Genomic DNA, 925132 nt, shown 5'->3' with positions numbered 1-925132 from the left:
TGCTGCTGCATCAGAGGAGGAGCGAGAGACCCAAGAGAGTCTTGACTCTCACGCTGGATCGTGCTGTATTTAGGGTGGGCTGCAGGGTAAGTTGCATGCAGAAGGAATGCAGTAAGGTAAAAATCCTTCTGCCTTTAGAACCACTTTAATAGTGCCTGCAAATTTCTGGGGCCAATACCACTCTGCAAATCCAGAAGCATGGCACCAGTTTTCATTTTACTGTCTGTAAGTGTGGCATTCTTACCACCATTGTAAGGTTCTTCCTACTGGCCACCAATGTAATAGGCATTTCATTTTTGGTAATTTGATTTCGGTAAGGGTTCCCCACGATCTTAAAATTATTTTAGGGGTTCCTCTGTGGTAAAAAGGTTGAGAAATTTGATTTGGAATAACAACCTAACACACAACTAGAGCAATTGTCAAAGCACCAGTGCTGCAGTGAACCACAGCATTGCAATGTGAGTTGAGGGGATCTGTGTTTGGAAATCGATGGGCACATTGTCTGTGCAAGAATAGACTGGAATTAAACAGTATAGTGTGAAGATGCCCTTAGAGCCATGTCACGGTATTACTAAGAGAGCAAAAAGATTACCCACCTTCTACAGTGTCACCTCCTTATTGGCCAAACCAAAAAAGTGTAGCTTTACTGCTGCTTCCTCACCTTAGCACCTAACATAATTCTGCAGGGCTTTGATCAGTGAGGTTCCAACAGGTTACTACTTTCTTTAGCAATCCCATTGCAGGTGATTAGGAACAAGTTACGTTAACCCTAAATAGGGCTTTTTTTCAGCAGGAACACGGGGGGACGCAGTTCCGGCACCTCCAGCACTGAATGTATGTATGTAAAAGCATGGGGTGTGGGGTGTGCTGGAGGGTCTATTGATGTTGGCTGCTGGGGGATCTATTGTCACTGGTGGGGATCTGATTTTGTGTGAGGGTCTATTGTTGCTGATGGGGAATGTATTGTTGCTGGGGGGGTCTTATGTTGCTAGAAGGGATCTACTGTTGAGGGAGAGGTCTATTTTTACTGGCTGATGGAGGATCTATTGATGCTGGCTGCTGGGAGATCTGTTGTTGCTACTGGGGGGGGTCTAATGTTGCTTGGGTGGATATTTTGCTCCTGGGTGTGATATTTTGTTGTGGGTGGTTCACTGTTGCTGCAGGGAATCTATTGTTGTTGGGTGGAGTCCATTGTTGCTGGAGGAGTCTATTGTTGTGTGGGGATCTATTGCTGGGATTCTATTCCTGGTTGCAGGGGATCTATTTTACTGCTTTTCTTTTTATCATTAACATGTTCCATACAAATGATTTAGCACCACAAAATGATACTTGGTTCTGTATTCTCTAAAAGGGGCAGTACTGGTAGGTGGGTACGGGGTGGAATCAAGGGATGGTGGTCAGAGGTGGGTAGGGGCAGAGACAAGGGGTGACTCAGATGGGGGGAGTTCCTGCACCTATTCTTTGAGAAAAAAAAGCCCTGAAATATGGGTATAACATGTAACATGTCCCTAAGATGAACTTAGCCTTTAAATAATTAGAAAATGTTGGCAAGATGAAATGAGTTGGTATTGGTTTAAATTTTCCTTTCATCTAAATTACTATATCCAGTCAGCTGTCAGATTTCCGGTGCTAGTAAATCTCATCAAGGTCAACATACTGTAAAGAAAAACTGCCATTAATTTATCCTTTACCCAAATGCCTACACTGTAAATAATAGGTGAATACACTCACCGTGTGCAGCTGAACCCTGCTCAGATCTTGAAAAATGGTACCCCGAAGTCTGCTGAGAAACTGACACTTAGAAGAGTGTCGATCTCCTGGATTCTTCGCAGCTCTAATTTCTCCTGCTGACGCTTACATCATTGTAGGTGATGATAGTGATATGAAGATCAGCTGGGGGAACCAATGATAGCTGCAGGGAACCCAAGAGGTGCACCCTCCCTCAATTGTTGGGTTTCCACTTGGCTTTGGGGAGATCTTTTTTCCAGGATCTAAGTGGCGTTTAGCAGCACGGGTGGCAGCAAAGTTTAGTACATGCACTCAGGACAGCATCACTATGGGGGTTATTTACGAAAGGCAAATCCACTTTGCACTACAAGTGCACTGCAAGTTCACTTGGAAGTGCAGTCACTGTAAATCTGAGGGGTAGATCTGAAATAATGGGGAAGCTCTGCTGATTTTATCATCCAATCATGTGCAAGCTAAAATGCTGTTTTCTTTTCCTTGCATGTCCCCCTCGGATTTACAGCGACTGGTGGATTTGCTTTTCGTAAATAACCCCCTATGTCAGAGCTTATATAGGACTAATGACTTTTCACACCATCCCATGTGACAGTGCTTGCTTTGATAATGGACTGCCTAGGTACCGAGCACTGCATTGTGTGTGGGAGGAAGATGGTCATGTACAGTATCCTCCACACCTGTAAATGTCAAGTATTCAGGACAATGGGCAAAAATCTATCTCGCATCTGTAGCTTTAATGTCTTAAAGGGTTGCAACAGAAAAGGTCAGCAAGCCTTAAAGTGGTTGTTAACCCACTTCTATTACATCATCCCATCCTCTCTGCACCATTAAAGAAGTTTCCCTGTACCTGTGCTATGTAAAAAAACTGCACGATTCTACCTGTATGAGCTCCGCTCCAGATGCTCAGCTGATTCCTCTCCTCTGTTCCATCTCCAGCTCATAGCTTCAGTGGGTGGGGGCGAGCCCTCCCGCTGACATCAGCCAGGGAGGAGGGGGAGAGAGGAGAGACAGAGCGCCGAGCCGCTGACAATCAGCAGAGCGGCTGGAGCGGAGCTCATACAGGTAGAATCGCGCAGTATTCGCGCAGAACACAGGCACAAGGAAACTTCTTATTATCGTGCAGAGGGGATGGGATGATATAATAGAAGATATGAGAGCAGTGAGAGCAGCAGGGGCGGAGGGGCCACATTGTACCAGCAGAGAGGGGAGGGGGGAGAAGGACGCAGGAGACCGACACATAAGAGCAGGGCTGCGGATGACGGAGGCACGCAAACAGACCACGATGTCAGGGGCTCAGCAGCCATGATTACTGTGGTCTGTTTGCAGAGGGGAGGGCATAGCTAGGCAGGATCACCCAGGTATTTCAGGTGATACGGGGGTCCAAATGACACAGCACAAGCACTGTGCTGTATAACATGCTTTAAGGCAATAGGATCTGTATTTTTTTGGGGGGGTTAAGAAACGCTTTAAGTTTGAGACTTAAGGCTTAAGAACTAAAAAAAAAAAATAGACGCTTCTCAGGCATTCAGAGCCCCTTTGATATCTGTCAACTTGAAAAAGGAGACCTGAGTGTCCCCAAAAGTTGGTGGTTTTTATGTTCTTTTTTTTTTTTTTTATGCAGTACAGACCTCAGTAAAGTCACAGAGTGTCACAGTGTCCCTAACATTGACATCAGCAAATGAAAGATTTAAAGTACCAGTCATGGCACCAGCTTAAACTGGAATTTAGCCAGAAGAAGAAGCTGCATACCTCCAGCTTTCATTTAACTTTAACCCATGTACAACCATCGGACACATGTGCGGGCTTTAATGCCCACACGCCACATATATGCATCACTGTGGCCCTGATGACGTCAGTTGTGACGAAACAGCCATAGGGTCACAACGTGAGCACGTATCGCGCATGCGCGATTGGATTTTAAACGGCGGTGGAGCTTGCTTTGTTTCTCCCCGTCAGAAGCTTCGTTTTTTTAGATATATTTGTTTCTATAAACTTTTAAATAAATTGGCCAGATCATTCTGCACTATTGGAGTACTTTTTTTCCTTTTTTGGGGCACTTGTGGTCAAATCTTTGCTGCAACCTGTGGCCAAGTCCTAGCTGCACCCCGTTTGGAAGCCCTTCTTGGCTTGCCATAAGAATACCTGGAGAACACCTGGAGATTATTGGCGAGAACATCTTCTGGATCTACACATCTCTACTGAGCCTGTTCTGACCCCCCTGAATAAGGGTGGTCGCAGGCTGTCCGGTAAGCCTCCAACTTTAATCCCTTGGTGGTGGGCAACAGCTGCGGTGGAACATTGAACCTGAATTTGTGTTGGAGTGTCACTACGTTTTGGGACTTTTTGTCCATAATTTTTGGGACTGTCCTAATTTTATTTATTTTAATTTTTTTCTTTCATTATGATCACTAAGCATAAGGATCAATTAACACTATATAGGTGAATAGAGTTTCTCATCTTATGTCGATGTAATTCATCTTTTGCTGCCACATTGGTTCACATAATTCACTTAAAGTTCACCATCTATATATATACTTTCATATCACTTTTCGTTTTTTAGTTATACGCAGGTGTATTTGATTAATTTCCAGTGTTACAATACACGCATATGGACACTGGATTATTTTAGATTAAGTGGTATATGGTCTTTATGTACATTATTCACTTATTTACACATTTATGGGTCCTACTTATTCGCATATACCAATATATGCGTACTCTTATTAGTCCAGCGCTACACTGTTTTATATATTGTTTAGTTTGTGTGCCCTTGTATTGGGGTTATTGTGTTTCAGCTGCAGGAATCACTTCACGTTTTTTTTCAGTCTTTAATTGAACACCGAGCGCAATTTCTTTTCCCTCCCCTTTCCTTTATGCATCACTGTGTGTCTGCTGTTAATGTGCTCAGATCGTGCTCACTGCATGCTTTCAGCATAATGACCAATCTGTCGCAGACAGCTCTCAGTCCAGACTACAGATTGTTTGCTGGCTGGAATGGCTTCCGATCATGTGACCACTCTGACAGTGGTCACATGATTGCCGATTTAAAAGGGATGCTGGGGTGGCAGGAAAGGGTAAAATAGTTCATTTGGACTCAACCCTGTTTTGGGAATGGGATGGGAAGTCCTGATACCGCTGCCAGAACTCCGCACTGTATACTGTATGTAGCTACAGCTACATACAGTTCATAAATTGCTCACTGCAGGCGCATCTATTAGTGAAGGAAATAGTTCGTTCAGACCAGCCTGGTCCAAACGAACTATTAGGCTGGGTTCACATATGAGCACACAGCGGCTCACAGCAGGAGTCTGATGTGTCCTCGTTCACCATTTCAGGTCCGATTTTAGCCCGAACTTTTGGCTGAATTCAGACCTGAAACGGACCAAAAGATGCACGGGACTCCTGTGCAAATCACACCAGAGCCGCTGCGGAGATATGTGAACCAGCTCCATAGAGAGCCGGTTACAATATCCTGCTGTGGGAATTGGATGCAGGGAAATCCACATCCAATTTGCACTAGTGTGAACCCAGCCTTAAAGTTAAACGAAAGCTGGAGTTCGTTTTTTTAATCCTTTTCAGCAGCTGATTTAAAGCCTGGGGGTTTAACCACTTGATGACCACTCTATAGCACTTTTACTGGACAGAATCATGTATATATACGTGATTCTGCATTTCCGCCTGCAGGGGGCTTGTGCGCTCCGCCGGTGGGCCGCTTCTGTTGTGATCATTTACAACAGAAGCAATCTGCGATTCCCGGGGACTCGATGCCCTACGGCACTCGCTGATCGTTAGTAAAACATGGAGAACTTAGATATGTCTATATGCCTGTAAACAAGGTATATCTCAGTTCTGAGAGAGGGGAAAGGATGATCCGGTTTCTCTGCGAAGCAGACACTAGGTTTGGTCTCTTCCCCTAGTGAAAGCAGCACATTGTGCACACAAAAACACTGGCTATGCACACAGTTAACCCCTTCCCAGCCAGTGTCATTAGTACAGTGACAGTGTATATTTTTAGCACTGATCACTGTATCACATGAATAGTTACATAGTTAGTCAGTTTGAAAAAAGACACAAGTCCATCTAGTGTCACTGGTTCCCAGAAAGTGTCAATTAGTGTCCGATAGTCCGCCGCAATATCGTAGTCCCTCTATAAGTTGCTGATCGCCGCCATTACTAGTATAAAATAAATAAATAAAAATTCCATAAATATATCCTATAGTTTGTAGACACTATAACGATCCCATAAACCAATCAATATACACTTATTGGCATATTTTTTTACCAAATGTACCATATGTAGCAGAAAACATGTTTGCCTAAATTGTTGAAGAAATTTGATTTTTTACATTTTTTATTGGATATGTTTGTTTTATAGCAGTATAAATGACTACTGCGCTTGTATCCACAATTTGAGTAATATAACTAGATAAACAGCAGCCAGCACAATATGGAAGAAAAAACAATAAAGAAAAAATATAAAAGTGGTGCAGCGCTTATAAATTCAGTAAGTCCATAGGAAGTGAATCCAAAGACAGTGTTCAACACACTTCACATCGAAGGTGGTTAACAGAAGGTGAAAAGAGGGGGAAACCATCGCCGGCACCCGATAGCACAGCCGCTTACCCTCCTTAGTGGACCCTCATTACAAAGATCACACAAGCAGTTGAATAATAAAGTAAGCCCTTCAATCACCATGCATCTTCATCAGGGTCAGCAAACAGAAAATAGATTTAACAACCCCAATTTCAGCCTTCCTTCTCCAAGTGCTCCAGTAATGACCACCATAGGTTATTCCATCCTATAGAAATGTAAAGAGATAGACCTCATGGTGCAGTATATCAAAATCCGTTTTATTAAATTAAAAGGAGATAAATTCACATGCTCCGTATAAAAAAACATGCTTTATTTGAAATAGCATTCAGTATTCTCCACCGACAAGATGGCCGCTATGTCCCAGCATACACCAGCCTCACGTCGCCAGCTCCCCAACTACACGTTTCGTAATAGAGTGACGTTATCAGGGGGGTGGCTTGGCGGATACTCGGATGTCTTATATATGCGGGACAATGTAAGTGGACAGCGGAGATATGCTGCGTTTCAATCTCCGGAAGACGTGAAATCAATCACGGCTATGGAGCAGCAGCTATGATTGGTTAAAAATGCATTTCACAGTAAATGTTAAAAGACATATTCAATAAGTTAATCCATCATAAAAAACTACAGAATAATATCTACCTAATTGTTAGCGGACATTTTAATATATGAAAAAATCTAAAAACAAATTAGCAACCGATATAAAAAAATTCCTCTGAAAAAACAATATTACTTGGACGCAGCGCCATCTTGTGGTCATAAGGAATAGTACACAGCAGTTAATTAAATCGTCAAAAACCTTTAAAAACAATAACATTACACCATCCTAAATTATTTACATAATAAAAATAATAAAGAAATTGAATTGAAAACAGAGGGACGATATATAGTACCCGATCTGCAAAAGGTTCAATCAAAGAGGAGCCAAAAATGCCATAGATCAACATATCTTATGCATTACTGATAAATGCATTTACATCCCACTCTATATTCATACCATAGGGGTATATGTTTTGGCCTTATAAATCCATTGGGTTTCCATTTTGGAAAACCGCTCTGGTCATATAGCTCCCCCTCCAATTCCCAACAAACTTATCTATACCCAAAAACACAGTCCCCTTTGGATTCTGATTGTGGTGGGTAGCATAATGCTTTGAGAGACTATGCTTTGGGTAACCATTTTTAATTTGGTCACATGCTCTCGTCTGAAGTTGAAGTTGACTTTTTTGTTTATAGCGCAAAAAATAAAAAACACAGAGGGGATCAAATACCACCAAAAGAAAGCTTTATTTGTGTAGAAATTTTTTTTCGATACGGCACTGCGTTGATTTAACTGACAATTGCGCGGTCGTGCAACACTGCACCAAACAAAATTGATGTCCTTTTTTTCCCACAAATAGAGCTTTTTTTTGGGGGTATTTGTTAACCTCTGTGGTTTTTATTTTTTGCGTTATAAACAAAAAAAGAGCGACAATTTTGAAAATAAAAAATATTTTTTACTTTTTGCTATAATAAATATCCCCCCCAAAAAATGTAAAAAAAATAATTCCTTCATCAGTTTAGGCCGATATGTATTCTTCTACATATTTTTGGTAAAAAAATCCCAAGAAGCGTATATTGATTGGTTTGTGTAAAAGTTATAGCGTCTACAAAATAGGGAAAAGATTTATGACATTTTTATTTTTGGAAGATTCGGGGTGGGGGGTAGTGGACGGTGTCAGTAGAGCAGTGGATGGTGTCAGTAGTTTCTTAATTTTACGTATTGATTTTTTTACAATTTAAATTTTTAAAATTTTTTTTTCACAATGTTTTATGGGGGAGGGGGTTGGGGCTGTGGACAGTGTTGGTAGGGCAGGGGGCAGTGGTGTAAGTAATTTTTAATTTTATATATTTTTTTTGCAATTTAATTATTTAATATTTATTTCATTTTATTATTTTTTTTTATCTGTTGGGGGCTTTGGTGAGACATCTCCCATTTGAGACAGAGTATAGGCCCGTACACACTATACGAAAATCAGATCGGAAAATGCATACAACGAGCTGTCTGACGATTTTCAGATCGTTAGTACGGTGCTTTCGACAACCAATTTTACTTTTTCGTCAGACAAAATCTGGATGAGCAGGCTATAAAATTTTTGATGAACGACGACTCAACGTCCGATTTTCGGATGACTGACCATCCGAAAATCGGACGTTGAGCCGTCGTTCAAAAATCGTCACACAAAAGTTGAAAGTACAAACACGCATGATCTGAATCAAGTAACTGGAAGAGTTCGGTCTTGTAAACTGGCGCTCGTAATCTAGAATTAACATTCGTGACGTGGCAATTGATGAAATGTCGAAATGCAACGCACATTCTCTTCTTCTTTAATGGGATAATAATGAAGCTGCTTTGCTGATGATACTGATGTAGTCATGCCAAACGTATTTTAAAAGGCATTTGTTTTGTAGTGATATAAATAATATTAATATTATGGTTGTTTTTTGATTTTTTGGGGAAGTTACCACAACACCATTATCCCGTAGTTTTTAAGATCAAAGATCTTAAAAACTATGTTGGTGTCCCTTGTTAATTTTTCAATGTGTTGTTTTTAATGCAACTGCCTACTCCCAAACTGTCATTTGAAGAAAAACACATAGCCAAGTATTATTCTACACAATTTTTTTATTGTGCAGAAAAAAAAAACAACATAAACTAGAAAATTAATTTCCTGGAGAAAATGAGTGGGAATGCTGAATAGCTGAATTGCTAAAGCTGGATGAATAGCTTACATCCGTAAGAAAAAGTTGAAGAAGTGAGAATAGTTGGAAAAGTAGGAATGGTTTTAAAATAAACATGAATTTAATTTAAAAAGTTTAACAACACCACTAATGTATGAAAGATGTGGAATATTTAAAGTTTTTTTGAAAAGCTTTTTGATCATTAATCCCCACACCTAATGAGTGAGAGACAGTGTGAGAGAACCCTTCAAAACAAGCCTTAATAAATCCACAACAGTACGTGCTAGGAAACAGCGACTTCACCGTTAGAGACACACGCCCTTTGTGAATGTATCAGTATAAAATTTATGTTGATAAACTTAAAAATGTGGGCATTTCAGCGATTTAAAAAAGAAGTTGGCTGTGCGTTTCACTGGAAAATGTGAAGAATTTTATACAGGACAGTCAATGGAAGAAAGTGTAGAACTCTTGTCATTTGGAAGCTCAACTAGCCAAAAGTAGAAGGTGTATCACAAAACTAAGCACATTTCCTGAAACTAGACAAAAATACCTATGTTTGGATGTATAAATTGTGTATGGCAAGTAGATCTTGTGGGCGTGAGAGCAATTTATAGAGAAGGAACTAAGATATTTTTTTTAAGGCTCTGTGCTCTAGCTATGACATCATCCACTCTAAGCAGACCAATTCACACTCTGTTTAATCGATAAAATTTCCTGAAATGATCACTAAACTTAAACAGCTTTTTCACAAAAACTGTAAAAGATATCAAACTGAAAAGATATAGCCAGATATCTGAATATTTTGTGAACATTTTAAAGTTTGTTTGGCATCTGTAGGAGAAAGTATGAAGGAGCTGAAACTTTTGGGAGCAGAAGAAGATTTTAAGGATTTGAAGCATGCTCTCATTCACTTCAGTGTTAAAAAAAGTGTTAAAAAGCTTAATATTTTAAAAAGTATAAATAGTAGAAAAAAAGTTGAAGTCCCATCATTAGCTGAAAGAGCGGAACATTTTAAAAGTTGAATGGTTTTAATAGCTGAAAGTATGCAGAAGTTACGCAGAGCCAAAAAACGTACGGAATAATAAAATTAAAACTAGAAAATGCATTTCCTGGGGAAAATGCGTGGGAATGCTGAATAGCTGAATTGCTAAAAGAGCCCCCAGCAAAACTGCCCCTATCATACTGCCATCAAAACTGCCCCATCAGAATCGCCCCATCAAAATTGTCCCCATCAAAACTGCCCCATCATATTGCCACCATCAAAACTGCCCCATCAGAATTGCCCCATCAAAACTGCCCCATCATATTGCCACCATCAGAATTGCCCCATCAAAACTGCCCCATCATATTTTCACCATCAAAACTGCCCCCATTATATTGCCATCAAAACTGCCCCATCAGAATTGCCCCATCAAAATTGCCACCATCAAAACTGCCCCATCAGAATTGCCCCATCAAAACTGCCCCATCATATTGCCACCATCATAACTGCCCCATCAGAATTGCCCCATCAAAACTGCCCCATCATATTGCCACCATCAAAACTGCCCCATCAGAATTGTCCCATCAAAACTGCCCCATCGTATTGCCACCATCAAAACTGCCCCATCAGAATTGCCCTATCAAACTGCCCCATCATATTGCCACCATCAAAACTGCCCCATCAGAATTGTCCCATCAAAACTGCCCCATCATATTGCCACCATCAAAACTGCCCCATCAGAATTGCCCCATCAAAACTGCCCCATCATATTCCTCTATTATAAATCAGTATATGGTGTGTCTGACCCCTCCCCCGGGCTCCGTAATCAGAGCTGAGATGCTCCAGCCACCTCCCCCCCTGTGTATAACAGAAGCTTTGGTAGCCATGGCAATATAAGCAACACAGTACACTATTTAATGGCTAAAATTTCCTGAAATGACCACTAAAAAAACAGCTTTTTAACAAAAACTGTAAAAGATATCAATCTGAAAACATATAGCCAGATAACTGAATATTTTGTGAACATTTTAAAGTTTGTTTGGCGTCTGTAGGTGAAAGTATGAAGGAGCTGAAACTTTTGGGAGCGGAAGAAGATTTTAAGGATCTGAAGCATGCTCCCATTGACTTCAATGTTAAAAAAACGTGTTAAAAAGCTTAATGTTTTAAAAAGTATAAATAGTAGAAAAAAAAGTTGAAAAAGCCCCATCATCAGCTGAAAGAGACGAACATTGTAATAGTTGAATAGTTTTAATAGCTAAAAGTATGCAGAAGTTACGCAGAGCCAAAAAACGTACGGAATAAAATGAAATGTATAAAAACTCGAAAATGCATTTCCTGGGGAAAATGCGTGGGAATGCTGAATAGCTGAATTGCTAAAATGGCCCCCAGCAAAACTGCCCCATCATATTGCCTTCAAAACTGCCCCATCAGAATTGCCCCGATCAAAACTGCCCCATCATATTGCCACCATCAAAACTGCTCCATCAGAATTGCCCCATCAAAACTGCGACATCATATTGCCACCATCAAAACTGCCCCCATCATATTGCCATCAAAACTGCCCCATCAGAATTGCCCCATCAAAATTGTCCCCATCAAAACTGCCGAATCATATTGCCACCATCAAAACTGCCCCATCAAAACTGCCCCATCATATTGCCACCATCTAAACTGCCCCATCATATTGCCACCATCAAAACTGCTCCATCAGAATTGTCCCCATCAAAACTGCTCCATCAAAATTGTCCCCATCAAAACTGCCCCATCATATTGCCACCATCAAAACTGCCCCATCATATTCCTCTATTATAAATCAGTACATGGTGTGTCTGTCCCCTCCCCCGGGCTCTGTAATCAGAGCTGAGATGCTCCAGCCACCTCCCCCCCTGTGTATAACAGAAGCTTTGGTAACCATGGCAACAAAAGCAACACAGTACACTCTGTTTAATGGCTAAAATTTCCTGAAATGACCACTAAACAAAAAGCTTTTTCACAAAAACTGTAAAAGATATCAAACTGAAAAGATATAGCCAGATAGCTGAATATTTTGTGAACATTTTAAAGTTTGTTTGGCGTCTGTAGGTGAAAGTATGAAGGAGCTGAAACTTTTGGGAGCGGAAGAAGATTTTAATGATGTCAAGCATGCTCCCATTGACTTCAATGTTTAAAAAAAGTGTTAAAAAGCTTAATATTTTAAAAAGTATGAATAGTAGAAAAAAAGTTGAAAAAGTCCCATCATCACCTGAAAGAGACGAACATTTTAATAGTTGAATGGTTTTAATAGCGGAAAGTATGCAGGAGTTACGCAGAGCCAAAAAAACGTACGGAATAATAAAATTAAGATTAAAACTAGAAAATGCATTTCCTGGGGAAAATGCGTGGGAATGCTGAATAGCTGAATTGCTAAAAACGGCCCCCAGCAAAACTGCCCCCATCATATTGCCATCAAAACTGCCCCATCAGAATTGCCCCATTAAAATTGTCCCCATCAAAACTGCCCCATCAGAATTGCCCCATCAAAACTGCCCCATCATATTGCCACCATCAAAACTGCCCCATCAAAACTGCCCCATCATATTGCCACCATCAAAACTGCCCCATCAGAATTGCCCCATCAAAATTGCCCCATCAGAATTGCCCTATCAAAACTGCCCCATCATATTGCCACCATCAAAACTACCCCATCAGAATTGTCCCATCAAAACTGCCCCATCATATTGCCACCATCAAAACTGCCCCATCATATTGCCACCATCAAAACTGCCCCATCATAATTGCACCATCAAAACTGCCCTATCAAAACTGCCCCATCATATTGCCACCATCAAAACTGCCCCATCAGAATTGTCCCATCAAAACTGCCCCATCATATTGCCACCATCAAAACTGCCCCATCATATTGCCACCATCAAAACTGCCCCATCAAAATTGCCCCATCAAAACTGCCCCATCATATTCCTCTATTATAAATCAGTACATGGTGCGTCTGTCCCCTCCCCCGGGCTCTGTAATCAGAGCTGAGATGCTCCAGCCACCTCCCCCCTGTGTATAACAGAACCTTTGGTAACCATGGCAACAATAGCAACACAGTACACTCTGTTTAATGGCTAAAATTTCCTGAAATGACCACTAAACAAAAAGCTTTTTCACAAAAACTGTAAAAGATATCAAACTGAAAAGATATAGCCAGATAGCTGAATATTTTGTGAACATTTTAAAGTTTGTTTGGCGTCTGTAGGTGAAAGTATGAAGGAGCTGAAACTTTTGGGAGCGGAAGAAGATTTTAAGGATTTTAAGCATGCTCCCATTGACTTCAGTGTTAAAAAAAGTTTTAAAAAGCTTAATATTTTAAAAAGTATAAATAGTAGAAAAAAAGCTGAAAAAGTCCCATCATCAGCTGAAAGAGACGAACATTTTAATAGTTGGATGGTTTTAATAGCGGAAAGTATGCAGAAGTTACGCAGAGCCAAAAAACGTACGGAATATTAAAATTAAAATTAAAACTAGAAAATGCATTTCCTGGGGACAATGCGTGGGAATGCTGAATAGCTGAATTTCTAAAAACGGCCCCCAGCAAAACTGCCCCATCATATTGCCATCAAAACTGCCCCATCAGAATTGCCCCATCATATTGCCACCATCAAAACTGCCCCATCAGAATTGCCCCATCAAAACTGTCCCATCAGAATTGCCCTATCAAAACTGCCCCATCATATTGCCACCATCAAAACTGCCCCATCAGAATTGTCCCATCAAAACTGCCCCATCATATTGCCACCATCAAAACTGCCCCATCATAATTGCCCCATCAAAACTGCCCCATCATATTCCTCTATTATAAATCAGTACATAGTGTGTCTGTCCCCTCCCCCGGGCTCTGTAATCAGAGCTGAGATGCTCCAGCCACCTCCCCCCCCTGTATAACAGAAGCTTTGGTAACCATGGCAACAAAAGCAACACAGTACACTGATTAATGGCTAAAATTTCCTGAAATGACCACTAAACAAAAAGCTTTTTCACAAAAACTGTAAAAGATATCAAACTGAAAAGATATAGCCAGATAGCTGAATATTTTGTGAACATTTTAAAGTTTGTTTGGCATCTGTAGGTGAAAGTATGAAGGAGCTGAAACTTTTGGGAGCGGAAGAAGATTTTAAGGATCTGAAGCATGCTCCCATTGACTTCGATGTTAAAAAAAAGTGATAAAAAGCTTAATATTTTAAAAAGTATAAATGGTAGAAAAAAAAGTTGAAAAAGTCCCATCATCAGCTGAAAGAGACAAACATTTTAATAGTTGAATGGTTTTAATAGCTAAAAGTATACAGAAGTTACGCAGAGCCAAAAAACGTACGGAATAAAATTAAATAAAAACTAGAAAATGCATTTCCTGGGGAAAATGCGTGGGAATGCTGAATAGCTGAATTGCTAAAACGGCCCCCAGCAAAACTGAACCCATCAGATTGCCATCAAAACTGCCCCATCAGAATTGCCCCATCAAAATTGTCCCCATCAAAACTGCCCCATCATATTGCCACCATCAAAACTGCCCCATTATATTGCCACTATCAAAACTGCCCCATCAGAATTGCCCCATCAAAACTGCCCCATCATATTGCCACCATCAAAACTGCCCCCATCAAAACTGCCCCATCAGAATTGCCCCATCAAAACTGCCCCATCATATTGCCCCCATCAAAACTGCCCCATCATATTGCCACCATCAAAACTGCCCCATCATATTGCCACCATCAAAACTGCCCCATCAGAATTGCCACCATCAAAACTGCCCCATCAGAATTGCCCCATCAAAACTGCCCCATCATATTCCTCTATTATAAATCAGTACATGGTGTGTCTGTCCCCTCCTCGGGGCTCTGTAATCAGAGGTGAGGTGCTCCAGCCACCTCCCCCCCTGTGTATAACAGAAGCTTTGGTAACCATGGCAACAAAAGCAACACAGTACACTCTGTTTAATGGCAAAAATGACCTCTAAACAAAAAGCTTTTTCACAAAAACTGTAAAAGATATCAAACTGAAAAGATATAGCCAGATAGCTGAATATTTTGTGAACATTTTAAAGTTTATTTGGCGTCTGTAGGTGAAAGTATGAAGGAGCTGAAACTTTTGGGAGCGGAAGAAGATTTTAAGGATTTCAAGCATGCTCCCATTGACTTCAATGTTAAAAAAAAGTTTTAAAAAGCTTAATATTTTAAAAAGTATAAATAAGAGAAAAAAAGTTGAAAAAGTCCCATCATCAGCTGAAAGAGACAAACATTTTAATAGTTGAATGGTTTGAATAGCTGAAAGTATGCAGAAGTTACGCAGAGCCAAAAAACATACCGAATAATATAATTAAAATTAAAATTAAAAATAAATAAAAAAACGAATAACAATAGTGGGACTGCTAAAGCAGTCCCACTAATAAATAAAATCAAATAACAATAGTGGGACTGCTAAAGCAGTCCCACTAATAATAAAGAAATAAATAATAAAAATAAATAAAATGGAATAACAATAGTGGGACTGCTAAAGCAGTCCCACTAATTAGAGATGCTATTGCCATCCAAATAAAAATAACATAACAAAAAAGGTGCATTCCATGCAGAAAAAAACAAAGAAAATATAACAAAACAAAACGAAAATACAAATATCTGAAAATCGCGAATCGTCGCTCACCAAACTTCTACTAACATGATATTAGCAGAAGGAGCCCAAAGGGTGGCGCTCGAGAAATTAATTGTCTCTTTATACTGTCGTACGTTTGTGTTTGTCAAACCACAATTTACGTATAGTTAGTATACTAGACAAAATCCTGCACACGCGCTTTTGACAAAAATCAGACGCTCGGTCGTACGACAATCGAACCGTGTGCACGAGGCTAAAGAGACTAAGGCAACTCAAGAGTCTGCCGTCTTTCATAAGCTTACCACAACTGGCGTCTCCACCCTCCACCCATGACTCAAAGAAGTCCATCTGCTCGCCCGGGGGGAACCAGAGGAAACCACCCAGTGGAGCCAACGGGGACACAGGGGGGGCCAACCTCAGCAGCGGGTTAATCTTATCCCAGACTGACAGTACCTGAGTCGTCAAGGGAGAGGTCGTCTCCGATAATCCCCTATGAGTTTCTACCCGCTAGGCATTTCTCCAAGGACACCCAGAGTTTCGAGCGAGCATGGAAACGCCAGTTAAGCATCCTCTGCAAGGCTATGGCTCAGTAATATTGTCTGATGTCTGGAACTCCCAGACCACCATTCCGCCACGAACGTCACAGAACCTGAAGGGCTATCCTAGGTTTGCGTGCGTTCCAGATAAAGTCCAACAGTAGGCTGGACAATCTGTCGAAAAAGAGTCGGGGTAGGGGGACTGGTAGCATCTGTAGACAGAAAAGAATGCGTCAAGCAGACGCAGGAACAGTTCCCGTAGCTCTGTCAGGTCCTTCAGCGCCTCAGGACTCCCGTTAGCTTTGTGTCTAAGTTCAGCCTTCTGAAGTGCGGTATGCACTCTCCAGAAGTCTGCCTGACGCTCCCTCTTAAGTCTGGATCCCTGAGAAATCAGTGCCCCCCTGACCACAGCCTTATGGGCCTCCCAAACCATCTCCTTATTCTGCTCATCGACTGGGTTTTCATAAAGTAGTGGGATAAGGTATCCGCAACCTCCTTCACCGCGTCGTCCAGCAGATTGTCATTGAGTCGCCATGTCCAGGCTCTCTGCATGCCTGAAGGCATAGTAAAGGCCACCGTCACCGGAGCGTGGTCCGAAATGGAAATGGTGCCAATGCACGCAGGCTGTAGGAGTTCTAGAATGTTACGGTCCACATAGACGTGGTCGATGCGAGTATATACGTCATGCACTTTAGAGTAGTAACTAAAGTCACGGTCTGATGGGTTAAGCGTCTGCCAGCTGTCAGTCAGGAGGTGGGACTGAATAGTCTTGCGGAAGTGTTTGAGGAACGCATAGGAATGTGAGTCTCGCGTGAGATATATCTAACAAAGGGTCAGGGCTTACGTTGAAGTCACCTCCTAAAATTAGGAAGCCTTCTCTAAAGCCTGCTAGGTGGTCCAAAGTATTGTCAATGAAGGAGAGTTGGTCAGCATTAGGGGCATAAATTGTCGCAAATGTATACTTCTGGCCAGCAATACTGCCCTTCAAGAAGACATACCTGCCCAAGGGGTCTACCTTATGGTCTGAGGGGCCTTGTGTGCTCGCTGTGTCTTCGCGGCCGGCGCCATCTTAGAGGACTCACGGGCTCTCCCGCTGTGCTCGGGAAAGAAAGAATCCAGCTGCGACTGCCGCGATCGGTCAGTCCGTAATGGCTGGGTGGATGCCCGGTTCCTCAGGGACATGACAGGCGGCGGGTGGAGTATGTTTTACCCCCGTAGCGCTGTTGGAATACTGCAGTGAGACGGAGCTGAGGAGGCACACCTCTTCACTCCTCCATCGCCAGGACACGCCCCCTGACCTTCACTTTTAACAAGCTGCACCCTCGCAGAACCAGTGCACCACAAGATCTATTTCAGTGGGATCTAGGCATCCAAATCACAAGCCAGGCTCTCAAAAGTCACAGGCCTTGCAAGTCCTCCACTCCCAGGAGTACCAGACCATGGGCAACGGCTGATCTTCTCAGATGCGAACTTTGGCTTCTTCCTACTTTGTGTCCCTCACTTCAGGCTGCTCCTTCTGGAGGCCTTGTTTTTCAAAATATTATTATATTACAAGTTCTTTAGATCTGTGTCTGTTTTTTCCATTTCTGCTTCATGCTCTGAGCAAGATTTTGTATTTCCCTCTCCTTTATCATCCCCTCCCCTCCCCTCTTCTTTCCCCTTTCCCTTACATTCCCTTCCTTCCCCCCCCTTTTTTTTCTTTTCCTTTTCCTCCTTTCTCTTCTTGCCCCCCCCCCTCTGTACCCACTAATGGGAATACTTACAGTGCCTTGAAAAAGTTTTCATACCCCTTGAAATTTTCCACATTTTTGTCATGTTACAACCAAAAACGTAAATGGATTTTATGTGATAGACCAACACAAAGTAGAAGGAAAATTATAAATGTTTTTCAAATAAATATGTGAAAAGTGTGGCATGCATTTGTATCCAGTCCCTTTTACTCTGATACCTCTAACTAAAATCTAGTGGAACCAATTGCCTTCAAAAGTCACCTAATTAGTAAATAGAGTCCACCTGTGTGTAATTTAATCTCAGTATAAATACAGCTGTTCTGTGAAGCCCTCAGAAGTTTGTTAGAGAATCTTAGTGAACAAACAACATCATGAAGGCCAAGGAACACACCAGACAAGTCAGGGATAAAGTTGTGGAGAAGTTTAAAGTAGGGTTAGGTTATAAAAAAATATCCTAATCTTTGAACATCTCACGGAGCACTGTACAATCCATCATTGAAAAAAGAAAGAGTATGGCACAACTGCAAACCTACCAAGACATGGCCGTCCACCTAAACTGACAGGCTGGGCAAGGAGAGTAATAATCAAAGAAGCAGCCAAGAGGCCCATGGTAACTCTGAATCCACAGCTCAGGTGGGAGAATCTGTCCACAGGACAACTATTATTTGTGCATTCCACAAATCTGGCCTTTATGGAAGAGTGGCAAGAAGAAAGCCATTGTTGAAAGAAAGCCATCAGAAGTCCCATATGCAGTTTGCGTGAAGCCATGTGGGGGACACAGAAAACAGGTGGAAGAAGGTGCTCTAGTCAGATAAGACCAAAGTTGAACTTTTTGGCCTAAAAGCAAAACGCTATTTGTGTTGGAAAGCTAACACTGCACATCATCCTGAACACACCATGCCCACCGTGAAACATTGTGGTGGCAGCATCCTGTTGTGGGGATGCATTTTTTCAGCAGGGACAGGGAAGCTGGTCAGAGTTGATGGGAAGATGGATGGAGCCAAACACAGGGCAATCTTAGATGAAAACCTGTAATGCCCTGTACACACGACCGGTTTTGCCGTCGGAATAAACTCTGAAGGTTTTTCAGACGGAGTTCCGACAGAATTCCGCTCAAGCTGTCTTGCATACACACGATCACACTAAATTCCGACTGTCCAGAACACGGTGACGTACAACATGTATGACAGGACTAGAAAATGGAAGTTCAATAGCCAGTAGCCAATAGCTTCCATCTCGTACTTGCTTCAGAGCATGCGTCGTTTTTGGTGCGTCGGAACAGCATACAGACGAGCGTTTTTTCCGATAGTAATTTGTTCCGTCTGTAAAATATAAAACATGTTCTCTATCTAAGTCCGTCTGAATTTTCCACAAATCGAAAAAGTCCGATGGGGCATACACACGGTTGGAATATTTGATGAAAAGCTCCCATCGGACTCTTTCTGTCGGAAATTCCGCTCGTGTGTACGCGGCATTAGAGTCATTAGAGTCTAGAGACTTAAGACTGGGACGGATGTTCACCTTCCAGCAGGACAATGACCCTAAACCACAGGTACCATTTTGGTACCAGACTTTTGCTCGACTGGGCTGGTTCCTTGTCGAGGCTTTTTTCTTTTTAGTTCTTTGGTTTCTGTTTTCTACTAATGCTTTTTCCTTTTTCTTTTTTTCTCTTGCCCTGTGGATCCTATGGCCATTTCAATGGATGCCCTGCCCATATTTTTTTAGGATTTTCCTATGTCCCTTAATTGGCTTTCCTTGAATTGTATACAGGAAGCTTGTTTACAGGAAATGCATTTTGAATCTTGCTCGACTCCGTGATATTTTGACGCCCATTATCACAAAGTGTATCACGCTACTGCCTCTACCAAACAGCATGGAATCCTGATTGCGTTTCATAATCGAGTTCCTTTAACATGCAAGAAGACCCACAGGGCCATTATCTGTTACTTCAGGGTACCCCAATGGATCTGGAGGTGACAATCTGTTCTTATTATGCTCCCAACGAGCATCAGCTCCCTTTCTTATCTCACCTATTTAACCTGGTACGCATCCATTCGAAGGGCACTTGCTGTTCTGTGGAGGTTCTAATATGGTGCTCAACCCCAGTCTGGCCTGCTCCTGATACAAGGGGTGTTGACTCTCCCCCCCAGATTCTACAGGAACCTCCTAGACAGTATGGGTTTAGTGGACATTTGGAGAGAATTACATCCTTTGACAAAAGATTATAGTTATTATTCCCACCCCTATGCACGCTACTCTCATATTGACTGCTTGGCTTCTATATTAAAGGTGCCCTGGTCAGATCACGACTGATCTTGGTAGTTTGTAATTCACTTTTGCTTAAGCCCCGTTATCTAGCTGGTGTCTGAATGATTCCCTCCTATCCCATTATGCGCTTGTTTCAACGACTTTCAACTCAACGTTTCTTCGGTTTCCTCTCCGGTTACCCTTTTGGGAGGCGTATAAAGCAGTGATCTGTGGTCATTTTATTCAACATGCCTCCCGAAGGAAGAAAGAGTGGCAGGCTGAAATTAGACATCTGGAAGCTGAACTGGCGTCTGCCACAACTGAGTTGAAACATCACTCTTCGACTCGTAATAGAGGTTTGGTTTACAAATTGCGCCGTGACCTTGACCTTTACTTGATGGATAGGGCGGAACGCCACTTGCGCTGGACTAAACAAAAGTTTAATGCCGATCCTAACAAGTTGGCTTTGTTATTGGCTAACAAACTTAAATCCTTTGAATTTCGGAAACCAGCTTTGTCACTTAAAACAAGGTTTCAGGTCCGAACATCTAATTCAGTTAAGATCTTGGATGAATTTCAATTTCATCTAGCGAAGCTTTATTCATCGGGGCTACTGCCTCTAATAATGAGATTCAAGCTTTTTTACAAAACTTGGCTTTACCTTCCTACCTACGACAATCCCATATCAGTAAGTTGGGGACTGATATCACTAAAGATGAAGTGCGTCTCACAATTAAAGCATTTAAAGTGCATAAGCACCCTGGGCCAGATGGCTTTTTCTGCCTTATTTTATAAGAAATTGCCATATATAGTGGTCCCTCATCTTACAACTATGTTTAATAGCCAGAAGAAAGATGACCATTTCTCTGCAGATATGTTACAGGCCTCAATAATGATGCTTCTGAAACCTGAGAAAGATACACAGTCATGGGGGAATTTTTGTCCGATCTACCTTATTAATATTGACATGAAACTTCTAACCAAGGTGCTCGCTAGTTGTTTGAACCAGATTTTACATAATCTGGTTTCAAAAGATCAAACAGGCCTTGTCCCTGTCTGGCAGGTCACTGAAATTATACGCCATACGCTCCTTCTAACCCATCGTTGAGCTATACCCCTCATGCTATTGTCCTTGGACATTAGCTAGGCGTTTGACACTTTTACCATAGACATATTTGAAAGAAACCCTATGCTATTGGGGCCTGGGTGATTCCTTCATGCAATGGGTCGAAAAGTTGTAAACCCAGCTGACGGCTTCAGTCAAATATATGGGGTATGAATCCTTTAAATTTCTAATTTCTCATGTGTCAAGGCTGCCCATTGTCTCCACTTTTCTCTATAATAGCCCTTAAACTTTTGGCGGAACACAATCGCTTGAATCCCAATATTCGAGGGATAGAATTGGCTGAAGTGCATCATAAATTGGCGTTGTTCGCCAATGACATCTTAATGTATGTCACGTCTCCTCATACCAGTCTCCCTAATTTATTCTCACTTCTGCACGATTTTGCCTCCTTATCGAGACTTCAAGTTAATTGCACTAAATCCCATGCACTAAATGTCTCACTGTCAGACTCGGTTCAATGCTTTTTGGCAACTAACTTCTAATTTCAGTGGTCACCTTCTCTTCCTTATTTGGGGATTAATTTAACCTCGACTTACCATACATTATATATGGCTAATTATCCCTCCCTTATCAGATCACTCACACATTTATTGGAATTGTGGGATAAGTCTATGATCTCTTGGTTGGGCTGCATCTACGCGACCAAGATGACCCTTCTCCCGAAACTCCTGTATGCTTTTGGAGTCCTGCTGGTTTCAGTCCCCTCACACATCTTGCGTTCCTTGCAACATCCTATTGTTAAGTTTGTCTGGGGTTCGGCCAGACCCAGATTGAATCAGGCAGTGCTATACAAACAGAAGCGTGCAGGTGGTTTGGGAGTTCCAAATTTGATACACTACTAAAAGCAGCACAGATTGCACCACTGATACAGCTATATGCTAGAGACTCATCTCCTTTGTGGACAATCATTGATCTAGTGGATGTGGACCCTGTTCCATTATCATCACTCTTATGGCTGCCCGCTCAATTTCGTCCTAAGCCTTTAAACCAGAGTCCCTTTTCAAAAAACCAGTGTCCCTGGTGAAACATGTCGGATTTGGCATCACGACAGAGACGCTCTATGCGTCGTGGATGACGAATTTCATCACGCCTGTGCATGTGCAGTTGATTGCCTGAAGCCAGCGGTGACTACTTTGGCTGATACAAGCGGATGGTGGCCCAGAGGACTTGACACTTATATAGTGCTGACAGCAAACTGCTCACTGGAGCCCCACGGACCCCGCTCAACAAACGGAGCATACAGGACAGCACATACAGCCCCCTGGACCGGAGAAAGATAGTACAGGACTGTGATTATATCGCTCCATGAATGGTTGGGTGAGCGGACCATAGGTCCTTTAACTGCCTCCTTTTACTTTGCATTCTGCTTTTTGTTACTTCTCAGCCAGTATTAGCCAACTTCATAAACAACGTCATTGAGCTATTGTTTTTCCAACAGTTAGACCCTGTGAATACATGCAATTCCATTCTGGGAATCTGTATTTCTGTGTCTTTGGACTGGATACTAACTGTGGACTATAGTCATCTTTCCACACTGACAGCTAAGTCTTGTTACAACCCTAATTAAGGCTGTCTCTGTGGGACTAGCAACTTGACTCAATCAACTACCCTTTAAACAGGGGTCTTTTGTTAAAAGGGTTTCTATTTAAACACAGTGACTGGACGGACTTTGTTATGTATGGTGCATGTCACTGAAATCATTAGTTTGATCCACAATATTACTTAATCCCATTAACAATAGCCTTGTTATAGGTGTGTGCATGCATGGTTGAAGCGTGATGCAGCTGCTCTTAAACAGACAACGTTGTCTATTTTTAATATGATCTTGGTATTGGTGGTGGGTACGTGGTCTTGGCCCCTTTTGTATTAAATATATTTTTCTAATAAAATGTATCCCTTATTAAGTAGCATGGTCCGCCTGTGTCTCTTCTCAGTGGGAGCCTTTCCCTGAAATTTTTTTTTCTCTCTATAGTATTTTAAGCACAGAGACCGCACTTATTATTGGTGAGCCTGCAAATTTTGGGACATCACACAGGTATATTGAACACCCAGTGTTGTGTTTGCTAATAGTGAGTATTGATCTCCAACCAATTTTTCTATAGAAATTACCCTTATGCCTAGGTGGGGAGAACATGTGCGATCCACACCTCACTGTGGACCGTGCGCCATCCGGTGACAGGCACAATCTCCTATTTATAAGATGGGGAGGACGCACAGAGCCAAGCCTCACTCTGAGATGTGGATGTACGAAGTCACATTCCCACTAACACACCCGGAAGTGGATGTGCGTCAAGCCTCGCTATTGGAAATCCAAACATAACATGTGAACGGAGGTCACGTGGTAAGCGTGATAATGACAATAGCATCTGTAGCAATAACTCTCGGTGGAGCTGCTGGTTTATTATTGGGCCTGTCCTCTATTCTCTTCACCCCTCTTAAGTTGTTCAATCCCTTTGACACAGCTGTAGTGCAGTGTTGTAATGATATTAGTACCAACTTAAACCTACAATAAACACTTATATTTATATTTACCTCTACCTGGGTGCTTGTAGCTCCACCTGCAGGAAAAATAACAACACTGCACACAAACTTCTATAATAACCAAAATAATTTCTTTTTTGGGTAAATGATATATTTATATAAAGAGTTATTACAGAGACTACACTATCACACCAACGTAGTGCAACAGTATAGTAAATAGTTATGACAATCTTGGTAACATACACAAATACTCCTAAACATATATTTATACCAGGGAGCTCCCCCTGCTCTAAACCGTAAAGTCGCTACCCTTTGTAACTAGATGTAGGGCCCTGCAATAAAAGAGATAGTCTTGACGTCTTCAATCTTTGCTAGCTATGAAATGGTAATTGTAATCCACAGAGAGTTCTTCTGAGGTGTTGCACGGTGTAAGGTAATACACAAAGGCAATTGTAATCCAGTAAACTGATGTTCTTATACGAAGAAGACAGACATCTAGTGTCAGCTCTTGAATTTTGCAGTCTATGCAAATGTAATATTCTCCAACTCAACTTGTTCCGTGGGACTATCTGTCCCAGCAACAATCTGTAAAAGTTCTAAGTGTGTGTGTAGTATTAAACAAACTTCCGGATGTTAACCCTCTCACCACACGAGATCCGGGCAGATGGATGTCTCAGTTTCAGCAGTTCTTAGTCCGTATGGAGCCACCACCACGCTGTCACACTGTTCCGTTTACTAACGACCAGGAGTCCTCAGTTACCTCCCCCACGGGTCTCCGGAACAATCACTCCTGCTGCTTCAGCACACTGTGATATGATGGCAGGATCCTTGCTGCTGCTCCGCTCCTTCACAAGGTAGGCCGCAACCCTGTGGGACACACACACACCCACCCACAGAGTCCTGCTGGCAGGCCACGCGTTCCAGGAACAAGAGACCTAAGATGGCCGCCCCCAGCCCTTTTATATCCTCCCACAATGCAGTTCAGTTCTCTTCTTTTCCAGGAGCATTGTGGGTAGGTCATAGTTAATGTTCAGAAGTAAACAATCAATCACTTCCATGTCACTTCTCTTAACCATGAAACATAAAAGTGTTGTACCTTTTCAATTGTCCACTAGATGGCACTAGATCAACTTATACCTTTATAACACACTTATGACTAAAAACAAAAGTTGTCAGCTGTACACATCATACGTCTAAGACAACGTCTTAGTGACACAGTATCAACAATCAGGTAAACAACAAGAAATCAATACTGGTGATCGGATCGGAAATTAATTCCAACTAATCAATAACATGGGGTGCCAGGTCAAATTGGAGCCACAAAAAGCTGTACATAAAAAATGAACAACATAAATGAACAGAAATAATAGTTTAAAACTATCATGTTAAGAATAGATACAATTAAAGTGTGCATTACCTATAGCAAAGTGAATAATACACATTACAATCAGATAGGTCACATCATTAGAGTGTATCGGCAATTGGGTAAATATAGGTACCTCCAATCAAAAATAAAAATAACTAAAATAATAGATACCTAGTATCATGCTCTGTTGATAAAAGCATTAATGTCCCACTCCACATTCATTCCAAGTGGGAAGTGGGACCGCAACTCATAAATCCAAATGTTTCAAGTCTAGAAACCCCCCTAGTAGTAGCCCCCCCCCGGGGGGGATTAAATCTATTAATAACTTAAAACTCCGTGCCTCTAGGGTCTCGATTGTGAAATTGACGGTAATGTCAAGGAACAGTGTGTTTAATACTTCCATTTTTTATCTTGGTAATATGTTCAGAGACCTTAGTAGCAAATGAAAGTATGGTACGACCAACATATTGTTTGCCGCAAGGGCAGGTCAACAGATACACGATATTAGTAGCAGCACATGTGCAAAAAATGTTTAATAGGATATGTGCGTTTAGTGATGGTAGATTAAATTGTTTAGTCGTACGTCTTCCACAAGTGTTGAACTGACAAACTATGCATTTCTTACAAGGGTAATACCAAATCAGGTTGTGAAGGAAAGATGCTCGAACAGGCAGATTAATAACATTAGGAGCGATCTTACTCCTCAAAGAAAGGGCTCCTCTATAGATTACCTTCGCTTTTTCTTGTAGTAATGTACCCAAAATACGGTCGTTTCTTAACACACTCCAATGACGGTCCACAATAGATTTAATCTGCACAGAAAATGATGTCAGCAATGACCATTTCAAGGATTCCAAGATGTGGGAGGCCCTTTTTCGATTCTACTGGTACAGCATTGGAGAATTTAAAGTTATGTCCAGATGGTATTACACCCTAGTGAGAATTGCAAAATACCTTCCTACGTACCCAGCATTGTGTTTTCAGGGTTGTTCTGATCAGGGTGATATGAAGCACATATGGTGGACATCCCCCAAAGTTAAAAGGCTGTGGATCCGTGTGTACCCTTTGGTCAGTATGCTCTTTCATTCTAATATAAACATTGACCTGTGGGAAGCTCTACTTCATAAGCCCATCTTGGAGTTAACGAAACGTGAACGTATCTTGGCAACACACATTTTTATGGCTACTAAACAAACCATTTGCAAAGGCGTTGAAAACATCTCTCCTCTCTTTTGAGGAGGTGAAGCGATGGGTGCATGGTACATCGACGAACGAGAAGCTTACGATGATACTTGCGGGGACAAATCTGATTGTTTTGCATGTGGTTGATGTGATTGGAGTTCATGAGCAGCAGCAAGGAGTTTTAACCCTTTGATTGATCAATCTGACTGGAGTTTACGGGCAGCTTAAAGGGAAAAGGAATACTGTGAGAAGCATTTCAAAGGATTAATAATTTCTAAACACATTTAAAAAGCCTATAAGGTGAGGGCACAACCGGTGGAGGGAGAACTAGGAGTTTGAGAAGCACATGGGTGGATAATTTTGGAGAGATCATTTACTCACTAGGCATATAATGGATTGGCATGATTTTTTCACCATAGATTGATTTTCATAAGGACACTACAGTGGGGATCGAAAGTTTGGGCACTCCAGGTAAAAATGTGTATTAATGTGCATAACGAAGCCAAGGAAAGATGGAAAAATCTCCAAATGGCATCAAATTACAGATTAGACATTCTTATAATATGTCAAAAAAAGTTAGATTTTATTTCCATCATTTACACTTTTAAAATTACAGAAAACAAAAAAATGGCATCTGCAAAAGTTTGGGCACCCTGCAGAGTTAATATCTTGTACTGCCCCCTTCGGCAAGTATCACAGCTTGTAAACGCTTTTTGTAGCCATCCAAGAGTCTTTTAATTCTTGTTTGAGGTATCTTTGCCCATTCTTCCTTACAAAAGTCTTCCAGTTCTTTGAGATTTCTGGGCTGTCTGTCACGCACTGCTCTTTTAAGGTCTATCCATAGATTTTCAATAATGTTTAGGTCAGGAGATTGTGAAGGCCATGGCAAAACCTTCAGTTTACGCCTCTTGATGTAATCCCCCGTGGATTTTGAGGTGTGTTTAGGATCATTGTCCATTTGTAGAAGCCATCCTCTCTTTAACTTCAGCTTTTTCACAGATGGCATCAAGTTACCATCCAAAATTTGCTGAAATTTTATTGAATCCATTTTTCCTTCTACTCGTGAAATGTTCCCTGTGCCACTGGCTGCAATACAACCCCAAAGCATGATTGATCCAGCCCCATGCTTAACAGTTGGACAGAGGTTCTTTTCATTAAATTCTGTGCCCTTTCTTCTCCAAAACGTACCTTTGCTCATTCCGGCCAAAAAGTTCCATTTTAACCTCATCGGTCCACAGAACGCTGATTTTTGTGGTGAGGATGTAGAAGTTTTCTTCTGATTACTCTTCCATTAAGACCATATTTGTACAAGTATCTCTTTATAGTGGAATAGTGTACCACAACTCCAGTGTCTGCCAGATCTTTCTGGAGGGATCGTGCAGTCAAACGTGGGTTTTGAATTGCTTTTCTCACAATCCTGCGAGCTGTTCTGTCTGATATTTTTCTTGGTCTTCAAGATCTTGCTTTAACTTCCACTGTTCCCGATGACTGCCATTTCTTAATTACATTCCGAACAGAGTATATTAACATCTGAAAACGCTTTGCTATCTTCTTATAGACTTCTCCAGCTTTGTGAGCGTCAACTATTTTCAGTTTCAGTTTTCTAGAAAACTGCTTAGAAGAACCCATGGTGCTGATCGTTGTGGCAAGGTCAGATGAGTCTGGCCATTTAAAACCTTTGAGATTGACATCTCCTGGTCTTCCCAGAGGATGATTGAGAACAATCCATGACACTGGCAGGTCTCAGCTTTGCAAAGGGGGCAGTGCATGCTATAAATCCTGCAGGATGCCCAAACTTTTGCAGACGCCATTTTTTGTTTTCTGTCATTTTGAAAGTGCAAATGATGGAAATAAAATCTAACTTTTTTTTGATATATTATAGGAATGTCTAATCTGTAATTTGATGCCATTTGGAGATTTTTCCATCTTTCCTTGGCTTCGTTATGCACATTAATTACCTGGGGTGCCCAAACTTTCGATCCCCACTGTATATGGACAATATCTGCACATTGCACTTTAATATTTATTATAGTGTTTGATTTATATAAGAACACATTGTGAACATTTGCATATTGTATTTCATTTATAACATTGTTTATTGAATGCACTATATATACCTCAGGAGATACTTTGTATTTAGTGCTTTTAGTGCTCTTATTTTGATTCTAGTTCCTCCAAAACCGGTGCAAACTACCGGAGAGGGAAGATGTACACAGCTGAGCTGACATAAGCGCCTCAAATTGTTGAGGGACCAATTTGTGGGCGAATGAAGGCCATCCCTGTTAGGAGAGCCCTACAGGAACAAATAAGGGCGCAACCCTCCCTTACTTTCAACTATGCTGTAGTGAATGCTGTTGCACAGGAGCAGGTGGATGCTGAAGCAACCGTGGCCGTGACTAGGAGACATGAATCACTACATGAAAGGGAAGAGGCCTTGGCACCGTCTCCTCTGTCAGCCATGCAGACTGCAATCAGGGAACTAACCCAGAACTACGAGCTGTCTGGCTCAATGTGATCAGGGCTATCAGGGCCTACCAGCAGGCAGCTAAACAGCAGACTCAGCATGTGGGAGTTGTCCACACGCCTCCCAAACAAAAGCTACTCCTGGCGCCCCTCCAAGAGGTTGTCTGGTCCCTACCTGTTGGGGCCCTCAAGAAGTTACAGGGGGCCACAGTGATGGTTGAGCCCTGCAAAGCCCTTGGGATGCCAGGGGAGTGGTTGGCAGCCCACACCTTGTCAAAGGTCCACAGAGGGAAGGTGCTAGTCCAGTTCATCAACTTGGGAACCTCCCCGATCCCACTCCCAAATCACATCACCATTGCAGTTCTCTATGTGGTACCCAATCACTGCATTTCCTGGGCTCAAACGGGGTGAAGGCTGTGTGCACCCCATTGTAAGCCACCATGGCAATAGAGACAGTTACTGGAACAACTGGCTATGCCCTTCAAGGATTACCCTCTGCCTGTAAAACCCCCAGAGATAGGGCTTGTTGATGGCCATCCTATAAGAGTTTTTTTTTGTTTACAAACTTTTTTATTAGGTATAAAACATGGAGAAATACGGTACAGTACAAAATGTTGATTATCAAAGGTTTAACATCGATAAATAATCATCAGTACAGAAGAAATAGAATAGCAATTTTGCAAACAATGGTTGTGCGATTTGGTTATACCACAATAAGATTTTATTTGAGAAAGGTAGAGGTAGATAAAAAGTTATTCCACATTTGTAAGACTATTTGAATGAGTGAACCAAGGATTCCATTTTTTTTCGAATATGTGTTATAAGAGTTTTTAAAACCTTTCTTGATATAGTGTTTTCGTAACTGGTAAAACCAGAATTAATCTACATTTGAGGTCTGGCTTCATTTGACCTGAAAGCATCCTTGTAAAACACAGCTCTCCAAAGCCAGTTATATGTCATAAATTCTGATTGAATAAAATTACATTGATAAGTAAAGGAAAATACCGAACAATTCAAGCTCAAACAAAAGCCTATATTGTACAGGAGGCTATTGACATTAGTAAAGGATAAGTTCACCTTTGGGAACATGTTACACGTTCCACCCATTTTTAGGGTGGAACATGTAACATGCTCCCAATGCTGCAGCGACTGCCCGATCCCCGCACTGCTTTACGGGCTCCAAAAAAAAAAACAAATGCACCTGCAAAAAATATGCATTTTTTTTTTCAAAAGTGAACCTCTCCATTAAATGTAATAAGAGATCTTTACATTGGATGCATGTCATGCTTAGTCTCTTTCAAATGGTAATTGCAAATGTATATCTGAAAATACAGAACAATTCAAGATCAAACAAAAGCCTATATTGTACAGGAGGCTATTGACATTAGTAAAGGATAAGTTCACCTTTGGGTACATGTTACTTGTTCCACCCATTTTTAGGGTGGAACATGTAACATGTTCCCAATGCTGCAGCCACTGCCCGATCCCCGCACTGCTTTACAAGCTCCAAAAAAAAAACAACAAACGCATCTGCAAAAAATATGCATTTTTTTTTTCAAAAGTGAACCTCTCCTTTAAATGTCATAAGTGATCTTTACATTGTATACACGTCATGCTTAGTTTCTTTCAAATGGTAATTGCATATGGATATCTGAAAATATGTCTGGGATATTATCCAATTTAGTCCTCCTACCCCACACACCTCAGCTCTTTTAAATGGATGGGATGGGGTGGGATGGGGTGGGATGGGGTGGGGTGGGGTGGGATGGGGTGGGGTGGGGTGGGCTTTATGACAACCTCTAGACTAGAGAGTCCACAAAAAGCTGCTGGAAATATAAAAACTATGCATGAACACGAAGAGTGGTCTCTGAGAGTCAGTGACTGATATACCAGATCAGCACAGCACAACTCTGCCAGAACCATTTATTTTGCTATTGATATTGTCTTATTTTGTAATAACTTTTTGTGTAAAATAAAATTTAAAGTATTCTTGCCTCTTGTGGAAGGCTACCATACGCTGAACTTTGTCAGATGTTTCTTAAGTCAGGCTTGCTATAAAAGAAACTATGAATGGCATGTGGTTCCATTAAAGCCTATGGTGGCAGTTATTGTTTGTGTGTGTAATGGGTTAACTGACCCCACTGATGATCACTTTCAGTCCACTGACAGTTAAGTTGGCCATAGATAAATTGAAATTTGTCCGGTCCAGCAGGCACCAGATAAATTTTAATCCATGTGTGTCCATGCCTGTTCAACAGAAGTCGACCACTAAATCAATTTTTGTTCACTGTCAGATTACAATGTCCCAGCGAGGAGGATTCCTCCATTCACCCTGCTTGAGTGGATGGAGGAATCTATTGATTTTTTTTTTCATTTCGTTCTGCCACTGGCTGATCGAAAAAAAAAAGAAAGTTGCGGCAGACCCAACCAGGACAGAGGTTTTTGGCAAGGACTAGGGGCAAGCCTCCTATGAACTGATTATGCCCCAAGAGCAGATCATTCCCTAATGATAGACAACTACCTAATGAATGCTGAGAGCAAGGCTTGGATTCATTCTCTGAATAAGGACAATAAAGCTTCCCTTCTAGAGTGGTTGGAAAGGTGTATCATTAATCTTGTACAGTGTAATGGTCAGAGGAAATATGGTGGCCCTCCTGCAGACTGGGTTGGAGAGGCTTCTTCACTTGGGACAGAAATATTTATCAACCATAATCCTCAAGAGATCTATGAAGATAAATTCATTCCACTCTATCAGACTGCTGGAACATTGCTTGCCTTCTGATGACTTTTCTAGTGGACAGAATACATAAGTTTGTGTCTCTCCCATTGGTAATTGGGTCAACTATTGTTTGTCTGTCTGCTAGTACACGTATGATCATGTGTAATGTACTTTTGTTGTGACCTTGGTGCCAGGCAGTCTGACCTGGAGTGGAATCTCTGTTTAATCACAACACTGTCTGGGTAGGCACGGAGTTACCTAGGTGGCTAGTTTTTAAATTAGCTTAATGTTTATAGTATATGTTGGCCGTTGTTTATCTATGTTAATTATATTACTTTTTACAGTTTATATTGTTAGGGTAATATGATCAGGAGGGGAATATCCTCCTGTGGGGTATAAAGTATGTGTCTGAGTTTCAATAAATAGTCATTCCTTTGGTTCTATCCCCACATATTGTCTGTGTATGATGATTGGGGTAAAAGGGCTGGTATTAGCTCTCGTTCTGCCCGAAACGGGGTGGAGGGTAGGAGACACTGTTTGGCAAAAGGAAGCACCTAGTTAGTGTGACAAGTGGTTCTGTTACAATAGTCCTCTATGGCCAGCTTCAGATTGTCGTCCAGTGAGCTGTAAAATCTCTGTGCAGGGTGAGGCTGATTGAGAGTGCCATCATCACATATTGAGACACGCTCACAGATAGGAGTGGTGCTGCTGAGGTTATGAACAAATAGCATATTCCTAAAGTGCTATATTACAATCTTGAAATATATGGATCACCACACTACAATCTTTTTACATTTTTTTTTATTTAGAAGAAACTTACTAGTATGGTGAAAATGCCTGGTTTAAGAAGGTTATTGGCAAAAAACAACAACTTACCTATTATCTACATACCTCGCTAACCAAGTTTTATAAGGTTTTGACTAGGTTGCCAGGGAGGCCTATTGTGACAGGTATAAATTATTTATTGAGCCCACTGACCACCTTTTTAGGATTTTTTTTTTTCAAAAATAAGTGTATGGTAATGTAACCTGGGCTGTAGCTAATAACTGCTGTAGAACTTCTTCCTTGCTTTCTGCTGTATTATCCTGCAGTGTGGAAAGGGTTAAACTGAATATTCATTAATGCACAAGTGCAGAATCTAACTTTAAGCAAATCACTTTCCAATCCTTGTCTATGAAGTGTCTCTAGTGCAGGGGGCAGCCATCTTGGCTGGGTCTGGATCAATCCTGGAGGACGGTGTTTGGCTAATGAAACAAAGCAAGGGGATTGTGTGTCTGCAGAGCTAAGCTGCTGGCTGAATGAAACCCTGCCATACCTGACCACAATCGGGTGAGACCTCAGAGTAGCAAAGAGACTGCTCATCGTGCAGGACCTTGCCTTAGAGACTGAGAACTTTCTTCCTGGAAGGATGTGAGGTGTGATTTAGAAAGTCTGGTGTGATCAGACTGTGCTAGAACGTACCCCCACCACTTGTAAGAAAGGAAAAGAGGGACTCCTCAGCAAGATTGAAAGAGAGAAATCACAGCAACACCTATCCTAGTCTAACTGAACTTGACTTATACTAAGTCAGAGCACATGTCCAGAAACTCAGAAGGTGCCCCCCTGAGTCTAGTAATATATTACTTTTGCACAAGTTAAATCTGTTGACTGCTGGGAACTGTTGTGCTTTCTTCAAGGGCCCCAACTTTTTTTATCATTCATTTTATCATCCAGTGTGACAAAAAGGGAACTGTTATAGCAAATTAAGGTTGTATTTATATACTATTGCTAAGTAAATTCAGTTCAGTTCTGTTAATTACTGATAGTCAGAATACTGCTGGTGTTTAACCATATTGCTAAGGGTAATGTTATTTTCTTATTAATTTTTTGTATAAGTACACTTGCTAATCCTATCTTCTTTTAGGCTTTGCTTGGTCTAATACATTTTTTGAAATACCACAAGGTGTATCAGTAAGTGGTGGGTGTGTGAAGTGTGTCATTTTCAGGAGTGCAGAGAAATCACAAAACAATTTAGCAGCTCCTTTGGGGGTAGTGCTACACTAAGAAAAAAGGGATACATTTGGTTTTCTGGCTTTTGATTATTCTGGATGCTGAAAGACACTGTAGTTTCATCCCTCATGGGAGAGATATAGATACAGCTAAACTATGCTAATTGCTTTAAAGCAGAAGAAACTTAATTTATAATGCCGTTGTTAGAATTGGTGGCATGGAGAAATTATCCTTGTTTTCAGCATACCTATCTGCAATTAAAAGGTTCAGCAGTCGGCATAGATGTGGAATTTATCTATGCTAAAAACCTGTATAGCATGAGTGAAAACTGATGTGCATTATGATCTTGCCTGTCCCACTACAAGCTCTCCAAGCTTTAAAGGTATATCTGGCTCATCTTGTACTTTAACCGCTTGCTCTTCGCTGAATGTATACAATTTTCCTGGATTGAAATGGTTTTAACAAGCTCATAGTTGCAGCTGCAGCCATGAGCGTGGCATTGTTTTTTTACAGCTGGTGATCAGCTGTTCAGTTAAAGTGATCTGGGCATCTTTGTTGATTCCTGGGCAGAGGTAGTTGGGTCAGTCAAGTGAGGGCCCCGCTTTGCCTAGACATTGGATACGGTGATATTGTTTACTTTACTTGTTGTGATACTATTTGCATGTTAGTGGTTTTGTGCTGTAATCTGTTCCATTGTGGCTAGCCTCCTGCAGTTATGTTTCTTTTTTGTTGATGCAGATGGCAGCACAGTGGATTGTTCTTTGAGTGTTTGCATACAGCGCCATGTTCGGTACAGCTCAGTCTGTGATCAGACCTGGTCTGGAGGTGGAATGGAGGTTCCCCACCTATAAATCTCTCTTTTTGCTCAGTGTACACCAGTTCCCTGATAACATCACAGTGATGAAACACGTAGGGTGGAGTCTATTCTCTCCAGGAGAGAGAGCACAATACACAGCAGGCTGTTGGCTCCTGCAGGAGTAGTGCAATCTCTACACACACTTACCCTGACATGTGAGGGGAGGAGGAGGGCCAGTACTTTCATTCAACTTCATAGCTGTATGGTGCTTTTGTTTTTAATGTAAGTGCATACTGTTTCACTGGCACTGCAATTTTATTGTTTGGACATTTTCTCCATTGTATTTGACATTTACTGACACCGAAGTTTGTATTTTACTGTTTGAAATTTTTTCACTGAATTTGGACTTGGAATTTATTCAATATCATTATATAGTTTCATGATTTAATTTCCCACAGACTCTGTTGGTTATATTTTTTTTAATGTTTTATTATATTCCATTGATGAGTGTATATTAATGCAGCACTGAATTGATCTAATTTATTAATTTACACTGTGTTTGTAGCTTTTAGGGTATATTTCTGGCTCTGCAAACTTTTCCTTTTATTTATTATTACATTTACATTATCACTCTCCTTGAACAATACTTTTAAAAACACCTTTCTGCATTGCTATATGTCCCCCAGGGGAGTGGCCAGCTCTCTCCTGTTCTTTGTTTGACAATCCCTTGAATGCATTAAAAATTGGTCAAAATTTTGATTTTCCATATAACATCCACCCTTCTGTGATTGCTTTCCACAATATGTTGGGAATGTCTCTAGGGGAAAATGTCCCTATTATTGCAAAAGAGCATTTGTGTGGCCATGTACTGATGTTGGACGAAAAGACCTGGCTTGCAATTAGCATTCCAGTTCATCCAAAAGGTGTTCATTAGAGTTGAGGACAGGGCTCTGTGGAAGTCATACAAGTTCTCCACACCAAACCCATCAACCTATCTTCATGGAGCTGGCTTTCTGCATAGGAAGGAACACAGTCATACTGGGACACAAATGGCCTTTCCAAAACTATTGCCCAAAATTGTCTAAAATGTCTACATTTACTATAGCATTAACAATACCCTTCACTGGAAATGCTAAATAATTTGGAGGGGCGTCCATATACTTTTTGTATTTACAGTAGTAGGTGTGATGGTCAGGTGTCAATAAACTGTGTCCTTTCATAAAGAGATCATAGTTTGCCTAGTTTATATTAAGAATTTTTGTAGTGAGCAGCATCCACTGGAAGCCTTTCCATTCACAGCCTACATGTAAAGGTGCCCCCCCACACCTTTATTCGCATAGTCCCTATTTATAAATGTGATTTATGATTTGTGCTGGTAATTATAACAAGTTTATGGACTCCTTTTGTTATATCCTCAGTAAAGCTTGATTGTTCAGTAAGTCCCATTATAAAAGGCTTCAACAATCCTGAACATACTCCTGTCCCGACGACGTTCCCTAGCAACGAAACCCATTGGGTGGAGCCTATTTGTGACGTCATCATGTATGCCGGTTCCTAAACATCAGTTCTGTTTTTTTTGCTGCTTGTTCTTGTTTATTTTGGGTACCTTTTTATTGTGTTGTTTTCTATGGGCTGTAACAATCAGTTGAGCTTATAATTGGAGCCATCTAGTGGTGGAAGGTGTGATTTGGGCACTCCAGGCTACCGCTGCTGAGATAAGTGGTTTATCTTATATATGCTCTTTTGACCTCCTATACATTAGGGTCCCCCATCTCTGGTAAGAAGTATGTGCACCTGGAGGTGGTGGAGCATGTGGAGGAACAAGCGTTTGGCACTGATTTTACAGCACTAATTTTGGGATAATTTTTTTAGTGTTATTTTGGACATTTATTTTCAGCTGTTATGCATTCACTTTTTTATTATTTATGGGCTTTGTTCACAGTAATTTATTATATATGTGAGCAGTTATTTTGGTATGAATTGTGTCTTTTTATATATACAGTATCTCACAGAAGGGAGTACATCCCTCACATTTTTGTAAATATTTTATTATATCTTTTCATGTGACAACACTGAAGAAATGACACTTTGCTACAATGTAAAGTAGTGAGTGTACAGCTTGTATAACTGTGTAAATTTGCTGTCCCCTCAAAATAACTCAACACACAGCCATTAATGTCTAAACCGCTGGCAACAAAAGTGAGTACACCCCTAAATGAAAATGTCCACATAGAACCCAATTAGCCATTTTCCTTCCCCGTGTCATGTGACTCGTTAGTGTTACAAGGTCTCAGGTGTGAATGGGGAGCAGGTGTGTTCAATTTGGTGTTATAGCTCTCACTCTCTCATACTGGACACTGGAAGTTAAACATGGCACCTCATGGCAAAGAACTCTCATTAGGATCTAAAAAAAAGAATTGTTGCTCTACATAAAGATGGCATAGGTTATAAGAAGATTGCCAAGACACTAAAACGGAGCTGCAGCACAGTGGCCAAGACCATACAGCAGTTTAACAGGACAGGTTCCACTCAGAACAGGCCTTGCCATAATCGACCAAATAAGTTGAGTGCACGTTCTCAGCGTCATATCCAGAGGTTGTCTTTGGGAAATAGACGTATGAGTGCTGCCAGCATTGCTGCAGAGATTGAAGGGGTGGGGGGTAAGCCTGTCAGTGCTTAGACCAAACGCCGCACACTGCATCAAATTGATCTGCATGGCTGTCATCCCAGAAGGAAGCCTCTTCTAAAGATGATGCACAAGAAAGCCCGCAAACAGTTTGCTGAAGACAAGCAGACTAAGGACATGGATTACTGGAACCATGTCCTGTGGTCGGATGAGAACAAGATAAACTTATTTGGTTCAGATGGTGTCAAGCGTTTGTGGCGTCAACCAGGTGAGGAGTACAAAGACATTTGTGTCTTACCTACAGTCAAGCATGGTGGTGAGAGTGTCATGGTCTGGGGCTGCATGAGTGCTGCCGGCACTGGAGAGCTACAGTTCATGGAGGGAAAAATGAATGCCAACATGTACTGTGACATATTGAAGCAGAGCATGATCCCCCCTTTGGAGACTGGGCCGCAGGGCAGTATTCCAACATGATAACGAATCCAAACACATCTCCAAGATGACCACTGCCTTTCTAAAGAAGCTGAGGGTAAAGGAGATAGACTGGCCAAGCATGTCTCCAGACCTAAACCCTATTGAACATCTGTGGGGCATCCTCAAATGGAAGGTGGAGGAGTGCAGCTCCATGATGTCATCATGGAGGAGTGTAAGAAGACTCCAGTGGCAACCTGTGAAGCTCTGGTGAACTCCATGCCCAAGAGGGTTAAGGCAATGCTGGAAAATAATGGTGGCCACACAAAATATTGACACTTTGGGCCCAATTTGGACATTTTCACTTTTTTTTTTTTGTACTCACTTTTTTTTGCCAGCGGTTTAGACATTAATGGCTGTGTGCTGAGAAATTTTAGGGGACAGCAAATTTACACTGTTATACAAGCTGTACACTCACTAGTTTACATTGTAGCAAATTATCATTTCTTCAGTGTTGTCACATTAAAAGATATAATAAAATATTTACAAAAATGTTAGAGGTGTACTCACTTTTGTGAGAGCCTGTATATTCACATATTTATTCGCTTGCAGTATTTTTGTACCATATGCTTGATTGATTTGAGGGCACTTAAAGGGACAGAGCATATATTTTTGATATATGTTTTTGTATATCCCATATTCGGATATTAGAGTGTTGCAGTCTTTGTTTTATCATACAGTCAGGTCCATAAATATTGGGACATCAACACAATTCTAATCTTTTTGGCTCTATACACCACCACAATGGATTTGTAATGAAACGAACAAGATGTGCTTTAACTGCAGACTTTCAACTTTAATTTGAGGGTATTTACATCCAAATCAGGTGAACGGTGTAGGAATTACAACAGTTTGTATATGTGCCTCCCACTTTTTTAGGGACTTAAAGTAATGGGACAGATTAACAATCATTAATCAAACTTTCACTTTTTAATACTTGGTTGCAAATCCTTTGCAGTCAATTACAGCCTGAAGTCTGGAATGCATAGACATCACCAGATGCTGGGTTTCATCCCTGGTGATGCTCTGCCAGGCCTCTACTGCAACTGTCTTCAGTTCCTGCTTGTTCTTGGGGCATTTCCCTTCAGTTTTGTCTTCAGCAAGTGAAATGTATGCTCAATCGGATTCAGGTCAGGTGATTGACTTGGTCATTGCATAACATTCCACTTCTTTCCCTTAAAAAAGTCTTTGGTTGCTTTCGCAGTATGCTTCGGGTCATTGTCCATCTGCACTGTGAAGCGCCGTCCAATGAGTTCTGAAGCATTTTGCTGAATATGAGCAGATAATATTGCCCAAACCACTTCAGAATTCATCCTGCTGCTTTTGTTAGCAGTCACATCATCAATAAATACAAGAGAACCAGTTCCATTGGCAGCCATACATGCCCACGCCATGACACTACCACCACCATGCTTCACTGATGAGGTGGTATGCTTTGGATCATGAGCAGTTCCTTTCCTTCTCCATACTCTTCTCTTCCCATCACTCTGGTACAAGTTGATCTTGGTCTCATCTGTCCATAGGCTGTTGTTCCAGAACTGTGAAGGCTTTTTTAGATGTTGTTTGGCAAACTCTAATCTGGCCTTCCTGTTTTTGAGGCTCACCAATGGTTTACATCTTGTGGTGAACCCTCTGTATTCACTCTGGTGAAGTCTTCTGTTGATTGTTGACTTTGACACACATACACCTACCCCCTGGAGAGTGTTCTTGACCTGGCCAACTGTTGTGAAGGGTGTTTTCTTCACCAGGGAAAGAATTCTTCGGTCATCCACCACAGTTGTTTTTTGTGGTCTTCCGGGTCTTTTGGTGTTGCTGAGCTCACAGGTGCGTTCTTTCTTTTTAAGGATGTTCCAAACAGTTGATTTGGCCACACCTAATGTTTTTGCTATCTCTCTGATGGGTTTGTTTTGTTTTTTCAGCCTAATGATGGCTTGCTTCACTGATAGTGACAGCTCTTTGGATCCCATATTGAGAGTTGACAGCAACATATTCCAAATGCAAATAGCACACTTGAAATGAACTCTAGACCTTTTATCTGCTCCTTGTAAATGGGATAATGAGGGAATAACACACACCTGGCCACGGAACAGCTGAGCAGCCAATTGTCCCATTACTTTTGGTCCCTTAAAAAGTGGGAGGCACATCTACAAACCATTGTAATTCCTACATCGTTCACCTGATTTGGATGTAAATACCCTCAAATTAAAGCTGAAAGTCTGCAGTTAAAGCACATCTTGTTTCATTTCAAATCTATTGTGGTGGTGTATAGAGCCAAAAAGATGAGAATTGTGTTGATGTCCCAATATTTATGGACCTGACTGCATATATTGACAAAGAGCGCAGGTATTTTGTTAATATACCTTTTATTTGTATAAAAATAAAACGTTGGTATGCATACCTTTTGCTTTGTGAGTCTTCGGGCCATTTGGCGTTATGAGTCTTCTTGAAAATAATGACATGACTCCACTCATCGCAGCTTTGGCTGGCATGATGATGCACCCCCAGGGCCTCTGACAGCCTTGGATCACAGGATGTGGATTGAAAGAGCCTGGACTTCTTTTAGCCTCGAAGAGTGGCAGCATCCAGTGCAGAAGTCCTGTGAGGGACAGTTTTTTGCATGCACTGCTAATTTGCAATCTGAATATACAGGCTGAACACCTTGTTGTGTAGCAGAAGGAAATGGACACAAACAATATAGCAGACACTTTTTCCTCTCTGTTTATTTGCAGTAAAACAAGACTTTTGGCAGTCCTTGCCAGTGGGAGCTTAAGAAAAAAATTTACTGACAAAATTTAGGCCCACTAGACAGACATATTCATAAAAAAATGGCACCCACATTTTATTAAAGAAATATTTTTTCTTTATTATTTTAATAAATAACTCATTTTCATTACCATATAAGCCCTTGAGAAATTGTATCATCCCCATTTTTGTTTTTTTTTAATTTTCCAGACAAACCGTGTAATATTCTTCAGGCTTTGTTACTCCTATCAATCTTGTGTTAACAAAATAAAGAAGGGGGTAAAAATAGTGTACTGTTAACAAACTTGTCAAGTCTTTCCTGGGGAGTATTTATAAAATCATAGATTATTCGTTTAGAACCTTGTGCACTTGGAATAGATGGCCATTTTGTGGACAAAACCAAAATGAATGTTGCTGCATTCTATAATTTATTTGTAATTTAGGCACAGAGGAAGCTTTTACTAAAAAAAAAAAAAAATATGTAGGTTTGACTTCCTTCTGAAATGCTAGTCATTATGGCGATCCAATGGATTAAATACTTTGGGTGATTGAACCATAATCAGGAGCTTTGACTTTGTTGGCTACTTAGCTTTCCAAGTTCAGTGATCCAGAGGGTATTGGAGCAACATGAAAGTCTGTAATCTTGCACTTTCATGAGAGGTCAGCAAAGGCAGCTAAGTATCCTATATAAATATTTTACTAGTAAACAGAAGCCCCAAAATCTGGCGTTTGTTGCCAGTAAACTGTAGACAACTGACCAGTACACTTGAATGCCAAGGGAGGTGCTCCCTTTACTTGGGTGAGCAGTGAAACCATCTAACCACTTGCTGTCCGACATATGTATATAAATGTCCACTCAGTTATTGCAAGATCATGCTTGCAGCTGCAGCAATTCTCTTGATACAGTTTTTTCTCAGCCCGTGATCTGCTATTAGGGGACAACCCCCCCCCCCCCCCAACAGCCATCTGCGGTGGTTCTTTGGCTCTCCCATTCCACCAGGAGCCTGGGACCGCTTCATGCAGTAGGAAGCTGTAACAGCTAGGGAAGCAGTTAACCAAGCACAATCTGTTTGCTTTGGGTGCTGTTAGCTGCTTTGGGTGGCAGGAGAGACATTAGAGGTCTACAGTGTAATAGACTCCTGATGTCTCCATAGAGTACCTGTCATCTGCCCAAAACTATCACAAGAGGGTGTGTTGGTCCTCTTGTGATAGCAATAAAGTTAAATGAAGAAAATGTTAAAAGCGTTAAAAAATTTAAATGAAATAAAAATTATTTAAAAAATTAACAGCATTTGAATTTGCATTTGATAAAAGGTGGCACAAATATCATGTGATGAAAAAAAACAGTCACCATTTTTTTCTCTGTTTTCAGAAAATATATAAGGTTTTGGGGTTCTAAGTAATTTTCTAGCAAACGATTGTTGATTTTTACATGTGTCCGAAAAATTAAAAAAATGCCCCGGATAGCAAGTGGTTAAATCAAAAACCTTTTCTCTAGGTTTACGATATGTTTAAGTGTGCCTATGTTTATATACCCATTTTTTCACCCCATTAAATTGGTGGTTAATATTTGTATTGAAGTGTGTTGCTGAGTTAGGCAGTCCATTCAAAATTTTGGTCCTGCTGTATTTTTTACACATATTGAAGAGAAAGTGGAAGTAAAATAAAGCCCAGTGTTGTCGGCAGCAATAATAACTGCTAGTATTCATGTCAATGGCTGTAATATTAACCCCAGAACTGTTGTCGATAACCCCAGGACTGGTGTCAGTGGACGCAATAATAACCCCATTTTTATTGGTGTACATGGCCACAATAATAACCCTGTGCATTGGTGTGAGTGGATGCAATAATAACCCTCAGCATCTACATCAATGGCTGGAATAATAACCCTCACCATTGGTGCCAGTAACTGCAAACATAACCCCCTGCACTGGTGCCAATGACTGCAATAATAACCCCCAGCATTGGTGGTTATTGGCAATGCTGTTAATCTCCTTAAACCCTTCCTTACATTGATGGTCAGAGGCAGTGCTGCTAACCCCCCTTCCTCGATGATCAGTGGTAGAGCTCTTCTATTTCTGGCCCACATTCTAGATTAGTAGTATGGCAGTGCTGTTATGTTAGCCTCCCCCCTTCATTAGTGTTCAGTGCTGTAAACCCCACCTTAACCCCCCTCAGTGTCTACATACCAGATCACATGCCACTTCCTCTGTGATGATGTTGGTTTGGGGCTATACGTCTACTGTTGGGCCAGGATCACTTCTCTTGATGGTACTGCCTTAATTTCAGTGCTGGGTGTGGGAACCCAGAGAGCACCCTAGCATCCCACCGCTACTCTGCAAAGTGCCCAACACACAGGAGGCTACATGTTGGGCATGAGGACCCTAAACCTATGTAATTCATGCAATATGCTATGGAGTTCCAAAGAGGTTGTTTCCTAATTTTGCATACAAAGATGACAGCTGAGTAAAACATTTCTACATCAGAAGTATTAATGATGTCTTATAACAACCTAAATGCCCAAGCTGTGTGGGTTATTTTGATCATTTCATTGTAAGTTCTAGATTAGCTTACATTTAAGTAGATTTGTAATTTTTACTCAATCTAAAGCAGGCCTCATGCTTATTTGACTATAGAAGTCTTGATGCAATTTGTTTCTTTTGCTTCTGTTAATATAATGGTGGTGGAGTAGGGGGTGTTTAAAATAGTAATCACAACTATAACCTTTGCTAATGTTTTGGATAAGGCGTGGCAGTGATTTTCTTTACTTGATCTTATTGTAATGTACATCATATATAAAAAATGTGTAATTTGAGATGTATGTCAAATGTTTAGCATTGGTAAATTCAATATCAGTTGTCGGCAAATATTTTTTGAAGGGTAATATTAAAATGGATCCATGGATATGGATTTTTTTAACCTACCCTGATTTTATGTGGTATAATAAAATGCAATTATATTAAAAGGGAACAAACATTTGTGCTGTAGCTGCAGACTTCAGAATTAAGGATGATGTATTTCAAAGAAATGTTTGCCTCCTATTATGATGTACATAACCTGGTAATGGGATTAATCAAACATATATGAGAACTCGGGTAATGTCAGATCCAACTATTAGATAAAATGCAATTTGTAGCTAAATAGCACATGGTCCCCTTAAAGTGAACTTGCTGCCTAAAAGGGTGCAGGCAGCTGGTGGGGCCCACAAGTGCCTATGTTGGCTTTCACATTGTTGGACAGGAAGGCCTGATTCACACCTATGCAGGTTGCAGTTTGCATATTGCGTTTTTCAATACATGCTTTTGATCCATTGAAGTCTATAGAACCAAAAAACAGAAAAAAGTCCCTGGTACTTTCCATAAAATGCACAGATGTGAACTACACCCATAGGAAGCCAGTTAAATGGACTGTTGTGTGTTTCTGCAAAACAACATTTTTAACTAAAAAATGCATAGGTGTGAACCAGGCCTAAAGGCACATTTCACAGGTGGTGGGGATTACTGTACAAGTGGAAAAAAGGTCTGGGCCTGGAATCCATAGAGATGTAGGTCCTATTTAAGGCACAACTAAAATACCTCTAAAAAAATTAATTGCTAGAAGTTAGCTTTTGGCCAATAGAGACATGCAAAGTTTTTTTACAACAAACATTTGTCATGGGCTTACCAAGAATGGAGTAGGGGGCTGGGGATTATGTAATTTCTGCATGCATCTACAGGGGTTACATCAGCAGTGGACACCCAATGGCCAAAAAAAGGACACCATGCATCCTGAAAGAAGCAGGGGAGTGGGGAAGAACTGGACCCTTTACCTATTAGTGCTGGAGGAGGGCAAACTAGGAGATAAATGTTCCATAAGGTGCGAGTGTGCTTATTATGGTAAAATCTCCTATGGCCCAAAACCATTAGTTCCACTTTAATGTATGCCACGTGACAGAGCTTTAACAATTGTTAGAAGTTTGAGATGATGTATTTATTTTTCTCTAGCATGTGATCACCAGAAATGTGGCAATATAACATTATCTATGATGGCAATTAATCATATAACAATTTGCTTAACCCATAGTAGATAGTCTTGCCTTAACCAATGCTGGCCATACATTAATGAACGTTTCTACAAAATTTATACAAACATTCATACGACAATTTTCCATACATTCAATGACTTTTTGATAAATGTCATTTGAAAGTACTCCAAAATTCAGTTTGCTTTTAACATTCAATTTTGGAAGAAATGGACTTTCCTGAATGAAAACCAAATACACTGTTAGAAATTTGTGGCATTGACAGAAAATTTACATCCTGCTCCTTTGAATTTTCTTGTCACTGTGGTTGAAAATGACTGTCGATTTGATCCTACTAACGATTAGAAAATGGAATGAATGTTCTTAAAATAAAAAATTTCATATGAAATTCTACTACTGTTTGGCCAGCTTTACTGTGGTAACAGATTACCTGTCCTGGGGATTTAAAGCTTCCTATGTGTAAGGCCAATTCTTAGTTTTGTCAAGTTTTCACATATACAGTAATCTTTGATATAATCGTAGGAAATTTAGTGTGGGCTTTTGAGTTGTTGGTGATCTTTTCGTTCTAGGTATCCAAGTCCTAGTGAATGACTACACTGCTTTGGTTAAAGGAAACTAATCTTTTATTTATTTATTAATATATATCTCTGAAAGAAATGGTTATTATTAATGCCCATGAGGGGCAACATTTTTTGATACTCTCATCTCACAACTGATTAAAATAACAGGGGCCTCTCTGTGCCTCTCAATCACTGGTAGCTAGAGACCATGTGGAAAGCTGCCTTGACTAAGAACTTTAAAAATGCATTTAAAAAAAAAATGAAGCAATACAGTGAGAGACACCTTTTTTACTCAAAATAATAAAACGTTCTGCTGACCTGTACCCTGTTGTGTGAGAAGTGTGAATGTTAATGAAAGACAGAACTTACAGTGAAGCTTAAAAGAGAGGTCCTCCTTCATTCTTAATGCAGCTGTGACAAGCCACGCTTGGCGTTTTATTCCAGCGAAGTTTATTTTCTGTATTCCTATGGAGAGTCACAAGAATACAGGGAGGGTGTAGGACAAAGGAGTGAAAGGCCAGGATACAGAGGTGATGCATTATCTGCCCCTTTTTTTTTTAATTTCCATTAAAACCACATCTGCTGTGACAACCAAAAACGTTCAGCTTGTAGAGATGTGCCAAAGGTGAGGGACATTCTCCCTGGCCAGACATCATACCCTGTCCCACTTCACTGAGAAATGTTTTCTCAGTGAAGTTGTAATTTAATGTTGATTAAATCCACAAAATAGTACCATCCCTTTGTTTAGGCCATAAGTGCACAATAAAAATCCAAGTGATTTTAATAGAATATGATAAATAAAAGGACTGAAAAGCTAAAGCTGGGTTGAAGATAAATTATATTCAGGTATTCAGTGAAAACATAAAAGGTACATATTTGTGGATGGTGACACGCAAAAGGAAAATAAATATGAATATAAAGCATGTGATATGATGGGACGGTTAGGTGCACTGTAGCTTTTTTTTTTTTTTTTTTTTGTACAAGCAAAGCAGGCAAGGTGAGCATGATTTATAATAAGAGCACTTTATATAGACAAATATCCCATATGTGACAATATTAGATCACTCATTTCTTGAAAAATCAATATCTATGTATCTATGTATCAAAATAAAGTTTATCTCCCATATAATAGAATTGCTTTTTAAGGAACCTAGAACTTTTAATATTTTTTTACATTTTTTTTTTTTGTGGATCTACCCAAAGACTTAAAATGATAATTGTACATCTTTGTGTATAAATCAGTTCATATATCCTTCCATCACAAAGAAACTTGCAGTTCACTGGAATCCTTCCGGGTGGAGCATGGCATTGAATCTATGCCTGCCCAAGCTCAGGACGAAACAATGTAAACACGCTGGGGTACATATTGCATTTTACAGTTGTACGTGTGCCACACTGTCACTACAGTAAGTGATAAAGGCCAAGAAACGGGTACAAGCACCACTAACAAACATCGCCACACATTGTACACAATAGCTTATACTGATGTTAGGTGAGGTGGAAAAGGTAACGCAGTTACAGAGAGTGTTGCAGGTCATCTGGGGAGAACAGACCTATCACTAGTGGACTGTACAGTGCGCCTGAGATATAATGTGTACATGTGCCTCTGCATTTTAAAATGTATATTTTATTACCAGTGCTCTTCTTAGATAGTTTGGTTTCTATTAGTAGCAGCAGTGTGTGTGTTGGACCATGTTAGTTCCGAGTCAAGGTGATACAATTTACTTGCTGACCCATTATACTGAAAATTCTAGCTTATGAAGCTGGTTGTTTTTTGTGTGTCTCTATTGAGTTAGCCAGTATATGCTATCGCTTTTAAGCTGAACTTTGTTTCCTTTTAGTAAAATTCATATTATGAAGAAAATTTGACAAATCCAGAGTTCTTTAAGGGAACTACTCCTGTAAATCTAATAAGTCCATATACCTTTCTACATGCAATGCAAAAAGTATAAATGTATTCTAAAACTATGCTGCATGTAATTTTCTGTAATCCCTCTTTTAAATTCTAGTCAACCCCCACACATCAGTTGCAATGTCAAATAAGGCCTGGCTGCTAAAATGATATGGATGGCAGATAAAATATCCTGTCTCCAGCTTATTCTAGGTGCAGCTGAAATTCTATATTATTTCATGCACTGGGAGAGGGTGTAGAGGTGCTTAAATCTTTTAAGACTTGATTCATGAATTACGGTAGGCATGTTTCAGAAGGCAGAACTAAAGCCAACTTTTTGTTGTTTTGCAAAGGGTATGGTAGGTTTAGAACCTCTGTCATATTCTACTTTTCTGTGTTAATGGGTTGGCTGGTGGTCACTAGAACAGAAATTTCGAGATCATTTTCCCAAGATGGATGCACAAAAACAAATTGCTTTTTGGAACATCGAGGAAAAGTTATAACCTCTGTTTACTACTGTGTTTATCCCAATGGGGAGATTTTATGTCACTTCCTGTGGGAAATTCTCTCCAGTGGGGCAACACAACTATAAGAAACCTGACAGGAGTTCAACTCTATTAAAAAAAAAATCTATGTTTAGAGTTCTACCTTTATTAACTGTAACCTCAATGTGAGGTCCACATCAAGAAAAGATTTTTAACAGATATGCAACTAGGCCTTATCCATAGTGTGCCCTAAAGTCCTTCTCTAAATAACATCCCTGGCATACCCCACACGCTTGGTTCTCCATGAGAATGGCCTTTCACAATCTCCATTTATTCCTATGTAAAGTCCATACACCACTTTTCCCATTTGTGTTAAAACATTTTGCTGGACATTACCGTGCATATGCATGGGAGAAACAGGGCCTAACTCGGAGGATTCTAAAGAAGTGGCTGTGCAGCCCTTAGCAGGTCATGCAGGGAAAATTGGGGACAGAGGAGTATGTGGTTTGTTCAAGATGCTTCTTGTAAAGTGTTTTTGACTAAAGCTCTTCTTTGATCTAAATGGATATACGAGTACTGCAGCTATTTGACAGTTTTCTCGGTGTGTATGAGAATACAGCTGATTTACTATGTAGGCTCACAAGTGTCATGATTTTTGTACTGCTGTCTAAACAACAATGCAAGCTTCCAAGGTTAAAGTAGGCTGGCATTTAGTGTATGTACAAATAAATTTAAATTATAAGAAGCTTGTGCAAAACACTTTCAGTGTTACAATAGCTAGAAATATATGCTAAAGATGTTGGAGGCATCACAGGGGTGAAACAATACAATACATAGTAATGATCTGGAGCAGGGTCATTTCTTTCACCAGGGTAAGTTGTTAATGGGTAGTTAAGAAAATGTATAAAAATACTTTCTGCTGACCATTGTCCAAACACCAGGTGTCATAGAATTATATCCCTTGCACAGAAAAATGGTGGACCTACATAGGCATTAGAGTGCAGATCGGACAGATTAGAAAACCTTCTTCAACGTATCTATTTTGTCCCCCAGAAGTAGGCTGGCCTGGGATTGCCTGCAGAATGTTAAATCAAGTAGTCCCGTTTTTGGATTTAACTGAGATGTAGTCCAAAGCTGACTAATCAAAAAAAAGCTGAACTAATTCCCCCATTCACACAAGTGAGGGTTCCTCCCTGCAGGGCTCCTCTGCTGTCAGAATACACTGATCAGGTCTGCAGCTGATTGGCTGTAGAGCTGATCAAACACGCATTTTCCAACAAGCCAGTTCGTGAGACATCGATCATTAAATCAACTTCTCATTAACGGGAACGGCCATAGATGGATTACAATTCATACCGGTCAAATTTTGATCCATCTATGGCCAGTTGAAAGGAGAACTGTAGACAAATTTTTTTTTTCTTTTTCATTTTGGATTAAAAGAGGGTTATTACCCCTCTAATTTTTTTCCCTGGTAAGCTTGCCTTCACACACAGGAGATGGCTATCCTCAGCAATGCAGTATAGCTACCTGTTTGGATATCCAATTGCTTGTGGGGCTTGAGACTGATTTCATACACAGAAAGTAAAAAAAAAAATGCTGCATTAAGCACACATCTTTTCCTTGTGTTTTTACAAGCTTTTCTGGTATTACTGCATTTTAGAATGTGTTTGGTGGTAATTTTGGTGTTCTGCTACATTATTAATGAGGCAGAGTGCAGAAAACTGCAATGAAAACATGGTAACACACCCGCTGAAAATGCAAACGAAATACTATTGTGTACCCAAGGGGCATGTTTATACCATACTAAGTTTATCTGACCAAGACCTTACTGCAAAACATATGGACCTAGTGGCTAAATCCTCTAGTGGTAGCCAGGTTTATTTCATTTGCATACCAAAAACCATTTTTTTTTAAAGGGATTGGGAAGAGTGATTACCGTACTTTCTGTGTGAAGACATAAATCTGTTCTTTTTGAAGGAACTACACAGTGTAGTCATTAAATCAGGGCTCACTTAAATGGTACTAGATATTTCTGTACTTTATCCTGTGTTTGGGAAAAATGCATTAATGTTAAAATTTCTCTCATGTGCATGCCTAGCCCTTGCATTGCCAATTTTCTGCAGGATCTTGGCCTTGCTCTCTGTATATTTGAAAGCAGGAAGGGGGTTTGTTACTTGAATCTACACACTGAAACAATTTAAACTAGACTTGTGACTTTAAAAATACAAAACAAATGATGTATAATGCACCCATATTTTACCTTTAAAGTGGTTCTAAAGTTAAATTTTTTTTAACCTAAAATAATATACATGTTATACTTACCGGCTCTATGCAATGGTATTGCACAGAGTGGCTCCGATCTTCCTCTTATGGGGCCATCCGCTGGCGCTCTGTGCTCCTCCTTGCAAGTTCTATGCTATGGGGGAGCACTCCCAAGCTAGGCTGTGTGGTCCATGGACAAACACAGTTCGGCTCTGCCCCACTCCCTGCTCACATTTGATTGACAGCAGCAGCAGCCAATGGCTCCCACTTCTGCCTCTGTGTCCTGTGAGAGCAGGATGAGAAAAGAGAGCTACTGCAGATAGGCACAGTGCTGGACCAAGTGAGGACTCGGGTAAGTATTTAAGGAGGTGGTGGGGGGGAGAAGCGGTACAACTAATGGAATATTTTTTCCCTAAAGCAAGGAATGCATTAGTGTAAAAACATGTTTTGCCTTTAGAACCACTTTAACTTATAGTGCAACATTAGATATAATTGTAGATGCTGGTTAGTGTATTCATGCAGCCTTTGATGACCTCTATGAATATTTACAAGAGGTGGGGTCAATGCCAATGTGCATAGAAATATAGGAGCATGTAGGGGCTTTGCAGCCAGCTTGTGTTTATCACAAAGGTAAATGCAAACCCATAATGCCTGGCTAGGAATTGATCTGTCTCCCACTGATAGAAGCCCTGAGTATCAGTTGTCCTTCAGGTTGCAGACAACATATCTATCAATATCTAAACAATTAGGAGTCAGAAATTATACAATATATCTCTAATGATCCTTAAGTGCACCTGCTCCCAGGAAATAGATATGGAAATATTCTTAACACGCAGTAAATAGCTTTAAAGAAGAACTCTGGGCAAAATTTTTATTTACCCATGCAGTGGGGCTGTGCGCACACTGCATGGGTTAACTTCTGGGTTTTGTCTAAGGAATTGCAGAGCGTAAATATAGTTACCTAATCAGCCGATCCTCCAAGTGAAAGACCGGTCCCCATGGCTCCTGTTGCCCTGCACGGTAGTGCTCTAATGAATGAACTGTTCCTGGCATCATCATGCCCATAGACCGGCTCTAGACGTGAGGACACCAGGAACAGTCCACCGCTGGATGTATTGGAGCGTGGCTTTCCGGACGATCGAAGGATCAGATAAGTATAGCCTTTCGGTGTGGCCCTAGACAAAACGAACAGTTAACCCATGCAGTGCGGGCTCAGCCCCACTGCATGGAAGAAAGAACATTTTTAATGGAGTTCTGCTTTAAAACAAGCTCTCTAGGTGTTTGTATTGTGAAGTCATTCTCAAAGATCACACTAAAATACTCTAAAGTTTCAGTTGGTCCCTAACAGCTTATATACACTTGCTGAGTATTTAGATCAGAAGGCTGTCAGGCTGTCAACGCTATAACTTTTGCGAAAACCAATCAATTTATGTTTATTGGGTTTTTTTTACCAAAAATATGTAGCAGAATACATATTGGCCTAAATTGATGAAGACATTTTTTTTCCATTTTTTTTTTTTACTAGAGATGTTTTATAGCAGTAAGTAAAAAAAATGTTTGTTTTTGTTTATAGCGCAAAAAATAAAGAATGCATAGGTGATCATATACCACCAAAAGAAAGCTCTATTTGTGGGAAAAAAGGCCAAATTTTTTTTTTGTGGGTACAGTGTTGCACGATCGCACAATTGTCAGTTAAAATAACGCAGTGCCATATCGCAAAAAATGGGGTTAAATCTTCTGGAGGTCAAGTAGTTAAAGTAGCTTATACTGTAAATAACTGATATAAATATATTTGTAGAAATTATGCTCTGAATTTCTTAAATGCTTTAACCAGATCAGCCCCGAAAGATTTGGCTGCTCAATGACCAGGCCATTTTTTGCATATGGCACTGTGTCGCTTTAACTGACAATTGCGCGGTCGTGCGACGCTGTACCCAAACAAAATTGACGTCCTTTTTTTCCCACAAATAGAGCTTTCTTTCGGTTTATTTGCGTTTTTTTTATTTTTTGCGCTATAAACAAAAAAAGAATGACAATTTAAAAAAAACACAATATTTTGTACTTTTTGCTATAATAAATATCCCCATTTTTTTTTTTTTTAAAAGCACATTTTTTCCTCAGTTTAGACCGATATGTATTCTTCTACATATTTTTGGTAATAAAAATCACAATAAGCTTATATTGATTGGTTTGCGGAAAAGTTGTAGCCTCTACAAAGTAGTGGAAAGATTTACGGCATTTTTATTATTATTATTTTTTTTTTACTAGTAATGGTGGTGATCAGCGATTTTTATCGGGACTGCAACATTATAGCGGACAGATCGGATACTTTTGACATATTTTTGGGACCACTGACATTTATTCAGCGATCAGTGCTATAAAAATGCACTGATTACTGTGTAAATGTCACTGGCAGGGAAGGGGTTAACACCAGGGGGCGATCAAGGGGTTAACTGTGTTCCCTTCTGTGTGTTCTAACTGTAGGGGGATGGGACTGACTAGAGCTGATGACAGATTGTTGTTCCTAGCTAGTAGTAACACACAATCTGTCTCTCCTCACAGAACAGGGATTTGTGTGTTTACCCACCTACGTCCCTGTTCTGTCTCTCGTGCCTGCGATCGCGTCGGCATCGGCATCCCCGCAGTGCAGCTGGCGCGGGCGCCAGCTATCCCCGCTTAAAGGGCCGACATACAGCTACAACGGTTCGCGGGAACGTGCCGACCTGCCGCTGTATAATGACGGCGGCTGGTCGGCAAGCGGTTAAAGAACTTTTGGTTAGCATAATTATCACTTAACAAACAGTTTATTATCATTTAAAGGATAAGTTCACCTTTAGGAGCGTGTTTCATGTAACACCCATATTTAGTGTGTAGTATACTACTATGTACCGGCCACCAACGCTCCCCCCCCTCTATGTAACAGGATAGTTTCTCCACACCTGATGTCACTTTTTGAAAACACTGTGGCTGTGCGGGGCTCTGTCCACACAGTCACATTATTCATTCACATTCCTGAAAACAGATGAAAAAACTACAAGTATCATCTGTCCCCACGGCAATCATACTTGTAGTTTGAATGGGCTGCGATTGAGCTAAGTTCATTTCTCTTCTAGCTTTGATAAAGAAAGCCAGTACAGGGATATGGGCACAAAGCTAGAGGAAGACATTGCACACACAATTGTGGGAGCAAAGCTCTGCAGGTTCCAGTAACAAAACAAACAAAAAATGCAAATTTTTTTTTCTACCTGCAAAAATATATAAATTGATTTATTTTTTTGAAAGGTCAATTTAGCCTTTAAATGCTTAAAATTAGGAGCGTGTCTTCCTATAATCTGGAGGGGGATTAAATATAGGCGATTCTGTTGCCTCTACTATCAAAGATGCATCACAAAGCAAGCATGTTGAGTGGCTTGGTTATCATGTTGGGCCTATGATAAATGCCCCTTTTGCCCCCTTAGGCCCTTTCACACGCTAAGCCCGCTTGGATCCGCCTGACGGTTTTTCAGACAGATCAAAGTGGGCCACCCATTGACTCTTATGGCCAGGCGGATGTCAGCGGAGATGTGTCCGCTGACACCCGCCTGCCATCCAATCTGCTCAAGACAGATGTATGGCGAAACGTTCGCCATCTGTCTGGTGGATCGGATGGGATCTGATTAAAATGACATGCTGTCCATATTTGTTCAATCTCCCCATAGAAGTCAGTGGGGCTCTGACAGGTCCCTCCCTGCTCAGTGAGCAGAGATGGAACTGGCATCCGCCGACTCAGTGAGGATCAACGGAGCCATCTCCCGCTGAGCTAGCGGAGTCCACTGAGCGGATCCGCCCCATGGGAAAGGGGTCTTACTGTTCATGAACGATTTAAGTTTGGCTGCACAGGGCCATTCACTCCATTTTTAATGTAGCACTACATAGAAAAGCATGTATACAGGACAAGTAGTGGTGAATTACCGTACCCTAAGCGTCTAAATTAGGATTTAGAAGCTCCATAAACAGCTAATATTCTGTCTTATCAGACTGACCATCAAACAGCTTGTCATTTGGTGCACACATTTACTTTTTATGTACTTCATAATCCCAAATAATCTACTTTTCTGTATGATTTATTTTCTGCAGATTCAATCTATTGCAGCTGTTTCCATTACATAGCTTATTCAAAAATTCAACAAACATTTAATTTATTTGGACTATTCATACACACATGGGTGTTCGAGTTTAGATCCCTCTCTCTCCCCTCTCTCACAAGGCAAGCAATAGCGAATCTGCAATAGGTCTTAAATCAATAGTGCCCAAATTGCGTTCCGGGGTCGGATGTGGCCCTTAGCTTGCTTTTATCCATACCATGAATACCAACAATGTGGCATACATCCTGCCACTAACACCAACAATGGAGCACTATACCTCCCACTGACACCAAGGTTGGGGGCACTATTCTTCCCAATAACACCTACGATGGGACCTTCTTTTCTCCCATTGATTCCAGGACATTTTCTACTCTCACTGGCCACACTCCAGCCCCCCTGAAGTCTGAAGATCAGTAAACTGGCATTTCGTTTAGAAAATTTGGAGACCCCCAAAATTTGGAGACCCCCAGGTTTAAATAATTTTAAGTATCTATGCATGGACGAATGCTGACAAAAAAACATGAGAACTTTGGCAAAAGCACATCCTACAGCACTCTTTCCTGCTGCTAATTTCATAGAGAACTAGGATTTTTTTCTTGTACCTGCACTTGGGCACAGAACATAGTCATTATAAAAATATCCTACACCATTTTCTTAAAAGCTCTCCCGCTTGGAAATGATTAGTGTAGATTACAATAGGGTGGTGAAAGTAGTTTTATTCACTTAAGGACCAGAAGGATTTAACCCTTAATGACCAGGCCATTTTTTGCGATACGGCACTGCGTCGACAATTGCGTGGTCATGCGACATTGTACCCAAACAAAATTGATGACGTTTTTTCCCACAAATAGAGCTTTATTTTGGTGGTATTTGATCACCTCTGCGGTTTTTATTTTTTGCGCTATAAACAAAAAAAGAGACAATTTTGAAAAAAAAAAATATTTTTTACTTTTTGTTATAATAAATATACCAAAAAAAAAAAAATTCTTCATTAGTTTAGGCCAATATGTATTCTACATATTTTTGGTAAAAAAAAATCACAATAAGCGTATATTTATTGGTTTGCGCAAAAGTTACATGGTCTACAAAATAGGGGCTAGATTTATGGCATTTTCATGATTATTATTTTTTTTACTAGTAATGGCGACAATCTGTGATTTTTAGCAGGACTGCGACATTGCGACAGACAGATTGGAAACTTTTGGCACATTTTTGGGACCATTGACATTTATACAGCGATCAGTGCTATAAAAATGCACGGATTACTGTGTAAATGTCACTGGCAGGGAACTAGTTAACACTAGGGGGCGATCAAGGCGTTAAATATGTTCCCTGGGAGGTGTTTCTAACTGTGGGGGGATAGGACTGACTGGAGGAGGAGAGAGATCGCTGTTCCTAATAACTAGGAACAGAAGATCTGTCTCTCCTCCCCTGTCAGATCGGGGATCTGTCTGTTTACATTGACAGATGCCCGTTCTGGCTCTCTGTGGAATGATTGCGGGTGGCCGGCTGACATCGCGGTCGCTGGCCATGTGCATTGGCTCCAGTGTCGTGTCGCGGGCATGCGCACTCCCTAGAGCTCTTAATGCAGCCAACGTACAATGATGGTGATTTGCCCAGGAGAGTATAACTGTGGCAGTTGGTCCTTAAGTCGTTAAGCAAGCTTTTAGCAAGATTGTGCTAAACATCAGATAGACATAAAGAAAAACACAAGTAATGTATTTATGAGCTTTACTAACACATATTAAAATGAATTTTTGAAATTCAGCTAGTGTAAGCACTTGAATTTGACTTGCTAACAGCTTCTTGAAACCCCCTGTGTACCAGTACGTGGGAAATGGAGGGACAGCACTATGAGCCGCAAGGTAAACTTCAGTGTGATGTAAAGCTGAACTCCAGAAGGTGCAGGCCAACTCATGGACTTTTCTCTCTTATTTACAACTGACAGTTTTACAGATCGGCAGGAAAAAATGGGCAAGCGTAAGGATTTGAGCGACTGACAAGGGCCATATTGTAATGGCTAGACAACTGGGTCAGTGCAACTCCAAAACTGCAGCTCCTATGGCATGTTCTCAGTCTTCAGTGGTCAGGACCTACCAAAAGTGGTCCAAAGAAAGAAAACTGGCATGGGTGGCCAAAGCCTACTGATGCACGTGGGGAGTGAAAATTGGCCAGTGTAGTCAGATTCAATATAAGAGCTACTGTAGCTCAAATTACTGAAAAGGTTAATGTTGGTTCTGATAGAAATATGTCAGAACACACAATGCATCGCAGTTTCTTGAGTATGGGCCTGCATAGCCACAGACCGGTCAGGGTGCCAATGCTGACCCGTGTCCACAGCCAAAAATACCTACAATAGACACATGAGCATCAGAACTAGATCACGGAGCAATGGAAGAAGGTGGCCAGGTCGAATGAATTCAAGAATGGTTTAAGGCAGTGGTCATCAACCCTGTCCTCAAGGCCCACTAACAGGCCAGGTTTTATGTATTACCTTGGGGAGATGCAGACTAGAATACTGCAATCACTGAGCAGAAAATGATATCACCTGTTATGTATTTCAGTTATCTTGCAAACCTGGCCTGTTAGTGGGCCCTGAGGACAGGGTTGATGGCCACTGGTTTAAGGAACACAACATAGAGTCTGAGATATTGACTTGTCTTTCAAATTCTCCAGATCTCAATCCTATTAAGCGTCTGTGGGATGTGCTGGAAGAACAAGTCTAATCCATGGATGCCCCTCCTTGCAAATTACAGGACTTAAAGGATCTGCTACTGATGGCTTGGTGTCCACATATCTTCAGAGGTTTAGTGAAGTCTATACCTTGATGGGTTATGGTAGGTCTTCATAAGGTTATGTCTGATTGGTGTATATTGATATGGTTTCGGCACTCACTAAATATGTAAAATGTAAATTACAGAGGTAAGTCTACAAGATGAGGTAGCCCAGCACATTTTACAAAGTGGCTGAATTCCTGAAGTTCAGCTTTGACACTGAGAGGGAACTTCAGTTAGGATTTGTATTCAACGCTGCTACTTTGGAGCTGAAGGGTGATTTAAAGCGAACCTGTACTTGACCTGGACTAGACAAAGTAACTGGTACACATAATGACATGCAACACAAGGATCTTATAGTTTGTAATACAGCTCATAAAACGTATTTGCAAATGCATGTCAAAATTGCTGACTTAACAATGCCTTGTGTTTACAGAACAAATCTTTGACCTATATCTCACCATTTATTTGTGAGAAATTGAGAAGAGAAAGGTGTGCATCCATATGTAATGTTTGGTCAGCCTGACACTTTACAGCTGTTATGTGCTTACAGTACCTAAATATACAGCTTCAGGGAATGCTGAAACCTAATGCAAACCATAGCAAAATTCATCAGAAAGGGTCCATTCACATAAGCAAAATCAATTCCATCATGAAAAATGATTAAAAAAAAACCCCACATGAAAATGGAATCCTTTAGTTTACATCAATTTGAACATCAATCTTTAGTTTGTTTGTTTTTTGTCATTTTTGTTTAGATTGACAAAAATATAAGCAGAGAGTTATATTTCTTGCCTAATAACCGACATAAACTGAAAACATCCATTTACATCCACAAAATTAATTTCTTTCCTGCAGACATAAATAGACTCAGATGTAAGTGGATGTAAATGGACATACTTCTGTTTATATCCACCCGCTCATAGATTTACACTGATAGATGGATCCAGACTAAACCCTCCAGTGAAAGGGCCCTAAGACTTGGGTCATGTCCAGCGTTTCTACAGGAAAACCCCCAAAAATGCTGTAGCCCTAACTTTCAAATATACTTCAGTGGGATGGCAAAGTTATGCCCTGTACACACGACTGGTTTTGCCGTCGGAATAAACTCTGAAGGTTTTTCTGACAGAGTTCCGACGGAATTCCGCTCAAGAAGTCTTGCATACACACGGTCACACCAAATTCCGACCGTCCAGAACGTGGTGACGTATAACACGTACAACGGGACTAGAAAACGGAAGTTCAATAGCCAGTAGCCAATAGCTTCCGTCTCGTACTTGCTTCAGAGCATGCGTCGTTTTTGGTGCGTCGGAACAGCATACAGACGAGCAGTTTTTCCGATAGTAATTTGTTCAGTCGGAAAAATATACAACATGTTCTCCATCTAAGTCCGTCTGAATTTTCAGCACAAAAAGTCCGAAGGGGCATACACACGGTCGGAATATACGATGAAAAGCTCCCATCGGACTGTTTCTGACGGAAATTCTCGTGTGTACACGGCATAAGGCAAAAATCATAATTTCAACTCGGTTTTGTTGTATCATGCGAGAAGTGAATTCCATTCTAAAGGTTGTGCTGCAGCAATTTGTTGGCTAGCCTTTAATTGACAATTTCAGCATCAGGATAGCAGGAGAACTCTAAGATACCGTAAAGCTCAGGAAGTATCTTCTTTATACAAGTTAGAAAGTAAAGGGTTTCCCTGCACGATACCAATGCATGTAATGAATTGGAAGGCAGTAATGTAAATGGTGAATAATATATGGATATAAAAGTTTGGGTCAGTAAAAGACTGAGTAAAATGTATACATTTTGTTGGAAAATTATTATAAAGACGTAATAACTAAAGCAGGAAATCTTCTTCTAATGAAGATAAGATACAAAAGTGAGGAACAGATAGTTCACTTAAAGGCCAAGTCCACCCAGAAGTAATATTTTGGTTTCTGCTGGATGGTTATTTGTTGGGACCTCATGTTAGACCTCCCTGATGGAACTACTTGGTGTGCCCCTTAATCCCCTACTGAGACCACTGAGAAGGCAAGCACATCACCCTTGTTGCGTTCTGGTGTAAATGGAATTGGTGACACCAGAAAATTATGGGGCTTACTAATTCAGGGGCATGAAAAAATCTATTGAATGGTATGACTCACAGTAGGGAGCTCTCCACGGAGTCTATTTCATTATGCTCCACAGTGCTATAATGCCCCACATTTTTTTCATGAGCCATAGTGTCATGGCTCATGCAAATAGCTTTACTGCCACAGTTAACATTTTAGAAATGGGTGTACAATGTCCTTCTTGCCAGCATAAAGAAAATTCCCAAGTGTAACACCTTCATTATGGCCTCCTGGGAAAGAGGCACAACAAGAGAGATCATGGTGATTGAGTCCCTGAGAAATATAAATTCAGTTCTGAATGGACTTGGCTTTAAAGCAAATCAATGGCATATTGTCTAACCATTCCAGTCCTTGCTGGTCCACATCTCAACCCCCCACTGGCCATTCGGCTTTCATCTCCCAGCAGATAAATGGACAGCATACTTTTAAAGTGAACGCTTTCATGTCACCTGTGTTTAAAACTGGCTCCCAATAGCAAACCACACTGGTAAAAAGTATACATATGTAGGAGCTTGCAATAATATAAAGATTTGTTATTCTTTCCATTTATAGATGTACCTAGGGTGGTGACATGTAAACTCGGAGTCTCTTAGATACTCTTTAGCTGTTGAAAAACTTGCATTTTTCCAGTGAGATCAAATTTGAGAAAAATGGACATATAGATATACTGTATATAGATAGATAAATATAGATACCACTGTATCTTCAGTTTGAAATTTGTGACTATTGAGATTTTTAAATCTATTTCAATGGTTGAGTATAAATATGAAATAAATACAAAAGTTTTTTTTTGTCTTCTTTTTTTTTTTTTTTTTTTTTTTTTTTAAAGCGACTCTGGTGAACAAAACAAACAAAAACTCAACAAAAGATTAAAATAAACCAGAATAAGGGAATTGTTGCTGGTTATTATGCCATTGGTCAAAGTATGTTGTTTCTTGGTACCCAGAGTGGCACAAATAGCTCCCTTCTGTTATTCTGATTTAAAAAGTGACCAGTATTTTAAAGTGTATCCACTGTTCTGTTTGTCAAGAATTGGATAGAACGCGCTTTTTTCTTTGCCTCTTTATAGGGGTCTCACAGATTCAGAGTACTGCTATTTTGTTTTAATGCACCTCAGCCAATGATGCCAGTCACATGGTCCTTTGGATTATGATGTCGCTAATCTCCAACAGAGCTCTGATTGGCTGGTATCCATTCTGCTCTGGGGATCCTCCTCATGGAGACTGCCGACAGTTGAGTGCGGCGGATTGGTTGCTGGCTTAAGCTTGGTTTCATTTAGAACCCCTTGATGTAACAATAGGCTTCCAGAGTAGCAAATAAAATGTAAAGTAACCACAAGGTTACAAAGAGCAAAGTTGTGGCAAGTCTGCAGCTTCTGGGGCCCCCCAGTTCCCCACCAATACTAGGCCGCCTCCTATACAGCAAGACGCTGATGCAGACAAATGCAAAAATGGTGAAGAGTGTTACAGAGAAAGCTAAGGTACCAGCTTGGACGTGGAATTCTTGTCCTTTTGAGGCCCAGTAGATGGCAGCAACAGACCAGGCTATACCAATTCCCAGGAAAACATTGACAGCGTTGCTCCCAGTCACGTTTCCAATTGAGGCGTCTGCATACACATCTTGTGTAGCAGCAACTTTGCTTGCAAATGTATCTAGGAGAGGAAAAATAATACATTGTGCATTAGAAAATACTGAATATTGTTCTCTTCTTCTATTTAGGCCCTGACACCTATTCAACAAACACATAATTTTATCACAATACAGTTTTTAATTCTGCTTGTAAAAAAAAAAAAAAACTGCAGCTTATTTAAAAATTCTACATTTACAGCATTAACAAGACAATGTTGTGGCTTTTGGGTTACATCAGGAATGTATTGTCCTTTACGGATAATGTAAATTCTAGTTTGGAGGTGATTTTATTTAAAAAAATAAATCAAACTACTATATGTATGCATAATGTCTTTTACCTAACATAATTTCTAGTTCAAGTTACAAGAGAAGAGCATCACCTGATAAGCTGGTATGGGGACCAGTGGCGGCTGGTGCACCATCGGTCGGGGGGTGGCAGACAGACTTGACCACGGAACCCCCCCGGTTGCTCCAGCACGCCCCGCACACCCTAACCACCCCCCCCGATCGCCAGTTCACTCACCCTGTGCTGACAGGTGGAGGCGGCTTTCCCCCTCAGTCTACTCTGTGTCCTGGCTCTAGTCGGTCGGGCTTCCCATGCGTCTCCTCAGCCGTGCATCTCCTCCATCCTCCTCCACCTTCCTTCTCAAAGGCCAATAGGATGGCTTCTCCTTTTGGCCAATTGGGAAACGGATCTCATGACCCGCTTCCTGATTGCCGGGGAGGAGATTCAGTGTGAAAATAGCAAATATTCATTCGATATCTTCACACAACTGGGTAGGCCACCCTTTTTTGAAGCCTATTAGAGCCTCTGGCTGTAATCACATGCTTTAAACCCCCCCTCATTGGAATCCATGCATCCGGCACCCTGCATGTAGATTAGGGGGCCGGATGCATGGAAAGCGGGGTAGTGCTCGTGCGCCCCCAATGGATGGGCCGCCACTGATGGGGACACACATTTTGTTTGGTGTCAGTACCACTGCCAGCAGAACCAATATTCCCTCTGTCTTAGATTTATCCTAATATACAGTGGGGACGGAAAGTATTCAGACCCCCTTAAATTTTTCACTCTTTGTTATATTGCAGCCATTTGCTAAAATAATTTAAGTTCATTTTTTTTCCTCATTAATGTACACACAGCACCCCATATTGACAGAAAAACACAGAATTGTTGACATTTTTGCAGATTTATTAAAAAAGAAGAACTGAAATATCACATGGTCCTAAGTATTCAGACCCTTTGCTCAGTATTTAGTAGAAGCCCCCTTTTGATCTAATACAGCCATGAGTCTTTTTGGGAAAGATGCAACAAGTTTTTCACACCTGGATTTGGGGATCCTCTACCATTCCTCCTTGCAGATCCTCTCCAGTTCTGTCAGGTTGGATGGTAAACGTTGGTGGACAGCCATTTTTAGGTCTCTCCAGAGATGCTCAATTGGGTTTAAGTCAGGGCTCTGGCTGGGCCATTCAAGAACAGTCACGGAGTTGTTGTAAAGCCACTCCTTCGCTATTTTAGCTGTGTGCTTAGGGTCATTGTCTTGATGGAAGGTAAACCTTCATCCCACTCTGAGGTCCCGAGCACTCTGGAGAAGGTTTTCATCCAGGATATCACTGTACTTGGCCGCATTCATCTTTCCCTCGATTGCAACCAGTCGTCCTGTCCCTGCAGCTGAAAAACACCCCCACAGCATGATACTGCCACCACCATGCTTCACTGTTGGGACTGTATTGGACAGGTGATGAGCAGTGCCTAGTTTTCTCCACACATACCACTTAGAATTAAGGCCAAAAAGTTCTATCTTGGTCTCATCAGACCAGAGAATCTTATTTCTCACCATCTTGGAGTCCTTCGGGTGTTTTTTAGCAAACTCCACGCGGGCTTTCATGTGTCTTGCACTGAGGAGAGGCTTCCGTCGGGCCACTCTGCCATAAAGCCCCGACTGGTGGAGGGCTGCAGTGATGGTTGACTTTCTACAACTTTCTCCCATCTCCCGACTACATCTCTGGAGCTCAGCCACAGGGTTCTTCTTTACCTCTCTCACCAAGGCTCGTTTCCTGATAGCTCAGTTTGGCCGGATGGCCAGCTCTAGGAAGGGTTCTGGTCGTCCCAAATGTCTTCCATTTAAGGATTATGGAGGCCACTGTGCTCTTAGGATCCTTAAGTGCAGCAGAAATTTTTTTGTAACCTTGGTCAGATCTGTGCCTTGCCACAATTCTGTCTCTGAGCTCTTCAGGCAGTTCTTTTGACCTCATGATTCTCATTTGCTCTGACATGTACTGTGAGCTGTACGGTCTTATATAGACAGGTGTGTGGCTTTCCTAATCAAGTCCAATCAGTATAATAAAACACAGATGGACTCAAATGAAGGTGTAGAACCATCTCAAGGATGATCAGAAGAAATGGACAGCACCTGAGTTAAATATATGAGTGTCACAGCAAAGGGTCTGAATACTTAGGACCATGTGATATTTCAGTTTTTCTTTTTTAATAAATCTGCATAAATGTCAACAATTCTGTGGTTTTTCTACCAATATGGGGTGCTGTGTGTACATTAATGAGGAAAAAAATGAACTTAAATGATTTTAGCAAATGGCTGCAATATAACAAAGAGTGAAAAATTTAAGGGGGTCTGAATACTTTCCATCTCCACTGTAGGATCACCTACCTCTAATCCAGAAATATAACGAACGCTGAATGTTTACCATTTTCTTCATAATCAATAGAATATGCTATATTACTAATATGGACCTTGCTTTGTGCATTGGTCCAAATTTTTTGGTGGATGGGGGATTATAGTGTGGGGTTTTTTCTCAGGGGTTGGACTTGGCCCCTTGGTTCCAGTGAAGGGAACTCCTGAGGCATCAGAATACCAAGAAATTGTGGACAATTTCATGCTCCCAACTTTGCGGGAACAGTTTGGGGGTGGCCCCTTCCTGTTTCAACATGACTGTGCACCAATGCACAAACAAGGTCTATAAAGACATGGATGGGCAAATTTGGGATGGAGGAACTTGACTGGTTTGCACAGAGTCCTGACCTCCACCCAATAGAACACCTTTGGGATAGATTAAAGGGGAGACTGCAAGCCAGTCCTTCTCGTTCACATCAGTGCCTGACCTCACAAATGTGCTTCTGGAAGAATGGTCAATCATTCCCATAGACACACCCCTAAACCTTGTGGATAGCCTTCTCAGAAGAGCTGTAACTGTTATAGCTGTTATAGCTGCAAAGGGTGGGCCAACTCAATATTGAACCCTACAGACTAATGCCCTGTACACACGATCGGACATTCTGACAACAAAATCCATGGATTTTTTCCGATGGATGTTGGCTCAAACTTGTCTTGCATACACACGGTCTCACAAAGTTGTCGGAAAATCCGGTCGTTCTGAACGCGGTGACGTAAAACATGTACGTTGGGACTATAAACGGGGCAGTAGCCAATAGCTTTTGTTTCTTAATTTATTCTGAGCATGCGTGGCACTTTGTGCGTCGGATTTGTGTACACACGATCGGAATTTCCGACAACGGATTTTGTTGCTCTCAAGCGAGGAAAATCCTATTGTGTGTACAGGGTATAAGTCTGAGATGCCATTAAAGTTCATGTGCATGTAAAGGCAGGTGTCCCAATACTTTTGGTAATATAGTGTATCTTCAGGAGTATGTTTTTTCCTTCTAAAAACAGAAAGCAAACTGCAGGACATTTCAGCTCTTCATTTATTAACCAGCTTGTCCACATGAACATAACATCCTGTTATAAAAATACATCTTGCTGTTTTCCATCTTTCTGCCCTGTACTTAATGGAAAGTAAATGAGAAATGCTGGACTGTTTTCATTCCCCTTTTGTTCCAGCAGACAGGTAGGTATTTTAGACAGGTAAGTATTTTAACAAACCTATTTGTTTTTATGGGAGAGGCAGACCTGATTTATGTTTTTGATATTAGGTCTGCTTCAACGTGGCTAAAAGTGTGTAAAATGCGATCGGTTCTATCTGATCCATTAGAAACGGACCCTAGGAATTCCCATATGTGAGCATGTACTCTTTAGTACACATTGGTTGAGCTCCTATTTACTGCCTATCTCCTCTCTTCTGTGTCTGGAAATCTGTAAACTGGACACAATATCTAATCTGCCTGATATTGCATAACGTTTTCACACTAATATTGTACAGATTCTTCCCAGACATGGTACTACTGAGTTTCAAAAGTTACATTGCAAATAATTATTACCATAGAATATAGTTAACTAGCTACATTGTCATGCTATGCTCTAATGGTACACTCGAATATAGCTCAATTTTTGGTTAACGGGTTGTCCACATAAAGATATAACAAATAAGAGAACACAGTACTGAACTTGGGAAAGCTGTGCTACAACTAGTGGTTGGGATTATTGTAAAGCATGTAGGATTTGGAAAAAGAATATACTGTATCCTTAAAGTGGTCCAAACATTTTTTACCTTAATGCATTCACTGTGCAAAAAAAGTCCCACTACTTTCTCTGTCTTCCCACCCCAATCCCTAAACACTTACCGGTCTCCTCTCACGCTCCAGAGCTATCCCCGCCTGCAGCAGCGCTGCTCCCTCTTTCTGGTCTCACAGGATAGCCATAGGCTCCTGCTGCTGTCAGTCAAATCCTGTGAGGAGGAAGCAGGAAGTGTGGTCGGACCAAGCTATGCTGTGTGTGTCTGTGGGTGCACGCAGCCTGGCTCGGGAGCTCGTCCACACAGGTTCCTCCATAGCACGCGGCTTGCTATGGGGCTCTCGGAAAAAGGAGTAGACAGCACTTTTGGGGTCCACCAAAGAGGTATGGAACCACTCTGTGCAATATTGTTGCACAGAGCAGGAAAGTATAACATTTTTATTTTAATGAAAAGGAAATTGTGTTTTAATATCACTTTAGGGCAGACATTCTAAACTCCCCTTTCCCTCCCCAACAAAAAAAGGACAATGTTTTATGTAGCGTACATACGACCGGACTTTGCGGCAGACTAGGTCGCCGGTCTTCCCGACGGACTTTTGACGGAGTTACGGTGGACTTTCCGAATGAACGGACTTGCCCACACACGGACAAGTCTGTTCATTTTGAGCGTGACTCGGGTACGACGGGACTAGAAAAGGAAGTCAATCTCGCCGCTTTTATCGGCGAGATTGACACCTTGCGGGCCCCGTCACAGGGTATTCCAGGCCTTTAGGTCTGGTATGGATTTTATGGGGAACCCCCTACGCCGAAAAAATGGCGTGGGGGTCCCCCCAAAATCCATACCAGACCCTTATCCGAGGACATAGCCCGGCCGGTCAGGAAAGGGGGTGGGGATGAGCGAGCGGTCCCCCCCCCTCCTGAACCGTACCAGGCCGCATGCCCTCAACATGGGGGAGTGGGTGCTTTGGGGGAGGGGGGCCCTGCGGCCCCCCCCAAGCACCTTGTCCCCATGTTGATGAGGACAAGGGCCTCTTCCCGATAACCCTAGTCGTTGGTTGTCGGGGTCTGCAGGCGGGGGGCTTATCAGAATCCAGGAGCCCCCTTTAATAAGGGGTCCCCCAGATCCCGGCCCCCCCCACACTATGTGAATAAGTATGGAGTACATCGTACCCCTACCCATTCACCTAGGGAAAAAAGCGTCAATAAAAAAACACAGTACACAGGTTTTTAAAGTAATTTATTAGGCAGCTCCGGGGGTCTTCTTCCGACTTCGGGGGTCTTCTTCCGACTTCTCCACTCTCTCCGGCCTCTTCTCCCGGTGTTCGGCCTCTTCTCCCGGTGTCCGGTTCTTCTGCCGGGCTCCTCCGCTATCTTCTGCCGATGTACTCATACTCATTCACTGGGACGCATTCACCGGGGCCGGGATCTGGGGGCCCCCTTATTAAAGGGGGCTCCCGGATTCCGATAAGCCCCCGCCCGCAGACCCCGACAACCAACGGCCAGGGTTGTCGGGAAGAGGCCCTTGTCTTCATCAACATGGGGACAAGGTGCTTTGGGGTGGGGGGCCGCAGGGCGCCCCCTTCCCCAAAGCACACTCCCCCCTATGTTGAGGGCATGCGGCTTGGTACGGTTCGGGGGGTGCACTCGCTCGTCCCCACCCCCTTTCCTGACCGGCCAGGCTGCGTGCTCGGATAGGGGTCTGGTATGGATTTTGGGGGGACCCCATGCTGTTTTTTTGCGCGTAGGGGGTTCCCCTTAAAATCCATACCAGACCTATGGGACATTGTCGCCCCCCCCAGTGCTCGCTGCAATAGAAAAATGTGTTTTTCCTATTGCAGCGAGTGCGAGATGTAGCACCCTGTCCCTGAGAACCAGCGCGATAGGATCACGCTGGGAACATTCTCACAGGCAGGTGCTGTAGTTGCCCTTGCGTCGTATTTGGTCCGTCGGACCAGCATACAGACGAAGGGGCTTTCCAATAGGAACTGAGTTTGGCGGGAAGATTTAAAGCAAGTTTCAAATCTAAAGTCCGTCGGATTTCCGACCGAAACGGTCCGTCGGAAGTCCGATGCAGCCCACACACGGTCGTTTGTCCGCCGGATTCGATCTGTCGGACCAGTCTGGTCAAAAAGTCCGCCCATGTGTATGCCGCTTTAGATGTGTTTCCACTTTTCTTTTTTCATGATCAACCCATTCCTCTTCCTCCATTTGCATCTAGGCAATGACTGAATTCTCTTCCTGCAGTCTTCTGCAATACCAAGGTCACATATCACACTTGGTTGCAGGCTTACAGACAACACAGTAGGAGACAGACCTGGTGCTGGGTTGCAAGAGCGCAGAAAAGACAGTTAGCTCTTGATGATGAAGAAACAAAGATGGTGGCATGGTGTGGTATGTGCAGCAGAAGAGCGGCAGGGAGGACAACACAGGAATTGCTGGGCTTGTGAGTATATTTTTCCTGTGGAAATGAGTATCAATAATAAGTAGTAATTGAGAATATTATTTTAGGGAAATGGGTCAAGTTTCTCTTCAATAAACCTAGCTGCCCCCTTCATCTGTCTAAGGCTGGGTTCACACTATTGCGAATTGGATGCAGATTTCCCCGCATCCAATTCGCATAGCAGGAGATTGTGACAGGCTCTCTATGGAGCTGGTTCACACATCTCCACAGCGGCTCCGGTGCAAATTGCACAGGAGCCCTGTACATCTTTTGGTCCATTTCATTCATGATACAGTGAATGGAGATGCACCGGACTCTTGCTGTGATCGGCTGCATTCTATAGTGTGAACCCAGCGTCAATTCATAGAGCAATGGATGAAGGCAGTACCACCACCACTGCCACACATTCATATAGGCCCTGAAGCAGGGCTTTTTTATGTGCAGTTGTCCCCTGATGACTTCTAAAAGTGGAGTTTTACCATTCTGAATGCATAGGCGCTGCTTTAGTTCTTCTGCAGCATCACAAGATGGAAAATGGTAGACCATGGATGCCTTTTAGGATGAGCACATGGTTTATTCATTTATGCAGAAACATCTTCCTAAAGTGATCATTCGTTAAAATAGTCTTGTTCAGTCTAGGGGACCTGAATAGAAGTGCTGGGTCTTTAAGTGGAGCTAAACTCAAAAAGTGAGATTTTTTTTTTATGTTGTAAAGAGAATGTAGAAATATTTAGAAAAATACTGTAAACCTGCAAATTCTGTATCTTGGAGTACAGTACAGGACACAGGCTGGATATTCATAGACCCTGGCTATCCAGGTGACTGGACAATGACAAAGCTTTCGGACACACCCTCCTTGGGTATCCCCTATAACCCTACCATACCATGTGAGACCAAATTTTTTAAGCAAGCTATGAAGAGTAACACAGAAACAGAGGGGAGGGTGGCCAGTGTCCTATACTGTACTCCCAAAATATGGAATTTGAGTCAAAATTCCCTTTACCTTATTCATACAGTACAGTAATCAAGGTTGGATATTCATAGTCTATGGGACATACCAAAGTAGTGAATAAGAGCAGATAGAATAGCAGATAGAAGCATAGTAAATGTGAGAGATGCACAGTGTTTGTTCCATGCCAACAGAATGTTGTGTTGGAGGGCTCCTGTGTGGAAATGAGCTAAGAGAACAGATTCAGATGAGACATGAGGCCTAGGACTCTCATAAGGAATCTCACAGAAAGTTGCCTTCCTGACCTAAGGTCCAAGCATGAGAGACCTTAGGGAGAGGAGCTTGTTTGGCAGAAGAAAAACCCTTGCCTGCGCCATGGCTAGGATGAGGCCTATATATTTCAGATGCAGAGAAGCCAATGGGATAGACTTTTGAAAATGAATTATTTTCTGGAGTATTAATCTTTCTTCATCAAGGACTTTAGTCAATGTGTACTATATGCAATAAAATTCTTTTGTAAAAGAAAATTGATTATTTAACCAAAGAATCTGGATAGTCCTTCGGTTGTTGTGAGGGAGATGAATCCTTCAGAAGATTGTCTAGGTACCCTGTAACCTGAATGCCCTAAGTTCTTAAGAGTGCAAGGAAGGGTGCAAGCAAAGGTTCAAGGGTGAATACTCTGGCATTTTGTGGAGGTAGAAGCCCCAGAAGAGGGGTTTTTGGAGCCTTCCACTGTGGGAGAAAGACCACATCTTTTAAAATTGAATTTGTCAAGTGCCTCACCAAAGAGACATCCAAATTCAAAGGGCATAAGAGTCAGGTGTGTTTTACAGGCAGCTTCAGCTGACCAGGATTTCAGCCATAAGATTATGCACATATGGACGGAAATGAGAGCCATTCTGGAAACATGGCATGACATGTTTTAGGGCATCAACACAAAATGTAAGGGGGAAGGCAGTGTTTGTAGGTGCCCTGCCAGAGTTTGTTCGCAAAAAACAGGATCCTGTTGAGTATGTCTTGCCCAAGTCCAATTAGCTGTGGTTTAACAAACAAAGATTGCAGCAATAGGTTGTTGCAGGGCTGGACCTGCACAGGTAAAGAGAGCCTTTAAAAGCATTTTAAAGTGTGCAGAATCCTTGAATGAAGGAACATCTTCTATAGGCCCAGTAAGATGTTGAAGATTGAGACAGCAGGGTCCACTGCTGGAACAGTCCACTTTTTAGTCAATTCTTGTTCCAGAGAAACTCTGTTTATCATAAATTGCCCCATTTTTTTTTTTGTTCGTGAATGGGAAATGTGGGAAATGTCTTTTTAGACTTTACAAGTGTCTTAGTAGTCAAAGGTGCCTGGCAAGACTCAGGAGAATGAAGAGCCACTATACCAAGGCTTTTGTGCGTAGCAGACGTGATAATATCTACACTGGCAAGCATGTTGTGTGTGATCTCTTCTAAAATCTTGTGTTTTCTTCAAAGTTTTCTATGTCTACCTTGTCTGAGGTAGTGTCTCTTGCAACTTAGCTAGAGAAGTTGGGGGTGGATAATAAGCCTGGTGCTTTTGAACTTTGGGCAGTGATAGCTGATTTAAGGCTGTTGTCTGAGAAATTCTGAAAGTTTAAACACTCACAGGTGAATAAAGTCAAACACAAATTCCTAGGTTCCTGATAGTTTTATTGTTTAACGAATAGAGTTCAGCAGACACTAATAAGTGTATTGCAAGTAGTGGAGATTTAAGTCTCATACTTGCTATAGGGCTACAATAACTGGACAAACATGTCCTACTATTCTACATTGCTTGCCTTTGTATGGGTCCAGGCTTTGCACATCATGGTGGGCATACCCCTGGAGGGGTCGTCAGGGTTTGGGAACCATAGCAATAGACCATGGATCGGAACTTGTATAGCACCCTGTGTATAACTACACACGTTGCATTAAGTACTAAGGTCAGCACCCAAGCAAAATCCAGTGCTCGAGACAACATTACAGGCCATCCCCACAGTGTAGGTTCTGAGTTGGGTTCCCAAGGTTGCCCCCAGATGCAATGCTTCTTTTGTTGTAGTAGAAGGCAAAGAAGAGGTTGATTGAAGAGTTGATTAAGCAATTTGAAGTAAATAAGGACTAGTTAAATACAGAATGTTCTTCATAAGGAAAAGATTCACACCTACAGGACACTAGCAAAAAACTGAAATCACACAAAGTAGAGTAGGATTAGAGGGGTAGACACCAAGGGAGGCATGTCCAAAAGCTTTGCTAATGTCCAATCACCCCAGGGTAGAAGTCTATAATTGGGCTTGTAAATGTTCTGCCTGAGATATGTTAATTGTGCCTAATTACTATCTTTTGTCTGAAATTCCTTCCAAAAAAAAATTGCGTTTTCAATGTTAGTACAGTGATTTCCCCTGCTGAGCTATTGTGTTCTGACAGGGGGCCTGCCCCCACCCCACCAGAACACACCGGTCAGTGCTCTCAGCCATTGGCTACCGATCGGCAGACCTTTTTTGGTTCAAGTCGCTTCGACAGAAGCCAACCGTTCAGCCAGCTTCTGTCGGACCGGATGCTGTACACATGGGCCAAATGTTTTGTATTCACACCAGCACCCAAGGGCTGTTCTAGTGCAATTGGTTGGAAATGTCAGCCAACTGGGTCAATCTGGAAGCGCTTTACTGCTCCCCAGTCTCTCTCCGTTCACTTCTCTGGTTACCTCCAAAATTTAGACCTGCATGTGTAAGCCATTTAATGCGACATATGCTTCGATGATGGGATTCCACCAAGTACTTTAGTAAGTTAATTTTGACGCACTTTGTTTACCTTGTCTAGTATTGTTGTACTATTGTTTAGCAACTTATAATACTCATTACATTTCAATTTAACCATCTGGTTTTTTGTCACTTGTTATTTCCCGATGGATGTATTGCTGAAGTTCATTGACACATTGTTCTGTTATATACTCTTGCATGGGTTTCTACCCTGTAAACCATTAAAACTTCAATAAAAATGTATGCTTATGAACTATTATTTCATATGTTTAACTTTCAAAAAACTCCTCAAACTCAACATGGAAAATCACTGATAACATAGTATTTAAGGGTAATGTTATAAATGGAGGTATATATGTATATATATATATTTTTTGTGAATTTTTAGATAGTTCTCTCATTAAGTGATTTGTTTTAGTTTGGTGATGGTTTTAGAGAACAATCTCTAATGCAGACTTCTGGGGCCTGTTGCTGACAAAGGAGTCTAACCAATAGCATATGAGGCGCAAACAATGGGTATAAATTCTCAGTCATTGTATTTGACATTTCTGAACACTAGGCTCAAATTACTAGGCTATATATATATGCGTTTGCTCTTTGTCATAACCATCGTTATTAGTTCTATGACATCTCTCATGAAAATAATGATTGTAATGGCAAATAGTAGTGGCTATAGCTAGTGAATTGAGCCCTAATAGCTATGAAGTGTAAACTACGCTTGCATCTATTGTCAGATAAAATCAGTATTCATCATGGAACAGTCACTTTAATCTACTTGTGATTAATGTTTGTGATATCAAATGTGCATGTATAGTACAGCCTACTTGTATGGAGAAGACTTACCGGGCACTGATGTGCCAAAGGCCACAAACACCACAGCTGTTACAGAGTCTTTCAAGCCAATGGTACAGCCAAAATGAGAAGCGAGGTCCCCTATGATGGCGGTGAGGATGCCAATGATGACTATAGATATTACAAAGCAGGCCCATCCATTCAGATATTCTGTTGGCGGCACACAAGCAAATAGTACTTTCCAGAAGACAGTCAGAAAATGCATGACATAATCAAAACAGGATGGCAGGCGCTCTTCTCCAGACTCATCTTCATCTTCATCTCCAGCTATATTGATGAAAAAGAAGAAAACACATTCACCAACTTGAGAATAACATTGTTAGGAGCACCAGCTGCCTGAAAACAGTGGTAGAAGTCCTGATTAGTGAATCAGTATTTTGATCATACAACTTAAAGAGTTAATAGAAGACCAAAGCAGAATATAAGGTCTGTAAAAGTATGTGAACTCTATTTTGCTTTTTTGCGATATCCTAAGCTTTGACAGATCTAAGAGGTGCTGGATTTCCAAATAATATTATGACAGTGTTATGAAAGGTTGCCTTTACTGCATCAACTAGCTGAGGATGGAGTCCCTACAATAATTCATACTGTGTAAAAAAACGGTCTGCACAAATCATATCTTAAATATCATTTCTGTTGTCACTTTGACTCCTTGGTAAGTATCCAATCTCCTTATTTTTAATCTAACATAGTCTAAAAATGTTTTTTTTTTTCTATACAGTTGTCCTAAAAATCGTTGTGGGGTACCTATACACACTAAAATAGGTATATCTACAACCTCGTTCCAGTTGCCCCAGTGACGACATCTCTTACAACGAAATGTTCACCGGGCAGAGGAAGTAGCGGTGAAGTCAACATGCCTGCCGGGGCACTAGACACTGTCGGTTGTACCGAATGCCTATTTTTAACTTCTCTTGTAAGTATATGTCTTTTTGTATAAACCATCAATTTTATAGACGTTGCACAATTAAGTATTCCTTCCCTCTCTCTGTGTGCACTATGCTCCTTTTGCCTCTGTGGGATTCCCAATTGGTTATATGATGTCTGACTGAGGAGATTGGGAGAGAGCGCATCCAAGTATTTGAATACTCTGAAGGCCTGCCTGCTGAGAGACATTTTTTGTATCTGAGAGGCTTATATACTAAGGCGGTTTCAGACCTGTAAGGGTCAGATTTTCTGGTAAGAGGCTAATTCTTTTGCCTTTGGAGCGGAGCACGTCTGGGTGACCATTCACAGCACAGATTTAGTAGGAGTGCACATGTGGAACACCACTTTCTTCAATTAATCGGTTTCTGGGAGTGTGTTTATATTTTATTTGTTTATAAGACTTTGCCCTTTATTGCTTGCATGATAGCATGGACTATTACAGTCGTTGAATATAGAAAAAGAGAGAATGTTGGTCAAAGGAGCTTTGAATGAGGCCAATCACTATATAGAGTAAACACATAGGATATACAACACAGTATTACTTGTATACGTTTATTACATGATAACCAGTAAAATGTTCCAACAAAATCAGGATAAAAACATTGCATTGTGCTGAACCATGTTAGAATTGAAAATAAGTAGATTTACAACATAATAACACCAATTAGCAGAGATTACATATGGTGGATGGTAAAACAATCAAAACATTACATAGCATCCTATAACTTTACGCGTTTCGTGGATTGATCTCCACTTCACAGGGGTAGATGCAGAAGAGTGAAGTCTAAAGATAAAAAAGAACCAAAGTAAAATATAGTCGGTATCATGGGTGTATCCCAAATACAAGGTGATACAGGGACATAAGTCCAATACTTGCATATCAGCTCAATAGTTAGAGGGGGGATTCTGGAAGCTTAGCGGGTGGGTGGCACCAAGAATAATGTCCAGCCCAGGGGCTGAGGCAGCAGATTCCGACTGGACCCCAAGGAATGAGATGGGAAGAAGGGCGCAAAAAGCATTAGTTTCCAGGTGGATCCATAACCGTTGTGCACAGGTAGGGCATGAGTGCCTGTAGTGGTCTGTACACAGTAAATAAGGTGGCTTAGATTTATGGGTTTAGCGATCCCTGTGAAGTTACATGGTAAGTGAAAAGAAGGACCAATGAGGAACCCAAACAAGGCAGAGATGTTGTGGCTAATAACTAGGAATGAAATGTGACAAAGAAGAATAACAAGGTGAGCTGAGCAAAATGGTCAGCTGAAAATAAGTGTGTACAGCCCAGAGTAAGAAGGATCCCAAAAAGCCTTCCATACCTGAATCCTTGGTGGAGATATGGAAAAGTGTCCATCGGTGAAAGAGACAGGGGGGCAGTAATGCTTTGAATACGCCAGCTGCATCTCCAGCTGGAGGAACAGGACAGGACCATCACCAACGCCATTTACGCGTCACTGGTGTGGGAAAGAGGGAGAGCCATGTTGCATCTGGGCCTCCACCCAATCCCATGTGGTGGCGTGAGATGAAAACAAATCACCACCACAGCGTCATGACATCACACGGCGAGCATGGGAACATGACATTGATGCGCCACCAGGAACCCACCACCTCCCATGTTCCAAAGGGTTCTACCATGGTTCAGCTCAATGCAATGTTTTTATCCTGATTTTGTTGGAACATTTTACTGGTTATCATGTAATAAACTTATATAAGTAATACTGGGGGTTATTTACGAAAGGCAAATCCACTTTGCACTGTAAGTGAACTTGAAAGTGCACTTGGAAGTGCAGTCGCTCTAAATCTAAGGGGTAGATCTGAAATGAGTGGAAGCTCTGCTGATTTTATCATCCAATCATGTGCAAGCTAATATGTTGTTTTTTATTTTCCTTGCATGTCCCCCTCGGATCTACAGCAACTTTACTTCCAAGTGCACTTGCAGTGCAAAGTGGATTTTCCTTTAGTAAATAACCCCCATTGTGTTGTATATCCTATGTGTCTATTCTATATAGTAATTGGCCTCATTCAAAGTCCCTTTGACCAACATTCTCTCTTTTTCTGTCTATTTTTGGGATACAGGCCAATTACCGATGGTGCCATGGACCACATCACTTTTTTCTCGTTGTTGAATATATGAATCATATTTGTCTAATAATGGTTTGAAGTACTTTTGCAATTTGTTAATTATGCTATGTACTAAGAACATATTTGTGAGCAGCACAACATTCTTCCCTATTACATATCTACAACCTTGATTAATTTAATTATACAGTGGGGACGGAAAGTATTCAGACCCCCTTAAATTTTTCACTCTTTGTTATATTGCAGCCATTTGCCAAAATCATTTAAGTTCATTTTTTTCCTCATTAATGTACACACAGCACCCCATATTGACAGAAAAAACACAGAATTGTTGACATTTTTGCAGATTTATTAAAAAAGAAAAACTGAAATATCACATGGTCCTAAGTATTCAGACCCTCTGCTCAGTATTTAGTAGAAGCACCCTTTTGATCTAATACAGCCATGAGTCTTTTTGGGAAAGATGCAACAAGTTTTTCACACCTGGATTTGGGGGTCCTCTGCCATTCCTCTTTACAGATCCTCTCCAGTTCTGTCAGGTTGGAAGGTAAACGTTGGTGGACAGCCATTTTTAGGTCTCTCCAGAGATGCTCAATTGGGTTTAAGTCAGGGCTCTGGCAGGGCCATTCAAGAACAGTCACAGAGTTGTCGTGAAGGCACTCCTTTGTTATTTTAGCTGTGTGCTTAGGGTCATTGTCTTGTTGGAAGGTAAACCTTTGGCCCAGTCTGAGGTCCTGAGCACTCTGGAGAAGGTTTTCGTCCAGGATATCACTGTACTTGGCCGCATTCATCTTTCCCTCGATTGCAACCAGTCGTCCTGTCCCTGCAGCTGAAAAACACCCCCACAGCATGATGCTGCCACCACCATGCTTCACTGTTGGGACTGTATTGGACAGGTGATGAGCAGTGCCTGGTTTTCTTCACACATACCGCTTAGTATTAAGGCCAAAAAGTTATTTCCTGATCTAATCAGACCAGAGAATCTTATTTTTCACCATCTTGGAGTCCTTCAGCTGTTTTTTTAGACAACTCCATGCGGGCTTTCATGTGTCTTGCACTGAGGAGAGGCTTCCATTGGGCCACTCTGCCATAAGGCCCCGACTGGTGTAGGGCTGCAGTGATGGTTGACTATCTACAACTTTCTCCCATCTCCCGACTGCATCTCTGGAGCTAAGCCACAGTGATCTTTGGGTTCTTCTTTACCTCTCTCACCAAGGCTCTTCTCCCCCGATAGCTCAGTTTGGCCAGACGGCCAGCTCTAAAAATGGTTCTGGCTGTCCCAAACGTCTTTCATTTAAGGATTATGGAGGCCTCTGTGCTCATAGGAACCTTAAGTGCAGCAGAAATTTTTTTGTAACCTTGGCCAGATCTGTGCCTTGCCACAATTCTGTCTGAGCTCTTCAAGTAGTTCCTTTGACCTCATGATTCTCATTTGCTCTGACATGCACTGTGAGCTGTATGGTCTTATATAGACAGGTGTATGGCTTTCCTAATCAATCCAATCAGTATAATCAAACACAGCTGGACTCAAATGAAGGTGTAGAACCATCTCAAGGATGATCAGAAGAAATGGATAGCACCTGAGTTAAATATATGAGTGTCACAGCAAAGGGTCTGAATACTTAGGACCATGTGATATTTCAGTTTTTCTTTTTTTAAAAATCTGCAAAAATGTCAACAATTCTGTGTTTTTCTGTAAATATGGGGTGCTGTGTGTACACTAATGAGGGAAAAATTGAACTTAAATGATTTTAGCAAATAGCTGCAATATAAAAAAGAGTGAAAAATTTAAGGGGGTCTGAATACTTTCCGTCCCCACTGTATATCCTTTATAATGTCATAATTTGTCCTTGGTCATATGAGATTTATATGAAATGTCCAGTATTTATTATCTGGAGGTTTTTAGTTGGATTAGTTTATTTTTATCAGTTGCTTATCTTATGTATATTTTATTTGTTTATTATCCTTTGTGATTGCCACATTATGAATACATTTTTTGTAATTTTTTGTTGTTGTTTTTAACTAATAGTAAGCATTGTTTACTGCTGGGTATTGCAGTCCCGCTGTCCCATTGTGTATTTAAAACGGCTCCTTTACATCCATGATCAGTTTGAGAAAGGAGCACGCACACCCCTAGTTGGCACTGTGCATGCTCCGAAATGCGTTGTGCATCTCCCTGTCCCGAAGACGTCATCACGCTGACACAGCGACTCACGCTGCATTCCAACTGCACTTCCTCCTTCTCTGCCTCACTGTTCCTACTACAGATTGGACTGGACTTGCCTTCGCCTTTTACCTACACAGCGGCCATTACAGTGACAGCTTGACGTGCACAGAGTAGATGACCCACACAGATGAGCCTGTTTAGTTTTATTGCATGTGAGTTGCAATTTGGATTGTACAGTGAATGGAAACCTCCATCTCTAATGGATTCGCCCCACATGATTGTCTACGTAATTTGAGTGGTGGATATATCAGAGATAATTTATGTAGTATTCATCACATCTGCTAGCTGTCCCACATTATATTACTGTACATTCTGAAAGCCTGTGAAGTGGCTAACAGAGCGTGTTAGGTAGCAGCTAAGAGATAGGAAAGGAGAGAGAGGGAGCCAAGATTGCACAGATATTTGTAGCAGTCCCACAAGTGACAAAAAGAGCCACATATGACAGTTTTAACAGAAGAAATGAGTCACAGATAGAGCATTTCCACAAAGTGTGGCAATGGAGGAGCCAAAAGAACGGCTCCCCTAAGGTTGATACACATTGTGGGGACATGCATGATTGTGGCAGGATAAACCCTGTATTTACAAGAAAGTAACAGATGGATGATGACAAGCTTCTGCAAGCAGGTATAGTGCACAATCTTAAATGGCTATACACATAGAATTGTTTTGGATTTACTGACACTTTAAGAAAAAAGTGTGGCTATTATTGAAAATATTATTGTACCAAACGATTTTTATTTATTTCTTACCAGCACTGACGGTGATTGCTTCCATGAACTGATCCCTCCATGAATGAGTTCCTACTACCAAGGCAAGGTTAGTCTTCTTTATGAGTTTGTCTACTGTGCTCTACCCAGAAACAATAATAAAGCAGATTGATATATGAATACAGTTTCAGCTTAACATAGCGATACAACACAATGAATTAAAACAGTTAATAATTGGACCTATATTTTAAGTAGCCATTTGCTCTTTCAGTAATACACTTTAAATTAAGCCAAAATAAGTGTTTTATATCTTTGAATAAATTATTTTAGTTAAAGCTCAACTCCATCCATGATGTGTAAATTTGTTTTGGAAAGGTTAAAGCCTTGGTCAGGGTTTTATTGTTGTCTTTGTCCCACCTAGGAAGATCTCACATCATTTCAGGACAGGAAGTAATAGGAAATCCTCTTTAAAGTGGATGTAAGCCCTCCCATCGTTTACAGCCAAGGAAGCTGCCATCTTGGCCTCTGTTTAATCTTTAACTTCCACCATGCTGCACATGTGAACAGTTATAACACCAGCCATTGGATGGTTTGACAGTTTGGTTGAGAGTACAACGAATGTGAGAGTTACATTTCCAGCCTGTGTCGGGAATTTAACTGTTTTTTTTAAACTCATAAATCAATGGGTTTACTTATGCTTTAAGGACACAAAAACACACATTATAGTAGAGTGACTGAGAAGGATCAGAATGCCTGACAGTGTTTTAATTATTATTTCTGTCTATGGCTTCCTGTCTCTATGACAACACCTGCCTACATTCTTGTACAGGCATCACAGACACAGGAAGTGGAAAATCTCCACAATAGTGTCCCAGACACAAATACAACCTTACAGAAATGTTAAAGGGGTTGTAAAGGTAAACGTTTTTTCACCTTAATGCATTCTATGCATTAAGGTGAAAAAACATCCGACAATACCGCCCCGCCCAGCCCCCCCGTTTTACTTACCTGACCCCTCGAAAGTCCCGCGCTCGCTTCCGACATCCTCTTCGCCGCTCAGCCTGGCCGCTGATTGGCTACAGTGGATGGATTGAAAGCAGCGCAGCCATTGGCTCGCGCTGCTGTCAATCACATCCAATGACGCGGCGCGCCGAGGGCGAGGCCGAGTGATACAGTGAGCGGCTAGAGCACGCCCGCAAGAACTAACCACCATGCGAGGGTGCTCGCATTAAGGTGGTGAGTCCTTGCGGGGGAGGAGCTGAAACAGCCGCCGAGGGACCCCATAAGATCGGGTTCGGGGCCACTCTGTGCAAAATGAGCTGCACAGTGAAGGTAAGTATAACATGTTTGTTATTTAAAAAAAAAAAAAAAAAAACCTTTACAACCCCTTTAACTTTCCCCCCCTCTATCCATAGCTAAAAATACATTTATATGGAGTTAGGCTTTAAGGGGAATATGATTTTTGTAATTGTTTTCTTCTGAAACAAAAAATATATATTTATTTCATTTTAGTAATGTAAATTCAAAATATTGCATAAGAATATTTCATATTTATCACTTGCAGCCAAAAGCTGAAGGCTGCAAACACAAGGTTTTGCAAAATGAGTTACTGTTATGATATGAATAACCTGTGTTGTGACATAAATTTTCAGTCCGAGGCAATTAACTAGTGAAAATAGCGCTTTCTACTCAAAAGCCTTGCATGATCAGTGAACAAATTTGTTTATAGGATAAAGATTGTATACAAATATTGAAAAATGTGTCATACTAGTCAACATAAAATAATTTAATTAATTAATTAACCAAAGACCATTATAGTTTCCTGTTAAACTTGTGTCAATATAGAATCTACAATGTGAATCTGGGCATTTTGGGTCAAATCTGGTCAAGGCTGATTTGCTTAAATAGTATAATTTCACTGTCTTGATTTGCTTGATTTGATGCTAAATAAACTTTTCCTTTTTTATATCTAAAGTGAATCTAATGCTGATCACAAACTAGTGAATCATTGACAAAAAGTATGGCAACGTTTGAAAATCATGCACACTTGTTCCAAATCATTTCAAGTACTAGGCAGTGAAGCCAGACTGAGGATTAATGTCCCAGAGCCTGCTTCTTTACCAATTCCTTTCAAATTTCCATTATGATAATTTTCTCACTTTGAACTCATAAGACTCCTCAATGACGACCTCCAATTTTGGGTGCTCTCCCAGAACAGGTTTGCCCATCTCAGCTATTCGTTTGGCTTCTTCTTCCTCCACAGAGAGTTTCCTTTCTGCCATATCAGCAGCTAAAAAAAGATCAAAGGTATGGTAAGAACTCTGAATATGCATCAATAACACTTGATACAACATCCTGAAATGGACTGCTTTAGTTAGTATGGAAATACAGACATTTTGAGCCATGGGACATTGTCTTACTGCTGCTTTTCTCCTTATTAACTAGGGTTGCTAGTTTAGGAATGACAGCTCCCCTATCCATTGATAAATTGGCTACAAGTAAAAAAGAAAAAAAAAAAAACTTATTAGAATTTTTGAAAAACTAGCCCTTTTAAGATTTACCCCTTTCCATAGAAATAGTTGCCTTGATTCTTGGAGTAGACATATCAGATATGCAACACACTGTAAACAAAAACAATTTCACATAACTTAGTTTTCTGGATCCCTGGGTATGCTGTTCTTTTTGACACAGTTTTCACTGAAAGTAACCTCTGCTTTTGCATCTCTTCCTTTTAGCCCTGGTTCACATTGGTGCGTTTTGACATGCAATTTGACATGTCAAATCGGCGCAATTGCCGGCAATGGCACCGCCCTAATCGGTGCAACGCTGCATTTGCGGTACCGCACTGATTTCAAAAAGTAGTTTCTGTACTATTTTTTGCGATTTCGGTGTGCAATTACAATTGACATCTGTGCAGAAACCCGCACAGATGTCTGCGAAATCGCTGCCGAAATTGGAAGTGACATGCGGGTTCATTCTCGCAGCTCAGTGTGAACCTTTGAGTTTGTGATAGGGCTGTCTTAGCCATAAGCAGTCAGGTTAAAGTAATGTCTACATGTTGTTCCTTCCCCCGGGAAGCTGCCCAGCCATGCTCCCAAACCACTAAGGGAGCCGGTCTTCTGAGTAGAAGATAACATGTGACATCTCCTGTGTGCGCCTTTGTGACATGCAGGGAGAACACTCCCTGTTAGCGTCTATAGCCGTCGGCAGTAATTGTATGTAAAAAATCTGACAGGCTGGTTGTACCCAAGGTGATTGATGGATCATCTTGGATAAGATTAGCCTCCCCATACATGGATCGAATCTCAGCTGGTCCCTGCTGAACCGGGAGAATATTGATCCATGTATGGTCAGCTTTAAAGTATAACTAAAGGCAAAACCTTTTTTTTTTTTTTTTTTTGGATAGAGTGGAGAGGGGTTAGAATATAAGTTTTTATTGCTGCCTGTGTCCCCTTTAGGGAGATTCATCCTCTCTATTTGTCCTGTTTTTAACATTATCACTGAAAGTGAAAGAGTAAAAGAAGTAAAAGAAAATCACATATTTTGGGTCGTCCCCAGAAAAATAATGGAGGGGAAATCTTCCAATGGTGACACTAGTTCTGGTGACCTGAAGGTCCCCAAGAAATTCCCTTAATTTGCAGAATTTCCTCTCACTTACAGGGGCTATAATCCTCCCTTGCTCTATTCAATAATTAACTGCAGCAGGGAGGTGGCAGTGGAGGGTGGCTTGTGAAGTATAATGCCCCGTACACATGATTGGACTTTCCGACAACAAAACCGTGGAATGTCGGCTCCAACTTATCTTGCATACACACTGTCACACAAATGTTGGCCACCAAGTACGAACATGGGAACGCGGTGAGGTACAACGTGCCGAGAAAAAGGAAGTTCAATAGCCAGTGCGGCTCCTTCTGCTTGATTCCGAGCATGCGGGAACTTTTGTGCGTCAAACTTGTGTACACATGATCCATGATCGGAAATTCCGACAACAAAATTTTGTTTGCGGAAAATTTGAGAACATGCTAGCCAACGTTTGTTGGCGGAAAGTCCGACAACAAATGTTCGATGGAGCATACACACAGTCAGACTTTCAGCCAACAAGCTTACATCCAACATTTGTTGTCGGAAAATCCAATCGTGTGTACGGGGCATAAAGGCTTGAACAAGGCGGTTGGGAGCTATGAGCAGACACTATTCCCTATATAGTGAGCGGACAAAGTGGCAGTATCTCTCGAAGGAAATTAGGTATAGAGATGGTTTCTAAATAATGTGATATGGTTTTCTGCTCTTTAGGCAGCAGGAAATTTTATTCTTAAAAAACTTAAAAGCACGCTAGAAAAGTTAAATAATTCTCCTTGGCCATGTATTTATATCTTATTTGTAATTTAGAATTTTTTTAATAAGAATATTTTTTTTAATTAAAAAATTAGCAAAACTTCAAGTAAAAAATGAAGTATGAGGGTAATCAATTGCAGCAGGGAAAAGATGGCATTGCTAGAAGGCAGGAAGTAGTTGGGAAGACTGATTTAGAACTGTAATATAAGTGGGATCTCCTAAAATAGACTATGCAGTCCTGACTAGCCTGAGAGGCAAGCAAATAATTTTTTAATGAAAGAGAGACCTAATAACAGCTATTTTTAGAAGGAAAAAAAATGATAATCACTATTTTTGTCAGAATGTTACTGCTATTTTTGACTCTCATGAGAAGATTGACCCGGATTGTGTCCTAGTGAATATTGTCACAGGACAGAAACCAATGGGAAAGCAAAAATTGTACAGTCTTTTCTGGACATCATGCAGTAAGAAGAGATCTTTCAATGGAGAGGTTTGTTCGTACACTTGTGTGAGGGCCGTGTTTTGCCTGCAGTGAATGTACAGTTGCACACAGGCAGCATGCGTCAGGATTGCCAACTGTCCGTTCATGGACAATTAGTAAAAATCAGTGACTTTTACAACTGTAAAAATCAGGGCTTTCTTCAGGCCCAGTACTGACACCTTCACCAAAAGACACTGGGAACGAGTTGGGATTTTCAACAGAAGTGGGACAGGCAGCGGCCATGGAGTGAGAAGGTGGCCGCATTTGCCGATACTGCTCCTGTTGTCTCAGCAGCAGTCCTGAGACAGTCCTAGCAGAGTGATCTCTGTCCTTCGCTTCTCTGTATCCCTCTCTGCCTAGATGGAACCGAGGCCCTAATGCTTATCTGGCGGTAGCAACTCCTGAAGCCTGTGCCCACCCTGAAGCCAATAATCTCCAGTTTCCACTCTCCTCCTAGGATAAGCTGTGGTGTTCCCTTCTACAGCAGCATTTATTTACCTAGAATTGTTAAGGAGGGGGATTTGGGGGTTGGAATAAGAACACTGTACTGGGGGAGGGGGGCAATTTGGGGGAAATGGTGTTTTCTTTTTGGTTGTGAAAGTGAATTGACCATTGAGATCTGCACTCTGTAGCGCATTATTAAAATCACTGCTCCTGAAAAAACGGCGTTTTTTAAAACGTTTTTTTTGCATTGATACATGTCCCCTGGGGCAGGACCCAGGTCCCCAAACACATTTTATGACAATACCATGCATATAAGCCTTTGAAATTAGCACTTTTGATTTCTCCCATAGACTTTTAAAGGGTGTTCTGTGGCTTTCCCTAACCCTGCACTCTGTACATAGTACACTCCTGAACCATGCACTCTGTACGCAGCACTCTTCTGAACCCTGCACTCTGTACATAGTGCACATCTGAATTCTGCATCCTGTACATACCTAACTTCTGAACCCTGCACTCTGTACTTGGCGCACATCTGAACCCTGCACTCTGTATGCAGTGCACTCCCAAGCCCTGCACTCTGTACACAGCAAACTCCTGAGCCCTGCACTCTGTACACAGCGCACTCCCGAGCCCTGCACTCTGTACGCAGCGCACTCCCGAGCTCTGCAATCGGTACGCAGCGCACTCCCGAGCCCTGCATTCTATATGTAGCACACTCCTTTATTAAGTTGCCCATTACTATGAATATTATATGAGTTTTGACTCATTTATATAGCTTCATGATCTGTGTTGAACACTATTTGTGATTTATGTGAAATCTAATCTAGGTGACAAGAATAATACTATAGCTGTGACTTCATTGTGCCTAAACAGGGCCCTTTTGTTTTTAAAGAATTTTTTTGTTTTGTGTTTTACATTGTGCTTGCAATAATAAAATGCAATTTTTATATTTACTAGTTGCATTTGTAGTGACAATGTGCCCTTAGAACAAAAATAAAGTCCATTTATTTTTTTACCATTTCAAATAGATTATCTTTGAACTAAGATTGCGCCCTGGGTATAATTTCATGATTTTGCCAATATTTTAACCCTGACAATTCTGTTCAATGCTGTTTAGATCTCCTGTAGTATGGCTGCAGTCTCTGACCATACCTAAAGCACCTAAACGCACTGCAATGCACATGTCCCTCTTTAACATTAAGGAAAAGAGGGGAGAAAATTCACCAGAATGCATCAAAAATGCTCTGGACTGCATAAAAAATACACCAGATCAAAAATGCACCTAAATACACTGGAACATACATGTCCCTATTTAGGATTAAAAAAAAGAGGGAGAAAAAAGCATTGCAACGTGTCAAAAACGCGCATGCAGAAACGCATCTGGACTGCGTTTCTATGGTGTGAACCTCCACCTTAATGCAGAGCATGCATTAAGGTAAAAAACCCTTTGCCTTTATAACCACTTTAAGGACTGGTGGAATCTGGCCGCTTCCCAAAGACATTATATGCCTTTCTCCCTTCCTCTGTTTTTATAGAAGATACTTGTATGTGTACTGTTAGCATATCACTTATCAAGGCAATAAAAAAAAAAAAAAAACTAAATAGTTGGTAGAAACAGTTGGAACTCCATCTCTCTAAATGGGTTAAGTGCTTCTTATTTCCCAGTAAGGTTTAAGTTTTAACCGATTCCTAATTATGATTCTTAATACTATCAAAGCAATATTTGAAGTCATGTCAAGATTAGAGATAACATAAGAGCAAAGTTGCCAAATGGATGTTTGCTCAGTATTAGAGGTTGAAAGATACAGCTAAGATTTGAGAACATGAAACACACAAATATTTAAGGAGATGTCAAGTAAAATGGAAGCATACTATGATAATTAGGACTGAATAAAGTTATCTGAATATTGCTGTAAATTAATTTCAATTTTTATTGGGATGCACCATAGTCTATGCAAAGAAAATAAATAAATAAAGAGCAACTCCATCAAAAATGGATTCTTTGTTTTGGATGAAGTAGAGGCAGTGATTGATCCCCCTAGGCTAGATCTATCCTGCTGATCAGGAGCCCAATAGTGAGATCTTTCCCCATCTGACAGTGACGAGCTGTAATCTTGGCTGAATGGTCAAGCTGCTTGTTTTTACTGGCTTCAGTGTATTAAGCATATTGAATAGAAAGGCAGATATCCTCCAAGGTCTAACACAGTGACAAGCCTCTTCATCTCCCAGCCAACCTGACAGACTAATGCAGCCTATTTAGGGTGGGTAGAGATCTATTAAGCATCCATGTAGACAGCACGGAAGACCCAATAAGAGGCAGTCATCGGTCCCACTACACTCCACCCAAGACAGAGAAATTGGCATTGGATGAAGCTGGCCTTTAACATGTAGGAATCTCAATCATTACAATTTTGATCATACTACTGCACTTTTTTACAAATCCAAAGGGGTTTTGCAATAAAATGAGGCGCATGTGACTTCCTAAAGGGGCTATCATTTGTGTGATTAGGTGTTGTGCAGTAGAAAACCCAACATTTCATATATCTGATATGTGTCTGTTGTACCATGTACTTGTATTTAAAAGTATGCTGTTCTCTGCTTCCTTTTTGCGAAATTCCTGCCAGTCCCTCTGCTTTCCTATCAAAAACTGACCACACTAGGCAAGAGAGCATAGTGTGGTCAGTTCTCTCTCAGTGCTGGGACCTCGGGCTGCTCTCCTCCAATAATCAGATTTGTCCTGGAACTCCCACCCCTTGCACAGCCATTCACTGGGAAGTTCAGTTACATAGTTACATAGTAGGTGAGGTCGAAAAAAGACATCAAGTCCAACCTATGTGTGTGATTTATATGTCAGTATTACATTGTATATCCCTGTATGTTGCGGTCGTTCAGGTGCTTATCTAATAGTTTCTTGAAACTATCCATGCTCCCTGCTGAAACCACCGCCTGTGGAAGGGAATTCCACATCCTTGCCGCTCTTACAGTAAAGAACCCTTTACGTAGTCTAAGGTTAAACCTCTTTTCTTCTAACTTTAATGAGTGGCCACGAGTCTTGTTAAACTCCCTTCCGCAAAAAAGTGTATCCCCATTGTGGGATCACCAGTATGGTATTTGTATATTGAAATCATATCCCCTCTCAAGCGTCTCTTCTCCAGAGAGAATAAGTTCAGTGCTCGCAACCTTTCTTCATAACTAATATCCTCCAGACCCTTTATTAGCTTTGTTGCCCTTCTTTGTACTTTCTCCATTTCCAGTACCTCCTTCCTGAGGACTGGTGCCCAGAACTGGACAGTATACTCCAGGTGCGGCCGGACCAGAGTTTTGTAGAGCAGGAGAATTATCTGTGCTGCTCTTTCTTGTCCCCTAGCTCTTATACAGCTGAGAACAGAGAGAATGTGATTACTTATAAAAAAGGGGGAAAGGGTATTTATAATGTTTTTTTTATATCTTTACACACATTTTTTGCCTTTCATTTCTATTTTAAACTTTTTTATTTTTAAACGGACTAACAAAGTAATTGGCATATAAAATAAAGTTGTTGTGTCTAAAATATCGCAGAAATATCTAAAAAGAACTGTAGCACTAAACATCTAGAAGCTGATTTTCAGAAAACTTCTAAATTCCTTATCAAATTAATCATAAAAAAATAAAAGATGTTTTGTGATTATTTTACACAGCTATTATAAATGTGAAGACAGAAGGAGTCAATCTGGTCGTCTGCACAGTAAAATCCCCTTTATTGAAAAATATCCATAGAAGGAAAATAAAAACAAAGACCAGTAAAGATACAACGGTGGGGTGAGAGGCCGCCAGTCACAGCACTCACTCCTGAAGAAACGGCACAGGGGCCCGTTCCTTCAGTGTGCATGTGCCGATGACCTCATCAGCGCAGTATACAGTAAATATCTCCTAAATGGTGCACATTTAGGAGATATTTACAGTACCTATAGGTAAGCCTTTTTCTAGGATTACCTATAGGTACAAGTACTGCAGGGAGGTTTACAACCTCTTTAATGTTCTTTACTAAACAAAAATTCTCTACATACAAACTACTTGTACAAAAACAATTCAAGATATGCAAAGCATTACAGACATACAGTACATACAACACACATGCTACTTCCTAGTAAATGAGCATTAAAAATAATGTAGAGTGAGGGGAAAAAAGGATTTGATCCCTGCTGATTTTGTATGTTTGCTCAGTCTATAATTTTAATGGTAGGTTTATTTTTACAGTGAGAAAGAGAGAGAGAATAACAAAAAAATCCAAAAAAACGCATTTCAAAAAAGTTATACATTGGTTTGCATTTAATGAGTGAAATAAGTACCGTATTGGACCCCTTCGCAAAACATAACTTAGTACTTGGTGACAAAACCCTTGTTGGCAATCACAGAGGTCAGAGGTTTCTTGTAGGTGGTCACCAGGTTTGCATACATCTCAGGAGGGATTTTGTCCCACTCCTCTTTGCAGATCCTCTCCAAGTCATTAAGGTTTCAAGACTGACGTTTAATAACTCGAACCTTCAGCTCCCTCCACATATTTTCTATGGGATTAAGGTCTGGAGACTGGATAGGCCACTCCGGGACCTTATTGTGCTTCCTCCTTGTTGCTTTCTCCATGTGTTTTGGGTCATTGTCATGCTGGAATACCCATCCACGACCCATTTACAATGCCCTGGCTGAAGGAAGGAGGTTCTTGTAGAATAATTATATTAATTTGGCTTTATAATCAAGATCTGTAAGTATGCAGTCTGGGTTCCCTTTTAAGCTTTGACTTTGAAAAAACTCACTCAGCTCAGCATAAGACAAATCTTGAAATAGCTAGGTTGTGTGCATGTCATTTCTGTAACAGTTGTTCTACATGTGCTGAGTTAATGACTAAGGTCAGTAGGTCAGTGATTTCACAGATAAGAATATACTCAGTATATCTGTCATAAACTTTATTGTAAAGATCTTTTTAAAGGTAAAAACATATTATCCATAATATAGTTAGTTATTTGATATAGTTATTTAATTAGTTAGATTGAGTTTGTGTGAAGTAGTATATATTTATATATGTATCCAATTATAGTTTAATATGCATTTGTAAGGTTTGGTACAGAATTGCATTTCTGTAGTTTAAAAGATATCCATTACAAGAATTTGGCCATTTGGAAAGGTCATTCACCTTGAGTTTTTTATAAGAAACTGTTGTGTGTTACTGACAATCAAAGAGGTTTAAGAGACGTGTCAGCTGTTGGCAAAGAGAATATTTAGAATAATCACGAATATGATCATTTCATTTTTAGTTCTAGCCGTATATGGCTATGACTTTAGTCTGCTGACTAGTTGATTTGAAATAGTATAAAAACAGAGTGACACTTCACTTCAGGGCGCACACACTTTACTACACACACACGACGCACCACACACTTCACTACACTTCACTACACGACACAACACAACACATGTCCTATACTCACACACAGAAGGACTTCGCTACTTTTTCACACACATAAAGAAGAAGGACACACGCATGCTTACATTGAAGATGACATATTGTTTACATTAGGCCTAAATACAGCCTACCTCACAAACAGCTGCTAGAGTGGACATCTCTCTGACATAGAAAAGCACAAACGGAGCTGAGACATCTCTTGAACATTCTTGATACAAGTTTTTCTTATTATTTTTGTTTTACTACATCAAGCTGTAAGAAGAATTTAACTTTGTATATTTTCAAGTTGTTGCCAAGTGTGACCAAATAAACTCACACTTTGTTTTAAGACAGCCTGGCTACTGAACTTTTGAACAAAACGCCTAAGACACTGTTGACATAACACGTGTCTGAGAGGAGAAGGTTTTTACCCTCCCCCTACCACATTTTTACAGTTCTCACCCAAGATTTAGTGGTACGTGGCCCTGTCCATTGTCCCTTTGATGCGGTGAAGTTGCCCTATCCCCTTAGCAGAAAAAACACCCCCAAAACATAATGTTTCCACCTCCATGTTTGACGGTGGGGATGGTGTTCTTGGGGTCATAGGCAGCATTCCTCCTGATTTTGGTCTCGTCTGACCACAACACTTTCACCCAGTTCTCCTCTGAATCATTCAGATGTTCATTAGCAAACTTCAGATGGGCCTGTACATGTGCTTTCCTGAGCAGGGGGACCTTGCAGGTGCTGCAGGATTTAAGTTCTTCACGGCGTAGTGTGTTACCAATTGTTTTCTTGGTGACTATGGTCCCAGCTGCCTTGAGATTATTGACAAGATTCTCCTGTGTAGTTCTGGGCTGATTCCTCACCGTTCTCATGATCATTGAAACTCCACAAGGTGAGATTTTTTTATAGAGCCTTAGACCTAGGGAGATTTATGCCCCGTACACACGATCGGATTTTCCGATGGAAAATGTCCGATCGGAGCGTGTTGTCGGAAATTCCGACCGTGTGTGGGCGCCATCGGACATTTTCCATCGGATTTTCCGACACACAAAGTTGGAGAGCAGGAGATAAAATTTTCCGACAACAAAATCCGATCGCGTCAATTCCGACCGTGTGTGGCCTGTTCCGACGCACAAAGTGCCACGCATGCTCAGAAGAAATTCCGAGACGGGACAGCTCGTTCTGGTAAACTTAGCGTTCGCAATGGATACAGCACTTTCGTCACGCTGCAATGTTCAAAATGGTTTAATACAGCGCACTCTCTTCTTGTTTATAATGTGACAAGAATTAAGTAGTTTTGATGCTCATATTCACACACACTTCTCACAAACTTCTTTCGTTACTATTTATCGGGATTCCCTCAATATATTTTGATTTCTCACATCTGACAACATATTTTTGTATATTTTTTTTGCCTTTAATGTAGAATCTTTTTTTGTGTTTCTCTTTTTTTTTTTTTTGGTGATTTTGATTTGTACTCCCGAAAATGTTTGTGTGTTTTTTGTGACAAGTTCCCACATCACCATTGATATGTTGTTCTATTTAATCTGTAGGAGATTGTTTGGTGTTGTTGTCCCTTGTTAATTTCACATTTTATGTTAGAAATGTACCTGAATCGTCACCAACAAAATGTCCTTTTTGGATGAAAACACACACAGGAGAGTAGAATTTACCTAAAAAAATTTTATTAAGGGGTCACAACTATAAAAAAACAAAGAGGGAGGCAACGCTGGAGAAACTGCAGAAGTGGGCGAAGCCTTGGACCCCCAGGGCAGACATCAATTATTTAAAAGCAAAATTGGTGGCCTGAGGAGTCCATATCTAAGGGAGGGCAGTCTGGTCCAGAAGTCCCAGAGATCCAGAAAGCAGCAGATGACATCTGTGTCCCCAGGCTGTGGTCATACGAGAGACTGCATCTTCTGTCAGACCAGACTGAACCCAGGGTCATCACTCTTTGGTCTTCTTTCCACGCCTCCTTCCACGTGGTGGCTCTGGTGGTGGAGTTGTGGCAGCAGGAGGAGGAGGAGGAGGAGGAGGATCGTCGATCTCAATGACATCCGTCTTGGGTGTCAGTTCCCCACTCTCCCCCTTACGTAGGACTTTATAAATCAGGTCCTCAGAGAGCTTGCATTGGCCCTCCTGCATGCCCTGCAATTTGGTGGCAGCCATGCAGGCAAAGGCCTCTGCAGGACTGGGGAAGGCTCTGAGGGATGCAGAAGCCTCCTGGATCAGCCTGTATGCTGAATCCTGCACAGGACTGGGAGTGGCCTTCCTGGCCCTTTTGTATGGCAGGTGGAGGGGAGGAACCTGAGACTCAGTCAGGCTGCGACTTGTCCCAGGCTTCTCTTGGCTGACACTTAGCCCCGCCTCCTCCTGGCTGACACTAATCCCCGCCTCCTCCTGGCTGCCACATTCCACAGCCTCCTCCTGGCTGAGGTCTTCCTGTGTATGAAAAAGGGACATAGTTTTAGTATTTTTTCCATCAATCACACACAATTTTCACCTCCTGACTGCTGCAAATTCAATGTTAACAAATATAACAGACTATCCTTCTGAGCCCAGCAGTTTTCATTCTTGTCCCAATTTTGGGTGCCCACTACTGTCTATTGATATGTAAAACACTTTCAATTAATGATAATAACATCTAGTAAACATCATTTATTTATTGCCCAGAAATCTGTAGAAGAATGCTATACCTGACTCCAGCTGGGCTCCTCCACTTCTTCCTGGCTGGAAGGCCCAGGTTGGATATTGGAAGCCTCAGCTGGTATGGAAGGAAGCGTGGAAGGAAGAGTAGAGAGGGATTCCCTGACTTCAGTGTGGTCTGACAGAAATCGCAGTCTCTCATAGTACCACAGCCTGGGGACATAAACGTCATCTGCTGCAGCTCCGGACCTCTGGGAATCTGTGACCTTCTTGCGCTCCCTAAGATACGTGCTCCTCAGGCCACCAATTTTAGCTTTTAAATAAGGGATGGTTGCTGTGGGGACCACCGGCTTCACCAACTCCAGCAGTTTCTCCAGCGCTGCCTGCCTCTTCTGTTTGTGATTATAGTGGGGGTGTCTCACTTTCCGCAGACAGGGCAGCTCCCTGTACTTGTCAATAAACAGGGGCAGGAAATTGTGGTCGTTGAACCCATCCATTTTCTCTGCAAGACACAACACAAGACAAACCCTAATGTCAGGCCAAACTCCCCTAATCTTGTTACAATATAGGCTTCCATTTCGAAGCAGTATAGGCCCAAGTTTAGATCCTACCTTCGTTATCACGATCGGCGTCTCTGATGCTCCTTCCTCCGCTCACAGATCGTATGTAAGACGCGCGCGTGTTACGATTTATACACACTGCGCATGCGTATAACTCCGCCCGCCCCTGACGTTCTTTCTAGTCTATTCCCTGCCCCTTTTCATTAGGCGCAGTGGGGGAAGAGCACATGGCGGATAGGCAGCAGGATCGTGCTAATTGTAGCAACGAGGAGGAGGAGGAAAGGCCGGAGCCTGAAACGTCCCGATCCAGAAGGAGATTGAAGGACTCAAATATGTCCTTTGGGGAGATGTTGGAGATGGTGGACATCCTGAAGAAGGCCGACTATGATTGAAAGTATGGGCCTTACCCCAACCCCAATGTCCGAAAGGCCAAGATCATGGCCAAAGTGGTCAGGAGTCTGCACCGGAAATTCGGGGTACGACGATCGAAAGATCAGCTCAGGAAGCGGTGGTCGGACCTGAAATTACGAGAACATGAGCAGTACAGAAAGATCCGGAGAGTGCTGCAAAAAAGTAAGTAGTTGTGCTGTGTTCCTATTCTTTTTGGGTTTATTATGTTCCTGCTGCTCCATGTGCTTTTAGGAAATGTTGTACAGTTTAAAATGTCAACTTTCATGTTCATGGGCACATTATTCGTTCGGATCACACATTTTTATTTTGGACTATAAAATACCATTGTTTAGCCCATATGCATTTGGCCACCATTTTGACACCCTATACTTGGCTTCAAAGAATTGGGTTGTGTAGATGGCTTTGTTACTAGAATGAAATGCAAACTAGATTCTGTGTAAGGAGAGGACACTCAGCAGCTGTTTTCACATCTGGACACTGGAGCACTAGTGTGGGACACAAGAACACCATTTTTATTAGGGGGGGGGGCACACAGGTGCTCCAGTGTATACTATAGGGGGGGTCTCCATCTGTGAAGCTTGTACTAAACAGGTAAAGTATTGCAGCTTGACAAAGGACACTAAAAAAGCTACATCTTGGAACTCTGCTAAAATAGATCATTGTACCCCACTTCCAAGCAATGTTTCATCTTTATAGTTCTGACATTAAATATCTGTGTGCTAATTATACCATTTTTGTTTTACATAGGGGAGAAAAGACTCGGAGGACACCCCTCATCCGAGGAGACCAGAGCCCCCCCCCCTCTGGAAGAAGGGGAAATCCCCCCAACACAAGATGAGCAGGAGGAAGAAGACGTGGTGGAACTAGTCACCACAACAGGTGAGTGTCTGCGACCACAGGCTCCGATAAGAGATGGATGGCGGCATTTTTTTGGAAACCTAATTTATTTTGGGGTTCCTCTCTTTTTAGGTGATCGTGAGGTTGTGGATGAAGATCCTTTCACATCCGAAAGTGCCCAGATCCTGATCGGGGAGATCATGGGGTGTAATTTACAATTGGAAAACATCAAGCAAAACATCAATGATGTTATTCCAAAATATAAAAACATCATTGATGTTTTGGGGCGAGTTTAAAACCCCTCCAAATCACTTTCTTCTTTTGTGTGCTACAATGTGCGAAATGTTTTTGTGATTTTTCCCAAAACCAAATTTTGAGGATGCACACAGTGTGTCAACATGTGCTATCTGCCATCACGGGAGATCAATGGACGCCTTTTGGGGGTGCGACCCCTTCCTCAATTATAAAGTAGCGGTGAGGAAGGGCTTTCTCCCCCAAAACACGTCCCTTGATCCCCCCTGATGGCAGATAGCACATGTTGACATTGGGAAATTTGTGTGCATCTTCCAAATTTGGCTTTTCCAGGGGTGATTTTCCCCCATCTGAACGCAATATCAAACACAGTTCCTAAATACTCATGTCTGATATTGCCTTCCAGTTCTACCAAATGTGAACTTTGTAAGATCAAGATTTGTGTCTTTTCTTGTGGGTTTTACAAAGGCCTGTTTTCTATAAAATGCACATTTTGATTTTGGATAATGACACCACAAAAATTGATATACAACAAACATGTTGGTTTGTCAGAAAAACCTTTGGTAAATGCACATGTGATTGTGCAGGTATTAAAAAGATTGTTCATCAAGAATGTGTGGATTATTGTCTCAACGCTACAACACTTTTGGGGTGATGTAATTGTTGTTTTATGAGAAAATGGGGGTAATTTCCTAAGGGCAAATCCACTTTGCACTACAAGTGCTGTTTCAGTGCAGTTGCAAGTGCACTTGTAGTGAAAAGTGTCTTTGCATTTAGTAAATAACAGCCAACAGTGCTTTGTATAAGGTTACACAATCACGACATTTTCTGGACTCCACACATTTCTGTCAGGGTCAGCTCAAACAAACAAAAGCAGTAAATGTCCACAAAGAAGAGCCTGGGGCGAGATGCCTGTTGAGAACTTGAGGTCCTGCAGGCTTCTCCCTGTGGCCAAATACCGCAGGGTATCGACGAGCCTCTGCTCCGGAGTGATGGCTTGCCTCATGCAGGTATCCTGCCTGCTGATATAGGGGGTCAGCGAAGCCAACAAACGGTGAAATACGGGGTCCGTCATCCTGAGAAAGTTCCTGAAATCATCAGGATTATTCTCACGGATCTCACAGAGCAAAGGCATATGACAGAACTGGTCACGCTGAAGCAACCAATTCTTGGTCCATGAACTCCTCCCCACCCTGTTCATGGACTGGACTTGTGTCAAGGTCAGGACCCCAACACCAAGCCCCCGCACAGCACGAACTCTACGAGGAGTACGCATACAAAACATGGCTAGAAAACGGTCGGCTGCTCAGAACGAAGTAACAGAACGCACTGAAGAACAGCAAGGCCTGTGAAGAGCGACCTGAAAACCAGTAACGAATGAACAAGAATACAATGACTACCTAAAGTCACGCGGAACTTGCTGCACACACTGAAGAGCAGATACAAACCCACAAGCACAAACTGAACGGCAGAAAACGATCTGAAAGCCACAAGTCTGAAAAAGCGCGAATCGTCTCTCACCAAACTTTTACTAACACGAGATTAGCAAAAGGAGCCCAAAGGGTGCCGCGCTTGGTTCTGAACCGGCCTTTTCTAGTCTCGTCGTACGTGGTGTACGTGACCGCGTGGTTGTCGATCGGAAATTCCGACAACTTTGTGCGACCGTGTGTAGGCAAAACAAGTTTGAGCCAACATCCGTCGGAAAAAATCCTAGGATTTTGTTGTCGGAATGTCCGAACAAAGTCCGACCGTGTGTACGCCCTATTACAGTTGTGTGTTTCTTCCATTTTGCGAATAATTGCACCAACTGTTGTCACCCTCTCACCAACCTGCTTGGCGATGTTCTTGTAGCCCATTCCAGCCTTGTGTGGGTCTACAATCATGTCACTGACATCCTTGGACAGCTCTTTGGTCTTGGCCATGGTGGAGAGATTGGAATCTGGATGACTGCTTCTGTGGACAGGGGTCTTTTATACAGGTAACAAGCTGAGATTAGGAGCACTACCTTTAGGAGAGTGCTCCTAATCTCAGCTCATTACCTGTATAGAAGACACCTGGGAGCCAGAAATCTTGCTGATTGATAGGGGATTAAATACTTCTTTCACCCATTAAAATGCAAATCAATTTATAACTTTTCTGAAATGCGTTTTTCTGGATATTTTTGTTGTTATTCTGTCTCTTACTGTTAAAATAAAAGAAAGGGCAGGGGGGAAGAGAATCACCAAGCCACTTCTAGTGCAGTATCGTTTAGTAAATAAGTAGCAAAAATATAAAATAATGAATGCACTCACATGGTGCTCAGTAAGTAAGGCTTGTCAAGTGGACAGTATAGGAATGGGGGAGCCTTGGATGTCAGCAGCGGTCGCCGTGTGTCAGCTGAAGCAGAAGCCACGAGGGGGAGACTCTGGGAGATGCGGCAGGATTTTGCAGTATCGGAGTATTCTGGAGCAGTCAGATCTTGGTGCCGCCGACCGCTGTGCTGGCCAATCGGAACACGTTTTGGAGGCAAGGCCACGCCTTCTTCATCAGCCTCTGATAAAGGAGGCATGGCCTTGCCTCGGAAACGTGTTCTGATTGACCAGCACAGTGGTAGGCGGTACCAAGGTCTGACAGCTCCGGAATACTTCAATACCGAGAGATCCTGCTGATAAAGGAGTCGTGGCCTTGCCTCAGAAACATGTTCTGATTGGTCAGGACATCGGTAGGCGGAACCAAGGTCTGACCACCCCGGAATACTCCGATACTGAGAGATCCTGCCGGCATCTCCCAGAGTCTCCACCTCGTGGCTTCAGCCTCAGTTGACACATGGCACCCGCTGCTAACATCCAAGGCTCCCTCGTTCCAATACTGTCCACCTGACAAGCCTTACTCACTGAGCACCATGTGAGTGCATTCATTATTTTATATTTATGCTACTTGTTTAATAATTTAATTTTTTTTAGGTGAATGGGTAGGAGTACAATTTACCCCATACTTCTTCACATAGGGTGGGGGCTGATATCTGGGGGCCCCCTTGTTAAAGGGGGCTTCCAGATTCCGATAAGCCCCCCGCTTGCAGACCCCGACAACTGGCCAGGGTTGTCAGGAAGAGGCCCTTGTCCCCATCAACATAGGGACAAGGTGCTTTGGGGCCCAGGGGCCCCCTACCCCAAAGCACCCACCTCCCCATGTTGAGGGCATGTGGCCTGGTATGGTCTGGGAGGGGGGGCACTCACACGTCCCCCCCTTTTCCTGACCTGTTGGGCTGCGTGCTCGGATAAGGGTCTGGTATGGGTTTTAGTGGGGACCCTACGGGGGTCTGGTATGCTCTTGGGGGGGAACCCCACGCTAGTTTTTTTTTTTATTTTGGCGAGGGTTCCCCTGCAAGATCCTCAACACACAAGCCGCACTGCAAGTTGGATCGTTATGATCTGACTTGTGGTGCGACTTCTATTCAAATCAATGGGCTCTTGTAGGGAACCATTGATTTTGAAAAGAGGCAGAGAAACGTTGCTAAAAGCTAGCGCGGCTAAACATGCATTAACGCCAATGCAAAAAGCTACTAAAAGCACAGCCGCTATTTCCTGGTGTTGGAAGTGGCTTTGCAGCTAATTTTTTCTAACACTCTGTGTGCTTGAGGTCTAAAACAGACAAATTTTATCTTTAGTCTGAGAAAATCACAAGACTGTGTAACCTATATACACAATCAAATGTAAAACACCTGTTTCACGCTTATTAGTAGGGATGAGCTTCGTGTTCGAGTCGAAGCCATGTTCGACTCGAACATCGTCTCTTCGCCCGTTCGCCGAATTGCGAACGATATGGGCCGTTCCCGCCAAATTCGTGTGGCGCGTCACGGCCCATAATTCACTGCGGCATTGCACTGCTTTGCTGGCTGATGTTTGGCCAAGCATGCACTATGACCCGCATGCTTGGCCAATCACAGCGCCGTCTGAACAGAGAGCCGTAATTGGCCAAAGCCAAGGAGGCTTTGGCCAATTATGGCTCAGGGGATTTAGTACACGCCCTACGCTATATAAGGCCGCCTGCACGGCGGCCCTGTGTAGTGTGTGTTCCGGCGTTGAGAGAGAGATAGATAGACAGAGAGACAGTGTCATTTGATTTAAGTTAGATAGTTTAGGCAGGACAGTCAGTGAGTTAGCTGCACTTACAGTGTATTGTGTATATATATGCATCCCAGGTGTTATATATATATATATATATATATATATATACACTGTATTCAGTTTAGCTAGATCCATTCCTGTTATCTTGCTACTGACAGGCAGGCTTGTGTTGTTACAGTATTTACAGCTACCTGAAGAAAATTGCTGGTGTTCTTTTGATCCTATTAGTACCACAGTCAGGCAGCTAGACTATTTAAAGTTAGTGTAGTGCGTCCTCCTCACAGTGTTCAGTTAAAGCTACAAGTTAGTTTAGTGAGACCTCTGCACAGTGTTCAGCTAAAGCTACAAGTTAGTGTAGTGCATCCTCTGAACAGTGTTCAGCTAAAGCTACAAGTTAGTGTAGCGCACAGTGTTCAGCTAAATCTACAAGTTAGGGTAGTGTGTCCTCCTCACAGTGTTCAGCTAAAGCTACAAGTTAGTGTAGTGCGTCCTCCTCACAGTGTTCAGCTAAAACTACAAGTTAGTGTAGTGCGACCTCTGCACAGTGTTCAGCTAAACCTACAAGTTAGTGTAGTGCATCCTCCTCACAGTGTTCAGCTAAAACTACAAGTTAGTGTAGTGCGACCTCTGCACAGTGTTCAGCTAAAGCTACAAGTTAGTGTAGTGCATCCTCCTCACAGTGTTCAGCTAAAACTACAAGTTAGTGTAGTGCGACCTCTGCACAGTGTTCAGCTAAAGCTACCTGTAGAAGGTTGGTGGTGTTTTCCTGATCCTATCACTACCGCAGGCAGCTAAATAAGCTACAAGTTAGTTTTTTGCGAGCTCTGCACAGTGTTCAGCTAAAGCTACCTGTAGAAGGTTGGTGGTGTTTTCCTGATCCTATTACTACCGCAGGCAGCTAAATAAGCTACAAGTTAGTGTAGTGCGTCCTCTGCACAGTGTTCAGCTAAAGCTACAAGTTAGTGTAGTGCACAGTGTTCAGCTAAAGCTACAAGTTAGTATAGTTCGTCCTCTGAACAGTGTTCAGCTAAAGCTACAAGTTAGTGTAGTGCGTCCTCCTCACAGTGTTCAGCTAAAACTACAAGTTAGTGTAGTGCGACCTCTGCACAGTGTTCAGCTAAAGCTACCTTTAGGAGGTTGGTGGTGTTTTCCTGATCCTATCACTACTGCAGGCAGCTAAATAAGCTACAAGTTAGTGTAGTGCGTCCTCCTCACAGTGTTCAGCTAAAACTACAAGTTAGTGTAGTGCGACCTCTGCACAGTGTTCAGCTAAAGCTACCTTTAGAAGGTTGGTGGTGTTTTCCTGATCCTATCACTACCGCAGGCAGCTAAATAAGCTACAAGTTAGTTTTTTGCAAGCTCTGCACAGTGTTCAGCTAAAACTACCTGTAGAAGGTTGGTGGTGTTTTCTTGATCCTATCACTACCGCAGTCAGCTAAATAAGCTACAAGTTAGTGTAGTGCGTCCTCCTCACAGTGTTCAGCTAAAACTACAAGTTAGTGTAGTGCGACCTCTGCACAGTGTTCAGCTAAAGCTACCTGTAGAAAGTTGGTGGTGTTTTCCTGATCCTATCACTACCACAGGCAGCTAAATAAGCTACAAGTTAGTGTAGTGCGTCCTCCTGACAGTGTTCAGCTAAAACTACAAGTTAGTGTAGTGCGACCTCTGCACAGTGTTCAGCTAAAGCTACCTGTAGAAGGTTGGTGGTGTTCTCATACTACAGGCAGGCAGTTGATTTTGCTAGCTGCAGTATCAGTATATATATATCCCAGCTTAGTGCAGCTACAGGCCATTAGTATGTCTGGAAGGCCAACAAGGAGAGGCAGACAGTCACAAGCCAATAAAAGAGGGCAAGCAGGCTCTGTGTCTAGCGGCAACAGTGCTGGTCATGGAGACGGTGCATCCTCATCAGTACGTGGCTGTGGGTCACGCTTGGCCTTTTTTCGGCAGCTGGCCATGTTGAGCCGCAACATGCGGAAGACTTGGTCAAGTGGATGACCAAGCCGTCCTCATCCTCCTCATCCTCTCTCACTAATGCTCAGGGTACTTTGTCTGGCAAAGCAGCTGCCAACGCGGCCTCTTCCCTCGGCTCAATGGCATCAGTGACTCCTTCCCTAGCCCCACCATGTCCTCCTGAGGAGTCCCTCGAACTGTTTGACCACAGTGTTGGGTACATGCTCCAGGAGGATGTCCAGCGTTTAGAAGGCTCTGATGATGATACTGAGCTAGATGAAGGCAGTAACGTGAGCACGGACAGAGGGGGTGTCCAAGAAGGACAGCAATCTGGCAGTCATGCTCCCCCTGCTGCAGCATACTGCCAGGTTTGCTCCAGTGATGAGGAGGGAGGGGATGATGAGGTCACTGACTCAATGTGGGTGCCTGATAGGAGAGAGGAGGAGGAGGCACATCACCAACGAGGCAGGATGCCCTCCAGGGGCCAGCCTAAGGGCAGCACACTGAATGCATCACACCGCAAAGCTCCGCATGTGCAGGGCGCTGCTGTCTCTGCGCGTTATTCTAAAAGTTCTTTGGTGTGGGCCTTTTTTGAGATGAGTGCATCAGATTGCACCGCTGCTATTTGCAAGATATGTCTCAAGCGTATCTCGCGTGGCCAAAACATCTCCCGCTTGGGCACCACATGCTTGACCAGACATATGTTGACCTGCCATACAGTTCGATGGCAAGCGTATCTAAAAGACCCACACCAAAGAACAAAGAGGACCTCTCCTTGCTCCTCATCAGCTGAGATCTCCAACCCCACTATACCTTTAGTCCTCTCTGAGACCTGCACTGAGAGGAATGAAGGTGTAGAATTAGGTGTGCCACAGCCAAGTACTTGTGGGCAATCTGCTTTCGGTACACCGTCAGATTGTACCAGGCAAATTTCCCTGCCCCAGCTGCTGCACTGCTGAAAGAAGTTCGCTCCCAGCCATCCACATGCCCAGCGGTTGAATGCTAGCTTGGCAAAATTGCTAGCACTTCAACTGCTACCTTTTCAGTTGGTAGACTCTGCCCCCTTCCGTGAGTTTGTGGAATGTGCGGTTCCTCAGTGGCAGGTACCCAAATGTCACTTTTTCTCACGGAAGGTGATTCCGGCTCTCTACCGGCATGTGGAAGGCAATGTCTTGGCCTCGCTGGACAGGGCGGTCAGCGGTAAGGTGCATATTACCACTGACTCATGGTCCAGCAGGCATGGACAGGGACGTTACCTAAGTTTCACGGCGCATTGGGTCACTCTGCTGGCAGCTGGGAAGGATGCAGGACAAGGTGCAGTAGTGTTGGAGGTTGTTCCGCCACCAAAATGCCACTACTAATGATTGTGACACACCTCTCTCTTCCACCCCCTCCTCTTCTTCTTCCTCCATGGCCTTTTCCTGTGCTTTGTCCTCAGAACCAGCGGTGCTCTGTAGGCATTCAAGGGGCTACGCAAGTACGCAGGCCAAAAGATGCCATGCGGTGCTTGAGCTGGTGTGCTTGGGGGACAGGAGCCACACTGGGGCAGAGCCAGTGGGCCATGATCAGGGATGCATGCACTGTCCTGTCACCATTTGAGGAGGCCACGAGGATGGTGAGCAGTGACAGTGCATGCATCAATGACACTGTCCCCCTTGTCCACCTGTTGGAGCACACGCTGCGTTGAATAATGGACAGGGCACTTGAGGCAGAACAGAGGCAGGAAGAGGAGGACTTCCTTAGTTCTCAAGGCCCACTTTATCCAGACAGTGTTCCTGCATGCCCGACGATCACACAGGAGGAGGAGGAGGAGGAAGAGGAGAAGGATTGTGTCAGTATGGAGGTGGAGCCTGGCACTCAGCATCAGCAGCGGTCTTTAAGGGATCAGTCCCAAGAAACACATGGACTTGTACGTGGCTGGGAGGAGGTGGCTGCAGACCATGTCGTCCTTAGTGACCCAAAGGACTCCGGACCAAATGCCTCAGCAAACCTACGCTGCATGGCCTCCCTGATCCTGCAAAGCCTGCGTAAGGATCCTCGTATTCGTGGTATCAAGGAGAAGGACCAATACTGGCTGGCAACCTTCCTTGGTCCACGTTACAAGGGTAAGGTTGCGGACCTTATCTTGCTGTCACAGAGGGAGCAGAGGATGAAACATCTTCGGGAGGCCTTGCAGAAAGGTCTGTGCAACGCGTTCCCAGAGACTGGGAGGTTACAAACTCCTGTTTCTGGACAACGTGTTGCTGAGGCTTCGGTCAGTCAAAGAAGGAGCGGTGGAGAAGGTGGCTGTCTGACCGATGCGTTCAGACAATTTTCTAGTCCGCAGCCCCAAGGTATGATCGGCTCCAGCAACCACCGCCAGCGTCTGTTTTACATGGTGCAGGAATACCTAGGGGCAAGATCTGACTTGGACACCTTTCCCACTGAAAATCCTCTGGGTTACTGGGTCTTGAGGATGGATCACTGGCCAGAGCTTGCACAGTATGGCCTGTCCTGCATCCAGCGTTCTTTCGGAACGCACATTCAGTGCTGCTGAAGATTTTGTAACCGATCACAGGGTGCTTCTGTCCACCGACTCGGTCGATCGACTGACCTTCATAAAAATGAATCAGTCTTGGATCACCACCAGCTACCAAGCACCTGATGCTGATGTAACCGAATAATTTTTTTTGAAATGTCAGATCCCTTCAAAGACTGCCTATGCTGATGCTGAGTGACTATCCTGTTATGCTGAGTAATTATCCTCTTCCTCCTCAATGATCATGCTGATAGCTTGTAAGAACATTTTTGGTTCTGGGCGCCGACACCAGTGTCTAAGGCCCAATTTTTAAGCCCCTGTTTAACAAGGACGTCTAATTACAATTTTTGATGCAATACTTTGCAGTAGGGCTCGTTTCTGCGTTCCAACTAGACTATCTGTGAGGGGTTGCATTGTTGTGGCACCAGTGCCTAAGGCCCAATTTTTCAGCCCCTGTTTAACAGGGGTGTGTAATTACAATTTTTGATGCAATACTTTGCAGCAGGGCTCGTTCCTGCGTTCCAACTAGAGTATCTGTGAGGGGTTGCAGTGTTGTGGCACCAGCACCAGTGCCTAAGGCCCAATTTTTCAGCCCCTGTTTAACAGGGGTGTGTAATTACAATTTTTGCTACAATTCTTTTGCAGCAGGGCTCGTTCCTGCATTCCAACTAGAGTATCTGTGAGGGGTTGCAGTGTTGTGGCACCAGCACCAGTGGCTAAGGCTCAATTTTTCAGCCCCTGTTCAACAGGGGCATGTAATTACAATTCTTGATCGAATATTTCACAGCAGGGCCCGTTTCTGCGCCCACCAAGATTAACTGTGAGGACTTACAGTGTTGTGCCACCAGCACCACCACCACCAAAGGCCCAATTTTTCTGGCCCTGTTCAACAGGGGCATGTAATTACAATTCTTGATTGAATATTTCACAGCAGGGCACGTTTCTGTGCCCACCAAGATTAACTGTGAGGACTTACAGTGTTGTGGCACCAGCACCAACACCACCACCAAAGGCCCAATTTTTCTGGCCCTGTTCAACAGAGGCATGTAATTAAAGTTCTTGATCTAATATTTCACAGCAGGCCCTGTGAGGGCTAACAGTGTTGAGGCCACATCAACACCTAAGGCCCAAATTTCTATATAGGGCAGGCCCCTACTTTCAAACATCCAACTTACAAACGACTCCTACTTGCAAACGGAAGGAGACAACAGGAAGTGAGATGAAATCTACCCCATAGGAAGGGAAATTCTCTCCTGTAAGAGTTAATATGGGAAAAACTTTTCTCCTTTCCACTGATGCTTTATCACCAATCCTTGTTTCACTAAAAACCCGAAATTTTCAAAAAACATTTGTCATTGGGACAAAAAGTGAGGTGAAATCTTCTGAAGAGGAGCACAGACAGCAAAACAAATGTCACAGGGGTGATAACCCTTCCCTATGTTTTCCAAAAAGCTTAAAAACAGATTTTTTGGCTGGAGCTACACTTTAAAAATGTACCAGTTCAAAATTACAAACTGATTCTACTTAACAACAAACCTACAGTCCCTGTCTTGTTTGCACCGCCTGTATACTGCTGTTCAGAGTATATAGGGCCTGGGGGCCCCACGCCTTTCCTTTTTTTAATTTGGGTGCGGGGTTCCCCTTAATATCCATACAGGACCCAAAGGGCCTGGTAATGGACTGGAGGGTACCCATGCCGTTTGTCTCACTGATTTTCATCCATATTGCCAGGACCCGACATTACATTAAAGCCGCAAGCAGTTTTAAATGACTTTTTTTCCTTTAAAAATGTAATTTTGTGCAGGGACTGTTCTAAGCACAGGAAACACGTGCCACTTTACAGGCATACTATAGACACCCCCCAGGTACGATATTTAAAGGAATATTTCACTTTTTTTTTTTTACTTTAAGCATCATTAACCACTTGACAACTGAGCACTTAAACCCCCCTCGTGACCAGACCAATTTTCAGCTTTCAGCGCTCTCACACTTTGAATGACAATTACTCAGTCATGTAATACTGTACCCAAATGAATTTTTTGTCCTTTTTTTCATACAAATAGAGCTTTCTTTTGGTGGTATTTGATCACCTCTGGGTTTTTTTATTTTTTGCGCTATAAATGAAAAAAGACCAAAAATTTTGAAAAAAAAACATTTTTCTTTGTTTCTGTGATAAAATTTTGCAAATTAGTAATTTTTCTTCATGAATTTTGGCCACAATTTATAATGCAACATATCTTTGGTAAAAATAACCCAAATTAGTGTATATTATTTGGTCCGTGTGAAAGTTAATACGTGGCACTGATGACAGATGGCACTAATACGTGGCACTGATGACAGATGGCACTGATACGTGGCACTGATGACACTGATGACAGATGGCACTGATACGTGGCACTGATGACACGTGATACTGATGACAGATGGCACGTGACACTGACAGGTGGCACTGATGACAGATGGCACTAATACGTGGTACTGGGGACAGATGGCAGTGGGGACAGATGGCACTGGGGACAGATGGCAGGGACATGAGAGCAGGGACAGATGGCAGGGACATGACAGCAGGGACAGATGGCAGGGACATGACAGCAGGGACAGATGGCAGGGACAGATGGCAGGAACAGATGGCAGGACAGATGGCAGGGACCGATGGCAGTGGGGACATTTTTTTTTTGTTTTTTTTTTTCTTTCTTTTCACTTACCGCCGCAGCGGTTCGCTCTCCCTCCTCACACGCTGTCTCTGTGTGAGGAGGAAGAGCTGGCGATGAGAGATGATCTCATATGTTTACATATGAGATCGTCTCTCATTGGCACAGCCAATCATAGCGGCCGTTTTCAGCGATCTGTGACTGGCTGTGTCCAAGGGACATGGCCAGCACAAAACTTCCCCGATGCGCGCCCGCGGGAGCGCACAACGCAGAAGTAAACAGGAGGACGTCCAGGGACGCCCTCCCGGCAATTGGAGTCCGTGCTGTAGCCGTCTTTCGGCTATAGCGCGGACGCCTAGTGGTTAAAATCACTGCTCCCGAAAAAACGGCCGTTTTTAAAAGTTTTTTTTGCATTGATACGTGCAAAATGATATCGACAGGAAACAGTTACTTAATGAGAGGGTACTTCCTAGAGAGAACTCCGTGACTCTCCCCTTCGTTACAACCTATTCAATACAGCACAATAATATCAAAAGCTTACTCAATAGGCACTGGCACCTGTTGGGGAATGATCCTGTTCTGAGAGCTGTTATTCCAGAAAAACCACAAGTGATCTTTAGGGGAGCATCGTCCCTCAGAAATAGATTAGCCCCCAATGTTCTCGATCCCCCTGTTAGGGGCATCCAGGGTCTGTTTGATAATTTGAAGGGGTACTATAAATGTGGTAGGTGTCGTGTCTGTAGGTTGAACTCTGCGCCCTCTAGGCGAACCCAGAAATTTACCTCCTTTAGTACTCATGAGGAGCACGACATCAAACCCTTTATCACTTGTGGAACGGAGGGGGTCGTCTACATGCTGCAATGCCCGTGTGGTTTGCAGTATGTGGGCAGGACTCGACGACCCCTCTCCGTTCGTGTAAACGAACATATCACCAACATCATAAATGACTTTCCGAAACATTCTGTTTCGAAGCATTATCTAACCACCCATAATAAGGATCCCTCCAAAACTTTGTTTTTGGGGATTGACAGGTATCAGCCCCATTGGAGAGGGAGTTCTCTGGTCAGGAGCATCTCTAAGCTCGAGATGCTCTGGATACACAAAATAAAGTGTTATGTTCCACATGGGCTCAATGTGGACATTGATACCAATGCGTTCATTGATAACTCATAAAATAAAAAATAATAATATTTATAAATGCTCTTTCTTCATGTACCTGGAGAATCTCCATTTAGGGCCCTGTGTTGCCCTTTAGAACATATTTTTATACAGTGTATGAGAGGCCATAGAATACCCATCCTATTTCGGGTTGGGCATATGCTCCATTGGTTATATCTAGATGTTTCAATAATGGGGTATGTGCCCCATCATTGTAATTACTAATAAGATGTTTTGAGGTTTGTTTAAGTCTAATGTATTTGTACGTGATGTATTTCCCGTATTAACCTCTGTTCAATATATTTATGCCATATAAAGGTTTTTTATGGAGGATGAAATCACCTTCCTCTTCCCTAGTTTAATTTATTTAGTTTAATATCCGCTTGTTTGCGTGTGACGTTTGTCTTATTTATGCCCAATCCTTACCTAATTGAAAATTGACGAGTGCACTAAAAAATACGCTCCTGTTGGAATCTTTTTTTTTTTTTTTAACTCAATCTTTAATCCTGGTACCCATTAGAGGGACATATTTTTTATGTATTTCATTTAATTAATGTATATTTTTTAACAGGCATTTTTTTGCTTGGGATTCCATTTTCCTATACTATTGAGGGAATTTCTGGTATTCCTTCTATTCTATTTAAGTTTTAATTTGAAACGTTATGCGGGGATGACGTGGAGACCTTGATAATTAAATGTTTCTTGCATTTGTTTTTGCAAATCCGGGGGTTCCGCATTAGTAATGTATACTGAATTCATATTTTTAATCCCTCATCTAAGATGGCGTTTTTGTACCATCCGCCCTACCTAGTGGAGCGCAAGGTGATTTCCGGTTCCAGTCTCATTACGAGGCTTGGTTACGTTGGTTTATTATTTATGTGCGACACGTCAGTGCGTCGCCCGTGCCCCAGACGACGTCAGAGTGTGACGAAACGTGCGTCGGGCGTGCTGACGTGCTGCAGATACCGTCTGTGGACGGGTGTTCGCTTCTAGCTGGCCGGCTATTTTTGCTCTTATTTTGATCTACTAAATGTAAGTGTGATTTTAAACCTACTTTTAATAAACAATCAAGCAGGATTACGCTATGTTGCCCTTTTCTTTTTTGGAATACCCCTTGTGAGAACCATCTTTAGCTGAAGGAATGATTTCCTGGTATCTGACGGACAGTGTACTTACCTTAAAGGAGAAGTGGTGCGTTGGTATTTTCAGTCCATGAAAGGCCCTGACCGGGTTAAGGTCGAAAGCTCCTATAAGCTTGCCTTCTGGTAAGCGCGCATTCTGATTATTTTTCACAGTGGTGCGGTGAAGGTCTCAATTTATCCAATTGTACTTCTACCTGTCAACCGGGATTGTTACCCACATCTCCCTACATCATCTCATCCATCTGTTCGGGACACAGATTCGGACTGTTTCTTGTGTTTTCTTTCTTTTGAGATCAATGTTTTATGGGATCAATTTCTAAATTTATATTGTGTATTTCATATCAACACATATCAAGGTTACTTTCACTTCATAATTTGTTCACTCATAGGCTAACCCTCAAGTAATTTACTTTCACAGCGCTGCTTTTTTTTTTTTGGATTTTGACTGTTTTAGTGTGTGTATCCCACTTTTAGCGGCTGCTCTAGTTTCATTTATTGATTTTGTTAATTTATATTCCTTCACATGTTTTTTAATGATTTTGTTGGGGTTTGTTTATTTAAATTCCATAATCTGTATGTACATGTAGCGCGGTAGTCTTTTCTATTCCACTTTACAATTGATACGTGTCCCCTGGGGCAGGACCTGGGTCCCCAAACCCTTTTTAGGACAATACCATGAAAATTACCTTTTAAAATGAGCACTTTTGATTTTGAACGTTTGAGTCCGTTAGACGTCAATGGGGTTCTAACGTTCGTGCGAATTTTCGGTCCGTTCGCAGGTTCTGGTGCGAACCGAACCGGGGGGAGGTGTTCGGCTCATCCCTACTTATTAGTGCTTATTTATAGGCTGTGTGCTGTGTATTTACTGGTCTTTTATTGTTTTTATGGACTTTCTATTGATATTTTAAAAAAAGTTGATTTTAGTGTGTGGCTGTTTGGATTTTCTCCTTCTAATATCTCCAGTTATGAGCCTGGCGTCACCTGTGTTGTGTGACACTGGCAAATTCAGACGGGCCAACTTGGAGGGTTGTTCCCCTTTTATACTGTTTCTAAATTGTGAAGTGATTAGTAATTACTTACAATCCTATGTGCTTTAGCAGTATTAGATTTCTTTCAGACTGTATATGCTAAACTATAATTTGTACTGACAAAATATCTAAAAAATGGTCCTCTGCAGAACATGATTTTGCAACAAGTTGGGAAATCATTTAGATGAGTATCTTTCTTTTTATCTGTCATTAATGGTAGTATTTAGAATGCTGCAATGCAGCCTAAGTGACTGAAATACTCTGACCCTATTTTTAAACCACAAACACTGGTTGGCTTCAGAAATGGCGACATGAACAGAGAATGTTAACTGGTTTGAAGATAACTATGGAGTGTGCAACTGTGTGTTTTTTTTAGGGAACACCTAAGAAGCTAAGATTAAGGTATACTCCAAAAACTGTTCATAGACTCAAATAACTGGGATCATGCCTGTGCAGAATGTTCAGAAATATTTTACCCTTTACACTTCTGAAGACAGCACTGAAATGTGGCAACTTTATTGATGATAAGCTTGGCCTACTGATGGCATCCCATGCTTTTACAGATATTAGGGAAATAGGGCAGGCTATAAATTCTGCATTTTATACTTTTTTTCTCAATTTTAGTAATGGCACAAGGGGCCAAGAGGGGGATGAGGTGCTAATTGTAGCTGCATTAAAAGGATACGTGAGCTTTCAAAAAACGCCAGCAGTTTTCCATGTCTGGGGGGAAAAAAGGAAACCTACTCCAAATATGGATACAAAAAAGGAATCACTCCATTGCCACATCCTTAACTAAACTATAGCACAGAGAAAAACACCCCCCTAGGTTCAGACTTTAGAGGCAAATTTAAGACAAAATATCAACAAAAAGCTATATTTTATTTACACATTCAAAAAATATAAGTGTTTAAATTTCATGTGTTAATAAAATATAGCTTTATATCAATATTTTGTCCTACATTTGTCTCTAAAGTCTGAAGCTAGGGGGGTGTTTTCTCTGTGCTACTCTAAATATCTCAGATGCTTTCAGTGGGTTTCTGAATGGCATTTTGTAAAAACAAGTTGAGCAACTCTGGCCATAGGATTTGGAGTGCACTTGGATGCATCAGATCTTTAATTCTAATCCATAAATTTGCAAAGGTGGCTCTGCCAACACAGCAAGCTTTATTTCAATGCACAGGGAAGAGTGCAGGCAAATAGATGGTTCACACGCCATTTAACTCAGGGAAGTATAGGGATTGGTACAAATTTTTCTATTATATCCTATTTATGTTGCTTCAAGAGCTATTGGCCATGGGATGTTTGCCTGCTACTGTAGACTCAAGACTAGTGTCAGATCCAGCCATTTTTGGGCCATTTCTATGAGCTGCTGTCAATATTATAATGTTAGTAAACTGACCCTACTTCCTGTTTGAATGTGAGAACTGCTCTAACCTGCACCACAGGCATGTTTGCCCAGGCACACCTACCAGCAGTGGGGTCTGGATCGTCTCTGCCCTTGCCAGTTCCTGTGGATCTAATAGACTTTAGACTCTGATTCTGCTAAATTATATATTATCTATTGGGCAGCACACAAGAGCCCTAAACGACTATTCTTGGGGAACAAAACATTTGAGGAGGTTAGAAAAGAATGACCGGTTCTCCCGTGTGTTAGAATTGTCTGTGCACTTCTGTTTAGAGGAGACGATGGCGCAGGAGATATAAGGCTGTTGAAATGAAATGCTTTAAGGAAGCAGTCAATAAGATAAAAGTAATCCATGACCATGTTATTACAATTTTAGGAAAAGAAAATGTAGACTGATTTGTGGAGACAGATACACTTCTGAAGAAAAGTTGCGCAAAGATTTGCTAAGATTCAGTAAGCCATCTAAAAAGTGATAATTGGGTAAAGAAAAAAAAATATACTGAACATATTTGAACAGACACATTTATCATTTACTTAACAGCAACCACTGAGCTTAGCTTCCCCGGATATACTAATTCTGTATGTCAACATTTGTCATTATTTAAGTATTTTTGTAACTCTTCTTTTTGATAGTTTTATGGGCTTAAACTGCGGTTTAAAAATGTCAATTAATTTTAGCACAGTTAGATAATTTTCTTGTTCCTTTTTGGTGCTTACTACTGATCTAAACAGGGCACACAAGTCATAGGCACAAATCCTGAACATTTCCTATGAGAAAACAAGAAATTAATTGGCAGCTCTTCTAGTAATGACAACATGATAGGACCCATTTGGCATGCAAAAACAGTGTACAAGAACTGCATTTATGATTTTGTTGGCTTGCACATAGAAAATTCTACTGCTGCTGAACAAAGCAAAATCGTTTTAGCCAAAATCTATTCTATTTGTTTTCACTGAAAGGTAATGGGATTAGGTAAAGGCTGCCAATACATGGGCAAGTTTACAAAATACATGCATCTGATTTGAAAATTGACTGAAATATTCATGAGGTGTACAGTGGGGATGGAAAGTATTCAGACCCCCTTAAATTTTTTTGTTATATTGCAGCCATTTGCTAAAATCATTTAAGTTCATTTTTTTCCTCATTAATGTACACACAGCACCCCATATTGACAGAAAAACACAGAATTGTTGACATATTTGCAGATTTATTAAAAAAGAAAAGCTGAAATATCACATGGTCCTAAGTATTCAGATCCTTTGCTCAGTATTTAGTAGAAGCACCCTTTTGATCTAATACAGCCATGAATCTTTTTGGGAAAGATGCAACAAGTTTTTCACACCTGGATTTGGGGATCCTCTGCCATTCCTCCTTGCAGATCCTCTCCAGTTCTGTCAGGTTGGAGGGTAAACGTTGGTGGAAAGCCATTTTTAGGTTTCTCCAGAGATGCTCAATTGGGTTTAAGTCAGGGCTCTGGCTGGGCCATTCAAGAACAGTCACGGAGTTGTTGTGAAGCCACTCCTTCATTATTTTAGCTGTGTGCTTAGGGTTATTATCTTGTTGGAAGGTAAACCTTCGGCCCAGTCTGAGGTCCTGAGCACTCTGGAGAAGGTTTTCGTCCAGGATATCCCTGTACTTGGCCGCATTCATCTTTCCCTCGATTGCAGCCAGTTGTCCTGTCCCTGTAGCTGAAAAACACCCCCACAGCATGATGCTGCCACCACCATGCTTTACTTTTGGGACTGTATTGGACAGGTGATGAGCAGTGCCTGGTTTTCTCCACACATATTGCTTAGAATTAAGGCCAAAAAGTTCTATCTTGGTCTCATCAGATCAGAGAATCTTATTTCTCACCAGCTTGGAATCCTTTAGGTGTTTTTTAGCAAACTCTATGCAAGCTTTCATGTGTCTTGCACTGAGGAGAGGCTTCCGTCGGACCACTCTGCCATAAAGCCCCAACTGGTGGAGGGCTGCAGTGATGGTTGACTCTCTACAACTTTCTCCCATCTCCCGACTGCATCTCTGGAGCTCAGCCACAGTGATCTTTGGGTTCTTCTTTACCTCTCTCACCAAGGCTCTTCTCCCCCGATAACTCAGTTTGGCCGTACGGCCAGCTCTAGGAAGAGTTCTGGTCGTCCCAAACGTCTTCCATTTAATGATTATGGAGGCCACTGTGCTCTTAGAAACCTTAAGTGCAGCAGAATTTTTTTGTAACCTTGGCCAGATCTGTGCCTTGCCATAATTCTGTCTTTGAGCTCTTCAGGCAGTTCCTTTGACCTCATGATTCTCATTTGCTCTGACATGCACTGTGAGCTGTAAGGTCTTATATAGACAGGTGTGTGGCTTTCCTAATCAAGTCCAATCAGTATAATCAAACACAGCTGGACTCAAATGAAGGTGTAGAACCATCTCAAGGATGATCAGAAGAAATGAACAGCACCTGAGTTAAATATATGAGTGTCACTGCAAAGGGTCTAAATACTTAGGACCATGTGATATTTCAGTTTTTCTTTTGTTAATAAATCTGAAAAAATGTCAACAATTCTGTGTTTTTCAATATGGGGTGCTGTGTGTACATTAATGAGAAAAAAAATTAACTTAAATGATTTTAGCAAATAGCTGCAATATAACAAAGAGTGAAAAATGTAAGGGGGTCTGAATACTTTCCGTCCCCACTGTATGTGCTAATAACGTAGCAATAGTTGACAAACCCATAGAAAAAGTGCAAGCGGCTCCTTTTCTAGGGATGTGTAGAAAAGATAAAAGGAAGGCGCGTGGTCTAGTGCATGAGTGCTTAGAAAGAAGTTTATTTAAAACAGAATGGTATAGACTGAAAGTACTAGGTATTCATAATCAGATACATTACAATAATCTCACTAGGTACACAATAAAAAAACACACAATAAAAAATACTGCCCATAACGGGACTAAAAAGTGAATGGTTAGCTGCCCATACAAGGGATAAATAATGGACAATTGTTGCCCTCAAGGAAATTACCTATATTTTTTTAGCTGAAAAAACTCAGTAACCTACATCCTTAATGGTTTTCTGCAACAGGGTGCAAACATACCATCCTAAGATGCCTCATATCCCATACCACTGCCCCTAGAGAGAATCTGTTGGATAATCTGGTAGCCCCGTTTTTTCCAGGTTACCATTGTTATTGTAGGTTCTTTCCTCCATGTTGCAGTCACCCTTCACTTTAGAAATAATACTCCTACAATTTACTTCAAAGCAAAATAAAAGTTCTGTCTTTGAGCCATGCATTTGCTTATCCTCCTGTTGTGCCCTCCTTAATAAGGCAACATCTTTACAAAATTTCCTGCAACTCCCGAAGGTCAACAAATCCCATTCCCTAATATCCAACAATATTTTTTTAAATGGGATATTGCATACCGGAAACCCTACTAGCACATGATTCCTGGTGCTCCTGTGGTAGATGTCAAACCCTGATTCCTCTGTTGTGGACTCTCATTGCTCATTTATGTCCAAACACATACTGATTCCTAAAACCATATATACATATATTTTTTTGCTTGTTCTGTCAACACTCCAGCTCCTTGTTCATCAATGGGTGTTGGAATTGAACTTTACCAGTGCCTGCTACAGGTGTTGTCAATCACGCCACTCTCTCCTTTTTTTTAAAGATTGTGGGTTGCTATCCTTCTTCTATCTCATTATCTATCCGTAGTAATTCCCTGTGCCCTGTAGAGAGCTCTCATTTCCCTATTTAGCCCTGGGTGTGCAATGCTCCTGCTCATTGCCACACAAACTGGGCTGTCATTACTAATGCTACTGCCACCCACACAGTTTCTCTTCATCCCCCCAGTCAGTGAGCAGACAAGCAACTGTGCAGGGAAAAGAGGAGAAAGAGAACTAATCTGTGACAGGGCTACATTTGCTGGCATAGCTGCTGGAGGAGAGCCTGCCCCACTGTCCAGGATACTGTGATTGGCTGCAGTGCAGCCTGGGAAGGAATGGCCACACCCCCTTGTCTGAGGACTGTTGGGAGAAGCAAAGACTTGTGGAAGAGGTAGTTCCCAGAAAAATTAGACTCAGTGTTGTAGATCTGCTTGGGATTACAAGGCCTAGAAACTGAGTGCTATAGGGAGAGGAAAACTAAGCAGAAGCCAGGGCTCATTGTAGTCTCACATGCAATGAGCAGTGAGAGGTGAGCACAGACAGAGCAGCCATATCTGTGCAGAGGGCACGGCTGTCAGGGAAACCTGGATGAAAGGGGCCACAACTTCCTTACCCATTTATCATATCCATGTATTACCACTCCAGCTTGGTCCTCTGTAATCTGCCTTATTTCTGGGTGCTAGTCCAGTTCCCAACTGTCAGGGTCCTTACCTCGGCGGGCGGGGCGCCCGCGGTGGTGTGCGTCAGGGTGCGTCGGCGCGCGTTGGCGCGCGCGTTCCTGCGGACCTCGCTGTGCGGGCTCCTCGCGGCGCCGGTGTGCGTGTCCAGGATCGTTCCACTGTGCGCGCCGGTGTGCGGGGGCGCGCGCGGGCGTTAGCGGGCGCGCGTGCCTGTGTGTGCCGGGGCGCGCGCGTGCACGTCGTTTGGCGCCAAAAGCCCCATTTAAGCCAGTGAGTTCTGGTGACCAGTGCTGCCTAATCAACAGCTAGTCGTTCCAGAACCTGACCGTGTACCTTGTCTGTTCCTGCTATACCTGTTGACCCGGCCTTGTCCCCCGACCTCTCTCTGAACTCTGCCTGCACCGACCTCTGCTTGTCTGACCTTCCGCTTGCCTGTTCCACTGTACCTCTGCCGTCTGCTTGTTGCCAAACCCGGCCTGCCTACTGACCATCCATCTGCCTGCTCCCTGGGATCCTATCAGCCTGTCTGCAGACTTCCTGCCTGTTGTCCACACCAGCCTGCTCAGCTCAGTGAAGGTGCTCCAGCCTACTCCAGTCTTTCCAGCTGTTAACCCTGTGACACCCGGACTGCTATACCAGGACAGCCATACAGGCCTTCATACCACTCCGTACTGTCGCACCCCCTGTTTACTCTACCAGGGGGCCGATAGTCGGAGGGTAAGGGAGCCTACTCTCTGCCCGACAGGACTCGCCGGTCTGGTAAGTCGGAGCCTGATAGTATTAGGCAGCCATGACCGAGTCCGGGCAGGGGGCCTCCCCCATGGATGAACTTTGCCGACATCTGGCGGGTCTAACCCAGGCTGTGAAAAGCCTACAAGAGGGATATTCCAGCTTGGAAGAACGTGTACAGGCCTTGTCCGCACCTTCCGGTCCACCAGGGTCCGCAGCAGCCACCTCAACACCTTCTGTGGTCATGTTACCTCCTGAGCCAAAAGTACCAGTACCCGAAAGATTTCTCGGAGACCGAAGTAGGTATCGTGCCTTCCGGAATGCTTGCAACCTTTACTTCGCCCTACAGCCACGCACGTTCTCCCTGGAAGCCACTAAGGTGGGCTTTGTTATTTCTTTACTTTCTGGTGAACCACAAACATGGGCCCACCGACTCTTGGAGCAAAAATCAGTCGCCTTGGATAGTCTGGAGGCCTTCTTTGGAGCCATGTCCCAGCTATACGAAGACCCCCAGCTCACTGCCACCGCGGAAGCCGCCTTACAGGCCCTTCGTCAAGGCCGTCGAGCAGCTGAAGACTATGCCGTCGAGTTCAGACGCTGGAGTTCTGACACGGCATGGAATGACGCTGCATTGCGCCATCAGTTCAGGATGGGGTTGTCAGAACCCCTCAAAGATGAGTTGGCACGAGTAGGGGTACCACAGACCCTGGAAGAGCTTATCAATCTGTCCATCCAAATAGACCGTAGACTGCGAGAACAACGTACTGAAAGAACCACCAGTACCTTTCGTCCCACCTGGATGATTCCACAAGTACCCTGTCCTCCCAGCAGATCTCCCGCTCCACCACCTGCCTCGACCTATGATGCACCTGAACCAATGCAGCTTGGTCTATTCCGTCCTTCTTTGACCCCAGAGGAGAAGACACGTAGGCGGGCACACAACCTCTGCCTCTACTGCGGGGAATCGGGGCACTACGCCAGCGGTTGCCCCAACAAGATGCGTAAGTGTCGTTCTGATGTTCGTACCTGTGCTACTATTGTACCCACTATGGGCACGCACCTAACCATTTCTGTCACTTTACAGCTTCCCGGAAAGGCCATCCAAGTCCCAGCTATCATTGATTCTGGAGCCTGCAGCTGTTTTATCGACCGGACCTTTGCCTCTCAACATGCCATTCCTCTCCAAACCAAAACTCAAAGCCTTGCTGTCCATCTTGCTGACGGTTCTGCTCTCCGCTCCGGCCCGGTCACTCAGGAGACCGTCCCCTTAGAAGCCATCATGGGCCAGCAACACCATGAATATCTCTGTCTGGACGCCATCTCGTCCCCCCTCTTTCCAGTCATTCTTGGAATACCTTGGCTACAGGTGCACAACCCCCAAATCAACTGGGCTTCAGGTAATGTCGAGTTCCGCTCTGGATATTGTCTTCAACACTGCATGCAAGGGACAGGCCTTGAGGTTACCCAACTCCTCTGTCTACATCCAGATGTTGATCTGCTTCAAGCTATCCCTGAGCCTTACCGAGACTTTGCGGATGTGTTTAGCAAAAAGAGGGCAGAATTGCTACCTCCACACAGGCCCTACGACTGCCCAATTGAATTGCTTCCTGGAACCGAGGTACCTTTTGGCCGGATCTTCCCCCTGACTGAGCAGGAGCTGGGCACCCTGAAGCAGTACTTAGATGAAAATCTGAAAAAGAAATTTATCCGCCCGTCCACCTCCCCGGCCGGTGCGGGCTTATTTTTTGTGGAAAAGAAGGATCATTCCCTGCGGCCATATATCGATTACCGCGAATTAAATAAGATAACGATTAAAAATCGCTACCCGCTCCCTCTGGTACCTGAGTTATTCCAAAGGCTGGGCACTGCCAGAATCTTTACTAAATTGGATCTCCGGGGTGCTTATAACTTAATCCGCATCCGAGAGGGTGACGAGTGGAAAACTGCGTTTCGCACTCGTTTCGGGCATTTCGAGTACCAGGTCATGCCCTTCGGTCTTTGTAATGCCCCAGCTACGTTCCAGCACTTTGTGAACGACATCTTTAGAGATATCCTGGACCTCTACGTCATCGTTTATCTGGACGACATACTCATCTTCTCCTCTTCTTTGGCGGATCATCGCAGGCACGTCAGGAATGTTCTCGTCCGGCTCAGGCAACATGGCTTATACGCTAAACTGGATAAATGTGAGTTCGAACGCCAGAGTATCCAGTTCTTGGGACTCATTATTTCTGTTGAAGGAATCAAGATGGACCCACAAAAAGTATCGGCCATCCTGGACTGGCCTGCTCCTACAGACAAGAAAGGGGTCCAACGTTTTGTAGGATTTTCCAACTTCTACAGGAAATTTATTAAAGACTTCTCTAAGATCATTGCACCAATAACGGAACTTACTAGACAGGGGGCACGATTCTGTTGGTCGTCCCGAGCACAGGCAGCGTTCGAGAAATTAAAGGGACTGTTTACTTCTGCTTCTATTCTCAAGCACCCGGACCCTGCGTTACCGTTTGTGCTGGAAGTGGACGCTTCTGAGATCGCAGTGGGGGCAGTACTTTCTCAACGTCAGGGCCCCAAGGCCCTCTTGTTTCCTGTAGCATTCTTTTCCCGTAAACTCTCGTCATCTGAGAAAAATTATGATGTCGGAGACCGGGAACTGTTGGCCATCAAAGCGGCTTTGGAAGAATGGCGCTATCTACTAGAGGGTGCGGTACATCCGGTTCTCATCTTTACCGACCACAAGAACTTGGAATACCTAAGAGCAGCCAAGCGACTCAGACCACGACAGGCTAGATGGGCACTTTTTTTTTCCCGCTTCTCCTTTCATATCACGTACAGGCCCGGATCTAAGGATGGAAAACCTGATGCCCTATCACGAATGTTTCACGACTCCAAGGAAAGTACTCCTCCTGATACTATTTTGCCTGCAGGTAGTTTCTTACTTCTCCAGGGAGATTTAATTTCCAGGATTAAACAGGCCTCCTCTGAAATTCCTCTACCTACTGGAACCAGTTTAAGCGATGGGTTGCTCTGGCATGAAGGCAAGATTTTTGTACCTGAAAGATGTAGGGTACTGGTACTGGAACTATGTCATGACCACAAGCTGGCGGGTCACTTCGGAGCCCGGAAAACCTCAGAATTGGCGCTACGCACCTTTTGGTGGCCATGTCTCCTGGAGGACTGTAAGAGGTATGTGGGTTCTTGCCACACTTGTGCCCGGAATAAATGCAACCGCTCAAAGGCCTGGGGTTTATTGAGACCCTTACCGATTCCTGACAGACCTTGGAGAATGCTATCAATGGACTTCATTGTGGAGTTACCCCCCTCTGAAGGTTTCTCAACCATCTTTGTGGTGATCGATAGGCTATCCAAGATGGCACACTTCATCCCTATGAAGGGTACTCCCACAGCCGTAGAAACGGCGAAGATATTCGTCAAGGAAATAGTAAGGTTACATGGGGTGCCCGCGAATATTGTATCCGACCGGGGTGTTCAATTTACCTCCCGGTTTTGGAGAGCACTGTGTGCCGCTTTGGAAATTGAATTGGCGTTCTCCTCGGCCTACCACCCTCAGACGAACGGCCAGACAGAAAGAACTAACCAGACGCTGGAGCAATACCTCCGTTGTTTTTCTGTATTTACGCAAGACGACTGGGTGTCCTTGTTACCAGTCGCTGAATTCTCGTATAACAACTCCCTACACTCTGCCATCAACCAGACTCCTTTCTTTGCGAATTATGGATTCAACCCTTCTTTCCTTCCCAGTTCTATCCCGAAATGTTCTCTACCCGCAGTAACGGAAACAATGGAGTTCTTTTCTAGTAACTGTAAGATCTTGCAGGAAACCATGGCCCAATCCCAGGCTTCCTTCAAGAGGATGTTCGACAAGAAGAGGCGAGGAGAACTCGTCCTTGAGCCTGGCAACCAAGTGTGGCTCTCTACAACTAACCTAAAGTTGGCTTGTCCCTCCAGGAAGTTGGGACCTAAGTTCCTGGGCCCGTTTCGGGTGAAAAGAAAGGTGAATGATGTTGCCTTTGAACTTAGTCTGCCAGAGTCCCTTAGAATCCACCCGGTCTTCCATGTTTCGTTACTGAAACCAGTTATCCACGATCCTTTTCCTGACCGTAAGGCCAAGCCACCGGAGGCTGTTTTGGTCAACAATGAGGAGGAGTTCGAAGTCGAGGCAATCTTGGATTGTAGGAAGAGGCAGAATCAGCTCCAGTACCTCATTAAGTGGAAGGGGTATGGACCCGAGGATAATTCTTCGGAACCCGAAGGTAACCTACATGCCAACGAGTTGCTACGAGCCTTCAAGAACTCCCATGCACCCAGGCTGGCCCAGCTGGGCATCCGGAGGCTGCCCTTGAGGGGGGGGCACTGTCAGGGTCCTTACCTCGGCGGGCGGGGCGCCCGCGGTGGTGTGCGTCAGGGTGCGTTGGCGCGCGCGTTCCTGCGGACCTCGCTGTGCGGGCTCCTCGCGGCGCCGGTGTGCGTGTCCAGGATCGTTCCACTGTGCGCGCCGGTGTGCGGGGGCGCGCGCGCGGGCGTTGGCTATACCTGTTGACCCGGCCTTGTCCCCCGACCTCTCTCTGAACTCTGCCTGCACCGACCTCTGCTTGTCTGACCTTCCGCTTGCCTGTTCCACTGTACCTCTGCCGTCTGCTTGTTGCCAAACCCGGCCTGCCTACTGACCATCCATTTGCCTGCTCCCTGGGATCCTATCAGCCTGTCTGCAGACTTCCTGCCTGTTGTCCACACCAGCCTGCTCAGCTCAGTGAAGGTGCTCCAGCCTACTCCAGTCTTTCCAGCTGTTAACCCTGTGACACCCGGACTGCTATACCAGGACAGCCATACAGGCCTTCATACCACTCCGTACTGTCGCACCCCCTGTTTACTCTACCAGGGGGCCGATAGTCGGAGGGTAAGGGAGCCTACTCTCTGCCCGACAGGACTCGCCGGTCTGGTAAGTCGGAGCCTGATACCAACTGTGGTGGTGTATAAAATTGTTAACTGTCAGTGCTTATTGCTGTGTCAGAGGGTGTGGCGTTACCATAAGAGTCATTGTCATCTGGAATCAGGGGACCACATATATCAGCAGCTCCTTCAGGGGTAAGCGCTACACATGCATACATCTTTTTGAGATTACTCCCTATCTGTGAACATCCCTCCTCTTAAAGATCTTCCTTGTCCTAATGACAGGGGTTATTGATTACTTCTCTGAATTTCAGACTTTTTTATACTTGGTTTATATTTTGTCTGTCCTGGTTTCCTTTCCCTGAAGTAAAGGTTTTGGGCATTCATACCTATGCTTTGGTTGACCAGATTACCTGCTGGTCTAAGCTACTTTTCTGTTTAATTAGTATAGTTTCATCTGTATTTCCCTCATTCCTTCACAGTGGATGACTACTAGTCATCCAACTTTGTTGGTAGGGGTGCCTTGCTTCCTCTAATACTGATTTCTTCTTGGATGTTTACAGTCCTGATCAGGAACACAAGGTTGGTCACAGGGGCGGATCCAGGGGGGGGCAACATGGCAATAGCCCCCCCCGAGAATGCAGGTGAGAGAGTGGGCGGCTTCCCGGGCGGCTCTGCGGATGTCTCCACAGGTGACAGAGCGGGCGGCTTCCCGGGCGGCTCTGCAGGTTAGAGAGTGGGCGGCTCCACAGGCTGTCAGGCGGCTCCGTAGGAGGGAGAGCAGGCGAACAGCTGGGCGGCTCGTGGGTGAACAGACGGCTGGCCAATGAGGGAGCCGTGGGCGGGGGAGCAGAGGGATGACATCTCTCACTGCCCGGCGCCCACCCTGAATCCCTGCAGTACAGTTCCGCCCTCACTGTGCAGGCAGCTGCGGGAAGCAGAGAGATGACATCATCTCTCTGCTGCCTGACTTATAACCTGCTGCCTGACTCTGGGACACAGGAAAGTGACCCAGCAAGTGACAATTCGCAACATATGTTAGGCGACGTGGCAAGTGACAATCCGTGACGTAGCAAGTGACAATCTGTAACCGCTGGCAGGTGACGTGGCAAGTGATGATCTGCATCTGGTGACAGGTGACGAGGCAAGTGACAATCCTCAATGTGTGGCAGGTGACGTGGCAAGTGACAATCCATGACGTGGCAAGTGACAATCCACAACGTGTGGCAGGTGACGTGGCAAGTGACAATCCATGACGTGGCAAGTGACAATCCACAACGTGTGGCAGGTGACGTGGCAAGTGACAATCCGCAACGTGTGGCAGGTGACTTGGCAAGTCACAATCTGCACTGATTCTGCATTATGGTGAGTTGAACTATTTTATTTTTTAAAATAATGTAATAATAGAAATAATGCGCTTCAATCATCCTGACACCATATCAACCATGGTGCCCGGATGATTGAAGCGCCAACACCAGCCGTTTCCCCGACAAATTGCCCCCAAAAAAACATATTTTTGTTTTTTGCCCCACCCGAGACTAGGCTCTGGATCCGCCCCTGGTTGGTCATACATGTCCCCTCTTGGAATTGTCCTTGTCAGTGTTGGTAATTTGTTATTCAAAAATCTTCCATTCAGGTGTTGATGCTAGTTAGGGTCGTCATCTGCTAGTTTCCCCAACCACCTTTACCACCCCTCAGTTCAACTGCATTTGGTTGTCTCACATGTCATTTTACAATACTGTGTCCCTCAGTGAAAGATAAGGAGAAAAATAAAACTTTTTTGTACTTAATGTAAACATTTTTTCTTGTTGACCATTGAAGGACACAGGTCCTGTCCCCCTATGTTATTGGCCTTAAGTTTGCTTAAAAAACTTAAAGTGATACTAAAGGTTCCTTTTTTTTGTTGTTTAAAATAACAACCATGTCATACTTATCTCCACTGTGCAGCTTGTTTTGCACAGAGTGGCCCTGAACATCCTCTTCTGGGGTCCCTTGGTGACTCTCACGGCTCCTCCCCGCATCAGATAACCACCTAGGAGAAGCGCTCTCCCGAGGGGGTTACCTTGTGGACGTGCTCCCGAGTCCAGCATTTGCATCTATAGACACAAATGCCAGACTCGGCCTTGCCCCCTGGCGCCCGCGTCACTGGATTTGATTGACAGCAGAAGGAGCCAATGGATGCGCTGTTATCGATCCATCTAATCAGACACCAGCTTTTGCTGGTGTGCTCCTTCCCAGGACGAGATAGAGGGGGTACAGGTAAGTAAAACGGGGGCTCAGGGGGGCTGCAGCATTACAGGAGGTTTTTCACTTCAGTGCAAAGAATGCACTGAGGTGAAAAACCTCAAAGGTTTACAATCCCTTCAAGCCATGGTGGTTTGAGGCAGGGTTACACATGGGCTGGCTTACCCGTTTTTGTTTTGCCAGCGTCCAAACCCCCTAAAGGCAGCAGTATAACCCAATTATCATAGACTGTTTTTTTACAATCCTGTGTCCCTCAGTGGACTCGAAGATGATCAGGTCTGACTAAGCATGCACACCAGAAACACATCTAACTGCTCTTTAATATTTGCTAACAAAATATCTGCAAATGTTCAAATTTAAGACAAAAGTTCCATACTAGCGCTAATGTCCAAGAGATCTTTGAGGAGCAAAAAAAATGACAGAAATGTCCCACTAAAGGGTAAATACTTTGAACCAAAATGTCCAAGGAAGGGGTTAATTTAGTGTAATGCACACCACACCGTGCAGCTCCATATACAAGTGGGAAACTGACAACTGCAAAAACATAAATGGAAAGACAGAGTGCACCAGCTCCTAGTGCAACATTGTTTATTCAATACAGATAAAAAGTAACAATATAGCACTATACACTCACATGCCAGTGTATGTCAAAGAGCGTTTGTATCAAGCTGTAGTTACACTCCAGTGATCAGGGTTCCAGGCTGGATCCAGGAGGGGCTGGCGATGGATAGTCCTGCTATGTCAGAGTGCACCCACAGACAAGCTGTATGTGAGTCGCCTGCTCATAACAGAGATCCTTTGGTGACAGGGAAACCCGGCCCGTCTATGTAATCATGTGGTGGTCGAGCAGTAACAGCTGATGGAGAATGCAAAGGGTTGCCAGGACAACGCGTTTCAAAGGGAGTGGCCTCCTTCAGGTCTGCCATGTGTTGTCATAAGGGCCCTTAAATAGTAGTAATTTATGGGATTGTTAACTCAATTATTACAAGGTAATTGGCTTATACAAAGAACACATGGTTACTCATTAAAAGGCAACTTAATTTATAATTGTAATACATGTTAAAATCCACTAACCCCCTTCTCAACTATGTACTAAAAACGACAGTCATGCCATAAGACATATACAGTATCTCACAAAAGTGAGTACACCCCTCGCATTTTTGTAAATATTTTATTATATCTTTTCATGTGACAACACTGAAGAAATTACACTTTGCTGCAATGTAAAGTAGTGAGTGTACAGCTTGTATAACAATGTAAATTTGCTGTCCCCTCAAAATTCAACACACAACCATTATTGTCTAAACCGCTGGCAACAAAAGTGAGTACACCCCTAAGTGAAAATGTCCAAATTGGGCCCAATTAGCGATTTTCACTCCCCAGTGTCATGTGACTTGTTAGAGTTACAAAGTCTCAGGTGTGAATGGGGAGCAGGTGTGTTAAATTTGGTGTTATCACTCTCATTCTCACATACTGGTCACTGGAAGTTCAACATGGCACCTCATGTCAAATCATGCAGCAGTGTAACCCTCACCCTTTCCAGCCCGCCACATTTGACTGTATACAGGTGCTGAATGGAAGCACCGTGAGGGAGATACACAGTACTTGAAGCCAGAGGACATAGCAGAAGCATGTGAACTGTATATGGAGGAAAGTGAGGACCTGTCTAAGATATTACTGGTATCCATGGAAATCTTTTACCTGTCTAATTGGAGATCCCAGGGGTAGGAATTCATTGCTTGGATCGTGGAGTCACATATTACATACCAGCCCAACTAGACCTGTAGGGGTGAGAGGCTTGGGCAAATCACTGGCACACTACAGAGGGTGGACGTTGCATATGATCTGGATTTATTGGATTCTACCTTCCTTCACACAAGCACTTTCATTCATGAACTTTTTCTGATTAAGCACTTTATTTATATATTGCATTGTCACTTTAAATAGTGCGTGAAGATTACGTTATTGGATGTTTATTTACTGCACTGTCACTTTTGTATTTTGCACTTTATGAAATCTACTGAAGATTTATTTAATGTTATTGCTCATTGAGTGAGCGCCACATATACCTATATTTAATTATCACTGTGTGGGAACACCTTTTTCATGTTGGCAGCTACTCAGCTTTATTTATAGGTATTTGGTTTGCACATTACTAATTTCACACATACCTCATGGCAAAGAACTCTCTAAGGATCTGAAAAAAAAAAGAATTGTTGCTCTACATAAAAATAGCCTAGGCTATAAGAAGATTGCCAAGACCCTGAAACTGAGCTGCAGCAGGGTGGCCAAGACCATACAGCAGTTTAATAGGACAGGTTTCGCTCAGAACAGGCCTTGTCATGGTCGACCAAAGAAGTTGAGTGCACGTGCTCAGCGTCATATCCAGAGGTGCTGGAAGCATTGCTGCAGAGGTTGAAGGGGTGGGGGGGTCGGCCTGTCAGTGCTAAGACCATACGCTGCACACTGGTCTGCTTGGCTGTTGTCCAGGAAGGAAGCCTCTTCTCTTCTAAAGATGATGCACAAGAAAGCCTGCAAACAGTTTGCTGAAGACAAGAAGACTAAGGACATGGATTACTGGAACCATGTCCTGTGGTTTGATGAGATCAAGATAAACTTATTTGGTTTAGATGATGTCAAGCGTGTGTTGCGGCAACCAGGTGAGGAGTACAAAGACAAGTGTGTCTTGCCTACAGTCAAGCATGGTGGTGGCAGTGTCAGGGTCTTGGGCTGCACTGGGGAGCTACAGTCCATTTAGGGAACCATGAATGCCAACATGTACTGTGACATGCTGAAGCAGAGCATGATCCCCTCCCTTTGGAGACTGGGCCGCGGGGCACTATTCCAACATAACAACACCAAACACACCTCCAAAATGACCACTGCCTTGCTAAAGAAGCTGAGGGTAAAAAGGTGATTAACTGGCCAAGCATGTCTCCAGACCTAAACCCTATTGTGCATCTGTGGGTCATCCTCAAACGGAAGGTGGAGAAGCGCAAGGTCTCTAACATTCACCAGCTCCGTGATGTCGCCATGGAGGTGTGGAAGAGGACTCCAGTGGCAACCTGTGAAGCTCTGGTCAACTCTATGCCTAAGAAGGTTATGGCAGTGCTGAAAAATGATGGTGGCCACACAAAATATTGACACTTTGGGCCCAATTTGGACATTTTCACTTAGGGGTGTACTCACTTTTGTTGCCATCGGTTTAGACATTAATGGATGTGTGTTGAGTTATTTTGAGGGGACAGCAAATTTACACTGTTATACAAGCTTTACACTCACTACATTATAGCAACATGTTATTTCTTCAGTGTTGTCACATGAAAAGATATAATAAAATAAATAAAAAGATAGATGTTCTAAAAAAACATACAGTTTAAAAAAATCACATGTTCTAAAAAAAAATCTATATTCCATAAGAGATCCTTATCAAGAGATGATTAAAAGAACCTTTGAAAAGGTTCACTAAGATCATTATAAACCTCAGAATTTTAAAAAGAAAAAGAAAGAAAATTAAAATACTGTGTATGTGTATATATATATATATATATATATATATATATATATATATATATATATATATATATATATATATATATACATACATATACACTCTCTATGTGTTTTCTGAAATTATATGTATATAAAAACGTTATTTTTATGTGATTATTAATAAAAATTAAAAACATATTCAAATTAAAGTTCTGCAAGTCTTTTTGGGGATGTCTCTACCAGCTTTTCACATCTAGAGAGTGACATTTTTGCCCATTCTTCTTTGCAAAATAACTCAAGTTCTGTCAGATCGGATGGAGAGCATCTGTAAACAGCAATTTACAAGTCTTGCCACAGATTCTCAATTGGATTTAGGTCTGGACTTTGACTGGGCCATTCTAACACATGAATATGCTTTTGATTTAAACCATTCCATTGTAGCTCTGGCTATATGTTTAGAGTTGTTGTCCTGCTGGAAGGTGAACCTCCCCAGTCTCAAGTCTTTTCCAGACTCTAATGCCGCATACACACGAGCGGTTTTGCCATCGGAATAAACTCTGAAGGTTTCTCCGACAGAATTCCGATGGAATTCCGCTCAAGCTGTCTTGCATACACACGGTCACACCAAAGTCCGACCGTCAAGAATGCGGTGACGTACAACATGTATGACAGGACTAGAAAAAGGAAGTGCAATAGCAAGTGTGCAACCCTTTGGGCTCCTTATGCTAATCTCATTGGAACAGCATACAGACAAGCAGTTTTTCCGATAGTAATTAGTTCCATCGGAAAAATATAGAACATGTTCTCTAAGTCCGTCTGAATTTTCGACTGAAAAAATCCGATAGGGCATACACACGGTCGGAATATACGATGAAAAGCTCCCATCTGACTTTTTCTGAGGGAAATTCCACTCGTGTGTACGCGGCATCACAGGTTTTCTTCTAAGATTGCCCTGTTTTTGGCTTCATTCATCTTCCCATCAACTCTGACCAGCTTCTCTGTCCCTGCTGAAGAAAAGCATCCCCACAACATGATGCTGCCACCACCATGGTGTGTTTAGAGTGATGTGCAGTGTTAGTTTTCCATCACATATAGCATTTTGCTTTTAGGCCAAAAAGTTCAATTTTGGTCTCATCTGGCCAGAGCACCTTCTTCCACATGTTTGCTTCTCACAAACTGCAAACATGACTTCTTATGCCTTTCTTTCAACAATGGCTTTCTTCTTGCCACTCTTCCATAAAGGTCAGCTTTGTGGAGTGCACGACTAATAGTTGTCCTGTGGACAGATTCTCCCACCTGAGCTGTGGATCTCTGCAGCTCCTCCAGAGTTACCATGGGCCTCTTGTCTGCTTCTCTGATTAATGCTTTACTTGCCCGGCCTGTTAGTTTAGGTGGACAGCCATGTCTTGGTAGGTTTGCAGTTGTGCCATACTCTTTCCATTTTTGGATGATGGATTGAACAATGCTCCGTGAGATGTTCAAAGCTTGGAATATTTTTTTTATAACCTAACCCTGCTTTAATCTTCTCCAGAACTTTATCCCTGACCTGTCTGCTGTGTTCCTTGGCCTTCATGATGCTATTTGTTCACTAAGGTTCTCTAACAAACCTCTGAGGGCTTCACAGAACAACTGTATTTATACTGAGATTAAATTACGCACAGGTGGACTTTATTTACTAATTAGGTGACTTCTGAAGGCAACTGGTTCCACTAGATTTTAGTTAGGGGTATCAGAGTAAAGGAGGATGAATATAAATGCACACCACACTTTTTACATATTTGTAAAAAAAGTTTGAAAACCATTTATGATTTTCCTACCACTTCACAATAAGGATCTCTTTTGGAATATACATTTTTTAGAACATATGATTTTTTAAACGATATGTTTTTTTTTTAGAACACATGTCTTTTTAGAATATATGTCCTATGACATCACTGTCATTTTTTAGTACATAGTTGAGAGGGGGGTTAGTGGAATTTAACATGTATTACAGATATAAATTAAGTTGCCTTTAATGATTAGCCAAGTGTACCTTGCATAAGCCTATTACCTGGTAATTATTGAGTTACCAATCCCAGGAATGGTACTATTTAAGGGCTCTTATGACAACACATAGACCTGAAGGATGCCATGCCCTCTTAAAAGCATTGTCTTGGCAACTCTGAAACGCATTGCCCTCATCAACTGTTACTGCTTGAGCACCACAGCGCTGCTGCTGTGTCTCAGTCAATCAGGAGGGAGATGGCCGAGGGACTCGTAGACATCGGGTTTCCCTCTCACTGGAGGATCTCTGTTATGAGCGGACGGTTGCACGCTGACATATCGACACTATCCATCACCAGCCCCTCTATGTGAGTGTATAGTGTTATATTGTTACTTTTTATCTGTGTTGAATACACAATGGGCCGCTGCTCTCTGTCTTTCCATAAATGTTCAAATTTGTTTCTGTTTTTCGGCTGGAAAAAACATTATAATATGTATACTTATTTTTGAGACTAAATAACTTCAAGTGATTGTAAAGTCTTGTTTAAAAAAAAACAAAAATCCAAACAAGCATGTTATACTTACCTGCTCTGTTGTAGGGGATTTGCACAGAGCACCCCCGATCCTCCTCCTCTTGGAGCCCTCTTCACTGCTCCTGGTCCCTCCCTCCTGTCGAGTGTCCCCACAGCAAGCAGCTTGCTATGGGGGCACCTAAGCCGAGCTGCAGCTCCGTGTGTCCATTCAGACAGGGACCTGCCGTTTGGCCCCAACCCCTCTCTCTCCTGATTGGTTAACTGACTTTGACAGCTGTGGGAGCCAATGGCGCTGCTGCTGTGTCTCAGCCACTCAGGAGGGAGAGTCTCGGATGGCCGAGCGACTCGTGAACATCGCTGGACAGAGATGGGGCTCTGGTAAGTATTAGGGGGTGGTGGGAAAGCTGCTACACACAGAAGGCTTTTTATCTTAATGCATATGCTTTAAGTTAAAAAAACCTTCTGCCTTTACCACTCCTTTCATCTTATGCAAAATTTTCTTTCTATAAATCCCCCATACCCCTGCAACCCACCTAAGTTAGTACTTACCCTCCTCACTTATTAAGCAATTTTTCCTCTGTCAAAGTTTTGGTCAGCTCCTTCTCCTACTAAACATGGGTAGGGTACCCCGATTCATTCCTATGGGTAAGCTGTACTCTAAAGGGACTACTGGAGGCAATCACAAATACATTTACTCATTGGAATGCATGGGAGTCAGAACGCATGCACAGAAGAGGAGCTTGCCGAAACCTTTCCCGAGTTAAGATTGCTGGATCAGGAAGAAAGGAAAGTATAAGCCTAAGTAAGCTGCTCTAAGAAGGAGGGGTGGAGGATTTATTAAGTGGCAACTTCACTAAAGGTGAATCGGTCTGTTAAAATGACCATAAAGAGTTCAATACCTGCAAGTGATACGCCTGATTTTAAACATCAATTGCTATTTATCAGACTGAGGGCGATAACAATTCCTATACCAGTATCAAGCTGTTATTGTATTGTAGAGGGAGATTCCAGTTTTTTTAATAATATCCAGTAGGTCTTGACCCTTCCTTCTTTTTTTACAAGTGTGAATAAATGGAAGATATTCCTTCTTATTTTAGATATTCCTTCTTCGTATTATTCCTTCTTATTATTCATATTCCTTCTTCACTGTTAGGTGGAAATCATGATGGCCCTATTGCAAAGTTGATTCCTTTAAGGGCAGAGATATATGTCTACCCATCGTTATTGAAAAATGATCCACCCAGTCACTGCCCAATGAGCAAGTTGTGGGTGATGGAACCATGAAATAAATAGGGCTGAGTAATGTAGCAGAAGTTTGTAAGAAACTGACACTTCTTCAGACCAGGGACTACAACAGATACATGGATGTATTTACTCCATAGTCCTAATATATAGTAACAAATATAGAAATAATACTGAAACACTAACAACAAACACAAAGACAAGTTTTTACACACCACTTGTAGTCTCATTTACTAGAGACAGATCCCACTCTGTAAAACTTGCCTATTTAGCGCAAGGTTATAGTATGTATGAAAAGACCCCTCCCCTCTGATACTAACCTTATCAGTAATCCCCTGCTGCTCCCTCCTCCATCATAGCTGGCACCAAAATACCCATTATTGTCTGGCGTCAGAGCCTAGAGGCAGTAGTGGTGGCACCCTCTTTGTCAGGTGACTCAGGCCTAGCAGTTAGGTACTAGACCTAAGCACAGTATCATGGCGGGGGGGAAAGTCATATGCTTCCTCATAGCCATATTTTCCATCAGTTGAGGTAGAGAATGAAGTGGCTGGGGATGGAGAGGTGAATATCTGTGGATTAGTGGAAGGTCACATTTGATTTCAGTCCGTAAAGGGACAGTGTCTCTATGCCAAACCTGTACTATGCTCAAACAGGGAAAAGCAACATTTTTGTTTGAAACACCCGCCCATTCCCAGCAACACATACTAACCTTTTCTTCCCTATTTTGTGTGTTGCGTTTGTTACAATATGATTTATTTGACTTACGATACATGGGACATAACATTACACAATAGTGGTTGGTCATAGAGATATTGTCAGTTTTTGGCTTGAGTAGAATTCTCAAACAAATTCTGTTTTATACAATGGCGGTAAATATCATTGTTGTATTCAATTGACAGTTCAATTAACAGGCTATTGTCTCTATAGCTACAGTAAGAAATGTACTTTTCTGAGGTTCTTTCAGCTTTCAAACTGAAAGAATGACTGTTAGATTACTGTCAGGTGTTGGCTTGATTAGACAGTGGGTACGTAGATGCAGTTTTCAACAGTCCATTGTTTCTACAGCTACAGTAAACAGGCATGTTTTCTGTTTGGTAACTATGGCAATCAGCCTGACACATAAAAGGGGGTGAGTAGACACACACACACACACACACACCATCATGCTGTAACATCAGAAACCACCCATGATAGAAGAACAGTGCCTGATGCTCCCGAAAAATCTTTGCCAATGGAGATCACGAACATACAGTAACAGAAGATAAGTAACCTTTAAGTGTATTTGTACTATCATAGACCATAGGCTGTTCAGTTTGCTAGGCATTTTGCTTGTTATAGATATCTGTCAGTCTTGTATTGTATTGTATCTGTCAGTCTTGTATTGTATTCCTAATATTGTAATAGTTTCGTATGTAGAGCATCTTTGTATAGTAAAAGCACATTTACACACTGCAGAAATCTCAGCTTCCTTGCTTATACCACAGAGTAACCTTGCTAGATAGACGCAAGCAAAACATTTGGGGGCTCGTCCGGGATCTGTGCTATAATTCAACTGAAGCAGACCTGTTTTTCTGTAGTGTGTTTGCCACTCTGTTCAGCTGTCAGGAGCAAAGGAAATGCCTGGTACTTAAAGGTATGGAAGAGTAGGTAACCTGCTCCATGTGAAAGTGCCGAGCCAAGCACCAATGCAGTAATTTAAGAATGAGTCCACAGCCCTGGGTGAGCTTTGATCAAAGCCACTCGTAAGCTTACATAAGGTGGCTTCTTTTGCCTCCAGCAGCTATTCAGAGTGATGAGGGAGCAAGTAAATGGTGAGGCTGTAATGATTGGGATTAACATGAACCTAATGCTTTGCCATGCATAACACATGGAACAAGCCTGGAAGCCTTTGGCAGCACCTCCACTTTTGTCCCAGTTCCTAATTGAAAGCCCTGCTGAGACAAAAAGGTGTTAAAATTTAGAAAGATGGACTTACCTTGATTCAGCAGAAGAGCTTTAAAAGCAAACAATAAAAAAGAAAGAAATATTAAAATTAGTTTTTAATTCTAATACTTTAAAATACTGTTATGGCTAAGTGAACAAAATTGACAATGAACAAATTTAAATGCTGGGCAACATAAAACTGTGATAGCGGAAATGCAGAATTCGTATTCAAATTTATGTTAAGAGTCTTAGAAACCAATCAACACATGCATTATGTTATACTACTGTAGGGTCTTCTTGCAAGATGTGGGCTGCCTTGCGTTCCCCAGGTATCTTCCTTGGGATAGAAAAGTCAATACATACAGTATATTGGGGGAGATTTACTAAAACTGGTGCACTCAGAAGCTGATGCAGGTGTGCATGGTAGCCAATCAGATTCTAACTCCAACTTGTTCGGTTAAGCTTTGGCAATAAAATCTTGAAACTGATTGGTTTCTAGGCAGAGCTGCACCAGATTTTAGTAGCATGCTCCAGTTTTAGTAAATAACCCCTATTATGTTATACTACTGTCTGTTTTATGCTCCAGTCCTGTATTCAAGCAAGGCCCCATCATCTGCTGCTGTACCTGATCAGTACACTTTGGTAGCTAGACCCTTAAAGCAGACCTTGCAATAAAATTCTTCACCTTTAAAACTGTCTGATGATAATATTTTCAAAACATACCTGCAAAAAAAATAAATAAATTGTACATATTTCACCCTTGTTCTCCGCCTACATAGCCTAGGCAAGGGTGACCCCATGCTCTTTCTGGTGCTTGGGAATATGGAGCAGCCCAAATCTCATCAAAAGTCTCTCTTGCAATGAACTGGAAGGTCTTCTTGCAAGATTTGGGCTGCCCTACATTCCCCAGGAATCTTTCTTAGGATAGTAAAGTCACACCCAGTGATGTGGAAGATGGGCATAAGACCAGTATAAATATAACCTATTTTTACGGGTATATTTTGCACACATTGTCATCATCAAGTCATTTTTTTACAGTGGGAGGGGCCTGCACATTGTAGGCGAGCCATACATTGTATTGCAAGCTCAACATTAACTGTTAGTCCACAGTTAAAAGGGTTACAAACAGAAGACCACCAGTCCTAGGGCATGCTCAGCCAATCAAGATGCCATACCTTGCTAGTTAAGTTAATGCTGGCCACAAACTAGACAATACTGTGCCAACTTCAACCATTTACCAGTTTGTGATTGCTAAGAGCCCATTTACACTTTATGCAGCCTTGCCCAATGCAGTCCCAATTAACAGACAATGCGATTTGCCTTTTGTCCTATTAGTTCAGTTCATACCACTGAGTGGTGGTGGTGTGCACTGGAAAAAAAAATAGAATGCACTGTGGGGAAAAAAAAAATACTGAAATGTAATGTTATGACATTTCAAAAAAAGTTAAAAAATAAAAATCATAGGTCCATCAATAAATCTAATTTCCCATCAATAAATGTGCAAATTTAAAATGCAAATGTGAAATCTCAAATAAATGTTAAATACAAAAGTGCAAAAAATAAGTAATAAAAGTTCAAATGATTATATGGTGAAAGCAATCTGGAATCAAGTGTCTACCGTGTGTAGAAATTGTTATCAATAAAACATGAGAACAAACTGGCCAGGCTTACAATGATGGCTGCTGTTCGAGCATGCGGATGCATTTTTATGTATCAATTATTCTTAATATTTTGATAATAAAATACTACACTATATAAGCACTCTGGGGTCCTGGTGGTGAGCTTTTTAAATGCAGTTCATTAGTTCTTGTGATAAGGATTCCATGCTTTTAGCAAGAGGAAGCGGGGAGGAGTACCAGCTAAAGAGGTTACATTGAAGCTCCCATAGGTTTCATTTCTGGTGAGCGCATACTTGGGCGGAGGCTCACTTGCACTGGGTCTTCTTAGCTGGTGGAGTTCGTTGGATGTTGTTTTTGCTTTTTTTTTGCTGTATATTCCTGGTAAGTGCATAGTGCAATAGAATCTAAGCACTGAAGGAAGTTTTCTACACATGGTGGACACTTTATTCCAGATTGCTTTCACTATATTATCATTCAGACTTTTATTCATTACTTATTTTTTTGTATTTAACATTTATTTGGAATATCACATTTGTATTTTAAATTAAATGCTGCACTTTAATTAACTGGATTGGTTTACAAGGTTTTGTAGAGTCACCTTGCGTGCCAGCAGCTGAACTGTGTCGGGCACTCACTATATTTTTGCTTTTTTGGTAAATTTAATTTCCCATTTAAGCGGGCCTGGCATTACTAATCAAATATTTGATTATTCATCTTACTCCTTAAACACCCTCTACCCTCTTCTAACCTGAGTCTAGCAGGAGCCTCAGATTTAGAATTCAGAAGCCTTTTCTTTCTTTGAATGGAACTTAAAGCAGTATTAAACCCAAAACCAACATAATTACATAATTACATAGTAGGTAAGGTTGAAAAAAGACACAAATCCATCAAGTCCAACCTATTTGTGTAATTATATGTCAGTATTACATTGTATATCCCTGTATGTTGTGGTCGTTCAGGTGCTTATCTAATAGTTTTTTAAACTATCGATGCTCCCCACTGATACCAAGGGAATTCCACATCCTTGCCGCTCTTACAGTAAAGAACCCTCTACGCAGTTTAAGGTTAAACCTGTTTTCTTCTAATTTTAATGAGTGGCCACGTGTCTTATTAAACTCCTTTTCGCTGAAAAGTTTTATCCCTATTGTGGGATCACCAGTATGGTATTTGTAAATTTAAATCATATCCCATCTCAATCGTCTCTTCTCCAGAGAGAATAAGTTCAGTGCTCATAACCTTTCTTCATAACTAATGTCCTCCAGTCCCTTTATTAGTTTTGTTCCCCTTCTTTGTACTCGCTCCATTTCCAGCACATCCTTCCTGAGGACTGGTGCCCAGAACTAGACAGCATACTCCAGGTGCGGCCGGACCAGAGTCTTGTAGAGTAGGAGAATTATCTGTGCTGCTCTTTCTCGTCCCCTAGCTCTTATACAACTGAGAACAGAGGGAATGTGATTACTTATAAAAAAGGGGAAAAAGGTATTTATAATGTGTTTTTTTTTTTATATCTTTACACACATTTTTCGCATTACATTTCTATGACTTAATCCCCTTTTTAATGCATGCCAATATTCTGTTTGCTTTGTTAGCAGCAGCTTGGCATTGCATGCCATTGCTGAGCCTATCATCTCCTAGCACCCCCAGGTCCTTTTCCATCCTTGATTCCCCCAGAGTTTCTCCCCCCAGTGAGTAGATTGCATTCATATTTTTGCCACCCTAATGCATTATTTTACATTTTTCCACATTAAAGTTCATTTGCCATGTAGTTGCCCACCCCATTCATTTGTCCAGATCTACTTGCAAGGTTTCCACATCATGCGGAGAAGTTATTGCCCTGCTTAGCTTAGTATCATCCTCAAATACAGAGATTGAACTGTGTACCCCATCCTCCAGGTCGTTTATGAACAAATTAAATAGAATTGGTCCCAGGACAGAACCCTGGGGGACCCCACTTTCCACCCCTGACCATTCCAAGTGCTCCCCATTTATCACTAGACATGTGCACACTAAACTATTGCGTTTCAGAATTTCATTTTTGTTCGAAAAATAAATTTATTTAGTTACTCCCGAAATTCGATTTTATTTACTTTGTTTCGTTAACAAATGCATTCGTCCGAAAATCCAAAATAATTAGGTCGAATATGTCATTGAAGGCTTATGGTGTCTGTCGAATGTTCTAAGAAAATTTGACGGAGCAGCTAAATTGTACAACGCCACAATCGTACATTTCCGGTCGAATGTTCCCCCTACAAGCTATAGTAGAATTCTAATGTTGTATGACACTAGTAATAATTATATTTATTAATTATTATTACTAGTCAACCAATATTAGAATTCTTCTATAGCCTATGGGCGGAGCATTTGACCATAAATGTCCGCTTGCGGCGAATGCTTCGTTGAATCTTCCTGTCGAATCTTTTCTCTCTATGTCGAATAATCTTGGACTAATAGAGTTGGGTTAGGCACATTCGACCTTTATTGCTATTGTCTCTATAATGTCGAATCTTTTCTCTCTATGTCGAATCTTTTCTATCTATGTGGAATAATCTTGGAGTAATAGAGCTAAGGTTAGGCACATTCGACCACAGGTTCGAAGGACACAGATCACTATTGTCAGCGTCATGTCGAATCTCCTATCTATATCGAACTGTTGTCGCAACGAAAACAAAAATAAAGCATTTGTTTATGTCAGATCTTTCGGTTTTCGGATTATGCACGTTCGTTATCATTTGTCAAAACGATAACAAAAATACCCGAAATTCGGACGAAAATGCATTCGGACGAAAACGAATGCACATGTCTATTTATCACTACCCTCTGAACTCGCCCTTGTAGCCAGTTTTCAATCCATGTACTCACCCTATGGTCCATGCCAAAGGACCTTAACTTTGTACAGTAAACGTTTAGGCTGGATTCACACCTATGCAGTTTTATCTGCATTTTGCAGATTTGCACTACAGTCCATTTAACATGGTTTCCTATGGGTCACGTTCTGTAGTGCAATTCTGCAAAATGCAAAAAGCACTAAAAATGCATAGGTGTGAAGCCAGCATTATGGGGAACTGTGTCTAATTCTTTTGCAAAATCCAGATACACCACGTCTACGGGCCTCCCTTTATCTAGATGACAGCTCACCTCCTCATAGAAGGTTAATAGATTGGTTTGGCAAGAACGATTCTTCATGAATCCATGCTGATTACTGCTAATGATACCGTTTTCATTACTAAAATCTAGTATATAGTCCCCTATCATCCCCTCCAAGAGCTTGCATACTATTGATGTTAGGCTAACTGGTCTGTAATTCCCAGGGATGCATTTTGGCCCTTTTATAAATATTGGTGCTACATTGGCTTTTCTCCAATCAGCTGGTACCATTTCAGTCAGTAGACTGTCAGTAAAAATTAGGAACAATGGTCTGGCAATTGCTTGACTGAGTTCCCTAAGGACCCTCGGATGCAAGCCATCTGGTCCCGGTGATGTTGTTGATGTTAATGTTAAGTTTTTCAAGTCCATTTCTAATTCTGTCCTCTGTTAGCCATGAGGGTGCTTCCTGTGATGTGTCATGAGGATAAACACTGCAGTTTTGGTTACTGAAGCCCCCCGATTTCCTTACAAATCCTCAGATGTGGTCGCTGCATTCGTTTTCTTTTTATAGGCTTTTACCTCTTTTCACCCTGTGATCTGGCCAGTAACACACCTCCTGTATTAGTTCCCACTCTGGAGAAGAGCACAGGGGCACTTTTGGACAGTAACATTGTCAAGATAAGGCCTTTCTTCTGGTCCCGCAAACTGTTAAAATCTACCTCAAGCATTTTATGACATTAGGTAGCCTTAAATCTACCAAGGAAATTCAGGCAGACCCATTGCTGCCGTGGTGGAAAGTATTGCAAATACTCCACCTTCTCGTGGAATTGTTTAGGGGGCAGTTATTTTATAACTCACTAACTGCTCTTGAGGAACTATGTCTAAACCTCTTTCCACTCCAATACAGTCTCTCTAACTTGTACATGCTCCTACTCTCCTGACTGATTCTCTCTGCCCTGTCTTGCTAACTGAGAAAAGAATTAGGGACCACATTCATGAAGCAGCAAAGGGAACAGATTCTACAACTAAATCCTAGTACACACTACTAGTTTTTTTTTCCCGTTCAACCCAGCAGGCTGAACCAAAAAACTGACAGTTTAGGTCGGAGCTGCTGTACTATGTGATGTTAATACAACATTAATCTCCCCTGCTGTTCTATTGTGTTCTGACAGGGAGGCGGGCCCCCCTGCCAGAACACTCCAGTCAGTGCTCTCAGCCATTGGATGAGAGCGCTGATTGGGAGTCAATCGGCAGACCTTTTTCGGTCATGCTCCTTCGACAGAAGCTGGCCCGGCTGCAGTACACATGGGTTGAATGTCGGCCAGTTTCTATGCTGCCTGACATTCGGCCTGTGTGTACTAGGCTTAACTTACAAGGCATCTAACTCAAGTAGAGTTAAGGAAACTTGCTTTAAGATATTGATAGAGATTCCTAACAACCCTGCATAAAATCTCTGCTGGAGATGTCAACAACTAAGGTACTATATTGCACATCTTCTGGAGCTGCCCAAAGCTACAAAGCTTTTTGGAGCATGTGAGAAAGATTTCTCACAAATGCATTTGACATTCAATTAGGAGATGACCCTACAGCGTTTCTCCTCCATTGCATACCTCTCGGCACACCGTGAACATGTAAAAACGGTTCTCAATCGTTTAAGAGATCATGGACTATATGCAAAGGCTGAGAAGTGCGAATTTGAGAAAGACACCGTCCAATTCCTGGGACTGATCATCTCCACCTCAGGCATCTCCATGGATCCCCAAAAGGTCAAATCCATCCTAGAATGGCCCACTCCGACAGACAGAAAGAGTACACAGATGTTCATTGGGTTTGCCAACTTCTACCACAAGCTCATTAAGGATTTTTCCGCCATCATCACGCCCATTACCCAACTGACAAAACAGAATACTCGCTTCCAGATGACACCTGCTGCACAAGCCGCTTTTGACCAACTGAAAGGTCTGTTTACCTTAGCTCCCATCTTGCGACATCCAGACCCTGCATCACCATATGTTCTTGAGGTAGACGCATCGGAGAATGCTGTGGGTGCCATCCTGTCCCAGCGCCAGGGGGCAAAGTCTCTACTGCACCCCATTGCTTTCTTCTCCAGGAAATTTAGCCCCGCAGAGTGGAACTATGATGTGGGTGATCGTGAATTGTTAGCCATAAAGACAGCCCTGGAGGAATGGCGTTATTTGCTGGAAGGAGCAACCCACCCTATTTTGATCTTTACCGATCATAAGAACCTCGAATACCTTAGAACAGCTAAGCGGTTAAGAACTTGGCAGGCCAGGTGGGCGGTATTCTTTTCCCGTTTCTCCTTCCACATAACGTTTAGGCCAGGCTCCAGGAATGGCAAGCCAGACGCTCTATAACGAATGTACCCAGAGGAAGGAGAATTCCACCAGGCAGACACAATCTTGCCGGCACAAAGTTTTCTACTACTACAAGTAGACCTGATTTCCCAGCTCAAGCAAGCATCCACAAGGGACATTTTGGCATCAGGCATCTGTTTTCAGGAACAAGAAGGTCTATTTTTACACAATAGAAAAGTGTTCATACCCTGAGTCAGCGCCCCAAGATCCTGAGTCTCTGTCATGACCACCCTCTAGCAGGACATTTCGGGGGAACCAAGACAGTGGAACTTGTGCAACCGTCCTTTTGGTGGCCGGGCTTAAGACTCGACTGTAAGAACTATGTGAACACCTGTGAGTCTGTGCCTGGAACAAGAACAATAAAGTCAAATCCTGGGGTCTGCTAAGACCACTGCCCATTCCAAAGAGGCCCTGGGAGATGATTAATATGGACTTCATCGTGGAACTTCCGCCATCTGAAAAATGTACCACCATTTTTGTGATTGTGGACAGACTGACTAAGATGGCCCATTTTATTCCTTTAATAGGAACTCCATCAGCAACAGAGACTGCCTGCACCTTTATCAGGGAGGTAGTCAGACTCCATGGGGTACCCAGCAGCATCAACTTGGATCGGGGGTGCAATTTACTTCCAGATTTTGGAAAGAGCTCTGTAAGATGTTGAAAATTGAAACTTATTTCTCATCAGCATACCATCCCCAGACCAATGGCCAAACTGAACGTACAAACCAGACTCTGGAACAATATCTTCGGTGTTTCTCATCCTTTGCCCAGGATGACTGGGCTTCACTGTTACCCCTGGCAGAGTTTGCATACAACGATGTGGTTCACTCAGCTACGGGCCAAGCCCCGTTTTTTGCAAACTATGGATACTTTCCAACTTTCCTACCTGACATCTTACCCGACTCCTTGGTCCCTGCAGTCCAGGAAAGATTAAACTTCCTTCAATTGAACAATAAAGTTTTACAAAGGAACATCTCCAAGGCACAGCAGGACAATAAAACATTTTTTGACAAGAAAAGAAGAGGGGACCTAAAACTCCAGATCGGAGACAAGGTCTGGTTATCCACTGCTAACTTAAAATGATCCTGTCCATTTAAGAAATTCGGACCAAGATTTGTTGGTCCCTTCCCTGTCAAAAGACAGATCAATCCTGCAGCCTACGAACTGTCACTCCCGGAGAATTACAAGATCCATCAAGTCTTCCATGTCTCGTTACTGAAGAATGCAAGGTTAGATCCTTTTCCTGGTCGTGAGTCGGATCCACCTACAACTACTTTAGTCAACGGTAATGAGGAGTATGAGGTGGAAGCCATTATGGATTGTAGAAGGAGAAGAAATGTAATTCAGTTTTTGATTAAATGGAAAGGTTACGGACCTGAAGACAACTCTTGGGAACCAGAGTCCAATTTACATGCCAAGAGATTGATACAGGCTTTTTTCCAGGCTCACCCTGAAAAGAAATTACAGATGGGCATCCAGAGGTTGCCCATTGGGGGGGGCAATGTAAGAGAAGTATGCGCACCTGCACACAAGCACAGGCACACCAGTGTGTGTAAAAAGGACTTGTATTGGCGCGCACAGGCACACGCCAATGCGCGCGCACACAGGTGTGCGCCAATGCGCGTGCACGCATGCGTGCACGCATGCGTGCACGTCTGGGCGCCAAATAGTTTATTTAAGCTGAACACTGACACATGAGCCTTGCTGAGTGGTCTTTCAGCTAGTACCTGTTACCTGAATCTAATCTGTTCCTGTGTTCCTGTGTTTGACCCGGCTTGTACCTGAGACGCCTCTTGGACTTCTGCCTGCCTTCCTGTGACCCTGGCTTGTGTTTTGACCTTGTCCTTGCTTCATGCTCCTGTACCGTGCTGCCAGACTGTGTACCGAACCTGGCCTGTATCCCGTCTGTGATCCTGTCTCACGTTCCAGTACCTGCTCTGCTCGGCTGTTGATGACCTCCTGGCTTTTGTACCGACCATGACTCAGCCTGCTGTTCCAGCAACACGGAGTTCCAGTCCTCGGTGTCCGTCCGGTAATCTGCAGCTATCGGGCTCCTGCCAAGACCCGTCCGGAGCTACCTGCTACATCGGCCCTCGTGCCACTCTGTGTCTTTCACTCCCTGTCATCTCTATCAGGGGTGCTAGACAGGAGGTGCAAGAGAAGCTCTCTCTACAGCTCAGTCTCCACCAGGTACGTGACACAAGGATTGTAAATTAATTTTTAGAGCTATCTTCAGGCCAGTCATGTGACTCCCGGCTGCTTTACATCTCCGAGACAGGGCTTCTGCGGGAGGAGATGAGCGGCCACGTGACCTCCCCAGCTGACATCAGAGGGAGATCTTGGCCCCTCCTGGAGTAGCCATGTATCGGAGCTGTAAAGCAGCCGCAAGTCACGTGACCGGCCTGAAGATTGCCCTAAAAAGGTATTTACAATCCTCGTTTTTAGAAAAGGCTTACACAGTGTGGTATGCCTGCCTTTAATAGAGGGGCAGGCAGTGTTTTAATATTTTGAGTTAACAAACACTTTAATGGTTTTCTTTTACAAATATTTTATTAATATTCAATTCAACAGTAATGCTTAACAGTTTGGTGGATACATTGCAGTTGAACATTAAACAAAGTCAGGGCAAGGTTTGGATGGTAATAAAGAAAAAAAGGGGGAATATAAGCAACATAGAAGTGTTCAAATTCCAGAAATACCAAAATCAGCCATACAAAACATCTGAAAAATTAGAAACGCAGTCTGGAGCTTCGTTCTTCTGAGGAACATTGCGTGAAGTGTAGAACTAGAGCGTCCACATATTTTGTTAAATGTCAGCCGCTATCAACCATATAATTCAAACTTGTTTATCAACCAGAGTATAACTTTGAACAGTGCTATATAGTTAGCAATGAAACCATCCCGCCCAGGCAAATGCCTGGTGGCCTGGCAATCTAAAAGAATGAACGAAATATCAAGATAAAGAAAGAGAAGTGGAAGGAGAAAAAGGGCTGAAAGATGGAGAAGGAGAGGGAAAGAAAGAAAAGGTGGGGTCCACACGGTGGGGAGCAGAAGCGTATTAAATCGAAAGAAGTGTAGTATCAAATCTGTAAGGTTTAATATAGTCGACCCAGGGTTGCCAAACCCAAAGGACTTTATCGTGGGTGTCTGATAGAATAACAGTCAGTTTCTCGTTTACCATTATGTCCTTCATACAGTTTTTAACCACCTCAAAACTAAGTACAGGTGTTTTCCATGCCCGAGCTATAGTTAACCTGGTTGCAGTAAAGAGATGCATTGCCAGCTGGTACACGAGTTGGAGCAATTCAACTATTGGTTTGCAGAGAAGAGCTTCATAGGGATCTCTTTTAAGGTTAGTATGAAGTATGTTGCGGATAAGAGAGTAGACTCTGACCCATAGTCTGCATACCTTTGGGCATGTCCAACAAATATGTGCCATAGTGCCCTCCTGAGAACATCCTCGGTAACACAAAGGATTGTAGTCTGGAATGAAACGGGCCAGCCTAGCTGGTGTGTAGTACCATCTGTAAAGTACTTTGTAAGCATTTTCGAGAGTAAGAACATTTTTTTGAACATTTAGAGCATTTTTTGTTACAGTCATGACCTGCCAGTCCCCCTGGTCCAGCTGCCTCCCTAATTTCGCCTCCCACTGAAGGTGTTAAGATCGTAAAGGTGGTTTTTTAGATGATAGAGGAGTAAATTAGTGATATCAAACCAGAGGTTTGAGGTAGAGCCCTACAGATGCTTTCAAAGGGAGTCAGAGTGTAGGGAATGAGCCTAGATTTTATAAGCAGTTTGGAGAAAGTGTCAGAGCTGTAGGTAGCTATAATGTTCTCGTAGGGGAATATTATGAGAGGAACTCAGGGCCTCAAATGCAATGATACTATTGAGGGTAAACAGAGTGAATATCCACAAAACCATTAGCCGTCCGATTATCACAGCCCAGCGGGAATAATTGGCAGTGTAGGATTTGGAGCAGGGGAAGATGAGGAGAAATCAGACATGCAGAGAATTTATTCGAATCCCATAGGCGGAGGAAATGTGCCAGGCATGGACCGATTGTGGCAGGACGATGTGTAGGGGGGAGTCAGGGCAGAGAGGAGACTGGTATCGGATATGAGTCCACTAGATCAATAGTGGCCCATAGTGGCATTTGATAGTTCTCGTGAAGATAATGGGGCTACACATAGTTTCCAAGGATCGACCGCTTGACCGACCATTTGCTGCTGTATAGTAGGCTTGCAAATTGGGAACCGAAAGCCCTCCATTGATCTTAGGGGCTTATAAGATTTGCTTGTTAATCCTGGGTCGGGTGGAGCCCCAGATGAACTTCAGGATTTTGCGTTGATGTATCCGCGAAACATGTAAGAGGACCATAACCGGCAGGACTCTAAAAAAGTAAAGTCATTTCGGAATATAGGTCCAAGAGGACAGTTTTCTGAATAAAGAAAGAAAGTTGGCTTGATAGAGTCCTGCATAGGTCGGAGTAAGGTTGGAGTAAGCTGGATCCCGAGAAAGGGTAGAGAGGGTAGCCATTGGAACGGGAAAGTTCTTTGTAGGGTTGTCAATTCTGAGGGTGGAAGATTAAGCGACATAGCTTTCGATTTGGTAGGCCAGAAAAAGACGCAAAAGTGTCCAAGAGGGAGAGCAGGTTGGGCAAGGCGATTCTGGGTTTGGTTAGGGTCATCAGAATATCGTCTGCGAATAATGAAATCTTATGGGAAGAGCCTGCTACCTCGACCCCTGTTATGTCTGGATGAGAACGAACCGCTTCCGCCAGAGGCTCCAAGGCCAAGCTGAATAAGAGCAGAGAGAGAGGACAACCTTGTCGAGCTACCCTCCTGATAGGGAAAAGAGACGATTCAAACCATAATATTTTACTTTAGCCTGAGGGGAATCATACAGTGCTGATATCCATCTTAAAAATGAGGCTCCAAAACTGCAATGGCGGAGCACCATTGTTAGGTAGGGCCAGGACAATGTGTCAAAGGCCTTAGTCACATGGAAGGACAAGAACATAGTTTCCAAGGATCGACTGTGTGCTATATGCTGTATTTGTAATATTCATCTTATGGCGTCACCCGCTTATCGCCTTGGGACAAATCCTACCTGGTCCTTCTTGATCAGACATGGCAAAAAGGAATTTAAGTGGTTGGCCAAGAATTTCGTCAAGATTTTCATGTCCACGTTAATAAGCGAGATGGGCCTAAAGTTGGCCCAAGAGGAATGGTCACAATCCGGTTTTGGAATCATCACTATGTTGGCAGTTAAGAGGTTTGAAGTAAAGGCCTGGTCATTCTTTACTGCGTTGTACAGAGCCGTCAGATGGGGAGCTAAAATGTCTGCCATTTTTCTATAATAAAGTGTCGCAAAACCATCCGGCCTGGCCTCTTGCCTATTTTGAGTTCCTTGATAGATTGTAGCACTTCAGTTGTCTGTATATCTTGGTCCATTAAAGATACATGGGTTTCAGACAATGTGGGCAGTGTCAAAACATTCAAGAAAGAATCCAGACCCTGTGTGGAAGACTGAGTAGGGGCAGAGTAAAGAGTAGTGAGACAATGATGAAATACATCTAAGACCCACAGCGGATTGCCTGTAAGAACATTATGTCGGGTACGTAGGGTGATGGGAGTGTGTGTAGGAGTGAAGGTACCTAGTCTATTAGCCAGCAGTTAGGTTTATTCGCCTTGTTTATTCGCCAACGTAATGTTCTTCTGTTAAACATAAATCCATCTCTGTGCGGGCTTGGTCTAGGAGTTTGCGGTTAGCAGGAGTGGGGGACTGCTTAAAAGTCATAGATAGGGACTCTAGGTGTGTCTCCAGGTTGCGCCTTGCTAATAATCGTTCACGTTTGCATTTCGCCACCAGTTTGATAATATGTCCCCTAAGGACCGCTTTGTATGCTTCCTAGAGTGTGACAGGAGAAGAGACCGAACCGACATTAAAACGGAGGCTCTCTTTAAAGGACAGTAGTCATTCATAATCCAGGGGGAATGTTGAGGCTTACAGAGTAGAGAGTGGCAGACAACCAAAACAGGGTCATGATCCGATAAGGGCGCAGCTAGAATAGAGTCAGAGACAACTAAGGGGAGATGTTTCCGCAGGATAAACATATGGTCAATCCTGGAATGAGAGAAGTGGGGGTGAGATAATGGGTATAGTCTTTACCCAAGGTATAGAGCTCTCTCCAAACGTCTACCAAGTCATGACTATGTAAAGAATATGACAATTTTTTGGCATCAGAGGAAGGAGCTTTGTGTTCCGAGGGATACTTATCCATAGCAGGGTTCAGCTCCACATTAGAGTCGCCCGCCAGAAGGAGGGTTCCTCTCTGATGAGACTTCAACAAAGAGCAGATATGAGTCAGGAGGTTTATATTTGGAGCATAATAAGTGAGGATAGTGACATTTGGAACAGCAACTGAAGGGAACTGTTTTTTGTGTAGGGCTTTGAGCATGCCCCTTTGTTTGGTTGGACCGTTAGCCTGGAAAACTTGAGGGTATATACATTTAGCGATAACCAGTTCAGTGTCATGGTGCTGGGAAGGTAAACCAGAGCCTGCCACTGCGCACCCACCGTGCGGACGTAGGGAAAAAGAGAGGAGAGGGGAGAAGAGAAGAAGCAAAGAAAGGAGAAAAGGAGAGAGACATACCATAAGACATAAAAAGTCAGAGAAGAACTCGGAGCATGTTATACAAATTAAGCATTAATGCAACATTTGGTGGGACAAAGGGCCCACAAGGAGGTCGGAAGTTGGCCAAGACTACTGTCTCAGCCAAGTCGGAACCACTCGGCATCTTGACAAAGAGTGATGAACTGTAGAGTTATGAGCACAAAGCCTAGCGCACCACTCAAGGCAGTAAAGAGGAGCTCCACTATAAAATGGGGTATAAAGTTTTAAGTAAAAATATGTCCCACAGTCGCCCTAGGCCGTCCCTCACTTTCGGGGCACCCCAGAGCTAACGAGCAGCCGGGAAGCTGTAAGACAACCTAAATAAACCACATAAGAGGAGAAAAATATAATATTCAAAATTAAATTGGTTAACTAACCAACAGGATAATAAAATGATGATACATTCAAAAACTGTGCCACCCCCTTGCGGGAAGGGGGGGCCACAATCAGCAGTCTGCAGTTCACAGGTAACTGCAAGAGAGCTGAGACAACCCACAAAATGTATAACAGATGAAAATAAGCAACACCAGCGAATGCTACTTTCCTACCCTATAGAGTTTAACCGTCCCCTGTGGGAGTGATGGTAGCAGACGGCCTGCTAAGTGGACGCTGACCACCATGCACTAACTCGCCATAGGAGGGACATCGATAATATGCTATACTAAGAGCCCAGTATAGAATGCAACACAGGTCACCACCACCCGGGGCCACCATCTCACAAATGGGGCAGCCCAGGGTGGGGTTTCATCCCGCAGACAATCATAATTGTTCAAAGCAGAGGCTCTGAGGAGCAGGAAACAGGCACTACTGAACCCAGTTCGGTCCATTTTTAACTTGATAGCAGGGGGATGATGTCCAACAAATGCAACATAGGGGTTGTATTGGGGGGCGATAAAAGACACAAGTGCAGCCCCATGGTCTCGTCAGGGTTCTAGAGATTTTCATCAACCCGTAGGGACGATCTTTAAGTGCTGGGCTTGTAGGTCCCGCAGGGCCTGCAAGGCAGGTTGGTATCTTTGAGAAGATGTTGATACCTGTTGAGGAGACTGGGAAAATCTGGGTCGATAGGATGAAGATGGAGCCCCCCTTGGGAAGGAGGTAGGTCGAATTGCAGCTCCTGGAAGTGGTGCGTCAGATCAGATGGGAAAGAAGCATGGAATTGGTGACCTTGATGCGTGAATTAGGGTTTAAAGGGGAACCCCATCTATATTTAATTGAGTTTGCAGGACCTGAAGATAGGGTTTCAATCCCAGGTGTCTGGCAATAGTAACCGGGGAGAGGTCCTCAAATAGCTGAAGGGGGTTGCCTTGAAAGGAAAGATCTTGTCGTTCCCTTGCAGCCTGAAAGAGTCTCTCTTTAGTGCAATAATAATGGAATTTGATGATTATGTCTCTCAGGGGACCCTCTGATGGTTTGGGACGAGAGATCTGTGGATACGGTCAAATTCCAACTGCTCTGGAGGTATCTTGGGTGCCAGTTCTTGGAAAACGGCAGACGCTGTGCCCTGTAGGTCAGTGATGGCTTCAGGGACTCCGCAGATGCGCAGATTCTCCCTGCGGGCCCTATTTTCAGCATCTTCTAATTTGTCCCACATGGTCTCTAATTCAGCAGACATTTTATCCACTTCTTCCTCATGACCCTCTAGGACAGTGGTTACCAGATCCATATGCTGCTCTAATTAGTTTGTGCGGGGGGCCTATTTCTTTAAGACCCCTCACAAGGTCAGAGGTCAGTTTGCGGGAGACCACAGTAATCACATCCCGCACAATAGAGTGGAATTTAGACAGCAAAGTGTCAGAGTCTGTGGTCAGAGGCCATCTTCCTCGCTCCCACTTTAATGGTTTTCTATAGAGCAATATATTGTGAAGCACTGTGCAAGCTGTTGGCACTAAATAAATCCTGTATAATAATATTATTAGATATGAAATCAGTTGCCATTATCAAGCAGTGGAAACTGTTGTGCCTGGCTAGTCTGTCACAACAAAAGTAACCGATATATAGCTCTGAAAAATCACCCGTGGTACAACACAATTGCTAATTGCACCCCTGTGTGAAAAAAAAGAAAAAATAACTCTAAGCTTTATTAATACTATATTTTATTTTGCGCCTCTTAGATGTGTATTGAGTCATGGTAATGTAAAAAAATAAGTATTTGATGTGTTTACTTCCTATTTTCCAATCTCATGATTTTCTATGTATGGAAAAGCAATTTTGAAATAGACAATAGAGGTATGTTTGAATATACTTTTCTAATTTGCAAATCCATGTGTCGATTAAAAAAAAAAGTCACTGGAATAAATCAGTGAGGAAAGTCACGGCCGCCTGCAGCTTCCTCTTACGTCTAGCCTAATTAAGAAACGAGTCCATGGCTGAGCTCCATCTTGGCTGGAGCCCAAAGAACCACTGAAACAGCACAATGTACCAATATGAAGAATTCGTGTTTTTAGCTCCTGCAAGCACATAAACATTCTAGCACCAGTAAATATTGTGAAACTCAGGTCACAGTCACCAATATGTTATTGTGCTGTAAAAAGAAGCGTTAAAAATTAAGCTGTTGCAGAAAATGTCTATCAGCTGCCACTAAGGGGTCTTGTAATTCACTAATGCAAAAAAAAAAATCTAGGTGGGACAGTGTATTATTCATTCTACCTTTAATGAATTGCTGATATTATGTTTGCAGTTTTTGTTTTCAATTATGTGACTATAATCAGATCAAATCATATAAATAATGTAATGAATATGTATTGATACATCTTATAATTTATATAAGGCAATATTTGAAATATGTATATTGTGCATGCTGGTTACACTTACTGTGTTGCACAGGGATTTCCCCCTCCTCCCCCTTGGACAAGTCTATTTGTCAGCACAAACTGGCAGTCTCTATGTCGCTTTACCTGTAAACTGGTTTTATCACTGCAGTTTTCAGCAAAGTTGGAAACTGTACTTGACGAACATACGGATAACAGAAGGAGACTTTCCAACCTAAAATGACATATCAATTACTTTAAAGCGGAGTTCCACCCATTTTATATACTTGATGTCCTATTGTATACCCTTTGATCACCTTTTTACCAATGGCAATTGTTTTTTTTTTTTTGGGCATGTAAATACCATTTCCTGACAGACTCCATGGCAGCCAACGTGTGGGTTTAGTCCCGCCTCTACTACCCTATAGGACACTACTCCCATAAATCTTTGCTCCTCACCAGCTGCGCTGTTTTTTTTTTTTTTGTCCTCCTCCAAAGGACCTAGCTAAAATGGTCTTCCTACCCAAAGATTTGTTTTCCTCCCCTGCGATCAGATCTGGCCGAGCGATCCTTAAGGAACAGCAATCGCATTATTCCAATAAGCCCTAGCTACTAGCAGGGTATGGAAGGGGCATATGGAAGAGGCGCTGATGATGGTGTAGTCCCAGCCATTGGCGGGCAAACCGCGCGTTGGTCATACAGCCTAGCTAATAGCGGGTGGCCCTTGTTGCCTAGAAAAAGTCCGGTTTTTGTGTTGTCTTACCTGATGGGCCTGGTCTCGATCACAGCAGGAGTGATGAGTTAGTTCCGTTTTTTTGCTAATGGCAGCAGTTTTTGTGTAACTCTTCCCCTGTTATGTCTATTTCTTTCCAGCTGTTTTTTTCCTGTGTTCTCCCCCCATGCTGTCAGGTACAGCGTGGCTGGAAGGCATGGCGGCTGTTTCCTTTGCGTTCCAGCCTCCGTTCACTTCCTGGTTTTCGTTCTCGCGGCCGTTCTGCGCATGCGCGGGTCCAGCACGAGAACGAGGCTTGGTTCGTGCACGCGCATAGCGGTAACCGCGCGTACACACAAGCAAAATGATTGACGCGGCGGTGACGTCACAGGGGCGCCAGTTTTAAATTGAGAAAATAGTCTGCAAGCTTGGGAATGCTTGCAGACTGATAGCAGTGTCTTCCCCTGGCTCTGGATCTTTTGTGTCAGGTAAGGGGGCATCTAGGGGACAGGTATAATTGCCTGTTCTTTACTGCTTTCTCTCTTTTTTGATTGGTTGCTTGTTTTTTCAGCCCTGATGGATCCTTCCAGGAGCATGGACGCTTCACCGCCTGCTAGTGGCCAGCCCCCTCGCAACAGGTACATGGTAGGGGGTCCTACCTGGGTGTTGCCTGCGGGGGGGGCATCAGTTATCTATTGTCTCCACTAACACAGACGTACCTTGTTTTTTTTTTTTTTGTCAGCCCTTCTAGATCTACTCAGCAACGTAGTTCGCACAGAAGTGGTTCCTCAAAATTGCATCACCGGCATTCCTCTTCCAGATCTGGACATCACAGTTCCTCCTCGAAATCGAGACACCATAACCGGGAACCATCTCGCCCTTCCAAGTCTCACTCCAGTCATGCAGCCGAAGGAGCCTGCTGGGGGTGTAGGGCAAAGGTTCCTATAGGCAAGTCCCTCTGTGATACCTGCTACGCAAAAGCATCAGGAGAAAGAGGTGGTACGGACCAGCAACTGAGGTCTCTGATAGAAAGGATCGTTATAGAAAATCTGAAAGAGATAGGGTCCAGCCAACCCCATGTTTCTCCTACAGAGCCTCCATGCCCACCAGAGAGGGATACTCAGGCTCAGGACACTTGGGAGTCATCCGTCTGCTGTCTCCTCAGATAGTGATTCTGAGGGAGAAGACCCTTATACTGGATTTGACTTTGCCTTGCTTCCTCCTCTGATTAAAGCCATAAAGGAAACGTTAAACTGGTAAGAGCCAGTGACAGCCCCTGCAAAACAGAGAAAATACTTCAAACAGCTGAAGAAGGAGCGTGTCAACTTTCCTTTTTTCTCTGAATTAGGTGAAGTTATCACAGACGAGTGGGGAAAGGTAGAGAAGAAGAACTCCCTTCTCTCAAAAATACAAAGGTTTTATCCCTTCAGGGAAGAGGAAGTTAAGCAATTGGAGTCTGCTCCTCTAGTGGATGCGGCTGTGATGAGGTTGGTCAGACATGTGACCCTTCCTCTGGAAGACACGGTCTCTTTCAGAGATGCCTTGGATAGACTCTGATTTGAAGCAGGTCTATCTCACGGCAGGCATGGCATGTAAGCCAGCCTTGGCTCTGGCCGCCATGTCAAGGGCTATGGAGATTTGGTCAGACAATGTGGATGAGACACTTAGAAATGTCTCGGAAGAAGTGGCCAAGAGTTTACCCATCCAGGAATTGAGGTTGGCATCAGCTTTCCTGGGGGAGGCCTCTATTGACATTATCCACCTGGTGGCTCGGGTTATGTTGTCTGCAGTCACCGCCAAGTGTGCCCTATGGCTTCGTCCTTGGCTGGCAGACCCAGCATCAAAACAGGTATGGTGCCGTATTCCCTTTGATGGGTCCTCTCTTTTTGGCAATAAGTTGGATAGTGCCATAACACGTGCCACCGGAGGTAAGTCGGGGTTCCTCCCTCAGGACAGGCGGTTACAAGGCCAAAGAAGATCGTTTCCAAGGAAACAGAACCAGGATCGTGCCAGGGAGGCACGTGGTTACAGGCCGGGCCGTGAGTTCTCCAGATCTTGGAAGGCTAGACAGTCATCTTTCAAGAAAACTGCTAAGAGTAGTACGACGGGTGAGAAGGAACCGACCAAGTCTTTTTGAGATTGGGCCCGCCCAGGCAGGCCGGGTGGGGGCTCGTCTTCTCCGCTTTCGGCATGTTTGGGCAGCCTCAATCCAGGACTTTTGGACTGTCAGAACGATCTCCTCAGGTCACACCTGGACTTTCAGCAGTGCTCCCAGGCTCAGGTGTATCACCTCTTCCAGCCACAGAAGAAATTCAGCTTACGTGAAATCTTTATTAGATCAAGGCGCGGCCATTCCTGTTCCAGACGACCAACGTGGCATGGGGATGTATTCTCCTCTCTTCATGGTCCAGAAAAAGAACGGTGCATGGCGACCCTTCATAGATCTGACGCACCTGAACCGTTTCATCAAAAAAGAAAGGTTCAAGATGGAAACCCTGTCCACAATTCAGCAGTCAGTGCAACCAGGAGACTGGCTCGTCTCTATAGACCTCAAGGATGCTTATTTTCACGTTCCAGTGGCAGCAGATTTCCAATGTTTCTCCGCTTTTCCATAGGCCAACTACATTTACAATTCACATGCCTTCCCTTCGGTCTGTCGACTTCTCCGCGAGTCTTCTCAAAGGTCTTGTTGGCTGTTGTGGCTCTATTGAGAACCAGAGGGATCCATCTTCATCACTACCTGGACAATCTCCTCCTACTGGCTCAAGACAGAGATTGTCTCCTGAAACACAGAGATCAAGTCATCTCAACTCTCCGGGAATTTGGTTGGCTCCTGAACCTGGAGAAGAGCCAGTTGGAGCCTTCACAGTCCCTGGTGTTCCTCGGAGCCCTCTTCAATACAATAAGAGGCACAATTTCCCTAGCCGAGGAGAAGGTTACAATAGTTTGAGACAGGATTCACCTGGCCCTCTCCTCTTCTCATCTCCATGCCCTCCAGTGTCTGAGGATCATTGGCACCATGGTGTCCACAATACCAATGGTGAAATGGGCTCAGTGGAGGATGCGTCCTTTCAAGAAGGGATTTCTTCTTCAATGGACGAGCGGCAAAGATCAGCGCATTTACATCACTCAGACCATGAGGGGTTCCCTCCTCTGGTGGCTTCAAAGAGAAAATCTATGCAAGTGTCACTCCATCCTTCCCATCACGTGGATCACATTGACGTCGGATGCCAGCAACAGAGGTTGGGGTGCTCATTGCCTAAAGGAAGTGGCTCAAGGCTCCTGGGATTTTCCAGCTCGGAGATTGGTGTTGAATATCCTAGAGTTACGTGCAGCTTTCCAGGCACTGTTGGCATTTCGCCATCTGATAGCAGGGGCATCTGTATTACTCAGACTGGACAATACGACGGCAGTAGCCTATGTAAGGAAACAAGGGGGTACCAAAAGCCTGTCTCTGCTACAAGAGGTGGAACCAATAATGGTCTGGGCTCAGAAGAATCTGGTCAACTTAACAGCAACATATGTCCCGGGGATTCTCAATGTCCAAGCGGATTTTCTCTCACGAGTCCACTTGGACAACAACGAGTGGTCTTTCCATGAGGATGTGTTCAAATGGATCCTAACATTGGGGATCTCTCCAGAAGTCGATCTCTTCGCCTCCCCATGCAACAAGAAGCTAACAAGGTATTACGCAAGGTTCCGGGATCTACAAGCCTACGGGATAGACGCACTGACAGAACGTTGGTGGTTTCACAGAGCATATGCCTTCCCTCCGACACCTATTGTCTTCCAGTTCCTGCGGAGGCTCAGGTGGGAGGAGGTGGAGATAATAGCCATAAACCCTTACTGGCCCAACAGGCCTTGGTTTCCTCTCCTATCACTTCTCAGCTTCCGAGAACCTGTTCCTCTTCCAACCAGATTGGATCTACTCTCCCAAGGCACGATTCTTCACCGGTGCCCAGCTCACCTACAGTTGAGGGCTTGGTTTTTGAGAGGGGAAGGTTGGAAGCACTAGGTTGCCCTAAGGAAGTTATTCCCACACTTCTGAATGCAAGAAGACGAAGCACTAACAGAGTATATGAGCGAATTTGGACTAAATTCTCGACCCATATGTCTTCTAGAGCTAAGTCATGTAGCACACCTGCAGTTCAGGACATCTTGAGTTTCCTGCAATCAGGCCTGGATTTGCCCTTATCTGTCAGTTCACTTCGTGTACAGGTCTCAGCGATCTCAGCCTTTACTGGGGTGTCGTGGGCCAGACATGCCCTTATTAAACAATTTTTCAAAGGAGCAATTAGACTGAGGCCTCAAAGGAAACCCAGATTCCCCAAATGGGATCTTCCCCTAGTTCTTGAGTTCTTCTCACAACTCAATAAACCACTGTCTGTCAGAGAGCTTACTATCAAAACTGCCTTTTTGATTGCCATCACCTCGGCAAAGAGGGTGTCCGAAATCCAGGCTTTAGGATCAAAAGAACCTTTCTTAACCTTTTTTACAGACAGAGTGGTTCTAATTCCGATGCTAGGGTCAAACCCTAAAGTCACCTCAATCTTTCATGAGAACCAAGAGATCTCACTTCCTACCTTTAGATCTGCCGGAAATCTGGGAATACATCCACTCGATGTTGGTTTCTCCTTGAGACAATATCTGAGAGTAACGGCTCACTTCCATCAGTCGGATTATCTTTTTGTTTCTTTCTACGGGAAGAACAAAGGGCTCTGAGCCTCAGTCAGATCCACTGCTGCATGGGTTGTACAGGCAATTCAATGGGCATATAGAGAGAAGGGCTTGGCTCCTCCTGAGGCGGTAACAGCGCACTCAACTATAAGTCTTTCGACCTCGTGGGCAGCCTCACGTCATGTTGCACCTGAAGTGATTTGCAGGGCGGCTTCTTGGTCATCGATCCATACCTTTATGTCCCATTATTGTGTTAAGCCAGCTGCTCTATCTTCAGTTGATTTTGGTGTTAAAGTACTGTTGGTTGACGGTGTTAAATAAATCTTTGTTTTCTTCAGCATTTTGCCCACCCGGGTGTGTACGGCGAGTTATGTCCCACACGTTGGCTGCCATGGAGTCTGTTAGGAAAACGGAAAATTCCTGTCAAAATACTTACCGTAATTTTTCTTTCCTGATGGACTCCATGGCAGCAGGGGTTCCCTCCCAATTGGCTGGAGTAGGCTAGTTATTGAAAACGGCTGCTGGTAAGGAGCAAAGATTTATGGGAGTAGTGTCTTATAGGGTAGTAGAGGCGGGACTAAACCCACACGTTGGCTGCCATGGAGTCCATCAGGAAAGGAAAATTACGGTACGTATTTTGACAGGAATTTTCCGTTTTATTGTATGCTTTCATCCACACTTCCGGCATTTCCCGCCTAGGCGATTACTTCACTAAACGATTCACAAGGGGTAGGTTACTCACAATACGAAAATTTTCGGATGACAGAATACAACGTCAGAAGTGACGTAAAGTGTTGAATAGTTTTGTATGTATTATTTCGTTTCTGAGCATGCGTAGTCTTGCTCTTACAATTTTTTTCATAGGAAAACCATACTGATGAAACAAAAATTGGACGTTGAGTTCACATTCGACAAAAATGTTATAGTCTACACATCCAGCTTTTGTCTGACCAAAAAAGCAAAATCGGCTGTCGAAAGCACCGTACTAACGATCCGAAAATCAGCAGACAGCTCGTCGTACAAATTTTTCATTCCGATTTTCATATAGTGTCTATGGGCCTCAAGACTGGGATGCCATTAAAGTTAACCACTTCAGCCCCGGAAAATTTTACCCTCTTCCTGACCAGAGCACTTTTTGCATTTCAGCACTGCGTCGTTTTAATTGACAATTGCGTGGCCAAGCGATGTTACACCAAAACAAAACTGACGTCCTTTTTTTTCCCACAAATAGAGCTTTCTTTTGGTGGTATTTGATCATCTCTGTGGGGTTTTTTTCTGCGTTATAAACAAACAAAAAAATATTCCCAAAAAATATATTAAAAAAAAAACACATTTATTCCTCAGTTTAGGCCGATATGTATTCTTCTACATATTTTTGGTAAAAAAAAATTCGCAATAAGCTTATATTGATTGGTTTGTGCAAAAGTTATAGCATCTACAAAATAGGGGATCGATTTGTGGCATTTTTGTTATTTTATTTTTTTTTATTAGTAATGGTGGCGATCTGCGATTTTTATCATGACTGAGACATTATGGCGGACACTTTTGACACTATTTTGGGACCATTGTCATTTATACAGCGATCAGTGCTATAAAAATGCACTGATTACTGTGTAAATGATACTGGAAGGGAATGGGTTAAACACTAGGGGGAGATCAAGGGGTTGAGTGTGTCCTAGGGAGTGATTCTAACTGTGGGGGGGTGAGCTACCACTGACATGACAGTGATCACTGCTCCCGGGGACAGGGAGCAGTAGATCCCTTTCGTGTCACTAGGCAGAACAGGCAAATGTCTTGTTTACATAGGCATATCCCCGTTCTGCTGCTCCGTGACACGATCGCGAGACACCGGCGGACATCAGTCCGCGGGACACGTGGGCATGGTCACGCTGTACGTGGCGGGCGCGCGCCCACTAGCCCCGCAAATTAAAGGGGACGTACAGGTACGCCCATTTGCCCACCGCTGCCATTGTGCCAACGTATATCGGCTTGCGGCGGTCGGCAAGTGGTTAATGTGCAATTAAAGGCAGGCTTTAAAATACTTTAAACAAGATTGTCTAAAAGGCTGGTTACACCTTCATACACTATCAAAATTTCTTACAACTGCTATGGAAGGGGGGGGGAAATCGGCAGGTGGGATCAAGCTTGTGCTGGAGGCATGACTTAGAACCCTGTCAAAATATCCTTAAACCCTTGTTTGCATTGGAGCAACTTGTCCACACATTACATGACAAGTCATACCCTATTGCAGACGATCAAACCGTTCAATTCGGTGTGACGCTGACTTTCCAGTGCCGCATCAATTTGAAAAAGTAGTTCCTACGCTACTTTTGGCAATCTCGGGTGCAACTTGCACAGCTATTTGTGCATGAAGTCCCACAGATGTCTTCCAAGTCACACCCGAAGTCGCGCTGACATGCGGCTTTGAAATAGTGTGATTTCAGATGAAGTTGCACGATTTCAAAGCCGCAGTCAATGTGAACGAGGGCTAAACCTTTGTAATTGGGCCAAAAATGCAAATGAAGTTTCTGCCTTTCCAACTTTCCATCAAAGTAGCATATGTACAACAAATATCTCAAAACCACAGGTGTACTTTAACTGGCCGCAAGGCAAGATGATTGCATTGAAGCTCCTTTCAACCTTAGGTTAGCACCTATTACAATAAGGACTTTATTACAGTAATCTGCTTAGCAGAACAATGCAGATGACAAACCACATATTCCAACAATGAACTGCAAAATACACTGATCTGGTTTTCTATTAATCTTTAATTTCTAATGAACTGTTTATGTAGCCTTCATCTTAAGCGGTTGTATACCCGCACATCAAAAAAAAAAAAGAAAAGAAAAAAACCTGTAAGGCAAAGGCATAATAAGCTAGTATGCACCGCATACTAGTTCATTATGAAATACTTACCTTAGATCGAAGCCCCAATATAGCAGCCTGGTCCATGCCGAGGGAGCTGACATTTTGCCCTCAGTGTTTCTTCCGGGTTCGCAGCTCCGGCGCTGTGAGTGGCCGGAGCCGCGATGACGTCACTCTTCTTCCCGGCAAGGTACGGCAGCGTCTGCCGTGCAGACCTTCAGCCGGGCATTCAGACTGCATGCACCCCTGACGTCAGCGGCTGCATTCAAAGTGAATATCTCCTAAACCATACAGGTTTAGGAGATATTCATTTTACTTACAGGTAAGCCTTATTATAGGCTTGAAATTTAAATTTAAATGTATCACCACAAGATGGTGTTGTGGATACAGATAGGTATGACTAGGGATGAGCTTCGTGTTCGAGTCGAACCCATGTTCGACTCGAACATCGTCTGTTCACCCATTCGCCGAATTGCGAGTGATATGGGCCGTTCGCGCCAAATTCGCGTGGCGCGTCACGGCCCATAATTCACTGCGGCATCGCAGTGCATTGTTGGCTGATGATTGGCCAAGCATGCACTATGACCCGCATGCTTGGCCAATCACAGCGCCCTCAGTAGAGAGAGCTGTAACTGGCCAAAGCCAGGGTGGCTTTGGCCAATTATGGCTCAGGGGGTTTAGAACATGCCCCACACTATATAAGGCTGCCTGCACGGCGGCCCTGTGTGGTGTGTTCCGGCTTGCTTAGAGAGAGAGAGAGACAGTGTAATTTCATTTGAGTTAACTAGATTAGGCAGGACAGTCAGTGAGTTAGCTGCACTTACAGTGTATTGTGTATATATATGCATTCCAGGTGTTTATATATATATATATATATATATATATATATATATATATATATATATATATATATATATATATATATATATATACACACACACACTGTATTCAGTTTAGCTAAATCCGTTCCTGTTATCTTCCTACTGACAAGCAGGCTTGTCTTGTTACAGTATTTACAGCTACCTGAAAAAAATTGCTGGTGTTCTTTTGATCCTATTAGTACCACAGTCAGGCAACTAGACTATTTACAGTTAGTGTAGTGGGTCCTCCTCACAGTGTTCTGTTAAAGCTACAAGTTAGTTTAGTGTGACCTCTGCACAGTGTTCAGCTAAAGCTACAAGTTAGGGTAGTGCGTCCTCCTCACAGTGTTCAGCTAAAACTACAAGTTAGTGTAGGGCGTCCTCTGAACAGTGTTCAGCTAAAACTACAAGTTAGTGTAGTGCGACCTCTGCACAGTGTTCAGCTAAAGCTACAAGTTAGTGTAGTGCGTCCTCTGAACAGTGTACAGCTAAAGCTACAAGTTAGTGTAGTGCGTCCTCTGAACAGTGTTCAGCTAAAACTACAAGTTAGTTTTTTGCGAGCTCTGCACAGTGTTCAGCTAAAGCTACCTGTAGAAGGTTGGTGGTGTTTTCCTGATCCTATCACTACCGCAGGCAGCTAAATAAGCTACAAGTTAGTTTTTTGCGAGCTCTGCACAGTGTTCAGCTAAAACTGCAAGTTAGTGTAGTGCGAGCTCTGCACAGTGTTCAGCTAAAGCTACCTGTAGAAGGTTGGTGGTGTTTTCCTGATCCTATCACTACCGCAGGCAGCTAAATAAGCTACAAGTTAGTTTTTTGCGAGCTCTGCACAGTGTTCAGCTAAAGCTACCTGTAGAAGGTTGGTGGTGTTCTCATACTACAGGCAGGCAGTTGATTTTGCTAGCTGCAGTATCAGTATATATATATCCCAGCTTAGTGCAGCTACAGGCCATTAGTATGTCTGGAAGGCCAACAAGGAGAGGCAGACAGTCACAAGCCAATAAAAGAGGGAAAGCAGGCTCTGTGTCTAGAGGCAACAGCGCTGGTCGTGGAGATGGTGCATCCTCATCAGCATGTGGCTGTGGGACATGCTTGGCCTTTTTTTCGGCAGCTGGCCGTGTTGAGCCGCAACATGCGGAAGACATGGTCGAGTGGATGACCAAGCCGTCCTCATCCTCTCTCACCCATGCTCAGGGTACTTTGTCTGGCAAAGCAGCTGCCAACGCGGCCTCTTCCCTCGGCTCAATGGCATCAGTGACTCCTTCCCTAGCCCCACCATGTCCTCCTGAGGAGTCCCTCGAACTGTTTGACCACAGTGTTGGGTACATGCTCCAGGAGGATGCCCAGCGTTTAGAAGGCTCTGATGATGATACTGAGATGAAGGCAGTAACGTGAGCACGGACAGAGGGGGTGCCCAAGAAGGACAGCAATCTGGCAGTCATGCTCCCCTGGCTGCAGCATACTGCCAGGTTTGCTCCAGTGATGAGGAGGGAGGGGATGATGAGGTCACTGACTCAACGTGGGTGCCTGATAGGAGGAGGAGGAGGCACATCACCAACGAGGCAGGATGCCCTCCAGGGGCCGGCCTAAGGGCAGCACACTGACTGCATCACACCCCAAAGCTCCGCTTGTGCAGGGCGCTGCTGTCTCTGCGCGTTATTCCAAAAGTTCTTTGGTGTGGGCCTTTTTTGAGACGAGTGCATCAGATCGCACTGCTGCTATTTGCAACATATGTCTCAAGCGTATCTCGTGTGGCCAAAACATCTCCCGCTTGGGCACCACATGCTTGACCAGACATATTTCACCACACATTGGGTGACTCTGCTGGCAGCTGGGAAGGATGCAGGACAAGGTGCAGTAGTGTTGGAGGTTGTTCCACCACCACGCCTCCAAAATGCCACTACTAATGATTGTGACACACCTCTCTCCTCCACCCCCTCCTCTTCTTCTTCCTCCTCTATGGCCTCTTCCTGTGCTTTGTCCTTGGAACCAGCGGTGCTCCGTAGCCGTTCAGGGGGCTACGCAAGTATGCAGGCCAAAAGATGCCATGCGGTGCTTGAGCTGGTGTGCTTGGGGGACAGGAGCCACACTGGGGCAGAGGTTCTGTCAGCTCTGCAGGGGCAGGTTCAGAGGTGGTTGACGCCATGCCAACTTAAGGCAGGAATGGTGGTTTGCGACAATGGCACCAACCTCCTCTCTGCCCTCCGACAGGGACAAATGACCCATGTGCCCTGTTTGGCTCACGTCCTTAACTTGGTGGTGCAGCAGTTCTTGGGCAGGTACACGGGCTTACAGGATGTCCTGAGGCAGGCCAGGAAAGTCTGTATGCATTTCCGCCAGTCATATAATGCCAGTGCTCGGCTGGCAGACCTCCAAAAGGAGTTTAACCTGCCCAAGAACCGCCTAATCTGTGACATGCCCACCAGGTGGAACTCAACGTTGGCCATGCTGCAGCGGCTGTACATGCAGCAGAGGGCCATCAATAAGTACCTGTGCGACTATAGCACCAGGACAGGGTCAGGGGAGCTTGGTTATTTTTCCCCACGCCAGTGGGCCATGATCAGGGATGCATGCACTGTCCTGTCATCATTATAGGAGGCCACGAGGATGGTGAGCAGTGACAGTGCATGCATCAGTGACACTGTCCCCCTTGTCCACCTGTTGGAGCACACGCTGTGTGGAATAATGGACAGGGCACTTGAGGCAGAACAGAGGCAGGAAGAGGAGGACTTCCTTAGCTCTCAAGGCCCCCTTTATCCAGACAGTGTTCCTGCGTGCCCGCCGATCACACAGGAAGAGGAGGAGGAGGAGGATTGTGTCAGTATGGAGGTGGAGCCTGGAACTCAGCATCAGCAGCAGTCTTTAAGGGATCAGTCGCAAGAAACACATGGACTTGTAGGTGGCTGGGAGGAGGTGGCTGCGGACCATGTCGTCCTTAGTGACCCAGAGGACTCCGGACCGAATGCCTCAGCAAGCCTACGCTGCATGGCCTCCCTGATCATGCAAAGCCTGCGTAAGGATCCTCGTATTCGTGGTATCAAGGAGAAGGACCAATACTGGCTGGCAACCCTCCTTGATCCACGTTACACGGATAAGGTTGTGGACCTTATCTTGCCGTCGCAGAGGGAGCAGAGGATGAAACATCTTCGGGAGGCCTTGCAGAAAGGTCTGTGCAACGCATTCCCAGAGACTGGGAGGTTACATACTCCTGTTTCTGGACAACGTGTTGCTGAGGCTTCGGTCAGTCAAAGAAGGAGTGGTGGAGAAGGTGGCCGTCTGACCGATGCGTTCAGACAATTTTTTAGTCCGCAGCCCCAAGGTATGATCGGTTCCAGCAACCATCGCCAGCGTCTGTTTTACATGGTGCAGGAATACCTAGGGGCAAGATCTGACTTGGACACCTTTCCCACCGAAAATCCTCTGGGTTACTGGGTCTTGAGGATGGATCACTGGCCAGAGCTTGCACAGTATGCAATTGAGCTACTGACCTGTCCTGCATCCAGCGTAGCGTTCTTTCGGAACGCACATTCAGTGCTGCTGGAGGCTTTGTAACTGATCACAGGGTGCGTCTGTCCACCGACTCAGTCGATCGACTGACCTTCATCAAAATGAATCAGTCTTGGATCACCACCAGCTACCAAGCACCTGATGCTGATGTAACCGAATATTTTTTTTGAAATCTCAGATCCCTTCAAAGACTGCCTATGCTGATGCTGAGTGACTATCCTGAGTAATTATCCTCTTCCTCCTCAATGAGCACGCTGATAGCTTGTAAGAACATTTTTGGTTCTGGGCGCCGCCACCAGTGCCTAAGGCCCAATTTTTCAGCCCCTGTTTAACAGGGGCGTGTAATTACAATTTTTGATGCAATACTTTGCAGCAGGGCTCGTTCCTGCGTTCCAACTAGAGTATCTGTGAGGGGTTGCAGTGTTGTGGCACCAGCACCAGTGCCTAAAGCCCAATTTTTCAGCCCGTGTTCAACAGGGGCATGTAATTACAATTCTTGATCTAATATTTCACAGCAGGGCCTGTTTCTGCGCCCACCAAGAGCGAGTGAGGACTTACAGTGCTGTGGCACCAGCACCACCACCACCACCACCACCAAAGGCCCAATTTTTCTGCCCCTGTTCAACAGGGGCCTGTAATTACAATTCTTGATCTAATATTTCACAGCAGGGCCCTGTGAGGGCTTATAGGGCGTACACACGGTCGGCCTTTGTTCGGACATTCCGACAACAAAATCCTAGGATTTTTTCCGACGGATGTTGGCTCAAACTTGTTTTGTCTACACACGGTCGCACAAAGTTGTCGGAAAATCCGATCGTTCTAAACGCGGTGACGTAAAACACGTACGTCGGGACTATAAACGGGGCAGTGGCCAATAGCTTTCATCTCTTTATTTATTCTGAGCATGCGTGGCACTTTGTCCGTCGGATTTGTGTACACACAATCGGAATTTCCGACAACGGATTTTGTTGTCGGAAAATTTTATCTCCTGCTCTCCAACTTTGTGTGTCGGAAAATCTGATGGAAAATGTCCGATGGAGACCACACACGGTCGGAATTTCCGACAACACGCTCCGATCGGACATTTTCCATCGGAAAATCCGACCGTGTGTACGGGGCATTACAGTGTTGTGGCCACAACAACACCTAAGGCCCAAATTTCTGCTGAGTATATAGGGCAGGCCCCTACTTTCAAACATCCAACTTACAAACGACTCCTACTTGCAAACGGAAGGAGACAACAGGAAGTGAGATGAAATCTACCCCTAGGAAGGGAAATTCTCTCCTGTAAGAGTTAATATGGGAAAAACATTTCTCCTTTCCCCTGATGCTTTATCACCTATCCTTGTTTCACAAAAAAACCCCAAATTTTCAAAAAGCATTTGTCATTGGGACAAAAAGTGAGGTGAAATCTTCTGAAGAGGAGCACAGACAGCAAAACAAATGTCACAGGGGTGATAACCCTTCCCTATGTTTTCCAAAAAGCTTAAAATAGATTTTTTGGCAGGATCTAAACACGTTAAAAATGTACCAGTTCAAAATTACAAACAGATTCTACTTAACAACAAACCTACAGTCCCTGTCTTGTTTGCACCGCCTGTATACTGTTGTTCAGAGTACAGAGCCTGTATACTGCTGTTTCCTTTCTTAATTTGGGTGCGGGGTTCCCCTTAATATCCACACAAGACCCAAAGGGCCTGGTAATGGACTGGGGGGTACACATGCCGTTTGTCTCACTGATTTTCATCCATATTGCCAGGACCCGACATTACATTAAAGCCGCAAGCAGTTTTAAATGACTTTTTTTCCTTTAAGAATGACATTTTGTGCAGGGACTGTTCTAAGCACTGGAAACACGCGCCACTTTACAGGCATACTATAGACACCCCCCAGGTACGATATTTAAAGGAATATTTCACTTTTTTTTTTTTTACTTTAAGCATCATTAAAATCACTGCTCCCGAAAAAACGGCTGTTTTTAAAAGTTTTTTTTGCATTGATACATGTCCCCTGGGGCAGGACCCGGGTCCCCAAACCCTTTTTAGGACAATACCATGCAAATTAGCCTTTAAAATGAGCACTTTTGATTTCGAACGTTCGAGTCCCGTAGACGTCAATGGGGTTCTAACGTTTGTGCGAATATTCGGTCCGTTCGCAGGTTCTGGTGCGAACCGAACCGGGGGGTGTTCGGCTGATCCCTAGGTATGACTGTGCCAATGTCCTAAATATATTGCAAAATGCATTCAAAAGAAGGAAACATAGACTTTAGAGGCACATCTGTAGTGTTGAAATACAAAATGAGCTTTTATTAATCTTTAAAATTCGCATTATTGGCATGACATGCTAAAAACAAAACATGGTGTTTGGTCTAAACGACGCTCACACCACCTAACACAAGCAACTATTACCACAGTGGAACAGATCGATCAATAATGATTCAAAATGAGATGATGTAAAATGGAAGGAGCACCTGGTTGGTGGTAGAGACAAAGTGAAGAAAACTCAAGTTTACAAATGAGGGTATGTGGAAAACTAAGTGTAGCGCTCAAACTAGTACTCATGTGAATAAAAGTAAAGTGACAAATTGTGGTGCACCTGAATTCAATAATGATACTAAGCTAACAATAGTGATATATAATCAATATCCAAAAATGAAATATTGTGAAATATAAAACAAGTATAAACACTAAATGATGCTAGTGGAACCCAACAGCATGTAGGACATAGTCCATATATTAAGTGTATAGAAAATGGAAAAGTTCTAAACTCCGTTTCCGGATGGAAGGGTTGGTGTATGGTCCCAGGTGGGCCAGCTGGTAAATCTGTGGACACTTCAGAACAATGGGATGAAAGAGGTAGGTTACTCTTACCAGCTGTGATGGACCCACCTACCGTACGGTAGTGGGTCAAACGAGCTTATAATCCTTCTGTTGGATGCGATAATAGATAAGCAATCCCAAAACGCAGGACCGAAAAGAACCAACCACCGGCAGCCAAAGGAGTCCAAGACATGTCCACGAAAGGATGGTGAATAGATGGTCAACCAGTATCAAAATGTAAAATAAAGAAAAAGGTGCTCCATATGGTGCAGATCAACCAGGCATGGTTTATTGGGACATAAAAGAATCTTACAAAAATAGGCAAGATCTATAATGTAAAAGTGATCACAGGAAGCAATAAAATGCATAAAAGCAATGTAAGGGGCAAAAATGAGCAAGACCGACGCGTTTCGACTACAAAAGTCTTCAACAGGGGCATCATCTTGCTCCCCCACATTGCTGAAATATTTATAATGTTACAAGAGAGAAAGGAATGCCCCCAACCTGGCGGGACCGGAAGTAGCCAGTTCGGCGTGCGTCCCAAACCTCTATATCAATTCTCTTCAATGCATTTAGAAAAACATAGAATATAAAACTCCCCTCATGGCGCCATAAGTCTCCATCTACAAACATGAGCATCCAAATGAGTGCATGCATAAAATAGGAACAGAACATAATAGGGGAAGGGGGGCGGACCCACAGCGCTCCAAGCCTCGCAGCAAAAGACTGTGAAAAAGGAGCGACCACGTCATTTCCGGTCTCAATGGAAAAGAAACTCATAACCTTCCAAGCCTCGCTGTGGAAACACTATGGGTGGAGCGTCAAAGTCACTTCCAGAAATTGGGCGGATCACATGACATCCGCTCCACCAACCCCCTTTGGTGCTCCTGGCATGAACAGCCTCGTGATGCATGTCACACGTACTCCAGCCTCTGTACCAGAAGCGGAGTCACGCCACAACATCATCACAAAAGGGGATGAACCAGAAAGCCTCTTCTATGCTCCCAGTCACAAAAACTAGGAATGGATAACCCGGTATAGGCTAATAATGACATATCTCAAAACCTAAAAGGTCCAAAAGGTTTTGAGCCTGTATTCCCTGTGGTTTAATAACCTGTGTTCTATATATACCTCTTTACTACAGTGCTGTGGTGTTACTCTTGCACCCTTTTGGGTGCCTGTGAGCGTACTATGCGCTGTATGTTAGGTATATGCCATCTAGTGGCGTTTTGTCATATTACTAGCCTATACTGGGTTATCCATTCCTAGTTTTTGTACGTGATTGACTGACTGACTGGGAGCATGGAAGAGGCTTTCTGGTTCATCCCCTTTTGTGATGACATTGTGGCGTGACTCCGCTTCTGGTACAGAGGCTTGAGTACGTGTGACATGCATCACGAGGGTGTTCATGCCAGGAGCACCAAAGGGGGTTGGTGGAGCAGATGTCATGTGATCCGCCCGATTTCCGGAAGTGATGTTGACGCTCCTCCCGCAGTGTTTCCACTGCGAGGCTTGGAGAGTTGTGAGATTCTTTTCCATTGAGGCCGGAAATGGCGTGGTCACTCCTTTTTTGCGGTCTTTTGCTGCGAGGCTTGGAGCGTTGTGGGTCCGCCCCCCTTCCCCTATTATGTTCTGTTCCTATTTTATGCATGCGCTCGTTTGGATGCTCATGTTTGTAGATGGAGACTTAAGGCGCCATGAGGGGAGTTTTATATTCTATGTTTTTCTAAATGCATTGAAGGGAATCGATATAGAGGTTTGGGACGCACGCCGAACTGACTACTTCTGGTCCCGCCAGGTTTGGGGCGTTCCTTTCTCTCTTGTAACATTATAAATATTTCAGCAATGTGGGGGGGGCAAGAGGATGCCCCTGTTGAAGACTTTTGTAGTCGAAACGCGTTGGACTTGCTCATTTTTGCTACTTACATTGCTTTTATTCATTTTATTGCTTCCTGTGATCACTTTTACATTATAGATCTTGCCTATTTTTGTAAGATTCCTTTATGTCCCAATAAACCATGCCTGGTTGATCTACACCATTCGGAGCACCTTTTTCTTTATTTTACATTTTGATACTGGTGGACCATCTATTCACCATGCTTTCGTGGACGTGTCTTGGACTCATTTGGCTGCCGGTGGTCGGTTCCGTTCGGTCCTGCGTTTTGGGATTGCTTATCGATTATCGCATCCAACGCTACATCTTCAGAATGATTATAAGCTTGTTTGACCCACTACTGTACGGTAGGTGGGTCCATCACAGCTGGTAAGAGCACCCTACCTCTTCCATCCCATTGTTCTGAAGTGTCCACAGATTTACCAACTGGCCCACCTGGGAAAATTACACCAACCCTTCCATCCGGAAACGGAGTTTAGAACTTTTCCTATTTCCATACACTTATTATATGGACTATGTCCTACATCCTGTTGTGTTCCACTAGCATAATTTAGTGTTTATACTTGTTTTATATTTCACAATATTTCATTTTTGGATATTGATTATATATCACTATTGTTAACATAAAAAGGTTAATTACATCTGGGGACCAAATGTCTCTTTTTTTTTAAGTAGGACAACGAAAAACTCTTCTGATGCTCTGGAAAACCATTCATGGAATGGCATCCAGTATGCTCATGATAATGTCTAATAATAAACATCTGCAGAGTAATGATATTTCAAAGGATCAATATGGCAGCTTCAGAATTTTGCTAAAAGCCTCCATACAAGCCTGTTGTGTTTCTTAAAAGGTTGTAGAGCGCTTTGTTGAGACAGCAAAACAAGATTACTTCACAGAGATGGGGCAAAGGCCTTGATTCAGCAAGTATGGGTGATATGTGTCAATCTGCAAAAATAGATGTACCAAGTGCATTTTCAAAATTGTAGACACTGACATGTAGGTAATGACCTTCCATGAATTTACACTGCAAAGAGGGGTTAAAAAGCTTGTTTGGCTGTACTTCTCCTGTGGATCACAGGAGTGCAGTTCGTTCTGCACTCATGTGACCCGTTATCATTGGCTGACATCACGGAGCCAGTCCAGGCTCAGGTAAGATAGCAACCACGAAGTTGGGATCCGCCCACACTGGCACCCAGCTCAGCCTCATTGAGCTGGCCGTTCCCGCCCCTCCACATCCTAGCGCTCCAGTAAGGAGGGGCAGAGCAGAGAGCGGTGACTGACAATCACCAGCTCTCTGCTCAGGGAGCCCTGAGAACTGAGCAATCAGCTGTGTTTGATCGCTCGGTTCTCAGCCTTAGAGGCAGGAGACTGATGCTGCAACCACCTAGGTAAGTATGAATCTGCAAAAAAAAAGTAATTCCCATACATCTCTTTTTACCTGAACAAGGTAAGTTTAAAGCTTAATTGAACAGGCTGAGGCCGGGTTCACACTGGTATGACACGACTGCTGTACGACTGTCCTCCTACTTTCCCATGTGACATCGTTACTACTTCGATCCTACTTCTATCTGACTTGAATGAACAAGATAAGATTCTGCTCTGACTTTGACTTTAAAAACAATCCCAGTGTGACATAAATTCCTTTTACTGCTGCTGTAATCACCATGTAAGTCGGATGGTTAAGATGGTTAGGACAAGGATCCAACTTTGATTCAACTTCAATGATATTCAATGGGCTGAAGTAGGACCAGAGTGGGACCAAAGTAGTGCAGAAACCTATTTCAAAGTCAGACCTACTTGTATTGGACCAAGATGGCTCTCATAGGGAATCAATTTTTTACACGCCATCGACATGTGATACCAAAGTCGGAGCATATGTCGTACCAGTGTGAACCTGGCTTCAAGCTGATTCGCTACCATGCACAGCTGCACCAGATTCTGAGTGTTCTAGTTTTAGTAGGCAGGGAATGCTTTAAAGCAGGGATTTGCAATTAGCGGACCTCCAGCTGTTGCAGAACTAAGTCCCATGAGGCATAGCAAGACTCTCACAGCTACAAGCATGACTCCCAGAGGCAGAGGCATGATGAGACTTGTAGTTTTGCAACAGCGGGAGGTCCGCTAATTGCATATCCCTGCTTTAAAGGATAAGTTCACCTTTACAAGAAAAAATAATAAATGCACATTTTTTTGCATGTAAAAAAATATGCATTTATTTTTTTATTTGTAATGGACCTGTAAAGCATTGCACCCACAATCAGCAGGTTGTGGGTGTAATGCCACAATTCTGCAGACTGTCTGTGTATCTGTCTTGCCGTACCTCCGATACGGCTGGGCAGTTACACTGTGACAGAAAGACTTAATGAATTACCACGGCCCTCAACAGTGCCGTGGTAATTCATTGAGAACTACAAGCTGACAGCCGCCAAGTCTGACAGACCTTGTAGTTTTCCTATTCACAGAACACTGTGAAAGAGTTAAACCCAAGTGCGGGGCTCCAGCCATGTTTTTTGCAGATTGTGACAGCTAGCGGGGGGAGAAGATCCCCCGCTAGCTGTCAGAATGCAGCACGTTTGCATCAAAATGACCATGCGATTTCCCTGCGGGCCACGTTTTGAAAAAGCTGCATGCACCTTTTTCTGGAGGAAACGCAGACACGACAGCACATTCAGATGAACGGGCAGCCGTGCCTGAGCAAATGCAGCTGGCACATACACATAGGTGTGAACCAAGCTTAAGTTGTGCATGCTAGAATCTGGTTGTACAATAACCTTTAACTACTTCAGCCCGGGAAGGATTTACCCACTTCCTGACCAGGCCATTCTTTGCGATATGGCACTGCGTTACTTTAGCTGACAATTGCACAGTCGTGCGATGCTGTACCCAAACAAAATTGATGTCCTTTTTTTTCCCACAAATAGAGCTTTCTTTTGGTGGTATTAGATCACCTCTGCGGTTTTTATTTTTTGCGCTATTACCAAAAAAGACTGACAATTTTGAAAACACAACTATTTTTTTTACTTTCTACTATAATACATATCCAAAAAAATATTTTAAAAAACAAATGTATTCATCAGTTTAGGTCAATATGTATTCTGCTACATATTTTTGGTAAAAAAATAGCAATAAGCATATATTGATTGGTTTGCACAAAATTTATAGCGTCTACAAACTGGGGGAAAGATTTAGACTTTTTATTTATTTTTTTACTGTTTTTACTAGTAATGGCGGCGATCTGAGATTTATAGCGGGACTGCGACATTGCGGCAGACAAATCTGACCCTAAGTGACAATTTTTGGTGACCAGTGACGCCAATACAGTGATCAGTGCTATAAAAATGCACTGATCACTGTATAAATGGCACTGGCAGGGAAGGGGTTAAAACTAGTGGTGATCAAACGGTTAAGTGTTCCCTAGGGAGGTGCTTTCTAACTGTCAGGGGGACAGACTGACTGGGATGAGAGAGAGAGATCACTGTTCCTGATCACTAGGAACTACTGATCGCTTCCTCCTCCCCTGTTAGAACAGGGATCTGCCTTGTTTACATTGACTGATCCCCATTCTGCCTCTCTTCACTGCGATCGCGGGTTAGCCATCAGACATCAAATCCGCCGGACCCGCGGACGAGCTTCTGCGGTGCGTGCAAAAGCTAGTACACAAACCGACGTACCAGTACGGTGATTCGCGCAGCTAAGCCACCTTGTCGTAGTATAATTGTCATAGTATGTCTGCTCATACCTCGTACAGGCAGGCAGATACACACTGACAGGAAGAGAGAATGAACTGCCTAGAGTGCTCAACAGCACCATGGTAGTTCATTGAAGCTACAAGCTGAGAGCTGCATAGACTGTCAGTACTTGTAGTTTGTCATTCACATAACTCTGTCATTGAATGACACAGCCAGGTAGGTCTTTTTTAAAATAGTGACAGCAAGTGGGGGGGAGAAGATCCCCCACTTGCTGTCACTACAGGCAGCAGAGCAGGAGGCGGCTGCAAGAGTGAGAACATGTAACATGAGAACATGTAACATGGTCCACACCACAAACGGGTGGAGCATGTACCATGTTACAAAAGGTTTCCTTTAAGCTGGGTATTCATGTTCAATGTTTTTCATTCAACCAGTGGTTTCAATTTTAAAAATTGACAGATCCCTGCACCAAAACAACGATGTGTAATGCAGGGATCTCTCCCTTTGTGCTGTTGTATTTTCACAGGGGGACTACCCCACCAGAATACCCTGATCAATGCTTGTAGCTATTGGCTACAAGCACTGATTGATTGCTAGTTTTCCAGCAAGAAGCCAATTGTTAGACCAGCTTCTGTTAAACAGTCAGCGATACACAACGGGCTTTAGACCAAGGGCTTGCCTGACTGGATACAGATTGCTTGAACTGTTCAGCTAAGCTTTCGCATTACACAGTTTTGATAAACCTAAGAAAGACTGTATAGAAATTATACAATCAGATTTGAATGTGTATGGTAAGTTAAGATATGCAGTCTGTGAAACCAGAACAAATAGGCTAGGTTCACATCTATGCAGATTGCAGTTAATGCATTTTTCCGGTACGTTTTGTGTCTTTATTTTGGGCTAATAATAAAGTATGACAGTTCTGTTTGTGAAGTGAAACTTTGATGCAACTTTACACTCTCAGGCACTCAAGTAGCATCAAAGTCATGCAGGAACCAAAGTTGCAGGTTAGGGCTAGGATTAGGGGTTAAGGGTTAGGGTTAAATCTTAGGGTTAGAGTTAGCGGTAATTGTTAGGGTTAGTGTTCTAACACTAACTCTAACCCTAGCCCTTAACCATAACCATAAAAAATAACCCTAGCTCTTAACCCTAAAGACTCGTACACGCGGTCTGATTGTTGGACGACCGAGCGTGTGATTTTTGTCAAAAGGGCGTGTGCCAGGATCTTGTCTTGCATACTAACTATCCGCAAATTGTCGTTTGACAAACACGAACGTAGTGACGTACTACAAGAGTATAAAGAGGAAGTTCATTTCTCAAGCGCCACCCTTTGGGCCCCTTCTGCTAATTTCATGTTAGTAGAAGTTTGGTGAGCGTTGATTCGCGATTTTCAGATCGTACAAAACAAATGCCTTTTAAAATACATTTGGCATACAGTTTGGACTACATGCAAAGCAGCTTCATTATTATCCCATTAAAGAAGATGAGAATTTTGACATTTCATCAATTGTCGCATCACGAATGGTAATTCTAGATTACGAACGGTAGTTTACAAGACCGAAAGCTTCCCAGTCGTTCCTTGATTCTGAGCATGCGTATTTGTACTTTTGACTTTTGTGTGACGGATTTGTGTACGGACCATCCGAAAATCAGACGTGGAGGCGCCGTTCACCAAAAATTTACTAGCCTGTCATCCAACATTTGTTGTCTGAAAACTGGAAAACAGTTGTCGAAAGAAGCGTACTAACGGTAAGAATTTAGGACAACAGCCTGTCAAACGACTATCCCCTTCTGATTTTCGTACCGTGTGTTCAAGGCTTAAGGCTGAGTTCACACATATGTGAATTGGATGATGGATTCCCTGCATTCAATTCGCATGACAGAAGAGTATTACCTGCTCTCAATAAAGCCAGTTCTAACAGCTCTGGGGCGGCCAAGGTCCACGTTTAAAAAGGGTCCTGTGTGTCTTTGGTTCTAATTCAGGTGCATATTCAGGCAAAAATCAGTGAACAGGGAGGTACTGGACCCCATGCTGTGAACCATGGCCGCAGAATATGTGAAACCAGCCTTACCCTTAATCCCAACCACAATATTTAACCCTAGCCTTTAACCCTAACCATAACATTTAACCCTAACATTTGACTTTGGACACATAAAGGTTCTTGCATTACTTTGATGCAGCTTTGATGTGACTTTGAAGCTATTTGAGTGCCAGAGAGTTTAAAGTCGCATCAAAGTCACACTCCATTAACAGAACTCATGTTAATGAAAAAAAAATGCATCAAAATCGCAATACTTACGTTTTCAATGCGGGTAAATTGAAGTCTATTACATGCAAAATACAATTTGCTGCAGAGAAAGAAGTTCCTGACCCTTTCCAAAAAAACACACCGGCTCAAAACACACAGATGTGAACTAGATCCATAGGAACCACCACTGAAGAGAGAGACATTCCAGGTGAGCACATTAGCCATCCATCCACAGCATAACCAGGGTTTAGGTGAAGGTGCTAGCACAGCTTGTCTGCACATACACAATTAAAAGAAATCAGGAATTTGCGGCAATGCTTCACCTTTATTGATCCTGCATGTAAAAGACATCACAGACGGTTCGGGGTACAGTAAAAGTTGGTGTCAACTTGTGTCTGTGATGTCTTTTAAATGAAGGATTAATAAAGGTAACGTTATGTAGCATATTCCGGATTTTGTTTGATTGTAGATCTATAGGAAACCATGTTGAATAGACTGTAGTACATTTCTGCAAAATGTAAAACGCACTTAAAAAAACACATAGGTGTGAACCAAGGGTAACTCCAAACCCGAAGCATGTCCATATATTAGTTCCTGATCATTCCTTACAATCTCCCATTTGGAACGCTTGGGAAGGCATGGGTGAGAAGATAACCAGTCTGCTGTGAGCTCCCATGTGCTACTTAGCTTCAGTCAGACCAATTTACTGAATGCCCAATAGTAAGCAAATATTCTTGGTGCCACTGAACTACACAAGTTTTGTGTTTAGTAATGCCAGTGATGCTTTTTAGGCCAAATCAAACCATATGAGAAATTTTCTACTGCCTTATAATTGTGTCATTTACAAAATGTAAAAACTATAGTTGCAGGATAATGTGCAGCATCCCAGGGTATGATGGAACAAATGTTTCCACACCATCTTTAAGACCCCTGCAAAGCGCCCTGAAACAGCGGCTCCATTCACTCCAGTGTGAAAGCCAGAGGGTTTTCACACTGGAGCGGTGCACTGGCAGGGTGTCAGAAAAAGTCCTGCCAGCAGCTTCTTTGGAGCTCATTAGGAGCGGTGAACTCACTGCTCCTAAAGGGCTCCTGCCCATTGAAAACAATGGGGCAGCGCTGCTATACCGCCAGGAAAGCACCACTGAGGTGGCGTTTTGCGGGCGGATTTAACCCCTTTTCGGCCGCTAGCGGGGGTTAAAACTGCCCAGCTAGCGGCCAAATATCGGCGCTAAAACGACGGAAAAGCGGCGCTAAAAATAGCGCCGCCTTACCGCTGACGCCCGGGGCGGCTCAGTGCGAAAGGGGTCTTAAGCTAAGAGAATGTAGTTAAATTATACCTTTTATTGACTGCCCACATAGATAGTGCATAGATAGCTCAGATATTTTGTTTACTCATGGCGCCAGCAGTAAATACTATACTTTGCCCATCTCTGTTTTATACAAAATAACCACTAGAGGGCACTGGTTAGTTCCTCTACTGCTTATAATAATGAACTGACTCAAATGAAGACAATAAAAAAGCTGGCATTATATACAGCATATAAATCAGATGGCAGATGCTTTGCAAGAAGAAAATAAGAGCACAAAATATCACAACGTGCTGGGGCTTCCTTTTTGTATGAGGATATTTTCAGCCTTGAAGCTCTGGGGATTTCAGAGAGCACAAAAAGATGCATTCTTCTGCAGTGATGACAGCATGCTGTTCTGAATAGCAGTCAGCATGGGAGGATCTTTCTGGAGAGGTATTCCCTGCAGTGCATGCATTGCCATAGTACAGCTCTGCATTCTCACTGGCTATTCTATGATTGTTTGCCTTCACATAAGCACAGTTGTTAGATAACGACTTCACTGTAACCGAGGATTCCCCGACATTTCCCATTTTGTAAAAAATCTCCAGCTACTCTAGATGGTCACAGCAGCTATAATACATGTACCTTTTAATATTTAATCTAAAGAGTGACATCAGGCAAGTAGAGGTGGCAAAAAAAAATATAAGCCAGTGGTATTCAGTGAACATTCCACTTAATAGATTATAACCTTGTTATAAAAAATTAAAACCCAAGCTCATCATCCCAGCTATGCTAGGCATTCTCAGGTGCTTAAACTTATATTTTTTGCCACTCCAATCCCTGCTGCTGCCCTTATAATGTTGGTGGCTATTATCAACAGTACACAGTATCGTTATTACCCGCACATTCTATGGTATGCCCTCTGTTACCCATGTACCAGCCATGGGGCTTGTTAATTTACCACTCTTGCCCCAAACCAGAGCCCAGGTGGTGTATCACATCCTCCCTCATTAGTAAACCACTTGCCTACTGGGCACTCTCACCCCCTTCCTGCCCAGGCCAATTTTCAGCTTTTAGTGCTGTCGCACTTTCAATGACAATTACGCAGTTATGCAGCACTGTACCTAATTTAAATTTTTATCATTTTTTGAGACATATAGAGCTTTCTTTTGGTGGTATTTAATCACCACTGGGTTTTTTATTTTTAAACAAATGAAAAAAGACAGACAATTTTGAAAAAAAAAAAAACTTTCTTTGTTTCGGTTAAAAATTTTTGCAAATAAGTAATTTTTCTTCTTCACTGATGTGCGCTTATAGGCTGCACTGATGGGCACTGATGAGGCTGCAATGATGGGCACTGATGAGGTGGCATTGATGGGCACTAATCTGCACTCATGGACACTGATTTAGCACTGATGGGCTGCACCGATAATGGGAGGAGGCACGCACGAGCAGTGTGACCGAGAGGGCATCATATGACATCCACCCGGAAGGAGGAGAGTCCCACCCGACATCAATCTGCTATAGACCAGGCGGGAACTGGTTAAAGTACTGGGATTTGACCAACAAGGAAAGGTTGAAGCAGGAGCATTTTCTAGAAGCAGTTGGCCTATGTGCAAGATTATAGATTGGGCCCCATTGGTTGAGAAAAAAGTGGTTGCGATTCTTACTGCACTGAATATTGGACATGGCTTAAAGGAGTGTGGTTAAATGGCGTATGAGAAGACTTATACTGTATAGTATAGAATCAGGCAATGTACATAGAACATAGGCATAAAACAGAGAATGTACAGCAAAGTCTACTGACTGCTGTGCTATGGTTTAGGCAAAATAGGGCCTGGGGTACACTAAAGGGATTGTGGAATTAAAATAAGTCCCATTTTTGGTGTCAGTCTCACCCCCAGCAATAAACCTCAGTGAATGTGTTCGCTCCAGCAATGAAAAAACTTCAGCAAGTATCAGGGTCAGCAACAGGGATGAGCTTCGAGTTCAAGTCGAACTCATGTTTGACTCGAACATCGGCTGTTCGCCAGTTCGCCCAACAGTGAACAATTTGGGGTGTTCGTGGCAAATTCGAAAGCCGCGGAACACCCTTTAAAAGTCTATGCGAGACCTGAAGGGTCTGGTATGGATTTTGAGGGGGACCCCCACGCCATTTTTTTTTTAAATTTTGACGCAGGGTTCCCCTTAATATCCATACCAGACCTGAAGGGCCTGGTATGGAATTAAGGGGGACCCCCACGCCATTTTTAAAAAAAATTTGGGTTCGGGGTTCCCCTGTGGCGAAATCCCATGCCATTTTTATCAATTAACTTTTATGTGTATTGTCGGACTGACAATTCATTAATAGCCACGAGTGGTTTTAAATGACTTTTTTCCTTTGAAATGTAATTTTGCTGTCAGACTGTTCTAAACATGGGAAACATGCGCCCCTTTACAGGCATACTATAGACCCCCCCCCCCCCTCCCCAGGTACAAATTAAAGGAATATTACACTTTTATTGTTTCACTTTAAGCATTATTAAAATCACTGCTCTCGAAAAAATGGCCGTTTCTAAAACTTTTTCTTGCATTGATCCATGTCCCCTGGGGCAGGACCCAGGTCCCCAAACACTTTTTATGACAATAACTTGCATATAAGCCTTTAAAATTAGCACTTTTGATTATTCATGTTTGAGTCCCATAGAGTTTAACGGTGTTAGCGTGTTCGAACGAATTTCTTGCCTGTTCGCATGTTCTGGTGCGAACCGAACAGGGGGGTGTTCGGCTCATCCCTAGTCAGCAATGATAACCCCCAGAATGTTTCAGGGCCAACAATGATAACCCCCAGAATGAGGGGGTTATCAGGACCAGCAATGATAACCTTCAGCAATAACCCACATCAAATGTTAGGGGCAGTAATAACGCCCAGCACAACAAGAAGCACCCTTAACACAATAATAGAGTGTGAAGAAAGTGCGTGTGAGGGGAGAAAGCAGAGGAGGGGGGAGAAAGAAATGGAACAGGGGGCTTACACAAAAAACAAATCATTAGAGCTAGGTGAAACTAATGGGTATTATTGGAAGCTGCCAAGAGATGTGTCCTACAATGAAAAATGAATGGCAATACTGACATGTACTATACATGTTTATGTATTGCGACAGCCTCTGCCAGTCCATGAAAGAGTCGTGGATGCTGCTTACCTGCCGCCTAGGTTGTGGGATTTCATAAGATAAACTGGTTGCACTGGTAGGCCTCAATTACCTCTATGCGAGTTCTCTGATTGAAGCTGATCTTCCACAGTATACTAATTATTTTAGGTTAACTGGTCATGCCTTGACGAGATGTACCAAACAACATTCTTTTGGTGAAACCAATCTTCCTTTAAATGCCTTTTCATTTTTAGAGCATTCACAATTTAGTGATAGATTACTCCAGGTATGTAGTGATTTGTAAATATGGTCCAGCAACACAGGGTGGTGGGTGGGTCATGATGTTTTCAAAGTACAGGCTAACAAGTAGATTTTCCAATTTAATACATTTAAAGGGGAGGGTGCGTTACTTTATTACTATCTAGCTTACAGTAAGTAATCTCTCTGGACATTGTGGGACTTCATATGTTTGGCCCAGGTATGAACTGCAGTTCTGCAATGCCAGTTTTGTGTTTACAGGAATGGAAGGTAATGGGAAAGTCCACAGAGGTAAGGAATTGTTATATTCTGTAGGCATACGCCTTCTAGGATCATATTTATCTTGCTTTCCGTATCATGACATCTATGACATATATGCCAAACTGAAAGTGGTTGCAACTTGCTATGGGGGGCACTCAGCTGGGGGAGGGGCCAGGAGCGCTGGCAGAAGACCAGAGAAGAGGAGGATCGGGTTGCTCTGTGCAAAACCATTGCAGGTAAGTATAACACGTTTGTTATTTTAATAGAAAAAAAATTTGACCTTTACAAATGCTTTAAATAATGTGAAATTCCACCCTGACAAAGTTGCGAGTACTTGCACAGTTTGAGCATCTGTCAAGACGTTATTAAAGAGCTTTTTCACTTTTAAAACTAGAAGGTCCACCATTGCTGACTGTTGATTTATTGATAATTTAGCTGATTTAAAGAGCCCCTAAGCTCCTTTTACACTTATGCCCTGTACACATGGTCGGACATTGATTGGACATTCCGACAACAAAATCCACTGATTTTTTCCGACAGATGTTGGCTCAAACTTGCCTTGCATACACACGGTCACACAAAGTTGTCGGAAAATCCGATCGTTCTAAACGCGGTGAAGTAAAACACGTATGTCGGGACTATAAACGGGGCAGTAGCCAATAACTTTCGTCTCTTAATTTATTCTGAGCATGCGTGGCACTTTGTGCGTCAGATTTGTGTACACACGATCGGAATTTCCGACAACGGATTTTGTTGTCGGAAAATTTTATAGCAAGCTCTCAAACTTTGTGTGTCGGAAATTCCTATGGAAAATGTGTGATGGAGCCCACACACGGTCGGAATTTCCGACAACAAGGTCCTATCATGTGTACAGGGCATAAGAGTTGTTTAGGTCTGCAAGAGTGATGCATCCTAACTTTAACAACCCAATTGCTTTCAGCTTTTCAAGTCTCATTGCATCACATTAAAAAAAGCAGGGCAGTAATCTTACATGTGCTATACTGGCTCGTTTTAAAACCACTGAATAACCAGGGAGTATGAGCCCTGGTACTTGGCGATGCAGGAGGCATATGTATAGGTTTTCGAATTTCTAGCTAAAAGTGAAAAAATTTCAACAATGTACTAAATCTTAAAACTAATTTACAGTGAAGGTGCAGTTCCATGTTAAAAACATATATAATAGTATATGCAAATTCCATTTATTTTTCCCCTGAAGAAATGTTTTCCTGGATTCTGGATACTGTGTTCAGAAGACCTTAGCTGGCAAGTGTAAAATCAAATTAATGGGCATGTTGCAATCTAGCCACGCATAAACTTGTTTATAATACATCATGCCAGCAGCGCTTCAGTGATTTAGACAGACCTGTACAGCATTTCTTGGAAAACTTGCAATAATTAATTCATTTAATGGACCCTGGAAAAAAAAATTCTCTATTGATAATTCCTTGGAACTGAAAACTGCTGAGCAATTTGACAATATTATATATGTGATTAGGCCAGAACCTTAATAAATGGAAAAATCTATACAATTCTAAACGTTGTGGTTCGGTCTAGTAATGTACAGGTTATAAGTAGATGTTTTGGAGTGGTTTGCTAATTTATTGGAGAAAATCTGTAAAAACTATGGAAACCATGCCACCAGGAAAGCCAAAAATGCTCATAATACAAACAACAAGGCTACTTTCACACTGGGGCGGGCGGGCGTCGGCGCTAAAGCGCCGCTACTTTTATTTTTAGCGTCACTTTACCATCGTTTTAGAGGCGCTATTCAGCCACTAGCGGGGTGCATTTAACCCCCGCTAGCAGCCAGAAAAGGGTTAAAACTGCTTGCAAAGCGCCGCTGCAACGACGTTGCCCCATTGGTGTATACACCGCTCCTACAGTGCTGCAAAGATGCTGCTTGCAGGACTTTTTGTACCGTCCTGCAAGCGCATTGCTCCAGTGTGAAAGCACTCGGGCTTTCACACTGGAGAGACAGAAGAGGCTCTCTACAGTCGCTATGCAGGCGTTATTTTTAGCGCTGTCGCACCTGTAAAGCGCCTCAGTGTGATAGTAGCCTAATGGAAAACAGAAAACAGCTTGGGCTATGAACAAATTAGCTTGTCAGTAACTCCATATACAAATAATAATTTCAAATCCTGAAGCCTTGTTTGGCCCAATCCCTCTCTATTGGTCAGTGAGTCTCAGAACATGTTCACCTAATCTGGCTGTTATTGATCAGATAAGGGATCGTAGGCTACACCTAATCATGGTTTTCTCCTGTGAGAGACCAGTTTCAGGGATGACGCTAGAGTGTTTTGATTTCTAAATAGGAACAAGCATGTGCATTCACCTGATGTAAATCAGCATGCTTGTGCAACAGTTGTTCATCGGGCAAGATCATTAGTCTATCAAAAACCTATCAACCGCTTTACTGCTTTACCAGCTGCAATGTGTCTCAGCTGAAATAATTAATCACATACAAGAAAATGGCATGACAGATTAATCTGGTAATATATGCTCGGAAATACTCTGACCATTGCTGATCACAACGGAGATATAATTTAGTTAACCAAACCACCTATGTCAATAAAGGGGTATTTCCTTTAATTTACTTCCAGGATGCAGATTGTGCCTATTATTCTCACTAACACCAACTACAGGTCACAAGTTATCCTACTGACACCAACTATGAGGCACTATTGCTCCGTCTGAGATAATCCATGGGGCAGCATTGCTCCCACTGACATGAACCATGGGGCACTCTTCTATACACAGATACAAACCATTAAGGCACTACTCCTCTCACTGACACCAGACATGGAGGGTCACTGTTCTTGCTCCCACTCCCCAACTATGCCAGGGCTTTTTTCCTTAGATTGACCAGCAATGCATGAACATTTTTAACACCCACTGACCACCAACCACAATCACTGCAATGTTTTTTAAACTCCCACTGACCTTGGGACACCTTTTACTCCCACTAACCTTAGACCCTGATGCATTTTACACCAGCTGACACACTTTGTTGTCCCCACAACAGTCTGAAGGACAAAGAAGTAACCCTTTGTCTAAAAGGTTTCAGGACCCCTGCCATAACAAATCACCTATTGAGTATAACAGCCAGTTATCAGCAGCCTTAGACTATACAGTAAATATCCTTTGTATGTTTGTTTTTTACCAATAATTTCTAGATAGAACAGCATTATGTAAGGCAAACTTGATTTACATACAGAATAAAATTATTTGTGACTAGGAAATTGACATTATGGAGAGTGGTGCTGTGTCTGCACTCTCTACGTACTTCTGTATTTTGTCAGAGAATAGCTGGAGATATTTATTATTCAACATAAACCTGCTCATAACGTGACTGAAAAAAAGCTGTACTCTTGTACCTTAAGGCTGGGTTCACACCTATGCGAATTGGATGTGGATTTCCGAGCCTAATGCTGTCTGTAGAAAAATACACTGATCAGCCAAAACTATATGACCACTGACAGGTAAAGTGAATAATATTGCTTATCTCATTACAATGGCAACTGAAAGTGGGTGGGATATATTAGGCTTCAAGTGAACATGTTGTCCCTAAAGTTGTTACGTTGAAAGCAGAAAATTGGGCAAGTGTAAGGATGTGAGCACTTTGACAAGGGCCAATGCCTAGACAACTGGGTCAGAGCAACGCTAAAACTGCAAATCTTGTGGAATAATCAAGGTTCGCAATGGTCAGGATCTACCAAAAGTGGTGCAAGGAAGAAAAACCAGTGACAGGGTCATGGGCAGCCAAGGCACGTTGATGCATGTGGGGAGAAAAGACTGGCCTGTGTAGTCAGACTCAATAGAAGAGCTACTGTAGCTCAAATTGCTGAACAAATTAATGCTGGTTCCGATAGAAAGGTGTCAAAACACACAGTGCATCACAGATTGTTGTGTATGGGGCTGCATAGCCGCAGACTTGTCAGAGTGCTCATACAGACCCGTGCCCTTTTTTAATAAAAATGCCTACAATGTGCACAGCATTAGAAATGGACCGAGGAGCAATAGAAGAAGGTGCCCTGGTCTGATGAATGATGTTTTTTTTTTTTTTGGATCATGTGCATGGCTGGCTGTGTGTGCATCCCTTACTTGGGGAAGTAATGGTACTAGTATACACTATGGGAAGAAGGCATGCTGGTGGAGGCAGTGTGATGCTTTGGGCAATGTTCTGCTAGGAAACCTTGGGCCCGGCCATTCATGTAGATGTTAATTTGACACATACCACCTACGTAAACATTGTTGCTGACCAATTACACCCCTTCATGGAAACTTTATTCCCCAATGGCAGTGGCCTTTTTCAGCAGGATAATGTGCCCTGCCATACTGCAAAAATGGTTCAAGGATGGTTTGAGGAACGCAACAAGTTTGAGGAGTTAACTTGGCGTCTCCAGATCTCAATCCAATTAAGCACCTGTGGGATGTGCTAAAAAAACAAGTCTGATCTATGGAGATTTCAATTCACAACTTAGGGGAATTGAAGGATCTGCTACTGACAGCTTGGTACCAGATACCACAGCATAACTTCAGAGTACTAGTGGCTTCCATGCTTTGATGGGTCAGGGCTGTCCTGGTGGCGAAAGGGGGGCTCGTTGATCATAAAGTTATGGCTGATCAGTGTAGGTCTGAATGTGTTTATATTGCGGTTAGCACCATGGCTGTATCTAAATATTATGCAGTAACCTTTCAATCCCTATGACAAGTCATAGCACATGATTTAAACTGGAACATATTAAAGTTGTTATCTTAAAAAAGTGGACATTTATGCCAGTTAAATATGACTGTTGCTGTTATCAAACAAAGACTTATTCACTGAAACTACCTAATTTGTACCAAGGGAAATATTCTGATGGATGGGCACACCCTTTTAAACAGTGAGGTTGATTTAAGGAGTTGAGAATCTTTACTTAATAATTGTACCTGTAATCACTTTGAATACGCAATCATGTGCAGTTAAACATAAACAGAATTTTGCTTTTCGCAAGATTGGATAATTGTATTGACTCTTCACTCAATTTATTAAGTGAACATTCCATACTTTTTTAATAAATCAGCCTCATTGTTTAAGCTTTACAAATACAACAGTATCCAAGAGGACATAAATAAACATTATTTTACCAAAGTCACAAAATGTCAGACACAAATGATCCATAACAGAAGCTAATGGCCATTGGGATAAAATGTAAACTGGGCACAAAGCATGTAAAGCAACTACATAATGTATATAAGCCATGCACCATATCTTCTCGTTTATGTAATTTATTGTGCAGTAAATGGATACAGCCAAGATGAATAGAAAGGGATCTGCATAAATTATTTGGATTAAAAAAATGAATGCAAAAGAAAGTGAGAAGGTACGAAATGAGCTAAGGTGTAGATGACCGAAAAATGGTGAGAGCGGGAATACACAGGAAGGGAGACAGGATAAAAAAAAAAGTTGTTGAACAAAAAAAAAAAAAAAAGAACAAAAACGGGGGAAAAATGTTATTGGTTTAATTTGTTTTTAGCCAGGAAAGTTGATAGTTTATTAGCTCACACCTGATATTCCGCGTTTCATCCATTTTGGTTCACCAAGAGCAATGTAGAAACTTTCTTGCCTTTCGTACTCCTCCTCATCTATTATTTTTACCCTTATCGTTTTCCTGTGGGAACATAAGAGGTACAGTGGTGTACAGAGTTACAGTGACATATCACAAACATTACATTATGCGGGCATATCCTGAAACATGAGCAAAAAAACGTATTTCTTTCAGAATGAAGCTAGACGGTAAAGGAGAACGATTGGCTGTTTTGGATTTATCAGGCTCAGTCAAGGTTGGTTTGTCATATAGTGAAGAGTTTGTCTTATGCCGTGTACACACGAGCGGAATTTCCGACAGAAAGAGTCCGATGGGAGCTTTTCATCGTATATTCCGACCGTGTGTATGCCCCATCGAACTTTCTGTTGAAAATTCAGACGGACTTAGATAGAGAACATGTTCTATATTTTTCCGATGGAACAAATTACTATCGGAAAAAACGCTCGTCTGTATGCTGTTCCGACGCACCAAAAACGACGCATGCTCTGAAGCAAGTACGAGACGGAAGCTATTGGCTACTGGCTATTGAACTTCTGTTTTCTAGTCCCGTCGTACGTGTTGTACGTCACCGCGTTCTGGACGGTCAGAATTTGGTATGACCGTGTGTATGCAAGACGGTTTGAGCGGAATTCTGTCGTAAAAAAACCTTCAGAGTTTATTCCGACGGCAAAACCAGTCGTGTGTAAAGGGCATGAGGAGATACTTTATTGAGCGGAGAAGAGACAAGGTAATCGCCTTACTATTTGCCACTTCAAGACTGGACACAAGAGAGTCAATTCAGGGATGCAGAATAAATAAAAAGAGCTACAATAAGGAGACAGATGTACCAGGAATTGAAGGGCAGCATTTGAAATGCAGTCTCGAAATAATAAACTCTTTTGACCAGTACATTCACAGCAGTATCTTATATGCAGAACATTGGTATTATCACATGACCTTTACATTGAAGTCAGTACAGTTTGGAAGGTACCATTTGACCCCCAGCCAGAGGAGGAATCCACAGTAGACTCCCCTAATAACAAGAACAATGGGCTTTATGATCAAATGTGTCTTTTGTCATATATTGTTATTTAAACTGTTCTTTTACAGCTATTACAGTACAGAATACCTTGTTGACTTTAAAGCACAATACCATTTGGAGGAAAAAAAAACAGATGAATCTTTAAAATAAATTGATAGGAAAGAAATGAAAGCATGGTCCATGTTGTCTGCATGTTTTAGGGTGCATAGTCAGCAATGGCAGCTCCCATAATTGCCAACAGCTTTGCTTTTATCTTGTTTTCGCCAGCTGCCTTTTGATGTCCTTCATGCCATGACATCAAAAGCTAGTAACTGCAGAGGCCAGTTGAATAAGGCCAAAAAATGGTGGCAGAACTCCTGCTTTTAGAACATTGCAGCAGTCTACCAAAGCTTTAAAGTAGCAATGATAACTTCATCTGACAGATGCATCAGAACCAGCACCAGAGGTTCCTGGACACTGTAGTTCTCACAGTGGTATCAGTGTCACATGATACCTCCTGAACACAACTATAGCCAAATAATCTTACAGAGACTCCAAAGGCATCAAGGGAGACCAGATAAACTGAGAAATGAAATGTGGCCTTGTATCCTGAAAAAAATGATGTTTTTAAAATACATTTAGCATAAGAACCTCAAACATCCTGCATACCCTATTACAGCACTCAGACAGACAGTGATGGCCATGGCCAGCAGTTCACCCAATTAAGCTTTATTGAATTGAAGTGTGCTGGCAATCTAACTAACAGGGAGTATGCTTACAGGAGGAGATGACAAATTTATGACTGCATCAGTTTGCAGTTCAACTTACAGGCTGGAATGCAGGGGGTTGACATACTTCTTTCCCTTAACTGTAAGGCCCCATTCACACTGGACGTTAAAATAACATTATAAAAACGCTAGTAGCTGTTTTTCAACATTTTTGCAATAGTATTTGTTGTATCATGTTGTAAAGTGCTGCGCAAACTGTTGGCGCTATATAAAACCTGTAAAATAATAATAATATTTATTAGTGTTTTTTAGCATTTTTTCCACGTTAGCGTTTTTTTTGTACTTTTTGGGGGGGGGGGGGGGAATATTTTTTTTTCAATGCATCAAAAACGTCAAAAAAAGCTGGTGAGCCACATTTTTCAGCGTTTATCGGGGTTTTTTTTACATTAGAGTCTTTTTATAGCTGAAAACAATTGAAAAACTCCTCTAAGAACCCACTAGTTTTGGGGCTTTTTTAAAGCCAAAAAACGCCCCAGCCAAAAACTGCTGATAACAGCCTATGTGTGTATGGACACGTAGGATAACATGATGGGGAGTTTATTGACTGTAGAAAAAATTGTCTGAAGCCAAAAACAGCTGCTGTAGAAACGTCCAAAAAGGTCCAGTGTGCATGAGGCCTAATAGAGTAAATAAGCAATGTTACTCTTCTGTATGACAGAATCACAACATTTTGTAAAGGTAAAAAAGTTTGCATATATGTATTTCAATTGTGTATTTAGCAAGTTGGCCTGGTGTTCCCTTTAATACCTAGAAAACATAGCTGACAACAACTTAACAACAGTAACCAAGTAACATTAAGGCCTAGTTTACACTGGTGCAGTGCGACTTTGACCTGATTTCCAATGCAATTTTCTAGTGCAGCTGCAGCACTAGATGCGATTTGATACGATTTTGATATGTTTTGTGTACTGCAACTCATCCCTGCTGTCACTGGGTGACCCTTCCTCCTATGACAACATAGGGCATGGTTTCTGAGAATGTCATGTGAAGTCATAGTGATGTCAACTGCACGCCTTTTTTTTCATTTTTTTTTATGTTGGCTCTTCTCTTTACATTCTGCTGTCAGCAGGTGTCAGTTCCTTAAGGATCAATGATTAATCCCTGCTACTGACAGCAGCAACGAGTCACTGGTTGTTATGAAGCTAGCAGGTGCCAACTCCTAACACCCCAGCACAAATCGCATACACAGATGCATGAAAAAGCACAGGTAGATGTGATTTGATGCATTTCTATTGAAGTCTTTGGACCACATCATCGCTCACTGCATCACACCAAAGTAGCACAGGTCCTTTCCCAAAGTCACATCACTGCTGCACTGCATTAATGTGATTGGGCACCATTGGAACTAATGTTTTTTTTTTTTCTATTGTCTTGCGATTCAGCGAAACCCAAGCATCTGAAATCATATCCATGTGAACCACGCCTAACTAATTGACAGAACTCAAAGATAACACACTACATTAAATAATATATTGCTTTTTTCTTTGTATGAATTGGAGGGCAAAAGGCTGAAAGATCATCTAATTACATTAGGTCATTAGCAACATTCATGAAAGTATCACAATCAATAAAACAAAGCTTTTTTAATGTTAGTTAAGGGCAGCTGCAACCATTATTTATGTAAAATTTAGACTGAGACAAAATAGTCTGACCTATATTTAAAAAAATGCAAACAGTACAGATATATTGAAAATGAAGACATTCAATAAAAACCGGCCTCTATGCAATAATACGAAGAGAAATGTGCAAATTACAGTAACCAACAGCAATCATGTTTCATTGTTCTAGCTGATGACAGCTGAAATTTGGTTGCTCTGGGCAAGAGAGAACAGTATTGCCTCTTGCAGCTTTAGTAAATAAGCTACCATAAATAGTATAAAAAAATGAATTATCATAAATGAGGTCTGTAGCATAAAATTCATGCAGAACTTTTTGTTTTCCAAAAAGTAACACCTGACGAATCTGACTTATTTATTTTAAGAATGTACTTTAGTTCAGTGGTTTTCAAAAAGGGGTTTGTGAAACTCTGGGTGTACTGTACCTTGAGGTGTAGATGGGCTCAGGTACAGCATGCAATATAGCTGATCACTGATCAACTCCTCCATGACTGAAATGGTACTGGTATGGCTACATTTTTTTTTACTGCATCAAACTATGGGTTCCTTTACCAAGTCAAAAGTGGTGGCAATGTGAATATTCATGAAGGGGTTACCTGAATAAGTAATGCTTTTAACAGCTAATAATAAAGCAATTTTACTAAAGCCAATAAATCAATGGAGTATCTTGCCCAAAAAGGTGGAAATCAACACTCTATTTTGTACTCAATACAGATTTTACATTACAGGCTGGCAACATGCGTAATGTTTAAGCATAACATACATAAAATTACAATACACACCATAATAAGGGGCTGTTTCTACCTTTCCGGAGCTAGAATACCTGCTGTACCAATTTGCTAATGAGCCCCTTAAAAGTCCATGGCTGATTGGCTGCTCAGATACCAAGCGTTACATAATTTGAGACATGGAGAAGCGTTTTATCTTATTAAGGTTTTTCAGTCCGGATGGGAGCAAAGGGTGACACTGGGAAGATAGAATCAGACTATTTAGAGTGCATGCTGTAGAATCGCTGTTATTTTTATTACTTGCAAGTGTAAAATTGCTTACATTTCTTTTTTTTAATTATTTTCTTTGTTTTCAAATATTAAAAAAAAAAGAATTACAAAACAGAGATATGACAATGTCTTGCATTAGGCAAAAAGCAAGATAATCACTAGTGTTACACTATATTATCACACATAAACTTCAAATACATTATGATGTCATAGTCCTATACAAAAGATTTTAATCTAATTCTTTCCATTTAATAATTAATCTTCTAAATGTACCGGATGTTGGCCCTTATTTCTGCAGTGCTAACACATCTCCCCCTTAAAGGAGTCCAGCCTGAGCTCGTTTGGCTGGGCTTCTCCCACAGGAGTGCAATTAGTTTTGCACTCCTGTGACCCGTTTTCAACAGAGAGCGGACTGAAGTCACCAATATCAGTCCAGGAACCGCGTCATCCTGTCTCCGGGAGTCTGGATCTGCCAGGTGCCTGGACTTATAGCCGTCTCAGCCTCTCAGCGAGCCACTATGAGGCTGAGACAGCCGCTTCCTGCCCCTCCACAGCTCAGCACTCCAGTGAGCGTGGAGGAGCAGAGCAGGAGAGCTACTAATTGACAGTCTACAGCTCTCGGCTTGGGGAGCTGAGAGAACCGAGTCATCAGTGATGTTCGATCGCTCGGTTCTCAGTGAAGAGGCACCGGGGGAACCCAGCATCGAACCGATGCTGCATCCACCTAGGTAAGTATGAATCTGCAGTAACCCCAATTCCCATACTTCTCTTTTAAGGTGGCCACATATATTGCCATCTCTGTACAATCTCCTTAAAGGCAACGTTTACCTTTAAAGGGTAAGTTCACCTTTACAGAAAACTCTTTAAGGTGAACTTACGCAGGTCCCCCTCATCGCAACCTCAGGTTCTAAGCATATCCGCGGCAGGTGTCCGGGGCTTAGAAATCCTCCTGAGCTGAATGTCCAAAACGTGCCAAAACGTTCAGGTGAATTGGTCAGCGCCGTCACATTGGCAGCGCCAACCAATCAGCAGCCACATAGCTCATCCTGTCAGCTATGCAGAAGACATGAGGATGGAGAGAGGATTTCTAAAACCCCGGGCTCCTGACACAGATATACCGGGGCTTAGAACCGGAGATTGCGCCGGGCCAGGTCAGCGGGACCGGGGGGGTTGGGAGGGGGACCTGTGTAAGTTCACCTTTTTCTGTAAAGGTGAACTTACACTTTAGGCAAAAATATTTTTCACATTTTTTTGCAGGTAAAAAAAATGTGCATTTAATATTTTTCACACAGGAGCATGTAAAGTATTGCATCCATGATTAGTGGATTGTGGGTGCAATGTCAGGCTCCTACACACTCGCCTTCTTTCACCTTTTGGCCCATACAGTGGGGACAATAAGTATTTGATCCCCTGCAGATTTTGTAAGTTTGCCCACTTACAAAGAAATGAAGGGTCTATAATTTTATCATAGGTGTATTTTAAATGATAGAGACAGAATATCAACCAAAAATACAGAAAAAACACATGATACAAATGTTATACATTGAGTTGCAGTTCAGTGAGTAAAATAAGTATTTGATCCCCAAGCAAAACATGACTTAGTACTTGGTGGAGAAACCCTTGTTGGCAAGCACAGTGGTAAGACATTTCTTGTAGTTAGTGGCCAGGTTTGCACACATCTCAGGAGGGATTTTGGTCCACTTTTCTTTACAGATCTTCTCTAAATCCTTAAGGTTTCTTGGCTGTCACTTGGCAACTCGAAATTTCAGCTCCCTCCATAAATTTTCCATAGGATTAAGTTCTGGAGACTGGCTGGGCCACTCCGTGGCCTTAATGTGCTTCTTTTTGAGCCACTCCTTTGTTGCCTTGGCGATATGTTTTGGGTCATTGTCATGCTAAAAGACCCATCCATGACCCATCTTTAGTGTTCTGGCTGAGGGAAGAAGGTTCTCATCCAAGATTTTACAATACATGGCCCTGCCCATTGGCCCTTCAATGTGGCAAAATCGATCTGTACCTTTAGCAGAGAAACAGCCCCAAAGCATAATGTTTACACCACGTGGTTGACTGTAGGGATGGTGTTCTTAGGGTCATAGTCAGTATTTTTCTACCTCCAAACACAACAAGTCCCCCTCCTCACGAAGGCACATGTAAAATCATGGAAATGAACATCTAAATAATTCAGGGAAGGATTGGGAGAAAGTCCTATGGTCAGATGAGACCAAAATTGAGATCTTTGGCATTAACTCGACTCACCGTGTTTGGAGGGGAAAAAAAAGCTGACTATGACCCCAAGAACACCATCCCTACAGTCTGGCAGGGAGGTGGAAACATGATGCTTTGGGGCTTTCTCTGCTAAAGGTACAGGCCAGCTTTGCTGCTTTGAGGGGCCAATGGTGGGAGTCATGTATTGTAAAATCTTGGACGAGAACCTTCTTCCCTCTGCCAAAACACTGAAGATGGGTCATGGATGGGTCTTCCAGCATGACAATGACCCAAAACATACTGCCAGGGCAACAAACGAGTGGCTCAAGAAAAAGCACATTAAGGTCATGGAGTGGCCTAGCTAGTCTCTAGACCTCAATCCTTTACAAACTTTGTGGAGGGATGGAGCTGCAACTTTGAGTTGCCAAGAGACAGCCAAGAAACCTTAGGGATTTAGAGAAGATCTGTAAAGAGTGGACCATAATTTCTCCTGAGATGTGTGCAAACCTGGTCACAAACTACAAGAAACCTCTTACCTCTGTGCATGCCAACAAGGGTTTCTCCACCAAGTATCAAATATTTTACTCACTGAACTGCAACTCAATTTATAGCATTTATTTTATGTTTTTTTTCTGGATTATTGGTTAATATTATGTCTCTCTCATTTAAGCCCACAGCAATATGGGCTTTCAGTTAGAAAGCTGGAGGAAGATGGACTACAAGTGCACTGATCACCACACTCATAGGTCCATTGGGAAGTCATCTGCTGTGTTGGCAGAAAGTACTTGTAGTTTATTTATTCACATATCTCTCTGAATGAAAGATGCAACTGTGCGTGAGGAGCCCTCTGCAGCCGCACCAATTTTAAATGTAACAGCGCCTGCTGTCACGGGGTGGTTGGAGTGGGTTTCTGGAGGTCACTGTTCTGTTCTTATCAACATGTTACATGCTACACCCTAAATAGGGATGTAGCATGTAACATATTGCTAAAAGTGGACCTATCATTTAAAGCATATGTATTTGCAATTTTTTTTTTTTTTTTTAGAGTGGCTAAGGGCTAGAACCCCTGCAATTTTTTGCTAGGTGTGCAAAGGGGAACATACCAAAAGCAGAACATATGAATTCCAGGTTTAATTTTATTTAGAATCCTGTTTCATAAAATATGTTGTACAACATGTTTCAAAGGTTCAAAGAGTCTCTCTTCACTAGGGTTTAGTAATAATGAAAGAAGCATGTATTGGAGAGATACAATTGGAGGGATTCTGAGGGTTAATTAGTATGATTAAGCTACTCAACCATACACATCTGGAGCAATCATATTAATTACTCATCGGAAACCTTCTAATAGTATCAGCCCAGTACAGGCTTCATTCAGTAATACTAAGCTCTGACAATGGGGGGGCCCACTGAATTCCTGGAACACTTTGGATTTTTACGATTCAAGATTCTAAATGAAATTAAATCTGGATTTCATATGTTCTGCTTTTGGCATATTTCTTTTTTACATACCTAGTCCCTATTGTAGTACAGAGCCGACCTTTGGACACCACTCCTTTCCTTTACACTGCTTAAAACCTGACTGAAAATACCCACTGCTATAAAAGATCCAGTGTCCCCATGCGTTCCTTCCCCCTGGTGAGATCCACCCATGCTTTTTGTACTAGTGAACACGGTGCATTGGTCCATCACAGTAGGTGATGGAAAATCCCAAATTTTAGAGTTGTCATTAGAACAGTAGGTGTGGGGAAATATTCAAATGGGATAACTTGTTCCAGTATCTACAAGGGAATCCTCCCTTATGTCACAGGAAAAGAACGAAACGTATAATCTCCCCAAAGGGAGCAGATTCTAATTTTTTCAGCCATTCCCTACTCCATCCCCAAAAGGTCTGGCTTTAGATATACCTTCAATTTTTGCATGGTGTATACATATCCAACTCTTGTTATTGTTTGTGTCTCCTGCTCTCTCTGGCTATTGTTTTCCTAGATTTGTCCCTACTCTTCGGTTGGTTCTTTATTTCTGAAATGTTTATTAGCTGATTTTGAGATACTTGATAGTTTTATAATATAGTCCAGTAACCTAACCTTTTTCTGCCCACACTGTGTTACCTTTTAGCACTCAGAGCCTGGTTGTGTAAATCTGGAATTTCTGTATACAGTATGTACCCCCCATACCCATCCCAATTAAAAGTAATTTGTCAGAATAGGGATATGGGAGCTGCCATTGCTGACTTGTGGTAAACAGAGCAAAGAGGTTCCACCAGCGCTAAACTGTGGGTCATGCCATAAGGATTGAAATAGATAAAACAATGTTTGACTGGACCAGTGCAGCTGAAAAAAAAAACACAACTGGAAATGTCACATGCAGGGAAACAGAGAGAGTCAGCGCTCAATGGGTTAATAACAGGATAAATATCAAGTCAATCCAACAGAAGTGATGAAGAAAAACAAAGTTTATTAACGTTAAAACCCATAAAGGGACTTAAAATGAAGTAACAACCAGTACATGTGTGGGTATGATTAAAAAGAAAAAAGAGAGCCTACAATACCACAGGAGGTCACTGGGGCAGTAAGAAGCTGACATCATCCACAGTTGTTGGCGGTGGAACATTGGTGGCGTGGCACTGATATCCATGTTGCACCAGAGAAATCTGGGGGGGGAGGGATGGGATCCACTGACTGACACTCACTGGGCTGGCTGGCATGGAGTTGAAAATTGCTGTGAATCGCAGGTGGTGACAGACCGCTGGCAGCCCAGGGGAAGCCTGTGGATGTAGTACGGCTGACCCTGGTCTGGTGGAGGATGAGTCAGCTGGTAGGGCAGCCTGAGCCCAGAGCCGGAAGTCAGGAGGAGCAAGCCAATGCTGAAGCAGGCTTGTGTGGATGACATGCGGTGCTCATCTGGACTGAGGAAACAGAAAGGACCCAGGAACCAGCGTGGAACACAAGCTCATCTGTTGCCGCGACGACGTGTTTCGCGTGCATGCGCTTTATCATAGTCACGGATGTCGGCAAACAGAGGACTTAAATACCCAAAGTGGGCAGAGTTGAGGAGCAATTTTAACAGAACTGTTAACTCCTCACTTCCCAAGGACATACATTGCTGACTTGTGGTTAAAGGTGCATGTCTGAAGCCTATCATTCCCTTACATTTTCCACTTTTCAATGACTCTCAGAACCAGAACAAGCAAGTACATATGCCAACACATGATTTGCCCATGTCAGGTCACTGATTTACCAAGTTGCAAAGGAAAGATCAAAACCATAGCCACCAAGCTTTCAAAAACAACTCAGTAGTGGCGGTTCCCAGATTTCTGTTTGGAAAAATTTGTTAAGCCAGTGCCATAACAATAGCCATAGCAGTCCACATGGCTGCATTAGGAAGGCTATAAGGGAATCTAAACTTTGAAGTTTCCAGCATAGAAGGACTGAATTCAGACATTCGGTTCATCGCTAGACACAGATCCCCCTAAGTGCAGTAAGAAGCATTTGCTTAGCTGTCTTAGCTGTGAGGATGTATTGCCCTCTGAACTTCTACAAAAGATTGAAATTATCCCTGTTTGTCTAATGCAATCGATAATCCCAGCATATCTCCTTAGCTAAAACCTTATAGGACAGCGGTTATCATTATGGTAATTAGTATAATTCCCATTAGTATTATTGCTACTACTACAAATATAATGTTTATCCAAAGCAATGGTCCCTTGTAGTATATTGACTGTGTTGCCAGCTCTCCTGCTGCCTGTCTATAAATTAGGAATATTTCATGTGAAGCAGTATTATCACACTACAAGTTGCCACAGAGAGAGTGAAGAAGGGGGCCCCGTCTAAATTTTGCCCCATGAATTATAGTAAGGCCCCCTGTTTGAAACCTAATCCCTAAAATTAACCTATAATATATGACCTACCCCCTAAAATTAACCTTAACCTAAAACTATATCTTAGTTATGAATGCTAAACTATCCCATGAACTATCTGCCGATACTTAAATTGATTCAATGGAATCTGTGCCTGATCCTTATTGTTCCCTGTTGAGAAATACCAGTGTGGAAATCACTGCGCCCAAATCTCCAGCGACGCTTTACTGATCTTATATTTGTGTCTACATTTACATAAAGCCAAGTTCTTCTGTTTAGTCCCACCAACATGTGCTCGTGGAAATCCATACAGGTAACTAAACAGTACTAGGGCTTGTTCACACTTCACTACATTTCCAAAGCTTAACAAACGCTCCTCCAGCATTAGTATGACTTTAGACTGGCATTTTACAAGCATTAATGACGAGTTTAAAATGCTCCCCAAATGCCCTATAGCCAGTTTTGAAGTGTTTGATCAACGTTAATGCATGTTAAAACCGCTCCACAAATGCCTATTCCATTACAGTAAATGAACTAATCTTAACGCCCCCCAATCGCACCACAACTTCCTGCCAGAGCATTTTAGAAGCATTACCATATATTTGAATGGGAGGAGTTGAAAGGCTTCAAATGCCTCCTGACTCGACATGAGGCTTCAATTTTGAAGGAACGCGAACCTAACGCTTCGTGTTTTCATAATGTGAACAGCACTGTCTGCTGTCTATTGTTCCTTGTGCATAGGCATTTGAGGGGCATTTTTAACACCTCTCAAACGTCTGCTTTTAATGCCAGTGTGAACTTAGCCTTAAGACGCTAATTCCTCCACTTGGGCATAGACTGGAGTTGAGAATGGGTTGGTGAAACACTGGTTTAGATGATAGGATAAGCATGATATTGACCAGCAGTAGAATTCTGTTCACAGAGAGCTAATATAAATAAAATGATTACAGAGCAAATACCACCAAACTTCTGATTTCAAGATGTGCAAAACTGATCTACAACCACATCAAAATGTCATTCTTCTTTGGAACCTTCACAGTTAGGATAGAATTATAAAAAAATAAAAAAATAAAAAAAAAACACTACCCCCTAAAAATTAGGACTAAACACTGAGGCCACTACAGATGTCTTCTACTAAATAATTTAGAAGCGGCAGAGACGCCCATCTGTCCTTTCCTTCAAGGATGTAACTCAGCTCAATGACAACAACCAAACTATAAACCACTGGCTGAAAATTAACACTCCTCTAATTGAGGACATATATCAACTTGAAGACCATAAAGAGATTGATTAAGGCATTTACTAACAATTCTCTGCCCATAATTCTCTTGCACCTGTTGCCAAGGACTTGCAGACTATTTTTAATGTTAATGGGGAAAGATCCCTGGAGAGGCTCAGCTGTCAATCATGGCACTGCCTACTCAAGCAATATTATTGTGTTGTGTTTGTTTAGAAGGCAGTGACTCACAGCTGTACCCCTACCTGCCAAAAGACAGAAATACCTCAGCACCATAGTAACCTGACATCTGTGCTTTGTCAAAATGGGATTTCAGATGCAGATGAGAGATTACAATACTTATCCAAAACAGTGTTCGAGGGCTGTAAGCTTTAACAGCAGGTTTATCCAAAATTACATTTATCTTGCAAGGTACACATGTATACGGACTATTTTCATTTTCATGGAAGATGTACTTAAAGAAGAACACAAGACTTGTACCTGCTGCAGATCACTCTTTAAAAATTAGATTTTGCTTACCTGCAAGATGTGTAAAACTGGCCTTCTGCACCACTTCAGGTGGTGTACTTTTGTAAGGCAAAGTGATCTGACCCATATCAGTCAATAAGTATTACAAGAGAAGTATGGGATTGTAAAAAAATAAACACATATCGGTGGCGTCTTGTTTTTTTTTTTTTTGGGGGGGTGGCAAACAACACCCCATCCACCCCCCCACACTGTCGGTCAGTTTGGTAAGCCACACCTCCCCCCCCAGCGGGCTGTTGGTCGGTCAACGGGCACCGCACTTATACCATCTAGGTCGCGGGTGGGCAGCGCTCCTATGGGCAGCAGCCTCTATCGGGTCTCCTCCTCCTCCTTAATGAACGGGCCGCCACTGACACATATACTCATGCAGATGGCTGCAGCATCTATTTGTTGCTGCAGCTGTCCCCTGCTGGCTCTACACTGAGAACTGAGCAATCAAATACTGCTGATTGCTCAGTTCTCGGGGTCTGCTCTGATCACAGAGTGGTGACTGTCAGTCACTGGCTCTCTGCTCTGTCCCTCCAGTGCTCACTGGAGTGCCAGACTGTTGAGGGGTGGGAGCAAGCTGGCTCAGACTCTTAGCGGTGCGCTGAGAGGCTGAATCAGCTGCCAGTCAGGCATCTGGGTGCCTGAGCCTGGACCAGCTCTGTGACATCAGCCAACAGCAGGCTGAATTTGGGTCATAGTAGTGCAGAACTAACAGCAACCCTATGGCCCATAGGAGAAGTATGGCAAAAAGAGCTTTGGCTATACTTCTCCTTTAATGTTTCGCCAGTAACTGTACAGTAGTCTGAAACCTGCATGATATGGTTTACTACACATCATTCCTCCTTATGCTACTGTATTAAAGTTGATTTATACCCAATTTAGGGCGGTTCTGGGACAGGACTCTGCTGATGTCATTGACCCACAATGCACAAGATCAGGACACCATGTAACTTATGCTGAAGACAATAGGGTGGTAGCATTTTAGGACACTTACAGTATAACAGGCAATCTTTTCTGTCCGATTTTGTTTTTCGTTATACAAACTTACATTCTGAATATAGGTCTACCGAAGTTTAGTGAAGGAGTCCAAGCTCTGTTAATCATGTGCAAGCAAAAATGCACATGATTGGGTTATCACTGCAAAGTAAAACTTTACCACATTCACTAAGTTCTGGGGCAATTTCCTTTGCAAAGTGCAACTTCTCTTGAAAAGTCTATTTTCTTTCCGTAAATCTACCTCTATGTGTAACAGATTTTATGTAGGATTACTATATTTGTGTTCAGGGGCGTCACCAGGGTGGGGCCTGAGGGGGCCATGACCCCCCAATTTTACTGTGTGCCCCCCATGTGCCCCCCCAAGTTAAGTACTGTCTGAATGTCACTGTAATAACCGAATAGCCACTGTCCGGCGCTGCGGCTGTCTGAGTGCAGACAGTCCGTCCGCTTGAATGACTCACTAGTATGACTGTCAGTGTCTGAGCCAGTAAGCGGGGCTAGCTATTAGCCCAGGTGATGTTGCACGACAGCCGCCGTCTGCCTCTGTTGTTTATGGGAGTTGTAGTGTAGTCCGCGGTGTGGCGACGGCTGTGTGCTCAAGCTCCCTGCTCCCTCTCCCAGGGGGGTGGAGTCAGTCTAAGGAGAGGAGAGCAGCGCAGCCCGCCTGAGCCTGCGTGCTACAACAACTCCGATCGCGGCAGTCGGATATTGCCTGGGCACCACATCACGTCACGTGGCTGGACTGGGCGCGCCTGGTGGCTGCAGTAAAGAGTACTGTGGAGTGGAGTGGAGACCCCAGCCAGGAGCAACATCACTGACCGTGACCGACCCCCACGAGCCACGACTAAAGGAAGCAGCAGGGGATCGATCTCCCCCCCATAACCTGACCTCATCTACCTTGCCCATCATGGCCTCCTGTGATTCCTGCTGGGAATGGGAGCTGTCCATGGCCTCCTGTGATTCCTGTGTGTGTGTATATGCATATATATATATATATATATATATATATATATATATATTCATATATATATATATAAATTTGCATTCTATGGTTGGCCCCCCTAATTTTGTCCTTGTCCTTGTCCCCCCATGTGCCCCCCCATAAATATGAAAGCTAGAGACCCCAGCCAGGAGCAACATCACTGACCGTGACCGACCCCCACGAGCCACGACTAAAGGAAGCAGCAGGGGATCGATCTCCCCCCCATAACCTGACCTCATCTACCTTGCCCATCATGGCCTCCTGTGATTCCTGCTGGGAATGGAGCTGTCCATGGCCTCCTGTGATTCCTGTGTGTGTGTATATGCATATATATATATATATATATATATATATTCATATATATATATATAAATTTGCATTCTATGGTTGGCCCCCCTAATTTTGTCCTTGTCCCCCCATGTGCCCCCTCATAAATATGAAAGCTAGAGACACCACTGTTTGTGTTCATAATATAACGGGTCCCCTCTACCCTGTAAGTCACTATTCTGAAGGTTGCCAAAGAAACCTTTAATTGTTTGTTTAAAGAAGTTTGGCCTACATTCCCACAAAGCAGTACTATAAGGTTTATTGAGGAGTGCAGCATTGCGGACATAGAAGGAGAAGAAAAAGACTTTCATTTGAGAAGGCAAAAAGCAAAAACCTTAGACATCTAGATTGTAATTAACTTTCCTTGTTCTAACTGACCTGAGCAGATGTAATAAATCTGATTGGATCTCATGAGCTCCTGAACATTGTCATTCTTTGCTTTGTTGTACTGAGATGAGAGATATTCATGCAAACCTTAAAAACCACCAAATACCTGCAACTCAGCATAGCACAAGGTATCCGCACAAACTTCCCAATTTGACCAAAGTTTATATGTGCCTGGGCGACCCTTCCCACAGTGAAATAAGGTTCAAACTCGATAAATCCTTATTTATTTATTAAGCGTTCTCAGTCTGGTTGCTGAATTTTTTTTTGTTAATTTTATAACGGTAAATGCACGTGGTTTCTTATTGGCCATGATGAGGGCATTAGTAGAAACGCTTCATGGAGATATTGCCCCCTTAGTCCAAAAGTATATTAGAATGCAGGAGAGGAGGGGGTGATTTGTCCCATTAGCATTCATTGAAGCTGAATGCATATATAGGATTTCCAAGTGACTATTACACATTCTTATCTATCTTTCATTTTGAGCCAGACCATTAATGGTCATTGACATTGTGTAATTGCTGGACAGCAGAACACCAAACAGTCCTTATGAGGCTTTTTCAATTTTATACTAAGATACTGGTATGATACATCTTAAAAGGGAATTTATGGCTGAGATGGAAATCCTAAGCCTCCTAAGCTAGCCATACATGGATCAAAATGTGGCCGGTTCAGTAGGGACGTGCTGAATTTTGATCCATGTATAAGCCCCGTGGTTGTACAGAAGTCGATCTACTGATCGACTTCTGTGCAACCACCCTGTTAGAAAATGTCTGCTTGATCAGCGCTTCTGGCAGCGCTGATCAGTGTATTCTGACAGCGGGAAAGTCTCCTCGCTGTCAGAATACAAAAACTTGAATGTGTGGATGGGGGAATCGAGTCATTTTTTGGGTTGAACAAAAAAAAATGAATTCTCTACAAGCTGCCTTATACAAGAAGACCCTTCGTTAACCAGTAGATGATAATGCATGTGAAATCTACAGAAATGTACCTAACAATATCTAAGACCTGTGCTACTGTACAAAGGGGCCTCAAGCAGACTAGAACTTGCCTTCAAAAGTGAACAAAAACATTGATACATTTTTAGTTCACTAAGCGGGCAAATATAAATTATAACCAAAATAGTATTTCCCAAAGTGTGTGAACAGCTCCACATGTACTATGTGTCTTAAAAGTTTGTGGCACTTTTTTAAACTTGGGGTTTATCAGCAGCACTTCCTTGTGGGACACAGTGTACTTTAGTGATATCTGCCATGATGCTGGCTTTCTCTAACCATGGTGGTTTAAACCACCCTGAGAAAATGAAAAAAACAGATGCATGCTCATAATTCACAAGAATACAGGAACATCCCTATTATTGTATTTGAAGACATTAGATTTAAAAAAATACATGTTACTTGGCTGCATCAGGCTTTACTACTATTGGGTCAAAGACCTGTAACAAGCATGCTGTATATGAGTGTGAAAATTCCTTATTCCTATACCTGTTCCGGGTCAGTGACTCAGAAGGCATTGAAGCCAACGCATTAGCTTGACAGCCAGGGAACTAACACTCTCAAAGGTAAGAACGGAAGTCTCCATGTTTTCTCATAACAGAGTCACTGAATAGCACACCGATGGTACTTGGATGTGGCAAAAATTAGGAATGTGACACATGACTGACCAAAGTTTGGGAAACACTTGGCTAAAGCATTGTTAGCAATCAGTAAGTGTTAGATAAAGAAGGTTATTTGTTAGACACAGCACAAGCATAAAGGAAGAGGTGAGGAGAGCAGACATTAAATCAGGGATAAGCAACTTTTGGCACTCAACCTGTTGCTGAATGACACCAGCAGCCTGTCTCTGTTTGCCAAGGAGATCACCAAAAAATGGAGTGCTAAGAGCTGCTGGCCTATCCCTAGGTTACAGGTAGCAGAAGTCAGGGGCAGAGGCTGTTAGTGTGACAAAGCTGCTACTACACCTTTCTGCACACTCATGTCCACAACGTGTGGCGCCCTCAGTTCAATGTAGAAAGTCTTGTTTTTTTCATACTCCTCGTCATCAATTATTTTGATGTGAAATGTTTTGCTGTGGATGGAAAAACAATAAGTGTCAAAAAGAAAAGCAGAAGAAAAGAATGAAAAGAAAAAAAATCCATGCTCCATTAGTAATTTGTTTTTAACATAGCAATAGGAAAGTGGAGGTAATGCAGAGAGGCAGTGAAAGGTTATTTCAGTTAAAAAGACTGCATGGGGTTTTAATTCAGATGCAGACTGGCATGTATTATTTACATTCATTTGGTACTGATGACTGTATCGGGGCCTGTAACCATACTTAAAAAAAAAAAAAACGTTATAATAAAACTACATAAATAATGGAAATAACTGAAAAAGTAGCCCAACAAATACTTTCCTTTTTACAAGGCGTACAAAAATACTTTATTAACTCAAATACTTCACCACAGTCTTGGTCACTGTACAATATTCAAACCCAGATAATTGCCATATCAGGTGATGTATATGAAAGGCTTAGAAATGTATTCAACACAACACATGACTTGTCAACTACATCCACAAGATGATCAAAATAAAAGGGAAAAGACTAGGGAAATGGAGGATATAAACTGGAAAAAGTGGAAATGAAAGGGAAGTGAGTTAGCAAGTATTCTAACATCTAACCTCTAGCTAAAAAAAAAGCACCAATCACTTAAGCTTATTTCCTATTAATCCCAACCAAAGCATAATCCAGCCAAAAAAAGCCAGCTAAATTCGGTTTTCCCTCCTAGAACTATAAGGCTCTCTTCAAAACTCTTTAAAAGCTAAATGGAGTGAGTGTAGGCAAAAAAAATGTTCATATTCTGGAGGGATTGGAGACGCTTCAACTATCCTAGAATTTTTTTACTATGGCCTCCAAAGTTGCGAAGGATACCTCCCTGACCTTCACCTAATGCCCCACTGTGGTTTAATCCAAATTTGAGAGAGTTCTGTAAAGTAGAGATTGAATGTAACCAAGATAGCAAACAATTGAGCTACAAGTTTGAAAATTATTTGCTAAGCTATTGCTAGACTTGCCAGGCTTCAAAAGTTTGTTGCACAATTGAAGCAACATTCTTTGCATTCTGCAAGTCTGCTGCAAGTTCTGGTTCAGTTATGTATGCAATAGTCATCCCACCACAGGAGTCACTGTGACTTGCAAAGCTCTTGCTGTAGACTCACCACTGCAACTTTGTTCTTACTAGAGACTTGTCACACAAATTTGCTACAAATTGGAAAAGTGTCAACTAGAATTTGATAGAAGAATAGAAGTGCTCTGCAAGTGTACAACTTGCCAGTGGAAATGTACAGCAAGTTAACAAGACTTACAATTCAACACTGCCACAATTTGTGGCAAGAATTTGTGGCAAGGTATCCTTGCTATCTGGGAAATGGGCACAATAGGGTATGAAATTTTATATCCCTGCGAGAATTGCAGTCAGTCTCCTGGTCATTTCATTATATCCAGTGAAAACATATGGCTGCCAAACAACTTGGGAAGGGGGAGGTGACTCTGAGTACTTCTAGGTTAGAGCAGCTCATTTTGTCATCAGATCATTCCAAATTGACATCTAGGTATTATTCCTTCCTGACCTTAACTACCTTAACTGGGGATTAGATGTGCCAACCAACTAGAGATAGATGGATTGCAACCCTCCCAGATTTGTCAGATGAGTCTTGGAAGGAATTGATAAACACATATTTAGATGTAGTGATATAGTCTAAGGACAAAATTATTAAAATGAGAATTATACACCAAATGTATTATACACCAGTAAGATTATTCAAAATGCGGAAAATGGGTAACTCTCTCTGCCACAAATGTGGTCATGCAATAGGAAAACTAGGAGCTGACCCAAAACTTTTATAAAAAAAGGGTATAGGTGGGTGGATACACAGGCATCCCTGAAGAGGGCTACGTTCAAGGTGACAAGCATGGTCAAGCATGGTCCAGCATGGTCCAAGTGAGCTGTTGATGATAGGGAGGTTTTCTGAGTGAATATCAATACTCTATCCCATCAGAAGGTATGTTAGGTGGTCAGGTCTTTGCTCCTGCTTAAGTAATGATTCAAGGTCTGTGTGCGGTCTATTAAATGCTTCTAATGGTGCTAAACCCATTCAATATGTGATTAATCAAAAGCATGTAAAGCCAGAGCCATTTGGAGTTAAATCTTAGACCTCTCTCCATGTTGATTGGGTCACACCCACATAAATACTAGCCCATTTTTATACTTGGTTTCTATCCTTTTTACCTTGGTCACTGTGCCTCTGTCTATGCTGCAGTCTTTGACTTATCAGGTATGCCCTTCAGCACACTTTACACTAGGGATGAGCCGAACACCCCTCGGTTCAGTTTGCACCAGAACATGCGAACACCATTAAAGTCTATGGGACACGAACTTAAAAAAAATCAAAAGTGCTCATTTTAAAGGCTTATATGCAAGTTATTACCAAAAAAAGTGTATGGGGACCCGGTTACAAAAACCGTTTTATCAGGAGCAGTGATTTTAAGAATGCTTAAAGTGAAACAATAAAAATGAAATATTCCTTTAAATATCGTGCCTGGGGGGTCCCCTTAGTCTGCTTGTAAAGTAGCGCATCTGTCTGATGTGTTTTACTGTTCCGCAGGAAAATCAAATTTCTAAAGGAAAAAATGTCATTTAAACTTGTTGGCGGCTGTAATGTATGGCCGGGTCCTGACAATATAAAAAAATCAATGGGAAAAAATGGCGTGGGGTCCCCCAAAATCCATACCAGACCTTTATCTGAGCATGCAGCCTGGAGGACAGGATAGGGGGGGCAGCGAGCACCGGAACCATACCAGACCACATGCCCTCAACATGGGGAGGGTGCTTTGGGGTCCCCCCAAAGCACCTTGTCCCCATGTTGATGGGGACAAGGGCCTCATCTTCACAAACCTTGCCCATTGATTGTGGGGGTTTGCGGGAGGGGGGCTTATCGGAATCTGGAAGCCCCCTTTAACAAGGGGGCCCCAGATCCCAGCCCTCCCCCTATGTGAATGGGTATCGGGTACATTGTACCCCTACCCATTCACCAAAAAAGTGTCAAAAAATAAAAAAGACAAAAGACATTTTCTGACAAGTCCTTTATTAAACAAAAGTGTCCATCCATCTTCAATCATGACGCCGACAGACCGAAAAATAGAAAAAAAGAAAGATCTCTGCAAGGCAATAAATAAAGGCAAGGGTGGGGCCACCCGCTGATGTAAACAGATGGCCCGCCCCCCTCTGATGGCACATGCCATCAGAAGGGGAGGGGTCACTCGGTTGCATCACTGTGTGGCCCCACCCTTGCCTATATAACAGCTGTCACCGCGAAAAGACAGCAATCGGTGGGACGCCTCCCATCGAGGCGGAGCTTCTTTTTTTGTTCTATTTTTCAGGTCCCTCGGCACAGTGATTAAAGATGGATGGACATTGCGGGACATTTTTTTTTTCACATGGGGGGCCCCTCATGTTAAAGGGGGCTTCCAGATTCTAATAAGCCCCCCACCCGCAGACCCCCACAACCACCAGGCAAGGGTTGAGGGGATGAGGCCCTTGTCCCCATTGACATGGGGACAAGGTGCTTTGGGGGGACCCCAAAGCACCCTCCCCATGATGGGGGCAAGTGGCCTGGTATGGTTCAGGAGGGGGGAGGGGGAGCTCACCCCCCCTGCCAGGCTTCTTGCTCGGATAAGGGTCTTGTATGGATTTCATGCCATTTGTTTAAAAATTTTGGCGCGGGGTACCTCTTAAAATCCATACCAGACCTGAAGGGCCTGGTATGGATTTTGGGGGGACCCCCATGCCATTTATTTTTCATTTTGGCGCGGGGGTTCCCCTTAAAACCTTACCAGACCTCCAGGTCCCAAGCGAAGATGAAATGCTGCATGGAATCTTAGCATCAACACATCCTGTGCTCATCAATGGGTAATTCCATATATAGATAAAAAGCTCGCTCTAAAGGATAGATATTTTTTGTGTGAATGGCACTTTAGCCTGTCCTCCGCTAAGTGCTCCTCCTGTCTCTCTGGCTCTCTCTATATGAAGCGGCTGAAGATCTCTGGCTGGAAAATCACCGGCTGCAGCCTAGTGGGGAGGCGTGGCCTCTGGGGAGCTGGGTGGGGCCTGCCCGGGAAAGAGGTGGGGCTTGCTAGCAGACCTGCTGGGATCTGATCTTCTGAGATGCAGCAAGCCTTACACTGGTGGAGATGATGGTCAGGTGATTTTCTCAGGTTTTCTCTCTTTTTGTATTTGTTTATGCAGTGTTTGAGTACACTACTAAGTGGTTGCAGCTATTTCACAGCTATTATACAATTATTATACTTTTGTTCTTTTTGAGTTTATTTTGATTTCTTATTTTTACTGTTTACTGAAGTTTGGAGTTTGATGGTTTATTTTTAATTCAAATTACACATAGTAGTGCGCAAGTTTTAGCCCTATAACACATCATGTTCGGAAGGCCACCAAGGAGAGGCAGACGCTCACAGGCCACTAAAAGAGGGCAAGCAGCCTCTGTATCTACAGTCAACAATGGTGGTCGTGGACATGGTGCATCCTCTGCAGGTGACCGTGGGGCACGCTTGTCCTTTTTTCTGCTGCTGGCCGTGTTATTGAGCCAGAACATGCATAAGAGCTGGTCGAGTGTATAACAAAGCCGTCCTCATCCTCTGTCACCCAGGCTCACAGTAGTTTGCCTTCCAACTCAGCAGCCACCCTATTGTATCACACTGCAGAGCTCTGCAGGTGCAGGGCGCTGCTGACTCCCCGCTGACTTTTAAAATTTCCTTGGTGTGGGCCTTCTTCGACACGTGTGCAGCAGATCACACCGTTGCTTTTTGCACCCTATGTCTGAAGCGGATCAAGCGTGGCCAGAACAGCAGCCGCTTGGGCACTAGATGCATGACCAGACATATGATGACCTGCCATGCAGTCCGTTGCCAGCAGCACTTGAAAGACCCACATCAAAGAAAAAGGCAGACTTCTCCTTGCTCCTCATCTGGAATCTCCAACCCTACTATACCTCCAGTCCTCTCAAAAACCTGCACTGAGAGGAATGAAGGTATAGAGAGGAATGAAGGTGTCCCAAGTACTTGCAGCCAATCTGCTAGCAATACACCACCGTCTGATTTTAGCAGGCAAATTTCCCTACCCCAGTTGCTGAACCGTAAAAAGAAATTCGGTGCCAGCCATCCACATGCTCAGCGTCTAAATGCTAGCTTGGCCAAATTGCTAGCACTGCAACTGCTGCCTTTTCAGCTGGTAGACTCTGCCCCCTTTTGTGAATTTGTGGAATGTGCTGTACCTCAGTGGCTGATTCCAAAATGCCATTTCTTTTCACGGAAGGCCATTCCGGCTCTCTACTGACATGTGGAAGGCAAAGTCACGTGTCGGGTGATGCAGCGCATAGGAGTCAGTGACACACAGTATTGAGCCTGGCTGACAGCTCGATAATAGCGGTGTGAGGACTCACCGCGCTCCCAGCGGCTGATTGTTTTAAACCCATGCACAAACTATCCAGGCTCATGTGAGTGTATCTGCTGAAGAATTTTCATTCTGAGTACTTGGTATATTTTCCCCATATATCTCTGATTTATTGCATGTCACCTCCTGCATATAAGAGCGGCCATCAAAGTATTTTTCAGAACATCAAACCACTCTATAAACAAAGCTTTTTTGAATGGACTTATTTATATATAGAAAAAAAGAAAAACTTTTTTTGGCATTGTACTCTAACAACTGAATTGCCATATAGGTTCATTTCATTAATTGTATATCTGTAGGTGGGGATTTGTATATATCCTACTGGTGGAATATATGATGGTGTTTGTGAGGCTACATGATTGCTAATTTCTGGCCATGTTATACACACCATTTGTTTTATTTAAACATTTTTTCACTATCACTATGAAGAATACTATTAATTAAGTAATCACATGGGATTTTAGTATTGATTGAAAGGTTAATTATAGTGCAACATCTTTTTACTTAATGTTTTGGCCTCGTTGGACAGGTCGGTCAGCAGTAAGGTTTATATTACCGCTGATTCATGGTCCAGCAGGCATGGGCAGGATGTTACCTTTGCTACCTTTCCTTCACAGCACACTAGGTAACTCTGCTGGCAGCTGGGAAGGATGCAGGACAGGGTTCAGTGTTGTTGGAGCTTGTTCCACCACCACGCCTCCAAAATGCTAGTGGTGAATCTGCCACAGCTCTCTCCTCCACCCCCTCCTCATCTTAATTCTCTATGGCCTCTTCTGCAGATTTGTCCTCTGAACCAGCGGTGCTCCGTAAGCATTCAAGAGGCTACGCAAGCAGCCAGGCTAAAAGATGCCACGCAGTGTTTAAGTTGGTCTGCCTAGGGGACAGGAACCACACTGGGGCAGACATTCTGTCAGCTCTACAGGGGCAGGCTCAGAGGTGGTTGACGCCACACCAGCTTCAGCCAGGAATGGTTGTATGCGACAATGGCACCAACCTTCTCTCCGCCCTCTGAAAGGGACACTTGACCTATGTTCCATGTCCAGATAGCATTCCTGTGGACCTGCCAAACACACAGGAAGAAGAGGAGGAGGATTGTGTCAGCATGGATGTAGAGGATAACACTCAGCAGCAGTGTTCCAAGGATGGTTTTCAGTCCTCAGAAACCAAAGGAGTTGTACATGGCTAGGAGGAGGTAGTTACGGATCATGTGATCCTCAGTGACCCAGAGGACTCAGAATCGAATGCCTCTGCAGACTTATGCTGCATGGCCTCCCAGATTCTGCAAAGCCTGCGAAAGGACCCTAGGATTTGTGGTATCAAGGAGAGGGATCATTACTGGCTGGCAACCTTCTTGATCCACGTTACAATGGTAAGGTTGCAGAACGCATCCTGTCTTCACAGAGGGAGTAGAGGATGAAACATCTTCAGGAGATCTTGAAGAAAAGTTTGTGCAATGCATTTCCAGACCCTGGGAGGTTACAATTTCCTGGTGCTGGACAACATGTTGCTGAGGCTTCGTTCAGTCAGTGGAAGAGCAGTGGAGAAGGTGAGCGGCTGACCAATGCCTTTAAACAATTTTTCAGTCCTCAGCGCCAAGGTCTGATCGGTTCAAGCAACCATCACCAGCGTCTGCATTACATGGTGCAGGAATATCTAGGGGCAAGAGCAGACTTGGAGACCTTTCCAACAGACCATCCACTGGGTTACTGGGTCTTGAGGATGGACCACTGGCCAAAACTTGCTCAATATGCAATTGAGCTACTGGCCTGTCCTGCATGCAACGTGCTTTCTGAATGCACATTCAGTGCTGCTGGAGAGATTGTAAGGGATCAAAAAGTGTGCCTGTGCACAGACTCCGTTGATAGGCTCACACTCATAAAAATGAATCAGTCTTGGATCAGTAGTAGGGATGAGCTTCGAGTTCGAGTCGAACTCATGTTCGACTCGAACATCGGCTGTTCGCCAGTTCGCTGAACAGCGAACAATTTGGGGTGTTCGCGGCAAATTCGAAAACCACGGAACACCCTTTAAAAGTCTATGGGAGAAATCAAAAGTGCTAATTTTAAAGGCTTATATGCAAGTTATTGTCATAAAAAGTGTTTGGGGACCCGGGTCCTGCCCCAGGGTACATGGATCAATGCAAAAAACTGTTTTAAAAACAGCCGTTTTTTCAGGAGCAGTGATTTTAATAATGCTTAAAGTGAAACAATAAAAGTGTAATATTCCTTTAAATTTCGTACCTGGGGGGTGTCTATAGTATGCCTGTAAAGGGGCGCATGTTTCCCGTGTTTAGAACAGTCTGACAGCAAAATGACATTTCAAAGGAAAAAAAGTCATTTAAAACTACTCGCGGCTATTAATGAATTGCCGGTCCGGCAATACACATAAAAGTTCATTGATAAAAACGGCATGGGAATTCCCCACAGGGGAACCCTGAACCAAAATTTAAAAAAAAAATGACGTGGGGGGTCCCCCTAAATTCCATACCAAGCCCTTCAGTTCTGGTATGGATATTAAGGGGAACCCCGGCAAAAATGTAAAAAGAAAAAATGGCGTGGGGTCCCCCTCAAAATCTATACCAGACCCTTGAGGTCTGGTATGGATTTTAAGGGGAACCCCGCACCAAAATTTAAAAAATCCATACCAGACCCTTATCTGAGCACGCAACCTGGCAGGCCGCAGGAAAAGAGGGGGGACGAGAGAGCACCCCCCCTTCTGAACCGTACCAGGCCACATGCCCTCAACATTGGGAGGGTACTTTGGGGTAGCCCCCCAAAACACCTTGTCCCCATGTTGATGGGGACAAGGGCCTCATCCCTACAACACTTGCCCAGTGGTAGTGGGGGTCTGCGGGCAGGGGGCTTATCGGAATCTGGAAGCCCCCTTTAACAAGGGGACCCCCAGATCCTGGCCCTCCCCCTGTGTGAAATGGTTCAAAAGTACCCCTACCATTTCACAAAAAAGTGTCAAAAATGTTAAAAATGACAAGAGACAGTTTTTGACAATTCCTTTATTTAAATGCTTCTTCTTTCTTCTATCTTCTATCTTCCTTCGGTTTCTTCCTCCATCTTCTTCTTCTTCTGGTTCTTCTGTTTCTTCTTCCGGTGTTCTCATCCGCCACCTTCCTCTGCGGCGCCGGCGTCTTCTTCCCTTTGTCTTCTCAGGCTGCTCCGCATCCACCATGATGGGAGGGCCCCGCTGTGTGACGCTTCTCCTCTTCTGACGGTTCTTAAATAACGGAGGGCGGGGCCACCGGTGACCCCACTCCCCTCTGACGTACGGGGACTTGACGGGGACTTCCCTGTGGTATTCCCTGTGATGTCAGAGGGGGGCGGACAGGGAAGTCACCGTGCGTCAGAAGGGGCGGGGTCACCGGGTGGTTATTTAAGAACCGTCAGAAGAGCAGAAGCGTCACAAGGCGGGAGCCTCCCATCATGGTGGATGCGGAGCGGCCCGAGAAGACGAAGGAAAGAAGACGCCGGCGCCGCGGAGGAAGATGCTGGACGAGAACACCGGAGGAAGAACCAGAAGAACCAGAAGAAGAAGATGGAGGAAGAAACCGAAGGAAGATAGAAGATAGAAGAAAGAAGATAGAAGAAGCATTTAAATAAAGGAATTGTCCAAAACTGTCTCTTGTCATTTTTAACATTTTTGACTTTTTTGTGAAATGGTAGGGGTACTTTTGTACCCCCTTACCATTTCACACAGGGGGGAGGGCTGGGATCTGGGGGTCCTCTTGTTAAAGGGGGCTTCTGGATTCCGATAAGCCCCCCCGCCCGCAGACCCCCACAACCACCAGGCAAGGGTTGTGGGGATGATGCCTTTGTCCCCATCAACATGGGGACAAGGTGTTTTGGGGGGCTACCCCAAAGCACCCTCCCAATGTTGAGGGCATGTTGCCTGGTACGGTTCAGGAGTGGGGGGCGCTCTCTCGCCCCCCCCTCTTTTCCTGCAGCCTGTCAGGTTGCGTGCTCAGATAAGGGTCTGGTATGGATTTTTGGGGGGACCCCACGCCATTTTTTTTCAATTTTGCCGCAGGGTTCCCCTTAAAATCCATACCAGACCTGAAGGGTCTGGTATAGATTTTGAGGGGGACCCCACGCCATTTTTTTTTCACATTTGGGCCGGGGTTCCCCTTAATATCCATACCAGACCTGAAGCGTCATTTTTTTTTTCATTTTGGTTCGGGGTTCCCCTGTGGGGAAATCCCATGCTGTTTTTATCAATGAACTTTTATGTGTATTGTCGGACCAGCAATTCATTAATAGCCACAAGTAGTTTTAAATTACTTTTTTTCCTTTGAAATGTCATTTTGCTGTTAGACTGTTCTAAACACGGGAAACATGCGCCCCTTTACAGGCATACTATAGACACCCCCCAGGTATGAAATTTAAAGGAATATTACACTTTTATTGTTTCATTTTAAGCATTATTAAAATCACTGCTCCGAAAAAACGGCCGTTTTTAAAACTTTTTTTGCATTGATCCATGTCCCTGGGGCAGGACCCAGGTCCCCAAACACTTTTTAAGACAATAACTTGCATATAAGCCTTTAAAATTAGCACTTTTGATTATTCATGTTCGTGTCCCATAGACTTTAACGGTGTTTTGCCTGTTCGCATGTTCTGGTGCGAACTGAACAGGGGGGTGTTTGGCCCATCTCTAATCATCAGCTATCAAGCACCTGATGCTGATGTAACTGATTGAATTTGCTATGGATGTAAGATCCTTTGAAGACTGCCTATGCTGCCTATCCTATTCCTCCTCAATCTTGATGATGCTAGCTTCCAACAATATTTTTGGTTTAGGGCACCACCACCACCACTCAAGGCCCATTTTTTCTGCCCCTGTTTAACAGGGGCATGTAATTACAATTTTTGATCTAATATTTCACAGCAGGGCCTGTTCCTGCTCCCAACAAGAGTATCTGTGAGGGGTTACAGTGTTGTGGCACCACCACCAAAGGCCCAATTTTTCTGCCCCTGTTTAACAGGGGCATGGAATTAAAATTTTTGATATAATATTTCACAGCAGGGCCTGTTCCTGCACTCCAACAAGAGTATCTGTGAGGGGTTACAGTGTTGTGGCACCACCACCAACACCCAAGTACCAATTTTTCTGCCCCTGTTTAACAGGGGCACGTAATTACAATTTTTGATACAATATTTCAATGCAGGGCCCATTCCTGCTCCCAACTAGACTATCTGTAAGGGCTTACAGTGCTGTGGCACCACCACCCAAGGCCCAATTTTTCTGCCCCTGTTTAACAGGGGCATATAATTACAATTCTTGATATAATATTTTACAGCAGGGCCAGTTCCTGCGCCCAACAAGAGTAACTGTGAGGGCTTACAGTGTTCTGGTACCACCAACACCTAAGGCCTAATTGTCTGCGGAGTATATAGTGCCTGGGGGCCCCCAGTATATATACTGCTGTTCAGAGTATATAGTACCTGGGGGCCCCCCACGCCAAAATTGGGTGCAGGGGTTCCCCTTAATATTCATACCAGACCTGAAGGGCCTGGTATGAATTTTGGGTGGCATTCACGCCATTTTTTTTGCTATTTTTGGTATTTTTATCTATATTGCCGGGATCCAACAATGCATTACAGCCATGAGTAGTTTTGGATTACATTTTTTCCTTTAGAAATGTCATTTTGCTGTGGCACTGTTATAAACATGGGAAAGATGCACTACTTTACAGGCATACTAACACCCCCCAGGCATGATATTTTAAGGAATATTTCATTTTTATTGTTTCACTTTAAGCATTATTAAAATCACTGCTCCCAAAAAATGTCTGTTTTTTAAACTTTTTTTTGCATTGATACATGTCCCCTGGGGCAGGACCCAGGTCCCCAAACACTTTTTATGGCAATAACTTGCATATAAGCCTTTAAAATTAGCACTTTAACGATGTTCACATGTTCTGCTGCAAACCAAACTGAACCGGGGGGGGGGGGAGAGGTGTTCGGCTCACCCCTATTGGGTATACTATGTATATGTAAAAAAAAAATGCTTTTATTTACACATTGGTTGCTATATGTGTTTATTTTTATTGGACTTATGTCCTTTTCCTATATACTTCACAATAAAAATTGTCATTGGCCTTTACATTCAATTACTTTGTTTGTATTCTGCCCTTGAAGTCCCTGAGGGTTTATTTTCTGTGCAATTGTACATTTGTATTTGGGATGTTGGCAGAAACCTTGTACACTCTCCAAAGCTCATTATCCTAATGAATTACCTATGTTCTATGCTTATGTAGAGTCATGCTTTATATTGTACATATTTTGTATGTGTGATTGGTATTATCCTATCCTACATTACTATTATGTTATTTTATTATATTATGGTAAATAGAAGGGAGTGGCAAATTGAAGCTGGAATAAAGAAGGGTTATTTAAAGATATTCTTATGAAGGGAGAATTAGCTCTGATAAAGAGGGTGCACCCTCAAAATGCATAAGTATAGCAGGGAGACAGCATTTTTGTTGGCTGTGAGGGTTTGACAGTTGGATAACTGTGCCTTTTGGTCAGAGAGATTCTGCATTTTGTGGAAGATGTGTTTATAATAAGTGCTTTTATGAGTAAAAGACATTTTATAAAATACGTTTATTAAGGATTTTACGCTCTGCCAATGCACTCTCTGTTCATGTCACCATGTATTATAATAGAATTCCTATTTTTAGTGCAGTTTGCTAGAAGTTAGGCTGCAAAGGGTTCCTTGAGAGTTTTAGTTAACAATTTAAAAAAACTATTTGCCTTACAAGCTAGCAGTTTTTTTTTCAAGACACAGCAGCTGAATAACCTTGCCTACATGCTCAATTACCAATGTTAGAAATCAAGAGATCCTTCTCCTGACATCATTGTTTCAATCTTGCAATTTCTCCAGCAGACAAGAGTCCTTTATATTTTCATCATGCTTTAGCACAGAAACCAAGAGGCACAGTATATGAAACATTAGTCACTACATGCAATCAATTCATGCTTCGTTTAAAATCTTTCTGTTGATGGACAGAATAGACGCTGTTTGTGAAATCGGTCATTTTAAATCCAAGGCTGGGCACAAACTCCTAGTTTACCTAGTAGCACCCAATCTCATTTGCTAAAACAACAATTCAACTTTAACAAGAAATGTTTGGCTGTTAAAGAGGAAAGAAGCCATAATCATTAGCTGATCGTCACTTGATACAGCTGACAATCGTCTATGGCTACCATTAGTACATCTCCAGGCAATTGAGATCCGCCTTGTTGGAATCTCACAGCTGATCATTATGCTCCCTTGAGATATACTAGAAGGTAAGCCTGGCACTTGGAATTGTATATGCACATGATCAGTTGATAAAAGCATGCATGCCTTTACATGTTTGTTGGAAAAAATACAGCTCATCAATTAAATTGTGCTTTCATGTCCAAAGACCATACAGTGTCTTTGGCTACCTTTTCTATATTTTAGGCATTACACATATTATATATAAGTATTCTGACCCCTCCATATCTTCACTTTGTATATTACACTCCCCTGTACAATGCTTTTCACAAATGTAATGTTAATCTACGTCCTTCATAGGCAGCAATTAGTGTTGTTTTCAATCATCTGATCCTCATGTCTGCAAGATGATTGACTATGTGAACCTAGTAAGAAATACAGTTAAAAAATACAGTTGGAAAAAAAAAAGAAAAAAAATTGTAAAAAATGATACAAATAGATAAAAATGTCAATGTGATGGACCCCCAGGCACCCAGCCTGGGTGCCTCTGTCAAGATACAGCTTCCTCCACTCTGGAACCAGGAACCAGGCATTATAGCTGAGAATTGTACCCAAGAACTAGAAGACACTAGCTTAGGTGCAAACTAGAACTCTGTATTGAAAAAACTCACTAAGAATTTATACCACACAATATCAGATAAAGGCTTCATCACATTATCCTAAACAATGCAAACTTTAAACAGTAATATCATCAGTACAGCTAAGGCCAGTCATACATGGAGTGAATTTCTTTATATAAATTTGCTGGATTTCCCCATCAACACAGATCATGTTGATGTGGGAATCGGTGGAGGGCGCGGGAAGCCATCCCCGCCAGAAGAAGATAGTGATCATTGCTAGTGGCTATAGCAGCCGCTAGCAATAATCGCAGGTAAAACCGGCATGCTGGTTGTACCCAAGTTGATCGACCGATCAACTTGGTACATTCAGCCTGCCCATACACAGTTTGAATCTTGGCATGTTCCTGCTGAACCGACGCTCAGCCATTCAGAGAAAGCAATGTATTCTAGCAATGAATGCAAAGCTTTCTCTAAATGGCAGAGTCAGTGAGGCAGGCTAATGATGTCACAACCTCTGACTCAGCCAATCAGAGGAAGCTTTGTATTGATTTCTAGAACACATTGCTTTCTCTGAATGGTTGAGCGCAGATCAGACAGACTCTCTTGTGTTCTTGGAAACAAATACTTAAATAATGTATTGCAATTTAACTAAACCTATATGATTTTAGTCATCTAAATGAAAATTGGAAGTGATTTTCGGAATAGTTTTTGTCAATTGGCTTAATTCTAATTTTATTTTCATTTCGTTTTCGTCACTGAAAATATGCAGCTGACGAAAACTATCACAAAATAATTTTTGTCGTCCAAATTAGTACTGCTGGTCTCTCAGTGTTCCTTTGCTGAACTACCGGTCTTCACAGGAAAGAATGAACAGTACAGATTCCAGCCAGTCTGTTAGCATAGAGAAAGAGGAAAGGATTGGGGCGGGAGAGTGTTGTGCCATTCTAGTCTACATAGATGGGTTTCTATTGATGCACACAATGCCGGGACACAATTCTAGTCCCTTCTGACAAGGGTGGTCCTGTATATTGTTACAAGAAAAAGCAGCGGCCCTGAAACAGGAAACTTGTGGCAGCAATTATGGCACCATCTTAAACTGAAGTATAGACACTGATTAAAAGATGAAAAGGCTGCATACTTAAGTGATTAAATTAGCTGCTGAAATTGCTTAAAAACCAAGGGGTTTAATATTACTTTAATTATCTGTAACTTTTTAATGTATTCCTGAAGGAAATATATAGTCTTATGTACAATATTGCCAAATCTGTCATTCAAAGAGGCCTATTTCCTTTGTTTTGACTCAGTATCCTATACAACAAAAAAGAAATTACAAACAATCAGGATATTGTCAGTAAGTGTTGAAGGAAGGAATAAGGCAACAGCAGGCAATGAAATTTCAATTATCATTTCATAAGCAGGTTTGAAAACACAAGAAAAAAAATGCCTTTCTGTCATAAGTAACAGCTCAATTTTCCCTTTCCTTACACTTTTACCACACCTTTGAAAACATACAAAAACATACTGCTAATAAGGTGCACCCACATATTAATACAAGTAACACTGCAGTCAAAAGTTGACTATTACAGGTAGTGGAGAAGAATGACGCCAAACATACAGTGCATTCGGAAAGTATTCACAGCGCTTCACTTTTTTCCACAGTTTGTTATGTTACAGCCTTATTTCAAAATGGATTAAATTCATTATTGTCCACAAAATTCTACAACAATACCCCATAATGACAACGTGAAAGAAGTTTGTTTGAAACTTTTGCAAATTTATTAAAAATGAAAAATAAAAAAATGCCATGTACATAAGTATTCCCGGCCTTTGCTCAATACTTTGTTGAAGCACCTTTGGCACCAATTACAACCTCAAGTCTTTTTGAGTATGATGCTACAAGCTTGGCACACCTATTTCTGGGCAGTGTCTCTCATTCTTCTTTGCAGGTCCTCTCAATCAGGTTGGATAGGGAGCGTCGGTGCACATCCATTTTCAAATCTCTCCAGAGATGTTCAATAAGGTTCAAGTCTAGGCTCTGGCTGGGCCACTCAAGGACATTCACAGAGTTGTCCCATAGCCACTCCTTTGTTATCTTAGCTGTGTGCTTAGGGTCATTGTCCTGTTGGAAGATGAACCTTCGCCCTAGTCTGAGGTCCAGAGCACTCTGGAGAAGGTTTTCATCAAGCATGTCTCTGTACATTGCTGCACCGAAACAAGAATTATCCCCTAACTGGACTTTTAAGGCACTAGGATTTCATTGTAAGTAGAATTTTCTACTTACAATGAAATCCTAGTGCCTTAAAAGTCCAGTTAGGGGATAATTCTTCTTTTGGTTTAGCTATTTGGATGTGGCACCTTTTCAGAGACATTTTCCGATAACTAACATTGTCTGTATATTGCTGCATTCATCTTTCCCTCTCTCTTTCCCTCTCTCCAAAGAGAAACGCTGGAGCTCTGTCAGAGTGATCATCAGGTTCTTCTTGGTCACATCCCTGACTAAGGCCCTTCTCCCCCTTTTTAAGCCCAAAATATGTACTGGGATAAGGATAGAGACCGATCCGACAGAAACCAATCCTGACAGAATTGTCAGTCTGTCATTGCTAATCGTCTGCGTTTCTAAAAATTGTTGATGAAAGCCATGTAAGCAGCATTTTCAGAAGAAAAACTTTTCAATGGCAGCCAGCATTATTCTCTCAGTACAGGATTTCTTTAAGTGATTGTTATGGAAATTTGGTTGTACGCAGAGCACACAGCCAAATCTCCTGTTTCTAATCATAATAACAATTTCGTCTAATGATATAAATGCTTCTCACCTTTTGATCATATGTCTCTCCTTCTGATGTAGCCCCTCCTCTGGAGTGTGTGCCCCATGCTCACAAATAGACACAACCTCACATTTCCAGTTCCAAGATCACACTGCCTGCTCAGCCGTGTGCTCACTCTTTATTAGCATAACAGGAAGTCCCAAAGCTCGAGGGTTGGGCTTCCAACAACCAAACACCTCTTACAAAGCTTGTGACCTCACAGGATGTGAATGACCATATAAGGATTTAACACAGGAAAATGCAACAACCAATGAACAATGACTACAGGAGTCTTATGGGTGTGTCTGAGCAGAGACAGGGTGCATGCATGCTTTTAGAAGCCACATGGCTTTCAAAATATTAACTCTGTCTCCAACCAGAACAACCCAAAAGATTGTTCCAGAGAACAATGTATACCTGGATTATTCTACTGTATTTGTGGACGAGAGATTATCGGCAGGCGTACACTGATTGGGCCACAAATGTGTTGATCAGGCACACAGGGACAACATGAGAGCACACTCGTTAAACCGATAATGTCTTTGCAGAGCGAACGCACCCCCACCAGACGATCGTTCTGTGCATCGCACAGGGGCCCTTAGCTGGCGGACAAGTCCCCACTCTGCAAACATTTCTCTACATCCCCAAAGAGCTTTTCACTACCAAACGGATCTCAACCAGCGTCAGTCTACCCCAGTCAGCTCTTTAGAGCGGGCTGCAAAAGGACAGACACTGGGAGACTCTTATTACAATACATTAATATAAAATTTTCCACAACAGTGATACCTTCTTAACTATTCAGAATTCCTATAATCCAAAATGCATGACAGAAATCATCCGTCACAGCAAACTCCAGGAGGACTGTAAAGAATAATGATCTGGAGCAAATGTCTCAATCCTCCAGAGAGGTGGGATCTGTTAAATGCTGTTCCTAATAATACAGTAAGAAAATCAATTTTGACAGTGCACATGAAGTAACCAAACTGCACTTTTAGACAAACAACTGAACTGCTGGTCCTTACTTGATTTTTTGAGCACTGGGGTATGTAGTCTCTTAACTGTCACCCAATCCTGTAGATTTAGAGCTAGTGGAACTGACGTGCATTTTCCAGAATAGGTAAAACATACAAATCTGTCCCTACCAATATGTTTCATTGCAATGCATCAGAAAAATATTAGAAGCTTAAAGTGATACTAAACACCCACTGTTTAATTTGCCATTTTTACTATATATATATATATATATATATATATATATATATATATATATATATATATACATATACACATATGTCCTCGAACGAGAATGGTGATATCACAATCATGGCTGTAGCTGCAGCCATGATCGTGGTATAGTTTTTTAAAAAGGCGATGAGCTTTACTGTAAAAGTGATCTGAACAGCTATACAGCCGCCCGATCGTGTTTACAGTGACCTACGATTTGTTACTGTGCCGCTCAGGCTCGATCACTGTGGGGAGTAGTGTGGGTAATGCTGCATCTGCTGCGTTTGTAAGTATTAGGTACATCTTTTATCTTTTAACCCCTTTTATCTTTTAACCCAAGATTTTACCCCCATTCCTGACCAGAGCACTTTTTACAATTTGGCATTACTTTAACTGACAATTGCGCTGTCATGCGATGCTGTAGCCAAACGAAATTTGCGTCCTTTTTTCCCACAAATAGAGCTTTCTTTTGGTGGTATTTGATCACCTCTGCGGTTTTTATTGTTTGTGCTATAAACAAAAAAAAGCGTCAATTTTCAAAAAAACAATATTTTTTACTTTTTGCTATAATAAATATCCCCCCAAATTTTTTTATAAAAAACTAATTTCTTCATCAGTTTAGGCCAATATATATTCTTCTACATATTTTCGGTAAAAAAAAAAATTCTAAAAAGTGTATATTGATTGGTTTGCGCAAAACCTATAGAGTCTACAAACTATGAGAAAGATTTATGGCATTTTTATTATTTATTTATTTTTTACTAGTAATGGCTGTAATCTGTAATTTTTTAGCGGTACTGTGACATTGTGACGGACAGATCCGACACTTCTGACACATTTTTGGGACCAGTGACATTTATACAGCGATCAGTGCTATAAATATGCACTGATTACTGTGTAAATGTCACTGGTAGGGAAGGGGTTAACACTAGGGGGAAATCAAGGGGTTAAATGTGTAGTCCCTCAGCATGTCCTAACTATATTTGGATGTGACTGACTGGGGGAGAAGACATATCATTGTTCCTACTTAGTACGATAAGTACAAACGATATGTCTCCTCTCCCCTGATAGAACAGGGATTTGTGTGTTTGCACGCGATCGCGTGTGGCTGGCAGCGATCATGCACGCGCCCCCTGGCGGCTCTTAAAGGAAGGATGTACCCACACGGGGTTTCGCCCAGGAGAGCCATGGTGCCGCAGTATATCTGCGCGAGCCGGTCTGGAATCGGTTAATAAAAAACATTTTAATGGAATTGCACTAGGTTGGTGTGGCCTTCTTTTGTTTTCATTGTCTCTCCAAGAGAGGAAGGATCCATGGTGTCATGTGATGGTTATGGGAGAGACAACCTCAGCCTGGGCTCCCGCCAGGCCATGCCCCCAACACGTTTTACTCCACCCCTCAGAGCTTAGTAATAGGGATTACTTTTACAGACTGCAGAAGGGGGTCTTTCCCCTGCCGCCTTTACCAGGCTCTCTTGTCCCACCAGAGATCCCGGTACTGATGTGACTGACTTTAGTCACTTCCAGTGTGTTTGTTTACAAACCGTTACCGGTCTTGGTTTGATCAGTTGCTTTGGAGGCCAAAGGAAAGATATGGCGTCTAATAGACTCCAAATTTCTCCATAAAGATAACCTGTCACGGTCCCTGGCTATCATAAGGGATGTTGTTAATCCCTTGTGATAGCAATAAAAAAAAATAAAAAAAGGTATAGTGTAAAAAAAATAAAAATCTACAATACATGATAAAAAAAGAATTAAAAGCACCCCAACCCCCCCCCCGTGCTCACGCGCAAATGCACACATTGATCCTGCACTGTATGTAACTAGTGATCACACCACGCATGTGAGGTATCTCCACAAATGTCAGAGTGAGAGAAGTAATTCTAGTGCCAGAACTCCCATGTAATTCTAATCTGGTAACCTGTAAAGGCTTTTAAGTTGTTGCCCATGGTGATTTTTAGGTACTGTAGTTTGTCGTCCTTCCACGGGTGTAAACAATTTTAAAGTATGACATGTTTTATATTTTACCAAAAAAATTAGTATTTTCTGTTTGTGTGCACTAAAGCTCATTTAAGTGTATTTTTCCTGAAAATTTGCTTTTGATAAACCGCTTCGCAAATATTATGCAACATGAAAAATCGCAACACCAACCATTTTATTATCCAGAGCTTTTGCTTACAAAATATATAATGTTTGGTGGTTCTTAGTAATTTTCAAGCAAAAAAATGCAGCTTTTACATGTAGTAGAGAAACATCAGAACTGGCCTGGACTGGAGGTCTGTGTAAATTGCATATAATGCATTATACAAATATTACAATTTTAAATACTACATATGTCAGATTATAACCCATTCAGATGTGTTCTTTCTTGTAAAAAGTGGATGCTGTGTAGTTTTATTGTTCCATGCAGGCCTATTATGCATCGACCGTGAAGATTTGCATTTGTATGTGTTAAAGTCTATGTCCTGGCACTGCAGTCTTGAGGCATAGGCACCAGGCAATACATATTATTAACATGATCATATTTTCGTTTCGGCCATGTACTGCATTGCTGTGTTCAAACACTGTTAGCAGTTTCAGTGGTAGACATTGGATCAGACATACATTTATTGAAGAGTATTCTGGATTGACAATGGCTGCAGGGGAGAAGAACCCCAGCTCACTGTCACAGGGGTTCTTATTCTCTGGCATCCCTGTCACACTTGAAATCAGCATGGCTGTGAGGGGCTTGCAATATAAGTGGGGTGATATCTTCCAAAGCAGCTTAACCATGTAGCCAAACTAATGTTCCTTAAAAATACTAGGAAGAATGACAGAATATGCCACTTCTGCAAAAACCCAGCTGGTCTTTCCCATTGTGTCACTTAAGCTTATGGCAAGTGGGGGCAGGCAATAAAAAGCTGCAGTATTTACCGAACATTTCTTATTTCCCTAAACCTATAGTGAAATGAGATTTTAAAATCGCATGCAATATTTGGATACATGACCCAAATATTTAATGCAATATCCTTTAGTGAATTGTGCCCATGGTCACGTGTAACCAACAGCAAGGTCAGTTCAGGAAGTGGTACAAGTATAGCGGTTTAGACTTTTTTTAAAATTACAGGTCATATCTGTGACTGCTGCAGCAGAGGTTTCAAGCAGATATAGCAAACCCGAAGAGAAGTACCTACTGCTGTACTCTCTTTTGAAAACCCATAGTGCTGTTAGAATCGTTTATCGTGTTTATATACACACAGGTATAAAACGGCAGTTTGAAAACGTTTAACTATAAAAATTAAATTCACACAAAATCATTATGGTTTCTCTTAGACTCTTTATCGTAAGCCAAAATATTTTCCACATAACTTTCAGATCATGGTGGTTGGTTTTTTTCAAAATAAAATTATATTTTTCACATTAATTATTATTTTATCTCCACCCAAAATGGCTCTTTTTTCTATTCTCCTCTATAGACACGTCATGGAAACTCTAACCCAAGCAGTAATGTTGAAATTTTCTTTTACAGACAAAAACATCACCACAAAATGTTCATGCTGGATGCCATAAATATACTATTTGTGGCCTGATGTTTGGAAGATGTGTGGACAGACTAGACTGCATTTTTTATTAGCTTAGTTTTGTACCGGTCAGGAAGTATATTTAAAGAAGATCTATAGACAGTGAGGGAAAAAGTATTTGATCCTCTGCTGATTTTGTAAGTTTGCCCACTGACAAAGAAATGATCAAAAAAGTTATAAATTGATTTGCATTTTAATGAGTAAAATAAGTATTTGATCCCCTATCAATCAGCAAGATTTCTGGCTCCCAGGTGTCATCTATACAAGTAACAAGCTGAGATTAGCAGCACTCTCCTAAAGGGAGTGCTACTAATCTCAGCTTGTTACCTGTATAAAAGACAGTTGCCCACAGAAGCAATCAATCAGATTCCAATCTCTCCCTTATGACCAAGACCAAAGAGCTGTCAAAGGATGTCAGTGACAAATTTGTAGCCCTACACAAGGCTGGAATTGGCTACAAGACCATCACCAAGCAGCTTGGTGAGAGGGTGACAACAGTTGGTGCGATTATTTGCAAATGGATGAAACACAAAATAACTGTCAATCACCCTTGGTCTGGGGCTCCATGCAGATCTCACCCCATGCTACACTGTGAAGGACTGAAATCCTGCAGTGCCCGCAAGGTTCCCATGCTCAAGAAAGCACATGTACAAGCATGTGAAGTTTGCTAATGAACATCTGAATGATTCAAAGGAGAACTGGATGAAAGTGTTGTGGTCAGATGAGATCAAAATCAAGCTCTTTGGCATCAACTCAACTCGCTGTGTTTGGAGGAGGAGGAATGCTGCCTATGACCCCAAGAACACCATACCCAACATCAAACATGAACGTGGAAACATTATGCTTTTGGGGGTGTTTTTCTGCCAAGGAGACATGACAATTTCACTGCATCAAAGGGACAATAGACTGGGCCATGTACTGTCAAATCTTGTGTGAGAACCTCCTTCTCTCAGCTGGGGCATTGAAAATGGGTCATGGATGGGTATTCCAGAATAACAATAACCCAAAATACATGGCCAAGCCAACAAAGGAGTGGTACAAGAAGAAGCACATTAAGGTCCTAGCCAGTCAAAAGACCTTAATCCCATAGAAAATATGGAGAGAGCTGAAGGTTTGAGTTAGCAAATGTCCGCCTCAAAACCTTAATGACTTGGAGAGGATCTGCAAAAAGGAGTGGGACAAAATCCCTCCTGAGATGTGTGCAAACCTGGTGGCCAACTATAAGAAATGCCTGACCTCTGTGATTGCCAACAAGGGTTTTGCCACCAAGTACTAAGTCATGTTTTGCAAAAGGGTTAAATACTTATTTCACTCATTAGAATGCAAATCAATTTATAACTTTTTTGAAATGCGCTTTTCTGGATTTTTTTGTTGTCATTCTGTCTATCACTATTAAAATAAACCTGCCATTAAAATTATAGACTGATCATTTCTTTATCAATGGGTAAACGTACAAAATCAGCAGGGGATCAAATACTTTTTTCCCTCACTGTAAGAGGAGTTATAGGAAGCTTACAGGCAATACTGGTGATTGCCTAGCCCTCTGCTTGAGTACAGCTTCATAGATGAGGTCCTCTTTAATACCTAATTAATATAATGCAGAGAAGATAACTGGAAAGCAGCCAGAAATAGTATCTCATAAGGACAGAACAATGCATTTTTCTTTTATTTCACAATAAATATATTGAGTGATCATCATACAACGGTACACAAGGAAGAATGAACACAAATCTGTATATGAACTAGGGCACAGATAACTAAGATACAGACAGCATTCCATGATTGGTCGCTGCCTCCCAATGCTTTTCTAAAGTCTGAAATTAAAAATCCAGCTTCGTAAGGTTTCAAAAGCGAAATGAAACATAGAACTGTGAAAAACTCCCTTGGAGGTAGGACAGCTGACAGTGTATGTAAATTTGAGATAATAACTGCACACACTTCAAGAGCTCAGATCTGAAGATCAAGATCCTGTGAGGTTATGATCTAGGCCGGACTGCCTATGGGAGATGGCAGTGCAGGATAGAGGGAGCCTGCGTGTGCAGCCATTCAATTGGAAATGACCTGAAGCTTCCAAGATAACAATCTGCCATTTTCCTTTCCACTTCAATCCACTTTGTCTACAATTTTCTGCATTTGCAGCCTAATCCTTCCAGCCATCTACTGTGGCTCTAGGCTTTTAGCCGAAAGCATGGGGATTTGAAATCTATATTTAGAGATATTTTCTGTGGAAATCCTGTGTTACTATGGTGATGCTGGAAAGGCGACGGACAAAGGGAAGAAAAAGGCGTGCAAGTCAAGTTGTGATAATAAAATGTAGCAGGCTATTCCTTGTGGAACAGCTTTGATCTCGGTCTGCAGCACGGGACAGGATCTCTGCAGTGATCGGTGCAAAAGGCAATATTACAAGGGAGCAACAGTAGGCACAGGCATGTCACACAGGGGAAGCAAGTCATACATCAAGTACTGTTCAGCGATACCCTCTGGGAATGGGAAACACCAAACGGAAAAAACATTTTTAAATGGCTAACACAACATGCAATTCTAGCACTGAGGTATAAAGGAATTTGTTAATAAAACACCTTAAGTGTCTAGAAGGGGACTTTAAAATTTTAATAATAGGAGATTTCCATTGCTGGCAAATATGTTTTTTTTTTTTTTATCCCTGACCCTGGACAGATAAAGTGGATCTGTAGAATTACTTAATTTACAGTAGAACTATTATAAAAATAAAACCTAGTTATATTGTATAGACTGCCTTTCTTTATTGCTCTGCCCCATTTCTTCAGAGCCTGCAAGGAAAATCCAGTAACTACTTATTAATTCTGCCAGCAAAACATGTGCTAGTGAATTCTTTGCAGCTTTACCACCTTCGTGTCACGTATAGGTATACAAGCAGGTCACCATGTCAGATTACGCATGCTCACCCGAAGTACTAACTGGTGTTCACCAGAGCTCCTGATGGTGGAGATGGGTTTAGCTGCATGTTAGTACCAGGTTATGGTCCTAAGGATTGCCCCACCAGGAGGTGAGCAAGTGGGTTCCAGTAGCAGATAAAGTAGGTAGGGATCAAGCAAAAACATAGTCAGTAAACAAGCCAAAGGTCACTAATGAGTTGTAGCAGAGATACAAATAGCAGCAGGAGTGACAAAAGCGAGATATTGGCTGGAGAGAGCACAATCATCTGGCAAACAAGAGGTGCAGAGAGATGGCTTAAATCAGGAAGTTCATGGGAGGAGCAAAGAGTTCAAGGTTTAGTAGGAACAAGGCTGGATTGTTTCGATGGATCAGATAGGGAGCTGTCCAGCATCTCTGGTGGCTCAGCAGAGGTCACAGGTTCAGACCTGAGTCCCGACACTGTGTGTCTACAGCAGCATGTAAAGTAGTGCATGTGGCTTACATCACATTCACTGCTCATTCCCAAACCTCTAACTCAGTGGTTCCAAACCTTTTCTATGTCCCACAGCCCTAGGAAAAAGTTTGTGTATTGTTCACACCCCCTACTAAAGTAATATCACATTTGAAAATGAAGAAGTCTAATGTCTTATTTGAACCACATACAATACTGCAGATGAGAAAACTGAATTTAAAAAAAATATAAGCTTTAAATTAAAGAGTAACTCAACTTTTGTGGGGGAAAAAAATGTGTCATGTACAATTGTGACACAAGTCATATTGTAATTTAATGTTATTAGAAATTACCTTTCCTTTTAAGTCTGCAGCTCTGTCATTTTCTGTAAAATGCAATGAAATATGGCTATCTGTTAGAGTTCTGTGCAGGCAGTCCCTGAGTTACATGCATCCGACTTACATATGAATCATACTTACAAACAGAGGGGGACAACAGGAAGTGAGAGGAAATCTCCCCCTAGGAAGGGAAAGTCACTCCTGTAATGCCCTGTACACACGGTCGGAATTTCCGACGGAAAATGTGTGATAGGACCTTGTTGTCGGAAATTCCGACCGTGTGTAGGCTCCATCACACATTTCCCATCGGAATTTCCGAGACACAAAGTTTGAGAGCTTGCTATAAAATTTTCCGACAACAAAATCCGTTGTCGGAAATTCCGATCGTGTGTACACAAATCCGACGGACAAAGTGCCACACATGCTCAGAATAAATTAAGAGACGAAAGCTATTGGCTACTGCCCCGTTTACATGGGAAAAAGGAGTCTCCACTGAAGCTCTATCACCAATCCTGGTTTCCACAACAACCCAAAATTGTCAAAATACAATTGTCACAGGAACAGAAAGTGAGGTGAAATCTTCTGAACAGGGGCACAGACAGCAAAACAAACGTTACATGGATAATAACCCTTCCCTATGCTTTACAAAAAAAGTAAAAATAATTTTTTTGGCTGGAGTTACACTTAAAAAAATGTACCTGTCCTGACTTACATACACATTCAACTTAAGAACAAACCTACAGAATCTATCTTGTTTGTAACCCGGAAACAGCCTGTACACAGATGCCCCCCCCCCCCCAATGTAATTTCCTGCTTGTACGATTGGCTCATTGATTTTTTCAGAAGTCTGCACTAAGATAAAGGTCAGATTTTTGACATCCCCTGCAACAAAATGTAAATTTTGGTGAAGTTCTCCTAAAGGAAAATCACGTCTAAAGGAATGCAGGCTCTGTAATTGTCCTCATTGGAGCCCTTCAAGTGCAGCAACGGCTATTTCTTCAGAATAACAAAAGGTAGGAATCTGCAAAAAAAAGTTTGTTAAAATCCCTGCACTTTACACTAATCACCTAGAGAGGAGTGTTTTGTTCTTAACAAAAGTTGAGTTACTCTTTAAATGCAAAAATGAACTGTGCAATTATATTCTAATTTATTCATAAACCCTGTAAAAGGTAACATCGATCCCAACTGTGAACATAAAATTCAACGATTTCTTTCCACCTGCTTCTTATTCATAATTTGGCAAACCATGGAACTTTCTTGCAGACTACAATCCACGGGTCCACCTCTGGATTCAGGTGATTCTTTTGTCTTGATTCACAAAAAAGTGCTGAATCCAGACTCACACAAGTTTGTTGTTGCAAATGAAAATAAAGAGTGCTTTTCCAGCAAGTTTTGGGATCACCAAATCTGCTCCATAGTCTTGCATTTAATTTGCATTTCAAAAGTTTGTCCCCAAATCAATAAGATCATGATTCAGCTCTTCATCATCTGACATTTTCTCCAAATTGTAGGAATACATTGATCCATTCTTCCTAAATCAGTATTCAATAAATTGTGTGCTTACCGCAAGCACTGAAGTGATAAACACTTCAAAGAAACAGCAAATAAACAACAAAAAACATTAAAATGTGAAAAATGGCCCTCTGTGATTATCCATCCAAATGCAACGATTCCAATATATGCAAGTAAAAGTGTATTCTCCTAAAGAAATGGACCTTCACCAAACCCCAAAAAGGCATCCGCTCACCCTAATAGTTTACCCTAATCAAAGGTCAACTGTACATAACTATTTATTAAATAAAAATGTATAATACACTCACATAGTATTGCAGATACAACACGGAGAATCACTTTGTACAGAAAGTCAGCAGTACTGCAATGATGATAAGCTGCTTACAGTCAAGAGAAAAGATCACTTCACTCAGTAAACACCCAGCTCTCCCTCTGACTCTCAGGCTCCACCCTTTTGATGACTTGTGACTCGGCACTAAAGAGTAGACTTAGACGTTCATCTAAATCTACCTTTTCCTCTAAAGCCCGATCCATGTTCAGATTGTGCTTCAGAGGCAACTGACAGGTGGTTAGGAGGCAATGTGACTAGTTCATTATTCTTTGTTGAAGGCTGCATGATATGTTGGTAAAATAAATAAAAGCAACTGTGAAGGCATATTTTTTTGTTCTAAAATTACAAACATGTTATGCTTACCCATTTTGTGCAATGTATTGCACAGAGTGGCCCCGAACCACGTCTTCTGGGGTCCCTCGCTGGCCCTGTTGCCTCCTCCTCTTCTTGATGCAGCCCTGTAGGAAGCTGTTTCTTATGGTGATGCACCTGCAGGCTCACTTCCAAGTTGGGCTGTGTACCTCTATTGACACACACAGTGCAGTTTGGCCCACCCCCTCCTCACAGCATTTGATTGGTAATAGCTCCAGCTGTGTCTCTAAGCCTGTAAGAGGAGAGAGAGAACCAGCACTGCTGCAGATGGGCACCGCGCTGGATCGATATAGGGAAGGGGGGGGGGGGCTTTATTCCTTAATGCAGGTAATGCATTAAAGTAAAAAAAATATTTTGGCTTTAGAAGCACTTATTTAGTTAAACCTTTTAAGAAAATATATTACTGTTTATGTACATGTACAGTATATGATTGAGTAGCTTAACAGTATTAAAATAAGTTCTTGCAATAATCTTGCATAGAGTTCACCTTAATTCCTGTCCCCCTGACAGCAGGACAAGAAATAAGGGACATGGTCATGGCCTAGACAGCAATTCAGAGACTATGTTAGGTAATCTGCAAAAGCTTCTAACCCTTTCCTATTTTAGTCAAAAAAAAATGTGTTCTGTTGCAGTCTGTCTGGCACAATACGCATTCATATGCCCTGTACACACGGTCGGATTTTCCGATGGAAAAAGTGCGATCGGATTGTGTTGTCGGAAATTCCGATCGTGTAGGCTCCATCTGACTTTTTCCGTCGGAATTTCCGACACACAAAGTTTGAGAGCAGGATATAAAATTTTCCAACAATAAAATCTGATCGTTTAAATTCCGATCGTGTGTACACAAATCCGACGCACAAAGTGCCACGCATGCTCAGAATAAATTAAGAGACAAAAGCTATTGGCTACTGCCCCGTTTATAGTCCCAACGTATGTGTTTTACGTCATCGATTGTCACCGATCGGATTTTCCGACAACTTTGTTGCGACCGTGTGTATGCAAGACAAGTTTGGCCCAAAATCCGTCTGAAAAAATCAGATGGATTTTGTTGTCGGAAAGTCCGATCAATGTCCGATCGTGTGTACAGGGCATTACACTTATTAGTGAGGCAATCTCTTCACCTGTCCTGTTGGCACAATGGAGAGATCCTCATGCCATAAAATAACAAAATACTTAACTAAATTAATGACATTCCGACAAGACACCCTCTTTCTTCAGTAACATAAGTTGCTAGTCCATCAACACATGTATTCTATGACATTAAGAGGTGAAGATTTTAAGCCTGCATGATCATGATCTATGCAGTAAGGCCAACTTCCGATTGCTTGGGTAACAGCTGCACTAAATGCCCAATTTTGGGTGACATTTCAATATCTAAAGTTCATGTCTGGGAAAATAAATCAAACTCAAGCAGGCAGACATGGTGTGTGAATGTTGGAAAAATGTACATGGCCTTTGAGTTTCTATTTTACAAAACATAATGTCAAATTAAAAGAAGTTGGAAGAGAACACTAGAAACTCAAGCTTTCTTCAGAATAATTATTTTCTGCTAGAGTCCTGTTACCACCCATCAATAATACTCAAGAGTGGAAAAAAAGGAAACCAAATGGAGGAAATAATATAACTTAGTAGGAAACTAATATAAAACATTATATATACATAAACACGTATAATGAAAATTGAAAATGCCTATACAGCTGGATTCTCTTTTAACTTTACTCTCTGCTCCACCTAGCCTTACACCCTCTTCACTACTCACCACCCTCCTCTACCTCCTTCCACCCCAGTGTCTAGCATGACCCCTGGACCCTTACTGATACTGCTAATTAAGACCCCAAAACTCCTGTTCCTCACCAAATCCCCCACAACATGTTCAGCACCTTGAATGGATAATCTGGGGTTGGTAACGACCCCTTTCCTCGTTATATCCAGCAAACACGTTATGTGCAATGTTGTTACTGTTGAAATTGTGGAAAGTGCTGTTATTGTACCCGTTGGAAAGTCTACCCTTCTATTGCAAATATTTATTACCTTTTTTGTGCTACCTGCTTTCTCACCTAGGTGAAATGACGCAGGAACCTCCCTCCTGTTGCCTCCTGGGATGTCAACATCACAAATCCAGAGAGGCAGTGTTTTGCATGATTCGACACAGACATGATGCCACACTTTGTCAGGTATTTGGGAATGGGCAGAGACCTGGCAGCTTATCTGGGGCTTTCCACACACATGTGCACAGATGCTGCAGATCTCTACAAGGTCCCAGATACCAGAACCAAGTGCCACATGGGCACATGCACATAAATCCACCAAGTGTGCGCAGATGTGCTGCAGATTTCTGCCAGGTCTTTGGGGCAGCAAATCTGCACACGCATGGGATATTTGAAGATGGCCGTGTGGAAGAGGAGTATAAGGAAAAGATTACCACTGGGTGAAATTTCTCTTTAAGGCTCTAAAATGTTGTGCCACCCCAATGCACAGTTAGATTAGAGACCAACGCACCTACACTCAAGTGAACTACAATGCACATGCAGTCCACTAAGGTGTGCTGCGTTAAAAAAAGGTGTTGTCTGATATTCAAGTGTGCTACCGGGCTATTCAACATAATTAACACATGGTAATAACTAATAAGTTGCCTTAACGCAGCACATCCCAGGTTGCATTAAAGTGTATCTATAGCCAAAACTTTGGATAAAGTAGCAAGTATTTAAAACCTCTGCAATATTATTTTTGATTGCTGTCTGTGTATGATTGGGAAACATCCTCTCACTTTGTGGCCTAGAGATGCAACACGAAGTTAGAGAAAATCTCCCAAAGTGAATAGAATTACAGTCTTAGACAGCTGTGCCCATTAGAACATTTACCTTACCTCTCCTTCAAGGGCCACCAGGCAAATAGACTTTGGACAAAGGCAGCAAGAAAAACTTGACAGCTGGTCTAACCTTTCCCCACCCATTCCTAAAGTAAAAAAGAAGAAGTTTTTCCTAGAGATATATTTTAACGCAGGTGTGTTAACACAACACATTGGGGTCTTTTTCCTAAAACTTGAAAGTGCAAGATCAGGCTCACTTCTACATAGAAACCAATCAGCTCCTAACCTCAGCTTGTTCAATTGCGCTTTGGCAATAAAACCTGGAAGCTGATTGGTTTCTATGCAGAAGTGAGCCTGACATTCTTGCATTCTGGTCCGCTCATGCAGAGCAGACACAGACCGTTCTCCTCTATGGGTGGCGGAATGTAAATGGCCTGTCTGACTGTTTACACTTAACTGCCATCTGATCTAATACGCTAGACGGGAGGGGAACAGATCCCCATCCATTTGTTTTTGGTGGATTGGATGTTGGCAGGTGTAAATGGACACCTGTCCGTGTACACCTGCCGCTCTATAGAGAAGAATGGAGGTTCCGATCAGATCTGCCTGAAAAAATGAAAGGCGGACCTGATCGGAACATCTGTGTGAAAAGGGTCTTTTATTCGTAAAAAAAAAAATTAGCTGGAGCTAGTCTCTTTAAATTACCCCAAAACTAGACATGAGTATTTAGTCTAAAATAAAATTTGCAGACTAAATAGGCCCATAAATTGTATAAAAAATTATGAGCTCTGCAAGCAGTAAAGAACTAAAACATTTTCCTCTGAAAATAGAGGTGTTCTATGTATATTCACAGTCTATGTATCATTGTAAGTGGGAGGTCACCTCCTTTTTTCATAGTGATACGTTTCTTGAAATAACAATTATTGTCTAAAAATAACAGCTTGTAGCAGAGTTAGAACTCTTGCTGAGAAAATGCTAATTTGATGATTTCCCCATAGCAACAATACTCACATGTTTAAAGGGACACAGTCATTGAAAGTGTGTAATTTAAATGTATGCCAATCACCTCTAAGCCTGTCCCCACATGCCAGAGTGCTAGGAGTCAGTGGCGGCTGTTGCTCAAAATTTTTGGGGGGGCACAAAAAAACAGAAAAATTCTGAAAAAAAACATCAATTGCAGCCACTGTGCCATCAAACGAGACACTGTGCCTTCAAATGCCAATGTGCCATCAAACGCAGTCACTGTGCCAATTAAATGCTGCCAGTGTGCCTATCAAATGCTGCCAGTGTGCCCATCAAATGCTGCCAATGTGCCCATTAAATGCTGCCACTGTGCCAATGAATGCCGCCAGTGTGACTCGCCATCTCCCCGGCACTTACCCTGTCTTGGTGGGGCAGCGGGTGATGGAGACGAATGAGGTCCTTAAAGCCAGCGTCTCCTGTGGTCCTTATCTCCCGACTCCCGTCCTCTCCTCCTGATAGGCATCCAATAGCGGCACCTGTCATTTTAGCCAATCAGGTGACAGGTAACAGACCAGAGCACCTGATTGGCGGAGAGGCAGTTCAGTGTTAGGAAAGTGAATATTCATTTGCTTTCCTAACAGAGCCGAGTGAACCGTTTCTGACGCCTATTAGAGCCTATGCCTGGCGCACGAAAAGGTTCCAGACGCCTGAATAGGGGGTGGCCGCAGCAGCCATGGATAGATTCATGCGATGCATGAACCTATCCATAGTGCACAGAGGGGGTGGCAGGAGAGAGGGGGCGGGCCCGTGCGCCCTTAATGCACAGGCCGCCACTGCTAGGAGTAGTCCTGAACTCTGAACTCTCCTTTCAGGTCCACATCCAATGCATGTCCTAAGCTTGCCGCCTCAACCTCTGCAACATCTCTAAAACACACCCCTTCCCAGCCAATGACCACAAAGCTCCAGTCCACTCTCTGAATTTCTCTCACCTCGACTCCTGCAACCCCCCCCCCCAATGGATTATCTTCACTCATTCACCAACAGTTCAGTGTCTGTTGCCCCTTTTTGCCCCTTTTTGTCAATTCCTCCACTGGCTTCCACTCACCCAATGAATTAAATTCAAAATTTTAACAACTAAAAATCCATCCACAAATCTGCCCCTGCTATATCACTAACCTAGTCTCAAAATACCAACCTAATCGTTCTCCATATTTCTCCCAAGACCTCCCGGTCTCAAACTCCCTTGTCACCTCCTTCCATGCTCGCCTCCAGGACTACCCCTGAGCCTCTCCCATCCTATGGAATTCTCTACCCTAATCTGTTCAACTATCTTCTACTCTGTCCACTTGTAGGCGATCCCTGAAAACCCTTATCTTCAGAGAAGCCTATCCTGACTTCACCAACAACTGTTCTTGTATCTTCTCTATCAGCCCATCCCCCACAATTATTACCTTTTGTATCAATTGACCTTCCCTTTTAGATTGTAAGCTCTAACAACCAGGGCACTTCAATTCCTGTATTGAGTTGTAACTGCACTGTCTATCCTTATGTTGTAAAGTGCTGTGCAAACTGCTGGTGCTATATAAATCCTGTATTATAATAATAATAATAATAATAATAATATGTGTCCTGTTTATTGTGAACCATTTTCTTTTTCCGCACATTCATGAAAGGTTCAATGTCAGTTGTTATGTTTGCAGCTTTCTGCCATTCTCAAAAGCATGTCACTTTTCATTCTGATGAAAACAATACCTAGCTGTTTTATCACTAATTAAGAAATATTATTTGCTGTAACCTAGGCAATCTGAACCTGGCTGGGTGGCTAAAGTAAAACATGAGGTAGTTTTTAATCTCTACAAAAGCTCTCATAAAAATGAAGTATACTGGGATATTACCCAAAGGTTGTGCTCCAATTTGTCATTGATTCTGGTAAAACTTGGCCCCAGAGCTTAACCACTTGAGCTCTGGAAGGTTTTACCCCCTTCATGACCAGGCCATTTTTTGCGATACGGCACTGAGTTACTTTAACTGATGATGCTGTCAGAAGAGAGCCCTATGTTTATTTACCTACACAGGGCTCTCTTCGGGAATGTCAGGCACTTGCTGATTGGTTTGTGCTGCAGCCAATCGCAGTACAGCCGGGGTGGCGGGGGCGCACTCCCTACCCTGGCACGCAGGTGCAGCCCTGGAGGGGCTCCTCTCTGACAGTGAGTGATCGCGATTTGACTCCTGTCACCAAGGAGCAGCTGCCAACACTTGCTGGAGAGAGGATTAGACCTTCTGCTAGCCTGCAGGGGGAGATAGACAGCCGGCAGACTTTCCTTCCTCTCCCCCTTTATCACTTGTCACTTATCACATGACTGGAGAGAGGAATGAGATGCTGCCTTCAGAACTGTGAGTACACATAGGAGGGGGAAGAGAGGAAGGACACTCTGATGTGAAGGGGCTGCCTATGAGGACACACTGATGTGAAGGGGGCTGCTGATGGGGACACACTGATGTGAAGGGGGGCTGCTGATGAGAAGACTCTGATGTGAAGGGGACTGCTGATGGAGACACTGATGTAAGGGGACTGCTGACTACTGTTGTAAGGGGGCGCTGTTGGGGACACTGATGTAAGGGGGATGCTGTTGGGGACACCCTGATATAAGGGGGGGTGCTGTTGGGGACACTCTGATGTAAAGGGGATTCTGTTGGGGACACTCTGATGTAAGGGGGGTGCTGATGGGGACACTCAAAATTAAAGTGGGCCGGTCTGGATGAAGTCCAGGGCCAAATTTTTGTCCCAGTCCAGCCCTGGCCATACATGTACTGTATACGGTCGGCATGCCGCTAAAGTGGTGGTAAACGCTCTCTCTTTATTTAAACCGACAGGTAAGCTTGTAATAAAGCACCATGCACCATTTAGGAGATATTCTAGTGAGCAGCCGGTGACATCACTGGCGCATGTGCCCTGAAGGAACGGCATACCCTGTGTGCCATGGCTGAGACTCTTGCACACATGCGCAGGAGTGTCATCATGCGGCTCAGCCATTAAAGCTGCCAGAGCCCACGAACACGGAAGGAAGACTGGGTGAAGATGGAAGCCTCTGCAGCATTGACAGCGTGCCATTGGAGGGCTTCGTTTCACGATAAGTCTCCCCTAATGTGTCAGTATGCGGTGCATACGAGCAAATTATGATATTGCCTTGCAGGATAAGAGTTTACTACCGCTTTAAAAAAAAAAAAAAAGACCACATAGGTCATGTGATCTATGGTAGCAGAATTATTAGAGGGAGAGTTGTCAATATTGGGACAAATACTCGACTTGGAAGCATTTATATTGTGGGGATTTGCTTGAATCATCCAACAAATAAAACATAGGTGCTTATTGGGAACTTTTGTTCAGTTAAAGCAGAACTAAACCCTTCTAACCATGACAGCCAAAGAAGCTGCTATCTTGGCCTCTGTTTGATCCGCAGTTGCCATGGCACCAGCCACTTGATGGCTTCATAGTTCATTGACAGCACAAGTAACTGTGACAATGATTATTCAAAGCATGCCTTGAATGTAACTGTTCTGGGAAATAGCTAAAGTCATATTAAAACCAAAACCAAAAATGTTATATATTGCAGCTTACCAATCATTAAATGTGATTGCTGCATTAGTATTTTTTTTAGGCTTTTCCCCTTTTTTTTCACCTGGTGATCTGGCCAGTAACACACCTCCTATATTAGAGTGCCTCCATTCTAGATGGATGAGCAGAGGGGGGACATCTGGACAACAGCATTGTCCGTCTGGAGTGTTAGATGTACTAGCAGATCTAAATACACTAGCAAATTGAAGATAAACTCCAGAATACTTTATAATTAGGTACAACAAACAGTTTTTTCCTTTTTGGGATAAAAGTGTTATATAAATAAATAAAAGCTGATGATTGTGAGCACCCCTGATAGAATTAAATGGTTCCTGTAACTGCAGGAGATCTTTTTCCTGTTACATAGTTAATCTGGTTGAAAAAAGTCCATCCAGTTCAACCCACAGAAAAAAAAAAAACCCACTAGAGATGCACGATTAATCATTAAAAGATTGTGATCTCAATTAGACCCCCACACGATCTTAATCCAGCATTTCCATGATTTGTGTGAAAAGAGCAGTTCCCCATCTCACAGCTGTCAAAAAAAAACAGCCGTCAATGTTTATCAACAACATTGCTTAGAGCTGAAAGAGACAGGATAAAAAGAAACATTGTATCTTTTTGTTTATTTATTTACAGATCAAAGGGATGAACTTTGGTCTGCAAATGAAGTCAGTTTAAAGCAATCTTGTCAACTAAAAAAAAAAAAAAAATTATATATAATTTGTTTTTTTATTAAATTGTTCCTCTGTTTAACCCCTTATTAACCCTCAATTTTCTCTAATCAGCCTTATTAAAGTGATTGTAAAGGCAGTTTTTTTGCTTTTTTTTTTTAATAACAAACATGTTATGCTTACCTCCTCTGTGCAGTTGGTTTTGCATAAAGCAGCCTGGATCCTCCTCTTCTCGGGTCCCTCTTTGCTGCTCCTGGCCCCTCCCTCCTATAGATTGCCCCCACAGTCAGCAGCTTCCTATGGGGGCACCCAAGCCGAGTCACAGTTCCCTGTGTCCATTCAGACACTGAGCCCCGACCTGGTCCCACCCCCTCTCTACCCTGATTGGCTGACAGACTTTGACTGACAGCTGCAGGAGCCAAAGGCGCTGCTGCTGTGCCTCAGCCAATCAGGAGGAGTGTCCCAGGTGGCTTAAACATTCGTGGACATCGCTGGAGAGAGATGGGGCTCAGGTGAAAAAATTGCAATAAGCGTATATTGAGTGGTTTGCGCAAAACTTATAGTGTCTACAAAATAGCGGATAGATTTTAGGCATTTTTATTATTTTTTTTTTTACTAGTAATGGCGACGATCAGTGATTTTTATTGGGACTGCGATATTGCGGTGGACAAATCAGACACTTTTGACTTGTTTTGGGACCACTGACATTTATACAGTGATCAGAGCTAAAAATAGCTACTTATTACTGTATAAATGTCCCTGGCACGGAAGGGGTTAAAACTGGGGGGCAATCAAGGGGTTAAGTGTTTGTTCCCTGGGTGTGTTCTAACTGTGAGGGGATTGGACTGACTGGGAGAGAAGACTTAGTAGGAACATGCGATCTGTGTCTCCTCCCCTGACAGGACAGGGATTTGTGTTTTAACACACACAAATTCCCGTTCCTGCTCTCGTGCCTGCAATCGCGGGTGGCCGGCGGAGATTGCACCTGCCGGCCACGCGCATCGGGTTCCCCGGCCGTGCAGCTCATAAAGCACCCGCAGTGTATAAATATATGGCGATTTGCGCAGCAGAGCCATTCTGCCGCCGTATATATACAGAAGGCGGTCAGGAAAGCGGTTAAAACAATCTACTGGGTTGGCCAGAAACAGCTCTGTAAGAAGAACAACAGACTTACTGGTTGAATCACAAGATAAAAATAGAAAAAAGCCAAAAAACGAAATAAATACAGCCATTACATCATAGAATTGGTAAGCTTTGACATAATAAACTTTTGCTTTTGGGTTTAATACTGCTTTAACCTCTTAAGCCCCAGACCATTTGGCTGGCCAAAGACCAGAGCACTTTTTGCGATTCGGCACTGCGTCGCTTTAACTGACAATTGCGCGGTCGTGCGACGTGGCTCCCAAACAAAATTGACATCCTTTTTTCCCCACAAATAGAGCTTTCTTTTTGTGGTATTTGATCACCTCTGCGGTTTTTATTTTTTGCGCTATAAACAAAAAATAGTGACAATTTTGAAAAAAAACTCATTATTTTTTACTTTTTGCTACAATAAATATCCCCAAAAAATATATAAAAAAAATTTTTTTCCTTCAGTTTAGGCCGATACGTATTCTTCTACATATTTTTGGTAAAAAAAAAATCGCAATAAGCGTTTATTGATTAGTTTGCGCAAAAGTTATGGCGTCTACAAAATAGGGGATAGTTTTATGGCCTTTTTATTAATAATTTTTTTTACTAGTAATGGCAGCGATCTGTGATTTTTGTCGTGACTGCAACATTATGGCAGACAGATCGGACACTTTTGGCACTATTTTGGGACCATTCACTATTATACAGTGATCAGTGTGAAAATGCATTGATTGCTGTGTAAATGTGACTGGCAGTGAGGGGGTTAACCAGGAGGGGATGCTGCAGGGGTTAAGTGTGTCCTAGGGAGTGATTCTAACTGTAGGGGGGATGGGCTACATGAGACACGGCACTGATCACCGCTCCCGACCACAAGGAGCTGTGATCAGTGTCAGTGTCATTAGGCAGAACGGGGAAATGCTTGTTTACATCAGCATTTCCCCGTTCTACCTCTCCGTGAGACGATCGCGGGTATCCCCGCGGACATCCAATCCGCGGGACCCGCGATCACACTCACAGAGCTCGCGGTAGGGTCGCGACCACATGGCGGCAAATTTAAAGGGACATACCTGCACGCCCATTTGCCCGTCCGTGCCAAATCAATCAGTTTTGTTCTGCTGTAAGTAGATAAATGTTTCTCTCTCTCTCCTATATCCCAACTATATATTTGAAGTGCTGAATCTAGATCAGCGCCCCCCTTTCCTTTCTGCTGCCACATTTGGCAACCCAAGAATCATAGGGAGATATCTGAATGTTTCTCCTTTGGTCCTCCTAGCAAATGTCTCACAGACAGTATCTGCAGACTTCTATCACCTGATGAATCAAGTCTCGGCTGCGATATGTGCAGAGCAGGTTGGCTCACCTCATACCTAAGCTTATTTGTGAAAATTGGGAGGTCTGAGACATAAATATAGGGTTGTAATTAGGAAATCTTTATCAATTGTTATAATGTTTGTACATATATGATTTTAGCATTATATGTGAGTTAACAAGATATCTTTAGTAGGACATAAAGGAATACAATTTTTTTATATTTATAGTTTAATGTATGAATATTTTTTTTCTGGTACCAATAAAGGCCTATTGGTTTCTGGCAAACACCTAAAGTGATCCACATCAACCCTTTTCCCATCCCAACTAACTCCTGGTGCATAGAAGCTGTTGCAAGCTCTTTATCTTTATACATAGCTGCAGTGAAAACTCAGTGTAAATCTAGACTTTGCCTTCTTTCATTTTACCCTTTTTCATCCCTCCCTTCTCTGAGTTTTTTTTTAAATGTTAGCTGACCTCCACTAACAGATAAAAGAAAATAACTCCATCTAATCAGGAAAAGGAGGGATGTTACTTTACTTTATAGGTAAAGAAAAGCCTATCACAAGATTATGTGGCTTTTTGCCTATCACAAGAGGAATATGCGGGTCAATTTAGGGTGATGCCCACGTGTGACATAAGAAAATGTTCTCACTGTGGATTTTGCTTCCTCTGCTGCTTCTTTCATCTACAAAACTGCAGAATCTGTATCCCTGCAATGTCTCAATAATGCTCACAGTGACAGTACTTGCTGCCATGGGCAGGAAAGGAGATGACAATATGGCATATTTCTACGCTGGTTTTAAGAGGCCAACCAAAGGTCCTCTGAAGTGTTTCACACTGTGTCCAGATAGAAAGTAATCTGTGGCTGCCCAGGAACAGATCTGTATCTCAATTATCTTCAATTCTAAAAGCAGCATTTAATTGAGATGAGTATCTGTGGATTATTGATGAGAAACTCCATTTGAATACTTTTGCCCTGCTGGGCATCTAGTACGGATGGTTCCAATGGATGGTTTTTTAAAAGTGCTCTTTGTCTGCTCAGTTTAAGAAGGTCAACATCTTCTGTTAAGGAGCTTAGGTTACTCACCATTGGTGTCTCTAGATATTCCTGCAAGGAAGAATTTTTGGTGTCACTTTGCAGTTTGGAGCGGCCTACTTCTTCCACTTCATTTTTTTTCACAATTTGGAATTTGTGATGAACCTTTTCTACATAACTAACTTTCACGGATAAGGTGGACTTTAAATATTTAAAATTTGTTTTATTTTTTGATTTTATTTATTCTAAGGTCACAAATGATACAAAAACACACACAAGAATCTCCTCAAATGTGTGTGCACTTTACAGCAGTCAAAAAAGAACTTTCTAATTTTATATTTAATATCCCTAGATGGGCAGTGCATAAATAAGGCTATCGAAAGGTTACAAAAAAAACAAAGTGAGACACACATACACAAATAGTATTGAAAATAACGGACATATGACTTTTCTCCTGCAAATGGGTTCTGACAGAAAACATGGATCAAATCAAAGATCATATTAGAGATTACAATAGAGTTGCCACCCACTCAGCCTACCAAACTGGATGAAAGGGACTGGCCACTGTATGTCACCTTATTTACACAGGTAGGATTTTGGTGATAACAATTTCCAAAAATGTATAACTGTGGCCCGTTATGAATGATGGATCTGAAAGTAAGAATAGTGGGTTTTGATATGTGTAGACACCAAACACGGATTATGTATGCCTAGCAGAACCAGCACCAACAAAGAACACCCAAATATGAAAACCTTCACTTCCTGTCCCAAAGCCAAACAGGAAGTGAGAGAAAATTCCTGAAAAGTAAGGGAATTCCTTGAGGACCCCCAGTTCACCAGAACTAGTTTCCCCATTGGAATATACTGTATCCCCACAATTACCATTCTGTGGACAACCCAAAATTTGGGATTTTCTTTTGCTTTCACTTTCAATGATAATGGTAAACAGGACAAATAGAGAGTGAATCTCCTTAACAGGGGCACAGACACTGAAACTGAAGGATGTTGTAATCCCTCTCCACTCCCTCTCCACTCTATCCAAAACTGAAAAAAAAAGTTTTGCCTTTAGTTATAATTTAAGAGGTATTACATTTTCCTGAGCTTCAACAATTTAAATACACACATTTTCTTTAGATTCTAGGTAAGAATGTTACCTCCTGATTGTGCTAATTGGGATCCATACACATTGGCCGGTGTCCAGTGCGGAACAAATAGGATCTAAACAACTCCAACTGTAAAGCAAACACATTAGAGATTTGACCTACCTTCCAGCACTATTTTAAATACTATGCATATTCCAAATTAAATCTGCTCTAACTATATGGCAGACTTGTATTATGATGTTTTATGAAAATATGATCCAGTTCTACTTTTTCTTGGCTGGATCAAAATGAGAATGTCACTGCATCATTTGAAGGGAAAAAAGTGCAAGGACAGTATGCACCTAAACAATCTGATGTTAGATCACTCACATTCACTACACCCCCCTCTAACCGTACTTTAGATAAAATAAATGTTAGGAATACACCTGATATCACTAATATCGCTGATTAAAACTGTCCTGCTGCAGGAAAATTTTACACTGTAATTTCTTAAATCTTGTATTAGACTCCAGCTCTTATAGCTCTTGGGAATTTGGGCCTAGTCTTACTTATTAAAATTGTTCCTCTGTGTGACGGAACCATCCAGCACCCAGCTTGGGTGCTTCTGTCAAGATATAGCTTCCTCCAGTCTGGACATAGGAACCAGATATTATAGCTGACCATCCAATACTAGACGACACATAGCTTAGATGCAAACTGGAACTCTCTTTATTGAAAACTCACACAGAATATATAGAACACCAGATCAGGTGAGCCTGATCACATTATCGTATACGGCAAATGGGAATATAATTAACATAGCTAAGCAAAAGCCAACATACTCCGTATGCTAATCCACCCAGCAACTAATAGCTGACAGTGATTTACTTAACATGAATGAATTAACAACTAGCCACTTAAAACAGCCTAGATGACCAGACTGCCCAGCAACAATGTACATTACACATTATCATAAGTATAAACACAGAGATGAGCAGACAGACAGAAACAATAGGTGACTCCATTAACAATGGGAGACAGAAACTTAGGAGGCACACTTTGGGAGAGACCTACTTACAATAAACACATTATAGAAAAGACCCCAGTGGTTTGAGCTGATTACATTACCATCGACAGTCATGGTTGGTTTGAGGCACATAGGCCCCAAATATGTATATGGATCCTCCAGTCCCCAGAGTCTGTGTGTTTTGGGGAGACATGGACTTGAATCCAAAGCAAGACAACTCCAAGGATTCCTCAGGCACACACCTCCTATAAAGTGTTCCCCTAAAAGCCAGGTCCCACAGGCAGTAGGCAAGAGGCTACCCTGCAGTCCCCTCCAAAAGCCCCTGTTCTGGTTGGGTCTGTCACACTCTACTACCCAATTTCACACTGCTGTCTCATCTGCGGTCTTGTCGCCTAATGCTTGTAGTGAAACACCAGCCTGTACTGTTTTCTCTAGCACATTTCAGCCAATTCTTCCCTACTAAAAGTCACTGTTACCAGGGGTGTAACTACCACCATAGCGACCCATGCGGGCGCTATGCGGCCCGCAGCCAAGTGGGGCCCAGTGAGGATGAGAGCACCGCCGGCACAGTATCCCAGCCAGGGGAAGGGAGAGAAGAGGAAGAGGCAAGCTGTGACCTGTGCCCAGTGCAGCGTGACCTGTGCCCAATACAGCGTTGCCTGTGCCCAATACAGCCTGGTCTGCCTGTGCCCCATACAGCCTCACCTGTGCAGAGGAAGAGGCAAGCCACCTGGATCAGCAGAGAGCTGAATTGCCCGATGTAATAGCTTTCATTAGAACTTCCAGTGTTTCCGGGGCTCACGTCACATAGCTCCACCTCTTGGCCCGGCGCCTTTGATAGACAGAACGCCAATCCAATGCGGGACGTGTGACGTCATCAAAGGCGTCAGGCCAAGAGGTGGGGCTATGTGACGATGAGCCCCGGGAAGACGGGAAATTCAAATGAAAGCTATTACAGCGGGCAATCCTGCTCTCTGCTGATCCGGGTGGCTTGCCTCTTCCACTTCACAGGTGAGGCTGTATGGGGCACAGGCAGACCAGGCTGTATTGGGCACAGGCAACGCTGTATTGGGCACAGGTCACGCTGCATTGGGCACAGGTCACGCTGTATGGGGCACAGGTCACGCTGTATGGGGCACAGGTCATGCTGCATTGGGCACAGGTCACACTGCATTGGGCACAGGTCACGCTGCATTGGGCACAGGTCACGCTGTATGGGGCACAGGTTACGCTGCATTGGGCACAGGTCACGCTGTATGGGGCACAGGACACGCTGCATTGGGCACAGGTCACGCTGCATTGGGCACAGGTCACGCTGTATGGGGCACAGGTCACGCTGTATGGGGCACAGGTCACGCTGCATTGGGCACAGGTCACGCTGCATTGGGCACAGGTCACGCTGTATGGGGCACAGGCCATGCTGTATGGGGCACAGGTCACGCTGCATTGGGCACAGGTCACGCTGCATTGGGCACAGGTCACGCTGCATTGGGCACAGGTCATGCTGTATGGGGCACAGGTCAGGCTGCATTGTGCACAGGTCACGCTGCACTGAGCACAGGTCACGCTGCATTGGGCACAGGTCACGCTGCATTGGGCACAGGTCACGCTATATGTGGCACAGGTCACGCTGCATTGACACTAGGGCAACTGTGGGGGGGGGCTGTTTGCAGGGGGGCCTCATACAACATTTTGCTATGGGGCCCTGCTATTTCTAGTTACGCCCCTGTATGTTACTGCTTAACATTTGTATACTTCACAGTAGTGTGCTCTCCTGCAATTAAGCTGCAATCATGAATCAGCCATCTCCTTCATAGCTGTTGTTGGATTGGCTGCAGAAGGGGAGGTATTGTTATGGCCCGTACACACGATCCAAAAATCGAGTAGAATGTAGACGTTGAATAGGTTACTAAAGTCACGAAAATTCTCGTACGACAGAAAAAAAATCGGAAGTCATGTCATGTGTTGTAATGTATTTGTATTGTATTTTTGGATGACAACTGTACTGACTAAACAAAAATTGTACGATCTGGTATCGCACAAGGAAAATTTTCATGCTTGTCCGATCTCCGATCGAATAATATCGGATGAATTGTTGTGATCGGCTCTCGAAAGCTCTGTACTAATGATCCGATTATCGTACCATCGCATCGAAAGCGGCATTTGTCGTCCGATTTTCGTATCGTGTATACGGGCTATTAGTCTTGTATTTGCTGTATGGTATTGTTTAAAAATTTGTTTTGCATCAGTACATGTCCGCCATGGCAGTTCCCATGTTTTTTGACTATTAGCGCTAAAAATGGCCAAAATTTAACAATGAGTAACCCCCTCTTGCCCAACCCATATATTTCATTGGGATTTGCCTCTAATTTCAGGCTCACCAAATTTCAAACAGAGGTAGAAGGGGGAGCACCCAATATCCAAAAAAATGCAAGTCGAGAAGTAAATTTGAGATCGTATATTGAAAGTAGAAACAAATGTTTAAGCCAATGCATTTCTGGGTAAAAGACTCCCCCTTCCTCAGGGCTGTCAGAAAAGAAAAAAAGGGGTATACAGAAACATATACAATGGTTATAAAACGTCTACAACCCCCCCCCCCCCCCCCCCGTTAAAACGTTAGGTTTCTGTGATGTAAAAATGAGACAAATATAAATCATCATCAGAAATTTTTCCACCATTAATGTGACCTATAAATTGTACAACTCAGTTGAAAAACAAACTGAAATCTTTGGGGGGGGGGTAAAAATAAAATATTGTGGTTGCACAAGACATTTTATTAGTTGCATCCTACAGCAAAAGCCAGTCAGGAGAAGGGTACAAGAGAATTCCCAAGGCATTAGATATACCATGGAACAGAGTGAAGACAGTCATCATCAAGTGGAGAAAATATAGCACAACAGTGACATTACCAAGAACTAGATGACCCTCCAAAATTGATGAAAAATCTAGAAGAAAACTGGTCAGGGAGACTGCCAAGAGGCCTACAGCAACATTAAAGGAGCTGCAGGATTATCTGGCAAGCACTGGCTGTGTGGTACACGTGACAACAGTCTCCCATACTCTTCATAAGTCTGGGCTATGGGGTAGAGTGGCAAGACGGAAGCCTTTTCTTATGAAGAAAAACATCCAAGCCTGGCTACATTTTGCAAAAACACATCTGAAGTCTCCCAAAAACATGTTCAAAAATGTGTTACGATCTGATGAAACTAAGGTTGAACTTTTTGGCCATAATTCCAAAAGATATGTTTGGCGCAAAAACAACACTGCACATCACCAAAAGAACACCATACCCACAGTGAAGCATGGTGGTGGCAGCATCATGCTTTGGGGCTGTTTTTCTTCACCTGAAACAGGGGCCTTAGTCAAGGTAGAGGAAATTATGAACAGTTCCAAATACCAGTCAATATTGGCACAAAACCTTCAGGCTTTTGCTAGAAAGCTGAACATGAAGAGGAACTTCATCTTTCAGCATGACAACGATCCAAAGCATACAACCAAATCAACAAAGGAATGGTATCACCAGAAGAAGATTAAAGTTTTGGAATGGCCCAGCCAAAACCCAGACCTGAATCTGATTGAAAATTTGTGGGGTGATCTGAAGAGGGCTGTGCACAGGAGATGCCCTTGCAATCTCAAAGATTTGGAGTGTTTTTGCAAAGAAGAATAGGCAAATATTGCCAAGTCAAGATGTGCCATGCTGATGGGACTCATACCCAAAAAGACTGAGCGCTGTAATAAAATCAAAGGGTGCTTCAAGAAAGTAATAGGTTAAGGGTGTGCACACTTATGCAACAATTATTTATTTTTACTTCCCTTCACCTAAACGATTTCAGTTTGTTGTTAACGGAGTTGTATAGGTCACATTAAGGTGGAAAAAGTTGTGAAATTATTTATCTTTGTCTCATTTATTTTACATCACAGAAACCTGGCATTTTATCAGGGGTGTGTAGACTTTTTATATCCACTGTATCTAAAGTATATAGAACTATAAAAATTTAAGTTAAAAATGTCATTTACAGCTGATATCTTATAAAAAGGCGAAAGCAGAGCTCCTTTTCTGCTACCACATTTGGCACCTTTTGTGAGCGGGGAGGGAGAAGTGGCTACCTGGTTTTAACAGGTACCAGCTCCCACTTCTGTCTGAGTTTGCTGCAGTTCCTAGTCCCACCCCTTCCTCTCTGACCCCCCCCCACCTTGGTCTCCCATCCCTCCCTCCGACCATGTGCCCTTTACCCCTCCCTCCCTCTTTTCCACAAAACTAACACCAGACTGGCTTTTTTTCTGTACAGATTTCAGTGTCACGGACACACTGCCATCATTTTATTCTCCAAGGTCTCTGTCTTCAGAAACAATATTATTATATGCGGGTTTAAAATAATTTCTAGCAAACAAACGCAAGTGGTAAAGCCCCACGCTAGACAAACATTTATAATTAATTTTGGAGCAAACAGGGAGGGGTTACAGCATCGTTCAGGTTTTATTGCTCTTTTTGATCCTACTCGGGTAACTTCCCTTCACACTGTACAGGAAGTGATAGGAGATCTCATCTTCAAGGACAAAGGCTTCTTACTTTTCTTGTACAGACATCACAGGGACAGAAAGTGAAGGAATATTTTCCAAATGGGGAGGAAGCAGGCTGATATAATTACCTGGCGGAAATGTTAGCTCTTCCCAACCCTACCCCTCCCTTCCAACACAGTGCGCAGTCTATTTGCCCCTTTAGTAAATCAACCCCTAGGTTTACTGTTTTACCTGCCAAAAGGGTTTTTAAATATATTCAGCCCTTCCTGTGATACACATACTGCTGCTGGTCAAGTACAGGAAAAATGAACATGTCATCTGGGATGTGAGACAATGAAATATACAGTACAGCTACAACCCTTAGTAGTATGTACAGTATATTTAATGCAGACATTTCTAAACATTTGAAACTTTACATCCTGGCTAAAAAAAAAACCCACCTTGTTACCTATTGGTATGCCGGGGACTTAGCTAATAAATTGCAGAAATCAAGGCATTTGGCCACTAGATGGTGCTAAATATCACAGGAAAATCCTATGACACTTCTAGTGGCCAATTTAGATATTTTCCATTTTTATATCAATGAAACACATTCGACCAGTCAAAAAAAAAAACAGCTTAAAGCGGAGATCCACCCAAACTTCCACTCATCTGATTCCTCCCCCACTCTGGTGCCACAATTGGCACCTTTCAGGGGGGGGTGGGGACAGGATACTTTGACAGGTATCCTTTCCCACTTCCGGGAGGCCTCAGCCACGGCTATTGACGTCACGGCTGGGGCTCACCCCTCCTCCCTCCTCCTTCCCCTGTCACCGGGATAGTAAGAGAGAGAAGCGAGCCTCGTGCATGCGCAGTAGGCTACACTGCCAGGTTCCCTTACTCAATCTGATGCCATAGATGCTGGGGGTCCCCCCCCTTCTTCTGTCCCGGAGCAAGCTCTCATTATTCACAGAATGGCTTTCCTCTGTATGGACATTCCTGACAGCAGTGCAGCTATGGTTGCTTGAACCAGTGTCCTCTGGTGGCCGTTTACTCACAGAGCCAACAGCACACCTTACCCAGTAGTCTTAGCACGCACAGCTGACTCTCCCTGTCGGAAGCAAGGCGTGCACTTGGATGCAAGTTTGTCCCAAATTCACACATGCTGGACGTCCGGAGGGAACTGAACGGTCACAACGTTAAGCTGAAGGAGGTGTAAGAATACTTTACGAACTAAAATTGATCCCTTGCTGTACCTCCACACATGTGATCATCCGTTCATCCCGGGAGCCAGCCATAAGCATGGGACTCTGCACATTTAATTTCTGACATCCTGGGGACCCAAGAGACTATACCTATACTAAAAATATGTGTATGGAATACAGGTGTATGCTGGGGCAATGGCTTCTGTGCTTCAACCATCATTTCAAACTAGCTTTATAGTCTATAGATCCCATTTGAGCTGACTACCATGTCCACATATATTCATTAAAGTTCCGGCCAGGTCATACCTATACTATTGCTTTAGTCAGAGTTTGGGTCGGTACACATCAACTTGGTGTATACTGTAGGACACTGCTACATATTGAAAACCATACTGGCAGGTATATCGGGTATTTCTGTTCAAACAACATAACTGTATTGACAGGACTTGGACTGTGTTTGATTACACTGGATAACCAGCAGCCATACATAGTACATTTGTATGATTTAATGACACACAGTGGGGATATACATGTATGCAAGCCCAGGCACGGGCACATTCATCATTAGGAAAATATCCGACAATATCCCTCAATCTGTTTGTGCTATTTCCATATCATCATATGTAGTCCACCACCATATGAGGCCTAATGGTCCATATACATCTTTGCATTGTTGCCCTGATGCATCTTCCAGTCAACTCAATAAAATGTATTAAAATTTGTGTCAAATAATGTTGCAGTGCAATTAACTTTGCATGTCCATGTAAGACATAATGCACATCAATGCATGTTAAGGTGCACTTAGATGAATTGAAATTAATTCCATAAAAATCACAGGCTCAAATGCAAATGTGCATTGCCAGCTATAGCCTCCATTGTGCAGGAGACGGCTGCAGCCATTGTGACAAAAGGAATTCTGTGACTGTGCTATGATCTCTTTTTTTATCTGGCTAGTACATTTTACTTTAATTCTGTAAAAATAGATTTTTACCTGGCAGGCTAGAAATACAAAATTTATGCATCCTAACACTTTGTTCCTTATTCTATGCTAATGTTCTCTGTTCCCACTGATTTAATAAATTCATATGTAGAGACTCCAAATAAAAGTTGAAGACAGGATCCTTGAATTCCTGCTGTGTTTATTTGTGCAAGGCTTCAAGCTTAGCTGAGCCCTTTATCAAGCGCAACAGCAAAAGAATAAACTGAAGTAGCACAGTAACACCAAGGATTTATATAGATCGCAACTCTGAGCTGATAAAATTAACCCATTTACAGACATCGTGCAAAAAAAGCCCCAAAAACATAAACGACGAATTGACAAAGTCATTTTAGGCTTAATGTTGCACACAGATAGGTTACTTTTAAACTTGAAGGATGAGTATGCTATATTGTAAAGGTCTTTCTCTGGTTAACACAAACTGCATTGTCAGGGCTCTGATCTTAAACAACATATTGGGTTTGGCATTCCATTCTTTCTAAGCAACCTGAAGACACGTCAAAGCTATACACATTGTAATTTTGCTGATTGCAAAGAGAAGCTGAACTTTAAATGCTGACAGGAACAACCCTTTGGAGGAGACAGGCCACTGAGTGGGTTGTTAAAATGAAATAAATTTCACTTATTTGACAAGTCTGACGATGAATGGAGCACCACGTGGAGATACCAAGCTGTCCACCTCAGCTAAACTGTACAGGATGCTTTGGTGGTTAATTTTGACAAACATTAGCTGCTACGTTAAATGCCTAAAACAGCTGGAAGGCAAACTTAACATATTCCAACTTAAAGAACCATTATGTTTTAAAATGATCCTATATAAAGCGCTGCATTAATATCCAGCTATTTCACTGTGTCTTTAATGAAACATCAAAGATTATACTTTCTTAAACTAATATTTTTGATTCAATACATTTTTATTGATTTAGCATGAAAGAAATACAAACATTGCATAAGACAAAGTACAGTACAGAGCAGAGTCGTCAGTTACAGCTTTTCACTTAATGGTTAGATGGGTAAATAAACAATAATGGGAGTACAACATTACTCATTATTTAGCCATACCTGGAATCGCCACACTTTTCCCTTTCCATATTGTATGCTCCATGACTTGGAGAAGGCAGTGTAGTTCAAGGCATTAATGGACAGTAATCGCTCAAAGGCGTAGTTATGATCAACCAATCTCACCACATCGGAGATATTAGGAGCCAGGTTCGATTCCCAATCTCGTAACACCACTAGCCGAGTTGCAAGTAAAATGTGGGTCACAACTGGATGATACGCAGATGGATACAAAGCTATCCCACATTCAGTAAAGCTAGCGCGGGGGGTAGGGCTCATCAAGATCCAAGTGCATTTGGTAGTAGCTGGAACACCTGTCTCCAGATACTGGTGAGACTAGGGCAGTGATGGCGAACCGTGGCACCCCAGATGTTAGGGAACTACATTTCTCATGATGGTCATGCACTCTGCAGTGTAGTGGAGCATCATGGGAAATGTAGTTCCTAAACATCCTGGGTGCCAAGGTTCGCCATCACAGGACTAGGGCATCCCCAAAGAATATGAACTAAGTTTCCTATATAGCCGCGATCGTGCCAGCACAAGAGGGATAAGGAGAGGGAGAATTTTGCCATATGGAGTATAGTAACATCTATTGGTGATTTTCAATGCCAATTCAATGTGATTAGTGCAGTGGGTCGCTTTAGTTAAACTAATATTTTATGTTTTTAACCATTCAAATAAAATCTTTGGTTTTCAAATAAATATTAAATAGGTTACTACATCCATGACAAACTTCCAGACAGCTGTGAGTTTTCTAAAAAGACAATACAAAATACATTATTTGCAATGTTGGCCTTTGTCTCTCACTGAAATCTTGGACAGAGTCACTGCAATGGCTTATTCATCCGCTTGTGTAAATTTCAGCTTAAGCTACAGAATTCTGTAAACAAGACAAGACTTTGTACAAGAGGGAGTGAAGAAGACATAGGAAAATGTGAAAAGGAGACCAGAGCTCTGCCTGCTTGGGTGCATATGAAAATACAAAATACTAGAAAGGCGGCTATTAAGGCGGCCCAACACAAAATCGTAAACTTACTTAAAAATGTTTTAAATATTTCGATTTTTTGGGGGGGGGGGGATTTTTTTGTAAAAATACATTTACACTTAGCAAACATATGCAGACGAAGAAAAATTTGAGAGTTCCTTTTATTTATGAGTTTTATCTTTCCAAAGAAAAATATTCCACTCTTCACAATCACACCTTATTCATGTCATCAGTTTTCGGCAGCACCTTTGTTTATGAGCAACTATTACCAAGGATGACACACACAAACGGCAAAATTAGACCCAAAATATCTGATTAGCACCTTAATAATTCATTGAGAATTGCTCAGACATCCATTGAACCAGATATTGATGCGTTAGTTTATCAAAAACAGTGTCAAATATCTCACTAGTTTTATGCTGTCCTTCTTTACTTTAATAATAAAAAAATATTACAAAAAAACAAAGTTTTATTACTCGGATAGGTACATTTTCTATATCGGTGATCGTTAACTTGTGATCTGCCCAACTTTTTCTGCTCAGTTATCATTGTTTAGTGTGTTTTATGTATGGCCAAGACAATTCCTCTTCTTTCAATATGGCCGAGAGAGAAAAGGGTTGGACACCCCCGATGTAGAATTTCAACTTTTTAAAGAAAATGTTTTTGTTCTGGCCATAACAAATAAATAAAAGCATACCCACTATTAATTCCTTTAACCAGTTGCTGCTCACCAACAGTACATTTACTGCGGGCAGCAACTACAGGCTAGGAACGTTTCTGTACGTCGATGCCTGTTTCTGGGTGCACATGCCTGTGACTGGACACAGCACAAGTTTGTCAGCAGGTTTCAGCCAATGATTTTGGCTCTATGCCTGCTGATTGGCTGTGGCTAATCACAGCAAGGAGTTCTGTGTTTACAAACACACAAAACTCTGTACACAGACAGTGATCTGGCTGTTTCTTATCCGTGAAATTAACTGAGTTCAGGGAGATAAAGCAGCCAGATCTGTGAATAAAAGCAGCACACATTACACACCTTACACTTGCTGGGCATAGTTAACCCCTTGATTGCCCCTTGATGCTAACCCCTTCCCATATAAAATTTAGATTTTTTTTGGGGGGGAGGGATTTTTTGTAAAAATGCATTTATACTTAGCAAACATATGCAGACGAAGAAAAATTTGAGAGTTCCTTTTAACTGAACTTTTACAAGTTTTATCTTTCCAAAGAAAAATATTCCACTCTTCACAATCACACCTTATTCATGTCATCAGTTTTCAGCAGCACCTTTGATTATGAGCAACTATTTCCAAGGATGACGCACACAAACGGCAAAATTAGAACCAAAATATCTGATTAGCACCTTGATAATTCATTGAGATTCATTGAGAATTGCTCAGACATCCATTAAACCAGATATTGATGCGTTAGTTGATCAAAAACAGTGTGATTTTGGCTCTATGCCTGCTGATTGGCTGTGGCTAATCACAGCACAGAGTTTTGTGTTTACAAAACACACAAAACTGTACACAGACAGTGATCTGGCTGTTTCTTAGCCATGAAATGAACTCTGAGTTCAGGGAGATAAAGCAGCCAGATTTGTGAATAAAAGCAGCACACATTACACACCTTACACTTGCTGGGGATAGTTAACCCCTTGATTGCCCCTTGATGCTAACCCCTTCCCAGCCAGTGTCATTAGTACAGTGTACAGTATTATTACTTGTCAATGTATTAGTGTCACAAGCGACATCAGTGTCGGTTAGTGTTTCTCCCAGCCAGTGTCTGTTAGCGCCAGATGGCCTTTCACACTATCACAGTCACACTATAAGTCGCTGATTCATGCCATTACTAGTATAGCATCTATAGCTGAGTACATTCCAGCATATATTAAAAATCACTTGTAGATGCTATAACTTTCTCACAAACTAATTAATATACACTTATTGGGATTTTTTTTTTTTGCTAAAGACATGTAGCAGAATACATTTTGGCCTAAATTTAAAAGGAAATTTGATTTTATTGGACATGTTTTAGAACAGAAAGTAGAAAATATTGGGGCTTTTTTTATTTTTTGTTTATATAATAAAAAACCCAGTGGTGATCAAATAAAAGTTCTATTTGTGTAAAAAGTTATATAAATTGAATTTGGGTACAGTGTTTCATGACCAAGCAATTGCAGAATAGCAAAAAATGCTCTGGTCATGAAGGGGGTAAAACCTTCCAGAGGTCAAGTGGTTAATGTGAGTCCTTTGCAAATCTGTAAAAAAAAAAAGTGTAGTGACATTGCTTAAAAGGACAGCATGGAATGCATGAGGGGCAGCTTATGTCAAAACAGATGTGTGAAACAGATTACCACTTCACAATGAAAGTGGGCCCCATCACAATGTAATGAGGCCTTGACAGCCTAGATCACAAAACTGGTCTAGCTCAGAAACCTGAATTTCATAGAAAGTCCTAAACTCTCTTGTATGAAGCAGGGTTTACACCTATGCATCCTCACTACAGAACAGAGATGCACTTTAATGTTATGTTTAATAGTATTTTTACGTTTCATAGTTTCTATAGCTATATTTGGCATACATAGGCTGCCATTATAGACTTCTAAAATTGCTAGTTGCTTGACAGCTCCTGACCTTAAAGGGGTCATGAAGGCAGAAGGTTTTTTTATCTTAATGCATTCTATGTATTAAGATAAAAAACCTTTTGTGTGTAGCAGCCCCACCAGCACCCCACTAATTACTTACCTGAGCCCCATCTCACGCCAGCAATGTCCACAAATGTCTAAGCTATCCGGGACACTCCTCCTGACTGAGACACAGCAGCAGCACCATTGGCCCTATTACCTCAAGAAAGTCACGTGACCTGTGATGCAATGCGTCGGAAGGAGGCGGTGACGTCACTTTTGGTGGCTCGTATCCTCGGAAGCACGGTGAGGAGGAGGGCTGTCTATGAGCATTATAATTTAGCCAGGCATTGTACAAGATATACTAAATGTGAGTGGATTATTTTAGGTTTAAATAAATAGGCAATTTTTTTACAATCTTGAGCGATGACGCTTTTTCATTTGCTTTGAGCATCTAACCTTAACTGCTTCCTGACCAGCCACCACAGTTGTACTGCGGCGGAATGGCATGGGCAGGCGAATCGCCGTTATGTTACATCGAGCGCGCGACCGCCGAGGGGGCCGCGACGATCAGATTCGATCCAGAACCGACCAATCCCCAGGCCCAGGCCAATGAAATCTGGTCTGGACCTGGTGTTTGCTCCTGGCGAATGAGATCCTTCCCCTGTATGTGTAAGTGTAAACACGGCAGGGAAAGTGATGCCATTTCTCCTCCTGTCGGTCTTTTCCATTTCAGACCGAGGAGATAGAGCATCTCAGAGTAAGTGCACCAACACTACACTGACACCAGTTCATGCAGGCACACATTTCACCTCCCAATTACCCGCCGATCACCGCCCCAGTTAACCCCTTCACCCCCTGTCACTGTGTCACCCAGTGCAGCATTCAGATTTTTTTTGATCGTTGTACTAGTGTCATTAGTGACACTAATCAGTGTTAGGGTAATTAGTGGTAGGCCCAGATAGGTCTAGGGACCCCCCAACCCCCCCCTAATAAAGGTTTAACCCCTTCATCACCCCCTGTCACCAGTAATCACTGTATAAGTGTCACGGGTGATGCAGGTTAGCTAGATTTTTTTGATAGAGTCAGGGCACCCGCCGTATTTTACCCAATAAAGGTTTAACCCCCTGATCATCCGGCAGGTGATCAAAGTTAGGCTTTAACGTCAGATAGGGTCTCCGTCACCCCAGGCAGCATCAGATTAGTGCCAGTAGCGCTAACACCCACGCACGCACCATACGCCTCCCTTAGAAGTATAGTGTCTGAACAGAACAAGATCTGATCAGAACTATATTAGCGTCCCCAGCAGTTTAGGGTTCCTAAAAACGCGTTGTTTGCGGGATCAGCCCAGATACCTGCTAGCACCTGCGTTTAGCCCCTCAGCCCAGCTCACCCAAGTACAGTATCAATCGATCACTGTCACTTACAAAAACACAACACACATGACTGCAGCGTTTGCAGAGTCAGGCCTGGTCCCTGCGAACGCTAATGCCGCATACACACGATCGGACTTTCTGGCATACTTGGTCCGGCACACTTTCCGACGGCCTTTGTCCGCCAGGTGCGCCGGACTTTAAAACGGACGGACTTGCCCACACACGACCGGACTTTCCGGCGGGCTAAGTCTGCCCGTCTTTCCGATGGACTTTTGCCGGAGTTACGGCGGACTTTCAGAATGAACGGACTTGCCCACACATGGACAAGTCCGTTCATTTTGAACGTGACTCAGGTGCGATGGGACTAGAAAAGGAAGTCAATCTTGCCGCTTTTATCGGCGAGATTGACACCTTGCGAGCCCCGTCGCGGGTCATGCCAGGCCCTTAGGTCTAGTATGGATTTTAAAGGGAAGCCCCTACGCCGAAAAAACGTCGTGGGGTCCCCCCTAAAATCCATACCAGACACCGATCTGAGCACGCAGCCCGGTCGGTCAGGAAAGGGGGTGGGGACGAGCGCCCCCCCCCTCCTGAACCGTACCAGGCCGCATGCCCTCAACATGGCACCCTGCGGGGCCCCCCCACCCCAAAGCACCTTTTCCCCATGTTGATGAGGACAAGGGCCTCTTCCCGACAACCCTGGCCGTTGGTTGTCGGGGTCTGCGGGCGGGGGGCTTATCGTAATCCAGGAGCCCCCTATAATAAGAGGGCCCCCAGATCCTGGCCCCCCACCCTATGTGAATGAGTATGGGGTACATGGTACCCCTACCCATTCACCTAGGGAAAAAGTGTCAATAATAAAACACACTACACAGGTTTTTAAAATAATTTGTTAAACAGCTCCGGGGGGGTCTTCCTCCGGCTTCGGGGGTCTTCTTCCGGCTTCGGGGGTCCCTCCGGTTCCTCTTCTCCCGGCGTCTGGTTGGTTCTTCTCCGCTCTCTCCGGCTTCTTCTCCCGGTGTTCCAGTTCTTCGGCCGGCTCCTCCGCTGTCTTCAGGCCGCTCTTTTGCCAGCGGAGGTCCGGACTTCTGGGCTTCTTGGCTTCTTGTCTTCTTCCCCTCTTCTCTTCTCCAGATGTTGACACAACGCTCTCTCCGGCTGGACTGCTCTCTGAGAGCTCCGTTGTGACTTATATAGGCGGAGACCCCGTCCCCTTATGATGTCACAGTCCCTGGGCATGCTGGGACTGTGACGTTTTAGGGGGCGTAGTCAACATCACCCGGGGGCCGGGATCTGGGGGCCCTCTTATTATAGGGGGCTCCCGGATTCCGATAAGCCCCCCGCCCGCAGACCCCGACAACCAACGGCCAGGGTTGTCGGGAAGAGGCCCTTGTCCTCATCAACATGGGGACAAGGTGCTTCGGGGGGTCCCCGCAGGGCGCCCCCTCCCCCAAAGCACCCACCTCCCATGTTGAGGGCATGCGGCCTGGAATGGTTCAGGAGGGGGGGCACTCACTCGTCCCCACCCCCTTTCCTGACCGGCCAGGCTGCGTGCTCAGATCAGGGTCTGGTATGGATTTTAGGGGGGACCCCATGCCGTTTTTTCGGCGTAGGGGCTTCCCTTATAAATCCATACCAGACTTAAGGGCCTGGTATGCCCCGCGCTCGCCGCAATAGGAAAATTTGTTTTTCCTATTGCAGCAAGTGCAAAATGCAATACCCTGCCCTTGCGTCGTATCTGGTCCGTTGGACCAGCATACAGACGAACGGGCTTTCCATCGGACCAGCACACAGACGAGTGGACTTTCCGCCAGAAACTGAGTCCGACGGAAAGATTTAAAACATGTTTCAAATCTAGGTCCGGCGGGCTTTTGGGAAAAAGTCCGCCGGAAAAGTCCGCCAGAGCCTACACGCGGTCGGATTGTCCGGCAGACTCTGGTCCGCCGGTCCAAGTATGCCGGAAAGTCTGCTCGTGTGTACGCGGCATAACAGTTTTTTTTATAGCGTTTGAATCAGTAGCTAACAGTCAGGTGCTTTTTTTCATGTGAGTCTCACTAATGTACCAGTAAATTTAGAAACCAAAATGTCAAATCGAAGGTACAGTAGTGAAGAGGCCTACACGTTTCTGAGCATGACAGATAGTGAAGAGGAAGTCACTCATCTGTCAGATTCAGGCTCAAAATACGAACCTGTGGACAGCAGCGGCACCCTGACAGATAGCTCCGACGACAGAGCTGTGGTACCTACCAAGGTCAGGCGTACCAGACCTCGTTCTTCTACTGTTGTTGAGGTGCAAGAACCACAGGGCTCTCGTATGGAGCAGAGAGCCAGTACTAGCGCCGCTCATCCTTCTGGTGAACTGGCAAGCACCAGCGGCCTAGTACATCCTGGTCATACATTCAGCACTGCAGTATCACGTGGTGACGTGAGGAGTCCCATAAGTGCAGTTCAAGCTGGCGAGGTGGCAAGCACAAGTAGTGTCCCGCTGCCACCAAGAAGACAACAAAGACAGGCCCGTCGAGCCCATAGTGCCCTTCCTGCTGCATTCACCAATCCTAATTAGGAGCCCACCAATTCTGCAGCACTCATACTTCCCCCATTCACTGGCCAACCCAGAATTCAGGTGGAAACAATTGATTTTATGTCACTTGATTTTAATTACGGTTTCCGAATTTAAGACTTTCCTGGGCCTATCCCTCCTCATGGGCATAACTAAAAATAGTGAGTTGCGGTCATATTGGTCCACTGACCCAATTCACCATATGCACGTGTTCTCTGCTTCCATGACCAGGACACGATACGAGCAGATCTTGCGGTTCATGCACTTCAACGATAATGAACTCTGTCGTCCTCGGGGTGACCCTGGATTTGATCAGCTCTACAAAATTCGGCCCCTCGTAAACCACTTCAACCAAAGTTTTGCAGCCTTGTTTACTCCCCATCAAGTTGTCTGCGTTGATGAGTCCCTGATTACGTTTTCTGGCTGCTTGTCATTTAAACAGTATCTTCCCAGCAAGCATGCCAGATATGGGGTCAAGATGTATAAGCTCTGTGACAGGGCCACAGGCTATACATATAGTTTTATGGTTTACGAGGGAAGAGATAGTTACGTAGAGCTGGAGAACTGCCCAGACTACATAGGGAGCGCTGGTAAGATTGTGTGGGACTTGGTCTCACCCTTATTCGGAAAGGGGTACCACTTGTATGTGGACAATTATTACACAAGCGTGCCACTTTTTAGTCACTTGTTTGATCACCAAATTGGCGCATGTGGCACCGTGCGATCTAATCGCTGGGGCTTACCCCAGTGGCTTGTAGATTCCCGTCTTAGGCTGGGGGAGAGAGCCTGCTTGAGATATAATAATTTTCTCGCTGTGAAGTGGAGGGATAATAAGAATGTTTTCGTTCTGTCCCCTCTTCACACAGACACCACTTTCCAAATTTCTATGGCGACTGGTGTTGTGGAGAAACCCCTCTGTGTCCATGAATATAACCTTAATATGGGAGAGGTGGACCTCAACGACCAGTTGTTGGCGCCATACCCAATTGCCCGTAAGGCCAGACACTGGTACAAAAAAGTGTCTGTATATTTATTTCAATTGGCTCTGCTGAATGCTTTTGTGCTATACAAAGTTTCAGGACGAACTGGATCCTTCCTTAAATTCCAGGAAGAGATCATCACAGCCCTTCTGTTTCCAGACGGTGCTGTGACCCAAGTTCCCAATCCAAATGCAGTAAGCCGGCTGCATGAGAGGTATTTTCCGCATGTCCTCTCTGGTACCCCTACCCAAAGAAACCCCCAAACAAGATATTGTGTCTGTAGAAAGTGCGGATATATGTGTGACAACCGCTTTGTCCCTCCTGTCCTGACCAACCTGGTCTTTGCATTGGTGACTGTTTCAAACGCTACCACACTAGTTGAGTATTAGCGTAGGGTACAGCACTACACAGTCCACACGAACACAGGGTCTCGAAAGATGTGAAGGCCATCACATTTTGAGAGACCCTAATCTGCAACGTTAAGGTTATCGTTTTTTTAATGAAAAAACAAAAACACACACACACACAAACACAAAAAAATAAAAAATAAAAAAGCCAAAAATAGTTTTGGTTTTATTTTTCTTCTATCTCTCTATTGTTCTCTCTCTTATGTTTGCTCTCTACTGTCCGCTCTACTGCTCACTATTGTTCTATATCTATCGTTCTCTCTCTGTTTTATTTTTACTATGTTTAATTGTATTTGCTTTGCAGGTATGGTGTGTTATACTGTTATGTTTTTTTTATTGTTAACCATCATTTGCTTAGCAGGTACGCCATTCAGCTGCAGCACAAGTTTATTTATCTTTACAGCAACAGCGTTTGCTTCCACGATACGTAAATCAGCGACTCCAGCGCTGTAGGAGGTGATTTCACCACCACAGTTAAAAAAAAATGGTGCATGTATGCCCATCATTAGAAGTGGGTGGATGAAGGGTGGTATTCTAATGGTGGGCATACCCACTGATCAATCATTTTTTTTCATTCAGCCCACAAGCTGCATGAAAAAAAGAACATTATACTATATACCCAACAAGGACCAGCAACGTACTGGTATGTTGCTGGACTTTGAGTGGTTATACCAGAATGATCATCTTGGTATCACTCTTTTCAGCCAGTGGTTGGCTTTCATGTAAAACCAATCCTAGCGGCTAATTAGCCTCTAGACTGCTTTTACAAGCAGTGGGAGGGAACGCTCCCCCACCGTCTTCCATGGTTTTCTTGGGCTCCCCTGTCCCAACAGGGAACCGAGAATGCAGCCGGTGGTTCCGCCAGCAGGCCATAGAGCTGATCGGAGACCAGAATGGCTCCAATCATCTCTATGGCCTAAGAAACCAGAAGCTATGAGCATTTCATGACTTAGGTTTCGCCGGATGTAAACAGTGCCATTGGGAAACTGGGAAAGCATTTAATCACACCGATCTTGGTGTGGCCAGATGCTTTGAGGGCAGAGGAGAGATCTAGGGTCAAAAAAGCAAAATTAATAAAAAAAAAAAAAAAAAAAAAAAAAAGCACCCCTGTCCCCCCGTGCTCACGCACAAAGGCGAATGCAAGTGTTGGTCTGGTGTCATATGTAAACAGCAATTGCAACATGCATGTGAGGTAATACCACAAAGGTCAGATTGAGGGCAGTAATTTTAGCAGTAGACCTCCTCTGTAAATCTAAAGTGGTCACCTGTAAAGGTTTTTAAAGGCTTTTAAAAATGTATGTAGTTTGTCGCCGCTGCACGTTTGTGCGCAATTTTAAAGCATGTCGTGCTTGGTATCCATGTACTCGGCATAAGATCATCTTTTTTATTTCATCAAACATTTGGGCAATATAGTGTGTTTTAGTGCATTATAATTAAAAAAAAGTGTTTTTTTTTTTTAAAATGCAAAAAATGCGTTTGAAAAATCGCTGCGCAAATACTGTGAGAAAAAAAAAGTTGCAACACCCACCATTTTAATCTGTAGGGCCTTTGCATTAAAAAATATATAATGTTTGGGAGTTCAAAGTAATTAACTAGCAAAGAAAATATATTTTTTCATGTAAACAAAAAGTGTCAGAAGGGGCTTTGTCTTCAAGTGGTTAAAAGAGTGGGTGATGTGTGACATAAGCTTCTAAATATTGTGCATAAAATGCCAAGACAGTTCAAAACCACCACAAATGACCCCTTTTTGGAAAGTAGACACCCCAAGCTATTTGCTGATAGGCATGTTGAGTCCATGGAATATTTTATATTATGCCACAAGTTTCGGGAAAATTACAAACTTTTTTTTCCTTTTTTGCAAAAAGTTGTCACTAAATGATATATTGTTCAAACATGCCATGGGCATATGTGGAAGTACACCCCAAAATACATTTTGCTGCTTCTCCTGAGTATGGGGATACCACGTGTGTGAGACTTTTTGGGAGCCTAGCCGTGTACAGGACCCCGAAAACCAATCACCGCCTTCAGGCTTTCTAAGGGCAAAAAATGGTGATTTCACTTCCTCACTACCTATCACAGTTTCGGAGGCTCTGAAATGTGAAGATAGCACAACCTCCCCCCGCCCCCCCCCCCCCCCCCCCAAATGACCCATTTTGGAAAAAAGACACTTCAAGCTTTTTGCTGAGAGGCATTTTGAGTCCATGGAATATTTTATATTTTGCCACAAGTTTTGGGAAAATTACAGTTTTTTTTTTTTTACACAAAGTTATCACTAATATATAGATATAATATAATAATATAAATATAATATAATAATATAATATAATAATATAGATATATTGCTCAAACATGGCATGGTTATATGTGGAATTACACCCCAAAATACATTCTGCTACTTTTCCTGAGTACGGGGATACCACATGTGTGAGACTTTTTGGGAGCCTAGCCGCGTACAGGACCCCAAAAATCAATCACCGCTTTCAGGCTTTCTAAAGGTGAAAAATTGTGATTTTACTCCTCACTACCTGTCACAGTTACGGAGGCCCTGAAATGTCCAGATAGCACAACCCCTCCCCCCCCCCCCCCAAATAACACCATTTTGGAAAGTAGACGCCACAAGGTATTTGCTAAGAGGCATGTTGAGTATTTTGCAGCTCTCATTTATTTTTTAAAATTAAGAAAGAAAAGAAAAATGTATTTACTGACTTTTTTCAATTTTCAAAACTTTGTGACAAAAAGCGAGATCTGCAAAATACACAACATGCCTCTCAGCAAATAGCTTGTGGTGTCTACTTCCCAAAATGGGGTCATTTGGGGGGGGTGTTTGTGCTATCTGGACATTCCATGGCTTCCGAAACTGTGATAGGCAGTGAGGAGTGAAATCAAAAATTTACGCCCTTAGAAAGCCTGAAGGCGGTGCTTGGTTTTCGGGGTGCTGTACACGGTTAGACTGTCAAAAAGTCCCACACATGTGGTATCCCCGTACTCAGGAAAAGCAGCAGAATGTATTTTGGGGTGTAATTCCACATATAACCATGCCATGTTTGAACAATATATCATTTAGTGACAACTTTGTGTAAAAAAAAAAAAAAAATTTAATTTTCTCGAAACTTGTGGCAAAATATAAAATATTCCATGGACTCAACATGCCTCTCAGCAAATAGCTTTAAGTGTCTTCTTTCCAACTTGGGGTCATTTGGGGGGGTGTTATCTTGGCATTTTATGGCCTTCGAAACTGTGATAGGTAGTGAGGTGTAAAATCAAAAATTTACGCCCTTAGCAAGCCTGAAGGCGGTGCTTGGTTTTCGGGATCCTGTACGCGGCTAGGCTCCCAAAAAGTCTCACACATGAGGTATCACCATACTCAGGAGAAGCAGCAGAATGTATTTTGGGGTGTAATTCCACGTATATGCATGGCACATGTGAGCAATATATCATTTAGTGACAACTTTGTGTAATTTTTTTTTTTAGTCCCTTTTCAATCACTTGTGACAAAAAAATATAATATTCAATGGGCTCAACATGCCTCTTAGCAATTTCCTTGGGGTGTCTACTTTCCAAAATGGGGTCATGGGGGGGGGGGGTTGTACTGCCCTGCCATTTTAGCACCTCAAGAAATGAGATAGGCAGTCATATACCAAAAGCTGCTTAAATTCCAGAAAATGTACCCTAGTTTGTAGACGCTATAACTTTTGCGCAAACCAATAAATATAAGCGTATTGACATTTTTTTTACCAAAGACATGTGGCTGAATACATTTTAGCCTAAATGTATGACTAGAATTGAGTTTATTGGATTTTTTTTATAACAAAAAAGTTGAAAATATAATTTTTTTCAAAATTTTCAGTCTTTTTCTGTTTATATCACAAAAAAATGAAAATCGCAGAGGCAAGCCAATACCATCAAAAGAAAGCTCTATTTGTAGGAAAAAAAGGACGCAAATTTCGTTTGGGTACAACATTGCATGACCACGCAATTACCAGTTAAAGCAGCACAGTGCCAAATTGTAAAAAGTACTCTGGTCATTGAGCAGCCTAATCTTCCGGGGCTGAAGTGGTTAAGAAGTGGGTTCCAAGGTGCACAGGATTTATTAACTAACAGTGGATGATCTGTTCCAATGTGGTTGATCTCTTACTTACATCACTAAAGCGTGATTTGACCCAAGGGGGTCTATTGATGAGGTGAGCAGGCATTGCACTCAGAGGTGGCGGTGATAACCTTCTTTTCAAATCACACATTTATAATATTAATGAGTGGCACAGATCTTGGAGTCAACTAAATTACATTTTATCACAGAAGAATTTGCACACTTATCTTGGATTGCATGTGAAATCTCTATATATTATTTTGCACAATTTTTTTCAACATTATTCTTATAAGTTTTTTGCATATTTGGTGTCTTTTTGTATATGTGGCTATTCACCCAATTACCATATGTGTTTTAGGATATTTTAACTGATTTACTATTTGCAAGGATTAGCACACTATTATTTGTACTACATAATTACTATAGGTGTCAGATCACTATTGAACAGTTGCAGCTGCTCCGTATTAATCACAATTAGTTCTTCTTACATAGCAGCACTTGCGTATTTTTAATATAACACTGCTTAAAAGGATAGCATGGAATGCATGAGGGGCAGCTTATGTCTCCACACCAAGTGTGAAACAGATGACCACTTCACAATAAAATTTGCCCCATCACAATGTAAAGAAGCCTTGATAGCCGGGATCCCAAAACTGGTCTAGCTCAGAAACCTGAATTTCAAGGAAAGTCTGAAACTCTCTAGTTTGAAGCAGGATTTACACCTATGCATCCTCACTGCAAAACAGAGATGCACTTTAATGTTAATAGTATTTTTCATAGTTTCTATAGCTATATTTGGCATACATAGGCTGCCATTATAGACTTCTGAAATTGCTAGTTGCTTGACTGCTTCTGACCTTATAGTGGTTGTAAAGGCAGTAGGTTTTTTTATCATAATGCATTCTATGCATCAAGATTAAAAACCTTCTGTGTAGCAGCCCCCCAGCACCCCACTAATTACTTACCTGAACCCCTTCTCTCTCCAGCGATGTCCACAAATTTTCTAAGCCATCCGGAACACTCCTCCTGATTGGCTGAAACACAGCAGCGGCGCCATTTATCCCATGGCTGTCAAAGTCAGTCAGCCAATCAGGGGAGAGAGGGTGCAGGGCCGGGTCAGTGGTCTGTGTCTGAATGGATACACTGAGTTCTGACTCAGCTCAGGTGCCCCCATAGAAAGCTGCTTGCTGAGGGGGCACTCAATAGGAGGGAGGGGCCAGGAGCAGCAAAGAGGGACCCGAGAAGAGGAGGATACGGGCTGTTCTGTGCAAAACCAACTGCACAGGGGAGGTAAGTATACCATGTTTGTTATTTAAAAAAAAAGTGAGACTTTACAATCACTTTAATACTCTTTAAGTCACAGGTTTAGAATAAGTATGCAGCAAGTGATGTCAGATGGAACTTAGAACTTAATCTACAAACTTCCAAGTCAATGATTGCAATTGAGGCCACTGGATCAGCAGGACAGCCAAGAAGGAGAACGTCGGTCTTGAATTTGGGTTGGAACTGGATGAGAAGTCATCATCCACTATACCAATATAGTAAAAGATGTAGTAAAAGGGAGAATTTATTTTATCCATGCAGGATTTTACCTATTTTTAAGTGGTATAACAAGCTGCAACATGTATAGTTACGCTGGATTGATAACACATCTACATAGCCCACAATGGCAGTAATAAGCATAATCATTTTCTTTTTAATAGCAGTTCCTCTTTAACAAGTGTAAATTAAGTTCCTGAAACTGTCAGTAATGCCTACACTGTGATTTGGCTCCACAGCTTCCAGCGTCAAGCTTAGACCATTATATTAGTAAGCAGGAGGCTGATCTCTTGTGTGTGATTCACTCCTATAACCATCATATTAAATGTAGAAGCAAACGCAAGGCCATCTGTTAAACCCATGAGGATTTCTTCAGGGCTTTCTACAGAAACCAGATCTGTAAATCCACAACTTTCATGCACAGTAAAATCTGACAGCCATTTCTTGTGAGGTTGCATGCTTCTCTATACTTTACACACTTAGAAGCTACTAACGATGGGGTACCTCTTACGTCCCATATGATATAATCACAAAATACAAGCAATTACGATGGTGGGTTTTTATCATGACAGATTCACTTTAATAGAGTTATTCAGAATCATTAATAAACTTGCATCTCCTTAATGAAGCACCAGATATCATAATTATACTGTTTATGTGGTGTCTTCCCCCTCAAGGCATTCAAATATACATACTTTAAAAAAGAGAAAAATGATGAGATGAAACACTTCAAAACAAAATCAAATGCATAAGATTACCAGAGCCAGAAATATATGGAGTAGTTTGTCAAAAATGTTTTTTTTTTACTTTGAAAAGGTTACTTAAAGTATATGTAAATCCAATCACTAAAATCTCATAAATACTTTAATGTGTTAACCCTTTCCAACCAACAGGAGCCAGCCCTTTAGAGCTTTGTAACACCAGAGGCATACATGGGCTTACCAGTCATGTGATCTCTGTGGTTGGCCGTTACAGTGATTGCATGATTGGGAGCCCACCCACTATTTCCTGTTTGCAAACAGTGACCGAGAGTTCTCAGTTTAACCACTTGCCGACCGCGTCGCGTACATTTACTGCGGCTCAATGGCACCGATGCGTGAAATCCCACACCTGTACGGGGAGCGCTCTCGCCGCCAGGGGCTGCTTGCAACCATCGGAATCATTTCAGAACTGATCAATCTTCAGGTCCAGGCCAGGTATCTGGGCTGATCCCGCTAACACTGCGTTTTTGGGAACCCTAAACTGCTGGGGACGCTAGTATAGATCTGATCGGATCAGATATCGATCCGTTCAGATACTATACCACTAAGGGTGTTGTACGGTGCGTGCGTGTTAGCGGTACTGGCGCTAACTTGACGCTGCTTGGGGCTGGTGCTTGCCAGTACACCAAAATGCTACCAAAAATACTATTAGCGATCGCAGGGATCAGGCCTGACTCTGCGAACGCTGCAGTTATGCGTTTAGTGTTTTGTAAGTGACAGTGATCGATCGATACTGCACTTGGGTGGGCTGGGCTGGGCCAGGCGGAGGGGCAAAACGCAGATGCTAGCAGGTATCTGGGCTGATTCCACTAACACTGCATTTTTGGGAACCCTAAACTGCTGGGGACGCTAGTATAGATCTGATTGGATCAGATATTGATCCGTTCAGATACTATACCACTAAGGGAGGCGTATGCTGCGTGCGTGGGTGTTAGCGGTACTGGCGCTAATCTGACGCTGCCTGGGGCGACGCATATCACCACCGGGCGATCAGGGGGCTAAACCTTTATTTGGTAATAAACGGCGGGTGCCCTGACACTATAAAAAATAAACAAACTAACCAGCGTCACCCGTAACAGTTATACGGTGATCAGTGGTGAAAGGGTTAACTAGGGGGCAATCAAGGGGTTAAAACCTTTATTAGTTAGTATATGGGGGTCCCTGACACTATAAAACGCTGACGGCGAACCTAAATATTTACCTCCCTAACTAGCGTCACCAGTGACACTAATACAGCGATCAGAAAAATGATCGCTTAGTGACACTGGTGATGGGGGGTGATCAAGGGGTTAAAACTTTATTAGGGGGGGTTAGGGGGGTATCCTAGACCTAAAGGGGGCTAACACTAACTGCCCTACCACACTAACTGTCACAAACTGACACCAATGCAGTAATCAGAAAAAAAAAACTGCTCGGTGTCAGTGTGACGGGGGGGGGGGGGGGTTTGATCGGGGGGCGATCGGGGGGTAAAGGGGGGTGTAATGTGTGCCTGGCATGTTCTACTGTGTGTGTAGTGTTTGTGCACTCACATTGAAGTCTTCTCTCCTCGTCGCCGGAACGGAAAATACCGAGCCGAGGAGAGATGACATCATTTCCTCTGCTGCTGTTTAGCATACAGCAGCAGAGGAATGATTTGATTGGCTGGGAGCGATCGCGAGGGGGGGCCACGAATGGATGGCCTCCCCCTCACCTCCGATCACCGGGGGACAAACGCCGACCGCCTCGGGCACCGGGGGGGTCCGATCGGACCCCCCGCCCGCGGGAGGCAGATCACGTACAGGTACATGATTCTGCCTGCCCGTGCCATTCTGCCGACGTATATCGTCGTGAGGCAAGTGGTTAATATTTAAAAATCAGCAGAATTAATTAAATTAATTAATTAAAATGAGTGGCACAGTGGTGTAGTGGGTAGCACTTTCGCCTAGCAGTAAGAATAGTCGCTGGTTCGAATCCCAACCATGACACTACCTGCCTGGAGTTTGCATGTTCTCCCTGTGCCTGCATGGGTTTCCTCCGGGTACTTCGGTTTCCTCCCACACTCCAAAGACATGCTGGTAGGTTAATTGGATCCTGTCTAAATTGTCCCTAGTATGTATGAATGTGAGTTAGGGACCTTAGATTGTAAGCTCCTTGAGGGTAGGGACTGATGTGAATGTATAATGTATATGTAAAGCGCTGCGTAAATTGACGGCGCTATATAAGTACCTGAAATAAATAAAATAAATAAATTAAAATATTATCTGTTAATACTGCAGTTAAAGCCCTTGTTCCTGTTATAGGGTGATAACCCTTTCTTCTTGTCTCCCAATTGTTAGCCTGTGTTAGAAACCTTTCATGCTCTCCCAATCCAGACCACAAGCAATTGTGATGAAACACATTGGGGTTGATTTACTAAAACTGGAGAGTGAAAAATCTGATGCAGCAGTGCATGGTAGCCAAGCTTCTAACTTCAGCTTGTTCAATTAAGCTTTGACAAAAAACCTGGAGGGCTGATTTGTTTCTATGCAAAGCTGCACCAGATTTTGCACTGTCCAGTTTTAGTAAATCAACCCCAGTGCGTCTGGAAAGGAACTGTAAGATATAAGCAGTGCTGACAGTACAAGATGGAAAAAAAGTGAAAAGGCTATTTAATTTCAAAGACTGCAGTCACCCATTTCATGGCCTTCAGGTGGTGGTGACAGGCCTATTATTGAGGAACTGGCTACCTTTCAGAAGGCCAGCCATGATGTAGTAAATATCTAATTGCCAATCGAGAAGGTTTTTTCGCATAAGATCTTAACAAGGTCTTCAAGCATAAATAGAAATGTATCTGCTTTGATCCTTTTAAAAACATGTCATGATAGAAATTTAAACAGTTCTATTATTGGCTTCTTTTTGCTAATGCTATTTGCATAGCTATAAATGTCTCCCATACTTTCAAAGCTCCTGTTTTCACATTTATATTTATTTTTGTACATCAGTATATTGTTTTTGTGAGATAATTGCAGTTTTTTTGTACATTACACTGTAGGAGAGCAAGGCTTTTTCCCTTAACCATTAAGGGCTCATGCTCAGGCTTTTTTTTTTCAGCCTGTAAAAGTACCTCTATATTAGAAGAGGAGCATTTACAGGCTAAAAAAAAAACATCACCCACATGTTCAAGAAATTAGCTTTTGAGCAGAAAAAAGTGAAATTCGCAAAACTTGCATAAATGCTAGACATGCTTATGGGTGTATGCATGTTAATGCATTCGAGTGGCCAGAATAAATTAATTTTTTGGTCAATAAACTGCATTAACACCAAACGCACATAAACACATGTGCAAAACGTGGCTTTAAGTGCATTTTTAAGCTGCTTTTTCCTACCAGGAGTAAAAGGTGTTCAGAGGAAAAATTCAAACGCCCTGTGTGCAAGAGCCCTTTATGTTTAAAAAACAAGTGAAAAGAATATCATGCACTTTTTCAAGCAACAATACGCTCAGGTGTGAATGGGCACCACTGAATATAATGAAAATCCCAGTGTCAAGTATTGAGGGCAACTACAGTGGTTAGGGATGCCTTCTCTTTTACGGCTTTACGGCTTAAGAATTTGCAAATATTTAAATGTTTATAGTTTGTACACCGGTGCACTTCAAAAGTTTTGCATTGTACGTTTATTTTATTGCAGTAAAATATATTATCAAAGTTATAAAACTGCAGGGGTGATATTCCTCTGAAAAAAAAGAATATCTAAGCTAGAGCACCAGGGAGCCAGAGAGTATTTTCCTGCCTCTCCAGTCCAGGCTAAAGTCTCTTAGTGGTGAGTATGGGGAAATTACCCTAAATCTGGCTTCTATTAAAACTGACCTGAAAGCAGAAAGAAGTTTCCATTCAGATGGAAACCCCCCTTCGAGTACCTTTTATCAGTTATAAAATATACAGAAACGTTGCACAGTAGTGTAAGGTATGAGGTCAAATTTAAACCCTCCAGGCAAAAAGAAGCCATCAGAACTGTCAAGAATCTTCTATTACAGCTGCTTGATCGCTGTAGCAAGTCATGCAGAGAGCCAGAGAGGCAAGACATACAAAAAAAGGAAAAAAAAAGGTAATAGAGAACCTTCTTTACCAAAGTATGCTGGAATAGGAACCCTTTGTATTTCTCAAAAGTAGACAGTTATGGGGCGTATACACGGTCAGACTTTTCAGCTACAAAAGTCCGACAGCCTGTCCGACAGACTTTCGACAGACTTTCGACAGACTTTCGACAGACTTTCGGCAGAATTTCGGCAGAATTTCGGCAGACTTTCTAATGACCGGACTTGGCTACACATGATCACACCAAAGTCCGACGGATTCGTACGTGATGACGTACACCGGACTAAAATAAGGAAGCTGATAGCCAGTAGCCAATAGCTGCCCTAGCGTGAGTTTTTGTCTGTCGGACTAGCATACAGACGAGCGGATTTCTGGGTTCGGCGGAGTTACGACTTAAAGATTTGAAGCATGTTCCAAATCTAAAGTCCATCAGATTTGCGACTGGAAAAGTCCGCTGAAAGTCTGGGGAAGCCCACACACGATCGGATTGTCTGCCGGATTTGGTCCGTCGGACTTTTGTAGCCGAAAAGTCCGACCGTGTGTGTACGCCCCATTAGGAACATTATCCCAAAGGGTCCAGGGTGAGCTTCAAGCTGATTAGTTTGGTTTGGGTTAGCATAGGTAATGCTAATTTGTAGACACAGATACAGTATATGGGACAGAGCAAGTGCTGACAAAAATTCCACAACTATCTTGACTTTCATAGCACCTTAAACTTTTTAATAAAGTAGCTGAAAATAACCACAGTGCTGTGCAAAGTGCAGGTCCCACATAAGCCAATATGCCGTCACAGTTTACAGAAGTAACAACAATGAAAAATGATTGCCAATTGGCTACTAGTCTCTCTATAGGATGGCTGACACTGTAATGAAAGGTTGCAGTGACTGACTCTCTTATCCCATTTCGGGTATGCAAACAAATTAAGGCATGTACATACCAACAGTAGGTGACAGATCTTGAATAAATGCTGCAGAATGCACACACAAGAGACCAAGTGCCTAGAAAGGTAGGCCATTCCATTGAAGGCTAACTCTTCTCATATGCAGAATTTCAGAATACATTCCTTATGCAAGATGTTTATTTTAAAAGTTAAAGATGGCTAAAAAGTTTGATTGAAAACAGAATTCAGTTCAATTCATTTTAATCAATTATCTCAGCCCTCCCACTACTTTAAAAAAAGTTCCTAAAACATTGTTCATCTTCCCACTCTACAGCAATGCCCTCAACATTCTCCTCTGGTCCTGACTGTCACTCCTCTTAAGGGATGAATGATGTCCAGTTTCATTCAACCCACTTATTAGAAGCCTGAGGCATCATGATCACACCTCCTGAAGATTCTTCATGAGGCTATCCTGAACTTGCAGGAAAATGATGCAAAGAACAGTGATTGCTTGACTACATGACTTAAGCCTCGTACACACTGTACAAAAATCAGAAGGGCATTGTCGTTTGACAGACTGTTGTACAAAGTTCTTAACATTAGTATGCTCCTTTCAACAATTGTTTTCCAATTTTTGGCCAACAAATGTTGAATGACAGGCTCGTAAATTTTTGTCAAACGACAGATCCACGTCAGATTTTCGGATGGTCAGTACAAAAATCCGTCACACAAAAGTCGAAAGTACAAACAATCATGCTCGGAATCAATGCTCACCAAACACGAAATTAGCAGAAGGGGCCCAAAGGGTGGCGCTCAAGAGCTGAAATTCCTCTTAGTACCTCACTACGTTCGTGTTTGTGGCATGAGAATTTGTGTAACGTTAGTATGCAAGACAAGGTCCTGGCGCAATCCCTTTTGACAAAAATCAGACGCTCGGTTTTCCAACAATCGTACCGTGTGTACGAGGCTTAACACTGTTCTCTGCAGCATTTTGGACCACTCAATGCAGACAGAGGAGGAAAAAGTAATGGTCCCAGGACCTGGAGTTTGGGGGCTGTCCAACCTTGAGCTGGGCTTTAAATGAAATTTTTTTACGTTAAAGACTCATCAATGCTTTTTCGATGAACTATAAAAAATCTTTTTTTCATACTATGAGTACTTTAAAGGAGTGTCCATTTCTTTTTATAAAAGATAGTCTGCCCACTATCATCAATATTTTATAACATGATGCAAATTCTCTACAAGCTCTGGTAGCATTTCTAAGTGTTCCTGGACTGGTGGGATCACTTGTGATTTGTGAGCTTTTCATGGACAGCCCAGTGTGTTGGCAGCGAAAAGCCAGTTCCTAGAGACTGTTTTACAATTGGACCCGAGACACCGGCAATAACTTGATAACTGATATCGCCGAGATAAGTCTTTATATATTATGCAAAAAAAAAATGGAAATAAAAAATGAATTGGATGCACTGTAAGGTGTTATGAAAGAAAGAGAAACTTCTGAAAACCCATGGGAAGAAGTCAAACCATCTGGCAGTCTTAGTAGTAATTAGCAATCCATTTTAATTAACAGAGCAAGGTTAAACTTAAAAGGAAACAATACCCATGGAAATAAGTTGAGCTTAATTACCTTTACAAATTTGTAGTGCCTCTTGTCACGGTGACTCCAGATTTTTTGTTGCCAGTCTGCTATTTAGACCCCTTTCACACTGAGGCTCTTTACAGGCACTACAGTGCTAAAAATAGGGCCTGCATAGCATCTGTAAAACGCCTCTCCTGTCTCTCCAGTGTGAAAGTCAGAGGGCTTTCACACTGGAGCGGTGCGCTGGCAGGATGGTAGAAAAAGTCCTGCAAGCAGCATCTTTGAAGCAGTGAAGGAGCAGACACCGCTCTTTCACCGCTCCTGCCCATTGAACTGAATGGGCACCGCTGCAGCACTGCTGGCAAAGCGTTGGTGGCGCAGCGGCACTTTGCGGGTCGTTTTAACCCTTTTTTTGGCCGTTAGTGGGGGTTAAAACCGCCCCGCTAGCGGCCAAAAACCCGCCGCAAAAACTAAGGTAAAGCGCTGCTAAAAATAGCGGCACTTTACCGCCGGTGGCCCTGATGCTCCAGTGTGACAGGGGTCTTACTAATCAGAGAAAGTTAGAGAGGGCAGCAGGCTCATTTAACCACAAACCTGTCGAAGTTGCTTCTTTTTTTAATGAAATATACCCTATACCAGTGATGGCGTACCTGTGACACATGTGCCACTGCCTGCACACCAAGAAAACTGACAAGACACACTGACATCCAATCGTCCACACCACACCCCCATCACCAACTACATCTCCCACAGGTCCGAGGTGGGCGTGACTAAGAAGAAGCAGTCAGAGATGACGTGCGGGCGGAAATCCAATCATCAAAGCTGTCTCATCCACACCGCACCCACCATCAAACTATACCTCCCACAAATCTCTGGGGTCAGTGGTGATGTGCTGGGCGTGACAGGGACAACACGCGGCTGGGATCAGAGGAAGCTTACGGGAGACTTGCAGGCGGGATTGAGCTGCTGGAGAGATTGGAGACAGGTGAGAGACGTGGAGTGGACATGTACAGTTATCAGTCTGAAGCAAAAAGAGTTCACACCGCTCCAGGCATGTTATCCCATGGATAACCCACTCTTCCCCACTCTCAGACATCAGGTGCTAGCTCTGCAAATGTGTGCTGCAGACAATTGGGAAAGGTAGCTGGACGAATTAACACCTTTATTGTGCAAGATTAATTAAAATCCAATACGGTCGATCCATGTACAAAAAGCTAGCTGGTTTTTTTGTACACCTTCTGTATATGGATTGACTGTTTTGGATTTTACTCAATTTTGCACAATAAAGCCTCATGCACACGGACGTTTTTACAGCCACTTTTTTGAGTGTTTTTTGCAGCTTAAAAATGCCTGTCTATGTTAGTCTATGGCTTCATGCCCACCTAGGCGTTTTTGAGCTGCAAATGGCATAGGCGTTTTTAAGCTGTAAAAAAAAACCCAGGACCAGTGGGTTCTGAGAGACGTTTTTTAGCTGTAAAAACGCTCTAACGTTGATAAACGCTAATAAACGCTGATAAACGCTCAAAAACATCGCTCATCAATGTTTTTTAACGTTATTGATCCATTGAAAAAAAAAAAAAATTGAAAAAAAAAAACCGATAAAAAACGCTAACGCGGAAAACGCTAATAAACGCTAATAAACGCTAAAAAACGCTATTGAAAAAACGTTGAAAAAAAGCTGAAAAAAGTTAAAAAAACTCACTGCAAAGCTACTGGCGTTTTCATAACGTTATTTTAACATCCCGTGTGCATGAGGCCTAAAGGTGTTAATTCAGTGTGCGGCCGTCCAACTACCTTTCTTGAGTATCTTATCAGTCCGTGGTGTCCCGTTTCTTAGAGGCAGAGGCTCAAGCTGCTCACCTGCTGGTGGATACCTTCCCTTTCAACTCCTTCCTGTCCAGTTTCACTTGCTTCATCCTGGCCCTGTCTCTAGGTCAGGATCCGGATTAACCCCCAAAATTTGGATTACATTTATCGTTATTGTAAAAGAAAAAAAATTATGTACATTTTAAACAGCAGTTCTAAGAATTGTGCCCGATCATTGGTGTAATTGGGCATCCTTATTGGTATCATTGGGAAACATTGTGCCCCTTCATTAGTTCTCATTATTGCTCATTGGCCCTCATTATTAGTGCATTCTGAGCACAACGCATTCCTGAACCCTACATTCTGAGCAAAACACATTCCTGATCCCTGCATTCTGAGCAAAACACATTCCTGATCCCTGCATTCTGAGCAAAACACATTCCTGCTCCCTGCATTCTGAGCAAAACACATTCCTGATCCCTGCATTCTGAGCAAAACACATTCCTGCTCCCTGCATTCTGAGCAAAACACATTCCTGATCCCTGCATTCTGAGCAAAATGCATTCCTGCTCCCTGCATTCTGAGCAAAACGCATTCTTGAACCCTGCATTCTGAGCAAAACAAATTCCTGATCCCTGCATTCTGAGCAAAACACATTCCTGATCCCTGCATTCTGAGCAAAACACATTCCTGATCCCTGCATTCTGAGCAAAACACATTCCTGATCCTTGCATTCTGAGCAAAACACATTCCTGATCCCTGCATTCTGAGCAAAACACATTCCTGATCCCTGCATTCTGAGCAAAACACATTCTTGATCCCTGCATTCTGCGCAAACACATTTCTGATCCCTGCATTCTGAGCAAAACGCATTCTTGAACCCTGCATTCTGAGCAAAACACATTCCTGATCCATGCATTCTGAGCAAAACACATTCCTGATCCCTGCATTTTGAGCAAAACACATTCCTGATCCCTGCATTCTGAGCAAAACACATTCCTGATCCCTGCATTCTGTGCAAAACACATTCCTGATCCCTGCATTCTGAGCAAAACACATTCCTGATCCCTGCATTCTGAGCAAAACACATTTCTGATCCCTGCATTCTGAGCAAAACACATTCCTGATCCCTGCATTCTGAGCAAAACACATTCCTGATCCCTGCATTCTGAGCAAAACACATTCCTGATCCCTGCATTCTGAGCAAAACACATTCCTGATCCCTGCATTCTCAGCAAAACACATTCCTGATCCCTGCATTCTGAGCAAAACACATTCCTGATCCCTGCATTCTCATCAAAACACATTCCTGATCCCTGCATTCTGAGCAAAACACATTCCTGATCCCTGCATTCTGAGCAACACACATTTCTGATCCCTGCATTCTGAGCAAAACACATTCCTGATCCCTGCATTCTCAGCAAAACACATTCCTGATCCCTGCATTCTGAGCAAAACACATTCCTGATCCCTGCATTCTGAGCAACACACATTTCTGATCCCTGCATTCTGAGCAAAACGCATTCCTGAACCCTGCATTCTGAGCAAAATGCATTTCTGATCCCTGCATTCTGAGTACAACGCATTCCTGAACCCTGCATTCTGAGTGAATCTGGCAGAATCATATGTTTTTGGTCCCTTATGGCTCATTCAGAGGGATGATCAGTCCCATACTCTGTACAGAGCCGCTGGTAGGTTTAATTCTGTGTTGGCACTTTGAAATAAATACATTGGTTTTGTGTCGCTGTTTGGGCACTCGGGCTCAAAAAGGTTCGCCATTACTGCCCTATACCCATCTTAGGTATTTTGAGATTTCAGTGCCATTTTGTTGACCGTACCAAAATATTTTTTATTACGGTTGGTTGACAAAATTGTATAGGGAAGTCACTGACAGATTGAGGAAGTGGTACTTGAATGTATTTTCCGAGTTCCCAAATATATCTTTACAAATGTAAACTGCCTTGCTTAACTTTATGGTGGGTAAAACTGGAAGTTAGGATGTGGGGTTTTAAAATCCTAGTAAATGATACAATCCATAAGTGATCACTCAGAATTAGGCCTCATGTACAACAGGTGGCCAATGGTCAGTAAAAACAGGCAGTTGAGCTGCAGTTTAAGACTGGGTTTGCATAGCAAGAGATTGTGACCGGCTCTCTATAGAGCTGGTTCACATATCTCTGGAGCGGCTCTGGTGCGATTTGCGCATGAGTCCTGTGTGTCTTTTGGGCCATTTCAGGTCCGAATTCAGCCAAAGAATCGGGGTGAAATCGGACCTGAACCAATGAATGGAGATGCACCGGACCCCCTGTTGTGTGCCACTCTGTACCCTAGTGAACCCAGCCTTTTGAAATCTGACCACAGAGCTGCAAGTTAACATGGCCATGTTTGTTCACACAGTTATGGTTGTGGCACACAGTGGTCAGTTGCGCCCCATTTAACTACTTAAGACAGCACCACAGCCACTACGGTGTTTCAATGGTTAAAGAAAATCTGTAGTGACAGCACACACGTTCATTTTATAACATGAGCATTGTAATAGCAATAAAAACACTAGTTAGTTTTGATAATCCAGTACAAGCTTACTTAAAATCTCTTTTCATGTTGTGATTGGTGGCTGCTCGCTGGCCATCTCTTGCCACAACTTCCTGGATTTCATTGCTAAAGGATAAGTTCTCTCTATTGTGACATATTACATGATACACCCATATTCAGGGTGTAACATGTAACATGTTACAAATGCACCTGCACCCGCACCCCTGTTCCCCGTTTTGACACAATCTAAAAAAAGCGGCTGTGCGGGACTCCAGCCGCTCAGCTGAGTCATTCATTCAAAGTACCGACAGCCTTTTCAGCTGTCAACTTGTAGTTCTCAATGAACTACCAGGGCGCTGTTGATCACTCTAATGCCGCGTACACACGACCGGACTTTCCGGCAGAAAAGGTCAGACGGAACGAATCCGTCGGACATTCCGATCGTGTGTGGGCTTCATCGGACCTTTTCTGTCGAAAAATCTGACAGACCTTAGAAATAGAACATGTTTCAAATCTTTACGACGGACTCGATTCCTATTGAAAAAAAACGTTCATCTGTATGCTAGTCCGACCGACCAAAAACGATGCAAGGGCAGCTATTGGCTACTGGCTATTTCCTTTTCTAGTCTGGTCATACGTCATCACGTTCAAAACGATCGGACTTAGGTGGAATCGTGTGTAGGCAAGTCCGTTTCGTCGGAACTCCGTCGAAAAGTCCTTCGGAGTTCAGTCTGACGAGAAGTCCGCTCCTGTGTACGAAGCATAAGTAGTCCATTGAGCTTCCTGTCAGAGTGTAATTGCCTGCCCATATTGGAGGTGAGGTATGGGAAGACAGTTACACAGACAGTCTGCAGGACTGTGGCATTACACCCATGATCTGCTGTGGGTGCAATGCTTTACAGGATCCCAACAAAAAAATAGCAAATGCAGATTTTTCTACCTGCAACAAAAACTTTTTTTTGTATAGGTGAACTTATCCTTTAAGTTAGTCAAGTCTCCAAAGGGCATGTCCATTTTGGTGCAGCAAAACTCTTGTATTTTGTTGCATGAAAATGCAGGTCAAGTAGAAATCCCATTCTTTTCTATGAGACTGGAGTAGCTTGATTCCAAAAATACATCTGGTAAACAAAAAGACGTAAAGATGACACTCAGGAAAACTCAGATTGTAAAAAAATGTACCGTATTTATCGGCGTATAACACACACTTTTTCCTCCTGAAAATCAGGGGGAAATTATGTGTGCGTGTTATACGCCGATCCCTGCTACTCGGAGTGGAAGGAGGGGATGAGCACCGCTGGATGACACAGATCCGCGATCTCCTGTGTATCCGATGCTGTCTGAGCACCAGGTACACAGGAGATTGTGGATCTGTGTCATCCAGCACTGGCGTGGCTGCAATCATCTGCAAAGGCGAGTCTGCAGATATATACTAAACAGGCTACAATCACAGGCATGTTAGAGGCTGCAGATGGGCATGTTAGATGCTGCAATAATGGGCACATTAGAGGCTGCAGATGGGCATATTAGAGGCTGCAGATGGGCATAGATCAGGCTGCATTGATGGGCACTAGACATGTGTGATTAGTTTCGTACGAATCGAAAATTCGTACAAAGTTCCGTAAATTCGTACATTTCGGGAGGATCCGAATTACGAATTGCTATGCTTCCAAATTTTGTACGAAATACGAAATTTCCTTTACTAATTTCGGATCCATATTCCTAACGAACATTCGTAATTGTTACGAAAAATTAACAAACCTAAAAGTTAAAAACCCAGGAAGTCAGCACAGCACAGGGATTGTGGGAGTCCCTCATAATGAGAAATTCATCATAACGAACATTCGTAATTGTTACGAAAAGTTAACAAACCTAACGAAAATTCGTATTTCGTACGAAATTTCAGACACAAATTACGAAATACGAATTAATCCTAATACGAAACGGAACGGAACGAAACGAAACTAATTTATTGACAGCGCACATGTCCAACATTGGGCACTGGTGAGGCTGCAGAGAACTGACCTTTATTTTAAAATGTAAGTTTTTTTTTTCTGAAACTTCCCTCTTAAAGTTAAGGTGCGTGTTATACGCCGATAAATACGGTACTTTAAGATTACCACTACATGTTATAGACAAATATAAATATATAGGGGGAGATTTACTAAAACTGGAACACGCAGAATTAGGTGCAGCTTTGTATAGTAACCAAATCAGCTTCTAACTTCAGCTTGTTCAATTAGGCCTGATTCACACCTATGCAGGTTGCAGTTTGCATATTGCAGGTGCATTTTGCATTAATCAATTTTTTGATCCATTGAAGTCTATGAAACCAGAAACCAGAAAAAATCCCTGGCCCTTTCCATAAAATGCACAGATGTGAATTACATCCATAGGAAACCATGTTAAAAGTACTGTAGTGTGTTTCTGCTAAACTGAAATGCACTAAAAAATTCATAGGTGTGAACCAGGCCTTAAGTGTTGACAATAAAACCTAGAATCTGATTGGTTACTATGCACAGCTGCACAAGATTCTGTGTGCACCAGTTTTAGTAAATCTCCCCCATACAGTGCCTGTATGGGCATAAAATAAAAAAAATGTAGATGCATCTTTTTCTTGCCTGTGACGGACTTTGAGGCTCGATTCACACCTATGCATGTTGCTTTTGAGCGTTTTTGGAGGTTTTTTTTTCATGCTTGGCACGTTTTTGAGCAGCGTTTTTGTAGCGTTTTTGCGGCGTTTTTGCTGCGTTTTTGCCGCGATTTGCGTTTTGCGTTTTTTTTTTTTTTTTCCTTTTTTTTTACAGTCTTAAAAAAAATGACAAAAAAAACAAAAAAAAAAAAAAACGGCAAAAACGCACCAAAAACGCTGCAAAAACGCTGCAAAAACGGTGCACTTGCGTTTTTGATGCTTGTCCATTGAAATCCATTACATGCAAAACGCTGCTTTTTGCATGAAAAAAAGTCCCCGACCCTTTCCAAAAACGCAGAGATACAAAAAAGCATTGATGTGAACATGTTCCATAGGAACCCATGTTAAAAAATTCCCGTGCATTTCTGCAAAATGCAAAATGCATCAAAAAACGCGCTAGTGTGAATGGGGCCTGAGGCTTGATTCACACCTATGCATTTTTAGTGCTTTTTGCATTTTGCAGATTTGCACTACAGAACGTGTTCCATAGGAAACCATGTTAAATGGACTGCAGTGCAAATCTGCAAAATGCAAAAAGCACTAAAAATGCATAGGTGTGAATTGGGCCTAAGGCCTCATGCACACAGAAGTTTAGCAGCTTAAAGCAACTGGCGTTTACCTGTACGTACAGACATTCATTTGTATTGGCATCTGTGCATGGCACATGCAGTTCCCTGTACTGGGGATTTTATACTTGAGGAATTGTAAGCAGATAAATGTCCGTGTGCACAAGGGCCTAACAGATAAAATATATTTGAAAAGATCTGTGAAACCTTTTAGAAAATACAATAACTATGATGAGCAGCAGGTGGCATTAAAGAGCCAAAGCCTGGCCCAAAGATTACAGTAAGAATGTTTAAAAATTCAGTTCAGGTGTGGTATTGGTTAAATGAGCTTAGATAATTTGAAATCAATGTGTTATTTATAAAAAAAAAAAAATACATTACTTACGCTGTGCAATCCAATATTCTGAAAATAAGAGAATACATCTCAATGCATATTAAAAATGCATTAACTATTGATCGCCACAAAATTATTACTACGGCAGACTAGAGTGAAGTCAACATGAAAAATAAACAAACACTTATATTTTTGCACGCATAATAATTATTTTACAAGCATAATCATAAATTTACACAAACCTAGAAATACCAGGGGGTTAGCACAGATGCCTGGGAACAAGTGAAGCCATTCAATAAACTGCTATTGCTGTCTAGGAAACAGTGAAGCTGTCAAAGGTCAGAAAGTTCAATCGATTTTCCTTAATGTGAACATTTATTATATTACAGGTTGGCAAGGGGCTTGTTTCTACTGGAAATTTTCTATGATTGTTTTAACTTTTTGAAAGCTACCTACACAGAGCTAAGAACCCTACTCCAACCCAAGCAGTCATCTGAGTTTAGACCTCACAACTGGCCGCTCAGGCACAGAGGGCTGAATGTGGAAGGCAAAGATGAGGGTCACAAATATCCCCTGAGATCCCATATCTAGAAGTGTTGGATCAAGGCACAGACTTTCTGCATCCAGGGTCAATCATTCACAGGTAATTGCTCTATATGTGGGGTCACTAAGGGGAAGGTCACAGGGAATTGTCATTGAAATGCAAAAATCTCATCATGGTTTTAGAATGTGTCCGCCTATCAGTGGTCATCAGTGCTGCTTATCAGTGCCACCTATCAGTGCGGCATATTAGTGCCTCCTCATCAGTGCCACCAAATCAGTGCCCATAGGTTCCGCCTCATCAGCGCCCTTCAGTGCAGCCTCATCAGCGCACATCAGCGAAGGAGAAAAATTACCTATTTACAAAATTTACTGACAGAAACGTAAAAAAACTTTTTTTTTTCAAAATGTTCGGTCTTTTTTCTTTTTTTTATTAAAAAATAAAAATGCCAGCAGTGATTAACTACCTCCAAATGAAAGCTCTATTTGCGTGAAGAAAAAGATACAAAAATTAATTTGGGTACAGTGTTGCATGACCGCGCAATTGTCATTCAAAGTGTGACAGTGCTGAAAACTGAAAAATGGCCTGGGCAGGAAGGGGGTGAAAGTGCCCTGTATTGAGGTGGTTAAATTTTTTTTTTCCCCTCATTAATCTACATTCAGTACCCCATAATGACAAAGTGAAAACAAAATTTTAGAAATGTTTGCAAATGTATTAAAAAGGAAAAACTGAAACATCTCATTGGCATAAGTATTCAGGCCTTTTGCAACAACATGTGAAATTTAGCTCAAATGCCTTCCATTTCTCTTGATCGTTGCTGAGATGCTTCTACACCTTGAGTCCACCTGTGGTAAATTACCTAAATTGATTGGACATTATTTGGAAAGGCACACACCTCTCTATAAAAGTCTGCACAGCTGACAATGTATATTGTATCAGAGCAAAAGCCATGCAGTAAAAGGACTGCTTGCAGAGCTCAGAGACAGCATTATTGCAAAGCACAGATCTGGGGAAGGCTACGAAAAATTTCTGCTGCACTGAAGGTTCCCAAGAGCCAAGTGACCTCCATAATTCTCTAATGGAAGAGGTTTGGCACAACCAGGACTTTTCTAAGAGCTGGTCGCCCAGTCAAACTGAGCAATTGGGGGAGAAGGGTCTTAGTAGGAGAAGCGACCAAGAACCCGATGGTCACCATGATTGATCTTATGAGATCCTGTGTGCAGATGGGGCAAAGTCCCAAATCCCACTACAAATTAAAGGGAGAACGAAGATTCACAGTCCAAGGACCACGGCTATGGAATACTTTACCGACCAACATCCGTATGGAAGAAAACCATCAGGCCTTCAGGAAAAAACTCAAAACCTACCTCTTCTAACAAGCTGGACTACACAGGACGGACAAGGCGCCTCGAGGCGATTCAGTTCGCATTTGCAGCACCATACAAGTCATTCATTCATTCATTCAAAGTTTCAGCAGGACAACTATCACCAAGCCGTCTATTGAACTGGGCTTTATGGCAGAGTAGCTAGACAGAAGCCTCTCCTCATTGCAAAACACATGAAAGCCCGTTTGAAGTTTGCAAAAAAGCACCTGAAGGACTCTCAAACTGTGAGATTCTCTGGTCTGGTGAAACCAAGATTAACTGTTTGGCCTCAATTCTAAATTTTATGTCTGAAGGAAACCAGGCACAGGTCATCACCTGCCCAATACCATCCCAACAGTGAAGCATGGTGGTGGCAGCATCATGCTGTGGGGTGCTTTTCAGCAGCAGGAACTGGGAGACTAGTCGGGGTGTAGGGAAAGCTGAATGGAGCAAAGTACAGAGATATCCTCAATGAGAACCTGTTCTCCAGCACTCAGGACCTCAGACTGGGATGAAGGTCCATCTTTCAACATGACAAGGATTCTTAGCATACAGCCAAGACAACACAGGAGTGCCTTAGGGACAACTCTGTGAATGTCCTAGAGTGGACTAGCCAAAGCCCTAACTTGAACTCTACTGAACATCTCTGGAGAGACCTGAAAATAGCTGCCCACCGACAGTCCCCATATAACCTGACTGAGCTTGAGAGGATTTGCAAACAAGAATGACAGAAAATCCCCCAATCCAGGTGTGAAAAGCTTGTCACGTCACACTCAAAAAGACCTGAGGCTGTAATTACTGCCACAGGGCCTTAAACCTAGTGAAGAGTAAAGGGTCTGAATACCTAACTACATGTGATATTTTAGTTTTTTCTTTTTAATAAACCTGCATACATTTCTAAAACTCTGTTTTCACTTTGTCATTATGGGGTATGGAGTGTAGATTAATGAGAAAAAAATGATAATAACCACTTAGAGACCAGTCGCCGCAGGTTGGCTCTCCTGGGCAAATGGCCGTCATGGTACGTCGGCCGCTTTAAGACTAGGGGGGCACACCTGCGGAGCAATACCAGAGCCAATGCGCGTGTCCAGCGCCACTATGTCCGCTGGCCACCTGTGATCGCTCCCGAGAGAGACAGAGCAGGGACCTGCCAATGTAAACAGACAGATCCCCGTTCTGTCAGGGGAGGATAAACAGATTGTCTGTTCCTATCAGTGGCAGCTGGTGCTCAAAATTTTTTGGGGGGCACAAACAAACTGAAAAATACTGAACCCCCCCCCCATCAATTGTAGCCTCACTGTGCCCATCAATTGTAGCCACTTGTGCCCATCAAATGCAGCCACTTGTGCCCATCAAATGCAGCCACTTGAGCCCATCAAATGCAGCCACTTGCACCCATCATATACAGCCATTGTGCCCATCAAACGCAGCCACTGTGCCCATCAAATGCAGCCACTTGTGCCCATCATATGCAGCCATTGTGCCCATCATATACAGCCACTGTGCCCATCATATGCAGCCATTTTGCCCATCATATGCAGCCATGTGTGCCCATCATATGCAGCTATTTGTGCCCACCATATGCAGCCACTGTGTCCATCATATGCATCCACTTGTGCCCATATATGCATCCACTTGTGCCCATCATATGTATCCACTTGTGCCCATCAATTGCCGCTACTGTGCCCATCAATTGCTCCCACTGTGCCCCATCAAACGCAGCCACTGTGCCATATCAAATGCTGCCAGTGTGCCCCCCGCCAGCCTGCCGTCTGCACTTACCTGTCTCGGTGGGACAGCTCCTCCATGTCTTCTTCTGTCCTCTCTTGCTCTCTGCAATGCATGAATCTATCTTTTGGTGATAGAGGGGGTTGCAGGAGAGAGGGGGCGGTGCCCGTGCGCTCTTATGGACGCTCCGCTACTGGTTCCTAGTGATTAGAAACAGTGATCTGTTTTCTCCTCCAGTCACTACACTGCCCCCACAGTTAGAAACACTCCCCAGGACACACATTTAATCCCTTGATCGCCCCGTAGTGTTAACCCTTTCCATGCCAGTGACATTTATACAGTAATTAGTGGCTATTTTTAGCTCTGATCACTTTATAAGCCTCAATGGTCCCAAAAAAGTGTCAAAAGTGCCCGATCTGTCTGCCGCAATGTCACAGTCGTGCTAAAAATCACAGATCGTCGCCATTACTAGTAAAAAACAAATTAGCAATAAAAATGCCACAAATCTATCCCCTCTTTTGTAGACGCTATAACTTTTGTGCAAACTAATCAATATGCGCTTATTGCAGTTTTTTTTTTTAACCAAAAATATGTAGAAGAATACGTGTCAGCCTAAACTGATGAAAACATTTTTTTTAATTTTTTGGGGGATAATTATTATAGCAAAAAGTAAAAAAAAATATTTTTTTTTTTCAAAACTGTCGTTCTTTTTTTATTATAGCGCAAAAAAAAAAAAAAATGCAGAGGTGATCAAATACCACCAAAAGAAAGCTCTATTTGTGGGAAAAAAGGACATATATTTTGTTTGGGTACAGCGTCACACGACCGCGCAATTGTCAGTTAAAGCGACGTAGTGCCGTGTCGCAAAAAATAGCCTAGTCATTAAGGGGGCAAATCCTTCCGGTCCTTAAGTGGTTAAAAAAAATGTAGTATCAGGCTGCAACATAAAAAAAAAATTAAAAAAAAGTGAAGGGGGTCAGAATACTTCATGAATGTACTGGATATATGAGGCTAATATCAAATTTAAAAAAATCTATCTATTAAAAACATTGCATTTTAAATGTATACCTATAGGAATGATCTTGAAGATAAAAATTAAATAACAATTATACAAATTGCCAACACTGCAGACACATAAAAAAACTGTGTTGTAGCTTGAAAACTGAAAAAAAAATATATAAAATTGAGGATTTTAAATATAGACGCAGTTTATAATTCCCTAGCCACCCTCCAATGTAGGTGACCATACAGTTAACTGATTCTCCTTATTGTAATGTTCGTTCTTGGCGATCATCCACCAAATAGACATATGGGGAGTTTATACTTTGTGTCTTAAGAACACTTGTTTCCACTCAAAGAAAGATATTAATACAACAATACACAAAGATAGAGAGATGGCAATCTCTTAGCTATTGATTTGTTGGATTTTAGCATTGAATGAACATTTTGATAACAAACATCTCTGAACTTTTCAACTACTGTGGTTACATATTGAAGCATGACCAGCACATAATAAGCTTTATTTTTGCACTGAATCCTTATTTTTTTATGTTTTAGGTGCACATATACTGGTCTTAATGATTATTTAGTGGTCCCTACAAATGCTAATATTTGGATTAAGCACCCTTTATACTGTATACAGTACATGTTGATATATTATTTTGTATTTTTTGGCTGCTGGCACATTAGGACCCGTAATTACAAGAAGATTGAACTATATACAGTATATTATAGTTCTGTGCTGGATGCTGGCGTGAACGGTCACAAGTTCAACAGTTGTGTGACTCTGCTCTCTACAAGAAATAACGTTCACACACTCTTGAGTTTGCACACTCAAGTGGTTCTTACTCACCATTGGCAGGGTCTTTTTCCTCTTTTTGGCCCCAGTGGGTCCCCTGGCCTCCCCTCCTGGTCTGGTTTGTGTGTGGGGGAACTAGGTCAGCTTTTCAGGCTAGGCACCCCTCTTTTTGAGGCATACCACCTGTGTTGGATCTCCGGCTCAAGCTAACTGGGAACATCTTTTTGCATTCATATTTTTTTAATTTGCATGGTCTGAAAGGGTTGTCATCTCAATATATATAACACTTAGTATTCTCACTTAATTATACCCTTGAGGAAGGAGATACACATATGTGCTCCAAAACGCGTCGGATGCAAGAATTACTGGTTTACTATTTGTACTATGTTGTGAAGACAGCACTGTAAATGTGTTCTATTGTATCTTTTTTATGTGTTTTTTATATTTTGTACTTATTATATTGAATAAACATTTTTCAAACTAGATTAATTTTTCTCAAACGATTTCTGTGCCTTAAAAGTCCACCACAAGGGGATTTTGTTTCTTTCTTTTCTATATTATTGGATGTGGCACAGCCCAATGCTCAATTATAGCCGACTCACCACTTGCAACTATATACAGTATATTAAAACAATTGAGTGCAATAGAGGAAAGACACAAACAAAACTATAACATAAGACACAGTAATATTACAAGTTTCTTTATTATTCAGGATTTTATCAGTTTTAAGTAATGATGAAGCTTGTCAAAAGCTACAGTTAGCACAACTGCTATGTTTAATTTGATATCCTCTCTATATGGCATTATATATGGGTCCTCACCACAGAGCTTAAGGCCTGATAAAATGATTTATGTTTAACCATGGCTTGTCATTAATACCATGAAGACTGTCAGATTCAACAAGTCTTTTCAAAGCACATTAAAAGCATTAAGCAGTTTTCTTCAAGTCTTTAAATCACCCTTTGGCTGTAAGTCTACTATTGGAATTTTGCTAACAGTAAAGTGATGACCCGATGACCTCAGAAGTGTGAGATCTAATCACTGTCCAATTGGCAGGCTTGACTGTACTACCTGGCAAGAGTATCATGATCACAAGACTGGCTGGTCAGAACGACAAAACCCTAGGGAGGTAAAAAAGGAAAATATACTGTATATATAAATATTGTATTTAGCGGTTTGTCTGGTGCTCAGCTTTATCTTCCAGGTTCTTAAACAATGGTGTAGCGCCAATCTTGAATACAAACAATGGTACAAGGTACAACATATAATGACATATGTTAGTAAAGTGTCAAAAGTCCAATAGACATACCATTTACAGCAGCATAAATGCCTGGGTACATTTGCAACCAAAGAAGTTTTGAAGTAAATTAGCCCAATGCTGTCCATGCTTTGGAAATGTTTTTTTGCAGCATTACTGCTAATTGCCTGCAATACAATGGAAGCAAGATATGCAAATGACTCCTTACCTTAAAGAGGAACTCCAGGTTCCCTCAGAAAAAGTTCCAAGTCAGCAGCTACAAATACTTTAGATGTTGACTTCTACTATTAGGACACTTACCTGTCCAGGAATCCAGGGATGTCGGCACCCAGACAATTTTTTCATCGGCTCACGGGTGCTGCCGTCGCCATTGCTTGTAAGGGGAAATGGCAGTGAAGCCTTGCTGCAAATAAGCGAATCAGCACTTTGTGAATGGCCGGGCAGAGGGGGAAGGAGGAAGGGGCGGAACTTCTGAGTGATCTTGCTGTGGCGAGATCACCCGGAAGTTGGAGTGGGTACCTTTTAAAACCAGGTACCCGCTCTCCCCTCTGGTACCACATTTGGCACCTTTTGGGGTAGACATGCTATTCTAAGTTCTTAAAGTGGTTCTAAAGCCTAAACATTGTTTACCTTACCTTTCATTGCACAGAGCAGGTGAGCTTTATTTATCCCTAGCTGGATTACCAGAAGGTACTACTGGGAACGAGTTGCCATACTGATCCCTGTTGGATTTTATATGTACCCAGGCGTTCATGCTGCTGTATTGGTAGCCAATGATCCTGGTGCTTTTGAACTTCACACAGTGTTGGTGAATAGACACTTGGGCACTGACTTATTCTGTTTTTACACAGGCTGATATGCTGCTATAATGGTTGCCTTCTGTTCTGGTGAGCATTGAATTTATTTAATGTTGATGTTGGTAATTTGAAAAAAAATTTAGATTCACATCCATGTACATTGCCATCACTGGAACAAGCTTATTTGTATGCTCTACTTTTCTGTTTTGAGGTTAGCTATATAGATAGATATATTTTTTTCCCAGCACAGATTAAATCACTATTATTATCTTCTAGGTTGCTGATAACAATAACCAAGCACCGATAAAAGTTTTTTGTTTTTTTTTTTTGTTTCTGTTAAAATATTATCTTGTAACAAAAAACAGTTACATGAGATATCATCTCATCAAAAACTGCCAACTGTCATTTTTATTCACGGTATGTAAATATTTCTGTCTCTTCATGTGATGCTGTATTAAAACCAATAAAACGGAGGAATTACTTTTCTGCTTCAGGGAGTAATGTCACCTTTTACATAAATTATATTCCTAATTAAACAAAGTTTAAGGCTTCTTTTACACTGGCAGTAATCCGCTAGCGGATCTGCCTGCTCAGCAGGGGATCTCTCACCACTGAGCAGGTGAATGAGAGGTTCATGTCCGCTCTGCAGACACGGACTCCGCCAGTGGTTCTCTATGGGGCTGTCATCCGATCCACCAGACAGCGGGCAGGATCAGATCTGATGTTGGTGGGTATCAGCAGATACATGTCCACTGGCATCTGCCACTCCATAGAAAGCAATGGATGGTCCAATAGGGTCAACCTGAAAAACTGACAGGTGGACTCGATCGGCCTGTCAGTGTGAAAGGGGTCTTAAACTGGACTTCATATTGCTACAATATGACATTCGAACCCTATTGGGAAGTATGGGACTTTAAGGGTGCTTGTTACTACAAATGGATATACCACAATAAATTTATTAAAAAAAAGATATATTTTATTTCAAATAAAAATAACACTAAAAAAGTCACTTCCTTCATACAATTTTCCAAGCAATTGTTCTACATGTTTCACCTTGTGGCTTCCTCTGGAAATGCGTGGACTTTGTTTCTAATAAATAGATACAAAGATAAATCAACAAAAGAAAAATACGTATAAAGAACAAAAAGAAAAATCGTAAAGGTAACATCAAAAAACTTATATATGTACAAATATATATCAATAGTTACATGGATGCATCCGTCTAGATGGCAGGGGTCACCCAACCAAAGGTTCTTGCCTCAATGTTTTGAGGACTTAGAGCCAAATTTATAGTGGAAAGGTGGAGTCAGAGCGGATTTCAGGACACAGAAAGTCCCGCCGACCAGAACCCCCAGATCTACACAAAAATAAAAACATAGGACAGCTAGTAATTATAACAGGTGGCCATTTTCTTGGAGACTAATATAACTAAATAGTAAAGCAGACATTCTTATATAGGTTGCGTTCTATAACCACAGCCATTATCTTGTGGTCTTCTGGTTTAACTTGATCGTAATAGTTATCGTAACTATTACGATCAAGTTAAACCAGAAGACCACAAAATAATGGCTGCGGTTATAGATCGCAACCTATATCTTAAAAAAAAATTAAATAAATAAAAATCGACCACCTTACTATTTAGTTATATTGGTCTCCAAGAAAATGGCCACCTGCTATAATTACTAGCTGTCCTACGTTTTTATTTTTGTGTAGATCTGGGGGTTCTATATATTTTTTATTAATCATATTATGATTTTATTTGTAGTGTTTGGAAAATCATTGTGGCCATAAGAAGAAAGCCGAACCAGAGGGATATGGCCGCGTGTCTAAACCGCTGCCTATATCCATGGGAATATGGCCGCTATATTATCTATTAACGTGGGGCTACAAGAAAATGGCTGCTCCCAATTGTATAGCTATTTAAGGACACTTCCAATGCCTATCTTTATTCCCTGACAAAGTCACATGATCATGACGCTACACGTCGGAACAGATAGGCACCGGAAGTGACGTCAGGTTGCAAGCTCGCCGCTCGTGGTGCTGTTTGTTTATTTTTTAATGTGAGTACATTTGGCTCTTTTTTAATAAAACGTTCCTAGTCTGGACCTCCATTGTTTCTCTCTCCTATACACCATATTGGACCTAGAGCTACTCCCTCCTTTTCCCATACCTACTGCTGAGTTATACAGAGAAAAACTCCTACTGGCCTGTGGCAGGAACCCGGACTACCCTGGTCATCTTTACATTTTCTCATGCTGTTACCTTACGGCGGTAAGGTAAAGGACCACCTCTGCAGAGGTGTAATTACACTGAAGAATTGAATCACCAAGTCACCAATAATATTTTTCTTTGGATCTGCACAAAGTGTTGTTTGGAGTAGCAGGTCACTACTCCAGCTCACCTTTATATGGACTTGCTTTATACTAGTAGCACTTTAATACCTATCTGACGAATTACCTATGTGGACTTTTCCATCATTGTAACATTAGTTTACACAAAGTTTTTTCACTATTGTCACTTTTACCACTTGCACTTTATATTTATTCATTTATTGGCTATTTTTTAGCACTGCGTTATTATTACCTAGGATTTTATCTCATACGTGTTTTATTGTATATTCACTACTATTATTTTGGCCAATACCTAGAGCGCAACATCACTTATTGATTTCTATTCTATTTATTATTTGGGTTTTGGTTGACCTATCTGCTGTTTGCTGCAACTAGGATCTTTATCCCTGCTAATACAGGCAGCGCAGAAATACTCCTCCTTCCTATTCACCCTTGCTACTGTCATCTTTTCAGCTAGAAGATGTTTGCACAAAACACATCATTTAGTTTGCAGTGTGGGAAAGTAACAATAATCAGTGTTTGTGGCTCACCATCATGTACTGTAGAATACAGGAGGCGGAGCTAGTGTAATTCACTGATGGTACCCTCGGCCAATCAGAGTGTGTGGATCTTTCCTCACACTCTCTCCACCAGCAAAAGACAAGTGTGGGTGCCCAGCAAGTTAGGCTGTCACTGTAGGGGCGGTTGTTAGAAGGAAATGGGCATTTTGTGAAAGCTGTGGGGAAGGAACAAGAGTCAGCCTCTATGTTGTGCTACACTACACTGTGTGGAACTCAACTGGCGCCCCGCGATTTACATATCAATACCGCCAGCGATTTACATAACACCACCTGCCGCCCGCAATTTACATATTAATCGTGTACACACAGAGCAAACAGCATTAATGACTCACTGGGCTGGCCCTATCTCAAGGGAGGGGCCTGGAGCTACAGCTCCAATAGCCCCTATGTTAATCCGGCCCTGCTAGCCAGTGCCTCACCAGCCACTGACTTCACCGCACGTCCCTGATCTTCACTGCTGTTATAGTTGAACCTGCCACTGATTTTAAAGCAAGTGCTGTAACTATGTTAAAATCAAACAACATTTTGGTATCTTTGGCATCATGCCTCGCTGTATACAGTTTTCCAAAAAAACAAAAAAAATTTTTGTAAATCTTCCTACCTGAAGATTCTGTCAGTAACAGCACTTCCAGCTGCATGCAGACATGCCACAGCCCTTCAGTTAGCATCAGCATTAACAGACAACCCTAAGAGCAGGTCAATACAAAGTTACCAATAATCTGAAAACATTTTTAAAGACCTGTCTGAGATTGCTTGCAAGGTCTTGAGTTTGGGCATATAGCTAATCTTATTCAGCAAGGGGGTTAATTGGTGGGTGGGGCTTATGCAATGGTCAAGGAAGGAAGCCACAATGGCAAAGTAAAAGCAATGTCAGAAGGAGTTCTTCTGGACAAGGTAATGGGGGGCAGCACTTTGAAAGCTGGATCACACTACAACAAAACAGGGAGTTATGCATTCCTTACGCCATCCATTTTGCATGCATCTGCATACCGCCCTCTGACACTTCCATACTGCTCTGTGACTATACACTTCCATACTGTCCTGTACCTAGAGTTGAGTGAACAGTTCGAACCGAGCAAAGGTTCAGACCCTGAACACGCAAATTTGCAGGGCGCTTGGCGGGATATTTACCCACTGAGCGCCCCACAATGCACTGCGCGTTGCATAGTGCATAGCTGGTTGCTAAGGAGCGGGCTGGAAAGCCGACCGCTGAATCCTTAACAACAGATGAGTCATTAGCTGTCAACGGCCTTCTCCGCTGAAAGCTGAATGAGAAAAAAAACATTGCCAGCAATAGAAAAAAGTGGGGAAAAAATGGCGTGGGGGTCCCCTCCAATCCATACCAGGCCCTTTGGGTCCGCATGGGCGGTGGGCGCTTTTTTATGTCTCTATATACCTTTTCCTCATGCATCCTCCAGTCTTTTTGTTAAAAAAAGGTTAAATTAAGTGCCATTGCCATTTTGTTTTTTTTAGCACATGCTTAGCAAGATTTAATCATCAAGTTCAACCTAGGTTTATAAATTCAAATACTGCTGCTCTAAAGAAAAGAAAAACAAAGAGCCCAGTGAGGTAGCTGTCAATGTATTCCTTAATTGAGGGGAAAAAAATTCAGTTCACTACAATTAATCTGTTATGTGTAAGGTATCATATTAAACTTCATTCCATTATGTAACGTCAGGATGTAGTGCTGCTTTTTGTTACCAGTGCTCCTGTGATAAAAGTGCTGCTGGCACAACAGGCTGTGCAACATTGTCAGTGAATAATTTTGCATGCCTCCCCAGCAGCAGGATGGTCAAAGGAAAGAATGAGAAACATAAACGTGAAGCTCTGCTAAAGCGCTAGCAGTGGGAGGAAGGGAGAAATGTTTCAGACAGAATTTTAGCCAGAAGCCATGGCTATGCTTCCACACAGAGATGGAAAGAGACAGCGACATGTAACAAGGCAGACTCTGTTCACCAGGCAAAACCTTCCCTTTGCCGCAGAAAAAAAAAAAGACTGGGCACCTGCATTTCATTTACTAGAAGCTAGACCTTCTTATGTAGGTGGCATGGAAAGCCCTGGCCACTCTGGAATGCATGCTTTTTTTGTAGAGGTGTTACTCTGATCTGTTAACAGAAACCGATGCTGAGACAGCTACAGCCGTAAACAAATTTGTTGGCAGCTTTACAGCTTATTGAAACAATGCTTCATTCCTCCTGAAAAGTGATGAAACGAAAAGACATTGTCTCATCTATACCTGCATGCCTTTGATATGTCAGAATAAAGCAAAGAAAGTGTGAAAAGAGATAAGTTTATGTCTCTTCTGTAAACCTATTTGTTTAATTTTGTTTTTATTGAAAGGTTTTTGGCTTTTTTTTTTTTTTTTACAGAAAACAAAAACTGAGACAATTTAAGCCTTAACAAAGAGGCAGAGGTCTCCGTAAAAGATCAATCAATCAATCAATACTAATGAAAGTGCTGCGTTGCTAATAACATGACTGAATAATATCAAAACAAATGTATTGTGCAACTGTAGCATAGTACTAAAAATAATACTCAAAATTAAATGCACAATACTACAGTATTTTGATGAAATAAAGTGTTTAATAACGTGAATATAGTCCATCAAATAAATATACAGTCCATTCCACATAAAACTTTTTATAGTGTTTCAAACTTCAGTGATTAGGTGTACCCTTCACCAGATGTAACAAATATAGCAGCCTTAATGTTAACACCACATGCTCCTTTTAGGCTCTCAGAACTCTCACCTCCAAGAAGTAAAAGTTGGGCATATGATATTTGGACAGTATAGTATCCCTATTCATCAGATTAGGACCACTTTTGGCCTCATGTCCACAGGGGTCTCACTTATGATTACTCTACCATGTCTGACAGGAAGGGGATGCGGCTCCTTAAAAGCCCCTTATTTATTCAAGAGGCCATTCTGCATAGCTCTCAGTGAAAGAAGCAAAGATATGGGGTGCTCATGGTGTAGTATTATAACCAACACCAATTTATTACATGTAAAATGCACTCACATTAAAAACAATCAAATCACGCTTGTAACCATGTAATGAAACCAAATATCGGACTTCTTACAGCAACACTTCAAGCCCGCATCCGCCTCTGCTCTCACCCTACGCATTATGTCATGGTCACGTGAGTCCTCATATAAAATAACATTCTTACAAAGATATTATGAAGCAGCCCCAACAAATTTGTTGGTACCCTACAAAAAAGGTTATACATAATTGGATCTTATTGATATTTTCAACTGTTTTATGTAATTAGAATTACTCGTCTTCAATCTTATATTGAGTTAACCTATTTAAATGGAGAAAAGTAGTCACTCTGCTATTTGGTATCATCTTGTTTACCAAACTGAACATGGACAAGAGATAGTGAATGAGAACGTTGTCTAGAGAAATCAGAAAGAAAATCATAGACCAGCATGTTAGAAACAAAGGCTATAAGACCATCTCCATGCAGCTTACTCTTCCTCTGACTATAGTTGCAACATTTTTTTAAGGATTTTAAGGTCAATGGGAGCGCAGCCAACCTCCCTGGACGTGGCCACAAGAGGAAAATTTAACCCAGATGGAACAGGAGGATAGTACAAATAATAGACAAAGAGCCAAAGACAACTACCAAAGAGATAAAAGCTGAACACTAAGGTACCTTAGTGTCTGACTGCACCATCCGTCACTTTTTCAGTGATAGTGGGCTCAAAGGTAGGCCCAGGAAGGCTCCACTGTTGAAAGGAAAACATAAAAAGTTAGACTAACATTTGCTAAAGTGCATGCTGACAAGCCTCATTCTGATGTTCTTGGGACAGATGAAACAAAACTAACACATTTTCAAGTCACATCAGCTCTATCTTCACAAATGAAAAAAAACAAGCTTTTAAAGAAAAGAACACTGTACCTACTGGGAAACGTGGATAAGGATTGGTTTTGTTTTAGGGCTGCTTTGCTGCATCTGGCATGGGTGCTTTGAATTTGTGAAGGACACAATGAACTCTCAAGACTATCCAGACATTTTGGAATGAAACACACTGCCCAGTGTCAGAAAGCTCTGTCTCAGTCACAGGACATGGGTCCTCAAACAGGATAATGACTCAAAACATAAAACAAGCTAAAGGCACCCAAGAATTGACAAAATATTGAACTATTCTGAAGTGGCCTTCAATGAGCCCTCATATGAAATTCTATGGAATATCTACTGAAAGAGCTGGGCCAAACTACAGTCTGATTGAGAGCTTCAGAAATTGCTTCTTTGCAGTGATTGCCTCTGTGGTCGTGCAACAAAATGTTAGATCAATTATAGCGCTAGTGTTGGAAATCCTAAATATTACAAAAGTTAAAAAATATGAAATTATAAATAACCCCAAACAATTTATAAACAGTCCTTGTGTCAAAAATATGCAAAATATCAATGTTTTTAGTTCAATGTGCATGTACTCTTCCAATCCCTTTATAGATCCTTCCTGCAATAATCCAATGAAAAAAACTCTCACCATATGATAAGACCCTTATATTTAAATTTGTCATAGTAAGTATGATGTAAGTGCAACAGTGGCCACCAGATGTCACCCTCCTACTTCCAAATATTTTTTCTAGGTGTCCATCTGTGCCATGAATCCTCCAAAGAGTATTATAGGGAAAACCAAAACCAGAGTGTAGTACTTTATAGAACCAGAACGCTGAATAATTCAGATTGTGCTTACATAAATAATATGGTGCAAAAACCTTACATCACCAGTGGAAATAGCTCCCCGCCCCTCCAATTTACCACAGTGCAAAAATCAATATGCAAAATGGACTCTTACAACAAAACAATGACCTTTGGATTATAGGGTTATAAAATGCAATTGCAGCATATCATTGTCCCAAGGTACCCCACTCTGCTCTCCAGACAGCTAGAAAAGAGTCTTGGATGGAGAGGGACAACTGCTGGCAACTGTTGTACTTACATCATCCTTACTACATGACCCATTGATGTACTGTATAAGAATCTTATCATCTGGTGAGAGTTACATTTTTTATTGGGTTATTGCACAAAGGGTCTATCAAGTGATTGGAAGAATGCATGCACCTTAAACTAAGAACTTTGATATTTTGCTTATTTTTGGACACAAGGACTGTACATTGTTTGGGGTTGTATATCAATTTTTTAAAAATTTTTCATAATTTTTCATAATTGAAATATTTTAGGTTACATATAGGATTTCCAGCGTTAGCCCTATTATTGATCTAAGTTTCACTTATCTGGAGCATAAGTTTGTTCTAGCTACTGAGCTCTAGAGAGAGTTTATTTATCGTTCAAGGAACAATTTGTCCTGAGAGCTGGATATTGTAAATCTACTCTAACAAAATATTAGGCTCATCATTTTTGTCCATTCTATTTTTATTTGTTTTATCATTTAAAATATTTCATTGAATCAAAATACAAAATCAAAGTCTGATGGTTATTTAATATTGAATAAGTAACAATGCTTCAAGTTATTTCACAGAAAATTGTGGGTTCATTGTTTTTTGTGGAAGAGTACCAACAGATTTGTCCATGGCTGTATATAAGCTGCCATTGCTGACCTCCTAAAAATGCTAGTTGCCTGTCAGACACTGGCTTTAGTGCTTTCTGAGTCACTGACCCAGAACAAGTATGTTGATATGGAAAGTGGGCATAAAGCCAGAACGCCTGGTCTGACTCAAAGTACCAAAGCCATTGAATGATCATGGCAGCCAATCAGCTAGTATTTTCAGAATTAGAGGTCAGATACGGCAGCCTCCACATACCTCTTGGTCAGGGGCGTAACTACCACCATAGCGACCCATGCGGGCGCTATGGGGCCCGCAGCCGAGTGGGGCCCAGTGAGGATAAGAGCACCGCCGGCACAGTCTTCCAGCCAGGGGAAGAGAGAGGAAAGGAAGAGGCGAGCTGTCCGTATCAGCCGAGAGCTGAATTGCCCGATGTAAGAGCTTTCATTAGAACTTCCAGTGTTCCTGGGGCTCACGTCACATAGCTCTACCTTTTGGCCCGGTGCCTTTGATAGACAGAACGCTGATCCAATGCGGGACATGTGACGTCATCAAAGGTGTCGGGCCAAGAGGTGGGGCTATGTGACGATGAGCCCCGGGAAGACAGGAAATTCAAATGAAAGCTATTTCAGCGGGCAATCCCGCTCTCTACTTATTCGGGTGGCTTGCCTCTTCCTCTGCATAGGTGGGGCTGTATGGGGCACAGGCAGACCAGGCTGTATTGGGCACAGGTCACGCTGTATGGGGCACAGGTCACGCTGTATTGGGCACAGGTCACGCCGTATTGGGCACAGGTCACGCTGCATTGGGCACAAGTCACGCTGTATGTGGCACAGGTCACGCTGCATTGACACTAGGGCAGCTGTGGGGGGGGGGGGGCTGTTTGCAGGGGGGGGGGCTATTTGCAGGGGGGCCCCACACAACATTTTGCTATGGGGCCCTGCTATTTCTAGTTATGCCCCTGCTCTTGGTACAGATTTCCATCAAACAATTTTAAAATTCTTAATGGTCTTTGAATGATGACTACACAATGAACGCTGCATGTGCGTCAAGAAAACTATTACTGTTTCTTCCCATGTAACATTTACTAACCTTAAAGACCAAAATAGCAGCTTAGCTTTCAAAGGAAATTTTTTTATTATACGTAAGCTCTATATAATAGCTGAGAACATAATGTATTTACAGTTCACTCTGACCTATATACCATTGAATGGGATGATCATGCTTTGCAATGAAAACTGAACAACTTTGTAAGCAGGACTGCCACTAAGGTATACTGTCCAGTAACCAAGTGCCTGCATGAAAAAGAGTTTGCTGCTTGAGCTAGAGAGAGTCTTGTGACCATCTATTCAATGTAACTAATTTTATTACTTATTTTCAAACACTGAAATAAAAGTACCAAAGTCACTGCCTTTAAATAATTTAAAGAAGTAGTCCAGCCTGAGCTTTTTAGGCTGGGCTTCTCCTCTGGGTCACAGGAGTGCAATTCGTTTTGCACTCCTGTGACCTGTTTTCATCAGAGAGCGGTCTGAATTGCGCTCTCTGCTGACGTCACCAAGTTCAATTGAGGCAGCACCTCATTCTGACTTCCAAAGTCTGGATCCACCAGCTGCCTTGACTGAAGGCAGTCTCAGTGAGCCGCTGCGATGGCTGTTCCCTGCCCCTCTACAGCTCAGCACTCCAATGAACGTGGAGAAGCTGAGCAGGAGAGACACTGACTGACAGGCAGCATCTCTCTGCTCGGGGAGGGCAGAGAACAGAGCCATGTTCGGTGGCTCGATTCTCAGCGAAGAGGCGGCGGGGGACAGCTGCAGCATCAGTCTGATGCTCCATCCACATAGGTAAGTATGAATATAAAAAAAAAAAAAACATACTTCTCTTTTAATTTTGTTTGGTATTCTTTTCTTTTGTTGAATGTAGCAAGCTTTTGCAAATGTGTTAAATGCGTCATTTGCTAATGCTGTTTTCTTTTTTCCTAGTGTCTAAGCATTCCTGGAGAATTCAATGGGGTTGATTAACCAAAACTACTGAGTACGATATCTGGTGCTGCTCTGCAAAGACACCAATCAGCTTCCAGGTTTTTTGTCAAAGATTAATTGAACAAACTGAAGTTAGAAGCGGATTGGCTACCATGCACAGCTGCACCAGACTTTGCACTCTCCAATTTTGGTAGTCAGCCCCCACTGTAATTCTGTCTGCATCAATGCCCAATCTGTCACCCTCTAGCATTCCCAACTAGGCTGCCAGCACTGAATACCAGGAGAAACCATTTATCAGTGGACACCACGTCACCAGTTTCTGAGATACTGACCACTAGTACCATACTCCTCAAAGCAGTGTTTTGTAAATGAGGATGATGCAGCAAGGACTTACTGAAGCCAGATTTTGAGCTTGGAAAATGGAAATGAAAAAAAAGAGTTTGTGATTCTTTAGTTATCTCCAAATCATGGATTCAGAGCAGGGGTAGGCAACCTCGGCCCTCCAGATGTGGTGAAACTACAATTCCCATGAGACATTGCAACACCCTGACAATCACAGGCATGACTCCTAGAGGCAGAGGCATGATAGGATTTGTAGTTTCACCACAGCTGGAGGGCCAAGGTTCCTTCCCCTGATTTAGAGTGTACTTCAGTACTGATGTTTGAGCATCTACTTTTTTGGACCTAATTCCAGGCATTTGTTTTGAGTGTATTTATGCGTATTTGCGTGTATATGCATTTTTGTGCACACAACATATTCCTAGGAAAAATCCATTAGCATTTATGCTCAAGTGTGCGTATTTTCACACACCAGCGCAAAATACTGACTGGGAACACAAATTTTTAAATTTTTTTTCACTCAAGAATACGCAGCACTTGCTTACTCATCTGTGTGTACAGGCACATTGTAAACAATGGGCAGGATTTTTAGATCAGTAAAAAAAAATGCTGTACTGAGCTTTTTCAAGCTGCAGTGTGCAAAAGGCCTAAAAAGACTACAGCCTGTGGTGCTGCCCTGAAAAGACACACTCCATGAGTGCCTGACCATAAGAATAAATTTTATGGTTTTATGGTAAAGGTTACCTGCCTTGCTTTGCAGGCAGGATTGTAACTTAAGCCGACAATATGCTGTCTTCAACAGACTATAGATAGGCCAATCCTCCAGATTTCAAGCACTGCTCACACTAATGCCGTGTACACATGAGCGGACTTTTCGACAGCAAAGGTCCGATGGAAGAATCTGCCGGACAATTCGATCGTGTGTGGGATTCATCGGACCTTTGCTGTCGAAAAATCAGAAGGACTTTAGATTCAGAACATGTTTCAAATCTTTCTGACAGACTCGAGTCCGGTCGAAAAATCCGTTCATCTGTATGCTAGTCCGACGGACAAAAAAACGAAGCGAAGGCAGCTATTGGCTACTGGCTATGAACTTCGTTATTCTAGTCCCTTCATATGTCATCACATTCATACCAACAGACTTTCGAACGCACTTTAGTCTGTTCATGTGTGGGCAAGTCCGGTCGTTCGAAAGTCCTTAGTAACTCTGTCGAAAGTCCGTCGGACCTTTGATGCTGAAAAGTCTGCTCGTGTGTACGCGGCATTAGTATTTCCCAACTCCTACAGGGCAAAAATAGGTAGCTCAGTTACAGTTACATGGTGATCATTACAACAAGGTGAAATATCTTTGCGCAAGCCCAATCCTATACTCTGCTATGTACCCAAAGACATAATGAAGCATGAATGTGTGCATGTCTATGTTGACAGGTGGGTGTTGCAGTGGGGTCCAGCATTCATGCAACTCATTTGAGAATGGAAAGATATTTCCCGGCTTATTGTTCTTGCTGAGATATCTATCCATGGCCACCCTAGCACTTTGTTGTTTCTGTATGTGGGTCCATCCCCATCACTTGTCTAATACCCACTGGCTTGCTTAGCTCAGTGGGTATTAGACAAGAGCCATCATAAACAACAAACAGCATTCAAGGTATATGCAGTAAACCACAAATGTCAGGAGTTGTGCTTGTCTTTCACATACTGCAACAAGAAGCTTTTTGAAGGTGGTTCTGTAGATATGTGCCACATAAGATGTACTGAACCCCTGTGTCACAAGGCCTGTGATAGCTAGCATTCTTTAATAAAGATGCAGCAGAGCATAGGCTGATAGATCTGTTAGTATGCATCTAAGCCTGTGTATACATGTCATGACTGAAGTGGCAATTTAGGAACGTACACTCACACCAATGTGCATGCATTAGAAAGCACCAATGAAGTGCATGGCAGAGGGTTTTTGTGGTGCATGTGGCAATGTGTTGAAACACGTCACACTTAGCTGCAGTGTGGTAAAATGCTCTCTGCCTCGTTTTTTTGTCAATGCAATTGCACACCAACACAGCACACTAAACTGACAAAATATAAAACAATACTTTATTGCACTTCATTCACCAATGCAAGCCAACACATGTGAACGAGTCCTAACAGAGAAGACTGGTTGTTCTCTGAATTTTGCATTGAAGATGCGTACGTGAAGGTGATCTGGTGTAAAAGATGGTGATGAGGCACAAAAACTGAAGTTAGGGAATCACCTAGGTCATATATTCTCATAACTTTGAGCTTTTTCACAATATGAATAAACTATCTCTCCTGTTATTATTACAGCAGCCTACAAGACCCTGTAAGGGAATACTATATTGGAAATAAAGTAAACAAAACTAATGTCATATAAAAAGAATAGATTAATAAAAAGACACAATGGGGTTTATTTACTAAAGCTAGAGAGGGCAAAATTAGTCACAATTTTGCAGAGAAACCAATCAGCTTCTAACCTCAGCTTGTTTAACTAAGCTTTAGCATATCAAACATATTCTGAATTACTGCTGCTGCATCTACTACAGGTGTTTAATGAAGCCCAGGTCTGACACCAATATGGATGAGCTTCGCGTTCGAGTTGAACCCACGTTCGACTCGAACATCGGCTGTTCGATCGTTCGCCAAATTGCGAACGTTATGGGCCGTTCGCGCCAAATTCATGTGGCGCGTCACGGCCCATAATTCACTGCGGCATCGCAGTGCATTACTGGCTGATGATTGGCCAAGCATGCACTATGACCCGCATGCTTGGCCAATCACAGCGCTGTTGGTAGAGAGAGCTGTAACTGGCCAAAGCCAGGGTGGCTTTGGCCAATTATGGCTCAGGGGGTTTAGAACATGCCCCACACTATATAAGGCCGCTTGCACGGCGGCCCTGTGTAGTGTGTTCCGGCGTGCTGAGAGATAGAGAGAGAAACAGTGTCATTTCATTTGAGTTAGCTAGATTAGGCAGGACAGTCAGTGAGTTAGCTGCACTTACAGTGTATTGTGTGTGTATATACTGTATTTATTGGCGTATAACACTCACTTTTTCACCATGAAAATCGGGTGCAAATATCGTGTGCGTGTTATACGCCAATACTTCAATTTTAGCGCCGTCAGATTAAATACAGTGAGAATCTCCTGTTTACTTGGCGGCCTCTGTAATAGAAAGTCCCGTCTCCTGGGCCGCCATTGGGCCACTGTTCTGTCTATCATAGGAGATTCTCACTGTATGTAATCTGTCGGCGCTTGTCCCGCCCCCCTCCCTGTCCCCTCTAGGCTGCAGATGGGCATCGATCAGGCTGCATTGAGTCAGTGGTGAGGCTGCTGCATTGATGGCAATGGCGAGGCTGCTAAATTGATGGCAATGGTGAGGCTGCATTAATGTAGACTAATGAGGCTGCATTGATGGCACTTGTGAGGCTGCAGATGGGCATCGATCAGGCTGCATTGATGGCAATGGTGAGGCTGCAGATGGGCACTGACCCTTATTTTGCTTCAAAGTTCCTTATTAAAAATGTAAGTTTTTTTCCTGAAACTTCCCTCTTAAAATGAATGTGCGTGTTATATGCCTGTGCATGTTATACGCCGATAAATACGGTATATATATATATATATATATATATATATATATGAATCCCAGGTGTTGTGTGTATATATATATATATATATATATATATATATATATATATATATATATATATATATATATATACACACAGGCTTGTCTTGTTACAGTATTTACAGCTACCTGAAAAAAATTGCTGATGTTCGTTTGATCCTATTAGTACCACAGTCAGGCAGCTAGACTATTTACAGTTAGTGTAGTGCGTCCTCCTCACAGTGTTCAGTTAAAGCTACAAGTTAGTTTAGTGTGACCTTTGCACAGTGTTCAGCTAAAACTACAAGTTAGGGTAGTGCACAGTGTTCAGCTAAAGCTACAAGTTAGGGTAGTGCGTCCTCCTCACAGTGTTCAGCTAAAATTTCAAGTTAGTGTAGTGCGACCTCTGCACAGTGTTCAGCTAAAGCTACAAGTTAGTGTAGTACGTCCTGCTCACAGTGTTCAGCTAAAACTACAAGTTAGTGTAGTGCGACCCCTGCACAGTGTTCAGCTAAAGCTACAAGTTAGTGTAGTTAGACCTCTGCACAGTGTTCAGCTAAAGCTACAAGTTAGCGTAGTGCGTCCTGCTCACAGTGTTCAGCTAAAACTACAAGTTAGTGTAGTGCGACCTCTGCACAGTGTTCAGCTAAAGCTACAGGTTAGTGTAGTGCATCCTCCTCACAGTGTTCAGCTAAAACTACAAGTTAGTGTAGTGCGACCTCTGCACAGTGTTCAGCTAAAGCTACAAGTTAGTGTAGTGAGACCTCTGCACAGTGTTCAGCTAAAACTACAAGTTAGTGTAGTGCGACCTCTGCAGTGTTCAGCTAAAGCTACAAGTTAGTGTAGTGCGTCCTCCTCACGGTGTTTAGCTAAAACTACAAGTTAGTGTAGTGCGTCCTCCTCACAGTGTTCAGCTAAAGCTACAAGTTAGTTTAGTGTGACCTCTGCACAGTGTTCAGCTAAAGCTACAAGTTAGGGTAGTGCGTCCTCCTCATAGTGTTCAGCTAAAGCTACAAGTTGGTGTAGTGTGTCCACCTCACAGTGTTCAACGAAAACTACAAGTTAGTGTAGTGCGACCTCTACACAGTGTTCAGCTAAAGCTACAAGTTAGTATAGTGCGTCCTCCTCACAGTGTTCAGCTAAAACTACATTTAGTGTAGTGAGACCTCTGCACAGTGTTCAGCGAAAACTACAAGTTAGTGTAGTGCGATCTCTGCACAGTGTTCAGCTAAAGCTACCTGTAGAAGGTAGGTGGTGTTCTCCTGATCCTATCACTACCGCAGGCAGCTAAATAAGCTACAAGTTAGTTTTTTGCAAGCTCTGCACAGTGTTCAGCTAAAGCTACCTGTAGAAGGTTGGTGGTGTTGTCATACTACAGGCAGGCAGTTGATTTTGCTAGCTGCATTATCAGTACATAGTTAGTTAGTACAAGTTAGTGTGGTGCGTCCTCCTCTAAAGCTACAAGTTAGGGTAGTGCGTCCTTCTCACAGTGTTCAGCTAAAGCTATAAGTTGGTGTAGCGTGTCCTCCTCACAGTGTTCAGCAAAAACTAAAAGTTAGTGTAGTGCGACCTCTGCACAGTGTTCAGCTAAAGCTACAAGTTAGTGTAGTGCATCCTCCTCGCAGTGTTCAGCTCAAACTACATTTAGTGTAGTGAGACCTCTGCACAGTGTTCAGCTAAAGCTGCAAGTTAGTGTAGTGCGTTCTCCTCACAGTGTTCAGCTAAAGATACAAGTTAGTTTAATGTGACCTCTGCACAGTGTTCAGCTAAAGCTACAAGTTAGGGTAGTGCGTCCTCCTCACAGTGTTCAGCTAAACCTACAAGTTATTTTTTTGCGAGCTCTGCACAGTGTTCAGCTAAAGCTACCTGTAGAAAGTTGGTGGTGTTTTCTTGATCCTATCACTACCGCAGGCAGCTAAATAAGCTACAAGTTATTTTTTGGCGAGCTCTGCACAGTGTTCACCTAAAGCTACCTGAAAAAGGTTGGTGGTGTTTTCCTGATCCTATCACTACCGCAGGCAGTTAAATAAGCTACAAGTTAGTGTAGTGCGAGCTCTGCACAGTGTTCACCTAAAGCTACCTGTAGAAGGTAGGTGGTGTTCTCCTGATCCTATCACTACCGCAGGCAGCTAAATAAGCTACAAGTTAGTTTTTTGCAAGCTCTGCACAGTGTTCAGCTAAAGCTACCTGTAGAAGGTTGGTGGTGTTCTCATACTACAGGCAGGCAGTTGATTTTGCTAGCTGCAGTATCAGTACATACACGTATAGTGGTCGAGTGGATGACCAAGCCGTCCTCATCCTCCTCATCCTCTCCCACCCATGCTCAGGGTACTTTGTCTGGCAAAGCAGCGGCCTCTTCCGTCGGCTCAATGTCATCAGTGACTCCTTCCCTAGCCCCACCATGTCCTCCTGAGGAGTCCCTCGAACTGTTTGACCACAGTGTTGGGTACATGCTCCAGGAGGATGCCCAGCGTTTGGAAGGCTCTGATGATGATACTGAGCTAGATCAAGGCAGTAACGTGAGCACGGACAGAGGGGGTACCCAAGAAGGACAGCAATCTGGCAGTCATGCTCCCCCTGCTGCAGCATACTGCCAGGTTTGCTCCAGTGATGAGGAGGGAGGGGATGATGAGGTCACTGACTCAACGTGGGTGCCTGATAGGAGAGAGGAGGAGGAGGCACATCACCAACGAGGCAGGATGCCCTCCAGGGGCCAGCCTAAGGGCAGCACACTGACTGCATCACACCCCTAAGCTCCACATGTGCAGGGCGCTGCAGTCTCTGCATGTTATTCAAAAAGTTCTTTGGTGTGGGCCTTTTTTGAGAAGAGTGCATCAGATCGCACCGCTGCTATTTGCAACATATGTCTCAAGCGTATCTCGCGTGGCCAAAACATCTCCCGCTTGGGCACCACATGCTTGACCAGACATATGTTGACCTGCCATGCAGTTCGTTGGCAAGCGTATCTAAAAGACCCACACCAAAGAACAAAGAGGACCTCTCCTTGCTCCTCATTAGCTGAGATCTCCAACCCCACTATACCTTCTGTCCTCTCTGAGACCTGCACTGAGAGGAATGAAGGTGTAGAATTAGGTGTGTCACAGCCAAGTACTTATGGGCCATCTGCTTTCGGTACACCGATGTCAGATTGTACCAGGCAAATTTCCCTGCCCCAGCTGCTGCACCGCCGAAAGAAGTTCGCTCCCAGCCATCCACATGCCCAGCAGTTGAATGCTAGTTTGGCAAAATTGCTAGCACTTCAACTGCTGCCTTTTCAGTTGGTAGACTCTGCCCCCTTTCATGAGTTTGTGGAATGTGCGGTTCCTCAGTGGCAGGTACCCAAACGCCACTTTTTCTCATGGAAGGCGATTCCGGCTCTCTACCGGCATGTGGAAGGCAATGTCTTGGCCTCGCTGGACAGGGCGGTCAGCGGTAAAGTGCATATTACCGTTGACTCATGGTCCAGCAGGCATGGACAGGGACGTTACCTAAGTTTCACCGCGCATTGGGTGACTCTGCTGGCAGCTGGGAAGGATGCAGGACAAGGTGCAGTAGTGTTGGAGGTTGTTCCGCCACCACGCCTCCAAAATCTCACTACTAATTATTGTGACACACCTCTCTCCTCCACCCCCTCCTCTTCTTCTTCCTCCATGGCCTCTTCCTATGTTTTGTCCTCGGAACCAGCGGTGCTCCGTAGCCGTTCAAGGGGCTACGCAAGTATGCAGGCCAAAAAATGCCATGCGGTGCTTGAGCTGGTGTGCTTGGGGGACAGGAGCCACACTGGGGCAGAGGTTCTGTCAGCTCTGCAGGGGCAGGTTCAGAGGTGGTTGACGCCACACCAACTTAAGGCAGGAATGGTGGTTTGCGACAATGGCACCAACCTCCTCTCTGTCCTCCGACAGGGACAAATGACCCATGTGCCCTGTTTGGCTCGCGTCCTTAACTTGGTGGTGCAGCGGTTCTTGGGCAGGTACCCGGGCTTACAGGATGTCCTGAGGCAGGCCAGGAAAGTCTGTGTGCATTTCCGCCGGTAATATAATGCCAGTGCTCGGCTGGCAGACCTCCAAAAGGAGTTTAACCTGCCCAAGAACCGCCTAATCTGTGACATGCCCACCAGGTGGAACTCAACGTTGGCCATGCTGCAGCGGCTGCACACGCAGCAGAGGGCCATCAATGAGTACCTGTGCGACTATGGCACCAGGACAGGGTCAGGGGAGCTTGTTTTTTTCCCCACGCCAGTGGGCCATGATCAGGGATGCATGCACTGTCCTGTCACCATTTGAGGAGGCCACGAGGATGATGAGCAGTGACAGTGCATGCATCAGTGACACTGTCCCCCTTGTCCACCTGTTGGAGCACACGCTGCGTGGAATAATGGACAGGGCACTTGAGGCAGAACAGTGGCAGGGAGAGGAGGACTTCCTTAGCTCTCAAGGCCCCCTTTATCCAGACAGTGTTCCTGCGTGCCCGCCGATCACACAGGAAGAGGAGGAGGAGGATTGTGTCAGTATGGAGGTGGAGCCTGGCACTCAGCATCAGCAGCAGTCTTTAAGGGATCAGTCCCAAGAAACACATGGAGTTGTATGTGGCTGGGAGGAGGTGGCTGCGGACCATGTCATCCTTAGTGACCCAGAGGACTCCGGACCGAATGCCTCAGCAAACCTACGCTGCATGGCCTCCCTGATCCTGCAAAGCCTGCGTAAGGATCCTCGTATTCGTGGTATCAAGGAGAAGGACCAATACTGGCTGGCAACCCTCCTTGATCCACGTTACAAGGGTATGGTTGCGGACCTTATCTTGCCATCGCAGAGGGAGCAGAGGATGAAACATCTTCGGGAGGCCTTGCAGAAAGGTCTGTGCAACGCGTTCCCAAAGACTGGGAGGTTACAAACTCCTGTTTCTGGACAACGTGTTGCTGAGGCTTCGGTCAGTCAAAGAAGGAGCGGTGGAGAAGGTGGCCGTCTGACCGATGCGTTCAGACAATTTTTTGGTCCTCAGCCCCAAGGTATGATCGGTTCCAGCAACCATCGCCAGCGTCTGTTTTACATGGTGCAGGAATACCTAGGGGCAAGATCTAACTTGGACACCTTTCCCACGGAAAATCCTCTGGGTTACTGGGTCTTGAGGATGGATCACTGGCCAGAGCTTGCACAGTACTGGCCTGTCCTGCATCCAGCGTTCTTTCAGAACGCACATTCAGTGCTGCTGGAGGCTTTGTAACCAATCACAGGGTGCGTCTTTCCACCGACTCGGTCGATCGACTGACCTTCATAAAAATGAATCAGTCTTGGATCACCACCAGCTACCAAGCACCTGATGCTGATGTAACCGAATAATTTTTTTTTAAAATCTCAGATCCCTTCAAAGACTGCCTATGCTGATGCTGAGTGACTATCCTGAGTAATTATCCTCTTCCTCCTTAATGATCACGCTGATAGCTTGTAAGAACATTTTGGTTCTGGGCGCCGCCACCAGTGCCTAAGACCCAATTTTTCAGCCCCTGTTTAACAGGGGCGTGTAATTACAATTTTTGATGCAATACTTTGCAGCAGGGCTCATTTCTGCGTTCCCACTAGAGTATCTGTGAGGGGTTGCAGTGTTGTGGCACCAGCGCCTAAGACACAATTTTTCAGCCCCTGTTTAACAGGGGCGTGTAATTACAATTTTTTATGCAATACTTTGCAGCAGGGCTCATTCCTGCGTTCCAACTAGAGTATCTGTGAGGGGTTGCAGTGTTGTGGCACCAGCACCAGTGCCTAAGGCCCAATTTTTCAGCCCCTGTTTAACAGGGGTGTGTAATTACAAATTTTGATGCAATACTTTGCAGCAGGGCCCGTTTCTGCGTTCCAACTAGAGTATCTGTGAGGGGTTGCAGTGTTCTGGCACCAGCACCAGTGCCTAAGGCCCAATTTTTCAGCCCCTGTTCAACAGGGGCATGTAATTACAATTCTTGATCTAATATTTCACAGCAGGGCCAGTTTCTGCGCCCACCAAGAATGAGTGAGGACTTACAGTGTTGTGGCACTAGCACCATGACCACCAAAGGCCCAATTTTTCTGCCCCTGTTCAACAGGGGCATGTAATTACAATTCTTGATCTAATATTTCACAGCAGGGCCCTGTGAGGGCTTACAGTGTTGTGGCCACAACAACACCTAAGGCCCAAATTTCTGCTGAGTATATAGGGCAGGACCCTACTTTCAAACATCCAACTTACAAACGACTCCTACTTGCAAACGGAAGGAGACAACAGGAAGTGAGATGAAATCTACCCCTAGGAAGGGAAATTCTCTCCTGTAAGGTTAATATGGGAAAAACGTTTCTCCTTTCCACTGATGCTTTATCACCAATCCTTGTTTCACAAAAAAACCCAAATTTTCAAAAAACATTTGTCATTGGGACAAAAAATGAGGTGAAATCTTCTGAAGAGGAGCACAGACAGCAAAACAAATATCACAGGGGTGATAACCCTTCCCTATGTTTTCCAAAAAGCTTAAAATAGATTTTTTGGCTGGAGCTAAACACGTTAAAAATGTACCAGTTCAAAATTACAAACAGATTCTACTTAACAACAAACCTACAGTCCCTGTCTTGTTTGCACCGCCTGTATACTGCTGTTCATAGTATATAGGGCCTGGTGGCCCCACGCCTTTCCTTTTTTTAATTTAGGTGCAGGGTTCCCCTTAATATCCATACAAGACCCAAAGGGCCTGGTAATGGACTGGGGGGTACCCATGCTGTTTGTCTCACTGATTTTCATCCATATTGCCAGGACTCGACATTACATTAAAGCCGCAAACAGTTTTAAATGACTTTTTTTCCTTTAAAAATGATTTTTATAGACACCCCCCAGGTACGATATTTAAAGGAATATTTCACTTTTTTTTAATTTAACTTTAAGCATCATTAAAATCGCTGCTCCCGAAAAAACGTCCGTTTTTAAAAGTTTTTTTTGCATTGATACATGTCCCCTGGGGCAGGACCCGGGTCCCCAAACCGTTTTTAGGACAATACCATGCAAATGAGCCTTTAAAATGAGCACTTTTGATTTTGAACGTTCGAGTCCCATAGACGTCAATGGGGTTCTAACGTTCGTGCAAATTTTTGGTCCGTTCGCAGGTTCTGGTGCGAATCGAACCGGGGGGGTTCGGCTCATCCCTAGACACCAATTACCTGCCACTAGGCCCAGGGTTAACATAATCTTACTCCTAAAACTAGAGAAACCAGCCACAGAGCCCAATTCATACAGGCCCATATCTCCTCTTCAATCAGACATTAAAATACTGGCAAAGGTTCTTGCCAGGAGGTTGAACACTGTAATTGCGGACATAATTCATGATGACCAGGCGGGCTTCACGCTCATCAAGTCCACCGCAATCAACCTTCAATGGCTATTTGTCAACATACAAACCCCAGAGGATAATATGGGTACCAGGGCTTTGCTATCATTAGACACCAACAAGGCATTAGACAGTGTGGAATGGGGGTACTTGTGGGAAGTATTGGAGAAATTTAGGTTTGGATCTATTTTTGTTTCTTGGGTCCGCCTATTGTACAGCTGTAGGCAACTATCAGGGAGGGGGGCAAACTTTCTGCACATTTTGACTTAGGGAGAGGTACTAGGCAAGGCTACCCCCTCTCACCGTTACTATTCGCCCTGGCTATAGAACCAATTTGCAGCGATCATAAGGGATAATAACAGTATAGTGGGGTTTAGATATGGCGGCATATAAGAGAAAATTCTGCTTTACGCATATATGCTGCTACTGCTAGGTGACACTGAAGCTTCCCTGAGAACTGTTATGTCTACTATAAACGGACTTTGGGCGCTTCTCAGGACTTACAATTAATTGGTCTAAATATGCCTTAATGCCATTGGATCAAGAGGTTAATCCTCAGTTAACATCCTATTGCCCAGTACCAGTGGTGAATTCATTCAAATATCTGGGGATCATAATCTTTTCACAGCCCTTAGACTTCTGCCGTTAAAATATTTTACCATTACTGACAAAATGTAGAGACAAACTCAAGATATAGAACAAGTTATTCTGGTGCTAAAATTGCCCTATCAACTATACAATTCTCCGGTCATTGACCCTTTAAAGATATTTTGATTAGTTAATTCAATTTTTCGGTCCTTGTTATGGAAAGGGGGAAATGTCAGAATTAAACTGGAACAGCTGCAGAAACCTAAAGATAGGGGAGGTCTGGCAGTCCCAAACGCCTGGTTATACTACCTTGCATCCCAGCTTCAACATATAGTGGGAGGTTTGCAGGGGGCTTTAACTCCCGGAAAGGGGACCCAGGATGCTACGATGTCCATCATGTTGCATTTTAGTGGGGCCACTGCTCCCGCTGAAGGGTTGGAGGCACAGCTTTTCTCCAAACTCAATAAACAATACCCAACATATAGGTTCCTACAAAAAACATGAGAGAAAGCAAAATAACTACAAAAGGTTATGGAATATACCAGCTACAGCCCATTATGGAATAATCACACCTACCCTGAACTGGTTAAGATACAACACACGCCAGGTGGTGTGCCATTGGGGTGACATATCTCAAACATGTTTTTGAAAATGGTGCTTTATGGACATTTACTCAATTACAATCTAGATTTGCCCCCCCCCCCCCGAACATGCTCTTCTACTGTGTACAACTGAAACACGATGTTAAAGCTCAGAGGTCTATGGAGGCATTGGAATTCCCTCCTACCATGGTCTTTGGTCTAATGCAGCAATCCAGCTCTACTAAGATCTTTATCTCGAATTGCTACACCATAGTACTGGGATTGTATTTGGAAAAATATCCTAGCTTAGCCTGTGAGAAGTGGGAAAGGGACGTAGGTGATATACTAGGTGAACAATGGGAAGAGGCCCTAGAAACTGTTCATTTATGCTCTCTAAATGTCTCACAGAGACTGTCTCAGTTATATATTTTACTAAGAGCTCACCGCACCCCACTCAAATTGCATTCCATGGGTCTGCGCCCTAACCCCTTGTGCACTTTACTTTCTGCATACTTGTTTCTAGAGACAACCTACCAATGAGATAACAAACATTTTCAGCAGTTTAAGGACAAGAGAGAAAGACCAAATTATTTTAAGTTTGGTTTTCTTGAAGGAAAACAATTATTTCATAAGGGTATGGAACAACTTGGAAACAAAATGTCTTTGGTAATAAATTACCTAGTATCTAAAGCAGCTTTATGTCACATACTGACTATCAAAAGACAAGCTGGTTACCTTGTTCTGAGAAGTCTTCTACAAATCCAGGCCTGACTTCACAATGCCTTTACAGGGATGACTCAATGCAGAACTAGCCTTTGAATACACATACTCCATGCACTACAGTTCCCATGAGCCATTGCCAAGCGACTAGGTGTATTATTCTGCAATAATTGTAGTGCAAAGGTTTACCATGTCCTGCTCTCATTAATCTCTTGTATCAAGCTAAATAAACGTAACACAATATATCACTATAATTGGCTAACCTAGTTTCTATCTCATTACCTGCTCATTGACATTTTGAATATGTAATTTTTTCCCAATGTGCGTCATGCAACATAAAACCGTTTTATCTGCAATTGGTAACAAATGACTCATTGCATCTGCTATATTGTGCATACGGTGCTAGGCACGTTGATATTTTATATTCCTATTAATACGTTATGTGCATTAAGCTGCTTCCCAACAGAGGTTTACTAGGGAGAAAAAAAAAAAACGGAGCTGTCTTTATATTGCCACTGCAAAATTTCTTTGTTACTTTAACTGGAGCTAAAGATAACCTGCTGTTCCTCTACAATATGTTATGCATCATAAAACATGACTCCTCTTCCTTAAAATAAAAACCTTTCAATGTGCAGGAGTCTGCAGGTGGTAAAAATAGAAAGTCACCATCAGTATCACTTCAGCAGCCTTGCCATGCGCTCCTGTGCACACGTTACGAGCTGCTATTATAACACAATTTGACATACTGTTCATTACCGACTTGATTGTATCCTCTCTGCTATTGTGTGAGAGATGGCAGGCAAGAGAGGTCTCATGGTTTCTCATCAAACCAGCAGAACATAGAGCTCATGAAGGTGGAAAACATCTGTGCTTTAAAGAGGGCCACAAAGCCTGCAAAAAAATCTCTGTGACAGTTCCTTCTGTCACACATGGCATCAGAGCAGAAGGACTCTTAGAAGAGTTGGAGGGGGAAACAAGCTAATGCAGGGTGGCATTTCTTTCACAAAACTAACCTTAATAATAAGCTAAGCAACTTGCAAGTTGGATTGGCAAGGACTTTGTGAAGGTAAATATGCCTGTTAATCAAAGCATACTGATATCTAGAATGTGATAATTTATCAACCAGTAGCACAGTGCTTGAAAAGTTTAGTCACTGAACTAAAGTTAGCACAATTACACACAAAGTAATTGTTTTCTGCTGTTTTTTTGCTCTCCTTTCTCAGCCATCTCAAAGAGCCAACTTGGCCTTATGCCTTCGTCTGGTTCCAGAGAATGTAAAAGGGGGGCAGGTTTTTGACCCACTTTCTTGAGCTTGTGGCCACCGCAGCCCAATTAGTCTTAATATTAGTATAGTTAATGTTAATTGTATGTGTTATTAAATTTGGTGTACTGTCACTTTAAATAAGCAAAGTATCCAATGGGGATACCTGGAACTTTATGGAAGTTTTTGAATCTGCTATATGAGGGCTGCAGGAGATGGGAATTTCCCTGCATGTGGCCATGCAGTAAAAGAGCTCCCTTACTCCCGCCCCAGTTACAAGCTCTTTATATGGTTGGGTCACCCTGGATTCCTAAGGGGGATGCTATATTTCATGTTAATCTGTGGTTAAAGGGCAGCAGATTTTCCTCAAGAATTTGATGGAATTTGATCCAGTCACTGCTGCAGAGAAACACCCCCATAACAGGATATTACCACCTCCATGTTTTACTGTAGGGATGGTGTTATTTGGATGGATTTCAGCCAGACATATTGTTTGGTGTTGAGACCAAATAATTCAATTTTAGTCTCATCTGACCACTTTAAACACACCTTGAAGATTCCGAGACCACATGGAAAAAAGTTTTATGGTCAGATGAGATTGAAATGTAATTATTTGGCCTCAACACCAAATGAAATGTTTGGCGGAAATCCAATACAGCTCACCATCCAAATAACACCATTCCTACAGTAAAGCATGGAAGTGGTGATATTCTGTTATGGGACTGTTTCTCTGCAGCAGGGACTGGAGCACTTGTCTGGATAGAAGAAATCAAATTCTTGAGGAAAATCTGCTGCCCTCTGCCAGAAGGTTGTAAATAGGAAGAAGGTTTACCGTCCAACATGACAATAACCCAAAGCACACAGAAAAAATGACCACACAGTGGTTGAAAGAGAAAAAGTTGAATGTCCTTGCATGGTTTAGTCAGAGCCCAGACTTAAATCCCATTGAAAATTTGTGGAATGACTTGAAGACTGCAATCCACAAACGGTCACCATCAAATTTTACTGAAAGTGAGCAGTTCTGCAAACAAGAGTGGGCAAATATTGCAAAGTCTAGATGTGCAAAGTTAGTAGAGACATATCCCAACAGACTAAAGGCTGAAATTAAAGCAAAAGGTGGTTCAACAAAATACTGACATAAGGGGGTGAACCTTTTTCCAACTCAGTGATTCTGTTTTTGACTTATTTTTCTTTTTTTCTGACATGTTGGTGTTATATATTTCACTCAGATGTTATAAGTTGCACTAGAAAATACAGTTGAATGAAACAAAAAATGGTGTCTGTCTTCATTTCAGGCTGAAAAGCAACAAAATGTGATTATTTATATTATGGGGGGGGGGGGGTAATTCTTTTCTATACCCACTGTAACACACAGTTACATAAATGTTGTAGTTGTTCTACTACACTTTATTTTGTGCTTTTATGTACAGGTAATAGTCTAATTTCAAGCAAGAATCACTGCAGTGGAGAATGCACACAGGGTGAATTTATTTTAACCCCCTCTCCAACTGGTATTGATTCAACCAATGGGTCACATTTGCTAGTAAAGAATTAAATTGTTATTTTTCCCAGTAAAGCACTATTAAAAATAACTCTGTAAGCATGATGTATGGTTTAAAAATAGTCATGAACAGACGGTTTTAAATGATTAATGCACAATAAGCCGCTCTTTCAATTATGACTGTAACTTCATGTTAACGTTCTTTGCCTTATGTCTAAAGCAGACGTTGTAAAATATGATGCATATTTTTGCAAAGTAATCACTGCAATGAGGAGCCATGGATCAAATTTACAAGAAGAACAAGAGAATAACATGTGTGTTTATATATATATATATATATATATATATATATATATATATATATATATATATATACACACAGTGCCTTGAAAAAGTATTTATACCGCTTGAATTTTTTCACATTTTGTCATGTTACAACCAAAAACATAAATGTATTTTAGTATTTTATTGGGATTTTATGTGATAGACCAACACAAAGTAGAACATAATTGTGAAGTGGAAGGAAAATGATAAATGGTTTTCAATTTTTCTTTACAAATAAATATGTAAAAAGTGTAGGTTGCATTTGGATTCAGCCCCCCTGAGTCAATACTTTGTAGAACCACCTTTTGCTGCAATTGCAGCTGCAAGTCTTTTTGGGGATGTCTCTACCAGCTTTGCACATCTAGAGAGTAAATTTTTTGCATGTTCTTCTTTGCAAAATAGCTCAAGCTCTGTCAGATTGGATGGAGAGCGTCTGTAAACAGCAATTTTCAAGTCTTGCCACAGATTCTCAATTGGATTTAGGACTGGACTTTGACTGGGCCATTCTAACACATGAAGATGCTTTGATCTAAACCATTCCATTGTAGTGCTAGCTGTATGTTTAGGGTCGTTGTTCTGCTGGGTGAACCTCCGCCCCAGTCTCAAGTCTTTTGCAAACTCTAACAGGTTTTCTTCTAAGATTGCCCAGTATTTGGCTCCATCTATCTTACCATCAACTCTGACCAGCTTCCCTGTCCCTGCTGAAGAAAAGCATCCCCACAACATGATGCTGCCATCACCATGTTTCACGGTGGGGATGATGTGTTCAGGGCCAGTGCTAGACTATTTTGCGCCCTAGGCAAGACCAGCTACTTGCGCCCCCACTGCCCCCCAAAAAAACTGAATAGCTTTGTGCAGTATCATTATATAATGGTACAATGCACTCTTTGATCCCAGATCCCAGTGTGCATTGTGTGACAATCTGTCACAGTGTTTTTTTTATAATGGCACATTTTAATTATTTCACTGTGTGCCATTATAAAAAAATATATTAGTGGCGGAAGTGGCCACAGTGGCGGTACAACAGGGCCCGATTGCAAGTGCGACCTTGGTAGTTCGGCCTGGATTAAGAGCATCATGGGCCTGGCGCTGAGGATTTTGGTGGGCCCTGGATTATGAAGCCCCTTGCCCTGTATGCTACATTAAAATTTTCTCTACAGCCTTGCCTTTATTAACCACCACTTCCAACACCACCCACTGTACCTGGGACACCTTCCCTCACCACCTACTGTGCCTGTAGCCCCCCCTTTTATTGCAGAAATACTACAATGTACCACAGGAGAGGGTCAAAGACTGCAAAATGTACTACAGGAGAGGGTCAAAGACTGCAAAATGTACTACAGGAGAAGGTCAGAGACTGCAGACATAGTACAGGAATCAGGTCAGAGCCTGCAGACATAGTACAGGAGATGGTCAGAGACTGCAGATATAGTACAGGAGATGGTCAGAGACTGCAGATATAGTACAGGAGATGGTCAGAGACTGCAGACATAGTACAGGAGATGGTCAGAGACTGCAGACATAGTACAGGGGAAGGTCAGAGACTGCAGACATATTACAAGTGTGTCCTAGCAGTGACCAGTGTAGAAAAACATTGATCACTGCATATGTGTAAACAGGAGTTTACAAGATATAACAAAGTGCCAAAAAAAACTACTTTACTAACAATCATTTCTCAAGCACAGGAGGACAGTAAATAGTACGCAGGTCTGTGAAGCTCCCAGCCTGACCAGTTAATGCCTTCAAAGATAACAAGAAAAAAGTTAGATAAATCATGGATGGCTGACATGGGACTCTGGCACACATAGCTATAGAAACAGCTGAAGTTTGAAGAGTCTTGCAGAAGTCTAATCATCAGTTACCAGTCCTGTGTGCACAGATATGAAGCAGTGTGAGCAGCCAGAGGGGAACTTCTCCTTGATCATTGCCTAATCTACACACAGGACAGGAGAACACACTGATGATTAGACTTCTGCAACAGGTGTTTTGCATTACCAGTGAGCGTGTCACATGATCATACCTTTTTCAATGAATTAATCTGATTGGCTAAGGAGGTGGTGGGAGGCGGAGCAATTTAGCAGTCACGCCCTCCCACTCAGAAGAGCAGCGCTATTGGCTGCCTGTCACACTGGCTTGTCCCTCTCCCTCCAGCATGTGAAAGCACTGATGAGGCTGCACTGATGGCCACTGATATGCTGCACTGATGGGCAATGATAAGCACTGATGGCCACGGATAGACTGCCCTGATGGACACTGATAAGGCTGCACTGATGGCCACTGATAAGGCTGCACTGGTAGGCTGCTCTGAGGCCACTGATGAGGCGGAACTGATAGGCTGCACTGATGGGGCTGCAATGATGGGCACTGGGGAGGCTGCACTGATGGGACTGTACTGATGGGCACTGATTGGCTACACTGCTGGGCACTGATAGGCTGCACTGATGAGGCTGCACTGACAGGCACTGATAGGCTGCACTGATGAGACTGCACTGATGGGTACTGATATGCTTAATGTTAATATTGTTAACGTTGTTGTTAATATTTATTTTTGGAGCTTCATTCTGAATAAAAAATTTAACAGTGTAATTTCATGAGATAATTTGCAAGGACGAGTTTAGGGGCGGACTTAGGGGCGGGGCAGTGTAGGGGTTGGGTGGGGCAACTGGTGGCGAGTAACTTTTAAGGTCTGGCTAGTGGCTCAGGACTTGAAATTTTGAGCCCTGATAAAGGAATCATAAGGCAACATGTAGCAGGCCCCAGGGACTGCAGTTATACTAACAATAAGCCCCTTAACAGATCCTGACGCATCCCAACTTCCAAGCTATGGTAACTTTTCCCCCATATGCCTGGGCAACTTACGGCTTTATCTCAATACTGTTACCAGTGTGTGTCTAAAAGTTAATGTTTGCAAAGAACCTTTGCACATTTATTGCTTTTAAAAGAATTATTCTAACGGCAAAAATGTACTCTGCCATCTTTTGTTGATCCATTTTTTCGATGAAGGAGAAAAAACTCAAGTGTTGCATTCTTTGGATTTTGCATCATACAAAATTGAACATTTACGATAGCAGGATGGAGCAGAGACTTGCATAGGCCTTAATGACATAGCATTACAAATGTGTGTTCTTTTGTTTGCCTGTAGTTCAGCTTTAAGGCCATAGCAAACAAGCAGCTAGCATCTTCAAAAGGATGTTGGCAACAGTACCATATTTCTCTCAGTATAGGTTTCCTTCAATTTGTCCTATTTGATGTAGGTAATTTGTAACGAGAGCAGTATTTTTTTCACACATTTCCGCAATAATTTGTTCTGCTGCTGAAATGTAAATTTCTAGCCAAGAACTGGAATTAGTGATATGCTAAAAATTTAGCAAGTCTACAACCATAGTAGTGTTTCCCAACAGTGAATACTACTGTCAAGAAAGGATCAGCAAGCAGATGGTTAGCATACGACCTATCTAAGGGAATCACTACCCAGATTAATCTATGATTAGGGATCTAATCCTGAAATTGTAACGGAGAATCTCCAGACAGACATTCGATGTGAAATGAAACACTGTTTGGGAATAAATTAGACTGTATAGCTTTGTAATATACCATGTTTACATGATTATAAGTAAGATGAGTGTAGATTAATGAAGATGCCAGCCTATAAAAGATAGCAATCATGTAGACTAAAGATGCCCATAAGCTCTAGAAATTGACATGATCCAATCAGCTTCAGGCACCTACTGGGAAACAAGAACATATGTTTGTCTGAGCATTTGAGTTTAACCTGTGCAGGAAGAGGAGGGCATTTCACCACATCTCCTGGTACTGGTCTATTGGGGGACAATCATGGTGTGTTTTATTCTAAGTGTCATTTTCTAATGGTTAGTAGCATCAGGGAGCACCTAAGATATATGAAATAATGCGTGGATGCAAAATACAACAAATGGCACTCTAATCCACTTTTTGTATACAGTACAATGGGATGACAAGCTAATGACATAGCTTTTTGCATGTCCAGTTTCCATTTTATCCAAGTTTTCTGCACAGAGAACTTCTGTCTCAAAAATGTGTATATACAGTGGGGATGGAAAGTATTCAGACCCCCTTAAATTTTTCACTCTTTGTTATATTGCAGTCATTTGCTAAAATTATTTAAGTTCATTTTTTTTCCTCATTAATGTACACACAGCACCCCATGTTGACAGAAAAACATAGAATTGTTGACATTTTTGCAGATTTATTAAAAAAGAAAAACTGAAATATCACATGGTCCTAAGTATTCAGACCCTTTGCTCAGTATTTAGTAGAAGCACCCTTTTGATCGAATACAGACATGAGTCTTTTTGGGAAAGATGCAGCAAGTTTTTCACACCTGGATTTGGGGATCCTCTGCCATTCCTCCTTGCAGATCCTCTCCAGTTCTGTCAGGTTGGATGGTAAACGTTGGTGGACAGCCATTTTTAGGTCTCTCCAGAGATGCTCAATTGGGTTTAAGTCAGGGCTCTGGCTGGGCCATTCAAGAACAGTCACAGGGTTGTTGTGAAGCCAGTGAGGAGAGGCTTCCGTCGGGCCACTCTGCCATAAAGCCCCGACTGGTGGAGGGCTGCAGTGATGGTTGACTTTCTACAATTTTCTCCTATTTCCCGACTGCATCTCTGGAGCTGAGCCACAGTGATCTTTGGGTTCTTCTTTACCTCTCTCCCCAAGGCTCTTCTCCCCCGATAGCTCAGTTTGGTCTGACGGCCAGCTCTAGGAAGGGTTCTGGTCGTCCCAAACATCTTCCATTTAAGGGTTTTGGAGGCCACTGTGCTCTTAGGAACCTTAAGTGCAGCAAAATTTTTTTGTAACCTTGGCCAGATCTGTGCCTTGCCACAATTCTGTCTCTGAGCTCTTCAGGCAGTTCCTTTGACCTCATGATTCTCATTTGCTCTGACATGCACTGTGAGCTGTAAGGTCTTATATAGACAGGTGTGTGGCTTTCCTAATCAAGTCTAATCAGTATAATCAAACACAGCTGGACTCAAATGAAGGTGTAGAACCATCTCAAGGATGATCAGAAGAAATGGACAGCACCTGAGTTAAATATATGAGTGTCACAGCAAAGGGTCTGAATACTTAGGACCATGTGATATTTTAGTTTTTCTTTTGTTAATAAATCTGCAAAAATGTCAACAATTCTGTGTTTTTCTGTCAATATGGGGTGCTGTGTGTACATTAATGAGGAAAAAAATGAACTTAAATGATTTTAGTAAATGGCTGCAATATAAAAAAGAGTGAAAAATTTAAGGGGGTCTGAATACTTTCCGTCCCCACTGTATATACGGTAATGTTTATTAAAATGCAAACTTTTATTAAATTGCAAACCAGCAGGTCACAGTATAAAATTCTGTATATTAAAAAAAGTGACATTTCAAGCCATCAAAACAGGCATTTTTTTAAGCATGCTTTCTTAGCAAGAGTTAATTTTATTGAGACAGAAGCCCTCTGTGTGGACGACTTTGGGGGGAAGTGAAGTCTAAAAGAAAATCAAAATTGAGCACATCACACAGTTGTCATCTAAAGTCTATGGATACCTTACAGAAGTTCTTCAAAAGCTGAACTTTGGTAGAATTGGCTTTTCTATGTACAGTGTTTGCAGCTTGAATACTATATTACTGTATTAGCACAGCTAAAGATAAAGACTACCAAGCATCCCTTTTGAGACATTATTGAACTATATTATTGAAGACCTTTTACCGCTCTTCACTTAAAGAGGAGGGCCAGTCAAAAAAAAAAATTAAAATACTGCAGCTGCTGACTTTTAATTGGACACTTACCCGTCCCAGGGTCCAGCAATGCGGGGGATCAAAGCCCCGCTCATCTCCCCCTCCGTTCAGCGGCGCCAGCATTGCAACTGTGGGCACCGGGCTGTGGCTTCACAGCCTGGCACCCACTGCGCATGCGCGAGCGGCGCCGCGCGCCGTGATTGGCCGCTCAGTCACCTGGGACCTGTAATGGGTCCCAGATGATTGACAGGAGGGAGGGAGCAGAGCTGAGCCCTTCCTGTGCCGAGACGGAAGTGATGTCACCAGCCCAGGCACTGAAAGAAGCAGACTACGAGGGACCCCCTAGCAACAGGCATTTAGAGGTGAGTAAAAAAAAAAAAAAAATATCCAAATGTTTTTTTGTATTTTTTTTAAGGATTTTTCATGTAGTTTTTTTTTTGGGTGGAACCCCACTTTAATATTGCTGCCTTTGAGGTCCACACCTCTTTACTTATATTCCAACAGGGTACTATTTCAGGATCCATTGGGTTACTTTAGATATCTTTTTCTACTTTGCGTGACCAGTTTCAGAAATGTAGGTCTCTATGTTGACAGAATTATTCTGCACATGCTGTTCAATATTAATGCTGGGTCAGATGATGAGGCAACCATCTGCAGCAAGTAAAATCTTCCTATTTTACTTGGATACTTAGGCTAACAACACTGGGAATAGAACACTATTCTTGATCCCATTATTGCTAGTTGTTGGGCCCCTTATTCTTCTGAAATATCATTTCAGAGGAAGAGGAGGATCTAGTCACTAGGAACCCACAAGATGCTAGAAACTCCATTCAGGCAACAATTAAACATAATAGTGCTCCATTACAGCAGCATACCATAACCATATCCTAATGGTATAGATGTTTGCTAATTAATTTCTGTAATTGTGTCAGACATTGCCCTAAATACTGAAACGGAGTACAGGGTGAGGAAGTAAAAGTTCTGTAACAGTATTTGAAAAAGGATATTTGTCCCACTGGCACCAGTCGGTGGACCAAAGTCTGGGCAACAAGCATGTATTTAAACATAGGTTACCATGGGCTCCAGGGTGGATAAAAATCTTAAAATTTAAAAAAAAAGAAAAATAGATTTTTTTTTATTTAAACCGGATTTTTTAGATTTTTATCAAATGTATTTTAATAAAATGCTTTTGGGGTAAAAATCTATCTACAGATAGATTTCTATTTACAATACATTAATATTATTATTCAGCATGAAATGGGGCTTAGATATGTAGCATGAGGCTGTATATTCTGCAATATTTAAATTTTTGGTAAACTCATTCAATGAATCCAAGCTCTGCAAGCTGAGATAACATGCACTGCATTGATGCATTCACACAATTTCATAGTGCCCATGAGATAAAACAAAGTTCAGGAATATTCCTTTATCCCATTGCTTTGCAAATCTATGTACACTACAAACTGTATGATTGAATCGGTTCTGATATCGCTGTTTTACTAACCTGACAGCTTATTATTCTAAATAGGAAACCTTCATTTTCTTTGCACATCTTAAAGATTCTAACTACCAGCAAGAATAAGTCCCTACATTTAAAGAGCACATGTCATTTCAGATCCACCATGGCAGCGCCTGTTAGCGGCCATCCAGTCACCTCTGCTTGTTGTGTCACTGCCACATCACCAGCCGTCCCATTAACGTGAATGGGGACTGTCGGTGAGCGGGTCAGAGGAGGAGCCGCTGCCGGAAAGAGATGACAGTTGCTCTTTAAAAATCATGATTTCAATCGAGTTGATTTAAATCAAGCCTTTTTACTAGTGATTTAAATCGTGATCAAATCCACCCTGATGGGCTCAATTAACACAGCTAACACACTAGGATAAGTAGACTTATTTTCAAAAAAGTAACAGTTATTTTCAGTTAGGGCCAATGTTATTTCCAAAATTACTGTCACATGACTCAGTTAGAGAGTCCCCTTATATCAAATCATTCTTTTAATTCAAAGCAAAAAGACATCCAGACAGAATTTCATTTATGAATATGGCCAGCAACAATGGAGGCTAGAATCTGGTTTAATTACAGCGCAACCTGAGGTTCAGGGGTCCCCAAGTGCTCTGCAGAACATGCAGACATGCAGGCCTAGACATGATACATGCCTGCACTTTGGGATAAGAGTGGCAGTTCACTTTTTGTTTTAGTGCCATGGGTTCTCTTTGTTGCTGAGGGATCTAGTCCTTCAAGCACTCAATTTTACAGACAGGTCAGCACTCAACAAAAAATTCTGGAGCCACTGGGAACCATACCAAAAAAGAAATAGTTAAGGTATACTGTATATCCAATTGTCAAACCTGTAAAATAAAGCCTGCACGTCTAAATAAACTGTGAATGACAGAAAGCTGGAAATTCACACACCGGTGACACTGACACATCTCTAGCTCTCTTGTCTGGTCTGAAGTTAGCAGACACCCACCACAAGTTGTGATCAAAGATGTTGTTATAAAGCTCACTGATCTGACATATCTTTCCAGTACACTTGAAAGAATTTCTTGCAGTTGGTCACCAATCCAAGTAGAAAAAAAATACATATTTGTAGGATTTTCTCTGTTGTTTCTTACCATATAACACTATATTTGCAGTTTTCAAGTGACTTATAAAAAAGTAGCCACATCTTGCCTGACTAAGGGATTTCATAACTGAGACATTAGCACAAGCAATTTTGATAAGGGACATACAGTACAATGTATGACTACTTTCAGACTTTAAAAGACAAATGACAGCTGAATACTATTCTCTGTATTTATACATTGCCATAGCAAGCGTGGTTATAGTAAATTTCAAGCAATTATTCAGGACCAAATGAGAAATTAGCACTACATAGTGGAAACATGACAGTTACATTGTTCGATTAAAAAGAAATGTGTCCATCGATTTCAACTAAAAGACAAAAAATAAATAAATTGCTTCCTCAGAAACCTAAACCAGAAGTTGATCTAGAGTAAGGCAAGGTTTTACAGATGAACGGTGAGTATTGGGCCTGCCAGTAAATGGATTGAGCATCTTAATGAACATCAACAAATATTTTAAAAACATCTAAACAGAGAATTCATATTTAAAAAAAATTGCATAGTTAGAACTTGAAAGTATCATCAATGTCCTTTTTACTTCTTACAACATTCCATGTACACTTACAGCATTTTTGTAAAGCACTCCCTACTCCTTCTCTGCAGTTCTCTAGCTCCTCTTATTAGGCCCCATGCACACAGGGCATGAATTGCAGGTGGAGGGCACAGGTGCCCTGTGTCTGTCAAACTGTATGAAAGGCTAACAGCTACTGGGGCTGATTGGGGCTGGATGGTAGACCTAGCAGTATCCAAGTTTAGGACAGTATGCACCCAGGGATGAATGTCCAGAATGTAGACTTCTTGTGTCTCAAACATTCTTCCCTGGACACATACTGCCCTTAATGTTTGTAGCACTAGGTGCACTATCCTGCCCCATCCAGTCCCCTGCCTCATAGAGTTGGACAGGCTGCCGGCTGTACGCTGGATGGTGCACCCGTGTCCACAACCTACAGGTAAATGTCAAAGGCCCATGAAGCACAGTTAAATGCCCAGTGTGCATGGGGCCTTAAGTGGGGAACCAAGGAAGGAAATAATGTACGAAAATTCTCGTATGACAAAGGCTTTTTTTTTTTGTTTATGGTTTCTAATCATGAGCAGTGATTTTTTTCATACAAAAATCTTCCAAAAACGGTACACATTAAAAGAAAATAGTTCGTTTTGTACCTATACGAGAAAAATTTTGGCGCTTGCCCCTTCGGAAAGTTTCGTTCGGAAGGTGAGACTCAGGTGTCGAAAGTTGTTTAGACCCTATCAGAAAATCGTATGATCGTTCCTCCTGCGAAAATATTCATCCGATTTTCTTATAGTGTGTGCGGGGCTTTAGACTAGCCTTCAACTTGAAAATCTTTAGACAGTCTCTCAAAAATGACCTCTTTAAGATTCTCTACCCCTCTTCACCTTAACCCAAACTATTAATCAAAAAGTAATCAACTTCAATCACTGCAACTGCCATCTTTCTTAATTGTTGTGTATATTGTTTCCTTAGCTCTTACCTTGTAAAATTCTACTTATATGTCCTTGCACTTGCTTTTGTCTGAAGTCTATTTTGTTATTTGTAGCTGAAGTTTAATCTGCTTATATTTTGCCTTCGCTGATTCCTATTTCCCACCCTCATCAAAATGCTAATTACATTTTTAAGAAATGGAAGGCGCGCACACCTAGTGCATTACCAGGGATAATTTAATAATAAGAAACTTTTGTATAAAAGTGGGTACTCACAAAATGCAACTGACAAAAGGCCACAAACACAGTGCATGGACATGCACAGAACATGGGGTACAGCTAATGCGTTTCGGGGGCACACCCCCTTCCTCAGAGCTAGTCTATATCTATTTTTAATAACATTGCATTCATCTTGCCATCAATTTTTATTTATTATTTATTTATTTATTTCCGGTACTTATATAGCGCCGTCAATTTACGCAGCGCTTTACATATACATTGTACATTCACATCAGTCCCTACCCTCAAGGAGCTTACAATCTAAGGTCCCTAACTCACATTCATACATACTAGGGACAATTTTAGACAGGATCCAATTAACCTATCAATTGCCATCATCTTGCCATCTTACCAAATTTCCTGTGCCTCTGTAGCTCACACATCCCCAAAACATCAGCGATCCACCTCCGTGTTTCACAGTAGGAATGGTGTACCTTTCATCATAGGCCTTGTTGACTCCCCTCCAAATATAGCGTTTATGGTTGTGGCCAAAAAGCTAAATTTTGGTCTCATCACTCCAAATGACTTTGTGCCAGAAGGTTTGAGGCTTGTCTCTGTGCTGTTTGGGGTATTGTAAGCGGGATACTTTGTGGCATTTGCATAGTAATGGTTTTCTTCTGGCGACTCAACTATGCAGCCCATATTTCTTCAAGTGCCTCCTTATTGTGCATCTTGAAACAGCCACACCACATGTTTTCAGAAACTCCTGTATTTCATCTGAAGTTATTTGTGGGTTTTACTTTGCATCCCAAACAATTTTCCTGGCAGTTGTGGCTGAAATATTAGTTGGTCTACCTGACCGTGGTTTGGTTTCAACAGAATCCCTCATTTTCCACTTCTTGATTAGAGTTTGAACACTGCTGATTGTCATTCTCAATTCCTTGGATATCTTTTTATATCCCTTTCCTGTTTTATACAGTTCAACTACCTTTTCCTGCAGATCCTTTGACAATTCTTTTGCTTTCCCTATGACTCAGAATCCAGAAACGTCAGTGCAGCACTGAATGACAGATGCAAGAGTCTGTGAGGAGTCCAGAAACTCATTGACCTTTTATTCACACACATTAATTACAAGCAAACAGATCATAGGTGAGGATGGTTACCTTTAATAGCCATTCAAACCCCTTTGTGTCAACTTGTGTGCATGTTATCAGGCTAAAATCACCAGGATTACCAGGGTAATTTGGGTAGTTTCTGTTGTCATTATGATTTAAAAAGAGTAAACACAGTTGATTGATAATAAATGGCTCCAGCCAAACACTAACCATGAGTGAAAGAAAAACTTTTGTGTTATCATTCATATTCTCTGAAAAATGGCCAATATATCATAAATTCTGCCAGGGTATGTAAACTTATGAGCACAACTGTATATAGAAGGTCAATAATAATGTATGCCAACATTTACAACCCTAAATTCCAAAAAAGTTGAGACGCTGTGTAAAATCTACTTAAACATACAATGCAATTACTTGCAAATTACATAAACCCATATTTTGTTCACAATAGAAAATAGAAAACATACAGTGCCTTGCAAAAGTATTCACCCCCTTGGCATTTTTCATGTTTTGTTGCCTCGCAACCTGGAATTACCATGGATTGTTTGATAATTTGCATGATTTAATTTACAGAACATGCCCACATCTTTGAAGATGTTTTTTTTTTTATTGTGAAGCAAACAACAAATAGGACAAAATAACAGAAAAAGTCAATGTGCATAACTATTCACCTCCCTAAAGTCAATACTTTGTAGAGCCTTTTGTGGTTATCACAGCTCCAAGTCGCTTTGGATAAGTCTCTATGAGCTTACCACATCTTACCACTGGGATTTTTGCCCATTCCTCCTTGCAAAACTGCTCCAGCTCCTCCAAGTTGGATGGTTTTCGCTTGTGAACAGCAATCTTTAAGTCTGATCACAGATTTTCTATTGGATTGAGGTCTGGGCATTGACTAGGCCATTCCAACACATTTACATGTTTCCCCTTAATCCACTCAAGTGTTGCTTTAGCAGTGTGTTTGGGGTCATTGTCCTGCTGGAAGCTGAACCTCAGTCCTAGCCTCAAATCACACACAGAGTGGTACAGGTTTTGCTTGAGAATATCCCTGTATTTAGCACCATCCATCTTTCCCTCAACTCTGACCAGTTTCCCAGTCCCGACTGCTGAAAAGCATCCCCACAGCATGATGCTGCCACCACCATGGTGTTCTTTGGGGGATGTGTTGGGTTTGGGCAAGACATAGCGTTTTCTTTGATGGCCAAAAAGTTAAATTTTAGTCTCATCAGACCAGAGCACCTTCCTCCATACATTTTGGGAGTCTCCCACATGCCTTTTCGCAAACTCAAAACGTGCCATTTTGTTTTTTGCTGAAAGTAATGGCTTTCTTCTGACAACTCTGCCATAAAGCCCAACTCTATGGAGCGTACGGCTTATTGTCGTCCTATATACAGATACTCCAGTCTCTGCTGTGGAACTCTGCAGCTCCTCCAGAGTTAACTTAGGTCTCTGTGCTGCCGCTCTGATTAATGCCCTCTTTGCCCGGTCCGTGAGTTTTGGTGTGCGGCCGTCTCTTGGGAGGTTTGCTGTTGTGCCATGTTCTTTCCATTTGGTTATGATAGATTTGATGGTGCTCCTAGGGATCATCGAAGATTTTAATATTTTTTTTATAACCTAACCTTGACTTGTACTTCTTAACAACATTGTCCCTTACTTGTTTGAAGAGTTCCTTGGTCTTCATGGCAGTGTTTGGTTAATGCTGCCTCTTGCTTAGGTGCTGCAGCCTCTGGGGCCTTTCAAAAAGGTGTGTATATGTAATGCCAGATCATGTAACACTTAGATTGCACACAGGTGGACATCATTTCACTAATTATGTGACTTCTGAAGGTAATTGGTTGCACCAGAGCTTTTTATGGGCTTCATAACAAAGGGGGTGAATACATACGTACATGCCAATTATCATTTTTTTATTTCTGAAAAATAGTTTTATGTTTAAAGTGTTCTAATTTTACTTCACCAACTTAGACTATTGTGTTCTGACCCATCACATATAATTCAGATTAAAAAACACTGAACTAAAGGCTGTAATGTAACAAAATAGGTAAAAAGCAAGGGGGGGGGGGTGTGAATACTTTTGCAAGGCACTGTACCAAATATTTAAACTGAGAAAATCTACCATTTTTATGAAGAAAATAAGATAATTTTGAAATTGATGGCATTAACACGTCTCAAAAAGTTGAGAAAGGGCAACAAAAAGCTGACAAAGTAAGTGTTACTAACAAGAAAGAGTTGGAAGAACATTTTGCAACTAATTGGGTTAATTGCCAATAAGTCAGTAACATGACTGGATATAAAAAGTGCATCTTAGAGTGTCGATGTGTCTCAGAAGTAAAAATGGGCAGAGGTGAAAAACTGCACCTACAAATTGTCTAATCATTTTTGAATAATGTTCTTCAACTTCAAAATGCAAAGACTTTCAAATTTAAATATCATCATCTACAGTTCATAATAATAAAAGATTCAGGGTATCTGGAGAAATCGCAGTTCACAAGGGACAAGTCCGAAACACAATATTGGATGTCCGTGATCTTTGGGCCCTCAGACGGCACTGCTTTAAAAACAGAGATGATTCTGTGATAGATATCACTACATGGGCTCAGGAATACTTCTAAAAATCACAGTCTGTGAACACAGTTCGCCGTGCCACCCAAAATGTAAGGTAAAGCTCTATCATGTAAAGCAGAAACCATATTTAAACATTATTCAGAAATGCCACTGTCTTCTCTGGGCCAAAGCTCATTTAAAATGGTCTGTTGCAAAGGGAACACTGTTCTGTGGTCAGATGAATTGCAATTTTACATTCTTTTTGGCAACCATGGGTGCCTCGTCCCCTGGACTAAAGAGGAGAGGGGCCCTTTTGGCTTCTAACAACCTGCATCTCTGATGGTATGAGAATGCATTAGTGCGAATAACATAGGCAGCTTGCACATCTGGAAAAGCACCATCAATTCTCAAAAATATATCCTGGTTTTAGAGCAGTATATGCTCTCATCCAAGTAATGTCTTTTTCAGAGAAGGCCTTGCAAATTTCTGTAGAAAAATGCTAAACTGCATACTGCATCTAAGACAACAGCTTAGCTTCATAGTAGAAAAATTCAGGTACTTAACTGATCTGCCTGAAGTCCAGACCTTTAATTAATTGAAAATATTTGGGGCATCTGGAAACAAAAAATGTGACAAAGAAGGACTGTTGACAGTTGGAATCCTATATGGGGCAAGAATAGGACAATATTCTTCTCCCAAAAACTCCAGCAACTGGTCTCCTCAGTCCCCAGATGTTTACAGATTGTTGTTAAAAAAAAGGGAGATGCTACACCGTGGGAAACATGGCCCTGTCCAAACGTTTTTGACTCATGTTACTGCCATGACTTCTTTTTTTTTAACCACTTGTTGACCAGCCATCACAGATATACTGTGACCGGGCGGCTCCATTTGCGCAAACCGCCATACAGTATGGTGCTTTGTGCAATAGCTACAGCAGGCATGTCACCGGAGCCGATTCGCATGTCCAGCGGCTGCGACGTCTGCCGACTCCCCTCGATGGCTCCACAGAGAGCCAGAACAGGGATCTGCCAGTGTAAACAAAGCAGATTCCCGTTCTGACAGGGGAGTAGGGAGAGATTGTCTGTTCCTAGTGATCAGGAACAGCGATCTCTCTGTACTCCCAGTCAGTCCACTCCCCCAACAGTTAGAAACACCTCCCTAGGGAACACTTAACCACTTGATTGCCCCCTAGTGTTAACCCCTTCCCTGTCAGTGTCATTTATACAGTGATCAGTGGATATTCTTAGCTCTGATCAATGCGATAATGTCACTGGTCCCAAAAAAGTGTCAAAAGTGTCCAATCTGTCCACCACAATGTCGCAGTCATGCTAAAAATCGCTAGGCCCTCTAACACACCCCCTTGTGGAATGCCAACCGATGCACAAAATCCTCCTTTTAGGGAGACACCTCCTTGCTTAATAATTCAAATCTTACCACATACAGCAATTTCTCAAAAAGACATAAGAGGACCTTCTATTGCTTTCCATTTAAAATATGTTTTGTTTTTTTTACCTCAAAATAATACTCATATAAAACAGAACTTGTAATACCCAATGTAATGGCACCTGCGCATTCACTCCACCACCTGATCTAACTGCAATCACTACAGCCATTTAATTAACCCAATTGCTTTACGAAAAATTCCTCCCAGTAGCATAGCTTCTGTGGAAGTTCCATTGGAATGCAATTTATCAAGTGGGATGGGTCCAAGACATCAGCATGCTACTGGGAGAAATTTCCTCTCTCTAGGAAAGTCCTGTCTTGATTCACCCGATCTGCAATAGCACTGGTCTCTCATCCTCTTTTCACAGGACAGATTGAGAACAGCAAGTGCCATCGGCAAGCAAGTATAAACCTCTTTTTTATTTCAGGTAATAGCCTTTAGTAATTTTCTTTAAGTTGTTGCATCTGAGAAGGTTGGAAAGATACATTTAAGATCTCTGATTTTGTAGAGTTTACCTTAAAATTGCTGTAAGTGATTCTGGGGCCATCTTCCTTGTCGTTGTCTGATATCACTCTTGGATAGCTTTACAAGTCACAGAGAAGATGGGAACAGCAATATGATCCCTCAAGATCTAAAGTATTATGGCACTGCAAAGATAGTGGTAACATGGCAGATAGCAAGCATGTACTAGTGATGTCAGTAAGAGTAGTTAAAGTGAAAACAAAGTAAGAGGCAGCAACTGATGGACACTATTTTATATGTATTTTTAGATGGGACAAGTCTTTATTGGTGCATTTACACACTTTAAGACTACATGTTCTTATTCTGGAGTTCAAATTTAAAGATCTTGGTTTATCCTCTGCTGCAGTGAGTACATACTTTTCAAGCATATTTCCTTAGTTTAGCATGGGGGCATTAAATGGTGATTTGCGGGATATTATTCAAGCCCCAGTGACTTTAAATTTCAATGCGCTGGCTTGATATAAAGGAGCATAAAAACTTTCCACAATCTTTAACTTCAAACAGCACAAAGGTACAAAAAAAATGTAAGGGACATTCCTAAATTTAGCTCTTTTTTCTATTTTTAATATTTGTAAAAAAAAAACCTCCATATAATATTGTCTCCACCTGAAACTAACATTCCTTGATGTGTTTCACTACTGCTGGCTAGCTCACAAAGATCGAGGACTTCCCCTATCCTTTTGAGTAAACCAACAGTGGTGAAATGCATCAAGGATGGTTGGTTTTGGGTGCAGACATTGTATGCAGTCTCTTTTGACAATTATAAAACATAAAAAGACCTAAGTTTTGAAGTGCAGCTTACATTTTTTAGTGTCCACAGACAGTGAAGACAAGCTGTGGTAGCCAGCAAACAAGGGTTGTCCGTGTGTAACGAAAGGAGCAAGTCTTGAGCCATGGGTTTGTGCAGAAAGGTACAAGCACACCACCCCAAGACTTCAGACTTTATAGAAGCAAATCAATGTATTAACTAAAATGAACAGAAAGACTCTTCACATTTAGGTAGAAGTTCACCTGACAGGGTGCTTGAACTCTTGCCTGCACTTCTAACATCTCAACCATGGCAATACCACTTTCCTTCTGGGGTGCACTTACCCTCTTGACCAATCCAGTTTGACTTGCCTAGACATCTGCAGTAAGGACATGGGGGGATGGGGGGACTTTTAACATACTAATCAGCTCTTCTATCACAAAGAAGTGATCTTGTCTCCTTACACACAGAAAGTCTGCACCATTTGTGCTTTACACCTTTATAGCCTCCCACTTTTTCTTTCATGGAGCCTGTCACTGCCAATTATCAAAGCAGCAGATTCTAATAGAAAGAGGAAGTATTTCCAGACCTAGTTATTGCATATCTGTATTCAAAGCCTATTACCCCTTTACATTAGCAATGAGACATTTTACAGCCTCTGCATTCAGTCCTTGTATCAGGGACTGAACATGACCAGAGGAATAATACCTTCACTCATGTCCCTATACTATTTAATGTCACCCAGCAGGTCACTGTTATTTAACGAATGTAGCGCACTGAAGGGTAAATAGAATAGAAAGATACCCACAAGAAAGGGTTGTATGGGACCAGATTCACATTTTTTATTTCTGGAAATTACAATATTAAAATTTAAAAAATTAAAGAAATTAAAATATTATTCACAATAAGGTGCAGCCAAGGTGTTCCACTATAAATGAATTCCAGTTAAAATAGTAAACATTCTGTTGTTTAAGGTATGCAGCAGACTCTGCTCCAGGGTTTAAAAAAATAAAAGCCAAGGCACTTAGAGGCAGCCCTGGACACTTGGGATGCAATATAAATGGTAATAGATGCCTGACATGAATGTAGCTGCAAAATTTATTATGCAGCAGTGTTCTGAAGTGTATTTGCCTAAAGAAGTGGATGCCCAAGAGCTTTGTCCCTTGCTGTGGACACAGAAAAATGCATTTCAGACAGAGGCAAGAAAATAATGTTGCATCAAACTTTACATAATGCTATATAGATTTCAACAATCAGGGGTGCTGCTAAGAGCTAAAGTTGCATCTCCCTCTGCAACCCTAACAGCAAAACATTCTGACATACTGATCTATGTACATTTCGGCTGAGTGCCATTTGTACCTACAAATGTTACAAAACCTTATTATGATGTAACCAGGTGCTGGGCTACAGCAATATGAAGAAGGAGACATTGCCTTTTAGTCTTCTCTCCCTCTACTGAGATACTGATGTTATGCTGCACCATTCTCCTTCAGCCAGTAGGGGGAGTGCTAAACCCAAGCAAGCTCATAGATTTCTTGCAGATTGCTAAAAATCCTCTGAGTTGTAGTTTGAGATGGCAGCCATATAATGGGGCCAAATTACTCCTTACACTACAGATCCTAACAGGCACTGTGCAGTTGAGAGATGGATCTTATTAAACTACCAAGCAAAGTGCTTTCCTCTTGGCACTGAAGGAATAAGAGAGAGAGAGAGAGAGAGAACCTCTATCTTAATGTCCACCTGCCAGCAGGAGAAAATACCAGTGGAGATCCAGACTGGAAGTGAGGACACCTGGGGGGCAGCGCAGCACAGCCCACATCACAGCACCTGCACACCTGCTGCAGGGAGACTGTAGTATCAACTCACCCTCTGCATCCCACTGCTGATCCCTGGAGGTCTTAAGGGAGAGACTGAGGGGGGCCCCCTTCTACAGCGAAAAGTCACTGCAGGGACTGATGAGAGGGCTTTTTGCCCATCGTTGATACTGCTAGCAGGAACTGAGCCTTAGAGCAGGACACCTAGTGTACCCAATCCATACTGCACTCATAGTGCAGTCTATAGCACACTTATATCAAACCTAGACTGAACCTATACCAACCTAATATTGCATTATACTGAACCTTTAGTGCATCTTTACCTGTTTCTACCTTGCACCTGTGTCGAGACTATACCGTACCTATGCTGTATGCAGGTTAAATGTAACTGTGCATCAACCTTTCTAATGAGCCCCAATGATAGCTGGCAAAAAAACTTCTCAAAGGACTGCCCTTCCCGTAATAATTATTCTACAAGTCCCCTTTGTTCCCCTGCCTTACTATTCTCCTTTTCTTTTGGACAGTGCATACCCAGTCGGTTTAGGACTAGCATTACCGCCATAAATGCGCTCTGGCAGTATAGTTGCAGCACTCGGTGGATTAAACTTTACTACTGCTCACTGCTGCACTTAAGGTGGCCTTGTTACTGTTTATGCTGATCTGGAAACCAAATGTGATCTTATGCTTAGTCCTTACTGTTAATTACTTTGTATGCTAAATTTTTGTTATTTCCATTGTTAAACCATCTTATGCTTGCCAAATTACCAACCATACTGGGTGACAATATATTAGCAAAGTTACAGTAGATTTGTCTACACAACTCATTTCATTCTTGGCTATTTTATCAAATCATGCATGGGGTTGTGCATGTTTTCTTTTAGACCATGAATCTGCTTTAATCTCAGCATACTTTAAGAGGAATGGCAGCTAGTAACAAGAATAGCACAAGCTGAAACAATAGGTAGAATCTGGAGTAGGGAGAGCAAGTAAAGCAAACATCTCCATGGCCACCCAGGGCACAAACTTTGTGGCAAGCCCAAAGTTCCAGCATTTCTTGATGGTAAAAAAGCTTGGTTGCCCCATCCCGACAGCTGCACATTCTTATTGGTAAGTGAGACAGCCTATGATAGCAGTGGGCCAATAGGAAAAAAAGGGTTGAGAACTAATAGCAAAATCAAAAAAATCTAAAACTACATGGACGTGTTGGAGCTTTGGGGGGCAGAATATAGCTTTAATGCTGCTGCAGGTATGTGCACTTGGTTGAAAGATGCTTTTTTTATTTCAATATCTTTTTATTCAATTTTGGCAGAAAAAAAGGCATACAAAAGAATGCAAGTTACAGTAGACAATCAACAGACACGAGAAAACGTTGGTGTTAAGGTATTAGGGCACATGGTGTGAAATATGCAACCTAAGATATGTTCACAGTTACATTTTTCTTAAAATAACCTTCTTATAACAATAGTAACTATTGAACATTAAACAATAAACAGATGCAGGTACAGCATATTTCGAATAAAGTTCCAGGCATAGCCAGAAATTATTATCAAGAGCTGGAGAGCCTCGAATTCCACGGCAGCCAAGGTCGCCAGTGGTCATTAATAGCAGAATATTTTCTGATACTGGATGCAAAAAGCATTTCGTATGTACCACAAGTGTGTGTCGTTTGGATAACTTCACTAATTTCAGGTAGGTTTGAGTCTTCACAATGCCAAGCTATAGTAAGGCGGGCTGCCAGTAGAATATGTGATACTGAAATTCTAAAATGTGGGAGGGATAGATTTCACTCCCAGGGATAGCACTGCCATACCTGGGGTTAACTTAATACTCAATCCCAAAATCTTAGAGATAAGATTGGATACAGGAGGCCAACATTTAGATATGCAAAATATGCATTAGAGTCCCTGTGCCGCAGTTTCTTCAACAGTCAGGAGATACAGTATTTCCAAAAAAAAATTTAGATAATCGATAGCAGTGGTAGGTACCAGCGCATCAAAATTTTTTCGAGCCATTTCCCATAGGTTCACACGTTTGGTAGAAGTGTAAGTAGTGCTCAAGGCTCAGTGTCACTGCTTGGCAGAATATTCCACACCCAAATCTTTTTCCCAGGCTACGATTCAAGAAGATTTGACACACTCGTGTTTATCCAGTAGATTTGAATAGAATAGGGAAATACACTTGAGTGATGTATGTGTAGGTTGGTAGTATTGAGCTACTTGCCAAGGTAAAAAGGTAAACAAACTTTAAGTGTTTCTTAATAGGTGGGCAATTTGCAGTTATCTATAATGTTCATTGGGAGGGAGATATTAATAATATTCTAGCTGTAATGCTTGAAAGGTTTTCAGGGCTGGACCAACGTATAAATTGTCTAAGGAAAGGATACCCTTAGCACACCAGGATATAAGATTAAGTTCTGGTATTAGAAGTTATAAGGTAGCAAATGGGAATTTTAAAGGAGTTCGTTTACGACTAGTAGTAGTTACGACTTTGCAAAAGTTGGTCCAGGCCATTGCTGGTTGAAAGATGCTTTTATTGGAGGAAGGGGGTATGAACTGAAAACAGCCCAGGGCCCATTGTACACTTAATCCCCCACTAAAACCAATGGATGACTGTAGGAGTAATTATGAAGGGTATGAAACACAGTGGTGACTGGTAGCAGAAAAGGAGAGAGAGAAGTGGTAACTATTTGCAGGAGTATAAAGAGAGAGGGTTAATAGCATTGGTGACTGGTAGTGGGTGCAAAAAGAAAAAGAGAAGCGATTAATATTGGTTCAAACATGAATGGAGGAGGTGAAGAGCAGCAGTGATTGGTAGCAGGAATGGGTTATACACAATCCTTTTTTAATACTGGATATTAATACCTTACCTTTTACTTTAGGATAGGTGTACAAATAAACAAAAAGTTAAAGTGATTGCAAAGGCAGAAGGTTTTTTTTAATCTTAATGCATTTTATGCATTAAGATAAAAAACCTTCTGTGTGCAGCAGCCCCCCCTCCAAATACCTACCTGAGCCCACCTTTATCCAGCAATGTCCACGAGTGCCTCAGCCGTTGGGGACTCTCCCTCCTGATTGGCTCAGACATAACAGCAGCACCATTGGCTCCTGCTGCTGTCAATCAAACTGAGTTAGCCAATGAGGAGAAAGGTGGTGAGGCATAGGTGTGGCTCTGTGTCTGAATGGACACACGGAGCAGTGGCTCGGCTCGGGGTGCCCCCATAGCATGCTGCTTGCTGTGGGGGCACTCAAAAGTAGGGAGGGGCCAGGAGCTCCAGTCAGTAACCCGAGAAGAGGGGGATTGAGGCTGTCCTGTGCAAAACCATTACATGGAGCAGGTAAGTATAACATGTTTGTTATTTTAATAGAAAAAAAAATGGGACTATACAATCACTTTAATTATTCATCAGTGCTATGAAGAATACACGTGTACTTTAACTGCTAGTACATGCAGCAAAGAATTATTACTTTAACAGCCTGAAAACACACAGCTTTATTTTTTGAGCCCATACAGTGCTCATCTTGAAATATTATTTATGTTAATTGTTTTAAATGTATTGCTTTCATCTACAGCATACAGCATTCTCTGGACATATCTTATTTACTTTGATGAGTTATTAACAAACCGGTAAGTTTCTTGCTACGCATAGTCAAAGGAAAGGCATCAAGGTAAATATTCAAACAGGTAGGTATAAAGCGAAAAGGCTTGCAACAGAATATTTGTCTTCCAGGTTTCTCACTTATTTTTAAGAGAGTGTACAGCAAGATTCTTCTCATGACTGTAAGCACTGCCATAGCAACAAGGATAGCAGAGGCAGCCATCTATATTGGGCCTTGGGGGCCCAGCCCTGACCCTGATTCTCGAACGCTTGTCTCTTTTCCCCTTCATTGCACCAATAGAAACATTATAGCAACATGTCTATTTGCTAGCAGAGCCTTTCATGCCCACAAGCTTCCGTGTTGGATAGATTTTTGAGCCATATTAATTACTATTAAAGATATTTTGAAATAGCATGTTAAGGGGCCTTTGCTAAAATTATGCACAGGATCCATTAAAATTTGGCTATGCCTCTGAAAATAAGATAATATTTGTCACCCAGCTATATCTGCTGTGGCTAGTTACACTGGGAAACCTGGGATTTTGCAGTGTGTAGAAAATCTCTGACCCATAGTTATCTTTTTGAAAATGAAGAACAAAAACAGAACTCTTGAAAAAAGAAATGCTAATCCAGGGACTTATTCAGGTGCTTTTTTGGAGTCGGGAATGAATATTTTCACTGTTACAGCAAGTTGTACTATTGTACATAGGGCTTTACTGCATTCTGGATCAATGGCAGGTTTAGATCTCCAAGTATGCAGGGCTTCCAATTTCTTGGTTGAACTCAATCACAGATCTTTTTTTCCCATGTTAAGATGCTAAAATCAGACCCTGGGCTCTGCATATTGGCATCTCCTGTTCTTCCAAACATATATACAGAGAAGAGACATATCCTGCTGATCTCCCAAGGCATGAGTTGCAGCAAAGAGAAGTTTAAAGGAATAGGTCTTTGGCTATAACTAGCTCCATGCTAGATACAAGGATAATCCAGTGAATTCCTTTGTTTTTAAAAAAAAAAAACTATATTTTAATATAGCTATATTTCAAGCCCTCGCCCTGAGTTTAATGCTGACCTGTCCATGGTTCTGTGAAAACCACAGGGAGCTGCATAGTCACTGCTGTAAACTCTCCTGCCAGCCCCTTGTTTCTACTACATTTGTATGGTAAAATCACATTTATTTCTGTGGACAGGCTATTATACAGTACATCTGTGATGCATCCTAGCAATTAATGTTCTCTCCATTGGAATACATGAGACTGAAGCAAGAAGGCAAGAAATGAGAGACCCAATGAAGAGTTGGCAGCAGTGGCTGTGCAGCTTTCCATGGATCTCACATAACCAAAGTCTGTACTTAATCCTTAATTTAATAAAAATAATCCTTAATTCAATAAAAAATAACTCCTAAAAGTAAAACTAAAACAAAACTTTTTTTTAATTTTAAATTTTGGCTGGAATAAATGAGGGCCATATAACCTGTCTTTTTGGCACCTGTATCCAATTGAGGAGATTTTCCTTTACTTCTTATCCCAAAACTGAAAGTGAGAGGGGATCCTTCCCCATCCCAGATTCATACATGCCAGGCTCAGGCTCAGGCTCAGGAAGTTCCACATAACATCCTTCAGGAAGTACACCCCCAATGATCCTGTAAAGAACAGAATGAGGGATAGCTGCAATGGATTACACAAAACCCTGATCAAAATTAATTAAGCTGTTTGATTTTAGCATAAACTAAAGTATTGGCAAAAACCTCAGCGCTTGTATAAAGAGAAAGCAGTTTACTAATTGCATTCATTGGTTGCCTGAAATTGCCCTTTAAATTGCACTTTATGTACATAGGGAGTCCCATATCATTGTTTTTAATTACATAATTTTAGCAATGTGTCCTATTGTGGGGCATTAAAAAAAAGTCCTGCTTACTTATGGTTTGTATACGACAGATGTGCTTAGGCATTAATAGTATGTAAGACGCCTTATGCCTAATATACCTGGGTGGAATCAGCATCTGTCCGATGCAGCATCTGTCCCCTGCCGCCTCTGCACTGAGAACCAAGCGATCGAACACCGCTGATGGCTCGGTTCTCACAGCTCCCTGAAGAGAGAGCTGCTAACTGTCAATCAGCAGCTCTCCGCTCTGCCCCCCCCATGCTCACGGGAGCGCTGAGCTATGCAGGGGCGGGGAGCGCCCGTCTTGGGCTCTCAGTGGCTCGCTGGGAGGCTGAGACGGGTATCAGTCCAGGCAGCTGGAGGATCCTGACTTTATTGTGGTGATGAAGGGGTGCCTGGACTGATTCAGACCGCTCTCTGCTGAAAACGGGTCACAGGAGTGCAAAACTAATTGCACTCCTATGACCCATAGGAGAATCCCAGCCAAACGAGCTCATGCTGGACTTCTCCTTTAAACAACGCTGCTTAAACAAAATGTGCTAATAAATGCAGAATATTGAATTGGCACAAAGGGAAATGGCAGGGGACTGTAAATAATGGGGGGGGGGGGGGTCGGTCAGAGAAAGGACAGATACCTGAAAAGGTATTTCCTTGAAAAAAAAGTTAACCACCAGTGAATTTGGAAATTATGTAATCTTTAGATAGCAAGTGGACATACTGTAGGTTTGAACCCCGTATCCTCATCTAAGGTCGCTGTCTATGCTGATCGGTGACTGGTGACTTAGTAAATAAATTTGCACCCAGGGCCTGTCCTCAATCCTGCTTCCTAAAAAGTGGAATTGCTTACTTCAGGACTTGTAGGTGTTCATTGTGTGACCCTGTAGCCAACCATCCATCCATTATATTTGGTTCAAGGGCACAATGTTCTAATTTTTGTTATCCTGTAGCTAACCTTAAAAGCAAAACATGTGTTCAGCTGCTACTTCAAAGTCCTGCCCATCATCAACATTAATCATTTTATAGGCTTTTCCTATATTATAACTCCCACTCATGTCTACCTAAAATTCTCACATAAAAACATGAAACTGCCGACAGCATCAAATTATAGAAATCATTTAACATGGTAATTACATGAGATAAAAGTGCTGGTGGGAGGTACAAATGTGAACACGGATGACACAGCTAGTAAACCATTTGACATTTTTGCATCGCACCCTGGGATCTATTACTGTGGAGTATATGTTCAGTGTATAGCTTAAAGGCTATTAAATGACTACTAATCTTCTTGCTGACAAAGTGGAAGAGTTGTGGGTGTAGCAATTAGATCCTGAGTAGCTACTGGAATTATCTGTGCAATAAATCCACTGTCATGTATCTTGTTGGACCATTTCTACAAAATGGCACAAGGGCCATTACTTTGTAGAATGCATTACAGCACAAGAATGCACTAATGTTAATGAATTTCTACATTGTAAAACTAAAATTTTGCAATGCCTGATAGTTGTGCAAAAGCTTACCAAAGCTAAAATAGAACATTACAATATGCAACTCAAAAGCTGTCACATATTGCTGAACAGCAAACTCTAGTGTACTGTAGGCTTTGGAAGAGGTAGCTTAAAGTGTACCGTATTTTTCGCTCCATAAGACGCACCTGACCATAAGATGCACCTAGGTTTTAGAGGAGGAAAACAAGAAAAAAAAATATTCTGAACCAAATGGTGTCCTAAAATATTTACCAGTGCCCATGAAATGCAGCCTGACCATTGCACATAAATGTAGCCTCTCTGTGCCCACCAATTGCAGCCTCTGTGTGCCCACCGATTGCAGCCTCTGTGTCCACCAATTGCAGCCTCTAAGCCCACCAATTGCAGCCTCTATGCCCACCAATTGCAGCCTCTATGCCCACCAATTGCAGCCTCTGTGCCCACTAATGTCAACCTCACCATTTTCTGGATAACACAGCGCTCTCCTCCCTCTGTCCTCCGGCACTCGTATGTCACGGAGCTGGGTCTGTGTGCAAGGTCCCACCCCCCCTAGACCGGCTCGTGTGATAGGCGGAACAATTATTCAATCTACTATCACACGAGCTGGTCTAGGGGAGCGAGACCTTGCACACAGACCCAGCTCCGTGACATACGAGCGCCAGAGGACAGAGGGAGGAGAGCTCTGCAGTTGCCGTAGGCCAGTCCAGCCCTGCTCACAGGGGCTTCAGATGTCTGTCCTCCGCTCTCCTGCCTCTCTTCTGACGGTGGCGGTGGGGAGGCGTTGCCATTGGCGGTGCCAACAGCGGCAGTGCCTAGCATGCATTCGCTCCATAAGACGCAGAGACATTTTCCCCCATATTTCTGGGGGGAAAAAGTGCGTCTTATGGTGCAGAAAATACGGTAAGTAAATCCCAAAAACAAAAATGTCATATATTGTAGCTTACCAGTCCCTAAATGCCCTAGCTCCATTTTTTTAGTTTGTGTTATTGGCCAGATCAGCAGATGAACATGGAGCAGCAATGGAGACACATTCAGGCACCAGCATTGTCAACCTAGGGAGATGGTAGTGTTAGACTATCAAATTTAGGTAGAATGATTAACAAAGTAATGCTGCTTTTTAAACAGTTACAGCCACAGTTTTCTTTTTCTTTTGGGATAAAGGTTTTACACAAATGGCTAGACACTGACCACTGTAAACACCCCTGGCAGTGTTAAATGGTTTGTCTCAAACCTTTTACAGGACTGCTTGGTCTGTTAAAGGAAGTTAAAAAAACAAGACTTAATGGCCAGATCACCTGGTAAAAATAAAGGAACAAAGCCTACAAAAAGAATTTACTGTAAAGTGTTACTAAACCCAGGACTGCATTACTATATCTGGTCTCCCACAATACACAGAACATGAAAATGCAATTATTTTAGTAAATATAAACTGCTAAATACCTTTTCTCTTCAGCAGTATATAGCAGTCTTCTGACTTTTATCAGCGTCTAGCCGAGCACTGGTTAAACCTTGTAGGAGGAGTTTTCATTCACTTCTGACTGTCCTATGAGGCTGCATGACTCCTGACCCTCTGTCTGGACAGTGTGGATTGGCCCTGTGCCGATCACATGCACCCTCCCAAAAAACAAAACAAAAGAACAAACTCTAGCAATACACACCAAACTGAGCATATGCAGAGTGCATCCAAGGCTCTGTACTAGCAGTAGATGGATTGGAGACTCTGGAAGAAGGGGAGGATCAGAGAAGGCAGGATCAAACAGCTTTTTTACACAATGCAGAGGATTACACCTTAGGTTCCACAGTGAGTATAACAAGCATGCTTTACTGCATATACAGACTGATTTTACTGTTGTGGTTTTACAAACTTCAGTGTCTGCTTTATCATGGAAGTCCTAAAGCTTACATACAAACATGCAAATAATTTCAGTAAAACTAGCTACAGGATGGTCCCAAATATGTGAAAATAAATCTGAATACTGCCTGCTTTTACCACAAACCTTGAAATCAGAATACAACATCTTTTATTCATGTCAGCCAAATTCCTGTACTGTGAACAAGCTTTGTAAACCCACTAATAAGCACAGAGATGGGCACAGAGAACAATGCATCTTTGCCCAGATACAGTGCGTTGGGTATTTCTGATGATAGACAGGCCATGTCACTTTATACAGGAAAAAATCTCTTCAAGGTACCTATACAGCTCCAGCCATAGTATGACCAGATTTATGCCCTGTACACATGACCAGTTTTGCCGTCGGAATAAACTCTGAAGGTTTTTACAACGGGGTTCCAATGGAATTCCACTCAAACTGTCTTGCATACACACGGTCACACTAAATTCCGACCGTCCAGAACGCGGTGATGTACAACACGTACGACGGGACTAGAAAATGGAAGTTCAATAGCCAGTAGCCAATAGCTTCCGTCTCGTACTTGCTTCAGAGCATGCATCGTTTTTGGTGCCTCGGAACAGCATACAGACGAGCAGTTTTTCCGATAGTAATTTGTTCCGTTGGAAAAATATAGAACATGTTCGCTATCTAAGTCCGTCTGAATTTTCGACAGAAAAAGTCCGATGGGGCATACACACGGTCGGAATATACAATGAAAAGCTCCCATCAGACTCTTTCTGTCGGAAATTCCGCTTGTGTGTACGCGGCATAACACATCACATCCTAAACGGATATTGACGTTGCAAGGAATGATTTAATTTTTTTTTTTTTTAATGTTATTAACTTTTTTTCTGCTTAATGGATTTGCGAACCTGAACTTAGATGAGTATCTTATTGAGGTCTTTGGAAGATGCATTTTGATATTAAATTCTGGCAATTGTTTAGGGCTAATAAGTAAACTAATGTCAACAAAGGCATGCAATGCTGGGCACTGCCATGAGGGATATTTACCAATGTAAAAAAAAAAAAAAAAAAAAAAAAAAAACATTTAGCAGGTAGAGGGTCTTTTCATGTGGTGTCGTGGGCAATATTGAAAATACTCAACATAATTGGGGAACCTTAAACCTGTATGCGGTATTAAGTGGGGCGGCACAGTGGTGCAGTGGATAGCACTCTCGCCTAGCAGTAAGAAGGGTCGCTGGTTCGAATCCCGACCACGACACTACCTGCCTGGAGTTTGCATGTTCTCCCTGTGTCTGCGTGGGTTTCCTCCGGGTACTCCGGTTTCCTCCCACACTCCAAAGACATGCTGGTAGGTTAAATGGATCCTGTCTAAATTGGCCCTAGTATAGGTATGAATGTGAGTTAGGGACCTTAGATTGTAAGCTCCTTGAGGGTATAGGGACTGATGTGAATGTATAATATATATATATATATGTAAAGCGCTGCGTAAATTGACGGCGCTATATAAGTACCTGAAATAAATAAATAAATAAAATAAATAAGTGACAGTTCGATTCTCAAGGACAGTTTCAACAACAGCTTACATGGCAGTGCATATTTGGCTGTGAAACTGATTTTTTTTTTCTTTTAGATTACACATAGCAACAGCACACTTATCTGATTCATCCCAGTTTAAAAAAAAAATAATAATTCAGGTAGCTTTAGCAGCGACACATGCTTTTTCATCAAATAAGCCCACCTTGACTGGAAGATAGACATTGGTCAGTAATTATGATGGCTGTCCTAGTTCCAGTTGATGCAAAACTATTCTACAAAGGGTTTCTGCATGTGTCCCCTCTGGTCAGACCTGCAATATTGCCGTGGGCCCTTAACTTGGTATTGTTTTGAAAAAAATCGCAAAATAGATTAGACAGCATACACATATAACTGAATAATATACTGAAATATATACTAAAATGTATTAGCATAACTACAGTATATAGGACATTTTTATTAGTAAACTTTTTCTATTGTTTGTTACAGGGCATGGAGGGGAAATCAACCAAAAAAAAAATTCTTATTTTTGGATAGATTTGTGATGGATTACTGCTATTCAAGGCTCCACTAGAGAGATTTTACCAAACAGGAAGTGAAGGCAAATTTGCAAAGGGGACACAGCAATAAAAAAAAAACTCATAGGAGTTCTAGCCATCCCTTGTTCTACCAAAAAATGTGTTATTTCAGTTGTTGACGAGCTCCCCTCACTCCCTGTCTGCTAAAACATCAGCCGGACAGGAAGTGAAAAGAAATCTCTCTAGTAGAGCCCCGGATAGCAGAAAAAAACCAACAGGGATGCTAACTCTTCCCTACTGTATCCATAACTAAAACAAAGAAAAAAAATGGTTTGGCAAGATATACATTTTAAGACTATATTTTAGTTGAATATCTGTCTGGATTTTCAGCTTTAACAAAGATAGTATAAAGTTTGCTGATGCTTCAGAATTTTTATAGCTTACAGATTCCTGAATGGTTTCATTCAACATCTCTTCCCATGGAAAGTAATATACGGAGAAGGAGATGGATATGGTTTTTCCTGTAACTATGACTATAGGCTTAATTCTGCAAAGCATAATGCATGTGATATTTCCATTACTGCGCATTATTTGCTTTTATATGACTACAATTGATTTTTCCGTTTACTGAAAGCATTACAGTGCACATGTTTTATTTGCCCCATGCATGTTATTTTATTGAAATCCAAGGTATTCTGACTGTGAAAGTCAATTCACAAAGTCTTATGTGTGGGAAAATGCTCATTCAAAACCGCTAGCTTCAGGCCGACGTTAACAGTTTAGATAAGGTGCTTGTCTTTTGAGTATTATCGGAATACCCAACACTTAAATATCTATTACATGCAAAACAACAATTCCACACATATGTAACATTTGTATCTAAATTAAACATTTTAGGAGAAGATCATCCAGATATAAAAAGTAATGTCTATCATAATTATCTAAGCCTTATGTGTGAGAGTGTCTATAAACTGCAGTTAAAATTTCAGTAAATCCAAAACACACATATCTCATAAAAGCCTCCCAAATCAATTAGTCTAACTATATGTGAATTGTTTTTATTACCAAAATCTCCCAGTATTGAAAAAAAATGCCTGTATATCCTACCCATTACTTTGACTTCTCAAATTCATAACGGCAATGACAGCAAGCTTATCTAGTCTGTCCAGCATTGCAACCATGGTGCACATGCACCTGTTTGAAATAATAAAATGCACCTTTGCACGGTGTGTTTTGTTCCATTCAATTTCCCAGCTGCCCACATCACAGGCAGCCCAAGCCTTCTTTGTGGGTACCAAGTACCGACTACATGGAGGACAGTAGAAGGGAACCTTGGTAACGCACACTTTTATTCTGATGTCCTCTTCTTTTTTAATTATTAAGGCATGTGATTGGGGTGCACATTATGCAGCCTAATAACAGGGTACTACACCCTGAAGAGCAACCCTTGGATTCCAAGCTCCTCCAGCAGTGTCTGCACCATCCCTCCACATAAGATAGACTGGCATCGGGAATCAGCAGCAATCACCCAAGGAAGCTCTCCACTGAAATCTGGACATAGTTGTGTAGCAATAAGGCCATTCATGAACATGTAGGTGCTGCAGCAGTTGACAGACACCTTTCTCTAAATGTGTACACATGTCACATGCTTGTTACACCTTGAATCTGCTTAGTGCAACTGGGGGCATAGAATAGAACAGGAATACGAAGTACCACCATCATTTGATACTGCTGCTTAGTCCAGCCAATTGACCCAAGCTGTGAGAGCCCAAATTGCATTATAAGGATGTTTTCTTTTAATCTATTTAATGTGTTTTATGGTTGCTTTACTGAATTTTCTGTGTCCAGACTAAATCTAAGGAGAGATAATTGGGGTTTACTGATACTATCCCTTCAGCTGCAACCATTTAAAAAATAAGTGGATGATTAGACATTTACAAAAATATGATCTATCCTGGCAATCTGTTGAGAGAGGGGTCTCTAAAGGAAAACTCCAATAAACACTTCAAGACTAGACACTTTCACCCCCCTTTTTTTTAGCTTCTGTTATAAAGATTTGCAAATAAATAATCTTTCTTCATAAACTTAAGCCAAATAGTATAATGCTACATTCCTTTGGTAAAAATAACCAAAATCAGTGTACTGTATATTATTTAGTCTGTGTGAAAGTTACAAACTACGGTATGTATATTTAAAAATTGATCATTCCTTATGTAATGACGGCCTATCTTATTTCTTGAGGCTCAAAAATTTCAGGACAGTACAAATACCCCCTAAATGATCCCTTTTTGGAAAGTAGTTTTTTGAAGTTGTCATTTTTTTGTCACAATTATTTTTGAAAATGAAGAAATTAAATAAAACTTGGATTTTTCATTAAGTTGTAATTTTAACAAGTTCACATATAGCATAGGCTTATTTGTAAATGTACCCCAAAACACATTCTGCTATGCTTCCCGAGTATGGGGATACCACATGTGTGGGACTTTTTCATAGCCTAGATGCATAGAGGGCCCAAAGTCCAAGGGGCACCTTTGGGCTTTCATGGAGCATAAATTATGCATCTGACTACCTATCACATTTTTGGAGGCCTTGGAGCACCAGGACAGTGGAAACACCTACAAAATGGCTACATTTTGGAAAGCAGACGCTCCAAGGTATTTTCTGAAAGGCATAATGAGTCTTTTGAAGATGTCATTTTTTGCCACACATTTTTGGAAAAAGCAGAAAATAAAATGAGATTGTGTAAAAAAAAAACAAAAAAACAAAGTTGTCAATTAATAAGATATTTCTAACACACATCATAAGCATACTTAGAGCACCCTAAAACACATTTTGCTACTCCTCCCAAGTATGATGATACCACACTTTTTCACAGCTTAGCCACATAGAGGGACCAAAATCCAAAGAACATCTTCAGGAGTTATAGCGGCATAAATTACGCATTTGATTTTTTTACTACATATCACATTTTTTGAGACCCTGGAGCACCAGGACAGTGGAATCACCCATAAAATGCTGATAAAGAGCCAATAAAAAGGAAGTTCAATAGTCATGTGATATCTCCATTACGAACGCTAGTTTTACAAGAACGATCGCTTTCTGCTCGTCCTTGATTCCGAGCATGCATGGACTTTTGTCCAACGGACTTGTATACACATGATCGGAAAGTCCGACAACAAACATTTGTTGGCGCAAAATTTGAGAACCTGCTAGCCAACATTTGTTGGCGGAAAGTCCGACAACAAATGTCTGATGGAGCATACACATGGTCGGACTTTCCACCAGCAAGCTCACATCCAACATTTGTTGTTGTAAAATCCGATCGTGTGTATGCGGCATTAGTAAAGACTTAATTTGTAGACTGGTCTAGGATCTATCCCAAATAGAAGCAGAATGCTGATGAGATCATCCCTCTCTTCTCTTGCCAGCAACCTTCCAGTGTTCTATAGACAGCGCTGTGTGATGCAGTAGGGCCCTTGCTGACTTACAACAATGCCATTAGTGCCACTGTGGGGGTAGATTATAACAGGCGATATCAAAACAGACTCCGCTAGATATTCTCCGCTGTCTATATACATATTTTTTTTTTACCAATCCAGAACTTGAATAAATGTTTTTTTATTTAATATCTTCCTGTAATTCAGCTTCAATTTCCCTTTCACCTGACCCACTTATGAGTGTGTCATATGCTTTCATCACCCGCTTTATGCTGTGGTTCAACCCATCAGCAACTGCACTACTACAGTTCTGTGGGGACATGTATCTGATACACCCAAAAATATCAAATACTAAATATCTTTCAGCTGAAGACTGGAGTCATCATCAGCAGGTCTGGTACTGTAAATACTATTACTTTTACAAGTTGGATTTTTTTAAAGCAACAGAGCCACTATAAATCTCTAATTTATATAATTTATATAATGTATATAATTTATATAATCTAATTTATATAATCTAATTTATAATTTATCTAATGCCTTTACTTATCTGCAGACAACTTTAAATTAAAGATTTTCTATATTAAAAAAAAAAAAAACACAACACCATTGCATCTGCTAAGAGTCACAGAGGTGTCAGGGGGAAATTGAAATATCGACCAAGGAATTTTTAATCAGAGTGCATTAAAAATACAAATCTACAATTATTTTTGCCATTGAATATATAGAGTGTATCCGCTGTAACCAAATATATCTGTAAAATGTAAAATTTTTACAAAATGAAAGTAAAAAAAAAAATACAAATCTACATATGTCTGCAAAACTATCTGCTAAGGAAAGGGTTATCGGGTTTAGACATAACAGTTGCATTCAGAGGAGGGATCAGCTCTGCTCATTTATTCCAAGCCACTTGCTGATGCACAGGGAATCCTTTCCTCTCAGCAGAAATGAGATGAGACAGTCAGGTGCTCTGTCACTTCAACTGGCAGAACAGGACTGCATGGAATTGAGAGACATTCTAGCAGCGGGTACGGAAGGAGGAGGAGGAGGAAGCTTATTTTTATACTATGCACAACACCCTCAAGTGTAAATCATTATGTTTCAGGATACCCAGTCCAAAATCAATGAATAAACATTTATATTTTATAAATTTGTATTTCACAATATTATTACACACACACAGCGTAAAAATTCATAAACAGCATTTAAAAAAAAAAAAAAAGGATACAAGGAAATAAAGTGTGTCTATGGCAGCTGTGCCTAACTGTCCATCACCAAATGAAAGAAAAGACGTTCCTGTTCCAGTCTCACTGAAATCAATCTTTTCTTTGTAGTCTGGGAATTAGATTGGTAAAACAGAGACAAAAATCCTACATTTTTTAAAGGAAGTGTTCACCTTCACCAAAAAACTGCCTATGCAGGTAAATGGCACCTGTAAATTAAAAGAAACTGTGCAGCTTGGATTACAGTAAGATAATGTGCTTTCTATAGGTGTGGGCCATTTACATACTGTACCCAAAGCCTGGCCAAAAAAAACCTCCCAGAGATGGCATTATCCCATCCTACCTTGTTGCTAGGAGGTTGCTAAGAAGCTTCCAGACATTTCTGCTCACCCCCCACCATTACAGGAGCAAGCATTCAAACCCCCACACATGCAAGGTCCGCTACTTCTTCTGTCGCAGCATTACTGAGCTCAGATGTACTGCGACAGGGGAGAGAGCACATGTGAGGAGGATCATCATCTTTAGAGCTAAATGACATGGATGGAACATGTGGCAATAGAAGGGTGAGAAAATAACTTGATGATCAGTGTGTTGCTGCTTTCTTATTGCCAAATCAGAAGGGACATAGAAATGATGTCCCTGTATTAATTACTTGAAGACCAGGCCTTTTTTCTGACACTTCTCACATAACATGTAAAAATCTGTATTTTTTGCTAGAAAATTAGATAGAACCCCCAAACAATATATATATTTTTAAAGCAGAGGCCCTAGAGAATAAAAAAAAAAACACAATATATTACCCAACTGTTTAGTAAAATATAAAAGATGATGTTATGCCGAGTAAATAGATACCAAACATGTAACACTTAAAAATTGTGCAAACCCGTGAAACGGCGACAAACTAAGTAACTTGTATTATCCATAGGCAACACTTTTAAAAGCCTTTACAGGTTACCACTTTAGATTTACACAGGAGGTCTGGTACTAGAATTATTGCTCTTGGTCTGACGTTCGCAGTAATACCTCACATGTGTGGTGTGATCGCTGTTTACATACCCACGTAGGACCAACTCATGCGTTTACCTTTGTATGCGAGCACGGGGGGGCTGTGTAAAAACAATTAAAAAAAAATGTTATTCTTTATTTTTAAACTATACCTTTATTGTTTATCACTTTTATTGTTATCACAAGACATGTAAGCATGCCTTGTGATAACAATAGGCGGCGTCAGGTCCTCTTTACGGAGACATCTGAGGTCTATTAGACCCCAAATCTCTCCTTGGCCTTTACAAGCTTCAGATCATACCAAGATCTGTATGATCCAATGCTTTTTTCAAACCAGTAATGGTTTGTTTGCAACTAGAGAAACCGGAAGTGACAAATACCCATTGCTTCCGGTTTCTTAGACCATAGAGATGATTGGGACCATTCCGATCCACGATCAGCTCTGTGTTCAGCTGGCTGCAGTCCCAGGTTCCTAGTAGCACAAAAGAGCCCGGGAAGGCGGGGGGGGGGGGCTCTTGCAGCTTGTAAAAGCAATCCAGTGGCTATTTAGCTGCAGGATTGCTTTTACAAGGAAGAGATTCGCTGCCTGAAAAAAAAAACATACCAGGATGATGCCTGCACATGCAGGCATCATTCCAGTATAACCACTCAAGGTCAGGCAACGTACAGGTAGGTCACTCAGGAGCAAATGGTTAAAGCAGTAGTAAACACGGTTGTAAAAAATTACAAAAATGGTCCCTCCCTATTGTAGGCTAACCTGTAGGTACAACTGAAATGGTAGCGTTTACTAACACTAATTCTAACAGAGAAATAGGTGTCACTGGCCTGCCTGTGCTCTCTGGCAGAGGTGTATTAAACACAAGACTGGCTGAACAAAATTAAAAATTCTCAAGTAGAACAATTGACATATACTGTATGTATTTTGCATGTGTATCCCTAATCCTGAATTTAATCAACATCTCTCTCTTCTCTCTCTGTGTGACAGGTGGTGAGCAATTTGCATTGAAATGATGACACATTTATCAGTGCAGCGATTTTCAAAAAAAGATAAAAATCAACGTGAGGGATTTTGCAACCAATGTCACCCTAAGGCACTAGGAATCAAGCAGGATGTTGGCTTAGTCCGCAAAATAGCTACTTTAAATGTGACTGTTGCAATTCCAAACTTCCCTTCTCTTAATACACATTTCCATTTATCAAATGCTAATACACCTGGGGAAAACTCCAGATTTCACAGCTACCACATTGTAAAAAATATTGTGATGGGTCTACTCAAAAAAATTGAGGCAACTATTTGCATCAGCTTTTTAAGTACTGTCAACTAAACTTATTTTTGTTTGACTGTTTTCAACTTTGTTGTTTTAACCACTTCAGCCCCGGACCATTTGGCTGCCAAATGACCAGGCCCCTTTTTGCGATTCGGCACTGTGTCCCTTTAACTGACAATTGCGCAGTCGTGCGACATTGCTCCCAAACAAAATTGATGTCCTTTTTTTCCCACAAATAGAGCTTTCTTTTGGTAGTATTTGATCACCTCTGTGGTTTTTATTTTTTGCGCTATAAACAAAAATAGAGCGACAAGTTTGAAAAAAAAGCAATATTTTTTTACTTTTTACTATAATAAATATCCCCAAAAAATATATAAAAAACATTTTTTTTCCTCAGTTTAGGCTGATACGTATTCTTCTACATATTTTTGGTTAAAAAAAATCACAATAAGCGTTTATTGATTGGTTTGCGCAAAAGTTATTGCATCTACAAAATAGGGGATAGTTTTATGGCATTTTTATTAATAACTTTTATTTTACTAGTAATGGCGGCGATCAGCGATTTTTATCGTGACTGCGACATTATGGCAGACACATCGGACAATTTTGACACATTTTTGGGACCATTGGCATTAATACAGCAAACCATTACTATAAAATTGCATTGATTACTCTAAAAATGTCACTGGCAGTGAATGGGTTAACCGTTAGGGGGTGGGGAAGGGGTTAAGTGTGTCCTAGGGAGTGATTCTAACTGTCTGGGGGATGGGCTAGCAGTAATACGACACTGATCGCTGCTCCCAATGAGAGGGAACAGACGATCAGTGTCCTGTCACTAGGCAGAACGGGGAGATTCTGTGTTTACACTGGCATCTCCCCGTTCTTCAGCTCTGTGACATGATCGCCGGCACCTGGCGGACATCGAGTCCGCGGGTCCCGAGGGCATGGTCACGGAGCTCGCAGCAGGCGCGCGTCGCCGTGCACAGCGGGAAATTCAAAGTAACGTACAGGTGCGTTACTTTGCCCAGCTGTGCCATTCTGACAACGTATATCGGCATGAGCCGGTCCTTAAGTGGTTAAGTAAAGCCAACTAATTTTATTTCAATTTATAGACCATAGTAATTTAAGTTAGGAATACATACCTTAACTTGTCTGGAACTATAGATTTAAGTAAAGCCAATTCAATTTTTCCAGTTTATAGACCAAAGGTTCAAGTAAAGCCAACTCAGTTTTTTACAGTTTCTAGAAAAGTTTAAGGTAGACATACATTAACTTATTTATTTCAAGTACTTATTTACATAGCACCATCAATTTACTCAGTGCTTTAGATATACATTAGTCCCTGCCCTCAATGAGCTTACAATCTAAGAACCCTAACTCACATACACATACTAGGACCCAATTTACACAAGAGCCAATTACCCAACCAGCATGTCTTTGGAGTGTGGGAGGAAACCTACACAGGCACAGAGAAGAACATGCAAACTGCAGGCAGGAAATGTTGTGGCCAGGATTCGAACCAGCGACCCTTTTGCTGCCAGGTGAAAGTGCTAGCCATTACACCACTGTTCTGCCTTATAACTTACTCGATTTTTTAAGTTGGTAAAACTTATTTTCCAAATGTATTTGATATATGTTTGAAGGTTTTTATATAAAAATAATACAATAATATGTTTTTTTTTTTTTAAAAAAGGAATAGTCTCACAAAACAGGCTTTCAAAACAAATTAACATTTATTATTTATAAAGTGTTACAAATGTAATATTATTTAAGCAGCATCAAATGTAAATATACTTTTTTTTTTTTTTTAAATGCCTCTTTCTCAGCTAACAAATCAAACAGAAACACACACATGTAACATACATTATATCTGCAAAGAACATAGAACACCGAACTGTATTAACTTTTTTTTTAAGCCCGTTAGAAAAAGTAATTTGCACTTAAAAGTGTGAACTTTTGAAGATAGATTCCCCACATCTAGCTCTAAAAAGATCTTCTGAAAAACGTCAAAGGTATATTTTAGGTTTTCCGGGTAGCTCAGGCTAAAAGCATAAATGAGTCCCATAATCATTCTTTCTGATACAAAATGAGAGTGCTATATGTAAAAATATACTATACCATTAGGCTTGTTTTTCCTGCCAATGCAGCATAAATATGATATATGTGTTTTTGAAATGTAATAACATAGTGCAAAGTGGGCGGGGCTTTAGGTTACATAATCTAACGTTGAATGTCCAATATCTCAAAAACCAAACAGAAAGTTTGTTTTTGTGGCACAAATCAGCACAAACAAATTGTATAATTGTTTTTAAAATGTAATAACATGTGGTGCAAAGTGGGAGAGGTTTCATCATCTATAATGCACAATATCTCTGAAAACAAACCAGCACATGTTTGTTTTTGCAGCACAAATCAGCACAGATGCAGTGCAAACGAATGCTATCTTTGTTTTAAAATTTTAATAGCATTGGGTACAAAGTGGGTGGGGCTTGATGTTACATAATCTGAATTTGAATTCCAATATCTTAAAAACCAAACCGGCTGAAATATTCTTTTTTGTGGTACAAAATAGTTTTTCAGCTTAAAGTGATTGTAAAGGCTCGTTTTTTATTTTTTTGAAATAACAAACATACCATACTTACCTCCACTGTGCAGCTCGTTTTGCACAGAGTGGCCCCGAACATCCTCTTCTGGGGTCCCTCGGGGGCTCTTGCGGCTCCTCCCCACATCAGATAACCCCCTAGGAGAAGCGCTCTCCTAAGGGGGTTACCTTGCAGGCGCGCTCCCGAGTCCAGCATTTGCGTCCATAGACGCAAATGCGTCATAGGATGCATTAAGGTGAAAAAACACCAGGGTTTACAACCCCTTTAACACCCGGCGGTCCCTGCATCTTGATTGTGTTCTGCCGCATGCAGCAAGCGCAAACTTTGCGTGCGCACAAGTGAGTTGTCCTAATAGGTGTATACAATGGACGTATGTACATTTATTATAAATATATTATTCTGCAAAAAAATAAACATTTTGGATGGTATGTTAATCAACATTTAAAGCATGTGAACGATAATTTGTTTAATGTTCACTCTTACCTTTCAATGGCATTGCATGGCTTTGTAGTGACTTGGAAAAATTCTTGTCACTGGTGGCGCTCTTTTGTCCTGATGAGCCTCAAACACATGGAAACCGCCTTGTGCAGGCTTTCAAAGTTCCAAAAGACGTCAAACTCTTTAAAACATACAGCATCAAAACTCATGCAGTTGCACGTTTGACAAACATATGCGTTCCGCAATTTCAGTCAAATGAAAAGATCATTTTTGAAGTAAATGTAACTTAATTAGAATTTTAAAATGCACATACCTTAAAAGTTTTGTCTAGATTACTCAATATTATACGTTATTTTTGCAAATATAAAAGGTGTGTTTATAGAACTAATGAAAATTAAGTAAGGTACTTAAAATATCAAAGTAAATTAATTAACATTTATTTTTATGTTGAAAATGATAACATTTTTATGTTAAAATTACAAGCCAACAGAATCATTTTTCTCAGTGCAGTCAGTACTAATATGAGTTTAATTTATTTTAAACAGGTTTACTATAATCTTCTTTTGAGGTATTATGAAGTATGACTGCCATTTTGGTCCACGAGAAAAACAAGCATGTCCAACGCTATAGCCAAACTTCAATTCTCCCACTGCCATTATAATTTAATATGTAGTGTGTAATAATTGTTTCTTGCAGAGTATATGAGCCAACTTCAGTATTACAAGACATTTGGGTGAATACAGATTATGTTTTCAGCTGCCAGCACAACTTGTAAAGAATGCAACTGGGAGCTGAGATTAATATACTACAGGGCTCCCATGGAGAACAATGGCTCCCTGAAGGGAAGAGACACTGCCTACTTTCCAGGAATAAATGAAGCACAGTACAATCTGATTTCTGCAGCAGGTCTAGAAATAGTAAGTATATGTATGGTGAGTAACGAGATTCAAACAAACAATTCCTGATTTTAGAGGTTCGTCTATTTACTTATGTTTTGCTTGGTGTAAAAATATGAAAAATCACCTGCAAATACCAATGTTTTATACGTATGGTGCTTCATTCTATTGCATCCAGGATTCTCGAGCTAAATTTAGTAATTTTTTTTAGGATGGACCTTATACTTGGTCAGGCTCATGGGTGTAGACTGGGTCACAAAAGGTTGATCTACTACAGTATGTTATTAAAAGAGCTGTGTGAAATTCCTCCCAATCGATGCATGCCTCCTATGTAAGGATGCCTGGCAGCTCCAAAACTGAGTGTTAGTGTCTATAAGCTTATTATGATATTCAGTTTTAAAGGCAATGATTGACTTGAAATTAAAGAAGATGGGTATTGTTTCCCCTTTCCACCAAGTGATTAAAAAACCTCACTACTATGAACACATTTGGGCCTTGTATACACAGGCATTTAATAGTCATGTTCCAAATGTAACTACAATAGAGTTTAGAAGACCTTTTAAGAGCTAATAAGCTAGTTAAATCTATTAGTCATTACATCCATATATCTTTCACTCATGGGGTCACCAGTACATGAAGAATTTAAATATTGTCAACTTTTCACAGAATCAGTTTCTTAGTTATAATTCAAAATGATGCTGTGTTTAAATTAGGTTTACCTTACACAAAGTGATGTCAGGTCTAGGAATTGGAGAAGTAAAAGACGTATACAGAGCCTACACTTATCTATCAGCAATGGATAACTGGTGCTTCTGAACCAAGTGCTGACTAACATGCCTATCAGGGAGACCTAACAAAACTCTCAGTGATATATGCCAATTGCATGACCGACTGTTTATTTTCAGTCTGCATTTAGTAATTGACCAATGGGAAATGTCCTGGTTTGCTTTGTCAACTGTCAGTATACTGTCTAAAGAGGCGACCTCAGTGTCCAGTGCAGCTTGACAATAAAGTCAGGAAATGTTTGGCCCCTGCAAAAAACAGAATACATCAGAGACACAGAATCAAGGGACACTGAAGAGACTTCTCAAGCTTACATAGGTAAAAGTGGGCATTTAGGTGTCTACTCTTAACCTTCCTGGAGGTCTTCCCGAGTGTAGCTCGGGGTTAAATTTTAGTACCATTAGCAGAAACCCCGAGCCACACTCGGGATTCCATTGCAGAATCCTGGTGCAGGTTACGTACCTTGTCCCCAGAATCCTGCAATGTCCTCCCCCCCCGCAGGCTCTGTCCTCCGCCCGAAGCGCTGTGTGCCGAGCTCCGTTCCCTGCGAGCGTCGCGGTGCACGGGGGCGGAGCCCGGTGGCAAATTCAAACAATTTAAAATTCATAACACATACAATACATTGTAATCTTACAGATTACATTACTGTATGAAATAATTTTACATCCCTTTTGTCCCTAGTGCTTTGTCCAATGCCCTGCATGCAGTTTTATATTATATATACTGTTCTTTCTGCCTGGAAACTGGAGATTGTCCATAGCAACTAAAAAGTGTCCCTTTACATCAAAAGTGGTTTTAGACCAGCTAGAAAACAGTGATAGTAAATTAGAACACTTGCAGAATTGTGCGATAGTGAATCGGGGGGGAAATTAATTTTATTATTATTATATTATTATTTTTTATAATTATTATAATTATTTAAAATTTTTTATTTTATTATATTAGAATTTATGATTTTGTGTTTCAAACTTTATCATACGCAGAAAATCTACTAGTCTCTTGTTTGGACAGATTTAAGTGTGTTATTGCTAAGAATTACAGGCCTACAATATAAAACGCCAAATTTCTACGCAAAACAATTGTACCGCTTTGAGACGCAAAAATCTGACATAATCATACCACCATGGAGGCTACAGCGAAGCTTCACCCAAAAGGTGGGAGCAGGTGCCTAATTTTTTCTTCCCATTTCACAGACCTCAGACGACTGTGGGACCATTCACAAAGCTCAGTGCGGCTCGCCCATGTACAGCGGACAGCCAACTGTGAAGCAGCAAGCAGCACACCCGGCTGCCCACAGTTAAGATGCAGATGCCGGGAACCCAAAGGCTAGTGAAGAACTAACCCAGGTGAGGAAGGTGCTAAATGCTTGGACAGGTAAAGCCTGGTACACATGGGCTTAATATCAGCAGGTATTTGCTGCCGGCATTGACCAGTGTATTTTGGCAATGGGGGGGGGAACACAATAGGAACACAATAGCTCAGCGGGGAGATCGCTGTACAAACAACAAATAGTACAGCGAGCTCCTCTGTTTTTTTTTCTTCAGGCTGCTGGGTCGAACAAAAAAAGAAACAAATAGTGTGTACCAGGCTTAAGTGTCTTGTTATTAAAAGTCAGCAGCTACAGAATTTGGGTCATTTTCTCTTTACCCCTTTGTCCCCTTCCCAAGGCAACAGCTATGCAGCTATGCTTAGTTCTTCCAAATCCTCCTGCCTACATACTCTTCATGCAGGAAAGGTATGGAGTAAATGTAGGACATGTGTAGACATTACACTGAATCATACTGGATACCAAAACCTCATATATAAAACCAAGTGCAATTTCTGCCTGTCCTCTTACTTACAGAACTACGGTAGGTTGTTTATACTAAATTGCAAGTCCATATAATAAAACCCTAACAGATTAAGAAAATGTGTATATGAGGGTTAACACAGGTGTGGTTACAGTTCTTCTGAATCTTCCTATTAAGTAATATATGAAAAACACAGCTGAGAAAAAAGTCATTTTCACTTATCTAGGTTATTTAGACACCAGGCCCGGTGAAGTATACAAAGGATAAGGAAACACAACAAATCATCTTTGTCATTTCCGATAATAAATTCACATCTAACACACATGCTATTATAAATATAATATGTTCTTTTTAATCCTTTGTGAAGCATCTGAGGTGTACTTATCACAATAGATGATCATTGTTCGGTTTGTCTGGGATGTATGTTCAATGATTGACAGAAACCAATTGATATGCTATTCCATGGTTTTATTTTCTGTAGAACTGTCATGTTTCTTTTGCATTTAGATTGCTCTGCATATCATTCTAGTGTATTTTAATCACAGGAATAATGTGTCATTTACATTTTTTTCAGATGTGATAATTTTATTCTTTAGCAAAGGCCCAACTAAAACGCCATCAGCATCTGCAAAGAAATCAACACCTAACAGTAAATCACTGAAGTTCTGTCACTTTCTAGCAAAGGGTGTAATGGAAAGAGAATGTGTATGAATGTGATGGTTTCAGCATGTTTGAGGTGTGAACATAACCATTGACCTTCCTGTTTTAGGAAAAACTATACATGTAAATCAATGTGTGGTTGATTTACTACAGGAAAATAAGTTGTTTACCTTACAAGGGAATTTTCACTTTGCACAAGAATTTTCCCATATCTTAGTGAATGAGGTGAAGACTTCCATCATCCAATAATGTGCAAGTGAAAATACAGGGTTTTTTGGTCTTCCTTGAATGTGATTGTGTATTCTTTGCACAATGAGTTTTCACCACATTCATTAAAGTGATTTTAAACCTTTAATTTCTTTTTTTTGTTGTTGTTAGATAAACGTTATACTTACCTGCTCTGGTTTTGACTTTGAGCAATGGTTATGGTTAAGAAAATTGTAAATTGACGTGGATCTACATCGCTGGGCGACATGATTGATGATGGCTGTACATCATGAGACAGTTGTGTGTGACTGATCACCGAGTAAACAGAAGATCTATCTGTGTAATCCAGCAATGGTGAGGCTGCGCTGATGGGCACTAATCAGGCTGCATTGATAGGCAATGGATAGGCAGCATTGATGGGTAATAGAGAGGCTGTAGATGGGCACTAATCAAGCTGCATTGATGGGCAATAGAGAGGCTGCAGATGGGCACTAATCAGGCTACATTGATGGGCAATAGAGAGGCTGCAGATGGGCACTAATCAGGCTGCATTGATGGGCAATAGAGAGGCTGAAGATGGCCACTGATAGGGCTGTATTGATGGACAATGTCAAGGCTGCAGATGGGCACTGATAGGGCTGAACTGATGGGCATTGTCAAGGCTGCAGATGGGCACTGATCAGGCTGAATTGATGGGCATTGTCAAGGCTGCAGATGGGCACTGCTCAGGCTGCAATGATGGGCAATGGTGAGGCTGCAGATGGGCACTGATCAGCCTGCATTAATGGGCAATGACGAGGGTGCAGATGGGCACTAATCAGACTGCATTAATGGGCACTGACCCTTATTTTGCATCAAAGTTCTTTATTTAAAGTTTTTTTCCTGAAACTTCCCTCTTAAAATTAAGGTGCGTGTTATACACCTGTGCATGTTATACGTCGATAAATACGGTATTACCAAAAACAAACAACTTTAACAATATGAACATAAAGCATATTTCCTTGATCTGACTGTGATAAATAAAATAAGGATGACATATGATTAGCTACTATAGGCACTGTTTGGCAAGTTTGGGTAGTATAGTGGCAGGTTTGGGTAGTATAGGGTGGTATAGTGGTAGGTTTGGGTAGTATAGTGGCATGTTTGGGTGGTATAGTGGCATGTTGGAGAGTATAGGGTGAAATAGTGGCAGGTTAAGGCTGTGTGCCGTGACAATGTGCTCAGTCACTCAAGTCTTTGGGAGGAGAGGAGGAGGCAGCCACACCCCTAGCTCTGCCCATCAACAACGGCTGCCTCGGGAGATATTGAAAATCCCTGAGAGACAGCCTAACTTGATTGGATGACAGGGGAGTGTTTTAAGAACTGAGCCGCCTGCTGACCAATCAATTTGGCCAAGATGCAAAGGAGCAGGAAAAGGGCAGGAGCCCCCCATGCAGCAGGGGGCCCCTGGGCAGTGTCCAGGGGTGCCCGCTCATTAAGACGGTCCTGGGCGGCGCCCCCCCCCCCCTCCAATGTGGCTCCACATTCTCCCTCAGCTTAATTCCACTCACCTTATACGAGGAGCAAGTGGAAATTTTGAGGGCTGGTTTAGCAGATATTCACTATTTATGTAGCCGGTGACTTTACTGGAGCATGCACACTGTGCTCTGAAGGGACAAATACTGAGTATGAAGTCTCTTTAGAGCACTGTGCCATGGCCATGACTTCTGTGTGAATGCTCAAGAGTGACATTATCGCTGCTGGGCCATTCAAATCGCCGGAGCCCACAAACCCCAATGATAGAGTGAGTGAAGGTGGAAGCCCTGCCAGCGTGCTGCTGGAGGGCTTTGTTTTATGGCAAGTGTGTCATAATGTGCTAGTATGTGATGCATACTTTCTATGGACTGGCTTTCTAATAGTGGCAAAGATGGACCATGCCTGCACAGTGTATGGTTGATTTACTAAAGGGAAAAGGGCTATTCACTTTGCAAGGGAATTTTCCCTTAGCTTAGTGAGTGAGGTGAAGCTCTGCTGATTATCATTTTATCATGTGTAGGCAAAAATACAGTTTTTTGCTTTCCTTGAACGCGAATGGGTATTCTATGCAAAGCGATTTTTCACCACGTTCACTAAACTGTGGAGAAACCCGCCTTGCAAAGTGAAAGCTCCCTTGTAAAGTGAAATACCTATTTTCCTTTAGGAGGTCAACCCCTGTTTGCCAGCACAGCCATTTCTAGTTTGCATCAGGGGTGCATCTGATGGGGTAACAACGCTGGGGCTCTATTGGTAGACAGTTGTCATCCCATAACAGCTACCTTTATAGGCACATTCATGGCAGGTTAACCAGATATTCTTTTAGGCTCTATGCACACTAGTGTTTTTTATAAGCTCGAAAAAAAATGCTGATAATAGCGTTTTTGTGCCAGTTTCTAGTAGCGTTTTAGTAGCTTTTAGGACTATTAGTATTTTATTAGTGTTTTTACAGTACACAAAGAGAAAAAAATGCTTGAAAAAAGCTGTTAGTAGCGTTTATCGTTTTTTTTTTCTGCCGGGAAAACGCTCCCAAAAACTCCATGAAAACATTTTTTTTCTGCTCCTATATGCTGAAGCTCAAAAAACGCTTATAGTCTGAAGTAGTGTGCATGGGCACATAGGATAACACCATACCTCCCAACGTTTTGAGATGAGAATGAGGGACACCTATCAGCAAAAGTATACAGGCATAGGACACACCCCCTGCCACGCCCCTTAAAGGAGAATTTTACAAAAAAAACAAGATTGGTTAAACCCACAGTTGCTTTTTTTTTACCACTACTATTCCTTTATATTGGCTTTTGGAATTTACAAATGCAGCATTTATTTAAATCAGATTAGTGCTGGAAAACACTTTTTTATAGCTAAAAAGTGCATTTTATATACATTTATATAGATCAGACCAAAATGAGGGACAAATAAGGAGGAATGAGGGACAGAGGGACATTGCTCCAAATCAGGGACAGTCCCTCCAAATCTATGTAACACTATTTAGCTTCTATGAGCAGAAAAAATGCTAGTGTGCATGGAGCCTCAGTGATAGCTAATTATATAAAATGCTTGAAAACAACTTCAAAATGCATTAACATGGCAAAGCTTGCATAAAATTTTAGTTATTTATTTAGTTGTATTTTGCACTGTGCATTTCATCTGTGATGATAAACTTGCTAAAGGCACAGCTTGGACAGGGGGTACTTCTATATTTCTTATTACAACACTGGGCCTGACTTGAATGGGACCCTCCTACTAATCATTCACTTTTAAGACTTTAGAAGGTAATCATATGCATTGACTTTTAATTTATATACACAGGCATTGCATTGATTGAGTTGAATCTGGATTGGCACTTTAAATTCAAGCTTAACTGACTGGAATAATTAACAACTCTTTGTCATATTTCTGCTTTTTCACCTGGATCCTCCAGATTTGTACAATTTTAGGCAATCTTTATTAAGCTTCTTTGCACGGTTTAGTTGGTTTTCACAGTACAGTCTCTTGTGATGCACTAGAGACAAGACAAGCTTGCTGTAGAATATATACGCTGTCTATGTTGCTGGGCTGCACTTGAAATCTCATAACAGCTTTGTGATGTGTTGTTAAGCAAAAACATTTGAGACATCCAAAGGGGTGGATGGCTTGGCTTTAAAAGCTGTTGCAATGTAAAACATTTCCTCTGAGATGCTGGTTTGGAAAAATTTAATATTTTGTGTCTTAGGATGATAACATATGAAGTGTGGTGTTTACAATGTCACTTACAATCGAGGATAAAGGGTTTTTAGTTGTCGTCAGGCTCGCGCAGATGTATCTCTTGTTTTTGTACCTTTTGACTCAAAAGGGACATCTATGAAGAACGACGCAGTTCTGCAAATAGGCAAAATTAATTGTTTATTGATCTGCGCAGGAGAAAGCTAATGTCAAGATCAGAACAGTGACAGACAAGTAAATTGATTGTCACACCAAAACAGTGTACTACTGTTCGAAGTCATTGAGGGACATTTATGAAAACCGGCGTGCAAGAGATAGATGTTGTAACTCACAACAGTCATTTAATTTACAGAACTGACCAAGCATGGGCAAATCCTTCAATGACAACCAGGGCTGTTTTTCAGCAGGAACGCAGTGCCAGCTCCCACAGCACTGAATGTATGTAATGACAAGGGGTTCTGGGGTGAGCTGGAGGAGCTACTGATGCTGGCTGCTGGAGGACTGTCATTGGGGGGCGGGATGATCAACTGTTGCAGGGGGTCTGTTGTTGATGTGGAGGTCTATTGTTGCTGGTGGGGGAGCTATTGTTGCTGGGAGGTCAATTGTTGCTGGGAGGGATCTACTGTTGAGGGAGGGGTCTATTGATGCTGGCTGCTGAAGGGTCTATTGATGCTCACTGCTGGCAGACCTTATTGTTGTTGGAGTGGATCTATTATTGCTGGGGGGGGGTATTTTGTTTCAAGGCGTTTATTGTTGCTGGCTTCAGGGAATCTATTTGACTGCTTTTCCTGTTATCAATAACACATTCCATACACATTTCTCAGCACCACAAAAAAGTTACTTGGTTGTGTATTCTGTATCCTCCCGGTGGTACCCGGAGGTGGGTTGTAGGTGGAACCAAGGGACGGTGCTTGGAGGTGAGTAAGGTGTCGAGACAAGGGGTGAATCGGAAGCTTGGAGCTGGGTAGGGAGTGGAGACAAGGGGTGAATCAGAAGCTTGGACCTGGGTAGGGAGTGGAGATAAGGGGTGAATCAGAAGCGTGGAGCTGGGTAGGGAGTGGAGATAAGGGGTGAATCGGAAGCTTGGACCTGGGTAGCGAGTGGAGACAAGGGGTAAATTGGAAGCTTGGACCTCGGTACGGAGTGAAGACAAGGGGTGAATCGGAAGCTTGGACCTGGGTAGGGAGTGGAGACAAGGGGTGACTTGGAAGGGGGAGTACCTGCACCTATTGTCAGAGAAAAAAAATGATAATAAAAAAGAATATAATCTGTGCACTCCACTAATGCAATGCTAGTCTGTCCAGTTTGGACATGTTTTACAGTATAACTCACACCTAGGGAAAGTCATAAATTCTAACTTCAAACAATAGACATCAGATCACATGGTTGAACTATCACCAGGCATGTACTGACCATCGGAACTACCGGGAGTTTCCCGGTGGGCCGATGGTTCAGTGGGCCAATCAGGTGCAGTCCTAGAGCCGCTCCTCTCTGACAATGAGTGATCGGGATTTCACTCCTGTCAGGAGGAGCAGCTTCCCTCACTTGCTGGAGAGAGGATTAGGCTTTCTGCTCCCTCCAGCCTGCAGGGGGAGATAGACAGCTAGCAGACTTTCCTTCCTCTCTCCCCTTATCACTTGTTATCACATGACTGGAGAGAGGAACGAGGAGCTGCCTTCAAAACTGTGAGTACATGTGGGAGGGAGAGGAGAGGGAGGACACTCTGATGTGAAGGGGGCTTCTGATGGGGACTCTGATGTGAAGGGGGCTTCTGATGGGGACTCTGATGTGAAGGGGGCTGCTGATGGGGACTCTGATGTGAAGGGGGCTTCAGATGGGGACTCTCTGATGTGAAGGGGGCTGCTGATGTGGACTCTGATGTGAAGGGGGCTTCTGATGGGGACTCTGATGTGAAGGGGGCTTCTGATGGGGACTCTCTGATGTGAAGGGGGCTGCTGATGGGGACTCTGATGTGAAGGGGGCTTCTGATGGGGACTCTGATGTGAAGGGGGCTTCTGATGGGGACTCTGATGTGAAGGGGGCTTCTGATGGGGACTCTGTGAAGGGGGCTGCTGATGGGGACTCTCTGATGTGAAGGGGGCTTCTGATGGGGGCTCTCTGGTGTGAAGGGGGCTGCTGATGGGGACTCTCTGATGTCAAGGGGGCTGCTGATGGGGACTCTCTGATGTGAATGGGGGCTGCTGATGGGGACTCTCTGATGTGAAGGGGGCTGCTGATGGGGACTCTCTGGTGTGAAGGGGGCTGCTGATGGGGACTCTCTGATGTGAAGGGGGCTTCTGATGGGGACTCTCTGGTGTGAAGGAGACTGCTGATGGGGACTCTCTGATGTGAAGGGGGCTTCTAATGGGGACTCTGATGTGAAGGGGGCTGCTGATGGGTACTCTGATGTGAAGGAGGCTGCTGATGGGGACTCTGATGTGAAGGGGCTGCTGATGGGGACTCTCTGATGTGAAGGGGGCTTCTGATGGGGACTCTCTGATGTGAAGGGGGACGCTGTTGGGGACACTCAAAATTAAAGTGGGACGGTCATGATAAAGTCCAGGGCCAAATTTCTGTCCCAGTCCAGCCCTGACTATCACCAATACTAAAGATCTCTGTGGCCACTTCACACAGAATGTAAAAGGAGGAAACAACTATCTGGGCCCACCTTCACACTCTTGCGGCAGCCCTGCCCCTCTACACAAGTTTATGGGTAATTTGAATATTATTAATAGTTAGGTTACTGTCTCTTTAAATTTATGAGGCAGGTTACTAGCCAATGGGAAGTCATGGAATATTCCAGAATTCCTGGGAGCCCTATAAATAGGGAAGAGCTCCCTAGGATTTTCACAGTTGGTCAAGCCTTGGCAAAATAGCTACCCTCCCTCCCCACCCTTGTCGCTGGTACTTATGTGGTTGGTCACCTAGATTGCTAGGGGGGACATTTAATTTTCTTTTAATTCAATATGGCCCGAGTTCCAAAAACTGAGCTTATATATAGATATTAAATATTTACTTGTGTATTTGGTTAAAAAAAAATGTATAAATATTTATGAATTTTGAATGTTAACTGCAAACAAATAAAGTGCCATTGTCAGCCAAGATTTTGTGTGGTGTTTTTTTTTTATTTATGACTGTATTGGGCGGGGGGATTGTTTAGTTTATGGGGGGTGGGCTGCATGCAATCCCATTTATTTCATTATTCTTTAACAACCTAGCCACTGCAAGCAATGTTTAGTTTGTACTGCATCATGTTAAATACCCCCAAAATATTGCTGGTCTCTACATTTGAAAATGAAAGATGCCTGGCTTTCCAGGTGATCCAATGGCTTTATTACTTTGTGAGGCACTGACCTGGAGCAATGGAAATCCAAAGTTGTAACTTCGGCTTTCCAATTTTTATGGTAGCTAAAGGTCAGCAATTCAAAGTATGGAGCAAGAGATAATCATGCAACTATATTTTTAGAAGAAGGTAAGTCATTTTCAATCTCTTAGCACAGGCTTATTTCTCTCAGTATGGGTTTCCAGAAGAATGTTTTTTTATTTTATTTTTTTATTGAATTTTAGTGTAAATATGAGATCTGAGGTCTTTTTGACCCCAGATCTCATATTTAAGAGGTCCTGTCATGCTTTTTTTCTATTACAAGGGATGTTTACATTCCTTGTAATAGGAATAAAAGTGACCCAATTTTTTTTTAAAAAAAGGACAGTGTCAAAATAAAAAATAAAAAGTAAAATAACTAAGGAAAAAAAAAATTAAATCCCCCCGTCCCAACAAGCTTGCGTGCAGAAGCAAACGCATACGTGAGTAGCGTCCGCATATGAAAACGGTGTTCAAACCACACATGTGAGGTATCGCCACGATCGTTAGAGCGAGAGCAATAGTTCTGACCCTAGACCCCCTCTGTAACTCAAAACTGGTAACCTGTAGAAATTTTTAAACGTCGTCTATAAAGATGTTTTAAGGGTAAAAGTTTGTCGCCATTCCACGAGCGGGCACAATTTTGAAGCGTGACATGTTGGGTATCAATTTACTTGGCGTAACATTGTCTTTCACAATATAAAAAAAAATGGGCTAACTTTACTGTTGTCTTATTTTTTAATTCAAAAAAGTGTATTTTTAAAAAAAAAAGTGCGCTTTCAAGACCAATGCGCAAATACGGTGTGACAGAAAGTATTGCAACAACCGCCATTTTATTCTCTAGGGTGTTAGAAAAAAATATATATAATATTTGGGGGTTCTAAGTAATTTTCTAGCAAAAAAAAAATATTTTAACTTGAAAACACAGAGACTGGAAATAGGCCCGGTCCTTAAGCGGTTAAACCCCTTCTCTGTTAAAAATATAAATAAATAAATAAAACCATCCCTATATTTGTGCTAAACCCTATACAGTTAACATCCAACAATCAACACCAGAATTTCAAACATTTTAGCTATTTGGCCCATAACATACATAACTGGGATCTGTCAGGTAACATATGCCAACATAACCAAATGTGGCAAATAGTCAAGATGATAATATCACAAAAAGGGCCACACAGTAGACAGTTTTGGTCCACATCTAAAAGTCTACACAGTCCCAGCAGCTGCTGTCAAGTATATTTTTATTCAAACAATAAAGATGGGAAAAGATATATCAGAATAGTTTGTATGTCATGTTCTCTAAAATAAAGCCTCAAATGTAATCCAGAGCAAACCTATTGCCCAGAGGCATAGGATTCATGCAACTAGCATCCATCCAAATGAAGGCCTCTTGAGCCCCTATAGTGAAAGAGAGCCTTGACTGATGGGGGCATGGCCAGGTGCTGGGCATAGGCAGTGGGTGAGTGGTCACCAAAGATTGCTTAATGTTTTGTGGGTTGGGCTGGGCCTGAGCTCATTAAAAGTTTCGCCCCAGGGAATTCTGGGCCTTTTGAAGAACGTGGCTGGAAGAGCTGCCCATCCTCATGCCCCTTTTTTCTTGATGGTATGTCACAGTTTGCTGCGGTTTCTTGACCTTGCCAGCATTAAAAGTTGCTGTAAAGGGCTATGCCCTTGATTGGAAATTGGAAGTAGGCTGTCTGTCCAGCACTTATGGTAAGGACAGACCCCTTTTGGAATTCAAATAGTTAAGGTTAAAGCGTGCTCACAGTACAACTGTGACTGGCACTGGTTTAAAGTGTTCATATGTTCTGTGTTGGAATTTAAATAAAGCTGTGGCCTTGCCCTTTCCAACATAATGGTTGTAAGTGTGTTTTCTTATATGGGGTGAGTGAAAGGCATGGGGGTTTATCCTATTATGTCTACAGTTGGTTCATGCCTAGGCCCATTGCGCCTCAGCTCAGCTCAGTGATATAACTATTAAAAATAGACAACTATAAAATTGTAAACAGAAAACAAAGAGTTCTGAAGCGCTAAAACTGACAGCCATTAGAAACTTTTGTCATGTCATAACAATTATGCAAGGAATAGCTGGACACCAGTGCAGCTGCAAACTTCTGGAAGAAAAGTAGACAACAAAAATAAACAAAAATGCAGCACTCAATGGGACCAGTAGTAAAGAACTATTGCTGATGGTATAATCAATAAAGTTCATTTATTGGATGCATGCTAAGATTTGAAATTAAAAACAACTGGCAATGAAAAAAATGAGATGATAAAATTATTAGACTTCATAAACACAACTCATCATGGTTGAAGTAATCCGAAAATTAGTATATACGATACCACCATGACTTCCAGATGACAAGGGGTTAATGTCAGCACGTGTGCTCCAAGCTCTGATCCTAATTGTCAGACCCAATGGCTCAATGTGCAGGGAGAAAAATAGAGGTGGGGAGACACCGCTCTCTAAGGTGCACTTAGTGGCTGTATTCCGGATATCAGACTCGCTGTGATCCAGGAGGTGTACTGTAGATCGCGCCTCTGAATGACCTCGGTCAAGCTAGCTGATCAGGCTGGCTGGAACCTGGTGTGCTGGAGGGCGCTCTGGATGGCGCGAACTGATTCCGGAAGCCGGGAGGCAGGGTCAGGGCCGGAAACGGGGAGTACCGGGAAGCTAGGCGGATCGCAAGCTCAAAGTAGCCGTGGCGCCCCAGTCACAGTCACCATGGCTACTTTGAGCTTGCGATCCGCCTAGCTTCCTGGTCTGTTTGGTTCAAATTTGTGTGTGGCAGGTTAGTGTGTTTAACCGCTTGCCGACCAGCGCACGCCGATGTACAGCGGCAGAATGGCGCTGGTAGGCAAAAGGGCGTACAGGTACGTCTGCTTTAAGAAGCGGTGTCGCAGGCACGCGCCTGCGCTTGGCGGCACGAGCACGCGCCCGCCGCGGTCTCAGTGACTGTGACCGCGGGTCCCGCAGACTTGATGTCTGCCAGGTGCCTGCGATCCTGTCACGGAGAGGAAGAACGGGGAGATGCTTTTGTAAACAAAGCATTGCCTCATTCTGCCTAGTGACAGGACAGTGTTTATAGCTCTCTATCATCAAGAGCTGTGATCATTGTCCTGTGTGTTGAAGTCCAGCCTCCTAACAGTTAGAATCACTCCCTAGGACACACTTAACCCCTTCACTGCCCCCTAGTGGTCCCTTCACTGTCCCCTAGTGGTTAACTCCTTCTCTGCCAGTGTCATTTACACAGTAATCAGTGCATTTTTATATCGATCGCTGTATAAATGACAATGATCCCACAATAGTGTCAAAAATGACAGATGTGTCTGCCATAATGTTGCAGTCCTGATAAAAATCACAGATCGTCGCCATTACTACTAAAAAAATAAATAAAAATAAAAATAAAAAATAAAATTGCCATAAAACTATCCCCTATATTGTAGACGCTATACATTTTGCGCAAACCAATCAATATACGCTTATTGTGATTTTTTTACCAAAAATATGTAGAAGAATACATATCGGCCTAAACTGAGGAAAAAAATTGTTTTTTATATATTTTTGGGGGATATTTATTATAGCAAAAAATAAAAAATATTGCATTTTTTTCAAAATTGTCGCTATTCTTTTGTTTATAGCGCAAAAAATAAAAATCGCAGAGGCGATCAAATGCCACCAAAAGAAAGCTCTATTTGTGGGAAAAAAAAGGACATCAATTTTGTTTGGGTACAACGTCGCACGACTGCGCATTTGTCAGTTAAAGCGACGCAGTGCCGAATCGCAAAAAGTGCTCTGGTCAGGAAGGGGGTAAAATCCTCGGGGGCTGAAGTGGTTAAAAAGGAAAATTAGAACTAGTCCATTCATACCTACTAAGGCTTGCAACATAAGTGGTTCATCAACATTCAGTTTACAGCCCCTGTATCTTACCGTTTTATGGTAGCCTTGATGATGTTCTAAGAGGGCTATAAAGTTAAAGAGTAACTCCATTTTTGTTGAGAAAAAAACATTCCCCTCTGGGTGTTCAATGTAAATTGCAGGGATTTTAACAAACTGTGTTGCAGATTCCTACTTTTTGTTATTCTGAAAAAAAGCACTGTGTGTTTGTCTGTGTCCATGTGGTAAATTAATCTAATGGGAGTGGATTCATACTTATCAACCGGCTACTGCTCTTGCAGGACTCTAATGAGGAAAATTGCAGAGCCTGCATCCCTTTAGATGTGATATCCTATTAGGAGTATGTCACCAAGAGTTGTTGCAGGGAATGCCTGAAATCTGATCTGTATCTTTGTGCAGACTTCTGGGAAAATTAGTGAGACAATCACACAAGCAGGAATTGAGGTTTCTGGGGAGCGCCCTGTACACATTCTGTATACAAAGCACCTCCAGGTAGCCATATTGCATTGCATTTTACAGAAAATTACAGAGCTGCAGATTGAAAAGGAAAGGTAATTTTTAATAACATTTAACTACAGTAAAACCTTGGTTTAAGAGTAACTTGGTTTGAGAGCGACAAGCAATTTTTTAAAATAAATTTTGACTTGATATACAAGTAGCGTCATGTTACAACTAAGTATAAAAGAGAAGAGAGGAGCCTCTAAGTGTAGCAATATGGTTACATTTAATGAAGGTACAACATTAGCAACATATTGCTACACTTAGAGGCGCCTCTCTTCTCTTTTATACCCTTTAGCTCCTGCTGGATTTTGCTTCCAATCCCCTTGTGAAGGCTGCCATTTGTGGATGGACATTTCATGGTTACAAAACCTGGTCACATTGCTATAATCTTTTTATATAAACTATAAACTGAAGGATTTATGAATAAATGGTTGTGGAACGAATTATCTGCGTTTCCATTATTTCTTAGGGGAAACTCACTTTGATATACAAGTGCTCTGGATCACAAGCATGTTTCTGGAACGAATTTTGCTCGCAATAAAAGGTTTTACTGTATAATATGACTTGTGTATATTTTTTTCCCACAAAAGTAGAGTTACCCTTTAAACAAAATTCTGCCATCAGTTCCCAGTCTGACAGCTGTGCATCACAGGCTTACGAGATATGTGAAACAACACGAAGGTCTGGTTCACACCTATGCGTTTTTTCTGTGCTTTTTGCAGAAATGCACTACAGTCCATTTAACATGGGTTCCTAAGGGACACCTTCACATCTATGCTTTTTTTCAGCTGCTGCATTTTTTGGAAAGGGTCAGGGACTCCTTTAAATGCAAAACGGTGCATTTTTGGATTTAAAGATCTTTTCTACCTGCAGAAAAGCATGTAGTGTGTTTTTTGCTGTGATTTTGTTGCAACAAAAATTAGCAAAACAAAAAGAACAAAAAGCATCAAAAATGCAAAACAAAAAAGGCATAAAAAACATTGGGAATAAGCAAAAACGCTAAATGCACAGTAGAAATGGATCAAAAGCAAACTGCATAGGTGTGAACTAGACCTGAGGCCTCATACACACTGCTGCTCCTAAACTCACGTTTAGGAGCTTTTTGCATTTTTTTGCAAAAGCCTCTGAACTCAACTCAATAAAAGCCTATGGGGTTGATTTACTAAAACTGGAGAGTGCAAAATCTGGGGCAGCCGTACATGGTAGCCAATCAGCTTCTAACTTCAGCTTGTTCAGTTAAGCTTTGACAAAAAACCTGGAAGCTGATTGGTTTCTATGCAGACCTGCACCAGAGTTTGCACTCTCCAGTTTTAGTTAATCAACCTCTATGTGTTTATGCACACATAGGCTTTTACCAGAGCTTATAGTAGAAGCTGCAGAGTTTAGAGACAGTGAAAGCTCCTCTCGTAAATGCAGAAGAATTGTGTTCAGGAGAGGAGCTTTTAAGCATAAAAATCTCTAAATGCAATTCATACATTGATACTTCACTGATTGAAACGAACTATAAAGTTTTGCTATGATGGTACATGGTACCGGTGGGAGTGGCGGCATGTGTCCCAGGTACCTCTCCCTTATGTTTTAGGGGATGTGGCATGGAAGGCACAGTGTACCACATATGGTGGACATGCCCAAAAGTCAGGTGATTTTGGATTCGCATTTATAATTTGATTTTTTCACTAATCCAGGCGAATTTGATTAAATCACCACAGCAGGCGCTACTAGGACGCCCAGTGGAGGGAGTGGAAGGACACATAAGGAAACTTATATCATTCATCTTTACAGCATCCAGGTAGCTAGATCTTGAAAGGCGCCCACGATCCCCTTTGATTTGGTGAGAATGAAGTTTTCCTGGATCATGATTAGGGATGAGCCGAACACCCCCCTGTTCGGTTCGCACCAGAACATGCGAACAGGAAAAAAGTTCGTTCGAACATGCGAACACCGTTAAAGTCTATGGGACACGAACATGAATAATCAAAAGTGCTAATTTTCAAGGCTTATATGCAAGTTATTGTCATAAAAAGTGTTTGGGGACCCGGGTCCTGCCCCAGGGGACATGGATCAATGCAAAAAAAAGTTTTAAAAACGGCCGTTTTTTCAGGAGCAGTGATTTTAATAATGCTTAAAGTCAAACAATAAAAGTGTAATATCCCTTTAAATTTCGTACCTGGGGGGTGTCTATAGTGTGCCTGTAAAGGGGCGCATGTTTCCTGTGTTTAGAACAGTCTGACAGCAAAATGACATTTTGAAGGAAAAAACTCATTTAAAACTACCCGCGGCTATTGCATTGCCGACAATACACATAGAAGTTCATTGATAAAAACGGCATGGGAATTCCCCAAAGGGGAACCCCGAACCAAAATTAAAAAAAAAAAATGACGTGGGGGTCCCCCTAAATTCCATACCAGGCCCTTCAGGTCTGGTATGGATATTAAGGGGAACCCCGGCCAAAATTTTAAAAAAAAAATGACGTGGGGTTCCCCCTAAATTCCATACCAGACCCTTCAGGTCTGGTATGGATTTTAAGGGGAACCCCGCGCCAAAAAAAAAAAAAAAAAAAACGGCGTGGGGTCCCCCCAAAAATCCATACCAGACCCTTATCCGAGCACGCAACCTGGCAGGCCGCAGGAAAAGAGGGGGGGACAAGAGTGCGGCCCCCCCTCCCTCCTGAACCGTACCAGGCCACATGCCCTCAACATTGGGAGGGTGCTTTGGGGTAGCCCCCCAAAACACCTTGTCCCCATGTTGATGAGGACAAGGGCCTCATCCCCACAACCCTGGCCGGTGGTTGTGGGGGTCTGCGGGCGGGGGGCTTATCGGAATCTGGAAGCCCCCTTTAACAAGGTGACCCCCAGATCCCGGCCCCCCCCCTGTGTGAAATGGTAAGGGGGTACATAAGTACCCCTACCATTTCACGAAAAAAGTGTCAAAAATGTTAAAAATGACAAGAGACAGTTTTTGACAATTCCTTTATTTAAATGCTTCTTCTTTCTTCTATCTTGCTTCATCTTCTGGTTCTTCTGGCTCTTCTGGTTCTTCTGGTTCTTCCTCCGGCGTTCTCGTCCAGCATCTCCTCCGCGGCGTCTTCTGTCTTCTTCTCCTCGGGCCGCTCCGCACCCATGGCATGGGGGGGAGGCTCCCGCTCTTCTCTTCTTCTCTTCTTCTTTTCTTCTTTTCTTCTCTTCTTCTCTTCTTCTTTATTTTTTTCTCCGGGCCGCTCCGCAATCCATGCTGGCATGGAGGGAGGCTCCCGCTGTGTGACGGCGCTCCTCGTCTGACAGTTCTTAAATAACGGGGGGGCGGGGCCACCCGGTGACCCCGCCCCCCTCTGACGCACGGTGACTTGACGGGACTTCCCTGTGGCATTCCCCGTGACGTCACAGGGAAGTCCCGTCAAGTCACCGTGCGTCAGAGGGGGCGGGGTCACCGGGTGGCCCCGCCCCCCCCCGTTATTTAAGAACTGTCAGACGAGGAGCGCCGTCACACAGCGGGAGCCTCCCTCCATGCCAGCATGGATTGCGGAGCGGCCCGGAGAAAAAAATAAAGAAGAAGAGAAGAAGAGAAGAAAAGAAGAAAAGAAGAAAAGAAGAAGAGAAGAAGAGAAGAGCGGGAGCCTCCCCCCCATGCCATGGGTGCGGAGCGGCCCGAGGAGAAGAAGACAGAAGACGCCGCGGAGGAGATGCTGGACGAGAACGCCGGAGGAAGAACCAGAAGAACCAGAAGAGCCAGAAGAACCAGAAGATGAAGCAAGATAGAAGAAAGAAGAAGCATTTAAATAAAGGAATTGTCAAAAACTGTCTCTTGTCATTTTTAACATTTTTGACACTTTTTTCGTGAAATGGTAGGGGTACTTATGTACCCCCTTACCATTTCACACAGGGGGGGGGCCGGGATCTGGGGGTCACCTTGTTAAAGGGGGCTTCCAGATTCCGATAAGCCCCCCGCCCGCAGACCCCCACAACCACCGGCCAGGGTTGTGGGGATGAGGCCCTTGTCCTCATCAACATGGGGACAAGGTGTTTTGGGGGGCTACCCCAAAGCACCCTCCCAATGTTGAGGGCATGTGGCCTGGTACGGTTCAGGAGGGAGGGGGGGCCGCACTCTTGTCCCCCCCTCTTTTCCTGCGGCCTGCCAGGTTGCGTGCTCGGATAAGGGTCTGGTATGGATTTTTGGGGGGACCCCACGCCGTTTTTTTTTTTTTTTTTTTGGCGCGGGGTTCCCCTTAAAATCCATACCAGACCTGAAGGGTCTGGTATGGAATTTAGGGGGAACCCCACGTCATTTTTTTTTTTTAATTTTGGCCGGGGTTCCCCTTAATATCCATACCAGACCTGAAGGGCCTGGTATGGAATTTAGGGGGACCCCCACGTCATTTTTTTTTTTTAATTTTGGTTCGGGGTTCCCCTTTGGGGAATTCCCATGCCGTTTTTATCAATGAACTTCTATGTGTATTGTCGGCAATGCAATAGCCGCGGGTAGTTTTAAATGAGTTTTTTCCTTCAAAATGTCATTTTGCTGTCAGACTGTTCTAAACACAGGAAACATGCGCCCCTTTACAGGCACACTATAGACACCCCCCAGGTACGAAATTTAAAGGGATATTACACTTTTATTGATTGACTTTAAGTATTATTAAAATCACTGCTCCTGAAAAAACGGCCGTTTTTAAAACTTTTTTTTGCATTGATCCATGTCCCCTGGGGCAGGACCCAGGTCCCCAAACACTTTTTATGACAATAACTTGCATATTAGCCTTTAAAATTAGCACTTTTGATTTCTCCCATAGACTTTTAAAGGGTGTTCCGCGGCATTCGAATTTGCCGCGAACACCCCAAATTGTTCGCTGTTCGGTGAACTTGCGAACAGCCAATGTTCGAGTCGAACATGAGTTCGACTCGAACTCGAAGCTCATCCCTAATCATGATCAATGAACGCCTTTCAGTGATATTACTTGATAAGCAGCCCATCTTTGATAGAGTCTGGGAACCTTGGATTAAATATCTGTCCGAAGCCTTATGAGGAGACCAGGGGTTCTCCAAAATATGGCCCTCCAGTTGTTCAGGAACTATGATTCCCAGCCTGCCTAGTCATGTCTGTGAATGTCAGAGTTTTACAATGCCTCATGAGAAATGTAGTTCCGCAACAGCTGGAGGGCCGTAGTTTGGAGATCCTTGGCCTAGACTGTCAGGAGTGCACATCTCCCTTTATCTTACCCTCCTTTCTTCTTTCCCTTTCTTTCCTTCTTTTGACAGGCTTTTCTTTCCTCTCCCTGCATCCTTTTTGAGTGACCAGTGAGTTATATGGTATATTGCTGTACGTGAAACATTGTGGGGATTCTATCAGACCCCAATTAGAACTTGGATTCCTGGCTTAGCCTCCTCTCCCCAACTCATTTTACATCACATGCCGCTATTGATATTAACCACATGGTCACGTGGTTATGGTTCCCTCCTCTTCCTCCTCTTCCTCCTCATGGAGTCTAAAGGAGTGACAGGGACCCATGAATGTGCCAACAGTTTTGTTATTGATTTTTCTTGTAGTTTAATATGTTACAGCATATAGAGCTAAGAAATATAACGAGTACATTTATTAGAATATATCATTATGTCCATACCACTAGCACCTCTAGTACCTTGATGTATCATTTTGTATAAGGAAATACCTATCTTATGTAAACAATCTTTTGTCTTGTAATTGGATACGTAAATTTTCAATAAAAATTAATGGAAAAGAAAAACTCTAATAACTGCACCTAAATGCTAGGCACGTTTAGCACTTCAGCATTTATTCATTTCAATAGCCAGAATAAATTAAAATTCTGGCCAATGAAATAAACTCCCAAACACGAAATACTGCTAAACTCTAATGTCGCGTACACACGGTCGGATTTTCCGACGGAAATGTTCGATGGGAGCTTGTTGTCGGAAATTCCGATCATGTGTAGGCTCCATCTGACATTTTCCATTGGAATTTCCGACACACAAAATTTGAGATCTGGATGACATGATTTTAAAGTCGCATGTCAGTGCGACTTCAGGTGCGATTTTGAAGACATCTGTGCGGCTTCATTTACAGATGTCTATGCAAGTTGCACCCGAAATCGCCAAAAAAATAGGAGGAACTACTTTTTCAAATTGATGTGACACCGCAAAGTCAACGGCGCACCAATTTGAACAGTGCCACTGCTGACAATAGGGTGCGACTTGTCAAATCGCATGACAAGTCACTCCAATGTAAATGAGGGCTAAACTGGTTTGAAAAAAAATACAGTTTAGGTGAGATTTAACCTTCAGCCCCGGAAGATTTGGCTGCTCAATGACAAGGCCATTTTTTGCGATACAGCACTGCATAGCTTTAACTGACAATTGAGTGGTCATGCAATGCTGTATCCAAACAAAATTTATGTCATTTTTTTCCCACAAATAGAGCTTTCTTTTGGTGGTATTTGATCACCTCTGCAGTTTTTATTTTTTGCGCTATAAACAAATTAAGAGCGACAATTTTGAAAAAAACACAATATCTTTTTACTTTTTGCTATAATAAATATCCCACATTTTTTTTTCAAAAGAATCCATTTTTTCCTCAGTTTAGGCCGATATGTATTCTTCTACATATTTTTGGTTAAAAAAAAAAATCGCAATAAGCTTATATTGATTGGTTTGCGCAAAAGTTATAGCGTCTACAAAATAGGGGATAGATTTACGCCATTTTTATTATTATTTTTTTATTAGTAATGGCGGTGATCTGCGATTTTTATCAGGACTGCAATATCGCGGAGGACAAATTGGACACTTTTGACACATTTTTGGGACCATTGACAATTATACAGCGATCAGTGCTATAAAAATGCATTGATTACTGTATAAATGTCACTGGCAGGGAAGGGGTTAACACTAGGGGGCGATCAAGGGGTTAACTGTGTTCCCTCAGTGTGTTCTTACTGTAGGGGGGAGTGGGACTGTCTAGGAGGAGAGAGAGATCGGTGTTTATACTTAGTATGAATACACAATCTGTCTCTCTACTTCCCTGAAAGAACCAGGATCTGTGTGTTTACACACACAGATCCTTGTTCTCGCTCTGTCACAAGTGATCGTGGGAGCCCGTCGGTCATCACGCCCGCTGGGCACTCGCATCGGCTCTGGGCACATGCTGCGGGCACGCGCCCCCAGTGCCCAAAAGGAAGAGCAACGTAAGGTAGCGTCGATTTACCTAACCGAGCTGACCTGCCGCAGTAAAACTGTGGCGGCTGGTCCAGAAGTGGTTAATGCTGATTTTCTCCTGTCGGAATTAACAGTGTTTACAATAAAAGAGTATGTATGAAGTATATGTTTTGGGCTATTGGTAAATTTGAAATACGCATGTCACTGGACTTGACTGAGCTGGTCTGTAGCCAGAAGCAGGGTTAACTACTGTTATAAAATGTTCGGAAGGGAATAAGGAAGTGAAGGAGTTGACATCAGGCTTTTGGCGTGTGACATCTAACAGGCCGCTGTTAACAGACAGACAGACAACAGTCATTCCATTCTGGACTGTGTTAGCTCTACAGGGCATACATCAGTCCGACACATGCCTCTCTCTCTCATATGGAGTCCTGTCATGGGAGTGTGGGATTAACATTCTATCTTCAGTGCAGTTCCTGAATGTGGATTACATTTCAGCTGCCTGCAACTATCCAGAGGACACACAGCTCAGCAGAGACCTATTCATTTGTGAGAAAGAGCAGACACTTACATTCATCATCCATCTGGATTATACAAGGAGATATAGCAAACTTTTTCAGCTTATTGAACCAATTAAATATGGTTACGATGGATATAGAGTGTCAGGGGGGCAGCCTGATGTGTCACAGCATGTTCGTGAAGGTGATGGCATCAATAATGAGATTTTTTAAAACAAAGTTTCACAGTTGGGAATAATACAAAAAGGCTAAGCAATGAATTTATCTTTGTAAACACAATTGATTATCTATGTTGAAATGTGTGAGTGTGACAAGCTTGGCATTGATCATTCACCAACTGCTTTCCAGAGAGATATTGAAATTTAGGCATGAACTGCTTCTTTCTGAAAGAGAACAGACGTTACTTGCAAAACGGGAGCAATCTATGGAACAGTGACTCCACTGACATAATATCAGGCTTCACTGAGCCTCATACATAAAAGCTGGAGGAAAGAAGATGGAGGCTTTCTTCCATTGACCAAATGAAATGATTAGAATTAAAGATCTATGACTTTACAATGTCTCTACCTGTGCAGATAATAGGCCTTCTATACATGCTGGAGAAACGGAAAAGTGCAGTTATTGCATAGGTTTATTTATAGCATTTAGGTGTAATTTGGGAGGATTTTAATTAACTGACCAGTATGTTTTTGGCTTGTAGGAGAAAATTTAGGCCATACAACAAACATACAAACTCCATGCAGATACTGACTTTGGGGGAAAGTCAAGCCAAGGACCCAATCTGCAAGACAAGAGAGATAAGAGTTGGCCAAGCGTTATAGCCTGCACTAGATAAGTCTCTCAAATGTGTGTAGTCAGGGGCTTGGCTGAGAATGGAGAGCGAGGGAAATGCTGGCTGCAAATGCTCTCTGTAGCTGCTGCTGCCCTACCAATCTAAATTGGTTAACAGCTATTTCAGCAAAAGGAAAGAGCTGCTGAGGAGGAAGAGTTCAATAGACTGAGTCAGACAGCAATGCACTATGGAAACTGTAGTCCAGAGGAAAGAGACTCTATTGTAATCAAGAGCATTTAAACTGCCTTTCCCAGAGAGCGATTGACAGGAGAGGGGAAAGAGCTGCATTTTCTCAGGCTGTACAGGACACAGCTTCCTCTTGCCACAGGAGACACCGGAGAGAGCACATCGCTGTCCAGTGTGCACTATCACTGCTGCATATCCAGCTGTCTGAGTGGGATCCACAGCGTTGAGTTTGGGGGTGTTGACAGTCAGAGTCACCTGGGTTCAGAACAGAGTAGAAAAATCGCTGTGTGTGTGACCTGCAATCTCGCTGGGACGAGTGAACTGCCGTTGTGGGGATTTACTATCTGCTGCTAGTGAGACTGAGCCCTGTAAGAACTGACCATAGGGCCATCTAATAGCACTACTGCTCCCTGAAGGCTTGACTGGGACTATTCTCATGTGCACCAATGGTACAACGTGGCCCCAACACCGTCCGACTGAAGAGTTAGGACTAAAAATTGTCCTTTTACAGTTGCTACACAGAGACCTTCACCTATTGCTTATTTTAAGAGGTACCTCTCAGGGGACATTGCACCATATCATAGCTATTCTCCTAGCGTTAATCCCAGTCTAGTGGTACAGAACTCTATTCATAGTTGCCTTGGCATAGTGATTAGCAGTATGTGTCTGAACCTACCTTCTATGTGTTCATGTATGCTCACAACACCATTTATTCTAACCCATACCAATACATTAAGTTCATTTATCACTAAATAGTCTTGTATCTATTTCCTGGTGCTAATTCACAGTAGAGTTAGAGGTATCTATACTCATGTTGTAAGTGCTTGCAGTGACTTTTATTCAGCCAGGTGTGTCAGAGGGGCTGAGATTGTTCTTGGAGTCAAGGAGCAGAACAAAGAACCCAAATTACCAAGCAGCTCCCGTGGGGTAACACTACATGTGTTTGATTGTTTTTTTGCACAACTTCATTCTGGCTTATTCCAGCGTGAAGGTATTTTTAACAAACTCAGATTTACATCCCCAGACTTTTGTTTTAGGGATAACAAGTTGTCTGAAAAGTGCAAAGTGATGCAATGATGCTCTGGAAATTCTGAACTATTTGGCAGTCATAATACTAGGGAAAGGATTGTGAATATGATGCAAATATTGTAAAGTTAGTGAAATATGGATATGGAAAGTTAGTGGAAATATCAGAAGGATGATGTAAGGCCACTCCACAGAACTTTTTAAACGTCTACAATCCTTAAATCATGTGACCACAAAGGCTTCTAACACCACATTACACTTGGTTCCCGAGTGTCTTCGAGCATCTCCGAGCGTCTCTGGCGTCCCCCCCAACCTCTGGCCACATGCGGTACGGCATACACTAGCAGTGACACTGGAACGAATTATCTGACTTTCCATTGATTCCTATGGGAAAACTCGCTTTGATATACAGTATCTCACAAAAGTGAGTAAGCCCCTCACATTTTTGTAAATATTTTATTATGTCTTTTCATGTGACAACACTGAAAAAATGACACTTTGCTACAATGTAACGTAGTGAGTGTACAGCTTGTATAACAGTGTAAATTTGCTGTCCCCTCAAAACAACTCAACACACAGCCACTGTTGTCACATAAAAAGATATAATAAAATATTTACAAAAATGTGAGGGGTGTACTCACTTTTGTGAGATACTGTACGAGTGCTTTGGATTACAAGCATGCTTCTGGAACAAATTATGCTCGTAATCCAAGGTACTTCTGTAGTTAGAGAACTACTTGAATTCTTATATTTAATTAAAACAATAACGTTATATTACATATTCTTGTATTTGCTTAAACATCAATTTTTAATAACTGAAGTACATAAAAAAAATATCTTTGAAAAAACAAACAAACAAAAGAACTTAAACTGAATATATCAGCTGGGTCCACATAAAACAAGCTTCAAACATGGCCCTTTCATCACAGCACGTCTTCTCATGATGTTGTTTCACTTGGGCCACCAGTCCTTGCATCTCTTTGTTGCATTGCTTGCATTTTGCACACATACTTGCTTTACCCATAGGTGGAGGAACTTCATTAAAATATTCCCATACCGGGTTTCTTTTACGGCCTGCTGCCATTTTGCTCCTCAAAGGAGGAATAAAGCACTTCAAGCTATGTGCAGAAAGATCACAAGGTTTATAAGCTGCTTAGAAGGTTTCACTTTCTTTTTACTGCTTGCCCTTCCTCCTCACACTTAGAGCCTGGTACAGATGCAATTCTCTTCAAACAATTATACAGTTTGTAGTGTACACACATTTGTAAAACAAGGATATAAATGAATAGTCCTGAACGTTTATCTTTTATCTCATGGTTACTGTAAAATTGTGTGAATTCATCAATGTAGTGCATGTTATCTCAGCTTGCAGAGCTTGAATTCATTAAATGAGTTTACAAAAAATTTAAATATTGCAGAGTATACAGCCTCATGCTACATAACTAAGCTCCATTTCATGCCGAGTAAACTAAATTACTAATGTATCTTAAATAGAAAACTATATTTAAATAGATTTTTTACTCCAAAAGCATTTGAATTCAAATTAATTTGATAAAAATCCAAAAAATCAGATTTAAATAAAAAATTATCCATCCTGAAAGCAGGTGTGCATATTAAAGATCTCATCTTTGTGATTCCAGTAATACATAAGACAAAGGTGGTTAACTCCTCAGCAGTTATCAAGTTACCAGTTATGGGTGGATGAATCCTCTGAAAAATAAGTGGATCTATGCCTTAGATCTTTACTTAAAGAGTAACTCCACTTTCAAAGGGGAAAAAATATCAATTTAAAAAAAATAATATAGTTAAACAACTGAGACTCAAGTCATATTGTAATGTAATGTTATTAAAAATGTTATTTCCTTCTCAGTCTGCAGCACTGTAATTTTCTGTAAAATACAATATGGCTATCTGGAGGTGTTCTGTACACACAGACTGTATACAGAACGCCTCCTGAAAATGTAATTTCCTGCTTGTATGATTGGTTCGCTGATTTTCCCAGAAGTTTGCACCAAGATACAAGTCAGAGTTTTGGCACTCCCTGCAACAAAAATTTCATCTTTGGTGAGATACTTCCAAACGGAAGTCACATCTAAAAGGGATGTAGACCCTGGAGCTTTCTTCATTAAAGCCCTGCAGGTGCAGCAGCTGATTGATAGTTATAAAACCACTCCCATACAGATTCACTCATGGACACAGACAAACAGCTATTTCTTCAGAATATCAAAAGTTAGAAATCTGCAACAAAGTTTGTTAAAATCCTTGTAATGTACATAGATCACAGAAACTGATAGTAAACAAGTTGAGCCCTCCTATACTTGTATTACAACCACTGCGCTTCTGGATCAGAAACTTTGAAACCTGAAGTTGCCACTTAAACTAAATACATTTGTAAACAGTATTGTGTCCTCTATAAAACCTGCATAAATAGTGAACCAATAGTGGCGCTAAAGTGCCACTATTGGTTCACTATTTATGCGGGTTTTATAGAGGACACAATACCGTTTACAAACGTACATAGATCACCCAGAGGGGATTTTTTTTTTTCAACATACTGTATATACTCGAGTATAAGCCGACCCGAATATAAGCCGAGGCACCTAATTTTACCACAAAAAACTGGAAAAACTTATTGACTCCAGTATAGGCCTAGGGTGAGAAATGCGCAGCTACTGTAAGTGGAAAAGAGGGTCAGCAATGCCCATTTGCAGCCTCACTGTGCCCATTTGCATGCCTTACTGTGCCCATTTGCAGCCATAGGTCCCCCGAACTTCAAACTCGGTAGTTAAGGGTTCCTAGATGCCCCCTAGATGCAGCCAAAATTTGGGGTCTCTGGACCCAAAGGGTCCCGAAATGACATTGCTGCAGTTGGACACAGTTGACTGAATTTGGGGCCCCGTATCTCTGGGCCATTTGGTGCTAGGAACCCCAAATTTGGTGTGAAAACCCAGTGGAACTAGCACTACAACATATCCAATGTTCCCAGCACCAAGTGGCCCCAAGATACGGGGCCCCAAAGCCTGTTCTGAAAACGTCAAGCACTTTTCTGCAGCAGAGAATGACATTTTCCGAACTGACTTTGGGGCCCCGTATCTCGGGGCCACTTGGTGCTAGGAACCCCAGCTGGATATGTTGGATATGTTGTAGTGCTAGTTCCACTGGGCTTGCACACCAAATTTGGGGTTCCTAGCACCAAGTGGCCCCGAGATACGGGGCCCCAAAGTCTGTTTGGAAAATGTCATTCTCTGCTGACTCGAGTATAAGCCGAAGGGGGCATTTTTAGCACAAAAAAATGTGCTGAAAAACTCGGATTACACTCCAGTATATATATGGTAAGTGGAGTTACTCTTTGGACTTACTAGGTCTTGAGCACTTTCACCAACCTAAAAAGCAGTTTTAATTTTCCCACAGTGGTGATCTCTCTCTGACTCCTGGGCCACATACCACGATCACGACCCCCATGTAACTGCCAATGAAGCGTCACTGCCCTATATTGATATGCAGCTCAGGAGTTGGAGCACAGCCACACTCAACGAACTACTGAAACCAGAGTTAAGTCATGCTCATGACACAATCCTTTTAAAATGTTGGATCCAAAAGGGGTCTGCTATATCCTAAGCCAACATTATAATTGGGGCAATATGTGGAGATTGTCTATGTACTGTATGTGTTGAGGAATTCACTTGTAACATTCATAATAAATAAAAGTGCAGTGCCAGCTCAGTTCCCAAGCCAGTGCACATAATGCAAAAAATAGAACGTAACCAAAGGGGTTATGGAGATGACAAGTTCCATTAAGATCTGAACTTTTCTTTTCCAAAAGATGCGACTGATCCAAATGATAGATTACACAGTGAATGCTCTGATGAATCATAATAAAAGCATTCACTCCAGACACCAGTTAGCTTCTCCTGGCAGGCACCACAGTCTTTTTTTGGCAATGCTCTGCGTTCAATATTTAGTTTGTCTAGAAATGCGGCAATTACTAATGTGTGTTAGGGAACAGAAACAACAGCACTTACCAGAGACAGTCACATACCTGCCAACTACCTCCCAGCCACCCACACGACAGGCACCCAGGCTGCTATTTATTTACATCATGCTTACTGTACCGATGTTGCCAAAAAAGCCATCGGCAACAAGCAAAATCTAGACTAAAGCTCAAAAAAAAAAAAAAAAAATCTCACTACAGCCATCCAAATGCCATTACTATTTGGACTGTTTTGTTTGGAGATTATATGCATTACTGTAAAACCATCAAACATGACAGCAATTTCATTTTCTTAAATAAAATGTATATTACAAGTGTGGCCATCTAAAGCAGATTACTACCCTATTGGTAATTGACTAATCAGCAGGGCAGATATGGTCATAATTAAGCCTCTCTTAGTGCCAATACCAATATAAACAGCCAGCTTCAAGAAGGACTTAGGTCTGTATGAGAAGCTGGGTAATGCTCAGCAGGAAACTTGTGTGTGGAGCTTTGGCTAAAAAATGTCCAGCCAATACGCCTATAGTTCTTTATCATTTCAAAATACAGTATAATGTATTCATAACTATTGCCACAACATATGATTCCATTCATATGTACATTTCCTGATGCAGTAGTCCTCCAAATAAAAGTCAGCAATGTCAGTCCAGGCCAAGGAATAGTAAATCCAGAGAAAATATAAGAATGAAGGAAAATGGAACTAAATGTAGCATGGTTGATGCAATTCAAGAAAGGCGTGCGCACAGGGTGTGCCAGGTGTGCCTGGGCACACGCTAATCACAACATGTGGTGCAGATTCCCCCTATTTAGACCCCTGACATTTCACCAAATGTGGGTTCCTAAATTGTAGGAATATAAAAATTAAAAGATTAAATTGTAAAAAATAAAATAATAAAAACTACTGACACTGTCCACTGCTCTACTGACACTGTCAGTATATATACACACTTATGTGTTTGAGCTTAATGTCATAGGCTGTGCACACCTATGTCAAGAAATGAGCAGATTGTATGCAAATGCATAGCTCCCAACTGTCCCTGATTTTGAGGGACTGTCCCTGATTTGGAGCAATGTCCCTCCGTCCCTGTTTCCTCCTCATTTGTCCCTCAGTTTGGTCTGATCCATATAGTTGTATATAAAATGCACTTTTTGTGTTTCAAAAAGTTTTCCCCAGTGCTAAACTTTTCATCCAGTTTTTAAATTGCTGCATTTGTACATTTTAAAAGCCAATATAAAGGAATAGTAGTGGTAAAAAAAAGTCCTCATGGATTTAATTAACCTTTTTTTTGGTTAGTACTCCTTTAAGGGGGTGTGGCAGGGGGCGTGTCCTATGCCTACATACATTTGTTAGTAGCTGTCCCTCATTCTAAGTTGGGCTGTCTGATCAGTCTGATCAATCACACTATACAGGGTTCTGGGCAATTGTTATTAATTAATTGGATAATTCTTTGCACTGGACAATTTTTCATGCATATTGTCAGAGGTGTAGAAAGAGACAGATATATGTAAGTTGGTTTGCTCATCTTTAGGGGTGCCCAAAATTGGTCAATACATGTAGGCAAGCATTACTTACCACTTTAGAGCTGTTACATAGATAACCATTGTCATTTTTATTATTATTTAAGGTACTTATATAGCGCTGTCAATTTATGCAGCGCTTTACATATACATTGTACATTCACATCGGTCCCTACCCTCAAGGACCTTACAATCTAAGGCCATTCATTTTTTTATGGTCAGAAACAAATGCAAAAATATTTCTCTTTTTCAGTGAGGTAAAATATTGCTTGAGAGCAAAGCCTAGTACACATGGTCTGAATGTCAGACGACATCGGCCGGCTCAATATACAATGTTCATTCGGACCGCGTGTATGGCAGCCGGTCTGACGTTTGGCTGACTTCTGTCGGAGGAGCATGCTGGAAAACCAGCAGCAGTCTGCGGTGTTCTGGTGGGGGAGCTGTCCCCCTGTCAGGACACAATAGCTCAGCAGAGGAGATCACTGTACTAACATTGGCCCGTTAGTACAGAGGCTTTGACCAGAGCTGACACAGTGAACAAGGCTTTAGGTAAACAAAAAGTTAAGCAATTTTCTTTCCTTCAACCACAGGTTGAAAAAAAGAAAATTGCTCAGTTCCCCCATAAACACATTCAGTCTCTCCCGCAGAGCTATTGTATTCTGACAGCAGGAGGTTTCCCCGCCATTGTGGCTATAGCCATCTAAAAGTGATCACATGAAAAAAACCCAACAGGCTAGTTGTACTGAAGTTGATCAATGGACTGAAGTTGATCAATGGATCAACTTCAGTACAACCAGCCTGCCTATACATGGATCGAAATTTATCTGGTTCCTGCTGAACTGGCTGAATTTAGATCCATCTACGGCCAGCTTAACCACTTGCCGACCAGCCACCGCAGTTTTACGTAACATCGCTTCGCCCTGTGGCCAGCGCGCCCGCTGCTCGCCTCCCGAAAGCTCTATTTGTGGGGAAAAAAAGGACATCAATTTAGTTTGGGTGCAGCGCTGCATGACTGCGCACTTGTCAGTTAAAGCGACGCAGTGCCAAATCGCCAAAAATGGCCTGGCCATTCAGCGGCCAAATCTTCTGGGGCTGAAGTGATTAAGCTACAAAACACTGAAAAAACCGCTGGATAACAAATGCTGGATAACAAATGCATGTCCCACTCGGATCAATAAGCGTATATTGATTGGTTTGCGCAAAAGTTATAACGTCTACAAAATAGGGGAAAGATTTATGGCATTTTTATTTATTTATTTATTTATTTTCTTACTAGTAATGGCGGTTATCAGCGATTTTTAATCGGGACTGCGACATTATGGCAGACAGATCGGACACTTTTGACACATTTTTGGGACCATTGACATTTATACAGTGATCAGTGCTATAAAAATGCACGTATTACTGTGTAAATGTCACTGGCAGGGAAGGGGGTTAACACTAGGGGTGATCAAGGGGTTAACTGTTTTCCCTCCTGTGTGTTCTAACTGTAGGGGGGATGGGACTGACTAGAGGGGATGACAGATCATTGTTCCTAGCTAGTAGGAACAAATGATCTGTCTCTCCTCACAGAGAGGGATTTGTGTGTTTACTCACACACACACACACACGTTCCTGTTCTGGCTCTCCTTCCCGTGATCACGCGTGGTCGGCGGTCATCGCGACTGCCGGCCATGCGCATTGGCACCCCTGCAGTGCAGTGGGTTTGCCTGCCATTCCCACTTAAAAGGGCCGAGATACAGCTACGAAGGTTTGTGGGAACATGCTGACCTGACGCAGTATAATGATGGCGGCTGGTCGGCAAGCGGTTAAAGAAACGTTAGTGTGCATGAAGCCTAAAAGCTGCATTTTTTTTCAAACCAGTTCGTGTGAGTTTAGCAGTGTTTGGAGTTTATGTGTTTGATTCATTGGACATCATTTTAATTCATTCTGGCCACTGAAATAAACACTGAAGTGCTAAACGCGTCTAGCATTTAGGTACGTTTTTGCTGCATTTGCGATTTTTCCGTCAAAACACTCCTCTTCTGAACGCAATTTCTCTGCGTTCAGGAGAGGAGCATTTTACTGCCTCTAAAATCTGCTTCTCCTAAACTCTGATAAAGGGCTATGTGTACATGAGCACATAGGCTTTGACTGAGTTGAATTCAGGAGTTTTGGCAAAAAAATGCCGAAAGGTCAGCAGTGTGCATGAGGCCTTAACTGTCCAAATCTCTCTCTATCTCTATCTGCTGTTAAAGAGTTTGTCCTCCAGGCCTGACATAAATAAGTTAACATTTTGTGGTGCCATTTTACTCCCCATAGCAGTACCCAAATCCTTAATATAAATGTTATTAATAAAAGTGAAAGCGCTATATATTAGATATATTTAAACATTCTGTGTAACATCTTCAGCATTGAATTTGGTGAGGATGATAAGAATCTTTGGCAACTGGAAACATCAGTCATCTCCAAGGGCCCAACCACCAAACTGAATCATATACACTTCAGGAGACTGAGACTCAAGCAATATTTTCACCTGAACAAAAGTAATCAGTTAAAGAATATTTTATAAATGTTTTTACCACTAGAGCAAGAGGTTATAAAGGAGTAAACCAGCATTTAGACCATCACCATTAAACAAGCAGATAAACGGGGTGCTATAGTCGTGAAAGACAAAATAAAATAGACAACACAACAAATAAATATAAGAGGCAGCTTGCAAATGATACTTACTATAAAAACTGGATGATGTTATCATCTATGACATCTATACTCAACAACTAACAGGTCTCATTAGAACACTACTAACCCACCTCAATTCAGAACGTATCAGTGCAATTCCATATATTCCAAAAACTAGGAACTTCTACATACTGCCAAAGGTCCATAAGACAGGAAATCCAGGCAGACCTATCATAACAGTTATGAATACACTCATTAAACAAATCTCTTGCCCTGTAGAACAATGTGCTAAAGCTGTTAGTTAAAAAGACTGTTAGTTTTCTGAAAGACATGACTGATATCCTGAACAAGCTCCGACAGTACTCAACTTAACTGGTGTAGCACACCTGAATTGCTGGCGTTGCAGTTCATCATATACATAAGAACTGTAGAGTCACTTCTTTTGGCACATCAGGCTCTTCTCACTGCAGTAACTTCATTGAAAAGCATCAATTAGTATTCCATATGTGTGTATACAGGTCCTTATAGTGAAATTGTTACAGTTACACAGTTATCACACAGACATTAAAGTACAATTGAATCATTTTTCAATTCAGCCTTATAAGATTTTTTTTTCCTGCTGATTAAAATATAAGTTATATTCACTTTGTAAAAATATAGGGTAGGCAAGTTACACATTAAGGCAGTTTCCTATGCTGTTACAATTTTTTTTGGAATGAATAATAAATGCTTTCTTCTTGTAGTAATACTAAATATATGTTCTATGTATTCTAAACAGCCATTACAGAAAGCAAGTTTCAAATGCATACACTGATTTTTACGATTTGGCTCTTTGCTGTCATTATTACTAAGGTGACTCCATACTAATGCCCCGTACACACGGTTGGACTTTGTTCGGACATTCCGACAACAAAATCCTAGGATTTTTTCCGACGGATGTTGGCTCAAACTTGTCTTGCATACACACGGTCATACAAAGTTGTTGGAAAATCCGATCGTTCTAAACGCGGTGACGTAAAACACGTACGTCGGGACTATAAACGGGGCAGTAGCCAATAGCTTTCATCTCTTTATTTATTCTGAGCATGCGTGGCACTTTGTGCGTCGGATTTGTGTACACACGATTGGAATTTCCCACAACGGATTTTGTTGTCGGAAAATGTTATATCCTGCTCTCAAACTTTGTGTGTCGAAAAATCCGATGGAAAATGTGTGATGGAGCCTACACACGGTCAGAATTTCCGACAATAAGGTCCTATCACACATTTTCCGTCGGAAAATCCGACCGTGTGTACAGGGCATAAGAAACAATTTGTGACCGTGGCATTGGGGGTTATTTACGAAAGGCAAATTCACTCTGCACTACAAGTGCACTTGGAAGTGCAGTCGCTGTAGATCCGAGGGGGACATGCAAGGAAAATAAAGAAACAGCATTTTAGCTTGCACATGATTGGTGATAAAATCAGCAGAGCTTCCCCAGATCTACAGTGACTGCACTTCCAAGTGCACTTTCAGCGCAATTTCAAGTGCACTTTGCACTTGTAAATGCACTTGTAGTGCAAAGTGGATTTTCCTTTCGTAAATAACCCCCATTATGTCTATGGGCCTACACAATAGTAAGGAGTAACACAAAGCTGAGATTTCCAATGGTAAGCAAAGGAGGGTCAAGTGAATGAAAGGACACTTGAACTCGTTACAATACAAAAAAAAAAAAAAAGGAATATAGACATTGCAATTCAGGGTACTGGGGAGCATTGCAAATGCACTGATTGTTCAGATACATGAAGGTGTCAGTGTTATCCAGCGACCAGTTCATTATATCTAAAAAGCTCAGTATCCTTATAAAGCTCATATGTTTACTTCAGGATTCCTCCTTCCTTTTCCTTTGTTCCCCTAAAATTTTAAAGGCGAAGTTTGGGGTTGTTAAATAAACAAACACACCGATAATATAACATAATGGGTCTGATGCTGTCCCCCGCTGGCTCTAAGATTAAGAACTGAGTGATCACATGACCACTGATCGCTTAGTTCACAGTCAGCTCTAAGCAGAGAGCGGTGACTGTCATTCACCGCTCTCTGCTCTGCCCCTCCAGTGCTCACTAAAGCACCAGGCTGGGTAGGGGGTTGAAGCCGCTGTCCCCAACTGCCAATGAGGCATCTGTGTGGATCTCGACAATATGGTAGGGATCCTTCCAGAGCCTGGAGTGGCTCTGCAATGTTAGCTGATAGCAGGCTTTAGCTCGCGGTCGGATGATTCTCAGTCACAGGAGAGTAGAAGTAAACGCACTCCTGTGTTCCACAAGAGAAGTATGGCCAAAAAAGCTTTGGCCATACTTCTCTTACTTTATGCGGGAAATAAAGGCACAGTCAACTCAAAAGTGATACTTTAATTGTATGTGGCCTGTTAATTTTAACGTACAGTATTTTCTATTTTCTTGTGGATTCCAGTAGTGGGAACTCAATGCCATAGTTAATGCATCTGTTCCATGCCCCATATCACTGCTTGTTTCCACCCATTTCTTATGCTTGGGGTTTAATCATCCATAATATCAGTGAAAAGCCAAGAGAGAAAGAGAAAACAAACTCATGTACTAATATTCCATTATTTCAAATCCCTGAGAGACGCAGCATACTGATTTCACTTTTAAAAATCTATTAAAAACAAAACAGTTTTAGTGGCACTGGTTCTTAATGTACAACAGGAAATAGTTCATGCTCCATCTACTGGAATGGAAAATTGAGAAGAGGAAGTATTACACTAATGGTCAGTTTACATGAAAGAAGACAAGACCATAGTAAGCAGGATGAACTGGGATCTTCTATAGTTTCATGAGAAGTAACCTGAAGGTCTTATTTTATTCATGATGATGTATAGATGCAAAAGAAGCAAAATCACTGAATATATTAGTCATTGATGAATATTCACGATATTTGGAACAAGGGAAAAAAAAACATAATTGTGAACAAAAAAGATAACAATTGATACATCAGTAAAAAAAAGTCCCATAAGCTAGTTAAATTACATTGTTGCTCAAAGCTATAATGCAAATTGTAAAACTGTAATGCCGCGTACACACGAGCGGAATGTCCGACAGAAAAAGTCAGACGGAAGCTTTTCATCGTATATTCCGATTGTGTGTAGGCCTCATCTGACTTTTTTTTTTAATTCTGACGGACCTAGAAATGGAACATGTTGTAAATATTTCCGACGGAACCAATTCCTATCGGGAAAACCGCTCGCCTGTATGCTGTTCCAACAGACCAAAAACGACGCATGCTCTGAAGCAAGTACGAGACGGAAGCTATTGGCTATTGGCTATTGAACTTCCTTTTTCTAGTCCCGTCGTATGTGTTGTACGTCACCGCGTTCTGGACGGTCGGACTTTGGTGTGATCGTGTGTTGGCAATACAGTTTCAGGGGAATTCTGTCGGAAAAACCTTCAGAGTTTATTCCGACAGAAAAACCGGTCGTGTGTACAGGGCATAAGAAGAAAGTAAACCAGAATGACTTTTACAGAATGACTGCTTTCCTACAAAATGTTATTGCCTATACAATGGCTGGAAAGATACTTAAGGCTGGGTTCAGATACACTGCGGCCACGGTTCACAGCATGGGTTTTGGTGCGTCCATATTCACCAATTCAGGTGCGAATCAGGTCCAAATGTTTGCCTGAATTTGCACCTAAATCAAAACTAAAGACGCACAGGACCCTTTTTAAATGCAGACCACAGCCGCCGTGGAGCTGTGTGAATCGGCTCCAATGAGAGCCAGTCACAGTCTCCTGTCATGCGAATTGAATGTGGTGAAAGCTACATCCAATTCGCATATGTGGGAACCTGGCCTTAGTGTAGACCAGGTGGCTGAAGAAATGCTACTTTATACACAGACAAAACACACGTTAAAGTGTATCTAAGCCCAAAAATGAAAATGTAATATTCTTAATATATATTACTAATGTTCATACAAAAGAACATCTGGGTAGCAATGACCATAACATGATTTAATTTCATGTAAGCTGTAAACAACAAGCACACTTGTGCTTGGAAAGTTGAAAACACGAAATTTCATCGGAGAAGATTTTCCAAACCTGAGAGCTGCTCCCTGAAATTTAGTCTGGGAGGGAATATGGTCATTGAAGACACAAAAAAGAAATAAGAATGCTTCAAATTTACTGTATGTATACGCGCTGCAAAATCTTTTCCCACAGGCAATACATTTAAAAGGCTAAAAAGTTACAAAGATTATACCAGAATATATAAAAAGGGAATCAAGGCTGCAAAAAACGACAGGTTGCAAAAAAAAAAAAAAAAAAGGAATAGGACAACCTCCCCCTCCCCAAAAAAACTTCAAATTTATTAATACTAAAAAGATCAGGTTTGAGCATGTGGGCCCTTATAAGATACTTTGGAGCTGGTGACTGAGGACTAAGTGAAGGCAAATATTTTTATACAACATCTTTAGCTCAAAAGAAAAGGGAGGAGCGCACGTCCATAATAGGGATAGCATTGACATAGCCCAAAAAGAACCTTTAGACAAAAAAAGATGAATAAAGATCATCAAGCGGCTTACACCCACATGTTCTCAAAGAGTTGAGCTCTGCTATTTAAAAGACATTGGGGGTTATTTACTAAAGGCAAATCCACTTTGCGCTACAAGTGTAAAGTGCACTTGAAATTGCACTGAAAGTGCACTTGGAAGTGCAGTCGCTGTAAATCCGAGGGGGACATGCAAGGAAAATAAAAAACAGTATTTTAGCTTGCACATGATTGGATAATAAAATCAGCAGAGCTTCCCCTCATTTCAGATCTACCCCTCAGACCTACAGCAACTGCACTTTCAAGTGCACTTTGCACTTGTAGATTGCACTTGTAGGGATTTGCCTTTCTTAAATAACCCCCATTGTTTTTAGAGACTCTTTAATGACTAGTGTGGTACTGCTGTACTTTTGCAAGGCCAATGCGGTGCCTATATTTATAACGGGATCAAAGTTACCAAGTAACTACAGTCCAGTTAGTTTAACTTCTATAGTTGGGAAGATACTTGAGAGTTTAGTAAAAGACCACATAATAGAGTTTTTGCTAGAAAACAATATTGTAAGAAACAGACAGCATGGATTTACAAAAGACAAAGGGGGTTATTTACTAAAGGCAAATCCACTAAAAGTCTGCAGTCCCTGTAGATCTGAGGGGGACATGCAAGGAAAATAAAAAAACAGCATTTTAGCTTGCACATGATTGGATGATAAAATCAGAGCTTCCCCTCATGTCAGATCTACCCCTCAGATCTACAGTGACTGCACCTCCAAGTGCACTTTCAGGTGTACTTGTAGTGCAAAGTGGATTTACCTTTAGTAAATTAACCCCAGTAGTTATCAAGCAAATCTGAGTTTTTTTTTGTGAGAAAGTTTTCAAAAACTTCGACAAAAGAGTGGCTGGGATATATTATACTTGGATTTTGCAAAAGCACGCATTCCTCAAACACGGTTAATGTACAAGTTACATTCTACAGGCTTAAACAAAGACCATATTATGAAAGGAGTGATTATTGATTCATACTCTGATTGGTCTACGGTTATAAGTGGTGTTCCCAAAGGTTCAGTGTTGTGCCCTTTACTTTTTAACATATTTATAAAATATATAGAGTTTGGGGTTTAAAAGTACCAGTTCAGTGTTTGGAGAAGACACCAAGCTTTGAGATATCCTTACAGAATGTCTCTAACTTACAAACTGACCTTAAAGCGGAGTTCCACCCATTTAAAAGTCAGCAGCTACAAAAAGTATAGCTGCTAACATTTAATTATCAGACACTCACCTGTCCCATGGTCTAGCGATGCGGGTGCAGGAAGCCTTGCTCCTCTTCTTCTCCTCTACAAAGTGCCGGCATTCTAACTGTGGGTGCCTGGCTGTGGCCCGGCGAGCCGCGCTGCGTGCTATGAATGGCCAGGCAATCTTCTGGGACGTGTCCCAGAAGATTGCAGGGAGGGAGGGGGGAGAGGTGATCTTCCTTCCGGCGCCGCGAAGCCAGGGGAGGAAGTGGGAGCTGGGTGACTGTAAAAACAGGGTACCCACTCCTCCCCCAAAAAAATGACATGCCAAATGTGGCATGTCAGGGGGTCACCTGCACTTATAGCGGAAGTTCCATTTTTGGGTGTTTCTTTTTAATGCACTATTTTTTTTTTTTTTTGGCAACTAAGTGGCAAATAAGGTTTGATGTTAAAAAATGTAAAGTCATGCACTCGGGGGCTAAAAACATGCATGCATCATACATTGTAGGAGGAGAAAAGCAGAGAGAGTCAATGATCAAGAAGGATCTGGGTGTTCTGGTAGATCATAGATTTAGTGCAGAGAAGAACAAATTTAAACAGATAAGAGGCATAAGGAATTCACCTATGAGAAAAGATTAGCTGAACTGAATTTATTCTCTCTTTAGAAGAGGCAATTAAGAGGGGTATGATTAAGATCACCATGTATAAATACATAGGTGGTCCACATAGTGAACTTGGTGTAGAGTCATTCACTTTCAATTCAATACAAAGGACAAGGGACAACTAGCTATAGTCAGCTCAGTAGATTAAGGCTGGGTTCACACCTATGCGAATTAGATGCAGGTTTCCCCACATCCAATTCGCATAGCAGGTGAATGTGACTGGCTCCCTATGGAGCCAGTTCACATATCTCCATTGCGGCTGCAGAGCACACTGCACAGAAACACTGTGCGTCTTTGGCTCAGTTTCAGGGCCGAATTGAGGCAAAGATTCTTCCCTGATTCGTCCCTGAAACGGAGAACAGGGACGGACAGCATTGCTGTGCAATCCGCGGCCGGTTTAGGTGTGAACCGAGCCATAAAAAAAAAAGGGAATATCCGATTGCCTTCTGGGGGATCAGGAAGGATTTTTTCCCCTGCTAATGCAAATTGGACCATGCTTTAGGGTACTTGTAGACGGTACTGATGTTTGAACATCAGTATTACTGACCAAAATTTCTTGCATTTATTTTGCACGTATTTGCACATATGCGCAGACACAAGAAAATGAATCCTAGCTCTCAGAATGGAATTTTAACCTCTTCAATGTAACATTTTATGTGCGTAAGAGCATTATATTTTTTTACTCATCTATACACAGTGCATATTTGTGTGTACAGGCACATTCAAAACAATGGGCTGCATTTAGATCAGTAAAAACAACATGTCTAAAAACATTGAGGTTTTTAGGCAACCGTGTGCAAGAGGCCTTATTGTTTAGTTTGTTTTGCCTTCCTCTGAATCAACTGTGGATACAGGTTGGTTGAACTCGATGGACTTGTGTCTTATTTCAGCCTAAATATGTAACTATGTGGTGTACCGGTTCTTAGACATAATTGTAGTGTCTGCATTCATTTTTTTTAGTCTTTGTTCATTTATTTTACTGGGTAATCTTGACTACTTTTTTTTAGATCCAATGCTATCCTCCCATAGCCTGGACACGTCACATCGACCAGAAGTGATGTCAGGCGCAAGGGAAAGCCAGAAGTACTGGAATTTTATGCCTGTGGAGTGTTTTTCTTGCTGGATGTTGCTTTGGATATGTTATGTGAGTATAACTTTAATACAACCATGTTTAATTAAATGCACTGCACTATGGAGTTCTTTTTGTTTTACATGCCTGTGCTTATGACAGTGATCAGAGAAGTAGGGTTATGACATTCAGATAAACTGGAGGAGAGGAGTTGGAAGTGCGTTTTAATTCCCGTCAATATTGGTGGATCAGGAGTGCAGTGGAGGCCTTTGTAAAGGAGGAGGAAGGAGAAGAGGGTTGGAGTATCCCTATACCCATACCTACCTGTATAAAGTGTCTTATGATCTGCTTAGTAATATGGGGGTCATAAGGATCTTGTGAGCCTTTTGATATGTAGAGCACTGAGGTAGAAGATAATCACTTTCAGCAATAAGCTGTGGATTATTGCAGGTTTTTGGACGTTTCGTAGATGGACTTTTTTCTACTTTGTTTATAGATTTATTGGTTTACTGCACTGATTTGATTTCACTTTAATGGGATATTTGCACACATACATTAGTGTGATCACATAAGGTGCATGCTTATCTAGACATGAGTTTATAGCCCTGGTTTTGATTACATAATTTGTGCTAACCACCTAGGCAGTGATTTAGGTTTACTAGCTGCTGGGGGATTGTTTTTTGATTATATTCTCACTCAGATTTGTATACATATGGACAGTAAACAGACCTGCCTTTGTTCACCTCCACTACATGGTGGATTGATGAGACTAGTAGTTTAAACTATTTATATAAGGTACTTTGAGCTTTCTTTTAAATTTACAGTATGTATGTGACAAGGAAACTGTATTTCTGGCAGGATCAACAGATATTTTCTGTACTTGCTGAATGGAATGTGGTAGGACAAGAAGGCTACAGTATATTGTTTGCTCTTTTTTTTTTTTTTTTTTGGGGGGGGGTAGATATGCTTTAATCGCTTATTCAGTTGAAATCAAACAAACCCTGTTTATACACATACAGTATGAAGCCCTAACATATAGAAGCTTTACCTGATTTTTCTTATATGGAGATTTTGCTTTTTGGTTCCCAAAAGTCCAGTATAGTAGCCATCACCTTGGAATTCATTAAAGAGTTGGGAACTCTGAGCCAAACGTCCAATTCAACAATAGCGAATGTGAGGAGGGAGGTTAAACTGTAGCAAAGGGATCTTGGTATTGAATATGCAAAATTAAATAAGCAACTAGCACACCAACTTTAATCCATGAAAAGAACATCCACTAAATTCTGCCCAGGGTATTCTCCAGCATGCTTCTGTGGACACCTGGGCTTTAATGCATAGCTGGTGGCTCTGACCAATAGAAAATGGACTTGTTCCAAGGTAAACAGACACATAGCTTATATGTTAGGTTACCTGTTCACCCTCACCTCAGACCCTTGCCAAGCCCTACTTAAAGGATAAGTTCACATTTAGTAACATGTTACACCTATTCAGAGTGTAACATGTTACTAAAGCACCTGACCACACCCCAGTCTGATCCTCCATCGTGACAGCTGGCAGGGAAACCTCTACCAGTACCACTGTCACAATTCAAGAAAAACACAGTCATGCAGGGCTTCCGCCCACTCGCCACATCATTCATTCAGCGAATTCTGTGAACGAACTACAAGTACTGTCTTCCACTGAGGAAGATGGCTTGTAGTTCTCTATAAACTGAGAGGACCTTAGTGAGTTCTCTCACAATTCATTGATCTTCCTTGATTTCAGTAACTGCCTGCCCATACGACAGACAGCTCTACTGACTGTCTGCAGGAGCCTGACATTGCAACCGCAATCTGCTGATCACAGGTGAAATGCTCTGCAGACTCCTATAAAATAAATAATAAATGCACATTTTTTACCTGGATAAAATGTGCATTTAAAAAAAAAATAATTAAATTGAACTTATTCTTTAATTAAAAGAAACTGTATGCTATACCCTTGCATCAGTTCCATCTATTAGGAAACTGAAGGCAAAATACTTTCCTTCATCAACCTTTGACAGGTGCCTTTTGTAGCCCTAAATTATGAGATTGCTACATAAGGGCCAACAAATTACAGGTACTCAACAGTACCCCCACCCCCTTCCACAAACAACCTCGTCCCACCTCCCTACCCTTCCCCCACTTTGTTTAGTAAAATGCCACCACTCTCACCCTGCTATTACAAATTACTTTGTAAATAAGTTCTGTCGATACCAGTAACATGTCAAAAAAGTAAGTGACGTGTTTTATTACATAATTAATTTGTTCACAATGCAATAAATGTTGATATATTTCAACACCTTAGGACACCAAGTATAGGTAAAAACCAAGGCCAAATAATAAGAATGAGTTACTTACACAGTTTCATCGTTTTTGAACTCCAGTTCTCCAAATGTATCTTCATAATCTTCCCCACCACCTTTTGCAGTTCCTTCCACTGTCCTAAAAGGGATAATGACTGTGCCTCTAGCTCCAGATGTCCTAAGAACTTTAACCTCCATCACACCGATACTCTCACTCACACGAATAATGTCACATTCAAATGTAAATATCCCCGCATGGTCATCATCCAAAATAGTAACGGAGGCCACATAAGGAGAGACCAATACTGCTTTTGGGTAGCTAAAAGTATTAGGCTCCATTGGTTCTGGCACATCAGCTATTCTTATGTTGCTGAGCCTCACAAAGAAATGTTCATCTTCCTCAAAGATATCATCATCAATAATTCCAACTGAAAACTCCTTTTGTGTCTCTCCAGGCTTGAAAACTATAGACCCCTCTGTAAACTCAAAGTCCGCGCCTGCATTGGCAGAACCATCTTCTGTTTTATAGTCCACCACAATAGTCTTTGATATGTCACCACCTTTCCTCACTACAGTCAACAGTACACCACCACAGTTTTCAAGACATTGATAGGAACAGGGGTCAAAGTAGATTTTCGATACAAACTCTTCAGAGTCATCCAAGCATATATCTTGCAAACTGGTGCTTCGTTTGGATTGTTCAGCGGCATGCTTCTTCAAGATGTTACCAGCTCCAGTCATCATCCTGGTGGCTTGTATACGATAGAATGCTCTGCTCTTCTGCTGATGTGACAAAGCATAGTAGTTTGCCATTTCTACTAGCTGGTCTAAGTCCTTTTCAGGGTGTTTTTGCTTTAGCTCTTTAAGGATTCTAATCATATCTCTGCGAGATTCATCTACTTCTTTACCATCCATATTTAATAAATTCCCATCTAGAAAATGGGAATTCATAACTTTGCCGTCCATTTCAATTCCTTTGGGATGTTCTGCTTCTGTTTCAATCATAATTGCTCTGTGTTTGTCAGTCCGATACTTTTTGTGCATATATTTATAAAATAAAAGACGCCGGTCTGCCACCCAGGCAAGAACAACACAGACAGGAAAGAAGAACAAGGTAAGCAAACCTTCCCATACTTGGACCACTCCAGGAGAGAAGACAGCTAGAATCATGTAAAGCCATATATAGGCAAAGATACTCCATGCTGCTGTCACAAAAAATACTCGTAGATGTTTGATTTTTCTAACTTCTCCATCAGGTATGACATAGACGCAAATAGCGATAATGATAAACATGTTAAAAGCTGCACTTCCAACAATAGTTGATGGACCAAGATCTCCAGCATAAAATCCATGGCCGCATATTTCAATCAAAGTCAAAAGGATTTCAGGGGCTGAAGAACCAAGTGCCATAAGGGTTAGGTTGGAGACTGTCTCATTCCAGACTCTAATAGTGGTTGCAGTGGTCTCTCCATTTGTTTTTTTAATTATGATTTCACGTTCCTGTGATGTTATGACCTCTATGGATGCCATGAATCGATCTGCAATGATGGACACCCCAAGAAACATGTAAATCATTGCCACAAAGTACACAATGACTCTGGCAATTTTGTCCCCCAGGGATGGGTTTTCTGGATACCATATTGGTAGAATAACACCTGCCTTACAGTTATAGGAACCTGAGCAGGTTTTGTTTTGTCCAGAACTTGGGGGGTTCCCTGTGGCAGAAGCATGAACTTGAAGACTTTGGAGGAACAACACAAAGGTAATAAGTCCAAAGTGGAGATATGTTGAGGCAAGAGGCTGTAGCTTTAGCCAAGCCATACATGAATTTATATAGGAACTATAAATCCAGATAATCCTCTTCTCACAGATAGGATGGGTCTCTAGAAAATAAGAATAACATTAAGAAATTAGATTTTAAGCATGTTGCCCACCACAGGTACTTCAAAATGCATGCTGAAAATAAATAACATAAATAACAACAATACTCAGTTTGTAATATATGATTGTATGTACTTGCCAGTTGCTTGCCAACTATAGCACGCAAGTGATAAATGCATTGGCAAAATTTAGCGTAAAGAGTTATACATATACCCATAATTCATAAAAGAACTGCTGGTATAAATTTAAGTGGAACTTCAGCCAAAATGAGTTATTTAAATCTATGCCCCGTTAACAGGTTTTCCTGTTAACGGGGTATAGATTTACTTCCTGTATTACTTTCTGTAATAGGGTATAGAAAGTTAAAGGATAGGTTCACATTTACAAAAAAAATTCACTTTTTTGCATGTAAAAAAATATGCATTTATTATTTTTTTTTGCTAGGAATTTGTAAAGCATTGCATGAACGATCAGCAGATCATGGGTGTATCGCCACAGTCCTGCACACTGTCTGCGTAGCTGTTTGCCTGTTCCCCCGATACAAGCAGGCAATTTCACTCTGACTGGTATCTCAGTGAACTAGCTAGAGTGCTCAACAGCACCCTGGTAGTTCATTGAGAACAGCCGCAAAGGCACTCGGTACTTGTAGTTTTCACATTCACAAAACACTATCAATGAATGGCGGGGCCAAGTGACGGGTGAACAGAGCCCCACACGGCTGCATTTTTTTTTAGATTGTGGCAGCAGGAGGGCAGAGAAGATCCTCCACTCGCTGTCAAAACAGGAAATCAGGGGGTCGGGTGCAGGGGTCGGTGCACCTGTAACATGTTACAGTTACACCCTGAATATGGGTGTAACATGTTACAAAAGGAGAACTTCTCCTTTAAAGAGAGTCTAAAATTTTACAATATTCACCAAAACAGCAGTGGAAATCTCCCAGTAAGTATACCTGTTTGAGTGACAATGTGTTAAAGGTGGGATTTGCTCCCAGGTTCAGAGCCTTTTCTTAATCTATTCAATTGGAAGGACAGGACACAAGGGTAAATCTTGTGAGAGGTAACACGCTTAGCAATAAAAATCTGACAGATAATCCTTCCCTACACAGAATTGAAAAAAAAATAAATAAAAAGCCTGGGATTGCATTCCACTTTTGTTTAGTTTTTAAAGTATATATTAGAAATATTTCAGGGGTAATAAAGCAATGTTTAACAGACCTATAGCTTCTATTAGTTGTATCTACCACAATCATTTTTAACCATTGGTGACCCTCTATAACAGAAAGGGGGCCTTGTGCAAAGACAACAAATAAGCTGCCCCATTCATTCTTCCTAGGACATATTTAGTAAAATACTACACTTACACGTACTTATTCTTACACTTCTAGCCATTATCACTGGTACTTATCCAACTTTGAATTAATATAGATCAAGCAAAGTCTATTTCACTGTTGAACTTAATTGCTGAAGCTGAATTCCAGGCAAACATCTAAATACACAGATGAAAAATATATATGGAGGATATTTTACCTGCTACAGGATTTGTTTACGAGACACACCTGCTGTCAGTGCTGTATAGAGTGAATGTAGCATTAGCTGCATACAGTATGTAGCACTGTCTTTTGGCAGCAGTATGACAACTTCCCATCTGCTGTTGGTACAAAATCAAGTCTAGCAATGCTCAGTCATTCACAGGAAAATCTTTATTTTGTCAATAAGGCTTCCCCTGATTGGCTGAGGTAAAGATTGTGAAGTAATCCATGACCACTCCACCTTAGCCACTCAGAGGAAGCTTTGTATTTATTCATAAAAATTTAAGTCTTCCTGTGAATGTCTGAGCAGCACTCAGCTGGGCTCGATTTTGTACTAGCAGCAGATGGGGAAGTGCAGGAACACAGCACTGCTTACTGCATGTAACTGATGATACATACTGTACAGTTTATAAAGCGCTGACAGCAGCTGCAGCAGACCGTAAAGGAAATAGTTTGGCCAAAACCAAACTATTTATAGTGAAAGTAAACCTGAAGTTAGTCTTTATACAAAGCTGAATTTATGTGCTTTTCATATCTGGCTGGATTTCAGTTTCTCAAAACATTTTCAGTTAAACAGGGGATAAAATTTCTGTATGCTGCCTGAATGTGTTAACAAAAGGGATGCCCTTTTCCCAAAGTTACACATTTTTTTTATGAGCTTTGCTTTGCTTAGTCCTTGCAGTCTGAGACTGCAAGGACTAAGAGACTCAGTGACTACTTATTCAGCCCCCCCCAACCACCAAAAAATGTAAAGTCAGAAGCTACAGCAGCTGCTGACTTTTAATATCAGGACACTTATCTGTCCAGGTATCCCACGTTGTCGGCACCCCAGCCGTTTTTTTAATGGGCTCTCAGGTCCCGCCACTGCCATGCCTTGTAAGGGAAATCGGCAGTGAAGCCTTGCGGCTGCACTCTTTGAATGGCCCAGTCGCGGGGAATGGAGGAGGGGGGCTGAACATCTGGGGACTTCGCCACAGCAAAGTCCCCCTAAAGTGGGAACAGGTACCTGTCAAAAACAGGTATCCCCTTCTCCCCCCACCAAAGGTGCCAAATGGGTCAGTGGAGGGGGGTAGGAAGCAAACAAGTGGAGCTTCACCTTATCGGTGGAGCTCTGCTTTAAGGTAGAACCATCTTTGAATTTTGTTCAGATTTGATTTAATTCCCCAGAGGACCAAGTGCATATAGCAATTGGTGGCATTCTGTTTGGTGCCCCAATTGTCCCTTAAATGCACTTCACTGTAGCCCCCCCCCATTCTGCAGCCCAAATTATGGGCATTCTTGTGGGGGAGGGTACAGCCAGAGAACAGTCCCACAAATATGAATGAACGATCAGTGCTGCTTGTTTATTAAGAATAGTAAACAATCACTCTAAGCTGCAGTTCTGTGTAATCTTTTTGCTGATGCCCTGTATGTGTACAAGCAGCTACAGCTAGACCATACAGATTTGCAGCTCTGTGTAGTCTTGTAATATTATGAAATAGGAAGCAGCACTGATTGTTCCTTCATAAAACCGAAATATCACACATTGGTGTGGAGCTGTGCGATCTATCTGCCAGCTGCTTGTAAACATACACAGCCCATGGATCACACAGCGTTGAGTGATCTTTCACTTTTATGAATGAATGGTCAGCAATGTCAGGTCAGTGCCTTGTATATATAAAAGGTACAATATATCCCATGACAAAGAAACAACCTTAAACAATTCAATTCCTCTGGTGTGAACTGAAATGGAATATATGTATCGACCCACGATGGGGGATTTGATATTAGTCTTTTTCCAGTTAGAGACTCTACATATTTTGCGGAGACCCGCTTCTTCAGATTATTCAGAGAAATGTTTATTCTAAAAGGAAAACATACACATAAGGTAACTGCCACAACTACAGTCAAACCCACTATACATGGTGGGGCATCTCACCATTGTGGCAGTTACCTGGTGGTCCGATCCACATTCTGCAGCTCTATCATATTATCATATCTTGTCAAATAAAGATTTCTTATGTGTATATTTTCCTTTTAGAATAAACATTTCTCTGAATTATACTCCTGAAGAAGCGAGTCTGAAACATGTAGCGTCTGTAACTGGAAAAAGACGAATATCAAATCCCCCATCGTGGGTCGATACATCTATTCCTTTCCAGTTCACACCAGAGGAATTTAATTGTTTCAAGTTGTTTCTTGTCATGGGATACTTTGTACCTTTTGTATGTCATATGTCTGACATTTTGGGTATTTTTTAATGGATTTTTTTTCAATAAATGTATTTTTTAATAAAAAGCTGTTTGAGCATTGTAAGTCCCACATACCACGAAAGTTCAAGGTTGCCTCAATTTCATAGTTGTTTTTGTAGAATTGATAGGACGAAGGTACTTTATAATTAGAAAAAGACTAATAAGTAGTGTAATAACTCTTAACAGTGTTTAGTGTATGTCTGAGTAGAGGGTTGGTGCCACAGATGAAATGTGAAGGTACAACTAGCTGTTCCAGAAACTGTGGTCATGGGACTCGATGGGACCAAGACAATATGTCATTCTGAAAAGGTGAAAATCCCCTTTAAATGTGGATATGCATAAAAAGAAAATTGGAAGTATACAACTGATTGATTATTGTTTAGCATGTTTGTGCAGAAACTTCCAATACTACCAATAAAAGTCTGAATTGTTTGTCCAAAATAGATATTTTTCTGGAATATAATTTTATTATGATGAAGCATTTTTACTGTATGATTTTCACATTTTACTCAGCCCATGTAAAATGTGATTATTTTAAAGTAAATTAAAAAGCAGGAAATTCAATAATATTAAGCCTGACTGCAAAAAGTTTCTAATGACAGCCTTCCCAGCGGAGTCAATGAAACACAATTAATGCTACTAAGCGGTTTTACTCAACTTCAATGAGCAGTGTCTTCTTCTCTTTACCCAGAGGCTTTGACAGTCAATTATTGTAGTAATGGACGATAGTATTGATCAGTTAGCCAACTAATTGAATTGAGTATCTCAAGCAGCTTCTGACCATGCTCTTGTCAACTATCATACGCAGTAAGCAAGCATGGGTGCAATGCGTCCTTACTGACTAGTTGGAATTCATATACGGACATTGTTGGACATTAGCTACTAAATGATAAAGGAAGGCTAAATGAATTTACATTGGTAATTATTTGCAGTCAGCACAAATGAATAATTGATACTGGCATCCTTAAAGGCTAAGTCAACCTTTTTCAAAAAACAACCTATGCAGTCAAGGGCTCTAGCAGATATTAAAAACTGCACAGTTTTGCAAACTAATCATTAATTTTATTGTCATACCTGTAGGTCATTGGGGCCCCCAGAAGCCTTGCTGAAAAACTCCCAGCTAGAAGCCCCTGAATGACAGCACTGAAAACTAAGTAATGGAGTAAGCCAAAAATGTACTGTACAGTATTCCATTATAAGGAATAAAACTGAAGCAAAGAATTGAGATAATGTCCATGATGGCAAATCAACTACTCTATTTCAAAAATGAAAGATGGAGCCTGGATTTGAAGCTCTGGGCAAAAAGATTCTTTTTTTTTTTTTTTTGCAGTTTTGTTTGCTTTACTTTTTCTAAAGCAGCTCATTTGTATAAACTAGCATAGGAAAGAAAACCATGATTGCTGCAGATTGTTGCCGCAGTAGAGGTAGTGGAAATGAGATGGCTACACTCTTCATCTTGGGAGTGATATACGAGAAGAGTAAGTAAGCCGAATTACGGTATAGTGTCATTGTCTACTTGAAGGCAGTAGGGATACTTATAGGGAGCAGTAAATCTACAAGCAACAGGTAAATGTGATTTATGTAGGAGACAGAAAGAAATATGACAGTTATCATAGCACATTATATAATAAGGAAGCCTACAAAGACATCAACAAAAGCAGCTTTTAGCAAACTTGACATATGACAAGGGAAACTGCAGGAAGGAATTTCAGGGAAAAAAGAAGAGAAGAAAAGGCTTTCAACCAGACAAAGCAACAAAATATATTCACAAAGACATAACAAACCGAACAAAGAAAAAACATACTGAATGAAAATTATAAAAGACATACAACAACATTAATACAATAGCCAGCATTTTTTGCACCACACTTTTAAAACTGATTTGAATATATAAACATTTTTCTAGCCAGATTATTTAAAGTAGAACTATAGGCAAAACTTTTTTTTTTCATTTTGAGCAAGGGAGTATTAGAACCCTTGTCAGATTCCCATAGCCCAACAGGAAGTGAGAGGAAATCCCTGCATATTAAAGGAATTTCTTGGGGACCCCCAGGTCACCAGAACTAGTGTCCCCATTGGAAGATTTCCCCTCTATTACTTTTCTAGGGACAACCCAAGATTTGAGATTTTCTTTGATTTCACTTTCAATGATAATCGTAAACATGATAAATAGGGATGGTGAATCTACTTAATGTGGGCACAGACTGCAATATAAACTGGTAGGTGTTCTAATCTCGATCTTCTCTGTCCAAAACTAAAGAGTAATAAAAAAAGTTTTGCCTTTAGTTAGACTTTTAATTTTAAAGAAACTAATTTTATTAGGGCAAATAATGTGCACCCATCACAAACCTGAGCAACTCAATGTGGTCATATGATGAAAAAAAATTAATAGTCAGAGTCTTTCTTCAGTGAAAACCATATGCCAGCCAATAGTTTAGAAAATGTAGGCAGACGTCAAGTTTCCCTGCAAATGTTAAGGTTTTCCCTGCTTCTCCCACCTCCTGAGTCTCTCTATTGGTCATTCAGGCTATCTGCCCTTCCAAAGGAATTATAGGGAGGCTGGAGAGGTGGCAAGTAAAAAGGACAAGCTTGACTTGACAGTAAAAGTTGAGATTTTTTAATAACTTCAGCTACCCAAACCCCTGTGTCTACTGATCATATTGACAACATATCAGCCACACGGGGAGTGTGTTTTCAGTCGGCCAACACATAGTTTTGCATTATGAGAAGGAGCAGCTCAACCAACCATTATGTAGCACTGCAACACAGATGGCAGAACCTCTGGTAGTTAGAAAATATGCATAATTCCTTATAGATATAACATTTGAAACTATACATAGAATTAATGTTTTGAAAACAAGAACACATATTCATGAGGTTATTGATATCCAGCTGGTCTTTCATATACTGTACATCTAAAAACATCAACAGCACTAAATTTTCTTTTAAGCAATTTTTTGGGGAAAACACTGGTAGAAAAAGTTACATACCTTAAACCCTTAAACCACAGATTCCAGCACCCTTGCTTAAGTGAGGGTGATGACATTCTGCTTAGTCATGAATTCTAGGAAAGCACAGGAACCCAAATCGAGTGAAAATGCGCTCCTGGGCAGTGTAGGAGTGCGTTCATACGAGGTTTAAGATCCTCAGCTTTTCTAGGATGCCACTATGAGAACTAGGGGAGGACATTGGAAACCATGTCGTAAGTAGCTCTTTCTTTTTCCTTCCAATGGCTTTTTTTTCCTTAACATTTTCATATCCTGTGGGTTGGATCTCAACTCTACATCATGACTTTGGAGTATTATGCAAGATCCACTTTAAAGCATTTAATAACAAGGTCTGGTAATTCAGTGAGGGACCCTTCTCCCATCCTAATTTTATGAACCAAACTGTCAAAAAGTTAGTTAATGTACCTTACACTTGGTCCCACCAACAGCACCTAGGCAACGGTAACATAACCATCCTTTTGGCAAGATCCTGGAGAATGCAGAGTAGCCCAAATCACACAAGAAGACGCCACTACACTCTGCTGTAGTTTCATCGCATGAGATTTTGGATACTTGCCATTCACCTGGATCTTGTCAAAAAGATTGTAATGTCACCCCCCCCGCACTACAGAAAACTGATTAAAAAAAGCTTATTAACTACTTTTTTTTTACCTACACAGGTGATTTTTGACCATTTAGCGCAGTAAATTATGATAGGGAGGGGGTCCCCACTGAATAGACAGTTAGCATGAAGTACATACAGGTGCATCTCAAAAAATTTGAATATCATCAAAATGTTAATTTATTTCAGTAATTCAATTCAAAAAGTGAAACTCATATATTTTACATAGATTCATTACACACAATATATTTCAAGCATTTCTTTCTTTAAATTTTGATGATTTTGTCTTACAGCTAGTAAAAACCCAAAATTCAGTATCTCAGAAAATTAGATTTCATTGCATTTAATTTGGGGATCAAAGTCCCAGAGTCAGGAAGAAGAGTAGAGAGCCACAGAATCCATGTGCATGAGGTCCAGTGCGAATTTTCCACTGTCAGTGATGATTTGGGGAGCCATGTCTTTTGCTGGTGTTGGCCACTGTGTTTTATCAGATCTAAAGTCAGCGCAACCCTCTATCAGGAAATTCTAGAGCACTTCATGCTTCCCTCTGTTGACCAGCTTTATGGAGATTCTGATTTCATTTTCCAGCAGGACTTGGCACCTGCCCACACTTCCAAAAGTACCAATAACTGGTTTAATGATCATGGTATCACTGTGCTTGATTGGCCAGCAAACTTGCCTGACCTAAACCCCATAGAGAATCTGTGGGGTATTGTCAAGAGGAAGATGAGAGACACCAGACCCAACAATGAGCTGAAGGCTGCTATCAAAGCAACTTGGGCTTCCATAACACCTCAGCAGTGCCACAGGCTGATCCCCTCCATGCCAAGCCACAGTAATGCAGTAATTCATGCAAAAGGAGCCCTGACTAAATATTGAGTGTGTACTATACTATACATGGAAATACTTTTCAGTAAGCCAACATTTTTGTATTAAAAATCCTTTTTTTTTTTTTGGTCTTATGTAATAATCTAATTTTCTGAGATACTGAATTTTGGGTTTTCACAAGCTGTAAGCCATAATCATCTAAATTAAAAGAAATAAATGCTTGAAATATCTCACACTGTGTGTAATAAATCTATACAATATAGGAGTTTTACTTTTTGAGTTGAATTACTGAAATAAATTAACTTTTTGATGATATTAAAATTTTTTGAGATGCACCTGTAATTACTCTGATTGTGAATCACTGAATACACGTGTGCAGTATGTATTCTACCATTGCCATAAATTGAGTAAACATATCTTACCCTGTAATAACTGCAACATTTACATATCCTAAGGCACTATAGATATTACAACCAACCTTATGCCCTCTACACATGACCAGATTTTTCGACAACAAAACCGTGGATTTTTTTCAGAAGGATGTTGGCTCAAACTTGTCTTGCATACACACGGTCACACAAATGTTGTCAGAAATTCCGAACGTCAAGAACGTGGTGACATACAACAGGTAAGACGAGCCGAGTAAAAGGAAGTTCAATAGCCAGTTCAATAGCCTTCTGCATGATTCAGAGCATGCGTGAACTTTGGTGCGACGGACTTGTGTACACACGATCGGACTTCCCGACAACATGTTTTGTTGTCAGAAAATTTGAGCGCCTGCTCTCAAACATTTGTGTGCCGAAATTCCGACAGTAAATGTTCAATGGAGCATAAGCACAGTCGGACTTTCTGACAACAAGCTCACTCGGACATTTCCCTCGGAAATTCCGATCGTGTGTACGCGGCATAAGATCTACCAAATTTATGTAATGTGAGGACCTAACGATCTATGAATGTTTTTCCAGCAATACAGAAAGTTGATAAACAAAAGAAAGATGTTCCTTATAGCAACCAGATTCCACCTCATTTCTGCTGTGCAAGTGGGGGAATGAACATTAACATTTGACTGGTTACCATGGGCAGGGCAGACATTTTTCTTTGGCTTTTAAAAAACTGCTTCTGTTGGATAACTACTACATTTACATTTTATGGGGAAATTGTATGCATTAATTAATATAAATTACCATCAGCATTTCCTCACTTTACAGTGCAGGATCAGTGTTTCTAGTTTATTCAGTCTAATGCCCCGTACACACGGTCGGATTTTCCGATGGAAAATGTCCGATCGGAGCGTGTTGTCGGAAATTCCGACCGTGTGTGGGCTCCATCGGACATTTTCCATCGGATTTTCCGACACACAAAGTTGGACAGCAGGAGATAAAATTTTCCGACAACAAAATCCGTTGTCGGAAATTCCGATCGTGTGTACACAAATCCGACGGACAAAGTGCCACGCATGCTCAGAATAAATAAAGAGATGAAAGCTATTGGCCACTGCTCCGTTTATAGTCCCGACATACGTGTTTTACGTCACCGCATTCAGAACGATCGGATTTTCCGACAACTTTGTGTGACCGTGTGTATGCAAGACAAGTTTGAGCCAACATCTGTCGGAAAAAATCCTAGGATTTTGTTGTCGGAATGTCCGATCAATGTCCGACCGTGTGTACGGGGCATAAGACTTTCTGTAGCTTCTCCAATATTCTCCAGTATTTGAAACACAACTATCTCTTACATCACCATGGCAACATGCCAATGGGTCAAAATGCGTTTCTCAAATAAAACAAAGTACTATATTTATATGTTGGTCCTTGTTTATTAATGGAACTAACATTTAAATAAAAACTGTGGGCATGCAGGTTCATTATTGCAGAAGTGGCATGCAACCCCTCACCCATACATGCTGTGACAACAAGCCAATAAAAACTAGAGGTTGTATCCAGAGCAGGGAGTACAACCACCGGTCTGGGGCAGGTCTGGTTATTCCGGGGTTTATAAAGCACCTATTGCATGGAGCACATTCAGCAATCACCTACATTGATCGTGGCTGGATGTACTTTGCCCACCAAACATGACAGGGGGTATCATTTTTGCCACACCACAAAACATTGTGTCTAAAGTCTAGTACACACGATGAGATTATCGGACCAATGATAATCCATCTGCCAAATCCCCAATGATTATATAGACGTGCCATTTAATGAGGATAGAGGAAAAAGTTGCACAACAAAATGATAAAGATATGAGATCTTTCATTTAAGGTGGACCCTCTGAATAATATATATGGAAACAGATGATTTTAGGACCTTAATGTGAAGCTGTGTATTTGTGACATTGATTAAGGTGGTAAAGTGAAATAAGCCCTCTATTTGAATATGCCTTTCTTATTGTCTTTGTTCTTTTTTTTTCTCTTGTTTTGTTTTGTTTAAAGGGCACTCAATACAGTTTTAGGAAAAAATAATGAATAAATAATTAGTATTTATGCAAGATGGAGAAGAAAAATATATAGGCTTGTATGGAATTACATACAGTGTCTTGAAAAAGTATTCACACCCCTTAAAATTTTCCACATTTTGTCATGTTACAACCAAAAACGTAAATGTATTTTATTGGGATTTTATGTGATAGACCAACACAAAGTGGTACATACCTGTGAAGTGGAAGGAAAATGATAAATGGTTTTCAAAACATTTTACAAATAAATATGTGAAAAGTGTGTCATGCATTTGAATCAATACTTTGTAGAACCACCTTTCGCTGCGATTACAGCTGCAAGTCTTTTTGGGGATGTCTCCACCAGGTTTGCTCAGCTAGAGAGTGACATTTTTGCCCATTCTTCTTTGCAAGAAAAATCAAGCTTTGTCAGATTGGATAGAGAGCGTCTGTGAACAGATGTTTTCAAGTCTTGCCACAGATTCTCAATTGGATTTAGGTCTGGACTTTGACTGGGCCATTGTAACACATGAATATGCTTTGATCTAAACCATTCCATTGTAGTATGACTGTATGTTTAGGGTCGTTGTCTTGCTGGAAGGTGAAACTCCAACCCCAGTCTCAAGTTATTTTCAGACTCTCATGCCCCGTACACACGATCGGATTTTCGACAACAAATGTTGTTGTTTTCTTTCACGATTGCCCTGTATTTGGCTCTATCCATCTTCCTATCAACTCTGACCAGCTTTCCTGTCCCTTCTGAAGAAAAGCATCCCCACAACATGATGTTGCCACTGCCATGTTTCACGGTGGGGATGGTGTGTTCAGGGTGATGTGCAGTGTTAGGTTTCTGCCAGACATAGCGTTTTTCTTTTAGGCCAAAAAGTTCAATTTTGGTCTCATCTGACCAGAGAAACTTCTCCAAATGTTTGCTGTGTTCACCACATGGCTTCTCACAAACTGCAAACAGGACTTCCCATGACTTTCTTTCAACAATTACCTTCTTCTTGCCACTCTTCCATAAAGGCCAGATTTGTGGAGTGCAAGACTAATAGTTACCATGGGCCTCTTGGCTGCTTCTCTGATTAATGCTCTCCTTGCCCAGCCTGTCAATTTAGGTGGACGGCCATGTCTTGGTAGGTTTGCAATTGTACCATATTCTTTCGATTTTTGGCTGCTGGATTGAACAGCGCTCCGTGAGATGTTCAAAGCTTGGGATATTTTTTTATAACCTAATCCTGCTTTAAACTTCTCCACAACTTCATACCTGACCTGCCTGGTGTGTTCCTTGGCCTTCATGATGCTGTTTGTTCACTAAGGTTCTGAGGGCTTCACAGAACAGCTGTACACTCAGGTGGACTCTATTTACTAATTAAGTGACTTCTGAAGGCAATGGGTTCCACTAGATTTTAGTTAGGGGTATCAGAGTAAAGGGGCTGAATACAAATGCACACCACACTTTTCACATATTTATTTGTAAAAAATTTTGAAAACCATTAATCATTTTCCTTCCACTTCACAATTATGTGCCACTTTGTGTTGGTCTATCACATAAAATCCCAATAAAATACATTTACGTTTTTGGTTGTAACATGACAAAATGTAGAAAATTTCAAGGGGTATGAATACTATTTCAAGGCACTGTATGACTAGACTTTATACATGGTTATGTTTAAGGAAGAGGAAATATGGATATTGAAGGATTTTTGTATACTCTCTTCATCTTTTATATCAGTTATTTCTTTTTTTTTCTGTTTTTGTACTTTTTTCTCTGTCAATGAAAATGTGTTAAAAATAAATTAGGTAAAGCCTAGTACACACGATAAGATTATCGGACGAATGATCATCTGGTTTTTTTTTGTATGCTAGTCTCCATATCGATAATGAAGAGGCTACTAAAGTACGAAAATTCTTGTATGACAGAATAAAAATTCAGAAGTGATGTATTGTATTGTATTTGTAGTGTATTTCTGGAGGATAACTGTCCTGATGAAATGAAAATTGTACAATTTGGTATCGTTTGAGAAAGATTTTTGTGTTTGATCCTCCTGATAATTTCGGACAAAAGCTGTGTACTAACGATCAGATTATCTTACAATCACTTCGAAAGCGGTATTTTTTGTACAATTTTCTGATTGTGTGTACGGACCTTAAGGTATGTGTACACTTCTATCGAACTTCCTTTGCAGCGTAAAGCGGAAGTAAACCCTCCTATTGTTTTCCGCCAGGGAAGCTGCCATCTTGGCCTCTGTTTGATCTTCAACTGTCATGATGCTGAACATGTGATCAGTTATGATGCCAGCCATTTGATGGTTTGACAGTTTGGTTGAGAGAACAAGCAAATGTGACAGTTAGCATTCCCAGCATGCCGGGAATTGCTACGTACCAAAATCTAGTATTGCTATGTACCAAAATCTTCATCCATAAACAGAATATTAAAGTGCTAGTAAAGGAAATATATGTGTATAAAAAGCAGAAACTCGTGCTCCCCTCTCGGTTCCACACTCACCAGATAGCTGCACCGCTACAGGGGTAAAATGCATGTAGTCAGATCAGCCTTTGTTCCAGTATTCAATGCAGGGACCTCTTCCACGATGTGTTAAATCACGGGATATCAGCATGTGGATGGATGGAAAGGAGGGACACTCATAGTGTAAATCAGATAAAAAAAGTTTTTTTTTTTATTTATAAAAAAGGCACTCATTAGTGGCAAAAGCTTGAACAGGGTAAATTGAACAGATCTGGGACGGCGAAGTGGACTGCTTCTGATGACATTTGACGGCAAAATACATAAGGCGGAACTTGGAACACGATCACGTCACTTCCGGTTTCCTGTATCTGGTCTGTGGAACGCGCACGTCCCAGATCTGTTGAATTCGCTCTGTAAATGTGTGTGTTGATCACTTTCTGCACAGAAGTTGTGACCAATTTTTCGTATACAGTCACTTTGGAATTCAGCACCAGTCACTTTGGAGAGTCACGTTTATGGACATTGATTGCACAAGTCACTTTGGACTAATATAGGATATTACATATATATTTTGTGTTGCTTTTTATACACATATGTTTCCTTTACTAGCACTTTATTATTCTGTTTCTGGATAAAGATTTTGGTACATAGCAATAATTGCATATAATTCTCATTGTTTTACAAGGTAGTATCTGGATGTGATATAGTGGGTGGACATGTCTTGAAGTTCCCCACCTTGACCACTGAGGGCACGGACATTCAATTAGTCCATTTGTCCTCTCGTGGATCATGTTATTCTAACTAAGCAGTTAGATAGATGGAATAATGCTGTGAGAACTCTGATGCCCCGTACACACGATCGGACATTGATCGGACATTCCGACAACAAAATCCATGGATTTTTTTCTGACTGATGTTGGCTCAAACTTGTTTTGCATACACACGGTCACACAAAGTTGTTGGAAAATCCGATCGTTCTGAACGCGGTGACGTAAAACACGTACGTCGCAACTATAAACGGGGCAGTAGCCAATAGCTTTCGTCTCTTAATTTATTCTGAGCATGCTTTGTGCGTCGGATTTGTGTACACACAATTGGAATTTCCGACAACGGATTTTGTTGTGGGAACATTTTATAGCAAGCTCTCAAACTTTGTGTGTTGGAAATTCCGATGGAAAATGTGTGATGGAGCCCACACATGATCGGAATTTCCGACAACAAGGTCCTATCACACATTGTGTACAGGGCATTAGTGCACCCCTATGAGATATATATATCCATAGATATATCTATCTCTCTCTATATATATATATATATATATATATATAGATATATTTATATATACATTTCCTTATTAGCACTTTATTCTATTTATGGATGAAGATTTTGGCACATAGCACTATTTGCAATTTTGAAAAACACTTTTTATTCTTTATTTTTATTGATGAAGTTTTGGCACAATAGGATCATTTGGAGTCTTGGTAACAGTTTGCACGTGCACATGCACTTTTTCAAGATTGCTTTAGTCAATATATTACCAAGTCTCTTGGCAGCGCCACCTACCCCTTTATATTTATATTATTTCCACTTTAACCACTTCCCTGCTGCCCTATTGCGGAATGACGCCCTCAAGGTGGCTCAGTTATTCTGACTGGAAGCCATATGATATCTAGCAGGGTAAGCCACTCTTGTTCGCACAGTGTGGCGATTGTTGCTGCTGTGTGTCGCTCCGACACACTGCATCTCCAATCGTGGTAAAGAGCCTAGAATGTAGGCTCTTAACCACGTGAACAGCTTTGACTAATCACAGCTGATCACAGCGGTAATCAGGAAGTGCCGGTAATCATCATTCCACAGTTTGCGCTGACAAGATGCGAGTAGAGGAGAGCCAATCAGCGGCTTTCCTGGCGGGGGGGTCTGCGCTGATAATCAGTGCATTGATTATCAGTGGTGCCAATCACACATGCTAAGTAGTGCCTATCAGATGCCAATCAGTGCCCATTAGTAATGACATTCAGTGCCTCCTCATCAGTGCTGCCTATCAGTGCCATCTATTAGTGCCCATCAGTGCCACCCATCAGTGCCCATCAGTACCGCCTATCAGTGCCCATCATTGCTGCCCAGCAGTGCCACCTATCAGTGCTGCATATCAGTGCCCATCAGTGAAGGAGAAAACAAAATTTTATAACAGAAAAGAAGAAAAATAATTATTTTCCAAAAATGTCTGTCTTTTTAAATTTGTTTAGCAAAATATAAAAAACCCAGTGGTGATTAAATACCACCAAAAGAAAGCTCTATTTGTGGGAAGAAAATTATAAAAATTTAGTTTAGTACAGCATTGCATGACCGCACAACTGTCATTCAAAGTGTGACAGCGCTGAAAGCTGAAAATTGGCCTGGAAGGGGGTGAAAGTGCCTGGTATTTAAGTGGTTAACCACATAACAACCACCCACGCACATTATACTGCGGGTGAGCGGCTGCTGTAGGCAAAGCGTCCTACTGGTGCGTCGCTGCCTACTTCCAGGTTTAGGGCATGAGCAAGTGCGCCCCCCAGCTAGCTCCCGCTGTGATTGTACAAAACAGGAGCCTGTCAGGAAGTCCTGGCCAATGATCCACATCTGGGACCTGCTGATTGGCTGTGTACATTCACTCCGAGAGGTCTGTGTTGAAATTTAACACAGAGCTCTCTACACAGCGATCTGTCAGTTTCTCATCCTTGCAAAGCAAACATTCCAGTATATATACACCCTGTTTCCCCGAAAATAAGACCTAGCGTGATTGTCAGTGATGGCTGCAATATAAGCCCTACCCCCCAAATAAGCCCTACCCTGTTTCCCCAAAAATAAGCCCTACCCTGAAAATAAGACCTACAAGGACTTTAACTAGGGCTTATTTAGGGGGTAGGGCTTATATTGCAGCCATCACTGAGGATCACGCTAGGTCTTATTTTCGGGGAAACAGGGTACCATAGTTTGTAGACGTTATAACTTTCACGCAAACCAATCAATATACACTTATTGGGATTTTTTTTTACCAAAAACATGTAGCAGAATACATTTTGGCCAAAATTTATGAAGAAATTAGATATTTTTAAAACATTTTATTGGATATGTTTTACAGAAAAAAGTAGAAAATATTTTTTTTTTTTTCCGAATTTCTGGTCTTTTTTTGTTTATAGCGCAAATAATAAAAGACTCAGTGGTGAACAAATAATTCTATTCGGTGATCTATAGCTCTATTTGTGTGAAAAAATTATACAAATTTTGTTTGGGTACAACGCTGCATGACCGTGCAATCGCCAGTGAAAGTAGAGCAGTGCCGAATAGCAAAAAATGGCCTAGTCATGAAGGGGGGCCAAATCTTATCTGAAGTGGCTTATGCCGCGTACACACGATCGGAAATTCGGCTAGCAAAAGACCGATGAGAGCTTTTGGTCGGAAAATACGCCCGTGTGTATGCTCCGTCAGACTTTTGCTTGGGGAATTCGTGCCAGCAAAAAATTAAGAGCGGGTTCTCAATTTTTCGGTTGGAAAAAGTTCCGATCCGAAAATGCATTCATCTGTATGCAGTTCAGACGCGCAAAAAATCACGCATGCTCGGAAACAATTCGACGCATGCGCGGAAGCACTGAACTTCATTTTCTCGGCTCATCGTAGTGTTGTACGTCACCGCGTTCTTGACGGTCGAAAGTTCAGAGAACTTTTGTGTGACTGTGTGTATGCAAGGCAAGCTTGAGCGCAATTCCGTCGGAATAAAAACATCCACGTTTTTTTCCGGACGGAAATTCCGATCGTGTGTACGCGGCATTAGAGATGTGGTCAAACAGCTTCTCATGCTAAACAAGCTTTTAGGCAGCAGTAGTTTTCTTTAGGTCTATTAGTCAGGGTCCCTGTATGGTTGTCGCCAAATGGCAAGGTTTTATTTTCTTGTTTTCTCTTTGGTTTTGCTTTTCTTGCTCCTGTACATAGTGTATATCGTCTTTATAAATAAGGATCACCTATGTTTCACCAAGAACTTTGTTTTCTGTGCCTTTACATTTTTGTGAACTCATTCAGGGTGTCATGCACAGAAAACTGCTGCGCTAATTCCTCAAAATCCTCATTATGATATGCTTACTCACAGCGCAGCAAATACAAGATAAGATCAGGAAAAGTGTTGCATTGTGGGAGATTAATAATTTTTCCTGTTAAGGCCTATTCACCCAGCAGGAAGGGTGGTTAAGAAAGAGACAAATATGTAAATTTGAGCACATGCCCCTGCAAATAGAACCCTGTGGACTCCATGAATAGAAATATTTATTTCAAGAAACAGCTGTTGATATTCACAAAATCCCTTTGAATATTAAGATACAAATACTGTTTAGATGAAACAGACTACTGGCTAGAAGTCTCAGTAGTCTGATTCAAGCAAAAGACAAAAAAAAAGGTTTAAAATATTTTGTCATCCCTCTGTGCAACTGCCTATTATGGTTAGCAGAGTAAAAAAGAAAACTATAAAGGAATGTGTTTCAGAACCTGACAGGTCATGGTTACACATTGTCATATTCCATCATAGGGTCTCAGGATGCACACTGCTCGAACCGCTACACAGACCATTGTTATGTAAGCAGCTACAGGTCATAATGGCACAACAGAAAGCAAGATGATGACATGACTCACACAACATGAATCACTCGGTGCGCTTCAATAAGCTTGTGAACTGCTATCTGCTACATACCTACAGACAAAAAGGTTTTTTAACATAACTGCGTTATGAGTAAACAGCTATTTTTACTTCCATTTTCAAAATCTCAGCAAAAAGTTATGTCTTTTTTTTAAACCAATTATTAAGCACAAAATTAGATATCCAACATACCGTAAAATACATTAATTGGAGTTCATTAAGGGACACAGGGAATTCTGAGATGTATAGGTTATACTGTTGCCTACAGGCAATTTGGACACTGGCAAACAAATAAACAGTTAGTCAGCCAGTTCCAATTCCACCCGCTCCCATCGTGCTTCAGTTTTGTGTAAAAGCAGTAGTAGGACTGGATCATAAAGACAGAGGGGTAGGACCTGTGTCCTTTTTATGAATTCCAAGGAATGGATTTTATGGTAAGTCAAAAATCCAATTTTCTTAGTTGTTCAGACATTGGGTTAGAAAGAATTCTGAGATGTATGGGACGTCCAAAAGTAGCAACACTGGGCAACACTGTAAACAAAACATTAACAGGGCCACAAACACAAACTAGGTGAAAAAACTCAAGGAGTTGCTTGAAGGACCTTATGACCTAGGCTGGCATCAGATAAGCTCTGAACATTTACCTGGTAAAACCTGGAGAACATGTAATAGATGACCAGATGACAGCCTTGCAAATCTGTGAAACAGAAGCCTGATGTTGAAAAGCCCAAGCAAACCCTCTGATCTAGCGAGGAGCGCCTTGACAGATAAAGGTGGAACCTTATCCTAAAGCCCCTGATAAAAAGAGAGTAGGTTTTTCTGAAAGAATACTGCGCCCTGAGTCCACCCAGTTGTATGACAATAGCAAATTAAAATTTGCTATTGTCTTCCTTCTTCTCCTCCAGGCCAATCAGGAAGCCGGTCTTTCAGACCCGATTACCCGAGAGGGGAAGCAATGGTATTGGCTGGGAGCAGGGGGGAGGCACTGAGGAGACACAGCCTGGCAGGGGTAAGTGCGGGGCTGATGGACGGGTGAGCGACGGGTGGGGGTGGAGGGTTTGACCAATTAACTGATCAAGCAATGGGGGGGTTGACTGACCGACAGAATAATTGGTGGAGGGGGGTCGGGTGGTTTGTTTGCCGCCTCCCCCCAAAAAATACAGTCAGGAACATTGAGGCAGGGTGGTAAACTGTTCCTTAAGACAGAAAATCTGGAAGAACCCACGGAAGTCTACCAGGGGTCTGATATGGTCTCAGTACCACATCCATTTCTAGAGCATCATTTCTAAAGATTTTTACTAGTATGAAACTGACACAGAACTAGTCACTGAATTTAATTTATTCAGGCTGACTGAGTATGTGGATACAGCATTTTAGTGGATAGTAGGGATGAGTCAAACACCCCCCGCACCAACATTTTTTTAAAAATGGCGTGGGGCCCCACAGGCACTATATACTTTGAACAGCAGTATATATACTATACGGCCTGCCCTATATACTCTGCAAAAAAATGGGCCTTAGGTGTTGTTGGTACCAGAACGCTGTAAGCCCTCGCAGTTACTCTTGTTGGGCGCAGGAACGGGCCCTGCTGTGAAATATCATATCAAGAATTGTGATTACATGCCCCTGTTAAACAGGGGCAGAAAAATTGAACCTTGGGTGATGGTGGTGCCACAACACTGTAACCCTTCACAGATACTCGTGTTGGGCGCAGGAACGGGCCCTGCTGTGAAATATTATATCAAAAGTTGTAATTACATGCCCCTGTTAAACAGAGGCAGATAAATTGGGCCTTGGGTGGTGGTGGTGCCACAACACTGTAACCCCTCACAAATACTCTTGTTGGGCACAGGAATGGGCCCTGCTGTGAAACATGACAGCCAGTTTCCTGCCCTGTGTGGCACCCCCTCTCTCTAGGGTCACGTTACTCCCTTCCTCAACCTGGGAACCAATATCAGAGCCTTCTAATCCCAGTGCATCCTCCAGCAGTATATAACTGACACTGTGGTTGAATAATTCTGGGGACTCCTCCATGCATGATAGTGGGGCTATGGAAGGAGTGACTGTGGACAAGGAACCGGTGGAATAAGCCACTTTGGCAGCTGCGTGGGAAGGCAAACTACTCTGAGCCTGGGTGACAGAGGATGAGGAAGATGAGGACGGCTCCGTTATCCACTCCACCAACTCTTATGCACGTTGTGCCTCAATAACACGGGCATCAGCAATAAAAAAGGACAAGTGTGCCCCATGGCCACCTACAGAGGATGCACCATCTCCACGACCACCACTGTTGACTGTAGACACAGAGGCTGCTTGCCCTCTTTTAGTGGCCTGTGAGTGCCTGCCTTTCCTTGGTGGCCTTCCAGACATAATGTATTGTGTGTCCAGTGCCTGAAGTGTATTAGAAACACTGCATCACAGAATGCACTGTAGATATAGGCTACACTGAATGAGTATATATACACTAGACTGTATATATATATATATTAATACACCACCTGATGTCTATTAGAAACTGTACACACTGTATTAGATACTGTGTACACCGCCTGCACTGTATTAGAAACTGTACAATGGCTGCACTGTATTGCATACTGTGTACACCACCAAAAGTGTAGTAGAAACCGTACACACTGCATTAGATACTGTGTACATCGCCTGCACTGTATTAGCAACTGTACAATGGCTGCACTGTATTGTATACTGTGTACACCACCAGAAGTGTAGTAGAAACTGCACACACTGTATTAGATACTGTGTACAGTGGCTGAAGTGTATTAGAATCTGTACACACTGTATTAGATACTGTGTACACCGCCAGAAGTGTATTAGAAACTGTACACACTGTAGTAGAAACTGTGTACACTGCCTGCAGTGTATTAGAAGCAGTACACAACAGAAGGCACTGTCGATATAGGCTACACTGAATGCAGAGTCTATATACAGTGGGGCAAAAAAGTATTTTGTCAGCCACCAATTGTGCAAGTTCTCCCACTTAAAAAGATGAGAGAGGCCTGTAATTGTCATCATAGGTATACCTCAACTATGAGAGACAAAATGTGGAAACAAATCCAGACAATCACATTGTCTGATTTTTGAAAGAATTTATTTGCAAATTATGGTGGAAAATAAGTATTTGGTCACCTACAAACAAGCAAAATTTCTGGCTCTCACAGACCTGTATCTTCTTCTTTAAGAGGCTCCTCTGTCCTCCACTCATTACCTGTGTTAATGGCACCTGTTTGAACTTGTTATCAGTATAAAAGACACCTGTCCACAACCTCAAACAGTCACACTCCAAATTCCACTATGGCAAAGACCGAAGAGCTGTCGAAGGACACCAGAAACAAAATTGTAGCCCTGCACCAGGCTGGGAAGACTGAATCTGCAATAGGCAAGCAGCTTGGTGTGAATAAATCAACTGTGGGAGCAATAATTAGAAAATGGAAGACATACAAGACCACTGGTAATCTCCCTCGATCTGGGGCTCCACGCAAGATCTCACCCCGTGGGATCAAAATCATCACAAGAACGGTGAGCAAAAATCCCAGAACCACACGGGGGGACCTAGTGAATGACCTGCAGAGAGCTGGGACCAATGTAACAAAGGCTACCATAAGTAACACAGTATGCCGCCAGGGACTCAGATCCTGCAATTCCAGACGTGTCCCCCTGCTTAAGCCAGTACATGTCCGGGCCCGTCTGAGGTTTGCTAGAGAGCATTTGGATGATCCAGAAGAGGATTGGGAGAATGTCATATGGTCAGATGAAACCAAAGTAGAACTATTTGGTAGAAACACAATGAGTCGTGTTTGGAGGAGAGGGAATGCTGAGTTGCAACCAAAGAACACCATACCTACTGTGAAGCATGGGGGTGGCAACATCATGCTTTGGGGCTGTTCTCCCATCAGCAAGGATATTGAAGATGAAACGTGGCTGGGTCTTTCAGCATGACAATGATCCCAAACAAACAAACAAATGTGTGTCACCGGCGCAAGCAATTAAATTATTAAAAAATGAGTTGCTGCAATCAAAAAACGACACCACTGGGTGAAAAAATAAAAAATATGTATATATGTTGAATGCGCTAATTCATTCAACATATATACATATTTGCGCATTATTTAAAACTATTTGCACATATATACATTTTTAAATTATTTGCACATATATACATATGTGCATTCAACATATATACATATTTTTTAATGATCCCAAACACACAGCCCGGGCAACGAAGGAGTGGCTTCGTAAGAAGCATTTCAAGATCCTGGAGTGGCCTAGCCAGTCTCCAGATCTCAACCCCTTCGGAGGGAGCTGAAAGTCCGTGTTGCTCAGCGACAGCCCCAAAACATCACTGCTCTAGAGGAGATCTGCATGGAGGAATGGGCCAACATACCAACAACAGTGTGTGACAACCTTGTGAAGACTTACAGAAAACGTTTGACCTCTGTCATTGCCAACAAAGGATATATAACAGTGTATTGAGATTAACTTTTGATATTGACCAAATACTTATTTTCCACCATAATATGGTGGAAGAAGATACAGGTCTGTGAGAGCCAGAAATCTTGCTTGTTTGTAGGTGACCAAATACTTATTTTCCATCATAATTTGCAAATAAATTCTTTCAAAAATCAAACAATGTGATTGTCTGGATTTGTTTCCACATTTTGTCTCTCATAGTTGAGGTATACCTATGATGACAATTACAGGCCTCTCTCATCTTTTTAAGTGGGAGAACTTGCACAATTGGTGGCTGACTAAATACTTTTTTGCCCCACTGTATATATCAATACACTGCCTGCACTGACTGAATATAGAGTAAACACTGAATATATAGTCTATGCTAAATGCAGAGTATATATATATATATATATATATATATATATATATATATACACACACACACACACACACACACTAGACTGACTGTATATATATATATATCAAATACACTGCCACTAACTGAATAACCTGCCTGCTTAATCTAACTCAAGCTATCTCTCTGTCCACGCCAACAACACTACACATGGCCGCTCTGTAGGCAGCCTTATATAGTGTGGGGCATGGACTTAGTCCCCCTGTGCCACGATTGGCCAAAGGCACCCTGCCTTTGGCCAATTATGGCTCTCTCAGCAAAGAGCGCTGTGATTGGCCAAAGCATGCAGGTCAGGTGCATGCTTTGGCCAATCTTCATATAGCAATCGCAGTGCATTATGGGGCATTCCGCGGCACTCAAATTTTCAGCAAACGCACCATATGTTTGGTTTGTTTTGGAACAAACGAACACCCATTGTACGAGTCGAACTTATGTTCGACTAGAAACGCGGGCTCATCCCTAGTGAGTATCCTGTTTCCCCCGAAAATAAGACCTAGCGTGATTGTCGGTGATGGCTGCAATATAAGCCCTACCCCCCAAATAAGCCCTAGTTAAAGTCCTTGTAGGTCTTATTTTCAGGATTATCACGATCAGGATTATGGTTGGAAAAATATATGATGGCTTTTCCGACGGGATTCCGCTCAAGCTTGCCTTGCATACACACGGTCACAAAAAAGTTCGCTGAACTTTCGACCGTCAAGAACGCGGTGATGTACAACACTACGAGGAGCCAAGAAAATGAAATTCAATGCTTCCGAGCATGCGTTGAATTGTTTCCGAGCATGCGTAGGAATTTTGCGCGTCGGAATTGCTACAGACAATTGCTTTTTTGGATAGGAACTTTTTCCGACTGAAAAATTGAGAATATGCTCACAATCTTTTGCTGGATGGAATTCGGCCAGCAAAAGTCAGATGGAGGATACAGATGGTCACATTTTCCGACCAAAAGCTCTCATCGGTCTTTTGCTGGCCGAATTTCCGATCGTGTGTATGCGGCATTAGGCTTGGTTCACACCATGGGCTGCATATGAATCATACTGGAACTGCACCGCATTCCTGTTAAATTCACATGTGATTCAGTGTGGTGCAATTTGAGCCCATTTAGTTTGAATAGGCTCAAATGGCACCGCATCGTACCAAAGATGTGCATGCAGCAATTTTGGAACCACACTGCAACTGGATCACATGGTTGTTTTGTACCATGCTATCTGGTGCTGTCAAACGCACTGACCAACATTGCACTGACAGCTGTTGCGGATCACAAGGGCAGTTTTATTTAAATGGGGTATGGGGAATGCACATGGATTGTGATGTTTGCATCACCGCAATAGCCTTCCTGTCTAATGCCCCGTACACACGGTCGGATTTTTCGACGGAAAATGTGTGATAGGACCTTGTTGTCGGAAATTCCGACCGTGTGTAGGCTCCATCACACATTTTCCATCGGATTTTCCGACACACAAAGTTTGAGAGCAGGATATAAAAACAAAACAAAATCCGTTGTCGGAAATTCCGATCGTGTGTACACAAATCCGACGGACAAAGTGCCACGCATGCTCAGAATAAATAAAGAGATGAAAGCTATTGGCCACTGCCCCATTTATAGTCCCGACGTACGTGTTTTACGTCACCGCGTTTAGAACGATCGGATTTTCTGACAACTTTGTGTGACCGTGTGTATGCAAGACAAGTTTGAGCCAACATCCGTCGGAAAAAATCCTAGGATTTTGTTGTCGGAATGTCCGAACAAAGTCCGACCGTGTGTACGGGGCATTAGAGTGCTGGACATCTCCTGGACTACAGAGTCATGGAGTGGAGAGTTAAGGAAGAAAAAACTCTAGGCAGACCAGTATAAAAAGAAACCTAGTAATGCAAGGTCTGCTCCATTGTTGACTTCTGAATGTGCAGGACACAAATCAACCTTTCTGAACAGTCCTTTGGAAATTGACTACTAGGGTCAAGCTTACTGTTATCTCAGTAGGAGGTCATACAGATATCCTATGATAGTAAAAGCCTGTGAGCAGAGTAAACTGCCAGGCTAGCATCTTGGTAAATATTCAAGGTGCATTGGACAAACCAAAAGGCAGGGCTGCAAACTGATAGTTTAGTAGAAATCCTGGATCCTTTCCCTTTCTAAAACCATGACAAGGACTTTCTGAGAAAACAGATATAGCAGAGGAGCATGAAGGTATGCTAGCCTTTGCGGAGAGGTTAGCAGACTTTACAACATGAATCAGGGCGGCAGTTGAAAATTAAATTCTAGATTGCACTCTCTGGCTACCATGTCCCTTACCCATGCAGCCAAGATGACTTCTGTCCTGGTGGTCACAAGGGCTTTGAGGGGGGCATCCTCCTAATTGCAAAGAGACCTTAATCACAGGCTACTTGCAGTTTTAGAAGATTTGAGCAACCAAAGTTTATGACTGTGTCCCGTACTTGAGCTTTGAATGGAAGGTCTCGGAGAAGCAAAAGGAAGTTTCACAGGAGAAAGGTTTTCTAGTCTTAGATTTCATTTGCTGGGCTAAAGGGTGCTCTTTCAAATTAGCATCTTCATAAAGTTGTCTAGGGAGGCACCAAAGAGACATAGGGGTTTATTTACTAAAGCCAGAGAGGGCAAAATGAGTCACAGTTCTGCAGCGAAACCAATCAGCTTCAAGGTGTTATTGCTAAAGCTTAATTAAACAAGCTGAGGTTAGAAGCTGATTGGCTTCTCTGCAGAATTGTGACTTATTTTGTCCTCTCTGGCTTAAGTAAATAAACCCCATTGTCTATAGAAGGGCATATGCATTAGGCATTTGTGTTAGGCAAAAGTTTAGGCACTGTTATTTAGCAGACCAACATTTCAGCCAAAGGGTTCTCCACACATTCTATGTACAGAGAAAAGGGACTCGTTCTGGATATGAGATGTACAATATCCACAAACCCATCAACACATTAGTGTAGGGCAAATGGCCTAAGTTTTTATTGGTGCAAGATGACCTGCATTGTACTCAATTACGGCAAGGACCTGCCTACATCCTGAGAGTGAAGCAGAGTGGTAATTATATGTGCTTGTTCTCCTAGACAATACAAGCATTTACAACCCTTGCAGTGCAGAAGACTTTGACGTAACAGCATTACAGGCCACTGATTTAACGTGAAATAAAAATGTCCTAAAAGTCCTACTATCTGCAAAATAAGAGAGGGAATATTTACCTGCCTGCACTGCTCTGTTATGTAAAAATATTTCTCAAGTTCTCTCAAAAACAAAGCCGTGATACTCTGGGTCCCACACAGCCCCTTGTTGTTTCCTCTGGCTGAACTTCATGTCACCATTGTTACCTGTAATGAGTGAAAGTCAGCAAGAAAATCTACAGATAGCTGCAGGGTACCCAAAAAAATAGAACGCAGCCACAATCAGTAGAAATATTCTCCTGAAGTTTCCTGGGAAACTGACACTTTCATTCGTTTTGACAGTGCAAACATAAGGAAAAGTAAGTATTTCCAAGTATTTCCTTTCTTATTTTGAGGGGTGCTAATAACAATAAAAAAAGTGTTACAAAAAAAAGTGAAAAAAAAAACTACTCACTTTGTTGCCAGATTTTGGCGCTTACAGAGCACATATTTGACTTCACTATGTTTAACTGCTGTCTCCCGGGCACTCAAATCTCAATGGAGTACACTCCTACAATGGGCCTGGTTGCCAAGAGGCAACATTGAGGTAAGATGAGGTGATGTCAGAAGCCAAGGGAGGGCTATGGCTATGAATTAAAGCCATTGTGTACAACTGACATGTGATTGCTGTGATTGGTCACAGCGATCACATGATACCAGGGCTGGCTTGGTACCACAATCTGTGTTCCACATGTTCTGTGTTCCAGGCGTGTGATAGGATGTCATATGATGTCCACCTGGGATAACAGTGCTTCCTCCCAAACATATTTTTAGAATAGGTCAGGTGGATGGTGGTTAATGAGTCATCCTGCAAATGATCGGCACTGGACACAGACTGTCTGCATCCAGTGCCAATCACAGGTAATGTGTATGTGCATAGATGCAGTATATATATATATATATATATATATATATATATATATATATACGCTGTATATATACACACACATAAACAGTATGTACCCTTGCATTGGGGTGCCCAAGGTTAAGTCTAGAGGTGTCAGGAGTAATACTTGGCTTACTCCCTGCTCCAGTAGGCTTTCAATCTGTGCAATGGGTCCAGCAAAGCCTGCCCTTGCTCCAGGCCACAGTAACATACCTGCCTCCCCCATGTACACTGCAGGGTTAATAGCCCTGCAATGTACATGATGATGTCGAGCAACCACCCACTGATCAGAGCTCCGGGAAGAAAAGGAGAGTGCTGGAACATGTTACAGTGATACAGTCTCTTTACCCCCCTAGTCCTAACACTTGCACTACAGGAGGACCCAACTGCAAGGGTATATTTTGCCTAATTAACAGAGTCTGGCTTACAAAAAAAAAAAATCTGCATAATCTTTTTTTCTTTCAAAAGTATAGAAAAATATTTTGTCTGAGAGTCAACTTTCAGTATATAGCTTACTGAAAAGTCAACCATAAAATGCATAGCTTTTAGGTTGTTTTACATTAAAGAGAGGTTTTCTATCATATTGTAGAATCATATTTTTTTTTTAGTTTTTATAGTAACACAAATGAGGTTTAGTTCTATTTTATAGTGAAGTGGGTGCACAATAAAATGCATCAAGAAATATCCCAGAAGTACTCAGCTTTTTTTTTTGTCAACAATGAATAAAATGGAAGATTTCTAGAGACCAACCTTGGAAGGCAAAATAGTGTTTATGGAGCTGTAAATGAAAATGGCATTGCTTGCTTGGTTCTATATGCGCTGAAAAACGATCACCGTACAACATATAGCACTATGAATAAACACTTTCAAGCAGCCTAGAGCCTTTTCTGATCGAATGGAGACCAAGAACATTTGTTATCCTGATGGCCAGATATTACGTCTGCTGACCCAGAATGACCTCTTAGCGACATTTAACCTTCACCTAATCTCTCTAAAGAAAACACAGTTTGTAAGAGAACCTTTTATTGGATATTTATTGTCCTTAGGTAGCAACATATTGCATTTTGGCATATGTTTATAAAGTCAGTCAATCTTGTCTACAGGATACAGAAGTGTCCCTCAATCCCATTCAATAAAGTATTGCATTGATAAAGAAAAGGAGAGGGTAGATTTTTTTTTTTTAACCACAGAAAAACGTAATGCTCATCAGCAAGTTGAAGGAAACAAAAAATCAATTACATTTAATAAGTCTAATTGATCTGTGGTAAAGGCGATTTTTATTTTAAAGAGGAACACTTGTTCTGCATTGTCTGCTGTGAATTCACTCAGCCAAAAGATGTTTGTGTGGCTTGCAGTAGAAATCATTTGGATCTATTATATTGACCTTTAAAGCATCTGAGGGTGTCAGCTCACTGCACAAGGTCTGTAGAGATCTTTAGGTCAGTCCACAAACACGATCTTCCTGTCCCCATATGCCCTGGATATGTTTGCAATGAACTGTAGAATATATTCAAAATCCTATAGTATATTAATTCATTATATATATGTAAAGGGCAGTTAAAGTAATTCTGTTGCTAAAAATTTTTTTTTTTTTAATTTTAAATAATTTTTTTGTAAATTCAACAGTAATGCCCCGTACACACGGTCAGACATTGATCGGACATTCCGACAACAAAATCCTAGGATTTTTTCCGATGGATGTTGGCTCAAACTTGTCTTGCATACACACGGTCACACAAAGTTGTCGGAAAATCCGATCGTTCTGAACGCGGTGACATAAAACACGTATGTCGGGACTCTAAACGGGGCAGTAGCCAATAGCTTTCATCTCTTTATTTATTCTGAGCATGCGTGGCACTTTGTGCGTCGGATTTGTGTACACACGATCGGAAATTCCGACAACGGATTTTGTTGTCAGAAAATTTTATAGCCTGCTCTCAAACTTTGTGTGTCGGAAAATCCGATGGAAAATGTGTGATGGAGCCTACACACGGTCGGAATTTCTGACAACAAGGTCCTATCACACATTTTCCGTGCGTCTTCCGTTTGAAGAGCTACAATGGCCATAGAGTCTTTAGCATCCAACATTTCTGTTTCGAATGCCAGCGTCGCCTGCTGCAGTGCTGTGGTTCCAACCACCTGCCACTATAACACTACTGTATACCTACAGAGCCCTGGTGATGTATTGGCCCACAAAGTGGAACCAAAGTACTATAGCTTTGCACCTGGTGTCCGATGCAAAAGATTGGTCAGAGGCATAAACAGCTGGGATAGTTAAGAAATGCTATTGTTCTTCTACAGGGTGTTTTTTTTTTCATTTTTAAACTAGATTTTAAATACTTAAAAGTTGCTTTAGAGTGTAACTTTACTGAAAAAAAATGTTTGCAATAAGGCTTTTTATTGCAGAAAAGATTTACTGTGAGTCCTTTTTTGCCTGCCAGCTATCTCCTTATTATTGGACATGGAGCCACACATGCACAGTTCAGTAAATAATCTTGGCAAGCTTTGGTGCTGCAACTGAATTAACTTTCATGCACTTTCCAGAGAGTCATGTCATCCCAGGCTAGCCAATCATGATGGTCGAATACAATAAAATACGGATGAAGACTGCTTTATTTCCACTCTAAAGCTTATTCTCAGTTACTTGACAATTTTCAGTGGTGTAGTATGGCACAACAGGACACTGAACTTCAATGTTATATGCACTATTCAAGACTTGTTCACACCATGTCCGCTGAGCTTTGGTTTTCTGCACACCACCACACTTGTATGATGTTAATAGAAAACAATTGTGAAGACACATACATAAATCCACACTATGCTAGTTGAAATAACTTTCTATTGATCAAACAAACTTTATTTGCAAAAAAAAAAATAGTAGACACTGCTCAATTCTATTTGAGGGACAATGCTTGAATGAGCCCCATTCTGCAGGCCTTATACCAGCCCTGTATGCAGACCTTTCCTCTCCATTGAACAATTTGAACCTTCCATATAGGGAAAATTGGGAAAAGGGTCAGGAAGAGCCACTAGACATGGCAGAACAGGACGGGATTTGGACTGCTGCAACAAAATGCTTACCAAATATTCAAGCCCAAGAATATTCCTACAAAATTCCACTTCTTCTGAAAACATTGGCAAGTTTGCTCCTCTGCTTGTTTTTGAGAATGTGGGGAACGCAGCTCACTTATCCACATTTGTTGCTAATACCCAAAGGTTCAACAATACTGGATTCGCATATCTATCCTTATTAGAGATAGGCCCTCAATAGAAACTTAATTTGAAATTCATTGAAAGTCTTGCTACCTAGGTCAATCTCTGATCTTACCAAACATGAAAGAAAATTAGTAAACTTTATTTTTATAGCTACTAGGCAAACATTAGGATTGGAGGCAACCAATCCTCACATTTTTGCAGAGGTAAGGCATAAAGTGATGGACACCATAATGCATGAGAAACTTATAGCTTTACTTAATGATACTGTATGCACTCTAATTTTCTCAAAATATGATCCTCTTGGCTGGAATACAACGGTCACATGCACTCAGACCACTCTATACTCTTTCTCTGAGTATACTATTTCAGCTGACTGTTTAAACGCATTATGGCCTCTCACATCCCAGTCAGACCCCACACATCCTCTTTCTTACCTCCTCTACTTTCCTCTCCTCCCACCCCATTGCTGCTCTTTGATTCCCTGCTGTCAATTCACCATGAGTGACTGTGCTTACCACCTTCCCACTGTTTTTTTCTGCATTATCTCTATCAAGTTGTAGTTTTCTCTGTACATGCAATGTCCCCGGAGAGGTACCTCGATGCATAAGCAATAAGTGAAGGTCTCTGTGTAGCAGCTGTAAATGGACAGTCTGTAGTCCTAACTCATCAACCGGCTAGCGTTGGGGCCTGGTTGTACTGTTGGTTCACATGCGAATAGTCCCAGTCAAGCCTGCAGGCAGTAGTAAATCTTTTAGATGGCTGTATTGTCAGTTTCTAAAGGGCTCAATCTTTCTAGCAGCATGTAGTAAATCACCACAGCAGCAGCTCAACAGTCCCAGCAATACTTCAGCTCACTATCTGGTCACATACAGTGATTAGTCCACTCTCTGTGCTGCACCCAGGTGACTCTGGTTCCTGGCACCCCCAAACTCAGTGCCCCAGGTCCCGCTCAGGTCACTGATATGCAGCAGTGATCGTGTACAGTGTGACAGTGATGTGCACTTTCCGATCTCCCTCACAGAAAGAGGAAACTGTGTCCTGTACAGCCTGAGAAAATGCAGCTATTTCCCCTCCTTGGCAATCTCTCTCTAGAAAATGCAGTTTAAAAGCGCTTAATTACAGTAGAATCTCTCTCCTCTGGACTACAGTTCCCACAGTGCAGTGCTGTCTGACTCAGTCTATTGAACTCCTGCTTAGCAACTCCCTCCTTCTGCTGATATAGCTGTTAACCAGCTCAGCACCACAGGGCTTTTTTTGTCATCTCAGTTAGTTCCTGAATTTCTGGACAAGATTGGTCTGTCGTGATCTCAGGATGTTTATACCCCATCAATTTTTGTTGGCTCTGGTGTGAGGTCTCTGGTGGTCTTCACTACACTTCCTTCTGTCCCTTCACTCTCACATTGACCCCACTTAGGCTTTATGCCCCTTGCAAGTTTAACCATACACTTCATTGTTAATTTTATTTTACATTCATATAGATTGGAATCTTTGCAGGCATCTTTATGCAACTCACCATGGACACCTCCCATCTCTCCCCCCGTTTGTGGTGTGTTTCTACTTTGGCTCCCCGCAGTTATACGCCCCTCAACTCCCGGTGGGGATATTTCCCAGCTTCCCTCAACCATCAGGTTTTATCATTTTATGACAAACTTTAGAGCTGATATGTAATTAACTCTGGGGTATTTGGTTTTCTCCTCATCCTACATCCCTATTTAATTTAATTTTTATTTGAGTAATTTGGAATATTTTTTATAGATCTGCACTTACTTCTGAAGAAGTGGAACTTCATCCATGAAACGCGTCAAGATTTTGAATGCAGGTTTTTTTTATTCAATCATGCATTTACATCATGCTGTTTTTTGATTTCATGTATCATGTGCATCAATTGAATTTTTGTTTCATGTCTTTTATATGCCCATCAGCTCGTCATATCTGCTATGTACCACGTCCCATGTATATGAATAAACTTCCTCTTTATTGTGCAATTCATTTATTTATATCTTTTTTGTCCAAATGCACATCTCACACAAAGTCCCAAATTCCCCCTTCTCTTAACAATGAATAGGGATGGAGGTGTATGCTCGTTTGACCATATACCTCATTTAAAGTCCCAAACAATTCCCCCCTTTATACAGAGAGCAGCTGCAGCCAGTGTTTCTCTTACTCCATTCTTAGCCAAGCACCTAGCTACACATATAAAATAAAACCTAGAGCAGGGACATTTTTACACCAAGATTCCTGTTTGGAGCTGTTGTTGATTAACAAAACAGGGCTGAATAAGGGATGTGGCACAAAGCTGACTATGGGAGATAGGACAGTGTTTTGGAGCTATGTGACACCATGCAGTGCGGTGGCATGGCATCCTATAACTCCAAACCACTGTCAATCAACAAAGCAGGACTGAATAGGGAGTGTAGTGCAAAGCTGACAATGGGAGAAACAGGCCTGCCATGTATTGGGATGGTGTCTTGTATCTCCAAGCTGCTATGAACAAACCAAAGCTGAGTAGGGGGTCTGGCGCAAAGCTAACCATGTGTCAGCATGGTGTTCTGTAGCCCTAAGCAGAAAAATCAGGGAAGCAAACTGATCATGCCAGCATGAATCTGCTTTTGTGCGTGTCATGATCAGATTGATAAAGAAAGCAAAAGGAGAACTGGCAGAATCACCAGGTATTTCATAGGAAATTAGTAAGAATTGGCACGCAAGGACAACATTACAGGATCATGTATTAATCCATGAATACATATTTTTATTCACCCTCCAACTAGCATGTCCATCTTTATTAAATTCTGCACTTAAAACCCCCAACCATTACTACTAGTTATCTGCACCTCACCCCCTCCCCCCGCTTCATAGCTACCATAACCACCTCCGCCTTATACAAGAAGCCCCCTTTCCTCCGAATTATGTAATCTAGTTTCACACATACTTGTGGAAATGACAACAGAGAGGACGTTTGAATATGGCTATTTAGGCCCTTTGGGCCTTACTTGTGTAGGTCCCTGGTTGCAAATGTAACCTCCATTTTTATTGTTCCTTGGTCATTGAAAATTTGTTAATATTAATATAATACAGGAAAGTAAGACAAGATGATAAGTTAGGTCGTAAAGAACCAAAAAGCCTTTCACTGAAATATTATGAAGCACTGCACGACCTTCTTTAAAACACAAGGTATATACACATCATCACTTCCATTGCAAATGCAAACAAAACAAGGATCATTCAAGGATAGCCATATATACACTTTGTAATAAATGGCTCTATCACTTTAGGCTGTATCTGTGCTAATAATAATCAGCTCTGCACATGTGACCCCTGGAGCACAAAAGAACAAATTCCATGGCTCTACTCATGATCATTTAATGAGCAATAAGCTCTTGTTTTTCGATTCGTAAATGTAAATTTCTGTTTTAAGAAGATAATGTTATGTTAGCACCAGAAATGAACTTGCCAGGTATTTTAATTCGATTTGACGGTGGCAAAAGGGTGTCCACTCTTTAGCAAAAAAAAATGAATGAAGTTTTTTTAAATTATATGTGTTGAAACTCATCAGGTTTTAGTAGCTGTGTCCCTCTGAGGGAGTGGGTGGCTGTTGTTCTTTGGAACAGATAGTGATGGAAAATACAAACTTTTACAGTAATCACTTGAACTTCAAAGGAAATCTCATAATTGGGATTCTTGTGACAACTGAGATAATAGTATATTCCCTCTAACTTTTGATAGAGCTCATACTTTCCGCTGTGTCTCTGGGACGGGAAGAGAAAGGTAATCTTCCCAATTAGGGATGGGCGAACAGTTGGGCCCGAGCATAAGTTTGGGCCGAACTTTGGTTGTTCGGACGTTTGGCAAACAACAAACATTATGTGGTGTTCGCGGCAAATTCGAAAGCCGCGGAACCCCGTTAAAGTCTATGGGACACTAACATGAAAAACCAAAAGTGCTCATTTTAAAGGCTTACAAGCAAGTTATTGTCATAAAAAAGTGTTTGGGGACCCGGGTCCTGCCCCAGGGGACATGTACCAACACAAAAAAAAAGTTTTAAAAACGGACGTTTTTTCGGGAGCAGTGATTTTAATAATGCTTAAAGTGAAACAATAAAAATTAAATATTCCTTTAAATACCGTGCCTGGGGGGGGGGGGGGGGTGTTTATAGTATGCCTGTAAAGTGGCGCAGTTTTCCCGTGTTTAGAATTGTACCACATCAAAATGACATTTCTAAAGGAAAAAAAGTAATTTAAAACTCATCGCGGCTCTAATGAATTGTCGGGTTTCAGCAATATAAATAAAACTCATTGAAAAAAATGGCATGGGTCCCCCCCCAGTCGATTACCATGCCCTTTGGGTCTGGTATGAATATTAAGGGCCAAACAAAAAAAAATTGCGTGGGGGTCCCCCCAAAATCCATACATGGCCCTTCAGGTCTGGTATGGATATTAAAGGGGAATGCTGCGCCAAATTTAAAAAGAAAATGGTGTAGGGGTCCCCCCAAAATAGATTTTAAAGGGAATCTTGCGTCAAAATTTAAAAAAAAATGGCATAGGGGTCCCCCCAAAATCCATACCAGACCCTTGTCCGAGCACGCAACCTGGCAGGCCGCAGGAAAAGAGGGGGGGTGAGAGAGCACCCTCCCTCCTGAACCGTGCCAGGCCACATGCCCTCAACATGGGGAAGATGCTTTGGGGTCCCCAAAGCACCTTGTCCCCATGTTGATGGGGACAAGGGCCTCATCCCCACAACCCTTGTCAGGTGGTTGTGGGGGTCTGCCAGTGGGGGCTTATTGGAATCTGGAAGCCCAGATCCCGACCTCCCACCTCTGTAAATTGGTAACGGGTACATTGTACCCCTACCATTTCACAAAAAAAGTGTCAAAAATAGTAAAAAAAGACAGGAGACACTTTGGGACAAGTCCTTTATTAAAAAAAAAAAAGTCCCGCAATGTAGATCCATCTCACGCTGCGCGACTGGCCGAAAAAAGAAGAAAAAAAAGCTGTAACAGCTCCGCCATGGGAGGCTCCCGCCGAGTGACGCTTCTTCTTGATGACAGCTGTTATATAGCTGAGGGCGGGGCCACTTGGTGATGTAAACGGGCGACCCCGCCTTCCTCTGACATCACGTGGCACATGGTGGTGTGCTGTAGCACCTACTTTACACATGTGTTGGGGTGCCATTCTAAATGAATTTAGGAATTGCAGGAATTACAAAAACAACTACCCCTGACCTGAGCCCTCCCTACCCCTAAACTACAAGCTCCTCAATCTGGAGCTCTCCCTGCTGCAGGTCCTGGGCAGGCCCTTGTTGTTCCCATACATGCCTAGATGTTAGCCCTGCATTGTACTTGATGATTTCTTTGTGAGACTGCATAGAGTGATGTGTGTTACTACAACACAAGTGTGAAGGGGGGGGGGAGGGCAAACAAAACCTAAGGCAGTGAAAATTAGAGCAAAAGTAAAAGAACAATGGTTTCTTTTAAACATTTAAAACTGATTGCTTGCAGTGGACAAATGTTCCACTTTTGCTCTAAATTTTCTTTGCTCCAGCTTTTGTACATCAATATGCATAAATAAATACGCAAACTATTTCATTATTCGACTAGGGTGACAACAATCCCTCACTGTACTTTTATCTATGGAGAGGCAGTGTTGTCACCCTAGGACAGGAAGGGTTTTATGACTATAAAATACCCCCTCTATTCACCATTACAAAGGAATGTGTTCTGTAGTTCAATTAGACAACTAGAAACAATGTAACTAGCAACAGTGCAGAAGAGGAAGAGAGCACAGAAAACTAGAAGCTCACTGGACTTCTGGGAGAATCAACAGAGTTTTCTGCAGTTGTTGAACAGATATAACAAAACAAAAGCCATCACCTATTCATTTTTGTAATGAATGACTGCTATGTACAGCAAATACATTTGCAGTAAATATTGATTTCTATGGGAAAGCAACAGGCATAGCTTTTTAACTTGACTCTAATGTACCCTGTTGCCCAACCTGTGGCCTGAGAGCTGTATGCAGACATTATATTTTGAATATTATTTTTAAATTATTTTTTAAATAAATGAAAATGTAATGTTTATTCTGTAGTTGTGGAAGTGGAAGCAGTGTAAATGGGTTGCAGTGGTGATTTCTAGCAGTCCCATGTAGCACGTCCACACTCTTTGACCATCCCCTGTAGTACATCCACAGTCTCTGACCATGTCCTGTAGTACTGTATGTCCACAGTCTCTGTCTATCTCCTGTTGCATGTCCGCAGTCTCTGACCATCCCCTGTAGTATGTCCACGGTCTATGACCATCTCCTGTAGTATGTCCACGGTCTCTGACCATCTCCTGTAGTATGTCCACAGTCTCAGACCAACTTCTGTTGTATGACCGCAGTCTCTGAACAGCTCTTGTGTTATGAGCACATAACCTCTGACATGCTTCTGTGGTGTTAAACTGAATATAAAGCGGGACCTATGTCACTTTAATATTGACAGGAGGTGCAGTTATGGCTTTTTTATATCTCGTTAGTAAGTTGACCACTTGTGCTTTGTACATAATTGTATATAGTAACTCAATGGGGCCATTCCTCAGAAGCTGCAAAATAACAGACATTAAATAAAGTAAGGAGGGAATAGCAGATTTTTGTGGGTTATGTAGTACAACAGGTATCCAATCAGACAGTGCAAGGTCCTATCTGATTGGATATACACCTATAGAATAATTCCAGGAATTCAGCCACTTTGTAAAAAGTGAAGGCACACTGGGAGTTAAGTCTAAGGAGCTGCATGACAACCCCTAAGCTTTTCTCTATTAATATATTTGACATTATTGTTCTGCAGAGAATTACATTCGAGTCACTCTGTGAGAGAGGGAAAAGGCACACATAGCAGATATGCCCACTGCTCCCCATTCAGAGAAGCCTTTGTATTTTGACTATGTTTACATAATACAAAGGCTTCTGTGAATGGGCAGGAGGAGGGGGGAGCAGGCAGAGCAGCTGCAGCAACTCTTCAGTTCAAGATGCAGAGCTCACAAGAATCAGCATTGGGTTCCAGAAACTACAGCGATAGCTGCCTTTTGGGAGTACTGTAAAGCTGTCAGATATAATTAATTGAGCTAAGCCAAGGAGGTGTCATGCACCTTGCTGGATTTAACTCATAGTGTGCCTTCATTTTTTACAAGTCCTTGCAATACATATCTGTTAGTAAATCTAAAATCCAAATCTGAATGCATGCCTTATTATATTAAGGCCCATGTGTTATTTATCTTTATAAATAGTATTGTTTCCCCCACATTCTTCAAAGTGGGACTAAAATGACACAACTCCCAGAGCTGGCTGGTCACTCGCATGAGGCGACTGCGCAGATGACTTGCCAATAAGATGATGCACAGGCAGGCCATTGACGTTTGTGCATTTATCTTACACTTGCACACTGCAGTGCCCAGATCTGCTGTTTATTACTCTGAGCTCTGCATCTCTAATTACATAACCCATTGGGGGGGAGGCAAATGGTCTTTGTTGGGTTAAGTTCAGTTCCATTTTAAATTCAACTAGAAAAAGTTTGCCCATTCGTTGAACTTTGTGGAATTCACTAGTTCGGGTATTATGAATAGCTTACCTATTATTTTGTAGTATGAAACATACTGTATATTATAAAGCAGAGCCTTATCAGGGTGCAGACGTCTCTGTACATCCTGGCCAACAGCTTTCATTTTCCCAAGGATTACTCCAGATGATAAGATAGACTTAGTTTATTCTATTGTTTCTGTACTATACACACAAGACGACGTAAGGCTAGGTTCACATATCTGCTGGCTGGTAACACATGCATAATCGTGCGTGTATCTGACCCACGGACGAAATGCAAACATATGAGGGTACCATTAAAGTGATTTAAACAATCACCTTGTAAAACAACACATTCAGTTTAAAAAAAGGCAAAACATTTTTGTATAGATATAAAAAAACATTATAAATACCTTTTTTTAAAGTGATCACATTCCCTCTGTTCTCAGCTGCATTGGAGCTGGGGGAGGAGAAGCAACAGCACTCTGAGCTTCCCAGTGGCAGGCTGTGTCAGGACAAGTTTGATTACTGGAGGAGAGCAGGCTGAGTTCCCAGAATAGCTAGAGAACTGACAATGGTGTGTTCTCCTGTTTAGTCTGGTCAGTTTTTAATTGGAAAGCAAGGGGACTAGCAGGAACACAAGGGATTTCACATAAATTAAGCAATACAAAGAGAACCAAATAATTCTCATACAAGTACATGGTACAGCAGGCTCATATTATGAATATGAAATGTTGGGGTAATAAACGCTTTAATTCCTAAAGGCAACCCACGGATCAGAAATTGCGGCACACTTTAGAGTGTATGAAACCATATGATGCCATGCACTTCTGGGCAGAGTATTTTTACAAAAGGGTTGGGGACTTTTTTTCCCACGTTCTTCGCAGGTTCAGCAGCCCATTCAAATGAATGGGCTGCTGTACCGGAGCAAACGTGCAAGCACAACTGGCACATATGTGAACCAACTCTAAAAGGAAATTTCCCCAACATAAAGAAAAATACAAGGAAGTACTTGTTTCCACAACACATGTCCCCATTGGAAGATTTCCCCTTTATATCTGTTCAGTTTGGATTTAAGCTCACTTTCAGTTTTGCTGACATTGTCCAGCAGCACACATCTAGAGCGTGGATCTTTCGATTTAGGACACAGACAGTAATAAAGACCAGAGAAAAAGTTCAATCCCTGCCCCACTTTAAGGCCCTTTTCACACTGGGGCGGTGGGTGCATCGGCGGTAAAGCACTGCTATTTTTAGCGGCGCTTTACTGTCAATTTTGCGGCACTATTCAGCCGCTAGCAGGGCGCTTTTACTCCCCGCTAGTGGCCAAGAAAGGGTTAAAACCACCCGCAAAGCGCTTTGCTGGCGGTATAGCTGGGCAGGATTTCAATGGGCAGGAGCGGTTTATACACCGCAACTTCACCACTCCAAAGATGCTGCTAGCAGGACTTTTCTTAGCATCCTGCCAGCGCACCGCTCCAGTGTGAAAGCCCTCGGGCTTTCACATAGGAGAGACAGGAGTGGCTCTTTCAGGGCGCTTTGCAGGCATTTTTAGCACTGTAGCGCCCAGTGTGAGAGGGGTCCAAAGTGCAACTAAACTTTTTTTTTCTTAGAGTGATGCGTTATGACTGTGCAACTGAGCAGCAGAGAAACATTATGTGGATCGGGACCAGGAGTGGGCTATTAGTAGACTCGGTCGCTTTGACTTGAATTGATTTTTTTAAATTCAGCACATGTTAATGCAGAAGGAGAGGAGAGACTCGCCTGTTTCTTCCTATTCTTGTAAATTCCCAGGTTAGATACTTACAGATGCCATCAACCATAGCCCTCTAATTTTGTATCAAAATGAAAGATGCCTGTGGGTCTGACACTAGCTGCAGGCAGAGCAATACAGAGAATAGATAGATCTAGAAGTGTGTAGTATGAGAGTGTAGAAGGACCAGAATAATGAAAGCAGAAAGAGGAATGATACTTATATACAGTAAAACCTTGGATTGTGAGCATAATTCATTCCGGAAGCATGCTTGTAATTCAAAGCACAAGTATATCAAAGCAAATTTTGCCATAAGAAATAATGGTAACTCAGATGAATCGTTCCACAACCATTTATTCATAAATCCTTCAGTTTATAGTCCATATAAAAAGATTATAGCAATGTGATTGTGTAACCATTAAATGTCCATCCACAAATGGCCGCCTCCACAAGGGGATTAGAAGCAAAATCCAGCAGGAGCTACAGAGTATAAAAGAGAAGAGAGGCGCCTCTAATGCTGCGTACACACGGTCGGACTTTCCGACGGAAAATGTGCGATCAGAGCTTGCTGTCGGAAATTCCGACCGTGTGTAGGCTTCATCGGACTTTTTCCATCGGAATTTCTGACACACAAAGTTTGAGAGCTTGATCTAAAATTTTCCAACGACAAAATCCGTTTGCGTAAATTCCGATCGTGTGTAGACAATTCCGATGCACAAAGTGCCACGCATGCTCAGAATCAAGCAGAAGAGCAGTACTAGTATTGAACTTAATTTTTCTCGGCTTGTCATACGTGTTGTACGTCACCACGTTCTTGACGTTCGGAATTTCTGACCAACTTTGTGTGAAAGTGTGTATGCAAGACAAGTTTGAGCCAACATCCGTCGGGAAAAATCTGATGGATTTTGTTGTCGGAATGTGCAGTCGTGTGTACAGGGCATTAGTGTAGCAATATGGTTAGATTTAATTAAGGTACAACATTTAGCAACTCACATGGTTGATGATTAAAAGAGACACATCTAAGTATGCAGGCATCCGGGGTAAAGCTGTCAACATAGACCATCCTCTGCAACGCCGGCGCTCACCGCTGTCAGTCTTCAATCCTGACCGGGAAGACTACCCTGCAGTAGATCTGAAAGCGAGGCTTGAAGGGCTTGTGGAGCGCAGTGTGGAAGAGATGACGTCGATGGTGGTGCGGAGGACGGTCTATGTGGAGAGCTTTATCCCGGATGCCTGCATACTTATTGTGCCTCTTTTAATCATCAACCATATGAGTTGCTAAATGTTGTACCTTCATTAAATGTTACCATATTGCTACACTTAGAGGCGCCTCTCTTCTCTTTTATACTCAGTTGTGACACTACTCTTACATCAAGACATCGCTTGTATATCAAGTCAAAAGAGGTTTCTTCACAGTAAGAGCTGTGAAAATGTGGAATAGACTCCCTCCAGAGGTGGTTCTGGCCAACTCAGTAGATTGCTTTAAGAAAGGCCTGGATTCATTCCTAAATGTGCACAATATAACTGGGTACTAACATTTTATAGGTAAAGTTGATCCAGGGAAAATCTGATTGCCTCTCGGGGGATCAGGAAGGAAATACTTTTTCCCTGCTGTAGCAAATTGGATCATGCTTTGCTGGGGTTTTTCGCCTTCCCCAGGATCAACTGTGGGTATAGGATTGGGTATATGGAATTGTAGGATTTTTTAAATTATTATTTTATTTCTTTTTTATTGAAGCCACAAAGATGTATTGCAATTTAAAAAGTGAATTGGAGACCTGGAAAATGTAAGCAGTCCCCATTTACCTGCAGATCTCTCTTTTATCTAATGCATTAACACAATTATTTTGATCATGATCTGCTATTTATCCCCAGAGTTCCTTTCCACACTGAAGAAAAGCTAAATTGGCAGCCACAGACAAGTAAGTGGTTTGCACCTCCATGAAAGGCTATTGACATTCATTCCAACAAGTCGGCTTTCATTGGCTCAAGTCACAAAAGCTCATTGTGAAATCTGATGAAGCGTATTGACAATTTTGGCTTTAAACTGCCAAATTACATTAAAGGAACAAAGTGGAGATTGCATGAACAGAGCTTACTGCATTATTAAAAAGGGCAAAAAGACGACATCTCCGGACAAGTTATATAAATGAAGCCGAATTTGATGGAACATTTTTAATTGTTTCTGTGTTTATGTAGATATTTTTACGCTGACCTTTAGCTGAAACATCCACCCAAGATTTTATAATTGCAATTTATTAAATCATAAGTATTATGAGAATTATTTCTTAGAAATGTAAAGGCAAACTTATAGACCCACTTATAAATCGGCAGTATGGTCCAACCAAGGCGTATCGCTGCTTCGAGACTCCATGCCATCCCTCACATCTGAGCAAGTCATTGCTAATTTCCAGAAGTGCAAAAATGTTTGACAGTACAATTTCAATATTATTTTATGGGGTCTATTCATACATGAGCGATTTGCTGTTGCTTGTTATGCAAAAGAAGTACAAGCATTATATTGGGGCAGGATCACGTGTTTCTGGCCCCATCAGCTTCAACAAGAACATCCAACATGTTTCTTGTACCCAACAACCCATTCTTCTCCCACAAGTATCCTGCTTTACAATGGTCTAAACAAAAACACTTAAAATGTGTGGAAAACAGGTATAAAAACGCTTAAAGAATTTGACGCTCAAGTATGAACCTTGCCTGATTGGGAGCAGGAGAAATTTAAAAAAGTGTGCCTGGAGGAATAATGCAGCCCATAGATGAATCTTTTTTTTTTAACGAAAAAACGCTAACCCGATTTCCCTATTTAAACATTCGAGGTGGATGGGGGAATTCTCCAGCTGAGCTATTGTAGTCTGACAGCAGAGAAGCTTCCCCGCCATCAAAATACATTGATCAGTGTTGCAGGTTATAGCCTGTAGGGATGATCCAGCATGGACAATTTGACAGAGTGGTTACCAATTGAGTTCTGTATAACCCCCCTGCCCATAAATGGATTACATTAATTTTTGATCCATGACCTAATACAGAAATAATAGACCATTATTACATAACAGTATTTCAGCACCGCATTCTTGCAAGAAAGTACATTAGTCAATATACTGTAACACATTTACATATAAAAACTAAATAAAAAAAGAAGAGGGGTTTTAACACCTTAACAAATGACAACATTCATATTCTAATTTGTACAAGAGGAAGGACAATATACCATACATGCATATACTTTTCCTCTAGCTGCTATACAAGATATATATTTTTTAAAGCAGTCAGCAGTCATAATAGACACTTACTACTTTGGGTGTCCATGACCAAGCTAGGTTTCCCCTTTCCTGCCAGAACACACAGGTCAGCTCTCTTCGACATTGGCTGGCTGATCGGATGCCAGTCGGCAGACTTTTTCCATGCCCCTTCAACAGAAGCCGGATGTTTGGCCGCCTTCTGTCAGACCGGCTAGCGTATGCACGGGCCGATTGTCAGCCGGTTTCTATTGAACCAGCTGATACGCCTGATATTAGGCCTGTGTGTACAGGGCTTAAGGGGTTAGTGATTTTGCAAGTAAGAGGGAAGCTTGCTACAAATACAGGGAAATGCTACAAATAACACCTTTTTGGATGGAGTAGAGAATGGTTTAACACAGGCATTTTTGCTGTTTGTGAACCCATTGAAGACAATTCCATTAAAGTAAATTTTTTGTTTTTAAGTTTAGGATTGAGTGGAGAGGGATTAGACACACCTATCAGGTTTTTATTGCTGTCTGTGCCCCCATTAGGGAAATTCACCCTCTCTGCCTGTCCTGGTGACTGTTATCACCAAGCGTGAAAGTGAAATAAAATCCCAAATTTTGGGTTGTCGCTAGAACAGGAATAGAGGAAAACTATTCTAACTTTGACACTATTTCTGGGATTCCCTCAGAGGGATTATCATTTCACTTCTTGCTTTGGCTATGGGAAAGGAAGAGTAATCTCTCCAATGGGACACAAACAGTAAGAAAAACAAAAAACTGACAGGAGTTATACCCCTCCTTTACTCTATCCAACAAGATACTTCCTGTCCTATAGACACAATAGGACGCTGGAGGAAATCGCTTCAAAATGAGTGTCAATTTTGGGTTGGACAGTAGTCATTGCAACAGGTATTCCTGTTGGAAGATTTCCGCTCTATTCCTGTAATGATGAAAATCATAACATTTTGGGTTTCTATCACTCTTTGTCCCTGTTACAATGGGGGCTTTCTTTAGTGTGGACACTTCTCTATTGGGAGGAGTGGCGTGCTGACGCCATCGCGCTGTTTAGCTGAGAGGACGGGTGTTCACAAGGCGGCCGGCTTTTAACAAATGGTGACATTTTATATTCTACTTCTTGTAAGTGCAACTTTTAGGACTTCATAAATTCTTGCATGAAACGATTTACACTATGGTGAGCTCCTTTCTATTTTGGGTAATACCTGGTCGCTAACCTTGAGTGATCGAGTTCCCTGGTAGTTTTTGCTGTATTAATCCATCCTATCAATCAAGTTTGTTCCGAGTTGGCGGTATATAATCCCTGGATAAAGGCCCTGGCTGGGTATTAGCCACAGGCTCATTACAGCTTGCCTTCCGGTAAGCACGTAGTTTATGTGGTGGTGGTGCACGAATATATGGTGGTGGTTTGATGACAACTCAAGAGTTCATTTATATATATATATTTTTTATTTATGAACTATTTTTATCTATTCATTTATATATTTTTTACACTTTGGTGTGTTGGAATTAAATTTGGATATATTTAAAATAATGTGTGATAGGCTTGCTTATCACAACATCAACCTTTAGCGCAGTTTCACTATAATTACTGTTTCTATCTATGTGTGTATCTCACTTTTTTGAGCTGCTGCTTTTTTGTGTATATTAGTTTTACTTAGCGCAATATTTTTTTACAATTATATATTACAGAATGTGACTGATGCAAGCTAGGTAGAAAAAAGTGAGGAGGAAAAAAAAAAAAAAAAAAAGAAAAGATTAAGATGCATTGATTTGCCATTTACAACAATCCCTTGATGAGAGAGCCAGCACATGTGATTTATAAATCAATAGGCTATATTTGTTCATGGCACCAAGTATTGAAAACGAACTAGGAGTTAAATTCCCTAATTGTTTTTCGCTACCCACTGAATAAGCATTCCCAATGGGAAAGCGCTAAATTATGAAAATGTTTAACTGTACATCATTCCTTTTTATTTGTTCTTGTTTTTTCATCTTTGGGTATATTTGAGAATATGGGGTTGATTTACCAGGCAGATAGGCTGTTTACTTTGCACTTCCCAATGGAGTCTTCCCTTAGCTTTGTGAATGTGGTGAAAAATCACTTTGCAAAGAATACCCAATCACAAGCAAGGAAAATGAAAAATATATACTTTTGCCTGCATATGACTGGGTGATGGAAGTCAGCAGAGCTTCACCTCACTCACTAAGCTAATTGCAAATTCCTGTGCAAGGCCTTTCTCTTTAGTAAATGAACCTCTATATGTCACACATTATTGAATCTGGATGGGTAATTGCACTCTGCACTATTAGTTGCCAATTCACAGTGGTTTTAGAATGCACAAACAGCAAAAATGTAAGTATATCTAAACTAAAAAAACAAAAATGTAATTTATTGCAGCTTACCATTCTTTACGTTTGGCTGCGTGCATTTTAGTATTTTTTTTTTTTTTTTAAATAGTGATTACGTCAGTAACACACTTTCTTTAGGGTGGCTACAAGCTATGGAGGAGCAACTGTGCCACTTTTGGACAGCAACATTGTCATTCTAGGGAAAGAGTAGTGTTAAATACACTAGCAAATCTATATGAACATGACAAACAAACTAATGTCATACACCTGCAAACAACTTTTTAACCATTACCATCAACATTTTGTTAAAGTTTTGATAAAGTTTTACATAAAAGAATAAAAACTGACTGTTGTAAGCACCCCTGTCAGTGTTAAATGGTTTATGTCAACAATCTAACTGCTACTTTGCTGGACAACTTGGTCACTTAAAGTGTTACCAAACCCACAACAGTAAAATTATTCTGTATATGCAGTAAAGCATGCTTGTTATATTCACTGTGGAACCTAAGGGGTTAATCCTCTGCATTGTGCAAAAAAGGCTGTTTGATCCTGTAAGCACAGATCCTCCTTTTCTGCCACTGACTCCAAAACAGGTCTGGATAAGACAGAGTTAATGGAGTCAGGCTGCACATGCTCAGTTTGATGTGACTTGCTAGAGAGTTTTTTTTTTTCATAGGAGAGTGCATGGGACAGTCAGCACAGGGACAATCAGCACTGTCCAGACAGAGGGTCAGGGATCCTGGATCCTGATAGGACAGCTCAGTGCAGTATGAAAACGCCTCCTACAAGCTTTAACCAGGCACTGATAGAAGTCACAAGACTGCTTTATACTGCTGATGAGAAAAGGTATTTAGCAGTTTATATTTACTAAAATACAATTCTGACTGTCCAGGACCTGATCAGAAACTCTAAACTCTGTTAAAAGAACCAGGACAAAGTAGGAACATCTAAATCAAGGATATGCAATTAGCGGACCTCCAGCTGTTGCAAAACTACAAGTCCCATCATGCCTCTGCCTCTGGGTGTCATGCTTGTGGCTATCAGAGTTTTGCTATGCCTTATGGGAGTTGTAGTTCTGCAACAGCTGGAGGTCCGCTAATTGCATATCCCTGATCTAAATGGAGGAAAAAGTGATCTGGGTGGCATACACATTGTTTATAATTCCCAGATCACTTCTACCTTATTTAGAAAAGCTAATTGGGTGCAGACATTCCTCTCATATATCCTTGGAGCAAAAGTCAATACCGGTCTCCTTGGCTGGCATTCCATGGGTGGGGGTCCAGTATGCTTGATTTTCTTCTCACCACCTGACTGAATCCACCTTAATTGAACGCAGGTACTACAAGATGGCCACAACATCAAGCTTCTCCTTTCAGCTGACGCCTATTATTGGCCACCCAGACTTTGCTTCGGGCTACAATGACAAACCATTTCAGTTCCAACTTAACAGGAACCTCTACCTTCCTTAGACCCCTTTCACACGTTAGCGCCAAAGTGCTGCTCGTTTTAGCGTCGCTTTAGCGATGTTTAAGCGCCGCTTTTAACCCCCACTAGCGGCTGAAGGGGTTAAAAACGTCAGCGTTGCGGCGCTTCCGAAGCACTTTTCAGATGATTTTCAGGTGCTTTACAGGTGCTATTTCTAGCGCTAAAATGCCTGAAAACTGCCTCAGTGTGAAAGGGGTCTAAGTCCCTCTGGATGGGCCTGCCCACAAGACCTGTTTGGTGCTCTCAACTCCTCTATTTTGGGTCAGTGGAACCTATTGCAACTGTCCTATTTTCTACAGTCCCTTCTGGATCATACCTGCTTCCGCAGACAGCTCCATTAGAAGATCTCTGTGTGGGAGAAGGGCCCATATGGAGATCTCTCTCTCCTCCGCTTAAAGTGGAGTTCCACACAATTTTGAGAGGTGGTCTTTAACGAAAGACCACCTCTCCACCCCTAGTTTTGGGTATTTAAGATTTTTTTTTCTTTCTATTGTACCTTTTTAGAAATACTAAGAGTACTTCCGATCCAGCTAAACCGTGGCCGAGGACGTCAAATCCTCTTCTGCGGCGAGCGCCCCCGTTGTGTTCTGGGACATGTGTGTGTCCCAGAAGATAAGCTGGCCATTCACAAAGCGCCGCGCGACTCATGCATGCGCAGTCGCAAACCGGCGGTGAAGCCGCAAGGCTCCACTACCGGTTTCCCTTAGTTCAAATGGCGACGCCTGCACCTGATCCGATGGACGGATCGGCCTCAGGGGGCCGACATCGCAGGCTCCCTGGACAGGTAAGTGTCCTTATTAAAAGTCAGCAGATACAGTGTTTGCAGCTGCTGACTTTTTAAAAAAAAAAAAATTCGGCTGGAACACCGCTTCAAGGTATCTTACTTGCTGTTACATCTCAGCAAGAGCCTCCATATTTGAGCAAGTGGGAGAGTGATCTAAACACCATGGTTTCAAAAGAACCAGATTTTTTTTTTTTTTGCTCACAAGTCTTCACTCTGTAGTGAATACCAGGAGACTATATTCAAAATTTTGACGCAATTGTACCAAACCCCATCAGTATTAGCGTCAATGTTCCCTGGACATAGCCCGTAATGCTGGTAATGTGGTACCCAGGCTGGCATGCTACTTCACATCTTCTGGAACTGTCCAAAGTTCCGCCACTTCTGGCAACAGGTCTTGCCGACCATACACAAATGTTTGGACTTCTCCCTTTTTGATAACCTAGCCGCGGTGCTCCTCAACTTGACTCTTATATCCAGCAAGAGATACCGCGAGTTATTACTAAATCATCTCCTGAATGCCATCAGGGCGTGCGTCACCAGTATGTGGAAACAACAATTCCCACCTACTGTGTCGCAATGGTTTGCCAGGGTGAACGAACACCTGACTGCTGCCCTCGGGGACAAAACAGAGCAACACAATACACGCTGGCTTTTTGAGATATGTACTTTTCATGTGAACATCTAACTTACTCTTAAAAAGAGATTACTCCTCCCTGTGAACCATGTGGCGTTGACCCTGCCATAGCCTCTTACCTTCTCACCCCCTTCCCCCTTTTTTTTTCTTCTTTGCTTTATTTTTCCCTCCTACCTCCTGGACAGCTTGGTTTCTAATTTTCTATTCTACATGGATTGGAAATTGCTACCTGGCATGCACTGACCACAAGGTATGACTGCTCTGATGCCTTGGAAAGGTGTCCTCCACTATACAGGGCAATGCTCTCTCAGTATGTACTTGTAAGTCATGTTCCCCTACATAAAAACATAAGAGGGGGTCAGCGCTAAAGAAAAGAAATGGGCAGCTTGCAATAGGTAAATATACAGTACCCAAACAAACCAACAAAAAAAAAAACAATGCAGCGCCTCCAAATATAGCATATTATAAACCTAAAGCATGTGCTATCAACACAGCATTCATAATGTGCATAAAGCACTCACAATATTCAAAAATGACAATAAAAATAAATCAGTGTGAATAAAAATCAATGCAAAAGGGTCCAAAATATGTAATGATAAATATCACTGCAAAGAAAGTGTCTTTCACCAGCTAATGAAAATCCTCTCCACCATGTGTGAACAACGGAACTAGAATGCACTAGTTGACGTTAAAGCTGCCAGAGGAAAGCAGCAACATGCGTGTTTGTGTCTACAGGATCCTTCACACGTGGTCAACCAACTCCATTCTCACAATGGAGGCACCCTGCAGTACCGTATCTCACCACTGGGGACAGTCAGTAGTACTAGCATCCCCTGAAAATGTGCATTCGCATGAAATGCGTTGGGGCAGGAGCTACACGCTGACGTCTCGGAAGTGGAGGCTCTCTTTCTCCATGTGGTGAGCGTTTTTTTTCCCAGACAGTATCAAGCAAACCTTTTGACTGTCCCCAGTGGTGAGAAGCAGCACTGCATGGTGTCCCTATTGCGAGAATGGAGCTGGTTGACCACGTGTGAATGATCTTTAAGTTTGTAATATTTTTTATTTGGAGACACTGCATTGCTTTCTTTGATGTTCTCCTACATGTTTCTCCATCACAGCACAGTGTATTTTTTTCTATGGGTGTTTGGGCTCTAAGACTTTAGTTACTGCATGTTGATGTGGTGAAACTAAGTACATTATGATGTTTGTGTCTTTGAGGCTGGGTTCACACTTATGCAAATTCGCATGACAGGGGAGTGTGACTGGCTCTCAATGGTTTACACATCTCCGTGGCGGCCGCCGAGCGCACAGTAGAAGGGTCCTGTGCGTCTTTGGCTCCATTTCAGGTCCGAATTCAGGCAAAAATTCAGACCCCATATGGGCCTGAAACGGTGAACGGGGACGAACTGGCTACAGTTTTGGGCAAGAAGCCCTTTGTCAGGGCCACTAGGTGAAGGACGTGAAGGAAAGTCCTCAGTATATTACAAGTCCAAGAGGAAGCTTACAAAGAGCAATGGAATCCCCGCGTGACATTGCTGATTGGCCCAGTATTGTCAAAAGGAGTAAATCACATACTCTCCATACCTGGAGATCCTCTGGCTCCTGGAGCTGGCAGGAGAGCCAAGGAAAGGTAAATATATCAGAGGGGTTGTTTAGAAACATGTTTTCTTACATGGTGGAGGAGAACAATTCCTATAGGACTGTAGATAGTATTACTGGCTTTGTTTACGTAACATAGGAAACAGATGCTGGATTTCCAAGGTAATTGCAGCTGAGGATAAATAAACCAGTTTGCAGTCCAATGACTCACCAGCAGAACTTTTAAACTCACCTTCAGATTGTCAGTCAGTTCGTTCGATTCTAATCACAGTTGCCCATCCAACATCACCTTCACAAATAACTAACTGGCTAACTGGTAAATCAATTACCACTTCTCCAAAAACAAAATAGGTGTCCTGTCTTTTTATACCCAAATCACACACGCATGCTAACTATCTAAAACACAGCAATCATTACAATCTATCCCGATTCAGAAAATAGAAAAAAAAATCTGGTTGCTAAGCAACAAGATCGCTGCACAAACAGTTATATGTGACTTGTGACACAATTGCTCATGGCTGAAGTGAAAAAAACAGAGGTGTACAGGATGAGTTTATAAACAGCAATTCAATAAAGCAATATGTGAAGTAAACAGTGTATTAAAGGGGAACTTAACTGTATCTGAGCACCACAAACCAAAAACACTATTTAATACATTTTTGATATTTAAAGCAAACTCATCCATCCTTTCATGTCTCTACGCTCTGTTTTGTCTTTTTAAACACGCCCCCAAACATTTTTAGAGTTATGCCGCTTACACACGACCGTTTTTTCTGTCAGAATAAACTCTGAAGAACTTTCCGACGGAGTTCCGCTGAAACTGTCTTGCCTACACACAATCACACCAAAGTCCGATCTTCTAGAACGCGGTGACATACAACATGTATGACAGGACTAGAAAAAGGAAGTTCAACAGCGAGTAGCCAATAGTTGCCGTCTCGTACTTGCTTCAGAGCATGATCGGTTTTCCCGATAGGAACTGATTCCGTCGGAAAGATTTAAAACATGTTCTATTTCTAGGTTCGTCAGAATTTTTGAAAGAAAAAGTCCGATGAGGCCCACACATGATCAGAATGTCCGATGAAACTATTCCGTCTGACTTTTCCTGCCGGAAAGTCCGACCGTGTGTACGCGGCAAGGGCAGATGATGTAGAATATACTTCCTGGGATCCCTCTGCCCTTAGCTTAGGCATACAGACAGCAGGGTGTGCATAGCTGAGAAAGCCCCTACTATGGATGTAATAGGAAAAAATGTCCATGAAGACTCGTAGGATGTAGGACATCGTTTTGGACTAGGCCAGAAACAAGGAAGCAACGAAAAAAAACCCCTCCTATCTGTTTAATAATGCTAGCAGCATAAGGATTAAAATAGTTAATGTTGACTGAGAAAGTAAAGTTCTGCTTTAAAAAAAGCAAAATGCAAAAATATATGCTTGAACATATCAATTAGTAACAAAAATATAAAAAGTTTATAGAATATTGATAACGAGCATAGCATTGCTGGTTTGCATTTAGTATCCTGTTGGGAGAATTCCCTTCACTTCTTGATCCTGAGACCCCGTTTTTGTGCTAAAAATAGCACCTGAAAAGCACCTGTAAACTGCAGCCCCAGTGTGAAGGCCCGAGTACTTTCACACGGGGGAGGTGTGCTTGCAGAACAGGAAAAAAAGTCCTGCAAGCAGCATTTTTGGGGCGGTTGGGGGAACGGTGTATACATCGCTCCTCCACCACCGCTGCCCATTGAAATGAATGGGCACCCCCTGCCACAGCGCCTGCAAAGCGATTCGACAGCGGCGCTTTTCGGGCACTATTAACACTTTCCTCAGCTGCTAGCGGGGGTTAAAAGCGCCCAGCTAGCATCCAAATAGCGCCACTAAAACTAGCGGCACTTTACTGCTAACACCCCCTGTGTGAAAGGGGTCTGAAACACAACAGGGATGAAGAGGGAATTGTCTCCAAAGTGAAGGAAAATACCCTCTTACATGGTTGTCACAGAATTGGTGCCTTCAGAGGGAGATTTCCCTTTAACTGCTGTTCTGGTAGAAATAGTAACATTTTGTTTTTTCTGTACTGATGACAATGGCCAACAAGTAAACAGGATCTCCCAAGGCAGCAAAAATAAAAAAAAACTTGTTGTAAGTTTTTCTCCTAAATCTTCAGGCTGGCCAGAATCAGCATTAATGTCCTTCACTTCAGTGCAGGGCCGTTGACAGGCTGGTGAACTGTAAATGAGCTTTCCATTGAAGTGAATGGAAGGCTATGAATAGGATTTCCATTTAATTTAATGCATACCCAGATAGCAAGAAATTGTGCTTAAAGTTTGAAAACGATTTGCTAAGCTATTGCTAGACTTGCCAGGCTTCACAAGTTTGTTGCACAACTGCAGCAAATTTGCATTGCATTCTGCGAGTCTGCTGCAAGTTCTGGTTCTGTCATGTTGTGCAATTGTCATCCCACCACAGGGGTCGCTGTGGCTGAATTTGCATGCTGTAGACTTGCAGAGCTCTTGCTGTAGACTCACCACTGCAACTTTTGCTCTTGCTAGAGACTTACCATGCAAATTTGCTACAAATTGGAAAGGGGTCAACTAGAACTTGTGGTTCAAGTGCTCTGCAAGTGTAAAACTTGCCAGTGAAAATGTGCAGCAAGTTAACAGACTTACAATTCAACACTGCCACAAGTTTGTGGCAAGTTGTCCTTGCTATCTGGGTATGGGATGTACTGTCTAGAATGTCGTCAGGGGGGTACTTCTCCTTGAAAGAATAACAACAAGCTATATGAACTTTCATTAGATCTCTGATTGCAAGCTGCACAGGAAGGATGCAGTGTGCCAACAGGGTGCAATAGAAATGCACTGTTTATAATGCGTAGATGTTATTGTTCAATTCCTACTAAAATTCTATATTTTTAGAGAACTTTTTTCTTTCAAATGGTGTACCCAAAACACAAGTAAAGAGATCTTCTTTCTGAGTAATCACTACTGGCTTGATCCTTTGCCTGCATTTTGCTAACCAAGGCCAAAGAAAACTAGAGGACTTGTTTAGACATCAGCCTGGCATATTTTATCATCTTTGATTACGTACAAGGTTTCAGTTTTGTGCCAGACCTGCTTCCCTTGCCTGCCATCTAGCAAGGTACATGCCCCTGCTATTCAAACTATGCAAGCCATCTCCACAAGGAACCCAGTGACCTCTCTGGTGACATAAACACGCTTCTCTTGTCCAAGTCCTAATAAACTTGGAACCTGTTAAGTCTTTCTGGTGGAAGGGCACGTCTTTAACACTATGCAAATGCCAATATTGATTTTGCACTCGCTGAAATGAGACAAGCTAGAAAATGAAATGAGGCTCCATATGAGAACAGCAGGAGACCAGTTATTCTACTGAGCATTCAATTAAATGTGAAACGAAGGTCCCTTTTATCACAAGGGCATGGAACAACCTGGTTATTAGATCCCACCTGTCTTTGAAACGTACATTTCAAATAATACTCTTACTGATTATTAAAGAGCTCCAGTCAGAATAAAAATTGCTAGTAATCATGCATATTAAAGCCTATATCCACTTGGTAATTCATAGCTTTAAAGGAAACCCGGAATGATAGAAATTACGCAAGCTGCTAGTGATTAGATCCTTTTAAAAATTCAAGTTTTCTAGTTTTCTCTGGCTTCAAAACTTCCTAAGTCACTGGTAGGTGAAGGCAAAGTCTGGATAGTGCATATAAAAGGTGCACTTATACTTTAAAGGATGACAATGTCTTAAAGTATAAGTAACCTCAAGAACAAAACATTAAAGTATTGCAGCTTAACAATCCATAGTTATGGTGGCTACAGAAGCTTTTTAGTTTTTTTTCAGCTTTGTTTCTTTATCTTCACCTAGTGATTCTGCCACTAAATTTTTTCCTGTACTAGGGGGACAACACTACTAGGGGGACATTCACAATACATTTTCTATGGAGGAGCAGGGTTGTCACCTTAGGTCAGGAAGTATGTTAGGCCTACAGGATATCTCTCCCTCTTTTCATCTTCATAACAAGGGTGAGGTAGTTCACAGAAGAAAACTGGGGAGGCTGATAAGACTGTTTGAGATTTAATTTCAAAGTTACAAGCACACTAAATTTCTCGTTAACACTTATATTTCTGTTCTTGCAGAAAATGTTCTTAACCTGAACAATGAAAGCTAATGTAGTCAGCACCTCCAAGCATTGGTATGCTTCAGTATATTACCGTACATTTTCGGGGGTTAGACAAACTTTAACCACTTAAAGTGTGTCTACCCCGTTCCTGACCAGAGCACTTTTTGCGATACGGCACTGCGTCACCTTAACTGACAATTGCACGGTCGTGCGACATTGCACCCAAACAGAATTGATGTCCGTTTTTTCCCACAAATAGAGCTTACTTTTGGTGGTATTTGATCACCTCTGCTGTTTTTATTTTTTGTGCTATAAACAAAAGAAGAGCGTCAGTTTTTAAAAAAAAGCTATTTTTTTACTTTTTGCTATAATAAATATCCCCAAAAACTATAAAAAAACTAATTTCTTCCTCAGTTTAGGCCGATATGTATTCCTTTACATATTTTTGGTAAAAAAAAAAAAAAAATCACAATAAGCATTTTTATCATGACTGCGACATTGCAGTGGACACTTCGGACAGTTTTGACACTATTTTGGGACCAGCGATGTTAATACAGCGATCAGTGCTATAAAAATGCACTGATTACTGTGTAAATGATACTGGCAGGGAAGGGGTTAAACACTAGAGGGCGATCAAGGGGTTAACTGTGTTCCCTCCCTGTGTTCTAACTGTAGGGGGGATGGGCTCACTAGAACATGACAGAGATCACTGCTCCCGATCACTGTCACGTTGCTAGGCAGAACAGGGAAATGCCTTGTTTACATAGGCATCTCCCCGTTCTGCCTCTCCGTGTCATGATCGTGGGCCACCGGCGGACATCGAGTCTGCAGGGAGCCGCAGGCATGCTCACGCGGTGCGTGCGCAATCACTAGCCCACGATTTAAAGGGGACATACAGGTACGGCCATATGCGCAGCTGTGCTATTGTGCCGACGTACATCGTCGTGCGCTGGTCGGCAAGCGGTTAAAGCAATGAAGCCCAACTGTTTCCGGTTTTAACTGAAATTTGATGTGTGTGTCCCCGTTGAAAAAAAAAAACAGATATGATGGCACCGATTTTCTTTTTCTTTGAAATTGTGCATTTCCAGTGCGTATAAAGAGTGAAACAAAACCATTTTTAGTAAAATAGGGAAGAGCTACAAAGACAGAGACAGCATCTTCCTTATTTAATGTCCTGTTGTCACAGGGACCAGAAGTAAACAGAAACCTCTCAACTGGGGTCACAGACATCAATAAAAACTTGACAGAAGTATTTACCCAACTTTAGCAATTGATTAGGCCTATAGAAAAATGTAAAACATGATCCGGGTCTACACTTTGCTTCATTCATTATTACATTCCAACTTTAAGAGAAACCCTGTAGAGGCTTTTCTTTTTAAGCCTAGAGATATTTCCTTTCATGATGAATGGCAGCTTGCTAATATGTTTGCTGACCAAGCTGACCATTGCTAGGGCATGGAAGTCTCTGTTCTTAGCTTTCGGGCAGTGCTGTATGAATGATATGGTTAATGTAAAACGAACAGCCATATTAACCGGCTCTCACGATAAATTCTTTAGAGTTTGTCAACCCTGGATTTCACATTCTTATACTTCAAGTTTTGACCATCAATTGATGGATATCTGATTTCCGTGTGCTCTTAACCCCTGGGATACATTCTTTTTTTCTGTTCTCTCCTTTCTCTTTTTTTCCCTCTTCTCTTTCCCTTTCCCTTTCTCATTTCTCTTTGTTTTCTTTTCTGGACTGTTTAGTACACATACTGGTTCTTTGTGTATAACCTCCCGTGGCCTTTATTTTCTTACTTTGTATAGGGGGAATAGGGCATGTCTATCTTTGATGATTACTTTATGTACTCCAGTGCTCCCTTTCATTAACTGTTCTGCCTTCCCTGTTTTATGTATGCGACCATTGTTTATATATGTCGCACTTTTTCTAGAATTTATGTGCACCCAATGTGTGCTTCGTTTCACTCTATTGTCTAAATGCTAACTGTGCATTTTTATGTTTCTCTTTGAAAGCATGTAGTACCATTGTACTATTTTTTGCTATACATTAGAGCTGCACGATTCTGGCCAAAATGAGAATCACTATTTTTTTGCTTAGAATAAAGATCACGATTCTCATGGCATAACATCATCTTTCACATTATACAAAAAATTGGGATAACTTTACTGTTTAGTTTTTAATTAATTCATTTACAAAAAAAATTGCATTTGAAAGAGCTGCGCAAATACAGTGTGACATAAAATATTGCCATGACCGCCATTTTATTCTCTATCGTCTCTGCTAAAACATATATATAATGTTTGGGGGTTCTAAGTAATTAGTAAAATACTGTAATCAATAAAAATACTGATTTTAACTTGTAACCAACAAGTGTCAGAAAAAGGTTTAGTCTTTAAGCGGTTAAACTGACCTCATTTACAGACTAAACTTCATCCCTTTGATCTAAAAGAAAGAAGTGCTACAATGTTTCTCCTCATCTCCATCTAAGCCATGTTACAAACCTGACAGACTGCCTGTATTTTTTTTTTTTAGACAGCTGTCAGCTGTGAATCGGGAAAATGCTTTGTTAAGATAGCGAGGGGGAAGAATCGCAATCTGATTCTTTATTGATTAATCGTGCCGCTCCACTATACATTGGTGAAACCTTTTGTAAAAGAAAAAATTTTAAACATTTTTGTCTGGATAAGTTGATATTTTATGTTAGGGCAGAAAAATAACCAACTTTTAGGATGGTGTTTAATATGTATTTAGATTCATTATTTTTATTATTTTTAAAATGGAGCTTAAAGAGGAGGTCAAGCCCCCCTGTCCAGGGAGCCCGCGATGTCGGCACCCCAGCTGATCTTCAAATTGGCTGTCGGGTGCAGCCACCGCCATTCCTGGTAAGGGAACCTGGCAGTGAAGCTTTTTGGCTTTACAGCCAGTTGCCTACTGTGCATGTGCGAAGTGCGATACGTTTTCTAATTGGTCCAGGGGCAGGAGAAGGAGGAGGGGGTCGAACTCCTGAGAGACCGATCCGCGGCTCCATCTCCCGGAAGTGGGGAACGGTACCTGTCAAAAACAAGTACTCATTCCCCCCTCCTCCCTGAAAGGTGCCAAATGTGGCACCGGAGGGGGAGGGGGGGGACGAATAAGCACAAGTTCCAATTTAGAGTGGAACGCCACTTTAAATTTTACATTGTACTCATTGAAAATGTTCCAATTTTGCTAGTTGCTTTGCGAGATCTGAGGAAGCAACGTAATGCTGTGCCTATGTGACAATTGCATATGAACAGTTGTACATAAACCCCATGACACCATTAAAAAACCGATCCAGTAGGGCACAGAGGGTACATGAAAAGGTAGCACAAATTTGGTAATCGAAACAATATACCGACCTTATAATTTTGCTGTATGGCTCTACAGGATAGGGTTTGTAACAAAAGTGGAATTAAATGTTAAATCCTTGAGCCTACATATGTAAAGAACAGGTATTAGCAGCTTGTTATTTAAGCTTTCCAAACACTTTGCATGGACAATGCCTGGTCTGTAAGATAAAAGCATACGGTCTAGTACACACATAAGTAAAATCACAATGCGTTCATGTTGTTTAGCTTATTTTTAATCTTGCCAGCAAAGTTTAGCAGGCATTGGCAACTTGCAAAGCTTGCCAAATTTCTTAACTCAAGTCAAATACAGCATGCCCCAAACATACCCAAGAGGCTCACAAGGCATTCTGCAACTATTTACTTTTAACAAATTTCCTTCGAAAAAGAAAGAAGTTTAACAATACATTCAGACAATATTTCAAAGCCTCCTAAGGTATTCAACATGCATAAGGAACACGCAGTAACACTGTAGGTATTCACAAGCATTTAAAAATTGTAAACCTACTTTAGTTGGAAAAAAAATGCTAGCAGGAAGGCATATGTTTACAAAATAGATTCCATATGTCTCTTCCACAGTTAATGTTTCTTAGGCCTGATTCACACCTATGCATTTTTAGTGCTTTTTACATTTTGCAGATTTGCACTACAATACATTTAACATGGTTTCCTATGGAACACGTTCTGTGCTGCAAATCTGCAAAATGCAAAAAGCACTAAAAATGCATAGGCGTGAATCAGGCCTAACCTAACTACTAGCAAGTTTCTTTAGATTCATATCCTGTAACGTGATCAGGTCAGCCTACACTATAGATATGCTGGGAAAGAATTAACTCCCATACACATGCATAGATGTTATGTCATCTCAGACCAGCTAATCAAGATAGCCACAAAGGATGAACCCCGGAAAAGACCAAATGAAGAAGAAATAGCTGTAAATTTTCCACAGTCAACCATACTATAAAATTACTTCCAATATAGAATGTTATAGTCATTAAGATAATGAGTGGAGTGAATCCAACAAGGCACCACATCCCAAATGAATTACCAAAGATAGAAAACTATCAAAATAGATGGGACTTTTAAGGTGCCAAATGGAGCATACAAACTTTATCAATAAAATACATTTTTAATATACAAATCGATACAAAAATATTCAAATTTAAAACAGTGGTAAACGAACACTGAGCAATGATATACTTATAAATAATAATAGGTACGGTATATAAGTAATAATAATAAGTATAAGTAATAAAATAATTGCGTATTTGTATTTACGTTTTGTAATATTGTAAAAGTTAATAAAAATATAATAATACAAATAAATAAATAAGTGTATCATTGCATCTAAAACACTGACACATAGGGGTTGATTTACTAAAACTGGAGAGTGAACAACCTGGTGCAGCTGTGCATGGTAGCCAATTAGCCTCTAACTTCAGCTTGTTCAATTAAGCTTTAGAAAAAAAAAAAACCTGGAAGCTGATTGGTTTCTATTCCAAAGCTGCACCAGATTTAGCACTCTCCAGTTTTAGTAAATCAATCCCATAAAGTTTGCAGTTTTGTATACATCTACATGAAGCCATATACAGCTGTATCTTCAAACAAAAATGGGCACTGCATTTAGCGGCATTCAAAAAAAAAAAAAAAAAAAATAGGACCACGCAGATCTGCAGCTTTTACTGTGTAAGCGCATAAATGCATGTAAACACATGTAAATGCATGAACGCCTAAACACATAAGCCATTTGAAGAACTGTACCCGTTCTACAAGCTGCGCACATCTAAACATGAGTACTTTAGCTGCATATTTTATACAGGATAAAATGTAAAAGCTGTAATTAAAGATAAATTGCTCTCTTTAGCGAAAACGGTAAACGCACTCATAAATATATTGAGGCTAATGTTTACAAATGCATAGTATTTGTGAATTCTGCAGAAGAAAAGTTGAAAATTGAGAGTCCTTTCTTTCAGAAGCAGAATGTTGCTTTCAGTACCATGGACAGGGGACCAGGCAATCCCAGCATGGAAATGTTATTTCGCAGCCAACAAAAACCTGCTGCTTTTTGTTTATCACAGCAGATTAACAAGTGGCATTACGTAGCATCCTGCTATGCTGTGCGCCTTCTGCTTTTTATTTTGTAATGCAGAATAAATATAATATAAAACACAGCGACATTATCATATGTTCTGGCTAATTTAAAAAGGGACAGGAATGTGCAAAGTGCAGTAACTCATAACCAATTAAAAGTAACTTATCATTGGCTTTCCTAAAAAAATAAAAAAATAAAAATAATGATTGGATGCTACAAGTTACTGGCACTGCACATTATTACTGTTCTTTGCAGAAGCCCATTAGTATATGGGTGTGTATGTGGACCTTCCCAAGCAGATTTTAAGACTTTAAAACATTTATATGATGACTATCTCTATACTGGAAGGGGAGGAGAAAAAATGGGAGGGGGGGGGGGATATCCTCCATTATGGGGATAGTTATCATATAAATGTTTTGTATGTCTTGTTATTATATATTCAAACTTGTCCTGAATGTATTGTAAATTGAGTATATATTTTTGTTTTCAGAGTTTGTCGATCCTCTTATGCATATGTAAGAAACAGGAGGTTCTGAGGAAGTGGTAACCCCGCAAAACGCGTCAACATTACTTTTTCCCTGTTTCAACGTAACCACCATGGTCTATATCCTGGTCATAACGTAACCACCATGGTCTATTGGTGGATAATAACCAAGGATAGGAATGTACAAATATATACAGGAAACATATGTTTTTAATATAAATGTTTTTAGTGGTTAAAATAAAGATTTGTATAATTTTTTTAAAAATGAGTTTTGGAACTTGTGCTTATTGGAAGGGTATTTAAAATCCACTGTGTGGGGATTTTCAAAAGAAAATGCAGTGTAGCGCAGCACTAAACGGAGGAGCCGAACCTGTGATGTCACACCGAGATCGAGCCGCACTTGGTGGTGAGCCGACTTGAGTAATCATTTTTTGTTATTGTTTTTAAGCTTTTGTAAGTGCATTTTTAGCTGGGTATTAAGAAAAAAAAAAAAAAAAAAGTCAAAGTCAGAGTGCACTATGTATTTGCCCTTTTATTTTGTATGGTATGCCAACTGTGTTGGAGGATTCCCTTGGGCAGCAGACTGAACTTTTGGAAAGCAAAAAGGAGACACAATTTATCCGATTTGGAGAGTGATCAGAGAGTTATTTAGTGCATTGAGGTGAGCAGCCACTTTATTTGGTGGAGGATTGGCACCTGTGCATGAAGAGTGAAGACATGTGGTGTTTTACAAGATTCTTCACATTTATTCTTATTTTATGTTATAAATAATTTTTCACTGAACTTTTTCACTGGCAAAGGTGTTGATACACTAATAGTAGCCACAAGACATATTTTGGAGCGTTATACAGTGTATGTTTGGTATATGTTGCGCTACACTGCATTTTATTTTCAGTATTACTTTGGTGGTGTGAAAACAATGTACAATGTATAACTGTGCAACTCTCAATTAGTTTATTTTGAATTGTTTGCGCTGATTGTATTGACACTTTAAAAGTGAGGATTTTGTCTCCTACCATTCTTAGAAGGCACTATCTCAGCGAAGATTTACACCTTGCCTCATGGAAGAACAGACTTTCGTTACTGTATGCCCAGTATTGTGTTATCATTTAGATAACTTTTGCAGGTCCAAATGTATATTTTACAGGAAAGCTTATTTAAATATACAGATCACTTGATGAACATTTGAATGTCCATCTCTTTCTCGAACAAGTATGTTATTAACCGCCTTGGTCCACTGCATGCTCGTTGGAGGTTGTGCAGAAAGCCTAAGCCGAGCAATCAGCTTTCTGGCTAGGCATAAAAGTCTAGTGAGAGCAATGTATACAGGAGGAAGATACTGCTCCTCATTAAGGCTACCCAACAATCACGTCAGTGGATCCATAGTCAGCCTGATACAGCCTATTTATTATTATTATTATAATAACTCGATTCCAATATCTCACATGCTTGGGACATCGCCAGAGCATGTGAATAAGATCACCAGGGTGGGCTTGACATTTAGGGCAAATTGGAGACTCTCTCCTCCCCCATTTATGCAGGTGTACTGGTGTGCGATACACAAGATGCAAAATAAACAGGTGTGACAATTTTTGTGCCGCGGACACTGAAACCAACAGGCCTACTTCAAGAATCTGATCCCGTTGTTCACCATCAATAGGGCCAACATCGCTCTCCAATTTTTCCTGGCAGGGCAGCAGATCAGGGGCTTGTATATAAGAGAAGAGATGTGCATAAATTCGAGAGATAATACCCTTTTTTTCACTATCATTGATACCAAGAACAGGGAGTCTTCTAGCCTTAGAGTGGAGTATCTACTTTGACATCTAACAGCGTGATGCAACTGAATTTATCGATAGCACTGACCTTTCAGCAGCGGAAATTCAACTACCATCTGGGCATGTGATTTCAGAACAGTTATTTAGCACTTGAGAAATGTAGCTGACCCCAGCTTTCTCCCATTCTGAATAATTATCAATCTCAGCAAAAGCAAAAGCAAAATCCTTATAGAATTGATTATGCCAAATAGGCATCTTAGACAGGAACCCCGTTAATCCCAGACTGTGCTTGACACTTTCCCATATCTTCATCAGTAGTTGAACTGTGGGACAATGAGGTAGGACTCATCTCCATATGGGACAAAGCTGAATAGTCCGTATTAGGGCAAATTAGTAAATCTCTGGAGGAACCTGCTACCTCAATAATAATGGTGGCCACACAAAATATTGACACTTTGGGCCAAATTTAGACATTTTCACTCACTCACTGTACTTACTTTTGTTGCCAGCGGTTTAGAAATTAATGGATGTGCGCTGAGTTATTTTGAGGGGACAGCAAATTTACATTGTTATACAAGCTGTACACTCACTACAGGCATACCCCACTTTTAAGTACACAATGGGGTTTATTTACTAAAGCTGGAAAGTGCAAAATCAGGCTCACTTCTGCAAAGAAACCAATGAGCTTCTAACCTCAGTTTGTTCAATTAAGCTTTGGTAATAAAACATGGAAGCTCATTGGTTTCTATGCAGAAGTGAGCCTGATTTCACACTTTCTATCTTTAGTAAATAAACCCCATTGTGTACTTAAAAGTGGAGTATGCCTGTACTTTACATTGTAGCAAAGTGTAATTTATTCAGTGTTGTCACATGGAAAGATAGAATAAAATATTTACAAAAATGTGAGGGGTGTACTCACTTTTGTGAGATACTGTATGTACATTACAAGGATTTTAACAATTTTTTTTTCAGATTCCTGCCTTTTGTTATTCTGAAGAAATCACAGTCTGTGCCCATGAGTCTAATGGGGGTGGTTTCATAATTATCAACCAGCTGTTGCAGAATCAGGCCTCTAATGAGAATAATTGCAGGGTCTGCATCCCTTAGACGTTATTTCCTATTGGGAGTATCTCACCAAAAATGAAATTTTTGTTGCAGGAGATGCCAAAAATCTGACTTGTATCTTAGTGCAGACTTCTGGAAAAATCAGTGAGCCAATCACATAAGCAGGAAATAATGTGTCTGGGGGGGCGTTCTGCACACATTCTATGCACAGAATACCTCCAGGTAGCCATATTGCATTGCACTTTACAGAAAATTACAGAGCTGCAGATTGAAAAGGAAAGGTAATTTTTAATGTTATTCAATTACAATATGACTTGTGTCACAATTGTATATGCTATTTTTTTTGCTATTTTTTTCCCATGAGAGTGGAGTTAATACTGCTACAGATCACATGCCTGGACTGCAGCCATGGGAAGAGGAAGTATAGACTGCATGAGATAGGGAGTCAGAGGGTGATGCAATATGGTGGCTATGGTATCCAAGAATCTACTATTATGCTTCTGAACATGCTTATATTACATTAGAGAATAGCAGGGCTTTTTTTCTCAAACAATAGGTGCTGGAACTTAACCACGGCCCCACAAAACCCATCCCTCTACACACACCCTCCAAATCACATCAAATAGTGGGTTTGTTCAGTCAAATTTCACGAAAACAGTAGGAGGGTCTTAAAGGGGCATTAAATACCAGGACTGCATTACATACAGAGTGCAGAGCTGTCACTTTTAAACACAGAAACCAGACTTCTGTGTTTAAAAGTGATTGTGGTGAGCAGGCACCAAAGGGCCTGAGCCAGAGGTGGTGGAACTGAGTTCCACCAAGTTCCCCCCTGAAAAAAAGCCCTCGAGAATAGCAATACAATAAGTGATTAGTTTAAAGCGGAGTTCCACCCAAAAGATTAACTTACGCTCATTTGTCTCCTCTCCCCCTCCGGTCCCACAATTGGCACCTTTCGGGGGGGAGGGGGGACAGGATACCTGTCTTTGACAGGTATCCTGTTCCCACTTCCGGAAGTCTGGGCTGCGGCCCGTGACGTCACCCCGGGGCTCCCGCCTCCTCCTCTCCCTGTCACCGGGCCAGTAGGAGAGAGAAGCGGGGCCTCACGCATGCGTAGTAGGGTTCCCGGCGTGAAGCCGTAAGGCTACACTGCCGGGTACCCTTTCCCCGCAATGGCCGCGGCATGCACCCAATAGCTGATGGAAACATCAGCTGCGGTGCCAACATCGCTGGACTTCAGGACAGGTAAGTGTCCTACTGTAAAAAGCCAGCAGCTGCAGTATGTGTATCTGCTGGCTTTTAATTTTTTTTTTTTTGGTGGAACACTGCTTTAATTAGCACCCATCCCAAAGACTAATATTACCTAGGTGTACAGCACCTAGGGCTCTGCATACTATTAGTATGTTTTTCTTCTTTGCACCACCTTCTGCCCTGTAGGGTATTATAAAGTCCAAAAACACTGGTGTTGGTTTACTTAAACTGGAGAGTACAAAATCTGTTGTAGCTGTGCATGATAGCCAATCAGCTTCTAACTTCAGCTTGTTCAGTTAAGGTTTGACAAAAAACCTGGAAGCTACTTGGTTTCTGTGCAGAGCTGCCCCAGATTTTGCACTCTTCAGTTTTAGTAAATCAGCCCCACTGTATTCAGTCTGAGAAAGGGTCACATGGTAGTTTAAGGAAGAACAAATATGAGCGCAACTTTAGCAGAAACCTTTGCACAGAGTGAGATTTTTCTGAACTTTTCCTGGGCAGAAGGTAGCATGAACAAGAAAGACAGGGCACCATACTATGCAATATACAAGGTGTTCTATGTGCCAAATGGTTAGTTTAAATGGACCATCTCTAAGATAGGATGATGATATACTGTATTCCATGTTGATATATTCAGAATACAAGAACACACCAATGAGTAAAACCATTTATAAATACCCCTTACTGAAATTTAGAAATGTACATTATAGTGTTTGTAAGTACACAGCAACAAACTGACGAGAAAAGAATGTAGGCAGAAAACGGTTAACACCACCAACTACACCTCTGTACTCCAGCTCTACGGATCTGTCAGATCAACTTTACAAAACTCATTTATCAAAGTCTAAAAGGCTGTGTGCTTTCTACAAGGTCATTTGTGTGTGGAGAACCAAATCATGAAGTGCTTGTTACTGCCAGGCATCTCATGGGCAGTTTGCACTGTTTAAATAATTGGACAAAGAATGCTTCCTCCAGGTGGATATTCTGCCCTGGATAAAAATGGCTCAAAGTATCCTAGTTACTATGAACAGCACACACAGTAATTCATGACAATCACTTTGGATTTGTGGTAAATCCTGTTGGTTCAAGGTTTACTGTCCTGTCAAATTTAAGTGCACGTTCACAAGGATGAATTTTGCAAGTCCTTTGAACTACTAACTACGGCCTTCAGGCTCAGAAGGGTTCATAAGGTGGCTTTTGGTTAATTTGCCCCCCTTCATTATAGTGGCAGAGCAGCTATAGCATCAGTGCATTGGAAGCTACTGCAGGGTAGTCTAGGGCATGGGTGCTCAACCTGTGGCCCTCCAGTTGTTGCCCATCATACCTCTGCATTTGGGAGTCATGCTTGTAACTGTCAGCAGCTTGCAATGCCTCATGGGACTTGTAGTTCTGCAATAGATCGATGGCCACCGGTTGAACACCCATGGTCTAGGGAAAGCTTACAAACTGCATAGGGTAAGATTAGGGTGAGTCAGGAAACTCTACTTTAATGCTGATGATCACCTCTTTAAGAAAGAAAGCCCTTTGCTGGCTTATTATTACTACTTTAACTATTATGGGTTTTGTATCTTTCATTTTATTTTCTGGCTGATTTGCAGTCAGCGGTGCCTTTTCACTGCCCTGTCCATAAGAAACATTTAAAAGGAGAAGACCAGCCTGAGCTTTTTAGGCAGGGCTGCTCCTCTGGGTCACAGAAGTGCAATTATTTTTGCGCTCCTGTGACCTGTTTTTAGTGGAGAGCGGTCTGAAGTCTGCTCTCCGCTGACGTCACTGCCACCGGTCGAGGCAGCGCGTCATCCCAACTTCCCAAGTCTGGATCCGCCAGCTGCCTTGATCGAAGGCAGTCTCAGCATCTCAGTGAGACGCTGAGACGGCCGCTCCCCACAGCTCTGTGCTCCAATGTGCGTGGAGAAGCAGAGAGGAGAGACGCTGACTGACAGTCAGCAGCTCTCCTCTCTGGGATCTTTGAAAACCGAGCCATTGGCAATGTTCGGTGCCTCTGTTCTCAGTGGCAGGGGACAGCTGCAGCATTGGCCTGATGCTGCATCTTCATAGGCAAGTATGAATAAAAAAAAAAAAAAAACATACTTCTCTTTTAAATATTTGTGCTTTTGTTCAGGGGTGATATTTTGGGGTTTTAATTTTCTGTGAGTTTTTTGTTTTATGTTGATAGGGCATTTTTTTAAGTTTAGGGTGCTCAAATCAGAGCATTCATTCATTATTGATCACCTGTTCTCAGAGCTTCCTCTTATTGCAGCAGGCCGCTGCATCACTTAAAAAAAAAAAAAGAAGAAAGGGCAAGAACTTTGTGCACCTGAACCCCCACAAATGATATCACTCACATTAATCGCAGTCCTCAATCCTTAAAAATACAAATAAAATACATTTTGGTATTCTATCCCTATTTAAAACGGTTTCACTGCTGGCCAATTTTACACTTCTCTAGCCTCTGCAGTATCCTTATATTTTAGTAAAAATCCAGCCCAGCCTGTACTCTTTTGTCTTTTGTATATTTGGGTCTAGCCTTGCTCAATAAAATTGTTCTGCTGTTGGCCAATTTTACACTAATATATCATCGGTATTCTCTTATTTCTATTAAAACGGCCTGTACTATTTGTCTCTTGTACATTTTGGCTAATATGGGGTGTGCTGTTGCCAAGCTAACTCTAAAAGAAAAAATCAATTTCACAGAAAAATATGTGCTGCCAGTGTATGTCGTCAATCCAACTACAGCTTGTATTTTCAGCGTTTCCCTGTAAGCTACATCAAAACACACGCTACCCCCTGTACATTGTTTTAAACACTTTTTTTTTTGCACTGGTACATGCCATGTTTGCCATGCATAGCCCAGCTTTCCATGTCTTTTTTGACAGCAGTTTACCCATCACCCTAAAAATGTCCACAATTAACACTAATTACAACATGGAACATACAGTTTTTAAGCATGAGAGTGCATATTGTAATTTCAAGGAAAAGCTGTTATATACATTTTCCTGCATTAAAGCAGAAAGAAACCCCTATGTATTGAAGGTCTACTACTCATATTTATAGTTTGAGGTAAATTAGGCTGTATCTACTGTGGCATTTGAGGGAAATTCAAGAACCAGACTGCACCTTAGCTTACTAAATGCTAGGAAGGTAAGTATAAGGCTGGCCATACATTATACAATTTTCTTGTTCAATTTCCTTTAGATTTACCTTCAACTACAGTATGTAGTGCAAGGGCCTGTCTGATTACATACAAATTGAAAGTGTTATGTTTGACCTTATAGTATATGGTTTTTGTAAATCTAAAGAAAAACTGAACAAAAAAATTGTATAATGTATGGCCAGCCTTTGTGTTTATCATTTTAGCCCCTGTGCCCTTCCCTAAAGAAATGGAAGTTGTTCCATGCAATCATCAGAGCATAAGGGCAGAAATGCCATGCTTGTCGGCAGTAAAGTCAAGCACTTCCTCTGCAGGATGAGACAGCTCGCTGAGAATATGCCAGCATCAGGGCCGCTTGTTGCATTGCTTCATTGAACATTCCAAATAGAGATGTTTTGGAGATTAAAATAGAGTCATCAAGATAATGGTTGGAGATTTAATTTGTAATGTGATTTAAAACCAGAGAGGACGGAGCTATAGGACCAGAAAATGTATTATAAATCACTTTCCGCGATGTGCCGGCAAAACAAAAGAGGCAGGAAGAGAGAGCAGTCTATAGAAATCAGAGTTCTTTCCACACTGTAGCGCTCAAACACGTTGAAGAGGATTCTGTATATTTGGAGACATTTCGTGTACTTGGCTGACGTACAATTGTCTTGTTCCTAAGCAGTGTCACATTAATCCTTAGGGTGTTCTTAAGAGGTTCAGGAAATGTCAAGTGTGTTTCTCTAGAGCAGGGGTCTCAAACTGGTGGCCCTCCAGCTGTTGCGGAACTACAAGTCCCATCATGCCTCTGCCTGAGGGAGTCATGCTTGTAACTGTCCGCCTTGCAATGGCTCATGGGAGTTGTAGTTTTGCAACAGCTGGAGGGCCACCAGTTTGAGACCCCTGCTCTAGAGGGAGATCATATTTGAAGCTTAACTGAGGGAATAGCGTTCAGTTTTAAAGGGGCAAAGCTGTGATGCCGATTACAGCAGATGGATCATTACCTGAGCACTATTACATGTTACATGGCATTGTTCCTTAAAGAAAAAAAAAAAATCTGCAAACAATACTTCTGACACCTCTTTTTATGAAGAGGTAAGTAAAACCTTGGACAGAGGGGTGGCTGTGGACGTGGTTTATTTGGATTTTGCAAAAGCGTTTGATACAGTTCCGCACACACGGCTCATGTGTAAGTTAAAGTCTACAGGCTTGGAAATATCAGTTTGTAAATGGATAAAAAACTGGCTAAAAGACAGAATTCAGAGAGTAGTGGTTAATGATTCTTACTCTGAATGGTCTAAGGTTATCAGTGGTGTACCCCAAGGTTCAGTGCTGGGACCCTTACTCTTTAATATCTTTATAAATGATATTGGGTCTGGGATCAAAAGTAACATTTCTGTCTTTGCAGATGACACCAAGCTATGCAGTGGAATAACGTCCTTACAGGATGTCTCCAATTTACAAGCCGACCTCAATGCACTGTCTAATTGGGCGACTATGTGGCAGATGAGGTTTAATGTTGAGAAATGTAAAGTTATGCACTTGGGGGCTAAGAATATGCATGCATCATACATGCTAGGGGGAGTACAACTGGGGGAATCTGTAGTGGAGAAGGATCTGGGGGTTTTGGTAGATCATAAGCTCAATAATAGCATGCAATGCCAAGCTGCGGTTTCCAAAGCGAGCAAAGTTCTTTCTTGTATTAAGAGAGGTATGGACTCCAGAGAGAGAGATATCATTTTGCCCCTGTTCAAATCATTAGTAAGACCTCATCTGGAATATGCAGTTCAGTTTTGGACACCAGTTCTCAAAAAGGATATCGTGGAACTGGAGAAAGTGCAGAGAAGGGCAACCAAACTGATAAGAGGCATGGGGGAGCTCAGCTATGAGGAAAGATTAGAGGAACTGAATTTGTTCACTCTTGAGAAGAGGAGAATAAGGGGGGATATGATCAACATGTTTAAATATATAAGGGGTCCATATAGTGAACTTGGTGTTGAGTTATTCACTTTACGGTCAACACAGAGGACAAGGGGGCACTCTTTACGACTGGAGGAAAAGAGATTTCATCTCCAAATACGGAAAGGTTTCTTCACAGTAAGAGCTGTGAAAATGTGGAATAGACTCCCGCCAGAGGTGGTTCTGGCCAGCTCAGTAGATTGCTTTAAGAAAGGCCTGGATACTTTCCTAAATGTACATAATATAACTGGGTACTGACATTTATAGGTAAAGTTGATCCAGGGAAAATCCGATTGCCTCTCTGGGATCAGGAAGGAATTTTTTCCCCTGCTGTAGCAAATTGGAGCATGCTCTGCTGGGGTTTTTTGCCTTCCTCTGGATCAACTGTGGGTATAGTATTGGGTATATTGGATTGTACGTTTTTTTTTTTTTTTTTTTTTTGTGGTTGGACTGGATGGACTTGTGTCTTTTTTCAACCTGACTAACTATGTAACTATGTAACCGTTAGTTAAAAAAATATATTTACTAAAAGCACCTTAACACCTTATTTAAACTAGAAAACCACCTGGACAAAAATGGGACATTGTAACGCAGCAATGTAGTAAGATAATCTGTGTATTCACTGCAAATTTCTTAAGGTTAACATGTCTATGGTGCTCAAATGGAAACGATTGTGGTATTCCATGTGTTGACAGCAGACATGAGCAACAAGTAAAATCCGATCTTTACTCAAAGGACTCAATGGGCTTGATTGAATCCTTTGAGTGGAACTCAAGCAGAACTGTAGCCTAACCCTCAAGTCTTGCAGAGTTGTACAGGCTGCTCTGCCATACTGCAATTGCTTGTTCAGATTTTACTGCACACTGTGAGCTTCTCACATTATAATCTGCAGGTAGAAACTGGATAGAACTCATCTTATTTCCTGGTTGGACATTCAGCATAATCTATGTGTTTCCTCTCCAGCAGGGGCAGCTGGTGTTTTTTTCCTTTGGGGGGGTGGCAAACAGCCACCAACCCCACCTCCTGCCTTCCGGTCGGGACATCAAAGCCTCATACTTACCCCATCTAGGAAGCAGGCAGGTAGGTTACGTGTCCAGCGAGCGACACCTTTCTTTCTTCTCTCTCCTGTGGATCACGTTGGCTTATGCCATTCCTTCTCCTCCTCCTAGGCATCCAATAGGATCACCTGTCCTTTCAGCCAATCAGAAAACGTGTATCACCCTCGCGCTTCCTGATTGGCGGAGAGGCGATTCAGTGTTAGAAAAGCGAATATTCAGCAATGCTCTGCACCACAAGCCCACCCTATTTTGAAGCCGATTAGAGCCTCCGGGGAGACGGTGCCCGTGAGCCCTTAATCAATGAGCTACCCCTGCTCTCCAGCCTTACTGTCCCTGATCCGCCCCTTTCATTAATTTAATTTCAGTTCTTTTAATGATGGAGGGTCAACATCACATGTTGTTATCTATGGCAGTCTGCCTAGCAACACCCACTCCTCCAGACCAACATCCACCTATCAAAGAATTTTGATATTTGCATAACTCTTCCCAGGAGCCAGTCCACTGCCTGAATCATGGCTAAAGGCTTTGAGAGGAGTAGAATCCCCAGCTATAATGAATCAGACATCATTGATACCATATTTTGTATAATGTCATGTTGATCACAATGTGATATGCTTGTTAGTCATACTATGGGGGTAATTTATCAAAACTGGAGCAGACAGAATCTTGAGCAGTTGGTGCTTGGCAACCAATCAGCTGCTATCTTAAAATTTCAAAGCTTAACTGAACAAGTTAAGATAGAAGCTGATTGGTTGGTTGGCTGACTGGTTCAGATTCTAGGGAACACTGGAAACTAAAAAGAACTGGGAGATTTTTGCAAATAGAAACAAGGAAGATGTGGCTACATGATCACTATGATAATTGGGGGTTCTTTCAGAATGTAGAATACAATTAGTATAGAGATCACTTTGAATCTTCTCGGTAGCTAGGGGCACTAGGAGTCCTGGGGTCACAACGAATTTCCCTAGAAACCGGGGACACTGGAAAACTTCTCCACTAGAATTAGTGTTACACTAGGGATCTTCTCTGCTAAGAAACACAGGGGACACTAGGACTCTGCTCCACTAGGAATCTTCTCTACTATTAAACACGTATACAGAGAGGAGAGAGCGAGAGAGAGCACAGCCCACATCTCCTACCAGCTCTCTGAACTTTACTCCTATCTACACACCTGTCTGCAACCCAGAAAGCTGTGCGGGCACTCAACATGTCCTTAGGAACCAATGACGTCAGTGGTTGGTAGGACACAGGCGGATGGCTGCCTCAGCTTTCTAGGTTGCTGACAGGAGGGTAGATAGGAGCATAGTTGAGGACAGAGCCGGAAGGATGTGCAGGTTGTGCTCTTTCCCCCTTCTCTGTATACAGGAGGTAAGGCAGAACACACTCAGATCGGATTTTACAAGGTTCAGTTACCTGCCCCATACCTCCTCTCCACTCTGCTCCTGTCCCAGCAGCAAAAATTGAGGGTAGGGAGCAGTAATCAAACCCTGTAAAGTCTTATTTTGAGAGTTCTGTGTCATGTCCTGTATACAGATAGGAGGGAGAGGAGCTGGGGGGAGGGGGGTGGGGGGGGGGAGTACAGCCTGCATTTGTGCTAGGGGGGATATTTATGCTAGGCGTGGGAATTTGTGCTAGGAGCAGGGATTTTGAAGGGGGTGATCTGCTCTAGTAGCGGGGATCCTGGAGGGGGGCATTTGTGCTAGGAGTAAAATTGACATGACACTGTACCACGCAAAAAGAAGCGTGTGCGCTCAGACACACCTCCTGGTGTGGATGAGTCCTCAGACTAGTGTGTCCCAAGATTATGCACAATTCTAAAGGGTGCCAGCTTTATCCTTGTTCTAGGTCAGTGTCTTAAAAAGTATTAAATCCAAAAGGTTGCCAGGCAACTAGCAATTTCAGAAACAGACCAAAAGTGTCAGCTTTGGTATCTCTCTCCATATAGGTTTCCTTTAAAGCTCAACTCCAGGCAAAAATGACATTTAAATGCAAGTGTAAGTGCACGGTGCATCACTTACTTTACTCCTCAGGCTTGATTCCAAACCATTCTTCCTAAGCCATTCCACAGTGTAATGGAACAAAGTCACAGTTTCCTCTATCAACCAAGCTAATTTCATGGCCCAAAGTTCTCTTGCCTCTGGAGGCTATGAGAGAGGACATGGCCACTTCCACCAATATGAGTCGTCCACATCATGCGAGCAGAAGAGAGAAGAATTGCGATGTGACTGACTTCATGTGAGTAAAATGGGCATTTGGATTGTTTTTTTTAACCATACTAACTGTGACGGATCGGCTGTCACCCAGCCTGGGTGCCTTCGCCAAGATATAGCTTCCTCCACTCTAAAACCAGATACCAGGTATTATAGCTGAGCATTGCACCCAAGAACTAGGCAACATTAGCTTAAGTGCAAACTGTAACTGACTCTTTATTGTAAATCTACACAGAATATATACCACACAAAATCAGGTAAGAGCGTGATCACATTATCCTAAACAATGTAAACTGTAAACAGTAATATCATCAGTACATCTAATGAATAGCTAACAAAAACATAAATACAAAAATATCCCACAATGGCTTGGTAACAAGAGGATTAGCAGACAAGCAAACACTAGGTGACTCAAGTAACAATGGGAATTCACACCTAGGAGGCACACAATGGGGAATTATACCATGAGAGAAGGACACCTTATTAAATAGATTATAGCAATAGACCCCAGCATCAGGTTGTTTTGAGCTGATTATGTTACCATCTGCTCTGAGTCTCTAAGCCGGGAAGCAGTCAATGCTGGTTAGGGCATAGAGGCCCCAAATATGAATCCAGCTCCTCCAGTTCTCAGAGTCTGTGTGTTTCGGGGATACTTGAACCCAAATCTGAAGCAAAACCACTCCAAAGGGTCCCCCAGGCACACCCCTTACAAAGAATTGAGCCCCCTCAAAAACCAGGGCCCATAGTCAGTAGGCAAGAGGTTATCCATCAGTCCCCCCTAAAAGCCCCTGTCCTGGTTGAGTCTGTCACACCAATGCTTAAGCTGACCATACATTATACAATTTTCTTATTCAATTTCCTTTAGATTTACCTTCAACTATGTGGTTGATGGGCCTGCCTGATAGCATACAAATTGAAAGCGTTTAGGTTTGACCTCATATTATATGGTTTTGGTAAATCTAAAAGAAAATTGTATAATGTGTGGTAAGCCTTAGAGGGGGAGAGGGTTGACAACAGTGGTGGCTGGTGCTCAATATTTTGGGGGGGGGGCAGCAAACAACCAGGGCGGATGGGAAGGCGGCGATCCATGGCCTTACCTTTCGATGACAAAGTAGTGCTGGGTCCGGGGTAGGGCTCTTCGAAGTGGCTGTTGCTATCGCTCCACCCGCTGTTCCTCACTCCAGATTGCCGAGGGAAGAGCCAGGGCCATTGCTTCCCCTTTCGGCCGAACGGGAAGTGGGTCATGAGACCTGACTGGCTGGGAGTCCTAAGACTCCCTGGCCAATCGGGTCTCAGGACCTGCTTTCTGATTGGCCTAGGAGGAGAAGGAACACAATAGCGAATATTAATTTGTTAATGTCACACAGCTGGGTGGGCTGAGGACGCAGTGCTCTGCGCCCTCAGCCCACCATTTTTTTAAGCCAATTAGAGCCTCAGGCTCTAATCATGTGCTTTTAAAAAAAATACCCTTTGAATTCCATGCGTCCCTGCATTGAGATTAGGGGCCTGGGCGGATGGATTGGGGGGCGGACAACCCCTGCACCCCTAATGGAGCAGCCGCCACTGGCTGATAATATGCTGGAGTTGGGCTTTAGGGCTCGTGCACACAGGACGTTTACAAAACGCCAGCGCCGCTGCCAGGAAAAAGCAGCTTTTAACCGTGTTTTTAAATACCATTTATGCACGTTTTTCCGTGTTTTTAGCTGATAGCATTTTTTTTACAGTAAAAACACTCAGTAAAATGTAAAAATACCTGAAAAATGCCAAACGCGGTTAAAAGCTTGTTACAGGGCTATGCAGCGTTTTTTGGAGTTTTGAGTTTTTAAAGCCAAACAGCCTCTGCTCCTGGACGCACAGGCTGTCGTCTTTTTTTATGCCTCCAAACGCCTCTGGAAGTTTATGTGTGCATGGATATATAAGTTAACATGGAGGAGAGTTCAGAGGCAGTAAAAAAAAATGCCAGATGCCCCTAAAAGCAGCTGCAAAAACGTCCTGTGTGCATGAGGCCTAAACATGTAGTAAATGCTTTTACCCTTGCAACACTATTCATTTATCTGCTAATACATCATGCATCAACATAGTACATTTTTTCTCTTTTTCTTTTTTTGTTATGTAGTTTGTGAAGGATTTGTGGTACTTTATTAAATCCCACTGATTGTGTTTTTAATATTCTTAATCAGTTTGTCCTTTCCCAGCCCCATCTTTCTTCAATGCTTATGAAAATTGAGCATATCTGTTTTAGTCCCCCATGGTAATCAGACCGTGCTGCTTTGTGAATTAATATGTGTACGGTGTAAGCTGCAGCTGTCCATCATATGAACGTTCCAGACTCCAGCAGCTCGCGCATTTATTGAGGCCTTCCATTTCCTGTTAATAGGTACAATTTTGTGCTTAGTGCTGAGCTTGTTGGGCAACTGTTTACAGATCTAGCAGTAAGTAAGCCCTGACAAACACAAGCCAGTCGACTAAAATGAGTTTTTAATCTCTGTCTATTTACTCTATTTTCCTTGGCACACTCATTAGGAGAAGCACATCTCTGCCTCCATGTTTTGTTGTACAAATGACTGCAATTCATTGTCAGGCAATACTTCCAGGATGAGCCACGGAATTCATATCATTTTATTTTGATTTTCCCTGCTTATTACCGCAGCGAGCTGTGCCGATTCCTTGTTTTGTTGAACAGATGACTGCAGCAGACTGCACGCTAACGCATTGTGGGTCATTTGTGGACATTTCTCGTTGACTGTCACAAGCCCACCATTTTGTATATTTCTCCCTATTTCTCATTTCACAAAGAAAACTTCCTTCTGTTCAGTAAAAATATACCTCCATGTCTTCTCCAGCAAAATATCACTTACATCAAAGCATGTCAAAATAGATAAGGTCATGCTTCTTTTCTTCTTGTATTCCTCTAACAGGCAAGGCACCCATGCTGTTGACATGCATACAGCACTTGTAATAGATAAATGTTTTGTGAAAGAATCTGTGAACTTTTCATTTCACATAACTGGAGGCAAAATGAAACTGGATCTCTTTCTTTCATAGTATCAAAAAATGATATTTTAGTATCCAAAAATGATATTTGGTTTAGAAAAGAGTGAGGAAGGGCTAAACCTCCTTCTTGTGCCAATGATTGTGTTGTCAATAGAAAGTTAGGTGAAAGCTACAAGGTCACAAACAGCAACAGTGTGCATTTATTTGTCCCTATTTTTCCCCATTTCCTGTCCCATGGCAATCTTGTGACCAGGACAGGAAGTGAGGAGAAATATCTAATTAACAATACACAGCAATAAAAACCTGGCAGGTTTTAAAGTGGTTGTAAAGGCTGAAGGTTTTTTGCATTCTATGCATGAAGATAAAACATTTTTAGGGTGCCCCCCTAATACTTACCTGAGCCTGATCTCAATCCAGCGATGTGCACCAGAGCCGAGGCTCTTCTGGGACTCTCTGTGCTGATTGGCTGAGACACAGCAGCGGAAGCCATTGGCTCCCCTGCTGTCAATAACAGCCAGTGAGGAGGGAGCAGGGGCCAGGACTGAGCCACGTTCTGTGTGCCCCATAGTCACACAGAGGCGGCTTGGGAGCAAGCTGCTTGCTCTGGGGGGAGCTTGGCAAGAGGGAGGGGCCAGAAGTGGTGGCAGGGGACCCGAGAAGAGGTGGATTGGGGCTGTTCTGTGTAAAACCATTGCGTAGGGCAGATAAATATGATGGGTTTATTATTTTAAAGGAAGAAAACAAGGCTTTAGAACCACTTTAATCCTTTTCCAGTACGTCCAAAACTTCAAAAAACACCAATGTTGGCTGCAGGCTTCTTAGATTTTGCACCAATTTCTTAAAAGTACAAAACACATTTTGAACTGTAAGTTGGAGCTGGTACAGTTTTTTTTCTCTCACATGGGCAGATGTATTGATGGGGACGGGAAAGAAGTGTAATGTCGCGTACACACGAGCGGAATGTCCGACAGAAAAAGTCCGACGGAAGCTTTTCATCGTATATTCCGATCGTGTGTATGCCTCATCAGACTTTTTAAAAAAAAAATTCTGACGGACCTAGAAATAGAACATGTTCTAAATATTTCCGTGGTACCAATTCCTATCGGGAAAACCGCTCGTCTGTATGCTGTTCCGACGGACCAAAAACGACGCATGCTCTGAAGCAAGTACAAGATGGAAGCTATTGGCTACTGGCTATTGAACGTCCTTTTTCTAGTCCCGTCGTACGTGTTGTACGTCATCGCGTTCTTGACGGTCGGACTTTAGTGTGATCATGTGTACGCAAGACAGTTTCAGCAGAATTCCGTCGGAACTCTGTCAGAAAAACCTTCAGAGTTTATTCCAACGGGAAAACCGGTCCTGTGTACAGGCCTAAGTTGCTTTGTGTGCATCCAGCAGTGATCACCACTGGCAAGCATTGGCTAAGCGAGCAGTCGCGAATAACTGCGGCCACCGGCGACCTTTCACTATAGTGAACAGGGCCAGCGGCCGCACTTAGCCACTCAGAGCTGCAGCAGGAATCAGAAGACACAAGTCCATCTAGTTCAACCATAAAAAATAAAAAAAAATAAAATTAAAAATATCATACAATCCCATATACCCAATCCTATACCCACAGTTGATCCAGAGAAAGGCGAAAAACCCCCCAGAAAAGCAGGATCCAATTTGTTACAGCAGGGGATCCCAGAGAGGCAATCGGATTTTCCCTGGATCAACTTTACCTATAAATGTTAGTACCCAGTTATATTATGTACATTTAGGAAATAATCCAGGCCTTTCTTAAAGAAATCTACTGAGCTGGCCAGAACCACCTCTGGAGGGAGTCTATTCCACATTTTCACAGTTCTTACTGTGAAGAAACCTTTCCGCATTTGGAGATGAAATCTCTTTTCCTCTAGACATAAAGAGTGCCCCCTTGTCCTCAGTGTTGACCGTAAAGAGAATAACGCAACACCAAGTTCACTATATGGACCCCTTATATATTTATACATGGTGATCATATCCCCCCCCTTAATCTCCTCTAAAGAGAGAATAAATTCAGTTCCTCTAATCTTTCCTCATAGCTGAGCTCCTCCATGCCTCTTATCAGTTTGGTTGCCCTTCTCTGCACTTTCTCCAGTTCCCCAAATATCCTTTTTGAGAACTGGTGCCCAAAACTGAACTGCATATTCCAGATGAGGTCTCACTAATGATTTGTACAGAGGCAAAATGATATCTCTCTCTCTCTGGAGTCCATACCTCTCTTATTACAAGAAAGTACTTTGCTCGCTTTGGAAACCGCAGCTTGGCATTGCATGCTATTATTGAGCTTATGATCTACCAAAACCCCCAGATCCTTCTCCATCATTGATTCCCCCAGTTGTACTCCCCCTAGCATGTATCATGCATGCATATTCTTAGGCCCCAGATGCATAACTTTACATTTAGCATCAATAAACCTCATCTGCCACATAGTCGCCCAATTAGACAGTGCATTGAGGTTGGTTTGTAAATTGGAGACATCCTGTAAGGATGTTATTCCACTGCATAGCTTAGTGTCATCTGCAAAGACAAATGTTACTTTTAATCCCAGATCCTATATCATTTATAAAGGTATTAAAAAGTAAGGGTCCCAGCACTGAACCTTGGGGTACACCACTGATAACCTTAGACCATTCAGAGTTTGAGTCATTAACCACTACTCTCTGAATTCTGTCTTTTAGCCAGTTTTCTATCCATTTACAAACTGATATTTCCAAGCCTGTAGACTTTACCTTACACATTAGCCATGTGTGGGGAACTGTGTCAAGCGCTTTTGCAAAATCCTAGTATGCCAAGTCCACAGCCCCCCCTCTGTCTAAGGTTTTACTTACCTCCTCATAAAAAGAAATCAGGTTTGTTTGACAACTTCTGTCTGTCATGAATCCATGCTGTCTGCGATAGAAGAAGGTTCTAGAAGGTCAGAGGGTTGTGTTAGGATTGGTCATTTAAGGTCATTCTGGAAGCTGGTTTTGTGCCTATATAAAGGGGCAGCTGACCGGATTCTTGGCCAGTCACCAGAGAAGAAGACATCACAAGGAGCTCCCCTCCCCCCTGCAGGTGGTTTATGTGGTGGATCCCTTGATCCCTTTAGATTAATTTAGCTAAAGGGAATATGTAAGGAAATGTTAAACTGAAGGTTAAGTCAGCTCAAGTCTCAGTGGCTGAGCTGAGAGTTGTTTAACCAGTTGCCGACCGCCGCACGACTATATATGTCGACAGAGCGGCACGGGCAGGCAAAAGGACGTATATGTACGTCCTTGCCTGCCCGCGGGTGGGGGGTCCAATCGGACCCCCCCCCGGTGCCTGCGGCGGTCGGCAAATCTCCCCCGGCGATCGGAGGTGAGGGGGAGGCCATCCATTCGTGGCCCCCCCCTCGCGATCGCTCTCAGCCAATGGGATCATTTCCCTGCCTCTGTATTGTACACAGAGGCAGAGGAAATTATGTCATCTCTCCTCGGCTCGGTATTTTCCGTTCCGGGCCGAGGAGAGAAGACTGCAATGTAAGTGCACCAACACACTACACACAGTAGAACATGCCAGGCACACTAAAAACACCCCGATCCCCCCCCCGATCGCCCCCCGATCCCCCCCCAATCACCCCCCCCCGTCACAAACTGACACCAAGCAGGTTTTTTTTTTTTTTTTTTTTTTTTTCTGATTACTGTATTGGTGTCAGTTTGTGACAGTTACAGTGTCAGGGCAGTGAGTGTTAGGCCCCCTGTAGGTCTAGGGTACCCCCCTAACCCCCCCTAATAAAGTTTTAACCCCTTGATCACCCCCTGTCACCAGTGTCGCTAAGCGATCATTTTTCTGATCGCTGTATTAGTGTCGCTGGTGACGCTAGTTAGGGACGTAAATATTTAGGTTCGCCGTCAGCGTTTTATAGCGACAGGGACCCCCATATACTACCTAATAAATGTTTTAACCCCTTGATTGCCCCCTAGTTAACCCTTTCACCACTGATCACTGTATAACTGTTACGGGTGACGCTGGTTAGTTTGTTTATTTTTTATAGTGTCAGGGCACCCGCCGTTTATTACCGAATAAAGATTTAGCCCCCTGATCACCCGACGGTGATATGCGTCGCCCCAGGCAGCGTCAGATTAGCGCCAGTACCGCTAACACCCACGCACGCAGCATACGCCTCCCTTAGTGGTATAGTATCTGTACAGATCAATATCTGATCCGATCAGATCTATACTAGCGTCTCCAGCAGTTTAGGGTTCCCAAAAACACAGTGTTAGCGGGATCAGCCCAGATACCTGCTAGCACCTGCATTTTGCCCCTCCGCCCAGCTCGGCCCAGCCCACCCAAGTGCAGTATCGATCGATCACTGTCACTTACAAAACATTAAATGCATAACTGCAGCGTTCGCAGAGTCAGGCCTGATCCCTGCGATCGCTAACAGTTTTTTTGGTAGCATTTTGGTGAAATGGCAAGCACCAGCCCCAGGCAGCGTCAGCTTAGTCCCAGTACCGCTAACACCCACGCACCGTACACCTCCCTTAGTGGTATAGTATCTGAACGCATCAATATCTGATCCGATCAGATCTATACTAGCGTCCCCAGCAGTTTAGGGTTCCCAAAAACGCAGTGTTAGCGGGATCAACCCAGATACCTGCTAGCAACTGCGTTTTACCCCTCCGCCCGGCCCAGCCCAGCCCACCCAAGTGCAGTATCGATCGATCACTGTCACTTACAAAACACTAAACGCATAACTGCAGCGTTCGCAGAGTCAGGCCTGATCCCTGCGATCGCTAACAGTTTTTTTTGTAGCGTTTTGGTGAACTGGCAAGCACCAGCCCCAGGCAGCGTCAGGTTAGTGCCAGTAGCGCTAACACCCACGCACGCACCGTACACCTCCCTTAGTGGTATAGTATCTGAACTGATCAATATCTGATCCGATCAGATCTATATTGGCATCCCCAGCAGTTTAGGGTTCCCAAAAACGCAGTGTTAGCGGGATCAGCCCAGATACCTGCTAGCACCTGCGTTTTGCCCCTCCGCCCGGCCCAGCCCATCCAAGTGCAGTATCGATCGATCACTGTCACTTACAAAACACTAAATGCATAACTGCAGCGTTCGCAGAGTCAGGCCTGATCCCTGCGATCGTTAACAGTTTTTTTGGTAGCGTTTTGGTGAACTGGCAAGCGCCAGCGGCCTAGTACACCCCGGTCGTAGTCAAACCAGCACTGCAGTAACACTTGGTGACGTGGCGAGTCCCATAAGTGCAGTTCAAGCTGGTGAGGTGGCAAGCACAAGTAGTGTCCCGCTGCCACCAAGAAGACAAACACAGGCCCGTCGTGCCCATAATGCCCTTCCTGCTGCATTTGCCAATCCTAATTGGGAACCCACCACTTCTGCAGCGCCCGTACTTCCCCCATTCACATCCCCAACCAAATGCAGTCGGCTGCATGAGAGGCATTTTTATGTCCTCCCGAGTACCCCTACCCAACGAACCCCCCCCAAAAAAGATGTTGTGTCTGCAGCAAGCGCGGATATAGGCGTGACACCCGCTATTATTGTCCCTCCTGTCCTGACAATCCTGGTCTTTGCATTGGTGAATGTTTTGAACGCTACCATTCACTAGTTGAGTATTAGCGTAGGGTACAGCATTGCACAGACTAGGACACACTTTCACAGGGTCTCCCAAGATGCCATCGCATTTTGAGAGACCCGAACCTGGAACCGGTTACAGTTATAAAAGTTACAGTTACAAAAAAAGTGTAAAAAAAAAAAAAAAAAAACACAAACAAAAATATAAAATAAAAAATAATAGTTGTCGTTTTATTGTTCTCTCTCTATTCTCTCTCTCTCTATTCTCTCTATTGTTCTGCTCTTTTTTACTGTATTCTATTCTGCAATGTTTTATTGTTATTATGTTTTATCATGTTTGCTTTTCAGGTCTGCAATTTTTTATACTTTACCGTTTACTGTGCTTTATTGTTAACCATATTTTTGTCTTCAGGTACAGCATTCACGACTTTGAGTGGTTATACCAGAATGATGCTTGCAGGTTTAGGTATCATCTTGGTATCATTCTTTTCAGCCAGCGGTCGGCTTTCATGTAAAAGCAATCCTAGCGGCTAATTAGCCTCTAGACTGCTTTTACAAGCAGTGGGAGAGAATGCCCCCCCCCCCCCACCGTCTTCCGTGTTTTTCTCTGGCTCTCCTGTCTCAACAGGGAACCTGAGAATAGAGCCGGTGATTCAGCCAGCTGACCATAGAGCTGATCAGAGACCAGAGTGGCTCCAAACATCTCTATGGCCTAAGAAACCGGAAGCTACGAGCATTTTATGACTTAGATTTCGCCGGATGTAAATAGCGCCATTGGGAAATTGGGAAAGCATTTTATCATACCGATCTTGGTGTGGTCAGATGCTTTGAGGGCAGAGGAGAAATCTAGGGTCTAATAGACCCCAATTTTTTCAAAAAAGAGTACCTGTCACTACCTATTGCTATCATAGGGGATATTTACATTCCCTGAGATAACAATAAAAATGATTAAAAAAAAAAAAAATGAAAGGAACAGTTTTAAAATAAGATAAAAAAGCAAAAAAATAATAAAGAAAAAAAAAAAAAAAAAAAAAAAGCACCCCTGTCCCCCCTGCTCTCGCGCTAAGGCGAACGCAAGCGTCGGTCTGGCGTCAAATGTAAACAGCAATTGCACCATGCATGTGAGGTATCACCGCGACGGTCAGATCGAGGGCAGTAATTTTAGCAGTAGACCTCCTCTGTAAATCTAAAGTGGTAACCTGTAAAGGCTTTTAAAGGCTTTTAAAAATGTATTTATTTTGTTGTCACTGCACGTTTGTGCGCAATTGTAAAGCATGTCATGTTTGGTATCCATGTACTCGGCCTAAGATCATCTTTTTTATTTCATCAAACATTTGGGCAATATAGTGTGTTTTAGTGCATTAAAATGTAAAAAAGTGTGTTTTTTCCCCAAAAAATGCGTTTGAAAAATCGCTGCGCAAATACTGTGTGAAAAAAAAAAATTAAACACCCACCATTTTAATCTGTAGGGCATTTGCTTTAAAAAAATATATAATGTGTGGGGGTTCAAAGTAATTTTCTTGCAAAAAAAAATAATTTTTTCATGTAATCAAAAAGTGTCAGAAAGGGCTTTGTCTTCAAGTGGTTAGAAGAGTGGGTGATGTGTGACATAAGCTTCTAAATGTTGTGCATAAAATGCCAGGACAGTTCAAACCCCTCCAAATGACCCCATTTTGGAAAGTAGACACCCCAAGCTATTTGCTGAGAGGCATGTCGAGTCCATGGAATATTTTATATTGTGACACAAGTTGCGGGAAAGAGACAAATTATTATTATTTTTTTTTTTTTTTGCACAAAGTTGTCACTAAATGATATATTGCTCAAACATGCCATGGGAATATGTGAAATTACACCCCAAAATACATTCTGTTGCTTCTCCTGAGTACGGGGATACCACATGTGTGAGACTTTTTGGGAGCCTAGCCACGTATGGGACCCCGAAAACCAAGCACCGCCTTCAGGCTTTCTAAGGGCGTAAATTTTTGATTTCACTCTTCACTGCCTATCACAGTCTCGGAGGCCATGGAATGCCCAGGTGGCACAACCCCCCCCCAAATGACCCCATTTTGGAAAGTAGACACCCCAAGCTATTTGCTGAGAGGTATAGTGAGTATTTTGCAGACCTCACTTTTTGTCACAAAGTTTTGAAAATTAAAAAAAGAAAAAAAAAATTTTTTTTTTTTGTCTTTCTTCATTTTCAAAAACAAATGAGAGCTGCAAAATACTCACCATGCCTCTCAGCAAATAGCTTGGGGTGTCTACTTTCCAAAATGGGGTCATTTGGGGGGGGTTTGTGCCACCTGGGCATTCCATGGCCTCCGAAACTGTGATAGGCAGTGAAGAGTGAAATCAAAAATGTACGCCCTTAGAAATCCTGAAGGCAGTGATTGGTTTTCGGGGCCCCGTATGCGGCTAGGCACCCAAAAAGTCCCACACATGTGGTATCCCCATACTCAGGAGAAGCAGCTAAATGTATTTTGGGGTGCAATTCCACATATGCCCATGGCCTGTGTGAGCAATATATCATTTAGTGACAACTTTTTGTAATTTTTTTTTTTTTTTTTTTTTTTTTTCATTATTCAATCACTTGGGACAAAAAAAATGAATATTCAATGGGCTCAACATACCTCTCAGCAATTTCCTTGGGGTGTCTACTTTCCAAAATGGGGTCATTTGTGGGGGTTTTGTACTGCCCTGTCATTTTAGCACCTCAAGAAATGACATAGGCAGTCATAAATTAAAGACTGTGTAAATTCCAGAAAATGTACCCTAGTTTGTAGGCGCTATAACTTTTGCGCAAACCAATAAATATACACTTATTGACATTTTTTTTACCAAAGACATGTGGCCAAACACATTTTGGCCTAAATGTATGACTAAAATTGAGTTTATTGGATTTTTTTTAGAACAAAAAGTAGAAAATATCATTTTTTTTCAAAATTTTCGGTCTTTTTCCGTGTATAGCGCAAAAAATAAAAACGGCAGAGGTGATCAAATACCATCAAAAGAAAGCTCTATTTGTGGGAAGAAAAGGACGCAAATTTCGTTTGGTTACAGCATTGCATGACCGCGCAATTAGCAGTTAAAGCGACGCAGTGCCAAATTGTAAAAAGTGCTCTGGTCAGGAAGGGGGTAAATCCTTCCGGGGCTGAAGTGGTTAAATTATCAGTATTTGTTGATGAATTTAATTAATGAAATACATTTTATTATATTACTTACTACTACTTACTTACTACTTACTTATTATTTGTTTTAAAACCAATAAACCGGGCCGTGGCCAAATTTGATCCAATGTTGGTGTATGCATGTTTGATGGTCTGCCTGTAGCCTACGGTCCCATGACATAAGGGTAGGAGAACGGAACCACAGTATGCAGCAGGGGACACAGTCAATGCACATTGCTGTAATGTGTTAAGTGCTGAAGAGCATGGTGTAGGCTGTAGAGATGACAGAGTGAAAAGGTAGACAACATGAGCCAACAGACAGGCAAGTATGCTACCTTGTAGTGACTCCAATACATATACAGTGCCTTGAAAAAGTATTCATACCCCTTGAAATTTTCGACATTTTGTCATGTTACAACCAAACACGTAAATGTATTTTATTGGGATTTTATGTGATAGACCAACACAAAGTGGCACATAATTGTGAAGTAGAAGGAAAATGATAAATGGTTTTCTAAATTTTTTACAAAAAAAATCTGAAAAGTCTAACTAAAATCTAGTGGAACCAATTGTCTTCAGAAGTCACCTAATTAGTAAATAGAGTCCACCTGTGTGTAATTTATTCCCAGCATAAATACAGCTGTTCTGTGAAGGCCTCAGAGGTTTGTTAGTGAACCTTAGTGAACAAACAGCACAATGAAGGCCAAAAGGAACACACCAGACAGGTCAGGGATAAAGTTGTGGAGAAGTTTAAAGCAGGGTTAGGCTACTGAAACAATATCCCAAGCTTTGGACATCTCACAGAGCACTGTTCAATCCATCATCCGAAAATGAAGAGTATTGCACAACTGCAAACCTGCAAAAACATGGCCATCCACCTAAATTGACAGGACGGGCAAGGAGAGCATTATTCAGAGCAGCAGCCAAGAGGCCCATGGTAACGCTGGAGGAGCGGCAGATATCCACAGCTCAGGTGGGAGAATCTGTCCACAGGACAACGATTAGTCGTGCACTCGACAAATCTGGTCTTTACGGAAGGGTGGCAAAAAGAAAGTCTTTGTTGAAAGAAAGCCATAAGAAATCCCAATTGCAGTTTGTGAGAAGCCATGTGGGGGACACAGCAAACATGTGGAAGAGGGTGCTCTGGTCAGATGAGACCAAAATTTAACTTTTTAGGCCTAAAAGCAAAACTATGTGTGATGGAAAATTAACACTGCACATCTCCCTGAACACACCATCCCCACCATGAAACATTGTGGTGGAAGCATCATGTTATGGGGATGCTTTTCTTCAGAAGGGACAGGGAAGCTGGTCAAAGTTGATGAGAAGATGGATGGAGACAAATACAGGGCAATCTTAGAAGAAAACCTATTAGAGTCTGCAAAAGACTTGAGACTGGGGCGGAGGTTCACCTTTCAGCAGGACAACAACCCTAAACGAGCCAGAGCTACAATGGAATGGTTTAGAACAGGGATATGCAATTAGCAGACCTCCAGTTGTTGCAAAACTACAAGTCCCATCATGCCTCTGCCTCTGGGTGTCATGCTTGTGGCTTTCAGAATCTTGCTATGCCTCATGGGACTTGTAGTTCTGCAACAGCTGGAGGTCCGCTAATTGCATATCCCTGGTTTAGATCAAACCATATTCATGTGTTAGAACGGCCCAGTCAAAGTCCAGACCTAAATCCAATTGAGAATCTGTGGCAAGACTTGAAAATTGCTGTTCACAGACGCTCCCAGTCCAATCTGACAGAACTTGAGCTATTTTGCAAAGGAGAATGGGCAAAAATTTCACTCTCTAGGATGTGCAAAGCTGGTAGAGACGTAACCAAAAAGACATGCAGCTGTAATTGCAGCAAAAGGTGGTTCTACAAAGTATGGACCCAGGGGGGCTGAATACAAATGCACGCCACACTTTGTACATATTTTTTTGTAAAAAAAATTAAAAACCATTTATCATTTTCCTTCCACTTCACAATTATGTGCCACTTTGTGTTGGTCTATCACATAAAATCCCAATAAAATACTTACATTTTTGGTTGTAACATGGCAAATTGTGGAAAAATTCATGGGGTGTGAATACTTTTTCAAGGCACTGTAAATTATTAATCATATTAAACAAAACAAATAACAATTGCACAGAAATGTGATTGGATAAATGCTAAGGTATATACCATATACAACAACTAAAATACCATACAAAGTATCCATACAGATATTCCAATACTATGTGTTGCTGCGCTCAGCTGCCCAGTGCCACTGAAGTCAGTGAAAACACCAAACAAATGCTATAACGTGCAATAATATATGTAAGACCGCGCTTAGGATGAATATAGGTAGGTGTGCTGCCTCCCCTAAATGGCGAGTGACAGAAAGATGGGGAATATGGCGCTACCTACTGGCAAAAGATGACAAAAATGTCAAGACTAACAGAAATAACAAGACGTGGGTGGAAGAAATGGGGGGAGCATAAATGCTGCACTGGAGATATATGTACCCCACTAATACACAATGCATGTAACCCCCACCTCAAATAAAGTGACTGTGCTATATATGTGAAAAATGTTTGTAACGTGCAGGTGGGTAGTAAGCTCACATCCTATATATAAGTACATATATATGTGCCCAAACCTACTGTACAAGATGCCCACCAAGTAGTCACAAACCGCAACTTCAAGTGTATAGCTGATATTTTTAAGTGTGTCAGGTGCGTGTCATTAGCTACAAGCCCAAAGGAAAAAAGCACATATGTGTCCAATGAACCATATGTGATATCCTGAAACTTCCCTATTAATAAACACTTCAGCTATCAGGATGTGAAATTTCGTGAAGATAATATTAAAAAAAAATAAAAATAAAGATAAAAATCACATGTATACGTGAAAGACAACCACAATCAAGGGTGTACCATGTGCATATCAAACCATAATGCAGAAAAAATATAAATAATAATAAATGTGTTAGCATAAAGCCATACTAGGCTGCCATGATAAATGCTTATGGATAAAGTAAGGCTAGGATAAGAGTTCATATATATATATATATATATATATATATATATATATATATATATATATATAAATGACAGTCCATATGGTGTATGTTTGATACTCCTCGGATGTAAAACAAGAAAAATATGTTAGGTGACTTGAGTGCTCGCAGTGTCCACAGGTGACTTCTGTGCTCCCCCTCAAGGGTCCTCACTCACCAAATCCAATCACCCCACTGGGGCAATACGCATGTGGATACACTCAGTGCGACCAATCCTCCACCAAGACTATCAGTATGGTTCCAAAAAGAGAGCTCTATCTTCAAGTAAATGCTAGCGTGATCTTTACCGAATCCCTCATACAAGAAAGCATATAAGAACTTCCATGGTGTAGTAAAACTAAGTTCATTTATTGAGCGAAAGTAAAAATCAAAAACAGACAAAAACTTTTTCAAAAAATCATTCCAATAGCATATATATATATGCAAACTGTATGGAGGCCAGCTCCTGTCACCAGTAGTCAGGCCGCAAAACAGACATCAAGGGGTGGACGCAGAGTGGAGACAGTAGCGGTCCCCTGCGCTCCAGCTGCGTTCCACCAGCTCGAAAAAACAGGAAGTGATGTAGGGTGCGTGGCGCCGTCGTACGCGTTTCGTCATAGACGTCCTCAGCGACGGTACCAACACACCACGCACTACGTCAATTCATAGGAGAGCTGCCATCTAATTTAATATTTTCATTTAATATTTTTAAACAGAATATATAAGGGGCTCACTGGACAACTATACAATCATATCTAGTCTTGCAAGAAAATTATATTAATAAAATAAACAATATATATAATATATATATCTCAAAAATAAAAATAAGGACAAAGATAAAAATATATAATTGATAAAATATAAAAATAATACTAAACCCTAAATATATATAAAGAAATTAAAATTAAAATTAGTACCCGCATATATAGTCTAGATCAGAAATACAGGTGTACTAATTACTTAAAAATGCATGAATCCCCCATCGGACCCACTTTACAAAGGGTACACAGAATATGTCATATTAAACCATATGCATATAGGATACGGGTCGATGTTATAATGCTCCATCGCCCTATGCCTAGGTTGCTGAGATGTTGCTCATGTTCACCCAATAACTTTATACATAGTATCCTACACCAGGACACTAGGCCGCATCTGCCATAGACTTGGTCATACTGCTAGGAGTGGAAAAAGCTGAATCTAAAAAACTAAAATAAAAATAGACGTAGAGACTAGGTGGAAAGGCCACCAGATTGGGAGGACGAATAGTAGAGAACAATCCCACCATGGGGGAGAGTGGAAGAGGGGAAAATATTACACCATAATGAACCACCAGTCTCCGGCATATATGTGAGTCTATAATGCGCCTGATTTGCCTCAGACCAGGTCTCGATGTGATAACCAGGTGATAGTGAATACCTTATGGGTTAGCTATGAAACAGTTCAAATCTATATCCAGGATGAGGCCCCTTGGAGCAAGGGACCCCAACCAATATATCCACAGAGTTTGGTTTTGCGAAATGAGTGAAGTTTTATTCCACCTCTCCAATGGTCTCTTATGCAATCAATCCCATAAAAGATCAAGCCAGTGGGGTCACGATTATGTACTGCATCAAAATGGCGTGAAAGATGGTGTTTTGGAAACCCCTTCCTGATGTTTTTAATATGTTCACGTATGCGTACAAACAGGGGGCGAGTAGTTCTACCCACATACTGCAAATGGCAAGGGCACTCTATGACATATGTCACATGAGTGCTTTGGCAGGTTATGAGCTCCCTTATGCGGTATTCTTTGTGGTCAGTTCTAGATTTGAAGGTTTCTTTTTTCCGGGGTTGCTTCTTGCTAATCCTACATGGTAGGCATCTCTGACATTTATAAAACCCTTTCATGTTTGGAAAGATTTTAATCGGTCTAGATGGGTTGATTACATTATGGACTAGGTGATCTCTGAGAGTAGGGGCTTTTCTATACACAACCTTAGGTTTGTTAGGAAGTAAGTTTGCAAGGACACGGTCTTCTTTTAAAATGGGCCAGTATTTTTTCAGAATTTGCTCAAATTCTTTGTATTGGGTATTGAACCCTGTAACGAACACCATATCCATTTTGTTTTCCCCTTTTTTAGATTTAATGAACAGGTTGTTGCGGTCCATGGTTGCTATATTGGTCTTCAGTTTAAGCAATTGATCTAACTTGTATCCTTTTTCATGAAACCGTTCAATCAGGATGTCTGCTTGCTCCAGGAAATCCTCACTTGTGGCACAATTTCTGCGCAATCTTATAAGTTGCCCTTGAGGGATATTCCCTTTCCATTGAGGGTGATGGCAGCTGGTTATTGGGATATACCCATTTCTATCTGTTACCTTAAAAAAGGTTTTTGTATATAGGCCATCCCCCCTCTTCGAGATTTCAAGGTCAAGGTACTCGATCTTGTGGTTGTCCCATTTACCAGTGAACGTAAGACCATATCTGTTGGTATCAAGATCATACAGAAATTTTTCAAAGGACTCAGATGTACCTTCCCATAATATAATAAGATCATCTATGTACCTACGGTACAACTTTAGCTGAGGAATTTTCTTGGCATAGACATACACTTCTTCCCACATGTTCATCAGGAGATTAGCTACACTTGGGGCATAACGTGCACCCATAGCTACGCCTTTTGTCTGGACATAGTATTCTTGGTTGTACCAGAAATAATTACATCCCATGGCAAGCTGTAAGCCTTCAAATATGTAATCAATCTGTTCCTGTTTCATGGAAGTCAATTCGTGAAGGGCTTTTTCTACACCCAATAGCCCATCTTTTTGTACGATGCTTGTGTATAGAGAATTCACGTCGATGGTGGCTAATAGAAAATTCTGGGCCCCACTTATTTCCTGCAATTCCTCTAGAAGCTGGGCGCTGTCTCATAAGTACGATTTTCCCATGCTGACCAGTGGTTTAAGGCATTTATCCAGGTATTCACCTAATCTTGAAAAAACTGAGTTGATCCCACTAATAATGGGTCTTCCAGGCGGCTTAATAAGCCTCTTGTGGATTTTAGGTGTATAGTAGATGACTGGGGTTTTGGTAGAGTTGGATACCAGGTATTCGGCTTCTTTAGCACTCAGTATGCCTGTCTCCTTTCCTTTCTTAACAAAGGCTTTCAACTTCTTCTCATATACACGTTTTGGATTTCCTCATTTCCTCGTTTGTTGTAAGTGTTTTCCACCTGGAGTAAATTCTTCATTTCCCCTCGTAATCACTCTTATTAAGATCACCAATCCTCCCCCCTTATCTGCGAGGCGGATTACCACTTCATTTTTTCTGCCCAGATATTTAATGGTTTTCCAGATGTTCTTAGTTTTATTATGGCTCCGTTTTTCTAATTTCCTCAGATCATCCTCGACCATTTTTTGAAAGGCCCCCAGGCATTGATTACCTGGTGCTCCCACACATGTATACACAAGCAGCTTACTGGATCTATAAGATCACTCAATTAAATAGTCAAAATGCCCATGAAGGGTTAAATCTTCCCAATCCAGATCTCATGGCCACAATCACATAGTGGAGATGACCTCAAATAACACCAAATTTTGGGTATAATCGAAGAGATAAAAAGGCATTCATAAGGGAATATCATTTAAAACCATGCATTTATTTTAAAAATGTAGAGTGCGCACTCACATGATTGATATATAACATCACAGAACAATACCACTGTATGAGCTCCCAAGTGGCAAACAGCATCTATCCCATCCGAACGCCGGAGTACATGCGTGGTAATGTCACATCATTTGGCCCCACCCAATTGACAAAGTTATATGTATTTAGGTCACTATAAGAAATAGTTTTCTCACAGACAGGTTTTTATATATGTAAGCACTCTGGGCTTTTTTTTTCTCAGAGAATAGGTGCAGGAACTTAACCATGCCCACCACACACACACATACCTCCCAAATGCCATCAAATAGTAGCTCTTCCCTCTGCATACAACCAGCTCCCTTCACTGCCCTCATCTTCTCCCCCCTCCTTAAAAGCTTCACCATCTGTCATATGTCTTACCTTTGTTGCAATATTAGGCTGAAACACCTATCCGGCTGTAGTACCTCCCAGCATACTATATTATACTACAGTTACTTGCAAGGGAGATCATGCAGTAGGAGCATCAAAAACTGGTCACCAGGGAAAAAATAGAGACCGCAGAGGGTGCAGCCTACCACACACCCTCTCCTGCCTATGACTGCACTGAACCCTGGGCACCTATTCTGTATCTCCCTTGTCCCTGTCAGGCACTCAGTGGTATCTGTGCAGGAGATCTGACCTGTGGGAGCTACTGGGAAATAAGCTATCACTTCTAAATGCAGAAGCTAGACTTCAGTGTTACCAAGTAATAGTGGTGAGCTGGGAGCAGAAGACCTGAGCCAGAGGTGGTGGAACTGAGTTCCCCCTAGTTCCTGCTGAAAAAAAGCCCTGTAAGCACTTAAAGCTGAGTTTCAGCCTGGGGGAAAAAAAATTTACAGTCAGCAGCTACAAATGCTAATACAAGGACACTTACCTGTCCAGGGAGCCCGCAATGTCGGCACCCATGTCCATCGGCTTCAGGTGCTGCCGCTGGCATTACTAGTAAGGGAAACTGGCAGTGAATGGTCCCATCAGTGCCCATCATATACCCATCATATGCAGACACTTGTGCCCATCAAATGCAGCCACTGTGCCCATCATATGCAGCCACTTGTTCCCATCTTATGCAGCCACTTGTGCCCATCATATGCAGCTACTGTGCCCATCATATACCCATCATATGCAGCCACTTGTGCCCATCAAATGCAGCCACTTTTGCCCGTCAAATGCAGCCACTTGTGCCCGTCAAATGCAGCCACTTGTGCCCATCAAATGCAGCCACTTGTGCCCATCAAATGCAGCCACTTGTGCCCATCATATGCAGCCATTGTGCCCATCATATGCAGTCATTGTGCCCATCATATGCAGCCACTGTGCCCATCATATGCAGCCACCTGTGCCCATCATATGCAGCAATTTGTGCCCATCATATGCAGTCACTGTGCCCATCATATGCAGCCACTTGTGCCCATCAATTGCCGCTACTGTGCCCATCAATTGCTCCCACTGTGCCCCATCAAATGCAGCCACAGTGCCATATCAAGTGCTGCCAGTGTGCCCCCCGCCAGCCCACTGTCTGCACTTACCTGTCTCGGTGGGACAGCTCCTCAATGTCTTCTCCCGTCCTCTCTTCCCATCCTCTGCTATGAGTGGTGTCCAATCACAGAGCCTGCTGTTTCAGCCAATCAGGTGACGAGTAACAGATCCAAGCACCTGATTGGCGGAGAAGCGGTTTAGTGTTAGGAAAGCCAATATTCATTCGCTTTTCTAACACAGCTGAGTGACCTGCGTGCACCCAGCATGGCGCTCGCAGGTCACATTTTTGATGCCTATTAGAGCCTATGGCTCTTATAAGGTGCTTCAAAACTACCCCCCGCCACTGTAATTCAGGCACCCTGCGCCTGAAAAGGGTCCGGGCGCCTGAAAAGGGGGTGGCAGCGGCGGCCATAGATAGATTCATGCAATGCATGAATCTATCTATTGGTGCTAGAGAGGTGGCTGGAGAGAGGGGGAGGCGCCTGTGCACCCTTATGGATGCACCGCCACTGTTTGTGTACTGTGGGAGACCATATATAGTAAATGCAGGGTCCTGGGTTTAGTATCATTTTAACATTTTCTTACTACTACTTGTTAATTTGGTAGCACAAATTTTTATGCTAGCTGCTTATTAACACCACACCCGAGTGCAGCATTTTCTACTTTTTAGTTGTGCTAGAGAACTGACTCTTTTTGGGGTAGTCACATTTTCTATTACGTTACACCGCAAGTGAATAAGAAAATAATTTGTGAAATGGAAAAAACACTGCAAGTTAGCACATAAAACACTTGATTTTTCTGTGCTTTTAAGTGGAAGCTGGTGACAGGATTTTTGTATAGGTTTTTGCAAACACATTTATTGTATTGTATCAACATTGTGAAATGTTTCTGTTCTTTATAAATAAGAATAAGAATAACTTTGGATCTCTGGAAGGAAGTCTGTTTTACCTCTCCTCAGTGCTTGTTTGAAGGGCACAAGTAAATATATGATGACCCTCTAGGAATCCAGCCTTGTTATAGGACAGTATGGCTACGGATATTCTATACTTCCTGGGCACACTTTGTCATGCAATTCACATCCCAGCAATTTCCATCCACACACTCAGAATACTCTGCCTCGCTCCTCAGCCTTTAAGCAACAGCATGCGGATAATAGCTAAACAAGATGACAACACAGTGGGAAGCTAAAGCATGAAAAGGAATCCTCACACCTGTCTTACACTTATAAAGAAAAAAAAAAAAAGCATTTTCGACAGAAGCATTACAAACTGCTTTCAGAAGGCAGCATGACCTTGAAATTCAAAACTGTAAATAACCGGAGTCACATAAAAAAGACATTACTGGGTTGCTTAGGTGGACGTACATTTTAATGAAACAGCTTGAGAACTGTTTTTAGTTTTAGCAGCACATAAGCTAATGAGTCCAGTGTCTTGTAATGTTGTCTGGATTCCCCATATGGTGCTGCAGGCAAAAGGTTATATTGAATGTTCTGTTTTCTATTTTCCCTTTTTTTTTTTTTTTTTATGTGGAACAGAAAGACAGAGAATAGATCTACAGTAAAATCTGGAATCCCCCATGTATACTAAGAAGCTCCTACTATTTCTAAAGACTCAGAACGTAGATTTCACATCAGAACTGTATAAAGTATTTTTTAAAGGATTTCAAGAATTTATATATTAGGTAGGCTTTATTCAGATAGTTGCTCATTAAACTTAGGCCCCTTTCACATAGGCGTTTCGATCAGGTTTAACTGTCAGTTTTTTCAGACAGACCTGATCAGAAGGTCCATGCACTCCTATGGACAGGCGGGTGTAAGTGGGCCTGTGTTCATTTACACCCGCCTACCTTTGGGTCCGATCAGGTTTGCTAAAAAAAATTAATTAATTAATAATGGAAAAAGTCTCCATTCTCTTCTGTTTAGGCAGAGTGGATTGGAGGTAGCTAGGTGTAAACAGGCAAGAAAGTCCGTTTACTCCCGGCCACCCATAGAGCAGAGTGGGCTCTATCTGTGTCCACTCTGCAGAAACTGAGCAGACATAAATGGGTCATAGATGGGCTGCACCGGTCAGCTAACAGACATCCTGCTGATCGGAATGGAATCCGCCCCATGTAAAAAGGGGCCTAAGGTTTTGATCACACTAGTGTGATTTCAGATGCGACTTGAGTGGCACAGAATCACATGAAAATGACACTGTTTACAATGGTTCACATCAATGCAACTCAACACAGAGCAGTTTTGCAGAAAGACCCACAGAATATGCAAAACACATTAAATTTGCACTACATAAATCGGACTAAAAATTGGATCTGAACTGGGTCGCAGCAGTGTCAACTTACTCTTACCAAAGGCTAAGTATTATTAGGAGCTCAAAATTTTGTACAAACTGGTGGTCAGCACATATGACTTTACAGTAGAGTGAACACTGGATGTAGCGCTTGGGCCAAGGTTGGATAAAGACTCCAACTGCTTCTACCATTCTGCCCAGAAAATGTTTCAAACCCAAGCAGAACACCACTTTAAAAAATCAGCGTAGAACACCATCTCAAAAGATCAGAGCAGAACACCATCTCAAAAAAATCAGAGCAGAACACCATCTCAAAAAATCAGAGCAGAACACCATCTCAAAAAATCAGAGCAGAACACCACATTAAAAAACCTGAGCAGAACACCACCACAGCAGAACACTGCCTCAAAAAGCTCAATGCTCTTCTGCATCCAAGTACTTGTCTGGACAAAGCTCTTATTCTGGATCCATCAAAATGTCGCTATTTAATATTTTACAGCACTTTTACCAGTTCCCAACCGGCTCACATAGATATACTGCTGCAGAATGGCTCTCCTGGGGGAAACCCCATATGGGTACGGCTTTCCCTTTAAGAACCGCCAGAGGGCGCGTGCCCGCTGCACTGCGGGGGACCCGCTGCGCGTGGCCGGCGGGTACGATCGCATGCACGAGAGCCAGCACGAGGATTTGTGTGTGTAAACACACAAATCCCTGTTCTGTCAGGGGAGAGGAGACATATTGTTTGTTTCTACTAAGAAGGAACAACGATATGTCTCCTCCCCTAGTCAGTCCTATCCCCATACAGTTAGAACACATCTAGGGAAGACACATTTAACCCCTTGATCGCCCCCTAGTGTTAACTTCTTCCCTACCAGTGACATTTACATGGTAATCAGTGCATATTTATAGCACTGATCGCTGTATAAATGTCAATGGTCCCAAAAATGTGTCAAAAGTGTCCAATCTGTCTGTCCCAATGTCGCAGTACCGCTAAAAATTGCAGATCACTGCCATTACTAATAAAAAAAAAAATAATAATAATAAAAATGCCATAAATCTTTGCGCAAATCAGTCAATATATGCTTATTGTGATTTTTTTTTAACAAAAATATGTAGAAGAAAATATATTAGCCTAAACTGATGAAGAAATATTTTTTTGGGGGGGGGGACATTTAATATAAAAATTAAAATTTTTTTTTTTTTTTTTGTCAAAATTGTCACTCTTTTTTTGTTTATAGCGCAAAAAATAAATACTGCAGAGGTGATCAAATACCATCAAAAGAAAGCTCTATTTGTGGGGAAAAAAGGACACAAATTTAGTTTGGGTACAGCATTGCATGACTGCGCAGTTAAAGCGACGCATTGCCAAATTGTAAAAAGTGCTCTGGTCAGGAAGGGGGGCGGAAGTGGTTAAACATATACAACAATGAATCTTTTTTAATTGGCCCAAATAACAGGAGAAATGTCTGCCCAAACCCAAGCAACCCCTACACAATTACAGGGAATTATAATTTCACATTTCATTAACCAAACATTACAGTTGAATTGTTACAAAACTGATATTTAGGAGTGAAAAGTTATATAAAAACACAGATTACATTCACAACTAAAGAGTCTCAGTGGTGACGTAGCTTTTCAAGATGGTCCAACACCTTTACTAATCAATTTAAAGTAAATCTATCACAAGCCCAGGCAATTTAAATCAAGGCTAACACCAATGACAGTTACATATTACATTTATTAGTAGATCCAGAACTATAGGTAGCTGAAATTTCACAGTCAAAAGGGAGATGTACATATAACATCAAGGTTGATTCTGCTACCTCGTAAGCACCCCCACTTCCTGCCCTAAGTGGTGCCACCCAATACATTGAAAGACCAATAGGAGTTGAGGGGGGCCAGGGCCAAGCCCACAATTTGCAGGAATTTGCAGGAAAAGATCAGGATCGGCATATATTTTCAGCTGTTTTTTCATCTGTATATACTCATCATTCTGATATTAGGTTTTTAATGAAGATGCAACTGCTGTGTATTTATTTTTACCATACTCTATTTATAGTACGGTCTAGAAAATTTGTCTAGACCAGGTTTGTAACAGGTATACTTTAAAGCAGGGATATGCAATTAGCGGACCTCCATCTGTTGCAGAACTAAAAGTCCCATGAGGCATAGCAAGACTCTGACAGCCACAAGCATGACTCCCAGAGGCAGAGGCATGATGGGATTTGTAGTTTTGCAACAGCTGGAGGTCCGCTAATTGCGTATCCCTGCTGTAAAGGGTTGATTCACTTAAAAAATAAAAAACAAATACTCTATGCAGTGCATGAACACTACTCCATTATTTTAAACTAATCTGATTTTGAAAATATCCACTTATGCTCCTTACAAACCTGTAGGTCATTTGTGAACAGAGTTAAAGTGGTTGTTAAGCTACTATATCATCTGTATACCATCCCATCTGTTATATAATACTATGTATCCCAGTGCCTGTGCTGTATAAAAAAAAAAAAAATGCCGATTTCTACCTTATCTTAGAACGACTCCCGGCACTCACGTGACTCTTCGGCTCTCTCCTCTCCCCGGCTGACAGCTATAGCTGGCGGAGCCAGGAGGAGGGGGGGGAAAGAGGAGCAGAGAGCCGAGGAGTCACGTGAGCGCTGGGAGACGCCCTAATGCCCTGTACACACGATAGGATTTTCCGACGGAAAATGTGTGATAGGACCTTGTTGTCGGAAATTCCGACCGTGTGTGGGCTCCATCACACATTTTCCATCGGAATTTCCGACACACAAAGTTTGAGAGCTTGCTATAAAATTTTCCGACAACAAAATCGGTTGTCAGAAATTCCGATCGTGTGTATACAAATCCGACACACAAAGTGCCACGCATGCTCAGAATAAATGAAGAAACGAAAGCTATTGGCTACTGCCCCATTCATAGTCCCGATGTACGTATTTTACGTCACCACGTTCAGAACAATCGGATTTTCTGACAACTTTGTGTGACCGTGTGTATGCAAGACAAGTTCGAGCCAACATCCGTCGGAAAAAATCCATGGATTTTGTTGTCGGAATGTCTGATCAATGTCCGATCATGTGTACAGGGCATAAAACAGTGATGGCGAACCTTGGCACCCCAGATGTTTTAGAACTACATTTCCCATGATGCTCATGCACTCAGTGTAGTGGCGCATAAGGGGAAATGTAGTTCCAAAACATCTGGGGTGCCAAGGTTCGCCATCACTGCTCTATGATGAGGTAGAAATCTGCATTTTTTTATAAAGCACAGGCACTGGGATACATAGCATTATATAACAGATGGGATCGTATAGAGATGATATTGATTTTTTATAGCAACAGGAGAGTGGTGGGCAGTGTCTGGTCAGTGGACTGACAGGCAGGCAGGGGAGGGGGGAAAGGACTGGGAAGAGCAGATAGGAGACACAGCAGATGACGGAGGCACGTAAACTGACCACAGTGTTAGGGCTCAGCAGCCGTCGTCAGTTTACAGGGGGAGGGCAGAACCAGACAGGTTTTTTAGGTTATACAGGGGGCAAAAGACACAGCACAAGCACTGTGCTGTTATTCATGCTTTAAGGGAACAGGATCTATTTATTTTTTTAGGGTATCAAACACTTTAAGCCTGCCCCAAAAACCTATGATATGGAAATTTTTCACAGCTACCTCCTGTCTTCTTTTGTAGGATGGACCAGTGCTCCTTCTGAGCCCCGCACATGCGCAGAGCAATCTCTTGTTGCCCCAGTTGACCTAAGCAGCTGAAACACTCTCTCTTCCGTTGCAGCTGCTGAGCTCATCTGCTCACTTTAGAGCACAATGCACATGTGCAGGGCTGGGAAGAAGGATGGCACTCTCTACTGTACTGCTAGAGGACACTCAGCCTAATGCCTGGTCCATCCTAGAGAAGAAGACAGGATGGAGCTGGGAACAATATCATAAATGTTTGGGGCAGGCTTGAAAACAAGTGTTTTTCTAAAACGTGAACTAACCCGCCAAACCTGGATTGAATACATTATGACTAATCAAGGACCAGATATTGGGTCGCCTGCATATATAACTCAGATAGTACACACACCTCACTCCACAGAATCCATCCGTCTGATGTCAGGTACTTAGCATAGATGTTCCAACTGTTACCTCATGAAAACCTAAAGTCATATGCCCCACACACACAATCGGATTTTCCAACAACAAACGTTGGATGTGAGTTTGTTGTTGGAAAGTCCGACCGTGTGTATGCTCCATAGAACATTTGTTGTCTTACTTTCCTCCAACAAATGTTGGCTAGCAGGTTCTCAAATGTTTGTTGTCAGACTTTCTGATCGTGTGTACACAAGTCCGTCGGACAAAAGTCCACGCATGCTCGGAATCAAGTACGAGCCAGAGATATAACTAGCGTTCGTAATAGAGATATCACGTACATCTTGTACGTCAATACGTTCGTAATTGTTGGCCAACATTTGTGTGACCGTGTGTATGCAAGACAAGTTGGAACCAACGTTCTTCGAACAAAAATCCACGGTTTTGTTGTTGAAAAGTCTGATCGTGTGTATAGGGCATTACTCTAATCAAAACTACTTTATTGTTTTGGATAGTGGGAAAGGTCAGGTTTTTATGAGCGTTTTCCCACTGGTCAGAATCCTTCATAACTCTGGTCATAGTAACGGTTCACCCTGGAACAGTAAAGGCCCATACACACGATCTGACTTTTTGACTACAAATATGCAAATTAGCTGTTTTAGGGCAACATCCGACCGTGTGTACGCTCCATCGGACAAACTTTTTCGGTTTTCATCGGACAAATGTTGGCTGTGCGAACAGACAAACTTGGCGGCAACAAAAGTCCTACGTCAGCTAATCCGATCGTGTGTACACAAAACCATCGGACTTTAGTCCAAAGTATAAACACGCATGCTCAGAACCAATGCAAAAGATCAGACAACAATACAGAAGTTGACCAAAGGGTGGCGCTGGAGAATTGAACTTCCCCTTTTGAAGTGTCGTCAGTACGTTGAAATGTCACTACGTTCGTGTTTGTTGCCTAAAAAGTCCTGCCATGTGTATGCAATACAAGTTCACCGCTAATGCCCTTTGGACAGAAATCCACGGAAAAGTTTGTTTAAAGTCCGATCGTGTGTACGAGGCTTTAGGGTGTTGTAATCCAAAACTTTACATTTGTCATTGAGACGTCTCTAGCTACACCACTGCTACATTGGAAATGGACACATGGTAACACAAGTATTCTAAATAATCCCCTGGTATGTTCACTAATCACTATGCGATATCACACAGAGATTAATAAGCAAACAAATCATTTTAAAAGGGATGAAACGGCAGCAAATTGGCATATCTGCATTAGCATCATCAGTTATTTCTATGCATATTTATGTAACAGCTACTATGCAGACAGGATAAAAACAAAGAACAAAGGATCTTGACATTTATACCATAAAAAAGAAGAAATTACTAGAGGCTGTGTTAACATATAAATATGGTTAGTCAACATTATGATGTTGCATTCTATTTCCAGTAAAGTTTCATTATAAATATATGTGATTTTACAGTGCAGTAGGTTTTGTGGCACAGATGTACAGAAAATTGCATAGTTACCTCTTTGGACACACATTTAGGAAATAAAGTGTCTACAATGCTGTCTAGCAATATCTACTAAGCACTATCTACTGTATGTATTGTACATCCATATTTTCTCACAAACAAACACACAATTCCTTAAGGCTGAACTCCAGGTATTTTTATTATTACAGGTACTTATATAGCGCCATAAATTTACGCAGCGCTTTACATATTTTTTATACATTCACATCAATCCCTGCTGTCAAGGAGCTTACAATCTAAGGTACCCTAAGGCTCGGTTCACACTGGGGCGACTTGGGATCCGACTTGTACGCCCTCAAGTCGCCCCAAGTCGCTCCAGAAATAGTTTCAATGGGAGTTAACGCTAGCGTCTTAATAGACACTACTGAAGTCGCTCCGACTTCAGAGCGTACTCCCTGTACTACTTTGATCCGACTTTGATCCGACTTCAGCCTATTGACTATCATTGAATTCGGATCAAAGTCGGATCGCCGTCTCGCATGATCCGACTTCGGCATGCGACTTGTGCTTAGATGATCTTGAGGGGAACTCCGCGCCAAATTTTAAATAAAAATCCGGCATGGGTTCCCCCTCCAAGGGCATACCAGGCCCTTGGGTCTGGTATGGACCTTGAGGAGAACCCCCTACGCCGAAAAAAACGGCGTGGGGGGTCCCCCCCCCAATCCATACCAGACCCTTATCCGAGCACGCAGCCCGGCCGGACAGGAATGGGGGTGGGGACGAGCGAGCGCCCCCCCCCCCCTCCTGAACCGTACCAGGCCGCATGCCCTCAACATGGGGGGTTTGGTGCCTTGGGGGAGGGGGGCGCGCTGCGGCCCCCCCCACCCCAAAGCACCTTGTCCCCATGTTGATGAGGACAAGGGCCTCTTCCCGACAACCCTGGCCGTTGGTTGTCGGGGTCTGCGGGCGGGGGGCTTATCGGAATCTGGGAGCCCCCTTTAATAAGGGGGCCCCCAGATCCCGGCCCCCCACCCTATGTGAATAGGTATGGGGTACATGGTACCCCTACCCATTCACCTAGGGAAAAAAAGCGTCAATAAAAAACACAGTACACAGGTATTTAAAATAATTTATTAGGCAGCTCCGGGATCTTCTTCCCACTTCGGGGGTCTCTCCGGCGTCTTCTCCCGCTGTCCGCATCTTCTGCCGGCTCCACCGCTATCTTCTGGCGCTCTTTTGCCAGCGCTGGTCCGGACCTCTGGATCATCTTCTTCCCTCTTCTCTTCCAGAGATGTTGACACGACGCTCTCCCCAGCCAGAATGGTTTCTGTGCGCTCTGCAAGGGACTTATATAGGCGGTGACCCCGCCCCTTTATGCCGTCACAGTCCCTGGGCATGCTGGGTCTGTGACGTTTTAGGAGGCGTGGTCACCGGGTGATGACCACGCCCCCTTATGACGGCACAGCCCCAGCATGCCCTGGGACAGTGACCTCATAAGGGGGCGGGGTCACCGCCTATATAAGTCCGTTGCGGAGTGTTCAGAGACCATTCCAGCTGGAGAGAGCGTCGTGTCAACATCTCTGGAAGAAAAGAAGAAGGCAGAAGTCCGGACCACCGCTAGCAATTGAGCTGCAGAAGATAGCGGAGGAGCCGGCAGAAGATGCGGACACCGGGAGGAGACGGCGGAGAGACCCCCGAAGTCGGAAGAGGACCCCCGAAGTCGGAAGAAGATCCCGGAGCTGCCTAATAAATTATTTTAAAAACCTGTGTACTGTTTGTTTTATTGACGCTTTTTTTCCCTAGGTGAATGGGTAGGGGTACCATGTACCCCATACTCATTCACATAGGGTGGGGGGGCCGGGATCTGGGGGCCCCCTTATTAAAGGGGGCTCCCAGATTCCGATAAGCCCCCCGCCCGCAGACCCCGACAACCAACGGCCAGGGTTGTCGGGAAGAGGCCCTTGTCCTCATCAACATGGGGACAAGGTGCTTTGGGGGGGGCGCACACTGCGCCCCCCATGCCCCAAAGCACCCCCCATGTTGAGGGCATGCGGCCTGGTACGGTGGGGGGGGCCGCCAGCGAAGTCGCCCGTCATGCCAAAGTCGCGCTGAAGCCGCGTTGAAGTCGCGGTACAAAGTCGCGTTAAAGTCGTGTTGCCCATGTGTGAACCACTCACATTCATACATACACATACTAGGGCCAATTTAGACAGGAGCCAATTAACCTACCAGCATGTCTTTGGAGTGTGGGAGGAAACCGAAGTACCCAGAGGAAACCCCCACAGGCACAAGGAGAACATGCAAACTCCGTGCAGGTATTGTAGTTAGGATTTGAAACAACAACCCTAGTGCTGCCAGGCGGAAGCTCTAACCTCTTAGCCACTGTGCTGCCCAGGTATAATTTTAATTGCATAGTCCCTCAGCTATAAGATATTCATACGCGTATACTGTATACAACCTAACAGCTGAGGGACCTCTGTGGAAGCTGGAGATCACTGTAGTACTTACAATCTGGGTCCACCACTGAACGTCTGCCATACTGCATACTGACCCCAGGGGGTCGCTTGCTCGGTATCGCCACCATTGACAGAACTTCTTATATATTTTTCAATTATTACAAGCCGTTCTCTGATTGGACGCAGTGAATAGGAGGGGCAGTGACATCACGAGTAGCATACGACCCAGAGGATTGCAGTGACCACTGTAGTAAGGGTGACAATCCCACATGCATGAAATATGCATACTTACCTTGGCTCAAGATGGACCAGTGTAATTGTGCAATTAGGATCATACCTGGAATTCAGCTTTAAATTTGAATCAGAAGAAAAGTTATGCTCACGGCAACAAATGTGTTATTTAGGTTGAAAAACTATACATTCTTGTCCATATACCCATCAAGTACACAGATACAGTACAGTTGTCTATTAACATTTAATTTGTATGTTTTTGGAGGAACATCTAAAGCTTTTTTGAAACAATTTTCTGTATTTGCTGAATCCAGATTGCTGTGGAGGAACGAATCCACTTTTTCATAGCTCTGACCATAGAGGATGCTTTCCACAGATGGAAATGAAACTTTATTTCTTCTAACTGCAGGAGGTACCCACTTATCTTCAGTAGTGACTTTTAAAATAGAGAACTTTCCACTAATATTTCTATACTGGACTCTTATATAAGATGGTTATATTCTGCCTTAATCAACTGTTCTCAATACGGAATAAATTTAGTTCCATTAGTCTTTCCTCATAGCAGGGGTCCTTTATATCCCTTATTAATTTAGTTGCCCTTTTTTGCACCTTTCCATTCCTGGATCATCCTTTTTTTATGACTTGGTGCTTAAAACTGAACTGCATATTTAAAATTAAGCCACCGAATGCTTTGTTCTGGGAAAAAGTACCTTGAATCTCTGTCTCTTTTAATAGAACAGAGCATTATCCTAGCCTTAAAAGCTGTACATTGGCACTTCATTCCATTATTGGATCTACAATCTGCAAGGACACTCCGATCCTTTATCACTCATTCACATAATTTCACCTATGCTGAATGCACATTTTCTGCCTGGAAATGAATAAGTTTCCATTTATTGACAGTGAACCTCATTTACCATGTCCAGTTATAATTGCACTAAACACCATTGTGTCATCTGCAATACAGACACGGTAGAGTTAGTCCCCCACATTCTATCATTTTAAAGTTTCAATACATTTTCAAGTTAAATGTGTAAGAGCAAGATCATAGGTTCTCTGCAATTAGGAGAAAAAGATCACATGATCTCCAGTATCAAGAAGTAATGGGTAAGGTCAAGGGCTCTGGCAGGTGAATAGAGCTTTGCCTAAAATCCCCCCTACAAAAACAGTTTTTGCTAGAGTTGTGCTTTAAATGTGGTGTTCCCTCCCTCAGAAGTAAACACATGGGCTGAGCTATGTAAAAATATAACTCCACGATGGACACTGTGTAATTTCAACATTCTGCTTTATAATAGCAACATTCACAAAAAATCATTTTCAATGGGAAAATAAGAGTGAAAGTAAAAAAGAACAGCTTGAGGTAAAGGCCCTTTCACACACTGCATTTACCTCGATGCAAGTCATTGCACATGCATTAGTAGGTTGCAGTGCTATTGTTTTGTAATGGTACCCCAAAGGGAGCATGTGTTGCATTGCTATACCATGCATTGTGATAAACTGGGTTTCTAAAAACCGTGTGCGGAAGAGCTACTTTAGCACAAAACATTCAATAGCATTAGCCCTTAACAGAAGACATGCGATATTAACTCAATGAACCAAACAGAAAATGTAGAAATGGGGCCTAAATATAGGCGTGCACACAGGGTGTGCCAGGTGTGCCCAGGCACACCCTAATCACCCTATGCAGCACAGATTCCCCCTACTGCCCCGGCTCCTTCCCCCCACAGCGCTGCCAGCTTCCCTTCTCTCCTCTCCCACCGGCTGATGCTGCAGGGATGTTTTAGGATTAGGCGGAAGAAAACCCATCCATTTAACAGTCATAATTGATCACATGTGCCATCATGGTAGTTGTTGGTAGATTAAACAGAGGCCAAGAAGGCAGTTTCCTTGGCTGAAAACAATAGAAGGGTTTACTTCTACATTAGTGGGGGAAGGGGCCAATAAATATGTAATTTACTGGCCCCTTCCCTTCCTGAATAAACATTATGAGTGATCGTTTGAGCTTTGGCATGCTTTGGCATGCACAACCTAATGCAAAAGGCTGCACACACCTCTGGGTCTAAATAACCTTATCAATATGTGTAAATGCACTGAAAACCAAGTTTCTCCATATAATTTGTAATTATAGATGTACATAGCAGTTGCCATATATACTCAATTTAAATATAGGCTTTGCCTCTTGTTTTGCAGTGCTTGCTTACACTGTGTGTTTTCTTTATGGCTCCTCACAACGCAAGTCTACAGGAGGACAGACTTACTGAAAACAACGCACCACCTTTTACTTGATCCTGCACTTCCACCTGCAGGGGGCACGCAGGACAGGCTGATTCTGCTGCGATTATTCACAGCAGAAGTTGATCTACGGGTGCCAGGCCCCTGTCGATCATCAGGCAGAGACTCAGAATGGAGCTCCGCCTATGTAAACAAGGCATCTCCATTCTGACAGGAGAGAAGGGATGGATTTTGTGCTCCTGCAAAGCAGCGACTAAAGCCCATCCCTTCCCCTAGTAAAAGCAGCACATACAGTACAAAAAAACACTGGTTAGGCACACAGTTAAAGCGTTTGTTAACCTAAAAAAAAAATACAGATCTTGTTCCCTTAAAGCAGATTAAACAGCACAGTGCTTGTGCTGTGTAATCTGCCCCCCCTCTAAACTGTAAAAAAACTTGGCTGATCCTACCACTTCCTGTGTCCCCTTCTCTGCACTGACCATGGTAATTAGGTCTACTGAGCCCTGACCACCGTGGTCAGCGTACGTCCCTCTGTCATCCACAGCTGTCCTCTCTGCTCTCCTCTCTCCCCCTCTATTATTATAAACAAACATTTACAATGGTCACTGCCAGCCCCTCTATTATAGGCAGGCATACCACACTGTGAAAGTATTTTATTAAAACGAGGATTGTAAATACATTTTTAGAGCTATCTTCAGGCCGGTCATGTGACTTGTGGCCGTTTTACATCTCCGAGACAGGGCTTCTGTGGGAGGGACTGACGTCAGAGGGAGATCACAGCCCTTCCTGCAGAAGCCATGTATCGTAGATGTAAAGCGGCCGCGAGTCACGTGATCGGCCTGAAGATCACCCTAAAAAGGTATTTACATGCCTCATTTTTAGAAAAGCCTTACACAGTGTGGTATGTCTGCCTATAATAGAGGGGCTGGCAGTGTTTTAATATTTAGCCTTAACAAACACTTTAACCATTTGATCACTCTAGATGTTTAACCCCTTCCCAGCCAAATGTAATTAGTACAGTGACAGTGCATATTTTTAGCACTGATCACTGTATTAGTGTCACTGGTTCCCACAAAGTGTCAAAAGTGTCAGTTAGTGTCCACCGCTGTTTCACAGTCGCTGATCACCCTTATTAATAGTATAAAAAAATAAAAATAAACTTCCATAAATATATACCATAGTTTGTAGACGTTATAACATTTGTGTAAACCAATCATTATACGCTTATTGTGTTTTTTTTTTTTTTTTTTTTACCAAAAATATGTAGCAGAATACATATTGGCCTAAATTTATGAAGACGTTTGGTTTTTTAAATTTTTTTACTGGACAGGTTTTATAGCAAAAAGTTAAAAATATTTTATGTTTATAGCGCAAACCCCCCCCCCCCCCCCCCAAAAAAAAAAACAAAAAAAAAAACGTAGAGGTAAACCAAATACCACCAAAATAAATCTCTATTTGTGGGAAAAAATGACATACATTTTATATGGGTAGTGTTGCAGGTCAGTGCAATTGTCAGTTAAAGTAACACAGTGCCGTATAGCAAAAAATGGCCTGGTCATGAAGGGGGGTAAATCTTCCGGAGGTCAAGTGGTTAAGGCTGACATTTTATCTCAACAGTTGTTAAGCAGTTTGGAGGAGTCACTGTAGTAGCTAATGTACCTACATTTAGTACGACAAAAAATGTAAAAGTCACATTAAAAAATTACTGTAAGGCGAACACTGCAGTAATAATTCAAAATACAGTATGTGCATGATCTGAAACATCAATGTTTTGGTGGGATGGGTTCTTAACCAAGACTCTATCCAGCATTTATAAGGCTTTAGTACCCTTCATCCATGACTGATTGGAAATCTTACATTCTAAACAGCAGGCGGAGGTGCTGCAACTGGATGGGAAGGACATGTGGGAGTATCCATTGCTCCCATTAGTGTCTGCCAGGGACAGATTGATACGGTTTAAAATTCTGTATAGGATGTACTTTATCCCTCAATGGTTATATAAGATATATCCCTTTGCCTCTTCTAACTGTTGCGGATGTATGGCTGATGCAGCTGATTATGCTCACGTTTTGGAGTTGCTCTCAGATACAAACGTTTTGGGCCCACCTTTTATGATTTTATCACTAATTTAACTACTATTGATATCCCAATAAAGATGGACATCTGCATATTAGGCCTGGTTAATCCACTAGCTCCCACTTGGGCAATAGGAGCCTCTTGGGTCTTCTCCTGTTTTATGCCAGAAAAGCAATGGAGCGTAAATTTACTACGACACCCACTTTGGAGTTCTAGAAGTTGCTAGCTAACTTGGTTCTTCCACTTTCATGTATACTTTTAGGGGTTGCCAAAAAAAATTTGCTAAGGTGTGGGATGTGTGGCGTAAAGTGATTGTAAAGTCTCGTTTTTTGTTTTTTTTTTGTATGAACATAACAAACATGTTATATTTACCTGCTCTGTGCAGTGGTTTTGCCCAGAGCAGCCAAGATCTTCCTCTTCTCCGATGCCTCTTTGCCACTCCTGGCCCCTCCCTCATGTCGAGTGGCCCCACAGCACGTGTCTTGCTATGGGGGCACCTGAGCTAAGCCACAGCTCCCTGTGTCCATTCAGACATGGAGCTGCGGTTCAGCCCCGCCCCCTCTCTCTAACTTTGATTGACAGCAGCGGGAGCCAATGGCACCACTACTGTGTCTCAGCCAATCAAGAGGGAGAGTCCAGGACGGCCGAGGCACACGTGCACATTGCTGGATAGTGTTGGGGCTCAGGTAAGTATTAGGGGGGCTGAGGGCGGCTGCTGCATACTGAAGGTTTTTTATCTTAATGCATAAAATGCATTAGGATTAAAAAATCATCTGCCTTTACAACCACTTCAGATTCAACCAATGCCTCATGAGGTGTCTCCTTCAGATTAATTACTAACTAATATTAATGTGCACAGATGAACTTCTGTAGGGGTGATAAAGCTTTGCATTAGTCTATCTGTAGTAGAGGGTTTCTACTGCAAACTTTGTAAAAGAGGCAACTTTGATCCATCCTTTTTTCCTTTATTCTGGTTGAAGCCGAGTGTACATGGTTGTCACGGACCTGGCCGGGACGGAGGCTGTTGGAGAGGACTGTATGCAAGCCTGTTGCCCACCGATTATGGGCCCTAGCATTTGGGGGAATGGTGCTCTCTGTGAGCTGTATGCCTGGGGACCCTGGGGTTGATGTTACTATGGATTCAGCTCCATGTCCCCCCAAAACACACAGACTCTGGAACCCTTTATATGCCATATTAGAATGGTGACTGATTTATACCATTGGGACTCATACTGTTAAATGCTAATGTCATCAATTCTGCTATAATGTGTTTAGTGTGGCTCTAAGAGTCTTTTCACCCATTGTTGTTTATGTTAATTGAGAGAGCTGATCACATTAGCCACCAGCACTGGCTAATAGACGAATGGTCTGGGCTGAGGAGGGGGGAGATTGTTGTTTGTATTGTTGGTTGTAATTAGCTCCAGCTATTGTGTTTATATTAATGTGTGAAGCTCGGTGCCTACAAGTCTGTCATCTGGTCTGGGTACATTTTGTAGTAAATTAGCTCATGTTAATTAGGTTAGCTTTGAGTCATCCCTGCTGTATAAAGGTCTGTGAAATCTCAAAATAAAAGGCAGTTCTGATGTACTCCAAGACTGGTGTTGTCTAGTTCTTGGGGTTCCTATAGCCAGATCCATTGGACTCGTGTTCCAGAACTTAGGAAGCGGTATATGACGGAAGCACTCAAGCGGAGTGTGGGGCGTTCCGTGACATTGGTGGCAAGCAGCGGGAAAGCTTCCTGAAGTCTGAAGTCTGGGACATCCAAACCTCCAACTGGATCCAAGATCAGCATAGCAGACTTCAGTCACCCCAGCGGAGATATGGACCTGGCATCAGAATTCCCGGGGCTGCTGCGGATCATCCTTTCAACATACACCAGGACTGTGTCTGAGGATGAATACCTGGAGCTCAGGCAGCTGATTCGGGTGGAGCTCTGGATTGCAGCCCTCCGTCTCGCTGGTATAAAACAGGGCAAGTGCTTTCCAACCCAAGAGCAACGGGCCAGTGACCAACGGGCATTGCGGATGGCATTCCTGGGAGAGCAGCCCCAGGAGCAATGGGTGACTGAGTTGGACAGGTTGGTCCAGCAGGAGATAGAGCTGGACAATCGATATCGGGCTCTGCAATGGCACGCAGAGGAGGGATATTTAGGGGAGACAACAGAATGCTCTCCGGAGGGATATGACTTTGGCGGCCCTGGATTGCTGTGGGAGAACCTTACAGATCTTTTTATGTTTGGCGATGAAGGGGAACCTGACCTTGAGGACATGAGAGACTATAGAGAGTCTATGCTCGGTCTTGCAGGGGTCTCAGAGCTCAAACCTGATCTGGACCATTTGCTAAGGAAGGAACAGCATCTGGAAAGGGCATACAGGAAACTGCTAGAACAAGTTCAGCAGCATGCCAGAGAATCGGCAGTGGAAAATCCGGAGATTGCCGTCCCCAAACCTGAAGTGCTGACAACAGGGCAGAGCTCTGCTAACCTCTGTCCAGAAATGATAACATCTTCTGGGTTCCATGGACAGGAGATGGTGAACCCCTATTCCCCAACATCAGTTGCAGAGACATGGGATTTGATAGACTTTTCTGCTGAGGAAGAACAACCTGATGAGCCTCCAGCAGAAGAGCTGCTATCAGGGCCAAAGTTCACTGTGTTCTGCCCAGCACCAACAGTGGCTTCGGCCTTCCTGAGAGAAGAGGTAGTCGGCCTTTCTCCCACAACACTGACAGGGACATGTGATTTTCTGCCAGCAGCATCTATGGAGATAAAACAAACTTCTCCAGCTGAAGATCTGGTAACTGAACAGAGGGTCCAAGACCTCTGTCCCACACTTTTACCACTTCCAGAGACTGGGGATTTAATAGACATTTCTGTAGAGGAGGAACCACCTAGCAAACCCCCAGCAGAAGTGCTGGCAACCGGACAGAGGGTCCAAGACCTCTGCCCCGCACCTGCAGCAATTGTGGAGGCTCAGGGTGAGAAGATGGCAATCACTTCCCAGCAGCAGATACAGGGGGAGAAGGGAGAGGAGGTGTGTGTTGTCCCTCCCCAACAGTTGGCCAGGGTGGAGGAAGTGGGCTTTCCTCCCCAGCAAAGATCCGTGTACCTGGGAGACAGTACCATCGACATGTCGTCCCAGCAGCCAGATGAGGGAATGGAAAAGGAAGCAGCCGGCTCACCTCCCCAATGGCAGCTACACAGTTTGGGAGGGGAGGAAGCCAGCTGCCTGCCCCAACAGTTAGCTGGAGCAGAGGATGTGGAGTCCCCAGCAGAAGTGCTGGCAACAGGGCAGAGTGCTACCAACCTCTGCCCAGCACCGGCAACAACTACAGAGTTCCAGGGAGGCGGGGCAGTCGGCCTCCCTTTCCAACAGTTAGCCGGAACAGATGGTGTGGAGTTTCCAGCAGAAGGGCTGGCAACAGGGCCGAGGACTGCTGGACTCTGCCCTCAACTAACAGAGGATGGATTTCCTGTGAAGGTGGATGGGACTTCAGTCTCCACCTGTATACCCCAGGGATGCTGGGCAGTGGGCCCCGATCCCCAACAGCATGACAGAGAGGTTGGCTGGGTGAGTGATACTCTGTTTGGAATAATTTATTTGGGGTACGGTGTGGGTACAGGCAGTAGAGGACTGGAGCTGTTTATTAACTTCGGAGTCAACCCGTCTGGGGTCTCCTCCTGTGTTAGTCTCCTGCCGAAAGGGGAGAAATGTCACGGACCTGGCCGGGACGGAGGCTGTTGGAGAGGACTGTATGCAAGCCTGTTGCCCACCGATTATGGGCCCTAGCATTTGGGGGAATGGTGCTCTCTGTGAGCTGTATGCCTGGGGACCCTGGGGTTGATGTTACTATGGATTCAGCTCCATGTCCCCCCAAAACACACAGACTCTGGAACCCTTTATATGCCATATTAGAATGGTGACTGATTTATACCATTGGGACTCATACTGTTAAATGCTAATGTCATCAATTCTGCTATAATGTGTTTAGTGTGGCTCTAAGAGTCTTTTCACCCATTGTTGTTTATGTTAATTGAGAGAGCTGATCACATTAGCCACCAGCACTGGCTAATAGACGAATGGTCTGGGCTGAGGAGGGGGGAGATTGTTGTTTGTATTGTTGGTTGTAATTAGCTCCAGCTATTGTGTTTATATTAATGTGTGAAGCTCGGTGCCTACAAGTCTGTCATCTGGTCTGGGTACATTTTGTAGTAAATTAGCTCATGTTAATTAGGTTAGCTTTGAGTCATCCCTGCTGTATAAAGGTCTGTGAAATCTCAAAATAAAAGGCAGTTCTGATGTACTCCAAGACTGGTGTTGTCTAGTTCTTGGGGTTCCTATAGCCAGATCCATTGGACCCGTGTTCCAGAACTTAGGAAGCGGTATATGACGGAAGCACTCAAGCGGAGTGTGGGGCGTTCCGTGACAATGGTTATTAGGTTTTGTTGAAAACCTATTGTTTTTTTCCTGTTCTATTGTGTACATCACTTTGATTGCCCAATTGCCTTTGTTTTGTACATGATAACTCTTAACAAAAAAAAAAAAGTTAAAAAGTACAGTATGTGCTTGCTGGAAATACACTACACGTTTATATTTTATGATGAGCTCCAGGCAGATATAAAAAAAAACAGTTGCTGTACAGCAGGGCTGGAGTGTGGTATGAAGCAGCAAACTGAGCCAATCAGCTTTTTGTGTATTGTGGTGTGTTGGCGGCCCTTTTAAAATAAATTAGCTGTCCCATTGGGGCCCTAATTTTATTACATTTGCTGCTCCATGTATTCATTATTCTGTTTTAAATACAAAGTAAGCCATCTAGAGACTATTGTTTTAAAATGGTATTAAACTCAAATTTTTAAAAAGTTGCTGAGAGCTAGCATTTTTATCACAGAAGAGACTTTATCGGGTCCCCGCATCCGAAGCTCAGCAAACACAGCACCTGATCTGTGTTGTGGTCATGTGACTCCTTTGTGCATGCACGGGAGTGACGTCATTGCATCTCAGCCATTCAAGTGGTCGAAGAGATGAAACAATGGGAGTGGTGACGACACAGCGCTAGAGGTCTTCATTTGACAGGTAACTCTGCCATAATGTGCTAATATGCGGTACATTACGGCATAACCCACCTGGAGGCCTATGTGATTAAAAACAGTGCTTGGAGGCTGCTGTAAGTTATTTTTATATTGGTGACAGAATTGCTTTGCACAAAAAGCACAACCTACATATAAATAGAAGTGTGGATACCTCATGCATTGCATACAAAAGTTTTTAAAACGTCAGGATAAACAGATTACTTACAATAAGCTGATCACATTTACATTACATTTACATTACATATTTCTAAAATACTTTAACATTGTTTACTGGTAATGGAAGGTCATTTAATATATATATATATATATATATATATATATTAACAATTTTGGTCATATAGGAGACCTATTGACAGACCTTCTTACTAGTATTTTTTCCCATTTAAAATATTGGTTTTTTATATCGAAGTATGGGGTGACATAGCTGTAGACAGTTCTGTCCAGCACTTTTTATCTATGGAAGGTCCCACCTTCCCCTGTTTTTGACTGTGCTACAATATGTATTCAGTGGTATAATAAAATTCCCTTTGGTGGTAACAAGAAAATATTAATGTTCATTAAGAAATAATGTCTACACTGCCCAGTTACCAATACATCTATCATAGCACCATCCAGACAGCTCTATCCAAGGTTGATATCTACAGCCTCTCTGATACAAGGAAAATGCTGAATAATTTAATTTGCACAAACAAACCTAGTACAGTACTGATAGATTATAATGAACTTATGAAAATACTTTGCATTCCCCATGGGTGAATTCTTATAACCCTGAAACTGTCCACCAAATGAAGCCCAAGTAAGACAGAATTCTGGTTGTGATGATGCAAATGCCAAAGCTAGGATAATGGAAAAACAAACCAAGAAAACAGAAGAACCTGTAAACTATCATGAAAAACCTACAGCAGGTTTGCATTAGAAGCACCAATAATTATTCTTACATATACATTCTGAATCTTCGGGAACAAACACAAGAATTTATAACACCAGAACTTCCACAAGCAATAATTCTACAGGAAGTGAGGAGCTTGCTGATAGAAATGTGTTCCTCATATTTTTCTTGTATTTCCATACCTGATTTGTACAATAGTAGACTTTTTCCTGGCAATGCGAGAACGGCTGTACGTTCATTTTATTCATGCAGGCTTCTTTTTCACTACATCTCCAGTCAGGTCTACCACACTGAGTACTGGAAGCCTGCAGCTTTGCCTTGGGCAATATGCGACCTTATATATTGGTGGGCAAAGACTCCCACAACCTTCAGAGCTTTATTGCCTCTGTGCTAACCATTACATTTTTTAAAGCTGTTAGGTCAAAAATAAATGTCAAGGAGAGATGAAAGAGGTGGAGGAGATCCTGGAAGACTACATGCATGTACCTATTAAACACATGATGGGAATAGAGCTCTGAACTAAAGCACTCAATGGAATAATGGGAAACATGGTCATTGTGAGAAACTTTCTACAAACCCTTAAGAATTTTCTGGATTTCTGCCTAAATTGCTCCTAAAATGTGATCTGGCCTTCATCGAAGTCATAATAACAAAGACAATCTTGCTTGACACGCACACGCAACGTTTTACATATCTATACTTAAAAATGGTTTAGACTAGCTTTACACCTATGCATTAAGGTAATGTGCAGCAAAATGCACACATTGCTGCAATGCATGGTAACTCTCGATTCACAGTGCAGTGCATTATGGTACCTTTTTGAATGGTAGCCCAATGCAGACTGCAAACACACCTCAATACATGTGTATTTCAGCCCACATAAACACAGATGGGAACCATATATGCGTCATCGTGTTTTGAATTGGAAAAAAAAGATGATTTTTCATGTGTTGTTGGGGGATAGCAGGGTTTTCAAAATGAATGGGTTTTAGAATTGCAATACATTAGACAGGTGCGTGCATAATATTGATATACATACACACACACACACGCACACACACACACACACACACACAATATTTGATTTCTGAACCTATAGGATTAAAACATCCTATTGAGTGGATAAAAGTGAGTTCACGTGTGGGTTGGATCTGCCTTTTGTATTCAAAGAAAGAAATATATAATTAGGTTACATGCACAAATCTTTAATAGGCACTCATTGGAAGGCTTTGGCCGAAACGCGTTAGCATTATGTGGATTTTTCATTGCTGTTGTGCTTAATAGATTTCGCAAGAAGAAGCTCATGGGTTGCCGGCTATTTCTTTTAATATGAACTTCCAGTGAACTACACAGCCAGTGCACAACTCCGCTCATCAACTTTTTAAATAGCAGTAGAGCTTGGGTGAGTTTTTCTTTGTACTCATTGGAAAGATTTGAAATACATTCTAGGTTTCAAATGGTCTACAGCTAAATGTTAATAATATGGATCATGCAACCAAAGAAGACTTTGGATTAAAGCAACAATGAGCAGAAGAAATTCTATACATTGCAATGTCATGACCTATATTCCATTGAAATACTGAGATCCAAGGATTGCCCTTCAAGCAGAAAATTTTAAAATATGCATGAACAAAAAATGATCTGTCTACAGGGAGGAGCTAAAATACCTTCTACTGCACAGCTTTGATAAACCAATAAAGCAGGTACTACAATGTATTTGCTACAACACAAATATTTTTCCATCCATGTAGAATGAAAAAACAATGGGCTATTATAGGTGCTGCTCCCCCCAAGCACTTTCAGGAAGGCAGCAGTAAGGGGGTGGGCTAGTATCCAAGAATGCACCACTGTCACCTCCCCCAGAAGCAGAGCTCCCCCTTGTCTTCATATCTTGCACTGATTAGCAGGGTTATCAGTGGTGATACCTCCATAAACAAAAGGAACTTCCTAAAAATGTTGTTCACAAACACCTTGGGGAGATTTACTAAAATTTGAGCACTCAGAATCTGTGCAGCTGTGCATTGTAGCCAATCAGCTTCTAACTTTAGCTTGCTCAATTAAGCTTTGACAATAAAACCTGCAAGCTGATTGGTTTCTATACAGAGCTGCACCAGACTTTGCACGCTCCAGTTTTGGTAAATCTCTCCCATTATATTTCTGATAAGTGCTCTGGGATTTTAAAGATATCCTCATCTTTTAATTCAGTCACTTATGACATGTTTGGTCTTGCATAATATTTTATAAAGCTACTGCACATGGATATTAGAAAGATGCAACTAGAGTAGCATTTCCTATTACATTTACCAAGTGCCACCAATACAGGCAAGAGTTACTGGCTCATCAGAATGTGCAGAAAAAGCTAAAGGGAAAAGCAAAAAGATAAGGAGTAGTTCTTTGACCTTGAAAGGACATACCAATGTCTAAATATGTATATGCTGAAGGACCAGAAAATGTTTTACTGAAAGCGACAGATATCCACATTCAGCACAGAGGCACATGAAAAATAAAAAAGAGAGATGTACATCCCAAGAGAGACAGCAAAATATAAAAGATACCACTCAGGGAAGGAATCTTTTCAGCACCCAGGCAGCAAGAAACAACAAAAAGAGTGTGCACAAAGGTCAAGGCAGGAGACACAAAAACTGGAGAAATGCAGTGAGCCATGTTGATCCAAATTTTCAGTTGGCAGCTGAAATTACATTATCTGAATTTCTTAAAATTGCCCAACTCTTTCTACAGTTCAAATGTTTAGAATGCTCTCCGGGCAGGGGAAGCTGAAGATGGAAGCAACAGTAATCAAGGACCAAGCTTTACCAAACAATGTATAAAATGTACAGGCGATACAAAGCCTGATGGCTACTCACATAAAGCATACCTCACAACTTTTTGAGATGGCAATGAGGGACACCTATCAGCAAAAGTATGCAGGCAAAGGGCATACACCTGGCCATGCCCCCTTAAAAGAGAATTGTACAAAAAAAACAAGATTGGTGAAACCCACAAGTGCTTTTTTACCACTACTATTCCTTTATATTGGCTTTTGGCATTTACAAATGCAGCAATTTAGAAATTGGATGAAAGGATTAGTGCTGAAAAACACTTTTTGATAGATAAAAAGTGCATTTTATATACATCTATATAGATCAGACCAAAATAAGGGACAAATGAGGAGGAAAGAGGAACAGAGGCACATTGTTCCAAATCAGGGACAGTCCCTCCAAATCAGGGACAGTTGGGAGCTATGACATAAAGAGTGAGCCATTCACATTGGGGGAATGTGTCGGGCTGTGTGTCTGACGGGACGCAAACAGCCCAGCTCGGGATCAAGCACGCACCAGTGCCCCCATAGGAAGGGACTTGCAATTGGGGCACTCAGTGGAGGGGAGGAGCCAGGAACGTAGGCAGGGGCCGCTCTGAGCAAAACCATTGCAGAGGGCAGGTAAGTAAGACATATATATGTAGCGCTGGTAGATCTATGATCTACCATCTGATAGGTAAATTTAATGAATTGCTCGTTAGGGGGAGTTAGATTTGCCTCTGTTCCAGCTTGGCTGACGTTGCGTGTGGTTCCACACTGAGCCAGTGGGTGTCGTTGTTACCATTGGCTGGTGTTGGAAGGGAAACGTGTCGAAGCGTATGGGTGCTCCTCTGTCCCGGAGACAACTCGGTGGAGGTGGTCCTCCGAGTTGCATTCTGGGAGAGGGTATTTATGGGACAGACGCCATGTTTTAGGGTTCGTTTTACAGCCACCTGCTGGCCCTCCTGGCCGACAGGTATGCGTTAGAGTGCTATCTCGCGGTCCTCCGTTCCGGAGGTCCGCGTCGCTGCGGCGCATGGGTGGGCCCAGAAGTCTGTCTGGGGTCTACCATAGCAGCCGAGGAATGGTCCTGAGCTGTCTATCCAGAGTGAAGAAGCTGGACAACCGAGAAGATCCCAGGGGAGGACCCGTCATGGAAGGATCACGCAGAGTGCTGGTCTGGAGAGGGGCCTAGTGACTCGGTTGGAGGACGTATCCTAAAGTAGTTCTACAGCATAGTACTGCCGGGTTGGCTTAGAGGTCCAAGTACTGTGTCTGATGTTCACCGCTAAATCAATACATCCTGTGGCAGAGGATCGTACGGGTTTATTTCAATCAAGTCTGTGGCAGAGACTTTTGTTCGTGCTACGTACTGGCTGCTAGGCAAGTGAGAGAGGCCTATCCAGGTGAGCAAAGATTGGGTCCCACAAGAGGATTGCATCTGATTACAATATTCAACCTTAAAGGTCGTTCTCAAGAATCCTAAAGAAAGGTATTTGAGCTTCCCTGCAGTTTCCCTCCTGCCTCTTTCCTGCTACTTCCTTCGTTACTTGGTTCAATAAAGCATTGAAAATGTACTCAAGTGTTGGTGCTTATATCGTCCAGAGGTAAACTCAATGGAACCCTAGACCCGGTGCCAGTGAAACAGGGGTGTCGAGAGTGAAGGTAACAAGCCCGCTTTAAACCAGCAGCTCCGCCGAGAGTTATTGCTACATATATTATTTTCATGAAAAAACATTAAAAGCTTTACAATCACTTTAAGGCGTTCTCTGCATTAAGCTGAAAAAACATTTGGGTGCAACTCCCCCCTAACCCTCCAAATACTTACTCGAGTTTAATCTCAGTCCAGCGCTGTGCCCCAGAGCAGTAATGCTGCCTTCTCTCTACTTCCTCGCTGGACTCAGTGATAGCATGGGCAGCCATTGGCTCCTGCTGCTGTCAATCAAATCCAGTGATGAGGGAGTGGGAGGGGCGGGGAATTGCACTTTGTGTGTCAATACATGCACGTAGTGCAGCTTGGGATTACACCCACATGAGCAGCTTGCTAGGAGGGGTACTCGAAGGCAGAAGTAGCCAGGAGTGCTGGCAGGAGACCACAGAAGTGGAAGATCAGGGCTGCTCTGTACATAGCAATTGCACGGAGCAGGTAAGTATAACATGTTTGGTATTTAAAATAAAATAATCCTTTACTTTAAATAAACCCCATACTTTACTCTTTTGCTCAGGGTTCCTTGAGACTTGAAAACTATTTCAAGGGTTCCTTCATGGCAAAAGGGTTGGGAAAGTCTGGTCTTTGCGCTCTTTTAAAGCATAAGATGGACAGTATCTATATGGTGCTGTTATATTCAGAAGCATAAACCACAGCATATCACAGAGTCTGAGCTGTCTATTTCTAGACAGGACTACTAGTAGATTTGACCATACATAGCTATGACTTCTGGCCAAGTTTGACATTTTTGAGCTGTCTGGTAACCACACAGGATGGCTGGATCACTTGCATGGAAACAGTCACAAGTGACTTCACATGTGGACAGATGCCATCACTGTACAAATTAATTTTCCATTTCAGATACTCTGTAGCTAAACATTAGAGAAGAATTAGAAGTGATAGATATTTTCTTTTACATACATGGCATGATTATCAGAAGACATTGCGGTGTCCTGGTGTAATCATTCATACTCCACAAGCAGGAGGACTTTAGTGGGAAATCTTTTTTTTCACAATAGAGGGAATTTTTATAAATAGGTTTGCTTGGTTGTAAGTATTCAGGGCTTGGAACTGTACAAATTAATTGTCATTTCTAGAAAGCACAACAGGGAAGTGGTAACTGGTCATATTTTTTAATGTAATCAAAGAATGTCGACAGAGAGGCATAAACAAAAGCTTTAACACTATCAGCTGCATAATTACAGAGATAACAGAGCAATCTATTGTTCTTCCTTGCTGGGTCAACTGGGCTTCCTTGAGATGCATTGTGAAAGCCTCTACAGACAAGAATAGCAGCACTCTTTGCATGATGCATAAAAATAAGAATACTGGATGCGGTGTAAATAAGGTATATCTACAGAACACGTGTTCAAGAGGAATGTAGAACTAAAGATATATAATGAAAATTGGGCTTACGCATTTTGCTTTGGATAAGCTAAATAGAATTCAACAATGCTGTAAAATCTAAGGGACAGTAACATCTGTAAAGAGGACAGTTGTTTATTGACATACATGTAGAGGTCATGTTTTGCAAGACAAATTGAGGGAATCATCACCCTGATGAATGGTGGTAAAAGGCTCTGGGGTAGGAGAGAAAGGCACAAAGTGTATGGAGAGATTTGTGATGCTCAGTGTTGGAACATGAGGTCCCCTGATCTCCAGACTCTTATGATATGAACCCCTCTGTAGCTGGTGTAAGGCCTGGCAAGGTGTGGGCCCAGACATCATAAGACCAGTACAGTTTTAAGAGCCTATTAGGTGAATTCTATAGTGCAAGGGTGACAAACTCAAATTTCATCACAGGCCGCATCAACATTATGGTTGACCTCAAAGGGCCAGCTGTTTCTGTAAGACTAGATGTCCAGAACACCCCACCCGCCCTTACATCAGATGTTAAGAGCCCCCCACCATCAGAAGTCAAGAGTTTTTCATCCTCCCTTACATCACCGTGCACCCCCTTTACTATGTGCTGCTGCCGGAAAGCAGCTGGGGGCAGACCTTGGAAACAGAAAGTGCAGGGTCTGGAGGAGGACCAGTGGAGGGCTGAAGTCTGCTGAGGCTGAGACAAGGGGGTGCTGAAGCTGCACAGAGAGGTGCAGGATCTGTAGGAGGAATTCTTTCCTTCTCCCTGCGAGACAAGGTGGTAGCAGAGATAAGGAGGGTGTCAAAGCTGCAGGAGAGCTACGATGGCCACATGAAATGATCTGGCGGACCAGATTTGGCCCATGGGCCTTGTGCATGACACATGCTATAGTGTCAAGGAAGAGGAGACCTTTCTTTCCACTTCTTTCCACCAGTACTGTGCCTTTGTTATTTAGAGGCTGGGTCTCACAAATAACTAACTTTGTACATTATTATACATGCCTCCTACAGAACCAGTAGTGAGCCTTGTTATACAGTGCCTTTAAAAAGTATTCATAACCCTTGACATTTTCCAAATTTTATCATTTTGTCATGTTACAAACTAAAACGTAAATGTATTTTATTGAGATTTTATGTGATAAACCAACACAAAATGGCACATAATTGTGAAGTAGAAGGAAAATAATAAATGGTTTTCCAAATTTTTTACAAATAAATATCTGAAAAGCGTGGCGTGCATTTGTATTCAGCCCCCCTGAGTCAATACTTTGTAGAACCACCTTTCACTGCAAATAGCTGCAAGTCTTTTTGGGTATGTCTCTACCAGCTTTGCACATCTAGAGAGTGACATTTTTGCCTATTTTCCTTTGCAAAATAGCTCAAGCCCTGTCAGATTGGATGGGGCGCATCTGTGAACAGCAATTTTCAAGTCATGCAACAGATTCTCAATTGGATTTAGGTCTGGATTTTGACTGGACCATTCTAACACATGAATATGCTTTGATCTAAACAATTCCATTGTGGCTCTGGCTGTATGTTTAGGGTCTCATAAACAAGACAATACAAATAAACAATAAATACCGCGCTGTGATAAAAATAAATAAAGTGAAAAATAACAAATTTTGAAAAAACTATATCCAAAAAGCTGCCGCTACAAGTGAGATACACACCCAACAAAACAACTAGCAATAAGTAGCAGCGCTAATTAACCTAAAAAAACGTACACCAGAAATGATATACAAAGTGACAATATTAGTGACATATACAATTATATATATGTGAATAAACAGCAGCCCATAAACTAAATGGGTTAAAAAAATAAAAACATAAGTATACAACTCTAAATAGGCATCAATCAAGTCCATTTAGATGTAAGTGAGGAATTATATAATCATATAATAGTATCTCCAAGGTGATGTTGCTGGGTAAACAAATGAATCCTCCACCGCACCATTGTGATAACACCAGTAAATTTATATGCTTACCACAAGGCAAGCTCAAGTAAGCTTGTGACCTTGACCCGGTTGGGGCCTTTAAACAGAAGGGATGAATGGAGGCGATGATCCACCACACCACATAGAGGGGTCGGTCCCAGTAAAAACTTTTCACAAACACTGCACACACGTTCTATGCACTGTCCAGGTCATTGTCCTGCTGGAAGTTGAACCTCCGCCCCAGTCTCAAGTCTTTTGTAGACTCTGAATTTGCCCTGCTCCATTCACCTTCCCGTCAACTCTGACCAGCTTCCCTGTCCCTGCTGAAGAAAAGCATCCCCACAACATGATGCTTCCACCAACATGTTTCACAGTGGGGATGGTGTGTTCAGGGTGATGTGCAGTGTTAGCTTTCCGCCACACATAGCGTTTTGCTTTTAGGCCAAAAAGTTCAATTTTGGTCTCATATGATCAGAGTACCTTCTTCCACGTTTGCTTTGTCCCCCACATGGCTTCTCAAAAAATGAAAAAGGGCACTTCTTTCAACAATGACTTTCTTCTTGCCACTCTTCCATAAAGGCCAGATTTGTGGAGTGCACGACTAATAGTTGTCCTGTGGACAGATTCTCCCACCTGAGCTGTGGATCTCTGCAGCCCCTCCAGAGTTACCATGGGCCTCTTGGCTGCTTCTCTGATTAATGCTCTCCTTAACGGACCTGTTAGTTTAGGTGGACGGCCATATCTTGGTAGGTTTGCAGTTGTGCCATACTCTCCATTTTTGGATGATGAACTGAACAGTGCTCCATAAGTGGTTCAAAGCTTGAGATATTTTTTTTATAACCTAACCCTGCTTCAAACGTCTCCCCAACTTTATTCCTGACCTGTCTGGTGTGTTCCTTGGCCTTCAAAATGCTGTTTGATCACTAAGGTTCTCTAACAAACCTCTGAGGGCTTCACAGAACAGCTGTATTTATATTGAGATTAAATTACACACAGGTGGACTCTATTTACTAATTAGGGGACTTCTGAAGGCAAGTGGTCCCACTAGATTTTAGCTAGGGGTATCAGAGTAAAGGGGGCTGAATAAAAATGCACACCACACTTTTCAGATATTTATTTGTAAAAAATTTGGAAAACCATTTATCATTTTCCTTCCCCTTCACAATTATGTGCCACTTGGTGTTGGTCTATCACATAAAATCCCAATAAAATACATTTACAATTTTGGTTGTAACATGACAAAAAAGAAAAGAAAATTTCAATTGGTATGGATATTATTTCACGGCTCTGTATAGAGACTGGGTTCCACAAATAACTAACTTTGTACAGAATGTAAAGTGCTTTGTGTTTTTACGGCTACAGCCTGGAAAGTTGTTCTTTTTGTAGAGAAAAATGTCAAAGCTTACTCAGTGTCTTACTGCATGTGTCTATGAAGGTGTCCTTCAAACAATTGCTGACTCTCTCCATTCTGCTGTCAACAACTCCTCTAATCAGTCTCAAAACTATTATCCCACCCTCCTCTTCCCACATATCACATTTGCTGCCATCTCACAACTTTAGCCCCCTGCAAAGGCCACACATATCCCTACAGACTTCTATGAGATTGTCTCCTAAAGTATTCTTGTCTGACGGATGTGCCCAGAGAGGTCAAGAAGTATTTATTGCACAAGCATGCCTAGTGCAGAGATTTTCCACAAGGATGTAAACACTGCAGACTGAAAGTACATTTAGCCTATAAACATGCATGTCTGCCAAAACATTTTTCATTTTGGATAAAGCAGGGAGGAGTTAGTAAAAATTATGTGGTTTCTGCAACCCAGGTCTCAGAGAGATTTCCTCTCACTTCCTATCCTGCCATTGATATTTTGCCAGATAGGAAGTGAGGGGAACTCTCAAACAGCAACACACATAAATGAAAATGTGTATCTTTTGTAAAGTAGTAAACAAATAATCCCTGTTAGGTTTATGTTTCTGTCTCTGTCCGTGTTGCAGATATTCCCTCACTTCCTGTCTAGGGAAAGTGTTGTCAGAACAGGAAGGGAGAGTAAATCTCCATAAATATCAGGGGCTCCAATCTTTCCCTATATCTAGCAAAATATATATAAACTCATTATATTTTGAGACTTTAAACACCACTTATTTTTTTCGCAGGACCAGCATGTAACGCTAGACCTGCCTTTTTGCACCCTGTGCTCTATTGCTGGCTACCACTAAGCTCCACCCCCTTTAAAAAGCTATGTTGCGGTTACCAGCTATCTGGAAAATCTTGCACTCTACATTGCACAAAAAGGAGGTAAAGGGAATCTAATACAAGGATGGAAGTATTTTTAAACTCTATTTCCAGAAGGTATTAAGAGAAATTTAGCATTATGCCTCATGATGATTTTAGTCAAGGCAAATATTTCCACTAAACTAGCATAATGATAGGCTATGTACAAGTTATTGCCTTTTTTCTACAGTTATTAGTACTTAAATAGTACATTACGTTTTTACACACTGGCTGGCATCTGAACGGAGAGAGAAGGCTGACTCTGTCCATCTATGGGTGTCAACTGAAGTTTTGAACTTTAACGGAAGTCTAGACATTTCAATACTTCAGACAGAGTGTGGAAGGCATTAAAGTGGTGTTCCGTCCGAAATTATACTTTTTAAATAAAAATACCCCTATAATACACAAGCTTAATGTATTCTAGTAAAGTTAGTCTGTAAACTAAGGTCTGTTTTGTTAGTTTATAGCAGTAGTTTGTTATTTTATAAACTTACAGCAGGCCGTGGCCATCTTAAGTGTGGGCATCTGAAGCCAGACTGTATTTCTTCCTGGATCTCATCCTTGCAGATCTCGCACATGCTCAGTGCAGCACAAACAGTGCAATAGGTTTAGGGTCAGGTTTCCATAGCAAGTGTCAGAGGAAGTTGCCGCCTCTTCCCAGAAGGCATTGCAAACAGGAAATGATGCGATGGGCCACGGCCAGGGAGGAGGAAGTGAAAAATGAATACAGCAGATATACAGTAGGTGCTGAGAAAATTTTTTTAAAAATATCCAATTCGTTTACAGTGCACAGTTTAGTGAGGGATGCTGAAGAGTTGTAAAAGTGGGTGGAACTCCACTTTAAGGTTAAATATGAGCCAGGGGGTGGGGTGCTGGCCATACAGAGAATTACATATTCTTTACCAGGGCAAAGACCATTACAAAGGCTTGGAAAGCATTTTTTATTTTATGGATGTTCCCATTAAGCATTTTAAATGGCAATATTAGCCAATAATCAAGCACAAGGAATATTCATTACTGTAAATGTTAAAAAAATAAAATAAAAAATAAACATTTTCATTAAGAGCTTTGCTGTTAGCTCCCCTGTAAAATGAATCTTAGTGACTCTCTTATAGCTATATTTTTAAAAGTCCCCCCCCCCCAAGCATTCATTCAACAATGATTTACAACTGAATTTCTTGGTACAGCTAGTCATTTTAACCTACTTTCTCTACAGTTTTCAGTGCTGAATGACACTTTTGGCAAGTCATTTTGGTGCTGCGCACAAGGAATTGTTGCTAGCCATCTTCAGACTGATAATACCGTACACTAAATTACTATGCAATTTAGTGTTCTGACAAAATAACACTGGGGAAAGAAAGACGAAGTGCAACAACAGTCAGAAATAAGGAGCTATGATGGTCCAATTTTTACAGTGGGGTAACCATGTACTCAAGAACTGAGACTGCCAAATTGAAACATAATCACAGCTTATTGCTTGTCAAAAGAAGGGAAAAAAAGGTATTGTCCTTTAGAAGCTTTTTATTTGATATTATGTAGTATTTTGCTCTATTTTTTTAAGTGACACTTTCATAGATAATTTCAGATGTACTATACAAAACACCTGATTTGTATGACTAATTTTCATATGGCTTTCCAGATAAACTGAAAAACACAAAAGAAAAAAATAGAAGACTCCTTGAAAGACCCTATACCAGACAATATGAATAATTGTTCCTACTGAAGGTTCCAGAATCATTATTTTTTCCTGGCAGAGAGCTCTTTGATTATTTTTTTTTTCTATAGCCATAAATTCTTTAGACTAACAGTCATAGTCCTTGGGGGAAAAATCACTTTCTGATAGGAAGCCTTAAAGCAATTTTACTATCTGGATTTATTTTTCAGCCACCTGCTTTCAGAACACAATTTTTCTTTTTGCATGTGTTTTACCACAAGATAAAAAATAAGAAGTCAGCCTTTGCAATCTCAAGATGCATGAACCCTCTCCTCACTTTGCGCATTTTGATTATGTGTCTTCTAGAAATCATTGTGAGGAAATAGGCATGACATTTTTGCTGAGAAAACTGACTTTGTTTTTAGTTTTGGATAGAGTGGGGAAAATCACTGTCAGGTGTTAAAAGCTGTTTGTTGCTTCCTGGCCTCCAGACTTTGTCCAGCACCTGTCACCCAGAAGGACAGGACATTGGGGGCACACTTTGACCAAAACTATGGTAAAATTACAACCACAATGTATCAGTTTTGGACAGAAATGGGAAGGTGTGTACATACTGTATGTAGGAGAGCCAGTATGGCTTTATCTGATGCTAGAATACAAAACAACGCAATTTGAGACACGTAAAAGCATGTCCAGGTGGCACAACAGAAAGTGAAGGGGAATGTCAGACCTTTTCCCACTTGGTAAATTAAATAAAGATTTTGGTTTTTGCCTTACCCATATTCTGAATGGAGCACTTTACCTGCAAGTGTGTAATGTAAAGCAGGGCTCGAAAATCCCAGGCGCCAGATCACAATGGCGATAAGATATTGCATCCTGGTGCCTGTGCTGCCGCCTGAATGCTTATAAACACCCCACCCAGAACCCTCCCCTGCTATGTATCCCGGGCTCCACTTGCCCATCTGCGGGCCCGGGACTGGCATAGCTAGTGCTGCCAGGTAGAAGGGAGGGAGGAGAGTGGAGCAGTTTATATTTATTAAAATAATTGCATTTCCATGTTCTGTGTATTGTAGGAGACCAGCTATAGTGAATGTGGTAGTCTAGAAGGCTTTTTAACATCTCAAATACTAAATAATATAAACAAAAGCCCTGTGTTCTATGACAGCCTTTCTCAACCAGGGTTCCTCCAGAGATTGCTAGGGGTTTCTTGAACAGTGAGCTATTTCTACCTCTCAGATAAGTAACCACTGACAACAATGATCTTTTTAGCTATCTGTAAGGTAAAGGGGACACTTCCCAATGACTACAAACATACGGAGCATTCTTCCCAGGGATCCTCATGCTAACCTACTGTCTGTTGTAGATATAGTCATAACAAGCCGGGATTCCCGAGAACGGAAACTTATTTCAAGGGTTCCTTTGGGTTTAAGCTGTAGTTAACCGCAGTTAAACAAAAACAAAAAAAAATTCACCTGCAAGGCAATGTCATAATATGCTATTATACATCACATACAAGCACATTATGAGAGACTTACCTTACAACAAAGCCCTCCAGTGGCACACTGTCACCGCTGAGAGGGCTTCCATCTTCACCCAATCATCCTTCCAGGCTTGCGGCCTCTAACTACATGAGTGGCCGAGGGCACGGGCTCTGAAGGTCTGGCACGATATGCCAGACCTTCAGAGCGCATTCGCCAGTGATGTCACCGGCTGCATGCACTCTGAATATCTCCTAAACTGTGCAAGTTTAATAGATATTCACAGTAACTACAGGTATGCCTTATTATATGCTTAGCTGTATGTAAAAGTGGTAAAATTGAGTTTTCTACCACTTTAAAAAGGTTGAAAAAGGCTGTTGTATGATATCATGAGATTCTTACATGCTTGTCTTCATATATAATTTATGTAATGCTCTACCTACATCTCATCTCAATGCTCCTTTTTACTCCATGCATGGCCTCTAGAAGCAATTTTTGTTTACATAAACTTTCAATCCAAGTTTGCTCAAAAAGCGCATAAAATAAAAAATAGATGACTCATGAGACATTTTATAAAGGAACAAACATAGCAACACAGGGCAAACAACCAACATAATGACATTGTTCAGAAGAACATTTAGTGTTAGCAGAATGGAAAAAGAGATGTCATATTTCAGGCAACAACTAATGTATCACTGCTAGTACCCTACAATAACCAGAGCTGGTACATGGCAGGAAAGGCAGAAAAACTAAATACAAGATGCCTAGATTACTCTACATGGAAAAAGTGGATAGTAAAGCTCCATATACATGGGTGTCAATATAGGTAGACTTAGCCTCTTATTAGAGATGAAAGCTGGATAAAATTGAAAACCACCTTATTAACTCAGCCCCCCCCCCCCCCCCCCCCTCCATCAAAAAGGAAAATGTCAATTATAAGTGTTATTTACTGGAATAAGTGACTCGCTGAAAAAACCTCCTGCCATTATTCTTGACTCTGCTCCCACCTATCCTTGGGTGCTGGATGTTCCTATGCACCTTTAAGTGTTCCCACTTTTATTTAAAAATTTTACATATGAAATAAAGATCCAAAATGTTGAAAGAGACCCTATTTTAATGACCACAGCGAATATCCAGTCTTGCGAACTCAAGTGTAGAGACTGAGCCAGCAGAAACCCCAAGAGTAAAAAAAAACTGTAATTTAACTCTCCAGCATCTACAAAAAATTTGGAATTTAAATTCAGTGACCTGACCACTTTGAAGAAGTCCTTTTATAAGAGAAATAAAACTGTTGCCATGCTTATCCCCAGGCATTGATACCAAGTTAAACACTAACCTGGAAAAAGTAATGTATGCAATCAATGAAATCAGAACTGACCACCATGATTCCAAGTCAGTGATGAAGAGGAGAAATGCAAGAATGGCAAAAAAGTTTGCAAAAATAGCGTACACATTTCTTTTTTTGACAGTTTCTTGTAAAAGTGACTGTCAAAAAAGGGCTAATCTGGTGATATATGTGACTTAAATGTTCATGTGCATCTTTGTCAGATGGGCATGTGCCCCAAATCATGGTTGTCACCTATGCAGTGCACATTTCCTGGCCTGAAAAATTTCCCTCCCAACTTGAAATTTCAGTATCGTACAGCAGCAGTTTAAGTTTCCATGCCGTACCACTGGCTACAGTGCCAAAAAAGGTGCCCTTGCACATAAACAGCTAATAGCAACACTTTCCCTGGTTTGTAGATGACAGGGAACAAGATGGAATTTTAAACCAGCGAATCCAAAGCCAAAGTTTCTATTCAGTGTACCTGTTTCAAGGCAGAACTCCCAAAGGGGCATACGAGAGGACATTGCAGTGCACCATTGTACTGTACTGTGTAGTGGCTGCCTTTCCCAAATGAATAGTAGTACATAAGATCTTTATGCATCAATGGAAAACAAAATCAGCCATAGATTCATTGATATGCACTGTCTTTAGCGATATCCTTGCATGCATTGGATACTCCCATGGGTAAATAGTAGGGCAATCCTTTGGAAATCTCAGCCCATCGGAATTCCATATTCACACGCTAGCATGATGGATTATTTCCAGTGCAGAATACTATACAGGGATACTCCCTGGTGTGAAACATCAGAAACCCGTGTTTAGATATAAAACATGACAGCCAGAGGATCAACACATTATGTAAATAAGATTCTTATCAGCACACTTACTAGAACAAAGCTGCAAGTAGCAGATAAGATAGATTACTGTCTGTGATGTTAAAGTGGAAGAACTCAATCTTCAAAAAGCATTTGTGAAACATCCATTTTTAATCTGACATTAAATTTGAAGAGGCCACAGAGAAACAACTCAGTTTGGACAATTTACAAAAATATTGTAAACCACCTAATGCAAGGTAGAGCCTGCTGTTGGCTACATGAAGAAGTCTTTATGTGTCCACCCGATTCCATTTTGATACTAATGCCTAGTACAAAGGATAAGAAAATCAGGTGAAAAATATCGCTTTCGAATCGACCATATGATAATCTGATCGTTAATACACAGCTTTCAAGAGACGATCATGACAGTTCATGCAAAATTATCCGAAGGGACAAACACAAACATTTTTCTTGCATGATCCCAGAACAAACAGTTGGCTGTTGGGATCTATCTTGCTATTTTTCACCACTATTACCTTACTACTTATACAAAATTCAAGAGGTACAAAACTGTGCAAAGTGGTAATCCTTTATTTTTATCAATTAACAAAATGGAAAGTAGGTGAACAGAAGAAAAATCCAAATCAAATTAATATTTGGCATGACCACCCTTTGCCTTCAAGACAGCATCAATTATTCAATTCTTCTAGGTACACTTGCACACAGTTTAAGGAATTCGACAGGTAGGTTGTTCCAAACATCTTGGAGGAATAACCATGGCTCTTTTCTGGATGTAGGCCGCCTCAAAACCTTCTGTCTCTTCATGTAATACCAGACAGACTTGATAATGTTGAGATCAGGGCTCTGTGGGAGTCAAACCATCACTTCCAGGATCACATATTCTTTATACTGAATATAGTTCTTAACCAGTTGCCGACCAGCCACCGAAGTTATACTGTGGCAAGGTGGCTCAGCTGCGCAAATTGATGTACTGGTACTTCAATGCGTGCCCTGGCTTTTGCGCGCGCGCACACGCACGCCTGCCGCGGGAGCTCACCTGCGTGCCCGGTGGACTCCATCGCAAGAAAGAGCCAGAACGGGGATCTGTCAATGTAAACAAACAGATCCCCATTCTGACAGGGGAGGAGAGAGAAATTAGCTGTTCCATAGTGATCAGGAACAGCGATCTCTCTCTTCTCCTGGGCAGCCCATCCCCCATACAGTTAGAAACACCTCCCAGGGAACACAGTTAACCCCTTGATCACCCCCTAGTGTTGACTCCTTCCCTGCCAGTGCCATTTATACAGTGATCAGTGCATTTTTTTTAGCACTGATCACTGCACTGGTGTCACTGGTCCCCAAAAAGTGTCACTTAGGGTCAGATTTGTCTGCCGCAATGTCACAGTCCTGCTAAAAATCGCAGATTGCCGCCATTACCAGTAAAAACAATTTTTAAAAAGTCCCTAAACCTTTCCCCTATCTTGAAGACACTATATTTTTGCGCAAACCTATTAATATACGCTTATTGTGATTTTGTTTTACCAGAAATATGTAGTAGAATACATATTGGCCTAAACTGATGAATAAATTAAAAGAGGAAAAGGGTGGGGATTTTAAAGGTGTGAAAATAATATCGGATGCATCCAATAAAAAATATTGTTTTATTTCTTGTCTTGAGGAGCAAAACAAAAAATATATGTATATATATATAAAATCAAAGAACACAGGCAGATACAATATTGTTGTCAAGGTGTTGAAGCGGGACAGCATACGGAACCCGACATGTTTCGCCCATAAATCGGGCTTCTTCGGGGGTGCTGTCCTTGCAGAGGTACAAGCCTTCTAGAAACAACAAACACACAGACACCATACATATAGAAAAAAATAAATTATATATATATATATATATATATATATATATATATATGTATCAGGCAACAAATAAGTGAGTATACACATTTCAAAACCTAAGCAGTACACAATAATGGACCATCCTACAGAGGGCACCAAATGTACACATAAAGAGAGATGTAATAATAAATATAAAAGTGTATACACCTGTATATCCAATCCCAGGGCAGTGCTTCTATCCCGAATCAACCAAAGTGAAGGGGGCAACAGTTCCATTACACTCGCACCCACGGCCCGCTTACACAGTCAAGGCCACAAGCGGCTGGGGGCCACAGAGGGGACAAAAGGACCAACTAAAAATGATATATAGAGAAGAAAATATATGGAGGTAGAGATACAGTATATCAATAAATATGTGTACATATACACCTATATACTCATGTGTATAAATATGAGAACTAAATTAAATAGATATTTAATGTATCAGACAATTGATCGAATAAAGGAAAACTCACAATGTAAACCTTGGGAGGATTGAAGCCGAGGGATTTAGTAGAGCCACCTTACAGCGCTAGAGGTATTGGGTGGACTATTACTGAAAAAAGAAAGGGGAGACTTATTAACCAAATAAGAGGGAACCAGTAATCCAAAGCAATAATATACTATTGGGAAAAGAAGAAAGTCAGAGGGAGCCAAGGTAGTCACGGATGAGACAGCCCAGCAGCCAATGACAGCTGGGTGTACAAACAGTTCCAGAAGGCAAATGTCCTTCATAGAGCTACATGGGTTACCTTAGATGAGCAGTGGCACTTCATGTCCCAAGGGGCTCCGGCAGCAAGTAAACGCCGAAGCAGCGGCGTTTTTATCCCCCCCATCCGGTCCAAAAAGGGCCGGAAGCGGACGCAAGGCTGCCGCGCTCCTGCGCATTACTCCACACCATAGCTTCGCTTGTCGTCGCCGGGTCCTATGGACCATGCGTGTGGCGTAGCGGAGCAGCTCCCCCCCGTGGTGACCAGGAGTGGAGGGGAATTAGTCTCTGTAAAAGCAGAGAGAAATGGTGCAGAGCGCGCAGGGCGGTGCAGAAGGGTGGGCGTCCTGCCAATAGGCAGGAACGCCCTCGGGCGTCCATGTGACCACCATAATGCCAAGAGCGCAGGCTGCAGCGCAGCCGGGGAGGCAAGAGCAGGGACAGGCACCAATCCAATGGAAGAAGGGGAGGGAAGCCCAGAAGTGTAAAAGGGCGTTCGAGCAATGCCGAGGTTTTGGAAATAGACAGGTACATTTACAAAATGGTAGAGAATACAGTAGTGGAATTTGCTATTCAAAGTGATAAACAAAAAACATTTGGGCTAGCCAATGCATAAATATATAAAAGTATGGATAAGTATAAAGAGAATATAGGAATGCACAATGACTTATGGTCAACATCAAAGCAAAACGTATAAATGAATCAAACAGTGAAATAGTGGTATAAGCAATCATTAGAACAAAAAAAGGGGGAAAAAAATCATAAAAATACTAAATAAGGGAAAAATCACTCGTCAGTGGCATCCTATAGGGTTCTTACACCACGGCCAAATCACGGGGGAGAAAAGGCAGAGGAGAGAAACAGAAATAAAGGGGAAGGGGGGGGGAGGGAGAGAGACGGGGAATAGTAGGAGGGGTTTTACAGAAAGGGTTTAAAGCTCAGTATTTCGTTTAAACCGGGGTAGACAGTGGCTTTTAATAAATGGATCCACCGAGACTCAAGTTGTAATAATTTTTGATCATTGCTGCCACCTCTAATGTCTGAGGGGATATGTTCCAGTGCCATGAATTTGATGGTGTCCAGTCTGAAGCCATGGTATAATCCCACAAGGCGACTGATTGGAGTCTCCATTCTGCGTTTTTGGAATGAGAAATACATGGTCATTGATTCTTTTGGAGAAAATACGTTTCGTCTTTCCAACATAGAAGCATTTGCAGGTACATTGCATCAAATATACAATACCAGGAGTTTGGCAAGTGATTCTATGTTTAATTCTATGGATTTGGCCATTGGGCAAATTAATCTCATGATGATTCAACATAAAGCGACATTTGATGCATTTTTTACACGGAAATGATCCTGTGGTAGATGTAGGTAGAGAAGACATTTGAAAGTGGCTTTGAGTAAGGCGGTCTTTCAAGGACCGAGCACACCTGTAGGTGATTTGTGGTTGACTCTCAACGTATTTACATGCTATGGGGTCAGCCAACAGTAAAGGCCAGTATTTACTAAAGATTTTCCTAACTTGTTTATGTTGTTTGGTGTAGGATGTAATAATCCTTACTACTTGAGAAGAGGGTTTTATCTTTTTCTTATGGATTAGCGTGTTCCTATCAGGAGTTTTCGCTCGATTAAAGGCCTTTTTCAAGGTAGTGGGAGTAACCCCTATCACGCAAGCGAGTGTACAAAAGTTTGGCTTCATTTTGGAAGTCACCATCCCTACTACAGTTATGCCTCAGTCTGAGGTATTGGCTGTAGGGGATGCTATTAATCAAGGGCTTCGGATGAGAGCAAGAGGCATGGAGAATAGCATTACTGGCTGATGGTTTTCTGAACAGGGATGTGCCCAGAGAGCCATCATTTTCTACAAAGATTTGAATATCCAAAAAATTGACCATCTTCCTATCACAGGACATGGTAAATTTAAGATTGTAAGTATTATTACTCAAGATGTCCATGAATTCAAGCAGCTCATCATGGGTACCTGACCAGATAATCAGGATATCATCGATGTATCGATGAAACGTTAATACATTCTCTAAGTACCTCGCGATGTCCTCTCTGGAAAAAAGGTCTCTCTCCCACCCCCCCAGGTACAGGTTGGCATAAGATGGGGCACAACGTGTCCCCATCGCTACCCCCTGCACCTGGAGGTAGTGGGAGAGACCAAAGACAAACACGTTCCTAGTGAGGACAAACCTCAATAGTTCGAGTATAAATTCATTATATGGATCAGCAGCCCGCCACGTTCATGCAGGTGTTCGGGCACTACCGAAAGCCCCTTCTAGTGCGGGATCGTATTATAAAGGCTCTCAACATCAATAGTGACTAGCCAGGCATCCTCTGGAACAGTAATGCCTTCTAGAATTTTAATGAGATCTATCGTGTTCCGTATACTGTCCCGCTTCAACACATTGACAACAATATTGTACCTGCCTGTGTTCTTTGATTTTATATATATACACATATATTTTTTGTTTTGCTCCTCAAGACAAGAAATAAAACAATATTTTTTATTGAATGCATCCAATATTATTTTCGCACCTTTAAAATCCCCACCCTTTTCCTCTTTTGAATTTCACTTCCGTCTGGGGATCGGTGCCATTATATGACTGTACCTTCCACGACCAATCATTTGATGAATAAATTAGTTTTTTTTAGATTTTTTGGGGGGATATTTATTATAGCAAAAAGTAAAAAAATATTGTTTTTTTTTTTTTTTCAAAATTGTCGCTCTTTTTTTGTTTATAGTGCAATAAAAAAAAACACAGAGGCGATCAAATACCACCAAAAGAAGGTTCTATTTGTGGGAAAAAGGGACATCAATTTTGTTTTGGTACAACGTCGCACGATTGCGCAATTGTCAGTTAAAGCGACACAGTGCAGTATCACAAAAATTGGCCTAGTCAGGAAGGGGGTAAATCCTTCCAGGGCTGAAGTGGTTCATGGCCATAGGCGTGCGCACATTTTCTGATGGGTGTGCCTGGGCACACCCTAATCACCCTGTGCGGTGCTGATTCCTCCTACTTCCTGAAGCCCCCATTCTCCCCCCTGCAGTGCTTCCAGCTTCCCTTCTCTCCTCTCATGCCCGCTGCTGCGGGGGATGTTTCAGGATGGATTAATGAATGAACACAGTGAGTGATCTGTGCCAATCGCTCCTGTGTACATTCTTAACTAAAGCATAGTAAACCATTTACTATGCTTCAGTTTGTGAATGAACAGGAAGCCGCTCAGCACTTCCCATTTGTTCGCTGTCCAGTTCAGCTGAGGCTGCAGAGAAAGCGTTTGGGGAAGCTCTGTCCTAAGTCCCTCGCTCTGTTTAGACCCTTGATATTTCACCAAAAAAAAAAAAGTAGTAAAAAAAAAAGAAATTAATAATAAATAAAAACTACTGACACTAGCCACTGCGCTACTGACACCAATCTCTGCTCTGCTGATACCGCCCACTGTTCTGCTGATATACACACATATGAGTTTGTGGTCTGGGGTGCACACCCTAATACAATAGCCTGCGCACCCCAATGTTCATGGCATTGGCTGTATGTTTGGGGTCGTTGTCCTGCTGCAGAAAACATTTGTGGCCAATCAAACGCCTCCATGATGGTATGGCATGATGGATAAGTATCTGCCTGTATTTCTCAGCATTGAGGACACCATTGATCCTCACCAAATCTTCAATAACATTTGAGGAATGCAGCCCCAAACATTGTAATTTACCTCCACCATGCTTCACTGTTGCCTGCAAATTCATTTTTGTACCAATTTACAGCCCTTTGACAACAAACTGCCACCTGCTACAGCAATATTTCACATTTTGACAGGTACTGTTTGGCATGTAGATGGAAGCACTTACAATAACATTCACAGGGGTTTGAAGGGTCACCTTTGCATCAAGATTGTTTTCATTCAAAGGATACTTTTATTTAGTTTTGGACAGAGTGCAGAAGGACTAGAACATCTGTCAGGTTTTTTTATTGCCGTTTGTGCCCCCATTAGGAAGATTCCCCCTCTCTAATTGCCCTTTTACCATTATCATAGAAAGTGAAAGTGAAACAAAATCCCACATTTTTAGTTGTCACCAGAACAGGAATAGAAGGGAAATGTTCTAATGGGGACACTTGTTCTGGCATTCCCGGTGACAACCATGGATTCCCTCTTTTTGGAGAAATTTCTTCTTGCTTCCTCTTTTGGCTATGGGACAGGAAGTAAGGGGAAATCTCTTCAATAGGACACAGATGGCAAAGCAGAAAAATGACATGGGGTATAACAATATCTTTCGCTATCTAAAATGAAGAAAAATGTTGCCATTAATTCTGCTTTAACAGCTGCAAAGAACACCAGCTAGTAATATCACACACCGCTACTTAACAACTATTACGTTACATAATTAACAGGCATAGTTTGCATAGTGAGAGCATGCCATTTTAAAAGTTAGAGCACTTAATATTGTGCATATAAATTGTGCATTCTTCCAGCTGACTTGGAGATATTCCTGCAAATACATCTGTCACAATAAGACAACCTCAGATGAGCAGAATGAATGTAGAGGCCAGCACCCTCCCTTCCCCTGTGTAGTAACCTCACACCGTGCTAGTACTCAGTTGCCGCTTGTCTTGCCTTATTTAGGGAAGAGCATGGCGCACAGGCTATATTTGAATCCCGAAGTAAACAAGAGTTCAGCACAAGTAGATGGACATGGCAGCTGTGTGACATGAATCATGAATCCAATTAAATGCTTAGGATCCATGTCCTATGAGGAACAACCTCAAGATCAGGTTTGCAATAAAAACATAAAAAATATGATTTTTCTATTTCCTGTAAAATCCTTTTCTCAGAGTTCATTGTGGGACACAGAAATGAATAGGGACCTTTCAGTGGTCCGATCAGATCCGCCTGTCATTTTCATGGATTTGATCAGAAGTTCAATTTTAGTCTATAGTCAGGCAGATGTAAACAGACATGCATCCATTTACCTTCAACTCCTTCTAGGCCAAAAAAAAAAAAAAAGCTTTGCACCCTTTTTTGTTTTTTCATACCATAAATGTGATAGATCGGGAGGTAGAAGGATGTAAGGGATACACAACTGTTTACATCCACCTGCCCAGTGACCCAATATGGGTCCATTACTAGAAAGACAAATTGCAATTAACCACTGAGAGCTCCCTCTAGAGCAATAGTGGTCTACTTTTTTTAAGTAGGTGGCAGCAAGTGCAGCCCCTAACGTCACCAAAGGGCTGCACATAATAATTAGGGAATGTAATGCAAAGAAATAGGGACGGCACAAAAAGTAAGATCGTGTGAAAGAAACAAACCAAATCATATCCAAAAATTAAAAAAAATCTAAAAATATGTTTTCATTACCAGTTTGAGTAATCACCTAGGTGAGGCAAATACAGACTACTGGCCGTATGCAGCACCAAGGCTGCAGGTTGGGCATCAGCACTCTACAGGCAAATCAAAAAATCTCTCTATTTAAAAGAGAATAACAAAAACATGTAAAAAAATGCTTGCTAAAAATGTGCAAGACAAATTGATTATGACTTTAGGGTAAACTCTGAAATAACTTAAAATAAGATATATATATATATATATATATATATATATATATATATATATATATATATATATATATATATATAAAATCTATCTATCTATCCTGTGTGTGTGTGTGTGTGTGTGTGTATGTAAGTAAGTATGTGTATCTCACAAAAGTAAGTACACCCCTCACATTTTTGTAAATATTTTATTATATCTTTTCATGTGACAACACTGAAGAAATGACACTTTGCTACAATGTAAAGTAGTGAGTGCACAGCTTGTATAACAGTGTAAATTTGCTGTCCTCTCAAAATAACTCAACACAGCCATTAATGTCTAAACCACTGGCAACAAAAGTGCGTACACTCCTAAGTGAGAGTGTCCAAATTGGGCCCAATTAGCCATTTTCCCTCCGTGGAGTCATGTGACTCGTTAGTGTTACAAGGTCTCAGGTGTGTATGATTCCACTCAGAACAGGCCTCACCATGGTCGGCCAAAGAAGTTGAGCGCACGTGCTCAGCGTCATATCCAGAGGTTGTCTTTGGGAAATAGACGTATGAGTGCTGCCAGCATTGCTGCAGAGGTTGAAGGGGTGAGGGAGGGGTCAGCAGTAGAGCGATTAAAAAAAAGTGAGGCTTGAAGAGCTTGTGGAGCGCAGCATGGAAGGGATGATGGTGGTGTGGAGGACGGTCTATGTCAGGGGTCTCAAAGTACCGGCCCGCGGGCCGCAAATGGCTGGTTAAAAATGGCCTGCAGGCAGGGCCGATCCAGGACGTCTTTTTGCACTGCACCGCAGAGGGGGAGGCGGAGAAGAGCTTTACCTCTCCATCTCCTCTGTCCTCTCCGCTGCACGCTGTTGCAGCCCAGAGAGAGAACAGAGCGGAGGAAGGATCCGCCCATTGCCCCGCCCACCTAGGCACTGACCTCAGGGCGGGAGATTGTGTTCTCTGGGTCCCCTGTCACTAGGCATGTGTGGAAGAGAGGAGAAGAGGACTCGGGAGGCGGATGATCCTGACTGTCAGGAGAGGTGAGTGAGGCATCACACTGAGGCAAAGTCCTTAGTGGGGTGATTGGGGTAGAAATGTGTGCAGTGTGGAGGGTATTTTATGGAGTGTGGGGGGATTTGTGCCGTGTGGGGGTTAATGCTGGGGGTTAATAATGTGTTTGCTGACACCAGTGTTGGGGGTTAATAATGTGTTTGCTGACACCAGTGCTGGGGGTTAATAATGTGTTTGCTGACACCAGTGCTGGGGGTTAATAATGTGTTTGCTGACACCAGCATTGGGGGTTAATAATGCGTTTGCTGACACCAGTGCTGGGGGTTAATAATGTGTTTGCTGACACCAGTGTTGGGGGTTAATAATGTGTTTGCTGACACCAGTGCTGGGGGTTAATAATGTGTTTGCTGACACCAGTGTTGGGGGTTAATAATGTGTTTGCTGACACCAGTGTTGGGGGTTAATAATGCGTTTGCTGACACCAGTGCTGGGGGTTAATAATGTGTTTGCTGACACCAGTGTTGGGGGTTAATAATGTGTTTGCTGACATCAGTGCTGGGGGTTAATAATGTGTTTGCTGACACCAGTGTTGGGGGTTAATAATGTGTTTGCTGACATCAGTGCTGGGGGTTAATAATGTGTTTGCTGACACCAGTGTTGGGGGTTAATAATGCGTTTGCTGACATCAGTGCTGGGTATAGTATATTATTGCTGGTATAGTTTATTGTTTTTTTAAGTTTTGAAAGTTTGCATGCGGCCCCCATGGGATATGAAAACTTGTCATGTGGCCCTCTGGCCTTTGAGTTTGAGACCCCTGGTCTATGTGGACAGCTTTACCCCGGATGCCTGCATACTTAGATGTGCCTGTTTTAATCATTAACCATGTGAGTGGCTAAATGTTGTACCTTCATTAAATGTAAGCATATTGCTACACTTAGAGGCGCCTCTCTTCTCTTTTATACTAAGTTGTGACTTGACGCTACTTATATATCAAGTCAAAATGTATTTAAAAATTTTCCTTGTCTTGCAAAACGCTCTCAAACCAAGGTTTTACTGTATATAACAATTGGCTCCTAAACACGATACCTCATCTGTTGCAAACAGTGCCTGTTACTGCTACATGTCTTGTGTTTGTTGAGCCCTGGTTCACACCGGTGCAGATTTGAAATCGTGCTACTTCAGCGCGATTTCAAAGTCGCACATCAGTGTTATTTGCACTGCCGATTTCATTGTGGCTTGCAAATTCGTTGCAACAGAGTTGCAATGAAATTGGTAAAAAGTAGTGCAGGAACCTTTTTCATAATTGCTGTGACATGAGTCGTGGCTATATGAATGGCTGCATTGCCGGCAATGGGGTGCGACTTGTCATACAATTTGACAGTTTCAAGTCGCACCAGTGTGAATGCAGGCTTATACCACACTTGTAAGTAAATAGCTCACGTCTTCACAAAATTCTTGGCTTTATCAGGACTAAACTGATGCCATCAGAGGGACTCTAATCAAATTCTTTCTACACCAGCCAGGTTACTAGTTCTACATTGCTCAACAGTATTTTCATAGTATATTTATGCCAAAAATAATGTGTTACTGCTGGTCTTCCCACTGGCCTGTCTTGATAACAAGAAGACTTCATGGCTAATAGGAGGAAACAAGAGGTGACTGGCCAGCTAGTGACACTTCAGTAAGTATCTGTATATTTGAGTGCCCTAGCATTCGGGTCCTGAGGGCATTGAAAAGGACATTTTCAGTAGTCTGTGTACCTGAATAGGAGCGAGGCACCTTTACCACCGGGAGGTGGGGGGGGGCTATCTTCCTGAGTGGCAGCTGTGGTTTCCAACCTATATATAATCCTACTCCAAAGAAACAACTAGAAAGTTAAGAAATATCTTTAAAAAATATGTTACCCCAACATTTCATATTTCTGATATGTGCCTGCAGTACTATGTACTTGTATGAAAAAGTATTCTGTTCTCTTTGTGTTGCTTTATGCGAAATCCTTGGTGTTCCTGCCAGTCCCTCTTCTTTCCTATCAAAAACTGACCACACTAGGCATGAGAGCACAGCTGGGAACTCAGCCTGCTCTTTTCCAATGATCAGACTTGTTCTGGCATAACCCCTAACCATCCATTCACTGGGAAGACCAGTGTCCTGCTCTATCTCCTCTCCCAGCTCTCTGAGCTGCTTATGCAGCTCAGAGAGGGTATGTGATCACTTTAAAAAAAGGAAAAGAAATGCACTTATAAATGTTTTTATAAGTATACACAAATGTTTTGCCTTTCATTTCTATTTTAAAACTGAATGGGTTGTATATAGTAACTACATTATGTATGCAAACAATGCAGTGGCTGCATTCATTTTTTTTCACTTTTTTTCCCCCAAGATTTCCAGATGAAAATAAACAGTTTCTGTCCTTTCATGGTTACACTCATTTCTCCATTGAATTTATGGAATAGTGGAAGCTTCTTCTCCTCTCCTGGCCTCCCCATGTGACACACATGCATAGGCCTACAGGGTGGTTTTCAGCAGAGGGAAGGGGGAAAGGGCTTTGGTGAAAAATTATGACAGACTTGCCTAAAAAACAAATCTCTCCAGCGGTGTGCGGTCACTACTGAGAGGGATTCCATCTTCGTCTGGTCTTCTCTCAAGGTTCTTGGGATCCAGCCTTTTGGCCAAATTGCGATGATGTAACGCCCACACATGCGTGTGGGAGTCATGGGCACAGCTGGTATGCCATCCATTGAGAGCGCAGTCCACATGCACTGGTGCTATCACCAGTTGCTACTTAAAGTGGTTGTATACCCTTTTTTTTTAACTTTTACCTACAGGTAAGCCTATACCTGTAAGGCTTACCTGTAGGTAAAATTAATATCTCCTAAACCTGTACGGTTTAGGAGATATTTACTTTGCATGCAGACGCTGACGTCAGCAGCGCATGTGCTGTGAAGGCCCGGCTGAAGGTCCGGCAGACGCTGCCGGACCTTGCCGGGAAGAAGACTCCTGCGCACATGCATGGGAGTGACATAAATGGTGGCTTCGGCCACTCAAAGCACTGGAGCCGCGAAACCCAGAAGAAACGCCGAGGGAACATTACAGCACCCTCGGCATGGAACAGGATCAGATGTCGAGGCCTCGTTCTAAGGTGAGTATTTCATAATGAGCTAGTATGCGCTGCCCTTCCTTCTCTGAGCTGGCCGCTCAGCTGTCAGCTAATTGCCAGCTCCTATCTCTCCACAGTGACTCACCTGTTGATGATATCCTGCTCGTCAGTCCTGCCTACTTAAGCCATCCAGCCCAGATGATCTCTGCCTTCGCCTTGGTCAACATCACAGAGACTATCCCCGGCATTCCTGTTAAAGACTTGCTTGACTGAAATTCCTTCTGGCTCCAGATCCTGCTTGCTGTCCCACTACGCTGATCTCTGGCTTCCTGACTTTCTGGCTTGTCTGACTATCCATTCTGGTTACCAAACTTTTTGCTATGTTTTAACTACGTTTGTTCTATTTACTTTTATTATTAAACATGTGTGATTTAACTGTAGTTCTGTCTCGGTCTGATTCATGGTTTCTGACACTGTTGTAGCTGTACGTCGGCTCTTTAAGATGCTTTAGCAGGCGCGCCGGCAGCGTGTCCCCGGAGCCGATGCGTGGGCCTGGTGGGCGCAATGACCACCGCACAACCCCGATCGCTTGTGACAGACCGAGAACCGGGATCTGTGTGTGTAAACACACAAATCCCAGTTCTCGCAGGGGAGTAGAGACAGATCGTGTGCTCCTACCAATTAGGAACACTGATCCGTCCCCTCCCCTAGTCAGTCCCACCCCCCCCACCCCCAAGTTAGAACACACCTAGGGAACACAGTTAACCCCTTGATCACCCCCTAGTGTTAACCACTTCCCTGCCAATTACATTTATACAATAATCAATGGCTCTGATCGCTGTATAAATGTCACTGGTTCCAAAAAAGTGTCAAAAGTGTCCAATCTGTCTGCCGCAATGTCACAGTCATGATAAAAATCACTGATCACCGCCATTACTAGTAAAAAAAATTAAAATGCCATAAATCTATCCCCTATTTTGTAGACGCTATAACTTTTGTGCAAACCAATCAATATACACTTTTAGCGATTTTTTTTTACCAAAAATATGTAGAAGAATACATATCGGCCTAAACTGAGGAAAACATTTTTTTTTTTTTACATTTGGATATTTATTATAGCAAAAAGTACAAAATATTTTGTTTTTTTTCAAAATTGTCGCATTTTTTTGTTTATAGTGTAAAAAATAAAAACCACAGAGGTGATCAAATACCACCAAAAGAAAGCTCTATTTGTGGGAAAAAGGACATCAATTTTTTTTTTGGGTACAACGTCGTACGACCGTGCAATTGAATGCAAAAAATGGCCTGGTCAGGAAGGGGGTAAATTCTTCTGGGGCTGAAGTGGTTAAGATCATACAAAACTTGATTCACGTACATCATACATACTGAAGACTTCAAAGAAATCTGTTAGGAGAAAAATATTTGTGCTGCCATTGCTATTCTTCTAATGAAAAGGCTAATTGCCCGGCTGTCGTGCCGATCTTTTAGATTTAGTATTCTCTGGTTCACTGACCACAAGCATGCCAATAAGGAGCTCTGACTTGTTTTCTAATTGTCTTGTACCAAATTGTATTGTAACTATAATGTCTGCCTTCATGTTGTAAAGCACTGTGCAAACTGTTGGCGCTAAATAAATCCTGTTTAACCACTTCATCAGAAGATTTACCCCCCCACCCCCCATGACCAGGCCATTTTTTGCATAATGGCACTGCGATACTTTAACTGACAACTGTGTGGTCATGCAATACTGTACCCAAATAAACATTTTGTCCTTTTTTCCCCACAAATAGAGATTACCTTTGGTGGTATTTGATCACCTCTGTGGTTCTTTTTTTTCTTTGCTATAAACAAATAAAGACCGTCAATTTTTAAAAGTAAAAACAATGGGGGCGTGGCTTCGGCATGCACGAGTGAGGACGTGCTTTCCCCGAGCTTCGTGAGACCTGCGCTTACACCAGCCTGAACGACAGCTTCCCGGGGGGGATACACACTCTAAAAGATGCCACCGAAGCGCAGGACATCCCCGCAACCTCAGCGGACACCGCAGAACTGGTCCGAAACGCTGGACACCTTTTTTGGGGCCCGCAGAGAACCAGCAATTAAAGCCACGATGGCGCCCGGCACCCACGCTGCCAGGGCTGCCTCCCCCGTCAGCTCTCCTCGCATGCCTGTGCTAACCCTACCTCCCCCCTCCTCTCCCTCCGGCTCAGGCAGCACTGAAAGACCCACAAGTGGAGGTGATCCCTGGGAGGACAAGGACATTAGATCCCACATTCTGTCTCTCCCCACTAAGGCTGATCTGGAGCAGTTCGCACATAGAGTGGAGAAGGCCCTGAGAGAGGACATTGAGGAGTTACAGGTAGACAGAGCACATCTGGGGGGTAGAGTGGAGGCTCTAGAGACACAGTGGGAAGAGACTACCCCCACCTTGCAGGCTCTTACTGACCATTGCAAAATGCAGGATTGCGGCTCTGCTGGATCCAATGTACGATTTTGAAAACAGGAGCCGCAGGGATAATATCCGCATCAGAGGCCTCCCTGAAGCAACAGGCCCGAGGGATATCATACCCACCCTGCTAGGGGTCTTTAAGCAAATACTAGGCCGCCAGGCACCTGAGCACATTGAAATAGACCGAGCCCACAGAGCCCTGCGACCTCCCTCTGTTGACCCAGATAAGCCCAGAGGCATTATCTGCAAGTTACATAAATACTCGCTCAAAGAATGCATTATGAGTCAAATCAGAGGAGTCAGACATGTGGACTTATCCTTCTTCCCGGATCTTTCCAGACGCACATTGATGCAGCGTCGTGCTCTTAGGCCATTGTTGGCGGCCTTACAAGATGCTCAACTGCCCTACAGGTGGGGCTTCCCGTTCAGTCTTTCTGCAACTAAAGATGGGAAACAATCCACCCTGCGAAATAAAGCTGACCTACCCTGCTTCATGGAATCGCTTGGACTGCCTCAGGTGGACATCCCGGACTGGAGGACATCACCAGACATACCTCTCCCCACACTCCCCGAACCGTGGCAACCAGGCCGCCGCAGACGCCGACGTGGATCTAGGAGAGGCCCCCCTGGACATACGCCACCATCTCATTCTCCACAGGAAGAGGCCTGAACAGATGTTTTCTCTACCGGTGGCTACTGAAATGTCTACAGTCGTTACCTGACCCCCCCAGCGGACTCGCTCCTAGTGCCTTACCACTTTCCCCCAATAGGACAACTCCCTGGAGTTATGCTCCCTTTTTGGGGACTGCCTCTGCTCGCTGGCCTTCACCGTCTCCTCACTATGGGGGGGGGGGGGATGGAAGCTCCCGACCAGTGGCAAAGTTGCACTATGTTGTGCCCTTTGGGCCTTTTGTTTTTTTCTATGTTTTTGTTCTCAGTGTTCTTTATGTGCTATGTTTTTTACACCTGCTATAATTGTGGTTTACTTTTTAGGCTCCTGCTTATGCTCAATGTGTTCTCTGTGCTCCTTGCTGTGGGCCTGGACGTGCTGTTGGTCTCATCTCCCTCCTGCTACCGGTCTAGTGATTCCGCTGTATGACCTCATACCATGGCTGCTCTGAAAGTTGTATCCTACATTGTACGCGGCCTAGGATCCCCATCAAAACGCAGTAGGTTGTGGCTTGAGATGAAACGCATGGGGGCATACGTAATTTTTTTGCAGGAAACACACTTTCGCACTGACTCGGTCCCCCGCCTCCCTACCCATCTGTATACATTGTGGTACCTCAGCAACTCCCCCCCGTCCCAAATCCGGGGGGGTCACTATAGCGGTCAACAAACACTGTCCATTTGTTATGACGGATCAACTGCTTGACCCAGAGGGCCGATTTGTGTTCGTTAAAGGCACCATTTATAACCGCAAGTTCACTTTCGCAGCTGTGTATGCCCCGAATAGCAAACAGCTTACCTTCCTAGACTCTACTTTAGAATCCCTGACTGCCTTCCGGGAGGGTCAGCTCATCCTGGGAGGAGACTTTAACGTTAGCCCTGACGCACACATAGTGTGCTCCCTATCTCCCTTTGTCCCCTGTCTATGGAGGCATGGACATGAAGCTGGCCTTTGAACGACAATATCTTAGAAGATGTGGTCGCTCTAAAACAAGTATCGGACACCATTTCTCTGTACTTTGCAGAGAATAAACCAGGCGAGATAGGCATGGGATCCATTTGGGAGGGCCATAAAGCAGTGGTTTGGGGAGAGCTGATATCCCAGGGGGCGAGACTGAAGAAAGTCAGGGAGGGAGAACTACAGACCCTCTTAGCCAAAATACGCACGGCGGAACTCACACACAAGAAAAATGTCACCCCTACCATGGTGTCAGAGCTACATGCTCTTCGACAAGAATTAGCTACTCTACTAGACACTAAAATTAAGGCACGTATACGCCATTTGGCGTACAAATTATAGGAATTTTGTAATAAATGTGGGAGGTTGCTGGCAGGAGCCCTCAAATGCCAACGTGCCACTGGACACGTACATAAACTCACCTCCACGATGGGTGCATCCACTCCTCAAAAATAGCAAATACGTTTAGGGAATATTATGCACAGTTGTACCATCTCCCAGATACCTTGCCCGGCTCTTCGGAACCCCAACAGGTCGACTGCATTCTCCAATATCTCACAGAGGCCCAATCCTCACAGCTGGAGGCCTCAATTGGCAAACAACTGGATACCCCCATTTCCGTATCGGAGATTCAGGCGGTGGTGAAAGACCCGGTCCAGATGTCTATACCAGTGCCTACTACAAGAAATACTCTGAGGTGCTTTCTAATCCCATGTGTGCCTACTTCACAGCCTTGGCCTCCGGTACGGTAATGCTCTCTAAGGCACTAATGGCGCACATCACAGTACTCAGAAAAGAAGGGAAAGACCACACCCTACCAGGAAACCATAGGCCTATATCGCTTCTGAACATGGATATTAAGATCTTAGCCAAAATATTGGCCAACAGTCTCAAGCCGACCCTCCCGACGGTGATTCATCCTGACCAGACAGGATTTATTATGGGCAGAGAGGCTAGGGACAATTCAAATAGGGCACTCCAACTGATACACTGGGTTGAATCTCAGGGGATGACCCGTCCCTGTCTCTTGCTTTCCACTGATGCCAAGAAGGCATTGGACAGGGAGGACTGGACCTACATGAAAACGGTCCTGACCAGACTCGGATTGGGCCCCAATATGCAGGCTTGGATATCCTCCCTGTATAGCTCCCTGACTGCCATAGTGAAGGTGAATGGGCTATTGTCCGATGCCTTCCCGATTAGCAATGGGACACGCAAGGGATGTTCGATATCCCCTCTTATTTTTGCTCTAACCCTCGAACCGCTGCTTAATAGGATCTGCCTCAATAACGATATCAAGGGCTTTAAGGTGGGTCCGATAGAACATAAGATATCCCCTTACGCAGATGACGTCTTGTTTTATGTCTCTGACCCCCTGATATTGTTGCATAACATTATGGTAGAGTTGAAAGAATTTAACCTACTATCTAATTTCAAGATAAATTACAAGTCTGAAATCCTGTCACTGAATGTCCCCTCGGGTTTGCGTACACAGCTGCAATCTGCTTTCTCATTTACATGGTGCCCAACCGCCCTGAAATACTTAGGGGTCAATTTGCCCACGAGCTGTTCCCTGCTTTACGAATGCAATTACACACCACTACTCTCCACTATTAGAGTGGACCTGAAAAGATGGGACAGGGTTGCATTTTCATGGATGGGCCGAGTTAGTGTTCTTAAAATGAATGTGCTACCTCGTATATTGTTTTTCCTGCAGATGGTGTTAATCACCCTACCTAGGACTTTCTTCTCAACCCTCAATAGTCTGTTTATTAAGTATATATGGAGTGGGAAATGCCCTCGGCTGGCTCTCTGTACGTTACAGCGCCTAAGACGAAGGGAGGTTTGGGGGTGCCCGTGGTCTGCAGATACTATGAGGCTGTAGCTTTACAACGCATTTTAGACTGGTATCATAATACCCCTTACAAACTCTGGGTACCCCTGGACAAGTTTCTGGCAGGTCGTAAACTATCACATGCCCCCTGGGTCCCCCGGGAACATAGGAGCCCCTCGATGCTGGTCTCTCCACTGGCCGCCCACGCCTTGGCGACTTGGGACGCCCTGAACAAGGGAGGGAAGCTCGCACTACCGACTTCCCCCTTGGCGCTCCTAAGCGGCTTCCCCTGGTTCGCCCCTGGGGAACACCCTTCCTTCTTTCGGACCTGGGCGGCTGATGGAGAGTCCAGATGTGGCAGATTTGTTCAGGACCAAGGCCTGCTAATGCTGTTTGGCCCCTTCCCTATGGATAAATGGCGCTACAGACAGCTTCTGCACTTTATCACTAGCTTACCCTAAGGAGTCCGGTCACCTACTCTAGCCTCGCCATTCGAACGCTTATGTATGTCAACCATGGCTATTCCCCATGCCATCTCAGTGCTGTATGACCTATTGCAGACCATGCATACTGAGGAGAAACCAGGGTTCATTAGGGTATGGGAGAGAGACCTTCAGCGCATCTTCACTGAGCCTCAGCTGGACCATCTATATAGACTTACACATTCGAGCACAGTAGATACGAAAAATCCTTTGTGTTTTCCGATGAGGAACAGAGCGGTGCGGTGGCGTATCTCGAGGTACCCTGGTTAAAATTCATGCTGGAAATCTATGACCTTATACTGCAGTGACGGTGGTACAGACTACTACTATGGCTACCTAAGGGGGAGATCCGTTTTACAGCTACCCACTCTATGTCTACTACCCCTGCAGGGGTTATCATCTCTGGTGAGTGGGGACACATTGGGGGAGCACTAAGTCACGGAATCTGCCATACAGAAGTCACTGGAAGTCACATTTGGAACTTAATCACATTTTGTTTATAAGCACTTTTTTATGCAATATAAGTTGTTTTCATAATACGAGCACAGGATTTATGGACCTATACCATAGATTGGGCAATTTTATGTGTATTTAACACTGTGGATGCTGGTCGCACCAAATACTGGTTGATTAACTAATTATTAGCGTGTACATATATGTCACTGAACACATGTTAATTTATGTTACTTTTTAGTTTGAATTTGAGCTGATTGTTTGGATTTGTTAGAGCAGGGGTGTGGATATATGGAGTGCCAGGGGCTGGATTACTAAGTTTGGTTGTATGGGGTCCCGCCCAGTTACACTCCATTCATCACATTTATTTATGTCTTACACATGTATTCACACTCACTGGTGATATATAAACACATCCTAGTCATATGTTACTAGTTTTGGCTTTATTTGATGCCCCACTGATATATACTCTAGCCTATGTTTTGGCACATAGGGTAGCGCCATTTCCCCACTCTCCTTTATTTAATAATGATATTGAGTCTTTTATCAGGTGTGTTTCTTGTAGACAAAGAATACTTGGTTTGTGATGGCTGAAGTGGGTGAAAACTGTAGTTCTCTTTTTAGCATCATGTAATCCACTCATGTTCCAGGATAGGATAGTCTCATTAAGAGGGTACATTTTCCAATAGAGTAGTCATTGAACGACCTGGTGTTTTGTGGAGTGGATGGTATAACATTTTGCCTGTTGCAATGTGCAACAATCCAAAAGGTCAGGGAAGATAGGTGCAAGGCCCAATGCCATGTCCCTGATCCACATCAACAAGAGAGGAACTCAGAGCAAAGTACCACAGTGACACATAGAGGCAGCGTACAAAAAACATATTCTCAAAGAGAAAAACAGGAATTCTGGTATGAAAGTTCTGAAGTCCATTAGACTCACTTGGAAACAGTCCAGATGTTCCCCGCAGGGTAGTGTGGGGGGTAATAGACAGGGTCGGAGCCATTAGGTTCTTGTCCATGGTAACTGAGGACATCAGTTGTGAAATAGACAAGTAATGCATTTTTCGTTCAATAGCTCCCAAATATCTAGGGTGAGAAAGTAACAATAAGTGAAGTGATTTTAATCATAGCTGGCAGGGTTCAATGAGCAGCTGCTCGAAGTTGTCATGGCGGTCTAGCCTATGAGTTGCTGTAGCAGGGTCTTCAAAGAATTGGATGGAGCCATCCGCAACCACTCGCAGTTTTGCAGGATATATAGCATAGAGTACACTACAGGAATGGCACGCTGAGGTTTCTTGACTTCTGTAAATTTTGCTTGCTGTTTTTGTATGGCAGCCGAGAAGTCTGGATATATTGAAAATTTGGCACCCTGGATCTCCAGATTAATATTCTTTTTAATGCATACCAATATTCTGTTTACTTTATTAGCAGCAGCTTGGCATTGCATGCCATTGCTGAGCCTATCATCTACTAGGACCCCCAGGTCCTTTTCCATCCTAGATTCCCCCAGTGGTTCTCCCCCCAGTGTATAGATGGCATTCATATTTTTGCCACCCAAATGCATTATTTTACATTTTTTCTACATTGAACTTCATTTGCCATGTAGTTGCCCACCCCATTACTTTGTTCAGATCTTTTTGCAAGGTTTCCACATCCTGCGGAGAAGTTATTGCCCTGCTTAGCTTAGTATTGTGCACAAATACAGAGATTGAACTGTTTACCCCATCCTCCAAGTCGTTTATGAACAAATTAAACAGGATTGGTCCCAGCACAGAACCCTGGGGGGACCTCACTACCCACCCCTGACCATTCCGAGTACTCCCCATTTATCACCACCCTCTGAACTCGCCCTTGTAGCCAGTTTTCAATCAATGTACTCACCCTATGGTCCATGCCAATGGACCTTATTTTGTACTGTAAACGTTTATGGGGAACTGTGTCAAATGCTTTTGCAAAATCCAGACACACGACTACGGGCCTTCCTTTATCTAGATGGCAACTTACCTCCTCATAGAAGGTTAATAGATTGGTTTGGCAAGAACGATTCTTCATTAATCCATGCTGGTTACTGTTAATGATACCATTCTCATTACTAAAATCTTGTATATAGTCCCTTATCCCTTCTAAGAGTTTACATACTATTGATGTTATGCTATCTGGTCTGTAATTCCCAGGGATATATTTTGGGCCCTTTTTAAATATTGGTGCTACATTGGCTTTTCTCCAATAAGCTGGTACCATTCCAGTCAGTAGACTGTCAGTAAAAATTAGGAACAATGGTCTGGCAATTACTTGACTGAGTCCCCTAAGTACCCTCAGGTGCAAGCCATCTGGTCCCGGTGATTCATTAATGTTAAGTTTCCCAAGTCTAATTTCAATTTGTCCTCTGTTAACCATGGAGGTGCTTCCTGTGATGTGTCATGAGGATAAACACTGCAGTTTTGGTTACTGAAACCCCTTGATTCCCAAGTGAAGACTGAGGAGAAGAATAAATTCAATACCTTTGCCATCTCCCCATCCTTTGTAACCAGATGTCCTTCCTCATTCTTTATGGGGCCAATATGGTCTGTCCTCCCTTTTTTTACTGTTTACATACTTAAAGAATTTCTTGGGATTTTTTTTGCTCTCCTCCGCTATGCATCTTTCATGTTCTATCGTAGCCGTCCTTATTGCACCCTTACATTTCTTGTTGCATTCTTTATAAAGTCTGGATGCTGATAATGATCCCTCAACCTTGTATATTTTGAAGACCTTCTCCTTTGCTTTTATATGCATTTTTATATTGGAGTTAAGCCATCCAGGACTTTTGTTGGCTCTTTTAAATGTATTACCCAATGGGATGCATTGGGTAATGCCCTTATTTAATACACTCTTAAAGCAAACCCATCTCTCCTCCGTGTTCTTTGTTCCTAAGATTTTATCCCAATTTATGCCTTCTAGCAAGGTTCGTAGTTTAGGAAAGTTGGCTCTTTTGAAATTCAGTGTCTTTGTATTCCCCTTATGTTTCCTATTTGTGTAATTTATACTGAAGCCAATTGACCTGTGATCGCTGTTACTTAAACTGCCCCGTATTTCCACATCCGTGATCAGGTCTGTATTGTTGGTAATCAGTAGATCCAGTAACGCTTTATTTCTAGTTGGTGCGTCTACTATCTGACCCATAAAATTGACCTGCAAGACATTTAGGAACTGGCGAGCCTTACATGAATGGGTGGTTCCCTCCGCCCAGTCTATGTCTGGATAATTAAAATCCCCCATTATGATAACACAATATGAAGAAGAGCTACATGCTTTTAACTTCCATTGATAAGTGTGTGAGAGAGGAGCGATAGGCGTGCACAACCGCTAAGATCTCATTCAGTGTGTGCTCCCTGTTCTCTGTGTCAGGGGCCTCTGCAGCCACATGTATCGGTGCCATGGAGGTACTCACTATTATTTCCAGAGGGTCAGACTGCACATGTGGGGAAGCCTGTTGATCCATGCAGGGAGGCTGCAATGAGGTAGAGGAGTGAGCCGCTGAGGTCTGAGGTAAGAGGGATGATTGCTGCAGTATCTTGTCTTTACCTGGGTTATTGGCGAATTTCCCCAGCTTAGCCACCCTGCCTTTTTGTGGTCACTCGTGGAGCGCTGTTGCAGTGGGCAAGTGCCATTTTGGGCCTGCTTCTCGGCAGGCACGCTGTGTCCTTTCTGCCTGGTCATGCTCATGGCACAGGCATCACGGGACAAGTGGCTACCGCTGAATAACGTTCCCCACATTGAAGGCAATGTCTCTAGGCAGTGTAAGCAGGATTTGAGATCTCACAGCAGGATTCTTAGCAGGATACTTGCGGAGCTGATGTGAAGCACGTCTGCTAATATGAAAGGCTAAGCCATGCCCCCAATAAGCGTATATTGATTGGTCTGTGCAAAAGTTATAGCATCTACAAACTATGGGATATTTTTTTTTTTTTACTAGTAATGGCAGAGATCAGCGACTTGTAGCGGGACTGCGATATTGCAGTGGACAAATTGGACACCTAACTGACACTTTTGACACTTTTTGGGGACCAGTGACACTAATAAAGTGATCAGTGCTAAAAAAAAATATCCACTGTCACTGTAATAATGACATTGGCTAGGAAGGGGTTAACATCAGGGGCCATCAAAGGGTTAATTGTGTGCCTACTCACTGTGTGGGAGGTGCTTTGACTAGGGGAAGACAAAGATCCATGTTCCTGCTTTGCAGAAATACAGGATCAATACCTTCCCTTCTGACAGAACGACAATCTGCCTTGTTTACATGGGCTCCCGCTGTGTGTGATCACCGAAGGCATGCGCGCGCCCCAGACCCGGGAGTGTCAGATCACCTACTAGGTACGTGATCTGGCGCAGAGCGACCACCCTGCCACAGTAAATGTAAGGTGGGCGGTCTGTAAGTGGATAATATTATTATTATTATTATTAAGAATATACTCTACCACTGTTGACCTTCTAAATAAAATGCTTGTTGCCTAAAGCTTGTCATAGATGAGTTATTTTTATTTTATTATATAAAAAAAAAAAAAGAAGAACAGATTCCTTCATCTACACAAGGGTGGCGAGGTAGATGGAATGACCCATCTATGGCCAGCTTTAGGCAACTGGCATTTTAAGTAGAAGGTCAGCAGAGTATATAAGTTTCTTATTATAGTTTTCTTTTCGGATTCAGTATATATTTCAAGTTTTTACACATTAAAAAACAATGATTAACCACAGAGAGAGCAAAAGTCCTGGTGTCAACCAAAAATACAATCACAAACCAATAGTTTATTCACCCAAAGTCACAGTATGGCCACAATAGTCAGATCACCAATATAAATGGTACATTCATTTATTATTGGGGTGTCCCAGCTACAAAATTATTGTCACCTTGGTTGGTGCCAGAAGGTATAAATGGATATACATCTTAAAACAAGAAAAGAAAGGTAGAGAAGGGGTAACGAAAAAAGAATATATGAGGGGTAGGAAGAGGTATCAAAGGAAAAGGAGGGAAGGACCGACCATGGGACTGGGGAACGCCCTGAATCCCTAGAACATACAGGAAAAAAATTAAACTAAAGAGTGTTAAATATTCAATAGAAAAACCACCATCCCATGACAATTCTCTCTTTAAGACTGAAGCTAGGCTGTTGGCAAGCCAAAATGTCTCTGTTGTATGTCCTATAAAGGACATTTCTACACCAAACTAAATTCCAGGACAGTTCAGAAATTCAACAATCCAATATAGATCTATCTATCTATCTATCTATCTATGAAATTTAAAAAAAGCCAACCTCTCTAGCATGCAAATATGTCTATAATAATGGCACCACTGCCATTGCCTAGAACTTGTCCACCTGCACTGAGTATACTTAGTATCCAACATAAATAAACCAATGCTGCCCTTATTCCTTCACAGGCACAACACTGTTTAGTGAATGAGAGCAGTGAGAAAAGAAGTATTTGTGCTGCAACAGATCAACCAATCGAGTATTCACTTTCATTTTCTAACTAGTACAATAAAATAGCAACTGGAATATGACTGGTTACAATGGCAGCACCTACACACGTTTTTTTTTCAGTGTTTATAGAAGACCCAGTATTCTAAGGTTTGGCTGACTCAATACAGCAGTCAGAAAGGCAATAACAAGTGACTCAGCTTTTCTAGAAGGTTTCCCTGTACAGCTACAATCCACTAGAGCTTGAGGTATCAAAATAAGAACTTCTATGCTATCTATGTAATTATGTGACTAAAATGCCACACTGTTCCTAGTAAGACTAGGTTCACACTACTGTGGCTGCAATTTGATCCGATTTTCAGTGCGATTTATGTAGTGTAACTTAATTGTGTTTTGACACGTTTTTGATGTCATTTCCATGCCTTAATTTGGTTTTGGCCAACGATAAGAACATCTGCTGTGACAAGGGAAAAAAGCACTGAAATCACATAAAAATAAGTCATATTGCATGTAGATGCATTTTTGGTGCGTTACCATTGAAGTCTATGGGGTCAAAATTGCGCTGGAGTCGCACCCAATTGGTAAAGAATCAAAACAGTGCACTGGTGGGGAAACCTAAATACAAGGTTAATGAAAATAAACAAAAAAAGATTCCAAAAAAGAAAAATTGCTTAATATCTTCACACCGATGGACATCCTCCCACGTGCTCACATCGCTTTGGACTCAGCTGATCACAGATTGGGGTAAAGGGCCAATCACCATGTGATCAGCTGAGTCCAATCACATTGGTCAGTTATCGGCTCTTATCGGCTCTCTTTTCCTCACACAGAGATAGCTGATCATCAGTAGACATGTGCGGTTTGTTTAGTTCCGAATTAATATTCGGACAAATTTTCCGTTATTCGGAGATTCGGATATATCCGAATACCTGAATTACAGTATAAACGAATTTTACTGAATACTCCAGATAATGAAACGGCTCATTAGTGCCGCCCCATCAGTGCAGCCTCATCAGTGTTCATCAATGCACATCAGTGCAGCCACATAAGTGCCCATCAGTTAAGCCTCGCCATCAGTGCAGCCTCATCAGCACCCATCAGTGCAGCCTCATCAGCGCCCATCAGTGCAGCCTCATCAGCGCCCATCAGTGCAGCCTCATCAGCGCCCATCAGTGCAGCCTCATAAGTGAAGAAACATTTTCAAAATTTTATAACAGAAACTAAGAAGAATTTTGGTGTATTTTCCTTTATTTAGCAAACAATAAAAGCTCCAGTGGTGATTAAATACCACTAAAAGAAAGCTCTACCTGTTTGAAAAAAAAAAAAAACGATGAAAATGTAATTTGGGTACAATGTTGCAAGAGTATTTGGCATTCAAAGGGTGACAGCGCTGAAAGCTGAAAATTGGTCTGGGCAGGAAGGGGGTGAAAGTGCCCAGTATTGAAGTGGTTAAGTAATTCACCCAAGGCCCCTTTGGGTGGACAATAGTAACACATAAATCTATCTGTGTATGCCATCCTAGGAGGTTTGATTGATTACAAAAAAGGTTTGCAGAGAGAACTCATTATTCAAACCATGGAGAGTCAGCGAATTTAGATCAAAGATGCATTTTAACCTCTTTTTGAAGCAAAACTTTATCCCTGTCTCCCTGTCTGTCAGGTAAGGTAAGCTGATATATTCCATAAAACACAAATTTCTGGGTGAGGACTCGTAAAATTCCTTGAAATGCATGGCTATATGAGAATCCTCTTCATGAGCAAAAATGCTGGAGTTGTGTTCCCCTATCCTTCGCCTTAATTCCCTTTTTGTTTTCCCTACATACATTTTAAAACAAGACCAAAAAATCCTATAAACCACCTATTTTGAAGAGCAATTAAGCATAGAACGAATAGTGAAACATTTTTCGTAGGTCAAATCCCAAAAGACATCTCTGTCTTTTGTACAAACCTGTACATAAAACAATGTTCAAACTTAAACATGCCAGTAGGTGATTAAAGGATTTAAAGGAGAAGTAGGGACATATTCACTATGGATCAGCATATTGGCTGGAGTTGGAGCCTTTCTACTGATAAGGAATGATTTAAAACCCAAGGATTTCTTCAGTTTTCTTATCCAACATTAAAATATGCCTGTGCTTTTCCAGAAGTGATCTTAATGTGGCCCAGTGGGGCCACTTACACCTATATTTCTGAGCTGTACTTTTTTTGGCCAAGATATCAGACCTATCCTTGACCAATGCTGAGACTTTACTCTTCCTGAGGACCTAATTGGTATAGCCTCCAGCTCTACATCTACACTTCAAAGTTTTATTTTCATGATGGTAATCCTGTATATCCGAACAGTTCCTGTGAGCCTGCAAGAACTGACCAATAGGGATACCCCTAATGAGTGGCCAGGCCTGATGGCTGGGGACATTAGGGAAGGTGTTCCCTGCAGATGGTTTATGGAAAGTCAATGTTTTTACTGTATTACAGAGGTCAAACCAATGGGTTAAACCTGCTAGCCCAGCAGATCAGTGTAAATACCATGCAGCAGCCAGATACTGACATGCACAGCTAATGATGCAGTTACATTCACAAATACAGCAGGCTAGCCTGCGTCGGTATTACAGGTGCCTAATGTCATCTGGAAGGGTCTATAGAAGCTTCCCCCAGGCAGGCACTGATACATGTTTGGTGAAACATTTAATATAACTGCATGGATATCAGTCTACTTGATTACCATCTACTTGCTTACCTAACGGTATAAGAGGGGACTTCTGACACTAATTTACATAGTGCCCATTAAATAGGCAGTATATTATCACAGTGCCAATCTATTGGAGATTGAGTTTGGCTAAACCATTGTCTTACTTTTTGACATTATTTCCAGTCAGTTAGATTATAGTTGGAGTATCTTTCCTTGGACACATATCAATGATTCCCTCACCCACAACCACCCGCAGTAGTGTGAACAAGGACTAAATTCACGGAAAGTTTGTAAAATCCATGATTTTTACATCTGTCTGTAAATATCTGTTATGGACACGCAGACTGCATGTCCGCAACAAATATTCATGGAAGTAAAAGTCATGGATTTTACAAACCATACCTGAATTTAGTGGTGGTTGGCAACCCTGGTATTTGTTGTGTGGGAAGGTAGAGGGAATCTTGTGGACGTGGGGAGAAACTGAGATCTGGGGGGACGCAGCCCACCTCAACACCCCCCCTTCATACAGCCAAGTGGCATTTGCTTGCCTGGCTCTATGCAGAATCCCTGCTTTAGCAGTTGCCAATGTTTTTACAAAAACAGCGCGCCCGCCATCCCTTTAGCTGCCTTCTCTGTGCTGCCATGGCTTCTATGTGAGTAGATATGAACAACATCCCCTGCATTCCTCCATACATGCTCGCCGCTGTGGCTTCTGTTCTTGCACAGGGTTTTTCCAGACATGTCCTGGGCTGCAAGCTGAACTCTCACGGGCCACGGGTTGGAAACCCCTAACATACACCGAGCTCAGCGCCGGCGCCACCACTAGGCGAAGTAGGCAGCCGCCTAGGGCGCACTACCACCTAGAGCGCAGCTACGGCCTCTGTCTCAGCGAAGCTCCATGCGTGTGTGAGGTCACCCCTGTTCAGTGCCGGGCCGGCTGTCCCGGGAAAACCATCTGCTGCTTGCCACCAAATGTCCCGCTGAGTGCCCACTGTCACATCCCCTCACTCAACGCCACTCCGGGACTCCTTTGCTCCAGCGTGTCCCTTTGGTGTGGCGCTGTGTGTCTGTGTGAGTGCAGGTGCAGCGGAGGGGCAGGGCTCGGTGGAGATAGGAACATAGAGGGGTGCAGCGTCTGTTAGCTGACCTCCCGGCCAGTGGCCATAGAGCAGTTGGATGGTGGTGCTGGCAGGGAACACCTAATTGATACTGCCTGCCCAGCGGTGAGGAGAGCTCGGATGTGATGGTCGATGAAGTGCAGAGGTAAGAAGGAGGTTGGATCCTCCTCATCTACATCGAGAAGTGGGTGGGGGATGGGGAGGTGTGAATAATTCAGGAAATAGGAGTCAGGTAGGTCAGTGTGTCAGGTAGGTAGGTAATTGTCAGGTAGGTGGGCCAGTGTGTGGGTCAGTGTATGTGTCAGGTAGCTAGGTCAGTGTGTCAGGTAGGTGGGTCAGTGTATGTGTCAGGTAGGTAGGTAAGTGTATATGTCAGGTAGGTGGGTGTGTGGGTCAGGGTATGTGTCAGGTAGGTGGGTCAGTGTATGTATCAGGTAGGTAGGTCACACTATCAGGTAGGTGAGCCAGTGTATGTGTCAGGTAGGTGGGCCAGTGTATGCGTCAGGTAGGTGGGCCAATGTATGCGTCAGGTAGGTAGGTCAGTGTATGTCAGGTGGCTGAGTCAGTGTATGGGTCAGATAGGTCACATGTTACAAGGGCAGGGCAAAGGAGGTGGAGTCAGGGACGGAAAAATTAGGTTTCGCCTAGGGTGTTAAAAATCCTTGCACCAGCCCTGACTAAGCTCTGGGCAACATGAGTGTGACTGAACTTGCAAAGTGCACAGTCTAGTTGCCTCCAGAAACTCAACTCCTATGTCAATGTCAGCAAGTACAAACTAAACACAGGTTAGCATATCATCAGCTTTCAATCATAATTATAGGACACAGTTCCATTTCCAGTTGTCAAATTATTATAATGATCCTTTCACAAATGCCTTTCCCCTGTTACTGCAGTGGTTTAAAAATTAACCGATTTGATTTTCTGGTTGCTAAAACAAGGAGAAAAACTAAACCATGGGCAGCAAATTGATGCTGATGGAAAACTCCAAAACTGCCCTCAAAATTGACAAACCCATGCCTACCAAAAGAACTGAAATTGCAGGATGCATGGTTTTCAGTAACGAATCAACCCATAAAATGAGTTCACCCAATAAGAAACTGAAATGTTATACTGTATGTTAATGCTGGTGACTGAGCCAAAGACTAAAAAACCATTGAAGATTTAGGAGCACATGTAAATGTGATTCCTTACATCTTCCTATATTTCCTAGAGACTCCAAAGGCAAGAGTTCCCTGTGGTGGCTAACCAAGATCTCATCCTCTTGCAGATTAACTCAGCAATCATGCCTTGCTGCATAATGGAGAATGCATTGGGGAATAAAGATGCAGTTACTATATTTTATAAAGGCCGTGGCAACTTAGTGGAACTGAATTTTCTACCACTGTACCCGAGTGCCAGCTTCCAGATAAATCAACTTGCAAGTTAGCCCAAAACTGAAATATCAGCTGTAGGTGGAATTTAAAGTAACCCTTTAATTTACCAATAATTACAAAAAAGTGCTGCAAAATGTAAGTAATTTAATTTATAGACAACTCACTGGTATAGAAGCAGTCAACAGAAAACTCCACTCAAGTCCATCTCCAGAGCTCCAGTTATTGCCCCACTTGGCATTACCAGCTTTCTTTTTTTCCAGCATAAAGTGAAGCCAGGCTGCCAATCTCTGCATGCAAGACTCCTCAGATTTTCTGGTGACAGTGGTTAGAATTGGAGATGGGGTTTAGCTGCTAATTTTCTACAAAAGTAGATTACCAGACAACGCAGCCGCACTGCTGCACATAGACAATACTAAACAATTATGAAACAAAACACCATGTCGTGACAGGAAATCTTAATAGACCAAACCGTGCTCCACCTTCAGACTCACCAGATGATTTAAATATTATAAGCTCAAGTCCTTTAGAGGGTATTCCTTGTATTCATAAGGCTATATGTGGATAGGGGATATTACTGCGCTAACTCAATTAGTTAAGAAAAATGAACAGCTGCTACATAAAAATGTGACAAAAATTGCAAAAGATCAGTGAAAAATATAGCGCTAAAAATATAACACAATAAACATTGAACAATATATCAAGTATTGTGTGTAAATAATAAAAACTTTGTGATAAAAATCTATCTCAAATATAAAACAGAACATGTATATAATGAGTAGAAACACAGGTGAGAAAGTCCCAAAGGTGAAACAATCCTATGGTAAACATATCTGGAGTCCACCACGAAAAGTTGTTGCTCAGAAGTGGGGTACAAAGGCCTCAGCAGGCATGTAGAGCATCAGGGATAGCGTGTCCTCCACACATTCATACATTCTTACCGGAAATAGTGAATTCGAATGTCAGCGGCAACTAGTCAATCAAGCGAGGATAACCAGATCAGCAGATTTCCAAATTGATCCAGGGAATCCAAAGAGCTCCAAGAACGAATCCAGGGAATCGTGCAGGTAACTGTGAGGCTGGAACTCAGATGTTAAGCAACCAGACTGGAAGGCCAAAAAGTCTCATCGGAAGGGCCAGTAGAAGGATCATTCACAAGGCTTTAATGTATGTATGTATGTATGTATGAGTTAGCGCTGACCTTTTATACGCTTTAACTGATTGTTAGGTACAGTGGCGGCCTGTACATTGTGGGCGCACGGGTGCTGCCCCCCTATCCCTGCTGCCGCCTCCCCATCCATGCTCCCGGTCCCTTTCAGGACGCTGGACGCATGGACTCCTACGGCGGGGGCAGGAGGGGGTGTATTTTTTTTGAAGCACTTGATTAGAGCCAGAGGCTCTAATAGGCTTCAAAAAAGGGTGGGCTCGGGGCACAGAGAATGCGCCCTGATCCTACCCAATTGTGTGACCATAGCAAATGAATATTCGCTATTTTCACATCGCATTGCCTTCCCGCCAATCTGGAGGCAGGTCAGTGAGCACTTTGGTGGAAGTGGGAGGAAGCTGACTGGAGAGGAGATGCCAGAGAAGATGACACTCGGTAAGCGCCACTCTGCCTGCACGGGGTTTCCCGTGATCCATCCGTGGGGGGGGGTAAGTGGGGTGTCCTGGGGCGGGATCTATCCGTGGGGGGGTGAAAGCAGGGTGTCCCGCAATCCTTCCGCGGAGGGAGTGAACAGGGTCCATCCGCATGGGGGGGTTGAGTGGGGTGTCCCGTGATCTATCCGCGCAGGGGGGGGGGTGTTTGAGCGGGGCACAGCATTGATGGACACACTTGAGCACCAGCCACCACTGGTTAGGTGATATACTCACTTGTGAAAGCGGCAGCATTACTCAATGTTCACTATATTTGTGATTGTTTGGCACCACATCTTGTTTATTGGAATCACACAATACTAAACAATTTGCTAAGAAAAACCATGGTTTTTAGTTTTCTTTGTATTTGGGTATTCATTGTCAAAAAAAAGTTGTTTTTGGGCAATACAGGAGGTTGAGGAGGATAACAGGAAAACATTTGTTCAGGTGTAAAAAATGCATGGATCCGCTTGTGCTCCACGTTTACAGGAACTTCTATTAAAGTCTATGGGGCCAAAAACACACGACAGCCTCAAAAAAGCTCATGTGCCTTTTCAAGCTTTGAACTCCAAGTGAAAAGAATGGGATTCTTGATGATGATGAATGTGTTAATGATGAATGTTGTAGGGAAATGTGTGAAAACAAGATAGCAAAATGCTCAGGTGTAAATGGGGGGTTAAGCCAAGTTTACACCAATGCGGTCATGTTTGTGCGGCACAGCACCCATTCAAGATCCCTGCACCTTTTTAAAATCGCATCCACATGGAAATCACATGGTGCTTTTCGCTGTGTTTTCAGATGTGTGGCAGAGCCAATAAGAATTAATGGCAGCCATGCACGTCTGCTAAATAGCAGCATGGTTTGCCTGCAGGTGCAGGAATGCATGCAATTTACACTCATTCCTGCACCCGTATATACTGTATGTGAACCTAGCCTAAGGCTGGCCATACGCGGTTCGAATTTTAGCCAGTTCCTGCTGAATTCAAACTGGCCGCTGGATGTGTGGTATAAACTGTATGTAGCAGAGGTTACATATACCGCACTGTGGGGTTAATTTACTAAAGGCAAGGCCACTCTGCACTACAAGTGCACTTGGAAGTGCAGCCGCTGTAGATCTGAGGGGAAAACCTGAAATGAGAGGAATCTCTGCTGATCTTATCATCCAATCATGTGCAAGCGAAAATACTGTTTTGTTTTTACCTTGCATGTCCCCCTCAGATCTACAGCAACTGCACTACCAAGTGCACTTGCCTTTAGTAAATAACCCCCACATTCTGGATTGTAGGCAAGACTTCCAGTCTCATACCAGGAACACAGTAGAGTATCTGATCTGCGCTCAGCCATTCAGAGAAAGCAATGTATTCTAGCAATGAATACAAAGCTTCCTCTGATTGGCTGAGTCAGAGGTTGTGACATCATCAGCCCACCTCTCTGACTCAGCCAGTCAGAGGAAGCTTTGTATTCATTGCTAGAATACATCGCTTTCTCTGAATGGCTGAGCGATGATAATACAGACTCTACTGTGTTCCGGGTATGAGACAAGAAGTCTCGTCTCCAACCCGGAACACAGTGCGGTATGCTGTATGGAGCCTTAGCTACATACAGTTTATACAGCACATCCAGCGGCTTCACATGTTAGTGAGAAACACTGGGGGAGATTTACTAAAACTCGTGCACTCAGAATCTGGTGCAGCTGTGCATGGTAGCCAATCAGCTTCTAATTTCAGCTTGTTCAGTTAAACTGTGCCAATACAACCTGGAAGCTGATTGGTTTCTATGCAGAACTGCACCAGATTTTGCATGCTCCAGTTTTAGTAAATAACCCCTATAGCTCATTGAGGCCAAGATGGCCCAAACAAACTATGTCAAGTATATCAAAAGCTGGAGTTCAATATTGGTCAATCTTCACTTCTAAATGCAAATTTAAGGAGCATTAGCTTCAGCAAGCAGTTATATAAACTTTTAACAAATTCACTATATATTTTTTTTGCTCGTGTTCATAAACAGCCCCTAAAGATTTAGCCTGTTTGTGCTGAATACAAATATTATTGGAGGAGCTAAATGTAGTTTTTAACAGGATTTAGCAGATGTCAGCAAGTTTCATCACTGCCACCACCAGAATCCTACCTAAAGAATCCATTCCAATAGACCCTCCTGCTACATGGGGATTGTTTACCCAAGATATGATTTTTTTAGCATGTGTGTGTGCAAAGGGAGAAAAAAATTTTTTTTGTCCTCTGCTGTAAGCAGTTTTTAAATTGCGCTGATGTGCTTTCATGTACATGTTTGCTTCTTAAAGAGTACCTCCACTTTTGCTGAAAAAAAAAAACATTCACCTCTGAGTGATCTATGTACATTGCAGGGACTTATCAGTGCCCATCAGTGAAGGAGAAAAAACTTACTTATTTACAAAGTTTTGTAACAGAAACAAAAAAAAACTATTTTTTTTTTATTCGTTTAGTAGAAAATAAAAATCCCAGAGGTGATCAAATACCACCAAAAGAAAGTTCTATTTGTGGGAACAAAATGAAAAAAATTTTGTTTGGGTACAGTGTAGCATGACTGCGCAATTGCCATTCAAAATGCGACAGCGCCGAAAGCTGAAAATTGGTCTGGGCAGGAAGGTGTATGAGTGCCCGGTTTTGAAGTGATTAACAAACTTTGTTGCAGATGCCCTTCTGTTTGTTATTCTGAAGAAATCCATGTGTGTGTCTGTGTCCATGTGGATAGTGAATCTAATGGGAGTGGTTTTATAATTAATAATCAGCTGCTGCACCGTGATTTCCTATTGGGAGCATCTCACCAAAAATTACATTTTTATTGCAGGGGATGCCTGAAATCTGATCTGTATCTTTGTGCAGACTTCTGGGAAAATCAGTGAGCCAATCACACAAGCAGGAAATTATGTTTCTGGGGGGCTCCCTGTACACATTCTGTATACAGATAACCTCCAGGTAACCATATTGCTTTGCATTTTACAGAACATTACAGCCACTGCAGATTGAAAAGGAAAAGTCATTTTTCATAACCTTTCAAATACAATATGAGATGTATTGCAATTGTATACGCTATTATATTCTTTTTTTTTATTTGCAAATTTTTTCCACAAAAGTGGAGTTAGCCTTTAAGTGTTTCATACCTTAAGGCTATGATATGCATTTCATGCAAAACCATCTGATCAAAAATACAGAGACTTGCTTCCATGTTTAGCAGGCAAACTGCATAAAATAATGGGACTGCTCAACCACATCCACTGACCGTTTCTTAACACAGAGCACATACAGTGCAAAATGTAATGCCCGCCCCCCCCCCCCCCCCATTAATGACCGGCCCATTTTTCCCACAAATAGAGCTTTATTTTGGTGGTATTTGATTGCCTTGGTTTTTATTTTTTGCGCTATAACCAAAAACGAGCAACAATTTTGAAAAAAAAAAAACAATATTTTGTACTTTTTGCTGTAATAAATATCCCCATTTTTAAAAAGAAAAATCAAATTTTTTTCTCAGTTTAGGCTGATATATATTCTTCTACATATTTTTGGTAAAAAAAAAAAAAACGCAATAAGCGTATACTGATTGGTTTGCGCAAACGTTATAGCATCTACAAAATAGGGGATAGATTTATAGCATTTTTATTATTATTATTTTTTTTTTTTTTTTTTTTTACAAGTAATGGCGGCGATCTGCTTTTTTTTTTATCTTGAAAACTGTACAAGGACCAATGGTACTATACAAAGCGCAGTAACCCATAACAACCAATCACATTTCAGCTTACTCCTGTGAGAACAGTGAAGGGGGAATTGACAGCTTGCTATGGGTTACTGCACATAACACTTTGCTTGAATTAACAAACCTGATACAAATCAATTATAGCAAACCTTGCTGGCAGAGATCAAGTATATAATATTGAAAAATAACATTTATTTACAAAAAAGGAAGTCAATAGAACTGTTACTTTTAATTTATAAACATCTATACATAAACCTACAGGTCACGAAAATATTTACTCCAGTGCACATTAACACTGTGCTAAAAATACCAAACTGCAATCTTGTTGTTAGGCCTTGTGACACAGACAGCACAGGAAAATCCCAGTTGCTACAGTTTTCTAGGGCCTGATTGCACAGCATGTTCTGCTAGCTAATGCATGGGAAATACCAATGCTGCAAGGATGTCCATCCCTCTATGTCTGGGTCCTTGCCACCTTTACCAAGATTAAACAAAACTCAGATAAACCAAAACCCATTGCCCAAGGGCAGATTGAGATTAAATGGATTAAAATAAAATCTGAATTCTACAGATAATGTTCTGGGAGAGATAATTACAGCCCCCGGTACAAATCCCATCCTCTATACACACAGCTCTTTCTCTAGAAACCATTTGCCATATATATGTTTTTAGTTGTACAATGCAGCCTACATAGAGGGTTGGCAATATACCACCTACATGGTAGTGCAGTAAGTAACTGTCTGACCTACATTATTCATACATGTCATCACACAAGGTAATGCATAGTTATTTGAAAAAGTAGCTAAAAACATACACCCACAAATTTCTCGAACTGGAAGCTGGCTAGAGGATGTATTACTATGTGTATTTTCACCAGTGCTGAGATATGTCAATCAAATAAATGGATCAGAGCTTGCTATAACTGCCACACATACGCATTATGCAATTTATTCATAAGCAGGCATCAGCAACTAGTCAGGTTGTATATAGAAAGGGGTAATGCCCAGTCAACATTTCAAACAGTGCTGTAAAGTGTGTTTGCTACCTCACGTTCCAGTGAATGTGTTATATCTAGTCAAACCAACCAGCTAATTATGGGTTCATTTATATTCCCATGAACAGCCAAGCAAGCCTGTTCTAAGGACACTCTAGTGAAGGGTTGACCGGACACATAGTGACAAAAGGACAGTGCTGCAGGAGTTCATATGGTCCCCCTCCCAATAACAGCTATCCCCAATGGATCACCCTAAAACAGCAGGCCAACTTTTTAACTAGGACAACATCCAAAGGGTTCATTCACAATGTCCATGAACAGCTAGGTTAGCCAAGTTCTAACAATGCCCTAGTAAAGGGTTAACCTAACCAAAATAACACAGATAACCAACAGACAGCTTTGCAGGAGTTTGGTGGGTTATCCTCTCCCCTGTAACCACCATCTCCAGGGATCAGCCCAAAAAGAGGGGAATGAACTGTTAACTAGGACACAGTTTAAAGGGTTAATTCAAGAACAGCTGCACAAAATCAACCCTATGGACACTCTAGTTTGTAGGGGTACGTTTACTGAAACTTGTGCACACAGAATCTGGTGCAGCTGTGCATAGTAACCAATCAGCTATTAACGTCAGCTGCTTGTTCAATTAAGCTTTGACAATAAAACCTAAAAGCTGATTACTTGGTTACTATGCACAGTTGTACCAGATTCTGTGTGTATCAGTTTTAGTAAATCTACCCATAGTAGTCAATGGAAAGTTCTGCTAGAGTTCATACCGACCTCCTTCCCAGTAGCACCAAGGAATCACCCTAAAACAGGCTATCTTTTAACTAGGACAGCGTTCAAAGGGTTAATTTACAACTTCCATGAACAGCTAGGTTAGCCAACTTCTAAGAATGCCCTGGTGAAGGGTTAATCTAACACAGATGACCAATGGACAGCTTTTCAGGACTTCAGTGGGTTACCTTCTCCCCTGTAAAAGCCATCTCCAGGGATGACCCTAAAAAAGAGGAGGGTGAACTGTTAACTAGGGCACAGTTTAAAGGGTTAATTCATGAACTGCTGAGTAAACTCAGTTCTAAGGACACTCTGGTGAAGGGTTAACATAATGATCATTAGATAGCTCTGCAGGAGTTCATATGGTTCCCCTTTCCCAGTAGCATCCAGGGATCACTCTAACTAGGACACGGTTTAAAGGGTTAATTCACACTGTCCACGAACAGCCCAGTTCTAAGGATGCTCCTGGGAAGGGTTAACCTGGCCGATATGACCAATGGGCAGCTGTGCATGAGTTCAGTGGGCTTCCCTATACCAGGGATCACCCACAGGGAGTTAGTTGATCATTAGCTAGGAGGCATCTAACGATCAATTCACATCCATGAACAGCTGTGCAAGCCACATTAAGGGTGTTCTAGTAAAGTGTTAACCTAACACACATGACCGATGGTCAGATCTGCAGGAGTTTATTGGCTTCCCTCTCCCTTGTAACATCCATGTCAGACAGATCATCCTAAACCCAAGGTGGCTTCATCAAGGACCTAGGAGGCAATTTTCAGTCGCCGGGACACGTTCCCTGGCGACCAGCAGCCCCCGGTGTCGGTTGCAATGGTCGCAGCCAGGACAGAGTTAATCACATTCGGATGTGTGCACTGCACACCGCCCAGGGTTGCACTAATTAAATCAGTAACGCTAGATATGAAGGGAAAGACCTTATTAACCCTTTGCAGCGACACGGAGAGGGAAGGGATCATCTGGTCCTATAATGCAGCACCCTCTGAGCTCAACACCGGCTCTGAAAGGGTTAAAATAAACAGAGAGGGGAACCCCAATTTGTAGGGGTATTGTCATTCACGCAGCGATCTCCCTATCTCACCTGGAAAAGATAGAGACTATAGAGGGAGGGGGATAGTCTGTACTGGGGGATCACGCCATAGCCTATACGCATAGTGGAGGATATATAGAGGCTGTACGGGGGGATTATGTCAGAGAAAGTACCTATAGTGGGGGGATATGTAGAGGGGGATCATGCCATGGAAGGTACATCTACAGAGGGAGTAGGGGGTGATCGTGCCATGAATAGTACGCATTGTGAGGGTATATATATATATATATATATATATGTGTGTATGTACAGGGGGGTCACGCCATAGCCTATACACATAGTGGAGGATATATAGAGAAAGCACAGGAGGAGCATGACAGAGAAGGGATAGACAGGGGTAGTACATAGCACAGGGTGATCATGGCATAGATTGTACGTATAGTGGCAGCACAGGGGGATGATGGTAGGCATAGTGGGGGGATTTATAGTGACAGCTCAGGTTGATCATGCCACAGATGATGGTGGGGTGGGGGGTATAGAGGCAGCACGAGATCTGCTCTAATGCTGATCTCCAACCAAGTAATGTATAGTGGCAGCACGGGGGGTAATGCCATAGATGGTAGGCATAGTGGGGGTCTATAGTGGCAGCACAGGGGGGTGATGGTAGGCATAGTGGGAAGTGTATAGTGGCAGCACAAGGGGGTGATGCCATAGATGGTAGGCATAGTGGGGGGTGTATAGTGGCAGCACAGGGGGTGATGCCATGGATGGTAGTCATAGTGGGGGGTGTATAGTGGCAGCACAGGGGGATCATGCCATAGCATAGATGGTAGACATAGTGGGGGGGGGGGGTGTATAGTGGCAGCACAGGGGGTTGATGCCATAGATGGTAGGCAGAGTGGGAGGGGGGTGTATAGTGGCAGCACAGGGGGATCATGCCATAGCATAGATGGTAGGCATATTGGGGGTGTATAGTGGCAGCACAGGGGAATCATGCCATAGCATAGTGGGGGGTGTACAGTGGAAACACAGGGGGGTGATGCCATAAATGGTAGGCACAGGGGGGTGATGCCATAGATGGTAGGCATATTGGGGGGTGTATAGTGGCAGCACAAGGGGATGATGCCATAGCATAGATGGTAGGCATAGTGGGGGGGGGGGGTATAGTGGCAGCATAGGGGGATGATGCCATAGATGGTAGGCATAGTGGGGGATGTATAGTGGCAGCATAGGGCAGATCATGCCACAGATGGTAAGTATAGTGGGGTGTATAAAGGCAGCACAGGGAGATCTGCTGTAATGCTGAGCTCTAACCAAGCCATGTATAGTGGCAGCACAGGAGGAGATGCCATAGATGGCACGCATAGTGGGGGGATGTATAGTGGCAGCACAGGGGGATCATGCCATAGACAGCCCTTATAATGGGGGGGTGTATAGAGGCAGCACAGGGGATCAGCTGTAATGCCGAGCTCCAACCAAGCAATTATCTAGGCAGCACAGGGAACAGAGGGATCTGCTGTAATGCTGAGCTCCAACCAAACACACACAGCCCAGGCTCCAGCATATGTGTAGATTTGGCACTTACCCCTTGTGCAATCCGGGCTTGGCTGCTCCTCTTCTGGGGGCTCTGTTCCCAATTCGGATTCTCAGGGTTTTTGCCTAGCGCCCATTGCATCTCCTGGTTAATCAGTGCCTGTGTAGGGGGAGGGATCCTTTGCATGTCACTCCAAATTGCCTTACTTGCTAAAAATTCTCTCTTCTCTCTTTTGCAGCTGTCAGGGGAAGCAGGGCAGTGCATCTGAAGACACAAAATAGGAGGAAGAGGAGCTGCTGATGTAAATCCAATCCCATGCAGTATGTGTGGACAGGCTGAGGAGGGGAAGGAGGAACACGTCTGTGCTCATCCTTTCATTTCAGGCTCATTGCAAACTACACAGAGATAATAAGCAAAGTCTTTACTGTTGCAAAATATCAGCAGCCATGTTATGCAGACTTCCACTGGGGGAGCATCGAACAATTTTATTCTACATGCTCTGTATAAGAGATTGGTGAGGGAGTGTGTCTAAAGAATCACTGCAACTTTTCTATGGCAAGCTACATCAAATAATATGAGTGTTTCTGGACAAGTGCCCACTGATAGTTTTCTAAATGTAATAGAAACATTTTAGTGTTCTGAGTTGATGTTGGCAGCTTGAATCACCCAAGCAGTTACCTGTATCACCTCCAGAGTCCCTGAGAGATAGGAAGCCAGTGTTTAATTCATTCTGCTGGCATCCACTCATAACAGAATAATTAAATATGTGTGTATATATATATATTAACCTGCCTAAAACTGACAAACAATCTTCACAAGTTTAATTGCCCCCCCCCCCCGCCACTCTCTGGTCTGACAGCCATTACCCATAAAAATTCAAAAGAATAAGATGTTGGTTGGTGGCTGATTGGGGCAGACTTGGACATACATGGGCAGATATGAATAATTGGTTAAAAAGAAATGCCAACAGATGCTTCAGCTTGTACCAAAATCTGAAATGACAGTTTGGATTGACTATAAATGTCAATAAAATATTGCTACACAAGACATTATTATTATTATTATACAGGATTTATATAGCACTGACAATTTACGCAGCGCTTTACAACATTAGGGCAGACAGTACAATACAATTCAATACAGGAGGAATCAGAGGGCCCTGCTCGTTAGAGCTTACAATCTAGGAGGGGGGGTGTTATGGGGGTTATTTACGAAAGGCAAATCCACTTTGCACTACAAGTACAAACTACAAGTACAAAGTGCACTTGAAATTGCACTGAAAGTATTTTCCTTGCATGTCCCCTTCGGATCTACAGCGACTGCACTTCCAAGTGCACTTTCAGTTCAATTTCAAGTGCACTTTGTACTTGTAGTGCAAAGTGGATTTGCCTTTAGTAAATAACCCCCTTTGTATTCTAATTTTACTTAACACCGCTTCATTTCAATATTAAAATGCTATAATGTAAAATAACAAAAAAAAAAAAAAAATTATATATATATATATATATATATATATATATATATATATATATATATATATATATATGCGCCATTGTCCTTTGCTTGCAATATGGCAACCTGAAGGTGTTTGCACAGACTGCCCCTAGAAATCACCTTTCCTTCTTGTGTGATGGGCTCATTGCCTTCTTTATTCATCTGCTCTGGGGTACAAGTACGTTTTTCGTTTTTAGGTACCCGCTGCAACAAATTTCATTTTGATGAGATACTCTCTCATTCTCACCGAAAGGGGATGCAGACACTGAGGTTTTTCTCATTATAGTACTAAGATTGCATGAATCTAGCATGAGAGCTGTCTGACTGGCTGATGTCAGGTTGATATTGTGCACACATCATGCGAACAATTAAAATAGAAAATAAAAAATAAAAAAAATGACTGCGCCACCAAATACGCTACACTACAGTTAGACAAATTGTGTAATGGAATGTGGGATAAAGTGCAGCACCAGGGGCAGACTGATAATTCATGGGGCCCCCTGTGTTCCTGGCCACACCCACATAAAGCCCCACCTACATATTAGAGCTCAGCTGCATAGAGGGGGCATTTAAATATTTAATGCAGCATAGCCTGAATAATAGTTCCCAGCTTCTTTTTGTAGACAGAAGGGGAGAAGGAGGAGATATAGGAATAAGAGGGAGAGGGAGAGGGAGGGAAGAGAGAGGGGGATGAGAGGGAGGGATGGTGAGAGAGATAGTGAGGGGTGTTGAGAGAAAGAGGGAGGGTGGGAGAGAGAGGGAAGGTGAGGGAGTGAAAGAGGGTGAGAGGAGGGAGTGAGAGGGGGGCTGAGAGAGAAGAGGGAGAGAGAGATGAAGGTTGAGATCGAGGTGGTGAGAAAAAGAGGGGAGTAAAAGATAAAGGGGGGTGAGAAAGAAGGGGGGTGGTGGAGAGAGATGGAGGATGAGAGAGAGAAGGAGGAAGGGTGAGCGAAAGGAGGTGAGAAAGAAAGGATGAGAGAGGTGTTAAGAGAGAGAGAGTGAGAGAGAGGGGGGTTAGAGAGAAGAGGGAGGGAGGGGGGTTAAAGAGAAGGGGAGGGGGGTTAGAGAGAAGAGGGGGGGGTTAGAGAGAAGGGGAGGGAGGGGGGTTAGAGAGAAGGGGAGGGAGGGGGGTTAGAGAGAAGAGGGAGGGAGGTTAGAGAGAGAGGGGGTGAGGAAGAGAGGGAGGGTGTAAGAGAGGGGGATGAGAGAGAGAGGGGAGGAGAAGGAGGGAAGGCGAGAGAAAGGGGTTGAAAGAAAGAGGGGGTGAAAGCGAGAGAGAGGGGGGTGACAGAGAGAGAGAGGGTAGTGAAAGAGAGAGGGGGGGGTGAGAGAGAGAGGAGGGGCGAAAGAGAGAGGAGGGGTGGGGGTGGGGACGTGGGTACTCACATTGGCGGGGCACTTACCGTAGAGTGCAGTGCTCAGTCAGCGAGCCTTTGTCAGTAGTAAGTAGGGCTGTCCCTCAGCTCAGGCATAGCAGAGGCTTTCCCATGCCACATAGTCCAGAGTCAGGCAGGGAAAGGGGTGCCCAGACTGGACTGACAGTGTGATCGGATCCAGCCTGGAGGAGAGGAAGGGACATGAGTAGAGTTGTCCCCAGATACAGCATAGGACAGTAGGTGGGTTCCCTCCTCATCATGGGACCCCTCCCCTGTGGAGGAGCCATGCACCGCGAATGCGTACACTGTCCTCAGCTGTACAGATTTTGCCCTCCATTTTCATTCCACCCCCGCTCCCCTTCACCTTCACCCATTCTATACAAAGAAGGAGGGAGTGAAGTCTTAAGGCCCATACACACAATCCGAATATCGTATGAAAACGGTCGTCCGAGGAAGGATCGTACGATATTCGGATTGTGTGTACACTACTTTCGACAGCCGATCACAGCAGTTCATCCGATATTATTCGATCGGACATACCCGAAAATTTTCCTCGAACGATTCCAGATCGTACGATTTTCGTTTAGTCAGTATAGTTGTAGTCCGAAAATACAATACAAATACATTACAACACATGACATCACTTCCGATTTTTTTGTCTGTCATACGAGAATTTTTGTGACTTTATTTAGCTATTCAATTTCTACTTCCGACTATTAACCACTTGAGGACCGCCTCACGCCGATGTACGTCGGCAAGGCGGCACGGGCAGGCAGAATCACGTACATACACGTGATCTGCCTCCCGCGGGTGGGGGGTCCGATCGGACCCCCCCCGGTGCCCGAGGCGGTCCTCTTTTGTCCCCCAGTGATCGGAGGTGAGGGGGAGGCTATCCGTTCGTGGCCCCCCCCTCGCAATCGCCGTTGGCCAATCAGAACATTCCTTTGCTGCTGTATGCTAAACAGCAGCAAAGGAAATGATGTCATCTCTCCTCGACTCCGCATTTTCCGTTCCGGCGCCGAGGAGAGAAGACATCAATGTGAGTGCACAAACACTACACGTAGAACATGCCAGGCACACAAAACACAACCCGACCCCCCCCCCCCCCCAATTACCCCCCCCCCCCCCGTCACACTGAAACCAAGCAGTTTTTTGTTTGTTTTTTTTTTCTGATTACTGCATGGTGTCAGTTTGTGACAGTTACTGTGGTAGGGCAGTTAGTATTAGCCCCCTTTAGGTCTAGGATACCCCCCTAACTCCAACTAATAAAGTTTTAACCCCTTGATCACCCCCTGTCGCCAGTGTCGCTAAGCGATCATTTTTCTGATCGCTGTATTAGTGTCGCTGGTGACGCTAGTTAGGGACGTAAATATTTAGGTTCACCGTCAGCGTTTTATAGCTTCAGGGACCCCCATATACTATCTAATAAAGGTTTTAACCCCTTGATTGCCCCCTAGTTAACCCTTTCACCACTGATCACCGTATAACCGTTACGGGTGACGCTGGTTAGTTTGTTTATTTTTTATAGTGTCAGGGCACCCGCCGTTTATTACCAAATAAAGGTTTAGCCCCCTGATCGCCCGGCAGTGATATGCGTCGTCCCAGACAGCGTCAGATTAGCGCCAGTACCGCTAACACCCACGCACGCAGCATACGCTTCCCTTAGTGGTATAGTATCTGAACGGATCAATATCTGATCCGATCAGATCTATACTAGCGTCTCCAGCAGTTTAGGGTTCCCAAAAACGCAGTGTTAGCGGTATCAGCCCAGATACCTGCTAGCACCTGCGTTTTGCCCCTCCGCCCAGCCCAGCCCACCCAAGTGCAGTATCGATCGATCACTGTCACTTACAAAACACTAAACACATAACTGCAGCGTTCGCAGAGTCAGGCCTGATCCCTGCGATCGCTAACAGTTGTTTTGGTAGCATTTTGGTGAACTGGCAAGCACCAGCCCCAGGCAGCGTCAGATTAGCGCCAGTACCGCTAAGGCTGGATTCACACCTATGCAGTTTTAGTGCTTTTTGCATTTTGCAGATTTGCACTACAGAACATGTTCCATAGGAAACCATGTTAAATGGACTGTAGTGCAAATCTGCAAAATGCAAAAAGCACTAAAACTGCATAGGTGTGAATCCAGCCTTACACCCACCCACGCACCGTACACCTCCCTTAGTGGTATAGTATCTGATCGGATCAATATCTGATCTGATCAGATCTATACTAGCGTCCCCAGCAGTTTAGGGTTCACAAAAACGCAGTGTTAGCGGAATCAGCCCAGATACCTGCTAGCACCTGTGTTTTGCCCCTCCGCCCGGCCCAGCCCAGCCCACCCAAGTGCAGTATCGATCGATCACTGTCACTTACAAAACACTAAACGCATAACTGCAGCGTTTGCAGTGTCAGGCCCCATCCCTGCGATCGCTAACAGTTTTTTTGGTAGCGTTTTGGTGAACTGGCAAGCACCAGCCCCAAGCAGCGCCAGGTTAGCGCCAGTACCGCTAACACCCACGCACGCAGCATACGCCTCCCTCAGTGGTATAGTATCTGATCGGATTAATATCTGATCCGATCAGATCTATACTAGCGTCCCCAGCAGTTTAGGGTTCACAAAAACGCAGTGTTAGCAGAATCAGCCCAGATACCTGCTAGCACCTGTGTTTTTCCCCTCCGCCCGGCCCAGCCCAGCCCACCCAAGTGCAGTATCGATCGATCACTGTCACTTACAAAACACTAAACGCATAACTGCAGCGTTCGCAGAGTCAGGCCTGATCCCTGTGATCGCTAACAGTTTTTTTGGCAGCGTTTTGGTGAACTGGCAAGCACCAGCGGCCTAGTACACCCCGGTCTTAGTCAAACCAGCACTGCAGTAACACTTGGTGACGTGGCGAGTCCCATAAATGCAGTTCAAGCTGGTGAGGTGGCAAGCACAAGTAGTGTCCCGCTGCCACCAAGAAGAAGACAAACACAGGCCCGTTGTGCCCATAGTGCCCTTCCTGCTGCATTCGCCAATCCTAATTGGGAACCCACCACTTCTGCAGCGCCCGTACTTCCCCCATTCACATCCCCAACCAAATGCAGTCGGCTGCATGAGAGGCATTTTCTTTATGTCCTCCCGAGTACCCCTACCCAACGAACCCCCCCAAAAAAGATGTTGTGTCTGCAGCAAGCGCGGATATAGGCGTGACACCCGCTATTATTGTCCCTCCTGTCCTGATAATCCTGGTCTTTGGTGAATGTTTTGAACGCTACCATGCACTAGTTGAGTATTAGCGTAGGGTACAGCATTGCACAGACTAGGCACACTTTCACAGGGTCTCCCAAGATGCCATCGCATTTTGAGAGACCCGAACCTGGAACCGGTTACAGTTATAAAAGTTAGTTACAAAAAAAAGTGTAAAAAAAAAAAAAAAATATATAAAATAAAAAAAAATAGTTGTCGTTTTATTGTTCTCTCTCTCTCTATTCTCTCTCTATTGTTCTGCTCTTTTTTATTCTATTCTATTCTGCAATGTTTTATTGTTATTATGTTTTAACATGTTTGCTTTTCAGTTATGCACTTTTTTATACTTTACCGTTTACTGTGTTTTATTGTTAACCATTTTTTTGTCTTCAGGTACGCCATTCACGACTTTGAGTGGTTATACCAGAATGATGCCTGCAGGTTTAGGTATCATCTTGGTATCATTCTTTTCAGCCAGCGGTCGGCTTTCATGTAAAAGCAATCCTAGTGGCTAATTAGCCTCTAGACTGCTTTTACAAGCAGTGGGAGGGAATGCCCCCCCCCCCACCACCGTCTTCCGTGTTTTTCTCTGGCTCTCCTGTCTCAACAGGGAACCTGAGAATGCAGCCACTGATTCAGCCAGCTGACCATAGAGCTGATCAGAGACCAGAGTGGCTCCAAACAACTCTATGGCCTAAGAAACCGGAAGCTACGAGCATTTCATGACTTAGATTTCGCCGGATGTAACAGCGCCATTGGGAAATTGGGAAAGCATTTTATCACACCGATCTTGGTGTGGTCAGATGCTTTGAGGGCAGAGGAGAGATCTAGGGTCTAATAGACCCCATTTTTTTCAAAAAAGAGTACCTGTCACTACCTATTGCTATCATGGGGGATATTTACATTCCCTGAGATAACAATAAAAATGATTAAAAAAAAAAAAAAAAAATGAAAGGAACAGTTTAAAAATAAGCTAAAAAAGCAAAAAAATAATAAAGAAAAAAAAAAAAAAGCACCCCTGTCCCCCCCTGCTCTCGCGCAAAGGCGAACGCAAGCGTCGGTCTGGCGTCAAATGTAAACAGCAATTGCACCATGCATGTGAGGTGTCACCGCGAACGTCCGATCGAGGGCAGTAATTTTAGCAGTAGACCTCCTCTGTAAATCTAAAGTGGTAACCTGTAAAGGCATTTAAAGGCTTTTAAAAATGTATTTAGTTTGTCGGTACTGCACGTTTGTGCGCAATTTTAAAGCATGTCATGTTTGGTATCCATGTACTCGGCCTAAGATCATCTTTTTTATTTCATCAAACATTTGGGCAATATAGTGTGTTTTAGTGCATTAAAATTTTAAAAAGTGTGTTTTTTCCCCCAAAAAATGCATTTGAAAAATCACTGCGTAAATACTGTGTGAAAAAAAAAAAATGAAACACCCACCATTTTAATCTGTAGGGCATTTGCTTTGAAAAAATATATAATGTTTGGGGGTTCAAAGTAATTTTCTTGCAAAAAAAAATAATTTTTTCATGTAAACAAAAAGTGTCAGTAAGGGCTTTGTCTTCAAGTGGTTAGAAGAGTGGGTGATGTGTGACATAAGCTTCTAAATGTTGTGCATAAAATGCCAGGACAGTTCAAAACCCCCCCAAATGACCCCATTTTGGAGAAAAGTAGATACCCCGAGCTATTTGCTGAGAGTCATGTCGAGTCCATGGAATATTTTATATTGTGACACAAGTTGCGGGAAAGAGACAATTTTTTTTTTTTTTGCACAAAGTTATCACTAAATGATATATTGCTCAAACATGCCATGGGAATATGTGAAATTACACCCCAAAATACATTCTGTTGCTTCTCCTGAGTATGGGGATACCACATGTGTGAGACTTTTTGGGAGCCTAGCCACGTACGGGACCCCGAAAACCAAGCACTGCCTTCAGGCTTTCTAAGGGTGTAAATTTTTGATTTCACTCTTCACTGCCTATCACAGTTTCGGAGGCCATGGAATGCCCAGGCGGCATAAAAGCCCCCCAAATGACCCCATTTTGGAAAGTAGACACCCCAAGCTATTTGCTGAGAGGTATAGTGAGTATTTTGCAGACCTCAATTTTTGTCACAAAGTTTTGAAAATTGAAAAAATAAAAAATAAAAGTTTTTTCTTGTCTTTCTTCATTTTCAAAAACAAATGAGAGCTGCAAAATACTCACCATGCCTCTCAGCAAATAGCTTGGGGTGTCTACTTTCCAAAATGGGGTCATTTGGGGGGGTTTTGTGCCACCTGGGCATTCCATGGCCTCCGAAACTGTGATAGGCAGTGAAGAGTGAAATCAAAAATTTACACCCTTAGAAATCCTGAAGGCGGTGATTGGTTTTCGGGGCCCCGTACGCAGCTAGGCTCCCAAAAAGTCCCACACATGTGGTATCCCCATACTCAGGAGAAGCAGCTAAATGTATTTTGGGGTGAAATACCACATATGCCCATGGCCTGTGTGAGCAATATATCATTTAGTGACAACTTTGTGCAAAAAAAAAAAAAAAAAAAATTGTCTCTTTCCCACAACTTGTGTCACAATATAAAATATTCCATGGACTCGACATGACTCTCAGCAAATAGCTCGGGGTGTCTACTTTCCAAAATGGGGTCATTTGGGGGGGGGTTGTGCCATCTGGGCATTTTATGGCCTTCAAAACTGTGATAGGTAGTGAGAAGTGAAATCAAAAATATACGCCCTTAGAAATCCTGAAGGCGGTGATTGGTTTTCGGGGCCCCGTACGCGGCTAGGCTCCCAAAAAGTCCCACACATGTGGTATCCCCGTACTCAGGAGAAGCAGCTGAATGTATTTTGGGGTGCAATTCCACATATGCCCATGGCCTGTGTGAGCAATATATCATTTAGTGACAACTTTTTGTAATTTTTGTAAATGTATGACTAAAATTGAGTTTATTGGATTTTTTTTATAACAAAAAGTAGAAAATATCACTTTTTTTCAAAATTTTCGGTCTTTTTTCGTTTATAGCGCAAAAAATAAAAACCGCAGAGGTGATCAAATACCATCAAAAGAAAGCTCTGAATTTCGTTTGGGTACAGCATTGCATGACCGCGCAATTAGCAGTTAAAGCAACGCAGTGCCAAATTGGAAAAAGTCCTCTGGTCCTTAGGCAGCATAATGGTCCGGGGCTGAAGTGGTTAAGCGAGAACGGTCGTACGATCGGTCGTACGATATTCGGATCGTGTGTATGGGCCATAAGACAGGAGCCTCTCATGGGGCCCACTACTGTCACTGCAAACTGCCCGGGTGCCTGAATGCTCAGTTTGTTCCTGGATATCTGTTTTCTGAGTGCTATTTCCTATAAATAACACTTCTATCTGTACCCTGTACACATCTGTGCACAGACGTCAGTGTTTTATACAGGGACTAGCACTCAGTGTACAGATAACAGTGATATATATAGGGAATAAAACTCACTAAGTGCTATTCCCTGTATAGCAAGAGAGTCTTCACCGCACAGATGTAGGTCGAAACCAGGTGTAAACCAAGTGGTTGTCTCCGAGAGTAAAGAGCCCCAGGTGCTGGCTAATGCTAAATCGTGCTGAAGGTATATAAGAAAGTCCGGACAGCCGCACTTCGGGAAAATGTTATCCCAAAATCTTTATTATAAAATCAGGATCATACAGTATACAGGATACCGTGGCAAAAAAAGTACAGGCAATCAGCTAACGCGTTTCGCACTTTTGGCTAAGTGCTTACTCATATTCCCTATTTATAACACTGATCTCTGTACAGGGTGCTGATACCTATGACACTGATTAAAACTTAGTAATATACTAAACTACTGAGGTGGCCATCACACACTAACCTGCTGCTGTGTTGCACACAGGTTACTACCAGCTCCAAGATCAGTCCACTCTGCAGTGCACTCTCCAGCACGCCTCCAGCTCAGCACCGGCTGTCTCTCATGGCGGGGATGTGGATTGTGGCCCCGCCCCTCAGCTGACTTCCCCAGGGGGGAGAGATGACCGGAGAGGATGCCGCTCCAATCACCTCCGTGGCTGCACCAGTGCTCTCATCCCAGCCAGGGCATAAATGACTCCGCTCAGCCTGTGCACTCTGCAGCCTCCAGCTCCTTTACCGGTCCCCCGCGGCAATGACAAATGGCCCCGCCTCTTGGCTGAATTCCCCAGGGGCAGAGGTGGCCGGAGAGTGCCTGTCACTAAAATCATCCCCGGCCCACACGGATGACGGCTTGCCTCTGATCATTCAGAATGATCCATCCTGGCCAGCTCTGCTCTCATATAGCCGCATCAACCGGATAAGCGGGATTTAAAGGGTTTACCATTTTACTGCTTCCTTGGGGGTTTTGTTTTGCATAATAAGCTGCAGGCACCTCCAGGGATGGACTGAGTCGGCCCGGGCCCTCCCACCACGGGGCCCTCGGGCAGTGACCGATTGCCCGAATGGTCAGTCCGTCCCTGTGCAGCGCTAAATGGTTGTGCAAATATGCAAACAATAAAATGACAGTACAATATTATATTAAGAGCCAGTGTTTGGCACCTGCAAAACAGAAATAATATACAAAACAGTGAAAATACATTGGGGGTTATTTACGAAAGGCAAATCCACTTTGCTCTACAAGTGCACTGCAAGTGCACTTGAAAGTGCACTGAAAGTGTAGTCGATGTAGACCTGAGGGGGACATGCAAGGAAAATAAAAAACAACATTTTTGCTTGCACATGATTGGATGATAAAATCAGCAGAGCTTCGCCAAATTTCAGAGCTCCCCCTCAGATCTACAGCGATCTACAGTGACTGCAGTTACAAGTGCACTTGTACTGTAGTGCATAGTGGATTTCCCTTTAGTAAATCAACCCCATAATGTCCATCAAACTGAATCGAAGGAAAACGTGAGTGAGTCCAAACAAGTGTGAATGACCTTAGGGTAAAAAATAGTTCATATAAGGTGAAAGATGAATGTTCAGCCTTTAAAGAGGAAGTCACTCATGTGGATAAGTAATAAACTTCTCTGGAAACACACAGCTTGCACATTGGATGATAAAATCAGCAGAGCTCCGCTCTGCTGAAAAAGAGTCACCATCCGATGTGCAGCCGCCACCAATAGAGGTATTAGGGTATTTTTACCGAATGGTGTGGGCTACCTGCCAGCAGTAAGGAGCCAAAAAGCAGAACTGGAGAGACTTGGATGTCACAGGGACCAGCATGTAGAATGCACACCAGTACAGGTCTAACATCCAAACGTCACAGGAACCAACATGCAGGATGCACAGCGGCACAGGTCCAACATCCAGGGACTCATAAGCTCCACCGATCAGCAAGAAGGGGTCATGAAGAAAAGAAATCGCCACATAGCATAAAATCCTTGACCAAAAATGTATTAAATAAGGTATTGCACTTACATCAATGTGGACAAATACAGGCACTGTATACGGTGTGATCACAAGAAAAGAAGTAGAATGCAGTATATGGAGCCAGCACAGAACGTCCCAACGCATTTCATCCTATACCCTAGATTGATGTCTTGGTAGACGTACTGTGCTGGTTCCATATACTGCGTTCTACTTATTTTCTTGTGATCACATCATATACAGTGCCTGTATTTGTCCACATTGATGTACAGTATCTCACAGAAGTGAGTACACCGCTTACATTTTATTCTAGCTTTTCATGTGATAACACTGAAGAAATGACACTTTGCTACAATGTAAAGTATTGAGTGTAAAGTTTGTATAACAGTGTAAATTTGCTGTCCCCTCAAAATAACTCAACACCCCAGCCATGAATGTCTAAACTGCTGGCAACAAAAGTGAGTACACCCCTAAGTGAAATGTTCAAATTGGGCCCAAAGTGTCAATATTTTGAGTGGCCACCATTATACCCTCTCGTGCATGGAGTTCATCAGAGCTTCACAGGTTGCCACTGGAGTCCTCTTCCACTCCTCCATGATGACATCATGGAGCTGATGGATGTTAGAGACCTTACACTCCTCCACAATCCATTTGAGGATGCCCCACAGATGTTTAATAAGGTTTAGGTGTGGGGACATGCTTGGCCAGTCCATCATCTTTACCCTCAGCTTCTTTAGCTAGGCAGTGGTCATCTTGGAGGTGTGTTTGGGGTGTTCATAATGTTGGCATACTGCCCTGCGGCCCAGTCTCCGAAGGGAGGTGATCATGCTCTGCTTCAGCATGTCACAGTACATGTTGGCATTAATTTTTCCCTCCATGAACTGTAGCTCCCCAGTGCCGACAGCACTCATGCAGCCCCAGACCATGACACTCCCACCATCATGCTTGACTGTAGGCAAGACACACTTGTCTTTATACACCTCATCTGGTTGCCGCCACACACCCTTAACACCATTTGAACCAAATAAGTTTATCTTGCTCTCATCAGACCACAGGACATGGTTCCAGTAATTCATGATCTTAGTCTGCTTGTCTTCAGCAAACTGTTTGCAGGCTTTCTTGTGCACCATCTTTAGAAGAGGCTTCCTTCTGGGACAACAGCCATGCAGACCAATTTGATGCAGCGTGCGGCGTATGGTGTGAGCACTGACAGGCTGACCCCCCCCCACCCCTTCAACCTCTGCAGCAATGCTGGCAGCACTCATGCGTCTATTTCCCAGACAACCTCTGGATATGAAGCTGAGCACGTGCACTCAACTTCTTTGGTCGACCATGGCGAGGCCTGTTCTGTTAAACCACTGTATGGTCTTGGCCACTGTGCTGCAGCTCAGTTTCAGGGTCTTGGCAATCTTCTTATAACCTAGGCCATCTTTATGTAGAGCAACAATTCTTTTTTCAGATCTTCAGAGAGTTCTTTGCCATGAGGTGCCATGTTGAACTTCCAGTGACCAGTATGAGAGAGTGAGAACAATAACACCAAATTTACCACACCTGTTCCCAATCCACACCTGGGACATTGTAACACTAACGAGTCACATGACATCAGGGAGGGAAAATAGCTAATTGGGCCCAATTTGGACATTTTCACTTAGGGGTGTACTCACTTTTCTTGCCAGCAGTTTAGACATTAATGGCTGTGTGTTGAGTTATTTTGAGGGGACAGCAAATTTACACTGTTATACAAGCTGTACACTCACTACTTTACATTGTAGTAAAGTGTCATTTGTTCAGTGTTACATATAGTTACATAGTAGGTGAGGTTGAAAAAAGACACAAGTCCATCAAGTCCAACCTATGTGTGTGATTATGTGTCAGTATTACATTACATATCCCTGTATATTGCGGATGTTGTCACATGAAAAGATATTATAAAATATTTACAAAAATGTGAGGGTCGTACTCACTTTTGTGAGATACTGTAAATCTTCCTAATCCTAGCACCTATCTAGAAGGGTGCTACATTCACCCCTGACAAAAATAAGCCATGTCCTCAAAGGCCTGAGCTTAAAGCTCCTAACAAAAACTGTTTATAAAAAGCTAAGTGGAGTATCCCACAAAGTTGGAAGGGGTAAAGGGAGGTTAAAAATTAACAAACACCATGTGGCATGCCACATATTAGCAATAAAGACCGTATTTACAATATAAATTAGCAGTAGAAAAATTCTCTTAGCACAAAGTATATACACAATATATTTACAGCCTATCTGGTAGAGCCCTACCAATATATGTAATACTAGCAAATAAACCTATAAGCCTACAGGTTACTAGCAAAAATAAATGAAGTGGTAGGGTGACACATCAACTAAATACATTTCTCATCCAGAAATCTTATACTAATATTTACAACGTATCCTTACTAAATTCCTATTGTTATCTAATCACACAAGTAGTTACAGTTATAGGTTAGTACTGCAGCCAAAGTTCAACAGTCTTCACCTAGAAGAAAGCAGAGTTAGTACATCTTGCTATACAAAAAACACATATATCTCTCTTACAGCGCTAATAGGTCTTCCAAGGTGAGGAGTAACAGATATCAGATAAAATGGAGGTGTGAAAGGTATATATGGTATCCCAGAACTAGGTGGATGCTGCCTGCCAAACTAATATGTATAACCTACTTAATAGTATAAGTATTGACGCATTATCCCCAAAGTAATAATCCTACAAAAGTTTGCGATATTTAAGCATAACATTTCATATATATATATATATATATATAAAAAAAAAAAAAAAATACAATTATAACTGTGTTACGTTCATGGTGCAGTAAAAAAAAAAAAAAAAAAAAAAAAAAGCATAACATTTCCTGATCACAATTGTTATATCTAAGTATAACACTAATGCAGGTGTGCACATCTACTCTAAAGCACAAAAATCACTATACCAGTCAAATACTACTATATATACATACACACACAACATCAAGCCACCTAGTGGCCTAAATACACTGCCAGGCCCCTATTGGGCATGAAGAGCACTTGTAATAATATTACTTCAAATAAGCAACATGTATACAGTTATAGGGCATACACACGGTCGGACTTTGTTCGGACATTCCGACAACAAAATCCTAGGATTTTTTCCGACGGATGTTGCCTCAAACTTGTCTTGCATACACACGGTCACACAAAGTTGTCGGAAAATCCGATCGTTCTAAACGCGGTGACGTAAAACACGTACGTCGGGTCTATAAACGGGGCAGTGGCCAATAGCTTTCATCTCTTTATTTATTCTGAGCATGCGTGGCACTTTGTCCGTCGGATTTGTGTACACACGATCGGAATTTCCGACAACGGATTTTGTTGTCGGAAAATTTTATCTCCTGCTCTCCAACTTTGTGTGTCGGAAAATCCGATGGAAAATGTCCGATGGAGCCCACACACGGTCGGAATTTCCGACAACACGCTCCGATCGGACATTTTCCATCGGAAAATCTGACCGTGTGTACGGGGCATTAGGCTGAATCTTGCCATGTAGAGTCCTCCAGAGCCCTGGAAAACAAAGCACAAACAAACAGATATCCTAGCTAGTCTAAGCTAGCTAGACATCTGCTTATGAACATGACTTGCTATGACATAGAGCTTCCTAACCAGGAATATTTATAAGAGTCCTTTAGGTTGCTTGAGTTCTGGCTCTGCGAGTCAAAATCCACAAACCCAAGTGAAAGATATGGAGTTCAGCTCAACTGACACTTGCAGTGCCACCACCTCTGCAGGATCAGGAGAACCAACTCTTTTTCTTGAATGTAGAGCAGTAGGTAAAACTTGGCAAGGGATCCTTCCTCTGATGGGTAGAAAGTAATGTCTTGCTTGCAAGAGTCTCCTTCAATGAGCCATTACCCGCTAGCAAAGCAACAACTCACTTCAGCTTGACATGTCAGAGCATGAGTCATAGTACCCTTTTCCCTTTGGTTCAAGGGTCGGATTTAGGATGAGGGGATTGCCCCCTTTAAGTTGTAGTTCAAAACTTGAGAACCTGATGAGCAGCTGCCCATTGCAACAACATCAACTCACTCAGACTTTACTTCAAATGGACATGCACACAGAGTTGAAGTACCCTCTCCCTAAGTTGCAAGGGTGGAAAGGAAGGGGTTTTGGAGTAAGGGGATTTAGGTTTCTTGTTGACACAAAGAGTTTAGCATCAACTCACACTTGGAAAAAGAAATAGTATAAACTGGAACATAACAGAAGAATCTCTCCATCTGGGGTAATGTGAATCTGGCAACATGGCTTCAGCTAAACACTGATGACTGGCTGAATTTGTGTACTCCCAATTACTTTGATATAAGAGGAGGAGCCTGAACAAAAATGGTGGTAACCATTCAATAGCTTGACAGTTCAACACTCTGGATGTAAGGCCCACATTAAAATAACAGTGGAAAGGCAGGTGTATCTCCCTTTAACGATAAAACTCAGGGTTTGGGATTTGCACCATCCTTCCATCTGGTTTCCAGATGTTGATGGACCATAGAGTTGGGCTAACGTTGGCTGTTCACCCATTCGATGAACACCCAAATTATCGGGGCGTTTGACCGTTTGGCCCGCTGAATGACCACAATGAACTGCGCCACCGCACAGGACATTGGAAGCCCTGATTGGCTGAAGCAATTAAAGCTTTGCCCAATCAGGTGTCAGGGCTGGGCTCAGCCCTTCCTTCTCTGAGCTGAGCTCAGCTGTCGGCTAATTGCCAGCTCCTATCTCTCCACAGTTACTCAGCTGTTGATGATATCCTGCTCGTCAGTCCTGCCTACTTAAGCTGTCCAGTCCAAAAGGATCTCTGCCATCACCTTGGTCATCATCACAAAAACTATCTCCTGCGATCCTGTTCAAGAACTGCTTTACTGACATCCCTTCTGGCTCCAGATCCTGCTTGCTGTTCCACTACATTGATCCCTAACTTCTGGCCTGGCTGACTATCAGTTCCGGTTACTGAACTTTGGCTATGTTTTGACTAAGTTTGTTCTTTTTACTTTTATTATTAAACAAGTGTGACTTAACTGTACTTCTGTCTCGGCCTGATTTCATGGTTTCTGACATCAGGGCACAGAGCACTGTCAGAGCCATGTTTGTAGAAAGTAATGATGACTCTATCCAATCATGGCTCATTGCTCTTAGTCCTGCCCCGCACTATAAAAATATTCTCCCCATAGCAGCCATTTGCAGCGTGATATTTTAGCATAGAGAGAGATAGAACAGAGCTCTGTTCAGTGCTACTAGCGAGTTAATGTGCTACAGCCGTGGCCAGAAGTTTTGAGAAAGACACATATATTAATTTTCACAAAGTCTGCTGCTTCAGTTTTTATGATGGCAATTTGCATATACACCAGAATGTTATGAAGAGTGATCAGATAAATTGCAATGAATTGGAAAGTCCCTCTTTGCCATGAAAATGAACTTAATCCCATAAAAAACATTTCCACTGAATTTGTGAAGAATTCTTCAGGACGCCCATGAAAGTCCAGCAAGTGCCAGGACCATCTCCTACAGTTGATTCAGCTGCCCCCCTGGATCAGGGCACCACCAGTGCAGATCTTGCTCAGGAATGGCAGCAGGCAGGTGTGAGTAAATCTGCACACACATTGAGGAGAAGACTTTTGGAGGATGGCCTTGTGTCAAAAAGGGCAGCAAAGAAGCAACTTCTCTCCAGGAAAAACATCAGGGACAGACTGACATTCTGCAAAAGGTACAGGGATTGGACTGCTGAAGACTGGGGTAAAGTCATTTTCTCTGATGAATCCCCTTTCCGATTGGGGCAACCGGAAAAAAAAAATTCTGGGGAAGAAAAGGTGAGCGCTACCATCAGTCCTGTGTCATACCAACAGTAAAGCATCCTGAGACCATTCATGTGTTGGGTTGCTTCTCAGCCAATGGAGTGGGCTCACTCACAATTTTGCCTAAGAACACAGCCATGAATAAAGAATGGTACAAAAACATCCTCCGAGAGCAACTTCTCCAATCCATCCAAGAACAGTTTGGTGAGGAACAATGCCTTTTCCAGCATGATGGAGCACCTTGCCATAAGGTAAAAGTGATAACTAAGTGGCTTGGGGAACAAAACATCAACATTTTTGGTCCATGGCCAGGAAACTCCACAAACCTTAATCCCATTGAGAACTTGTGGTCAGTCCTCAAGAGGCGGGTGAACAAAAAACCCCCACAAATTTTGACAAACTCCAAGCATTGATTATGCAAGAATGAGCTGCCATCAGGCAGGATGTGGCCTAGAAGTTGATTCACAGCATGCCAGTGCGAATTGCAGAGGTCTTGAAAAAGAAGGGTCAAATCTGCAAATATTGACTCTGCATAAACTTAATGAAATTGTCGATAAAAGCCTTTGACACTTATAAAATGCTTGTAATTATACTTTAGTATACTATGGTAACATTCGACAAAAAGATCTTAAAATACTGAAGCAGCAGAATGTGAAAATTAATATTTGTGTCATTCTCAAATCTTTTGGCCACGCCTATATAGTGTGCTATTGTGCTTCGATTGTCATTGTAGAACATCAATTTAATGTGAATCTAGTGATAGTTCAGTGTGAGTGTAGTGTGACCATTCATTTTTGCTTTAGTGTCAGTTTTGTGAGTGCAGTGTGACCATTCATTTTTCCTTTCGTGTCAGTTTAATTTGTCAGGGCAGGTTTCCTGCAATATACATCAGTGCATTACTACACATTCAACGCAGTATATATCCATGCGTTACTGCAAATTTAATGCAGTATATCCGTGCGTTACTGCATGTTTGACGCAATATGTATCAGTGCGTTACTGCGCGTTTAACACAGTATATATCATTGCTTTACTGTACATTCAATGCAGTATATCTCAGTGCATTACTTCATGTTTAACGCAGTACATATCCGAGCGTTACTGCACTTTCAATGCAGTACATCTCAGTGCGTTACTGTACGTTTAATGCTTATATATCCCTGTGTTACTGCACGTTTAACGCAGTACATATCCATTTACTGCAGCTGCCTCCTTGTCCACAGCTACTCCTGCCATAGCATTAGTTATTTGAACACAGCATCAGCCACTTGCTCTTTGACAATGCACAGCCACTACTTGATTCAGATCTTGGTTCTGAGGTTGAGGAAAGTAGGAACATGAGCCTACGGAGAGGGGAGAACACTGATAAACAACAATATGGCAGTCATGCTCCCCCAGTCGCAGCGTATTGCCAAGTTGTCTCCAGTGATAATGAGGATGAAGGGGATGATGATGATGAGGTCACTGATGCAACTTGGGTGCTGAATAGAGCAGAGGAGGAAAGTGAGGGTGAGGCACAGCCCCAAAGAGGTAGCCATCATGGAACAGTTGAGAGCAGCCACCCTATTCCACCAGATTTTGGAGCTGTTATCTCCCAGCCCACTTCCCACAGCTCAGGTGTTTGGGCTTTTTTAGCACATGTGTAACCCATTGCACTGTTGCAAATTGCAAACTTTACCTCAAGCACATCAAGTTTGGCAAAAACACAAGCCATTTGGGTATCACATGATTGACGAGGCCTTTAACTTCCCACCACTCAGCATGTTGGCAAGAGCACCTGAAAGCCACACAAAAGGGACGCAATTCTGCTCCTCCTCACCTTTCCGGTCTACCCCCGATATACCTCATGACCTCTCAACAGCCTCCACTGACATGGATGATGGTATAGCCCAGGGTGTCCCAGGTCCTTGCAGCACATCTGCCAGTAGCACACCACCAGCTGTAAACTACAGCAGGCAAATTTCTCTGTCCCATCTGCTGCAGCGGAAAAAAAATACAATCACTGCGGCCCACATGCTCAGCGTCTAAATTCAAGCTTATCAAAGCTGCTGGCTTTACAATGCCTGCCTTTATGTCTGATGGATTATGCCCCCTTCTGTGAATTTGCAGAATGTGCTGTACCACAATGGCAGGTTCCCAGTCACTATTTCATTTCACATACGGCTATTCCAGCTCTCTACATCACGTGGAAGGCAATGTTGTGGCATCGTTGGGCAAGGCAGTCAGCCAAAAGGACCACGTTACTGCTGACATATGATCCAGCAAGCATGGTCAGGGACGATATATTTTGTTCACAGCACACTGGTAACTCTGCTTGCAACTCAGACTGATGCAGGACAGGGCTCAGTGCTGCAGCTTGTTGTGCCACCAACTCTCTATACAGCTAGTGGTGATGATGTGGGATTTGTCAGCTCCACCCCCTCTATCTCCATGCCCTTCATGCCCTCTTCTGCTGAATTGTCCCATGAACTACAAGTACCCGCTAAGTAGTCAAGGGGCTATTCAATGAGTCAGGCTGAGATGTGCCATGCAGGGCTTCAGCTGGTCTGTCTAGAGCACAGGAGCTACATCGGAGCAGAGATGCTGGCAGCGCAGCATTTTTTAAATAGGTACCCAGGGTTGGAAGATCCGCTGAAGCAGGCCAGAAGAGTATGTAGCCATTTCAAGTGGTCATACACAGCCAGTGCTTGGTTGGCTGAAATTCAACAGGAATTCCACTTGTCCGTAAACTGCTTGATTTGTGACATGACAACCATGTGGAACTCAACTTTGGCAATGCTCCAGCAGCTGCATATGCAGCAGAGGACCGTCAATGAGCACCTGTGTGAGTATGGCACAACATCAGGCTCAGGCCAGCTCGGCTTTTTTTCCTCATTCCAGTGACTGCTGATTAAGGGTGCATGCACAAGGATGGTGAGCCCTGACAATGCATGCAGTGACACAATCCCTGTTGTGTTCCTGCTGGAAAAGGCTCTGCGTGGCATTATGGACAGGGCACTTGAGGGTTTGCAGCGGGAGGAACAGGAGGAATTCCTTTCCTCTCAAAGCCCACTTTATACAGACACCATTCTTTCTATGCCACAAAACACACAAGAGGAGAGGGAGGAGGAGGATTCACACAAGAGCATTGGAGGCATTGAAGCAGAGCAAGACATACGTCAAACCTTAACAGATGGTTTTCCATTCCCAGAACCCTTGGGAGTAGAACGAGGCAGTTCCAGATACTGTAATCCTCAGTGACCTTGAAGTTTGCGGAGGCATGAGAAGCAAGTGACCTTTCTTCTCATGCCTCCGCAAACTTGCAGGCTCCCTAATTCTTCGAAACCTGTCAAAGGACCCGAGAATACGTGGCATCATGGAGAAGGATTACTATTGGTTGGCAACCCTACTTGACCACCGTTACAAGGAGAAAGTCTCGGAACTCATCCTGTCCCCACAAAGAGAGCAGAAGATTAAATCTCTTGGAGACACCTTAAAGAGGAGTTTATGTAATGCCTTTCTGACTCCGGTAGGTTAGAGTCTGGTGGAAAACATCGTTTTGAGGCTTCTGTTGGTCAAGAGAGTAGCGGTGGAAAAGGGGGCTGCCTCAGTGATGCCTTTCAAAATTTTTTTAGTCCTCAGCGCTCAGGGCTGTCATCTTCCACATCCCATCGGCAGCGCCCTCATCATATGGTGGGAGACTATCTAGGGGCGAAAACAGATATTGAGAGCTTTCCAGTTCATGATCCACTTGGTTACTGGATCATGAGAATAGACCACTGGCCAGAACTTGCCCAGTATGCAATAGAGCTGCTGGGCTGCCCTGCATCCAGCGTGCTTTCCAAATGGGCATTCAGTGCTGCCGGAAGTTTTGTGACAGATAAGAGAGCGTGTGTATCCACAGACTCAGTGGACAGGCTGACATTTATCAAAATGAATCAGTCCTGGATTAGCAGCAGCTATCAAGCCCCTGATGCCGATGTCTCTGATTAAGTGCTTTCTGGATCTCTAATCTCTGAAACACTGTCTAGGCTGCCTAGCTTTGTGGGTGTTGATTTCACCTGGAAGAAATTTTTTGGTGTAGGTTTCATGGGTACAATTGACACTCAAGGACCAATTTTTCCACACCTGTTTGACAGGTGCATATCATTGCAATTTTTGACAGCAAGGTCAATTCTTGCTTTCACCAAGAGTACCTCTGTAGGGTTACGGTGTGAAGGCACCACGGACACCCAAAGACCAATTTTTCTGCACCTGTTTGACAGGTGCATATCATTGCAGTTTTTAATAGCAAAGCCATTACTTGCTTTCATCAAGAGAACCTCGAAAGGGTTACAGTGTAAAAGCACCACCGACACCCAAAGACCAATTTATCTGCACCTGTTTGACAGGTGCATAATCATATCGTTTCAATTTTTGACAGCAAGACCAATTCTTGCTTTCATTAAGAGTACCTCTATAGGGTTATGGTGTGAAGGCACCACCAACACGCAAAGCCCAATTTTTCTATACCTGTTACTTCTATCCAAAGTCTGTGAAAGAGACACTAGAATTTATCCAAAAAATCTCTAATCTTCTGCCGAGTGCACTAAATTGTCGCCTCATCATACAGACTGGCCCCCCAAGCCGTTGTTTATAAAATAAAGAAAGCTTCACTGGAAAGTCAAATTTTTTTGGCTTTATAAATGTTAATATTGCTGCAGCAGGCTCTATACACAGTACAGATGTTCCACATTACAGGCAGACTAAAGGGACCCCCCAGGCTATATATTTCAAGGAATTTTTAATTGTTATTGTTATTTCTCATTTTGATGGTTTTTTTTAAGCATCAGTAAATCACTGCTCATTTGAAAATTATGTTTTTTACAAACTTATTTTTCATTGATATATGTCCCCCAGGGCAGTACCTCCCCCATAACCATTGTATGCCAAATTACTTGCATATAAGCCTTTAAAATAGTCACTTTTGATTTTTCCAGTTCGGGTCCTATAGACTTTGACCGGGTTCCTTATTCGGTTCTGAACTTTTGCGATGTTCGAAAGTTCTGCTGTGAACCATCTCTAATGGACCACTCTTGGTCTCTGTGACAGGCTTATTCACAAAAACCTTATCCTTGTGGATAGACCTCCTGAAGCTCCAATTATTTTTGATGGTTGGAATTTTTTGCCAAAGATCGGGGTAGGTCTGATTTCGGTATGGTCTGCGCACATGTATGAAGTCTTACACTTCTTCATCCAGGTGACCTGTTTAGTCTCTACATCTTCCATCACCTCCTTTGGGACATAAGGGAAGTCATATCTATATTCCAAAGCTACACACTCCTGCACAATCTGTTAAAGTTGTTAAAACTTTGGCAACTCACTTGGATCCCCTTTGCCAGGAAGAATGAAAGGGCTTTCAGTTCTTTTGATGAGGTAGCTATAGGCCTCATCTTGTGCTCAGATACAAGAAAAGGTATGAGATTGGGATAGATCAGGTCAAATCTTTGCATATTCTTTACTACAATGGAGTCACTCAGCACACTCTCTTAGCTGGGCAATGTGCTCTTTCTCTGAAAAGTTTGGATCAGAGGCCTGGGACCCCTTGCCTGTAGCTTTCCCTAGTCCCACTCTGTCTCTGCAACTGATCCCCAGTCCCCAATGTGCTCTTCAATGGACCCTAATTAATTTTCAAATTTGGGCAACCCAGGATCAAAACCCCTGGGCCCTCCTCAACTGATGAACTAGAAGAGTGCAGCCTCTGGGATCTTTGTCACAGCCATTTGGCTCTTTGCCCACACAGCTGCACTGGTCACAGGCTTCTCTGCTACCGTCAGCTCTCCTCCTCTATGAATCACTGTATAATAACTTCCACCCTGACTCTTTCAGATGATAACCCTCTAACAGTAGAAATTAGTGCTTTACTCCTCCAGCAAACAGTTGTTTGAGTGTATACCACTGGCCCTGGCCCCAGTGGTTGCTCTACTACTTCACTGCTACCTGAGAGGGCTTTGTAGATGGGATTCAGCATAACTGTGCTGTAGCCCAATTCCCAATCTACCAACCTTCAGGATACAGGGCTGGTAATTGCTGGACAGTAGTTTCATCAGCATCTCCCCACAGTGACCACACTGACCCCAGACTCGCAGCTTGATCGTGACCCACTAGCCCCTGCCACATGCCAGTGCCATGGGCTCCTCATCACGCTTGCGGCATAACACTAAGCACCGCCAGGGCATTATACTCTGTTGTCAGTTAGTATCCTTCTGTGTAGCTTCACCGGCATATCTGAACAACTGCCACTTTTACTGGTGGCTCTGGTAATTGTCTGCCCTCTCCATGCTTAACATGAGCCATCTTGGTGCTCTCTCCTAGTGGCTTCTTCTTTTCTGCACCAGGAAGTGGCACATCCACTCCACCCACCACTCCAGATTGGCCAAACCCGGCTGGTGACTCCACCTGCTTGTTTCGATAGATTGGCATACTGGTGGTTGCTTCACCTTTTGGACAGGCTCTCTTTCCCATGCTGCACATTAACTCCTTCCTCGCCATTACTCAGATTTACTCTGGCATTAACAGTCTCCACTGTAAAGCAGGAAGCATTTGCAGTATGACACACACTTGTGGCAACTTCACTTTCCCCCAAGCATACTTAACTCCAGTGCCCTGAGTTAACTCAGTGACCACCACTGACCGAAATTGCTTCTGCTCTGGCAGCTTTTCCCACTGTAGAGCAGACATTCTCTCTGGTAGCCACACACACTGGTGGTGACCCTGCCTGCACCTTGCTGTAAAGGCTAGATATAGGTGCACCTTGCTGTAAAGGCTAGTTATAGATTGGGGTGGTTTCCATTTTTTGTACCAGTCACACCTCACTGATGCTTTCACACCAGCGCCCTGAGTTAACTCAAATGTAGTGCTACCCTCGAAGGAGTCGCTGGAAATTGGCCGGATTCCTTTTTCCCAGTACTTTTTCCGCAGCCAGGAACACAATTACAGTCACTCTTTTGCTTAATGACAAGTGTAGGGGAGTTCTTTTTGGTGTTTTTATTTTGGGTTAACATGGATAGGGTTGGGGGATTTGATATTCCAAAAAGAAATATGTAAAAAATTAGGACAGTAGACGTCCTTCTGTAGAACTGAACCAAAAGTCCTTTGCCAAAGCAAACTGTGGACTTGGCTTTGTAGTAGAGGTATTTTAAAGCACAAAAACGTTCTTTGAGCAGTCAGAGCAGATGCCCTTCACCAAGAACTAGATAGACTGAGCTCTTCAGGACACCAGCCGATGCCCCCTTTACACAAGCACATAGTGGACTCTCTAGCACCAGAGGGTGGCAGCGGTCCAAAAGTCACTAAGTTCTCTAACAGCAATCTGTACTCACAAATGTCCTAGGAAAGTCAGTTGCCTCCTTCCAAATCCATGCGACACCTTTCTTCTGTGATACCCGACTAGATCTTCAGATGACAGCCCCTTGGAGGACAAGCTTCGGCAGGTCCCTAAGGATCAGGGTCCACCTGGCTTCAACCTAGGTGGACCAGAGTACCTTGCCCCTGTCAGGAGCCTTTCGCTCCGGGGAGTTCAGGGATTGAAGCCTTTCCTCTTTGGAGGTTGGTCCTATTCTGGACAGAATTTGTTTTTATTTTTGCTGTAATTTCACATTTTTTTGTTCAAAGGAGATTGACTAAACACCTCACCGCAGAGCTCTGGTATAAAAAATAATTAACTTCTACCACGTGATTGTCACTTTTTTGCTCTTATGGCTCCCATTGCTGGAAAGAATGACTGTTATAGCTTAGTGAATTGAGCCTATTGTGCCACAGGGCCAGAGAAATAACCATTAATTCTGTAGCACAGCATTTGTTTCGTTTTTTTTTTTTCTGCTTGTAATCCACCAACAAGTCTGACAGCATGATGGAGGATTACACTGTAACTAATTAAAAAAAGGGCAATTGTTCGGCATCACCCTCAGTCTACCAAGGCATTGAAAACAACAGCAGGTTGGGGAACTGTACGCCTTACATGGAAGGGTGTGAAGTAGGGGTAACCTGCAATTAAAGCATATCTAAGCCCAAGAAGAAATATGTAATAAATTACAATTTACATGTTCTTAAATGTAGTAACTGCATTAGTTTTCTTTTTTCAGGTTTTTATCTCTCTTTTCTCCTACTGATATTGCCAGAATCACACTTGCTGTCCCAAGGAAACGATTATTTACCATACTATATTCATGAAGGCTCAGTTTTATCGGCCTAGGACAGGACAACAGAACACCCCACCCACACTTTTGTTCTCCCTAACATGGGGGGGGGGGGGGGGTTTCAACAGAAAAAAACTTGAAATAATGCTAACTAATAACATTACAGAACAGCCATAGAGGACAGGAAGGCAGCATCGACATGTATTTTAGTGCAATTGTTGAAGAGATATAACAAAACATTAATGGTAAAGATGCTATACAAGAAGGGATCAAATAAGTGAAGTTTGTTGTCAGAATTACCTTTAATTAATTTTCATAAGTGAAGTTTGTTGTCAGGACTCCCTTTAATTAATTTTCAAACACAATCAGACATTATAATAAAAAACATTACCTTCGCTTTAAGAAACCAATCTTAGTGGTATTGTGATGAGTGAGAAAGCAATTGGTCAGCAAATGGCAGGACTATTCTTAGCATAAATTAGTATTGGGATTCTGAATAAACATTTTAGTTTTTGGGTGCCATGGTTATCATGCCTAGTTTTTCATTTACGTGCATACATTATGATGTTTTTTTTATAGTCCTGTGGGAAACAAATTTTAGCAGTTGAGATGGGTGAGAGAGCCATTGGGCAGCACATGGAAGGACCATACTTAGCATGTGTTGGTATTTTGGTCATGGACAAACTCTTTCATTTTTGGCTCTATGGTTATCATAGTTTAATGTAGTGCTACCCCTGTTGGGGCCACTGATAATAGCTTGTTCTTCTGTAGTAGTACAGAGGTTACCCACTACCACAAGCACCAGTCCATACACTCTGGCTTCAATAACTTAGCCTAGGGGATGTCTTTTTGAAATGTATTACTTGCAGAACTTTAAACAGGAGAGGGGTTAGGACACAATCTAAAATGCTGTACAGAGGACACCCTTTTCTAGGCTTACACGCCAGGATTCTTCTGAGGACAGGGGAACGGCCCGTATTCAGAGACCGTATGAGGGCTGTCTCAGTACAAATCTACCTCCTGTACTTACAGTCAATACTCACAAATTCCCAGGACAGCTGCACACTTTCCAGCTTCCTCTGGACATGGCTTAGTGGGGGAAGGCAATCCTTCTGACAGTCACCAGCTCTCTGCTCACTGAAGACTGAGAACTGAGTGATCAGCTGTCTTTGATCGTTCAGTTATCAGTCTTAGAAGCGGGACAGATGCATTCACCTAGGTACTGTTTGTTTTTTTTTAAAACTCATACCTCTCTTTTAAACTATTTGTCAATTTAATATTGCTGCCTTAATCCATGCAGGGGATACTCTGTCTTGGTGGCCATTGTCACAGAGACAGAAAGTGAAAAGAAATTAAAAAAAATTACATTGAGCAAGAGGTAAAGGAAAATCATCCAATGGGAATTTGTTGGGAATTGTGCTGAGTTTGGAAAGATTTCCTTTTGTGTCTCTGGGACAGGAAGTAAAGGGAACTCTCCACAGCAGGACACAGGGAGCACCACTGATAGTGGTTTTAATCTTTCCCTATTAAAACTAAAAAAATGGCTTTACGGTGGTTTTTATCCTGTCTGGAGTTTTCCTTTAACTTCTTTTTAAAGTTCTTGAGTAATGATTACATCAAATAACTGGATGATATCTGCAATAGGCATGATGGCTTGCCTAGAGTGAAGTCTGCTGGCTATACATCATATTTTGTAGAGGAAAGAAGCTCATTTTTATATCTACTGTAAAAGGGTAATGCTTAGGTCTGCATAGCGACTAATGGATTCATTGCATAGTTCTGTTTCCAGTTCTTTGCACCAGTGGACTGTGAAAATGGAGATTAATATTCCTACTACTCAATTTATGGTCAAAGGATACAAGAGCAGCTATTTCTAGGAGGAAATAGGCCCAACAGGGGAGAAAGGGTTTTAACTTCTTAATTAGTCACTCTATAATATAGACTTTTCCTACTTACAAATCTACTTATTGACCTGTAAGAATGTTTAATTAAATAACTCATCTAACACAGGGAAGCAAATCTTTCCATTATACCCATTGGCCCAAAATTCAATGGCATCAGAACCACAGAGGAAGAAAACAGAAGGCACGCCTAAGTGCAGCATTTCACAATTTTATCAAAGATAAACAGTTAAAACAAGATTCCTGTTAAACCGAGCATGTCAGCATAGTGTTTCTTGCACAGTCCGGCGCCTCTAGTGGGAGAAAAGCCGGCCAGCACCTGTAACCACCATTGGAAAGCGAAGAGGCAAGATGATCACCCGGCTTCTGAAACCATGCTGGAAAACACGGGACAGGAAGTGACGTCAGGCGGTGGGTGGTAGCTCGATTCAGAGCATGCATGGATCACTACTTCATCAGACTTCATACAAAATCCTTTGTTGGTAATGACAGCTTCAAGATGCCTCCCATATCAAGAAACTAATCGCTTGCATTAATCAGGTCTGATTTTGGCCCATAGAAGAGGCAGATGGAACCTTCAAGATTTGAAGACTGTTTGTGTGGAAGAATGGGCCAAAATCACACCTGAGCAATCCATGTGACTAGTTTCTCCGAACAGGAGGTGTCTTGAAGCTGTCATACCAATAAAGGATTTTGTACCAAGTATTCAATAAATTTCAGTTAGAATATTCAATACTTTTTCCCTGTGTCATTCCATTTTATTACACATAACTTAATTCCTGAACTTATTCGTTTTGGTTGCTACCGACATGTGGGGAAAAGTTCAAGTCAATAGCACCTGTAGAAATGTATTTACCTAGAAAAATGGTGACGTGCTTAATACCTATTTTACCAGCTGTATATATATATATATATATATATATATATATATATATATATATATATATATATATATATATATATATATATATATATATATACAAACATACACAGTATCCCACAAAAATTAGTACACCCCTCACATTTTTGTAAATATTTTATTATATGTTTTCATGTGACAACACTGAACAAATGACACATTGCTACAATGTAAGTGTACAGTTTGTATAACAGTGTATATTTACTGTCCCCTCAAAATAACTCAACACACAGCCATTAATGTATAAACCGCTGGCAACAAAAGTGAGCATACCCCTAAGTGAAAATGTCCCAATTGCGCCCAAAGTGTCAATACTTTGTGTGGCCACCATTATTTTTCCAGCACTGCCTTAACCCTCTTGGACATGGAGTTCACCAGAGCTTCACAGGTGGCCACTGGAGTCCTCTTCCACTCCTCCATGATGACATCACAGAGCTGGTGGATGTTAAAGACCTTGAGCGCCTCCACCTTCTGTTTGAGGATGCCCCACAGATCCTCAATAGGGTTTTGGTCTGGAGGTATGTTTGACCAGTCCATCACCTTTACCCTCAGCTTCTTTAGCAAGGCAGTGGTCATCTTGGAGATGTGTTTGGGTCGTTATCATGTTGGAATCCTGCCCTGCGACTCAGTCTCCAAAGGGAGGGGATCATGCTCTGCTTCAGTATGTCACAGTACATGTTGTCATTCATGGTTCCCTCAATGAACTGCAGCTTCCCAGTGCCAGCAGCACTCGTGCAGTCCTGGACCATGACACTCCCACCACCATGCTTACACAGAAACACTTGTCTTTGTACTCCGCACCTGGTTTCTGCCACACACGCTTGACACCATTTGAACCAAATACGTTTATCTTGGTCTCATCAGACCACAGGTCATGGTTCCAGTAATCCATGTCCTTAGTCTGCTTGTCTTCAGCAAACTGTTTGCAGGCTTTCTTGTTCATCATCTTTAGAAGAAGCTTTCTTCTGGGACGACAGCCATGCAGACCAATTTGATGCAGTGTGCAGCGTATGGTCTGAGCACTGACAGGCTGACCCCCCACCCCATCAACCTCTGCAGCAATGCTGGCAGCATTCATATGTCTATTTCCCAAAGACAACCTCTGGATATAACGCTGAGCACGTACACTCAACTTCTTTGGTTGACCAGGGTAAGGCCTGTTTTGAGTGGAACCTGTCCTGCTAAACCGCTGTATGGTCTTGGCCAATGTGCTGCAGCTTAGTTTCAGGGTCTTAGAAACCTTCTTATAGCCTAGGCCATCTTTATGTAGAGCAACAATAGTTTTTTTCAGATCCTTAGAGAGTTCTTTGCCATGAGGTGCCATGTTGAGCTTCCAGTGACCAGTATGAAAGAGTGAGAGTGATTATACCAAATTTAACACACCTGCTCCCTATTCACACCTGAGACCTTGTAACAGTAAGGTCGCATACACACGGGCGGACTTTTCGACCGGACTGGTCCGACTGACTTTCCGACGGACTTTTGACGGACTTCCGACTGACTTTTTAATGAACGGACTTGCCTACACACGATCACACCAAAGTCCGACGGATTCGTACGTGATGACGTACACCGGACTAAAATAAGGAAGTTTATAGCCAATAGCCAATAGCTGCCCTAGCGTCGGTTTTAGCCCGTCGGACTAGCATACAGACGAGTGGATTTCTGGGTCCGGCGGAGTTACGACGTAAAGATTTGAAGCATGTTCCAAATCTAAAGTCCGTCAGATTTTCGACTGGAAAGTCCGCTGAAGGTCCGATGAAGCCCACACACGATCGGATTGTCCGCCAGACTCGGTCCGTCAGAAAAGTCAGCTCCTGTGTACGCTGCATAACGAGTCACATGACACCTGGGAGGGAAAATGGCTAATTGGGCCCAATTTGGATATTTTCACTTAGGGGTGTACTCACTTTTGTTGCCAGCGGTGTAGACATTAATGGCTGTGTGTTGATTTATGTTGAGGGGACAGCAAATTTCCACTGTTATACAAGCTGTACACTCACTATTTTACATTGTAGCAAAGTGTAATTTCTTCAGTGTTGTCACATAAAAAGATATAATAAAATATTTACAAAAATGTGAGGGGTGTACTCAATTTTGTGAGATAATATATATATATATATATATATATATATATATATATATATATATATATATATATATTATATATATATATAAAAAATCTCACAAAATTGAGTATATATATATATATATATATATATATATATATACACACACACTGTATATATATATATATATATATATATATATATATATATATATATGTTATGCCCTGTACACATGGTCGGACATTGATCGGACATTCTGACAACAAAATCCATGGATTTTTTTCCGACGGATGTTGGCTCAAACTTGTCTTATACACGGTCACACAAAGTTGACGGAAAATCCGATCGTTCTGAACGCGTTGACGTAAAACACGTACGTCTGGACTATAAACAGGGCAGTAGCCAATAGCTTTCGTCTCTTAATTCATTCTGAGCATGCATGGCACTTTGTGCGTCTGATTTGTGTACACACGATCGGAATTTCCGACAACAGATTTTGATATTTTATAGCAAGCCCTCAAACTTTGTGTGTCGGAAATTCCGATGGAAAATGTGTGATGGAGCCCACACATGGTCGGAATTTCCGACAACAAGGTCCTATCACACATTTTCCGTCGGAAAATCCGACTGTGTGTACAGGGCATTAGTGTTAGAGGAGAGAAATGGCACACTGGGTTCCCAAAGTTGCAGCCTCTGGTTTTGTAATTCCCTGGTTGGGCTCAGGAAATCCGGAGGCTTTGAAAAGCTTTGAGAGGGAAGAAGCTTCCACCCCTGTGTCTGGGTCTTACTGGAGACCGGCAGCAGACTGAGTGTGCAGGCAGGCATATCCCTTAGGCCCCTTTCACACTGGGGCGGTAGGGGGCGTCGGCGGTAAAACAGCGCTATTTTTAGCTCTGTTTTACCGCGGTATTCGGCCGCTAGCGGTGCAGTTTTAACCCCCCGCTGGCGGCCGAAAAAGGGTTAAAACCACTCGTACAGCGCGGTTATAGCCGCGGTATTGCCGCGGTATAGCCACGCTGTCCCATTGATTTCAATGGGCAGGAGCGGTGAAGGAGCGGTGAATACACCGCTCCTTCACCGCTCCAAAGATGCGGCTCGCAGGACTTTTTTTACCGTCCTGCCAGCGCACCGCTTCAGTGTGAAAGCCCTCGGGCTTTCACACTGAACAAACAGAGGAGGCAATTTAGGGGCGGTTTGCAGGCGGTATTTTTAGCGCAATAACGCCTGCAAACCGCCCCAGTGTGAAAGGGGCCTTATAATCACAGGTCCGACAGTAATCCAGGGCTCTGCCCTCCCCAGGAGTCCGTGTGGCTGCAAAGGAGAAACCAGAGGTGTGCATGTCTGTAGAGTGCAGGTGAAGTCTGTGAAGGAACAGTTTGAGGGTCCAAGAAGCAGCACTAAAACAGATAATGCTGGGAGTAAGGTGCAGAGTTTGCACAGGAGCACAGGGGTTGCTGTGAGTTTGTCTGTTGGACCAGACCAAAAACCTAGGTTTGGAGCCTGAGCAGTGGTGCTGCAAGAAAGAGCCAGGACTTAATATTTTTACTTTCTTGTTTGAAGTCATGGTGGAAACCCGTGCAAAAGCAATCCTGTTTTTCTGAACTTCTACTTTCTTTTCAAATAAAAGTAGGCCAAGAAGCCCTAAAATAGGACTACCTGGCTGGAATAAACACATAGGGGAGTTTTACTAAAACTGGAGCACACATAATCTGGTACAGCTGTGCATAGTAACCAATCACCTTCTAACTTCAGCTTGTTTAATTAAGCTTTGACAATAAAACCTAGAAGCTGATTGGTTACTATGCACATGTAGGCAGGTTTAAAAGTGTGTACCATTTAGTTAGGCAGCAGCCGACCCAGGCTGGGGAAGGGGTTAAGGGGTTTTAGCTCAGTTTCCAGGCTTTTGGTCCTAGTCGGCCCACCTGTGAACTAAAAAGGGGGATTAGGGGCGTGGCCAAGATGGCGCTGTGAGCGGTGGCTTTTTCTGAGAGCTCCGCTCTTCTAAATCCAAAATCCCGATCCATCAATAATAAAAATCCCTGGAAATACTACCTGAGTGCTGCTCAGGGGGCTGCGGGGATCTCCCGACTGCTGCGGGGAGGCGAAGATTTCACCCCCAGGCCGCGATCTGCATCCTGTCCGGACATTCATCGGCTGACTAGGCCGCAGCCGCGGCCTTTCCTGACGGGCCCCGCCGCGAGCCAGAGGACCCTTGGCGCGATCGGCCCTACAGACCAGGACTCCCGATCGCCACAGGCCGCGGACGGAGGTCGGTAAATTAGGCCTTGCTGGGATACAGGCCGATCCCGGACCAGTCTCTCCTGCCATGAGATACTAGGCCACAGCCGCGGCCTTTTCTGACGGCCCACAGACTCCGGACCGGCCTGGATGAGATCGAGCCCTAGGCCTGGAACAGGGTGGCCTGAGAGGACGGGTGAGTGCCTTCTGGGCAGTGGAGAGGGCTTGAGGCACCCCCCACCCCAGACACCCTGAGTGAGATAGGCTGGGGACGGACTGCAAACCCCTGTAGACCCCTGGAAGTCTAGACACAGCTCTTGTAATCAATAGGCCACAGGTGGGGGGGGGGAACTGTCTGGAGGGATACATCTACACTGCACTCACCGTTTGACTATCCCTGTCCCCACCGTTAGGCTCCCACAGATACCTACTGATTATTGCCCAGAGCAAGACCCCGGACATCTGAATGAGGCGCAGGAACTCTAGCGCAATGTATAGTAAAGGGGGCAAAAAACTGTCCTTTCCGCCACAGTCGGATTCCCCTCAGACACCCACCTACCCCTGCCCAGAGGCTCACTCCACCCGCAGCGCCCATAGAGCCTCACAGACGAGCCTCATGGAGTCAGACTCCTGACCCCCCTGGCTGGCGGACGTAATGGCGGCCATCGCCACTTGCCAATCAACGCTCACAACAAAAATTGAGGGTGTTCAGTTGGATATGGGACTAATCGGCCAAGATATAGACAAACTCAGGTCGCGAGTCACTGAGTCGGAGCAAAGACTGAGCACCACTGAAGACACTATGGCGGAGCATGGAGTAGCTCTCCGCACACTTCAAACCAAAGTGACGTGGAGAACAGAAATCGGCGCAACAACCTCCGTATTATTGGTTTACCAGAGGGGGCTGAGGGGAACAATCCTACCTCCTTTATAGAGGGAATGTTGCGTGACCTTCTACCCGAGGCCCGTTGGTCCCCCCACTACACGGTTGAGAGGCCATACCGCATCCCGCCTAAGCCGGGGCCTCCTGGATCCCCTCCCCGCACCTTCATTCTCCGTCTCCTCAACTTCAGAGACAGAGACGAAGTCCTCTGCTCCTCCAGAAATGTTGGGGACCTCAGATACCAAAATGCTAAGTTGATGATCTTCCCTGACTAATCGGTGGAGACCCAGAAGCTCAGGAAATCTTTCGATCAAGTCAAAGCGGCATTGAGATCACGCAGCATTCACTACAGTGTACTCTTCCCTGCTCGCCTGAGAGTCCAAGACGGCGAGACAACTCGATTCTTTAGTACACCAAGAGAGGCCTCTACCTGGCTCGTTACCACAGATCCGTTGATCGACTAACTGGTATGTGCCGCTTGACCTCCTTTCATTGCTAATTCACGGTGACCCGAGCTCAGGTCTGAGTTTCCACAAGAATTACCCCATAAATGCTTAGTTCTGTTGCACTTGTTATGCCCAGTTTAAACCCATGGTGTGTGCGGACTTGATGGGGTAGCTAATTATCCCTACTAGAAACATCTAAGTTTGTGCCCCTGCCAAAGGATATGGTCAGGAGACTGTTGAGATATGAAGTTCCTTTGCTCTTACCTGCTCCCTTTCACGGAGCACTAGGGTTCATGCTATGTGTGTCCTCCTTTTGCTAGATCGACTTTACTGTGGGCATGCAACATGGTTTACTTTTCTCTGGTTGACTCTTACATCCTCACAGCCTGTTATATTATAACAGCGGAGATCTTATACTTGGAAAGCTGCGTGAACTGCTGCTTACCCCCCCGTAGGAAGTCTCGGGGGGTTAGGCTTGCCTCTTCCACAGACCCCCTGTTGCAGCCGGCGAGCTGAATCAGTTTGGGATTGAAACCCGCCTCAGTTTGGGGGGGTGGGGTAAGTTCCCCTTACAGGACTAGCTCAATTTGCTGTAGATATTGGCTCCTATGTTTGGTTTTAGTTTGGTTTTGTTTTTGTTCTATTTTTGCACTAAAATAATTGATTTATCAGAATTGCATTGTTTCCAGATGTGTTCATTTTCGGTTCGGGGGTCCAATTCAGGAGCCGTGACCTATACTGATCCTAATATTCTTATCATCTCTAGTAACCATGTCCTCCCTTAATATCATTTCCTGGAACACCAGGGGATTGAACTCCCCGGTTAAGCGCTCCCTGGTGTTCCAATTCATTAAAGCTTATAACCCACATATATGTGTGCTCCAAGAAACGCACCTAATTGGAAGTAGGGTTCTGGCCCTTAAAAAACCATGGGTGGGCTACCACTACCACTCCACACATTCCAGTTTCTCCAGGGGTGTTACTATCCTGATACTGAAATTCCGGCTCTTGGATTTGGCCCTGGACCCTGATGGACGGTATGTTATTATTCATGCTAAAATATACTCTCTAACGTGAACCATTGTGGGCTTGTATTTGCCCCCACTGGCTTCCTTGCTGGTGCTCAATCAGATCACCAGCAAAATGGCTGACTTTGCATCTGACAATAATATCATATTGGGTGACTTTAACTTGGTCCCTGACCCGGTTCTTGACAGATTGACGACTGCGGGACATCATTGCCCTGGGTTGGCTGAATGGGCGGATACCTATGGCCTGACAGATGTTTGGAGGTGGAGACACCCCCAGGCCAGGGCGTTCACATGCCATTCGGCCTCTCATAGAACATTTTCCCATATAGACTTAGTCTTTGCTGGGAGCCCGGTCCTCCCATGGGTCACAGACATACAAATATTGCCTAGGGGAATCTCTGATCACGCACCCTTGCTGTTGTCATTGGACCTCTCCCTGGGCTCAGTAGACAAGATATGGAGGCTCTCTAGATTCTGGATTTCGGACACTGCTGTGGACTCCCAATTCAGAACTGAGTTGATTGACTTTTGGGCGGTTAATGTAGGCTTGGCTGACCCCACAGTTGTGTGGGATGCCTTTAAGGCCACGGGGACATTACCAGACCATCATTGCCAGAGTTCGCAGGGAGCGTAAGGCAGACTTGATAAAGGCTGAGAGAGAGGCGAGTAGTGCAGAGGTTCTTTTTGTTCGTACTCGAGACCCTATACACTATTCACAGTTACAACTTATGACGAAGGAGGTTATTCGTCTCCGTACCTCTCTTACCCAGAAGAAAATGCTGGCTCAATCCCAACGGATCTTTGAGCAGGGAGAGCGGTCAGGCCGTCTGTTTGCCTGGCTCTCTAGAGAGCAGGCGGGAGGGATGAGCATCTCACATATCAGGGACAGCTGACCCACACACCAGAGCGGATCAATCGTTGTTTTGCGGAATTTTACGAATCCCTCTACACGTCCAGGGCAGACTATGAAAGGGAGGATTTGGTAGCATATCTAGATGACATCGATATCCCAACTCTTACAGTAATGTATCGTGACAAACTCGACGCCCCAATTACGTCCTTAAAGATAATCCAGGCACTTAAATCAATGCAAGCAGGGAAAACTCCGGGACCCGATGGCATCCCTGTGGAGTTTTACAAACAATATGCTATAGAACTAGTTGATAAACTTCAGGGCCTCTTCTCTGCATCGACGCGCCTCGAGAAACTCCCGGACACAATGAGTGACGCGATTATAGTGGTGATCCCCAAGCCAGGGAAAGATCCCACATTATGCTCCTCATATCGCCCCATATCCCTTCTGAATGTGGATGCAAAAGTACTGGCAAAAGTTTTGGCCAATAGGCTTAATTTGGTCATTACTGCCCTGATCCACAGGGACCAAACAGGCTTCATGCCCGGAAGAGGCACTGACATCAATATCAGACGCCTTCATACACACATAGACAGGGCAGACGAGAAGACTAAAGGAACGGTGGCCTCACCTGGCACGGAGAAGGCTTTTGACTCCGTCGAGTGGGGCTACCTATGGGAGGTGCTCTCACGATTTGGGTTTGGCCCGGGTTTCACTAACTGGCTCCGCTACCATAGCCCTTCAGCTAGAATTCGTACCAACGGCTGCCTATCAGGGAAGTTCCAATTATCTCGGGGCACGAGACAGGGTTGTCCCCTCTCCCCGGGCTTATTTGCTCTGGCAATGGAGCCCCTGGCTATATTGCTGAGGGCGGATCCTGGTGTAAGGGGTCTTCAGGTAGGTCCAATCGAGGAAAAGATATCACTGTATGCGGACAATGCTCTGCTTTATTTAGCGGATGCGTCGTCCTCTTTACATGCTGCACTGGAACTAATTAATCGATTCGGCGGGTACTTGGGGATTCGCATCAATTGGGACAAGTCGGTTCTTTTCCCGCTCCATCCCTCGACCCCTAGGGTGGCACGACTGCAGCTCAAATGGGTAGATGACTTCAAATACCTAGGGATTAAAATTAGTGGTAAAGTCCAGGACTATCTGGAAAACAATCTGCGACCACTCATGACACATCTAACGGCTAGGTGTGCTGCATGGCGTTCCCTTCCATTGACCCCCGTCGGCAGAGTCAATCTGCTAAAAATGATTTACCTTCCCAAATATCTATATTTCTTCTGCAACACCCCCATACACATTCCCAGGACTTTTTTCCGGAGGTTGGAGAGTCTGCTGATACACTTTGTCTGGGCGGGGAGGCCACCCAGGGTGGCCAAACAGATCCTATATCTCCCACTTTCGGGGGTGGACTGGCACTACTGAATTTTCAAATTTATTATTGGGCGGCCGTTCTGGTCACGATTCGGTGGTGGTTCTCCCAGCCCACACAGAATCCAGCAGTCACTCTGGAAGCAGCCATTCTGGGATCCTTCACTGCCCTGAGCAATCTCCCGTTTCGTGGACTTAGGGCCAGTTCGTCCATGACAACTCTGATGCGAACTACCTTGAGGGTCTGGCAGGAGGCTAGGAGGAAATGTGGGAAACCTAATCACATTTCACCACACATGCCCCTTTGGGGTAACCCTATGCTTCCTCACTTTTATAGTATACCGGACCCCTCTCTATGGGCAAAGAAGGGATTCCTTACCTTAAAACATATAGTTCAGGACGGTAGGCTTATGACTTTTCAGGCTTTGAGGCAGTCGTTTGCTATCCCGTCCTCCTTTCAATTCAGGTACTGGCAGCTGAAGCACGCCTTTGAAGCCCAGTTCCCTGACCCCCTTACTTTGGAACCTGACTCCATTGAATGGGTTTTGATTTCCAGTGTGATGGGGAAGCCTCTCTCAACACTATATCTATACCTTACAGTAGAGTATGATACCAAATTGACTAAAACCTGGGAAAAGTGGAGGATGGATATTCCTTCTTTGGACGAGGAAGAGTGGAAGGAGTGTTTGATTTCCTACATTCCTTCCATGATCGCTGCAAAAGATAGATTTGTACAATTTAGGTTCCTACACAGAGAGTATTTCACCCCACAGAGATTGGCGCGCATTTACCATCAAAGAGATCCCAACTGCCAAAGATGCAGGCAGGAGGTGGGCACCTTCTGGCACATGGTCTGGTCCTGTCCCAAACTCCAAACCCTTCTGGACAGAAGTGGCCTCCACACTGGGCAATGTCACAGGTTTAAATATACCGGTTGATCCTCAAATATTATTACTCAGCCATTTGGAAGATGTTGAGGGAGACAGGAATAATAAATTGTGTCTTACCTTCTCATTATATTATGCTAGATGTGAAATTTTACTCAGATGGAAACTGGTAGAGCCTCCTACTCTAGCCTCGTGGAAAAGGTCGGTTAACTTGGTACTCCCTCTATATAGAATGACATATGAAAGTAGGCAATGCCCAGGGAAATTTGATAAAATCTGGTCCTCTTGGGTAGATGCTTCCGGAGATCCTGAACCCCCTACCCCCTAATTATGACGCGAAACACATTGGAGGACATTTTCTATCCCATGCTTATTCCCCTTCTGTCCTGGTCCCCCCCCGTCCCCTTCCATCCCCTCCCCCCTCCCCTCCATTCCTTCCCGCCCCCCCCGCCCAGGTTTAATCGAATACTGATTACTTACATAATGTTACCTAAGATTTTATAATACTATAATGCATTAAGCTGTGCTGTTGGGTGATACTTCTCACATCTGCACAGCTGGAATGTTTGATAAATAGTGGCTACCGGATGATGGTAGATCTTACTGTCTTTATTCTTTTTGTACTGATTGTACTAACTCATTTTGTATTGTAATGCTGATTTGTTCAATAAAATCATTTTCTGTTAAAAAAAAAAAAAAAAAAGAAAAAAAAGGGGGGATTAGCTAAGTTGCAGGTCTGCCAGCTGCTGGAGCGGGAACCAAGCATCAGCAGTGAATTTGAGCACTGTGAGAACTGGGAACTGCGGAAAACATCAAGCCTTGGACAATACCCATAATGAACTCTCACCTCATGGAGGTATGTCTGGGCCACTGCGTTATCTTAGTTAGGATTAGAAACAGGGCGTTGTTCATATTGAACTATATGTTGCATCATGGTAAGTAAAGTTATATTAACCATTATGAGCCTAGTCTGAAGTTATTCAAAGTGGTGCATGCTGGTTCTGGTGTATTCCAAAGAACTTGGATCTGTAAAGCACTATGGGGTACGAAGTAACACAACTACAAAGGGTTAACTTGGCAAGATAAGACAATTGTAGTTGCTATGGGTAACCAAGTTAAGGGACAAGCTACAAGTAACCAATTGTTAAGTGTGGTATCTGGTATAGGTAACAGGTCCTCTGGTAGCAAGGGGTTGATGTTTTGGTCCCTCCCTAGCGGTTGGTGTCCAATGGCAACCGGATCTGAACCCACATTATGGAGATACATGGCCTGGTCACAAGGTAGGGGAAGGGAAGTGAGAGCAGGCATGAGTCATAAGTGAGAGCATAAGTGAGCGCATGCATGAAACCGGTGCTAGGTGCTCAGCTTGGCCACCCATTCTGTTAACCACTTGCTGCTCATATAACTTACTTATACAGCAGCAAGGTGGCACTGCTGTGCCGGATCGCATACCTATTACGTGATCCAACTTTTCGGGTGTGGGATGTGCATGGGCGCCGCAGGCCTCCAGCTTCCCGTGATTATACACAGCGGGAGCTGATCTGCGGGTACCATGGACTCAATGTTCACTGGCACCCACCGATCATCCAGCACAGAGACAGAATGGTGATCTGCCTATGTAAACAAGGCAGATTGCAGCTCCTTCAGCAGGCAAGGCATGGATCCTGTGTTCCTTCAAAACAAGGATATGGGTAAATTCCTTCCCCTAGTAAAAGCACCTCCCACAGTACACAAACACACTAGCTAGGCACACAGTTAACCCTTTGATCGCCCCTGATGTTTAACCCCTTCCCAGACAGTGTCAGTACAGTGACAGTGCATATTTTTAGCACTGATCACTGTATTAATGTCACCGATCTCCAAAAAGTGTTAAAAGTGTCAGTTAGTGTCCGACTGTCCATCGCAATATCTCAGTCCCACTATAAGTCACTGATTGCCGTCATTACTAGTGAAAAAAGATTTAAAAAATCCCATAGTTTGTAGAAGCTGTAACTTTTGCACAAACCAATCAACATTCACTTATTGGGATTTTTTTACCAAAAATATGTAGCAGAATACATATTGGCCTAAACTGAAGAAGAAATTAGATTTTAATTTTTTTTTTAATTGGATATATTTTTAGCAGAAAGTAAAAAATATTGTTTTTTTTTCCCAAAATTGTCGGTCTTTCTTTGTTTATAGCGCAAAAAAAAAAAAAAAAAACACAGAGGTGATCAAATACCACCAAAAGAAAGCTCTATTTGTGGGGAAAAAAAGGACATAAATTGTATTTGGGTACAGCGGCACACAACTGCGCAGTTGTCAGTTAAAGTAACGCAGTGCCATATCGCAAAAAATGGCCTGGTCATGAAGGGGGGTAAATCTTCCAGAGGTCACGTGGTTATGGAAGTAAGATACACTGGACTGGTGGAGTGGGCGCAGGCTCAGCACGTCCCTCCTAATGCAACATACAAGTTACGGTGTGTAGTAACAAGGAACAAGTCACTTTTCAGAACTTTTATAACTGCACATAGTGAAGGCTCATCTCTATGTCGGCGAACTGACAAACTGTTTGTTTAGTCTAATTTAAAAAACACTGCCAGCCTCTCTTTTAGAGGCTGGCATACCACACTATGTAAGTCATTTCTAAATAAGAGCGTTGTAAATACCTATTTAGAGCTATCTTCAGGCCGGTCATGTGACTCGCGGACGCTTTACAGCTCCGGTACATAGCTTCTGCAGGAGGGGCTGAGATCTCCTTTTGACATCAGCTGGGGAGATCACGTGGCCTCCCGCAGAAGCCCTACCTCGGAGCTGTAAAGCGGCCGCGAGTCACGTGACCGGCCTGAAGATAGCATAGGTATTGATAGGTATTTACAACACTCGTTTTTAGAAATGACTTACATAGTATGGTATGTCAGCCTCTAATAGAGGGCTGGCAGTGACCATTGTAGGTTTTTTAATTTTAATAATAGCGGCGGGGGGGGGGGGGGGGGGGTTGCAGGGGTGAAAACAGAGACACAGAGATGGCAGGCAAGGAGGAGGAGGTGAGGGCGAGAGAGAAGAGCAGAGAGGACAGCTGCATATGACAGAGAAATGCACTCTGACCATGGTGGTCAGGGCTCAGCAACCCTGATTTTCATGCTCAGTACAGAGAGGGGATACAGGAAGTGACAGGTTCAGGGAGGTTTTTTTTACAGTTTAGAGGGGGGCAGTTTACATAGCACAAGTACTGTGCTGTTTAATCTGCTTTAAGGGACCAGGATCTGATTTTTTTTTTTTGGGTTAACAAACACTTTAATATTTGATTTCTCAGCCTATTTCCGGACATTGATGAGCACGCTCCACGTGACAGGTGCCCCCACGTGCATGGGTGCAGATGACCCCGCCCCCAACACACACACACCTGCACCAGCTTCTGTGTGCTCTAGGTTTAGTAAATCCCCCCCATTGACTCATTGGAAAGCACTACATCTAAAGCAAAACACCCCCACAAATCACAATACGTATATGTAGAACGAAAGCTCCTCCTATAAGCTTTAACCAGACACTCATAGAAGTCATAAGACTGCTATATACTACTGATGAGAAAAGGTATTTAGCAGCTTATATTTACTAAAATATTGCATTTTCATGTTCTGTGTACTGTGGGAGACGAGATATAGTGAATGCAGGGACCTGTGTCCAGGATCCTGGGCAAGGAGTCGGTGGAATAGACCACTTTGGCAGCTGCGTTAGAAGGAAAACTACTCTGAGCCTGGGTGACAGAGGATGAGGAGGACGGCTTTGTTATCTACTCCACCAACTCTTCTGCATGTTGTGGCTCAATAACACAGCCAGCAGCAGAAAAAAAAGACAAGCGTGCCCCATGGCCACCTGCAGAGGATGCACCATGTCCGCGACCACCACTGTTGACTGTAGACACAGAGGCTACTTGCCCTTTTTTAGTGGCCTGTGAGTGTCTGCCTCTCCTTGGTGGCCTTCTGGACATGATGTATTTTTTGTTTTGCAACACCACACTACACTGTATTAGACACTGTGTACACTGCCTGAAGTGTATTAGAAACTGCACATACTGTATTAGATACTGTGTACACCACCAGAAAAGTAGTAGAAACTGTACACATTGTATTAGATATTGTGTACACTACCTGCACTGCATTAGAAACTGAACAACGGCTGCACTGTATTGTATACTGTGTAAACCACCAGAAGTGTACTAGAAACAGTACAGGCTGTATTAGATACTGTGTATATTGCCTGAAGTGTATTAGAAACGGTACACGCTGTATTAGATACTGTGTACACCACCAGAAAAGTAGTAGAAACTGTGCACGCTGTATTAGATACTGTGTACACCACCTGAAGTGTATTAGAAAATGTACAGACTGTATTAGATACTGTGTACACCACCAGAAAAGTAGAAGAAACTGTACACACTGTAATAGATACTGTGTACACCGCCTGAAGTGTATTAGAAACTGTACACACTGTATTAGATACTGTGTACACCACCAGAAAAGTAATAGAAACTGTACACACTGTATTAGATACTGTGTACACCGCCTGCGCTGTATTATAAACTGTACTATGGCTGCATTGTATTGTATACTGTATACACCACCAGAAGTGTAGTAGAAACTGTACACACTGTATTAGATATTGTGTACACCGCCTGCACTGTATTAGAAACTGTACAACGGCTGCACTGTATGGTATACTGTGTACACCCCCAGAAGTGTAGTAGAAACTGTACACACTGTATTAGATACTGTGCACACCACTAGAAAAGTAGTAGAAACTGTACACACTGTATTAGATACTGTGCACACCGCCTGCACTGTATTAGCAACTGTACAACGTCTGCACTCTATTGTATACTGTGTACACCACCAGAAATATAGTAGAAACTGTATACACTGTATTAGATACTGTGTACACTGCCTGAAGTGTATTAGAAACTATACACACTAGGGGGCGCATGCGCGGCGCGATGCGGGACGGACGTGTCTGCTGAGTGCTCCGTCTGACCGGGATCGCCAGGCCTAATTCCCAGGGCTATTTTCCTTCAAAACCGGCCCATAGTACCCTAGCACCCCTGAGGAATATAGCGGTGCATGAGATCGAGCAAGAAGAAGAGCAACCGGGGCTCCGGACACTCTATAACCAACTATCTCCTCGGCCTGGAACAACAGCAGGGGAAGATGTCCCAAAATGGCGCCGGCTCACAGGCTGCATCTAACAGCGCTACACCGTCACATATGCGGCCCAACAAGGAATGTGAGTACAACATGCCCCTGACTAAAGCTGACCTTGATGCCAGTCTCTCAGTCATCTATGAAAAATTAGCTGACAAAATACAGCTTGAACTGCACAAATCAACCAATGCCCTGACACAGGAGATTGCTAGCATAGGAAGCAGGACAGATGTGCTGGAAACAAAACACGATGAACTCTCCCTTGCACACAGTGATCTCAGGAGGGACTATGAGACACTTGCAGACAGCTTTTCCTTTATGCAGGCACACGTGGAGGATTTGGACAATCGCAATCGCAGAAGCAATATCAGAGTGCGTGGGATCCCTGAATCTATTACAGATCTATTCCCTGCGGTGTCCAGAGTCTTCCACATGCTTTTGCCAGATAAGCCCATGTCGGCTTTCACCTGCGACAGGATTTATAGAGCACTTCGCCCCAAACCACCCCCTGATATAATATTATGCATGAAAGATTTTCTCACTAAAGAGGACATCATGAGGGCATCCAGAAATACACCAAATATTGAGCTTGATGGTGTCAGATTGCAAATCTACCCTGATATCTCCCCAGCTACCCTTGATCGCAGACGCAGGATGAAGGAGGTCACTACAATCCTTCAGACAAACAGGATCAAATATCGCTGGGGTTTCCCATTCAAACTGTCAGTGATGCATAATGGTACCACGCACACAGTATATAACATCATTGAAGGAAAAGATCTTCTTATCAAACTGGGCCTGTTACAGCCAGAACCTCCGAATCGCCTTCCTGCTACACCCCGCTCTTCCCCCATATGGTCTACTCCCTCTTCCCGCCGCAACCAAAGAGAACAGAGAAGATGGCGCCAATCTTCCCAAGACCAAGCCTGAGAATTTGGTATATCCCTCTTGCCACATGTTCTGCGATCTTCTAAAAACAAAGCAAGAAGATTCGCCAAGAGGAGCTCCTGTTTTTTTGCATTATTTCATTTAAGTTGACTGCTGTTACACATCTTTCACCTCAAGAATCCTCTTACAACAACCATACGGACCTGGATTGCGAGAGACTTCTATCCCTATTTCTCCCCTTTTTTTTTTTTTTTTTTTTATCAAGAAGATGCAGAAGATGATGAGGGTCTGACTTAACCCTTCTATCCCTATTTCTCCCCTTTTTTTTTTTTTTATCAAGAAGATGCAGAAGATGATGAGGGTCTGACTTAACCCTTTTTCAAAATACACTTTCAAGCTGATTTTGACTTTCCTCCCAGATGATTCCCTTACAATCACTTAATCAACCCAATACCCCCTGCCCCCCCCCTGTTTTTTTTTTTTTTGTTTTGTTTTATTTTGCTCCCCCCTGTCCACTCCACCTCTCTCAAATGATTATTATTGAGGTAGATGTTATCATAACCTTAAACCCACCTGTTCACAACCCATGATGCGATTTACCTGTTGGGTTCCACTTAAGGTTTTGTTCAGAAGGTTACACTAATTTTGCACCTTAAAGCTTAATATATAATTTTTACCTGGCTCATCCGCCGCCGCTGGTTTGCCCCCATGCTCCCATCCATAGCCTGGTGCGGCTCCTCCATTGTTCTGGATGCCGCGACAGGCTTGGTATGTGAGTCTGGGACATTTCTTTGTCCGCCTTTAAAATTTGTAAGGTCGGATGACACCCAATCCTCTGACCCCCTTATGGTTTATTGCAAATTACAATTTTTCTTTACCCTGTTGGCATTGTTTCTAAATGTAATAATCTCTGGAAGATTCTACCTTTATCCTTTTACAGGTACACTCAAGAAGAAATTCAAACCTTTACTATACAGTTGTTTCACCAATCCATACTGTAGCTTTTTATTATATTGCATATCTATAGTCTATGTTGGCTATGTTGGCACTAGTAATAACTGGATACCCTATATTATATATCAGGTCTTAACTTACTTCCCATATAGATTCAGTTCTAGCCCAACCAAAATAATCTACGTGTTTACTTCTATTAAAAATGGGTCTTAAGATATTTTCACACAATATACAAGGATTTAACTCCCCTCATAAGCGTAAAAAGGCCTTCAAACACTATAAAAGACTGGGTGCAGATATTATCCTCCTTCAAGAAACCCATTTTTCTACTGATAACCACCCGTGCTACTTCGACAAAACATAATACCAAATGTATTTCACTACATTCTCCAACAAATCCAGGGGGGTAGCGATTTTTATCCGCAACTCTATAGTATTTGAGATACAACACATTTATAAAGACATTGATAGCAGATACATTATACTTAAAGGCACACTGAACAAACGCTCGCTTACAATCGCCTCCATATACGCCCCCAATGAGGCTCAAACATCATTTTTTAATAAATTTTTTGAAACTCTAGACCGCCTTAGCTCCCCCCATATAGTGCTAGGAGGGGACTTTAACCTGGCCGCCCATCCTTCCTTAGATAGAAGCAAAGTTGCCCCTACGACGAAAGCATTCTCTAAATCAATTAATCGCTCACTCAGTAAATTCCAACTAATAGACTCCTGGAGAGCTCATAATATTGGCGTTAGGGCTTTCACCCACTACTCCCACCCACATGACTGTTATGCTAGGCTCGACTACATCTTCACCACCCCCATCATATTGGCAAACTCATCAAGAGCCCGAATCCACCCCTGTCCGTGGTCTGATCACGACATGGTTGAATTCGAAACCTCTCATATTGGTCTTGCCCCTACCCCATTTAATTGGCGTCTGAATGACTCGATCTTATCAGACCCATCCACTATTCAGAATATAACCACACACATTGAGGAATACTTTAAAAATAACTCAACTAACGACATCAGCTAAACTCATAGACATCAAAAGCCTCACAAAAGACCTAGACCTTCTATATATTAAACTGAACCAATCCCCGTCCCTTGAAACCACAAAATTAATTCACTCCAAACGTCAAGCCCTAGATACGATTCTTTCAGCGGACACTGAAAAATCCCTCAGATTTTCTAGGGCAAAATTTTTATTACATGGTAACTCTACCTCTACCATGTTCGCAAAAAAACTCAATCAAGAGCATAAACCTCCTCACATATACAAACTACGCAACCAATCAGGTAACTTAGTCACGCACCCCAAAGAGGTTCTAGACATATTCTCCTCTTTCTATAAAGATCTTCTCTCAGGCCCCCAAACCCAACCTCATCACACTTCAATTAAGTGGCTTGAGAAACTACACCTCCCCAACCTCAACGATCAACAAGCCTCTTCCCTCAATGATCCATGCACAGACGCTGAGATTATCAATATAATTAAATCCCTGAAAACCTCAACATCACCCGGCCCAGATGGTTTCTCCTCACTATATTATAAGAAATTTGCTCCCCTTTTAGCCCCCAGATTAACCAAATTATTTAATCATATTTTGTTGGGTGGCCAGTTTCCAGAGGATATGCTTTTAGCAAATGTATCCCTTATCCCTAAACCTCATAAGGATCACACCCTTCCTCAAAATTTTCGCCCCATCTCAGTTCTCAATAATGATTTAAAAATTTTCGGCAGACTCTTGGCTGACAGATTGGCAAAAGTCATTACTTCTCTTATACACATTGACCAAATGGGTTTTATTCCCGGTAGACAGATTACAGATAACATTAGACTTGTCACTAACATAGTGCAAGGCGCCAACCTCTCTTCCCGCCCGGTCTGCCTTCTTAGCCTTGACATACATAAGGCTTTTGATAGCGTAAGCTGGTCATACCTCAACCACCTACTCCCTAAATTCGGCATCACAGATAAATTTATCCATGGATTTAATGCTCTTTACCACCTTCCTCAAACCAGAATAAAAATCCCAGGCCACAACTCAGATTTCTTTTCTCTAAGTAGAGGTACCAGACAGGGCTGCCCCCTTTCCCCTCTATTATTTGCATTAGCAATAGAACCCCTAGCCCAAGCTATAAGAAATAACCCAGACATTAATGGATATAGTAAAGGCCCAAATGAATTCAAACTGAGTCTCTATGCAGATGACACTCTACTATTCCTTACAAACCCTCTCATATCTATACCCAACCTTATATCCGAGCTTAATTCTTTTCATACTCTATCAGGCCTGGGCATCAACATCAACAAATGCTCAGCCCTGCCCCTTAATCTGTCCCCTAACTTGATCACAAACCTACAGCAAAATTTCAACTTCATATGGTGCCCCAAATCATTCAGATACCTTGGTATCCAAATCACATCTCACCACAAACTTCTATATAAAACTAATTACACACCTCTTTTCTTACACATTAGCTCTCTTCTCAAAATTTGGTCCTCTTATTGCATCTCTCTTCTTGGTAGAATATGTGCTTTTAAGATGACGATTCTCCCCAAACTTTTATACTATTTCCGCTCCTTACCTATCAATTTCCCCAAATCCAGAATTGAAGCTCTACAAAGAGAAATTAATAAATTTATCTGGTCCAATAAGAAACCGAGATGTAGCTACTCTCTCATGTTCAGACCCCAAAATAAAGGTGGGCTTGGCCTCCCAAATATTTGGCAATACTTTATAGCAACCAAACTCACACAAATAGCCCAATGGTTTGCCCCCAACTCAAACATCCCATGGCTAAACTTCGATTCAAACTCAATCTCTCCATACTTCATACAGGGCCTATTATGGTCCAATCTAAACTCCCACCACAAAATCCTCAAACTAAATAATATTGTGGCTCACCATCTCCAATTTTGGCTTAAAATCAATAAAACCTTTAAACTATCATCAGACACTCCCCCTCTAGCATCCTTTTTAGGAGACCTCAGACTTACACAAAACCATAACAATAATAATTCATTCCCTCACTGGCGTAACAATGGTCTGACTACCTTAAGATCATTATTTCCATTTAAGACGTTCATCTCCTTCCACACCCTACAATCTAAATACAACTTTCCCTCTTCCAAACTCACAAATTATCTCCAGATTAGAAACTTCTATACAGAACACTACTCATTAAACATTCAATCTCAAACTACCTTATTTGAGCATATCTGTCTAAACTCCCCAAGGGACAAAGGCCTGATTTCTATAATTTATAGATATCTAAACGATATAATGATACCTGAAAAGTCTGGCCCAATGTTACAATGGGAAGCTGATTGAGACATTCCTATCTCCTTAAAAACATGGAATACCATGACAGATAACCTTCGCAAATGTAATATCGCAGCTTCATTTAGAGAATCTCCAATGAAATTATTCTCTAGATTATACCTGACACCCTCGAAAATTCACTCCTTCTATCCAACTGCCTCTCCTAACTGTTTTAGGGGCTGTAATGTACTTGGCACGTTCCTTCACATATTTTGGAGCTGTATATATCTAGAGCCTATATGGAAAGCTGCGGCAAGTAAAATGGAATCTATAGCAAAAAAAAAAATCAACCTCTCCCCACAATTATGCATACTGTATGCAACTATTCCTGACATACCAACATCATGTGTTAGACTGATCCATTCCCTACTTAGCTCTATCCAATGGATGATAGCCCGAAACTGGAAATCCCAAAACCTACCTTGGCCTCAAGTCCTGTCTAGGATGGATATGCTTAAACTTTCAGAGAGAATCCATCATACCCTACATGACAGTATGCATACCTTTAATGGAAAATGGACTCTATGGACTTGTGATTAAACCTTACTATACTATATTCTGCCTATTGCATACACTCCCTTAGATGTCATAATATCTTTACTCATTTTACATTTGTATACTACACAAATTACACTGTATATTGTCTCTTATATACATCATTTTGTACTCAACTGTTTTAATCATCATAACTTTGTAACCCTTTTGTACTGAATCTTCCAAATAAAACTTTTGTAAACAAAAAAAAGAAACTATACACACTATATTTGATACTGTGTACACCACCAGAAAAGTAGTAGAAATTGTACACACTGTATTAGATACTGTGTACACCGCCTGAAGTGTATTAGAGACAGTACACCACAGAATGCACTGTAGATGCACTGTAGATATAGGCTACACTGGATGCAGCATATATATATATATATATATATATATATATATACATATATACTGTATATATTAATACACCGCCTGAAGTGTGTTAGAAACAGTACACCACAGAATCACTGTAGATATAGGCTACACTGGATGCAGAGTGTATATATATATACATATATATATATATATATATATATATATATATATATATACATATATATATATATATATATATATATATATATATATATATATATATATATATATATACTGTATATATATGAGACTGAATGTATATATATATATATATATATATCAAATACACTGCCACTAACTGAATAACCTGCCTGCTTAATCTAATTCAAGCGATCTCTCTGTCCACACCAACAACACTACACACGGTCGCCGTGTAAGCAGCCTTATATAGTGTGGGGCGTGGACTTAGTCCCCCTGAGCTATGATTGGCCAAAGGCACCCGGCCAGTTATGGCTCTCTCAGCAGAGCGTGCTGTGATTGGCCAAAGCATGCAGGTCAGGTCCATGCCTTGGCCAATCATCATACATCAATGCACTGCGATCTCTCAGTGCATTACGGGATGTTCCACGGTGCTCGAATTTCCTGCGGACGCCCCATAATGTTCACTGTTCTGCAAACGGGTGAAAACTTATGTTCGACCCGAACATCAAGCTCATCCCTAATGGCAAGACTGAGCGCAGCAACAAAACACAAGGTATTTATGCTGCATAAGCAAGTTCTCTTCCAGGCAAAGATTTCAAAGCAGACTGAAGTTTCTTAGATGTGCTGTTCAAGCTCTTTTAAAAAAGCATAAAGAAACGGGTAACACTGAGGACTGTAGATGCAGTGGTCAGCTAAGGAAACTTAAAGCAACAAATGAAAGAAACTTCATACCTACTTCCCTTTGTCATCAAAAGATTTCCAGCAGTGCCATCAGTACAGAACTGGCAAAAAAACAATAGGAAGTCTGGCCAGAAGTGGTCTTCTTTGAAGAATTGCTGCCAAAAAAACATACCTCCAACATGGAAACATGGCTAAGCAACTCAACTATGCATGAAAACATAGGAATTGGGGTTCAGAAAAAAGCAGTAGGTGCTCTGGATTGGTGAGTGAAAATTTGAAATATCTGGCTGTAACAGGAGGCAGTTTGTTCACTGAACGGCTGGAGAGCAGTACAATGAGGGTTTGCAGGCAACAGTGAAGCGGGGTGAAGGTTTCTTGCAAGTCTGGGGATACATTTTTGCTAAATGGAGTTGGAGATTTGGTCAGGATCAATGGTGTCTTCAGTGCTGAGAACTACAGGTATATAATTATCCATCATGCAATACCATCAGATAGGCGTGTGATTGGCCCCAAATTTGTTCTGCAGCAGGACAATGACCCCAAACATACAGACAACATAAAGAAGGAGCCCTGAAAGTGATGGTTTGGCCCCCACAGAACCCTGATCGCAACATCAAGTCTGTCTGGAATTACATGAAGAGACAGAAGGATTTTAGGCAATCTACAGGGCTGGACTGGGAAAAAAATGTGGCCCTGGATTTCATCCAGACCGGCCCAGGGCACAACACATCAGGGCACGGTATATCAGGGCACAGCACATCAGGCCACATCAGGGTACAGGGCACAGCACATCAGGGCACAGCACATCAGGGTACAGAGCCTAGTACATCAGGGCACAAGGCACATGAGGGCACAACACATCAGGGTACAGTACATCAGGGTACAGGGCACAGCACATCAGGGTACAGAGCCCAACACATCAGCGTACAGGGCACATCAGGGCGCAACACATCAGGGTACAGGACATCAGAGTACAGAGCCCAGCACATCAGCATACAGGGCACATCAGGGCACAACACATCAGGGTACAGTGCACAACACATCAGGGTACAGAGCACAACACAGCAGGGTACAGTGCACAGCACATCAGGGAACAGGGCACAGCACATCAGGGTAAAGCACATCATGGTACAGGACATCAGGTCACAGTACATCAGGGCACAGGTCACAGTACATCAGGGCACAGCACATCAGGTTACAAAGCCCAGCACATCAGCTAATAGGGCACAACACATCAGGGCACATCAGGGCACAGTACATCAGGGTACATCACATCAGGGTACAGGGCACAGCACATCAGGGTATAGCACATCAGGGTACAGGTCACAGTACATCAGGGCACACAGCATTGAGGCACAGCACACCGGGGCACAGGACATCAGGGCACAGGACATCATGGCACAGGACATGGGGGCACAGCACATCAGGCCACATCAGGGCACAGGACATCGGGGCACAGCACATCGGGGCACAAGGCACATCAGGTCACGGGGCACATCAGGGCATAGGACATCGGGGCACAGCACATCAGGGCACGGAGCACATCAGGGCACATAGCACATCAGGGCACATTGGGGCACATCAGGGCACATAGCACATCAGAGCACGGGGCACATCAGGGCACATAGCACATCAGGGCACGGGGCACATCAGGGCACATAGCACATCAGAGCACATAGCACATCAGGGCACGGGGCACATCAGGGCACATCGGGGCACATCAGGGCATGGGGCACATCAGGCCACATGGTACATCAGGGCACAGGGCACATGGAACATCAGGGCATGGGGAACATGGCACATCGGGGCACATCAGGGCTCATGGCACATCAGGGCACATTATGGCACATGGGGCACATGGCACATCAGGGCACATGATGGGGCACATCAGGGCACATTATGGGGCACATCAGGGCACATTGGGGCACATCAGGGCATATAGCACATCAGGGCATGGGGCACATCAGGCCACATGGCACATTAGGGCACGGGGCACATCAGGGCACATGGCACATCAGGGCACAGGACACATCGGGGCATGGGGCTCATCAGGGCTCGGGGCACATCAGGGCACATTATAGCAAATCAGGGCACATTATTATTATTATACAGGATTTATATAGCGCCAACAGTTTACACAGAGCTGTACAATATAAAAGGGAGACAATACAGTTATAATACAATAAGCTACAGGAGGATTAAGAGGGCCCTGCTCAGAAGAGTTTACAATCTAATAGGGTGGGGCAGGTGGTACAAAAGGTTGTAACTGTGGGGAATGAGCTGATGGAAGTGGTAAAACATTAGTTAGAGACGTTATAGGCTTTCCTAAAGAGATGAGTTTTCAGGGATCGCCTGAAGGTAGCAAGAGTAGGGGATCGCCGGACAGGTGGAGGTAGCGAGTTCCAGAGGATGGGAGAGGCTCTGGAGAAATCCTGGAGATGAACCTGAGAGGAGGAGACGAGAGAGCTTGAAAGTAGGAGGTCTTGAAAAGAGCAGAGAGGACAATTTGGGTGATATTTCGAGACAAGATTGGTGATGTAGCTTGGGGCAGAGTTGTGAATGGCTTTGTATGTTGTGGTTAGTATTTTGAATTTAATTCGCTGGGTGATTGGGAGCCAGTGTAGGGATTGGAGGAGAGGGTTGGCAGACACTGAGCGGTTGGTAAGGTGGAAAAGTCTGGCAGCAGCATTCATGATAGACTGAGGAGGGGATAGCCTATGGAGAGGCAGGCCAATGAGAAGGGAGTTGCAATAGTCAAGGCAAGAGATAACAAGGGAGTGAATGAGGAGCTTGGTAGTTTCATTTGTTAAAAAGGGGCGAATTTTAGAGATGTTACCGAGGTGAATTCTACAAACTTTTGATGATTGGATTTGAGGCTGAAATGACAAGTCAGAGTCTAGGATTACACCGAGTACCCTGGCGTGAGGGGAGGGACTGATGGTTGCATTGTTGATTTTGATGGAAAAGTCGTGGAGGGGGGCATGGGCGGGGGGGGCATTAATAGCTCAGTTTTAGAGAAATTTAGTTTAAGGAAGTGGTGCGACATCCATGCTGATATGTCAGTTAGTAAGTTAGTAATGCGAGAGGAGTCTGAAGGAGTGAGGTGAGGAGTAGACAGATAGATTTGGGTGTCATCAGCGTATAAGTGGTATTGGAAGCCGTGGGCGGTTATCAAGTGACCAAGGGAGGAGGTGTAGATAGAGAAGAGAAGGGGTCCAAGAACAGAGCCTTGGGGGACCCCCACAGAAAGGGGCAATGGAGAGGAGGAGACAAAGTTGTAGGTGACACTGAAGGAGCGCTGTGATAAATAGGCAGAGAACCAGGATAGAGCAGAATCTCGGAGGCCAAGGGAATGTAGTTTATGAGAAGGAGCGGGTGGTCAACAGTATCAAAGGCCGCAGAGAGGTCAAGTAGTAGGTGTATGGAGGTTTTAGCAGTTAGTAAATCGTTAGTGAGTTTTAGTAAGGCAGTTTCTGTGGAGTGCTGTGAGCTACTGATGGGGCACATCAGGGCACATTATGGGGCACATCAGGGCACATAACACTTCAGGCCACATGGCACATCAGGGACCAGGGCACATCGGGGCACGGGGCACATCAGGGCTAGGGGCACATCAGGGCTCGAGGGAAACATCAGGGCACATGATGGGGCACATCAGGGCACATTATGGGACACATCAGGGCACATAGCACATTAGGGCACATAGCACATCAGGGCATGGGGCACATCAGGCCACATGGCACATTAGGGCACGGGGCACATCAGGGCACATGGCACATCAGGGCATGGGGCACATCGGGGCACGGGGCACATCAGGGCTAGGGGCACATCAGGGCTTGGGGCACATCAGGGCACATTATGGCACATCAGGGCACATGATGGGGCACATCAGGGCACATAGAACATCAGGGCACGGGGCACATCAGAGCACATTATGGCACATCAGGGCACATGATGAGGCACATTATGGGGCACATTATGGGGTACATAAGGGGGCACATCATTGGGACACATGGCACATTCAGGGATCTTACTAGCCAGCATGCAGAGTAGTGCAGGAAGCTTCTGTACTAGTAAGTTCTCTCTCTCTCGTGTCATCACCCTGTTCCCCGGCGGTTCCTCCTCTCTTCTTGTCTATCCCAATTGGCTTGTAAGATCATCTGGGATAGACGAGAAGAGAGGAGGGGCCGCCCGGGAACAGCGTTGACACGAGAGAGAGAACTTACTAGTACAGGCACTTCCTGCGCTACTCGGCATGCTGGCTAAATCTCGATCTACCCGTCAGGCTCCAGCTGTTGGCGGTTGACGGGTAGATCGCCACGCATTGCAGATGCGGCTGAAAACGGCCCACACTGAGCCATTGGCCCACCGGGAAACTCCCGGTAGTCCTGATGGCCAGTCCATTCTGGCAATCTACATCCACAGAAGATCTGTGGTTAGTTCCCCAAGATGTTTGGAACAACCTACCTGCCCAGTTCCTTCAAAATCTGTGTGTAAGTGTACCTAGAATAATTGAAGAATTGATGTTGTTTTGAAGGCAAAAGTCACACCAAATATTGATTTGATTTGGCTTTCTCTTCAATTCATTTACTTTCCATTTAATTGATAAAAATAAACTATTAACACTTCTACTTCCGAAAGCATTCTCAATTTACAGCATTTTTCATACCTGCCTAAAACGTGCACAGTACTGTATATATATATAAAATTTTGTTTTTATTTTATTTTACTGAGGAGTACCGGGTTAAGTCTTTTCCTATTAAATCTTGTTCTGAAAATGAAACAGTAACTTAGAAGAAATCTCCAAAGTTAGTGGAATTCCCCTCTAATGCCCCGTACACACGGTCGGACATTGATCGGACATTCCGACAACAAAATCCTAGGATTTTTTCCGACGGATGATGGCTCAAACTTGTCTTGCATACACACGGTCACACAAAGTTGTCGGAAAATCCGATCATTCTGAACGCGGTGACGTAAAACACGTATGTCAGGACTATAAACGGTGCAGTAGCCAATAGCTTTCATCTCTTTATTTATTCTGAGCATGCGTGGCAATTTGTGCGTCGGATTTGTGTACACACAATCGGAAATTCCGACAACGGATTTTGTTGTCGGAAAATTTTATCGCCTGCTCTCAAATTTGTGTGTCGGAAAATCCGATGGAAAATGTGTGATGGAGCCCACACACGGTCGGAATTTCCGACAACAAGGTCCTATAACACATTTTCTATCGGAAAATCCGACCGTGTGTATGGGGCATTAGACAGCTATTGTCTAAACAGGTGTTCACATATGAAGATTTCTACTCTACAGGAATGTTGTTGCCCAGAAACACTGCACCAGTGGGCATGTCCACCAGATGTGCATGTGTGTTCCTCTGTCCTTGCAACCCCTAAAACAACTTGGGGGATATTCGGGTAGGAATTTGGAGATTCTGGTTGGGACTAGATACCAACGCATTAGCACCTTGTAGTTTGCCTCTGAGGCAACAACATTTTGGGATGAATTTTTTGTGTTAGTCCAAATGGTCGTCCAGTCATCCGCCTCTAGGTCCAAGGTCCAGGTGTGATTTCAGCAGATAAAGTTTAACAAACATGTAGATCTTCAAACCAAGCCCAATATGTCATGTCTCCAAACCCAAGGGAGAGATCTTAATTAATATTGAATCGATATTATCTCGAAGGCAGCTTGGGTTACCTCGGTGCTCTGATCATCTGGCTGGCAATCCTCTTCCTCTCCTCTGTTCCCCTGCATGGTGAAAAAGGGAGACTGCATGGTGGACAAAGCGAGGCAGCATGATGGACACAGGAAGGCTGCATGGTGGGCATGGGTAGGCTGCATGGGGGACACAGGTAGGCTGTATGGTGGACAAAGGGAGGTAGCATGATGGAGACAGGTAGGCTGCATGGTGGGCACAGGTAGGCTGCATGGTGGGCACAGGTAGGCTGCATGGTGGACGGAGGTAGGCTGCATGGTGAACAAAGGGAGGCAGCATGATGGACACAGGTAGGCTGCATGGTGGGCACAGGTAGGCTGCATGGTGGACAACGGGAGGCTTCATTGTGGACACAGGTAGGCAGCATGATGGACACAGGTAGGCAGGATGATGGATACAGGTAAGCTGCATGATGGACACAGGTAGGCTGCATGATGGACACAGGTAGGCAGCATCGTGGACACAGTTGGCTGCATGGTGGACACAGGTAGGCTGCATGGTGGACACAGGTAGGCAGCATGATGGACACAGGTAGGCTGCATGGTGGGCACAGGTACGCTGCATGGTGGGCACAGGTAGGTAGCATGATGGACACAGGTAGGCTGCATGGTGGACACAGGTAGGCAGCATGATGGACACAGGTAGGCAGAATGGTGGACACAAGTAGGCTGCATGATGGACACAAGTAAGCTGCATGATGGACACAGGTAAGCTGCATGGTGGGCACAGGTAGGCTGCATGGTGGACACAGGTAGGCAGCATGATGGACACAGGTAGGCTGTATGGTGGACACAGATAGGCTGTAATGGTGGACACGGGCAGGCTGCATTGGTCGAAACGGTTAGGCTGTATTGGTGGACACAGGCAGGCTACATTGGTGGACACGGGCAGGCTGCATTGGTGGACACAGGTAAGCTACATTGGTGGACACGGGCAGACTGCATTGGTGGACACGGCAGGCTGCATTGATGAGCACAGGTGAGGCTGCACTGATGGGCATGGATAAAGTTGTTGTTAATATTTATTTTTATTTTTGTGCATAAAACATTTAAGTATAATTTCATGAGATAATTTATGAAGGTGTGTTTAGGGGTGGAATTAGGGGCAGGGCAGGGTAGGGGTTAGCTGGGGCAACTGGTGGCGAGTAACCCTTGAGGCCTGGGTAGTAGCTCAGGACTTGAAATTTTGAGTCCTAAATTAACATACACATGTGTGGTATCACTGCGATCGTCAGGAGGAGGAGAATGGTGAAAGGTTATGGTAGTAGCAAGAAATATACAGCTACATTTAAAAAATATATATATTTTTTTACAAATTTGGGGCCAGTTTTCCTTTGATTATACAAAAAAAAAATTCAGGAGATATCAATTACCATTTACCACTAAACCAAAGCCCAATTTGTCCTGAAACAAAGTGGGAATAATCCACCTAGGTGCACAAAGTAGTTGTGATCATTTGTACAGTTTTACAAAGTTGCAAAATTGTGCTTAAGCATTAACATTTGTTTTACCCTTAGGCGCAAAGGGGTTATTATGCTAAACTGGCCAATGGATAGTCCAAAGGTCCAGGTGTGATTTCAGGAGATAAAGTTTAACAAACATGTAGATCTTCAAACCAAGCTCAATATGTCATGTCTCCAAACCCCAGGGAGAGATCTTAATTAATATTGAATCGTTATTATATCAAAGGCAGCTTGGGTTACCTCGGTGCTCTGATCATCTGGCTGGCAATCCTCTTCCTCTCCTCTGTTCCCCTGCATGGTGGGCAAAGGGAGACTGCATGGTGAACAAAGTAAGGCAGCATGATGGACACAGGTAGGCTGCATGGTGGGCACGGGTAGGCTGCATGGGGGACACAGGTAGGCTGTATGGTGAACAAAGGGAGGCAGCATGATGGACACAGGTAGGCTGCATGGTGGGCACAGGTAGGCTGCATGTTGGACAACGGGAGGCTGCATGGTGGACACAGGTAGGCAGCATGATGGACACAGGTAGGCAGCATGATGGACACAGGTAAGCTGCATGATGGACACAGGTAGGCTGCATGATGGACACAGGTAGGCAGCATTGTAGACACAGGTAGGCTGTATGGTGGACACAGGTAGGCTGCATGGTGGACACAGGTAGGCAGCATGATGGACACAGGTAGGCTGCATGGTGAGCACAGGTAGGCTGCATGGTGGACACAGGTAGGCAGCATGATGGACACAGGTAGGCTGCATGGTGGGCACAGGTACGCTGCATGGTGGGCACAGGTAGGTAGCATGATGGACACAGGTAGGCTGCATGGTGGACACAGGTAGGCAGCATGATGGACACAGGTAGGCAGAATGGTGGACACAAGTAGGCTGCATGATGGACACAAGTAAGCTGCATGATGGACACAGGTAAGCTGCATGGTGGGCACAGGTAGGCTGCATGGTGGACACAGGTAGGCAGCATGATGGACACAGGTAGGCTGTATGGTGGACACAGATAGGCTGTAATGGTGGACACGGGCAGGCTGCATTGGTCGAAATGGTTAGGCTGTATTGGTGGACACAGGCAGGCTACATTGATGGACACGGGCAGGCTGCATTGGTGGACACAGGCAAGCTACATTGGTGGACATGGGCAGACTGCATTGGTGGACACGGGCAGGCTGCATTGATGAGCACAGGTGAGGCTGCACTGATGGGCATGGATAAAGTTGTTGTTAATATTTATTTTTATTTTTGTGCATAAAACATTTAAGTATAATTTCATGAGATAATTTATGAAGGTGTGTTTAGGGGTGGAATTAGGGGCAGGGCAGGGTAGGGGTTAGCTTGGGCAACTGGTGGCGAGTAACCCTTGAGGCCTGGGTAGTAGCTCAGGACTTGAAATTTTGAGTCCTAAATTAACATACACATGTGTGGTATCACTGCGATCGTCAGGAGGAGGAGAATGGTGAAAGGTGTTGGTAGTAGCAAGAAATATACAGCTACATTTAAAAAAATATATATTTTTTTACAAATTTGGGGCCAGTTTTCCTTTGATTATACAAAAAAAAAATTCAGGAGATATCAATTACCATTTACCACTAAACCAAAGCCCAATTTGTCCTGAAACAAAGTGGGAATAATCCACCTAGGTGCACAAAGTAGTTGTGATCATTTGTACAGTTTTACAAAGTTGCAAAATTGTGCTTAAGCATTAACATTTGTTTTACCCTTAGGCGCAAAGGGGTTATTATGCTAAACTGGCCAATGGATAGTCCAAAGGTCCAGGTGTGATTTCAGGAGATAAAGTTTAACAAACATGTAGATCTTCAAACCAAGCTCAATATGTCATGTCTCCAAACCCCAGGGAGAGATCTTAATTAATATTGAATCGTTATTATATCAAAGGCAGCTTGGGTTACCTCGGTGCTCTGATCATCTGGCTGGCAATCCTCTTCCTCTCCTCTGTTCCCCTGCATGGTGGGCAAAGGGAGACTGCATGGTGAACAAAGTAAGGCAGCATGATGGACACAGGTAGGCTGCATGGTGGGCACGGGTAGGCTGCATGGGGGACACAGGTAGGCTGTATGGTGAACAAAGGGAGGCAGCATGATGGACACAGGTAGGCTGCATGGTGGGCACAGGTAGGCTGCATGGTGGACAACGGGAGGCTGCATGGTGGACACAGGTAGGCAGCATGATGGACACAGGTAGGCAGGATGGTGGATACAGGTAAGCTGCATGATGGACACAGGTAGGCTGCATGATGGACACAGGTAGGCAGCATTGTAGACACAGGTAGGCTGTATGGTGGACACAGGTAGGCTGCATGGTGGACACAGGTAGGCAGCATGATGGACACAGGTAGGCTGCATGGTGAGCACAGGTAGGCTGCATGGTGGGCACAGGTAGGCAGCATGATAGACACAGGTAGGCTGCATGGTGGACACAGGTAGGCAGCATGATGGACACAGGTAGGCAGAATGGAGGACACAGGCTGCATGATGGACACAAGTAGGCTGCATGATGGACACAGGTAAGCTGCATGGTGGGCACAGGTAGGCTGCATGGTGGGCATAGGTAGGCAGCATGGTGGACACAGGTAGGCAGCATGATGGACACAGGTAGGTTGCATGGTGGACACAAATACGCTGTAATGGTCGACACGGGCAGGCTGCATTGGTCGACATGGGTAGGCTGCATTGGTGGACACAGGCAGGCTACATTGGTGGACATGGGCAGACTGCATTGGTGGACACGGGCAGGCTGCATTGGTGGACACAGGCAGGCTACATTGGTAGTCACGGGCAGACTGCATTGGTGGACACCGGCAGGCTGCATCGATGAGCACAGGTGAGGCTGCACTGATGGGCATGGATAAAGTTGTTGTTAATATTTATTTTTATTTTTTGCATAAAACATGCAAGTATCTTTTCATGAGATAATTTATGAAGGTGTGTTTAGGGGTGGAATTAGGGGCAGGGCAGGGTAGGGGTTGGGTGGGGCAACTGGTGGCGAGTAACCCTTGAGGCCTGGCTAGTAGCTCACGACTTGAAATTTTAAGTCCTAAATTAACATACACATGTGTGGTATCACTGCGATCGTCAGGAGGAGGAGAATGGTGAAAGGTTATGGTAGTAGCAAGAAATATACAGCTACATTTAAAAAATATATATATTTTTACAATTTGGGGCCAGTTTTCCTTTGATTATACAAAAAAAATTTCAGGAGATATCAATTACCATTTACCACTAAACGAAAGCCCAATTTGTCCTGAAACAAAGTGGGAATAATCCACCTAGGTGCACAAAGTAGTTATGATCATATGTACGGTTTTACAAAGTTGCAAAATTGTGCTTAAGCATTAACATTTGTTTTACCCTTAGGCGCAAAGGGGTTATTATACTAAACTGGCCAACGGATAGTCCAAAGGTCCAGGTGTGATTTCAGGAGATAAAGTTTAACAAACATGTAGATCTTCAAAGCAAGCCCAATATGTCATGTCTCCAAACCCCAGGGAGAGATCTTAATTAATATTGAATCATTATTATATCAAAGGCAGCTCGGGTTACCATCCAGTCACCTTCATGAGAAAAATTGAATGGTGCACTTTGGACCAGTCAGAGATAGTGATAGTGAAGAATGGAAGTAACTGGGGCACGGATGCAAGAGAAGCACGTTGATGGAAGACCTGGCAGGAACAGATTCTTGGGGGCACTTGGAGGTCAGACACATTGATAAAACCTCTGGGATAGGTACTATTTGATATGCTTCTTGGCTAGTAATCTCTCCAGTTTATGGAATGTATTGTCTTTCATTCCATAGGTATTTGTCCTCTATGGTGCAGGGGCTCTGTTTTTGATAGTATCAGGTGTGGCTGTTAATCTTTGTATGTGATTTATTTGCCACTTAGGATTGTTTCTGTCATTTTTGTGTAATAGTTTCTTATCAGGAACTGGGGCTGTCCATCTATAATTCTTTGTACAATATATAGTTTTGTTCATCTACAGTTTATGATGTGTGTTTTATTGCTGACCTTCCCTTATCGAGTGGATGTTGTCTTAATGGACACAGGGAGCAGTGACTCAGCTCGGGTGCCCCCATAGCAAGCTGCAGACTGTGGGGGCACTGAACAGGAGGGAGGGTCCAGGAGCACAGAAGAGGGACCCGAGAATAGGAGGATCTGGGCTTTGTGCAAAGCCACTGCACAAAGCAGGTAAGTATAACATGTTTTTTTTTATAGGAAAAAAATAAACTTTACAATAACATTAAATGTCCATTTCTTCATCTGTCAATCCCTATTATAAAGGCTGTTAATAGTAGTTGCAATGAATGACAACATACTTTCCTAAAGCAATACAAAAAATGCATAAAAATGGAGATGCATAAGTTTAAAGTACTAAAAGAAAGAAGGAGACTGCGCTAAAAAAAGAAAAAAACTAAATAAGCATAATGAGACAGTCCATAGAACATGAAATACAATGGTAAATCCCCACATAGAAGGGGATACCATCAAAAAAACATCCTATACAGAAATGACATTCAGTGAAGTGAGTCTTGATATAAAAATCACCAGTGACAGTGAACCTTTTTTTTTTTTTGCACACAAGGATCATTATATCAAGACTCACGTCCCTGAATGTAATTTCCGTATAAGATGTTTTTTTGATGGTATCCCCTTCTATGTGGGGATTTACCATTGTATTTCACGTTCTATGGACTGTCTCATTATGCTTATTTAGTTTTTTCCTTTTTTAGCACAGTCTCCTTCTTTCTTTTAGTGCATTGTGTTTGTATATATCATACAAAATTGAGCTGCAGCTTTTTTAATTTATTTATTTTATTTATTTTCATTTTCATTTTTATTTGAATTTATTATTTTTTTCAGCGCGGTATTTCTTCTTTGTTCACATAAGTTTAAAGTAGTGCTCAGCTCTGGAAACAGTATGCTACAGCATAGTTGATATCAGTACAACTGCTAAAATATGTAACCAATCTTTTGAGATTCACTCAATATTAATGCAGGATTCACATATTTTGCAACTGAATCCAATTTAAAAAATGTGGGTATAATTTGTGTGAATATTTAGTGAAAATATTTATTAATAGACACCATTTAGGTGTAAGAATATATTATAAGTTGTCTGATTAACATTTCTTAACATGCATATAGTAGTATAAGTGTGCATAGTTTGTATAAAGCATGTATGTAAAGCTATATATAGATATGTAGGTAAAAAGAAAAGATGATACTTTTAAGTCTATAAGGAAATATATCAGCTTTGCAAGAGCATTATAATGAATTATTATTCTTAGTGTGACAGAAGTTACCTAGTTGTGAGCTGGGGAATAAGTTGCAGTTTAATATGGTTAAACAGAGTATTCTGCTCCTTTGTGGCTCTCCCTTCCTTGGGCAAATTAAGATACCCAGTGAAAGCATGGACAACTATATTAAATAGTCATTGCTCCTTCGGGAATCATGTATCTGTGTCTCTAGACTCAACGCTGCAGATAAAAAAATGGAAATCGTTCTATTAAATGAAAAAATAAAATCATTTTCCATTTGAACATTTTTTCTTGCGAAATTGGTGGTTGTTCTTTTTTCCTCATTTGTACCAATGTTAGGATCAACTGAAGCTAAACCAAAAAGAGCAAAATGATCAAAAGTTATGTAAATATATTCTTCCACCCTTTTACCCCACACCATAAAGGAGATAATTGGGGGGGGGGGTGTACATCAGCATTGAGAGGACAGTATAAGCAAACTTTCGAAGAAAAAAAAAAGAGAGGAGTAGTTATCTACGCCAACCTCTTTCCTTCTCCCATCTACTAGCACTTTCCAATATTATGGAGATTCCTCCACCATTCCCTCTCTCTCCTCCTCCAATGCATTTTCATGCACCAGAAGACTGCTTAAATTCAAACCAACTTCTCCAGGTTCCAAAAAATCTTTTATAGTGTCAGGGAGCTTACCTTGGTAGGCAGGGTGCTCGCGGCGGTGTGCGTCGGGGCGCGTTGGTGCGCGCGTTCCCGTGGGTCCCGTTGCGTGCGTTCCTTGCAGTGCTGGCATGCGTGTCCCGGTCAGGTCTGTTGAGTGTGCTGGTGTGCGCGTGCACACCGTTTGGCGCCAAACTGCCCATTTAAGCCGGCCCTCCCTTGTAATCAGTGTTGCCTGATCAACAGCTCTGCCGTCCGTAGTACCTGACCTTTGTGCCTGTTAAGTTCCTGATCTCCTGACGACCCGGCTTGCTTCTTGAACTTCCCATTGAACTCTGCCTGCACCTGACCCTTGGCCTGTCTGACTATCCATTTGCCTGCTCCATTGTACCTCACTGCCTGCCTGTTGCCGAACCCAGCCTGTCCTCTGACCATCCTGCTCAGTCCTGTTGTCTGTGTTCCAGCCTGCACCTGCTGTCACAAGACTGCTCTTCCATCTGCATCTGGACTCCAGTAACGGACTCTCATACCACACCGCACTCCTGTGCCTCCTGTTTACCTTACCAGGGGCCGCGAGTCGGACGCGTAAGGGAGCCTACCTTCTGCCCAAGCGGACTCACCGGTCTGGTAAGTAGGAGCTTGATAGTATCAGGTAGCCATGACCGAGTTCGGGCAGGGGTCTCCCCCATGGATGAACTTTGCAGACACCTGGCGGGATTAACCCAAGCGGTGAAAAGCTTACCGGAGGGCTATTCCAGATTGGAGGAATGTGTCCAGGCTCTGTCTGCACCCAGGGGGCCTCATCTGCAACCCCAGCACCCTCCGTAGTCATGCTCCCTCCAGAGCCAAAAGTACCTATACCAGAAAGGTTCTCCGGAGACCGTAGCAAATATCGTGCGTCCTGGAATGCATGTGGACTCTATTTTGCGTTGCAGCCTCGCACCTTGTCCCTAGAGGCCACGAAAGTGGGCTTCGTCATTTCCTTGTTGTCTGGCGAACCTCAAACTTGGGCCCACCGACTCTTGGCGCAAAAGTCGGACGCCTTGGAGAATCTGAACGCCTTCTTCTTGGCAATGTCGCAACTTTACGAAGATCCTCTGCTAACTGCAACTGCCGAAGCTACCCTGCACTCCCTTCGTCAAGGCCGTCGAGCGGCAGAAGACTATGCTGTCAAATTCAGGCGCTGGAGTTCTGACACGGCATGGAACGATGCGGCCCTGCACCATCAGTATAGGATGGGTTTGTCCGATCCGCTCAAGGATGAGCTAGCACGGGTCGGGGTACCCCAAACTTTGGAAGAGTTAGATAACCTGTCAATCCAAATTGACCGTCGGCTGAGAGAACGACACACCGAAAGATCTACCAGTATCTTCCGACCCACCTGGATGCTTCCACAAGTTCCCAGTCCTCCTAGTAGGTCCTCCATTCCACCAACTGCTCCAGCTTCTGACGTCCCAGAACCCATGCAGCTTGGCCTGCTCCGTCCCTCCTTGACTCCTGAAGAGAAGTTACGCAGACGAGCCCATAACCTATGTCTCTATTGTGGGGAACCTGGGCACTACGCCAGCGTCTGCCCCAACAAGACGCGTAAGTGTCGTTCTGCTGCTCGTATATGTGCAACTACTATGCCAAAGCCAAGCACTCATCTAACTATCTCTGTCACTTTGCAGCTTCCCAGAAAGGCTATCCAAGTTCCAGTCATCATTGACTCCGGAGCCTGCAGCTGCTTCGTCGATCTGGCCTTCGCAGCGCAGCAAGACATACCCCTTCGACCCAAGACTCAAAGCCTGGCTGTACACCTTGCAGACGGTTCCACACTCCGTTCCGGTCCTGTAATTCAAGAGACCGTTCCCCTGGAAGCTACTATGGACTCTCAACACCGGGAATTCCTCTGTTTAGATGCCATTTCCTCACCCCTCTTCCCTGTCATCCTTGGGATGCCGTGGCTGCAGGTCCACAACCCTCATATTAACTGGGCTTCAGGAAGAGTTGAGTTTCCCTCTGAATACTGTCGTCAACACTGTCTGCAACGAGTCATCCACGAGTCTCCCCAACTTCTGTGTCTGCATCCTGAGACCAACCTACTCCAGGCTATTCCAGAACCCTACCGAGACTTCTCGGACGTATTCAGCAAAAAAGGGGCAGAGACCCTACCTCCACACAGGCCCTACGACTGTCCCATAGAACTGTTACCCGGGACCGAGGTACCCTTCGGCAGGATCTTTCCTCTGACTGAGCAGGAACTGGATACATTAAAACAATACCTTGATGAGAATCTAAAGAAGAAGTTTATCCGCCCGTCCACATCCCAGGCCGGCGCCGGCATATTCTTTGTGGAAAAGAAAGATCATTCTCTTCGACCATGCATCGATTACCGAGAATTGAATAGGATAACGATTAAAAATCGCTACCCGCTACCCCTGGTGCCTGAGCTATTCCAGAGACTAGGAACCGCAAGGGTCTTCACAAAATTGGATCTTCACGGAGCCTATAACCTAATCCGCATCCGAGAGGGTGAGGAGTGGAAGACCGCCTTTCGCACTCGTTTTGGGCATTTCGAGTATCTCGTTATGCCCTTCGGTCTTTGTAATGCCCCAGCCACATTCCAACATTTTGTGAACGACATATTCTGCGAATTTTTGGATCTCTACGTCATCGTTTACCTTGACGACATCCTCATTTTTTTCCTCTTCATTGGCTGATCATCGCAGGCATGTTCGGAACGTCCTTGCTCGGCTCAGGCAACACGGACTGTATGCTAAACTCGATAAATGCGAGTTTGAACTCCAATGCATCCAATTCCTGGGACTCATCATTTCAGTTGAAGGTATTAAAATGGATCCTCAAAAGGTGTCCGCCATCCTGGATTGGCCCGCGCCTACTGACAAAAAAGGGGTCCAACGCTTCGTTGGATTTTCCAATTTTTACAGGAAATTCATCAGAGACTTCTCTAAAATCATTGCTCCTATTACAGAACTAACAAAGCAAGGAACCCGATTCTGCTGGACTTCCAGGGCACAGGCGGCTTTCGAAAAATTAAAAGGCCTATTCACTTCAGCCTCCATCCTCAAACACCCTAACCCTGCCTTGCCATTTGTTCTAGAGGTCGATGCCTCAGAAATCGCAGTAGGGGCAGTACTCTCCCAACGCCAGAGCCCCAAGGCCCTTCTGTTCCCAATAGCCTTCTTCTCCCGCAAACTCTCTGTGTCTGAAAGGAACTACGATGTGGGAGACTGGGAGCTTCTGGCCATCAAGACGGCTCTGGAGGAGTGGCGCTATCTTTTGGAGGGTGCTGTACATCCTATTCTAATCTATACTGACCACAAAAACTTGGAATATTTAAGATCTGCCAAGAGACTAAAACCACGACAGGCCAGATGGGCACTCTTCTTTTCCCGCTTTCAATTTCACATCACTTACAGACCTGGCTCTAAAAACGTGAAACCAGACGCTCTGTCACGAATGTTCCATGACTCCAAAGAAACCGTTCCTCCGGACACTATCCTGCCTGCAGGAAATTTTCTACTTCTTCAGGCAGATTTAATCTCCAGAATAAGGCAAGCCTCTTCAGAAATACCTCAACCTACTGGGACCAGCCTAAGAGATTGGTTGCTTTGGCACGAAGGAAAGATCATGGTTCCTGAGGGCCTTAGGGTGCCGGTATTGGAGCTGTGCCATGACCACAAGCTGGCAGGCCATTTCGGGGCCCGGAAGACAACCGAATTGGTGCAGCGCACCTTTTGGTGGCCGCAATTGGCTGAAGACTGTAGGAGTTACGTCGGATCCTGCCACACGTGTGCCCGAAGCAAGAGTAACCGGACGAAGGCCTGGGGCTTATTGAAACCCTTGCCCATCCCTGACAGACCCTGGAAGATGATCTCGATGGATTTCATCGTGGATCTACCCCCATCTGAAGGCTTCTCTACTATCTTTGTCATAATTGACAGATTATCTAAGATGGCACATTTCCTTCCCATGAAGGGCACACCCTCGGCCGTAGAAACGGCGAAGATCTTCATTAAAGAAATAGCGTGATTACATGGGGTTCCCTCTAACATTGTGTCGGATCGAGGTGTCCAGTTCACCTCCCGGTTCTGGAAGGCATTGTGTGGTTCTCTCGAAATCGAACTGGCGTTCTCTCTGGCCTATCACCCCCCGACAAACGGCCAGACGGAGAGAACCAACCAGACTTTGGAGCAATACCTCCGCTGTTTCTCGGCCTTTTCCCAAGATGACTGGGTTTCCCTGTTACCAGTCGCGGAATTTTCTTATAACAACTCTCTGCATTCAGCCATCAACCAAACGCCATTCTTTGCCAACTATGGATTCCACCCCTCTTTCCTACCCAGCTCTATACCTGAATGTTCCCTCCCTGCAGTGACCGAGACAATGGAGTTCTTTTCTACCAATAGTAAGCTTCTGCAGGAGACCATGGCCCAATCCCAGGTGTCTTATAAAAGGATGTTTGACAAGAAGAGGTGAGGGGAACTTATTCTAGAGCCTGGCAACCAAGTATGGCTATCCACAACTAATTTGAAGATGGCCTGCCCCTCCAGGAAACTGGGGCCAAAGTTCATGGGACCCTTCCCGGTAAAAAGAAAAGTGAACGACGTCACATATGAACTCAATCTGCCGGATTCTTTTAAGATACACCCGGTTTTCCATGTGTCCTTACTGAAACCAGTTGCTCCTGATCCTTTCACCGACCGTAATGCCAAGCCACCTGAACCTGTTATGATCGATAACGAGGAAGAGTTTGAAATCGAGGCAATCCTGGATTGCAGGAAAAGGCGCAATCAGATCCAGTATCTCATCAAATGGAAGGGGTTCGGACCCGAGGATAACTCCTGGGAGCCTGAGAGTAATCTCCATGCTGAGGAACTATTACAAGCCTTTAAAGATTCCCATGCAACCAGGTTGGCCCAGCTGGGCATCCGGAGGCTGCTCTTGAGGAGGGGGCACTGTCAGGGAGCTTACCTTGGTAGGCAGGGTGCTCGTGGCGGTGCCACGAGCCATGGGTCCCGTTGCGCGCGTTCCTTGCAGTGCGGGCATGCGTGTCCCGGTCAGGTCTGTTGTGTGTGCCGGTGTGCGGGGGCGCGCGCACGGGCGTGAGTGGGTGCGCGCGCCTGTGCGCGTCGGCGCGTGCACGTGCACACCGTTTGGCGCCAAACTGCCCATTTAAGCCGGCCCTCCCTTGTGATCAGTGCTGCCTGATCAACAGCTCTGCCGTCCGTAGTACCTGACCTTTGTGCCTGTTAAGTTCCTGATCTCCTGACGACCCGGCTTGCTTCTTGAACTTCCCATTGAACTCTGCGTGCACCCGACCCTTGGCCTGTCTGACTATCCATTTGCCTGCTCCATTGTACCTCGCTGCCTGCCTGTTGCCGAACCCAGCCTGTCCTCTGACCATCCTGCTCAGTTCTGTTGTCTGTGTTCCAGCCTGCACCTGCTGTCACAAGACTGCTCTTTCATCTGCATCTGGACTCCAGTAACGGACTCTCATACCACTCCACACTCCTGTGCCTCCTGTTTACCTTACCAGGGGCCGCGAGTCGGACGTGTAAGGGAGCCTACCTTCTGCCCAAGCGGACTCACCGGTCTGGTAAGTAGGAGCTTGATATATAGGAATAATTTTTGTAAATGTATCAACTCTTCCATTAATCTGGCACTATCTACTTCACTTAACCATTCGGATATAGTTGGTATTTTCTTTAATTTCCAATATTTCGGGATTAATACCTTTGCTGAGTTCAACAAAAATGGAACAGTTTAAAACGTTTTCCCAATATGGCTGGATAATTGGACAATGCCACCAACTGTTGGCATGCATTCCCTCTCCCCCAAATTCTCTTCAACATTCCAACAACAGCACTGAATTTATCTTATATAATTTTTATGGAACATAATACCACCTAATCAAGAATTTATAATACATTTCTTTTATCTTCATATCTATTGAGGTAGATGACTTTACGCTTTAGGACTTCTGAGATAGGTAAAGTTAGTTCATGCTCCCATTTATTCAAAATACATGAGACCCCAGAATCCAGGGATGCCACCAACATCCTGTACATATGGGGAATACCATGTCTAGTCCCCCCCCCCCCCCCCAATCCATGAGTCTCTCCATTGGGTTAAAATGACGGATAGAACAGAGGGGTCTTGGCAAAGAATCCACAAATACTGAAGTTGCCTAAATTTCCAGACATCCCATGATGAAGAGCCATATCTGGCTCTTAAGTCTAATAATGAGCAAAAAACATTTCAGTTCAAAAAATCCTGTAATCTTAGACAATCTGAAGTTGTCCAATTTAAATAGGCCTTATTCTCTTTCTCTGTGAGAAATAGTTTGTACCCAAAAGTGGCATTAAGGGATTATTGTACTACCAATTCAAACTTTTATGGAGATTATCCCAAACTTTTAAAGTCTCTACTGTAATAGAGGCTGAGTTTTTAGACAGACCTCTGTACTGACTTGGCAACCCTATAATCTGGCCTAGAGTTGTTTCACTTATAATTTCTTCCGATTTTACCCAATTTTTCAATTTTTTTGCGACCAGTCAACTATTCATGCCAGGACTGCTGCTTTAATATAGGTCTCAAAGTCTGGTAGGTATAGTCCCTCATTTGACTTAGGTCTAACAAGCACTTTATATGCAACACGGGGACCTCAATGTTTCCAAAGAAATCTCCATAACAATAACCAAAGAGTTTTAAAATAGGCCCCTGGTATATTTATAGGTAGAGCCTGAAATACATAGAGAACCTTCGAAAGAATGACAATTTTAATAATGTTTATCCTACCCAACCAGGATAGCCTGCCGTAAGGGTAACCATTCAAATCCTGTTTAATTCCTTTAAGAAGAAGTATATAATTATCTTGATATAAATCTTTCACTAAAGGTGATCAATTTATGCCCATGTATCTCAATCCCTTCTGTTTCCATCCAAATTGGTACAACGGTCTAAGAGTCCCGAGTTCTCCTTGGGGAACAGAGATGTTTCTGCAAATGCAGATACTTTATGTTCTTTCCCTGCTGTTTTTATGCCCTGTATCTTTTTATTGTTTTAATTGTCACTAAGAGGTGTTCCAGGGACAGTACAAATAGCAAGATGAGAGTGGGCACCCATGCCACGTTCCATTGTGTAAAACAAATGGTCACAACAGGGTCCCGGTCATTCAGACTTGGGCAGATGGTATACAATATAATGCCTCTATCCATTTATACATACGCAGACCTAAACCTAGATATCTTAATGATGAAAGCCTGTAATCCCAATCCAGCCTGTCAAATACCTTTTCCACATCAATTTAGTAGGATAGTTCTCAGGACATTAAACCTCCCTTCCCTCCCAGGAAAGAAGTCTACTTGATCTTTCTCTATGCAATTTGGCATATAACGCTTCAGCCTCTTGGCCAATATTTTCCTTGTCAAAAAGATTTTATTGAGTTCACAAGAAAGACAAAACAAATATATTGAATGAACATTATGCAATATAGGAAATGAAGCTCAATATTACATGTTAAAGTGGATGTAAACCTGACATTTTTTTTTTTATATCATACTGTAGAGTATAAGATTTCCTATCATTCGAGCCCAGTCTTGCCACACAGAGTTAATCCAGCTCTGAGCAATCCTCTTTTATTATTCAGTGAGAAAAATTTTGACAAACTGAGAAAAACTTTGTCAAATACTCCCCCTTGCTGTGAATGACAGGTGATTTACATCTCGTGCACTAGCCTAAGACACAGGCATTATTTTTTAATTCCCTCCCCCACTCCTTTCTTCAGCAGCTCTGCAAGGATTGGCTGTTCCAAACCTCAGCATGATTTGGCATGCTGAAGTCATGTGGTTACTTTCCTGTCTTTTCACTGGATGTTAGAGATCATAGCAGAAGTTCAGTGTTAGAAATACACAGGAAAAAATGCATATTGACAAGGGGAGTGCAGAGGTGGGAGGGGAGTCTACTGACATAACGACTCCACCCACCAAGCTCCAGACAACAGACCCACCCACAGAATATGCCATTTTTCGGGTCTAATAACAGACAGAGGGGAGACATTTGACAGGTAAAGATACATGCAGGAGGCATGTATATCCTTATAGATAACCCCTATGGCAGTAGTTTAGAAAGGATGACATTCGGTTTACATCTACTTTAAGAACAATACAAATTTATTAAATAATAATTGGGTGGAACCTAAGGAATTATTGAAAAACTGTTGAGGAACTGTTTGAGACTATAATTAAGACTAGAGGCACAGTTATGTTAACAGCGAGAACTATGGTAATTTAGAATAGAGAGGAAAATATTTTGCAAGGATAAGAGCTTCAAAAACATCATAAGGGTTAGGGGGAAAGGAAAGGAGGAGAGGAAGAGAGAGAAAAAAAAAGAAGTGGGGGGGGGGGAGTCCACAAGGTAGAGTCGAGAGCCATCACAATAATCAATGTGATCGTTTTGAATCGTACCAAGACATGACCAGTCAGCTACCATGGCAATAGAACAGTTTCATCAAGGTACAGTAGACGGCAGAGAATGCACTATCCATGGTTGCTAAATTTTTTCAAATTTAGAAACCATGTCAGTTTCTATAGCCACCATTTTGGCCTGAATCGTGGTATTTTTCTTCCTATTCTTTGTTTCAGCCACCACCAAGGAGGGGGATCTCCATGATTTTGCCAAAGTTTGTTTTGCCGCCGTAAGAAGTTGAACAAGTAGTTTGAATTGAATGTGCTTTAAACAATCTGGTTTCAGATTAAGCAGAGAAATAGCTGGATCGGGCTGGATTTTAGAACCAAACATTTTGAAAGTTATTTAAAAAATTTCCTTCCAAAAGGCTTGAGTGATCAGGCATGTCCAAATGTGCAAGTGTGTGCCTAAATCCAAGTAAGCATGATAGCATTGTGCAGAATAATTTGGGACATATTTAGCTACTCTGGCTGGTACGAGGTACCGTCTTAGTAACACTTTATAATTAGCTTCCACCGCAAGTATATTGGTGTCATGGATCTGCCACCTAGGGGTTAAAATAGTGCAGACTGATGTCAGTGATTGGCAACAGGCTGCCTTATTTAAACACCTCAGCAGCACTGTGTCTTTGCTGTCTGATCTGCAGCTCATATCTGTTCCTGTGACTTCCTGTTCCTGTGATCCGATCTGTTTCCTGTGTTTGACCCGGATTGTTTGACTACGATTGATCTCTGTTATCCTGACACCGGCCTGCCTTGTAACCACGCTCAGCTCTACTCTGCTTGTTATCCTGTTGCCGAACTTTGCCTGTATCCTGACCATTCTCTGCCTGTCGTCTATATCTACATCTGATCATCTGTTACCAAACCCGGCTTGTCTGACTACGTTTTTAGTGTCTCCCCAGCTCTGCACCTACCAGCCTGCTTCCTGTTTCCTGCTGCACCAGCTGAACTGACAAGACCAAAGATGAACCAGGCACCCATACACCGCCAGGCTCTTGCGGCCACTGTTGCAACACGGGTGGCCCTTCAGCTGGGTTGTACGAGAAAGCCTTCCCACTGCACGTCAGGCTCATCCGGCAGGTACGTAACAATTGGGGGAGGCCAATTTGGTCGTTGACCAGATTTGATTCCAGTTTGTGGTGTCAAGTGTTCGTTCCAGGTCCTCCTCCCATCTCCGGACATAGGATGGTTTATCTAGATCAGGTTTGACTATAAGCTGAGAGTAGAGAGAAGAAATTAGACCCCTAGTGTGTTGATCCTTCCTACAAATAGATTCAAAGCAAGTGAATTGAGTTAGGGGTTTGTCAGAGTTTAAGAGAGGGGTGAAAAAGTTTTTAATGTGGAGGTATCGGAATAGCTCTGATTGGGGTAATCCAAATGTTGCACAAAGGGTCGGGAAGGGGATAAAAGATGTAGAAGTGACAAATTTATGCATAGTCAGGATTTCCAGAGATGTCCATACTCCGAAGGATTTGGGGCAAATCCATGCAGGGTAAAAGGCGGGGTTTTTGAAGAATGAGAGGAGAGGGTTATGAACTGATTGTAGATGATGTTTAATTTTAAGTATGTCCCAGAGGGAAATAAAGTGTTAGGTGACGGGGTTACGTAAATTTTTGCAATCTTTTGGGAGAAGCCAAAGTAGATTTGAGATCGATAAGGGATCGCACTCGGTCGCTTCAATCGTCACCCATAGGGGAATTTCTTGTTTTGCGTCATACTTGGATAAACTAGCAATATGTGCTGCTCTGTAGTAAGTTGCAAAGTTAAGGATGCCTAGGCCTCCATTTATTTTGGGGAGATAAAGTGTATGCAAAGGTATACGCGGTTTGGAGGACCCCCATATGAATGTTGCCGCCTTTCTCTGAACCATTCTTAAGTAGTAGGTAGGGATTGGGATTGGTAAGACTCTAAACAAATACAATTGTTTGGGCAGGATAGTCATTTTTATAGCGTTAATTCTGCCATGATGATGGAATATGCAACCAGAGTTTCAGCAGATTTGTTATATTTTTCAATATCGGAGGATAGTTAGCTGAGAAAAGATCAGACATAGAGGCGGTAAGGTGTGAAACTTGTGGGGATGAAAGAAACAGGAGGATATCATCCGCGAACAAACATAGCTTGTGTTGATATCCCCCTAGTTCTATTCCGGTTATAGTTGTGAAGGAATGTGATGTAGATAATAATAATAGTAATCTGAAAATGTCTATTTTCTTATGTGCATACATATTTTTCTCCTTACTCATTATATAAGTATACAGATTTGCTCTGTTCCTATATTTTCTCAAGATGGCGATTACCCCCTGCCTCCCACACATCAAAAGAATGCGGAACTGGAGATAAGACCAGAGAGAGCCAAACCTCGTTATGAAAATTATCCATCTTCTTTTCTATCTTAACCAATGAGATGTACCTATTAGACTGACATAGCAATGACGTATTTGTGTGTATAAAACATTAACACCGCCTTGAATAAATTAGAAGTGTAACAGTAACGAAACTGAGCGTGTCTCAGTGTGTTTACTTTTATATGCATGCATATCAACACTTTTCAAATTAGAGACAGCAGCAGATAACCTTGAGCTCGATTGGAGCTCTTAATCATTTCCATAACAGATGGTGCCGAAACCCGGGATCTCAGGCTACGGTCGAAGTTATACCGCGACAAGCATTCGGGCGTTAACTGATTAATGAGAGTGGGGTTTGCGCAGCCCTAACAGTACCGGTGAGTTGATTGATATTCTTACCACTGTACGACTCTCTTATCTTTCGGTTGACGGCTGGATTCTGTCGGTATGCTGAGACTGTCTTAGAGGCAGGTATTTCCTCGCCTGAGGTTGTTTAACGAACCTGCTGATGGGTTTCTGCTGACTGTATTTTTTGTTCACTGTCTGTCATTCTTTGGGTTACGAAACTCAGCAGTCTAAAAGTGCTACATGCGTGAATGTATGGTCTCATCTCCAGACGAGCTGTCGGCCTCTGGGATGAGATAGTTTCCTTGTAGCAGTCGTTTATAGACGGGTGTACTCTAGGTTCAAGGAACCTTTGAGGGTTATCTCAGCTGCGGGCTTTGCAGTCTGAAAGCGTTACAGAGGACTCACCCCAAGAAGAGTTGTCGGCCTCTTGGTGTAGAGCTGTAGAAAAACGTCTATAAACGGGTTTATTTTTGCAGGGTGGTCTGCCCTTGCGTTTATCTTAGCCTGCTGAGGCTTTACGGTTCAGAGAGTGGCAGGTGTAATGTCCTGTCCTGAGTGTATTTGTGGTTTATTGTTTGATATACACGAGAGGGAGAAGGAGGCTACCCGAAGGATCTGTTGGGTCGCGGGCCGTAGCTCCTCACTACCCCTGATGTGTTTGTTCTTGTTCTGAGATTAACCGTACATTAGTCTTATGAGCTCCCACCGAAGGAATTTGCTGATAAGAGCGCTGAGAAAAATATTAACCCCTTGGTTGTACGAGAGAAAAAAGAAAGTGATTTTTCTCTTTTAAAAAAAAGGAAAAGAAAGTGATATTGCAAAGAAGATGTTGAAATAGTTAACAAAGTTGAAAGAAATGGCAAAAGTTATGTTGCTGAAGAGACAGGGAGAAAAATCCTGTGTGATAAAGAAAATTGGATAAAGGAAGTTAAGAAAGATGGCGATTGTATTATGTATGTATAGCTGATGATATGTTGGAACTTTAAACAAAGGAGGGGAGGGACAGCACTGCCCTCCGTCTAACAACCACTCCTTTCTCACCACCCAAGCACAACCCACTGTGACAACTCAGCCCGGCGGCCATCTTAGTGCACCCATGCCTTCACTTTCTACCCAGTCCAGTGCACTTCCTGCCGGCGGCCATCTTGGTACACCCAGTAAGCTTAAACAGCCTGTACCCAGCCCTCGCTGTTTTAAACCAAGATGGTTCATACCACACACCTGTCTTCCCCAATACGGGAGCATCACATTCCCAGGCCGGATATGTTAATGATGAAGAAGCATCTGAGTGGGAAGCCCGACAGCAGGCAGCAAGGCCACCCACTGATTTAACCCCCAATCCGGCTCCAGACTCTCAGTTCCGAGAGGATCTCAAACACATGCTGGCAACCGTAAAGAACAGTGCCTCTTGTCAGCCCCCGCCCCAACAACAGTCTCGGTTACCAGAAGGGGCACCAGTGATGTATGTCGCTTTTACTCTATCACAAGCAGCGGCCTTAGTGACAAGTCTGCCTGACCCAGAGAAGCAGCCAATTCCCTTCTACCACAGGATAGTGCAGATACAAGAAACTTACTCAGCTGCCTGGAGAGACTTGATCAGCCTATGCCAAATCAAAGCAGGATATGTCTTTTGGCCAGTCATGCAGATGGCCTTCAATGATGCCTGCCTGACAAGTGCCACTTCCTACACCTGAGCCGTGGAGTTCTGTGCACAACTCCACGACTGGGCAAAGGAGAAGTTGACGGATCAGAAGACCACAATCCAAGATATTACCCAAGATAAAGGGTAGTGTGTGAAGAAGTATCATGCTAGACTCATAAAGACACACACACACATGTTATCAACTGCTTTTGTTTCAGGGCTCAGAGAGGATATCAGAAAAGGCCTGATGGTGGCCCGCCCTGAATACCATTCAATGAAAATGTCTGATTTATTGTTGGTGGCCAGAGGTATAGAAAATCAAAAAGGTAAAAAACCAACGCCCCTCATGGTAACCCATGATGAAGATCCCGCCTACACTCGTCCACCACCACTGCCCAATACCAGGGTAAGGATCACCTGTTACAACTGTGGGAAACGGGGTCACATAAGGAAAGAATGCAGAGCCCCAAGATGTCCCAGACGAAAAACCTACCACTTTCCTCATTGACAGGGGTGCAGCCAAAAGTGTGTTGAGAGCGGTGAACCTGCCTAATAATTCTTTCCTTTCCACTTCCTGATTTGCTTGCCAGATTTGTGGTGTCCTCTACATGTCCCTTGAATCTACTAGGAGCTGATGTGTTGTCCAGACTACAGGCCTCAATCAGGACACGCCTGAAGGGGGGTGAAGTTACATACTCCCCTATCTTTAGAAGACTCATCTGCTTTGTGTTCTCTGCCTCTCCTGATGACACTTAATGAAGAAAAAAAAAAAAAAAAAAAACTTCAAGTTCAATACTGCAGGAAGTACTTGACAGAATCCCTGCGTGCCTATGGTCCACAGGACCGGGAGACAACGGTAACTTAAAGGTGCCACCAGTTTCAGTCAAGCTAAAAGAGGGCGCTTCATTGCCCCGGAAACCACAATAACCCCAAGAAGAGAATCCTAAAAAGAGAACCAGGTACCTACTGTGGATGCCTTTGACTGCAAAATACCTCACAGAGGTGGACCTTACAAACGTTTTCTTCAGTGTCCACCCTCACCCCTTCTGCTGGTACCTTTTCGCATTCATCCACGGAAAGAAACGGCAACATACCTAAACAGTTGTGCCACAAGGGGCACAGAACTTTCCAAGCCAGTTTGCAAAAGCTATGGCTATCATCCTTGACACATGACAAAAGGAACACCCGGAAGTGATTCTCTTCCAACATGTTGATGACCTTCTCTTTTGTGCAGCTGACTTACCCCCTCTTGAAGTCACCTCAGAAAGCCTGTTGTGCTATCTTGCCAACCAGGGCTGCAGAGCCTCAAAGCCCAAATTGCAGTGGTGCTCAACACCTGTCATTTTCCTTGGACTAATTTCCTAGTGCAGAGCATGGATTCCAGAAGCCTTCCTACTGATGCTCTGCAATCAGACCCTTCCAGATGTCTCCTGAAGAAATATCTAAAGTTTGAAACCCTTGAGTGCGCCACCCCCGGCGCTAGGGCTCCCAGCCTACGACAAAACGCTCAAGCTCTTTGTATCCGAACGTCTGGGACATGCTGCAGGTGTACTCACCCAATCACACGGCATCAGCCTACGCCCCATAGGATATTATTCCTGTCGGCTGGATGCGGTAGCAAGAGGAGGCCTATTGTGTCTGCGAGCTGGATTTGCTACACAAGACTTGCTTGACAAAACTTTGAACTTGGTCCTCGGACACTGCCTCGTTCTGCTTGTTCCCCATGACGTTGTTGCCATATTCAACCAAGATCCAGCCGAAACACTTGTCCACTACCAGACACTTGAGACTCCTGTGTTCCCTCCTACTGGACAGCATTACTCTATTAAGTTGTCAAACACTGAACCCTACCACCCTTCTTCCACTTCTCGAGGGGGGAAAGGAGGAGGAGGAGTAGAGTCTTGACTTGTTACCCCCGTGACCGCACAGGACACGCGGTCACCACTGAAAACACTGTTCTACAAGCTGAAGCCTTAACACCGGTGATGTCTACACAGGAGGCAGAGCTATAAGCACTTACTACAGCACGTAAATGGGCAGAGGGAAAAAGAGCCAACATTCATATGGACTCAAGATATGCTTTCAACATTGCCCATGATTATGGTGTTATCTAGGACAGAGGATTCCTGATGGCTGCAGGAACACCTGTGAAAAATTGATTGATGCCTTGCTTCTCCCAACCCAAGTGACTATTCTGAGTAAAAGCACACGACAAAATGAACTCAAAGGAAGCTTAAGACAATCATCGAGCCAATACAGCTGCTAAACAGACAGCTGGTGGTCCGCGGGAAGTGGACAGCAGGGTGGTAGAAGAAAACCACCCCGTGCTTACCTTACAGACTTTCCCAGTGGACAGAGTTTATCTAAAAGAACTACAGGAAACAGCAAGTCCGGATAAGAAGGAAAGCTGGAAACGGAGAGGAACAACTCTCAGAAATGGACTATTCGAGTGCAACAAGAAGCCTTGTCTACCCAGGAGTATGTACCCAGCCGTGGTGCAATGGGCACATGGAGCTGCCCACTTGACAAAGACTTTTATGAACTCTCTTATCAACAAGTGTTGCACCAAGAGTTACTCCACTGACCGACAGCTTCTGCAGATCATGCATTATCTGCACCAAATGTAACCCAGAATGCACAGAAGAAGCACCTGGCAAAAGCCCTATACCCCATTCCAGAGGATGCAAATTGATCATTCTCAAGTGCCAAGAAGTGGCAGATTCGAATACGCCCTAGTGGAAGTGGTCATGACTGCCAGGACCACAGCTAAGAAATTACTGAGTGAGATAGTATGTAGATTTGGGGTCCCAGAGGTGATATTGAGAGATCAGGGACCAGCCCTAACAACAACCCTTACTAAAGAGATTTGGGCAGCACTGGGGGTTCAGTTGGCACTACACATCCCATACCACCCTCAAAGTAGCGGGAAGGTAGAAAGGATGAATGGGACACTAAAAACAGGATGTTAAAGATGGCCCAAGAGACTAACATGAGTTGGCCAGACAGTTAGCCCATTGCCCTGTTCAGTGTCAGACACACCCCCAGGGGAAACATGCCCTATCCCCTTATGAAATTTTGTTTGGTTCAGCCCCCAGACTTGGTTGTTACTTTCCACAACAGTTACAGTTACAGTCTGATGTGTTGACTAATTATGTAACCACATTATCACGAGAATTAACCTGAATGCATGTCCAGGTGTTTTCTTCCATTCCAGATCCTGAATTAGATACAGGAACACACCAACTACTGTCTGGAGATCCTTGAGCCAAGTTATGATGGTCCATTCCAAGTTTTGCTGACCACAGCCACCTCAGTCAAGTTGGCCAGGAAGAACACCTGAATGCACGCTTATCACTGCAGGAGAGCGTGTTTTCGGGTGCTGCATATCCTTTTTCTGTTTGATCTAGGGGGGAGGGGCCCAGGAGGTGGCCATCACAAAAATGATAACATAATTACGTTTTGGTGTAACTCTTCAGGTACACATGTGACCACCTTTACCTTAGATTACTGTGACATAGTACCTTGTCCGTTTGACCCTTCATGGTGATGCCATTGGTACAGTGATATCCCTGACGGTAAGGACATATATGTATGCCACACAGACAGTTACTGAGGACAGAGTTGTGGCTTCTGTGGGGGCCAGTGGGTTGGAACACAGGGCCAGACTGGGCGACCACAGAGTGCATTAGACAAAAAAGATGAAAATAGAAAGCCCCATATCCTAACAAAAGATACCCCTGATACATACACTGACCCAGCACACAGTCAGAGGAGGAAGCGAGCAGCTCTCTCCGGAAGCTTTGATCCTCATGTATACATACATGTCATAGGGGTTACAAGGGGGGTCCCTGATGAGTTTAAAGCCAGGGATCTGGTAAAAGCTGGTTTTGAGTCTTTGATCCCCATAACAACTGTCAGCAAGAATGTAGATTGGATTAACTACATGTCATGGTTATGCAATAGAGTTTGTCGATCAGCATACCTGTCTCCATGTGTTCATCTCTAGAGACCAGCTGACCCTCACCTGACTGCTTTTGTAACCTCCCCTCTAAGCATGACCCCACCCCAGGCCCTATCAGGGAACCCTATATTAACCTGTGCACTGCAAGCCAGCAGTGCTGATCAACCACTGTGTGTTAGCCTCTATGTGTACTTGCTGTGTTTCCTACATCTGATTCCTGTTACCGACTTTGGCCTGTTCCCGACCATCCCTGTTTGCCTGTGACCCTGATGTTCCAGCCAGCTCCCTCCTTCCTCATCTCCTGTAGTCTACCGTGAGCGTGAGCTGTGAGACCCTGGGGACCGCGACCTGGAGCCAGACTGCAGCGCAGTCCATCCTCACCACTAGAGGCTCTGGTGAACACCCGCTGGCTCTTAGACTCCGCGCCCTGGGGAATCTATGCTCTAGCTCCCAGTGGGATCTGTGTCAGTGATCCAGTAGACCTGATTCCTGAACCTCCCAGGGTACAATCCGCAGCAGTCAGCCGTAGGGTCTACTACCTTGCGGTGCACTCCTGATCCCAACGGTGTGCATCTGTCACCCAGCCTCTAGGTGACCTGACACTACACATATTATAACCAACAGAGATTTGTAAATTACTCTAAAGATGCCCTCCAGGGAATTTCTGATCAGTTAGCCCCCACTTCCTACATGACATTCCAGGACCTGATGGCCTTAGACATGGTGTTAGCCGAGAAGGGGGGTGTCTGTAAAATGATAGAAAAAACAGGAACTTGCTGCACATACATTCCTGATAATACTGGCCCAAATGGTAAGGTTACTTTAGCTATAAAGAAATTAGAAGATCTGTCACTAGAGTTGAAGAAGAACTCAGGTATCACAGACCCATGGGACCAATATTTTAGCTGGATGAGTGGGTGGCAGAAGGTGCTCGCCCAGATACGGGTAACGGTATTAATAATCCTGGTCCTTTTAGCCCTGATTATATGCTGTATTCTACCTTTTGTAAAAAAGTTAATGAGCAAGGCTGTAGACAATAGCACACCTACATTTCTCCACCAAGAAGAAGAGGACCTCCTTATGATGGAAGATGACAAACCCTTCACTCCTCTACAGTCACTCCCTGTCCATAATCTCACAATCCTATAGGGTTATAGGGATAGATAGCGCCTGACTGCACCTCTCCAGCTGTATCGAGGAGGGAAGTGAACAGTTGCTGCCCAATTCTATATACAGCCTAAAAGAGTTGCTGAGGAGAAGGGCCAGGCTAAAAAGTAGGACCTTTAGTATTAGGGACAGAAAAGAGAAAATAGTCATTTTAGGGGGGATTGTGAAGGAATGTGATGTAGATAATAATAATAGTAATCTGAAAATGTCTATTTTCTTATGTGCATACATATTTTTCTCCTTACTCATTATATAAGTATACAGATTTGCTCTGTTCCTATATTTTCTCAAGATGGCGATTACCCCCTGCCTCCCACACATCAAAAGAATGCGGAACTGGAGATAAGACCAGAGAGAGCCAAACCTCGTTATGAAAATTATCCATCTTCTTTTCTATCTTAACCAATGAGATGTACCTATTAGACTGACATAGCAATGACGTATTTGTGTGTATAAAACATTAACACCGCCTTGAATAAATTAGAAGTGTAACAGTAACGAAACTGAGCGTGTCTCAGTGTGTTTACTTTTATATGCATGCATATCAACACTTTTCAAATTAGAGACAGCAGCAGATAACCTTGAGCTCGATTGGAGCTCTTAATCATTTCCATAACATAGTGAGTTCTGTTCTGATCAGTTGGGCAAGTGGTTCAATTAGAAGGGCGAATAGGAGAGGGGAGAGCAGGCATCCTTGTCATGTGCCACTTTCTATATGAAAGGGGTCAGACTTATAACCTGCATATTTAATATATGCTTGTGGTTTGGTATATAGTGCGGTAATCCATTTTATAAAGTTTGGGCCAAAACCCCACTTCTGCAAAGAGTATTGTAAGTATGGCCAGGAAACAGAATCAAAGGCTTTCCTGACATCAAGTGAGAGAAAGCAAGAAGGAATGCGACGAGTTTTAGCAATGTGTGCTAAAAGAACTACTCGACGCACATTATCACCGGCCTTACGTGTAGGCATAAAGCCTACTTGATCTCGATGTATAAGATTGCCAATGATACCGTTGAGACGGGCCGCTAAAATTTTTGCTAATATTTTGATATCTAGGCAGCACAGTGGTGTAGTGGGTAGCACTCTCGCCTGGCAGTAAAAAGGGTCGCTGGTTTGAATCCCAACCATAACACTACCTGACTGGAGTTTGCATGTTCTCCCTGTGCCTGCGTGGGTTTCCTCCGGGTGCTCCGGTTTCCTCCCACTCTCCAAAGACATACGGGTAGGTTAATTGGCTTCTGTTCAAAATTGGCCCTAGTATATGAATGTGAGTTGGGGACCTTTGATTGTGGGCTCCTTGAGGGTAGGGACTGATGTGGGTGTACGATGTATGTGTGGAGGGCTGTGTGAATTGGCAGTGCTATATGGGTACCTTAAATAAATAGGGATGATTGTAGACACACACCCACACTCACTCAGGTTGAACTGGATGGACTGGTGTCTTTATTCAACCTTACTAACTATGTATCTATGTAACTATGTAGATTCAGTAGGGAAATTTGTACAAGAAATGAGGATTCATCAGAATGAGGTTTAGGAATCATACAAATAATTGCCGTCAATGATTCCTGTCTAAGGCCTCTTTCACACGAACGATCCGTTCAGGTCCGCCTGTCAGTTTTTTAGGCGGTGACATGTCCGCTGACATCCGACCCACTCCAAGCCGAAAAAGTGTGACGGAGGAAAAACCTACTTTTCCATCCGTCTGCGGATCGGATTGTGTGACGACGGACTCTACGGTCCATCTTCATCCGATCCCCCATAGGGGATAGCGGCACTCTGACAGGTTCGTCGCTGCACAGTGTGCAGCGACAGACCTATCATGTGCTTGTTCTGTAGGGATCGACGGAGCGATCCCCCGCTGAGATGGGCTCCGTACATGGACACGTCCGTGCGAAAGAGCCCTAAAGGATTTATCCTCTAGTAGGACATTAAAGGCTTCGGACAAAAAAGGGGAGAGGATGTCCATGAAGGCTCGATAGTACAAAGTAGAATAACCATCAGGGCCTGGTCTTTTGTTTTTTTTTAATTCTTTAATAGCTTTTGCTACATCATCTGCTGTAATGGGAGTATCAAGTTGATTCTTTTGGGAAGGAGATATCTCAGGTAGGCTAATACGTGAAAAGAAAGAATCAGCCTCATTTGGATTAAATGTGCTTGTCGCCGAATATAGGGTTTCTAAATGGGAACAAAATTTATGGACAATTTTAAGGGGATTGCTAGTGTAAATGTCTTTTGACAATTTGAGTCTACAGGGGGTCCCCGGGTTACGAACAAGATAGGGACTGTAGGTTTGTTCTTAAGTCGAATTTGTTTGTAAGTCGGAACAGTACCTTTTTTTTCAGTGCAAATCCAGTCTTTTATTTATTTTTGTATAATTTTGTTATTTTTAATATTATTTTTCTTATTCTTTACTTTTTTAATTACTACTTTTTTATTTTATTAATTTAATTATTACTGTATTTCTTATTTTTTTTTTTTTTTTATCAATTTTTTTTCATTTAAACTTTATTGCTATCACACAGGAGAAAACAATTCCCTGTGTGATAGCAATTGGAGGTGTCAGGTTCTCTTTTTTGACCCTGTCACCTCCAAAACAGGAGTCCCAGCACTGTGTTAGATTTCCACAGCACAGCACAGCACAGCTCTCCCCTCTTACAGTTTACATGGCAGCAGGGACAGGAGACACCAGAGAGAGGGGAGCCGATGTGTTGATGTGTGATGGCACAGCAGGGAGATGGATGGATGGAGACAGCAGCAGTGTCTGTGATCCGAGTCCGGGCAGGCTGGCCGCAGTGCACCTCGGCGGGGCAGCGGCACAGGAAAGACCGGGGATCCTGGAGGCTTTACTAGGCCGCACTAGGCCGCGGCCACGACGGGCAGTTTTAGCGGCCTGGCAGGCCACCGGACCTTACCAGGCCTGTGGATGGGCAGGCCAGGAACGGAGGAACGGCTCAGTCAAGCAAGGAGAGGAAGATTCGGCCAGCAGTGACGTCATTCGGGCCCCGTTCGTAAGTAGGAGTTGTTCGCAACTCGGATGTTCGTAAGTCGGGGACCCCCTGTAATAGGTTTAAATGATTTGTTTATTGATTTAAGTGCGCATGCTAGATAGGTACCGGACTTATTAGATTTCATGTAAAAAGCATGTCTGGACCGATGCATGAATTTATCAGCAGATTCTGTAAGGAATAAATCGTATTCCATGCGTGCATTCTCTAGGTAGATTTTTGCATTTGGGGTGGGGTTATCTTGAAAGGCTCTAAAGGAAGCGTTAAACTCAGTTTCTAATTTTCTGGCAAGATTTCTGTACTCTCATTTAAGTATTGCAGATTGATGCTGAAATGTACCACGCAGCACAGGTTTGTGCGCCTCCCAGATTGTTAGCGGGGAGACGTCTAAACCTGCATTATGTGTTAAAGCGGAGGTCCGCTGAAAAAAAAATATTTCAAGCCAGCAGTTACAAATACTGCAGCTGCTGATTTTTAATATATGGACACTTACCTGTCCAGGGAGCCCGCGATGTCAGCCGTACGGCTTCACTTCCTGGTTCCCTACTGCGCATGTGCCAGTCGCGCTGTGCGTCCTCTCAGGTCCCTGCTGTGTTCTGGGGCCTGTGTGTCTCCCAGAATACAGCGGGGGGAGGACAGGGTAGGCGCCGGAGGTGGCATAGGTCACCGCAAGCGCCGCGGTGATCTATGCCAGGAAGTGGGAGCAAATACCTGTATTAGACAGGTATCTGCTCCCTCCTCCCCCCTGAAAGGTGCCAAATGTGACACCGGAGGGGGGGAGGAATCCAAAAAGTGGAAGTTCTGTGTGATGTACAACACGTACGACGAGCCGAGAAAAATGAAGTTCAATAGCCAGTGCGGCCCTTCTGCTTGATTCCAAGCATGCGTGGAACTTTGTGCGTCAGAATTGTGTACACACGATCGGAATTTACGACAACGGATTTTGTTATCGGAAAATTTGAGATCCAGACCCCAAATTTTGTGTGTCGGAAATTTCCACGGAAAATGTACGATGGAGCCTACACACTGTCGGAATTTCCGACAACAAGCTCCCACCGAACATTTTCCATCGGAAAATCCGATCGTGTGTACAGGGCATAAGAGTACAATTAAATATTATCTATAATAGCTGGGCATATGTGTCATTGAATGGTCAATACAGTTTGCTGAAAGCAGATACCAAAGCCCTTATTAAAGAAATATACTCAAGACATATATTTATAACAACTGCCTGAAATTAAACTTAGAAAATTAAATGAGAATTTGTGTATTATATCCATTTGCCTGGGTGCAACATACTGTCCCGACGTTTGGATGGTAGGGACCAAACTATCCAAATTTGTATTCAGTCTTTGGGAATACAAAAGGGGATATAAACTATTTTTAAAGGTAAGAGAAACAGAGAGTCAAGGCATAACTTTTGCAAAAGTTACTTCCAAACTAAAAGCTTAGATTAATTAACATTTGAAGAAATCTTGAAGAAATCTTGTCAGTCCATAGAATCTTCTTGGTCCAGAGGCGGGGAGCCAAAGTAGCCTCTTTTATGAGAATGCTGATTTCCATTCTTCCCCAAGGGCTGTGGTGGGCTGCGTTGAGAGGAAGTAGAAGCTGATCTTCGCTAGGTAGGAGCATTAGGAGGGCCGTCAGTTAAGTGTAGATCTTGGAGAACCTGCTGAAGTTCTCCTGGCGATCTGCACATGTATTTGGAACTCTAGTGGGTAAAATGGATGGAAAATGGGAAACCCCACTGGTATGCGATGTGGCGTTGCAGCTACATGAGCTTAGGTTTCATCGCCCGGCTTTTGGAGATTGTCAGTTGGGAAAGGTCTGCAAAAAGTTGGTAATTGTGACCCTGAAAGATTAAAGCATTTTTCTCTCTGGCCGCATTCAGAAGTTGCTCTTTCGTTCGATAAAAGTGCAATTTAGCAATTATATCACGCGGGGGGGCATTCCTTTTTTTTAGGTATAAGGGCTCGGTGTACTCTGTCCATTTCCAGACGTTCCAGTGGTATACCTGGCTGCAGCTCTTGAAATAGCGCTGTTACAGTAGATTGCAAATCTATAATTGTTTCAGGTATTCCCCTGATATGCAGATTAGATCGTCTGGCTCAATTCTCATAGTCTTCCAATCTCGTCTGCAGTGTTAAATTCTCCTCTTTGAGGTGTCATTTCAGTCATGTTTTCTTGAGCAGAGTTTTCAATCACATCCACTCTATATTCTAGTGCTGCAGTATGGTTTCCCAGCTCTCTAATTTCTTTAGTGAGGTTGTTAGTTAGTTGTTCTGATGTTTGTTTTAAAGCTCTATGTAACATTCTCTCAAACTGGTGGAGATTTTCGTGACTGAAATAGTTCTGTGTCTGAATCTCCTGGGGAGATGGGCTGTGATAGCTTTGGTTTAGGAGAGCGTCCTGAGGTACAGGTGGCTGAGGGGACCGGCGCCATTTTAGCTGCGGCCCGGGGCTGTGAGCCTCCACTGGCGGTATTTTTTACCCTTGTGCGAGCACTTCCCAGTACCATTTTGTGTCCGAATGTCCCTTCAGGCTCCCTGAGGTTAGTGGAAGGAGCTGTGCTGTTTTAAGCCGGCAGGCTGTCTGTGTGCGCCGGTTTCTCTCCCCTCACGGAGCAGAGCCCTAACAAGGCATGACCGTCTTGTCAGGCTCTGCGCATGCCGCCCTCATCTTGGCCAATATTTTAATGTATAAATTAATCTCTTCATTTATTATTGATATTGGCCTGAAGCTAGAGCAAAACGCTGGGTCTTTCCCATCCTTAAGGAGGACTGATATGTAGGCCATGAAAGCTTCCGAACGCATTTCTGTATCTCCTCCAATAGAGTTCAAATATTCCATTAAATATTGTGCCTGGGCATCCCCTTAGTCTGCCTGTAAAGTAACGCATCTTTCCCATGTTTATAATAGTACCGTAGCAAAATGACATTTCTAAAGGAAACAATGTCATTTAAAATTGGTTGCGACAATATACATAAAAAATAATTGAAAAAAACAGCGTGGGTCCCCCCCCAGTCCATACCAGGCACTTCGGGTCTGGTATGGATATTAAGGGGAACTCCACACCAAAATGTAAAAAAAAAATGGCGTGGGGCCCCCAAAACACCAGACCCTTATCCGAACATGCAACCTGGCAGGCCGCAGAAAAAGGAGGGGAGAGAGCGCCCCCCTGAACCGTACCAGGCCACATGCCCTCAACATGGGGAGGGTGCATTGTCCCCATGTTGATGGGGACAATGGCCTCACCCCCACAACCCATGCCTGGTGGTTGTGGGGGTCTGCGGGCGGGGGGCTTATCGGAATCTGGAAGGGGGACCCCAGATCCCGCCCCCCTCACCAAAAAAAGTGTCAAAAATTAAAAACAACAGGAGACAGTTTTTGACAATTCCTTTATTAAAAAAAAAAAAAAAAAAGTGTCCCCCGATGTCCATCCATCTTCAATCACGGCCCCAACAGACTCGAAAAATAGAAAAAAAAAAAGAAAATACTCAGCCTCCATGTCCCGCCGACTGCTGTCTTTTCGCTGTGACAGCTCTTATATAGGCAAGGGTGGGGCCATCCGCTGACGTAAACGGATGACCCCGCCCCCTCTGATAGCACGTGATGTCAGAAGGGGTGGAGTCACTCGGTTACATCACCGGGTGGCCCCTTCCTTACCTATATAACAGCTGTCACAGCCAAGAGACAGCAGTTTTTATTAATAAAGGACTTGTCTGCAAAGGCAGGATGAGTTCTACAACTTTATCCTTGTAACGTGGATCAAAAAGGGTTGCCAGACAGTAATGATCCCTCTCCTTGATACCACGAATCCTAGGGTCCTTTCGCAGGCTTTGAAAAATCAGGGAGGCCATGCAGCATAAGTTTGCAGAGGCATTTGATTCTGAGTTCTCTGGGTCACTAAGGATCACATTATCTGTAACTACCTCCTCCCAGCCACGTACAACTCCTTGGGTTTCTGGGGACTGAAAACCATCCCTTAAAGACTGCTGCATGTTATCCTCTACATGCATGCTGACACAATCCTCCTCCTCTTCTTCCTGTGCGTTTGGCTGGCCCACAGGAATGCTATCTGGATAAAGGGGACCTTGAGAGGAAAGGAAGTCCTCCTCTTGCTCCAGCTGTTCTGCCTCAAGTGCCCTGTCCATGATTCCACAAAGCCTTTGCTCCAGCAGGAAGACTAGAGGGACAGTGTCACTGATGCATGCATTGTCGCTGCTCACTCTCCTTGTGGCCTCCTCAAATGGTGACAGGACAGTGCATGCATCCTTGATCAGTAGCCACTGGCGTGGTGAAAAGAATCCAAGCTCCCCTGACCCTGTCCTGGTGCCATACTCGCACAGGTACTCATTGATGGCCCTCTTCTGTGTGTGCAGTCGCTGCAGCATTGCCAACGTTGAGTTCCACCTGGTGGACATGTCACAAATGAGAGTTGGTGGGCAGATTGCATTCCCTTTGAATGTCAGCCAACCGAGCACTGGCTTTGTATGACCGGTGGAAATGACCACAGACTTTTCTGGCCTGCCTCAGGAGATCTTGTAATTCTGGGTACCTGGTCAAGAACCGCTGCACCACCAAATTCAGGACGTGTGACAAACATGGAACGTGGGTTAAGTGTCCCTGTCGGAGGGCGGAGAGAAGGTTGGTGCCATTGTCGCATACAACCATTCCTGGCTGAAGCTGGTGTGGGGTCAACCACCTCTGAGCCTGCCCCTGCACAGCTAACAGAGTCTCTGCCCCAGTGTGGCTCCTGTCCCCTAGGCAGACCAACCCAAGTTCCGCATGGCATCTTTTAGCCTGACTGCTTGCGTAGCCCCTTGATCGCTTATGGAGTACTGTTGGTTCAGAGGACAATTCTGCAGAAGAGGACATAGAGGAAGAAGAAGAGGAGGGGGTGGAGCAGAGAGCTGTCCCCCGGAGGACATCCTATCTCCTCACTTTCCTCCTCTATTCTCTCAGGCACCCAAGTACAGTCAGTGACATCATCATCCCCTCCCTCCTCATCACTGGAGCAAATTTGGCAGTATGCTGCAGCTGGGGGGACATGACTGCCAGTTTCTTGCCCTTCTGTGGCACCCCCTTTCTCTAGGCTCACGTTACTCCCTTCCTCAACCTGGGAACCAACATCGGAGCCTTCAAATCGATGCACAACCCCCAGCAGCATGTAACCGACACTGTGGTCGAATAATTGTGGGGATTCTGCCGGGCATGATGGTGGGGCTACGAAGGAGTAACTGTGGACAAGGAGCCGGTGGAATAGGCCACTTTGGCAAGTGCAATGGAAGGCAAAGCCTGGGTGACAGAGGATGAGGAGGGCTTTGTTATCCACTCCAACTCTTCTGCATGTTGTGGTTCAATAACAAGGCCACCTGCAGAGGATGCACCATGTTCACGACCACCACTGTTGACTGTAGACACAAAGGCTGCTTGCCCTCTTTTAGTGGCCTGTTAGAGTCTGTCTCTCCTTGGTGACCTTCCGGACATGTTTTTTTTTGTAACACCGCACTACACTGTTTTATATACTGTGTACACTGCCTGAAGTGTATTAGAAACTATACACCACAGAATGCACTGTAAATATAGGCTACACTGAATGCAGAGTATATATATATACATATATATATATATATATATATATATATATATATATATATATATATATATATATATATATATATATATGTATATAGATAGATAGATAGATAGTATTCAGACCCTCTTAAATTTTTCACTCTTTGTTATATTGCAGCCATTTGCTAAAATCATTTAAGTTCATTTTTCCCCTCATTAATGTACACACCCCATATTGACAGAAAAACACAGAATTGTTGACATTTTTGCAGATTTAATAAAAAAGAAAAACTGAAATATCACATGGTCCTAAGTATTCAGACCCTTTGCTCAGTATTTAGTAGAAGCACCCTTTTGATCTAATACAGCCATGAGTCTTTTTGGGAAAGATGCAACAAGTTTTTCACACCTGGATTTGGGGAACCTCTGCCATTCTTCCTTGCAGATCCTCTCCAGTTCTGTCAGGTTGGATGGTAAACGTTGGTGGACAGCCATTTTTAGGTCTTTCCAGAGATGTTCAATTGGGTTTAAGTCAGGGCTCTGGCTGGGCCATTCAAGAACAGTTATGGAGTTGTTGTGAAGCCAGTCCTTCGTTATTTTAGCTGTGTGCTTCTGGTCATTATCTTGTTGGAAGGTAAACCTTCGGCCCAGTCTGAGGTTCTGAGCACTCTGGAGAAGGTTTTCGTCCAGGATATCCCTGTACTTGGCCGCGTTCATCTTTCCCTCGATTGCGACCAGTCATCCTGTCCCTGCAGCTGAAAAACACCCCCCACAGCATGATGCTGCCAACACCATGCTTCACTGTTGGGACTGTATTGGACAGGTGATGAGCAGTGCCTGGTTTTCTCCACTCATACCGCTTAGAATTTAGGCCAAAAAGTCTCATCAGACCAAAGAATCTTATTTTTCACCATCTTGGAGTCCTTCGGGTGTTTTTTTAGCAAACTCCATGCGGGCTTTCATGTGTCCTAATATAAAGTAAAAGTGTGGCGCTAAATGTGTGAAAAAATAAACAAGTGCCTACAACATGTGTGAATAGAAACAACCTGAAGTGACACTCCAAGGTGCCGAAACAAAAATAATATATAATGAAATATATACCAATCAACGACAATGCGACTGGACCAAGACCTCAAATCACACCAATCCAATAAAAGGTGCAATGTGAGACCTAAAGTATAAATTTAGGAGGTACACCAATGTTGATGAAAATACTTATAAAATTAAAAAATATGTAGCCATTATTATAACAAATCACTCACACATACATGGAGGATGTGAACAAAAAATAAGTGTGAAGTTGTATGTATGGACAAAGAAAAAAAGGCTTACATATTAGAATGCAAGAATGTGTGAACATATATAAAAAATAGAGAAAATATACTGAGCACTAATCCATGAGTGCATAAACAAAAAAAAGTCCATGTTGCTAACACCAAGGAGAGTTCACAGAGATACAGATATTAATATTCACAGATCTCTCATATGCTTCTCAAACTGCTCTGAGTGGCAAGATGATATTGGAATGGTTTCCTTCACAATGGTAATCGCAAACAGTAAAGAAGGTGAGGTACTCTTACCAGCAATGGTGGACTCACAAGCCATAAGCGGTGAGTCAAAAATGCTTAAACCGCCATATAGTGGATGACAGTGTGGATCTGGTCTAAGGCGATGGGATGTTCCTGCTGGAATGGAGACCTGGGCATCTGTCTGGATATCTTGTTTGTCGTCTTACTCCAAGGTGTATGCAAGCATCTCGATCAGGAGGACAATATTCAAAAAATGGAATAAAAAAGAGAGAGCCTCCACATGGTGTAAATCCAAAAACGAATATAGGGTTTATTAAAAAGAGGATCATCCAATATTCAATAAAAAAACATGACAATAGAATCGATTCCAAAATGTTAAAACAGCGTGGTAAAAAGTTTCTGGGATCAGCAAAGAGACCCTATGCGTTTCGTCTTAACCATTTCAGCCCCGGAAGGATTTACCCCCTTCCTGACCAGAGCACTTTTTACAATGTGGCACTGCGTCGCTTTAACTGCTAATTGCGCGGTTATGCAATGCTGTACCCAAACGAAATTTGCGTCCTTTTCTTCCCACAAATAGAGCTTTCTTTTGATGGTATTTGATCACCTCTGCCGTTTTTATTTTTTGCGCTATAAACGGAAAAAGCCGAAATTTTTGAAAAAAAATGATATTTTCTACTTTTTGTTATAAAAAGTCTTTAGTAAAAAAAATGTCAACAAGCGTATATTTATTGGTTTGCGCAAAAGTTATAGTATCTACAAACTAGGGTACATTTTCTGGAATTTACACAGCTTTTAGTTTATGACTGCCTATGTCATTTCTTGAGGTGCTAAAATGGAAGGGCAGTACAAAACCCCCACAAATGACCCCATTTTGGAAAGTAGACACCCCAAGGAAATTGCTGAGAGGCATGTTGAGCCCATTGAATATTAATTTTTTTGTCCCAAGTGATTGAATAATGACAAAAAAAAAAAAATTACAAAAAGTTGTTACTAAATTATATATTGCTCGCATAGGCCATGGGCTATGTGGAATTGCACCCCAAAATACATTTAGCTGCTTCTCCTGAGTATGGGGATACCACATGTGTGGGGCTTTTTGGGAGCCTAGCTGCGTACGGGGCCCCGAAAACCAAGCACCGCCTTCAGGATTTCTAAGGGCGTAAATTTTTGATTTCACTCCTCACTACCTATCACAGTTTTGAAGGCCATAAAATGCCAAGATGGCACAACCCCCCCCCCCAAATGACCCCATTTTGGAAAGTAGACACCCCAAGCTATTTGCTGAGAGGCATGTTGAGTCCATGGAATATTTTATATTTTGACACAAGTTGCGGGAAAGTGACCAATTTTTTTTTGTTGCACAAAGTTGTCACTAAATGATATATTGCTCACACAGGCCATGGGCATATGTGGAATTGCACCCCAAAATACATTTAGCTGCTTCTCCTGAGTATGGGGATACCACATGTGTGGGACTTTTTGGGAGCCTAGCCACGTACGGGGCCCCGAAAACCAAGCACCGCCTTCAGGATTTCTAAGGGCGTAAATTTTTGATTTCACTCCTCACTACCTATCACAGTTTTGAATGCCATAAAATGCCAAGATGGCACAAAACCCCCACAAATGACCCTATTTTGGAAAGTAGACACCCCAAGCTATTTGCTGAGAGGCATGTTGAGTACATGGAATATTTTATATTTTGACACAAGTTGCGGGAATGTGACAATTTTTTTTTTGTACAAAGTTGTCACTAAATGATATATTGCTCAAACATGCAATGGGCATATGTGGAATTACACCCCAAAAAACATTCTGCTGCTTCTCCTGAGTACAGGGATACCACATGTGTGGGACTTTTTGGGAGCCTAGCCGCCTACGGGGCCCCGCAACCAAGCACCGACTTCAGGATTTCTAAGGGCGTAAATTTTTGATTTCACTCCTCACTACCTATCACAGTTTTGAAGGCCATAAAATGCCAAGATGGCACAAACCCCCCCCAAATGACTCCATTTTGGAAAGTAGACACCCCAAGCTATTTGCTGAGAGGCATGTTGAGTCAATGGAATATTTTATATTTTGACACAAGTTGCGGGAAAGTGACATTTTTTTTTTTTTTCTTGCACAAAGTTGTCACTAAATGATATATTGCTCAAACATGCAGTGGGCATATGTGGAATTACACCCCAAAATACATTCTGCTGCTTCTCCGGAGTACGGGAATACCACATGTGTGGGACTTTTTGGGAGCCTAGCTGCATACGGGGCCCCGAAAACCAATCACCGCCTTCAGGATTTCTAAGGGCGTAAATTTTTGATTCACTCCTCACTATACCTCTCAGCAAATAGCTTGGGGTGTCTACTTTCCAAAATAGGGTCATTGGGGGGGGGGGGGTTGTGCCACCTGGGCATTCCATGGCCTCTGAAACTGTGATAGGCAGTGAAGAGTGAAATCAAAAATGTACTCCCTTAGAAAGCCTGAAGGCGGTGCTTGGTTTTCGGGGTCCTGTACGCGGCTAGGCTCCCAAAAAGTCTCACACATGTGGTATCCCCGTACTCAGGAGAAGCAACAGAATGTATTTTGGGGTGTAACTTCACATATTCCCATGGCATGCTTGAGCAATATATCATTTAATGACAACTTTGTGCAAAAAAAAAAAAAAAATTGTCTTTTTCCCGCAACTTGTGTCACAATATAAAATATTCCATGGACTCTACATGCCTCTCAGCAAATAGGTTGGGGTCTCTACTTTCCAAAATGGGGTAATTTGGGGGGTTTTAAACTGTCCTGGCATTTTATGCACAACATTTAGAAGCTTATGTCACACATCACCCACTCTTCTAACCACTTGAGGACACAGCCCTTTCTGACACTTTTTGTTTACATGAAAAAATTAATTTTTTTTGCAAGAAAATTACTTTGAACCCCAAACATTATATATTTTTTTAAAGCAAATGCCCTACAGATTAAAATGGTGGGTGTTTAATTTTTTTTTCACACAGTATTTGCGCAGCTATTTTTCAAACGCATTTTTTTGGGAAAAAACACACTTTTTAAAATTCTAATGCACTAAAACACACTATATTGCCCAAATGTTTGATGAAATAAAAAAGATGATCTTAGGCCGAGTACATGGATACCAAACATGACATGCTTTAAAATTGTGCACAAACGTGCAGTGGCGACAAACTAAATACATTTTTAAAAGCCTTTAAAAGCCTTTACAGGTTACCACTTTAGATTTACAGAGGAGGTCTACTGCTATAATTACTGCCCTCGATCTGACCTTCGCGGTGATACCTCACATGCATGGTGCAATTGCTGTTTACATTTGACGCCAGACTGACGCTAGCGTTCGCCTTTGCGAGAGAGCAGGGGGGGACAGGGGTGCTTTTTTTTTTCTTTATTTTTTTTTTGCTATTTTATCTTATTTTTAAACTGTTCCTTTCATTTTTATTTTTTTTAAATCATTTTTATTGTTATCTCAGGGAATGTAAATATCCCCTATGATAGCAATAGGTAGTGACAGGTACTCTTTTTTGAAAAAACTGGAGTCTATTAGACCCTAGGTCTCTCCTCTTCCCTCAAAGCATCTGACCACACCAAGATCGGTGTGATAAAATGCTTTCCCAATTTCCCAATGGTGCTGTTTACTACCAGCGAAGTCTAAGTCATGAAATGCTCGTAGCTTCCGGTTTCTTAGGCCATAGAGATGTTTGGAGCCCCTCTGGTCTCTGATCACCTCTATGGTCAGCTGGCTGAATCACCGGCTGCATTCTCAGGTTCCCTGTTGGGACAGGAGAGCCAGAGAAAAACATGGAAGACAGTGGGGGGGATTCCCTCCCACTGCTTGTAAAAGCAGTCTAGAGGCTAAATAGCCGCTAGGATTGCTTTTACATGAAAGCCGACCGCTGGCTGAAAAGAATGATACCAAGATGATACCTAAACCTGCAGGCATCATTCTGGTATAACCACTCAAAGTCCAGCAACATACCAGTACGTTGCTGGTCCTTGTTGGGCATATATTGTAAACTTTTTTTTCATGCAGCCTGTGGGCTGAACGAAAAAAAAAGAGATTGATCGGTGGGTATGCCCACTATTAGAATATCTCCCTTCATCCACCCACTTCTAATGATGGGCATACATGCACCGTATATATATGCCGAAGCATGGGGGCATCCTCCCGCAAAAGTTAGGAGCAAGTCGCTCCTCCTCCCTCTGCTGCCCCCACGCTTCGGCATATATGCTGAAGTATGTAACTGTGCTGGTGAAATCACCTCCGACAGCGTTGGAGTCACGGCTTTATATATCGTGGGAGCAAACGCTGTTGCTGTCAAGATAAATAAATCCGCGTTGCAACTGAATGGCGTACCTGCTAAGCAAATGATGGTTAACAATAAAACAAAGTAACATTACAGTATAACAGTAAGACTTACCATACCTGCAAAGCAAATACAAAAAAAAATAGTAAAAAATAAAACATTTAACGCAACCTGTGCCTAAAATATATATATGCCGAAGCATGGGGGCATCCTCCCACAAAAGGCAGGAGCAAATCACTCCTCCACCCACTGCTGCCCCCACACTTCAGCATATATACTGAAGTATGTAACTGTGGTGGTGAAATCACCTCCGACAGCGCTGGAGTCACGGCTTTATGTATAGTGGGAGCAAACGCTGATGCTGTCAAGATAAATAAATCCGCTCTGCAGCTGAATGGCGTACCTGAAAACAAAAAAATGGTTACCAACAAAACACAGTAAACAGTAAAGTATAAAAAAATTGCCTATCTGAAAAGCAAACATGGTAAAACATAATAACAATAAAACATTGCAGAATAGAATACAGTAAAAAAGAGCAGAACAATAGAGAGAGAATAGAGAGAGAACAATAAAACTATTTTTGTTTTTTTATATTTTATATTTTTTTTGTGTTTTTATTTTTTTATTTATTTATTTATTTTTTTTACACTTTTTTTAGTAACTTTAACTTTTGTAACTGGTACCAGGTTTGGGTCTCTCAAAATGTGATGGCATCTTGGGAGACCCTGTGAAAGTGTGTCCTAATCTGTGCAATGCTGTACCCTACGCTAAAACTCAACTAGTGTATAGTAGCGTTCAAAACATTCACCAATGCATAGACCAGGATTGTCAGGACAGGAGGGACAATAATACCAGGTGTCACGCCTATATCCGCGCTTGCTACAGACACGACATCTTCTTTGTGGGGCTCGTTGAGTAGGGGTACTCGGGAGGACATAAAGAAAATGCCTCTCATGCAGCCGGCTTACTGCATTTGGTTGGGGAAGGTGAGGTGGAGCACCGTCTGAATACAGAAGGGCTCTGACGATCTCTTCCTGGAATTTAAGGAAGGATACAGTCCGTCCTGAAGCTCTGTATAGCACATGAGCATTCAGCAAAGCCAATTGAAATAAATAAACAGACACATTTTTGTACCAGCGTCTGGCCTTACGGGCAACTAGGTACGGCGCCAACAACTGGTCGTTGAGGTCCACCCCTCCCATATTTTGGTTATATTCGTGGACACAGAGGGGTTTCTCCACAACACCAGTCGCCGTAGTAATTTGGACCGTCGTGTCTGCATGAAGGGTGGTAAGAACAAAAACATTCTTATTATCCCTCCACTTCATAGCGAGCAAGTTATTACACTGCAAGCAGGCTCTCTCCCCCAGCCTAAGACGGGAATCTACAAGCCGCTGGGGAAAGCCCCGGCGATTAGGTCGCACGGTGCCACATGCTCCAATCTGTTGATCAAAAAGGTGACTAAAAAGTGGCAATAATTGTCCACGTACAAGTGGTACCCCTTTCCGAATAAGGGTGACACCAGGTCCCACACTATCTTGCCAGCGCTTCCTATGTAGTCAGGGCAGTTTGTCGGCTCTACGTGACTATCTTTGCCCTTGTACACCATAAAACTACATGTATAGCCTGTGGCCCTGTCACAGAGCTTATACATCTTGACCCCGTATCTGGCACGCTTGCTGGGAAGGTACTGTTTGAATGACAAGTGGCCAGAAAATTTAATCAGGGACTCATCAACGCAGACAGCTTGATGGGGAGTAAACAAGTCTGCAAAACGCTGGTTGAAGTTGTTTACGAGGGGCCGAATTTTGTAGAGCCGATCATATCCAGGGTCTCCACGAGGACGACAGGGTTCATTGTCATTGAAGTGCATGAACCGCAAAATCTGCTTGTATCGTGCCCTGGTCATGGAGGCAGAGAACAAGGGCATATGGTGAATTGGGTCAGTGGACCAATATGACCGCAACTCACTCTTTTTAGTTATGCCCATGTTGAGGAAAAGGCCCAGAAAGATCTTAAATTCGGAGACCGTAATTGGTCTCCAATCTCTGGCAGGGGAGGACTAGGGAATAGTGGCGATGTGTTGACCAGCGTATAAATTGCTTTGGTCCACAATAGATCTATAGAGATCTTCGGTGAAAAACAGCGAATAAAAATCCAGTGGCGTAAAATCAACTGTTTCCACCTGAATTCCGGGTTGGCCAGTGAATGGGGGAAGTACGGGTGCTGCAGAAGTGGTGGGTTCCCAATTCGGATTGGCGAATGCAGCAGGAAAGGAGCTATGGGCACGACGGGCCTGTGTTTGTCTTCTTGGTGGCAGCGGGACACTACTAGTGCTTGCCACCTCGCCAGCTTGAACTGCACTTATGGAACTCGCCACTTCACCACGTGATGCTGCAGTGCTGGATGTATGACCAGGGTGTACTAGGCCGCTGGTGCTTGCCAATTCACCAGAAGGTATAGAGGCTCAAGTACTGCTCTGCTCCATATGAGGGACCTGCGGTTCTTGCACTTCAAGGACACAAGACGCATATGCGTTCCAAGCAGGTCAAGGCAAAAGGAAGTGAATGTCAATTCAATAATAAACTGTGATCTTTCAAACCAAAGCCATATTCCCTCGATTGCAACCAGTCATTCTGTCCCTGCAGCTGAAAAACACCCCCACAGCATAATGCTGCCACCACCATGTTTCACTGTTGGGACTGTAATGGACAGGTGATGCCCAGTGTCTGGTTTTCTCCACACATACCACTTAGAATTAAGGCCAAAAAGTTCTATCTTGGTCTCATTATACCAAAGAATCTTATTTCTCACCATCTTGGAGTTCTTCAGGTGTTTTTTAGCAAACTCCGTGTGGGCTTTCATGTGTCTTGCACTGAGGAGAGACTTCCATCGGGCCACTCTGCCATAAAGCCCCGACTGCTGGAGGGCTGCAGTGATGGTTGACTTTCTACAACTTTCTCCCATCTCCCGACTGCATCTCTGGAGCTCAGCAACAGTGATCTTTGGGTTCTTCTTTACCTCTCTCACCAAGGTTCTTCTCCCCCGATAGCTCAGTTTGGCCGGACAGCCAGCTCTAGGAAGGGTTCTGGTCCTCTTAAACGTCTTCCATTTAAGGATTATGGAGGCCACTATGCTCTCAGGAACCTTAAGTGCAGCAGAATTTTTTTGTAACCTTGGCCAGATCTGTGCCTTGCCACAATTCTGTCTCTGAGGTCTTCAGGCAGTTCCTTTGACCTCATGATTCTTATTTGCTCTCACATGCACTATGAGCTGTAAGGTCTTATATAGAAAGGTGTGTGGCTTTCCTAATCAAGTCCAATCACTATAATCAAACACAGCTGGACTCAGATGAAGGTGTAAAACCATCTCAAGGATGATCAGAAGAAATGGACAGCACCTGAGTTAAATATATGAGTGTCAGAGCAAAGGGTCTGAATACTTAGGACCATGTGATATTTCAGTTTTTCTTTTTTAATAAATCTGCAAAAATTACAACAATTCTGTGTTTTTCTGTCAATATGGGGTGCTATGTGTACATTAATGAGGAAAAAAATTAACTTAAATGATTTTAGCAAATGGCTGCAATATAACAAAGAGTGAAAAATTTAAGGGGGTCTGAATAGTTTCCGTCCCCACTGTATATATATATATATATATGTATATATATATATATATATATATATATATATATATATATATATATATACACAGTATCTCACAAAAGTGAGTACACCCCTCACATTTTTGTAAATATTTTACTATCTTTTCATGGAACTTTGAAGAAATGACACTTTGCTACAATGTAAAGTAATGAGTGTACAGCTTGTATAATGCAGCGTACACATGGTCGGATTTTCCAACAAAAAATGTTCGATGGTAGCTTGTTGTCGGAAATTCCGACTGTGTGTAGGCTCCATCGGACATTTTCCATTGGAATTTCCGACAAACAAAATTTGTGATCTGGATCTAAAATTTTTAGCCAACAAAATCCTTTGCCAGAAATTCCGATCGTGTGTACACAATTCTGACGCACAAAATTCCATGCATGCTCGGAATCAAGCAGAAGAGCCGCACTGGCTATTGAACTTCAATTTTCTCAGCTTGTCGTACGTCACCGCATTCTTAACGTTCGGAATTTCTGACAAGATTTGTGTAACCGTGTGTATGCAAGACAAGTTTGAACCAACATCCGTCGGAAAAAAACATGGATTTTGTTGTCGGAATATGCGATCGCGTGTACGCAGCATAACAGTATAAATTTCCCCTCAAAATAACTCAACACACAGCCATTAATGTCTAAACCGCTGGCAACAAAAGTGAGTACACCCCTAAGTGAAAATGTGAAAATTGGGCCCAAAGTGTCAATAGTTTGTGTGGCCACCATTATTTTCCAGCACTGTTTTAACCCTCTTGGGTATGGAGTTCACCAGAGCTTCACAAGTTGCCACTGGAGTCCTCTTCCACTCCTCCATGACGACATCACGGAGCTGGTGGATGTTAGAGGCCTTGTGCTCCTCCACCTTCCATTTGAAGATGCCCCACAGATGCTCATTAGGGTTTAGGTCTGGAGACATGCTTGGCCAGTCCATCACCTTTACCCTCAGCTTCTTTAGCAAGGCAGTGGTTGTCTTGGAGGTGTGTTTGGGGTCGTTATCATGTTGGAATACTGCCCTGCGGCCCAGTCTCCGACGGGGCTCTGCTTCAGTATGTCACAGTACATGTTGGCATTCATGGTTCCCTCAATGAACTGTAGCTCCCCAGTTCCGACAGCACTCATGCAGCCCCAGACCATGACACTCCCACCACCATACATGAATGTAGGCAAGACACACTTGTCTTTGTACTCCTCACCTGGTTGCCGCCACACAGGCTTGACACCATGTGAACCAAATTATTTTATCTTGCTCTCATCAGACCACAGGACATGGTTCCAGTAATGCATGTCCTTTGTCTGCTTGTCTTCAGCAAACTTTTTGCGGGCTTTCTTGTGCATCATCTTTAGAAGAGGCTTCCTTCTGGGACGACAGCCATGCCTACCAATTTGATGCAATGTACATCGTATAGGCTGAGCACTGACAGGTTGATCCCCCACCCCTTCAACCTCTGCAGCAATGCTGGCAGTACTCATATGTTACGTCATATGTTACGACAACCTCTGGATATGACGCTGAGCATGTGCACTCAACTTTTTTGGTCGACCATGGTGAGGCCTGTTCTGAGTTAAACCTGTCCTGTTAAACCGCTGTATGGTCTTGGCCACCGTGCTGCAGCTCAGTTTCAGGGTCTTAGCAATCTTCTTATAGCCTAGGCCTTTTTTATGTAGAGTAGCAATTCTTTTTTTCAGACCCTCGGAGAGTTCTTTGCCATGAGGTGCCACTGCCATGTTGAACTTCTAGTGACCAGTATGAGAGAGTGAGAGCGATAACACCAAACTTAACACAACTGCTCCCCATTCACACCCGAGACCTTGTAACACACTTTTGTGAGATACTGTATATATATATATCTATATATATATCTATATATATATCTATATATATAGATATATATATAGATATATATATATATATATATCTATATATATACACACTAGACTATATATACAGTGGGGCAAAAAAGTATTAAGTCAGCCACCAATTGTGCAAGTTCTCCCACTTAAAAAGATGAGAGAGGCCTGTAATTGTCATCATAGGTATACCTCAACTATGAGAGACAAAATGTGGAAACAAATCCAGACAATCACATTGTCTGATTTTTGAAAGAATTTATTTGCAAATTATGGTGGAAAATAAGTATTTGGTCACCTACAATCAAGCAAGATTTCTGGCTCTCACAGACCTGTATCTTCTTCTTTAAGAGGCTGCTCTGTCCTCCACTCATTACCTGTATTAATGGCACCTGTTTGAACTTGTTATCAGTATAAAAGACACCTGTCCACAACCTCAAACAGTCACACTCTAAACTCCACTATGAGGAAGACCAAAGAGCTGTCAAAGGACACCAGAAACAAAATTGTAGACCTGCAACAGGCTGGGAAGACTAAATCTGCAATAGGCAAGCAGCTTGGTGTGAAGAAATCAACTGTGGGAGCAATAATTAGAAAATGGAAGACATACAAGACCACTGATAATCTCCCTCGATCTGGGGCTCTACGCAAGATCTCACCCCGTGGGGTCAAAATGATCACAAGAACGGTGAGCAAAAATCTCAGAACCACACGGGGGGACCTAGTGAATGACCTGCAGAGAGCTGGGACCAACGTAACAAAGGCTACCATTAGTAACACACTACGCCACCAGGGACTCAGATCCTGCAGTGCCAGACATTTCCCCCTGCTTAAGCCAGTTCATGTCCGGGCCCGTCTGAGGTTTGCTAGAGAGCATTTGGATGATCCAGAAGAGGATTGGGAGGATGTCATATGGTCAGATGAAACCAAAGTAGAACTGTTTGGTAGAAACACAACTTGTCGTGTTTGGAGGAGAGAGAATGCAGAGTTGAAACCAAAGAACACCATACCTACTGTGAAGCATGGGGGTGGCAACATCATGCTGTTTCTCTGCAAAGGGAACAGGACAACTGATCCGTGTACATGAAAGAATGAATGGGGCCATGTATCGTGAGATTTTGAATGCAAACCTCCTCCCATCAGCAAGGGCACTGAAGATGAAACATGGCTGGGTCTTTCAGCATGACAATGATCCCAAACACACCGCCTGGGCAACGAAGGAGTGGCTTCATAAGAAGCATTTCAAGGTCCTGGAGTGGCCTAGCCAGTCTCCAGATCTCAAACCCATAGAAAACCTTTGGAGGTAGTTGAAAGTCAGTGTTGCCCACCTACAGCCCCAAAACATCACTGCTCTGGACGAGATCTGCATGGAGGAATAGGCCAACATACCAGCAACAGTGTGTGACAACCTTGTGAAGACTTACAGAAAACGTTTGACCTCTGTCATTGCCAACAAAGGATATATAACAAAGTATTGAGATGAACTTTTGATATTGACCAAATACTTATTTTCCACCATAATTTTCAAATAAATTCTTTCAAAAATCAGACAATGTGATTGTCTGGATTTGTTTCCACATGTTGTCCCTCGTAGTTGAGGTATACCTATGATGACAATTACAGGCCTCTCTCATCTTTTTAAGTGGGAGAACTTGCACAATTGGTGGCTGACTAAATACTAAAAACGACGTTTTTTGCCCCACTGTGTGTGTATATATATATATATATATATATATATATATATATATATATATATGTATATACATATATATATATATTGGGGATTGGTCAGGGCTCCCACAAGAGATGCCTGCCACTCCAGTTCCAGGCCCAGCCCCTCTTCCAGAATATTCTCCATGGAAGCAGGGGAGGTGCCTCAGAACTGGAGCACAGGTGGTCACACCCACTGCTACTCTGACCACTCCCAGCCCCCAGATCAAAACAGACAGGCCTAGCTTGCAGCATAGGCCTGCCTAAATTTGCCTGTGCTGACTGACCCTAGTAAAAAAAACATTACTAGCACCTACTTACCTATACACTAAACTGTATATATATATATATATATATATATATATATCTATATATATATATAGTTAACCGCCTGAAGTGTATATACTGTACACCGCTGAATGCACTGTATATATAGGCTACACTGAATGCAGAGAATATATATATTGATACACTGCCTGCACTGACTGAATATAGAGTATATGCTGAATATATAGTCTATGCTAAATGCAGAGTATATATATATATATATATATATATATATATATATATATATATATATATATATAATTTGTAGGGGATCAGACTCAATGCAGGGAAAAACTCGCAGTCTCTTTAGGAAAATACCATGTTTAATGCACAGGATATTTCCAAACAGAAGAAAAAAGGGCATCTTGCCATCAATCACACACAAAAAAAAAAACTTCTGCTCTACCAAGCCTTACTGTGTCCGTAGTCTGACCAGTCCTTGGATATGTAGTAAGTGTCCTTACAAACACAAATACTTGTATCCAAAGTCAGGGATGAGCAGCCATGCTCCTAGATGTCTCCTCATATAGAGACACACACTCTCTCCCTGAGAGCAAGGACCAGCTGCCTTAATCAAGACCTGAAAGGAAAACATTAAACTGCGGTCCACGGACTTGGGAGTCTGTCCCACCCAGAGCTCTATAAGACTCCCAATAAAAGAACTATCCTTCTTTACCCTGAAATCTTTGCTGGTATTATCTTAGATTGTAAATCTAAGAATCCATGGAGGAACATATATCCCATCAATTAATTTTCCTGTAATTTTACCTTGTTTCACAGGCACCCTGCTACATATCTCCCCCTCTGCTCAAACTCGAGGAGTTGAGCACCTTGAGCAAACAGACTGTAAATTCTGGAGAGGGCATCAGCATTAGCTTGTTGGCTACCTGGTCTATGTTCTACTAAAAATTTAAAATTCTGTAGAGCCAAGAACCATCTGGTAACTCTTGCATTTTTCTCCTTATTTTGGGCCATCCATTTGAGTGGGGCATGGTCAGTTAGGAGCCTAAACCGTCGCCCTAACAGATAATAATTTAACCTTTTAAGAGCCCATTTGATGGCTAAACATTTCCGTTCTACAATGGCGTACCTTTTTTCAGCAGGAGTCAATTTTCTGCTTAAGATAGCTACGGGGTGTTCCTTCCCATTCAGCACTTGGGATAACACTGCACCTAACCCCACTTCTGAAGCATCCGTCTGCACTACAAATTCCTGTGTGAAATCCGGGGTGATTAAGACAGGGCTATTACACAGAGCTGTCTTTAGGTTCTGGAAAGCTTTCTCAGCTTCTGGGGACCAAGTTACCACTGAGGACTTCCCCCCTTGGTAAGATCCGTTAGGGGGGTGGCCAATGTAGCAAAATTGGGGACAAACCTTCTGTAATAACCTACTAACCCCAAAAAAGCCCTGACCTGTTTTTTATTCAGGGGTCTTGGCCAACTTTGGATTGCTTGGATCTTTGTGACTTGGGATTTTACTATGCCCCTGCCAATAATGTACCCTAGATACTCCTCTAATCCCACAGCACACTTCTTAGGATTGGCTGTCAGACCCCCACCCTGGAGAGCGTTAATAACAGCCTGCACTTTAGGAAAGTGTCTCTCCCAGTCTGCACTAAAAATTACCACGTCATCTAAATACGCAGATGCATAGGCTTGGTGGGGTTTAAGGATGTGATCCATCATCCTCTGAAAAGTGGCTGGGGCCCCATATAGGCCGAATGGCATCCTCTTGTACTGCCAGTGGCCCTCAGGAGTGGAAAAGGCTGTCTTCTCTTTTGCATGTTCTGTAAGTGGTATTTGCCAATACCTATTCGTAAGGTCCAGGGTGGTGATATATCGAGCATGTCCTAGATGGTCAATTAATGAATCTACCCTGGGCATTGGATACGCGTCAAATTTTGACACCTCATTTAACTTTCAGAAATCATTACAAAATCGGATGCTTCCATCATCCGGCTTGGGAATAAGGACGATTGGACTGCACCACTCACTATGGGACTCTTCTATTACCTCAAGATCCAACATCCTCTTTATTTCATCTGAGACTACTTGGCATCGAGCTTCTGGGATGCAATAGGGTTTTAAGTTAACTTTCACCCCTGGCTCAGTCACAATATCATGCTTATAGAGTGAAAAAAGTGTGGCGCTAAGAAATAATGTTGTTAGGCGAATATCCGTGATATCTAGAAGGTGAAGGTACAAGACCCTGAGGTATGTACCAAATGGACTAGTAATGATTTAATAAAGTGTGTGGAGAGATTGTGAAAACTCTTCATATAACACCAGAAAGCAAAAAAATAATAAAAATAAAATTAGCATTAAACATAGGTGGACAAGTGTGTAAACACATACAAACAGTGTGGAACGTGTCTGTGTCCAATGAGTCAATTTTGGGTGGAGTTACCCAACCAAAAAAGTGACTCAAAGAACTATCACAATAAATAAATAATAAAAAATGCAAAAAAGTTACAACAATGTGATGTGCATTAACCCACAAATGGCCTGCTCCTCAAGACGAAACCTGAGTATAAAAACATAGGTCCATTGGAATAGTATGTATGTGTGAATATTTAAAGTTCATCACTGTTGCCTTATTGGATTATGTGAAATCTCCATTAATCGCTGTAAAATATTGCAATTAGAAATATATTTCAGTTAGAGGGAAATATATTTAAAATACTGAGTGTTGTGTTGGTGTTATTGTAATTAGTTCAACTTCAAAGGTTGGCCTTTTGTTCTCCCTGAGAACATCTTCCCTGGGTAGTAAACAACAGCCTTCTTTGACTCATCCAATCAGGCTGTGCCCAATATACATTTACTAGGTACAGTGACCAATTAGGGAGAATTATATTAGCCACACTACAGAAAGGAGGGGGGATATAATGCTTTGTGACCAAGCTAACTCACTCTTTGGTGTGGGAACAGACAGCAGTCACCATGGGCTGACCTGAAGTTAACAGGTAATCTAATATACTTGTATTTTATACTGTACTGTAAATATGGGTGTTGTGGGTAATGTGTAAATACCATGTAAGCCAGGAGACCTACACTGTACATTGTGTTGTAAATACTGTTGGGTGTGTACTTTGTATAGATTATGTAACCCTATTAATAAATGTGTATTGCGGAACGAACTACCTCTTTGTTGTAAGATCTCTCAGATCTAGATATGTATATGTCCATACTACTACGATGATTGAGGTGTATGCACAAAATACAGAACTAGTCAACAAAATGGCGACCGGCGAATGGACAGAAAAATTTGGTGGTCTCTTTCAGCAATATCTCAAGGGGTTGCAATATCTACAAAAGGCACACTTTGAAAGGGTTTTTCATTTGAATGCTAAAAAAATGAACATTGGGTGCGCTATGTGCTCGATATAGAAATGGGCTATAAGAAATAGCTGTGTTCTACAGTGTGTAATTAATAGGGAGCCTACGAGGAAAGAGTCCAGATGCATTAGAAGGAGATGAAAAGAGCTGTTGCCCAATGTTTCTATGCATGAAGGTTCAGTCTATTTAAAAAAAAAAAAAAAGAGAGCTGTTTCCTGTATGTATGCATATCAACAGGAATTGAGAGTACAGCACAAAAGATGGATAGGGAGGACAGACAGTCTTTAGAAAATGTGCTACTTGTAGCTAACAATATTGGCAAACTGTTGCCAGGAGTGCACATAACATTTCATGCAGATAATGTCTTGCAACGATGTAAATTGCTGGGAGTTGCCAACTCCAGAGATCAGGTTAAAGTTTTACTATTAACAGTTAACTTAGACACATGGTCTTCCCTACCAGACCATGTTAAAGAAGGAAGAGCAGATTACAATGAAACTGTAGATGAATTGCTAAAAATAATATATCCCTTTGACCTAGGCTTAAAAGCAGATGCAAACAGGCTATGGTCAGCTTACTATGTAGGCAAACGGAGAAAGGTACACAGAGAGGACCCAGAGTACAAAACCCTCCTAATAGCTAATGCCCATCCAAAATTTAAAATTAAATGTGGATTTTTTATAAATCCTCTTAAAGATTCCAAGGGTGAATGTCAGTGAACATATACCAATGTAAATATGTAAATGTAACAATGTCTCAGTGTTTGTTTTCTTTGTGTGAAAGAAAGGGAAAAGGGTAATAACTTTTGTCTAAGTTATATTTTCCAGGTGCAGGGAGCTCATTAAAAAGTATTTACATATTACTCAGGTGTATCAATATAGATGTATTTATACATAAATACATACACCTAAGGTAATGTATATTAGGCTAGGTATTCAAACATGGTTATTAGTAATACAGGTGTTTATCTTCCCCAAAGGATCAGAAGACTGCCATAAATATTCAAAGGTATAGGGTACAAGTAGTGTTTAGTACAGAAGCCTACTCTTGCTTCATTTTATATATTTTTTATTTATGTATTTGTTTTTGGCTGGTGTTCTTGGTTTTTGTTTTTGTTTTTGTTTTTTTTTTGTTTCCTTTCTCCTGTTTGCGTAAACACATAACAATTCATTTGTAATTAACAAAGCTCTATCCACAATGTATGGGTTCAATCTAAATGAATGTGTGTGTCTGATTGATGGAATGCATGGGTATAAACTGTCCATGTGTAAAGAAAGATTTTTTTTTTTTTTTTTTTGTAGGGGTGTACATTGTTTTTATAGCCAACAATAAGTGTGATCACACTAATGCGCATGCTTTGTACTGTTTATGATTATTTTATTAATTTTTCTCGTTTGTAATGAGCTCAATGCTGGTACCAGTTTAAATTAATACTTTTTTTTTACAAGTTTATGTGTATTCGCAAATAAATAACCTGTGCACAGATAAGAGATCTCCATCCCTATAACTCTGAGAAACTGTAGGGATTTTGTTTTGATAATTTTTCCTTTCCTGTGGCTTAGAGTGAAGTTTCATTCACTCTGATACGTGGAAAATACATAACAATGCATTGCTTTGCACCTTTGTGGCATCTTATGGATTCAGTAGGTCTGGTGTTTTGGTTGTCCTTCTAAATTGACGCATGTGCTGTTAATATGTGTAAAGGTTTTATGTCTACAGGTTGTCTTCTTAAACTTTAAGTACTTACAAACACACCAGGTTTCCTATAACTTTTTGTTTGTCAGAGTACAGATATGTGGGTGTGTCGGTACATTTTTGACTGTACTTACTGTGGATGGACGCATTATCTCAGCTGGAAGTCTGTTCCAATCATCCACTACTAGTTTAGTCCATTATGAATCTCTCAGAGAGGTACAGTGAGGTGTTATTAATTTTTGAGTTTTGTATTTTAGGAGAAATACACAGACAAGGACTAATGATTGGACCCAGACTGGACAAAGTACTTTGAAACACAGAGGACCTTAAAACATAATTTTTATTTTCGTTTTAAGGAGAAGCCTTGAATCCAATTAATTGCAGTCAGGCCCAACTAAATTCTAAAAAGAAAAACATTTAAATTTTTTTTTTTTTTTTTTAAACAGAGATCCTGCTCTCTGTAATACAAGTTCTTGTGGCCTGATTGAATTGCAAATAGATTTGCACTGAGAGTCAATTAATATGTTAATCACCACCGACAGAGGGTGTTGCCTTTTGAATAGCTACAATGTTTGAAGGCAGTTTCAATGTTTTTTTTTTTTGACAGAATACAGATTCAATTTTTTTTAATTTGTTACATTTTTTTTTTTCTCTCATTTTTATTCTTCTTTTTTCTTAACGGTCAATGTTTTTTTTGACAGAATACAGATTCAATTTTTTTTTTTAATTTGTTACATTTTTTTTTTCTTTCATTTTTATTCTTTTTTTTTCTTAACGGTAATTTTTTTTGTTTACAAAAAAAAAAAACAAAGGGGGGAAGAAAGATTTTTAATTTTTTTTATTAATTTTTTTTTTTAATGTTTACTATTTTTTATTTTTCTTTCTTTCCTATAGTACCTTTATTTTTAGTTATTTTTTTTATTTTTTATTGTGATTCTTGAGTTTGGTGTCACCAGGGTGAAATAAATGAATAAATAAATAAAAAAAAGAGGGGAGTAGGGGGAACATTATATGGAGAACATTTAAAATGGTTAGAAATGTTGATATAGAATATTAAAGCTTCCCTATAGCATTTTGGGGATGGACCAAGTTCCAACAGTTTTTCTTCTTCTCTTTCGACATTGGATAATTGTTTTATATAAATGTATGTCATGGTAGTTATTACCAACTATGACAGTAACACCCGGTTACACCTGGTCATGTGACTATTTTCTTTGTATATGTGACATACAATCCTCTCTACAGTTCTAATATTGGGCAGTCATCATATGTGGTCATTGATCAATTTTTTTTTTTTTGTTTGTTGGTCAGTTTTCTTTTTTGTGCCATAACCAAGTTCAAAGAGCATTGTGTGAATATCATATAGATATACTGGGACTGGTGAGACTCATAGTGATTGGTAAATAGCAGGGAGTATAGTACAATTGTACTTAAGAGTAATTTAGTTTGATTGTTCCTGAAGCCACTAGTGACTGATGACATCACACTCATCCGTATTCCGAATTATTTTTGTCTGCGTAGGCGACACTGCCTAATCTGCACGGAGAACTCTTAAAGTGATGACCTCTTCTGTAGCCTGCTAAAGGCAGGACGGAGCTATATGCCCAAACGTTTGGCACCAGCCAAGGTTGAACGGAACACAGTTCCAGTAAAAAGGAGTTAGTGGTGAGTTGCGATGGCAACAAAACTCCCCGGAACACGTGAAGGGTCATACACGCACACACAACGTGGTATTCCACAGAAGGTGGGGCAGAGGTACTTGCAGGCATATGACAATGGAGGAAGAAAGATTGGGGGATGAAAATCAGACACCTGGCTGAAGGGCGTAACCATTCAAATTGTTACACATGTCACTGGGAAAGGGGTCTCATTAGTATGTCGCAGTATATCTATGACAATTCTAATCAAAAGGTCCTTACGGCTTAGACTTACCAGACAAGCATTCAGTTGAATGCATATGTTTTAAATGTACTTGTGTTTTTATTTCTCTACCTTTGTCCACATTAATAAAGTATAATCTTAGAAAGCCAGGAAAAGCTGGTCCCCAGGCTATTATTGCATGCTGTATCCACTTGGAATCACCAGTGAAGGCCGTCCCAGAAGCAAGGGCAACATGACCAGATTCGCCTTATGGACTTTCGTACCGTTATTATCGGACTATTGTTATTATTGGACTGTTGAGAACAAGGATCCTCATGTTTTTGTTTTTTTTTCCTTATTGTTTTGTTTTGGTGCTGTTTCTCATGATTTCTATTTTGGACTTATGACATCCAGAACAAGTGATGACTACCAATACTGGGATCCAGAAGTGTGAACTGTAGAGATGGAGAGTTTAAAAGTTTTTTTTTCTTCTCAAAGAGTTTTATTTCATTTCAGAGGACAAAGTCAAACGTGCCAGATATTGAAGGAGATTGCACATAAACCATTATTCTAGGTGTGGCCGAGTCTCATATTTTCAACTGGCCACAAGGGGCCATCTGTTGCCTTATTGGATTATGTGAAATCTCCATTAATCGCTGTAAAATATTGCAATTAGAAATATATTTCAGTTAGAGGGAAATATATTTAAAATACTGAGTGTTGTGTTGGTGTTATTGTAATTAGTTCAACTTCAAAGGTTGGCCTTTTGTTCTCCCTGAGAACATCTTCCCTGGGTAGTAAACAACAGCCTTCTTTGACTCATCCAATCAGGCTGTGCCCAATATACATTTACTAGGTACAGTGACCAATTAGGGAGAATTATATTAGCCACACTACAGAAAGGAGGGGGGATATAATGCTTTGTGACCAAGCTAACTCACTCTTTGGTGTGGGAACAGACAGCAGTCACCATGGGCTGACCTGAAGTTAACAGGTAATCTAATATACTTGTATTTTATACTGTACTGTAAATATGGGTGTTGTGGGTAATGTGTAAATACCATGTAAGCCAGGAGACCTACACTGTACATTGTGTTGTAAATACTGTTGGGTGTGTACTTTGTATAGATTATGTAACCCTATTAATAAATGTGTATTGCGGAACGAACTACCTCTTTGTTGTAAGATCTCTCAGATCTAGATATGTATATGTCCATACTACTACGATGATTGAGGTGTATGCACAAAATACAGAACTAGTCAACATCACTATACAATGGGGTGATCTCAGATAGCTCCCCGACAACTTGGATGTAAGCAATCCTCATATAGAGTAAATGGGAACTGTTGAAAGTGTCCTTGCATACAGATGGATTCTTGTCTTGATATGGAGACTTTCACTCAAAAAATAAGCGTAAAATGCCCTTACCAGACAAGATGGACTCACAGGCCCTTGGCGGTGAGTCAAACGAGCTTGTACCGCCTCTGGGTACTGGGTGGCATAGTCCAAGATGACCAGGATATACTAGTGCCCCCTAGCGGACTTAACCAAGGGACCTACAATATCCATGGCAATCCTGTCAAAGGGCACCTTAATGATGGGTAAAGGTACCAATGGACTCCGGAAACGTGAGACCGGAGCAGTGAGCTGACAAACTGGGCAATATTCACAGTACACTTTTACCTCTTTGTGTAAGCCTGGCCAATAAGACTGTTGCAATACTCTTTCCTTAGTTTTATCCACCCCCAGATGTCTCCCAAGAACATGAGAATGTGCCAGGTCCAGTACCATGCGTCTATGAGGTTGAGGTACTAGCAACTGTTCAAGTCTCTCTCCTCGAATTTCATCGACTCTGTATAACAGGTCCTTTTCCATAGCAAAATGTGGGAATATGGCCTCCTCCCCTGGCTCTTGGGGTACCCCATTTATCACTTTTACCTGTTCCCTTGCCCTAGCTAAAGTGGGGTCCCTAAGCTGGGCCGTGCCAAAGTTTTCCAGGGTCGTGGGCAGGTCCGGCAGGTCTAACTCTGGATGGGGGTTCTCTGTGTCACCTGCAAGGACCTCCAAGGGAAAATGGGCAGACTTTTTCTTCGTTCTGCTCCTCCAACGGTTCTGGGCAGTAGGAATCCAATCCCACTGGGGGCCTTGCTCCCTTAGCATTATCCCATAAATCCCAGAAAAAAGGGAAGTCACGTCCAAGGACAGTGTTATACATGAGATTTGGGACTTCTCCAACCTCATGGTCCATAGTGCCACAGGGAGATTCGATAGCTACAATGGCTGTGGGGTAGCACTTGGTATCCCCATGAATACAAACCACACGCATTAGCTGTTGCTGCAACTTTTGGGGGTTCACGAGACTGGCATGCACTAGAGTTACTAGACTGCCAGAATCCAGCAAGGCAGTCATCTGGCAACCGTCCACTTTAATGACACAAATTTATTTCTCAGTGCCGCCTGGCTGTTGTGGGGTGTCTCCTGGTGTAGCAACAAAAGAGCTTTTCTGGCACATACTGTAATCCACAGATTCCTGGTTTAGCGGAAACTGGCGGCCAGGTGCCCCGGTTCTTGGCAACACCAGGACGCTATAGGGCCTTGGTCCTGGCATGTCACCCTTTAGTGATTGAGCCTCTTCACTCCTTGCGCCTCAGGAACCTCCATCGCATTTACTTGGTGGGATTCTTTCTCTTGGAGAAAATCCTCAGTACACAAGTACCGCTCCACGAGGGCCACCAATTCATTGGCATCTTTAGGATCAGCTCTCCTGGCAAACTGCTGTATAGGGGTTGGAAGGGCTCTCACAAAGCGGTCTACTATGACTCTCTCCAAGATTTGGGCTGGGGTGACGACCTCCGGCTGTAACCACATCCGTGTGAGGTGAATGAGGTTGTACATCTGGGACCTTGCAGGTTGGTCCACCCTAAATTGCCAAGCATGGACGCGCTGAGCTCTCACAGCCATTGTTATGCCAAGGCGGGCCAGAATCTCAGTTTTCAGAGTTTCATATTGCTGGGCCTCAGCAGCATTTAGATCAAAATAGGCCTTCTGTGGGTCCCCGGTCAAAAAGAGGGCAAGGACCTCAGCTCATTGGTCCGGGGGTAGCCCTTCACCACTCTGCCACCCTCTCAAAAACCGTGAGGAAAGCCTCCACATCATCCTCGGCCGCCATTTTCTGTAATGCAGCCTGTACTCGCTTGCGTAAATCTGCAACATTGTCCACAGGTAGGACTTTGTCAGTCAGGGACTGTACCTGACTCTGTATGAGCTTATTGAACTCCTTCTGCTCCTGCATGGCCGCTTGGGTAGCAGTTATCAACAAGCGGTTAGTTTCTTGTTGGTCTATGCGTGCTTGTACCAGCTGTTTGATTAGTTCCTCCATTCTCTTATCAGTTTACTGGTACCAGTGAATTAAAAAAAAAAAAAAGAAAAACAAATATTTTCTTAGCGTACTGTCCCTTTAAGAGTGCTGGCTCTTATTTATTTTTTCAAAAATGCTGCTGCAAGAGGTACAGTCTCTGGATCTTGTGCCCACTTCAAGTCACCAATTTGTAGGGGATCAGACTCAATGCAGGGACAATCTCACAGTCTCTTTAGGAAAATACCATGTTTAATGCACAGGATATTTCCAAACAGAAGAAAAAAGGGCATCTTGCCATCAATCAAACAAAAATAAATTTCTGCTCTACCGAGCCTTACTGTGTCCGTAGTCTGACCAGTCCTTGGATATGTAGTAAGTGTCCTTACAAACACTAATACTTGTATCCAAAGTCAGGGAAGAGCAGCCATGCTACTAGATGTCTCCTCACATAGAGACACACACTCTCTCACTGAGAGCTAGGACCAGCTGCCTTAATCAAGACCTGAAAGGAAAACATTAAACTGCGGTCCACGGACTTGGGAGACTGTCCCACCCAGAGCTCTATAAGACTCCCAATAAAACCAGCCCTGAAACAGACTTTACCAACACAGGGTAAAGAGCTATCCTTCTTTACCCTGAAGTCTTTGCTGGTATTACAAATCGTAGTAAAAAACGCAATGGGTGGGGTCCTGATGACCAGTATCGTTGGTCAATTCAGGTAACAGGTTACCGGCTCACCTAATAGGGTGGTGTTCCTTGTCAGAACAAGAAGAGAAGTAGTCAAAATAAAAGGGGAGTGGGAATAGGACCCAAGGTGACATGGATTACTGCTGGAGAATCAGAGGACAGGGATCACTGCTGGAGAATCAGAAGACAGGGACCCCTGGCAGGTCACTTGGCAGAGCTCCTTTCCCATCCCAACACAGTATATAGCTCCCCCCCCATACGCTACATAGGGCTGAAATCACATTCCTTTACACACAGACTGTCAGTCTTCACAGGGTATATCTGGCTTTTATGTTGCCCTTCTGACCTGTGAAATCCTCTGGTCGGAACAGCATTGTAGTTGCAGTAGGCAGATACACCCTGTGCAGATCATGGCTAACTGGCTGTGCTGTAAAGGAATGTGATTTCAGTCCTGTGGAGGAGGAACAGTATAGAGTGCTGTATTGGAAAAGGAGCTCAGCAGCCGGGCATAGCATGCAGGGTGGAGGGGGTGGTCAGAGGGCTTTGGGGGGGCAACTTAGAACTGGGGGGCAAAACCATGTGACACAAAATCTGGAGCCTGCAGCCCTTCAAGGGCCCCCCCCGAGGAGGTGATAATGGATTTGTTTTAGCAATTTCTGAAGATTTCTCTGTCAGTGTTGGCAAGTGTTGGGGGAAGGTCACCTCCCGGAGGTGTGTGTCTTTTCCCCAGTTGTCAGGGAATTGGGGTAAGTAGACATCCCTTGGTGGGGGAGTATCCCAGAGAATCCCAGCTGGTGACTAGGAGACACTGAGCAGTGTCATACCTCACCAGTGACATCGGTCCCATCGTGGCTACAAGACGGTACTCTTATCCTCTTGCCTCGCTGAGCTCGGTCACCATTCCATGTTGCCAGCACACAGCACAGACACTTCCCCATCCTAGGCTGTTCTCACCTCGTGCTCCTCTCCATTCAGGAAATGACTCACAGCTTCTCCCCAGCCAAATGGAACAGAGGGGTGTGGACTGTGGAAGGCAAAGTAGAAGCCCAGTACTGGAGCGTGGCTGTGGGGCCCTAGGGCAGATCAGAGCTGGATTTTGTGGAGGATATGATAATATAACAGGGGGGGCTGCAGGGGCCCCCTGGAGCTAGGGGCAGGATTGTGACCCCTGCAACCCCTTATGCTACGCCCATGATTAGTTTAGTACACGGGGGGGTTTAGTACACGCCCCACACTATATAAGGCCGCCTGCATGGCGGCCCTGTGTAGTGTGTTCTGGCGTTGAGAGAGAGATAGATAGACAGAGAGACAGTGTCATCTGATTTAAGTTAGATAGAGTAGGCAGGCGAGTCAGTTAGCTGCACTTACAGTGTATTGCGTGTGTGTATATATATATATACATCCTAGGTGTTTTGTGTGTGTATATATATATATATATATATATATATATATATATATATATATATATATATATATATATATATACTGTATTCAGTTTAGCTAGATCCGTTCCTGTTATTCTCTTCCTACTACTGACAGGCAGGTGTTTTTACAGTATTTACAGCTACCTGAAGAAAAATGCTGGTGTTCTTCTGATCCTATTAGTCCTATTAGCTACAGTATTTACAGTTAGTGTAGTGCGTCCTCTGCACAGTGTGCACCTAAAGCTACCTGAAGAAAATTTGTGTTCTTCTGATCCTATTAGTAAAGTACCGCAGGCAGCTGCAGTATTTACAAGTTAGTGTAGTGCGTCCTCTGCACGGTGTGCACCTAAAGCTACCTGAAGGAAATTAGTGGTGTTCTTCTGATCCTATTAGTACAGTACCACAGGCAGCTGTAGTATTTACAAGTTAGTGTAGTGCGTCCTCTGCACAGTGTGCACCTAAAGCTACCTGAAGAAAATTAGTGGTGTTCTACTGATCCTATTAATACCACAGGCAGGCAGCTACAGTATTTACAGTTAGTGTAGTGCGTCCTCTGCACAGTGTGCACCTAAAGCTACCTGGAGACAATTGCTTTTGTTCTGCTCCTATTAATATCACAGGCAGGCAGTTACAGTATTTACAGTTAGTGTACTGTGTCCTCTTCATAGTGTGCACCTAAAGCTACCTGAAGAAAATTAGTGGTGTTCTACTGATCCTAATAATACCACAGGCAGGCAGCTACAGTATTTACAGTTAGTGCACTGTGTCCTCTGCACAGTGTGCACCTAAAGCTACCTGAAGACAATTGCTGGTGTTCTCATACTAATAATACTACAGGCAGGCAGTTGATTCTGCTAGCTGCAGTATCAGTATATATACATCCCAGCTTTGTGCAGCTACATCCCACTGCAGGCCATTAGTATGTCTGGAAGGCCAACAAGGAGAGGCAGACAGTCACAAGCAATAAAAGAGGGCAAGCAGGATCCGTGTCTAGAGGCAACAGTGCTGGTCGTGGAAACGGTGCATCCTCATCAGCACGTGGCCATGGGACATGCTTGTCCTTTTTTTCGGCAGCTGGCCGTGTTGAGCCGCAACATGCGGAAGACTTGGTAGAGTGGATGACCAAGCCGTCCTCATCCTCCTCATCCTCTCTCACCCAAGCTCAGGGTACTTTGTCTGGCAAAGCAGCTGCCAACGCGGCCTCTTCCCTCGGCTCAATGGCATCAGTCACTCCTTCCCTAGCCCCACCATGTCCTCCTGAGGGGTCCCCCAAACTGTTTGACAACAGTGTTGGGTACATGCTCCAGGAGGATGCCCAGCGTTTTGAAGGCTCTGATGATGGTACCCAGCTAGAGGAAGGCAGTAACTTGAGCCCAGAGAGAGGGGGTGCCCAAGAAGGACAGCAATCTGGCAGTCATGTTCCCCCAGCTGCAGCATACTGCCAGCTTTGCTCCAGTGATGAGGAGGGAGGGGATGATGAGGTCACTGACTCCATGTGGGTGCCTGATAGGAGAGAGGAGGAGGAGGAGGAGAAGGCACATCACCAACGAGGCAGGATGCCCTCCAGGGGCCAGCTTAAGGGCAGCACACCGACTGCATCACACAGCAGAGCTTCGCATGTGCAGGGTGCTGCTGTCTCTGCGCGTTATTCCAAAAGTTCTTTGGTGTGGCCCTTTTATGAGACTAGTGCATCAGATCCCACCGCTGCTATTTGCAACATATGTCTCAAGCGTATCTCTCCTGGCCAAAACATCTCCCGCTTGGGAACCAAATGTTTGACCAGACATATGTTGACCTGCCATGCAGTTTGTTGGCAAGCGCACCTAAAAGACCCACACCAAAGAACAAAGAGGACCTCTCCTTGCTCCTCATCAGCTGGGATCTCCAACCCCACTATACCTTCAGTCCTCTCTGAGACCTGCACTGAGAGGAATGAAGGTGTAGAATTAGGTATGTCACAGTCAAGTACTTGGGGGCAATCTGCTATCGGTACACCGACGTCAGTTTGTACCAGGCAAATTTCCCTGTCCCAGCTGCTACACCGCGGAAAGAAGTTCGCTCCCAGCCATCCACATGCCCAGCAGTTGAATGCTAGCTTGGCTAAATTGCTAGCACTTAAACTGCTGCCTTTTCAGTTGGTAGACTCTGCCCCTTCCGTGAGTTTGTGGAATGTGCAGTTCCTCAGTGGCAGGTTCCCAAACGCCACTTTTTCTCATGGAAGGCGATTCCGGCTCTCTACCGGCATGTGGAAGGCAATGTCTTGGCCTCGCTGGACAGGGCGGTCAGCGGTATTACCACTGACTCATGGTCCAGCAGGCATGGACAGGGACGTTACCTATCTTTCACCGCGCACTGGGTGACTCTTCTGGCAGCTGGGAAGGATGCATGACAAGGTGCAGTAGTGTTGAAGGTTGTTCTGCCACCACGCCTCCAAAATACTACTAGTGGTGACTCTGCCACACCTCTCTCCTCCACCCCCTCCTCTTCTTCTTCCTCCATGGCCTCTTCCTGTGCTGATTTGACTTCGGAACCAGCGGTGCTCCGTAAGCGTTTAAGGGGCTATGTCAGCTCTGCAGGGGCAGGTTCAGAGGTGGTTGACACCACGCCAGCTTAAGACAGGTATGGTGGTTTGCGACAAGGGCACCTACCTCCTCTCTGCCCTCCGACAGGGACAACTGACCCATGTGCCCTGTTTGGTTCACGTCCTTAACTTGGTGGTGCAGCGGTTCTTGGGCAGGTACCCGGGCCTACAGGATGTCCTGAGGCAGGCCAGAAAAGTCTCTGTGCATTTCCGCAGGTCATATAATGCCAGTGCTCGGCTGGCTGACTTCCAAAAGGAATTTAACCTGCCCAAGAACTGCCTAATCTGTGACATGCCCACCAGGTGGAACTCAATGTTGGCCATGCTGCAGCAGCTGCACACGCAGCAGAGGGCCATCAATGAGAACCTGTGCGACTATGGCACCAGGACAGGGTCAGGGGAGCTTGTCTTTTTTTCCCCACGCCAGTGGGCCATGATCAGGGATGCATGCACTGTCCTGTCACCATTTGAGGAGGCCACGAGGATGTCCACCTGTTGGAGCACACGCTGCGTGGAATAATGGACAGGGCACTTGAGGCAGAACAGAGGCAGGAAGAGGAGGACTTCCTTAGCTCAAGGCCTCCTTTATCCAGACAGTGTTCCTGCGTACCCGCCGATCACGCAGGAAGAGGACGAGGAGGAGGAGGAGGAAGAGGAGGATTGCGTCAGCATGGAGGTTGAGCCTGGCACTCAGCATCAGCAGCAGTCTTTAAGGGATCATTTACAGTCCCAAGAAACCCATGGACTTGTATGTGGCTGGGAGGAGGTGGCTGCGGATCATGTCGTCCTTAGTGACCCAGAGGACTCCGGACCGAATGCTTCAGCAAACCTACGCTGCATGGCCTCCCTGATCCTGCAAAGCCTGCGGAAGGATTCTCGTATTTGTGGTATCAAGGAGAGGGATCAATACTGGCTGGCAACCCTCCTTGATCCACATTACAAGGATAAGGTTGAAGACCTTATCTTGCCGTCGCGGAGGGAGCTTCGGGAGCTTCGGGAGGCCTTGCAGAAAGGTCTGCGCAGTGCGTTCCCAGAGACTGGGAGGTTACAAACACCTGTTCCTGGAAAACATGTTGCTGAGGCTTCGGTCAGTCAAAGAAGGAGCGATGGAGAAGGTGGCCATCTGACCGATTCATTCAGACAATTTTTTAGTCTGCAGCCCCAAGGTATGATCGGTTTCAGCAACCATCGCCAGCGTCTGTTTTACATGGTGCAGGAATGCCTAGGGGCAAGATCTGACTTGGACACATTTCCCACCGAAAATCCTCGGGGTTACTGGGTCTTGAGGATGGATCACTGGCCAGAGCTTGCACAGTATGCAATTGATCTACTATCCTGTCCTGCATTCTTTCGGAACGCACATTCAGTGCTGGTGGAGGTTTTGTAACCGATCGACTGACCTTCATAAAAATGAATCAGTCTTGGATCACCACCAGCTACCAAGCACCTGATGCTGATGTAACCGAATAATTTTTTTGAAATGCCAGATCCCTTCAAGACTGCCTATGCTGATGCTGAGTGACTATCCTCTTCCTCCTCAATGATCATGCTGATAGCTTGTAAGAATATTTTTGGTTCTGCGCGCCGCCACCAGTGGCTATGGCCCAATTTTTCAGCCCCTGTTTAACAGGGGCGTGTAATTACAATTTTTGATGCAATACTTTGCAGCAGGGCTTGTTCTTGCACTCCAACTAGAGTATCTGTGAGGGGTTGCAGTGTTGTGGCACCAGTGCCTAAGGCCCAATTTTTCAGCTCCTGTTTAACAGGGGCGTGTAATTACAATTTTTGATGCAATATTTTACAGGAGGGCTCATTCCTGTGCTCCAACTAGAGTATCTGTGAGGGGTTGCAGTGTTGTGGCACCAGTGCCTAAGGTCCAATTTTTCTGCCCCTATTCAACAGGGACATGTAATTACAATTCTTGATCTAATATTTCACAGCAGGGCCCGTTTCTGCGCCCACCAAGAGTAACTGTTAGGACTAATGCCCTGTACACACGATAGGATTTTCTGATGGAAAATGTGTGATAGGACCTTGTTGTCAGAAATTCCGACCGTGTGTAGGCTCCATCACACATTTTCCATAGGAATTTCCAACACACAAAGTTTGAGAGCTTGCTATAAAATTTTCCGACAACAAAATCTGTTGTCGGACATTCTAATCACGTGTACACAAATCCGACGCACAAAGTGCCATGCATGCTCAGAATAAACTAAGAGACGAAAGCTATTGGCTACTGCCCCGTTTATAGTACCGTACGTGTTTTACGTCACCGCGTTCAGAACGATTGGATTTTCCGACAACTTTGTGTGACCGTGTGTATGCAAGACAAGTTTGAGCCAACTTCCATCTGAAAAATTCCATGGATTTTGTTGTCGGAATGTCTGATCAATGTCCGATCGTGTGTACAGGGCATTACAGTGTTGTGGCACCAGCACCACCACCACCAAAGGCCCAATTTTTCTGCCCCTGTTCAACAGGTGCATGTAATTACAATTCTTGATCTAATATTTCACAGCAGGGCCTGTTCCAGCTCCCACCAAGAGTAACTGTGAGGACTTACAGTGTTGTGGCAACACCACCACCACCAAAGGCCCAATTTTTCTGCCCCTGTTCAACAGGTGCATGTAATTACAATTCTTGATCTAATATTTCACAGCAGGGCCTGTTTCTGCGCCCACCAAGAGTAACTGTGAGGACTTACAGTGTTGTGGCAACAGCACCACCACCACCACCACCAAAGGCCCAATTTTTCTGACCCTGTTCAACAGGGGCATGTTATTACAATTCTTCATCTAATATTTCACAGCAGAGCCCGTTCCTGCACCCACCAAGAGTAACTGTGAGGGCTTACAGTGTGGTGGCAACACCAACACCTAAGGCCGCAATTTCTGCAGAGTATATAGGGCAGGCCCCTACTTTCAAACATCCAACTTACAAATGACTCCTACTTGCAAACAGAAGGAGACAACAGGAAGTGAGATGAAATTTACCCCTAGGAAGGGAAATTCTCTCCTGTAAGAGTTAATATGGGAAAAACGTGTCTCCTCTCCACTGATGCTTTATCACCAATCCTTGTTTCACTAAAAACCCCAAATTGTCAAAAATCATTTGTCATTGGGACAGAAAGTGAGGTAAAATCTTCTGAAGAGTAACTGTGGGGACTTACAGTGTTGTGGCACCAGCACCACCACCACCAAAGGCCCAATTTTTCTGACCCTGTTCAACAGGGGCATGTAATTACAATTCTTCATCTAATATTTCACAGCAGAGCCTGTTCCTGCACCCACCAAGAGTAACTGTGAGGGCTTACAGTGTTGTGGCAACACCAACACCTAAGGCCGCAATTTCTGCAGAGTATATAGGGCAGGCCCCTACTTTCAAACATCCAACTTACAAATGACTCCTACTTGCAAACAGAAGGAGACAACAGGAAGTGAGATGAAATTTACCCCTAGGAAGGGAAATTCTCTCCTGTAAGAGTTAATATGGGAAAAACGTGTCTCCTCTCCACTGATGCTTTATCACCAATCCTTGTTTCACTAAAAACCCCAAATTGTCAAAAAACATTTGTCATTGGGACAGAAAGTGAGGTAAAATCTTCTGAAGAGGTGCACAGACAGCAAAACAAATGTCACAGGGGTGATAACCCTTCCCTATGTTTTCCAAAAAGCTTAAAAATTGTTTTTTTGTGGCTGGAGCTACACTTTAAAAATGTACCAGTTCAAATTTACAAACAGATTCTACTTAACAACAAACCTACAATCCCTGTCTTGTTTGCACCGCCTGTATACTGCTGTTCAGAGGGCCTGGGGCCCCACGCCTTTCCTTTTTTAAATTTGGGTGCGGGGTTCCCCTTAATATCCATACAAGACCCAAAGGGCCTGGTAATGGACTGGGGGGGGGGGGGGGGGTACCCATGCCATTTGTCTCACTGATTTTCATCCATATTACCAGGACCCGACATTACATTAAAGCCGTAAGCAGTTTTAAATGACTTTTATTACTTTAAAAACGTCATTTTGTGCAGGGACTGTTCTAAGCATGGGAAACATGCACCACTTTACAGGCATACTATAGACACCTCCCCAGGTATGATATTTAAAGGAATATTTCACTTTTTTTTTTTCACTTTAAGCATCATTAAAATCACTGCTTCCCAAAAAAAGGAAGTTTTTAAAACTTTTTTTTGCATTGATGCATGTCCCCTGGGGCAGGACCCGGGTCCCCAAACCCTTTTTTAGGACAATACCATGCAAATTAGCATTTAAAATTAGCACTTTTGATTTCGAACATTTGAGTCCCATAGACTTCAATGGGGTTCTAATGTTCGTGCGAATTTTCGGTCCGTTCGCAGGTTCTGGTGCAAACCGAACCGGGGGGTGTTCGGCTCATCCCTACTAGGCACTGACCCCAAAGTGCTTTATGGGGAATATGGCTAACTACCTAGGCTTCCCATAGCATTACTCCACTCCCTCTTCCCATCACTCCCTGGCTGGTTAATCCTTTTTCTCATGCCACCAGCAAGCATGGAGACACTGGGAAGTAATATAGTCCTGTAAATACATCAAATAAAAAATGCAGATGGAGCAAGGAAGCTACTGTCTTCTGCTTTGTTACCACACCTGCAGATTAGGTTTAATCTGCCAGTGGAAGGATACTTTCAATTTATTTCACTAGTTTCCTTTTTGCTATATACAGATGTGGGAGCAATAGTAGGCCATAAGCAGGAAGCCTGCACATGGAAGAAAAAAAGATTACTCCTTTGGAGGGCCCTGGAAACCATTAGACACACAAGGATAAGTGCAGTAAACACTGATTAAGCACAGTCAAATATTGTTGATATGATCTGCAAGTCTGATACTTAAGCTGATCTTAAACTGAGCCAGCTTGCTGTAGTTGGTTTAGACAATGATCCCATGTTTGTCTATACTCCCTGACCTCTGTAGATATTCCCTGCTTGACCCTTTTTGAGGGAAGAATTAATTAGCCAAGTCAGATTTCCCAAGGTGATCGCTGTTGTTTTCTGACAATTCCAAAGATACCTGCATTTCCGCTAACCTTAAATACATACATGTTCAGCCAATTCAAATATGAATATTTCTAGAATGCTTTTTTTCAAGTACATTTTTAAGGGGGAACAGATCCTTCTGTTTGCACCAGTGCAAGTCAATTTGAATACAAAAGTAGTACGAAGCAATTTTTAATGTAGAGCAAAGAAACTCTGAAGCAGCTTAAAACAATTCCTGGAGCAAATTTTGTGTAGACTGTACACAAAATAACATAAAATAAAATCTGGTGCACATACAGCATTCCCTACTATGGGAACAAAAGAACACACATTTTTTTGGTAACAGTAGTGCATAAATCCCTACAAACTTCACTAGCAACTAATAATAAAGGAGTATTGGCTCAGCTTAAAACTGTAATAAAAAAACAAAAAAAATTGCAGTTACCTTTAATCCATTGCATCCAAATTCAGTGGGATATTCATATTCACTTCCGGGTAAAGCCTTTCCTCTCTCTTTTTTTCTGCTGTTATGAACTATACAAGGCACACGGTAAAGGCTAGAAAAAAAAAAATTAGTTATTCATCAAGTAGACTGCAGTAAAATGCTACATTATCATGTATGTTTAAGTAAGTATGTTGAGGTCAGATGAGGTTAGGCGTGACAGTAATTTATGCTGTCTGGTTATGAATGTACAACACTGTTGGTAATCCAGTGGTAAAATATATGATAATAGAGATAAAAGCATGAGCGCACTTTACAATAAAACGTTTTCTCACACTATAGGAAAGTGATGGCTTTTTTCCATTTAATCAAAGTACCGAGATAGGCCACCTTCTCACCAGAATATATGAAGTCTCAATTGTCATATCAACCAAGTAGAAAGGTCTGAACTCCAAACAATTTATTAAAGCAATGCCAGTTCTATTCAGTGTTATTCAGCATTCACATTCTGAATGCCATGAATAAAAATGAGACACTAGACAGGGAAGACATTTTCATTAAAAAAAAAAATCTCAATCCACACAATTTTTAGAAGTTGCTTTTTTAATATACTCAGAACTTTAGTTCTGACACAAAACTTTATGTCTCTCTTTTTTTTTTGTACCAGGCAACCATTTCTCAAGTAAAGCACGTTTTCTATATAGTCTTACTCGAAAGTACAAGTAGTTTATTCTCACTTAGAATTCTGCAGTTGGTTCTTAAGCAGCTTCTGCATTTTTTCCTTTTGCAGATTCTACTTCTACTTTCACAATGTTTGCCAAACTTTGGCCAGTCATTTACCAACTGAATATCACAAGATGGAACCAAATAAAGGAAAGTTATAGAACGTATACATTCTGAAACCTAGGCCATTATTTCTTCCATGTATTATGTTTTAATGTACTTTTACTACTTTTGTGTAGGATACACATTTGCAGAAAATATTTTAATAAAGCCATAAATTCCAGCTTAAAGTAGTTGTGAAGCCTGAAGGTTTTTCACCTTAATGGATTCTATCCATTAAGGTGAAAAACCTACTGTGCTGCAGCTCCCCCCAGACCCCCCTTTTTCTTACTTGAGCCCGATCTGATCAAATGATCTGCACTAGCGCAGCACCTCCAGCTGCTGTCTCTCTCCTCATTGGACAGATTGATAGCAGTGGGAGCCATTGGCTCGCACTTCTGTCAGTCAAATCCAGTGACACGGGATCGGGGGGGGGGGTGCTGAGTCCCGCTGTCTGTGGCAATAGACGCAACAGTGGAACTCAGGAGAGAGCCCACACGGGTGTTCCCTGGGAAAACGGCTTTCGGTGGGGGAACCCGATGAAGAGGAGGAGCCTGGAGCGCTGGCAGGGCACCCCAGAAGAAGAGAATCAGGGCTGCCCTATGAAAAACGATTGCACAGAGCAAGTAAGTATAGGTGTGTTTGTTATTTTTATAAAAAAACAAAAAACGAGGGTTTACATAAAATGGAAGGGGGGTGGGACTTTATGTGAGGCCTAAGATAATTATGTCAAATTACCTCCATCCCTATTTGACACTAGGGGAAAAGGTTGGGGCTTTAACCACTTCCCTACCGCGTATAGTCATATGACGGCGGCAAGAACTCTTTGTCCCTCCGGGCCGCCGTCGTATGACGTCTTTTCTTCCTGAGCCTCTAGGGGGGCACGCGCGCGTGCCACGTCACTAAGCACCCGATGTGCGTGCCCGGTGGCCGCGATGTAAACACAGCAGAACCGTGGATCTGTGCATGCAAACACACAGATCCACGTCCTGTCAGAGGAGAGGAGACCGATGGTGTGTTCCCAGTACAGAGGAACACCGATCGGTCTCCTCCCCTTGTGAGTCCCCACCCCCTACAGTTTGGATAACTCCCTAGGAAACATAATTAGCCCCTCAATCAGCCCCTAGTGTTAACCCCTTCCCTGACAGTCACATTTACACAGTAATCAGTCCATTTTTTATAGCACTGATCGCTGTATAAATGTGAATGGTCCCAAAATATCGTCAAAGGTGTCCGAAGTGTCCGCCGCAATATCGCAGTCACGATAAAAATCGCAGATCGCCGCCATTACTAGTAAAAAAAAATAAATAAATAAAAATGCCATAAATTTATCCCCTATTTTGTAGACGCAAACCAATCAATATACACTTATTGCGATTTTTGTTACCAAAGATATGTAGAAGAATACATATCGGCCTAAATTGAGGAAAAAAATTGTTTTTGTTTTTTTTTAATGGGATATTTATTATAGTAAAAAGTAAAAAATATTGTGTTTTTTTTCAAAATTGTCGCTCTTTTTTTGTTTATAGCGCAAAAAATAAAAACCTCAGAGCTGATCAAATACCACCAAAAGAAAGCTCTATTTGTGGGGAAAAAAATTATCAATATTTCATATGGGTACAGTGTTGCATGACCGTGCAATTGTCATTCAAATTGTAACAGCGCTGAAAATTGGTCTGGGCAGGAAGGGGGTGAAAATGCCCTGTATTGAAGTGGTTAAGTGAAGCATGCATTTGGGAAGCAAAAATACACTATATTAGTTTGATGACAAAAACAAGGGTTTACAACCCCTTTAAGGTTGTAATTTATTTATGTCATAGTGTAGCTAGTAGTGGTTGGTCACAATCAGACCCATAACAAGAAGTCACAGGGCCCCATAACAAAATGTTTAATTGGCCACTAACAGAAAAAAACTCAATTGCACAACACCCATATTATCATGACTGATGACAAAGGAGTGAACAGGGTGCAATATCATGTGTATATGTGAAGAGGTGGGTGGCGCTGCCTATCCCCTGGAGAGTGAACTCCAGTGATGACTTCCAGTTGAAAGTGCAAGTGTTAATCAGACCACTATGTGGTGCAAGCTGTGATATTACGTGACACTATCTGGTACCACGGAGGGGGGAAAAAACAGGGGAATTGTTTATGCAAATTAATTAAAAAAAACCTGTGTTAAAGTGCTCATACAAATGGTAGCTTGAACCTCCACACTTATATGTAAAAGTGCATTCAAAAGCCCTGTTTCCAGATTTTGTAGATGACCAGCAGGGCGTGTGCACAGGTGAGCACAGCCCTTATAATAAGGATATGGGAATACCTCATGGCTCCCAGTTGGGGAATGCTCCATCCCAAGAGAGACAGGGGGTCTCCAGTAGTCGGAGGGGCTGCAGGAGACAGAGCAGAGCTGTTGGCGCTAAAGTAAAGCTATCCACATTGAAGAATCCTGTGGTCTGGGTGACCAACATAAAGAGCAGAGGGAGAGAGAGAGAGACAGGTGGGTTAGTATTTTCCATTGTGTGTATTTGTTGGAGAAGAACACCAGCGTGTGAAACCTTTATGTTATGGACTTTTATTTGCCTTTTTAATAAAAATGGGCTATCATGCCCTAAAATAGTTCCTGACTGGCTTGAATCACTAAAAAATGCACCTACCACAAGGGCTAATGGTCCCCCATGTTAATATATATATATATATATATATATATATATATATATATATATATATATATATATATATATACTCTGCATTCTTTGTAGCCTATATCTACAGTGCATTCGGTGGTGTACTGTTTCTAATACACTTCAGGCGGTGTACACAGTATCTAATACAGTGTGTACAGTTTCTACTACACTTTTGGTGTTGTACACAGTATACAATACAGTGCAGCCATTGTGCAGTTTCTAATACAGTGCAGGTGGTGTACACAGTATCTAATACAGTGTTTACAGTTTTCTACTACTTTTCTGGTGGTGTACACAGTATCTAATATAGTGTGTACAGTTTCTAATACCCTTCAGGCTTGTACACAGTATATAATACAGTGTGTACAGTTTCTACTACACTTCTGGAGGTGTACACAGTACACAATACAGTGCAGCCGTAGTATAGTTTCTGATACAGTGCAGGAGCTGTACACAGCATCTAATACAGTGTATACAGTTTCTAATACACTTCAGGCAGTGTACACAGTATGTAATACAGTGTGTACAGTTTCTACTACTTTTCTGGTGGTGTACACAGTATCTAATACAGTGTGTACAGTTTCGAATACACTTCAGGTGGTGTACACAGTATCTAATACAGTGTGTACAGTTTCAAATACAGTGCAGGCGGTGTACAGAGTATCTAATACAGTGTGTACAGTTTCTACTACACTTCAGGCAGTGTATTAATGTAAGTCTAGTATATATCTATTTATACTCTGCATTCAGTGTAGCCCATATATACAGTGCATTCGGTAGTGTAAAGTTTCTAATACACTTCAGGTGGTGTACACAATATATAATACAGTGTAGTGTGGTGTTGCAAAACAAAAAATACATCATGTCTGGAAGGCCACCAAGGAGAGGCAGAACAGCAGCCACTTGGGCACAACATGCTTGACCAGACATATGACGACCTGACATGCAGTCAATTGGCAACAGCACCTGCAAGACCCACATCAAAGTAAAAGGAGGACTTCTCCTTGCTCCTCACCGGGGATGTCCAACCCTATTATACCTCCAGTCCTCTCAAAAACCTGTACTGAGAGGAATGAGGGTATAGCAATAGGTGTCCCAAGTACTTGCAGCCAATCTGCTAGCAGTATACCATTAATAGATTTTAGCAGGCAAATTTCCCTACCCCAGTTGCTGAACCCTAAAAATAAATTCGGTCCCAGCCATCCACGTGCTCAGCGTCTAAATGTTAGCTTGGCCAAATTGCTAGCACTGCAACTGCTGCCTTTTCAGCTGGTAGACTCTGCCTCCTTTCGTCAATTTGTGGAATGTGCTGTACCTCAGTGGCAGGTTCCAAAACGCCATTTCTTTTCACGAAAGGCCATTCCGGCTCTCTACTGGCATGTGGAAGGCAATGTTTTGGCCTCATTGTACAGAGCGATCAGCAGTAAGGTTCATATTACCACTGACTCATGGTCCAGGAGGCATGGGAAGGGACGTTACCTTTCCTTCACAGCACACTGGGTAACTCTGCTGGCAGCTGGGAAGGATGCAGGACAGGGTTCAGAGCTTGTTCCACCACCATGCCTCCAAAATGCTAGTGGTGATTCTGCCACAGCTCTCTCCTCACCCCCTCTTCTTCTTCCTTTGCAGATTTGTCCACTGAACCAGCAGTGCTCCATAAGCGTTCAAGGGGCTACGCAATTAGTCAGGCTAAAAGATGCCATGTGGTGCTTGAGTTGGTCTGCCTAGGGGACAGGAGCCACACTGAGGCAGAGAATCTGTCAGCTCTGCAGGGGCAGGCTCAGAGGTGGTTGACCCCACACCAGCTTCAGCCAGAAATGGTTGTATGCGACAATGGCACCAACCTTCACTCCACCCTCCGACAGGGACACTTGACCCATGTTCCATATTTGTCACATGTCCTGAATTTGGTGGTGCAGCGGTTCTTGACCAGGTACCCAGGCTTACAAGATCTCCTGAAGCAGGCCAGAAAAGTCTGCGGTCATTTCCACCAGTCATACAATGCCAGTGCTCGGCTGGCTGACATTCAAAGGGAATGCAACCTGCCCACCAACTGCCTCATTTGTGACATGTCCACCAGGTGGAACTCAACGTTGGCAATGCTGCAGCAGCTGCACACCCAGCAGAGGGCCATCAATGAGTTCCTGTGTGAGTATGGCACCAGGACAGGGTCAGGGGAGCTTGGCTTCTCTTCACTACGCCAGTGGCTACTGATCAAGGATGCATGCACTGTCCTGTCACCATTTGAGGAGGCCACAAGGAGAGTGAGCAGTCACAATGCATGCATCAGCGACACTGTCCCTCTAGTCTTCCTGCTGGAGCACATGCTTCATGGAATCATGGACAGGGCACTTGAGGCAGAACAGCTGGAGAAAGAGGAGGACTTCCTTTCCTCTCAAGGCCCCCTTTATCCAAATAGCATTCCTGAAGGCCTGCCAAACACACAGGAAGAAGAGGAGGAGGATTGTGTCAGCATGGATGTAGCAGGATAGAACTTAGCAGCAGTCTTCAAGGGATGGTTTTCAGTCCCCAGAGTTATACATGGCTGGGAGGAGGTAGTTACGGAAAATGTGATCCTTAGTGACCCATAGAATGGAATGCCTCTGCAAACTTATGCTGCATGGCCTCCCTGATTCTGCAAAGCCTGCGAAAGGACCCTAGGATTTGTGATATCAGGAGAGGGATCATTACTGGCTAGCAACCCTTCTTGATCCACGTTATATCGGTAAAGTTGCAGAGCTCATCCTGCCTTCGCAGAGGGAGCAGAGGATGAAACCTCTTCAGGAGGCCTTGAAGAAAGGTTTGTGTAATGCATTTCCAGACCCTGGGAGGTTACCATTTCCTAGTGCTGGACAACGTGTTGCTGAGGCTTCATTCAGTCAGAGGAAGAGTGGTGAAGACAGGGCCGGTACAAGGGGTGGGCGGAAGGGGCGGATGCTCCGGGCAGAGCAATTTTATGTAGGAAGGGGGCGCAGTGCTGGCAGGCAGTGTGCTGTTAAACTTTCTTAGCAACTGCCACTGGCCGCCCCTACAACACTGCACCTGCTTGCAAAGAATGTGCCGAGTGCAGAGGCGTACTAAGTGGGGGGCGGGCCGCCCCGGGTACCACACACTTGGGGGGTGTCAGGCCGCCCCCCCTCCAGGATTGAAGCGGTGGCAGTGCCGCAGTGACAGGCACAGCAGGCATTGAGAGGCGATCTATAGTGTGATGCAAGGAGGAGGGGGTGTGAGGGGGGGTGCAGGGTGACACTGCTGCACCTACCATCCCCTCCTCTCGTGGCCGGGGGCTGTCTGTCTGTGCAATCCCGGATGTCACACAGGCACAGCCGAGCAGAGTGAAGCCGCCTCCCCCTCCTCTCTGTTTATGTGTAAACAGGGGGAGGGGATCTGCTGAGCATGTGCCGCCGCGCTGATCTGAGGTACTTAATGGTGTGGGGGGTGTCTGCACACTGCACTGAACGGGGGCTACACTGAAGGGGGGTGTCTGCACTGAAGGGAGGTGTCTGCACTGAGCGAGGTGCTACACTAAACGGGGGTGTCTGCACTGAAGGGGGGTGTCTGCACTGAGCGAGGGGCTACACTGAAGGGGGGTGTCTGCACTGAAGGGGGGTCTGCACTGAACAGGGGGGGCTAAACTGAAGGGGGGTCTTCACTGAGTGAGGTGCTACACTGAAGGGGGGATCTGCACTGAACGGGGGCGTCTGCACTGAACGGGGGTCTGCACTGAGCGAGGGGCTACACTGAAGGAGTCATCTGTACTGAAGGGTGGGTCTGCACTGAATGGGGGGGCTACACTGAAGGTGAGTCTGCACTGAACGGGGGCGTTTGCACTGAATGGGGGGCTACACTGAAGGGGGTCTGCACTGAGCGAAGGGCTACACTGAAGGAGGCGTCTGTACTGAAGGGGGGGTCTGCACTGAACGGGGCGTCTGCACTGAACGGGGGGCTACACTGAAGGGGAGTCTGCACTGAATGGGGGGCTACACTGAAGGGGGGTCTGCACTGAGTGAGGGGCTACACTGAAGGAGGCGTCTGTACTGAAGGGGGGTCTGCACTGAACGGGGTGTCTGCACTGAACGGGGGGGCTAAACTGAAGGAGGCGTCTGCACTGAACGGGGGGCTACACTGAAGGGGATCTGCACTGAACAGGGGGGGCTACACTGAAGGGGGTCTGCACTGAACAGGGGGGGCTACTCTGAAGGGGGGTCTGCACTGAGCGAGGGGCTACACTGAAGGGGGGTAGAAAGTATAAGTGTTAATATCGCGCTGTCATGGAAATGTGAGCAGCTAGCACAAACAAGTGATCTAAACCTGAAATAATATAGTGTAAAGGGAAGTGCAGCGCTAAAAAATGAAATGGGTAATGAATGACATTAGTTCATATCATACAATGTTGGTACATCAATTCAATAGGTATGCAATATCATAATGGTAGGCATACTAAGTGATATACATTGTGACCATAATACTGGGAAAATATTTTGTGACACACTATTAATTAGTGTTCAGAGAATGAGTCCATGAAAAAATCCTAAAAATAAATATATAACACCAGGAAGTGTAGAAAAGTAGTATAGTGTTGATAGAAGATCCACCACCGTTCTTAGAGGGGGGCTTACCAGAACGATTGGACACAGATGGGTGTACACCCACTGTGTCAATCAGGCTTGTAAAGGTGAGGATCCTTGAAGATATCAAATGTGAAAGGCACTTATCAAGGTGACCCGAATGCTAGTAAGAAGTGTACATGGCAAGGAGGACAAATCCAATCAGATATCCAGAGAATATGTGGAAAAAATGTGAGAGCACATAGCGTAATACTGCATAAAAAGCTTAAAGCATATTTATTGAAGGTAAAAAACTCACATTTATGAAGAATAAAAACAGCGCTAAGTACTTAGATAGTATGGCAGTGTCAGTGGTGTCAGCAATCCGTCCCGACGTGTTTCGTCCTGCCGGACATCATCTGGGGTACCTCTCCACTGTATACACTGCCCTTTATATATAATAAATGACCCCCGTGTTAGAGCGTGGCTCTAATCGGCAGCGCCATTAGAAAAGAACGACTTCTGGGTGTATGTAAAATGGCGCTGACCGTGTGCATTGCACGCCTCGCTTGCATGGATGTATTGGAATGCATGGGTGTGCAGCGTCGTAGCAGCATCCCGTGTTCCAAGGTTCGCTCTGAAGGCGCACGTCCAAATCTATCAATGTGGACTAGCGGCGTGACTTTGGACAAAACAGCGTTGTGACGTCACAACGCTGTCTTCCAAACCTCGCTATGGACGGAGGATGGATGGAACGCGCAAAGGAGGAATTAGAAGTTTACAACATAACGCTAGTTATGTGTATCAACACGAAGGGTCTTACTAAAACCTGTATATATAAAAGGGAATGATAACGTCACATAACAAAGGATGGGCGTATATTGGAAGTAAAATAAAATAAATTAAAATAAGTCTCGCCCTTTCCTACAAATATGTGACATGGACTTATACATTCAAATTCTATTTCTTATAGCCTGAACAGAGGATGTATATGTTGGTATACCCTGATATAGAAATACCTTTAAGGAAGTATTTTAGAAGTATTAATCAAGCAATATAAAATGTGAAAAAGAAAAAATTATTGAAAATTAAAAAACAATAAAAAACGATGATAAGGAGCCACGGTCCCACATAGGGGTCTGGGGTAACAGAGACCAATTGTATAGATGACAAGTACATACCATTAAAGATAGTGGATATTATCTAGACAGGGTAATAAGATTTTGTGATAGTAGGGGAGGACAGACAAAAGAAGACGTGCTAGTTTAGGATTGGTTAATGAAGGCATTAATGTCCCACTCGACATTAAGCCCCAATGGCGTGTGAGACTGGATTTCGTATATCCAATAAGTCTCTAATTGTGACACGCCACGTGTTAAAGCTCCTCCACGCCAAGGAGGGACGTATCTGTCGATGATGAGAAATTGTGATCCAGAAAGATCTCAATTGTGGTACTGTCTAAAGTGTCTGGGGACAGTATGCTTAGTGTCTCCCCCTTTGATTTTTGCTATATGTTCACCGACCCAGGTGGAAAATGTCCTAGTGGTACGGCCCACATAGTGTTTCCCGCACGGGCAGGTGATAAGGTATACAACGTACCTTGTTGCACATGTGCAAAACATTTTAATCGGATAGGTTTTGTTGGTTACATTTGATCGAAATTCCAATGTTTTGTGTCTACCACTGATGTTGTATTTACATACAGTACACCTTTTGCATGGGAAATATCCGACCAATTCATGAAAAAAGGTGGGACGTCTAGGGGGATCAATTATATTCGGAGCAACCTTGTTCTGTATTGAGGGAGCCCCTCTATAAATGACCTTAGGTCTTTAAGGTAGAATATTGCACAGGACACGATCGCTTCTCAATACCTCCCAATGACGTTCTATGATGGTTTTAATGTCTCTATGCTAGATCGAAAAAGAGGTGATCATAGAGTATTTATAAGTGTCATAAGGTAAATGAGAGGTTTTAGGGGTCAGTAATGATCTCCTATCTATTTGTAAGGCATGTTGTATTTCTGATTCAAGACTGGCTGGATCGTCTTTGCCCCCCTCTATGACAATCACGATGATTATCGAGATGAATACACTGGAACCCATTATGGCCAAGATTACTATAATCATGACCCTTATTATAAGGATTTTCATCAGGCCAGATCAGGACCCCAAAGGCCCATAGATCCAAGAGAGGCTCCAGAGGGGGGAGGAGAATCCAGTGGAAAAAGAAAAAGAGTTCATTAGGCCAAGGGGTATTCAATTTGAGTACGAAACAACTAACTAAAGATGAATTGGCCATTCTTGATAAGGGCCTTAAGTTTGCCCCCCCAAAAAAACTGGACAAGTTCAACACGTTTATCGATATCCATAAATTTATTAGGAAAATCAATATTCAATGATACCTTTCTTCAACTACAGCCCCCCTATGGATAGGGCTGTGACCTCAGGGACAGTGCATTCAGGTCTAGCAAACATTTCTTTATTCAGTCCCCCTGTACCCATTGCCCCTGCAGTCACTATTTTCAAGGATTTAATACTTAAGGATTTAGCCGATTTACCTATTGAGAAAGGTCAAAATTACTCTATGAACAGCAAAAGTTTTAAATCATTATGCGACCAGAAAGACTTGATTGTCCGCCCCGCGGACAAGGGGGGTGGAATTATTGTAATGGATAAATCTAAATATATTCTAGAGATGCACAGGATCCTGAGCGATCAGGATACTTATACAGAATTACCCTCGAACCCCACTAATCGGTACAACAAAGATCTAGCTACACTGGTCAAGAAGGGATTTGACAGACAAATACTTAATAAAAAAGAGAAGGCCTATTTAATACCCACGGCACCCAGAATTCCAATTATTTATCACTTACCAAAAATCCATAAGGACCCCCTGCATCCACCAGGGAGACCTATAGTAAGTGGTATAAACTCAGTAACATCACGTATTGGCCGTTATTTTGATTTTTATTAACAGCCATTAGTTAAAAAAACTCCATCTTATCTAAAAGACACTACAGACACCATCAGACGGTTGGAAGGTATCCCTTTAAAAGGAGATTATTTACTGGCCACTGCAGATGTGGCATCACTTTATACGTGCATTCCACATAATTTGGGTATTGAATCAGTTACACACTTTTTAAATAGAGATCCATCACTCACTGATACCCAAAGACATTATATCATTGAATTATTGGAGTTTGCCACAACACACAATTATTTTTGGTTTAACAATAAGTTTTATTTACAGCACAAAGGCGTAGCAATGGGGGCTAAATTTGCCCCCAGCCTTGCAAGTCTCTTTATGGCCAAGTGGGAGGAGGATGTCATCTATTCTGAGCACAGACCTTGCTTGGTTTTTTGAGCCAGATATATAGACGACATCCTCCTCTTATGGGATGGCCCCCCGGAATCTCTCGAAGAATTCTTTTAACAGCAATGATAGGGGAATTTCCTTGACTCTTGAATATAGCTCATCCAAGGTGCATTTTTTGGATCTGGATATAGAGATCAGTTCTCGACAGTTTAGTTTTAAAACCCATTTCAAGACAACTGATCGCAACAGTTTCATACCCGTCGATAGTTGCCACCATAGGTCCTGGCTTAAATCAGTTCCCTGTAGCCAGTTCCTAAGGCTAAGGAGGAATTGCACCGTGGAATGAGATATATAATGTAGCAGCGCTCAAATCCGTGGGTATAAATGTAAAATGATGTCAAATATATATATATATATATATATATATATATATATATATGTATACACACACTTATGTGTGTATAATAAATCAATAAAAAGGTAAAAAGTAGATAAATACAATAATCGCATGAAAAATAGTCCAATGTTAAATAGTCTATGGTATATAGATCATCCGTGATGTGGATGGATGTGGGAGCCAGAGAGATCTTTGCAGACACAATACCAAGGGCAGCTTCCTGTTGAGTGAAGTCAGCTCTCTATACAGTCATAAAAAATCAAAGAGAAAGCGCCTCTTAAGTATCAGTGTTTTATTCAAGTATTAAAAGCATACATGAGCACTTACATTTAGGCTGGTGAATGACAGCTTCCATAGAGAACAAAACCCAGTATCGTCACAACTCCAAGTGTATGTGGCTGGATGGATGCCGGGCGGATGGCCGCGGACCTCCGCTCGGAGACGCCGGCTGTGTGTGCGGTAAGGCTGGAAAGACACTTCCGCGTTCCAACAGGGTCACGTGGGTGATGACGTCACTCGGGTAGTTCTGATTCACAGGGATCCACTACGCGTTTCTGAGCATGCGCGAAGCTCGCAATGGGCATGCACGCTCCTTTATCAAGTGGTCTTCAGTCTTGAAGTCGATCCAATCAGTCTTGAATCAGAAATACAACATGCCATACAAATAGATAGGAGATCATTACTGACCCCTAAAACCTCTCATTTACCTAATGACACTTATAAATACTCTATGATGACCTCTTTTTCGATCCAGCATAGAGACATTAAAACCATCATAGAATGTCATTGGGAGGTATTGAGAAGCGATCGTGTCCTGTGCAATATTCTACCTTAAAGACCTAAGGTCATTTATAGAGGGGCTCCCTCAATACAGAACAAGGTTGCTCCTAATATAATTGATCCCCCTAGACGTCCCACCTTTTTCATGAATTGGTCGGATATTTCCCATGCAAAAGGTGTACTGTATGTCAATACAACATCAGTGGTAGACACAAAACATTGGAATTTCGATCAAATGTAACCAACAAAACCTATCCGATTAAAATGTTTTGCACATGTGCAACAAGATACGTTGTATACCTTATCACCTGCCCGTGTGGGAAACACTATGTGGGCCGTACCACTAGGACATTTTCCACCTGGGTCGGTGAACATATAGCTCCTCATCATCGTTTTTTATCGTTTTTTAATTTTCAATAATTTTTTCTTTTTCACATTTTATATTGCTTGATTAATACTTCTAAAATACTTCCTTAAAGGTATTTCTATATTGGGGTATACCAACATATAAATCCTCTGTTCAGGCTATAAGAAATAGAATTTGAATGTATAAGTACATGTCACATGTTTGTAGGAAAGGGCGAGACTTATTTTAATTTATTTTATTTTACTTCCAATATACGCCCATCCTTTGTTATGTGACTTTATCATTCCCTTATATATATATCAGGTTTTAGTAAGACCCTTCGTGTTGATACACATAACTAGCGTTATGTTGTAAACTTCTAATTCCTCCTTTGTGCGTTCCATCCATCCTCTGTCCATAGCGAGGTTTGGAAGACAGCGTCGTGACGTCATGGCGCTGTTTTGTCTAACGTCACGCCGCTAGTCCACATTGATAGACGTGCGCCTTCAGAGTGAGGCTTGAAATGCGGGATGCTGCTATGACGCTGCACATCCATGCGTTCCAATACATCCATCCAAGCGAGGCGTGCAACGCACGCGGTCAGCGCCATTTTACATACACCCGGAAGTCGTTCTTTTTTAGCGGCGCTGTCGATTGGAGCCACTCTCTAACACGGGGGTCATTTATTATATATAAAGGACAGTGTATACAGTGGTGAGGTACCCCAGATGATGTCCGGTAGGACGAAACGCATCGGGACGGATTGCTGACACCACTGACACTGCCATACTATCTAAGTACTTAGCGCTGTTTTTATTCTTCATAAATGTGAGTTTTTTTACCTTCAATAAATATGCTTTAAGCTTTTTATGCAGTATTACGCTATGTGCTCTCACTTTTTTTCCACATATTCTCTGGATATCTGATTGGATTTGTCCTCCTTGCCATATATACTTCTTACAAGCATTCGGGTCACCTTGATAAGTGCCTTTCACATTTGATATCTTCAAGGATCCTCACCTTTACAAGCCTGATTGACACAGTGGGTGTACACCCATCTGTGTCCAATCGTTCTGGTAAGCCCCCCTCTAAGAACGGTGGTGGATCTTCTATCAACACTATACTACTTTTCTACACTTCCTGGTGTTATATATTTATATTTAGGATTTTTTCACTGACTCATTCTCTGAACACTAATTAATAGTGTGTCACAAAATGTTTTCCGAGTATTATGGTCACAATGTATATCACATAGTATGCCTACCATTATGATATTGCATACCTATTGAATTTATGTACCAACATTGTATGATATGAACTAATGTCATTCATTACCCATTTCATTTTTTAGCGCTGCACTTCCCTTTACACTACACTGAAGGGGGATCTGCACTAAACGGGGTGTCTGCACTGAACGGGGGTCTCCACTGAGCGAGGGGCTACACTGAAGGAGGTGTCTGTACTGAAGGGGGGTCTGCACTGAACGGGGGACTACACTGAAGGGGGGGTCTGCACTGAACGGGGGCTACACTGAAGGGGGGTCTGCACTGAGCGAAGGGCTACACTGAAGGAGGCGTCTGTACTGAAGGGGGGTCTGCACTGAACGGGGGCATCTGCACTGAATGGGGGGGCTACACTGAAGGGGGTCTGCACTGAATGGGGGGCTACACTGAAGGGGGGTCTGCACTGAGCAAAGGGCTACACTGAAGGAGGCGTCTGTACTGAAGGGGGGGTCTGCACTGAACAGGGGCGTCTACACTGAATGTGGGGCTACACTGAAGGGGGGTCTGCACTGAGCGAGGGGCTACACTAAAGGAGGCGTCTGCACTGAATGGGGGGGCTACACTGAACGGGGCGTCTGTACTGAAAGGGGGGCTACACTGAAGGGGGGTCTGTACTGAAGAGGGGGTCTGTGTAACATGCAGGGGGTCCAGAGCTGCAGGGTGCTGTGTAATATAAAGGGGTCCAGAGATGCAGGGTGTTGTGTAATGTAAAGGGATCCAGAGGCGCAGGGGGCTGTGTATTGTAAAGGGGCCCAGAGGCGCAGGGGGCTGTGTAATTTAAAGGGGTCCAGAAATGCAGGGTGCTGTGTAATGTAAAGTGGTGCAGGAGGCTGTGTAATATAAAGGGGACCAGAGATGCAAGGCGTTGTGTAATGTAAAGGGATCCAGAGATGCAGGGGGCTGTGTAATGTACAGGGGCCCAGAGGTGCAGGGTGTTGTGTAATGTAAAGGGATCCAGAGGTGCAGGGGGCTGTGTAATGTAAAGGGGCCCAGAGGTGCAGGGTGTTGTGTAATGTAAAGGGGCCCAGAGGCGCAGGGGGATGTGTAATGTAAAGGGGTCCAGAGATGCAGGGTTCTGTGTAAAGTAAAGTGGAGCAGGGGGCTGTGTAATGTAAAGGGGTCAAGAGGTGCAGGGGGCTGTGTAATGTAAAGGGGTCCAGAGGTGCAGGGACTGTGTAATGTAAAAGGGTCCAGAGGTGCAGAGGACTGTGTAATGTAAAGGGGTCAGTGCGGGGATCACTGGACTCCAGGTTAGCAGGACTAGGGGGGATGGGGGTCCAATGTAAGTTCACCTTACAGATTTTCTGTAAAGTGAACTTACAATTTAACCCTTTGCCGATCCGCTGCAGTACATATACTGCGACGAGGCTGCAGCTACAGTATTGTATTGTTGTATTGTTTTAAGTGTTTTCTGGTTTTGAAAGGACACTGACTCTTTATACCTGGGGGGGCGCAGTTTGCCATCTTCGCCCTGGGCACCAGATGGCCTTGTCCCAACACTGGGTGGAGAAGGTGGTCGGTTGACCGATACTTTTAAACAATTTTTAAGTCCTCCTCGCCAAGGTCTGATCGGTTCAATCAACCATCGCCACCGTCTGCATTATATGGTGCAGGAATATCTAGGGGCAAGAGCAGACCTGAAGACCTTTCCAACAGAGCATCCAATGGGTTACTGGGTCTTGAGGATGGACCACTGACCAGAACTTGCTCAATATGCAATTGAGCTACTGGCCTGTCCTGCATGCAGCGCGCTTTCTGAATGCACATTCAGTGCTGCTGGAGAGTTTGTAAGGGATCAAAGAGTGTGCCTGTCCACAGACTCCGTTGATAGGCTCACATTCATAAAAATGAATCAGTCTTGGATCAGCAGCTATCAAGCACCTGATGCTGATGTAACTGATTGAATTTGCTATGGATGTGGGATCCCTTGAAGACTGCCTATGCTGACTATCCTATTCCTCCTCAATCTTGATGATAGCTTCCAACAATATTTTTGGTTTAGGGCACCACCACCACCACCCAAGGCCCAATTTTTCTGCCCCTGTTTAACAGGGGCATGTAATTACAATTTTTGATCTAATATTTCACAGCAGGGCCCATTCCTACGCCCAACAAGAGTATGTGTGGGGGGGTTACAGTGTTGTGGCACCACCACCACCACCACCACCCAAGGCCCATGCTTAAGCTGCTCCTGCGGGGGTAGTGCTACATTTACAGTGCCTTGAAAAAGTATTCATACCCCTTGAAACTTTCCACATTTTGTCATGTTACAACCAAAAACTTAAATGTATTTTATTGAGATTTTATGTCATAGACCAACACAAAGTGGGACATATTTGTGAAGTAAAAGGAAAATGATAAATGGTTTTCAAAATTTTTTACAAATAAATATGTGAAAAATGTGGCGTGCATTTGTATTCAGCCCCCCCTGAGTCAATACTTTGTAGAACCACCTTTCACTGCAATTACATCTGCAAGTCTTTTTGGGATCTCTTTACCAGCTTTGCACATCTAGAGTGACATTTTTCTTCTTCTTTGCAAAATAGCTCAAGCTCTGTCGGATTTGATGGAGAGCGTCTGTGAACAGCAAATTTCAAGTCTTGCCACAGACTCTCAATTGGATTTAGGTCTGGACTTTGACTGGGCCATTGTAACACATGAATACACTTTGATTTAAACCATTGCATTATAGCTCTGCCTGTATGTCTAGGGTCGTTGTCCTTCTGGAAGGTGAACCTCCGCCCCAGTCTCAAGTCTTTACAGACTCCAACAGGTTTTCTTCTAAGCTTGCCTTGTATTTGGATCCATCCATATTCCCATCAACTCTGACCAGCTTCCCTGTCCCTGCTAAAGAAAAGCATCCCCACAACATGATGTTGTCACCACCATGTTTCATGGTGGTGATGGTGTGCTCAGGGTATTGTGCAGTTTTAGTTTTCCGCCACACATAGCGTTTTGCTTTTGGGTCAAAAAGTTAAATTTCTTCCACATGTTTGCTGTGTCCTGGCTTCTCGCAAACTGCAAACGGGACTTTTATGGCTTTCTTTCAACAATGACTTTCTTCTTGCACTCTTCCGTAAAGGCCAGATTTGTGGAGTGCATGACTAAAAGTTGTCATGTGGGCAGATTCTCCCACCTGAGCTGTGGATCTCTCCAGAGTTACCATAGGCCTCTTGGCTACTTCTCTGATTAATGCTCTCCTTGCCAGGCATGTCAGTTTAGGTGGACGTCCATGTCTTGGTAGGTTTTCAATTGTGCCATACTCTTTCCATTTTTGGATGATGGATTGAACAGTGCTCCGTGAGATGCTGAAAGCTTGGGATATTTTTTTATAGCCTAACCCTGCTTTAAAATTCTCCACAACTTTATCCCTGACTTATCTGGTGTATTCCTTTACCGTCATGATGCTGTTTGTTCACTAAGGTTCTCTAACAAACCTCTGAGGGCTTCATAGAACAGCTGTATGTGTACTGAGATTACATTTCACACAGGTGGACCCTAATTAGGTGACTTATAAAGTCAAAAGAAGATTCCACTAGATTTTAGTTAGGGGTATCAGCATAAAGGGGGCTGAATACAAATGCACACCACACTTTTCAGATATTCATTTGTAAAAAAATGTGAAAACCATTTATCTTTTTCCTTCCACTGCACAATTATGTGAAACTTTGTGTTGGTCTATCACATAACATCCCAATAAAATAAATGTACGTTTTTGGTTGTAACATGACAAAATTTGGAAAATTTCAAGGGGTATGAATACTTTTTCAAGGCACTGTAGATACTTGAAAAGAGCATGCATGCACTACAGATTCCAGATCTGATTGATCACAGGTGGTACAGTGTTATGCCGCGTACACATTCCGACAACAAAATCCATGTTTTTTTTCCAACGGATGTTGGCTCAAACTTGTCTTGCATCCACATGGTCACACAAATCTTGTCAGTCACCGCCAAGAACGCGGTGACATACAACACGTATGACGAGCCAAGTAAAATGAAGTTCAATAGCTAGTGCTGCTCTTCTGCTTGATTCCGAGCATGCGTGGAACTTTGTGCATCGGAACTGTGTACACATGATCGGAATTTACGACAACGGATTCAGATCTCAAATTTTGTTTGTCGGAAATTCAGACGGAAAATGTCTGATAGAGCCTACACAGGGTCGGAATTTCCGCCAACAAGCTCCCATCAAACATTTCCAGTCGGAAAATCCGGCCATGTGTACGCGGCATTACAGTATTGCACAAGGCATGGTACTCTAGTTTACAACTAATATTTCTCACAAACGGCGTTTGTGACAGTAACTATCACAATTTGCCTTGTGATATCTTATAACACAAACCATATTACTTTCCTTCTGCTTACCAGTTCCCTGCTTGTTTATCAATATATCATCAGCTACACTGAACATAATACCAGAGAGCATGTGGCAAGTATAAAAACATTAGGATGTCTGAGAGCATTATAAAAGCAAAGGCAGGGATTGGCATGAGTTGTGGATGTTAATTTAATTCATTCTATTATGCCCTTGAAGATGTTTTCTAATATGAACATGCACTGATTTACAATCCAAAGAACGGTCTTCTAATGGGCGATGCTGGAAATGTGAAGGTCACAGAAAACACAAAACTGAATCTGTGTAATTTGTCTAGTTCAAAATAGAATCTGCAATTCAGATGCATAAAACGCCATTTAAATGTGAGGTTTTAGATCGTACCACTGGCTTCAGATCATTGACATAGGCAGTTCTATGTGAGATCAAACAATGCTAATGATAGACCTAAAGTATATGTAGCGTAATTAAACCCTGTGACAACGATGGAGTAAATTATAAAGGCCAGCAGGCTGTCTGTACTTTGTGTATAAATTAAAACTATAGTTCTTTGTACTGTGGTTTTGTGATTGCAGAGTCATGTGAGCATTGAAAGGAAGGCAAACAGCAGAATGTAATGGAATTAGACGTGGCTTCTGAATGGGAAATAACTAAACAAAATAAGAGCACCAAGCAATTTTTTTTCTGTATAATAGGTGCAATTAACACTGTACTACTGTTCTTAGGCTTTGCTCACTGTGTGAGGTGAGTACTAAAAATAGAGCGTACCTTTATAAGCAATCAGAATAAGAATATAGTGATCATTTGGCCACATTTTTATTTTACCATTAGCTACATGCAGCCATCATCTGGTTGTATTTAGTCTAAATTGGATTTTTCAAAGATTAGAAAAAGACCTTTATGAAACAATTTGCGGCCAGTCAGGTCTAAATACGTGTATCAAAATACTGGATACTGTCTGCCTTAAGGGCAGGGGCAACTCTACTATAAAAGGAATTCTAATTTTCATGAATGTGTAATATTTGTCTGTGTGTAATATTAACCAGTAGAAACCAGTTGCTCTTGTTTTATATTTTCACTGCGCAAGTTAAAGCCTCTGAGGATCCTACATTGGACCCCTGAATGGTGGGGCTGGTTGTGAGATGGTAAGGGTTAGTGCTGGATGAGGCACAGGACAAGTGGTTTGGAGAAACTTTTTGATGTTTAATTTGCATAAAAACATAGCATATCTGCAAAAAAAAAATCTGCTATTTTACATTAACTGACACGTAAGTATCTAAGGTAGATATTTCTTCTTTCCCCCTGCCCCTATCTTTTTCTTGTCATCCGGGCAAAATATTAGAGCATATTGGTATATATTTTTTATTTTTTTCAGATGAGTAGCGATTGTCCACGAAACGCGTCAAGCTTACTAGATTTACATTTCCAATATATAGTTTAACTTCCACTGTGATCCATCTATATGATATAAATATTTTTTCTTTGATTAGTATAATAGGTACCATTGGCCTATATTATTGGTCACTATAACGGGATATCATGTGATTTTATGCGTATATTTATGAATGTTTCCAATGCCTTGTACTGTATATAGATGAAATTACCTACATAAAATCATGTATCACATGCAATACATTATGCTATCATGTGATTTTATGTGTGTATATTTATGAATGTCTCCAATGCCTTGTATATAGATGAAAATACCTAAATATAATCATGTATCACATGCAATATGTCACACTATGTTTTTACACAAATGAAACATCCAAAAGTTTCTTCAAACCATGTGTCCTGTGCCTCATCTAAAGTCCCACAAACCCCTTTTTCTTTAACCTCTGATTTAGGGATGGAGATGCATGTAATCATGCATGTCATTTAAAGCCCCAATACCCCCCTGTTTTTAAATGTTAGTATTGGGGATTGAGGCACATGATCCGATGAGTGCAATACCCTGACGTGCTCCCAGAAAGACAAAACACAAATCTAAGCACTGACTGGCTTTTCTGAGGCCTTAAGGCTTGTTTACACTTGCTTAAAAACATGGTACTGGACACGCTTTTTTAAAGTACTCTAAACACTAATCAAAGCACCTGTCATTAGATAAAATGGCTTTGCTTCCACTTCACTTCAAAAAGTACCCGATGTGGCTTTAGTGGTGCTTCAAAGCATTTTTAAAGCCTCCATAGAAGTTTATGCAAAGCTTGCTTGAAGCACCTGCAGCTTTTGAGAGGCTTTTTTTCAGCTTTAGCTTTGTTTTGGAGAAATTGTAGGTATAAGATATCAACACACAGGGCATCTGCCAAGCTTCAGTAAAGCCTCAAAAAAGCATCATCGATTCATTATTGAAGCAAAACTGAAGCATCATTGAAGCATCACTGAAACTTCGCAGAAGCATCAAAAACACATCAAAAAAGCATGTTGAAGTGGTAGGCGCTTTAATGTGTGTTGAAGTTGAAGCAAGTGTAAATTAACCCTTTATTTCACCTTTGAAATTTACAGAATTAAAGTTCCAATGAGTATTTATGGCAAAATCCAGAGTGGTTTAGTGTTTTTAGACCCAGTGCTTGAAATGATCAAGTTTACTTATATTTAAATTGCTTGGAGAGCACAGGCTTTTATCCAAATTATTGTAGCACAGTAAATAGCCAAGTTGGGTTTTAGTCTGTAATCTACAAGTATTCAGATGCTTGAGTCCACATTTATTTTATATCACCTAATTTGCAAACAGCCCTCCCTGTAAAACACTGGAGCCAAGATCTTAAAACAGAACTGAAATACCAAGCTACTGAAACCACGGACTGCAAGAAACATCTAGTGGTCACACTTTGGTAAATTTACATGTGTGTAAAATCAAAGGTTGCACAAGAGTTACTTGATATCTTGTAAAGAAAAAAAAGTGAAAAGACTAGCCTATTATGAAATACTTCCTGCTATTCTAGAGATGTCCCTGTTTTCATACAGCTTTATATTCTGGATAATAAAAGCATCAATAAAAATATTACTACTACTTTACTTAACACTGTATACATACGTAACAAATGAATTTGTGATGTTTCAGGTATATATATATATATATATATATATATATATATATATATATATATAATGAAAAGATACAATCAAATATAATAAAGGGAAAAAAGTGAGAAAAATAATATAGTATGTGTAATTATTTTGTTCAATCTAAGTAAAATTTTCAGTTCTGTGTTTTATGGGTCAATAACTCCCATAACAGAACATCCCTCTGCTTTATTGCATCACAAATTATGTCAACAGTTCTCCTCTTCAGCTCTATCAAACAGGATGTGTGAAATGAGTCCTGGAACAATAAAGATTTCTGAGTTATGAGAGACAGCAAGGCATGAATGGGTGCTGCTGACCCCTGAACAGCTATTTCACAACTATGAAGGACAGCGGGGAGACACTTAAGGAGAAGTCTATGATAGTCATAATAAAACATACTTGCCCTGCAATGATAGACTTGTAATTTTTGAAATCTTTTTTTTTTCCTTTGCTGAAAAATATATGCAGACTTGCTTGAGAGTAAAAACTCAAAATTCTCCAGGCAAGATAGAGTACAGTAAGGGTGTAAAGTGAATGCTAATAGTCCTGCTTTTGGATGTACTCTTTGAAACCAAAGCTCAATTTCCCACAAAGTGTTGGATCTGTAGCAGAAAATCCTGTTTCATATGACATTTGCTTCTGTGTGCCATTGCCTACATTGCATTCCTCCCAGCAGCAGGCTCTTTTATAAGCCAGCAAATAAATAAACGAAAAAAAAAGTCCAAAAAGGCAAGATGTTGCCAGCATGTCGTTAAAGTGCAAAATGGAAGATATATTCATTGCAAGATGCCAAACAATGTGCAACAGAGTGCAACTTTTTGGGTCTTCTGAGAACCTCTTCCTCAGGCATTCCCTTAGTCATCAGTAATTCATATATTACTACTAATTAATAAATAAATCCAGTCTCATGTGTGTATATGTATATATATATATATATATATATATATATATATATATATATATATATATACTGGGCTGGTGCAAGGATTTTTGACACCCTAGGCGAAACCTTTTGCCTACCCTTCCCCCTGGACTCCACCCCCTTCGCCATGTCCATGTATACCCCACCTTTTTAATGAGGCACCCATCAAATACAACTCACCAGCGTCCATCAAATGCAGCCTCACCAGCGCCCATCAAATGCAGCCTGACAAGCGCCCATCAAATGCAGCCTACCAGCACCCATCAATGCAGCCTCACCAGCACCCATCAAATACAGCCTACCAGCGCCCATCAATGAATGTTTGCTTGCTTCCATTCATTCGGAAGTCAGGACACAGTCCTCTGCCACCACTGCTCCTCTGACACTATGAGCGAATGCAGCATCAGCTGCCTGCTGATGCTGAGACTTAGTTGCTTGTTGCAGAGGGAAGAGAGTAGGAACACTAGTGGCCGGGGCCCTAGGCGGATGCCTAGTTTGCCTAGTGGTAGCATCGGCCCTGTGTATATGTATGTATGTATATATATATATATATATATATATATATATATATATATATATATATATATACTCTGCATCCAGTGTAGCCTATACAGTTGTGCTCGTAAGTTTACATACCCTAGCAGAATTTATTGGCCATTTTTCATAGAATATGAATGATAACACAAATACATCTCTTTCACTCATTGTTAGTGTTTTGCTGAAGCCTTTTATTATCAATCAAATGTGTTTACTTTTTTTAAATCGTAATGACAACAGAAACGACCCAAATGACCCTGATCAAAAGTTTACATACCCTGGTGATTTTGGCCTGATAACATGAACACAAGTTAACATAAAGGGGTTTGAATGGCTAAGAAAGGTAACCATCCTCACCTGTGATATATTTGCTTGTAATCAGTGTGTGTATAAAAGGTCAGTGAGTTTCTGGACTTCTGACAGGCCCTTGCATCTTTCATCCAGTGCTGCACTGACGTTTCTGGATTCTGAGTCATGGGGAAAGCAAAAGAATTGTCAAAGGATCTATGGGAAAACATAGTTGAACTGTATAAAACAGGAGAGGGATATAAACAGATATCCAAGGAATTGAGAATGCCAATCAGCAGTGTTCGAACTCTAATCAAGAAGTGGAAAGTGGGGGGTTCTGTTGAAACCAAACCACGGTCAAGTAGACCAACTAAAATTTCAGCCACAACTGGCAGGAAAATTGTTGGGAATGCAAAGAAAAACTCACAAATAACTTCAGGTGAAATACAGAACTCTCTGAAAACATGTGGTGTGGCTGTTTCAAGATGCACAATAAGGAGGCACGTGAAGAAAGATGGGCTGCACGGTCGAATCGCCAGAAGAAATCCATTACTATGCAAATGCCACAAAGTACCCCACTTACAATATGCCAAACAGCACAGAGACAAGCCTCAAACCTTATGGCACAAAGTCATTTGGAGGGATGAGACCAAAATTGAACTTTTTGGCCACAAACATAAACACTACATTTGGAGAGGAGTCAACAAGGCCTATGATGAAAGGTACACCATTCCTACTGTGAAACACGGAAGTGGATTGCTGATGTTTTCGGGATGTGTGAGCTACAAAGGCACAGGAAATTTGGTCAAAATTGATGGCAAGATGAATGCAGTATGTTATAAAAAAATACCGGAGGAACATTTGCATTCATCAGCCTAGGAAGCTGCGCATGGGACGTACTTGGACATTCCAACATGACAATGATCCGAAACACAAGGCCAAGTCGCCCTTAGATTGGCTACAGCAGAATAAAGTGAAGGTTCTGGAGTGGCCATCTCAGTCTCCTGACCTCAATATCATTGAGCCACTCTGGGGAGATCTCAATTGTGCAGTTCATGCAAGACAGCCCAAAAATTTACAGAAACTGGAGGCTTTTTGCCAAGAGGAATGGGCAGCTTTACCATCTGAGAAGATAAAGAGCCTCATCCACTAATACCACAAAAGACTTCAAGCTGTCATTGATGTTAAAGGGGGCAGTACATGGTATTAAGAACTGGGGTATGTAAACTTTTGATCAGGGTCATTTGGGTAGTTTCTGTTGTCATTATGATTTAAAAAGAGTAAACAGTTGATTGATAATAAATGGCTTCAGCCAAACACTAACCATGAGTGAAAGAAAAGTTTTTGTGTTATCATTCATATTCTCTGAAAAATGGCCAAGAAATCATACATTTTCTCAGGGTATGTAAACTTATGAGCACAACTGTATCTACAGTGCATTTCCGGAAATTCGTACATTCGTGAGGATCCGAAATACGAATTTTTATGCATACGAATATTGTACGAACTACGAAATTTTGTTTACGAACTTCAGATAAATTTATCATAACAAACTTTCGTTATTGTTACGAAAAGTTAAGGAACCTAAAAGTTAAAAACCCCAGGAAGTCAGCACAGCACAGGGATGGTGGGAGCCCCTCATAATGATGCATTTATCATAACGAACATTCGTTATTGTTACGAAAAGTTAATGAACCTAAACGTTAAAAACCCCAGGAAGTCAGCACAGCACAGGGATGGTGGGAGCCCCTCATAATGATAAATTTATCATAATGAACTTTCGTTAGGTTCGTAAACTTTTCGTAACAATAACGACAATTCGCATTTCGTACGAATCCAAAATGAAATTCGGACACGAATTATGAATTCATTTTAATATGGAACGAAATGAAACAAAGTTATTGATGGCGCACATGTCTAATTTTGTTTATATATATATATATATATATATATATATATATATATATATATATATACAAACTCTATTTATATCTCTATATCTCTATCTATCTATTTTTCCATCTGGCCCGCTCATGTAATGACTGATGTTTGTCTCATAAGTGTTCCTAGACTCCTTTCTGAGTCGTGCCAGCCTCCCTCCCATCAAGTGAGGGCAAAACCACTTCTAAGATGGCGATCGATAGTTGTATGTTCTAACAGCCTCTGACGCTGCTGGTATTGATGTGTGCGCATGCGCAGGGATACCTCATGTACGTCCGCGGAACGGCGGTGACGTCAGACGCCGGCCGCTCCGGAGTCTAATATTTAAACAGGGAGATTTCCTTTACTCCCTGTCAATGCTCTGCTGGACACCACAGAGGAAGGAGGGAAGGATCTCTCCTCCTTATTCCATTGAACTCCCGAAATATCTCTGCAAGGTAGGCAGCCTCATTCAATGTTAACCTTGGGATCTCTTTATCCACTATTCCTTTGCTTGTAACTGGCTTAACCTAACTAAATTTAAAGTAAATCTCATTTTATTTGGCTATTTATATGGTTGATGTGCTGGATCTAAGTGAAGGCTGATTTTGATTCCTCCCTTTCCAGACTGTCCCTACTTCCTCTCCACATTGAAGTTTTCTTTCCTATTACATCCTATGGCTGGTGCTCCTGTCCCACTAAACACCCAGGATGTCTTATGTTATCAAAATTGATTATATCATCTAAAGTATATCCAGGTAAAATCTATTAAAGAAATACATTATAACATTATATTGGATATTTTCAATATAATGTTTTTTGATTGAATACAATCAATTAGTTTTTTTTTCTCGGTTTTTCCTTCTTTATGTAAATTTCAGCCTTACAATTGGTACCACATGATCTCCTGAAAAAGCTCCACAGAGCAAAACATGTTGAGAAAAAAGTGGTATCTGTATCATAAATTGTTGTTGCACTTTATGAATTTTTTGGAAATTGTTGTACTATGTATGGCCCGTTGATAGGCTTTTTTTAAAATCAATTGTAATAATAAAAAATTCTCTTTTATTCTAATACGGTTTGAACCAGTGTTAATAATTTTTGGATATTGACACCTTTAAAGTCCCAAGGCTTGATGCCTACAGCCCTTTCCTTCCATATCTATTTGTATACGGGATGTGGTGTCTTAAATGTTGGTCTTTCTTGTTTCCATCTTTCATCATATGATTTCCCAGGTGTTACCCACCTAATCACCCTTTAGAAACAAGAATCACCAAATTTATTGTTATATTCCAACTTCAGTGATAACTTGATTTTGACATTAATTATTGTCGTTGCTAAAAATTACCTTTTTACTGTTGTGCTTTTTTTTTTTTTTTTTTTTTGTCCTTTCTTCTTCATTATGGCAAACTATTGTGGCAATGCCTTTGAAGGGTTTATGGATCAAATCCACAAGTCACAAAACATTACAGGAGGTGGTCTTACTATGGATCGCTTTTTTCTCAGACTCCAGGGAATGCTAGAAAAGAAAGCCAGAATACATTGGAATAAATGGTACTTCTCTAGATACATAGAAGAGAGGGTTGCCCCATGGGGTCTTAGGATTCAGATCTTTCCCACCATTAACAACATGGCACTAGACTTTAAACATAAATGGGAGGAGAATCTTCAAAGTTGCTCCCTTAAAATGATGGAATTATTGTGTGAACATTTTGGCTGTGAACTAGCTTCTCTGGATAAAGAGATCGAAAGGCTCTATAGAGACAATGACCCTATTGTCTCTAGCGAGCTCTTCCCTAACCGTGAAACTATGCTAAACACAGAACTAGAGAATTATGTTTCAGGAATACTGAAAACCAAAGAAAAGAAGTACATGAGAGACAAACTGGCATATGATAATGATCAAGCATATAATTGGATTCAAAACAAATCTAGAAAACGTAACAATAAAAAATCTACTTTTAAAGAAACTCATTCTGAACCCTCTTCTGCTTCTTCCTTTTCTTTACAGGTTACTGAGCGCCCTTTGAATCAAAAAAAGGTGGACACCTCCAAACACTCGGACGGTAATGCGAATGCACTCACTAATTCTCTTAAACGCACTCCCAACACCGGTCGACCCCTGATGAGCACTAGAGCCTCCACGGCCAAAACTAATACCACAAACAACGCACCCAATCACCGTGAATCGGTTACCAATGTTGGTTTTGCCAACTCACTCCCTGCTCAAACTTCATTTTCACAATTAAGTACACTTAATGACACTATCACACAATCGGATTTTCGTCCGGCTCCGATTTTTACGCAGCCGCTGCACGACCAAAAGAAAAGTATGGGCACAGAGCCAACGTCATTCAAAATTCTGAATGGTTTGAAATAGTTAATCTTTCATCTATTTCCCTCACGCCAGATCAAGTTTCTGTGTTGGAGCTGGGTTTATCCTTTTGCCCCACACAGAAAATTGACCAATTTGAGTTAATTAAGGTTCTAAATTTATTTGCTAGAAAGTTACTTCTTCGTATATCTTTTGATAAACCTACTTCATCACCTGACACATCCTCTACTCCTGTACTTTCCTCTCAGACCCCTAGCTCTACTCCTGTACTTCCCTCTCAGACTCCCAGCCTAGAAGACATCAAAGCTCTTGAAGATCTAATGGAGCTATGGGACGAAGGACACATTGACCAAACGGAGATGTTAGAGGCGGAGTCTCTAGCTTTTGATCAATGGGAACCTTTAACCTCTCCATCCACCTTAGACTCACAATCTAAAACCCCTATTTCTTCTCAACCTAAAGAATATAGACCAAAATCAAAAACTTTTCCTGTCCTACATGGAAATCCCAATGTTTGGGCATTTACCCAACAAATAACTGAAGCCATTAAAAAGACGAAATGGAAGGGACTACATGATTCTAACTTAACCCCTTCCCAATTAGAAGCCCTATCCTCTCTACAAAACAATAAACAGTTAATTATAAAACCATCCGACAAGGGTGGCAACTTGGTCATCATGGACTGCCAACAATATGTGACCATGGTGAAACGACTGTTAAACAATCGTGACTGGTACAAACGAATATCAGAGGTTCATATACAACATATGACCACCCGCTATAGAGAACTTATTGGCTCAGCCTACCATTCAGGTCTTATTAACAAACACACCTGGCAATTTCTTAATGTTCCTTTTCCACGTACACCTACTTTCTATGCACTTCCCAAAATCCACAAGGATCTTAACGATCCCCCTGGCCGCCCTATAGTGTCAGGGAATGGCTGCCTGACGGAAAAGGCTAGCCAATTGGTTGACGACCATCTCAGACCTTTTGTGGAAGACCTAGCATCATATTTACAAGATCTCTTGAGAGCTCTGGATGGTTTGGCCTTACCTGAGGAGGCCTGGTTGGTGTCCTTGGATGTGGAGGCCCTCTATAACTCCATCCCCCATACCAAGGGGGTTGGAGTTGTAGAGGGCTTTATTTCTCTCAACAGAGAGTCCTCTCCGGCGTACAACCAATTCATCCTTGACCTTCTGCGATTCATTTTGCATAATAATATTTTTATTTTTGAATGCTCCCACTACCTCCAGATACAAGGTGTAGCTATGGGAACCAAATGTGCTCCTTCCTATGCGAACCTGTATCTGGGGGGGTGGGAGCGGGACTTGTTTTTTGATGACAATACACAAGGTTTTGTTGAACAGATACCGATCTGGCGAAGATATATAGATGATATTTTCTTCGTCTGGACGGGAAGTCATGCTGATCTACTTATGTTTTTTGAAAGCTTAAATCAATACAACCTTAGCTTCACCATGGAAGCGAGTCAAGAAAAGCTGACCTTCCTAGACATTCAAATTTTTATCAACAAGGATAGAACCATAGGCACTACCCTATATCGCAAGCCATCGGCTGGTAACTCCCTTCTCCATGCCACCAGCTCTCATCCTTCATCATTAAAAATGAACATTCCCTATGGGCAATATCTTCGCCTTAGAAGAAATTGCAGCAATAGCAGTCATTTTGAAAAAGAAGCCAAGGCCCTACAACATCACCTCAAGATCCACGGTTATAGTAACAAGAGTTTGAAAAAAGCATATGCCAGGGCTAAAAAACACAATAGATCGGACCTCATTCATAGCCAGAAAACTCCCACATTTTCATCTGAACTAAGAATGATCACTAGATTCTCGGGACAACATAAACAAATACGGGAATTAATGCAGAAATATTGGTACCTCCTAATGGGGGATCCACGGGTCTCAAAACATTTAAAAAACTATCCAGAAATAACCTTCAGACGATCACAATCCATTAAGGTCAAGATTGTTCACAGTCATTATGATCCATCTCTCATTTCTATCAGTTCAAACAGAGGTACACGACCATGTCATAAATGTGGTTTCTGTAGGTACATTCATGCAACACATACCATTGCCCTTCCCAATGGCCGTCTGTATTCTCCTAAATTTTCAGTCACATGTCAGTCAGTTGGCATTGTCTACCTAATGACCTGTGGCTGTGACACCTTTTATGTGGGCAAAACAAAGCGCCCATTTTTTCACTGTATATGGGATCATGTTTCCCCTGTATGCAAAAAAAGAATGGAGACGCCCATTAGTCGCCATATGGGCCTCTTTCACAAATTTGATGACACCATGATGCATTTTGTAGCCTTAGAACATGTTTCTTTTTGGGTCTAATATTCTTTATATCAGTATTTTGTTTTGTTTTGTAGCTTCATCTTTATTATAATTTTGTTTGCCACAATTTTTGTATTTACTATATTATTTTATTATTATTATTATATATATATATATATATATATATATATATATATATATATATATATATTTGTATTTATTTATTTTTATTTATTTTTAATTTATTTTATTTTATTCTATTTCATTTATCATATTTATTTATTTCATTTATTTTTGATTACTTACCTCTAAACAATATTTTTCAATATTAATATATTGAATTTTCATATTTTCTATGTTATTACCAATTTATCTACCTATGAATTTTTCTACATTAATGAACATTTCCCTCACGTTTTAGCCCCTCCTCTATCCTGGATTGCCCCTTTTTTTAAACTTGCACGGACATCCAGGCATTTGCTGAATGTTGGTTTCTAATCAATGACCTCCTCTCCAAATGCCTTTTTTGGCTCCCTGCGCTATGTATCACATCCCCAATATATCTCTATCTATCTTTTTTTCCATCTGGCCTGCTCATGTAATGACTGATGTTTGTCTCATCAGTGTTCCTAGACTCCTTTCTGAGTCGTGCCAGCCTCCCTCCCATCAAGTGAGGGCAAAACCACTTCTAAGATGGCGATCGATAGCTGTATGTTCTAACAGCCTCAATTTTTTGCACTGTATGTTAGTTTGCTATATTTACTTTTATGTGGTTCACTTTGAAGATTTATTTTGATATCAGCACTAGAGATTATTTGATTTTCAGCTGCCGCCTGTGATACACTGTAAGCTTTATTTGGTATTTTCGCCTATGATTAGGGATTTTTTTGTTGTTCATCTAGTTTGGGAAGTTAGTTCATTTTATTCACAGATTCACTTTATATCGTCACTTCCCTTGAGGAGGGGTGGCTGATACAGTATATATTTATTCTACTGAGCACTTGAATGGTTGGTATTCACCTATATATTTTCATATTTTAGAACTGATGTTCTCTTTGATGTACTCCTGTATGGTGTTAGTTTTCCGAAGGTTATAATAATAATTTTTTCGGGCCTTGAATATATGTGTTGGAATCCACTTTATCTACTTTATCCTTTATCTTAGATGATTACGGTTATGGTTTCTAATTGTCTGATTGTTACTGATTGATAGAGTAGCGCCACATATTTTTATTTTAATATCATAAATTGTTGTTGCACTTTATGAATTTTTTGGAAATTGTTGTACTATGTATAGCCCGTTGATAGACTTTTTAAAAAATCAATTGTAATAATAAAAAATCTCTTTTATTCTAATACGGTTTGAACCAGTGTTAATAATTTTTGGATATTGACACCTTTAAAGTCCCAAGGCTTGATGCCTACAGCCCTTTCCTTCCATATCTTAATGAACCTAAAAGTTAAAAACCCCAGGAAGTCAGCACAGCACAGGGATGGTGGGAGCCCCTCATAATGATAAATTTATCATAATGAACTTTCGTTAGGTTTGAAAACTTTTCGTAACAATAACAAAAATTCGTATTTCGTACGAATCCAAAATGAAATTCGGACACGAATTATGAATTCATTTTAAAATGGAACGAAACTAAACAAATTTATTGATGGCGCACATGTCTAATTTTATAGTTTATATACACAAACTATGTAGCCTGTATCTACAGTGCATTCTGTGGTGTACTGTTTCTAATACACTTAATGTAGTGTACAAAGTATCTAATACAGTGTGTACAGTTTCTACTACACTTCTGGTGGTGTAGACAGTATAAAATACAGTGCAGCCATTGTACAGTTTCTAATACAGTGCAGGAGGTGTACAGTATCTAATACAGTGTGTACCGTTTCTACTACTTTTCTGGTAGTGTACATAGTATGTAATACAGTGTGTACAGTTTCTACTACACTTCTGGTGGTGTACACAGTACACAATACAGTGCAGCCATAGTACAAGTTCTAATACATTGAGCCACAACATGCAGAAGAGTTGGTGGAGTGGATAACAAAGCCGTCCTCATCCTCCTCATCCTCTGTCACCCAGGCTCAGAGTAGTTTGCCTTCCAACGCAGCTGCCAAAGCAGCCTATTCCACCGGTTCCTTGTCCACAGTCACTCCTTTCGTAGCCCCACCATCATGCATGGAGGAGTCCCCAGAATTATTCAACCACGATGTCGGGTTCATGCTGCTGGAGGATGCGCAGTGATTTGAAGGCTCTGATGTTGGTTCCCAGGTTGAGGAAGGGATTAACGTGAGCCTAGAGAGAGGGGGTGCCACAGAAGGACAAAAAACTCGCAGTCATGTTCCCCCAACTGCAGCATACTGCCTAGTTTGCTCCAGTGATGAGGAGGGAGGGGATGATGAGGTCACTGATTGTACTTGGGTGCTTGAGAGAAGAGAGGAGGAGGAGGCACAACTCCAACAAGGCAGGATGTCCTCTAGGGCAGTGGTCATCAACCCTGTCCTCAGGGCCCACTAACAGGCCTGGTTTTATGTATTACCTTGGGGAGATGCAGACTAGAACACTGCAATCAATGAGCAGCAAATTATATCACCTGTGATGTATTTCAGTTATCTTGAAAACCTGGCCTGTTAGTGGACCCTGAGGACAGGGTTGATGACCACTGCTTTAGGGGGTAGCTTAAGGGCAGCCACACTATTGCATCACACCACAGAGCTCCGCAGGTGCAGGGCGTTGCTGGCTCCCTGCTGACTTTTAAAAGTTCCTTGGTGTGGGCCTGGGCCTTTTTGTGTGCAGCAGATTGCACCATTGCTGTTTGCAACCTATGTCTGAAGAAGATCAAGCGTGGCCAGAACAGCAGCCGCTTTGGCACCACATGCTTGACCAGACATGTGACGACCTGCCATGCAGTCCGTTGTTAGCAGCACTTGAAAGACCCACATCAAAGCAAAAGGCGGACTTATCCTTGATCCTCATCTGGGATCTCCAACCCTACTATACCTCCAGTCCTCTCAAAAACCTGCCCTGAGAAGAATGAAGGTATAGCAATATGTGTCCCAAATACTTGCAGCAAATCTGCTAGCAGTACACCACCATCTGATTTTAGCAGGCAAATTTCCCTACCCCAGTTGATGAACCGTAAAAAGAAATTCAGTCCCAGCCATTCACATGCTCAGCATCTAAATATTAGCTTGGCCAAATTGCTAGCACTGCAACTGCTGCTTTTTCAGCTGGTAGACTCTGCCCCCTTTCATGAATTTGTGGAATGTGCTGTACCTCAGTGTCAGGCTCCAAAATGCCCTTTCTTTTCACAGAAGGCCATGCCGGCTCTCTACCAGCATGTGGAAGGCAATGTTTTGGCCTCGTTGGAGAGGGTGGTCAGCAGTAAGGTTCATATTACCACTGACTCATGGTCCAGCAGGCATGGGCAGGGACATTATCTTTCCTTCACAGCGCACTGGGTAACTCTGCTGGCAGCTGGGAAGGATGCAGGACAGGGTTCAGTGTTGTCGAGTTTGATCCGCCACCATGCCTCCAAAATGCTAGTGGTGATTCTGCCACAGGTCTCTCCTTCACCCCCTCCTCTTCTTCTTCCTCTATGGCGTCTTCTGCAGATTTGTCCTCTGAACCAGTGGTGCTCCGTAAGCGTTTAAGGGGCTACGCAAGCATTCAGGCTAAAACATGCCATGCGGTGCTTGAGTTGGTCTGCCTAGGGGACAGGAGCCACACTGGGGCAGAGATTCTGTCAGCTCTGCATTGGCAGGCTCAGAGGTGGTTGACGCCACACCAGCTTCAGCTAGGAATGGTTATATGCGACAATAGCACCAACGTTCTCTCCGCCCTCCAACAGGGACACTTGACCCATGTTCCGTGTTTGCCACACATCCTGAATTTGGTGGTGCAGCAGTTCTTGAGCAGGTACCCAGGCTTAGAGGATCTCCTGAGGCACCCAGAAAAGTCTGTGGTCATTTCCGCCAGTCATAAAATGCCAGTGCTCGGCTGTCTGACATTCAAAGGGAATGCAACCTGCCCACTCATTTGTGACATGCCCACCAGGAGGAACTCAAAGCTGGCAATGCTGCAGCAGCTGCACACACAGCAGAGGGCCATCAATGAGTACCTGTGCGAGTATGGCACCAGGACAGGGTCAGGGGAGCTTGGCTTCTTTTCGCCATGCCAGTGGCTACTGATCAAGGATGCATGCGCTGTCCTGTCACCACAAGTATGGTGAGCAGCGACAATGCATGCATCAGTGACACTGTCATTCTAGTCTTCCTGCTGGAGCACACGCTTCATGGAATCATGGACAGGGCATTTGAGGCAGAACAGCGGGAGGAAGAGGAGGACTTCCTTTCCCCTCAAGGCCCCCTTTATCCAGATAGCATTTCTGCGGGCCTTCCAAACATACAGGAAGAAGAGGAGGAGGATTGTGTCAGCATGAATGTAGAGGACAAAACTCAGCAGCAGTCTTCAAGGGATGGTTTTCAGTCCCCAGAAACCCAAGGAGTTGGCCGTGGCTGGGAGGAGGTAGCTATGGATCATGTGAGCCTAAGTGACCCAGAGGACTCAGAAGCGAATGCCTCTGCAACTTACGCTGCATGGCCTCCCTGATTCTGCAAAGCCTGCGAAAGGACCCTAGGATTATTGGTATCAAGGAGAGGGATCATTACAGGCTGGCAACCCTTCTTGATCCACGTTACAAGGGTAAGGTTGCAGAACTCATCCTGCCTTCGCAGAGGGAGCAGAGGATGAAATATCTTCAGGAGGCCTTGAAGAAAGGTTTGTGCATCACATTTCCAGACCCTGGGAGGTTACAATTTCTTGGTGCTAGACAACGTGTTTCTGAGGCTTCGTTCGGTCAGAGGAAGAGCGGTGAAGAACGTGGCCGGCTGACTGATGCCTTTAAACAATTTTTTCAGTCCTCAGTGCCAAGGTCTGATCGTTTCAAGCAACCATCGCCAGCATCCGCATTACATGGTGCATGAATATCTAGGGGCAAGAGCAGACTTGGAGACGTTTCCAACTAAGCATTCACTGGGTTACTGGGTGTCTTGAGGATGGACCCCTGGCCAGACTTTGCTCAATATGCAATTGAGCTACTGGCCTGTCCTGCATCCAGCGTGCTTTCTGAATGCACATTCAGTGCTTCTGGAGGGTTTATAATGGATCAAAGAGTACGCCTGTCCACAGGTCCTGTTCCTGCACCCAACAAGAGTAACTGTGAGGGTTTACAGTGTTCTGGTACCACCAACAACTAACGGACGAATTTTCTGCAGAGTATATAGGGCAGGCCGTGTAGTATATACTGTTGTTCAGAGTATATAGTGCCTGGAGGACTCCCACGCCATTTTTAAAAAAAATTTGGGTGCGGGGTTCCCTTTAATATCCATACCAGACCTGAAGGGCATGGTATGGATTTTAGGGTTGACATCCACGCCATTTTTTTTGTAGTTTTGGTATTTTTATCTATATTGCCTGGATCCAACAATACATTACAGCCGCGAGCAGTTTTAAATGACATTCCTTTAGAAATGTCATTTTGCTGTGGCACTGTTATAAACATGGGAAAGATGCGCTACTTTACAGGCATACCAAGGACACCCCCAGGCACGATATTTAAAGGAACATTTCATTGTTATATTTTAAGCAATAATAAAATCACTGCTCCCAAAAAAAACGGCTGTGTTTAAAACTTTTTTTTGCATTAATACATATCCCCTGAGGCAGGATCTGGGTCCCCAAACACTTTTTATGGCAATAACTTGCATATAAGCCTTTAAAATAAGCACTTTTGATTTTTCATGTTCGAGTCCCATAGACTTTAACGGTGTTCGCGTGTTTGAACAAATTTTATGCCTGTTCGCATGTTCTGCTGCAAACCGAACCGGGAGGTGTTCGGCTTATCCCTACTTGTGATGAATAAATGTCTCATTTTGTACTTTACTGATGTGCTAAGCATATCTTGCTTTTTTGGTCACTGTTACACAGTAACATACTGACAGAATCAGTGAAAATATCATGGCGGGTCAAGGTTCAGCAGTGGAGATAAATGTGAGCAGATTTTTAAGTGCTCTCAACATGCATAGAGTGTTGAAAGGCTTTTGTTCCCTTCAGAATTCAAGGCATAACATTTATACTCCTCTCATATAGCCTATCTATAGCTTATACCCGCTGTGTGTAAACAGTGGGCTTTGCAGCAAGTCTCTTTTTTCAGTTCTTTAGTACTGTGCTACCTCAAATGGCTGCTTGTTGATAATGTAGTCTCTGCCTGCTGTTTATTATTAAATGGGATGCGCAATGTCTCATAACTTTCTCTCCACTCTCACTCTTTCTCTATGGTACACTGTAGTACAATAAATTGACTGCTATCTCTATGAATATATTGTGGCCTTTGGTTGGGGAAGCCCACAGTTTAAATATTCAACATTTTCTTTCTCAACCTATGGGCCACTTACAACCCAACCCATCTGTTGGCCATATTCAATCATTTTAGTTTTGGACGGAAATGTATTACTTTAATATGGCTTTTATACACATTGTCCAAGGCCAGTATGTATGTCAGTGTTTGTCTCTTGCTTGTATATGCCCTGACAATTGAACCATTGGAACACAACTGCAACAACTGGTTCATGTTCATGGATTCCAGTTAGGACAAATAGTAGACATAAGTGAATAATATGTTGCTATATTTTGAAGACCCACACTCAATGTTCTTCAAAGCTGTTTATCTAAAAGGAGAGGAGAGAGCATCTGCTCTCAGGCTCAGTGCTGGATCAAGAATGGGCATAGGTTAGTATATGGTAGGGCTGGGGAGGGGAGCTGAACACAGAAGGTTTTATACCTTAATTAGGGTACAAAACCTTTTGCCTTTAGAATTAACTCTACTAATGGGGAAAGCCTCTCTGTGTTATATTACTATGTTTCATAAGTGTAGCGGCCGCAATTTTTTGCTCCATAATCTAATGCTATGTTATCCTATGAGCAGTGTTATAGCTTAGTATATAGCACCATCTAGAGGTCAAAATATAGAATGAACTGCATTTTATTTCTTTATTGAAGAAGATTACAGGAAGTGATTTGTTTGTTTGTTTACTCTGGACATTAACTTGACCTACCCACAATGCTTAGTGACCTCCCATAAGCCTCAAAAGACTGAACTGAATTCTGGGAAGGCTATAAAAGAACTCGGCACGGCCATCTTGGGTCTCTTGGGAACGCATGGCCAGCCTGTGAGGATCTGTGTGGAGGTCTCCAGCAAAGTGCGACCTACACTCATTGCAGAGCGATCTGATCAGCGACCCTGCAGCACATCAGTGAGCTGGACTGATGGCGAGGTAGAACTGAGGAGGATCCAGTGAAGCCTGTCAGAGCCATCTGAGAGTCCCGGAGCATCCCGCTGAGTGGAGCGGAGCAGTGTAGCAGTCTCGGGCCAGCCGGAAGCAGGATCTTGTGCACCGGAGCAGAACTGTTCTACATTGCAGACCTGGTTGGGTGCGAGGGCTGTTGCCCAGAGTTTCATTGATGCACTCTTACACACTTACTCTTATAACACAGTGCTGCAGGGACCTGGAGTCCCACAGAGGAAATTTAAAGGATTAAGACTGAGTTTAATATAGGCCTCAAGCCTGTACTTCATTACAATTCTGACACTGTGTTATATAACATTACTCACACTGGAGACAGTTGCAGTGCTGCCACACCCCAACTATAGTTCAAACATTCAGTTTGCTCTGACCTGGGTTTTGTTAACCACTGGATTGCAATTTAAAATACAATTAGCTAGCAGAAGACAGAAGACGATGAAAGAAAAGCATTACCTCTAATATTGCAAGGCCTTGTATTCTATTGTCTTCCAGAGAGACAGCTTTGCAAAGCAGGGGGAGCTCCCTAGGAATTACGTGGTTCATTATAACATAACATTTTGTCAGAGCGGGCTCGGAGAGGAAAGGTGCTCAGAGTGAAGGTGATTTCACTCTGACCTTAGTCCCACTCAGAGGCGTTCTTCCAGGGATCAGTTACTACCCTTTTTCTGTATACAACTTGTTATAAAAGAACTCCTTTGTTTTCCTCACTGTGGCATTACGTTTATGTGACAGTGCAAATGTTACAATTACCATTTTCTACCAATTATAAGTAAAAAAAATATACGTTCTTTGTTAAGTACAATTGGTGTGGAGTGTTGTTCCTTTTTCAGCAGGTGGAGCATCGGATGTCCAGGTAACAACAAAGGTGTATTATTGTTATTATACACATTGTGGGGATTATTCTTTGTTGTCAGCTGCATACCACACCACAGCTGTGTGGAGGGGATTGAGTCTGTGCTGTTACACATAATGGAACCCGAAGTGTCAGAGATAAGGGTAGCTCCGAGGGTCTGGGATGGCCAGTGAGAAAATGAACAACTTAGCAGCTCCTACGGGGGTAGTGCGCTACATGGAGGTCCCACCGAGATTTCCCAACTGGAATGCCTAAATAGGCCAGGAAAGGAAGTTAGAGACTCAGCTGTGGCCACTAAGCGGAGTCAAGAATTTGGGGGTGTAGCCCAGAAGACCACTATACTGAGACTCCCAGGAGACCAATGGTTTAATAAAGAGGTGCGACTACTAATGCGAAAAGCAGTGCCCGGACAAGGTTGCTATTTGCTAGACTTAAAGCAGAACCTACAGGAAAACTTTACTTACGTCCTTTTAGAGTGGAAAGAAGCCACCCCAACAGAGTTCCAGGGAGTGATGGTGAGCTTGACTGAGGGCATGGATGGAATGGTAATTCCGATCCAAGAATCAAAAGAACCGCCACCCGTAACACCGCCAGGGAGTCCGTTGGCGAGGAGCTCAAAGAGAGGCAGCCGGGATTCTGCGAGCTCAGGATTAGGAGAGGACCTTGAGCCCAGGATGCCGCCAGCATCCTTTTAATTAGACATGAGTCGTCTGGTGGACAGCTTGATACAAAGCCACCAGACGTCAACGAATGAGAGGTATCGGAAGCTGCCCATATTCTCCGAACGAATACCGGGGCCAGAGGGAGAGGAAAATTTCGAGAGTTGGATGGATCAGGCAACTCAGGCTTTGAAGGATTGGAATGTTCCGGGACATTTAGCGAGAAGAAGGATAAGTGAAAGTCTGCTAAGTCCAGCAGCCGATGTCATTAGGAGTCTCTGGAGAGGAAAGCCAGACTGTGGTGCTTAAGATTACATTACCGCCCTCTATGCTGTGTATGGGAGGATTGAAAAGCTATCTGATCTGATGTATCGGTTTGAACACACTCATCAGAAGATGGTAGAGAAGTTGTCAGCATACATTGTCCGTATAGACCAAATTTTACATCAGATCATCCTGAAGAAGGGTGTTGACCCTCGGGAAGCAGATAAAGTCAGGTTAGACCGGACTTTAAAAGGGGCCAGACCGAACCACCCCATTGCCCTTCTGTTGCTCTTAAAAGGCGCTGGTGAGATTCCGTCTTATCCTGAATTGATGGGGTTAGTGAGAAAGGAAGAAGCCATCCTGGAAGAAAAGGCTAGGGAAACCCGGATGGTCAGCGTTCTCTCGCAGAGAAGTGGAAGGGCCACCGCTCAGTCAATATCCGTGGAAGGGATGGAAGATGTGGGCACCGAAGAATGGAGGTGGGAGGAGCATCCTCTGCCTTCTTTAGGAGAGTCCTTGTCGGCATCAACTCGAACCAAGTCAGCTGAGGAGGAGCCCCCGGCTAAAGCCCTGCTGCAGCAAGCGTTGCTCCGAGTGATGGGGGCACAAGCCAAGAGCTCAAGTGAACGAGTGGATAGTCGGAGATGCTATCAGTGTGGAGATTTTGGGCATCTTCAGGACCGTTGCCCACGGAAAGACTCAGATGCTGCATTACTGAGGGAATTGATCAGGATGTTGAAGACGCTATTGAAGGAGCAGCTGGCGGGAAACTCCAGAGGGTCTCAGTGAAGGAGCCAGCTGAGAACCCTGTAGGAAAGCAGAGCTCCAAGAGAAATGAGAGGAAGATGTTGGAAGGAAAAGAAAGATAGGAGAGAGAGTGCCAGAGGCCACGAAAGATGGGTGGATGGACAAGTAACCTGACACCGAGGTCAGGGAGTCGGGAGCAGAAAGCCAATGCTTCACCAGTTACTAAAACTCCAGTTGGGTCTTGTCAGAATGCTAGCAGGAAGACCCACTCTGGGGACACCTCTAAAAGAAACTCTAACGTTGCGCCTAGGATTGTAGACCAGAACTCTCAAACTAAACTAAAAAGACTAAAGAAGAAGAACCGCCTTGCCAATGATAAGGGACAGTCAGAGAGTTTTCCCGATAAGCTAGTGGGTCCATCCCCTATAGTGTCTGTACAGATAGGAGTTTACACGCAGGCTCTACTAGACACAGGAGCACAAGTTACACTGTTGTATCGAGATTTCTATGACAGACACTTAAGTCATATTCCCATCCAAAAGTTGGAGGAGCTCGAGATCTGGGGGATTGGGACCACCCGATGCCCTTACGATGGGTATATCCCCATACAAATATCTTTTGGGCTGGTGGCTGTAGGAAAAGAGGAGACCTTTGACACGCTAGCGGTTGTGTGCCCCAGGCCCCCTGGAGCCGGGGGGAATTCCATACTGGTGGGGACGAATACGGATCTAGTGCGTAGGCTGCTGTTTGCTGTTCTGGACACAGAAGGGAGTGACACCTGTAAGATTCACCCGCAGTTACAACAAGCGTACCACCGAGTAGTCAGAGAGAAGGAAGCCCCGAGAGGAGAAGTGGGGCGGTTGTGGAACTTTGAGGGTAAAGTAAGGACACTATGGCCGGGGGAGGTTGCTCAAGTGAAGGCCACTGTCAAACTAAAGTGGGATCAGCCGGGACCCTTTGTAGTCCTGGAAACGGATGAGAAAGCCCGAACAAGAGGGCTGGAGATTGTTCCTGAATTGGTTCCCACCCGGGACCTGTACTGGAAAGTGAAAAGAGTGCCCATCCGACTCAAGAATGTGATGGACCAGCCCATCACGCTGAGGTCTTGGATGCTAGTGGGACAAGTCAGTGCGGCCAACCCTTTGCTCCCAGAAGAAGTGAAGGGCGACAGAAGTAGTCAGGGTCTGGAACGGGAGCTACAGCACTGTGCAGAGAACTTGCCTCTCCCATGGCAGGAAAGGGAGAAATCCCAGTTGAAGAGGTGGGAGAAGTTATTCGCTCAGAATGATTTTGATGTGGGGTGCGCCAAGAGCGCTAAGCACACGATTCGCCTCCAGGAAGACAAGCCATTCCATGAAAGAGCCCGGCGAGCACCGCTTAGCAACCTGGAAGACCTATCTGAACAACTATAATAACAAGAAAAAATCTGCGCTAATCTGTAAACGACTAATGAATACAAGCAGCCAGCATAGTTGGTTGATATCCAAACACAAAAGTCCAAAAGCTATAAAATGCGACGATAGAAATAGCAACTGGTGAAAAGTCCAAAAGAACCAAAAAGTGGGGGTAATCCAATCACCAGCTATAGTGCTTATATGGTGGAGCACTGGGCACCACGTGATAAGGTAGTCTGCTTACCAGATAACTATAAAAGATAGGCATGTGAAAATAATCCCAGGCTCATCCTGCACATTCAGCTCTCTGGAACCCCTCATCCATTAAGAAGCAGCACTATCCAGGTGGAATTCTCCTTCTATTAATTTCTCCCAGATTTCACAGCAGAAGCAGGACTTCAAATTCGTGATCAGCAAGCGCTCAATGGAGAAAATAAGTGACCAATAGTGAAGCCCATAATGAATTAAGACAAATTTATTGTAGTAACTTACAGTTAGGATTGCATGCATCAAATAAAACGATCGGCTGCAGCGTTCAGCGTGCTGGTGTCAACCTGCCTGACATGTTTCATCACAACGGATGTCTTTAGAGGCGTGGTATTACTGATCACCGCACGCCATATAAATAAGGAAACTAATTGATTTAGATTGAGAGGGGATGGTCTCCCAAAAGGAAACAGCTGGGTATATTTAAAACCGCGTCTTTCGTGAGGCGCGCTGTGGGCATGCGTACACGAAGACTCACTCTGATAGGTCATCTGTTGGCATGCGACGCAAGGGTAATACCCGCACGTCATTCCGCACGCCACAAAAACAAAAAAAAAACAGCTGCGCATACAGCGCATGTACTGCATGAAGGGCAGACCCAATTGGTTGTTATAGACGGCAACAGCTGACGCGGAACCACGTCATCGCCGTCACCGCATCCTATCGGGAAAAAGAACCGCTGGGACGCGCACGTGCTACATATCCGCGCTCCACCGTACATAAACAGGAAGTGTCAGTGGCCCAGAGCGGTTGTAAGAGGCGCAACCCAATCAACCATCCCGGGCCAGAAAGACAACACAAATTCAGCGTAAAGCAATGGGGGTTAACCCTAATTTAAACTGACATTTACAAATAGAAAAATCAATCAATAATATCCAAAACATAAAATGCTGATGAAAGGGCTAAAAATCGCATGTTATGGGATAAATAAAATGCATATACAACATATGTCATAAATAGAAAAATTGCGAATTAAAAAAATGCATAAAAATTGTGATAATAAATCCACAATAACCAAAAAATATATAGTGAAGGGGTCACAAAGTGAACCCCAAAACTCTTAGGTATCAGATGCCCTTAGATATAAAATGTGGGTGGAGATGAAGCTAACTGTTGTTAATGAAGCTATTAACATCCCACTCCACATTCAACCCAAAGGGGGTATAACACTTCAAATTGTATATCCATCAGGTTTCCAACTGCGAGATCTCCCTCTTAGTGAAACTACCTCTCCAATGGGGTGTAAACGATGATCAATGGCAGTAATAATGGTTCCAGTAGGATTTTTATTGTGGTGTTCCAGATAGTGTGGTGACACAGTGTGTTTAGGGAACCCTCTTTTTATGTTCGTTAAATGTTCTTTAACTTGCACATTCGTAGCTCTCATGTTGCGGCCTACATACTGTAGACCAAACGGACAGGTTAGCAAACATTAGCAACATTTTTAGATGTACAGGTAATAAAAGTGTATATATTTAAGACCTTAGAAGTGGTGTGGGAATTAAACTGACAGATTTTTTTATCTTTATTATGGTTAACGCGGCAAACTTTACATTTACGACACAGATAAAAACTTTTAGATTTTTGAAAAAATGAAACCCTATTCGGTGCATCAAGAACATTGGGGGCAACCTGTCATTTCAGAGGTGGTACTTCTCTAAAGATGACCTGTGGATGTTCAGGAAGGGTTGGGCCTAAAATGTTATCATTTTTCAACACAGCCCAGTGTTTTTTCAAAATCTTCTTTATCTCATAATGTTGTCGTGAATAGGTAGTAATTATGGAAAACTCATGAATATTGCTATTATTTTATCCCTTCCTTTCAACATAATGGTTCTATCCATGGTAGCGACTTCTCCAATAACTTTATCCAAATCGGCATTTGAATACCCTTTTTCTAAGAATTTGGTTTTAAGATCAGAGGCCTGCACAAGAAAATCTTCCTTAAAGGTACAGTTGCGCCTTAAACGGGCAAACTGGCTTTTAGGAATCGATTTCAACCATGACAGGTGAAGGCAACTTCCCTGTCCAATGTATCCATTTCGATCAGTTTCTTTAAAAAAGGTTGTGATCTTAAACCTATTATTAGAAATCTGTATATTTAAATCCAAGAAATGAATGGCGGCCCTACTCATCTTAAATTACAACACAATACCCAAGGTGTTCAGATTTAATGTCTGCATGAAATTAGTCAGTGATGCTTCATCACCATCCCAAAGGAGGAGGATGTCGTCTATGTATCTACCCCAGAACACCAATTCTAGCCATCTGTCAGAATACACGACATCCTCCTCCTATTTGGCCATGAACAAATTAGCCATACTGGGTGCAAATTTTACGCCCATGGCAACCCCCCTGTTGTGGAGGTAAAAAGTCCCCCAAAACCAGAAGTAATTGTGTGTCATGGCGAACCTAAGTAAAAGTAGTATATATTCTCTCTGTGAGGGAGCCAGCTGATTATCTCTAGTTAGAAAGAGGTCTACTGCTTCCAGACCATCAGAGTGGGAAATAATAGTGTAAAGTGAAGACACGTCGGCAGTTGCCATAATGTAACTGTCCTTCCACTCCATGGCTTCTAGAGTCTGTAGAACCTGAGAGGAATCTTTCAAGAAAGAAGGCGTTTGAAATACCAACTGTTGAAGAAACCCATCATTATATTTCCCAATACGGGAAGTTACAGAGTCTAGTCCGCTAATGATGGGCCTACCTGGTGGTTTATCTAAACTTTTATGAATTTTTGGTAAGAAGTAGATAACTGGGATCCGGGGGGCCGTCGGAACTAGAAATGCCTTCTCCTTCTTATTAATCAAATGATTGTAACCCATATCTATGAGCCTCTCCAAAACTCTCTTATATTTCACTGTAGGGTCATGATGCATGGGGATGTAGGTATTTGTATCAGACAAGATTCTACTCATTTCATCTACATAGGATGCTTTATCAAGGATAACAATCCCCCCCCCTTTATCAGCCAGTCGGACAAAAATATCCTTCCTGTCTTTTAAAGATTTCAGTCCCTCTCGGAATCTATGATTATTCGGATCTTTTTGAATTTTAAGTTTATCTAAATCCTTCAGGACCAGATCCTTAAAGACCAAAATAGACGGGGGAACAAAACCAGGGGGATTAAAAAGCGAAGCATCTGAAAGGCCGGAATATCTCATTTCGCTCTTGTTATAGGTTGTGACAAGAAGTGTCTTTTAATACTCATTTTCCTAAGGTATTTCTGCACATCTATAAAAGCACCGAATTTACTCAAAGGCTTATCAGGGGCTCATTTAAGTCCATGATTTAGTACGAATTTCTCATTATCAGTCAAGACCGTCTTACTAAGATTGAAAATCTTTTATATTCTCCGTCTTTTTCGCTCTGTGTCTCCTCCCCTCTCTGGCCCCTCTTTTTGTTCGTCATCTCTTTTGTTTTTTTGGGAGCCCCTTGGAAAAAAAGAAGTGGGAGGTGGTCCAGAGGGTGAGGGACCCCTAGGAGGGTACTGAGGTCTCCTTGGGGGATGGAAACCAGGGCTATCCCAATCAGAACGGGTTCCATATCCAGCCCTTGGAGTTCACTGTGATGGATGCTCAACAATAAATCTATTGTCATACTCCTCATGGCAATCATCATAGGCTCTAACTAAAGGCTCATAATAGTTATTTGTTGGAATATCACCAGGAACATTTCCTGGTGGATGATTATGCTGAACATAATCACCTCTCTCGCCACGGGTTTTACTGTGTGGGTGCCTGGATTTAGGAAATTTTTTAGATGCCACCCTTTTTCAACTGTCCCCAGGTTTACTCCCACGTCCACCCCCCCATTTGGTAAGGTGAATTGACAGCACCAGATCTAGAACCAGCAGGTTGTCTGGGCACTTGCTCGGTTCCTCCATTGGCCAAGGCGGCTCTTCTAACCTGCCATTTAAAAACCCGATTTGTTTTATAGTCCTCCTGGTCTCTAGTGTACTTCTTCTTTTTTATTTTCTGGTCTATATCCTCCTTCTCTAACACTCTTTTAAGGCTGTCAGATTTATTTTTATACTCATCTAATTCTTTGTAAGGTGTTAACTTGGTGATGTCTTCATCTATTTTATTAGGTTTTCATATGCCTATCCTTTATAGTTATCTGGTAAGCAGACTACCTTATCACGTGGTTCCTAGTGCTCTCCCATATACGCACTATAGCTATGTGAACAACTGGCTGAGTTGAAAAGGTCAGGAGTAATCCAAGAATCCAGGAGCCCCTATGCTTCCCCCATCGTAGTGGTGAGGAAGAAGAATGGGTCTCTTCGCATGTGCATTGACTACCACACTTTGAATTTGATACCTGATCAATATACCACCCCTCGCATTGAAGATGCATTGCAGTGCCTTACAGGGGCCAAGTGGTTCAGCGTGTTGGATCTGAAAAGTGGGTATTACCAAATTCCCATGCATCCTGTGGATCAAGAAAAGACTGCATTCATATGCCCATTGGGGTTTTATGAGTTCAGCTGAATGCCTCAGAGTCTGTCGGAGGCCCCTGCCACCTTCCAACGCCTTATGGAGAGGACAGTCGGAGACATGAATCTGGTGGAGGTTTTGGTGTATTTGGATGACATCATCGTGTTCGGGAAGACCCTCGAAGAACATGAGGCCAGACTGGAGAAGGTGTTCTCCCAACTATGTGAGGAGGGGTTGAAGCTGTTGCTAGAAAAATGTCAGTTTTACCGAACCTCAGTTACATACCTGGGACATGTAGTTTCAGCAGGAGGAGTTGCTACTGATCCGAAAAAGTTGGAAGCTGTCACCAGCTGGCCCCAGCAAAGAACGGAGTTGAGATCCTTCTTGGGTTTCTGTTCTTACTATCGAAGGTTCGTGGAGAATTTCGCAACTATTGCACGACCCCTCAATGAGCTGTTACACAAGGTAACGGGAGAAGACGAAGAACAAGGACTAAAGATGAAGAGGGGTGGCAGTCGTAGAAAAGGAGAGTCTGTACAGGATCAGTGGACTCACTCGTGTGAAGAGGCGTTTAAGAAATTGAAGAAGAACCTGACAGAAGCCCCAGTGCTGGCTTATGCTGACCCCAGTTTACCTTATGAGCTACATGTGGACGCCAGCAGATGTTGTGACCACTGCCAAGTTGGATGCCACCGGACACCGATGGATAGCAGCGTTGGCTGGGTTCCGGTTTAGTCTGAAATACCGGCCTGGAGTGGGGAATCGAGATGCAGACGTGCTGTCTTGAAGACCACACAGACAAGAAGAAGACCCAGTGGAGTGGGCCTGTGTTACTGAGGAGGGAGTGTGGGCCCTGTGTCAAGGTTTGGAGAAGAAAGGAAGTGCAAGGGTGGCTGCTGAATACCTAGGGGTTCATCCATTAGGCATCCCAAGACAATATTGTGGACTGACACAAGTGAGGGGATAAGGTTTGCCGCAGCTGTCAAGAGCGGATCTGAGACGGGATCAAGTGGAGGATCCATTGGGCAGATTAGTGGTGCATGCCTTGAAGAATCAGAGTCCTGAATTGTTACAAGAAAGTTGGAAGCCTGAGGCAAAAATACTACATATGGAGTGGAATCGACTGATGCTCAGGGATGGTGTGCTGTACCACAGTTACAACACTGAGACAAATGAAGAAAGGTGGCAACTGTTTCTCCCAGAGAAACATTGGATGACTGTTTTAGTCTTTCTGCATGATGAGGACGGTCATTTAGGAGCAGAAAGAACTCTCCAGCTGGTTAGGGATAGATTCTACTGGCCCAATATGCGAAAGAAGGTGGAGAGCTACTGTCATTCTTGCCTTACTTGTATCCAAAGAAAGACTTTTCCCCAGAGAGCAGCCGCCATGGGCCATTTACAGAGCCAAAAGCCCCTGGAGTTGGTGTGCATTGACTTTCTGTGCTTGGAACCCGATATAGGTGGAAGAAGCAACATTCTTGTAGTGACGGATCATTTCACCCATTATGCTCAAGCTTATCCCACCAAAGATCAAAAAGCCAGCACGGTAGCGAAGGTTCTTGTGGAGAAGTTCTTCATACACTATGGGTTGCCCGTGAGGATCCACTTGGACCAAGGCAGGGACTTTGAGAGCCAATTAATACATCACCTATGTACTCTTCTGGGCATCAAGAAGACTCGCACCACGCCTTATCACCCTCAGGGTGACCCTCAACCAGAGCGGTTCAATAGGACTCTGTTGAACATGCTGGGGACCCTACCGTCAGATAAGAAACAAAATTGGGGAAACCACATCGCAGCATTAGTCCACACATACAACTGCACGGAGAGTGATGTTACCGGATATTCCCCATATCGATTAATGTTCGGAAGAGAAGCCAGACTCCCTGCTGACTTGGCTTTTGGTACGTCTTTGGATGATGTCCCTCTGACCTCACATAGAGGGTATATAAATGTAGAGCATGCTACTCTTAGGGAGTCCAGGAACAAATGGAACTTCGATGCCAGAGTAAACATTCAAGATCTACAGCCAGGGGATCGAGTTTTACTAAAGAATCTAGGTATACCAGGAAAGCACAAGTTGGCGGACAGATGGAAGTCACAGCCCTTCATTGTGTGTAAGCGAGTCCCTGTATTGCCAGTGTATAAGATCCGACCAGAGAGAGAGTTGGGGCCAAGGAAGATGTGGCATAGAAATCACCTGTTGCCACTGTCGGATGCTGTGAGAGTCCCAGAAGCTTCTCAGACATCCCCTGAAAGATCGACACCGGCTGGTACCCGCTCCAAAAGGAACAAGTTACAAGAAACTGATGGAAGTGATGAATCTGGGGATGATTATGAATATTCGGAGAACTTGAGTTCAAGATCATTACCAGGAAACCAGAGATTCAGGATTGGATGATGATGTGGTGTCTTTACCTGCGGAGTTCTGGATAGAGGAGGAAGGAGAAGTGGCGGAAGTAAGGCTTGAGACCATTGACTCTACAGAACTAATTGGAGACTTGCAAGATTTTCTTGAAGAAGCACTGTTCTCTTTGGAGACTGTAGAGTTGCAACAGACTTCTGAAAGTGGAATGCAAGACTCATCTGTCAATCTCAACACAGTGAGGAAGGCAAAGTGGAAGACTCAACAAAGCAGGAGGAGAATCCGGGGACGATGAAGTTAAGGCGGAAAGTGCACCCGCCACAAATACTCACATATCACATGTTAGGGGAAAGTTGTGAAGAGCCAGTCTCTACAGTATACTCGGCTAGTTTCGGATAGCTCCGCTCACCGTCCGAGTGGAACCGAAAGTAAACGAGAGCCGCCGAGAAGAGCCGAGGACCGGCTCTGTGTATTTCGGCGCCGGCGGCGCCATTTTCAAATCGCGGTCGGCGATTTTGAAGCTCACAGGCTTCAGCAAGGCTGGACTGGGGCAAGGCTGGACTGGGGCAAGGCTGGACTGGACACTGGGGAAGGCTGCACTGACATGGCTGCACTGACATGGCTGCACTGACATGGCTGCACTAGCAAGGCTGCACTGACATGGCTGCACTGACATGGCTGCACTAGCAAGGCTGCACTGACATGGCTGCACTGACATGGCTGCACTAGCAAGGCTGCACTGACATGGCTGCACTGGCAAGGCTGCACTGGCAAGGCTGCACTGGCAAGGCTGCACTGACATGGCTGCACTGGCAAGGCTGCACTGACATGGCTGCACTGACAAGGCTGCACTGACAAGGCTGCACTGGGCAAGGCTGGACTGGGGCAAGGCTGCACTGAGAAGGCTGCAATGATGGGCATTTAAATGTAAGTTTTTTTCCCTTCAACTTCCCTCCTAAAAGTTTTTTTTCCTTAAAATTCCCTCCTAAATTGAGGTGCGTGTTATACGCCGGTGCGTGTTATACGCCGATAAATACGGTATATATTACAACATTATACGCAAAAATGACCAGTCTAAGAAGTCAAATGCTTTTTCCACATGACATTGACAGGAATGACAGGTAGAAATGACAAATATAAATGACAGACCCCCACAAAGTACTTACATTTTTAGGCCACTTGCTCATTGTTCCATTGTGCAACCCCCCATCAACCCCTCACATTGTCTTTCTCATTTTTAAAGAGAATAAGTCCCATTACAACTTTTATAGTTTGAAGCTAAGCCATCATGTGAGGGTTGTAGCAAAAGAGCAGTTTATGACTGGCATAATCTAGTTTATTGATGAGCTAGTTTATTGTTTATATGTTTATATTGTTTATAATCTAGTTTATTGATGAGCATATACATCCACAAGGGAGAGGAGCTTTAGCATTTTTTCTGTACATGAAGGAGGGCGGGGGGGGGGGGGGGGGTAATGTGTACTGATGATGGAGAGGTACCTGAAGAAGAGCACCCACTGCATCACTATCATGGACAGAAACTTTACCTAGAATAAACAGTTAAATTGCATGGCCTATTATACTTATCTGTATGACTTTTGACCCAGCCTAGGGCTACAGTTTCTGCTCCTACAGTGTTTTCTTCATTACTGCTTTGGCAATAGACATTGGGGATGTTACTTTTTTTAAAACAAAAGTGTACAAAAGGGCACATTCACATGGGTGGCCACTCGCAGCTGGCGTTGAATTCTTGCAGGCTGGGGACAGCTAAATGCACACAACAGCTGCTGTTTTTACTCTGAACAAATCAATGCCAACAACGCTGCTGTTTGCATGTACAAGCTCTTCTAAGTTGTTATATTTGATTAGGGACTCTGACTGGCCCTGGATGCAGAAAGTTTACATCCAGGGATGGTGTTTCTGGACATACAGAAACTGCCCACAGCTAACTGGCCAGTCTGTATACAGTCTTGGCACAGAGTGAAATGGAACCTGCAACAAGTCAGAAAGAGCGCACCTCATTTCCTGGCTGGAGGATATCCATCATCATCTCTTTCCTAACTGTCCCTGTTCTTTCAATCATAGAGGTTCATCAATATACGTAAGCAATCTGCTTGCAAATGCAGTCTAGAAACACCAACTCCTCCAGATTGGTATTTACCAATCAAGACATTTTGATATTTGTACACCTCCTCCCAAGAGTCAGCTAGCTGCTTGCATCATGGCTTTAAGGCTCTTGTAAGGGGTACCTCCCACCAGCCATGACCAGCCTGCATTGCATAGAGAAGCACAAAGATCCAGTCATGAAGTCAATGAGTCTAAAATAAGAAAGGTTATGAAAGTAAAATGGTTTTAATTCAAAATGTCATTAGCATGTTGCTGAAGGGGGTATGTAGGAACCAGGGAATGCAAAATATAAGGAGATTAAACTTTAGCTTTAAAGATGGCTGTCACTTTCAAAGGCTTCCAAAGCTTTCTCTTAATGTAAGCCTCTTTAGTTGAATTCTTCTGTTAGTACTTCCTTTTATATCTGAGCGGTTTTACAAGTATTGCTTTTTCATATAAGCTGTTGTAACTGGCTTCCCTTAAATATGCTGTTCTTCCTTTTATGATAACATTGTTGTATGTTTCCATATATCTAGATAATCACACTTTTTATTTAAATTGCTTATTACCACATTTTATCATTTAGTGTGTATAGTTTATTTAGTGGCCAAATAAAAAGCTACACCATATTATCGGGTAGCTCTGATTATGCAGCCTTGTAATTGCATAGTTGCAAGTGTATGTGAAATACAGTGAACATTAGGAATTAAACAATTTATTTAATAGTGACAGAGTTGTTTTAAATATGAAAAAATGTTAAAAGAAACAATATCACTACTAAAAAGATGCATGCCTGCAAAGCAAACAAATGATATTTTACCTGTTCTGCTGCCTGTGTTGTCAAACTCCTCTGCATTAAAGATTTAAGCTTGCTGAGAGTTCTTCAGCATCCAGCACACTTCCAGGTGTGTTGCTTGGCTACTCCCCACTGTCCTTACTGAGTGTACACATCTTTTTGGCCATATAGAAAGTGTGATGGTTAGATGGTAACAAACGTTTAGCCATAAGGTGTATATCTCTGCTTGAGTTCCTTACTCTACCCATTTTTTTTAGCCTTTTACTATCAGTTGTTCGCAGCAAAATAAAATGTTTAAACCATTATAGTGATACCAATCAGCGCAAATAAATCCTTAAAAATTATTAACAGAAAATCTTGAAAAAATATTTAAAAATTGTATATATACAGAAAATTGTGAAAAATATTTATGTAAAGAAATGAAATCAGAACAATTGTCGCTAAGCCAACCACTGTGTAAGTGATTCTACAACACTTGAAATGAATATATAGAAAAATATCAGTGTAGCGCAGCAATGTTAATGAACAATCAAAAAAAATGTTCCATTGAATGCATTAACAAATCCTCTCTGCAAATGTGTGAATTTCTTCAGTGAATAAATGCACAACTTTAACACCCCGTGTCTAATATCTTCACACACACACATTGTGAGTATCCGTCACCAGATGAAGGGCCTGCTCACCTCAATGCAAATGAAAAAAAGCATCTCACTCAAATCAGGCAAATCTCTTCTTTCTTCCTCTCCGCAACAATAGAATAAAGACTTCTCACAGCTCCCCGCTCATTTTTTTTATTGTTTATTAACATTGCTGCGCTACACTGAAATTTTTCTATAAACTGTTTAAACCGCCACACATGCTGCACATCATTCTGTGGCAATATTTATATTCATTTAATCAAATTGAATTAAAGTTGATCACAGAGACTTTTTGTAATCTTTTGTGCTGGTACATTTTAGTAAGTATCTTCATACTGTTCATTTGATGAGGTATCTGTTGAAGCCAGTTATGCTTTGATTTGAGCTAGCTTGAACAATTGATTACAGGCTGTGAAAAATAAAAGTTGTACTCGCTGAATTTCCCTATGTGCGATTGCAATGTTGAAAACAAAGCAAATAAGAATGGTTGCATTGGGTTTTAATTCTATGTCCCCTGACTTACTTTTATTACAACCCCAATTCCAAGAATGTTGGGACGTTGTGTAAAATCTATATAAAAGCAGAATGCGATGATTTGCATTTTAGGAAAACAATGAGGTAATCTTAAAATTAATGGCAATAATACACCCCATAAAAGCTGGGACAGGGCAACAAAAAGCTGGCAAAGTAATTGCTATTAACATGGAAGAGCTGGAAGAACATTTTACAACTAATTAGGTTAATTAGCAACAGGTCAGTAACATGATTGAGTAAGGGTATGATTAAAATCTTAAAGAGTCAGAGTGTCTCAGAAGTAAATATGGGCAGAGGTTCACCAATCTGTGAAAAGCTGTGTTTCAAAATTATCGAACAATTTTAGAATAATGTTCCTCAGCATAAAAATTGCAAAGACTTTAAAGATATCATCATCTACAGTACATAATATCATCAAAATGTGATAATCTGGAGAAATCTCTGTGCACAAGAGACAAGGCCAAAATGCAGTATTGAATGCCTGTGATCTTGGGCCCTCAGATGGCACTGCAGTAAAAATAGGCATGATTCTGTGATAGACATCACTGCATGGGCTCATGAATACTCCAAAAAAATCACTGTCTGTGAACACAGTTTGCTTTGTCTTCCAAAAATGCAAGTTAAAGCTCTATCATACAAAGAAGAAGCCATATCTGAACATGATCCAGAAACACTGCACTTCTTGAAATGAAAAATACAACAAAATAGACCAGTGTTTATCAACCTTTTTTCAGTCAAGGCACCCTTTAAAATTATAGACAAACTCAAGGCACCCTTTGAATGTGGAGGCGACAGACATCCTCCTTAACAACCAATGACATAATTGGTTGTTAGGATGCCAGTGTCTAGAAAGTTGTAATGGTGCATAATGTAAACCTGTGGCTTTGTGTAACTAAAAGGCAGGCTTAAGCCACCTGCTGGCTTGTATACATTTTTGTACATTTTTAGGCATTTTGCCAAGGCCCCCCTGAAGAAACCTCAAGGCACCTGGTTGAAAAAGGCTGAAATAGACCCAGGACTGCTTAGGACTTAAAATTCTAAATAATCTAAAATATATCAGGCAAGAATTGGAAATCATTCCTCTCCCAAAACTCCAGCAATTGGTCTCTTGAGTTCCCAAACGTTGGCGCTGTCCCAAATTTTTCGAGACATGTTGCTGCCATCAATTTCAAAATTATCTTCTTTTTTCCCTAAAATGGTACATTTTCTCAGTTTAAACATTTGATATGTTTTCTATTTTCTATTGTGAATAAATTGCGGGTTTATGAGATTTGCAAATCATTGCATTATGTTTTTATGTGGATTTTACACAGCGTCCCAACTTTTTTGGAATTGGGGTTGTGGATTTTCATAACCATGGGAATTTTTTACTTCTCAGTATTTTATAACAAGTAGAAATCTGAAGTAAGTATTGTACGCTGCGTCAAATAATATGTTATTTTATTTCTTCAAGCCTACATGAAAAAGATAAAGATAGTTAAACAAGAATGCCCCATTCTACCTTAAGTCCCACTCCAAATAGCCTTTCCACAAATCAGGGCCCAAAAATTCATAGCCTTTAGTAATGCTCCCTGGCTGTGATAGTAGTAAAAAGAACATTTTTATGATATTTCTATCCTGAAGATGAGCAAGTAGTGGCAGATTATACCAAAGACAGAACATGCGGCCCTACACTCCACATGAGTGTACATTTTGTACTTCAATGCTCTTCATATTAGGTTCAGCTTTTCAAGTCTTTAGACTTTCTTTTAGAAGGTGATCAGCAATGGCAGTTCTCAGTAAAGCTTTCCTTTCCAAAAAACAGAATAACAAAACCAGTTTTTGCTGCAACACTCATGCACAGTCCAGAGATGCCCTGTAATAATTTTTTTGCCATAATATTTCTTTCACCCTTATGGCAAGCATTGTCCAACCCACATCCTTTAAGTCCAGGTCATCCTGGATCCGCCACAGACTATGAATGGACAGTATAAGTAGAAGCAGCACAGTGATGAGCTCATCTCTCTGTCACTCTTCTTTTCCTATTAGCACACGAACTGAAATTAAAATAAATATCCCCCCATCAAAAATAGCTAAATATTTAAAATAATACTAATACTATAATTATGTGCCAGAAACTGCTAAACTCCACCATATGAAATTACTAATACACATTATTAGAAACAATCAACAAAATACAGTGCAGCACTTCATATAAAGCCAATTCATAAAATAAATCCAAATATATATATGTATATTAAATAATAAAAGTGTCTTGGTGCTTCAAGCTGCTTCCAAATAAATATCTAATTCATAAACTATAAAGTGTCATTTGTTCTTCTATTGTGCATAAACAAATTATTAATCAAAAAAATGTCTCTGTGCTTAAGTTGTGCTCAGACAGATCCTTGCATTTTCCAAACCAATCAAAGTGCATCATTCTGTAATCATTCAATTTCGTGCTCCAAGAAAAATTGCTGGCCTTGTGGATCAGCGTAAAAAATGTATCGTCTCAAGTGCACATTCTTCATACACCGGCGTGGCCCAATCAGCTAGATTCTCCCCTGTTTAGATGGACCTCACTAATAGTCAGTGGTGGCCCGCACATAGGGGGCGCAGGGGTGCCACCTTCCCCACAAAGCTACTCTTTATAAAAAAAAAAGTAAAAAAAAAAAAAAATAATGGCCCTTTAAGTGTGTGCAGGGCGCTGGACACACAGCTGCTATGGGAAGCATGACGTGTTTGCAATCACATGATTGCAAACAAGATGCTCTATTGGCTTCCTTTAGAAAGTCTTTGGGGTGCAAAGCTCTGCACCATGAACACTCCCTCTATAGCATTGTTCCCTGCTGTGGTGTGTGATTGGCGGGTGCCTTCATTTCCGGTTTCTCTGACTCATCCCGGCTGGCCGGATGGTGGATGAAAGGTGACTTGCTGTGAGAGCTGTGAGTACGAGGGGGGGGGGGAGGGGGGAATATAATGTAAAGGGGGACTCTGGTGTGTACATCTAATGTAAAGGAGGACTCTGATAAGGGACATTTAATGTAAAGGGGGACATCTAATGTAAAGGAGGTCTCTGATGGGGACATCTAATGTAAAGGAGGACTCGGATGGGGACTTCTAATGTAAAGGGGGACTCTAAAGGGGACATCTGATGTAAAGGGGGTCTCTGATGGGGAGATTTGATGTGAAGGGGGACTCTGATGGGGACATCTAATGTAAAGGGGGACACTGATGAGTACATCTAAATTAAAGGGTCTCTGATGGCGACATCTGATGTAAAGGAGGACTCTGATGGGAACATCTGATGTAAAGGGGAACTCCAAAAAGGGCATCTGATTTAAAGTGGGATTCTGATGGGGACATCTGATGTAAAGGAGGACTCTGATGGGGAAACCTGATGTAAAGAGGGACTCTGATGAGGATCCCTCATTTATAGGGGGATACTGATGGGGAAACCTGTTGTAAAGGGGGACACTGATTGGGACACCTGATGCAAAGGGGGACTCTGTTTGGGACACCTGATGTATAGGGAGATGCTGTTGGGGACAATTGTTGAGTTAAGTTAACTAAGAAATTAATCCTTTAAAATGCCACCACTGGCTTTTACCAAAAAGTTGGAAACTTTCACAAGATTAGCAATACAATCATGATCTTAAACTAAAAGTCGGTACACACACTGTCACCACAGACAGGTATATTCAGAGATTTATCATGTAGTAGCGTTCTTTAAGAGACAGGGATTCTTTAATGTTTGCATTAGCGCATTTAGAGACTTTTCAAAATATGGTTTAATAAGGAAAAAGTAAAAAAATGGTGCAAAATAAAATATTTACAGAAAACGTGTATCACAAAGAGACAAAGAGACGATAATGCAAGAGAGAAATAAAAAGTAGTTGAAAACGAAAATACTCGCAAGTCCTGGTTTTAGCAGACTTCAGTCAATGATATATTGGCTCTCATAACTTGACAGATCTTCCTTCGTTTGGTACAATACATGAGAGCTGAGCGCTGTGGTTGCAGTCCACTTTTCTTTGGTATCAAGGGGGTGTTGACAGAGACCAATTAAGCCGGACTCTAGTCAAAATAATGGCTGACATCCCATTCGACGTTGAGACTGGAAGGTATACGAGTCTGGAGCTGATGGATCCAGAATACCTCCCTCCAGCACAACCTCCAGAACACATCTCCTCCCCTCTTGGGCACACACACCTTCTCTATGACTTGGATTTTCATGGCAAAGACATTACCACCATGACACTCCCTGAAATGTCTAGCTATGTTATTCCCTTATTTTTTGTCACACTGTAGATGTGTTCATAAAATCGGTCTCTCAATCGTCTCCTTGTTCTCTCCACATACTGAACATAGCAAATATTGCAAGTAATCAAATATATGACATAATTAGTATTGCAATTATAAAAAGACTTAATCTCAAATTCTCTTTGGTTAGATGTTGCCCGAAACATATTGCCACCCAAAACATGACTACAACACGGGCAACCAGATTTAAAATTCCCCTTGAAGTGAAGCCATGTAAATGACTTTGTTGTCACAAAAACTAGGTGACAAAGATTGACCTAATATTGGTGCCCTTCTGGATACTATGTTGATACTATTCTGTAGTATACTGGCACATGTGTCATCCATATGTAGAATGGGTAGATATTTATTAATAATGGAGTAGATAAAGTTAATTTATTTTTCTGACAATCTATTTTCTTACTCTTATTGGGATTCAATAAATCCTCCCTGCTTTGGATTTTGGTGATATTCAGAGCTCTATTGAGCATTCACTTAACGTAGCCCCTGTCCAAAAACGTTTGTATAAAGCACCAGCTTCCTTGTGGAATTGGGATTCCTTGCTACAAATACATTTTAGATGCAAGAACTGTCCTAGGGGGATCCCTACAATGGTATGTTTGGGTTGTTCGGACTGTGCTAAAAGTAATGTGTTCCCAGAAAATGGATTCCTATATAGGGTAGTACTAACAGGCCACCTACAAGACAAACATCTAAATAACACATTTCTGCGGTGTTCACTGAGCCTGTGAACACCAGGTTTCTGTTGTTACTGTTCAAATACTCCAATAGAGAATCAAGCATATCTGCACCATTTGTGACCACCAACAGGAGGTCATCAATATACCTTAGATAGAGTCTCGTGCATGATCTGAAGAGGTTCTCCACTCCAAAGATGCAGGACCACTCCCACCAACCCATGTAAAGGTTAGTCAGCTATGATTAAGCACTGTTTGTAGTGTGAAACGCGTAACCTTTTTTCCGTTCTGCTGTGACCTGCATTTTAGATGACACTTTTTTGAATAAAAGGCAAAATACTTTTTTGGAGTGCGGCTGTCCAGAACTTCTTTAGATGTCTAAAAGTTAGCCAGGGATGGTGAAAATTTAGCCCCCATAACGGCCCCGCACCTCTGGAGGTAGAAAACCCCATCAAACACAAAATAGTTGTATGCCAATAGATAATCCAATATTTCCAAGATATAGGCACGGTATTCAACAGTAGGATCAGTGTTAGTCCAAATAAAAGGAGATCGCCTCACTAGCTAGACCATGGGGAATAAAGGAATAAGGACTTGTGACATCACAAGTGATTCACGTGTAGTTTACTTCCCAGGTGAAATCCTGCATGATATGTAAAAAGTGATTAGTGTCTTTAAGGTAACATGGCAACTGTGTAACCAAGGGCTGAAGATACCCATCAAGCCATTGGCCCAACCTCTCAGTGAACCTATCCCAGCTATTATGGGTCTGCCTTGTAGGGGGGTTAACGCCTTGTGGGTTTTTCGGAGATGATAAAAATTAGGGAGCATAGGATACTCTAGTATTAGGGACTCTGCCTCTTTTTTATTTAAAATGCCTAATTTACTCCCCCTATCTACCAACTCAGTTAGGATAGTCTTATATTTCTTAGTGGGGTCCCCCTTGAGTCATACATAAGTCTGACTATCAGATAGTTGTCTAGCTGTCTCATTCAGATAGGAATCTACATTCATAACCACTATTAAACCTCCCTTATCTGAATTGCAAATAACTATCGATTTGTCTTCTTCCAAATTCCTTAAAGCCAATCTCTCTTCTTCAGAGAGATTGTCAGGCCAGGGAAGGGCCCCCTCAGACACCTCATGAGCCAAAGTAGTCAGATCTTGTTCAACCATTTTTTAAAATCTGCTTATATCGGGTGTCCGAAAATTGACTGGGTAGAAATCTGATCTGGCCTTGAGAGATACCGGACCAATGGTATTTTCACAAAAATCTCCCATACTACAAGCAGCACTCTCAAGAGCCAAATCTTCTAAATCTCTGACAGCACACAAATCCCCAAAGGACAATTGTGAACGATCGTCCAGTGTAGACACCGTAACCTCTGAATCATCCTTATTATCTGACAAAAAGTAGTGCTTTTTAATGCTTTAAATCTCACAAATTTATTAACGTCTAAAACTGTATCAAAGGGGTTGAAGGGTCTACTGGGAAAAAAATTCAGGCCTTTATCCGAAAGGTTTAGGACATTGCAGGGATCAATTATTTCTTTTGTGTCTGTGTTCTGGACAGATATCTCCTCTTCTCTGTTGCGACCCCTCTTTTGTGTTCCGAGCTGGCATGATGCGAGGTGCAGAGAAAATCCAAGAAGGTAATGCCGCTCCAGGTGATCCGAATCAAAATAGATCCGGATATGCTGGGTGCAAGCCACGACTCGCTACTGTAAGTAATAGGAAAAGAAGAAACGGATGTATACCAGCAATATTGATCCATTGTAGATTTATTTGAACAAACTAGTACTCATGACTGCCAACCAAGACAAGAATAACAGAGAGGTAATGTGTTCCACACTGCAAAAGTGCTTCTTCAAACCTAAGGAACAACTGAAGCATTTAGCCTTATAAAGGCTCCCTCCTCCTCTGCAGGTGAGGGGTAATGCAATCAGTGTCCCAAAAGCTTGACAAGCAGGTGTTAGACATACATATATATAAAAAAACAAAAAACAAAGGCAATGTTTACCCAGTATCACTTGATTAAAAACATATATGACTTGCATATGAAAAAATAATACTAGGAAAAAAATCTTTTATATATATAAGAATAAATACAAATTAGTATATGTATAACCAAAAAAAAAAAACCGAAAAAACAAACGAAAGAGGAAAACATATAAATATACCGTATAGAATTATTTTTTTTCCAAATCAATTTTTATTGTAAACAAGAGATGGGATACATAAAGGTTGTATGATATATAAAGTCCAGTACAATGTATTAGTACACGATATCAGAATCAACACTAGTAAGTATACAATATACATGAACAGGGTGCAGCAAAAACAGTTGGACATTATGAATGGCTATGCCCAAAAGAAATAGGAGTAGTTACGTGGAGGTCTTGGATACTGTATTTAAACAGCATGCTGCAGTTTCCCTATAGTTGTACCCCAGGAAGCCTACTAGTTAGAGTATCTTTGAACCTCTATGTCTTGTGTAAAACATCCATGCTATTTGAGTAGGCGGTATAAATCATGTAGGATGTTGGCGTTAGGAGTACTCATGTGCGGGCTCACTATGTGGGGTGTTGTCTGGGCCGATTGTCTGATGTCAATTATTGGTTACACTGTGTTTTCGGTGGTTAGCAGCCTAGTATCTTCAGATCCATTTTTTCCTTGTAGGGTTGCGGTCACCGGACCACTAGCAACCCACATGGAAAAAGGCGGTCCTAGCAGGCTTAGTCAGTGGTCAAATTGCTCAAGTAAGGTGGTGGAGAGATCCTGTTATGGGAATGGGGAGGTAGGTGAGTTATCAGAAGAAACTTCTTGTGGGAGAGGAAAAGGATAATGGAAATAAGTAGTGGGGAAAGTAGTAAGTGTAGAGGTGGGGGGGGTGAAATATCTGTTTCTTGAGAGAGGCGATGTTTAGATCTGTAATATAGTAAATAGATAAGGGGGGAGGAAATGGGAGATGAAGAGGTAAAGATGAGAGGGGAAAAGGGTGGGCCCTACTTCCTCCTCCGATCTGACAATGCATATTCTCAAATATCACTGAGAAAGTAAGCGGGAATATTCATCAGTCGTTTGGGAGTGCTGCCAGCAAGACCAAGTTTTCCGGAATTTGGTGGGCCTGTCTTTGACTTGATGCACCAGGTCTTCCAATTCTGCAATTTTATTTATTTATGAGTCTGATCCAATTCGCAATAGTTGGGGGATTGGCCGATTTCCATTGGACTCGAATACACATTTTTGCAGTGTTCAAGAGGTGTCAAGCTAGGGAGCGGTGGTCAATTTTATTGGGGGTGGAGGAATGATGTATAAGCATTTGGGCAGAGGAAAAGTCTCTCGGATAGGTGGTAATTTGAGTAGTGAGGCGATGGATGTCTTTCCAAAAGTTTTGGAGTAAAGGACATGACCAGTATAAGCGAAGGAGTGATCATTCTTCATCAGAGCATCTCCAACAGTTGGGGGGTATGGTGGGAGAAATTTTGTGTAATCAAAGGGGTTTCTTGTACCGTCTAGAAAAGACCTTAAAGCCATTTTCCTGCGCAGAAACATTGATTGAGCCTTTATGGATATAAGAGTATATATTTTCCCACTCCTCATCTGAAAGGTTGAGGGAGAATTCCCTTTCCCATCTAAGTCTTGCTATGTTGGATTTTGGGCTGTGGTCAGAGAACAGTATGGAATACATGTCTGAGATCAGGTGTCTCTGCGGTTCTTTTCTGGTACAAAGAACTTTGAAAGGTGTGTGTTGTCTAGAATATTCGGAGCATCTTTGGGGGTTATTCAGGAAGTGCCGTAGTTGGACATACGTCCAAAATGGGAAGGAATGTCCTGGCATCTGTGCGGATAAAGCGGGTAGGGTTAGGAAAGTGTTCCTGGAAAAAAAGTGTTCAGCTCGCACATCAGCGAGAGACCAGATTTCTGAGAAGAAGGAATCTAAAAGACCTGGTGGGAAGTCCGGGTTGTTACGGATGGGTGTTAGTGGACCCGGTTAGGAGGAAATTTGGAATTTATGGCACGCTTTCTGAAAGATTTGTAGTGTGTTGCTGATTAAAGGGTGTTGTTTGCAGTCCTGTAGAACGTACATTGAGGCGGTCCATGGTCGTTGACGTAGTGGAATAGGGGAGAAAGCATTTTCGATGTTTATCCATGCTTTAGTATGAGTGTGATTGTTCCAGTCTATTATTCTTGTCAGCTGGCAGGTCCAGTGATATTTAGCAATGTGTGGAAAGCCTATGCCACCTTTTAACTTGGGTAGAGTTAGCCTCTCATAACTTAGTCTAAAGCGTGATTTACCCCACACAAATTCCGTACAGGCTTTGCGGTATGAAGCATCAAAGGCCTGTGGGAGTTTTATGGAAACTGCTTGCATTATGTATAGTATTCTCTGAAAAATATAACATTGATGCGCTCTGATACAAAGTTCAATCAATGTGAGAAAATAATTTTTTGTGCTAAAAAAACCAATGTGAAAAAAAATTGCTACCAAATCGCTAAAAAATCGCATATATATAAAATCACAAATATATGAAAAAATTGCAAATATTTAAAAACTGTGTTCCTCCAGTTATACAAATCCACTGGAAGTGGTGCAATATCTCCAAAGTAAACTAAGCAACAATTATGTATAAAAAAACTAAAAATGCGTTTACAAATAGTAATCAATCCAAATTAGTGCCAATAAATAAATAAATTAGATATATTCCCTGTGATAAGTGTTGAATCCTCCGTAATAAAAAATAAATAAATGATAAACTTATAAAGGTGCAATATATATACAATTGATGAGTATAAATAGATAAATAGTGCCAATAGAATCTGATTAAATATAGATGATTAAATTCATGAGATAGGATAAGTAGCAGGCGACAGTTCAATCCTCAGTAATCTGGGATATCTGGATTTCTGCAGTACTTATTTGTTCACCCTCTGAGCTATTTCTTCCACAGCCACAATGAATGGTAATTTTCTCAGTATCAAGTGGTTTTATGTAAAATAAACAAAGAGAGAAAACATTGCACAATATTGTTACAATAAAAGTTCACAGGCATAACAGCACAGGGATATACTCACATGTGCCTGACTTGTTTTAGGCATGCAGATAAGCAGATCGGCAGATCTCAGCTGGCTTGTAAGGACAAGGTTTGCTACGCAAGCTGCTGCTGCTTGATACAATGTGTTCAGCAGACTGTGTCCTAGGCTCCTCCCACGCGTTACATCACTGACACGTGACTTTCTCAAGGCTAACATACATATTCACATACATTTGATTTACACTTATTTGATTGTATATGTCATGCTAGAACATTATTGCGCTTGGTGTTTTTGTTTATTGACATTCTCTGAAGGATGTTCATTTTGATTATCAGCTCTCTACCAAACCACGAGAAGAGGCCCGCCAACCATGATTTGAGATCATTCTGAATAGTTTGAATGATTGGGAGGTCATTTTTGGTGTACAAATTGGATAAATTAGAGGGTAATTGGATTCAAAGATAAGTGATCGAGTTGCGACTCCATCGGAATGTGAAGTTTGTTTGACAGTGCGTGAGTGTCTCATTCTGTAGGGAGATATTCAATGCTTCTGATTTCGAGAAGTTTATTTGTAGGTTAGTCAAGGTGTTAAACCTGGCAAAGTCTTTGAGTAGAATAGGTAGCGTAATATGTGGTTCTGTCAGAAATAAAAGGATGTCGTCTGCGAAAGCGGCTAGCTTAAATGTAGTCTTGGAGATTGAGACTCCTTTGATATCTGGGTTAGATCTAAGGCGTTGAAGTAGCGGTTCTAGGGTTAGGACGAATATTAACGGAGAAAGAGGACAACCGTGGCGTGTACCATTTGTTATCGAGAAGGCATTCCATAGGTGGCCATTGACACAGACCTTGGCAGTTGGGGGTGAGTAAAGGGCCAAAATAAATTGTAGCATGCGTTCACGTATGTCAATCATTTATAGGGCTACGGACATATAGTCCCAGGCCACTCTATCGAACGCCTTCTCCGAATCTAGTGACAAAAAAAAAAATCCATGATGGTGTGTCGATGTCAACCAATTATGTATATTAATTAGCAGGCACTGACAGATAGATGAACAAACCCCTGATGAAGGTATCAGAATACTGGAAACGCGTCGGGTATTAGGGTGCACCACCCCTAGGAGAGTACATATGACATGATGATTCATATTTGTATATTTCTTGTCTTGTTTCTTTATGGAATGTATTTTTGTATTGTGTAGACACTATTATGTCTTTTTATTGTATATCATTAAAATACACTACTTTTTTAACATAAAGAGTTGGTGGTCTGTCAAAGTCCCATTGAGGGGGGATATTTTTCTTTGTTCCATGATACTAGGGATGGGACCACCATACTCTACATTTGAAATGATGGAGGTCTCTTTTTTCTTAATTATGTATATTAATGGCTTTTATGGTGTTGTCTCTCGCCTCTCTGTCTAGTATAAAGCCCACTTGGTCTAGCGAAATGAGTTTAGGCAACAAAGGTAGGAGGCAGTTAGCTAAGATTTTGGCAAAGATTTTGAGGTCTACATTCAGTTGGGACATTGGTCAATAATTCGTAACTAATGAAGGGTCTTGGTTCGGTTTAGGGATCACCGTTATATGTGCCGTGAGGAGGTCTCGGGATGGGGGACTGCCTGACGAGAGGAAGCTAAATGCTCTCAAAAGGTGTGGCTTAAGTGTATCTATAAAGGTTTTATAGTATCTGGACGTCAAGCTGTCCGGGCCCGGACTCTTTCCGGCTTTAAACTGTTTAAGTACTGTGTCAACCTCCTCAGAAGAGAGAGGTTGATCCAATGTTTTTGCTTCCATATTGGACAGGGGTTTAGGGCTATATATTGAGAGCAATTCCTTGATCATTTGTGTTCTAGTATTGTCTTCTGTCAGTGGTTCAACAGAGTTTAGGTTATAAAGGTCAGTATAAAATTTAACAAATTGATCCGATATCTCATCGTTGGATACTACTTTACAAGTCGGTGAGAGAGTGAACTGTCATGGAAGCTTTTTTCGATCGGTGGGCTCTTGCCAGAAACTTTCTGGATTTATTTCCATATTCAAAGAATATTTTTTGGGCCAATATATAATTGCATTAAATTTTTTTATCTAGTTCCTCTAATGCCCCGTACACACGCTCGGACTTTCTGATGGCAAATGTGCGATCGGAGCTTGTTGTCGGAAATTCTGACCATGTGTAGGCTCCATCTGACTTTTTCCATCAGAATTTCTGACACACAAAATTTGAGATCTGGATCTCAAATTTTCCGACAAGAAAATCCGTTCTCGTAAATTCCGATCGTGCGTAGACAATTCCGACGCACAAAGTGCCACGCATGCTCAGAATAAATTATGAGACGGAAGTTCATCAGTTTGGTAAAACTAGAGTTCGTAATGGAGATAGCACATTCGTCACGCTGCAATTTTAAAAATATTTTAATGCAGCGCATTCTCTTCTTCTTTATAATGCTATAATAATAAAGTTGTTTTGCTGCTCATATTCACACAGAGTTCTGACAAACTAATTTCTTTATTATTTCTCATGATCTCCTGAATCATATTATTTATTTTTTCGTCAGATCTCCATAATAATGTTTCTAATTTTTGTTTATATTTTTTTGTTTTTTGTTTTTTTATCAAGATCTCTTATTTATTTTTTATTTTTTTATAGTGATCTCCATAATATTTTTTATTGTTTTGTGTGTCAAGTTACCACAACACCATTATGATCTTGTATTTTTTAATCTCAAGGAGGTTGGTGTTGGTGTCATTTGTTAATTTGACATTGTATTTTGGAAATGTACCTGCCTACTCACAAACAAACGGTCCTTTTTGAAGTAAAACACATAGGCAAGTATTCAGAAAAAAAAATTATCCACTTATTATGGGTCATAACAAAATAAAGAGGAAGGCAACGCTGGAGAAACTGCTGAAATTTGCGAAGCCTTTGTACCCCAGGGCAGACATCAATAATTTTACAGTCAAAAGGAAGGAGGAAGAACCAGAAGAACCAGAAGAAGAAGAGGATGGAGGAAGAAACCGAAGGAAGATAGAAGATAAAGGATAGAAGATAGAAGAAAGAAGAAAGAAGATAGAAGAAAGAAGAAGCATTTAAATAAAGGAATTGTCAAAAACTGTCTCTTGGCATTTTTAACATTTTTGACAGTTTTTTTGTGAAATGGTAGGGGTACTTTTGTACCCTCTTACCATTTCACACAGGGGGGAGGGCCGGGATCTGGGGGTCCCCTTGTTAAAGGGGGCTTCCAGGCAATTCATTAATAGCCGCAAGTAGTTTTAAATGACTTTTTTTCCTTTGAAATGTCAAACACAGGAAACATGTGCCCCTTTACAGGCATACTATAGACACCCCCCAGGTATGAAATTTAAAGGAATATTACACTTTTATTGTTTCACTTTAAGCATTATTAAAATCACTGCTCCCGAAAAAATGTCCGTTTTTAAAACTTTTTTTTGCATTGATCCATGTCCCCTGGGGCAGGACCCAGGTCCCCAAACACTTTTTATGACAATAACTTGCACATAAGCCTTTAAAATGAGCACTTTTGATTATTCATGTTCGTGTCCCATAGACTTTAGCGGTGATCGCGTGTTCGAACAAATTTTTTGCCTGTTCTCATGTTCTGGTGCGAACCGAACAGGGAGGTGTTCGGCTCATCCCTAGTCCTTATAATAGTGAGCACAAACTGGTCCAGGACTACAAGGATCAGGAACAGCAGCAGATGACATATATGTCCCCAGACTGTGGTCATACCACAGCCTGCATCTTTTGTCAGACCAGACTGAACCCAGGCCAACACTCTCTGGTCTTCCTTACACACTTCCTTCCAGGCTGTGGCTCTGGTGTTGTAGTTGTGCCAGGAGATGGAGGAGGTGGATGTGGAGGAGGAGGAAGAGGACCATGGTTGAACTCACAAATGTGGCTTTGATTTGTGAGTTCACCCCTCAACCCCTTATTTAGGGCTTGTAAGATCAGATACTCACATAAGAGGTGTTGGCCCTCCTCCATTTCCTGCATTTTGCAGGCTGCCATGTAGGCATATACCTCTTGATTATTGGGGGGGGTTCTGAGGGCCGCAGTAGCCTTCAGAAATAGACCAATTGCAGCCTCCTCCAGGTTACTCCTCTTCCTGGGACATTTTGTTGGAATGCGGAGGGGAGGGACCAGGGATGGGATTTGGGCAGGCTACTGAGCCCGGCCACCTCCTGGCTGCCAATTTCCACTGCCTGGCTGAAGCTTTCCTGTGTATGAAAAAGGGACATAGTTTTAGTTTTTTGTTCAGCAATCACACACAAGTTTCAGCTCATGACTGTTGCAAATTGAATGTTAATAAACAGAAACGACTATCATTCTGAGGCCAGCAATTTTCATTCTTGTCATAATCATTTTTGTCTACTACTGTCTATTGAAATTAGTGATCAAAAATAACATCTATTTAACATCATTAATTTGACAACCAGAAATATTTTTAAGAATGCTATACCTGACTCAAGCTGGGCTCCTCCACATGTTGCTGCCTGGAAGGCCCAGGTTGGTCGTCGGAAGCCTCAGCTGGGGGGGGGGGGAAGCCTTGAAGGAAGAGTGGAGAGCGCTGGCCTGGGTTCAGTCTGGTCTCACAGAAAGTCTGTCATAGTACCACAGCCTGGGTACATAAACATCATCTGATGCTCCTGATCTCAGGGAATCCTGGACCTTCTTGCTCTCCCTATTATAAGTACTGCACAGGCCACCAATTTTGGACATTAAATACTTGATGCCTGCTGTGGGGATCATTGGCTTCACAAATTCAAGCAGTTTCTCCAGCGCTGCCTGCCTCTTTGTTTGCTTATTAAAAAATAGGTGGTTCAGCTGCCATAGACAGGGCAGCTCCCTGAACATATCAATGAATATTGCTAGAAATTCCCTATCATTGAAGGGATCCATTTTCTCTGCAAGACACAACACAAGACAAACCCTAATGTCAGGAGAAACTCTCATAATCTTGACCCAATATAGGCCTCAGTCTATAAGCAGTATAGGCCACTGATGCGCCAACTTAAAATTGTACCTTCGTTATCACGATCGTCGCTTCCGTTACTCTTTCTCCGCTTACAGACGCACGCGTGTTACGCTTTATATACACTGCACATGCGTGAAACTTCGCCTGCCCCTGACGTTCTTTCTAGTGTATTCCCCGCCCCTTGTCTTTCGACGCAGTGAGGAGAGCACATGGCAGAGACACAGCAGGCATGCAGACAGCAGCAGCAATGATGAAAGCCCGGAGCCACGAACGTCCCGATCCTGGAGGAGATTTAAGGCCTCAAATATGTCCTTTATAGAGATGGTGGAGATGGTGGAGATTTTGAAGAGGGCCGACTATGATGGGAAGCATGGACCTTACCCAAACCCAAATGTCAGAAAGGCCAAGATCATGACTAAAGTTGTGAAAAGTCTGCACAGGAATTTTGGGGTATGACGATCCAAGGATCAACCGAGGAAACAACGGTCAGACCTGAAATTGAGGGAGCATGATCAGTACAGAAAGATCAGGAACCTGCTTCTAAAAAGTAAGTATTTGTCCTGTGTTCCTATTATTATTATTACTTGCATGCTGCTCCATGTGCTTTTCTTTACTGTTGTACAGTTTAAAATGGCAACTTTCATGTTCATGGCCACAGTAATCGGTCATAAGAAACATCATTTGTTCACCCACTTATAAGATGTTTTTGGCAGATACAGGTTAACTACATTTGTTCAGGCCTATTTGTATTAAAATAAGTTTGTTGTCTAAATGGGTTTATAACTAGAATGAAATGGAAACTTGATTCAGGGTAAGGAGAGGACACTCAGCAGCTGTTTACACACCTGGACACAGGAGCACTAGTGTGGGACACCAGAACAAACTTTTTAGGGTGTCCCCCACAGGTGCTCCAGTGGATACTAGGGGTGTCTCCATGTGTGAATATTGTCCAAAAAAGGTAAGTATTCCAGCTTTAGAAAGGGAGAAAACATGTCTTCAGCTTGGAACTCTGCCAAAACAGACAATTGTACCACACTTCCAAGCGATGTTTCATATTCCTATTTCTGGCCTCAAATATCTGTGTGCTTAGTATACCTTTTTTTAAATTCCCATAGGGGAGAAAAGACTTGGGATGTCTGAGGACACCAGGGACCCCTCACCTCCGAAAGAAGGGGAACTCAGCACACAACCAGAGGATGTGGAAGAAGGAGAGGTGGTTGAAATAGTGACCACAACAGGTGAGTGTCTGAGACCACAGCTTCAGGTAATAGATGTATGCCTGCATATTTATAATACATGGTGTGTTTTTTTTAATTTTAGGTGATGTGGATGTTGTGGAAGAAGAATCTCATTTCACAAGTGAAAGTGACCAGATCCTCATTGGGGAAATAATGGGGTGCAATCGCGATTTAGAAAATATAAAGGAAAACATCAATGATGTTCAACAAAAAATGAAGAACATCATTGATGTTTTAGGCAGAATAATAAAAAACACACAAAAATTGTACTGTTTTATTGTGTATTTTTGCTTTTAAAAACAGGTTTTAAATTATTTTAAAAGCCAAATTTTGAAGATGCACACAGTGTGTAAACATATGCTATCTGCCATCACAGGATATCAATGTACACGTTTTGTGGGTGCAAACCCTTCCTCGCAACTCAAGTAGGTGAGAGGAAGGGGTTGCACCCCCAAAACACGTCAATTGATCCCCCATGATGGGAGCTAGCACATGTTGACATTAGGCATGGAATCAGGAGGGAAATCCCCAGTTTGAATCACAATTTTAGTGCATCTTCAAAATTTGGCTTTTACATCACCCCATCTGATGAAGGCAAGATCAACACAGTTTGGACATACTAATGTCTGATATTGCCTTAATTTTATTAAAGTTGAACTTTGTAAGTTCCTAAGTTGTGTATGTTATGGTTTGAAACATGCTTGTTTAACCAAAAAAGGATATTTCTAATGTGACAAAAAAAATGTTATACAACAAAGATGTTGGTTTGTTCAAAAACCTTTTTCTAACGCACATGTGAATGTGCTTTGAGTAAAATGTTTTCTACTCAACAATGTGTGGCTTCTTATTTCAATGCTCAAAAGCAGTTTTTGTAGTAAGTTGGTGTTTACAGTGACAATGGTGGTTATTTACTAAAGGCAAATCCACTTTGCACTACAAGTGCAGTTTCATGTGCACTTTTGCAGTGCAAAGTGGAATTTCCTTTAGTAAATAACTCCCACAGTGCTTTATAATTTGCCACAAGCAGGCCATTTTCGTGACTCCACAAATTTCAGTCATGGTGCTGAAAATGATGAATATTTTTATCAGTAATGCATTACATACATCAACATCAAAAAAGGTGTGTGTGTAGCAGACCCACAACATAATAGTTCACTGAAGAAGAGATTGTCACCTCATGTATCCAAAAAAATTACGTTTGCAATATTGAACAAAAAGGGAAAAAAGAAAAGCCCATTGGATAACCTAGGAGCCAGCTAAAAGAAACACAAGCAGTAAATCAATGTAAATATTATTTCCGTTTAAAAAAAAAAATTATTTTTCACATGTTTGTTAACCATTTTGTGGCATATCAATGGCCTCCCTACCCGCAAAGTACTCTAGATACTTTTCACAAACTTCACGGGCGCTTTGGGGGGGCAAGCCAGGACGGCCAGCTTCAAGAGCCGTCAGGGTTGTTGTATCCGGTAATAAGCCGGCCTCAGTCCCAACTGAGGCCACATAGTTAGATGCATTTTGCAATATGCAGCATGCCATAACGATATGATTGACTTTATATTCTGCCATGTTTATTGCAGTGAGGAATTGGCGGAACCAGCTTGCCATTATTCCAAAGGCATTTTCCACCACTCTTCTGGCTCTAGACAGTCGTTAGTTAAAAACCCTCTTCTCTGGGGTTAGGATCCTCATCGGGAACGGCCGCTTCAGGTATTTGCCCAGACCAAATGCTTCAACAGCGACAAAGATGAACGGGAGTCCTTCCATGTTCTCTTCAGCAGGTGGCAATCCCAAGCCACCATTCTGGAGCTGTCTGTAAAGTTCAGTTTGGGCGATAACTCCACCATCCGACATTCGGCCATTCTTCCCCACGTCCACATACGGGAACTCATATGTCGCCGACACCACTGCCAACATCACAATACTATTAAACCCCTTATAGTTATAATAGTATGACCCCAAGTTGGGGGGTGGGACGATGTGGTGTGCTTCCCATCTATTGCTCCTCCGCAGTTGGGGAAGTCCCACCGCTGGGCACACTGGGATGCCACAGTCTGCCATTCCTGTGGCATTGAAGGAAACTGTGGAGTCAAACAAGAAAACATAAACATTGCAAGCAGATAAGACACAAACATTCTTGGCCAAAATCAGTATTAACATTTATTTGAAGGAGTATTTAAAGCCAAAAAGAGAAGGTCCACTTATCAGATGCCTCACCCCCTCTGATGGCCCATTGTAAAAATTTTAGGGGGGGGGGAGATGTTTTAGACAGGTAACCCTCTCCACTTTATTGAGAGCTGAATGCATACATAAAGTGTGTTACTTTGGCCAGCCCCTCCTTACTTACACTATTGGCAGCCCACTGGACAGGTTAAGAAGTGTCATAATACAAAAATATGAATACACACTGTACAAACTGAAGCACTTTTTTACATTATGCAATTACCTATCAAGATAATAGGAGAACAAAACTTTAAACAGTACCATTTGAAATTATTCAGGCTGGCCCTTTCATTACATGCTTTGCTGAATTCATCCATAAATATGACCACAAAAGAGGTAGGTATAGTGTTATGGGTTTGGCAAAGTCAGCAGATAGAGGATTGGTATCGGTTGACTTTAGCGGTTGGGGGGAGGGGGGGTTCAAAATGATTTTGGGACCCCCAAAAAAAAAGCCTCTGGCACTGTGCATGAATTTAAAGACACAGATAACATTTGTACACATTTTAGGGGGTGTTTATAAAGCACTACTATAGAGCTGACAAAATACAATGTTAAGTGACTAGGCTAGGTGTGTTTGGGCCCAGGATAGCATGCTGGGGAGGTAAGTGAAGGCAAATATGCATGAAGGACAAAAAAGTAAGTTTAAAAGCTTTCAGCATGCATGAGAACAAAGGGGACATTCACAGCATATTACAATCATGGTAATTAGGGAATGATGAAAGAAATACAATACATTAGCAAACATTAAATACATATAATGTGATGTTAAAGGAGAAATCTTACCTTAATATAGTCCTTCTGCAGGACCTGAATGATGGCAGAACAGGTCTCTGGAATAGTGATCCCCAGAGCCTGGAGGGAGATGCCTGTCAAGAACTTGATGTCCTGCAGACTTCTCCCCGTCGCCAAGTACCGCAACGTGGCGACTAGCCTCTGTTCAGGAGTGATGGCTTGCCGCATGCAGGTGTCCTGCCTGCTAATATAAGGGGACAGAAAAGCCAACAAATGGTGAAAAACGTGGTCCGTCATCCGGAGATAATTCCTGAAATCCCCAGGATTATTCTCACGGATCTCCCGCAACAAAGGCATGTGAGAGAATTGGTCACGCTGGAGTAACCAATTCTTCGTCCATGAACTCCTCCCCACCCTGTTCATGGACTGGGCTTGGGTCAAAGAAAGAACCCCAACACTAAGCCCCCACACAGCACGAACTCTACGATGAGTACGTACCCGCAACATGGCTTCAAAACGGTTGGCTGGTCAGAACGAACTAACAGAACGCAATGAAAATCAGAAAGGCCTGAGAAGAGCGAGCTGAGAATCAGAAACGAGCGGACAAGAACGCACTGAAAGTCAAATACGTACTATAATAATAATAATAATAATAATACACACTGACAAACAAATGCGAACTGATTACACGCACTGAAGAACAGATACGAACCCACAAGCACAAACTGAAGAGCGGTAAGGATCTGAAAAGCACGGGGCTGAAAAGTGCAAATCGTCTCTCACCAAACTTCTACTAACACAAGATTAGCAGAAGGAGCCTAAAGGGTGGCGCACTTGGTAGTGAACTTCCCTTTTCTACTTCCGTCGTACGTCACCGCGTTCTTGATGATCAGAATTTCCGACAACATTGTGTGACTGTGTATATGCAAGACAAGTTTGAGCCAACATCCGTCGGAAAAAAAACATGGATTTTGTTGCTGGAATGTGCGATCGTGTGTACGCGGCATAAGAGTTCTGCCCTGGTTTGGACAAAGTCATGAAGGGAGGATGCCGCTTGGATAGATTTATGTACTCGTTCTAACCAATGAATACGGGTCGTCAGTTCGTTAATGTGTAACTGTCTTTCTCTTCAAGTTTAGCAGAGATTGCAATTAATTCTCCTCTAATGATGTTGTGTGCCTCCCACCTCAGCATTGGCGATATGTCTGGAGAATTATTCTCTCGGAAATATTGGAGAAGTCTGTTCACTTCAGGTGCTATGGTGCTGTCCGTGAGTAGGGAGGGGTCTAGGCACCATATCGAGGGTCGAGATGGACTGTCTGAGAATTCTATGGAGAGGGAGATAGGATGATGATCTGATAAATACATTGGGGCCTATGGTGGCTGCAGCAAGCATCGGTAGGTCTCTTTGTAAGATGAATAGGTAACCAAGTCTGGAATAGCGGTTGTGTGGGGCTGAGTAAGATGTGTAGTCTTTTACATTAGGGTATAGTGTACGCCAGGAGTCATGTAGCGTGAGCTCTTAAAGCTGTGATTTAATTGCACGTAGTGCTTTGTATGGCATAGTGGAAGTTATTATTATTATTATACACGATATATATAGAGCCAACAGTTTAAGCAGTGCTTTACAATGTAGAGGGGGGACAGCACAATTACAGTACAGTTCAATACAGAAGGGACAGGAGAGCTCTGCTCGTAGAGCTTACATTCTAAAGGGAGGGGGTGGTGGTACAAAAGGTAATAGATGTGGGGAATGATTTGATGGAGTTGTTAGGTGGGTGTGGGATAGGCTTCCCTGAATAAGTGAGTTTTCAGGGATCTCCTAAAGGTGGACAAGTTAGGGGTTGATCGGATATACCGGGGCAGGGAATTCCAGAGTATTTGGAGAGGCTCTGGAGAAGTCCTGAAGGCGAGCATGGGAGGAGGTAACAAGGGAGCTAGAGAGCAGGAGGTCCTGGGAGGAGCGGATGGGACGATTTGGGCGATATCTGCAGATGAGGTTGGTGATGTAGCTGGAGGTGATGTTGTGGATGGCCTTGTATGTTGTGGTTAGCATTTTGAATTTTATAAGGTGGGGTAGGGGAAGCCAGTGAAGGGATTGGCAGAGAGGGGCAGCAGTCACGGATTGATTAGTGAGGTGTATTAGTCTAGCAGCAGCATTCATAATAGACTGAAGGTGGATAACCTACGTAAGGGTGGCCCATCAAGAAGAGAGTTACAATAGTCAAGGCTGGAAATAATCAAGAAGTGAATAAGTTACTTTGTGGTATCATTAGTCAGGAAGGGTCGAATTCTGGAGATATTGTGGAAGTTAAGGTGGCAGGATTAAGCCAGTGATTGGATGTGGGGGCTGAAGGAGAGGTCAGAGTCAAGGATTACACCCAGCACCCTGGCATGTGTGGAGGGACCAATAGTTGTGCTGTTGATCTTAATGGTAAAGTCATGGGAGGGGTGGGAAGGAAGAAATAGAACAAGCTCAGATTTAGAATGATTGAGTTTGAGAAAGCGATGTGACATCCATACTGATATGTCATTCAGTAAGTTTGAGATCCGTGAGGAGATTGAGGGGGTGAATTGAGGAGTGGAGAGATAGATCTGGGTGTCATCGGCATAGAGGTGGTATTGGAAGCCATGGGAGGTTATCAACTGGCCCAGGGAAGAGGTATAGAGCAAGAATAGGAGGCGCCCAAGGATGGAGCTTTGGGGTACCCCAACAGAGAGAGGAAGAGGTAGTTCCAGACAATGTTTCATGCAGGGAGTTGAGGGGGACATTGAAGTCTCCACCAAGGACTAGGAGACCTTCCTGGAAGGTTGAGAGTATTTGTACTGTTGATCTGAAGAAAGGGACTTGTTTTGTGTTTGGTGCATAGATATTTGCCAGGGTGGTAGGTTTTCCGAGCAAGGAGCCTTTCACAAAGATGTAAAGACCTTCCTTATCTAAACACGTGTCTTTGATTTGAAACGGGCAATGTCTAGAAAATAGGAAGAAGACCCCCTTAGATCCTGATTCACAGTTAGTTGCATGTAGGGAAGTCGGGTAGTGGGCATTGGAAAGTTTCGGAATGGAATCCGCTTTAATGTGTGTTTCCTGTATGCGGAGGAGTATTTGGTACCGTTTTTCTGGGCTGTTGAGACTGCGTGCATTTAGGGAGATACTTCTAATTGTGGATTTGGCGTTTTTAGGAGACAAACGTGCCATCGTAAGGGCAAGTTTAACATCTTTGGCTATAATATGTTAGGGATACTTGCTGAAGTCGGTTAGGTTGGCGTTGGAGAAGGAGGACTAGGGGTAGGAAAGAAAGGACCAGTAGCTGGTAGAGAATGGGAGGACAAGATAAGTTAGGAAATGAGAGGAGAGTAGGGGAAAAGGGAGTGAAAGATTTATATAGGTTGTGTAGGGAAGTAAGTCATGAAGTATCTGTGTAAAGGACTGAGAAATGGGGACGCGAGAACATGGGGGAGGGTCCAGCGACTAGTGAGGACCTGCTTGCTTGTCTGAATGGACTATACACCTGTTCAAAGGTCTAGCCGGAGCGGTTCAGTGGTGTAGTGTAAGTGGGGAATAACGGAGGTAGTACTGTTCACCACTGTATGGGAGAGGAGCCAGAGTCAGTGGAGAGAAGTTCACTTAGTAAATGGTGCGTGTCCTGCCGGACAGAGGAGGATGTAATTTTTGGCTGAGGAGGATGTGTAAGGTAAAAGGTGAGGTAAGGGGAGGGCATGACCCTATGCGGGCCGAATGGTATTTAGGGGAGGTGTAGAGGTGCCGAAGGAAATAGGTGTCCTGGAATGAAATGGGCCAAGCAGACGTGAGTGGTGAACTGGTGCGTGCTAATATATATATATATATATATATATATATATATATATATATATATACACACCATTTACTAACTAAGGTAATTAATCATGTAAAAAGGGTGAAGAAAAGAAAAAGTCTTGATATAGGCTGGATTAGCAAACTTATCATAGACAAAGGAGAATAAATCATCATACAGTCCAAAGCATAGGAACCTAAAAAGATTAATAGCAACAATATAAAAGATAGAGTATATTTCATAAGAACAGGAGGCATAAATAAAATCTTAGGAACAAAGAACATGGAGGAGAGATGGGATTGCTTTAAGAGCATATTAAATAAGGGCAATGCATCCCATTGGGTAATAAATTTAAAAGAGCAAACAAAAGTCCTGGATGGCTTAACTCCAATGTAAAAATGTATATAAAAGCAAAGGAGAAGGCCTTCAAAAAATACAGGGTTGAGGGTTCATCATCAGCATTCAGACTTTATAAAGACTGTAACAAGAAATATAAGGGTGCAATTAGGGCGGCTAAGATAGAACACGAAAGACGGATATCGGAGGAAAGCAAAAAAATTCCAAGAACTTCTTTAAGTATGTAAACAGTAAAAAAGGGAGGACAAACCATATTGGCTCCATGAAGAATGAGGAAGGACATCTGGTTACAAAGGATGGGGAGATGGCAAAGGTATTGAATTTAGTCTTCTCCTCGGTCTTCACAAGGGAATCGCGGGGCTTTAGTAACCAAAACTGCAGTGTTTATCCCCATGACACATCACAGGAAGCACCTCCATGGTTAACAGAGGACAGAATTAAAATTAGACTTGGGAAACTTAACATTAATAAATCACCGGGACCAGATGGCTTGCACCTGAGGGAACTCAGTCAAGTAATTGCCAGACCGTTGTTCCTAATTTTTACTGGCAGCCTACTGATTGGAATGGTACAAACTGATTGGAGAAAAGCCAATGTAGCACCAATATTTAAAAAGGGTCCAAAATGCATCCCTGGGAATTACAGACCGGTTAGCCTAACATCAATAGTATGCAAGCTCTTGGAGGGGATGATAAGGGACTCTATACAAGATTTAAGCAATGTAAATGGTATCTTTAGCAGTAATCAGCATGGATTCATGAAGAATCGTTTTTGCCAAACCAATCTATTAACCTTCTATGAGGAGATGAGTTGCTATCTAGATAAAGGAAGGCCTGTAGACGTTGCATATCCAGATTTTGCAAAAGTATTTGACACAGTTCCCCATAAATGTTTACTATACAAAAAAAGGTCCATTGACATGGACCATAGGGTGAGTACATGGATTGAAAACTGGCTACAAGGGAGAGTTCAGAAGGTGGTGATAAATGGGGAGTACTCGGAATGGTCAGGGGTGGGTAGTGGGGTCCCCCGGGGTTCTGTGCTGGGACCAATCCTATTTAAATTTGTTCATAAATGACCTGGAGGATGGGGTAAATTGTTCAATCTCTGTATTTGCAGATGATACTAGGCTAAGCAGGGCAATAACTTCTCCGCAGGATGTGGAAACCTTGCAAAAAGATCTAAACAAATTAATGGGGTGGGCAACTACATAGCAAATGAGGTTTAATGTAGAAAATGTAAAATAATGCATTTGGATGGCAAAAATATGAATGCAATCTATACACTTAGAGGAGAACCTCTGGGGGAATCTAGGATGGAAAAGGACCTGGGGGTCCTAGTAGATTATAGGCTCAGCAATGGCATGCAATACCAAGCTGCTGCTAGCAAAGCAAACAGAATATTGGCATGCATTAAAAAGGGGATCAACTCCAGAGATAAAACGATAATTCTCCCACTCTACAAGACTCTGGTCTGGCCGCACCTAGAGTATGCTGTTCAGTTCTGGGCACCAGTTCTCAGGAAGGATGTACTGTAAATAGAGCGAGTACAAAGAAGGGCAACAAAGCTAATAAAGGGACTATTAGTTATGAGGAAAGGTTGCAAGTGCTGAACTTATTCTCTCTGAAGAAGAGAGGATTGAGAGGGGATATGATTTCAATTTACAAATACCGTACTGGTGACCTCACAATAGGGATAAAACTTTTTCGTGGGAGGGAGTTTAACAATACATGTGGACACATTAAAATTAGAAGAAAAGAGGTTTAACCTTAAACTACACAGAGGGTTCTTTACTGTAAAAGCGACAAGGATGTGGAATTCCCTTCCACAGGCAGGGGTATCAGCGGGGAGCATCGATAGTTTCAAAAGACTATTAGATAAGCACCTGAACGACCACAAAATACAGGGATATACAATGTAATACTGACATATAATCACACACATAGGTTGGACTTGATGGACTTGTGTCTTTTTTCAACCTCACCTACTATGTAACTATGTAACTATGTAACAACCACCTAGAAGCTCCACCCTAAGGTGTCCTAACTGGATTCCAATCTAGGTACATCTAAAAAACTACTTTAAACACGAACAACATATCATTAATCCAACCATTACCTCAAGTACTTAAAGTGGGGTTCCCATTTATAGAAAAAAAAAAAAATTAAAGTCAGCAGCTACAAATACTGCAGCTGCTAACTTTTAATCGGACACCTACCTGTCCCAGGGTCCAGCGATATGGGGGATCGAAGCCCCGCTTGTCCCCCTCTCCGCTTGGCAGCACCGGCATTTTAACTGTGGGTGCCTAGCTGTGGCTTCACAGCCGGGCACCCACTGCGCATGCGCGAGTCGGGCCATGTGCCGTCACTGGCCCCGTAATCATCTGGGACCGGTCACGTGTCCCAGATGATTGACAAGAGGGAGGGTGGAGAGGCGATCTCCCTTCCTGCGCCGAGGGAAGTGATGTCACCAGCCCAGGCACCAAAGGAGGCAGACTACGAGGGACCCCCCTAGCAACAGCCATTTAGAGGTGAGTAAAAAAAAAAAAAAAATTCTCCAAATGTTTATTTTTTTAAATTTTTTTTAAGCACATTACTAATTTTTTTTTTGGGGGGGTGGAACTCCACTTTAACGATTTGGATTGATGAATAAGTATGGAGAATCAAGGGAGCCATATATAACTAATATACATACTATAGATGTATTGTATAGTGCTTAATTAGGAATGTGGATTGCTATGGTATTTATTATAGGAGGAAGAGCTAGCAAGTATCTGTTAAAACTCCAGTCACTCAAGTGGGCAAGTCAGGCAGCTTTATGGGCATTGAAATGTGTATTGGGGGTTAGATTCTGCTAGTCATATCAACAGACTAATAAGAGGTAACTGTATCCGGCCTGCAACTAAGAGGTTGTGGATTGTGTAAACTGGAGGAGGAGGGGTGGGTCACTGCAGCTTTGTCTCTGGTTCAACACAGAAAAGACAGTGACAAATAAAATGTAATGGCTGAGTTTTGAACAACATGGCTTCCACACACACAGCTATTCATGTGCCCAGTACGCACGACCATTACATGGAACTTTTGGCTACTACAAGGATCTGTTTGAGCACAATTGAAGCACAGAGACACTTTATGTTTGATGATGTTTTTATGCACACTAGAAGTACAAAAGACACTTCATGATATTATTAAATAGATATTTATTTGGAATCAGTTTTAGCAACAGAGACACTGTTATTATTTTATATATTTGTAATTTGTAATTATTGTATGAATTGGTTTTACATGAACTAATTGGCTCCTTGTGCTGATTATTAATCTCATACTTCAGCACTGTTGTACAGGGACTGCAAGAGGCTTATATCAGGTCGAATTCAGGATCTGCCTGCAATTAAAAAATACAACTAATGATGTATTAATGCTGTAGTGAATAAAAGCGGCATTCATTTGTGTATTTTAAATCTGTGTAGAGTTCATCTTTAACCAGTTGCCGACTGCCTAACGCAGATATACTGTGGCAGAATGGCACGGGCAGGCAAAATCACGTACCTGGTACGTGATTGCCTTCCCGCGGGCGGGGGGTCCAATCGGACCACCCCCCCGGTGCCCGAGGCGGTGGGCTTTGGTCTGGCAGCGATCAGAGATGAGGGGGAGGCCATCCATTCGTGGCCCCCCCTCGCGATCACTCCCAGCCAATGGGAATCGTCCCCTGCCTCTGTGTAGTACACAGAGGCAGAGGATGTGATGTCATCTCTCCTCGGCTCGGCAGTTTCCGTTCCGGCGCCGAGGAGAGAAGACATCTGAGTGAGTTGCACAACACAACACACACAGTAGAACATGCCAGGCATACTTTACACCCCCGATCCCCCCCGATCACCCCCCCGTCACACTGACACCAAGCAGTTTGTGACAGTTAGTGTGTTAGGGCAGTTAGTGTTAGCCCCCTTTAGGTCTAGGGTACCCCCCTAACCCCCCCTAATAAAGTTTTAACCCCTTGATCACCCCCCATCACCAGTGTCGCTAAGCGATCATTTTTCTGATCGCTGTATTAGTGTCGCTGGTGACGCTAGTTAGGGAGGTAAATATTTAGGTTCGCCGTCAGCGTTTTATAGCGACAGGGACCCCCATATACTACCTAATAAATGTTTTAACCCCTTGATTGCCCCCTAGTTAACCCTTTCACCACTGATCACCGTATAACCGTTGCGGGTGACGCTGGTTAGTTCGTTTATTTTTTATAGTGTCAGGGCACCCGCCGTTTATTACCGAATAAAGGTTTAGCCCCCTGATCGCCCGGCGGTGATATGCGTCGCCCCAGGCAGCGTCAGATTAGCGCCAGTACCGCTAACATCCACGCACGCAGCATACGCCTCCCTTAGTGGTATAGTATCCGAACGGATCAATATCTGATCCGATCAGATCTATACTAGCGTCCCCAGCAGTTTAGGGTTCCCAAAAATGCAGTGTTAGCGGGATCAGCCCAGATACCTGCTAGCACCTGCGTTTTGCCCCTCCGCCCGGCCCAGCCCAGCCCACCCTAGTGCAGTATCGATCGATCACTGTCACTTACAAAACACTAAACGCATAACTGCAGCGTTTGCAGAGTCAGGCCTGATCCCTGCGATCGCTAACAGTTTTTTTGGTAGCATTTTGGTGAACTGGCGAGCACCAGCCCCAGGCATCGTCAGGTTAGCGCCAGTACTGCTAATACCCACACACGCACCGTACACCTCCCTTAGTCGTATAGTATCTGAACGGATCAATATCTGATCCGATCAGATCTATACTAGCGTCCCCAGCAGTTTAGGGTTCCCAAAAACGCAGTGTTAGTGGGAACAGCCCAGATACCTGCTAGCACCTGCGTTTTGCCCCTCTGCCCAGCCCAGCCCACCCAAGTGCAGTATCGATCGATCACTGACACTTACAAAACACTAAACGCATAACTGCAGCGTTCGCAGAGTCAGGCCTGATCCCTGCGATCGCTACCAGTTTTTTTGGTAGCGTTTTGGTCAACTGGCAAGCACCAGCGGCCTAGTACACCCCGGTCATAGTCAAACCAGCACTGCAGTAACACTTGGTGATGTGGCGAGTCCCATAAGTGCAGTTCAAGCTGGTGAGGTGGCAAGCACAAGTAGTGTCCCGCTGCCACCAAAAAGACAAACACAGGCCCGTCGTGCCCATAATGCCCTTCCTGCTGCATTCGCCAATCCTAATTGGGAACCCACCGCTTCTGCAGCGCCCATACTTCCCCCATTCACATCCCCAACCAAATGCAGTCGGCTGCATGAGAGGCATTTTCTTTATGTCCTCCCGAGTACCCCTACCCAACGAACCCCCCCAAAAAAGAGGTTGTGTCTGCAGCAAGCGCGGATATAGGCGTGACACCCCCTATTATTGTCCCTCCTGTCCTGACAATCCTGGTCTTTGCATTGGTGAATGTTTTGAACGCTACCACACACTAGTTGAGTATTAGCGTAAGGTACAGAACTGCACAGACTAGGCACACTTTCACAGGGTCTCCTAAGATGCCATCGCATTTTGAGAGACCTGAACCTGGAACCGGTTACAGTTATAAAAGTTAGTTACAAAAAAAAGTGTAAAAAAAAAAAAAAAAAAAAAAAAACACAAACAAAAATATAAAATTTAAAAAAACAGTTGTCGTTTTATTGTTTTCTCTCTCTCTATTCTCTCTCTATTGTTCTGCTCTTTTTTACTGTATTCTATTCTGCAATGTTTTATTGTTATTATGTTTTATCATGTTTGCTTTTCAGGTATGCAATTTGTTTATACTTTACCGTTTACTGTGCTTTATTGTTAACCATTTTTTTGTCTTCAGGTACACCATTCACGACTTTGAGTGGTTATACCAGAATGATGCCTGCAGGTTTAGGTATCATCTTGGTATCATTCTTTTCAGCCAGCGGTCGGCTTTCATGTAAAAGCAATCCTAGCGGGAATGCCCCCCCCACCGTCTTCCGTGTTTTTCTCTGGCTCTCCTGTCTCAACAGGGAACCTGAGAATGCAGCCGGTGATTCAGCCAGCTGACCATAGAGCTGATCAGAGACCAGAGTGGCTCCAAACATATCTATGGCCTAAGAAACCGGAAGCTACGAGCATTTTATGATTTAGATTTCGCCGGATGTAAACAGCGCCATTGGGAAATTGGGGAAACATTTTATCACACCGATCTTGGTGTGGTCAGATGCTTTGAGGGCAGAGGAGAAATCTAGGGTCTAATAGACCCCAATTTTTTCAAAAAAAGAGTACCTGTCACTACCTATTGCTATCATAGGGGATATTTACATTCCCTGAGATAACAATAAAAATGATTTAAAAAAAAAAATGAAAGGAACAGTTTAAAAATAAGATAAAAAAGCAAAAAAATAATAAAGAAAAAAAAAAGCACCCCTGTCCCCCCTGCTCTCGCACTAAGGCGAATGCAAGCGTCGGTCTGGCGTCAAATGTAAACAGCAATTGCACCATGCATGTGAGGTATCACCGCGAAGGTCAGATCGAGGGCACTAATTTTAGCAGTAGACCTTCTCTGTAAATCTAAAGTGGTAACCTGTAAAGGCTTTTAAAGGCTTTTAAAAATGTATTAATTTTGTTGCCACTGCACATTTGTGCGCAATTTTAAAGCATGTCATGTTTGGTATCCATGTACTCGGCCTAAGATCATCTTTTTTATTTCATCAAACATTTGGGCAATATAGTGTGTTTTAGTGCATTAAAATTTGAAAAAGTGTGTTTTTTTCCCCAAAAAATGCGTTTGAAAAATCGCTGCGCAAATACTGTGTGAAAAAAAAAATGAAACACTCACCATTTTAATCTGTAGGGCATTTGCTTTAAAAAAATATATAATGTTTGGGGGTTCAAAGTGATTTTCTTGCAAAAAAAAAAAAATTTTTTTCATGTAATCAAAAAGTGTCAGAAAGGTCTTTGTCTTCAAGTGGTTAGAAGAGTGGGTGATGTGTGACATAAGCTTCTAAATGTTGTGCATAAAATGCCAGGACAGTTCAAACCCCCCCCCCAAATGACCCCATTTTGGAAAGTAGACACCCCAAGCTATTTGCTGAGAGGCATGTCGAGTCCATGGAATATTTTATATTGTGACACAAGTTGCGGGAAAGAGACAAATTTTTTTTTTTCTTGCACAAAGTTGTCACTAAATTATATATTGCTCAAACATGCCATGGGAATATGTGAAATTACACCCCAAAATACATTCTGTTTCTTCTCCTGAGTATGGGGATACCACATGTGTGAGACTTTTTGGGAGCCTAGCCTCGTACGGGACCCCGAAAACCAAGCACCGCCTTCAGGCTTTCTAAGGGCGTAAATTTTGGATTTCACTCTTCACTGCCTATCATAGTTTCGGAGGCCATGGAATGCCCATATGGCAACCCCCCCCAAATGACCCCATTTTGGAAAGTAGACACCCCAAGCTATTTGCTGAGAGGTATAGTGAGTATTTTGCAGACCTCACTTTTTGTCACAAAGTTTTGAAAATTGAAAAAAGAAAAAAAATATTTTTTTTCTTGTCTTTCTTCATTTTCAAAAACAAATGAGAGCTGCAAAATACTCACCATGCCTCTCAGCAAATAGCTTGGGGTGTCTACTTTCCAAAATGGGGTCATTTGGGTGGGGTTTGTGCCACCTGGGCATTCCATGGCCTCCGAAACTGTGATAGGCAGTGAAGAGTGAAATCAAAAATTTACACCCTTAGAAATCCTGAAGGCGGTGATTGGTTTTCGGGGCCCCGTACACGGTTGGGCTCCTAAAAAGTTCCACACATGTGGTATCCCCATACTCAGGAGAAGCAGCTAAATGTATTTCGGGGTGCAATTCCACATATGCCCATGGCCTGTGTGAGCAATATATCATTTAGTGACAACTTTGTGCAAAAAAATAAAAAATTGTCACTTTCCCGCAACTTGTGTCAAAATATAAAATATTCCATGGACTCAACATGCCTCAAAGCAAATAGCTTGGGGTGTCTACTTTCCAAAATGGGGTCATTTGGGGGGGGGGGTTATGCCATCTGGGCATTTTATGGCCTTCAAAACTGTGATAGGTAGTGAGGAGTAAAATCAAAAATTTACGCCCTTAGAAATCCTGAAGGCAGTGATTGGTTTTCGGGGCCCCGTACGCGGCTAGGCTCCCAAAAAGTCCCACACATGTGGTATCCCCGTACTCAGGAGAAGCAGCTGAATATATTTTGGGGTGCAATTCCACATAGCCCATGGCCTATGTGAGCAATATATCATTTAGTGACAACTTTTTGTAATTTTTTTTTTTTTGTCATTATTCAATCACTTGGGACAAAAAAAATGAATATTCAATGGGCTCAACATGCCTCTTAGCAATTTCCTTGGGGTGTCTACTTTCCAAAATGGGGTCATTTGTGGGGGTTTTGTACTGCTCTGCCATTTTAGCACCTCAAGAAATGACATAGGCAGTCATAAATTAAAGGCTGTGTAAATTCCAGAAAATGTACCCTAGTTTGTAGGCGCTATAACTTTTGCGCAAACCAATAAATATACACTTATTGACATTTTTTTTACCAAAGATATGTGGCCAAATACATTTTGGCCTAAATGTATGACTAAAATTGAGTTTATTGGATTTTTTTATAACAAAAAGTAGAAAATATAATTTTTTTTCCAAATTTTCGGTCTTTTTTCGTGTATAGTGCAAAAAATAAAAAAAACGGCAGAGGTGATCAAATACCATCAAAAGAAAGCTCTATTTGTGGGAAGAAAAGGACGCAAATTTTGTTTGGGTACAGCATTGCATGACCGCGCAATTAGCAGTTAAAGCGACGCAGTGCCAAATTGTAAAAAGTGCTCTGGTCAGGAAGGGGGTAAATCCTTCCGGGGCTGAAGTGGTTAAAGTTGAGGGAAAGTGTAGTTTATTTACAACAAGCTCATACTGCATTTTGAACGATTAGTGCAGTGTTTGCCCTAAAGTAATATTTCTATGTGGCTTTCTCAAATGTTCCCCATGCATTCTTCCATTTACTTATGTGTTAATGGTTACAAAGCTGCATTGAAGCCCAATTCCAGGTTTCGGTGAGCTTTAAATAGTTTGTTTGGATCAAGCTGGTTCAAACAAAACTACTGTATGTCTTTCACTAACACACGTAGTGGCTGTGCGCGTTGTATAAACTGTATGTAGCATTACATACAGTAAACAGCGCTGTGTTCCGGCAGAGGGCTGGGAATGTCCCATCCCTTTTTCTGGGCCAAAATTGAGTCAGGCTGAGTGCTGCTCAGCCAATCACTGGAAACCTTGTGTTTTTTAAATGAATACAAGATTTTCTCTGCTTGGTTGAAGTGAAGACATGGGTGGATGATGTCACAATCTCCACTTCAGCCAAGCAGAAGAAGCCTTGTACTTGTTCAGAATATACAGCTTGTTCAGAATACACAGCCTCTTATGAATGACTAAGCAGTACTCAGCCTGACTCGAACTTGTTATGGGAGCGGAATGGGAAGTCCCTGTACTGCTGCCAGAAAATAGCACTTTATACTGTATGTAGCTGATATTAAATACAGTTTATGCAGCGCTTACAGCTGCTGCATGTGTTAGTGAAGGATATCGTTTGTTTGGACCGGCTTGGTTCAAACAAACTATTTAAAGTTCACCAAAACCTGAAATTAGGCTTCAATTTGTATCTTTTACACATGACATTTTCCACATTTTGTCATGTTACAACCAAAAACGTGAATGTAGCTAATTGGGATTTTATGTGATAGACCAACACAAAGTGGCACATATTTGTGAAGTAGAAGGAAAATTATAAATGGTTTTCAAATTCTTTTTACAAATAAATACGTGAAAAGTGTGGCGTGCATTTGCATTCAGCCCCCCTGAGTCAATACGATGTAGAACCACCTTTCGCTGCAATTATAGCTGCAAGTCTTTTTGGGTATGTCTCTACCAGCTTTGCACATCTAGAGAGTGACATTTTTGCCCATTCTTCTTTGCTAAATAGCTCAAGCTCTGTCAGACTGGATGGAGAGCGTCTGTGAACAGCAATTTTCAAAACTTGCACAGATTCTCATTTGGATTTAGGTCTGGACTTTGACTGGGCCATTCCAAGGCATGAATATTCTTTGATCGAAACTATTCCATTGTAGCTCTGGCTGTATGTTTAGGGTCATTGTCCTGCTGGAAGGTGAACCTCTACCACAGTCTCAAGTCTTTTGCAGACGCTAACAGGTTTTCTTCTAATAGTGCCCTGTATTTGGCTCTATCCATCAACTCTGACCAGCTTCCCTGTCCCTTCTAAAGAAAAGCATCCCCACAACATGATGCCGCCACCAACATGTTACATGGTGGGGATGATGTGTTCAAGGTGATGTGCAATGTTAGTTTTCTGCCACAAATAGCGTTATGCTTTTAGGCCAAAAAGTTAAATTTTGGTCTCATCTGACCAGAGTACCTTCTTCCACATGTTTGCTGTGTCCCCCACATGGCTTCTTGCAAGCTGCAAACGGGACTTCCTATGGCTTTCTTTCAACAATGGCTTTCTTCTTGCCACTCTTCCATAAAGGGCAGATTTGTGGAGTGTATGACTAATAGTTGTCCTGTGGACAGATTCTCCCAACTGAGCTGTGGATCTCTGCAGCTCCTCCAGAGTTATCATGGGCCTATTGGCTGCTTCTCTGATTAATGTTCTCCTTGCCCCGCCCTGTCAGTTTAGGTGGATGGCCATATCTTGGTAGGTTTGCAGTTGTGCCATACTCTTTTCATTTTCAGATGATGGATTGAACAGTGCTCTGTGAGATGTTCAAATCTTGGGATATTTTTTATAAACTAACCCTGGTTTAAACTTCTCCACAAATTTATCTCGGACCTTGTCTGGTGTGTTCCTTGGACTTCATGATGCTGTTTGTTTACTAAGGTTCCTTAACAAACCTCTAAGGACTTCACAACTGTATTTATACTGAGCTTAAATTACTCACAGGTGGACTCTATTTACTAATTAGGTGACTTCTGAAGTCAGTTAGTTCCATTAGATTTTATTTAGGGGTATCAGAGTAAAGGGGGCTGAATACAAATGCACACCACACTTTTCAGATATTTATTTGTAAAAATAATTGAAAACCATTTAACTCTTTCACTTTTACAATTATGTGCCACTTTGTGTTGGTCTATCACATAAAATCCAATAAAATACATTTACGTTTTTAGTTGTAACATGACAAAATGTGGAAAATTTCAAGGGATATGAATACTTTTTCAAGGCACTGTATATGCCACAGAGTTAAAAGCAGCTGGCATCCACCAAAACAATAACAAATATCAGTTTTGCTCAGACTTATCTGGAATGTATAGTATATTTCTATACATTTATTTTGAATATTCAGGTTCAGCAGCTGGTGGGACCACTATTAAAGTAAACATGTTCTCACTGCAGAATAGATCCAACATTTCATTAATTCTGTTTAATCTCATTGTTATGGAAATCAGAATTGTTATATTATACCCCCAGTCCTATTGCAATCCCAAGAAATGTATTTCTCTATACCTACAGCACAACGCCCTGCTACAGCTGATGCCCTTGGCTAGATATTATTTTTAAACGCTTCAGTATAATATTGAAGCTGATGAATCTTTAGCTCTAGGCTCGCTCATAAAATATTTGCAACAACAGATATTTGGCCAAATTCATAAAAGTGACATGAGTGAAAAGTGCCAAAAGCAATATTGTAGTTTTAAAAATGAATTTCTAGTTATCATTTTAGGAAGGCTTAATAAAACTTTTAACAACAGGACTGGCATTTACTGAAAAGAGAAAAAGGACCCTCTTAAATCAATAGTTGGTTTTAGCTTTTTCAAATAATAATAATGATATACAAAGAATTGTGAGAAAATACAAAAAATATATAGCAAGAGCTATATATAAAAAATAACATATGATGTGTGTTTTGTCAGTAAAATGTTTTTCATTTTCTTGTTGTTAGCTGTATCAAACTAACATGTTAAAGAGTGTATGCAGCTATGCATCTATGCAAAGCCACGTACACACGAGTGGAATGTCCGACAGAAAAAGTCAGATGGAAGCTTTGATCGTCTATTCCGATCATGCGTAGGCCTCATCGGACTTATTTTTTTGAAAATTCTGACGTAGCTAGAAATGGAACTGTATGTTCCATGGAATGTTGTAAATATTTCCGACTGAACCAATTCCTATCGGGAAAACCGCTCGTCGATATGCTGTTCCGATGGACCAAAAACGGTGCATGCTCTGAAGCAAGTACGAGACGGAAGCTATTGGCTACTGGCTATTGAACTTCCTTTTTCTACTCCAGTTGTAAGTGTTGTACGTCACCGTGTTCTTGGCGGTCTGACTTTGGTCGGACTTTGGTTTGACCGTGTGTAGGCAAGACTGCTTGAATGGAATTCTGTCGGGAAAAATATTCGGAGCTTATTCCGATGGCAAAACCGGTCGTGTGTACGCGGCATATCAGTGAGAAAAAGCTTTAAACAGTCAGGAATACATGAACAACTTTGAATTTTTAGGTTTCCTTCACAGTTCTCCACTACTCCATGTGTTTTATGATATATTGAAAAGATAGACGCCAGAGTTCAAGTGCCCTACTTATAGAAGAGAGTGTATATACCATATACACCATACCCCTCCTGTCAGATATCGCAGTTTTTACTCCCCACTTTGTATGCATTTTACAAGTAATTCATAAAATACAGACTGCAGTGTGGAGCCCATAGTGTTTTACAGATTTCTCTCTGCATAAAGCTCATTATGAAGAGGCTGGTCACATGACTTTGACAGGTCACCTGACTGGGCTTTCTTCCTTATGACTTTTTTGGTATTGCACAGGGTGGCCCCTTACCTCCTCTTCTGGAGTCCCCTGCCAGAGTTCACCGCTCCTCCTCTTCTCCAAGTGCCCCCTCAGCAACCATGTGCTGAGGGGGCACCCGTGCATGTGGGCTCCTGAGCTGGGCTGTGTGCATCCATTAACACAGTGTGGCTTGGCCATGCACTCAGCTGCTTCCTCACAGGATTTGACTGACAGCAGCAAGAGCCAATGGCTCCTGCTGCTCTCAGTGTAGCCTATGAGAAGAGCAAGAGTATCGCGTACCTGGTGAAGACTGGAATATTGTGGCGGCCTCTCTTGCACCTCCTGCCGAACACTCCTGAAGGTGGAGACAGAGTGCAAGGGCAAGGAGCGGCATGAGTGCCGTAGTAGTTGGTGAGGTCCACTCTGTAGGTGGGTAGAGCTGGTAGTCCTCAGAACAGGATGCAGGAGCAGCTTGGCACCAGAGCGAGAGACAGAAGCAGAACCAGGAGACGAGCAGCAGTCAGCAGCAACCAGGCAACAAGGTACTGAATCAGCAGACAAAGCAAGTCCAGGAGGCAGGCCAAGGTCAGGAACAGCAGGGCAAAGCAGTACAGAGTCAGCAGACAGATTAGGTCCAGTAAACAGGCCAAGATCAGAGTTAGGTAACAGAGTAAGAGCAGAAACAAAGTCCAAAGGCAAGCTGGGTCATACACAGGTAAGCAGGTACAGCAGATGAGGTTTCTGGAACACAGGAACAAGCTGAAGACCATTCAGCAACTGCTTATTGTGATAGACCAGTTTAAATATGCTCCTAGCACTAATTAGCATGGGCACATGCTCGCACACGTGTGCGCACTCGTGCACAAATCCGCACTGGCTTTCTGATGCTAGGAATCCAGTTTACCTTACAAAGAGACAGCAGCACTGCTGCAGATGGGGGCAATGCTGCATCTCAAGAGGACAAGAGGACTCAGGTGGGTGTTTAGGGATGGGGGAGGGAGGAGGTCAAGTTGTGGGATGTTTTTTACCTTAACGCAAGCAATGCATTACGGTAAAAAATGTTTTGGTTTTGGAACCATTTTAAGGAAATACATCTGGTGTTTAGTAGAGGCAAAAAATACTGTAATAGTACAGTATCCTATTACATGTTCTTACATATGATGTAAAATTGATTAAAAGATGGAAATATATGAGAATTTTTTTTTTTGGCTGAAGCCTTCCCCTACTGCAAAAAATATAAATATCTTTTCCATCTGAAGCCAAGTTACATCTGCTATGTGACTCAAAAGCTGACTACATAATATTCGGTTTGCTTTGTTTTACAGTATATGTACATACCATACAGCGTCTTATGTGTTTGTACGAGGGATTTACTTGAATGTGGTGCTGAAAAGTAACAGAAAGACTGTTCTAACTTTGGCTTTGAAAATAATAGCTTGGAAAAAAAACATACATTTAAAATTAAAGGCAAACACAGAAATAATGTTTTACTACCAACAATAAAGATGTTAAAGTGTGTGTACAGCTAAAAACTTTTTTAAAATTTTAGATAGAGTGGAGAAGGTTTAGAGCCCATGTCTGATTTTTACTGCTACCCAGGGTGTTTTAGCCCAGGTTCACACTGAGCTGCGGGAATGAAGCCAGGCGAGTTCAGCTAAACTCACACAATTTCACTCCCGCATGTCAGTCCCAATTTTGGCTGCGGTTTCAGAGACATCTGTGCAGGTTTGTACTAAATAGTACAGAAACAACTCTTTGAAATCGGTGCAACGCCACAGATGCGGCATCGCACCGATTAGGACGGTGCCACTGATGGCAATTGCGGCCGATTTGACATGCGATTTGACATGTCAAATTGCATGTCAAAACGCTCCAGTGTGAACCAGGGCTTAACCAGAGAGTTTTAACCTTACTTTCTATCCCGGTGACAACTTTTTTTTTTTACCAAACAGGAAGTAAGGAAATTGCAGTAACATGGACGCAGGCAGAAATAAAAAGCTGGGAAGGCTTAAAGCCATTCTGTAGTACACAAAAAGTGTTGTTATTTTTGTCCATGTTGCTTGAGCTGACCATTCAGTTGTGTTTGCTATCAAAAGTTAAACACAAGTCAACAAATTGCCTAAAAATTCCTTTGTGTTGCCAGTATGAGAGATTTAAATATATATATAACAGGCAGCACAGCAAACAACCAGTGTTACAAATAATGACATACAGTTGTGCTCTTATGTTTACATACCCTGGCAAAATTAATGATTTCTTGGCCATTTTTCAGAGACTATGAATGATAACACAAAAAACATTTCTTTCACTCATGGTTAGTGTTTGGCTGAAGCCATTTATTATCAATCACTTGGGTTTACTCTTCTTAAATCATAATCACAACAGAATTCTACCCAAATGACCCTGATCAAAAGTTTACATACCCTGGAATGTTTGGCCTTGGTACAAACACAGAAGGTGGCACACACAGGTTAAAATGGCAATTAAAGGTTCATTTCTCACATTTGTGGCTTTTTAAATCTCAATTAGTGTCTGTGTATAGTCAATGAATTTGTTAGCTCTCACATGGATGCACTAAGCAGGCTAGACACTGAGCCATGAGGTGGTAGAAATGAACAGTCAAAAAACCTGCGTAACAAGGTAATAAAAGTTTACAAAAATGGAAAAGGATATAAAAAGATATCCAAGCCTTGAATATGCCAGTCAGTACTGTTCAATCACTTAATAAGAAATGGAAAATTTGGGGATCTCTTGATACCAAGCCAAGGTCAGTTAGATCAAGAAAGACTTCAGCCACAACTGCCACAGGAACTGTTCGGGATACAAAGAAAAACCCACAGTTAACCTCAGGAGAAATACAGGCTGCTCTGGAAAAATATGGTGTGGTTGTTTTTAAGGAGCACAATATGATGATACTTGAACAAAAAAGAGCTGCATGGTCAAGTTGCCAGAAAGAAGCCTTTACTGTACAAGTTCCACAAAAAAGCCTGGTTACAATATGCCCAACAACACCTTGACAAGCTTCATTGGCTTTTTTGTGCCATTGGTGCAGTAAAGACTTCCTTCTGGTAGCTCAACCATGCAGATCTTTTTTGTTCAAGTATTGTTGAATTGTGCTCCTTAAAAACAACCACACTGTCTTTTTGGAGAGCAGCCTGTATTTTTCCTGCGGTTACCTGTGGGTTTTTCTTTGTGTGCTGAGCAATTCATATCAAGAGAGCCCCTAATTTCCACTTCTTAATAAAGGGATTAAACAGTACTGACTGGCATATTCAAGGCTTTGGATATCTTTTTATATCCTTTTCCATCTTTGTAAAGTTTCATTACCTTGTTACACAGGTTTTTTTGACTGTTCTTTTCTACCTCCTCACCTGTCTCAGTGTCTAGCCTGCTTAGTGTATTCATGTGAGAGCTAACAAACTCATTGACTATTTATACACAGACACTAATTGTGATTTAAAAAGCCACAAATGTGGGAAATTAACTTTTAATTGCCATTTTAACCTGCGTGTGCCACATTCTGTGTCTGTACAAAGGCCAAACATTCTGGGGTATGTAAACTTTTGATCATAGGCATTTGGGTAGTTTCTGTTGTCATTATAATTTAAAAAGAGTAAACACAGTTGATTAATAATAAATGGCTTTCACCAAACACTAACCATGAGTGAAACAAATGTTTTTGGGTTATCATTCACATTCTCTGAAAAATGGCCAAGAAATCATAAATTCTGCCAGGGTATGTAATCTTGTACAAATGTATATTTTTGGAAAAAGTATAGCTTAGAAACTAAGTCTGGAGAGAGGCGGGAGGAGAGGTAAAAGAAATTATTCAGGAGAAATCACAATAAAATGGACTCTTGTGGCTGGTAATTATACGTACCCTTGATTCCTACTGGTCATCAGAGAAGGAGTTGGAGTGCTTCTCCCCTGGAGTTCGGTCTATGCCTATCGTACCTACATCCATGCTTGCTTGATTCACTGCCGCTGGCGTGTGGATCCACTACTCTGGGTAAGAGTACCTAATCCCCCTATTCCCAGAAGGAAGGTGGAGACACAACCCCGGGTGTTGTTATGATGGCTGGATCGTTTTGATTAATCTGCAATTATCAGACACCTGAATGAAGCATAGCATGGACTCATTGTGTTTCGGTTCTCCTGTGGTGGATTGCTTTTGTTCTTTTCTTTTCACTCTATTTATTTATAGATATCACTGTTTTATCATTTTTCTTCAGTGTATGTTTGCACAGTATCTGTTCGTGTACATGAAATACTCACTTACACACTATTCACTTATGTTGTAATATTGAACCACGCTTTTCATTTAGTGAGGATACTGATGATATGTCAGCGTGTGATCTATGTTTGATCACCTGTTTATTTATAATTCTTTTTCCTTTGTTGTGCATAACACTTATGATACATTAGTTTGCGATTTTGGATCGCTTACTTGTTTACCATTTATTTTTATATGTTTCCAATTTTTTGTTGCATATATTCATACTATTGAACATTAGTGATACATCACTGTTTTTAAATTGTTTAACCTACCTGTCTAGTATTAGTTTCTGGTGGCGACGATCAATATACATTCAGCGCTACACATTTATTTTATATATTCCTTTACAGTTAGTCTTAAGCTGCGTACACGTGCTCAGAATTTCCGATGGGAAATGTTCGATGTGAGCTTGTTGTCCGAAAGTTCGACCGTGTGTATGTTCCATCGGACATTTGTGGTCAGAATTTCCAACAACAAATGTTTGAGAGCAGGTTCTCAAATTTTCCGACAAAAAAAAAATCAGCCAAAGGAAGCTAAGAGAACCAGTCATCCTGAGGAAAGGAAGAAAAACAGCGAAGATATTGCTCAAGGGTCTGGTTAAGTCCTCTCAGTTTGACCATTCGTCTGGGGATGATAGGCGGTGGAAAATGATAGTTCAGTTCCTAGAGCTTTACACAGGGCTCTCCAGAATCGGAAAGTAAATTGTACTCCTCGATCAGAAACGATATTAGCCAGAATTCCATGGAGTTTAATTACTTCTCTGATGAACATTTGTGCAGTTTCAGGAGCAGAGGGAGTACCCTTCATCGGAATGAAGTGAGCCATTTTAGATAATCGATCTACCACCACAAAGATGGCAGTGCCGGAGGCAACTCGACAATGAAATCCATGGACAACATCTTCCATGGCCTGTCTGGAACAGGCAGAGGTTTCAGTAATCCCCAGGCCCTGGTTCTGCTGGTTTTATTCCGAGCACAGGTTGTACAGGATTCCACGTATTTCTTGCAGTCTTTAAGTACTTGGGGCCACCAGAAGGTGCGCTGGACAAGATCAGCCGTCTTGGTAACACCAAAATGTCCTGCCAGTGCATGGTCATGACAAAGTTCTAAAATTGTGACCCGTAGGCCTTCAGGTACAAAGATTTTACTTACAAACCAAAACAGTCCATCCTTAGCTTGTAGTTCTGCCCCTATGGTAGGTACCGACCCTACTGAGGCTCGCTTGATCCGTGAGAGCAGGTCTTCTTGTAACAGGAGAAAGTTTCCCGGGGAAAGAATAGTATCTGGGAGGCGAGGTTTCTTGGGGCTTGTAAAACATCCTAGACAGAGCGTCAGGTTTTATGTTCTTAGAGCCTGGCCGATAGGTAATGTGGAAGGAAAACCTGGAAAAGAACAGGGCCCACCTGGCTTGTCGTGGTCTCAACCTCTTTGCAGGCTTCAGGTATTCCAGGTTTTTGTGATCTGTGTAGATCAGATTAGGATGAGCAGCTCCCTCCAAGAGGTATGGTCATTCTTCAAGAGCGGATTTTATGGCCAGTAGTTCCCGATCTCCTACGTCTTAATTCCTTTCTGCAGTTGATAACTTGCGAGAAAAGAAGGCTACTGGGTATAACAAAGCGTTGGTCCCTTGTCGCTGGGAAAAAACTGCTCCAACAGCAATCTCGGAAGCATCCACTTCCAGTACAAATGGTAGGGAGGAATCGGGATGCTTCAGAACAGCAGCGAAAGTAAACAGTCTTTTGAGGGACTCAAAGGCGGATTGAGCTTCTGGCGACCAATGAAAACAAACTCCTTGTTTGGTCAACTGAGTGATGGGGCAGTTGATGGCTGAAAATCCTTTAATAAATTTTCTATAGAAATTGGGGAAGCCAATGAAACTTTGGACTCCTTTCTTGTCAGTAGGGGCTGGCCAGTCAAGAATTGCAGCAATCTTATGGGGATCCATTTTGATCCCTTCCACGGAAATGATTAGTCCCAAAAATGGAAAACTCTCTCGCTCGAACTCGCACTTTTCAGCCTTAGTGTACAAGCCATGTTGCCAGAGCCAGGCTAAGACACATCTGACATGTTTGCAGTGTGAGTCCAGAGAGGAGGAGAAGATGAGAATGTTATCTAAGTAGACTATGACGAACAGGTCCTGGAAGACATCATTTATGAAATACTGAAAAGTGGCATGGACGTTGCACAATCCAAAAGGCATTACCATGCACTCAAAGTGCCCGAAGCGAGTGCGAAAAGCTATCTTCCACTCATCCCCCTTCCTGATACGGACCAGGTTATAAGCCCCTCGGAGATCTAATTTGGTAAAAATAGTAGCAGTCCCCAGTCTCTGGAATAGCTCTGGTACCAAGGGGAGAGGGTAACGATTCTTAACAGTTATTTTACTGAGTTCCCGGTAGTTTATGCAGGGGCGAAGAGAGTGATCCTTTTGTGGAGAGTAATCCACAAAAAAAAGATACCTGCACCTGCTGGGGATGTGGAAGGCCGAATGAAACCTTTTTCTAGGTTTTCATCAATGTGCACTTTCAGTGTCCCTTGTTCCAGCTCAGTCAAAGGAAAAATCCTGCCAAAGGGAACTTCGGCTCCGGGAAGGAGCTCGATGGGGCAGTCATAGGCCCAATGAGGAGGAAGGGTTTCAGCCCCTTTTTTACTAAATACATTTAAGAAGTCATGATAGACCTCGGGGACCGACTGGCGTAGCTCAGAATCAGTGTTCAGGCATAACAGAGCAGGAAATTCACAAGAGTCCTTCAGAATGCAGAACTGTTGGCAGTACGGAGAGGGGAACGTAACTTCTCCGGTGACCCAGTTTATAGTGGGGTTATGGGCTTGTAGCCACGGCATACCAAGGATAACAGGGAACAATGATGAAGCAATAATGTCCAGGTGAAGCAGTTCTTGGTGCAAGTTGAAGATGGTGACTGGAAGGGGAGCAGTTTCTTGTATGACTGGCCCAGATTTTATTGCAGACCCGTCAGCCAGGTGAATAGAGAGTCCATGGGCCTTGTATTGCAGAGGGATCTGGTGTTTGGCTGCAAAAGATGAGTCCAAGAAGCAGCTACAAGCCCCAGGGTCAATGATAGCGGGAACCTGTAAAGTCTTTCCTGGGAGCTGCAATGATATAGAAAGAGTAAGGTGAGAGGAAGTCTTAGGCCGAGCAGTCGCATCATCATTAGAGACAGACAGGCACTGAGTTTGGTAGGACAGTTCCTGACGTAGTGCCCAGGTTCCCTGCAGTACAGACACAGGTTATTTGCCCGGCGACGTTGGCGTTCCTCCATTGTGAGAGAACGGTGAGGGACTCCAAGTTGCATGGGCTCAGAGGTATCAGGTGTAGAGGCTGGACTAGAGGTGGGTGCTGGATGGGTGTAGTTAGGGACTTTAGGCAACATCCAGGTAGGGCGAGTGGACCCAGCACCTCTTTCTGCTCTTCGCTCTCTCAACCGTCAATCAATTTGTATAGCGAGGTTGACCAAGGCATCCAGAGTCTGAGGAATTCCCACTCGAGCCAGTTCATCTTTTAAGGGGTCAGAGAGCCCCATGTGGAACTGGTAGCAGAGGGCAACTTCTTTCCAGTCTGTATCTGCGCTCCATCGGTGGAATTCCGCGACATAGTCCTCTACTGCCCTACACCCTTGTTGAAGGGTGTGCAGGGTGGCTTCTGCGGTTGCGGAGAGCTGTGAGTCCTCGTAGAGTTGGGCCATAGTATCAAAAAAGGTAATCAGATTAGTTAGTATCTTGGCTTTCTGTTCCAGAAGGCGGTGGGCCCATGTTTGAGGGTCACCCAGAAGTAACAAAATCACAAAGCCCACTTTAGTGGCTTCAAGCAAAAAGGTGCAAGGTTGGAGGGCGAAGTATAGTTCGCATGAATTCCGAAATGCCCTGAATTCACTTTGTTCCCCGGAAAACAGGAGTGGGAACTCTTGGTTCAGGAGGAAGCATAACTACTGTAGGAGAAGTAGTACTGGTAGCAGAAGTAGATGGGTGAGAAGGCCCCTGAGTTGTAGTAGGACCAGAAAGTACTTGGACCCGTTCTTCCAAACGTGTATATCCTTCCTGGAGACTTTTAACAGCCTGGGTAAGGCCTGCCAGGTGCATACAAAGTTCTTCCATAGGAGAGGCTCCCTGCTCGGGCTCAGTCATGGCTGTCTGCTACTGTCACGTACCTTGTGGATGAGCCCGACTTGCAGGGGATGGCCTCTCTTGCGGCTCCGACTCGAGGGCCCTGGTAGGGTGAACAGGAAGCACAGGGGTCAAGAGTGGCACGAGTGCCTGGCAGGATCAACGGCAGGAGGTGGGTCTGGAACTCAGGAAGACTGTGCAGAAGAACCTCAGACAGAGCTGGAAGGTAGACCCTGAAAGGAGCAGGATCAGCAGGCTGGTGCAGCAGACTGGAACCGGACAGCAGACTGGAACTGAACAGCAGGCTGGAACTGGACAGCAGACTGGAACTGGAACCAGGATACTGAGACTGGAGAGTCAGACAAGCCGGGTCAGTAGTCAGGCAGACAGTGGATGTGCCAGAGGGTCAGGCAGAAGAGTAGTCAGACAAGCCGGGGTCAGATGCAGGTGGATGACAGGGATGGTCGGAGACAAGCCAGGATCAGATGCAGGCAGACAACAAGGATAGTCAGGATAGTCAGGAGCAAGCCGGGTTTAACACAGGAACAGGTTCTCAAGGATCAAAACACACGTAACGCTGTAGAGCAGACAGCAAGATCCCAGTGTGACAGTCTGTCAGTGAAATTAGGCTGTACGCAGAGCACACAGCCAAATCTCCTGTCTCTAATAATAATAACATTTTCGTCTAATGATATAAATGCATCTTATCTAAAATCCCACGCATCCAAGTAATCAGACATCACCACCATTCCTCACGTTACCAGCTCAGCCTCAGTCAGCATCTCTGCCCTCTCCCTGGCTAGAAAGCTCTTTTATTAACACAAAAGGTTTCACAAACAGGAAGTGATGGTTCCAACAGCCAATCATTTCTTACATGGCAAGTGACATCACAGGATATGACCATATAAGGATTTAACAACACAGGATGTAAGCACAGGACATGATACAATATACAATACTACAGTTCCTCGTGGATGGGAGATTATCTGCAGGTGTACGTCATGGCACCCCAAATATGTTGATCAGGCATACAGGGATGACAAGAGCGCACATCCAGTAAAACCGATAATGTGTTTGCAGGGTAAACAAATCCCCCCCAGACGATCATTCTGTGCATTGCACAGGGGCCCTTCGCTGGCAGACATGTCCTCACTCCCCAAACACCTCTCTCCAAACAACAGGAAGGTTTCCACTACCTAACAGGTCTCAACCAGCGTCAGTCTGCCCCAGTCAGCTCTTTAGAGCGGGCTGCGAGAGAACGGACACTGTGGGACTCTTATGACAATACATTAAAATACATCTTCATAAAATTTTCCACAACACAGTCTGGTTTAAATAGCCCACCTGGTGCTAATGGGCATGCGTCAAGTGCATAGGAGCATGTGATCATGCAACTGCATGCTCAGGATGCCTGTTACTGGCAGGATCTTCCTGACAGCTGCCTTCCTCTTTAGTTTGTTTGTATAAAATTGGTGTTTCACTTGCCACAGACAGGGCAGCTCTCTGTACATATCAATGAAGTTGGGGAGGAAGTCATGGTCATTGAATTTATCCATTTTATCTGCAAGACACAACACAAGACAAACCCTAATGTCAGGCTAAACTCTCATAATCTTGTCCCAATATAGGCCTCAATCTATAAGCAGTATAGGCCACTAACCACTGATTCCCCAAGTTAAAATTGAACCTTCGTTAGAACGATCAACGTTACTCCTTCCTCCCCTCACAGATCGTACTATGACGCACGCGTGTTATGCTTTATATACACTGTGCATGCGTAAAACTCCGCCCCTGACCTTCTTTCTAGTATATTCCCGGCCCTTCTCTTTCGGCGCAGTGGGAGAGCACATGGCGGAGAGACAGCAGGTGGGTAATAATAGCAGCAATGATGAGGAGAGCCTGGAGCCACAAATGTCCCGATCCCGGAGGAGATATAAGTCCTCAAATATGTCCTTTGTAGAGATGCTGGACATCTTGAAGAGGGCCGACTATGATGGGAAGTATGGACCGTACAGCAACCCAAATGTGAGAAAGACCAAGATCATGAATAAAGTTGTGAAAAGTCTGCACGGCAATTTTGGGGTACGACGGTCCAAGGAGCAATTGAGAAGACCTGAAATTGAGGGCGCACGATCAGTACAGAAGGATCAGGAAACTGCTTCTAAAAAGTAAGTAGTTGTCCTGTGTTCCTATTATTATTATTATTACTTGCATGCTGCTCCATGTGCTTTTCTTTACTGTTGTACAGTTTAAAATAGCAAGTTTCAGGTTCGTGGGCACAGTAATCGTTCGTAGTAAACATCGTTCGTTCGCCCACTAATACAATGTTTTTTGGCAGATGCAGGTTAACTACATTTGTTCAGACCTATTTGTATTAAAAGAAGTTTAGTACATTGTTGTCTAGATGGGTTTGTAACTATAATGAAATGCAAACTTGATTCAGTGTAAGTAGAGGACACTCAGCAGCTGTTTACACATCTGAACACAGGAGCACTAGTGTGGGACACCAGAACACCCTTTTTAGGGTGTTCCACACAGGTGCTTCAGTGGATACTAGGGGTCTCTCCATGTGTGAAACGTTACCAAAAAAGGTAAGTATTCCAGCTTTAGGAAAGGGAAAAAATCATGTCTTCAGCTTGGAACTCATATTCCTATTTCTTGCCTCAAATATCTGTGTGCTAAGTATACCTTTTTTGTATTCACATAGGGGAGAAAAGAATCAGGACATATGAGGACACCAGGAAACCCACACCTCCTGAAGAAGGGGAAATACACACACACCATGAAGATGTGGAGGGAGAGGTTCAGGAAGTGGTGGGCGATGTGGGGGAAATAGTGACCACAACAGGTCAGTGTCTGAGACCACAGCTTCAAGTAATAGATGTATGCCTGCATATTTATAATACATGGTGTGTTTTTTAATTTAAGGTGATGTGGATGTCATGGAAGAAGAAACTAATTTCACCAGTGCAAGTGCACAAGTCCTCATCGAATAATGGTGTGCAATCAAAAACATCAATGATGTACAACAAAAAATGGAGAACATCACTGATGTTTTAGGCAGAATTTAAAATACACAAAAAATTGTACAGTTTTGTCGTTGAATTTGTTATTTTAAATCAAGTTTTAAAGTAATTTGAAAGCCAAATTTTGAAGATGCACACAGTGGGGGTCATTTACTATAGCGCCACGGCGCTAATTCGCGTAAATTGCCGCGAATTAGCGCTAATTCGCGGCAATTTAGTGTGAATTAGCGCTAATAGCGCTAATTCGCGCTAAAACGGTATTCACTATAGCGCTGGTGAGAAAATTCTCCCAAGATCAAATTTACTATAGCTCCCTGAAACTAAATAGTGCCCAAACCCTTACTCTGCTAAAACCTAGAGAATTGCACATGGAAATAATGTTTAGAGCATGATATAATTGCCTAAATGGTACTGAAATATGCGGTATATTATTTAAAGATAATCTGCATTTAAACTGTGTGAAAAGGTGATTTCTACGCTGAAATATCTTTAAAAGTCTGAAAAGTGAAAAATTCCCTGTTTTGGACAACTAGGTGCCAGCACAACTGAGCATGCTCAGATCTGAAAATAACTCTCATTTTAACTCAAGTGTCTTTTTTACCCGGAGCTATAGTAAATACCAAAATGAGAGCTAATTAGAGAACACTTTTTGGGAGTTAAAATCTGCTCTATTTTAGTCCAAATGAAGTTTCAGTCATTGATTCTAATGGAACAATTCTAACTTTCACAAAAAAAAACCTTTTAATGTTGAGATGAAATGTATCTTTCTGTGAAATACATTTTCCTTTGCAACATTGTTGCTTCTACTTAAAATATTTTGATTTTGAGAATGCTAGAATGTGGAATGTTTTGATGTTTTGGTAAAATATATTTTTCTCTGTCACTTTCACTTGTTACTCTTCATCTCACAACAATCTTTACCCCAAACTCACTCAGGTGTCTTTATAATCCACAAACAATACCATTGCTGATGCAAATTTAAAATGAATCACAATTTTTTGTGCTTTTTATTATTTCCAAATATTCATAATTTGAACCCAAAAAATGTGATATGTGTACCAACATCATAAATCAAAATGTAATTCCCAAAAATTTAAGGGTAATATTCTACTCTCACCCACAAAAAAAACACCAAATATCACAGAATAAATCAAGAAGAATAACTCTTGAGTAATGTAATTCCATCACCCGTATGTCCATAGAAATGCAGTATTTATGTGTAGTTATGTGTAGGAGGGTCTCACATGTGGCAGCTCCGTGGCTTAGAGGTTAGAACTTCTAGTTAGTATCTCTGAGGGTCTGGGTTCAAATCCCAACCCATGTTACTTCATGTAGAGAAGTTGGCTCATCTCCCAGGTCCTATAACTATGTCTAAATGTAGGAGGGCTCCACCACCGTTGTAAGTCTTTTCCAGATGCACTATTTAGCCAAAAGTATTGGGATGCCTGCCTTTACACACACATGAACTTTAATGGCAGCCCAGTTTTAGTCCGTAGGGTTAAAATTTGATTTGTCCCACCCTTTGCAGCTAGAACAGCTTCTGGGAAGGCTGTCCACAAGGTTTAGTGTGTCTATGGGAATGTTTGATCATTCTTCCAGAAGTGCATTTGTGAGGCCAGGCACTGATGTTGGATGAGAAGGCCTGGCTCACAGTCTCTACTCTAATTCAGGCAAAGGGTGTTCTATCGGGTTGAGGCCAGGACTCTGTGCAGGCCAGTCAAGTTTCTCCACCCCAAACTTGCTCATCCATGTCTTTATGGACCTTGCTTTGTACACTGGTGTGCAGTCATGTTGGAACAGGAAGGGACCATCCCCAAACTGTTCCCACAAAGTTGGGAGCATGAAATTGTCCAAAATGTCTTGGTATGCTGACACCTTAAGAGTTCCCTTAACTGGGACTAAGAGGCCAAGCCCAACCCCTGAAAAACAACCCCACACCATAATCCCCCTCCACCAAATTATTTGGACCAGTGTACAAAGCAAGGTCCATAAAGACATGGATGAGTGATTTTGAGGTGAAGGAACTTGACTGGCCTGCACAGAGTCCTGACCTCAACACAACAGAACACCTTGGGGATGAATTAGAGAGGAGACTGTAGGTCAGGCCTTCTCGTCCAACATCAGTGCTTGACCTCACAAATGCACTTGGAAGAATGGTCAAACATTCCCATAGACACACTCCTAAACCTTGTGGACAAGAAGAGTTGAAGCTGTTATAGCTGCAAAGGGTGGGCCAAATGAGTTTGAACCCAATATTAATACTGGGATGCCATTACAGTTCATGTGCATTTAAAGGCAGGCATCCCAATACTTAGGCCAATATATTGTATATTGCTTGTGACACTGAGCATGGCTATGGTCTTAGGACTGGTTCACACCACAGAGATGCAGAAAACATGCGTGGGGTTGCCTGGCGGCTAAGTGGGTAGCAGTTCTGTCTAGCAGCACCTGGGATGTTGGTTCAATTCCCCAACATGCTAATGCTTGTGTTGAAGTTTATATGTTCTCCCTGTGTGGGTTTCTCACCACAATCCAAAGACATGCTGGCATATTATTTGTCTCCTGTCGAAATAGGTTCTAATGTAAGAAAGTTAATTTTGGACTTTATATTGGAAGCTCATTGCAGCCAGGGACTGATGTTAATCTTTATTAGCACTAATCATGCTCAGGGACCTGGACATTTCAAATTTTAGGGTTTACACTGCACGGGTACATATGCTTAGAATACTGTTGCTTTGTTTATGTGGATGCAAATGGACTTTGATCTTTGGCCTGTAGTTGGAGATTTGATGCACATAGCCAAGGGCAAACACAGTTGCAAATAGTATTATGTGTTCCTGCTCATCAGGTGCAATCACTTTAGACATACATGAAGAGACAGATTGAAAGATACTGGTGGGCGTGTACTTCTATTGGGTGTGTCAGTGTGCTAACAATACAACCTCTCTTATATAAAGGCCTGCAGTAGGGGGGTTCGTTTGGCCTGAGAAGTTCAGTTTTTTTGCTGTGATTTGTGGTGGGAGAAGGAATTAAATTGGGAGATTTGATGAAATTCTTGTGCATTTTTTCAATCAAAAGTGGGTTTATGTGGCCATGCTGTCAATGTTGTGCGTGTATTGTTTCTGTCTGATCATGCAAACATCATTTGGAAGCATCTGCTGACCTACTCTTTTTGATCTCGTTGTTTAATCGTGTACACCGAAATGAAGCTTCCAGCAGAACATGGTCACCAATGTATGTGTGGATTGTGGGCTGGTGGTGGGTGTTTTAAATAAGTCTTTTGTAATATTATGTGGGAATGCTTTGTAAGAATGACTGTTAAGCATGTTTCTATAATCTTGCAGATAATAATGTGATGTGTTGCCCGCTATACACTGAAATTAAATCTGTGTCCACTCTAAGGTTTTGTCTAATTTTAGATTGTAAGCTCCTATGAGCAGGGCCCTTAAAATTCCATTGCTAAATGTAGCACCATATATACTGTCCAAATTTTTTTGAAGCTAGTAAATGAATGTAAATTTATTTTTTTTCTGCTGGTAAAATAAAAGTACATTATTGAGCTTTTTGTTGTGGTGTGTTTTTTTTTTTTTTTTCTTTCTCTTTAGTTTTTGTGGGTGGTGGTTTTGGGAAAGTGCAATATCTCTTATATTTTATTTCAATATGTATTTGTGCACAAAAAAACAAATCTCTTTGCCCTGGTAAATATTGATGCTACTTTGAAATTGCGTTACTTCACTTGAAGTAGCACGATTTCAAAGTAGCAAGGTCAGCGTGATTTCAGGTGGCTTCATACACAAATGTCTATTGAAGTCGCACCTGAAATTGGCAAAAGTAGTGCAGGAACTACTTTAGCAAATTGGTGCAGCGCCACAAAAAAAATGTTGCATCGATTGGAACAGTGCCATTGCCAATAGTCATGCAATTTGATCTCTCAAATCGCATGACCAATCGCTCCAATGTAAACCTAGGCTTCTTCACAACTGCAAGTTAATGATAAAGGTGGAATCTTTATATATAACAGCTGTGGAGAATTGCAGGTAATGAATTCAGCTGGTGGATAGGCAGTGTTTGAATGTGTCAGCTCTGGTTCACATTGGTGTGATTTGACGTCAAATCTGTGGCAATTGCACTGTTCTAATTGGTGCGATTTGTATTGATATTGGTGCAGAAACACCACCGATGTCTCTGACGTTGCCCCCCACAGTTGGGACTGACATGCAGGAATGAAACTATGGGAGTTCAGCTGAACAATTTCCTCCCTCTGTCAGTGTGAACCAGGGCTCAAACTGGGCCTTTTGTCTTTTTAAATTACCTGCTGCTAACCCAGGGACACCATTTCTTATCAAACTCCCTTAAGTTTACCTTCAAATATATGTAGAAATACAGATTTGCATATCTGAAAATAAAAAATACTAATCATGGTTGAGATCAAATATTCGCAACTGCAATCAAAAGCATGGTTTCACCTTCTGACCTGGAAATTAGTCGTATGCACCCGGAGGTTCCTGTGCTGGTCAGGATCTCCATCTAGGTGGACATGGCGAGGTCTCTTTAGCAAAGAGGAGGTGCTGCTCATTGGCTGGGTAAGTGTAGGATATGTACTTGTACTTAATCAATGCGGGGGTGGATGTCATAGTTAGATTTGGTGTGGGTGGGGTTCATTGATTTGTTTGGCATCACCACACATTTGCTTCCGTCCCATGTGCACACATGACTTCCTGCATTTGTTCTGCTGATGTAAATCAGTAAGGACTATGCAAATATAAATGAGAGCTCCTTTTATTAAAATATATATGACTTGTTTCACAGCTGGGCGAATTTTCCAGCAAATTTGGACCTCTGAGTTGCATGACAAGTTGTACCCCATGATTCTCAATGATAACCATTCATATCTGTGCTACTTTAAGTCGCACCAACTTCAAAGTAGTCCCTGTACTACTTTGGTGTGACTTGAGGTATATCGGGTCCAATATTACACCGGCATTCCCAGAAATTGGGGCCAAGTTGCAGCGGCAAAGTGGCAGCAAAATAGTGTGACTTTCAGGTCGCAGCAGTGTGAATGAGATTCAAGGATAACACCTTTGAATTTGGCCCTATTGTCACTTGTGCATCCTGAAAGTGTAGCAAATTCGTCCCTGCACTACCTTGGTTTGACTTTGATGCAATTTGAGGTCCATACACCACAAGATTACACAGACATTGCTTCAAGTCATGACAAAGCTGTGCAATTTTAAGGTCGCACAAGTGCAAATGGGGCCTTATTCAAAGGTGTTATCAATTAATCGCATTAGGTTACTTTCACACTTGGGTGACTTTTCATGGAGCTTTGGACCTCAGAGTCACATGAAAAGTTGTCCCCCTTGAATTCCATGCATATTTATTAGAGCTGCATGATTAATCGTCATCGTGATTTTTTCCCCTTTACGATCTTGAAAAAAGCTTTTCACGATTCTTGCTATGCAAAGAACTCTTTCTGCTCTTCTGAAGCCACAGCCGAAAAACCAGGAAGTCTGCCAAGAATTAGAACATTCTTTATCAGTGAACTTAACTAGAAACCTTGTAACAATTTGTCAATGAAATAGACTTCTGTGTAAGTGAGGAAAGTTTAACCACTTAAACACTAAACATTTTTCTGACATTTGTTGGTTTCAGGTTAAAATCTTTTTTTTTTTTGCTAGAAAATTACTTAAAACCCCCCAACATTATATATATTTTTTTAGTAGAGACCCTAGAGAATAAAATGGTGGTTGTTACAATATTTTATGTCACACTGTATTTGCGCCTTTCAAATGCAATTTTTTTTGGAAAAAATTACTTTAATGAATTAAAAAAAAAAAAAAAGAAAAGTTAGCCCAATTTTTTTGTGGGATAATGTGAAAGATTTTATGTCACAAGAATCGTGATCTTTTTATTCTAAGCAAAAAAATTGTGATTCTCATTTTGGCCAGAACCATGCAGCTCTAATATCTATGCAACTTCACCCATGTTCACATGCTTAAAGTCGCATTAAAATCTCGCAACTTTCAGGTCGCACAAGTGTGAAAGGTGCCTAAGTCACTGTGCTGAGTACTATTTTATACCTAGAATATAAAGTAGTCCCACCATCAAACACTAGTTAATGTATGTTCTCAATATAATTGTGCTCAAATGGCTGAAAATCACACATATGGTATCACCTACTGAAAGCTTGCATTGTGCTCAGCAGCATATGCTGAAAAGAGGCGAATGCCTATTAGCCAATGCCACATCGGCATGAGCATGGTTGTTACTATAATATTAATGCCTGAAATGCAAAACATTATTGTATAGAATCAAACATTAGTAAATGTATTTTCTCTGTTGGTAAGTGCTCAGCTCTGTAGCATAGCGGTATACCCTGCTGCCCCCAAAAGTTCAAGCCATGAATTCAAATCCCACTGACAGCCTCACCTCCTGGAAATGTGCATTGTACTCAGAAGCATAATTAGCCAAAGCACATCAGCTTGCTTTATTCCATATTTTAACTCTTCAAATGCATGCAATGGTATGTACTTATTCAATAATATTATGGTATGGAATTCCAAAATTCAAGGAAAAAAATGTCGTAGGGTCCCCCCCAGTACATACCAGGCCCTTCGGTATGGACTTTAAGGGGAACCCCACACCAAAATGTAAAATAAATTTGATGTGGGGCCCCCCAAAATCCATACCAGACCCTTATCCGAGCATGCAGCCTGGAGGTCAGGATAGGGGGGGACAAGTGAGCACCCTCCCCTTCTGAACCTTACCAGGCCACATGCCCCAAAGCACCTTTTCCCCATGTTGATGGGGACAAGGGCCTCTTCCCGACAACCCTGGTCGGTGGTTGTCGGTCTGCAGGCAGGGGGTTTATCAGAATCTGGAAGCCCCCTTTAACAAGGGGGCTCCCAGATCCTACCCCCTATGTGAATAGGTATGGGGTACATTTTACCCCTACCCATTCACCAAAAAAAGCAGTGAAATGTAAAAAAATCAATAGCCAGTCTTCTTCCCTGAGCCATCTTCTCCAGACGCTGTCTCTCCCTCCTCCATCTTCTCCCCGAGCTGTATTCTCCCAGAGCCGTCTCTCCTGCCATCGCCATCTTCTCCATCTGCTGTGTTCTTCCGCACCGCTGGTTACCCGCTAATAAAAAAAAAGCTGCTCTTCTTCCATGGTGGTCTTCCTCCGCTGTGTTGTCACCCGCTGTGTGGCGTCTCTCCGGGTGACATTATCGGATGGCCACAGAAGACTGCCACAAGAAGAGCGGCTTTTTTTTTATTAGTGGGTAACTGGCTGCACTGAAGAACACATCAGCGGGAGAAGATGGTGGCAGCAGGAGAGACAGCTCGGGGAGAAGAAACATCAAACACTAGTGAATGTATTTTCTATGTATTTTTTATGTATGACTGTGCAAAACCCAATAGGCTAGCGGTCAGCAATTCTACCTTGAAGAACTCATGGGTTCAAATCCCACAGAGAAATACTAAAAGATTGAATTGGTGGAAAAAAAAAGCAAATGACTATTAGCCAATTAGCCAAAGCAGCATATGCTGAAAATAGGTGAATGCCAATTAGCCAATGCACTTTAAATTTGGCTAATTCTATTATATTAACTCTTCAAATGCATGCAATGATATGAAAGTATTCAATACTATTATGGTGTGAAATTCCAAACACCACACACTAACTAATGGGCAGATTAAATTTTTTTGTTTGTTTATTTTAATTCGCTTGTGCACTGAAAAAATAAACACAGCTGGGGGATGGTAGGTTGGCTGGTATTTGAACTTGTACCGTGAGTGCTGTGGAGATATCTGAGCAGACCACTAAGCCATTGTGCTAAGTACGAGACCTGCATAATAGTGTAGTATGTTTAAAGAATGAATATAAATAATTACCGCTTTATAGTCACCTAAATTAAAAAATAAAAAAACATACATCAATAGATGCACACGAGGTAGAGCACATCTCACATAAAAATGTTTCTTTCACATACATGGATCATGGTTACAGTGCAGTACTATATAACAACTTGGTAGGAATTGGCATTTGCATATACGCGGAAGCGCTAATTAGCACCAGCTTAGAATTTACTAACATGTGTTTCCCACTAATAGCGCTAATTTTTCATTCGCACATTCGCCTGTTGAAATTTTATTTGGCTAAAATGGGAGCTATTATTTGCCATAGTGCAGTACTTCCTGGCGCTATAGTAAATGACCCCCATAGACTTTAACGGTGTTCGCGTGCTCGAACGAACTTTTTTCCTGTTCACATGTTCTGGTGCAAACCGAACAGGGGGGTGTTCGGCTCATCCCTACCTAGCAGTAAAAAGGGTCGCTGGTTCGTATTCCCAACCACACCACAAGACTACCTGCCGTGAATTTGCATGTTCTCCCTGTGCCTGCGTGGGTTTCCTCCGGGTACTCCGGTTTCCTCCCACACTCCAAAGACATGCTGGTAGGTTAATTGGCTTCTGTCTAAATTGGCCCTAGTATATGAATGTGAGTTAGGGACCTTAGATTGTAAGCTCCTTGAGGGTAGGGGCCCATGTGAGTGTATAATGTATATGTAAAGCACTGCGTAAATTGACGGCACTATAGAAGTACCTTAAATAAAAATAAATAAGTCTTCACTAATTTTATGGTGTGAATCTCCAAAACACCATACACTAGCTAATAAGCAATTTACATTTGATAAACTTTATTGTATGGTATATAAACCATCAAACACTAGTAAAAGTATTTTGTATATATAATTGTGCTCAGCCCAAGATAACTTTGTCTAACTTCGCGGGCACTTTGGGGGGGCAAGCCAGGACAACCAGGTTCAAGTGTCGTCAGATTAGTATTTTGAAATCCAGCCTCAGTCCCAACTGAGGCCACATAGTTTGTTGGATTTTTTCTGAGGTAAGTGTGGAGAATGCAACAGGCAAGGACAATATGGTACAGTTTATATTCCGCCATGTGTATCAATGTCAGAAATAGGCGGAATTGGCTGGCCATTATTCCAAACTCATTCTCCACGACTCCACGACTCTTCTGGCTCTGGCCAGCTGGTAGTTAAAAACCTTCTGGTCTGGGGTTAGGGTCCTCATTGGGAATGGCCTCATGAGATGCTCACCCAGCCCAAACACTTCATCAGTGACGAACACAAATGGGAGACCAGCCACATTGTCTGAAGAACTCAGTCTGGGCGATGACTCCACCATCCAACATCTGGCCATTTTTCCCCCGTCCACATAGAGGAACTCGTAGGTCGCTGACACCGCTGCCAACAACACAATACTATTAAACCCCTTATAGTTGTCATAGTATGACCCCGAGTTGGGGGGTGGGACTATGTGGACATGCTTCCCATCTATTGCTCCTCTGCAGTTGGGCAAGAACCCAATGCTGGGCAAACTGGGATGCCACAGTCTGCCATTCCTGTGGGTTTGAAGGAAACTGTGGAGTCAAACAAGAAAAAAAAATAGTACTTTTGCACATAACATTGCAAGCAGATTAGACACAAACATTCTTGGCCAACATAAGTATAACATTTATTTTAAGGAGTATTTAAAGACAAAAGTATAAGGTTCGCTTAGCAGATTCCTCCCCCCCTGATGGCCCATTGGAAAACTTTTATGGTGGGGGGGATGTTTTGGACAGGTTTAAAGTATTCAGACAGGCCCTTGCACTACATGCTATGGTGAATTCATCCATAAATATGACCACAAAAGAGGTAGGTATAGTGTGTATGGGTTTGGCAGCTAGAGTATTGGTATCGGTTGACTTAGCGGTTGGGGGGGAGGGAGGGTTCCAAATGAGTTTTGGCCCCCCCCAAAAAACCTCTTGCACTGTGCCTGAATTTAAGGACAAAAATAACATTTGTACACATTTTAGGGGGTGTTTAGGGTAAGTACTACAATGGAGCTGACAAAATACATTGTTAAGTGACTAGGCTAGGTGTGTATGGGCCCAGGATAGCATGCTGGGGAGGTTAGTAAAGGCAAATATGCATGAAGGACAAAAAAGGAACTTTAAAAGCTTCCAGCATGCATGAGGACAAAGGGGACTTTCCATTACAATCATGGTAATTAGGGAATGATGAAATAAATACAATACATTAGCAAACATTAAATACAATGTGATGTGGAGAAGGAGGAGAAAACTTACCTTAATATAGTCCTTCTGCAAGACCTGTATGATGGCAGAACAGGTCTTTGGAATAATGATCTCCAGAGCCTGGGAGGAGATGCCAGTTGAGAACTTGCTGTCCTGCAGACTTCTCCCCGTCACCAAGTACTATAAGGTGGCGACTAGCCTTTGTTCGGGAGTGATGGCTTGACGCATGCAGGTGTCCTGCTTCATAATATAAGGGGACAGCAAAGCCAACAAATGGTGAAAAACGGGGAAGGTCATCCAAATAATTCCTTCAAATCATCACAATTATTCTCCTGGATCTCCCGCAACAAAGGTATGTGAGAGTATTGGTCACGCTGGAGCAACCAATTCTTCATCCATGAACTCCTCCTCGCCCTGTTCATGGACTGGGCTTGGGTCAAAGCAAGAACTCCAACACCAAGTCCTTGCACAGCACAAACTCTACGATGAGTACATACCAGCAACATGGCTAGAAAACGGTCGGCTGGTCAGAACGAACAACAGAACGCACTGAAAATCAGAAAGGCCTGAGACGCAGCGAAAATCACAGTATATTTCAGTGCGTTACTGCAAGTTTAATGCTGTATATATTCCAGTGCGTCATGTGTCATTTAACGCAGCATATTTTGGTGCGGTACTGCAAGTTTAACGCCATATATTTCAGTGCTTTAAGCGCCATTTAACAGTATATTTCTGTGCATTACTGCATGTTTGATGCAGTATACTGCAGAGTTACTGCAAGGTTAACGGTGTATGTTTCAGTGTATTACGTGCTTTAACACAGTATATTTCTGTACATTAGTGCACATTTAACGCAGTAGGTTTCAGTGCATTACTGCAAGTTTAACGCCGTATATATCAGTGCATTACGTGCTATTTAACGCATTATATTTCTGTGCGTTGGTGCATGCATGTTTAACGCAGTATATTTCAGTGCGTTACTGCAAGTTTGATGCCATATATTTCAGTGCATTATGTGCCGCTTAAAGCAGTATATTTCAGTGCGTTACTGCAAATTTATTGTTGTATATTTCAGTGTGTTATGTGCTATTTAACGCAGTATATTTCTATGCATTAATGCACTGAAATATACAGCGTAAACGTGCACTAACGCACAGAAATATACTGTGTTAAATAGCACATAACGCAGTGAAATATACGGCGTTAAAATTGCAGTAATGTACTGAAATATACTGCGTTAAACGTGCACTAATATGCAGTGATAAACTTGCAGTAACGTACAGAAATATACTACTTTAAATGCCACATAATGCACTGAAATATACAGCGATAAACTTGCAGTATGTGGCGTTTAAAGCAGCATATTTCTGTGTGTTAGTGCACGTTTAACGCAGTATATTTGAGTGCGTTAGTGCAAGTTTACGGCTGTATATTTCAGTGCATTACATGCCATTTAACGCCTTAAATTTCAGTGCGTTACGTGCTGTTTAAAGCTGTATATTTCAGTGCATTAGTGCAAGTTTAAAACTGTATATTTCAGTGTGTTACGTGATATTTAACGCAGTATATTTCTGTGCGTTAGTGCAAGTTTGACGCCGTATATTTCAGTGCATTATGTGCCATGTAATGCAGTATATTTCCATGCGTTACTGCAAGTTTAACACCGAATATTTCAGTGCGTTAGTGCAAGTTTAGTGCATAAAGTGCTTTCCTGGTGCCTCCATGGCAGCATACCAATGGTTGGTTGCTCCGCCCCCGACCAACCCACAGGACCACTTTGACTCTATAAATAAAAGAGTTGTTCCTCCCCACCGTCATTCTTTTCTCTGTCCTCGTTCCTACAGGATCAAGCGCTCAGCCCTACCTCACCGCTTTATGGTGTGACCATTGCAGGTTCATGCTCTCCTGCAGTATGGAGTCCCATTGTTTGGGCTGCTAAAAGCGCCAGATAAGTATGGGAGCCCGTTTTTCTGTGGATCTTTTTGGGGCTTGGTGGGTTAACAGGAGCCAGTTTTTCTCTCCTATATATTCCCTTGTTCGGCATACTAAAACCCTGAGTGCTTAAATGCTTGTGCTTTTTACAAAAACGCTATGAGGTTTTTGCCTACCTCCACAGCATGCCTCATGTGCCTGTGTAGCTCTCCTCTGAGTGTGCAGCGCTTCGCGCGCACCGTTCGGCTCTGCTTTCCTGGCTGGGGGGGCGGGGCCTCTGCGTGATGTCACGGTGCATGCTCAGTAGCACTGTGAAGCCGACGGCGGCCATCTTGGGACTCCCAGACTGCTCTCTAGTATATAAGAGAGCTTACTGTCAGTAGAGGAGCAGCTGCCTTAGAGGAAGCATCTATGAGGTGTCCTCTCCAGCTCCTTTATCCTTTTTGACTCTGCTATGGAGCCCAGCCAAGGTACCAGGGAGGAATGGGAGTATATATATATATATATATATATATATATATATATATATATATATATATATATATGTTTTTTTTTTTTTTTTATTAAAAATTTTTTTGTTGTTCTTCCCTCCTCTGCAAAATCCTTTTTTGTTTTTAACTACTTTTATATTAAATGTTAATCATTCCTTTTCAGCTGTACTATAATGCCGCATCAAAAAGATCCTCAACATACCACTAGGTAAGGGCTGCAACTTTCAGGTAAGTTTTTTTATCAAGAGAAAAGAGCATCCCGGGCTGATTGAAACACCCTTGTCATTGTTTCTATTTTTTGTCTTAGCCCGCATCACGGATCTTCCCGCAGATCATCCCATAGAGATTCTACGGATAGAAGATCAAAGGACCATAGGAGCTCGGGTCATTCTCATTCGTCCTCGGCCCATACTTCCCGCAGTGGGAACAGATCATCCCGACATACCTCTAGTAAACAGGACTCCCAGCACAGACCTGTGTATCCAGGAGAGAAAGCATGCTGGGTGTGTGGCAAACAAGCCCTCCCTGATAAATTGGTATGTGGTCAATGCCTCCTGGAAGCTACAGGAGACAAAGAGAGAGAGAAACTCGAGTCAATGGAATCAATCAAAAGAATGATCAAAGACTCTATCCAGGAGTTAGCCTTATCCCAAGATCAAGCAACCCCACCCGCAGAGGAAGCAGCAGTGAATACACCCAATCCACAGCCAGACACAGAGGTTATTTCTGAAAGCGATTCGGATGTGGGAGAAGAGAATGCTTCAGCCTTTGATTTGGAACCCTTTATCAATGCGGTAAAGGACGCAATCCAATGGGAGGAAGATCCAGAGCCTCCATCTAAAGCAAAGAAATATTTTCCACACCTGAAGAAAAAAATATCAACCTTCCCCTTAATGGAAGAAATAAAGGAAGTTGTGACAGATGAATGGCAGAAGATGGATAAAAGACCCTTAGCTTACAATCGTTTTCTCAAATTAAACCCACTTGCTGAAGCAGATGCCCAGCTTTTTGATTCGCTTCCAACGGTAGATGCTTCAATTATGAGATTAGCCATGAATACAACACTGCCTCTAGAGGATGCGGTCTCTTTCAGGGATGTACTTGATCGAAGGATCGATTCAGATCTAAAAAAATCTTATCAAGCTGCAGGAGGGGCATGTAAGCCAGCAGTAGCCCTGACTTCAATCTCTCGGGCTACTAGAGTATGGTCAGACAATATTGAGACAGCCCTCAGACAGGGGGTGGGGTCTAACGAGATCATCAAAGCACTAGATGAGCTGAAGCTGGCCTCAGATTTCATGGCGGAGGCCGCCATTGATGTCCTCAAGTGTTCCTCCAGAGCTATGCTGTATTCCATCACTGCCAGAAGGGCATTGTGGCTAAAACCATGGTCAGCCGACCCAACCTCAAAACAATCATGGTGTCGCATACCATACAATGGGAAAGCTCTGTTCGGCGACAAAATGGATGCAGCGATTACCAGAGTCACAGGAGGGAAAAGTGGTCTAATTCCCCAGGACAGAAGCAGGAGGAAAAGATTTGTGTCATGTCCAGCTGGTCAGCAGAGAGCAAGAGACTCCAGAACGTACCGCCCGGGCAGGGAGTACAGAAGAGGCTGGAAGGGCTCGCAGGCAACTTTCTTGAAGGCGGGGAAGCCGAAAAACCTCAACATCCACAGTTGAGGGCCAGAGGTCTTTTTGACTCCCTATGCACCCAAACCGCTCCAGTAGGAGCTCGACTCAAGGCGTTCGCCCAGGTTTGGGTGGAGAATTGTACAGATCAATGGGCAGTCTCCACTGTCATTCAAGGGCATTTCTAGACATTCAGAAAATGGCCCCCACCCTTTTTCATTCCAGCCAACGAAGATACCAACCTCCAAAGAGAAGAAAGAGGTCCTTCTTCAGTATGTACAAATTCTTATCCAGGAGCAAGCAGTAGTTCCAGTTCCGGACTTGGAAAAACACTCAGGGTTCTATTCCCCAGTCTTTTTGGTCCCCAAAAAAATCGGGCGACTGGAGGCCCGTGTTGGACCTGAAGAGGTTAAACAGATACATCCGTACAGAGCACTCCAAAATGGAATCCTTAAATACAGTGATCCTATCAGTACAACCAGGGGATTGGATGGTCTCTATAGATCTTCAAGACACTTATCTCCATATACCTATCCTGCAGCAGTTTCAACCTTTCCTACGTTTCAAAGTAGGCGATTTATACCTACAGTTTCAATGCCTGCCGTTCGGGATCTCAACAGCTCCCAGAACCTTTACCAAGGTGCTAGTGGCAATCCTGGCTCCTCTTCGAGAAAAAGGGATTCGAGTGCTTCACTACTTGGACGACATCCTCATTCTATCCCAGCACAAAAGGAGCCTAGAAATGCATGTACGGCTGGTCCTAGACACCCTGAGCAAGTTCGGGTGGTTAATCAATTACTCGAAAAGCCAGCTCACACCTACACAAAAGATGACATATCTAGGAGCACTTTTCAACACTCCAGAGAGGGCAGTTTCACTTCCCCTAGAAAAGATTCCTGTCCTGATAAGGAAGGTAAAGAGAGTATTGGCAAGCCATTCCATGTTGGCATCAGACTGTCTGAGTCTCCTGGGCTCCCTTTCCTCTTGTATACCCATGGTGAAGTGGGCCAGGTGGCATCTGCGGGGATTCCAACTGGGCTTTCTGGCACAGTGGAGGAAGAATCGCCTGGATCAGAGGATATTAGTCACGTCCATAATGAAGTCCAGTCTCTGGTGGTGGACGAGACCATCCAACCTGCAGATTCACTGTTCCCTAGGGCCCATCTCATGGACCATTCTTACGTCAGACGCAAGTCAGTTGGGCTGGGGTGCGCACTTCCAAGGTCAACTAGTCCAAGGGAGATTGCAGTTCAATTCGGAGGCGGTAGTATCGAACATACTGGAACTAAGGGCAGCATGGATGGCAATCTTACATTTAGCCACCTACCTCAGAGGAAAATCCATACTCCTACAGATGGACAACAAAGCAGCAGTGGCCTATGTCCAGAACCAGGGGGGAACACACAGCAGGTCTCTACTCAGCGAAGTGACGCCCATTCTGACCTGGGCCGAGAGGAACTTAATCAACCTGCGGGCCTCATACATCCCAGGGTCCGAGAACCAGTTAGCCGACCATCTGTCAAGATCATTCATCAACAACAACGAGTGGTCCCTGAATCCCAAGGTTTTCGACTGGATATGCCAACAATGGGGCACCCCCCAAATCGACCTATTTGCCTCTCCACTCAACGTGAAGACGCCTCTGTTCTTCTCAAGGTTCCCGTCCCCAGGGTCAGCAGGAGCAGACGCTCTAGCCCAGCCTTGGAATTTTCAGAAAGGATACGCATTTCCTCCGACTCCTCTGATATTGAGGTTTCTTCAGTGCCTGACGACGGAGAAAGTCACAGTCTTGGCAGTAATCCCATACTGGCCCAAGAGACAGTGGTTCACACTCCTAGTCAACTTGGCTGTATGCAGACCGCTTCCTCTTCCACACCTGAACTACCTTCTGTCTCAAAACGACTTCTCTCACCCGCATCCGGAAATCCTAGACTTGAGGGTCGGGAAATTGAGCGGAAAAGGCTGGATGATTTAGGGTGCTCACATAATGTTATTCAAACACTTCTACAGGCAAGGAAGTCTTCCACTAATTCCACCTATTACAGAATATGGAGAAAATTTACAGAATTGGCAGAGCTTAATCATTTCGTTTCCCTGGACCCTGGGGTCCAGAATGTGCTTCTCTTCCTACAGAATGGCTTGGATCTAGGTTTAGGTCTAAACACTCTTATGGTCCAGGTCTCTGCTCTCTCAGCCCTGACAGATACACGATGGGCTTTGAACCCTCTGGTCGAACGCTTTTTGAAGGCAGTCCTGAGATTGCAACCTCCCAGGAAAGCATTATACCCCAAATGGGACTTGACGATTGTGCTGGATGTCCTATCAAATCCTCCCTTTGCTCCCACAGAAGATTGCACCCTAGAGGACATTTCCTTAAAAGCAGTATTCTTGATTGCCATCACCTCGGCTCGCAGAGTATCGGAAATCCAAGCTCTAGGATCACGGGAACCTTACATCACCTTCTTCCCGGACAGGGTGGTTTTGCAACCCATCCATCAATTCATTCCTAAGGTACCTTCTCTCTATCGTCTTAATCAGGAATGGGTTCTCCCAGCATTTGGAGAAGATCCAGAGTCTTCAAGATTACATGAGCTAGATGTAGCCAGATCCCTGAGACACTATTTAAACTCAACACAACAGTTTCGCAAAGATCAAAGACTGTTTGTCATCCCAAAAGGCGCCAGAAAGGGAATGGCAGCATCCAAGATGACCTTGGCAAGCTGGATCGTGGTCTGGCAGTTCCAGATGCGGTCAGCGCGCATTCCACTCGGGGAATGGCCTCTTCTTGGGCAGCATTGGCGCGGGTCTCCCCTGAGACAATTTGCCGAGCAGCTAGTTGGTCGTCATTCAACACTTTCATGTCTCACTATAGTGTAGACCCAGCGGTTCTTACTTCCCGGGAATTTGGGGAAAGAACCTTACAGATGTCAAGGCTGTAGTTTTTCATTAAATTTCTTATTGCAGTACCCTCCCTGTAAGCGAGTTATTTACCATTGGTATGCTGCCATGGAGGCACCAGGAAAACAGAAAATTGAATACTTACCTTTCCGTAATTTTCCTTTCCTGGTGCCTACCCATGGCAGCATACACCCTCCCTTCAATAATCCTTAGTTTTCTGAGATCTAGTTACAAGAATGACGGTGGGGAGGAACAACTCTTTTATTTATAGAGTTAAAGTGGTCCTGTGGGTTGGTCGGGGGCGGAGCAACCAACCATTGGTATGCTGCCATGGGTAGGCACCAGGAAAGGAAAATTACGGAAAGGTAAGTATTCAATTTTCCGTTATTTAATGATGTATATTTCAGTGCATTACGTGCCACTTAAAGCAGTATATTTCTGAGCGTTAGTGCACATTTAATGCAGTATATTTCAGTGCGTTACTACAAGTTTAATGACGTATATATTTCAGTCCGTTACGTGCTATTTAGCGCAGTATATTTCTGTGAGTTAGTGCACATATAATGCGGTATATTTCAGTGCGTTACTGCAAGTTTGATGCCGTATATTTCAGTGCATTATGTGCCATTTAACACAGTATATTTCAGTGCATTACGTATCATTTAAAGCAGTATATTTCAGTGCATTAGTGCAAGTTTACGGTCGTATATTTCAGTGCGTTATGTGCCACTTAACACTGTATATTTCAGTGCGTTACGTGCCATTTAAACGCAGCATATTTTAGTGCGTTACAGCAAGTTTGACGCCGTATATTTCAGTGTGTTACATGCCATTTAACGCAGTATATTTCTGTGCGTTAGTGCACGTTTAATGCAGTATATTTCAATGCGTTACTGCAAGTTTAATGCCGTATATATTTCAGTGTGTTACGTGTCATTTAATGCAGTATATTTCAGTGTGGTACTGCCAGTTTAACGCCATCTGTTTCAGTGCGTTACATGCCGTTTAATGCAGTATATTTCAGTGTGTTACTGCAAGTTTAATGCCATATATTTCAGTGCATTAGTGCACGTTTAACGCAGTACATTTCTGTGCATTACTGCATGTTTGACGCAGTATATTGCAGTGTTACTGCAAGTTTAACGCGTATATTTCAGTGCGTTACATGCCGTTTAATGCAGTATATTTCTGTGTGTTAGTGCACGTTTAACGCAATATATTTCAGTGTGTTACTGCAAGTTTAACTCCGTATAGTATATTTTAGTGTGTTACATGCTGTTTAACACAGTATATTTCTGTGTGTTAGTGCACTTTTAACGCAGCATATTTCAGTGCATTACTGCAAGTTTAACACTGTTTATATTTCAGTGCGTTAGTGCACGTTTAACGCAGTAGATTTCTGTGCGTTACTTTATGTTTGACTCAGTATATTGCAGTGCATCAGTGCAGTTTCATTGCAGTATATTATAGTGTATCAATGGACTGTGTCTGTGTAGTACTCAAATTAAAGTGCAACAAACACCACTTTCCATTGATTAAAGTGCATTCTACGTACACATTTCCACATCTTTATTACATTTTGTTAATAAGCACCCCCCCATCATGTCTGGGAGGACAACAAGGAGAGGCAGACGTTCCCATGGCACTGTGAGGCGGCCAGCAGCGTATGTGTTCACAGGCAAAGGTGGACATGGTCAGTCCTCAGGCAGGGTATCATTTCCTCTATTTAGTGATGTTGCCTGTGCTATCCAGTCACAACATGCAGAGGTGGTGGTGGACTGGCTTACTAAACCATTCTCATCCTCTTCATCCTTCATCACCCAAGCAGAGACTAGTGCGCAGTCCACTGCAGCTGCCAGAGTGGCTAAACCTGCCTCCTTGTCCACAGCTATTCCTGCCATAGCCCCTGCATCAGGCATGAAGGAGTCAGCTGAGTTATTTGAACACACTTGCTCCTTGATGATGCACAGCCATTACTTGATTCAGATGTTGGTTCTGAGGTTAAGAAAGGCAGGAAGATGAGCCTACAGAGAGGGGAGAACACTGTACACAAATTGGCAGTCATGTTCCCCCAGCCGCAGAATATTGCCAAGTTGTCTCCAGTGGTAATGAGGATGGAGGAGATGATGATGATGAGGTCACTGACGTGACTCGGGTGCCGGATAGAGCAGAGGAGCAAAGTGAGGGTAAGGCACAACCCCAACAAGGCAGCCATCATGGAAGAGTAGAGAGCAGCCACCCTATTCCATCACATTGTGGAGCTATAATCTCGCAGCCCACTTCCCACAGCTCAGCTGTCTGGGTCATTTTTAGCACATGTGCAGCCAATAGCACTGTTGCAATTTGCAAACTTTGTCTCAAGCACATCAAGCAAAGCAAAAACACCAGTCATTTTGGTACCACATGCTTGACCAGGCATTTAACCTCTCGCCACTCATCCCATTGGCAAGAACACCTAAAAGACACACAAAAGGGGCACAATTATGTTCCTCCTCCTTACTCACCTCAGTCTGCCCCCACTATACCTCATGACGTCTCAGCAGCCTCCACTGACAGGGATGATGGTATAGCGCAGGGTGTCTCAGGTCCTTACAGCACATCTGCCAGTAGCACACCACCAGCTGTAGACTATAGCCGTCAAATTTCTCTGCCTCATCTGCTGCAGTGGAAAAAAAAATACAGTCACTGCCATCCACATACCCAGCATTTAAATGCAAGCTTGTGAAGGTGTGAAGGTGCCACCAATACCCAAAGAACTATTTTTCCACACCTGTTACTTCTATTCAAAGTCTGTGGAAGAGACACCAGAATTTATCCAAAAAATCTCTAATCGTGTTCTCAGTGCACTACATTGTGGCCTCATCCTACAGACTGGCTCCCCATGCCATTGCTTACAAAATAAAGAATGCTTGCAGGGAAAATTTCATTTTTTTGGCTTTATAAATGCAATTATTGCGGCATTTGTGCCAGCTGTGCCACTTTACAGGTAGACTAATGTTGCAGACACACGATCGGACATTCCGACAAGAAAATCCTGGATTTATTTCCAATGGATGTTGGTTCAGACTTGTCTTGCATACACACGGTTGCACAAATATTGTTGGAAATTCCGATCGCCAAGAACGCGGTGATGTACAACACGTACGACAAGCCAAGAAAAATGAAGTTCGATAGCCAGTGCAGCTCTTCTGCTTGATTGCGAGCATGTGTGGAATTTTGTTCATCGGAATTGTCTACACATGCTCATAATTTACGACAACGAATTTTGTTGTCGGAAAATTTGAGAACCAGCTCTCAAATTTTTGTTGTCGGAAATTCCGACAACAAATGTCCGATGGAGCCTACACACGGTCGGAATTTCTGATAACGAGCGAACATTTGTTGTCAGAAATTCCGACTGTGTGTACGCGGCATAAGGGGACAACCCAGGCACTATATTAAAAGGAATTTTTCACTTTTATGCTTTCACTTTAAGCATCAATAAAATCACTGCTCATTTAAAAATTACGTTCTTTACAAACTTTTTTCCATTGATACATGTTCCCTCGAAGCGGTACCTAGACCCCCATAACCATTGTATGCCCAATTACTTGCATATAAGCCTCCAAAAAGGGCATTTTTCCAGTTCGGGTCCCATAGACTTCAATGGGGTTCATTGTTCAATTCTGAACTTTCGCGATGTTCGGCCCATACCTCCTCCCGACCAATGTATCCCTTTTTATGCTACCCTGCCTTCTATCCCTCATTGGATTCCTACCATGCCATAGGGGAATCATTCTCCCACCTGGCATATTCTTTAATTATCATACCCCCTGCCTATCTCCCTACCCATCTCTTTTCTACCCCCCCCCCCACTTCTTTCCTGACAACTTACATTTACAGCTCTATTACTGGACAGATTTTAAGCATTTTCTACCAACTCCCTGTGAGTTCCACCCTTTACACCCTCTACACCCTTTACCCTCTCCCTATAAATACAAAACTAAACTTAGGGTATTATCCAGGTGTAACATAAGTTTGAAAGAATGATACCTTTGTCACGATAGGATGATTTGTATGTGTTGCAATTAGACCCTACTGGATGTCTGTATCTCTGAAGTATTCATCAACATCTCTTATTCACAATGTACTTGTACTATGTTTGGACATCTCTTAAACTGTCCATTTACTTGTATTGTACCTCTCCTGATTTTTTACCCAAAAATTGAAAATAAGGAATGAAAAAAGTTTATTAAAATTACAGTGCCTTGAAAATGTATTCATACCCTTTGACATTTTCCACAAATGTCATGTTACAACCAAAAATGTAAATGTAAATTTTATTGGGATTGTATGTGATAGATCAACACAAAGTGGCACATAATTGTAAAGTGGAAGGAAACTAATAAATGGTTTTCAAAATGTTTTACCAATAAATATGTGAAAAGTGTGGCATGCATTTGTATTCAATACTTTGTAGAACCACCTTTTGCTGCAATTACAGCAGCAAATCTTTTTGGGGATGTCTCTACCAGCTTTGCACATCTAGAGAGTGACATTTTTGCTCATTCTTCTTTGCAAAATAGCTCAAGCTCTGTCATATTAAATGGAGAGCGTCTGTGAACAGCAATTTTCAAGTCTTGCCACAGATACTCCTAAATTGGATTTAGGTCTGGACTTTCACTGGGCCATTCTAATACATGAAAATGCTTTAATCTAAACAATTCAATTTTAGCTATGGCTGTATGTTTAGGGTTGTTGTCCTGCTGGAAGGTGAACCTCCACCCCAGTCTCAAGTCTTTTGTAGACTCTAACAGGTTTTCTTCCAAGATTGCCCTGTATTTGGCTCTATCCATCTTCCCATCAACTCCAGGTTCCCTGTCCCTGCTGAAGAAAGCATCCCCACAAATAATGCTGCCACCACCGTGTTTCACAGGGAGGATGGAGTGTTCAAGGTGATATGCAGGGTTAATTTTCCACCACACATAGTGTTTTGCTTTTAGACCAAAAAGTTAAATTTTGGTCTCATCTGACCAGAGCATCTTCTTCCACATGTTTGCTGTGTCCCCCACATGGCATCTCGCAAACAGAAAACAGACTTCTTATGGCTTTCTTTCAACAATGGCTTTCTTCTTGCTACTCTTCCATAAAGGCCAGATTTGTGGAGTGCAGGACTAATAGTTGTCCTGTGCCTGTTAATAACTCCCCTCCTCCTCATGGGTAAGCGAATGGACAGGATCCTTTCCTGGAATGTTAGGGGATTACATGACCCTACAAAGAGGACAGCCATATTCACTTTCCTCTCACAACAGAATCCCTCTATTGTTTGTTTACAAGAATCCCACCTAACTAGTGACACTATCCATCTACTATGCATGTCTAAATACCCTGTTCAATACCATTCTGTTCATACTAGGTACTCTAGAGGAGTTAGTATACTGCTATCCAGGGCAGCTACATTTACTAACATTGATATACAAATAGACTCTGAGGGCAGATTTGTTTTCCTGAAGGGTGTATGGGAATCTCAAGCTTGTATTATTGCTAATATATATGTACCTCCACCATTTATATTAACTGTGTTGCAATGCTTGTCTAGATTTTTGGCTAAACATCCCCAACCACCGGTGTATGTACTAGGTGACTTTAACAGTGCACTAGACATTTCCCTTGATATACATAAAAAATACACTCTGCAGGGCCCCAGATTGCAAACCCCTATGGCTAAATTCATAAATGAAGTTGGTCTAGTGGATCTTTGGAGAAGCAAGTCCCCCCTCCAGGCCCAGTTCTCCTGTCATTCGCTGACACATTCTACTTTGTCTCGCATAGACTTTGCAATTGGGAATTACCTAACTTACTGCTATGACCCTGTAGTAACGTATCTGGCCGGGGTTTGTCCAACCACTCTCCGGTGCAGCTTAGTATGAATCTTCAAAAAACACACCTCCCTATACACTGGAAGCTGAACCCGTTTTGGCTTCAACTATTCACTGACATGGACAATATACAGATACAAATTAAACACTTTCTGGAGATAACTAGACTTTTGGCTGCGCCTGGGGTGGTCTGGGATGCGCTAAAAGCCTTTATCAGAGGGATGTATATCAAGGAAATTAGTACAATTAAGACCAAAAGCAGACAATGGGCCAGAGATACCAGTCAGGCGGTAGAGAAAGCGGAGGAATTATTTCTGCAAACTCCCACACCTGAACACGAGAGGCAATGGACAAATGCACAAAAAATTTACCGTACAATACACCAACAACAAGCTGACAACAAAAGATTTTTCACCTCCCAAACGTACTTCAAGGAAGGTGAAAACACTGGCCACATGCTGACTATGATAGCCAGGTCACAACAACCTCCCCAAGTGATACATAACATAGCTACATCACAAGCACAAACTGTCACTGACACACCATCCATCCTAAAGGAGTTCTGCTCCTTTTACCAGGACTTATACTCCTCTAAGGTATCTTACCCTACTGACAAATTAACGCAGTTCCTAGATTCTGTCACTCTACCTCAACTTCAGGAAGTTGATAAAAAAACTCTTAAATGCACCTCTCACCCTAGAGCAGGGATATGCAATTAGCCAAACTCCAGCTGTTGCAGAACTACGTCCCATGAGGCATAGCAAGACTCTGACAGCCACAGACATGACACCCAGAGGCAGAGGCATGATGGGACTTGTAGTTTTGCTACAGCTGGAGGTCTGCTAATTGCATATCCCTGCAATAGAGGAATTACAACTTGCACTAGCCACATTTCCAAACTCGAAGGCCCCAGGCAATGATGGCCTACCCATTGAACTATACAAAATATTTGGAGGAGTACTCCTACCGGAGCTACTCCACACACTCACAGAGGAGCTTAATCCAGATTCATTGCCAGGATCTATGAATGAAGCAGTAATAGTGATCCTGTTGAAACCAGGGAACCTGACAAACCCAAATCATATAGACCCATATCCCTGTTGAACACGGATTAAAAACTCCATATCAAAATCATCGCCATGAGACTTTCTAAGGTGGTGACCAAACTATTACATCCGGACCAATCCGGCTTCATACCAAATAGGTCCACGGCAAATAATCTCCGATGCCTATACCTTAACATGCAAATCCCCACTTATAACCAGGGACAGAGGGCTATCCTATTGCTAGACGCTGCCAAGGCATTTGATAGTGTCGAGTGGGCATACCTGTGGCGAGTGCTAGAAAAGCTTAACCTAGGAGACAACATCATTTCCTGGATCAAATTACTGTACAAGGCTCCTAAAGCATGCATTAGAATAAACAACACCTTATCCCCTTTTTTTGATTTACACAGGGGCACTAGGAAAGGCTGCCCCCTATCCTCATTACTCTTTGCCCTGGCCATAGAACCCCTGGCGGCGGCCATAAGGGGGACTCAAGAAATAGTGGGATTTAGGCAGGGTGAGCTGGAGGACAAATTGGCACTATATGCCGAAGACGCACTTCTCTTTCTAGGTGACACAGATACATCCCTGGTGAGACTTATGGAATTGATCCATACATTCGGGTCCTTCTCTGGTTTCAGAATAAACTGGGACAAATCCACAATAATGCCTTTAGACTCACTAGCAGGGCCCCTACCCCAGATAGCCGAACAGATTAAAGTAGTAGATAAGTTTAAATACCTAGGTATAGTTATACATCCTAGCCTAGACCAATATATTAGACTCTATATATTGACCCAGTGCCTAAACAATTCCAGGAAAAAAACAACTAGCTGGATTAAATTGCCACTCTCCGTAGTCGGCCGATGTAACTTGATCTGGAACCCACAAATATTGTGTGCGCTCCACAATGCCCCTCTCTGGATTGCTATCCATGTGTTTAAGAGGTGTGTGACAGACTCACCCAGGACAGAGACTGTTGGAGGGGACTGAATGTGAGCCTCTTGCCAACAGATTATGGGCCCTGGATTTTAAGGGAACAATACTCTGCAAGGTGAATTAGAAACTCAGTCTGATCTGTACTAATCAGACTCAATCGTGTATATATGTATATATAGTATGTGGTCTCATTCTGTTGTGGACTCTTTGCTGTGGTCATTTGGGATGTGTGCCCCTGTAGAGGGAGGGGGGATTCCTCCAGCAGCCCCCCTGCTGATAAGACTGATTCATAATTCTGGGACAAATACTGTTAGGAGATGCTGATGTCAATTCCAGCCACCTGTCTGTCTGTTGCCTGCTAGAATGTGTATTGTAAATAAGTCTAGTATGGGATCTAAAATTCATTAGATCCCCATTGTTGTTTGTGTTAATTAACTCTGCTATTGTGTGAAGAAGAGTTCGGTGTGGATTTGTGATAATGTTGATTGGGTTTTCTGAGCTACAAGACGGCCAGTCTGGCCTAAAGGTCATGTCGGAGTCATCTAGGCTGTCTAAAGGGATTAGTTAATTAGCCCATGTTAATTAGGTTTCTGGTCACAGGTGTATGTTCAGAGTAATATGAGCAGGAGGTATGCATCTCCTCTTTTACTGTATAAAAGAGCCTGTATTCCTTTCAATAAATGAGATTCCTGGTTGAACTTACATACAGCCTGCCTGGTGTTTGTTCTGAGCTACACAACTGGGTTAGAACGGCATATAGCTGTAGTTCTAGTCCCGGAGCATCGGATGACCGAACCATCAGATGTTGCGATCTGCAATCTGATTCTATAGCTGCAGAGGAGTGTCGGGAGAGTGGAACCGAGCGAGCAGGGGCTCGTTACAAGGTGTAACACCATTTTTCACACATTGATATGGAGGAAACAGGTTCCAAGAATTAAACTGGAAACCCCACAGGAAGCAAAGGACTCCGGTGGGCTGGCAGTACCAAAGTACCAAACCCATTCTATTACTTTATGGCGTCTCAGCTGCAACATTTAACTGGCTGGCTGTGCCCTGAGTCCTTTGATCCCATATGGAGCTTAGTCCGCACTCAGATATCTGGTGATGGACTTGTGGAGTGTATAGAGGCAGGTGAGCTGGGGGCACTGACCCCATATCCCACATTAATACTTATAGATAAAATATGGAATAAAACCAAACAACACCTGCAATATTCAGGTTACACTAACTGGTCCCTCATTTGGAATAATCGAAACTACCCAGAACTAAACAAATTACAGAATTTCTCCAACTGGTCAAGGAATGGAGTAAAATATATCCCACAATTATATTATATTGTGGAGGCGTACTACGTGACTTTCAATCCATACGCATAGAATTCAACTTGCCGAATACCTCATTCTTCCAGTGTCTACAACTTAGGCATGCTATAGCGGCACAGGCCACAACATCCACATGGGAACTAACCAGGCCCACAGTACTTACGCATCCAATTATGTCATCATCCCGCAAGGGACAAATCTTCTTTATATATACCGTATTTATCGGCGTATAACACACGCCGGCGTATAACTCGCACCCCAAGTTTACAAGGGAAGTTTAGGGAAAAAAATGTTTTAAGGAAAAAAACTTACGTTTAAATGCCCATCAATGCAGCCTTATCAGTGTCCATCTGCAGTCTGGCACAGCGTCCATCTGCATGCTTGTCCAGTGTCATTTGCAGCCAAGGTGTCATTTGCAGCCAAGGTGTCATTTACAGCCTTGCAGCCTTATCAGTGTCCATTTGCAGCCTTGCAGCCTTGTCAGTGCCCATCTGCAGCTTTGTCAGTGTCCATTAGCAGCCTTGCCCAGGCTGCAGTTAAACTGCAGTGACATGTCAGTGTCACTGCAGTTTAAAAATGGCTTCGCCGAGTACATAGAGCCGATCCTGTGTATCTCGGCGGCTCACGGCTGCTTTTGGCTCCTCTCGTAGTCCCGCCCGGGATGGGCGTGACTGTGAGCGGAGCCGAGCGCCACCCATATGCATAGATAGCCTCGGCTAGGTTCGGCTAGCTCTGTTCACAGTCACGCCCAGTCCCTGTGTCCATCATAGGGCAGGACTGGGCGTGACTGAACGCAGCTGGCCGAACCTAGACGAGTACACTCGGCTATCTATGTATGTCGGCGGCCGACGCTCGCTCCGCTCACAGTCAGCAGGGGATCGGCAGCGATCGGCGTATAACACGCACCCGTGATTTTCCCCTGATTTTAAGGGGAAAAAAGTGCGTGTTATACACCGATAAATACGGTAACTCTCTTCTCTGTTGTGTCTCTAAAGCTATGACCTTGCAATGTAGGGCCGGCTGGGGAGAAGACATAGGACATATTTCAGACGAAGAATGGAACATCACTAGATAACGTACTTAAAGTGTCACTATCATCCCCTCAAAAACTCACTCAACTATTCCTTATTCACCGCACATAACGCACACCTGAGAAATTACACAAATGGCACAGAAGGGAGGATCCACTTTGCCCTCAATGTCTTATAGACAGTGGTAATCTTGTCCATATGCTGTGGAGGTGTTCGAAACTACAAAGGTATTGGGCCGCAGTGATGAACACTATTTATAGCATATGGAACATCAAACTTACAAATGATCCTAAACTTTGTTTATTGGGCTGGCTAGATGAAGAACAGTACGCACCTCACACATACATGGCTATACTCAGGGTGCTCTTCTTAGCAAGGAAACTTATTGCTAGAAAATGGCTATCAGTGGCAGCCCCCACGCACACGGAGTGGATTGCCTCCGTGAATAACTCTTTATCAGAGAACAACTCACATTTAAGCACAGAGGTAGCCCAAGAAAATTTGAAAATATATGGGAGCCCTGGCTGGACACACCCGGTTTAGCTCCATTACATCTAGTCCACAATAGAATCCTAGGGGGCAGAACAACTTCAACAACAACAGTACCCTAGACTCCAGTAGCCAGAACAACACACTATAGATAAGAAAATGGGAAGACATAACACTCTGTGTATGCGGAAGGTCCAGGAGGGAACACTTATGAAGAGATTGGTGCCCTGCAGAGGCAAAAAAGTTTATGGGTTAGTTTCACCCGAAGGTTGATACATGATAACACTGTACTTCGCTCCCTGCTGGTTAGGGGTTAGCGGGGTCCCTGCTCCGCTCAATAGACCTGGAAGGCCAGGGAGCGGAAAGGGAATTAAAGACATAAGGAGGACAAACAAGATATGTAATGAGACCAAAGAATGACTAACACAACTGCTCTGTTATGTATTCATATTTTTATGTTTGGTGATATCACAAACACTACTGTACACACCATGTAAGACCGGCTGGTCATTAACATAGCTACCTTTGTGTCCTCGCAAACATAGAAATTGTTTTGTATAGTGAAAGGGAGGAAAAAAAAGTTGTTTTTTGTGTTTGTTCACAATAAAAATGATCTGATTTAAAAAAAATAGTTGTCCTGTGGACAGATTCTCCCACCTGAGTTGTGGATTTCTTCAGCTACTCCAGAGTTACCATGGGCCTCTTGGCTGCTTTTCTGATTAATGCTCTCCTTGCCCAACTTGTCAGTTTAGGTGGACGGCCATGCCTTGTTAGGTTTGCAGTTGTGCCATACTCTTTCCATTTTCGGATGATGGATTGAACAGTGCTCCCTGAGATGGTAAAAGCTTGGGATATTTTTTTATAACCTAACCCTGCTTTAAACTTCTCCACAACTTTATCCCTGACCTTTCTGGTGTGTTTATTGGCTTTCATGTTGCTGTTTGTCCACTAAGGTTCTCTAACAAACCTCTGAGGGCTTCACAGAACAGCTGTAACAACTGAGATTAAGTTACACACAGGTGGACTCTATTTACTAATTAGGTGACTTCTGAAGGCAATTGGTTCAACTAGATTTTAGTTAGGGGTATCAGAGTAAAGGGGGCTGAATACAAATGCACTCCACACTTTTCAGATATTTATTTGTAAAAAATGTTAAAAACCATTTATCATTTTCTTTCCACTTCACAATTATGTGCCACTATGTGCTTGTCTATCACATAAAATCCTAATAAAATACATTTTTGTTTTTGGTTGTAACATGACAAAATGTGGAAAATTTCAAGGGGGATGAATACTTTAAGGCACTGTATTACTAAAACAGAAAAAAAAAAAAAAAAGAAATAAAAGTTATAAATACAACTAAAGAACCCTAAGGTTTACTTGGTGATGCTTGAGGTCAAAGAATGAGTATTGGGAATACACCAATCAAAAAATATAAGTTTACAGAAGGCTACAATAAAGAAATCACATCAATAAACACCATGCCATGCTGGGAACATGATATACGTAACAAACGGTGGTACAAACTGATATTAAAAAAATTAGTGATAAATAAATAAATAAAATTCATTAATTGATAAAAAAGTTCATGCAAAATATTGTGAAAGTCCAAACACCATATGAAGAGTCCAGGCTGCATCATACAGGAACGTCCTGTGTCATAACTCCACTCACAAAAGAAAAAACACTGTACAGGCTCCTACACCCAGTGAAGATGTCAACTTACTAGAGGATGTGTGACTCTCTGTCAAAAGAGAAGTCAAACCACGTGTAGATCTAACTCTCGATGGAGCTGCTGGTTTAAGTGGGCTTGTTACCTTCACTTTCGACACCCCTGTTTCACCGGCACCGGGTCTAGGGTTCCGTTGAGTTTACCTCTGGACGATAAAAGCACCAACACTTGAGTACGTTTTCAATGCTTTATTGAACCAAGTAACGAAGGAAGTAGCAGGAAAGAGGCAGGAGGGAAGCTGCAGGGAAGCTCAAATACCTTTCTTTAGGATTCTTGAGAACGTCCTTTAAAGTTGAATATTGTAATCGGATGCAATCCCCTTGTGGGACACAATCTTTTTTCACCTGGATAGGCCTCTCTCACTTGCCTAGCAGCCAGTACGTAGCATGAACAAAAGTCTCTGCCACAGACTTGTTTGAAATAAACCCGTACGATCCTCTGCCACAGGATGTATTAAATTTTGCGGTGAATGTACAGTATTTGGACCTCTAAGCCAACCCGGCAGTACTATGCTGTAGAACTACTTTAGGATACGTCCTCCAACCGAGTCACCAGGCCCCTCTCCAGACCAGCACTCTGCATGATCCTTACATGACGGGTGCTCCCCTGGGATCTTCTCAGTTGTCCAGCTTCTTTACTCTGGATAGACAGTTCAGGACCATTCCTCGGCTGCTGTGGTAGGCCCCAGACATGCCTCTGGGCCCACCCACGCGCTGCAGTGGCGCGGGCCTCCGGAACGGAGGACCACGAGGTAGCACTCTAACGCATACCTGTCGGCCAGGAGGGTCAGCAGGTGGCTTTAAAACAAACCCCAAACCATGGCGTCTGGTCCATAAATACCCTCTCCCAGAATGCAACTTGGAGGACCACCTCCACCGAGTTGTCTCCGGGACAGAGGAGCACCCATACGCTTCAACACGTTGCCCTTCCAACACCAGCCAATGGTAACAGCGACACCCACCGGCTCAGTGTGGAACCACACGCAACGTCAGCCAAGCTGGAACAGAGGCAAATCTAACTCCCCTAACGAGCAATTCACTAAATTTACCTATCAGATGGTAGATCACAAATCTACCAGCGCTACATACTCCCCCCACTACAATAGACGTTGTCCCCAACGTCTGTCCAAAAATAACGATAATAACTCCCAAGCCTGGGAGTAGGTATTTGAGCTTAAAACTTGGATTAGATAGAGAAGAAGGAAAGACAGTGGAAAGACATTATGAGATTAACATCTATAAAACAATATGTTCACATGCGTAACAAAACCATCCTATGACTGTACACAACCTCACTATCTATCTAGCTGAAAAGCCTCACAGCTTGATAGGAGATCAAATGGTTCCTGAAAAGGAAAACATGTTAAGCACACATATATTTCCTGTACAACATCAGGAGCAAAGCCTCATTTAAAAATGAGACTCTCTTCCCATAATCTATTATCAAAAATAATCTTTAGGAGTCCATCCCTGTATAAATTTTTTTTTTCACATGAAAGAAATCCTATCTAGCAAAAAGAAATCCTTGGATTTAAAACACTGAGATGAATAGCCAGACCTTGACCACGAAGATCTCTTTATACTGACACTAACTAACTAACTAACTAACTTCAAAGTTCTTTTGTCCATAGTTACCAATAAAACCGGGGATCTGGCAAGGTCAGTGTCTTTCCCAGTTTATCCACTGTGGTAATGAAATATACAGTGTCATCTTTTCCGGGCCTGCAGATGACCACTTTGTCAGCATAGATGTGCCGACCGAAGTTCCAGTGCATAAAACATCCACTAAAACGTTCATCCATTTTAACAGAACATCCAGTCTTTCGGAAAGGCTTAGGCACAGACAAATAGTCCCAAACAGCTTCACTATACCAAAGTTCCCGATTAACTTCAATCACTTGCATTACGTCCTGAGGGACATAGGGAAACTCCAAGCCATACTCCACAGCTACACGCTTGTTTAACATTCTCTGCGACGTGCAAGTTTGGGCAAGGATCTGTTCTTTCCCATGCAATGAGGGACACAGGAATCCAAGGATTTGCTCACCATAGACCCAGCCAGTGTCTGCAGTGAACTAACAACTTTTTAAAAAGTCTCATTTACAGTGCTGTGTGGCTCCACACAGGGTGACGTCTTCCCAGAACTCAGGGCTGTCCATTCAGGGAAAGTCATAGCAGAGGCGATGTCTTCGCCTTGTGACCATAACAGCTCTTGTGACATAGTCTCAAACAGGTCATCATCAGCGGAAAGATCCGACATGGATTCTATTTCCGAATCTCCCAACTCTTCCGCTGGCAGATACTTATTTACAGTCCCAGATACATTTCCCACCAGCTGCTTACCCGTTCCTGTCGCACCAGCTGCTTACCCGTTCCTGTGGACTTTGCTGGATCCGGTTCGGGTAGCTTCGGGGGTAGGCCTCGGCCACGGCCACGGCCATGGGAAGCCTTCACATATCCCACCTTCCTCTATACAGGCACAACAGAGACAGACGTGGTGGACTCAGAATTTAAAGCAATGTCCGCTGATGAGACGGCAACAGCAGTGTCTCTCTCCGGAACATTCTGGGCAACAACAGGCAAAGTGACGGCCTGCTGCTCTCTCTCCGTAGTAATAGCAGCTTCTATTGTGGCGATACCTGTTGCCCAATCCATCCGATAAGCACGGGGCGACATGGTAGGTTGCTCCACCACAAACAAATACTCTCCACATTGCGGACATCGACCAAATGGATGGAGATGTACGGCCAGTCCTTCACATCTATGGCAAATCATGCCCAATCCCTCAATATCTCCTGAGGTATACAGAACAAACCTCCCCTGCGGCTTCAGACGAGCACCAGTATCTGTAAGCAGGGTTCAGGTCAGCACAGTATTCAACGCGGTGCTTGCAGGGAACATTCTTGGTCCCATAATTGGCTGCATCGCCGAAAAAGACACACTCTGATCTTCTCAGCACGATCACGAGGCCTCTCTTCTTCTTTGGCGCCAAACACATACACACGTCCCACGCGGTATTTAGTAGGGTAGACTCCTCCCACTTGTTCTTCTGATCACGTAGCTCCCGGGCTTTCACTGACGCCCGCCGCCTACGCACTCAGAAATAGTCCTGCAACTTTTAACCTCTTCTCTTCCTGAAAAATTTGACAAAGTCCAGCTCTCACCGTAAACTCCCAGTGAAACACCTCTCTGGGTTGCAAGAATTGACTGTCAACAAATCTCAGACGACGCCCCCACACGTGGCACTAACTCTCGATGGAGCTGCTGGTTTAAGCGGGCTTGTTACCTTCACTATCGACACCCCTGTTTCACCGGCACTGGGTCTAGGGTTCCTTTGAGTTCACCTCTTGATGATAAAAGCACCAACACTTGAGTACGTTTTCAATGCTTTATTGAACAAAGTAACGAAGGAAGTAGCAGGAAAGAGGCAGGAGGGAAGCTGCAGGGAAGCTCAAATACCTTTCTTTAGGATTCTTGAGAACGTCCTTTAAAGTTGAATATTGTAATCGGATGCAATCCCCTCGTGGGACACAATCTTTGCTCGCCTGGATAGGCCTCTCTCACTTGCCTAGCAGCCAGTACGTAGCATGAACAAAAGTCTCTGCCACAGACTTGATTGAAATAAACCCGTATGATCCTCTGCCACAGGATGTATTAAATTTTGCGGTGAATGTCAGACACAGTACTTGGACCTCTAAGCCAACCCGGCAGTACTATCCTGTAGAACTACTTTAGGATACATCCTCCAACCGAGTCACCAGGCCCCTCTCCAGACCAGCACTCTGCATGATCCTCCCCTGGGATCTTCTCGGTTGTCCAGCTTCTTCACTCTGGATAGACAGCTCAGGGCCATTCCTCGGCTGCTGTGGTAGGCCCCAGACATGCCTCTGGGCCCACCCACGCGACGAAGCGGCGCGGGCCTCTGGAACGGAGGACGACGAGGTAGCACTCTAACGCATACCTGTCGGCCAGGAGGGCCAGCAGGTGGCTGTAAAACGAACCCCAAACCATGGCGTCTGTCCCATAAATACCCTCTCCCAGAATGCAACTCGGAGGACCACCTCCACCGAGTTGTCTCTGGGACAGAGGAGCACCCATACGCTTCGACACGTTGCCCTTTCAACACCAGCCAATGGTAACAGTGACACCCACCGGCTCAGTGTGGAACCACACGCAACGTCAGCCAAGCTGGAACAGAGGCAAATCTAACTCCCCTAACGAGCAATTCACTAAATTTACCAGCCCTACACATGCTTATGTGAATGAACTCCTATTGACAGAATCAAGGGTCTGTTCTCGGACGACCTCACATACATTCTCCACAGTAGATGGCCTCTGGGAATGAAAAGAAGAGAGAGCCAAGCTCACATAGTGTAATATCCTTTGAGGATGGTTTATTTAGATACAAAAGGACTTAAAGCGCTAAAATCACTGTAAATTAATCGGCTGCAGCCAGAACTCCAAACCCCACAATGCAAAGTGTGGTTTGGTGTACTACTGAATAAAATACTGCATTCAGTGGAATTGTTTTTTTTTTTTTTTGGTTCCCTGTTATCATTAGACAGTGTTTTTTGTCAAAGAGGTAAATCTGAATTTCATGGCAAAACCTTTGTTTCTTAGTTTTAGAGAGAGTGCGGAAAAGTTAGTCACCGTTATATTTTTATTGCTGTTTGTATCGTAATCGGGGGGATTCTCCCCTCTATTTGTAATGACAACTTTTTTTACAGAGAAAGGTGAAAAGAAAGAAAGAATTTTAGAGCTGCCCCAAGAACAAGAGGTAAGGGGAAATCTTCCAACATCTGTTTCAGGGACAGCCATCTAAGAGGCGAGTTTCCCCTCACTTTAGGAGATTTTCTCTAACTTACTGTTGTGTCTCTAGGGGAATTAAGCAAATTTTCCCCAATGGTAAACAGCCAAAAAAAAAAAACTGTCAGGGATAGTTTACCCCTACTCTATTTAAAATTTTAATAAAGTTTTGGCTATAGATTACCCTTAATGCAAATCTTCACTCTGCAACCCCGACGACCCCCTTTTTTTTAAACCCCCACTTACCCTGTTGCCAGTCCTACACAGTTAAGGCACTCACCCACCCAGCAAATCCAGCATTGTCCTGCTGAAATCCACTTTGCTTCTGCCCCCGCTCAGTCCCACACCACCATCTTCTTTGGTGATGTCATTGGGGAGCTGCCAGTTCTAGGCTACTAGGCCTGCCCCCTACTCCTTTCTCAATGGAGGATTAAGCCTTCTGGAATATGTGATGTACATATCCCAGGAGAAAGAGCAGGCAGGCAAACGTTGTGTGCGGGCTAGAGCTTTAATATAAAAAAAAAACTAAACAAAGGAAAGTAAAACAAAAAAAACCCCAGATTTGTGCAGTGGGGGGGAAGGGGAAGGGGGGCAGCTTGTCATGGAGAGTGATGATCCGCTTTAACTTTTTAGAAGCTGGGAGATGATTTTGGTATATTGCTGGTTTGGTGCCCCTGCTTTATTTTGCTTTTAATTCAGGCTACAAAGAAATTGTTACATAATTTAATGCATACTTAAAAACCTGAGAAAATTAAAAAAAACATACTTTCCTAGTTAGTGTTTAATATAAACCTCTGAAATCTCAGTAAGGCTTTATTCAGACAGCCGTAAAAAAATAAACTGATGTTATTGCACGTGTTTTCTCTGAGAAACGTTCCTGAGTAATGATCAATAAAAATACTTGCGCATAGATGCTTTTAAATGCGTAAAGACACGTAGGCATACATAGCTTGTTTTATGATCTTTTATTTTTCCCCTTTGTTTAGACTTAATTTATGTGCTTACAAATGCAAATACATGCATTTATATGCTTAAGCGTGTAAAGCATGTGTTCTTAGATGCAGATTTTTGGATTCTGTGCTACTGGTCTGAAAGCAGTTCATGTTTACACACCTGCGTAAATGGCTCCATTGAAAACAATGCAGCTGCATTCAGATCCGTATTGAAAAAAAACACTGATACAGTATATGTGTGTTTTTTTAAGGCCATACTCATGGGATGTAACATTCATTTTTTAAAAAAAAAACAAATGCAAATAAAAACAAGCATGCCCCTAAAAAGAGAGATTTTGCATGCATGTCTGCATCTAGAACTCAGGGATGGGACCCTTAATATATGCTTCTCAGGCAAGCATTAGTGCAACCAAGAATTGCTGCTACAGGCCAGTGAATGATTGCTGTCTCTAAAATGATGAGTGCCTGTTATGCGCAACACAGTTTGTGGTAACCTGTAATACATGCAAACTTTTGCAGTGTTGAGTGAGTGTTACCGTTGTCATGAGTGCCACAAAAAGAGAACAAGAGATAGATGCATTTTGTAAGCAATATACTTTTTTTTTTAACAATGAGCAATGTAAGGGCATGTCCAAGTTTTTTTTTAATTATAATTATTGCTTGTGGCAACAACATATGCACAGAAGAATCAACTGCCCAAGAGTCAGATTAGTGCTTCATTGTAAAGGCTCGTACACATTATAAGAAAATCGGGCGAACATTTTCGTCCAAAGAATTTTTGTACAATTTTCATATATAGTGTGTACACAACTTTCGACAGCCGATTCCGAATTTTCATATGAAAATTCCCGAATGGACAAACTACAAAGTTTTTCTCGTACGGGAACAGAATGAAGATTTTCGTTTAATGTGTATTTCTGAAAAATCAGAAAAGAAAGATTACGCATGATCGGTTCCAATTTGCTGTGAGACATCCAAAAAAATCGGACAAACTTTTACCCGATTTTCTTATAGTGTGTACCCCACTTTAGGCTCGATTGCATACAAAAAAGGATAAATGGCGCTAGAACATACAAACATGCATATAAAGAGTCCAAAGTAAATGTGAAAAAACATCCAGGGTGTGATAGTCAATAAAATTATATATATATAGAAAAATTGTATGTATATATATATATAAAAAAAGTCACTGAAATTAAAGATCTGATAAAAAGCACCAGCGGTAGCTCACTTGAGAGTGGAAGCAGGCAACTCTGAAAAAACAATGTAAAAAACAGCAAGAAGCGCCAATCTAAGTGCAGTATCATGAAACTTTAATGAGATAATTATAAACGGACAAACAGCCAAATGGCTACTCACAAAGATGAAATAGGTTAAGGCAAGGACAAGTAATGGGTCCAGGGACGTCCTCCTCAGATGTGGGCAAAGTGCATGGTGCAGGTTCTCCTGGAAGCGCTGTCCACGTTAGGATGTGCAAGTAGTCACCGGGGTCATCGCTGGGTGCTGGGCTGCAAAACGATGGAGGTATCCGCAAAGACAACCAGCGTCTAAGTGGACATGGAGAGCCAGAGCCGTCGCAGTAGACAGGAACCGGAAGACAAGCGTGGAACGCAAGGCACTTAGTCCAGGAACCAACAAAGCGGAAGTGACGTATGGACGTGTTGGATGACGCGTTTCAATGCTTCCGCATTTTCTTCAGATCCGATAGGCTAATACAACAGGTGTCCTTTTATGGGAGCTATGGAGTCAGTAACTAGGCAACAGCTAAAAACAAAACACGATATACTAAATACAATAACAATGAGATGAAGAAAATGAGTTCAAAAACACCAGAAAAATGTTCTTTTTTTATATCTCACTTTCACATTTTTCTGGTGTTTTTGAACTCATTTTCTTCATCTCATTGTTATTGTATTTAGTATATCGTGTTTTGTTTTTAGCTGTTGCCTAGTTACTGACTCCATAGCTCCCATAAAAGGACACCTGTTGTATTAGCCTATCGGATCTGAAGAAAATGCGGAAGCATTGAAACGCGTCATCCAACACGTCCATACGTCACTTCCGCTTTGTTGGTTCCTGGACTAAGTGCCTTGCGTTCCACGCTTGTCTTCCGGTTCCTGTCTACTGCGACGGCTCTGGCTCTCCATGTCCACTTAGACGCTGGTTGTCTTTGCGGACACCTCCATCGTTTTGCAGCCCAGCACCCAGCGATGACCCCGGTGACTACTTGCACATCCTAACGTGGACAGCGCTTCCAGGAGAACCTGCACCATGCACTTTGCCCACATCTGAGGAGGACGTCCCTGGACCCATTACTTGTCCTTGCCTTAACCTATTTCATCTTTGTGAGTAGCCATTTGGCTGTTTGTCCGTTTATAATTATCTCATTAAAGTTTCATGATACTGCACTTAGATTGGCGCTTCTTGCTGTTTTTTACATAGGCTCGATTGCAAAATGCAAAAAAAGCAGCGTTTTGCATTTAAAAAAGTCCCTGACCATTTCCAAAAACGCAGAGGTACAAAAATGCATTGATGTGAATGTATTCCATAGGAACTCATGTTAAAAATAATGTCCTGTGTTTCTGCAAAAAGCATGTAAAAACACATTGTGTGAATGGAGCCTTAAGGTGGGAAATGTAGTGTATATGTAGTGATGGGATCATTTCTTTGCCCATTTACCAAGTGTATACTCTTGTTATGCAGTGTTTGTTTTCCCTTTTCCGCAGGGAGGTGTTCTGGCTTTTTCTGCTCCAGATCCGCATTCCCTCCGGCTTAAACTTTGTGTGGGATGTAAGCCATTTAAGAAGTAGCATGTATAATATGGTGTCTCCCCACTCCAACTTCCTGTTCTTTTGGGCCCCCAGGAGCCCTTTGGCTATTCGCCTACATATACCTATCTGTATGTCAGGGGTTGTGATTAGGTAGGTTCAGGGAACTATTTAGAATATGGTTTTATTAGGTTGTTATTTAGCCCTGTACTTACTATATTCAGGTTTGCCACTGATATTTATCAGGGCGGTTTTCACATGTCCCCACAGAGTACATTTGTGCCTATTTCCTTTTTTTATTGTGCTGACGTTTGGTGGATCACTATATATCACATGCGCCTCTTTACAATTTGTTATCGCTTTAGGAGACGCATTTATTTTGGTGTCCTCCATACAAATATTTTTAGTCACTTTTGCATGTACTTTTTCTATGGTGTCAGTTTTTTTAAACGGGGGTTACTTTTGGCTTTACACACATGTATTTGTATTGTCTTTCAGAATGTTTTGAGTTTTGCTTATCAAGAAAAGGGGAGGGCTGATCATGCCACCCTACACCTGTGTGGGGTGGGAGTGTCCTCTACGTTGGGTTTTGAAGAAGCACAATGTAGGTGTGAAACATCGTCAACCCTTGGTCCGTTGTTGTAGTCCCGGTGGCAGTCTTTCAATAAACCTGTTGGACAGATGTTGGTGTGCAGCTAATTTTTCTCACTTAGTCTACATGTTCACAGTTGCGAGCCGGAGCTAGCAACCTGTCCTTCCTTTTTGGTGGATTATCATACCCACCTGAAGCAGTGATCTGTCTCATTTCTCCTGTCTGCATCTTGCATTACGCTGGCTCGTGAGTTTTTTATCCTTAACTTTTTTACTGTGTTTGGATACTGCAATCATGTCCCAGCATAACACACCACAGGACACTTTTAGATTGAAGGACAACCTGCTAAGAGCCAATATACATGACACTCCTCTTCCTTTTTGGACCCTGCCTTTCCTTTTTGGTGGATAATTATACCCACCTGGAGCAGTGATCTTTCTCATTTTTCCTAAGGAAAGAGGAGTCTGTCGTGGCCTGCGGCCTGGTCGGGGACCTGGTAACTGTGAGTACTGCCCAGCAGGAACCAAAAGCTGTCTCCGAAATGCTGGCCGCTCCTATGTCCCCTGCTATCTCAGCCCAGAAGAAGCCAGTGCTGGAGGGGGAAGCGCCCTTAGGTGAGCTGGACAGGGAGTGCGGGGGCAGGGCCAGATTGGGGTTCTTCCGGTCTGTTAGCAGAGTTTGGGTTCCTAGACAGGCTAACAGAATGGTCATCTCCTAATAGTGGCTCGGAGGAGGAATGGGAGACAGGTGGTTCCCAGGTCCTGGAAGTCCCGTCCGAGGGAGGAGAAGAGATGGATTCTGTTAGGAGGCCTGAAGATGCAGGAACTCCCATCAGTTACAGACAAACCTTGACGAACAGACCATCCACCACTCAGACTAGAGCAGCTGAATACAGGCAGCGGGTTTAGAGGCCCCTTGATGCCTGTGTCCTGCCCGGGAAAGCAAAACCGTGGGAGCTGCCCAAATTTTCCCGGTTCCATCGGGAAGTTCAGCATAGAGTTGCTCTGAAGTAGGGTCTGGACTATCCCTATGTCCCTCCTGCAACCATGGACATCATCGAGAACTCACTAGGAGAGTGGGAGGATGACCCGGTCTGGGAGTATCTACACGTCTCCAAGCCATTGCAGGTGCCAGAGTGTGAGGAGACCCGAGCCTGCTTTGAGGACATTTGTAAGAAATGGTGGCTGGGGAGGTCAATCTACAAGGTGTTTTGCTTGCGTCTATCTAGCAAGGTTACTCTGTGGTATAAGCAAGGAAGCTGAGATTTCTGCAATGTGTAAATGTGCTTTAACTATACAAAGATGCTGTACATACAAAACTATTACAATATTAGGAATACAACAGATCTCTATAACAAGCAAAATGCCTAGCAAATGAACAGCCTATAGTCTATATCAGTACAAATACACTTAAAAGTTACTTATCTTCTGTTACTGTATGTTCGTGATCTCCATTGGCAACAATGCTTCTTGGACACCAGGCAGTGTTCTTGTATCATGAGTGGCGGCTTCTGATCTTCAAAGCATGATGGTTGTGTGTGTCCCTACTCACCCCCTTTTATGTGTCAGGCTGTTTGCCATAGCTACCAAACAACAGAAAACATGCCTGTTTACTGTAGCTGTAGAAACAATGGACTGTTGAAAACTGCATCTACATACCCATTGTCTAATCAGGCTGACACCTGACAGTAATCTAACAGTCATTCTTTCAGTTTGAGAGCTGAAAGGACCTCAAACAACTAAATCTCTTTCTTGTGTACTGTATTAATAGAGACAACAGCCTGTTGAAAACTGTAACAATACAATACAACAATGATATTTACCCCCATTGTGTAAAACAGCATTTGTTTGAGAAATCTACTCAAGCCAAAAACTGACAATATCTCTATGACCAACCACTATTGTGTAATGTTATGTCCCATGTATCGTAAGTCTGATTAATAAAAAAAAATCATATTGTAACAAACGCAACACAAAGGACAGAGTGATGGTTGCCAAGACAGGATGGCCTAAGAGGAGTTACTCTGTCTCTATCAGGGAGGAAGGGGGTGGCAGGAAGAGATTGCACGATCCACACTTTTATGCTTGAAGGGACTGTTGAAGGTACAGCCATCATAAAAGTAGCCACATGGATTACTAGAAGAGTTGCAGGGTGAATGTGTTCTTCCTCCATGACTTTACAGGATCAGACCGGCCTGCCACCCTTTTGTGCCCAATGGACGAATCCTTTTTTTTCCTGTTGCAAGGACACTGGGGGTGAGGTCTGTTCCTTGAACTAACCCTGTAAGGAACCTGTTTGTTAGGGGAGGGGCCCCTCCCATCATGAAATCTGAAGAGGACTGTTGCTCTTTGTGCTATGTTTTTCTCCTTTAATGTTCTGTCAGCAGGTCATAACCCCCTCTTGACAGAACTATAGGTGAAGATATATTTGGAGTGACGTGTGTGCTTTGGTTGTGTCAGAGAACCATTACAACTGCTTGTTTCCGTGCGCCAGCCAGACATGTGGCATGAACGTGTGAACCCCGGTCCAGGCACGCACGTTAGTACTCTCATACGAACGAGTGCACGTCGGCGTGGGCACGTCCGCACACCAACGAATCACAGCACAGGGCGCCCTATTTAAAGGATCAGCATACTAGTATCAGTGCTGGATTGTCTCAGCTAGTTCCTGTATCCTTGATTGCTGTTTGATTGAACCTTGATCCTGAAACCTTGGCCTTCCTGACTACTCTTTCGGATTATCCCTGCAACTCTGCTTACTTCTGCTTCCTGTACCGAACCCGGCTTGAATTTCTGACCACGGCTCTGTCTTCCGATCTTGTAGCTCTCTGCCAGCCCATTGCCAACCTCCGCTAGCCCCTGACTACGAACCTACCTATCGATTGTGTACCTTCCTGCCAGCACTCCTGCTTGTTCCCGACCTTGCAAGTTCTCCTGTTGGACTTTCCTAAACCAATCCAGGATCAACATCTCACCAGCACCTCTAAGGCTCCGGTGTTCCTGATCCTGCCAACAGGTACCTGCACCCTTCCGTTGCCCTAGCAGCCCTGTCTCCACCTCCAGGGGTGTTAGGACCGGAACCGTGCAAGAGGCCACCCTCGTCATTCCAGACTCCACAGTAAGGTACGTGACAGTACAATCCAGCCAAATGGAGTCTGAAAGGGGGGCCTCAGCTATGGATGCTCTGTGCCAGCAGATTGCAAACCTCACTCAAGCAGTCCAGGGCCTGCAGGATGGCTATCAGCGACTTGAGCAACGAGTGGAGTCTCTCTCTCCAAGCACCTCGGCACGCCAGACAGCCACAGCACCTGCATCGTCGATCTCAACTTTTACTCCCACAGTAGTGGTGCCACCCCCCAGAGCCACGAGTTCCTGCTCCAGAAAGGTTCATGGGAGACCGCAGTAAATTCCACGCTTTCAGAAACGCTTGCCATCTGTATTTCCTACTTTAGCCTAGCACCTTCTCCTTGGAAAGTACCAAGGTGGGATTCATCATCTAATTGCTACAGGGAGAACCCCAGACCTGGGCTCACCATCTATTAGAACAAGCTAGTCCCTTTGCTAGGCACCATGGACTCTTTTTTGGATGAAATGGCTAAGCTTTATGATGACCCTCAGCGCACCACTACAGCTGAGGCCAGTCTCCACGCCCTCCAGCAAGGCCATAGGCCTGTGGAGGACTATGTCACAGACTTTAGACGGTGGAGTTCCGACACACAGTGGAACGACGCCGCTCTCCATTTTCAGTTCCGCTCAGGACTGTCAGAGGCATTGAAAGATGAACTAGCTTGGGTGGGGGTCCCCAATTCTCTTGAAGAACTGATTCAGCTATCTATTCAGATCGATCGCCGGCTGAGGGAGCGAAGATCTGAAAGAACCAGCCAATACCGGCCCATGTGGATGTTACCTAGGGTACCCAGCCACCCACCTACTCCTGCAACCCCACTATCTGCTCCAGTCACTGAAGCTCCCAAGCCAATGCAACTAGGCCTGCTTCGTGCCCCATTGACACCAGAAGAGAAGCAGCGCCGCCGTATGAATAATCTCTGCCTTTACTGTGGAGGAGCCGGTCATTACGTCAACATGTGTCCTAACAAGACTCGTAAGTGTGTCTCTCCTTCTCTTGATCCTTGTGCTTTGGCTCTATCAAGATCAACTCACATTGCTGTTCCTGTCTCCCTACATCTTCCGGAAGGGGCACTCCAGGTCCAGGCTATCGTTGACTCAGGCGCCTGTAGTTGCTTCTTCGACCATGCCTTCGCCCTGCAACACAAGATTCCTCTACGTCCCAAGCAACACAAATTGTCCATACGACTAGCTGATGGGTCCAACATCAAATCTGGGCCCATCATTCAAGAAACTCAACCTCTGCCCGCTGATATCTCACCCAACCACCAAGAACTGTTGTGCCTAGACGTGATATCCTCACCGCTCTTCCCAATCATCCTGAGAATGCCATGGTTGCAAGCACACAACCCACAGATTGATTGGACAACCGGCAAGGTGGTCTTTTAGTCTGCCTATTGCCTCCATAACTGCCTCCAAACCCTCCACCACTCAGTACCAGTTGTTGGCTGTCTCAAACCCACATCCGAATCCCAAGATCTTGTTCCACCCGTATACCACGATTTCCTGGATGTCTTTGATAAATAAAAAGCAGACACCCTTCCTCCCCACTGGGCCTACGATTGCCTGATTGAACTTTTACCAGGGGCAGAAATCCCCTTTGGCCGAATTTTCCCCCTCTCGGAACCTGAACTCTTGGTCCTGAAAGACTACGTCAACGAGAACCTCAAGAAGGGGTTCATCCGACACTCTACTTCTCCAGCCAGAGCAGGAATATTCTTTGTTGAAAAGAAGGACCACTCACTCCGGCCGTGTGTGGATTACAGGGAACTAATTCGGATTACCGTTAAAAATCGCTAACCCCTGCCTCTAATTCCAGAATTGCTCCAGAGACTCCGCTCTGCAACGATTTTCACCAAGTTGGATTTACGAGGTGCTTACAACTTGATCAGGATCAGAAAGGGTGATGAGTGGAAAACGGCCTTCCGGACACGGTTTGGCCATTTCGAGTACCTCGTTATGCCCTTTGGGTTATGTAACGCACCAGCAACCTTCCAGCATTTCGTAAATAATATTTTCAAAGACTTCCTAGACCTATTCATGATCGTTTATCTAGACGACATTCTGATTTTCTCGGTTTCCCTGGAACTACATCGTGACCATGTGAAACAGGTCCTTCTTAGGTTAAGACAAAATGGACTCTATGCCAAGGCCGAGAAATGTGAATTTGAACGGCAGACCATTCACTTTCTCGGACTAGTAATCTCCACAGGAGGGATGGCAATGGATCCTCAAAAGGTCGCAGCCATAATGTCCTGGCCGCCTCCCGTTGACAAGAAAGGGGTACAACGGTTTATTGGTTTCTCCAATTTTTACAGGAAATTTATTAAAAACTTTTCGGGTATCATCATGCCCATCACTCAGCTCACCAAAAAACAGAATCGCTTTCAGTGGACAGAGGTAGCTCAAGCTGCTTTTGACAAATTAAAGAGACTCTGCCCCGGTATTGAAGCACCCTGATCCTGCCCTTCCATACATACTGGAAGTAGATGCTTCAGAGAGCGCTGTAGGGGCCATCCTGTCTCAGCGCCAAGGACCTAAAGCTTTAATGCACCCTGTGGCCTTTTTCTCAAAGAAATTAGGGCCTTCAGAACTACGATGTGGGGGACCGGGAACTGTTGGCAATCAAATCGGCTCTGGAAGAGTGGCGGTACCTCTTGGAGGGAGCAACACACCCAAAACTGATCTTCACAGATCACAAAAATTTAGAGTATCTCAGGACTGCTAAACGTCTCAGACCCAGACAAGCAAGATGGGCTCTTTTTTTTTCTCGCTTCAGTTTCCATATAACCTACCGGCCCGGATCCAAGAATGTGAAACCAGACGCGTTGTCGCGTATGTTCAGGGAAATCGAGGTTCCACCTCAGACTGATACCATATTACAGGCTGGGAATTTTTTGCTCACACAAAACGATTTAATGACACAGATACGTCAAGCATCCAGGGGAATCTCTCTGCCTCCAGATATGAACCTTCAAGAAGACGATGGGCTCTATTGGCAGGGGAATAAAATTTTCGTACCACAGAATCTACTACTATTTTACAAGTGTGCCATGACTCCCCGCTGGCCGGCCATTTCGGGTTACACAAGACCATGGATTTGGTCCAGAGACATTTTTGGTGGCCCAGCTTAGCAAGGGACTGCAGGAAATATGTCAGCTCGTGCTCAATTTGTCTCAGAAACAAGAACAGCAAAAGCAAAGCATGGGGATTATTAAGACCACTACCCATTCCTGAAAGACCCTGGGATAAGATTGCGATGGATTTTATTGTAGAGCTCCCTCCATCGGAAGGATTTTCATCCATCTTTGTAGTGGTGGACCGCCTCTCCAGGATGTCACATTTTGTCCCCATGAAAGGGACCCCATCAGCAACAGAAACTGCTGAAGTTTTTATTAAAGAAGTGGTGAGATTGCATTCAATCCCTAGTGACATTGTCTCAGATCGTGGAGTGCAGTTTACTTCAAGATTTTGGAAAACACTGTGCGAAGCACTGGGCATCAAACTAAATTTCTCCTCAGCTTACCATCCCCAGTCCAATGGGCAGACGTACCAACCAAACGCTAGAACAATACCTGCGATGCTTTACCTCTTTTTCCCAGGAAGATTGGGCCTCACTACTGCCCTTGGCGGAATTCGCATTTAACAACTCTGCCCATACAGCTACCAACCAATCTCTTTCTTCTCTAATTATGGGTTTCATCCCTCTTTCTTGCCAATGCTAATTCCAGACTCTCCGTTACCAGCTGTTCAGGACAGACTAAATTTCCTTGCTACTAATAACCAGGTGCTGAGAGAGACCATTGCCAGGACACAGGAGGTTAATAAAAGATTCTTTGACAGAAAGAGGAGAGGAGAACTGGATTTGAAAGTTGGTGACCGTGTGGCTTTCGAAATCAATCTGAAACTGGCCTGCCCGTCCAGGAAATTGGGACCTAAATATCTGGGACCTTTCAAGAGAAAGATCAATCCAGTGGCGTATGAACTTGAACTTCCCGACACATTCAAGATACATCCTGTGTTTCATACTTCCTTGTTGAAACCTGACGTGGTTAATCCCTTTCCAGGACATGAAGTGGGGCCCCCAGAGGCCATAATGGTGGATGGAGAGAGTTTGAGATCGAGACCATTGTGGACTGCAGAAAAAGGCAAGGACATAATCAATATTTAATTAAATGGAAAGGTTTTGGCCCAGAAGAAAACTCCTGGGAACCGGAAGCAAACCTTCATGCCCCGAGGCTTATACAAGCCTTTCATCGCTCTCATCCAGAAAGAAGGATCCAGAGGGGCATCCGGAGGCTGCCCGTAAGGAGGGGGCAATGTCAGAGAACCATTACAAACGCTCGTTTCCGTGCGCCAGCCAGACGTGCGGCACGAACGTGTGAACCCTGGACCAGGCACGCACGTTAGTACTCTCATACGAACGAGTGCACATTGGCGTGGGCACGTCCGCACGCCAACGAATCACAGCACAGGGCACCCTATTTAAAGGATCAGCATACTAGTATCAGTGCTGAATTGTCTCAGCTAGTTCCTGTATCCTTGATTGCTGTTTGATTGAACCTTGATCCTGAAACCTTGGCCTTCCTGACTACTCTTTCAGGATTATCCCTGCAACTCTGCTTACTTCTGCTTCCTGTACCGAACCCGGCTTGAACTTCTGACCACGGCTCTGTCTTCCGATCTTGTACCTTTCTGCCAGCCCATTGCCAACCTCCGCTAGCCCCTGACTACGAACCTGCCTATCGATTGTGCACCTTCCTGCCAGCACGTTGCCGACTCCTGCTTGTTCCCGACCTTGCAAGTTCTCCTGTTGGACTTTCCTGAACCAATCCAGGATCAACATCTCACCAGCACCTCTAAGGCTCCGGTGTTCCTGATCCTGCCAACAGGCACCTGCACCCTTCCGTTGCCCTAGCAGCCCTGTCTCCACTTCCAGGGGTGTTAGGACCGGAACCGTGCAAGAGGCCACCCTCTTCATTTCAGACTCCACAGCAAGGTACGTGACTGGTTGTTTTGTTCTTTCTGTTGGTAGGGTCATAACCCCCTTCTGACAGGAAGTTTTGTAAAGTGTACAGGTAGCTGGTAGGATAGGATGTTATTGCGTTTGTTTTTCAGGACTCCTTTGGTTGGGACAGCTATTTATCTACCTCTGGCTAGAGCTACGGATCCTGTGGACAGAGGGTTTCCTTTGAGAGGGAGATTCTCTGGACCTATGCATATTGTGTAATTGTTCAGTGGTGGGGATGTTGTAGTTAGGTGTGTAATGTATTGTACATGCTGTAAATACTGAAAAGAAACAATTTTATATTTTTCTACGTATTTATTGTTACATATTCCCTGTCCAAATTGTTCCCTTTTTCCCTTTCAATTTATCTTATGGGATGCCCTTGACATATTTTTCAAAATTTTGACAGCCAAGGGACTGGCTGGATTTTGGTGGGGGGTGAGTGAAGCACCCTCTAGGTTGGTAGGCAGTTAGGCCTGTTTGTTTTGTTTGCATTCTGGGCTGGGAGTGGCTCAGGGTAGCAGCTGGTGACTCACAGGCAGCATCACGAGACCTCCCTCTTCTTTCCAGGGGATTCTGGGCTCAGTAGCCACGTGGGTAGGACAGCTAGCACCAGAGACTTTCTATTTTACTACACTCTACGGTCCCTGCCTGCAAAAGGGCAATTGCTAAAGGCTTGACTGAGCCAGTGTTAGGCCTAACCACTTTGTGCTAGCTGTGCCTGAAGTTTTAGAGAGGAAGTGATGTGCTGGAGGAGAAAGACCTGAAGTCTAGATAGGAAGCGATGTGCTGGAGGAGAAAGACCTGAAGTCTGGAGAGGAAGCGATGTGCAAGAGGAGAAAGACCTGAAGATTAGAGAGGAAGTGATGTGCAGGAGGAGAGATGGAGAGTATATACTGGACTGTATATAGTTGTCCCAAGCAAGTTCTACCAGTTATCCTGGGCATCCCATATTTCCCTTACCCCATCCAAGTTCAATACCCTCAATAAAACCAAACAAAAAACAAAGCATGTCGACTGTTCTATGTCTCTGAGTGTTTGAGAAGTGAATGCCGGGCTGGGCAGGATGACAGGCAATCCAACATTTCAGCAGCCCCTACGGGGGTACCGCTACATATACACTGAAGATTGTGTTTATTTTGCATTAACTGCCTCATATATATTCATTATTTGTTGGTGTATTTTGGGACTGTTTTTAAAAATTATTGCTGCACTATACTGATTTACCTTGTAATTAAGGTGGGAAACACTGCTTTTACCTTTAGCTGTAACACTGAAATTACTTACTGTGGCATTACCAAACCAGAAAATGGATCCCATTCCCGTGCCCATGAATTATTAAACATTGTTATTGCAGTTTGGTGCCTCTACAGAGGCGCCCTGTTGATTAGCGGTTAAGAGGGTCTTCTGCATTTTACAATTTCTTAAAAAATACAAATAACTTCATTGAACCAATGAAAAAACATTAGCTAAACAAAGTTTATTTTTCCCCCTCATAAAGGAACAAAGTTAAATTTATGGTTGGCTTTGGTTGTGCCACAGCCCAGATAATCACAGGCAGATCGCTTTACTTTAAGGGAGAGATCTGCCTGTGCGTGGCAGCTTTGGATGTGTGTTTCACAAACAATTTTGTTGTACTTCTCAGTAAAAGTCAGTCATTATGGAAGTCCAAAGCTGCTCAGTGAATTTGCCAAGAATGTCCTGGCATATTCCCTGTTGCTAACAGACAGGGGAGTCTGTTGTCAAATATGGTGTTAAGCTTAGCATATTTTGCTACTGTATGAAGCATACTAGGCACAACTCGCACAAAGGAAGAATCGAATTTGCGCAGAGGTCACAAAGCCTTAATGATTCATCAAGACCACTGTAAAGCTTTGACATTTCATTAAACAATAGATTTGTATGATCAGTGCTGAGATGAAGGGGAGATGTGAAATGACTAGTGTGCAGAAATCCCAAAACATTGGATTATGCTGTTCTAAGTAAAGCTGTACTTATTGAGCAACCAGCAGAGTTATCATATTTTTATATTGTATTTCCTTAAAGAGGAACTGCAGTCTACTCACATAATTTGTAATAAAAACACCTTTGCCATTCTGAAGCTTCCCTCCAACCACTTTGCATATTATTTTATATATAATGTGATTCTGTACTTGCCAAATATGCTGCAGAAATCTCCCTCCACCGAGTCTGGCTGCAACCATTTTAACTGCGAGCAGCTGAAGCTGCTGCCTGTTCACTTCCTGGATTTACACAGACACACAGAGGCACACCTCCAGTTCCGCAGCTCTCATTGGCCCTCTTATGACTCACTCCCCACCCTTCCTGGCAAACTCTCACGAGAGTGAGAGAGAGAGCTGTGCATGATGTCATAAGCCTAGGCTAATGACCAGACAAGAAAAAGGAAGTGGGCTGTATAAGGTATTTACTGGCAGAAAAAAAATAGTTTTACTATCCAAAGTTAAAACAACAAGGGCAGAAGATTTAATATATGGAAAGTTGAAAAAATGACCGAAGGTCCGCTTTAAGTAACTTAATTAGCTAATTACTTAATTAGCTTTTGTTGCAATCATTTTTTCACAGCTAGTATTGGTCATTACAAAAATTAACATGCAGTCATCAAAAACCGCATACGTAACATTTAAAATGTAAATATAGTACATGTTTGTGAAAGCATCCATAAATATTAATTCTCCAATCTTTTCAGATAATCTAATAATTCAAATGTGTTGTACAAGATGCTGAAGAGCTATGAGAAATAAATCAGTGGTGTTCATTCTTTAAGACATCACAGAAGAGGTAAGATTAAAATTAATTATTGTGGGGATTTGCACTGCTAGTTTACTGTGGTTCATACAGGAACTGATTTATGTGCTTATAAATAAGGCTGCAGCAATAAATATATTTGTAGTGTAAAAAAACCCATATGAGAATGGTAGTGTGACAGGATAGGTAATCGGTTAACCACTTCAATATAGGGCACTTATACACCTTCCTGCCCAGACCAATTTTCAGCTTTCAGCGCTGTCGCACTTTGAATGATAATTGCGCGGTCATGCTACACTGTGCCCAAACTATGTTTTTATCATTTTGTTCCCACAAATAGAGCTTTCTTTTGGTGGTATTTTATTACCTCTGGGATTTTTATTTTCTGCTAAACAAATAAAAAAAGACAGAAAATTTGGAAAAAAATGTTTTTTTTTGTTTCAGTTACAAAACTTTGTAAATAAGTAAGTTTTCTCCGTCACTGATGGGGCTGCACTGACGGGCACTGATAAGGCGGCACTGATGGGCACAGATGAGGTGGCACCAATGAGGTGGCATTGATGGGCACTAATATGCGGCACTGATGGGGCACTGATAGGCGGCACTGATGGGCACTGATAGGTGGCACTGATATGCAGCACGGATGGGCACGGATGGACATGGATAGGTGGCACAGATGGGCATGGATAGGCAGCACGGACGGGCACTGATAGGCGGCATGGATGGGCACTGATAGCCGGCACAGATGGGCATGAATGTACTGTTATGTATGGTACTGATGGATGACAATCAGTGCGAAACAATAATGCCTGCCAATCAGTGATGCCCATTGTAGGTACTGATTGGCATCCCTGGTGGTCTAGGGTGGCATACCTTGTGGTGGCATCCCTGGTGGTCCTAGTGGCGTCCCTGGTGGTCCAGTGTGGGCTTCCACACTGAATCGATCAGCACAGACCCCCCTGTCAGGGGAGCAGCCGATAGACGCGAGTGAGGAAAAACCGATCACCGGCTCTTCCTGTTTACATCGTGATCAGCCATGACTGGACACGGCTGATCACGTGGTAAAGAGTCTCTGTCAGAGACTCTTTACCGAGATCGTAGTTGTGATGTGTCAGTCTTTTTAGATCAATCATGGTAACACGGCTGCAGAGCATAGCCTTTAGAAGACTCTATAACAACAGAAAGTCAAGCTCTACTGCTACTTCAGTAAAACAGTAAAGAATACAGTTACTACTTGCACTTTCCTCATAAACAGCATCCATTTCATAATTCCATTTCATAATTCTGGTAACACAGGCGATGAGCTGTAGGGATCCAAGCCCTACATGTGGTGGAACCCCACTGGAATTGCAGTACTCTGGCAACAAAAGGGAAGGGGCTCCCCACAATGGTTGGGTCTTCCAGAGAGGCTGTGTGATATTAGGCTGTGATACATCTGAAGGTATGCTGTGGTATCTGTCACCAAGCCATCAGTAGCAGATGCCTTAGGTCCTGTAAGTTGAAAGGTGGGGCCACCATGGATCAGGCTTGTTTTTCTAGCACATCCCACAGATGCTTAATAGATTGAGAATTAGGAGGCCAGATCAACATCTCAATTTTGTTGTTGAGTTCCATTTTTTAACCATTATTGCAGTGTGGCAGTGTCCATCATCCTGCTGAAAGAGGCCACTGCCATGAGGGGTGCCTTTGGCCAGCAACTATGTTTAGATAGTTTGTACATATCAAAGTGACATTCACATGAATGGCAGGACCCATGGTTTACCAGCAGAGCATTGCCCAAAGCATCACGTTGCCTCCTCCATCTTACTTTCTTCCCATGATGCATCCTGGTGCCATTTTTCCCCATGCTTTTCTACTCTCATGTCTAATATTTTTATAGCACCTTAAAAGTCCCTGGGGTGTTTGTCCATTAAACTCCCCTGTTTCCCGTTTTTCTTCTCTTTGTTATGGGATGTGGTGCTTTGAGCTGACTATTTCTGTCCTTACCAATATCTGTGTTTTTTTGGGGTGTTACCCACCCTTCACCTGTACAAGGACGGACATAGCCGCAAGACTAATCAACTTGTTAAATTTAATATAGAAATCTACCCCAATAGGGAATTTTTAGTTATACAATTACTAATGTCTTTTTGCTATTGGTATACTCATTTCTATTTTTAATTACTTTTGTTTTTTCTTTCTCTCCTTTCTCTAGTAACTTGTGTTAAAAACATTTAAAAATCAAAAAATGGCTAACTATTGTGGAAATGCCTTTGAAGGCCTCATGGATCATATTCACAAATCGCAGAATGCCTCTAGTGGTGGCTTGTCTATGGAACGTTTTTTCTCGAGACTACAACGTATGCTCGAGAAAAAATCAAGACTTTTTTGGAACAAATGGTACTTTCTAAAATATGCAGAAGAAAATATTTCCCCGTGGGGTTTGAGGATTCAAATCTTTCCAACTATTACCCAGATGGAACTGGAATTTAAATGTGAATGGGAGGACAATTTGCAGAGATGCTCCATGAAAATGATGGAGCTTCTTTTTAAACATTACACCACCGAACTCTCCCAATTAGACAAAGAAATTGAAAAATTATATCAGGATAACCAGCTGATCACCACTGATGGGCTGTTCCCTACACAGGAGATTGATCTCAAATCAAATTTAGAAATCTATGTCGCAGAAATTCTAAAAACAAAAGAAAAGAAGTATATTAGAGACAAACTGGCATATGACAATAAGCAGGCCTATAATTGGGCCCACAATAATTACAAAGGGAAAAAACAGAAGAATCCAACACGCCAGTTTAGGCAAGGAACTAGCGAACCTAATGACTCATCTGTCTCTTCTGCTTCTTCATTACAGGCACCGGAATTCACGCGATTCACCAAATCTCAGGGATCTTCAAATCCCAAACACTCGAAAGGAACCGCACTTGTAGGCACAGCTAAGCGCACTCCTAATACCAAGGCACCTATGACTACTCAAGCTGATGCGGTAAAAAACTCACTCACTAATGCACCGGGACACTTTGAACCGATCACTAACACTTCTGTAACCAATGGTGCGCTATCACTGACCTCTAAGCAGGTAAGCAATACTAATGTTATTCCTTCACAGCCGGATTTTCGTCCAGCTCCGATTTTCTCATAAGGAATATCGGAGTCCAAAAAGGCCATAAGCCCAGACCTGGGGAATCCCAAACAACCGAAAGCCAATTCGAGGTGATCAATCTATTCTCCTATCGCCTCTCGGCGGAACAAATCTTGGTGTTAAAATTAGGCTTAACATTTTGTCCCACGCATAATGTGGATCAATTCGAATTGATAAAAGATCTTAATTTATTTTCCAGAAAACTCATGTTCAAAATCCTGTATGACAAGCCAGCTACCCCCATTCGGGATTCCACTTTGGATAATCCCCTATGGAAGGGCATATCCATTAATGATATTAAAGCTATGGGAGGACTTGATGGAGCTGTGGGAGGAGGGAGGCCTAGATGAAACAGATCTTCTTGAGGCTCATACCCTCGAGCTTGATCTTGGCCCCTCTCTGCCCCCACCTCCATCAGGTTGTCCTCCTATCATTTCCAGACCTCAGAACTACAAACCTAAATCCCAGAGGTTCCCTACTTTACAGGGTAACCCCAATGTCTGGGCATTTACAAGCCAAGTGACCAAAGAAATTATGGAGACAAAGTGGAGAAATACTTCAGAGTCCAATTTGACTCCCCCTCAGCTGGCGGCTCTTAAATCTTTACAATTAAACAAAAACATCACTATTAAGCCTTTGGATAAGGGTGGGAACTTGGTGGTGATGGACAATAGCCAGTATGAGACCATGGTGTTGGCTTTGGTTCAAAATCGTGAATGGTACCGCAAGGTATCACCCAATCACCTTGCTTTAACAACCAATCGCTATCAACATTTAATTGGCTCGGCTTATCGTAAAGGCCTTATTAATAAATCTACCTGGGAATTTTTAAATGTTTCCTCTCCACAAACACCAACCTTGTATGCACTTCCCAAGATTCACAAAAACCCTGAGAAGCCCCCAGGCCATCCTATTGTTTCGGGCAATGGTAGTCTTACTGAAACCGCTAGCCAGTTAATTGATGATTTTCTTAGACCCCACGTCGAGGGGTTGGTGTCCTATCTTCAGGACACCAATGACCTTCTACGCGCCCTCGATGGAATTTTCATTCCTGGGGGCTCGTGGTTAGTGGCCCTCGACGTGGAGGCCCTTTACAATTCTATCCCCCATTCCTTGGGTGTTAGCGTTGACAAGAGTTTTATTTCTGAGGACCCGGGGGCTTCTCATCAATACAACAGTTTAACTTTGGATCTGTTGCTGTTTATTCTTTTGGTGGCTCCCACTACCTCCAGATACAGGGGGGGGCCATGGGGACCAAATGTGCTCCCTCTTATGCCAACCTGTATCTGGGGGGTTGGAGTGTGAACTTTTTCATAGGGATGACATGCAGGATTACCTAGAACAAATCCCTGTATGGAGAAGATTCATAGACGATATCTTCTTCATTTGGATGGGTACCAAGGATTCACTTCTTATGTTCTTGGAGAGTCTTAAGATTAACGACTTTAATCTCAAATTCACATTTGAGTTGAGCCAACAAAATCTTACTTTTCTTGATATCCAAATTGTAGTCAACCCTGATGGTAGCATAGGAACAACTTTGTATCGTAAGCCATCTGCAGGGAATTCCCTGCTCCACACCTTCAGTTCCCACCCCACTCCGCTCATCAGAAGTGTGCCCTATGGACAGTACTTGTGGATTAGGCGTAACTGCAGTGCTGACTCGGATTTCGAAAGAGAAGCTCGTCTGCTGCAATCACGCTTCCTCCAGTGAGGTTACAGCAAAAAATGCTTAAAGGAAGCCTACCTTAGGGCAAAAAACCATAATAGGGCTGCCCTTATACATGAGCCGAAACCAGCTAGAATCAACCCCGGTGTTCGTCTCATCACCAACTTCTCCAGCCAGCACTTGCAAATACATGAAATTCTAAAGAAATATTGGTACTTGCTGATGGGGGATGAAAGGGTTGCCAGACATTTGAAATCTTATCCGGAGATTACCTTTAGGCAGTCTCACTCCCTGAGGGATTCCTTGGTACATAGTCACTTTGAAAGCCATACAAAAACTACTAGTGAGACTAATAGGGGTAGCAGACCTTGCCATCATTGCAGCTTTTGCAGATTTATTTTGGCGGCACGAAGCTTATTGCTTCCGAATGGTCGCCTTTTTAAACCTAATTTTGCAGTAACGTGCCAATCAGTAGGCATTGTATACATCATGCAATGTGAATGTCAAATGTTTTACATTGGCAAGACCAAGCAACCCTTTTTCTGTCGGATAAGGGATCATGTCTCCTTGATACAAAAAAGAGAATGGAAACCCCCATCAGCAGCCATGTTGGCCTACGACATAATTTCGACAGCAGCTGTCTGCATTTTTTTGCCCTTGAGCACATCCCCCCTGGTGACAGGGGAGGAGATTATGATAAATTACTCCTTCAAAAGGAGGCCCGCTGGATACGCAAATTGTCAGCCTTGAAATATCCGGGCATGAACGATGTATTCAGCTTTAAACCTTTTTTGTAAATCTAGTTTATTATTATTTTTATCATTATTTTTCTATTTTTTTATTTTTTATTTCATGCCTCTTTTTGCTTCCTTCTTTTTTGCTTCCTTCCTTTTTTCCGCACCTCCATTTTATTTGATACTTGTACCTTTGGCAAATATTTTTTCTAGGATTATTTATACGTATAGTATGTTTTTTTCATGTATTAACTTCCTATTGGGTTGATATTATTCCCTTGCAGGCTGTCTCTACCCTAATTTGTTGCTTTCTCTATAATATCCCAGTTCAAATGTGGTTTCTCACTTATGGCTTTTTCTGTCCACTCAGGTTCACACAGACGCCCGGGGCACCCATTTTTGGCGAGTGAAGGATCAGCCGCTCTTCCACTGGGAGCCCTAGAGATGTTAGTCCCCTTTTTGCAGCATATATGGGATTCATGTGTTAACATTAACAATTTTACATTACACTGTGTCCACTCTCTACTACTAATGGCAGGTCATTGAGCTCTACTTTTTTTGTTTAATGTTATGCTTAATATTCTTTTTCATATATTTTTGCTCACTTAACCTGGTGTCCATCTAGAGATTTAATATTGACACTGCTATTCTTCGCTGTGCCCTTGCCATGCATCTGCCCTCTTTAAAGATGGCGCTGCTGGCCTTTTAGGCTTTATTCTAGTATATGAGTTTGCGAATGTGCAGTATCAATCACGCACACAGCGAGCGCCGGTCTCTGACGCCACTGCGTTCTCTCCCTCTGCTGCGGCTCGGGCATTCTCAACGGACGTTCGCATCCTGGCGGTGATGTCAGAGGCCGCCGGGATGGAGGGCTTATAAAGGCGGTGAGACACCGCATATCTTCTGTCTCAGGCATCTCCCCACTGGGAGTGTGTGGATCGCTCCTCTGTCTGCTCACCTATTGATCTCCCCAAGTAAGTGTCTCATGTGCTGCCAGGTCGAACTGTGACTTGAACTGCACCTTGCAAGCCTCTTTGAATAGGTTTTTTTATTTATTCATTTATTTTTTATTGTCTTTATTGTAGAACCCACTGCATGGGAATCTAATCCCTGATCCATTGCCCAATCCTGGATTTTGTTATTTTTGCATTGCTTTGATCCACTATGGCTACCATTTGCTAGGAGGTTTTTTACTGCAAACAAATAAGTCACTGATTCTATCCAAGGTAAAAAATTCTTTCCTCCAAAATTCTGAATTAAGGGGGACATCTTTATTTATCTTTTTATTAATTCCATACAACCTTTATTATTTAAGGGCTTGTTTAAAGATACATAAAAAACTTTATATCCCTCTGTGGCCACATGAGGACAGAGAATCCATATTATGAGAGCCTGTATGCTGAGTGTACTGCAGCAAGTTACTCTATCCAAATTTTGAATGTATTGTCTGAAAACGACAGCCTGGTAAGACTACTAATATCAATACCTTACTCTTTACGCTTATATATTTTGTAGTATACTCAACATTGTTTTATGCATGTATGATAAAAAGTGTACACATATTTCTATATATATATATATATTTTTTTTTTTTGCTAAATCCCACTGGTGCTAGCTTTTTTCCTTATTTGCTAATGAAATCAATTTATTGTCTCACACACGTTTTTCTGTATTTATTATTTAGAGACCACTACAATCTATGCCATAAACTCCTGAAGAAGCTTGTTTCAGAGCGAAACATGTCTAGCGGCAGATTGTCACGGAATTAAGTGGCTCTGTGTTTATGTGCCCATGAAGGGTTTGATCTTTTGTGATTGATGTATTACCTTTTTATGTTGGTGTCTTTCTTTAGGGACACATGTTTTTAGAATTAATCTTCAATAAAATTACCTTTTTATATTTAATTGTGTACATGCTTTTCTACTCTCATGTCTAATATTTTTATAGCACCTTAAAAGTCCCTGGGGTGTTTGTCCATTAAACCCCCCTTTTTCACGTTTTTCTTCTCTTTGTTATGGGATGTGGTGCTTTGAGCTGACTATTTCTGTCCTTACCAATATCCATGTAAGGGACGCGCATGCACCCAGCCATTCACATGATGTAAAAGAAAACATGATTCATCAGACCAGGCCACTTTTTTCCATTGCTCTGTTGTCCAGGTATGATGCCCACATGTTCATTGTAGGCACCTTTGGCTGTGGACATGGGTCAGTATGGGCACCCTAACAAACTGTGATGCACATTTTAACAAACTTTCAACACATCAACTTCAAGGACAACATGTTTACTTGCTGCTTAACATATCTAAATGATGTCTAATATACCCATATCTGACTTTCAGATGCCATTGTAATGAGATGCTCAATGTTATTCACTTTCAATAGTAGTATATAAGGCATCAAGAAAACTAGGATCACATAATTAAAATTCACCAGAATCACATCAAATGTTCAATAAAAGTCACTATGCAAATGAATGCAGCTCCTCTGTGGAGTATAGGATAATCACTCTGTAGTCTGTAAAACAAAAAGAACAAGGAGCGCCACCATCTAAGTGTAGATTTTATTAGAAGACAATAATGGTTAAAATTACACTCGGCAAGTCAGTAAAGACATGTAACCAGTGGCAGCCCGCTCAATAGGGGAGCAGGGGAGCCGCCCCCCTAATCCAAGCACCCAGCTCCTAATCTCTATGCCAGACGCCCAGAACCATGAATTTCAATGTTTTTTGTTTTTTTTTAAAGCACATGATTAGAGCCTGAGGCTCTATTGTGCTTCAAAACGGACAGGCTCGGGGCGCAGAGCATAGATATCATGGTGGCCGAGAAGAAGGGGAAGCTGTTACCATGGATGGGGTAAGTGCGGACCCGGCGGCACGGGGGGGGGCTTGTTTGCTACACCAAAATGGAGCACCAGCCGCCACTGCATGTAACAACCTCTAGTGTCATCTGCAGAGCTCGGCAGGGTTGCAGCCAGGTAGAGCAGAGCAATGCCAGGAAGTAGCTGAGAGTTCACCATGGAAGCATGGCTGTGAATGGCAGACTGGTGCAGGAGGCAGCCGGGACAGGAATCATCTACAAGAAGCAGCCTGGAGTTCACTGCTAATCAAGTGCTGGAGCCGGACCAGAGATGCAGAGGAGAGATAGTGGGATGACGTGGATGGCATGGGTGCGTTTCGGAGAAACAGGGACTGTCCCTTTCTCAAATCAGGGTAGAGCAATGTACCCCTGGAAAAATTTAAAAAATGTGGTATTTGAAGAGATTTATCATTTATCTGTAATGAAAGCTTTGTTTCCCTGCAAAGGTAAAGCATAGTAGCCCATTATGTGTCACTTACCTGACACAGGAGCCTGCGATGTCACCGATGTCCCCTTTGCTACGGAGCGTCCATCTTCTTTCCGGGTATCGTGGCTCCGGCGCTGTGATTGGCCGGAGCCGCGATGATGTCACTGGCGCCTGGCTTTGGCTTCACAGACCTGTGACATATCCCAGAAGATTGCATGGAGGGAGAGGTGAACTTCCTTCCGACGCCACTGCACCTGGAGAGGAAGTGGGAGCTGGGTGCCTGTGAAAACTAAGTACCCGCCCCCCTCTCCCCCAAAAAAATGACATGCCAAATGTGGCATGTCAGGGGGTCACGAGTACCTAAAGCGGAAGTTTCATTTTTGGGTGGAACTCCGCTTTAAAGTATACAGCAATATGTCAATGAAATGGCACAATAATTTATAGTTTTCAACCTGCATGACTATGTATCTAAATATAGATAAATATAGATAACTTGAATATAGTTCATTTTTCTTTTTTCTTTTTAAAGCAGGCTAAATTTAGCCTGTTACTCATGTGTCACTGTAGGAATAGGAACTTCAAAACAAACTGTCTGAAAACAAAGTGGAGTGAAATGGACCTAACATTGCCAAAAAAGTATAATAAGCAAGACATTCATGTTACTAAAGCCACAACAGTAAAATCAGTCTGTATATGCAGCAAAGCATGCTTGCTAAACTCGCTGTGGAACCTAAGGGGTAATCCTCCGCATTGTGTAAAAAGGCTGTTTTATCCTGTCTTTTCTTATTCTCCCTTTCTTCCACTGTCCCCAAACCATCTCTTGATAGAACAGAATCTTGGAGGCACTCTGCACATGCTCAGTTTGGTGTGTATTGATAGAGAGGGTTTTTTGGGAGGGTGCATGTGATCGGCACAGGGCCATTTAGCATTGTTCAGACAGAGGGTCGGGGTCATGCAGCCTCATAGGACAGTCAGAGGAGAATGAAAACCCCTCCTAAAAGCTTTAACCAGTGCTCGCTTGGCCAGACACTGATAGAAGTCACAAGATGGTTATATACTGCTAAGGAGAAAAGGTATTTAGCGGTTGATATTTACTAAAATAATTGCATTTCTATATTCTGTGTACTGTGGGAGACCAGATATAGTGAATGCAGGGTCCTGGGTTTAGTAACACTTTAAAATCCTTTTCATTCCTCTATAGGTCTCTACAGATATATGCAGATATACATTTATTCTGGTTTTCATTTTGACTCCTACATTTTCAAAAACAAACATGGACAAGCTTTGAACAGAGTGGAGAGGGAATATAATCCCAGTTAAGTTTTTGGCCTAGATAGATAGATTCACCCTCTCATTTGTTTGGGGACATCCAACATTTTGTAGATGTTATCAGAACAAGTGATTAGAATAATTCATCTAATAGGGAAACCTCTTCTGTGACAATTGTTGGTGTCAATTGAAGGGAGATTGTGCCCCTTTGTTGGTGTCAGTGGCAGAAAGTTGTGTCCAATCATTGGTGTCAGTTGAAGAAATAATTCAACATTTTTGGTGTCAGTGGAGGGAAGATTGTACCCTGCTGTTGGTGTCTGTGGGAAGAGAATTGTGTGCCACTGTTAGCATCAATAGGAGGAAGGTTGTGTCTCATTGTTGGTGTTAGTGGGAGGAACACTACACCATCATTGGTGCCAGAGGGAGAAATAATATCTATTGGTGTTCAGCAGTTACCTGCTTGATAAGTCATTCTATGCCCTGTGCCATTGCGCTGACAGCCCCAATGACATAGGAACTATATAGGCACTGTTGTGCAGGATATCAGTTTACAATGCCTTGTTACTGAACACTCCTATGGATATGGACCATCTGTGGTGCACTGCATTGAAGGCTGCAAGTCTGGTTTAAGCTTTGGCAGACTATTTAAAATTATTACGTTGCTTAACGCAAAGCCTTGTGGAAGTGTTTGCAGTGATAGTCCAAAGTTCAGAAGGAAGGACAGTTGACCTGTCACATCTAAATGTGATCAGAGTCATTAAAGAAAAAACTACTGTAACTGAGTGTTTTAAGTGTGTTTGATGACTATTCACTGCTTTTGATCCTTTCTAACTTTTCTAGCCAACACCTTTATAAACACAAGTAACACCATCCTACTCATCTACAGATATTCAATGTTTAAAAATTTATGTTTTCTAATTTTGACCGTAATGACTGTGTGGGCTGCATGAAAGATCACACATCATCCGGCATGTACGTAAATGTAAGACTCTCATGGATGAAGGTCCAAAAAGAATCCAACCAGTCAGATCAGCTTAAGGGCAAAAATACATCATCAGTCTGCAACAATCGTTTAAGTCAGAAAACATAGTTGAAGGAACATGTCAAAGTGGTTTGTTTCAGGCAGTTTTTACTCAATGTCTAGGCATAAAGTGGAATTATGGACAAAATCAAAAATCACATATATGATGCAGTATTTTAATAGAGTTAACACAGCAATCTTTGTATTTCTGAGATCCCCCTGTAACCTATTGTAGCTTTAGAAATTGTTGATCCTGCTGGAAAGTCTGTTTTTTAAAAAAAAGACAAATCTGTGCAGCAAAATGTGACAGATAGAGTGATAAATCAAAGCATTGCTACATGCTGGCAGGGGTGCTTATGATGGTCAGCTTTATTCATTTAGTTAAAACCTTTATCCAAATGAAAAAAATGTAACTATAACTGTTTATGTGTTAGCTAAAGTTAGCCTTTGAATTGTTAGTCACTAATATAAATTCCATCTTAATCTACTAGTTCATCTAACTCTCCACAAAGCTGTTGTTCAAGGGTAGCTTCATTTCTCCCCCATAGATACAGTGGAGGAGTGAGTGTAGCCACCCTAAGAAACATTACTTATCAGGTGAGAATAAAGGAGAAAAGCTTAAAATAGAAACAAATACAGCGACCACATTTAAGGATTAATACGTTTGAATAAATACATTTTTGTTTAGGTACACTTTCACAACTCTTTCACAGGCTAACTGGTTACTGCTTCCATGGTTATCTCCCAAATAACAAGAACCACAAGATTAGCATCCCACAAAGAAAGTATAACAAAAGAAAAAATAGGAAATACATACCATATACAGTATATAGAAAATATCAAACATTTTTTTAATACAGAGACAATGACATATTAAAAAAATAGAGAGAGCTAAATCTAACTTTAGCCCCACCCGACCTCTATTCTATACAAGCCTCCTTCCCTTTTACCTGACTGGAATATCGAATCTCTTAGTTAGGTATCAATCACACCAACAGTGTTGCCAACCCCTGATGACTTTTTTACTGACAAAACATGAAACATTTACTGGCAGAGCACTTTTTTTTACAAACAACCTGAAATCTCAAACAATCAATATTTAAAGACTAAATTCACCATTTAGGAAAAAAATAATACATGCACATATTTATGCAGGCTTTGCAATTAAGAAGTCAAAACAGCGTGACAAAAGGTTGAGCAAGCCTAAAGCCTCGTACACACGATCGGATTGTTGGCCAACAAAACCGTGGAATTTTGTCCGAAGGGCGTTGGCCTAAACTTGTCTTGCGTACACACGGCACACAATTGTTGGCCAACAAATACGAACGTAGTGACGTACTACGTTGTTTTTCAGCTCTTTTAGTGCCACCCTTTGGGCTCCTTCTGCTAATTTCGTGTCAGTAGAAGTTTGGTGAGTGCTGATTCTCATTTTTCATTTCACACTTTTCATTTTCCGCTTTTCATTTCGCGCTTTTCAGTTCATGCTTTTCAGTTCATTTTCTGAACGGCCGTTCGTCAACCAGACATGTTGCGGAATCGGAGGAGATAACGTGTTATTTATTATTTGCCTTGGAGTTATTGCTTTGACATTATTTTTTGGGTTGAATAATGATTTGATTTGGTATATGTTCTGTATTTTTGGATGCATAGAATGCACTTTTTGGTTAAGTTCTATTGGCAGATAGCATGTCTAATTTTATTTGTTTTCTTTTTTTAATGCACAATAAAAAAATTGTGGAGAATAATACTTGGCTATGTGTTTTACTTCAAATGACAAGTTTGGGAGTAGGCAGTTACATTTTAAAAAATACAATGTAAAATTGACAACATAGTTGTATCTTTGATGTTAAAAACTACGGGATAATGGTGTTGTGGTAACTTGCCCCCCCCCCAAAAAAAAAGCATAATAATATTATTCTTGATATCACTAGAAAAAAAAAGCCTTTGAAAATTTGTAATAACTCCATCAGTATCACCAGCAAAGCAGCTTCATTATTATCCTATTAACGAAGAAGAGAATGTGCGCTGCATTTTAAGATTTCATAATTTGCCACGTGACGAATGTTAATTCTCCATTACGAACGCTAGTTTTACAAGACCGACCGCTTCTGGCTCGTCCTTGATTCCGAGCATGCGTGTTCATACTTTGGACTTTTGTCTGACGGACTTGTGTACACAAGCTTGGAAAATCCGAAACAGACATTTGTCCGTGAAAATTTTTAAAACCTGCTATCCAAGATTTGTCCGGGGAAAATCCGACAACAATTGTCAGATGGAGCATACACATGGTGGGATTTTCCGCCAACAGCCTGTCAATACACATTTCCTCGTTGGAAAATTCGATTGTGTGTACGAGGCTTAAGAGTATAAAAGACATAGAGCACTCTAAAAAGGAGCAGAAAAAAAAGTTCTGAGGTGAGCATAGCACACCATGGCGCACAATAGGCATGGTCAGGGCCTTAATGAGGTACTAAACACAATCTGCGCCTTCTGTATACACTGCACAGAAATAAAACAGTCCTTGTACCCACAATATACTAATTATTGCACCAAACCTGACAGTTTCACAGACCCAAATAAATCTTTAGGAAAAAGGAACTTTTTTTTTTTTTTAAATAAACATTTCTATTTTGTATGTTTTGGACATTTGTGTCTTAATGAGCCTTCCTTAACCACTTAATGACCGAGCCTCTTTCTGAGATTTGGTGTTTACAACTTAAAAGAAAATTTTTTGCTAGAAAATGACATTATATATATATTTTTTTCAAACACCCTAGAGAATAAAATGGTGGTCATTGCAATACTTTCTGTCACATCGTATTTGCGCAGCAGTCTTACAAGCGCACTTTTTTTGGAAAAAAAATACAATAAAAATTTTGAATAAAAAAAAATAAGACGAGGGGGCAGGAGGCGGAGCCTAGCGGAGCAGACATGCATTGTTAGAGCTCCACACCGCTGAGGAGAGAAGAGAAGGACAAAGCGGAGCCTGCAGACTCAAAAGGTATCCATTTGAACCTTTTTGCCCCTGGGAACAAACTGTGAAAGTTTGGGCAGGAAATATGGTACTGGGAGGAAACCGTGGCAGAAATAAAAATCACCTCACAAAGAGCTCACAGGCACTCACTGCAGCTGAAGCAGCTCCAGTCACCTCACAAGATACAGCATCAGGGCGCTCTCACAGACAGAAAATGTCACAGCAAGACTCTCCATTTGAGTCAGATACAGAACAAATCCTCTCACAAACTTCTCCACAAGCCTCCTCAGCATCCCCAGTAATATTATTACAATTTGAAAAGATGCTTCATAAGGCTTTAAAACAAACCTCAGACCAAATAACAAAAAGCCTAACCAAAGAAATAAAAGAGCTGGGAAACCGCACCGCAGCCTTAGAAATAAAAATGGATGAAATTGAAATTACAACCCAAGAAAATATAACAGAATTGGAACAATTAAAAAAAGAGAATTTAATACTTCAAACTAAGCTCGAAGATTACGAAAATAGAGCCATACGTTCAAACTTGCGCATAAGGGGAATACCTGAAACTGTGACAGACCTGCAATCTACTATTACTGCTCTATTACAAGAACTAAAGCCAGATATCCCTATTGAACGTTTAGAACTGGACAGAGTACACAGAGCCCTCACAGCCAAAAAGAAAGATGGACCCCCACGTGATATAATCACAAAATTTCATTATTACAGAACGAAAGAACAAATACTAATTGCTGCAAGAGAAAAAAAGGAACTTAATTTTCAAGGACACAATTATCAAATTTTTGCTGACCTATCCCAACTTACTATTACTAAAAGACGATCCATGAAACCCCAACTAATGGAACTGCAACGCCACAACATTATGTATCAATGGGGCTTCCCCTTTTCAGTCAGATTTAACTACCAAGGTACAATTTACAGAAGCAGATCAGCAGATGAACTACAACAAACCCTTTTAAAATTAAATCTGACAGAACCCACAAGCAGCAACACTCCCACACGCAGAAGAATGGCATCATCTTCACCTTCAGGCAGCACCCAGAAAATTCCAGAACAAAATGGGAATCATCATTCTCACAAAAGAGGCCGTTATGCCACATCATCCATGGACCAAGAAGATTCAATGGACTGACATCCTAATTCCTGATATCTCTTCATTTATTATACTAAGAGATGGTTCTCTATAAAAAAACTGTATTTATAACTGAATGTAACTGCATCCTGATAGTCACACACTGTGTGGGATCATGTTACATCCCAGTTATATTTCTTATTACTTCTGATTCATATAGCCTTAGAATATATAAGTGAAATAAGGAAATTCTTGTTCAGTTATATATTATCAGGTAATAACAATAGATTTATTACTTTTTAGGACAAATATGTTCAATAATCCAGAAGTAATGGAAGCTTTTTCTTTCTTTTCTTAAAACAAATATATTATTACCTAACTAGTTCCTAGAATTATGTTTTTGTTTATTCTAATCTGAAGCAATACAACCTCAATTTTATGAGTTAACATATCTAAACAGTTACATATGAATAAAATATGTAATTGTTTACTCTAAAAGGGCTAAAATCTCAAAATAATTCAAACTATCTTCATCAATACCAAAGTTATTAACAGTACCTTTCTAACTGAATTATTTAGCCTAGGGCAAGACTAACCATATACAACCACCCTGGAATAAATAATTTCAACAAAAACTATTTTCTGCACTCCAATTAATGAAACATCATTTTGATGTCTTTTGACATAGCACTTCTCTCCTGTAAGCGGAAGATCCGTGTACCCCATTAGCCCTCCTCATTCTCCCAACCATATTATGTGGGAGTGTGACGAAGGCACTTATTCCCCTGAGAGAGATTTTTATTCTCTTTCACTGGTAAATTGTGATTACTTGCAAAAAATAATTTATACAATGTATCATCTAATCTCATATGTTTTTTGTTTACTCTTTACTCCAGAATTCACTGGTTTCTTTTCTATCTATTCATCTCTTCAGTCCACACAGGTTGATCTGCGCAGTCAGCTCTGCATAACAAAAAGTAAGTTAAAACTATTTGATCTATTGCCATGGCACCACTGAATATACTTTCCCTGAATGTTCAGGGAATAAATGTCCCTCAAAAAAGGACCAAAGCCTTCCGTACTTTCCATAACAAGAAGGCTCACATAGTATGCCTCCAAGAAACACACTTCACCAAAGATTCTACTCCAAAACATATTTCTCCTTTTTATCAACAAATTTACACGGCTTCTGCCTGTACCAAGCAAAGGGGAACTCTAATTGCATTTCACCGATCCACACCATTCACCTTATCATCAGAAATTAAAGACCCAGAAGGTAGATACCTGATACTCATGGGTTATATAATGGATACAGCAATCACGGTGATTTCCTACTACGCTCCTAACAAACAACCTACACCATTCCTCTCACATATATTACAAGTGATTAATACACACAAAATAGGAACAGTGATAATGTGTGGGGATTCGAACCAGGTCCTTCTCCCATTTCTAGATAAATCACCTTTTACACCATCAAAAATAACCTCTAGATTACCTTTTTCTCAACTTCTTTCCAAATACAATCTGGTAGATTCAAGGAGAGAAAATAACCCAATGAAAAAGAAATTCACTTATTTCTCACACCCTCATCAAACCTTCACCAGAATAGATCATATTTTTCTAACAATAGGAATGATACCAGAAATGATTGCATCAGATATAATTCCGATTCCGTGGTCTGACCATAATGCAGTATACACTACTATAGCCTCAGCCATACCAAAAGCGCATGACACAACGTGGTACTTACCGGACATAATGCTCAAACACCCACTACATCAGATGGCCATTGAACAAGCTTTAAAGGAATACATATCAATTAATAATACAATAGACATCTCCCCAATAACACTGTGGGAAGCTCATAAGCCTGTCTTGCGTGGTACAATACAAAGACAAATGGCACTGTTTAAACGGGAACGCAAAAATCTAGCAAAAAAACTAGAACTCAATTTTAATGCAGCCTACATATCATTTCAAGATAATCCATCTCAGAGTACAAAATCTCATCTGGAAAAATCTAGATTGGAATACGATCTATTTCTCACTGAGTCAGTTGATAAATCCCTCAAACGCTCCAAACACAATTTCTACATGAATACAAACAAACCAGGTACATATTTGGCTCGGGCATTAAATTCAACTAACAAATCTTTCAAACCAATACGTTTGAAATTATCAAAAAATGTTTACACTTGTAATCCAGTTAAAATAGTCCATAAATTTCACTCACATCTCGCAACTTTATACAAGACAAACAATGAATTTAATCCTACAGAGGCTGAATCCTTCTTCTCAAAAATAACCTTACCTGAGTTATCTCAGAATCAAAAAAGCAGTTTGGATGAGCCTATAACTATAGATGAAGTTGCTAACGCCATAAAAGACCTAAAACTTAACAAAAGACCAGGCCCAGACGGCTACTCGGCTTTATACTATAAAACATTCTCAGAAATACTCTCTCCCATTCTCAGTGAAACTTTTAACAAACTTCTAGATGGACATTCTTTTCGGCAAGAAACACTAATGGCAATTGTTTGTATGATCCCAAAACCCCTTTCTGATGATACTTCCTGTGTGAATTATCGGCCTATCTCTCTGTTAAACCTCGATATTAAATTATTAGCAAAAATAATAGCAAAACGCCTCAATAGCATTATAGGAAAATTAATACATAGAGATCAAGTAGGCTTCATGCCAAATAGACAGGCAGGCGATAATATACGCAGGGCAGTGTTATTGGCACATATTGCTAAAAAACGGAAAATCCCTTTATGTTTTCTATCTCTCGATATTAAGAGGGCATTTGACACAGTATCCTGGCAATATATGCAATATTCATTACAAAAATGGGGTTTTGGACCCCACTTTTTAACATGGATCAAAGCATTATATAATAAACCCAAAGCCTATATAAAATATGCTGGATACAAATCTGAAGCCTTTAATATCGAAAGAGGTACCCGACAGGGTTGCCCATTATCTCCCTTATTATTTGCCCTTATACTCGAACCCATGGCCCAATACATCAGAACAAACCAAACTATAACTGGCATTGAAGTAGGAGGTATTACACACAAATTATGTATATTTGCAGACGATATATTACTTTTTCTATCATCACCACAGGTCTCTGGTCCTAACTTAATACCAGCTCTTGATGGATTTGCAGCCCTATCCGGCCTTATGATTAATCCTAAGAAATGCCTAGTGCTTAATATTTCACTCACAAACATGGAATTGATCCCGGCTAGGGCTGCACTCCCATTCACATGGGCAGAAAAATCAATCCCATATCTTGGAATTCATTTAACAGCATCTCATTCTGACTTATTCTCAACCAATTATCCTCCTGTATTAAGACAGATCACAAATCTAATAAAACAATGGTCGCAACTTCCTTTATCCTGGATGGGGAAGATTAATGCAATCAAAATGACTATTCTACCCAAATTGCTTTATCTATTCAGAGTCCTCCCTATTCCAATTCCTTCCTATTTTTTGAGAATAGTACAAAAAAGAGCAACTTCATTTATATGGGGCTCTTCTAAACCACGTATACCTATACACACACACTACATCTTCCCAAAAATAAAGGAGGCCTGGGATACCCTAATTTTACTAACTACTACAGAGCAGCACATTTGGCCAGTCTGTCCAAATACCATGCAAAACAGGAAATCCCATTATGGGTATTTATAGAGGCTTCAGAAAATGACCCTCTATTAATATCAAATTTATTATGGCTTGATCCTAAAGACCGCTTTAAAATTCATAATCCCATAACTAAACACTTCTTATCTCTCTGGGATAAACTAAAAACCAAATATCAGTTACAATCTCCACACAATCCTCTCCTTTCTTTTATCAGAAATCCGGCCTTTTATCCGGCATGGATCTACCCAAATTCTTTTAAAGCTTGGACAACATCAGGCATTCAGACACCAAATGACTTCATAGCATCTAAATCATTCCTTTCATTCCCATCGCTTAGAGAAAAATATGATCTACCAAACTCTGAGATATTTAGATATCTCCAAATCAAAAATTTCTATACACCATTCCTAAAGGGGGATACACCATTATCCCAATTATCCATTTTTGAATCAATCTGTACAAAAGATCCATTTGCTAAAGGTACAATTTCATCACTTTATAATCAATTATATGGAGTAGCAAATCTTAATAGACCCTCTTACGTTCAGAGGTGGGAGGAGGACCTGGGACGAACTTTAGAAGACACGGACTTGTCTAACATATGGCTCACATCTAAGTCATCTTCACCCAACATCTTAGCACTGGAGACAAATTATAAAGTCCTAACTCGCTGGTACCTTGTACCCGCTAGAGTGGCAAAATATTCACCTAATACCTCAGCTCTTTGTTTTCGAGGATGCCCAGAAATAGGCACATATTTACACATATGGTGGACGTGCCCAGTAATCCAAACCTTCTGGAAGGAAGTCTTCGTGATTGCATCTAAAATATTTAAAAAAATAATACAACCAGATCCATATTTAACTTTACTTAATCTAAAACCGGAATGGTTAACACTCTCTCAATTCAAACTTATGATCCAACTAATAACGGCTGCAAAACAAACAGTGGCCAAGGCATGGAAATCTCCTACATTGGTACTAGCAGAAACAATTCACAGAATGAATAATACAATGTCCCATGCTAAGATGGTAGCCATCGATCAAAATCAAATTCCAAAATTTGAAAAACTTTGGCATCCTTGGATAAAACAACAGTTCCTGTCAAACTTCAATGACTCTGTCCTGTTGCCATGGTAACAGATTAAATGACTTACAGAGACACCCATTCTAAGGCTTCAAAGAGAACTAAAAAGAATAATAAACTGACGAGTGGGACAACCTTGTGGACCATACCTCTACCTTTCAACCCTTTTTCTTCTTTCTCTTTCCTTTTCTCCACCTTAAGATTAAAGCTCATTATCAGAATTTATTTGACCTATATACACTCTACTTGTAAACAATATGTATAGTAGGTATATATCATTTAAATACCTACAAAAGTAACTAAGGAAATTATATATATCTTTAATTTAGGTTTACGTGAACCCAATGTTTAATATTTGAAATTTCATGATATTTACCTATATAAACCCTACTGTAAAACAATGAGCTTACTTTATAGATCCTTGTAAACTTACTTTATGTATCTTTATAACATTGTATACTCAATAAACTTCTTTTGACAAGGAAAAAAAATAAGACAACAGTAAAGTTAACACAATTTTTTTTCATTGTGAAAGATAATGTTACACTGAGTAAATTGATACCTAACATGTCACACTTGAAAAATGGGCCCACTCGTGGAATGGCGACAAACTTTTACCCTTAAAAATTTCCATAGTCGACGTTTAAAAAATTCTACAGGTTGCTTGTTTTGAGTTACAGAGGAAGTCTATGGCTAGAACTGTTGCTCTCACTCTAACAATCGCGGCAATATCTCACATGTGTGGTTTGAACACCGTTTTCATATGCTGGCGCTGCTCATGTATGCGTTTGCTTCTGCACGCGAGCTCGGCAAGAAGGGACGCGTTTAAAAATGTTTTTTTCTTATTTATTTTACCTTTTATTTTTTATTTTTACACTGTTGCCTTGTATTAGAAAAAACATGCCTTGTATTAGAAAAAAAGCATGACAGGACCTCTTAAATATGAGATCTGGGGTCAAAAAGACCTCAGATCTCATATTTACACTAAAATGCAATAAAAAAATAAAAATAAATTAAATGTCATTTGAAAAAAAAAGTCTCTTTAAGAGATATGGGTGGAAGTGACGTTTTGACGTTGCTTCCGCCCTGCAATGGTATGGAGACAGGTGGGGGCCATCTTCCCCTCACTGGTCTCCATACCTAACAGGACACAGGACCCGATCGCCTCCGCCACTACCGACAGAGGGCATCGGAGTGTGGTGGGAGGGGGAGTCCCCTCTCCCGTCTCCGATAAAAGTGATCTTGTGGATGCATGTACGTTTACTTTCCCCTGTAGGTTACTGTAGCACCGTGCCTCAGATATGGGCATTGCCCTCCCTCAAGATGGCGGGCTATGCACATAGGTGTGTGCAGTCGGCCACGCCCTACGTCCTTGCATGTGAATAGTCTGTCATGGCATGCTGGGGTAGGTGGAGTTCTGCCCTCCCTCCTCCTTGCTCCCAGTACACAAGGAGGCCGAACGGTGAGCAATGCCCGTCTGATGACGTGCAATTACATCACAGCGCATGCGTTGTTCCATCCGAAGCCACCGCGGCCATCTTGGTTAAGGTCCGCGGGCCGAATAATCTATCCTGGCCACTGGACCCCAGCTGGGATCAATCTGGAGGGTAGTTAGGTCCATATATATAGTGTAGGCAATCCTGGAGCTCTTCTCTCTCTCCTCTATAGCCTGCAGACAGGCTGGCTAATCGTCTGGAAGAAACAAACTACTACAGGTATAATATTTTCTTGAAAGGTTGCCTTTTAGGTAACAAAAGCTATTTACTGTATATACTTGAGTATAGGCCGATCCGAATATAAGCCGAGGCACCTAATTTTACCACAAAAAACTGGGAAAACATATTGACTCGAGTATAAGCCTAGGGTGGGAAAATGCAGCAGCTACTGGGTAAACAATGCCCATTTGCAGTCTAATTATGCCCATTTGCAGCCTAATTGTGCCCATCTGTAGTGTCACTGTGCCCAGAGCTGGGATGTGAGTGACAAAACGTGGGACTCGCATTTGTGATGCCATTCATTTGAATGGCACCTCAAATCGCTGTGTGGATCTGCCGCGATTGTCGTGCGATAAAACGCGCTGCAATAGCACAAACCCGCATCGCTATTGTCAAGTAGCTCCTGAACTATTTCTGGGTGACATGCATCCTGCGATTCACATCTCAGCGCTGTCAAATTTCTGGCAGATCCGCAGCAAATCTGCTTGCAATTAAAACACTTTTGTGTGAATGAAGCCTAATGGCCATTTTCTAGGGCTTATAGGCAGGGGATTGTGAAACAAACAGCATGGGTGGGGCTGGGCACTGGCCTGGGGAGCATGCACTAAAGCAGAAAAAAACTAAAAACGTTTAAATTACGTTTGGTGGGGAGCAGCTATTTTATTAATGTTTAAAGGGCAACACTAAAAATGCAAAGTTACTTTAAATAACATGCCTTTGAGTTGCCCTTAACCTGCCTGTGAAATGGTGCACCTACGTATACAGTCTACTATAACAAAACTAATATTTACATTTAAAAAAAAAATTTCAATTGCTGGTAAAATACATCTAGCAATCAATTTCTTTGTAAAAAGAAGGCTTAGGATTCTCTTCATCTATACCTGACCCTTATCCTAGATGAGGGTCTGGTATACATGTTAATGGGGACCCCGCACAAAACAAAATATGTGGAGTTTCACCTAAAAAATATACCAGACCTCTATCCTTAATGAGGACCCACGCAAAAGAAACAGAAAAACAAACAGCATGGAGTCTCCCCAAAATCCACATCAGGCCCTTATGCAAGCATTCAGGAATATGGGAACAAATGCACCCCCCCTCTCCCTGAAGCATACCAGGTCACATGCACTCAAACATGGGTGTGTACAATGCCATGGGGAAACCCTTGGTAAAGCAGCTTGACGTGGTCAAGGGCCTTTTCCCCACAACCCTAGCTTGGTAGTTCTGAGGGTCTGTGGGTGGGGGACTCTTGGATCTGCATTGCTGGATAATGGGAAAAGTGATGGATTTTCATTGTGGCACATTTTGTGGGGGGACTTTTTTATTAACCCAATTATGCTGACCTCACATGTATATGAGACATCAAAAAAGCGGGCCTTCTTCTGAGGCATCAGCTATATATGCACATCAGCATTTTTGCTGGAAGGCATTCCAAAGTGAGCTCCCAGCATGGAGGCCAAGCTGTCACCAACAGCTCTTGGTCTCATACTAAAGTTTGGGAGCTGGGAGACATGGCTCCCAATCCCATGATTGCTGTGATAGCCTGTATCAGTAATGCCACGTACACACGAGCGGACTTTCCGGCATACTTGGTCTGGCGGACCAGAGTCTGCTGGACAATCCGACCGTGTGTAGGCTCCGGCGGACTTTCCCAAAAGCCTGCCGGACCAAGATTTGAAACATGTTTTAAATCTTTCCGTCAGACTCAGTTTCTGGCGGAAAGTCCGCTCGTCTGTGTGCTGGTCCGACGGAAAGCCCGTTCGTCTGTATGCTGGTCCAACGCTGTTTTGGTGTGGGGTCCCCCCTAAAATCCATACCAGACCCCCATCCGAGCACACAGCCCGGCCGGTCAGGAAAGGGGGTGGGGACAAGCGAGCGCCCCCCCCCTCCTGAACTGTACTAGGCCGCATGCCCTCAACATGGGGGGTGGGTGCTTTGGGGGAGGGGGCACCCTGCGGGGCCCCCCCACCCCAAAGCACCTTGTCCCCATGTTGATGAGGACAAGGGCCTCTTCCCAACAACCCTGGCCGTTGGTTGCTGGGGTCTGCGGGCAGGGGGCTTATCGGAATCCGGGAGCCCCCTATAATAAGAGTGCCCCCAGATCCCGGCCCCCCACCCTATGTGGCGCCCCCTCCCCCAAAGCACCCACCCCCCATGTTGAGGGCATGCGGCCTGGTACAGTTCGGGGGGGCGCTCGCTCGTCCCCACCCCCTTTCCTGACCGGCCGGGCTGCGTGCTCGGATCGGGGTCTGGTATGGATCTTAGGGGGGACCCCACACCGTTTTTTCGGCGTAGGGGCTTCCCTTTAAAATCCATACTAGACCTAAGGGCCTGGTATGACCCGCGACGGGGCTCGCAAGGTGTCAATCTCGCCGGTAAAAGCGGCAAGATTGACTTCCTTTTCTAGTCCCGTCGCACCTGAGTCACGTTCACAATGAACGGACTTGTCCATGTGTGGGCAAGTCCGTTCATTCTGAAAGTCCGCCGTAACTCCGGCGAAAGTCCGTCGGAAAGACGGGCGGACTTAGCCCGCCGGAAAGTCCGGTCATGTGTGGGCAAGTCCGTCCGTTTTAAAGTCCGGCGCACCTGGCGGACAAAGTCCGTTGGAAAGTGTGCCGGAGCAAGTATGCCAGAAAGTCCGATCGTGTGTACGCGGCATCAAACTATTACAGTGATCATTCTTTTTTTACTGTTTGCTTATGTACCACCAAAATAACATTGGAATCTATTTTCTCTGAGGACACTATGGAACCATTTGTAACTATGCATGTGTTTTTCTTATGCTTTGAATCTTTGTGCACTTTTTTCTTTGCAAAATAAATTAATAAAAAATTAATTAAAAAAGTACATTACACAAAAAAGAAAAAAAAAAAAGAAAACGATTCACTATTGTTTGTTTTTTTACTGGCTATCAAAAAACCCCTATTTTTTGTAATAGCACAACCCTATCAATGTGCCTCTGCAAGTGATACACTCACTCTAAACTATCGGAATAACGGAAAATTGTTACCAATACTTACTGTAATTTTCCTTTCCTGGCCTGCCCTCACGTCAACACACAATGGGTTAACCCCTTCCTCCAGTCTCTCAGTACCACCTTCTCTTAGCTGATTAAAGGGAGCCCCTCCTCCCCCGACCTTGTTCCATTAACTAGCGGACGACAGGCTTGTAGGGAGGGAAAAAAGATTGTGCTGACGTGAGGGCAGGCCAGAAAAGGAAAATTACAGTAAGTATTGGTAACAATTTTCCGTTTTCCTGGCCAGCCGCACGTCAGCATACAATGGGATTTGATTTAGCTGATATAGTGTGGGTTAACAAAGACTCGAAAAACAACTGGTAATGCTGCTTTAGTGAATATTTTATTTTGCTTGGAAGGGTGCTGACACCACTGCGTTTCCAAAATTTGATGCGCTAGCCGATGTGACATCTAAACTGTAATGTCTTGCGAAGGTTTTGCAGGAGCTCCAACTAGCGCTCCTGGATATGTCTTCAACCGATATTTCAGCCGAAGCTACCCATGAGGCTGCCACCCCTCTTGTTGAATGGGCTCTAATAACCTGTGGAGGCGTCAGCCCCTGTTTCTCGTACGTGAGGCTTATCACCTTGCTGATCCAGGTAGCTATAATTCTAGCTGATGCCGCTTCTCCTCTTCTAGGTCCTGACGGCAGGACGAACAAGGTATCCCTTTTGCGCATCTGTAGAGAGCGGTTTAAGTAGGTTGAAAATAGGTTGACCATGTCCAATGGTCTGAGATCTAGTTCCACCTCTTGTCTTGGCGGTTGCGTGAAGCTGGGTAGGACCGCCTCCCAATTTACATGGAACTTAGGGGTTAAGGCTGGCGAGGGCCTTAGGATCACTTTGTCCAGGAGAATGATGCAGAAAGGATCTTTGCAAGATAGAGCTGCCAGCTCTGAAACTCTCCTCGCTGATGTTATGGCTGTGAGGAAAATAAGCTTGACTGTCAGGAACCATAGTGGGCATGTCTCCGCAGGCACAAATGGATGCTGGAGCAAAGCTTTTAGCACTGTGCCCAAGTCCCAGGCTGGGAAAAGGGACTTCCTTGGTGGTCTTATTCTTATGGCCGCTCTGAGAAATTGCTATATTTGTGGCTCGTCTGCCCACTTGTGGCCTGTGAAGCAAGACAAGGCTGACACCTGCACCTTTATGGTGTTGTATGCTAAGCCCATACTTAGAGCTGACTGTAAAAACTCCAGCACCTGCGCAATGTTTGCGGACAATGGGGCAAATTTTTGTTGTAAAGCGAATGCTGTAAATTTTCTCCAAATCCTGGTGTATGTGGCATTAGTTGTGGCCCTTCTTGACTTTAAAAAATGTCGAGAAGACCTCCTCTGAGATGCCCTGAGATTGCAGTCTGGCTGATTCAACAGCCATGCTGTCAGTTGCAATCTGCCTGGGTTGCGGTGACACCATTGGTCCTGCTGTAAGAGGTCCTTCTTTAGCGGCAGCCATATTGAGGGAACTGCCGCCATCTGCAGGAGCAGTGGGAACCATGGCCTTCGTGGCAAGGAGGGTAGGATTGCAATTGCATGGACGTTCTCCCTCGCAATTTTTAATAGGGTTTTCATTATCAGAGGTACCGGTGGGAAAAGGTAGACTAGGGGAAATTCCCCCGGGATTGAGAAGGCATCTTGAGCTAGTGCTTCGTTGTAGTGGAATCTTGACGCAAACTGGGGTACCCGTGCATTCCATGGGGTCACCATCAGATCTATCGAGGGTGTACCCCACCTGTAAAAGATTGTTTTAAGATAGTCCTTGTTGAGTGCCTTCTCGTTTTTGTTGGGAAAATCCTGATTCAGATGGTCTGCTATGTAGTTTTGACTGCCCGGAATGTAGGCTGCCGTCAAGGCTTCCACATGTGCCTCAGCCCAGATGAATATCTCGGTTGCCAACTGCAGCAGTGGCAAGCTCTTGGTTCCTCCCTGTTTGGTTATATAAGCAACCACCGTCTGGTTGTCCAACATGAGCTTGACCCGAGCTCCCTGAATCAGGTTCTCGAATGCCAGTAGGGCTAGGTATGCTGCCTGTAACTCCAACAGGTTGGAGTGTCTGGTCTCCATCCTGCTCCATTTGCCTTGAACCCGTCTGCCGAGGCAGTGAGCACCCCAGCCCCCGGAGACTGGCATCCAAGGTTATCTGGATCCAATCTCCGGGGCTGAGAGGCATGCCCCGCAACAGAGTTCCTGGGGCTATCCACCACGCCAAGCCCTGGCAGATCCGTCTTGGTATGAAGATCTTTTGGTGGAGTGATACGCCATCCCACTGGTTCAGAAACAAAGTTTGGAATGCCCTTGTATGGAATCTTGCCCAGGGAACAGCTGGGGTTGCTGCTGTAAACATTCCCAGAAGCGTCATACAATCCCTCGCCGACAGCGATGAGGACTCCATCACACTGTTCACGCAGGCTACTAGCTCGGCTATCTTGCGATGTGGTAGCAAGACCTGCCTTTTGCTTGTGTTGAAAACAAGCCCTAGGTACTCCATCTCTTGGGAGGGAATCAACTGGCTCTTCTGCTTGTTGATAATCCAGCCGAATTCGGATAGAATTTTCAGCACCTCTTTGCCTTGTGCCGTTAACTCCTCGCTTGAACGGGCCACTAACAAGATGTCGTCTAAGTAGTGGAAAATTTTTATGCCCCTCAAACGTATAACAGCGACAGTAGCTAGCAAGATCTTGGAAAAGACTCGAGGTGCTGTGCTGATTCCGAAGGGCAGACATTTGAACTGGAAATGATCTTCCCCTACCATGAATCTCAGGTATCTTTGGTGATGCCTGTTGATTGGGACATGAAGGTAGGCATCTGATAAAGCGACTGATATTGGTCAGTCCCCTGGTTGCAGAATTTATATAACTGTAAATATTGATTCCATTTTGAATGTCTTGGGATCGATGTAGTGGTTTAGAGATCTTAGGTCTAAGACCGGTCTGAGATCTCCGGACGCTTTGGGCACCAGAAAAATAAGAGAGTAAACCCCTGTTCCCTGCTGCTTTAGAGGAACTGGTGAGATTGCCTCTTTCTGAAGTAATTCGGTCACATATTCTTGCAAGCACCTTTGCTTCTTCTGATCTTGTGGCCATTCTGTCTGGACAAGGATGTCCGGTGGTTTTTCTCGAAACATTATCCTATATCCTCGCTTGACTGTTTTCTGGACCCATTGGTCCTTGACTTTCTCTGCCCATACCTTCCAAACGGACGCCAACCTGGCACCCACCTCGGGGGTATGGGCGGTCAACCCGTCAAAAGGACTTCTCCGGTTTCTTAGCGGTCTGAGCGGCCTTAGACTTCACGTTCCGAAGAAAGGAACTTTGTGAGCCTATCCATTGGGGTCTCGTATATTCTAGGCCTGGTCTATATGACCTGGCCTCCTGCGCCCTTCTGAACTCTGATTGGCCTGACCGAGCGGTTTGCTGTCTCCTTTTGGGTCTCTGTGGTAGCAGACCCGACTTCCCTCCAGTAGCTCGTTTAATAGCTTCCTCCAGGGTGTCCCCGAATAGCATCTTGCCCTTGTATGGAATGTTACAAAGTGCCTGTTTCGAGGTACTGTCTGCCACCCAATGGCGTAACCATAGGGCTCTTTTCCCGTTACTGAAAACGTCATAATTCTTACGAGCAGTTTTACTAGGTCTATAGAGGCTTCTGCCAAAAAGGCGGCTGAGAGATTAAGTTCCTCCATTGCCGAAATGATTCTGGCCATCTCTACGTCAGACTTTAGGGCCGTCTCCACATTTGTGACCCAGACCCTCAGAGCCCTGGAGATCGAGGTTAGGGCTATGGCTGGGTGGCAAGCTGCTGCAGCAGTTAAATAGATCTTCCTTAGATCTGTGTCTGTGCGCCTGTCCATCAGGTCTCTGAAGGTTGTAGAATCCTGCAATGGCAGAGGCACCTGCCTTGCTAAGCAATGCAAGGCCGCATCTACCCCAGGAGGTGACTCCCAAAAGGCAGCATCTGTTTGCCTTCCTTTCAGGCTTTCCCCATTCCTCATCAAATAATTCGCGGATTTCCGTCATAAACGGGAAGGTTGCCCCTTGCCTTTCCGGAGGCTGAGTGTCTTGTTCCCAATCTATGGCTTCCTTCACTGCTACAATGTGAGGGTCTATGAGTTGGAAGTCGAATAAATATTCAGACGGTTCATCAGAGTCTGAAGAATCTCCTGAAGATATTTCAAGCCCCGGCGATGAGTCTCGTTTCTGCTTAGATGCCTTCTTGGCTCTAGGCTTAGTCCCGGAGGCACTTACGCCTGCGACCGCCTGCATACTCTCTGTCACCGCCTCCTGAATATAGTCCTTTATCCTACGTGTCTGTTTCTCTATCTGTGGCTACATCTCTTATGCATTCTGTGCACAAGAGTTTCTCAGGGGCGGATGGCGCTGAACAGGACCAGCAGAGGCCTTCGGCAGGACGGCCTCTTGCCGCACTTGGTTCTGCCGCCATACCAGTCTGAGCATTTTTGCAGCATGGACTGGCCGTTGCATGGGATCTATTTCCTGCACGTGACCCAGATGCCTGCGGAGATTTTGAGCAGTGGCGGGACTTTTCCTTCTGCGACTGTCTTTTTTAGGACTTCTACTCCTATAAAGACAAAACACCTTATTAGACTGGTGTTGCACTCTTTTGTTTTGTGGCCCCCGTAGACCCCTCCTACCTTTCCGACGATCTTTGTGCACTTTGGGGCCGTGGTGAGCTCATACTACAGCAGCAAAAGACAGGATGTAGAAATAAGAAAAAAGAAGTTCCTAGTCTATCGTTATTAACTGTACCTTAATACTGGATATGGAGTCACTCGGGGTGGCAGCAGGTTTGTAGGGTATCTGAAAAGCTGTAAACACATGGTGTAAAGCATTTTGTTATCATGTCAGTAAACACTGACAAAGCCCAGCCACCCCTCCCCCTCTGTGAAGGAAAATTACCAGTACACCTCACTCACTAGCTGTGGCAAACAGCACTAGAGCTTCTGGCTCTCCAGGCTTTATGGTGAGCATTGCTAAGTGATGCCTGACACCTCTGCCCCCATAGCCCCGCCCCCCTGTGAGGTCATCGCCGACCGACAGAAAATACAGGAGAAGCGGCCGGCGCAGCTCTTAGGAAGCAGGAAAGGAAAGCACAATACTACAGCAACACCACAGCTTAAAATGGTAAGCTCTTTAAGCCTTAGTATGCCCGCATGTCTCCTGCACATAGAGCGTCTAGTGTGATAAAAGGAACTACCTTTATTGTTCTGGACCTTCCGTTCCCAGGAGAGGCTTTAACCTGGGTGGGTAGGTTCGGTAGGGGGGTGTAGTCTAATCCACGAGCATGGTGGCCTGGAGTCTGACCAAAAAAAAGAAACAAGGGCGGGGAAGGAGGGGCTCCCTTTTATCAGCTAAGAGAAGGTGGTACTGAGAGACTGGAGGAAGGGGTTAACCCATTGTGTGCTGACGTGAGGCTGGCCAGGAAAACAAAGGTGGCACATAGACAGAGTATAAACAACTAAATTGAGAGAAAAACTTACCAGGATGTTACTTCACTACACCGCTATATTCAATTACACCAGAACAAGGCCAGACTCACTCAAGGATCCATGCAGGCTCATTGGGGTTGATTTACTAAAACTGGTGCACACAGAATCTGGTGCAGCTGTGCAAAGTAACCAATCAGCTTCTAACTTCAGCTTGTTCAATTAGGCTTAACAATAAAAATTAGAAGCTAATTGGTTAGTATGCACAGCTACACCAGATTATGTGTGTGCCAGTTTTAGTAAATCTCCCCCATTGTGTAAGTTATTCACTGATATGCCCTGTACACACGGTCGGATTTTCCGATGGAAAATGTGTGATAGGACCTTGTTGTCGGAAATCCCGAACATGTGTAGGCTCCATCACACATTTTCCATCGGAATTTCCGACACACAAAGTTTGAGAGCAGGCTATAAAATTTTCCGACAACAAAATCCGTTGTCGGAAATTCCGATCGTGTGTACACAAATCCGACGCACAAAATGCCACGCATGCTCAGAATAAATTAAGAGACCAAAGCTATTGGCTACTGCCCCGTTTATAGTCCTAACGTACATGTTTTATGTCACCGCGTTCAGAATGATCGGATTTTCCGACAAATTTGTGTGACCGTGTGTATGCAAGACAAGTTTGAGCTAACATCCGTCGGAAAAAATCCATGGATTTTGTTGTCAGAATGTCCGATCAATGTCCGACCGTGTGTACAGGGCATAATATTAAAAGATCTGTATGATCTTACTATAATATATGTATCATTTATGTGACTACCTGTACACAACTACATACATCTGAATTAATTTAATGTACTATACAATGAGAAGGATTTTGCCATCCAAAAAAAGATTAAAGAGCTGGGAGAGACTTGTAGAAACATCTGTCAGATCCACCCGCTCAGTATTGTCTGGAGGGTGCTGGCGCTGCTGAGAGGAAATAGACAAGCAATTCCCAGGCAGTTGTGTGGAACAAAGCTTGTGCCCCTCTTAATTACACATTGCACAATGCTATTGGATAAAAGGTTGCTACAAATAGGTCAGGAACTCCCTTAGGGTAAAGTAAAAATCTCAAGGTGGAGGGCTGCTTATGTTCTCACAGCTAAACAAGTGCTCCCAGTGGTTTCAGCCTTTACATAGTGTGTGCATGGCATATCAAATTATCCTATTTGTAATAGGTAATGTATAGGTTAAATACCATCTGGTAGTCCTAAGTTTTCAGATTTATATTACACAGAATCAAACGAAGGCTATTATACCCAAATCTGTAATATCTACAGTAGGTTATTTAGAATGATGCATATAAAATGCAGTTAACTCTTACTGATTTATGCAAATCGTAAAAAGGAATATATTACATTTTATTTAGCTGCCATTATACTGGCCATGCACTTTTTGTGCTCTAGTGACAGCTTAAATATTCTGCAAGAGCCCATATACACACGTGCTATAAGGCTGACAGTTGTCAGGTGGCTTTTCCGGCCCAGTAGAAATTGCCATGGCAACATTAGCACATTGCCCAATCCTACATGACAATGCTGAGGAACGGCTATAGAATCTGACCAAATAGGGCTAACTCAGAGATCTGCTTGTAGCTAGGTATCAAGAATTTTCATTTGTGTGCTATTGAGGTGATGTGTTGCTGTGTAATTAATCTCCACGGCGGTATTATTATGTACGATTTTTGGTGCTGAAAGAGGTACAATTATTTTGCATGGAAATTTGTCATTTTATATTGTAGGTCTGTAGTTTTTAGGAATAAATCTGTCCAAATAAGAGTCTAGTAGACATCCTGGGTATGATAAAGTTTGAAAAACAAAATCATAAATTATAATATAATAAATAACTAAAAATAATTGCAACAAATAATAATATAATATTAATAAAAATTATTCAATAATGTAATCAAATCAAAAACACTAAAATTTTCTCAGTTGCAGAATTGTCACTGTCATTACTTTCAGTGTTTGATGACAAATTTCCCCACAAATCACTATCGCTCAATTCTGCAAGTGATTCTAATTTATTATCGCTGTTTTCTAGCTGGTCTAAAACCACTTTTGATGTAAAGCAGGGGTCTCAAACTGGCGGCCCTCCAGCTGTTCCTAAACTACAAGTCCCATGAGGCATTACAAGGCTGACAGTTACAAGCATGACTCCCAAAGGCAGATGCATGATGGGACTTGTAGTTTCGCAACAGCTGGAGGGCCGCCAGTTTGAGACCCCTGATGTAAAGGGACACTTTTTGGTTGCTCTGGACAATCTCCAGTTTCCAGGCAGAAAGAACAGTATTTATAATATAAAATTACATGTAGGGCACTGGAGAAACCACTAGGGACAAAAGGGATGTGAAATAAATTGATACAGTAATATAATCTGTAAAATTACAGTGTACTGTATATGTATTGTGTTTTTTACTTTTTGAATTTGGCGCCGTTCTCCGTCCCGTGCATCACAATGCTTGCAGGGAACAGAGCTCGGCACTGTAATAGATCCGGCGGAGGACGGCTCGCACACAGAGCGGGGAGACATCGCAGGTACTTGGAGACAAGGTAAGTAACCTCTTCCTGGATCCTGTGATGCGATCCCGAGTGTGGCTCAGGGTTACCGCTTTTGGTACTGAAAATCCACCCCGAACCACACTCGTGAATACCATCAGGAAGGTTAACAGAACTTAGTGGATGGTTCAATTTCCTTACAAAAGTCATTTGCCACAGTTTATGCTCTAAAAGGCTCTGGCGTTAATTTAATAAAGGCAAATAGACTGCGCACTTTGCAAGTGCATTTGCAACTCTGCAAGGGCATTTGCTCAAGAGCTTAGTAAATGAGTAAATGCTCTACTGACTTCCATCATCCAATCATGTGCCAGCATAAATGCTGTTTTTTTAAAAACTTTCCTTGCATGTGATTGGGTATTCTTTGTAAAACCTCACTTCAATTACTAAGCTCTAGAGTAGAGGTGTCTACCCTGCGGCCCATGGGCCACATGCAGCCCAAGAAGTTATTCATGCAGCTATGAATGCAACCATTGTAAACTTACTTAAAAATGTTGATTTTTTTAGGGGAATTTTTGTAAAAATGCTTTACACTTAGTGAACACATGTAGCCAAAGAAACATTTGTCTATTTACTGGACCTTTATATGTTTTATTTTCACTGAGAAAAATATCCCACGCTTCTCAATCACACCTTATCCATGTCATCAGTTTTTGTCAGCGCCTAAATTTGTGAGCAACTATTTTCAAAGATGAAGCACACAAAGGGATGAAATTAGAACGAAAATATCTGTTGAGCACCTTGAGAATTGCTACTATATCCATCGAACCAGATATTGATGCATTCGTTGATCAAAAACAAATATAACACTAGTTTTATGTTGCCCTCTTTCAAGTTTTAATACTCATGTAGCTCCCCCTAGCATTGCTAGAGTGCTAGAGTTACGTTTTTTGTTGTTAGAGTAGGTAAATTGTCAGGCTTTGGCTGGCTGGCTGCCAAGCCTGTGTATTAATCTGGATCGGGTGAGTCACTCAGGTAGGGCTGGAGAATTCCCCTGCTTGCTGGAAACTTGGAGAAGGTTCCAGAAGCAGTTGGGAGGGGTCTAGGGGGATCTGCCTGAAATATTCTGAGGGCCCTGACCAATCCCCAACAGATGGGTTGGCAGGGGGCCGGCCCCCTTAAATATTTAGCGTTAGCCCAGCTGGGGCAGTGTAAGTTCAGGTGGAAGATGGAGATGGAGTGTTATGCTGTTGGAGGCCTTAATAGTAGCTCCCTTGTCTGGGGGGGGGTAAACTCAGGCCTGAGCTTGGGTGTGGAAGGGACCCCTTCTCATGACACGTGGAGGGATCCTGACCAGGATGTACAGGAGCAAGGTCAGGACAGCAGGGAGAACCCATTCTCGGGCAAATCTCCAGGGAGCAAGACAGCCAAGAGGGCTGGTGAGTGTTGCAGTCAGAGGATTGAGAGGCATGCCTGAAGGGACTGGGTGCAAGCAGTCTGGGATGGATGCAGAGTCAGTCAGGGAGGACTGTTGAGATGTAGCCAGGAGGGCTATTGAAAGGGGCAGCTGCAGCCAGGCAGGCTGGTAGTACCTGAATAGGTAGTACTGGGGGCAGTAGCCACAGGAGGAGGACAGCTAAGCACCAAAGACCTCTCTTTTTGCTACACTATTAAAGGGGCCCATGGTCCCTGCCTGCAAAGCGCATTCACTTAGATCTGACTAAGACTTTCTTGGATCAATTTGTCAGCGTTAGCTGGTCCTGGGAGATGTAATTCTACAAGCAAGTTTGTGCTGGAGGTTGAAGAGGAGAAGTGTGTATATAATGGATGTATATAGTTTGTGTCCCTGAAGATTTCTTTGCTTAGGTCTGCGAGTGCACGTAGTTCTCGACTGTTATGCGAGTGCACGTAGGTCTGCGAGTGCACGTAGTTCTGCGACTGTTCTGCGCGTGCACGTAGGTTTGTGTAGAGGGGGAAGTGCCAGGGAGGCCGATCCAGGACTGGAGCATCCCAATAAGTATGCTCCATTGAGTGACATTGGTGAAACCAGTCAGGGACCAGCACTGCTGGAGCTGAAGGACTCTCCTAGCTGCGGGGGGAAGAACTCCTCTAGTGAGAGTGGGGGGGCAGCGAAGGGAAAGGAAAGACAGATTCTGGTGGTAGGGGACTCAATTCTTAGAAGGACAGAGAGGGCAATTTATAACAAAGACCTGAAGCGCCGAACAGTATGTTGTCTACCGGGTGCTCGGGTTTGGCACATCACGGATCTGGTGGACAGATTACTGGGAGGGGCTGGGGAAGACCCAGCTGTCATGGTGCACGTTGGCACCAATGACAAAGTCAGAGGCAGATGGAGTGTATTAAGGAATGATTTTAGGGACTTAGGAGCTAAATTGAGGAAAAGGACCTCCAAGGTAGTATTCTCAGGAATACTACCGGCACATCGAATCACACCAGAAAGGCAGAGGGAGATTAGAGAAGTAAACAAGTGGCTGGTGTATTAAGGAGGGGTTTGGGTTCCTGGAGAACTGGGCCAACTTTTCAGTCGATAACCGGTACTATAGAAGGGACGGATTGCATCTAAATAAGGAGGGTGCAGATCAGCTGGGAATGAAGATGGCCAAAAAGTTAGAGTGGTTTTAAAGGTGATGGGGGGGAGGGTACAGAGGGCAGCCAACCGACTGCATCACACCGCAGAGCTCCGTGTGTGCAGGGCGCTTCCAAAAGTTCTTTGGTGTGAGCCTTTTTTGAGATGTGTGTAGATCACACCATTGCTGTTTGCAACATATGTCTGAAGCGTATCAAGCGTGGCCAAAACAGCAGCCGCTTGGGCACCACATGCTTGACCAGACATATGTCGAACTCCTATGCAGTCCGTTGGCAAGCGTGCTTAAAAGACCCACACCAAAGAACAAGGCGGACCTCTCCTTGCTCCTCATCAGCTGGGATCTCCAACCCCACTATACCTTCAGTCCTCTCTAAAACCTGCACTGAAAGGAATGAAGGTGTAGAATTAGGTGTGCCAAGTACTTGCAGGCAATCTGCTATCGCTACACCAATGTCCGATTGTAGCAGGCAAATTTTCCTACCCCAGTTGCTAAACCAGCAAAAGAACTTCGGTCCCAGCCATCCACATGCCCACCGGCTGAATGCTAGCTTGGCTAAATTGCTAGCGCTCCAACTGCTGCCTTTTCAGCTGGCAGACTCTGCCCCCTTTTCGTGAATTTGTGGAATGTGCAGTACCTCAGTGGCAGGTTCCCAAATGCCTCTTTTTTTCACTGAAGGCGATTCCGGCTCTCTACCAGCATATGGAAGGCAATGTCTTGGCTTCGCTGGACAGGGCGGTCAGCGGTAAGGTGCATATTACCGCTGACTCATGGTCCAGCAGGCATGGACAGGGATGTTACCTATCTTTCACGGCACACTGGGTGACCCTGCTGACAGCTGGGAAGGATGCAGGACAGGGTGCAGTATTGTTGGAGCTTGTTCCACCACCACGCCTCCAAAATGCTAATAGTGGTGATTCTGACACACCTCTCTCCTCCACCTCCTCCTCTTCTTCTTCCTCCATGGCCTCTTCCTCTATAGATTTGTCCTCGGAACCAGCGGTGCTCTGTAGGCATTCAAGAGGCTACACAAGCACTCAGACAAAAAGATGCCATGTGGTGCTTGAGTTGGTGTGCTTAGGGGACAGGAACCACACTGGGGCAAAGGTTCTGTCAGCTCTGAAGGGGCAGGCTCAGAGGTGGTTGACGCCACACCAGCTTTAGGCAGGAATGGTGGTTTGTGACAATGGCACCAACCTCCTCTCCGCAATCCGACAGGGACACTTCACCCATGTTCGCTGTTTGGCTCAGGTCCTTAATTTGTTGGTGCAGCGGTTCTTGTGCATGTACCCGGGCTTACAGGATCTCCTGAGGCAGGCCAGAAAAGTCTGTGTGCATTTCTGCTGGTCATATAATGCCAGTGCTCGGCTGGCTGACCTCCAAAAGGAATACAACCTGCCCAAGAACCGTCTAATCTATGACATGCCCACCAGATGGAACTCAATGTTGGCCATGCTGCAGTGGCTGCACATGCAGCAGAGAGCCATCAATGAGTACCTGTGCGACTATGGCACCAGGACAGGGTCAGGGGAGCTTGGCTTTTTTTTCACCACGCCAGTGGCTCATGATCAAGAATGAATACACTGTCCTGTCACCATTTGAGGAGGCCACGAGGATGGTGAGCAGTGACAATGCATGCATCAGTGATACTGTCCCTCTTGTCTACCTGTTGGAGCACACGCTGCGTGGAATAATGGAGAGGGCACTTGAGGCAGAACAGAGGGAGGAAGAGGAGGACTTCCTTACCTCTCAAGGCCCCCTTTATCCAGACAGTGTTCCTGCGGGCCCGCCGATCACTCAGGAAAAGGAGGAGGAGGATTGTGTCATCATGGAGGTGGATCCTAGCACTCAGCATCAGCAGCAGTCTTCAAGGGATCAGTCCCCAGAAACCCATGGACTTGTACGTGGCTGGGAGGAGGTGGCTGTGGATCAGGTCGTCCTTAGTGACCCAGAGGACTCCGGACCGAATGCCTCAGCAAACCTACGCTGCATGGCCTCCCTGATCCTGAAAAGCCTGCGAAAGGACCCTCGGATTCATAGTATCAAGGAGAGGGATCAGTACTGGCTGGCAACCCTCCTTGATTCACGTTACAAGGGTAAGGTTGCGGAACTTATCCAGCCATCGCAGAGAGAGCAGAGGATGAAACATCTTCGGGCAGCCTTGCAGAAAGGTTTCTGCAATGCGTTTTCAGAGCCTGGGAGGTTACACATTCCTGGTCCTGGACAACAGGTTGCTGAGGCTTTGGTCATTCACAGAAGGAGCGATGGAGAAGGTGGCCATCTGACAACCATCGCCAGCATCTGATTTACATGGTGCAGGATTACCTAGGGGCAAGATCAGACTTGGAGACCTTTCCAACTGAAAATCCTCTGGATTACTGGGTCTTGAGGATGGATCACTGGCCAGAGCTTGCACAGTATGCAATTGAGCTCCTGACCTGTCCTGCATCCAGGGTTCGTTTGGAATGCACATTCAGTGCTGCTGGAGGCTTTGTAACCGATCACACAGTGCGCCTGTCCATCAACTCGGTTGATCGGCTCACCTTCATAAAAAGGAATAAGTCTTGGATCACCAGCTACCAAGCACCTGATGCTGATGTAACCGACAAATTTTTTATGAATGTGAGATCCCTTGAAGACTGCCTATGCTAATGCTGATTGACTATCCTGTTATGCTGAGTGACTATGCTATTCCTCCTCAATGTTCATGTTGATAGCTTGTAAGAATGTTTTTGGTTCTGGGCACCACCACCAGTGGCTAAAGCCCAATTTTTCTGCCCCTGTTTAACAGGGGTGTGTAATTACATTTTTTGCTGTAATATTTTGCAGCAGGGCTTGTTTCTGCGCTCACCTAGAGCATCTGTGAGGGGTTGCAGTGTGGTGGCACCACCACCAGTGCCTAAGGCCCAATTTTTCTGCCCCTGTTCAACAGGGGCATGTAATTACAATTTTTGCTGTAAGATTTTGCAGCAGGGCTTGTTCCTGCACTCAACTAGAGCATCTGTGAGGGGTTGCAGTGTTGTGGCACCACCACCAGTGCCTAAGGCCCAATTTTTCTGCCCCTGTTCAACAGGGGCGTGTAATTACAATTTTTGCTGTAATATTTTGCAGCAGGGCTTGTTCCTGCACTCAACTAGAGCATCTGTGAGGGGTTGCAGTGTTGTGGCACCACCACCAGTGCCTAAGGTCCAATTTTTCTGCCCCTGTTCAACAGGAGCGTGTAATTACAATTTTTGCTGTAATATTTTGCAGCAGGTCTTGTTCCTGCGCTAAAGTAGAGTATCTGTGAGGGGTTGCAGTGTTGTGGCACCAGCACCACATATATTTACATTGTTACTTTATTTTTTTTTTTTCACTTTTATTGCTGTCACAAGGAATGTAAACATCCAGGCAGTGACAGGTACTCTTTATGGAGAGATCTGGGGTCTATAAGACCCCAAATCCTTCCTCTGCCCTTAAAAGTGCCGGCTGGTCAATCAGATCTTCCAGTGGGACGGAAGAGCCCGGAAAAGCTGTGGAAGACATGGGGAGGGGGGACATCCCCCTCCCACTGCTTGTTATATCAATCGAGGGGCTAGTAAGCTGCTACAGTTGCTATTACAAGAGAGCCGACCGCCGGCTATAAAAAGTGATACCGGGGTGATGCCTACAGCTGCGGGCATCATCTCGGTACAGTTGCCGCCCCCCCCCTAAAAACTGCCACCCCAGGCAAATGCCTTGTTTGCCTTGCGGTAAATACGCCCCTGCCTGCATGGCTGTCAAATTATCCACCTTCATAAGCTGACAAGCAACTGGGAGTGGGTGCAGATGCCAACACAAAAGCCATCTTAATTGTTATCTGACTGTGACCACCCAGCAAGGCAGTCAGGTAAAAAATAGAGAGTAATACTGTGCCGAAACACTGTGGTAGACTACAATTGAAAAAAGATTAGAATAATAAGTTGAACAGTCTAATGAAAATCATTGTGGTCACAGAAGCAGAAACTATGCCTGTTCAGATAAGGTTTATTGAAGCCCAATGTATCACACTTCTTACAGCAGTACAGTTACAGTACTATTATCTTATAAAACACACATTCACTATTCACATCCTTCTTGTCCAATTGCTTCTTCTGCTGAATTCTCTTTGTGATTAGTCAGCTAAGCAGCACTTCTTGATTGTGTAATTGTCTGCAAAATCTTTTGATGACTGTTTTTGATAACTGCTTAATGTGCTGGTTTTATAAAGCTAACAATCTCCAGAATGCTAAGCAATTGTGATAATTTGGTATTTATGCTCCATTTTACTTGTTTTTATGTTTGTGACTGTTGAATATTTTTAGATGGGTGAATGGCAATCAGAATCCTGCAGATGACGCTCTTAAGTTGAAGTGACTAAAGCAGCATGGTGATTGCACACATTACATCTTGCACTTACAAAGCTGTGTGCTTTGTAAAAATAAATGACATATTTTTATGTTTCTTCTATACTCCTGAGACAAGCATGTCTATAAAGAATGAATGAGGCTAGCTATTCCTTGTAAGGCTGAATACCGTCTGTATTTCAGACAAATGCTATATTATTTTTATACTTTATTCATAAGCTACCAATATATTGCAAGCAGTGGTATACGGTGGGGATTGTCCCAGAAAATTATATAATATTTGCAATTCTTAGGTGTGTAAGAGGGGCTTTATGGTTGGTTGAATTTCACACACTTGTTCCTGTCCTGTTCAACACTATCGTTCCTGCTGAGGCCAAACCCTCCACCATCTTGTGCCCCACTCTATACCAAAGGCCTTCACATGAAATTCCTGGCTATTAATCTTTACACTCCTAAAGGAAGGAATGTCCACACATAATGTAGTTTGCTGCACTTTACAGTCACATCACAAGAACATACATTTCAGAGTCACTTGACATTACACATTCAATCACACTTAGTGGACGGTCCACAGTAGTCACGCGTGAAAGCATCTGCAGCACCTCAGCAGCCATCTCCCTTATGCCACGTACACAGGGTCAGAATTTCCGGCAGAAAGAGTCCGATGTGAGCTTCTCATCATATATTCCGACCGTGTGTATGCCCCATCGGACTTTTTCCGTTGAAAATTCAGACGAAGTTAGATAGAGAACATGTCTATAGAGAACATATTCTATATTTTTCCGACGTACTTGTTGTACGTCACCGCGTTCTGGATGGTCAGAATTTGGTGTGACCGTGTATATTCAAGACAGCTTGAGCGGAATTCCGTCGGAACTCTGGCGGAAAAACCTTCAGAGTTTATTCTGACAGGAAAACCGGACGCGTGTACAGGGCATTACAGTCTCTCCTCTACCCAGGGTTATTAGTACTCACAGGACTGTGCGCTCTGTAGTCACATCCTTGCTAGGTACACCTCTCCCAGGACCCATCAGGGAAGCAGCCTCACACATAAAACTCATGGCCTAAAAGGCCCTTTGCAATTCGCCCCTGTCCCAGCCATTAAAGGGGCAGAAGAAAGGACTACAGCTGGCTCCTCCTGAGTATAGGCCCACTCCTCTGGCCTCCTGCCCTGTCCGGGGACTACACGGTCTGGTTATATGCGAATAGGTGTGGGATGTTTAGCTCCCATGCCCCAAGAACACTAAGACTCTTCCCAATCTGACTTATAAATGGGCACTAACTCACCCATGACGACACTACAGGGGGGCTCTAGCTAAAAGGGAAGCTATCACAGGCTTATAACATTCCTCTATACAGATTATAATGGGAAAAGATCCATTAGTGTCCATCCAGATAATGTAACTGCACCTGCCTACAGGTGCATTTGCTATTTTGAGAAATACACCATTCATAACTGGTCCTTAGAATCTATTTCATCTGGAAACATTCAGAGTTTGAACTGCTGAATGTCTAGTGTCAGTTGTTGCATTTGCTATCCACAAACATCACAATTTGTATGTTGGTAAAACACCCAAAAAATGCACATTTTGCCAATGTAAATGTCAGCACCACTTGCTGAGTGCATCGTGGCTGAAACTCATAATTAGGGGCCCACGCTGGGGATGGACTCACAGGGGTACATCAGAACCAAGCAGGTTTCCAGTTCACTCACTTTGTTGCATATCACTAGGTCTGTAACACACTTTCGCCTGTTTACACCTTGTTCTCAAAGGAAAAGGGAGACTCCTAGTGGCCAAACATGAGATGCATCTCACCCACATCACAGGAATTACACCACTGCAGAAGGTTGACTGGAGCCTCCACTCACCCTTTGCTTCCCACTGCTGATCACCGATGGCTTTCAGTGAGTGACCAAGGCCCGCCTTTCTACAGCGAGAGGTCATGGCAGCATCCCAGGGATCGGTGAGAGTGCTATTCGCCCATTTCTGATACTGCTAGCAGGGACTGAGCCACTGCAAGCAGGACACTGTGTACCCTATCCATAGTACACCCATACTGTACTCTATACTGCAATTATTCCAAACCTAGACTGCACCTATACCAACCCTATACCACATTATACCAAACCTTTACTGCATCTGAACCACATCTACCTTGCACCTGTGCCAAGAATATACCATACCTATACTGTACCTATACTGTATGCAGGTTAACTGGGAGGTCAAGGCAAAGAACAGAGTACCCATCCTATCCAATGGCTTCTGCAGGGGTAATGCTACAATTGTAAAGTTGATCTGTTGAGTTTTTCACTTTCGGTTTTAGAATTATGAATTAGACACTACTGACTTCAGTGGAGAATCTTTCCATTTACGGTTTTGTACAGAAGTCAGTAGAGGCCGGGGAAAGAGTTCAACTGAGGGATCTTTGCAATGCTAAATTCTGTTTGTTCCTACTGTATACCCACCGTCGGTCTGGTATTAAATAACAGAGTTTCTTGCCATAACTCAGATAAATGATCTTTCCCTTGAGGATACACATTAACAAGATGCACCTGCTCCATTTTCCTTTCTTGAGCTCAGGTGGAAACTCCTATGACTCCCAGAGCTGAAGAAGCTGGAACATTGGAAAGGAGCACAGGTGGAAAATTCCCATTTAAATAAGTCTTTTGTGGCTGGGGAGAGGGTGCTCTGTCACTCTAATAATAACCAATCTATAGAATGATAAATACACTAATGCTGAAAAACCATTGCTGGTATAATCTCTAAATCTCTAATGCAAGTACACAGAGAAATAACAATGGGAATCAAAAAAAGCAACTTGTCTATGCAACATAAATGCTAGAATAATGATTTGTAATGAGCCTGTAGGTATACAATCTTTTGATCCTTTATCTCTGTTCTTTCCACTATGCACATATTTTATGTTGAAAAAATTGTTGTTTTATTACAAAAGTAAAACCAATGCCATTTTATCTTTTTAAGTCAACACTTTTTTGTTTGTTTTCCATCAGTTTTTTTAAAATTTGATAAAAAACAAAACAAAAAACAAAACAGCAGAAGGTTTGATAGTAGAATTAAAGTAGGTAATACTGATAGTCTGGGAAGTGAACCATGGGATTTTAGTATCCTGTCAGGCTTCTATGTTTGCACCTCTCCCAGCTCCCACAGAACCCTCTACACTATTCATATGACAACAGCATATGAGTTTCTGCACATATTCTCTGACAAAAAAGCCCTGCTCAGGGCAGCATTCAGACAAATATGCAAACTTTTGCCCCTTCAGCCCCTTTTCAGTGGGATCCAAAAATCATATACAGACATGGTATTTCTACTGCTTCTATAGATGACAGCTTCCCATTATCACTGGTTCTTAAAGATGAAGTAAACCCTGATGGTTTTTACTTCCTCTTTTGTTCCCTGCAAACCCTGCAAAGTAGAAGCATAATGGGCTAGTATGCATCGCAGGGGGGGGGCATGCTTATATCCCCTAGTGCTTATGTCCCCGATGTCTTCTGCCTCCTCGCTGATATCTTCTGCCTCTGCCAGTTCTTCTCCCCTCTCTGGGTCTTCTCCGCTCTCCGCTGATGACAACAGGAGATCTGCTCACAGGTCACCTGCTGAGCGGAGTGGAGTCTGCTCCATGTGAACGGGGACTAACAGGTTGAGTGCATCCTTAACATGCTGTACTGCTTAAAGTATCATTAAAAACTATTAATAAATGGTGTATTACATGTTGTTCATACTCACTTACTCACTATGGGATTTGATTTCTGTATTCTTCAAAAAAAACTGGTTGATCCTGCTGCTCTCTGTCTCACGCTCTGGTCCATGTTCCCACTGCAATTAGGGATTTTGCAGAGCAGTGTTGGCAGCTAGTGCACATTTTTCAAAGCGTTTCTACCCTGAACCTTTCCTCCTTATCACATCTGAGCAGCCCATGTGATTATAGAGTCACGCATGTGGGAGTATACACAGTGGTAAATGAAAGCCCACTCCCTCCCTCCTCCTCCATGCCCACTAACCAGCTAAACACAATGGGGGTTTGATATTATGACTTGATTGATGTAGGCTTCACCCAGTAGGCCTTCTCCCAGTTATTCTGACACAGGCTGAAGGGGTGTGACACAGCCTGTGATTGACAAAAATCCTCCCACACCCTGTTTTGCCCCAAAAAAATTTAAAAAAATATATATGTATAACAATTTAAAACAGTTTATTAATATTATTTATTTTTACTCTGTATTCCAAAGGCTGTTATATATTTTTTTTTATTTTGAACATGTGACCAGCAGCAGAGGACTATAATATTATCCTGTTACTGTTTTCCTACAGACAGTACAGGAACGAGCTGGGTCAAGTGACAGCTGTATATCAATTAAGAAAGATGGTACTTATATGTTATTCTAAATTATAATAATTACATTGTCATCCACATACATAAAGAGAAGTGATAATGTAAAACAGTGTGTGTTTAGTATCACTTTAACTGCATTGCTATCAGCATGAAACTCCAGGAAAATGATATGATACGTCTGGCGGGGTCTGCCCATGATGCTCTTCATAAACAAAGTGGGCACAGATGTGACATCCATCCCACTCTGCTCCAATCATCAGGGGGTCTGTTGAGCGGAGCAGAGTCTGCTCCATGTGAAAGGGATACAAGCGGGTGGGTGCATCCTTGAGCAGGCTGTACTGCTTAACTGCTATCAGTATGGAATGCCAGGAAATGGCTATGCTATGTGACCAGAGTGTTTGAAGCCTAATGTTAGCTTAGATTTAAATAAAAATATTTAATTACATTAATTCCCTAGGCGACCAAGTGCATATGGCACTTGGTCCCATTTAAATCCCTTAGCATGGTCCATGTCCCATGTCCAACAATGCTTCTAAGAAGGAGACAGATTTGTAATTGACAGCTCTGGTCTGTGGCCACAGGGGCTGCTCTGGAGACCAGTGCTGCCATTCACAAAATAAGATCACGTGACCTTTGGCACTGTGTGTCTATTAGCAGATGTAAACATACACTGCCTGGTCGATGGGTGACACAGCACTGCAGGGCTGTGTAATATTTAAGGTTTATTAATGAGCAATCAGCGATGGTGAAGCTGTGGTATAGATGGCACTAACCCAACATCAGCACTGTGTGATCTATCAGCTGGGCTGTTTATGTCCACAAGCAGCCACCGAAAGGCACAAAGAGCCACAGCACTGACTGATCTTACACTGAATCAATGATCAGTGCTGCTTGTTCATTCATAATAGTAAAAGGTCGCTCAGAGTTGGGGCTCTGTGTACTGTATCTGCGAATGCTTGTACATATACAGGGCGTTAGCAAAAACATTACATATAGCCAAAGCTAAGTGATATTTTACTATGATGAATGAACAATCAACGCTGATTGTTCATTAATAATAGTGACTGGGGGGGGGGGGGGCTGTGTGTTGGCTGTATGGCTGTACCTCCCCAACAGAAATGCCCACAATTTGCACTTCAAAAAGCGGGTGGGGCTACAGACAGCTTTATTAGGCTTGTTTGAGGATAAAATGGGCCACCAGCCAGAATGGAACCTAATGCTTTATGCACTTGATCCCCTGAGAAGTAAAAACGAAAAATAACGCTAATTCGCCTTTAGACTTACTAAGGTTGTTTAAACGATATTTGTTAAGATAAACTAGTATGGCTTACACTGTATCTAAAATACATGTCTTGTGTTAACACAGACCATATAGGCTGAATGGTTATGGAACAAAATAAAATTATTTCAATGCATTAAACATTTTTGTTTTACACATCCTAAAGAACGCATACTGTATAATTCTTTTCTCACCTGCATAAATTTATCTGCATTATGTTTCAGGTCATCCATTACAAGGAAACAACCAATAATCACGAGGTCAAGTAAATTAATTGGGTATGATATTTGTGATATAATGATATAGTTGAATTGGCTGAGTTAGCAGTGTAAATTATGATTCACTAGAGCAGTTAATTATGGTTCAGTAGTTCCCACTTATATAAAACTCATTCACGAACATAATTCTTTCTTGTCACTTTGAATCTGCTACATGGTATGTTATAAATTACCCCAGTGTGATATCAGAGAGCTGGAATCACAGAGGTGAACTTTAGCCTGTGGTTTCATTATGCACAATTTTGGAAGGATGCTAAACACAATGTTGCATTATAATTCCCAAACTGCAGAAAAACTAACACCCTATAATTTTCCAGTAAAGAAACAAAATGTTTTATCAAAGATGGATAAAACTTGGAGAGTAAAATGTTTTGCCATTAAGAATGGAAAGGAGAGTGCTAACACAATCTTAAATTATTTAAATATTTTAGACGATTTTAGTAAAAGGAAATATGCTTGTGAAACATTTATTTTGTTTTTCTGCAATTTAATGTTAGTATTTTTTTTTACAAATGTCTTGAAATAATAGCAAGATATCACTTGTGATGCAAGTAATAGACCACCTCCTAATATGTTTCTCTCTTTCACATGGTAAGAGGCTAACAAAATAAGTAACTCAGTACCTTCTGTACCTTCAGTAACTTCTCACAAGTACCAGCTCCTGACTTGGTCATCCCCTGAAAAATAATGACCCAAAAACCCTAGACCTAATCTAATGATCACCTACGTCAACTATCCCAAAAATGGCTGACTGAAACTCACACCTTCATCCATGGAACATGCCATGTTCCACGTGGTATTTCTGTGCGAGGTGGCCATCTTGGAACTGGTGAAGGGCTTTGTTTCTTCATATCAAAGCCACCCAACTGACGACTGGTTAACTGATGACTGGTGAACTTTGCTTCTTCATGTCGGATGACTGTTAATTGGTGAACTAATGACTAGTTGGAAAATATTGAAAAAGCAGCAGGAGAGGTTGGAATACACAGATATGCTGAATGAATGAAGCAGAAATTGTGATTTTCATGCAGATTCCCGGGGACAGCTTTCTCTTCAGTGAGCATTTAGGAGATCAATGAGCAACACAGTAGTGACATCATCAAAATATCACAAATCTTGTGAGACTAGCTGTCACAGGCAACAGTGCCTCTTGCACAGCAGATAAACAGCTATGAGGCTGTAAGCACAGGAGTGCCTAGGCACTCTCACATAATAGAAAATGCACAGCTAATTTTCAGAAGGAATTCAAGACAAAAGGTAGATTTTTTAGGGCACGTCTAAAGCTGGCCATACACCTATAGATTATCTGCAGATTTTCTATGGTTAGATGGAAAAAGTGGGAGATTCCTCCATCCACACAGTTTAGCGAACATGGAGAAATCTGTTGCACTTTTTCCATCTAACCATAGAAAATCTGCAGATAATCTATAGGTGTATGGCCAGCTTAAGGCTCAATTATCATGTCTATCGTAAAGAATGAGTGTAGCCTCAATTAGACCAATGATAGAATCCAGGTATCGGTGCCATCATCCCTATTGGACAGTTTAGAAGAAATATAGGGGTGGAGGCATGGAGGCAGTTGCTGCCACTTGCCTAACCATGCATGCTCGCCTACTAGTAGAGATTGGGACTATCTTGGCACTTATCATAAAATAGGGTTGAACAGAAGTATATAAAAGTATAAACTTTAATAATTACAAAACACATGTACAAAGTAATACATATGAAACATATTAAAACAAATTAGATACACCACACTTAACACAAACATAAACATAAACGGATAAAACCGTAGAGTTTCTTGTGGAGAGGGGTGTCTAAGATTGTTTCCTCAACCGGTTTCGCGGTTGAAACCGCTTCTTCAGGAGGGATAAGTCTACAAATAATAATTTAGACAAAAGTAGAGTTAACAGCAAAAAAATTCATAAACACAGAGGAATACAATAATGTTAGCAAATAGAAGGCTGGCTCACCGACTCTACGGTTTTATCTGTTTATGTTTGTGTTAAGTGCAGTGTATCTAATTTGTTTTAATATGTTTCATAAGTATTACTTTGTACATGCATTTTGTAATTATTAAAGTTTATACTTTTATATACTTCTGTTCAACCCTATTTTATGATAAGTGCCGAGATAGTCCCAATCTCTACTAATAGGCGTGCATGCGTGGTTAGGCAAGTGGCAGCAACTGCTTCCACGCCTCCACCCCTATATTTCTTTTAATTATCATGTCTAGATGTTTCCTAAAAAATTGAAAGCACTGTCATTTGGACTGCATACACTGATATCCAAAAGTTGGGGACAACCACCCATCAGCAGCTCGCACCCAGCCTAAGGAAATGGAAACCCTCATTTTGTAGGGGTAGGTGGTTTCTGCATGATTGACAGGTGATATTCCCTGACTTTGTGATGTGTCCCGACATAGTGTATATTTACATAGGGAATATCAAATTCTTCACCTTCTGTTCAACAATAATATTGCAAATAGTCCTACAAAGAAGTGGCTGATAAAAAAAATGGCATCGTTATTAACCACTTCAGCCCTGGAAGATTTGTCTGCTCAATGGCCAGGCTATTTTTTGCGATAAGGCACTGTGTCGGTTTAACTGACAATTGCGCGGTCGTGCAACACTGTATCAAAACAAAATCAATGTCCTTTTTTTTCTCACAAATAGAGCTTTCTTTTGGTGGTATTTGATCACCACTGTGGTTTTTATTTTTTGTGCTATAAACAAAAGAAGAGCAACAATTTTGAAAAAAAGACAATACCTTTTACTTTTTGCTATAATAAATATGCCCCATTTTTTTTCAAAAATGTTTTTCCCAGTTTAGGCCGATATGTATTCCTCTACATATTTTTGGTAAAGAAAATCGCAAAAAGCGTATAATGATTGGTTTGCGCAAAAGTTATAGCGTCTACGAAATAGGGGATAGATTTATGGCATTTTTATTATTTTTTTTTTACTAGTAATGGCAGCGATCTGCGATTTTTATCAGGATTGTGGACAAATTGGACACTTTTGACACATTTTTGGGACTATTGGCAATTATACAGTGATCAGTGCTATAAAAATGCACTGATTACTGTACAGATATCACTAGCAGGGAAGGGGTTAACACTAGGGGGCGATCAAGGGGTTAACTGTGTACCCTCACTGTGTTCTAACTGTAGGGGGGATGGAACTGTCTAGGAGGAGAGAGAGATCGGTGTTCATACTTAGTATGTATACATGATCTGTCTCTACTCCCCTGAAAGAACCAGGATTTGTGTGTTTACACACACAGATCCCAGTTCTCTCTCTGTCATGAGCGATCGCAGGTGCCCGGTGGTCATCGCACCCGCTGGGCACTCGCATCGGCTTCGGGCAAACGTTGCGGGCGCGCGAGCGCCCCTAGTGGCCAAAAGGAAAAACACCGTAAGGTAATGTCGATTTGCCCAGCCGAGCCAACCTACTGTAGTAAAACTGCAGGAGCTGGACCGGAAGTGTTTAAAAAACTACATACTGTAGATACCTTGGTATATGTGCAAAATTCCATCATGTCTCTTATCAAGTGCTTTGTTACATAGTTGGTGAGGTTGAATAAAGACAACAGTCCATCCAGTTCAACCTGTGTTGGTGTGTAAGCGCATGTAGAAAATCATTTCCCATATCCCCGTTTATTGTGTTCGCTAAGATGCACATCCAAGAGTCTTTTAAAACTATCCATACTTCCTGCTGACACCACCAATTGTGGAAGAGAGTTCCACATTCTTACGGCCCTGACAGTGAAAAACCTCCTAGCATATTGATGTCCGGGAAGTGGCTCTGTTATCCTGACTGGGCGTCATATGACATCCAGCAGGATAATATGCCGGGGCGCGCAGCGCGGCGATTGCGAGTACTGCGTGTCAGTCTGACATGCCACATCTCCGATCGTGGTAAGGAGCCTCTGTCAGAGGCTTCCTACCATGTGATCAGCTGCGACCAATCACAGCTGATCATCGTGTGAACCAGGAAGTGCCGGTAAACGGCATTCCTCGGTTCGCGCTGACAGGAAGAGCCGATCGGCAGCTCTCCCCGTCAGAGGGGGGGGGGTCTGTACTGATAATCAGCACATTGATTATCATCACAGCCCCCTCAGATGTGCCAATCACATGCTAATAAGTGCCCACAGTGTCCCCATAATAAAAAGACTCACAGTGCCCACCACAGTGCCAATCAGTGCCCACCACAGTGCCAATCAGAGCCCACTACAGTGCCAATCAGTGCCCAGCAGTAACACCTGTCAGTAACACATCAGTACCTCATCATCACTGCTGCCCATCAGTGCCACCTTTCAGTGCCAATCAGTACCACCTATCAGTGCCAATCAGTGCCGCCTGTCAGTGCCCATCAGTGCTGCCTGTCAGTGTCCATCAGTGCCACCTATCAGTGCCCATCAGTGCTGCATATCAGTGCCACCTATTGGTGCCCATCAGTGCTGCATATCAGTGCCGCCTATCAGTGCCCATCAATTCTACATATCGATGCCTCCTCATACAATGCCCATCAGTGCCACCTTATCAGTGCCACCTCAGCAGTGCCCATCAGTGCCGCCTCATTAGTGCCTGTCAGTGAAGGGGAAAACAAAATTTTATGACAGAAACTGAGAAAAACTTTTTTTTTTTCCAAAAATGTTGGTCTTTTTTAGTTTGTTTAGCAAAAAATAAAAAACCCAGCAGTGATCAAATACCACCAAAAGAAAGCTCTATTTCTGGGAAGAAAATAATACAAATTTAGTTTGGGTACAGTGTTGCATGACTGTGCAATTGTCATTCAAAGTGCAACAGCACTGAAAGCTGAAAATTGCCCTGGGCAGGAAGGGGCGAAAGTGCCAGGTATTGAAGTGGTTAAGGTTAAATCACTTCTCTTCCAGTCTCATCATGTGGCCCCTGTCTTCTTACACTCCCTGGGACTGAAACGTTTTTTTACTTTATGCTGGGATCACCATTGAGATATTTGTATATCGCAATCATATTCACTCTCAAGCGTCTCTTCTCCAGGGAGAATAAATTTAGCGCTTGTAGTCTGGGGCGTAACTAGCAATCACAGGGCCCCATAGCAAAATGTTGTATGGGGCCCCCCCACAAGAAAAAAACTATGCCATTGAACAACAGATTACCACGCCCATGTGGCACAGTACCCAGGCAACAGCTTATATTAATTTTGAACAACAAAGTATGCAGTATACTGTATGCAGTAGAGCTGGGCGATTTTCTTCAAAAAAAAAAAAAAAATATGTGATTTAAAAAAAAATTTTAATTGATTTGACCTCTCAACTCGATTCAAGATTCAAATCGATTTTTTCCCCCAGCCCTAGTATGCAGCCCCTGAAAGACACACATGCATACCCCCATCAGTACAGACACACCCTACCTCAGTGCAGACCCCCCAGCAGTACAGACACCCCTCAGTACAGACACTCCCATAAGTATAGACACCCCCTCTAGTGCAGACCCCCCAGCATTACACACCCCCCCAGTGTAGGCCCCAGCCCCCCAGCAGTACAGACACCCCCCCAGTGCAGACCACCCCCCTCAGTACATACCACCCCCCTCAGTACAGACACCTCCCAGTGCAGACCCCCCAGCATTACAGACCCCCCCTCAGTGCAGACACCCCCCTCAGTGCAGACACCCCCAACAATGCAGACCCCCCTCAGTGCAGACCCCCCTCAGTAGTACAGACCCCCCAGCAGTGCAGACATCCCCCTTAGTACAGACCCCACTCAGTGCAGGCCCCCCATCAGTACAGACACCCCCCCAGTACAGACCCCCCTTAGTACAGACACCCCCCTAGTGCAGACCCCCCAGCATTACAGACCCCCCTCAGTGCAGACCCCCCATCAGTACAGACACCCCCCCAGCATTACAGACCCCCCTCAGTGCAGACACCCCCGACCTCAGTGCAGACACCCCCACCTCAGTGCAGACCCCCCCAGCAGTACAGACACCCCCCACCTCAGTGCAGACCCCCCAGCAGTATAGACACCCATCTCAGTGCAGACACCCCCCACCTCAGTGCAGACCCCCCCAGCAGTACAGACACCCCCCAGTACAGACACCCCCCCTCAGTGCAGGACCCCCCCAGCTGTACAGACACCCCCCCAGTGCAGGACCCCCACTAGTGCAGACCCCCCCTCAGTACAGACCCCCCCCCAGCATTGCAGACACCCCCCTCAGTGCAGGACCCCCACTAGTGCAGACCACCCCCCTCAGTGCAGACAGCCCCCCAGCATTGCAGACACCCCCCTCAGTGCAGGACCCCCCAGCAGTACAGACGCGCCCCTCCTTACATACCTCAGAACAGCGCTGACAGTCTTCAGATACACAGCGGTGTGTGTCCCTCGAGGCTGGAGCGCAGGCTCCTCCTCCTCCTCTTCTGTAGATGTAAACAGAGAGGAGGGGAGGCGGCTTCGGTCCGCGCCGCTGAGGGTTAGTGGTGTGGCTGCCACTAACCAAGGGTGTCACCCCTTTGGCGGGTGTCACCCGGTGAAGCCCGCACCCGCCTAGCAACAGCACTTATCGGGCCCCAACTCGGCTGTGGGCCCCATAGCGACCGCATGTGTTGCTATGGCGGTAGTTCAGCCACTGCTTGTAGTCGTTCCTCATAATTGAGGTCCTCCCATATTGATTTAGTTGCCATACTCTGGACTCTCTCCAGCTCCAGCACATCCTTTCTGAGGATTGGTGAACAGAACTGGATGGAAAACTCCAGATGCAGCCAAACCAGAGTTTTATAAAGTGGCAGGATTATCGTTTTATCTCTGGAGTAAATTCCCTTAAACCACTTCACAAAAAACCATGTACCCGTACGTCAATATTTTGATGCTAAATACCGGGGTTATGGCAGCAGCTAGCTTCATTTGCCATCCAGTTGCCCACTCCAGCCTCCCTGGTGGTATGATTATGTCAGGTTTTTTAATCTCAAAGCGGTACATTGTTTTGCATAGAAACTTTATATTGTAGGCCTGTACTTCTTATGCCCCGTACACATGATTGGATTTTCCGACAACAAAACCGTGGATATTTTTCCAAAGGATGTTGGCTCAAACTTGTCTTGCATACACACGGTCACACAAATGTTGGCCCAAAATTCCGAACGTAAGAACGCGGTGACGTACAACACGTACGACGGGACTATAAAAAGGAAGTTCAAAGGAAGTTCAATAGCCAGTGCGCTACCCTTTGGGTTCCTTTTGCTAATCTCATGTTTATCTCGTGTTAGTAGAAGTTTGGTGAGAGATGATTCGCGCTTTTCAGCCTCATGCTTTTCAGTTCGTTTCTGCTTTTCAGTTTGTGCTTGTGGGTTTGTATCTGTTCTTCACTGTGTTTTGTCAGTTCGTTCCTGTCTTTCAGTGCATTCCATTTATAGTTCGCTTCTGTTTTTCAGTGCGTTCTTATCTGCTCGTTTCTGATTTTCAGCTCGCTCTTCTCAGGTTCTTTCTGATTTTCAGTGCGTTCTCACCAGCCGACCGTTTTTCTAGCCATCTTGCAGTTATAACAAATAATATAGGGCGCATCAATAGTGCAATATATTCAATGTGAACCTGTTGAATTTTAACATATATTAAAGTGCTCCAGTGCATAAGCAATAAATATTCTGTGTTTGCAATAAAGTGAATTTAGTGCAACATATCAAATGTCCTCAAATTATTCTGAAGAAAAACACACAAAAATCTTCTTAGTAGATCCAATCACCACATAATAAAGTGCACATGCTTTCTTATTCGTGCTTCACCCGAAGTGGTAAATCAAAGCGCTCACCAGACTGTAGTGGCCACAGAGTGACCCTCAGGCATGAAAACAACTATATATCTTCAAAGGTAACTTTTCCAAATATTCTGGCAAAAGGACTTTAATCATCAGTCAGCAGGAGTAGTATATAGCTTCTATATCTAAGCCTCGGTGCATCAATGCATCAACTAAATCATGTTGCAGTTATGTTCTTGTCGGAGAGTTCGTGCCGTTGTTGGGCTTGGTGTTAGAGTTCTTGCTTTGACCCAAGTCCAGTCCATGAACAGGGTGAGGAGGAGTTCATAGGTGAAGAATTGGTTGCTCCAGCCTGACCAATTCTCTCACATGCTTTTGCTGCGGGAGATCCAGGGGAATAATCCTGATGATTTCAAGAACTATCTCCGGATGACGGACTGCCTGTTTTTCACCGTCTGTTGGCTTTGCTGTCCCCTTATATTATAAAGCAAGACACCTGCATGTGGCAAGCCATCACTCCCCAGCAGAGGCTCGTCGCCACCTTGCGGGGAGAAGTCTCCAGCATATTAAGTTCACGACTGAGATCTCCCCCCAGGCTCTGGAAATCATTATTCCAGAGACCTGTTCTGCCATCATTCAGGTCCTGCAGAAGGACTATATTAAGGTAAGTTTTATTCTTTAACATCACATTCTATGTATTTAATGTTTGCTAATGTATTGTATTTATTTTATCATTCCATAATTACCATGGTTATAATATGCTGTGAATGTCCTTCTTTGTCCTCATGCATGCTGTAAGCTTTTAATGTTCCTTTTTTGTCCTTCATGCATATTTGCCTTCACTAACCTCTCCAGCATGCTATCCTGGGCTCATACACACCTAGCCTAGTCACTTAACAATGTATTGTAGTGCTTACTCTAAACACCCCCTAAACTGTGTACAAATGTTATTGTTGTCCTTAAATTCAGGCAGAGTGCAAGAGGCATTTTTTTGTAGACCAAAACTTATTTTGAACCCCCCCCCAACTGCTAAGTCAACCGATACCAATACTCTATCTGCTGACTTTGTTAAACCCATACACACTATACCTAACTCTTTTGTGGTCAGATTTATGGATGAATTCACCAAAGCATGTAGTGCAAGTGCCTGCCTGAATACTTTCAAATTGTACTGTTTCAAGTTTTGTTCTCCTATTATCTTGATAGGTAATTGCAGAATGTAAAAGTGTGCTTCAATTTGGACAGTGTGTATTCATATTTTTGGATTAGGACACTTCTTACCTGTCCAGCGGGCTGCCAATAGTGTAAGTAAGGAGGGGCTGGCCAAAGTAACACGCATTATTTATGCATTCAGCTCTCAATGAAGTGAAGAGGGTTACCTGTCCAAAACACCCCCCCCCCCTGAAATTTTTACAGTGGGCCATCAGATGAGGCGAGGAATCTGATAAGTGTAGCTTATACTTTTGATTATAAATACTCATTTCAATAAATGTTCTACTTATGTTGGCCAATAATGTTTGTGTCTAATCTGCTTGCAATGTTATGTGCAAATGTCCAGAAGACAACATGGCGGGACTCCCATTCGTATTTGTCGCAGATGAAGCATTTTACCTGGGGGGCCATTCCCTATGAGGACCCTCACCCGGACCAGAGGGTTTTTAATTACCGGCTGGCCAGAGCCAGAAGAGTGGTTGAAAAGGCCTTTGGCATAATGGCCAGCCGGTTCGGCCTATTCCTTACTGCAATCAATATGGCGGAATATAAACTAAACCACATTATTCTTTCCTGCTGCATTTTGCACAACTTTTTACAAAAGAATGCAACCAACTATGTGGCCTTAGTTGCGACTGAGGCCGGCTCACCAGACATAAACATGACGGCGCTTGAAGCTGGCCATCCTGGCTTGCCCCCCAAAGTGCCCTCAAAGTACGGGAAAGCTGTGGAGTATTTCGTGGGTAGGGGGGGCAATTAATATGCCAGATACTGTTAAAGAACTATGGAAAATAAATTTGTTGTTAAAAACTGAACTCATATTTCATTTAATTTACTGCTTGTGTTTCTTTTATCTGTCTCCTAGGTTCTCCAATGGCCTTTTTTTGGGGGCATTTTCTTCAATAGTGCAAACGTAACTTTTTTTGATACATAGGGTGACAATCTCTTCTTCAGCTAACTATTATGTTGTGCTGTGGATCTGCTACACACAATGTTTTTGTTGTTAATGTATGTAACGCATTAATGATAAAAATAATCATCATATTTAACTCCATGGATTAATTGCTTGGAGTCCCTAAAATGGGGCCTTATTGGGGCAAATTTTAGGGCACTGTGGGGGTTATTTACTAAAGGCAAATCCACTTTGCACTACAAGTGCACTGCAGTGCACTTGAAAGTGCACTGAAACTGCACTGAAGTGCACTTGTAGTGCAAAGTGGATTTTCCTTTAGTAAATAACCCCCATTGTCACTGTAAACTACACCAACTTACTTCAAAAACTGGTATTGAGCATTGAAAGAAGAAGACACACATTGTTGAGTATAAAACATTTTACTCCAAGCACATTCACATATGCATTATAAAAGGGTTTTTTAAGAAACTAACATCTTTGGTGTATAACATGTATGTGTGTATATAGCCTTTTTTTGTGGCTAAGCAGGCATGTTTAAAACCATAACATCCACATCCCCAACTCAGAATCTTACAAACTTCAACTTTGATAAAGTGAAGGCCATATGAGACATTAGTATGTCAAAACTGTGTTGATTTTGCCTTCATCAGATGGGGTGATGTCACCCCTGTAAATGCCAAAAGCCAAAAAGCCAAATAAAAGCCAAAGATGCACACAAATTGGGACTCAAAAATGTGGATTATCATCATGATCCCATGACTAAAATGTGTGTCTTTTCCCTACATCTATTTTGATAGATGTAGGGAAAAGACACACAGTGTGTCAACATGTGCTAGATCCCATCATGGGGGATCAATGGACATGTTTTGGGGCTGCAACCCCTTTCCTCTCATCTACTTTAGTTGTGAGGAAGGGGTTGCACCCACAAAACGCGTACATGGATATCCCATGATGGCAGATAGCACATGTTGACGCACTGTGTGCACCTTCAAAAATTGGCTTTCAAATTACTTTAAAATTTATATCAAAAATTAAAAAATAACGACAACATTGATATTTTTTTTATTCTGTTAGATTTTGGCTAAAACATCAATGATGTTGGTGGGTCTTTTTTCAAGATCATTGTTGTTTTCCTTGACCTTCTCTAATTCAGATTGCACACCACTATTTCTCTGATCAGGATTTGTGCACTTGCACTGTTGAAGTGAGTTTCTTCTTCCACAACATCTACATCACCTAAAAAAAAAAACACACCATGTATTATAAATATGCAGGCATACATCTATTACCTGAAGCTGTGGTCTCAGACACTGACCTGTTGTGGTCACCATTTCGCCCACTTCGTGAACCTCGGAATCCACATTTTCATGGTGTGTGGAGAGCTCCTCTTCTTCAGGAGGTGCAGGGTTCCTGGTGTCCTCAGATGTCCCGACTTTGACCTGTTGTAGTCACCATTTCGCCCACTTTGTGAACCTCAGAATCCACATCTTCATGGTGTGTGGGGAGCTCCTCTTCTTCAGGAGGTGCAGGGTTCCTGGTGTCCTCAGATGTCCCGATTCTTTTCTCCCCTATGTGAATACAAAAAGGTATACTTAGCACACAAATATTTGAGGCAAGAAATAGTAATCTGAAACATTGCTTGGAAGAGTTGTACAATTGTCTGTTTTGGCAGAGTTCCAAGTTGAAGACATGATTTTTTCCCTTTATAAAGCTGGAATACTTACCTGCTTTGTGCAAGTTTCACACATAGAGAGACCCCTAGTATCCACTGAAGCACCTGCGTGGGACACCATAAAAAGGTTGTTCTGGTGTCCCACACTAGTGCTCCTGCATCCAGATGCATAAACAGCTGCTGAGTGTACTCTCCTTACACTGAATCAAGTTTGCATTCATTATAGTTACAAACACATCTAGACAACAATGTACTAAACTTCTTTTCATACAAATAGGCATGAACAAATGTAGTTAACCTGCATCTGCCAAAAACAACATATTAGTGGTCGAACGAGCGATGTTTAATACGAATGATTACTGTGCCCACGAACCTCAAACTTGGCATTTTAAACTGTACAACAGTAAAGAAAAGCACATGGAGCAGCACGAAAGTAATAATAATAATAGGAACACACAACAAATACTTACTTTTTTGCAGCAATTTCCTGATCCTTCTGTACTGATCATGCTCCCTCAATTTCAGGTCTGACCAGCGTTTCCTCAATTGCTCCTTGGATCGTTGTACCCCAAAATTCCTGTGTAGACTTCTCACAACTTTAGTCATGATCTTTGTCCTTTCTCACATTTGGGTTTGGGTACAGTTCATGATTCCCATCATAGTCTGTCCTCTTCAAGATGTCCACCATCTCTACAAAGGACATATTTGAGCCCTTATAGCTCCTCCTGGATCGGGAACTTCCTTGCTCCGGGCTTTCCTCCTCATTGCTGCTCTCTGCATGCACCTGCTCTGTCTCAGCCATGTACTCTCCCACTGCACTGAAAGAGAAGGGGGGCTACACTAGAAAGAAGGTCAGGGGACGCGTGTGCCGCATGTACGATCTGTGAGCGGAGGATGGAGTAGTGTAAGTGTCGATCGTGCAAAGGTAAGTACAAGGTAAAGTTTTAACTTGGGGCATCAGTGGTTAGTGGCCTCTACTGCTTATAGATTAAGGCCTATATTGAGACAAGATTAGGAGAGTTTAGCCTGATATTAGGGTTTGTCTTCTGTTTGGTCTTGCAGAGAAAATGGATACATTTACTGACCCAGACTTCCTGCCCAGATTCCTGAACATGTATAGGGAGCTGCCATGCCTCTGGCAATTCAAAAACAGTGACTACTCCAACAAGCTAAAGAGGAAGGCAGCGCTGGAGAAACTGTTAGAATTTGTAAAGCCGGTGACTCCCGCGGCAGACATCACCTATTTGAGCACACATAAAAGGGAGCGCAAAAAGGTCCAGGATTCCATGAGATCAGGAGCAGCAGCAGATGACGTACAGTATATATCCCCAGGCTGTGGTACTATGACAGACTGCGTTTTTTGTCAGACCAGAGTGAACCCAGGCCATCACTATCCACACTTCCTTCCACACTTCCTTCCACATCAGATGAGGCTTCAGATGTCCAACCTGGGCCTTCTACCCAGGAAGATGTGGAGGAGCCCAGCTTGAGCCAGGTATAGCATTGTTCAACAAGTTTTTGGACAAAAATTGAATGATGTTAACTAGATGCTATTATTGCTCACTAATTTCTGATTTAACAAAGTGGTTTACATATCAATAGACAATAGTAGCCAAAAATGATTGGGACAAGAATGAAAAATGCTGGGGTCAAAATGATAGTCTTTTCTATTTGTTAACATTCAATTTGCAACAGTCATGAGCTCAAAATTGTGTGTGATTGATGACCAAAATCCTAAAACTATGTACCATTTTCATACACAGGAAAGTCTCAGCCAGGAGGAGGCCGTGGAAAGCAGCCTGACCAAATCCCAGGTTCCTCCCCTCCACCTTTCAACCAAAAGGACCAGGAAGGCTACTGCGGTACTAACAACGACCCCTGGTGGCCCCGAGTCGTATGACTGTCTGACAGCCAGTAAACTGGAACGAATGGAGGAGAGCCAACGCCTCATCTGGGAGGAGATAATTCTTCAGGCCCTAAACAAGGGGATGAGGGGTCAACTCACAACTAAAAGCCACGTGTGTGAGTTGGACAATACTCCTCCACCACCTCCAGCAACACCACCACCACCAGAACCACCCAACCCACCACAGCAGTCTGAAAGGAAGCATGGAAGGAAGTGTTGATAATGATGGCCTGGGTTTGGTGTGGTCTGGCAAAAGACGCAGGCTGTTGTTAGACCACAGCCTCGGGACATATGTATCTGCTGCTGCTCCCGATCTCTTGGATTGTGCTCCCTATTAAATGGACTTCTCAGGTTGCCAATTTTGCCTGTCAAATAATTGATGTCTGCCCTGGGGTACAAAGACTTCACCAATTTCAACTGTTTCTCCAGTGTTGCCTTCCTCTTTATTTTGTAAGACCCCTATTAAATTTCTAAATTTTGTTTTGACAAATACTTGGCTATGTGTTTTACTTCAAAAAGGACAGTTTGTTTGTGAGTAGACAGGTACATCTCAAAAATACAATGTCAAATTAACAAGGGACACCAACATAGTTGTATCCCTTTGAGGTTAAAAAATACAAGATGATAATGATGTTGTGGTAACTTGACACACAAAACCACAAAAAATATTAGGGAGATCACTATATAAATAAAAAAAATTATTATTCTGGAGATCTAGAGAAAAGAAAAAAGAAAAAATATATTCTGGAGATCTTGAGAAAAAAAAATAAAAATAAAATTATATTTTGGAGATCTTGAGAAAAAAAACAACAAAAAACAAAGACAATTATCCCTACAATGGGTCTCTTTCTATACAATATATTGATAATACCATTTTTCCCTGATTGCTAGGTCCTTGTTAGCCCCCTGCAGCCACGTATAGTTGTGGTGCAGGACTGTTGATCTCTTTGGGGTGCCTTCCTTGACCCAGCGCCCGTCGGGAACCAGGGGGCATGTATATCAGGGGGATATGTTGGGGATGCCGGTCACGGGGGGGGTCATTTTAACCATGTCACGCATTCAATTATCAAACAAACACAAATACAAACTATTGTTTTGTACCGTTAAGAGAATATACTATTTTATGGTTTTTCTTTTTCTTCTTATTTAGAGTCTACATTCCTGCACAGGTTTAATAATAATTTTTCCCTGAGGAAGCCAATGCCTTGGTGAAACATGTAGGAATTGATTACCTGTTACCTATACTGGCCTCACAACACACTTGGCTGGTCCTTACTACATATCTCTCTGTGCTGTTTCTGTTCATTCATATATATGTAATTCATGTCTATGTTTTTTAACATGTTTATAAATAAAATAATTTTTTATCTATTTTTTGTAAAAACTACATTTTTCTGGCACCGTTATAATCCCCTTTCCCTATCCCTATGAATGTGTTATGTATTTTGTACTTTTTGAATTTGCCGCCTGGCTCTGCCCCCATGCATCTCGACGCTCGCAGGGAACAGAGCCCAGAACACAGAGCATAGGGCAGATGATCCAGCGGAGGACACAGCGGGGGCACATCACAGGATCCTGGTGACAAGGTAAGTATGCTGTACCAGGATTCTGCAAAGCAATCCCGAGTGTGGCTCGGGGTTACCGCTAATGGTACTGAAATTTAACCCCAAGCCACAATCAGGAATACCGCCACGAGGGTTCATTTATTCAGGTCCTCTTGTAAAGTTTCTATATTCTGCTGTGATTTTATTGCCCTACTTATTTTTGTGTCTTCAGCAAAACACTGAGATTGAGCCATTCATTCCATCCTCTATGAGGAGTGTCCCAGGACGTTGCCTTGGGGTACCCCACTAACCACTCTAGACCATTTTGAGTACACTTTTTTTTATCACTGGACACGCCCCCGTAGCCAGTTTTCTATCCAAGAACAAACCCTATGATCTAAACCCACCAACCTCAGTTTATAGATTAAGAGTTTGTGGGGGACTGTGTGAAATGCTTTTGGAAAATCCATATACACCACATCCACTGGTCTACCCCTGTCCAGATGGCAGTTCACTTCCTCGTAGAATGTTAATAGGTTGGTTTGGCAAGAGCGACCTTTCATAAACCCATGCTGATTACTGCTACTAATACTGTTTTCATCAGAAAATTCTTGGATATGGTCCCTTATCATCCCCTCAAATAGTTTACAAACTACTGATGATATTATTTGTTTGTACATTGAATGTATGTAATATTCTTAACCTTTATATAACCTTGTTATATAAAGATTGTATTATTCCCATTTTGGTTTGTATCTATATGTAGTTCTAAGCTTGCAGGAGCTGCTGGTAATTTGGGTCCTCTGCTTTGGCCAAGCTCTATGTGAGGCCTCAACCTCACTGATACCACCAGTATACCTTTCTTTAAACATAAGCAGGCACAGAAGAATTAAACTCATAAATCTATAAAAGATAAACAGACTGTATTGGCAGGTTGAGATCGTAAAAGTATTACAGAGTATATTGGCACATGAACATCAATCAGCATGAACACGATCATGACTGTGTAATTGACCTCACAAGTCCTCTTGTAGAAGATTCAGACTTCAGGTTATACTGTGACCCTAAGGGCATAAACAGTAAAACTCCCTATGAAATGAAACACCCCAAGTGACTAAAAACAAGAGTAACAACATAGACCAACTATGCCACTCAAGGGCCTGCAAGATATAGACATATGCCCTGTACACACGATAAGATTTTCCGATGGAAAATGTTCGATGGGAGCTTGTTGTCAGAAATTCTGACCGTGTGTAGGCTCCATCGGACATTTTCCATTGGAATTTCCGACACACAAAATTTGAGATCTGGATCTCAAATTTTCCGACAGCGAAATCCGTTGTCATAAATTCCAATCGTGTGTACACAATTCCGAAGCACAAAGTTCCACGCATGCTCGGAATCAAGCAGAAAAGCCGCACTGGCTATTGAACTTCATTTTTCTCGGCTTGTCGTACGTGTTGTACGTCACCGCGTTCTTGACGTTTGGAATTTCCAACAAGATTTGTGTGACCGTGTGTATGCAAGACAAGTTTGAGCCAACATCCGTTGGAAAAAAACACAGATTTTGTTGTCGGAAAATACTATTGTGTGTACAGGGCATCAGAGTTATACACAGGTCTGCCTTCAAGATAGAGTGGTTTAAATAAGTCTTTGTGGTGGATCTTGTGCCGGCTATGTTGGGGCACTTTAAAGTGGTGTTCCGGCCAAAATTATACTTTTTAAATAAAAATACACCTATAATACACAAGCTTAATGTATTCTAATAAAGCTAGTCTGTAAACTAAGGTCTGTTTTGTTAGTTTATAGCAGTAGTTTGTTATTTTATAAACTTACAGCAGCCCGTGGCCATCTTAAGTCTGGGCATCTGAAGCCAGACTGTATTTCTTCCTGGATCTCATCCTTGCAGATCTCGCACATGCTCAGTACAGCACAAGCAGCGTAATAGGTTTCAGGTCAGGTTTCCATAGCAACGGCTGTGTCAGAGGAAGTTGCCGCCCCTTCCCAGAAGGCATTGCAAACAGGAAATGATGCGATGGGCCGTGGCCAGGGAGGAGGAAGTGAAAAATGAATACAGCAGATATACAGTAAGTGCTGAGAAAAAAAAATTAAAAATATCCAATTCATTTACAGTGCACAGTTTAGTGAGGGATGCTGAAGAGTTGTAAAAGTGGGTGGAACTCCACTTTAAGAACGTTGGCTAGCAGGGTGATGAGGATATGTCAATGTATCTAGGAAGTTGAACTTAAAGTGCATGCAAACTCTCACTGTGTTGCTATAGCCATTTGTATAGTCACTTTATTGCAATAATATGGAGTTAGATATATTATTTAAGAGCATATGTTTACAGAGATATGTAAATAAACCAGTTGGATAGGTTTTGGAGCTGAGCAGAGTGAGTTGGTGTATGCAGGAAGTTGATGGGAGGGGCTTTGGGAGCTTTTGAAAGAGACATGTTCGGAAGAGATGTGTTTGGAAGGACAAAGAGGAAGACATGGATGCCAGGAGCACTTGAAACTTTGGAGACATTTTAAGTTGGACTGAGCAAGGAACCATAAAGGACATTACATCTTGACCCCTAAGTTGAGTAACTGTTTAGTTTACTTAATGCGTACATATTGTATAAATTGTTTATATTTGAAGGCATATTTATGTAAGCTATGAGTTGTGTTGTATTGTTTATTCCACAGTTGTATGTGCAGTTTTTCCTGTTTAGTAAATCACTGATACACTACAGAAGTCTAAGATTCCTTGGTTTTACCGCAAGGACTTTAATAGATAGATGCAAAGCATAACATTCACATATACCCAGCGAATGGGGATGAGCTTCGAGTTCGAGTCGAACCCATGTTCGACTCGAACATCTCCTGTTCGACCGTTCGTCAAATTGCGAACGTTATGGGCCGTTCGCGCCAAATTCGAGTGGCGCGTCACTGTGGCTTCGCAGTGCATTGCTTGCTGATGATTGGCCAAGCATGCACTATGACCCGCATGCTTGGCCAATCAAAGCGCCGTCTGTACAGAGCCGTAATTGGACAAAGCCAGGGTGGCTTTGGCCAATTATGGCTCAGGGGGTTTAGTACATGCCCCACACTATATAAGGCCGCCTTGCGGCCTTTTGTAGTGTGTTGCGGCGGCAGAGAGATAGACAGACAGTGTCATTTGATTTAAGTTAGATAGAGTAGGCAGGCGAGTAAGTTAACAACAAAACCAGGGGAATGCCCAGGAAAAAACTCCAAGCCTACTTACCACCAGCTTGCAGACAACCAATTAACCTGTCTAACAGTACGCATTAAAAAGAGGGGTTCAGTCCGCACGCATTTACAAACGCATGCGTAAGCCACAGAGTCACGTCACGGCACCCTGTAATCTGTGGTCCTAACACTAAAAATTTGGGTGTCCCCACAGTGGAGGCACATGCATTCTGATGGGTAAGTGAGGGCAGGTGGACTGAAGGGAGCCCACCCCTTCTTAAAGGTACAGGACACACCAGACACCCAGCAAAAAGCACAATGGCTGCAAAGGTGCTGGTGCATTGCTGGAAAACCTGGGGAATGCCCAGGAAAAAACTCCAAGCCTACTTACCACCAGCTCGCAGACAACCAATTAACCTGTCTAACAGTATGCGTTAAAAACAGGCGAGTCAGTTAGCTGCACTTACAGTGTATTGTGCATATATATATATATATATATATATATATATATATATATATATATATATATGCATCCTAGCTGTTATATATGTGTGTGTGTAGCGCTGGTAGATTTTTTGATCTACCGCTGATATGTATGGTTGCTTTTTAGGTGAAGTTAGATTTGCCTCTGTTCTAGCTTGGCTGAGTTGCATGTGGTTCCACACTGTGCCCGTGGGTGTCGTTGTCACCATCGGCTGGTGTTGGAAAAGCAACGTGTTGAAGCGTATGAGTGCTCCTCTGTCCCAGAGACAACTCGGTGGAGGTGGTCCTCTGAGTTGCATTCTGGGAGAGGGTATTTATGGGACAGACGCCATGTTTAGGGGTTCGTTTTCAGCCACCTGCTGGCCCTCCTGGCCGACAGATATGTGTTAAGAGTACCACCTCGTGGTCCTCCGGTCTGGAGGCCCATGTCGCTGCGGCATGTGGGTGGGCCCAGAAGCCTGTCTGGGGCCTACCACAGCAGCAGAGGAACGGTCCTGAGCTGTCTTTCCTGAGTGAAGAAGCTGGACAACCGAGGAGATCCCAGGGGAGGACCCGTCATGGAAGGCTCATGCAGAGTGCTGGTCTGGAGAGGGGCCTGGTGACTCGGTTGGAGGACGTATCCTGAAGTAGTCTTACTGCATAGTACTGCCGGGTTGGCTTAAAGGTTCAAGTACTGTGTCTGACATTCATCGCAAACCAATACATTCTGTGGCAGAGGATCGCAAGGGTTTTATTTCAAACAAGTCTGTGGCAGAGACTTTTGTTCGTGGTACGTGCTGGCTGCTAGACAAGTGAGAGAGGTCTATCCAGGCGGGCAAAGATTGAATCCCACAAGGGGAGTGCATCCAATTACAAGTGTTCAATTACTAAGAATGTTCTGAAGAATACTAAGGAAAGGTATTTGAGCTTTCCTGCAGCTTTCCTTCTGCCTCTTTCCTGCTACTTCCTTTATTTGTTCATTAAAGCATTGGAAAATCTACCCAAGTGTTTGGTGCTTATATCGTCCAGAGGTAAACTCAACAGAACCTGGACACGGTGCCGGTGAAACAGAGGTATCAAGAGTGACGGTAACAAGCTCGCTTTAAACCAGCACTCCACCGAGAGTTAGTGCTACATATATATATATATACACACACACTGTACTCAGTTTAGCTAGATCCGTTCCTGTTATTCTCTTCCTAATGAGAGGCAGGCAAGTGTTTTTACAGTATTTACAGCTACCTGAAAATTGAAGGTGTTCTTCGGATCCTATTAGAACCACAGGCAGGCAGCTACAGTATTTACAGTTAGTGTACTGTGTCCTCTGCACAGTGTGCACCTAAAGCTACCTGAAGAAAATTGCTGGTGTTCTTCTGATTCTATTAGTACCACAGAAAGGCAGCTGCAGTATTAACAGTTAGTGTAGTGTGTCCTCTACACAGTATGCACCTAAAGCTACCTGAAGACAATTGCTGTTGTTCTGATCCTATTAATACCACAGGCAGCAGCTGCAGTATTTACAGTTAGTGTAGTGTGTCCTCTGCACAGTGTGCACCTAAAGTTACCTGAAGACAATTGCTGTTGTTCTGATCCTATTAATACCACGGGCAGGCAGTGTGCACCTAAAGCTACCTGAAGAAAATTGCTGGTGTTCTGATTCTATTAGTACCACAGAAAGGCAGCTGCAGTATTTACAGTTAGTGTATTGTGTCCTCTGCACAGTGTGCACCTAAAGCTACCAGTGTGCCCGTCAGAATCGGTGACCCAGGCCATCAGAATCGTTAACGGAAGTGACAGCCCGTGTCTCCATCAGAGATTGTACACTGCGATGCTCATCTTGGTACACCCTGCACTCGGCCTCAGTAAGCCTGCAGTCAGAAGGCGGCAGCGGACATAATGTACACCCAGCCCATATAGTTCATTATCTATATGGACTTAGTGTAACAAGATGTCTGCTGCTGCATTCTGACTAGGCTTACTGAGGCCGAACAAACTTACTGAGGGTGTACAAAGATGTCATATCATGCCAAGCTGCCAGGAATTATAAGTGCTGCATTTCAGTGCCACTGCCTACCAATCAGTTCCACCTATCATTGCCCATAAGTGCCACTTATCAATGCTGCAAATCAGTGCCCATCAGTCAGTGCCACATACCAGTGCTGCAAATCAGTGCCCATCAGTAAGCTCCACATATCAGTGCCACCTATTGGTGCCCATCGGTCAGTGCCACATACCAGTGCTGCAAATCAGTTCCCATCAGTAAGTGCCACATATCAGTGCCACCCATCAGTGCCAGCCATCAGCACCCATCAGTCAGTGCCACCTATTAGTGCTGCAAATCAGTCCCCATCAGGAAGCGCCACATATCAGTGACACCTATCAGTGCCCATAAGTGCCACCTATCAGTGCCAGCCATCAGTGGCGCAAATCAGTGGCCATCAGTCAGTGCCCCCTATCAGTGCTCATCATTCAGTGCCACCTATCAGTGCTGCAAATCAATGCCCATCAGTCAGTGCCACATACCAGTGCCACCTATCAGTGCCAGCCCTCAGTGCCAAAACTGTCACTTGACATTAAAAAAAGTATTGGTAATTGGTATCGGCGACTATTTAAAAAAATTATCTGTACTTGTAACGGGTCTTAAAAAAGTGGTATCGGTGCAACCCTAATAAATACATAAGGGGGGATACAGTCAGGTCCATAAATATTGGGACATCAACACAATTCTAATCTTTTTGGCTCTATACACCACCACAATGGATTTGAAATGAAACGAACAAGATGTATTTTAACTGCAGACTTTCAGCTTTAATTTGATGGTATCTACATCCAAATCAGGTGAACGGTGTAGGAATTACAACAGTTTGTATATGTGCCTCCCACTTTTTAAGGGACCAAAAGTAATGGGACAATTGACTGCTCAGCTGTTCCATGGCCAGGTGTGTTATTCCATCATTATCCCATTTATAAGGAGCAGATAAAAGGTCCAGATTTCATTTCAAGTGCGCTATTTGCATTTGGAATCTGCTGCTGTCAACTCTCAATATGAGATCCAAAGAGCTGTTGCTATCAGTGAACAAAGCTATCATTAGGCTGAAAAAACAAAACAAACCCATCAGAGAGATAGCAAAAAAATTAGGTGTGGCCAAATCAACTGTTTGGAACATCCTTAAAAAGAAAGAATGCACCGGTCAGCTCGGCAACATCAAAAGACCCGGAAGACCACGGAAAAATAACTGTGGTGGATGACCGAATAATTCTTTCCCTGGTGTTGTTCTGATCCTATTTATACCACAAGCAGGCAGCTGCAGTATTTACAGTTAGTGCACTGTGTCCTCTGCACAGTGTGCACCTAAAGCTACCTGAAGAAAATTGGTGGTGTTCTTCTGATCCTATTAGCACCACAGGCAGGCAGCTGTACTATTTACAGTTAGTGTACTGTCTTCTGCACAGTGTGCACCTAAAGCTACCTGAAGACAATTGCTGTTGTTCTGATCCTATTAATACCACAGTCAGGCAGCTGCAGTATTTACAGTTAGTGTACTGTGTCTTCTGCACAGTGTGCACCTAAAGCTACCTGAAGACAGTTGCTGGTGTTCTTATACTAATAATACTACAGGCAGGCAATTGATTCTGCTAGCTGCAGTATCAGTATATATATATACATCCCAGCTTTGTGCAGCTACATCTCACTGCAGGCCATTAGTATGTCTGGAAGACCAACAAGGAGAGGCAGACAGTCACAAGCCAATAAAAGAGGGCAAGCAGGCTCTGTGTCTAGAGGCAACAGTGCTGGTCGTGGAGACAGTGCATCCTCATCAGCACGTGGCCGTGGGACACGCTTGTCCTTTTTTTCAGCAGCTGTCCATGTTGAGCCGCAACATGTGGAAGACTTGGTAGAGTGGATGACCAAGCCGTCCTCATCCTCCTCATCCTCTCTCACCCAGGCTCAGGGTACTTTGTCTGGCAAAGCAGCTGCCAATGCGGCCTCTTCCCTCAGCTCAATGGCATCAGTCACTTCTTCCCTAGCCCCACCATGTCCTCCTGAGGAGTCCCCTGAACTGTTTGACCACAGTGTTGGGTACATGCTCCAGGAGGATGCCCAGCGTTTTGAAGGCTCCGATGATGGTACCCAGCTAGAGGAAGGCAGTAACGTGAGCCCAGAGAGAGGGGGTGCCCAAGAAGGACAGCATCCTGGCAGTTCCCCCAGCTGCAGCATACTGCCAGGTTTGCTCCAGTGATGAGGAGGGAGGGGATGATGAGGTCACTAACTCCACGTGAGTGCCTGATAGGAGAGGGGAGGAGGAGGAGGCACATGTCCAATGAGGCAGGATGCCCTCCAGGGGCCAGCTTAAGGGCAGCACATGACTGCATCACACCGCAGAGCTCCGCACGTGCAGGGCGCTGCTGTCTCTGTGCGTTATTCTAAAAGTTCTTTGGTGTGGGCCTTTTTTGAGATGAGTGCATCAGATCCCACCACAGCTATTTGCAACATATGTCTCAAGCGTATCTCGCGTGGCCAAAACATCACCTGCTTGGGCACCACTTGCTTGACCAGACATATGTCGACCTGCCATGCAGTTCGTTGGCAAGCGTACCTAAAAGACCCACACTAAAGAACAAAGCGGACCTCTCCTTGCTCCTCATCAGCTGGGATCTCCAACCCCTCTATACCATCAGTCCTCTCTGAAACCTGCACTGAGAGGAATGAAGGTGTAGAATTAGGTGGGTCACAGCCAAGTACTTGCGGGCAATCTGCTATCGGTACACCGACGTCAGATTGTACCAGGCAAATTTCCCTGCCCCAGCTGCTGCACCGCCGAAAGAAGTCCGCTCCCAGCCATCCACATGCCCAGTGATTCATGGTCCAGCAGGAATGGACAGGGACGTTACCTATATTTCACAGCGCACTGGATGACTCTTCTGGTAGCTGGGAAGGATGCAGGGCAGGTGTTGTAGGTTGGAGTAGTGTTGGAGGTTGTTCTGCCACCACGCCTCCAAAATTCTACTAGTGCCACACCTCTCTCCTCCACCCCCTCCTCTTCTTCTTCCTCCATGGCCTCTTCCTGTGCTGATTTGTCCTCGGAACCAGCGATGCTCCGTAGGCATTCAAGGGGCTATGCAAGCACGCAGGCAAAAAGATGCCATGCGGCGCTTGAGCTGGTGTGCTTGGGGAACAGGAGACACACTGTGGCAGAGATTCTGTCAGCTCTGCAGGGGCAGGTTCAGAAGTGGCTGATGCCACGCCAGCTTAAGCCAGATATGGTGGTTTGCGACAATGACACCAACCTCCTCTCCACCCTCCGACAGGGACAACTGACCCATGTGCCCTGTTTGGCTCACGTCCTTAACTTGGTGGTGCAGCAGTTCTTGGGCAGGTACCCAGGCTTACAGGATGTCCTGAGGCAGGCCAGGAAAGTCTGTGTGCAGGTCATATAAAGTCTTCCGCAGGTCATATAATGCCAGTGCTCGGCTGGCTGACCTCCAAAAGGAATTTAACCTGCCCAAGAACCGCCTAACCTGTGACATCCCAACCAGGTGGAACTCAACGTTGGCCATGCTGCAGCCATCAATGAGTACCTATGCGATTATGGCACCAGGACAGGGTCAGGGGACCTTGTTTTTTTTTTCCCTACGCCAGTGGGCTATGATCAGGGATGCGTGCACTGTCCTGTCACCATTTGAGGAGGCCACAAGGATGGTGAGCAGTGACAGTGCATGCATCAGTTACACTGTCCCACCTGTCCACCTGTTGGAGCACATGCTGCATGGAATAATGGACAGGGCACTTGAGGTAGAACAGAGGGAGGAAGAGGAGGACTTCCTTACCTCTCAAGGCCCCCTTTATCCAGACAGTGTTCCTGTGTGCCCGCCGATCACACAGGAAAAGGACGAGGAGGAGGAGGAGGATTGTGTCAGCATGGAGGTGGAGCCTGGCACTCAGCATCAGCAGCAGTCTTCAAGGGATCATTTACAGTCCGAAGAAACTCATGGACTTGTACGTGGCTGGGAGGAGGTGGCTGTGGATCATGTCATCCTTAGTGACCCAGAGGACTCTGGACCAAATGCCTCAGCAAACCTACGTTGCATGGCCTCCCTGATCCAGAAAGCCTGCGGAAGGATCCTTGTATTCGTGGTATCAAGGGAAAGGGATGATTACTGGCTGGCAACCCTCCTTGATCCACGTTACAAGGGTAAGGTTGCGGACCTTATCTTGCCATCGCAGAGGCAGCAGAGATGAAACATCTTCGGGAGGCCTTGCAGAAAGGTTTGTGCAACGCATTTCCAGAGCCTGGGAGGTTACAATTTCCTGGTCCTCCTGGACAACGTGTTGCTGCGGCCTCGGTCAGTCACAGAAGGAGCAGTGGAGAAGGTGGCCGTCTGACCGATGCGTTCAGACAATTTTTTAGTCCACAGCCCCAAGGTCTGATCGGTCCCAGCAACCATCGCCAGCGTCTGATTCACATGGTGCAGGATTACGTAGGGGCAAGATCAGACTTGGACACCTTTCCCACCGAAAATCCTCTGGGTTACTGGGTCTTGAGGATGGATCACTGGCCAGAGCTTGCACAGTATGCAATTGAGCTACTGGCCTGTCCTGCATCCAGCGTTCTTTTGGAACGCACATTCAGTGCTGCTGGAGGCTTTGTAACCGATCACAGGTTGCGCCTGTCCACCGAATCGGTCGATCAGCTGACCTTCATAAAAATGAATCAGTCTTGGATCACCAGCTACCAAGCACCTGATGCTTATGTAAACGATTGATTTTTTTTTAATGTGAGATCCCTTCAAGACTGCCTATGCTGATGCTGAGTGACTATCCTGTTATGCTGAGTGACAATCCTCTTCCTCCTCAATTTTCATGCTGATAGCTTGTAAGAACATTTTTGGTTCTGGACACCGCCACCAGTGGCCAAGGCCCAATTTTTCAGCCCCTGTTTAACAGGGGCGTGTAATTGCAATTTTTGATGCAATATTTTGCAGCAGGGCTCATTCCTGCGCTCAACTAGAGTATCTGTGAGGGGTTGCAGTGTTGTGGCACCAGGACCAGTGCCCAAGGCCCACATTTTCAGCCCCTGTTTAACAGGGGCATATAATTCCAATTTTTGATGCAATGCTTTGCAGCAGGGCTCATTTCTGCACTCCAACTATAGCATCTGTGAGGGGTTGCAGTGTTGTGGCACCAGTGCCTAAGGCCCAATTTTTCTGCCCCTGTTCAACAGGGACATGTAATTACAATTCTTGATCTAATATTTCACAGCAGGGCCCATTCCTGCGCCCACCAAGAGTAACTGTGAGGGCTTACAGTGTTGTGGCAACACCACCACCACCAAAGGCCCAATTTTTCTGCCCCTGTTCAACAGGTGCATGTAATTATAATTCTTGATATAATATTTCACAGCAGGGCCCGTTCCAGCGCCCACCAAGAGTAACTGTGAGGACTTACAGTGTTGTGGCACCAGCACCACCACCACCATTACCACCACCAAAGGCCCAATATTTCTACCACTGTTCAACAATGGCATGCAATTACAATTCTTGATCTAATATTTCACAGCACGGCCCATTCCTGTGCCCACCAAGAGTAACTGTGAGGGCTTACAGTGTTGTGGCAACACCAACACCTAAGGCCCCAATTTCTGCAGAGTATATAGGGCAGGCCCCTACTTTCAAACATCCAACTTACAAACGACTCCTACTGCAAACGGAAGGAGACAACCGGAAGTGAGATGAAATCTACCCCTAGGAAGGGAAATTATTATTATTATTATTATACAGGATTTATATAGCGCCGACAGTTTACGCAGCGCTTTACAACATTAGGGCAGACAGTACAAGTACAATACAATTCAATACAGGAGGAATCAGGGGGCCCTGCTCGTTAGAGCTTACAATCTAGGAGGGAGGGTCAAGTTATACAAAGGGTAATAGCTGTGGGGGATGAGCTAACGGAGAAAATAGTGCAGTTGTTAGATGGAGGCAGGATAGGCTTCTCTGAAGAGGAAAGTTTTCAGGGATCGCCTAAAAGTGGATAAAGTTGGAGACAGTCTGACAGATTGGGGTAGGGAATTCCAGAGGATGGGCGAGGCTCGGGAGAAGTCCTGGAGGCGGATATGGGAGGAGGTGATGAGGGAGCTAGAGAGCAGGAGGTCTTGGGAGGAATGGAGATGGCGATTAGGTTGGTATTTTGAGACTAGGTTAGTGATGTAGCTGGGGGCAGAGTTGTGGATGGCTTTGTAACTTATTGTTAGTATTTTGAATTTAATTCGTTGGGTGAGTGGTAGCCAATGGAGGGATTGGCAGAGAGGGGTAGCAGACACTGAGCGGTTTGTAAGGTGGATGAGTCTGGCAGCAGCATTCATGATGGACTGAAGGGGGGATAGTCTGTTTAAAGGTAAGCCAATGAGGAGTGAGTTGCAGTAGTCAAGGCGAGAGATAACCAGGGAGTGAATCAGGAGCTTTGTGGTTTCATTGGTTAGAAAGGGACGTAGTTTAGAGATGTTGCGGAGGTTGAGGCGGCAAGCTTTGGAAAGTGATTGGATGTGGGGCTGAAAGGAGAGTTCAGAATCCAGGATAACACCTAGTACCCTGACATGTGGGGACGGGTGGATGGTTTTGCCATTGCTCTTGACAGAGAAGTCGGGGGAAGAGGAACATGGGGGAGGAAATATTATAAGCTCGGTTTTGGACAAGTTGAGTTTGAGGAAGTGGTGTGACATCCATACAGATATGTCGGTTAGTAAGTTAGTGATGCGTGAGGAGACCGATGGAGTGAGTTGAGGGGTGGAGAGATAGATTTGTGTGTCATCAGCATAGAAATGATATTGAAAGCCGTGAGAGGCTATCAGCTGACCCAGGGAAGAGGTGTAGATTGAAAATAAAAGAGGTCCAAGAACAGAACCTTGGGGGACCCCGACAGAGAAGGGAAGAGGAGTGGAGGAAGTAGAATTGTAAGTGACACTGAAGGTGCGTTGGGATAGGTAGGATGAGAGCCACTGAAGAGCACAGTCACGGAGACCGAGGGAGTAAAGTTTTTTGAGGAGGAGGGGGTGGTCAACCGTGTCAAAGGCAGCTGAAAGATCCAGAAGTAGGAGTACAGAATAGTGTCCGTTGGTTTTTGCAGTTAGTAGGTCATTTGTGAGTTTTAAAAGAGCAGTTTCTGTGGAGTGTTGAGGGCGAAATCCAGATTGAAGGGGATCAAGAAGGTTGTTTTTAATGAGGTGGTCACTCAGTTGGTTGTAAACCAGGCGTTCAAGGAGTTTAGAGGAAAAGGGGAGCAAGGAGATTGGGCGTAGGTTGTTAGGATTGGTAGGGTCCAAGGACGGCTTTTTGAGTATGGGGGTGACCAGTGCATGTTTTAGAGCATCGGAGAAGATGCCAGAGGTGAGGGAGAGATTGAAGATGTGGGTTAGATAGTGTAGGATGGGGTCAGAGGGTGACCGTAGCATTTGAGAGGGAATAGGGTCCAGGGGACAGATGGTTAGGTGGGCGATAGAAAGGAGTTTAGCAACTTCATCTGTAGTAGTAGATTTGAATAGGGGGAGTGTCAGTTGTACCTGTTGACATGGGGTCTTAGCTGGGGGAGATACCTGTAGAATAGAGATTTCATCACGGATTGTATCAATCTTGTTTTTGAAGTGATTAGCGATTTCCTGGGCAGTGAGTAAGTCAATGGGTGGAGGCGGTGGAGGACAAAGTAGAGAGTTGAAGGTAGAGAAGAGTTTACAGGGATTGGATGAGAAAGTGTTAATAAGAGTTGTAAAATAGGTTTGCTTGGCACGACTACGTTTTTTGAGAATTTTAGTGTCATCTGTTTGCCAGGGATGTAGGGGTCGAGGCCTGATTCTGCGTGTAGTGAGGGGAGCGAGCTTATCCAGGGTGGAGGACAGAGATTTATTGTAGATGGACATGGCTTGGTTGGGGCAGGACAGGGGAGAGATTTTGTCATAGAGGTGGTCAGTAGCAGAATAGAGGAGACAGGAGTTGAAGTTGCGAAAGTTTCTACGGGTAATGGTTAGGCGATTGGAGGGAAAGGTGGTGGAAGACAGGGGGAGAGAGAAACTAATAAGGTGGTGGTCGGAGAGAGGAAAAGGATTGTTTGAGAAGTTGCATGGAGTGCATAGGTAGGAGAATACAAGGTCAAGGGTGTTGCCATCAGAGTGAGTAGAAGCGGGTACCCATTGCTTCAGGTCAAATGAAGAGGTTAGACTAAGAAGTTTAGAAGTAGCAGGAGTGTTTGTATTAGCAGGGATGTTGAAATCACTGAGAAGGATTGTGGGAATATCCAAAGAGAGAAAGTAGGGTAGCCAGGCAGAAAACTCATCAAGGAAAGTCGATAATGGTCCAGGGGGCCGGTAGATCACAGCAATTCTTAGGGAAGTAGGAGAGAATAGACGTATACAGTGGGCTTCGAATGATGAGAGGGAAAAAGAGGGAGGAGGGTGAATAACCTGGAAGGTGCTCTGGGGGGATAGGAGGAATCCCACTCCACCTCCCTTGCGTACATTAGGCCTTGGGGAGTGAGTCCAGTGAAGGCCACCCTGGGAGAGGGAAGCAGGAGAAGGGGTGTCATATTCGTGGAGCCAGGTTTCGGTGAGAGCAAGTAGATTGGAGGAATTAGTGACAAAGAGGTCATGAACAGCAGTGAGTTTGTTGCAGACAGAGCGGGCGTTCCAGAGGGCACAGGAGAGAGGGAGGCTGGCGTTGTGAAGAAGAGGAGTGGAGACTAAATTGTGTAGATTGCGACTACTGCCAGAGGGTGTAGGGTGATGGTGATGGGTGTGTTGGGCACAGTTAAATAAGGGAGGCCCAGGGTTTGGGGAAATATCTCCAGCGATTAGGAGAAGCAGAAGAGTGAGGGAGGTAATATGAGAATATGATTTGTATGAGGGGACATGCTTTAGTATCCTGGGGGGTATGTTAGCAAATGGGCTTAGAGTTAGAAAGAGGTGATGAGTGCAGTAGTAGGGGGAGGGGAGAAGTGAGGGTGATATGTACAGATTGTGTGGTGGAGCAGAGGGATGTAGAAAAGAGAGCTTGAGGAGAGAGGCTGCAATTGTGAAGAGGAGGAGAGGTAAAGAGAGCATGTTTCAGAGAAGGTGAGATAATATGAAAATGAGATCACCTGCAATCTGCTATGGTTAGCTTTGTGCAAATCGCTGAAGTGCAAGAGCAGAAGTGCCACTTATTTTCAGAACCCCACTTCTTTGGAAGAACCCCCTGTATGTGCAGCCCCCTGTATGTTCCCCCGTAAAGAAGGCCTTGTTATATACTGTGTTGGGTGTGGATGGAATCTGGCAATTAATCAATTAGGAGGGGATATTAGGAACACAGCAAGCAGGGCATAACTTTCACACCACAATCAAACTGCAAGGGGACTAAAAGGCCAAAATTGTAAAGATAAGGAAACCCATAATTTAGGTAAGACTTAATGGCTAAATAAACATTGAAATAATGTGAGCATGGCTACAGATGTAGTTGAGACAGCGGTGACAAACAGATTTACCAAAAATGTATATAAGCGGTCAGTCAATTTTCAGTTTGCAGGACATGGGAATATAAACGCAGATTACCAAAAATGTATATAAGCGGTCAGTCAAAAATTCTCTCCTGTAAGAGTTAATATGGGAAAAACACGTCTCCTCTTCACTGATGATTTATCACCAATCCTTGTTTCACTAAAAACCCCAAATTTTCAAAAAACATTTGTCATTGGGATAGAAAGTGAGGAGAAATCTTCTGAAGAGGTGCACAGACAGCAAAAGAAATGTTACAGGGGTGATAACCCTTCCAAAATGTACCAGTTCAAAATTACAAACAGATTCTACTTAACAACAAACCTACAGTCCCTGTCTTGTTTGCACCGCCTGTATACTGCTGTTCAGAGTATATAGGGCCTGGGGGCCCCACGCCTTTCCTTTTTTTAATTTGGGTGCAGGGTTCACCTTAATATCCATACAAGACCCAAAGGGCCTGGTAATGGACTGGGGGGGGACCCATGCCATTTGTCTCACTGATTTTCATCCATATTGCTGTGACCCGACATTACATTAAAGCCACAAGCAGTTTTAAATTACTTTTATTCCTTTAAAAATGTCATCTTGTGCAGGGACTGTTCTAAGCATGGGAAACACACGCCACTTTACAGGCATACTACAGATATCCCCTAGGTACGATATTTAAAGGAATATTTAACTTTTTTTCACCTTAAGCATCATTAAAATGACTTCCATTTTTAAAACTTTTTTTTTGCATGGATACATGTCCCCTGGGGCAGGACCCGGGTCCCCAAACCCTTTTTAGGACAATAACTTGCATATTAGCCTTTAAAATCAGCACTTTTGATTTTGAACGTTCGAGCCCCATAGACTTTAATGGGGTTCTAAAGTTTGCGCGAACTTTCGGTCCGTTTGCAGGTTCTGGTGCGAACCGAACTGAGGGGTGTTCGGCTCATCCCTACCAGTGAAGTGAACAGCCTCAGATGATAAACCTAAACTTTTACATATATATCTGCTGTCTTCATCTTTATATACTGTTCAGAAAGTGCTCTTCATGTTAGGAGATTTTCTCTTCCTGTTTAACATGGAATGTGAAGTCTGGGCATACAGCCAAGACAGTTGAATACAGCAAAGGCACACACCCCCTCTCCAGATAGTTGTTCTGTGATAAGGCAAGCTGCCTGCTAATCTATTTATAGCTCTCTCCCTGACACAAAACTCTGCTTTTATCACATATTTTAGAGAATTTGTCAGGAGTTATCATGCTGATAACAGAGGAACGGGGCAGGAGAAAGCTATGGGACACAGTGCTTTGAAGAGAGATAACAAAACACTGCAGATATATGTGCCCAGCTTAAATTTCATGAATCGGGTTTACATCCACTTTAATAAAAGAGGGCCTTCCTTTGGTGCAGATGAATACTTGAAGGCAGGCCCAGTTGCAGCAGCCAGGGGCTAAGATGTGCACAGTTGCAATAGTTAGATGTAATGGCATGCACAAAATCAGCACTCTGGGAAACAGAACAAGCACTTGAGCTGTGTTAGACCTTGTCTAGGACAGCACGAGCAATTCACACAGCAGCAGGTGTGGGATCTGTGAATGTAAGTTATTTGTGAATGGCTGCAGCTTAACAGTGGGTCTGTGACTCTCTCACCACTTCCTTCCTTAGTAATACTCCGATGTTGGTTGGTTGAATTCATGGCGAGGGGGTCCCCTTTTCTGTGGTTGACCAATGGTAGAAGCAGGTGGGATGGTAACCTCCACAGCAGATCTGATGATGGCAGCCTGGACCACAGCAAGCGTCTGGGGGTGAGCACCAGAATAGCCAGTCATGCAGCAAACTTTACCCAATCCAGCCTCCCAACTCTTAGCTGTGGCAGTGTTCAGTGAACTCAGCACGGAAACTGCTCAGCAAGCACAGCACTTCTTCTACCTTACTTTCTCTGGTTGACGTGCTCCCAAACTGCCCTGTTCCTTCCTAGGCTTTCCTTTTTGTATGACCCCTCCTGCTCTCAGGTACACCTTGGCATTGTAGTTGCTTCCCAGTCATGGTTGCAGTCCAGATCATCCTCAAAACTACATCTCCCATGGTACCACTGCCTAAGGTCAGGTACTGTCTAAACAAGGCACACCTGTTACTGCCAGCTTGCGGCAGAAAAAGAGTTCTATATTCAACAGCACCCACTCCACTATGAACCCTTATTACACTCCTCTGTTAGAAATTATTATACACTCCCAAAATGTGTGAATCTCACAATAATTGTGCAGCTGCTGTCTGTGATCCTTCTGGAAACGATACAGTAAATTGATATGTCTAAACAGCGCTTTCTAAATATTTCAACTTGATAATAACTTATGAAATAAAACATTCAAAAACACAGTCCATAATATCAGCCAAATAAATTGAATGTGAAAAAAGTCCACTTAAATGTGCACAGTACCCGTGCTCCGTGCACTTATGAAATAAAACAATAGAAAACACAATCCATAATATCAGGCAAATAAAGTGAAATGTAAAAAAAAGTCCACTTGGATGTACACAGCACCAGTGCTCCATGCACCTTTGCCCTACTGTGAGACTTTTGCTGTTACACCGTGTGCTCATGTGACACCCGCCACACTCGCCGGACCCCAATAACCCTTCTACTGTACAGTAGAGAGGAGTCACTATCGCTTTGTAGGTCACCACAGGACCTCTCCAGAATTCCCAAAGGCTCATGGAAGGTGTGGAAGGTCTCCTATGCTTCTCCACTCAGTTCAGTAGGCAATGGATGGGCGGGAAAAAGGAGAGAGGAAGCCTCTTATAGTTTCAAATCATATTTATTAAAAATTGTTTAAAAACATTACAAAACGCCACTGAATTACAATAACATCGGTCCTCTGTGTGTGTGCTAAGATGGACACTCAAAACCAAGCGTGCGTTCCACCCGCTGGACCGGAAGTGACGCACTAGAAACTCCACTTAACACATTTCGTTATCAATAGGCGATTTCTTCACTGTAACCAGTAATGTTAATGGTTAATGTTATATGCTGGCTGCAGTAGTTACCCTTCTCCCAATTACTTTAATTAAATTACTCGTAAGTTTCCCAGGAAGGGAATCCCCTCTGCTAGCAGAGAACCTGTCAAGGGTGGAGGCACTGCCAAATATGTTATGAAACACATTTTTTCGCTTAGTAAAGGTTCTAGTTTTCTCATTTACCTACAGGTTTAGTGCAATGTCCTGGTTGGGGAGGGTCATTTCTCAAGTTCTCCTGTGCATATGGGATATCCAGTATATAAAAGTAGGCATACAACCTCCTGCAAAAGATTTTACAGTAAGTAAAAAATCATATTTTTCCCTCACTTTCCTGCATACTGCATACACAACTGTCCAAACAGTTCTATAATAAAACCATCATCACAGCATTAAAAGGATAGCCAGGAGCACAGTGGCATGGAGCACATCATGAACCTTTCTTACCCCTCTCTTTACATGTCTCACAGACAGGTCCATTTTAGAAGTGAGTATCGACCAAGACCATTACACGCAAACATAGACTATTGCACTCTGTATTACGGGCCCCACAGTAGTCACATGAGCTGCTAAACCTGTAATTATGCTTTTGATTTTCTTCCAAGCCCACATTCTCGTTCTAGCATTATACTGTATGATAATGCATGGTGTGTGTCCTATAGTGTCTTTCATCATTTCTTTTATCCTCAGAAAATGGCTACATCTTATCTTAAAAAAACAGCTGAATTTTATACATTTTCTTTGTTTTCTTTCAACTGAACAAATGCCCAATCAATTAGAGGCAACATGCCTACTGTGCTTTATATGCATCTAATTCCACTTTCATTCCATTTTGAGTTGTGGGAAATTCAGGCTTATTACCTCTGTTATAGTTCTTAATAAGTCAAGGAGAATAAGAAAAATATAGCTGTTAAAATATTCAGACCACTGGTGTTTGCAAAAAGTCATTTTACCAGCACCATTAGGAGTGTGATTTTTAAATAGAGCAGTGAGTCATAGAAAAAGAATATCACTGAACATTTATGAGAATTTGAGGCACATTAATACTGACTTAGGCTCACTATCTTTATTTCTTGTTTAGTGTTCTTCTACATTAAAACAAGTCATCTACTAAGGATGCCTCTGAAGGCAGGATACATACAGTAGTAGTGCTAATTAAAGGGTAATAATAATATACCTTATATCACTTCATAATCCAAGGCTGGCAATACGGCGCTATACAGCACAGATGGGTGACTTGCCCTGCTGTGCTATTGTATTCTGACAGCTGGCAGTGGGGGCTGCCAGAATACTCAAACAGAGACTGCATCATGTTGGATGCAGCCACTGATCGACTGATACGTCTTCGCCCATGTCCTTTGATTTTTCAATCAAAGGATGTCAGGGTAATTCGGCCTGCATCAGGAACCAACTGAAACTTGTTTGGCCAGCTTTCTTACATGTAAAGCTCACACTTAAATAATCCCTGTAGTCAGGCCCTGTATTCCTCCCATGAGATTATACTATATGTGCATTTAAAGCCCAATTGAACCTTCAGTTTAAACAAGCTAAATACAGTACATTCCAGATGCATCGAAAGAAAAGGTGTGAAGTCTAATGCCGCGTACACATGGTCGGACTTTCCGGCATACTTGTTCCGGCGGACCAGAGTCCGCCGAACAATCCGACCGTGTGTAGGCTCCGGCGGACTTTTCCGGCAGACTTTTTCCCAAAAGCCCGCCGGACCTAGATTTGAAACAAGTTTTAAATCTTTCAGTCGGACTCAGTTTCTGGCGGAAAGTCCGCTCGTCTGTGTGCTGGTCCGACGGAAAGCCTGCTCGTGTGCATGCTGGTCCAATGGACCAGATACGACGCGAGGGCAGGGTATTGCATTTTGCGCTCGCTGCAATAGGAGAAACAAATTTTCCTATTGTGGCGAGCGCGGGGCATACCAGGCCCTTAGGTCTGGTATGGATTATAAAGGGAAGCCCCTACACCGAAAAAACGGCGTGGGGTCCCCCTAAAATCCATACCAGACCCCGATCCGAGCACGCAGCCCGGCCGGTCAGTAAAGGGGGTGGGGACGAGCGAGAGCCGTTTTTTCGGCATAGGGGGGCTTCCCTTTAAAATTCATACTAGACCTAAGGTCCTGCTATGACCCGCAACGGGGCTCGCAAGGTGTCAATCTCGCCGATAAAAGCGGCAAGATTGACTTCCTTTTCTAGTCCCGTCGCACCTGAGTCACGTTCAAAATGAATGGACTTGTCCATGTGTGAGCAAGTCCGTTCATTCTGAAAGTCCGCCGTAACTCCGGCGAAAGTCCGTCGGAAAGACGGGCGGACTTAGCCCGCCGGAAAGTCCGGTCGTGTGTGGGCAAGTCCGTCCGTTTTAAAGTCCGGCGCACCTGGCGGACAAAGTCCGTCAGAAAGTGTGCCGGACCAAGTATGCCAGAAAGTCCGATAGTGTGTACGCGGCATTAAAGTGTGTTTTCTTTTAAAATCAACCACAACCATAGAAAAGAGCTTGTCCCCCGCCAGCATGCTGCAGAGTGTGACCCTTGCTTTCTGTGAGGAAGGAGTGATATCTTTGTAGAGGTCTGACATGCCCTCGCTGAGTCAGAGCCAGAGATTTGCTGATTGTAGAGGTCTAGGCCTGACTTAGCAGGGGGCTTCCACACTGAGAGCAAGGGTCCCACACTGCAGCAGTTGGCAGGGGACAGGCATTTCCACTCAAGGAGTGGCTGCTTTCAAAGGAAAACCCCTTAAATGACATTAAACACCTTTTACTTTAATGCATCTGCAATAGGGTGACCACATTTCCAAACTGCCATTCAGGGACACCCCAGACCCCCTGCCCCCTCCCACCTTCCCAAAAATTTGATGATTTTTGATACTTTTTTTGCCAATTTTTGGCAAAACAAAAGCAAACAGTGGTCACCAGTTTAGACAGGTGGTATACAATGTGCACCTTCTTTAACTAAGGGGTCATTTCACTAACATTTACCAGGATTTTGCTAACGGTATCTCATGTGGTATTTGTCAAAAAACAGCGTGGGGTCGGGGGACCCCCCACATTGTTTTTTGACAAATAGCTGGTTGCTAATGAGAATGGATCACTCATTAGCTGTCACTAGGGATGAGCTGAACACCCCCCGGATCGGTTCGCGGCAGAAAATGTGAACAGGCAAAACATTCGTGCGAACACCGTTAAAGTCTATGGGACTCAAGCGTGAAAAATCGCAAAAGTGCTAATTTTAAGGGCTAATATGCAAGTTATTGTCATAAACGGTGTTTGGGGACCCGGGTTCTGCCCCAGGGGACAGGTATCAATGATAAAAAAAGTTTTAAAAACGTCCGTTTTTTTGGGAGCAGTGATTTTAACCACTTGAGCCCCGGACCATTATGCTGCCTAAGGACCAGAGGTCTTTTTCCAATTTGGCACTGCGTCGCTTTAACTGCTAATTGCGCGGTCATGCAATGCTGTACCCAAACGAAATTTGCGTCCTTTTCTTCCCACAAATAGAGCTTTCTTTTGATGGTATTTGATCACCTCTGCAGTTTTTATTTTTTGCGCTATAAACGGAAAAAGACCGAAAATTTTGAAAAAAAATGATATTTTCTACTTTTTGTTATAAAAAAAATCCAATAAACTAAATTTTAGTCATATATTTAGGCCAAAATGTATTCGGCCACATGTCTTTGGTAAAAAAAATGTCAATAAGCATATATTTATTGGTTTGCGCAAAAGTTATAGCGTCTACGAACTAGGGTACATTTTCTGTAATTTACACAGCTTTTAGTTTATGACTGCCTATGTCATTTCTTGAGGTGCTAAAATGGCAGGGCAGTACAAAACCCCCCCAAATGACCCCATTTTGGAAAGTAGACACCCCAAGGAAATTGCTGAGAGGCATGTTGAACCCATTGAATATTTATTTTTTTTGTCCCAAGTGATTGAATAATGACAAAAAAAAAAAATATTTACAAAAAGTTGTGACTAAATGATATATTGCTCACACAGGCCATGGGCCTATGTGGAATTGCACCCCAAAATACATTCAGCTGCTTCTCCTGAGTACGGGGATACCACATGTGTGGGACTTTTTGGGAGCTTAGCCGCGTACGGGGCCCCGAAAACCAAGCACCGCCTTCAGGATTTCTAAGGGTGTAAATTTTTGATTTCACTCTTCACTGCCTATCACAGTTTCGGAGGCCATGGAATGCCCAGGTGGCACAAACCCCCCCCAAATGACCCCATTTTGGAAAGTAGACACCCCAAGCTATTTGCTTAGAGGCATATTGAGTCCATGGAATGTTTTATATTTTGACACAAGTTGCGGGAAAGTGACACTTTTTTTTTTTTTTTGCACAAAGTTGTCACTAAATGATATATTGCTCACACAGGCCATGGGCATATTGCACCCCAAAATACATTTAGCTGCTTCTCCTGAGTATGGGGATACCACATGTGTGGGACTTTTTGGGAGCCTAGCCGCGTACGGGGCCCCGAAAACCAAGCACCGCCTTCAGGATTTCTAAGGGTGAAAATTTTTGATTTCACTCTTCACTGCCTACCACAGTTTCGGAGGCCATGGAATGCTCAGGTGGCACAAAACCCCCCCAAATGACCCCATTTTGGAAAGTAGACACCCCAAGGTATTTGCTGAGAGGCATGGTGAGTATTTTGCAGCTCTCATTTGTTTTTGAAAATGAAGAAAGACAAGAAAAAACTTTTTTTTTTTTCTTTTTTCAATTTTCAAAACTTTATGACAAAAAGTGAGGTCTGCAAAATACTCACTATACCTCTCAGCAAATAGCTTTGGGTGTCTACTTTCCAAAATGGGGTCATTTGGGGGGGTTTTGTGCCACCTGGGCTTTCCATGGCCTCCGAAACTGTGATAGGCAGTTAAGAGTGAAATCAAAAATTCACGCCCTTAGAAAGCCTGAAGGCGGTGCTTGGTTTTCGGGGTCCCGTACGCGGCTAGGCTCCCAAAAAGTCTCACACATGTGGTATCCCCGTACTCAGGAGAAGCAGCAGAATGTATTTTGGGGTGTAATTTCACATATTCCCATGGCATGTTTGAGCAATATATCATTTAGTGACAACTTTGTGCAAAAAAAAAAAATTTGTCTCTTTCCCGCAACTTGTGTCACAATATAAAATATTCCATGGACTTGACATGCCTCTCAGCAAATAGCTTGGGGTGTCTACTTTCCAAAATGGGGTCATTTGGGGGGGGGGTTTGAACTGTCCTGGCATTTTATGCACAACATTTAGAAGCTTATGTCACACATCACCAACTCTTCTAACCACTTGAAGACAAAGCCCTTTCTGACACTCATTGTTTACATGAAAAAGTTATTTTTTTTTGCAAAAAAATTACTTTGAACCCCCAAACATTATATATTTTTTTAAAGCAAATGCCCTACAGATTAAAATGGTGGGTGTTTCATTTTTTTTTTTCACACAGTATTTGCGCAGCGATTTTTCAAACACATTTTTTGGGGACAAAACACACTTTTTTAAATTTTAATGCACTAAAACACACTATATTGCCCAAATGTTTGATGAAATAAAAAAGATGATCTTAGGCCGAGTACATGGATACCAAACATGACATGCTTTAAAATTGTGCACAAACGTGCAGTGGCAACAAATTAAATACATTTTTAAAAGCCTTTAAAAGCCTTTACAGGTTACCACTTTAGATTTACAGAGGAGGTCTACTGCAAAAATTACTGCCCTCGATCTGACCTTCGCGGCGATACCTCACATGCATGGTGCAATTGCTGTTTACGTTTGATGACAGACCGCCGCTTGCGTTCGCCTTAGCGCGAGAGCAGGGGGCGACAGGGGTGCTTTTTTTTTTTTTTTTTTTTTTTTTTTTTCTTTATTATTTTTTTGCTTTTTTATCTTATTTTTAAACTGTTCCTTTCATTTTTTTTTTTTTTAATCATTTTTATTGTTATCTCGGGGAATGTAAATATCCCCTATGATAGCAATAGGTAGTGACAGGTACTCTTTTTTGAAAAAATTGGGGTCTATTAGACCCTAGATCTCTCCTCTGCCCTCAAAGCATCTGATGACACCAAGATCGGTGTGATAAAATGCTTCCCCAATTTCCCAATGGCGCTATTTACATCCGGCGAAATCTAAGTCATAAAATGCTCGTAGCTTCCGGTTTCTTAGGCCATAGAGATGTTTGGAGCCACTCTGGTCTCTGATCAGCTCTATGATCAGCTGGCTGAATCACCGGCTGCATTCTCAGGTTCCCTGTTGAGACAGGAGAGCCAGAGAAAAACACGGAAGACGGTGGGGGGGGGGCATTCCCTCCCACGGCTTGTAAAAGCAGTCTAGAGGCTAATTAGCCACTAGGATTGCTTTTACATGAAAGCCGACCGCTGGCTGAAAAGAATGATACCAAGATGATACCTAAACCTGCAGGCATCATTCTGGTATAACCATTCAAAGTCGTGAATGGCGTACCTGAAGACAAAAAAATGGTTAACAATAAAGCACAGTAAACGGTAAAGTATAAAAAATTGCATACCTGAAAAGCAAACATGATTAAACATAATAACAATAAAACATTGCAGAATAGAATACAGTAAAAAAGAGCAGAACAAGAGAGAGAGAATAGAGAGAGAGAGAGAACAATAAAACGACAACTATTTTTTTTTATTTTATATATATTTTTTTTTTTTTACACTTTTTTTGTAACTAACTTTTATAACGGTAACCGGTTCCAGGTTCGGGTCTCTCAAAATGCGATGGCATCTTGGGAGACCCTGTGAAAGTGTGCCTAGTCTGTGCAATGCTGTACCCTACGCTAATACTCAACTAGTGAATGGTAGCGTTCAAAACATTCACCAATGCAAAGACCAGGATTGTCAGGACAGGAGGGACAATAATAGCGGGTGTCACGCCTATATCCGCGCTTGCTGCAGACACGACATCTTTTTTGGGGGGGTTCGTTGGGTAGGGGTACTCGGGAGGACATAAAGAAAATGCCTCTCATGCAGCCGACTGCATTTGGTTGGGGATGTGAATGGGGGAAGTATGGGCGCTGCAGAAGCGGTGGGTTCCCAATTAGGATTGACGAATGCAGCAGGAAGGGCACTATGGGCACCACGGGCCTGTGTTTGTCTTCTTGGTGGCAGCGGGACACTACTTGTGCTTGCCACCTCACCAGCTTGAACTGCACTTATGGGACTCGCCACGTCACCAAGTGTTACTGCAGTGCTGGTTTGACTTTGACCGGGGTGTACTAGGCTGCTGGCGCTTGCCAGTTCAATAAAAAGCTACCAAAAAAACTGTTAGCGATCGCAGGGATCAGGCCTGACTCTGCGAACGCTGCAGTTATGCATTTAGTGTTTTGTAAGTGACAGTGATCGATCGATACTGCACTTGGGTGGGCTGGGCTGGGCCGGGCGGAGGGGCAAAATGCAGGTGCTAGCAGGTATCTGGGCTGATCCCGCTAACACTGCGTTTTTGGGAACCCTAAACTGCTGGGGACGCCAGTATAGATCTGATCGGATCAGATATTGAACCGTTCAGATGCTATACCACTAAGGGAGGCGTATGCTGCGTGCGTGGGTGTTAGCGGTACTGGCGCCAATCTGACGCTGCTTGGGGCTGGTGCTTGCCAGTTCACCAAAATACTACCAAAAAAACTGTTAGCGATCGCAGGGATCAGGCCTGACTCTGCGAACGCTGCAGTTATGCATTTAGTGTTTTGTAAGTGTCAGTGATCGATCGATACTGCACTTGGGTGGGCTGGGCTGGGCCGGGCGGAGGGGCAAAACGCAGGTGCTAGCAGGTATCTGGGCTGATCCCGCTAACACTGCGTTTTTGGGAACCCTAAACTGCTGGGGACGCTAGTATAGATCTGATCGGACCAGATATTGATCCGTTCAGATACTATGCCACTAAGGGAGCTGTACGGTGCGTGCGTGGGTGTTAGCGCTACTGGCGCTAACCTGACGCTGCCTGGGGCTGGTGCTTGCCAGTTCACCAAAATGCTACCAAAAAAACTATTAGCGATCGCACGGATCAGGCCTGACTCTGCGAACGCTGCAGTTATGCGTTTAGTGTTTTGTAAGTGACAGTGATCGATCGATACTGCACTTGGGCTGGGCCGGGCGGAGGGGCAAAACGCAGGTGCTAGCAGGTATCTGGGCTGATCCCGCTAACACTGTGTTTTTGGGAACCCTAAACTGCTGGGGACGCTAGTATAGATCTAATCGGATCAGATATTGATCCGATCAGATACTATACCACTAAGGGAGGCGTATGCTGCGTGCGTGGGTGTTAGCGGTACTGGCGCTAATCTGACGCTGCCTGGGGCGACGTATATCACCGCCGGGCGATCAGGGGGCTAAACCTTTATTCGGTAATAAACGGCGGGTGCCCTGACACTATAAAAAATAAACAAACTAACCAGCGTCACCCGTAACACTTATACGGTGATCAGTGGTGAAAGGGTTAACTAGGGGGCCATCAAGGGGTTAAAACATTTATTAGGTAGTATATGGGGGTCCCTGTCGCTATAAAACGCTGACGGCAAACCTAAATATTTAGGTCCCTAACTAGCGTCACCAGCGACACTAATACAGCGATCAGAAAAATGATCGCTTAGCGACACTGGTGACAGGGGTGATCAAGGGGTTAAAACTTTATTAGGGGGGGTTAGGGGGGTATCCTAGACCTACAGGGGGGTAATACTAACTGTCCCAACACTGTAACTGTCACAAACTGACACCAATGCAGTAATCAGAAAAAAAAAAAAAACTGCTGGTGTCAGTTTGTGACAGGGGGAGGGGGTGATTGGGGGGGGATCGGGGGGCGATCGGGGGGGGGGGTGTTTAGTGTGCCTGGCATGTTCTACTGTGTGTGTAGTGTTGGTGCACTCACATACCTGTGTTCTCTCCTCGGGCCGGAACGGAAATTACCGAGCCGAGGAGAGATGACATCATTTCCTTTGTTGCTGTTTAGCATACAGCAGCAAAGGAATGATGTGATTGGCCGGCGGCGATCGCGAGGGGGGGGCCACGAACGGATGGCCTCCCCCTCATCTCCGATCGCCGTGGGACAGAAGACGACCGCCTCGGGCACCGGGGGGCCTGTCCGTGCCACCTTGCCGACGTAAATCGGCGTGAGGCGGTCGTCAAGTGGTTAATAATGCTTAAAATGAAACAATAAAAGTGAAATATTCCTTTAAATATCGTGCCTAGGGGGTGACTATAGTATGCCTGTAAAGTGGCACATTTTTAACGTGTTTAGAACAGTCCCTGCACAAAATGAAATTTCTAAAGGAAGTCATTTAAAACTGCTTGCGGCTATAGATGAAAATCATTGAGAAAAACGGCATGGGTGCCCCCCCCCCCCCAGCCCATTACCAGGCCCTTTGGGTCTGGTTTGGATATTAAGGGGAACTCCACACCCAAATTACAAAAAAAAGGCGTGGGGCCCCCAGGCCCTATATACTCTGAACAGCAGCAGTATACAGGTGGTCCCCAGGTTACAAACAAGATAGGGACTGTAGGTTTGTTCTTAAGTTGAAACTGTTTGCAATTTGGAACAGGTACATTTTTAAAGTGTAGCTCCAGCCAAAAAATCTATTTTTAAGATTTTTGGATAACATAGGGAAGGGTTATCACCCCTGTAACATTTGTTTTGCTGTCTGTGCCCCTGTTTAGAAGATTTCATCTCACTCTCTGTCCCAATGACAATTGGATTTTGAAAACACTGTAAAGCCTCACAGTTACTCTTGGAGGGCACAGGAATGGGCCCTGCTGTGAAATATTATATCAAGAATTATAATTACATGCCCCTGTTAAACAGGGGCTGTCAGGAAAGGCTTGCTGAGGACAGTGGTTCCGTGCGCGCGCACGGCCATTGGCGCCAGAAGCGCTACTTAAATCCTGTTATGACAGGGGAATCTTGCTGCCAGATCTACAGCGTTCCCTGTGAGTTTCCTGTGTTCCTGATCCGTTCTTGTGACTACCTGTTTGCCTTGTTACTATCCTTGCCTGCACCTGACCCTGGCCTGTCCACGACCTTGTTCCTGTCTGATCCTTTGGCTTATCCGCACCAGTTTGTTGCCAACCCGGCTTGCCTAGTGATCTTCCTTTAAGCCTTCTGCATCTGTTCCAGTTCTGCTCTCCAGTGTATGACTCGGCCTGTCTGACCCTCCTGTGTCTCTATTCTTGGGACCATCCACCTGAATCCTGTGAGTGCCAGCTCTCCTGCTTCAGCTTCCAGTCTGCTGCATTCCGCCTGCAGTTCCTGCTGTCCCAGCTTCGTCCGGAGCATCAGATCTGCATATCAGCTGTTGATCCTGCCAGGCACTCATGCTGTCCTGCACTCCTGTGCCTCATGTCAGCTCTACCAGGGGCTGGGAGTCAGGATCGTAAGGGAGGCCTCCCTCTGCATATGGGGCTCAATAACCAGGTACGTGACAGGGGCAGAAAAATTGGGCCTTAGGCGGTGGTGGTGGTTGTGGCACAAAACTGTAAAGCCTGACAGTTACTCTTTTTTTGTTTCACATTTTATTAAAGTTTTCACATACAATACAGCAAATGTTTTCATGGATAACTTCGTAAAAATATTAGTGCAAACAGAAATCATAGCAAAACATGGCACTTGAAAAGGACTCCGTCTAAAGCCTATATATACCTATATATACCTTAGGATCCGAGGGAGTCAACTTGTCCCTGTAGCGTTAGAGTAGTTATACCCACTATGTTATCCTTCATATAAGGTTGTTGTAGGGTGTAACCCTAAACTGTTTAACGTTTAAGAACTAGGTATATAGGAGCACTACTGGTCAGGTCTATTATAATCTCTCACGGGCAGGTGGGGGCAAAAGCAGATAAGATGATTTTGGTATTGATCCCGCCTCCCTCAATTGTGTGGGGCAGGGAAGGGTAGGGAGGAAGGGCGGGGATGAAGATAGGAGAAAAAAAAAGGGGGGGTGGACAGGGGCGGGGGTAGGGGTACTGAAAAGAAGAAAAAACACCTCAAATTGTATATTATGGCTCATGACGAGCAGTCAGAATATCCTTTGCTGTCAAGTCCCCTGCTCATGGAACATGTCAGTCGTTTTGACGTATCAGCTCTTGGTAGTCTTGGGATTCTCGGTAGGTGTGCCAAGCCGCCCAAATGGCTGAGTATTCAGATATTTTATCAAGAGTGGTATATATGAGCTCTTCCATCACTGCAACGGGGCGGATGCGAGATGTCCTCACATTTACTCTTGGTGGGCGCAGGAATGGGCCTGCTGTGAAATATTAGATCAAAAATTGGAATTACATGCCACTGTTAAACAGGGGCAGAAAAATTGGGCCTTAGGCAGTGGTGGTGGTGGTGATGGTGCAACTGCACAATACAGTGCAGCCATAGTGCAGTTGCTACTACTTTTCTGGTGGTGTACACAGTACACAATACAGTGTAGTGCGGTGTTGCAAAACAAAATATACATCATGTCCAGAAGGCCACCAAGGAGAGGCAGATGCTCACAGGCCACTAAAAGAGGGCAAGCAGGTTCTGTGTCTACAGTCAACAGTGCTGGTTGTGGACATGGTGTATCCTCCGCAGGTGGCCGTGGGGCACACTTGTCCTTTTTTTTCTGCTGCTGGCTGTTAATGAGCCAGAACATGAAGAAGAGTTGGTGGAGTGGATAACAAAGCCATCCTTATCCCCCTCATCCTCTGTCACCCAGGCTCAGAGTAGTTTTCCTTCCTCAACCTGGGAACCAGAAGGCTCTGAAAGGAAGCGCTAGCCCGTGAGCAGCGACACCAGGGAAAAGTCCTCCCCTTCATCCAGGAAAGGTACTGGTCGCAGTATGGATTGCGGGTGCTGTTTTTGGGAGAAAAACCACACAAGGAGCAGACAGCTGAATTAAGCAGGCTGGTCTGGGCAGAGATGCGGCTGGATGAGAGCTACAGAGCCCTCCAGTGGCATGTATTCCAAGCAAGCCCTTGGATAGCGGATGACAGCCCAACGGAAGGCTTTGGCTACGGCGGCCTGGGACTGTTGTATGTGAAGCTGACAGGGGACCCTAACGTTGAGAGTGATTTGGAGTGGCGGTTGGACGAAATCATGGATTTCAGAGTAGGGCTACTGAGTGTTTTGGAAGTGCACTGGGCACTGGAAGATATAGATTTTCTGGCCATTCAAGAATGGGAGCTGGAGATCGCCTACAGATGGCTGCTAGACTTTGCTCAGCGCTAGGGCTGGGCTCCCTTT

At 42.8% G+C, this 925132-nt stretch overlaps 1 protein-coding gene across 5 annotated transcripts; it reads right to left on the bottom strand.

The window, feature by feature from the left end:
* Positions 1–45540: 45540 nt before the first annotated feature.
* SLC8A3 (solute carrier family 8 member A3) lies at positions 45541–561692 on the bottom strand. Of its 5 annotated transcripts, none has more exons than XM_073608556.1 (8): positions 561284–561692; positions 197240–197346; positions 180337–180440; positions 130129–130146; positions 79509–79639; positions 77392–77491; positions 71407–71682; positions 45541–60021 (listed from the first exon to the last, which is right to left on the bottom strand). In XM_073608556.1, the coding sequence occupies exons 3-8, from the start codon at positions 180353–180355 to the stop codon at positions 59645–59647; spliced, it is 921 nt and encodes a 306-aa protein (XP_073464657.1). In that variant the 5' UTR covers positions 180356–180440; positions 197240–197346; positions 561284–561692; the 3' UTR covers positions 45541–59644. The 5 variants fall into 5 exon arrangements, with proteins under 5 accessions (XP_073464657.1, XP_073464653.1, XP_073464654.1 ...); XM_073608552.1 differs by lacking the exon at positions 180337–180440 and adding an exon at positions 392069–393896 and having other exon boundaries at positions 561284–561685; XM_073608553.1 differs by lacking the exon at positions 197240–197346 and adding an exon at positions 392069–393896 and having other exon boundaries at positions 561284–561673.
* Between the last annotated feature and the right edge of the window lie 363440 nt (positions 561693–925132).

This window comes from Aquarana catesbeiana, linkage group LG13, assembly GCF_042186555.1.
Source record: "Aquarana catesbeiana isolate 2022-GZ linkage group LG13, ASM4218655v1, whole genome shotgun sequence".
Lineage (NCBI taxonomy): Eukaryota > Metazoa > Chordata > Amphibia > Anura > Ranidae > Aquarana > Aquarana catesbeiana.
This window is presented reverse-complemented; position numbering and strand designations above follow the sequence as displayed.

What these genes read in the sequence shown, in the direction of transcription:
- SLC8A3 (XM_073608552.1), bottom strand. Translation starts at nt 393,834, where the DNA reads ATGGCTTGGCTAAAGCTACAGCCTCTTGCCTCAACATATCTCCACTTT. An exon ending in TTCAAAAACGATGAAACTGT is followed by an intron (nt 197,347 to 392,068) that starts GTAAGTAACTCA and finishes TTCCATCCACAG; the next exon opens with CAAAACATTTCACATCAAAA. An exon ending in AGCAATCACCGTCAGTGCTG is followed by an intron (nt 71,683 to 77,391) that starts GTAAGAAATAAA and finishes TCATCAATATAG; the next exon opens with CTGGAGATGAAGATGAAGAT.